The 965,298-nt window shown below is 38.8% G+C and overlaps 2 protein-coding genes and 5 long non-coding RNA genes across 13 annotated transcripts; 3 read left to right on the forward strand and 4 right to left on the reverse strand.

Annotated features, from left to right (window-relative positions):
• Positions 1–30,681: 30,681 nt before the first annotated feature.
• FGF12 (fibroblast growth factor 12) lies at positions 30,682–573,723 on the reverse strand. 3 transcript variants are annotated; one of them, XM_025425369.3, is made up of 6 exons: positions 573,643–573,723; positions 573,315–573,456; positions 240,130–240,240; positions 213,177–213,280; positions 55,256–55,454; positions 30,682–36,132 (listed from the first exon to the last, which is right to left on the reverse strand). In XM_025425369.3, exons 2-6 carry the CDS (start codon positions 573,325–573,327, stop codon positions 36,014–36,016), a joined length of 546 nt encoding a protein of 181 aa, XP_025281154.1. In that variant the 5' UTR covers positions 573,328–573,456; positions 573,643–573,723; the 3' UTR covers positions 30,682–36,013. The 3 variants fall into 3 exon arrangements, with proteins under 3 accessions (XP_025281154.1, XP_025281153.1, XP_025281152.1); XM_025425368.3 differs by lacking the exons at positions 573,315–573,456; positions 573,643–573,723 and adding an exon at positions 388,218–388,366; XM_025425367.3 differs by lacking the exons at positions 573,315–573,456; positions 573,643–573,723 and adding an exon at positions 281,136–282,127.
• Positions 125,576–138,480, forward strand: LOC112645839 (uncharacterized). The gene is made up of 3 exons (XR_003127284.3): positions 125,576–125,663; positions 127,058–127,188; positions 138,274–138,480. It is a non-coding gene; the product is annotated as an uncharacterized LOC112645839 (long non-coding RNA).
• Positions 280,823–297,560, forward strand: LOC112645838 (uncharacterized). Of its 2 annotated transcripts, none has more exons than XR_004812114.2 (5): positions 280,823–281,497; positions 281,900–282,108; positions 285,514–285,895; positions 288,292–288,405; positions 296,995–297,560. It is a non-coding gene; the product is annotated as an uncharacterized LOC112645838 (long non-coding RNA). The 2 variants fall into 2 exon arrangements; XR_003127283.3 differs by lacking the exon at positions 296,995–297,560 and adding an exon at positions 293,163–293,906 and having other exon boundaries at positions 280,824–281,497.
• A 19,762-nt stretch (positions 573,724–593,485) lies between the features above and the next one.
• On the reverse strand, positions 593,486–606,582 carry LOC118353244 (uncharacterized). Its single transcript, XR_004811808.2, has 4 exons — positions 606,444–606,582; positions 605,760–605,889; positions 594,382–594,515; positions 593,486–593,631 (listed from the first exon to the last, which is right to left on the reverse strand). It is a non-coding gene; the product is annotated as an uncharacterized LOC118353244 (long non-coding RNA).
• A 21,586-nt stretch (positions 606,583–628,168) lies between these two features.
• Positions 628,169–736,781, reverse strand: MB21D2 (Mab-21 domain containing 2). Of its 4 annotated transcripts, XM_025425372.3 has the most exons (4): positions 736,511–736,605; positions 711,064–711,133; positions 710,687–710,769; positions 628,169–631,014 (listed from the first exon to the last, which is right to left on the reverse strand). In XM_025425372.3, exons 3-4 carry the CDS (start codon positions 710,700–710,702, stop codon positions 629,750–629,752), a joined length of 1,281 nt encoding a protein of 426 aa, XP_025281157.3. In that variant the 5' UTR covers positions 710,703–710,769; positions 711,064–711,133; positions 736,511–736,605; the 3' UTR covers positions 628,169–629,749. The 4 variants fall into 4 exon arrangements, with proteins under 4 accessions (XP_025281157.3, XP_025281156.3, XP_048961701.1 ...); XM_025425371.3 differs by lacking the exons at positions 710,687–710,769; positions 711,064–711,133 and having other exon boundaries at positions 736,511–736,781; XM_049105744.1 differs by lacking the exons at positions 710,687–710,769; positions 711,064–711,133; positions 736,511–736,605 and adding an exon at positions 724,850–724,873.
• LOC112645841 (uncharacterized) lies at positions 662,014–667,846 on the forward strand. Its single transcript, XR_003127285.3, has 3 exons — positions 662,014–662,154; positions 665,590–665,732; positions 667,533–667,846. It is a non-coding gene; the product is annotated as an uncharacterized LOC112645841 (long non-coding RNA).
• Positions 736,782–857,668: 120,887 nt separating the features above from the next.
• Positions 857,669–887,070, reverse strand: LOC118353297 (uncharacterized). The gene is made up of 2 exons (XR_004812013.1): positions 887,004–887,070; positions 857,669–859,622 (listed from the first exon to the last, which is right to left on the reverse strand). It is a non-coding gene; the product is annotated as an uncharacterized LOC118353297 (long non-coding RNA).
• Positions 887,071–965,298: the final 78,228 nt, after the last annotated feature.

Raw genomic sequence — 965,298 nt, forward strand, 5'->3', positions numbered from 1 at the left:
TGGGAAAACATGAGGAAGATAAGCAGCTTAAGTATAGCAAAAAAAAAAAAAAAAGTAGCTAAATTAATCTTTTCTTTTTAATCATCAGAGCTTTTTTCCTCCCCAGATGATTCCAGGACCATCAAATTTATTAAATCCATAACTTTAACTTTTAAAAAGTTGTTAATGTCTTTTGCATTTGTTTAAAAGAAAACCACAGGGTCAAAATGGTGTCATTTAAGCCAAATCACTAAATTTGGACTTAATACTTAACCCGCTGATGGCGTCAGCCTCCCCCAGAAATGTAGTCTTAACCAATCAGTTAGGAATGTTCTGATCAGCATCAAGGAGGTCATCTGTCACAAGGTCTCTCCCCACCCCGCAAAAGGAAGATGAGGTATCCTACATAATAAGACCTCTAGCCCTTTCCCATAGGGGAACACCACTGAGCCTAAAACAGTCCTTTTTATTTCTCATAATTTCTTGCCCCAACTTCTTTCCTATAGAAACCTTCCATTTTGTACAGCTCCTTGCAACTCCACTCTACTTGCTGGGTGGGATGTTGCCTGATTCATGGATTCAAGAATCGCTTAATAGAGCCAATTAGATGTTCACATTTACTCAGTCAAGATTTGTTTTTTAACTGATTCCATTCTTTTCTAATCCATCAATTCATTTATTTCTTATTTTGAGACAGGTGAAAGCGGTGCTAGTTAGGAGGCTTTTTAAATAGTCCAAAAAAAACAAAAAACAAAACCTGATGAGATGAAAGTTTGAGGAAATAGGAAAGATGGAGAAGGGAAAGCATTAAAAAGAAATTGAAGTAGAATTAGAACTTGATGGTATGTCATGGAGGGAGATGGAAAAGAGGAGAGTTACTTCTCAATTTCTAGTTAGGTGCTTAGATAGACAAGGTTTTGTAACGGTTGATAAATTTATCTTTCTAATGAACTTTTAATCTTAAAATAATTCTAGACTAAGAGAAGATAGTACAAAGTGCCCATGCACATATACTCACTTTCCTCCATTAGTAATATCTTATATTAATAGAGCATATTGGTTAGAATTATGGACCAAATATTGATAATTCAAATTTCCTTAGTTTTTACCCTCCTGCCCTTTTCTTCTAGGATTCCATGTGGGATACAAAGTTACAAGGTGTTGTCAGGTCTCCTTGGACTCTTTTTGGGTGTGGCAATTTCTCAGTCTTTCCTTGTTTTTGAGGTCTGACAGTGTAAGGTATAGTGTGATCAATTTTGCAGAATGTCTTTCAGTTGAGATTTATCAGACTTTTTTTTCTCATGATTAGACCAGTGTTATGGGCTTTTGAAAGGAACACAAAGATCTGAATACTTAATATTGTTAAGATGATGATTCTCCCCAGATTTATCTGTAGTTTCAATGTAAACCCAATTAAGATCTCAGAAGGAATTTTTTTTTTTTTTTTTTTTTTTTAGAAAGTAACATGATCATTTCTACATTCTGGAAAAGACAAAGCTGTAAGTTTGCTTGCTCCTGAAGGTGAGGTTGGAGATTTCCCATAAAGGAACACAGAGGAACTTAAGGATGTGGTATTAATGTTCCGACTGAATCTTTGTTGTGGTGGAAATGGCACCACTATGGAAATCTACCAAAACTCGTTGTAACATGCAGTTAAAATGGGTAAATGTTACTGTATGCAAAGTGTAACTAGGAAAGTTGATTTCAAAATTGTAAGATGATAATTTCAAATTTATTTCCCTTAAACTTTTTAGCAAAAAAGGCACAGTGCCATAGAATGAATAATGGGTTGATAATCAGATGGAGAAAGAAGAGAGGATAGTAAAGTAGAAAGGCAATATATCTGAAGACCTACTATATGTAAGATATTTATGAAATTTTTCATGTTTTCTCCTTAATTTCTCACAAAATTTCTTTTAGAAATGTAGAGACAATTGATAGCTATTGAATTAATTTACATTAAGTCATCTCATAAGTCAGAATTTGAACTCAAGGTCTAGTGTGTTTCCAGTGAGCTTATATTCTGGACAATTCTCTGTTACATCTCTTATCTTGCAGAACAGACTTCCAGACCTGGCTGTTAACCCTTACCCTGTGTGAAAGTGTTCATATCACATAATCTCTCTGAGCATATTTTATTGTCTGTAAAGTGAAATCAAAATTTATTAAACTTACAAGGCTGCTGTAAGGAACAAATACATACATGCAGATGGTAGGGCTTTATGACTAACTGTAAAGTATTAAACACAATTGTTTTGATTGCTCTTTTTCATTTTCTCACTATTATGAATTATTAGGATTTAAATTCTGAATCTCATTATTTAATCAATGAGCACTCAGGTCACTGGCTATATCAGAAAATACTGTCAAGATTCAACATTTTTACATATCCAGAGGACAACCCCGCCATATTAAACAAGTGCTATTTGGCAAATCTAAGTTCAGCCATGTAATCAAAATTCGAGGCCACTGAGAAAAGGATGGGGAAGGTCAAATGCTTCCCTGCCCCCAACCACAGAACAAGGACCCAGGAAAAATAAAGCTCTTGAGAGGCATGCGACTCTGCATGGATATTAGCCCATTCCTGGCAGCAATGTCTGGAGGTTTTTGTGAACACTGTGTACTTCTTTACTTTATTTACCTGAATCAAACGATAAAGCCTGCCTACATTTATCACCACAGAAGTTCATTCAGATGCAAACATCAATAAATCTCACGGAGGAGGGACCTCAGTGCAAAAGTTCTTGTCATTTGTTTTTGTTTTTCATTTTTTTATTATTTGCCTGCCATTGATTATGCATTTACAACCCCAACAGTAAAAAATAAATTTCAGAATACAGTAGTGCTGATGGCTGAATGATGGTCAGCAGTGAACAGAAACAAGGAACAAAAGGTTGGTCTGTGACTGCTGACTTAGCTGTTTGTTTTTGCCTTTGGAATTGTGTGATCTGGACACACATTGGCCAAGGCATCCTGAAAGGTCCTCTCTGCTTGACTGCACTCTAGATAGGCTTCTTCCTGACCAGAGATTCTTTTTTTTGTTTCAAAGATTTAATTAATTAATTAATTAATTAATTAATGTATTTGAGAGAGAGAGACAATACAAGCTGGGGGTGGGGGGGTGGTGGGGATCACAGGGCAGAGCACACAGGGGGCTTAACCCTGAAATCATGACCTGAGCCATAATCAAAAGTCAGGCTCAACCACCTGAGCCACATGGGCAACCCCGACCCTAGATTCTTAACTTCCACTTTCTTAGACCATTTCCATTAGGAAACTTGCCATTGTAGATTCTTTCTCTGCCTCTCTGAGAAGTAAGTCTTCTCTCAGCCTCTTCCCTTTTAGATATAATCTTCAAGAAAAGTAGGGCCTCTGCCTCTCAGTCTTGGGGGGTAGGGGCAGGGGGAGTGGGGACAGGGGGTACATAGGAGCCTTACTTCAGGAAGTGTCAATTAGTAAACACAGATAGCCTAATCACATTGACCGATCTCCCCCCTAAAGTCTTTTCCATTAGTGCACCCCAGCATTTTAAAATCCTCCAGCTTTTTGTTTCAGTGGAATTAAATTCAGTCTCTCTCCTCTATTGCAATAACCCTATTGCAATAGTTTCAAATAAAGTCTTCCTTCCCATTTTAACAAGTGTTGGTGCAATTTTTCTTTATCAACATACACATGCAAACTATTTATGTCCTATAATAATGTGCAACCATGCAAAGCATTTCCGTTTGCAAAGTGATTTTGATCTAGTGTATTATTGTAGTACTATAAGACAAAATTAATATCCCTGTGTTCAAGAAAATAAGCCTAATATTCATAGAAATTAATTCTTGGCTAATGTTCCAATTATTAACTGAGGGATCTAAAGCTTGAACCTGGAGCATTTATTACCAGGTCTAGGGCTTTTCCATTTCCACTCACTAACAGTTTTGCTCTAAGAAACATCTCAGCAATGTTACATTCTCCAAAAATATGCAGATACTTAAAAACATCTACGGAGTTATCAAGACTTCCTGAGGGGACGGGGGATTGATTTTTAAATCTCCCAAGCGCAAACTCATCTGGTGGTGCAATATCATGGCTGAACAGACAAATAGGGGACATTTTGTTCTTACCATAACAATGTTAAAGATGAGTTTAACATTCATGATTATTAATGGAATCATACTTATTTTGTTATATTAATATTAATAAATGTGTACCTTTATATGACATTATACACACCATTTTGTAGAACTAAAACCTAATTATGTACATTTTCACTAAAAATGTTTAAACAATATACAATATATGCTTTCCTTATGCAATATCTCACTGTTACTTGAATAATGAAAAACATAAGAGTTTTAAAAAATGTAATTTGTCTTGTTCACTTACTCTCGTCTCTACTGAATCCTCACTGTAGAGTTAGTGAATGCATGATTTTTTTTGGCATCTGTAATCCTGATAACAAATGAGTGTGAAGCTGCTGGAACATGGTGAGTCTTGATCGTGCTATATGTACAGGACCAGAACTGTTTGGATGATTATGAAATTATCTGTCAGTTTATGAAAAGGACTAGAAGACAGACACAGGAAAAGTAGGCTATCTATCAGCATTTCTAATTTGATGAACTGACTGTTTCATCTCTTCTCTCTGGCTTGTAGGCTGAAATTTTAGACACTAGAATAATGGAAAGCATAAATAAAGTCTCCATTGTGATAATTTGGGTAGAATTCATGCTGGGGAAAGTACCCCAAATGGACCATGTTGACAAAATGCAAGCATATGTATATATAGATACATAGAAATATTAGGCTGCCTTCAGGCATATCCTAGGAAGTGAGTATCAAGTCTAATAAGTATTCTGATAACATGAGAATAACTATATATGTCAGATCTAGGTTGCCTATTTTTCAAATAGAAATATTTTCCCTTATGATTTTGAACTTACTTTCATAGTATTTGCCATTAGAAGTTACTACAAGATTTCTCAGTGCCACAGGGTCAACATCCAAAGCACTGGTCACCTATAAATGTGCAAAATTAATATGAAGCAATATATTTATATGTAAAAGTATTTACAGCACATTTAAGCCATGCTTTTTGGTATAACAATTGGTAATTCCAATTATTTCAAAGGTCACTGTGAAAGTTGGTTAAAAAATTAAGACGAATTAAGGGCACCTGGCTGGCTCAGTTGGTAGAGCTTGTGACTCTTGATCTTGGGGTGGGAAGTCTGAGCCCCATGTTGAGTACAGAGATTAATTAAAAAAAAAAACAAAAACAAAACTAAGACAAATTACATTTAAACCTGGAAAACTGGGAAGCCTGGGTAGCTCAGCGCTTGAGTGTCTGCCCTTGGCTCAGGGTGTGATCTGAGTCCAGGGATCGAGTCCCGCATCAGGCTCTCTGTGAGGAGCCTGCTTCTCCCTATGCCTGTGCCTCTGCCTCTCTCTGTGTCTTTCATGAATAAATAAATAAAATATTTAAAAAATAAATAAATAAAGCTGGGAAATCGTAGCCTGGAGTGTTTTTAGAAGTCCTAGGAGACAGGGTGCTTTGGCAAGAAGGCTGCTATTTCAAACAGATAATAGCTTCTTAAGAGCCGGACTCTTGTCTTATTTATCTCTTTATTCCTCCAAATTGCTTAGCATGAAGCCTCATACAAAGTAAATGGCTAGTAAGTGTTAAGTTGGCAGTGTTAGACTTTTAAAGATGGGAATTTTTCATCTAAATATGAGTTGTTGAAATGTTAAGTCGAGTATTAGCAGGCATTTGGTTGTTAAAGAATAAAAACCCAGGGCACCTGGGTGGCTCAGCTCAGGTCATGATCCCTGGGTCCTGGGATCAAATCCCACATCAGGGTCCCCACAGGGAGCCTGTTTCTCCCTCTGCCTATGTCTCTACTTCTCTCTCTGTGTCTCTCATGAATAAATAAACAAAATCTTAAAAAAAAGAATAAAAACTCATTTTGACTTCATATAAAAATTACCATCCACTTTACTGAATTCCTTCAAACACTTCCACCAGACTCCTTCTCATATACTGAAATCCCTACAGTAGCAGGACCTCTGTTGTATGTCAAACATTGAGTAGATTTAGGACTTCACGTAGAATACCTACAAAAGCTATTTAGTACTGCACTTCAATCCCTCAAACGACAAGGGCAAAGCTGAACTCCTGAGTGACATTACCAGATACTAACATTACCAGATTCTAACTAATTAGAAAACTAATTACAATCTGTTATCTTCCAAGTTAGTATTTCTGACCAAAGTAGGTGCCCCTTCTGTACACCTTTCGTGAGAACTTTTCATTTACAACATCTCAGTCAAAATATTTGGGAGCCAAGAAACAGTATCTTCAGGTTCTTTTCTAATATGGAGATTTCTAGGGGCTCAAGAGGACAGAAATTCTACACTTAATTCCTGCATAGCAAGGAGGAATGTGATATTATTTCTCCAGCTGAATACAATATGTACAAAGAACTAGATGAGAGAAAGCCTGACCATTATTCACAAGATTATTAAGGCAAATCTTATTTTCTCAGATACTTCATAAAAACACCAAATGTTTTTGGAGTCCATGATTCCATTGGAATCATCCTTTGTGGACCTCTTGGCATTTTTCTTCTGACTAGAACTTTCAAGCACAAAAGCTTCTGAAAAGCAAAGGATGGGAAAGGAATCAACTTCCAGGCTGAGAATGGACAGTTAGGAAAAGTAGAGTGATTGTGTCATTTTTACTTATAAATTTCTCTCCTTCATGAGCCTAATATAAAAATTTTTGAGAAATAAATTTATTTTTAACCAGGTAGAGTTATCCTCATTATTATTATTATTATTATTATTATTATTATTATTATTATTTAGAGAGATAGAGAGCACACCTGGGCAGGAAGGGGTGGAGGGAGAGAGAGAATCTTAAGCAAGCTCTATGCCCAGTGCAGAGCCAGATGTGAGGCTCAATCTCACGATCTTGAGATCATGACCTGAGCCAAAAGCATGAGTAGGATGCTTAACTGACTGAGCCACCCAGGCACCCTGAGTTATCCTTATTTTAATTAGTGAATGAATTGACAGATGCCAATGTGCTCTGTCCCCAGGTTAAAGGTACTATTTTGAAGATCAGTGGGAGAAGCCTTAGCTCAATGATGTCCTCGAATACTGACACTCAAGCACAATAGCTGTGCTAAACAACCTTTTCTTTTGCTGAGACAATTTATGCCATCATCTCCTACAGAAAAGGATGTATATTTTATTTCAAAGGATAAAACAGAGGAGAACAGAGAAAAAAGATCTACAGATATACATAAACTTTCAAATGATCACTTCTTTGGGACAATAAAAAAAATCTGTTACCTAGAAAATGTCAAGTTTATTAATGTATTCACATTTGAATAGTAGGAAAGTTAACAAAATAGGGGAAATGTTACTATGTTAAATCTGTTTTCACATTTGGCTTAGAAGAAAGAAGAAAGTTCAAAATACAATAAAATATGAACCAGCACAAGTAAATAGCAGAACATTATGGTAAAACATTGGTAATAACATCTCATATTTATTGACATATCAATTTAGAGTGTTAGCTACATATATCTGCATATCATTGTCAAGGCAGATAATAAAATGTCCTCTTCTTACTGATGATGGAATTCACAAGGCATGAAGATAGAGAGATTCCTTCCAATCACAAATATTCTACATGTGGTGATCCAAGCAACTCTTCATGCATTAATGATTGGTTCTTAATTTCTGTTCTTTAGCTTCCATGACATAATTTAAGATTATATACTCTAAAAGCAAAGCACTCTATCTGGCACTCTGGGAGGCTGGCAGTGAACCTCACATGATCCCTCCAGACATGATTTGAAGGAGTTGACACTGCAGTAAGTCATTTCAAGATGGTAAGAGCTACACATGTGTGGATTTTATGAATCAAATATGAAGACTCACAGGATAGGTGGGGAGATGTCTCCTACAGTTTATGGAGAGAAAGGTAGTAATTAAGAGGAAAGGTCTCTTTTATCATAAAACAGAAGTTGTGTTCTTAAATACCACCAAAAGGAGAGTTGGGATTGGTGGATTTGAGACAAAGGGGCTGGAGAATGGCTGTAGAGGGAGCTGGTCACCAGGCTGTGGCCAGGAGAGAACCTGTGCTTCTTGAAGATGACACTGTATATATGTAAAGATGACTATTTGGCTTAGAAAAAAATAGATGTAAGAGAAAGTAACTATATGGGATTTTGGTATTCAGCCTATAAAACATCCAGCTTTCAGAGGCAGAAGAGAATAATGGTTCAGTACACAAGCCTTGGAGCAAGATTAGAGAAACTTGGTTCTGCCTCTCCTAAGGTGTGTGAGTCTGGGCAAATTCTTTTGCCATCCTAAATTTGCTTTATCATCTGCAAATGCCTTAGAGGGTGATTGTTAAAATTTAATTAATTTAAAGCACTTAGTTCCCAGCACATGTGGGTTGTTATTATTTTAAAAGGATCAAGACTATAATGTTAAAATATCTCACAGAAAACAATTATAAAGGTGGAAATTTATTATTAAAGTTTTGGTAGTACACAAACTTCTGGCTTTGTCATGACTCTGACAGATTTTCTCCTTGGTGAACTCAATTGATTAATTTCCAATTAATCTCAATTGAGATACCAAAAAGGAAGAGTAGGAGGGAAGCCTTAAGTACACAGAGCTTTATGACTTGCATTTGCTGCTGTCAGGAATTGCCCACAATCCTTTATAAACTTGGGGATTCATGTGATTATAGAGTCTTACATACCCAATGTAATTACTGGTTTCTGTGCTTCTTTCACCTATTCTGCAGAGTTCTTAAGATCCGAAGAGGTTGAGAAAACAAGACTTTTATTGCTGTAAGTGACCTAAATTGTATGATTTTTATCTCCCTCTTTAGCAATAGTGGTAATAAAATATGGGCACCTCCTACCTCTCTTCCTAGGACGAACAAAATAATTGGAAGCAAGCAGCCCATTTGTTTTCAGCTTTGGTGTTAATTTTTCTGAAAGAGCTGTAGTTATTTTTGACAGTGCCCTGCTCACTTCCACAGTTCCCACTGGGAGAAGTGCCAGGACCAACCAGATTGCAAGCTACATTCATGTGGGCCTTTCATCCCTGCCCCTGCGATCTTTCTCATGACAGTTCTTTTTTTTTTCTGGAATATCCTATCACAGTCTTTGGAAATCTAAACTCAAATTAGGGCAGGCCCTGAATGATTAAAAATCTGATAATTATGAAAAAGAGTGTACTCATTGACTCAGGCTGCCATAGTAAACTCCAAATCTGGATGGCTTAAAAGCACAAGAATTTATTTGCCCCCAATTTTGGGAGCTGGATGTCTATAATCAAGGTGTCAGCCCATCATCAATGGCCCTCAAAGGGCCATTCTCCCTTTGAGACTCTTAGTAGAATCCTTCCTTGCTTCTTCTTACCTTTTGGCAGTGGCTGTAGATTCTTGGTGTTTCTTGACTTGCAGTTGCATCACTCCAACCTCCCTGCCTGTTGTCAGGTGGCACTCTCCTGTGTATCCATACATTCACATGGCATTTTCCTTTTCTTATAAGAATGCCCAACATTGGGATCCCTGGGTGGCGCAGCGGTTTAACGCCTGCCTTTGGCCCAGGGCGTGATCTTGGAGACCCGGGATCGAATCCCACATCGGGCTCCCGGTGCATAGAGCCTGCTGCTTCTCCCTCTGCCTGTGTCTCTGCCTCTCTCTCTCTCTTTGTGTGACTATCACAAAAAAAAAAAAAAAAAAAAAAAAAAAAAAAGAATGCCCAACATTACTGGATGAGGGCCCAACCTAATAACCTCATCCTAACTTGATGACACTTGCAAAGACCTTATTTTCAAATGAGGGCACATTTACATGGACTAGGAGTTAGCACTTCCATACTTCTTTTGAGAGGACAGAATTCAATCCATACAAGGAATTTCATAAAGTACAATATTAATACAAGTATTAGATACCATTTTTCATATGTAAATTTCCCAAACTACTTAAAATAATGCTTTAGATATGGTAGAGTATTACAATATACATTGATTAGAATTTAATTGGCTTTTATGCCCATGGTGATATAAGCTACATTATATTTCCATTATATAATAGAATGAAGTTCTAACTTATAGAAGGTATCTGATCCTGGTGGTGATTATAATCATCTAGAGGGATGAAAGGGATTTTCCTGGAAATCACGGTTAATTTTCTGTTAAATTGAGTGTAAAGTGTTGGCATCAGGAAATTCTAGACTGTTTTTCTCTCTGTATTTTTTTCTTTAGTTTCCTAAATCATTGTTTCACCTTTAAAGGCTCTATTGATTTTCTTCACTGTGTCACAGCTTGGAAACAAGTGTTTGCTAGTTACTTATAAAAGTCACCTAAGTAGTCAGCTGGGAAGCCAATCACATTGGTTTGGATATCAGCCTGACTAACTATTTGTGTGTCTGAATCTGGAGAACTATCTTCATGGAAAATTTTTTTGCCCTTTCTGACCCTCTCTTCCCTCCACTTGTTAAAGGGGGGATTTAAAAATATAGGATGTAAAAATTTCTTTCCAATACAAAGTGATTTTTGCTGCTTATGATGCAGCACGTCATCACATAGCATTACATATGTAATCTTAACAAACACACAATAAGAACATACATAGTCACCACTAACTCCATATTTTCTTACATCTTAAATTAGATGAAAACAGATATAATTACGTAAGGATTAAACCTCAGACTTATTTTTGTATACCCGTAATATGTACAAACATGAAGGTTTATTTTTCAGGAGTGTGTAATGATAACGATATTTGTGATTATCATGCCAAACGAATATGAAACAATTATATTTTATAATTTTAGACCTAGAATCTGGGAATTCTGAGTCTCAGTCCAAGATTTCTTGACAAAATGCCATGGCTGAGGCTTAATTTTCAGCTTTAGTACAAGGGACATATTTATTGTTTCTCAGCTATTTAAAAAATGTACTTGTGTTTTCAGATGCTACTTCTCCGCTAGCTAGAGTAGTTATCTAACTTATACAACCACTCACCAAACCTGCTGCAGTAGCAAGTGTTCATCACGTTTATTGTATGCAAAAGTCCATACCTCAATGATGCCTAAAAGTTTTTCAAACTAAGGCTCTGAGTTTTTGTAAATTTTACTTAATAAACCAATTAAACTATATTCATTATGATCCCTGGAGGGTTATCTGCCAAGACAATGCTCTTACAACTAAATTGTCTAATTGAAATATGTTCAATCTGTTTGGAATTGCCACTGAAGCATTTTACTGTTGCAGACCAGCAAAACTTGGATGGGATTTGGATTCATCTAACTACTTGGGAGACAGATGGTGTTAGAAAGATACAGATGTAGCAGCTTCCATTGATTCTTAATATGCTCCTTTTTTTTGTTGTCTTAAGCATTTTCATCAGCAAATGAAATACTTGTTATCTAAAGTCAATGATTTGTATATTAAGTTGGGAGAAAAAACAAAATGCAATAACTAAAAACTTGGGCCATTATTGCCATAGGAAGGAAATTTTCCAGAAGAAATCCTTAATTTTAGAAAGCATGATTATATCATTCCTCATTGATTCATTTACACATTTATTTATCCAATAAATAATTTTGAGTACCTGTCATGGTAGGAACCATGGCAGCCATTTAGATATAGGTATAAACATAATTAAGCTATGACTCCTTCTCTTAAGGAAGATCTTAACTAGAAAATGGATAATGAATAAGAAAACTCCAAACAAGTTAAAAAGTGGGAAATGTCATAAAAGACAAAGTACTATCAAAATTCAGATTTGGGAGAGGCTATTTGAGGCCAAATTTATGGGAACCATAACATTTAAAATAGAATTTGAATACTAAGTTGGTTTCAATAAATAGAGATGAAAGGTAGAAAGATATGGCAGTACTTGGAAACTTACAATGACTAAATATAACTCAAAGCAAATGGAAGGAAAAGCAACTATGTAGAGCACAGAGTTTTGAATAATGATTAAGAGATTTGAACTATGCTCATAATATAAGAAACTTAATTTTTTTTTTTTTTTTTTAGTAGAAGAAGGTTATGTTTAATGAGGTTTATTAAGAAATGGCATCTAGGATAGTTTGAAGGAGCAAGGAGTCTAAGGCTGGGTGATTTCAGTTACTGAAATTATCTAGGACAGAAAGGTAAAGATAAAAGTAAGGTGGAATCGGACAGCCCGGGTGGCTCAGTGGTTTAGCGTCGCCTTCAGCTAGGGCCTGATCCTGGAGACCTGGGAGCGAGTCCCCCATCGGGCTCCCCATAGGGAGCCTGCTTCTCCCTCTGCCTGTGTGTCTGCCTCTCTCTCTCCCTGTGTCTCTCATGAATAAATAAATAAAATCTTAAAAAAAAAAAAAGAAAAGAAGATGGGATCAATATAAGTTTAAAGGAAAATATTATGAGGCTTAATAATTAATTAAAAGAGGACAATGTTGGAATGAGAGGATGTGGTGGAGAAGAGTTATGAGACAGAATGTCAAAGAAGACCCAGAATTAAAGCCAAAAAACAGGGAAAGAGCTGCTATTCCATCCAAAATCAAACTCAGGTGGAAGCTCTTGTTTGAGAGGGTATGTGGGGCATATTTTGGGTTATTCAAACAGCATTATTCAATCAAAATAGAATACAGAAACACATTTCTTGTAACCTAGTGTATACAAAATAAGTATTTCATCACATAACCAATACAAAAGCTATTCGATACTTTACATTACATTTTGTACTGTCTTTTATTTTTTTTTAAAGATCTATTTATTTGGGGGGAGAAGAGGGGCAGAGGGAGAGAAACTCAAGTAGACCCTGCACTGAGCATGGAGCCAAATCAGAGTTGGATTCCATGACCCTGAATCATGACCTGAGCCAAAATCAAGAATCCACACCTAACCAACCTCTGCTCACATAGCAGATCCCACTCTCCCATATCTATTTGCCCTAATTAGTACCTTCTAACATACTTTACAATGGACCAGCTTGTTATTTTTATTATTTACTATGTGTTTCCCCTCATGAGAAAATAATCTTCACATATTTCACATGTGCCTCCAAAACTACTTCTCATGGCACATGCTCCATATATGCATTCAGTAAAATAATATTTACTTTCAATAGAATACAAATTTTTCCATAAAAGTGTATAAAACTCCAGGCTTTTGGTCATGCCCTATTGTGTAGAATTATGCACTGCACTTGAGGCACCTGGACTGCTCAGTCAGTTAGGTGTCTGACTTGTGATTTCGGGTCAGGTCATCATCTCAGAGTCCTGAGATCAAGTCCTGCATTGGGCTCCCTGCTGGGTTTGGAGTCTGCTTGAGATTCTCTCTTTCTCTCTGCCCCTCCCCTGGTTCACGTGCATGCTCTCTCTCTCAAAATAAATAAATAAAATCTTAAAAAATAAAGAATTACACACTGCACTCTCCTTGAACATTGAATGGTAAGTTCTTGGACTAACATGCAATATGACTTTGAGGTTACTGAGACTCTTGGCAGGAGTTTATGATCTCATTTTAATGAAGAGGAAAATCTACCTATCTATAAATTACCATAATCAACTATGTTGAGGACAATTTAAGCATGTACAACATCAGAGCTAAGAATTTTATCAGAATTTGAAAAATGTGACTCCCTCAGAGAATTCGCTAAGCGTGTCTTCTGTGTCAGGAGCCAGGCTTGAAAAATAAGACGATGAAGTCACTGAGGGAAAAACATGCCTTTAATCTCAAAGGAACTTACATTCCAAAGGGTAGGGAGGAAAAGATCCAATGGGAACAGCAATAGAAATAGATGAAGCTAAAAACAGAAAAATCGACAAAAACAGCAAATTTGGAAACTACTTATCTAAACCAGGCATCTTAGGAAATTTGCCTACGAAGGTAGTCTACTTAGTGTTATTGTCCATGGTAGTAAGGCTAGGCAGGGAAATGTCCATCATCCTGCAAATTAATTCTCTGGGTTGTAGACAACTGGGAAGCCTAGAATAGGTACGTTATTAACTGCTTGGCCACTCAAATGCAATCTGGCAGAAGCAGCCTCTTTTTTTAAATTTCTGGGGGCCTTCAGCTTCTCCTCACTGAAGTCATTCTGCATCCATCCCTGTCATTGCTACCTAAATGCTAATTATAATAACATTAATAATATCACAAAGCACTCATAACAGCAACAGTCATAGAAATATAATTTAGAGACACCTATGGTTTATTTTATCTAGAAAGGGATTAAGTTACATTATCAGTATCAAACAAACGTGCCATCTTCATTCTATCCTGTATGTTCCCTTTAGGGAACGGCCATCCCTGCTGTCTCCACTATGACTTGATTCTTTTTTTTTTTTGACCATTCAAGTAAATATTGTTTTTTTTTTTTCACCAACATGTGTATCCATTTTAATATCTATTACTTTTCATATGTATAAAATAGTTTTTCATGTTTAATTACCAAAGATTTTATCTGTTTAATCTATTTGTCCATGTCGATTTAGACATTACAAACCAATATTGCTGGGCAAGCCTGGGTGGCTCAGAGGTTTAGTGCCGCCTTCAGTCCAGGGAGTGATCCTGGAGACCCTGGATCAAGTCTCACGTCAGACTCCTGAGTGGAGCCTGCTTCTCCGTCTGCCTGTGTCTCTGCCTCTCTCTCTCTCTGTGTCTCTTATGAATAAATAAAATCTTAAAAAAATATTGCTAAATATTTAATTCACCTCTATTTTAACCATTTATATGTAGTTTCAGAAACCTAATAAAGGTCATCTAGTCTAATTCTTTCAGTTTCTGAACAAGAGAACAAATATAAAGAATGTTAAGTGATTTACCTAAAATTGCTCAAATTGTTTATGAAAAAGTCACATTTAGAAAACAATAAAATAAGTTAATATATCACTTTCGTTATATTAGCGTTCTTTTTATAATAGAGTTTATCTCAAACAAAGCAAAGACAATTTTAAGTAAATTTAATAGCAAGGGAAATTTTTCATTCAAATAAACTACTGAGGATTTAGAGATTTTTCTATTTTGTTTTGTTTTTTGCAAGAATGATTTTCTCTTTCCTACAGTCCTTTTTCAGCATTTTGCAGGCTATCCCAAAGCTAAGCTACAATTTTGCAAAAACACCTGATTGTAGTATTTCCCAGAGATATCCATTATTCCTGTGGCAAGAATAGTACATTTCAAAACAACTTAATATGCAAAGTAGTCATCTGTTTACCATAGCTTCTTCACCAAACTTTTTGCACTTGAATAGGTTTCAAGATAAGTAATCTTGAAGAATGATAATCTTGATAAATGTTTTCCTCAATGACAAGAATTCTTCAAACACATCTTAAAAGAGCAATCGATATTCATTGCTCAAAATCAGAATTATTTAACCTTTACATGATGAATCCAATCTCCCTTCCACCTTGCTCTTTATCATTTGTAAAATGCTGGAATGGTATCACACTTTGTAAAAATAAACAGAGGTATCCTACAAAATGTATGAATAAAAAGCAGATAAATATACATTGCCATATTACAAAATGAAAATATGTGAACAGCTTTGGTATACACAAGTTGGTAAACACACAGAGTCAAATTGTTGTGATTGCAAGCTCTGGTACATGGTAAAATCTGTGTTGTAACTTGATACTCATCTTGAGGCCACACATTAGACCACTTAACTTTAGGCAAATCTCTAAAATTAATGCCTTTTCCGTAGGTCCCATGGTGGTCAAAAAAGAGTATTTCATAAATCAGAACAATTTTGGTACAATGGAAATAAAGTGCCTTGGAATCCTGAGGCCCATTTACCTTGAGCATATCTTGCATTTTCCTAATTTTGTGTCTTTGCTCAGACCATTTCTTCTGCCTGGAATGCTGGTTTCCTCCACTCAATTATCACCTCCATTTCTAGCATCTGATTTATATCTTTTTTATAGCATTTTATATAAACTCTGCTATGTATGAAAATAATTTGTTGTATAGTTGCCACCCTGCAATGCCGGAAACTGAGGAGGAGGCCTGTGAGGGATGTGTCTCTGATGGTTCTGTGCAGAGGGCATGCTCACACTTCCCAATTAGTGAATGAATGTGAAAGTACAATGTAGGTGTTTAGTTACTACCAGCTGAATTGAATTGATTAGGCCACTGAAAGATTCAGCTCTCTCTAGGTCTCCGTTGTGAAATGTCACTTCAGGCTTAGACAGCAGTGATGAATCATGGCTTCGGAAAGACCATATTTAAAATAAGCCTCTGTTGCCTGGGAACAAAGCAAGTCCCACTGGCAGTTTTATGGATTATCTTATCAAATTTGCTGATATCAGCAAGAAACATGTTTGAGTACCAGATAGAAAAAAAAAAAAAAAAAAACAGTGAAAAGAGAAGGAGAAAGCATCATAATCACAATGGTCATTTATACAGAGTTTAACTATTTCCATAAACTTTCTTCACCTCTGAGTTGTTTAGTCCATATGATGGATACTATTAGTGGTGATGGCAGTGTTATAATTATGTTTTTGTATTCTTCTGAAATAATACAGATGATATTGAAAGTACAGTACCAACGTGTTTTCTTGCCTTCCGGCCTTCTTTTCTTGTGTGTGGATTTTCACTTTTTAATCTATTCTTTTAGCCCACAAATCAGAACTCTGGTTTAGGTCAAATTTTATACCAAGATGAAGACTAGCTGTACACATGGGTGAGACACTCTATTCATAAAGACATTTGTTTAGCTCTTCCATGTGACTAAACATCCATGTAATTCACGAGGAGAAATTAACTTCTAAAATTATTTTAAAGTTAGTTTTAAAATCATCCTCTTTAGATAGGTATTTAAATCATACAAACATTACACGTGCATAACCCTTTAATAAACAGATTTGGGTATGAGCAGGAAAATTGTTTTGATGACTAAAGACTAATTCTAAGTGCTTAGTATATATTAACATTTTCTTTCTTTCTTTCTTTCTTTCTTTCTTTCTTTCTTTCTTTCTTTCTCTTTCTTTCTTTCTTCCTTTCTTTTTTCAAAGTTAGTGAAGAAAATTTGCTACTCTGCCTGGATGAAATGAGTTTTCATGGAATTGAGTAAGTTTTTTCTAAGCTAAAACTATAAAGGGAATCATGAGTCAAAAGAGACACCATCAGTTAAAAGACAAGTCCTCAGAAGTAAAACTGTTGTCACTTCTTCACTAAAAGCTAGAATGAAATTACCCTAAAGTACTCAGTCAGGATGCAGCCCAGGAAACACAAACACTAAGAGTATCATGGATTAAAGGCTTTATTACCCAACTGTGGGAGAGGCTAGAAAGTCGGGTTTAGCATGGAGATGCTAGAGACCAGAGTAAAGTTGCTAAGCCACCCTCCGGAAGCACTGGCAATGATGCACAAATTAGGGTTTGCATGGGAATCTCGGAAACCAGGCATGCCCATGGCCCTCTCAGTATGTGACCACGACAGGAAGCTGATGGTCAAGTCCGCGGCATGCTGTTGTCTCTGCGTCTCATGGTGAGCCTCTGTTCCAGGGCCAGCAGTCAGGAAGAACCGATGTAAAGCATGGGTAAATGAGGACACGCTGAAAGCCACTGGCACTTCGTGCTCTATCTCTCAATGCATCTAATCACTGTGACCTTCAGAGAGAAGTGACTCCTGCTTCACGTCTGCCTTCTGCATCTCATGCACATATTTATTTTGGTCAATCCTGCCTGGGAAGCATAAAGGAAAGGAATCCTAGGAAATGCAGTTCCAGCTAGCCAAGTTGACGTAGCAAAAACAAATCACAGATTTTTGAGTTCAAGTGTCTTTGAAGCATTAATGTATCAAAGTCATCAAATGAATAGAATATATGTTCTATAGAGATTTTGATTCTGAAATATTTTGGGTAGAATCCAATTTCTAAGGCTAAGAGAAATAGTAACTGAACATATTTACTAAACGTTGCATGTAATTGATATCAATAACAAGAGAGGAAGATTGGTACTAACATCTCACATTTATATCAATATAACAAAAATCCAAAGTAAGTAGGACATCATGGTTATCGAGAAACAATTGCTTGAATCCCATGATGTGTTGACTTTCTTAGTTTGCTACCTTTGAACTGATCCTATCTCACAGTTCAATTTACCCGTAATCAAGGATCAGCCTTCACCAGGGAGCAGTTTCGAATGAAATTTTTCCATGAGAACTGGGAACCAATGGCCCCTAAAGTAGCCAGAATGGCAAGATGAAACTTATCCAAGAGCAGTAATGGCAATGTCAAAGTATCTGGATTAATATCTTATACTGGGATGTTTTTAATCTCCAATATATTAACTTAGATAAATTAAAATGCTGTTCAAACCAGGCCTCAGGCCATCCAATATAAAAATGTTAAATATACAGCTTGATTCAGGAAAATGATCAAGAAATGTCAAAAACAGTGAACAAAGGTGCTACAGGGAACTTTAGGGAAAAGGAGCTTTAGGGAACCTGATTGACACATAAGATGGACATTAATCATTCTTCCTTCCCATGAAAAGGAAATCAAGAGTAGGACAAAACCCCTCAACTATGTGGTATATTACCTATAGGAGGCTTTGGTCAGGATTAAAATGCTGTATAATATAATGATTAAATGTGGTTTACACAGTCTGATTTTCAATGATCTTTTAAAAATATTTATTTATTCATTCATTCAGTCAGTCATCCATTCATTTATTTTTACCAATGCTATAATGAAGTGTGTCAATCTGGTAAATTTCTGCATCTCCGTTACTGTTATCAAACCTATCATCATCCATTTTAAATCTTTCGTGGATCCATGTTCCCCACTCTGTCATTAATATCCTTACAAAGTTTGTCTCTAGCTTATCTCTCCAGTATGTTCTTAATCTTTAGGAGATAGTTTTCTTAATTAAGCTTGGGAAATATTTTATTTATCCCTCTTATCTTGAAAACATGACATAAAAATGGCACCCTTTTTAAAATTCTGTAGTGTTGGTAGTCTGTCCTTGATGCTATTTGATTCCTGGCTATGAACTATGTACTCTCCACTAGAATGGACTCTTCCAGAATTCAGTAACTATATCATATCAATCTTTATATGTCTATCATCTAGGATGGCTACTATGTTGGCTTGTTCATTGAATGATTTTGCCTAGAGCATCTAACAAAGTAAGATTAAATGAACACCTGAAAAAAATAGATTGTTAATGCCCTACTGGGAGTTAAGAAGGAATAATAACTGGGGGAGGCATAAACACTATTTTTATTACGGGATAGTTAGGACAGTTATTTGCATAGACAGCATGGTTGCTGGGTCCACTTAAGCTGTTTTTATTAACTAAATGATTGGCAGGATGATATAGAGCCCTCTTGAACATCTCAAGCAGCTGTTTATTTCTAAAATGACCACTTCAAATTAGCTAAAGATGAGACAAGAAAGGAAACGGACAGAGTGTTGGGGGAGGGCAGGAGAAGGGATGGAGGAGAGAGGGCTGGAAAATGGAATGTGAGGAAAGGGAAGAAGCGGGAGGTAGAGGACAGGAGGGGAAGTGAGCAAAGAAAGGAAAAAAGAGAAGAAGTATTCTCAAAGATGTCCATTTCAAAAAGAGTATGAGTGAGTTAGACAAGCAAAACTATTTTAAGTATATTCATGTAACATTACATATATTTTGAAATTTTCCTTCTAATTTTTGGCTCTCAATTTCTGAGGGTTAAATCAGTTATACATCTCAACTCATAAGACACTATCAATGACCTGTATATCACATTTGTTTATTTTCTTTATTTCCGACTATCATTAGGCCTTCCCTCTATCAGTAACAGTTTTGATCTTCTGGTATGTTTAATGTGTATCTTTTTGTTCATATTTTCTTTTAAAATGTATATCTGTTTATACATACACAATGTGTATTATTAACCTATATGAACTTACATAAACATCTGATTCTGTCCCTTGCTTTTTCATTAATGCTGTTTGAGGACCCACTGATGTTGCTGTGCGTGCATCTAGTCAGTTGCTTCTAATTTCTGTGTAGTACATGTTGGAGTGTATCCACTACATTTTACCCACTCCCTACCCTCCTGTCCCCAACTAGTGTTACCTACACTATCTATAATTCTTTGTCAACACAAACAACACTGCAACAGAATTCTCATGTCTTTCCCCTTTTGAACCTAGTTCAGATACTGAGACACTACTTTCCAGAACACTCATACCAGTCTACACTACTACTGGCAATTCATGTTTTATGTTATTTTCAGAAATGGGAAATTTACCATAACCAAAAATTCCAGAATCCATGGATATTTGTAACTCTACTGTTCATACTATAATGATCAAATCTTCTTTAAGCTACTATAATCTCTTTAAATGCTTAAATTGTGTGAGCTTAGTTGGACTAGAGTCCAGGACTTAACCCTTAGTAACTATGAGAACTTTAATAAATCACTTTCTTTCTGATATTTTTATTCTTTCATTCATTTAATCACTCATGCCATTCATTCGAACAATACTAGTTAAGCACCAAAAATGTACTTAGTTTATGACTGTATGATTTCATGTATGTTTCTTCACTACAAGGAGAACCTCTATAGTAAGTGTTATGAAGATGGCAGTCAATTTGTTGTGCAATCCATGCTCTCAGAAAGCCCTTGGGGATTCAGGGAAGTCTTCCCTGAGAAAGACAAATTAATTGGAGACCTAAAGGAATTGATTCATCATAAAAGCAAAGAGGAAAGAAAATCATTAGGTTGAGGATGCAAGAATGAAGTATATTCTGCGTAGAGGAAAAATAAGTACAACAGCCTTTAGAAAAAAATTGCCCTCAAGCTAGAACTCAGTGACAGAAAGAAGTGCCATAGAGCAGAGAAAGACTGGCACTAGCAGAGGACCCAGAGAATTGGGAAAGTGATGTGGACTCAGGTAGGATATTGCAGGGCATGAAAACCATTTTAGATTAGAGAAAAATTTCTGTAGACAGTATGGGGATATTAAAATATTAGGAAAGGTGCAGAGAGAACTTCAATGATTTCTTCTAGCCTTTTCATTTTGTTTCTTTTAAATCTATCCTTCTAATTAGGCAACCATTAGCCCCATGTGGCAACAGAGCACTTGTGACATGGCTAGTCTGAATTGAGATTTGCTTTAAATATAAAATACATACCAGATTTTGAAGGCTTCACTTAAAAAATTTAAAATATCTTATTAGTAATTCCTATAGTGATCATATATTAAGATGGTAATATTTTAGATATATTTGGTTATATATTATATGAATTAATTTTGTCTGTTTCTTTTTACCTTTTTATTCTAGTTACTAGAAAATTTAAAATTACATATGTAGGTCTTATCTATTGGACAAAAGCTGCTCTAAATAATTTGCTTTCGGGGTACCACAGAATGCTGAAGATTCACCTAAGAGTGAGGATTTTTGCTGACAAAGGGGGGAATTTCTTCATATTGAATCTGAACCCTATAGAAGGCTACATTCAGCCTTGAGATAATTTCAACCAGAATCCCAGGAAGAAACCATCTAACTAGATTATATGCTGTGCAGACTTCAGCAGAGCAGTTCAGAAGATTCTGTGGGAGTTAAAATATATGCACATATCCCATTATATGGCAACAAGATATGTGCTCAGAGAAAACTCCCACACACCACTTAGAATACTGGCTTAAATTTTTCACCAGTAAAGTAATGTTGAATAAAGGAGGAAAAAAAAAAAAAACCCTAGCAGTAGTACAGTGAATACCACATAGTGCATAGTGTAGTTAAATGGCGAGGGTTGTTTTGCTGAAAATATATTTTTCATGAGTGTTTTCTTTTTAAGTGTTTTGCCAGGAATTTTTCCTTTGATAGGGCCAGCTAAAAAACCCATTACTTTTTATTGAAATTCTGTGATAAATTCTTTGCATATTTGAAATGATTTGAAGAACATTTATAAAATTCTGTTTTGTGTCAACTTAGCTGAACAAACTTTACTTTTACTTATAACCTTCAAAGGCCTCACAGTCCAATAGAAGAGATTGATGCACAAAGAAATAATATAGTGTAAAAAGTTGAAGAATCAAACTACATCTAAAATGCAAAATATAACATGATTTTTCTGACAAGAAGCATATAATTATGCTGTCTTTATTTTTTCTTAAAAATCAAGTGATTACTGAAAGCCTTCAGTTATTTTAAAAATCCACCTCATATGAGCTAAATATGGGAACTGACCCTTAATTTAAATAAATTAATATTTTATTTGAAGGACCTGTCGAGAATGATGTAGTGCATATGTGTTTCCATTGGCATTTTGTATTTTATAATTATTACGTGGGTATCAGAGAAGTGATATTTTTTCCAATCTTTTTGAGGCTTCTGTGAAAAGATTTTGCAGACTTTCCTAGGCAGGCTCTGACATGATTATGTATATAGAGTGTAATTGATTTGCAGAAGAAATGCACCATGAATGGCAGTCGCTGCAGAGTGACTTGCCTCTCAGTGCCCCACTTACTTAAGTCATGATACAGATTTTGCTGGGGAAAAGGAAGTCAGGTGTTTTGACTTTATACATTTCTACAGGTGGCCAGCTTTCATTTTTCTTTTGAAGCACTAAGCTGTAACTATGGCTTGTAGGATGACAATCTTTAAAAGTGTCCAATTTAGAGCCATTCTCTCCCAAATTTCTAAATCTGAATCAAACTAAACAGAAAGGTTGAAATTAGCTATGTTTCTTACTTTTTAAAATATTATTTCAAAATCCATATTTGGAAAGTAATATAATATCACATTTTATATTAGTTGGCAGATAGCCCAGATGAAGACATTTCACTTTTCTTCAGATCAAACATAATTGTTAGAGTATTAGAATATTTGATATTTGATTGCCATTCTCCTGGGTTTTATGTTTTTGCTTGGTATCTGACCTTTGAGGAGAGTAGGGAATACTCATATTCAGTAAACTGACTAGAGAGGACAACTAAAATATAAATAAGCATCATTAAATTTTTGGAGTTTTAAAGCATATTAGGAGTCCTCCCTGGGTACAATGGAGTAAGTATTAGCCACTCTCTGTTTTGCACTGAATAAGATATGGACAGAATACACAGAGCAGCTCTTTGAGGACTCCAAAAAGTAGTAAGTAAATTGGGGAAGATGTCCAGAATTCAATTACTGATGAACTGGTGTTGACTTTATCTATTATTTTGTTCAATATCACCTAGTCAACACTGCCCTGAGAATAGACAGAAAGAGCTCAGGAGAAGCCCTCTAAGACTGGCTCAAGTTGCAGAAAGGGAAAGCATCCTATTCAGAGAGAATGTGGAACCCCCTGTAGAGTTCTCTCTCTCTCTCTCTCTCTCTCTCTTTTTTTTTTTTTTGGTCATCCCAAAACTCTAAGCACAGGAACCTTCCTCCATTTTCAGCAGAGGAGATGTAATTCCAGGAAGATGGAACCAACCATCATTGTTTTCTCTCTTGTTTGTCCTTCCATTTTTGACTCATGATGTGGGCACTCTTCAGAAGTGGACTGGAGAGCAGGATAGCTAAAGACAAAATAGGGGAGCCCCCAGGAACCAGAAAGTATAAGAAGGTCATGGAGAGGAAAAAGTTTAGGAGATCAACCTCAAATAATTGTTTGTAAGTGTTGGACTCATTCCAAAGCTGTGTATGTGGGGAGCTGATACTACTTAGCACGCAAAAAAAAATGAGAAATGACTAATCTACTAACTGCCTATGTCTGAATCTGGCCACTAGGTGGCATATATACCAGACAGATCCAAATAGCACTGTGAACCCTTTGCAAAGTCTACTGGCATTGGAATCACAGACACAGGAGGCTAGTTGGAACTTAGAACCTAACCAGGTACTGACTACAAAAGCAAAAATGTCAACACTGTCCTAAGACTTAAAGAAGACCCAGAGCCTCATAATATAACGTTCAAAATGTCCAAGATACAATTAAAAAATTACTTGCCATATGAGCTACCATGAAAATCTCAGCTTGCACTGGAAAATACAATCAACAGACACAAATGGTGAAACGACAAAGATGATAGAATTATCTGACTCTAAAACCAAAGAACAAATAGAAAAAGTACTAAATGAACAGAGAGAAAGAAGAACCAAATAGGAATTTTAGATCTATACATACAATAATCAAGATTAAAACCAAAAACCTCTCTTGACCATCTCAGCAGCAGAATGGAGGTGACAGAGGAAAGAATCAATGAACTTGAAGATAAATCAATAAAAATTATTCAATCAGAACAATAGCAAAAAAAAAAAAAAAAAAGAAAGAAAGAAAGAAAGATGAAGAGCCTTAGAGATTTGTGGGAAAATAACAACAGCAAAAATCTAGCGTTCATGTCATTGGCATCTCAGAAGAAGAAACAGGCAGTGCAGAAGAAATATTTAAGAAAATAGTGTCTGGGATGCCTGGGTGGCTCAGTGGTTGAGAGTCTGTCTTTGGCTCAGGCTGTGATCCCAGGGTCCTGGAATCGAGTCCCACATCGGGCTCCCCACAGGGAGCCTGTTTCTCCTTCTGCCTATGCCTCTGCCTGTGTGTGTGTGTGTGTGTCAGAATAAATAAATGAAGTATTAAAAAAAGAAATAGTGTATGAAAATGTCCCAAATTTGGCAAAAGAACTAGACCATGGATTCAACAAGCTTAGTGAAGGCCAAACAGAATAAACACAAAGAAATTCACATCCAAACATATCATAATAAACTGCTCAGGGATCCCTGGGTGGCTCAGCAGCTTAGTGCCTGCCTTCAGCCCAAGGTGTGATCCTGGAGTCCTAGGATCGAGTCCCACATCAGGCTCCCTGCATGGAGCCTTCTGTCTGTGTCTGTGTCTCTGTGTCTGTCTGTCTGTCTCTCTCTGTCTCTCATGAATAAATAAATAAAATCTTAAAAAAATAAACTGCTAAAAATTAAAGGGAAAGAAAAAAAATCTTGAAAGCACCCAGAGAAAAATGACACATTACCAAGAGGAGACCAACCGTGGAGACCAGAGAGCAGTGGCAGCATAGTTTTAAAGAAAAGAACTGTCAACCCAGAATTCTCTATCCAGTGAGCATATACTTCAGGAATAAATATGAAATAGAAACACTTTCAGACAAAAGAAAACTAAGGGAACTCATTGCCAGCAGAACTGCTCTAAAGAAATTGCTAAAGGGAATTCTTTAAACTGAAGGGACATACTATGAAAAGCAAACTTGAAACATTAGAGACAAGGAAAGAGCAACAAAAATGCCAAATGTCTGGGTAAATATAATTGATTAATCTGTTCTTAGGCTCTTTATGTGCAAGTTGAAAGCAGAAAGTTTAACCTTGTCTAGTAGGGGTTTCAGTGTATGTAGATAACCATAGTGTAAAGGGAGAGGCTAAAGGGTACTATATGGAGGTAAGGTTTCTATATTTCATCTGAAGCAGTATAATATCAATTCTAAATAAACCATATAAAATTAAACATGGATATTGTGATCCCCAGAGAAACCACTAAATAATCCAAAAGAAGTCAGGAAAGGAGAAACAAAGAAATGCAAAATGGAGGATTAAAAAGGGAACAACAGAAAACAAATATAAAAATGTAAAACAAATCAAACATATCAATAATTATAGTAAATGTTGGGATGCCTGGGTGGCTCAGTCGGTTAAGTGTCTCCTTTGGCTCAGGTCATGGTCTCAGGATTCTGGAATCGAGCCCCATGACTGGCTCCCTCCTCAGTGGGGAGTATGCTTCTCCCCCTCCCTCTCTCTCTGTGCTCTCTCTCTCTCCCTCAAATAAATAAATAAAATCTTTAAAAATAATTACATTAAATGCAAATGGCCAAAACATATCAATTCAAAGATACAGACTTTCAAGATGGGTAAGAAATACTAGATAATCAAATTAATCCCTACTTTGCAAGTTCTCTCATTTTACAGTGAGGAAAATGAGATTTAGAGGAGAATTAACTTACTCAAGATCTTACATCAACTAGATTTAGATGAGAGTTTTTCTTACTTAATAAGTATCATCTCTATTACTGTACTGAATACTCTTAGTTCTCTATGGTATTGCTGAGATATGATTGATGATGATGATGATGATGATGATGATGATGATGATAAAATGAGGGCAATGAGGCGGCATCCTGTCAGGACTAGTTTCAGATTTCACTGCATGTGAGTCATGAACTTGTGCCAGGGAAATGTGTTACTAGGAGCTCAATTGGAAAAACCAATAACCATAAAAGGAGAGAGAGACAGAGTCAAAGATGGTTGAAATGGCATCAAGCCCTATAGTGAAATAATAGGTCTGACCCAATTTCCAGTCTCCTCCTGCTAGAAAATAAAGGAGGACCAAGTTTTCCCAGGCTTTTCTTGAGAATTGGTTGCCATTCTGATGAAGGCAGAAAATGAGAGCTAATTTCCAGGTGTGTCTTTTGTTGCACTCTCCTTGCATTCAGCAAGTTTTTTTTTTTTTTTAATTTTTTTTTTTTTTTTTTTTTTGCATTCAGCAAGTTCTAAGCATGGGAACTCAGGACAGCTGAAGGAAATTTATGGCTCTCCTTTCTCATCATTAGGACAAGTTAAGTGGGCAAATGAAGCTTGACAGGATGTATTTCTAATAAACAAAATAAGGGACAAGGACTGGAGAAATACAGGGTAGATGGGCTTACATGGTAAAATACAGAAACATATCACTGCATTGCTTGGCTTTCTGGAACAGACAAGGCATATTCTTTTCTTGCTTGTAACAGGGTTAGTCATTGTACATGTAATAGAGGAAGAGTCATGTGTTGCCTCTTATTTGGCTTCTAGAGGATAACACTGGGCAGAGAAGAAAATATCAAGGGTGACAATTTTGCTTGCAGAGGATAGTATGCTCTGAGTCAAAGTGTGGAAAAAACTACTGTAACTTAATTCTGTCCCAGGAATTGATGGTCTGATCCAAGACAGTAAATCAGACAGACTATGGTGCTAAGAGAATCTCAGCTCAAACTACACAGTAAGAGGAAAGTGAACCTCTTTCCAAGTAACAGAGAAGCATGTCTTAGCATATTTACCCTAAACAAAATGGCATTGTGAACCATGACAGGAGAGATGAGAAATAAAGTCAGTTTTCTACAAAGGTCCAGATAATTTATGGATGCCCTTGATGTCTTCGGGGGTTATTATTTCAAGACAGCAGCCACACTTATTGACCTCATCCAGATCCAAATATCTTGTGCAGAAAAGTAAGTACCAGTTTAATGGGGCTGTTTAGATAAACGTCTCTCTGGGCTCAGACAGAAGTTGTCCTTCAATCAATTCAAAATAAATAGACAATTTTAATATAAGGCCAAATTCTTTATCAAGGAATCTCTAAATATACCATTACATCATCTCTTGGAGATTAGGCAGGATGCCAGAATATGGCAAGGACGCAGCAGTGGCTTTGCATCTACTACCACCACCTGCTGTTCAAATTGTCTATGCCTCATTAGAAAGGGAGTCTTCCACTCATAACTCTCATGGATACTTATAACTTACAAGATGTCTGGAAATCCATATTCATCCACTCTTAAATAGGCACATAATACATATAAAATATGCTCTTTTAGGAGGTCATATAGTAAAGTGGTTCTCAACTCCTGTAGATAATAATCACCTGTCTTCACTTCAAACCACTTTTATCCATTTTTCTAGACTTGAGACTTGAGTCTAGGTGGTTCTAACATGCAATCAGGATAAGAACCACTGAATAGATCCAATAATAAGAACTGAATAGGTCCTTTTATTTCTGTAAATAAATGTAAAAGACCTGAAAATTAAATCACCATATGCATTTTGATTGATGAATTAATTATTGGAGTCCTTCATCTGGAAAAAAGATACATACACTTAACCAGGACTCAAGTCTAGTTGTAGAGGCAATGGATGGAGGAAGCAAGAGCAATTTCTGCTCTGAGGACCAAGTTCTAGATAACTATGTATGATCTCTGTCAGAGAATTGGATAGCCCCCTGCAAGTCCACAATTATGTTGGTTGTATTCTAACAGACCATAGTCATTAGTTTGAGGCAAGTCAAAAGTAGCTCTAGCATTTAAGATGGAGAGTAGGTTAGTCAAGTGAACCAATGTCACCCTTTCCCAAAATTCCATGCTTAGTGTATTGAGATGTGCCAGCACAGGCTATCTGATATAGTGTGGGTGGGGTTGTGCCACTGAAACCATGAAATAAGGGTATTGTAATGGATGTTCACTTATTTAACCAGATATACCGAGCCAATAGATTCTGTTCTATTATTAGAGTTACCTGGCCAAGGAAAAGAACTACTACTCAAAAAATTCAGGTAAAAGATGTAAACTAATTCAAAGCTAAGTTAGTCAACCAAGTGATGTGACAATCTGGAAATGCAGAGATGGAGCAAAAAGATGAAGCCAAGGATGAAAATGGGTTTGACGGAGCCAAGTCAAAGCATATATTGGTGGACATGTAACATATATTAAAGATCTCCTCTTATTTATTAAAGTTCTCTTGTGTATGTATTGGGAGGATTGCTAATTAGATTAATGGAAACCAAATTGAGGACAGAAAGTTTAAAATGGCGCAAAACCATGTGTCTTCTATAAGGTCACATACTTCCTAAGATAAAGAGCTTCCATCATTTCTGAAATCTCACTCCGGTTTAAGGGAGGTGAGATGAAGTGCATTGTAGTCAATCCCCCAAAACAGATTGATCTGATCATACAAAGTTAGGTATAATCCACAAAGTTAAATAGAAGATTCATGATAAGTCACTGGATGGGAATTTTGTAATGCATCTGGAAAATTCTGATTATATATCTACTAGAGTTTATGCTTCTCAAGGACTTAATACTATTAGAATTATTATCAGTCTATTAGCAAAACTCCATCTTAATTTGAATTATAGAGATGAAAAGGTGAAAAAATACCTAGATGTCTAAATAAAAATAAACCTGAATGTTAATTTTTTTAATGAGATTATTAAAAAGGCTAATGCAATCTTAACATTGTTACTGGAACGAGAATGAGGGAATGTCTCAGGACCAGTTATATCAAGAATATCATGTTGGGTTATGCACTCCAAGTTATTAGAGTTTGCTCTGAGTGAAGAAAACAGAATGGTAACCAAACAAAATAGTTAAAAAACCTGAAAATATTTCTTATGAGTAGAAAACACTTGAGGAGTGAGAAAGAGATGAGTATGCTCTTCAAATATCTGTATGACTTTCCCACAGGTAAAGGATTAAATTGACATTGACTAGCCCTAGGGAGTGATATTTGAAACAAAGGGTAGAAACTACAGAACAACACATTACTTCATACAAAGAAGAACTTTATAAAACTAGTATTGCTGCCAAGTGCAATGGCTGCTTTGGGAGATTAATATGTTTATCGTCATCCAGTGTTCAAGTGTATGCTAGAATCTAGAGAAAAGACTCAAAATAGTCTATATGGCTGTCCCAGGAGACTTTGAAGTCCCAAATAGCCCTGACTTTACAACTTGGAATGACTCCTGGATGATGTTTTGAGAAGCATTTTGTAAGAGCCTAATCCTTAAAGCATTTTTTTTCTTTTTTATGAGTGTGAGAAAGTAGATATGATATAACCTCTGATTTAAAATAGCTAAACTGTGAGATCCCTGGGTGGCGCAGCGGTTTGGCACCTGCCTTTGGCCCAGGGCGTGATCCTGGAGACCCGGGATTGAATCCCACGTCGGGCTCCTGGTGCATGGAGCCTGCTTCTCCCTCTGCCTATGTCTCTGCCTCTCTCTCTCTCTCTCTCTGTGACTATCATAAATAAATAAAAATTTAAAAATAAAATAAAATAGCTAAATTGCATTTTCTAGTCCTCTCTGTGATGCTCATCTAAAAGCACTGAAATATTGAGTTGTCAAATGCACCACTCTTCTTTAAAATTGCAGCAGTTTGCGTCTTCTTCAGTGACCCATAGAGTGCCTTTGTATAGCAGGCATTTGGGGAACTAAATCTATAATGCTTGTTTGTTCCCTCTGGGGTTCATGGCAGTAACTTTAATTCACTAATATTTGCAGAATTTTCTCTGCCAGTTTTTAGAAAATCCAACGAGTTGTAGTAGGAAATACATCCATTAACAAGAAATGGAAATGTGCCATATTTTGTTACTCGGCCTTCATTTCTAATTCCTCTTTATAAATGGACGCTGAATTTCATTTAAATATTCACCCCTCATCTACGCAGACCTGTATCCTTGGGGAAGTACATCCAGCAGACAAGCCCAAGAAAGGGCTCAGGTTCACTTTAAACTCATCAAATCATCTCAAATTCTGGCCACGGTGGTTCATCCAAGTATGGATGCATCACCCAATGTAAGCCAATGAGATTTTAGGATTTTGGGGGGGTTTGCTTGTTTTTTTGTTTTTGTTTTTGTTTTGTTTTGTTTTTGTTTTGTTTTGTTTTTTTTGTGTGTGTGTTTTGTTGTTGTTGTTGTTTTGTTCTGTTTTGTTTTGGTGGGACCGTAAGAGAGAACAGTTAAGAGGATATGAACCTGTGGCGTCTGCGACTCACAGAGGAATGAATACTGACTGGAGGACGGACGTTTTCACACGTGCAGGTGGGTGGAGCTGAAGAACTGCGGACAAATTAAGCCTCAGTGGTGATGCTATGAACCCAGTTTGGTTTGGGGATTCTGTTCCGAGAAACCAGAAGCATCCTAACAGATACAGAGGCACAAATAAATCCAAATATCGCACTGACCAAACTTTGAATAACTTTCTTTTATTGGCATCAACTCAGTTTTTCCTCCATCTCCTCCTCTGAACACTCTTCCCATGTTTCATTCATAAGTATTTCCCAAGTAAAATGTGGTTTTCATGTCTCCATAACTTTTCAAACTATTTCCTCTACTTGAGGGGCCCCTTGTCATCTCCTTGATCACTCAGTAAATCACTTTTTTTCAATCAATGCCTTCCCTGTAGGCTTCATTGTTGCATTGCCAGTTGTATGTAAAAGTTTATTGTAACATTTACTTTCAGGTATTACCTTATTTATTTATCTGTTTGCCTTTCTTAGATTTTTTTTTTGAGACTAAAGTTTAGTTTACAATCCATAAACTCAATGACACCTCTAGTTAGTATACTGTAAATCAATGAAGAAATGAATGTGAACTCTATTTCTTAATCCTCAAAAAGTAAGACATTAAGTTGACCACTAGCTGTTTCATATTTAGCAAGTAATTTTTACTTTTGGTTATGACGTTCAATGAAAATTCTGACTTATTCCCCTTTTGTGAATCTAATTTTAATCTTTTGAAATAAGACACAGCACTTTTTCGGTGACATGTTATAGGATAAGTACATTTTTAAAAAGGAGAGACTTCCCAGAGAAGTTTAATGCCAAAAAAAATTGCAAGTATTTTGTCTACATGCATGAACATCTCATGATTTTAATTTTAACTTCAGGAATATTGTGACGTATAAACATTTTATAAATCTTATCTCAAAAAATAATGATTTGAATAGTCTGTGCTTCAATGCAAAAATGAAACATTAATTTGTTCAGTTTCTCATACAACATGTTTATTAAACATTTCAGTGTCAATAATTTCTTAGAATTGTAACATTTAACCTTGTAATGGAGCTAATACCAATTCTATTCATGGGAGTATATTCTGGACTTTTGAACGACTTTAAGTAAAATGAATGCCACTGTCTTCAGGTTGTGCTTGGAGCAAAGACAAAGAAACATCAACTCATTCTTTCCAACTAATAAAACATCTAATGATGCAATGTTTATGATGACATTACTTTAAAGCTATTGTACTGTTAAATATATTTTTGCTTCTGTTACAGAAGCCTAATATATCATCTCTGAACATTAGCAATTTTCACATTATTTAGATTTTAAATATTGAATTTTTAACTTGGACTCCAAGGAAAAATCCCGAAAAATAAAGATCTGAATTTAGCATCTTTTTCCTTCCCTTAACCATAACTCTTCAATCTGATATGACTTTTCATGGAATCTATGTCGGAAGTATAGCTTTTTAAGATAACTTTAAAAAAAAAATCTCACTTCTATATGAAAGAGGGAATTCAGAATCACTGAAGTTCTGAAGGAGCATGTGCTTGGATGATTATTTCCACCAGTTCCTTATTTTTATTATAAAGTGGCAATTTATATCACCATTAGAAATATACATTTGTATATAAAGTTTTGCATTCAAATCTCTTTATTTTTTGGTTAGCTATGACTAAAGAACACAAGTCAAATAAAAACTCTACCCTTATTTCAGAAGCATATGTATATATACACATATATACTTGTAGAACAATCCACTGTTTTAAATGTGATTCTGATTTAAAAAATGCTATTTACAATTTTATGACAGAGAAATAATCTCAGCCTTTATGCTATTAAAATGAGCAAGGAATTTGGATGTTTGAGTGTGTTTCACCTTGTGCAGACGAAATTAGGCAACACCATGGAAAAACCTTCTCAGAGCAAGGCCTTGTAGACTAAGCCATGAGGATAGAAGAGATTTGCTATTTCTGGGTCCATGTTTAAAAAAATTAGTGTTGATGTAGTCATGCTTCTTCACCAAGAAATCAGTGGTCTCAATTTAGGACCTTCGAACTTTGTAATATACAAGCCATTCTTCATCCTTTTACTATTGCCTTAATATTCTCATCTCGTCCTAGTGGCACCATAGGACCATCTATCTAGTGGCACCATAGGACCACCATCCATAGATATAATAATATCTATCTACAGCAGTGTCATTTTCCTAAATTGAAGAATTCTTCTAAAAAGCTATCTGGGTTAAAATGAGGCCCATAAAGCATCACAATTTACATCAAATTGATGTCTCTTTATTGCGCCCATCCATAGTGGCTAAAAATGTGCTATGAAATTCATATGTAAAATTTGAAACCTAAACTATTACTGTGATCAAGAACAGGTTGGCTGGCTGTCCTCTGGTTTCCTGAAGCACAAAAGGCTCTGAATTAGCAAATGGAACTTCAGCACCATTTTGTTTCTATACCTCTAACTTCTAGCTTAAAAATCAATTGAAGTATGTTGACCAGAAAACTATTTAGAGATTCTCAAAAGTCTTGTTTTCATTCTTAAGCCCATTGATTTTGAAACATGTTATACAATAAAGACTCTTAGAATAAACACATCTTGACTTATATGTACATAGTCAATTACAAAGCTTTACTAAAAGTTATATTTTTCCTGAGAATATCCCAATGCATTGAAAAAAGAAAGAGCTTATTTTATTTATAGGAACATAAGAGATGGGTGAATTGAGACCCAGAAATGGGAATGACAAAAATCAAAGTAACAAATTCTTTCACTTGGAAGAAAGATGAAAACTATTAAAACTGGCTCATATTTTTAGAGGAAATAGGATACTTATATGTTTATATTTGGTAAAATTTTGAAAACCTAGACAGTGAATACTGACTTTTTCTTTTAAAAGATTTAGGTACTTTAAAAGTAAGCAGCGGTTAAGCAAATGTTCACCCTACAGTTTTTGTCAGGTTAATATGTAAAAGAAATACGATGTTTCCCATTTATTCTTTAAAATTAATTGTAAATAAGGCAAAGCTAATTTCTAAACGTTTTACTATGGTCAGCATTTGCTTAAATGATGTGGGAAAAACAATATAGAAATTGGGTGGTTAAGCTTCTGTTTCTTAATTGCTATCAGGAAGAAGACAAATATGAGTCTAGGTAATAAATGATGGACAGCCATTGAAAATTGAGGGGAAAATTGTGTTGGGAGTTCATATCTTTATTACATTTTTCATAATACTTAACCAGATTAAATATATTGTCATGAAATCATTACTGTAATTAATAACACTTTGTGAAATTGTCAATTGTGTTACTGATAAGTTTGCAGGGTCTGTAGGTGTGTGTGTGTGTGTGTGCGCGCGTGTGTGTCACCATAAAAATCTCAAGTCATTTCATGCTAAATGAGCCTGAGATCCATTTTGTAGAATCCTCTTTCTTTTTATTTTTTCAAAGAAAACAGGCTTTGTGCTAGGGATTTGTTTGGTCCTGGAAGTGACAAGTGTGTTTAAAATCAAGTTGAATCAAGAGTGACAAGCAGAAATACAAACAGTATTGTAATTTTTTTTTCTACAATGGTATTCTTTTCCTACAAGAGTAACATTCTTTTTATTTTCTTTTAATTTAAGTGTCTTTATTTGTTACTTTCAAAATATTTTTGGTTAAACAAATATCTTTTGCAAATGTGTGTTCAAAATCCTTGCCAAGATGCCTAATTTTTAGTCTTTACAACTGATAAGGCAAATTGCTCCATTTCATTTGCTGCTACCCTCCTGATAACCTAAATAGAATGCTTGGTGAAGGACACAAACCACTATTAAAGAATAATGATTGTGTAGAGTGAGGGGAACTACATTGACTTTGAAAGAATACAGCAACCAATGGCAAGGTCATTTAAGTGAAGGCCTAGAGCTTCTGCAGAGTGTATATATTTTAGGGAGTTGTATTTGGAACAATACATGCTGGACAGTAGAGCTATAGGAGAAGTAACATGCTAAGTCTTCTCATTGGTAATATCCATAATTCTGCATACACTTTTTAAAATTCTGTTTTATTTTAATTTGGGTGTCTCTATACCACTCCTGATTTGTAGGACTAAGTACGTCTATTTTTTCCAAGGCAATTGTATAACATTCATTTCTTCCCTGATATTTTTCTAATCCTTTATTATTACTAACTATGCATTTGCCTAGTCCTTACGCTGAGGGTTCTTTTTTTTTTTTTTTTTTTTCACACAACGGTATGTTGGAACCATAGCTGTTAATTCTGTATTGTTTCTCTATGCCCCTTGAAAATTCAGTATATTAAGTTCCCTTCTATGTTCTAGGAGTCAGACTTACTGTCAACTAAACTTATTAACAAAGTTATATAACAACAAGCAAGCCACTGGCTTCATGACATGGTAAGTTAGGAATTTCATAGCCATGCCTCCCAATTTCTTGGTGAAGTTTGGAAAATGCTACATACATAAAACTCTGGTAAGGTACAATGGCAAATACAATTTGCTTTAACAATTTCCTAGGACTTATTTCCTTACGTGAAACCCCTTTTTTTTCTTTCCTGCTGCAAGAGATGGTACAAAACTCTCTAACACAGCTGGACATGCACCTGTACTTTCAAAAGTGTGCACAATGTAAAAAAACAGACCACATGATAAGACCATATGACTTATTCATCACCGCCCAGGCATGACAATGATACAGAATTCCCAAAAGTTACCTCAGCCTTAGAACACATTTTTTTTTCCTAAAGGATGAATAAAAATGAGATCCTGGATTAATTCCTTTGATAAAAATATTATAATCTTCTAGGTTAATCTGAAACTCTTTTTATGAAGGAATGAAATCAGCTAATATCATTAAATTCAACAGAACTCTGTCTTTTGCATAAAATAATTATAAGTAACAACTTCAAGAAAAAAATTTTTAAACTTTTAAATGATTCCTGGCTTATATCATACAGGCATTAGAAGAATCTATGATTTGTACATGTTCAATATCATGATTAAAAAAAAAATCCTGGAGACAGGATGTAATTATGTGTCAATTCCAGATGCCCAAAGAAAATTCAAATTCAACACAAAGCACACATCACAGCATTACCCAAAGTTTAAATTATTCAGGGTATTACATTGATTTGTAAGTTCAATTCTCCAAAACCCTTGTCTTTAAGATAGTAACTTTATTTCAAATTTATTATAGTTATTGTCTTCATTATAATTAGCCTCTATTAATAACAGTACAATGTTGTGATGTCTTGATTTATTTTTTCCCTTGATTTTATGTGTGCTAATATTTGTGCATGTGCATTTTCTACCACATTGCAACAGGCAAGCTTTGGTTCAATTTCTTTGTCCTACACAAAGGAAGATTTTTGAGTGCAGAATCTTAGTCACTAGGTCCTGGATTGCCATTTTATTTTCCTCTCCTTGGGTGGATTTAATTGGAAGGAAATAGGTAAAGGGGAGGGAAAAAAGGGAAGGGATGAAAGAGGGATGAAGGGAAGAGTTCTCAGCTATGTTGAATCTTGATTCACGACTTTGCCTCCATTCATGGTTGGTGTTCCAGAACTTTTCCTTGAACGCCCTTGTTTTTCTCCAATTTCATGTAGTGATGGCTCTCTGTACATACACACTGAAAAGCAAAATTACATCAATTACTTATAATTGTAGACATCAATTTGGCCTCAATAAGCATCTCAAGTTTGATTTTACAATATTCTTCACTCTCATTCACTAGCTCTCCTCCCCAGTGTAAAATGACTTTTAACTTGATAACATATTTATTGGATATGTATGGTCCTCTTCCAGTTGTAGCAGTCATAACCTTTTAAGTCTTCTTGAACTGCGGACATAGAGTGATTTCTGTTCTCCTACAGATAAGGCTAGAATCTTACCTGTCTGCTAACCTATATAACAGGATTTTCATCTAGAGTTAGAGGAGACACTGCAAGTATAACATTAAAAGCGTAGGCATAGATACTTTTTAAAGTCCTGAATCTGCAGTCTAGTTTGCATAGGAAAAAAAAACCCTTATTTACATGTTCCTAATCTTTACCCTACTATAAGAAACACAACGCTGTTAGATCAAATTGAAATATTTATCAACAATTTTCAGGGTATCCTACATAAAAAATGACAATAGGAGGGAGGACAGAGGAAAATAAACAAACCAAATATCATTTTCCTGATTGCTCCAGGTTTGAATATGCAACTGTGAGATTTTAGTTCACATTTATATAAAACTGTTCCTCTTTCCTCCATTGTTTTGTCTGGCTCTAAAGCTCAGTCATCTGTGAATTATCATGGCTATTGCTAGATAATTGCACAGAAAGAATAATATTTTTCAACTCATAGTTATTCTTGTAAGATAGGATCTTCGTTCCTTACATTGTTGTGAAATAGACAAATGTGTACAAGCATATGAAATATTTCACTTAAACATCGGGAATTATTTTTATCCTTGATTTAGGAACAAACAGTTAAGTACCTCCATGTATTGAATCATCAATACAGGGCTTTAGTAATCTAAATGCTCTTTCTAATCAAATAGCTTCCTTGCCTGGGCTTTGCCCTGGTACAGGAGACCTGAGCATGGCTATGACCAAATAGATGTCATGTGGTGGTTAAGAGCACCAATCTGGGAGCCACACCACTTGTGTCCCCAACTTCAGTCAGCCACTCACTAGTTCTGTCAACTTAGATACACTGTTGTAGTTAAAAAACTAAATTTTTATGAGAATTAAGTGCCTGGCATATACTAAACATCCAAAGATGTTTAAGAAAATGAAGGAGCTGATCTCTTCATTAGAATTTTGAATAACAGATTTCAGAGAACAAAGTGATAGTTTTGAGGGGTGGCTAAAGATATTCTAAATTAAAAACTAGATTAAGAGAGTTAAGATACAAAAAAATTCTCTTTAGACTAGTTTAGTGATGAGGACACAGGTTTTTTTTTCCCCCTCAATATTTCAGTGGTAGAGCTTCTTCTTCTTCTTCTTTTTTTTTTTAAAGATTTTATTTATTATGAAAGACACACACACACACACACACACACACACACACACACAGAGGCAGAGACACAGGCAGAGGGAGAAGCAGGCTCCATGCAGGGAACCCGATGTGGGACTTGATCCCGGGACTCCGGGATCAGGCCCTGAGCCAAAGGCAGATGTTCAACTGCTGAGCCACCCAGGTGTCCTGCAGTGGAAGAGCTTCTTAAACGTTAATGTGCTTTCAAATCATCCAGGGATATTTTGTTAAAATCCAGAATCTGATACAGAAGGTTTCCGTGGAGTTAAGATTCTACATTTTTAATAAGTTCCCAGGTGATGCTGGTCTTGGCAAATGGAACTACACTTTGGGTAGTACAAAATATGCAAACAAACTATGTTTGGCTAAGTATAATGTGCAAAACTATTGCACACAAATATTTTATTTTTATTTTATTGCATTTTTACATATATATTTTTAAATGAGATTTTAAAGTATTTCAATTATTACACTAAATGGCTCCTCCAATATCCCAAAGACTTTTGGGATAAGTAGCAAAGTTGTACAGAGAAAATGAGTTGAGAAAGAATTGATGCTTAATTTTCAGATGATGCCAGCAGATAATTTAAGTTTTCACTTTCTCTTACAAAAGACAGAAGATCCTATGGAAGGTCTTATGGAAATCTTGTAATTCCTCAAGTCTAAATGTCTCTTACATATATTTCTGTTATGGGCAAAATGTCAAAATCTCAAAAATTAAAGCATGCATTTATATATGCAAAATAAAGCTATTTATTTATAACTGGTAAGTCTACAGGGAACTCAGAAGTAATGAAGTGATTCTATTAGAAAGCTATTTATGTGATACCATAAAAGAGTTTTCCCTACACTGCACCTAGTCAACTGTGAAAACCAATACATCTCCAGGCCTGACTACAAACTGCTAAATCAGAGTCTCAAAGAATGACAAAAATAATATATATATATATGCATAATAGAGGAGGAGGCCTGGGTGGTTCAGTTAGTTAAGCATCTGACTCTTGATTTTGGCTCAGGTCATGATCTCAGGGTGAGAGGACTGAGCCCCATATTGGGTTCCAGGCTGAGAGCCAGGAGTCTGCTTGAGATTCTCTCTCCCCTTCTGCTTCTCCTCCTCCCCCCAGGCTCATGTGTGTGCTAAGAAAGAAAGAAAGAAAGAAAGAAAGAAAGAAAGAAAGAAAGAAAGAAAGAAAGATTCATTAAAAAATATGTATATATAAAGTAGATTTTGACCTGCAAATTTCTTAAACTCCAACTTAGAGATACTTGAAGGATGTTATTTTCCAACTTAAATTCAAGAATATATTTTAAAATAACTTTTATAGTTGAATTTCTTATTTTACTACTTATTTTTTTTAGTTTCCTTATGTCATAGATTCTTCCCAAAGAATTTGATTTTAACTTCATCTCTTTATTATTTTTTGTTATTTCTCACATATGCATAAAATACTTGAGTCATGACAATGTGAAATATTACCATTATAACTACCACTGCAGATAACTTTTCCAATAACTTAATCCTGCTTGCCATCTTGGTATCAAGTCCCCAAAGAGGATTTTTAAATTGGCATCTGAACATTTTCAGTGTTTCAAAGGGAACAAAATTCATTAGTATCATAGCAGAGCATGCAATTTGCCCTCCTCAGGACTACTCCATTACTAATTTTCAGATATTTCCATTTAAATGGTGTAATAATTTCCATTTAAATGGTGTAATAATTTTCCAGGTTTTGAAAAAACTAGTTCTTAGTTGGAAAATGAAGAGTAATAAATAGGTTTCCTAGTTCACTGGAACCCCCCACCCCACAATAAATCAAGTAATTATTTGAATTTCTGTATTTCTGTTAATAGAAAGAACTTTCTTTAAAGAAAGCAAACTTATGACAATCTAGGAATTGCATACAAATATAAACAAAGAGAACAAAAACTTTGTCAAACAGATTGATTTCTTGGGCTTTAATTTTCATTATTTATAGGCTCTGGGATGTTAGTATTACTGTCTAACTCAAGAAGCTGATAAATCAAGAAGTACAAAGCTCAATCAAATTTTAGAATGAAAATGTAATTAAAAGAGTATGGTCCAATTAGAAAGCAAAGAAAGGACAAACCATTTCTCTTAAGTAATATAACTTCCTTTGATAGTTGTATTAGTACTCCATAACTGTGGTATTCTAAATGATAAACAATAAAAAGATGACACAAAATACAAGAAAACAGAAGGTATAAGTGTTCTACAAAATGCATTATATGTCCAAAATGTAAAACCCAATCACTTTGATGTACAAAATAACCACAATGGGACACCTGTGTGGCTCAGTGGTTGAACGTCTGCCTTTGGATCAGGGCATGATCCTGGGGTGCCTGGATTGAGGCCTACATCAGGCTCCCTGTGGGAAGCCTGCCCATGACTCTGCCTCTTTCTCTGTATCTCTCATGAATATATAAAATAAAAAAAAAAAAAAATAACCACAATGGTAATCTCATAAATAAATTTTAATCCCTTAAATAAATCTATTATTTCAGTGTTTTCAAAGCCACTTTTAAAAAGATTTTATTTGAGAGAGAGAGCACAAGTGAGGGAGGGGTGGCAGAGGAAGAAGAAGAAGCAGACTCCGCACTGAGCAGGCTCTATCCCAGGACCCCAATATTATAACTGAAACCAAAGGCAAATGCTTAACCCACTGAGCCACCCAGGCACCCCTCAAAGTCATTTTAAATTGACTAACTCAATTGATAATTATAATAATCTTGTGTATAAAGTGAGAAATTCTTATCCAAATTTTTAAAATATGAAATAAACTAATCAACTTTCCTAATGTCAAATAGTAAGGGCAGAACCAGGATGAGAATGAAAGGCTTCAAAATCCTAGTCAAGAGTTCTAATAAAAGCAAAAGATCAATTTATCAAAAAATGGAATAAACTCAGCCATTCAATAAAATGAAATCTTGCTATTTGCAACAATGTGGATGGAACTAGAGTGTATTATGCTAGGCAAAATAAGTCCATCAGAAAGACAATTATCATACGATCTCAGTCATATGTGGGATTTAAGCAACAAAACAGAGGATCATAGGGGAAGAGAGGGAAAAATAAAGATGAAATCAGAGAGGGAGACAAACCATAAGAGTATTAATCATAGGAAAGAAACAGAGTCACTGGAGGGGGGTGGGGGATCTGGCAAGTGGGTGATGGACAGTAAGAAGGGCAAGTGATGGAATAAGCACTGGGTGTTATATAAGACTGATGAATCACTGACCTCTACTTCTGAAACCAATAATACATTATACGTTAATTAACTGAATTTAAATAAAATAAGATTTACATTTAAGAAAATGGAAAAAAATGATTGTCTTATGTCAGACAATGCTTAAATTAGATCCGTTTATTTAAAAAAATTTTTTTTTAAAGATTTTATTTATTTATTCATGAGAGACAGAGAGAGAGAGAGAGAGAGAGAGAGAGAGAGAGGCAGAGACAGGCAGAGGGAGAAGCAGGCTCCATGCAGGGAGCCCGACGTGGGACTCGATCCCGGGTCTCCAGGATCATGCCCTGGGCTGAAGGTGGTGCTAAACCGCTGAGCCACCCTGGCTGCCCTAGATCCATTTATTAATTGAGATCCAAGTTGGCCTTTCCTCTACTAAATATTCCTAATGTCATTCAAAAATGGTAATAAAAACAAATGCAGGATGGCTATTTTCAAAAATGAAAACAAAAAGAAAGTAACAAGTGTTGGAGTAAGAAGTTCCTGGGGCTGGAGAAGGGAGAATGACTCAATGTATATAAGTACAATGTGAATGTACCTAATGGCATTGAAATGTACACTTACAATGGTTAAAATGTTAAATTTTATGTTGTGTATATTTTATACAGCATAATAATTACACATTTAAAAAAATATGCACATACAAATACTGAGTATAAGCTATAAAGAAAGAAATGACTATTAAAGCCAGAAATGTCTTATTTGCTTGGGAAGATCCAACAATTTCTTAATATTCAAAAATATTGGTCTTAGTACTATAGTAAGATGGAGAGAATTGAGCTATAACTGAGGGGGTATAGAATTGGTAAAAGGACAGGAAAATCGGATGAGAATATCCTAGGAACACGCTACCTAATATAAAAATCCATTTTGCCATATGTGATCACAGAGCACTTAAAATGTGATTAGTCCTGGGCTCCCTGCATAGAGCCTGCTTCTCCCTCTGCCTGTTCTCTGCCTCTCTGTGTGTCTCTCATGAATAAATAAATAAAATATTTGAAAAAAAAATGTGATTAGTCCTAATTCAGACGTGCTGTAAGTATAAAACAAACATTAAATTTAAAGACCATACAAAAAGAATTAACATATCATCAGTTATATATGAACTGGTTACATATTAAATAGATAATATTTTGGATATATTGGGTGGAGTATATTATTAAAATTTGTCACGTTTGTTTTTATTGTTTAAGTGTATATAAAAGTTTTAAATTACATATGTAGCTCATATGATGTTTCTTTTAGACAGTTCTATATTAGAAGAATTTGTTGTTTGGAAGAGAAGTGTCCTGACTGGACCTAAAGCTATAAATTACTGAATGATGGGAAGACAGGGGAGAAAGTGTTCTGACCTGGTGGTCCTGACACTCATATATAGACTTGGGAGATACTGAGTGTCTTGGATGACTTAGTAGGATGCAACTGGTTCACAAAACATTTATTGACCCTTTTTACTTGGCCAAGCTAATGCTGTATCACCTTCATCCTAAAATGGCCTTTTCATGTTCTTTCCTCTCCTCCAATTTCAATTTCTCTTTTATAACTAGTACCCAAAGATGAATTGGTTCAAGCGTTGATTTGTTCATTTATTCGATAAACAGGTGTACGTTTCATTTGCACCAGGCACCCTGCCAGATTGCATAGCAACTGTGAGAGGTGGCCGCTTGAATCCTGCCCTCATGGAGCTCAAGGCTAAGAACAGCACAGACATACACACATATCACAGACTGTTCAGAGCCAGAGTGGGGAGTGGAATGGAAAAGAGCACAGAACAATAGCTATACAATGTTGATTTAGCCTTGAAGAATGCAGAGGATTTACACAGATGAATAAGCTACCAAATAAGACTGAAGAGGTTATATAAGAAAAACAAAAACAAAAGAAAAAAAAAAGAAAAACAGTGACTGGTTGAAGAATGGGGTAAAATTGAGAAGTAGGGAGGAATAAGCTGGCAGGGCTGACTCATGTCAGACCTTCTGAGTTCCCAGCTGGAAGATTTAAAGCATGACCCTGATGTCTATCAGCCTCAATTTGATAAGTGAATGAAGAGTTAAAAAATATGTCCATCAAGGACATGAGTGTATAGTGAAAATCTATTTATTCAATCTCGTTATCTAGAAAAATGTCTAACTATGTTTACATGACATGAATACAGCCAGTCAGATTAGTCAGGAAGAATCAGTGAAACTGAATCTTACTGCGTGGATCCTAAAAAATGGTTGGCAGTATCTGAAACTTTCATGAATTCTGATAACTTGCAAACACAACTGTACTTTCTTAGAAACAGACCTAGCTGAGGCACCATTACGTGTGAGACCTGCTGCTTATCTAATATATACACTATCTGATATTCTCCATATACCATAATTTTGACAATTGAAAGAATGGTTCACTTGGTCAAGCTAACTAACATGTTGAGAAGAGTTCTCCTTTTGTTTTGTGGGGAGCTTAATGTAGCACTTAAGATGACTACACAATCAACAAATGATATAAATCAAGAATCACTGATCCCATATATGAGCATCACATATGCTTTCCAATAAGAATTAATCACAATTTTATACAGCTACTACCACTACAACTAGAATTTGGAGTTCTGGTGTTAATTTCCAATCATATACTAAGCAATTGTGGGAAACCTTTAAGAAGCATATCCAGGAAACTACTTAGGTTCTGAATTTCAAACAGTTATATAAATTCTACAGCTCCCAAATTGTGCTTCTCAAATCAGCCTCATACTATGCAAGATTAAGTTTTCTCTCTTCCTGATAATCAGGTCCTTATTAGTAATTGCAGTAACCTCTGATCTCTTAATTTGCATTATTTCAAAGTACAATGATTTTTGATGGGGGGGAGCTTTTTCATCACTTTCTATTATAATAAGCTATTATTTCATTAGGGATAGATTTATTTTGCTCTAGGAAGGCTCTCTCTCTCTCTCTATATATATATTTAATTTCTTTGTTCCTGAGTATTTTCTTACTGTGCTGTCTGTTGTATGCATTTGGCCTACTTCAGCTATGAGTGCAGTCTGATATTCCAGTTCTTTTGATGAGGAGTAATTTCCAGACTGAGAACAGAGTGAAACAAACAAACAAAAAAACTCAACTCGTTGAATTTTTATTCTCCTAGCTCTCCAATCACCCTTCTCAGAAATTCAGATTCAGTGCCATTGCCCATATATAACTACTGGAAACAAGTTCTCTGATTTGCAAGCTTGTGATGTACAATCTAACCATGTCTCATCTGAGACCCTGGGAACTACACTTGTGATACAGATTTTATCTTCAGGGGGTCATGATTTAATGGTTACCACTTGGCATGGAACTGATTTCCAATTGTGTTTCTTTCTGATTCCACTTTACACTATTTTCCCAACAAAATTTCAGCATCTAAATATCAAGAATGTTTAGTGTCCTAGTGATACAATGCCTGATTAACAACACTGCTGCTCTTTCACCTGGCACTCCTGGGTGGTTCTTGATCATACCCCGTGCCCTCTTTACCCTTTAAAGCATGAAAAACAAAACAAAGCAAAAAACACTTGCTCTTTTTTTTTTAATCCCACAGGATGTTTTTGAGATAAATACCATTATTCCTCTAACACATAATATCATAATGGCTTTGGATAAATGGTAAAAGGAGATAATGTTCTAAAAAGGGAAGCATTTCTTTTTGGTTCTTTAGTATTCTTTCTTCACATCAGTTTTCTATTTCCCCTCTATTTTGATATATGTTTCAATTTATTTCTCTTTCTCCTCTCCTCACCACACCCCCCCCTTCTCTTCTTCTGGCTGTTTCCTTTTATTCATGTTTTGATTTTTCTTGATCCATAGTACACTGAAGGAGGATTCATTGCAGCTTTCAGAGTAAAAATGAGGTAGAGAGATTTGATAAGAGGATATTTTTCCTCCTGCGCAGATGCAAGGACACATGAAAGTTTCTAATAACATAGCCCACATCGGATATTATTTTAAGACCTAGCATTCACTAAAAATCCCCAGTTCCACCCTTTAATGTGAGTGGAACACACCTGTATGACAGACACGAGTCACATTGTGACTTGGCATTGCGGAGGCTGTCATTTTCACAGCCGCCTGAGATGCACTGGCTATATTTCTGTAGAAAGCCTTGCAGTCCTGGTATCACAAACAAAATACTACACCTGGTCATAACAAGACCATAAGCTACCAACTATAGGATAACATACAGTATTTGCTCTATTTATTTTTTGCTTTATTTTTAAATACAAGATTGTGCCATTAGAAAAGAGAGAGACTTAAGAAATATCACTGAGCGTTGAAATCTTGTCAAAAATAAGACACATCTTCTCCTTGTAAGATTAGGTATAGGTCTTTCCAGGGCAGGCATTCCAGCTACTATTTTTCTATTATATATATATATATATTTTTTTTAACTCGTACCTTTGTTGCAAATGCAGTTATCAGAAGATGCAAGTGTTCTTTTTCATTATGCTGGCTCAGAATCCTTGTTTGCAACTTTCAGTATTCAATAATCGCATTTATTTTAGTTACACACTTCTCTTGGAAACCAAAAAAAGTGGAATCTCAAAAGTTGCTATTATTTATTTTTTATTTTTATTTTTCAAAAGATTTTATTTATTTATTCATGAGACACACAGAGAGCAAGAGAGAGAGAGAGAGGCAGAGACACAGACAGAGGAGAAACAGGCTCCATGCAGGAAGCCCGATGTGGGACTCGATCCCGGGACTCTAGGATGACGCCCTGGGCCAAAGGCAGGCGCCAAACCACTGAGCCACCCAGGGATCCCCTGCTATTATTTATAAATCAGACAACTGTAATAAACCAGGTGCAGGTACCATCTAGTGGGTACTCCCCACCTGAGTAGTCAGTGTGCTCATAATCATAACTAATATTAATTCAGCACTTACTATGTATCTGTACTTTATATGCACTATGGTTATTTTAAATGATTGAAAAGGTAGATACTTTTATCGGTCTTTTTTGCAAATAAGGAAACTGAAGAACAAAAAGGGTAATTTGTTAGAAGTGGTGTGGGACACCGCAGAGCAGAATCAGCATTAAAATTCATGTATGATTAAGTCTAGAGTTCCTGCTCTAAGCTCATAGTCAAGTAGTTTCATGTGTGCAGAAAACAAACAACATGAAACTTTGTTGACTGGACCCCGATGTTTCTAGCAGCAATGGCCACAATAGCCAAACTGTGGAAGGAGCCTCGGTGTCCATCAAAAGATGAATGGATAAAGAAGCTGTGGTCTATGTATACAATGGAATATTCCTCAGCCATTAGAAATGACAATACCCACCATTTGCTTCAACGTGGATGGAACTGGAGGGTATTATCGGAGTGAAGTCAATCAGAGAAGGACAAACATTATATGGTCTCATTCATTTGGGGAATATAAATAATAGTGAAAGGGAATATAAGGGAAGGAAGAAGAAGTGTGTGGGAAATATCAGAAAGGGAGACAGAACATGAAGACTCCTAACTCTGGGAAACAAACTAGGGGTGGTGGAAGGGGAGGAGGGCGGGGGGGTGGGAGTGAATGGGTGACGGGCACTGAGGGGGGCACTTGACCAGATGAGCACTGGGTGTTATTCTGTATGTTGGTAAATTGAACACCAATAAAAAATAAATTTATTAAAAAAAAAATCCTGATCCCAAACCTCATGGGGGTCCCCAGCACTTCCTGGAACCCTCTTACATTTCTCTTGCCAATTCCCCCTCCTATTCTTCCTAAGTGACCATTCCACACCTTCTCTTTCCTCCTCAAACCCTCCTCAGATTCACATGACAGGTCTGCCTTCTTTCTTTCTTGTCTTTCTCTCCTTCCCCTCCTTCTCTCTTTTTGGTATCTCCCTCCTTCCTTCCCTTCCTTCCTTTTTTATCAGCAAACCACCTTGCTTTGTATTCCACTTAGAAGCAGAGGAGAAAGGGATCCCTGGGTGGCGCAGCGGTTTGGCGCCTGCCTTTGGCCCAGGGCGGATGAGTCCCACATCAGGCTCCCGGTGCATGGAACCTGCTTCTCCCTCTGCCCGTGTCTCTGCCTCACTCTCTCTCTCTCTGTGACTATCACAAATAAATAAAAAATTAAAAAAAAAAAAAAGAAGCAGAGGAGAAAGTTTTTGTATTTCCACCATGAAAATGACCAACCTGCATATATGTGCTCACATGTGTTCTAGTGCTTGAACTCTTCCCATGGCCTGTGTACATCTCACCCTCCACTTCCCACTTCCATGCTCACGTGATCCCACCCCCTTTGGTCAGTGTTATTCAGTGGCCATCTCTCCTGGGATGCCAAATCTTAACTTCTCCTCAATTATTCCCATCAGTCTATACATGTGCTGTGATAGCTTTAAACAAACAAGCAAACAAATTACACTCTGTAACCACAATGTTTCTCTCTAGCTAGCTTCCTATTTCTCTCTCTCTCTCTCTCTTTTTATAGCAGAGCTCCTCTACAGTGTGATTTCATATTACTTTCTTCTTCTCTTTACTTCTTGTGATAACTTGAATCCACTCCAATTAGACTTACTCCCTGCTACACCAATGAAATCACTCTTGTTAGTCACTACTAACTGTATGTTATAGACATTGGTCAATCCTCCAGCAGCTAACTGGATCCTTTTGGCAGTCTGATAGAGATAACAGCTCTGGTCATAGTTTTAGCCCCTTTCTAACTATATGGACCTGGGTCAGTTATTTAACCTCTCTTAAACTCAGTTTCCTATCTTTAAAATTGGGATGATACTCTTAACCTGCATATGCGCAAAGTGTTAGTGCCCATCAAGTGATACTATGGCTAGGGAAGCATGTTAAAAATAATGAGCCACACAAGTGGCATATACAGCAGTACCATTGCTACTAATTATTACTTATATTACTTTTGGCTTCCTACAAATCACTTAAAAAGTGAGTGTTCTTGTAGTTATGGGAAGAAGTAGGTATAAATCGTTCAGTATCAGTGTTGCTCTATTAGGGAGATCGGAAAACCTGGGTGGAGGGCGATTGGAGCTGCTGCTGACAAATTGTTTTCCAAATGGAGGCAATGAAACTCCAGTTTCTGATAAAGCTCATATAAAGGGCACTCTAGAAAGAACCCCTATCCTATATCAGTTTCCATCAAAGAAGAATGAAATATGACTACTCTTTTTATTACTACCAATTTAATTGAATTTTCCTTGGCCCTCTGTAATTGCTAAGAAGTAGAAAGGTTAGATTGCTCTGTTAGTTAATGTACCATTAAAGATATTTAATTGTTTTAATCGCAGATCATGGAAGGGTGTGAGCAATTAACATGAAGCAATTTCACACCTTAATTAATGTCACATGGAATCCCTTTGGAACTGTAGAAGAATTTTAAGTGCTGGTTCAGAAGCTATGTATTGCCAAAGGAGTGCACCCAATATGCTGTAAATACTTATTAAAAAGAGTTAAGAGGCACTGTGAACACAAAGATCTATATCTTCATTTAGAAAGAGATCAGAAGCAATATTTGTGTTCAGGAGAGAGATAGATATGGAAGAAGAATGTGGCAGGGAGAGGTAGGAGGGTTTTATTAAAGACTAAACTCGAAGCCAGGAAGATGCTTCTTTGAATGAGTTACACTGGCTTGGGAGAAGTTGTCACAGGCTGGCAGAGATCCAAAACTCAAAAGCTGGAGAGAAAGTGAGAATGAGAGAGAAAAAGAGAATTGCAGCCATTTGCTACGATTAAAACAATCGAAAGCATCCATGGTAGGTATTTTTTTGCTCTGTGTTTGTCTTTTAGTATGGTTAGGTCCAAAAGAGGATCCTGGGGGAAAAAATCATTTAGTTTTCTTTCCAGTCAATTGAAAAAAAATATCAAAATCAATTTGCCATTAGTATCCTCCCAATTAGGACTCTAAAGCATTAGGGATCCTGATTTGTTCAGTTCTCTGGTATCTCATTATATAGTCTTTGAAGAGATGATTTTCCTTCCAAATTTCAATTTTCGTTCTCTAATCCCTTAGTGAATACCATACCTCACATGTATGAATACCATACTTCACAGTTTCTCCAGGACGTAACCCAATAACACAATGTCCAGTTTCCAAGGGCAAACGAAAAATGCACTTTGGATTGATCTGACAATTTTGGGATACACAACTTTCTTACAAGGTCTTATCTTCCTTTTATTCCTATGAAACAGATGGCATTTGTAATCAACTTCATCTTTGGAAATTACTGAGGTTGAAGAAGATAAATTATTTTCTCAAAATTACTTAGCAAATCATTTGCAAAATTTTTATCAGAAGAATTAGATATTTATTTATCCTTGATTAATTGATTTGTATTAGGTTACTTTTTCTCAGTGTCAACTCAGTGCAATAATTGGTGTTAGCTCTAACTTAGTATAATAATTTAATTCAGCATTAGAATACAGCCATCTTAATAGCAGTAGGAAATGGCAAAATTTAACATGTTTAATATATGTAACTCCATGGTGTCAGTGTCCATTTACTCTATGGTAGATTAGGCTTAGTCCAATACATTGATCACAATAATCTGAATATTTGATCAAAATGAGCCTAGAATCACCAAATTCAGTTTAGAACACTAAGTCTGGATCCAGGTTGCCATCATAATCACTTGGACAATAAAATGAGAACACTCTGGAGATCTGGCCTGAGAATCTGTACTTTTTAAACACTCCAGATGGTTCAGATATTGATGTTTGGGAAACACTGTTCTATGTTATACTGCTGGCACTTAAATCAGGTTCTATTAGCTTAAATCAACAGGAAAAGATGGATCATTTATGTGCGTGCGTGTGTGTGTGTGTGTGTGACAGAGAGAGAGAGAGAGAGAGAGTCAGTCTTATCTCCCCACTGGAAAATATATTGGTGGAAATTAGCAAATGTTCCTTCATTTAGAGTTTAATATTTCTGTAGCAATGTCTCTCAATTGATATTTACTAATTTTACTGTAGAAACATATTTCTCTCTCCATGATTAAGTTCTTGAAGCTTAAGTCTTTGGAAAGTGCACATATTCTTTCCAGGAGGGAGGAACTAGATTCTGAATACCCAACCACCTGCAGGAGCTGAGTAATGTGCTTCTTGGAGGAGGGAAGAGAAAAGGAGGAGACTGCATCTTGTTCTTTGTCAAAGAGTATTTGGCTGCTGAATCTGAAGCTACAGAGAGAGATTACCACCAAGACTATTTAAATCTGGGGGAGTTACTTATCTGTGGTGTGAACAATGCTCTGAAAAGGCAAAACTGGGAATCAAGAAGCCTGTGCCGTTGTCTTAAATTCCAGGGGAGGGGACCCATGTAAGTAAAGGCTGACATGCAAGTGTACATAGTAATGGGTTTAAATATCAAGTCCGTCCATCTGTCTGAATAGATGCCCTTGCAACCCTTCATTAACACCACCTGTGTTCTAAACCGAGGCTGGAGAGTGAGACCGTGATAGGAAAGGGGCTGGTGGGTCATTATCCAATAATCAGTGAAGGACTGAAAGATCCTGGGACTGGCAGCGTTTAATTTTGGGAATCCTGACATTCAAAATGATATCATCATCAGGATTTGAGAAAAAGAAGAGCTATTTGAAAAATGAAACAAACCTTCTCCGACTTTCCTTCTGTAAGTGGTTAATCCCCTTCCCAAAAGAGGGGGAACATTTATAGGCCACAGTCAATACTGGACTCTCTTGGTAACTGTACAATGGTAGGTTTACAGGTTTATAAAAATTCCTTTAAAAACTAAAGATAACTGACAACCTTTCTGGTTAGCCAGCCATATGGCCAACCTCTTATAAAGACGTCATTTTCTTTCTTTTCTGAAAATGCCTTCTGCTTTATAATTGTCCTATGGAAAAATATATTACCAAAAACTTTCTTTACAACGAGTTATGGCTAGAAAGTCTTTCATTCTACTCCTCCTAAAAAAATTCATGAATCATCCATTATGGGAATAGCTCATAAAACTGTACTTTATTCATTCACTAATTCAATAAAGGAAATGTGTTTAGAATCATTTTATTTATAAATCCTAAGCTAGATTCCATGAAGGGACATGGTTTTATAATAAAGTGCTTATAAAGCATGCACAGAATGCCATTATTAAGGAACTTGAGGAATCATCTGCTCCAAATTCTTTTGCAGAGTAGGAAATGAAGCCTGCTAAAATTCATTGAAAAAGAAATGATGTATTCTTAATCTTTTTTTGCCTAGTTTCAACATGGCATTCCTATAACTATCCTATCTGATTATCTACCACAATGAACTTATCTTGTCATATCATGTATGCTTTTGTCCATTTTGCATGGTTTAGAGCTTACTATTCAAGTTGTATCATAGTATAACACTTCTACTTTGCTATGGCTAATTTTTCTAATTATCAGCATATCCACAGGCTTATTTCAGATTGAAGAGCAATATAGTATACGGAGTAGGTGTATAGACTTTGGCAGTAGGCTTCCTAGACTGCAATCCCAGCACTGTATTAATCTAGCCCTTTGATTGGACAGCTTATTACTTAATTACTTTAAATATTGGTTTCTTCACCTATAAAATGCGGGTAATAAGAAAAGGTTGTTGTGAGGTTTAATGATGGTAACATATGCAACCTGCCTAGCCAACAGTAAACTATATAGATGCAGTAAGACTAGTAATAGTAGTAGTAATAGTGGTGGCACGAGTAGCTTGGGGATCCCAGCAAGGAGAAAGAAGTTCTCACTGCATAGTAGAATAATGCCTAACAAAACCTCAAGTGCACATATCTTTGATAATAATGGTAATGATATAATTATATCACTTGATAATATAAAGCATAGCTGCATGGAGAAGCACTGGGAATTTGTTCACATTTTTGCATTATAATAATGATATCAAAGTACAAAAAAGGTGTGGGAGAGCTGACCAATTTCTTAGGTCTGTTACAATATAAAAACATGAGAGAAGCAAATAGGAGACATTTATTCAAAAGCCCTTGCTAGGGTCATACTATGCTATATTGAGGTTACATTTCAGACTTCAGACTGTAAGCAGTTTCACTTGTCTTCACAAAGATTAAGCACTTGCTTGCTTGAGCCAGAATGCCTTGGCTTGGATACTGACTCTGCCACTTACAAGCTGCTTGATATGGCACAAATTACTTAATGTCTCCGTGCTTCATTTTCCACATTTGTAAAATTATATTAATATTAGAATCCATTTCATAGAAATGGAATGAATAATAAAAGAGGGGATAACTGAGACAGGTTTAGCACAATACCTGTTGGAAGCAAGCATTTATAGAACTGTTAGCTAATTTGTTCAAAAAAGTGAAACTTGCTAAGACAAAAGTCAAAGACATTTCTAGGGAATTAAAAAGTCTTTGTTCTGAAACAAATGCATTCTTGTTTTCATCTTTGCAAGCGATGCTTATCAAATTCTACATATTCCATACCTAAATTTTCATTCCCATCATCCAAAAAGAGATGAAGAGCCTTGGAAACATATCTAAATATTAGTGATTCTGATTTAGAATGAACTTTCTTTTCCCCCTCAGAACAAAAGGAAAATCATTCTAAGACATCAATAAATAAGAAAAATTAAGAATAAAACAATGAACCAAAAGCTCTTAATAAGAAAATTAGGAAATCAGGGCTCTTCTAAAGTTAAGATGATGGCAAGCTGAAGCAGAGGATCTTACTGTCCCGGTCTGTTATTCTCTAAAAATACCTGAGCATTTATTTGGCATGTAGTGATCCAGAAGAAATAGTACATTGCTAGGCTTCCCTGCACCTAATGCAACATCCTGCCTGGGCTGTACTCAGCATGATGTAAGTATCTTATGGCAACCGAAGGGGACCTTCTTGAAGAGAACACTGGCACGGGGTTTGCCTCTGCCCTTTTCATCCCTTCTTCTTCCCTCTGTCTAGGATGAAGATGCTGGTTGGACCATGGGCATAAAAGTCAATCGAGAGCCATTGTGTGGTGCAACTGTACAACACACTAGGGAGAGTGGCTCTCAGAGCTGGACATAGTTGAGGTCCCTAACAATTGGGAAGCCACAGAACTGGCCCTGCACAGCAGGTTTCTTGATTTGGTTTGTGAGAATAAAACTCTGTATGATTAAGCTGTTCTTAACATGGGTTTTCTATCGTACCTAGCCAAATCTAATTCTAAAGTAGACAATCAGGACTGTCTAGTAGCCTCTTTCTATGTTTGTACTGAAATGCAGCAATAAATTTAGAATTTAAGCAGCTGTAAGACTAGGAATATGGTCACTGAATGCATCACTCTTGGAAATGTGTACATGGTCATACAATCTCAAGAAACTTGACTAGCCAAAGTGCAGACAGCAGTCATGATTAGGTGGGTAAATTATAGGTGTGTTTTTTCTTTTGTGGGGGAGTCGGTATGAAAAGCATTATCTACAAAAAGAGCAAATAAAACAAGTGGATTTTTCCTTTCCTTTTACACTTTCCTGAATTTTCGAATATTGTTAACAAGCTTGTGCTACTTTTGTTTCAACAACAACAAAAAGTCTGTTTAAATGCACAAATAAAAATGATGTGACAGAGGGGATGTGGGCAGGGGAATGGGTGAAATAGATAAAGGATATTAAGAGTACATTTATCTTGATAAGTACTGAAAAATGTATAGAATTGTTCAATCATTATATTGCACAGCTGAGATGAATATAATGCGTATGTTACATACATGTATAACATGTATGTTAATTATGCTCCAATTTAAAAAAATGATGCAAATGTTTTAATAGTTTATTCACACTGCACCTGGAGTGTTTTTGTCTCTGGAGCTCTACCTCTCACCTCTAATGGTCTGACCTGGCCTAGCCTTGAAATTACATTTAAATAATCAGCTTTTCAATATCTTTTTTTTTTCTTGTTTGGTGGAAGTGATAGCTCTTTCCTTAAATCCCAATATCATTCTGGCAACATGTAGTACATAACTTTTTTACATTGTACTATTCCCATCAATACACATATTTCATATCTAAGAATATTATGAGGTTATCTGGAGCATATGTAATTCTTTTTTGTTTTCATACTTACCTATTCATTTGTTTATTCATGTGTGCACTTATCCAATTGACAACAGATTATTGAATATCTCTTTATGATATGCAAGATATTACAAGAAACAAGGATATATGACGAAAAATAAAACTTGTTCCACGCATCCAAAAAATGATCAAGCCATGGATAACGGGATAGTGTGGCAAACAGGTAAATTTAATACAATGTGATCAGTTCTAGGGGAAAGGATTATATATGACAATAAAGTGACAGAGAGGCCCCTCACCCTGCAGGGAGTCTGCTTCTCCCTCTACTTGTGTCTCTGCCTCTATCTCTGTGTCTCTCATGAATAAATAAATAAAATCTTTAAAAAAATACATTACATGAAGGAAAGTTCTGTTTTGTGTGGTTAAAAGCACAGGGTCTGAGAGGAGTTTTGAGAGGGACCAGGAGCTTCAAATGCCACAGGTCCCTCCAAATGCCACAGGTCCCTCCCTGTGCTTTGAACATAATGTTGACTGAACAAATGTTTGTTGACTGTTACACTCATAGGTACTGTGCAACAGCCATTGTGATCCTACACTGGCTGACCTGACATGCCTTATAGATATTTAGGGGACACAAAGGCTGGCTAAATTGCAGAATTGTAATACATTGCCTCAATTCCCTCATTTCCACAGACAAAGAGGCTGAACTAATGTTTTAAGTGATTATAATGTGACTTTCAGAAAGGAAGGTTATCGGTAAATGTCTAGGTCACCGCTACTTCAAACCCTATGTTAAAAACCTTGACTGAATATAGCAAAAGTGGTTACTCCAATGGTATATTCTCATCTCCTGTAAGGAACAAGTCACCCAAAATGGATTTCCTTGCCATAAAATTATTCGTTTCATCAATCAATTTGAAAATAAGTATTAAATGATCATGAGAAGGGAGGTTATAGGCTCGACTGAGAAGGGAAAAATTGAAAACTGCAAATATTTATTGGTCACAATAAGTAGCATACTATTTTCTTTCCTTAGAAAACACAAAAAAATTAATACACCATATTGTTAGATTTGTTCACAAAAATGTATAGATTAGGATATAAACATATTTCTAAAGGTTTTTTGCAAACTTTAAATAACCATAATAGCATGATTGTCTTTTCAATGTGTAGCTTGAGAAATTAAATTCTTGTGTTCAACAGAGAGGGAAATTACATTCCAAATGGTAACTAGCACTATTTTTCTACTTTCAAGAATTTTCTTGCTTCTATATTCAGGCAGTTTTTTTTTTTAAATAAGTGTCAAGTATTTATAAGAGAATTTTTTTTCTCTTTTAAGTAAGAAGTCCTATCATGTTTTCTGAAACTTTGTTTTGATCGGTTGCATCCTAAGTAAACTCCACCGAACAGGGGATAAGGAGCAAAATTGGCATCAACACACAGAAATCAAAGTCTAAAAGAAAAGAAGTTCATTTCATACCTTCAATAGGTTTTGGTACAAAATGTGATGAGGGCTTGGTTTTCTTCACTCTGTTTCCCTTCATAATTTGACCTTCTTTATTGAGTCCCAAAAACCATGCTCGGCCTGATTCTTGCTGACGGTACAGTGTAGAAGAATAAATCACATAGTAGTTTTCAAATACAGATTCCTTAAATTTGCATTCTGGAGTGAAAACATCCTGCAGAAGAAGGTACAAAAGAGACAAAAGATTTAAAAGTGAAATAGCAAATGCTTAAATCCAATGAACTTGAAATATAGGTCCTGTATTAAGAACAAATTGGAGGAAAAAAAAACAAGAACAAATCAGAGGCAATTACACATAATTTCTAGTGGCACTTGGTTTCAAAGATTCATCATACAAAATCAAGAAGCAAGATTTCTTTTCTAAACAACCTTTATTTCACAGAACACAACTGTCCAGCTTGAATCACTTGTTGGGCTAACATCATGCAAGGCTGTGCCCAGGTCTGGTCCCAGTAAAATGTTTTGTAAATTTAAAAGATTGACTATTGCACATTTTAGTGGTTCTTATCATGTAAAATGTATGCCTGGGAACCAAAATCAAATACAACCACAGCACACACAGGCTCACAGATGTTTTTGAAGGGACTACCCTTAAATGTACATAAATGTATTACACAGTCAAAGCTTGTAAAATTTTTCAACTTAATAATAAAAATTTCAGGCAATATACCCAGGGACAAGGAGTAAATAAATATTGCTACTATGTTGTATGATCTTCAGTGAAACATAGAATAAAAGTTTTAATTCAAGAAGGAACTTTAAAAATCCTCGACTTCAACTTTATCATTGGATAAGTGAGACAACCAAAAGGTTATCTGATTAAGTTATACATGCACACACACACACACACACACACACACACACACACACACACCACACATTACTGCATCAATGCCAGAACTCACATTTCATGCTTCACAATCACTGCCTCTCACAAGATGACCTTTTCTGTTTGAGTCTTGTTCAGTGACTTACAATGAGATTTTATAATCAATACAATGAAATCAAATCCTAATATTACAAATGGAAAAAATATTTGTCATGGAATGAAGAAATTCCTCCCCTTCTAAGATGAGAAGAAAAGCAAATGTGATAGCATCTTCTTCAACCACATGTAAATAAGAATCCTATATATAAAACACATTCACAATCATCACTGCTGTCCTCGTAACGTACTAGAAGAATCTCTTCCTCGTAATCCTTTAAGTGTAAGGTTCCAATGGTTTAATGTGTTACACCTGCAGTTAAGTTACTAGAAATATGCGGGACTAATGCTGGGTTGAAACCATGTCCATCTAGGTGATACTCACAGACTAGTCCCCAGGATTCATTTGCAGAAAGCTACAGTGATTCATCGATGGGTGTTAGTAAAGGCCTTCAGTGATAAAAAGACACTGCTTAAGAGACTCTCTTGATTTTAAATGGTTCTAAAATTATAGAGCAGGAAAATGAGAATGAAATGATGGGGAGGGGAATGGGAAGGCAATTGTGAATATTATATACATATGTATATATAATACAGATAGATTATATATTATTGATAAATATTGATAATAAATACTATCTATATTATATTGATAATAACAATATAATACCATAGGACACTCTCAATTTTAAATAAACCTAGTGGCTTAAGAATCAAAAACCTAAAAAGTCTCTACATTTTATAGTGACATTACTCACAACCACTTTTGCTCCTCCTAGCTTTACTTCCAGAGTGTATGCTTTCCAACTCAACTAGGAGTACATAACATACAATTCCGTATAGTTAATATAATTAAATGGTAGCATAATTACAATTTAACTCCATCCCATTCTTTGTACATCTCCATTTCCTCCTTCCTGTTCTAGATACAATACTCCACGACATGTACAATGGATGAATGAACACTTTATTGCACTGTAGCCACTGCTCTCTTTGCTGTTTCTCAAAAACAACAAGCATAACCCATTCCAAGTCCCTCACAATTGAGATCCTCAGTTCTTGAAAATGCCTTCATATTAATATGGTTTGATCTCTCATTTCATTCAGGTCACTGCTCAAATGTGACTATCTCAGAGAGCTTTCCTGACTGCTTTATATAATTTAGCACCTCCTCACTTTCTAATCCTTTACCTTGCTTTTTTTCCTCCATAGCTTAACACTAGCTGGCATATTACATATGAATTAAGCTCCATGAAAGTAAGCACCATGATTGTTAATTCCCCTCATATCCCATCTATCCATAGTAGTTGGAATTAAAAAATATATACTCTGAATCAAAATAATTTGATGGAAATCTTCATAAAACCTTTTATTCCCATATTTCTGTAACCTGTGTTCAAATTGGGAAGATCACTTTCTGTCTTAGGTTCCTTGTTCCTCTAAGTGTAAAAGAGAACCTTGTTGAACTTGGTAATCTCAAATATCCCTTTTGATTTAAATGTTCCATAGCTTATCATTCATATTCAATGGTTAAATAATTTCTTAAAATTAAGGAGTCCATATGAGATATTGTTATTTTTTTAAGATTTTATTTATTTATTCATGAGAGATGCACAGAGAGAGAGGCAGAAAGACAGGCAGAGGGAGAAGTAGGCTCCCTGCAAGAAGCCCGATGTGGGACTTGATCCAGGATCCCGGGATCACGCCCTGAGCCAAAGGCAGATGCTCAACTGCTGAGCCACCCAGGCATCCCAAGATATTGTAATTAAAAAAAAGAAAAACAGTGCTTACCTATAAAAAATTGTGATGATATATTGTTATTTAGAATATCAAATAGAAAATGTAATCAAAGAAAATAAACTTTGCTATTATACAAGTAGTTATGACTAATGACTCTATGATATGTAAAAATTACTGACTTTCCAAACATATGCTAGATAAAAAGGGCCCTCTATATTGATTTTTTTCCTTTCCATTTAAAAACCAAAATCTTTTTTTTATCTACAAAAATATCTCCCTGTTTGCTGTGCTACTTTTTTATTAGATTGTGTATAAAGAAGAAAGAAATTAAAGACTTGAGTCTTGCAACACAATTTATGTCCAACAACTCTAGAGATAGATAGTTCCTTTGGTTATAACTCTTGAATATGTGGATGTGAATCTTTTGATTTCTTAACTTCCTTAATGGCTTTTAGATGTACAGAATTTGAAAATCCTTGGCATATTAGCAGTTGCTCCATCAACTGTGTTGTCAGACATAATGATATTAAGTCAAGCAAGAGAACTTTTGTTTTCCATCCTGACAAGCGGCAAAGAAAATGCTAAAATACATTATCTCAAATGAAGTATTTTTTAAAAAACTAAATTGCTTTAATAGAACAAATCTAATTTTATAACTTAAAAAAATTTAGCATATATGGAATCGTTACCTATATACTTTTGAGATAATTTTTACTGGAAAACTACTGAACTGATTTTTCTAAAAACAAAGCTTCTTTGTTAACACAGTCTTTGCATTATCTTACAAGACAACAGTAAATTTATATCATCAGAAAATAATGAAAACTGTGGTACATTGGAAACAATTTTGGAGGCAGACATAAAGATTCAAATCTCCAATTTTTTTATTTGGACAAGTTATTGAATTTCTCTGAAGCTCAGTTTTATGATCTATAAGTTAATATTAATTATACTTTCACTATAAGATTGAATCATTAGACAATAAAGATGTGCCTAACTTAGTACCTGGCATGTCACTCACTTTATTTACATCTAGTTAACACTTTTTCGGTTATATATGATATTACAAATGAGAAAGGTTAGCCTGAGCAGTCGGTTGAGAAAAGTCACTCCAATTGTAGAATTCAATAATGTTTTTCCCTATATGACAATGCTGCTTAAGGATCAATTTGGCCATTGTTATAAAGTATACAGATAAATAGATGATTTCTTTTTCCGGTAGAGGATGTTTTTTATCAATCTGAGATAAGTGACATGAGTTTCAGATTCTTCACACCTCCTAAAGAGGCATAATGCCACATAACCAATTCACTTAGCCTCTAGCCCATAGCTTGCAAGTATGGAAGTGAGGTAGGAATGGGGAATTGAAAAGGCAGGTGGGTGGATGAGAAGATACATCATGTTGCAGTGACTGTTATCATGAAAATTATTTCCAGAATTCTGAATATTCTAGAGGCAGAGCAGATATTGAGGGAACAGAGTGATTTTCCATTAAAAACACCATTACTTCTTATGAAGTGAGCATGGACACAGGATGTAACTATGAGTTTACAAATCAAGGCAAGTACATTGACTACCTTCAGTACATTGATGAAACAGGAAGAGTATACATCCTCTGGTAGGCCTCTGGAGCCTCAGTCTCTGTTTTCCTCTCTGGGGGTAAGGATGGAAGTGGGGACATTTTCAAATTACCATATTTCAACATAACCTCTGTTATACCTTTTGGGAAATCATTTTGAATACTCCAAGGGGCTCCGGAAATTATCAAGTAAGGTTGGAAATATATTTTTACATGAAATTTTCCAATTTTTAAAATTCTATGTGTCAACTTCCATGAAGTCAGAATAACTGGTATCAAACTTCCTGATGTAACAATTATAAATACTGGACAAAACATATGAGGCAACAGTTTCCAGACACTTATCAACTGAAATTGCTGGGCTTTGATCTTTGAGAGAAGGAAAATATATGAGATAAGTATTAAATTAATCCTGGCTTTCTGCAAGAGGTACTTTTCAACCCTGGAATGGAGAAGTAAAGCTAAAGTATTGCACTGTGGTTATTTTGAACTGTGGAGGCAGAAACTGTTGTTTAGGAATGCTAAGGGGACTTGAATTTATAGATTAAAGTGTCAGAGAAAAAAATCTGATCTAATGGAGGTCAGGAGATTATATGGGAATTTCCCAAGGATCCTGGGATTATGGATACACTGAATATGCTCAGGATAAGACTCCTCAAGGCCGAGTTTAGAGCAACTACTACAGAACTGAGAACTCAATAGAGATACAAGAGGTTGTGCAGGGCTGAGGAATGCTGAACTTCTAGAAAAGCCAGAAAGGAAAGACCTTGATATTGGACATTTCACTGGAGACCTCAGAACAGCCAGTTTAGAGTTAATGACCACACCGTAATTAAGGTCCCCTTACCCCCTGGATTAAAGACAGAAGCAAAATAACTAAGACCTAAACACACACACACATATCCCAACAAGATCAAGATGATCTACTAGTAATTTATCTAAATGCCAGGAAATAAACACACCATCTTTATCAAAAGATGGTGCAATTCACTGTACAATATATCATACAAATATCTACCATACACTACAAAATCATAAAACATGGATATAAGCAAACAGTGATGTAACCCATAATCAGCCAATTAAGCACTCAATTAAAACAAACACAAAACAGAAGGTGACCCAGACATCCAAATTAATAGACAAGGACTTTAAAATAGCTCCTATAAATGTTGTAGGATTTAAATTAAAAAGGGCATATGAGTAAACAAATAAGAAATATCAGAAGAAAAATTGGAAATGATGGAAAAAAAGAACCAAATGAAAATTTGAGAAGTAAAAAGGTCAGTATTTGAGAGGGGAAAAAAATTATTGGATGTACCTATTAACAAACTGGAAAGTGGCAAATGAAAGCATCAGTGAATTTGAAGACAGATAAACTGAAATTATCCGGATAAGATACACAGATAAATGAAGATTTAAACACACACACACACACACACACACACAAAGAGCAATCTGTTGACACCATCTAACCTATGTGAAAGAAAAAGAAATAGAGGGGATCCCCCGGGGTGGCCCAGTGGTTTAGTGCCTGCCTTCAGCCCAGGGCGTGATCCTGGAGACCTGGGATCCAGTCCCACCTCGGGCTCCCTGCATGGAGCCTGCTTTTCCCTCTGCCTGTGTCTCTGCCCCCCCCACCCCGTGTCTCTCATGAATAAATAAATAAAATCTAAAAAAAAGAAAAAGAAAAAGAAAAAGAAATAGACAAAACAGAAGCAAAAAATAAAGATAAAGAAAAAAATTTTTAATAAAGCAGAGAAAGGAAAAGTACAAATCAAGTACCATCGTAAGCAAATGGAAAAGACAAGACAACGGAATCAAGTCATTAAAATGCTAAAATAAAAAACAAACTGAACCCCTAATTCTATATCCAGTGCATATAGCCTTCAAAATTGATAAGGTGAAGATTTTTCAGATAAACTAAATGAATTCACTTCCAGCAGACTTGCATTATAATAAACGCTGGAAGATGTTATTCAGGCTAAAGGGAAATTATGTCAAATGGTAAGTAGGTTATATAGGAAGGGATAAATAGCACTGAAAATCATAAATATGTTGACAAATATAAAAGAACATGCAGGGGATCCCTGGGTGGCTCAGTGGTTTAGCACTGCCTTGGGCCCAGGGCGTGATCCTAGAGACCCGCCGGGATGGAGTCCAACGTCTGGCTCCCTGCATGGAGCCTGCTTTTCCCTCTGCCTGTTTCTCTGCCTCTCTCTCTCTCTCTCTATCTCTCATGAATAAGTATATATAATCTTTAAAAAAAATAAAAATAAAAAATAAAGGAACATACATTTTCTTCTTTTAATTAAAAAAAACATTGCATTGAAAGAGTTCTAGTGTAAGTGTGTGTGTATATACATTCTACATTGCACTGTAGAAAGGACAAAGATTGAACTGAAACATATTGTTTTATGGCTCTCATATTTTACGTCAAGTGTCTTAATATTAATTCTAAGTAGCCTGTCATTAAGTAAGAATGCCTGTTGTATTCTATAGAGCAAAAACTATAAATATATTACACACACACAAAAGGTAAAACTAAGAAACCAATATAGGGATTTAAATGAAACATAAAACATATTAATTAAAAAGAAATTAGGAGGGAAATGGAAAAATAAAAATCAGATGAGATAAATAGAAAACAAATAGCAAATGGTAGATTTAAACCGAACCACATTGATTATCACTTTCAATGTAAACAAAGTAAACAGTGCAATTAAAAGGCAGAACCTGTAAGACTGAACAAAAATGCAAAATGCAACAGTATTCTGTCTATAGGTGATATCCTTATATCTCATGGAGGCTGAAAGTAGAAATATGGGGAAGACACACACAAGTCAAAAGTAAGCATAAAAAGTAGATATGGCTATATTAATGTCAGACAAAGGATACTTCAAGACAAGGAGCATTGTCAGAGGTAAAAGGGAGCATTTCATAGCAATCAGAGGTAAGCCATCAGGACTTAGACGTAATAATCTTACATATGTGCCTAGTAACAGTCCTTCAAAGTATATGAAGCAAAGTAACAGAATTGAAGGGAGCCAACAAATAAATCCACAATCACAACTAGAAATTTTAATAATCTCCTCTCAATAATTGTTAGAATATGTGGCAAAATTCAGTAGAGATCTAGAAAATCTAAGCACTATCAAACAACATGATTTAATTAATATTGTAGAACACTACACTGAGCAAAAGCAAAATGAATATTTATATGCTAGCTCATATAAGTCAAAAGACTGATATCTTACAGAGTATCTTCACTGACAACTAAATTAAATTAGAAATTAATAAAACTTAGGGTGCCCGGGTGGCTCAGTCAGTTAAGCATCTGCTTTTGGCTCAGGTCTTGATCTCAGCGTCCTGGGATCAAGTCCCATATAGGATTCCCTGTTCAGCAAGGAGTTTGCTCCTCCCTCTCCCTCTACCACTCATCCCTGCTCCTGTGCTCTGTCTCTCACGTGCTCTTTTCTCTCTCAAATAAATAAATACAATCTTTTAAAAATATATTTAAAAAAGAAATGAATAAAACAAGTATCTTAAGGAGCTGTGAATATTTGGAATTAAACGAAAGATTTGTATAGAATGGGTCAAGGAATAAATCACAAAGGATATTAGAAATAGTTCTAGCTGAATAATAATGAAACACAAAATGTCAAAATTTGTAGGATGCAGCCAAGGGAGTGCTATCAGGGAATGCAGATAAATTCCCATATTATAATACATGTACCCATTAACCCACTTTTGGGAATTTGACCTACAGATATAGAAGCAAGTGTGTAAAACGGACTATGTTCAAGATTATATTCACGGTAAAGTGGCATGTAGTATCAAAATACTGGAAATAATCTAAATGTAGCTCAACAGAGGATTAGATATATTTTGCCATGTCCACACAATGGAATATTACACAGCAGCTGATGACAATAAAGCAACTCATGTTTTGCTACTGAAAGATCTCTAAGGTGCATTGATCAATAAAAGCAGCAATCTGTAAGTGTGTGTATTTGCATAAATACTACCATTTGTATTAAATATACACAGATCCAAAATGCATGTCTTTATTTGTACATGGCACCATTTGTGTTAAATATGTACATAAATGGTATTTGCTTATATCATGTTTAGAAAGTTCTTGAAAGGGATCCCTGGGTGGCGCAGCAGCGGTTTGGCGCCTGCCTTTGGCCCAGGGCACGATCTTGGAGACCCGGGATCGAATCCCACGTCGGGCTCCCGGTGCATGGAGCCTGCTTCTCCCTCTGCCTGTGTCTCTGCCTCTCTCTCCCTCTCTCTGTGTGACTATCATAAATAAATAAAAATTTATATAAAAAAAGAAAAGAAAGTTCTTGAAGGATACACAAGAAGCTGGCGCGGGCGTTTTTCTCATGGGAAGAGATTTGGATAGTTGGAGAGTAAAACGGTAAGAAGTAGACTTACTCTCCTCTGTGCATGTATTACTGCTTCAAATAGTAAATTAAATTAAGGGGGAGGAGAAACTGTTGGTCAACTAAAATTAACCTACGAGCTAAATACAGCTTTCAGACCTCTAATGTAGAGTACAGCTTCTTTTAAAATAGTTCTATTTCAAATGTGATAAAACTTAGCCTCTGAAATAGAAATTTACTTAAAACAGGCTCACACAACAAACAAAAGCCTCATGATGACGAGGATATACCCTAGGATCACCTGAACCCGTATCAAGGAATAGTATGCTTCCTGTGAAAAGTTATTGAACGAAGAAGATCAGTGAAGCCCCCATTAAATAAATCACCCAAATGGACCAGCTGAGTGATGGAGAATAAACATGATCTTTTACCCCATCCTTCATGTGAAGTTGATTAGAGTGCCAGAATAACCTTGAGCCTAGTACAAGAATATACATTTAAAAAAAAGTCATAATCTTTCTTTGGACTCTACTTCTTTCAGTCTCCAGCCTTTCTGTAATTTGGATCCCCCAACATTCAGAGGACCCCAAATTTCTCCAGCAATACTACCTAAATCTCAACCAAAGTTGGCATGAACACTGTGGGCTTTCCAAACAATGGTGGAAATTCACCTGTGAATATGCAGTAAAGAGGTTTATTGGGGTAATGTGTCACTATAGGCATGCTACAGAAATATTCCCACCGTCAATGGGAGAAACAACCTCAGAATTTGCTTGTGTTGCTTACTCATTGGGTTTAAATTACACTTCTTCATTTAAATATCTTCCTGGCAGTGATTACAATGCTCAGTGACTGGAACATTTCTCAGTGAGGAACTTCTGTTATGGTCAATGAAAGAGAAATATGGGCTGGGATACACTGTGGCTGCAGAACACCTGTGAGGCAGGACTGCGGCGATGTGGCTGTAAGATATTGCACACAACACTAAACCTTTTATTAATCTAGAAGGAATGTAAGATTAAAAAAAAAAGCAAAGAGAATGAGTCCTGGTATCATGTAGGTACCCAGCAGGTGTGAATAAACTGCGACCCGATATTCTATGCCTGGCAATGCTACAAAACCACATCTCACAGGTGTGTTCCACTCAGCGTCAATCAAGCCCACACATACAGTCACACCAGTCACTTTATTTTGACAGGCTAAAGAATAATCTGCTAGACAAATAGTTCTGATAGAACTGAAAAGCTAGAGTTGTAGTTTTGTTTTGTTTTTTTTTAATAAACATCTTTGCTGCAGTGTACCTTGCTGTGATGATGAGCCTTCAGAAGGATAATTCAAAGTAGACATATTCGCCACTAAAGAGTAGTCAAGAGTGAGGGGGCCTGGTTCATTTAGTGCTTTTCTCTAAAGTCCAAGGTTATTGAATATAATTTACCTCTATCATATTTCAAGTATACTGTCACTTGGATAGAGAGATGATAAGTACACTTGTTTGATTTCATAAAAGGCACTAAAAATAAAGGAAATTCGTAGGTTCTGTCCTTATGATGAACATAGAATCCTTGAAATTTAAAGCTGCAAATATATAGTCTGATTCTCCATTTTGGAGATGAAGAAATCAAGGTCTTCAGAGGGAGGAAATGAAGCAATTAAGATCATGCTGCTAGATACCAGTAGAGTCAGGATTAGAATAACGGTATCTAGTCAGGGATCTTCTCTCTCTAGGCTACAGTGCTCTGGTTAGGATTTATGCCCTTTCATAGATAAGGATAACCAGGTAAAATAGGCTTTGTACTGACAATTGTGTGTATTTTCCATTAATCAAATGACTTCTACCAACGTGGCTCAATCGCTCTAACAGCGTTACCCCAGTTACCTGTTACAGCAAATACACTTTGTTTATAGTCATTTTGTAGGTATCATGCTCTTAAATCACAGAATAGGCATTGGTATCACACCAAGAGGCAAAAAGGCAAAAATGGGTGACCATTTTTTATATAAACAGGATAAAAACATAGTAAATTTGACTAATGGTTTTACCTGGAGATGGTAAATGGAGCAGAGATCGTGTTCTTCAAAGTAGAATTGGCATTTGTACGAAGAGAACACGGAGTCAAAGAACAGGGACAGGTCTATGCAATTCTGAAACTTAATGGCCATCCTACTACCTAATGGTCCTATTTGTGCACATTTTGAGTTTGATTCATTTGTGATTCAGGACTCACGACATAGTCCTAGAGTAATTTTCTTTTGCAAACTAAAAGGTGACAAGTCACTCAAAACATCTCCTCAGACCCAACAATAATGGTAGACCAATGAAATGGTTCTGCAAGCATGAATGTTTACCTACTTGTCTATTTGTATAGTATTTGATTACAAATCCACAAAAAGAAAAGATTCAGACAAATATGGGTAATTCATGTTATCTTCATCATCAGGTTCCTAAACCACCTCATACAAATGCATCCATCTTAATAGGTTATATATTATATGCCTTTTTCATCTCCCTCAGATTCTATCACAATTTATATACATATTTCACTTGTTGCTTCTACTATGCTTTCACATGTGGCAAATCCTCCCACCTATATCTGTACATCCAAATCTCAATTACTAGAAATAAAATGCACTCTCAATTATTCTTAAAACCTACTTCAAATTCAACTTTCTTCATAAAATCTCACTGTCAGGTGAAAAATCATCTTTTTTTCTTCTGATCACCACAACACAAGCAATTTATCCATGGCTCTCTGGATGTAGCGGTCACTTTTAATTCATATTACATGTATCTACAAATATGACTTTACTATGTACAGCTTATTTGAGATCAGTATTTCTCTCTTACTTTTTGAATCTGGCACAGTACCTGGCACCTGGTAGCTTTTCCATAAATGTTTGTAAATTCGTAAGGAATAGATGAATATAGCCCATTACAAATGTCTGGAATAGTTTGGTGAAATAGCCTTTGTAATGGTTCATCAAGCCTAGCATCGATGTATCTCCTGTAATTAAACCTCTTTTGAGCCAACATGCAAACAAAATTCATAAGCCAACTATACATTTTCTTATTTCTTTGTTTTATAATTGAAATTCAAAGGTTATAGCCAACAATCAACAAATTAATTGCCTTTATTCTTTCAGAAAATATCTAAAAGAGAAAATAAAAATAAACAGTACCATACATTCTCAAGGAGCCTACAATATAACGGAATAAACACATATAAATAACAACCTTTTCACATTCTATGTTAGCTTTCAAAAGATAAAAATTTTGTGCAGGATGCCTATAAGAGATATTATTTTCTTGAATTGAGAACCAATTATGTAGAAATTCAAATATATTTGAACTTGATAAAATCCATTAATATGTATTAAGCAAAGCAAACAAATGGTATTCTCGGTCTTAAAGAATATTAATAGAATGCTAATGCTTCTTTTTTGATATTAATAGTTTTAGAATTATATGTGAACCATTTAAGAGTAAATTCATTCTTTTGATATACTCCAAAATGTCACAGGTCTTGTTCAGTTCAGGTCTATATACTCATACTGCCCTGCATACATAAAATGCTGTTTAATATTTAAGTGTACATAAAATTTTCATATATATTTTTTCATATATATGTATATGGTTATGCACATATGAAGCTGACTAGTAAGAAGGCTATACTTCCATCTTTTAAATAAAATTCATTTTATTAAAGCCATTTTTAGGAAATACCAAATAGAATAAAAAAATATATTTTCAGATCATTGACTGTAAAAACCATCAATTGAATTTCGCTTAAATTGTATTTTATGGAGTTCTACTTTATCTGAAAAGGAAATAATTTGGACTCATTACCTATTTTGATTTTCATGCTCCTATGTAAAAAAATTAAAATAAATAAACAAATTAAACAATTTAAGAAAAACTGGAAAGAGCCACTGTCTAGAATGAGGCCTATATCCTTTTCTGCTGTTAATCTCAAATTCTTTTTATTACTTAACCTTTAAAGTTTGGGGTTCAGCTGCTGATAAGTAGTTATCATTTGACTTTGGTTTCCCCTGAAGTGTGCCCAACATGCACAGTCTTTGCTCTTTTCAGATATTTTGCAGTTTGACATTTTAAATGTCTTTTCTCCTTAGTAGAAGTCTGGATTATTAGAAATGAAGCCAAAAGGAAACTTGGAACTTTTCTAAACCATTTTACAAAAGGGAAAGACCCAGCACTGTAAGCCAACCTCAACACTGATGCTGTTCTCTTAACTTGAAGCCAAGTGGCAAAGTGTCCCAGTGTCTCACCAATTTAGCTTGCATTCAGTCTGAATAGAATCTGACCGTTTTCCCTAATAGAATCAGCATGCAAATTTCTAGCATTCAACTGCTGAAAAGCTGTATTTAAAACTACTGTGTGGGAGAGCAGAACAATATGTGAAGGAGATATTATGCTAGACTTGACAAGTTTTAGTTTCTGACACATGTCTTTATTTGAGCAAAGGCAAAAAATTAGATACTATGTATTTTTTTAAGCAATTTCTCATAAACAGGTCAATAAAACTATAAGCATGTATTTGCCTGTATTCTCAAGGTTAATACATATTTTATATGTGCATCAATTATAGTTGGGTCAGTCAAGGTAAGTGGAGGAAAAGAAGGTTTATGTGAGGTTGATAGAAAAGCATTTTTGATGTTTAAATTTTGAGTGGCCACTGAAATAATTATATAATACATGTATGCTTTCAGCTAACATTTAAATTCTGTGTTCTGATAATCAGTTAATGATCTGGAGATTAACAGTCATTTTAGTCAGACTTTACAATATTGTGAGGCATAAGACTGAATAATAAAATCTCCTTCTCGGATAAGGATCAGGGTTAAGAAGAGCTTCCTGGAAGAGGCTGTATTTGACACTTGAAGAATACAAAGGAGCTTAGTAGGTAGAGAATAAGAGAAGGGAAGGGAAGGAATTATTTTACTAATCCAAAATAATTTATAATATTCCAGTAATTGTGTGATTTTATGAGTGAATAGTGTCCAAAGAGTCACTAGCAACATAGCTTAACCTAAAAGATGGTCCAATGCCATAAATTCTAAGCATAGGATGTCCTTGTGCCATACAACCTAACACATTTAAGATAAGATTATTTTGGCATTTCCAAAAATTAGTGTGGGATTACAGAAACTATGCACACGTTTTTCTTTGAATTTTAGGGTGTTTTTCAGAGGTGGCTCTTAACCTCCAATTAGAGAATACTGCCACTAGGTGGAGTGGTAGTGACTTGGTTGGAATAGGCTTCAATTGGTATGACTGAGAGCATTATGGGTCCCATGATTCTTATTTCTTTTTGCTTTCAAAGACTGTATGGAACAGTTAAGAAATATGCCTCAGAAGTAAGCTTTGACGGACTCGTGGGTGGCTCAGCGGTTGAGCGTCTGCCTGGGCTTGGGTTGTGATCCTGGAGACGGGGGATCAAGTCCCACATTGGGCTTCCTGCATGGAGCCTGCTTCTCCCTCTGCCTCTGTCTCTGCCTCTGTCTCTGTGTCTCATGAATAAATAAATAAAATCTTTAAAAAAAAGAAGTAAGCTTTGAAAAATGATTGTGCACCATAATACCCTTTTCCAAGAGGTAAATTCGACATTTTCTGAGAGGTAGAATGAAGCAAAAGAAAACTCAAGCACAAGGTTTTTTAAAAACTCTTTTTTTTTTTAGGACTTTATTTATTCATGAGAGCTACAGAGAGAGAGAGAGAGGCATAGACATAGAGGGAGAAGCAGGCTCCATGCAAGGAACCTTATGTGGGACTCGATCCTGGGACCCCAGCATCACACCCTGTGCAGAAGGCAGGTGCTAAACTGCTAAGCCACCCATGGATCCCAGGCACAGTTTACTCATTTGTTTTTGAGTTGGATTTCAAAGTATAAAATCTGAGGAGCTTTTCTCCTCACTCTGCCTTCTATTCTAGGCTGCATTGTGTAACTCCAAAATTCACATATTGAAGCCCTAAGTACCTCAGAATGGGACTGTATTTGAAGATATGGTGTTTAAAGAGGTAACTAAATTAAAACAAGCCTCTTACAATGGGACCCCAATCAATTCTGATTCCATGTCCCTATAAGAAGAGCAGATTAGATTACAGAGGAGAGAGCAGGGGTGTTTGTGTACAGAAGGACAGCAGTTTAACAGGCAGCAGGAAGGTGGCCACCTGCAAGGCAAATAGAGGACTCTAGAGCAAACCACCCTGTTGGCTTCTTGATCTTGGACTTCCAGCATCCCAAACTGGTGAGAAAACAAATTCCTGTGGTTTAAACTATGTAATCTGTGGTATTTTGTTAGCTGGTATGTTCTGTAATATTTTGTTAGGGCTGTCCTAGCAAACTAAGACCCTCCTAGGAGGATTCTGATTTGGCTACCTATCTACCATTCCTATTTCTTTTGAGAGAGGTATGTCAAAGCCTTTTGTGTTTGGAAGTCAGAAACAAGGAGGGAAGAGGAGAAGATTATGTGAAGCCTAAAAGGTCAAGGAGAGTTTTCCATATTCTGTAGCTTGAAGGCAGGCTGGAGGAAAGCACTGGGGACACCTCCAGTGAGGTGTGTAGTTTATAGAGGTCATGGAAAGGGTCTTGGTTTTTGTTATTTTCCATTGTTTTTGCTTTTGAAGAAGTAGTTTTGAGAAAGGTAAAGAATTTAAGTTATTTTGAGATTATGTTGTATAGACTTTGCTTCTTTATCCATATCACTTCTCCAGAATCAAACAATGGTCAAAGCTTTACAATTATTAAACAAATAATACATTTCTCAATAACAAACAAACAGAAACACCTCATGCAAGTTCTAGCTCGCCTGAAGTTTTAGGTCTCAAAAATTCCCACATGCCTCAAAAACTATCTTACTTACTTATTTATTTATTTATTTATTTATTTATTTATTTATTTAAGGGAGAGCACATGCGAATGGGGGTAAGGGCAGACAGATAGAATCTCAAGCTGACTCCCGCTGAGTGAGGAGCCTGACATGGTGCTTGATTCCGTGACTGTGCGATCATGACCTGAGCCAAAATGAAGATGCTTAATGGACTGAGCAACCCAGGCACCCTGCATCAAAAAGTATTTTAAAGGGCAAGTGATTAGTGAGTTGAAAATATTTTTAAAGCAACCACATTTTAGAAAAATTTAACCAATTCTTTTTTTTTTAAAGATTTATTTATTTATTTTAGAGAGACAGAGAGCAAGAGTGAGTAGGCATAGGGACAGAGTAAGAGAGAGAGAAATCCTCAAGCAGATTCTCTGTTGAGTGAGGATCCCGACTTAGAGCTGGATTCCAGGACCCTGAGATCATGACCTGAGCTGAAATCAAGAGCCAGAGGCTTAACTAACTGCATGACTCAGGCACCCCAAATTTACCTAAATCTTTAACAGAGCTAAAGATATGTTTTTCACATAAGCCAACTTTATACTGATGCTTGGATTTTGACAAATCCCAAGACCAATTCTCTTTAAAATATTCTTCTTAAACCCCAGTAAAGCAATACCTAACCCATGAAAAGCATCAGAATACAAACATTATAATGTTAGTGAAAAGGTCTTGTAAATTGTAAAGTACCCTATATGTGCAAAGGATTATCATCTATGCTTATTATCCTGAAGTATAATGACCTGTTCAAAAAAATATTATTTCTGCTCATCTTTTTAGTACTTCATTAGAGTAAGCCTAAGAGAAAGCAACAATAGTTCTGTGAAATCAGACCAGATTGTTATAGTGACACCCCAGCAATTTTCTCTGGAGGTACCTCTTCTCCCTCTGCACTGCTAGCAATGGTGCCTATCCTGACACAATATGGGGAAGTATACTCGTATCTGCATAAGTAAAATAATGAGGCCCTAAACAAGTAAGAGAGAGACAGAGAAATATACAGAGTAGGAGAAAGCCTCCTTGGAAAATAAGAAAATTATGCTAAAATTTTTTTCTAGGCCCTTTAAATTCTGTGTTTGTCACATGGGCACCAGATAATATTGTATACTTTTAAGAGTACACAATAGTGGTGATCTCTGGTGTTCTAGCATTTATTACAGGAGGGACTCTGGTGAAATTAGGCTTCAATCTCATTGAATACAAAAACCTTTCATGCTAATGGGAGCTTGAAGTTTTGGTCTTCAAACTTTCACTTAGCGCAGAGAAAATTGGAGGATTCCTGGCTTTGTGATTTTCATACAAACTAACCAAAATGGAACTACTGATTATGGTCTTTTCACTAGAAATGGAAATTGTTTTTTCTCTCACTCTCTCATTCTCATGGTCTCTTACACTTACACATGCATATTCTTTTACCAAAACAAACTAATATATATACATTTAAAAATAAAGCAGACAACAGGAAAAATCTTCACTTCCAACAGGTTTTCAATGTTATTAGCAATGATTTTCCTGTCCTCTACATTTATATTATGCATTTTTTTTCATGAAATCATAGAATCACAGTGTTTTAAAACTTAAAGGGGAGACCATTTGAATTTACAAATAAATAAGGCCTGAGTGGAAAAATTATTTCCTCAAGTTTCATTTTCAAAATGAAAAAAGGCATTTTACATTTTATAACGCTGTCCTAAGAGTGGGTTTAACAAGTATTTATGAGCACCTGCAACTATTTTTTTAATCCACATAAGACATCCTTGTCTATATAATATATCATTGTACAAATATAGCATCGAGCTGTTAGTTACTTTAAACAGAAAGCATTTTGTATCATGGAACTGCCAATAAAATATGGAATTAATGACAACACTGTAATCTTTTAAATAACGACGTCAGTATACTTTCAGCCCCTATGCATTGAGTGAAGTTATATGAGCTTTGGTTGTTGTAACTGTCCCATTAGGAGGTAGGGAGTCCGAAAAACAGGACAGAGTTTGCTCCATGTAAATTAAAAATGTAGCCTTGATGACCTGGAGTCTTTATGACTCACGTTTTTCAGGCACAGGAAAGAAAGGTTTTGGAAGTGCCACATGCATTCTTAAGTATTCTCAGTATGTCAACCATTCCCCATGATATGGTTTTACTGAACTCATGGTTTTGCCTGCCTTGCACTAAGTATGTTCTAGATGGCCAATGAACCTGTTGAAATATGGCTCCAAGAAGTGAATGTGTAATTTAGATATAATCTAATCTGAGCTAAGAAAAGAATGGCTTCAACTCTAAGACTCAGGTCCTCTACTGATGCTTCTTTCTACTGCTTTCTTGGACACAGATGCTGGATAGCATGGCACACTCAGGAATGGCACTCATTTTCTTGATATGCAATAAAGGACCAGCTCCTCACCAGTGATTCTAATTTCTTACTCTTTTAAGTAGGTTCCCATAATCAGTTTTCTTTCACAACAGTATTATTAAACTTTTTAAAAATTTTGACCTTCTTACCAAACACACCACTTCTCTTAGGATGAGTATTAAGAAATACCCTGGTCAAGATTGAGAAACATTTCAATGTTACACCTCCTCATTTGTCATTTTCAACACAACTGGGAATACTATCATGACTCCATCTTAGGATAAGTTCCCCATCTGTACTGCAATACATTTAGATGATGGAAAATGGCCTTTGTCTTCACTCTTTTTAAAAAATATTTTGATTACAAATAACATAATTTGTTTATGTACCATCCTCACAACCCACACAGCACTGGATTTGTCTTTCTCCTGACATAACTGTTGAAAATAAATGAGAAATTTAAAAAATTTTATTATTTATTCGTGAGAGACACATACACAGAGAGAGAGAGAGAGGCAGAGACATAGGCAGAGGGAGAAGCAGGCTCCATGCAGGGAGCCCGATGTGGGACTTGATCCCGGGGGCAGACGCTCAACTGCTGAGCCACCCAGGCATCCCAAACTTGAGAATTTTTAAATGGAGGTATACTTTTAATAAAATGTGTATCTTCCTACTACTTCAAGAAGCTAATTTATATATAGCAGAAATCCATTCAAAGAGGTCAGAAATTCATGAAATGGATAACAAGAGGTTAGCTCATTATGTTTATCTTGTGGTCTGCCCAAATTGCCAAAGCATGTGTGCAAGAATGTTTTAGCATATTGGCCCAGAGATTAGTGCATCCTTGTCTGGTGCAAGGATCGTAAATTAACATGCCTACAGGGACCAGGTGGCAACCTAAATTAGTGAATCATGCTGGATGAGAGCTATGCAATCCTGGAGATACTAATTTTTCAACTTGTAAAATGAAAGCATGATCTAAAGTCTAGTTGATACTAATAATATCAGGGACTTACCCATTCATATCACTCTGGATAAAATTTTCCTTCACAGCTCTACGCATCAAGATATTTCCATATGGGCTTATTTTCATATAGTTAGATGTTTTGGCATCCTAAAAATAAAAAACTGAATAATTTGTCATATTTTTCTCTTTCTATGCATGAATAGCATATAGATGTATCTGGAGTAGTGCCATTTTTTTTTTCCTAAGAAGATAATCCTAGCAATGCACCTTTCTTACCTGTCTAAAAATCAATACTACACTTGAAGCCTCATCGAGTCTTCACATTATTATCTGAGGCATTCTAAAAAAAGAAAAGCCATTATCTATACTTTTTAGTAAAAATCTTAATCATTTTTACATAGCAAATATTTAAAGATTTCTCACCCATAGGAAATTAAAATATTCATGGTACAACCAATATCATTTTTAAGGTTAGTTAGTTAACTCATATACCAAGGATTTATGGGATTTCTGCTTTGGGTCAGATACCATGCCAAGGTTTGGGGTAAATGAGTAATAATGACTGACTCTGTCCTTGTATTTCTAAGGGTTTACTGGAGAGAAACATCTCTACTGTCTACCACTGTCTACCAACTGTGGTTGCCCTGAAGCAGTCCCATATGGAGCCAGTAGGCTCCACCTATTGCTTATGTATTTCAAAAAGGCATTTGGAACTCCCATTTTGAAGCAGGAACAAAATAAATTCTTCTTTTCCATTTGATTTATGACTGGCCTTAAGTTTAACTTTTCATAAGGGCTTTATTTCAACTAACATAGACTCAGTTTAAATGATCAAAGAGAAAAATCAGAGTCAATTAATTTCAAAAGATAGCAAAAGGCTATTTCTAAGGTTGTACCTAAAAAAATTGAGATCTTTTTTTAAAGACCTGGATGAATGCCATATTTTATAATGGCTCAGACACAGACTTTAAATATGAATGTTAGAAAAGTGCAAGAGTTAAAGCACTGAAAGTGAAATATCATAAACAGTAGAGAGGGGGATTCCCGGGTGGCTCAGAAGTTTAGCACCTGCCTTTGGCTCAGGGTGTGATCCTGGAGTCCTGGGATCGAGTCCCACATCAGGCTCCCTGCATGGAGCCTGCTTCTCCCTCTGCCTCTCTCTCTCTCTCATGAATAAATAAATAAAGTCTTAAAAAAAATGGTGGAGAGAAGAGATGCCACCTTTCTTTTTAGGCAATTTATAGTTTACTGGGCAAGAATACTCAAGTGCACAGTAGAAATTCTGAATTGGTCAGGAAATCAAAAAATCCCAAGTATCTATGTAGGTGGTCAGCAACATGCCTGGCCATTAAGAATGTCTAATATGAAATTAATAACTAAAATATTATGGTGGCCACACATTTTTTATTTTCCTTCAAGAATGGCACTCGAAATGTGAACCATCAAAGTGGACTTGACAGCATTTCATAGCATTCTTTTCTTCATTTTGAGTCTATTTAGTTTTCTGTTATAATCTGACAGTTCTAAGTACTCTTTCTTCAACACAAACTAGGATACAGAGTAAAATTATGGATTAATTTTACAGAGGCCATGTTTGCAAAGACAAGTATTTGTTTTGCAATAACATAAGTACCAGTTACAGAAAATAATACTTTTCTATAACAGTGGGCAAAGACTTAGGAAGGTAAATCAGTATCTATTGAGTAGACTCTGCCCTAACAGAGATTAGATATGGGATTCTTGGAATTTTCATATCTGGTTGATAAGAGGTACAATGCCTAGAAATATAAGTAAAGGTAAGTTTTGAAAAATATTTCCCTTGAGAGACAACTGGGTGGCTCAGTGGTTAAGCATCTGCCTTTGGTTCAGGTCATAATCCTGGAGTCCCAGGATTGAGTCCCACATTGGGCTCCCTGCACGGAGCCTCCCTCTGCCTGTGTCTCTGCCTCCCTCTCTCTCTGTGTCTCTCATGAATAAATAAAATCTTTAAAAAAATATTTCCCTTGAAACTAATTGTTTAAAAATAATAATAATGAATTACTCTTATTGGTTGCTGTGGATTGGCTAAGCACAATCTCTACTTTGAAAATACATGTGCAATTCTCTATAAATCTTTCTAGAAGGTGCTAGTATGAAAGAAAAATGTATTTTTAGTGACTTTTTTGTTTCTAATTCTATATTCTTCTCAGTAGCTGCATAAAGCACTGTGGACAGTCGCTATTAGCCTCAAGATCAGGCAATCAATTTTAAATATTTATCATGTGTCTTTCTTTGCTAATCTTTAAAATTGTTTAATATTCAGCTGAGGTTTTTTATATTGGAGATGAAAATAAGCTTTAATTATGTGGAATTTAATATTGAATGTTACATCCTTTAAAGAGCAGTGCTCCTTTGTTGTATTTTCTTTCTCACCAAGTTTTATAAAATATCCTCAGGTAAGCACCATAGAGATCATAAGGGACTTACTAGTCCTTGCATTTGGTAAAAAGTGGATGGAAAACTACAAGCTTTTTTACTGTGCTAGGGACCTTCACAGTGCCTAGACTGAACAATCAGGATAGCATGGTGAACGTATTCAAGGAGGGAAGATTGTGCCCTTATAAATTTCTTCAGGTGGTTCTGAATGCCAACCTAAAAAGCTACCTTAAAAAAATTAGGTCTCATTAATATTTACTTATGTGTTGTCAATTCTACAGCTTTGTTACAAATAGTGAATAGGAGGAAGAACCCAGAGATAATCCAGAGAAATGAATCAATTCTGAAGACAGGGAGCTGAGCATTTTGGATTATGGTAAAAAGATATGCTAAGCATACTAATCACATAGATAAGATTAGGAGAGAACACTCAACTTTTTTTAAGACCAAAATGTTTTCAAGTACCTAATTACAAGTGAAGTGTTCATTGATGGCCATTAGAGAATTAATGGCCTTTAAAACTGACAATATATTTTTTATCACTGCTTTATTTAATTAATATTTATTCTCTAACCTGTAATCTGAATAAAAATGAAACTGCACCTTAGGATAGGGTTGGAAACTGCTGAGTATATGGGGGGAAAAAAACCCTAACATCAGTACGAATGCTTACTAAATTTGTAAAAGCTGAGATGTTACCTCTCAGGACCTCATTTACATCATCTGTAAAGTGGGATGACAGGAGGTACAAGATCACCTCTATTAACTGTTGTGGGTCTTAGAGCCAATGAATCTAAACTGGGGTGCTAAGAATATTAGAAAGAAAAACTAGGTTGGCAATTCATAAATTGAGGATATATTAAAAGTTAAAAAAAATCAGCTTTTAAATCTGATGATCCCTAGATTACTGAGCATTATAATAATCAACATCTTTACTCAACTAGCCAGACATATGTAAACACCTGAGGAATGTTTCTGGGAAATCCTAATTCTTTATAGTGAAGAGGTAAATATGATCAACAGGCTAGTGCTTATTCTCAAAGAGAAATTTCATATTGTTTTACTCAGCTGCTCTTTGGGCACTTGCAGTGGCATTAATCTTACCTATTAAGGTAGTTTCTTCATTACTAGTAATAGTTAATTAACAGACTATTTCTAACTTATGTAAGCTTTCCATTGTGGAAAATTTTATGCATGTGCTTTTTAGATAAATTAGAATCAACTTAGTAGTAAGCTAATTAAGCTCATCTTAGCACAGTACCAAGGAAAACATGTGCAAAATATGTGAACAAATGGGAAACAGATGGAGTAAGTAACAATAATTTTTAAAATTTTAAAATTGTAAATTGTAAATGTTAAGATGTAACCTTTTTTGGCCTCACTTACTTCATCTATACAATGGGGTAGGGGAGAAGAAAAGGAATAAGAATTTAATCTATATGATCTGTTTTTGGTGTAGGAGGCTATGAACCTAAAATGGAATGCTAACAAGGTTGGAAAGGAAAACTGAGTAACGAATGCTCACAATCATGCTCCTGCCAAACTTTCTTCTACGTATCCACCTTATATTTCATCTAAAGCTAACATTTCTTATTAAACATAGATCAGGGGACGCCTGGGTGGCTCAGTGGTTGAGCGTCTGCCTTCGGCCCAGGGCATGATCCTGGAGTCCCAGGATCCAGTCCCACAGGGGGCTCCCTGCATGGAGCCTGCTTCTCTCTCTGCCTATGTCTCTGCCTCTCTCTGTGTCTCTTATGAATGAATAAATAAGTGAAATCTTAAAAAAAAAAACAGATCAGATAAGATATCTTCCATACTTGGGATTTCTTACTCTTTTTTGAAAGAAGAAGGTGGTTAAGATTTACAAAATTGCAGTTTTTAAAAATACCAAATATCTTTCTGTAGATAGAGGTCAGATGTTTATGTTGCCTTCCAGCAGAAGCATACCATGGTCACCTAAGCAGTGATTGCTTTGAGAGTCACTATATAAAGTTTAGGAATAAAGGAAAATCATTTGGCCATCTAAGAAAAGCTTAATCTTATAAATGGCTATTACAAACACAATAAACAATACTCCTTGTCGATCTGGAAAGGTAAAGAAAAAAAGATATTCTATTTGTTTGTGAGATGTAACTATGCCCTTTCCTCTCAGTGAAAACAGTGAAGATGAAAGTAATTGTATCATGTACTCTTATACCAGGAAAGCTCAAGAATAACACCATTCCAATCCAGATGGAATGAAGGGTATTTTCTTGGTTGGTAACCAGAATGATCCATAGGTCAAAGGCCAATCATACACATGTACTGGCTCAGGGACTATCAAGTCAATTTCCTAGAGATGAAAGGTTTGTTTCCAGTAGAAACAGTAGTGCTAAAGAGACCAATCAAGAAAACAACAGAAATTACTCATTTTAGAATGTAAAGATGTTAAAACTCTAATGAAAATGAGAATGCTTATCAAGTGGGGATATAAAATGCTTGCTATGTACTACTTTTTCTTTTTTAGTTTAACCCAGAAAAAATATCAGACCCAAGAGATTTACAGGTTAGACATTAATTAAAAAAGAAACTTCAACACAGAAGGTCAAATAGATTCCCCAATTATTTTCCCCTTATGTATACATTAATTGTTGTACTATGTTTACATGCTAGCAATTATTAAAACCTCACAAATGAAGATTACAGTGTCAATGAATGCTTGGTGAGGTAGATTTAACTCCACCAGTAATATGCCATATGATCCTGGACCAAACAAAGCCCCCCACTGTCATGGCCATTAAAGTGAGATAGGGAATGCAGGGCAACAAGATTATATCTAGACTTTTACAGCACCATGAATTTAATTGTTTCTTGATAAGCCTGTGCTCAAGTTTTTTTGATGTCGGAGAGATTTGATGTTTTCTATTATTATTCAGAGGCTCAGTAGCAGACTCCTATGAGAACCAGAAGAACCATGTTTTTGTGGAGATAAAATGAGTAGGTAGGCTACCTGAGAATGTTAATGGATGGTAAAATATTTTTGACAGCAATGGCAGAAAAGCTAATAAAACATACAAAAATTTCAAAGTAAGTGTCACAGTCCTAGAAAGCCTCATATACTCTCTTAATTGTGAATAAAGGTGATCAGTATATATCTGTTACCAAGTTAACTAGTTACCCTTGAATCCTTAGGGAATGAAATGAAGAGTCTACAGGACTCAGGGAGCTATGCAGAGCTTACTGCAGGGTTTGACATGCAACAGATGGCCAATGATATCTGCTGTAGGAATGGGTGAATGGAAATGGAAAGCAACAACTGCAACAGAGATAGGGTGAAAGGGTGTAAAAAAAAAAAAGGCTAAAAAAGAAAATGTGAGTCATCAAATTAAACCTACTCCACAGATTTATACATTTTATATCCCTGAATTTAAATAACACTTGTCTCAAAAATGCAATGTCAATGCCTGTTACTTCATTTGATCCTCACCACAACATCACAACATCACAATGGAAGCACAGAGCCTAAAGCTTTGAGAGCTGATACAGGTCAGCTATGGCCACAGATCTGGTAAACTGCAGAGCTGGGCCTGGAACTCAGTCTTTATTCATCCCTCTATGCATAACACCAATGTTGACATATCAGTAGGGAAACTCTATTAGCATAAAAACTCATTAAAATCATGTTTACACTAATATTAACTCAAAATCATATTTATTTAACTTGATGTCTCATTAACTTATCGGAGTCATTACTGCCTGTCAGAGAGAGCAAATGAATGAATATTCTTCACAACAGAAGAACAAGTGGAACTCTAATTAATGACTTTCTTTAATAATAGCCTCATGTTCATGTACATTGATTTTTGGATATGAAATATACACTTAGAACCTCTGGAAAACTATGTGCCAAGAATAAGTCTACTGTTAGTTATTAAAAATACATTCTTTTAAAAATTCTATTCCTAATAACCTCTTACATTCTTCTATGTGCCAAGAATAAGTCTACTGATAGTTATTAAAAATACATTCTTTTAAAAATTCTATTCCTAATAACCTCTTACATATGGGTATTCCTTAAATGCCAATAACCTCACTGGCTTTGAATTATTTGTGTTGTTAAATTTCATCATTTATTTCATTCAGGTGATAAAAGTAGATATATCAAAGGTGTCTTCTATGTGGAAGCATAAAGAGCTTTATTACTGAGGTTTCTTCATAGTTGACCCTTGGGTTTTTAATACATATTGGTAAAATTAGTGGTAAAGTCAACAACCACCTCACAAAACCTGCTCTCTTAAAGATTTTACAATCAACAAATTCAAATGAACTTTGAAAATCTTTAAAGTCTATGCCTTCATGTCATATAACATGATTCTCCTTAAATCTCTATATAACAATTGGTATAAAATTAGTTTGAGCATTCAATTCTTCTTTATTTTACAGACCAACAAAATAAATTCTAAAAGATAAATTCACAAAAAACAAAGCCTGCAAAAAAAACAAAAACAAAAACAAAACCCAGAGCTTAACATAATGTTAAGCATATATAATACATTTTTAGGCATACCAGAAGCCACAAAAACATGGGCCATGTGTTAATTAACTCTACATTCCCTAAAATGAATAAAATTAATGTCTTGCAAGCTGTAGACACTAATAAACTGATAAATATGTAGTTACTTAGGACAGACTAATTCATAGCTATTTCGAGGTATTTAAGAATGTCTCAAGTAAAAAAAAAAAAGAATGTCTCAAGTACAGTGGCATTTGAGCTGAGCTCTTGAAAGAAATGTACACAACAAAAAGATCAGATGTATAGAGGATGTAAGATAGAGAAAATCAGAAAAGAAGGCACATAGATATTGAAAAGATGGCCTTGTTCACAAGAACAGAGATTGGCTCTGTGGTTCTAATGAAAGAACGAGAGGAAAGATCTAAATAGAGTTTTGATGACAGGCTTTGGAAAGTCATAGGTGCTTTTTCTATATGATACCAAATATTCAAATAAATGTAGCCAACATAATTGTCCACAATTTTTAAAACTTTAAATTTTTGTTTAGGATAAAAAAAATCTGCAAAAACTCCACAGCTAACATCATATTTAACAATAAGAAACTCAAAGCTTTCACACTATAAAAGGGCAAGGATGTCTCTTCTCACTACTGCTTTTTGACATCCTACTGGAAGTACTAGCTAATACAATAAGACAAGAAAAGGAAACAAAATGTATGTAGAATGTAAAGGAAGAAGTAAAACTGTCTTTTTCTCAGATGACATGATTTTCTATGTAGAAAATCCAAAAGAGGGGTGCCTAGGGGGCTCAAGCCATTTGCATGTCTGCCTTTGGATCAGGTCATGATCCCTGGGTCCTGGGATTGATCCCCATGTTGGGCTCCCTGCTCAGTGAAGAGTTTCTTTCTCCTTCTCTCTCTCTCCCTCTTCCCCTTCCCCCACTCAAATAGATAAATAAAATCCTTAAAAAATATCCAAAACATTATTGCTTTCTTATCTACCAGTAATGAATAAGTATAATTTTAGGGATGCCTGGGTGGCTCACCAGTTTAGTGTTTGCCTTTGGCTCAGAGCATGATCCTGGGATCCTGGATAGTGTCTCACATTGGGCTCCCTATGGGAGCCCATAGCCAATGCCTATGCTTCTGCCTCTCTCTTTCTCTCTCTGTCTCTCATGAATAAATAAATAAATAAGTATAATTTTAAATTAAACATACATTTCCACTAAACTGGCCTTGCAAAAAATGTTAAAGGGCCTTCCCTAAGTTGAAAAAAAAGGAAATTAATTGCTAACAAAAAAAAATGTGAAAGAATAAACATCACTGGAGAGACAAATATATAGCAAAGGTAATGGATTAATCACTTATAAACCTAGTATGAGTTTTAAAAGATAAACACAGTAAAAATATCTATGATTACAATAATTAGTTAAGGAATACACAAGTAAAATGTGATATCAAAAACACAAAACATGGATAGGAGAGTAACAATGGAATCAAGCTATAGTTGTTATTAACTTAAAATAGACTGTTATAAGTTGATATATGTAAGCTTCTTAGTAATTTCACAACAAATATCTACAGTAAATACATTTTAAAAAAGAATGGAAAAGGAATATAAGCATACCACTAATGAAGGTAATCACATCACAAAGGAAGAGAGCAATAGAAAAAGAAAGAAAAATAGAACTACAGAAAGAGTAAACAATTACCAAAATGGCAATAAGTACACAACTATCAATAATTACTTTTAATATAAATAGGCTAAATTCTCTTATTAAAAGTCATAGAATGTTTAAATAGATAAATAAAAATAAGACTGCCCTATATGCTTCCTATAGGAGATTCACATTAGTTGTAAGTACCTACAAAAAGTAAGGTATAGAGAAGATATTCCATGCAAACGGAAAGCAAAAGAAGGCTAGAGTAGTTATACTTACATCAGATAAAGTAGGCCATAAAACAGAGACCATAATGAGACAAAGATGGGCATTAATAATGATAAAGGGGCCAAATAACAAAAGGATATGACATTTGTAAATATTAATGCAACCAACACAGAAGCACATATATAAAGCAATTATTAACAGGCTTAAAGGGAGAAGTAGACACCAATATAGTAATAGTAGGAGATTTTAATATCCTACCTACATCAATGAATAAATAATCTAGGCAAAAAATCAATTAAGGATATATTAGCCTTAAACAACATGTTATATCAGATGGACTTAACAGATATATATAGAACATTCCATCCAAAAGCAAGGGAATGTACATTCTTCCAAGTGCATGTGAACATTCTCCAGGATATATCATATATTAGGCCACGAAACAAGTTCTTAATATATTTAAGAGGACTGAAATCATATCAAACATCATTTTTGACGTGGTATGAAACTAGAAATTAATGAAAGGAAACTGGAAAATTTACAAATATATGGCAGTTAAACAACACACTATTAAACAACCACAGATCAAAGGAGATCAAAAGAGAAATTTTAAAAAATACCTTGAGACAACTGAAAATGGAAATATAATATGCCAAAATTTGTGGAGTGCAGCAAAAGCAGTTCTAAGAGGAAAGGTCATAGTAATAAATTTATACCTCAAGAAATAAGATGAGTTCCAAATAAACAACCTAACATTACACCTCGAGGAACTAGAAAAAGCAGAACAAATGAAGCTCAAAGTTAGTAGAAAAACATTAATAACAAAAATTAGAGCAGAAATAAATGAGGGACCCCTGGGTGGCTCAGTCAGTTAAGCATCTGCCTTTAGCTCAGGTCATGATCCCAGGGTCCTGGGATGGAGCTCCACATCAGTCTCCCTGCTCAGCAGGGACCCTGCTTCTCCTTCTCCATCTGTCACTCCCCCTGCTTGTGCTCTTTTGTGCTCCCGTGCTCTCTCTCTCAAATGAATAAATAAATTCTTAAAACAGAGAAGAAGTGAAATAAAGACAACAGAGAAGATCAATGGATCTAAGAGTTGGTTCTTTGAAAATATAAACAAATCTAGCAAGCTCTTAACTAGATCACTAAGAGAAAAAGAAAAATTCAAATACATAAAATCAGATATGAAAGAGATGTTACAACTGAAATACAAAGAACTGTAAGAGACTATTATGAATAATTACATGCCAATGAATTAAACAGCCAAGTAAAAGTGGATAAATTCCTAAGAGCATACAACCTACCACAACTGGATCATAATGAAATAGAAAACCTGGGGCAGCCCAGGTGGCTCAGTGGTTTAGGGCCACATTGAGCCCAGGGTGTGATCCTGGAGACCCAGGATCGAGTCCTGCATTGGGCTCCCTGCATGGGTCCTGCTTCTCCCTCTGCCTGTGTCTCTGCCTCTCTCTGTGTGTCTCTCATGAATAAATAAATATATATATATAAAAAAAGAAAACCTGAACAGACCAATCACTAATAAACGAACAATTCTCAACAAACAAAAATTCAGGGCCAGATGGCTTTATTAATGATAATGACTTCTACTAAACATTTAAAGAAAAATTAATACTAAGTCTTCTCAACTCTTCAAAAAAAAAATAGGAAGAAGTTCTTCCAAATTAATGTTATGAGGCTACCAATACTCTGATACCAATACCAGACAAGGATGCCACAAGAAAAAAAAATTACAATCCAATGGCATAGATGCACAAATCTTCAACTGTCTATTAGCAAACCGAATTTAAAATACATTAAAAGATCATATGCCATGATGGAGTGGATTTATTCCAGAGATACAAGGATGGTTTATAAATCTCTAAGTCAGTTTCTGTGATATACCAAGTTAATAAAAAGATTAAAAATCATATGATCAACTTAAGAGATGCCAAAAAAAGCATTTAACAAAATTTAACATCCATTTATGATGAAAATGAGAAGGAATATATCTCAACATAATAAAGGTTATATGTGACAAGCTCATGGCTAACATCATATTCAGTGATGAAAAGCTGAAAGCCTTTCCGTCAAGAATAGGAATAAGACAAGGATGACTATTCTTAACACTTCTATTCAACGTAGTATTGGAAGTCTTAGCTGGAGAAATTAGTCAAGAAAGAAAAAAAAAAAGCATCCAATTAGAAAGAAATGAAATTTTCACTATTTGTGCATTACATAATATTATATATAGAAAACCCTAAAGTCTCATCAAAACACTGAGCACTGATAAATTCAGTAAAGTTTCAGGATACAAAGTCAATACACAAAAATATGTTGTGTTTTTAGGCGCTAATTATGAACTATGACAAAGAGAAATAAATACAATCTACTATTGTATCAAAAAGAATAAAATACCTAGAAATAAATTTTTAAAAATATTTTATTTATTTATTCATGAGAGACACAGAGAGAGAGAGAGGCAGAGACACAGGCAGAGAGAGAAGCAGGCTCCACGCAGGGAGCCCCATGCGGGACTCGATCCCAGGTCTCCAGGATCACACCCCAGGCCAAAGGCAGGCACTCAACCGCTGAGCCACCCAGGTGTCCTCCTAGAAATAAATTTAACCAAGCAAGTGAAAAGACTCTTAGAAGACTTTAAAACATTACAAAAGAAACTGAAGAAGAAATAAATGGATGGAAAGATATTCTGTGCTCATGGATTAGAGAAAACAATATTGGTAAAATGTCCATAGTATCCAAAGTAATCTACAGATTCAGTGCAATCCCTATCAAAATTCCTATGGTATTTTTCAAAGAAATAGAACAAATAATTATAAAATCTGTATGGAATTACCAAAACAAACAAACAAACAAAACCCTGAAAAGAAAAAGCAATCTTGAGAAGGAAGAACAAAGCTGGAGGCATCACGCTCCCTGATTTCAAACTATATTACAGAACTATAGCAATTAAAGTATCATGGTACTGGCATAGAAACAAATGCATAGAGAGAGCAATGGAGCAGAACAGAGAGCTCAGAAGTAAACCCACGTATGTATATGGTCATTTAATTTGCAACAATGGAGCCAAGAACATACAATGGAAAAAAGACCGTGTCTTCAATCATTGTGAAGGGAAAACTTGGCCACCTGCAAAAGAATGAAACTTGACCACAATTTTATACCAAACACAAAAATTAACTCAAAATGGATTACAGATTTGAATGTAAGGCCTGAAACCATAAAACTCCTAGGAGAAAACATAGGTGGAACACTCCTTGACGTAGGTCTTGACAATGATCTTTTGAATCTGATATCAAAAGTAAAAGCAAGGAAAGCCAAATAAATCAGTGGAACTACATCATACCATAAAGCTTCTTCACAGCTAAGGAAACAACCAAGACTGACTATAAAGCTACAGTAATCAGGGCAGTGTGGTATTGGTGAAAGAATAGACAACTAGATCAATGAAATCAAACAGAGCCCAGAAATAGATCCCCATAAATACAGTCAACTGATCTTTGACAAAGGAACACAGGTAATAAATACAGTAGAGCAAAGATAGTCTCTTCAACAAATAGTGCTGGAACAACTGGTCATCCACATACAAAAAACTGAATCTAGACACAGATCTTATATTCTTCATAAAATCAATTCAAGATGTATCACAGATCTAAATGTAAAATGCAAAATTCTACAACTTTAGAAGATACCATAGGAGACAATCTAAATGACCTTGGTATGGCAATGATTTTTTAGATACAACAACAAACAACAAAGGCATGATCCATGAAGAAATAATGGATAAGCTGGACTTCATTAAAGTTAAAAACTTCTGGTCTCTACAAGACAATGTTAAGAGAATGAGAAGACAAGCCACAGATTGGGAAAATAATATTGTACAAAAGATATTATCTAATAAAGGACCATTATCTAAAATATACAAAGAGGGATCCCTGGGTGGCGCAGCGGTTTAGTGTCTGTCTTTGGCCCAGGGCGCGATCCTGGAGACCCGGGATCGAATCCCACATCGGGCTCCTGGTGCATGGAGCCTGCTCCTCCCTCTGCCTGTGTCTCTGCCTCTCTCTCTCTCTCTCTCTCTCTCTGTGTGTGACTATCATAAATAAATAAAAATTAAAAAAATTTAAAAAATAAAATAAAATAAAATATACAAAGAATTCTTAAAATTCAACAACTGATTTAAAAATGGGCCAAAGACCTTAACAGATAACTCACCAAACAAGATATATACATGACAAATAAGCATATGATAGATGCTCCACATCATATGTCATCAAGGAAATACAAATTAAAATACCACGAGATGCCACTACATACCTATTAGAATGACCAAAACCTAGAACACTGACAATACCACATGCTGGCAAGGATGTAGAGAAACAAGAATCTTCATATATTGCAGGGAGAACAGCCACTTTGGAGAACAGTTGGGTGGTTTCTAACTAAACTAAGCATACCCTTACCATACAATCCAGCAATCAAAATCCTTGGTATTTGTCCAAAGAAGTTGGAAAGTTATATCCACAGAAAAACTTGTACTTGCATGTTTGTACTTGCATGTTTATAGCAACTTTATTCATAATTGCTAAAACTGGGAACAATCAAGATGTCCTTCAGTAGGTGAATGGATAAATAAACTCTGGTACATCCAAAAAAATGGAATATAATTTAGGACCAAAAGTAAATCAGCCATCAAGCCATGAAAGACATAAAGTAGCCTGAAATGTACTTTACCAAGTGAAAGAAACCAGTTTGAAAAGGCTACTGTATGGTTCCAAGCATATGACATTCTGGAAAAGGAAAAACTATGGAGATAGTAGAAAGACCAATGGTTGCCAGGGATTGAGAGTGGGGAGAAATGAACAGGAAGATCACAGAGAATTTTTAGGGTAGTGCAAAAATTCTGTATGATAGTATAATGATACATACATACACCCTTTATAGCGCTTACTAAGAGACAGAAGAATTACCACCAATTACGATCATGAATTATCACCTCACCCCTTCCTCCCATTTAATAAAAGAAAAGGATGAGCAACAAGAGAAAGTTTTCTTGGAGCTAGGCCTTTCACTCATGAAGACAATCATTAATTCCCAACCCTCCTTATGGGTTAGGAGAAGAAGACTATCCCAAAACCCAATGAGGAAGGGTCCAAGAGTACCACTCCTAAAACTTGAGTTCCTGCCAAGGAGAGACCACCATCTTATTCTCTGACCGGATGCTTTTGCTAAATTGAGCAAATAAGCATCTCTGTCCTAATTGGGTAGCTAAAGCAAGGAGGGATTAAAGAGACCTTGGTAGAATGTGATTTGTGTCACCTGAAGTGAGAATTCAGAATTCTATGAGAATTTAGAAAATGATGCTCATTTCTAATTTAGAGACTTGGAAATCAGGTTGTCTGCTAAAATAGATTATTGAGGAGGCCTTGCAGTAGTTGGATGTGCAAGAGAGGAAGATGGGAGTGACACTACTGCATGTGAGTTGCAACATCCCTTGGGGACAGAGAAAAAGACCCTGGAATCCCCCTCGCTTCATATCCTGAAGGCCCAGTTGGCTGTAGGCAAAGAATGGAATGTTTTACCCAGAGAAGTTGTTACTGTACTATGTACCATTGATGAGGTCAACCAGAGACATAGTTATCTCTCTGAGAGGGTCCTCAGCAGTAAAGAATCCCCCAAAATTGAACATCACTCCAAGGAAACCATGATAGTGCTTATATGGAGGCCACAAACCAGCTGTAGTCCTTTCAGCACACAGAACCAGGTTAATTCAAAGCAAAGGCATGGACACCACTTCACTATCAACATGTGTCTAGTCATAAGGAAATCTTTGCCTTTCCCATCCTTTTCTTCTTCCCTGAAAAAAACCAGAGGCTCTAGGCTCAGATTAGGTAATGGAAATTACCAAAAGGAACCCTCTTTTCCACCCCTCCACAAAGTTAAGGATCTTAGTTTTAGTTTCCAAAGGAGAAGGGCTATAAGTTGAAATCAGACAGGTGAGAGGTTTATTCTAAAGTGAACCACATAGTTGGAAAACCATAGAATCTACTTTGTATGGTATTAAGAAGCAGGGGAGTAGGATTTAACAAAGTAAATTTAAAAGCAGTGACAGGAAAAACAAAGCAAAACAAAACATAAGTTATGTTTCATGATTATACCCATCAAGTTATTCAGTTATGTAAGAAGTGTACATGCATTTCCCTATTTATGTCCTTTTGCCCATTTTTAACAGCACTCAATCTTAATCTACATTAATAAACAAATGTTTTTTAAACCGTATCACAAATCATTATCACATATCACTAATATTTTACTGTACTTTACCAAAAAGAGAAAATAAACTTCTAATGAGACAGGGTAGATGATGGTGGGCCCATGGATAAGCATTATTTCTCATTTGGAAAAATCTGCTTTGTTTGCTGTTGAAACAAACACTTGTTTGTTTGTTTGTAGAGAAAGTGAAGTAAAAGTTCCATTTTTAGTTGAAAACGTAGCTGCATCTACCTCTAAAGCTCTGCCCTGTCTCTGAAGTCTCCTGGAAAGCCCCACCGGAAACTGCCCCTGGAGCATCCTTCGACTAACATCAGTGGTGGATAGCCTTATCTTCTGAGGGTGAGTAGGACTTTTAAAGACAGCCTAAACTCAATTTCATACATTTTTCATTATTAGAAAGAAATCATGGTGCTAAATTCTGAGGATGGAGCATGCTATATAAAGGAAGAAACATATCTAGGCCTTTGCATCAGACATGGATTTAAATCCATGGCTATAGACTTCATTGGCCATGAGAATGCTCCTTAATATCTTTGACCAACCCTTTATTTGTGAAGTAGAAATAATACTTTATAATTATATTAGAAGACTTAATGATAAATTATTTGTAAAGTGCATAGTATCTGGGATTTACTATACACCTAAATGTTACTCACCCTCAATACAGAAAAATTTATTATGTCATGGCCCCTAAACTTATAGTCTAATTGTGGAGACAGACATATAATAGTAATTACAATAAAAAGTAAGCAGGAGCAGATTGCTATGGAAATAAATGGACAGATGATTGACTTTCTTTGAGGAGCTAGAACAGAGAAAGTTGAGCTGAGGTACTCAGAAAGAGAAATTCTTCAGGTAGAAAAGGTGTTGAATGCAGAGCAATTCAGGCATAGCCAAAAGCAAATGCAGAGAAGTATGAAATGTTTGGTATATTTGGAGAGTGGGAAGAAGTGAAGTGTGGCTGGAGCATATGGTATGTTGAGGGGAATGGCAGGAGATGTTGCTGGAAAAGCAGTTGGGGCCAAAATGTCAAGGACCATCAATGCTCTGCTAAAGGGCTTGGCATTTATCCAGCAGGCAATGGGATCCAGCAGAGGTTTTTAGCAGGGCAGTGAAATGAGTACATTTGTTTTTTAGGAAATATTTCTCTGGCATCGAAGTGGCTGATGAATTGGAGTGGAGAGAAGCCGGTGTCAAGACTTACAGCAATAGCTTCCTAACTGGGCTCCCTGCCACCATTTTAGACACGCTGAAGTTGAGGTGCCTATGGGACATCGAATGAAAACTATACTCACTTGGCTGAACACAGGAAAATCCCACTTAAGGCCAGATCAATTACAGGGTAGTTATTTCCACTGCGAACAAATTCTCTGTTTTATGAAAGGATTCATTTCAGGATCTCAAAGTTCCTTTAAATAGCAAACGTCTTAGTACATTTAGACATCACTGTACAGATCATTAGCTACTACAAGGGTGGAGAAAATCAAGAAAACATTAAAGATACAGTCTCAAGATTCTTACTAAAAATGGCTCAGTGGTTGAGCGTCTGCCTTCGGCCCAGGGCTCATTGATCCCAGGATCCAGGATGGAGTCCCACAATGGGCTTCTTGCAGGGAGCCTGCTTCTCCTTCTGCCTATGTCTCTGCCTCTCTCTGTGTGTCTCTCGTGAATAAATACATTTTAAAAAATCTTTTAAAAATTTTTAAAAATCATCTTGGAATGAAAATGAAATAATTTGAAGTTATTGTGTAGCAGTGAAAAAAAAGGATTTGATTTAGAAAAGAGTTTAGATATAACTTACTGAAAGTTATTTCCTAAGATGAGGACAATGTGTGTCATGATATTCCATAGAATACATCCAACAAATTTCAGCCACAACAGCTCAAAACATCGTTAGGAAATCTCTTTAAGGAATGCTTTAGAACATTCTTTGAATTATCCTAATAGCTATTTGTCTGTGAGTTTACTTGAGTTTACTTCAAGTATCTGTAAACAGTATGCCTTGTAAAGTATACCTTCCATTGAATAGTTCAGAGAATTCCTTTTTGGTAAACAAAAGTTATTTGGCAGAAACTGAAAGTTGCTTATCAACATTTATTCTTAATTTCTTCTCTGATAACAAAATATATATTGTTAAACAGCTACTTTATAGAAAAAGTAAATAAAAATAAAATAAATTCATCTTTACCATAGCCATATGTGATCATCTGTCCAAATTCAAGCTAATAGAATGTACATAGAAGTATGTTATGGAATGCTCAAAAAAGCTGATTAAAATGAGCTGATCTGGCTTGTAGGATAACATTTTGTTAGCCTCTGCTTCTTCCTGCTGCCATTATGGAAATGTAGAGCAATGGCTAGAATTCCAGTAGCCGTCTTGAATCAAGAGGTGATGAATGCTATCACTGAAGGTGGAAAACAGTAAAATAGAAACCTGGGACTATAATGTCCTCTGAAAATTCTATGCCATGTTTAATTGTATACCTTCAGACCTCTTCTGTGCAATAGAAATAAACTTCTATCTTGAATAAACTACTAGTATTATGAATTTTTGTTGTTATACTAAGGTTAAAATTAATCCTGACCACATCTTATTATAATAGAATGTATTCTTGTCTACATAACTTATCAGGATAAGTATGCATAAAACGAATTAAGAGGAAATGTTCTATCTTCCTGAATTTCCTAGTTTAACAAATAATGGTAATGAGAATAAAAATAAGAACATCCCCTCTTTCAAGGACAGGATTTTAGAGACAGGAGTTTTTCTATACATGATCACATTTAATCCTTGATGTAACTTGTGACAAGTCAGCAGGACCTCTATTCCCCATGTAAACAGATGATGAAATTGAAATTAAAACTCAGAGTGATCTGCCCAAAGTCAAACCGTTGCAAATGATGGAGTTAGAAATCAAACCCTTTGACTTATATAAAATTTATTGCTTTTCTGCTGGTAATTTGCAGGCTTGATATATGTGAAAATTCGTCATTTTGTACTATTTCATTTATCTCCTGATTCAGTTTACATGCTTCCTTGAGTAAAGAAAATAACTTCAAGAAGTAGCTTCAGTAATTTTCCATTGGGCTTCTGTTTTGGCCATGCTGGAGTAACAGTGATTAGATTTACCTTTCCACCTTAAACACCAAAAACCAGACAATGGTTTTCAGACACAGAAAAACAGGTAACAAACAACTGCCATCCTTGAGAGAAGGGAAACAAATATGGTGAGCATTACCATTACTCCAGGAAGTTATTTTTATTTTTTTTATTTTTAAAGATTTTATTTATTCATTCATGAGAGAGAGAGAGAGAGAGAGGCAGAGACATAGGCAGAGGGAGAAGCAGGCTCCATGCAGGGAGTGCAATGTGGGACTCAATCCCAGGACTCCAGGATCATGCCCTGAGCTGAAGGCAGATGCTTAACCGCTGAGCCACCCAGGTGTCCCCAGGAAGTTTTTGGATAGCAGCACAAAAAGGAAGAACCCAAATACCCTACAAACTCACTGAGTTTAGGAAATAGGAGTTCAGGGAGCCAAGGTGACTATAAATGCAAGGCAGAGTACTAGAGACAAAGAGGAAAACTCTACATTTCTGCATAGCCCTCTATGTATTTGGATGAATACTGATATGTATGAGAGGAAGTTACCCAAGACTAGGAAAAGAACCACTAGAAAAAAGTCTTGGTGCTCACACAGAACTGGGAGTAGTTCATGCCCCCATATATCAGAATAGAAATACCTGGTGAGACAAGAGACTTTGGAGGGACCTCTAAGAAGGGAATCACCTTGAATATATTTAGGTCAATAAAATTCTGGAAAAGTCAACACTATAGTCACAGAAAACAGATGGAGTTTTGCATAGCCACCTAGGACTTTATTAAGTTGAACATAAATGACAATTGAAGCATATCTGTTTGACTTTGCTGTCTATTAGAGAATTAACCAAATAAATGCTAGTCAATGCTTCTGAGCCAAGCACTGTTCTACATATCAGAGTACAACAATGAAGAGAGATAAAAATACCTGTCCTCATGGAGTTTATATTCTGGCAGAGAGTTGAAGAGATCCAATAAATGTAATATATATTATTATATTAAAATAAGAGCTATTACAAATGTAATTTGGGTAAGTTTGGGATATGATGGGGGCAGGTGCTATAGCTTTAGCAGATTCATAGGTTCATCAAAATAGATGAGACCAAAGCCCAGAGATGAGGCCAGGGTGGCTGGAAAGAAAGAAGCAAAAAGGAATACAATAAAGAGATAAAGTAAAAAACATAGTAAGGGATCATATCCTCGTAAGGCCACTGCAAAGAGGTTTTCCTCTCAGTGAAGAGGAGAGACAATATAGGATTTATTTATTTATTTATTTATTTATTTATTTATTTATTTATTTTACAATATAGGATTTAAAGCAGAGGTATGTCATGATATCTCATATATTTTGAATGGATACTCTGGATCTGCTGTTTGGATTAGTCTCCACGGGGGCAATGGTAGAAGCTGGGAGATCAATTAGCAGGTTAGTCAACTCCGGAGGAGAAATGAAGGTTGGATCATAGAGGAAACTGTGGACAAAGTGAAAAGTCATCAGATTGTGCTTATGTTTGAACAAATAGAGCCATGAGAATCTCCCAACAGATATGTAAGCTATGGAAAAAGAGAGGTGCTAAGCATGATTTCAGAACTCTTATTCTGATTTGTCTTTTAACCAACTGGAAGGGCAGAGTTACCATTAACTGAAAGGAGAAGACAGTGAATCAAGTGCATTTTGGATGAAAGATCAATTCTGGACATAGAAAATCAATGCCAACTGAGTTAGGGAGGCCAGAAAATCTATTTCACAAAGAAAATCTAAAGAAAGTATGCGATCTGCTGCATGGTAATTTCTAAATGCTTAAAAAAAGGCACAACTCAAAATCTCTTTTCCTTCCAAAGAACATAATAAACCCTACATAGCTGCATATTTTAAAAGAAACAGGAAAACACAAAAGTTGAGACTCTTGCTACAAAGTGAAGTCTCCCACGTTATACACAGGAACATTAAACAGCCTACGATGTTCCCCCAAATAGGCCATTGTGCAACTTGAGCAACATGTATTTGCAATTGAACTTCTGTGTTGCCTGCCTGATTTTGTAAATGCATCTTCTTCATCTTGCAACACTGTCACTTATATGGGACTTGCCCAGCAGGGCCTGCGTTTAAATACTGAGATCTTAGACAAGTCGATGCTCCTTGCATCACTTATTTGGCTGCAAATTGTTGGGCTGTTGTCATGATTAGCAGTTATTCTTTCACAGGCAATAAAAACAGGAAGGTTATATGGTTATAAGATGAAGAGATAGAAATAAATATATTGGTCATGCAGACTGACACCGTCATTTTACAGATGTGGAAACTGAGGACTGCAGGAAGGGAAGGCATTTGCCATGAAATGATATGGCACGATTTAGTTCAGCCAGTGGCTTTTAGGAAAATTATATTTGAGTGTGTTACGTAAAAATGGGTTAGAGAGAATAATGGTTAAGTTCAAACAGCTTGTGATTTTGAAGACCGTAGGTGACAAAAAAAAAAATAGTTTGTGCTGCTGTCTGCCCGCCCCTTCTCCCTTGCTGCTTGAGAAAGGCAGGGAACTGGGTCAATAATTTACAGTACAATTTGCACAGTCAAAATGAAGGTTTCTGCTTGAGACCATTAAAATCAAAGGTCACATTTAATACCAACCTTTTATCCTGTCTGGACTCAAACCAGTTTCAGGATTTGTCACTTAAAAGTCATAAATAATGTGCTTCCTTTTGTGACATCGTGGAGACATAATCTCTCCTTTCATATTTTCCTCAACATAAAAATCCACATAGATGGGGACTTTAAGAAAAAAAAAAAGAAGGAAAGAAAAAGAAAAAAAAAGATAACTTGGCAATCTCTATTAGTGATTTCAAAAGCCAGTCCTTGTGCTTTGGGAGGGATAAGATGGTTAGCATCAATGAGGAATAATATAAAGAAATATGGAAATGAACAGCCCATCTGCTGTGACCACTGCTCTTGTCAGAGCTGTGTGCTCTGTGCCAAATCTGGAAGTGCCATGATGCCAATGGTCTTTGTTCAATATTCTTCCTCCAGCATAACTTGTCAGGATATGAAGACCAAACCCTTAATCCATGTCAAAAGTTCTGTAGAAGAGGGTTCCACACAGAATGTTCTTACCCTTTTAGCAAGAAAAGGAGGTCACTCACCCTTCTTCAAAGCACAACTTTCCCAGGGAGCTAGAGCCAGCACTGAAAGTGTGCCTCCCACTCTTTTTTTGGAAACTGCATTTGTAGTCAGTGGGGAGATCTGCATAAATCAGTGGAGGAATCACCCTTTGAAAAGGGAATACCTTCTAAATGGTTAGGACTCCACCTTCAATAAGAATATCCCCAGGAAGAATTGCTATGCTCTTGTATTTGACCGATGCTCATCTCATTTTATTTCTTCATGTACACATATTTATCTAATTTCGTTTGCAAACTAATTTTAAGGTAAGTATTATTATGCCATTTTCATGATGATGAAACAGTTTTCAATAAGTCAAGTGACTCACCTAATATCACCAAGTTTGGAAGGGGCAAGGCCAGGTCATAGGTCCAGCCAAGCTCTCGGTTTACTACATCTTAACTGCTTCATCTACAAAACTTATAGCATCTATTAGTATAGAATATTATGTTCCAAAGGACTGGTTTATCAAATACAACAAGAGCTGTCTCCATGGCCCAACAGATAGAAAGACTACCTAGAGATCTTATGATGCAACTAAACTGTCCCCTATTTAATGTGACTGTGGTATCTCTGGATAGATTGGATGTTCATGGTCCATCTATTCTATTTCAATGTCACTTCCAGTTACACTGATTATTGTGGTGGCTATGGCCATGTGACTGAGAAAGCTCAGTTTCACAGAACTGAGCCCAAGGTTGGGGAACTTCCTAAGGTATCAGGGTAAGACAAACCCAAGCCAAGGAAAGGGAGTAGCATATCCTTAAACAGTTACATTCCTCCCTCTGTGTCAATGTAATTTACAAACATTATAATGCATATTACTAAACTGTCAAACTCTTAATTAGGCCATTTCTCAATCCACAGGATGCACTTACTTCCCTCAATGGAGACGTGGGCTGTACCATTAATCAAGCATCTACTTGATTATGCATCATGCTTCATAGGTATTTACTAATTCACTTTTGTTTATTCTTCACAATAATCATGTGTGATCAATGTTATATTCAATTTACTGATGAGGAAATTAAGAGTCAGAAAAGGCAAAACATTTACCTAATATTTTATATTTAATAAGTGGGAAAGCCCAGAATCAAATCTAAAGATGATAATTAAAGCCAATAGTGAATCTCTGATTAAAAAAAAAAAAAACTTTTCTTCCACAAATCTTGGTGGGTTTTAACTTCATTTTCTGCAAATGTTCTTTTGGGGAGACATGCTGGTGCTGTCAAATATTTTTGCCAAAGGAAGGTCTGGAACGAGGGAAATGACTGCACAAACCCAACATTATCTATTATACATTACATATATTTGTAATAACATTAGAACTCTACCTACAGACTGGTTTTCAGTTTGGTCGCATTTTCCTGTATTCCAAGTAGTTTTAGGTGTTATTATTAAGCAACTTATACAAGAGTGAAAACCAACATAGAGAAAAGGAGTTGGTAATGGACTTACTAAAGCTTCTTAAAAATGTTATGTCACAAGCATCATTAGATTATTCATCTGATAGTGGGTCATGTGGCCAATAGTTGTCTTCAGTATGAACATCAGGACAAAGCTAAACAGAACTGACAGCTGTGACCACATGAACGGTTAGTAAAGACTGATTTTAGAATCATTCATTGAATAAAGTAGAATATTTGCCAATCTGAATTTAGTTATACAAAAACAGTTGTTTGGGGGCACTGTCATACAAGAACCAAACCCCTCTTTAGGATGGAGGACTCCCTCCTGAGCCAGGGAGCATTGCTGGCAGAAATGATTCATGTTCTCAGTTCCCCAAAGATCAGCTGAAATGACCCCCCCACCCCCGCCAAGGTCACAGCCTCTTCAGTGACCAATGACTGATCAACATAGACATATAGAAGCCCATCCTCCTCACCCCAACTCAGAAGGGCTCAAAGTTGTTATTTGAGCTTTAAAACTTGAGGCCTACTATCAAAATTTCATTGCAACCTAATAGCTTCCTCTGCTCAATCCAGCTTTCTTGGCTTCCCTTTGATAGGTGTTGATAACACTTTCACTCTCTAGTTAAACTGCGGCACACCAGTCTCTATTCCAGAGCCTGTCTTCCTGAGCTGGTGATGAAAGGGAGAGAGGAATGCTTAATATTCACCATCCAGTAATTTAAGAAGCTTTTCTCATCCTTGATCCAGACTACAAGGTGCTAAATCTTCATATTATAATTGATGGACTTCTCACAACAATATTTCATCAAAATTGTTATGTTTCTTCAATTAAGATTTCCCTTACTATTGAAGGGATTCAGGACAGCACCCTCTAAAATGTGCCACTTTGGCATGTAGATTACTTTGAGCTGAAGGCTCTTGAGACCTTGTGGACTCGAGAAACTATTGTCCCTCCCTTAACACACAGAAAAATCTAAATGGTCTTTCCTGGAATAAAAGTTATTAACAGAGATAAATTTTATCTAGTGACCCATCTGTATGGTAGGGCAAATATCTAATTACCAAACATCTGCTCTTCTCATGGCCCTTAGAAGAGCATTCTTTCTCTCTGAAGTCCCAGATCTTTAGTTCCTTCTCCTTACTTCAGAATTACAGATATGCCCCATTTTGCCTGTCTTTGGAATTTCCATGTCTGTGTGGATTCCCCATATGCATGCCTTTTAAATTTTATTTTTCTCCTATTAACCTGTCTCATATCAATTTGATTCTTAGTCCAGCTAGAACGACCTTTGAGGGGACAGGAATTCTTGTTCCCCAACACTATTCATTCCTCATAGCATTGGGCCAAAAACCTAAGTGCTTGACTCCTGGAATATGGGCTTTAAAGGCCCTCAAAAACCAAGAAATTCAAGACTATTTAATCACGAGACCTCTTCTATAGCAGCTTTTCCTGATTTCTATCTACTCTCTCAGCAGGTCTCCAACTATGAGGCTCTCCCAGCCTCCCCAAATAGCCCAGAGCTGTCCTTGGACAGCCTAGATTGCTTTTCTTCTTTCCTCCAAAATCTTTTTCCCCTATAGAAAAGATTCTGCCAATTTTTTTCTAGTTCTATCCCTTAAAGTCATATGAAACAAATCCAACTCTTTGATATATTATAATTTTTTGGCTGCACAAAAACAGCTTTCTAGTTTCCTTGAAAATTTCATCTAACACTCCCAGATTTTTAAACCTTTCCTCATAGGATTTAATTTTAAAATTCCTTCTCATCCTGCTGTCCTCCTCTGTATGCATCCCATTTTCTTATTATCAATATTAAAGTGTTAAATGTAGTCATAATTCATTCATTGCTCAAACATTTGACTTACTACTGTGTCCAGGGTACTATATTAGACCCTAGGAATAGAATCTGCAAGGAGCTCAGATTTCACAGTATTTTTAGGCATATTTACTCTCCTCCCTGAAACCAATTTCCAGACCATTGTTACATAGACAGTGCAGTGTATTGTCACATTCTGTGACAGAATAACCCTAATTTTTTCTTACAGAAAATCTGTAATTTATGTTTCCATTTATATTTCTCCAAGTGACTGCTTTTTTTTCTTTCCAGGCACAAAGAACTATTCCCAAATTACTGCTAACCTGAATATCTTATAAATTGGAGAGTGTCACATCAAGCCATTTGTTACCTATGCAACCAAGTAATGAAGGTTATTTCTTGTCAACCCTGACCCTCCCTGCTTAACTGTCCATTGTCTTTAACAATAATAGGGAAATTGTTGTTGCAGCTTTTAGTCTGAAATGCAAAACATGATCCTTCTTGCATGGAAAGTAAATGAATTTACTTCTTGCTCTACGAAATGCAATATGTGTTATGTAATTAACATAAATTTTTAAAAACTTGCTCTCCATTAAAATACAAATGTCTTCACACTATATAATAAACAATATCTTTAAAATGCCAGAAAATCAGAAACTTCTCCTGCTAAAACTTTTACATTAAAGAAAACTATCAACCATATTTTCTAAACAAAAGCAGTCAGGGTAGAAAATAATTCCCAGATAATACTCTTGCCCTTTTTTTCAATTTTATCTTAGAAATACAGTTTAATTCATAAGATTTTAGAGTCTAAAAGAATGTTCAAGACCATCATTTTGAGGTGAGGAAAGGGAGCTCCTGAGAAATCCAGTATTTGTTTAGTTTACTAGAAACAGTATATGTAGAGCAGACCTAAATATAAGCTCTGGCTTCCGATCCCTCACTTCATTTTACCATGTTTTCTTCCACTGCATTGTGTGATGATTTTTTAAATAATCAATGTTATGAGTGTGACAAGGTAAATTCACTGCAGAATATAACTTGGTGATTTTATTCTGCTTGTTGTATTTTATAATCTGTGTTACAGAAAACGTGTACTTTCTGTACGTTAAGATTATAATAGGGAACACCTGGATGGCTCAGTCAATTAAGCGTCAAACTCTTGATTTCGGCCCAGGTCATGATCTCAGGGATATGAGATCAAAATCCACGTCAGGCTCTTTGCTAAGTGTGGAGCCTGCTTAAGATACTCTCTCTCCCACTCCAAAAAAAAAAAAAAAAAAAAAATTGTAGGACAATGGTTAAGAACATTTGCTTTGAATCAGACAGACGAGTTCAAGTGTCTGTTGTGGAGAAAGAATTTCTCTACCTCTCAAGGTCCTTCTAGCTGGACTAAGAATCAAATTGTTGTAGGACAGATTAATAGGAGAAAATCAAATTTAATAGCTTATGTAGGGGGAATCCACACAGATGTGGAAATTCCAAAGATAGGCGGGCAAACATGATGCTTATATGAGCTAAGGAGAGGGGTAGGGGGTTGACAGAACAAAGGGGAGAAAACCATTAGCTGGGAGGTAAAAAGAGATGTCTGGAAAACAAAGTTTGTACTATTATGCAGATATATTTCTTCAGTAAGGAGGAATCTCTGTTAATACCTCTCTTCCTGGTAAAACAAGTCAGTTGAAGGGGAAATAAAGAGTGTTTTCTGAATCTGCTGGGTTTAGATTGTTTTTAATTGCAAATAATGTTCATGCCAAAGTGGCTCATCTTGGCATGGCCTGCCCCTGGCCCTTACATCCCCTCCCTACCTTAACAGTTTTGTGACATTGAGCAAGTCACCACTCCTGGCCTCAGTTTCCACATCACCCATAGACTTGATTTGAGAATAAAATGAGTTTATATGTAAATGCACATAAACCAGTACCTGGCACAATAAGTACTACATAAGTGTCTGCTATTGTTTTTGTTGTGATTGTTGTTTTTCTAGTCTCAGGGATTAACTTTTTCCACACTCTTCTCAAGTTTAATTAGTTTAATTGTCACTTTTCATACCAGTGGGTCATCAAAGTCAAGTCAAAGCAAAGGAGCCTAATCTATAGGGAGAAGTTGTAAGGGGGGCAAAATATACCACCCTAAAACATGTCTCTCTGGAGTACTGATTATTTTAAGTTGGCTATTAAAAACACCCAGCAGATACAGATGAAGCTCTGGAAACTGAGTAGAAATTATCCCTTTGTAAGAGACATTTACTAGCATAAGGGAAATTTCCCCTTTCTAAAGGTGTCTTCCTCCTAAGCCAAGAAAAGGGGGATGACTCTAAATTCTAAAAACTCTTAGCAATGGAGAAAACAATGATTTAAATCTGCATGTTTCCTTTGCTTACTCTGCTTTTCTTGGTAACCTCTCATAACTGTCTGCCCACCCTCAACATCTTTTGTCTTTAGCTGAGAATGGTAGTTAAGGTGATGGCTTCTGCCACTTTGGGAGGTCATTCTGTTTTCCTGGGTCTCTCCCATGTATACAGAAGGTAAACATGTTATTCAACTTTTGTTTTTCTCTTCTTAATCTAACATATCAATTTAATTATTAGACCAGCCAAAGAACCTAGAAGGGAACAAAGAAAACTTTTCCACCCCTATAGTGAGCATAGAAGTTTTACTCTGTTATTGTGGGTAAATGCTCTCCATTAGTGAAAAAAAACAAACATAAAAATCAAAGACAGCACGTGGTGTTGCCCAACATTCTGTGAACATGTCTTAAGGACTATCACATATTTTTACTGTCATTTTTAGTAATTTTATGAATTTTTTTATGAATAACACATAATTAAGTCTTAGTATTTTATTAAGAAAAAGATGTAAAGTCAAATTTGAAGCTATTTTTCTAAATGGCCTTACTATAAACCTTTTTGAAAACATATAACATATCTAGTTCTTTCTCTAATATTGTTTTAAAAGGATAAAATTCTGATTACTTCAACCAATGATTGCCAACTTAAGACATATTAATGAGTTCTTGCCAATATTCTTGGTCAGGAAACCAAATTGTGTTATGGACCTAAGAAGTGAAATGTATACAGATATATGGAAAACACTGACTTTGAGTTCATTTTATGGGAGGCCATTTGTCACATGTGAAAAGAAGATGGTAGCATCATTTGGGCCTGTTAATCCAGGTGATATAATTCATGGCTGCATACATAATAAAGTACTTAGACTTAAAAGGAGCAAAGGTAGAAAAAAGAAAGAGATTTTCAAAACAATTTGGACAATAAAAGCATTCTGGTTTTCATTTGATTTCTAGATGTATTTCACATTTATAAAGTGATAGATACAAGACCACATCTGTTGTCCAATGCAAGCTTAGTTCCATGTTCTGGCCCTACATTTCAGCTAGATGTCATATGTCTATCATCTGCCTAAACTAGATGTCACATCTAGTCATGTAGGTGGGTTGGCAAACTCAGAAGTGCCATGACCAGAATTGTTTTCTTTTGATGATGTAATGTGATCAAAATTAGAAAAATTTACATCTTATCCAAATTTTTGACTTCTTAAATATCAGAAGGTCTTAGTAGTGGTGTTTTAGTCTGGCTGCTCATTGGGATCACCTGATGAACTCAAGAAAAAAAAAGCCACCTAGCTATGTTGAATAGATGTAGTATGAACCCAGCTATTGGTATTTTTTAAGGCTCCTTGAATGATTCTCATATGCCTTATGGTACATTTTCTAGGGCAGAGTAGTAGAGGTTCTCAAAGTTGTTGGCTAGTAACATCAACTTTGTCTTGGAATATGTTAGAAGTATAAATTATCAGGCCACACTTAGACCTACACAATCAGAAACTCTGGCAAGGGGTTTAGGAATCTATATTAGAATGAGCCTTCCAAGTGATTCTGGTGCTCATTCATGTTTTAGGCCACTGCACTATAACACAGATCTCTAGACATAGACCCCTCGAGTCTCTAATGTATCCTGTTTTCACTCAATTAAGTAACCCACCTCATACTTCATTATGCATTTGCAGACCCCTAACTGAGCTCTTTTCATTTATCTATACCTAATCTTTCTGTTTCTGACAGATACATTTACATTTCTTGTTTCTGATGAAGACAAAAAAGGACACCAACCATGCTTCAGGCATCGTTTCCCTCTCTTGATGCCAAAGCCACCTTCTTAATATTACTCACACATATTCTTTCTTTATAGTCCTATGGCCACTGCTCCAGTTCAGGCTCTTATTACTTCTTACCTTGATGATTAAAATTGTTTCCTAACTAGCTTCCCTGCCTCTAGTACCCATTCACTCCAATCCATCATATATCCTGCTGACAGTTTAATCTCCCCAAAGTGCAAACCCGGTCATAAACTACCTCTGTTCAGATTTCTTTGGTGACTCACCACTGAATTTCAGTCCACTCCATCCAGCATCAGAAACCCTTCATGACCGGATTTCTACCTATCTTCCTATACTTTTCTCTCACCTTTCCACTTCCATCCCAAACTTAAAAATCTAAACAATTTACTATCTCCTAAACTTTCCTACTCCATGTTTATTTTTAACTTTATATTTTAACTTTATGCTTTCTTTCCACTTGAATTGTCCAAACTTTCTCTTCTTTTATCATCTACTTCGGATTCTTCTCATACATCAATTCCCCCCCCCTCTTTTTTTCTGATCCATCAAATCTAAAGTTGTTTTTACCTACACTAGTCTAACTTAAGTTTTCATCCCATCTCTCATACATCACTTGGCATACAGGGAAACACACACACAACATATTCATAGTCAATCAGGAACTGATTCAGTTAACAAAAAATAATAATTGCTTACTATGAGCCAAGAATATGGTAAGCTTTAGACAATTGGTAAATACTTCATTACATAAAAAATATCCTAAAAGTCAACACGCAAATATGTTTTCAAAAATTCCTTTAAAGGATTTAAAAACAATTAGAAGTATGATTTTCAATATTCCAATAGCTTACTGAAAAAGATAATTAGGAAAACCTCTTCTTTCCATTTTCATGGTGATTCTTCTATCATCATCTCTTTGTAAGTAAAATGAACTACAATGAAGTCCTCTGAATATGTGTCCACCATTTTCATGGTGATTCTTCTATCATCATTTCTTTGTAAGTAAGATACGATACAATGAAGTCCTCTGAATATGTGTCCACCACAATTCCCTTGAAGGATCTTGCCCCGAACATGTGAAAGACAAAGGAGCAAATTAATGTACTTATGTGATTCTATGAGAAGTTAGTTTAAAGAGAAGAGTACTGGTCTGGGTCTTAGCCAAACCAAGCAGTTTGTCTATCTTTGGTGCTAGTTAGATTCTGTCAAGAACATGAAATTCTCTGGGTTTTCTCTTTATTTGAGTAGGGTGACTTTTTCTCTTTGATGAAGACTCACTCCCAAAACTAACTCCCCTATTCATACATGATTAGTATTTCTTTTTCTTCTGAACATTGTTCATGTTCCAGAGATCAGCCAATGGGAAAATGGTAACTAGGGCTGTTTTGTTTCATTTTGTTTTTGAGTTTTCCAAAGTTTTATTAAGGTGAAAATGGTGACTAGGTTTAAATGTTTTTGTTACATGATAGTATTTAGAGTTTAACAGGGGTTGTTCCATTAGACATAGGCCTTATTCAAATGAGAGATACTATGGGCATCACGACAGCCCAGGTAGGTATTCAGTACCTTTAGACCATGACATATATACGAACACCAGTGGTGTTAAAGGGTGGAAGAGATATAACACCACAGGAACCAACGGCATTGGCCTTTAGAACATCATAAATAGTTCTTTAAATAACTAAACTTTACGGATGCCTGGGTGGCTCAGCAGTTGAGTGTCTGCCTTTGGCTCAGGGCATGATCCCAGTTCGGGGATGGAATCCCACATCAGGCTGCCTATGAGGAGCCTACTTCTCCCTCTGCCTGTGTCTCTGCCTCTCTCTTTTTGTGTCTCTCATGAATAAATAAATAAAATCTTTAAAAAAGCCCACAAATAACTAAACTTTAGATGCAGTGATTCAAGACAACTTAAAAATGGAGCAAATAGGGGGAACAATGGGTGTGCTAATATAAAGATATATAGTCCAAGTCTTAGAAATCTAAAAGTAAAATGCAATTCATGTCAACATTTACTGATCCATAAAATATGGAAAAAATATTACAAAGATATTTAAGATGCAATCCTTGTTTCCAGTGATGGCTATCAATATAAGGGGAAGATATAACAATTATAAAATAGTAATTGTTATTTAAATAACATAAAGGCTGAATGGTGTGAAGACTTAGAGAAGGGATGCCTGGGTGGCTCAGTGGTTGAGCGTCTGCCTTCGGCCCAGGGCATGATCCTGGAGTCCCAGTATCGAGTCCCACATCGGGCTCCCTGCATGGAGCCTGCTTCTTTCTCTGCCTGTGTCTCTGACTCTCTTTGTGTCTCTCACGAATAAATAAGTAAAAATAATTAAAAAAAAAACAACAAAAAAACCCCAAAATACATAACTTAAAAAAAAAAAAAAAGACTTAGAGAAGACAAATACACACACATACATATACACCCAAACTAGAAAACACCTTTTGGTGAAACGGAAAGACCAGTGCCTTTTAATTCAAACTCAATTTTGACCAGAAAAAGGGTCATAAGAAAAGGAAATGTCAGGAGTAAAGAGACAAAAAGAGAAATGCTAAGTGTGATGCATATTTAGGCAGTAGTTGTAAACCCGGAGAGAATATAATAAATTAAGAAAGGAAATGAGAGATAGGACTGGGAAACTCAGTGGGACATTAATTCAATGGGACATTAATGTGGGAATAACAACAGTACTGAGTAGGTGAAAGAAAACTGATGAAAGCAAGACTTCTTGTTCTCTGATGCTCAACAAAGACCCCTGAGACACAATATTCACGATAACCAACTCCACTGGAGAGATTTAGATAAGGTGCTTTGACTGAGAACGGCTTATGAGAATGTCCAGAGGAGAATCAACTTCCGTTTCAGGTACTTTTGTATCTATTTGGAGAATTTTGTAAATTCCTTGAGCATGATTATTCTTGGATTCCAGATTTGTGTTTTTCAATACTAAAATGTCAGCATCTGGGAACTCAACAAGAAAGAATAATAATTAGCATTTGCTCTTGTACATCATATTTTACCTTGCTCTAGTGTGGTGTTACCTGGGAGCTACAACTGGCAGATATTAATGAATTGTGAAAATGTATTTACTTTTCTCTAGACTCAAAGATAAAAAAGGCTATATCAATACATGACACTTGCCTGGCATACGACAGAGGCAAAAAGTCACATGTATATTTACGATTTTATGAACTTAGTATCTACATCATGAAACAGCGGGGGATCTTTCATTTCTTTTCTTTTCAGCTGAATAGATCCATCTTTACCTCCTCCCTATATAGTCTGTGTTGTACCTCTGATCATACTTTCTTCTAGATCACAGGTAGGTAGCTTAGTACAGTCAATCTGAGATCATTAACATTTTCAGATCAAATAAAATCACGTTAAAGAAATCTTGGAATCATCTAAAGTAAACCAGTTTCTTATATCTATGTACCTTCAACACATTTTACTTATCAAAGGCGCCTGAACACTGGATATTACAGGTTACCTAGGAAACTTACAGTGACTATACTTAAAAACAACACAAAGCTCTCTTACTGAAGCAGAATGCCATTTTTAAAACTCTATTTTGGGAATGGTAAAAGAAATGGTTAACCAGCAAATATTAGCATGGAGATATTGTTCCAGCTAGGCTTTTCTTTCTTATATTATTCTTCAGTTGCCTTTTATTTCTGCCACCGAGTCACTCTTAAAATAAAGAGCTAAATAATATAATATGGATCGAAAGCAATGGTTTTCTATTATCAGTTATGATGTAACCTTATGGTTTCTCAGATGATGTGATAAACAATTTGTATGCCTTTTTAGCATTTATTAATGTAGAGTGACTATACATACAATTTGCCCAGTACAATTCCAGCTTTTGCCTACAGTCCTAACTGCATTCCTAAAAATTGAAAATTACTGAGGTTTAGATGATAAATTATATAGTTGCCTTAATTTTCTATTATATGAAAAATATATTGAGGGATGTAAAATTAAAACAGGATAATCAGTGCCCCTGAGGAGCTAAAAACATATCATCTAATTGCAAAGATATAAAATGTAGCATACTCTATTAATTACTTACAATATTTACTGCTAAAATAATATAATGATGTTGTTACATTTATGTACTACTACCAAAGTGACAAAAATAACTTTTTCACAAGTCTTTCTGCCTCTGTAATAAATCGTGTCCAGAAGACACTTCCTCATAGCCCATAAAACAAAGAAAGATAAAGTGTATAGAGAGTAGGTTGTTATAATTCTGTAAGCCCATGGCAGATTGGTTTGCAACAAAATCAAGGTCACCTTGCCTCTGCCCAATCCTAAATCTACCACTGAGAGAGCGCCTCCGGGTTGGGATTTTGTAAGAAGATATCAACCGCGAGTTGTTGCAGTGTTTTTGGAAATCCAATTATCAAGTCCATTATTACTACCAAGCAAACCGATACAGCATTTCTGTATTTGCAAGGTGCAGTGCACACATAGCTCAGCAAAAAGGAGCTTGATAAATGCTTCTGGGTGATGATGTTGGTGATGATGATGGTAATGATGCAGCATTCCATTGCTTTCAAAGCTACATTTCTACTGTAATCAGTTTAAAACAAATGTGAAGGACCCCTACCCGCAGTTGGAACACATTTCTCTTTCATTTTCTCAGCAGCTTTTGTTATATACACTAAACACAAGTTATTCTAATATGGTTTGATAAACTGCAAAGACATTTCAGGATCTATCTCAATTCTGGCATTTCTTAGTTCTGTGGACTTATATCATCAAGGCGAGGTTTCCTCATTTTTATAATGAAGATTATAGTAGTCTCACCTCAAAAATGAAATGAAAGAAAAAGTGTGAATCATCTCTGGCATGATGCTGGTCAAACTTGAATGTGAATGTCAGGTCTCAACTTTAGGTCATCCCCAGAGTAGTCAGGGTTAGCAGACTTAGTGTGGTGCTTACTATTAATCTTTCTTATAGTAGTAAGTTAGTGCGGTAGGGTTTTTTTTTTTTAAGATTTTATTTATTTATTCATGAGAGATACACAGAGAGAGGCAGGCAGAGACATAGGCAGAGGGAGAAGCAGGTTTCATGCAGGGAGCCCGATGTGGGACCTGATCCCAGGACTATGGGATCATGTCCTGGGCTGAAGGCAGATGCTCAACCGCTGAGCCACCCAGGCATCCTAGTGTGGTAGTTTTTAAACTCTAGTATGTAAATGAATTGGCTGAAGTACTTGTACTTAAGTACCTAAAATACAAATTCCTAATCCCTTATGCAGAATTTTAATTTTCTATGTCTGGCGAAGTCCTCAGGGCTTTTTATTTCTTACTAGCGCTGGCCCACCCATAACCACACGCCAAACTTTTTGCACAGATACAAGTTAGAGGAAATGAAGCCACGCCACAATCTCATGACTAGAAATCATATTAAAAAATATAGCTAGCTAACCACTTAGCATCTCCCTCTGAATATCCTGCCAACAAGTCCCAAACTGAATTTCTCTTAAACCTTAAAACTTTTGTTGCTTCTGTAGATGACCCTTCTAACTCAACACTTCAATCTACACATCCTCCAATGGGGATGTGAAGAAAATCAAAACCGTTATATATTGCTGGTGGGAATGTAAACTGATATAGATGCTTTGGAAACCAGTTTAGCAATTTTTAAAGCTAAAAATGGAGTTACTGTATGACTAGTAACTATTTCTAGACCTATACCTAGGAGAATTGAAAACATGTTTACACAAAAATGTGCACAAATGTTCATAATAGCTGGAAAGGGGAAATGGATGAAATGTCTATCAACTGATTAACAGATACATTAAATGTGGTATATTCACACAATGAAATATTATTCAGCCATGATAAAAGAATGAGATACTGACATATGCCATAATGTGTATGAACCTTGAAAACACTATGGAGAAAGCCAGACATAAAAGGCCACATATTATATGATTCATTTATATGAAACTTCCAGAGTGGGCAAATCCATAGACATAGAAAGTGGATTAGTGGTTTATAGGGGTTGGGAAAGAATGGATTGGGGAATGAATGTTAGGGGTATGGGTTTTTTGGGGGGAGAGAGAAAAATGTTCTTGAATTAGATAGTGGTGATGTTACAAAACTTTGTGAATATACTAAAGTTTGTCACATTGTACACTTTCAAATGGTGAATTTTTTTGTTACATATTATATCTTAGTTAATTAAGAAAAAGAAAAAGAGAAAAAGAAAAAGAAAAGAAAAGAAAAGAAAAAGAAAAAGAAAAAGAAAAAGAAAGAAAAAGAAAAAAAGGCTTCTTGGCTCCTCACTGTCTGCAATGAAAACTCAGCATTCTGACTTGGCCCGTGAGACTCATTTTTCTACAATCCCTGTTCAAGCGTCCTATCCCTCAGACTCAGAGAACCATTGCTCTTTCCAAGTGCTAGCATGTGTTTTCCTCTGGTTTAAAGCATATTACACATGCACACATACACAAACTCATATATATGTATATATAATTTCACATTATTGCCACCATGTATGGCACAATGTAAGTACTCCACTTGACTTAGCCAAAAAACAGAGAAGCAATCCATGTCAGTACTTTAAATGTGAATGCTGAGTAAAATTACAAACTATTTTTGTTTCAAGAACACTGTGCCTTAATTTTTACACTCAACAATGTACATTTGAAACATGAGCATGCTTAAATCCTTAAAATGGGAATAACGTAGGATTCTATCCTTTACAAAAATAACATTGCTGGAGCCATAAATAAATAAATAAATAAATAAATAAATAATAAATAATCTGTGAATACTACACACACAAATCCATATATATATAATAAAGGAATGGAAAGAGAAGTTTTAAAAGTTTACAACTACCCTGTTTCCTCATGCCTCAATCAGTAAAATAATCATTTTTATAGCAATTACAGAAAGAGAAGTAAAACCCAGGAAACATAATTCTTATACTATGCAGATTTAGAACCTTAATCCCATATCCTAGGCCTTTGTTGTAGCTTATATGATATCCTTTCTTCTGTTCTTATGAAGATTCAGTTCAATCTTCTCTGTCTCCACAAGCCAACTATTAAGCAGAGCGAATATCTGAATTGTGTATCGATTGCTTCTTGTATTCTCCTTTATCTGATTGTTGGAATATTGGAAACTGAGTTTAACGATGGAGAAAATATTTCCATCTACCTGGTAGAGCTAAATTTCCATTAATTTTGATAAGAACTTATCACACCACAGTAACTGAACAGGGGTAACTGATAACCATAAGAAATTGAAGGAAGAATTAACTGAAAATCAAAGCAAATTTGGAATGGCCACTCATTCCCAACTACCCATCACTGATAAATATAGGTCATTTTTTTCTGATCGAAGTCCATAATACATGGTAATTATTTTGAATTTTTTGCTTAAATTGGATAGAACTCAGCAAAAAAAAATAGAATTGAGAAACACTGCAAGAGAATGGTAAATAATTGGGAGTCAGGGGAATTTTATTTTTTAATTAGCCAACTTCTAGTTTTTCTGTTTCCTACAAGAGAGTCTATTACTTTAAAATGTCTTTTTATTTATAGGAAATTAAAAAAAAAAGAGTGATTAGAGATCATATCAAGCATATATATTCACTACCGGGGTAAAAATCTACTCTCTCTGAGTCCTGACATTATCATTCTGCTAAGCAGAGAGCAGATAATCAGTCATGTCAACTGCATTACAGACATTAATGGTGTGTGGGAATCGGGATAGGTTAAACGTACCTAATTCCACCCCCACCACAACTGCATTCTTTCTGTTCAGCAAGGTTTCCAAGTCAACCTGGTGAGGTTCATTACCTTTGCACACATAAATGAGGATATCTTTAATGGGAAATTTTTCACAATCATGATGACCTGGGACATTTTTTCCCTCAGAACAGGAAATAATACATTATTATAGTATGAAAGATCAAAAGAGAATCATCATCATCACTATCTTAGGAAAAAAATATACTGAAAATGAATATCATATTCTAATATAATCAAAAATCTGTCTTTGCTTAGGGCACTATAGCCATCAAGATTGATATAAAAGAATACCACTTGCTCCATCAATTTATATTTTATCAGTAGTTACAGGATTTAAATAATTACTGAATGCAACAGTATAATCCTGAGTCTGAGACAAAGGAAAGGAGGGAAACCTGGCATTATCAGAGTCTATAAAAGTTTCCAGTCACAGAGCTCAGTTACATTTCTTAGGTTACTCTATTCAATTCTCACAATAATTTTTGTGAGTTACAGAGGTAGCATAAGCCTCATTCTATATAGACCAAATAATTTCAGGCTATTTGGAGCTCATAATATGAGATTCCCCACCCCACGACTGCGAGTTCTTTGAAAGTAAGGACATCCCTATGCCAAGCATAAGTAGTCTAGCATCTGGCACACAGTTGAAGTGCAGTAAGTGTTCTGGATCTAAATGAATGAAATTACAAAAAAAAAAAAAAAAACTGAGCCTTGGAGGGTTAAGCACACGGAATCTCATTTGAACTTGAAAATGTCCCTCTACCTTACCATGCCATATTGGTATAATGTTTACTTACTGTATAAAATAAGAGTTGGTGAGAAAAGGAAGGAAAAAATGATATTTTTTTCCAGTTCAGGGGGACGGAATTTTTTATACTTGTTTTTTAACTGGCAGCCCTCATTCACACAGGGCATGGAAGAGCTAAAATTTGCATGCAGATATTTTGGCTCTTGTGTTTTTCTATTATCACATTGCTGCATATCAGATAATCTTGTATGTTCTGATATTTATAGAATTCTTATTTCTCAGAAATTATAAAATTGTTTTTAGTGTGGCTTACCAGGTTACAAGTCAAATATCACTATTAAATAACACAATGCAACAATTTGGAAATTAACAGATTTTGCAGACTGAGAAAATAAGTTTTCAGCAGCCTAAAATGTGATAAACACCAACTCTCCTGAAAAATGCAAAAAAAGCTATTATAAACAATCTGTATGGTCAAGGAATATAAACCAACGTATACTGTTCTCATGAAACTTTGGAACATTGTATAAATGAAAGGGATCTGTTCATGGAGTCTGAAGAACGGAATTCTTGTGCTACATTTACTAACTAGTAGTTCACATACTTCAAAGGCCTGGAAAAAACATATTCACTTCAGTTTTCTTATCCGCAAAATAAATACATATCCCTATACTTGCTCTATATAATTGTAAAAGTTATATAATACATTATGTGAGAAAGAATGTTGTAAACTTTAAAACACTATGTGTATGGTGAAGCTTATTATCTATCTAATACCTTGCTTCATAAACTGTGATCACATCCCTGGGAACCGAAGTGAACTGAAGAATCTCAAACCCTGTTCCAGACCTAATGAATCAGAATATACATTCTAACCATCTCATTGTCCAATTTTAAGGATGTATGGATATCCCAGTTATATGATGTGACACTTTGGTGACTCCAAGGCCACTTAGTTACACAGATGCATATTTGTATTATGCTTCCATATTCTACATAGGCATTCCTCCACAAATCCAGGAGTATGTTTTTTTTTTATTTATGTTTTTTTGCTTCATTGTGACATATTTTACACCCATGTCATTGGAGGAGAGGGATTACCCTCAGATACTTAGCTTATGGGGCACCTGGGTGGCTCAGTGGTTGAGCGTCTGCCTTTGGCTCAGGTCATGATCCCAGGGTCCTGGGATCCAGTCGTGCATTGGGCTCTCCACAGGGAGCCTGCTTCTCCCTCTGCCTGTGTCTCTGCCTCTCTCTGTGTGTCTCTCGTGAATAAATAAATAAATAAATAAATAAATAAATAAATAAATAAATCTTTTTTAAAAAAAGATACTTAGCTCATTGCTTAATAAACAAATATGTTGAGAAATGGTGATGATAATATTCTAACCTGGCAAGAATTAGAGGAAAAAAAATGCTTTCAGTGCAAAGCTAATGGTAAGAAACTCTCAGCAACAGTAATTCCAACAGACCTGGAGATAAAGATTCTCAGAGTAGAAAAAAACAAAGGTTGTTCTTGAGCACCCACAGTTAATTTTGATGAGATCCTGTGTCAGAATGGCCTGGAATTTTAGGTGGGAAAAAAAGAAAAAAAGTACTCTTCCTTTTTATCTCTTTATCACAAGAGTAAAAGCCTCACAGTATAATTTTAAGAGGACAGGAGGAAGCCCTGAATTGCAAGGAATGACAAATCAGATTAATTTAGTATATCGGGAAAGATGACCTCTCAGGTTGTGAAAACAGAATTGAAAAATAAAGATTGCAGATACGGTCTCAGAATTTCCAAAACGGGAAATGAAAGCTTTAATAAAACTACACACTTTAAGCTAAGGATGACCTACTTAAGAAAATCATTTACCTTTCTAATCTTTAAGCACCGGAATTAAATAGCTGAGATTTATAGTCTCTAGGCATTGGGAAATTTGATTAAATGTAAAAAACTTAAAGTTCACCTGGAATAACATCCTTGATTATTTTTATCTATGAAGGAAAACTTTAAACCATTCTCTCTGGCCTCAGCAATTATCTCTGTCAGAATTCTGAATTCTTCTCTTTACTTTAAATGCTGTTGATACATTATTGATACAATGTTCAGTCATATTGAATAAACCTTGAAGTACACGGAAATCTGAAAATGCCTACGTGGATGAGTGAGAGGCCTCTTTTTCACTACGCTAATATTTAAAAATCATGAGCCACAGAGCATACATAGCAATGAAGAAAGTAAGAACTTGAGTTATGAGATGCTCTATGGAACAGAAAATAAGCACTTGAAGTGAGTATTTCCATGTATTTAAATTGGGGCTGTTTCAGTGAAAGGAGGTAGGTGCAAAACAGAAACCAGAAAACAACCAGGCAGCAACACTGGATTTATCAGCTCATACAATATGAATTACTGACTTAAGAAAATATAGACCAAACTCAGTATTTCCTACTATTTACAGTATGCAGAGCTAATTCCTCTGATGGGCGTCTAGTTTCATTTCATTGTTCAATGCCTCAGGCACAATTAATTCTCAACAGAGACTCATTTTATTTTATTTTTTTTATTTTTTTAAAGATTTTATTTATCTGACAGAGGGAGAGAGAGTAAGAGAGCACAAGTGGGCAGAGCGGCAGTCAGAAGGAAAGGGAGAGGCTCCATCCCAGGACCCTGAGATTATGACCTGAACTGATTGAGCCACCCAGATGCCCCCAAATACTCCTTTTAAATAAATTCTGACAAGGGCTCCACAATATCCTAGAATTCAGTAGTAAATCACATACTTTGGTGTTTTTTTGCCTTGTTACTTCCCACTCAAAATGGCGTATCTTTGAAATCCAGACTTTATATGCATGGCTGTTCTTTCTACCACAATGGAGGCAATGGATAAGGAATAAGTTTACCTATTAATCTTTCAGTCCAGGTTACTTCTCTAACAATCTGGTATCTCTGGGGTGAGTTGTTTCCCTTCTCGAGGTCTCAGTTTTGTTATCTATGGAATAAGAGGGCTGGACTAAAAAAAAAAAGTTTCATTAAACAGAAAGACTTCAATTATCTTATTTGATGTGCATAACAACTCTGCCACTAGTAAGCACTGTAAATGGAGACTGAATGAAGTGAGCTATCTCTAGAAGGCAGCACAGCTGGGAATGGATCCAAGGTCTTCGTAATGATTACATTACTTTCTATCAACCTACAGCAGTTTCAAAAGGTTCTGAAGTTTACTCTACCTCAGTGAATTCCTCAGGTCATCCCACATCTAATCCTTCTGAAAAACATTATCAATGCACTCTTTGGATAGTGCTAGGATGGCTGGTGCTCATTCCAAGTCAAGCTAATGGTGACCTAGTTCTCCCAAATCTGATGGGAAGGAAATTCCCTACAAACAGTACTCAGTTGGGAAGGTAGTCCAGTATTGTGGAAGGAGCAGAGGTTTTATAGAATCATAGAAATCAAAGTGTCAATCCCACAGAATGAGCTAACTCAGTGCAGAACTTTTCCCAATCTTTGTACTTTTAAAATGACATCATATCTACTCATAGCATCTAGAGATGTGCAGGACTCAAAATATCAATCAATCCCAATAAGTACCCATGAGATGAATAAAATGCTAGTTTTCCCATTCTCTCTTTGGCTTGTATACAAATGTAGCCCTCATGCATTATCACACTATTAAGATTAATGGTAAGAATAAAAAATTAAAAAAAATACAAATGGATTCACTTTATTTACACAGACTATCTCAGAACTACTGATCTCAATAGCTCTGTTCTTTCATCTAAGAAACTAAGGACACACTCCTGAACTCCTACACTGAATTTTAGTGAAGAGATTGATGATGGGAGAAATTACTGCAACTGAGCCTGCTCTTTTCATACTAATTTAGGACAAAAGCATTAATTATGTGATGCTTATTCCAGCAAGAGCTTTCCAAGTGTGTGACAGACTGTTAATCTCACTGACCATGTAACTCAAATCACAAGCAAGTTTTAGCAAGTGAATATCTAAGAGTTTAGTAGGAGTGAGCAAAATGAAAGGCGAGGGAGTTGTATTTGACAGTAAGTGTGTGGGGGTGGAGCTCTCAGAAATAATAAAGTCTTTTCATGGAAGTTCAAGATCTGGCCTTGCTGGGAGAAAGGAACTCAACAAGGAAACTTGTCTTATAAATTTTTCATAGACCTTGTGCAAATTAAGTCCCTACCCTTATGGAAATCCATTAGTGTGCTGAAGGCTCAGAGGAAAATAGGGAAAAACAGGTGCACTCATGCTTGATTTTTCCATATGTTTGTTATTCAAAAGAAGCACAATGAGTGATGAATCCTCTATCCAATTACCATATATGAAAGAACTTTCTGGATTTTTGTAGTCCAGAAGTGAAAATATTTGTCATTGAGAAAAGATAAATGAAATCAATGCTACAATGAGACTAAGATGACTTTTCTGATTTTCCCTGATATCCTACATCTATTTAGGCATACTGACTTTTCAGTGAATTAAGATTATTTTCTGATGGTAAAATCTTTTCTTACTCTGATAAATATCTTAAATATGTTTACCCTCTATAAATAAGAAAAATAGCATTCAACAATGCAATAAATATTGACATAGCTCCTATCATATGCAAAAGATTGTGCTAGGAGTTTCAAGGGATGAAAACACAGAGCAGAAGTATTTACTGACTTCGTGGTGCTCAGACTCTAGTAATGTAGATGACTTCATGCACAATGATGATACACAGTTTCCCATTTCCATCCACCTGAGTCCTGCTCCTTCCTGGTTTCCCATGTTCTAATTCTTCAAGGTTCAGCTTAAATCCCATGAAAAAAAACTTAACCTGCTATTTTTTCAGTTAAAAAAACTCTCTTCAATTTCCCAGAGCTCCTTATCTATCCTTTTTTATATTACTTATAATTTCTCATTTTATGATGTTATCATTATGTACTTGGTCATGAAAAAGCCAAGTCTTTTATTTTTTAAGATGTATCCTTTTTAAAGCAACTAACCTCAAGGATAAAGAAAGGATCCTTTGGAGCTGTCAAGAAATAAGAACAACTCAATTACCAGGAGGGAAAAAATAAAGCTGACCTTAGATATCTCCGCAGCAATGTTCAATACTAGAAGGCAGTGGAGTAGTGCCCACAAAATCTTTAGGGGAAAAAGGAATAACCTAAGTATTTAATATCCAGCCACAGTGTTCTTTGAGTACAAACACTAACAACAACAACAAAAAATTTTAACATGCAAGAATTCAGGGAATATTGTTCTCATGAGTGCTTCTTGAAGAATTTCACACAGCAGAGAGATATTTTTGGAAAGACTATGCAAAAAGATTAGTACTGAAAGTTGAATCTACTTATTTGTGGAAAAAAGATTTAAACATATGCAAAGATTGAGGTGACAGAAAAGAACGTAAATAATATATACCCTCATCATCTGTGGTAAACTGAATAAGTATGGTTATTTCCATATTTCTAATACCAGGGCTAAAGCATAGTTTTAATACCTCAAAATAAATAATGGAGTATAAGTCTATTTAATAGCTCAAAATAAAACACTAAGAAATATTATATAATTAACTAAAATCAGGAGAAGTAGAAGAGGAAAGAAATTAATTTCATCATTGGTTGTAGTGGAGAATCAACTACTATCTAAAGAAATAGAGGATTGAGACTATTTAGAGCATAAAAGTTATACTATGTCAAGAATACCAATCTCCCAATTATCAGAAGCAACACACAGACACACACACATATGCACACACACACATTTCAGCAAGTAAAAACAGAGTTCAAAGAGCTTTAAAGACAGAGAGGCATACATAAAAAATATGATAAAATTAAAATTAAATATAGTATATATTCCCTATTAATAGCTCCAAAAGGGCAGGATGATTTGTTTGTTTTGTCCACTGCTATGTTCCAAGACTCTGGGACAGTGTCTGGCTCCTGATTAGTATGAAAAAATATTCTTTAAAGAATGAAATGCATACAGGTTAAACCAACATACTACAGAAAAAAGGCTTTCAAGTTGGATTAAGTAGCAAAACCCACTATGTACTACTACATAGAGGAAACACACCTAAAATAAAGTGCTTAAGAAAATTTGAAATAAAATAATGGTAAAAAATATACCAGGCAAATATAAACAAAAGGAGAACAGAATTCATTGTCTTGGGGTGCCTGGGAGGCTCAATTGGTTGTGTTTCAGACTTTTGATTTGAGCTCAGGACATGATCCCAGGATCCTGAGTTGGAGCCCTGCTCAGATAGGAGTCTGCTTGAAATTCTCTCTCTCTGTCCCCCTACCCCCTGCTCACACTCACTCATGAGTGTGAATTCAAGGCAAAAATTAGTTTTTAAAAAGGCAAAAATCATCATTTAAAGTGATAAAATAAATATTTAATGAAACTATGTAAATTAAAAAGTTATAATCAGATAGGTACCAAATAATATAGCAGCAACCTTCAGAAATTTGAACACTAATAAATAAGATAGACTGCAATAAAAAGTGAAAATGGATCTTCTTTACTAGTGGCCATAGAACATTCATTAAAACTGACTTATTCATGGTTATACACAAAACATAAATAAAACTGGAAAAAGAGTAAAGACAACATTTTCTGACCATACAGTGACAGAACTAACAGTAAAACTAGAAAACAAAATCTAACATTTTAAAACATTTATAAGTGTATCTTTAGTCAAAAAAGCGATTAATACCAAAATTATATTACATCTAAATACCAGTAATGAAAATATACTGCATCAGAGTTTATGGGACATAACTGAGACATTGCTCAAGAGCATGTCATTGTATTAAATATATAAGGACACAAGCACAAAAATAAATGCTAAGCATCCATGTTTAGAAATTAGTTAAAAGATTAATGAAGCCCAAGGAGAGCAGAAGTCAGACTATTAAAAGGATTAAAACAAATTAATGAATTAGAAAGGAAATCGTAGAATTAGTCAATAAATACAAAAGCAGATTCTTTGAAAAATAAAATAGTATTAGCACAAGAAATCTTTATAGCTACCAAGATTTCTTGACCTTGGTACTCAGGGAAGATCTTTCTTTACTGTAAATGCTGCACTGCACATTATGTGGAGCAGCAACCCTGGCCTCTATCTACTTGGATGCCAGTGCCACTTCCCTTACTCTACTGTAACAACCAAAAATGTCTATGGACATTGTCGATTATTCCTTGGGGCAAGGTGTCAAAACTGCCCCAATTAAAACCACTGGACAACTCAATCAAAAGTAAACAAAAAAGGTACAAATATCCAATATGAGAAATAATAAGGAAAAAATAATGTCAGGGAAAATAAAAGAATCAAGAGAGATGATTTTAATAAATGCTGCAAATTAATATAAAACCTAGATAAAATCAACAATACTATAACAAAATAAAATTAACAAAAATAGATAATCTAACACATGGGAAAAAAAGAAAATCTAACACATGGATTATCAAAGAAGAGAGAAGTTATCAAAATCTAAGTATAAAAAAAATTGACCCCCAACTATTTAAATACTGCTTCATTCTCTAGGATATAGTTGGCCATATAATTAAGAGGAAAGAAAACTTAGAAAAAAAAGATTAAGGAGATAAAATTAATATTATTATACAGATACTATTTTGCAAATGATAAAACCATTCATCTTTAAAAAAAGTGAATTTTACTGAGCAGGTATTAAAAATAATGAGAAAATAGAGTAAGTTGGCTCAGTATAAAATTAATACCAAGATATTATTTTATATATATACATATAATCTCTTTAATAAGAGAATTTGTCAGAAAAACACAACATAGGAATAATTTTGACAGTAAATTTAAGAAACATCAAAAGATTCCGAGGGATACAAAAGAATACCATGTGCTAAAATAGGCAGATGCGACCACATAACAATATCAACAAACTCTCAAACTAAATAAAATACCAACAGGAAACTAGAACATTGGAAAAATAAATCATAAATAATAGCTCAAACAATCATGAAAATGAAGAGTAATTTGGGGAGGAGGAGAAAAGAGAGGTAGATTTATTGATATAAAAAAACAATAAAAGTGACAATAACTAAATCAGTTTGGTACTGGGATTTGTACAGTAAAGTGGATTAAAAGTATAGAATCCAAAAAAGTAAAACAATATATGTATACTTAAGGTGGCATTTCACATTAATGGGAAAAAAGATGAATTATTTAAGAATTTGTGTTGAAACACTTGGATAGCTCTATGGAAAAAAATTACCTCAGGATAAGTTCCAAAGAGATAAGATTCAATTATAACACTTAAATATCATAATTTACATATCTTTTAGATGACATTGGAGTAAGAAAGGTATTTTCAGTGTGATTTTTAAATATCTCAGAAGCTATGAAAGAAAGATTTTTAAAAATTGACATCTTTATGTTATTGAGTTTGTCAAATACTCAGTACTTGTGAAAATACAAGGGATCCCTGGGTGGCTCAGCAGTTTAGCACCTGCCTTCGGCCCAGGGTATCATTCTGGAGTCCCGGGATCAAGTCCCACATTGGGTTCCCTGCATGGAGCCTTCTTCTCCCTCTGCCTGTGACTCTGCCTCTCTCTCTCTGTGTCTCTCATGAATGAATAAATAAAATCTTAAAAAAAAAAAAAGAAAGAAAATACAAACATTTCTGTACTATAAAAAGCACCATTAACTAAGTCAAAACTAAGAAAAGTCAGAAGCATTTCCAAGGACCAATTTTCATAATATATAAAGAGCTCCTTTCAATAAATAAGTAAAAGGCAATGATCTTAATAAAAACAAAGGCAAAAACTAGTGACCAAAAAAAAAAAAAAAAATCAAAATAAAAGCGTTCTTAGCCATTTCTTTTGCAATATACTAAAAGTCATATATATCCTAAGAGAAGTAAAAGTCAATGCTACAATGAATAAAATTTTTCACCCATCAAATTCAGAAGTTACATAGCTCATATGTTAGTGAAGCTGCCAAAAACCCGGCAGTGTCATATATTGTTTTATGGAAGATAGTGCTGTACTAAATTGATGGAAATTTGCCAATAACTACTGAAAGTACAAATGTTCCACTTTCCATTTCACTTTTAGTAATTTACAGATATACTTTAAAATGTGCACAAATATGTATGTTCAATGAGACTATTCTTGTTTGTAACAGCAAAAGAAGAAGAAGAAGAAGAAGAAGAAGAAGAAGAAGAAGAAGAAGAAGAAGAAGAAGAAGAAGAAGAAAAGAAGAAGCAGCAGCAGCAGCAGCAGCAAAACTTCACCAATATGGGATTGAAAAGAAACATGCATGGCAAAATAACATGCATGGCATTATAATGCAATACCACGTGACTTAAAAAGTACAGAAACTTTGAACACCTGGGAGGCTCAGTCGTAAGCATTCGACTCTTCGTTTTAGCTCAGGTCATGATCTCAGGGTCATGAGATGGAGTCTCATACTGGGAAGGAGTCTGCTTGAGATTATTTCCCTTCTCTCCCTCTCTGTTCCCTGCCCTGTTCGCAACTTCTCTCTCTCTCTCTCTCAAATAAATAAATAAATAAACAGAATCTTTTATATATATAAAAGTACAGAAACTTCGCATGTATTGACATGGAATAATCTCCCAGAAATGTAGAAATGTATCTCCCAGAAATGTAAAAATGTAGAAAGACCAAGGTGGAATGATACTGTGATTTCCTTTTGTAATAAAGCGGGCTAAATAGACATATCTGCTTATATATGGAATCAAAAACTTTCACCTACACTTAAGAAAATGATTACATTGGTAGCCTATAGGAAAGGATGATCAAAGACAGGCAGAATGGAGATTTTTTTAGTGAATACTGTTTTGTATCTTATGGTTTTGAGTTAAGTGCATATATACCTCTTCAAAGGTAATTTATCATTTTCATATTTTACTTTATTTTTTAAATATTTTATTTATTTATTTACTTAATTACTTATTTAGAGAGTGAGAGTGAATTGGGAGGGGTGTGGAGCAGAGCAGGAGGAGAAGGAGGGGGAAAGAATCTCAAGCCGACTCCCCAATCAGCCAGGAGCCCAACATGGGGTTCCATCTCACGTCCCCGAGATCATAACCTGGGTGGAAACCGAGAGTGGGACACAACTGACTGAGCCACCCGGGCACCCCAAAAGGTAATGCATCATTTTTAAGAAGTTGGCCAAAGTTCAATTTGATAAACATGAAAGAAAGCAATCATGCCAAGATCAAATGAAGCCAAAACAAATGCTGATTTTGAGATCCAGAATCTAAGCTTACATGATTTTTTAAAAAAAATTTAAGGTTCATGTTGCCAGAGAAAGCCGACAGACAGAGCTACCAGTGTAGCTTTACCCTATGGATCACAGCACTACATGTCTGAATGTCCTCTGACCAAATATTTATTTTCTCCCCACAGACAGAATGCTATCTCTCAAACCAACCAACATCTCTCCTCTTTTGAAGACTGCAATTCCAAGACTCCTATTGTGACTGTGACTGATGCCCCTTTCTGTGAACCTCAGAAATATTTAAGCAGGCAGTGATTATGCATTTGCTTAAGCATAACTTACTATTTACTCAGCAGACATTTATCGGGTATCTATCAATCACATGCCAGATAGGATGGAGGGCACAGAGAACAGAGAAATGCAAAGTCATGGTCCCTGTTCTTAAGGAATTTGCATGGTAATCATATGCAGAGACCAAGAAGTAGAATTTAATGCAGTTTTCTCTGTGTTAGAATAATAGTCATAGTAATAAATGTAAGAGGAGTTTAGGAGAGGGAGAGCAGTAGCAATTCTGAAGATTCAGAGAGGACTTCACAAGCCAGAGAACATTCTACCTCTGCCAGACCTCCTACAGTTGAGTAAGAATCGAGTCATTGGTTCATGGTACTTGAATACTAAAAGACTGAATATAAATGATAGTAAAAAAATGTGATTTAGTGGGATGAATGAAGTTTTGACTTCACAGTTGGAGATTTCTGTTTCATACCCACTTTGCTCATCAACCTCCAAGAAGTTTGCTTGGGATGGTATTGGGATTGTGTCTATAGTCATCTAAGCCACTGGGTGCTTTGTGAGAATTTATAACCAAGTGTCTAGAATTCCCACTTCCTTGGAATCCCATCTCATTAGAAAATGCCATGTTACTTAATATCTTCAGAACGTAAACATAATTTCAAAACATCCACTGAAAATTATAGCTTTAGTTTGAAAATGGTTATTCAAAAGCATGCTCCAATCTAAGGCAAATAGTCATGAATTTAAAAATATGAATATCAGGGATCCCTGGGTGGCTCAGCGGTTTGGCGCCTGCCTTTGGCCCAGGGCGCGATCCTGGAGTCATGGGATCGAGTCCCGTCGGGCTCCTGGCATGGAGCCTGCTTCTCCCTCTGCCTGTGTTTCTGCCTCTCTCTCTCTCTCTCTCTTTCTATGTCTATCATGAATAAATAAATAAAATCTTTAAAAAATATATGAATATCATCATTTTTCTTCTTAGAATAATAATTACTTAGCATGAGTACAAACATATTAAAAGACAAAAGACTCACTGAACCTGCAGGCGGCTTAATGACCACAAAAGGCAGCACAGGGGAAAAAATGATCTTTAACAAAGGGAGCAAACATAAATATATAATATGGGGGAATATAGAAGTGAAACAAATCCTTTTGTCATGGGGATTTTCAGGGACTTGGCACCAAGCATAACCATCGTAAATCCAAATTGCACCGAATCCTCTACTGCCACCTAAGGAGTTCTGAAAAAAGTCTTAATATTTTGTAGATGGAGACATACTCTCCTCAACTAAAGATTTTAAGAACTCATTTTTCAGATATTATGACAGGCTTTCCCATGCAGTGCCTGGCTCTAGTTGATATAAATGTTAAAGTGATAAGGAAACCTAAAGCAACAGAACAAATGTGGAGCACAGAAGCTCAGTGATGTGGGAGGGCGCGGAGACAGGCTGACGGATGCTGCTTGCCCAATCCTGTAGGCACATTTCCAGACTAATCCCAAATACTCAACAAGCAGATTTACTAATGTGGCATCCCAAAAAGACTTCAGCACTGAAGAATTGTTTCTTCATTATAAAGTATATAGGTAATTTTGTCTTTCTACCTGGCTACAAAAACATTCAGTCTATTAGCTTAAAGGTCATTGTATTTTGCAGTAACCCATGCGTGCAATCAGATTTGGCTCCATAGACGCTGCTGTCCTCATGAGCATGCATACAATACTATTTAAAGGTCAGCCAACTTTCACTGTCAAAACAGTATAAGGAGAGAATACCAGTAATGTGGGTCTGCATGATGGCACACATTTTGCTGACATCTTTCTGAAAAACGCACCTAGAGATCTGAGGTAGGAACATGACAAGTTAGGGTCAAGAATTTGATGAATGTTTCTGTTATATGATTATGGATTCTATCACATATAATTCAGAATGTATGAAAAGCTGAAGACAATAAATGCGGAAAGCATTTAAAAGAAGAGCCAGTCAACAATTTCTGTGTGGCTTCATAGAGAGATCGAGACCAAATGAGTGGGGTAGATTATGGCTTTCAATGCACCTTACCAATAATGAAGGATGTTGAAAACGAAAAATGTATTTTAGCTTCTGAAAGTAGGGTCTCTGCCATGAATACTTGAAGACGTTCTTTATTAGGACCCATATACTGCTTAATAAATTAAACAATCTGACCCTTCAGGACTCTCTTTCTTTCTCCTTTCATATTATATGATCAGTTATAAGAATTCTTAGGGAGGGATAATTTTATTTTTCTGTTGTTCACTACTATTTGGTATCAGTGAAGCCAAATTATCAGCCTCTACTTCCCAGAGGACAAATTTCATCCATTAGTTACGATATATAGGTTCAAAGGAGATTGAAATAAAAATCACAAATGGGAAATTAATGAACAGCCATTAAAGAGTTTGGGCATGTTTAAAATAAACTTGAAACATTATCGTGGAGGACAATCTTTGACAGTTCTCAAAAATGTTTTTTGAACCTATTTCAAGATGTATAGATGTGGCCCAACATGACATTTTTCGTGTTCGCGATGCAACTGCTTTCATCTATTCTGACATCTTCAAGTTATCTGAATATAGGAAGTATCACTACTCATGTTGTACAAGGATTAACACTGAATATATTTATCACATTCTCTGGAATGTGGCTTTAAGCTATCCTGAGTTTCTCAGATAGTTAAGGTGTGGATTTTTTGTTTTTGTTTTTGTTTTTTTAAATAATACAAAAGTTTCCCTTTAATGGTCTTCTGGACTAATGTTAATTATATTACCATATATCATATATAAATATACATATATATATATTTATCAGAAGGCAATTCTTCAGACGGCGCTGTATTATTGCTTAATGTAATTAAATTGGTCTATCATCAAATCCTATTTAGTTGATGAACCATATTTACTATTGCCATTTTTTATTTACCATTATAATCAGTGATCGTTTATTGGTTAGCCAAGAACTTCCAATAGCTTAGTTTTTGCAGCTGTTTTCAACTTAAGACTTGGTTATTGAATGCATAGGTCATGATAAATGGTCAGGCCAACCCTGACTAAAATGGAACTGATCTATTTAGTCAATAATGAATGTGGACGTACCGCTGTATTGTAAAGTTTATATAAATCAATACACTGTACTACTGTAATTATAATCATAAGATCTTTGAGAGAGTGTATGTGGAATAACCCTCATGGCCTTTAGCAGAGCATCTTTCACAAAGCAGATGTTCATTAAATGCAAGCTGAATTTAAAAAATACTATTATAGAAAAATCAAGTGAAAATCAAGAATTGTTTTAAAAACTTGGCTGTAATTATATACAACGCTGTATGCAGCAGGTATTCAATACACATGTGAGTCAAAGATTGAGCTTGATCAAACAATACCTGCAAGTCAAATTTGTGGTACAACATCTTGATTCAGCTCTCCCAGAGTATTTAAAATATAGTAAAAGGAATTCTCTATAGTTTGTGAACAGTGGGTAGGGTCTGAAATACTATCTTTACATGCGCAATACCAAGACCTTTGGAATAGAAGTTTTTTTGTTTTTTTGTTTTTTTCAATACATAGAATCTGGTTCTCATGAATGACTATGGAAACTCCAGGTTTAGTTGCTAGGGAACATAGATTATTTTGTGTGATGCTTGAAAAGACATTATTTGTTCTGATTCTTTTCATGAGTTGAGACTGTTCACATAGTATCTTCAGAATGGAAAGAACAAACCCCTCGCTTCCTCTGATGGCACTGGGACTACAAAAAAGGAAGAGGTATGTGAGATGGCCTTCTCAATGCTGTGGGAACAATGAGGCAATCATTATAACTCGCATTCTATCCATTTTTACTTGACACTGACCAAAGGCAGTTTTGGGCTTTTAAGTATTTTGTATCAAAAAACATTGAATGGCTTCATCTTTTTTGGTATACTACCAAAAAAGATTCGACCAATGAGAGGGGCTGGAGTCTAACCAGAACTATGAAAATGTTCTAGACATGGATGTCATTGCTCTGACACTTTAAAAACCTTTTTAAAACCAATATTATTATTGATTCATATCCATTCTTCTCAGTACTCGATGAAGGCACTTGATTATCCACTCACATGGATAATCTGAAACACTGAGAGTTCAAATAACATTAATATGGAATCTGGGCTTATATTAAATCTGACAAATAACCTAATGTTTTAAGAGATGCCAAAGTAAGATTTTCCGTTTCTGTTATTCTGATAAGCTTTTAAATTTAGTTCTCTAGCCCTGAATATGCCACACTTGGTCAAGAAAAAAAAAACCAAAAACATGCTTTTAATCCTGGAATATATTCTGGCATTAAATATTAGCTTGTTAAGTAAGCACACAGAAAAAATTATAGTCATGATTTTGATGGGCTTAATATAAGTTATAGTCAAGACAAGAAAGTAGCACCTTCATAATTGGCACCAGACGGCATCCATCTAATTTTATACACCTCAAGAGAGAATAATGCCACAATTAAAAACATAAGTGATTTTTAATAAATATTTTTAAAGTATTATAAAAGTTAAACTATAAAGTCTATGCCTGCCTTAAATTCTGTTCATGTATTACATACTTAATGAGAAAAAGTTTTATTTCCTGCTAATAGTAATTCAATGATAATTATAAATATTTAGAAAATTGCTTTTTAGAAAGTACCAGATATGCTCATTATCAAAAGTAGTAGGAGACTGTATCTACCAATTTCTTTTTCTGCAGAATCTGAACACCATGCAAAATGAATGTTTTCTTCGTGCTTTAAAAATTGAATAGATTATGGGGCAAATAATGCTACTATGGAGGTTTTTGAATTTATGCTGAGCTACAAAGGAAAGATACAACTTGCATGTTTGTTATTTAAAATCAAACATAGAAAATTAAACACACAAGAGCCAAAGGCCTTTTTTTTCTTCTGAAGAGAAAGAATTCTAGTAGATGCAGAAATCAGGTGTATGATATTTAATTATTGGTGTCTAGATCTGATATCCAGAAAAAGCAAATGCAAGGGATGCTATTTCTTCTGGGAGAAAACATGTCATTGCTTAAGGTAGTGGACTTTCAATAAAGGAGATCAAAGATCTTAAGCTAAAAATGAGTCAATAATGGAAAATGAATGAGACAAAAATTAACATATTTTGTCCCTTTCTCAGGAATCTCTTTGGTCTCACCACAGCACACATTTGCTGCCGATCAAATATTCCAGACCATCCGACTCATACAACTGAACAAGATTCTCCTAGAGAGAGCTACTCACCCATTAAAAAAAATGTACATATTTAAGGTATACTACATGATGATCTGATGTAAATATATATAGTGATTACTACCATCAAACAAATTAACATATCCTCTCACATAGTTTTTTGTGTGATGATAGCACCTGAAATCTATTCTCTCACCCTTTTTCTTTCCTTTTCCTAGAGTAGTGAGTGCTCCATGCAAGAACTGCCATTGATGAGAACTTTACCCTCACTTTGCTAAAGTGGAAGTTGTGTTTTGGTGCCATAGTCATGCTGTGTATTGCTCTTAAATCTATTATACTGTTACATTTCTAAATTTGACTGTAACACAGGAGTATTAATTGATTCAACAACTTTGGAAATATATTTGACACAATCTACTAAAGCTAAATATATGCCAACCATATGACTCAGAAATTCTATTCCTATGCAAATTCCAAAGACAAATGACTATACATGGTCAAAAAAAAAAAAGACTAAAATGTGCCTATCAGCTTTGTTCATAATATCCCCAAGCTGGAAGTAACCCAATATCCATCATCAGAAGAATAGCTAGGCAAAGTGTGATGTATTCCTATAAGGGAGTACGGCTACATAACAATAAAAGTAAACTACAGGTACACAAAACAAATCAATTCTATGAAAAAGCTCTACACTGTCCCTTTGCTTTTGCTATAAACCTAAAACTGCTCTAAAAAAGTCTTAAAACATTCACTAAATAAAACTAAATAAAAAAAAGAAACGATGAATCTTAGAAACATTAAATTATTTTTTAAAAATATTTTATTTATTTTTTCATGACACAGAGCAAGAGGCAGAGACATAGGCAGAGGGAGAAGCAGGCCCCATGAGGAGCCTGATGTGGGACTGGATCCCATGACCCCAGGATTACAACCTGAGCCAAAGGCAGACACTCAACCACTGAGCCACCCAGGTGCCCCCATGAAATCAATATTAAAAAAAAAAAAAGACAGGAACAAATGAAAATATGTTGTATGATACCATTTCAGAATGGTAGTTCAAGAGTAGACAAAAGTGATTTATGTGGAAAAAATTAGAATGCTAATTTTTGGAAGGGGTTTTTCTATGAAGGAGCACTAGGAAAATTTCTGGGGGTGATGGAGTGGTTCCATATATCTGCTTACACAGAAGCTTTATGCTTAAGATTTAAGCACTTTGTCTATAAATTATATTTAAAAAATAAAGCATATATAATTACTGAGGACCTGGTCTGTGTTAGGTATTTATATAAGAACTGGTGATAGACTAATGAACAGATAACACACATTTAGTTATTTTTCTATGATTTTTTTTTAATATAGGTTGGAAGTTATGTGAAGTTAGAGTACACTGTGATTCATTTTTGTATTCTTGATATCTGGAGTAATAACAGGCACACATTAGGTAATCACTAAGTGTTTTGGATGAATGCTTTCATGAGTTAAAAAAAAAAAGAACTATTTACTGTTATAGTCAGTAAGTATGACTTAGAATTATCTCCCCTTGGTAGATTTTTCTGAAACACAACTACCTGGTTTTGTTCACTCCACAAATAATAACTTCTCACATTTATATTGCCTTCTAAATACAGAAAATAAAGACGTTTCAACAGCAACACATTGTTCCTATGAAGTGATGCTTAAAAGAAATAAAGTTGAATCTGTACAGGAAATAGTTAAAAAGATGTCTAATCTTCAAAATCATGAAATTATTTTATAATGGAAATTATGACCAGGTATTTTCTTTCTTCAAAAATAAGCACCTGAGATGTTTTAAATGGAACCCAAGAAGACAGAATGATAAAACACCCAGGCTCTTACAAAAGGATATAGTATTTCCAATCCTATAGTGACAAAGGGGATAAAAATGTGTGTACTTAGGTTGGTTGCTTCTAACTATAATCAATGGCTCTGTCAAGGTGCTTTTTACTGCCAACTACTTCAGAAATAATCACTTCAAGTAATACAAGGATCATCTTTATTTTAATCAATGTCAGCCTTGGTAAAAACTTGTGACCAGATAATCAAGAAAAATATTCTGAAAATCACTACTTAATTCACATGAGACACATACCTCCATGAAATTGAAAAAAAAAAGACCCCCAAAAAGATTAATCATAATAAAAAGCATTATATCAAGTATGATTTTCATGCTATTGCCTTTCTAACATTGCTCTCATTGTACCCTGAAGGAAATAGTTTGGTCTTAATACCAAGAAGATCAACAAAAAGGAACTAAATCCTACTGACATTGAAAATGTATTTACAAATTGATCAGTGAATTCAGAGATCATTTCTGACCAATGTCATTAACAATATATCAAAAAATCATCTCATCTCCTAGAGCTCCTGAAACCTGAAATCTCCCTTTCAATTGAATACTTTACAGAAGTGCTCAGTCCTCTACTCTTAACCTCCAAAATGTAGTATTTCTGAGAGCAGATAGACAATTTTATTGATCTTGAACTCTCCTCCCAGACATGGAATGAATCCTATTGAAAAAGTGGGAAAGGTAAAGAGAAAATAAGATAATATTGACAAATTAAGAATCCTGGCAAGAGCAATGTATATTCCATAAGCTTAACTTTAAAAAAGATGGCAAAAGGAAGTGAGAGAGGAAATGGGGAGGGGAAAAGAAGGAAGAACAGAAAGATGGACACAGGAAAAGAATTGGTGAATTTTGCTTTAGCCAACAGGAAAAAAGCCAACACTTTGAGGAAATTAGGACGTTCTATTGATTTTCTGTAAAATGTGTCCAGAAACACAAATTAAAGTCAATATAGGATTTAATAAAAAGGATTGAAAAAAGTGGTTGGGTTTGGCTGAAGCCTGAGGTTTGGAAGAGGAGATGGGTGTTGTTTAAATCATGTATTGAACCCAGACCTTTCATGTTAATTCAGGGAAAGTTTGAAGTTTTCCTGGGACCCCAGCATAAAAAAACGCAAAAACTTGTCCACAAAGAATGACTTCAGCTATGAAAATCATTCACTTTCAGGACACCTGGGTGGCTCAGCGGTTGAGCATCTGCCTTTGGCTCAGGGCGTAATCCTGGAGTCCCAGAATCGAGTCCCGCATCAGGCTTCCTGCATGGAGCCTGCTTCTCCCTCTGCCTGTGTCTCTGCCTCTCTGTGTGTCTCTCATGAATAAATACAATCTTAAAAAAAAAAAAAAAAGAAAGTTACTCATTTTAGAAAGGGAATTAATCATGTATTATCATTAGCATAACATTTATTTTTCATTTATGAGTTTTTGAAACAGTGATATGTAATGTCACCTTAGGAGTATTATGCATTTCTGTAAAAGTAATAATAGGTATTTGATTTCATGTGTCATAGATATTTTCAGCATAGCAACAGACAGTATAGGGTATTTGATAAATTTATCATTTAAGATAATCACAGAGGCAAAAAAAAATCACAGAAGCCATAAGGAAGCATGTACAGAGGACTATATAGCAGACCTGATACTGGACTAGTAATAGCCTATAATATACCTTTAAACTCAAAATACCTGATTATACAAAAGGGCAGGAGTCAAACTCTCAAACTAATATGTAAACCTTAGAAAATCAAGTTGAAAGATATTAAATGTTTACATTAGAATAATGAGTTAAACTTCTCTAACAGTTTCCATTCTTTTTTTTTTTTAATTTTTAATTTTATTTATGATAGTCATACAGAGAGAGAGAGAGAGAGAGAGGCAGAGACATAGGCAGAGGGAGAAGCAGGCTCCATGCACCGGGAGCCTGACGTGGGATTCGATCCTGGGTCTCCAGGATCGCGCCCTGGGCCAAAGGCAGGCGCCAAACCGCTGCGCCACCCAGGGATCCCCAGTTTCCATTCTAAAACGTTTTTAACAATTTAATCAAAAGATGTAATAAATAAATGAATACATACTTTCTCATAATTTGGTTTACACTGAACACATATAATACCTCTCCCTATGGCTTGGAATGTTAGGTAACATCACACAATTTTGGCTTAGGTTCTATTGCTGTAAAGTGTGTATCATCATGTGAGAGTCCAGTATAGATGAAAGGCATTGATGTGAAGTGGTTAAGAGGAGTTTCAACTCAGGAGGCACAGTGATCAGAGTGATTCCACTATTTATAATCTGTGAGACCTTGGAAAAAATACTTTATCTGCCAAAACTTCAATTTCCTCATCTGCAAGTGAAAGTTAAAAACACATCACTCTCATAACCATAAAAAGCTATAAGCATTAAAAGAAATGCTGTAGATAGAACATATGTCAAAGTTCTGACCACATTGTTTGTAAGACCTCCGTAAAAGGTTGCTATTGTTATTAAAGTAACAGAATAATTGAGATCTTTAATATTATGTACACTGTGAACTTTTCTCACATACAATAGCAAAGGCCCATAAATAGGTTTTGCGTTGAGGATACATATCAACTTAGAATCTGTGGAGAGAAAACATTTCTGAGGTTTACTATATTAGGTGCACCGTGAGTAGGTTGATTTAGGGGGAAAAATAGTTATGGTACCCAAAAAAGTTTGCATTATCAAAGCACTGTAAGCATAATATTGATGTGCGTATCATAGCATAAGTTTCTACAGTGAGTTTAATTCACATTCAATGTGATAAAATTTGGATTCAAGTCAGATTCTCTCTTACCTGTCAATTATAAGTGCTACTTGATCTCTTACTATTATTTCTATTTTTTAATTTGCAACCTCTGATGAGTCATCAAAGGTAAACTTAATTTCATTGTTTAAAAGTCATCATTAAAAACTCTATTTGCCAAGGATTAAATTTACATGTTTCTCACGTCTGATCCCAGATAGTTTTCAACATAGAAGAGAGAAATCTGTTATATTTAATCTAAACATAGCCAAGCACACACATTTTTCCTAGAGAGATGTCTATTAAGCCTATGGAAACCCTCCAGTGGCCATTAATGCCCTTCCTGGGGTTATACGGCATCTAATGAGTACATCTACCTGGAGAGACCCTGGTTGGTATTCTACAAGGAAGTAAAATGGCCCATTAAATGAGATTTATGGAGTTTTCTGACATGAGTTCTGGTAGGGAGGGAAATTGCACGTCATTTCTGTTATGGCTTGTCTGGTTGTGCTATTCCAAATGATGAATTCATTGTCATAAATACTTAGGCTCAGGCCTGAGAATACAGAACCCATTTTGTTGGTCCTTGTCATGGTCCTCTATCATAATTGTATCCAACTAGCTACAATGTGGGAGGGTCTTACTTCCCATGTAACTGAGTCATTCCTTTCATTTCCAGCTTTTGCTTTATAAATTTACATAATTTTATAATAGTTAAATCATTGAAATTCTTAATAATCTGGCCAAGTATACACCATTCTTTTTAAAAGGAGATTATATGTAAGGAGAAATCCCTTGATGTTTTGCGATGATTTATCTTCTTATTGATTTATACCCTCTATTCAAAGCCAGTGCTGTATTTATATACCCATAAACACACACATACTCCCCTATAGTTGACAGACTTGTTAATACATGAATATTTTTATGTTTTTTATTCACTTATAAATATAAATTCATTTACAAATATTTTACTCATCGATACATATTCTGTAAAGTAAGTAGGAAATACATACATATCCATGTCCCTTTACTTTAAAAATGATGCATACTAATTTGTATGCCATTTAATATAGCATATGTTATATATTTAATGCATTTAATGTAAGGACTTTTTTTAAAAAAAACTTTTTTCTCCTTTCAATATGCTCTATCTCTGAGCCATTTTAATTGGACCAAAATGAAATAGAGTCCTTGTGTAACAGCATAAAAATAGTCAAGTAGGTTCTAAAACTCTTATTTGAGAATAATTTCCTTTATGGTTTTATTTGATATATTTATTTATGGATAAATGCACAGATGGAAAGATGGTAGTATATGTGGATAATGAGCATTTCTGAACTCAGGCAATTTGAACTGAGATAACTTGAGCTTTTGGACTCTCTCTTTTTTTTTTTTTTTAGCTTCGATCTGGTTAGTGGCTACATGGAAGTTAATATTAGTTTTCATCAAATCTAATTATCAAGTGTAGATTTCAAGCATTATTGCCTCTTAGAAAATCTCATACTTGTATAGCTCTTAGACATAAACTCATAAGCTGCAATTATGCTTTGATGGATTAAAATTGAAGATCTTGTTAGTGCTTGGTTCTTGTTGAACCATAAGCCACTATGCAAAAGTAATATAATGTAACTCAGTTACACTTCCAAATATGAAATCAGCATCATTATTGCTATATGCCTTTTCTAGTTTTCCAGAATTTTATTAGATTCACTAAATACACTATCTCATCTCCTTATGAGGAAATCTTACTGGTATTTAAAGCTGTATCAGTCTCAGCCTTGGCATTTGGCTATGGAACCAGAATTTTCAATTTATGTCTTAGTTTTGCAGCTGTCTTAGACAGACTCAACTTCCTGTTCAACAGCAACCAAAATATAGCCTGTCCATCACCTAAATGATCTCACATCAGTATCAGAGGGATAGATAATGTCCTAATCCCTATATCAGTTGCACACATATTTCCTGCCATCATGGACATCAGGACTTTTGAGCAATTTCTCATAAATCCTTAATCCAACATTATCCTAGGGTTTTAACTTTTAAAATGTTCTTTCTCATGAATGGCTTTCCCCATACCCCCTGCAGCAGCACCATTTTGGTTTTTTAAGTCTGGTAAAATGATTATGTGTGTTCATCTATATCATGAAGGAATTTTTGGTGCTGATTTTGTCAGTTGGTTGGATTAGCCAAATGTTCTAGTCACTTGACCAGGGAATTGTTTCATGATTCAGCAAGAAAATACTACCTTACCAATAGCTTCCCTTAGAACAGTATCCCAGCAGTAAATGTAAATACTAGCTTTCTCCTCATTTTGTAACAAGAAATACAAAGCTACACATTACACCACAAGATAAGGTAAATTAATTCTAGACAGTAGTAAATTAACTATTTTTAAACTTTGGCCTAACTTCTGAGAGGGCTTGACACTGTAGCAAATGTTTAGGAACCAAACTCAGAATTCTAATACTTAACCTATTCTGTGATTTCAGGACCACTGAAGCTTTCATATTTTTAAGACAGTAGTAAAATACAGCAAAATGAACTACAAATTAATTGTGTGGAAAGGTATTTTTGGAACCAAGAAAACTTTATTTTAGGAAAAATACAATATATGATCATAAATATAATGAAAAAAGCAAATAGCAGTTAGCATCACTGATTTAATCAACACGATTTAAAAATAATGATAATGATGATGATGATGATGATGATGATGTTGTTGTTTTTGGGCAGCCCAGGTGGCTCAGCAGTTTAGCGCCATCCTCGGCCCAGGGCATGATCCTGGAGACCGGGGATTGAGTCCCACATTGGGCTCCCTGCATGGAACCTGCTTCTCCCTCTGCCTGTGTCTCTGCCTCTCTCTCTCTGTGTGTCTCTCATGAATAAATAAATAAGATCTTAAAAAAATTTTTTAAGCCATACTTTGGAGTTGATTCATTTTTTTTTAAAAAGGTCTGCAAACATAAATATTTACTTAGTCTTTGCTCTAATTAAGTTTTTGCTTTGATTCTTGTAATCCATATGAAGATTCAAATTAATTTGAAGTATTTTAGTTGTGTACCTTGAAAAGACACAAAAGTATTAGTGTGGTTCAAGAGCAGAATACCAAAAATTAACAGATTATTGGCTGGAAGTTACTCTAGCAATGATATATGGAAGAAATCCTTGTTTCACATAAAAAAAAAGAAAGTAGTGAACAAGAAAACTTAAAGCAAAGCAAAACAAAACTCTCTTGTGTCCCTAAATTAATTGAATACTGTATGTTGTCATTCATACTCAAGAAATGTATCACTAATGAATCAGATTTTATCATATGTATGTGTGACGGGTGTGTGTGGGTTTGCATGTATATTTATCCCCCTCATCAGCAACACTCTCACTATTACTTATGTAAGTGCAGTTATTCAGCTGAGTACATTCTAATAGAGGATACAAAAACCATTCTCTTGAGATTCCAAGCAAATTACTTTGTTGCATTTACGATCTAACCACAGTGGCTTTTCTTATGTCAATTTATTATACCCAAGGGCAATTCCTCTATTTAGTTCTTTTTCAAGGTCATAGAGTTGAGCTTGATTAATATGGCTGTAAAACAGAATCAAATGTGAAAACTATTGGTTGAGTATCAGAGAATGTTTTGTTAAGAAATTGAAAAGGGAAATCTTTAAAATGAAAATGGTGCATAATAAGATAACAATTCCATTGAGATTTTATTTTTTATTATTTTGGGGTATTGAATAAGAACTATAATAAAAATAGATGCTGAGGCTAAGGTTGAATGGTTTTAAACCAACTTTATATTTGTAAAACACTGCTGCCAAAATATGTATACAATACTGGGGCGGGGGAGAGTTGAGTAAGGTGGACACAATCAAGTTACTACAAAACCCCAAAAGCATTATATTAGAAAAAAATAAATTTTAAGTCATGGGTAAAATGCAGTAGGTCCCTCATAGGCTTTGTACAAATGACAGAAAAACAATTCAAGGGAAGGTTTGTAAGTGGAGTGGGGGATAGGTTCTACTTTCTTCTCTAAGAAAACCTGTAAATTGAGAGTGGTTTAAAAATATATATCCTCAAAAAAAAAAAAAATATATATATATATCCTCAAGAGAAAAACATAATCAAATATTCCTTTTATTTCATATAAGATATAAGAATTACATGAATCTTTGTCACAGTTAGAGGAAAGGTTTGCCTAAGCATAGGACAGGGCAATGAAAATAAATCAGGTATTGAATTTCATGATGAAGCCAGGGATTTAAACCTAGAATTTTAAGTCTTCATCCCAGAATTCTTGATCATTAGCCTATCTTGTATAAGCGATTTATGTGATATTCCAAGGCTTAATTGCTTTCACTGTGGATGCTTTCTGAAGACAGAAATTGCAGTAAAATGTGTGGCCTTAGCATAAATTTATTATATGATCAATAGCATACTTATGTAAATTAATTTACATAAGATTTTTTTTCCTTCGCCATCCCAATGTTCCATTTCTTCTTTTTTCGTTTGTTTGTTTTTTTTTTTTTTCGTTTGTTTTTAAGATTTATTTATCTATTTGAGAGAGAGAGCCAGGACCACAAGTGGGGGAAGGGGTAGAGGAAGAGAATATTTTAAGGATACTCCCGCTGAGCAAAGAGCCCATTGCAGCGCTTGATCTCAGGGGCCAGGAGATCCTCACCTGAGCCAAATCCAAGAGTCAGATGCTGAACTAACTGAGCCACCCAGGCTCTCCCCACGATGTTCCATGTCTTGAAGCATCTCTATGATAATGATGAGGAACTAATTCCCAAACAGGTTCATCATGTCAAACGTGCCCTTGCCTAGCAAACTATCTAGCTTTTCACTTTGTCAAGTAACAAACCATCTGCATTGCCAATCTCAAAATGCTACATTAGTGTAGTTTGAGCAATTATATATTAGGGATATTCATCTAAATAGAGCTATTTACAGTAGACTTGGTTTTCCCAATTAGCTTGTGTGTCTATGAAGACAACCATTTTACTTTAGACATCTTTGATCTCTAACAAAATTCTTATCATATCTAAGTAGTAGGGTCTAATCAATGGTTAAGAAACCACATTGAATAGAATGCTCTCTATCCTAAAGTTGTTTAAAGATGTAACATATTTAACTGGGATTCTTTCTGCCTCAGCTTTAACTGAAGAACGGATATAGTGGCTATCAGAATGCATCCTATTGTATCAAATACATCTGCAGAGCAGAACTGACATAGATAATGAAAAGGAACATATCCCATTACTCTTGGATCTCTTAGCTACATAAGATACAAAGAAAGGTGCAAGGGTCAGAAATAGGATTTTGGAGAATTCTGGTTATCAGGTTTCTCCAGAGAAAGCTGTTGCTGTGCTAGAATTATCCTTTCCCCACAATTATGGAGAAAGGATTGAGGGGTAATACCTCTCTTCAGTAGAAGGACACAGAACTGTGGCCTGACTTATATCTAAGAGAGTTAGTTTTATTAAGATATAAGATGTGTCGGAGAAAGAGAGAAAGGTGTGGGGGGAAGAGGGGTCACCTTGGGTAGGCTAAATTACAGTGCCAGGGCAGGAGCTCCTCACCACAAAGAGGTCGCCCATGCACCACATCAGATCCAAGAGCTGAGGAAGGGCCTACCAAGGAACCACACACATGGAGATACAAGTCACGAGAACTGCAGGTGACAGAAACCAACAAGAAATCAATCCTTAATCTCCATGAAAGCATTCATGAAATAAAAAGACAAGTTTTATTATATTGACCTCATCCACCCAAAAATCTCAGCTATAAAATACACCAAGCCCAGGGTTTATGAAGTCACCTAGATAAACAAGACCTGGGCTAGGTGGTTTACACCTTCCCTCCTTCCACAAAATACCTAACAGCTAGACAGTAAAGGCTAGTATATAACAGACTCTAAGAAGGAAAGACTTAACTGTGATAAATCAAAGTTCAGAAGTTTGAATAAATAAAATACCTTGAATTCTATTCTCATTACTGAACTGACACTATGTTTGTGACTTAAAGTGCCTGAGGGCCATAGAGATGCCACAAGTCTGTCAGAAGTTACATCTGGGGGCCCCTCGGTGGCTCAGTGGTTGAGCATCTGCTTTTGGCTCAGGTCGTGATCCTGGGGTCCTGGAATCGAGTCCCACATCGGGCTCCCTGTGAGGAGCCTGCTTCTTCCTCTGCCTATGCCTCTGCCTGTGTCTCTCATAAATAAATAAATAAATTAAAATCTTAAAAAACAAAGAAAAGATGAAGTTACATCTGGGCACAGAGGAACATGATTCTCCACTGAATAAGGTATTAGGGAGGTTGTGGGAGAAAAAAAAAACTGTTTGTTTACAATATAAAATGTTTTTAAAACACTGGTTAAAAATATATGAAGCAAATATTTATATATATATGAAGCTTTAAATTAGTAAAATGAAATCTCCCTACCTACAGTAATTTTATGTAGACTCAGGCTACAGAAAATTCACTAAGTCATTTCTCCAGTGGCCTGTGGGATAATCTGAACTGTTTGTCCTTTACAGGGGAAGGGGTGTGTAAAGAAGAAAACAGTAGCCATGACCCATAGAAATCCTGCCTTATGGCCTGTTTCCCTGAGAAGGTAACTCTCTGATTTCATTAGGGAGGGGGTGGATACCAAAGCCAACAAAAGCTACCTTAATACTTGAAGAATTAAGAAATATCTTCAAAAAATAGCTTGAAACCTGAGGCACGCCAAGAGAAATGGAAAGAGAAGGCATCCAAAGAGGCTCTTAAACAGTGTTGTTAAAATTCACACTCATTTGCTTAACATTAAAACCCAGCAATTAGCTAACAAACCTTGGTGACAGACTGCTATTAATTTTGTGCTGACTCCATACATGTAAATTAAACCATTACAAGTTCCCCCACGTGCTGCCTCTGACATTTGTTTTATACAAGTAAGCTGGCAGTGGGGAGGCATAAACTTTGCTCTTAACTCCCTTGGCAACTGAGGCTGCTGATCACTTTGTTAATTTCTTGAAAGATATTCAAAAACTATTTTTTGAGGACAAGGAGGTATTAACAAAATGCTTTCAACTGAACAAGTCTTAAGCACTAAAAATTATACTACTCACACAGTTTTTAGATTTGGCTGGAGACACTTAGATGATTATAATCCAATTTAATATGTAATTGTATATTATAAAATGACATAAATATATTATAGTTATTTTTCCCATGAAGTAATCAAAATCCAGTATATTATAATTCATTATCCTCACTGAATCCTAAAGGTACATTAGAGTATTTCGCTTTTTGCTTTTGATCATAAAAAAAAAAATAAAACAGAAATAGTTACCTTATTTAAAACTATGGTTATAAGGGAGCCTAGGTGGCTCGGTTGATGAAGTATCTGACTTTGGCTCAGGTTATGATCTCAAAGTCCTGGGATAGAGCCCAGAGACAGGCTCCCAGCTCATGGGGGAGTCTGCTTGTCCCTCTGTCCCTCCTCCTGCTTAGGTTCACACTCTTTTAAATAAATGAAATTTGAAAAAAAAAGTACCCTAGGGTCATAGATTGGAAGAAAAGATCTTGTATTGGGCGAATTTTCTCATCAACCACCAAGTGAATTTACTAAATTCTTCAAAAAAACCCCCATGATCCTTTTTTCACCTATAGGCTCAGAATTTCCAAGAGAAGACCAACTGTCACCGACACACAGCCTGAAACTGCTTAAAAAAATCAACCACCTAACCATCGCTGCTGGTGAATTTGGGGGACTTAATCACCTAACAGGATGGGCATAGTGATATATTCCTCTGCATGGTTTTTAAATATCTGATCTACAGCAGCTGCTCTGCAAATACCCTCTTCCATTCCTTCTCCATTTCCTCATAATGAAATTGTCCTAGGTGTGACATGATATGTTAGGTTTCTTTACCTTTACTATTGGCTTCCTGTCACACTACCTGTTTCAAAAGTCACTGTCCCTAAATATTAGATGGCAGATATCTGTTACCAATCATTCATTCTACCCATATTTTTCAAGGCTTTTAGATCAAGTGCTGTTCGGTATACTTTGGCCACACACATCAATAGAATAGATGGAAATCCCTGAGAACCATCCCACCCCCCACATCGTTCAGAGACAAGGAAACAAAACAAAACAAAACAACTTCAGACTTGAGGAATTTCCAAAACCTAAAAAGTATCTCTAACAAAAATGCATAGCATCTCAAAATTAAGCAAAAAACAAAAATAAAACAAAAAAAAATTTCTCCTATAATGCTTTTCACTTTGAATTATGGTCATTAGCCCTAGCCCGTACTCCTCTTTGCTCTACATAATCATAGGGTTTGTGGTTTTTTACTCTATGTTCCCTGCAAGCTTGGTGAAGTAGTGAGACTGTAATAGGTGCTCAATAAATGTCAGATTGAATTAAAGAATGTGGCAGTAAAAAATGACCACCTTTTTGTATGTACAGTATGAAATCATTTTGAGTAACTCATTAAGCGAAAGTTAATTACTTCATACGCAGTAATTTAGCCAGGACATCCATAGATAAAGTCTCCTAACAAAACTGGGTCTTCATTTAAATTTTTCGTACTGAAAACATGATCTGTAGATCAGCAACACTGGTCCCACCAATGTCTCCTTCCCAACCTAAAAAAGACCCAGTCTGCATTTCAACAAAATCCCCAAGTGGCCTATATGCATGTTAAAATTTAAGAAGTGCTAATATATATATATATTACTGGTTTTTAACCAAAACCACATGTAAAACTCAATTGATGTTGCTTCAAAAAAATAAAAAAAAAGAGGGAAAAAAGGAAAAACCTCTGTCTGGGCCACATTCCAATTAAACATGCCTATGAGTTTACGAATGAAGTTCCTTTTGTCCTTTGATTCCATGCAGTCTCAGGTACAGCCAAGTTGAAAAACATTGATTTAAACAAAACAATAAGATATAAGCTGGCTATGCCACAGAATTCTCTGAAAAACATTGATTTAAACAAAACAATAAGATATAAGCTGGCTATGCCACAGAATTCTCTGAAATGAATTAAAAGAAATTGCATTTTTAAATTCAGAAGAGGAAATAAACTTCTTATATATTAAAGACTCAAGTAAGACTTAGGAGTCTACTGATTTTAGGGTCAAGCAGAGAAACATGTTAGTCCAAAGTTATCTTCTGATGCTCTGACGCGGTCCAACAAAACATCCTATTCCTATTTTTCCTTGATGCAAAATCATCTTAAGCAATGAGCATCAGCCTGCACAGTGGAAATGAGCCTTAGAGCAACATTCTGTAGAATTATAGCAAGCATTCCTATGAAGGCTAAAGAGGAACTAGCATGTAATATTTCATCTTTAAAGACTGAAACACTGTTTGTCCTTGGGGAAAATCAAATAAATCAATCCTCCCATCGTGTAAACTAATACCTCATTTTGAGTTAGGCTCTTGCTGAGAATTTGACATAAGATATTCAGATTTGTTTTCATAAATCACTATAACTATATAACATACTCAGGAATCTGGAGAATGAATAAATGTTCTCTTAACACATAGTAACTAACTGTCTTAATATTTTGTGTTGGGGCAGCCCTGGTGGCTCAGTGGTTTGGCGCTGCCTGCAGCCTGGGGTGTGATCCTGGAGACCCAGATCGAGTCCCACATTGGGCTCCCTGCATGGAGCCTGCTTCTCCCTCTGCCTGTGTCTCTGCCTCTCTCTCTCTGTGTCTATGAATAAATAAATAAATAAATAAATAAATAAATAAATAAATAATCTTTTAAAAAATATATATTTTGTGTTAATTCACCCCATCAAAAAAAAATGATTTTCAAGAAAAAAGAATGTCTTTTCTAAAAAGCCAAAGAGTAAATTGGCTAGGTACATCTTACTTTTTTGACAAATGTTGGCACTACAAACATAGGAAATGATTTGTTCATGTTCAATGTGGAATCCAAAAGGGTCCAAGAAGAAAATCTTAGGTTCATAAAAGACATAGCAAGGAAATGAAAATCTTGGGTGGCTCAGTTGGTTAAGTGTCTAACTCTTAATTTTAGCTCAGGTCATGATCTCAGGGATCTGCGATTGAGCCACACGTGGGGCTCCATACTCTACAAAGTCTGCTTGAGATTCTCTCCCTCTACCCCTGCATACTTGCTCTCTCTCTGTCTCTCAAATAAATAAAACTTCATATATATAAAAAAGAAAAACAAAAGAAAAACAAAAATTCTAAAAAGAAAGTAATTGAAATAATTAAAAGGATCCATTATTTCATTTAATCCTTGCATTAACCCAAAGAAGTAGCTACTATTACTCCACTTTCTAGAGGAGCAAAATGAGACAGAGAGGGCAGATAAGTTGCCATGGTCCCTTTATGGTTTACCTGAAACCTAATAATTACTAGAGTTTAGAGTTTTTAAAGTCAGAAAGAACTATATAAAAAGCTCTAATCTGCTAGGGGTTATCAAAACTCTACTTTCAGACAAACAAGGATGGAATTCCAGGATTCTTAACTCAGGAATTTATAGCAATATGTCTAATGAACCTTAAAATGTCCCTGGGATCCACTTTTTTTCAAGTTTTTTTAAGACTTTATTTATGTATTTATGCAAGAAACAGAGAGAGAGGCAGGGACATAAGCAGAGAGAGAAGCAGGCTCCATGCAGGGAACCTGATGTGGGACTTGATCCCAGGACCCCAGAATCACGACTTGAACCAAAGACAGACGCTCAACAACTGAGCCACCCAGGTGCCCCCTTTCTGCAAGTTTTTATTCAAATTCCAGTATAGTGAACAAACAGTGTAATATTAGTTTCAGGTGTACAATATAGTGATTCAATACTTCCAGACATCAGCTGGTGCTCATCACAAGAAGGGCATTCCCAGGGATCCCTGGGTGGCGCAGCGGTTTGGCGCCTGCCTTTGGCCCAGGGCGCGATCCTGGAGACCCGGGATCGAATCCCACGTCAGGCTCCCGGTGCATGGAGCCTGCTTCTCCCTCTGCCTGTGTCTCTGCCTCTCTCTCTCTCTCTCTCTCTGTGACTATCATGCATAAATAAATAAAATCTTTAAAAAAAAAAAAAAAAAGAAGGGCATTCCCAGGATCCATTTCCTGATGTCACAGCTTTGCCTTAGTCTCTGTAACAGTACTGGTCTGCTTCAAGGATACTCAGTACTGGCTCTTGCTGGTGATAGTCGAGTTTGTTGGATTTCATCTGTGCTTTCATCAGATGTGCATCATTTGGGACACCTGGGTGGCTCAGAGGTTTAGTGCCTGCCTTCCACCCAGGGCGTGATCCTGGAGTACTGGGATCGAATCCCACATCGGGCTCCCTGCATGTAGCTGCTTCTCCCTCTGCCTATATCTCTGTGTTTCTCATTAATAAATAAATAAAATCTTTTTAAAAAAAGATGTGCATCATGGACACTTTATAAATAAGTCAACTTTCAGGGCCATTTTCATCTTTTTAATGAAAAGGAGACCACTGAAGACAGCTCAGCAATTCTTAAAGGAAATAATGAAAAAACTCTTGCTCTTTAAAGATGGACAAACAAGATGGCTTAAAAGTATGGCAGATCTTTGTTCATCTCAAGAAGAGGCCTGGAGATATTTCTTGGTTCAATAACAGAAACAAAACCTTATCTCATTTCCTGATGTATTATTTTTCAGCAGATGCATCTATATGAAATCTAGTAGTACCTAATATTCTATTCCTCAGTGTTGAATTACAGGACCACTGGCCATTCAAGCTACAGAATCCACATTCATAAATAAAGAGTCTAATGGAGGACCCAGGAGCTGTGTAATTCAGGGGTCTTGGGCAAAGAGTAGGGCATTTCATCTTCCACTAATTTTTTTCCATGATAAATATTTATTAAGCACCTGTTATATGTTATCTGGAGTCAGCAAACTATGTGCCATCCAGACAAATCCAACCAGCCACTTGGTTCTGTAAAGTCATGAGCAAAAAATCATTTTAACATTTTTAAATGGTTGAACAAAAGAAGAATACTTCATAAAATGTGGAAATTATGTAAAATTCAATTTTCAGTTGAAAAATGGTTTTACTGGAACACAGCCATGCCTATTCATTTACACATGGTCTATGGTTGCTTTTAGCTACAACAGCAGAGGTGAGTAATTGTGACAAGAGTTTAAGTGTGAAAAGCCTAGAATATTTATTATCTGCTCCTTGAAGAAAAGTTTACCAGTGTGCTAGACATAATGGTGAACAAAATATATATATATATATGGTCATTCAGCTCAGGAAATACTGCAATGGTTCAGTTGCTTGCACTCCCCTTTGGCTTGAAATCAAAGTGAACCTCTATAAGCTTCCATTTCTTTCTCTGTATTGTGGGGATAGAAAAGTAATTTGGCTCATAGGATAGGGTTACTTTCTCTGCACAATGTCTTGTACATAGAAAACACTCAATAAATCAATATTTTCCTCATGCTAAAAGTTTTAGCACCGTTTCCTTTCTCTACCTACCCAAATCCTACCTATATCCTTCAGAGTCTTGATGAAATGCTACCTTTGCATGCAACTTTATACAATCTCTCAATTTAAATTTTTTTTTTTTACGTTTTTATTTATTTATGATAGTCACAGAGAGAGAGAGAGAGAGAGGCAGAGACACAGGCAGAGGGAGAAGCAGGCTCCATGTACCGGGAGCCTGACGTGGGATTCGATCCCGGATCTCCAGGATCGCGCCCTGGGCCAAAGGCAGGCGCCAAACCGCTGCGCCACCCAGGGATCCCCAATCTCTCAATTTAAATTGTTCTGTGTTCCAATAGCATTTTGTTTACCAGTCTGTTATTATATGATTCTCATCTGCCCTGTACTTCAGTTATTTGTAAATCCCTCCTCAAAAGCAAGGATCATTTTTTATTAATCCTGTAACCCCATAGTATCAAACATAGATAGATCCTTATGTAGAGGAGACAGTTGATTAGTGTAAGCTGAACAAGTAAAAAACTGAATTAATGTACAAATGGAAAAACCTTCAGAGAGGTTTACTGCCCTCCCAAATAGACAACATACAAGCTGGGAGTTTTAGTCAAAGGAACCTCAGGGAACAGCTGTCGCCAACCAGCCTGAAATACTAGATCCATCAAGGATATAATCTTGCTGTACGTTCCTTAAAAGGCATACATTTTACTCTTGGCTTTATTGTCTAAATTAAAAAATGCCACAGCAATAGCAATTGTCAGTCAGTGGAGACATTAAGGGGAAGGAAAGGTAACTAATAAAATTAATATGTTAATTAGAAACTAAATACATTTCATTTTATTTTCTGCTGCATCCAATTAATCTAACTCCAGCCTATATTACAAACCCAAGTGGCTCTATGAACTAGGTTCTTCTCAAAAGTCAATTTGCTCTATCTTTATATACCGCATGCAGTCACACCACCACACACATGCACATACGTGGATACTTTGTTACCGTGAATAAAAAAGGAAAAGAAACTCAGGGAAAAAAGCAATGAATGTGAATTATATCTCAATAAAGTTGTCTCTAAAGTAAAAAGCAATAAAACTTGGGTTGTAAAAGAGGACCAACTCTCTTTTCATTAGTTATTTGCTTCAAGAGACTGATGCCTTGAGGAATCAGACGTTTCATGCTAATTTAAATTTTTTGTAACTGCAAGTTTTGACACATAAAATCTAAAAGATAGCTTTCTAAACAGTGACAACAGATTTCCAACAATGAAAAGCACTGATGTCACCACAAAGTATGCAAGACAGGTTGAATTGAGCCTTCGTTCTTGGAGAGATGACTTCATCTGAGAGGCCGCACAGTATCCCTAGGAAGAACCCTAGGGACACTCAAAGCCCTGAGCCATTCTTATGCCATACACAAGGTACAACGTGGAGGTGTGGCCACAGTGTCAAATTCCTAAGTATTATACTTTTTAATGTCCATGTATTTATGTTATATCTATTTTCATTTTAACAAAGAGTTCCCAGCCTTATATTGGGAAGATACACAACATTAGGAGGAATCAACAAGACTCTCCAACGATAATAGCCTATCTATCTATCTATCTATCTATCTATCTATCTATCTATCATCTATCTATCATCTATCATCTACTATAATTATCACTCAGCCTTCTGTTCCTATATCAGCAGAGTTGCTATAGTTGTAAATTTGGAATCACATATATTTAAGAATATTTCATAAAAAAACATAGATGTTTCCCTCTCTAAAAATGCTTACATGTAAATTTGCTGTAAAATTTCAGAGGGTAATTTATCAATCTGAACCCAATCATGAACTCCAAGTTAAAAAAAGTTTTACAAGACTATTTTTTTAATACTTTATTTATTAATGAGAGAGAATGAGAGAGCTTAAGGGGGAGGGGACAGGAAGGGCAGAGGGAGAGGGAGAAGCAGATTCTCCACTGATTAGAGAGCCTGCCTTGGGGCTCCATCCCAGGACCCTGGGATCACGACCTGAACCAAAGGCATAAGTCTAACTGTCTGAGCTACCCAGGTGTCCCAAGACTATTTTTAATTATAAAGTACAATTCTATGATAGTCAATCTCATTAAAAAACATTACAGATGATTTTGCACCCAAAATCACAAATTTCCCACAGTGTGTCTTCAGTAAGTTTAACAGAAAGTATGCTTCTCCCTCTCAATCACATACTCTTTTTTTAAAAAAGATTTATTTATTTATTTGTTGGTTTGTTTGTTTAGTTAGTTAGTTATTTAAGAGAGAGAGTATGAGAGTCTGAGCAAGGGGAGAGGCAGAGGGAGAGAGGGAGAGGGAGAGGGACAAACAGATTCCAGGGCTTAGCTTAGAGCCAGAGCCCAACTTGGGGCTCTATTCCAGGACCCTGAGATCATGACCTGAGCCAAAATCAGGAGTCTGATGCTCAACGACTAAGCCACCGAGGCACCCTTCAATCATATATTCTATACTCCACAAGGTATTTCACCTCCCACTTCAACCTGTAAATGTTCTTTCCTTTTTTATGTCAAGTATTTCCACTCCTCTGAGGGATTGGTAGTTGTAGGTTTTATAGTACAGTTTTTATCTTACATCATGAATACACAGTCCAATACAACACTGTTAAAGTAGTTCTTCCTAATTTTAAATTAAATTTTCCTATGTCAGTTATACCCATCATCCTTGTTATTTTTGCGCTATGAGCTAGAAGATTAGAACAGATTACCCAGGCTACAATTCCCTCACCTACATTCTAGCAAATCCTTCTGCTTTCAGTTTTCCACAAATACTTCCTTCTTCAAACATCTACTCTCCCACTATCTGGGGCTCTTTGGTGGCTGTTACCTAACGTTAGATCTAACACCAGGCCTCTAGGAGTGGGTGTTCAAATGGGAGAAGTAGCTATGTGGGACGAAGATTTCCTCTCTTTTGTAATATGTGAATGGCCTATTTTAATAAAGTCCGAACTTTGTCCTCAAGTGTTATACATTACTAAGTCATCTTTTTAAATAGTAAAAACAACTAATTAACAGTGTTCACTGATTTTATTTAGGGGATATAATAATACCTACCTTATAGGCTTATTTTGAGGTTGAATAAATGTAAAATGTTTAAATAGCACTTGACATATAAAAGGCCCTAATAAATGTTAGCTGTACTTATTATACTAGTGATTAGTTTCTCCCATCTCACATAAACTGGAGCCAATTTTCTACAGTTACATAGTCTACCTAACTTTTCTTGGCTATTGAATATTTCCTTACTTCTGTACATCTGAATTTATTTGATAATTTCTATACCACTGGATATTTATTTAATTTTAAAGATTTCATTTATTTATTCATGAGAGACACAGGCAGAGGGAGAAGCAGGCTCCATGCAGGGAGCTCATTGTGGGACTCAATCCCAGGACTCTGGGATCACACCCTGAGCCACTCAACTGCTGAGCCACCCAGGCATCCCTGTACCACTGGCTATTTAAATCGTTTTCATCTTTTACTATGAGAGCTAATACTGTGGAAAATATCTTCAGGTATATGGTTTTATTTTCTTGTTTGGAATTATTTTATTAAGATAAATTTCTATGAGTTCAGTAACTGGTTCAAAGAGTTTGAGCATTGTTATGGAGTCCCATGTGATAAAGAGAGCAGTATTCATTTAGGTTAGTGGCAGAGTGTTTCATTTACATTTACCGAGTTCCTGAGAATATAAAGTATTTGTAACACTGCAGTATTAGGAAAGGGAATAATTTTCACGGGGTTATAATTCTAATTCTGTGCTCCATACCCTCCTATCTCTCAAGGTCAATGGAATCAAGACCCAGTGGTTTCTTCAGTAGAAACCTATCACAATGTAAAATTCAAGTGCCTTCTGCTCTAATGACCACAGAGTTCTTTTTCACAGAAATAAAGCTTTTCCTGATGGTCTTGGAACAATTTCCCACACCTCATTGAAAAGTAAAAGCATTTTTCTTGTCTCCAAGGATCCTGAGGCTGAATATAATATGGCACTTAATTTCCTGCACCTTAGTTGGCAACTATTAAATCAATTCATGGGCAAAGAACTGGACTTTCTTGAAACTCTCTGCTCCTGCTATCCAATTATATGAACATTTCATAAATTTCCTTTTTTGGTCTTCTATCATTTGGCAGAATGAACTAAGAAAAAAAAGGAGGTCTGGGGTACCTCAATCTAAATTATCATGAACCACAAGAGGATTCATGAAAGGTACTGGAACACAAAAAAAGGAGGGGTATGTGTTACAGGACTGAGGAATGAGTTCTGGATGAGTCAAGTCCAAAGAAGCTCACAAGAATCAATATACCTTACATTTTATGTCTCCTTCATGCTTTCAGCAAAGATAAACAAAAATGACAAACTTTCTATGACCTTATACTCTTCCATATTATGGACAAGACTGTGCTAGCCTGAAAACCAGAAACCAAGAAAAGTACCCACTAGTTCAGAGGTAAGAATAGATAGATAGATAGATAGATAGATAGATAGATAGATAGATAGATGATAGATAGATCGATAGAATTGGTGTTGACTGGACAGTAGAATTCCACCAAACATACCTCAAATTCAATTCAAATTGAATTGATGAATAAACTCTTCTTACTATTCTGAGTTTCTCAACTGGATTATTGGCAAGCTACCTCATTACATGCTCTGAAGATGGTTCCTTAGAAAACTGGACCATGATCAATCAATTAGACATTGTCACAAATCTCCCTCCAAATGTCATCCAAAAGTTATTAACTTTGGGCACAAAACATGATGGCCATTTTCTAGGTAAGAGATCCATGCATCATTCTGGAATACCAAGGAAGAATAGGCCTCACGTTCAAAACTGCAAGGACTTCTTTGTGTCAATGTACTTGCTGACAAGTACATCCAAAATATCTGCTGGCTTTACATGAATTTAGAGATTCAAATTCTTCCATTCTTTTATTCTATTTCTGTATCATTCATTCATTAAACATCTCGAGACTACATTGATATCTGTTTTAGCAGCCAGATGTATTGTGACTGATTCTCAAATCATTTGGTGGAAGTTAAATAGCATAGTTGAAAAAGCCGGATTGGGTCCCAAGTTCCTGAGTTACAATTTCCATCAAGGCCTTCCAACAACACTCAAAATTCAACCTACAAAGCATAACCTCCATGTCCCATCTCCCTCCTTGGCCTTAGCTTTCCCCACCAACTTCTCCTCTCTTTCCTCTCTCTGATAATGGTACCTTCCAACCTTCACTTTGTTTACCCCTAACTTTTACAGAAGCTGGTATCCACTCAAAAGCTGTGACTGTGAAGGGAGTCTTTCCCAACCTCCACCCCAAATTAGACCAATTTACTCTCATGTATCAGGTTTTGAATATTTTAAAGAAAAAAACAGGAAAGCAATTTAATACAAGAGTCTGAAAGACTTTCAGTATGTCTCAAGGAAGAGATACAGGTGCCAGGGGTATCAGTGTTGAGGGACTATGAAAAGAACTACCTTAATAAATCTGTTTCCAAGGCTGTTAATAAACTACTTGGTCTACTCAGACTCTTTAAAATGGATTTAAAACATGCCCTTCTGAGAATAATTCTGGTCTGGAATCTGACCTACCCCTACTTGTTTCTCTTCTTTAAGTCTAGGGTTTCCAGGTGGGCAAGAGAGGGAAGAATATTGACTTTCCTTCCAGTGATTTTATTAGAAATGACTAATGAAAATGATGGCAAGTCCTGGAAAATTCAGAGTGCTGCATAAAAAAATTAATAGCCCAAGTTCCTTGGAGCCATCTGAAAATGAAATAATCACTCAGGACAAATCCAAAATAAAACAAAATGAAATGAAACAAAACATTTCATACAAGCACAATTTACTCCAGGAATTTTCAGTAACTGTTATTGCTTTTTGTTGCAGCTAAGCTTCACAGAGGGCTCCTTTTTCTTTCATGTCTGCCTTTGTGCCCTTGAAGACAGGGAAAGGGCAGGGAGGAGGTATGTGTATCCATAATCTGATTCTGTGACATTGCTATGTTAAAATGTAATCTATGAAATATTTCTGCATGATTATAAACATAGGAACTTGGGGTTAAGTATCAGAAAGCTACAAACCACTTCACTAAATGGATATAATTCCTCAACAATGGAGAAGCGGGCGGTATATATACATGATATGCTTTCTACTCATTTAAATAGTCTTTCCATATTTGAGTAAAATAAGAACTTATGTATAGACGAGGCTAGATACTTATGGCTTATTTGTTGCAAAGCTACAATCTCTTTAACTTTCTCCTGTGTGCCAAAGAATCAGCACAGTGAAAGAGAGAGAGCTCTCCATCACTTGGAGTGTGCAAGAACAGCCCCACTGAGCACAGCCACTGAAAACAAATCATGGGTGAAGCTAGAAGGTCCTTTCCTAGTCTGATGTCCTCTGACTTGTACTTTGACAAGCCACCATTTCCCTATCCTGTTTTAAAGACAAACTCCTGTCCAGTTCTATAAGAAAAATATCATCTATCTGAATCTCCATCACTTTTTCAGAACCCTCATTGATGAGCAGAAAGCAATGATGAATAAATTTTAAGAACTCTTTTTGCTAGATTGGCTTCCAGGCAGGTAAAGAGTGAATGAAGTATATAGAGCCATGCTTCTCATAGATTGAAGGGCAAGTTAATCACTTCGTGCAGAGTAAAGGAGGATTCTCTATAAAGGGATTTTCTCTCTTCATAAGGATATCAACCTTTCAACAAGCTACTTAACCACCCACACTATGACATAAATGAATTAATGGGGGAATCCATTCAAACATTTGCCCTAGGCATTCTGAAATTACAAACATAGGTAAGGTTCTTGATGCCCCACAGGACATTAAAGAGCTTCCTGGGTCAGAGAGCAAGTATGTGCAATATATTATGATGCAAGGCAAAAAAAAAAAAAAAAAAAAAAGAAGAAAGAAGAAGAAGGAGGAGGAGGAGGAGGAGGAGAAAACTTCACAAAATGCCAACTAGTTAAAAAAAGGAAAAGAAAACAGAAAGGAAAGGCTTGCCTTGGGCTGAAGGTGAGTTCTCAACACAGATTATGGAGACCCTCAGAAGAGTCCAGTATGCTCGGTTCCATGTAGTCATTTCTCACCAACAGCTCATGCTGTACTCAGATTTAAGCTCTGGGAGTTAAATAGTACCTCTTTATATTATTAGTTGTTTGTGCATCCATGTCTGTGGCTGGACAGCAAACCATCTCCAAAAGGTAATTATTTTTTCCCAGGTTTTTGCCCATGGAAGACCCACAGTAAATGCTAAATGAATGAATATATTTCTGACACTGAGGGCATCAAACCTGAAAAATTTACTTTTATTTCTATGAAACTTTTTCTTTACAAAACACTGGCAAAAAAAAAAAATAGATGAAGGAATTCAATCTGAGTACAACCTTGAGACAGCAAGATTGGCTTGTCTGCCTGCTGCCTGTGTCCTTCCTGCTCAGTGGATTGATTCAAGGATTTGAGTCTTCAGGATGTCAAGTTAGTGATTAAAAAATAGAACTAGAAACAGTGAAAAATGCCTGTCATTGGCATCATAATGATTGATCACCATTAGCCAGATAATTATATAGGCTGAGGAAAACTGTTACAAACATAAAACTTAAAATAGATGCCTCAAGGTTAACATATCCCAATTACCTTTCATGATGTCCTATAAACATTTCTATACTCTATTTTTGAAGATAAGTTTGGGAAAACAGGAGAAAGTGGGGTTAATATGGATTATTTTCTACATCCAGAGAGAGATGCTAAAAGTAATCTTCCCCATACATTCTTACCTAGCTAGAGAGAACAGGGTAAAAATTGCCCAATAACCTCTGCAAAATAACCCATTAATTCAGTAAGCATGGGGATCCCTGGGTGGCACAGCGGTTTGGCGCCTGCCTTTGGCCCAGGGCGCAATCCTGGAGACCCAGAGACCCAGGATCGAATCCCACGTCGGGCTCCTGGTGCATGGAGCCTGCTTCTCCCTCTGCCTATGTCTCTGCCTCTCTCTCTCTCTCTCTCTCTGTGACTATCATAAATAAATAAAAATTTAAAAAAATTTAAAAAAATTCAGTAAGCATGTATTGAAATATTATACTGAGGAATTTGGTGACAAGTATATATGTGCATAAAATGCATGCAGTAAACCATACCAGGAAATAAATAATATAGTAAAATGCATAAATACTTCATATTTGCCAACTGTTAATATGCTTCACGATTTTTCAAAGTGTTCCCATTAACTCACTTGAGAGAAGCTATTTAGTAATAAAAATTGGAAAGTGCTTATACTGCTGGCAAACCATAAGGAACATTTGGTGGTAGCAAAGATAGTCAGGGTTCAAGAACTTGGCTCTGATGAGAGAGAGAGAGAGACAGAGGTAGAGAGGGAGACAAAGAGAGAGAGAGAAGAAGGGAATGAGAATAGAAAAAACAAAAATAACAAAGAGCTGATTTTCACTTACAGCTGGTATCTAATTGGCTCTTCTGAAGTCAAGGCCAACAGTATGTGAATACCTTAAATACATATAAGTATTTACTCAAATTGGCATGATTGATCTCTGATTAGGGACATATCAGGACAAAGGACATTGCTCCTAAAGCAGTGAATTGCTTAAAACATGGTCATTTCCAAATAACCTCTGTTCCTTGATATTAGTCACCATAGAGGGTTTTCCATTCTTTTTTCCAATGATGCCATCAGTACAGTTGAGATGTTTGCTTAAAAGATGCCTCAATGGCCTAGAGAATATGCTTTCATTGTTCTTAATAGAAAAAGGCATCCTTAAAAATTGAAATCAGATCTGTTGTATCACATAGGTGATAAATCAGGGTATTAATGTTTCAGATGAAAGATCTATTTTTTCTATCTAGTGTTTCCTCTGTTCAGCAACTGGCACCAGAGCTTTCATGCAGGCTGATATATAGATTTTCATAAGAGAAAGTTGAAATATATCTGCTGGTGGGAACCAGAAAGGGTTTCTAAAGGTAGTGTTTTCTAAGTGGTACCTTGAAAGATTGACAAAAACAATACATGAAAATATAATAGGAAAAGAATGGAGCATTTGTTCTATGATCAGATATGGTAAGATATCTTTTCTAGTTAAATAAAGTTTAAATAAAGCTTAGGGTAGGAATAACTAAGAATGCACTCTGGGGAGAAATCTGAAGAGATATAAATATCAGGCTAAGGAATTCTAACTTCATTTCTTACTCTCTGGGAAAATCACTAAATGTCATAGATCACGAGATTGATCATATTTTCCAAATAATCATACTTCCCGCCCTCCTAGCTAAAGATGTCTCCACACTGTCATACGATTGGGCTGGACTGGAATCCCTGTGTCCCTATAATCTGAAACTAACAGAAATTATTTTACCAAGAGCACCTAGTATACAACAAGGACTCTATATAAACCTAGCACCTACTAACAAGAGATGCAACAACCATTACTTACTTTTGTAGATTATAAATGTTAAAACTCAGCAATTCATTAAGAATCATTAAACCTTAGAGCTGAATGAGGCTCATGTATAGTGTTCAGGAAAAGAACCAACCTCCCAGAAGCCCTCTGACAGAACAGATTTATCAGTTGTGCTATATTCATTCTAGAGCCTATAGTCTGTATGTAGCAGATAATGTCTCCTTCCCCTTACAGTAGCACATATCTCAGAAAAAATGTGTGGAAAATGAACAGACTCCCCCCTCAACTATACAAAGGCATAGATGAATTCTAGATACACTACACTGAGTAAAATGAACAAGCCTGTTTGAACTGTCATCCAAAGCAAGTCACAGTATTCTGAAAGTAGTCTGCCAAGCTTTTGGGGTATGGATCCACTAATTTTTTTTGTTCTGGTTTATTTTTAAATTTGTGTTTTCTCATAAGGTTACACAAAACCAAAGTGCCTTATGGGAAAATGATTCTTATTTAAATGTTCTAGGTCCATCAATAAAATAGTTCATGGCTGTTCCTATCAGAGAATAGACTGCTTCTAAAAGAAATTGCTGCCCCAAATTTATTTAGACCTAACAGATAAACCTGGGCCAAAGGCAAAAGCTATATGCTGGCAGGAAAAGCCAAATTTGAAGGGGTAGTCATAAACCACCTATTACTTTTCTTTGGCTCAACAAGAAAGTGCTGTATTGAGTATCTCCATCCATATGCACAACTGTGCCTGCAAGACCAACATAAGATAGAGTTTCTCAGAGTGAACAAAGAATGACAATGAGTCTACAGCGAGGAGCCTATTTGACCAGTCCACCTTGGGGTTTTCAGTTGAAGCTTTTTTAAAAAAGAAAACTTGTGTATATTAGGTTGTACAACATGATGATGTGATATACAAATACTAGTAAAATAATTACTAGTCAAGCTATTTTACCTGTCATCTCTTCACATAGTTACCATTTGTGTGTGTCTATGTGTCTGTGTGTGTCTGTGATGAGAGCACCTGAAACCCACATTCTTTTTTGTTCAGGAAAGGAAAACCTTTTACTGGTTGTAACTGGGTAACTAAGAATGTTGCTTGTAATGCTATGACCATGCTGCAGTACTCACTACTGTTTCTATGGATCTTTAAATATTCTTCCCTCCTTGCATGTGTTCAAAGCAGTAGAGCCTGCTTTCCAGCCTTTGTGTGGGGATCTGGCTGTCACAGCTCTCCCCCACCCTGCCTCCCATACACATATTTCCTTCTTAGTGTGATAAACATTCAGCTTTTCTGTGAACTATATTTCAGACACTTACTTTAACCAGTTCTTGGAAAACTGGAAATCATCAATTGGTTAACAAATAGTGACTGAATAGACATGCACATAACAGGATTTTTTTTTAACTGCAAATAGATACAAACTACAAAGTATGATGCCAAAACATATGAAAAATGGAAAAGTAAGTAACATGAAAATTGGTTATACTGCTCTAAATTTCACAAGGAAGATAAAGAAAGTTGAAGGATGGGATAGAGGGCTTCATCATTTTTTTTTCCTTTTTTTTTTTCATCATTTTTTTAAATCTCAAACTCAGAGAAAGGTTTCCAGTAGGACCATTCAGAAGCTTTGATCTTCTTCTCACCATACTGAAGAGCATTGTAGACGGATGACAAAATATATCCTCACATGGGAAAGTTAGAGAACAAGGGAGATGTGCTGATGAGGGGCTAAGTTTTGACTGTCCTGCATTCCTGAGATTGGTCAAGGCACAAGAACCTGAGTATTCTTTACAGAGCAGGTGTGGGCCACATGGTAGAAAGACCCAGCCTAAAGTCACTTTAATTCCAACCTTAGAGGGCAGGATGGGAGGGCAATGGGTCTCCACCATGGAAAGTCTTAAAGAGTGAAAAATGGAACACCAGGGGCCGACAACGGGGTGGTGGTTTGAAGATGAGAAATCATCATCGGCCTGAAAGTACTGCAGTTGGAGAGCCGGGTAGGGGAAATCTCTGAAGAACACACAAAAAAGCACAGGAGAGGACAAGTGGATGGCAAATAGCTTTTGATGGCATCACCAGTCAGTCAGAACTCTCTGCCTCCCTTCCTGCTCCTCCTTTCCCATTGTCTAGCTTGTCTTAAAGCTGTCAGTCATGGTGGTCGGAACGTGGACAGTGGCAGTAAGTGCTCCCTGAGGGAGTCTCCTTCAATCATGCCAAGCTAGGACTTGACTCAGAGGAGAAGTTGGAAATGCATAACCTTTGAATATAGAAGAACTTACATTTTACTGGACTAGGCAACTTCAATTTATTAAAGGAATAAGTGTTATACAAGTTTTTAAGAAATGTGAAGGGTTTGATCTGGGCACATGGGAAAGATGTTCCCCAGTGCATACGGTTTTAAAAGACATTGAAACAAAAATCCAGTTGTAGTTTGATTTTGTCTTATAAATCATGCTTGTTTAATGTATGAGTTCACATACATTGCTATATACGTTTTATGTGCATTCCCATAGAGAACTTTACTTAGTCTTGGCAGCAGCTCTGTGAGATAAATGTGCTTGCCATTTAATAGCTGAGAAAACTGAATTCGAGAGATCCTGTAGGGCACCTGGGTGGCTTAATCAGTTAAGTGTCTGCCCTTGGCTCAGGTCATGATCTCAGGGTCCTAGGATGGAGTCCCACATCTGGGTCCCTGCTCAGTGGGAAGGCTGCTTCTTCTTCTCCCTCCACCTTTCCCCCTGCCCGTGCTCTCTCTTTGCCAAATCAGTAAATAAAATATTTTTAAAGAGAGAGAGAGGGATGCCTGGGTGGCTCAGCGGTTGAGCATCTGCCTTCTGCTCGGGTTCTGATCCTGGGTCCCAGGATTGAGTCCCACATTGGGCTCCCTGTGTGGGGCCTGCTTTTGCCTCTGCCTGTGTCTCTGCCTCTGTGTGTGTGTGTGTGTGTGTGTGTGTCTCATGAATAAATAAATAAATAAAATCTTTAAATATAAATAAATAAAACAAATTTAAAAAGAGAGAGACAGATCTTATAAACTATTAATCGTTCACTTTATTTGAACGGTTGTATGTCGAACACTCTTCTAAGTTTTTTATATATTTACTTCATTTAATTCTCATAGCATATTATAAGATAGTCACTATTATATTCCCACTTTATAGATGAGATAACTAAGGTCTGAAAACATTCAAATCCACAGCCAGCAAGGGATATGCCCCAAATCAAACCCTTCTAGCCTGGCTTCAGAGCTCCCACAATCCTAAACACAAGGCGTATATGACACAGAGAAAAAGCAGTTGAGTTGTAATCTGAACCAGTGATCCTGAATGGGCTTTCTTCTATATCAATTGTAAAAAGTCAGCTATAATACAAAGATTAAAGCAAAAAAAAAAAAAAAAAAGGAAAGAAAGGAACATAACAGATCTGTCACTACCTTGCTGTGTGGTATGGAGTAAATAACCTCTCTTCTCTGGGCTTGAGTTTCCACATCTATTAAGTTAGAAAAATGGACTGGAGAATCTCCTAGAGTCTCTCCCAGTTTGAGATTTAATTTCCAGCTCAGAAAGAATACCTATGTGGTGGGCAGGTAATTATGCAAATTATTAAATTATGCAAATTATTTAGCTTAGCATTTGACTGATATGGCTGATGAGACACTTTGAACACTTACATTTACCTAGGAGATCCTCTTTGGAAAAATGTTATCCTAACATGTAATCAAAAAATATCTTTTATATGTCAACTGGATGAAAATAAACAATTTCAAAGATCAGAGAAGCATAAATGTAATTTTTTAAAGAGAGTGTGATGGGTTTATACTTAGATTCATTATTATTATTTTTAGAACCACACAGCTGGTTTAGCAGCTCATTTTGTGAATCCTACTTTGCAAATGTAATGAGGTTTGTTTTTTTTTTTCTGAACAAATTTTAGTTAATGGAGCAGATAACACATTTATTTCCTTGTCATAGCTTAGCATTAAATAAGAAATGCAGCAAGAATTCAGAGTTTAAAATTTGAAACATGGTATTTGGCCATTTTACTGACTAGTTATAAGATTAGAAAATAATTCAGTATTTTAATTTTTCTCCATATATGTTAATGATAGTATCCATGATTGGATAATATTGTTGTTCAGAAACTTATTTCTTGTCATTTATGTCTTTCCTTATTTTAAAGTCAATAGTTATGATGCTACTGCCTCTCCGAAACCAATCTTAAGTAGCTGAGTGGAAACTTTCAGTATCTAATGTGTTTTAGGAATTTCCTATATGCTAAATAACTGGGCTGAATGTTTTGCAGTTATTGATTTATTGAATCCTCACATTGATTGCATAATTAGGACTCTTATTAACCCATTTAACAGATGAGGAAACACAGGCAGAAAGACTAACTTGCTCAAAGTTAACTGGTTAGTGAGCAGGAGAGCTAGGATCTGATCCAGAGTATTGATAAGAGCTAAATAAAACTGACAAAAAGAATAAAAATAGTAATAACATATGTTGAAATATTCTAGTTTTGGTCAAAATGTTTATGCTTAGTAGTGATAACATCCAATGAATTTCAGTCAAGGCCTGTTTTAAATGTGCAGAATGTGTGCCTTTTGTGAGTTTCATTAATTTGAGGATTCTGTTTTATTGCAAATAGGATTTGGAGCGAAAGATCCTGTCTATACAAAAAGCTTTGTTTTTGCTTCTATATTTACCATGCTGAATGATGAGGCCTAGAATTTGGTTGCATGTTTTCCTTGTATTTTCTAGTTTCTCACATTCAGTACGTGTGGGTGTATTTGTTTCCCAGTGCTGCCGTAACAAATTACCACAAGCTGGGGGACTTAAAAAGATATTTATTCCCTCACAGTTCTGGAGGCCGGAAGTCTGAAACTGGTATATGAGAAGGACTGTGCTCCTTCCAAAGGCTCTAAGGAAGAATTCTGAATTCTTTCTTGCTTTTTCCTAGTTTAGTGGGAAGATACCTAACAACCCAGAGCTCGTAGCTGCACACAGTCCCTGCCTGTATCTTCATGTGGCCTAATTCCCTGTGTCTCTACACCCTTTCCTCTTCTCACAAAGACACACCATTGGATGTAGGGCTCACCCAAAATCACGTACAATGACATCTTGAGATTCTTAACTAATTAAGTCTGCAAAGACCCTATTTCCAAATAACGTCACATTCTAAGAATCCAGGTGGACATGAATTTGGGGGGACCCTATTCAATCCATTATAAGGGTTATGGGGATATTGTGGCCTGGCCATAGTTTTCATTCTGTAACACCTCTGCAATTCCCTAGACCCATCACAGCACCACCCAATGACTTCACAGAGGTCCCCGTGCCTGCTAACAGTTAGCTCACTGTGACCTCAACAGGGGCAATTAGCAACAGATGGGGAAAACAGGTGTCAAAGATCTCACGAGACTAGAGTGGAGGGATTGGGGTAGTCCTCTGGGTGAAATACACCCAGGACTCACCTAAACCATAACAAAGATACAACTTCAGCCCTTCTAAATCCATTCCCTACAGACCTTATGCAATCCTGGGGTGGAAGGGCTCCAGGGCACTTGTATTCTGTAAAGTCCTCCAGACCACACTGAGGATGCTGAAATGGGAATAGCTGTCTACTTGGAGAGATTTCATATAGAGCTGTTTCCAGAAATCTCTAATAATAATATACAAACAAAAGCAAACTAAACTCATCTGAATGACATGACACACAGGGAACTTCTACTTATTCATTTGCAAATGAAAGTCTCTTTTTCATGTGATTTAAGAATATCAAGTGAGGTTGTGCCTGGGTGGCTGAGTGGGTTAAGTGTCAGCCTTTGGCTCAGGTCATGATCTCAGGGTCCTGGGATCCAGCCTTGTATCAGGCTCCCTGCTCAGTGGGGAGTGTGCTTCTCCCTCTCCCTCTGCACCTGCTCTCATGCTCTCTCTCTCTCAAATAATAAATGAAAATCTTAAAAAAAGAACATCAAGGGATATACAGTGCTTTTAATAAAGGATAAATGAATAAAATGTATATTTTTAAATTACTATGTTATGTATTCAACACTTATACTTTTTAAAAAATAGTTTTATGTATTTTAATAGCAAATCTTATAAGACCAGAACAGAAAACAGACCACATTAGAAATATATACTGGCATGTAGGACAACTCAGAAAAGCATAGTGAATGAATGAAATCTGTTATATGATAAAAATCCTACAAACAACGTTTAGTTGACAAACACCGGCATTGTCCAGAGATATTTAACAGGTTTGTTTATTATTGTTATAAGGTTGAACCCCTGAAACATGTTATTTCATGTCTAAAATATTTTGACTCACACTAACACTATGTCCTTACATTCATTTGAAAAATTCACACACAAATAAAAATGGAAAAACAGTCAACAGCTGATTTCTATCCCCTATTTTCCACTTGTGATCATATACTTGGGTATCTTTTGATCCCATGAAGAAAAGTTTACTGCTAGATATTTCTGAATAATTGTCTGATTAATTCATCAGCATTTAAGTTCCATTTATCCTCAGCACATCTCTAATAACTAGATAAATGCCTGGGACATAGTGCTTGACACATATTTTGTGAATAAATGAATTAATGAACTGAATCTAGAGGGGAAAAAAGGTACAAAATTACTAGACACTTAAATACAAAACATGCCTCCACTCATTGTTATAAAGAATCAAATATAATTTCTACTAGTAGAGTTATCTTTTGGTTGTGGATTCTTTTCTCTTTTGTGCTATCCCTCAGTAGTTCCCCTATGAGACGCTATTTGAAAATTTTCTTTAAGGAGTAGCTACATTTGCCATGGCCTGAAATTAAACAATACGAACTGTGTAAAGGACTCTGTTTTTACTGTGGCTTCCAAATAGTGCTGGATCAATCTGTCGTGTTAAATACAAAAACTCCAAAGGCTTTATGCCTACGGGCTCTACATATGTGATTGGTTTTATTTTTTAAAAAGATTTTATTTATTTATTCATGAGAGACACACAAAGAGAGAGAGGCAGAGACACAGGCAGAGGGAGAAGCAGGCTCCATGCAGGGAGCCCGACGTGGGACTCGATCCCGGGTCTCCAGGATCACACCCTGGGCTGAAGACAGCGCTAAACCACTAAGCCAACCGGGCTGCTCTATATTTTTGTTTTTTTAAAGACTTTATTTATTTAATTGACAGAGACAGAGGGAGAACAAGCACAAGCAAGGGAAGCAGCAGGCAGAGGGAGAAGCAGACTCCCCACTGAATAAGGAGCCCGATGTGGGACTAGATCCCAGCACCCCTGGGATCACGACCTGAGCCACCCAGGAGCTCTGACTGGTTTTACATATACTTATTAACCTCCTCTATTTTAATCTCTTTTTATGGTTTGATTTTTTTCATTTATGATTGACATGCTACTTTTTTACTTTTTTACTGTTGATTTCTCAGAGCCATCTCAAATCTATTCTGGACCAAGGCAAAGCATTTTTTAAAAGACAAAATTTTCACAAAGCCTGTCACAAAGTGACCTCAAATCAACTTCTCACTCTTACCTCCCACACTAACTAGTCCAGTTCGCTCTTTAGAAAATTTTAGATTTACAGAATAATTTCACAGAAAGTACATGGGATTCCCATGTAACTGTCCCCACACAGTTTCCTCTGTCATTAATATCCTGCATTAGCATGATATACATGTTATAAATGATGAAGTCAAATCAATACATTAACATTAAATAAAGTCCATAGGTTTATTCTTTGTATTGTAGAGTTCTATGTTTTGAAAAAAAGCATAGTTTGATGTATCCACCACTACAATTTCATATATAATAGTTTCATTGCCCTACAAATCCTCTGCACAAATATTTCATTCCTCCCTTCTTCCTTTCCCCTAAAACCTTGGAAACCCATGACTGTTTCAATGTCTATAGGTTTGCCTTTTCTAGCAATTCATATAGCTGGAATCATACAGTATGTAGTCTTTTCGGACTGGTTTCTTTTGCTCAGCAATAGGCATTTAAAATTCCTCCATATTTTTCCTGGGACTCATTTCTTCTTACCATTTGATATTCTTCTATTGCATTGGCTAGTGTACCACAGATTGTTTATCCATTCATCCATGGCAGGATATCTTTATGGCTTCCAAATTTTGGCAAGTATGAATAAATCTGCTATAAATATTCATGTGCAGGTTTTGTGTGGACATAAGTTTCAACTCATTTGGATAAATAGCTATAAATGTGATTACTGGATTATAAAGCAAGCCTATGTTTAGCCTTGTAATAAACTGTCTTCCAAAGTGGCTGTACCATTTTGAATTCCCACTAGCACTGAAAAAGAGTTCCTGTTGCTCAATACACTCACCAACATTAGAGGTTGTCAGTGTTTTGAATTTTAACCATTCTAATAGGCATATAGTAGTGTCTCATCGCTTTAATTTGCAAGTCCCGTGTTGTCATATGATGTTGAGTATCACTACATAAGCTTATTTTCCACCAACATACAATCTTTGGTGAACTGCATGCTTAGAACTTTTGCCCATTTTTTAATTGGATTGTTTGTTTTCTTACTGTTGACTCTTAAGAGCTCTTTCTGTGTTTTGGACACAAATCCTTTATCAGATACGTGATTTGCAAATATTTTCTCTAAGTCTATAGCTTGTCTTTTTTCAGTCTCTTAATAGTGTCTTTCACAAAGCACAAGCTTTAATTTTTATAATGTCTAACTTTGCAGTTTCCTTTTTCATGATCTAGCTTTTGGTGTTGTATGTAAAAAGCCACAGCAAACTCAAAGTCATCTAGATCTTCTAAGAGTTTGATAGTTTTATATATCCTATTTAGGCTTATTATTTTAGTATATGTGCTGCCAAAGTGAGCACACTATTTAGGCTTATTATCCATTTTAAGTTCATTTTTGTAAATGGGATACAGTCTGTGTCTGGATTCCTTTTTTCTTTTTTTTTTTAATTTTTTTTGCATATGGATGCCTAGAACTTCCAGCACCCTTTGTTGGAAAGACTTTGTTCCATTGAATTGTCTTTGCTCCTTTGTCAAAGATCAGTTGACTCTGTTGGTATGGGTGTATTTCTGGGCTCTATTCTGTTCCATTGAATTATTTATCTATTCTTTTACCAATACCATACTGTCTTGATTATTGTAGCTTTTTAATAGGTTTTGAAGTTCCGGAGTATCAGATCTTTGTTGTTTTTTTCTTCTTCTTCTGTATTATATTGGATACTCTGGGTCTTTTGTTTTTCAGTTTATTGATAACCACAAAATGATCTGCTGAAATTTTGGTTTAGATTGCATTGCATCTATAGAGGAGTTGGGAAGAAGTAACATTTTAATAATACTGAATCCTTCTATCCATAAACATATTCTATCTTTCCATTTACTTAGAACTTCTTTGATTTCATCATAGCTTTGCAATTTTCCTTATATTGACATTATATTTTTAAGTTTATATCTAAGTATTTCATTTTGTTTTCATGGTAACTTAAATATTGTAATAGTTTTAATTTTAACTTCCTTCTATTCACTGTGGTATAAAGGAAAGCAATTGACTCTTGTACGTTAGCTTTTCATGTGCAAGCTTGCTATAATTGCTTATAAGCTCTAGTTTTTTTCTGGTCACTTTAGATTTTCTATATAATCATGTCATCTGCGAACAAAGACAGTTTTATTTCTGTCTTTCCAATCTGCATAACTTACTTCTTCTTCTTGTCGTATTGAATTAGTTAGGACTTAAGTATGGTGTTGAAGAAGAATGTTGAATAGGAATGGGATGTCCTTGCTTTGTCTCAATCTTAGGGGGAAAGCATCTGGTTTCCCACCATTGAGTATGATGTTAACTCGAGTATTTTTGTAGATATTCTTTATCAAGAAACTTCCCATCTATTTTTGGATTGCTATGCATTTTTATCATGAATGAGTGTTGGATTTTGTCGGATTCTTCTATTCATTAAAAACTAATGATTTTTTTTTTCATTAGCCTATTGACATGATGGATTACATTAATGGATTTTCAAATGTTAAACCTCATTTATATATCTGGAATAAATCTCATTTGGTCATGGTACATAATTCTTTTTATAAATTGTTGGATTCAATGTGCCAATATTTTGTTGAGGAGTTTTTGTATGTATATTCATGAGAGATACTGGTCTGGGATTTTCCTTTCTTATAACATCTTTGTCTGTTCCTGCTATTTTAAGGTAATGCTAGCCTCATTGAATGAGTTAGGGAATATTCCTCTGCTTTTATTTTCTGGAAGAGATTGTAGAGGTTTGGTAAAATTTCTTCCTTAAATGTTTGATAGAGTGTACCAGTGAAATGGGCCTGGTATTTTCTGTTTCAGAAGGCTATAAATTTCATTTCTTTAATAGGCACAGACCTACGCAAATTACCCGTACTTCCTTGTGTGAGTTTGGTAATTTGTGCTTTTAAGGAATGCATCTGTTTCATCTGAGTTATCAAATTTGTTGGCATAGAGTTGTTCATAACATTCCTTTCAGGGGCACCTGGGTGGCTCAGTCCATTAAGCATCTGCCTTTGGCTCAGGTCTTGATCCCTGGGTCCTGGGATTGAGCCTTACGTCATGCTCCCTGCTTGGCAGGGAGCCTGCTTCTCCCTCTCCCTCTGCCTGCTACTTCCCCAGCTTGTGCTCTCCCTCTCTCTGTCAAATAGATAAAAACTTTTTTATTTTTTTTTTTTTTTTTTATTTTATTTTTTTTTTTTTTTGATAAAAACTTTTTTAAAAAGCACAAAACATTCCTTTCATATCCTTTTAAATATCCATGCAATTAGTAGTGATGGCTGCACTTTCATTTTTGGTATAATTTGTGTCCTGTCTCTTTTTTTACTTGGCTAGCCTGGCTAGAGTTTCATCAATTTTACTGATTTTTTTTTCAAAGAACAAGGTTTTGATTTTGTTGATTTTCTGTACTGATTCCGTTTTCAATTTCATTGATTTCGGTTCTAATTTTTATTATTTCATTTCCTCTTCTTACTTTGGATTTAATTTGCTCTTATTTCCTTAATGTCCTAAAGTGGAAGTTTAGATTATTGATTTTGGATCATTATCCCTTTCTAATACATGTATTCAATGCTATAAATTTCCTTCTAAACAATGCTTTCAATGCATCTCATGAAGTTTTGTGTAAGTTGTATTTTTACCTTCATTTAAATCAAAATATCTTTCAATTTCTCTGGAGACTTTTTTGGCCAGTGTGTTGATTAATCTCCAAGAATGTTGGGATTTTTCCAGTTACCTTTCTGTTTTTTATTTCTAGCTTAATTCTATTGTATTCTGAGAGCATACGTTGTATGATTTCTATTCTTTTACATTTGTTAAGGTGTGTTTTATGGCCCCAAATGTGGTTTATCTTGGTAACTATTTCATGTAAATCTGACAAGAATGTATAGGTTGCTGTTGGATGAAGTAGTCCATAAATAACAATTAGATTTAGTTGATTCATGATGCTGTTTAGTTCAAATGCATTCTTACTGATTTTCTGCCTGCTGAATGTATCCATTACTGATAGAGTGTTAAAGTAGGCTTATAATAATGGAGTCACCTATATGTCCTTGAAGTTCTATAAGTTTTTGCCTCACATATTGCAATGTTCTGTTGTTTTAGGCACATACGTATTGAATATTGCTATGTCTTCTTCAAGAACTCTCTTTTATTACCATGTAATGATGTTCTTTATGCCTGATAATTTTCCTTGCTCTGAAGTCTATTTTGTCTAAAATGAAAATAGAGGGCAGCTCACGTGGCTCAGCTGTTTAGCTCTGCCTTCAGCAGGGCATGACTTGGGGATAGAGTCCCACATCGGACTCCCTGCATGGAGCCTGCTTCTCCCTCTGCCTGTGTCTCTGCCTCTCTCTCTCTATATATATATATCTCTATCTATCTCTCTCTCTCATGAATAGATAAATAAAATCTTTTTAAAAAATGAAAATAGATTATCCAACTTTCTTTTCCTTAGTGTTAGCATAGGATCCTTACCCATCCCTTTACTTTTAATATATACATATTTTTATATTTCAAGCGGGTTTCTTGTGGATGGCATTTGGTGGGGTCTTTTAAATTTTATCCACTAATAATCTCTTTATTTTAATTACTGCATTTAGACCATTCACATTGAAGGTGATTATTGGACACAGTTTGAAAACATATTTCTTAATGTTTTATTTTATTTTATTTTTTGGTTTCATCTCTCTGCTCTGGTTTAAACTGATTATTTTATATGATTGCATTTTCTCTCCTTTTTAGCATATCAATCATATTTCCTTAATTTTTAAAAGATATTGTCCTAATAGAGTTTGCAATATATATTTATGATAATTCAAGTCACTTTCTTTTTTTAAAAAAAAAGATTTATTATATTATATTATTTATTTATTTGAGAGAGAGAGAGAGAGAGAGAATGAACACATGCAAGCGGGGAGAAGAGAGAGAGAGAGAGAGAGAGGGAGAGAGAAAGAGAAAATCTCTGAGTGGGGAGCCTAGATACAGGGCTTAATCCCAGAACCCTGAGATCATGACCCAAGTCAAAATCAGCAGTCAGACACTCAATCGATTGAGCCACCCAGGTGCCTCCCAAGTCACTTTCTAACAGATTATACCACTTGGCAGTTAGTGGAAGTACTATAACAGAGTATGCCCAATTCTTCCCTTCTTTCCCTTATAAAATTGCTTTTATTACATTTATCAATAAGCTATAATCACCAAATACATTGTTGCTATTATTAATTTGAAGAAACTTGGATAAATTAAAGAAAAATATTTTCTTTTCCCTTCATCTAGTTCTTCTCTACTCCTTCTCCTTTATTTTTGTATATCCAAGTTTCTGAATGAGCTAGGCCAGACAGTCTCTCAGACAATATTTTTTTGAGCTTACAAAAAAACTCTGTGTTTCAGTCTTATCTCTTATGTAAAGGGCATAGAAAGTTAGTAAGATGGTTCTGGAGAATAATGCAAATTAGTACCATTATCTCATGAGACTCTGAAGATTGATTACTGCTGCCCAGTGTTCGTTAAATTCCCCAATAAGGTTAAGCAGGGTTTGCAGATGATCCCAAACTCTGCTGCCACATTAGCATAGGTTAACATCACTCATCTTGCCATTTTTAGTGGTTCCTCCCTTAGAAGGTTGGAATCATGTTCTATTTTAGCAAATCTGTAAGAAACCATACTGAGAGCTCTGAACAAAGCTTGTCTAGCTTGGATATGAAGCAGAAGTCCCCTACCTTGAGAATTGCTTCCTTGCCCATGGTAACAGAAGATACTTGCCCTTACAGTTACTAAGGTATACATGTGACTACACTGTTAATATCTCGGAAGAGAACAATGTTACCTGTTTTGCAATAATAATTTCTAGTCCTTAACTGCCACAATCAATTACATATCTGAATATGGTATTCTGATGGGTTAAGCATGGATCGATCCTGAGAGTTTCATATCCTATATCCTCTCATTTTATCAAGTGGGGAGTTTCTTTTCTACAGAGAAATATGCCAAAGCCCCAAAAGGAAAACTAGAATTTATGCCCCACAAAAGCATTAATATTTGTACATTTTGCCCATTACGATACCTCCAGACTCTAGAACAGAGACTGATACACAATGAACATTCCATAAGTATTGGCAGAATAAGAATAAAAGGACTTTCTAAGGTTCCAGTATGAATTAAAAACTGAAGTAGGAATAGAGTAAGGTTTCTGATTCCCAAATAAGTAACCTCTCAATCACTTGACGCTTTTTTCCCCAAAAATTCTATCTCTTTATAATTATTCTAAATATCTTGGAAGGAGATATTAGGGAACAAAACTTCCAAAATAGGAAGTGTTTCTCAACTTAGAATTAGGCCAGATAGAAATGTCTATTTACCATGAATTGTACAATATCCAGTATGAATGGTCTAAAATGTTAAAATATTGTCAGAAGTAAGTTATTTTGCTATGCATGAAGATGAAATACATTTACCTTTCATATAATTATGAATTACTGATGTATGTAAACAAAAATTCAAATTGAAAGGATCAAATCCTCTTAATTTCTAAACACAGAAGGTTTTAATTAAAAGTTAAAAGTTAATGATTATTAAAAATTTGTTGTAGTAAGGTACTAAGTGAGATAGGATTATTAGGGAAAAGTACAGAAACGTTCAGAGCTTGATTTCTCCCCATGAAGGTGAGGTGTAAGAAATGTACACATAAACAGATCAAATGAATGCCTTGTGCTATTGGATAAGTGCTATGTTTTGCAGGGAGTACTACAGTCTGTCCAGGAACTAAGAAGTAATGTAGATGAGAGAAAATTATGGAAGACTTTCTCAGAAGACATGGTTCCTAAACTGTCTCTTGAAAAATAAAGGTACAACACATGTATAAGAGAATTTTTCATGGGCAAATGGCAAAAAACATATCCTTGAGTATTACTTTTTAAATGTAGACAAATGTATTCACCATGAAAGATCTAGTATAAACTGGCACAGATGAGGCCTCAGTACATAACTGTCATTTATATTATTTGTAATATTAATAAAAGAATGAAAGCTCTTTTAATTGTGATTCTCCCTGAATAGAACCACGTGATTCACTTTGTTTTCTTCAAAAACAAGATACTATTTTTCATATTTCTTTAATCTTGGAGAGGCAACCAAGTTTTTCATTAAAAGATGAGTAGAAGTATTTATTTGGTTATTTACATATAGCTTGTTCAAAATAAGATATAATTTCCACAGACACATATAATTAATTATGTTTAAAATTTTAGGAGACTTTAGTTATAGTAACAATCTGTATATACATTTTATTATCATAACTCCTTGTTAAGAGGGAATCCCATTTTCTCTAAGAAGAGTAAATTTTTACCACCACTCTTTTTTACCACAACAGAGAAGTGGAACTTCAGTTGCTGTTTCTACTGCTTTATTCCACAGGAGGAGTGGACAATCTTATTGGTCAAAATTTCATGTTTCTTGGACCATATAAAAAGTGTATAGGGCTATTTAGGTTCAAAGGTGGAGAAAAAGCACAATTCCAACTATTTTACTGCCTGCTTCATGGAGACTAAAGATCCTCCTTCCTCTCCTATCCTCATGTGATCAGCATTTTTGAAACAGAGTCCAGGTTCTCTTATCTGAGGCATAAGTAGAGGTCTGCCATTCTTTCCTTCATTCCTGCTTCTTCAGAGAACTATTGCATAGCAAAGTGGATGGCAGTTCCTGGGATCACTTTCTTGACATAGCTCTACTCACAGGGAGGTTATAGTTCTAAGTCCTACATCCAAAGACCCACCAATAACCTCACACTTGATCTCAGGTTAACAATAAGTTCTGAATTGCAGCTTTTCCAACTACCAGGCACTTGCTAGTAATAATAAAACAGATAATCTGGTTCCTATTTGCACTCTTGACCCTATTTTTTTTACTAACCAGAATCTGGAAAAGAGCCATCAGTAACCAATACTCCAAATTTTAACATCCTTTCTAGACTGGAAAGTTGTAAATGGCAAGAAGGATAGAGTATTTACTTTGTACCCTTGACGATATGATGATCACAAGGTACTCTGCCCATCATGGATGACCAATTAATATTGCTCAGTGGATATCTGGTTAATCAAACACTTTGAGATCTTTGCAGAAATATTTTCTCATTACAGTTATTCCCTACCCTGTCCTTCAAAAATCTTTATACAAGGTAACAACATAATTATAAAAATATAATATTGGCTTTCCACTTACCTTCCCAATCAAAAGTCTCTAGCTATGGGCAGGGGATAGGAATAGAGGGCAGAAAGAGGTGGGGTGAAGGAAGAACAAAGTATATTGATCTATTTGGATTTTTAAGAATAAAGTAACACTGCAGAACTGCTTTTTATCTTCTATTCCACAGGGAAAGAGAGTAATGCTTACCGTGACTCTTTTGGCAGATCAATACAGTTAGGGAGTAAAAAGAACAAAACTCCAAATCTCAAGTTCCCAATAACTCAGAAAACATTCAACTCTGGACACTCTACTGTAATATATCAGCTTTCACAGAGTCATAGAATCATTGAGGTGGTAGCCTTAAAATGAGTTCCTGAAGCCACTTAGAAAACTACTGGGGAGGTTGGACTTTGACTCATAGACCCTGGTGTTACAGCAGAGAGTCCCAAACTGCCATGAAATTGGTGGTGACACTGAAATTATATACATTACTGGGAACTATGCTCAACAAGCTGAATGGACTACCTGGAAGCTGCCCCAGTTAGGATCTATCAATGTGTGAGTGGGGAAAATAACCTGTATTCAAAGATACAGTACAATCTAAATATGTAACAAGTTATTCCCGTACACTACTTACCAGGTGAGATTTAATATGACCCAGCAAATCAAGGAACTGTTCAGGCCCTGAATTACACACTGGTCCTCTATGGCATGAAGCTTGATTTATTACTCATAATCTCCACAGCCCTTAGTGGTAGGTAAGCAATTAATTCCCATGAGACTGGAATTATATCCATTTTACTGATCAAGTATGAGCCTCAATGGAATAGAGGGATTGGCCATAACCACATATTTCATAATAGATCAAGACAGTCCTAAAATTCAAGCTTCCTAATTCTAGATCTAGTGTTCTTTACACTATAATCCCAAACAAACTCTTTATATCAAGAATTTACCTTCTAAATCAATGAGCTATGAAGAATATCAATTTATGATGTGGAATAAGGAAGATGAGTAAATAAAATATTATTAGATGACATTTGCTCCTTAAAAAAAAAAACAGCCTATGTAAATAAACATCTCTCTAAGGATCCAGCATGTGAGTATAGTTTTGTTACTGTTTTTTCACATTATATTCCAAAATTCTTTTAAATTTTAAAGCTCTTGCTTCATTTCCTACCCTATTCTAATAAAACTTGAATGTACTAGAATCTAATTATGCTTTTATATTTGGTATTCATGCTGTGAACCACCTTTTGGGTCAGATCTGAATAATTATTTTCCTGGATACCCTTAGTAATTAAAACGTTTTTGCATGAAATAAATGAAATACTGCCTCTTTGCAAATACATCCTGTTGTGAGAGTATTAAAGTAAGATTCTAGACTATTTCAAGGTTATAGTGTTTTTAGTGGAAATAACCAGGAACAATTAAGCCAACTAAAAACTAAGTGTGCTCATTCACTATGATGACTTAAGTATCTGAGTATCTACTATCTACTATATCTACTATGTGCTACAGAGCACAACTTGGTGTGGGCTGGATATATGTTCAATTAAACAAAAGTGTACCATTTTGACCAACAGAAGCACAGAACATCTGACTTAAAGAGGAAAAGCTATTCATTTAGCTAATGTAAATGAAGATTTCAAAAAGGAGGTGATAATTTAACCAAATCTTGAAGTAAGAGATGCTTTTGTTACAAGATGAATTTAAACAAGCTAAGGAAGAAAAGGATTAATCCCTGTGCTCCAAATGGTATGCCATCAGATATCTGGCTATATCTTCCATCACATGCGTAATGTTGGCACCCATCAGAGAGAAGTGAATTTTATGATGGAATTTTTCTCTCCCTAATATGTTAGCCTCCTTAAAATTCTTGCCAAATCATAAAACCCTCCAAGTCACATATGCATCAAAGGCAGGCTCTGGTTGGAAAAGTTTCCATTCACAGTTACTAGTGCTGAGTACTGTGGTGTTACTGAGTTATGGAGAATTTAAAACACCCAGAAATCTGTTTTCCCCTACCCCACCCCGCCAAGGTACTCAGAGTGATCTATAGGCTGGCTGAATTCATTGATTTCTGGACTCATGACCAGAGTTTTGGTTGTTTTAGGCATGCATACTAATGGAGGATACAGAGGTTTCCATCACAGAATTTTTAAATATTTTTCAAACAGGCACATGTTGAGGGGATGGGATGAACGTATTTATAAAGCCAAATGAAGAAAGAATTCATTTTATTAATTGTAATCATTTATATTTGAAAAACACTTAGGAGTATTTTTTATTATTGTTTGAGCGTGCCCCTGACATTGATTTTTTAAATCAAATTATCTTCATTTTATCATCAAATGATCAAATAATACAATCATGTCATGAAAATAAAGGGGGGCTTGGGCTACTTATGGGGAACTTGAAGGCATTATACATGTGTTGCTGAGCCATGACATACACACTGGTAATGTATAGACATGTTACTGCTTTTGCAGAGACTTAAAATCTTATGATCTGTGAGTCATTTTTGTTGTGTAAAATTATCATCCATTCTGTACTTCCAAATATCTTTAGAATTTACATTCTATCCAGGGTGCCTGGGCAGCTCAGTTGATTAAGCGTCAGACTCTTGGTTTTGGCTCAGGTTGTGGTTTCAGGGTCCTGGGACTGAGCACAGAATTGGGATCCAAGCTCAAGTGGGGAATCAGGTAGAGATTCTCTCTCTCTCTGGTCTCCCTCTGGTCCTCTCTGGTCTCCCTCCTTTCTAAAATAAATATATAAAATATTTAAAAAAAATTTACATTCTATCCCATTCTAAATGATGAGGCAACCTACAAACAAAAATAATACTAACATAGAAAATTAATGGTCAAATATAAATGGAATTTTCTGAATAATCTAGAAGAAATTAGAGACTCATAGGTCTAAAATAAGAAAAAACAAATATTGGCTATTCTAGACTTTTTCCTCCAAATAACTCCAATTCTGTCAATCACCTCATCTGTTTCTCCTTGCTTAAACTTTCAAGGTTTAGATCTAATCATATAGTCTACCATGAAAATTTAAACCTTCCTTGATTTCCTAACTCCCTTAATTTCACTTCCTTTACTCTTATCTGTACAGCACAATTCAGTACTGAATATATATTATCTCATTCTCCAGTTGTATTCTCCTTTTACATATTGCCTCTCCAAATAAACTGGGGAAGAACTGTGTCTTATATATTCTTTGTACCACCATGATGTGTAACACAATGCTAAGCATACAGTTTTGTTCAGAAGTTATTCAGAAGTTAACAGTCTGTAAAATTTAGCTCATTGTTTTAATGTGCTCAGTTATCTGGTCTGTCACATCAAAGAAGATTAGAAGCAGCAACCACCAGAAAGGATCTGAAAGCTAACACAAGGGAGAATAGATTACATGAGAAAAGCTAGCCAAAGCAGTAAAATCACTAACCCCAAAATAGACTGGGGCTATTGAGTAGAGGAGCAAATAAATGAGAAACTTTAAGTGCTTCTGAGAATGTACCTGAAAAGAACAAACATTCACCCAGATTTCAAGTTCATCAGCTACTTATTTAATACTTAATATATGCCAAAAACTGTGATAGAACCTTAGTTTACAAAAGTTGACATGGCTCTGGATCACTTGCCTTTGAGAAACTCACTATCAGTAGAAAATAAATTATTTTCAAAACTAAATGGTAAGGGCACCTGGATAGCTCAGTTGGTTAAGCATCTGCTTTCAGCTGAGGTCATGATCCCAGGGTCTTGGGATAGAGCCCTGCATCAGGCCCCCTGCTCAGCAGAGAGCCTACTTATCCCTCTCCCTCTGCCTACCACTCTCCCTGCTTGTGCTCTCACTCTCTCTCTCTCTCTCTCTCTCTATCAAATAGATAAATAAAATTGTAAAGAAAAACCTAAATGGCAAATGTTAAGATAGATATAAATACCCTATCAGAGGACAGATCTTTACTCAGCTTGAACCAAAAGAACTTCCAAGTGAAGTAACTTTCTTTAATGACTCCAGTTATCAGGGAAAAGTAAAGCTGACAGTCACTGTTTAATAAGGCATCATCATCTCTAGAAATAAGTTAAAGAACAGGCCGTAGAATGAAAATTTTGCCAAAACTGCTTCAGGATTTGGGTGTTTATTATAGGAATAATTTTAGGCAGAAGTGACAAGTTTTCAAGAAAAATGTGGGTACTGAAAAATAACTTTATGAATTGCAATATTATTCTATGTAACAATGATCCATCATTTACAAAATACAAACAATTACCTAACAGAAGAAAAATATTTCACAGCAAGGAATCAGAGCAATTTATAGCAATTAATGCAGATTACACCTAGTTATCCAGAAATATTATTATCAAAGCTGTGGCACAATTACATAAACCATCTGTGTGTCATTTAAGAGGAATATAAAACAGAGACTCTCTAAGGGATTCATAAATCTCCCTTTAAAAACTGATTTATGTCCTTGATTAGTTTTTTTAAAAGTACCTTCATTAAATTATAATGTGATCTTTTGTGATATCCAGATTAAATTTATATTCAAAACCCAAATGATATTTATCTTACTTGATGATTCATCATTTTTAGCTGAAAGCCTGAAAGTCCATCCATAGCCATCCTATTCCTTGATTCATCAACTATCAAATTTTCATAATTAGGATTCTGGCTATTATAGATGACCTCAAGCATCTATTTAGTAAACAACATTTTTTATTAATGAGTTTTCAATAACAAAGTAGACAAAATCTCTAGTTAGGGAATCTATCCCAAAACTAGTTTATGTTTGGTACCCAGGCACCTGGACCAATTTTGTAACTCAATTTTTCTACTTGAAATTGTACTTTAAAGATTGCCTCCAAATTGTATACTCAAAATATAAGCATTCTCTTTGCATTTTAAAGGTTTTCAAAACTCCCTCATGAGTTTTCATGTGTACCATATCTTACATGCTTTCCTTTCTTTCATAGTTAATAATCATCAGTCAAGGTTCCAAAAAGATCCCATGTCAGAGTGCCCTTGCTGTATCAGCACCAGCTCAATTATTTGCCAAATACTCAAGCCTATTAGCACCAATAAATCTTTGCAGGAAATTAGGTCACATTCAGGGAAAACATGATTAAACATTCAAACAACTAAAGGTTACATTTTAAATGATTTGATGAGGGGACCTTGGGTGGCTCAGTGATTGAGAATCTGCCTCTGGCTCAGGTCATGATCCTGGACTCCGTGATCAACTCTCTCATTGGACTCCCCTTGGGCATCCTGCTTCCTGTGTCTCTGCCTCTCTCTCTCTGGATCTCTCATGAATAAATAAATAAAATCTTTAAAAAATAAATCACATGATTTCATGACCCTCAGACATAGAAAATAGATTTTTAAGAAACAACTGAACATCATTCATTCATTTCACAATTATTGATTGTATACCTAATGTGCCAAGACCATTCTGAGCGCTGCACAGGGGCAAATGAGATAGACAAGGTGCCTGTTCTCATGGAGCTTATAATCTACTAGACGAGTTAGCCAATACCTAGATAAATAGATAAAAGATTTCAGACAGTGACAAGTGCCATAAAGAAACAAAATACACAATATGACTGGTGATTGGGAGAGGCAGAACAGTATCTTTCAACTTTTGTGCCAAATGGAAGTTAAGAAGAATAATAAGAAGGAACAGCCATTGAAAGACAGGCAGGAAAATAAACAAATGAAAAGTAGGTAGAGAATTCAAACAGACAAATACAAAGACCATTCAAAGTCGATATGTGTGAGGAATAGACTGGGACCTGACTGGGTACTGCAGAGAACTTGCTGTAACCTACAGAAGAAAAGAGAAGTCTAGAATGAAATTGTTGTCTCTATGCCTTATTACCGGAATTATGTGAGAAGGATAGCCTCTGTTTTCTCATTACAAAACCAGGGTAATAACATCTAATTTCTAGGCTTGAAGTTAATATGAACTAGTGTAAATAAAGCACTTGGCACATATTAGATGTTCAGTAAATATCAGTTTCCTCTTCACTAGGGAATTAAGTAGAATTTACCCAGTAGAGATTTTTAAAAAGAGATCCTATGTCCAATTACAGTAACTTATTTTATAACACAGCTGACAGTGCCTCATTCAGGCTTCAATAATCCCATAGAATAGTTTTATCATCTTCTCATTGGGAATAAAAAATTGAAGCTCAAAGATGTCAGCTGACATTTGCAAGCTGACTTTTTGTGTGTGAGCTTGGGCTTGGACCGAGGTCTCTTCTAATGTCTTATTCCAAAGCCTTTGCCCACACTGCAATGCCCATCCATCATATCTCTATGTTCAATTAACATCAATATGGCTTTAGTGAAAGGGGCTAAGAGCTTTTCATAAAATAGTGAATGAAAAGAAAGTTGTGCTAGGCACATGTGTCTATAGAGGACAACTCTTAGGTTTAACGGGATTAGGAGCAAGTCTCTTGAAGCCGGATAAGCCCAGCTCTGGAGCCTAGCATTTATTAGCCACGCAACCCTACATAAATTTATTTTCTCTTCAAAAATCCAGCCTCTCATCTATTAAAAGTCATTTGGAGTTAATAACAGCATTTTCAGCACCTAAATGTGCTAGACCAAATAAGATAACACATATATAATATATGCAAACATCTAACACATGTACATGATGTATATCAAATGTTAAATAATTGGTAGCTATAGTTATTAGAATGTCACTTACATTTGCTAAAATATTTCACCAATTTATGACTGGTGATTTAAAAAACAATGTCTTTTCAGAATATCATAAAATTGTGATTTGTCATTTTTACACAATAATACTACCTTCATGAAGGAAGTATACAAGTTCAAACTAAGTTATGTACCCTGCTGTTTTTTTTTTTTTTAAAGATTTATTTATTTATTTATGATAGAGAGAGAGAGAGACAGAGACACAGGCAGAGGGAGAAGCAGGCTCCATGCACCGGGAGCCCGACGTGGGATTCGATCCCGGGTCTCCAGGATCGCGCCCTGGGCCAAAGGCAGGCGCCAAACCGCTGCGCCACCCAGGGATCCCCCTGCTGTTTTTTTTAAATGCTTTCAGATTTCTAGACTTATGATACATAGAAGGAGTCAGAAGCCATATAGGTTTGTAAATGATGGCTTGGATATAGGAAAGAAATCTATGACTTAGTATGTAGGAATAAATAACTGAAAAATTTATCACTGCATCTACTGATGATGCCCCGCATCCTGTATCACAAGGTAAATCATACTACATTGATCCTGGGATCCTTTAAAAGAATTACAAATCTTCTTATAACAGGGTGTTTCTTGATTATGTGCAAGACTTTGGGGCAGAATAGGCATTTTCTGGCTAAGAGTTCTGATCTAAATTCTGGAGAGCTTGCAAAAATTATAAGGACCCTTTGTTTTGTAATGAACCCTATAACTTATTGAGCACTAGAACATTCAATAAGTATATCATCCTTTACTGATAGGGAGCATTTTAGGACTTCCACAGTCATTACTTCATTTGAGTTTCATTACATTCCAATGAGGTGGCAAAGATCAGAATCCCTGTTTCATAGAATAGAAGTGGAGATTCACAGAGGAGAATTGATTTGCCCATGTTGCAAAGCTAGCAAGTATCAGGGTCAGAACTTGACCTCTTGAATCTCCACCTTATGATACATACATGTGATAAGCTAGAAGCTTCCACTTGCTAGTGGAACTATAGCTACATTTATTTAACATTTTAATCATTTTCCTAGTTCATGTACTACATTATTTATATATGAATAAGTGGCTTTCTACATGGTCATCTGGTGATTTAGTATCATTGACTAGGAGGGCTTTCAGATGTTAAAAAAATCAGAAAATATTTAAACATGTGAAACTATTAATTATTCTATGAACATAAGAATTTGAAAATCTTGTGGGTGTTACTCTTTTTTCCTAATAAGCACTATAGTCAGAGGAGTGTTTCAAAACATTTCCCTACAAATCTGACTTTTTCTCCAAATAAATACTCTGGGAAATACTGGCTTACTAACACACATCAAAAGATTTAAGTAATAGGTAATAGGTATAAATGTGAGAAACTTTTGGGAATAAGAAAAAATGAACATAAAGAAATAAATTAGTCACAGAAATGCATTTTTTCCAAGTTTGAAGACAAAATAGCAAAATTATGTAACCTTTGACAATAAACTCCTGGAGGAACAGATTGTGAATCTTAATTAAAAAGAAAAAAGAAAGTATTTTCCCAAAGTCCTTATAAAAGCAAAGTATGCTATAGTTGACAATATTTGTATCAAATTAGCATTGGAACCATGTGTCTAACCCAAATCAAAACTCTATTAAGGAAACAGGAAGGCAATGGATAAGGATTTCACAGTCAAATCCTGCTCTAAATATGTGCAGCTATATCTAACCAAACTATGAAATGGCTAAAATTCAAACTGAATTTTAGTTATATACATGATAATTTTAAAACTACTTGTTACCGGGATCCCTGAGAGGCTCAACGGTTGAGCGCCTGCTTTGGGCCCAGGGCGTGATCCTGGAGACCCAGGATTGAGTCCCACGTCGGGTTCCCTGCATGGAGCCTGCTTCTCCCTCTGCCTGTGTCTCTGCCTCTGTCTCTCTCTCTCTCTCTCTCTGTGTGTGTCTCACATGAAAAATAAATAAAACTACTTGTTATCATTGCTTAGCATCAGAGTGTAATCCAGCATGATATAACATGATATAAATGACTTTCTAAGGGCTGACTTTATTCATATTTGACCCAGCTAGCTATTGTCACCCATGTTTTTTTTCTCAAATGTGTGGTAGCTTTGTATTAGGCACAGTATCTAGAATACCAATCCATTTTTTTCAGTATTCATAGACCCTTTTGGCATCATACAGTCACGGACATGTAACAATATGTGCCACAACATCAGCATCCTTCTATTCCAATTTTTGTAAAGAATATTAATAATCAGACTATTAGGGAAAATCATTAACAAATATTTATACAATGGACTGAATGTCTATAGGATTGAGGTAAATATGTCAAAAAATATCTTAAAGGTCTACATAGTTTTCTGGTTTGTAAAGTCAATCTTTTTTTCCATCTCTTTAAAAACATATATATGTGTACTTATGTGTATATATGTGTATATATACATGTACACACACACACATACACACACACTTATGCTAGCTGAACAAGTGACCTCTTCAGCGGTAATTTTGATTAGGTATTCTCCCAGAATTTTATTTACATTTATACAAAAACAGATAAGAAGGAGAGATGAATATAAGAGAGGGAGATTTCATTTAAGTCAAAGTTTTCTCTGATTAACTTTGTACCCTTGTGATGTTTTCTGAAGAAAAAATAAAGGCGGATGTAGAAGAAGAAAACTCCTTTCTCTTGGGAAATAAAAGAAAATTATATGAAAAATTACTTGTTATAATTTTTCAACAGAAGAGAAAATGAAGTTTAAGTGCCTAGAGATTTCTAGTCCTCTCTCCACTGCTAAATTGTAACCTAATTTAGAAGGGTTTTCTAAAATAAAACAATATGTCTTCCCATCAATGCATCCCCACATTCTCCATGCCACTTTGCTTTAGGGGTTATTCTACTTTTTTGGTTTGCTACCAACTGGATATCTTCAGTATCAAAAACTAAAGTGCCAAATGTACAAGATTTTGAAAAGAATAATTTGGTTGAGTAAAACTTTAGTGAAGTCAGCTTTACTGAGGATAACATGTTATGTAACTTTGATCAATTAAAAATCTGGAGATTTTTATACTATTCAAACTTTCCTCCTTTTTCTGTGGAAGTTTTTCTAATAAACATTTAACATCCCATTGTCTTGTCTTTTCACTGAGTTGCTTTTTAGAGCTCTCACTCACTGTTGACTGTTGTCATTCTTTCCCCTTCCTCCTGTTCTATGTAGCTTCCTATATTTTTACACAAAGAAACAAAATAATCTAGGTCAGTAGAACTAGAGACATCAAATCATATGACAGCAGAATAATTTCTTCACTTATAAATAAGATATAAAATATTTCACACAAAGATATTGTAATTTCTCTTTTAAACATTGTTTTTTTGTTGTTGTTGTTCTTGTTGTTTTTCTGTCTTCCTTCCTATTTTTCCAACATATTTTAGTTTAGAGAGAGATAGCTGGATGGGTAAAAGTTTGCAACTACTAAACAAAAGATAAGCAATAGTGACCTTCCAAATAATAAGGGCAAAAACACTTTAATCAGATTGGGTAACTACTGCCATATCAAATACACTATCTCTCCATAAATACATCTGACACAAAATTATGGGACTTTGAGGCTCAGAATTATTCAGAGAAAGATGGCACAAACCCCATGTTGCTCCCTTGCTATCTTGCCAGCTCGTTCACTCTCTCCGGCTTACAAGGGCAGGCCTATCCAAAAGAATCCTGAGTGGAGCTTCCTGGCAATGCATGGCACTCTTTGACCTGGATCAGTGGGCAGCACTGGAACTAGAAATCAGATTTCCTTACTCCTTGTTCACTTATCTATCCACCATGAAACAACGAGAAAATGTTATCAACATTTACACAGTTAGATCATCATGATCTGTGAATAACCATTGGTGCCAACTGTATGCCAGGCATTCCCCCAGGCCTCACCCTATTATCATCACTACCTTAGTACTACTGAGACTTTAGATGTCATCTCTCCTATAGAACCTATGAACAGATATAAGAACTTAAAATGTAAGAAGAATTCAAAGACAGAATTTCCAAATCTGGATGGATTCGATTAAGATCCACATTTCTCCCCTGACTGTCTGTACAACTAAGAGGAGCTGAATATAATCACAATAGGAACACTATCGATTAGATGCTCTTCAAGTGTTTTAACAGGAAAGTACAGCAAAATATAACAACCTGGAATGGTTATTGCGATGGAATATTTTAAAAGGTAAACCTAGACTTGCTCTTCAAATAATAGCCCATCTCATATCAAATCAAATTATTTCTTCCCTGGAATGTTTGTCAAAATTAAGAGTTTATACAGAGACTATTTTTATCACAAACATTCTAAGTTGACAGCCATTCCAATACAAGTCTGGTCTATAAAAACACTGCATTACAGATATTTCTTTCTACTTTCAAACCCATTTTTTCAAAAATTTTCATGATTTCATAAGGATTTCAAAACATACAAGATTACTATTTATCTTTTTTAGACATAGATATACAGATACAGATATAAAGACCATTATTGCACCTTCATAATGAATGAAATAATTGCTCTTTATAAATCTAGTGCACACAAGTCATTTATAGTTTTGTGTGAAGCTTTTACAATCCCTTAAAAAATTATGCAAAATTGATACTTTCAAACTTGCAAATAAAAGATTTTTAAAGTCCTAACCTTACATTTCAAAAGAGATTATGATGGAGTATTGGAATGGTACAATCTAATCCTCTTATCTCACTTGCATGGATATCATTATTCCTAAACCTCCTTTCAGTCCAAACCCAGAGAACACAGGCTTACATATAAGTTAACAAATAGAAAAAAAAAAAAAAAAAAAAAAAAATCCAAGTAGTCAGCAGAATGCCTCAAAATGAGATCGCCTAACTTCTTTCAAATTGCTTTGTTCAAGTTTAATTATCTAGGCCTCTTTTTTGGAACAGCGAGAATATTGCTAAACTTTTTTTTTAAGAATATTGCTTATCTTTTACTATCTCCTTCTTCCAGTGCATGTTATCAAGCACAACTGCATTACTAAATTCAACATACAGGTAGGCCTGCTTTAAATAATGATAATTATAATAATAATGATGATAATAAGGAAACCTATGGGCTAGAATTCTCCTACAATCTGAGTCATAGTCCACAAATAGGCAAGTTTCATTCACTTTTCTGAAATTATGCTTTAAAGAAGAACTTTTAAAAGGAAAGAAAAAAAAAAAAAAAAAAAAAAAAGGCAGTGTTTTGGACTGCTAGTCTGCTCCAGACTCAATACCTTGTTTGAGGAGGGAAGAGAAAAGTATATTTTTTGGTAATTGAAACTCAAAGACCACATCCCATGTTGTTCAATAAAGATTTCTTAACTGGCATCACATGGAGTACTGCAATATAATTATTTGTAATTGTCGATTCACATATTTAAAGAAAAGAATGTATAAGCCTCCCCAGAGGTACTGTTCTACAGCAGGAGTTTAATACATCAACACAGGCTTTAGCAAACAGGGGCTTTTGTCAATATTTCACTGGCACATCACCTACAGTACAACACCACCACTTAGAATTTATACAGGCCTTTCATTTGCAAAGCGCTTTGCAATAATTAATCCTCAGAATTCTCATTTGTGGGGAAAAAGGAAAAATAGATTATAAAACAGAGAATTTCAAGCCAAAAATGGTTTGGATGAGACCATAAAGGAGTCAGTTTGAGACTGAAATAGAATCTCCAGCATCCTTCAAATCAGCAGTGCTGTTTTGATATGATTCATATGTGTCTAATATTTTTTAGGCACTGATAGCAGAATCACACTGTATTCTTTATGTTTACTGTATTTCTCAAAAGTTCTTCTCTTCTATACTTCAAGGAGTGCTAAATATTAAAGAGCCATGGATTTTCCCCATACATTCTCCAAAATGGTAGCAACCCTCCATTTATTCATATCTGTTCTTTAACACTAAATGTTCATTTATAAACATTACAATAACTTAGACTCTCAGTGCTGTGGCAGCAGATAAAAGTCCACCACTTATGTATACCCAAGACTAAACAGAATGCATGACAGCCTAGTACTTTTTTCAAAAATCTTTATCGAATAAAAAACTCATATTTTTTCAACTTTGTTCACTCCTTTATTCATACATCCATGACTTAATTATTAAATATTGAACATGGTTACTTGTAAGGTACTAAATTAGATGATTTAGCAAAAAGGAGAAAAAAAAATAAATCTGCCATTGGACCTCATGGAATTTAGAACTAATCAGAGACAGACAGGTAAATGAACAATGAAGATGATTAAGGACCACAACAGGGGGATGGGAGCACAAAAGAAGGAATAAATATTTATACTTGATGAGGATTCAAAACACTTCACAAAAGAGATAGTTTTTACTTGCACTGTGGATGAGCATGGTTTCAACAGGCAGAAGAAATTGGGGGAGATTAGCAGGCTGAGATCTAGCAGCAGCTTTCCTGCTCCCATAAATACGAGGAAATTTGTAGCTAAAATAATACCACTTTTGACTACATCCTGTAAAGTCAAACCAGAGTTGTGTTGCTGAGAAACTCCGGATAAGAATGGCTTCTGATTATCATACAGATTGGTTGTATGTAAATGTGTGCTCCTACAGTGCTTGAGGATACACCCTACTCTTTTCATATATTTTAAATATTCCTAAGATTGTTTCTGCTTCTAATGTATATTATATTAAAAAAATGGGAAAATTTAATCTTCCTTTGAATATAAGGCTGAAAGGATAGATGTAGGACACTGTCATTACTTATATGAAAACATGTAATAAGTCTACAAGAATTTCTCAAGTACACATTCTATGCTTAATTTTGCTCTAGGCATTATGCAGAATAAGGTGTAGCTTAAAACAAAGTCTTAACATTGTCAACACACTATAAATGTTCAACAAAGTCTTATTAAATTAAGCATTCCCTGATGAGTATATAATCTGAGGAAAGAAACTGGACAATGAGAATGACTGGAAAGGCCCATGAAGTTTTAAATAGAGCCCTTTGCTCAATGTGCAAGGCACAAAACATTGAGTCAGTATTTGAATTCAATTGTTATCAGCACCTGCAGACTGAATGTCCTGGGTTGGAAAATCTTGTGTACTCTATGGCATGGCACCTCTCCTCCCACCACTTGCTGCTAGTGGTACTTATGGGGTTATAATGATCCACTTTATTTATTTATAATTTTATAAATTATAAATTAATAATTTTATTTATTTTTTCATGAGAGAGGCAGAGACACTGGCAGAGAGAGAAGCAGGCTCCATGCAGGGAGCCTGACGTTGGACTCGATCCCCGGTCTCCAGGATCAGGCCCTGGGCTGAAGGCGGAGCTAAATTGCTGAGCCACAGGGGCTGCTCTAATGATCCACTTTATTTTATTTTTTTTTTTTTAAAGGCAGAAAAACACAATTTATTTTTTTTTTATTTATTTTTTTATATTTTTTTTAAATGTCAACAAATACCCATGTGAAACTGACTTCAAACCCAATTTGTATATTTGCTATGACATATTTCTCATTGAAACTAATTATTAAAGGTTTAAGTTTAACATTCGAGTTGTTTGAAAGGCGTCTTACAGTTTACCTTGATTTTCAGCATAAACAGATGCCCAAGCAGGTTTGTTTAATATCAAAATCTTGGGAAACTAACCTACCCACCTTCCAACTGTGCCTGGGTCCAGTCAATTTTGACCAAACTAGGTCTTTCCTAGGGTCAATCATGAGAAATGAGAGTTGTAGGTAACTATATTTCAACATAATTGGTTTTTAAAATCTTCTGTATTTTCTATTTTATGCATTACAAATCCAATCACCTGACTGCCAAGATAATCCACAGCATGAAAAGGTTAAGAATCTCTAAAGGTTATCTAGAAATCAGTTAATGTGAGAGCATTCCAAATGCATTAAACTAAAATGAGGAGAGAAACTGCCATCCATAAGGAAAATTAGGTGAAATATTAAAAGTCTAAAGAAACAGAGATCTAAAATTTAATTGGAAAAAAATAAAAACAGGGCAGCCCTGGTGGCGCAGTGGTTTAGTGCCGCCTGCAGCCCAGGGTGTGATCCTGAAGACCTGGGATGGAGTCCTGCATCCGGTTCCCTGCATGGGGCCTGCTTCTCCCTCTGCCTGTGTCTCTGCCTCTCTCTCTCTCTCTGAATAAATAAATTAATAAAAATCTAAAAAAGAAAAGAAAAGAAAAGAAAAAAACTGTAAGAGCGATAGAAAGGAATATATGACATCATGAAGGAAGGAAGCAGATTAGGACCAGACAACAATAAAGCAATCCTTGAGTATGCAGTGGGATTGCTCTAGAGCAAGTCTCAGGGAAGTGAGTGCTTTCCTTATCTTGCAGTTGAGTATTAAAGGTACAGTGTTCCTCTAAAAAATCACTAGCCAAACACAGACAAGAACTAAGAATGATGACTTAATTCATTCACTTATTAAGTAAAAATATTTTGAGCAACTCCCATGTATCAGGTACCATGTGTCAGGGACAGATATCCCACGGTGTAAACACTACAGATGGTCTCCAACTTTGTGGAATTTGCAGTCCCATTGAAGAGGCAGACATTAAACAAAATATGCACACACACACACACACACACACACACACAAAACTTAAAAATCGTAAGTACTATGGAGAGAAAAAACACTGTGGCAAACAAGGCCTCAGTGAAACTGAAGCTGTGACCTGGAAGATGAGCAAAATTTGGTACGGCAGAGGAGAGGGAGGAGTGTTCCAGAGAAGGGGAAGAGCACATGGAAGAAAAAGGCTCATGCTGCTTACTATTTTAAATTATTACACTTTTCAGCCTACTGGAAAATATGGGTAGATCCTGCATCTTGAGAAGAGGAAAAGGGAGTAAGAAATTACAACACACTAAGGAAGGAGACAGGGAGAGAAATGGATGGAGAGGTAGAAGTTGGCTTCCCAATCTTTTATTGGAAACTGGGCAAACTCTTCTATCATTTAGTCTCCAAAGCAGAGCTAAGTTTTCTCTCTCATATCCTTTGAATTGAAGGGAATATGAAAAGGTGGTGAAAAAAAAGTAAGAGAAACCTTAGTTCATTTAAATATTTACCGAGAATCCAAAATGGACAACTCCAAAACTATAATGGAAAATACAAAATTAAGTAAGCACAACAAACATTGTTTGTAGAACAATTGTGGGGGCGGGGGGAAGGGAGAAACAACTAATAGAATGTTCAGGAGGGGCTGAAGCCCAGCTCAGCCACTACAGCCCCTCTGGGTGGTGGCTTTGGGTGAGTCACAGCTCTTCCGTAGGCTTTCTTTTCCACATCTGTCCAAGAGAATGTGGGCCAACTGATGCTCTGTTGTTTCTTCTCATTTAAACAATCTGTGCTCCAGAGTCTGTAATTAGGCAATGCTCAAATTCCTCTAGTGTGGATGTGATTGGAGGCAGTTAATATATTTCAGGAGTCAAGGAACAGAAAAGTAGATGGCACATATATTCCTGGAAGCCTGGCTTTTGAGGATCCTGAACTCGAATTGAGCTGTCTGAATATTGAAGAGAATAATGGATTACAACGTACACTAGCGAATCACTAGATCCCAGATGGGGTAGCCAGAGGGTTGTCTGCTAGGATCAGCCACAGCACTGGGTGCTAAGAATTCAAAAAACAAAACAACAACAATAACAACAACAACAACAACAAAAACACAACAACAACAACAAAACTCATGCGGAAAATCTTTATTTTACTTTACTAAAGATAGTTTACTATCAGAAGTCCCAAGATAGGAATATACCTAAAGCACTCTGAGGACACAAAAAAGGGAGTGAACATATACAGGCGATAGAGGTACATGTAGAAAGTTCTGCCACAAGTTTTGCTTTGGGGCCTCATCTCAAGGTATGAAGAGGAGTTAATTAAGTAGGGTGAAGAACATTCCAGGCAGATAGATCATGATATATAAAGGCAAGTAGAGGAAAAATGAACACAATGCCCTTCCTTCCTCAGCATCTACTTCAGTCATGTTGCTGATAAACAGGATTTTAAACATGGGAAACCATCCAAATTGAGCGATTCTCATTCTTTCATCAAAATCCTAAAGGGAACATTCTAAACTCCCTTTTTTGTAATTGCCAGGAAAATTATGTGTACCCTTATTTAGAAGAAATAGCTCCTACTTCTTTTAATCAAACAATATATCACTCTCCCACAAGGGCTAGAGCCAAATTCTCCTGCATTTCAGATGTTAATTGGAATTTACTCATTCTTTTGTAAGGTGCATGAATATGGTCTGTCAGCAACTAAACAAATTTAGGCAGAGAAAAGAAGGAAAAAGGACAAAAATGGGCTTTGTGAAAAGCAATGAAATGCATCAAAATTGGAGATTCTCTCAGCCAAGTTGACAAAAAACATCGACTTGAAGGATGTCCTTGCCAGGCTAGGACACGTTCCTTTTTCAGCTACTGTCAACCTGGGCTCAGTTCCACTCAGAAAGGCCTGCCTCGCTGGCAGCTGCTGAAAGACAGCAACTCCTCCTAGCAACAGATAAAACCAATCGAGAGCCAGCAGCAGTGATCCTTGCTAAGTGCAGTGACATCTCATTTATCTGGCAACTCCAGTGAAGATTGTATAATGCAGAAGATAATTACTAAGAGATGGAAATGTACATTGCCAAGCACCAGAAACTATTAGATTTTAGTCAACTGGATTGGAAGTTTGCCTAAAATTAGACATGTCTGTAGGTTTAAATTATGAACAGTTATCAGAGGTCAATAGATTCCACTTAGCTATTAGAATAAATAGACCTGAAGCGGAATGTCAGTTTTATCACTTACTACCCACGTGTTCTTAGGCATGGTAGTTTCCCTGAACCTTAATGTTTTCATCTCTTAAAAAGGGATAAATAACCTGACTCAATATACCTCATGGGAGTGCTGTGTGAATTGTAAATAATGGTGGATGTCAAAGCCCTTTGATACTCCCAAGCACCATGTAAATAAATATTAACTGACATTTTCTTATTATTAGAGAATCAGTATTTAATACAGTTCAGAGCTTCATCTCCCATGTGAGTAATCTTGGGTCAATCATTTCATCTTTCTTTCCTCACCTGTCCAAGGGGAAAAAAAATGCTAGGACATAATTTAGGCAATTGCTGTGAAGACTGAGTGAATAAATCCATAAATTCCAAAACTGTAGTCAACATTCAAAAATGTTAACTAACACAGTCATTATCATGGTTTTCATTCATCATTGAATATCATGAGAACTTGAGGGGTTTTAAATTGGATAAAGCTATTATTGCTACTAAATGACTCCAAAGCCATGGGCCATAAAACCAGAACACACATATGGAAGGGATCCTGCACAGTAATCTCTTAACCTTCCACAGCTTTTCGACACATATGTGTATATGTGAGGTTTATCTTTAAGGTGCCTACATTCCCTGTTGGGCATTAAACACTGACTTTTCTTTCGCTTGTTTCCTCCCCATGTAACCTCCCCATTATTCCCCAAAATTACTACCCTTCCTCCCTTTCCATTCATAAACACACATATAGGATAGTCTTTGTATGTTTAATAAAGCAGCCCTGTTAAGCTCATAGCTCTTTCTAAACAGAGTATCTTTTTTTTAAATATCACTACCAATTTGTTCTCCTGCATAAGGAGAGAGGGTACAGAAGACTTTTATTAAGGGACCTGGAATAGTCTGTTTCTCATTTCACACTCAACTTCATTTGTACATGATAATTTTTAATACTGAAAGTATGATTTATATATATATTATATATGTATATAATCACATATGCCATATTTTATGTGATGTAATAGAATCTTTTACACCAATGAGAACAAATTACAATGGCCAGTTATTTTCCTGGATGCAAATGAGTAGGACTTAGTGATTGGAACTACACTTTCAGGACAAGAAGTAACCCTAGTATTCCAATTTGAATAATAGAGATACTGTTTTTCTATACTTGGGACTTTGGAAGAGCTCACCTTGAATGTTTTCATTTTTGTACTGTTCACCTACCCTGCTAGACTATAAGCTCCTGTGAAAAAGCAAGTTTTATATCCTTTGTATTACACATATCCAAAGCATCTATCTAGCTCACTTTGTATATAGCACATGTTCAATGAAATAGTATTGATTAATAGACCCAAAAAAGGAGGAAGAAAGGGTTGGGGATATTAAAAGAGAGAAAAAAAGAAAGGAAGAGAAGGATGGAGGGAGGAGGAAGGAGGAAAGAAGGATGGAAATGGAAGAAAACAAGAAGAGTATAGATGGATGGTCACACATCTCAAAGATGTCCAAATACTTTAAATAAAATCCTTGGATCACTTTTCACACAAAGTGCAACACACTGTTTCCTATTGCCACTCTGGTACACCATCTCTTTGTGCTTAAGATGATAGGCATCGTTGAAGAGTACCAAAGAAAAATGTAATGTTAACAGTCTTCTCAAACAGACTTAAAAAGCTTAATACAAAAAATAAATTTACGCAGCGATAGGACTCTTTTTTTGTTTGTTTTTCCTTTACTTCCCAGAAATACAGGTCTAATTGCCCTTTCTCTGTTACTTCCCACTCCACCTCCTAGCAACTATTCCCAGCTCTTACCTCTTCACAGCACAGTACTCATCACCCTTCCAGACATACATGACAACCAATATTCTACTCTCAAAAATAAACAAATACACAAAATTTTTAAATAGAAATCCTAAAGACTATAAGCAATGGATCATTCATTTTTCAAATGAGGGAGAGAAAGGAAACTTAGGTATGAAATGAAAATCTTAACTTGGGCAGTGATATTAGTGATCAATTTACCTTCGAGCAATTTACTATATTTCTAATTAGTGATAATTACAGTAGTCTGATCAACCTGTCATGTTTTTTTTTTTTTTAACCTCTCAGGTTTTTATGTAGATCCCATGATATCACAAATATGAAAATTCCTTGAACATAGAAGTGCACAAAAATGCACAGTCAAAAATATTTTCTGGATTGCTTTTTGTTTATATAACTTCTATCAGATGTTAAGAGAAAAAGAAGTTGGGAACTCCTGCACAAATCCATCCATTATAGAAGCCTTAATCTACAGACTGGCACCATCTCATCAGATACACATAATGTACCTCAATCTCTGACTGAAAAGAGTTGGAAATTCTGATTCTCCAATGATGGAAGAGGGCATCATTTTTTATCTGAGAGCCGTCACACTGACCATAAAATATATGGCTAAGGAAGCAAAGGATGAGACATTTTAGAAAATGGTCTTTGGTAGATATATGGAAAAATAATTAGATATAGATTGGGCTACCAGAAGATTTTATAAGTGGAGCAAGTGAGAATACAAAGTAGAGATTTGTGTGGAATGTAATGTCATGGGAAACAAAGCAATCTCAACTGAAAGAAGGTTTGGAGCCCAAAAGGTGGAAAAGAATTAGCCTAAATAGCCAATGTCAGTGAGGAAAAACCTTTCTTAATAGCATGAATTTCCTTTGGGACTTACAGATATGACTACCCAATAGAAGTAAAAGTTCTCTATATTACATATATTGAGAACTCTGTCAGAAACACCATCTTGGTTCCCCTACACTATGGCTCTGCCTAGCATGGATTCAGCTTATCACGAATCTAGTTTAGGCTACCCAGTGAAACATAACAAAGGCACAGGCTGTTACTGTGTAAGTATAAAAACAATGAAAAAGCATATTTCTGTAGGTTTATTTAGTATCAGAAAATCAGATAAGCTAGTGTTGAGGGAGAACACCAGAATAAACACAAAAACTTGGGGAATTAATCAATGTTTTAAACAAAAGTAATATCAGAGAATTTCTGACACATGCATTTCTAAGTGGCAAGTGCATGGATTCCAGTTCCCCAACCCTGCATTGTTGACAGTACATACTGACTATAAACAGTTTCTTGATAGCTTCAGGGAGTCAACTGGTATACAGTCAGCGCTATATAGCAAAGCAGAAATTAGTATAACATTACTTGCACAGATTACAATACCACATTTTAGGAGACATATGTATAAATGAAAGAGTGAGCTATGCATAATGAAGGGATGAAAACAGTCCAGGTCTAGAGTTCTATTTTCGAATCTGAAGGAGAAAAAAAAAAAAGAAAAAGAAAAGAAAGAGAGGGAGAGAGAGATTGAACCAAATGACTGTTAGGTTTCTTTCAATTTACAGATTTCAATGATTCCATTGCTTATTTGTTAATTTATTTATTAAGTAATATTTATTACCATGTGAAAGAACAGAAACTGGTGAATGTTCTCATAGAAACCATGATGACTTTCTATAATATTAATTTTTTTGCTTCCTATAGTAGTTATATGTGTTCAAAAATGGCTGAAAATGGGTCATGTTGGAGATAAATAATATATTTTTATACACTCTTAAGGCTTTTAGTATGTGCCAAATACCATTCTCTGTGATAGAAGTTAAGTATATACAGATGTGGATATAGCTAATGACTGAGATAGAGATGGAAGGCACACTGAGGCAGAAAAACTCAGTCGACCTTCATGGCAGTCACCAGTGCTGGAGCGTAAACTATGTGCCAAGCACTGCTAAGCAAATTAACATATATTCCCTGTGACTCCGGGTGGCAGAACCAGGACCAAAAAAGGCACAATAAAAAGAAGATGAACCTAACAATCATTACCAGTGTAATGATTACAATTCAGGTAAAAAATACCTCAATCTTAGAGATGTTTCAGCAAAGATTAGATTCTAATTTTGGTGAATATTTTTTTTAAAAGCCACTAATTTAGTCTAATTATCCTCTCTGATCACTTTTATTAATTAGGAGTCCACAAAAGTAAAGCCAGAGTGGGCACAGTGCTGGATAGCAGAGGGAAAACCCATAGAATTGGAAGATCTCTCAATATAAGGAGTATTAAAATGACAACAACAACAAATAGCTGGTTGTCAGGGGCTGCATTGGTGCTGGGCTTTAAGAGTTTTTGAGAATCTGATTTGCAGAGATAGGTACACTTGGATTCCAGTGAAGTAGTCCAATAAATAACAGTGTTCAAAAAGTTATATTTACTGCCACACAAGATGAATCATGCCTCTTTGGGGAATTTTTTTTTTTTTTTAACTTCATTTTCCATTTTGGACTACTGGATCAGTCTCTGAAAAGAGTTTGGAAAGTGGCCAATTACTTCCCTCGGTGTTTTTCATCTGAGACTGAAGGGCTGTACAACTCCATTTTCCATTCTTAGTCAATACATCTTAGATAGATAGTGGGGACTCGGTCTATTTCTTTATTTTGTAAAAAAATAAAAATAAAATAAAAAATAAAAATTAAGATATCAAAAACACAGCCTATTTATAAACATAGATTTGAGAATTAGGACCAAGAAGTACAGTTAAGAAATCTTAAGAAAGATATCCTTATTATAATAATCTTCTACTCTAAACTCCATACTTATATTTCAGATAAGAATGCTAAATTACTACTGGGATGATGAATTAGCAGATACCATTAAAAACTTTCAAGAGTACAATCCATACCCTAACAACACCCACATTAAAAAACAAGCACTAAAACGGCATACAGGTAAACTCGGAAAAAATAAAGAAACCAATTTGTGACTGCCCCAATATCATATTAAACACTCAAAACTAATATGATGGTAAACCGAGTTGGAGGGTAAGGAACCTTGGCAGATCTGATGGCAAAACGGACAATTGAAAATTTCAAAGAAAAGTTCAAACCAAACAAGGCCCTTTAAAATATTAAACCTACAGCAACCCATTTGCCTTGATAAAACAGTGGGAGAAAACTGCAGGTAAATCACTTTGAGAAACGAGATTATGTGAATTTTAAATATCCCAGCATGATACAATGGAAAATGTCTTAGAATGGGCATGGAAAAACTAGTTCAAGGTCTGGCACCAGCTTGTGACATTAGTTAAATCTCTTAAACCTCCACATCTCCACTTTCTCATCCATAAAATAAGTACAATTTTCCTTGCTTTTGCTTACTTCACAGGGTAAGAATCAAATAAAATAATGGATGCGAACATGCTTTGTAATCCATAAAATATAATGTAAATGTTATATTTAAGTCATAGAAATACTGCTTGTTTTTTGTAAATTGAAGAATCACCTTCAATTTATCATGCAGCAAGTAACTCTATTTCTGGGTATCACATCATATTAAAGCAAAAGTGCAAGCCATAAATATATAAAATAGATCATAAAAAATATACAAAGGGCAAAAGAAGAGAATAAAAGGAAGCTACTAATGGAAAGAAAGCCTGCCTCTGTGATTTAAGACACAAGGGGAAAAACAAACCACTTTTGTTAGGATTAAATCCCAAATATTCAGGCTGATAGGGTTTCCAGAATGGCTTCTATCAGGCCACAAAGCTTCTCCATGTGTATGAAGAACATTGGAAGCTAAAGCAACTGTGGTAATAGACAAATCCATCACCTCTATGGAAGTGTTGCCGGGTGGGTGGTGGGTAGGAGAGTTTGCAGGAAACTGGTAGTTGGAAATCCAAGGATAAATCAGACACAGGCTTTGCCTTCAAGATGCTGGTATTATAGTTCTGGAGATAAAACTATAAACGAAACCTAAGGCAGAATAAAGAGCTGTAAAAAGTGCAAACCACATGCTATGGAAGGATAAAGAAAGGTAGAATTGATTTCTTCGGTTTCAACATGGTGGAGGTATACTAGATCTTAAAGAAGACATGGGGGATCCCTGGGTGCCTCAGTGGTTAAGCACCTGCCTTCAGCTGGGTCGTGATCCTGGAGTCCAGGGATTGAGTCCCACATCAGGCACTCTGCATGGAGCCTGCTTCTCCCTCTGCCTATATCTCTGCCTCTCTCTCTGGTGCTCTCATGAATAAATAAACAAAATCTTTAAAAACATAAAAATAGGGATCCCTGGGTGGCTCAGCGGTTTAGCACCTGCCTTCAGCCCAGGGCGTGATCTTGGAGACCTGGGATCGAGTCCCTAGTCGGGATCCCGGCATGGAGCCTGCTTCTCCCTCTGCCTGTGTCTCTGCCTTTCTTTCTCTCTGTGTCTCTCATGAATAAATAAGTAAAATCTTTAAAAAATAAATAAAATAAATAAAATAAAATAAAATAACATAAAAATAAAAAATAAAGGCATGGGAGATTAATAAGCAAAAATAGCAGAAAAAGGCTTTAGGATTGAGTGCATGAAAAGGTGAGATATATGAAATGACTCCGGAAGAAAAGAAAAAAAAATGAAAGGAAGGAAGGAAAGGAAAATGTGTTATAGAGAGAAATGAAAATGTAGGTGAAACCAGAGAGTTATGATGGAGTCAAACTGTTAAGGGGCTTTGAAGACCAGGCAAATAATTCTCGATTTGATAGTGTGGGTTACTAGAATTCACTGAAGGTTTTAAAGGCAGCAAGTGGCAAGTTTACTTTTAAGGGGATGAAATAAAAAATAGTGGGGCAACATAAGGCCCCTTCCAGCCTTTGCAAGGGTGATCTGGAGGAAATGAGAGGACAGAGAAGACAAGTAATGAAGAGGGAAGATGAACCCAAGTAAAAGTATCACTTTATTTCCACAAAAATCAAAAGAGAGAAATAATACATTTTTCAGATGAAAAATATACATACTACTCTGAAATATCTCGTTATCTTGCCAAGTGTCTTGACATTTATAAGGGGTAGGAAGAAAAATATGACATTTATTGGGTGATCTGAATGTATTGCCTATTATTTTATCTTTCTAAGTTCTTCTAATGAACTTACATGGTGGATATAGTGTACTAGATTTTTTTTAAGAATAATAAAGAGAAACTCATTAAGTAAATCACCTCAAGTCAACCAGCGGCAAGAAAGAAATTACAGAAATTGGAACGTGTGACTGATTCCAAACACTGTTCACACTACACCAGAATGCTCTAGCACAGCATGAGAAGTCTTTAGGGGTGGTTCAAGCAGAGCCTGGATGGCTATACAGGGAATCAATTACCAAATGTTATTTTAGTCTAAATTATATTGAAAGTTTTCAACTCTCTTAAAACTCTAATGCATCTTGGTATTTGTTTTAGAGCATTTCTATTTTTTCTTTCTTTCTCTCTTTAGATGGCCTGAATTAAACTATACAAGGCTAACTAGATATAGCATATTTAAAATGGTAAATCTTTTGAGAATGAAACCTTATCCAATTCACTGAGTGAAAGTAATATTGATTGACCCAGCCACTGGCCTTGAAAACAGACATAACGAATGCTGTAATGAACACAAAAGAATGATAGTAACATAATTGTGACAATTCCATGAGATAATAGCTGGATTAACAGCCATGCTTCACAAAACCAGTCTTCTATTATGACTTGAGATGTGCTTATTATACCTAAAAATGAAGAGGGTAACATAAGCTACACTGAAAAGATACATGCTGCCCCTCAACTTTCTGCTATTTTAGTTCCTTAAAAATGATTTTTGAGTGATTCTATAATAATTTGCATAAAATAAAATAAATATTTAATTCTAAAAAGTATATCTTTATGTATATTTCTTTAAATATTCTAACGAGCTTCAAACTTCAGTTAAAGCCTATTTAAAATTTTCATATTTAAAACTGCACCATAATTTGAAATCTCCAAATGTGTACTAGGAAGTAATATGATCTGCTGCAAGGAATTAAAATGTGCATTGCTAAATAGATACATATATTCCTATACCTTTTCCCATTAAATAACCCCAAGACACAGGTTTAAGATACAGAATATTCAAGAATACCTCACAAAACATATTTAATTTTAGCCAAAGAAAGGAAAAAAATTATGTTCTGTGATATAAACATATATGTATCAAAAAGTACCACCTTATTAACAGATATACATAAATTTGAAAGCCCTGGCAATAATAATTTAAATGTCCAAGCTCAGTAAGTAAATTCAAGTACTACCAGTCCCAGCAATTATTAATATTATTCTAAAAACTCTTCTCTCATAGCTAGTATTTTGTGGTCAAAATCAGTGGTGTTTACAGTTGTAGGACACTGCTTGACAATGAAAACATAGATTCTCCTCTATTTTCCCTCCTTTTTTCATGTTGTGATCCAACACCAGAATGTTAGAATTGTGTCACACCTCTCCAATAGTGAGGAAATTCACACATTTGTGTTACTTTAAGTAAATAAAAAATTCAATTCAATTAAGGTATATTGAATCCATTAGGGGGAAATGATCTTATTTACTTTTTAATCTCTACTAAATCACCATTAAATTGATATTTTAAATAGAATTAGCTTTCTAAATAATAGCACTATTGAGATAAAACTCATATACCATTCACCCATTCCAAGTGTATAATTCAATGGATTTTAGTATATTCACAGAGTTGAACAACCGTCACCACCACAATGAACTCTAGATTACCCATTATTCATTTAGATACCCATTCTTCATTCAATAAACATTTGGATTCTTTCCACTTTGGGGCTATTAGGAAGAATGTTGCTATAAATATGAGTTAATAAGAGGTTTTGTGTAGACATATGTTTTCATTTCTCTTGGGTATATATACCTAGTAGTGGAATTTCTGGGTCATATAGTAATTCTATGTTTAACCATTTTAGGACTTGTTAGACTATTTCCCAAGATGCTGCATCTTATTACACTCCCTTTAGCAATAAATAAGGGTCCCAACTTTTCCATATCCTTATCTACACTTGTTATTATCTGTCTTTTTAATTTTTTAAAAGATCTATTTATTTATTTATGTGCTTGGAGCACAAATGTTTTTAATCACGATAAAAGCAAACATTTATTTTTCACTTGTTCTTATGTTTTGCTGTCGTTATTTATGAAACTACTATTTAACCTAAGGTCATGAAGATTTAGTTCTGTGCTGTTTTCTAAAGGCTTATGGCTTTAGCTCTTACACTTAAGTCTACGCTCTGTTTTGAGTTACTTTTTTATATGTGGTATGGAGTTTTTAAAATATACACATATTTGGCAACATGTTGTTAGTCGGACTTTAAGGTCTTAAGGTAATGTCAATGAAATCTTTTTTTTTTTCTTTTTTTCAATAACTAAGAAAGTTCCTAAAAATCCCCTGGGAATATTTATAAAGAAAGCATTCATTAAATACAATACAGATTTTTTAAAAATACAATGTATACTTCAATTTTATGTAAAAAGAATCAAAATACAAGGATAATACAAATAACAAAGAAATTCACAATGAGAATTAATCTGAAATATAAAAATCAGAAAATATGCTAAGAAGTAACATGTATTGTGTTTTTATAAACTAGCTTCCTTCTGTTATGATCTTTAACAATTTCATTCTTTTATTATGGTGTGAAAGCACAGAGTTTGTCTTTTTCCTCTTTCATAACTAGAGCACCCAAAATAGTACTCAGCACATAACAAGTAAAAATATTTTAAATCAAATAGATAAGCAAATGAAAATGAATACATATAAGAACCAGCACTTCTAATGCAAGAATTATGATAGAAGGGTAATATAGAAGCACTGAGGTTTACAAATATTTTGTTCCTATGAATAATTTGAGTTTATTTTTCCCTCTGCAAGCATCGGTCTTCCCCTGGTTTACTGATTATTCTCTTTCTTTTCCTCCTTTATATTTTAGCTTGAATATCATCTCCTTAAAAACATTTTTACGGAAATCCTGTCTAAATTAGTTTCCTCTTTTGTTCTGTATTGCAGAAATATATTTCTCTTTCATAGAACTAATTCTGAATGGAATATTTTCATATTTGTGTGTTTATATGCTATCTTGTTCCCCGACTACAGTGGAAGTGTTTTTACATTCTATCTCTAGTGCCTAGGACAATGCGTGCCACATTATCATTCCTAAATAAATAGGTAATAAACTATTGGATAAATGGGAGCATGGAAAAAACCGCTGATCTGTGGGTTTTTAGGAACAGCTACATTGAAACCATAGGCGAAGTGCCTGGGTAGCTTAATCAGTTGAGCGTCCAACTCCTGATTTCAGCTCAAGTCATGATCTCAAGGGTGTAAGATTAAGTCTGGCTTTGGGCTCCATGCTGGGCATGCAGCCTGTTTAAGATTCAATCTCTCTCTCTCTGCCCTAATCCCCACTCCCTCTCTAAAAAAGAAAGAAAAGAAACCGTAGACAAACATATCTTTGCAAAGTAATGCTATGTCCTCAGTGGTTGGTGGCTTTCAGTTCCCTTGTGCCTTTTCACAGTTCCATAGAGAGAGAACTTTTCCCATTCAATGAAATAGAAGAATGGAAGTTGAAATAGTAATGCTTATTCTTCATTGCCCTTGTTATAGAAAGAAATATCAGAGGAAATATCCAGCAATCTGCCATGAAAACTCAGTAAGCAGAAAGCTTCTGTCTCCAAATCCCAGGTGAGTTCTAATCTATTTGGACCTGAATAAAATTACAGGAAATCTCTTTTCCCTTTAGTCTCTAGAGTTTAATATTTATCTCACATTAGAAGTTCATAAAATGTTTAAATAATATTTATAGTGATGCAAAACATCTTAGGTAACCTAATGAAGAGATGACACATGCATATCTACTCTTTAATCTGTTTACTTGTTCTCTATCTTCTCTTGTTCTAAAGTCCTATTCTCTCTAATATATTTTACTACTCTCTGTCTCTAATATATATAAATTTGATTTTCAGTATGGACAGATGTAGCAGTTGTCAGGTGCCTACCTAACATCCATTTGCCCCTTCATATCATCAGAACCTTGCATTGATAGACATTACAATGTATGTAGCTCAAAATTTAAAAACAATCCAGACATTTTCCTACACTCATTGCACCTAGGGGTGCACATGTAACACAGTTCTATACTCATCACTGGACATCGTTTATGGACATTGCTGAAATTTCTGAGAAAGTATGCTTTCCCGATAAATGCGCAATCTTTCTCTGTTCCCCTTTTTCACTGCCAAGGATGTACATGTGTAAGCTGGGGATACAGAAAGCATCTTGTACCATGAGGAAAAGGCCAAATACACTTACAGACCCTGGCTATAATTTGCTTCTTGAACAAATCCATTAACCAACACCTGTAACTGTTAATCTCCAGATTTGTGGTTATGTGAGAAAACTTAAACTTCTGTTATGAGTATCTCTTTTACCCACAGCCAAACTTAAAACCTGAGTGATATAGGCAAGTGAACTTAAGAAATCTTTCATTAAGAGTTGGCTTTGGGAGTAAAATCAGAAGAGGGAATCTTCAAAATTTTCAGTGAGGTTTTGTGCATACACTGATAACTCAGATGACCCACTGTATCATGTGTAGGATCATGTGGAAGGTGATTGAATCATTATTGCCCAAATCCTAATTCAGGACACTTCTGAGGGTCAAGCAGTTACTCTCAATAACTACACTAAGACATCCTGCATAAACTAGAACTCTCCTAGATGAACCGGGGCATATGGTTACCTTGTAGGAGATTTATTTTCTCAATGACCTCAAAATAAAGTTCATTCCTTCCAGTTGGAAGTGACTGAAACATATCACTTTTGATATATACATTTCCATGTTGCTAAACCACTTCTCCATTTTAACGACTAGATTTTAAATTTTTGTGGTACAGAAACAAACTTTTGGTGTACAATAAATGCAGTAGGCTGTACGCTTGAAGTATCCTCAAAATGTAGCACTTTAGTTTGTCCCTGTCTGCCAAATGTGTTCCTCAGCGACAATGTAGTGTCACATTACAAAGGAAATGACCCAACCCTCCAGTTTGTACATCACGTCCTGCATGTCCCACACCACTTTTTCATGACCTTTTAATAATATATTGGTCTCTGTGCTGTAGTGGAAATCTTTGGTTTTGCATCAGAGTAAAATAAAATAAACCCATCACATTTGGAACATTAAAAAAAAGGAGGGGGGCAGCCCCGGTGGCACAGCGGTTTAGCGCCGCCTGAAGCCCGGGGTGTGATCCTGGAGACCCGGGATCGAGTCCCACGTCAGGCTTCCTGCATGGAGCCTGCTTCTCCCTCTGCCTGTGTCTCTGCCTCTCTCTCGCTCTCTCTGAATAAATAAATAAATAAATCTTTGAAAAAAAAAATGAAACACATTCTCATTTGGCCACATAGCACAGCATTTTGTGTTGTTGATTTTTCTTTCTTTTTGTGTGTGTGTGTTTTTCTCAGAGCAGTCTATTCAAGGAGCCAACTTCTCTGCAGACTGGGTCATAGGGATGATTTTTCTTGTTTCCTGCTTTACCCAATCTCTCTCCCATTCAAATCTCAATTTAAAACCAACTGATTATTTTTCCATTTGCATTTAGCACTCATCTTTTCTTTTTTTTTTTTTTTTTTTTTTTTGCTTTTCCCCTCCTTAAAGTATATGAAAGTCATGGCCTATCGACTGATTTTATGTATATATTTCCCTCCCAGGGAGTTAAATATGGACATATTTCAAAGAAGGAAAGCCCCAAATTGAAAAACTGGCTCAAGCTGGGGGCGAGAGGGTAGAGAATGGAAAAAGAAATGATCTATATCTTTTGATGATTTGTTTTCTGTTACAAACCAAGAAACATTCACTTATGAAATTAGTCATTCTCACGTTGGTTTTAGAGAGGGAAAAGCAAGGGAAGGCAGAACTAATAATGACAGAAAATCTCTTTTGGGAATCAGGCTGGCCCAGAAAACCATAGTAAACCATAAATCTTCAGAACGAGGCCACTGGGTAATTTCTCAGCAAGAACAACATGGAGAACATGGAACAAATGGAGCTTTAGCTTTTACAGGAAGTCTGACTACTCTGAAAATTGGTTCATGTCTCTATAAATTTATCCAGTTAAAAATTAAAAATATAACCCAAACTAGTTAACACAAGAAGGTCAATTATTAAGTTGTAAAATTGCAAATGTCACAGGTAGGGCTGGCTTCAGGTGTGTCTTCATGTGCAACTTCAAATGATATGAACAAGACCTGGTTTCTCCATCTTTTCACCTAGGTATCCAGTCTTTTGACTATTGGAATCATTCTAATCCAGGATTTCTCTTGTGCTTTAAAGATGGTTGCAGTCCTCTTATCCCCTCAGTTCTAAATTCAGTTGAGAAAAAAAAAAAAAAAAAGGCAACTCTCCTTCAACAACTCCTTCAAGTCTTGGGCCTAAAGCTAATTGGCTCTAATTACAGGACAAATACTCTACAACCACTCTTGCATGGCCAGAGTAGCTAAAGAAAGTAGAATAAGCACACCAGGAATCACCACTGAAACTAAGGGTAGAATTAATACTACATGAACATCATGGACTGATACTAAGGAACTGACTGAGGATACACTGAGCATATACTAACTACTACTACTACTACTACTACTACTACTACTACTACTGCTATAACTACCGGTTAACACTGTGCACAGTGTTAGACTTTTACATGGATCCTTTCCTTTCATTTCATCCTCACTATAATTCTATATAGCACGCATTTTTGTTATTATCCTCAATTTACATATAAGGAAACTGAGTCTATAAGGTTAAGAAATTTCTTCAATGATACAAAGAAAGTAAGTTACAGAACTATGATTCAAACCCAGTTTTATTTCTAAAGCTTGCATTCTTAAATACTACTTAAAACTGCCTGATTCACTAATGACTACAGAAATGCAATCTAGAAATTTTAGATATATGACTGCACATTGGCCTAATGGCAAGGCAGAAAGGAAAAATATAAAATTTAGTATCATTTCTAAATGATTTAACCAGAGGTCTTCATTAGTGCTGTTCTTAGAAGCCTAATCCTATTTTTATTTTTCAATGAAAAATGTTATCAGAAACACATATGCTAATTTTTACAATTAAGGCTAGCCCTGGAGCTAAAGTATTAATATCTTCCAGAAGTTATAAACTCTTAGAATAAAATCAACACCACTTAAAACTAAAAACATAATGTTAAAAATGAATGCTTACCATTATTTAATCCTTATTGAAAATAAACCTAATGACCTATTGATTCTTTCTAAAGAAAGACAACCTAATTCCAACAAAAACCAATAATATCACATGTTTGCAAGCAACACCTGACAATTTCTTGGTCTGGCAGGATTGCATATTTTCTTTTTCTTCCTCCTTCTCTTTCTTCTTTTCTTTTCTTTTCTTTTCTTTTCTTTTCTTTTCTTTTCTTTTCTTTCTTTTCTTTTCTTTTCTTTTCTTCTTCTTCTTCTTCTTTCTTCTTCTTCTTCTTCTTCTTCTTCTTCTTCTTCTTCTTCTTCTTCCTTCTTCCTCTTCTTCCTCTTCCATTGTTAAGAATACCTCAGTTCACTTAATTAATATATATGAGGGTAAAAAAAATAGACAAAATAAGTAAATTTTTTCTAGGTGCTATAGCCAAAAATTAACCTATGATATAAAAGAAATGATATGAAACTCAAGGAAATCACATATATATGGAAGAAAAAATGTAAATGATCTAAACTGAATATTTAACAAACTAACGCTAAACAAACCTTTGTGATTTGGCCTTTGACTTTTTTCTATCCAAATACCATTGACTTCAAAACTCTGTAATTCATTTGGCATTAATGGCTAAGGTATTCCTTCTTTCTCTCTTTCTTTTTCTCCTTAAATATTCAGGACTTTTCAGAGACACTACCTTACTACCTGCCCTAAGAAATAGTTCTGCATATGTGTCAGATTTCAGAACATGCCATGAGGAAGTCCGTTGAGGAAACTCCAATTCTAGAGTGGATAATCATTTTGTATCACTATCCTACATATGTTTATTTTTAAAAAAATCTGCCATTTCTTTTCAACATAAAATGGAAATCTTCCACTGAAAGATGAACCGCAATGATTAGGCTGCTTCCTAGGAAGATGCCCCGGCCAGTCTTAGCTCCCTCTCTCTTATAAGCAATGCTTGGTATGGAGAGGAAAACACGACATTAGCTCTTAAAACTACAACACAATATTGACCTCAATGCAGAGAAGCACGAACAATGACTCCTATAGCAAGCTTGCCATGTTTCAATAGTACAGTCATAGCCTATTCAAAGTTGAACCAAATAACTGAACTAGAAAATGTGTAGAAACACAATCAGCACAATTATTACAAAAACCATTAAGACCAAAGGCCCAATGAATTATTTTCAGAATTAAACTACATGAAACACATCCATCAACTCATTCAACAGGATATTTTTTTTCACTCAACAGGATTTTAACGGATACCTTTATATGGTAATTGCAGTCTTTAGTGCCATAGGATATATTAATCTATATTAGATCTGATCACTAACTTCAAGTTCCTTGTATCTGATTAGATAAATAGGACACAAAACCTCGTAATTCTAACAAAAGGAAGAAAGGGAATATACAGATAAATATCCTATCAAGGTGCAATATATGTAAGTTATTTTTGCAGAAATTGAGAACAGTTTTATTGGGTCATCAGCAATGAGAAATTTTGGACATCGATGATAGTGAGAAGCAAAAGAAATTAGAGAAGTAAAATTAAAAAGTACTTTCTCCTACTGTCACCTCATAGGCATAAATTTATCCCCCCCTTATAGCTTTCAGTGTTGGTCCTCTTTCTTCTTCCTCAAAGACTCCTCCCATGTTTCTCAATAACTCTTGACTTAATTTTTCAATATAAAGTCAGTGTCTTATCACAATCTTGACATTGTCTGCTCTCACTGCAGCACCAGATTTAGGCATGTAATTCTAAACAGTGCAAAAGGACATGAGTCAATTAAGAAATCTCTCTCTCATCCTTGCTCTTATTGCTGTTGATGCCTATAAATAAACAAGGTGATAGGCTGCCTTGACTTTAATATAATTATGCTTTTGACATTAAGTTGTAGCAGTATAGAGTGACACATCCTTAACTGCAACAGCAAATAGGATAAACAATGTTGGTTTTAAAAATGAACATTGAACTAGGATTTCCCTTTCTTAATCTACCGAACCTGTGCTGAGTGCCCTCATTTTAGTCACATAAGCTCTGCTTCCCAGGTCTATCTTTTGTCTTTCCATATTGATATCACAGTTATTGCAAGGCTCAGTTGAGACTGTTTATATGAAAGCTCAGTTAAAAATTGAGAATATGTTCTACAGTGGGAAGATCTATTACATATAAGGCAGGGGCAGTGTGGTATGATCAAAAATCTCATAATTTCTAGAGTTAAGACTTGTATAATAGTTTGGGTTCTATTACTCACTAGGATGGTCTTATGTCAATAAGCTTTCTAAGCCATAGTTTTTATCTATATTTAATGATTCATTCTTGTCCTTCCTCACAGAGTCACTGTGCAAATTACATATAAATCTAAGAGCACCTTACAAACAACAAAAACTAAATAAACTACATTATTTATACCAACACAGCCATTAATATTGCTGCTATGGCTATCACTGTTAGAGCTACTCTTGTGACAGCTTATATTACTTATGTATTAGAACAGAGACTGACTTAAAGGAGTTGCTTTATCATTGATTTAGTTTTAACATAATTTTAATATAATTGGCATGGATTAAGGTAGTGTTAAACAATAAGAATCTGTACTCCTAAAAAAAAAAAAAAAAAAAGAATCTGTACTCCTCCTATAATTTGACCTTGGTTAATCCCTCAGTTGAAATAAATTCTCAGTAGTTCATAAATTAAATAAGAGATAACTGATAAAAGCCACAACATTATCAATATAATTGTTTTGAGTTTATAAAGTAAATGCTGATTGTAGTCAGAAAATCAAACCTTTTTAAAACATCTTAATCATTATCACTGAAATGCCATGGATGTGTGTACTAAATGTACCAAACTAATCATTAAAAAAAAAACCAATACTGGAGTGCCTGGGTGGCACAGTCAGTAAAGCAATAAACTCTTGGTTTTGGCTCAGGTCATGATCTCAGAGTCCCGAGACTGAGCTTTGCCTCAGGCTCCACACTCAGTATGGAGTCCGCTTGAGATTCTCTCCCTTTTCCTCTGCCCCTGACCCCTGCTCACTCTCTCTCTCTCTCTCAAAATAAATAAATAATTTTTTTTTTAAAGGACCCAATACTTGAGGCCTAGTTCACAAGTCTTAGGCATGTTTCAAGCTATTCAAATTGCATTCTTTTTAAGTGTAATTTCCTAAATTCAAATGTCAAGGCTCCCAAGTTGTCCAAAGCACTGAGTTATGTTTTTACTTCCCAAATGATGATGTACCAGATGTTACCCTCATGACTTTCTTTTCTTTCACCATTTCCTTCTTCCAAGCTGGAGAAAGAAAATAGATGGTAGGCAGAAGGGAGGTATCTTGTCTGCTATAGCAAAATACCATAGACTGGGTGGCTTAAACCACAGACATTTATTTTGCATAATTTTAGAAGCTGGGAAGTTCAAGATCAAGGTGTTGTTAGACTTGGTTCATGGTGTGGACTCTCTTCCTGACTTACAGATAGCTACCATCTCACTGTATGTTTGCATGACATCTTTTTGTGTGCTTACAGACAGAAAAAGTTCTTTCTCTTCCTCTTTCCATAAGGATGCTAATCCCATTATGAGGGCTCCACCCTTATGATATCATGTAAACCTAATTACCTCCCAAAGGCCTCATCTCCTAATACCATCATATTGAGGATTAGAGCTTCGACATGCATTTTGAGAGAACATGTTTAGGTCATAACAGGGGGAGACTGGAGGCTGAGTCAGAGCAATATGTTCATAAAATATGGCACTCACTTCAATTAGACAGTATGTATACCTGTAAAGAACTAAATCTTGTCCCAAATGATATGTGACATTTGCTCTTGACTTCTGGAAATTGATATCTGTTTACCTAAGGATCTTAGACTAGCCAGAGAGAAACAATGCAGTTTAGGGTTAGCACTTTGGGTCAGGCAACATATCAGTCTGAGGTCAACCACATGGGCAATCATTCAATCAATTCTACATAATGGAGTCTCATTAAAAACTCTTAATACCAAGGCTCAGGTGAGTTTCCTGATTGGCAGTATTTCGTGTGCATTGTCATATATTGATACCAGAAGAATAACATATTCTGATTCTATAGGAAGAAGAGAAGAGAAATTGCATTTGGTACTTTTGGGGTCTCCTAAACTCTGCCCATATACTTCTTCCCTTGGCTTCCCTGTAACCTTTCCTTGTAATAAACAATAACCACAAGTATATACTTTATTAGCTTTCAGTGAGTTCTGTAAGTCCTTCTAATAAATTATCAAACCAAAAAGAGTGGTTTTGGGAACCACCTTGACCCAAACTTACAATTGGTGTTAGAAGGGAAGGTGGTCTAGGAGATTGTGCCCAAACTTCTTACAACAACTAATTATGATGATAAGTGAAAATTCTAGGAAGATAAGGATCTTGTCTATTTTACCTATTTTCATATGCTCACTATATAGAATAATGTCTAGTATGTGGGAGAGTTCCAATAAATATGTATTGAATGAATTTTAGGTTTACTAAAGTTGACTTTGAGGACAAAGGAACATTTGTGCTATGGATTGTAAGACCACCAGTGTAGTCATAGCTAATTGTTCACCTGTTGTATAAAATTTACTTCATCTACACTTGCAATAGGCAATTCTTTAAAATTCAACAAGTTCATTGAGAGCCTTCCTTTATCAGAGAATGTACTTAACGCTGTGATTGGAGGAAATGTATGGCCCAGGTAGCAAAGATGAGTGTGATATAATTCCTTTCCACCAGAAAAACAGAGACTGTTTTTTTACTGTACTGTAATATTAAAGCAGAAGTAGTATATAATTCTCATTGATATGGGTAATAGAAAGAATTCACGTAACAGTTAAATTTGAACTGAGCTACAAGGAAGGTTAATAATTACATACATACAGAACAACAAAAAAATGTTAACTCTAACAGCATCATCAATGTAACTATAGTAGTATTACTTTTATCCTTTATATATTTTATTACACATATAACTATAATAATTATCTAAAATATTTTGTCACCAATTTTTAATGACCAGTTTGAAAATAATCTGACTTAAATTTTTATGTCAAATAATTCTTATCTGTAATTGTTTTACGTATACAAGTTTCAGGTCAAACTAAGAAAAGTATAAAAGGATATCAATCTTACAGCAAACTTACAGAAGATAGTAGAAAGAGAAGATTCAGACTACATCTTCCCTATATTTGATGAAAAGATGCAACCCTCCCCATTCCCACACCAATATCTTTAAGCATTGTGATAATTTTACAAAATTTAGGTTGCTTTACAAGATTTTTCAAAATCTTGTAAACCTCAAAGGAAATGAAACATTAAACAGTGTTAAAATTCAAGTCAGTTAAAACTGGTTAAATAGCAAAAATTTTAAAATTAAGGGCACTGTCTGAATAAGGTAAAATTTATAGGAAAATCTGTCTCAACAGATTGTGACACAGCAGTGTTTCCTGAACTACTGAAGAAGGTGTTTCAGGAACAGAAGTTTCTAGCATTTGTGAGCTTCTTTTGTGTGGGAAAGTGATGCCTTCTAAAACTTTTATTTACTCTATTTTATTAAAAAAAAGTATCATTTAATGCCATTAAAAATTATTTTAGGCTTCCTTTCCAAAAGGCACAATAAATATAAACTTAATCAAGGAGGCAAAAGAATTATGCACTGAAAACTACAAAATATTGCTGAAAGAAATTAAGGAAAAAAAATAAATGGAAAGACATCTGTGTTTATGGATTGAAAGATTTAATATTGCCAAAGTATCCATACCACCCAAAACAACCTTCAGATTCAATGTAATCCCTGTAAATCTCAATGGTATTTTTTTTTTCAGAAGTGGGGAAACAAAATTCTAAAATCTACAAAATCTCACAGGATTCTGGATAGTCAAAACAATCTTGATTAAAAAAAAAAAAAAAAAGGTGGACTCACACTTCCTGATTTTAAAACATCTTACAAACCTACAGTAATCAAAAGTGTAGTTACCAGCATAAAGACAAACCTACAAATATGAATGAAGCAAAATAGAGAACTCAGAAATTATCTCTCAAAAATATGGCCCAGCGATCTTTGATGAGGGTGCCAAGACTACACAATAAGGAAAGGATGTCTCTTTAACATAAAGTGTTGGAAAAACTGGCTATCTGTATGCAAACATATATTAAATTGGACCCTTATTTTACACTATATACAAAAATTAACTCAAAATGTATTAAAAACCTAATGTGATACATAAAACTGTAAAATTCCTAGAAGAAAGCACAGGAGAAAATCTTCATGACATTGAATTTGGCAATGATTTATTGGATATGAAACCAAATTCACAGGCAATAAATGTAAAAATAGACAAGTGAGATTACATCAAATTTTCTGCAGAGCAAAGAAAAGTAAAAAAGTAACCTATGGAATAGGAGAAAATATTTGCCAATCATATATTTTTTTTTAAGATTTTATTTATTTAGTCATGATAGACACAGAGAGAGAGAGAGAGACAGAGACACAGGCAGAGGGAGAAGCAGGCTCCATGCAGGGAGCCCGACGTAGGACTCAATCCCGGGTCTCCAGGATCAGGCCCTGGGCTGAAGGTGGCACTAAACTGCTGAGCCACCTGGGCTGCCCGCCAATCATATTTCTGATAAGGAGTTCATATTCATATGTAAAGAACTCTCACAATTCAACAGCCAAAAAACACATTTAAAAGAGGCAAAGGACTTTTTTTTTCAATGTATTTTTTTTGTATATTTCACAAGTATAATTTTGGAAGGGCTATTTGACAAATTTCAGCATTAACTGCCAACTCTATAGACATGTTCAACAAAAAAGGCATTTACTCTTGGCCCTTTTAATACAGACAAAGTGTCCTATTGCATCACAGATGAGAGATGCAGTAACAGATCTGAGGACTTATTAAAAGAAATCAGGTGTTTTTTCCAAATGTTATTTGGTTGATAACATACTACAAACATTACATGAATGGTTTCATGACCACCAGCAATTTGCAGAATAAAACCCATAAGTCTACCTATTTCAAAGGTCAAAACTAGTGAAACAGTATTAAAATTGGTGTTTAAATCCTTAAATTAACAATCACAGAATGAGACTTATTTATCTCAATTTTGTAAGGTGTGGTGGGGGATCAGGGGGAGAAAGGATATGGGGGGGGCAGGGAGAAGACTGGCAGTGCAAGGAGTCATAGGACTTAAACAGACATTTCTCCAAAGACCTACAAATGGCCAACATGTATATGAAAAGTGCTTGACATTACTAATCCAAGGGAGATGCAAATCAAAACTATAATGAGATATCATCTTGTATGTTTTATGACCACTAACAGAAAAAGAGAAGAAAGAAGAAGAAGAAAGAAAGAAAGAAAGAAAGAAAGGAAGGAAGGAAGGAAGGAAGGAAGGAAGGAAGGAAGGAAGGAAGGAAGGAAGGAAGGAAGGAAAAAACAGACTGTGAAAGAGAGAAAATGGGAAAGGAAGGAAAATAAATGTTGGCAACAATATGGAAAAATTGAAACCCTTGAACATTGCTGTTGGGAATATAAAATGATGCAGCTGCTTTGGGAAACAGTATGGAGGTTTCTCAAAAAATTAAAAAGAAAGAAATTGTCCAGATGCCACAATATGGATGAACCTTGAAGACATTATACTAAGTGAAATGAGCCAATCACAAACAGATAAATACTACATGATTCCACACTTATGAGTTATCTAAAGTAGTCAAACTCAGAAACTGAAAGGAAAATGGTGTTTGCCAGAAGCTGAGAGGGAGGGGGGGAAGGAATTTTTGTTTATAGGTACAGAAGTTCAGTTTTGCAAGATGAAAAATTTCTAGAGAGCTGTTGCACAATAATGTGCATAAAGTTAACACTACTGTAATGTAACACTTAAAAATGGTTAGGATGGTAAATTTTATGTGTTTTTTACTATAATTTCATGTGTTTTTACTATAATTGAAAAAGGCATGAGTTCAGACCATGTTGCATCCACTGTGCTCCAAACAGGTAGCAATAATGAATAAAATATAAAAATCTAAGATCTAAATGACATAGCCAGATTCAAAGCAAGCTAAGCATCCGTATGGAATGGAAACAAAGGATTGAGCAGGCTGTAGCTTCAAGCTCCCTATCCTGACCTTGGTGGTGTGCCCTAGGGTTCCACCCTGGGCAAGTCAATGGGAATAAAAGTCCCCTATGCAGGATGGGGACTGGAGCCAGTCTACTTGCTCACACTATTGGTTGGTATAGTTTTCCTGCTCCAACTGTAAAAATGCTAAAATAAAAATGCTGATACAACTTTAGGCAAGATCTAGTGAGAGACACAGCCTCACAATGAGAGGAACTAGAATTAGCCCAGGGCCCCTTCCTTAACCCCACTGTTACCCTAGGATAGGAGCTTTGAATGACTCTAACATCTTATTCTAAACTACTGCCACTGGAGGCTGGATAGCAGCAACAACAACAACAAACTAGAAAGTGAGGATAGACCTCAGAGGAAGATCATGAGGCAGGGGAGGGGAGGGAAAACAAAATTTCCTGCAGACCAAAATCCCAAACACATAGAGAACTAATTCTAAATCCTAATATAATTTCAATCCAATTCTAAAAATGATAGCTGACAAAATCAACGATTAACACATGAATTCATTACCAAAGAAATTAAACTCATAGGAAATTCTGACAAAGTATTATAAGAATGCTCAGAGAGATAAATGAGTTAATAACTTCCTATAAAAAGAGCCAGATAGTAAAAACAGGAAGAAATCAGTCAAGATCAGATGGATAGTACTCAGAAACCATTCGACATCCAAAAACGAAAAACAGTGATTGAAATCACAAAATAGCTGACATTAATTCTAGAGTAGATGAATTTGAGTTTCTAACATAAGTCATTTTGAACATTATCAGCATCAAGATAGAGAAATAAAATGTACATGGGTTGAATTAAAATTTCCCAGAACTGAAGAAATATGAATCTGGGGATTAAAAGTGCATTCAGAATTTCTAACAAGATAAATTAAGATAGATTCACAACAAGATATTATAGTTGAATGTGTAAAGCATGCAACATAAAGAGGAAACTTTTTTTTTGTAGTTTTTGTAGTTACCTACAAAGGAAAGAATATTAAACTGACAGCAAATTTCTCAAAGTCAACAACAGATGACAGAAACCAATGGAATATAATTTTCAAACTGCTGGGAAAAATACAGGTCTACTGGAATCGTAATATTATCTGAACTACAATACAAGAATGAAAGTGAAAAGAAGGCTTTTCATGGGTACCAAGACGAAATGAATTCCTCACCTATGGACCCTCACATCCAACACAAAGATTTCTTTTAGAAGAAAAATAAACTTTGGAGCGTTCAAATTTGATATGCAAACAAAACTGAAAACTATATGCATGTAAATTATTTTAAAGATTGGTAAATTTAATTATTATCTAAAGAATAATAACTGAGTATGCAGATGATTTTCTTTTTAAGTTTTCTTCCTTCTGACCAAATTGGTGAGAAGCGTGATGGTATTTACAAGGCAAGGCAACAGCCTAAGGTCCACCAGCTTTTGGGAAGGAGGACAGAAACACACACAAAAAATATTTAGCAGACTATATACTTATATATGCATGTTTAAAAAATCGGGTAAATACTAAAGATGCAGAATTATAACCTACATTTATAAACTAGTGGAAGAATAAGAACAAAATAGAAAAAAAAAGTGTCAACACAAGGAAATAAAAAAAGAAGACGGAAGCAAAAAATATACAAACTACAATGGCAAAAACAAATCCAGATGCATCAGCAATCTTATTAAATGCATATGAATTAAACTCAGCTATTAAAACGGATTTTTCAGAATTAATCTTAAATTTTAGCTCTATGCTATCCAACAGGCATTCCATCTTTTGCACCCTTTCTTTCTCCTGGTGAGGGGGAGAAATCAGAAGTCACAAGGGATTTCATTCCTAGTTTAAAAATGAACACAATCCAGATGAATGACACCAGATAAATGATACCATTTGTACTCTAACTGGCTTCTTTAGGACCTGGGTTTGTCCCCAGCCACACGTCAACCACGAGTCCCTGCAATATACTAGCTTTGGCCTCCATTGGTGGGCTTATCCAAGCTTTTTAACATGAAGTAGGAAATTGCTCTTTAAAAGAAACTTCAAGCCTTAATACACACCAAAAACACCTCAAGAAAGCCTATGTTAACACCCTTTTAACTTACCACAAGGCCCTGGCTATGCTGATGCTATCTTGCTGAGGCATGCCACACGGACCAGTAATGCATGAGTGATGGAGTCTTGGTGCTCTATAATCTCTCAGGTTCGCCTACCCTAGTATTAGCCTTCCCTAGTCTTATAATAAAATCTTCAGGCCTGTGCCCACCATTTAAAATTAAACACCAGCACTTACTCCTATTAGTTCTGAGCAAGAATAAAAAGTATGCGTCTCTGAATGTGCTTCAAAGTATGAAGTTCAGTTATCTCATACTGAGTACCTAGACTCTTCTCAGGAACTTTGGAATTGCATTCAGCAAGAGTGAGCCCTCCCCACCATTGGCCCCTATACACATAAACACAGACACATTCTCCCCCTCCCTCTCTCTCTCTCCTAGACAACTGTCCTCTGTCTACGATACTGTTGTCAGACTTTGTTTTGTTTTGTTTTGTTTTCATTTTTCTTCTTCCCAAACCTTTGGAAATGAACTTTGGTCCAAAGAACTAAACTCATCTTTTTTTGTATAATTGCTAGTTTTAGCTCTTTACTTGATGACTGATTAAATCCTTAATCCTAAGATCATCTCCATATTTTACTTTGTAATACAGTCAAAACTTTTTTTAAAGCTTAACTAATTGGAATCATTCAAAACAACCACCTTTGATCTTCCTTTTGTTTTTTTTATTTCTTGCATTTAAAATATAGACTCACAATAGCTGGACATTAAAAACTGTTAGAATTATGACACATCAAGAATAAAAGCTCATTTTTGTTTTAACCAAAAATATATTGATCTGTATTATATTGAATGGAACTGTTGAAAAAAATGTGCATGTGTACATCTAGCATATGAATACAAATTCATATCTGAATATGCTCAGGAATAAGACAGTAACGAAAATCCTAATATGATTGACAAACATATTACTAAAAAGCAAGCATAGTATAGCAGAGGTTCATTTAACTGAATATGGAAGAAGTTTAATAAAAGCTATTTAATATTTAATTTAGAATCTAGTAGGCATAAGCGAACTTCCCTAATAACTATGCTGTTTACTGAGATCATAGAAAGTGTGGAAATCTTTACCCATGATTTTCAAGAATCTCTTTTCATGAACTACAAAAAGGCAATTCCCTTATGAGAGAACAGAAATTATCTATATACATGAGATTCAATGCAGCCACACTCTCCCAATACATAAATTATTATCTTGAGAATCAGAGAGACATCAGACAAGAGTTAAGTACTTTAAAATATGTCAGTGCTTATAATCTAGCCACTGATGCTACCTAAATGTATCAGTTTTAGATTTAAAAGAGATGCTAAATGATATGGCGTCCAACACTCTCATTTTAAAAGTCCAGAAATTAAGCCAAAGAGGGAAGGGAACTTGACCAAAAAGAAATAGTAACTGAAATGTATATAAAACTCAAATTTCCAGTCATAATCAAGAGCTCATTCCATAAATTCACATGGTTTTGAAGTGACCAGTTATGCAGGAATCTGATGAATTAGGTACTGAAAAAATTTATTAAATACAAGCAAAACACAACCTATTCCAAAAGTTTTTTTTCCCAACAAGAAGACAGAGAAGACTCCCAGACAAACTGAAGAATTTAACTTCTTAAACCATCCTCTGTGCTTCAAGAAGTAACAGGAAAAAGGAAAACTGCCTCACCCTTTTATTTAAACAGAAAGGTAAAATTTGAAAGACTGATTATCCTCTAGAAGTAGAAGCCAGATGAAGACAGTTTGCACTGTATTGAGAGTAACTAGCTCTTTCTCAACAGGGCACAATCTTTCACATTGTAAATTATAAAATCTTAATAAAAGCCTGACATTTTGGGTCAGAAAATAGAAAATGACTTCAACTTCTAGTTTTCTTCCCTAAAACAATGGTTATTTACCTACCTCTCAATGCCAGCTTATGTGTGCACACAGCACACACACACACACACACACGCACACATTTTACAAGGTACTTACGGAGCTGTACAGATAGCCTTCACCATTCATGGCCACATAGAGGCTGGCCTTTACTCCTTGGATAGCCACCACACGCAGGCCCACAGGAATTAGATTGAAGAGGGCTGGAGAGGAAAAAAGAGAGGAAAGAATCAGTGACCTTTGGAATAAATCATCCTGCTTCTCTAGATGACTCTTTTGAGAATTAAAAAGTATAAACTGAAATTAGTAGGGAGAGAGAGGAAGACTGAGGGGATAAGGAGAACTGGCTTCTTGTCTCTGAACTACCTTTATTTTGTTTGTTTGTTTTTGTTTTTAAGATTTTTATTTATTTATTCATGACAGACACACAGAGAGAGAGAGAGAGGCAGAGACACAGGCAGAGGGAGAAGCAGGCTCCACAGAGAACCAGACGGGGGACTCGATCCCAGGTCTCCAGGATCACGCCCTGGGCTGCAGGCGGCGCTAAACCACTGCACCACAGAGGCTGCCCTCTGAACTACCTTTAATTAACTCTGTGACCTCAGGTAAATCCCATAAACTCATCTCTAGTAAAGGGGTTACGTTACAAGGCCTCTATGGGCCCCATATTTTTGTTTCACAAAATGAACACATACTTAAATAGTGTAATATGATTTTTTCAAACAAAAATAATTTGAACCTAAATATTTTCAACAGCAGAAAATGCCATTGCAGTCATAAGTAATAATAAAATATGATCTTTATAACCTATGCCAGAGCTTTTTATTTTCAGATTTTTCCCTGTGGTCCTAAACATTGCCTTGAATACAGGAGATAAACATAAAAATCACTAAATCATTCTTAGCTATATTGGTGGAATGAAAGCATTTCTTTTTATGGCTCAATTATTTTACAGGTAAATGTAGATATATATAAAAGGATCAATAATTGATAGCTTAAGCTCTGATGGACATATTTTATATCTCAGAACATATATATATATATATGTATACACAGATATATACACATATGTATATATACATGTATAAAACCACTAAAACCATTAAAAATTGTTCAATTCAATTCAATTCAATATCCTAAGATGAAATGGGAACATGCTTGTAGTCTTTAAATATTTGGGTTGTCCATCAGTGAAAATATTCAACAGTCTACATGAAGAAGGTATTTAAATACCCGAAAGAAAAACAAGAAGATAATGTTTTTCTTCCAACAATGTATTTTTTATGAATTGTATCTCCTTAGCACTACTCTAGTTGTCATCGCGATTATAAAATGAACATAAGCATAAAACATTGCCCCTTCCCTGAAAAAATTCAGATTACATAAGGGAAGAAAGTAATCATATAGGCTCTACAGGTGGCAACATGGCTATGGACTAAATATCTCATGGTGGCATACATAAGGGCATATACCTATAGTTCACTTTTAACATCTTGGTTTAGTTGGAAGTTCTTATCCCTCTTTTCTACTGATAAAATATCCATCGGTTCTGGTCACCTTCTTAGTTTTGAATATAAGATGTATGAAAATCCACCCAAAGATTACCAGGAATGCCTAATTATCCTTGGCTTCTCTCAACTTGAGATGGTAAGTTAAACAACACACACACAGAGTATTTGGCTTCCAGACAAATGTTCAGTTGATATTTGTAGAGGATCAAGCCTAGGACCACAGCTTTATTACAGCAGGTTTTAATTCCTAGATGCTTGACACTGGATCAGTCTTTTTGCCTCTTTGAACCTGTTTCCTCATTTGAGATGAAAGTTAAGACTATATCTTATGAGATGCTCAAGAATTACTAGTTGGCTCAATTTGAATATGAACTGGTTTTGTTCTTCCTATGTTCTTACCACTGTCCTTGTGCTACTGAAATAACTTAAGAAGTATAAGACCTTAAAGTCTAGATGGGGAGAGAAACCTAAGACATATGGAATATTCTGATACAGTGTATAATTTATTTCTATAATTAAATGTAATATATGCATTCTATTTATATTCTCTATGTTACAGAAGTTCAGGAAAATGGAAGATCTGTGTGGCCTGAAATATTCAGGAAATGTCTCACACAGAAGATGGGACCCTGGTTGACACTCAAAGAAAGGGCGGAATTTGGGTAAGTCAAATATGGAAAAACATTTTAGTGGGACAAGATTTTAGGTGGTTCTGGAGAATAATGTATGTGCACAGAAAGGAACTGGTAAATTGGATTTGATTCATACTAGGGAGAAATGAGAATGAACACTATGTAGATAAAGTAGGGATAAATATCTGACTGTCTGTCACTCTAATCTTGGAGCTCTAAACTTTGCCAAACAGAAAACGAGAAACGTGACGCCTAAGGATTTGAACAGCAACAGATCACAAAGAAAGTGTGAGATTTGCAGACAACATAGTTTCTAAACTCACCACTCAGAAGCTACCTAGCCCAGAGCCGTTTATTTAACCTCTGCTTTAATTTTCCTCTCTGTAAAATGAACATAATAATCCTTATTGCATAGCATTCATAGAAGAATCAAATGCGTTATCATATGCTTGAAAGGTGTTTTCTTTTTTTTAAGAGTTCTTTGTCATTAATCTGTTAATCTTTTGCTTGTCAAATAAGGTTATCATAGGGTCTGATGTAAAAACTGACACCGTCTCATTAATATCTATAGAGTTTATATTCAGAAGATTGCTTAATACTTTAAAAATAATACTTTATTTTTATGCAACACTGAATTCTCAATTCATCACTGTATTTGACCCTCAACCGCCAACACTATGGGAACATTTAGGACAGAATGATTATCCTAATTTTAGGACAAACAGGTTCAGAGAGGTAACCCAAGTGAAACTGGCCCTGAACAAAGGTTTTCTGGGTCTCTCATGTGGTTATCTGACTAAAATATTATGTTCCCTCCTTCTTTTTTAAGTTTAATTTCTCCTAATATCCATTATTGTCTTTTCATAAAATAAGACTACTTATCTATACTTCCCTACATATCATGCAGCTGGCTGTGGTTATGGACTCAGTATTGGTCAGTGAGATGTTTGCAGAAAGGTCTCTGTTTACATGAAGACTCTGTCCTTAAAACAGCTTCTAGGTTTCCTTTACCCCTTCTCAGCCCTCTGCCTTATTGCTGCGTGGACTGGGATGGGGATATGTGTGTGGATCAGTTGAGACCATGAAAACAAGGGCTACTCCCAAGGGAGTGGTGGCAAGCAAGCTGAAAGGAGTTGGTTGGGTCTCTGAGGGTTTTGTGGGGCAATGGCACTAAGCCAGCATTCAATTACCAAGGTCTGGCTTTTATGTAAGAAAAATAAGGTCTTGTTATTTTAGTCTGTGTCATGCAGAGCCAACCCTATTCCTAACCGATAGAGATTGGTAAAGAAAGCAGAGTTAATAGCAAGGTACCAACAAAATGGAAGGTACTTCTACATGGTAAATAAATGCAATTACCGGAAAGTATCAAGTTCAATGACAATTCTTATGAGAAAGAACAATAAAATCCAAAATTGTGCAGAACATCTTTCTAACCTAAAGATTTCCCAGGACAAAAAAAAAAAAAAAAAAAAAGATTTCCCAGGACAAATGCTAAGAACATGGGTCCATTTAACTGACACAGTCATAACAAAGCAAATTCAAAGCTGTTCATACTTGAGAGTGTGAAAATTACTAAAGTCAGGCAGGGACAAAAGCAAGACTGTGAAAGTCATACATGAACCAGAAAGTGATAATGGCTTTTAGATGGTATGCTTTGGAAGATCTAGAAAGTCTGTAAAAAAAAAAAAAAAAAAAATCAGTAAACATTTTGGAATGAAACTTTTTAGTGGTAAGAGCTAAAAACTACTCTCTCTGGGAGGGTCTGCATCTACCCCCTAAAATCTTAAAAAGTGGCAAATGATGTACCTTTCTCTATTATCCATCTTCCTGTGGCACATAGACTCTAGCTCACAGGAGCCTTTGCTACTTACGAGAATTCCTCCCATGTCTCTAGTCTTCCTGTCCACCCTCTCAGCCACAGCGTAACTTGTAGTAAGTGGGCCACATCATTGTTGAAGTCCCTTGTATCTAATCATGCCATTACCCTGCTTACACCTCTAGGGACTACACAAAGTCTACCCTGACCCTCAGCACCCTTCAGAATCTGGCTTCAAATGGCATTTGGAAGTCTATCATCTGCTACTCATTCCATTCACCATAACCAGCTTTATAGAATTTCCATTTCTTACATTCCCCCCTAATCTTTAATGAGGCTAAATTTTGTTTTCTTCTGTTCTCTCTTTTTGAAAAAGCTGTCTTCACTATTCAACTGCATCATGAGTCTTACCCAAACCCTTCTGAGATAGCTGTTTCCTTTTCTGTGATTGTTTATTTCATAGGTATATCTCTATAATAGCATTTGGAATATGGTATCATAGTCATTTGTTTACACATCTGTTTCCACCCCTAAAATGAAAGACTTCTGAGGGTAGGACTCTGCAATTGCCAAGCTAGTTATATGTACATAACTTACATTCAATAAATATTATTGATTATAAAAGTCATGAAAAGTCATACATTTCCAGGGTTTGTGGTTTTCTTATTGAAATAAAAGTGTTTTTTTTTAAGGTTAAAAAAGAAATTAAAAACTTAAAACATCTCAGCCTTACGGTAAAAGTTATATATACTCACAGCCTACATTTTTGCTACATGGTACTATTCCTTTGAATATATTTATTTATTGCTTCTAGTAATTTGATCTCCCTCTTCCTACTTCTTAATTCCATAGTCTTACTTACCTCATTCTCTCTGCTTAGATTGCTGTTCTCCCCATATCTTCATACTGAAAACCCTACCATGCTTGAAATGACATACCAAATACCACATGGTTTTTCTCACTCCTAACCGCCCTTGTATTTAGACTATTCACCACTATTTATAATTTTTCCTTTAAAAAATATGTTTCTCTTCTAACCACAGCTAGATTGTAAGCTCTCCAAACAAATACCACACCGAAACCACACTTGTATAATATGGAGAAAAGGAGAGAGTGGAGAGAAAGAAAAAGAGAGAAACAGAGAGAAAGAGAGAGAATGAAAGAATGAACAGGGTAGTATTTATAATATATATATTCAGGACCCAGTAGACATTTGTTAAAGACTACCATTATAAGCCAAAGAGAGTTCAAGCATCGAATCTGACATTCAAGTATTTTCTCATTTTTTTTCCTTTCCAAAAGGAGTGTTTCATTCTAAACCTTTATGTAAATCTGACTCTTATATTTTGAAAACTGAAATAATGGAATTGGTATTCTTGGGATCCATATGAAACTCAATCACCAAACCACATGGATAAATGATCTAAAAAAGGTAATGAGGGGAAAGGATAGTTTCTACAACAAACGGTGCTAGAAAAACTGGACATTAACATTCAAAAGAATGAAATTAGACAAAAATAAGTCAGAATGGATTAAAAATCCAAACATAAAACCTGAAACTATAAAACTCCTAGAAGAAAATATAGGGGAAGAATTTGTTGACATTGGTCTTGGCAGTGATTTCCTACATATAACTCCAGAAGTGTGGGCAACAAAAACAAAAATAGACAAGTGGGACTACATTAAACTAAAAAGCTTCTGTAAAGCAAAGGAAATGATCAACTGAATTAAAAGGTAATCTACAAAATGGGAAAAAAATAATTTAAAAACTGTATAAGCAATAAAATATTAATATCTCACATATATAGCTTCTATAACTCAATAGCCAAAAGCCCAAATATCCAGTTAAAAAATGGTCAAAAGACTCACATAGACATATCTCCAAAGATGATATACAAATGCCCAATAGGTACAGGAACAATGTTTCACATCACTAATCACCAGGGAATGCAAATCAAGACTATGCTGAGATACCACCTCATACCTATTCAAATGGCCACTATTAATTAAATAACTACTGTTGACAAAGATGTAAAGAAATTGGGACCTTTCTGCACTACTGGGAATGTACGATGGTGCAGCCAATATAGAAAATAGTATGGAGATTCTAAAAAAATTAAATATGGAGCCATCATACGATAAAGCAGTCCACTCCTGGACTATATGGAAAAGTTGGTAGCAGGATCCCAAGAACATATATGCCCTTCCATGTTCATTGCAGCATTATTTATAATAGTCGAGATATACCAACAACTTAAATGTCCATGGATGGATAAGTGGGTAAAGAAAATGTGATATATAATAATGGAATTTTATTGAGCATTTTCAAAAAAGAAAATCTTGTCATATAGGATAACCTGGATGAATCTGAATGTCAGTCCTAGCATTATTCCACTGAGTTATTCCACTTACATGATGTATCTAAAATAATTAAACTCATGAGAGCAGAGAGTAAAACGGTGGTTGCTAGGAGCTAGAGGGAAGGGCAAAGGATAGCTGTTATTAAAGGATATGAAGTCTCAGTTATGCAAGATGAATAAGTTCTAGCAATCTCCTATAAAACATGGTGCCTATAGATCACATGTTAAGAGTAGACCTCAGGAGAGTAGATCTCATGTTAAGTGTTCTTACAAAAAAAAAAAAAAAAGAAAGAAAGAAAAGAAAAGGGGCACAAGAAAATTTTGGAATTGATTGGTATGTTTATTCTTCTTGATTGTAGTGATGGTTTCATGAGGGTGAGCCTATACAAATACTCAACAAATTGTGTACATTATATATGTTCACAAGATATGTATAGGGTTTTGTGTGTGTGTGTGTGTGTGTGTGTGTCAAACATACTTCAATAGAGCTATTTTTTTAAGTAATGAAGGAAAATGGTAAAAAAAATATATATACAGATGAATCACATTGATACACTCAGTTCTCCACTTTTTCTTGTATTTATATGCTTTGCCATATGAATTTGCAATGCTCTAGAAGGATATACTGTCCTATCCATTGACACTTTGCTCAGCCATGTGACTTGCTCTAGCCAATAGGATGTTAGCAAATGCAAGCAGAGTCTGAAAGAAAGAGCTCATTATTCCCATTTGTTCATTTCTCCTCTGCCACTGCATTAAAAAGAACATGCACAGACTAACCACCAGTCCCAGGAAAAAGATATAAGATACTTAAAGCATAATAAAAAGGCCTCAATAATCCAGCCAAAGCAATTCTAGGTTAACTGACAGATAACTGCTGACCCCTAGATATGTAACTGAGATAAGATCAACAGAGCTGCTTGGCCAGCCACCCCAGACACTTGAGATATAAACACTGATGTTGCATGCAATGGAGGCTATGTGATTGTTGGATACATAGTATTATTATAATAACATATAAATGACTAGCAAAAGTTATTTACTGAGGCAAGTAGTTTATGGATTTGAAATACCTTGATACCATACAACATGAAACATGAAACATGCATCATGAAAAGATGTTCAGAGTATACACACAAATAATGGAAAAGAAGTGCATATATTTGTATCCATCAAGTAATTAATTAAAATATTTGATTTCCCTAGACCATATCATCTTTGCGATAGCTTTCAGCTTTTTTTTCTTAGCTTTCAGCTTTTTAAAATTTAATCTTCTGTGACTTATTTTCTCACTCTACTCATTTTTGTATCTGATTTTCATTTCATCATGCTATATTTTTTTTTCTGAGGGAATGCCTGAAATTGTATATGTTTTAGGACCTAAAAAATTTCAGTCAGTCTCAGGTTGAAATTTAAGTGGCAGGAGAGAGTGAAAGAAAAGTAATTCACAAGATAGGAAAAGCTAAAGAGATTATATTCATGCAATGCCTACTTCTTTTCAGGCATCATGCTAGGCATTCTGACATGCAAAATGTCACTTTTAAAATAAGTATCTCACTACTTGGCTTTATTTCAGAGTATAAAAAGTCCTAACTTCTTTTTTGGATACCAAGTGAATAAAGAAGGGAATAAAAAATTGTCATCATAAACTTTAGGGTATGATTCCATAGCCTTATCCAGTTGAACACTCATATGGTATCTTTTAAGTATCTCTATAATGTTTCTGATTCAAAAAAATAAGTATTCTTTCCATAAATATTTATAGAGCACTTAGTATATGCCACATGTCGTGCTTAGGATGGGGAAATAGTGATGTATCCAACAGATGTGGTCCCTGGGGGATAAACCTTCACCGTAATCCTTCCTGAGGTCCCTATTATTTTGTGGGCAACTCAAAGGCCCTGGAAACTGTATTATTATCCTTTTTGCCTTGCATCCTGGTCTCACAATCCACTATTCAATACTTGCCAAATAAATAAATGAATCAGCAGTGGTTTCTCTTTAAGGTTGCTTATGAATAGCTTTTCTTGGTCATATTTCCAGCATGTAAGAAAATTAAACATGCAAGAAAAGCATGCAAGAAATTAAGCATGGAAGAAAAAACTTAAAATATTTACCACACATAGAATATATTTAAAATGGAATCTATAGGGAAAGCCAGAAAATTTACATGATGCAAAGTTTGAGAGGACAAAAGCATAGGATACATGGGGCTGGTGTGTGTGTTTGTGATTGGTGATGCAGGTTTTAGAAGGAATGCAAAAGAAAGGAAGAATTTGGGGAAATCTGTTATAATCAAGATATTAGACCTTTTGTAAGATTATACCAGACCTGAAAAAAGTGCCTTGTAAAAGTGCTGTGTTCTCTTCTAACCTAATTTCTATCTGTTATCTACACAAATAATTCTTGTGACAAAAAAAAAAAAAAAAATTCTTGTGACCAAAAAAAAAGGGTAGCAATCAATCCCAAACAACAGAAAGCATTTACTGTGACAACCAGCAAAGATGCAAAAGAGGAGAGGAAGAGAGGAAAAGAAAGAGAAAAGAAGGAGAGAAAAACTCATAATGAATTCTTCCTTCCAATATCTTCCCAAGCAACTCTAAAGATGGGTTCCTTATTGCTTATAATAGTGAAGTTATAAAAGAGTAGTCATGTTTTCAAGTTCTGGGTTAAACCTGAAGAATGGGAATGGAAAAAATGTATTTTGTGACCCAATAAAACTTAAGTTAAATTTATAGTGGAAGATACTGAGGGAGAATAGAGATATTTGAGTTTATAATCTGTATACTTCAATATCAAATTGTCTTGAGAATGATCATTTCCCACACATCAAAATGTTCTCAATAAAGATACTTATTAGAGTGTGAATAATATGGAGGATCCCTGGATGGCTCAGGGGTTTAGTGCCTGCCTTCGACCAAGGACGTGATCCTGGAGTCCCGGGAGTGGGTCCTGCATCAGGCTCCCCGCATGAAGCCTGTTTCTCGCTCTGCCTGTGTCTCTGCCTCTCTCTCTCTCTCCCTCTGTGTGTCTCTCATGAATAAATAAATAAAATCTTTAAAAAAAAAAAAAGAGTGCAAATAACATCATATCCTACAAAAATCTGAACCTAAAATTAAGTTGGTACCAGGTTATTTTTCCTTACAATCTTATAGTCTCCTGTAATATTTGTAATTATAGTATTCATGGTAACATTTATAAGTCACTCAATAGGCTTTTTCATTAGTCATGAAAATAATATTTTTTTCTGGCCTTTATTTATCTTTTACTAAGGTCAATTTTCCCCCCTCTTCATTTTCTATAGGAAAATGATCTTTTAGAATAGTCGACAAAGTAAGAGATAGATAGTCTGGGCTCTTAACTCCTCCAACATAAAAGTGGCCATATAAATTATGGTACAATGGAGTATTCATTCAGGCAAATTAATTGCTGCTTCATCCTAATTCCACAGCATTTCACAACACTTACCACGCTACTATTTCATATTTATATGTTTGCCTGAATCTCCCAGCAAATAAGGAATTTTTCAAGAGTACGAGAGTGTTAAATACACTTTTTTCCATCCAAGGTACATTGCACAGTAGAAGCCTAATTAACTGTGGTCACTGAATTTAACTCTCTAAAATAGCTTTCCTTCTGGAATTTAAGGGAACTATATGATAGTCCCTATTTGAGCTTTTAAGGAAACAAGACTAGGAGGAGAATTGAACTTGCTGGACAGAGTTCCCAGTCATGAGCCTTAGTCCTAACATCTGACAGCTGTGTGACCTTGGTGACTTGATGTAATGTAACCTCACTGAGCCTTAGTGTCCACACTGAATGCTTCACTGACCTGTTATGATGATAAAATAACACTTTTAAAAAATATTTGTCAAACTATAAAAGTACAAAGTTATCACTGATGTGGCTAGAGCTTTCATGATGGGGGTGGCAAGGGATGCTTGGGTCATCATCTCATATTAAGTTTCTTAAGGTGTCATGGCAGAAAAAAAGGCACCGTTTTTCATCTTATATTTTTAAGATTCAATGAGCAAAAACGACTGTATATTTAAAATAAGACAATGAAAACAACGTAAAAATCAACATACTTTAGGCTATAGTGATTCAATGCTTTCGGTCTGATGCCTTACTTTATAAACAATTGGTCAAATAATACAACTGTCTGATTTATTTTCTCCACTGAATTTACTAACGTATGGAACTGATGAGTGGGTTGGAGCTTAGAGACTTAAAATTTTTCTTCTAAGCATTGGCTGAGAGCAAACCTTGTGAATTTTCAAACACAGTGAAAATGAGCAACATGATGATCCCCTTCTTGGACAAAAGCTAGTAGAAATGTTGCCTTAAGCCTGGCAGAAATCCTGCCATTGGCTTTTAAACCTGATATTATCATATAACCTTTCCTGTGTTACTTCAGAGATGTTCAGAAACTTGCATAATTAACAAGTCAATTCAATGTGATTCTTTTTTTTGTCTTAAGATGAAAAATGAAGCATGTCACTATTGATAATGAAAGCAAATGCCCATCATCATTCATCCTCCGCAGCCAATTTGTCTTATACATCAGACCTGTTTTATCATCCACATGAAGAACTCTGAACAGCACAGGTGTCAGTCCAGATCAAAGGGTAGAAACATCCTCCAAGATATCTTTTATGTTTCAAAGGTTTTAAATTTGCATCTTCCACAAATCTTCCATCAAACAGTACATTGCCAAAACTGGTACTATGGCCTCTCAGTTTTATTCATTAATTCATCACACACATTCCAGGCACTGTGCTAGGCACTTATAATACATTGATGTAAAAGACAGACTTACTACCTGTAATCATAGTGGTGAAAGTCTATAAAACAGAAAAAAAAAAAAAACCCAACAACTTCCCATGTGAATTCTGCAACCATCATTTCAGAGGAGGGCACTGAATCTCATAGATGTGCTTTTCCTGGGGTGTTGAAGTCAGCCAAGAAAGGAGTAGGATGTGAACCTAGACTCTGGTGGTTGTAAAGCTACAAAATATTGTTGCTCTTAAGAAATAAAAGAGAATTTCTAGTAACCACAATAAGTATTTATAAAGAAAGTGAGAAAAAAAATGGAACTATAATAAATAAAATTGGAAGCTTTAAAAGAAATTTGTCAGCCAAGCAGAAATTCCCCATTTAGAAAGCACAAAACCTTCAGTTCCTCTTAGTTAAAATTACACAAAGACAACAAAACTTACTTGCTTGAGATGTTTCAGATATACACAACCAAAGCTTCGCACTTCATTATCATTAATTATCAAAACAAGAAAGCACTTTTGAAAATTCAGGCATACAATACTGATAAGCAATTATATTTAAATAGTGGAAAGTCAGTGAAAAACCCACAAGAAAACATTCACCATTCCACTCAAGTTATACTGACATTGACACTCAAATGTTCTACTTACTGCTCATGACTGAGGTTATGTGTGTGTGTATGCCTTATAATCTCTATATGGTATAATATGTAAATATAAATTATATTTCTGCTTCATTCCAAAAATATTAAGTGGATCTATAGAAATAAATGTGGTAAGTTTTTTATTTATTATTATTATTATTATTGGAGAGTGGGAAAAAGAACTTGAAAAATAAGAGGTTCAGTATTCTCTACCTTAAAATCTCCTTCAGCTCATTTCTCCTATTGTACCTATGTACAACATTTTTCCAAAGTACATTTATTTCACCTATCACTCATTTGCAACTGCTTAGTAACATTCATTGGTTTTCCAAATCCTAAAATACAAAGTGCAAACTTCCCTTGGCATCAGGTAAGCACCCTAATCTATGATCCTGTGATACCACAACATAATTTCTTTGCTAAACCTATTAGTCAGTTAATTTGTCCTCAACATGGAAGGAGCTTTCTCCACTTAGTAATTCTGTGCCTCTTTATCTGAAATGCAGTTCTCCTGATCTTAGCTTACACATTTTGTTCCTATTCTTCAAGGCTCAGTTTAAAGTCTACTTTGTCTGAGGACCATGGCTTTTGGGGATCTCTTCCATCTCTGAAATCTAGTGATTTTTTTTCAAATGACTTGGCAGTATCAGTGCTTTCTGGCATTATTAAGTTTTGCCTTACATAAAGGTTCAACCTTTGTCTACTATTCTAGGAGCAGCTAGAAAGCCGGAGTTGTATGGGAATCATCTTTGTGGCCTAGTAACTAGAACACACTTCTCCCTTAATATGTTGGTGTTCATAAAGATGAAGCATGCATATGACAGGCATATGTGAAACTCCCATCACTTTGTCATAGCTGCCCAAAAACTATGTCTTCAGAAGACATGTGACGCTAGGCCACAATGACTGTTGTAAAATTTTAGTGATATCCAAACAAAACAAACCAAAAACAAAAGAAAAACAATTTAGTGATGTCTGCCATGGACCCCGAAGGGGCCATTTACCTGTCATCTCCAGCTTTTTTTTTACAATATAATACTAAGGAATATTCCATAAAAGTATAGCAATGATATTATTATTTAAAATAATATCTGATTGTATAACTCTGCCTCAAAGTTTTTTGCTTCATACTACAACCTTCTGGGAGTTTTGTTTATTTGTTTTTAAATTCTGATATCCTGGCCACACCCATACCCACTAAATAAAAATCTTCAAGATTGAATCCAGGCATCAATATATTTTTTTTAACTCCTCATATGATTCCAATGTTCAGCTTGCTAAAAAGCAATTTCATATTCAATATGTCTGAGGTAGTTCTAACCAGCTCCCAGATGATGCTGTTCCTTATCAAACCTTACCAGTCAGTAGACCAAAGCTTGTTGTGGCTAGTATTGGCATCTCCCATGGTTTACAGAAAAGGCAAAATCTTTGGCCCCATCCAAGACCTACAGAATCAAAATTTGCATTTTCACAAGATTCCCAAATGATTACCATACACTTAAGATTCAAGAAGCACTGTTCTAAAACAGTGGTTCTGAAAGTGTGGTCCTGTGAACTTGTTAGAAATTCAAACATGGTGCACCTGGGTGGCTCAGCGGTTGAGCATCTGCCTTCAGCTCAGGTCATGATCTTGGGGTCCTGGGATCGAGTCCTACATCAGACTCCTCATAGGGAGCCTGCTTCTCCCTCTGCCTGTGTCTCTGCCTCTCTCTCTGTGTCTCTCATGAATAAATAAAATCTTAAAAAAAAAAAAAGAAATACAAACATTCAGCGCTTCTTCCAGATCCTTCTGAATCAGACACTCCGGGAGTAAGGGCCCAAACTCAGTAGTTTCACAAGCCCTCCAGGTGATTCTGATGCTCACTACAGTATAAGAAGCAATGTTCCAGAAGAAGTCACTGTTCTTATACTTGACTACACTTCAGAACCAACTGTGTTATTTTAAAATATTGATGCCTTGATTCCATTCTCAGAGATTCTGATTTTATTGACCTGGGCATAAGATTTTTTTTTTTTTAAGTCACCCTGGTGATTCTAATGTTCAAAAATTTCGGAGCCAGTGTTCCAGAGGACTTTGACATCAGGGGGAAGTAGACTGTCTTCCCTTGCATCTTGATAAGGCTTTCCCAGCTTAGATCACCAGCAGGCTCAAAGGACTAAGAGACCACGTGTAACTGTATTCATTCCTACCCACTCCGAGGGAAATTCCAAGTGCAGTGGGGTTGAATCCTATCCAGATTCAACTTCAGTCAAATTCCCTTAAAAACGAGAAGGCTGAGTCTAGGGCTCAGCAGAGTGTTGAAACTGTATATAGGCACCAAGAAAACCAATTATACAATTCTTCATGGCTCTGCTCAGCCTTACACTCTCCCAGAAATTACTCTTGTTCACACTTCAGGCAGCAGAGATTTCTCCTCTTCGGACTTTCCAACACACTCTCTTCCACGAGGGCAAGTTTGATATTATATACTTTAAGTCTTCACATATAATTCCCATTTTGTAGATAAGAAACTAAGGTTTCAAAGTGCTAAGCAAATTGACCAGGTGTATACAGCTGGTAAATGGAGAAATGCGTGTTAATTTCCATAAACACAGAGATGTCTTTGTCTCTGAAATTGTATGAGATACTCACACCACCACATTGTTTCCTCAAGGATCATAACTGATCCTACTACATACTGAAGTAAGAGTAAAATGATGTCTTTTGCCAATACCAAAGTAAGAGGAAGCAAAGAGAAGCTCTCTTTAGGGTATTTTTAAAAATTCAATTAGAATACGACAGAGTGGGCTTAGTAATGCTGAACAGACATATTTTGACATGGGAATGTGCTCCACACTCTGTCTCAGTGTCAGGAAAAGCAGATGTACTAAGTGCAACCTCACTAGATCTTGGCGGGATGCCTGTTCAGTACCACTCTATCTAGGCTACTGAATAATACATGGAAATATATACACACACACAAACACACACATCCTACACACCTCAAACTTCCCAAGTCAGATACATGAAACTGGCCACGGGATTAAGAATGTTAAAATTATTATATAATGGTTTACTATTTCTAAAAAAAATTATTACTAAAAAATACTTTAATTTACAATGTAAATACATCAAACATATTGAAGAAAAATCCTCTCAAGTTCAGTGTTTATACCATCCTAAAGTAAACCACCATAATATTTTATAAGTAAATTGTACTTCCTTTTTAATACTTTAAAAAAGTGTTGTGAGAAAATGTAGTGGTATGATTTAAGGGAACGTTTATTATTAACCAGGAAAGAGAAATATTAACCAGGAAAGAGAAATTCAGTGTAGAGTGGGTAAAACCATTAATTCTGGAACTAAACTCACTGTGTTCAAATTAGATGGGTCTAGCATCTAATATCTCATGTGACCATGAGCTAATTATTTAAACTTCCTCTGCCTCAGTTTACTCATCTTCAAAGTGGACATGACTAAAGTACCTGTTTTATATAATTGTTATAATACTTAAATGAATGAAATTTATAAAATTACTCAGTGAACATTCACTACTATTCTCTGATATACCCCAAACTCATATTAAAAAATAATACTTGGCACATAGGTGACCATTTTATTTTTCCAAATCCCTCAGGGAAAATATATAATTCTTCTTTTACAGTTCAGTGTAGTATGTCCTGGAAAATGTCCATCTGCATGAGAATGAAGTTATGATTTATTCCTTAATAAACTGGTAGGTATAACCTGATACCTAATCAAACCAGAAACATATGAGAAATCCCACTGCCATTAATTACTATCTCTATTAAGTTTAAGAATGTAAGCAAATCTGAAAAATCTCTGAAGCAATAATTTGTATTGAGGACGGAACACCAGATGTAGATATAATGGAACTGAATTTTCCTTACTCTACCTTGAACAAATCAATCTCACATCTCAGAACCTCAGGAGCAGGTAATTTCAGGGAGATTTTAATCATCTCTAGTTTATCACAACTATAATACCTTATTCTACTACTTCAAGGAAATTACCCCCCCCCCTTTCTTCTTACTTTTTAAGCACCTGAGTATATGGTTTCTGTTCCCTACAAAATAAGCTTAAGTTTAGCTTCTGGTCCTAGTTGAATAATAAAAACAATGGCTCCTTCTCTCATGGGTAAATGTATCATTTACATACTTTCAGAAAATGATGCCTCTGTAATTATCACCATGAATATATATTCACATAATGCTTTGAAGATATATTTAAAACTATGCAAGAGTGTTTACTTTTTCTTTTACTATTATTGCTCTAGAGTTCACTTTTCCAGACTAAGCATACTCAATTTTCTTCTTATTTTCATAATGGAAAATGACTTCCTTATCCATCCTTTGAAGTCTCTTAAATTGTCTGTCATTCTCAAAACAAAATGCCAACGTGATTCAATTTGCATTAATCCTTCAAGCTGGGTGTTGTTCAACGAAGTCATATTCATATTTGATGGGGTTGTTCTGAGAATTCACTTGCATTCATTTATTCAACGAATGCTGACAACCTAATATGTGCCACGCACGATTCTGGTTGCTGAAGATACAGCAGTCCAAAATGCAGACAAAGCTCCCTGTCTCTGTGGAGCTTTTATTCTAATTAAGCTTTTCAATTTAAATGGTAGTGTGATTATACTATTATTACTATAAATTAACCTATCCATATCCATTATTAAGCCATTACTCATTATTAAGGCCTTATTACATGCCAACACAGAGATAAATCAGATGCAGTCAATGACCTCAAGGCACTTATAACCTAAAGGAAGTAAGTTACATACATAATAAATACATACAGATGAAACTGTATAAATTTCTTAAGAGATGTAGAGCGTATGCGGAAGAAAAAGCAGGACTTCTAGTTAAAGAAATCAGAAAAAGTTTTCAGAGACAAGAAGCAGTTGATCTTATTTTTAGAGGATGTTATAATTAGTGAAAAAAATAACATAAGCAAGTATGAATGACGAAGTACTGTAGCATATATGGGGAATGGGAATTTTAGTGGAGAAGCAACATAAGATAAATAAGTATATAAGACAGTGGCAAGTGTTCTCAAGGAAGAAGAAAATCAAGTTGCCAAGGGAGAATGAAGTATTGAAGACAGGATTTGAAAAAGTATAGATTAACCAGAAAAGGCTTTCATGTGAAAAGGCTTGACTTTTGAGTAAAGGAATAAAGATGAGGAGCAAAGGGGCTATTTAGATATTTGGAGGAAGAAAATGCTATGAAAACATTGAATGCTGGTACCAAGGGCTTCTGGAAAGAGCATGGTTGCTGTGTTTGAGGAACAGCAAGAAGACTAGTCAAAAGAAAGGAAAGCAAGCAGTCAAGAGGTATGACCGAGATTGGTCATAAAGTAAATTTGGCTTTTACCCTTAATGATGTGTAGTGAAAGAGACTGAACAGAGAAGACCCATGGTCACTGGGTCACTCTAGCTGTTGTGTGGAAAACAGACTGAAGAGGGAAAGCAGTAAGTGACAGGATCAGTCAGAAGGCTATCATAAAAGTCGAAAGATGAGAGCAACTTGGTCTACATTGTGGTAAACAGGGGTATTGCAAAGTGGTCAGATTCTGTTATATTTTGAAGGCAGAGTGAATTTACTATAGTTTTCAAATTCATTGCACAAATTATTATACTATCCACTCTTAAAATTTTGCCTTTTTAATGATGTGTTTAAAGGGAAAATTTTAAGTTTTTTAAACATAAAACCAAAAATCATTTCCAATTTACAGGCTTTCAAAGTTTAGATCTTTTAGGGATATGGGAGTTACTCTTTTCCAAACACCTCATTTTACAGAGTACAGAAGCTTAAACAAGAACATGCAGCTAAATGAGGACAGGACCTGGACTGCAAACCAGGTTATCTGACTCACAGTCCCAGTCCAAGCCACTTTGACTTACAATTAGTGATATATAAGTGGTTTATACTCTTCCATTGAAGCTGTATTGAAGTCATTCTGATTTCACAGCATTGAGTAAGAGGTATCCTAAACTCAAAACTCTTCAAGGCTTAGGTAGGTAGGAGGAAAATGTAAGGGAAAGCAGGTACATCCATTGTTTGAATACATTCATTTTTTTTCCTTTTCCCTTGTGAGGTGTGCCAGCTAAATGAAACATATCTGCCATGAGATCTTGGAAAATGTCCATTGCTGTGCTCCAGAGAAGGGCAAATAAGGACATCACACTCAGAGGGGAAACACAAATGCAGATAAGGAACTGCAATTTAATGTGACTTGTGCTGCTATAAATGTACACACAAGGTTCAAACACAGTCAGGTGAAGTGAGTTAGTGGGGGGTGCTGTGTAAAGGTGGCAACTGTTTGTGGAAAGCTGGAGAAGGCTTCACATAAAGGAGATAAGAGTTCTAAAGGGTTCTAAAGGATAAGAGTGGTTTACCAGAGAAGCCACTGAATAAGATTGGTAATTCCAAGCAAATGTATTAGCATGTGTAAAATGTCCAAGACATAGGCTTACTTATATCATTCGTATAATTCCCTCAAGCCTATGTTTGATCATACATCTGTTTAGAATTGAGCTTTCTCTCCATGTATAAATCAAATATAACATTCCACTGTGTGTACACACACACACACAAGTGCACGTGTGCGCACGCACACACACACACACACACACACATGCTAAATCTTCTTTATCCATTCATCCATTGTACATTAAATATACTGGAATTAAAATAAAGATTTTTAAATGAGGCTGCTAGAAAGCTTAAAAAAATGTAACCAACTCCACACATGTTTGAGATACTACAAAGTCTGAATTTCATCATGCTTTCCCTATTACATTAGGAATCAGGTACCAGAAGAGCTAGGTGTAGCAGTTCCAAGACAGAGATTGCCTTAATCAGCAAATGTGAATCCAAATCCTGGGGGCAGAGGAGAGCTACCAGTCATTGCTACTGCAGTGCATCAGAATCACCTAGAGGGCTTGTCAAAACAGAGATTGCTGAGCCACAGCCCAGAGTTCTAATTCAGTATGTCTAGTGTGAGGCTCAAGAATGTATCTAGATGATGCTGATGCTGGTCTAGGGAGTACACACTGTCTAAACCACTGACTTAGAGTACTCTTCAGTACCTCCTAGCTCAGCACTTCCACACTTTCAGGTAACATTAGCTGCCACAATTAGGGATTATACTTATCGAAATGGCTGCTGTCTGTGAACTCCTTGCAAACAAGTACTCTCTCATCCATGCAGATGAAGATGATGATGATAATGATAATAGCAACAACTGACATTTATTGGGAACTACTGTGTTTTAGGCACGATTTTAAGTACTTTTCATGAATCAACCCATTTCATCTGCACAAAAATCCTATGATGTAAGTTCTATCATCATTCCCACTAAACAAATGAGGGAATTATGATGTGAAGAGGTTAGAAAACTAACCCAAAGGTACAGAATTTTAAGTCAGATAGCCCAGATGAAAATTCTGATTCTATCATTTACATGCATGACTCTCCAGATCTTTATACACACCTTGAAGATACCACATAGGGATTTGTAAATTGAAGAGGATTTCCTGCTGGTAACATACCTTTCAGAACAAATGGTATTTAGGGAAATGGAAGCTGCCAGTCAGTTTTTCTGAGCACACATTCCCTTCCATATGAGAATGGAAAGGCTTCTAAAATCTCTGTTTGTCTCATTTTGTATAATCAGAGATTGTGTAAATCTGAGAAATGTTATGATTTGCTCAAGGTCAACATACTGGTCACCTTTCAGAGCCACAAAGAGATTAAAGATAATCTCAGCCATCAGCTTTTTCTAGGAATACACTTGGTTAAGTAGCTCCCATAAGATTCTTAAACTATGCATACTGCCTATAAAAATGCCCATAAACAGTCACGAAGCAACAAGGAAGAAGGATAATTTCAAACAGTTCATGTTTTCCTTCACTGACTAGAGGGACACATGAGGACAGAAGACTTAGGATCAAAAAGAAATACAAGACTAATAAGAAGGAAAGAGGCCAAGGTTACAAAAAGTTTAGAAAGTCATTCCCTGATTATTTAATGCGAGTGGGTAAACTATTCAAGGAAATAATTTGTTCTTGTTCATGCTTTCCACAAATATTATCTGGAGGCATACTCTTTAAAACTAAAACATAGTCAACAAAAACAAATTTCTAACAAATGTTCATCACTCTTCTTCTAGCTATTAAAATCAAAAGGTATTTTCTTTATTAAAAAATCAAGTGAAGTAACTACATTCATAAGCTGAGGATAAATATTAATTTTGATATAGAAAAAATATGCCACTGTAAGAGTAACATTATATGTACTTTGCTTAAGATTATGTAAATAATCTTGTTTAAAGAAAATCAGCAGGATAACACATACATTTCTTTTTCTTTTCATCCAGCTTATAGGTGTGATTTCACACATACAAATTGATGACATATTCTTAAAGGATAGATGATAGTAGAAGAAAATAATATCCCTATCATTGGATATAATATAGCCCTTACATTCCCATGCGAACTAAAATGTATATGCTAGAGTAGATGTAAAAGATGAACTCCTTGTCCAGGAAGGTTCCTGGTCAGGGAGTAACCTCTTTATAATTCTTCCCAGCATCCCTATGTCCTTGATAATTTTTCCTAACTAACCATGTGGATCAGGTTTTTGTTGATAGTTTAGCAATACAGAGCTTCTGTTGGCTTTGGCTGTGTCTATATACTTGTGGCTGGTGGTATCAAAACATCATATGTTTGGTATTGTATAGAAAACATAATTGGATGACTACATTTTTAAGTTTCCAGTTGAATTTATGAAACTCAGAATACATTGTGTGTGTACTTGCAATCGGTAGTTAGGAATATAAAATATTAGAGGTCTAAATCAAAAGATCTCAAGAAACAGATTCCATATTAATTAAATATTAAGCACAAAAGTCAAACTAATTTATTATGACAAAGCATGGAAGATTGTCTAAAACATAATCTTGTAATGAATAAAACCTTTTTAAATGACAAAGAAAAGCTGAGGGCGTAAAAGTATATTCATAATAAAATAAAATAAATAAAGCATGGCCAAAAAAATTCAGAGACAAGAAACAAAATGAGTAAAAATCTACAACACATATAATAAAGAGCTAATTTTTAAAAATATAAATAGATTTCCTACAAATTAAAAGACATTTCATAGAAACAGATATAAATAGACATTTTATAGAAAAAGAAGTGAAGATGGTTCTTAAAATACATGAACAAGTGCTCAACCGATGTCATAATAAGACAAATAATACTTATGTCTCTAGGTAACAAAGAACCAGAAGTTTGATAACACACTGTGCTGACTAGAACATAAGGAAATAGACAACCTCAATGTAAATTTATATGACAGAGAGCAGAGAGATATCTTTCAAAATTAAAAAAGCATATACCCTTAACCAGAATTCTACTTCTAAGTATCTGTCCCATAAGTACACTTGTACACATGCAAATTACTTATGAACCAGGATATTCTTTATAGTGTTGTTCGCATTAGAAAATATAAGAAAGAACTGAAATAGCCTTCAACAGAGAATTAGGTTAAATAAATTATTCCGTGTAAATATGTACTAATATGGAAAAATCTCATAGATACAACAATATAAGTTTAAAAAGGTACTGAACAAGTGTTAGATAACGGAGAGAGAGATGATATAGATACACTGCATGGTATATGTTGATAAATGCACAGACTACATCCAGAAGAACACCAAGAAATGTGGCCAGGGGGCAGAGAGGAGAACAAAAAATTGCTTTTGACTATGTCAGTGTCTCCCAGGGAAAGAAACATACCTATGATTGAACAAAGTTGGGTTTAATGACTCATGGCAAGGTGGAAAAATACACTCGATGACAGAGCTGGGATCTCAGTAGAAGGGGTTAGAGCATTTGGTCTTGAGTTAGAGAATTTTAGGTAGGGCTCAAAGAAATGTAGATTTACCTTCAATTGGATGCTCTAAAGAAGTGACTGTCATTCTATGATTGCATATGTTAATAAATATTATCTATAAGACAAGAAGAACAAAGTTAAAGCAGTGTTTGGTGAATTAATAAGCACCACTCATATAAGCCAGGATAGAGAAATATTTGATCATTTTGTAATTTGGACAACATTCTTCTTTTTGTCTATGTTCAGACATGATTAAGTGGTCTTGTTTTTGTCATGATCCACCACAATCACAGTGGCCTTGTCTGATTTGGTGTTCTGTGAAATTGTGTATATTCAACAGAAGTACACCAAGGCCTGCTGGAGTGCCATGCCAGTTCCTGGCTGGCAGGGATTGTTTTGCTCTTTCTCAACTGTATACCTTTTGCACATTTGTGGTTTTGTATTATATACTTATCTTACCTATTCAAAATAATTGTTGAAGGAATCTCAGGACTGGGACTCCAAGGGAAGATGGCAGAGTAGGAGGACCGGGGCTCACCTCATCCCATGGATACAACTAGTTAACACTCCCTTTAGTGTAAGTAACCCAGAAAACAACCCAAAAACTGGCACAATTAAATGTGCACCAATAGATGAATGGATAAAGAAGATGTGGTACATACATACAATGGGATATTATTCAGTCACAAAAAAAAAAGAATGAAATCTTGCCATTTACAACAACATGGATGAAGCTAGAAAGTATAATGCTTCAAAATAAGTTAGTCAGAGAAAGGCAAATAGCATGTGATTTCATTCATATGTGGAATTTAAGAAATAAAATAACAAATGGAAAAAGAGAGAGAGATAGACAAACCAAGAAATTGACTCAACTATAGAGAACAAACTGATAGTTATGGGGTGGTGGGGTAGGTGATATAGGTGATGAGGATTAAAGAGCACACTTATCATGATGAGCACTGAATAATGTATAGAATTGTTGAATCACTATATTGTACACTGAAACTAATATAACCCTGGATATTAATTAAATGGGAATTAAAATTAAAAATCTTGATTAAAAATTAAAAAAAAAATAATCTCAGGACTGAAGGAGACTTTAAAAGTCACTGAGCTCTGAAACTACCCCAACCACCTTCTTCTCCCTTCCCACACCAACAGGGTTTTCTTGTAAAACTCCCTACAAAGGCCGGTACAGCATCTGCTTGAATATCTCCAATTTCACCATTGTACTAATTTATCAGGCAGTTCATTTCATGTTCAAATCATTGTTCATATATTTTATTCAGAGGGAAAGAGAACAATGCATTCGGTTATAAAATCTTAATTGTTTCCACCCCAGCATGTTTGACCTCTTCAAATGCATCTTCTCCTATGGCAACTAGTAGAGCAGAATAATTACCTTTCTAATTTTATGTAAAATATTCCTATTAATACTCTCCAAACTGCAATTGTCTTTTTTGTGCCAGTGTTCCAACACAGTTTTGTATCTTTTGTTATCATTACATTTGCAGAGATTCTTATCTGTTGCTGCTGACAAACCCATTTGTTTTTGTACTCAATTACATGTAATTAGTCTTTTCTTCATGAACAAAAGAACAGGTGTCTTTATCAGTTCAATGCAAGATACCATGGTAAGGTTGGTTGGACCTAATGATGTCTAGTGAACCGAACAGCACAATTCTGACAGATGCTCATAGTAACAAGATTTTTTTTTCAAACAATCAAATGCTTTTACTCCTGCCCACACAAAGTAGAGAAAGAAAAGTCATTTTCACATCTTAGAGGTTTATAATTTCCTATTAAAAAAAATGAGTAGAATTCAAATCCTTCTGATATTTTTACCCTTTATCCCCACTAAGAAAAAGTATAAATAAAAATTGCTTGCATTGGAAAATGTTCAATGAAAATATGTGGTGAGGGGGGAATCAGAAGAAAGTACATTAATTGAAAAACTGGTAAAATCTGAATTAAGTCTACAGCTCAGTCAATAGTACTATACCATTGTTAATTTCCTGGCAATGATAATTTTACTGTTGTACATAAAATGATATCATGAGAGAAACTAGATGGAAAGTATATAGAAATATCCTGTATTACTTTGTAAATTTTCTAAAATTATTTCAGAAGAAAAAGTTAAAATAATATTTGGGTGGGTAGAGTATTTAGCAATGACTCAGAGAAACTTTTTACAAATGCACAGGAGGATATTCATTTACTTATTCCATTCATTCCATTTATTCCATTGTTGAGTACTTACTATGTACTAGGGATCATTCTAAAGATACACTAAAGAGCAAAACAAAATTTCTCCCCTCATGGAACTTACATTCTCCTGGGAGGAAGGGGAGGATCAAAAACAAACAAGTAACAACTCTGTGTGTGTGTGTGTGTGTGTGTGTGTGTGTGTGTGTGTGTAGTGCTTAAAAGAGCTATGAATACAAGAAAAGTGGGGGATATCAGAAGAGAGAGTATCAACGTAAGATGTATCATTTTATAAAGGATGGTTAGGGAAGGTCTTTTCAACATCTATAAGAAATATAGTTGTGTTGCCTTAAAATAGAGATGATAATTATCCACCAAAAAGAGAATGGGTAAATATATTTGGGTATTTTCATGCAAAGAGATAGTTTACAGAAATGAAAATGAATGATAGAAAGCAATCATACGACCACATATGCACATCAAAACCATAATATTATGGAGGAAAAGTACACAGAAGTTATATACAGAAATGCTCTCATTTGTAAAAAGTTTAAAAACATGCAAAATGGTATTACAAATGGTTTAAGTATACATATATGAAAAATGTATTTTTAAAACTGCATGGAAATAAACAATGCTAAATTCAGGATAGCTGTTACGTGTGATAGTGGAACTCCATCTGGGAAAGCACACAGTGGGAAATATACTGATATTTTTTAACTAAATTTTAAGCCAGGGGTTGAGCATCCAGATAGATTTATCCTAGTTGTATGTTTGTATATCTAAACTACTTTTAAAACCAATATATCAAAAAGTGTGTGCAGTTATTTATCTTTTAAAAATAAGATATTTTAGGGTGGCTCAGCAGTTGAGTGTCACACCTTTGTCTCAGGTCATAATCCCAGGGTTCTGGGATCGAGTCCCACATAGGGCTCCCTGCAGGAAGCCTACTTCTTCCTCTGCCTATGTCTCTGCCTTTCTCTCTTTGTCTCTCATGAATAAATAAAATATTTTTAAAAAATAATAATTTAAAAAATAAAAATAAGATACTTTGAATGTATGAATTCAGTTTCTAAAAGTATTTGACAAAATGCACCACCCTCAATATGTGTGTTATGCATAATGCCATTATGCCTATATATGCATAGGCATATATATTCGTACATATACACGTGTATAAGTGTATGTGTATATACATGTAGCAGGTATGAATTTACGCCAGACATTGATCTAGCATCTGCAGAGAGAGTATTTTTCAGTTATCTTTCTATGTAATGGTGAATGATGGATTTTTGTCCATTGAACCCACTTTTGCCCCTGCCCTTTGAGCACAAACCCATGATAAATGTCATACATCTGGCAACATAGCTGTCTGGGTTATGGCTGCATCATGTGGAACTGAATATGACTATTCCACTTATTTGGGGATTGAATCTATCTTCCTCAATTTGTAATATTTCACCTTTTTAAAATGTTGGATGGATGGTGCTGACAGAAGACATTAATATTATTATCGCCACCCAAGTATGTCACCCAAGTACGCATACATTGTTGAATACTACATATGAGACTAATGATGTACTATATGTTGGCTAATTGAATTCTAAAAAAATATATATTGTTATCTCCAGCCACCTCATTTTATAGAAAAAGAAACTGAGATCAAAGGATACCTCCGGACAGTGCAGGTGACACAACTAAGCAATCTCCCTGATTCTTTCCATCAATACTTGCAGCCTCACTAAATCTACATGCAGGTACAGACGGCAATGGCAATACTTGAAAATCTTACATGGAAATTAAGACATGCTCATTCTTCTGTAATCTGTTGTAAATATGAATCATTTAAAGAATGCATTCAAAAGAAGAAAGAAGAAAGAAAGAAGAAAGAAGAAAGAAAGAAAGAAAGAAAGAAAGAAAGAAAGAAGGAAGGAAGGAAGGAAGGAAGGAAGAAAGAAAGAAAGAAAGAAAGAAAGAAAGAAAGAAGAAAGAAAGAAAGAAAGAAAGAAAGAAGAAAGAAAGAAAGAAAGAAAGAAAGAAGAAAGAAAGAAAGAAAGAAAGAAAGAAAGAAAGAAAGAATTTTTTTTAAGAGAATGCATTCTTATAAACACAAAACAACAATGCAAACCACAATAGGCTAATCAGCTATGTGGGAAATAGCTGCAAATTTTCATAATAAGATCTTTTCTGTATTGTAATTCATATTTTGTGAAGTGTAATATTAAGTGAACAAAGAATGACTTAAAAGGAGTAGACAAGCAAATTTTCACACTTTAAGAATTGCAGATCTTCCCTCGAATCTTTCATTTTAACCTAACTTCTATTTCACCTAAAATATAAGCCTTCTTAGATTATCTCATGCAGTTTAGTAGATTGTCATACCGACCTCAAAATCATATCCAGTCAGAAGACAACTCAGTGGGACATATATGTAGGCTCAGGAAGGTAGTGGCTCTGAAACTTGTATTCAAAATTCTGCTGAACTGCAAATATACTTTGTTACATCTTGATTTGAGTTTAGTTAGTTATTAAACTTGTTACCTCCATACTTAAATTAGTTAAAAACTAATTCCAGGGACATTATTAATAAACTTTGAATATTTGGCATTTTGTTTAAAAAACAAATAAAATTTCAGGTCTACTAGTCTTTATTATCCTGTTATTACCAAAATATCATCATACTATTTTTCTTTCTAAATCAATATAAAATAAAAAATATATATTTTTATTTTAAAATCAATAATTTTGTCCTCAATCAAAATGAAATCACATGTAATATACATATGTATGTATTCAATGTTTACCTTAAGAAGTAATTTTGATGTGCCAGAAACAATGTTCTGAAAATTATTATAACATGTTTCTCATTTGGTTCTAGGATTAAAACAACATCTTGCGCTGGAAAGTCCGCCTTGTTCCTGTGAATACATATTGACTACAAACCCTGGGATGGGAGGATTTTTTTATCCATTGACTATTTGTAACTCCTTCAAGCCTCCTACCTTCTCATTTAGTAGGTTACCTTCCCCAATTGCCTCTTTAACTATAGGGAATTATAGCAAAAAGGATAAAAGACAAGACATAAGCTTACTAGCAGTTAAATAGTTCAAAAGGCAGCCTGCCCATGTCTTAAGTCTAAGATACATTGGGCCATACATTTGATCATAATGGTATTGCAGGAAGCTAATGTTCCTTACTGTAGTCACTATTTTCGTCCTTGGTCCCGTCAATGGTACCATCTGGGTGCATCTGCAGGAAATATCCCTGCTGGCTGAATAACCTTGTCACAATTCCCTTCAGCTGGGGTTCTGCAAAACAAAATGAAATGATTATTCAAATTCTTATTTTGTTTATAAAAAAACACATGCAAATTGTCCAAAAATTCTCTAAATAAACTCACAAATGCCAATGGCTTAAATATTGAAATAAATGTTTGGAAAGGGGATATTTCAATAACATATCTTTATTCTTCTTTTTTCCTTCCAGAGGCAGAGTCATAATACTATGCAGCAATAAACCAAATATAACTAGATAAAACTAATTATCATCAGGAAAATACAGAGGCATTCTTAAAAAGTACATTATTTCCATCCCTCATGCGTCTAGTGTCTGACTGCAAGATGCCGCCAAGTTTATGGTCCCATTCCAGAATCACTATTTAGACCAAACTGCCACTATAATTCCTAAGCTTCCAGCAGTCAAAATCAGGTCCTGAAAGACTTGTATTTCTGCTCATTGCTAACTATTCATTATAAACTCCTGGGTTTCAAAATTCTGCTCCACTTCAGCTAGAAAGAAAGGAATGGCTTGTATGAGAACCACAGGAAAAAGCAAAACCCCCACGGCCATGAGATGTGACTAAAAAGTATATGAAAACAGATTTCACTTTCAATAAATACCTCACCAGAGAGGAGCCCCAGCACTACAAAAGTCATTTTTCCAGTACAAAAATAAAGAAAGAAAGAAATTCATGCATATTTCTCTAAGTATTTCAAACTAGGAGTGGTCCTTACCTTTTAAAAACTCTCTTCACACTAACACCACCAAACCGAACTTTGTATACCACATTTGGATTTTTATACATCAGCTAACATAAATATTTAAAGCTTTGTGGTGCTGGCTGCCAGCAACAATTCAGTTTCTATAACATCACTACCATTTTTATCTCTACCTCAGTACTGGGCAAAAATTACACTATTCTGGGACGCCTGGGTGGCTCAGCGGTTGAGCATCTGCCTTTGGCTCAGGGCGTGATCCCGAGTCCAGGCATTGAGTCCCACATCAGGCTCCCTGTGAGGAGCCTGCTTTTCCCTCTGCCTGTGTCTCTGCCTCTCTCTGTGTCTCTCATGAATAAATAAATAAAATCTTAAAAAAAATTACACTATTCTAATGCATCACTGAAATAACAACACACTACCCTCAAAAGGACAATCACCAAATTTTACCTGATAGTCAATTTCATTCCTTCACCCATTTATTCAACCAATATTTACTCTTAACCTTTTTTTTTTTTTTTTTGGTCAGGCAACATACTAGATACAGTGTGTTAAACCAAACACATTTATTGATGGCTATTAATTCTAAATAAGAATTCTAGTTAAGGATTCAGTGCATTTAACTATCTGGAAATGGACCTGCTCTCTACAACCTATGTCTGTGGTTAAACTTTTTCACATATGATTTGATTACATATATTCAGGAATATGAGGCAATCTCTATATAAACATGTCTTCTTCAAAGCAACTCAAAGAACCAGAAAAGATGCCAAGGAAACTGAGAATAAGAAAGCAGGGTTCTGAACAAAAAGAACTGAACTGTAAATTAAGCATTCTGACTGATAACTATATGTTATACATGCATGTTAAGTAAGTTCAATTTATTTACTTTGTGGGCCTTAATTTCTTTATCAATACTATCTAGAAGTTAAATGAAAATATCTTGAGGTCCCTTCCATAAGCATCTATTGACACATTAGAATCCTCTGCCCTGAGCAGTGGCAGAAATCAAAGAATGGATTCATGTTCAGTGTGCTGTCTCCATGGGCCCAATGGGCCCACCCCATATGATGTACTAGAGGACACACAGCTAGCTAAGATCACTGTAAAATAATATCCTGTACCGCTATCACCATCTATCAAACCCTCCCTACCAACTTTTCAAGGCTCAGCTCATGATCACCTTCTCCAAGGAAGCGTGGCCACCATAACTGTGGATCACTTTTATAATCAGGGGAAATAAGAAGAACATACGTGGCTCTGCCATGAGACTAACTAATTGGCAGGTAGGTGCTAATATGGCACACTTCATTAAATATAGGCAGTCAAAGGACCCAGCTTTGAACAACTGTCATGTGGTCCTGAGGAAGTCATTTTACTTTTGAAGCTCAGTGGTCATACCTGTATAAAGGGAAAAATAATTCACATTCTAACTATCACCACTGAGAGTTTCGATGAATAAATATAGGTGATAAGTATGAACTGAAATCTGTAAGAATATAAATCCTAATTAAGGTCTGTTTTCAATGATGAATACCAGATGCCTTCTGATTTCTGTTTTAGTGAAATATTAACTAAGTTTGTAAGTCATTAAAATAAACAGTGGGCTAGGATAGAGGATAGAAAAGAATAGAATGAAAGGGGCAACTATCTTATAATGATATTTTAATCTAATAAGCTTGATAAGATCACTTTAAGAAGTTATTTTTTTGGTTGGTAATGAGATGCATGGCAACTAAGTCACTAATGCCCACAAAAGATTGTTTTTTTTTCAGGCTCTTCTTTCTGTAGCTGTAATTAAACACTTCTTTTGCTATGGTGAAGCTATCCTCCTGTTGGGGCCCAGGGAATTCAGATTGGTAACTCCTGTTCAAGATAATGAGCATCAGCTTTTATACCATCCCTGGCTGCCCAAAAGCACTGCCAGACAAGCTGAGAGTCTGAGTTTTAATTATGTGATGATCTATGAAAGCAAATGCCTTGCACTCAAGATGTTTCAAAGGAGACTTGACCATCTATTGAACAAATGCCATGAACCTAGGATGTGTCATAGAAAGCCAGGCCTGCCTGTACCCTGATTGCCACCTATCAAACCCTACCAACCTTTCTGGGCTCAGATCAAGAGTATCTCCTTCATGGAGGTTTGGCTATCATAAGAGTGGATCACTTTTATAATGGGGATGGGGGAGGACATGTTTTGTTGTATTTTAAAGGAAATTCTTAAAAAAAATGAGAACCCTTTATGGTACATCTAAAATCCTGGAGGCACTCGGCAAATATGCTTTTTATTTGTCAGACAATGCTTGGGGATCTAAGAGATGAATAAATCCTGTGCTGTTCTCAGGGATCACTAAGTCTAATGCATGAAATATATTTATATATAAGACTAATGTGGGGTAGGTGTCAAATAAGGGATAGATGCAGAGTGGCATGATGGAACCAAGAAATAAGGGACTAATTCTGTATTAAGATTGGGTGAAAGCACCTCATCCATCACTTGAAGAGTAAGTGGCATTTTAATATACAAAAGGGGGGAGGGAAAAAAGAGAGAAAGGGCATTCCAGACAAACAATGGATATTTTCCAATTTATATGACTCTTCTTGATTCTAAGATAATGTTCTATTATTTTTCTTTTTCTATGAAGTGATGGCTATATTATTAGATGGTGAGGTGGCAGGGATTTGGTTAGTTATCTTTTGTACTCTAAAATGGTGTGGCAAATGCTGCTAGCTTTTCTCCCAAATCCATTTCCTCTTTTTCCTGGGCACCCAGCTAGACCATATGTCCTAGCCTCCCTTGCAGTTAGGTTTGGCAGATGAATGAGTGTCATATGGAATGTAAGTGGAAGTGATGTGTGCCATTTTCAGGCCGAGGCTTTTAAAAGCAAACATTCTCTTAATGCTGGCTAGATTTAGATGACAAAGCCCTAGGGGATGTCAACAAAAAAGAAGAATGTGGGCCTCTGAATAACTGACAGAAAAAAGACAATAGCCATGAGACATACTCACTTTGGACAGTTAGGTAAACAAAAAATAAAATTCCATTGATTGTGTATAGTGACTTTCTTCCAAAAAGTGCAATAGGAAAAGAGGGAAGGGATGGAGTAATTTTATAGCAGAGAAACCTGATAAACAGAACACTACCTCAGCAAGGTGATCAAGGTTACTATCAACAGTCATAAATCATGCTGATATAACAGATACCTTCGATATGATGCGATGAGAATGGCACCTTACCTCTGATCATTCCCAAAATTCATAACCCCAGTCTGATCATGAGAAAAACACCAGACAAATACCAACTAAAGGACATTCTCCAAAACAGCTGACTAGGAACACTTAAATTGTCAAGGTCATCAAAAACAAGCAAAATCTAAGAAAATGGCACAGCCAAGAGAGTCTAAAGAGATATGACAACTAAATGTAATGTGGTATTCTAAATGGGATCCTGGAACTAAAAAAGAACAGTAGGTAAAAACTAATGAAATCTGAATATTATAGTCTTTAGTTATTCATGATGTATCAATAGTGATTTGTAAATTTTCATAAATATACCAAACTAATGTAAGATGTTAACATGGGAAACTGGGTATAGTTTATATGGGAGCTCTGTAATAGCTTAACTTTTCTGTACATTTAAAACCATTCTACAATAAAAAACTTAATGATAAATACAGCCACAAAGCAAATTAGAAATTTAATTCTCAAAGAGGTTGGGCAAGAAAGTAGGTAAAGGATAAGAACTCATGCTCAATACGGCTTCCCTTCAGGATGACATGGCAATTTCAACAGAGGTCTGAATTCAAAGCCACTCAGGAGAGCTGTGATCTGTAAGAGCTATCTAGACTTTTCTGCCTGGGTAACATGTAGTGTAGTGGAATAGCTACCTTGGTATGTACTAGAGACCAGGGGAAAGGTGGAACTATGGGGACCTGATCATACATCTCAGGATGACCACTGGATGGCAGAAAATAAAATGAATTTTAGGATTGGAAAAAACCTTGGAATCTAACACTCCCCTTCATCAAAATATCCTTCTTCATCTATGTCAAAGATAAAAACAAAAACAAAAATACCTGAGGGAAGATATCCCTCAAAACAAAAATATCAGAGGGAAGATATCTTGTCTAAGGTCAATAATAAAAATGAAAAATACAACAGTGATCCAAAGGTTGTGATGGAAGCCATATCTAGAGAATTAATAGTACTTATTACAATAACGATGGCTATATTTGTATCATCTCCTTTGTACCAGGCACTCTCCCCTGATGATATTTTTATTTAATACGCACAATAACTGAATGTGTAAGGTACTTTTCTCTCATTTTTCCGATGGGATTATGGAAAGTCAGAGAAGCTACCTCACTATCCCAAAGTCAGAGAACTAGTAAAGTAAGAGGTACTTCTAGCTGAAGAGCCTGTGGTCTTAGCTATTCTCTGCACCATCTGGTCACTTTAAGAAAGACAATGGCAAAACTTGCACACATCCGGAAGAAAAGGGAGCCAAATAGAACGGCACAAAGGACTGCCATGTGAGGAACAGCTGAATGAACAGTCAAATATGCAGCCTGGAGAAGGGAGGACTCCAGGGATGTGAGAGTTGCCCTCACTTTCTTAACAGCAAACAGAAGTAAGAAGCCAATGTGTTCCGAGTGACTCCACGGGGATAGAACTAGGGCCAGTGGGTGGAAGTTACAGGGAGGCAGGTAAAAAAGAATCTTCTGTGAACTGGATTCAAAGAGAGAACAGGCTGCCTGAAGAAAGGTGCGAGTTTTCTATCGTGGACAGAAGCAAACAGGGAGAAGGAGAATAACTCCACATCAGAACAGCTGTGGAGCTTAGAAGCCTCTACCAAAGCTAAGGCAGCCTGCAGGACAATGCAAGGTCCTCTCCAGCCTTCATGTCCTGGAAAGCTCTGGGAGCAGCCAGATGGCCCTCTCAATTCAAGTTCACTCCGCTGTGTCTTAGTGTGTACTTAGGACAGGGAAATAAAAAGACCGTTTACCAGTCATCTTGAAAATGCAGCTCTTTGTACATGTGCAACATGAATTGTGAGAGTAATTTGATGGGGTTTTTAATCAGTCTCTGTGGGCCTAGAAAGGGGGCCTCAGTATGAAGGTTTAATGTTGCCACTTAAAGGAACGAAGATAGAAGAGGCTGTTAAATGTGATTCTTGTCAAGTGCTTCTGGGGCCTCATACTGCTGCCGATTTCAAAATGAGACTATTAGGGTTGAAGACTGTTCATAAACAGATATATCTCTGACCAGATCACAGCTAAAAGGTATAGACTAGGGCATATTTACATCACATCAAAGACCCAGACAAATCAGAAACGGGGTGCAGTAAGACATTTGAAAGAAGACTGAACTTATCTGGGATTTGGAACACATTGCAAAAATTACAACCACACTGAGTTAGAGGAATTCATTAAAAATGCATTTTGTTTAGTAAAAGAGACGTCAGACTGAGGCCTTGCCTTCACTCAGCAGACTGCAGTGGACCCAGGAAAAAGAGTACCTTGCAGAACAGAGGGCTTAAGACTGGAGATTGTCATCATGGCCCCCAGAATCTGCCCTGAGGGGTAAAAAGGAAGTGATGTCCTGGCCATTGGTCACATGCAGGTGACAGATGACATGAGCAGTTACTGACCTGACAGCCATGAGCTCCCTGTGTAGCAACAATAATTGCAAAAGACTTTGTATCTGTATGTGCATATCTATTTTCTCAATCAACAGATACTCAAAAAACAAGTATTCACTGAGCACTGGGCTTTGTGGAGGTTATTATTCTAGGTACAGGGGATAGCTAGTGATTTGCTAGTAAGCCAGCTTGCAACAACAACAACAAAAACAAAACAAAAACCACACAAAAACAAAAAACTACCCCAAACCTGATTTCCACGGGGCTGACTTCCACCATGTAAATATTTCCATCACAGCTGATTTGACACTACCATGTAACAACACTGAACACAGAGCTAGAGCTGGGAAGAGATGAGCACGATGCGCCCCAGCACACCACTGAATTTAACAGAGAATAAGACATGAAGCTTACATTCCAGTAGGAAGACAGAAAATAAACAGATTAACAATTAATATAAAAAAGAGTTTTAGTACAGGTGCTGTACTGAAAATGAAAGCAATGAAAAGTGATGGAACATACCAGAGGTGCGTGTGCTACTGTAGGCGAGTAGCTAAAAGATGGCGGTGACCCAGAGACCTGAATGAAGAGAAGCAGCAGGCCATCGGGGTTGTCTAGAAGAGCACTAAGAGGAGCCTTCTAGGCATAGGAGACAGCAAGTGCCAAGTAATCCTAATTCTTGAAAAGATGAGGAACCATCAGATTAAAGGTTCTCCAAAGATCCTTCCTCTAGACCAGGAGTTGGCAAACTACAGCCCCACTGCTGCCAATTTTGTAAATAAAGTTTTATTGGAACGGAGCCATGTCCATTCATTCACACATTTGCCTAGGGCTACTTTCCTGCTCTGACGACACAGATAAGCAGTTGAAACAGCGACTCCACAAGCCTGCAAAGCCTAAAATATTTCCTAGCAGGCCCCTTACAGAGAAAGTTCACCAACCCTTGATCTAGATAGACCCTTGCTGCTTCCGTTCCCTCTGCCTGAAAGGCACAACCCCTGCCTTCCTCCTCTGCCCAGAACTCCTCCTGAGTTTTCTGGGCTCAGCCTTTCTCTGAGGGCCTGACACCCTGAAGCAAATCTAATCACTCCCTCTGCAGAGCTACCCTGTGCACAGGTTAGGAGAGGGCTGCCCACACTGTTAGAGCTGCTGGCTTACTGTCTTCTATCTCTGCTGCTCAACCCTGAGGTCCTCGAGGGCAGGGACCTTTCATTATCCATCACTGTCACAGCGCCTAACACAGTGCCAGGCATAGAGTAGGTAAGGAGTGTTCACAGGTCGAAAGGAGGTAAGTTACAGCTGAGATTTTTTCATTGTCACCTGTGACTTTCAGAGGAGCTCCTGATTTATAAGGAAGCCGTTTACTGTCGTGTCCTGTAACGCCTGCAGCCTTCAGACCATTTCTTCCCTTTCTCATTCTCAGCCCCTCCACACTGAGCACAGTCTGGCAAGCACAGCGGCGTCCTCCATAAACTGCACGGTCTCTAAAGAGTTGCCTTGCACTTCCACGGGAATCAAGTGACCTTGAGACAGGCAATCCCTAACCTTCATGCCTCCTCAAAGCTAAATGGAAAGAAAGGGCATACTTGTCCAGAGGAAGCTTTTCACTGAAGCAATCTGAACTAGGGAAGGCCAAAGAAGCAGGGCAGGGAAACTGAAATAGGATTGAAATGCCAATGGGAATGGGAATTTGGTACCAAGACAATTTTATTCCTCATACTATCAGCCCCTCCCTCCCAGATTCTTCTCTATAAGATGTTCATGAAAATTTAAAATAACTCAAACACCGTTTATGGACTTCTGACATGCACTAGGTGCTGGAGACAAAGACGTGGAGGGTGCACTTCCTGCCTTGAAGGTTCCCACAGCCTCATCAGGGAGACACATACACAACTAATCATTGCAGCAAAGAACATGAAAAGTGCTGTCACAGAGGAACAGGGAAAATGCCACAGAATCATAGAGAGGGGATGCTAATTTTACCCAGGAGAGTGGGTTCCGGCAAGAGATAGGTAAGGAAGGCTTGGAAGATGAAGCAACATTTTAGACTTATACTTGAATACGCAGGGGGATTTGGCTTTAAGGAGTATCAGCAGGAACAATGGCCCAGCTGAGCATGCTCAAGGATTAGGCAAGCAGACACGTACAGAGTATAGAGAAATAAAGGAGTGCACACAGTGACAGCAGAAGAAAAATATGGGTCCAAGACACCTGAAGTTCCTTAAGCAAAGTCAGTAAGTTTTACTTTACCCTTTAAACCAATGATCTCCAAACTCTACGTCCCTATCTGTAAAAACATTCTAATCTACAACCTCTCTTTGTATAAATATATATATATATAATTTATAAATTACAGCTGTGTACTACTCTGCAAATAATGTGTACATTATACATAAAAGTTGAAATGTTTAAAGAGACCAATACTAAACAGAAGCGGAAATTAAAATAGCTTCTTTCCTCATGCCAGAAGCTTGTCTTGCTCCACCCACTTCAGACAGGAGAAGCCTTAGGCAACAGTGTATTAAGCAATGGGAAAACATTAAAAGATAGTTAGTCTGAGGAGACATATGAGGGCAGTCTTTCAAAAAGCCAAAGTGAGGAACAATAGAGAAGGGTGAATTAGAATGGGTGCACAGTGGTCATGGAAGCCACTCTGGGAGCCATCACATATAATAAGGGTGTTCGTCAGGCAGTAGCAGTAAGGGTAGAGAGAAGGCATCCACCTGAGGAATGACTGTACTTGGTGGTGCTTGATGGATGACAGCATCTAAGTTCTAGAAAAATGCATGACCTCTCCATCCCCAAATCTAAATCTATAACAGTCTTCTAAGAAAGCCCTGTTTGATTGTAGAATATCATGGAATGTGAGGGTGAGGAAAGCTTAATGTCATCATTCCCATGAAGCCAAATTATTTATATGCCATTCTAAGGACTTCCATTCATGAAAAGAAGTTTGATTCTGGTTAAGCTCAGAGTCATAACTCTATGGTCTTTCTTATAGACTATCACCCAGGGAAGATGACCTAGAATGAACCCTGCTTTCCAGGCAGCTCACCAATGAGCTCTGGACGATGCAGACCACAAGATATTTCAAACACGAAGACTTTCCTGGAATCTTAAGATTTTAGAACTAGAACAGACATTTCAGGATGATCTAAGTTAAAGTTCAATGAACAGATAAAGAGGTAGAACAACAGAAAGAGAGAAAAACATGGCAGCACAACTTCTAATCCCTGAAGTCAGGGTTCTTCAATGTGCCATGGTCCTCTGCACTGTGCCCCTTAAAAAGAAAACCATTTTTCACACCTCCCAGACGTACCTAGCCTTGTCCCCGACTAGTTGTATGGTATCGAGAAAGCTATTTAATTTCTTTGCACAGAGGCATATTTTGCTTCTTGAAATTATTTGAATGATGAGGAATTGCTTCTGAAGATTGTCTTAAGGAATTAAGAATATACATTACAGTGTGCTATAGGACCGGGAAGTAGCCATGCTTGTCTGGGAGGCTTAATTTTCAGATAGAATTAAAGTTGATAGGAAGACCCATGGTTAGGAGTAGTAGCAATAAGTAAAATTCTCCTGAGTTTTATTCACAGATAACAGTTGCTGAGCATTTACTACATATCAGGCACTGTGTGTGGATTATCTCTCTAAATTCTCATAGAAATAATTTGAGGCAGGCATTATAATTGGGCATTTTTTATAGGTCAGGAAATTGAGGCTTACAGAAGTTAAGTCACTGGCTCTAAATCCAATAGGAATAAATGCCAGAACCAGGTGTTGAAGCTAGGTTCCTGACCTCATTATACCTTCCATTACTAATCATCAGTTGTCTCTTTAAGAAGTCTAACACACTGGGTTAGCAGTTGAGTGTCTACCTTTGGGTCAGGTCATGATCCCAGAGTCCTGGGATGGAGTCCTTCATCGGGCTCCCCACAGGGAGCCTGCTTCTCCCTCTGCCTATGTCTCTGCCTCCCTCTGTGTGTCTCTTGTGAATAAGTAAATAAACTCTTAAAAAAAAAAAGAAAGTCTAACACATGGATACTTCTCTTTTCTTCCTTAACTGAAATAAGCCCATGAAAACAGTAGAAATCTATGGAGCAAGAGACCAGGAATAAACAGCACTCAACTGGAGTTGAAAACGCAACTTTTTGTCTCTTGGTATAAAAAGGGGGGGGGGGGCGGGGAGTGTAAACACTTCTACGCATACAAAAGTCTTGTGTAAAGAAAGCATTCTCACTTGGCATAGAAAAATATTCTCAGTTACAGTCTTAAGGCCTCTTTTTCACAGACACATCTCTTGGCACCAGAAATAAATGAACAGGACACATTATTTGGAAGAGCACAGGCATGACAGTTTCCTGACATCAGAGGAACTGCACAATGTTGGACTTGTCCTAAAACTGTCCTGCATCACAAGGGAGATATGTTCATCCAGGTTGGCAAGCCTGAGGAATTCCCTCATACACCTCAAATCTAAATTACCTGCAGGTAAAATGCTATTGTTTTAAAACATGATCTTTGTCTATCATCTTTTATTTTTTTTTATTTTTTATTTTTTTACAATATCCACCAAGAAAAATCTGCAGAGTCAACCAGAGTGAATTGAAGGGGTAATAATACTTTCTGCAAAAGAGCAGTATAGCACTCCAAGAGCACATTAATCAGCTTCAACCCAGTGGCAAGTTCAGGCCAGGCAAGGCAGTGCAGTGGGGAAGCATCGGCCAGGGAGATCCAGACATCAGGGGTCTGATCCCAACTGTTTGCTCCTCTCCAGCCCCAAAGCCACCACCTTGTCCAGGTCATCAGCAGCTCCTGGCTAGATTCCTCACTGACACTCTTACCCATTTTCCCTTCCAAACCACTCTACAGTGGAGGTTATATTTTACAATATAAATTGGATCTTGTCACTCTCCTACTTAAACCCTTTAATAGCTTCCCATTTCATTTACAATAAAACGCCAAACCCTCAGCATGGCCTGGAGAGCTTTGCACCATCTGGCTCCTGCCTACCATTCTATCATCATCTCAATTTACTCTCTCCCTGGCTCACTAAGCTCCAGGCGCACACATCTTGTTTTATTCAGACCTAAGGATCTTTGCACATGCAATTCCCTCTGCCTAGATTGATTTCTTCAAGTCTCAGCCTAAGTATCACTTCACAGAGGTCTTGCCTAGGACCCCAATCTAAATCTGCTCTCATATTCATATTCATGTTCATTTCCATATTCATATTCTTTGTCAGCACACACTGTTTTCCGCCTTCATAACACATATCTCAATGTGTAATCAGAATGTTTTCTTTATTTGCTTAATATCTATTTCCCCCTCTGGAAAACTGCAGAAGACTATGGCATCCATGAGGGTAAGACCATGTGGGTTTTATACATCACAATATACCTATACATAGCACAGGGCCTACTAACACAACATAGGAAGAAAACACGTATTTGTTCAATGAACTGGTTTCCTATCTCTGGATTTCAGGTTTAATCTCTAAAATGACTGACCTAGAATAGTTCAGTGGTTGCAAGTCCAGAATCTCAGAAACCTAAGGGACTCATAAATAGAAATAGACACTTACAAGCTATCTCCAATTATTTCAATTGAAAATGGGGAAAGTATTTTTTAATAGATTATACATATTACCACTGTATACTAATAAAGATTGTTAAAATTTCATTTAAAAATATAATCTACACAAACTATGATAATGCAATTAACTTATTACCTGATATTACAATACACAAAAGAGAAGTAGAAATACTGATTAAATGGGGACGGTACACTTGTGATGTAAATATGGATTGTATGCTATATCCCAAATTCATTTTGGGATGTTCTCAGGGACAAGAAAGAAACTGAAACAGAAGTGCAAGGAACTGCCACTGTGACCAATAATGGGAGACCATCACAGGCACATCGATGAAAAATTCCATGGACAAATACATGAACCAGTGTTTTCAGACAAGAGCGCTCAGGCGATCCTCTCAAGGGTGACTACTCCAATTCCAGACACTAGTGTACACACGTACACACACACACACACACACACACACTGCTTCTCTCATAGCCAATTCCAAGAAGTATATGTCAGGGTTCAATGCACAGGGATTGATTGATCTAACCATAGCTAATGACTCTCCCAAACGTTGCAGAAGAGGCCAGTTTTACTTTACCACCCATAACCTATTTTAAAAAATCAAGATTCCCATTTATATCTGACACGTCCAAGTAACAAGAGACATGATTTGTTAACAAATAAAATTTTAAGTTGCGATATGTAAGTTTGGGAAAACAACTAAGGATTAAAATATATTTTACATTATATCTATGTCTTACAGAACCAAAAATAGAAAAGATTCATTTTGTATTTATTTCAAGCCTTGCCCATTGTTTTATTAAAAAATAGTTTAATTGTAAAATCTCTGTGTTTTGGGGGCACCTGGGTGGCTCAGTCAATTAAGCATCCAACTCTTGATTTCGGTTCAGGTCATGATCTCAGGGTTGTGAGAGTGAGTCCCACATCGGGCTCTACACTGGACATGGAGCCTGGCCATTCACGACATTTTGTGCATTTTTGTTAACTTCTCAGATTGGAATTCCTGTTTAACAAGGAAATATTTTAATGTTTTAGCACTTGATACTAGACCTCACCTAGGAAATGGTCCAGGTTTAGGTTTCTCATTTCTTACCAGTAACACTTTCCCCCTATTATTATTTTCCTTAGATGGGCTCCTGTCAGTTATCCTTGCCAAGTGGAAGTATCTCTAACTCACCATTTCTCAGAAGGAACACAGTCTCTATTAAAGGTCCCTGTCCACCTAATGCAGGTGTAGGGCTCATCTCCTGCCTACAGGAGACTGAATCTCAACATCCAACTACGAAAGCCCATGCCTGGCTGTAATCAAAACACATGAAATCAGTTCCTGCTCCTCTCTAAGAATATAAACTTTGTCTTCATTTCTGGCACCTGAGGAGTTCTCATCTTTGGTTTTGAGGTCAACTATACATTTTAATTTTTTTTCTGTTGTTGTTTTATTCTCTCCAGCAGATCCACCAATTTTTAAGGAGGAGACAGAGTCCTCTCACAGCTCAGATTACAAGAGTCAAAGTCTTATTTCAACATCAGTGTTTTTTATGTCTCCTGTCTTTAACACATGGTACATTATAGGGGTGACATTAAAACTGTCTCATATGCAAAACCATCATCATGGTTAAAACCATGCAATCACATAGAACAGGGTGTTTTTTGATGGATGAAGCCACGACCACACTATCTGATCCCTTCTAAGTGTCAAGTAGCCATTCATTCAGTAACTGAGAGCTACCAGGACCAGACACTATGTAAGGAGACTGACATATAATAGGTAGCTCATTAGTTATATATCCCCAAACAAATCCTCAAAGAAAAGTATTTTTGGAATAATTCATTCAATTACTTCAAGGAAAATAATACATATAAACAGGTATCATTTTCCCTAGAAGACTGCAACCCCCCACCGGGGGAAGCTATTCTTCTTCCCCCCGTCTCCATTTTACAGGTGAAGGAATAGGGCCCCAGTGCAAGAAAAATGACTTTTCTGGTGCTGCACATTCATCAAAATTCAACAAAATTCTCTCTTCTTAAAATAGCTTTTCTAAAAATGGAAAGATATGGACATAACTACTTTTACAGTTAGAAAGTAGGTAAATCCCAGATTACTGATAAGCATAAGTTTAGTAGATTTAAATTCAAAATTTCCAGAAGCAATACAGCAGGGATTCTTTTTTTCTTTCATTTTAGCAAAATAGCCCTCTAAGAACATTCTCCGAATGGCAGAAGTCTACATTCTGATTTTTAAGAGGTAACATTTATTTGTTCTTTCTTGTCTTATTTGTAATATTTCCCCTAACTCTACTGAACCAGAAATACCTCTCACCAGCTCCAATAATTCATACCTACCTTTCTCATATAATTATGTAATAAACACATATGTGTATGGCTATTTATTAAATATATAGATAAATACAAAGTATAGCATATATTCTGGGAATAAGCTAGGCAAAATGTCAAAAATGTCCCTTGATACTCTGATATCCACAACAATAAAAGAAAGAACTATGAAGAAAACTAAAAATGTTTTAATTCTTTTGGAAATATTCAGCACAACAATGAAACTTATAAACTGTTTACTTCTCAGGATGTTACATTTCTCACAAACACACACACACAAATTATTATGAATTTTTCTTAAATTTCACATACCTAAGGATACTGCTTTATTTACCCAGTTTAGTAATATTAATTTCCAGCCACTACACTTTGGCACCAATATCCTCTCAACAGAAGTTAACAGGATGAACAGAGTACCAGGAGTCAGAAGGTTTAGATTCTAGTCTTAGCTCTGCTATTTGGGCAATTCATTTCATTCTTCAGTTTTCTCACGTAAGATTAAAGAAGTTGCCTAGATGCCTGAGTGGCTCAGTTGGTTAAGCACCCAACTCTTGATTTTGGCTCAGGTCATGATCTCAGGGTCTTAAGATCAAGCCCCACATTAGGTTCTCTTCTCGCTCCCTTTCCGTCCGCCCCTCCTTCTGCTTGCACTCTCTCTTTCTCTCTGTGTCTCTCAACATAAATAAAACATTTTTTAAAATATTAAAGGAATTGGATTGTCAAGATCCTTTTGAGATATTTTATTCTATGGTTTTAAAACAGTAATAGTGGTGATTATAAGGCTTTTGACTTATGATTCTATTATGTTTTTGTCATTGGGTACCATGAAATACCCAGTTTTGAACAGATTCAAACACGACAGTAGTGTATAGCAGACACCTTTTGTAGCTCAGCACATGGGGGAAAAATCACCAGATATTAATAACAAGATTTAAAATAAATGCTGTACCAGAAATATGTGAGAACACTAAATCAGTTCCAATGTTAAACAAAAATAATTAATATCCACTAATAATTAAGTGGGCGATGTGTAGTTTCCATTCCAGGTGCCCCAGCTTCCCTTTCTTGTCTCATTATTAAGAATTACAACTGCCGGTGCTGCAGATAAACCTTTAGGCAAAGCATATTTCATCTGTTTGCTTAATGGACTGGTATCTACTTGGAATTCAGAGTTCTAGAACTTAATATTGGTTGCAAGATAATTTATGGTTGACTTCAACATCCTCTTTCACATCGGGAAAACTCTCAGGCTAATTCAAAGTCTAAAACTTCATTAACTTTCATTGACTTACATGAAACATAACAAACTACATTCTAGAATCCACCAAGGAAATAGAGGTGATGTCTTTTGGAGTAGAAATCCACAGACAAAATAACCTAAACAATAAAACCTTATGAGAAGGTAACAATGCTATTTCTAAAATGGTGTTTATGTCCAGAAATTCTATTTATGATAGTTTGATAGTAAAAAATAACCTGGTAAAACCAGCCCCCTAATTGTATAGTAAGGAATACAGTAGAACTTCGTTATTTTTTTTAAGATTTTATTTATTTATTCATGAGAGACAGAGAGAGGGAGAGAGAGAGAGAGGCAGAGACACAGGCAGAGGGAGAAGCAGGCTCCATGCAGGGAGCCCGAAATGGGACTCGATCCCGGGTCTCCAGGATCAGGCCCTGGGTGGAAGGCAGGCGCTAAACCGCTGAGCCACCCAGGCTGCCCTACAGTAGAACGTCTTAGACTTCTTTGAGCAACACTGTTGAAGGCAGCTACCCCACTTCCCCAGAACAGCATCCCCTCTCCCTCCTGGGCTAATAGCAATGTTCTAGACCAGAGCCAATGCTATCCAAAGACAATATAATGCAAGCCACATACATAGGTAATTTTACATTTTCTAGTAGTCATAATTAAGAGGGAGATAAATGGCTAAAATTATTTTAATAACATTTTATTTACCCTAATATAGCTAAAATGTGTAATCAACATAAAAATCATTTATGAAATTTATATTCTTTTTCTTCATGCTAAGTCTTCAAAATCCATTGTGTATTTTACAATTACAGTCCATCTCAATTCAAATTGGCCACTTTCAAGTGTTCACAAGCCACATTAACTAGTGACTACCATACTGAAAAGCACAAGTCTAGATGCTTGCACATATTGATAGACATATTTCTCCAAATAGCGACTAAGTACCTACTACATAAAGAAATAATTATTTCAGTGATGTAAATTCTTAGAACAAGGTAGAGTTAGCCAAAGACATGTGTTCTGAAAAATACATATCAAAGCAGATGCAAGACAAAAATTATATCCTAAGCCTGTTGCCTGCCTGCCTGCCTTCCTTCCATCTATTTAGACTAGTCCTTCCTTCCACCAATGCTCTGACCTTGGTACTAAGATATAAATACAAGTGTGAACAAGACAATTAGGGCTGGTGCCTTCATGAAGTTGACCCTATAGTGGGAAAGAAAGAACTTAAATAATTCTACAATTAGTTTATTACAAATATAAGAAGTCCTCTGAAGGAGTTCTGGCTGCTATGTAAGATGGACTTTATTTAGTGATAAGGGAGTTTCTGTGACTGAATATTCATGTCCTCTAATTCATTTGCTGAAATCCTAATTTCCAAGGTGATGGCATTAGGGGGGGTGCAGCCTTTGGGAGGTGATTAGGTCATGAAGGGGGAGCCCTTGTGAATGGGACTAGTGCCCTTATTAAAGAGGTCCCAGAGGGTCACCTTACCTTTTCAACCATGTGAGAATACAGAGAGAAGACGGCTCTCATCAGACAGTAACTCCATGGGCCATGATCTTGGACTTCCTAGCCCCCAGAACTATGAGTAATAAATATTTGTTGCTTGTAAGCCAACCAGTTCATTTTTGTTGAACAATCAGAATGGACTGAAAGAGGATCAAAAGTCAGGACATAATGCTGAAGATGAGTTCCAGAGAAAAGGACAGAATTAACTTAATAGAGCAGGTAGGTGAGAGAAAATGTAGGAAGTGATAACATTCCACACAAGGGCAGCAGTATAAAAGAAAAACTTCAAGGACAGGAAAGATTGTGAGGAGTTTAAACAATTGAAAGTGTGGCTGGAATTTAAAGACTAACAGTAAGATGACTCCAGATCATTCAAACTGTAACAGATCATGTTGGAAGAATCAGTGTAAAAGCAGGAGTCATGTGAGAAACTCCAGATGGAAAGACCAGAAGACATTGGTCTAACTGATGGTCACTTGCCCATCAATTAACCACTGATGCAGTGGTTTATCTCTACTGAGACTGGCCAGCCCTTCCCCATTTATGCCAACACTATAGAATTTCAAATGTGCAATTTTAAAAGCCTAATCATCACTATACAAATCTAGCCTTTAATTTTATGTACCTTTGTCCAAGAATAATAGACTTTCTTTCCTTACCAATTATTAGTGTGGTCTTCTCTATTCCTGGAGCAATAACAAAATGCATTGCTATTAAAAACAAAGCACAAAGTTATTCAAAGCAAGCAATAGAATTATTTTTACTCCTTTGCTATTTCTAACCTAGAACAAGTAATCAACCCGAATAAATTATAATTATGTGACATTTATAATTCATAATTATATAATTTATATGGATTATTTCCCAACTATATTAATCCAATACATATAATTATAAAATTTGGATTATGAAAATCTCCCTGTAGAAGGAATGCCCGTATTTTGAACTTTTAACTTTTGTACAGAATAACAGAAGGACATGTAAAAGTTTTAAGTTCAAAGATGATATAATCTAGGCCATAATTTGCAAACTCAGTAGACACTGCATGAGAAATGACGGAGAGAAGCAGAGGCAGGGATAGAAGTGAGAAAACAACAACTGTAACAATAGTAGCCCAATCAAGAGATATCAGATGTACATGAGAGAGTTCTACAGACAGAAAATGGTTTAAGATGTAAAATTGTCTTGACTTTGTTATTAATTGCATGTGGGCAGAGAAGGAAATGTGTGGGAGGGCAGTAAAAATAGAAAGTGGAAGTATGGAACCATGGCACAGCCTGAATTTTCTTACCAGAAAATAAAGTACATACTTAACTGATGTTTGCCTCCCTGCAACATGACATATACTTCCCAACATGGCGTGAAAGCTGTAACTCAGAGTTCATACTTCTCTGACGTAATATAGACTCTTCTTAGGAGCTACATTGACCACTGAGCATAAGGTGTCTCTGTGAGATATTAGAGAGGAATGGGGAACTGCATATATTAACCTGTATCCTCACTCTTCTGTATACTCTTTGCACTGATCATATGCTGCTGTGAAAGTAAAGCATCAGGTAAAAAGACAATTTTTAAAAGTGATCATTCTTCCCAGTCTTGGAATGCAAATAAACATTTGTTGTCAGAGCTACCTTAACATGTCAAGGATGAGTCCAAGGTTTCCAATTTAAACCAGATGGATATTGGTGCCATTATCTGAGAAGAAGAATATAAAAGAAGAACAAATTTGGGAGTATGTCTTCAAATTTAGTTTGGGATATTTTCAGTTTGAGGCACCAAGTGGAAATTTGGTGTACAGGTTTACAGCTTAGAAGAGAGGCCTGTACAAAGTCCCGAGTGCTACCAAAAGGTTGTGTAAATGAGGATTGGAAAATATCCACTTCATTTAGTAAATTGCAAGTCATTAGTGGCCATGGAAAGAGCAGTTTTGTTGGTGATGACAGTAGAAGCTGGAATAGAATAATATGAAGTGTAAGCGAGGGGTGAAGAAGAGTTGACAATAAATATAGAGAATTCTAAGTTTGAACATGAAGAAAAGTAAGCACCTGACAAAGGACTGGGAATTGTGATGAGGTAGTCTGATTGTTTTAGAAAGATTAGGCCTGTTAAATCAAAAACAGCAAGAATCCAAGAGAGAGGAGCTAAAGTATGTTTCCTATGAAGGTGGAAGGGTATGAAATTTAGAACACAGGAGATTGGTTTTGGCTAGAAGAAAAAACAACTTCATTGTAACAGAAGGAAAGAAGGATAGAACAGATGTCATTTTACTTATTCAGATGCAAAAGTGTTGAGGAGTTCCCAAATATGGCGGCTCCTCTTCATAGCAGGTAATTCTCCCCCAAGATTTCCAGTACATATGTGAGAATTCTGGGGCGGGGGGATATATATATATATATATATATATATATATATATATATATATATATATGTATATATATTCTTTTAAACTATACTGAATATCTACTGAGTAATGGCTTTATCACTGAGTCACCACAGGTTTCCCATTGCCAAGCTCCAGGGGTGCCATTCAGAGCACCATCTGCACAGACTGGAAGGCCAGCTACTTGTGTATTTCTAAGGCAGACTAGAAGAACAAAAAGGGACTGCCTTAAGTGTCAGGAAAAAAAAATCGACTTGATTCCCAATTCTGTAACTTTTGGGTAAGTCACTTGCCTTCTCTGTTTTATAATGATTTGAGGAAGAGGAAAGAAGAAACAGCTTTTTAGGAAGCATGTACAAAGACACAAATATGAAAAGGCTTGTCATATTTAATGCATTTCATTGTGACTGTGACAATGTGTTCCTATAATGTTCTAAGCACTATGCACTGGAATTGTATGTGAAGTATCAAGTGTTGGGATCCTTCTTTTCCAATTTTTTTTTAATATTATTACATGGTAATAACATATCCTAAATCTGGGTAAATTTTATTCTGATATAAATCATTCATATATATATGTGTGTGTGTGTGTGTGTGTATATATATATATATATATATATATATATATATATCCATCCTATTTGTTCCATGAAATCCATTTCTAAGGTAGGTTTTATTCAAACTCACTTCTAATATTCGTAGGGCTCAGGGCAAGAGAATAAATAGAGACTCTTCTACCATATGTGTAATGTTTAAATTTATAAATCAAGGAAACTTCAATAAAACATTTAGTTTTGTTTTCTGAAAATTATACCTTCTTAATGAACCAAAGTCCCAGAATCAAACTTAAATTTCTTGGGCTTCTCAGAATCTTTTTTTCAAACAGGACAATACTGGGAGAACTTGCCTCCAAGCTTATATCTCAGTCCTCTGCTCTTCCCACCCCCCAGCTTCAGAGGTGTGCCATCCACATCTCTTGCAAACAGCTTTGATGACCCTTCAAACCTACAGGTATACCCCCTTCAGTGCAATTTGCCCTTGGCAGAGCACAGACTCTGGGGCAAGGCCGACAGAGACCCCAGTTAGGGGCTCAGTGTTATTAGGTAGGGAACTCTAGGATTCTCAATATCCAGAATGTGGTATAGAATGAAGAAGCAGCATGGGCTCCAGGTGGATATGAACTCTTTGTGCCTTGGACTCTTTGCTCCATGGAGAAAGAATAGCCTTGAGGAAAGCGAGAGTGGAGTCTAGGACAAAGACCCTGCTTCTAAGAATTAGAAGACTCATTTGTATTCTTATTTGATTATTTTAACATTAAGGTAACTGGGACTTACTGAAGTAACTCCCTGTTACTCAGTCCAATTTCTAGTATGTGGTAAGCTTGCAGTATTGGCTGAATCAACGATGAATAAATGACAATGACATCCATCTGCATAATGACATAGTCTGAATATGAACATGGTTTTCCTTGAACTAATTCTACAGTTCTCAGCTGCCTGAAATACATATTGCTATGTGAGTTTTACATGGCTCTAGATACTCTTTTTGATAGTTCATTTATTTACACATTTATGTCTGAATTATGTCTGTTAGTGTGTAAGTATACATGTACATATGTGCATACACACACACTATATGCTAGCTGCAGTGTATCTTGGGAACATGTCTTAAATATGATGTGTGGCAATGGCTGTTTCAGTTCTATTTCATCATTTAATTTTTCCCTGCACAAATCTCATCTGTTCTAACTTCTGACTGATTTATGACCCAGGGATGCAATGAGTATATATGTCACCCTCCAAAACAACATTCAAATCACATCAAATATTATTTCTCTCATTTACTTAAATTTAATGTAAATATAGAGTCCTATAACTCACTGAAATTCAGAATAAAAGAGAATGTGAAAGTTAAAGGAAGGCTCTGATGCAATCATTATTAAGAGTGATTTATGTAATTTTTATTTTTTTCTATTTTTCCTTTTACATACACAGCAATGCATGAATAGAAACAGCTGTATAAAGAACACAAATTGAAAATAACCGAGTAAGGGCAGAAATGAAACTATTTCCTATCTACTCAATAAAGAGGCTACTAAGAGAGACAATCCTATGTAAGGCAAAGAATACTGGATTAGAGTCAAAAGTGGTTGCGGGAGTGGTGTGGGGAGGGGAGAAGATATTGACTACTTATAAGGTTCTAGTGCCTTTATATATTTTATTGTTTTCCACAAGGTGGATACTAACCAGTCTGGTGCCCCCTAATCTCTAAACACTGCAGATGGTTATAGTAGCTCCTTACACGGCATCATAGAATTCTGTAACAATAATATGAATAACAATGATATGAATATGACAAAGGGCAATTGTTAGCAGGGATCTGCATTGTGTTTGAGAAAGAATACAGAGAAATATCCACAGTGCTCCTGTCTCAGACGTGGGATGACTGCACTGCAAATCCAAGGATCGTAATCAGATCCCATTATTATCTGTGAATCAGAACGTGCTCTGGCATGCCTGCCTGTGGGAAAGCCCCACAGAGAAGCTGGTTAATATTTTATGATGATACCTCAGAGGAAGAAGTCAAATGACATCTCAGAATTGGCCTTTTTGTGATTTCACAGAATAGATATAACAAGTGTAAGACCAGTGAAGAGTTACTCAGAAGCATAGAATTCTAGGGTTCAAATGAATTAAAAGTATATCTTACCATTTTGTTAGATGAGAAAACATCCAATAGTAACTTTTTTTTAATGTTAGGAGAAGGAAAATGATAAGAAAACTAATTCAAAACGCCAAGTTCTACTTAAATAATCTTTGATACATTTTTAATAGATTTTAGACCTTACTTCATCTTTTCAATAAATCAGAATAGCTATTTTCAATAATTAGAGTAACAAAATAAAAATGGCATGACTTTAAAGTTTGTTGCTACTCTCAATTATTTTATATAGTTGAAAGTACACAAAACATAAGTGCTTATGAAAATAAGCAAAGATAAAGACAATTTAAAACAGTGCAGTAGAATCTCAACTACAGAAAATAAATTGTTTTACTGGAAGACATCAGGATTTATACTGCATTTTATTTAAAATATGTAACAGTATAGAAACGGACATAAATGATGCTCTTTTGTCTAGTGAAATGTAATGATATGCCAAATATTGTACTAGATGTCATGGAGGCTACAACTAGAAACTATGCATTAAAAAGAACCCAATCTTCCAATCTATTAAAGGATGTATGTGACTTATAAAGATAAATTTTCCACATAGTGATAACTAGGATAAGCATTGGAAATACATGGAGTACAGAAGGAAAAATAAAAATTTAAAAATTAATGCCATTTGTCTTTAATTAAAACCATCATAAATTTATTCCTATTTTTAGATAGTTCATATTTTTATTGAATTTCGATTTGCCAATAGATAGTTCATATTTTTGAAAGCATCTTGCTATATGTTGTCAGAATGTGAAACACTCTATAACTAAGTACTCAAGTTTGCAAAATATATTTTGCAAATTCAGGTTTTCAAAAAATAAAACACATGAAATAGAAAAAAAAAACAAAATGAGTGAAAGCTTTTACTTATATCTCAGGAAATATAAAAGTAGTGTCAAAATTTTGTCATTTATTAGAGTCTGATGTCTGTGACACCCAATTATTGAAAAAAAAGTTAAAAATTAAGAAGGAGAGAAAGACACAGGAACAAAAAAAAAGAAAATCTTAAAAAGAAACAGAACTGAATGGCTGAGAAATGTGAAAAGACTTAATTTGACAATATCTATTCTACACTTTTCCCCTGAGGCCTGGGACCATCTGTACTGCACATTTCCTCAAGGGGATGTCTGGGAACTGCTTACATATATTTTAATGCTATTCCTTCAGCTTAAGCACTTCCTCTTTTTTTAATCCTAGATTTTAAAAAGGAAATGAAGCATTCCTAGTGCTTAATGTTTAATTGATTTCATAAAGTTAAAAGAAGCAAAAGACAAAACTTTAGATCAATTCCATCTTATTTTGGTTCTTTTTTTTTTTCTTATTTTGGTTCTATACTTAAAATCAATTTTAAGTCTTCACTTCATCTAACAGATTAATAAACAGGCATTCTCTTATACGTGTGTTAAGTTTAAGACTCACATTTCAAGATGTATTATTTCTGTGAGTGGTTATAAACCACAGGTGCCAAGTACAAGCTACAATTAGACTAGAAGAGAGCAGAATATTCAACCTAAGGAACAAATGATGAAATGAACATTATATGTCGATTAAAATCGTCACCCATATTATCTGGGCAACAAAAAGAACAAAGAATTACCTATATTTAAATATCATATTCTAAGGTTCTCATTTCAATTTCAAAAGAGTTAACCTAAACTAAGAAAGGTGCTATGATAAGTCAGGCATATAAAGAAGAGCTGTCTCCTAGGCCGAGTCAATCACTGACACAGTTTCCTTAGTTTATGCAAAACATTCCAATGTCTATGATTTTCCCTTCCATAGAACACATCCCAAATGGCTGCTTAAACTGCAAACTACATGAGAAATATAAAAATGGAGGGATGGGGAAAAGCCTTTTTGTACCATGTATTTTTGAGTATCAGCAACTGCTGGGACATGCAGTCCTATGGTTTCCTATCTCTATTCATTTCTTCATGTGCTTACTGCTCACAATGACTTTCATTGAAATCCTTCTCATCTTCCCTGCCCTGGCTCAAATGCCACACTCAGAGTGCGGAAGCTGTGGATAAACGCACTCAGAGAGGATAAAGAACAGATGGAACAAGACCTCAGGAAGCCATAGTCCTTTTCAGGCCACTTAAAGATGCTTTTGAAAGCAATTGGGAAACTACGAAGTTTTTATGGGGAAGCTGCATACTATTTAGCATGTTTTTTTTTTTTTAATTCTGTGTAAACTATGATCAAGGAGCCAAGAAAAGAGAAGTTGAGACATCAGGTAGGAGACTTTACAATATTCCAGGCTAGAAGAAAATCTCGGCAGTGACAGAAGGGATGGGATATACATAACATGGAACGAAGATTGTCAGTTCATCTGAGGGTTAGTGACTGTACCTGATTCATCTTACTATCCCTTACTTTCCCTTACTGTCTCCAGTTAGTGTCTCATGAATAAATGAGGGACTAAGACCTTGCAGAGATCAAACTCCTGAAATACATGATCAGATGTGACATTAAAGAGGATATGAGTTGAAGGTAAGTGGGGTCAGCCTGGCAAACAAGAAGGTTGGCATTAATGAACTACTAAATATTGTATTTGTTAAGTTCCTACTTGGTGTCACAAGTAGTACCATTCACCGAGATGGAAAACTCAAGATGCAAAGCAAACTGAGATCTGAAGGATGATAATAATAAATTCAAGATGAGGGAGGATGCGTTTCAGTTACCACTAGAACCACATGGAGGCATCTAGCACACTGTTAGATATTTGGATGAAGAGCTCAAATGTTAATTTGTGAGTAAGAACTATAGAAAAGACAGATGAAGTCAATAAATATGAGCCCATTCAAGGAGAAACCATAGAAGAGAAAGGAGAAACAAACAAACAATAACCAAAAAAACCCAGGAATACCTCTATAGAAGATCTCATTCAGCAAACACTACTATTCACAAAGATGACCATGCTTTCATGGATTTAGCTGTCAAGTTCAGAGTCTAGCAGAAGAACAAAAACTATTAGAAACAATTTCAATAAATGTAAGTTTTACGATAATGGTATCTACAGAGTAAGTGGGTACATAAAGGAGAAGGTGGAGAATTTAACTTGGGAAATAGATCTGAATGATGAACAGGGCTTGCGCAAACACAGGAGGGCAAAAGGAACTACTGTCTTGGGACCAGTAAAATGTATGTCTCTTCATTACATTAGTGCACAGACTGTAACAGCAAAATTGCAAACAAAGATATGCTCAGAACTCTCAAAATTAAACACAATAAGGCCTTGGAGCGTATAGCTTACGTGCTGTGAAACCTACCTGTGAAAGGGTCTGAATCAATCCCGATGAGGTCTAGACCAACTGGAGACTTAATTTAGAATGCAGACAAAAACCTCTTATGAAAATCCTAAGAGTTTGGTTAACATTAAAAAATAATAAATTCCCTACTGTGAAATTATAAAGTTCTTTTCTCAAAGCACATTAAAAAACAGCAGTTGCAAGAACACTTAACCAAATATTACTGTGCAGAAGGATAAAGTGACCTCCTAGAAGCCTCACAGAAATTCTAATCTAAACTGAGAGTATTTTACTCCAGGTTTATCAGACCAAACCTGGATTATTATGTGTGATTCTAAGCAACACCCTCTACAATGATATTAATAAATTGGAAGTTCGTCCAGAGGCAGAAACTCAGTTGCATGACATATAGTGCTGTAAATTCTTTTAAGAATGTTAAAACAAAACAAAACAAAACAAAAAAAAACAAAAAAAAAAACTAAAAGTGACTTTGCATTAGACTTCAAATTTAGGAAACAGGCCATGCTTATTTTTGGTGAAATAACATGGTCAATGGTTAAAAGAGAAAACTCAATTTCTCATGTAAATTGTAACCATACTACACCGATTTTTTAATGGAAAAAAAAAAAAAAAGAACTTGAGAACTCTTAAAGTGTTGAAGGAAAAAGCTGGTGTACATGTGAAATTCTTGATGTTTGTACCTTCCACTAACACACAACCTCAAGCTAAAGACCTGTTTCTTTTTTTCTGTTGCCCCACACCATAGTGCTAGATAAATTATAATTAGACAATGGGTATGTATCAAATAAATGTACAAAAATGTAAATAAACAAACCAGGGGATAGGTTCAGAATATTAAAGTATCACGTAAGTTACATGACCTTTAAAATCACCCATAATCCTCAGACTCTCTGATTACAAAATTAATGGGTAAAATTATGCTTTTAATTCTACCTATATCCTTTTTCATCTAAGACATGGTATAGAGCTGAATCAGGAAAATTTCCCCTGACAAACTCAGATCTCCCAAAGGATCAAAATTATATATTCTGTATACAATATTCATATATCTATGAAGATGACTTTACCTATGGATGTTCATCAAGCATCACTGAGTACTCCCTCCTCTCCTCCACCATGAGGAATAATTTGCATTTACCCTTGTCATTACCAGTAAATTAACTGCCTTCACTGGTTTTGTTAGGTCTCATGTCATTCGTAAGATTATTCATTCAACAAATATATTTTATGCAACATCTATGTGTCAAGCATTATGCTAGGTTTTGTCTTTTAGTGTAAAATAGGTTAATAACCATGTTCTATATAAGAATAAACTCAAGAAATGACTTTATTAGCCCTGTGTTATAATCAAATAATAAACCAGCCAGTAATTCAATAGAACTTACTTTCAATCTCAATTCATATTTATATAGAGAGAAATAGTCCCATAAGAGGCCTCCAAATTGTTTCTCTAAAGACTCTTCACATTTGGTAAACACTGTCAGGTAGACTGTACTGATTGTTACAACATTCTCTTTAGAAACAAAAAGATCACTTCTCACGGAAGGGTTAAAGTTGACTTTCTGTTAGACATTAAATGAAGGAACAGGCCAACTTATTTTTGGTTAAGTAACATGATCAATGGTTCAAAAGATAAAACTGAATTTCCTCTTATTGCAACCATACTGCACAGATAAAGAAATGGAAAAAAACTAAAGAAGAAAAAGGTCAAATACCAATAATACCTATGAGAACAGATGATGGGTGATATACCTAAATGAAACTCACAGAAACTCTAAACTCTCATTTTAGGCAATATTTTAATTATACCCTTTGTTTCTACATCTTACAGTTTTACCACTAATGAGCACAATTAAATTTCACCAACTGTCCATAATACAAATGTGATGATTGCTAAGAGTACGTCAAACCTGATAGTTACTAAATGTTGGTTTCTTCCTTCCTTAATTGATGAAGTCTCAGTATAAAATGTATCAAAAAGACGTACTCCAAGGTCTGGGAAATACAAAAACTTGATAATTAAGGCATAACTTCCTTCTCTACTGACATTCTAATTCTTATGGCATCCTACACTTTACCATATTTCCACTGCTTAATTTACAATTGTTGTGAAATACGATGTTTCACATTAGCTTATTCAGAAATAAGTCTTCAATTTTCACTCAATATCATAGTTCCTTTTCCTGACTATTTTGTATTGTTATCTTCTCTTTAAAACTACACTAGTAAATACGTAAATATATTTTCCATTGAAACAAATTATGTTTCCACCATCTTATTAGATTCCTTCAATGCTGAAGTCCAAGCTTATGTAATAGTCTATCTTGAATGTCTAATGAATTACTAAAAACTAAAATAATAAAGGAAAATTTAAAAATGCAGTCAATTTGTATTCAATTAAATTAATGGGTCTAAGAACAAATAAGTAGAAGAGAACAGTTAAACAAAATATGTTTGTTCATTTTTTTGCTATTCCATTTAATATAATACCAAATCTTCCACAATTTCATATCCAATGTATCATTAAGCTATTTTCTTATATCTGATACACAGATATCTTAGAATCTTAGAATCTAACCAACTGTCCCTATAAGTATTAACATCAGAAACATACATCGAGAACAATAAAACTGAAAGGGATCTCAGAAACCATCTAGGGTAAGTCTTATTTTTCCAAAAATGAGGAAATTAAGCTGAAGGGAAGAAAAAAGATTCCCCCAGGTCCAAAAGACCCTGACTCCAAGGCCAATGTTATTTCTATAATTCTATGTTACCTAAGACTGGATTGAAGACCTGTTTTTCTCTTATCTTCTTAAGTAAGAGCCTGTGTTTCAAACCAAGCAAAAGAATAAATAACAAGAATTGTAGCATACACAGAAGACTTACTTAATGTTGCTATCAATAGCTTTAAAAGAAAGAGGAGAGGAAAGAAAAGCCAATGAAGTAATAAAGAGTTGACAGAAAAAAGCTTTTCCATTAGACTCAGTCAATACTGTATTCCCCCATCACTTAGGGTTTCACCAAGGAAAGTGAAACCAGAGTGAATAGGTTTCCTCAAGGGTATTTAACACTAAAATGATTTGTTGTTCTCATCTGTAAATGTAAGGACCGGACATGACTGAATTTGAAATCAATGACAAAGGTTATTCTTCATTAACCTAACATTAAAAAACCAAAACCAGGCTACACATCCACCTCCCCTCAGTGTCTGGATCAGAGATATAAAGTAATATAAAGATGCTCCCTCTGTTAGCATTCCCATTGAAACTTCTCCCTTTATATGTGGTTACCCTGCTGGTGAAGAAAATGGAGAAAAGTATATACTTAGTGAAACAGGAGAGGCAACTGGGATTTGGGTTGTAGAGAAAGGGAAGACATGAGATTCTTCATATTTATCTAATGCTTTATATCAAATAAAAATGGATTGATGATATTTTTTCATTTTAATATCAAATCAAAGGAAAGTGATAGTACCCTAAAATACGAATTCATTTTCTTGCTCAGCATTTTCACATTTGTGCAGAAATTCTGCTGAAGCCTGATTACTATTGATGCCATGAGCACATTAGTCACCAATGGAATTCAGTCTGTTTTGATGAGTTATTTCTGACCACCTACTATGGAGAGAGCATTGCCTTTTTCCTACAGGAACTCCGATTCCAAAGGGAGAAACGGGTACTTATACAGTAATTACAAGACAAGACAGACTGAACTATAGACAACAATACAGGTACAAAGTGAAATGAAGCCTGGGGCAGGCAGTGATTCATTCCACCCAAGAGGATCTCAGAAGATCTAGCAGAAGAGATGAGAGTTGAGCTGGGTTTCAAATAGCAGACAGTGTAGCAGAGTAGATAAATGAGGGGCCAAGTGGGGGTAAGTCAAAGATACGTGTAGAAGTTAATGTCATCCCTTGTGGAAAAAAGAGAAAACGACAACTATAAACAAAAGGAACTTAAATGGATAGATGTGGCAACTATCCCATGAATGTCAACAACACTGTGGAGTTGACCAGAACACTGTGTGAGGGGAGATGAAGAAATAGCCCTGATTGTCCAGCTTATTCATGTTGGCATTATATAAGTAAAACAGCATGCCTTCAACCAGGCTTTGAACCCACACAGCATTTTTAAAAGACAGATTGTGGCTAATTTTTTTAAGTAAGGAATTATTGTCATTTTTCTTGAAATATAGACATTAAAGGAAAAACCGTCCAAAAGAACACAACAAAACCACTTGGAACGCAGTAATACAAATCTAGCCAGAGTTAACAAATCTTAATTATATATTGCCCTAAAGGAAAAGAACAGGGTCTTCCTCATATTGCTGAATCCCGGGCCCAAGGCCATGACAAACAGATAGCGGGAAGGTATCTGGCAATATAACTCAATTATAGATATTTAAAACCAACCACCCACATTTAAATTGCTCAAGACAAAACAAAAACAAAACAGGTGGACAGATCTTTCTACCAGTATTGACAATGTACCCCTGGAGACAGTAAGACATAGGCGTATGCTGAGTTTCAGTCCTCACTGCCCTTCGTAGTTGTATGACCTGACTTACCCCTTTGGAGTTTCAGTTCACTCCTCTGTAAGGTGGGTGATTATCATTAGCTCTGATGTTTTCCAAATCAAACCTATCAAGACTTTAAGTTGTATACTCCATTAGGTAGACGCTTCCCTCCCAAGGCAGACATCACAGATACTCATTCTCAAATGCAGTTGTTTAATGGCATGAGACAAAGTACCTAACAAAGTACAAATTCTAACAAGAATTTTTATCAGAATTTGTGGCATTTCTTTGATTCAAATAATGAACCAAGGTACATGCACTTTGCTGCTCTCCAGCCCTTGCAGGTATATCTGTCATCTCCATGGAAAGAAGCCGAATGTGTCTGCTCAGCCTAAGAAAGAGAGTGGGCAGTACTATGGTTTAGGTGAAAATAAGAAGTGGGCCAAGGAATCTCTATCTTCAGGTTCCCAACCAATATGGTAGTCCAATTAGCAGAACCATAATCAAATGAAACTCGAACTCAATATCCATGTTGTAAACCAGAAAATGCAGTTCAGGAATCTCAAAGAAGGACATTATGTGGGAAAACTGGGAAAAGCATGATTTTGAAGTAAGTTTCCTTCTTGGCGCTGCTTTCCTCATGGTCTACTGGTGGAGAGAGAGGAGGAGTCAGACCTCTCAAGATATCAGAGCTGCAAAACGTGAAGATACCCCAGCCAACATGCTGCTAACTACTTTCCTGAGCAAATGCTACAAAGGATAATGGCCCTGGGGCCTAATAGGGAGACAGGGTCGGCAAGAAGGCAAACAGGTACCATGTCCACTGTTCTGAAGAGAAAACAAATCTTCAGTCTCCCTAAGGGATACTCCATGAGGAAAGAACTACAGAGGAAGCCTGGGTTCCTATCAACTTGACTTCCTTTCCCAGAATTCTGGGCTATCATCATCTCATATGCCACTCACCCTTCACCTTGTATCTACTCTCTCATTGCAAAATCCCACTGCAGTCCTCCTTGAAACAGTAAAACATGACAACCTAGCTTTAACTCTCTCCATAGCAGGAAACTTGAAATTTGAGATCCTCTTTATTTTCCACCATTTTTTATTAATTACTCAGACACCAACTAACGTTTTCTGTTCCGACTTCTTTATGTGACTCTGGATGGCTGTCCTTTCTTAAAGTCTCCTCCTTAACAGGATATCACATACGGGATGGATATTATATAGACAGCTCGGCTAGAGTTATTTGTCTAAAAACAGAATCTAACACTTATTCTAACCAGGTAATTTGAATATGGATCTCTACTTTTGGTACTTACTTACATTTTGCCCCTGGTTCTTAATTATTTGAGGAGTATTATCTGATTCTAGGGCACTGTGAAGGTAATCTGGGTCATCTTTTGAATGCTCAAAATTAAAATAAAACATTTAAGTCACCAGTAGTAACAAAAGAATCTTCCAGAAATTTTTATTTTTTTCTTTTTATAATAACTTATACAAGCTCACAGTTTTTCTCTCTTGAATCTTTCATACATACTTCATTTCAATTTCTGTTTTGGCCTTAGGTTTAAAAAAATCTTCAACACTGCAGCACACTGGATTTAATTCCTAATCCCTGAAATAACAGAATGGGCCCAAACTGGGGTCAAAAGAAATCAAGACCAATACTTTAGAATCAGATACGTTTAATAGCACATTACAGGTTATTAAACCATGGGATGCAGTTAGGAACATCCTAAATAGCGACACTAGGAAAAGTTTGTATAATTCCTGTGTAAGTAAAAAGCAGAGAACAGAGGAGTGTCATGTCCCCAGTCATGACTGTTTCTCCTGCAGGGAGGGGAGCTATGCAATGACCTTGCAAGCTAAAAAGGCCCTTAGATGTCCTTTCATAGAGTTTCCTTGTTTTTTTTCAAAGAAAGAAACAGGTCCAGGGGTGCCTGGCTGGCTCAGTCGGTGGAACATGCAACTCTTGATCTCAGGGTTGGGAGTTTGAGCCCCACATTGGGTGTACAGATTACTTAAAAATAAAAATCTTTAAAAAAAAAAGAAAAGAAGGAAAGAAATGGGTCCATTTCCAGTGCTGGCAGAGTGGGGGGGGGGAAATAGACTAGGAAAAACAAACCTGAGTTGAAACCACCATCTACATACTTCCCAGACTTGTAAACCTGAGGAGTCTCATCCAGGCTGGCTAGACCTCAGCATCATTTTGTGACAACAGGAGATACTAAGGAGAACCCCTCTTCCTCTGGGGTTTGCTATAAAGGTAAGATTCGATGAGTCGGTATGTCAATTACTTCTTTACCAGCAACTAAGAAATTACAGTGACATGAGCAGGATGCTAGGCACTGAGAACCAGTGAGGACCAGGGCCCAGCTCCCATCTTTAGGAACTCATATGCTCATCACAAACAGACCACATTCTGTGGCTCAGACTTTGGATGCTATTTAATACTTGACAGCTTCAACGACAAGCAAAAAGAAAGGATCATCATTATGATTTAGAGTACACAGTTTCTAGAGATTATAAATATGTTCCTAAAGGCATTAATGAATAAAATATCTTATGGCCCTTTTCGTTTAAGGCCCATGAGATATGAAATGATAGGACTGGAACAGTTGGTGGTTCTCATCCCTGGCTGCACTTCAGAATCACCTAGGAGGTTAAAAACAAGCAAACAAAACTGATGACTGATGTCTGGGCCCCAGAGGAGACACAGTAAGTCAGATTTTCTGGGTGTACAGTATTAGTACATTTTAAAAATCTCACAGGTCATTTCATTTTGCAGTGATGTTGAGAAATGCTGGCCCATTTAAGCTCTGAGCTCTCACACCTTTTGAGTAGACTACAGACAGATCCTATTTGTCTCATATCATTCTTCTCTAGAAAACTGAGTTTGGTCTTAGGGCATAGGGCTCTCTCTACTGACCCCTGAGAAGTCATTTAAAAAGACTATAAACACTTAAACTCCAATTAAGAGACATTAACAACAGTATGATTAGAAGCAGGGAGCCAGGGAATGTATAAATACCACAAACTAATCAAATGACTAACATTGGGCAGATAAAATAAGGAAGACTACAAAGACTACTTTCAGGCTCACTTGATGATGCAAAGACTAAAGAACTTAGCTTAAATTCACATGTGAAATCCACCTAGGTGCCACACTTCTGAAAGCCACATTGAGGACATATTCAGGACTGAACCAGGTTAAAGGCCTTTGAAAGCCCATTACAAACATTTTGTTTTAATTGTTAAAGACTAGAAAGATTACCAAGGCTTTCTAATCTCTTAAATATTTTTCTCTGCCTAAAATGCATTTTGCTTATAGGATTACCCTTGCAAGGTAGTAGCTCTAGATCAATGGTGGTGGGTGAGTATTCTAAAACACTTCCTTGACAATTAAAGAATAAAATAGATAGGCTTTTACAGATGGGTAACCGTGATCTTCACCGTAGTGTAAAATTATTAAACAATAAATGATAACATGACTCAAATTTTCACCATAGCATTCTATAGTGCTTTGTAGTTTGGGAATGGCATTATTCAATGCATATCAATCCTGCTTCTCTCCTAGATCCCCTCCATCTCAGCAAAGCTACCACTCACTACTGAATTGTTTATCTAGGAATCATCCAGACACCTCATTTGCTCTTGATTCAGATCTACCTATTATCAGGCTCTGCTGGTTCTATCTCCCACTCCCCTTGTCATAACCAGCGCGACTGCTAGAAGGTTTCAGGTCAACATAATCTATAGCCTAGACTAGTGGTTCTCAATCTTATTGGTCTCAGGACCCTTTTACACTCCTAAAAATTACTGAGTACCCCCCGCAAAAGCTTCTTTTTATGTGGCTTATATCCCTTTATGTTCTTTCTTTATGTTTACAATGTTTAGAACCTACAAGAATGTTCAAATATTTATTTATTAAAAATAACAGTAAGCTCATTAAATATTAATAATATAGTATGTTTAAATTAAATGTAACTATAATTTCCAAAAGAAAAAAATTTTAAGAAGTAGTTTATATGCTTGCAAATGCCTGGATTAATAGAAATCACCTGGATTCCTAAATGTGTTTCTGCATTTAGTCTCTTGCAATATGTTGTTGTGGTTGAAATATATAAAGATAACCTGGCCTCACACAGACACGTGGTTGAAAAGGGAGGAAAATTTTAATAGCCATTCCAGATGATAATGGATATATTATGTAATCTCTGGAAAACTCCACTGGACACTTGTGACAGGATGAATGACAAAAGTAAATAATCAGTATTAGGAAATGTTATTATGAAAATAGTTTTGACCATGCGGACCCACTAAAAGGTTTTCAAGGAGCTCCCAGGGCCTTTGCACCACACATTGAGATCTGCTGGCCCCGACTTATGCCTTAGCCTCCTTATGATTCTTTAGCTTCCTCTCTGGCTCTCCTGCAATCCGTTCTCCTCTCCAAAGCCAGACTACCCATCTAACTATGCAGATCACATTATATCAGCCCCTATTTCTGACTCTTATGGATCCTAGATTAAAATATAAAATCCCTCACAACTCTGCCTTTGCTATGTTTTCCAATATTACCTGTACCCCTTGTTCTTATTATTCAATCTACACTTCAATTCCCTCTCACCTCGATCTTCACCAAAGTTGTTCTATTCTGCCTTGAACATCCTTCCATCCCTCTCTGTCTGCCCTATTCTTTAGAATTCAGCTCAAATGACTCAGAGAAATGTTTCCTAACCGAATGCTAGAGACAATACCTTCATTTTTCAAATCAGGAAACCAAGGTTAAAGATATTAAGAAAGCTGCCTAAAGTTCTTACAAATAACGTATCCAGAATACCCAGAATTTGAGTTCAGATCCCACACCAAAGTCCGTGTACTTAATCACTCTGTTACATCATCACTTAAACAGTGACTAAAAAGACAAGTAAGACAAAACAGGCAGACTAAATCCTACCGGGTTCTCCTGACCTTGGTATTAACCTCTTTACATTTATAAACATCTGAAGCAATTGTTTATGCTTTCAGTCAAGAAAGCCTGCCCCTCTGGACCCAAGTCTCCTGGCAGCGAGGACTTAGGTGCCCCAAGAGACACCTCTTGACATCTCTGAGGCTCCTGGCATGCAGGGAGGGACAGCCCAGCCAGGAGCCTGGGACCAGCACATAATAGCCCAGCCACCAGTCTTTCTACTTCAGGCCCCCCTTCACTAGAGATCCTCCCTGGGGGCACTAGATCACACACAGAGCCAAGAGCAAAGCAAATCTTGTCATCACACTCCACATTTCCTTGAACTCTTCATCTGATTCACCCAAGAGTTTCCCATCCTCAGATCAAATTGAGTTATTCACATTCAGCCTTCTTAGCTCAAGGTAGTAAAGATAAAGACAGATGACCAGCAGTGTGAGGAGCGGGGGGAGGGGGGGGGTCATGTAGCCACTTTCTGACTAGAGGAACCTTGACAAGTCTCTCTGCCACTTTGAAGCACAGTTTTCAGTTTTCTTATTACAAAGATGGGACTAACCATACAGTGGTTGGTTATAAAGTGGATTTCTATAAAGAACAAAAGGGATAAAAGCTCTGAAGAAACTCCGTAAATCCTAAAGTCATATATAGTCAAGTTAATTGTTATTATTAAAAGTTATAATTATATATATATGATTAATTTGTAGACATTTTGTATCTAAGACTCCTCCTTTTCACAGACTGCTTAGAAGGTAGCCTTGGAATGAGAGCCCTTTGGATATGGTGCATCTTTCTTTAGACAACTAAAACTCTATAATTTGATGGGTAGGCCATTAGATAGAATCCAAAATGTAGTAAATTAGCTGGGTCCCCTCTGTCTAATGAGGCTGCCTTTGAGAGTCTTCATAAAATCTATAATAATTCTAGGAGGAAAAGTCAATAGCAAACACATTTTGATGGAGCACTCAAAGAAGAGAAGAGAAAAAAGTAATCACTATTAACAAATTCCCCAAACCAAATCCACACTGTAGTGTCCATGCATAAATATGCTTTCACCAAGAACAGAAGCAATGTGGCAATATGCTAGTAAGGCCAGCACTTTTTTTCTACATATAACTTATGAGCCAAAGCTTTAGTTTTTAAAGATCTTCCAAAATATTCCTATTGCTTCCTCAAATACAGAGACTGCCTCATTTCCTACAAATTGTTTTTCTAATTCTGTTCAAGAATATCAACTTCATTAAAACTTTAAAGACTTAATCCTGAGTTATGGCTTGATGAGATCTCTGTGGGATGAAAGAAATCAAGAGATCACAGTACCTGCTATTTTATAATGTTCTTACAATGGAAACTTAATTTGTTGATGAGAATGCACTGCTGTAGAGAAAATAAGATTAAAACAAATACACACACACACACACACACACTCAAAATATCAGTTTAAACTGTAGGGTGGGTTTCTGAGGAGAAAAGCTTGTTTGTTTTTTTTATTTTTTTAACACACATCAAGCCAAATATCATTTAATTAGGCCGATTTTGTAGTTGAGACATGAGTCAGACTTTTAAAAAAGAAAATACAGTAAGAGTCCTTCCTATAAATGTAAAGTATCATCTGTCATATCTTGATCTATATATTGACCAGAAAGTATTTTAATCTATAAAAATCTAATTTATGTTCCATAAATCCCATGATTAAGCATTATTTCCCTTTTTCATCAATTTTCTTGTTGAAGTTTCTATATTCTGTAATGTTTTCTTCATCTATATAAAAGAATGTCTTTGACAGTAAAATGTTGAATGATTGTGCTGTTAAATTCTATACATCTACCAAAACAAGTTGGAAGGATACTGAAATATTTTTAACAACACAATTTTTATAACAGCAGAAATAAGGACTCAGAAAAATAAGACAAATGAAAAGCAATTTAAAGAAATTTAGTAACATTTATACTTACTTATTTGATTTATTTTACCCACTCAGCGTAAATGTACTGCAGCATTTTTAAAAGAGAAGGGCCTAGAAAACCTAATACTTAAGTCATGAAAAATATCTAATGTTTCTTTGACTAGGAATTTTTCCTGATTGCTGATTTTTTTAATGATCTGGTTTAAGGGAAGGAATTAAAATGATATAGAAAAGTAATAAAAATTTAAAAATCACTTAAACTACATAGATTTAGACTTATCTTGTTACTCTATGCCTTCCAGAGCACTCTCATTTGAAAAATGAATGAGTGAGTGATACTGGATGACCTCCAAGGTCCCTGGTCTCTCCAACATTCAGAGAGTTGACAAACAGTTTCCCCTTTCTTGATTATGAATGTTATCCATTACGTGCAGTAACGTTTGAGTCAAAACAGAAATGCTTTTGGAGTCAACTGTTTGTACAGGTGTTTCTATACAAAAGTGGAACCAATGTTGGAAATGAATGAGCTATGTAATTCGCGTGGACATGCTAAGAGCCTAGATGCAGCAAATTAAGTGGCAGTCAACATTTTAGCAAAATTTTTAGCAGACCTGGCCCATACAGGTATTCCACACATAAATAATAACCCAAATAATAATACAAGCATGCTCTCTTCTTTATCACAAGGTACGAATAGAAATGTTCTACAGACTTTTTTTTGGTTCGATGACTTCAGCCAACTTGCCAGTTCAAGGTCTCCAAAATCCTATTTCCAAAGAGCTGCAATCCATACAGTACCTAAGGGACTAACTATTGCTATGCTATCTGTCTGTCTTCACTATTCGAGTTATTGCCATAATGCATGCTAGCTATGGGATGGTCATCTTAGTACCCTAGCTGCCTGACTTAGCCTATACCACCTCCTACCAGTTACCTCCTGTACTGTGCACTATCCCTGTTCTAATTACAAAATAATAACCACAACAAGAGTGGCGATGGCAGCAGCAGCAATCCCTAATGGTAAAAATAAATGCAAAATCTACAAAATTATTTCTATCCGTTAATATAAGACGCCCAGCTTTTTTATACTACTTTTTTCAGTGTTGTGTTATGAAGAGCACCAGCAAGACAAGTCAAATGGATCTAGTTCTAGTCCTAATTTTGCCCCAATCTAGCTATGTAATCTTCAACTTGCTCTGATTCTAGGATTCCTCATCATAAGTAAGGAGTCTGCTGCACCATCCCAGGATAAGCCGTCACACTGTGCTCCTGGGACGGACATTATTAAAGCTTCTGGTGTGCACCACGGCACTGGAATTGCATGCTATGAGATCCTGCACTGTCACCTCTCATGTTTCAATCGAACAATATCATGATTTTAAAAGTCTGAACCCTTTACGGTGTAATTTCCATACTCCCACTGTGTTGACAAAGTTTCAACCTTATACGCATCAGAACTTAGTGAACTAAGATAAGAAGCTGAGCGACACTTAAGATGTTACCCGTGAAATCAGAAAAACAACTGTGTCCTCTCCCATCCAACATCTGACTTATTTTCACTGCCTCAGCTCCATTCCCTTAGAAAGTCTGGTCAATGGAACATGTGTCTCAATGACGGAATTTCAGAGTGGAAATTCTTTATTAGGACCACGTATTCCATTTCTCCACTTTATTACGACTTGTGACTCAGTTCATAAGGGAATGGCTTAGGAGGAGAAGTGATTTCAAGAATAACTCAAATGTTAAGTGAAGGTAACATCAAATGCTTACAAAACAAATTCCTTCAAATAGCTTTTCTTTTTGGTGTTTAGCAACTTCCTCCCAATCCAGCTAAAGAATTCTCTCTGGAATTGAGATGTGGAAGGTGCTACCTCTCTATAAATAGGTTCATCCCATGCTATGTGAATCATGGTTGCTGACAGCAAATCAACAGACTAATTATTTGGCTTTGTTAGTAGCGATAATAGCACGCTAACATCTTTCCAAATCTTTTTCCGCACCCCACACTCCGATTCTTCTAAGCTGAGCTTCAGTCCAAACTGAAGGCCATGGTGTACATGTTGGCCTTGTGCTGGGCATGTCTTAACAGGGCCTGTGATCGCTCAGCCAGATTATTATTGTGAGACGTTAGCTAAATAAAAGAAGTCACCAGCCAGGATCCTCTCTGCCAAGACGTACACTACGGAAATGAAAAAGGGGAGCGGATTAAATAAACACTTTAGAAAACAATAAACTCAGCAATTCCCTCAAATTCTATTTTCTACTGAGATGCTAAGGAAAGAGCCACAGGAAGCAATTTCCCCATGTAAAATTAAGCCATGCAAATTGTTCATCTCCAAATCATCTTCCACAAGGATCAGGTAAGTCACCCAATCATTTTTATTGCCTGGTTTAGAAGTAAGGACGCTGGGCAGGCTCTATTCAAAAACATCACTTAATCATCCCAACTAGAGTACAAGAACATACTTCAAAGACTGAAATATGAGAAAAGTTACACTGAATTCAGAGCCTTGAAGTTCCTTGTAGGCCACACGAGCCCTCAGAGAAGATGACTCCCAAATGATCCCTGCACAACAGTACAAGAGATTTTATTTGCCTCCACATGAATTATTATACTCTATAAATACAGAACTCCAGTTTTCATAGAAAGTTTCACCTTATGAAATTAATAGGCCATATTAATTGTATGTAAATCAACAGAGATTTTAGTAGCTCTCGCCTTGGGATCATCATCTCACTGTTTACTCCTGAAATGTTCTATTTTGATCGGCATCACAGAATAAGAGAAAGAGTCCACTGTGGAGGGAATCATGTCATGAAAACCCACGGGAAAAATGAAAATGAGATGTCTTCTTCTTAAGACTTAATCCTCAATTTCTAAACTAATTCTGAGCCTCACCCAGCCACACTTTCCTAATGCTTTCCTCACCCCAATGACCCTAGCCCATGTTTCATTTCTGGAACCCAGGAGAACATTACAGTCAGAGTTGCAAAGATGCTAACCGAAACCAGTCAACTGATCACAGAGCAAGCTTTTTATCTAGGCCATATTTCCTTTCGGTTGACCACACCAAGGGTAAGGTATCTGCAAATTGCCAGTGATCCGGCAGGCCACACCCTGAGGATCAATGAAGCCTGGTGGAAGCACAAATCTGGGCAAGTCTGCTTTCATCCTCTCAAGCTGGCCTGGTTTGAGCTGGGAATAAGTACTTGGAAAGGTATCCACTTTCCACTTTGTAAATAAAGATCACACTGAGGACCAACCATGTGAGTTGAGGGACAAAGAAGAGAACTTCAGAAAGGCCTGAACAAGAAAATCTCTAGGAAATCTAAAGTTGTTGTTTTTTTTTTTTTTCACACTCCCTTAGGCCCAACTGCAGATACCATGTCTTTTCCTTAATGTCCCAAAAGAAAGTGCGAGTGTGCAAAGGATGGGAGCAATAGGGCAGAAAAGTTCATGACCAGAACCCTGGGAAACCAAGAGAGTGCTGGAGGAAGAGAACAGGAAAAAGAGGTCTGTGGACAAGGAAGTAAAGGGGCATGTGGGAAAGTGGGGAGGTGAGAACCCCCTGGAACCTCTGAAAGATGCACTATCAGGTGTTGCTGGAGGAAGAGTTAGAAAACGAAAAAAAAAAAAAAATCAGGCTCATCTGGTGTCTACTCAGTGTCAGTGTCCAGAACTATGCTAAATGTCAGGGGAGATAACGTTTGTTTATATTTGGGTCTTCAGCAGGCAGTATGCGCCATGGATGGATGGATGGATGGATGGATGGATGGATGGATGGATGGATGGACGGATGGACGGGAAATAGAGAAAGGGGTTAGGAAGGAGCCGGCCGCCGCCCTCAAGGATCCTACAGGCTTTATGGGACCAGGAGCATCTAGCCAGGTAGCCCTCACCCTAGTCAAGCCGAGGGTTCATCAAGATAATGAAGTGTTTTCCTGAATGTGGGACTAGAAGCTACCAACTGCCCGAGGGTGATTGAAAGAGAGACGTCCGGAAATGAGGGGAGAAGGGGGGCTCCCCCGGAATGGCCCCAGGGGGACCCCGGTTCCCTCGCGCGGGAGAGGGGCGTGAGCTCCGGGGAGCCCACCGCCCGGGCTGCTACTGACCTGGTCTCCGCCTCACCGGCCTCTTGCGGCCGCTGCAGAAGCGCACTTTGCTGAACACCCCGAGGACGTGCCTCTCGCACAGGGAGCGCCCGTCTTTGCTGGGGCTGGAGCGGCGCTTGGAGGCCGACACCCGGTCGCTGTTGGACTCCCTCGCCTGCCGCTTCTGGCGGATCAAGGAGCTGGCTATCGCCGCAGCCATAGCTGCTCGGCGCGGCCCCAGGCCCCGGCTCCCCTGCGCGCTCGGGTCCGCGCTCCGCCGGGGCGAGGGCAGGACCTCGGCGGCCTGGAGGGCCGGGGCAGGCGCGGGGAGGCAGTGCTAATGTTTGAGGAGCCTGCGGTGCCGAAAACCCGACGCCCACAAGGTTAGTCAGAGTCTGGGCAGTGGCGACAAAATGTGTGAAAATCCAGATGTAAACTTCCCCGACCGCTGGCAGCGGGGGCGGGGCGGTCCCAGGCCTTCCAGTTAACTAGACTCTTGCACCCCAAACTTGCACCCTCCCCCGGCGATCCGCGTCCAAGGGGCTGGGGGTGGGGGGGGGGGACTTTGGTCACACTGCGTTCAGAGTCCCAAGTGGAAGGGTCGGAAGGATGTCCAGAAACAACGAGCCGTGCCCCCGCTGGGGAGGCGCAAGCGCGGCAAGGTGTCCGAAGTGCATCCACACATACATACATAGAAAACCCGTTTGCAAAGCAGAGTCCGGGCCGAGGCGGGTAGCGTGCCCCCCGGTAGAAAATACTAAAAAGTGAATAAAACGTTCCTTTAGAAAACAAGCCACCAACCGCCAGCCAGAGAGAAGGAGAGGAAGGCAGCAATTTAACTCCCTGCGGCCCGCAGTTCTGGAGATTAGGAGGTCCGTCCCGGCTGGGTGAGGTCTACGGAATGCATCGCGCCGGCTGCGGTTCTCCAGGGCCCGGCCGCCGGAGTTCTGCAATTCCGAGAGGCGCGAAGTGGGAGCGGCGAGCCGGAGTCCGGGTAGGGGCGCGGGGCGCGGGGCGCGGGCGCGGGCGCGGGCGCGGGGCGCGGGCAGCTGTTTCCAGCTGCGGTGCGCGCACCTCCCCGCCGGCCGCGCTGCGAAGAGAGCGGGAGGCGAGGGGAGGGGGAGGGAAGGAGGGCCGGGGAAGGAGGGAGGGAAGGAGGGAAGGAGGGAGGGAGGGAGGGAGGGAGGGAGGGGTGGAGGGAGCGAGGGACCGACGGACCGAGGGAGGGAGAGCCTCGAGGGCCGAAGCACCCCTCGGGGAGAAGCCCGCGGGAGGCGAGCGAGCGCCGGGGATGCGCGGGGTCCCAAGAGCGGGCGCTCTCGCTCTTTCGGCTCGCTTTCTGGCACAAGACGGGCACAGTTGGTGATTATTTAGGGAATCCTAAATCTGGAATGACTCAGTAGTTTAAATAAGCCCCCTCAAAAGGCAGCGATGCCGAAGGTGTCCTCTCCAGCTCGGCGCCCACACGCCTTAACTGGAGCTCCCCGCCGTGGTCCGCCCGGGGCCGCCGCACCGAGCCGGTCTCCGCACAGGCTCCGAGGGAAGCGAGGGAACAGGGAAGGAGGGGGCGCCCTGGCGGGCTCGGGATCAGGTCATCGCCGCGCGGCCCGGACCCCCAGGCGCGCGCGCGGCCCGCGGGTGCGCAGCTGCAGGCGGCAGGTCAGCTGCGGCTCACCCGCCGCCCGCGAGGCCGACCCCCGGCTCCCGCGCAGCCCATCCCGGCCGAGGACGCCAGGGAGCGGCGCGCGGCGAACCCCCGGCGCGGCGGCTCGGGAGGGGCGGGGGCTGGCTGCGGGCGACGGCGGCTCCAGGCGGCTCCAGGCGGCTGCGGCTCCGGCTCCGGCTCCGGGCCGGGGCTGCCCACCGCGGTCCGGCGCCGGGAGCGCAGGCGGGGGCCCCCGAGGCCGTCCCGGGCGACGGCGGGGGCTGTGCCGCGCGCCCCCCGGGGCCGCCGCCAACTCGCCCAACTTGGCGCGCGGGTGGCCGCTCAGCGCCGCCGCCTCCCCAGGCCCCGGAGGGGGCGCTCAGGGCCGAGTCCCGTTCACGGGCAGGGGCTGGGGCGCCCCGGGCGTCCCCGCCGCCGCGCAGCCGGCTCGCTCCGCTGCAAACTCCAGGCGGGGACGGTGGCGGCGGACACCGAGGGGGGGGGAACGACAGCCGGCGGCCGCCGGGGCAGCTCTGGCGCGGCTCCCCTCCGCCCGAGGGCTGGGCAGCGCCCGGGGGGCCGGGCCGGGCCGGGCCGGGGGTCGGGCTCCCCGCGCGCAGGGGGGCGCGGCGCTCGGGTCCTCCTCCCTCCCAGGCGCCCTCGGCTCCCAGACTCTCTTCTCCTCCCCCCCGTCACCCCTCTCCCCCTTCTCCGTCTTCTGTCTCTCCCCTTCTCTCCTCTCTACGCAATCCTACGTGATTGAGGTTTGGATGAGAAATTCTCAGAGGCAGAGTGAAGGAACTGCAGCTCGGGTCTGTGGCGTCCCGTCCCTCCCCCAAGAGAAAACACAAGCACCGGCCGGTTAAAGGACCCCGAGTGCACAAAGAGGGGGGCTAGGAGGGGGGAGAAGCTGAGGGACAGCAGTCCACCCTCTCTCCCTGAAGCTGGCGCACGCAGAATTCTCGGTTTCGGAAGGAAGGCAGTGGACACTGGAGAAAGTAACAATGGCCTTTCGGGCCCTAATGTCGAGCCCCACCTTCAGCTCATTTTGTAACAGGATAAAGTGCTTCCGCATCCTTGAAACCCAGTTTTCTTGGTTCTATCCAGAAAGCTGCAAAGCAGGTTCTCTCTCCTTAAAATGAGGGATCTGAGTGAGCACCCCGCACAGAGAGGAGAATGCAGGAGGGGTGACGGGGTGACTGTGGGCAAGGGCAGTCAACAACGGGCCTTGGAGTGCAGTCCAGGTCTCCAGGATGCTTGTGATGGCAGATGTTACAGAAAACTCAGCAGAGAAGATGCTGTCACCCAAATTGAAATGCAGCATGAAAGGTTTTGGAAAGGTAAAGGAATAATCACCTTCCATTCCTGCTAGGGTCTGGACCTGGCTCTTCGTTGTATTTAAAAATCTCTCTTCAACTTGTCTTCAGATATCCCTAATCCTGCGCCTGGTCTCTCCACTAAGCATAAAGGGTAGTGCTAGAAGATTAAGTGGATGATTTCCAACAGAAACAAGTATATGTTCGAGACATCCGAATAGAGGGCAAGGACCGTGCAGGCCCAGGAAGCTACTGGATAGGGGACCCGGAGGAGAGGTCCCAGAACTCTCTGGATGTGGGCACAAACCTAGCAGAAATCCACTTAGGCAATGAGAAGGATTGAGGCCTCTGAGGCTGATTCCAGGGAGCACTGTGTCAAACAAGCCTAGGGTGTCTGGGGTCCTGTATATTTGGTGCTGCTGCTGGACATAACAGAAGCAGATGGAGGGTTTATGGGGTGGACACCTAGGAGGAGGATGGAATAAGCAAGGCTCCGCAGAGGAGTGAATCCCAATTGTCCACACGACACAATCCCCTTCGGCAGTGCAATGTGACTCAGTAAGGACAGTGAACTTGGGATTCTAACGATATAGAACAAGACAGGTAAAAAAGACAAACACAGGCACATACACACTCCTCCCAAAGTAAAGCTGAATACATTTTCAAAAATGCATCCCAATAGGGCAAGGAACCAATTGATAACATTGTCAATTAGGGAAGTGTTCACATTTCACAGATAAAATCATTTTCCTTCCTTGGCTACCAGAAGAAACTTGTCTCATTGTCGAGGAAGGCAGGCACAGACAGTACTGGCTGGCTTTGGGGGCCCCTGGCCTCTTGCAGCTCAACACCCCAAAAGGAAAAGGTCAGCTAAGGTGAGGAATACAGGGAAATGGGCAAGCGAGGGGTGTGTGGTGAGGCCCTGAGGAAATCATTGCTAAACTTGGAGTATCTTATCCTCAAAATGGGCATAATCATTCCCATCTACCTCAGAGAACTGAATATGTATGTGCAAGCATTTTGAAAACTGGAAAATGCCAAATGAGTGCAAGAGATGATGACTGTTTGTTTTTATTTTTTTTTTAAGAAAATGCATGATACTCTTCTGAGATGCTTTTTTTAAATGCAGATTCCCGATGGTTTCTCAGAACATGAAGCATAAGTCTCTGAGTAGTGGAGGCCAGGAATTTGAGTTTTTAACAAGTTTTTCATGTGTCAAAGCTTGAGAGTTTTATTCACACTCATACACACACACACACACACACACAAACACACACAATGTAGATAATACTAGGAGGAAGAAATTAACTCAGCCTCTCCAAATCTAGCACTTCCACAGAATTGTAATCCTGTGATTCCCACTCCCCCAAAAAGAAAAGCCTGGGAAGAGAATGTGTGTTATCTAATCTTTGCATGTGTTGGGTCTTTTTTTCTGCAGGTTTATGCAAAGAACATAGTTTGATGCAGAAGGAAACCAATGTGGTGGCACAAGATAGAAGAGGGTGATGGGGCAGGAGATGAAAAAGCAGACAACACTTGTTTGAAGTTCTCCTCTTGGTCTTGACATGCCAGCATCAAGTCAGGCGTTTAAGGAACAAAATAAAAACAACAAGTGGGAGCTTTCTGAGAGTGACACTATTCCTGTCTTTAGATCTCTATTAAAAGAATGTGGTGTTTTCCATTCGATTAGACAACAAAAACTACTCTTCTTCTTGCACCTCTGAAGATGTTGTGAGAGTGCTCCTTTGGCTGCTGAGCCCTGGAAGTCCTCCTCAGCATCCTTTACTTTATTTACTACATTTCCTCAATGAGAAGAAGAGGTAAGTCTCAGGACCTCTGAGAAGTTATCTAGGATCTCTGCACACAGCTGTTTAGTTTAGAAGCAAAGTAGCTTCTAAACTTTAAGTCAGCTTTTTGTTATCCAGAAATTCATAACCTGGGCCACCAAATGTCAGGAATCTTCCTCCACAGTTACACGGGCATTTCAGCATCTTCGCGTTTGGGCATCAGGAATGAGACCAAATCAGCCTACTGATGATTTAGGTAAAACAATTTTTAAAGGGCAATATCTCAGAGATAACAATACCTTGATGTTTATGATGCCTTTCTTTGACCAACTTGAAACTCTTACCTTCACAATTCTGAAGGCATCATGGTTGGAAGCAGTTTTAATTACTTTGGAGAAAGTTGTCAGATACACACTGAAAGGATACTTACGGAGTTGTGTTTCTATTTCTGACCTCGACTCAAGCAAATAAAGCATGGACAGTCTTAATCATGTCCATATTTTAAAAGCGAAAAACACAGAACGTTAAATAGTCTTTCCCTTACACACATGTCAAGCCTTCTAACTCCCACCATCAAATTCTTAGGGTCACTGTCACTTGAAACCTTGAATTGAAACCACAATCCACTTGAAACCTTGAATTGAGCACAGGGTACATACAAGGCTCTACTTTGGTTATCAAGGAGAACTCTATACACCCTCTACAATCTTCCTGCCCTCAATGAACTTACAGTACATGTCATCAGGAACTTACTTAACTCTTAAACACCCACTAGCTCTATGCTACTGGACTAGTTATCCAGTCTGTCTAAACCACATTTGCAAAACAGGTCAGCGATCACGACACCAGCAGTACCTATCTAACTGAGCTGTTGCAAGCCTCAAAGAAGATGTGATAATAACATAAAGTATTAGAATGAGCATGCTGTCATTAAAATATCCATTTAAGGGGATCCCTGGGTGGCTCAGCGGTTTAGCGCCTGCCTTCGGCCCAGGGCGTGGTCCTAGGGTCCCCAGATCCAGTCCCTCTTCCGGCTCACTGTGTGGAGCCTGCTTCTCCCTCTGCCTGTGTCTCTGCCCCTCTCTCTCTCTCCCTGCGTATCTCATGAATAAATAAAGAAAATTAAAAATATATATATCCATTTTAATCAAGTCCTGCCATAAAACCCAGACTTCCCAAAACAGGAAAACATACCTTGTGATTCATACATCATCATTCACTCCTGGACATGATGTATTTAATGAAGGCTGGATCTACTTGAAATGAATGATTAACCTTGACATTGTAATGGCAAACAAAATTTTCATTAGTGGAATATTGTCAATGTCCTTGCCCGTTAGGAACACAAAGGAGTGTAGTTCTGCTCATATATCATCCTTCTCTGAGATTAGGCCCCTGACTCAAAGCTTGGCGAACATGAGCTCATTGGGCTCTGACACAGCAAGCTTGACAGGCAGAAGAAGACCTTTTCTCCATGAATTTTATCTCATGCAGGAGTGGCAGTTCCTTTTATTTTTGCTTTTCTCTGCCAGATTGTCAGTGAAAATAGGTTGGCAAAAGCAATATAAACAATTAACTTTCTAATAATCTGTGAATTCCTTTACACAACACATTTCTTTGTGGATCTTTATCCAATAGTTCAATAACTGCATTTTTACATGTCATGTGTTTGGTTTTGATCATTTCTCAAAATAGGAAAGACAATAGATTTAATTCTCTCTGAAATACATCAGGGGTGGTGTCCTTATTGCCCAAGTAGAGAAATTATCAATGTTTCAAAAAATTTCTGTTTTGATAAGAAATATAAGGTACAACTGATGTGAGCCAATGCTAAGCACCCTGCAGCTCTAACTGCACTGTAATTATGAACACATTGAATCCTTATAACAACCCTATGAGGTAGGTTCTGTCATTATCCTCATTTTATAAATGAAGAAAGTGGGTCACAAAGAGGTTCAGTTGCTTAATCAAGGTCACCCACTTAAGAATTAGTAGAGTTCAGGTGTAACCCACAGAATTCATTTCCAGAGCGTCCCTTTTATTCTCTGTGTTACACTGTATGTCAATAAAAACATGCTATCATACACAATTATAATCATGCAATAAAACTAATAAAATAAGAAAGCAAATGTCACTTGCATTTATATAGTTTTCTACTGCTTAGAAATCATCTCCCCATGTATTATCTCAGTGAGACTCCCAACAACCTTGAGAAGAAAGTTAAAGGAACAATAGTAACCCAATTTTACTGACAAACTAAGACTCCAATAAGTGATGACATCCCCCAAGGTCACACAACAGATGAGTGAGGATCTAGGAGTTTAATCCAGGCCTTTTGATCTCAAGGTCTCTCACAACCTAAGATCACAGAGAAAAAATGGGAATGTTGAATGTCTTTTCATTCACTAACCTCTAGTACTCACTAACAGGGCTTCACATTTGGTAAACTGACCTTGAAGAGATCACTCAATATTGGAAGGGAAAGGACCCGAGTGTCCCAAATCTTCTGCAGCTTGTACTTCTCTCTGGGCTACAGAGCTAAGGTAAGGGGGCAACATTCCCACCTTTGGCCATGAGAGGATACCCTCTGATTCTGAGACTGTGTCCTCCTCTTTTGATCAGTAATTCAAGTTGAGCTTCATAAGAATACTATAGGGAAACTAAGTCAAAATAGGAATTAAATGGGTGCCTGGGTGGCTCAGTAGGTTAAGCATCTGCCTTCTGCTCAGGTCATAATCCCAGAGTCCTGGTATAGAGCCCCACATTGGGCTCCCAGCTCAGTGGGGAGTCTGCTTCTCCCTCTCCCTCTGCCCACCTCTCCACCTGCATGTGCTCTCTCTCTCTCATTCTCTGTCAAATAAATAAAATCCTTAAAAAAAAAAAAGGAATTAGAGAAATTTATAAGAGGACAAATTTCCATTTCTTCCATTCTTGTTCCTAAAAAAGTAGACATTAGTTTGGCTTGAACCTCATGGTTGGCACTTGGTTATTTTCCTTCCCAGCTGGATTGAGGACGTTAGAAAGTCTTTCTTCACTGACTCACTATCATTTTAGCCCCTTTCTAATTTCCACTGTCACTGATCCAGAGATACCTCTTCCTTCTAGAAGGGAAATGTAGCTGGAAGATCCTCATGAGATTATAAACCCATAAGGACAGGGAGATTACTGATTTTGTTTATTTTCTAACTCCAGTACCTAAAATAGCATTAAGTATGTAGCATGTGCTCAATAAATTCTTGAGTAAATTAATCAATGAAATTAATTAATTAACCCACTTATCTATCCATCTTAAAGTAAAAAATGAAGCATTTATTCTTACATCAAAAAACAAACTCAGCTAACTCAGGGGTAGTCTTAGTATCTCCAAGTTGATCATTTTGCTTTATCAAAACCCTTTAAAGTTGTCTGCCTAAATTCAATCCATCTGTTAAAATCTGATTGCCTGAGAGGGAACACTACCTAGATTTCTGCCCTTAGCAACACCAATCCCCAATATTTAGGTCTATAGTCTTAGTCTGATCTCTTTCTCTCAATCTCTCTTTCAACCTATCTGTCTCTCTGTCTCTCTCACTGTGTCTCTGTCTCTGTCTCTCTCTCTCTCTCACTGTGTGTCTCTCACTCACATACACATACACAATCACTTTCACATAAGAGAAGGAATATAACAATAAGGAAAAGAAACACCACAGACATCAGATAAAATAAGTAGTCAATTTTTAAACTCTCAGAATATGATCAAAATGACCTTAAAAGGTCTTGACAGTCCTAACATCCATGCTGTCAGCCATCTTTACTGAGCTTCTTTCTCTATGGACCATTCCTAGTTGCTCTCATTTCTAAATTTAGATCCCAAACTTTCAGGGACTAGATCTTGTTGAAATAGCAGTCTCTTACAGCACCCAGCACATGACTGACACTCAAACTGTACTATTAAAATTGTAACAAATTCATATTTTTGTCCACTGGGTGCTGTTAAAATAACACTGAAAGATCACACTGGTCCTGTGCTCATAGGTATTTGGTATTGAGTATGGCTCTATTGGAAATGACTGAAATACACAAACTGGTTAGGGAAAACTATCAAGGGATCAAATGGGAGTTTGGACAAGGTGACCAGTGAGGTCATTTCTAGTCCTAAGTTTCAGGAATTCTCTAAAAATGAATGAAAGCAGAAAGAATATGTAATTTAGAGTTAAATAATTTGTCCTTGCATAAAGTTACCTAGCCTACCTGAGCCTAAGTTTGTTTGCCTGTAAAATGACTGCTATATAGGATGTAGATTAATTAAAATAATATATTGAAAAAAGCACAAATTTTTAAAACAAAGAAAAATATGAATGAGTCAATGAATAAATGAGTGAGTAAATGGATGAGTTGATGAGTGGATAGATGAATGAAATATAGTACCTTTCATCTAAAAATATCTAAATTCACATTTTACGAGAAGCAAAATTGCTCAAAACCAAAGTAAAAAATATTTAGCAAGCTTCCTTTCAGAATAGTAGGGAAGCAAACAAGAAAATGTTTGAAAATTCTGGAGTACTAAATGAAAGTATTTAGTAAAATTCTCATTCACTTAAAAATATTTTTCACAAGAACACAGCAAGGGAGAAGAGATTCCATTCCTTCCTCCACATTTTGACAGCTCTTCTTCTCATCTCTATAAGAGGATAAGACAAGGAAATAGCCAGAGTTGGCCTTTAAAAGATAAGTAACTAGAAGCATTTACTATTTGCTGAGGACAAAAAATCAGGGAAAGAATGTTGACTTCATGCTAAAATAACTGGACATCACTATTTAAAACAATATTCTAAGTAAAATCAATTTGTGAAATTAGAAATAGAATTTGGAAGAGAGAATCATGACTTAAATTTTCTATTCCTATAAGGATCTAGTACTTTGACTAGAGCAGATACTCTGTAACTGTGTATATAGATTTGGTTTTAACTTGAAAATAATAAATGTTCAGGATGAGCAAGAATAGTCTCAAATTTTACCTTAAAGAAAACCTTAGGCAAACTTTTATTAATAGTGGTATCACCTTGAGTCTCTGATAGCATCATTTAAGTAGTAGCTATAATAAAAAAAGAAACAAATGTCTGATAACTATAGTAGAAAACACCCGGTCTTAATCTGGGAATGTGTTCCCCTTATCCCCTTTGTACATCTAGCACAGACATTGAACTACTGTTCTCTGATAATGCAACCTTGATAAACTCCTAGGGTAAACCAACACCATTCTCCTGGGGGAAAGATTATTCTCTAAAGTGAGTAGAAAGTCATAGTTTCAGGCATCAGATAAAAGAGACCTAGACCTGAAAAGTTACATTTAAAGTTCCAAAAAGGAGGCATGCCTTTCTTTCTTGTCCCTGAATTTTGAGCAATCCATTCAGACCTACAGTTGTTCTGACTGTCAGGGGAAGAGATGCTCTAGCAAGTAAAATCAGGCCAGAAACTGTACAGAAAAACAATCTCAAAGGCACTCCTAAGACACTGGTCTGGAGCTATGGACTCTGGGGAGTGAATCGTATCAAGTTATCTAGATGTTAGTTGCAATTTCTCTCCATGTTGTGATTTCCTCTGTTACACACTGGCCTTCAATATAGTCTTATATTAACCCCATTTTCATTTTAATCAAGCAATCATTGGGTTTTCCTTACAGAGTCCATATTAATTAGTTAGAACCATGCAAAAACATCAACTGAAAACTATGTTCAAAGTACAGGTTAAAAGTATCTGAAGAAAAGGAAGAAGAGGGTAGGAAAGACAAAGGAAACTAAAATTTATCAGGCAACCGCAATCGACCAGGGACAGTGCTGGGCACTCTACAAATTATTTTACTTAATCGTCATGACAGTCCTACAGGGCCAACATCATTTTCCACCTGTACAATGAGAAAACTGAAGGTGAGAAAGGTTAGTCAATTGTCTGAAGCATCGGTCCAGTCAAGAATTCAAATCTAGTTTGGCAGACTCCAAATCCAAGGCTCTCTTCATGCCTGTCTTTAGATGATGAATTAATATGAATTAATAAGGAGACCGTTTATATTCTTGAAGTGTTAAAAAAAAGTTAGGATTGCCATGGACTAAGGCCATTCAGAATCTCAGTCAGAGGCATCCAGACTAGTTGTTTCCTGATGATCATGGCCTCATTTGAAGTACTAGTTTAATAACTAGAGCCAAGGAAAGAAAAATTGAAAGAAGTGATGTCTATCTCCAAGTGTCTAAAGATGTTTTTCTTGGAAAAAGAAAGAGGTATCCTGTGTACCCAGAGGCAAACCTGGGTTCAGTTAAGCAGTTTTATACAAGAAAGTGCAGCTCAACAGTGAAATAGACGGTTTCACAAAAAGGGGAAGTGAGCTCCCCATCATCAGAGACATTCAAGTAAGAGCAATACCAGAGGAAGTATTGGAGGAGGGTTCCACGAGCTGAGATGCATATTCTATAAAATGGTTACAGTTAGCACTGCTGGGGTGGAAAATAAAACAGAATCACTGTAGGCTGAATCCAAGGCAATACTTGAAAAAAAAAATTTTTTTTTTAAGAAATTTAAAAGACAAGGGTGAATGAATGATCAAACTGATTCCTAGTGAAAACATGATGGTAAAATGGTACAAGATGTGAGATTCAAGGAGACCGTCAAGGAAGACATATCAAGATAACCATGTGATGAAAGCACACGGCTAACAGTTACCTTATATGGTGTATTAAGATGGCTTAGCTGATTAAAGGCGTTGCTCCTCAATGAACAGTTGAGCAGTTAAAGGATCATGTTCCGATGAGGTACAGTATTCTAGAGCAAGGAAAAGGAGACCTGAACCTATTAAAATATAAGTGAGAAAAGCTCCCCAGGAAAGGCCAGAGTCAAAAGCCTCCAAGGTGTTAGTTAAAAGTATAGTGGATTCTGTGGAGGACAGTCACAGAATTCCTTCTGGATTCCTGTGTAGAAAAGATCACACTTGAGATAAGAGATTTTAAAGTAACCAAAAGCTAACAGCTTAAAGGTGAACAGAGAACCAAAGGGAAATGATTTGCAGGGCAAAAGATATTATTAGGAACTCTATGAAGGTTCCCTGCATAGAAGGTCTTGTGTAGGTAAACTGTTAGGGTCATAATGGAAATATGAAAAGCAAATAGTTATCGGCCTCCAGTTGCAATTGTCTACTACAAGACCTACCATTTCTACTATCAGTAATCATAGAGAAATCTGGAGATTCAATTTATGGTAGAAAGAAGGACATATTTAAATCTATGTACACATTCACAGCTTTTAATATAGTATCTTTGATTTCATTTTTTAGAAAGAAAAAGGAGAATCACAACTCCGGAAAACTCAAAACCAATTTGAGAAAACTTAGTATAAACTGAGAAAAATTCTTACAAAATGATTTCTCAACTCAATGTTCCAAAACACAGGAAGGAAGATGGAATGACAGTAGAAGGTGGATCGACAGTTGTCATATTTGTGATGTCAGAGATTTGAAAAGCCAATCATCTTGTTGCCTGATGTGCAATTTTTAACTTATTATACACACGGTAATTGGAAAGTATAAGCACGTGTCCCACAGAGTGACATTTTTGAGAAGAAAATTGCGTGACCATAGAAAGGTCATTTAACCTCTATCAGTTTACTCCTCTATAAAATGAGAAATTTTAAAAAGAGTAACAGATGATCTTTACATTTTGAAGCCTCCAATGGAAGGTTACTTTTGGAAGGGTCTTGGAACCAGGAGTGACATTCAATTTTAGGGATTCTAAACAACAACAAAAAATAATATATAATCTAAACTGCCCAAATATTTTCAACGTGACCACTTACTTGAAAAAGAAAGGACACTAGTAACTGTAGCAAAGACTGTCATGAGAATAAATGACCCCAATTTCAACGTTACTCTCTAAAGCAGCTAAATTCTCCCAATTTTCGTTTAGACTTGATCCTCTATCGCTGAGTGGGTGGAGGTGGAGGAGGAATGAGAAATGATGAAGTGCTCTGTTACTCGTGAGGATGGCACAAAACAAAATAAAGCTATTCCCATCTAGTTGAACTTTGGAGGTTGCGTTTTCTTCTTCCTTTGTGCCATATCTAAATAGATCAGGAAATTTTAGATGACTCTTAATAAGCAGTTTTGTAATAATTCATATCAAAGAAAGAGATAATTCTACAATGAGGAGAGTCAACAGAAGCAATATGTTTTAATACGCTTACTCTTAGCTGGACTTGAAATCTCATTCTCATGCTATTTGCTCAATATGGAATCTTGGACAGATTATTCCTCTTCTCTATCTATTTTCCCATTCTGAGAATGAGATAAACCAAATGATCACTAAGATCCCTTCTCTCTCTAAAATTCTCTGGTTCTAATTATAATGCTCACCACATCACAAAAAGTCACAAAAAGCAGACTAGGATTCTCCCTTTGATCCTCCAAAGTAACTTTGGGGTGGTTAACTAAAATAAAAAGAAGGGTTGGTTATCCTTCATCCCTCAGGCCCATGACTAAGATGTCCTTAGTCCCCAGAAGAACGAAACCTGACAGGTTATCTTTTACCACAAAGCACTTCTCCATAACTCTGGATAAAGGCAATAATAATTAAAGTAAATACTTCTAGAGTACTAATTATTTACCAGAAACTGGTCTAAGTACAAGTGTCAATTATTTAATTTTCATAACAACCCTACTAAGTAGGCACTGCTATTATCAACAAGGAAACAGAGGAACAAAGAACTTAAGCAAGTTAGCTAAGTTATACTTCTAGGAAAGAGAATGGCCAGGATTTGAACACAGGACTTTGGGATCCAGCCTTTTACTAATAGATCAGTCACCTCCCAGTTGTGTTGCTGATGGTAGCAAGGAGAAGGAAGGGGTAGTGTGCTGGTGATGGTGCTAGTCGTTGCAGCTTTTCTCTATTGCTCTATATGAAAAGAAAAGAGGTACTTGGCAGGGTGGGAAAGCCTGATATGAAAAATGCTCTCAACTAGGAAAGGTTGGAAGTAGGCCCATACTTTCTCCTAAATAGCTAAAGATATGTATGAACTGAGAGATTAGATTGAGAACAAGCCATATCACATTTTACGATTTAAGTGTTTTTCAAGCATTTAATCCTCACAGTTATCCTGTGGGATTAGCATGATAGATATTATTATTATTCTACTATTACAGAACAAGACACTGAAAGAGGAGAAAATTCAATTAGTCAAGTTGATAGCTAATTAGTGAAGAAATCAGAACTTCAATCTGTTACCTTCCAAAGGGATGTCCTCTCCACTCTATCATGTTGGTTCTATTAACCCTTTCCAGCTCTCCCACGGAACTCCGATCCATGGTGCAAAGCTTCCTCTCTCTATTTTCCCTTGATTGCTCAATCTAGAAATTCACCAGAGAGGATGCTGGCGGGTCTGAGCTCATTCAGAATGTCTTACCATGATTTGTCATATGGCTGCCTTTGTGGGCAGAATGCTAACCATCCAATATCACATTGCTGTCCTGCAATCAGAAAATAATCCTCAGTACTGACATCTCCCTCCGTTTATAATCCTAGCTGAGCCCTGTAATAGCACAGCATCTCACTTCTACTTCCTTAAAAATTGTGAGCAAGACTTACTCTGCTTTTGAAGCTGAATCAGGCCTAAATGTGTGCTCCCTAATTTTCTTCTTTGTTAGAGAGCCCCCTGTTGCATAATCTGTGTAATTAAAATGTGTATGGCTTTGCTAACCAATTCTCCTAGAGCCGGTCAAATTGTGTAAGACTTAAAAAGAATTATACTGGCAGTATCCATAAAATGCCGACCTCTGATTTTCTTTTCAGGGTATTCAGTCTTAGGGAGCCACTGTATAAGTATGTATCTAAAAAAGCAACTTAACGCAGCATTAAGTCACTAAATTCTGGAGGTTTGCATTTTAATGCATAACTGCTGTTAGCGTATTGAGAGAGCCTGGGCAAACAGCTTAACCTTTTTGTTCCTTAGGACCATTTGGAAAATGAAAATAGTAGACTTTCATTATAAAGATTTATATAGAATCACTGAACATAAGAACTGGGATGGAAGGAACCCTAAGAATCATCCAGGTCAATACTCTCATTTAAAAGCTTATGAAATTGAAGACTGAGAAAGATGTAGCCATACCCTAGGTTACATAGCTACTGGTAGCTTAAACCAAAATACAGTTCAGGCTCTCGGATTCTAAGCTCAGTCGTCTCTCTGGTATCAAATATGATTTTTTACCTGAAGATATTATTTCAGGCTTTCTTTTAAAAGAAGACAAACAAAATTGAACACCAATAAAAAATAAATTTATAATAACAAAAATAATTTAAAAAAATAAAAGAAGACTAACAAGGGCACCTGCGTGGCTCAGTCACTTGGGCATTTGACTCTTGGTTTCAGCTCAGGTGGTGGTCTGGGGAGGCTCATGTCATGAGACTGAGCCCCACACCAGGCTCCACACTCAGCATGGAGTCTGTTTGAGATTCTTTCTCTGTTCTTTTCCTTCCCCTCCCTCCCCTCTCTGCTCACCACCTCTCCCCTACCCACTCACACAGTCTCTCAAGTAAATAAATAAAATCTTAAAAAAAAAAGAAGACAAACAAATAAAAAGGGAGATGTATAGCATGCTTACCACTCAATCCTCACAATCACTTAGCAAGTTATTTATTATTAATGTTATCATACACCTGATTTAAATAGGCATAAACAAGCTCAGTCTGCCTAGGGTATTGGCCAAGGTTAAATTCATGATTAATGATGGCATTTGCACACCACCTCTGATCTTGATTTGAAATTCTTTATTGCCATCTTTGGACCTTTCCTCACCCTCCCCCATTTAAGCTTACCTGTTAGGCAATATCAAATGATTTCTACAATCCTCATTAAAGAATGCTAACAGTATCCCCCAAATGCCCCCAACTAGCATATAAGGTAGGCATTTTCTTCTCTCTGTCTCACTGCCCACATCCCCTCATCCTCTTCATTCAACATCTATTTTCAAACAAAACAGGATTCTTTAGTACCACAGGAATTTCTCTTACTGGTTTATTGCATAGGATAAAAGACTCATAATTCTCTTTGTAACCGTACAAGTATCATCAAAATACAGAATTCTTTGTGATGCTAATGAGAATTTTCCTCACCAGGTAGTATTGCTTGCAAAACATCTGGTGCAACATGCCAAGAATACACGCGAGCTGAAAGGCGGGACACTAACCTTGCCTCAGGATCTTCTCTGCCAGGAAATTTCACGGCAGACTCGGCCTTTAATACACGTATTGCATACTGTAGCATCTGATAGCCACATGAATAACTTCCTTAATTAGTTCACCCTCGTGCTCTTTGGATTCAAAGATTAAATTAAATGCAAAACTTGCAAATCATTATTGGAGTATTCATTAGCCTGCAAGTCATCTTTAAAAACAACCATAGCTTGGGGAAAATTTGGCGAAGACATGAATTTGCCTACATCTTAAACATATGTAATTTGACTCACATATCAGGATCATCCGCAAATGGATGTATTTGTTCTCTGCAACTAGTCACCCCCAGTGTATCTGTCTGTGTATGTGTGTGTGTGTATACAATCTGTGTATATATAATTATATATATGTACTTATGTGTAACTTTTAATGCTAAGGTAAGAAGATTGGTGAAGTAATGAAATATGATCTGTTGCCAAGTCTCCTACTAAAGTATTGATTTTCCTTTCTTTCTGCATCTCTCTATACTTCTATTTTTACCTAGCTACACATTTTATCTATCCCTCCATCCCTCAGCCACTGGGCACTTACTAAAAGCCAAACTGCATAGCACATGAGGGTTATAGAGAAAATCAAACACTGTTTATTCCCTTGGAGAACTTACTGTCTAGTGGATAAGCCTGTCATTCTACATGATGACAGAATGATACACGTGCCACTGAGAGGCGGGCTCTATGCTGAGATGAACCCCACTCCCAACAGGAAGCGACCCTGCAAGGTTTCATCAGGGAGAATGATGGGAGAATGTCCCACTCAAGAATAACTGGGATGTGGCCTCCCAGGAAATGGGCTAAGGAAAGCCTTCCAAGCAGAAAAAAAAAAGAGAAAAGCACAAAGGTATCCAACATCGTGGTGAGGTCAGGCTGTGAAATCCGCTAGCACAGGGAACTGGTGTGTCTTGTTATATCTCACGTATCAAGCTCAGGATTAATAAAACTAAACTGATCAAACAAAACAATAGCTGAATGAACAGTATTTGAAGAGCGTTGATAGTTCGTTGGATTCAGAGAATCAGATATATGGAGACATACCTTAGAATCAGTTTCCGAGAACACCACGTATTGCTATGGAATTTGTGCTTTATCTTGAAAGCAGCAGAAAGCTATTAAACGTCTTTAAAAGTGGCTACAATATAATTTAACCAATAAAGTCGTGTACTATTGCATCTTTTAATAAAAGCAATTGGGATAAGTATGGTACAACGGAGTTAGCAGCAATCAGATTCAATCATTACATTAAAATTAAATTACATTAAACTAAAATTCAGTATGCAGAAATTATATGCGGATGGAAATGCCTTACTACTTTCTTACATGGATATATATAAATTAGCATAAAGAACATATGAGACGAATCTCTAACAGAGCAAGTTCTAAGGTGTTACACATATTCTCACCAACTCTTATATAGTTCCTCAACAAATGTTACTGAGAAGTTCTGGGTGGCCACATAACTAGAAAAACAGATATAAATGTGCACAGGCTTTCCCAAAGTCACATATGAAAAAGAGCACAGGACAAGTAGTGTAAGATCTGGATTTGGTACGGCTTCTATCATGAGCCTGCCCTAAGACCCCAGGCCTTTCCTCCCCTTTGTGGGCCCCAGTCATCTCAGCTATAAAAGGAAGGAGTAGACTGGTAACCTCCATAGTCTGCTTGGAAAATATTTTCTTCTGAGGAAAAGGAAATACATCTCCTTCTCTGTTTTTCTAAAATTGAACAAATGGAAGTGTAAGTTAAAAGGTGAGTCAGGAAGTTGGAAAGAGGCTGTGGTCTAAATGTGTGTGTCCTCTCAGAATTCCTATTTTGAAATCTAATGCCCAATGTGATGGTGTTTGGGGTGGGGACTTTGGATGTTGATTCTAAAAAAATGAAATAAATAAAAGACATCCCGGAGGGCCTCTAGTCCCTCCCTTCTGCTCTGTGAGTCATAGCTAGAAGGTAGCACTATGAAAAGGAAACCAGGTTCTCCCCAGACATCCAACGTGCTGGCACTCTGAGCTTCAACTTCCCAACCTCCAGAACTGTGAGAAGTAAATCGTTCTTGTTTATAAGCTACCCAGTTATACTCTATGGTACTCAATTATAGCAACACAAGTGGACTAAAGCAACTGAAAATATATTAGGCTTCAAATTTAGAAATCTTTATAGCTACTCAAACAGATATTTCATTTTACCCCAGAAATGACCCCATTTCAGACGGTGGTATAGTAATAGGCCTTGTTAACTTCCTAAATGATTTCAGAATTGTAGGAGATAAAAATGTGTAATACAAAGGAAAGATGGTAACACCCCAGTAACTATATTAAGAACTGGAGAGACAGTGTACACACTTACTTTTATCTTTAGCTTTATTTGAAAGAGAGACACTTACATAAGAAGTATTAGGATTCAAAAGAACCAAATGTCTTGGGAGTAGGGGAGCGTGTGACTTGTAATCAGAATCCCAATTTTAAATTTAAATTTTTAAAATAGTTATAGAACCTAAGGTTAATTATTTTTTGTTTGATAGTCACCTTAGAAATAAGAATAAAAATACTAATATTATTTTGAATAATAAGTGAGAAAACACGTTAATTACTTGGCATGGTCCATGCCACATAGTATGTATCAAGTAAATGGTAGCTGTTTTTATTATAATGTGATCACCTTGAACTTCTCAATAACATTGTAGAGAGCTAGAAGGGTAGGTGAAAGTAAGTGTAATATTTTTGCACAACAAATGTGGCAGTGTCTAACAGTCTCAGTGTTCAATAAACATAAAAGCACAACTAATATTTTAAATCAGCATGGGAATTTCAATCTATAATTTGGGTTATCTGGATGGAAAAAGGAACACAATCCAAAGTTAATTCTAATCAATATGATGGGCATTTCCTTCATTTGGGAAAGAATATGAATAATAGTATAGTGGTTTTCACATCATTCCATTTAGTGCCCCAATAGTATGTGCTTGTAAAAGGAGGTATAAGTACCACATTGAGGGGGAAAAAATGGAAAAGGAGATACTGATACAGCTTTTAAACTGCACTTGCTGGTACAGTCTTGACAGAGCATCAATGTAACTAAGACTCAGCCAGAAGGGAGCAGAATCCTTCCATGTTATTTCCAAGAAGCAGAATGAAAGCTGCTTATTACAGCCACCTGCAGAGTAGAGGTATGGGGAACACAGCTTTCTCTCTTGCCTGATGCCATCTGAAAAATGTGCCCACTAATTTTATATTTGTTTAGTCCAGAGAACAGAGCCAAGATACTCAGGTAACTAGCCACAAAGAAAGTCTTAGAACTTTATCTGCATTTTTCCAACCAAAATGGATGCTGCTATTGTAGGAAGTTAGGTCAGGTGGAAAATGCTTTCCTTACTCTCAAGTCCCTTAAGATTCTTCCCAATTATGATTTCTCTTGTGAACTCCCAACAGGACTCCTCCCTACACCACACACACACACACACACACACACACACACACACAGATCATTGCACACAACACACACTCATTGCAGTATGTCGAGGATGCTTTCTGGCGTTCTCACAGCAAAGACAGCCTTCTGCCTTGCATTATGTTGATATGTGTCTTAGTCATGTCTTATCTCCTCTACTAGATTATGATTTCCTAGAAAGCAGGGAATCTAATTTCCTCATTTAGAAGTAGGCGTTCTAATTAAATGTGTGTTGGAAGGAAGCAGTGGGGGAATGAAATAAGGGAGAATAAGAGTTCATGTGTATGAAATAAGAGGAACAAATTATGATGGAAACAACCTCTCTGATAACGATGTTGATTTCTACACTTCTGAGTTTCCAAACAAATAATTCAGAGAGAGTTCCCTTTTAAAATTGCAAAATATTCAGAGTATCAAATTTAAAAGAAAAAGAAAAAAACACTACTTGGAATATTAGCACCATAGAAAGGACCTAAACTCTGTCAGTGAATCTTCTCTTTTATTCTCATAATTGAACAGTGTTTCAGGAAATGGTAGAAAGAACTCCAAATCTGGGCATCATCCCACACTTCCTCAACCTGGTGAAACTGTCAAAGTCTGAAACAGTAAAATGTGAGGGGAAAATTGGTAGCCAATACTTCTTATTCTTTACAGACTCACAGGAAGAATAAGAAAGGATTTCAGGGGCACCTGGGTGGCTCAGTCTGTTAAACACCTGTCCTTTGGTTTAGGTCATGATCCTAGAGTCCTGGGATCAAGCCCCACGTCGGGCACCCTGCCCAGCAGGGAGCTTGCTTCTCCCTCTCCCTCTATTTGTTCTCTCTTTTTTTCCCTCAAATAAAATCTTAAAAAAAAGAAAGGATTTTAGGAATAAATTATTCCAGCACCTTACTTTAGAGACAGAAACTGAGGTTGTTCCCTCGAACACTTCATATGCCTTAAAAACCTCCACGTCTCTGCATGTGGTAGTTAGAAATTACCTCTCCTGTGTCTGTCCTAATTCATATGTCACCTCCTTCTTGACACCTTTCTGGATTCCTACTGTTTATTAGCTCTCCTTCAAGCTGCCTGGATCATTTTTATACACTTTAATTTATATACTGATATAAAGTGGCTTTCCCAATTAGACCATGAATTCCTGTAGGGCAGGAAGCATGCTTATCTTACCTAATCCCAAACATCTAGCAAAATGCTTTTTAATTTTTTTTAGACTCCACAAATTGAGGGGTGCCTGGGTGTCGGAGTCTGCTGAGCATCTGACTCTTGATTTCCATGCAGGTCATGATATCAGGGTGCTAGGATGAAGCCCTGCGTGGGGCTCTGCTCTCAGCATAGAGCCTGCTTCTCTCCACCCTCCTCTCTTCCTCTCCTTCTGCCCCTCCCACTGCTTATGCTCTCTTTCTAAAATAAATAAATAAATCTTAAAGAAAAGACTTCATGAATTAAAATTGGTTTGAAATATCCAAGATCATCGAAAGAGATGGGAAAAGACGCTGGCAACAGGCTCACCTGTTGGTGAAACCTAAAACATCTCTTAGCTACAGCAGCCCCTACAGACTAATCATTTTAAATCATAAAAGACAGTAACACTTTCTTAAATGCAGACTTGTGAGGGCTACTTAAAAGAAGAACAGACTAGTCGTGATGTGTGGGAAGAGGAGCTAGTCCTCTGTAGTACACCAGCTTGGAAAGAAGGATAGATTTGGGATTTTTTTTTAAGATTTTATTTATTTATTAATTAGAGATAGAGATAGAGATAGAGAGAGAGAGAGAGAGAGAGAGGCGGAGACACAGGCAGAGGGAGAAGCAGGTTCCATGCAGGAGCCTGATGTGGGACTCAATCTCGGGACTCCAGGATCACACCCTGGGCCAAAGGCAGGTGCTAAACCGCTGAGCCACCCAGGGATCCCAGATTGTGGATCTTAATAAATGAGTTAATGTAGATAATATTTATAGATTTGAGAGGATATCTGTTAATACTTTCTGAAAAAATACTGTTTGTGTGTTGCACCAGAAAATACCATCAAAGAGAAAAAGTGAGATGAAAGGCATTTAAGATATTCTTTGCAGCAAGTAAGTAAACAAACACATATACCTAGGCACAGATATTCCAGATGCCCTCTTCAAAGCCACACAGAGATTTTCAATAATAATAAAATTATCTCAGCTGCCACTATGCCATTTTTATCAAATAGTCATAGCAATTTTAAGATGAGCCCATTGGGGAGGTATTATAATTACTTTGAGAATCAGCCCTCCTTTTGTACATCCACACTCATAAAAGCGTTATTTACAATGGCCAAAAGGTAGAAGCAACCTAAATGTCCCTCAAAGAATGAATGAATAGATAAAGTATGATATATGCATATACTGAAATATTATTCAGCCTTAAAATGGAAGGAAATTCTGTAACATGCTACAGCATGGATGAAGCTTAAGGATATTATGCCAAGTGAAATAAGCCAGGCACAAAATGGCAAAAACTGAATTATTCTTCTCATGTGAGGCACCGAGAGCAGTCAACTTCAGAGAAACAGAAAGTAGAATGGTGGTTTCCAGGGGCTGGGTGAAGGGGGGATGAACAGCTGTTCAGTGGGTATAGAGTTTTAGTTTTGCAAGTTGAAAAAGTTCCAGAGTCCCATTGCACAACGATGTGAAAGTACTTAACACTACTGAGTGGAACATTTAAAGATGGTAAAGATGATAAATTTAATGTTATGTGTTTTTTTACCACAATTAATCTTTTTTTAAAGGGACTGGAACATTCCTTGAAACAAGATGCCTGAACACTTTAAACTCTATCTTTCCACTTAATTTTTGATTCCCACTCTCTAAATGGTTACTGTACAATACATAACTATTTCTCAGAGCAATACACAAGTTGGCTAGAAGGTATTCGATTCATTCACTTAGATTGTTAGGTCTAAGGTAATGCATTTGGCTCTGAATGAAAGGGGGAAAGAAGGAAAGCATTTTGAAAACTGTTATCTTTTAATAGAAAACACTATCAGGAGGGCAGTGCTAGATGAGTCTTCGTGAGTACAGGTAAGGGAAGACAAGATGTATATCGATACAGAATCTAAAAACCTGCTTCTACACCATAACCAGTATTCCATGGCATATTTGTTACCTGAATTTCTGAGTTTTCTGAATGGTTAAGTCTGCACTCAGGATCAATAATTTCTAAATTCCACTAAACACTTCTTTATTTCAAGAGATAGTTGAGGTTGCCTGCCAGCACCAAGCTACAACGGAGTCAAACTGCTTTCCCCAAGCACCAGACATTAGTTTGAAGAAACCTTGAAAGCCAGAGGAGCACAGGAAAAGATGATGACGTGAGTTATCTTGAGAACTCCAACACAAAGGAGACCCAGATGGAGAAATGACTTGGATCACTTTAACAAAGGCAAACACTGCCTGTACCACCCACAATGAATATCAGACTTTCATAGGAGCTGGGGCCTGAATAGAGAAACCGGTGGTACTTGTAAACAGTAAGGTGAAAAGTTTCAATTTAAGCTTTGTATCAGGTTGATTTTCTTGCAAGTCACAAAAGAAAGGAGCTGATTAGATCTTAGCTAAAGGGGAGAAGCAAAATAACTTTATTCCCTGATGGTAAGACTATATTAAAAGAAAAGGTGGAAAGGGAATTTTAAAAGTATATACCACTTTATTCCTGTATTTCTAATGTAAATTATGCCTAGAAAACTGATAAAAATCAAGATGCTGCCTTTACCCCATTATCCTACTTTTTATGATAAAAAATGACAAGGGAAATGTGACAGTTCAAAATATAAAACCTGCTGAACAGAAAATAATTCTGATAGAATCACATAATTCTGATAATATCCTGGAGTTGGAAGTCCAAACTGCCCAACTCTTCATCAAATGACAAGTGTTTCTTGAAAATCTCCACTGATGGACCGTCACAACCTCCTGAGACCTCTCCTCTGCCACCAGAATGAGCTCTGGCTTTAATACCTCCTTCCCTTAATCTTAACATCTCTGTCACCTCTAAATACGTTAGCCTGAGTCCTAGCCAATTACAATTCAACTCATTTTAAAAGGACTATAAACTTTTTGGATTTCATAAAGGCCATAAATTATTTACATATGTGAATCTCAATATATTATTGTTGAAAAGTATAACTTTGATTAGTCTTTTTACCATCTAGAAATCTTGATGAAACATTAGACTCAATAGGTCAAACTGGCCTAACTTGTCCCACCAGCTATCAGGTAACAGCCTTAACCTCTACTGGGTTATCAAACAGGAGCATTGAGCATTCTCTTTGACTATAACCTCTCCTTCACATAACCTGGAGCACAGTGCCCACACGTCTGCACATGGGTACGCCTCACTCGATGTCATCCCCACGCTGTCTCTTTGTTGCCTCCTTTCTGTTCTCACTGCTCCCTCCTTACACAGGCTTCCCCCAACACCCACCTGGCAGCACAGTCTGCCTGCCTATGATCTCTCACCCTTCATTCCCATTCCTCAAAGGACTTATTTCAGCAACCAACTTTCAATGTTTATTGACACCAGTATGCTCCAGATCCCGCCCCAGGTGTGAAAAAAAGATATACAAATGAATTATGACGTTTGCCTGCAAGTAGTTGAGCATCAAATGGAGATAACAAAACTTAATTAAAGAATCATATCACAGAATAAACAATTACAATCACGTTCAAAGTGCTGTGGGAATCTTGATTCAGATGGAAGAAGGGGCAACAGTAAAGCCAGGCCTTAAAAAAATAAGACACCTTCTTTTTTTTTTTTTTTTTTCAATTTTTATTTATTTATGATAGTCACAGAGAGAGAGAGAGAGGCAGAGACATAGGCCAAGGGAGAAGCAGGCTCCATGCACCGGGAGCCCGATGTGGGATTCGATCCCGGGTCTCCAGGATCGCGCCCTGGGCCAAAGGCAGGCGCCAAACCGCTGCGCCACCCAGGGATCCCGGCACCTTCTTAATACAATTTAAAATGAGCTTTTCTCAGGTCATGCTTTCAAAAGGTAAGATTAGAACTGGCTAAGAATAGTGAGGCATGCATAGTAGGTAGGAGGTAAGATGGGTTCAATCACTTCACAAGACAACTTGGAACATGTAAGAAATGTTGTGGAAAGGTAACAACCTAAACATTAAAACAAAGAGAGTTTAAAAGTATGCTACATACACAAACATGAAACAATCTTTAAAAAATCATATCACCAAATCAAATAAAAAAGGAAATGGAATTACAGTATTCAGAGAAAATGTGAAATGCTGAACTTTACCATTCATAGGTCTCAATTTTATTTCAAACTGCATACTGCACATACATATCTACGTATGAGAATCTATATGTGAGTTTACATATAGGAAATATGTGCCTCCATTATCATATAGATGTACATATGAGAATTATAAGCTTATACAAATAGATGTGCAAACAGCAAATATCAATAGTCCTCATCTCTATTTGGTTACTCTATGAAAGATTTAAGTTTTCTTCATATTTTTCTATATTTTCCACACTTTCTATAATGAACAAGTTTTAAGTGTAACCAGAAACTCCTTTCCCCACTACATGTTATTTTTAAAGAAGACCTAGGATGTGGATGAACAGGTGATGGTGTGGACCTAGAGGAGAGGTTACTACAGAAAGAGAACCTTATGGACCAGCCAGCATGGGAGTACATGGTATATGAGGGGAGATGTTGTGGTCCACAGTACTGGAAGCGCTGAGTAAATTACTCAACATCAATTGTTTAAATTTCACTTAGAACACTGGTTCTCTTTCATGGATTTTTTTTTAATTTTTTAAGAATAGCCATTCTAATCAAAAGATGACAAACAACAGCATCAAGGAACAAAGAGTCAGGATTCCCATTTGTATGGGAGATCACAAAGAAAAAGCATGTTGTTAGGGGAAAAAAATTGCCAGGGGAAAAGTTTAGTCCTTAGCAGTCCACCATAGGATCCCACAAAAATCAATGTGACCATCCGAAAATGGATTTTCAGTACCACAATATTTTATCACTCATTCATTCCACAAAATTTTCTGACCACCTGGGGACAAGCACCCCACGAGGCACCAGGGGTAAAGCCATGAACAAGACAAATAGCCCTGCTCCCCTGGTGTTCACATTCTTCTTTTAGGCCTAAATAATATTCCTAAAATATAATATTCCTAAAATCTTGTTTTTGTCATTTTTGTACTCAAAGAACTATTATTTCCCCAGGATAATTTCCAGCCTTCCATAATCAGAGAAGTGGCAGAGGGAAAGAGCAAGGAACCAGAAAGTCTACAAAACATCTAAACACTTTTTCATGTGTCAAATTAAGCATTTCTTGAGCGTCCTTTGCCTTCCCTGGAAGAGGGGGATACGCACATGCTCCCTGCTTTCCTGCTCAGGTTGTTACAGAATGATGGATAAAGTGCTTTAACCTATAAGTCACTGAAGCATCTTTTGCCCACAAGATCCTATGCAGGTAAGACTCATTATCCCTTTCTCTTTGCCAGAGAGCATCCTCTCCCCAATGCACAACCTTGCTTATCTTCTTAGTCCCCTGACCTGGGCAGCCTCTCCTTCCTCTCTGCCCATTCGGATCCCAGTACCCACTTCTTCCAAACCACTCCCTCCAAGAAGCCCTTCCTAGTACTTCCAGGAAGAAAAATAGAGAGAGAAAACCTCTATTTGTCACGCTTAAACAAAACAAAACACAGAATTGGTTTTGTTTGTTTACTCATTTCTTTTATTTTGCTTCTACATTAATAAGTTGTCTAGGGGCGCCTGGGTGGCTCAGTGGTTGAGCATCTGCCTTTGGCTCAGGTCGTGATCCCAGGGTTCTGGGATTGAGTCCCTCATCAGGCTCCCTGCAGAGAGCCTTCTTCTCCCTCTGCCTGTGTCCCTGCCTCTCTCTCTCTCTGTGTCTCTCATGAATAAATAAATAAAATCTTTAAAAAATTGTCTAACTTGCATAGATACCACCCTAATTATTCAAAGGGAAAGAAGTTTTGTTTGTTTTACTAGGCAAGATATTAAGAAGGAAATAATTTTTAAACCCTCTTTGAAAACTAATTTGAGCTTGGAAATTATTTTTAAAATGTGCTTAGAAATGTTGTGGGGGAGGGGCTCTTCATGTTAAAAATCACTTAAGTCATCATCACTGCAGTTACAGCAAGACACTCCAGTGAATTTAAGTAATTAAATGGATCAGAGTTGCACATAAACTACACGTCTGCGATACAATGGAAATGACTCAATACCCAAAGTTATTTCCATAAATATGGTCAAATCAAATTGTAAGCACTCCCCCCATTCTACATAAGCCCAACTTTCTTCAAAGGGTCTTGAGACACAGAGCCCAGTCAAAAATTCAACCTCATCCAAGGAAACTCCCAAATCCACCCAGTTGAAGAGAATCATCACTTCCCTCGTGCTTCCCTTGAATAGCCTGTGGGTATTACTCTATAAAACCCAAATGGCAATACTTTGCAGTTAACAATATATTGTCCTATAAATGATTGCATTTGATCCTCATAAATGCCCTTATAAGATAATTAAACAGCAGGAAAAACTGAGGATTAAAAAGCTGAAGTAAGGAGTGCCTGGGTGGCTCAGTCAGTTAAGTGTCCAACTCTTGATTTCAGTTCAGATCATGATCTCAGGGTCCTGGGATTGAGCTCCACATTGCGCTCCACGTTCACCACAGTCTGCTTGAGATTCTCTCTCTCTCCATCTCTCCTTCCACTCCTCCCCAACTTGTGTGCTTGCCCGTGCTCTCTCACTCTAAAATAAATAAATAAAATCTTTTAAAAAAATTAAAAAGCTGAAGTGACTGGTAAATGAAGGCACTTGAGCCGGGTCTCCCAACTGCATTCAGTGTTCCATATGCTCTGCTGGGATATTCTTTGTAAAATCAGGTTTAGAATATGTTTCTGATTTATTTTTATGTACCCCACTGCTTTTCACATGGAAAGTTCAAGAAACATTTGCTAAATTAAATTGAAAATTGAAAGTTGGACAACTTAAAAATTTGGTAGGGGCAGTGCTGATCATTTCAGCTGTGTCTTATGCATTAATACATTATATATATATATATATATATATATATATATATATATATATATATATATATATATAAACCTGGTCCCTAGAAGAGACAGGACACATCCTGAGATGGTTGTATGTTCCCTGTGAGCTGCTAGTCTCAGAGAGGTCATGAAATGTTCTTCTGTGAGACAAGGAATCAATTCCTGAGGTCATGGGTATATTGCAAAGACCTCAGGCTTTCAAGAGAGATAGACCTGGATTCAAATTCAGAGTTTGCTTCTTACATTTGGGCAAACTACTTGATTTCTAAAGCCTTGGTATCTTGATCCTGAAAAATGGGATAATCATGCCTGCCTCACATACTTACTCTTTTTTTTCTTTTTTAAGATTTTATTTATTTATTTTGAGAGAGACAGAGAGATAAACCATGAGTAGACAGTGGGCGAAGCAGACTCCCTTGCTGGACAGAGAATTCAATGCGGGATGAATTGCTCAATCCCAGGATGCTGAGATCATGACCTGAGCCAAAGGTACATGCTAAACCAACTGAGCCACTCAGGCGCCTCTCACATAATTATTCTGAGCCAGAAAAGAACAAAAATAAAGGAGTACATGGTTGAAACTCAAAAAATATTGCCTTTTTCTTTCTGTGGTAGGCAGAATTCTAGGGTGGCTTTTTCTATCCCCTAATATATAATCCACTCCTCTTAAGCATGAGTGGGACTGTGAATAGGATGGACAGTCATTCCCTGGATTATGTTATATTACATAAGAGTCCTCCTTAGCAGGAAGGTTCTCTTGTTGGTCTTGAAGAAGCAGACTGCCATACTGTGCCTATGGAGATGGCCATGTGGTATTGTTCCGAGGGCAGCCTATTAGACCTGAGAGCGTCATGGCTGATAGCCATCCACAAAGATGGGGCCTCAGTCCTCCAATCTTAAGGAACTGAATTCTCCCAACAACCTGAATGACCTCTGGAAGAGAGCTTCAAGCTCCAAAGGGGAGCAGAGAGACAGTGACTGCAGTCTTGTAAGATCTTGAGCAGAAACCCCAATCAAGCTGGGTCAAATTTCCCAACCTACTGTAACATCATAAGCAGATGTTTGGTTTGTTTGTTTTTTTATGATTTTTTAAAATTTATTTATTCTTGAGGGACACACAGAGAGAGAAGCAGACACACAGGTAAAGGGAGAAGCAGGCTCCTTGCAGGGATCCCGACATGGGACTCGATCCTGGGTCTCCAGGATCACACCCTAGGCCGAAGGCAGCGCTAAACCACTGGGCCACCGCGGCTGCCCACAGATGTTGTTTTAAGCCAATAAATGTTTTGTAATTTGTTATATGGCAAGAGAGAATTAATATATCTTTCCTAAATGAAACAAACCACAGTGGTCTGTAGAATTTGTAAGCTTCCTGAGGATGCCAAGTCATTTTAGCAATACTCTGATCACCCACGCAATTCCCAGAAATGGTACCCTTCAGATCACCAAATACTGGAGAATCCAGCTGTCATCAAACCCCCCATATGTTCCACTCCAGGAATTCCTAGAAAGGACATTGATTCATCATTCTTATACTAGTTCTTTTCCAGGGCAATCTGGGGACCCTAGCACACCAGTCATCGTGACAAGAAGGCAGAATCACAAAACTTTAGAGCTAAAAGGATCCTTAGAGATACTAGGAGTAATCTCATCCTAATTCACTTTATAGATGGAAAGAGTGAAGCCCAGAAAGTATCTTCCTCAACCTCTCACAAGTAGTCAATTGTACGAACACAGTCAAGTTTTGTGAGGTGTAAAACTTATACAGTTTGAGGGACCCTTGATTCAAGAATATATAAAATTACTTCTCAAGCCAGTATTTAAAATAAATAAAAAACAATAAAATAAAATAAGAAATCAGGCCAAATTACACATTTGTAAAAAAGAATTACATATAACCTAGTCATCACAACATCCAGATATAGCTTTAATATGTATGCCTTATAAATTTTGTCTATATGTGCTCTCATTGTTTCTTCATGTAACAATTTTGCAATATTTTCTAAAGAGAAAATAAATGATTCAATCTTGCTTCTAACTTGGTTTGTTGTGCTTATTAATAGTTAAAAGGTGTTTAATTCAGCTTTACTAATCATTATTATTGTCACGTAAATATTTAGGTATATTGTCAAATTTGATTTAAAGACAAACTCGATTTCTATTCCATATGAGGTGTAAAACTTGAAGAATTCCCCCAAACTAATTTCTGTCCATTGATCCTTCACTGGAATAATTTCAAATCACAATATAATATCTGGCCCTGACCTCCATGTCATGTTCCCAGCAAGTCAGCACTGGGCAGCTGGAGTATTGCAAACAAGGGTTTACTTGGAAGTGACTGTAAGCATACATGATGATAATCCTACTAAATCCAATTTAAATGTATCCCCAACTCAACTTCCTTTTAACCAGATTCAAAAAATGGCAGAAACAGCTCTTCTGTCTTTCCACATGGAACAAGTGACAAAGGAGGGTACAGAGGAAAAAGTCTGCAACCTTACCCAACTGTGGTCAAAATATCTTACTTTTGTAAATTTACAAAACATCTATGAACATGTGAACACATTACTAGGGCCCTCCTAGAGTGTGGGAGGGTCTGTACAAGTGAGGAACCCATGAAGCTGAAGCTTCTTTAGCTTTTAATCAATGCAGGTAAAGGACATCAATTTTACCCTAAAACCTGTGAGATAGGGATGTCTGGGTGGTTCAGTCCATTGTGAGCCCAATTCTTGATTTCAGCTCAGGTCATGATCTTATGGGTCCTAAGATCAAGCCCCAAGTTGGGCTCCATGCTCATCACGGAGTGTGCTTGAAGATTCTCTCCCTTTGCCCATCCCCTTGCTTGCATGCACATGCTCTCTCTCTCTCTCTAAAATCAATCAATCTTTAAACACAGAAACACACACAAAACTGTGAGACCAACTAAGGTTTTTGTGGAATGAGGAAAACAAGGCTTAGAAAAATTAAATAATTTCCCAAAGTCTTATCACAAGTCAAGTGTGGAGGTGGAACTGAACCCAGGCAACCTGAATCCAGCTTTCACATTCTTTACCATTTGCTGCACATACCACATACTTCCATAGGGGCAGGCTTGTGATGGTGCTTGTGTGTGTTCGTGCATGCATGTGCATGAACACATGTGTGTGCATGTATGTGTGCATGCCTGTGTGTGTGTTTGGCAGACAGGAAAGGAAGCAAGTGTTCTGTGATTCAAAATTAATGTAGAGTGAACTTTTGTTGAGTTCTTATTTGCTCCACTTGATTTCAGTTATAACCTATAGGAATAGAAAATGGGTTGTGGAGTTGACTTGAGGAATCATAAGCAGCAGTCACTGATTGTCAAAAACTAATTTGACTCAGCAGTGATTGGAAAGCCCATCTCAAGGGTTTTCTCTCCAGATCACAATAGGCTAGTTAAAACCCCATGATCAGGATATCAAAAGTAAGAGGATGGGCACCTGGCTGGTTCAGTCAGAGGAGCATGAGACCCTTGATCTGTGGGTTGTAAGTTCAAGCACTATGCTGGGTGTCAAAGTTACTTAAAAAATAATTTCTTTAAAAAAAGTGAGAGGATAAACTCACTCATGGTGGAGTCTCTCTGCATATAGTGGGGCAGCAGTACTCTTTCATTCAGCTGTGTCTTACTCCATGAGCAAGCCTCCCAGTGGAGATGTCTTAGCTACTGAAGGGTTCAAAGGACACTGATGAAAGAATTAGGAGAAATGGCTCTATGTCTTATTCTCAATATTACTCCATCTATGAAACTTTGGATACATCCTATTCCTCTTGCTCTCACTTTCCTCAGTGGGATAAGTGGTTATATAGGTGCTCTCCTGTTCTATGATCTATGTTCTTATCTTTAAACCACAAATTGAAGGCTCAAGAAGAGAAAACATGGATGGCTGGAAGGTAGGGGGAATATCCTGTATTTAACTCAGATCTCTTTCTACAATACTAGCTAAAAACAGAAACCAAACCAAAAAACTGTAATTTGATTTCTTTGAATACTAAATAAGGAATAAATTTTTAATTATTTTTAAAAGAAAAGCAGAATTTCAATTCAAAGATTGAAAGCCACTTACAGGAGAAAGGAAATATTAGCAAAGATCTCTGAAAGAGCCCTGGCCTTCTGGTTCGCTACTCCTGGGCTTCTCTCATGTAATCATCCCCATGCTCATGGCCTCCTGCATCTCAAGTTTCAGGAAATCAATTTCTGTTCCCAGGACAGCATTGCTCAGCCAGGGCACCATGGAGGATTCTCCTGAGCCTTATTTTTCTTATCCATCACGGAAGGAACCTCACCTAGTTACTTCCTTAAATCTTTCCACATCAGAAATTCTGTTGTGTTTTTTTTTTTAAGGCAAGTTACTCTGAACAACAAAATAAGGTATTGCTGTTACTGCTGAAGCATACCACACCTTAGTCGATATAAGCATTCCTTCTCCTTGTTCTGTTTGATCTCTGCTGCTATGATCTGTTTCTGTGGCTTTTCCAGCACAGATCGATTTTCCATGGGTTGCCATGTGAAACCCCCAATCATGTTAAATGATAAATGATATTTGTTTAACTGAGTTTTATAATCCCCTGGTATTTTTTAAAAGAATGCTTAAGGAAACAATACACCACAACTGATATATCTAATTATTTCAGTTAACCTGAGTTATCCTCAGAGATTTCTTCTTGCCGCTACTGAACACCTACGTCATGCCGGGCACTGTGCTGAGTGCTGGGGTTCCAAGGGAAAGATATCATAACCCAGGATGATGTGGTCATAGCCCCATCAGGAGGATCACCCTCATTCTGGACGGTGATCCAATATAAACTGGTGAAGGATAGAAGCCCTCTGGGTTCGAATGATCTATTTTGTTGTAGTGTGGTGCCAGAGAGAAATGCTCACCTTCTTTTATGTCTCGCTGTGCCCCCTTTGATACGGTGGGAGAAAGTCAAAGTTAAGTACTGAAAATTAGTGGATCTTAAATATCCATACACATCAGAATCACCTGGAGAGGCTTGTTGGACCAGATTACAGTGCCTCACTCAGATTTCTGATTCAGAAGGTACTAGGTGGGGCCAAGAGCTTGTGTTTCTAACAAGTCCCCAGGTGATGCTGATGTTGCTGATGTGGAGCCCATAGTTGGAGAACCTCTATTGAAAGGAATGATAATGAACTGGTCTGGGATGAGGCTCTAACACTGGTAGGTGTGAAATACTCCTCATGGGTACCACTGTGCAGTTAGGCTAGGAGAGCCACTGGTTTAGATCAGATGATGTTACCTTCCCCAAATAATTGCACTCACAAGATAAGCTTTTAAAGCTATGTCTGTTTCTCTGTAGCTTTCCTGAATAACAATTTCTTTGCTTGTAGTTTCAAACTTCTAGGTAAAATTATGCTTATGATGACATTTTCCAGAAAGGACTAGAATGCAGCCCATGTTTTCTGATTGCTGACTACATACGCGGAGCTGTGTCTTCCAACGCTGTATTGGGTGATGAAGAACACAAAGGTGAGGACCCACCACAAACCAGATTGGTATGGAAGGACACAAAGATTAAGATATTCATTCAAAAAACATGGGGGCACTTGATGGAATGAGCACTGGGTGTTATGCTATATGTTGGCAAATTGAACTCCAATAAAAAATTAATTAATTAATTAAAAATAATATCTCTGAGTGAGTTCAGAGCACGGTGCCAAGGACCTCAGGCTTTTCTCTTTAAAATGGGAGGCAAAAAAAATAAATAAATAAAATAAAATGGGAGGCAATCGAGGTTTTTTTAAGGGTGAGAGTAATATAATCTGAATTGAATCTTTGCAGTGTGTATCTTAGGTTCATTAAAAAGACCTTGGAGCAAGAGATGCTGGAGAAAGGGTCATAGATAAGCAGAGGGAAGAGAATCAATGCGCTGGGAGAGGAGGAATGAGAAATTGTTAAGGAAGCCAGTGCCTAGAGAAAGAAGCCAACAGAGCTGCAAAAATGACAACGAAATCCTGACAATCCCATTCTAAAGATCATTAGGAGAGCAGAAAATATTGTTGGTATTAAAAGGCAACTGTGAAATATAAGGTGATTAAAGAGAAAATTGCTTCTTGTATAAAGAACAAGTTGGGTAGCAGCATTTGCCCTTTAGCCAGAAGCTTTAAGGAAAAGCCAGTGGAATTTATAAAGAGTAGGAGAATATTTGCTGGTAGCCTCCATTCCAAATTTGTTTATTTCTTCAGCCTCCCATTAATCTGGAGACAGTGCTGAATAAAACCCTTCTACTTTAAATTGCCAGCATCCTTGAACTTCAGGAACATCCTCCTGCTCTCTGCCACTCCCTCATTCAGTTCCATTGGCTGTCTCTTCTTTTCTTCATCCCTAAATAAATGTATTCTCTGAATCCTATTCTTTGGCAGCCATATCACTTCTATTAACCAAAACAATATTTTTTTTCCAAAATAATATTTTCTGTAGTGATGAATCCAACCTTTTTCTCAAACACCTATAACGATCCTGAGTTTGGGTCCCTCATTTAGAGTTGCCTCTGGACATATCTTCCAAGCTGTATCTTAGGCACGTCAAACAGCAGGATGCTATTTTATTCATTTTCACCTATTGATGAGATCCTACCATTCTTTTTTAAAAATCTCAAATGTACGATGAATGAACCTCTGGTTCTAACTGGATATTTATTCTCAACTTCGTATTTTCTTCATTTCTCTGACATTTTAATTGTGGCCCATAACCTTCTAATTGCAGGTCTCTTCCAGATGTTAAAATGATTGAGGACAGTGAGCATGCCTTGTTCATTTGCATGTCTGCCACTGAAGGCTTGCAACTTACCATTTGTTAAGTGATTTGGGAAGGTAAACAAAGGGCTTATTTTAAGCTTTCTTGAAAATTTATAGCCAATCTAGAAGAAGCCATTCCCAGGAAAATAGAATAGATTTGGCTCTATCAGTCAAGAGGTAGAACCAGAGATTCCCGGTCCTTTTTTTTTCCTGACACCAGGGCAATCAGATCACTCATTAACAAGTCTCCTGCTCTGAACTCAGAAGGGTACAAGCCAGAGCAGAGTACCCAGAGCTGCCATAATCAGGCAGATATTACTAAAGAGGAAAACATTCATGACAAAGATAGACAATTGATCAGAATTCCAGCAAAAGAAGCTCATGCTTGACCAGTACATTATCACACTGGCATTTGCTGTATTACTAAAGAAACCCATCTGCATGTGTTGCACCATTTCAGAGCTCTTGGGGCCCACAGACCTCTCTCTAGCTTTATAAAGCCCTCTGGTTTTGGAGAAATGGAGTTTGGTCTGAGAAAAGCACCTCCACATGGCTGAACTAAATTAAGAGAGTATGGGCAACCCTCATGGGTCACTTTGTCCTCAACTGTAACACAAAGTATGTGGACCTAGTCATATGTTCTTTGCAGTGGGTCCTCCAGAATCATCCAAAATACAGAAAAACCAACATAGAATTGTGGGCCTTTATCACATTCTTATGGATGTATCTGAATCTGATTGCCCTCATCCATAAGACTGTGATAAAGGTTTTTTATTGAAACAGTAATTGTTGAGTACAACAGCCCCTTCAGTCCATTGACCCAGTCTTTATTCTCTCCTGCTAACACACATTTTACTACTGTCAATATTCTTTATATAGATTTTAGAGCCTCCACTGGTAATTCTTCCCAATATTTCTTTATATTCTGTACAATGAAGAGCTTTTACCCATCCCCAGTGCTGCTGAAAGGGATGTTGAACTTTTGTCAGTATAAAGCAGTGTCCCATGAAAACACTTGTTAAGCCATTCTTTAATCTCTTATTTGTGGAATCAGAATATTCCCATTTTCTTGGATCATTCACTCAACAAATATATAGTGATTTCCTAGTATGTTTTGGACATTGTGTTATGCATGGGATACAATGGTGAGCAAAACCAGATCTGGTTCTTGCCATAACTGAGCTCAGAGTCTAGTGGTCGGAGAGCCAGATGGGAATCAAATAATCACACAAGTTAAATGTGAGATTGCATCTGCAAAGAAGGAAAAGTATATGGTTGCGTGTGAGTGTAATATAAGCAGAGAGCAGTCAGGGAATTCTTTGCTGAAGAAGTAAATGTTGAGCTGACGTCCAAGGGCTGAGAATGAAGGTAACTAAGTAAACACTTTTATGGGTAAGGGAGACAGTATGTAAGAAGACTTTGTGGTGTGAGAATGTAAAGAGTAAGAGGAAACTTTTTAAAACTGAAAAAAAAAGTCTTTGTCATAAGAGCAATAGGGAATCTATTGAAAGGTTTTGAAAGTTGATGAGATAAAGTGAAAAAAAATCACATTTTGAAAAGTCACTCTGACTGCAGTCTTGGAAAATATCAAGGAAGGGGGTATGCGGTCCCAGGGTGGACTGTTTGGGAGTATTTTCCAGTACTAGTCTAGGTGAAAGAAGTAAGATTAAAGTGGTGGCAGTGTAGTAATTACTAAGTAGGCAGAACAGTTTGGGGTGGGAGCTACAGAATGAGTCAATAACCTTTGGTTTCTGGAATAATGGGATAGTCTGAATACCATTCACTGAACAAGGCAATACTGCCAACAGACACTGTGAGGAATAAGATGACAAGTTTGAATTTTTATGTACTGAACATCAAGATTTTCCTTCATTAACCCTCTTCTTTTTCCTAGTCTTAAGCATCTTTCACAATTCTTCTGGAATCAACTATAAATTAAAAGGAAGGGGGCACAAAGATATAGAGCAGCATCTCTTTAAATCTTGTTTTGCAGATGGTAAGAGGACTTCAAACATCTGCTACATTTGAAAATCCAACTCTATTTACCCTTCTAATACATGTTAATCAGTCAACAAGTTGAAAATAAAACAAATGATGGCTTACTCACCAGCCATACCATCTAACTCATCAGTCCCTATATGCATCCATTGTGAGGCTGACAACATTTCTCCATTCCATAAAATAATATATACTAATTTGATAATGCATTTGACTTACAGTTTTACTTAAATTTTAATGTATATAGCATCTCTCTCCAAGTTAAGCACAAGTTCACTGATGGTAGAAACCACATCTTACATTTCTAACATATTGTAGAAACTGCTCCTCAATCCAGGTACAGTAAATACCACACACTTCCTAATCCCTGACACTCTGTTGGGCATTGGCAAGGGTATAAAGGTATAAAGCAAAATAAAAAGAAAATTGTGTTTGAGGAGTTGAATTCCAGTGCCAGTATTGCTACTTAACTAACTGAGCAAAACTAAGCAAATTAGCTCGCTGAGCCTCAGTTGCCTCAATTATTAACCTTTGAAGATTCAATTCGATTGGATCCTGTACCTTAATCCATAACATCTTGTCAGAGAAACCATAACAGCTTTCTTTATTTTTCTTCAGTAAATACTGAATAAATAAGGGCATAAATGAGTGGATATCTAAATACGTGACTCTGAGGGAGGATGTAGTAAGGAGAAAGGGTATATTAATCATGTAGTTGGGGAACTGGGATCCTAACCCCAGTTCAGCCACTAACTCACTGTCCGATCCTGCATGAGTCTCTTTTCTTCTGTGCCTTCCTTGGTTTTCTCCCCTATGAAACCTCTCCCAATGATGCCACACATTTTTTTGACACCCTATTGTCACAGCCCCAGGGCCAGGGAGCCACAGGGAGAAGCTCTTTACTCAACTATATCCCTTAGAGAATGAAGAGAGGGACATTAGTGCGAGAGCATTGTTCATTTACAGTGTGAAAAGACCTCTTCAAATGACAGCACTCAGATTCTTCCCTTTGATCCCCTGTGCTACTTTCTTCTTCTCTCTGTGCAAGGGATAGCAAGAGAAATTCTACTTTAGGAGATGCAGTCATTTAATGAGTGAGTCCTCAGTGATTCTAAAGCAGAACCAAGACCCGGAGGTACCAATTACTGCACAAAGATTGCCCTGGGATTCCAGAAACAACTCCAACCATTACACGATTTCCCTGTTCATAGTTCAAAGGTCCGCAACTGTACCAGAATTACATTCCCTGGATCCCATTAACTCAAGACAACTTCCCCCTCCCCCAGAAAGAATAAAACACAGCCTTTGCTGCTGATTCTCCTTAATGCACTGAGTGTATGTACTCTTTAGAAGCCTAATTTGAACCTACTGTAGATTACCTAGATCAAAATCAGAGTGTCATTGAATGGAGCCAAGATAATGCTGCCAGGTAATTGAGATAAGCCCTATGTAAAGAACCCAGAACTCATAGCAGAGAGATGGAAGCCACATGGTCTATCATTAAGCTGAAAGGGTGACTTTTATTTGGGAAGATTGGATTTTAGCTTAGACCTATTACAGAGAAATTCAGACATTTGAGTGGCTTCCATCCTCTTTGTAACATGTGTCAGCTTTATAGGTACTCACAACTAACCTTAACTGTGGCCTTCATTTGCTCTGTGCAGTCCTATCACAGTAGCTCCTAAATCCACAGTGACGATCGGGATGGAATATTCTTTGTTTCTCTTATATAAAAATTTTCCAAAAAATGTAGATGATGCTATGTAAGATACATGTTTTATAAAAAGATAAATAACTAGTCCTATTAGAGTAGTAAGGATTAGGGCTGGAAAGATTGATTATTTTGAATACTGAGCTTAGTGCTCAAATTTATCTTGCTGGCTACTGAAGATTTTCAAAAGCAGGCTGCGAGATAATGAGCATTCTGCTTTAGGAAGTGCAACTGTTAATTTCATTTTGGCTTTAATGCTTCAAATAACGCTTTGTTTAGGACCTGAGTTCAAAATTTATCCCCATATTCTTTGTAAGCTTAGAAAACAAAAATCGTTTTAAACATCATTTCAAAAAAATATAAAAATAAAAAATAAAAATAATAATAATTAACAAACATCATTTCTAGTTCAAATAATCTGCATTTTGGAGTGGATTTGCTCTACCCTTCATGTGCCTATGTAAGGCATTTGCTTCACACGAAATTAGTCTGGATGAAAACTGCCACCTCACAGTAAGTGTTGCTATATGATGTACCTGCAAGGCTCTGTAGCTTCTGGAAATTAGGAAAGCACCAAGTGGAGCAGAGGGTATTGAGAAGGTTCAAACATAATCACTGAGAAGCACCGGTATCCCTCAGGATCCAGTACTGGCACGATGCCAGGCATTGGGGTCATCCAGGGACTCACAAAGCTATCCCCAAATTCAGAGACCATAGATTCCAAGAGTTCCAAGAAGTCCAGCCCCTGTGGTGTCTTATAAAGCAATAAGATTTTACTGGATCACAGACATGTGCATGAATTTAAATGAGTTGATTGTGAGGGAAAAATAGAAAACTGACCATTAATCTGGCTGCTTTGAGTTCGTTAGCCAAACCCTAGAACTTGGACCAGCACACCACAGCCTACATTCCCTTTAAGTGCTGTTCAATCCGACCTTGAGAGCTGACCTTGGAAAAGGGCAAGAGATATTTGATTCAATGTCTTTGACTCTGAATTCACCACCTGCCACACTTCCTGCTCTCCTCTTCCTTCTCAATGTTTCTCATTTATGTGTTTATTAGGATTCTCTTTTTTTCACTCTCAGACGTCATTCCTTTTTTAATCTTTTTTTTTTCTTTTGTCTTTTTCCACTTGCCTTCATATACACCTGTTTTTGTGTTCAAAATTGATCCTAACATTGTGTCTGGGACAGGATAATGTGACCTTCAGCGTTTAGACAAGACTGGAACAAGTGGAAAAAAGGCAGAGTATACTGTCATTCCTCATGTTCTCAGAACAATTTTAAAAAGGCTGTTCCATAATGCTGACAGGATCTCCCCAGATTCGCTTTTGAAAGCGCACTTTCACCGGAGCTGGAGGCCAGGGATGGTAGGAGAATGCCACCTCGTGGGCTCAGTGGAAAATGCCTCACTCTGTGGATGGGCCCGAGTTACAGTTTAGCTCTCAAAACACGTTTAAGAGAACTGTATTTTAAAATGCTGTGAGCACCTTCCAGTCGCTGAAGCAAATCCTGAATTTATGAATTCTCTGTCCTAGGTATTCTCTGAGTAGCAGCAAAAATATCTGTACAATGAATCTATCCCCGGGTAAAATTTAAGGTGAAGGACAACCCTAGCTTCCCTTCTTTAAATAAAAGATTTGGAGCAGTTAGAAATTCAAAGACAAGGAAGCATTAATTATGCAGATCACATTCACACTAAAATTTACATAGTATCAGAGCAGTAAATTCCACCCATGCTTTAAAGTAGAAACTAATTACTGCTCTTCCATTAAATCTTCCCTCAGGAAATCACTCCTTTTCTTGGAACCACCATCTATTTTAGAAAAACCAGTTACCTTTTCCTATTTAACACCCAAGATTGTCAAAGGAATGGCTAATGGACGATTTACATCGAAATCACCTATAATGTTTTCTTAAAGTGCATGTTTCTTGGCCCTACCTTACATCAATTAAATCAGAATTTTTATTTTTTATTTATTTATTTATTTTTTATTTTTTTATTTTTTAATTTATGATAGTCACAGAGAGAGAGAGAGGCAGAGACACAGGCAGAGGGAGAAGCAGGCTCCATGCACCGGGAGCCCGATGTGGGATTCGATTCCAGGTCTCCAGGATAGCGCCCTGGGCCAAAGGCAGGCGCTAAACCGCTGCGCCAGAATTTTTAAGGCTGGAACCTAGGAATGGGCATTTAAACTCAGCGCTGCAGCTGATCCTCTTGCATACCTTGTACTCCAGTGAAAGACTCCAATAGTTTAATTTTGCTTTTGCTTCCCTTGACAGAGACACATCTAGAAAAATGTTGCTACAGCTGATGTCAAAGAAATTACTATCTTTTCTTCTATGAATTTTATGGTTTCAAGTGTCACATTTAGGTTTTTAATCCGCTTAATGTTTAGTTTTTTGTCTGATATTAGAAAGTAGGCCAGTTACATTCTTTTCCATGTGCCTGTCAGGTGTTCCTAGCACCATTTGTTGAAGAGATTGTTGTTTTCCCCATTGCGTATTTTTCCCTTTTATCGTAGATTAATTGACTATAAAAGCATGAATGTATTTCTGGACTCTCTATTCTGTTCCATTGATCTATGAAATATTACTCAGCCATAAAAAATGAGATCTTGCCATTTACAACATGAGTGGACCTAGAGAATGATGCTAAGTGAAATAAATTAGTCAGAGAAAGACAAATACCATATGATTTCACTCATATGTGAAATTTAAGAAACAAAACAAATGAACAAAGAGGAAAAAAAGAGACAAACAAAAACCAGACTCTTAAATATACAGAACACACTGGTGGGTGCCAGTGGGAAAGTGAGTGGGAAGACTGGGAAAGTAGATGAAGGGGATTAAGAGTACACTTATCTTGATGAGCACTGAATAGAACTGTTGAATCATTATGTTGCACACCTGAAACTAAGATAACACTGTATGTTAACTATATTTAGATAAAAAATAAAATAAAAAAAATAAAGATTTCCAATATTCCTTAATTTGATCCAGAATAATAATTTAGGTAGTGTTCCACCTTTTTCTTGCATGTTAGACTGCATATTAGTTTTTCATAACCCAGCTTCTTGGAACACTTTGTTCAGGAAGCTTTCCCAATTTATTCCAGAAAATTCAAACAGATGCCTTTGAGTCCCTCAGCCTAATTACATCCTTATACATGTTAGGAAGTAGTCATTTTATTCTACCTTTATAATTTAGCTCATCTGAGATCTGGGTTTTTGCTGAGACATCTTAGGAGGTGGGGAGGCTCTCACTCATCTCTTTAGGGACCCCAAAACACAACATGCATCAGCATATTGCAGATGACAGGTTTAAAGAGTTCATCCCAAGCTTGGAATGTTTACACTAAAAATAATCAGCCAAGCAAAAACACGCGTAGCACAGCCACTAGAAAATAGCCCCCCACCCCAACTTAGAAGCACCAGACTGACTGCCCTTAGTAGGATAGAGCTGGTCCCCTCATGCCCACTCAGGCACTGAGCCTGCAGGTACCCAGACACACCAATCATGTTGCAACTGCTTGGCTCTCTGCAGTGCCCCAGGAATTCTGAGCGACAAAGGAGCCAGTCATCTGTTCCACAGCCTAGCAATTGTGTCATTAAACAAATTGCTCCATAACGTCAGAAGAGGCATTCTTTGTGACAGCCAAGTGATATAATTTGTCTTGATTCCAGACATTGGAGGCATCTGTCTGGAACCCGTGCATCTCATTTGATGTTGCAGGTTTATCTACAGAAAAGTGAGACTATAGCCAGACAGTGAACACAAGGATAAACCATTAAGTGACTACTTAAAAAGCTGTAAGTTTGCCTTTTTTGGCACAAACGTGTGGAAAGTTTTTCTAAACTCTGTTGCTTTATACAAAATGAAAACCATGACTTATTATTGTCTAGACAAAACTGCTTTCAGAACAGGCATATCAACTGGCCCAAACTACTGACACATAACAATAGTTCCAGGTTAAACAGTTTCTAATAGTGATGTCTCACAGAAATATTAAATTTGGCAAATGTTTATTGACTCAACTCATGTAATGAGCCATTAGATGCTATGGAATCAAGGGAAGGTGGCACATATCATATTGGGTAATTCAGGGCTGGTCTGATAGAATAAGTCAAGTTTTAAGCAGGCCTGGAAGGACGCACAGTCTGGGGAGTTGAGGCAGTTACCGAGCACCAATAGCAGGTAACAGGTAGAGCCATTGGTCCCTCTCTGCCCACCCCCATTTCCTTCCTAGAGAGGTCAGCATCCACATGCATAACCCATCCAACACTGGCTCTCAAATGACCAGCATCCTGGCTTTGAATGATCTTTTCCTCCACCCCACCCCAGCAGCCCACTACCACCTCTGAAATCCTCACTTCAAGCACCCAACTCTGACTTCTTTCCTCTCATCCTTGAGTACATCCTTCTACCACTCCTCAACAATTCCTCAGTCTTCCTGAGATCCTCAATCCATTACTCTCCCCACTCTCTACCATCACGTCATACCTTTTCACAACTGGCAGACTTTCAGTTATCTTTGCCATGTTTGCTTAAGCAAAACTGTTTCTCGAGCAATAATTCTGTCCCTTTAGACCAGAGGTGATCTTCCTGCTACCTATGTTCTTGTAATACTCTGGGTTTCTGTTATCTTCAACGTAACCAACCTTCAGGGTGATGACTTATGTTTTGCCTTCTCCGGGAGAGGGATAGAAACCAAGAGAACAGAAACCGTTGCCATTCTTATCTGTTGCTATATATCTAGAGTGCCTGGCAAATAACTGATGCTTAAAAATCATTCACTGAATCAGTAAACAAAATGATGAAGTCTAATGTGGCCAAAGCACAGAGGTTTGTGGCAGCAGGGAAAATTCAGGCTAGAAAGTCAAGTTGGAGCCATTTTCCAGAGTTCCTGAGCATTCAGATAATTTGTCTTATTTATTATCTAGGTAATGAGAAAGCAAAGGGATCTTTAAAGATTAAGAGGCTCCCCAAACATTCATTTTTCCCAATAACTAGTACAATTGATTACTAAAAGCATTCATACTTTTATTGCAGGACATTTGAAAAATTTAGTGAGGTAGGAAGAAGAAAAATAACCCACCTCTACAGTACTGCTACTTGATGCTCTTTTTCCCTCTCGTAATTTTCTAGGCATTTGTTTTACATGGTGGGGATAACGTAATGCAGTCAAGCTTGGGCTCTATTTTCTTTCCTCTCAACATTTTAAACTAAACACATTTTTCTTATCCTTTAAACACCGTTAGTAAGCTTCATGAATGGCTATTTAATATTCAATCTTATTAATATTTTTTTACTTACAGTTCTATTTTTAAAAACATGTTTTTCACCATTTTTATATTTTGGTTGAAATCTTATATAGTCAGGTACATAAATCTTACCTGTTCTGCTCTATGAAATTTACAAATATCTATCCACACATAATTACCACTCAGATCAAGTACTTAATGTTAACAGCACCCAAAAGCCTCTAATAAGTCCTTTTCCAGGCAATATCCTCTAATGGTATTTTTCTGACTTAGAGCACCATAAATGAGTTTTGCCTGTTTTTCAACTTCATAGACTTTGTGCTTGACTTCTTTGGCTTAATATTATGTCTTCAAGCTTCATCCATGCTGTTGTGTAGAGCACTGCTTCATTTATTTTAACTTCTTTAAAGAATGTTTTTATGTAAGTATATCACATTATATCCATTCCACAGTAATGGACACATCATTTGTCTTCATGTTGAGATTATTACAAATGAGTTTCTATGATTATCTATACTTTAATCAGTCATATTTGTAGCCTAAAACCTATTTTGGTGAAACAGTTGCAGAAATTTATCAATGTTGTGTAAGGCAAACTGTTTTCTCCTGAATGTACCTCATCCAGTTTTCTTGATTTATGTAAATAAAGTGTTTTCTGATGTTAGGGCTGGACAAAGGACTCTACATCAATTTCCCCTTATCTGTTTTTTACTTCTGGTGCCAATTTCATGAGTTACTGGGGAACAACCGAATACAAAAGGAAATATGCACCTAAGAAAAACAGCAGTGGTGGTGGTGTTGGAGTAGGGACACCACACTAGAATGGCTGACCACATATAGACATTAAAAGTCGAAAGTAAATATGCATTTGATTCCACTTTGATAAGATCATAGTCTTGGGAGATACTATGCTTTGGTTCTAAGTTAGTTGCACATGTTCTGGAATGAGAAAAATCTTGATTTGAATCCTGGTTCAATTCCGACTTTCTGTGTGGTCTTGGTAAGTTATTTATCTCAGCTCCTCATTTTAAAACTGGGGCCAAGAATGTTAATATTAGCAAGATCAAGTGCATTTTAATATCTGCCATATAACTAGATTTTAATAGGGTTTTTTAAAAAATATATATCCCGACTAATGGCCACCAACATGCAGTGCATTTTAGCTTAGAGGCTCAAATAAGTTTAATTTCAGGTACAACAATTCTCAAATATAATCCTGAAATAAATCCATTGAAAATCAGGAGGACAGATTTGCTGCAATTCAATCTATCCACCCAACTCTGACACTAAATTTATGTCGATATCATGTTTAATCACAGCAAATTACAGCTGTAGACCACAGTGAATTTTTGTATTCTATTTGAGACTTCACAACGTGCTTTTAAATTCAAATCTAATTCAATAATCTTAACATCTTTGAGGATATATCCTCCTCTGTGAAAGTTATAAGTTTATTGTATCTCAGCTCAAATCCATTCTTCATTATCTGCTCTGTCACAATGGACTTGAACCCTTTCAGTTTCTTCCCTTTACAGCAAGCACAATATTAAGCTTTATCAGTAGAGGTCGCTGGATAAATAGTTTTTTCCTCCCATTTTCTAATGTGCTACTATTCTAGAATGATTTTTCTTCTTATTCTCACTGCATAGAAGCCAGCAGCTAGTACGTGAGGGGAATCCAGTGGTGCCCAGCCTGACTCATATGCCCAGAATGTGTAATCCTTAGTGAGCTTGTGGTATACCATCCCCATCCCAGTAACCACCTTGCCATGGATCTGCCAACGTGGATACCAGGCATCCCAGGCCTCACACCACCCTGCAGGTGAGCAAGATCTGAACAGCCCAACTCTCTGCACACCTGCCAGTGTTCAGCTCCTGACAAACCTATTATTCCCTAGCATTACACTTCTCGGAGTGCAGTCACTCCAATGCCCCATTCCCACAGAAAAAGTCTTCTCTAGCTCCTAGTTTCTTACAGCATCTGGGACTTAACAATGCCCAGGAGCAAGCAGCTTCCCAGAGCACTGACTCCAGCAATTCTGCAGCAATTCCCTGTGGACTGCTCTCTCAGTATGCCAGGAGGTGGGCTTCTAACAAGTACTGATGGTGAGGTACTTCAGTGACCTTTTCATCATCCAGTGAGCTATGGCCATGCCTCCTCCAAAAGGGTCTGGATCTCAGCCTGGGGTAGAGGTGGAGGGCTCTTCCTTAGCATTCTTCCTTGCTCCAGAGGTTAGTAGCTGTTCCTCACATATGCTATTTCTACGTACTACAGAACTCTCCTTACTTCTTAGTAACCAATTCCCTCTTACTTCAACCCATGTTATACTCTATAATTCTTATCTTAAACTTACCCTTTTCAAATTCCTTTGTGGTTTGTCACTTCACTGGACCCCAACTGATACACTATCTTAAAAGATAAAGAAATTCAAGTGCAGCCCAGAAAAAACCAACCTGAAAACCCAAATCTCTTAATCACAAAATCCAATGATTTTTCCATCACACTGAAATACTTATTCCATGAATAAACGCTTATCAGGTGAGAAATGAAGAAGTAACTTGATTCTAGAAAATGGTAAAGCTTTGTGTCACTTTATAGCAGTCCCTTTCATTCTCTTAGACACTCAAAAGAAAAAGCATCACACCAAAGTATATGCTACACTGGGACTATCCACTACACAGAGATAACCCTGCAGGAACCTAATAAGGGACAAAAGACTGATATTATATTTAATTTTAATCACAAAGCGAATTCTGGAAGCTATAGGCAATATTCAACACAGACAAAACTCAACACAGGACACCAAGCAAAACTCAACACAGATCAGAGGTAAAACTCAATACAAGATACCAGGTAGATTAACATCTTAACTTTTGATGAAATGAGTGTACAACTGTAATGAACACAAATGTAATCAGGTATTCATTTCATGGCTCACCCAAATAAATCAAACTGAATAGAAAAGATGCTTGACTCTTCGTAGTAGTCAAGGTTCATTTACTTGGCATATGAAGAAAAATTGGCTCCTAAAATTAGAATCTAAAAAAAACCTCCATAATACAGTTCAGTGAATTAAGCATTCAGTAATCAAGCTGGCCATGGTCCCATCTCAATTTCTGACAGTGAACAGATCATTTTGCTGCTATATCAATGGTCTTCATTTAAATTGATTCAGAGTAAAAATAACAAACTCTATGTTAATCCTGAATTTCCTTTAGTCTCCAGAACCCTTATCCAAAGCATTGCTTTTGGTTACAGCTTGTCATGTATGTTCAACACACCTTTGTACCCTGGTGCTTGATCTTTCCTCTACCTAGAATACATTTCCAACAATGTTCAACCTCTATCTCCTACTCCCGCCTCAAATGCCACTTCAATCATGAAGTATTTCCTGGCCTCCACTAACAATATGAACTGTGATTGATTGCTTCATCACTGGAAGCCCCATAGCATTATCTGTGCTTCTCTCATAAGGAATACTATGCTCTGCACTGTGTGGTCATCACATGAGTACCACCTTTCATCCCTTTGGGAGCTGTATATTATTCAGAGACAGGAAATCTTTTATTGTTATGTTTTATTGCCCAAATTGTAAACATGATTATTTCCACACTGACCGTGCTCAGTGATAAATATTTAGGTAATTTCCCTTGGTCACACAGTAGTTGTAAAGAATAACCAGGCATAGAATCCAGGTCTCTTGACTTATGTCATTGTGTCAAGAAATGAGAATTAAAGATAATAACATCAAGTTTAGGGGGAAGAGTTTAGAGAATGGAAGCATCATGATAATCACCAGTTTGACAACACAGTATGCATGGTGGTTGGCAATAAGAACATTTAAATACCTCATGGCCCAACCATGAGAACTGAAACCAGCCTACAGTATTTGGAATTTATCTGGTGTTATTATGACTATTGAGCAATGGGACTATCATATAAAAAGCTACATTCAGGATTATTTTTTTAATTTTTATTTATTTATGATAGTCTCACACACACACACACACACACACAGAGAGAGAGAGAGAGAGAGAGAGAGAGAGAGAGAGGCAGAGACATAGGCAGAGGGAGAAGCAGGCTCCATGCACCGGGATCCCGACATGGGATTCAATCCTGGGTCTCCAGAATCGCGCCCTGGGCCAAAGGCAGGCGCTAAACTACTGCGCCACCCAGGGATCCCCATTCAGGATTATTATTAGGCCCTTAGGTATCTATGTACTAGAGAGAAATAATGTTGGGATTTAGTAGATTACTGAAGTTAGGAGTTACTAAAAAGGTCCCCCCTTTTTAGAGAATGTGTCAAGATATGAGATAGTATTACTTATATTTAGCATATTACATTTAATTTTCTGCAGCTTGCTTTTTTACTCAAAAATCCATTTCTAAGATTTATCCATACAGCCTTAGCTTATTCATTCCATGATATAGTATTCTACTGTGCTAATTACTAAAATGTATTTATCTATTACATTGGATTGTTTATAGACCACTGTTCCTCTAAGCAATGTGTTCTAAACATTCTTTATGTAACTCTTGGTGATGTGCAAGAGTTTTATCTACAGCATTTGCCTCAAGGTAGAATAGATAATTATAGAGTCTGCATATTGTCAACATTGTAAATCATATATTTCATTCCCTTGCCTTTTTATTTTGGCAAAGATCTCCAGTACATGGGGATCCAAAAATTGGATATTTTTGCCTTATTTCCAGTTTTAGTAGGATAGTATTCAATATTTAACCACTCATTTTGAGGTAAACTAAAGAGGTATTTGGTAGATGTTCTTTATCACCTTGAGAAAGTTCTTTCTATTTCTAGTTTGAAGAGAAATTTTTTTGTTTTGTTTGTCATGAATGACTACTCAACTTTGTCAAATGTTTTCTCTGTACCTGTATCATGCTTTACTCTATTAATATGATGAACTGCTCTGATGAGTTTCAAATAATAAACCAACCCTGTATCCAAGATAAGCTCCACTAAGTCATGGTTTATTATCCTTTTTTATATATTTCTGGACTTGATTTGTCAATATTCGGCTAAGGAATTTTTGTGGCTATGTGTTATGTTCTCTACTAATTTTCTTGTAATATTTTTGTCAGGTTTTAGTAATGGGACCATGTTGACCTCATAGATCAAGTTTAAAACTGCTTCTTCCTCTACTTTCCGAAAGATTTGGGGTCATTCTTGAAAGTTGATTTCATTGGAGCCTAAATTCTATCTTCTGCACATTGGCTAACTCTAGCAGGCACTATACAAACTGAAGTCTGTATGGATGGCACCCACCTGGAGATGTTCAGGGCACAGCTTTTGTGACTGCACACTAAACTTGCTGTGATTTTCTCAAAACGTTGATGGTATAATTCTATTGTCTCCTTGCTTCCATTTTTGAGGGATCCCTTTACTAATTATTGGCCCTTTCCCTCTGATCAGTCTTTCTCTCCTGCTATTCCCGAGATCTTTTTCTTTTATGTTCTTTAATTTCACTATAAATTCTTAGGTGATATATTATTGTATATACAGAAGTGTGTATTTCTTTTTATTATCTACCTAGTTGCTATGCATAGAATGTCCTTCCAAAATTCATATGTTGAAAACTAATCCCTAATGTGTTGAGTGTTAGGAGACGGGATCTTTGAAAGGTGATTAGGTCATGAGGGTAGAGGCCTTAGAAGTGGGATTAGTGCCTTTATAAAAGTGACCCTAGAGAGTTCACTTGCCCCTCTCATCATGTGAAATACATCAAGAAGATGGCCATCTATAAATTAGGAAATGGGTCCCCATCAGATGCCAAATCTGCCTGTGCCTTGAGCTGGGATTTCCCAGCCACATAATCTGTGAGAAATGAATTTCTGTGTTTAATAAGCTATGCAATCTATGGTACTTTTTTATGACAGCTCAAATGGACACTGGGATACTATATCTACATATATACTAGTATATATCCTTTGTGTATCTACAAGTCTTTCATCACCTCCAGACAGTTTTCAGTCAATTTTTTTTCTCAATTACCTCTACTCTTTCCTCCTAGGATTCTGATGTAGATATTTATTGTGTTCTCCATTATCATTTAACCCTTCATATTTTCCATATTCTTGTCTCTGTATTATTATAATCAGAGTAATCACTTCATATATGAGCTTCCATTTCACAAATTCTTGTTAGCTCTGTCTGATGTGCTAATAAATCATCCACTGATTTTTAAATTTTAACTAAGTTTTTCATTTTTAAAAGTTGTATTTCATTTCTTTTCAAAACTAATTTGGTCACATTTGAAAACCTCTTGTTTCTTCTTTATGTAAAGTTTTAAAATCTTATTTCTTAAATATTTTATACAGAGCTCTTTAATAGTCTGAAATTGGTAATTTTAATAATGAAGTTCTTGGTTCTTAAGGATCTAAATTTATTGCCTGTTGTACCTGGTAATTCTAAGAATGGCTTTTTAAAAAGAGTTTGATATTTGTAAGCTCAAATTTCATTAAATCCATCTCTATAATTTGTGAGGACTCGTCTTTCTTTTAGGGCCTTGAATCCAATAATGGAAGTAAAAGCACTCTAATCCTTTCAAATATTATTCAAAAATGATTATTGTGAGGGCACATTGGGGGACTCAGTCAGTTAAGCTTCTGATCCTTGATTTGGGCTCAGGTCATGATCTCAGGGTTGTGACATTGAACCCTGTGTCAGGCTCCCCAGTGAATTTAACCACTCTGAATTTAAATTCCATTTCTTTATCATCTCAGAGTATTTTTCTAAAAGAACAATATAAATAATACATCTGTATTAATAATACATCTTTAAGTCCATGGAGATTTTATTCTCCTTATGCAATAGTTCTTGGTCTATCATTCCCTTTTGATCAAGTTTTGGCAAAAAGGTCAACATGCACATATCCACATTTTTCTTAACAAGAAAGATTTGAATGTTCTAATTCCACAGTTCTCATATGAAAAAAATAGTTATTTTTCTGTTTTATCAGCAGAATAAATTAAACATGTGGAGTGTTTGGTACAAATGTGATCTAGGAACGTTACACAGTCAAAAAGAGTGACATGCATAAAGGAAGTAAAAATAATTGAATGCTTGGTAGAAGGAAAAAAGCAAAAATACATGAATAAAAGATCTACTTCAGATGCTTAAAAAGAAATGAAGCTTACCAGTAAGGAGAAGATATGGAGGGATGTTGCATTCAGAAATGCAGCATGAAAAAGTGAAACAATTCCCTTGACAACAGTTAGGGACAGAAGCAGCAAAGCATGCAAAGCACATTCACCACACTACATGGTTCAACCCCTTTTCACATAAAGGAAGTTTCCAGAAAACAATGAATGGTATCAAGCCATTAGCCACGACTTCACCGTAAGAAATGGTGCTAGCTGTTGATACCTGCAGATCTGAGAAGGGGAAGATGTAATCATAAAGAAAGGGTAAGACAACACTGAGAAGATGTCTAGTACCTAATCAGATAATTGTGAATACAAAGACAAAAGCGGCACTGAAAATTCACATCTAAATTATAGCTATTATCTGTGGGCTTGGACACCTCAGTTCAGATAGTTTTTCTAGTATTGATTTCCCTATAACATATATTAATACTGGTTTTCATTTTCATTGTTATTAACTTGAGATAAGGAAATATTTTTGAAGTAATCCCATCATCAAATGTTTTTTTTTCTTTCCTCTTACCGGTAAGAAATGTATTTTGGGGGGATCCTTGGGTGGCTCAGTGGTTTAGCGCCTGCCTTTGGCCCTGGGTGTGAACCGGGGGGTCAGGCTCCCTGCATGGAGCCTGCTTCTCCTTCTGCCTGTGTCTCTGTCTCTTTCTCTCTCTGTCTCTCGTGAATAAAGAAATAAAATTTAAAAAAAAGAAATGTATTTTTTTATTAAACTTTAAAAAAAAGATTTTATTTATTTGACAGAGACAGAGAGAATACAAAATCAGAGGGATGAGCAGAGGGAGAGGGAGAGTGAGAAGCAGACTCCTTGCTGAGCAGGGAGCCTGACACAGGGCTTTATGACCTGAGCCAGCTGAAGGAAGATGCTTAACCTACTGCGCTACCCAGGCGGCCCTTTCACTGAACTTTTAATAATAAGGTTAAGCCCTGAGACTTACTTCTTGGGAAGGAGTGGGCAAGTACTTCCTAGATTAAAAGTCTATAGAGTAGAAAAAGAGGATTTGACATACAGAAGGTTTCTACAGAGGGAAAGCACAAATGGAAACCTTTTTTGAGGAAGAATTACTGAGTTTATTAGAGGAGAGAAGTTTTAAAAAGCTCTCTGGGACTCCTAGGTTTCCAGTGCTTCCATTACTCTGGTTCTCAGCTAAGAGTGGGGTAAAGGCAAGAAGATTGAAACTCTTGCTGAGGAGGAAGTTGAAAGTATACAGGGATTTCTGTTTATAGCTCTGGCAATACAGCTGCTTGCAGGGAACTTCTGCATCAATATGGTGTACCTCCAGCAAAACAGAAATAATAATACATGTATTTAGACAGAGAGAAGGTTAAGGTTAGCCCGCTTCCCTCGCATGGTTTCTATTTAAGAAGTATGCACAGTATATTGTATTTATAACATTGATAACATTTTACAGCTTTTTTCAACATCAAATAAGCTTATGTTATGCTGTTACAGAGTTTTTATAACATTACTGATAACTGAATACTATTCCAGAAAAACATTCCTAGTCTTTACCCTACTGTTGCATTTTAGATTTTCACTTTCCACTATCACAAATAACTCTGGAGTTTTCTCTTTTGAATGACTAAGGAGAATTGGGAATACATCTGAATAACCATGTGACTCCATAATACTAAATGTTAATAGTTGCATTGGCTCTCCAAATCCAAGTGAACACATAAGCGTTTAAAAACTACAAAGACGAAAATATACTTCACACAACTTAGGGGATACTCAAGAGAGAAGCCAAATGACTAACAAGGTGAGGTCTTGTAGAGTAGTCACCAAAAACCAAGAATTGCTTAGTCTTTTGGGTCAATAATATGTTATCAATTCACAATGACTCACTTTACCTAAATTCGGACAAAGATGTATTGATACATAAGATGGCAACGTCTTCTCACACACTGGGACAAAATATGGCATGTGTGGTCTGCCTAAATTTTCAGCTACTTCTCAGTATATGATAAAATCCAGAATATGCCAAAAACATGGCAATATATATGATATCTTCATTATTTATGGAGTATATAAGATAGGACAATTGAAATTTAATCGTGTTTTTTTTTTAATTTTTTATTTATTTACTTATGATAGTCACAGAGAGAGAGAGAGAGGCAGAGACACAGGCAGAGGGAGAAGCAGGCTCCATGCACCGGGAGCCTGATACGGGATTTGATCCCGGGTCTCCAGGATCGCGCCCTGGGCCAAAGGCAGGCGCCAAACCACTGCGCCACCCAGGGATCCCTTAATCGTGCTTTAAAGTTAGAGATCCATTATCATCATATAGATCAATCCAGTTATCAAAAATTCATTTCTGCTTTTCAGGGCTATGTATAAAACCATCTGGAAAACCATATTTGTTACACCACTGAACAAACTTAAAATTAGGATGCAGAAGGTTGGCTGAGACTTAGGGGTATCTTCACGAGAAGCCTGGTTCCAAGCAGAGCTAGCCGATAAACACTAGGTATTTTCATCATCACTAAGGATTTTCTTTTATTTTTTTTCTTAATTGACTAATTATACAAAGTAGAAGTGTTATCTCACTTTTGTTTTTCTATTTCTTGGATTAATAAAACATAATTATTAAATAATTCACAGAGCATGTAATTACGGAGCACTTACTCTGTAACAGGCACCAATTTCATCAGCCCCATCAGGATCCGTCCCTCCTTATCACCTCGTTGTGTGCTCTTCCTAAAACCACGTTCACTAACTGGAGTCTGGTTTGTAGTAGAAGTGAGTTTACGTTCCTCTCTCCCACACTAGTCTGTGAACTTTGCAAGGCAAGTACTGCATCCTGCAGTGCTTAGCTCTGAGTCTGGGCCACTATAAATGCTTGGTACATATCTTGGGGACTCAGTTAAATGATTCTCTGGGGAAACCGATTATCACTGTGGAAATACATGATCCCTACACATGCAAACTGTAGTCACTTTCTTCAAGATATATATCTTTTTACAAGATTTAAAATCCATGCATGCCGGGACTCCATCTATTTATTTTTATAGCATAATTCCTGGCATCCGATAGGCATCCAGAATTAAATTCTCAAATACCATGTCTGCTTGGTTTCACTTGCTCAGTTAAGTTAATGAACTTCCATCAGATATAAAAGTTAAGCCTCAATTCTCACTGCAAATGCTAAACGCAAGGCCAGAAAATCTGGCATTTTGTTTCTGATTCTCTTCCATTTCAAAGGAATTGCTGAGCACTTAGGAGGCAAAAGTTGGTTAAATAAAGTTGTTTCATGCCTGCTGACTGTGAATGCCACCTTCAAAATAAAAGGATTTGGAAAATGCTATGCAGTAGCAACAATCGCAAAACTACAAATCTTATTTCTTCCATTCTATGTCCATGGCTTGGTTCCCATGGGAACCAGACATATTTTAAACCTGTTTGTTTTTTAAAAGAAAAAAAAAAAGCACCATTCTGCATAAGGCTTGTACTTCGGCACACCATGTACATTCATGGAAATGTTAAATGGATTAATAAAAAACTCATTTTAGAATAGTTGTATGGTTTCCAAAAGGAAAGATGAATTAATTTTGAAAATAAAGCATGTGCTTTATCTAGTGAAAATATGGTGATGCTTACATGTGTACTGTATATATTCTTTAAAAAAGTCTTATGGATATTAAAGATAATCCTCTTTGTGTGTGTATGTTTCAACAGTTAGAAAACCTTCATTTAGCACTTCCCATGTAAGGAGGCCTGTGATAAACAATCAAGCTATGAAGATGAACTAGATCAAATCCCATCTTCTATTCCTGTAGGCTAAGGAGACACAGGTGGATTTACGATATGGTGATGATGGAAACATGAGCAGTCAGGTGCGTAAGAGAGAAGGTGAAATCCATCCGTATGTGTCAGAGAGTTAGGGAACACTTTGATGACTAGTAGGGACTTAATGAGAAAGGAACACATTAGATCTTTGTCTTTCTTAGGCAAACAAAATATAAAGCATGCTCTAATTTTTTCTTCCTTGCTTGTATTTCTTTCTTTACCCCAAAAAACTATCTGCACTAACCACTCACATCATACAGTTTTATTCCTATTCATCTTCACATTGGACAGGAAGAGAGAGTTCTTTCTAAATTCAGAAGCCTGCCTGGATTCTCTGGCTGAGCTTTGCTTGAAGCCTCAAAACTGAGCTGGACAAATGGCAACAAGGCTCAGAATGTCCATCGGAAAACAGGCAGGCCTGCTGAGCCACCAGCTGGCCACATAATCCGGTGCCTTCTTCAGAGCAGAGAAGGATTTTCACTTCCTGTCACAGAAGTATAAAAAAAAAAAAAATCTGTATGTGGAAAGGACGCCTCCAGAACACAGGAGTTGACTTGAGTTATACCCGAGGTCTTCTAGGAGACATTTACTTATATCATAAGCTAAAACTCCAGAATATCAAGCATGCTTGACCACAGAAGACTCTTCCAGGAGTGTAGTTTCTCCAAGTTCCTAGGAGAATTTAGTCTTTGTTCTCAACCACTTTCAATTACCAGTGAAGGGACAGTGGCACAAAGCTACCCAAGCCAGACTCGACCTTTACTTCAGGTTTACATCTACCTTAGCTTAGGCTAACAGTGAATGGAAATGCAATTTCCTGAGAAAGCACAACCCAGTGATGGGCAGTTCTAAAAACGCAGAGTGCTTGGAGGAAAGCTACTTCAGGAATAAGTATGTGCAGGCAGTCGGGCCTTGATTATAATAAACCTCACATTTCCTGTTAGCTAGCCAACCTCACCTGTCCCCAGGTTCATCAAGCCCCTACCTCCTGCTGTTTTTGCATCACAATCAGGATCCTCCCTTTCCCAAGAAGCAAGTTCGGCATGGCTACCAAGAAAACCTTGGCTGAATGGAACCACTCTCAGGAGAAAGAACATGTCCTTTTCCCTTGCAACCACTTTACTCTGTTTACAACATTTTCTATATCCCATCCTGGGACGCGAGGTTTTTAGCAAAGCTGACTGGGACAACAAGCTTCAGCAGAAAATTGAAGATTCCCCATGAATTCATGACAGATCCTTTGAGTATCCATTTTTCTACAGTTTTGTTTTGGCATAAGAAACAAAAGCAGGAAGAAAGAAATTTTTTTTAAGATTTTTATTTATTTATTCATGAGAGACACACACAGAGAGAGAGAGAGAGAGAGAGAGAGAAAGGCAGAGTCACAGGCAGAGGGAAAAGCAGGCTCCATGCAGGGAGGCTGACGTGGGACTGGATCCTGCCCTGGGCTGAAGGCAGCGCTAAACTGCTGAGCCACCCGGGCTGCCCAAGAATTTTAAACCTTTTAAAAAGAGCCAATGATGTAAGAGCCCTAAGTCATCAGAGCAGCATCTCTAAAAGTGCAATGGAGAGGAAGAGGTGTGTATAAGCCGATGATATGATAATAACTTGAACAAACAGAAGCCTTCCAGATGAAAACTGCTTCACCATTTTTGCTCAATAACACATGACACGCAATATACACCATGGCCTATTTGACCATTTAAAATACAATATGAAAAATAAATAAAATAAAATACAGTGAGAGAAGATTTATGTATTAAGTTCTCAGGGATCCATTCCTAAACAAATATCACATCAGTCAACTGTTCTTTGACCCCAGAGTAGAGAACACAGCAAGCAGCAGATCTCAGAAGCTTTGGAATCTGCTCCGTGAATCCCCAGGCCATCCCTGTACGCTGCTCCTTGAGCCCAGTGTTTTTAGGAAGAGCACTAATCCCATTCTCTGAAGTGAAATGAACCTCTCTCCCAGATTCCTGGCTCTTTGAATTCAGGGATTGCGCCTTCAGAGGTATATCCTACCTTTCTCCCACCATCAATTGCTAGCCCAATGCTCAGTAAATGTTTGTTGAATATATTAAAAGGCAGAGAGAACAGAGAAGGAATTTCTTTTTGTCTCTCCTGAACATTTGAACAGCACGTTTTTATTACCCTAAAAAATCTCCACCTTGCATTTAGATAGTGCCTTACAGTTGGCAACTTCTTTCCCATCTGTTATTTGACTGGCTTCTTATAAAAGCACCTTGAGGTAGTGAGGGCAAAGACCTATGAGGCTCAGAAAGATAAAATGAATCTCCCAGAGTCGTCTGAACTGGATTGGAAGAAGCCAAGTATTTTAATTTCCATGTCCTTTCCACCACACAGTGCCATTACTAACCTTCCCTTTTCAACCAAAGTACCTATACTTACTCAACACTTGGTATATTTCAGAATTTGTGCTAAATGACATGGTGGGGAAGGAAGTTTAAAAATGAAAAATCCATGATCTCTGCCTCAAGGAGCTAAATGTTTACTCAATATGATAAAACCTACACCATTGAAGACACATGTTTTTCACAGACAGAAGCTTACCTGTAAAATGCAATCATATAAAGAATAGAGTTTTTAAATGGACGTTGTAAAACATTTGTTATAGTTTTAAATAGCCAATGCAGCTCAGATTATATTGACACGGACATTTTTAAAAAATAGGAAACATGTCGGGACACCTGGGTGGCTCAGTGGTTGAGCATCTGCCTTTGGCTCAGAGCATGATCCTGGAGTCCCAGGATCGAGTCCCACATCGGGCTCCCTGCATGGAGCCTGCTTCTCCTCTCTCTGCCTGTGTCTCTGCCTTTCTCTCTGTGTCTCTCATGAATAAATAAATAAAATCTTTAAAAAAAAATAGGAAACATGTCAAAAGCATGATCTACATGCATCTTCCCAATTCACAAAACACAAACTGAAGATCAAAAGAATAAATAAACAAACAGAATATTCCTAGAACACATTTGCCAAATTTGCAATGACTATTGAAAATATCGGCACTGTGATATAAAAAATGATCAGCACTATACTACATACCTAAATTCCATTTCTTTCCCTGTGTTTTCTCATTTCTTAATTTAAAGATATGTATGTTTCATCCCTAGGAGATATACAACTGGGATCATAACTGAATTTGCTTTCCAGCTACCCGACCCTAAATGGAAGTGTGTATGGGGGAAATGTTTAAAAGAAATAAGTATTATTTAAAGGCTATCAGATGTCACAGGAATGAACTAAATAAATGTGGTTTTGATCCATTTTGAAATTGAAAAGGTATATTTTTAGAACTCAATAAATAATGAAATAATTGCACATTAAAGATATAATTAATAAATATTGAAATTAATAAGAATTCCTAATTTCAATAAAATTAAGGGAATATAAATGGCTCTTAACAGGGATCTGCAAGTCAAGAAGACATTACTAAGGCTCTGTAAGAATTCCCTGACAGCACCTTATTTATAAAGATCCCTGATCTTTACTGCAGAACTTCCTGTTAAGGTAAATGTAAATTAGCTGGTTAAGAAGGCAGTACAAAGGTTCTCCTAAATTTTTGATGGAGGAGTCTGGAAAAAAATAGCCTTAAGATTAAAAAGAAGAAGAAGAAGAAGGGCAGCCCAGGTGGCTCAGCAGTTTAGTGCCACCTTCAGTCCAGGGTGTGATCCTGGAGACCTGGGATTGAGTCCCATGTTGGGCTCCCTGCGTGGAGCCTGCTTCTTGCTTTGCCTGTGTCTCTGCCTCTCTCCCTCTCTCTGTGTTTCTCATGAATAAATAAAATCTTTTAAAAAAAATTTAAAAAAGAAGAACTTTATGTATAAAGTTGCACATGATGATGATGGTATGTATTAATTATACATATAATTGATTTTTTGAAAATGTAAACAATTTAAATGCCCAACCAAAGAACCCATACCATTATACTGGCTTATGAAAAGTCTGCAGAAGCTGACACACAAGGCCCATGGAGAGTTTGCAAAGACATGAACTCCTGCTCATGCTATTGTGTGAAATGAAAAGGTGCAAGCTACAAAACAGCAACCGTCATCAAGTCCCAGGTATATTGGGTGGAAGTAGCACCAAAAACACTTGGAAGGAATAAACCAAAGGGTTCCAAGCTGTTACCTCTGGAAGATGAGGATTTTCTTGTTGTTGTTGTCTTCCTTTTGGAATGATCGATATTCTCTATTCTGGAAAACCTTATTTCCATTTGCTGAAAAGACTAGCTACGGGACGCCTGGGTGGCTCAGCGGTTGAGTGCCTGCCTTCAGCCCAGGGTGTGATCCTAGAGTCCAGGGATCGAGTCCCACATTGTGCTCCCTGCATGGGGCCTGCTTCTCCCTCTGCCTGTGTCTCTGCCTGTCTCTTTCTCTGTGTCTCTCATGAATAAATAAATTAAATCTTAAAAAAAAAAAAAAGACTGGCTACTGTTTTATGTTTCAGGAATGAACCCTTCGAGTTTACCCAGTACTTCAGGAAGTTGAACATCCCAGATCCCAGGAGTTGCACTCACAGTTGTACATCTGACTTCTGAGGAACATTGGACATCCTCTTAGGCCACTGTCATGGGAAGCTCTGACCGGGACGGGTGCTTGTGCTAGCCTGCTTCTACAAGCCCTAGACATGATAAACTGGTACTTGAAAGGATGATGGAAGAGGGAGAAGAGTCTCTAGAGAGAGCTTTAACTCCTCACTTACTTCAATCAGAGCAACTACTATTGATCCTTTTATTCTTTGGTTTCCTATGGCAGCAAGGGTCCCTGCTTTAAATAGGGACCTCTGGGAAGAAGGGGGTGCAAGCCCATTTCAAAGTAAGGAAAGAGCGAGAAGTGCAGAAGCTGGTACTAGAAATGCTTCAGAGAGGTCTAGCTGTGAAGAAGAGAAAAGTCCTGGACTTGAAAGGGTAAAGCTTCAGCATAAAATGGGAAAAATATTGTTTTTCTCACTCATTTTTATAGTTCTGAAGTTAATGAGAAAAGGCCAAGTCTCCAGTGATTTTTAATCATGGGCTTCCTTGCTAGAGATCATATACCATATAATTAATGCAGCCTATGACTTCTTCTATTTGACATAATATAATGACATTTATGTGAGTGTATATTAATGTAAATTCCCTTATGATACCTAAATTCAAACAGATTAAGTCCTCATTAAATAGTACAAACTTCCAGTTATAGCATGTATAAGTTCTGGGGAACTAATGCATAGCATGGTGATTATCATTAATAACACTGTGTTATATACTTGAAAGTTGCTAAGAGAGAAGATCTTAAATGTTCTCACCACAAAAAAGAAATGGTAATTAGGTGACATGAGGTGTAGGTGTTAGCTAACTCTACCGTGCTAATCTGCAATATATAAGTGTATCAAATCAATACCTTAAATTTACACATTATGTCAATTGTATCTCAATAAAGCTAAGGAAAAAAGTCCCAATTATTCATTCGGGGCAATGAGAGAATTTTAACACTGCAGAACTTCCTGTTAAGGTAAATGTAAATTAGCTGGTTAAGAAGGCAGTACAAAGGTTCTCTGATGCATGAGCCCACTGAAAAAAGTGAACTTCTCAAAGAAGTACTCAGCATGGCAACTGCAAGAATACGCAAATTTAAAATATTGTGTATTATTGTATACTTATAAGTATATAAGTATACCATATAAGTATACCAATAATCCATTGTAAAAGCTGAGAATTAACACATATACATCATGCAAACTCATGAAGTTCTACGACAGTATTGATAAAATAAACCCAAGATTGACTCTGCACTCAGAATGTGTAGAAACAATCTTGAGGAGGCTCTTTCTGTTTTGTGGACTATACAGAAAAAAAAATTTATAAAGCAGGCTTCAGGCTGCTGTCTCTAGAAAGGCTGGCTTACATCTGAGAACTTGGCTTTGGAGTGTTGCCTCCTACCTCGAGCTGATACAGGTGCTTTGCTGTGCATAGACTGTGTCTACAGACCATATAATTTATGCTGAAAACTTACTTCCTTCTAGGAGTCCAGGATTTTGGTAGTTGCTAGGCAGAGAACACCCACATGACCAGTTCCACATTAAATCCTCAGGTGCTAAATTTCTAAAGGACTTGCTGGGCAGAACCATGGCAACATTTTTCTGCATTTTTCTCTGCTCGAGACAGGAGCACCTTTGGTATGTCCCCTCACAGAAGAAAGAGTGCATCAGAAGCCTGCCTGGATTTTGATAGACGGCGCCTATCTCTCCCCCTTTGATCCTATCAGCTAAATGCTGAGTCCTGCGAGTCTTCCTAGGGAATCACAGAGCGCATACAGGGCACCGAGCATCCTTGGGACGGGAACTTAAACACACATATGCACACTCAGGGACAAAATTAAGCATGCAATGCATTCACATATTCACGTATTAGCAGCTTGGCAGTGGGGCACAATATGCCGTCCACCTCCATATGACATGAGACCAAATGTACCTACATTTACCAAAGGTTCCTTTCTCGGCAGGAGAGGAACAGCAGACCCTGAGGGCTTTCATGTCATTGATGATTTTTTTTGTCTCATCTCAAGCCCATGATTGCAATAAAATAATAAGCATACATATTGTGCTTTACAGGTCACACCCAATTTTACCTAATCTTAATCTTCACAAAACTCCAAGAAAGGTAGTCACTACTATAGATGAGAAAGTGGCAGACCAGAGGAAGGAAATCAGTGCTTTGATTGATCAAAGTTACAAAGGGGTTGAAATCACACCCAGCTCTTCAAATCTCTGGGCCCTGACTTCTCCCTTTCACCAGTATATCCTCCTATGGGTGTTTACGCCACCAAAGAAGTCATAGTCAAATGAGAAAAAAAAATTAAGAGATAACATAAAAGAATTGCCATATATTCTTAGTTATGTTCTGTCTTTTTAGGGTTAAAATATCTACTCTGTTGGAAACAGTGGCTGTTTCTAGTTATCATTTTTAATTTTTTTGCATAATTATTTGTAACATCTTCATGGAGCAAAATAAAAGGAAACCAATTCTGCACAGATCAGCTCCGAAAATGCCTTGGAATTTTCTCATGATTCGAATTCCAAAGTCTTGGAATCGTTCTCCCCCACCCGTCACAGATGTCTGACAAATCAAATTCAGCCTCGCAGGTTTGGGTTGGGTTCCTAATTCTACCACTGGTCACCAGGTAGCACAGGGCTGGTCACTGCACTTCTCTGGGCATCAATTTTCTTATTAACAAAAGGGTTTACTTAGGTGAATTCTGAGAGATGGCCTATGATTCATCCCTGAATCTGTGTTCTGGCCCTACAGTACCTAGAATAAGCCACAGGGTGGCAGGACAGTCTCACTTTAGCCACACGGTGAGCGTAGTGAGTGAGTAGGACACACACAGCCCCAAGGGGAAAACCCTGCAAGAGTGTGTGGCAGTTACCTTCAGGAAGCCAGGAAGCGCTGGCACGCTAGCTGCCTCCCACACGCTGGGTCAGGAAACACACCTACATCACAGAGAAGAAGGTCTCTTTGCTTTTTCATTTAAAAGTGAACTGCATGACTGTACAGTCATAGAAGTAGAAAGATGATTGTAAATTCATAGAAATAGAAGCTGATTAATGACGATACACTTTTCTAGAAGAGAGACGTACTAGGCGTACAAAGAACTACTGCCTGCCTCACTGTTGGATAATGGCAAGCTCAAGTACGATAGAGCTCTTCTGACTCCCAGGCCAATATCCAAATATTGGATATTTGCCAATATCCAGGCAAAACTTTCTCAGACAATGCATTTGAACCGAAAATTTGGGGGTCGTAGAGAAGTTCTGTAGCCTTCGGCCCCCTGGATTTTTGGGTTAATTGATGACATCAAACACAACTGATGGTCTCACTCCCAAGAATGGGCAAACCCTGACACAGAGATTCAAAAGGCCCTTTGGTAGTACACAGGAGACATAAAGTCCTGTGGACAGAGAGGTCAAGGATTCCTGCCTAGTGAGTTCAAAGACAATCCTCTCTTCTTTTTCTATTTTTTTTTCTATTTTTTTTAAATTTTGAGCTCATTTTAGATTTATACAAAAATTGAAAAATTAGTCAAGACACTCCTATACACTTCATCTACCTTCTCCTAATGTTAACATACGTACCACAGTACAATCACCAAAACCAGCAAATTAACAGTGGTATCACATTATTCACTGAACCACAGACCTTTTTTCAATTTACAGACAAGATTTCCCACTAATGTCCTTTTTCTATTCCAGAATCCTATTTAGGATCCCATATTGCATTTAGTTTTATTTCTCCTTAATCTCCTCCAGCTTGCAAGAGTCCCTCAATCTTCCCTAGTCATTCAGGATCTTAACACCTTGGAGGATTATTGATCAGTAATTGTATACATTGTTCCACATGTGTTATTTTTACATGATTAAATTGAGGTTATGTTTTTGGACTTTGGACTCATGTGCTATTTTTACATGATTAAATTGAGGTTATGTTTTTTTTTTAAAGAAAGCCACAGAATAATGGTGTGTCCACCTCAGTGCATCATATCAAGGAGTTAATGATGGCAGTGTGTCTTATCACCAGTGATATTAATTTTGCTCACTTGGTTAAGGTAACAGCTTCCGGGTTTCTCTCCTGGAAAGAATAAATATCTTGGGGAAAACACTTTGAAACCAAGAAACAAGAAATTCTGTTTCTCCTTGAATATTCACCCACTGATTTTAGCATCCATAATGCACTGTAGCTGTGATCATTGTAACTGTGGGGTTTGCTTCTTTTCCTTCCATACTTATTGGTTGGAATTCTTCTGTAAGGAAAAGTCATCCTCTCCCCTACCCCCATTTATTTATTTGATCATTTATTTACATCAATATGGATCTATGAATATTTATTTTATCCTATGGACTAAAATATAATACCAGCATTATTTATTTTCTTGTTCAAATTGTCCCAGTGTTGGCCATTATGGGCCCTTTCAGGTCAACTCCTGTGTTCTTTTGACAAGCTCCCATCCCTTTCTGAGCACTTCCACAATTTTTGGCATCACAAGATTTCCAGGCTCATCTTGTATTTTGCCTGCCCAGCCCTGGAACCAAATACTTTTCCGAGGTGTCTGGGCTCCTTTCCCTGAAAAATGTTAAAAAACTAAGATCTGGGTGCTAAGTGTGCTCACTGCACCTAGAACGCCATTGTTTCTAGAACCTCTCAACCAATAGATCTAGGAAGTATGTGTACATTTGCTAATACATGTGCACTTGCACATCTCGATTTCTTTATCTTTGAATCTGTGTGTATATTAAATTGTGCAAGTCTCTACTGATGGAACACCATAGCGTGCACTTTAGCTTTCCTTCTCTAGATAGATCTTTCTTCTCCAGTGATGAGAGAGCTGGCTCTCAGAGGATGATCAACAGCAGAGCCTGGCCTCAACCCTCACCTGGTCAGCCAAGAAAAAGACATGTGTATTTAGCAAACTGTGTAGATGGTGTAAGATGGAAATGAGGCTTAGGAAAATTAAGTCGTTAAAGGTCTTTCAACTCCAAAGCAAATCCCCTGTGCTTGAATGGCCAGGTCTACAAAGGAATGCATGTAATGACAGTCATCACAATGTTCTTGGTCTTTGCCAGAACCGAAGGCAGTTCCATCACTGTGAGAATGGAAAAGGAAAATAATAAATACAAAAACCGGGCTACTGTACAATAAAGTAGGCATGCACACAACCACACAGATAGACCTTGAGCACAGTGCTGCATGAAAAATCAAAAGGAAATAAATAACAGTACCAATTTTGTAAATTAAAAATGGATACCTACATAAAACATACATCTTACAAAGATGCACTTATGTATTTGGCATTTATCTGATCCTGCATATCATCATGGTAAGAGACATGGGAGTGAGAATCGAATATAAAGGGGAAAAGTATTTGAGGATTAAAACAAAATGGGAGATGCATTTTCATTGAACCAAGATGATAATGTGTGTTGAAATGAAGAGTATAATTATTTCTAATTTCTGCACCTGAGGTAAAAATAAAAACAGGCCATGTGTAAGAAGTCAGGGGGTATAATCAAAGGGCCAGTAAAATAATCTATTTTGAAACTAAGTCATGTTAAATTTATTGTCATTCAGAGCCTCAAGAAGCTAAAGGTTAAGAAAGATTTTTTAAAAAAATTCAGCACTAAGGACATTTTTACCCAAAATGGCAAGAGAATATTCTAAATGCATTACAGTGCTTTGAAAAGCCAACATGATGTCTATTAAATACACCACTAGTATGTGCAGTTTGATAACTGTCATAAACATTCATCATCATCAGAGGATGATCCTCTGAATCCTATTATTCCTCTAGGCTCTCAAAGGCCAGTTTCCAGGCAGCCCAGGTGGCTCAGTGGTTTGGCGTCTGCCTTCAGCCCAGGGCGTGATTCTGGAGTCAACAGATCAAGTCCCACGTCAGGCTCCCTGCATGGAGCCTGCTTCTCCCTCTGCCTGTGTCTCTGCCTCTCTCTCTCTCTCTGTGTCTCTCATGAATAAATAAATAAAATCTTAAATATATATATATATATTTGAAAAAAAATAAAAATAGAAGGCCAGTTTCCTTCCGCAAGACAAAACAAGACTTTTCCCACTGTGCAGAGTACTCCAGCCACCGGGGCCTTCTCTCTCTTTTAGACAAACACAACCTATTTGCTGTGCACTTTTGTTGCAGCCAACCCTTCTGTCTGGACCGCCCTTCCTCCGTATGTTCACATAGCTGGCTTCTTACCAATGGCATCTCTCCTAACACCTCGCCTGACCCCCTATCTAAACTATGACTCTCCCTCATCACTTATTACCCTCATGCTGTTTTATTTGCTTGTGCTCTAATTTAAAGTATTTTGTTTACATGATTACTTTCACTCCCTCTCTCCCTAATAGAATGTATGGCTCTTCAGGCTTGTTCACAATCATAATGCTAATTGTAGGGAGAGTGCCCATTAAGGACTGGATGCTCCAAAAATGCTTTGTTCAGTTGCCAGAGATGGACTCCATGGGGAAGCTCTCACTCAGATGCATGGTCTCCCTCCCTGGGCCAGACCTTGCCTGAGTACCCCCTGCCTCTCTTCCTAGTTTCAGGAGCCAGGTAGTGATATAATTAGCACATATGACACCCAAAGCAGGTTATTTTTTTATAAATTTCCCTCCTGGGGATGCCTGGGCGGCTCAGCAGTTAAGCGTCTGCCTTGGGCTCAGGTCTTGATCCCAGGGTTCTGGGATCGAGTCCCACATTGGGATCCCTGCAGGGATCCTGCTTCTCCCTCTGCTGGTGTCTGCCTCTCTCTCTGTGTCTCTTGTGAATAAATAAATAAAATATTTTTTTAAAGTATAAATAAGTAAATAATAAATAAAAACTTCCCTTCTGTATGCCACAAAATTATGTTCAGTAGTAATAATAATAGAAAAAATTACAAATAGCAAAAAAAATCTATTTTATTGATGCTTATGTATAATCAAGCCAGTAACAATATAAAAATAATACAATGATAAAAAACAAAATAATTACATTAAGGTACTACTTTAAAAAGGGGAAAAATATAGACCATGGTTTGTATTTTATTTCACTGTTTGAAATTTTACTTGAATTATTTTACATTATTAAATTACATTTTAATTGTTATACTTAAACTATTTTATTATTAATTATTATTTAAAGTATGTCTAAGAGGTTTCCAGATTAATATCCATGTTGAATACCGTGTTTTTTAAAAGATAAGTAATTTTAAATGTGTTCATTTCAATCTTATATATATTCTTCAAATTTGACAGTAACTGCAGCAGAAGATCTTTTAGGGAGAAGTATGTTATCACTTACAGTTTGGAGTTACCTGCACATGCTGATAATAAAATGCACATAGATTTTATTTGGCTTTATTACAGTTTTAATCTTCTATAGGCATTGCACCCCCTTGTTGGCTATGGGAAGAACCTCCTGCACCCCTCTCTTGCTATACTCTTGTGTAGGCGCAAATATTTAAAATGAAAGTTCATGTCTCCTGTGATAACACTTTCCCTTTAGTGTGAAATTCAACGCCATCCTGTGTTGTTGCCTGGCTTCTTCTACCACCGATTCCTACTAGTTCCTACAGTCTACAGGTCCCCAAAAGCCCACAGTCCCAGGGCTTCCAAAATAAATCTTGACAATTTAACATCTCTCAGACACTCCAAGGACAATAACCTAAAACTTCTAAAGAACGTCCAGCTGTTCCTAAGGAAGGGAGGAGGAGAGGGAGAATAATTACTCTCTCTTCTCCAAGAAGGAAAATGATCTCATTTTCTCTAACTCTCTTGCTCTCATCTGTTTGACTCCTCAGTTTGATCTCCGCATGCCTCCCAAGGCTATTAAAAATGGACAAAGAAGTCTGTGTCTCTATGATTTCAAGTTCATGCTTGCTATTCCATTACTTGGTACTTCCTAAGCATAAATTCAATTTCTACCTAAATATTTTCCATTCATTACTCGCAATTCTGCTCAAGCCTCACCTGTTCCAAGAAGTGTCTGTGTCCATACCTGCCCTCCATGCCAGGTTCCAGAGAGAGGTAGTTATTTTTCCCTTTAATTTCCATACTTGAAAATTTTTCTACAATTTATATACTTTTCACTCCTGTGATTTCTTTGAATGCAAAACCTGTGAGTGTACTCATCTTTGTAATCCTAACTCTTACCACAGGTTTAATAAATGAATAAGTGTTTAACTGAACAAAGGAAATTAAAGACAAAGGATTTGATGTAGGGCCAACTGAAACATAGCATTAGAGAGCAAATTCTCAACCATATCATCTTCAAACCACAGAGGCTTGACCTAATCGTAGGAATGGCTAAGACTGATTTGTGTATGCTTTTACTGATTTATTCCCATGCCTACGGCCAACAAGTTTTCTAGACTAGCTAACATCATTTGAATCCTGATTCATGAATAGATTATAACAGAAAAAACCAGAGACATAGTAGTTATCATGGGTGACAAATCAAGGAAACTAAATACGAAAGTGACATAGGTAGGCCAACTACACGCATTTAATTTCCATCTACTATAAAGAAAAGTAATGGCAATTATTAATTACCAACCAATATTTCATTTTTTCAAATACAAATCAAATGAATAGGAGTGAAAACCCAATATTGCTTTGTAAAGTATAGTAGTTTGGGTTACTGTCCTCAATCATTTGTTTCTTCTCTGTAATAAGTTACTGCATCTCTACTTGTCATGTGGTTTGTCATATGTTCTGTGGGAAAAGGCCACATTCCTATCTCACGGACTTTGAGCTTGATCATGTGACATGCATTGGCCAAAAGAACTGCGAACAGATGTTTGCAATGATTAAGCAGAAACTGTCAACATAAATTGTGGTTTGGCTCAAGTTTTCTTGAGCCCTCCAAAATGAACATATCATATCTTAGGCAGAGGTTACTCTTTCAGCATGAGTTCCACAATGGAAAGATATATGGAACAGTGCTATACTCTAGTACCTTTAGTACCCATGGAACACAAGCATGAATTAAATATCTGTCATTATAAGCCATTGAGGTGTATGGTTATTTGTTACACAGCATATGGAAGAAAGCCTTGCTAATACATAGGGTAAATTATTAAAAACGTATTTTTTTAACTTTAAGGGTAGAGAACATCATATTTATCTTTTTATATTGGCATATAAAAAGTACTAAATATTTTTGAATGAATATAACTCTGCAATAAGTAAAACCGGTTTTGTTTAATTATGTAGAAATTAAAACTTAAATATTAATTCCCCTTTGCGCATTGGACATCTGTTGTTATTGTCAGTTCAGAATATCGTTCCCTATTTCCAGTAGCAACATTTACCCCTTTTTGGGGCAAGTAATTCTCATAAAGTTTCCAATCATAGGCACTAGGCTCCCAGGCTGCATATGACACAGATTTGGCCAATCAAAGCACCCCATTTTCTCTGTTACAGTGATTGGTACATAGACAAGAATGTGGGCCAAGATGATAGCCCTTTCTTGCATTTTCATATACTGAATTGGTTGGAGAAAACTCTCATCGTTTCTCCAACCAGTTCAGGTCGGAGAACCTGAATTGTGAGATGGAAAACTCTCATCATTTCTCCAACCAATTCTTGCTCTCTGTCTCTCTCTCTCTCTCAAATAAATAAATAAAACCTTTAATCTGTGTTCTAGGTTCACAGCTATAGGTACCTGCAGCCATGTCCAAACAGCATGAGAAAAGGAAGAGGACAAAGCCAGCAGAGAGAAGGAACAGAAGTGACAGAATGTTCTGAGGGCTCTCGAGTCCTTTTCCCAGTCCCTAAAACCTTGTGTCTACTCTCATTCATTCAACTTACTGTGAGCAATCCTAGTATTCTAACAAAAATTCCGTCTTTGAGTAAATCCAAATGGAGCTTCTGCCTCTGTAACTAAAGTAATGCTATTGAATACAACTCGAATTAAAGTAGCTTTCAATCATTGGTTTTATACACAAAAACTGGGCAAATTATTAAACTGATCCAGTCTAAGAACTGGAGTTGTAAAATATGATGCTCTCGTGAGCATGCTAGAGAACCTTAAATCAATGGTCTGTTCCAACCTGAAGTTAGTGAAGATTGAGGATGGATTGTTCCAGAGCATTTTCAGAGCTTCCACTGATACCCATAGAAGATGACTTTTTTTCCTGTTAACCTGTAAGTTGAATGATCAGGACACAGAAGGCTGGTTAAGTTAAATGATGCACTTATAAACATACAACTTGTGTAGATGTAAATAAAGTTGATGAAGGGAGTACAAGGAACATAATTGCAAACTTTAGAGGACCATCAATATTAGCTTATTCCCAGATTTTGTTTCCAGACTGAAGGAAATGCAGAAAACATGAAGAAAGCACAAATTCAAAGACTTTTTTACTCATTGATGGGAGATCGTAAAGCTAAAATAATAGAAAAAGCCAGAATTCCTAAAGTGATTATGGATTACAGTATCATTAGGACAGATCCAGTTTTTCTAAACCCAATATTCTCATTTTATGATTTTTTTAATGACCAAAAATGTTAAGGATTTCAAATCATTGCAGGAGCTGTTTTAGGACAAGGAAGATTAGAGGGACAGAGCACAACTCCTATGTATCTGAAACCCTGATTGAACAGCTATACATGCAAGCCTAAAATTATTAAACTAAATAGCTGGCTAGCTAAACAGATAGATATAGAGAAAATCATGCTGAAAAATGGTCTGGGCAATTCATCAGGTAATATTACAATTTATGAATTCCCCGAGCTTTCATCAAACAAGAAAAATCAAATTCTTTGATCCCTGTGAAAGTGTAAAGCTCAAGGTGAGGTGATACCTGATACTGAGCTTTGAGACTAACCCAAGGTCACTCAAGTGGACTAAAAACCTTCCAAACATGACCTAAACATTGGCTTTGAGGCTCATGTGGGAGGCTCTATATTTCAAAAGGCAGACAAATGTAAAAAAATAATAATGATAGCTACAATTTTAGAAGTGCTTGGGTGGCTCAGTCAGTTAAGCGTCTGCCTTCAGCTCAGGTCATGGTCCTGGGGTCCTGGGATGGAGTCTCTGCTTCTCCCTCTTCTCTGCCACCCCAATCCCCTGCCTGTGCTTGCTCTTTGTCTCTCTCTCCAATAAATAAATAAAATCTTTAAAAAAATGAAAGCTACAATTTTGATGCTTTCTTTTCTATATCCATTTATCTAAAAGGCTCAATACAGTGACTATTTCATCTATGCTTCATAGCAATTTGTGAGGAAAATATTCTCTTTGTTTACAGATGAGAAAATAGAGCTCAGAGGACCTCAGCTAATAAGTAGAAGAATCCAGATATCACCTCAGCCAGGTAAGCCTGACTCTCACCCCCACTCCTCATGACCTCTAATGAATTACTCATCATTTTATTACAACATACAGGAAGTACTTGATAAATATTTGATGAATGAATGAATGAATGAATGGCATTAAGTCTACAGTCCTCAAAGCCACCTGCAATATGCTCCCTATTTTTGTGCTATTAAATTCCAATGGCATCTTTTCATGGAACTACCACAAGTACGGCCATCATGTGGAAATGCCAGGAAGAAGCTTAAAGTTTAGGATCTGAGGACAGAGGAATAAAGTGACTCCCAAAGGTTCTTCTGAGGAGTGAAGTACTGGCTGTCCAGTTTTGTTAGAATAGAGGGTATCTGGAGGAAGTTAGTGAGAGTAAAGAAGAAAAGACTGATTATTGCCGAATTGTGAATGGGTTTGGATGCTTTTTATTCTGAAAGCAATAGACAGACATTGAATGGCTCCTGGCTCCTGAATGGAGTAACACATTGGAGCCATATTCAAGCACATGTTCAAGAAATGCTTTTGAATTATTGAGGCTGGAATCAGATTGGATCCCAAAAGAAAACTCATGGTTTTCTGAAATCAGGATAACTTGAGGAGTGTTCACTTACAAAAGGACTAATTAAAAAATATGAGAGCAAGATGGAGGGAAATCACAAGGAGAGTGTGGGAACCCCAGGGCTAGTGCTGGCAGAGCTCTGCTAGCTTAATAGGACAAGAAGGCAGGGTGACTGAAACCAAGAGGAAATTGTGCCACTCACGCTACTCAGAAACAAGTGGTGACACTCTTTCATGCCTAGCTAAAGGTGGCTTCACAGAAAAGGAACTAGAAGAATAAATGCTGTGATCTCACTCTCTTACACCTTCATTTCCTGCCAAAGCTTCCCATTGGACAAATCCAAAAAAGAGCCAGACTGTATAAGAACCCAGGGAAGAATTCATACACATCAATCTCCCAGGTAGAAAGCAGAGGTAGGAGAGTGGACAGGGTATCTGGAAGCACAAGGAGAAGATATCTGGTTCAAATTCCTCCAAATAATGAAGAAAATTCTAATGCAGTATGGCTTATAGACAATTTTTAGTTATGTGCATTAGCAGAGATGAAAAGGAAGAAGAAACAATGACAAGAACAGCTGAAATTTTTACCAGTACATAAGATGCTTTACTCTCAGTGGTTATATAACATCACTATATTTATTTTAAATACTAGACTCTTTAATATTGTATTTCAAATGTTTATAAGTGTACCAGCTATGCAGTTGGAAGGTACTGGTGAGAATGGGGATGAGTCAAGACTGGTTCAGAAGCATATACAATATAATTTGATCTAGTGTGTAAAATTAACTAAAAATTATTCACAGTAGACAACTGAGCATGAATAATTAAGAATTAACTTCACTTGAGGCTATATATTGATATAGTTTAATATGCTGTTTGATCAATTATATATCTTTCAAGTTCATGACAGTAAAGAAAACTTCCATAAACAGAAATTTTGGTGTTTCCTAATCAGAGGCTAACTGATTAGCCTTTAATTAAACACTTGATTCAATTCCCAAGACACTGCTTTTGGACACAGGCAACCATACCTCATGCCACGGCTAAACACACTGGCTTTGTAAAAAATGCAAACCAAAGTTCCATGTTCACCTCTGCCAAGAATTTATAAAATTAAAATATTCTTGGTAGGTAATAAATCGGAGACCTAGTCCCATTTCAGCTCTCTGATCTTGAGCAATTCTTTTGACTTTTTTCAGCTAATATCTTTGCCCTAACTGCTCAGAGAAAATACATATGAAGCACTTGCTAATTCCAAGTACCATGTTTATCTCCCTTACTTACCACAACCCAAGAAGTACATACTCCTGTTATTGCCATTTTTACCAATGAGAAAGCTAAGTCTTACTAACTTAGTTTAAGTAATGTACATGTAGTATTGTAGCTAGTAAGTGATAAAGTGAGGATGCGAACCCAGACCCTTGCCTAATTCCAAACTACACGTTATAACACTAGGTCCCCCTACCCTTTAAAAGTCTTTCTGGGTTCCAATGAAAGAGCATATGTTAAAGTACTTCATAAAATATTATATAAATGTGATCATTATACCAATAAGATTTTTGTTTTATAAATTCTGATGTTTATCACCACTACCTAAGTATAACTTTTCAAGAGATTATTCTATTCACTCTTCACATAAATATCTTTCATATATGAATGATTTTCAGCCTTCCCGTGATTGAGTTTTTCAAAGACTAGATTGTGTGACAGCATATTTGAAGTAATTAAAAGGCATACCTGGCTGAAAGTAAAAGGAAATTTAGAAAACAAACAAAAAATATTCCCTTTCCACTAATATCATAGGATTTATTTAGTTGCTCTTCCGAATTATGTCACTGTTTCAATATAATTGTTGACTTCCATAGATTCAAACATTGTCTCATTCAGGTAGCATGCAACATTGCAATGGCATTATCTCCACATTATGTTTTGTGTCTGAATTCTTATTACAAATTTTCTCTGCCCAGAACCTGCTCAGCCCACTTTTCTGTAGAACATTGTGAAACAGAATAGAACCCTAGTTATACACATGGATAGAATATGGATGCCTAAAGGAGCACACTGTTTGAAAAGCACTGTCAAATACCATGCAGATACGTGTTCTCACATAACGCTCAATTCTGCTTTCCTTCTAGTTCTGTTTTTGCTGGGTACAGGAAATGCATTTCCTTTTGAACAGGCAATGTTCCTGGGCCTCCCTTTTTCTCCTCTCATCAAAGGGAATTATTCTATTTCCAAGCCTCTTTCCGGCCCATCGGAGACTATACCAGTGCAGTCTGCGGAGAGTCCCACGCCCTCATCCTGGCAGACAGCAGCAGCTACGTCAGAAGATAGAGCGATGGCATAGGTCCCCAAACAGAGCAGATGCCACCCGCCTGAAGTCCATCACCATCTGTGTCGAATGTTATTGCAATATGTGACCCCATAAAGTCACATGTGGCCCCATAAAGACCCCACAGCTTTAGTCAACTTCTTTATTTCAGTTGTCCAACTCAAACAAACAAAAAAGTCTACAAATGTCCCTGTCTTCCACTGAAAAAGCAAAACAAATAAAGACATACTCCTTGTTCCTGAATGGGGGTGTGTGAGTAAGATGGGAGAAAAATAGAATAAATTATTAATCTAGTCTGGTTCAACAAAATCATACTTTATTTTCATAATAATACTGCCTGTTTCATTCAGTTCCTCTTAATTCAGTGCCTCCTATGTATCCATTCTGGGGACTGCAAAATTTAAATTACCCTTCCCATTCCCTAGAATATTACAGTGCTTAATGTTTATTTTTAAGAGAAAGATGGGTTAGGCTAAAGAATAAAAATTATGCATGATGAAGATGCTAAAGACTATAGCAAATACATTTAGAGATTTATCATAGCCCAGAGTACTGGGGAAGGGTTTATAGAGTAAGTGTGAGCCAGACTGGGTTTAAGAGACAGATAGGATCTGGATTGGGAACAAGAAGGGAGAAGGACTTTCTGGGCTGTCATGCAGATGGTGGAAAGATAATAGCATAGTGAACATCAGTACTTTGAGAATATTCAGCTGCCATGAGATGTAGTATTATTTTCTGTGCAGTGGGGATAAGGAAAAGAAGTCATGGAATCTAATGATGGCCCCAGTGAAACAATCTCAGTGCTAAATATTGATGGCAATAAAGAGAATGAAAAGGAGAGAAATAATCACAAGACTTCAAGGTTCAAAGGAAACTTGCCATTCTTCCCAGTCTTGCCCATAAAACACATTCTTTCCCTAACATTCCATTTGGGATCCTAACTTTCCATTTGGGATGATCACTTTAAATCTCAACATTAAATTCCTTTCTATTCTGCTCTAGATATAATTATAATATTGAATGTCAGTATGAGAGCCCATGACTAATTCCAGGGAGTTACTCAGTGCAGAAAAGCTTTATGATTGCTGTGCTCACCAGTGGGAAAAAGATTTGCTGATTAACAGAGATCATCCTCTCTTCCAAGAGGATTCTGAAGCAAATAGTGCTGCTATAGATAGAAATAATAAAAGTACAAGGTATTTTACAAATAAAGTTGCCGACTGAGTGGAGTAATTGCTAAATGCAGAAAGCAAATATCTCACAATGGGGAAACATTAAGAGATCTCTTTCAACTCTTTCTAAATTGAACCAAAATAAAAAGTTCTTGCCCAAAGTTCCAATCACTAGCAATATGGGGCACAGCAAAAGTCACCTGGAGTCTTGTGTCGTGTATGATGTACACTATGCTAAAAAACAAAACACAATAGGTCAGTACATTTTGAAACTTAAAAGGGAATCCAAATCAGCTTAACTGCATTATCTTTTGATATTTGCTGATTGCTATTGATCTACCAAAGTGTTTTCTTAGTCTCCATGTCGAGCTAACACAGATTAATTATTCCAATATTCACTTAAAGATTAAATCAAAGGAGACTGAATTATAAATGGTTAGATCTAATCACAGAAGCAAGGAAGAGAGTAGCACTGGTTAATGCTCCATATGCTTAATTTATTTTTTCTAAAAGAACATGCTGTATTTAACCTCCCCCCCAAAATGAAGTAACTATAATGCTGACAGATGAAATTTTTCATTCACTGCATGTCTTGCTCAGAATCCTATATATAACAGAAATTTCACTTCAAAGGCCTCAAGGGTTTGCTGAGTAATGGCTTCATCAGCAGTCCCCAAAATAAATTTCATACAAAGGTATATTGACACAAATTAAAAAGAAAACTCTTTGAAATTGGAAAAAGCATAAATGGCTTTAAAAATATCATTTATCCTGATGTATAGTAGATACTCTTTTCTTCTTTTCAGTCTCCACTGGACAGCAGCCACGTTGTTTTGGTAAGAATGACCAGTATACCAACTCTAGAGGTGGGTCCTAATTACTCTATATCAGTCAAAGTAATCTTACCAACAAACAGTTTAACTAAGGTTAACCTTTGTAAATTATGTCTTTAGCAATGTATGAATGATAGTTCTCTGGCACAAAGATTTTTAAAATTTGTATTCAGTGGTACCCTATCTATCCCACTGGGGGTAGTCCCAGTTTGCTTCAGACAGCATCCTATTTATGGCCACAAGTGGAACCAGTCTAAGAAGGAAACCAGCAACACAGTAGATGCTGAACAGAAGATGAAGAGAAATCAAATTCTTGATAAGAGAGTTGTACCACTTGACAATCAACCTTGAAGTCTGGAATACCTCTGGATTTCCCAGTAAAATGAGCCCCATAATCTTCTTAGCAATTATGCCATATTCGGTCATATTTTCTATAAACTCTAGTCAAAAGCATTCTTATCACCATACAATGTATGTTGCTTAATTCTTCTCAAAGCCGATACTTAGAGACCAAGAAAATGAATCCTAAAGCCTGCTGAGAATGTATTTATTTGTCCAAATATGAGGAATCAAAGAAGCCATCTGAAGAAGGTAGGAGGATTTTTAGAAGTTGCAACTAATGAGGTCCCCTGGGCCCAAGAGTTTAATATCACATCATTATTACATACCAACCTCATCACTGCTGAGAATGGTAAGGATGCTACATCTCATTATAAGGATCATTATATATTTCTAAATTTGGGTCTTAAACCTCAGTCATACAAGAGATTGTACCCTTAGTGTTTCAGTACCTGAAAAGAACTAAGCAAAAATGAGTGTGAGAAAAATGCCACATATAAATATTTTTATATATTGTTTAATTTTATATGATAAATGAGGATCAAAGCTTTTCTTGGAAAACTAAACATTCAACTGAGAAAAAGTTACATGGTAAAGAAGGAAAGCATGGAGGATGAATCTTAACACACGGTTAAATTCCTGACTCTGTGCCTTTTAGCTATGTGACCTTGTGCAGATTACTTAAACTTTCTGGGACTTACTCCCCTTAGCAGTAAAACAAAAGGCTAATGCTGTAATTTTCAATGATATTGAAAGGATGACGTTCAACAATGTGAAAGAACTTAACAATTCTTTATAATTTACATATTTTCTTCAAAATGAACAGCATCTAACCCAGTTGCAAAGACAAAATGTGCGTGGTCAAATACTGATTCATTCATTTCTGTGTTCAAAGCATTCAACTTTCCATTGTCTAAAGAATAAAGTCTAAAGACTTAAGGATAGAATTTATGGTCATGCGCAATCTACAACTTGGCTTCAATTTGTTTCTAGTCTCATCTCCAACTACTTATCTTTACAAGCTCCACTTGCCAAGGAACCTGCAGCCCTACCTTCCTAAACATCTCTGCATCCCTTCATTGTAGCCACTCGCAAGGTTTTCCTCTTATTATTCATCCTCTAAGAATGCTCCATTTCCACCTACCTAAAATCTACCCATGTCTCAAAGCCCCATTCAAATGTCATTTCCTTCTTGGAGATTCACATACTCCCACTCATCGCAACCTCTCCTTTTCTAGCGCTTTATATGTAAACTATAACCCTTTATATGTAACTTGCCCACCCTTAAAAGCAAACCAGAACTTTATATAATGGTTGCATGTGAAAATACCTTATTTTTCTTAAGGGATCATGAATACCTCTTGTGGGCAGAGTTATATCTGATATGGTTCTATCAGACATAAGTTTCATCCTTAAGATGCTAAAATGAGATAAGTCACAAGTAAGAGTTTAGTAAATATCAGTTCAACTGAAATTAACAAATAATGGAAGAAAATGACTCAATATACAGGGATGAATTAGTGTGATAAGCTATGCATATAAATGATGAGAAGTCACACCAAGGAATCATCATTCGAATGTCAACTGCCAACATATAGAAGTGTGGTTTAAGCAGAGCTTAAGTATTTGGATTGAGAAAAATTTAAAAAGGGATTACAGTAAGAAAAAAGATATATAAATAGTAGTCAAGAGGAAAAAAAATGAGTTTTGTATGTGCCAAAGACAGAGAAGTAATCCATGTAACAATCACCTGGGCTATGCTGCGTAGCAGTAGGTAATGAGAATTGTTGTAAGGCCATACTATGAATAAATGCCAAGCTTAAGGCATTGGCCTTTTTTACTGTAGATATAAGGGAGCCATTATATTCTTGTGAAGCACTTGCAGCATAATATGCACTGTAAGGGAAAAAATGGTCATCATATGTGATTTATCAATAGCAAAGAAAATAAAATGAAGTTTTAAAGTAAATCCAAGAGCTTGAGACTAGGAGATTAAACACTCGATTATATCCCAAATAAAAATGAAGGATACCTATATATGGCTCAGTTAAGTAGATAAGATGGCAAATTCTATTCTGGTCTTATTGAATAGGAAAGGAAGGGCATCTTGAGGAGAACTGACCCTGGGACAAGAGCAAGTGTGTCCCTGAGAGAGCACTGTCCATCATTACACTAAGGTACAAAGATTTTGATATCCATGCAAAGGAACACCCAACCATCCGATGTTCTTTTAATCCAAAGAATATTGTTCCATTCCCCTAAAAGAAGAGACGTTGTTTTATTGATCTAGAACTTTGCCCTAAAACCTAATGTAAATATAGAATCTGAAACACCACACAAACCCTTCAATCCAGGTTTGCATATGATAAAATATATATGATGCTGACCACCTCTCACATCTCCCCATGAAAAGCAAAACACAGCTTGTTGTTCTACTTTCATTATTCCATTATGCAAAATATTCATTATAAGCAAAAGTCAACTTTTAGAATGTGAGTACCTCTATGACAGGGAATTCTCATATAAACTAATACCAAAGTGATGGTTGGCTGTGGAAACTAGAATGAGGAAAATACAGGTTTCTCCAGGTGGAAGCAGAGGACAGTTGCTGCAGAGATGGATGGAAGGTTATGCACCCTCCCGTTGCTGAGTGGACAGGCCCACACTCACAACTCCAGGGGATACTATTCATATTGCATTTATGCGAATGGCATCTTCAGAAGAAATACAATTCCAGAAAACCCCATGAATTTGATACCCAGAATGGGTGACCCTTCTCCAAACCAGAGCTGAGTTCAAAGACAACAATACATTACTAGAGAAAGATTCATCTTCCTCTTTGTATTTTCATTTTAAGCCTACATATTTCAAGCCTGGTCTAGAGTCTCACTTTCCATAGTCAATGCCTAGGCTTTTGAGAGTCAAAACATAGTTGGATCTTTTAATATGGTTTCTCAAATTAGATAAAGGGCAGGGTAGAAAGTGTCTGTGGGAATTTAAATTTTAAATTTTATATGTATACACACACAAACATCTATACACCCACACATATAAATAAAAACATGTGTTTGTGTATGTGTATATGCTTACTTAGATATTTGCAGGTAGACATATTCTGGGGCATCTGGATGATGACTTTATTTCTGATTATTGACACAAAATTTTGAAACCAATATTTCTATTTTTGATTATATCTTTCAAAGTAGAGGTCAGGGCAGCCTCGGTGGCCCAACGGTTTAGCGCCACCTTCAGCCCAGGGTGTGATCCTGGAGACCTGGGATCCAGTCTCACGTTGGGCTGCTTGCATGGACCCTGCTTCTCCCTCTGCCTATGTCTCTGCCTCTCTCTGTCTGTCTGTCTGTCTCTCTCTCTCTCCGTGTGTGTGTGTGTGTGTGTGTCTCCTATGAATAAATAAATAAAATATTAAAAAAGAAAAACAAAGTAGAATCAGATGAAACCACCATTCATCAAACAAACAATTGTTTGTGGTAAGAAGCAGAGGAAGATGGAGTAATCATCTAACTTTTGAAAACTCAAAAGTGCTTGTATCTCAGTGCTAAGAAGACAAATTAATGCAGTGGATGTATTACAGAAAGCCCAGATCTGAGCACACCATTGCTGCAACAACTCATTCATGGTGAGAATGAATAGTAAATGTGCAGTTAGGAATATCTCTCTTCCCAATTCTAGCAACTAGTTCACATCACATTTTAATGTAGTTTTCAGTAATGTTGACTTATTAACTTTATCTTCAAGTGAAAGAAAATCATTTTAGAATGACATGTAATTAAATTTAACATTTTAGGATTTCTAGAAGGCAAAGATTTGGTTAAGTGTGAGGCAAAGATCTTCAAGTTAACAAACAAAGCCAAGAAACTATTCATTCTGTTCAATAATATTATGTGAACAGGTATTCTCTGAATAATTATTATTGATATTAAAGCACAGAAACATTAAATATGGAACTGCATTTGAGCTGAGGCAATTTTATGTCATTAAAACATCACCTATAACATTAAATGAATATTGTTAATTTGAATTAAACTGCTTTTGTAAGACTTGCTTACAAATTAATTTGTAAATTACCTAGCTTTATAATTTTATAACAGCTATAAATAAGAGAAGTTTGTGCCTGGATTTGTGTATACATATTATACATAATAAAAATAATTTAATTGCACTGGATGGCTATTAATATAGTTTTTATTAAAAGAGATAAGCACCTTACCTAAATTTGAGAAATAGTGCTAAAATATCTAGTTCCAAACAATTCAGCACCAAATCAACAGAAGAAAGAAACAAATCCTTCAAATCCTCTCATGCAGTGATCCATTCATTTATATGTATTGAACTCCTACTGTACGTTATACACTAAAGTCACATCAGCGATCAAGATGGACAGGTTCTCTATCCTCAGGAGCCTACAATCAAATGCATGAGAAAGATAATTAACATGTAAACAAATAATTCTGTTTAAAAAATTCAAGCTGTCAGTGTTTGGTATGAGGGAAATAATGAGTGTCCTATAACAAATGGAATAATGTGGAGGACCAGTGAAGACCAGATGATTAGTGATCTCACACATATCTTAAACATATTGTTGAAGATTCCCAGATAAAGAATGAGCCATCCAAACAAAAGTAGACATTGGCAGCAAAGGGAATTATTCCAGAAGAGAGAATAAAAAAAACAATAAACCTCTAAAGTAAGAAAAGTTTGCATGTTCTAGAAAGTAGAAAAATAATGTGTCTGTGAAATAGTGACCCTAGGGAAGAATGAGATGAGGCTGCAAAGGTACACAAGGGGCATTGTTCAGGGCCTTAAAAGATATATTAGATTTATTTTATTCTGGATGTAATAGGAAGCCATTGAGGAGTACAAGCGGTAGAAAACATGATCTAGCTTATATTTTTAAAAAATCAAGCTGAAGAGGGTAAAATAGCTAGATAGTCTATTAACAAAACACCAAAGGCTCATAGATGGGCAAGGATGTAGCCTCCCTTGCTCAGGACCAAAACTACCCCAAAAGGAACCTGAACTAAGGCAGGGTTTATAAATGTGTTTTATGCTTTAATTTGAGATGTTAACATTATTATAATTATGAGATTTCACCTCAAATATCTGGTTTTTCTTTATCCCTAGATTTTTTTTTTTTTTTTAATTTCCAGAAAATCCAGGAACAATAAGCCTGCATTCCTGCCTGGTACCAATTGGCTGGAGCTGAGTAGCAGCTGTTCCATTTCCGCATTTGGAAAGTGGTATAATTTTCTTTTTTGTCAGAGTTCTCTCTCTGCCTGCTTTACTTTTGTCACCTGTTGGATATATCTAGATGCATGTATTTTGTCACCTCCTCTTAGGAACTACAGAGACCATAGTCACAGCGCTTGGGAACTGTCCCTAGTGCTGACTCAAAACCTTGGTATAGATTATGCCTAATGATCTTTTTCCTTGACCTCACCTTTGTTCATTGATCGACCTCAGTTCTTTGTCCGTTTGTCTCTCCAAGACCATACCTACACAGGAAACACTGACTTATCCTGTGTTCATGCTCATCCATAGCCTAGTTCTTAGCTTCAGTTCTGTGAGCAATTACCCTCCGGCTGAAGCTCACCTATTTGACCATGATCTATTCCAGAGATCTTCACACTTGGATTCTGCACTACATGCATCTACTGTTCAAGTCACTGTTGAGCCTGTAGAGTGGTGTTGAACTGTATGTACAATCAAGTGTTGTAGGATAAAATTTATGCTGCTCCAAGTGCTTTATTTATAACTTCATTGTAAATTTAAAAAAAAAAAGGAATGTACAATTCATATTGTATATCCAATGCAACCTCTTGGGTTGAGATTCACTGAAGTCTGTTTCTAGTCTTCTCCTGTTCTTTCATCTGCTTAGAAAGTATGGCAATTTGGTTAAGTTGTGAAGATGCCATGAAAAATACATGTTTCCATAAAGATGTAGGAACAATTGGTCAGACATTTTAATCTGCCCATTGCTCTACCTTTAGGACTTAGAACTATGGCACATGGTCAGCTTCTCAGTTAATATTCTATTGCATTAGTGCATGAATGTCAGACTACTGTATGCTCAGCCCAATACTGTGCATCAGACATAATGCTACAAAATGAAAAAAACATGGTGTATTTTGGGATAAACTATCCAAAATAATAAAACTGTAGACTCTATCACTTACTTCCCCAAATACCCCCAATTATTTAACTATGATTATTTTTTTAAAAAGCTAAAGCTTTAGCTCACCTACAATTTTCCAAGTTTTTACACTCTGAGTCTTTAACATCCTTCAAATAATGAAATTTGCCCATCAATTACCTTCTGACAAAAACAACACTTGTACTGGTTCTATATATAGTTTTGAAACAAACCAATAGACACTATAATTATGAAATTCTTAAACAATCTGGTGAATATTTCCTAATATGGAAACTTTCTGCTCATCACTACTAATCAATCACATATGAATTTCATTTTTTAAAAAGATTTTCTTTATTTATTCATGAGAGGAACACAGAATGGCAGAGGCAGAAGCAGACTCCATGCAGGAGGCCCGATGTGGGACTCGATCCCAGGACTTTGGGATCAAGCCCTGAGTCAAAGGCAGACTCTCAACTGCTAAGCCACCCAGACGACCCTCAATCACATATGAAAACAGAACTACTCAAATGCTGCTGAGCTCAAGTCTGAACCATGTCTTCCAACCACACTCACATTCCTTCCCTCTTCTTCTCCCTGAATAAAACCTCCAGGACAGAACACTCATCACAGTGTGACATGTAAGTCTCTCAATTCATTAGCTCTGACTTTGTCAATATCACACTGGTGATGACACAGTTGTGAGCCTGTTCTTTTTCTTTAGTTCTACCCAATACAGAAGCCCTTAGCCCTTGCTAAGTTAGTAGTGCTGCCATAACATCAAACAAGATAATAAACAAACAATCGCTAGAGAGAGAAATAGGTTTTGTGAACTTTAATTGAATAAGCACCTTATTTTGCTGCTGATAGGGAATAAATTGTCAGGAAATGGAATTTATTGACTGACCTGATTTCCAAGACTTACTTAAAACAAAATGAAATTCCTATGATTATTTTTCTCCCTTTAAGGCAATACATATGAGTTTTTGAAAGATCTGAATCAATGCTCTGTCCTTCTATGCACTAACTCAACTGATTTCATGACAAATTAATTTGTCAGAAATCAACAACTGCAGGTTTGAGATAGAAATAGTCACATGAAGGACCAAATTGAGGCTATTTTGGATCTGTTAGCCTTATGATAGGATGTTTTAATTTATGCATCATGGAAATCTCTTTACACCACTCCACTTGTAATTGCAGCAGCTCACGATGCTTGTATGCTCGTTGGTTTCACTTTATTCTTAAAAATCTGGTAAAAAGTCACTTCATGTGACTGATAATTTGCTAGGGCAGGCTCACTTTAAGATATATTATCTGATTATTTTTTACCACGTTATCTTACTAACAACAATAAAAAATAATTATAATGACAAAAAGCCCTGGTGAATTGTAAATTATCTAATAAAATGATACATTAATTTTCTCTATAAAAATTCCTAATTTTCTTACGTGAATATAAATTTGCACATTATGTAAAATCCTTTCCCCTGACCTGTTCTTTACTCTGAGGCCATCGATGCTATGCCATCGAAGACCCATTTAATTGCCTACCTCATATCTATTTTCTTTCTACTTTGCAAAGAGGGTTCCAGTGTACCTGGGGAAAACAATATGCTTAGAGGCAGGCAATAGATGGTAATTGATATAAACCAGTCTAAAAAAATAATAAAAATAAATAAATAAATAAATAAATAAATAAACCAGTCTAAATAATATTATGCCCCAATTTACCAGTCTCACTTTCAGCTAAGCATCACCCACATTTGCTAATGAGATTTGGGAGGAAATCTTTGGAGGAGATTTTTGGGAAACTTTGACTCTTGATGAAAGACTGATGTGGCTGGCATCATTGTCACTCTGCTTTGAATTTAGACTTGATATCTAGAGCTACAGCAGCTATATTGAGACTGTAAAGCAGGAAGTAAGAATATGAATGGCAACATGCTAAGAATGCTACAGTAAAAAAGACTCTGGATCTTAAATTCTAGATCCTGGATGGCTTTGTTGAGCTTTGAGTGAAGGCCAGCAAAATACTTACTTCCAGACTTCTTAGTATTTGAGAAAAATCAATTTATCTGATTAAGACACTTTCTGAAGTCTTCTGTGACTTACAGCTGACTGCCTTTCTAATACAATTACCTTTCTGTGAAATAGCTCAGGCATTCTCAAAAATCTTCCCTTCTTCCTTGTCTCTCTCTCCAAATCTACATTCCACTATAGCTCTCAAACAGTATATTCCTGCCACCTAAATTGCTCATTAGTCTCTGAATTCTCTCCTCTGCCTATTATGGGTCTTTGTAAATGATTCCTTCTCTACCAGTGAAGTCCTCTGTCATCCTTATTTCTCCTCATCAAAAGCTATGTTAGTACAGGCATATCCCAAAACTCAGAAAATCTACTCCTAGGACTAGTCTCAAATGCATAGAACCTTCACAAAAAGACAGGTACAAGATTGCTCATAGCAGCACTATTCACAATGACTACACACTGGGAATAACCTGAATGACCATCAACAGTTGAATGGATAATAAATGTGTAGCATATTTATAGTAACAAAAATGAGCAAACTATAGCTACGCAACAATATGGATAGATCTTACAAGTTTTAACATAGTTTTAAAACGGGCAAACTATAGTGTCAGAGCAAGGTAATGCTGCCCTTCAGGAAGGTAGTGACTGGAAGGACAGTTACCAGGATGCTGGCAATGTTCTGTTTCTAATCTATGTGATGGTTACTTAGGTATGTTCACTTTGTGAAACTATACCAAGTTGTAAATGTATGATTTGTGTACTTCTGTATGTATAATATTTAAATCAAAGTTTACCTATGTCAAAGAGAATCATTAGCATAATCACATTTCTTCCATAATGCTTTCTCTGATTTCCTCTTCATTTCAATGTAATCTTTTTTCTTATTTCTCCATAGAATTTTGCCTATACCCACCTTATAACACATATCCCAGGCTGTTCTGTATTCAGGTGTTTACATATGTAACTTTCCCCACCCCCATAAAACTATGATCTTCCTGAAGGCAAGGTTCACAACATCTGACTCATTTCATACTGCAATGTACAAATTAAGGCAAAAAAAAACTCTTTGAAGAGAATTGTTTAAAATATTTACTTACTTGTGTATTTATTTATGTATGGGAGAGAGGGAGGGAGAAAGAGTGGGGAGGGGGAAAGGCAGAAGGAGAAGGAGAGTCTTTAGCAGACTCCACACTGAACATAGAGCTCAATGCAGGGCTTGATTCCCAGACCCTGAGATCATGTCCTGAGCTGAAATCTAAAGTTGGATGCTTAACCAACTATGCTACCCAGGTGCCCCTGAAGATAATTTTAATTCAAAACAGCTTCCTATGAAATATATGTACCAAAGATCAGTTGTTTGTGTTTTAGAGTTTTCATAATCTAATAATATAAATATTTAAAATCCTGAAGGCAACTGTAGTATAATAGAAGATTCATTGGATTGAAAATATAACAACTTTTAAGTCTTCACTTGCTACTCATTTAAAACATGGCAATTTACACGGATAACTACATCCTTCAGATCTTTACTTTCCTCCCCTGAAATACGGGAAAATAACATTTACTTTATGGAAATTCTATGTGTCTCAAGATAGTTGATACACATGAGTGTTTTCTAAACTCCAAAGCACCATACATATTACAGGTTTTGTTCTTCATTGTCTAGGATTTGCTGTTCTTTTTCACATCATAAACAATGCATGCCTAGAAAATTACCATTATTATACCATGTTAGAGTGAAATGAAAGTCTCCATAGGGCGAAAAGACACTAACCATAAACATTCTTTAAAAAGCTCTATTCCAGAAAACCATCAGTTCATTAGAATTAAAAATTCTGACTCAGATGGAATCAAGTCTTTCTGTCTTCTTCAATGCATGTCTCCATTGGTAAACTGAGCTCAGTCACAGAAAATAGATCTATGAGACAGATGGTTCCAAGCATCATCTGAAACCAATGGGAGTGTCATCCATCATAGAAAAGCATTCTTATGGGACACCTGGGTGGCTCAGAGGTTGAGCGTCTGCCTTTGGCTCAGGGTGTGATCCTGGAGTCCCAGGACCAAGTCTCAGATTGGGCTTTCTGCATGCATGGAGCTTACTTCTCCCTCTATGACTCTGCCTCCCTCTCTCTGTGTCTCTTGTGAATAAATAAATATTAAAATACATACATACATACATACATACATACATACTATCTTATCATAAACACAAATTCTCAAAACTGAATTTGCAATGTTGTGTTTATGATTATGTGGACCTTTTGGTTGAGAGAAAAACTCTGCAAGCAGCCTTTACCTAGACCTTCTACATCTAATGAGAATCTGTAAATGATGATCAAAATTTTAACAGGAAAGAAATATTTATTTTCTTAATCACTTTCTTAATCACTCTTTCTAGTCAGGAGGGAGATCTTCACCATTAGTTCATTGATGAATGTAACCGGATTCATTCATTGTCTAACAAATTATTTACTTCTTTCCTTCCTACTTCCTCCACTCTGATGGAGAGGGGGAAAAAAGTATGTGCAAGTGTATGTGTATGTGTATGTATGAACAAGGGTAGGATTTGGTGTTCCTTCTCTTAATTACTGAAATATCCATAGTCTGATGGGGGAGAGTAGAAAAGAAGATCGACCATCTTCTATTACATAAACAGAAAGTTTATTGAAATAGTCTCACTTTTTCAGTATCTCCCAAAGCTTGGTATGCAAAATGATTTTAAGTGACAAACAGATAAAACCTTTAAAAAAATTATGGTTGGGGTGCCTGAGTGGCTCAGTCAGTTGAGGGTCTGACTTCACTCATGTCATGATCTCAGGGTCCTAGGACTGAGCCCTGCATTGAGCTCCTCACTCAGTAGGGAGTCTGCTTGTCTCTCTGCTCCTCCCCACTGCTTATGCTCATTCTCTCAAATAAATAAATAAAATATTTTTTAAATCATGGTTATTTTAAAATAACTATTTTTATATTAGAAAAAACCAGCATATTAAAGTTGTGATTCTACAGATACAACTGCTACAATAAGACTAAAATGATTTTTAAAAAATTTTAATTGACTTTTTTTAAAGTATGTTGATTCAAAGAAAAATTAATAACAGGAGCACACAGATGTAGCAAAATTACACAGGAGGTACATGAATGTCCAGAGTTCAGGCTACCAGGTTAGTTGACATTTGCTCCTTACATATCATTATCTCCTTAAGGAGATTTTCCTCTGAATCAATTCCAAAAGATTACTCTAATTCACATACAAAATGGTAGAGACAAGAAGTGCTGCTCTAAGATGAAATTATTTCCAGTAAAATTTAAAAATAATCATCTCAACATGTGATGATGGGAATTATCACAGAATTGTGAACAGTATAAGCATGCCTTGGACTATGGGTCCAGAGCCATACTGTCCATTCTGAGATTATGTGCCTGTTAACACATGCCCTCCTTGAACCCTGGCTTGCTCTCTGTAGAAGGACTAAATGGTCTCTAAGGTTCCTACCAGCCACATCAACCTATGAGTCAAGTGGAAAACATTAATTCTGCATTAAGAGCACAGTGAGCTGTTAAATATGTCAAATAGACTTCTTATTACCTAAGTGACCCATAAATTAAATTGTTGCTGCTTCCACTCAGTATATCCATTTATTCAGATCTATGTGTTAAAAGGCCTTATTATTTTATAGTGAATTTTACCCCGGAAAAAGGATATGAAGAGACTTCAGAGGCTGACACTTTCTCTTGTTATTTAGAAGAGATCAAGCTGCACACCAATGACACTGCTCTGACCTCCTGTATTAGAACAGAATGACCGGACAACATGTACCCAGGGATTTACCTAAAGACTTGAGAATTGAAATGACAAGTTTTATATTCCTAGGTGCTTTCTGAACTCAACCCAAAATCTTTTTATTGCTTAGCATAACCTACCATTTTGCCTCTCTGCTTTCCTCTGTAACCTTCCCCAACCTCCATTAGAGCTCAGAAAATTCACTAGCTCTTCCTCACATAAAGTCTCAGATTTGACAGAGTGTCAGAGCTAGCAAACACTCCATAGGTCATCCCTTTCTGCTTCATACTGGATGTTTAAATCCCTCTGCAATGCTTTAGTAGTCACACGGCATCTGCTTGTACAGTAACAGCAACTGGAAAGTCATAAGCTACCAAAGCATTCATTGTATGTTCTCCACAGTTGAGGTAACTGTACTTCCTGTTCAGCCCAGAACAGTTTTTCAAACTCAATCCATCAAACCTGCTTCTTCTTCCCAAAATACTAAATTCTACTTCAACCTTCTGATCTTTTCTCTAGGCTGAACATCTTTATAGCCTTCATTTACTCCTTCTAAGTCATGATGTCAAATCCTATTAATATCTTCGTCATCATCTCCTAGATGTATTCTAACATAATAATATCCCTTGGGAAGCATGCTTTCCACAACCACATAGGATCTCACCCGTCCCACCTCCATGTGTTTTGTGACCAGCATGGGGTACCAATGGTACAACCTGCTGTATCATTCTATTCCCTCTCACATAATCATAATCCAAAAATTATCCTAATCTCTGAGGAAATCTAATAAGAACAATACTAAACAAAGCTAGACACATACGTACACATTTTAATCAGCCTCACTTTGTGTCACAAATGGTTGTGAGGTGTGAATTGTCACCTTTCCAAGGTATTTGTGTCCTACAGTATAAAACTATCCTTATAAAAGCTGTTTTTCACAATTCACATGAAAACTATATATATATATATATATATATATATATATATATATATATATGCGTATATATACACACACACACACACACCTGTAAGTTTTCAACAGTCATGAAATATTTTCCATGCATTTGATCTTCATGACTCCAGGACAAAGGCAGGGAAAGATTACCATGCTTTTTCTCATATTCATATGTAAAACTTAGCAAAATTCATATATTGTAAATTACAGAGCCTTTGGATTTCAGATCCAATCTCCCTTCACAGTATTATTCACTTTAAATCAAGTGTCTGAGCACCTAACTAGGTGCTAAGGCTCAATATATCAGGTGTAAATTTTAATGGTCCACTTTGACCCAATTTCTTGGACATGCTTGTGCTATATTCAGCAATTTCATGGCTATTGCTGTGTATTCCTACAAGAAAGGAAAGCAAATGGCCAACACTTTTTCAATAAGTAACTATTTGCTTAAAATCTTAACGAAAGTATTTCTAATCACAAACTATGAGAACCAGACACTTCCATTCATAGCCATGTAGAAAAACCATATAGACTCCAAAAACCATTAGCAGCCTCTAGTAACTAATACTAATAGCATTCTTAGGAAGAGAATCCCAAAACAAGAAAAGCCAAAGCTAAGAGATTAAAGATTTATAAAAGTCAAAACAGGCACTCCCGGATGGCTCAGTTGGTTAAGCGATGGCTCAGTCGGTTAAGCAGTTGACTCTTGATTTTGGCACAGGTCATGATCTCAATGTCCTGGGGTTGAGCCCTGCATCAGGCTCCATGCTCAGTGCAGGGTCTGCTTGAGAAGTCTTTCTCCCTCTCCCTCTGCCCCCCTCCCTGCTCATGCACTCTCTCTCTCTCTCCCTCAAATAAATATATCCTTTTTTAAAAAAATCAAAATTGGGGATCCCTGGCTCAGAGGTTTGGCGCCTGCCTTTGGCCCAGGACACGATCCTGGGGTCCCAGGATCCCACATCGGGCTCCCGGCGTGGGGCCTGCTTCTCTCTCTGCCTGTGTCTCTGCCTCTCTCTGTGTGTATCTATCATGAGTAAATGAATAAAATCTTTTAAAAAAATTCAAAATTTACAGCCCCATCGTCTGCTGATCCAAGTCACTGGACTCTTGACACCATTGTAAATAGGTGGTGGCGTCTAAAACAAAAGTTCCCAAATGTAGCTTTACATGACAATCACTGGGGGAGCTTTTTAAAAATATAAGCACATGGGACCTTTCAGACACCTAGGTAGTCTAGCATAGAAAAATCTGTTTGGGGGCACCTCAGTGGCTCAGTGGTTGCACATCTGCTTTTGGCTGAGGGCATGATTCTGGGGTCTTGGGATGGAGCCTCACATCAGGCTTCCCCTGTGAGAAGCCTGCTTCTCTCTCTGCCCATGTCTCTGCCTCTCTCTGTGTGTGTCTCATGAATAAATAAAATTTAAAAAAAAAAAAAAAAGAAAGGAAGAAAATCTGTTTTTGTTGTTGCTGCTGTTTTTGTTATTGTTATTAAACAAGGGTCTGGTATGGCTAGGATATAGTGGGCCCAAGCCTGGAATTTGTTAACAAGGGGAAACCACTTCCTCTTGCATTATCCCTATCTCTCTCCTACAGCAACAGCTTTCCTTTTTCTAGTCAATCCTTCTCATTAGCATATAAATGGACCATAATATTTCTCATAAAAAGAGTGTTCCCCTGATCTCACATTCCTTCATTTTCCTATACAACTTTCCTGCAAAACTCCTGCAAAGATTTTTTGATAATCATTGTCTCTATTATCTCTCCTTCTAGTCTCTTGAGCCCATTCCAATCAGACTTTCACATCCTTGTCTCCATTGAAAGTGCTGGCCCAGTGAGCGATGACCTCCCACATTTCCCAATCTGAAGATCATTCTCAGTCTGCTAGCTCGGGATGTCTCATCAGCAAGTGACCCAGCTGGTCCTTCCTTCCTGCACCTTCTTCACTGAATTCCTGTTGTCACACTCCCTGAATTGCCTCCACTCCTCAAGCTTCTCCTTTGGAGTCTCTTAGGTAACATTTACTCCTAATGGCTAAATACAGGAGAACCTCAGGCTTAGTTCTTAAATCTCTCTCTTTTTTTAATATAAACACTAACTCCTTATGTGACTGAATACAGTTCTGTGGCTCTAAATACCACCTACATGCTGATGAATCACACTCCATATCTCCGGCCATGGACTCCCCTAAATTCCCGACTCTCATCCTTTCTACTCAATGTCTCTACTCTAATTCTAGGTCATATTTAAGGTATTTGAAACAGAACACTTGAGTTTATCCTCCGAAGCAGTTCTGCCCTTGTTTCCCAGCTCAATCAAACATGTCTCTCTTTGCCTAGTTGCTCAGACATAATTATTGAGCCACCATGGACTTCTCTTTTTTTTTCTCTCAATCAATTAGCAAATCCTGTCAGCTCTACCTCAAAATATATCCCAAGTCAGACCAAGTCTTACCACCTAACACATTATGACTCTATTCCAAGCCTCTCACCAAAAATACTGTAATAGCCTCCTAAATAGTCTCCCCGATACAGTCTATTTTCATACTGCAGCCAGAGTGATCTATTTAAAATGTAAATGGCTTATCGCACCCCTGTGCAAAACTCTTTCACGACTTCCCATAATCCTCAAAATAAATTCCAAAATATTTGTCACAGCCCACAAGACCAGAAACAATCTCCTTTCCTACCATTTTTCCTCACTTTGCTCTGGCCACACTGGCCTTCGTGCTTCTTTTGAATATGTCAAGCCAATTCCTGCTCTAGGACCTTTGCACTTGCCATTCCTTCCAGCTAGAGCAAGTTTTCCCTCAGTAGTTGCAGGCTTGTTCCCTCGAAAAGCCATTCCCTCAGAGAAGGCTGCTGTATCTAAATAGATCTTCCTTTTGCTCTCTATCCCCTTAATACATTTATTTCTCTTTATAGCACTTACCACCGTCTCACATTATATTATATGCATGCTAGTTGTTTATTTATTTATTAGTTTACTTCCGCACTAGAAAGTAAGCTCTTAAAATAGACATTGTTTTGCTCACCACTGAATCCCCAGAAATTAGAACTATACCTGGTAAAGAGTAGACCATCAATAAATGCCTGAAAGAATGGAGGAAAGAATGAGCAAATTTAGCATGAAACACATGCTCTTTCTTGGCCTCATGCCTTAGTGCATATTTTCCCCTTTACCCAAAATGCCCTTCTTTGTCATTTCCTATGCAATGTGGATGCCTATTTATTCATTAAAATGCAACTTGGGTAACATATTCCCCTGAAGCCTTCCCAGATAAGCCTCCCTGACTATACACACACATACAGACACAGGCATACACACACACATGCACATGTGCAGATACATATATACATACATACATACACACATCACTGAGCAGAGGGAGCTGCTCTTATCTCTCTCTGCATCCAAGATAAATTGTTCCTAATTTTAATCTAGCATCTACCCTTAAAGATGTCTTTTTTATATCTTTTCTACCTTACATCTTTTTTCCTTTGCCATACTGTGAATTCCTTGGGGCAGGAGTTGCTATATCTCTATATGCCCTCACCAGTCACATACTAGGAACCCAACTGTGTCTAAAATATGTCTGGTTGCTAGTGCTCACATGAGTTTTTACTCTTTCCTTCTGCCTGTGCTAAGTTATTTTTACTAGAAGCTGCTGTTCATTAATGTGATTAATACACCTAAAAGTAGCTCATTTGTTCTCTGCCTGAGAGACAAAAGTGCCTGTAGATCCTAGGAATTAAACTCTAATATAGTTTAGATTTGCTCACCATTGACTGAGAACTAAGTGATGCAAGCCTTCAATAATAGAGCTTTGTCTGGATATCGGAGAACACTTCCACACCCTTTGCAAGATTCATCATCAGTGAAAAGAATTTAAAGTAAGCTTAAATCAACAAAATGCCCTAACCTCCATCATGTTGTCCCACTTCACAATGCAGAAGGAAAAGGTTCAATACTGCTGTTGGGAAGAGCATCCTCTTTGAGCAGCATTATAATAGGACACACCACAAAACTTTATGTGCAACAAGATGTGATAGTTATCAGAAGATATAATTCTTATTCCAAAGAAGCTATAAATTGCATGTTGATAAAACTGGCTTCTGCCAAGTTTCTTCTGTCTCTCCAAGACAATATAAAATGGAGCTTTATTTTATCTCCAATATAGCCTCATGTCACAAATGCATCAAACAGAATAACCATAGTAGGGGTACCTGGGTGGCTCAGCGGTTGGGCATCTGCCTTCAGTTCAGGGTGTGATCCCAGGGTCCCAGGATCAGGTCCAGCATCGGGCTCCCCACAGGGAGCCTGCTTCCCCCTCTGCCTATGTCTCTGCCTCTCTCTGTGTGTCTCTCATGAATAAATAAACAAAATCTTAAAAAAAAGAATAACCATAAATATAATAAATAAGTTATATCTGTTTTATGCCTTTTAGATTTTGCTGCTTTGCATGGATACTGTTTCATCTCACTTTCAACTGCTGCTTTGATGGAGGCAAGGTGATCATACCCACCCTACAGAGGAGGATTTTGAGGCTCACTTACGTTTTAAAAACTTGCCTAAGGTCAAGAAATGAGTGAATGAAAGAAACAGACTAAAATTTAGTGTCTCAATTCCAAGTTTACAAATAGTATAGCATCCAAAGATCCAGCCACTTTATACAGACATGGGGCTCAGAACAACTGTCTCAAGTTTGCTAGGCCTGTTTCCTCATTGGCCAAATAAAAGTGTGTATCCAGTTCCTATAGTTGTTGCTAGGACCCGAATTTCATGATTCTACATTTTGAATCACTTATGCTCCATGCACAATATAATAATTGGTCCCTCCTCGTTAGAAGATTACAACTCAGGAATTATATTTGTTTCCTAATATCTGTGTTGTGAGAATGGCAGCAAGGTTCATTAGAGTCACTGAAGTTGGGTTATGCCAAAAACCTCTGTGAGGTTGGGAAGGCGATCAAAACAAAGGTTTATTTCAGTTTTAATGTCTGCCTTGGAAATGTCCTTCCATGTTCTTAAGAAAGCTGCTTCGTTTCAGCTGTGACGACTGTGCCAAGGAAGCCCAGGTGGCTGAGAAAGTAGAGCTGCCACCAATCTGAGGTCACTGGACAGTCTCTCACTTATTTTTCCTCTGAAACCTCTAGAGGGATTTGCTTCAGTGTCAAACACTCATTCCACATTCAGCTCAACCAGGAGCCACACCCTTTCAATTCAAAAGCTGAGATGTCAAAGTGCCCCTATTTACATTCTGGAGAAAAGGCAGGGGAGGGTGTGGTTTACAACCAAAGGGAAGTGGAATTGGACTTCACACCATTCTCAGTTGTCCCTACAGCCCCACTGATACCATAAAACTAACCCCCAAGTAATAAGGCAATTTTTCAGCAAATGCTGCAAATTCCCTTGATGGCAGTCCACTGTGTAGCAGCCACAGTCAAATGACGCTTATCTCTTATTGACTCACTCACTTCTCCAGCATAGGAGCCTTCCCATTAAGCCCCAGTCAGTGCCCAATCGCCTTTGACAGGAAGCCAGCCCTGGACACAGCTTTCTTTCTAGTTAGCGTGGTGCTGGATGTAAAAAATCAGGGAATACTAGTCAAGCAAGGCTGTCCTCCTACTACGAGTCAATACACATTCCCAAATAAACATATAGATAATAAAACACGTATGCTGCACTCAATGTCTGATAGTATTCTGAAAGTTTCATATATATTAATTCATTTTACTCCTCACCACATCTCTATAAGGTAGATGCTACTATGTACCATTTTACAAATGAGGACACTGAGGCCCTGGGGTCAGGGCATTTAAGAAACTTGCCCAAGGTCACCTGACTGGCAAGTCTCAGAGTCCGGTCAAACCCAGGTTGCAGTCTGTGCTCTCAGCTACTCCAGTAGACTCCTCCACACCAGGCTACATGTTTCTGAATTTGATAAATTTGTATTAAGAGAGGTGAATTTCAGGGGCATCTGGGTGTCTCAGCGGTTGACTGTCTGCCTTCCACTAAGGGCACGATCCTGGGGTCCCACATGGGGCTCCCTGCGAGGAGCCCGCTTCTCCCTCTGCTTATGTCTCTGCCTCTCTCTCTGTTACTCTCATGAATAAATGAATAAAGTCTTAAAAAAAAAAAGACATGAATTTCAAAATCACAAAATTGAGTGAAAAATAAGACGCAGAGGGGTAAGTAGGTTCAAGACCATTTACATAAATTTTAGACACTCCCAAAATAATATCATACAGGATATATATTAAGAATATAAATATATAGGGACGCCTGGGTGGCTCAGCAGTTGAGCGTCTGCCTTTGGCTCAGGGCATGATCCTGGAGTCCTGGGATGAGTCCCACATCGGGCTCCCTGCATGGAGCCTGCTTCTCCTTCTGCCTGTGTCTCTGCCTCTCTCTCTCTCTGTCTCTCTCATGAATAAATAAATAAAATCTTTTAAAAAAAGAATTTAAATATATAGACCATAAGGACACATACCGAAGTCATTTTACTTTTACAACTGAGGGAGGAAGACTCTGGAATGGATCTAGGGACAATTCTAAGAAATTTTAATTTCACCAATAATTGACTATTTTTAAAAATTCTGAAATACATAAGGCATAATGTGAAAAATCTGTTCATTCTGATCTTAGGTACATTAGTGTGTGTTATGTTAATCTCTGGTCATTTCTGTATTCTAACTTTAAAAACAAATTACGTATATTTTCTCCCCTATTCCTTCTTGTGCCCTCCCAACTCCAAAGCCATGAACATCATTTCCAGTTGAGGTAATGGAATCCATAGTGTATTGCATTTTGGAAAACAAAATCATAATGTTGATTTATCCAGGGCTAGTTGCTTAATGTTGACTACAGAAATGTATTTCCAAGTTAGAGTGATAAAAACAAATTAACAACCACTTTATTCAACTAGAACTTGAACTGAGCACATGCAAAAAATGTCATTAGCAAATAGTAATTATCAGAGAAGATAACCTAAAAACAAAAACACTGGGGAGAATTTATCTCTGCTACAACCATAGCAGTTCCTTCTAGAATAATACAGTGGTAACTAAGGATGACACACTATAGACACTGTTAACAATTGGGATTATTTATGTTCATGTATTGTATACTTTATCAAAGTATGAGTTATCTTAGAAAAAGATTCATGCAGGCCCACTGCTTGACTCATAGTGTGGGTCTCTGTAAATGCTGGCTGAATTAATATACAAGTGAAGTGATGTTCCATAACATCTTTACTCTGACAAACCGAAAATATTCAACTCTTCAAGCAATAAGGTAGGCAATGAGGCTGAATATTAAAATTCTTATAACTAGACAGCTAACATTTTGGGGAAGTGTTAATAATATTTGCCCCATAGGATAAAAATTAAAACCTCCCTTTATCATAAAAACTCCTTTATTTTCAGGAGGACTACCTTTTGTGCCTTTTTCATATACTAATATAAGTCAATTTCCTAGTTTCTCTTGCCATTGAAGCAGATTTTTCCATCTAAATACTTAAGATGTTAAGTATTTTGTTTAGTAATTTAAATTTGATATATTTTGAGCAAAAGCAAGTTCATATAGAATTTTTCCCTACATTTAGGCTTCCCTATTGGAAAATCCTTGTTTAACCTTAGAAGGCGTATCTTATTTGTCCCAAAACTTTGTGGAAGATATCATGCCAAGAAGAGCTTGCCTGACTAAGCTCTTTTACAATCTACTTTGAAGGAAAGATGGAGGAAACGTGCAATGCTACCTGGGTCATACACTTTGCATTCCTCATCTGGAGTATTTAAAATGAATTAATTCAAACTTTTAGAAATGTACTAAAAACTAACCCTATTGCTTTTTCTAAACCAGAAATGACCAAACCGTATTCTTCTGCTGGGAGTGAGTGTTTCTCCTAAAGGACATGGATGCTCTACTTCCAGTCATCCTGCAATGGGAAAAGCAATGAACCTTGGAATGCGAATGGGAATAACCTCCCTGTCTCTCTGGAACTTGAAGTAGTACTTCTTAATTCTGGGGGGAACAACATCCCTCATGCAGGAATAGGCTGGAGTTAAAGAGAGATGACCAGAGGCTCTCTTAGAGAAGGATATGGCCTGTGAACTCTAGGAGCAGTAAGAGCTCATATCTGTCTTTACATTTCCATTTTCTGCACTGTTCCACACCTCTGCTTTCCTCAGGTATTCAGTAAATTATTCTGAAGACCCACAGTCTCGGCTTTCCTTCAGACTGAAAGAGAAGAGTGACAAAACTCCTGCATCCCAAGACAGACTTGTGGAATGTATAAATACTCTTTAGTATTTCCTAGAAATTACTTGACAAGAGAAACCAAGGAATGGAAAATCAGCAATTGATTGAATGACACTTGCTGTCAGGACTTGAAAATCAAAGTTAATTTATGTTTTAGTCCTGAGCAACTTCAGGCATTCTTTCGGTTACAGTGCTTCCACAGTGTAAAAATTTAATATAATTTTTGGTTACCTCCTGTCTTGATGGTCTAAATAATCTACTCACACAAGAGAGAATTGAAACTTGAGTATTATGAACTATTAAGTAAAAAGTTAGTGCTACTATGATTAATTCCAGAAATGTGGTTATTAACAGTCAATTAGAAGAGAATCATCCAAATTACCTGCTACAACCAAACTACTCCATTAATACCATTCTACATTTGTTTCTATCAATAAAATAAAATTCAGAGTTATTCTCCATGCCGTGGATATTATGGTGATCATTTTTTAAGCAAATAAATAAGGATCTTCACAAATTAAATTGGCTAGATAAAAAAATGATTTTTACCAGGAAAAAAAGGTCCATCTAAGACAACAAAGAGAAGCTAAACTTACAGATCAAAATTTTAAGTGTATTGTAAAATTTAGTATGCTGCACATATTTTTTTCTACCTTAAGAGAAAGAATGACATGGGATAAATCACACACTAACAGCATGCATTTGGTATTTTATCCCACCAGGACGGATGAAAGGCAAGAAAAAGAAGAGTGGAAAACCCTACATGCTGACTATGTGCTCAGGCTAAAGAACTTTACAGACATGAACCCATTTAATCTTCAGAAAACCCCATAAACTAAGTACTATCCTTAAGCCCCACTTTACTACTAGGCACAGGGAGACCAAGAAACTAGCCAGGAGAATATTATATTGTTAGGGGTGCCTGGGTGACTCAGTCAGTTAAGCATCTGATTTTGGCTCAGGTCATGATATCAGGGTTCTGGGATCAAGCCCTATGTTGGGCTCTGTTCAACAGAGAGTCTCCTTCTCTCTCTCTCTCTCTCTCTCTCACTCTCTCTCTCCTCTCCCTCTCTCTCTCTCTTGAATAAATAAATAGAATTTATTTTTTAAAAATATATTGTTAGAAGTGAAAGTTATGGAGAACGACATATCAATACTTTAAAGATGGTAGTGCCTTTGAAAGTTACACACTATAGGAGTAAAGTTTTGCTCTCATTTCTCATGTTCATGTCTTGGTCTGCAAAAGAGCCACTTCTGCCTTTTCCAACATATGGGAAGAGTCTCTGCTCTTCCATCTACCCTTCTTACTCCTTTCCAAGAAAGGAAAAACTTACCTGATTGGTGAGATTGGGAAAAAAAAAAAAAACTGGGGCAGGTGGAATTTAGCTTGTTGTGACTTTCTCCCTTTCTCTCTCTCTCTCTCTCTCTCTCTCTCTCTCTCTCTCTCTCTCTCTCTCCATGGATCTGCCTGCCCACAGCCTGGACACACTCGAATTGCTGGATAGGGATAAGTAAGTCAGGACCCAGATGTGTCTTTAGAGATAGATACAAAGTCCAAATCTCTTCAATTCCACTGTGAGGCTCAACAGAGGAAAGGTTAGATTTCTCAGGAGGTGGGCCTACTCTACAAACCCAAAGCTTCCCTCTCGTAAATTGCATATGTCAAGATTTAGTTTTAGGAGAAAGGTATGAAATCAAATTTTGACCATTCTCTAAGCCAGGAAGTATTTCATCAATCCAGTAAGAAAGCAGACATGTTTAATAGCTATCTATTGGATGACTTTGTCTATTTTCTCAATTGTTTTGAACTCAAGGTTAAGAAAGGAGATAACCAAAAGGAGGAGAAATGAAAGTTATAACAAAAACCATCTCCTAAGCCCACCACACACAAAGATCTCTAAGCAAGGGTATTTTCAAAATTTTTAAAATTTAAGGGCATAGAAAAATGCATGTAATCTAAATACCCAACATCAACATCTAGATAGATGATAACTGTAGCATAGACATGTGATGTCATTCGATGAAGCAATTTAAAATCATATTTAGGGGCAGCCCAAGTGGCTCAGTGGTTTAGCACCTGCCTTTGGCCCAGGGCATGATCCTGGAGACCCGGGATCGAGTCCCACGTCGGGCTCCCTGCATGGAGCCTGCTTCTCCCTCTGCCTGTGTCTCTGCCTCTCTCTCTCTCTCTGCGTCTCTCACGAATAAATAAATAAAATCTTTAAAAAATAATAAAAAATAAAAAAATAAAATCATATTTAGAAAGATCTTTTGTAAAATGACATACATATTAGTATTTTTAATACAGACAAGTAAAAAATAAAAATAAAAACCAAATGGCCCACAATTTGCCATGCAGCTATATCTGATATATATATATATGTATATATATATAGATTCAATATGTACAAATCATTAGAAACAACATAGAAACACACAAAGCTAAAGAGAGGAAGCCTCCTTTTTGACTGCCTCAAAAATCTCTCCCCAACTAACCACTATTAATAGCTTCTTATAATCTTTTCTGGAAAAAAAGTATTTTCCAAACATTTCAACATGAGTATCTATTTCTATATTTAGAGTATTTAAGATCACAGGAAAAGAAACAAAGCATATATCTCTTGTGTGGTAACTTTTGCTTTAAAAATTCGCACACAAAAAATGGAAGGGATTTTTTTTTTGGAAGGGATTATATTAGGGTTGTAGTCTCTATCCTCATAGAGATCCTACATTTTTAAAGTTTACTGCTATGAGCAGAAAACTGTATAATCTGAAATATGTATCACTAGCTTTTATTATAAGAGGAACACATTTTCAAAATTAAAATAATATAGAAATATGTAATACATAAAGCAAGTGTCTGTCATCAAACTCCCTAAAAGTAACTGACATCAACAATTTTAAACGCACTTAATCAAGGATACACATACATAGTCACATAAATGGACACATACATAGTCACATAAGAGAGAAAATAAATAAATGTACATAGACACGTGAATCTTCACCTAGATCAGCTTTAGTTTCCTAATTTGTACTATATAAAGAGGAATCCTGCCTAACACACAGGGATGTTTGGCAGCCAAAAGGCCAAAAGTTATTATTGATATCCTCCATTTTCTTACGATGGCAGTTTTAGAAAATGCAGTACAAACTTTTCTCTTTGTTTCTCACCATCTGCAGGTCATCCCCATCCTGTCTGTGAATATAGGACTGTCACCAGACTGTCACAGAACACTGCTGCCTGGAATTCATGATCTCAATCTTCTGACTTCAGCCTTTGGGTAACTGGAACCATTGACACATGAACTATCTCATCAATGAGTTACATACAGTTACCGTGGGTTGTGGGTAAGGAGTTCATCACTATCATTTTGAGAATGACTTCATAAAGATTTGAACTATGCTATCTACTCACAAGTTCCTTAGTGCCAAGGTCAGACACTGAACCAACATGGCGATTCACTGATTCTCAATTCCTCCAAGTCAAGCAAATAATTAGTGCTTTAGAGAACCAACCAGCTAGCAACAACACCCCTCCCCTCAAAAAAGAGATTCATTTTGTGCCACTAAGTTTTATTTAAAGACCATGCAATCGAATCCCAGCTGGCTTCATTGAAGCAGCAACGCAAGCAATCAGTGACACCAACTGCAATGCTATCGTTTCTATAAACAGTAATGAGTGGAGGGGGTAGGACAGTACTAGAAACTTATGTATCAACAAGAAAGATCATTTCAGCAAGAGAGATTGTCTTGGCAGATTCACAGTTTCTTTCTGATTGGCACCCTAGGAAATGCAAAGGCCCCACAACATTTAATGGTTTAGAAGAAATATTCGGACATGGCATTTCTAACATTGTGCAATGAGAATAACATGACCTAAAGACAGCAATTTCATACACTAAGTAGTACAAAGGAAAGCTTCAGCATTCTAAGATATTCCATGGAAATTGAAAAAATAGATCTATAAGTACTCCCTGGATGTCCTTTCTACCTCTGATACCAGAGAATAGAACTTGCCTTCTCATTGTACCAGGCTGTGAATAAATGGATTCATGGTGAAGTAAGAGCAGAGAAGACATATAATATAGGTAACTCGGCAGGATATCTGAATATGAGCGAGGCTACAGAGGTTTGAATTGAGTTGTAGGGTAATTACTTGGAAAAAAATGCTTTTATTATACCTGTATTTTATTTTTATGTAAACACATTTTTCTGGCAAAATATCCAGAGACACTATTCCTTTCCATTAGAGGCCCCACCTGCCCCATGCCAGTACCAACTTTTGCACTTCTAAATGCTCTGCAAGTTCAGAGAGATTAACATGAGCAGAATTAATTATTCCTTACTTACAGTGATTTTATCAGAGAACATTAACTCAAATATAAGGCTGTTAAACAGAAACAAACTGAGGCTCCCTGATACCCCACTTTGGGGACGTATGATATCCTGCCTACTAGCATACTTCTTGCTTGTGTGTATATTTATATATTTCTCCCTATAGGATCTTCAGTGCCTAACACAGAAACTTGCATGTAATCAGACCTCAAGGGATATTTACTAAGTTGAAAAAGGGTAAACCCTGAAGTCAGAGACATGTTTATCCTCAGGTGAAGGAAAGGAGAAGGAACAACTGTAACGAGCTCGTTGGCATAACTTAAGTATCCTGGACTTCGGAAAAAGTCTGGCTTCCTTCCCACCTCTCTTTTGCTGTACTTAACCTGGAGCCAGGCAAATGGATGGCTGGTCCCTGCCCCAGATAAGAGCATTCAGACCAATCCCTTAACCATATAGTACTGCCCTGGTTTTTTTCCACATGCACACAGCTCTCAGTTTTCTTCTGTGAGAAGAAAAACTATTTTATTTGCATTTCTCCTCTTCTGGCAAAACTGCAGTAGAAATGTGAGCTGCAACGCTGTTTCTATTTTCCAGGTATCGTAGCTAGGTCTCCCTTTTCAGGATATGCTTGAGGGCATCAGGGTATACAGAAAGGAACACTAGAATTCTTAGGAGTCTTGAAATTAAATTACAGCTTTGAAAGAATATTCTCAAACATCAGTGGAACTTCATTACTTCATTCTTATTTGGTGGTGAAGGGGGAGATAAGTATCATCTAAGAAACAAGGTACCTGCTAGGCTCCAGACACATGCTAATTTACAAGAATGGCAAAGCCACATATGTTTGGATGCTAACTTAATTGCTCAGAGATTTTGAAAGAAAATCAATACATCTATTGGCTACATCCTACAGATGAGATGTTAGAGAAACTGGAGGATTGGACTGGAAATAATCTTAAAACAGAGCCCAATAATCTACCATCAATTGTATTACTTTAAACTGTCCTGCCTAATCAGGATAGGCCAGATAACAGTCTTAAAATTTTAAACTACAAAAAGACAACCTCTCATTTGTGCTAAATGTTCACCATGAGTCACACAGTGGGCTCTATTTGTTACAGACATTCAGGGACAGAGCAACCACTACCTTGAACATCATCAAAAGGTCAGAGCCTGAGGTGAGTTGTGCTCTGGCTGTTAGAGCTTCCACCTGGAAGTGGGGTGTGTCATTTCCGCCCACATTTCATTTGCTCATGCAAGTCACACGGCCACATCGAACTTCAAGGGAATGAGGTGATGCCATCCTGCAATGTGCCCAAGAGGACAACACAACATATTGGGTGAAAAGCGGTAATGCCTACCACATTTGCACATAGTAGGTGCTTAGCAAATTGCTTTTTAAAAGTACCATAAGTAAAAAATGAACTAAAAACAAGCATTAAATTTCTTGAATTTTCTGACATTAATACTGAAAATCTCAGGTTAAAAAAACAAAAATCCCTTTGAAAATGAAAGCCATAAGAAAGTGATGGACAGGGCATCTGGGTGGTTCAGTCAGTTAAGCATCTGTCTTCAGCTCAGCTCATGATCTCAGGATCCTGGGGTCCAGTCCCGCATCAGACTCCCTGTGTAGCTCCTCCCCCTGCTTTTGCTCATTCTCTCTCCCTCTCTCTTTCTTTTGCAAAAATAAGTAAAATCTTAAAAAAAAAAGAAAGAAAGAAAAGAAAAAGAAAGGAATGGACATTTTGTGCATTGCATAATTCTTATTCATTGAAGCCAACGGAGCAACACTGAAATAATGAGGAATTTTAAGATTATGATGTAAAAACCAGCTCAAAGAATGATTCTACAACAAAGAAAATTGCCATGGATAAATGATCAATTAATCTTTAGTGATGTTTTTCAAAATTAGATAAATGAAGGCAGTTACACACTGAAATCACCCATGTTTCAAAATTAAAATGATGTGAACAACTGAGTATCTGGCCTCAAAAGGTAGATTTTGTCATTTGCTTTTGATGAGGTGGATTTCTGAAGATCGATTTTGAATTTAAAATATCTTCATACATTATTTTCATTTGTCCTAATTTTGGATGTTACTCACATCCTTAAAGAAAAAGAAAGGAAAATAAAGGACTCTACACTGAGAACTAAGGAAGACAAGAGTTGAAAAGAACTGTGTAATGCTATCTTTCTAAAGGATCCTTTCCTGGGAAATGGGCTCAAAGCAATAACCACTTTGCAACCAAATTCTTTCTTGGATCACTTAACTATCTTGTAAAGTAGTTAAAGCCTAAATCTCTTAGGTGCACACTAACTGATGCAAACTGACTGTAAGTTGGCAGTTTTAATTTAGATGGTAGTGTTGTACTTGAAATTAAGGGTATAACTGGGTTTTAATAATATGTGCTCATTGGGATCAATAAATTATTTTGACCTGGACTGTTTCAATCCTGTATCAAGGCTACTTGATGTAATTATACAGCTCAATCTCTAGACATTTGATAATCCTCCATGCTACCAGGCTGAGCAACCCCTAATTGACTGAATATCCAGGGAGTTATGACTATATACAGAATGGGGAGAGCCCAATGGTTGGTTTTCTGGAATAGCTTAGGGTGATAAGATAACCACAGTGCTTCCTCTCTCTCCTTGTACATGTATGCACATACACAGGCACAGACACTTACGTTACTACTATTATTGGGATCCACTGCCAAAAGTGCTACCATCCACTGTCAGGTTAATACCTAAGGCAGCTTTTTCTGGAGCCAGGTTGTTAGGACAGGAATCCTTCCTTTACAGGTCTTTCCCACCAAAGTGATGAGAAACCTGTAACCTTCACACCATTCTTTAAGAGAATGCTTCTGCTTTCCTCCCAACTAGATCTTGAGAAGAAAAGGAACAGATATTAAAGATATTGTTTTAATTTCTACTCTTCTGCAAGCTTATGTTTCTTTGTAAAAGTCCCAAATCTAGAAAAAATAAATGAATTCACTTCACTCTCCCTTTGAACTAATAACAGCACTTTCCAGGTTAATAGAAGGGCTATATACTCTGAGAATTGTTTAGAATTTTAAACTTCTTAACTTTCTTTCAATAGATAGGCTCCACATGCATAAAAAAAAAATCATTCATTTTGAGAAACGGAAAAAAAAAAGGATCATAAGATACTTGGAAGCAGCCATAAACAACCCACTTAACCTTGTCTAAGATTTTTTTTTAAGATTTATTTATTTGAGAGAGAGAGCACACGTGCAAACAGGGGGAGGGACAGAGAGAGAGGGCAAGAGAGACTCTCAAGCAAGCTCTGCACTGAGCAGGGAGCTGATGTGGAGCTTGATCCCAGTACTCTGAGATCATGAGCTGAGCTGAAATCAAGAGTCAGGGGGGCCGCTTTAACCAAGTGAGCCACCCAAGTGCCTCTAAGATTGTTTCGACAGCTCATGCTATCTCCAGCCGCCTGAAGTAAAAGGGATTTATAAACTAATATAATAGATAAATTAGTTAAGATATTAATATCTGATATTATGGAGGAACGATAGGAACAATAAAATGTTTTAATTACCCTAAGAAGCTCAAAAGTTAATAATGATTATTTTGAATTTATTTAACAAAACCTAAATAGAATATTGAAATGTTTACCAATTGCAAAAATTCATCAATCCATTAGAAGAATCTCTTAACTTCTCAAAACAAATTATGTCACTTCTCCCCTGTCCCTCAACTATAAAATAATGGGGAAGAAGTAGCTGGCTTAAAAGTCTTCATTGAGACACAGTTCAAAATATTATTATATTTCTCTTTAGGTTAAGTTGAAAAAAATTAAAATTGGCCATTCCAGCTTTATTCCTATAAATTTGCTCCATGACAATGTATCTGATGTCTTTACCTCAATTTGTATTCATACAGGGGAATAACAAGATTTCACGCAGAACTGCTGTGATGTCATGCTAATGGTACAAGTCACATGAATGAAATCATGTTAAATGCAACACAATAATATCTGAAACATACTAAGCACATTATATATGGTAGACTCAAAGTTCTTAGAATCATGTTGGCATATGGTTAGAGTTCAACATTTCTTTGGCTATCGTCAATTCATTTAATCTTCACCACAAACCTCTGAGGTAAGTATTATTACCATAGTAATTAACACGTATGAATAAATTGAGGAACAGCAAGGTCATATGTGTTATCCAAGATCATAAGCTAAGAAAGGCCACAGTCAAACAAAAGCAATATAGTTCCCAGAAATAATCTTTTAGCAACCCTGTATATTATCTCTGGCTGTGGAAAGGGTATGAAGGAAACTTCACCTTTACTCCTTGTGACCATACCATTTAACAAGAATTCCCCTAGAGTGATCATCTTCCAAAATAACCAACCACTCCTCTAAGTAAAACAGTATATATAAAGTACGACCCTTTTCAAGGTATTGCATGTTAAATATAGGATTAAATAAGATATAAGAACCAGGATAGAGCTATTATTTCCACTTTTTTCCAGATAAAAATACTGAATTTAAAAGATTCTTAGTAATTTTATTGAGACTGCTTTATAATTGGGTCTTCTGACTGTGAGTCCCATGATTTTGCAACAACCTATGCTGCCCTTTCACATATCTTATCACTTCTATTTGGATTTGTTACTATATAAGAGACTGACTCTGCATGTAAATTAATGTGTTATCTATTTTTATACAAGGTGGAGTCCTGTCATTCTTACACACCATACATACGTAAACTTTTTTTCACATCTAGGAAACATATATCCAAGTTGCAATCATTCACGTTTTATTTAACATAAGCAAGGAAAACTGAAATAATATCAACATATATATCTACTGGCTTCCTGAGATATGTATTCTCAAAATACAAAACTTCAAGCATATTAATTTAGAATACAGCAGTTGGATATCTTAGCACTTATAAATATGGTGGCAAAAGAAAAAAAGACTGTGTAAATAACCTTAAGAAGTGAATAAAAGTAAAAATATAAGATCTCACTGCTGATTTTATTTCAAAGGGTATTCTCGTATTTCACATATAGTTAAATTATCTAATTAGTTCTTTTAAATAATTTCACTTTTCATTTAAAGTGGTGAGTAATCAGAAAGTCAAAGTTTTATTTAAAAAAATGAATGAAATCTATATATATTCTAATCTTTCTAAATATAGTCTTCATAGCTCCAGAACAGGGTGAAAATAGGTATGTAACCAAATGAATCAGATCCCCCAGAATAGCATAGGAAGTTTTATATATGAAATCTATTACAATATTGTTAAAACGTTGACTATTAACGTTACGTGCAATTTATGCACACACACAAAAATTATTTCACAAAGACACACTTGCTCAGACATAATAGGGGCACCTTACCTCTCTCCTCACACCCCACCCCCAATTTGTGAAGAGAAAACCAAAAGACACAAAAACTGGATTAGCACTTGCAAGGTTAATAGACATAATCACTTTAAAGAACACTTACACCTTAAAAAAGAGAGAGAGAGAGAAACGCACAACACAAAGTGTGGTGAAACAGCACCGCATATGTACCGCTTCATCAGAAAAGAATTCCACTTACTTGATTTTAGTCTCGTATTTTTTTTTTCATTTAAAAATTTTAATTTCGCAGGTCATTAAAAGGGTCTGATTCTCTTTCTTTCCCGCGCTGGGCCTTTCCTGAGGGACGCGGATGGTGGAACCCAGGGCTACTGGGGCCTCTCCTGTTTCAGCACCAAGGACAGAAACCGCTTGCTCTCCAGGGCCAAGCTACTCTCGGACGCGGGGCCCGAAGTCCACTTCTCCGACAAAGCAAGAAAAGTAAAGGATACCTGGCCCGTCGGCCACCTGTTTAAAAGTCCCCTCTCCTGTCGAACGCACCAGCAACTTCTCAAGAGGAGACACTAAGCAAGTGCCAGCCGCACGCCGCCCTCCCAAGTCCCCAGGAGGGAGCCGCGAGGCAGTGCGCAGGCAGATCACTTTGCAAGCACCCCTCGCAGAGCCCCGCGCGGCCAGCTCAGGCGCCCGGCGAGAGCTGGGGCGTTCCACAAAGCGCACAGGACTTCAGGGATCAGGGGAAAGCACCCCCAAAGACAGAACCGGCGGCGGGGCCATTCCCCCGCCCCAGTAGGGAAACGCCTTCCTTCTACCACTGCCAGCGCGGAATAAAAGGCGGGGGGGGGGGGGGGGGGAGGCGCGGGGAGCCAGGGGGAGGAAGGGGTGGGGACGTGGGGGCATCTGCGGCGCTCTAGGGCTGGGAAAGAACATTTTCCTCACCACTTAGGCTGTTGCTGGACCTCAGGCTCCTTCCACAGAGACACTGCAGCATATGCACTCCTTTCTTCAAAGAAAGCTCAAGAATCTTCATGGAGAGGCGCGTGTGTGGGGTTCGTCAACTCCCCGCCCACCTCTGCTAATTGTCCAACCAAAAGGCGGCCTGGCTTCGGCTGCCGGGTCCCGAGTCCATGGTGCGCGCGTCCCAGGTGGACGGGGAGCCGGGGCGCGGGGCCGGGCCGGGCCGGGGGGAGGGAGGAGGGAGCAGGAGCAGGTGCTGGCGGCTGGGGGCAGCCCCGGGGGGAGCGGGCGGCGCGGCCACACCCCAGCAGGCTCGACCGTGACTCTTGGGGACTTCCCGAAGGAAGTGGCTGGGCTGCGGGCGGAGGGAGAGTGGACCGGCCACGCGGGGACGTCGCCGTGGGTCGGTGCCTCTTTCCGGAGGGGCGAGGACGGGGTCCCGAGCCGGCCCGGGCCCTCCCGCCTCAGTGCCCGCGCCCGGGGCGCAGGGGGCGCGGGGGGCGCGGGGGCTCCTCGGGGCGCGGCCGAGCTAGCCCGGAAGGCTGCGCTCCCGCGGGCTGCGCGCCTGCCGAGGGCGACTCCGGCGTGGGAATCCGGCGGAAGGGAAGCACCCGCAGGAAGGGCTGGACCCTGGAGGCTGCGGAGCGTCAGAAGCGACTCCGGGGAACCGAGGGGTGGGGGCTGGGGAGGCGCGGATGTGGAATAAAGAGCGCTCTTGGGTGAGCGCCAGGAGAGCGAAGGTGTGTCTGGGCGCAGCGCGGAGGTGGGAGCCTGGACACCTGGATTCCGTGAGCGGGGCTCTGTGACCTTGGGCAAGTCACATACCCCTCGGCGCGGAGCGGGGAAGAGATACAGAACTGGCAGCTGGTTCACCATTGTCTCCTTGGCTTCTAGTCTCCTCGAAAAGCTTGGCACAGGTGCACTGGGGAGGCGGGGGGGGGGGGGGCGAGGGGCTGAGGGGGGCGGTATAGAGAGGGAGGCCAAAGGGGCAGGAAGGCCACAGGTGGGGATGGAGAGGCAGATGAGGCGGGAAATCCGAAAACAAGAGCACTTCTCTTTGATGCGATATTCCAGTAGGTTGTTTCTGCCAACGGGCCCCAAAGATGACCCGTGAGTGAGCTTCCCTGTGGGTCTACCGGCCTCGATTTTTTTGTTGTTGTTTTTTTTCTTGTCAGCAACGTCTTTGGCTTTGTTTGTTTGTCTATTCGTTCTCAGAGGCCATCAATAGCCTTTTGGAAGCCTTAGATTTTGAAGCTTACAAAGAATGCTGACTATGGGAGCAGACTCCACCCTATCTGGAATCTCTGAGCAGGAAGAGACCTTAGAGGACAGCAATACAGCAAGTGGTTAAAAGCACAGATGCTGGAGACAAGCAGTCTATGCTCAAAATCCTACTCGCTGTGTGACCTTGAACAAATTACTTAACCTCTTTGTGCCTCAGTTTCCTCATCAGTAAGAGTTAATAGCATCTACCTTGTTGAAGATTTTTTTAAAACTTGGAATAAGGTAAGTGCTATAATAGTGTTAGCAATTATTATTACTTAGCCCCCCCACCTGTAGGGTTTTGATAACTTTCGCTTTTCAACAAACACGGGAGTGCATACCAATGTGGGCATTTCTCCTGGAATGGTTCAGGTAATAGAGAACAACCAGCTCCCCAGATAGTTCATTGCACAAATCCTGCTAGAAGTTTTACCCCGACATTGAGCCAAAAACTTACTTCATTGTCTCAAGGCCACTAGCTAGTTACCTCTTCCCTGCAAAGGAGTGAAAATGGTTTTCATCACCTCTTTCTTCTTTCCCTTCTCTAGGCTAAACCTTCACAGTTCCTGTGATGTTCCCTGAAGGCCAAAGCTTCAGGTTAAAGTTACCTGGAGACATCTCATTCAGAAGTGTCTTCCTTTTTCTTCTCAAAGATGGTAGAAGAAATCCAGATAATCTGGAGGGCCTTTTGAGCCCACAGTCACTGCTGGCTCCACATTCTCTAAACTCCTTTCAGAACTGAGTTCCAGGCAAGGTCATTCACGGTGGTTCCAAGACTCTAGAAGACACATCCAAGCCTTCCTTCTAGTGACCTCTTAGCCCCATCGTTCAGTGGGATCCCAGGTCCTTGATGATCTTGCTGAAGCCACCACACTGTTATCACTGGGGAGGTTCTGAGGCCCCAGGCAACCTGGGCTGTGGCCTTGGTCTTTCCGGTTTCTTCGGGAATTAGTGAGAAACTTGGCTCATCTGGGGATTCAGCCCATAGAAATTCCCCATGGAGGGAGAGGCAATTAGCAAAAGGAAAACATCTAAAAATAGCCCTTCATGCTGCAAGCAGAGGCAGAGAGTTTTCCGGTAGAGCTCTCCTGCTCTGGAACCCAACGTCTAGAGCTGTTTCTTTACTTTGACAGAAATGCTATTCCTTGAAATGTAGCAAAGGAATAGGATGGGGCCTTGGTTCCCACAAGGAAGATGAGCCGAATGAGCAGCTTCATGTGTGATTGTAAAATGCACATGACCTCCGGAGCATCAATTTTCATATTCATAATGAGCCTCTCTACGTTCCTAGCAAGGCTGTTGCAAGGATTTAGTGAGATAAAACATGTGAAAGTGCTTTGCATAATCGATTATCTTTGCAAGACCAGATTCTATCACCAAATGCCCCAGGTTCTAGGGGCTAGTTAATGGCCTAACAGAGTGGCTGTTGTATTTGATTACGGGGAGGGTTTACATGTGAATCTTCCCTCTTCTCAGTAGAATTACAAACTGTTAGTAGGCAAGACAGGAAAACCAACAATGTCACAATTAATATTCAAACGGCCTGCTGTGGTCTTGTTTAAATGGCTGTCACAGTAATTATGGTCAAGTTTATTCATCACAAAGAAAATGGGTCATCATAGTACTTGAAAAAAAAAAACTGGAGATCACATTTATAGATTTCTTGTCATTACTGAACTCTCAGATGAGTTCAGAAGAAACCAATGAGAGCATCTGACATTTTAATACAAAATATTTTCCTATTATATATTGTGGAAATATAATATATATTATACTTCCTATTATATATTATATATATAATCTTTATATATATAATAAAGATTTTATTTATTTATTCATGAGAGAGAGAGAAAGAGAGAGAGCAGGCAGAGGGAGAAGCAGGCTACATGCAGGGAGCCTGAGTGGGACTTGATCCCAAGTCTATAGGATCACACACACCCTGGGCTGAAGGTGGCGCTAAACCGCTGAGCGACCCAGGCTGCCCATATTGTGGGTATTTGATCAAAGCAGGTATAAAAGGGAATGGATCACTGGAGTTTTATTATTGAGACTTAGTTTTAAAAAATAATGTTTCTTCCCCTTATCAGGATTTGATGTATTCTTGTTAAAGCAACTCCTAAGGACATCAAAATCCAATTAGGAACATAGATATAGTTTTCTTAAAATATCTTGGGCAGTACTTAAGGAGAACTCATTTCTACAAGTACCATAACATCCCCAAAAGGACAAAACAAAACAAAGAATAATAGCCAGGAGCACAATGGATGGTAGGAAAGTAGTGCATTTTAGCTTAAGCAAAACTTCAAATTTTCTGCTATGTATTGTATTATTACACACCCAAGATCAAATTTTTACTTGCAATTATATTTTTTATTTTAAATTCAAAATATATTATTACATAATTACCAAATTTTAAATCATATTATCTGCTTCTAATTAAGATTTTTAAAGTTAAGCATTCTCTCTATTTTCTTATTGACTTTGGGCCAACTCTGGCAAGTGACTCACCAGTGTGGTTTCCAAAGGAAACAATTTATCACTTTCTGAGAAGGATTGGAAAATCTGATACATAATGATAGGTGAACTTCTTTAAATTCTTAGTATCTATTTTTTTTTCCTTTTTATAGTTTATAGTTAAGATTTTATTTACTTATTTATTTATTTATTTATTTATTTATTTATTTATGAGAGACACAGAGAGGGACGCCTAGGTGGCTCAGCAGTTGAGTGTCTTGCCTTCAGCTCAGGGCATGATCCCAGGGTCCTGGGATCCAGTCCCACATTGGGCTTCCTGCATGGAGCCTGCTCTCCCTCTGCCTATGTGTCTGCCTCTCTCTGTGTCTCTCATGAATAAATAAATAAAATCTTTTAAAAAAAAGAGAGAGAGAGAGAGAGAGGCAGAGACATAGGCAGAAGGAGAAACAGGCTCCCCATAGGGAGTCTGGCGTGGGACTCAATCCCAGGACCCGGGGATCACGCCCTGAGCGGAAGGCAGATACTCAACTACTGAGCCACCCAGGTGACTCTATAGTTATTTACTCACAGTTTGTAGAAGTTCATAATTATGTGAGGTAGTTCTGAGATTTTTAAGTGGTGATTTATCTGAGATATTTTCTGTTCATATTAAATAGGAATCTATGGACTCTTGGCCATCAGCTGTGAATTTATCTGTATATTTATCTGCTTGGAAGTCTACATTGAATAAGTAATAACACATTCATAATTTTGCCAGGCCCCCAAAATTTTAATGAGTATACTAACGGCAAAATATTGAATAGAAAGCAACTTTATTTTTATAGAGAAATCAACACAGAAAGTAAAAGACAAACACCAGAATAATTGGATACATAGTATCTTTGTTCTATGTTATGTACAGTCCTCTAACTGCCAGGGTAAAAACCAGGCCTGTATCTCCTGTCTTAGAAATATCTTCAAATCCAGTTTTTGTTTGTTTGCTTTTTTTTTTTTCAAATCCAGTTTTGATAGACAACTACCATAGACTAAATGTTTTCATCCCCACCCCTCAAATTCATATGTTGAAATCCTAACCCTCAAGGTATTTGGAAAATTGAGCCTGTGGGAGGCTTTACCCTCATGCATGGGATTAGTGCCCTTATAAAAAAAGAAGGCCTTGGACAGCTCCCTCTCCCCTTTCACCTTGTGAAGACACAGTGAGAAGACATTGAGAAGACAGCCGTTTGTGAGCTAGGATGTAGGTACTCACCAGACACCAGATATTCTGGTGACCTTGATCTTGGACTTCCTAGACTCCAGAACTGTGAGAAATAAATGTTTGTCACATAAGCCATCTAGTATGTGGTATTTCCTTGTTAGAGCCAACCTCATTAGATAATGTAGCAAAACCAGTAACCAGTCATTACCTAATTAATGACATATATCATCCAAATAACTTTTAACTATTTTTAAAAGATCACATACATGGGGTTTTTATTTGTATTATCTACTTCCTCTTGTTCTTTTTCTATTATTTATCTCCAAACTTTTATTTTAAAATAAATTTAGACTTCTAGGAAAGTTGCAAAATAGTAGAGTTCATGTATACTCTTCACTCAACTTCTTTTGATGTTAGTAACTCACATAGCCGGTGTATAGTTATCACAGCTAGTAAACTCACACTGATACTATGCTATTAAGTAAACTGCAAAATTTAGAATTTCACCAGGTTTGTTTGTTTTGGTTTGGTTTGGTTTTGCCTCATACCCTTTTTCTGTTCCAGGATCCAACTTGGATCCACTTTGCATTTAATGTGTCTTCTTAGTCTCTTTCCATTTATTACAGTCTCTCAGCTTCTTCTTGCCTTTCAGAACTTTGACACTGCCAATTAATATTAGTCAAATATTTTTTAATTTTTTAAGATTTTTTATTTATTTATTCATACACACACACACACACACACACACACACACACACACACACAGAGGCACAGACACAGGCAGAGGGAGAAGCAGGCTCCATGCAGAGAGCCTGACATGGGACTCCATCCAGGGTCTCCAGGATCACTCCCTAGGCTGCAGGCGGCGCTAAACCGCTGCGCCACCGGGGCTGCCCTAGTCAAATATTTTGTGGAATTTTGTTCAATTTGGTTTTGTCTGATGCTTCCTCATGATCCATATAAGGCTATTAATTTTGGCAAGAAAGTCACATTGTCCATGTTCTTTCCTCCTTAGTGTGTCATTACATGATGTCAACTAGTGATATAGTACCTATCACTTGGTTAAGGTAGTGTCTGCTAAGTTTCTATACTATAAAGTTATTTTTTATTTGTATTTGATTAATCTCTTTTTTGTGAGGGAGGGGCAAAAAGAGAGGGAGAGAGAGAATCATGAGCAGTTTCCGCACCCAGCACGAAGCCCGACGTGGAACTCAATCTCACAATCCTGAGATGATGACCTGAGCTGAAATCAAGAGTGGGACACTTAACTGACTGAGCCACACAACCGCCACTAGTTGATAAATCTCTTGAGAAAAACTTTGAGGCTACATTAGTATCTTTTTTCTCCTCAAACTTTTATCCACTGATTTTAGCATCATTTGGTAGATCTTGCTTCTAGCAATTATCATTATGCAGTTTTCCTAAAAGTGACTTTGTGTGTTCTTCATTCCTTCTAGAGTAATGGGAATTCTTCTGTAAGAGCTGTACCTTCTTCTCCATATATTTATTCCGTTGTGGAATTCCAGTATGGCCTCAAGGATATTTATTCTATGGGTCATAATCCAATACTATCATTTTGTGGCTCCAATTGTTCGAGCTTTAGCCTTTGGGAGGTCCACCTGTTTGGTTCCTATGTCCTTTTATTGAGCAATTCCTTAATTTTCTGGTATCACAAGACATTTCAGGTTTATCTTTTATTTTTCCTGCCCCAGCTCTAGAATCAACTAATTTTCTAATGAGTCCTAGTTCTTTTTATTGGAGAATAGTATTTAGGAACCAAATCCTGGGTGGTAAGTGTGCTCATCGTTACTGGCATATCATCCCTCCTAGGCTCTTTTGGTGGAGAGAGCTAGGAAATATATGTATATACAAACCTACACGTATTCATACATCATATCTGTTGAAATATCTATCTCTATATATAAATGAATAGAGATATCTATATGTATCTATATGTGGATATATTTATATGTAGATATATAATAGGTAGATATCTATAGATAGGTATAGAAATAGAGATAGGACAAAGACAAAGAGATAACAAACACTAATACCTATGATTCCAATCAAACACAAGTTTTGTTTTACTCTTTGCCATTTCCTTATTGTAATTTCTTTCTCTGACTATGAAAAACCTGAATTTTATTATTTATAATATATTCACTTGTTTATTCAATCCTAAAATATACTTAAAGTAGTTACAGAATTCCTAACCAATATTCCTGAGAAATGGATCATCATCAGAGTACAGTATTTATGAAGAGTTGTTTTTGTCTTTAACCTTACAGTATCCAATCAAATATTATTTCTGTACAAATCAAAACCACAATGACATATCTACCTTACACCTGTCAGAATGGCTAAAATTAACAACTAGGGAAACAACAGATGTTGGGAAGGATGCAGAGAAAGGGGAACTCTTCTTATACTGTTACTGGAAATGCAAACTGGTACAGCCACTCTGGAAAATAGTATGGAAGTTTTTCAAAAAGTTTTCAAAAAACTTTAACAAAAAGTTAAAAATAGAGCTACCCTACTACTCAGCAATTGCACCACTAGGTATTTATCTAAAGGATACAAACATGTATCCCCTTGAAGGGGCACATGCACTCTAGTGTTTATAGCAGCAATGTCCACAATAGCCAAACTATGGAAAGAGCCCAGATGTCCATTGACAGATGAATGGATAAAGAAAATATGGTGTATTAGTAATGGAATATTAGTAATGGAATATTACTAAGTCTTCAAAAAGAATGAAATTTTTTGTGATGATATGGATAGAACTAGACAGTATTATGCTAAGTGATATAAGTCAGACAGGGAAAGACAAATACCATACGATTTCACTCATATGTGAAATTTAAGAAACAAAACAGATGAACATAGGGGAAGGGAAGGAAAAATAAAATAAGATTGAAAACAGAGAGGAAAGCAAACCATAAAAGATTCTTAACTATAGGGAACAAACTGAGGGTTGCTGGAGGGGAGATGGGTGGGGGATGGGGTAACTGGGTGATGGGCATTAAGAAGGCCACTTGATGTAATGAGCACCAGGTGTTGTATGCAACTGATGAATCACTAAATTCTACCCCTGAAACTAATAATACAATATATGATAGTTAAATTTATTTTAAATAAATTTTTTTTAAATCCAACCCCATGACAAAGAATTGTGTTGTAATAACATCATTGGAGGGCAGATTGTGACTACACTTACCATGGTGTGTGTGTATATATATATATATATATATATACACACACACAATTATATATTTATTATATATATAATTGTATATATAAATGTGTGTATATAAATTGTATATATAAATGTATATAAATAGTTGTTTTATATATAATTGTTGAATCACTATGTTGTACACCACCTGAAAGTAATATAATATTGTGTGTCAACTATACTTCAACTTAAAAAAAAAAAAAACTTGATGAAAATGTGCCAGACTGCAAATAGGAGAGATCTCTGCACATTTGAAATAAATGTAATTTTTACTTTTGCTTTCTGATTGTATTTTTCCAGTTTTCTTCAAGGAGAATGTTTTTGTTTTCTGGAAGAAAAGTATTTTAGTTGGTTTACTTTAAAAAAATAAACAACTTTCATACATTAAAAAAATATATATTTCCTGAAGTGACATAGGTTAGTTGTTTTCTTCCCCATCCTTTTCAGTATGGGTTAGTCATTCATTTATAATCCAGTTAGATTCATTTGTTATTGCCTTAATTCCATGCTGGCTGATTTTAATTATTTAATCAAAAATAATTAGCTTTAATTCTTTCTTTCTTTTTTGAGTATATAAAACATTGGTATGGTTTTAAGAGTCAAAACTTAAAAATTAAAAATTATCCTCCAATAAGTGTCACTCCCTGATCCCCCATCCCATCCTGTTCTCATTTCCCCTCTTTCCACTCCTTTCCCACCCATCCCTTTAGGTAACTGGTCCCTTTATTTTCTGTTTTATATTCTCTATGTTTTTGTACAACTGAGCAGATACTTTCATATTTAGTGAACCTTAGGTTATTTCCAATATTTTGCTATTACAAATAATACTGCAATAAATAACATGTGCATATTTTTATATTGTTGGAGAGTAGATTCTTATAACAATATGATTTTATTTAGTTTTAATTTAAATTCCAGTTATTTAGCATACAGTGTAATATTAGTTTCAGATGTACAATTTAGTGATTCAGCACTTCCATTCAATACTCAGTGCTCATCACAAGTGTCCTCCTTAATCCCCATCATCTATTTAACCCATCCTCCCACCCACCTCCCCTCTGGTAATCATCAGTTTGTCCTCTATAGTTAAGAGTTTGTTTCTTGGTTTTCCTCTCTTTTCTCCCCCCATGATCATTTGTTTGCAACAATATGATTCTTAGGAATGGGAATGCTCAGTCAAAAAGTAAGTATATAGGTAGTTTTGTTAGGTATTGCCAAGTTTCCCTTCAAAAGGCTTTCATGGATTTGGATTCCTACCAGCAATATATGAGAGTGCCTGTTTCCCCACATACTCAACAACAGAATGCATTGGCCTCTTTTATTTTTTTTTATTTTTGTCAGTTTGCTCACAATGTTGTTTCTAATTATAAGGATGTTTGAACCTTTTTTGTTTTTTCATGTGAGAGCTTATATTTTTGTGAGGAATTACCTGTTCCTATTGTTTTCCCATTTTTCTATTGGGGGAAAAAACTTATAAAAGACTTATAAAAAAACACTTATAAAAGACCAATATTTACCACCAGGGAGAGTATTAAAACTAAACTAATTACATTGAATTAAATTTTTTAAAAATGTTGAGGTGGGAGTTCAAAACAAGGCCATCGTCATTAGGAAAACAGTGTAAAGTTTCCAGATTACCTTTAACCCATTCACCCATCCATCACCTCCCCACAAAGATTTAGAAACTAAATTTAACTCCTTGCCTTAAAAATCTAGTAAAGGAATGGAGATATATATATACCATAACTATAACATAGCTTTGCAGTAGTGGTAGGACTGAAATTTCAGTAAAGTTACAAAGAAGGGATAGTTCATTCTGTCTTTTGAGGGTAAATAGTATGCAGTTAGAAAAAGCTTCATTTAGGTTTAAAAACTTGAGCTTAATCAAGGGCTATAACTTTCATTGAAATATACAATATTCAATGCTTAAGAAATGCTGCTACTTTACTTTCTACCCACACTGAATAGGTACTGCCTTCATTACAGAACAGACTGCTTGGAAAGGAACAGCACCCAGAATTCAGATTCTATTTACCTCCACCCCTGGCCTGTGTTCCATCGCATCACTCTCAGTTACAGGGCACTCACCATATACCTCTTGTCTTACCAGACCTAACAGGCAAGGAATAACACTAGGTATGCAGTACTTTTCTGATAAAGCCATCTGAGGTCAGGTTAATGATTAAGACTTCCAACCTTTTCTTCCAACCTTCCCATCCCCAGACCCCATCTTCAAATAAATAGTACTTCAAGATTTGCTGCTGCTATCAGATATTTTCCATTTCCTTCTAATAGCTCTTTAACAAGTTGTTTTGAATAAATGCAGAGTTTGTCATCTATAAGCAAACTTTAAAAATGAGCCATCTGAGTCACAGAGAAGAAAAATGTTTCTACCTTATCATAGCCAAGTATGAGTTGTTTACTGTGAGAATCCTTCAGTACAAGATGGTTAATAATGGGAAAATTTCAAGGAAGTGCCATTTGCTTATTAATAAAAACTCAATATCAAAACAGGGGACACAGTTCTTAATGGGTATTCTCACTCCCATCACCTGAACATTTCTCTAATCCTAAAAATCCCACACATTCTTTCAGACCTACCACAAATGCCAGTGTTCTCTCAGGGAAATTTTTTCTGAAAACTATAGTTCTTCTACCATAAAATTTATTTATTCTGTCTCCACATATATATCTTCTCCAAGAGACTGAGCCCCTTTATCTATAAATTTAGGTATCTATAGCTTTCATTTTTAATATCTTCATTACTTAGAACATGTAATAAATTATTTACTACATATTGGTTGAATGAAATTAATAACAAATGTTAAATATTAAATATTAATTCCTACTAAATATTGATGAAGTGAAATTAAATGGAGATGGTTTTTGTGGATTTTCCATCTGGGAAAAATATACATTAAATTAAAAAACAATAACCCACAAAGAATTTAGAGTAAGGTTATGAACTACACAGGAGATGTAATTCAATTTTAAACATGTGAAAAGTCACATAATTCACTTATAATTAGACAACTACAAAATATATCAACAGTAAAGTATCATTTCTCAATTGTTCAAATTTCAAGGATGAAAATGTTTGCTAACCCAATGTTCTAGAGAGAATGTAAAGGACATGGAAATCTTACATTCTTGGTAAGAGTACACATAGATTGCCTTGATGGATGGCAATTTGTCTCTATCTTTTGAAATTTAAAAAAGCCACTTCTCCCAAATGCCCTTTCTAGATATTAACTTCCAAATATAATTGCCCATTGTACAACCAGTGACAATCACACAAGGTACCAGTACAATATTGTTGATAATGCTATTTGATATTAATGATACTGATCCATCAGTAGGGAGCTAGTTCAATTTTGGCACAACCCTAAAAAGCAATGTTTTGCAATTTAAAAAAATGTAGCGACTCCATATGTATTAAAATGGACAGATCTTTGAATGTTTTACTAAATTTAACAAGCATATAAAAGAGCATTAGCATAGTCTACAATTTGTATGGTAGAGAAAAAATGTGCATACATTTATGTTTATAAACTCATGGACCCTTTCTGAACAAGGACACAAGTGACTGGCATCAGGTATAGTCTTAGGGAGGAAGATTAAGACGCTGGAAACAGGGGAGAGAAGGAGATTGCAGTTTACTTCCTACTTCCAAACTTGGTCTTATGTGTATATATTACCTCTTCAAAATAAATATTTTTAAAAAGTTAAGTATACACATTTTGATTAAAAAATTATTTATTACTAACCCTGATTAAAATATAAAAATACAAACTGAGGGAGATACACTAAAACTAGAAATGTCATTTCCAAATTGCTAACAAGTCTAAATGCCCAGAGAGTCAGAAGACTTAAATCAGAATCATACCTTCTCAGTGCCTCTACCAATACGATGCTGGTACCAAAAAGAGCTTAGGTATCAATGAGCCTTATCCTCTAACAAAAACCATACAAGAGATTAAAAAAAAATAATAAGAAAAGCCAAAGTGCCATAAATCTGAGGTATTACTCTTATTCTTATTTTAAATTTATGTACCTATGTTTTAAAATGAGGTCTTAAAGTTAAGTGACATTGGGGAAAAAAGGTCATTGCAATATAACTAATATAAGCTGTATTTGATTTCTTCATGCCCTCATGAAATTTCAACAACCTTAAGTCTTCAGGATACCAGAACAATAATACAGATCCCCCATTAACTCCAGCAATATGCAACCAAACCCTTTTAATTTTCACATTAACTATCCTCTCCAATTAACAGTCTCATTACATTTTATGGTAGATATTAAGTTTACCTGCTACATGAGTTAAAAAATTCATTTCTGGGGCATCTGGGTGACTCAGTTAGTTAAGCATCTGCCTTCAGCTCAGGTCGTGATCCCCACGAGAGACAAGTATAGGAAGGAGCTCTGCTTTGGGCTCCTCCACTTAGCTGGGGGTCTGCTTCTTCTTCTCTTTCTGCCCCTGCCTGCTAATTTGTGAACACCCGCACTCTCTCTCTCTCTCAAATAAATAAATGAATCTTTGAAAACATTCATTTCTACTCAACATACATGTATTGAATGTATATTTCATATTGGAAAGATAACTAATGTCCTCTGTGACCACAGTAGTGGACATGGGGAAGAACAGATAGCTATACAGATAATGTTGATAACAATAGAGGCCTGTGGAAATGGCAAAGACGATGTAGTGACATTTCTCAAGAACAGAGTTCTTCTGAAACACAGCGAAGAAAAGGAAATTAATCTGTGGAGTGACTTCATTTAGGGTTTTAAGGAAATAAAATCTCAATGGAAGTGGTGATGGGTAATAGGTGATATCTAACCCCATCCAGGAACAGAAAAAGAGGACAAAAACAGGATAGTGGTTTTGCCTAAAGCCACATGACCCCCAGGGACAGAGCTGTGAGTCTAACTTAGGACTCTGCCTCCCAGTTCAATATTCTTTACAAAACACTATGCTATGGACTCTGGGTATGATAGTGTAAGAATCAAACGTTTTATAAAATACATAGAAATGATTTCAGGGCAATTTTCCCTTCTTTGAAAATCAAATTTTCTTTCTGCAGATTGTCTGCTTTTGAGAAGTCAAGGGCAGCCATTCATTTAAAGACCTGACAACAATAAAAATAAGGATTGCGTTGGTAGTAAATTGTGAGGTTTTTATTATTGTCAATCTCCACAATAGGGCATGAGAGAGAGTCTTAGCTCAAGGCTTAGGCTGACTCCCATAATAGCAAGTTTTCACTTGATACAAGTGGTCACAGGGATCCGTGGTCAAGTATAGGAAGGAGACAAAAGCTAACTGGAGCCATTGACTAGAGTCATAGTGAAGACTGGATTAACATGTGGTAACTCAGAGTGTATTTTAGCTCCTTTTAACGTCCTCCTTATACACACAAATATATTCACAAATATACATATATGTGTCTTTGTGCCTAAGCACAAAACAATTTAAGGCCAAGAATGGCACTCCCATGTTCCAGGTAAGAGACTCATACAGAATTTTCCAAATCCCACATGACTGCGCATTATTTTTCTGTCCTTTCATTCTTCCCTTCCTTAAACTGGCAAACATCTTAAAGCAGAGTCTACATGTACTATCTCCATTTTATCACCTTTTATCTCTCCATAAACCTGCTGAATGCTGCCTTTTGCCCATGTAACCCCACTTACGTTCTTCTAAAGTCACCATAAACTAGACTATCCCAGATTCAATGGACATATTTTGTCCTAACTATACCTAAAACTGTAATTATATGTGTGAAAATTATTGATCACTCTCTATTTCATGAAACTCTTCCTTCTCGTATTAAGAGACACCACTTTCCTCTTAGTTTTTCTTTTGTTTCTCTATTTAATTTCAGTTTTCTTCCTCTGCAACCTCCCAGTCTTACTGTTTCCTGGGCTACAGCTTCTAATCTTTCCCCTCCTTACGTTCTTTGGGCAAATCTTAGCAACTACATTTCTCGATGATTCCCGTGTGTATATGTGTGTTTTCTGACAAGATCCCTCCATAGTTTTCTTCCATATTTCCAAGCTTTCCTGGGAAGCTCCACTTAAATGTGTCACAAGTACTTCCAAAACAACAAATTCATGACTAGACATATTTCTTTATCCCCACCCTGCTCAGCTCCACATTTTTGTAAAAGACTACATCATTTATACAGCTTCCAAATTCAAACACCTGTGAGCCAGCCTACACTCCTCTTGCTAATCCCTCTCCAATCAGCCAGAGACTATTAGAGATATTGTTTCCTTAACAGCTTTCACATCTATCCCCTTTGTTCTTGCCTTCGTTTAGGCCCTCATCCCTTCCTGCCTGATTATTATAACACATTTATGAAAGACGGTCCAGCTATCTTCAATTCAGCCTCCACATTGCCAAAATAATCACACAAAACTCAAATCCCTGAAGGATTTTGCTCTCCAGAAACTCTTCATAACATTCAAGATAAAGTCAACAATTTAAGCTCAGTTCCAAGATGCCTGACAATTTGTCTCATCTTCCGTCTCTCTCTCTACATGAACTTAACTCCATTCACATCCACGAAGCATGCTGTTTCGCATGTGTACATCTTTGCACATGCCATTCCACTTCCCTGAATATCCAGACTTCTTTCTTCTCCCAGTGAATACAAATCTATCCTTTAAATATCAGGTCCAATGTCATCTCCACCAAGAACCTTTCCCTTACTAGGTTAGATACTCCTCTTTGAGGCTTATCTACGTATATTTCTTAGCATGGAACATTCCTATACTTACCTCTGATTTGAATTATGTAAAACCTTTATGTCTGACATAGTTACAAGGGAACCAAAGTACCATTGAAAATTCAACCAAATAGTCGCATAAATAGCTACACTGTGATAGGTGCAAAAAAGGAGATAATGCTAAGTAAGGAACAGGCAGGGATAGGTAGGGAGAGATAGGCAGGGGGCCACAGAATCAGGCTTACAGAAATCCCAAAAACGCTGAGGTAAGGAAACCAGAGATAAGGGAACAAACCAGACCACCCTGCCCTCTGTGTGGGTGGGAAGGGTGTTTTTGTTTGATTTTATGAGAGTCACCAGTGACCAACAAAGAATAACCAGACCAAAAAGAAGCCATTAAAGATGTTATCACCAGTCCTTACTCAAACCAAGACATCACAAGAATGATAAGGCCACAGGATGCCTGGTCAGTTCTAAATAAAAGACTGTCAGTGGAAGTCCACATTGGCAACCCTATTGGGACCTGTCTCACTTTTAAGAGTTTTGTCTCTATCCTCACTTAATAAAACTCTTTCGCCTTACTCACTTTCCTTCATCCATGAGATTCATTCTTTGACTCTGTAAGACAAGAACCTAGCTCTCCGCTTCAGAGCTATAGTGTCTAAAGGAGGGATGAGGGTTATCCTGGTTGGAAGAATCAGGAAAAGTTGAACTTACCACATCATGCCTTGTATCATCTTTAGTTGGCCATATACTTTATATTTATCTGATCTCTCTCTCTCTCTCTCTCTCTCTCTCACACACACACACACACACAGATACACACTTTATTACCTTTCACAGCAATTCTAAGGTTTATTCATCATGAAATACCACCACTATCTTCCTCCGTATACAGGTGTTACTCAAACATAGGAGATGGTCAACAAATAGGTACTGAATTAAATTAAAAGTTTCACCCCAAGTTGCAGAACAGTTCTAAGATTCTGCTTCTTTCATGATTCAGTTAATCACAGAATTCACCTGCATAGAAACCTTAATCAAATATATTAGAACCAAATGTGGCAATCATATACAAAAGCAACAGGTGTCACCTATTGTCTTTCCTGAAAATCAACACCTGCCAGATGGTTTCAGGTATGATAAAAAAAAAATAAATAAAGGTCTTGAAAGTAGCAGAAAGAAATTCAAGCCAGGAGAAAACTGTTTAGAACCCTTCCCCAGACCTGTCTAGCATAATGATCCTGGAAGATCAGCAGACAAAGACCTGGTAGAGGTTTCCATAGTACCAATATGAAAGGTTTTGCACTTCCTGACTTTGCAAATGTTTCCATTTGTGGTTTGATAGGTTAATTATCAAACAAAGAAAGGACCTTTATACAAGTGTACACAGTAAATATCCAATCCCGTGGGTATGTAAATCATTGGGATAAAGCTTCCAGGAGCTAGTACCAGACAACCTTCTTCAGCATCCTCACCTGATGTAAATTTTCCATTCAAATTCAAATGTTATTTTCATTTTGGGTCTATGTTGTCTTTTGACCATTTCCTCTCCTTTGGTGGAGAGCTCAGTGGTTAAGATTCGTACCTTCAAATCAAACTGGACCTGGGTTTACTCCCCAGCCGTAACACTTAATAGGTGATTTCACTTCTCCAAGCTTCAATTTGTCTTGTTTGTGCAATGGTGTGAGTATTAATAACTACTTAACAGGATTATTGTCAAAATTAAATAAAATGAAATATCTCAATATAGTGCTTGCCAGAGAGCTAGTACCAACTAAGTGGTAGTAGGGGTGCCTGGGTGGCTCAGCGATTGAGCATCTGCCTTAGGCTCAGGGCATGATCCCGAGGTCCTGGGATCGAAACCTGCATTGGGCTTTCCGCATAGAGCCTGCTTCTCCTTCTGCCTGTGTCTCTGCCTCTCTCTGTGTCTCTCATGAATAAAGAAATAAAATCTTTAAAAATAAATAAATAAGTAAATAAATAAATAAATAAGTGGTAGTAATGATGATAGTGGTGGGAAAGGGGCAGATTCATTGGTAACTTTCGGGAAAGTCTTCCATTAATAATTCTTTTCATACATAAAGATATATTTAACAACAGCAACATCAATCATCTGTTATGTTAGATTATTTTGTAACTTCTCTCTTACATCTATAAAAATAACTAGGAACCATTTTTGTTTGAGGGAAGAATTTAAGAAAATTGGGATTTTTAGATGAAAGATTTTGAAGACTTTTGTTTCACAAAACTGGGTAAGAAAGAAGTGACTGCTAATGGGTATGGAGTTTTTTGAGGGGGCTGAAAATGTTCTGGAATTGGTGATGATGGTTGCACAGCTTTATGAATATACAAATATAATTCAATTGTATACATTAAAAGGGTGAATTTTATGACACCTGAATTGGTATCTCAATTCAACTTTTAAAAATCCTATGAGAAAAATCATTGGGCCTCAGCAAAATGGTGTTTAACCACAAAATTAATGAAAGTAGTGATTTCTTTTCCTTTTTCTCTTTCCATTTTACTTGCCTTACCTATTTGGACAGAAGTCCTCTCTGGATCTTAGATATTATGATTGCCCAACTTTCAGATGACATCACAGGAAATATTTAGAACTTCAGAACTACATATTCCTGAGTTCAAATCCCAGTGTCACCAGTTACTAGCTGTATGTGTTTCATTGATGAATTTCTTAACTTTTTTGAGTTTGATTTTTTTTTCATTTACAAAATGATGCTACTGACCTACCTTGGAGAATTATTGTGGCAATAAAATATGGGGAAGATAAGGAAAAGAAATGCTTAGAGCCGAGTTTAGCACTCCCCACAAATAATAGTTCCTTTTTTTCCATATTGGAGTATAGTTGACATACAATATGATTTTAGTTTCAGGCAAACAACGTACTCATTGTCCAATTATATACACTATGAAATTCTCACAATAAGTGTAGTCCCCCTCTGACATCACACATTATTACAATATTATTGACTATATTCCCCATGCTGTATTATTTATCCCTGTGACTTATTTATTGTATAACTGGAAGTCTGTACCTCTTACTCCCCTTCAAGAATATATTGTCTCCTTTTCCCCAAGATCTGCAGTCTGCTTAATGGACTAGGACACTTTAAAAGAGAGCTATCTTTAAAAAAAAAAAAAAAAAAATTCAGGACATGGTATAAATCACCTACTGGCCATTCTTTTACTTAAAATTTATAATCTGTAAATGCAAATGGAAATACCATTCTTAAAGGTGGATTTTAAAACTTTAAGGCATTATTAAACATTGTTAGCAATATTTGGGATTCTTACATTTGGAAAAGAGGATATGGAGATAAAATTTGAAAAATCCGTCTCTTTTATTTTCTGCCACATGCTTGATGCCGTCACTGACACCTTGAGCTGAGGATTATAAGTAGCTTTTGCTTGGGAGGAGGTGTTAGCATGATGTCTGCTTGTTTGGAGAGTGTTTTTTATTTGTTTGTACTTTGTTTTTAATCCAAGTAAATTACCTAGATGCTCACCATTAGGGCTGCATTCTGGATTAGCAAGTACCAAGATCACGTCTCAGCCATTTTATTAGTTATGGGTTACACTGTCAAAAAGACTAACACTGGAGGAAAAAAGAAAACCAGCCTGCACTAGGATTTCAATTAAACTTACTTGAATTTAAAAATAAATTTAATTAATTGATTCTAAAAATAAATATGTGGAGGGAAAAGATTGAAACCATATACACAAAAACGCAACATGGTTGGTTGTTCCTTGGCCATTTTTGGTGGTTATTAGTGGTTATCAGGGGAGGCAGTGGTGTGCAGCTGTTCAGGGCATGAACACCAATGCAAAAGCTGGGCCTCCTGGGCTTCAGCTCTGTTCCCCCACTTGCTGGTGTGACCGCTTTGTGCACTTCTCTTAACTCTCCCGCTGTCAGCTTCTACTTACATGGAAGAGGAACAATAATGACCTCAGGGTTAAGTCTTACTGAGACAAAGTACATAAACCATGAGGTACAGTGCCAGGGGAACACGAAAACATGCCACAGATACTGTTGTCAATTTCTGTTACTGAATTTTTGTATTTTTACATTTTCTACAATTAATGTTGAATACTTTCAAAATCAGAAATAACTATTATTTGTTTTTTTAAATATCAGAATTTTTAAGTCATTTTTTTTAAAACATAGGAATGTCAAATTTCCAGGCTATGTATGATGCTTAAGGTTACAGTGTCAAAAAAAATTCTTGTTCCACGGTCCTAATGCTGGTGCTTCATCCTTGGACTCCAATGAGAGCCATAAAATGTTTGTGAACATGCTGTTACTATGCACACATTCAAACAAAGAGATTTTCAGGAAAAGCATAAGCTAGGAATTGGATGGAGTTCTCTCATTCCCTGTACAGACTCCTAGAAATTGAAATGCCATACCTAGGAAGTGGATTTAGTAATATCCCCAAAGTAGCTACCAAATACCCTTTTTGAAAAGTGTACCAATTCATAGTTTTATTTTTTTATTTTTATTTATTTATTTATTTTTTAAGTTTATTTATTCATAGAGACACAGCTAGAGAGAGAGGCAGAGACACAGGCAGAGGGAGAAGCAGGCTCCATGCAGAGAGCCTGATGTGGGACTCGATCCAGGGTCTCCAGGATCACGCCCTAGGCTGCAGGCGGCGCCAAACCGCTGTGCCACTGGGGCTGCCCCTCAACTGGTATTTTCTAAAATGAAAATAAAATGTATTTTTATTTCTAAGTTCCCATAATCAATTATTACAAGCCTGGGAAACGCGAAAGACTAATTAACCACCCAGGTATTCCAGGGAAGGAAAACTGAGATGGGTACATTCCAGAGACAGTTTTCTAATTCCCAAACTCTTGCTACCTGTTTCCAATGGCAGTGTTCGGAGTTAGTCATGGCCAGGGTCTCCAACAAGAGAATATGGAGTCAGGACAGCTAAAATAAAACAGCACTGACATTCTGTTTCGCTGCTTAGACAGGACCATACTGACACTCTGTTTTGCAGCCTTTGCAGAAATGACTTTTGCAAAACATCCTAAAATAAGACAATTAACTTTAAAAGCATTTGTCAATATCATGGGCAAGGGGCAGTTAAGACATAAGCCCCCAGAAGTCAGCAAAAAAAAAAAAAAAAAAAAGACCATTGGCATGTGGGCATTACCCTAATAGGTAGACAGATATGTGACCAAAGCCCTGACTGGCATGACTCAGTATACCCTGATTGCTTAAGAAAGTTCACAAAAGAGCTCATAAAAACCACCAACCTTAGAAACTCCAGGTGCAACCCACTCCAGCCTGCCCCTTCTCCAGAAGTTTAATATTCTTACTCAAGAAACTTTGTTTTGCTGCCACTACTCTTCCTCTGGTCTACCTCTTCATTCTTCCAAGTGGTGCTACCAAGAACCTGGGCACTAAAAGGACACAAATCCTGTAACAGCAGAGTTTAAGAACTTATCGTAAGTCTCTCTTTCTCTCAATATACACACACATACCACCACCACCATCTTTAATTTCAACTACTTTTCCTAATCTAATTAGAATAAAATTATTTTGAAGGGAATGAGAACAAAAATGAAATAAATGACTGTTTCTTGTGGGTTTTGCTTATTTCTTTTTCTAAGCAATTCATGAATTTTCAAAGCAAGGTCATCTGGGGACATCGAACCCTAACCATATTATCTGGTCTGACACTTAGCAAGCTGCCAGCAAAACCTAAGATTGCTTTCTCTATCCTTATTTCTCCCACACAGCTTCACAAGAAAACAAATGATGGATGTAAATATCTATTTTCAACAGGTATTTCATATGACATCATTATCTGTCACTCAAGGAAAACTATCCTAGGTTTTACCATTGTTTGGGGAAAGAAATTTAAATTTGTGTGTGCTGAGGAACACAAACTAATTTTCACAAAACATTGTTGAATATTTCACTCACTTCTTCAAGACCCCGTAATGGTTTCTTTACAGCCTTAAGTAGAATTTCCAATATCTTTAATGTGGAATTCAAGAATTGGCACTATTTTATCTAGCTTTCTGAGCATAATTTCCACAATATCTCATTATCTATAATTATCTCAGGTCAACAATCCTGTATCGGAACCCCTGGGGCTAGATGTGTACTGTAATTCCAGTTGAGGGGGCACACGGTGGTGTTTTTAAAAAGTAATAGAGTTAACGTATAAAGTACGAGCAAAATCTCTGTATATTGGGGAAGCACCTATAATAAAGAACACTGATATTTCTGCAACAAAATCTACAGATATTCTCATAAGTGGAATGAATAAAGATTACAGTCAGCCTCACGTCAATTCAGGTTAGCTTGTGCCACCAAATAGGTTTGCTGCAGACTAAAAACCAAAACAAAACCAATAGTTTTTAGAGCTTCTTGGATTCAGAAACTTAAAAAAAAAGGATTGTGAGCCTGCACTGCATTTTCTTTCCTCAGCCAAGAATGTCTTCTACACGTCTTCTAGTTTATTAAACTCTATTACGGGCAGTCCAAATGTCAACTCTTCATGCAGTCTGAAGTCCAAATCACCGGTCCTTCCTCTGTTATCTGCATTTATGCCTCCCTCTAGACTAGGAACTCCTTGAGGAACAACGTTGTGCCCCCTCGGCCTTTGAGTGGTATGACTCCTAGCAGTTTGTCTTCCTCAAAAGAATAAATAAATTGAATGAAGCAAACCTATGGAAAACAAAATACTGGTAAACGTCTTTAGTGTCATACCTCCACCCTCTATGAATGGGGATTTTTACAAGACAAGAGATTTTGTTTTCTTTTGTTTTTTAATTGCTCTAACCCAGGATCTACCTTTTCCTGTCAAATACTTTCTAGCCATGCTAAGAAAAATTATAAGCTACATAGTTACTAGCTTTCATTGCAGTTCAACACTCTGAGCAGATTTCCAAGAGACAATTGTAGATTATTGCAGTGCTTAGGAAATGTGAGTTAAAAAATTAACTGCCTCATATATTGTACTCTTTATTCTTTTCCAACTATTTAACCATATTTGTATTACTATCATTTATATTCTTTCCAGGCACAGGTTTTGAGTTCCTTGATGGATTAGAGATCCATCTTCTTATTTTATAATTCTTTGTAGTCCTCTGTGCAGAAAATGGAGTTGCTAAATGAATTAATACATGACTAATAAAATTATGGATAAGGCAAATCATTTTTATATTAAATATTTAGGTGAATGGAAGAACTATGATACTGGAGACTAGAGGACATATCTCCAAATAGAAACATCAGCCTATTATTTATCAGTTTGAGGAGATACAATACAGTTCCTTTGGGTCTAAGCTTAACTTTTACCTTATACTGTTTATAGTCTTGTATTTTATTTCTATAATTTAGTTGACTGTCATATGAAATATTTTGACTCCTTTTGTAAGAAAATCATTAGGATATTTAAAAAGCAAACACACTGGGCAGCCCCGGTGGCTCAGCGGTTTAGCGCCGCCTTCAGCCCAGGGCACCATTCTGGAGACCCGGGATGGAGTCCCACGTCGGGCTCCCTGCATGGAGCCTGCTTCTCCCTCTACCCGTGTCTCTGCCTCTTTCCCTCTCTCTGTCTCTTATGAATAAATAAATAAAATCTTAAAAAAATAAAAATAAAAAGCAAACACACCAAAAATGAATAAAATCCTTCCTATAGTGGGAATAATAGAAATAGTATATTGAGTATATTTTGGCTATAAGCCTAAAGAACAATCTTAAATAATTCCTAAGTCACAAAATCAAGTCTAATAAGCTAAATATAGGTTTTCCATTTTTGCTTTTATGCAATATTAGTCCAAACTTATAGGACTTAATAATACCTGTCTAGCCATCCATCCATCCATCCATCCATCCAATCATTCATCTAAAAATCCATTGGGAAAAAATTCCACACAAAATTTTAATTTCCTTCTTAGAAGGATGATTCAACTAAAGAAGAAGAGGTCCTTTTTTGTTCAGCAGAACACCTTGGTGGATTAGAAAATGAACAGTGGATTCAGAGGAGTTTGGGAGTAAGGGTGGAGAAAATGGAATTAATCTGCATAATAAAGTTAGACAAATTTGGAGATCCTGGGGCCATCCAGAAGGGACTGTGGAAAGCTGAGAAACATAGTAGGAGGCTGGAGTCTGAGATGTAAAAATGGCCAAGAAATTTTTTAGAACAGGGATATCCAAACAATCTCTACACTGACTTAATTTGGCAGAAGTAGAATTCAGAGCCAGAAGTGATCATAAAAAATATGACCCACCCTTAAATTTGCATAAACTTGGTGATGTTGGTGGAGCATACTGAACCTTCCGAATTTCATAGAATAGAGACCAAACCAATGTTATCTAGGTCTTAATTGGTACAGTGATTTCAGCCCTGTGCCTTAGATACATAAATATACACATGTACACATTCATATGGAGCAAGTATATCTGGAGTTCATTTGTTCAGTGCTTCAAATATCTGCAATGTAGACACAAACCTGGAAAAAGATGCAAAGAAGGGAAAAAGGGAAAGATAGACATCTAAGTACCCCAAAACACTGTCTTAGAATTATGGCAAAAAATTTTGTACATTTTGTTTGTAGGAGCACATTAAGTTCTTATACATTTGGCAGGCCGGCTGGCTCAGCGGTCTAGCGCTGCCTTCAGTCCGTGGCGTGATCCTGGAGACCCGGGATCGAGTCCCATGTGGGGCTCCCTGCGTGAAGCCTGCTTCTCCCTCTGCCTATGTCTCTGCCTCTCTCTCCCTGGGTCTCTCATGAATAAATAAATAAAATCTTTAAAAAAAGTTATTATACATTTACTTATAAAAATTCTATTTGCTTTTTTTATGTATTACTCTACATAGCTATTTTAGCATACTCAACAATAAGAACAGGGGTTGATAAACTATGGCCCATGGCAGTTAGAGCTCACTATCTATTTTTGAAAATAAAGTTTTATTGGAACACAGCCATGCCCACTCATCTGTGTGTTGTCTATGACTGTTGTACACTACAACAGCAGGGTTGAATGGTTGTGACAGAGACCATATGGTCCACAGAGGAGAAGTGTTTTCTTCAGGAAAGTTTGCTGACTTCTGGTCTAGAAGGGAAAAAAAGAACTTGAAAGAGATTTTTTTTAAGTGAGAAATGTCCATTTTAAGGAGAAAAAGTAGACAAAGAGCAAACTAATAAATATCACAATAATAAAAAATATTTATTGTGTGGATAAATAGTGTCAGACACCTTAACAAGTCTCTGCATAGAATGGGCCATTTTACACTAAAATATAATTGTTAATACTAATAATGCTGAGAAATCAAAGTTATAAAACATGTTCACAATCTTTTAAGAAATAGACTTGAAAAATACATTTTAAAAAATGATAAGAAATAAGCTTTTGCTTTTTATCCTTTTATTTTTTAGAAGAGGCTTTGTACTAAAAAAAAGTAAGTTTTGATATCTGGAAAATTCACTGATGTAAAGTATTTTATTTTCCTGAGAACTTCAGTATAAATGTAAACTAGCTCAGGATTAACTATCTCTAAAAAAGCCAATGAACATACCAAAATATTGGATTTTTCTCCTAATAATTTTCAAGGTTTTTTGTTTTCATGTTTCTTGTCACATAGTCTATACTCAACAAATGCTATTCAACAATGAATGACTAAATGAGTAGTGTTCTCTGCACTATCCCTAATAACAAAAGGATTGTTAGACACAATTGTTAGGGTGAGGTAAAGGCAGCACCCAGATTCTAGGTCAGCCTCCTCAAATATTTCTTGGGAATACTCAACTCTCTCTGTAATAATTATGCATATTCTAAAAAAAGTGCATGATTACTATTTTGGTTTTCCATGAACTATACATGAAACCCTTTGTAGAAAACAGACTGGTGATTTCCAGTGGCAGCAGAGCAAGAGAGGCCTTTCCCAGCCCAAAAGTAACCATTGACATCTGATTTACTAACTAAATGTTGTTTCTTGTGTTTGTCACCATGAATCCATCTTCCTGAGGCCAGTCACACTGGACAATTCCCTGATCAAACCCAACTGGGTTCTCAACTCATCCAAGTTCACTGTTCTCTTCACAATGCCTCTGCTCCCCAGAAAATCCCCAGGCTCTCCCTTTTCATTTCCTTGACTGTGCCAACCATTTAGGAGCAAGTCATGTCTAATTAATCATGATTGTACTTTATAATAAGCTGAAGTATACCCAAAAGTATATTGTAACTGACAGACCTTGGTCTTTATACAAATTATAGCCTATGCTGCAATAAAATTGGCCACATGGAAATGATATTTGATTCTAGACAGCTTGCTGAATACAAAACTAAGTTTGAAACCAACAGGAAACATTCTCCAACCTCTAGTTTTTCAATATAGTTGATCTAGGTACATAAAACCAGCACTTTTCCACTGAATTAGCATAGCATTCTGATTACAGCACTAGTCAGAGTTATGTCTTGGTCACTGCTTTTCCAATCACCCTTTTCTTCTCTGACACGTTTTTTCTTCAATATATGCCAAGTGCAAAAATTGTATTTCTTTGAAAATACTTTCCAAGTATTAGCTAGAGGATTTACTGGAGGCCTCTGGAGGTTCAGAAGGTAGAATACTAGAACCAGAAGTAAAGTCAAAAGAATGAACTGAAATAAATTTCAAATGATTGCAGGATTTGGGCATGACTTCTATAGCTATACTTCCAAGAGAATGATTTTTGAGTGATATCCAAAAACTCACACATTCTCTGTTTTGTAAGTGTTACGGTATGCTGAGGGAAAGAAGAGGAGGTTGATCTCTAATGCAGAGAGAGGCCCTAGAGCTCCTGTCATTTGGACCAATGACAATAATAACCTTAAGCAATTTAAAGGCCTTAATTCCCAAAGCACTGATATACACTTAAAATATAAAGTATGAAGTGGGAATATTTTCTAAATTCCAAATTCAAGTAAGAATATTAAAAATTATAGAGATTTCAGATATTGCACAGTCCAATGCCTTCTTTGTATAAATGGAAAAAACTAAAGCCCAGAGAAGGAAAATGAATCACTCAAGATAATTGACAACTAGCAATGGCGTGACCCAACTTGAAGCAGATTTCAGGCCTTTCATTTCTAAATCCCTTTCCAAATTATTTTGTTTCATTTCCTCCTGTTTTTCCAACTGTGTGACTATCACCTGTATTCTCCTTAGTACTGCCATGACTCATCCACCATACTTAGGATAAAGATCAATTAATTCATCAAAGTATGCATTAGCCAGATTCTGAGCATGAGCATTAATTCTGATGGTAGCTATTCTCCAATAATGTCAGCATTCTGTGCCAGAAACAGACAGATTGAAAGACAGGCGTGTATTTACGAGGCTGTCTTGTTAAATCCCTCCAAACACATGTACTGATATTCTTAATCATCAATAACAACAAACAGTATTTTTGAAAAACTGGCACTATTAACCTAAAACTCAGAAAGGAAAACTAATTCCCATAACTGATCTACAATACGTTCCTATGGCAATAACTCATTAAATTATAACTATCTTTCTTGAAACATGAAAAAAAGTTCACTTTGGTTTGTTTCTATCAAAAGAGCCTTTCATAAATCTTTGTTACTTCCTTACTACAAACTGCTAGTATTCTTCTTTATAGGCATTAAACTGGGCGTTTGAGGTTATGCTTCCCTAAATTGTACCATGCAAGCTATTTAAGAGTTGGACAGGCTAAGAAGCCTCAACTTCTTAATCATGTCAAAGCCTTTGAGAGATTTTAATACAGAACTTGTTGTAATTAAATATGTGTTTCATAAGGATTACTCTGTTACCAGTACAGAGATAGAGAAGACCAGGTTGTTCTGAGAAAAAAATTGTCAGGCCTGAATTATGGCAAATTCAGTGGAGATAAAGATAAGGCAGTAGATTCAGATGCTCAGTACTTCTGACTGAGAGAACTGGTTACTGATTATATATGAGAAGTACAAAAATGGAAGAAGCAGGGCAGCCCTGGTGGCTCAGCATTTTAGCGTTGCCTGCAGCCCAGGGTGCGATCCTGGAGACCCAGGATCGAGTCCCACATCAGGCTCCCTGCATGGAGCCTGCTTCTCCCTCTGCCTGTGTCTCTGCTTCTCTCTCTCTCCTCTCTGTGTATTCTCATGAATAAATAAATAAAATCTTAAAAAAAAAAAAAAAGAATGGAAGAAGCAATGTTTCCAAGTTCCTGGTTTTATGATAAGTAGAAAAGGAGCTCAAAGTCAAAAAAGAGACTTTTTAAGACATTTTTTATTTGTGATAAAATAATAACTATTCACAGTACAATGTGTGAAGTACCATAGATGGGATCAAATTAAAAGGAGGGTAAAATAACATTTGAAAACAGATAAGAAAATGAATCATAAAGAATGTAGTATGTCATGTTTCCTAGGGTTTGTGTTTGAAAGAACAAATAGTCCAACATAACTAGAGTGTCAGGTTAGACAGTGTAGGAGGTAAGAGCAGAAAGGTAGGTTGGAGCTACACAATGGAGGATGTATGATACATAGCTTAGAGGTTCAGAGTCAATTCAAGAAGAAATAGAAATTAATGAGGCTTTTGTGATGGATTTAATTAAATGAGGAAAAGTACATTAAAATAGTTCAAGCATTTTAAATAATATAAACATTTTTTTCTTTATAAAAGAGCTTTTTTCTTTTTTACTCTGACTTAGCTTCCTCTCCCTGAAATGTGTGTAACTGTGAGATTTAGAAAATCACCTAGGACAGAATCTCTAGCAGCCAAGAATGGATTGTGTACACCACATTAATTTTTTAAAAAATGGATAAAGTTCTAGACCTTCTGCTTGTAAGCATGGAAGAGTAAGTAGTATCAGAGTTACCTTCCCAACATAAACAATAAAACTGGACAAAACATATTAGGAAACTATTTCTAGGTATTGAATAACAGCATAGAACTGTGATTCCTGAGAGAAAGAGAAAATATGAAGTAAGTTCCACATCAATTCCAGCTTTCCACCTGGGGCCATTTTCCAGGGGCAGCATGAAAGCCAGTCCCCAAATGGAGAATGCCAATCTCACCGAGGTAAGGAAGCATAAATCAGAGTTCGGGGCTGCAGAGGTAGCTGGAGTTTATGGGCAGAGTACTGCAGTGGGGTAGCTACACACAGTAGGGGAAGTGATAAATCTTTACAGAGGTTCCCCTCAAGTCCTTGGCCAGAGTATGCACTACTCATAAAGACTCTGTAAGGCCACAGCTATGCTAAATCCTAAATTCATCTGAATGGAGGTACAAGACACTAGTCAATGCTCAGAGACATTTGAATTCTTATAGAGATGTAAATCCAGAGTGAAAAAGCCTTGCTGAGCTATTCAGACATTGAATTGAGATGTTAAAAAGATCATGCCTAGGAGTAAGGATCACATCCTATAGTAAGAGTAATGGCAAAGAGTAAAGATAAAATGGAAATAAAACGTAAGATCAATTCTGGCAAAATCTAGAGAAACTACTAGGAGTTAAACCATTTCCCAGATCAAAACTAAACACTATTCAAAGAAAAGTAATATACTCTAGGTTCCCTACAATATATCATCCATAATACCTAGTATACAATCAAGTATTACTAGACATGTGGGGATCCCTGGGTGGCTCAGCGGTTTAGTGCCTGCCCCTTTGGCCCAGGGCATGATCCTGGATTCCCAAGATCGAGTCCCACATCAGGCTCCCTGCATGGAGCCTGCTTCTCCCTCTGCCTGTGCCTCTGCCTCTCTCTCTCTCTCTCTTTGTGTCTCTCATGGATAAATAAATAAAATCTTAAAGTAGGAAAAATGCATTCAAAGGTAAAAGAAATCAATATAAATAGATCCCAAGATGATATGAATGTTGAAATTAGGAGACAAGGACTTTAAAACAGCTATTGCACAAACAATTGTGAATTTATGGAAAGATACAACGTATACACAATGCCGAGGTGGGAAATCTCAGGAGACAAGTGAAATCTGTAGGAAAGAACCAAATGAGAGTTCTAGAATGGAAAAATATTGTACCTGAATAAATTCACTGGATAACATGTACAGCAGATTGAACACTGCAAAACAAAGGGTCAGTATCCTTGAAAACATATGATGGAAATCAACTCATTCAAAGACAGAGGGGGAAAGAGAAACAGAAGTAGTTAGTACTTCAGGTAATCTAATTTAATGTCATTTAAGTCCCTGAAAGAAAAGAAGTGTGTGTGTTTGTGTGAGAGAAAGAGACAGAGAGAGAGAGAGAAACTGAAAAATTCCAAATTTGTTTTAAAAAGTCATCCCATATATTCATACCCACACAGGCAACCCTAGGCCATACAAATAGAAAGAAAGAAAAAATTTTGACTAGGTACGTTATAATCAAACTATAGAAGGCAATGATAAAAAAAAAAATCTGAAAGCAGTCATAAAATAAATAAATAAATATTATATACAGGAAGACAAGAAGAAATATGATTAATTTCTCACCAAAAATAAATACACAAATTTCAGAAAAATCACAGAACAATAGATTTAAAGTGTTGAAATCAAAGAAAAAATCATTCCAGGGACACCTGGGTGGCCCCGTTGGTTTTACATCGGACTCTTAGTTTCTGTTCAGGTTGTGGTCTCATGGTGGAGGGATCAGGCCCTGCATGGGTCTCCGTGCTTAGCATGGAGTCTGCTTCAGAATCTTTCTCCCTCTACCCCCCACCCCCAATTCCTCCCCACTCTTGTGCTTGTGTGCTCTCTCTCTCACTAAAATAAATAAATAAATAAATGTTTAAAAAATAAATTTAAAAAGGCGTTCCAGAATTTTATCTCATAGAAATATTTTTGAAATGAGTATGAAATAAAATTTTTTTTTATAAATGCAAGTAAGAGAATTTGTCACCAGTAGAAAGTGTACTACAAGAAATGGTAAACATCTATGTGCAGATTTTTGTATAGACATAAATTTTCAACTCATTTGGATAAATATCAAGGAGTATGATTGTGTAGTATGTTTAGCTCTGTTAGAAACTGACAAACTGCCTTCCCAAGTGGCTGTGCTATTTTACATTCCCACCAGCAATGAATGAGATGTTTATAGTAGGTTTTGTTTTTAAGATTCCATTTATTTATTTGAGAGAGAGAAAGCACAAGCAGGGGGAAGAGCAGAGGGAGAAACAGACCAGCACAGTAGTATGTATGGGGTTTGGACAAGTGGACAATGACATGTATCTACCATTATAGTATCAAACAGAGAATTTTCACTGATTAAAAATCCTCTGTGCTCTGCCTATTTATCTCTCCTTCCCACTAAGCCCTGGCAACCACTCATTTTTTCACTCTCTCCATAGTTTTGCCTTTTCTAGAACATCGTATAATTGAAACTATAAAGCATGTGCAGGCTTTTCAGATTTCACTTCATAGTGTGTAAGATTTTTCTCCATCCCTTTTTATAACTTGGTAGCTCATTTCTTTTTAACGGGGAATAATATTTTATTGTCTAGATGTACCACAGTTTATTTATCCACTCACCTACTAAAAAACAACTGGGTTGCTTCCACATTTTGGTGATTATAAATAAAGCTACTATAGAGGTGCCTGGGTGGCTCAGTTGGTTAAGCATCTGCCTTTGGCTCAGGAGTATGACCTCAGGGTCCAGGGAATTAGTCCCATCTCTGGCTCCCTGCTCAGTGGGGAGTCTGCTTCTCCTCTCTCTACCCCTTCCCCTCTCCCCCACTTGTACATGCTCTCTCTCTCAAATAAATAAATAAAATCTTTTTTAAAAATTTAAATCTTATACTGTATGTTCTCTTACTACAATGTTATTAAATTAGAATTCATTATCAGTAAGATGAAGCAAGTCTTCAATATTTTGAAATTTAATACCACACTTGTAAATAAAACAAAAGAAGAAATCACAAGGGAAAGTAGAAAATATTTGAGAATATGTGTTAATGAAAACAAAACACTATACATTTGTGTGATCCAGTTTAATTAGTTTTTTTAAATTTTTTTTAAAGATTTTATTTATTCATTCATGATAGACATAGAGAGAGAGAGAGAGAGGCAGAGACACAGGCTGAGGGAGAAGCAGGCTCCATGCCGGGAGCCTGATGTGGGACTCGATCCTGGGACTCCAGGATCGCACCCTGGGCCAAAGGCAGGCGCTAAACTGCTGAGCCACCCAGAGATCCCCCTAATTAGGTTTTCAGAATAAATAATATAAGCTTTAAATATGCATATTAGAAAAGTTAATTTTTAAATCAATAATCTAAATTTTAACCTTAAAAGGACATAAATGTAGAGCAAATTAAACCCAAATAAATCAAAAAAAAATAAATAAACCCAAATAAATCAAGGAAAGAAAAGATTAAGTAGCAGAAATCAATGAAATATAGAACAAATAATATAGAAAATTAACAGTTTTTTTATATAAAAGTAATAAAATTGTTAAACCCTACTACAGCTAACTAGATAAAAGGAGATGAAACTTAGTAATTACCAAATCTAGGAATAAAATACAGTATACTACTATAAATCCTATAGACATACAACATGAGTATAAAGAGAATATTATAAACAGTCTCATGCTAGTATATTCAAATTAGGTGAAATAGATTAATTTCTTTAATAGCATGAATTCAAAATTGACCAGTAAAGGAAAATGTGTATAAGCCTATGTCTGATAAAGAATTTTATTTATTTAATTTTATTTTTTATTTTTTTTAGTCTTAGTAATCACTTATTTAGCCAATTGGCAGAGTCCAGAACAATAAATTTTTGTCTCTTTCCATTTGCAAGGCAGATAATTTCAGTGATCTTTCAAGATCTGAGATACCAAAGTTAAGAGGCAGATGACAAGAATTTACCAGTAAGGTTATTTGACACTTCAGCTTTCTGAGCCTTGGGTTTATGGTCAGATAAGTGGGTATAATAATTATCACCATGCAAGCACATTGTGAACAGCAGTCCTGACAAATAATTCCAAGTCCCTGACTCGAGCTATTTTTAACACTTCCAGTGATGTCCAGTGTGCAAGTAGTAAAGTCCAACCACATCTCCAAAATTAATGAACTTATCTCAGTACCATTTGAAAATTATTAGACCTTGAAGTATTTTCAACAGCATTGTAATGTTTCTTCTATAATTTTTCTCATTGGGTGCTTTCTAGGAGGGAGAGGAGTAGAACATAGGGAGAGAAATGAAACAGTTTCCTAGGGCCAGTCACTGAGCTGGAATTCTTTGATAAAGAATTTTAATTTGTAAATAAAAATCTTCCAACAGAGAAACCTTCACACAAGCCAGGTGATTTCAGTGCTAAACTCTATCAAACACTTAGGAAAGAAGAATACTATTTAGGAAGGAAGACTACTAATCTTGAATAATATCTTTCATAAGTTTGAAGAGTGGAAAAAGAAAAACTTCTCCCAAACTGACAAAACTATTAATGAAAAGAAAATGCAAATCAATATCCTCATAAACATAGATGCAAAAAAATCATTAATAAAATTCTAGCAAATCAGATATAGCAAAATTTTTAAAAAATGGTTAAACAAAATGTAGTGTCTCATATGATGGAATATTCAGTCACAAAAAGGAATGAAGTATCGATCCATGCTACAACATGAGCAAACCTTGAGAATGTTATGCTAAATGAAAGAAACTTCATGAAAGAACAGATATTGATGGTTCCTTTAATATGACATGCCCAGAATAGACAAATCTATAGAGACTGAAAGATTCATGGTTACCAGTTCTACAAATGTGATCTACAAATCAAATCAATAATAGAAAGACAATCAAAATCTTAAAATATGCAAAATATTTGAAGTCACTTCAAAAACAAAAATATACATATGGCCAATAAGCACATGAAAAGGTTTTCAACATCATTTGTCATCAGAGAATGCAAATTAAAATAATGATAAGAGCTACTCCAATTTTAAAAGGCTGAAAACACTATATATTGGTGTTCGGTGAGGATGTGGACCGACTGGAACTCTCATACATTGCAAGTGTGTTTGCAAATGATTGGAAAATAATACTTTTAAAAATCACTCACAACAGTGTTTGATTATTTAGAAAGCTGTTTGGCAGCTTGTTATAAAGTTAAGCATACATTTACACTATGACCTGACACTTCCACTCCTAGGTTTTTACACAAGTGAAAACACAGCACAGAAATATTTGTACATGAGCATTTCTATCAGCTCTATTCCAAATAATCAAAAACTGGGAATAACTGAAATGTCTAACAAAATAAAAATGGATTAATAAATTGTGGGATATACATATATATAATAGAACAGTACCCCAAAGTTAAAAAAGAATAAACTACTGATACAATAACATGGATGAATCTCAAAAATACTATGGAGGGCACCTAGCTGGCTCAGTTGGTAGAGCATGTGACTTGTTGACATCAAGGTTGTGCACTCAAGCACCATATTGGGTGTAGAGATTGCTTGAAAATAAAGCCTTTTAAAAAATACTATGTTGAATGAAAGAAGTCAGATACAAAATTGTTTATCTGTATGATTCCATTTACATGAAATTCAAGATCTATCTAATCTATGATTTTAAAAAATTGGAAGATGGGTTGTATATGGAAAAGTGGGTAACTGACTGGAAGGGGGCATGAAAAAGTTGTCTTGAGTGTTAGAAATGTTATATGTCTTGATTAATATGCTAGTTACATAGGTTCCTTTTGTGAAATGTCAGTGATTTAAGACTAGTATTCATTATGGAGTGGCTCGGTGGTTCATTTGGTTAGAGGATCAACTCTTAATTTCAGCTTGGGTCTGTGATCTCAGGGTTGTGAGATCAAGCCCCATGTTGGGCTCCATGCTCAGCATGGAGCCTGTTTAGGATTCTCTCTTTCCCTCTCCCTCTGCCCCTCCCCCTAAAAAAAAAGATTATTCTTCATTATATTAATGGATGTATTTAAAATTCATGTGTTTTGTCCATTTAGAATTTTACTTTTATTAAACAATAATAAACAAAGAATGTATGCATTTTTATTTCATAAAAGTCCACCAAAACGATGAACTAGAATTGTACTGGACGTGGCTCTTATGGACTAGACAAACAAAATTTACATAGGTCATCTTGTCACAATGGGATAAATAAGTGGCTTTCAATATATATTACTTTCAATAGAACATATTGCCATCAGCAAATAGGTGTACCATTCATTATGTCAAATAGTATACAAATTTGGGGAAATGAAATACATTTTGGGTGATAGCAACACTACCCGTAAGAGGCTTACTATGTTCTATCCACTAACCTTTTCTTGCAAACAACTGTCTCTTTTGTTCACTAAATTCTTATTTTAAACACTCTCCATCAAACACTCACAGAGAGCTCCTGCACTGAAACCCATGCTGTTTAGCTGACATACTCGAGGACACGGTGTTCTCCACAGGAAGGAAGTTCACGGTAAAGAACCAGGGTAATAAGGACACTAAAAGTCCTGTCACAGAAACACTCCAAGGGAGACACCTGGGTGGCTCAGCGGTTTAGCGTCTGCCTTCAGCCCACGGCATGATCCTGGAGTCCCAGGATCGAGTCCCACGTCGGGCTCCCCGCATGGAGCCTGTTTCTCCCTCTGCCTGTGTCTCTGCCTCTCTTTCTCTGTGTCTCTCATGAATAAATAAATAAAAATTTTTAAAAAGAAAAAAGAAAGAAACCCTCCAAGGATCTTGAGAACTGAAGATCCATGCGGGACATATCAGTGGACTTTGCATGCCGTATGTATGTGGGTTGGACTTGTTTATGCGATCCCAGGAGTTTTAGAACTGGGACCTGTGATTGACATTGAAAGTAAAGAGATTTCAGTTCAAAATAACAAAGTTAGACCTATCCCGAATTCATGAAATATGTCAAGAGGTGGCATAAACTGAAAATGATAAAATAGACATTATTCAAGCATCTGATGAGTGATTAAACAGCCCATACTTTGAGGTCGCTCCCATCTCAAGATTATATGATTCTAGAATTTGAAGCTTTGCCATGTTCTTTACACACTGCCCCAAGCTCACAGCCTCACAGTACACATTCAGTACTTACTAGTACAATTATGACTTTGTACATGCAATCCCATCTTCCCCCTAGCTTGCTTCCGGTTGCAGTCAGTGGTTTGATATTAGAGACTATTGGGTTATTTTCCATTTTTATTACTTTCTAAAGAGGAAAAATGAAGACAAACCCAAAGAAGAATGATAATGTTCAAGAATGGCATCCTGAATAGGACGTGGCAAGTTCAAATGTGTGAATACAATAACATCCAGATAGAGGACATAGATGGTGTTTTATTAGCATGAATATGTCATTAGTATCTTGAAACAAAGAGAGAAACTACATAATTGTTCAATACTTAACTCTGCTATTAATAGATAAATATAATGATAAGTAAAATACCTTAACAAGAGGGAGGAAACTACATAATTGTTCAATACCTAACTCTGCTATTATCAATAGATAAATACAGCGATAGGTAGGATACCTTAAGAGCAGACTTTGGAATAGACCGCCTCGTTTGGAATTCTAACCTCTCCATCCCTCAGTTTTGTTATCTGAGAAAAGAAGGATGCTAAGGGTATGTATCTCATAGAGTTGTTACAAGGATTAAATGAATTAATTCATCTCAAGCCTAAAAATCGTGTATAACAAGATACATGTGTTTGGTTACCATTATTAACAATTAACAGATGGTTACCATTTAGTGTGCCTGCATTTTTCAAAGTTCAAATTTTCTGTATATGGCAGGGGGAAATGTCAGTTAGTTTAACCAGAAGAAAAGTTTTCTTAAGAAGACAACTTCCATTTTTATTAGGATTATACCTCCAAAGGCAACTGAGGATAGGGGTCCTAAAGGAGTGAAGAGGAGAAGACACAAAAAGAAAGAATAGTGACCGTCTTAGCCCAGGTTTCAATATAAACAAAATACCACAGATTGGAAAGCTTATAGAAAACAGGAAATTATTTCTCTGAGTTCTCTGGAGATTAGGAAGTGTAAGATCAGGGGCCACCAAGGCTGAGTTCTGGGGAAGACCCACTTCCTGGTTCACAGCTGGTGCCTTCTCCCTGTGTTCTCACATGACTGAAGGGAGGAGGGAGCTCTCTGGGGTCGCTTTTATAAGAGCACTGATCTGGGCAGCCCAGGTGGCTCAGCTGTTTAGCACCGCCTTCAGCCCAGGTGTGATCCTGGAGGCCCGGGGGTCCCATGTCGGCTCCCTGCATGGAGCCTGCTTCTCCCTCTGCTTGTGTCTCCGTCTCTCTCTCTCTCTCTCTCTCTCTCTCTCTCTCATAAATAAATAAATAAAATCTTAAAAAAAAAAATAAGAGCACTGATCTGATTCATGAGGGTGCCACACTCAGGACATAATCACTCCCCAAAGGCCCCATTTCCTTTTAGCATCACCTTGGACTCTAGGTTTCCAACATGAGTTTGGGTGGGTGGGTGGGTAGGGAGAGGAGGACAGATATTCAGACTACTGCAGAGTCCCAATATCACATGGTGTTTAATTAAATCTTGAAGACAAAAGAGGCCAATGAGAAATTCCATGTGGTGAGTTGTTGAAAGTAATCTGTGAATATAAACCTCTCCCATTCCCCCAAATTCTCAACAAAATTTGGCTGCATTCTTAGTCTCATGTCAGTGATACTTGGGTAAGGTGAAGGAATGAGGTAGTGACCAGTGAGTAGCAAGAATGGGTGTAAAAAAGGGGCACCTGGGTGGCTCAGTGGTTGGGCCTCTGTCTTTGGCTCAGGTCATGATCCCAGGGTCCCAGGATCAAGTCCTATATCAGGCTCCCCCTAGGGAGCCTGCTTCTCTCTCTGCTTATGTCTCTGCCTCTCTCTCTCTGTGTCTCTCATGAATAAATAAATAAAATATTTTAAAAATCAAAAAATAAACCTCTCCTGTTCCCCCAAAGCCTCAACAAAATTTGGCTGCATTCATAGTCTCATGTCAGTGAGACTTGGGTAAAGTGAAGGAATGAGGTAGTGATCAATGAGTAGCAAGAACGTGTAAAAAAAAAACACACACACACACAAAAGGGAGGGTGCCTCAGTGGCTCAGTTAGTTAAGTATCTAACTCTTGGTTTTGGCTCAGGACATGGTCTCAGTGTTGTAAGATGGAGCCTAATGCCCAGCATGAAGCCTGTTTAGGATTCTCCCTCTCTCTCTCCCTCTGCCCCTCTCCCCCATTTATGTGTGCTCTTTCTAAAGAAAAAAATAAAACAAAATGCATTTAACATATTTAATATTCCTGGTGACACCTGGCACCATCTTCTGTATAGCCTTTGATCATACACAGCTTAGAATAAACTAAATGCATGAATAAATGAGAGAACTATTATGTGCAGTAAGGCGTATCAGGCAGCTAGGATTTCCCTTAAGGAATGCTTGGGGAAGACACCAACTCTATAACAGCTTAATATTCCTTGAATTTAGAAAACGCTTAATAATTATTCATGGGATAGATATTTGGCTAGACTATCAAAATCGGTACCTATGGGTAAAAAAAAAAAATCAGGACAATGGGACCAAGTCTGAAACTCACCCTTGTTCAGTCTCATTGGAACATCGGTAAACACAGGCTGCTCCTCTTTCCTCAGGGAATGCATTTTTTTTCCAGCATGAATTTTGAGGAAACCTTTCTAACAGTAGTTGGAGCAGCAGGTGGTTTGTGGTACGTCAGACAAATGCGATTGGAATGGAATCGTTGCACCTACTGCAACAAACTTAGAATTCCTTGGTGCCTGTGGCCTCCAGATCATCTCCACACTTAGAACAATCTACATACAACAGAAGCCAGTGACCATAGTTCATTATGACGGACAGCACTGCTCACAGACAAGGCCACGGTAAGTCGAGGCCTGGTGCTGCATGAATCCAGTGCAGAGCTCAGGGCTCCATGTGGCGCTGGGTTTGGAATTTAATGTTTTCTGTGTTTTGATGTTCAGAAACAATACCCCAGAGTTGAGACCAGGCATTAAAGAAGAAGGATGTATTTATGGCACAGAATTGACATAAGAGTGTGAACTCTGGAGACAGACGCCATTGGTTCTAACCTAGTCTCTTCTTCTATGTTGTGGGATTCCCCACGCCTTCATTTCCCCTTATAAGACAGGAAGGCTGACAATAGTACCAACCTCAATGGTTTGTATTAGGTATGGCTTTCCATTTAAAGCATTTGGAACATAACTTATCACATAGTAGATGCTCAATAAATGTGAATAGCTGTTTATTAGCTGTAAATACAGCAAGTTTTAAATTTTCCTGTAGACTTTTTGAAAATTGCAGTGTAGCCTTAGGCACTTTTTTGGATAGTGTAACGTGAGTTCCAAGAAATGAACTGAATGTACCATCAAAAGCTTAGTGCTTCTTTGCCTATGTAACCAAAAATATCCTCAAATGACTACAAAGTAAGAGTGATACATGAATTTGAAGATGCAGACACAAGTGAAAGACAGTGTTGTATTTGAGGAATTCCCACTCCAGTAGGGAGGACTAATAATAGCAAATATTAATTGAACACTAACTAAATACGTGTTGATGTGGATTTGCTCATTTAACCTTTGTCACAAACATATGATGGAGGTCCCAGGAGCATTGTCACCACACAGATGAGGAAAATGAAATGCAGTGTGCTTAAGCCATCTGCCCCAGGGTATCCAGTTAGAACCACGCTGATGATAGAGCCAGCAGTCTGGCTCCAAATCTTACTCCTATTCACCATTCTGTATGCTTCTAGAGTGCTTCAGGAGAGTTCATCTAGAGCTGCACGCAAGAGGAAAGCAAGAGGGGAGATTATGGACATAGAGACACTGGGTATTGAAATGGACCAGACAAGAATTATCAAGGACCAGAAATGCACAAAAGCCATGAAGATAGAGATTACGAAAGAAATGGAGGAGATACCCGGCCAAATAGGCCAGCAGGAGGTGGTGTAACTGCCTGTCTGTGGGGAAGCCAGGAAGATAGGAACTCTTACTTTATATGCAAGAAATGTTGGTGTTCCAACAACAGTTCTTGGTGGACTCCCCCTGGGTGGGAAAAGTACTTCCCTCTGTCTAAAGTCCACAACACTATCCACTGTCTCTCTGACCAGCCTGAGTCTTTTCATCTCTAGAGTTATCTGCCATGATTTTTCAAATGATATTTCCAAGCCTAGTCTCCTATCATCTGTCAAATAAGAACATGAAAAGAAGGAAGGGAAAATCACTGTTAAGCAAATCTCTGAAACTTTAGAAAACTCCTATCTAAAACGATGGACCATAAAAACGAAGAACACTGACAATTACCTGAAAGACCACAAGATGGCAGCAAAGTCTAGTATAAAAGTGGCCTGAGCATCAGTCAGAGGTGGCCTTGTAGTAAATAAATACTTTCAGATTTCATATATTGTGTACTTTGTACATATTGATCAACAGCTATAACATTAATGACATCATCCCCACATAGCACCTCACAGTTTACAGAACTACTACAAATTCTTTCTCTCATCTGACCGTGACTGCCACTTGGTAAAATCCATAAGACAAGGATCATGACTTCTATGGAGAAAAAGGAGTTTTACCCAGTACCACAAGTATCTCAGAGGCTCAAAAGTGAGAGGACATGCAACATTTTGTCATGTTTCCCATTAACATGTGCTGCAGGGGGAAAGGCCTACGAATGGGGGTACTGTAGCTTCAACTTCAGTGGAGAAAAAAAAAATCAGATTTCTTATAGAATTGGCTTACGGGATTGAGGGCTGAAAAGAATTCCTCACTGTAATTGGAGGGAAAGGGGAAAAAAGAAGGAAAAAGAAAAAAACTTTGTTTTTTTTTTTTTTTTTTTTAAATAAGAAAGACTAAAGTTTTTCTCAAAGACTACCATAGAATTATAACTGGAAAGGAATAGGCTGGGGGGGTGGGGGGGCGGGTGCATATTTATTCTTCAAATGATACTTGTATTAGTTTCCTAGGGCTGCTGTAACTTGAAACAATAGTTCAAGTCCAGAGGCTAAGAGCCCCAAATCAAGGTATCTGCAGGGCTGTGCTCCCTCCAGAGCTCTAGGGGAGAAACTCCCTTGCCTCTTCTCCTCTCTGTGTCTCTTATAAGGACACTTGTCATTGGATTAAAGGCCCATCCAGATAATCTCATTAGATGGCATCTCAAGAATTACAGTTGCAGAGATTCTTTTTTCAAATAAAGTCACATTTGCTGGTGTGGGGGTTAAGACTTAGACATATATTTGGGGGGGGGCAATCACTTAACCCACTACAATAACCTCAGGACTTTATTTCCACTCACCTGTGAGTGAGCTCACAAATACACATATTGTGGATTCCCTGGCCCTTTCACAGGGTTAGTTGTTACAGGGCAATAATATCTTATTTCTGCCCCAGAGTCGGCCACTATCACGCTGTGCCACCTGTGCCCTCTCCTTGGATTTGTTCTCCTCGTCTGTAAAGTAAGAACGTTAGACCAGCCAATGGGTACGAAGTCAAAAGTGTGATGAGTGTGAAAAGAAATGGAGAACAGAGGGGCTTCAGGAAAACGAGAGCATTTTTACCCCATTCCAGTCACTTGTTATTTTATAGCAGAATTGTCTGTCTTATTTCCTCACTAGTTTTGGGAGTGCATTCGTTCATTTTTACATTTTATTAAATATTTTTACTAAATCCCTAGACACGGTTCTAGGTCCTGAGGACTGTAGAGGTGAACCAGACGGTCTTTTTCTCAGAAAGTCCACATCCAGCAGGAGGGACAGACGGAATGAGACCAGTGTAGTGTGGAAGTGCAGAGGAGAGGTCCTCTGCAGAGAAGCCCAACCGATCCCTCTGCCGTGTGGGTAGAGCAGGCTTGAGGAAAGCCTCCATAGGGTCAAAGTTAAGTCGGCTTTGGAGGGTTGAATCAATTTCATCAGAGGAGCAGGATCGTGGCAGCCAGTGCATGCAGAGTAATCAGGATGTCCAAAGATGCCCGGTGAAACACCAAGTGGGCAGGTGCCTTTGGGATAAAGTACACCAATTTTAACAAATGGGAAGAAGAGAAAGGACCTTGTCGGGAAAGCTGGAAAGATAGCCGTGATCACTGCTCCCATTACCTGAACACTTGCTTTGTGTCCAGCACCAGGGCAGACGCCGTCACACATTACACAATCCTCATCGCCATAGGTAAGCAGTCAGTTTAGGCTCAGCTGTGCTGAGGTAACAACTCTCAGATCTCAGTTGCTTCATCCCTGGGAATGTTTATTTCTCATTCACACCTAGTCTGTTGGGATCTGGGTCATTCCCCAGGCAGCCGTCCCTACCTGTGTTGGTTTGGCTTTCCGTACTTAGTCCTTAGAGCATCTTCGTATCAGCATGTGTTTGCACATTCATTGGAGGAAGAAGAGGGCGGGAGAGGCCAGTGCCAGCAACCGACTGCTCCACGTGGAAGTGAAACATATCACTTCCACTTCCATTTCTTTAGTGGAGCAGGTGGCTTGGGCACACCTCACTTCAAGGCAGCGAGAAGGGAAACACCCAGAGATAAAGGAGAAGCAGGTAGAGCTTACTGAGACCAAGAAAAGATACTCAATATCACGCAGTTGGTAAGTGGCAGAGCCAAGATTTGAACTCAGATCTGTCCGACTCCAGACCCCACGCTTTCCATTACTGAGATGCATATGGCATGCAAATGAGTTTGGACTTGATCCTACGGGTCATGTAGCAGGGACTTATTGGAAGGTTATGAAAGGGAAACTGTGAATCATATGTGTATTCTAGAAAGTTGTGTGTGGAAATAGTGACTGGGGAGGAACAAGACTGAAGGTGTGCGGCCAACAGAACTTCTATGACAGTTTTCAGAAGGGAAATGATAAGGCCCTGAACTGAGCAGCACCCAGCTGAGGGATGCAAAGGGATCTAAAGGCAACTAGGAAGCAGAGTACATCGGTTTTAAGAAAGAAATAGATATGAAGCGTGCAAAAAAAAAAAAAAAAAGGGACAGATATGAGGGTCCTGGCTTAGGCAACAAGAGGACAGGTGCCATTTACCACAGACAGTAAGACAAGCATCAAATTGATTGTGTTCACTTTTGTTTCCAATGGGGACAGGTACATGGGTGGTTCAAGGTGAACATGTTGCATTTGGATTGCCTGTGGGAATTCAAGTAGAGAGCTCCAGCAGATATTTAGACATAAATATCTTAAATTTATCAAAAAAAGGTTTTAGCGACAGAGAAATATTTGGGAAAAATTGCAAAAGTAATAGTCCAAATTATATGACTGATGAAATTTCCAGGGGTGGGAGAAGACTGAAGGGTCGAGCAACCTCTATGGAATACAGGGGTTTAAAATGTCTCTGAAGGTAGGGACTTCATTATGGTCACCTTCGATCTTTCCACTCGATTCAAGACTGAATCCAAAAGCTCTTCCCAAGTACGGTTGGCTCAACTCACGAAACGGAACATGCCACCGGAGTGTACATTCCCTGGAAGTACGATTAAGAACCACTGTATCCATAGCCCCATATTGTCTATATTTAGGAAGAAGCTGGTCCCCAAACTTTACAATCCTAGAAGTCAAGACACAGGTACGTAGCATTTTTATCTTCCTATGAAATATTTTATTGGCTGGGGCATATTGCCAAAAGAATATATGCTTATTGCAAGTAATAGTGATAATATGTGTAAGAAAAAGTCAAATTGGTTGTAATCCTAGCACATCCCCTCTTAATAACCATTCTCTGCTGGAAGCTCACATTTTGGCTTGGGAAGGAGGAGGCCAGGGAAGCAAATGACGTAGCCAGGGAAAGGGGAGGGGGAACAGACGGGGAGTCCTTTTCCTTTAGGGTTCCAAGATTCCATTGACCTTCTGATGCTGGAGAGCCTGTCTCCACACCTTCCAAATTAGTCTCCACCTCCATTTCTACCACTGAAAAGACCCCGGGATGTAGCTTATGAACCACACAGAAGCATCTTCCATTAAGCCGCTCTGAGCCAGTCCTGTCGTTAACGCAATTCACGCGCTGCCAATGTCAAATGTGAAACCTCTTTCTGCTGGGAGGCAACAATGACTTCGTGAAATTGTTCTCTGTGCTCCAGCAGCAACGGAGGCATTCTGGAAAGTCACTCATTCTGCAAACATCGCGGCCTGTGAAATCTGCCCAAAAAAGAGCTGATCATATGCCTGTTATCCCAAAATAGCACCTTCCTCCATTATGCCGACGTTCAGCGCAAAACTGACTCATGCAGCTCGGGGATCGCTGCCAGGGCAGCGCGGCGGGTGTGGGAGCGGGAGCCGGAGCCGGAGCGGGAGCGGGAGCGGGAGGGGGGGGGCGGGAGCCGGAGCGGGATGGGGAGCGGGCAGGGAGCAGGAGGGGGAGGGGGAGGGGGAGGGGGAGCGGGAGGGGAGGGGGAGCGGGAGCGGGAGGGGGAGCGGGAGGGGGAGCGGGAGCCGGAGCCGGAGTGGGAGCGGGAGTGGGGGCGGGAGCGGGATGGGGAGCTGGAGGGGGGGCGGGAGCGGGAGGGGGAGCGCAGCAACAGGCAGGTGGCCCAGGGGACCTGGGGAGGGGTGGGGGAGCAGCAAGGTCAGAGCAGGAGGGGGAGCGGGAGGAGGGGGAGGGGGAGCGGGAGCAGGAGCCAAGCAGGAGGGGGAGCGGGAGCGCAGCAACAGGCAGGCGGCCGGGTGGACCCCATGGGGGGGGCAGCAAGGCCAGGGCTTCCCGCACCCCCCCTGGTGAAGCAGGGAAAGAAATCCGGCGCATTCAGATTCTGCCTCCGGTTGGAGGGTGCTCGCCCCCCGACGGTAATCTAGCTCCCGCACGTGCCTGCACCGGCTCCTGGACCCGGAGGACCCGTTAAGCTTCTCGGTCTACACCTGGCGCCGGATCCACCGCTCTCCTCCACAGCGGACCCGGAGCACCCTGGATGCTCAATCTGCCCCCGTGTGCCAGCGCCCACGCTTGCCCGAGGTCTTGCCTGAGCGCCCTCAGACTCGACTCGTCTTCCCCCGCGGAACCCTCCGGGGACCCAGGGGTCCTCAGCACCCTTCTTTATATTTCCTTGTATAGGCTAGCCTTGGCAGTCATCCTCAGACGTCTCTGTTACCCACAGTGCCTGGTATGTGACCGCCAATTTACCAGAATAGTGAAAATAAGTAAAGGAAGGATTCATCAGGAACCCACCCCCCACCTCCCTCCAAGGCCCTATAGTAATCCAGATTGGGGGGGGGGGGGTTAATAAACACTACTTGATTTCGCTTCCTCCTAGATTTTCCTTTTTCCTTGAAAGTGTGTGTGGTTTTGTCTTGTTTTTGTTTTTGTTTTTTAATTGCAGATACTGAGCTCTTTTCCTTCTCCCATCCCTCCAGATCATAAAACGGACAACCTTCTCTAAATGATTCTTGGTTCTGGACACTTAATTAGATTCTCTTTTTCTGAGTGCCCAGTTGATTTTCTGCAGGCCCCTTCGAGAAACTCTTGCGACAGGGAGGAAATCCACCATGATCATACACAGATGCAGGCTCCATCTATCTTTTGTTGTTAATGATGCTGGTGAGTTTGCAGGGGATTTAGGAGAGAACAATGACCACTAAAACTCATTGGAGGGACATAATAAAGGAAAATGTGCCATATAAGAGCACTAACTTTTATAATGACTAACAGAACTCAAGGGAATGCAAGGCTGGTGTTTCTGGTATTTAACCCCTTCATTTAAACTTGAGGATTCTTTGCTGAAATTATGCACCAATAAACACAACTCATTGGGTCAAAATACAGTTACACAATGCTACAAACTGGCCTCTAAAATCATTTTAGAAATTCTCTATAAGACTACCTTAATGAGAGCTATGAAACACACTGTGATTTATCACAAGTACTCAAACCAACAATTCTGGTTTTTTAAATTTTTTTAAATTTATTTGTATTATTTTTTTAAGATTTTATTTATTTATTCATGAGAGACAGAGAGAAAGAGAAAGAGAGGCAGAGACACAGGCAGAGGGAGACACAGGCTCCATGCAGGGAGCCCGACATGGGACTCGATCCCAGGTCCCCAGGATCACGCCCTGGGCCAAAGGCAGCGCTAAACTGCTGAGCCACCCCGGCTGCCCTCTGTTTTTTTTTTGTTTTGTTTTTGTTTTTTTAAATGTAAAATTTAAAGCACAGGGGACTCGCCAACACTTCAAGGCCACTTTAGAGAAAATTTTTTTAAAAATTTTAAAGATTTTATCTTTATTTATGCATGAGAGACAGAGAGAGAGGCAGAGACATAGGCAGAGGGAGAACCAGGCTCCCTATAGGGAGCCGGATGAAGGACTCAACCCCAGAACCCTGGGATCACGACCTGAGCCAAAGGAAGATACTCAACCACTGAGCCACCCTGCTGCCCCTATAGAGAACATTTTAAAAGCCTGCAGAGAAAAAATACAAACCCTTTCATGTCATCCTTACAGTTTTATTAGTCAACATAGAGTATATAATAAATATTAGAAGAAGGCAGAGAGAGAGAGAGAATTACAGATGATAATACATTGCTCTAGGAACAAAGAAATTGCATTTAGAAAAGGTGTTTCTGGTACTTGGAGCAGCCAAGGTCTGAAATAATAAAGGTGTATACTAAAGAGTTCCATTCTACATTCAGTGGTCAGATGAAGGAAGGTAATTTTGGGAAGATGCTCCCTTCTTTTCAGATAGAGCTTCCTTCCCATTCTCAATGCTTTTGGAACATACCCTTGGATCAGCCTTAAAAAGAATTTAGGGAAATGAGGATTTCTTGCATAGTTTGAAAGGGAAAAAAGCATAGTCAATATACTTACCATAGGTAATTTTATGTGTCAACTTGACTGGGCCACAGGGTGCCTAGATATTTGGTGAAATTATCCTGGGTGTTTCTGTAAGGGTATTTTTGGATGAGGTTGACATTTAAATCAGTAGACTGAGTGAAGCCAATTGTGGGTGAGCCTCATCTAATCAGTTGAAGATCTGAATAGAACAAAAGGTTCACCTTCCCCTAAGTAAGAGATAATTCTGTCCGATGGCCCTCAAACTGAAACATCAGCTCTTTGTAGTGCTACAACAGCTTCCGGCCTTTGTACTTGAGACAGGACATTGGCTCTGCGGATTCTGGATTTCTTCAGTCTCTACAATTGTATGAGACAATTCCTTCTAATAAGTCTCTTTATGTATATATAAAGTTTCTGTATTTATAGATGTTTATTCTGGGCATATCATATATGAAATAATATATATGTTACAGATATTCTAGTGAGAACCCTGCTTAATACAACATCTATTATTTTTTATCATATCTACTAGATAACATAAAAGTCAGCAAAGTATACAAAATATATAAGATAAACAGGGCAAAAAAGACATTTTAAAGGATCTGAGTTTAAAAAGATGAGCACTATTGGTAGGTCAGCAGCATTTATTCAGTAAATGTCACTTAGTCCTCATTTGAGTTAGGAGCAAAAGTGCAATGACAGGTTTAACCCACTTCTCCTTTTTCCCAGCCTCTCCAGCCTCAGGTGCTCCGGAAACAGGGCCCCTGCCTTGCCACATCCTAGTGGAGAGTCATAGGGCAAGGAAAATGTCTGTCTGTCCAGATTAAACATTACCATCGAGTCACAAAGCCAGTGGTTCCATGACTGTGTTTTGGGAAGGGGTCACATACAGGGATCAGACATATGAGACTCATACTTTGGTGATTCCTCTACAATATGTAATTCTACCTCCTTCTTCTAATTCTAGAACTCAGGAGGAGTGCAGAAGTTAGCTAGATAATACTGTTTATTTTGGACATAGGGAAACCAAGCCTCAGAGAGAAGAATATGGCCTGCCTGTGCCACACAGCAAGCATTACCAGATCTGTAAAGACTGTTATATAAATGGAGCCTGCATTTTTAGCATGTCTTTAAGACTCAAGAATTTTAAAAGAGTGTGGTTGGATGCTAAGATTCTGACCCTTGCCAAAGAGATTATGCTTTAAGCATAAAACCAAGAAAATAAAATCCTGAACTTCTCTGGCACTTCCCATTAGGGGAATGGCTATTATACTAAAAAATGTGCCACCAGACTCCTATTACATAGGCCATCATAGTATTCCCTTCAAATACCTGCACTGATTCCCCACATCTTAATACAGAAGAAGAGTAGTAGAAAGGAGCGAATGTTCAATGAGCTTAGCCTGAGATTTAAGAATGTCCATAATCACAGCTCAACCTAAGCCAGAGACACGCATTAATGAATACACATTATTAAGTACAAGACACAGTACTTGACAGTAGATCCAAGACATCTGGAAGTGAATCCTCTAGCTCTAGTCAAGCTTTCAGATGACTTTAGACCTGGCCAACATTTTGATAGCAATCTTATGAGAGACCCCAAGTCAAAACCACCCAGGTAAGCTATTCCCAAATTTCTGGTTCACAGAAATGGAGATAAAGAATGTTTGTTTCAAGCCACTGCATTTTGGGATAATTGATTTTGCAACAATGGATAACTTAGATATCAACAGATGAATGGGTAAACAAACTGTGGTATATCCATACAATGAATACCACTGAACAAAAAAAAAAGGGGGAGGGTGAGCTACTGATACAACATGCTTCAAATCTCTGAACAATTGCATTGAAGGAAAGAAAGAACACACACACCAATGCTCACTATGTGATTTCATGCACTTGCAGTTCTAGGAAAGGCGAGCTAAACAATAATGACACAGATAGTGATTGCCCAGAGGTGGGGAAGAGGCAAAGAGGGGAACGAGAAGTTTAAAGAGGAAAAAGACTTCATTGTTGTACTCATTGACGTATTGTGGTGATTTGTGTCAAAATTTATCAAGTTCTACACTTTAATCATGCACCACTTACAATATATCAATCATACCTTGGTAGAGCTTAAAAAATGAACTTTCAGAAAAGTGATCAAGGCACTGGCCCCATCTAAGCACACTCAGGTTTGGAATGAAGGACAGTCCCTCAGCAGATACCACAGCACAGTGGCAGAGGGGTTAACAGGGCATTGAGGGTGGGGGTCCCCTCTCTCTGCTTCCCACTAGAGGGTGTCCTCACTGGTCGACTCTGTTTCTCCTCTTTCTTTTGTTAGTTCCACTTAGCCATTAGGTTTGCCCTCGGTATCTCCTAAATCTAGTTTCTTTCTAATGAAGTATGATATATTGAAGATCTACTCTAGATCTCTTTTCAAGCGATTTTGGCCTAATGATGGACTTGTCATTTTTCAAGTTATATGTTTCCAATGTATAACTTTTAGGATCACGAAGATTTAAGCTGACATAGGAACCACCTAGCTATCACTTTGTAGGTACCTAATACATCGTAATTATTATGCTAATATTGTTGTTACAAGTGTAAGGTTATAGTCTATGATAGATAAGAGAAGTAACTGGAAAGACGTAACTTAAGTTTTCTTTCATCAGTAGTTTTGCTCTTCCTAATAGACATTTAAGAATTGTCCTTTTGCCATCCAAGGAACCTTATTTTTAAATAGCCAGATAATCAGGTCACTGTGGGAAAGGAGTGAGTTGGGGTTAACTGTTAACAAACCCTTTGGGAGGTCAGGGAGTTGAATAATATTCTTTTTCGGCACCTTCATACAGCCTTTCTCCACTAAAAAAAAAAAAAAATGATGTTGCCTTTGGGTCAGAAAAGTCAAGCACAGGGAGAGAAGACTTCCTGCTTTTATAATTCGTAGAGCAAGTTCACGTTCACCACCTCATGTCCTCAGCACCAGTGCTGTGCCATAACAAGGGAAGGGACAGGTACCCCATCTTACAGATGAGAGAGCCCATAGGAGGTCAGAGCAGGTGACTTGCCGAATCCCACCCAAGCTAGTATTAAAATAGCTGACTCTATACCTTGTACATTTTCTGTAACACCCAAAGGTTTAAGATGAAAGGCTGATTAGGAAAGAATGTGAGGAAGGAAGTACTATGTGACTCCAAGTAAAGAGCAAAGTCCTATAAAGGTGCAGAGGGGAATCTAGAGGAAAGGTATTATTTGAATACTATGGCCTCTACCTATAAGAAGAGAGTGATTAAGTAAATCATAAATAAGTCATAATTAAATCTATCACTGGATCACTCCTTTAATGAAGGAGAACTTCATTAAACCGGGAAAATGTCCACATTTGACTATTAAGTTCAGAAAAGAAGAAAACACCATTGAGTCCTAGATCTGTTAGGTGACAGGGGTGGAGAGAGAGAGAACGATCAAAACTTGAATGGTAGTAGCTATGTTCTCCCCAGTATGGAGACTATAGCTGATTTTTTAAAATTTCTTTACTCAGTCTTATGCCTTTGGGCTTTTGAACTATGGACAATATAGTACTGTCCTTAGGACAAGAAAAAGGATTATTTTACAAATGAACAAATAGTACTGAGAGTCATAGTATATGTTTTCTTAAATATTTGGCCCAGGGTACTGTTGTATCAATTCCAGCAGCAAAATCCGCACAAAGGGTGTTGGTAACAAAGTGGAAACCCAATCCTGCCAGATTTACCTGGAAGACCATGTGCATTCTGGCAATGCTGGAGAGATGAAGCTGGAAGAGACTTAGGAAAAAGCTGGGACAGAGAACAAAGGAAGAGGAAATTTTGCCATATGGCAGAGAGGAACTCATTTAAAAATCAGGAAGCTTCAATGGAGATAAATCGAGACTAATGGGGGCTGGGTGAAGTAACTGAAGTTTATAAAATACTCTATCATGCATGTGAATGTCTGAATCCCACTAGATTTTAATCTCTCTAATAACAATTTGTTTTTTCATCTTTCCATTCATAGGGACATGGGTAATACTGGCAAACAGTAGGAGCCTGAATGGCATTATAGATAATAGGTTGAATACACATGAATTTGTCCAATAAATCAGCCCTAAAGGAATGCTTCTATTTTTTTAAAAGGTCTTTTTTCATGACAAATAGTGATTGTGAGTATATAATTGGTTCCAAAAAAGGGTGCAGGCAGATAGCAAGACAGGGCATGGGGAGGGGGCATATTTGAAAATAGCAGCATCGTACAGTCACCTCATGAAGGATGATTGGTTTCTCCATGACAACAAAAATACCTCTTTGCTTCATTTGTCTGAAAAGAGAAATTCAGGCCCTATTACCTGCATTATATCAGAATAATAACAAATAATAATAAAGGCAATCACTATGTTTATATAGCAATTATGCTGTCCATGCACCACTCTAAACGTGTTAATGTAATCCTCATTACTCATTTAATCCTCCCCAGTGGCCCTGTCAGTGGGTACCATTATTCTCCTTCCCATTCCCTTCATCGTACTAGTGAGGGAACTGAAGCATGGGAAGGTTAAATGATTTGCCCAAGGTCACACAGCTAGGAAGTAGCAGAGTTAGGATTTGAACTCAAGCCTTCTGGTTCTGGAGTCTACATTCTTTACTCTCTCTCAAGGGAAAACAACAACAACGACAATGTGTAAATCCATGCACGCATGAAAAACTCATTTGTTAATTGCTCTTATTTCCTAATGCCACAGTAAATATGTAAGCAGGAAGTATACCTTTGCTTTTTACTCCCCTTAACTGCCCTGACACGCCAGTATGGTTAAAGGCACAACCATAAATCTAGTTCTGCTATGAGATGCCTAATTTTTATATGCTTGACATTCAAATTTCTTTTGCAAATACTACCCTTTCCACTCAAATTATCAAATGTAAAGAAAGAACAACTCTCCAGACAATTAATAAGAAAATAAGAACTGGGTCACCATATGTGAAACAATTTTGGGATTTGATTTTAGCTCTCCTATCACTGCAAAGTGAGTAAGCTCATATTATTCCCACCTGCAAAGGAACAGCCTTCATGAACTACATTTTCATCACATAGACACACACATTCACTTTCTGTAAGAATGCTCAGCCCATCTGCTCACATTTAAAAATATAAATTGAAGACCTCCCACGCTTGCCTTGGTTTGTAAAATGTCTATCACCAAATCTTTATTCTAAGACTCCTTTAAGTCTATGATTTCTTTTCCTTTCTCTTCCCTTTTAATGGCTTTCACTAGTTTTCTTTCAAATACCTGATGTGCATCATTAAGGTTTTCTGTAATGGATGGTAATCTCTCAAGTCAGGGTTTCAACGTTACTTTCATCAATGTGTCTTCATTTTGAGGAAATTTTTTCATTCTTTGCAAGAGTGCTACTAAGTCTGTTTACAGGAAGGAAAGTTAGGATGCTCTCTCTCTTCAAGGTATAAGCTTTGGTTGTAATAATACTACGAAAAACAGCTCTTAAAAACACAAAACAAGAAAAGACAAAATGGTGCAGTTTTTATCTTTACTTAAAGCTCATTCCTTAAGATACATTTAAGAGATTGAAAACTAAAATGTGTGTATGTGTTTCTGCAAAAGGGGGTGGAGGTACTTTGCTAGAGTGTGTAACCCCCTCTGTTCCCATAGAAATATCACTTCAGGTTGGCAGCCTTGGGACATGCAATGTATCCACATTTCTGTCAACCACATTTATTCTTCTAAAAGCCTCAAGCTTAATGTCTATTCACCCATTCTTTCTTTCATCCATTCGCTTATTCATTCATTCGGTTGAATATACTGTAAATTCATTTGATTGTACTGTCATTTGCTGAGCATTTTCACCCGCAATAGAGGGACACAGAGATGATAGCCTGACCTCAAGGAATTTACAACCTAGGAAGACCAGCATGGGGTCTTCTGAATTCCAAATTAGTGCTCACTTTTTACTTTTTCTTTAAAAAAAAAAAAAAAATCTGAGACCTGAAATGTGGCTGAATCGTTATATGCTTTCCTTACTCCTTTTTGTGAAGGTACTTTATGCAAGATCTTATGCAATGAGCCATTTCAAATTCCAAACAGTGTGCCATGTCCCTGGCTGCAGAGGTGACCGCCAATGTATGGTATTAGGGCGAACTATTGGAATTTGTCACGGAGTCAAGATTTCTGCATTTTGCAAATGTTATCATAATCCTTATGTTTAAAAAAAAATGTGATCAGAAACTAAAAACTGCTTCAAGCTTGCCCTGGAGTCCAAATGAAGGATTTTTTAAAAAATATTTTATTTATTTGAGAGAAGAGAGACAGAGCACAAGCACAAGTGGGGGTGGGGAAGGCAGAAGGGGCAGAGGGAGAGGGAGAAGCATACTTCAGACTCCCCACTGAGCAGGGAGCCCTTCGGGGGCTGGATCCCAGGACCCTGAGATCATGACCTATGGTGAAGGCAGATGCTTGACTGACTAAGCCACCCCGGTGCCCCCAACCGAAGGATTCTTTTACAGGATATAGCTAGAGACCACTAAACCATGGAGCTGGCTTTGCTGAGGGAATGTGCCATAATATTCAAATAAGAGGACTTAGAATATGGCTCTAAGTCAGTTTATGCCTCCTGAGGGCAATTCCATATGTGAGGCTTTTGAATAAATGCTTCCCAGTAAAGAGCCTTAAAGGACGCTAATTTATATTGGTGACGATTTAATCGGGGACAGGGTTGTTTATTTAAAATGCACAGTACATTTGATGCTAAGCAAATAATCAGAGGTACGTATAAATTGTCTATTAAAATGTTCTCTTTCTATCATAGAGAAACATTGAACACAGTATATTCAAGGAGAGGGGACCGGTTAATTATGAGATTCTAATTACATAGATAATAACATACATGGATACTCCCATTTAACATTATATACAATTTCAATGATGTGAGCCAATAAACACAATTTATGACTGAATAAATTAGGTAGAGAACTATATGATCCAGAGTATGTTAAAATATATTTCAACACATCTTTTAAAAGAGACGGGAGTGATATATGCAAAAATGTCAAGAATGTTAGCTCTGATCAATGAGACATCCTAAAATTCCACAATTTTGTCATGCTCTCTCTAAAAAATCTTCAAGTGTTCAGTCCCCTATATTGAAACACTCAAGTTTTACAACTTTTTCACTTAAAGAATTTGTACTCATCCTTCAGGCATCCACCTAGATCTTATGATCACTACTGGCTCCATCTGATCAGGAGGAGCTCCTGTTAAATCTCACGGTGGCACCGTGCACTTTACCTCTATCACACCCTTTCTCCGAGAGAGAATTATCTCCATGAAGACTTCCACCATGTTGGTCGTGCTTAAATCCATGATACTGACACAAGTGGTCTAACACACATGACTCATATCCAAAACAAATTTATGAAAAGAGTAAATAGCTTTATTTTCTTCATATCACTTTTCTGGATTATAGATATTTTCTTCAATAAACATCTATTTCTTTTGTAAGTCAAAAAAGATAAATGTTTTTTTTTTTTTTTAAAAAAGATAAATGTTATAAATGTTATTATTGCCTTAGGAAATCCGTGTTACAGTTTAAATAAAAACATTCTAGAAGAATTCAAAATGTTATTTCTCTCTTTTTAAAAGATTTTATGTATTTATTTGAGAGTGAGAGCACAAGTGGGGGGAAGGGGCAGAGGAAGAGGGAGAAGAAGGCCCCCACTGAGTAGAGAGCCCTTTACAGGGCTGGGATCATGACCTGAGCTGAAGGCAAAAGGAAATGAGCCACCCGGGTGCCCCGAATTCAAAATTTTCTTTTCTTCAGAGCTCAAAGGGCCCAATGGTTTCTTAATTCATCTGAGAAACTATAATTCAATATTTCCCTGCATCTTTCAGAATCTAAATGGCACGGTGAACTTCTTTTTAAAGATTTATTTATTTGTGAATAAATAAATGCCCTTCCAGCGGACTCCCTGTTGACAGTCTACGAGAGGCTCAATCTCAGGACCCTGAGATCACCACCTGGGCTGAAACCAAGAGTCTGACACCCAACCAAATACACCATTCAGGCACTCTGGCACAGTGAATTTCTAATTCATCAATGCGATAAGCACAGTTACTTCTAAAATACCATCATTTTGAATTAGTGAAAAGATTATGAGCAGATATGAAGACTGCCTAAAACTGTGAACACCTTAGTCTCTTTGGGGTATTCAAACATTCTGATAGACTCAATGCTCACTCATTGACAATATTTCTACCACTTGTTCAGAATTTGTAGGAAAATAAAATAATGTCCAGTAAAATAGAGTTCTTCTGAACCTTTGACTACTTGGGAGTTATATATAACAGCTATGTGGATGCTAAACTGAGTTCAACATAATTTAGCTTTGCATTAGTCTTTGCCATTTTAGTTCAGAATTACTCAAAATATGACAGCTTTAAAAATAGCTTTAAGCTTTTAAAAATAATTATGGCTATGTATTTCGAACCTCTATAAAGTTATTTTTAGGCTCCTAAGAGATCTTAGGCTATTAATATAAAAACAATTTTATGATGTTTTTTTATATGCCTCTTTTCAAAGCACATTCCATAAATATGAATGGGAGTAACTAGCCTATAAAAGAGGAGAAAAAAAGACTTACATTCTCAAAGTTAAGGATTGTGTCAATAATATGGACACTTATTCTTATTTCTGGATTATTATTTCCCAGTTTAACTCACAGCTTAGCAAGCTAAGAGGAAGATGAGCTGGCCCCTGACAAGAATGAGGCCTCTTGGTTCCTAAGCACTATAAGACCTAGAACAAAGAGAAACATCATGTTAGAAGTGAAGGCAATCCTGAAGTCTGGAACCAGCATGGTTGAGCAGCTTTAAAGCAAGGTGGACTCTCAACCTGCTGTTGGTGATTAGAAGATGAGGCTTCCCCAGAAAATATAGGAAAGCCCCTGAGCATAGATTAGAGAGGTTTGGGAGTAGAGCAGAGTCAAGGTGAAGGTGCATGAAGTCAAGGCAAAGGCCTCTGCCTGCTTTTAAGCTTCATTTGACCGCCTGCTACCTGAGCTCCCAAAGGATCCCCCCCGCAGACTCACCCTCACTCTCCTTCCTTTCTTCCCATCCCAGCCTCAACAAAATCACAAATGTTCTACATGACGGCTGCAGTTCACGTTAATTTCTCCTATTTCTACATTTTTATTTTACACATTGTTAAATGAGACTCAGTTTGCCATCTGACTATATACTTCCTCAAATGACACTTTAATTTCTCTCCAAGTCACTGGTGAAGTCATTTTACTTCTGATATATTTTCCACAGGGCCTAGCATAGTGTGGAAATGCAGAAGCCACACAAGATATAAGATGACCCATAATGATTGTTTTATGATATTAGTGCCTAAAATAATTTATACTTCCCAAAGCATCTTCACAAAATAATCTTTTCCCTTTTCTAGAAAAACTATTACTGATCTAAAAAAAATCTTAGCTCATTATCTTTAGAAATACATGGAAACATCAAACTGATATACCACAGAACCATGGAGATGATTAAGGTATTTCTGAATTCAATAATTTTAGCAATGAGAGGGAGACTCCCATTGAAGTCAGTTTGGTTTGCTCTAGTGGTAGTTTTCAGACCTTCTGAAATGGTAAGAATATTTTTAAAGATTCGAGACTTGGCTATTAAGTCATAGGTAACAGCAGAAACAGATAAAAAACACTAGAATTTGCAAATGCCAAATTTGGCTTTTTCTATAGACTGCCTGAACCGTGTCCCTGGGTGTGCCCATACTTGGACAGGGATCTAGGGGAGGCATCACTACAAAGATCAGACATCCTAACTCTGAGTTTCAAATTTAGCTCATTGTATAGGCCTTAAAAATCTGTATCTGAAATCATCATTTTGTCTTTTCCTCTGGTAATTTAAATTCTGGGGAAAATTTGGTCTAACTAGCTTCAAAAAGCCTGCTGAGCTGCTCTGAAGAATAAGGTTCTGCTGACTTAAAACAAAACAAAACAAAACTTGAGCTCATAATCTTCTTTAGAAATACACATAAACATCAAACTGATATATGATGGGATCATGGAGCTGAATGATTAAGGTGTTTCTGAATTCAATACAAAACCATTTAAGGGCTCTGGAACAAGCTTTATCTCCTACCAAATCTCTTCTGACATTTCCTATGTTCTTTTTTAGAAGGAGTAGAAGAAATAAACAATTACCGGAAGATTAGCCGGAGTAATTGTCATTTCTCTGATACCTTTGTTAACCCTTCAAATCACTGGTCATTGATGGTGTAGCTCCAGATTCTCCCACTTGCATATAGGGAAGAGCAGTGAGATTTTTCCTTGTTGCATGGCAATTTTCTTCTACATCATGTGGAACTACACCAATCCCTACATGAAGAATATTATTTGCATTATTGTTTTCTATGCATGAAGACATAATGGTAAGAATTTATCTAGAAGTTACATTTTGAGATCCCTGCAGGAAAGCGGTCCAGAGAGAGCTAGAGCTCAGCCCAAGTCAGAAGTACCTCTGGGCTCAGAAAGTCTGTGGCTTCAAAAGCTTCAGGTTCTTTACATCTAATGCGTCATCTCACTATTGCTCTCAATGGGGAAGGCTTCTTTTAGTAACATACCAGAATTTCAGCCACAATTTCCTATATTTATTCATCCTTTACGCTTGACTTTATCACAAAAATTTGTAACCCAAAATCTGATAACCCAGGCCCTACCCATTTAATTTGTGCCAGCCAGTCCTGCACTGACTTCTCCCCAATTGTCTTCTTATCAGTGTCCAAAAGTCTTTCCTTTCTCTGTTCTTTCTGCTTGGCTAAGACACCTCTTCAGGTTCTGAGTCTCTCTTGGGCTGCTACTCAATGTTGTTCTTCCTCTGTTGATGAATTCTTATAAAGCTGCCGGCAAAATTCAGATCTTCCACAAAGAATGTCACTCACATTTCCAAACATCTCTAGAATATAGCATCTGCTTTTCAACTGTTTACATCAAACCCTAACTGGGTGCTTTGCTAAAGCCCATAGATCAGTTAAAGACAAAACATGCCTCAGTTATGTACAAGTAATTGCCATCCTGGAAACACGCTTATTCCGTTGAATTCAGCAAAGAGTAAGAAAAGGTCACTCTCTTTTCAATAAAGTAAAAGGGTCAATGGCAAAAAAAAATTCAGTATCTAAGGAACAAATTGCAGGCCAAGTAGTTCTTTCTAGATCAGAATCAAATAATACATACAGAGTGCCTAACAAATGCTGGTCACTGTGATTCCCATCTGTTTACATGAGCTTTACTATGTCATTTTAGACTTCACAATAACCTTGGGGGCAAGAGGATATAACCCAGGTCTGCCCAATTCCAAATCTCTGCATTTTCTATAATATATAATGAAAAGTTGTCTCTTTCCACCTGGGGCTTGGGGTAGGGGGTTGGGGAAGCTTCAGGTATATAATCAAATACAACTCTCAGTTGTGGTTTGGCACCATCTGGTGGCAACCGTCCTGCCCCACTTAAATGTTATGAGAAATTCTAGGCCCAATGACTGGTTGGGTCTAACAGATAGCAGCGGCGATTCTGGTACCTGTCTTACCAACTTGACCCAAGGAGACTGGACCTGCAGAATTCTGGGGACTCCAGAACCCACTCTTCAATTCCCCACTTCCTGAGGAGGGGTCACCTGCCATTTCCTACACTCCATGGATTCCCTACACACATACTACCCTTTCCCTGACCACCAGCCAGCAAATAATAACTGTAGGAAGAAGAACAGAGCAATTGTGTTGTAAGGAGGTTGGAAAGGGATTGATGGCCTTACACAAATGGAATACTATGTCTAAGAGTTCAACTTCACAGATGAAATTCCACAATGACTTACATTTAATTGAATATATTTGTATATATTTAGTTGAAAGCTAGCAACATTTCTAACTACTAGTTAAGAGAGTATACAGTAGCAGTTGTAATAATATATGAAGGTAAGATGTTGTACTGAGCCTAAGTTATTAAGAGACAAGAGCTTAGTACCAGAAAGTGGAAAATCACTCATACAAAACAGTTATCATCATGATTACTGTACATAAAAATAAGCCAAACATATGTGTGAAAAGCACCATACAAAAATTGCATGAAAAGGTAGACTGCCACTATTTACTATGCACTTATGACTGTTTTTTTTTATTATGTGGGGGGCACTGTGGATAATTCAGATGTAATAGGCATAGGTAACAAACATAAATAACACATAACATCCCTTAATCTTGATTCAGGGAATTATCCAAAATCAATTGGAATAAGAGAGACTTACCTACATTGGTTTCCTGGATCTATTTACTAGCTTTGTAAATTTATAGAGGTTAATTTTTCTAAAGCCCAATTTCCTCATCTATATATATGGGACACAATAATACCCATCTCACGGGTTGTTACAAGGATTAAATAAAATAATGTAAATAAAGGATTCAAGTATAGTGCCTGCACATGGTAAGTTCTCAATAAATAGTAGTTACACAATTAGCTGTTACTATTGACATTATTATTATTATTATTATTATTATTAATTATTTTACCTCAGAACTGCTGCTTGAAAAAATGACTTCAATGCCACTAGAAATGCTTGGCTGCCTCTAACACATTCTGTGTTGCAACGTAACTTCACCTGAACTGGATAGAGAACAGGAAGCCAGCAAGCAGGGCTCTATTTTCCTCCAGATGAAGGTATCAAAGAGTAAATTTTATTTCCTCACTTTAGTAGAGAAACTTCAGAGGATAAACTTACAAGTCGAGTAATCCATTTGTTTCTGTTGGAAATGTGCATACGCCCAGCTGTAGACTAGACCAAACTTGTTTTCACTTCTTTTTAAATCACTCAAGTCCTGTTAAAGGTCTTCCTATTAAATTGTTAACAGTCGTACTTCTTGTTAGTATGGTTTCCATTTGTACACATTTCCCCCTGTGTCTTTTCCCTATAAATCTAACAATTCGTTATTTCAGAAAGAGGCTAACACAATGATTCTTAACCTTTTGGGTCGCTAATCTCTGTGGGGGGGGTCTCTTCAGAATAATGTGTATAATACATATCATACATTGCATTATATATACACACATTATAAAAACACTGTACATACATGCATTAGTACACAAACTACGTATCGTACAGAGGACATATTATATATGTAGTAAATGTATATATAATGTATACATGTATTGTACACCTGCGTACACACATGTACATGGTATATGTTGTCTAAACTCTGGAGATTCAGGTGCTATTTAAGAATTTCAGGTCTTAAATCAACTTCAGAATCACACTAAATCTTTGAGATTAATGCCAGTAAGGCATTGAAAAAGAAAAGTGCTGCTTATAGTTCTCTCGATCAAGCACTTTTCTCAATGAAAAGATACTACCTTCTGGTAGAAATGGAGCCACTTAACCTTCAGTATAGAATTTAGGTAGGAGTTGTATTCAAAATGGTTACCAATCCGTCCTTGGTGACATCAATGAATCAGAATGGATGTCTTTAGTGCTCAAGTCAATTCCTGGAGGCCCTCATCTGTTCCAGGAGTTAACCCATTTAGTTCTTGGATGCTGGAGGGTTGGAGAAGAGCACCCTTGGCAGAGGATAAGGTGGTGGTGATACGAGAGTCTTGGGACAGCAGGATATCCTTGTATTTCAATATTATAATATTCAGGACAGCAATATTGGTGGGGGGCACCTAAATATCAGCTTGTTGTTTAGGTATAATGAGGAAGAAATAATTTCACTTGCAATGTCAATTCAAGATACCCCTGCAAATGTGAGGAAAGAGAAAGAATCTTGCAATTCTAAAACGTTCATAGTAGATGAAGCCACCTTCACAGTAGATGGCTGAAAAGGCAAGAAATAAACTTATTTTTGCCCTCCCTTTAGCTATTTCATTTAGTTATTTCACCAGTGATGATTACCAGCTTTCTTTGGGCATTTATGATTTCCTTGGATTTTATAGCACTTTTTTAAAAAGAACGATATATTAAGGAATTCTGAATATGGTATTATATAATAAAAATTAAAATAGTATGATAAAAATAATAGTGTTATTATGAACAGAAGAAAAATTATTTTATAATAATACCAATTTTTGTGCTTTAGACTTCACATGTTATTTTATATATATCAAGTCTTTTAATCCATGCAGCATCCTACAATGCAGGGATGATTATTTCCACGTGACAATTTTAAAGTTCAGAAAGTTAACTTACTCCAGTCTACACAGCTATAAAGTAAAAGACAATATTCATCATAGGTCTTCTGCTCAGACGTTCAGAGCAGACGTTCTACTACATTAAAACATGCTGGAATTCTTGGTTTTTTTTAATGTAGAAAGTGAATACATAAATCATAGTATTCTAGAGATTAAAATATGAGTGACTGAATGAACAATATTATCATGTTATCTTAGTAGCAGATGTGTGCATTTGTGATCACTTCTTGAGATGTGACTCCAGAGTCTTTCATACCCAACTTCTGAGATTAAACAAGACATGAGAGAGGCCCCTGGAAATCTGTGTCGACCTGGTACCAAGGTTAAGAATTTCCTATTTTATTCACTCATTTTCAAAGCCTTGCTATACAATGTTGTGTCTAAAACATACAAATCAGGTGTTAACTATTAGAAACTAATGGCTACAGGAGTCAGTAACAGACCATTTATATAAGCAGATTGTGCTAAATTCTCAAAAGATATAATGTTCCCAGAGATGTGCAAACCATAATGTTTTGAAATGAAGAAGAAAGTTAGCTAATAAGAATAAAACACTGCTCCATCTGTAGCTTGCAGCAAATTCTATTAGCCTATTTCTAAGCTCAAGACTTATCAGCGGCTGGTGTGTGTGATACTGAGCACCTATTATGTAAGTTACTCTGGGATGCAGAAGGCATCCTGGGCTGGAGGGAGGGAATGTCAGCTGAGGAAAAGCTGAGCCAGGAAGTAGGTGAGATCCCCAAACACACTGAAAGTCCCTAACAGAAGTAAGGTCCCATAGCCACCAACTGTAGTCCCTCATTTCAATGAAAGTGTGACTGATGCACAGAGGACAGAAATTCCTTCCTCAAGGTCACACAGTGGCTGATGGTTTTCAGTGAAAGGGGAAGTTTTTAGGGAAAAAGGACTGAGCAAACAAGCAGTACATCTCCTTATGGGGAAGGAGAGGGGATGTGGAAGGGAGAAGGAAGAGAAGGAGTCATGGTTCAACACCTACCCTATAGCAGCTACGCTGTGAGAGACACATTTCTCTTCTCTATGAGCTAGAGGCTGCCATTGTTTGTAACACTACACAGAAGAGAAAAAGGATCTTGGGAGAATCTTTTTGGTTTTTAAGATTTTACTTATTTGAGAGAGAGCACAAAGTAGGGGTTGGGGGGAGAGAGAGAGAAGTAGACTCCCAGCCGAGCAGGGAGCCTGTGGTGGGACTTGATCCCAGGACCCTGGGATCAAGATATGAGCTGAAGGCAGATACTTAAACAACTGAGCCACCTAGACACCCAGGAGGGTTTTTTTAATTGCCCAAGGCCACTTGCGATTAAGTTAGAGTGACCCTTAACAGAGTGGATTCTGACCCTGGTACTTCCATCTCTTTCCACCTTACCACTGCACTCGATCTGAAACTCAAGCTACAAATATCCACTTCACGCAAAAATCATAGAATGAATGTTAAGTCTCGATACTTTATTCTGAAACCAGCATATGTATAGAACCACAATCAGAATCAGAATATATAGTGAGAGGATGTAGAGGGAATATAAAGAGAAAAGTCTGAAACTAGGGAAAAAAATGTTTAAAGCCTAAACTGGCTTGTACATTGTTAGTCCCTTATAGAGGAGTTCATTCATTCAGACCATACATGCAGTTCTCAGGAAATTATATCTTTACAATTCGAATTTATTTGTCCTTAACCAAAATTTATGTTAATATGTCAATAGGAACTGCAGAGGATTCAGGAGGGTTTATTAAAACTTGAAGGTTTTTCTTTTCAGCAACAAAATAGTTTTTTTCCAGAAGTACAAAGAAGTTGGATAATACAGACAAGTATTCATTCCAAATCGAAAAGCCCACAGGAGTCAAGTGCTGCTTGAAATTTGTCAAAAATCATTTACATACCCATCTTTAAAACAAATCATTTCTTCTTGCTTGAAGGCTGAAGATGGAGGTTTGGGTCACAATTACTCATGTTCCATTACATTCTATACTATGCATTTAGCAGATGATCACGTGTCCCTTGCCATATTTTCTTGAATTATTGATTTTGTGAAATACAGACTTCTTGGCCTCAGATCTTACACTTCTCTAAAAATGGCACCATCAATTTATGAATCTTGATAAGGACCACAGATCCAGATAAATCAATGACTTGATTACTTGCTATTCCGTAGGCATGTCTGATCTTCCTCCTTCCTCCCCCACACACTTGCTCTGACAGTTCTCTGCATCTCAAATCCCCTCCCCTCCATATCATCTCCGAACTTGACACCAGCGCATCTTTCCATCTCCTTAGTCCAATGGGATCTCCTCTCTTCAGGGTCTCTTCATATTCTTTCCTGCCTAGTATTAGAAAACACTCCGTGTGAGCCTAGGTATTCCACTTCATCTGGGGAGGGGACATCAAATCAAAGAAGAAAGTGGCATCTGTAGAGACCCAGCAGCACGTGGGTCCTCTGCTGTCACAATCAGATCAACACAGCATTCTCTAAGTGGGTTACTATCTGCCCTCCACGTGAATGATCCTGAGCATGGAAAGCTCCTCACCCACTCTTTGGATGGCAGATTAGGGCCCTTTCATGTGCAGTAAAACAAAACAACAGCAACAAACAAAAACCTAGGGGCTAAATTTGCTATCTCCAGGAGATCTTTAGCTTCAGGACATGTTCAGCTCCCAGTTTTCATGACTTAGAACAGCTGAGAGCAAAGGAGAAGAGATAAGAAGATAAGAGATAATAAGGTAAACACATATTTACACACTGTGTTCCAGTCCTGGCCACAGATCCTTTTGGTCAGTTGGCTTCTTATCTCTTCTCAAATATCTCAAATATTCTCGTACTTTCTTAGGGTCTAAAGCAGAAAATAGAGAGGTGCTGGCACTGAGGGGAAGAGGTTATGAAGAAAGGCGACTGTGGCTCCCAGTTGAATGCCCCCTAATCCTGTCACCTGGTGGGGTTCACGTTAGACCCTTCACCCTGCACAATGGCCCACAGAGGGCTGGCGTGTGGATGCCCTTCTTCCTCATTCACTCACAAGGTAAAAGTGATTTCCAACCCAGTGTGAGCAAAGCACGGTGCCAGACGATGGGGCGAGTGGTAGAAAAGGTACAGCGTGGCTAAAAATGTTTGAGCTAGGGATCCCTGGGTGGCGCAGCGGTTTGGCGCCTGCCTTTGGCCCAGGGCTGATCCTGGAGACCCGGGATCAAATCCCACATCGGGCTCCTGGCATGGAGCCTGCTTCTCCCTCTGCCTGTGTCTCTGCCTCTCTCTCTCTCTGTGACTATTATAAATAATAAATAAAAATTTATAAAAAAAATAAAATAAAATAAAATAAAATAAAATAAAATAAAAATAAAAATGTTTGAGCTGTAATAGTCAGAAAGCCCGATAGCTTAAGAGAACCATGAAGATTTTCTGCACAAGCCCTCTATTTTACAGATGGAGATTTTAAGAACTTGGGTGGGGATGGGTGTATGGGTGTGGGCAGAAAGAAACTCAGACTAGATCAAACTCGGAAGCTATTAGCACTTTTTTGCCACAATACCAAATCACAATGGCTTAGCCAGAAAGCTTTGTAAGTCCAGCCAGGTGGCCACCTAGCTCTTCTTGCTGTATTTTGCTACAGGCTATGCAGACAATAAAAATGGATTAGACAGAGGGGGAAATTCTCTATTAGGGCAAGTGGCCCAGGTTACTTGAATACCCATCCCTGACTCAGGATTTTAGAATTATATCTGCTCCTCCTTCAACTCAACTGTGAGAAATGGGAATTTTGTCTAGAGTTGTTGTTTTACCCTTATTGTCTTAGTGTTGTTGGAGCCCGTACACTTTTTACAAAACTCTGTTAGGATAAGCTCTCTTCTCTGGAAGAGGAGACTCTGTCCTTGTGAACTCTCCCTGTCTTTGCTGGCCTCTTCTGAGGCATAGTTTGAACTACCTGGTCCTGGGTACTGAATCTAATCTAGTCTGCTGCTCCCAGCATCTCTGACCCTGCCATTGGAGCCTGGTAAACACGTATTTACACACTGTGTTCCAGTCCTGGTCACAGACCCTTTTGGTCAGTTGGCTTTCTTTCCGTACCACTATATCCTTCTCAAGGTTGTGGGAAATTTGGGGATTACTCATCGGGTGGAGAGCTTAAGAGTCTGAGAAGGGGCTCCTTATCCACAGTTATCAGGCTCCTCACCTGGCTGATGCTCTTCTGCCATCCACACATCATGTGGGATTCAGCACTTCTCCTTGGGAATTGTAGTTGCCATGCGGAACAAAATCCCTCTGCTCCAGAATCCTTTCAAAATTATCCAAGGGCCCCCATACGCCTTCCATCTCCAGACCTGGGTCTGAGGCAAAAGGGGAAGGGTATTTCTTGGAGATTCAGTGCATGTCAGTTTTAATCATGGCCCTTCCAATAGTTCCTTCCTACCTTTTGGTATTTTTTTTATTTTATTTTATTTTTTTTTACCTTTTGGTATTTTATGGTTCGGACTCACCACTCAAAATATATCCAAAAGCTGATATTCCCTCTCCACTCCACCATTACCATGATGAGCTGAGCCACCACCATCCCTCATTTGTATTATTGCAATTGTTCCTCTCTGGTCCCTCTTTCCTCCCCTGGCTTGCTAGAGTCTGTATTCAGAACGGCAGCCACAGTGAGTCCTTTAAAAATGCAAGTTACATAACATCAGTCCTCTGCTCTACAAAACCCTTCAGTGACTTCCCCATCACTCAGAATAAAATCCAAAGTTCTCATGTTACCCTGTGAAATCCTATACAATTTGCCCTTCTCTCCTCCTTTCTGACACTCTGTTCCAGTCACCTCCTGATTCGGGCTTTTGCACAGGCTGTTCCCTTTGCTCAGACCCAGATATCTGCCTGGGTTTTCCTCACTGCCCTCAAGACTCATCAACAATCACACAACAGAGAGACTTCTTTCTATCACAATCAGATGTTAAATAGCAACCATACCCACTCTGTGACACTCCTTGTCCCTTTCTCTGTGCTCATTTTCTCCCCAATGCACTTATTACCACCTGACATGTGTATGTTTATTTGTGATCTAATATATAAACTCATGGAGGTTACATCCACCCATTGGGATGCAAACTCCAAGAGAATGCTTTGTTTTGTTCACTCCTGTAGATCTAGAGCCTGATATGTTTTAGAGGCTCTATAAATAATTGTAGGATGAATGAATGAATAAATGAATGGATGAATTCTAAACGAGGGTTCCACCAAACTTTGGCTCTTTCTATGCAAAGTCAATGTTTTGGGACTGGAAAAAAAATCTCATAAAAAGGCTGCATCAGGGTTTCAAGACGGTTTCTTCTTATTGTGCACTTTAAAACTCTACTTTGAAATACTAGGCTGAGCATTGATTTCTTTGTTCCAGGTTGAATCTGCCCTCTCTCTGAGGCTTGAAAGATACTGACTCAGTGGGTAGAATGCTCTAGAACAACAAGAGAAAAAGCAGGAAGAAAAATCCTCTATGAAAATCCTCATATCGCATCTCTCTACCTAAGAATGTTGTAATAAGGATTTAAATGGTTTTGCTCTTACTTTGCCTAGAAACTTATTTCATCCTCAATCTTGCCTTGAATTCCTTAAATATTGATGGGGTAAGCAGCTTGTCTCTTAGGTTGAAGTCATGAAAGAAAGCAAACTGCAAGAAAGCAAAGCCCTTGCAATTTTCTGAAGAACTCAGGGGGAAATGATGCCTGAAATATCTGGTAAGGACATTTGAGCAAGAGACTGCCCTGTTAGCTCTGCCTTCAGAAGTTGGATAATAGGCTTTAATAATGAAACACTGAGTGCTTAACTGGACACAATGGAGAAAATGAATAGAATGAGTGGCATCAGACAATGAATAGAACATTTTTGGAGTTTGCAAATTCAATAATGGTTTGTACCTGAATTGCAAGTTGGCAATACACAGTTATCTGTCCTCAAGCATGTTTTACTGAGTCCATAATTGTTGACGGAAAAACTTCACATATATGTTCACTTCTCAGTCTCCTTTAAAAAAATGGAACATCTGCCATCCTTACTTGTTAAGAAACAATCCAAAATATTGGAAATAACTCTCCAAGATTCTTACATACTATTTCAGTCTTAATAGAGCATTGCTTAATAAATCTTCCTGATTTACACAACTGTCTCAACCCGGGACAATCTAGGCTCTAGATTGTAAGAATGCAATATTGCTTGATTTACTATTGTTTAGGGCTAAAATTCTTTAAAATTAGATCTTAACCTGTGGAGTGATTGGTTGCAAGTTATTTTTGTCCAGTAGAAAAAAAAACAACCTCACAGGTAATAGTTTTCTTGCTCTGCAGCACATTAAAAATTTTACAAATAACATAATCTTATTTTAGCATTCTTTCTGCTACTGACTATATAAATATGCTAGCCTCTCATTTTCTCCAACTTTATCCAGCCTCTCGTTAAAGCAGCTTTATCATCTTGCTAGTTTCTTATTAATGAATTAAGTTTGTTATATGTTTATCAGACAATCATGTTTTTATCTTTTAGAAAATTGTATCTGGACCTGCTTCACATTCCTAAATGGCCGTCAACAGCTAAAATCATCAGTAACTGCTACCATTATGAAGGGTACCTCTCCAATTCCACTGTCCCCTCTATCACTCCTTATGGTCTTATTCCCAGCCGCCTTCCCTTATTCATGTGTCCTTCTTGGCTTCTGTTAGCCTAGCAAGTCATAACTTCTGACTTGGACCTTGAGGTTTTAGTGGAGCGGTGAGTTTTACACTTGAACACACATCAGAATCTCCTGGATGACTTATTAAAGCAAAGTACTGAGCCTCACCCCCACAGTCTCTGACTCACTAGTCCTGGGATGGTGGAGCTCAAGAATATGCATTTCTCACAAGTTCACAGGTGATGCTAAAGCTACTGTATAAGGACTAACTACACTTGGAAAATCATTGCTGTAGCCAGTGGGGGGATTGAGCTTAGTCTTGATGGATGAGAAGATATAAAAACACTGTAATGATTTGGTAAATTGAATGCAAGACACAGTAAAGTAAATTCATTTTTAAAAACTTGTAAAATGTGAGTTATAAAATCTCAGGTAAATGACAGCTTTTCACTTGATGTTTATTCCACTTGAGAATCAACTGGTGATGGTACTGAAGAAACAAAAGAGTAATTACTATAAATTTATTATAAACTCAAGACCCAGCTCAAAAAGTAATTCCATTTTTTGTTTGTGTTAGTTTTAAGTTCTTTGAAGGCAAGAAAGTCCTAGCAGACTCCCTGGTATGGTATTTTATATTTACTTCTAGTAAGGGCCTGGCAAATATCTAGTGACCTACGATTGATATGTTTCTCTGTATTCTTATGGTTTCCAAAGACTTTCTTTCTTTCCTTCTTTCTTTCCTTCTTTCTTTTTTAGATTTGTATTTATTTATTCATGAGAGAGAAAGACAGAGAAAGAGGCAGAGACACAGGCAGAGACACAGGCAGAGGGAGAAGCAGGCTCCATGCAGGGAGCCCAATGTGGGACTTGATCCTGGGGCTCCAGGATCACACCCTGGGTCAAAGGCAGGCGCTAAACCGCTGAGCCACCCGGGGTTGCCCTCCAAAGACTTTCATACTCATTACCTCATTTGGTACTCACAATAACCCTGTAAGGTAAATGGGGCAGGTGGATGACCCTATAGTAAAGATAAATAAGTTGAGTTTCAGAGGGGTCATGTGGCTTTCTCTAGGACACACAGCAAGTATGTGGCAACACAGGGCTAGCCCTTAATCTTTAATCTTCCTCAGCAGGATTATTTACTGATACAAAATAATGACCAGACTGATAATACCATGAGGGCTGGAGTAAGCCAAAAAGATTCTTAAATATAATTGGATTTGCAATATATTTGCTCACAAATAGTAGAAAACATCTATTTTACTAATATATGTGTATGTATATATATCTATAGCATACACTATATATATAGGCATAGACATAGATATATAGCATATAGGAGTTTGGCAGTGACCACTTAGAATAAGATAAAAATAGATTCCAAGCAAGCAATCAGTTTCAGAGAGGAAAGGAATGTGCTGAACTTTCTGGAATTTAAAATTTTGCAAAGAGAAAAGATAGTGTGTGGAAAGGGGATGGACACTAGACTCACACAAATGTCCACTCTGTCTCTGACCACCTGTAAAATTGAAAAATCATCTCACTCGTATGAATTTTAGTTTTCTTGCCTATAAAATATATCATATATATATATATGTATTAAAACCTAAATTTCTTGTAAGGATTAAGCAAAAATCCAAGTAAAAATAGGAATGGGCATATAGCATACCCAGTCCAGGGGCTTGAACACTAAGAATGCCCATGGAGGGCTAGTTCCTACCTCCACTTTAATTCTTCAGAAGGGAAGGAGAACTCAGTAGGACTGCTAGGATCTAAACATTCACGAAGGTGTGGGATGAATATCTATTGCTAATTTCCACTGAATTCTCACAATTTTGTTGAATTTTTCAGGCATCAAACCACAGCACATCCCAGAGAAAGCAAACGCAGGCATGTTATTGCAGAGCTGATACAATTCACCATCGCCGCTACACTAACAAATCAGCAGCACCTATTAGCACCACAGCAGGTGACTTAAATGGTTGTCAGGTGCAACATATTGTATTTCCATTTGATTGTGTTGTGTGGAAATCAATGAAAAGGAACAAGGCAACCGCTTGAGTCACAAAGGAGAAAAAGGGAGAATGTCGGATGAATCGCATCCATCCTGGATGCAGAAGTGTTGTACAATTGGAGATGGCAGGAAAGGAAATAGACATAATTACGGTCTGCATACAACTGGGAACAAATGGAAAGGGGGAGAGTGGGGAGAGAGAAAGAGAAGTGAAATCTGAGGATCTGGCCCCTCTGCATTCCAGACACAAGGAGATTTCCTCTGCAAACAGCGCCCTGGCTAGACTTGCCAGTTATGTGTATGACAAAGCAGAAAACAAATGCACTGATTACAGTGCTGAACTCACCCTCGGACTCCAATACAACCACAGGGGGAGTCTCAGCTGGGCAGCAGCCTGGCGTTTTCAGGCAAACAATTCTGGGCTAGTGGCTCACCTGCAGTAGCTACATGCATTTCCCCGGCATATAGGCTCATAAACTATAAAGTGGGCAGTTAAGGTTGAGTTTGATTAGAACAGAGACGTTAGAAAACACAACACTCTGTTCCCCATTGTAAGAACATAGCAGCCTCCAGTAGTGCTGACACTGACCACCCACAACTTCCCTGGGGGAAACGCAGTGGCACTTCTGTGGACTTAGAGTGAAATGTCAGCTTTCCCTAACAACACTCATTACCGCATTATTGCAGATGTGCTACAGTCTAAACTGTGTTACAGAAATCTAAGGACTATACTTACAAAAGCCTAACCTCACACCGTCCCCCAGATACCAGCACCACCACGGAATAATGGCAAGAGAAAAACAAGCTGCATTTCTTGTGCATTATTGGAAAGGAATATTTTATATTGCTTGGGACCTTGAGGCCAGCTTGTTCACATTCAGCTACACGTAGTCCTATGCAACTGATGTTTCTTTGCGTAATTTATAATAATTTCAAATATTTATTAAATGCTTAAGTGCTAGGGAATGAGAGAAGCATTTTATATGGATGACTATTTCCCCCTCTAAAGTACAAGCTCCTCTGAAAGCTGAAGCCCTGGTTGATTCATAAACTGGGGACATGAGAGTTTTGGGTTTTGAAATCCTTACAGAATAGTGTTTCTCAAATACACATATCTCACCCGTACAAATCACCTGAGATCCTGTAAAAAAAAAAAATGCAGATTCTGTGTCAGCAAGTCAGGGGTAGATCCTGAGACTCTGCATTGCTAAGAATGTCTGGGTGATGCCCTAGAGCACACTGCACAGCAAATAGCAGATGCTTTATAAATGTTAAATGGACCAGAGCGAAGGTCAAGGCACTTTAGACTAACCAACCATGTTCCAAATTCAAGGGATGGAATGGGCTAGCCAGGTTTCCTCTAGCTCTCAATTATCACATAATGTTTAAGAACATGAACTTTGAAATCCTATGAACCTGAGTTTGGGTCTGAACTTTTCCATTTACCAACTCTGCGACCTTGGATAAGTTTACTTCTTTTAAACTTCTATTTTCTTGCCTATAAAATGGCTAGACTACCTATATACTACCTATGTTACCTGTTAAACTATGCCTACCTCAGAAGGTAATCATGAAGATTAAATTAAACGACGCATCTGAGAAATAATAAAACTGGGAGTGAGCATTAGTACTATTACCATTGTATAAGTACCTCCAGGGTCAATTTCTTTTTCTTTTCTTATAAATATTTTATTTTTAAGTGATCTCTACACCCACCATGGGGCTTGAACTCACGACCCTGAGATCAAGAGTCACTTGTCCTTCCCACTGAGCCAGTCAGGCACTCCTCTACTTTGATGGGGGAAAGATTTACTCATTTATTAAGCTAATACATATTTGTTGAGGGCTATTCTGAGCCAGGTACGGTCTAACAGTTGAGGATACCTCATTTTAAAAGTCAGAAAATGACCCTGCCTCCACACCACTGACAGGCTACTGGGAGGGGAAAACAATAAATAATTAAACATAGAAATAGTGATTAATGATTTTTTAAAATAAAGCATCCAACTATAGAACATTCTGGATAAAGCAAAACTATGAAGACAGTAGAAGATCAGTGATTTCCAGGAGTTAAAAAGAGAGAAGAACTTGAACAGGTGAGAGCATAGAGGATGTTGAGGGCAGTGAAGCTATACTGTATGACACTATAACGGTGGTCACATGTCATATATTTGTCAAAACCCGCAAAATGTACAACATCAACAGTGAACTCTTACGTAAATTACGGACTTTGGCAATTGTGATGTGTCACTGCAGGTTTGTCAATTGTACCATCGTAAAAAATGTGCCCCTGTAATATGGGGTGTTGGGGGGGGAGTAAGTTATGCATGGGGGAGGGCACAGGGCATATGGGAACCTCTCTGTACCTCCTGCTTAATTTTCCTGGGGACTTAAAACTACTCTAAAAAAGATGAAGCCTATTTTTTTAATAAATAAATAAAGCAGAGTGGAGAAGGAGAGAAAGTGGCTGGCCGGGGATGGGGGTGGGGGGTGAGGGGCATTTGAGATACTGTGGTCAGGAAGTTCCCTCTGAGAAGGCAGTACTTCCACAAGACTTGAATGATGAGGAGAAGCCAACTAGACATCCCACACTTCACCCCTGACATTTCCAGCTCGTGTTGTGTCTGTGGACATGTGGAAGGTGACACGTATTCTCAGAGGTGTCAAGTGCAGTTGAAGTAGGCTGATGGGAAGGCTGCCATAGTGTGTGCAACTCAGTTTGTAAAGGGCAACATTTCAATAGACACCTTCTGAGGAGAAGGTCTATGACACCACCATGCGTGTGACCGGGTAAAACACGGCTGCTTATACATAGCTGGCTTTTCCAATTAAATCATTGCACGTTAGTAGTCACCGCCACTCGCTTGGCACTGTCTAATCTATGTGCCATGTACCAGACTCTCATTACCTCACTGATCATCCGAGGGAACTTATAACAAAATAAGATTACTTTCCTCTGCACAGGAAGAAATGAAGCTTAAAAAGTCATGTAAACTCATGACTTTCCCAGGATGCAGCTGGATTTCACCCAGTCACATAGTTTTTGAAAACTGGAGCAAAGATTTGAACCCAGGTCTTTGCTACTCCCAGGTCCAGGCTGTCTGACAAGCTTCCAGCAAACTTCAGTCTTGTCTTCCCGCTGACTCCAGAGTCTAAGTCTTCCTCTCCCAAACTGTGTGATCTATCTTAGATCAATCACAGGAGCAAGCCTAGTCAACCATGTGAATATGAGAATGTTTATTACCAGAACGTAGTAGGAACGCAAGGACAACACGCACATACATGCACACACATGCAGAATTGGCCATACCTTCCAACTTCTGATTGCTTCTCCACCACACTTGAAACATTTTCATGATGGGACACAAAGGGAGTCATTAGTTAGCCATTGACTACTGGACATAAGAAGCCTGCTATCTGGCTAAGGTTGGGGAAAAAAACCCATACCAAGCCACCACTGTTTGGGTGAAATCCAGCTGCATCCTGGGAAAGCCAATTAGGGCCCTTCGAGACCGTGTCAGGGGAGCAGTGCTGCTGAGAGAGGAGCATCAAGAGAGTGTCGTGCAACATCACAGAAAGGAAATGGAGGCTTGGAACAAGAGGACAGGAAGCAGGAAGGATCAGGTGGTAATTGGAGTTAGTTGCAAGAGGAGAGTTTTAGAGATGTCAGCCTTGAGTTTTCATCTTGCTGCTTGCTCACTAGAGCTTCGGTTTCTTTATAAATTGCGGACAGTAATGCCAGGGGGAGGGGAGGCTAAATGTGACACACTTGCTGCGATGCACGCCTGACACATAGCATGTTCCCCACATATATTGGTCTCTTTGTTGGAGTAAGAGCTTTTCTTCATTTTCAATCCAGTGTTTTAAAGATATGTTGATTATTACTCTTGTTACTCCAGGCCATGCTTCATTAGTTTTATTTAAGCTCTTCATCTATTTCCATAGAACTTTGACAATTAAAAAAAAAAGACCTAAACGTTTTATTTGTGGAAGTTTTCTGGTCAGCCCTCCCCACTTTAACACCAGCAAATAGGAATAGTTAACATTCCCTGAGCACTTCTTTCCACCAGTCGCTATCCTCAAGAGACTAAATTCGGCCTCCCTGTGACCTTGTAAGGAGGTGACATTATCAGCCCCATTTCATAGATAAGGAAACTGTGGCACAGAGGAAGGAGTAATTGGCCCAAGTCTCACAGTGAGCCGGTGGTAGAAGCAGGATTCAGGACATGACGCCATAGCTCCATAGCTTTGTGGAAGAGTATTTCCAGAAGGAGAGGAATAATGTACCAAATTTGACGCTTTGTCCCCTCATGAGGAACCATCGGCCGGATGCAGAGCCTGCTTTTCAGATTGGTACAAAACCTACTCTCCTCTAACAGATTCTTCATACGCTTCCAGTCAGATAAACCGTGCATGTTAGCAGGGCCCAGACCACCTAGCAAACAGAAAAAGGCTGTGGATTCCTTTTCTGACCTTCTGGGAAGATGTTTTTACATCCAGGAGCAAATAATTCCATTATTTCTACTCCACTGTGAACCTCAAAATTGCTGATGATTAAATAATTCAGCCCTCTGGGAAAATCCAGGTCCCAGTCTTAAGTCTCTAACCCTTATGCCAATTTGATAAGTGGTACAGACATAACATGGCTCTTTAGGTTGTCTAAATTTACCAGCTCTGAAAGATTTAATGCAGAAGGAGTCCATTACGGCATGGTCAGTCCAACATATTCTGGCACGTAACCAGCTTAGCGAGGCAGGCTTAAATAGGAAGATACTAAAAAAAGGCATTTGGCAGAGCTATAATGGGCCTCCAGCTTCAGGGAGAGAATCTGGAGTTAGTTGACTTGGGAAACTCTCTGTTCCTTCTGGATAGAGCTTGTGTCCTCTCTTCTGCCCCTAGGCTCCTGTTAATGATTAGGGTATAAATAGGTCAAATAAACTAAAATTCTGTGAATTCTCTGCATTTGTTATATAGGCTTGGTGTGTTGATTGTGGAAATGAGTCATAACCTTGATCCAGATGTCTGCTTCAAGGGCTGAATGAATGAAGTTCATCCAGGCTTTCAAGCATACTTGATCAGATCTCACACAACAGAGTTTTTGTTTAACTTTTTAAAAAAATTCAACTTAGTTAACATATATTGTATTATTAGTTTCAGGGGTAGAATGTAATGAGTCATCAGTTGCATTTAACAGCCAGTGCTCATTCCACCAAGTGCCCTCCTTAATCCCCATCACCCAATTACTGCATCCCCCACTCACCTCCCCTCAGTTTGTTTCCTATAGTGAAGAGTCTCTTATGGTTTGTCTTCCTCTCTGATTTCATCTTATTTTATTTTTCCTTCCCTTTCCCCCGTGTTCAACTGTTTTGTTTCTTAAATTCCACATATGAGTGAAATCATATGGTATTTGTCTTTCTCTGACTGCCTTATTTTGCTTAACATAATACCTTCTAGTTCCATCCATGTTGTTGCAAATGGGACTATTTCATCTTTTTGATGGTTGAGTAATATTCCTTTGTATAGATGCATCACATCTACTTTATCCATTCATCTGTAGATGGACATCTGCACTCTTGCCATAGTTTGGCTGTTGCAGACATTGCTGCTATAAACATTAGGGTGCACGTGCCCCTTCGAATCACTGTTTGTATCCTAACAAAAAGTTTCTTAAAACTAATCATGAATTGGGATTGAAGCACGTGACAAGGCTGCACTCGTAGGACTGCTTCTTTCTGCTCTCGTTATTTCCTTATCCTTGTCTGCATACCCTTTGGCTTATGATTATTGGTTCTGACAGCACTCGGAAGCACCTAAATCAGGAGCAGATCATGGACATGTAGAAAGGATCTCACTCTGTACCAGATCTCACTCAGTTAGTACGATGAATGCTGGCTAGAGACACTGTGTGTCTGCACCATGATGCCTGCAAGCATCATGAGGTCAATGACATGTCCTAAAATCCTTCAAGACAGTTCACTTTCTTCTTTCATGACACTACTCCCAGCCATTCAGGTAGGGGCAAGGTGTTGGGAGGCCAAGGATCTATAAAATTGTTATTGCATCACAGGATGCATGATTCTCAATAGTTCTGAATGCCAAGTGAAGTCTTCTAAAATGGATGAAAAGCACTCAGAAGGTCATAACCACGTTTTATATATCTTTCATATGCTTCTCAAAGTGTCAGACACAAACCTAAGCACAAAATCCATGTCCATTCGACTTGCACAATTGAATTGGCTTAAACTGACAGGGACGTTTGTCAAACCATGTCTGCTAAAGTGTGTTTGATTCATATTCAAGTATAAGCAGAACTAATACCCAGTCAGGCACACGCTGTACCTGTTGTTTTCAGCTGGCATCTGTTCTGATTGGTCAGTGTCTCTGCTGGCTAATTGTACAATATTTTGAATATTACCCATGATTATTAGTTTTCTTTTCCAACTTATTGTTATAATCCGTGCCACTATCATATGTAAGTTTGTAGTCCTTACACATTCAGATAATTTTCAGAGTTACTAAGGATCCCAGAATCATAGAATCTCAGTATTGCAAGGCATATTGAAACATCTATTCCCACTCTCTGGATACAGAAATTCCATCTTCAGTCTTTCCACAAGAAAAGCATCCAAGAAATTGTAGCTGAGTACTTGTTAAAACCAAATCACATTTTTCTGCTTTTATTTTGCATTGTTTGCAATTGTATAAAGGGAGGCATAAGACATTCACAAGGGACTCCAAGAAAATTTGAATATTAAAGTCATTACAACATGTGTCCAGGGAGGAAATTTTGTGTTCTTGTCAGTCTTGCTGCATTGGTCCATAGATCACAGAAGAGATTCACCACCTAACCACTGTTGAACTCCTACTACTAATAGTCTGGTCCAAACCACCATCACCTCATCTGATTTATTGCAATTGCTTCTTAACTGGTTTCTTTGTTTCTACTCATTACCCCCTTCAGTCTAGCCAACACAGCAACCAGGAAGATCCTATTAAAATGTCAGGTCAGGTCACTCCTTGGTTCAAAACTCTCAATGATTTCCTATCCCTTTAAGAATTAAAGCCAATTGTCCATACTATCCCCTACCAGGTCCTACAAGATCTGGCTTCCCCAGTTCTTTTATCTCCTACTCCTAAGCTGGCTGTTTCTGGAATATACCAGTGTGTGCTCGTGTCTCACAGCCTCTGCTCTTGCTGTTCCATTGGCCTGGAAAACTTGTCCCCTAGATGTTCCTTCAGCTTCTTCCACTGTTTACACAGACAACACCTTCTCAGAAGGCCTAGACTAGCCCATCCATATAAAAATTGCAACTTCACTCCCTATGCCCTTCTTTTCCTCTTCAGCCCTTACCATCATCCTACATATATATTATTTCTCCCACTGGAATATTACTTCTGTGAAGACCAGGATTTTTGTCTATTTTGTTCACTAGCATATTCTCAAAGCCTAGAATAATGTCCACCATATAGTAAGCACTTGGTAATCAGTTTTGGAAGGAAGGAAGGAAGGAAGGAAGGAAGGAAGGAAGGAAGGAAGGAAGGAAGGAAGGAAGGAAGGAAGGAAGGAAAGAAGGAAAGAAGGAAAGAAGAAGGAAGGAAAAAGGAAGGGAGGGATCAGGAAGAGAAAAAAAAGAGGGAGAGGGGGGTAAAGATAAAAGGATGACTCCCCGGTAATGCTGTAGCTCAAATTTTAGAAGGATTCTGTTTTCTCCTTTGCTTATGGAAAAAATTTGAAATTCTTCAGGCCTCTAAAAGATCAGAGCAGGAAGCATTTATGGTTACTTAGTGGAATTATTTCTATCTTTTAAGTTATACGTATCTAGGAGTAAGAAAAGGAAGCAGCTATCAGGGATTATGTCCCAACCTCTGATTTTAGATATCACTTAAATGCTTTTTGCAGTATTAGGCTTTAAGATTGTATTCATTCATTCAACGACATGCTTATTGAGACCCTACTATCTGTAAGGTCCCTGAATTAGCCTCATGGGAATCTGAAGTTACATTAAATATATTCCCTAAAGTACATAAAGGAAAACTGTACCACCAGGTGGTGGTTTTCAACACAGGTGCATAAGAGATTCAAAACAAAACCAATGACTGGAGCTGGGTTCCAGAAAATTGGAACAGCAAGGGAAACATTTTAATCCCTCCCAGGTGATTCAAATGTGCATCTCGATTTTATCACTGCTATCGTATAAAAGGCACAGATACTCAGGTAGCAACATAGAAGCACTAAAGGGATTCTAGAGCATGATCACTTCTAGTCAGAGTGAAGTTCTCAAAAGTGTTCCAAAAACAGAAATCATTTGTGAAAGGCTAATAGCTGGGTTTAAGAAAAAACCAGCCTCATGTCTGAATAAAGTTAGAGAATTACTTGTTCCTTATGCCATTTTTTGGAGATGCAGTGTCCCAGAGAGTCTCTCTCCCCTCAAGTGGATTGAAGAAGATAAAGGAGAGAGTCTAGGAAGAGTCTTTCTAAGCTTAGCCCCTATTAATCAGCCATGCAGGGTCTCTAGGATTATAATTATGCTTGGGCTTCATGCCACCACACAGTTCTACATATGCCCATATATCTTACTAGGGGAAGTTGTAACCAAAGCCAGTTCTTTGCCATGAAAACAAACCAGCCAGAGAAGTAGACTAATAGCTACATTTTAAAAAACTGCTTAACATGATTAAATGAAGTACGCCCTAGTTGGCCTTCATGACTCTCCCTTTGGGTACTCCCACCTACCTGTTTCCCTTGTCTTACACTCACATTCCTGGACCAAAATTTTGCACTGGTTAATTTATGGAGTTCATACAAAGTTTCCTTTGTCTGCCTTGTTAAATGATTGGGAAGAGACAGAAATCAAATTTTGCTTTGTTCTGCTAAGTTAGGATCTATAACCATCATTATCTGAGCTTCATAGCTGTGTTTGGCTTGCCTGACTTCTTATTCAACTGACACTGGTCTTCTTAATTAAAATTAAATAAACAAAAGATTAATAAAGGACACTGACTAAATCATATGGATCTATTTGATGAAATACTTTGTAGGATTAGAAATATCATGGGAAAATGTTCACCATATAAGAAAAACGTTTGAGTGGATACAGACCTATTCATAATAGAATACAAAAGTTATAAAAGTTATATTTATGAAATAAGATTGAGTGCTATTCATTTTCTTTTACTTATTATATATTTCTTAAATCTTTTATGGTGAACGTCTATTAATTGCAAAACAGAAAACAAGAAGACAGTTTAAAGCCAATAACTTTTGTTTTTAACAAAAACCAAATAAACACAAATCAGTTTTCTTTACACCCCTCCTCCAACAAACATGCTACTTGTTGCCCAGATTTTACTTTGAGATTTAAATTGGCATAACTATTAATGGTTGAATGTTCCCAGATTTTTGAAGAAAAAAAGACTAATGCTGATAAAATACTTCGGAACCACAAACTGTGAGATAGATAAAGAATACAAAAAACACAAGATGGTGACCTTTTCCTGCTCATTTTTCTTGCTAGAAAGCTGTTTCTCCTTGTTTACTGTTCTTTTGCTGATCTTTTTTGTTTTTGTTTTTTTTACTTCAAAGCAAAAAAGTTTTTGTTTACCAGTAGAAAACTTGTTGAAGTCAATTATTCCTTGAAGACTTTCTATGCACAATTTCCTTGCTGAAAATTTTCTCAGAAAAGAGATTAGTGACTTTATTGTGCCTTATTGTGCCTTATTGATTGCTTATTGATTGCTCCCAAGCTCTTTCTCATTTTGTTTATGGGCGTTTTTATATTAATGGATTTTATAGTAGGAGAAATAATGTAGACAAGCTCCTCACAGGTCTACCACTGATACCTTGCTATTTTATGTTTCTAGAACAGAGTGATGAGAAGTGTTGGCTGACAAACATGACACTGAAAACTGAGAGCACAATAGTAGGGGATCCATTTCATTTCTCCTGATCTGAAGGGATGATCATGTTTGAGTTTCAAATACATGCAGCAGATAAATAGTCCAAGAAATGACCCTTCTGTGAAACAAATGCTCTTTGACACATTGACCTTTCATGTAACTTTTCAGTGGTTTACAAATATTTACCAAGAGTTATACATGGTCAAAGAAAAATCAGATATGGAGCACTCTTCCTAATCATCCTTCCAATTCAGGGAAGTGGAGAATGCATGATCCCAAGTGCACTGGATAAACAGACCTCAAAGAGACATTCCCACTTTTACTCATATTATTAGGAACGTCCAAAATGGAATCTTTGATGAGTAAAATTCCAACACTGTGTGGAATTAAATATGCAAACTTTTTTCAGTAATTATGCATAAGATCCCAAAACATCACTTACAAATTTCCAATTGTAATAAGGCTATTAAATAAAGGAATGTAAATTAATTCATTTATCAGTTGCAAGAATGATCAACCTTGGAATGATGGATGGGTTACTTGCTGGATCACAGTTAGAGTGGTATGCACTCCCCTGGCATCCTACCTTGCCCCTCTTTCCTATTGAGCCCCACTAAAGACAGTACCATACATCTCTTCCACACCTGCAAGCCCACTCCCAGGAGTATGGGGCTGAGAGTCTTAAGTGTGGCACTCTATGTATCCCTACTACAGACCCTTTTTTCCTAACTCATCATTCCCTTTTATTTTATTTCTGCTTTTATTTCTTAGATTGCATTTAAAATTTTCACCTTAAGGGTTAATGTTCACTGTGGTTAAAGCTAAAATTATGTCCTCAAAATCCTCCTTTTTGACTGGATCTACTGGAAAGACGTTTTGTTCACCTGGCCTCATATATCTAAATGTAAACTACACAGAAGATGTCAGAATGAGGGTCTTACTATTCAGGATATTTTTACCTGGTAACAAGAAGGAAGAAGCCAATAGCCCCTAAGCATTTTTTTAACCCTTAAAACACTTCAGTGGTGGCTGGAAAACAATTTGAGCCAGTTGAGGAAAGAGAGATACTACTTAGTTTAAATTGCTTGTCTTTCTCTGTACTATTCCTCATTACCTCAAATACACTGACAAGCAAAATACATTTTCCTCATGCTGCTATAGGTGTTAGTTTAATTTTTTAAACTAAAATTTACTTTTTCTCAGCGCTACTAGATCAAATTTTAAAAGAAAATACATTTAAAGTGTTCTAGAATATTCTCTATGCTGCAATAAGGCAAGGACAAACAGAAAGATTTTCCAGTAGGGTTTCAGGTAACTTGCCTTTGAAAAGTGAGAATTAAGGTCTCCCATGAGTTTCTGGATGATCCCGGGTTCCATTTACCCCAATCTCCAGATTGAGGACTACCTCTTGCCTTTGAGAGACCATAACTTAAGGGCACCTGGGTGACTCAGTCAGTTAAGCATCTGCCTTGGGCTTAGGTCATGATCCCAGGGTCCTGGGATGGAGCCCCCACATCAGGCTTCCTGCTCTGCGGGGAATCTACTTCTCCCTCTCTCACTGCCACTCCCCTTGCTTGTGCGCTCGCTCTCCCTCTCTCAAATAAATAAATAAATAAATAAATAAATAAAATCTTTTTAAAAAGGGAGAGAGAGTGAGAGACCATAACTTCATGTTGGTCTTTTGGATCCTTTGTTTTTGTTTGTTTGTTTGTTTGTTTGTTTGTTTACAGATAATATTTCTTCATTATATTTCTCTCCATTTGAATTTTTTATGAAAATAAAATTACATTGAACAGATCTATTCTTTCACTCAAGTAGTCACAAAAAGGAGACTCTCTAGTACTGTTCAAGTATCTACTGTGAACCCGCCATATGTCAAGGGATCTATTGGGGGCTGAGATACAGACTTGCTAAGACAGCTGCCATCTCTGCCTTTATGATATTTATAGTCTAGTTTTTCTATGTCTTTGCTTTTATGACATAAGAATATTATAAAACTTTAAGGAATTTAAAAGATATTATCCAATCTATAAATATTTATGGTGTTGTGCAAAAAAACCTGCTAATTACACACTTAAGTGTATGTTTTCTATTAGGAAACAAAAAGGTTAGAAATTCTCCTTTTTCTATAATATGAAAGTAAGATTTTTCATTATAAAAATCATTTTTTAAAAAGCTTCTCAGATTAGTTCACTGTTAGGGTCTTGACTCATTTATTAACAAATTTACTTTCTTTTTCTTTCCTTGAAAATATGTAACTCTAATTCTCTATCTCCTCCCTATACACACACACACACACACACACACCTTTTCTTTCCACACAACTGACATGTATTAAATGCCATTTTAACCAACTAATAACTTAAACACTATATAAATTTAAAAGATACAAATAATGTGTCCATAATTATTTTTTATTTATTTGAGAAAAAGAGAGAGAGAGAGAAATTGGGGTGGGGGGTTGAGAGCAGAGGAAGAGAGATAGGCAGACTGCACTGCGCACGAATCCTAAGTGAGGCTCCATCCCATGACCCTGAGATCACAACCTGAGGCAAAATCAAATAGGTGGCTTAACCAACTGAGCCAGCCAGGCTCCTCCATAATTTTTAACGTAGCAATCTCAATTCACAGAATTCATCATGAGGAAATAATCACAGAAATGGTCAAAATTTACATACAAAGATATTTAGCCCAGTAGGGGGAAAACAATCTAAATGTGCAACAATAGGGAATGGTAAAATAAGTGATGATGTACTAGACTATTATGCAATAATTAAAATAAAAGATTATTTAATAATATGATGATATATGACAGGTAATAAAAGCAGAATACAAAATGTATATAATCAACAATCATAACATGTATATGCTCATGTATCTCATTGGTTGAAGAAGAGGATTTAAAATTAGTACATTAGGGGCATCTGGGGGGTTCAGTTGGTTAAGTGTCTGCCTTCAATGCAGGTCATGATCCCAGACTCAGGATTAAGCCCCATGGTGGGCTCCCTGCTCAGCAGGACATCTGTTTCTCCCTCTCTGCTCCTCCTCCTTGTCCCCCTACCCCCACTGTGCTCCCTCTCTCTCACTCACTCTCTCTCTCTCAAATAACTAAATAAAGTCTCAAAAAAAAAGAAAATAGTACATCAAAATATTGAGCGTTTATTGGAGTTATGAATGATTTTATGATCTTTGTGATGATAGCAAATTTTTAAAGTTATTACATACGTAGTCAATTTTATATACAGAAAACCTCCATATTTTAAAATATAACACATAAAACCTCAGATTTACTCTACTGACGATTACTATAATGTATAATCATTCATATATAATCTCTTCCAACGGAGCAAATTTTACTAAAAGGATAAAAAACTTAGGTTATATTTGATTATTTAATCATCAGCAAAGAAAAGAAAGTGTGCGGGCAGCCCGGGTGGCTCAGCGGTTTAGCACCGCCTTCAGCCCAGGGTGTGATCCTGGAGACCCAGGATCGAGTCCCACGTCAGGCTCCCTGCATGGAGCCTGCTTTTCCCTCTGCCTATGTCTCTGCCTCTCTCTTTCTCTCTCTGTGTCTCTCATGAATAAATAAATAAAATCTTAAAAAAAAAAGAAAGAAAGAAAAAGAAAAGAAAGTGTGCTACATTGTATTAGCCTCAAATAAGTTACAAATCATTGAGGATTTATTTGGTCTATTTGTTTGTTTTTCTTATTCTAAAGCATTATGATCTGCAACTGAGAAGCAAAAGAACATCGTAAGTGATTCTTGCCAATGATTCTAAGATGTTTTGTGTCTACTTAGATACGTACCTCATCAACTCATAAAAGCTTCACCTATCACAACAGTCCTCACAGCAGATTTATTATGATCCCTAACTTTATTTTTTCTAATATTCAATAATTTGAAGAGCTCTGGATACACAGAACCTTTGAAGAATAGACTCCCATTATTGTATTGCTTGTAGAGTTCCCAGAATGAGCTCTGAGAAACTAAGATCTAGACTATAAATAAACTGGGAAAAAAAGTAAGCTGGACAATGATATTTTGAGAAGAGACTATCAGCAGCTCATCTGCTTGATACATGAGAGGCAGTAAAGCAACAGACTTATGTTCCAGCTTGGCTGCTCATAGACCTCTTCTGCTACATTATATGCAGCCTCATTTGTTAGGAGAATGTCCTCTGTCATTACTCTCTGCCTTCCACTATCTCTTGCTTATAGTCATCAATTTATTTTGTGATCAGTTTGTATCATCCATTCTTAGAATGTTAAGTGAAGTTCTGGGGAAATAAGTGAAAGTTAAAAATGAGAAAATATGGAGGAAAATGGGAATGCTCAGGCTACCAATGAGAAGGTTTAGGTCCGGATGGAGGCATAAAAATGCTCTTCACATGCTTAAAAGGCAGTCACATGGAATAAGGGTGTAAAGCACAGTTTTCATGGGCTACAAGGCAGCAATTAGGAGAGAAGGCTTTGGAAGATACATATTGGTTTAATGTTGGTGAATATGGGTTGGATCAGTTAAATCCAAGGGGAATTCAGACTTAAATTTGTGTGTGTGTATGATGTGTTGTTGGGATTTGGTGAGTCCATCGGGATCTATTGGCATGAACTGTTTTCTAGGTAGGCTTTTTTATTTCAGGCTGAAAGAGAGGAGGCAAGGGATATATTAAGAGCCTACGGAGAAGTTTGCAAATCATTGAAAAGAACATGATGGTGCCTGCCCAAAAGTGTAGGCTACTCTCCTGGTCTGCCACCAGAGAAGGGAACTGAGGACAAAAAGGAGCAGCAGTTTTTATGAAAAGCTCCATTGGGAAGGAGGGGCTCAGGACATGGTTGCATAGCCCCTGCTCAGTGACAAAGTGAGTAATAAAATTGAAGAGGCATCTTCCTCTTACTGTGTAGAACTTACTTCAACTTGGTCATTCTGATTTGAGAATCACCCAGCTAGAACCTGTTTTAGTTCTGACATCAGTGCTATCAAAATGGACGAGGCCATAGGAAATCATGAGACACTGCCTAGACAGAGCAATGCTTCTCAAACTTAAATGTACATACAACTCACCTGAGGGTCTTATGAAAACACTGTTCTAGTTGAATGAGTCTGAAGTGAGGCCCAAGATTCCACATTTCAAATAAGCTCTCAGGTGATGCTGATGAGGCTGTTCCAGCAACCACTAAGTAGGACTCTGGTAGTGATTTTATGATGAGAATAAACTGACAAAGAGAAGCCAGAATGGGAGAAAGAGAACTCATAGATGCTGAAAAACAGGATCCAAAGCTGACATGGTGCTTTCTGAATACTCTGGAGCTACCTTCCACTATAATCCAGAAATATTGGAACTAGGGCAGTCAGTCTAAGCATTTTAGGAACATCTGCATGGGAAAGGACAGGAAGTCTGTGTTGTTGGTGTAAATATGGTTCCATGTGGTGTATACCCAAGAGAGCAAAGAAGACCCAAAGTTGACCAACAAAGGCCTGTGCTAACTTGGATGATAGTAAGTTGTTTCAGTGGTGGTGTTAAAATTGCAACTAAGAAATTCTTATCACAGGGCTTGTAGAAGTCTCCTTGAGATGATTGCCAAGGTTTGTTCTTATTCTACTGTTTTCTGATTCTACAACGGAATCACCAAGGCTATAAAGACTACTGGCAGTTTTTTCTTTGTCTTGAAGAGTGATTATGTTGACTGAAAGAAAAATGCTAAAGCGAGCTATGTTTAGCAGAGAGTGCTGCCTGTAGAATTTGATTCCAAAGCCATAGGCACCTCTAAACTCAACGTGAATCCCATGACCTTAGATTAGACTCCATCTAATTTTGACAGATAAATGCCATTAGGTGTAGGGGAAGATAACAGATAGATGGGTTTCACATATCAATTACCATTGCTAAGGAAGAAAGAAAGAGAGGGAGGGAAAAAAGAGAGAGAAAGAGAAGGAAAAAGAAACTTTATTAAAGAGTATGATGTACTGTAAGATGAGAAGAGCTAGGTAAAGTGAAAGAAACATGTTAATAATAAATCTGAACATTCTCCTCCCCAGAAGTGGAGCCAAAAATATTCTCTCTAACCCTCTGAGCCAAATATTAAAGACTTTAAAATCTTAGTTTCAGTCTCATTCAAAGCTGCTAAGGCTTTTAGATCAGATTCACAGAGGGAAAGACAAAAGGAGTAACCTTGTTCGTTTACAAATGAGACTTTTGTCTTGATAGATGAAAGCTTGACTGTCTCACAAACACTGAAAAAGAAAAGTAAGATTATCTGCTCAAATGAGAATAGTTTAAAAATTGATTTCAAATGAACAAAAGTTCCTGCATCCCCACCAGGAAGCACTTACTAGAGGCTGGAGATACATAGGGTAGATTTGGTTTACAGTCTGATAAAAGTTATAGACAGCCAGTAAAAAAAAAAAAATATATATATATATATATATATATATACATATATAATATTAACTACTGAAAAGAGAGCTGTAAATATAATCTTGAAACACAGATGAGAGAAGAATTTAATGCTCTTCCCTCTCCCTGCAGTGGGGCCTGGAGGGGACTTAACAGAATGGAGGACATTTGAGCTTGGGCCTCAGAAAAGGAACAGACTTTTCTGGGCAAAGTATAAAAGGCAGGGAGGAGTGGAGGTGACAAGGCAGGAACTGGGAAAGGTGGACTTGACCAGTGGGGTGTGCCAGGACGGTAGGGTCGGGGCTGGAGATGTCCATTTGGGACTTCCTTGGCATCCCCGCCAGTCACTCTCCTTCCCAGTTTCCTGTGCGCGCTTCCTGCTGACATCTTTAAGGACTTGCAGTTAAAGCCACGGACTTTATCTACCTCAGAGGTGTTCCTGCAATTCCAAGAATGGTATAAGTTGAGGACAACTACCACCCCCTCACACTCAGGCATGAGATTTCAGAATGCAGATATCAAGCCCAATTCTGACATCTGCTTATGGCAAGTCCTTGAAGGGTTTTTGTTTGTTTAATTTTACTATCCTGTGAGAAATTTGACATAAGTTGCTCTATCCAAACTTGTTTTGGAGTGAACATGATTTTGAAGAAGAAATTGGGAATATCTCTCAGAGCTATACTTTCTTCTGTCATATCCTAAGTCACAAAACCAGCTCCAGGTGGGTGATGTTTTCAGCAGAAGCAGAGAAATGGAGTTTAGCAACCTGGCAAAATCAGTTCCCAGTCCAACTAGACAAGGGTTTCTCCGTAACTCTAGGGGGAGGTAGCTAAGATGGGCTGGAAGAAAAAAATGAAATCTATTGAAAAATTCATTGATTGTTTCACACCTAGATATTTCATGGTCATTTATAATCAACGGGTAAGAAGAGCTAAATGGAGATCTCCTGACCTCTGCAAATCACAGAGGAACTGTGGCATCTGTTTCCTGTTACCAATCCACTTTTGCCCATCCCGTCTCCACATCCCTAGTTGAGGAAGATGCGAAAATCTGTTCTGTCTTTGGATTTAGAAAAAAAAAAATCATGATTCAGTTCAACAAGATTAAATTGACTTTCACACACACACACACACACACACACACACACACACGAGCCAAAAAAAAAAAAAAAACATTTCAAGGCTTCAACAGACTCAAAAAGAATCCACATTCTTCTTCCTTTCTTCCTTGTAAGCACTCCTTGTGACAACTGGAGAGTTTGCCAAAAAAGGCTTCCAGAACCCATATTTCATCTACCCCAAATGGAAGTAATACCCGAGAAGTAGTCTGCATCCTTCCCTGCTGAGAATCATTTGCTTGGTGTGTGCTCTGCATAAAAACTATGGAAGGCAACGTGCCACCTGCCTGAGCTAGCCAGCACGCTTCCACTCTGCTGCCCACACTCCTTGCTTGACAAACTGCCGATGGGAGAGGCCACATTGTCACTCAGAACTTAATGGGCTGTTCTCCCTGATGTATCCTTCACTGGCAACTTCAGTCTATGAGGCCCACTGTTATATTTTATTTACGTGATCCATTTGGACTCAGAAATTTTCCCAGATGTATCCTTAGGCTCACAATGTCTATATTGCCATATACTCGGCTCTGAACTCCGCATCAGGGTGCTGGGGTCAGGGTTCACCTTTGACACAAGTCAGAAAAGCTGAGATGTCTGCTTCCCTACATTTTTTGTGAGTGACCAAAGCGTATCACAGCAGCCCACAAAAAAATATACTGGTCTCGAGATAAGGAGGCTCAGTTCTAGGTCTATGCGTCCCAATACGGGCTTAGGGAGCATCGCTCTCTCAGACCCTGTCTGTAAAGTTGGGGAATGAACTCCTAGCACCATCTGACTCTAACACACTAATTTTATACTTCCGGTCAGGTGAACTAAGGAAATGGGGTTACATGTGACCCAAGTATTTCAAACATCCCATCTCCAAAACCTCACACTCTTTTTAAGCAATCCATTGCTGACTTCAAGTCCAATCACTGCTTTTGTTTTCACACACTCCTAAAATGGTATGTATGCCTTTCCCTCATATTTCCTGTCTGTATTTAGCTAGTTATGTTTTCATGGAGAAATTTCTTTATTTAAAATGATGAGAGGGCAGCCCGGGTGGCTCAGCGGTTTAGCGCCGCCCTCAGCCCAGGGTGTGACCCAAGAGACCCGGGATCGAGTCCCACGTCGGGCTCCCTGCATGCGGCCTGCTTCTCCCTCTGCCTGTGTCTCTGCCTCTCTTCTCTCATGAATAAATAAATAAATAAAATCTTTAAAAAAAATAAAATGATGAGAGCATTCCCCAATGGATAGCAAGTTGAGTAAGAAATGCTATACAAAATTGTTACCTTCCTAAAAACTAAGTTTCTGTTTAGTTTATGCAATATCGCATACAATAAGTATGGGCTTTGAAACCTGACCAAGGCAGGGCTAGAATTCCAGTTCTGCTGCCATGCTCTTAGAAAATACAGGATAAAAACCCTCACTTTCCCCACTGGGTTTTGGGAATAATAGCCCCCACACAGTGGGTTAGTTTAAAAATGAGAGGTAATGTAGACAACACGTGGAACATAATGCCTGCCACAAAGTACATGTTCTTACTGATGGAAAAACTATTAGGTGCAATTTAGGGAAATTGCAAGGTCAGGTTAAACATAGAGAAGATCTTGAGCAAAAACTAAATACAAACAATGAAAAAGAAACACACACACACACACATACACACAACCTCCTTCCTCCAACGCTAACACATAGATCTCAGGATCAGCAGGGACCTCAAAAAATCTGGAAAGATTGGCACTGCCTGGCACTGTACTCCATTGCCAATGGTGGAACCGATATGTTTTCAAATTCTCTTTGGAACAATAGGGAAATGGGTCCATATCTTCCATCCCAAATATTTATTCTGTGCAGAGAAGTTAAATATTGCCAGACTTATATGAAGAAAGTCATCGTCACTGACCAGGATTGAGATATCGGGTGTTTATAGTAGTTGGTGAGCAGCCGACTGAGAAAAAGGCCTTCTTCCCAATTCCTTTACAAATGCAAACCAAATTCTAAATCTTACTGTTGTCAAGTGGCATGGGCACAAATAAATACGCACAGCGTGGCTTCCTTGTGCCAACTGGCATGGAGATGCAATCATTTCACACAGCACGCCCTCCATCAGCCCAAGGGCACTGAGCAAAACACAGCAACCAGGAGCTGGGAAGGCGCAGGGAAGCCATGGGACAGATCGGAACTGAGTTACCTAGTTGAGTGCTCCCTTCAGCCTCACCTAGATGAGACAACAGCAAAGGCATTTGGTGGAAAATGCTCCGAGCAGAAAGCCCTTGAACTAGGGGTCCAATCACTGTGTCAGAGGTTTTCAATCCTTACTCTACCCTAAACCACCCAAGGGATGCAACACTGTCTCATAGAAACAGTGACGAGAGAAAAGAAGGAGAGGGAATCACCACCAACGGAGGGTATGTGTGGGGTCCGAGGTCTCCAGGTAATTCTGAAATTCCATTCTTCCCCATTCTTTGGAACAACAGATCCAGGGGCCAGTCTTGGTCTGTCCCTCCCTGACTGGAAGAACCTGGGCAAGGCATTTAAATTGCTCTAAAACTCAGTTTACTTAATTGTAGTTAGAAAAAGTATTCTCATATTATTTTGGAAATCAAATATGATATTAGACAGGCATACTTGCATTTCGTAAACTGTGAAATGCCTCATGTCCACAAATGAACAGGGCTGTCCCTCTTCTCTACCCAGCTGGGGACACACACACACACACACACACACACACACACACACGGTGGGAGTTGTTTTCTTCAGGCAGCCTGCTAGCAAGTCAACATAAGACACTGGCAGGTGAATGGGCCCATAACATCTCCTCACAAACACAGAGGGGCAACCAAACATGCTTCTGGATGATGACACTTGCAGCTGGAGCTTAATATTAGAAATACAGCCAATTTATATTTCATACCTGGCTTTCCCCTTCCCACCTTTCTTCCCTAGCTGTTTACATTTGCATAAGCAAAGTGTCACTCATAACTCCGTTCAATTAAATGAACATTGCCTGTGTAGCAGCTCTGTGCCAGGTCCCCTGCTGAAAGCTATAGGGGACAGAGAGAGAAAGAACAGAATCCTGTTTCTCAGCTTGTGCACATTCTAGTGGGGAGGGCAGGCATGAGAACAACCGCTAATGACAAAGGCATAGGCCAAGCATATACTAAATGAACTAGGAGAGCACTGAGGGAAGTGTTGTCTTTTTGCTGACCAGACAAAAGGAAAGAAATAAATTTCTTAAAAAGTCAAATATATTTTGCTCAAGTTGGGAACAGAAGTGCAGGACTGCATAGGTTTTCTGAGCCAGACCAGTGGCTTGACAGCTTCATAATATTGAGAGGAAGTTAGATGGGACACTGATTGCTCCTTCCTTTCCACTAGGTTCTTTTTTTAAAAATTCATTTTATTTGAATTCAATTAATTAACATATAGTTTCAGAGGTAGGGTTTCATGATTCATCAGTTGCATGTAACGCCCAGTGCTCATTCCATCACTTGCCCTCCTCAATGCCCATCACCCAGTTATCCCATCCTCCCCCGACTTCCCTTCCAGCCGCCGTCAGTTTGTTCTCTATAGTTAAGAGTCTTCCACTGGGTTCTGATCCAAAATTAATAAGTAAATACTCTGATATGAGCAAACAAGTCATACAGGGTTAAAGTCAGCATTGTGAGAGACTCATTGCCTTTATAAAGTTGTGTGTCACTAAATGATGAATCCAGAAAAAAAAAAAACCCAGTCAGATATGTTTTTTAACAGCTCTGAATCAAACCTATTATTGTTGTCCTTTTGTTTTATGCAAAGGGGACTGGTGTTTACTTTGTTTTGTATTCTTTTTTTTTTTTCCAGATGTGTTGGTGTTCCATCAAGAGAGCCTAATTCATTATGAATGTGGTAAAGCCAGATCTCCGTTACGTTCTTTCCCATGTTTGCCCAGAACAGCGAGCGTGCTGGCCTCCTGAGGTACAAAGAATATAAATTGGTCACTCTTGATGCAGACTCAGCATGAGGATGAGAGGCTGCAAGAAAAGTAGAGAACATAAGTAAGGTCCGATAACTTCACCTCCCTCCCCACTATCATTATTCGCTCCTGAGGTTTCTTCATGGCACATCAGATTTCGGCCCATTTTGACAGCCACTTACAGAGGTTGAGAAGCAATCGTGACTAGTTGCCAAAACTGCATGTTTGAAAATGTAATTATTTTATGGAGTTCCAAAAGCATGTTCAAGAGTGCAGAGTCAGTTTTAGGATTGGATTATCAGGGTTTTAGACAGAAGATAAATTAAATATGAAAACACACTAGATCTTGAGCCAGATCAAGATGGCATGTTAAAGCTAAGTGGCTTAAGCTCCTTTTTTCCCCATATCTTCTCCAGAGTTGATAGCAAAGATTACCGGAATACATTGATAATCTTTACAGAAACATATACAGGTGCATATCTCCTTGGCATATGTTCTATATTCCCTACTTAAAAACAAACAAACAAACAAACAACAACACAACCTTCCCAAATGAAGCTAAATTAAAACCAATAAAAGTCCTTCACTAAAATGAGGCCGATAGGTTCAGAAAGGCAGTTTGGTCCTGTTTCTATTTCTATGAGCATGGAAACAATTTAAACAATTGTACAAATATGAACGCTCAAATATTAATTCTCATGGGCCATCCATGTCCCCGATATTTTGGGGAATATATTTAGAAAATCCTCCCAGCTTTAATCAATGTTACAGCAAAGCTCAACAAGAGGAGAATAAGAAGGAGAAGAAGGAGAAAGGAGAAGAGGAGGAAGGGGAAAAGAAGGGGTAGGAGGGAGGCCATCATTGCTTGAGGTTTTTATACTTTCTTCATATGAGTAGAAACAGTAAAATGACTTCAATACTGTACAGCTTAACTCTTTAAACTTTCAAAAATAATTTCTCATCACAGAATAATTATATGGCATCTTTCTTTTTTAAGGATGATTTTGGGAAAAATGAACTCTGTAACAAGGAAAAAGTTGGTTTTAAGCAGTTCCACTGATTAGAGGTCATATATATACATATACATATGTCTTATTATATAAAGTTAATTCATTTTCTGATTAGGATATATTTATCTAGTTTAATACTCAAAAGATACAAAAGACCTTTTAGAAAGTCTCTATCCCTGACCCTCCAGCCAATAGTCCCCCCCCTCCACAGAGAAACCAATGTGTTAATGTGTTCCTCCAGAGACATTTTATTAATCTATTAGTAAAAAGCAGGTAGGTTGCATAACACTGTGCCTTTGCTTTGTCTGTTTAACACAATAGCTTAGAGGTTATTCCATATGGCAAATAAAAAGCTCTCTTGTGTTTCAGATATATAGGATTCCATTTTATGGATTAACTTTCATTTATTTAACCAAACATCATTTTATCCAATCTTTCGCCCTTAGAGATGATGCTGTGATGAATTATTTTATATATTCGTCTTTCACACATCTGAGTATATCTGGGATAAATTCCTAGAAATAGAATTGCTGTTTTATGATACGTGTCTTTGTAATTTTGACAGATATTTCCAAGTTGCCCTCAATAAAGATTAAACCAGTTTATGCTCATACCAGCATTATACTAGAGCCTGTTTCATCTGTAGCCCTGTCAGTAGAGTATGTTATACAATTTTCTCATCTTTGCAAAATCTAAAAAGTTTAAAGATGATATGTCAGGATTTCATTTTTAACTTGCCTTTATCTTTCTATGAGTGAGATTGAGTGTATTTCCAAATTTTTAAGAACCATCTGAGGGGCACCTGGGTGGCTCAGTTTGTTAGCATCTGCCTTCGGCTCAGGCCATGATCCCAGGGTCCCTGGGAATGAGCCCTGCCACACAGGCTGGGGGGGGGGGTGCGGGGGGGACCTGCTAAGCAGACAGCCTGCTTCTCCCTCTCTAAGCCTGCTGCTCCCCTGCTTGTGCTCTCTCTCGCTCTCTCTTTCTGTCAAATAAATAAATAAAATCTTTAAAAAAGAACCATTTGAATTTTCTTTGAAATTATATATTTTCTGTATTAGGAATAAAAACAGAAACTAATAAATTCAAGCTTTTTTAATATCTTCTTAAAAGTTGGTAAAACACATTAGTAGCAAATACTATTGATTTTTATAGAGGAATATGGATTCTGGTTTTTCTTGGAGTCTGAATTGAAGAAAATAATCTCTTTTCTCCGCAAATATTTTCTTTTTAAAGCCTGTATTGTTGCAAGCACTCTGTTAACATGAATGGGTGTCTAGATTATGCCAAGAAGTATTCAAGGTACAAAATATTTTTAAAAACCTCAAAACACAATAAAAGAGAAAAGGAAAATTTAAAAATGAGGATAAGTAATGGGCAAAACAACTATAATTTATATTTCTAAGCTTTAGAAACCTAAAGTCATGAATTGCAATTTTTCACAGGATTTTAAGTTTGGGCAAAAGCTTAAAGGTAGATTGATAGATTGGCCTCTGGTTTGGTAGATAAGATTAGATAGACAAGATTAGACAGACGGGCTAATGCCCCCTTTAATGTGCATTCTGTAGTGTTTTGTTTCCCATGATCACCCTTTTCTCTGACACGGCTGTAATGCCAAGTTTACAGAATTTTCTACAGCTGCTATAATGGCTGCTATTTTTTTTTAATTTATTTTTTATTGGTGTTCAATTTACTAACATACAGAATAACCCCCAGTGCCCGTCACCCATTCACTCCCACCCCCCGCCCTCCTCCCCTTCCACCACCCCTAGTTCGTTTCCCAGAGTTAGCAGTCTTTACGTTCTGTCTCCCTTTCTGATATTTCCCACACATTTCTTCCCCCTTCCCTTATATTCCCTTTCACTATTATTTATATTCCCCAAATGAATGAGAACATATAATGTTTGTCCTTCTCCGACTGGCTTACTTCACTCAGCATAATACCCTCACACAGGCAACAGCCTTTTTGAACTCGGCCATAGTAACTTCTTGCAAGATACATCCACGAAGGCAAAAGAAACAAAAGCAAAAATGAACTATTGGGACTTCATCAAGATAAGAAGCTTTTGCACAGCAAAGGATACAGTCAACAAAACTCAAAGACAACCTACAGAATGGGAGAAGATATTTGCAAATGACATATCAGATAAAGGGCTAGTTTCCAAGATCTATAAAGAACTTATTAAACTCAACACCAAAGAAACAAACAATCCAATCATGAAATGGGCAAAAGACATGGCTGCTATTTTTTTAACTTTTTTTTTTTTTTAGATTTTATTTATTTATTCATGAGAGACACAGAGAGAGAGGCAGAGACACAGGCAGAGGGAAAAGCAGGCTTCATGCAGGGAGCCCAATGCGGGACTCGATCCCGGGTCTCCAGGATCACGCCCTGGGCTGAAGGCAGGTGCTAAACCACTGAGCCACCCAGGGATCCCAATGGCTGCTATTTTTAAAGCAAATTAAAACATTATTCACTAAGAATAAGTAAATTTTTAATGTCTTTAAAACATGACCCAGGACATGGTTGGAGTTCTCAACTGTCATCACCAATATCAATCTTTTTCAAATAACCAGTGTATGATTTATTTGCATCAGTGGTTAATTCCCCAAGAAATTGATTATCTAATGCCAAAATGAACAGTAAATATTTCTCAACACTTTCTGTTCTTCAAGATCGAATCACATTCCTTAACTATAATTTCTAAAATTGGTCATAGTTAAAATAAAAAAAATTTAAATGCTCTATTCCAATTTTCTCTCACTTTCCAAGAGCATCTCTAAGGAAAGTTTCAGGTGGATAGAACTTCGTAGTCCTCCTCTCTCAGAAATGGACTACCTGTAATCGTTCTAAATATGAATTAAGCACGAATAAAAATTAGTCATGATTAGAGTAAGTTTAGTATATATATGTATATGTATACATAAAAAACATTATTTTTAAAATGCAAAGTAAAAACATGACCATTGTTGAAAACGTTTTTAAAAAAAGAGTGTAAATATGGGTAGTATTGCTACTATCCAGATAAAAGTACTAGTGCTAGAATACCCTGAGAAGAACTTTAATCATTTACTTTTTTACTAAAAGAATAAGTTGGAAAAAAAAAAAAGAATAAGTTGGTGCTATCCTATCCCCACTGTACAGATAAGAAGTCCACAGAGAGGATTAGCAATTTACCCAAGGTCACACAGCTAGTAAGTATAGGAGTTACGTGTATATGTTGATACAGAGTTTGTGATATAAAAATAACATATCTTATACTTTGTACTTAACATTAGGTAATGAGTATTTGTTCTAATTGGTAAATATTTGAGGGAAATATAATTTTGACGAATAACTATCCTTTATTATATGGGTTACTTATAGTTTCTTTGTTATCATAATACTACACTATACCATATACTATAGTGAAAATGTTTATATATAAGTAAGTTTAATTCATATCCCTGAATATTTTTCTAGGACAATTTCATAGGTGTGAAATTATAAGGTCAAAATATTTTAGTATGTAAAATTATTTGCAAAGTGTAGCAATTTATAGTCTCAGAAGCGCAGTACACAAAAATGTCTACTTAACTGTATCCTCACCAACACTGGATCAACATAAAAACATCTTTGTCCATTTGGACAAAAGGAAAATACTAACAGGGTTTTTTCTTATTTTGAACTTCTAATAGGAATATCTTTTATTTCATTGAAATTTATGTGAGACAATTGCAAACTCACATGTAATTGTGAGAAGTAATACAGAGGTCCCATGTGCGCTTTACTCAATTTCCCCCAATGGTAACATTTTCAAAACTATTATATTATATTATATTATGATATATATTAGATATAACATGTATTAAATATTAGATATATTATATATGACACAATATCACAACCAGAACGTTCATACTTTTATAACACACCTCCCAAGTTCAACTTGTTTGTGTTTATATTTAGTTCTATTAATTTTATCACACATAGATGTTCACGTGTCCACCACCACAATCTGCATGTTCCGTTGTTATATCCCTACAAGAATCTCTTATGTTGCCTTTTTTTTAAAGATTTGATTTTTAAGTAATCTGTACACCCAACATGGGGCTCAAACTCACAACCCCAAGATCAAGAACCACATGCTCCACTGACTGAGCCAGCCAGGCAGTCTTATGCTGCCTTTTTACAACACTCACTTCCTTTCTGCCCACGCCACCACAACTTCTGTAATTCCTGGAAATTGCTAATTTGTTCTCCACCTCGAAAATGTTGTCATTAAAAAAAATAGTTCTATAAAAAGATTCCTATGGTATGTAACCTTTGGGGACTGGCTTTTTTCCCACTCACGATAATTCCTTGGAGATTCACCCAGAATGTTACAGGTAGCAATAGTTTTTTCCTTTTTATTGTTGAGTAGTGTTTCGTGGCATGAATGTGCCACAGTTTGTTAAATCATTCACCCTTTAAAGGACATCTGAGCCGTTTGGGGTCTTTGGACATTACTGGTTAAGCTGCTATAAAAAATCATGTACAGTTTTTTATATGAACATAGTTTTCATTTTTCTGGAATGGTTCTCAAGAGTACAATTGCGAGGTGTGTGGTAATTCAATGTTTAGTTTTATAAGAAACTGCCAAGTTGTTTTTACAGAGTAGCTGTATAAGTTTTTTTTTTTTGTTTTGTTTTTTTTTTTTTGTTTGTTTTTGTTTTTTTTTGCTGTATAAGTTTTTATCTCCACCAGCAATATATGAATGATGCAGTTTTTCCACATCTTTGCCAGCATTTGGCTTTGTCCTTACTTTTTCTTTTGGCCATCTTAGTGGCCTCTTTTTTTGGACATTGAATGCAGAGCTAAGAACCAGAGACTGAGGTTTTCATGCCACTAATTCGCTGTGTGATCTTGAGTAAGTCATTTCCTCCCTGAGACATGGTTTCCCTGTATATAAACCAGAAAATTCCCAGTAGCCCTTTCAATTATAATTTTATATGAGTCTAAGATAAGAACAGACTTCTGTGGCTAATTACAAAGGTTTAGAACCTAGGAAGAGTCTGTAAGTGACTTATCTCCCTTCCAAAAGAAAAAGAATTAAGTTACTTCCTGAGTAGGAAATTCCCTTCCTGGAGAACCAAGTAACATGTGAGGTCCAGGATATATTACTTGCCTCCAAAATAACCCACTGCACACGGCAAGTTGATTGACTTCATCTAATATGAACTCTAAGGGAATCTGTCTTACCTGGCAGGAGAAATCACCTAATCTCCACAATGACTTCATCCTATAGTTATTTATAAAGACTTTTTCTCTAAGGAATGTGAAATGCTACATAGATGTTTTTAATTAGGCTTCAGAAAAGCCTTATGGTATAAAAAAGGGGACACCAGAGACTTAAAGAAAGCCAAACTTCTGCCTCTGTAAAAATGGGCTTGGGAGTTCAATGAAAGCAGATTCCACATTACACCCGCAATGGTTTGTGCTACTGTTGGGGCTGAGACTCTCAGGCAGTAAAAATGAGTTTCCTGCATCACTTGGCTCCTCAACTTCAAATGTCAATTGGAAATTATGTGCCAATAAATTTTTGTATTGAATTGCTGATCATCATCCCAGGCCATGAACCAAAGAGGTACAAAAGCAAATGATAGGGAAAAAAATAACAAAAACAGAATGTTGAAGAAACTCCAGTGGCTAATCTTATGTAGTCTTAGATAGGTTCCTCCCTTAAGATCACATGGGGTATGGGTGACAGGCACAGATTCCCAGGATCCACTGCTAGCTATTTCAAGCATAATCTTACAGGGCTCATATTTTTAACAAGCTCCCCAGGTGGTTGATTCTATTTCTTATTTATTTTAAGAGAGAGAGACAGAGAGAGCGCATGATCTGGGAGGGGGCCAGCAAAGGGAAAGGGGCAGGCAAACTCCACCCTGAGTGCAGAGCCCACGCAGAACTCAATCCCATGACCAAGATCATGACCTGAGCCAAAATCAAGAGTCGATGCCCAACTGACTGAGCCACCCAGGTGCTGCCCTCCCCCCTGGTGGTTGATTCTTACAAGCAACCCAGCATCAGCCCATAGCCTGGCATTTAGGAACTACTGATACAGGACAATGCTTTCATTTATTGATAATCAGGGCTAGAAAGAATTTTCTCCAGTAACTCCAGGTCATACATCCAATAACTAAACAAAGGCTGAATTAGCACTCTTGCTATTCTTCTTGTGCACTTAACCTTTTGTGACTCATGGCCTCTAACAACAACCAACAAAAATCCACTTAAAAAAGATATATAAGGCCTAGGCTGGTTCCAAACTTCATCCCTCATCTACCCCACAGTTGAGGTTACAGCTATGTTTCATACCTATAGCCTCATTTCCAATCCTTATTTTCCCCCCAAATTTTGTCTCATGACACAATTTATTCCACTGGTTCCAGCCCCCATTCAGAGTTCAGAAATATCAAGTCCTAGAAGTCCATTCCTTCATCTCACTCCCCAGTTCCCAAGTCATGGCCACTCTTTCTACCATTGCCCCACAATAGGGATCTTTTTCTGCTAATCTGCCTCATACTCCAAAGGCCTCTGTTCATTTGCTGGCCCTAATTTGCTTTTTCAGTTTCCCTTTCATAGAAGAAAGCCTTATTCCTAAACCTCAAGCCAACGACTAGGCTCCATTTATTACTCTGATGACAACTCTCCAGATGTTTGGGACTGCACCGTTTCCAGGCATCCATCCCTATGTTTAGCCCAACTATTGGGATACAACTCTACTTCATCTCATGTATCACTCCTGACTTCCCATACAACTTCTTAACTAATTGAAAATCTCATTAGCATTGCTTGTTCACCAGGTTGAGCCCCTATTTGCATTCAAAGGTGGATAACTTTTCCAACCCCTTACACCACATCGGTTAACAAGTCTAGCACCAGGATGTTTCAGACTACTCACTCCTGCCACATCTTGCTGAAAGTAAGTACCTTGTCTAGCTAATCTTGGGCTCTGACAGATATCACGCTACCTCCCACACTGAGCTGTAATTGCCTCTATCCCCTACCAGACATAGCACAATGAAGGCAGGAGGCCGTGTCTATTATATTTACTATAATATCTCTAGAGATAAGGCAATGAAATCGAAACTGGGAGACTCAAGAGAGAGCAAAAATTTTTGCAATAAATGATGGATGTTAGCCTAGAAAAATTCTTTGAACATTTGCAGCAGGGTCAGTGGCAATATGGGCATGCCTGAGGGTTCTCTCATGTCAGTGGGAGTCGCAGGTCTGAGTTCATCAGTGAGTAGAAACCTCAAATGCCAGGAGTCCAGCCCCAGCGGCAGCACCCATTCCTTTTATTCTTTTGGTAAATCACTAAACTGTTCTATTTCAGCTTCTGTGCTACAAAAGAACACAACTCATAGATCTCTCAGGGGAGCAATGAGAACAAATTAGCTAATATTTACCAAATCATCTGAAAACGAACTGAACTAAGTAGCTTTACACATACCATCTCTCCTGGGATTCTAGATTACATTTACTACATGGTACACAGAGTTCCAATCCCAATCAGGAAGGAAGAGGACGGTGTGCCTTACTAGGAAAACCAGTAGCAGTTGAGAAGCCAAGCATGGAATACAAATTCTCACTTAGATTTTTATTTTAACCAGATGTACATATTTTACTTACTAAACCACAGCATAACAACTTTGCTTATCTGGAGGGGTGGGGGGAATGATTCTGATTAAATGAAAAACACTGCCAGAAAGTCCAAATGCATTAAACATTCCACCTTGGTCAAAGCACTTCCATTTTTCTTCTCTGGTAAGTAAATATCTGTAAAATGTTGTTGCCAGGAAGGCAACATGATATGAAATAAGACAACTAAACATTCCTAATTCTATTGTGAGGTAGCAGGCATACGGACACCCTCTTTTAAGCAGAGTGAATGCTGAGCAGCTGGGAGATATATTTCACAATCCTGGAAAATTGATATTTAAATGTGCAAATATTTCTAGAGCATTTTGCACTTGAAAAATCTCCTCTTAATTCAATTCTGGTTCATTAGTTCTCACTAAAACTCTCAGGTGGTAAGCATCATCATCGCCATTTTACAGTAAAGGAAATTAAGGTTTGGAGGTATATTCATTTCCTACAGTTGCCTTAATGAAGTACCACAAACTGGGTAGTTTAAAACAACAGAAATTTAGTCTCTTCTAATTCTACAAGCCAGAAGTCTGAAATTAAGGCACTGGCATAGCTGGTTCCTTCTGGATGCTCTGAAGGAGAATCTGCTCAGTGCTTTTCTCCTAGCTTCTGGTGGGTGCTGGCAATCCTAGCTGTTCCTTAGTTTGTAGGCACATCTGCCTTTGCCTTCACATAGTGTTTTCCTCTGTGTGTCCTCCCCTCTGCTGAAAAAGACACCAGACATTGGATTTAGAGCCCATTCAAATCTAATATGACTTCATTTTAATAAATCTACAAAGACAGTATTTCTAAGTAAAGCCACAGTCTCAGGTTCTGGATGGACGTGAATTTTGGAGAGACACTACTCAACCCACTATAAAAGGGTTAAATGATTTCAAAAAATCACATGCTAATAGTCTGGGGAGCTGAGACCCAAACAAAGATCTAAATCCGTATCTAATTCCCTAAAAGCCCAGGGCATACATGTATCTCATTTTTCCCTCAGTTTCCAAGCACCACTGCCTCTTTGTTTTAAGATGTTGCTAACCAAGATCTAATTTGAATAATAGTTTATTTTTCTCTCCTTTCTTCACTCTCTCACTCTCTATGCACATAAACGTGCACATATATGTATATATATATGCACACACACACCTGGCTCCAAAAGTAGAAGCCAAACTCTTAGAGAGGAAGGCTCACATTTTACTATCTCTCTCTTTTCTAAGATTTTATTTATTTATTCATAGAGACACACAGAGAGAGAGAGGCAGGCAGAGGGAGAAGCAGGCTCCATGCAGGGAGCCCAATGTGGGACTCGATCCCGGGTCTCTGGGATCAGGCCCAGGGCTGAAGGCGGTGCTAAACCACTGAGCCATCCGGGCTGCCCTCACATCTTACTATCTCTTTAGGGTATATGTAGCACTATACTTTCTACCATAAAGGTGTGCAATCATTGATAAATGAATAAATTAATTTACATATATTTAAGAATGAAATAATTATGAGTTTAAAAACTGATTTCAAACATAAGCTCATCATTAATAAGAAATGAGAATTGTTTTTTAAAATACCATGACCTAGTACTACAATCACAAAATAACTGGAAAACATTCTAACAATTTTAAAAATTCAAGCTATACCATGGGTTTGGGTGCTATCATAATCACTCAGCCTCTGTTTCAGTGATTACAATGTTTGAAATTTTTTTCAAGTACCTCCATACTCATCACTCTTCTTCCTGTAGGCCAAGCCTGATAGTGTTTAAGAATATCACTGCCAAATCATTAAAATCACCACAACTGTGATGCTAAAATTGATGATTTATACACACACAAACACACACACACACACACACACACACACACACACACATAGATCTCATAAAGCATTACTGCTTACTTAAGTGCAACCTAGTAAAGCCCTGTTGATCTTGCAATGTCACTTTATAATCTTTAGTAACGTGGGATTCAATCCCCTAGGTATACCAGGACCTAACAGTGCTTGACCTTAATCAATGTTTATAATGGCTGTGGCTTGGCCTGAGGCCAGCAACAAAAGAGAACAATCAGTCATTTGATATCTTTTAAGCCAATAAGTTGATTCTTTAAAATCTTTGATGTACCTATCTCTTTCTGTTGAATTTTTCTATAGGGAGAGGGGGATTTATTGAAGGCAGAGGGTTATAATCTTAGTGCTACAGAGATGGTTTTAGTGATGAACTTTATAAAGAAATGTGGGTAAGAGGTAGACCTGATTCTCTTTTTATTGATGGAATCATTCATTCTTATGATAAGACTTTAAAGATTATCTGGTCATCAACCGTTAATTGAAGATATCTGTATCAAAGTACACTGCACGTTTTATCCTTATCTCAGAGGTGGCAAACAGGTTTCTCTCTCTCTTGACAAATCTGACCAAATGATGCTAACTAGAGCAATGCATTGAAGATGATTCTGAGGCTGAGCCTGGGATCCGGTGGATAGATGGCAAACATATACTTCCAATAAATATTTATGGAATCTAAATTCATGATACACTCAAGATCTTTCTCCTCGAGTACAATTACATACAGGAAACTTTATAAAATACTGTACATGACTAGGAAAACATGATATCAATGTTTAGTAGACTAAACCCTCCTAGATTGTCAGTTCTGAATACTTGGATATTTTGATCCATAGCTGCCTTACCCTATATTGTAGCCACTAGTCACTGTGTCCACTTAAATTTAAAATAGTTGAATTTAAATAAAATCTGAAATTCACTTCCTCAGTCTCACTGCAAGTTTGACATTTCAGGTGGTCAACTGCCACACGTGGCCAGTGGCAAATGTGTTGAACAGCATAGACAGGGAACACTTACACCATTGCAGAAAGTTCTATTGGACAGCATTGCAAAATTTTCAACAACCAATATAAGACATCATCATTTCATGATGTTAACATCTGCACAAGTTCACTCTTCACAAATGAGTTCAGAAATCTCTTCAAGGGTGACATTTCTTCTTTCCTTCATGAATAAAGGATATGATAGTGGTTGGTCTCCTGCAAATGAGTGTGGGTGCCTGTGGGTGTGTCAGAGCTGGTATGAGGAAGGGTGAAGAGCAATAGCTATTGGCTGCTCCACCTCCTGGATCCCTCTCTGACATGAGGTGACTAAGCCATGCTGGCCAGCAGAGGTGACTCCAGGGGACTCTTCCCCAATGACTCCAGTGTCCAGGAGAAGAATAAAGATGTTATCAAAGGGGCCTGTTATAAAATTCTGTAGTTGTATAACTTTAAGCTGAAAGCACAAGTGAAAACTGGGATACATTCTAGATGGGCAGGTTGTTAGGAAAGGCAGACAAGGGCAATGGCAACAATGAGGAGGTGGGAGGAAACCAAAGACCCTCTGGGTTGCACAGAATTGCCTGGCAAACCACCTTTGACCTGATTATCAAAGTCTGTCAGCCCAACCCCATTGTGGATGACTGAGAACACAGCTGATAAATGGATGTTTCCTTTATTCTGCTTTTTATAACATCTCTCTCCTGCTCCTGTTCCTTTGGAAAAGGCAATGGAAATCTTGTTAAATGCTGACGATGCTTTTGGCTGGTTTTGTAATGACACTTCAGTGGTGCCAAGTTCCTATTGCCCTCTCCTTAAGACTCCCATAATAGCCGTGTGCTGCACCTCTCCTTTGGAAACCAATGCATAGGCTGCCTGGTCTTTCTCTTAACCCTTTCACTCATCTCTCCTCTCAGCTTAAATAAAACCAGAGGACAGGGACTGCGTCATAGTGGCCTTTGTGGCCCCTGACAGGTCTTAGCATAGTGCCTCTAACAATTAGAGGCAATATGGCACTGACATTGCATTGTGGTCTCCAGAGTCAGTTTGTTTAGGTTTAAGTTCTACTTCTGTTACTTGCTAATTGTGCCTTTCAGAGAGAGATTTCCCTGCTCTAAGCCTCATTTTACCCCTCTGTAAAAATAAAATAAAAAAAGGGTAATGTCCATGATAGCCAAAGTATGGAAAGAACCCAAATGTCCACCAACAGATGAATAGATAAAAAAAGATGTGATATATATACACAATGGAATATTACTCAGCCATCAAAAAGAATGAAATCTTGCCGTTTGCAATGATGTGGATGGAACTAGAGGGTATTATGCTAAGTGAAATAAATCAGTCAGGGAAAGACAAATACCATATGATTTCACTCCTACGTGGAATTTAAGAAACAAAACAGGTGAACATAGGGGAAGGGAAGGAAAATAAAAATAAAAACAAAGAGGGAGGCAAACCAGAAGAGACTCTTAATTCTAGGGAACAAATTGAGGGTTGCTGGAGGGGTGGGGGGGATGAGATAACTGGGTGATGGACATTAAGGAAGCCACGTGATATAATGAGCACTGGATGTTATATGCAACTGATGAGTCACTACAGTCTACCCTTGAAACTAATAATACAGTGAATGTTAACTAAATTGAAATTATTTTTTTTTTACAAAAGGTAACAGTGTCCTCAGGAAGTTAAAGTTTAAAACTTATAATAAAAGTAAAACTTAGCACAATGCCCAACACCTAGTAAATACTTATAATGATCATTGTCGGGCATTAAATAAATACCGTGTAAACGCAACTGCTGAAATTTGCTCTGTGCCTGATACTAGAGCTTTCAGGACTAAGACAGACCTTAAACATCTTCTTGCTCAACCTCCGCACTTCACAGACAAGGAAACTGAGATGTACACAGGGAACAGCGCTTGCCCACGTTCACAGACCGTCGGTAGCAGAACAGAAGCTCCTCACTGGCAGAGTTTCCGTTCCATCCACTGCCTCTCTGAGAGCCTTTGGATGTTCAGAGCACACCACAGGCATTGCATGGTGGAAAATGTCAGGCAAAGGATTCTCTTTATTGTACAAACAACTCAAAATGTAAGACCTACAAACAGCCATGGTCATGCCCTTGTCACAGTGTCAGTGAATTCATCTTTCTAAATGACAGACAATGACTACATCACCCAAGGAAGACTAGCATTAAGGGGGGACTTCAGGTGTCACACAAAATATTAAGGATGGAGTTAGTTTTCAAGCCAGAGGACCTAACATTGAGTGTTGTTACATCAACACAATTCAACATATGTTTCTGAGCACTTAACTTTTTGTTTGCTTATTTGTTTACTAGATGTGGCATATTTGCACTGGCAATTACAGTATTTATATTATGTGTGTGTATTTATATATACCTACACATACAAATATATAAAATTTAAAATTTATAAAATTCTCTGTCTATTCTCTCTCTCTCTCTCTCTCTCTCGCTCTCTCTCTCTCTCTCTCTCTCTATATATATATATATATTCTCTGTTGCAATGGAAAGATGCAAACTCAGCTTCTAACAGTTGCTTCTGAAAGTATTTCTGTGAGTCAGAACCATGAGGATTCCATGGGGGAAAGAAAAATAGGCATTGGGACTAGCATTTTAAAAGCTTCTACCTTGTGAAAAGCAGAGTGCTAATATAGCACAAATTATTGAGTTCCATTCTCCTCTCTGCTTTATCTCACTCCCCCATACAGTAGGCACTTAAGCAGGCATATTACAGCTCTTTCCCACTTGAACCACACCTTCATGACTTCCTAAGTCCAGAGAACCCTGGAAATGAATATTGGCTACAATGAATACTTAGGAGGGAATAAGATATTGAGAAAAAATAAGGCAGGTATTTGCCAAGCATTCTAGTAGCAGTTTCAGAGAGTGCCTTTCAAATGCTATTTATTTATTCATTGAATATTTTATTTATTTAACAGAGCTTCTATAGTGCATAAGCCTCAGGAATTAAACTTGTCTTTGGTATCAGAGTCTACAACTGAAATCTCCAAAGTGTTTTAAGTAGTTATGTGTGTGTGTGTGTGTGTGTGTTTCCGCTTTACTTGAGATGGAAGATCATAAGAAAACAGAGCTAGAGGGGATCTTTTGGATCACAAACTGTCTTTGAAAATTGTCCTAAGCAATGAAAATCTTGATGTAAATTTAAAAGGAATCCTAACATACATAAAAAGAAAAAGCAATAGATGGAGTCCTTGGGCATATATATCTCCAATGTTTGTTGGGAAATATTTAAATGTTGTTAGAAACCCTGACACATCTGTTCTGAATCTTAAATTTCAAGGGATACAGTTTGAAAACCAACAATATAGTTTAATTTGAAAAGGAGCCTGAGACCCAGAAAGAGAAGAAATTTGCAAAGAAGGAGAAGAACTGAGTCTCTAAAGGAGTGGCTTGATGCTGGCTCAGTATTTTTTCTATTATAACAAGCTGGCTGGCTTTTACATTTTTGCAAGTGGGCATTAAACGCCACAACATCTAAAAATCACAAGCCCTTCCCAGCTTGTGTACATATTATGGAAGAGTGACTTAGCGTCTGTATCCAATGGCTCTTATCCAAATACCATAGTGTCAACCAACATAAAAGGTCAATTTACAACTATTAGTAAATTTTTTTTTTATTTATTTATGATAGTCACAGAGAGAGAAAGGGAGAGAGGCAGAGACACAGGCAGAGGGAGAAGCAGGCTCCATGCACCGGGAGCCTGATGTGGGACTCGATCCCGGGTCTCCAGGATCGCGCCCTGGGCCAAAGGCAGGCGCCAAACCGCTGCGCCACCCAGGGATCCCAGTAAATTATTGGATATAACATTTCTGCCATCCCTTTTAGACATGGCTTTACCATTAAGCAAATTATTAACATAGATATATTACTAGGTCACTTGATCTAATTGGAAAAAGTTTTTCTATTGATTTTTTCTTACACTGATGGTGATGTTACTATTAAACACTAATAAATTGTATGAACATCTAAGAGAAGGAGGCTATAATTGAGCACCTAATGACTTTGGGGGGAAGGAGGAGAAGATTTCACTAGAATGTGACCTGTAGCTTCATGCATTCTACAAATGCATGCAAATGTCAACTTGTTTCAAAATTACTGCCATTATATCCTAATAGCAAAGCACCTGCTGGGAAATACCTAGAGGAAATAATAAACAATAATAGCTCTTAGCAACTGAATAATACATTTTATCCATGAATTTAAAAGTTCTTTAGAAGCATTAACTAATTAAGTTTCACCACATGCCCACAAGGTGCATATTAGTTGTGTTTTGTAGATGTGCTCATTTAATATGACTTACAGCTCATATTCGTGGGAGTACTGGATAAGAAAGAATCCCACCAAAATAAAATGTTTCCAGATCCTGGAATGCACTGGGCAATGCAATGATAACATGGCAGTGCCCCAACTTATACCCAGGAGGTATTTAAGAATTAATGCACATCCAAAACATCTCATTTAATACAGAGAAACTTCAGAACCAGAGAAAACTGAATCCATGAAATGCAGAAATCAACATCTAGCTGTAAATGCAATTGAAATATTAGAAGCCAAAAGCTTGCTGGGAGAAGGGCTTTCATAGGTGCATTTTATATATCACATTTAAGTAAAGATGGTCTCTAATAGAAAGAGATAATTCAGAACCATTAAACCACAAGATGTGAGAAAAGGAAAGCTCCTAAGACATTGTCCAATGTATGTCCTTAGTTTTTCAAGAAGCCTACCCACCTGATTCACACAGTCAGGTCAACCTTGCATAGAAGAAGTTAAAATGTGAATAAGTCCATAAAACTCCTAGAAGAAAACATAAGCAGTAATTTCTCTGACACGGGTCATAGAAGCATTTTTCTAGATATGTTTCCCCAGGCAAGGGACACAAAACCAAATCAGACTACTGGGACTACACCAAAAATAAAAAGCTTTTGTACATCGAAGGAAACTATCAACAAAACAAAAAGACAACCTACTAAATGGAAGACGACATTTGCAAATAATATATCTGATAACGGATTAACATCCAAAATACATAAAGAACTTATACAACTCAAAACCCCCAAAACCCCACAAACAATCCAATTTTAAAAAATGGGTAAAGGACCTAAATAGACATTTTCTTCCAAGAAGACATACAGATAGTCAACAGACACATGAAAAGATGCTTAATATCATTAATCATCCGAGAAATCCAAATCAAAACCACAATTAGATATCACCTTAAACCTGTCAGAATGACCAAAATCAAAAACACAGGAAACCACATATGTTGGTGAGGATGCAGAAAAAATGGCCCTTGTGCACTGTTGGTGGGAATGCAAATTGGTGCAGCCACTGTGGAAAACAGCTTAAAGTTCCTTAAAAAGTTAAAAATAGAATAAATAAGATGTGTGTGTGTGTGTGTGTGTCTGAATATTACCCAGCCATAAAAAAAATAAAAATAAAAACCTTGCCATTTGCTACAACATGAGTGGACCTACAGGGTATAAAGTTAAGTGACGTAAGTCAGTCAGAGAAAGACCAATACTATATGATTTCACTCATATGTGGAATTTAAGCAACTAAACAGAGAAAAAGGAGGCAAGAAAAAAAAAACAGACTTTTAAATACAAACTAGTGGCTGCCAGAGAAGAGGTGAGTAAGGGGATGGGTGAAATAGCCAAAAGGGATTAAGAGTATACCTATATGGAGACTCTTAACTCTGGGAAACGAACAAGGGGTGATAGAAAGGCAGGTGGGTGGGGGATGGGGGTGACTGGGTGACGGGCACTGAGGGGGGCACTTGATGGGATGAGCACTGGGTGTTATTCTATATGTTGGCAAATTGAACACCAATTTTAAAAAAAAAGAGTATACCTATCTTGATGAGCACGGAGTACAGAATTGTTGAATCACTATGATGCACACGTGAAACCAATATAACACTATATGTTAATAAAAATTAATCAACTCAGATTGAGATAAATAAAAGTAAGTAAATAAATAAATACAGTAGAAAATGCAAAGATATTCATGGTCTCATGTAAAGTAAAAACAACAAATATTCTCTCTAGAAGAAGTGAATAAGTAAATCAAAATTTTGGTTGGAAAAGTTCATTTCTCCACGAATATGTTCTAAATTAGTGGTTGGCAAACTATGGCCTACGTTATCTTACGGGCTGAGAGTTAAACATGGCTTTTACATTTTTAAATAGCTGAAAGATGATAAAGAGAATAATGTCTTTTGATAAGTTAAAATTGTATGAAAATCAAATTTCAGTGTCTATAAATACAGTTTTATTGGAATACAACTGTACTCATTTGTTTGGTCATCATCTATGCAGCTTTCATGCTATGATGGAATTCACCAAACCTCAAATATTCATTCTCCAGTCCTTTACAGAAAATTTGCTGATTTCTTTGCTAGGCATATTTTAGAGATATGTTTTATATTTATGTGTGTCTGCAAATATATTGATTTCCATTTATAAGTTAGAGATATTCCAAATTTGGTTTATGTCCTTCTGTATTTGCTTGCATATCCATGAGCTCATCAGACTGTTACATGGAAAATTCTTCCCTATGCATGACTATCTCTGGAAGGCTACCTAAAAAGAGTTTTACTTCTGGTTGACTAAAGAGGGAGTTAAGAGACATATATCAATTTTTTGTTTGAAGTTGGTACCCTGTACATATATTACTTATTCAAAAAACCAGTTTTTAAAATTATTTCCTTTTTTATTTTTAATTTTTTTAATTTTTAAATTTTTAATTTTTTAGAAAATATTTCCAAACTAATAATAAAATAATGTAACTGGCAGCCTCTCCTATCAGTAAGAACACCGCTTTCTATTTGAGGAAAGATCTCACATGGCTCCAACTGTTCCCAAGGAAAAGAGGATTTCTCTTTTGTTAATGTTAATCTAAGGTCAGTGCAGCACTTGCCATGAAGTCCATTTTAAAGGGCCATTTACTTGTAGCTTCAAGAAAATGATGGACGACATCACCACTGTCACCATGCCCGCACTGGCAGGCACCCGATGAGGGGCTAGAAGGAGTGTCTTGACAAATCCATCTGGAGTGCTACTCTGTTTTTATTTCCCTTTATTCCTTTTTACTACTGATTGCTATGATCAGCTGTCAATTACACTTTCTTACCAGCAGCAAATTGCCTTGCAATATATTCAAAATCAATACGTGTTTCTTGAAAGAGTGGTGTTGCACAAAAGAGTTTTCTGCACATAGGTGGCAATTTTGATTTTTAACAAATAATTCAGAATTAGAGTTAAAAACTATTAGGGCAATTCTTTACTCTTCCAATTTTCTGGGAACAGTTGGGAAATCTCTAGAATAGATGGCAGATGAGGCAGAGAGACTCAAGAATTCCTTGTATGTCTATCTATTTATCTACATCTTTCTAATTTCTCATATATCTATCTAATACCTATTTATTATCTTTTTATCTATCATCTATTCTATCTAGCTGGAATATTTATGTAATTTCCAGATCCTGGCATGATGGAGAATTATAAAATTGAAGAACATTATGATTGGATGGAATATTGCAGATCATCTAGTCCAATTCTTAATCAGTGATGAAACTGCCACCACAGAGATTTTGTTCAATTTGAGTCTTTGAAAGTAAAGATTGTGTATACATTCAATTTGCCTGCAATCTGGCCTCAGCCTAGATTTTATTTATTTATTTATTTATTTATTTATTTATTTATTTATAGAAACAATGTAATTTTATTTTTAAAATTAGATGTCTAAATTCCAGTTACTTAGTTTTCTGGTTCTATATTGATAAGAACCAAGATGTATACAAAAAGTGGCTTAGGCCTCCCAATCAGGATAAAGTGTTCACCCTGATATAAAGGGGAGTCAATATAAAGTCCAACTATTTTTTTGGTGCAAATTTCTTTTTTAAAATTTTACTTAAATTCAATTAATTAACATATAATATATTATTGGTTTTGGACATAGAGGTCAGTGACTCATTAGTTATATATAATACACAGTGCTCATTGCATCACGTGCCCTCCTTAATCCTCATCAGCCAGTTACCCCATTCACCCATCCCCTTTCCCTCCAGCCACCCTCAGTTTGTGTCCTATGATTAAGAGTCTATTCTTAGAGTTTATCGCCCTCTCTGATTTTGTCTTGTTTTATTTTTTCCTCTCTTCTCCTATGATCCCATTTTGTTTCTTAAATTCCACATATGAGTGAAATCATATGGTATTTGTCTTTCTCTGATTGACTGATTTAGCTCAGCATAATATCCTTTAGCTCCATCCACATTGTTGCAAATGGCAAGACTTCAATTTTTGGTGGTTGAGTAATATTGTATACCGCATCTTCTTTATCCATTCATCTGTGGATGGACATCTAGGCTCTTTCCATAGTTTTCCTACTGTGGACATTGCTGCTATAAACATGGGGCATATGTGCTCCTTTGGATCACTACATTTGTATTTTTGGGGTAAATAGTAGTGCCATCACTGAGTTGTAGGGTAGCTCTATTTGCAACTTTTGAGGAACCTCCATAATGTTTTCCAGAGTGGCCTCACCAGCTTGCATTCCCACTAATAGTGTACTTTTTAATTTTCATGCAAATTAGGCTCACTACCTCTCAACCTACTCCCAAACTATCACATTATGCTTTTCCCTCTCTGTACTAAGTGACGTGAATGTCCTTTCCTCTTACTTTTTATACTCATGTCCTGCCATTCTTCAAAGCTCTCTACTTCTCTGAGATCCTCATGCATTTTGTTCATGGCCATGTCCAACAGCACTTATTTCATTCATCTGTTCTTCCAATTTTCACTGTTTTGTATGAGTTATAGGATTATGAATAATTTACACTTTTTATTGTTGCTAACCATTGATTTAAAACAATAGAAAAGATTATTATATGATTGTTTTTGATACCTGGATTTTGGTGAAACAATAGAAGATGAGAAATAGTCCTATTCCTATAGCGTAATAAACAGCATCAGTAAGATATCACTAAAATGGGTCTTGACTGCTTGGGCATTTTCTTGTTCAGGGATATCACTGACACCCTACTTGAAGAGTAGTCTAAAGTAACTTTTGAACTTTTCAGTTTAAAAGAACCAAAGGGAACCACCAGGCCAAACTTTTACACATAAAATATGGAGGTCTGAAGACGTAAAGGGACTTATCCGGAGCTAAAACCTGAGTTTTCTGGCATGTTATGCCCATATAATCCTCATCAATCATATTGCCTCCTCTAATAACCATTTTTAGTTGGTGACATCCATTGCCAAAATGTAAATATGTGTTTGGGTGCTTTGCTCCTATTATCATCATGTACATATGTTTTTAGAAGATTCCTCAAAAAACCCCACATAACTTCAATAAATAGCTTACTGGGCCACTCTTTACGTATCATGGATTTTTGTGTGAATTCTCTAAAATTTTCAGATCTGGCCTTCAACAGAGTTGGGGTGAAGCAGAGCCCAATTCACCCAGCCCTCTCTCCAACACTGCAGACTAAAACCCTTGTTGTTATATCACTTCCATTTGTGTTGTACAGTTGTCTTGAGGGACTCAGCTCATAGCTTTTTGTTATTTCTCCTCTACTTTACTGATGTTTAATCATGATCCACCAAAAATGAAGTGAGTTTTTATTTAATCATTGATTCAACAAATGTTGCCACCATATGTCAGTTACTGTCCTATGCCTAGGACAGTACAGTGACTTCCAGTACCATTAAAAATAATATGATCAATCATGACTGATACTAGTAAATGCTTTTTGTATCTCAGGTAGTAAACTAGGAACCATATACATCTTGTCACTTAAAATGTTAAATGGTTCACCTAAGCCCCAGGACTACAAGTCAGGATCAGGATTAGAACCTATGTCTGTCACCACCCAAAGTCTGAGCCCTCAGAAGAGTACAACTTTTGCCCTTAGCAGGCTCGTGTCCAGTATGTGGGAGAGACATCTGCCACAATCTGCAAAACAATGTGCTACAAGCTGTTATTCAAATACATACAGGATGTCATTGAGCAGAAAGGAAGAACCCTAACTCTTCTGAGGGCAGTTAATCTTGAGGAATAGATGGCACATGGCAGTCTGATAAGAAGACCGGAAAATTTGTCAAGCAGATAAGAAAAGGAGGGCTTTGTGGCTAGAAGAAGCCCTATGGGGAAGGGTGCAGTCTTTTTTTTTTTTTACTTGTAATTTATAGTTTAATAATTGAGAGATGGATAATCTAGAGAATACACTTACATAGCATTTTATTTTATTTTTTTCTATAAATTTATTTTTTATTGGTGTTCAATTTGCCAACATATAGAATTACACCCAGTGCTCATCCTATCAAGTGCCCACCTCAGTGCCTGTCACTCAGTCACCTCCACCCCCCGCCCACCTCCCTTTCCATCACCCCTAGTTCATTTCCCAGAGTTAGGAGTCTTTCGTGTTCTGTCTCCCTTTCTGATATTTCCACTCATTTTTTTCTCCTTTCCCCTTTATTCCCTTTCACTATTTTTTATATTCCCCAATGAATGAGACCATATAATGTTTGTCCTTCTCTGATTGACTTATTTCACTCAGCATAATACCCTCCAGTTCCATCCACGTCGAAGCAAATGGTGGGTATTTGTCGTTTCTAATGGCTGAGTAATATTCCATTGTATACATACACCACATCTTCTTTAGGGTGCAGTCTTTTAAAGAAAATAGCACATGTGGGAGACTGAAAGTAGTCTGGCATCCTTGGAATTCATGAGCAAATGGTTCCTGCCGAAGCTGAAGAGGCAGGTGGGGTCATGCAGGCCAAACAATGAGGCTGGCACCTTGCCTATAGGGAACAGGCAAGTACTAAAGACTTTGAAGCAGAGGGACAGAGTCAAATTTTAGAGTTAGAGAGATCACAGTGGTGTGCCATATGGATTAAATAAGACCGAGGATGGAGGGAGGGAGGAAGGGGGAATTGAGAGAGAGGAGTTAGAAAGATACCAAAAAAAAAAAAAGATATCACAACTGCACAACTAAGAGAAAATGAGAACTTGAAATAGAGTAGTGGCAGTGGAAATAACATATTAATGGAATAGCTAAAAGACCATCCATTGAAACTTATGACCAATTAGGTATGAAGAGCCTTCATAAAGAGAGAAAAGAATCTAAGGTAATGCTCGGGTTTCTGGTTTAGATAATTAAGAAATCATTAAAGAGGGCAGGTAGAAGCGAAGTTGGAGAGGAAAGACAATGAGCCTGGTTTTAGAAAGGCTGACTTTGTTGTACCCTGAGGAACATTCAGATAGAGATGTCAAGATGGCAGCCCACACTAGAATGGATCATCAGATAGGTCTGGGAGAGGGATGCCACGTAGGGAGTCATCAGGACACACGTGGTAATTAAAGCCAATTGTTTATTCAAGAAGTATTTACAGAACGCCCATTGTATGCCAGAAACTGTTTTAGACACCAGGGATATGGAAGTTAAAAAGACATGTTAAAAAAACGTCCAGCCGTCTTGGAGCCAACATCCTAGGAGAGGCTATATTTTGGAGCACACGAATAAATTTACAATTACGAGTTGTGTTAACTGCCAGAGAGGAAAAGAATTGAGTCTCTATAAAAAAAAATAATAGGGTCATATAATCTATACTGGATTGGGAGGTAGGGGATGGTGAGGGAAGGACTCTGAGATAAAGGGTGTTTAAGCTGAGAATTGCACCTGATAAAGGGTTAGCTAAGTGAAGAACACTCCAAGTGGGAAGAGCATATGTGAAGACCTGAGCCTAGAGTTTGTTGTATTCAAGATACTGAAAGGCGAATGTGATTGGAACATAATGGATGAGCCTAGAATAGAGTGGTAGGAAGAGGCAACTTTAAGCAGATCTATTCATCCAGGGAAGGTCTGTAGCTTGAGATTTAATATCAATCAATCAATCATTCAATCAGAGCAGAAAATCACATTTAATTAGTGGAGGAGAGGAAGAAAAGCCTACAAAAGAAAGATTTTTATCATTTCCAGCACAATATGGTATCTACAAAAGAGTCCTTTCCTCTCAATTGCTATAAATAAATAGTTGTAATTCATGGCCAACTTTTCCACCAGAAGTATTCTCTTCTGGGAGGTTAGAGGAGGAATCCATGAGGTACTTTGTGAATGCAAAGATCTCATGGAATGGATAAACAAAATTGGGTATATCCATACAATGGAATACTACACAGACATGAAAAGAATGAAATACCAATATGATTACCACATAGATGAGCTTGAAGACATCTTTAGTGTAATAAACAAGGCAGAAAAGGCCACAGAATATATGATTCCATCACTATAAAATGTAGATAATAAGAAAATACTTAGAGACAAAATGTAGATTAATGGTTGGCATGGGCTAGGGTAAAGGGGAAATAGGGAGTAACTGCTCAATGGATGTGCAGTGATGAAAATGTTCCAGGATTTGATAGTGGTGATGGGTGTACAACTCTATGAATATACTAACCACCACTGAGTTGTACACTTTAAAAGGGTGAACCTTATGGTATATGAATCATATATCAATAAAGCTGTTACTAAAAAATTGCATGGGACATCTTCCTGTGCTCTCAGTCTCCAGAAGTGATAGGTAGACATAAAACTAGATAGATCTAGACCACTTGCTTATATAGGATTTTACCTAATTTAATTATTTTTAAGCTCATGTTATCCTTGATGAGCTTTGGATGAATGAGTTATGTCTATATAAAATGATGACTTTGGAAGTTCAGTTCCATAAGATTAATTTTTTACCCGGAAATATGCTGAAAAAGCTTTCAGTAATCCATCACATGAATAATGTGAAGAAGACGGAGTAAATGTGTCTTATAAAACTTTGCCACTTACTACCTTGTAAAGGTACTATCAAGGAGTCTCATCCCTTGTGCTGAATATTAAGGATGATAGATAAAAAATGAAGCAGAGCTATAATACATCGGGACTTTAATGAAGCTTTGGATTCTATCCACATGACATATTTATCAATGAACCAAAAGATGTGTTTCACACACAATTTATCTTTCCAGTACTAACCTACCAGTTTATTACAATCTAGAAAGTAAAGAGGGAGTAAGGTGCACTGTATATTAAAGTTCGCCCAACAGCCAAGGTAAGATTGAAAATTTTAATATATTCCCAATTTAAGAAACTCAATGATTTATCAAGATGTTGAATCATTATAATGTTCAAATACTCAAAGAAGTTGAGAAACGAGTAGTCTTATCAGTTTTTTTTTCAGTTTTCCCTTGATAATTGTTAATCAAAGAATGGTTACCAGGAATTTATATTAACTTGAGGAGCATGGCTTGTCATTTATGTTATGGACATTTAGGGAATAATGGATATATGAGTATCTATGATGGCGATCTCATCAAAGTAAAAAATTCCTTAGAAAATACGATGCAAATAAATGAATAAATGCATGGATGAATAAATAAGTAAACAAATAAATAAGCAAGCAAACCAAGTAGAACTGCCCCAGAAGAAACAGACTGAAAATATTTATCAATAAAAGTTTAATATTTTATAGGTCTCAAAGTATTTTCATATCTATTAAAAATTTGATCTTCAAATCATTCTATGACATAAGTAGTACAGAAAGATAGCCCCATTTCAGAGAGGGGCAAACTAAGGCTTAACAGGATAAGGCCACTTTGTGCACACTCATAATTTTGCTAAGTAGCATATCCAATTTTATACCAACTTATATCATGTCTATTTCTTTCTTCGTTTCTTTCTTCGTTTCTTTTTCTCTTTCCTTCCTTCTTCATTTCTCTTTCTTTCTTTAAATTCATTCATTTTTAAATTAATTTTTATTTAAATTCAATTTGCCAACATATAGTATAACACCCAGTGCTTATCCCATCAAGTGCCCTCCTTAGTCTTTCTTTCTTCCTTCATTTCTTCTTTCTTTCTTTCTTTCTTTCTTTCTTTCTTTCTTTCTTTCTTTCTTCTTTTTCTTTCTTTCTTTCTTTCTTTCTTCTTTTTCTTTCTTTCTTTCTTTCTTTTTTTCCTTTCTTTCTTTCTTTCTTTCTTTCTTTCTTTCTTTCTTTCTTTTTCTTTCTTTCTCCTTTTGACAGAGTGTGCATGGGTGCACACAAGAGCAGGGCAGTGTGGGGAGGAGGGTGGGGTAGAGGGAGAGAAAGAGAATCCCAAAGAGACTCCACACCTAGCTTAGAGACCCCTGTGGGGCTCCATCTCATGACCCTGAGATCATGACCTGAGCCGAAATCAAGAATCAGATGCTTCACCGACTGTGCCACCCAGGTGCCACATGTCTAGTGTGATTCTGACATGATACAATATTTTATAATTATTTTTAGTGTTTATTAATGTTATTTTTATCACCACAGGATAAAAAAGATGTATATAAATATCAGAAAGTGAATAATGATTTATCATATCACAAAAATGGCCTATGCTATAAAAACTAGCTAGTGACTGAGAAAATAATGTATTTTTGAAAAATATTTGATTTTGTTGGTTGATTTTGTCTTTGCTTTTATTCATTTTATAAAGAAATTCAAGTCACTAAGCTACCTATCAAGGACTAAAATACCTATACCTATGTCCTATATGTACAGAAAATAAGTGTTTCCTCCCACTATGTGGTCAGGTTTCAACTATCCATGGCTTTAGAGGGACAAAGAATATTTAGAATTTTTTAAATCTCTCTGAAATTCAGATTCTCATGTAAATGAGTATTTCCCCTTTTGCCATAAACATATTATTTTGTAAAACCCACCAAATTGGAACACCTGGGTGACTCAGTGGTTGAGCACCTTCCTTTAGCCCAGGGCATGATCATGGAGTTCTGGGATCAAGTCCCACACTGGGCTCCCTATGTGGAGCCTGCTTCTCCCTCTGCCGTGTCTCTGCCTCTCTCTCTGCGTGTCTCTCATAAATAAATAAATAAAATCTTAAAAAAAAAAAAAACCTCACCAAATTGCCAGCTTTTGTTGGTTTTTTTCTCCTTCTCCAACTAGCTAAGCATCTCCTAAATAAACAATAATTACTTTAAGGTTATTTATTCATGATTCTCCTTTGTGCTCCAAAAGTAGGAGAAATATGAAAAATGAGAAATGGCATCAGGAGAGAGCAATAGAGAGGAAAAAATCTGGGGAAAATAATGCTTACGGAAAGTAGAATAATTTATCCTTATGATCAGGCTTTCAACTGAGTAACAATCTAATAAGAACTAAATTTGCAGTACAGGGTTAGGAGGCAGTTAGGGATTTCCTCGAATGTGGAGTTGATTAATCTACAAAATGGATTCTCAAGCAGATCAATGGACTCACTCTTGGAATTATTTCAAGTCATTATTCTCTTTGTGAGATAGAGTAGGTGTCGTTGAGAATGGAAGAAGGGGAGTTTCTACGAGGGAGATAACTGTGTCGTATTAAAAATCAGCACAATCACGGTATCAAAATTAAAGGCCTTTGAGTAGGCTACCCAATCAACAGCTATCTCAGCTCTTGGATCAATACACCTATAAGTGGCACCATCTGATTTAACTGGTAGTCCCTAGGCAGTAATAAATTTATTACAGTGACCCAAGCAAGTGATCCCATCTACTCCTCATCTGTCAATAGAGGATTAATCCCCAAAGCCCAAACCCCCAGCAAGCAACTCTAATAAATAGGGTGACTGAAACGATAATGTCTCCTCATTGGCCAGGGAGGGATTGGTCCTTCCAAAGTACAGATCTCATTGTTGATGAATTTCCTTTTAAGGGTTTTCTTCTTAATTAATAACAGTTTAGATTCTTAATTCATAGATTGCCTTGACAAGCTAGATTTTCCCCTTCTTATTTTAACTTCGAGTTGTAATAAACATCTTGAGTTTTTGTGTTATTAAAATTATACTGAAATCCCATTTTAATGTTTTCACTTATGAATTATTTTCATATAAAATAGAAGTATTTAAAAAATTCTGTTTAGGGTAATACTGTACGGTAGTCCACTCCTGATAATTTTTATTATTAGCACTTCTGGAGGGGGAAATTGTTGGTTTTGAAGGAAATGATTTTTCTTTGATAACTTGGCAACATGCAAATCTGCCCTCCCATCCTTGCATACCCGGCATAAGAAACCATCTCTTACTCTGCTATAGACTACAAGGAAGTGGAACCAAAGAGAGGTGTGGGGAGAGCAATAATGAGAGCAAAATTTCTTCTTTAAGTACAACTCTGACCACAGCACATGTCCCCCAAATTAAACATGCTCAAAACTCCTCTTGGCCTGCAGGATAAAATTCAAACCCTTTAATGGCCTTTACAAGGCCTTCCAGAAACTTGCCAGTACCTCTTTCATCATCCTCAGTTTCTACCACCAATGTATACATATTCTATATTCCAGAGATATCAACTGCTTTACAGCCACCTGAATATGCCACACTGTTCCACATCTTCATGTCTGGGTGCCTGCTAGTTTCAGTACTGAACTCACCATCTTTTCTCCTAGTTCCCCCTTCTGATGAACTCCTACTCATTCTGAAAGAGAGTTCCCATCTGTATTGCCTTCAAGAGCCACCCAAACAACTGCCCACTCCTTTTTGTGCGTGCCAACCCTCTACCTATTATTTACTACATTATTGCATTTATTATACTTCACTGTAATAAGTGCATTTATTATGCTTCACTTTTAAATACATTTTTCTCATCAGTAAGTTTCTTCCAAGCAAGATCTGTGTATTGTTCAACTTGGTATCATTAGCAATTTGCACAGTCCCTGGCACACAGAAAATGTTCCATAAAAGTTGCTGAATGAAGCTGAAGTATTCATGACCTAAAAAATGAAATGTTATAGTTTAAAGCATTAATGGCTTTTTAAAATCTAAGATAAAATTATATGTGACATATTGATACATGTCTCATACATAGGACAATCCTGACTTCAAACATTCCTATTCTCAGATCATATATCCTTATTTTTAATTGAGAAAATATGAAATATGAACAACATAAATACAAAATATAAATAACAGGCTTCATGGATCAATATTTAATCATAAAACAATGAATAAAATACTAAGTTCAACATATTTCTGTCCCAATATTCCAAATCTTTAGGAAGATGTTTGCAACCTGAACACCAAAAAAAATTGAATTCTCAGCTGAAATCTATACATCTGTCCTTTGTATTCATAGACGCAGACATCCACTAGGACCCAAAAGGGAGATTCAGTAAAATCCCATCACATACATACAAAAAATCCAAATCACTTGAGTCAGTGGATTGATAGAGACCATAGTCCCCAGCTAAGGAGGGTCTGAATATTAAGCTTTTTAGTCCAGCAGACATTTGTCACAGACTTTGGACAGGATTTTCAGGTGGTGTGAACTGGGCACCAAGCACCTGGGTAAACCTGGATAGATGCCGTCTCTCTGACCTGCAGTTCCTCCTCTGTCACACAAGCATCACCGAGGGCCTTCAGCCTACCAGTTCTGGGACTGTTTCACGTCATCAAGAATGAGTAGGGAGTGTCAGGGACAGTCACTGGTGACTGGTCAATAAGAGACCTGCTTCCCTATTTAATCCTCCCAACCTTTTCCCTCACTTTTGAAGACAAACAAAACACAAAAACCAGATACTTTTTCACGTAGGTAACACATTTAATATGGGCTGATAAAACCTTAAGTCTGGTGCATTATCATGATACAAAGTGTGTTGAATCCACAGTTACTGTGGGTCATTCGGGAAGATATACATCCTTTCATTAGACATTAAAAAACTATAAGCAGCTAGCATCACGTCTGCATTTATAGGATTTACAGTTTGCCAAAGCATTAGGATACAGTATCTCATTTGACTCTCAGACATCTCTGCGGGTGCAGGTTCTTCCCGTTAGACGGAGAATGGAACAGAAGTTCAGACAGGTTCAGTGTACTGCCTGAGGTCAGGCTACTAATAAATGCAGAGCTAAGATTCAATCATCAGTCTCTATATTTCAAATTCAATTTCATTCTATATTAATGCTCTCCCTCCTTCCAGTCCCGCTGTTCAGGCAGAGAATGCTGCTAAGTGAGAGGAAAAAGGATTAAAAGACTTATCTATTCATTCAAGAAATAGTCGCCAGGCACAAACTCTATGCCAGACACTGTGCTAGATGCCAGGGAAAACCGAATCCCACTCAAACCCTCTCCTCCTGGACTTCCAGCCCTTATGCTTACAGGAGAGACTAAAATGGGTAAGTGTAACTAGATGATGTAGGCAGATGTTATATGTAAAGATATAAGCGAGGAGCTATGAGAGCACATTGTTTGAACGATTCATTCTGTTTATAAGCATCAGAAAGAGCCTCTGGCACTTAGCTGGACCTTGAAGAGTATTTCATTCAATAAGTGGACACTAAAAAGAACAGTGTGAGAGACAGTTCAGATGGATGGAAAGGGCCAGGCTCATCCTGGGAGGCAGTTCTTTTGGTCAGTATGGTAAGATGAAGCCTGAGGAGGTACCAGCTTTGTTGAGAGAAAGCCAGACCGACTCTGGGGCTGCAAAGTGAAACATCCTCCCCCAGATTTTGTTCTCCACACTTTCCCAAAGAGGATACTTACTTGCGCTTGGCTTTGGAATATCCATAAAGGATGGTTCTCAATATGTGGTCTTGACAGCATCAGCATTGATATCACCTGGCAACTTTGAGAAATGCAAATCCTCAGAGCCTGGTCACCAACCTACCAAATTGAAAATCCCACGGGTGGGGCCTGGTACTCAAAGGTTTTACAAGAACCGTAGGTGATTCTGTAGCTGCTCAAGTCTGAGGACCACAGCCTTAAAATATTTATTTTGCCAATTCACATGTCTACCTTTTAATGTAAAACATCAGTTGCAGTCACAAAGTTAGCCCACCCACCTTTTAAATCTGCACAGTAATTTTTTGTGTGCATGTGACAGGAAGTAGGTCTGCTGATCACAGGTAAAATGGACTACTTGGGAATGAACCAGGAGTTTATGTTGAGGTGCAGAGCCAACTCCTCAAAACTGTTGGAAGGGAGATGTAAGTATCTGTGGTTCACTTGAGAAGATGCCATCCGTGGCCCTATTCTCCCTGGGATAAACTTCTTTTGTGGCACAAGACTTAATGTCAGCCAATCTATAACACCATCTTTTGAATGGCTCACAAATGGGAACTGTGAAATACTTTTTATGAAACACTCAAGTCACATTCAAGTACAGCAAGAGGAAAAGGTGGGCACACCCATCTTTCTGCAATCTTTTGGTTTGGCTTAGAACCGGCTATAATCCAATTTGATAACTAACTATCAAGCTCTCTGTTGTCAGCATGACTAGGTTGGATGTGGGGATGTGGGTAATAGTTACAGTCTTATTTTCAAGGAGTTTACATTCTGGTTCTTTGAAATACTCATAAAATCCCCTCACTTTTCCCTACTCACACCCCAGGAACTCCTTTACTCCCTACTTTAGGAGTTTCTTCCTGGAATGCTTGACTGTCAAAACACATCAAGACCTGTCAAAGCTGGGCTCAAATGCCACCATTTTTCCCTCAACCAGATACGATCTCCTCTTATACAATACAGACCAAAGAATGAATTATTTTTCTCTGACAGAGCTCTGTGGCCTTCCGGGAATGCAGTACAGATCTGTATTATTAACAATATTCTAATTAGTTCCTGTATGCCCTGTAAGAAAACCTTGATGCAAATCATTTCTAATTAAGAGAAAGACAGTGGATCAAATTTTCATTAAACCAGAATGAAAAAATAAATAAAACTCTTTTTCTTTTTAATATCCAATCCTCCCGTTGGACTTCCTAAGTGATGGTGTCACCCTGACTTTATAAATGCTGAATGTTGCATAACAAATACATGAAGGACTTCAGGATTTTGCCACTGCATAAAAAGACAAAGAATAAGTATGTTACCTGTAGATTTTAGATTTGGAAGTGGGCATGAGGAGATGTTTTGTTGAAGTCTGGGAGGCAAGTAAGAGGGTTGGGGTAAATCTAGGTTATCTGGTTGTGCTTCCTAGGTCCTCCTTAACTAGTATTACCGGGTAACACACTGTTGTAGTATCACACAGGAGAGAATTCTTTTTGAGATAATTGATTACTACTAGGATATTTTTGGAAAAATGCTTCATTGTTGCCAAGAATGACTAAAATCTGATCTGGATCTAAATAATAAATTCAACGCTACCAACACAATGGTATTTTTGAAGGTACATTTACTTTGAAATATGAGATTTCATTTAAAGCTCAAAACACTCCTGTCCTACCATAATGTCTTGCCATGGGGGGGGGGGGGAGGGCATTCAATACATCTCTGAGAAGAGACAAAACCAGTAATAGGAAGGTAAAAGGTTGTTAGTCCCATTTCACAGGTAGAAAATGGAACCTTAGAGTGATAGGGCTGGGAAATGGTTTAAGGTGGAGCAGAATAGAGGATTGCTGAACACAGTCCATTCTTTCTCCCACACCATACTGATGTCACAGCTCAACAGGCCTGAGTACTACATTTACCCTTGTATATCAAAACTGTTCGTGGTTCTCATATATCCTAGAGAAAGAGTGCCATTAAGTTGCTTCACTGATAAACTCTAGCTACATATAAAAAACCCACAGCGAGGGCAGCCCAGTGGCTCAGCGGTTTAGCACCGCCTTCAGCCCAGGGCCTGATCCTGGAGACCCGAGATCAAGTCCGGATTGGGCTCCCTGCATGGAGCCTGCTTCTCCCTCTGCCTGTGTTTCTGCCTCTCTCTCTCTCTCTCTCTCTCTCTCTGTCTCTCTCTCCCACTCTCTCTCTGTCTCTCATGAATAAATAAATAAAATCATTAAAAAAAACCACAGTTAATTTGCCATTCCTAACAAATCAGTGGAGGAAGAAAATAATCGTCAACCAAATTGACTGACCACATCTTTCACTTTTCAGAGCAATGTTGGCTTTTCACCTTATTCCCTGGAGCAATGATAAAGAATCCTTCCAGCTCTGTACTTCAGCATAAAGAAACTGTGTTGGGAATAACAGCTGGGTAGCAATATAGTAAGAAATCTTTGCTATGCAGAATATGAAACATCTTATTGAAGCCTTACTTCATGCATGGTGTATATAACACCTGATATGAAATTCCTCTCAAAATTCTCTGTGTGACAGAGATGTATGCGGCCTGAGTGTTAGCTATTTCATTCCCCCTGTATTAACTGTCTCTATCTTTGGCAGCAGCGATGTGCCCAGGTACATATCTCAGCTGCCCCTTTGTAGGTTTTAAAATTTAAACAAAACAATTCTAAGAGAGACTTTGAAGAAAAAGAAAGTATTCTATTGGAAAGCCCTCTGTTTTACCCTTCTCTTTCTCCATCTCTGCCTGAGATTGCAATGTGATGGTTGGAGCTGCAATAGGTGGACATCTTTTGACCATGAAGCAACCTTGAGAACAGAAGTGACGCAATAGCAAGGGCAAAACAGAAGGATGGAGGAAAATGGAGAGTCTAATGATATCCTAATACCATCATATCAGCTTTGGGATGCCTATCTCTTGATATCTATGTTAAAAGAAAATTAATTCTGTTTAGTTTAAGTCACTATAATTTCAGATCTCTTGTTACTGATATTGACCAATATAATCATAACTGATGAATTCACCCCAAAGTGGACAGAATAGAGAGCCAAAAAAATTTGATTATGACTGCATTTTAGAATTAAAGACCAACTGAGTAATAGATGGACCAGTGTTCCACACTAATGTGGGCTAAAAGAGGCAGATAATTTTCCCTAAATGAGGCAACCAGAAATGGAACTTGATCAGGAGTCTGAGTCATGCCAGAAAGAAGATGATGATGTTTGGAACCCTGTATAATTATGCAGTAGGGGTGGCGGTGGGGGAGGGTGGAGAGGTGAATTAAGGAATGAGGACATTGGAACAAAGGATTAATGGAGCTAGAGGGAAAGGCACACTGTTTGGAACTGGAGGGGCTACCATCACTGGCCTCCAGAGACATGGAACCAGAAAAGAAATGTTACACACCAGGTAAGAAATTCCCTTATCCAGGGGGTTCAGAGAAACGTTTTCTTTCCCTTGCAATATCTGGCACAGGACTTTAAAAAGGGGGTACACATTCCTTAAACATAGGTTGATTGATTTAAAGCCACCCAGAAAATCAGTGATTGAAGTTCACATGGGAGCCTCATTCTCAAAAGATTACATGAGACACACTGTTCCACCCCAATCCTTTCTCACTCTCATTTAACTGTCACTAAAGAGCATCTAAATTGTAAAGGAAATGATACATCTAGGTAACTGCAATAAAGCAGATACATGTCACCACAGTCTCACAGCACAAAGAGAGTGAGAATTTAAAAACACTCAGCATTTACCTGTGATTGCTGTTTAAAACTTTATACTTGATATTTGTACCCTTGTTTCCCTAGTACAGTAGTTCTCAATCAAGGTGATTTTGCCCTGCAGGGACATTTGGCAATGTCTCTTGAGCCCTTTTTGGTTGTCACAAGCAAGGGGGGGATGGTACTCCTGGCATCTAGTGGGCAGAGGCTAGGGATGCTGCTCACCAGCCATCCTACAAGACATTGAAAAACTCCCCCCCTTAAAAAATAATTATCTTGCCCCAAATTTAGTAATGGTGCCAGCTACTTCAAGGGTATAGCATAATCTCCCCAGTGTTGATGTTTTTAGTTCATGTAATATTTTTTAGAGTATTCAACAAAAAGACACCTAACCTAAGTGTAATCAAAATATGATGTATGGTCTGTAATTCTTGGTACTACTCAGCTCCAATGTATTTCCTTGTTCACAGAAAGCTGGAAATAAATAATAGCCACAATTTTCAAGTACACATTATTTGAAAGGCACAATGCAAAAACACTTTACCAAAAAAAAAAAATTTTATTGAATCTATAGAACACTCCTGAGGGCAAATGTTATTACAATCATTTTACAGAGGAGAACTCTAAAGCTATGAGAGATAAAATCCCATGCCCAAGGTCATAGAACTTATAAATAACAAAGGATCCAAGTGCATACCAACCACAAGGAAGCTAAATGTATTATCATGACTTGGTTGCTATTCTGGATACCAATGTTCTCAGTTGAGAGGGGTTTTTCTCCCCCTTTTAAGTTCATAAAAACATTGACTTTCTTGCACAGTGTGTTTCTTAAAATGCACTATACATTTCTGCTCTTTATTAGGCACACTATATTGAATCTAATATAATCCTTTCTTTACATATCCAGATGGTGATGATGAATACCCACATTGTCCTGTACTGCAACATCCTCTGGATCTAGTGAAATGTACAGGGTTCCTGCCTTCTCAATAGATGGAACCCAATGCTTTTAAGAGTTTTTCTGCCTGTTTTGTATTTTTTGTTTTGTTTTTTTTTTTACCATTTTTCTTTCTCTGCTTCTTCTAGGAGAATCATAATTGCCTCCTTCAACATTAGCCACTGTATCTGCTTTCAGAATCTTCTAGTCTTCCATGGATGAAAAGATAGATCACCAGCTCTACTAGAACTATGTCTAAAATTAGAATAACAAACCCTAAAAAGAATCTCCCATAGTGTGTACATGTGTCGGGGAGGGAAGGGAGGGAAAAGGGACTGAGAACATGTAAGTTTCAGGGTATCAACTTTATCTCTTCTAAATTCCTTTTGGCTTTATTTCCTGGGTTCCAGTTGGGCTCCAGCCAGCTGAGTTTGTTGGATCTGTATCTTCAGATTCATGAGGAATTAAATAATGGACATTTTAATCATCGTAATTTAGAAAATCCTACATTTGGCTATATTATATTGGGATGTTGTGCAATGCTTCTACCACACAAAGTAAATATGTCTGCTAACACTCAAGCCCCAATTCACCAGTAGAAACACATTCCCTACTCATATCCAAGCAATATTTTCAATTTTTATACATGTGGTTTCCATGTTTACTTTGAAAAAGGACCAAAATACTTGTAAAATTCTCAGAACAAATCAATGTGGAAGAGAATATGAAGTTTCAAAGGTTGTTTTACTCTGGGAAATTGTTTCTCAAGTGAGGCCCGGTAGACCATTGGTTTTGTTGTTGTTGTTGTTGTTGTTGTTTCTACCATTGCTCTTATGGATAATAGAAAGGACCCTTATCAGCACTTTGCAACCACAAAGCAAACTAGAGATGCTAGTGAGGTTTAACCAGGACAAAACACAATCAGACACATCAGTGATTCTTGAAGATTGCAGAAAACTGTGACAAATCTGCTAAATAATCAGCCCATTGTTGTTTTTTTTTTTTATTACCACATTTGAAAAGATTTCCTGTATAGTTTTATGTCAACAAAATAGCTGGTACACTGGGCCAATGCTTTGTCAGGCTGAAAGCTGGTACTGAAACTGCCAATGGTCACATACCTACAACTTGGCAGGTCAGAGTGCTGCATTGCTTCTGTGGTTCACCGCTTGCCTCTGTCAACTCAACATCAGCTGCTGGTTTGCAAGAACGTTCCCTTGGGGACCCAAATGCTGCTACCAGCAGTTTTATTACAGTGTGCCATAGCTTTGTGAGGCTGAGCAAGCTGCAGACTTTGCACTAGGATCATCATGGAAAACAGAGCAAAACAGAGTTTGGAGTGTGTCAAGTAGTGGAAATTTTAGAATGTGTTAGCTTTGCCCTAGGAAGCAGGGCATTTGGTTTATTTGGAAAATAAAGGGTTATTAGCTTAAAAAGAGGTAAAAATTCTGCTTTTCTCTTAAATCATGGTTTCATGTAACTTAGCTTTTCAATGAAAATAATTTATTTCTCCAATGGGAGATTTAGTATGAAATTACCACTGCAGTTAAGATGATCAAAAACTCATTGGCTACCTCTCAAAATAGTTACCCAATTAGGGGCTGAAGATACAGTGATTGAAAAGATGGCTGCATTTTCCCTTGAAATCTTTATAGGCCTCTATACTGGTTCTATAAGAACCCTAATTTGGTACATTCTAAAAGTCCAGGTGCTAGGCTTTTTGCAAAGTGCTTAGGATGCACAGATAAGTCATAGTTGGCCCTCATCTCCCAGCGACTAGTGGATGTCTAACAGCGACTTGGTGGTCTAACAGGACGCTGAGTTGCTTCCCCATGTGCATTGAGTGGACCACAGGAAGGACAAATTAGATTTGAAAATCCCCCAAAGGTTGCTAGATTCAGCTGCTGACACTATGTTTCCACTGATAGAAAAAAACATGAGCTAAAGAATAGATATCTTCTATTCTAAAAGGACTCCAGGAAATTATAGCTACTGAAAGGAAATCTGTGATGATACAGTAATAAGACTTTGCAAGGACGGAAATGCTGATTCTTATGGCACTTCATGTTCTCTATGTCTGTGTAATACACACAAAAAAAAACACAAAAATATGACCTGACATCACAATAGCAGTAGAAACTAATAAAATCAACAATTTTCAGCATCTGGGAACAAATGATACTCATCTGTATGACACAGGCATGTGGCCTCATCCCCAGTTGGTGGGCCTCCACAGAGCTAGAGAAGCAGCAGAAGCTCTGACTGCCTCCCAGCGTGTACCCTCATCTCAGAGATGCAGAAATCAGAAATCTGACAGCTACCTCCCTGCACATACAGCAGGAAAATGGTTTACTATCCCATCCAAGATGATCCATTCTCTCCTCTGATGTCTATTCCTTTCCTAATGGAGTAGGACTCCACAGCATGAGTGGGGACCCTGACATGAAAATGGGGTTCAGATAGGCCACATAGGGAAGGAGTGCAAAACTGGTGGCGGGCACCAGTGAAGATAGGGAGAATCTTGATAGCTGTACACTCTGTTTCTGGAAAAACAAGAACTAGAAATTGTTTCAGATCACTCAGGAGAATAAGTCTACTTTTCACAGCCAAAGGATAGGCTGTGGTGATTAATTTTGTGTGTGTCTGCTTGCCTGGGCTAAGGGAGGCCCTGGTAGCCAGCGAGACTTACTGCTAGGTGTGTCTGTGAAAGTGTTTCTGGAAGAGACTGGCATTTGAATCATTAGATTGAGCAATGTAGATGTGTATCATCCAATCTTTAGAGGACCTGAATGTAACAAAAAGGCAGAAGGGTGAATTTGCTCTTTGCTTGAGCTGAGACATCCATCTTCTCTTGGCCTTGGACAGTCAGTATTCCAGATTCTCAGGCTTCCAGACTCAGACTGAATTATACCCAGCTTTAATCACAGGACTTTTTGGCCTCCATAATCATGATCATGGCAGCCAATATATATCCTATTGGTCCTGTGTCTCTGGAAAACTGTGACTAATACTCAGGCATTGGAAGCTGAAGATCCTTTCTTATTTAGGCAGAGCCTTACTAATTGATCTCCTAAAAATTAGTGAACAACTTTGCACATCAAACAAGCCTCTAACATAGTTCCTGAGAGATAGAATCTATCATATTCACATGGAAATTCCTAGGGAATAAGGGAGAACACAGGAGCTTAATTTTTGGTAAATTCTAGTCCTGGACCCATGCTCAAGGGGAATGAACACAAGACCAAAAACAGCACAGGTGGGACCCATACTGCAAAACTTGATGCTCTAAAGGTGAAGAAAAACATAGGAAGAAAAAGAAAGAAAGAAAGAAAGAAAGAAAGAAAGAAAGAAAGAAAGAAAGAAAGAAAGAAAGAAAGAAAGAAAGAAAGAAGGAAAGAAAGAATATTTACTCTGTGTTTTCAAGTAAATAAGTGAAGTAGTGGGCTTGTTAGAATAAGGGATGATTGATGAGATTAAAAGATATTTTAGCGACAGTCAGTCTGAAATTATTAAGGAATGTGGCTGAGAATAGCAAAGAAGCAAAAGCCAAATTAATTCCACACTGGAAATGGAAAAGAACAAAACTGGCACTATAAAAAATTAAATCATTGATATAAAGAAATTCTGCCCTAAATCAGAAAATATGAAAAGTTATGAAAGAAGAGACAGCAGACAGAGGCTATAGATTTCTCTCTACAAGTAATTTTTATCCCTAAAGGATAAGTCTTACCTAATGGAATAGAAGCAACAATCAATTAAATAAAGGAAATAGGTCCTGAGTTGAGCACCAACAAGAGTCTGTGTTCCAGACAAAATGTAATCAATCTGGCAAATAAAATAGCGACTGACATTTGAAGGAGCCTTCTGCTATCCAAAAGTAATAAGACTAGACCCAGGAATTCCTTGGGTCCTCTTCATTCAAGCCAGACAGACCCAGTTCACATCATGGCCTTACAACTTGACAAGCTGTATAAATCATTTAACAAGTCATTTAACATCAAGTTTGCCGGCATGATATTTACGACTTAACACCGACTAGTAAAAACGCTACTTCAAAAAGTTTGTCACCCCAACACATCACCATCCCTACTGAAAAATCCCTTTTACTAATTTCCTAATACATCTGACTCAGCCTGAGTAGGCTTCCTCGTTCCTCCCTCCAAATTCCACAACCTTCATTCCACCAGACCAGGACGCATCTGGAAGGAACCATCTGGAAGGAACCGTTGAAGGGAAGGAAAGGAAAGATCAGAGAAAGAAGGAAGTAGCCCCAAGATCATCCTCCCTGGAGAAGCAGCAACTGATCCCAAAAGAAAATCCACAATGAACTTTGTAACAAAATATCCCCCAAGGTATGTTATTTTTATCCCCTAGAAGTGATATACTTGTCTTATTATAAAGGAAGCCTTGCCTGGATAGGCTGAGCATTCCCCTTGTTAGCTGATTTCTGCCATTCATTTTCATTACAAATTCATTTTCATAAATCTGAATTGCTGTAAAATCCAGATTAACAGCCTCCAATAACTTCAATAACTACATGAGCCATCACATTAATTATAATACTGAACAATGATCTTTCCTATAGACTTCCCTGAAAGCTACCCAGCTTAAAGTATTGCTCATTTCTTTTCTATGAGACTGGCTGACTTTCTATAGGCTTCACTTTCTAGAGTGGATAACCTGGGTCCCTGACAGAGAGGAGCCCTTGGTACGCTCAGACTCTCTTAAAGACAGTCCAAACTCTGTCCATGTCTGTTTGATGCCTAAAGCTGAGACTTCCACAAACAACACTCCTTCTCCTTTGTCCCTAAATATCGTTTTCATTAGAGATTAGGATCAAAGCTTTACAGTAAACTTTTCTACTAATGTTTTCCCTTATCCCATCTTACAGTCACACTTTTATCTACTATCTGAAGTAGTAAGTCATAATTATAGCTTTTAATTAAATAATGGCTTCCACAAACGCACAAATACTTGTCTGTTTAGGACATTTTATCTACAAAGATCCTTATGAGACCTGGTTCTCAAGAAACCTATTCCAGATTTTTCCACCAAATAACTAGACTAGAGGCAACCTCCTCTTTCTGGGCTTGAGGTAACAAAGTTAACTGGTGAAGGGGGCAGGGCCAGAGTGCTGGTTCTCCTGCAGTGCACCTTTCAAGGCATGCCCTACGCGACACAAGAGCATGTCTTGGAGAGGTCGAGGACAGAGAAAGTGGCAATCAAGTAAGGTAATCTGTGTGGAATTACTTTGTAAATGCGGTTACTAGTACAATTACACTTGGCAGGGAGTGGGAGTGGGGCCTCAAAAATGAAAAGAGCCTTGATTTAGAATTGGAAGCCCTGATGATAATTGTAGTTTCGGGAATGTCACGTACCAGTCCGAGTATCAGCTTTTCTAAATGTATTAACATTATAATAGGACTCGTTTAAAGAGCTATTCTGAAGGTCAAGAGTAATACATTGGTCAGAGCGCCTACTACTGAGTGTAGCACATAGCAGGCTCTCAATAAATAAAGTCCAAGGACGACAGGCAGCTGGTTCCCTGGCCCTTCAGAGGCCACATTGCTGGCTTCCTTGGAAGCGTATAAAGCCTTAGACAGCAGAGCACTCTCAGCCAAACACACTGGTCCAACCCCTTTGTCCCTTCCTGGTCATTTCCCTAAGGGTAGCCTTTCAGGAATTTATAGCCTTCCTGATTTACTGGGCTCTCCTGTCAAAGAACTTACTTAGAAACTAAGTTATTATTATAAAACATAAAGAAACATGTTCAAGCTGTCAGAATATTAAGCAGGCTCTGACTCCTAGTCAGTGTCCTTTTCCCTCTTGCCATGGTTTCCATCCAGCTGCAATCAATATACATTTTGGCAGAAGAGATGCTAAAGAAAAAAATCTTCCAGCTTGTTTCCAAGGATTTCACTTTTGCCCATACATATAGATCCTACGGTAATGGTAACAACATCCATTTGTTCGGTACTCTGCAATTAACTTTGCACTTCACTGGCATTTTATAACCCAATTAAATAGACCAGCATATAATCCTATCCCACCCATTAGATAGGAAGCTCCTGAGGGTCAAAGGAGCCACATGAGCAGCTCCAGGTCCTGTCACTAATGAGCAATGGAACAGATCCTGGGCGTACGAACATGGAGACTAACATGCTGTCCATCACCCTGTCTGCCTCCACTTTTGTCAAGATACGTGGAAAAGGAAGTAGCTGGAATTTCAAAGTTAACCCAATGTCCTCCTCATTGTAACACACCTTAACAATTCATTTTGTGCCAACCAAATAAATCTATCATGAGACATAAGAAAGGTCTCTTTGTAATAAGATGAAGAGATTGTATAACCCAATAAAATTAGTGTTTTTTAAATTAGACAAAGAGTACCAATGAAGTAGCACTGAATGTGAGCATTTACTGTTTTAAATGAGCAACACACTTGCCAAGTGGGTACTTGGCACTAGGCTAGTTGTAGTTAACAGAAAAGACATGATCCCTCTTCACAAGGACCTCACAGCCTAGTTGGGAGCTAAATAAATCAAATACATACACTATTTAAATATAGGATTATAAATTTTGATTTGTTTTATAAAAGAAGTGCGGGGGTAACATAATTTAGTTTAAGGATAAGGGAAGACAGAGAGACAGACAGATGGACGGATGATACATCTCACTCTGGTGGAGTGTGAAAAATTGATTGAATGGGCATGAAAACAAGACAGAAGGCAAACACATCGAACATACAAACTACCAGAAGTGAAGAGAATTCCCGAAAGTGCCACAAGTGCTGAAGAGATGTGGATGCATTTAAAGATGGGTAAGGTGAATTAAGAAGGCAAAGGCAGTAACTTGGATCCTGTATGAGGAAAGAGAAAGTTATCTCCCAACTGAATGCACAAGGCTTATGCAGGTGTTGAATTTAGAATAAAACATCTATCAGAAATGCAGGAATCCACAGCATGGGTTTCAATATCAAGTAGTAATTGTATCTTCACTTGTTATCAATTTTCTGTTATACTTTGGAAAATGGAAGGGAGATAGATTTGTACAGAGTTCTTGAATACCAATAGCTTTTAAACACACAATAGCTTAGAAGGAATCCTGAAAAGAATTAAATATTTAATTTTTTTATCCTGGCATTTTCCTCCCCTCCTCTTTTACTCAGGCATGCTATTTTTAAAAAAATCGGTAATTTTTAAAACCTTAAAAATAAATTTGTAATTTTTTTAATAAACTGAAATTGCAAGCAAATGTTCATTTTTTAAATAAGATAATAACAGATGATTTAAAATAGTCTAATTTGGGCACAAACATGGCCCATATCTATCGATTTCCCCCCTCTATATGTCTGTAATAGGAAGGTTTATGTACAGTATAAATGGCTGTACCCTGGTTCACCCATCCATTAGCTGCCAACTTTGTACGGTTCTCTCAAAGTTAACCCCAGCCAATGGTGGCAGTCAAGAGTCTCAGCACACTTTACTGAAATGGCAAATGACTTAATATATGATCTACCACTAAGGGTAATACATTGGGATATATTTACAGCCAGATCAACCTCTCTAAAAATAATATAAGCATAGTAAATGGACTAGTGTTCCCAGGCAGTGGTTTATTGATTGTGCAGTACTTTGACTCACAAAACTGTTAATGCCCTAAATAAATGTTTATTGAGTTTCCTACCTTCAAGGCATCTGCAGTCTGGTACACCAATGAATACGGTTAGAGTGTTATTAGTGCTATCATGGAGATATATACAAAGTATAATGGGGGTCAAAAGTAAGTTGTGTTCAATTCTTTTTGAGACTCAGGGAAAGGCTTCATAGAGGTGATAGAGACTGAGTTCTGAAGACGAGCAGATGTTTTCCAGGTGGAAGAAGGATAGATGAAATGGGAAGGCAAACTGGGCTGAGCAGTGTCAAATGACATTTGGCTCAGCTGGACTATAAATGGCTATCTCAGAAGGACATCACTGAGATCTGTTTCACGTACCAGCTGTCATCTTCATCCTAGCATGAAAACTGGAATATCATGAGTGTGAAAGTTGGTTTTGAACAAATAAAGGGAGGGCATGGAAATGATGGGGGAAAGGGTGGCTATTGAGGAAAGCAAAAGCCATATTATGAATGGTTTAACATTCCAGGTGCAAGACTTTAAGCTACCCTACAGAGCTTCTAAGAAGATAGTAGAAAAACATTAAAGGGGAGTAATGTGATTATTTTTGTGCTTCAACAACAAATTCTCTCTGCTTGTGGAGTAGAAGATGTAGTGGAGTAGAAGATGTAGTGGAGGTTTGGAGAGGGGGGAAGGGTTAACAGATTTCTTAGACATTATATGCTCCATTTGTCATTTCTTCTGGGTTAGGAAAACAGAACTCATAGAAGTCAATTATTAAACACAAAAAAACTGTGGGACTTTCTAGGGAAACATCATGGATTTCTTATATTCTCTAGTTGTCAAAAGTTGACCCAATACACAGTAGAAGCTCTGTATGAGTAGGTGGAAATATCCCTCATTGCTTACTAGTTGTGTGACTTGGATCCTTTTGGGTGATGTAACTTTTTCCATTACTCTAAGATAGATGTGAAATACCTACCCCCCAGTACCTTACACACCATCTATAAAGGTCGTAGGAGAGATGAATGGGATAATCCTTTATAGACCAGAAATACTCTAGTTACAGGAGAGGTTGAGGGCTGTTGTGAAGTAGAGGCATTCAGTAAAGCATCTTGTGCCTCTTGGCCAACAAAAAGAAGTAAAGTTCCAAGACAATGCAAGAAATCTGAAGCTATATAAGCCCATGCCCAGTGCTAAGATCATGTGATTTAAATTAAAGGAAAATAACTTTTCATTATAAACTGGACTAAAATAAGACTATCAACCCTTAGGTTGCTCTAGCAAGCAGCTCAAAGAGACAAATTCTTTCATTTCCCCAATGAAGAAACCAAGATCAAGGAAAAGAACTTGGCTTACTCAATGTTACAGCAAGTTAATGGCCAAGCCAGGCCTAGAACTGATCTTTCTTGACTTCCAGTCCAATAGTCTTCTATAATAAGCTACATGAGTGATAACGATGATAAATATGGAGGTTGCTTGTGTTCCACAGGACCCTATGGTTGTGAGAAGGGGTTGGGACAGGGTTGGAAGAGATGATCAGGAAAGACAACCTCCCAAAACACCTTCCAGCTCAAGTGCTTTGAGGACAATTCTGGATTTTTTAATAAAAGTATTGAAAAATAAGGTTTTCCTGCTGTCAAAAAGAAAAAAGAAAACCACTATAGTGTCAGAATGTTCTTTAAAAAAAAAAAAAAGCTTGATATGAACAAACCTGAAAATTCCAAGTCAATGAATACATACTAAAATTGTTCTGCAAAGCCAATATGCTTGCAGTCATGTCTATTTACCTCAAACTCCTGCATACATATCGCCAAGCAGCTTGGAAGATATGTACAGCTTTTCCCCATGACTAATCATCACATATTACCACTCAAGCACATGAGGATAGATCAGTGAGAAGCCACAGTTATTTACCAAACTGTTGAAGTGATAATGCAAACAGACTTTGTTAAAAGAAATAGAGCATGGAAGAAGAGGACTGTGTAGGCTTCTTTTTGTCCCCTTTATTAGCCAGTTTGCTTGAATTTCCATAAATGTTTCCGTTGCCGTGCTTCTGTACTGCCAAAGAATCCATCGAGGCCATAGAGATGTGCGGCTCAGGTTCAAAGATGAAGTTTGGAATCCTTGACACTAACAAGCAGAGCTGGATATATTCTCCAAGATAAAGGGCTGGCCCTGATTCACTGAGTCCCCTCCTTTCATCTCCCCTGCTCAATCCATTTCAGCACACAGTTCATGAGCTCCTACTATATGTCAGATTCTGGGCTAAGCACACTGGGGGGACACAGGAGAAAGTAAGGCATAGATGAGAGCACAATATGAAAGGTAAATGAGAAGCTTGTGTGCATACTAGAGGGGCAGCTGTCATGCTTCAGGGGAATGAGCGATCACTTCAAGCTGAAGGCTCTGGCTAGGCAAAGGTAACATTTGAACCAGGCAGGAAATTGAGGATCCGGAGGGTACGTTTTTATCCATGAAATGAGTACAAATCCAGATGATTCACTTCCCTGGGTCTCCTGAGCATGAAGAAGGGTTCTCATCCCTGATTTACTCTCTGCGGGTTACATGTTCATGCCAGCATGTTGCCTTGCAGAGTCCCAGAGAGGGGCAACCATAATGAGGTCTCTGGTGTTAGCAAGAAAAAAAAATGCAAAGAACACTATGACATAGAATTATTACATAGATAGATCTCCTACATTCATGACGACTATACACAGAGATCTTTCCAAATCCATTCCTTGAATCCAACTCACTCCAAAAATCAATGCTGGGTGTTTTATAACTAGATTTTCTCACTACATCATCACTCTGACATGCAGCTTTGCAACCCTAGGGATTCCTATTCATGCTCAGGATTTTCGGTACCCTATCTCATTTAATCCCTAGAACAACCCAAGAGGTAGTTATTGTCCTCATGACAAATTATTGCATGCCATAGATAGCAGCCAGTTGCTTTATAAATAAACAAAACACCATGAATGCTAAAAGTGCTGATGCCCAAACCTGGCCAGTGTAATCTACAGAAGGAAGAGGCTCGGCATTTGCAATACACACTTAGAAACTATACGATCCATCTAGAAGTTCATCATTCACTGGTGAACACTTATTATATTCAATACATTATGTAAAAACAAAATGATAAATCAATGACCATGAATAGTGTGTTAGAAAGAAATTTTGAGTCTGGAGACCTAGCATGAGGGCCACTTTGTGATTAAAAGACAGTTACTCATCTCTGAGTATCCATTTTCCTCAACTGTGCAAAGGGGGATCGAGCACAGTAGATTTTGTAATCCCTAAATTGCTTTCCACTGCTAAAAATTTCAAGGCTAATAGTAATTTAAAAAAAAAAATGCAGTTTGATGATTAAAAGTCCTTGTTAAATGAGTATTCTTCAGTCTGTAAATCCTCAGAGATGCAAATGCTCATTCAAAGAAAGGCCATAACCTCTTATTCAGCATTAGGTGAAGGACAAGACTTTAATGGAGGTGTGTTTTTTCCCAAAGGAGAAAATGGAGCCTAAAGAAAGGGAGAGAGTGGTATGTCCAGGCCTTAGGCCTAAATGCAAAGACAGAAGCGTACTGAGGTTTGCAATCGCTGTCACACCAAGGATGTAGGGAAATATACAACAAAGACTTGGGAAGAACACCGTATCCTTTCACAAGCTTTGCAGCCTTCCTGGGTTTTTCTTCTTTCTACCACCATCTGTCTACCAGTGTGATCAGTGGTTTTAGCCTCAATATGGACAGGGATCACTGAGTACTTGTCTTTAGGAGAAGACAGGAAAGGCTGAGCCAGAGAAACCAGTATTACCCAGTAGCCAGTCCTAAGGATAGAGTAAGGGGCAGGGACAAGTCAGGTGAGTGACTGCCTAAGCACTGACAGGGGTGGAATAGTTTCCAAGGTAGAGCATCCATTGGATGCACATGGGCTGCACAATGGCCCACGACACCGATTCTGTGGACAGGCATGGGTGTATAGAGCCCATATTCAGATGGTTATTCTGTCCTTCAAAATGAGCAAAGGAAAAAAATCTCTAACTTTTTTAAGTGAAGACTAAGAACCCAAGAGTTAAGATCATCTTTGTAGTGACATGGGTGATAAAACCAATATTTCTTATATTCACTACTTTCTAAGGTGATCATATAAACTATTATGCAAACTCAGACATTTCTGGGACTACAAAGAAGTGCTATTATCACCCCAAGACAAAGGGTATGGACAGGGATATATGTGGTCTCTCTCTCCATAAAGTCCTTTGCTTATTATCCACCATTTTTCACCTGATTAATTTTCACAGTCTCTAGGAAGGGGTTTCTATGCCTATTTTATAGACGAGGAATCTGATGTTCAGAGAGGCAAAGCACCTTGCCCAAGACACACAGATGATAAGCTTATGATATTTGAAAAGTAATGTTCTGGTAAAGTATACAGACACATATATAACACTAAAAAATAAATGAAGAGTCAAAAGTTCATACATGCATATGAAAACAGGTTACTAAAATGTGCGAAATTTAACCTTCGCCAGATGTACTACTTCACAAGGCACTCAGGATTGGCCAAGCAGAGCAATGAAAACAACCTAAGTTGTGCAATGTGGTTCACCATTTGCATCAGTCGTAAAGACTTGGTAAGATCCAGCAGTGTCCATACTCCCATAGGGTCCTAAACCCATGACATCACCTCCAGTGGTCAGGCCCCTTAGGTTGACATATTCTAGGTAATATCAGACTGGAGAGATTACACTCTTGACAAGGCCTGTTCATATGGAGAATGTAGAGGATAATGAAGGCATCCATCATACATCCACAAAACCAGAAGTTCACAAGTATTCTTGACAGTTCAAAGGAAAGCATAAATCAGCTCTTCCTCCCCTATTGTCATAAGTGTTTGGAGTTCTCTCTTGGGCCAATCCCTGGCACAGCTTGCATCGCTACAAGCCTGATGAGTAAGTATGATGCTATTAACCCATGTAAGACTTCCTAGCCAGGACGGGAGAACTTTCGAGAAAGACGTGTGGAGTCCTAGAAGACTAGAAATGAAAGAAATCTAAGAGAACAGCAAGTCCTCCCTTCATAGAATGGGGAGAGGCCTCAGAATCCATGCGTCTAAGTCAAATCACAAATTAGAGGTAGAGATGGCATTACCTTTCAGGCTTCCTGTGTCATGGTCCGCAGCTCTCTCATGTAATTGTGTTTGGGATGGAATTAGAGAGCATTCATTATATGCAACTGTGGGTTGCACTGTATTTCTCAAAAATTTGTATATTCAAGTCTTACCATGTAACCATATTTGGAGGCAGGGTCTTTACAAAGGTAAATTAAGTTAAAATGAAGTCATGAGGATGGACCCTAATCTTATATGATGGGTGTCCTTATAAAAAGGGGAAATTTGAAGACAGACATGTATGCAAGGAAATCATCACGTGAAGATGAAGGGAGAGACAGAGTGAAGCCTCCACCCACCAAGGGATGGCAAGGAGTGTCACCAAGCCACCAGAAGATGGTGGAAAGGCATGGAAAAGGTTTTCACTCAGAAGGAACCACCAGGCTGATACCTTCATCTTGAACTTCTAGCCTCTAGAACTATGAAAATGATCAAATTCTGTTAATTAAGTCATTGAGTTTGTTGTACTTTGTTAGAATACCCCTAGCAAATGAATGCAATGGGTTTGGGATACATACACTATCTTTTCAGTGTCTACTCAGCCCCAGGCCTGCAATCTGGATTTGCTCATTCTGTAGTGATAGGGTGCCTTCTTTGACCCCAACCCAAATAGGTACCACTGAAATGGCTTGACTTTGTGCAGTATGAAAAGACCATTGCTCCAACGCACACAATAAGATGGCATGCCTGAGAGAGGCCTACTCCTTCCTCACCTTTCAAACTGTGACCCTCCAGACAATCAGCACGGAACCCCCTTGGTGCCTACACAGAGTTGACTGGAGCCAGTTTTATAGGGGTCCAGCTTTTATCAAAGCTTGTGAACTTCAGGGTGAAGATGACTTCACCCCTCTATTCCATTCCTATGTCACCACTGCAGAATTCCAGGCCAGAGAGAAACCCTGGAGGTCGCATCAGGCAAATTCTAGGACATGCAGTGATGCTCAGAGCACCTGCCCAGTGCATTTCATACATACACGTAGAGAGTACCCCCTTCTCTTGGAGCTGTATATCCAACTGCTTCAATATGAATAATATTTTCTAATCATTTTACTGGTTAGTCCAGCATATTATCTTTTCCTTTTTCTTCTAACGTGAATATCCAAATGGCTCCAAAGAATAGGAAACTCTAACTTTGGAAATTGAAGAAAGGCCATTTGATCTGTGCTGGAGCAGAATGCCTTGGCACCAGTGGTGATGCAATGTGACCTCACTCTCTCTTTATGTTTTTCAAGGCAAGCTGCCCCACCCAGAGGCCTGAGGATGATGCCAGAGACAGTTTCTGGCAGGTTTTCCAACTTACACTGAGGTTTTACCTTAAGTGGACTGCCTGGCATTGGAAATTCTGAATTAGGCTGTACTGGCCCATAAGTGTGGAACAGACTGACTGAGACCTCATTCACCAAGAGAAGAGACACCAGAATCATTCCCAGATTAAATCCTAACACTATATTTGGTGACCAATATGAAATAATTCCACCAAATCAGTTGGGCTTACTGTCAAAATGCTTTCTGGATCTACCCTACTACAAGTAAAACATCATCAGAATAGTTACACTATACTGGGTATCTTGTATACAAGTTGCTGTCTCAATACTTAATGACGAAAATAGTAACTCTGCTGGGCCCTCACTATGTGCCAGGCTAAATGTCTTAAATATCTTTCCTCTATTGCATGCTAATCTTCACACAGTCCTTTTATTATTCCTACTTTACAGATGAGTGAACTGAGGCAGAGACAGACTGGTAAAGCAAATTACTCAAATTCACATAGCTGGTAAGGGGCAGGTGCAGAAGGTAGAGCCAAGCTGGCTGCAGAGCTCACACTTTGGACCACCACTCCCAGACTGCTCGTTGCACTGATAGGCCCAATTGTGGGACTGTTGGTACGTCTTCCCTTCTGTGAGCTTTCTGAGGCCAGGGACTACTCCTCTCTCGGCCCTGTCCTCTCATCACCTGCATTTAATGATCATTGTTGGGTGACTCAGACTCATTCGTGTCCCTGCGCCCTAACCAAGAAACATCCTCTCCTTGTACCTATCTTTCTCAGTTCCTCTTAGATCATTTGACAATGTTCTGCCTTAGAGTTGTTTGCAAATCTTAAACCTCTCTTGTTTCCTTCCAGTTCTCATATGTGTAAAATTCATGGCTGAGCCATGCCTGAAATTTCCCCAAAGTCTACCATGTGCCCTTGTGTTTAGGAGGATTTTCTCCACAAACACATGAAGCAAATGAAAATGAATCATGGCATTATACACAATCCAGGGCCTTCCTGAAAGCCAGTGCAGACCCAGCTTCCTACATCCATCATAAGACCTTTTGACAGTGTTCACAGGCGGATGAGGAGGACCTGGCATTCACTGTAGAGTTATGGTTCTGAAACCAGAGTATGCTTGAGAATCCCCTGAAGGGCTTCCTGAAACACAGGCTACAGGGCCTCACCCAAGAGTTTCTGATCCAGGAGGTCTGGGCTGGGGTCTGAGATTTACACTCTTAATAAGTTCTGGGGTGAGTTAATGTTGCAGGATTGGGGCCTATGCTTTTGAGAAGCACTGTCATAGGTCCCAGCTTTGGGGGAATAGAGAGTATTTTAAGTAAAAAAGGAATAAGTAGATAAGTAAGCAGCATCCCCGTGGAGTAAGATCGCGTATGGCAGAAATACAGGAAGCATGGCAGGTCAGGCTTGTGTGGGCATTGTGAGCAGCTGCTGAGGCTGGAGCGTGAGATGTGCAAAGTGGGGTGTGGGAAGATAAGCAGAAGACTTGGACTTGACCCAAAAGATAAGCAGTTCAGCTCAATCTTTAAATCATAAAGAGATTTAGATTCACCTTCTCATCCAGGAAGGCCCCAACCCCCATCAACTCCATGTTCCTTGGACCACCACACCCAGGGATCAAACTAAAGGCCAAACATCTTGTTTTCTAAAGCTTCTAAACCATGACAGCCACTTTGTGTGGCTTCTCCATACAGCTGTGCAATACTGTGGGGGCCCAGATAAATAGGCAGGAGGGCTTCAGAAGAGGGGGGGGTGTGGGCCAAGAGATGGTACTTCTTCCTGCACTGGAGCAGCATAAATCTCTCTCTCTCCTTCCCTTTGCCATCAGGTGCACATGTGCTAGTAAAGCATCATATTTTAAACGATAGAAATAACAAAAACAAACCTTTTCTTTGGCTCCCGTGTTAGCAAAAGATTTCCGTACTGTGGGCTTCTGCCAATAGAAAAAAATAGCTCGTCCCATGTGTTTTACCCCATCAATGCAAAGGGAGCAGTTTTTAAATGGCAAAAATGGAGACATGGCAGGGAAGGGATTTTTGTGGGGTCTGCAGCAACATCTGGAAATAGGCATCACTGCTCCAAATCTTTTTTTTATTATTTTTTAAAAAGATTTAAAATATTTTAAACAAATAATCAGCCAGGGGTGGGGGGCAGAAATGATTGGGAGAGTCTTGCTGTATCCAGGGGAGACCAAACCCAAAAGAGTGATGCCAGCTACAGAAGGACATGGTGCAAAACGGACAGGAGACTCCACTCAGGCCCGGGTTGAAAGAGGTAAGGAAGCCGGAGGAGCTAGAAACCTAAATGGACTCAGGGGAGGATGCAGGTTGGGAGGTGGGGAGGGCTATTGCAGGGGTGATTCAGGTCATCACGTGGTGAGAGTCAAAGAGGTTGTTAGACTGCGAGGTGAGCTCTGGTGCAGACAGAAAAAAAGCCAGCAACTGAAAAGACCAGTGATTGCACAGCGGGAAACCCAACAGGGGACGTGAGAGGCATCTGAACAGCCCAGCCAGAGGAGCTCAGGTTCACATTGTGACTTGCTTCCCTCTCTTTAACCCTAGCTTCTGTATTTATAAATGAATGGAATCTTTTCACTTTTCTCTGAGGGTCTCCTGGCTCTCAAGCACACAGGGAAGTAAGTGTATTCTTGCATCCATTCGGTGCACAAAATACAGAAGCACCTACCATTTTCCAGGTAGTTCCATGCCAGCCCCATAGTAATAATGAAAAAAGAAGGGACCCTACTTTTAAGAACCAGGATCATGAGCCACCAAGATCACAGAATGGGAAAAGTTAGAGTCTGCTCTAAATTAGGCTTAATAATTTATTGACCCAAAGGCATTTAATGAGGGCCCGGTGCTGAGCTCAGGTGACTATTGACCCAAAGGCATTTAATGAGGGCCCGGTGCTGAGCTCAGGTGACCAAGGCCTCAGGTAAATCTGCTCTGCAGTAATACAGCAGCTCAGGAATGCACTAGCAAGCACTTCATTCATTCACCCATGCCATTCCTTAATGCATGTCATTGGGCTCAATGTAATGCAGAGCATAGAATCTGTGTTTTTGTTGTAAACTGTAGAAGGGGGAAGAGCACTGTCAGAAGAAGACAGGGCAGTGAGGTGTCCACTGCAGGGGACAGGTAAGGGTGATGAGTGTCTGCACTGTAACAGCAGAACCAGAGAGATACCATAATTTAAACTAGAGGTAAGAAATGTGTGTTTGGGGTTAGTGAGTATGGGGGTTCCTGAGGATGACCCTAAGTTTCTCATGGATTGTGATGCCATTTGGCAAGCTGAGAAAACAGACGGGGGAATGATCAGGGGAGAAAATAAGGAACTTCATCTGATCCAGTACAATCTGAGGTGCTTGGGCCTGAAGTTGGGGAGAAAGTTCTGGACTGGAGACATACAAGTCACAGGAATAGAGGAGGCACTGAAGACCAGGAGCAGATGACATCTTTAGGAGAGGAGGGCTAAATGGATGCCTCCTTCCTCCCCGTCCCTTCCTCCCAAAATACAAGGTCTAGCAGCAGAGGGCATCTACTTTTAAAAGTTGCTCCTTGGGATCCCTGGGTGGCGCAGTGGTTTGGCGCCTGCCTTTGGCCCAGGGTGCGATCCTGGAGACCCTGGATGGAATCCCACATCAGGCTCCCGGTGCATGGAGCCTGCTTCTCCCTCTGCCTATGTCTCTGCCTCTCTCTCTCTCTCTCTCTCTCTCTCTCTCTGTGACTATCATAAATAAATAAAAAAAAATAAAAAAAAATAAAAAATAAAAGTTGCTCCTTGAGGGGCACCTGGGTGACTTAATGGTTGAGCATCTGCCTTCAGCTCAGGGCATGGTCCTGGGGTCCTGGGGTCATGTCCTGCATCGAGCTCTCTGCAAGGAGCCTGCTTCTCCCTCTGCCTATGTCTCTGCCTCTTTCTGTGTGTCTCTCATGAATAAACAAATAAAATCTTAAAAAAAAAAAAAAAAAAGGTGCTCCTTGACCAAAAAGATTTAGAAAGGAAAAAAAATGCCTGAAGAAGAAAAAAATGTCAGCTAGCTGGAAGACATCTATTCGTTTTTTGTTTTGTTTTGTTTTCTTTTCTTTTCTTTTCTTTTCTTTTCAAACTGTTATACGAATCCTTCTTTTAGCTTAGGCAAGTAGCTATACAGGGATACAGGAGCAATAGTGACTACCCACATATGCTCACCATACAATCTAGTTGGGCTCGTAAATATCATCTAGTCAGCCACATCCCTAAATCTAGAAAAGGAGCATGCCTAGAGTCATAAGATGGCAATCTCATGTTTTCTTTACATTTCTTTTTATTTGTTCTTGGGGGAAAAAAATCTCAGAATATTTCACAGACATCCTAAGAGCCAGAATGTGATGCTATTCCTCTCCCGACCCTTTTCATCAAAATGGAGGAAAGTTATGACAGTGGGAGATAGGATTGTTTCCCCATGATTTCATCTTGAGTCGATCAGGAGTCAGGAAAAGCCAGAAGCCAGGGTGTTGATTTCTTTTTTATAATAAGGTTTCCATAGGTCAAGAGAAATGATGACACAGACCCCAAGTCTTATCTTTCAGTAATTCTCTCAGCAGTGGTCTAAAAAGCCCTCATTAACCAGATGGCAACCCTGGAACAAGGAAAGTAAACAGCAGATGCCCAACATTCTCTACTGCAAGCTCCTTAAGACACATGCTTGAGTGCACACAAACGTGTGTTTTCTCTCCCCCACATCCCTCCAATCCCCACTTTTTCTCATAAATGTAGATCTTATAAGGCATGGTCCATCTGGGTCTCAAATCTCTGGCCCTGAGGTAAGAAAACCCAAAGTTGGTCAGATTCCATTTCTACCTCTACTGTTTACTAGTTACAGACTTGGACGATGCCTTTTATGTCTGGACTTGTTTCTTCATCTTTCAAGGAAGATGTTAGAACTAAACAATTTCTAAGATTCATTCTTCCCTCAACAATGGATAAGGTTTCAATGGCTAAGATTTAACTCATCTAAAATATGGTTTTCTGGAAATTAAGACATTGTATGATAAAGAGCATGTCTCGTCTTTGTCCTGGGTTCCTGACATGGAAGTTCTAAACCCCTGGAACTTTCTTTCTTTTTTTAAATATTTTATTTTATTTTTTTGAGTTAGAGTGAGACAGAGAGAAAGCATGAGCAGGGGGGTACACGCAGAGAGCAGAAGGCAGAGGGAAAGGGAGAACTCCCCTCTGAGCAGGGAGCCCAACCTGGGGCCAATCCCAGGACCCTGAGATCATGACCTGAGCTGAAGGCAGAAACTTAACCAACTGAGCCACCAGGAGCCCCCCACCCACTAGAATTTTCCAAATGATAAAAATGTCTTTATTATTCATGGTGGGCCCTTGAACCACACCTGAATTTAAGTTAAGGCAATAACTCATGATTGGGGCTGGCTGTGCCAGAAAGACCAACTATGTGATTAGAGGGTTAAGACTGTGAGCCACAGTTCAAGAGGGGAGGTCAACTGGAGAATCAGTCATTCATGTGACTAATGATTCAATCAATTATACTTACAAAATGAACCCCTAATTAAAAGCTCTGAGCACTTAGGCTCAGGTGAGCTTCATCATTGGAGAACACATCAATAAGCCAGGAGGGTGACATTTCTGATTCCACAGAGATACTGCCAGGAAGCTCCATGTTTGGGTTCCTCTCAGACCTAGTTTTATATGTCTCTTCAGTTGGTCCTGGTTTGTATCCTTTATAATACAACTGTAATCCGAAGTGCAGTGCTTTCCTAAATTCTGTGAGTTGTTATAGCAAATTATCTAATTTGAAGGAGATCATGGGAAACCCCCTCCAAATTTTTAGCCAATTGGCCAGAAGTGAAAGTGGACTGGGGAGCCCCATACTTGTGTCTAGCATCCAAACTGAGGGCAGTCTTGTTGGAGACCATGCCTTTAATCTGTGAAATCAGTGTGAACGGCAGGTGGCTATGTCAGAATTGCAGTGTTGCGTATGACATACCTATTATAATTTGCATATGTCCTTAGACAAATGAATGGACCCCCAAACACCTACAGTGCTCTCTGGCATATAGTTGGTGCTGTGTCTAGCAGCAGAAGATCAAGAGTGTTACATGATCACAAGATGCTAACAGCTGCTGCCATCCTGTTAACATCATGGTTATGCTGGTGTGATGAACAACATGAAAACTGTTTTGAGATGTCAAAGAGGACACACTTATCTGCACCAGCACCTCCTAACAGGGCTTTAAAATGAAATCTTTCCCTGCCATATTAAGCAGCTGTCACAAAGTCTGAATAAAAAATTCTAAGGGGCAGCAGCCATCATTCAGGTGTTGGCTAAAGCCCTACCTAATACATCATCTCTTTAACCACTACTCTGGGGGTTTATTTTTATCATTCTCAAGCAATTCAAATGTTGGTCACCCAGGAAATTCATTTCTTTTCTTCCTTCCTACAGGCACAGGGAATGGAATTGAATTCACTGACACAACTGAACTGAATAGATTTAAGAGTATCTTCTTGTTCTAAGGCAAACTCAACTTCCAAGCTCCTGTGCAGTTACAAACATCAATTAATTGATCACCACTAGAAGAAAAAAGAATCTGGCATTCTTTCAGGAAATGTCAAAATAGGTTCTAAAGCCATTCGATCTTCCATGACTGTCAAAGACCACGATCCCACCTTAGTGGTTGTATTCCTCCCAAAATTCAAGGGTTAAAACGCTAATCCCCAGTGGCATGGTATTTGAAGATGAGGCTTTGGGCAGGTACCTGAGTTTAGATGCAGACATGAAGGTATGGTCCTCATGATGGGATCAACGCCCTTTAAGAAGACAGAAGGATTTCCCCCCACCGCCCCCACCGCATCACATACCTATCTCTACATCTCTTCATGCTGTTGTACCAAAGGAAGGCCACGTAACTGTGTGGCAAGAAGGTGGGAGTCCACAAGCCAGGAAGCAGGCCCTCATGGGACCCAACCTTACTATCCCCTTGTTTCTGGACTTCCTAGCTTCTGGAACTATGAGGAATAAATGTCTGTTGTTTAAGCCACCCAATCTGTGGTACAGTGTTAAGGCAGCCCAAGCCAAATAGGGCAGCAATATTCAAATTGTGTGTTCTACAAGTCGCCTGGGGGTGTTTGCTTTCCACGGGACATCTTGGAATCCACACGCCGAGATTCTGAATTAGGAAATCCCAGCTGAGTCCCATAAACCTGCATGATTTAACCTTTCCAGATAATCCTAGCACAGGTGATCTGCAGAAACACTGAGAAATCCTCTGAATTACTTCTCCCCATAGGTCACCCCTGGCACAGCACGGCACATCCTGTCCACAGCTGACTGTGTTGTAGCTAAAATGGAAACACACATCAGACCCACCAGATCTGTGGTGTGATGTTAGTGAGCAGAGAGTAATCATCACGAGTGATTTGTTATAAAAACTGATCAAAGACTCCTCAACTCTGCCCATGCCAATCAAGACCAACTGATCAGCGTTTGTTTTTTCATTTGAAAAAAGGTCAAGCAGCTGCCTGTTTGCTTTTTTCTCTCCAGGGCCATTTTAGGAAGTTCATCTGCTCTAAACAGCTGCTCACAAGTTGAACTGATCCTTGCAGAGAAATGGCTGTGGGACCACATTCCAGAGGTGACATATGTTAAACTATTTTTGATTTTTTTGCTTTCCTTTGATGGAGAAGAAAATATGAATGGTAATTTCTTCTTTCAGTGATTTAAAATCAAGGTAAAAAAAAGTCTTTTGACAATAATCACATTTCCATAACATGTTATGTTTATAATGCTCTCTTTTTGGTCATTGTCACAACATACATTTATATAATATTTTTAACAAGAATCAAAGAACTCACCTCCCCTATGCATTCAACTTTCTCTAATTGACAAAGTTTACTTATATGTTTCATAGTCTTCATGATAATCCTTCCAACAGACAAGGTTTATAATATCACCCCAGGGTAGATAGTATTAAACCTAGACATGAATGAGGGAAATGGCCTGGGTTCAAATCTCAGCTCTTCTGCTTACTTGCCACATGACATTGAGTAACTTAACCTACTGTGCCTCAGTTTCCTCATCTAGAGAATGAAGATAATAGGGCCCATCTCATGGTACCATTATGAGGATTAACAAACTAATATTTCTAAAGTGTCTGGCACAAGTAAGCACTATTAAAAAGTGTGTGAAATAAAATTGAATTCAACAAGCATTTGAGTATTCACATGTCAGGTCCTGAATGAGGATGTGAAGACAGGAGATGTAAGCCATAGTTTCTGGCCTCAAGGAGCTCCTAGAGCAGTGTTAAGAGGGAAACAGAAGATTCTACAAACACAAGACAACTTCTTAGGGACTATAAGAGAATAGCTGGAACATAATGGACTAGAGGAAGGAAAGGGGAGGAGATGGGCGCAGGCACCAGAGCAGGGCACAGTACTAAAGGATGAGCAGAAATCTGGCAAGGAAACTGGAAGAATGTGACAGGGAAGGGTAGGTGTTCAGGTCCTTCATGTGTTCAGGTGTAGGTGTTCAGGTCAAGGGTGCAATATATGTGAGCACTAACAACACTGCCATATCTTCAGTGTTTGTTACGTATACAAAACTGTGCTAGAGATGCCTGGGTGGCTCAGTGGTTGAGCATCTTCCAGCTCAGGTCATGATCCTGGGGTCCTGGGATCGAGTCCCACATCCAGCTGCCCTCAGAGAGCCTGCTTCTCCCTCTGCCTGTGTCTCTGCCTCTCTCTATGTCTCTGCCTCTCTCTGTGTCTCTCATGAATAAATACATAAAATCTAAAAAAAACAAAAAAACAAAACAAAAAAAAACCCCACAACTTTACCTACATTTTATTGATATAATAATAGTACTTCAAGGTTGGGCTCATTATTATCACTTTAAAAATGAAGAAATTTGGGTGCCTGGGTGGCTTAGTCAGTTGAGCGTCTGACTCTTGGCTTCAGCTCAGGTTGTGATCTCAGGGTTGTGGTACTGAGCCCTGCATCAGGCTCTGCGCTCAGTACTGAGTCTGCTTGAGATTCTCTCTCTCTCCCTCTGCCCGTCCCCATACTTGCTCTATTTCTAAAATAAACAAATAAAATCTTAAAAAAGAAGAAGAAGAAATGAAGAACTTGAAGTTAGAAAGGCTTACAAGTCTATTTTACTAGAATATACCATAAGTGGAAGAACCCATCTGTCTCCAAGACTGGAGCTACAGAGGCTGTTTCTCAGGCACTCCTGAGTCTTGGAAGCAAGTCTGTGGCACAATCAGATTTTGTGAGGAAAAGCAGAGTGTTAAGGAAGGAGCTAGAAAGAGATGGAAGGTAAACAGAAGAACTTTTGATGAGCTAGTTTTGTTTTTAAATAGGATAGACTTGAGCATGTTGCTGAGACAGGAGATGAAAAATCAGACCAGAGTACACACAGACGCAGTGTCCCACAAGACACAGAACGTGACACGACCAGGGTAAAGGTTGATCAGTTTCGAATGAAGGAAAAACTGACTTGTTCTGAGCAAGGAAGAGGGAAGAAAGGCACAGACAGAGGCAAGTTCATGTATGATGAAAAAGGTGGGAAAGTTGGAATCAGACCAAAATGTAGACCCTTGTGACCTTAGTCAGCAGTCACCAGAGTTAGTAGTGCAAGGCTGACCCCACCATCTCCTTCACCACCTCATGCCCTAGGTACTCTAAATGTGATGCAGCTGTTTATTAAAATATTAACTTATATTTGTTCTTCTCCTTGTCCTTTGCTCTTTGAAGTAGGTCACTTAAAGTAGTATTTCTTTGACTCGGGGATTTTTCTGGTGAGGAGAACAGAAGCTATCTGAAGATCCTAGCTCTTGGAAAAGAATGAAGTCATTAAGGAAATTATATGAAAGGAGTCTCCTAAGAATATCTAGATAGGGGGATTTTCCTTAGAACTGAAGACATTTGGAGGTAAGTGCTGAGGAGAAGCCAGGTGGGGGCAAGCAGTAGTACTCTGGGATCCCAGAGAAGAATAGTTCTTGGTAGCAGTAAAGGTGCTCATGCCGCAAGCATGGCACATACTCCATGACAGTGATCAATGACCATAAATGTGCTGAGCCTCATAAGACCCAGGTAGGACTTTGATTCCACCTGGAAAAGGAGGTAAGACCCAATAATGAATTTACCATGAGGCACAGAGAATCAAAGTCAGATTTAGGTTGACTTACTTGAAAGAAAATAAAGGCATATTTCTTTTGCCTCTGAGTTAGTAGGTTACAATCCACATTCAATAGATGGTTTATTTGCTGTTCCAAATACTAATGTAGCATTTTCATTTGTGTCTCTGCTTACACTATGGCTTTCCCTACTCAAGATTCTGAATGCCCAGTGTCTACTTTCTTTCTTTTCTTTTTTAAGATTTTATTTATTTTTTACATTTTTAAAATTTAAATTCAATTTGCCAACATAGAACACCCAGAGTTCATCCCATAGAGCCTACATTCTGTCCAGAAAGAACACAAAACCCACTTCCTGGGTTGGGCCTTTATTCTTTGAGTGGGAAGAGGAATGTCCCTTTGTCTCCCATTATGTGTATCCTATACATGTATGTGTGTCCCCTTAACCTGCAGGCCCTGAAAAGATCTCATTCATTACTGAATCCTTCCTACCACCTACTACAATGAACTCAAGCACACACAGTAGGTTCACCAGAAGTAAATAATTTAACATGGAACAAGTCAACTACTAAAATATGAAGATTTAAGTTGAAATTTTAGTGAGCTTTAATTACTCAAAAAATTATAGCTCAGAATCTGAGTCACATCTTTAAAACTCTGTTAGAATTTGTCTTCACCCAAGCCACAATTCTTATAGATAAATCACTGCTTATCCATTAGACTCAGTTTTACCTGACAGATCAATAAGTCAGCAAAGGATAAAACACCTACTTTTTGAGGGTCATCTAAGAGACATCTAGGCAGATTTTTATATCCTTAAAATGGGAATGATAGTATTTTCAGGACTGTAGTAAACCATGAAGAATAGTGGCTGGGTACTCTCTGCAGACATAAAAGAATGCTATACATGTATTTTCCTGTGGTATTAAACTAAGTATCATCTGTTCTCTTATAACCAACAGCAAGAGCGGAAAAAACTCATTTGCACTCATCAGAATGTCCCTGCTGTGTTCCCTTCATTGTGTTGTTCCAAATTTTTACCCCTTTCTTTTATTGAAGCTGGGAAGTTTTTGCAGAGAAGCCCAGTGCAAACTCTTGATGCCAGCAATTCTTATCAGATTCACTCATTGTTGGCTCCACATGGGCAATGCTGCAGAGCTTCCCAAGGTGTCTGCATTTCTAGAACCAACAGGCAGACAAGGAAGGGGCACAAGGCACCCGGTGAAGAAAATAAGAGAAGTTGATAACCCAGGCTCAGAGAAGAGGGGTTGGTTTTCTTTCAAAGGTTTTCTTTCTTTCTTTTACCTAGTACATCATAGATAAATCACAAAGGGATCATGGTGTAGGAAGAAATGACTGCAGTTGGGAGACTGCTGAATCAAAAGGCACAAAGCTTGACCATTAGCCTGACTTCACTATCACTCAAGTGTGTGACCTTGCCTCAGTCACCGAACCATGCCAGGTCCCCATCTCCTTATTGTAATCAGGAGATTATCCTAGAAAACTTACAACAATACTTCTTCAACTCTAAGGGGTTAAGAGTCTTAGTAAATGCTAATTCTAGCTCCGTAGTTCTGGATGGAGTATTTCCTTTTTTAAAAGATTTATTATTTATTTATTTGAGAGAGAGTGAGCAGGGGGAGAGCAGAAGGAGAGAGGAATCTGAAACAGACTCCATTGAGCATAGAGCTGAAAGAGGGGCTCAGTCTAACAACCCTAAGATCATGACCTGTGCAGAAATCATAAGTCAAACAACCAACTGAGCCACCCATGCAGCCCTGGGTAAGGCATTTCTAACAAGCTCCTGGGTGATGCAGATCTTCTGGTTTATAGAGTTCATTTTGATAACAAAGCCATATAGATTATGGAGGAGACTGAATGAAGGGAAAGGGAAATACTGTATAAAGTATAATGTATTAAAGAAAGCTATTATGATTAGCAATAATAGGAATAGGTGCTTTCTCTGGATCTGCTTCAGTAGAGCATTTCCTAGAGCTGTTGCTCCTACCCCCGTGAAGATTTGAACCTATTTTTAAGGGCTTCCTTCCCCTCCCCTGCCTCTCAGTATATTCTCAGTGCAGTTGGTTCCAGCCTGAGGGCAGACTTCTCCCACTGACAGAAGCAGTGGTATTAGCTTCTTTTCCAGAACACAGCAGGATAGTGCCATAATTTAGCAATGCAATGAATCCCCAAAGGTTATTTATGTGTGTGTGTTTGGGGGGGGGGGGTATCCTGAAGAACTTTGTGGAAAAACAAGCTCCCTTAAAAATGAAACCGGGTTTAAATCTCCAACAGTTCTTCAGAGGTATCCATTGGATTTGCATTTATTTTGGAAATAGGTACAAACAGAATTTCACCTCTTGCAAACTCATTTGCATCTCTGTCTCTCCCACTGGTAATGTGAGGCTCTTGTAACATCAGAAGAAATGTTTACATTTCCTAAGGGGAAATTATTGGCACTGTGCCAGATTTCTGGTATCAAGGGCATCCACAGGTCAATGCCTAGCCTCACCTCAAAATTCCAGAGCATTCACTATAAACCCTACAGATTCAAATCTTAATTGTTTGAAGGAACTGGTATGGCAGAAAGCACTTTACATAAAGGAGAGGGTGGACCGGACTATCCAGGAGGTGTCCTCTTGCACATGTGAGATTTAGACTGTGGTGGAATCCATTGGTCAAGAGAAATGGGGCATGAGGATGGAGATGTACTATGACCTCACCAAAACACTCTCTTTCACTGACCCCACAGACCTCTCTGCTGATCAGCAAAACTGTTAGGCACATTCCCACTTCAGAGGAGTTATATTTGCTGTTCCTTTGCTTGCTCATGGTTTTATTCTTTACCTAATTCAGGTCCTTGACCAAATGCCACCTCTTTATGGAGGTCTTCCATGATCTACTTGATTAAAATTCAAAATAAGCCCCTCAATGTCTCCTACCATTCCTCTACCCACCTCTCTGCTCATTTTTCACAGTACTTTTTAATATCTGACATAAAACGTTTTACTCATTTGGTAGTCTTTCCCTTATTACCAAAGACAAACTTCATGAAATCAGGAAATTCTGTTGGTTTTCTTTATTTTTCTCTGTGGACAAGTACTTAGCATATAATAGGTCTCAAGAAATATTGGCAAATGAAAAAATAAATCTTTTAATCAATTATCTTATTAATTAATAATGAGGTTTCTAAAGTCTTGAATTTCAGATAATGTAGCTGCTCATCACAATAATAGGAGGAGAGTGGTTCAAGATGGCAGTGTAGGAAGATCCTAAACTCACCTCTTCCCATGGACATACTAAATCTACAACTACATACAGAAAAAAATCCTTCTCAAAAAAACCTGAAAACTAGCTGAACAGCTCGTTCACAACAAAGGATAAAAGGGCCACCTCATGAAGGGTAGGAAAGGCAGGGACATAGTCTTGCCACAAAACCGTCCTTGGCATGGCAACCCACAATTGATATGGTTCTCACAAATACAGAGTTTCTCCCTGAGGAGGGAGAGGTTAATGACCCATATTAGGCACCCAACCATTGGGACTTGCACCAGGGAGACAAGCCCTCAAACATCTGACTTTGAAAAGCAACAGGGCTTATGTCCAGAAGACTCAAAAGACTGTAGGAAACTGAGATTCTGCTCCTAAAGTGCTTGCACAGACTCACATACCCCAGGACTCAGAACAGAGGCAGCAGTTTGAAAAGTGCCTAGATCAAATGTGAAGGAGACTCATTTGTTTTTTTTTTTTTTGTTTTTTTTTTTAAAGATTTTTTTTATTAATGATGGTCACAGAGAGAGAGAGAGAGAGAGAGAGAGAGAGAGAGGCAGAGACACAGGCAGAGGGAGAAGCAGGCTCCATGCACCGGGAGCCTGACGTGGGATTCGATCCCGGGTCTCCAGGATCGCGCCCCGGGCCAAAGGCAGGCTCCAAACCGCTGCGCCACCCAGGGATCCCGAGACTCATTTGTTAATCATACAGCATCTTTCAGAGGGGGCAGGGACTTCTTGGGATTCTTCTCAGGGACAGAAATACTTCTGGGCACCATTTTTGCACTCTCTTACTCCCTTGCTCATGCCAGTGGGGGCATGAAGTCACAGCACTGTCATGCTGCATCGCTAAAGCTGGTGGGCATGCTGCATCCCCATGATTTCCCGTTACCCTGCTAGTAGGTGGGCCCCAGCTCTCCTGTTGCCTCACTGAAGTCTCTGGTATGCACAGTCAACACAGGGGACAGCCCCTGAGCACTTGGCTCTGATGGTCAGGGGATCTTGAGTTTCTGCACCCCCTGGAACTAAAAAGGTCAGAGAGACAGTTCTTGGCAGGACCCAACACCAGGACACCACCAAGACAGCAGACTGAAACACACTCCCAGTCATCCTAAGCAAAAAGCCTGTTTACTTGTCAGGGATTGTCAGCCTAAGGGGCAAACTTCAGGTTTGCCACACATCTAGAGGCTTCGTAGGTGCTCTCAGGAATGTAGGCTGAGAGAATGTCATCTTTTCACTCTCCCTTACTCCTATAGCTTGCCAGTGCCTATCAGAAAAATGCTAATATACTTGTTTGAAGCCCTGATTTTTACAACTGTCACCAAGAGGATACCTCCATATTGCCTAGTCTGGAAGCCAGCAAGGTTTACAATTGTGGTCCCATACAACTGTACATATTTATAAGCTTTAAAAGCTGCTGAGGGTCTAGCTTCCAAAAGCCTAAAACTAGGTGTTGGCTGAAATCTCTCCCTTTGAAGAACAGACAGGTGTTGGCACACCCTCAACAACTAGGACCTATTAAAAATAAACCAGCCTATTTAGGCATTCACAAAGATTTGAGGACAACCAACTGCTAGGGCAAGTTTGAACAATAAACTTTGCTTCCTATATAGAGTGACTCCTTCAAGACTGGAAGTAGCTCTTTTGCCTAATACACAGGAACCGACACAGAGAGTCAAGAAAAATGAGGAAAGAGAAATGCGTTCTAAATAAAAGAACAAGCTGAAAACGGCAGGGGGAAAAAACCTTAAAGAAACAGAGATAAGTAATTTACCTGATAAAGAGTTCAAAGTTATGGTTATAAAGATGCTCACCAAATTCAGGAGAAGAATGAATGAGCACAGTGAGAATGTCAACAAAGAGACAGAAAATATAAGAAAGTACCAAACAGAAGTCACGGAGCTGAAGAACACAATAGCTTAAAGAAAAAATAAACTGGAGGGGTGCAACAGCAGACTAGATGAAGCAGAAAAAAGGATCAGTGATCTGGAAGACAGAGGCAGTAGAACTCACTCAAACAAAGCAACAAAAACAAAAAGGATTTTAAAAAGTGAAGATAACTTAAGGGACCTATGTGACAACATCAAATAGAATAACATTCATAGTATAGTGGTCTAGAAGAAGAGAGAAAGGGGCAGAAAAACCATTTGAAGAAATAATAGCTGAAAACTTTCCTAACTTGAGGAAGGAAAAAGACATCCAGATCCAGGACACTCAGAGAGTTCCAAATAAGATAACCCCAAAATATCCACACCAAAACACTAAAACAATTAAAATGGAAAAAGTTAAAGAGAGAATCTTAAAAGCAGAAAGAAAAAAAAAAAAAAACAACTTGTTACATACAAGAGAACCCTCATAGGGTTATCATTTGATTTTTCAGCAGAAACTTTGTAGACTCAAAATAAGTGGGGATGCTACATTCAAAGTGCTAAAAAGGAAAAACTTCCAATCAAGAATATTCTACTCAACAAGGTTATCATTCAGAATTGAAAAACTGGTAGGATGCCTGAGTGGCTCAGTGGTTGAGCATCTTCCTTTGGCTCAGGGCATGATCCTGGGGTCCTGGGATCGAGTTCTGCATAGGGCTCCTTGCAGGGAGGTTGCCTCTCCTTCTGCCTATGTCTCTGCCTCTCTCTGTGTCTCTTGTGAATAAATAAATAAAATATTAAAAGAAAGAAAAACTGATAGTTTCCTAACCAGACAACAGTTTAAGGAGTTAATCATCAAGAAATGGGCCTTACAAAAAATATTAAAGGGACTTCTGTAAGCTGAAAAGAAAAAAGAAAACATATGAAAGTAAAAATCCTGCTGGTAAAGGTAAATAGTAAAGTTAGTGGATTAATCACTTATAAAACTAGCATAAAGGTTAAAAGATAAAAATAGTAAAAAAAAATAACTCTAATAACTGGTTAAGGAATAAACAAAATTAAAAGGCAATAAATAAAATAAAATGTGACATTTTTAAATGTGCTCAAACTTAACTTGCTATTAACACATATATAAGTTGTTATATGTGAGCCTCATGGTAACCACAAAGCCAAAACTTAGATACACAATAGATAATGAAAAAGGAATCTAAGCATTACACTAAAAAAAGAACAGAGAGGAACTGTCTAGAGGAAACAATGAATGAAATGGCAATAAGTGCATATCTATCAAGAATTATTTAAATGTAAATAGGCTAATGTTTCCCATCAAAAGACACAGGATGGCCAAATGGATAAAAGACAAAAACAAGACCCATCTATATATTGCCTGCAAGAGACTCACTTCAGATGTAAGAACACAGAGACTAAAAGTGAAGGGATAGAAAAAGATATTTCATACAAATGGGAATCAAAAGAAAACTGGAATAGGTATATTTACATCAGACAAAATAGACTTGAAAACAAAGACCGTAAAATTGAAAATAAAAGACAAACAGGGGCATTACATAGTGATAACATTTGTAAGAAGATATAACATCTGTAAATATTTATACACCCAACACTGGAGCACCTACATATATATAAATTGATTAACAGATCAAAATGGAGAAATTGACAGCAATATCAGTAAGGAATTTTAATACCCCACTTACATCACTGGGTAGGCCACCATACATAAATCAATAAGGAAACACTGGCCTTGAACAACACATTAGACCAGATGAACCTAATAGACATATACAAAATATTCTATCTAAAAGCAGCAGAATACACATTTTTCTCAAGTGCACATGGAACATTCTCCAGGATAGAACATCTGTCAGGCCACAAAACAAGTCTCAATAAATTTTAAAAGATTAAAATCACATCAAGCATCTTTTCTACCCACAGTGATATGAAACTGGAAATCAATTAGAAGATCACAAATATATGGGGATTAAACAACATCGTTCTAAACAACCAATGAGACAACCAAGAAATCAAAGGAGAATTTTTAGAAATACCTAACTTGAGACAAATGAAAATTGTCATATGAAAATTGTCAAATGAAATATGACATACCAAAAGCTATGAGATACAACAAAAGCAATTCTAAAAGGGAATTTCATAGTGATACAGGGCAGTCTCAAGAAACAAGAAAATCTCAAATAAACCATCCAACATTATACCTAAAAGTACTGAAAAAAGAACAAATGAAGCCTATAGTTAGTAGAAGGAAGGAAATAATAAATATCAGACCATAAATACATGAAATAAAGACAAAAAAATAGGAAAGATCAATGAAACTAAGAGCTGGTTCTTTAAAAGCTAAAATTGACAGTTTGGGAATCCCTGGGTGGCTCAGTGGTATGGCATCTGCCTTCAGCCCAGGGTGTGATCCTGGAGACCCGGGATCGAGTCCCATGTCAGGGTCCCAGCATGGAGCCTGCTTCTCCCTCTGCCTGTGTCTCTTCCTCTGTGTGTGTGTGTGTCTTTCATGAATAAATAAATAAAATATTTTTAAAAATAAAATAAAATTGACAAAGTTTTAGCTAGACTAAGAAAAAAAGAGGAGGCTCGAATAAATAAAATCAGAAACGAAAAAGGAGAGGTACGATTCAAATCAAAAAAAACCCATAAAGGATCAAAAGACACTACTATGAGCAATTATATGCCAACATATTGGACAACCTAAAAGAAATGGATAAATTCCTAGAAACATATAATCTTCGAAGACTGAATTATGAATAGAAAAGCTGAATAAACTTATTATTAGGGAGGAGATTGAGTCAGTATTCAAAAATCTCCCAACAAACAAACATCCAGAACCAGATGACTTCATTGGTGAATTCTATCAAGATTAAAAGATTTAATTCTTATCCTTCTCAATCTCTTCTAAAAATTGAAGAGGAAGAACTCCCAACTCACTTTGTGAGTCCAACATTACTCTGATATGAAAACAAGACAAGGATACTACAAAGTAGGAAAATTACAGACAGACCAATATCCCTGATGAATATAGATGCAAAAATTTTCACCAAATATTATCAAACTGAATTTGACAATACATTAAGGATCAGATAACATGATCAAGTGGGATTTATTCTAGAGATGCAAATCATTCAATATCTACAAATAAATGTGATATATAACAAAACAAAGACTAAAAATCATATGATTATCTCAATAAATAGAGAAGAAATTTTTGACAAGATTCTACATCTATTTATGATAAAAAAAAACTCTCAGTAAAGTGGATATAGAGAGAACATAGCACAGTAAAGTCCCCATATTATAAACCTACAACTAGCATCATACTCAACAGTGGAAAGGCTCTCCTCTAACATCAGAAATGAGACAAGGATGCCCACTCTCACCACTTCTATTCAACCTGATATCAGAGGCCCTAGCCAGAGTAATCAGGCAAGAAAGAGAAACTAGAAATGAAGAAGTAAGACAGTCACTATTTGTGGATGACATGATTTTATACATAGGAAATCCTAAAGACTCCACAAAAAAACTGTTAGAACCAAAAATAAAAAATAAAATCAGTGAAGTCGGAAAATATACAACCAACATAAAAAATCTGTTGTGTTTCTATACATTAACAATAAAATATCAGAAAGAGAATTTAAAAAATAACCTCATTTACAATCATATAAAAAAGAACAATATACCCAGGATTAAGTTTAACCAAGGAGGAGAAAGACCTGTACACTGAAAACTACGACACTGATGAAAGAAATCGAAGATGACACAAATAAATGAAAAGATATCCCATGCTTGTGGACTGGAATATTTAATATTGTGAAGATGTCCATATTATCCAAGGCAATCTATAGATTCAATGCAATCCCTATCAAAATTCCAATGGCATTTTCCAGAGAAATAGAACAAACAATTCCAAAATTGCTATGGAACCAGAGAATAGCATGAATAGCCAAAGCAATCTTGAGAAAAAGAACAAAGCATTATGCTCCCTGATTTCAAACAATATTACAAAGGTAGAGCAATCAAAATAGTATGATATTGGCATAAAAACAGACACACAAATCAATGGAACAGGACACAGAGCCCAGAAATAAACCCAGGCTATATATGGTCAATTGACTGATGACAAAGGAGGCAGGAATATACAATATGGAAAGGGTAGTCTCTTCAATAAATGGTGTTGGAAAACATAGGCAGCCACATGAAAAAAAGAAAAGAAAGAAAGAAAAATTAAATTAATATCTTACATCATACACAAAAATTAACTCAAAATGGATTAAAGACTTTAATATAAGACCTGAAATCATAAAACTGCTAGAAGAAAACACAGGTAGTCAATTCCCTGACGTTAATCTCGGCAATGATTTTTTTTTTTTTTTTTTTTGGATCTGACTCCAAAAGGAAAGGCAACAAACGCAAAAATAAACAAGGGGTACTACATCAAACTAAAAAAGACTTCTGCACAGCAAAGGAAACCATCAACAAAATAAAACGGCAGTCTACGGAATGGGAGAAATATTTGCAAATAATGTATGCAATAAGGGGTTAATATTCAAAATATACAAAGAACTCATATAACTCGATAACAAAAACACAGTCTGCTTAAAAAATGAGTAGAAGATCTGGATAGACATTTTCCAAAGATGTACAGATGGCCAACAGACACATGAATAGATGCTCAAAGTCATTAATCACAAATTAAACCCACAATAGGTTATATCACCTCACCCCTCTTCGAATGGCTATTATCAAAAAGACAAGCTATAACAAGTATTGGTAACAATGTGGAGAAAGGAGAACCATTGTGCACTGTTGATGGGAGTGTAAGTTTGTACAACCACTGTAGAAAACAATGTGGAGGTTCTTCAAAAGCTAAAAAAAAAAAAAAACTACCATATGACCTAGCAATTCCACTTCAGGTATTTATCCAAAGAAATTGAAAACACTAATTCCAAAGGATGTATGTACCCCTGTGATCATCACAGCATCATTTACAATAGCCAAGGTATAGAAACAATCTAAATGTGATAGATGAGCGGATAAAGAAGATGTGGTGCACATATATACAATGGAATACTATTCAGCCACTAAAAAAAGAATGGAATCTTGCCATTTGTGGCAACAGGGATGGACCTTGAGGGTGTTATGCCAGGTGAAATAATCAGACCAAAAGACAAATACTGTATGGTCTCACTTATATGTGAAGTCTAAATAACACAACAAAATTCAAAAATACATAGAAAAGATGAATAGCAGGAAGAAAAGTTGAAGGGTGGCTGAAATGGACAAAGAGGGTTAAAGGTACAAACCTCCAGTTATAAAATACATGAGTCATGGGGGTGTAATATATGGTGACCTTAGTCAATAATACTTTCTGTATATTTGAAAGTTGCTAAGAAAGTACATCTTGAAAGTTTTGTATCATAAGAAAAAAAATTGTAACTTTGTGTGGAAACAGATGGTAACTAGACTTCTTGTGGGATCATTTCATAGTGTCTACACATATCCAGTCATGTTGTGCACTTAAAATTAATATAAAGGCATATGTCAATTATATCTTAATAAAACAAATTATAAGTGGATTTTTCTAACATGACTGTTTACTTTAAAATGTAGTGTTCTGGACTGGGAGAGAAACAAAGCTTGCTCATCTAAGTTCCATCTAGATGCTGCAGCTATGTAGCTATATAAATTTATATAGTCCTCTTTCCTAGACTCAGTCTCCACTGCAAAATATTGGAATTATACCAGATTCTTAAGTGTCTTCCAAACACCAACCTTACATAATAATAAAAGTAAAAATAGCGGTGCTTTCATACACACCAATAAGAACAAAAACATTTACTAAGGATTAGCTGTTGTTATCCTCAAAGGCCATAGAGGTGACTATCCATAGATTTTGGATCCAATAGAGCTTACTTACTACGAAGAGCAAGGATGGGAGAGACAAAAATTTAATGAGAAGTTTAATATTAACCCAAAAGATGGATTACATTTCTACATTGAGCATGAATGATGAATTCTAATATCCCTGCCAGCTCTATAATTTACCTTTGGTTCTCTGAAGATTTGAAAGGATTAGAAACTTGCCAAAGATAATCAAATAGCAAGAGACCTTACCACATTTTTTTTCATCTTTTCTCAAAAAAGGTAATGGTCACCCTCATTTTACAAAGAGAAACCACACGCGGTACTGAGAAGACCTGAGTTTTTGTCTCCTCAGCTTCTCAGAGTGCTTTCCATACTGTGCTCATTCTTTTAAAATATTAATCCCATTCAAAAAAAAACAAAAAAAATTAATCCCATTCAGAAAAAAGTCTTTTATGTTAACGCCATAAAGAGAATTATGCATCAAGAGAGAGATGTCTTCCCTCATCCTGTAAAGAAATATATGATAACTTTGTCTTCATCCTTAAAAAACTGCCATCACCCTCTCAACAATGAAATCCCATAATACATGTGTAACTTTCACATGTTGGGTTTTTTTTTTTTCTTTCTTTCTCTTTTCTGGTCTCTAATCCTTACCTACCACCAAATACTAGCCACATCTTTTTTTTTTTTTTTTTCTGATTTCAGGTTTTACTTCAGTCAGATGAACGGGTGGACAAAATTACAACCATGCCCTTTGCAAATTTATCGTTTTGTTATATGTTGGTATTTTCCACCACAAGGAAATTGGTTTGAACCTCTCCGTCCTTTCCTTTCCCACATAATTTGAAGTCACAGAAAAGAACTGAGTCTGTGGTGATCCTGGCTCTGAGAAAGCTCTACCTGGTGGGACTTTAATACCACCACTGGGTGCACAGAATTCCCAGGAGTAAGTGCTCAGTTGTGCTGAGGTGCAAGATACCCACTCCCACACATTTATTTCTAGCTTGTAAGAGAAGAGCACAATGACCTAGGACACACATCAAAATTCCATAATTTCCAACTGCTAATCATCTACAATCCACAAATCTATTCTTCCTTAACCACTCTGGCAGAAAGCCACCAAGCTGACAGACCAAGCCATCACTCGCAATAATTGGAAAGAGTTGCATTTCCCAATTTATCCTGAGCTTGACTTTTCATCCCAATTTTTACTTGAATGTTAAGTAATGACCAAACAAATCCATTACATGTTAGATAATGAAGTCAAGTATTCAGAAGGAGAGCAGAGATGGAAAAGCTCAGACATGCGTCACACCTTGCTGTAAGTTCTCTCTCCACCACTCACTCTCTCCAGGCTTTCGGCTCTTCCACTATGTGGCGTGAGGAGTTGGTGAGACAATTCCCACATCCTTTGATTTAGATTATGTTGATGTACTTAATCACTTATTACACGAGGAACCGATTTGAATCTTTCTGTCCCAAAGAGAACAACTGAACTTAAAGATAACTTGAGAGATCATTTCACTCAGACACAGGAAAAGATAACTTAAAACTCAATGATCATCAATTCTTGTCTTGAGAAATAATTAAGATGCAGCAAGAATACCCTTCATTGTATCCTTGTTATGCCCTGTCACCACTAGCACAAAACCAAAATCCTCCTTTCTGGGTGGAAGGGGGAACAACAGTGCTTCTCATAAAATCACTCAGAAGCTACGAGTGGAGGCTCCCTCCAGTGCATCCTGGGCTACACTGAGGACCAGGTTGTCTCCTGCGACTTCAACAGTGACACCCACTTTTCCACCTTCGACGCTGGGGCTGGCATTGCCCTCAATGACCACTTCATCAAGCTCATTTCCTGGTATGACAATGAATTCGGCTACAGCAACCGGCTGGTGGACCTCATGGTCCATATGGCCTCCAAGGAGTAAGAGCCTCCTGGACCACCAGCCCCAGCAAGAACAAGAGAAAGAGAGAGGCCCTTAGCTGCTGGGGAGTCTCTGCCCCAACTTAGTTCCCCAACACACTGAGAATCTCCTGACCTCCAATTTACATCCCAGACCCCGAGGAAGGGGAGGGGCTTGGGGACCCTACCTCATCCTGTACCATCAATAAAGTATACTGTACCCAGCCAAAAAAAAAAAAAGCTACAAGTGGTAATTAGCACATTTCCTGAGCTCCCTCATCTTCAGGCTAAGCAACTTCGATTTCTTATCCTGTCATTAAAGTGCTCTTTTCATATGCACACTTTCCTCTATTTGTACTGGTCTTCTACACTGCAGAGTCTGAAAAGGGACACAATGCTTTAACAACATCCAAATAATATAGAATATCATCAAAGATCATATCCACACACCCAGGAAATTACACTTCTTTAAACAAACTAAATTATAGCCATAGTTACTGAAATTTAAGATTTGCTCTATTTGATGTGCTGAGATAAAATAAGATTAGAAATTTACTTTGCCACAAAACAAACTTAAGCAAATTCCTATAACATAATAATAAAAAGATGTATCTCATTTTTTAAAGATTTGTCACAGAATATGAAGCAGAGATGAAGCAGTGCCTTCTCAACACCATGTCTCCTCATTTTATGAGTGGAAGTCACTTAGCATATTTGAGTAGATACATTATTAAAAGCATACGGTGCCACAAAGGAGTCATAGTCTTCCTCAAAATATTAGCATCACTCAGTGCTAGTAACTTCGAACACGACATTAATTATTTTAAAAGGTATTCAGGGAAAAATACTGAGTGAACAGCAAAACAGTGACTGAGACCACTTTAGGAATCTTTCACATCAAATGTGATTCTCCCTGCTGCAATCTTTAAGCAGACTCTGGGCTGTAGGCTGGTGGCAAAGACACTGGTCCAGGAGACCATGATTATGATCCTAATTTTGTACTTGGGTAAGACACTTCTTTTATAAAAATACTTTTTTTTAGAAAAGGACATATTATGTTCATTATCTGTAAAGTTAGATAATTGATCTAAGGTTTCTTCTAGCTTTATGATCACAAACCAATGTGCTGCAAATATTAGATAAGCTCACCTTATAAATGTGCATGCAATTAAATACATACACTATGTAAGTTGGAGAGTTTCTTACAGCCTTCTCATTTTAAAAAGAAATGATATTCATGCTCAAATATGAAAAACCATCCACATCACTTTGGGCAAAACTTTAAGAAATTCCCAAGACTTGATTATAGCTCTCTACCTTAATTTTTTTTTTTTTACCAACCATATATTATAGGTATTTCTATACATTGCTTAGGCTTCAGAGTCTCTGGAAATCTCAAACTGATTTCCAAAAGATGTTGTCTTGTTCTATACCTGCAAAAGTCTATACAATATTTAAACAAGATAGTACACTGGGAAACATGTATAATCTCTAAAATGTTTTAAAGATGCTATATTTGTTACCTTCCCTCCATCTCCTCAGCAAAATGAATCTCTCCTTATCCTGTACTCCTGGAACCTTGTTTCATCCCTCAGAATTTTTAACACATGCTCTTCCCTGCATTAGATCAACCAAACTGACTCACTTGCGCATCTACAGTGCTTAGCACAATGCAGATTTTTAACAAATACTCAATAATTTTTTGGTTGGATGAAGGGGAAAGAAAAACACTTAACAATATTAGAGCAGATTCCACAACAATATATGCTTTAGGTGTTGTGGCTATAATTAATTTCTCATACAGAATTTAATTTGTTGTCAATACTCAGCCTTCTCCTTAAATATACACAATCCTCCCCAGACACGATGGAGATACTCAGTGGATAGGAGATTCCATCAGTACCTTTTTGGTGCTGAAGAGATTAGACTTTGACATTTTCTTTAAAATAATTCCTTAAAATCATATATTCAAAGTGCATTAGCTGGATTCATAACTGGTAAGGCTTCTGATTTAATAACATAAACATAACGACACTCTTAGAGAGATAAAAATCTTTTATCAGCAAGACTCAAAAACACTCTTGACTTTTTTAAGCCAGAAGAGTCTCTAGATCATCATTCCTTTAGCCCACCTCGTATTACCAATGACGCAACAGAAGCGCATGAGGTAAAGTGACTTTGCCAAGGTCACATCAAGTCAGTGGCTGAGTGCTGAACACCAGAAGGGACTCCAGATCATCCGACTTTTAGCTCAGTGTTGTTTCCTTCCTTCCTGTCCTCTCCTATTTATTCATCCAGAACTAACTGACCAAGCAGAAACAATTGGGAGTAGTCAGACCTCTATTAATAACAACCTGCTTTTACACAGTACTATATACTTTACAAAGCACTTTCCATATACCGTCTCTCCTTGAATCCTTCCAAAACCCCTGAGACAGGACATTTACTTCCACTTACAACAAACTAAGGCCCAGAAAGTTAAAGTGATATGCCCAAGGTCACAGAGCTAAATTTGAATGCACACTTCCGTACTACAAATTTAATTCTCCATACATAAATCCATGGCAATCTCTGTTCCACAGATACAATCAGTCAAAGAAAAGGAATTATTCCAATATGATCCTCACTTGTACCCTATTAGGCCACAGTTGTAAAGGGCCTGGCACAGTAACTTTGTGAAACCTTTATAATAAAAAGGTTGATTTTGGGATCCCTGGGTGGCGCCACAGTTTGGCGCCTGCCTTTGGCCCAGGGCGCGATCCTGGAGACCCGGGATCGAATCCCACGTTGGGCTCCCGGTGCATGGAGCCTGCTTCTCCCTCTGCCTGTGTCTCTGCGCCTCTCTCTCTCTCTCTGTGACTATCATAAATAAATAAAAATTTTAAAAAAATATTAAAAAAAAAGGTTGATTTTGAAAGAACTTTAACACTAACCGGATGAATAACCCATGCAAAAGTAATAGATAAATTGAGAAAAAGGACAGGACAGACTCCAAAATCCATGTCCAGCAAAGCGATTTAGCCAATAAGATAAGGAAGACTTTCATTGTCCCCACTTTCAATCTGAGGGAACTAAAACACCTCCAACCCCACCCTCCCAAAAGTAGAAATCCTGGGGTATTCTGAAGAACATGTCATGATAGTCATGGCCACCTTTTCAAAACAATACAGAAGTTTCTTTGGCAGCACTCACAAAGGTCCTGAGAAGTACGATCTATACTCTTAGAGTCGCTGAAGTCAGGGCTGTAACTAAGGACAATAATGAGAATGCAAGGAGGTGTTCAGAGCCGTCTTCATGGGAGCTGACAGGGAGCAACACATCCCGGCTCTAACAGGAGGAAGGTGACCCCAAGGACTGGTGAGAAGGCACATGCACAGATAGGAAACAATCAAGACCCTCCCCAGTGTACAGGATGAGGACAACAGAGAAGACACTCTTTTGTTTCTTGTTTTAAAATCAGCAGAGAAAATGCTTCTAACAAGGGGGAGGAGGAAATCTTTATTTTGAAAGGGTAAAGATGAATAGTTCTCCTCCATGGGAAATAGGAAGTTAAGTCACAGTGACTATGGTCCATTACTTAAAGGCTAGATCTGAGCACAGGATGAAATCTAAGGGATGTTCAAAAATGAAAGAAGGGCAAGTGGAGGCTGTGTACTACATGTGTGTCAGCCTTTAGCAGTCTTTAGCTGCTTTACACCCAGGATATAATGGAAAATGTTAGGAAAATCAAGTGATTAAATATTACATATCAAGGGCTTTATGTTTTTATTGATCCAGTTAACTTCCTACTATGTACTTAATATGTGCCAGGTCACTGGGATTAAAAAGAAGAAAGACATAGTCTTTGCCTTCGTGATGCTTATAGCCTAGAAGCCTAACTCTGACATGTGCCCAAAGAATCTACAGTCTGGAAAGAAATCAACTCTGCAGGAACATTCAGAGGGGACAGAAGAAGGAAAGATCTTTCTCAGCAGAGAAGGACTGAGGAAAACTTCATTGATAAAATTACAGCCTAATTATTTGTGGATATAAAAAGTTAGTGTCCTTTGGGAAGATATTATAAGATCTCTTTCATGTTGTGTTTTGTTTTTAATGAAAAATGTAATTATTGGTAGTATTATATTACTGATAAAGAATGAGTATTGAACAATATATTTTATCAGTCCTAGCTTCCCTACATATACCATGCGCTAATAATTAACTAAATCACCAAACCGTAAATGTAACAGAATATATTACATTCTTAAGTGTTCACTGAAGACAACATTCTCCGCCTCTCCAAAATGTTTAAATTCTATGTTTATACATCTGTTGTGGGCTTTCAAGACAATACAAACACAGAAAAATCTCAAAAATATATTGTAAAATAGCATAACCAGAGCTTCATTTGGGAAGTCATCCCCTGAATTTGCTGGGTGATTTTAAATTCAATCAATATTAGCCGGTGCAAATAAATAGAGCCCTGTTCTTCCAGTTTAAGAACCATGGCCCTGCTTTGCTTTCAAAAGAAATAGTGACAACTCCAAGCCTTCTGTCTTTCTAATGTTACTTTTTTTTTTCAAAGATTTTTATTTACTTATTTGAGAGAGAGAGAACATTGTGCTTGAGTAGGGAGAGGGGCAAAAGGAGAGGAACATGCAGACTCCCCACGGGGCTTGGAGCACTAGATGGGAAAGTGCAGGGCTGACAGGGGGTCGACTCTGGGTGGGATCATCACCTGAGCCAAAGTTAGATGCTTAACTGAATGAGCCACCCAGGTGCCCCAGTCTTTCTAATATTATATGAAAGAGTTTGGAGTCCTGCACCTATGTACAAAGCAGAGCTCCTTTACTTGCAAGAGTGTGTTTAAAAAATCCTCAGAGGTTTTCAAAACTGGTACTTCCAGATCTCTGAGATTCAGAACCACCAATTAAAAATTTTATTAAGGGGGGTCTGGGTGACTAAGTTGGTTAGGCGTCCACCTCAGGCTCAGGTCATGATCCCAGGGTCCTGGGATCGAGGCCCACGTGGGGCTCCCTGCTCAGTGAAGAGTCTGCTTCTCCCTCTCCCATTCCCCCTCCTTGTGTTCTCTCTCTGTGTTTCACATACATAAAATCTTTAAAAAATAAAATAAAAAATAAAAATTTATTGATAACTAGGCTTTAGGGTGGGGAATCAATACAAAGTACTGAATAGACAATTAGTATGGGAATCAAGAAACCAGAGTCTCAGTCCTGATTGACTGAGCCACCTTTTCTCTGAGCCTCAGTTTTTACATGTAAAATGAAGAAGCTAAAAATGAATTTCAAAGTCCTTTCTGACCCTAAAGAGTCTTTTACAGTTCTGGAAAGTTAGTAACTTTGCCAGTTATAAGTTAGTGACAGGATTTTTCTGGGAAATTATTCCCTGAACTATGAGAGCTGAGACACATTTCCAATCATGAATTTGAAGGCAGACTTACTCATCCTCACCCCTTAGAGCCTCTAGCACTTGTTAATAACTCCATTATGGCATTTACCATATTGCATCTTGAGCAGTGGTGACTGTCTCCTATTCTAGTGTGGAAGGTTCACAAGGTCACAAACTGTCTCTTATTCAAGTTTTGCTAATGCCCAGCAATGCTTGACAGGGCAAGCATCTAATAGATGCCTAGGTAGTGGAAGAATAAATGAATTAGTATGTCACTTAAAAATTTTTTTCTAGGCATGATCTTGGTAGCTCTCTTAACCTTGTAACTCTTTTAAGGTATTTATGTGTTGTTCACTCACAAGACTACTTTCATGACCCTGATGTCTGACAATCTAAGTATCTTGGATAAAAAGGAGAAGCCAGCCAGGACACTGCTAAAATGCTATCTCTAGGACCTCTGAGCTGAGATCATCATTCTGCAACAGATTCTTTTAAAAGAGACTTCTAGCTAAACATGGGGAAAGTGAACACAAGCATTTATTTGCATTCCTACCTGAAACATCATCAAAAGTACAATAAAGGTGTGTGTGTGTGTGAGAGAGAGAGAGAGAAAGAGAGAGAGAGAGAGAAATCTACAAAGATGGAGCAAAGGTGAAACAAGATAACGACCACCAAATTTTAGAAATAGGAAACCAGCTAATGAAAATTAGGATTTAGCAGGCCTGAGAAAGCTGAATTCTAAGTCAGCAGTGGGGAAAGACAGTAAGCAACCTAACTCAGACTGCAGAATCTTCAAAATTGTAGATGGTGGTAGGACCAGGTTTGTCAAGAAGTACGGTGAAGGGGGATGGGATAAAGTATGCAGAATTGGTGGAAAGTTTGTTTTTAAGAAGGAAGTATAACCTCACACCCTCTGCTAAACATTGAGCATCCAGACATTTGACCTCCCCAATCACAGTAGAAGACTGGAGATTTATTCTTTTTTTTTTAAGATTTTATTTATTTATGCACGAGAGACATAGAGAGAGGCAGGGACACAGGCAGAGGGAGAAGCAGGCTCCATGCAGGGAGCCCGACATGGGACTCGATCCCGGGTCTCCAGGATCAGGCCCTGGGCTGAAGGCGGCACTAAACCGCTGAGCCACTGGGGCTGCCCTGGAGATTTATTCTTTGTAGAAAATAAGACAGAAGTTCCCCCATGCAATGGATAGAATAAGAACCACATTAAAAACTTGGAGATTAAGTGAATGTGTATGCACTGATTACTGAGACCCACATAATCCTGGTAGCCATGTCTTTACTCTCCAAGCAGGAGAAAAAATCTTCCTTGAGGAATTTGTAGATATTAAGAGGCAAGACCTAAAGATACTGATATCAGGAATTCCACAGTAAAAAGCCCACTGTGATTACCCTACAACTGAGATTATTTCAATAAGCGCATCCATGTGCACAGAGCTTCTAGTCACTTTTTTGGCTGACTCTTAAATATAAAGGGGCAACCAACTATAAAAAAAATTGTAAAAAATCTCTAACACAAAAGAGAAAAATTAAAGCAAGCAGTTTCAATCAGTTTTTTTTTTAAACTAACTGGAAACAAAGGCTACAGAAGGAGATGAAAACTTCTAAAAAATACATCATTACTATCTTCAACAAGGTATTAGAAAATATTGCCTCAGTGAAATGAGACAGCATAATATAAAATCAGAATTCAAATAAAACCAATAAGTAAGGATCTTGGAACTAAAAGTCTGATATCAGAAATTTAAAACAAAACTTAATAGAAAGATTAAAAGATAAAGTTGAGTCTATCACCTAGAAAGAAAATAGGGAAAATGCAGAAGAGATGAAAAATAAAAGATAAAACATATGACAAATAAAAACAAAAGTAAATTCAGGATATCAATATCTAAGTAACAAGAATTCCAGAAAACTGGAACCAAACAATAATAAAAAAGAAGGAGGAGAAGGAGCAGAAAGAGGAGGAAGAGAAACAGAATAGGAAATCAGTAAGGAAATAAATTCAGGAAAACTTTCTAGATGTAAAGAATATGAGCTTCCATAGGGTAGAAGCCTATTAAGTTCCCAGCATAGTGGATAAATATTAAACCACAACAAAGCAAATCTTTATGCATTTTGAGAACTTCAGCAAAAACAATAGATCCTACAAGTCTTCAAAGAGAAAAAATCAACCATGTTCAAAATATAATCAAGATAGCATCGGAGCAGAACAACAAAACTGAATGAGGGAAAAGACATTATACTGGTGCCATTTAAATTCTGAAGGAAAAAAAAATTCTGAAGGAAAATTATTTTCAACCTACAGTTCTACACCTAGCCAAATTATTATTCAAATAAGAGGAAAGAATGAAAGTATTTTCAGATATTGTAAAGGCCCAGGAAGTTTAACTGCTATGTATCCTCTTTTTCAGGAAGCTCCTGAAAATTTATTCCATCAAAATAAGAGAGTAAAGAATACAGAGGATACAGAAGAACAAAAGAGCTAGGCAAAGAGATCTGAAGAAATTTTCCAAGGTGATGGAAAGGAAGGTTCCAGAATCAAATTCATACACAGGGAATCAAAGGAAAAGAGCACATGTAGAACCAAGTTGGAAAGTTCAGAGAGAGATTATTTCAAGAGGATGACCTTGATAGACTATCTGTATGACTGAACGTTTTGAGATGAGATTTGGAACACTGGCAGAGACTTGTAGTTAAATAGTGAAAACTATGTAGAGAGCTGAGCAAACCAAAAAACCCAAGGCAGCTATCAATCACAAAACACACACACACACACACACACAATCTGAAGAGGAAAAGAAAAGTAATCATAAGTTAACTTGGCTTAGTCATAAAGGTATTTACAAGGTCATAATAATGTAACTACTAAATACTGATCTAACCAAAGGAATGATATAACAGCCCTGGGAAGATGGCAGGATAAAGGATGCTGGTGGTGGTGAGAATGTGCTTATGAGAAGAGATAGAAAGTTCGTTGCCAAGGTGGGACATCAACAACAGAACTGAGAAATTCAGAAGCAGCAAGAATAGAATAGTATTTAAAGTATGAAGATAAATATCAAAAAGACTTGAAAGAGATTGTTTCTGGAGAGGAAGGAGACGAGGAACTATCTTGGATAATATGCTCTCTATAATTATGACAAAAATAACAAAAAAGGGAAGGAATCACCTCAAATTTTATTCTGAGGGATTGTCTTTATAACTCTTGATCTAGAAATGTTTTTGAAGGAATGAGTAGCATAGGAAGCTGCAGTGTGCTCCCGAGGCTTCACATCCTACCAAGACATGATTCAATGGCCAGTCAAGATCAAAAGAGGTTGCTCAGGGATCCCTGGGTGGCGCAGCGGTTTAGCGCCTGCCTTTGGCCCAGGGCGCGATCCTGGAGACCCAGGATCGAATCCCACGTCAGGCTCCCGGTGCATGGAGCCTGCTTCTCCCTCTGCCTATGTCTCTGCCTCTCTCTCTCTCACTGTGTGCCTATCATAAATAAATAAATAAATAAATAAATAAATAAATAAATAAATAAATAAATAAATAAAAAGAGGTTGCTTAGAGAAAAAACAAGGCTGTCCTTGCCTTCTGTCTAACTGCTTCTTATGGCTATTAGATGAAAATCATCTGGTTAACTTCATTTTCAAAATCTTGTTCATTAATCTTTCACCAGCCAGGATGAGACTTCTCTATACAAGGTGGTATTCTAGATTTCAACCATTGATTATCGCTGTCCAGTTTGACAGGAAGTGTCTTCCTGGAAGTTTTAAGGCTTTGATCCTAAAGCAATATATTTTGAGGGGTTACAGCTCTATGTTGAGTTAAAACTAGAGGTTCAGACTGGAATATTATGTTTGCAATTCATTTAAATAATTAAGCAAACCTGAATCCATCAGATTCAGCAAAAGCCATGGCTCTGATTTTGTACCAGAGGCTATAATGAGGCAGTCTTGAGATATTTAATGATAGCTACATCTGGTTGAGTGTTTACTATATGCCAGGCAGTGTAGCAAATACTTTAATATATTATCTCATTTAATCCTCAAAATGACTCCTTCAATAGATACTATTACTATCTCCATTATATAGATGATAAAATCTACAGTAAGGAGATTAGAGACCCTTCCCAATATCTTCAGCTAGAAAGTATACAACAAAAATCAAAACTAGAATTGGGTTCCGAAATTGGTCTTTTTAATTTCCCTGTATTCTCTAAAGAAAAATAGTCAGATGGGCAGCCCGGGTGGCTTAGCAGTTTAGCGCAGCCTTTGGTCCAGGGCATGATCCTGGAGACCCAGGATGGAGTCCCACGTTAGGCTCCCTGCTTGGGGCCTGCTTCTCCCTCTGCCTGTGTCTCTGTCTCTCTCTCTCTACTCTCTGTGTCTCTCATGAATGAATAAATAAAATCTTAAAAAAAAAAAGATAGCCAGAAAATAAAAATACACGATTGAAACTGTGGAAGGAGCCACGATTTCCTTCAACAGATGCATGGATAAAGAAGCTGTAGTCTATGTATACAATGGAATATTACGCAGCCATCAGAAAAGACGAATACCCACCATTTGCTTCAACATGGATGGAACTGGAGGGTATTATACTGAGTGAAATAAGTCAATTGGAGAAGGACAGTCATCAGATGGTTTCACTCATGCATGAAATATAAGGAATAGTGAAAAGGACTATAAGGGAAAGGAGGGTAACTGAGTGGGAAAAATTAGAGAGGGAGACAAATTTTGAGAGACTCCTAACTCTGGGAAACAAACAAAGGGTTGCGGAAGGGGAGGTGGGTGGGGGGTTGGGGTAACTGGCTGATGGGCACTGAGGAGGGCACTTGATGAGATGAGCATTGGGTGTTACACTATATGTTGGCAAATTGAATTTAAATTTTTAAAATGTAAAAAAAAAAAAGAAAGAATGATGGTAAGGTTGAAGTCAAACATATTTCTCACTGGGCACCTGGGTGACTCAGTCGGTTAAGTGTCTGCCTGGCTCAGGTCATAATCTCAGAGTCCTGGGATCAAGCCCCACATCGGGCTCTCCACTCAGCAAGGAGTCTGTTTCTCCCTCTCCCTCTGTGCACTCTCTCTCTCAAGTAGCTAAATAAGATATTTTAAAAAATATTTTCCACACCGCTCTTCATATGCTTAAGGGTAGGACAGCTTGAACAGTTTCATATAACATAGTTGCAAAATACATATATATTAGTACTTGCATAGTTTTTGTCCTGTCATTACAATTCTGAGACTCGATAATAATTTATAGACCTTCAGGGAGCAATTTTTGAACCTGACAGATTTCAAAAAGATTCTCTGGACCTTTCTCCTAAATGTCAATCTGTAATTTTCAATAAAAAATTTCAGGGGATTGTGAACCAAAAGTGAACAGAAGTGAAACTCTCTGTTCCATTAAGCAAGGGAAGTGTCTCAGCATCAGAGATTGGCAAAAGTAAGAGTGAAATACTAGATGACAGTGGTTCCTCTGGCCATGGCATTAGGCTTATAGGTATGCCTTGCTTTGCAAAGTGAATGTTTTCTTGAAAAGCTAGGGAATAATTCATTGAAGTTTTGCAAGTAGAATTATACACTAAAAGCCCTGGGAATCTAATTTTTAAAGATAATTATATTAATTAATGTCTCTGAAATGTAAGTTATCATCATCACCTACATTATGTAATTTGTAACAGGCCTCCACAATTTTCCCCCCAATCTTTCATGATTCATCATTCACCGTTTCCTATCCCCAAACCTACCTGCTTCATGAAAGCGGGACTTTGTCTTGTCACTACTATATTCAGCACCTGGAACAGTATCCAGCATAACAAATATTTGCTAGATGAATGGATTAGCCAACCACTTCATGTTTTCCTCATTACAACATGTCTACCAAGGAATCTATACCTCTGCTTATACTAATCCATCAGCCTGGAATACTTTTCCAATGTTTCAGTTCCATCTCTTTGCAAGAGCCAGCTCCAATGCCAAGTCCCTTCTCTGTTGGGAGAGATTATATTTCTATATCTGGTGTCAGAGCAAAAGGAATAAACCCTGTCATAGTCATTGGTTCCTAGCCTATTAACACATAGCTAGAACAATCCACACAGAAGATATGACATTGAAAGTAAATTTAAAATTTAATCTAAATGTTCACATGCACTGCCCGCTGTCAACTCTTCCCATTTGTGACTACCATCAAAACTTTCTCTATGAGGTCTCCATGAGGTCAGAAACTGTCTTTTTTTCATTTTTAATCCCAATGGCAAGCAATGTACATGGCACAGACAGATGGATAAATGAATACATCCAAATGCCTGTTATTTGTATACATGTATTATTTATTTACATTATTAACAACAACTTTGTATGAACTAACTAACCAGCACGGTTGTACTGGGGTGATTTTCTAAGACTAATCTTGCTTACTCTTTTAAGCTATAGGTTTTCCTCATAAGAATGTTACCCATAATCCCTTATTCTGACATTCCTCAATAATTAGCAAAATCCACATTTATTTCTATATTCAATAACAAGGTACAAGAGAACCTTAGACTAGATTGTTGTCTATGCAGCCTGAAGAAACTGGACTTCATTTTAAGCCAGACAATGGAAACAAATTTGTAAAATTCTGATTAAAAAAAAAAACAAAAAACAGTGGGTTAACCAGTCACTGTCACTACTCTTTAATTTTTATAGTGTGATATAAACAGTATGTCTAAAAAAACACCATTTTGAACCATACACTACCATTCTGGTGGCTCCAATTGAAAAAAAATTAGTGAGCCGGAATTAGGCAAAAGGATAAAACTACTGAGGGCAGCAAAGTCAGCAATCTAAAGAAGAGTGGGGAGGAGTGGAACCAATTCTAGACCCATCACAGCTCAAGACAAAGGAGGAGGAGAATGATCCGGAAAGGAAAGAATATGGCACTGTGAGTAAGAAATGTGGCAGCTTGCAGCATCAAGTAGGAATCCTGTCATGTATCAGGAATGTTCATGGGGTGTGAAGGACACCAGAGCTGCATCCAGTTCCCTGAACAAGGCTAACATAATTATGGGGAGTTTGAGACAAGAATTCAGCCCCATCCGGGAACCGAGGAAGTAGTAAGCCTAAAGTTCAAATAATAACCACAACAGCAACAGCTGTTATGATTGAGTACTGATTTTATGCTTGATTCTTTATATATATTTTCTTTCTTTGTCCCATTCATTTAAAAGAGCCATGGTTCAAATGAAGAGGCAAAGACACAGAGATAGATTTTGACCAAGTCAGAAGGATTAACAAGTTGCTAACTATATGACTTATAATCTTTCTACCATTGCACTAAGCTTCCCAGATAAGCAGGACAACTATTTGAGGTGAGGTGGGGAACAAAAAAAAAGGGAGGGAAGTTGTAACCCCATGCTTCCTTAAGCCCTTGGGTTTGGAAGTCAAAAGAGCAGAGCTCTTTCTCATCTCATACCCACTTGACAGCAGGCAAGAACTCCTAGTGATTCCACAAATTGGCTCTCATTGGCATGGGGCTTGGGTGAGACTGAGTCTTACAGAGGTCAGGCATCCTAAAGGTTAATGAAATGTACACATGTAGCATGTGTGGGCACAGTTGGGCTTATTTTTCAGTAACAAAAGGAGGTTAACTGACTTACCAGACTAGAGCAAAATAAGCCTTAGATGTAAGAGTCAAACTCACAGACTAAGAAGCCAGTCTGCCACTTCCTAGCTAGGTGATCTGGACAAGTTAATTAAAGTCTCTATGGCTGGTTTTTCACTCCCTAAAATAGGAATAACAATAGTGTCTGATTCACTGGATTGTTATTAGGATTAAATGAGTCAATATATGTAAAACACAGTGCTTGGTACAAAGCAAAAGCTACATAAGCATTATTTCAAAGACAGTAATCTCTTCACTTGTTCTTTTTCTTTTTTGGGGCGGGGGGAGAGAGAGAAAGAAAGAAAGAGTGTGTGCATGCGTGCGCACAGGTGAGGAAGACGCAGAGAGAGAATCCCAAGCAGGCTCCACAGCGTGGCGACCAACCTGGTGCTCAATCTCAGGACCCTGAGATCATGACCCTAGCTGAAACCAAGAGTTGGATCCTTAACTGACTGAGCTACCCAGGCACATCTCTTCAAACGTCCTTTCAATGTTTCACATGAATAAAGCATAAAACTATGAAGCAAAGAGAGATCTGCTTGAGTTCAGTTTCAGTAGACCTGTTTAAAAGTTTATCACTAAGCCCAATACCTAGTGTACCTATGCCTTATTTAAAAAAAAAAAAAAAAAAACACCTAAATATTGGTGAAACATTTGAAAATGAGGGAATAAATCCATTCAAAATCCAATTATCATTACCCAAATATTGCTGTTTTTGGCATATTACTATCTATTCTTTGTCCACGGACACAGAAACGTTAATGTAATCAGTACATATAACCACATCTCTGTATTTCTAATTATAGCTCATGTTCATAAACATGTTAATGCCTGTCAAATATTCCACCCCATTACTGTAGTTCATTCTTTGTGCAATCAGAAATTCAGCTTACTAACCATGAAACTCTTAGACTTTGGATAGCTTTCATCTGAAAGGAAATGTATCTTCTATCTAAAATGATCAGTAGCCAATCAAATATCAGAAGAGATGGTTATCGGTTTTTAAATTGTTTGAAGGCTGAAGGACTGAGTGCAATTATTTTTGAATAATATATCACTGCTGATTGAGAGCTAAAAGAAAATCAGATCTATTATGTCACTAAAACACTCAGCATTTGGATTTCTTGCATTATTCTGTTTGTCTTTCCTTTTTTTAGGGGTGAGTTGCCAGTTAGGTTGGGAGAAAGGAGAAAACCATATCTACCAAATCAACTTCACATATGACTGATATGTAAATAAATTAATCTTACTTGTAAAGAAGAGACATGTAAGGTAAAAAAAAAAAGTTATAAAACCATAACGTACAATCTGCTGAGCAAAAATGTCACTCAGCCAAAGAAATAGGACAGACCAAGGCATCAACCATAAATCCTTCAACAGAATTTATCCACTGTCGTCCCTACATAAATACCTCTCAAAATGCTGGTTCTGACAATCCCAGAGATGAAATGAATCTTGCTTCTAATCCACCCTTGTTTCACAGATGTAGAAACAAGAACAGAGAAAAAAAAAAAAAAAAAAGAAAAGAAACAAGAACAGAGAAAGGAAGTAACCAGCTCAGTTTCATTATGAGTTGGGGTGGGAATCAGGACTCAAATCCGAATCTTCAGACTCCCCAGCCAGGGTCTTTGCCACAAGGCCCCGGAAGCTCCCTGCTCAGATCAGACATACCTGACCTATATGTGGTCACAATCATGCAACCTACAATTGCCAGCCAAGGAGCAAGTCTCCTCCTCATCTTAGTTCTTTCTCACTTGGAACCAAGTTACTTGCTCAACTCGCTTATAGGTCTGGCAATGTCAGTCACACAACTCACAGGATTAAAAAGCTAGCTCAAACCAACAGTGGGTCTTTAAAAATTAATGTGGTAGTTATGACCACCATATTTTGTTTTCCATAGACGTCAAGTCTACAAAGGATGAAGTAAGGGAAGAATACGTACTAGCTGAAAAAGCAGTTTCTTTGTAATAAGAAAGTAGAAATCAGTAGGCAAATAGAGTTGGGTTTTTGTTTTTTGTTTTTTGTTTTTAAAAAACGGCTTAAGACACTGAGCTCCGGAGAGAAGAAGGAAGAGACTGTTCCCCAGGTTCCTCCCCTGAATACAGGGACTTGAACCTGAATCCAGATTTGCAAGCATGTAGTCCAATATTAGTGTTGCTGTTGTTGTTTTAATCAAAGTACTTTATTTTTTTTCCATTTCAAATTTGTATTTAAATTCCATTTCGTTAACATACAATGTTAGTTTCAGGAGCAGAATTTAGTGATTCATCATTTACATGCAATACTCAGTGTGCATCACAAGTGCACGCCTTAATCCCCATCACCCATTTAGACCATCCCTCCATCCACCTCCCCTTCTGCACCCCTCATTTGTTCTCCATAGTTAAGAGTCTGTTTTCTGGTTTTAGTTTTATTTCATGAGAACACGCAGGATGTTTGCTGTGCCTCAGTGAATCACACCAGTTTGCCATCTTGTACCCACCAGCGTGCATACCACCATTTGAAAAATTCAGCCTTAGAGAATCCAAACACTGACTCAGTAATCAATAGATACTGCTTATTAAATAAATCAAACAATCATCTTGTTTTAAAATTGCTTTGGCTGCTTCCTTTGCCTCATTTTTATTGAGGGGTTTGCTCTATTTGCATTATCACTTGGCTTTTTACACTGATGTTGATGCCAAGTCCACAGGTAAAAAGGACCCATGACATCTCATTTTAAATCATTTGTAGACTTGCAAACAAAGTGTGATTTACATGGCAACCTCTCTTGACACATAGCAAATATTTCTCCGTTAAATCCCAAAAGAGAAAAAGAAGTAAATCAAATTCAATTTTAAAGAGTACTAGAAATGTTAAAAAATATTTTGAAATGAAAGAAGTGCCTTAGGAGAAAACTGTATAAATAATCTAATTTTAAACATAGCAGATTTTAACAATCAGAATAATTATGTCATTTTTTTTTTGGAAGTCAGAAACATATCTAGGTTTTTGGTTTCCAAAAAGTTGAAAAGGAATGTCCCAATTAATGTGTAAGATTTGCTCGACCAATTTGAACATTATCAGTATTTGAGGATTGAAGAAAAACCCAATTGTTTCACATGGGTGATAACTGTAGGAATGAATGGGGTAAGGAGAGATGGACACATTATTGGCAGATTGGCATTGCTGCATCCTCCTGACTTCTGGTTAAGGGAATTTTTGCTGGGTTTAGTTATCTTCTGAATGGCCTCTGAAAGCTTCTGGGTGTTTTGTTGTTGTTGTTGTTGTTGTTTTTCTACAGAGTAATCGCTTTGCCACTGCTTCTCAGGCTAATAGCAGTCTGGAAGCAGAAGAGAAACAAAAAAACCTAACCACAGAACAGCAGCTTCATTTCCTTTTTTCGCAGAGTTTAAATACTATATGTTGGCAAATTGAATTTAAACAAACCAAAAACAAAAAAAAGTAAAAAAATAAAAAATAAAGAGTAAAAAAGCTTAAAAAAATAAAGCCCACTTTCACTTATCTGCATCCTCTGATTCACTGGTGATGGGGTTTGTTTCAGCTAAAAAGCCAGCATATGCTTTTTCTAAAATGAAAAAAGAAAAAGATAAAGAAAGGGTCTGTGGAGGAGCAACAGGTGTCTTTTGGGACTTCTTCCAAGGTGCCATCGGTTTCATCACAGCAACAAAATACCACCGGAGGGTGGGAGTCCCCAGATTCCCAAATACAAGAAGACAGAGATTGTCTCAAAAAGTAACTGGAGAGAAAAGCAAACTAAAATTAGAACTATAGGCATAGATCTTGGGAAAAAAAATCTACCATGTTGTCAATACAAAGATGCTAATACGGAGATGATGAAGATGTTGGGGGAAAACGATGTGTCTTCTTAGCCTGAGACATTCACCATCTTTTGACCTATTTGCTATCCCAAGCCTGTAGTATAAGAATTAGGTCTCTTGTCTACATGTCACTCTCTTAACACTAAAGATAATAATAGTCAAGATCCGGGAGGTAGGAGTCCTGTAGTGTTCCTGACAAAAGACTAGGGTACATGTTATAGTTCGATATTAGTCCCTTGTGGTTTATCTATTGACTCATAATTGAGAGCGCATACCCTAATTATGTGAGGTGCTTCTTAAATATCTTAGTCCCGTGTCCCATGCACACCCGGGGATTCTGATGTGTACTTCTGATGGAGAATGCTATTAGTCATCAGATTTCATGTAGTCAATGTTTTATACCCATTCAAGGTGTAATACTTGACCTAATGCATCTCCATTCCCAAGCCCACAAGATATTATATAATTGCCTCACAAATAATTCCTAGCAAAACAGACACAAATTCAGGTGTTTGAGAAGTTACTACATAAATACAGAATATACACAAAATAAATCCCTTTTAGTAAATTAAAGCCTTTGAGAAGTCAAAGCAGATGACGTATTGAGTATCTATGGGGTATACTTGCCTCTAAAGCTACAAAGGTGGCAAAGGACCAGTTTCTCCTCTCCAGGACTTCACATTCTCGTGAAAAGACAAACACAGCTAGTAATACCAAAAGACTATGATTCTAAAGAACTCTACATGCTTTATTGGTATGAGTTTAATTTCATAATCATAATAGTATTATTTGGGGTTTGGGGTGAGTACAATAATTCTTACTTAACCGAAGAACAAAGATGAGATGAGTTGCCTAAGTCACTTAGTCTTTCTGAGTCTTTGGTTTATTATCTCTAAAATGAAGTGAAAATGCCTAATAGGTTTGAAGGGAGATGATATATATTAAAAGCCCTTTCAAATGAATGTTATTTATGGCTGTTAATATGTGAAAAGTCAGAAAATCCAATATACCATGATTGGTCACTTAGTGGGTACAAAACACCATACCTAATAGGGTCAGTACTTCAGAAGCTTAAAGGCATAACAAGACAGAGATAAGGGGATGATACTCCAGGCCATCCCCAGATGCATTCCTAATGCTAACAAGCCTCATGATAAGCACCTAAATCAGACAATAGGTTACTAGCAGGGTATCTGGTCAGTCGGAACTGCTTTTAGAATAGATACCTAGCTTGAGTTCAAATGTTTTCCCCACACAATTTTGTTTCAATAAACCAAAGGGGGAACCAAAGGTAGGCACTGTTGCTGTGGAATGTTTAGTGCCCCTATGGAGGCCATTAATCATCGAAAGACTTTATATTCTAGCTTCCTAGGTAACCACTATAGCTCTGAAAAATGAATGAGGAAAAGACATACAGTGTTGGAAATCAATAGCTCTTGAGCCTGTTCATATGTTCCTAGACTGGAAGCTCCCAGAGAGCAAGCCAATGCACTATTTCTATCCCCATCCCCTGCATTTAACAATGGGCTTGGAAGAATGCAGCAACTAAGAAAATATTTTGAATTACATGAAATGAACTTCCTTTAATATTTAAGAATCAGGAGACTCAGAGAGGGAAAATGATTTGTCCAAGGTTACATATTAGAGTGGGGTTAGGAACAATGCCCAATGCCTATTCTATTATGTTTTTTACTGCCTTATATTTTACTTATCCTGCCACAATGGCCTCAGAGTTTTGGAATTCTTTTTTTAACCACAAAATAGCTTTTCTTAAAATCACTTCCCAGCTCTGCTAAACTAGTTACTACATATACCTTTCTTTTCTTTCCTGCAGAGTGGACCACCCTGGTTTCAGAGAAATGACTGATCTATGCCTTATATATTGGTTCATGCCCCTGGTTCGACTCTAATGGTTGGTGTGAAACCCAGAACCGAGTTGAATCTTCACTGGGAATACATGTACAGTTCTCTACAGAGAAAGCAGGTCAGGTTACTGCCTTCTATGTTCTGGAATCAAATGTTCTGGAATCAAACTGATGTTTCTGGTAGCCAAGCATCTTTCACCTTTTCCAACTTACCATCTCCTGCATGTGTGAACATGGCATGGTAAACTAAGTAAGGCCATTCAATTCAACATATGTAACCTGAGCCCCTGCTGTGATAAACAAGAATGTTTTATTTGAAGCAGGCAGCTGGGTAGCTGCAGAAGGTTAGAGGTTCAGATAATGCCAAGAGGAAGGTTAATCTATTAGTGGAGACATGAGAGGGAGATCTTTAAGATCGGAGATTGCATCTTATCTGTTCTTTCACAGTCTCAGAAGTAAGTAGATTGAGAACATACCAGGTGCTCAATAAATATTCATTTAAATAAGGAACACAAAAATTGCAATGCTGATTATAGGAAATGCTTTATGTGGGGGACAAAAAAGTACTGAGGTCATATACGGTATGCCAACAAAATACTAATTAGATGTAAGTGAGGTCAGAGAAGATTTTATGAAGCAAGGGGCACATAAAACGACTCTCAAAAGAATAGAACAGGGACATATGACCATGGGAAGAGGCTAAGACTATATTCACTCTAAGATGCATCTTGACTTAAGCAGTCTAACATCACGCTAGGTTAATACCAGGACATTGTCAGAAGCTCAGATTGAATCTACAGAATAGGTATTAAAGATAATCAGGGGTTGAAGATAAATAGCTCGAGAAATAGCAGAGGGGGCATTTAAAAGTGAGTCCATTTTTCTGATCTAACGATGAATCAAGCAATTTCTTTTGCATCTCATCTCCGTTCTTTCCAAAAGCAACCAAAGACCTCTAACCTGATTACATATCCAGGAGCTTCTGTATTGATTAGAGGATATCACATCCGCTATACTGAGGTGGCAGTCTTAGATGTTAGTTCTCTAAGACGTAACTTAAACTTTAGTGTGCATGCAAATGACCAGCAGATTTTCCTGAAATGCATATTTGATTCAGTAAGTCTACGGTAGGCCTGCAGTCCTGCATTCCTAACAAATTCCCAGAAATGTTAATGCTATTTGTCTATGGACCACAACTTGAGTAGCAAGGGCCTAGACCAGGGGTTAAGTCGGGCTTTCTATTACTGTCACCTGGGGAGCTTTGTAAAAACACCTACACCCAGGTCCCACTCCAGAACCAATTAAATCAGAATGTCCAGAGGGGTGCCCTAAGCATCTTTATGCTTTGAATGTTCCACAGGTGTTTCTAATATGCCAGCCTGGGGTTGAGAACCTAGGTAGACAAAGAGAAGATGCGGTGCAGGTAGAAAAGGAGAAAAAGTAGAAGAGAGGGAAGGACAAAGAACCTCTTTCCTAACTCTAAATCAATGCTTCTCAAACTGTAATGTGCAGGTACATTACCTGGGAATGTTGTTAAAACTCAGATTCAATAAGCCTGGAGTAAAGATCCAGATTTTGCAGTTCTAAAAAAACTAGTCTTCAAATCACATTTTGGTTATCAAGAATCTAAGTGAATGATTCCCAAATATTGCTGCACCTGGTATCTTTTAAAAAAAAAAAAAATACCTGTGCCTCTCTCACACCTCAACATTCTGATGTCACTGCCATGGGTTTTAGCCAGGCATGAGGATGTTTAAAAAGTCTGCCAGATGAATCTAATGTACAGCAAAGTTTGTGAACCAATGTTAGGCACAAATTCTGTCAAAGCTAGTCAGACTGCGCAGCAATCCTATCTCAGAGGTGATATTAATTATCATGGTGCATCGAAATCACTGAAATTAGATCATGATTGATTGCTAGGTCAATTGATTTATTTTCCTCTCCTCCTTACCCTAGATGATAGGAAGTGATAGAAAGCAATAAGTAAAGGAGCAAAAAAAAAAAAAAAAAAAAAAAACCTTATTTGTAAATAACTAACATTCTGCTAGAGACTCTTGTCAAGTGTTCTAAGAAAGGTTTTCAAATGCTGGAGGTAATGTGAAGGTTGTCAAATGCTGGCCACAAGATTCCAGATTAACTGGGCCACCAGATTCTTTTCTAAAATAGAGAACTCTTGAACCTTCAACTGAATCATGCAATAACACTCTTTGAATCTATGTTAAAGGAGTTTCCGGTAGAAAAAAAAATTGTATGTACTTACATTTGAGAATGTCTTCCTAGAATTAGATTTAAATCTGCTCGGGGAAGAAGTTTGCACATGACAGCATAAAGTATGAAAGATGCTCCGATTAGAATAAGATACGGATACGCTCCTCTTAATATACTTTTTTTTTCTACTATAATAAAAATTTCAAGTTAGCTACCATTTTAAGCTGTGCCATTGCATCAACTTAGAAAGTGAGGCCAATATATAAGTAATTAGCCATTCTTAACATGATCACTACCTGGGTAATTCAGTTTTATAAAGGAAGCCTAAGAACTAAATGCATAAGGACTTTCAGTGTGTCTTTTACCTGAGGTGATTATGCTGTGCTATTGCTGCAAAATGACCACAATATTGGCTTGGGACAAAATTCTTCAGTGCCTTTGGGTCGGTGCTGTGAATCACGCCCGAATCACTGCGCTCTGGATTGGCATAGAACTTCTGGCCTGATTCTTCTCAGATACAGTCCTGAGATTCTTTCTTGACTCCAAATTCCCAAGACTGGCAGTACTTAATAGCTACAATGCTACTGTTACCAATCTGAGATATAAACCACCTGGAACTTTGAGGGACATGTAGCATATTTTGCCGGCAAAGAAGGGAAACAAAAAATTATCGCTAAGAGACACATCCTCTTTATATCATGGACCAAGAATTAGTGTATAAATTGGAGGCAAAAGTGTTACTAAGAACCCTTGCCAAATAACCAAGTTTAATAGCCAAATAGCAGGTGTCATCTAAGTACAAAAAACACTGCTTTAGAGTAAAATGATACTCTCTGTTGTTAACTTACATGCCAGAAATACTTAATCAACTAGAATATTACAGACCTCTATGAGTTAAAACTGGCTTCTCATTCAAAAACGGATTACACAATAGAGTTAATTTATGCCTCGTGTACATAGGGACGTGGATTCTCTCATGTATGTACATCATTGTCGATCATAGAAATGCCCATCAGCAAATCGTAAGGATAATTTGTCTACTTTGAAAATTGCCAACCAGTCCAAATCCATGTTAATTCAGTTCTTTTCATACTGTAAATGCTCATCTAGGTTCAAATACTTATGTCTTCCAATTAAATACTTAAAATACTTTACTGACCACATACCTGCTATCATCTGACACTCCATTTTTACTGATCAGCTCAGAAATAGGTAACCCACCACCACTCCCTGATCCTGAGCACATTACCACGATGACTGACATTCCCGGTTTAAAAATAAAACCTGGTTTCAAATATAGCTTCTCGAGTTCTGGGTAATGAATATAGTTTCATAAAAGTTGACATCATTTATTCTGATTTCACCAGAATTAAATACATCCAGTATTCCTACTGGATATCTGACCACATCACTCAAGGTTCTGGAAACCTGGTGGGTGTTTGAAGGGGGAGGAGGAGGAAGAGGGGGAGGAGGAGGAGGAGGAGGAGGAGGAGGAGGAGGAGGAGAAGGAAGAAACCTGCATAGATGGAGTTAAACCCAAAGGATATCCAACCTAACAGTTGTAATAATCATTTTGTTTATGTGTGTTAAATATGTCATCACAAGTTGATTTCTACAGCTCATTTACCAGTTCGTATGTGTATAGTATGCAGATTTGCTTATGAGGAGAATATTAATATATACATGTTCAGAACTAGTAAATGCATCATGCTTGGGAGCCTAGCAGTACTCCGATACACTGTTCTCCTTAGAGGTCAGTTCTAACGCACACTGTTTCAAATAGACCCAATTTCTCTGCTGATATATATTCAAAATGCAGTAGGATGTGGTCATACACGCCCAGAAATACCATCTTTATGGGGTGGGGGTGGAGAAATCCAAACATTTTTTTTATAGCAATGCATTATTGGATATCGGATACAAACATGCCTGTCAGCAAGCCTAAAGCAAATGAAATATCTGTATTTGAGCCCATCCATTCTCCAGAAAAGAAACTGCTTTACCAACACATCTCTCCTCCCCCACCATCTAAAGACTCTCCCCCCACCCACCCACCAAAAAGAAGAAGAAAAAAAAAAAACTCATCACACTTCACTACGCAACTGATGGAGTATTAAACACTGCCTTCCAAGCTGTGGGAGTTAAAAAGAAGTCGCCTTCCTGCCACACTCCCCTGGTGCTGCAACGGACATAGCATCTCCTCCTATCGACCTAGTATGATGCTCGCTCCCCGAGCACTGCAGTCCCCTCGCTGAGGACTGCCCTGGCCACACGCACATGCAGCGGGAAGTCCCCCGATGGGGACAACCACATACCTTTGCTCTCCATTTCGGTCCCTTTCGAGTGCTGGAAGTTCAATGGAAGTTGGCCGGAAGACGTGGGCCCGCTTCAGATCCCCAAATCTGGGAAGCCAATCTGATGATTTCGCCCGTACTTCCTTCCTTCCCCTCAGGCTTCCTGAAAGATGGGATTTCTTAAACCTTGAAGCTGCAACCAGCCACCAAAGGACACTTAGCAGCAGCAGCAGCAGCAGCAGATTGCCTCTACAGGGGCTAGGTTGCGACGCGCATCTGGTATTGAAATGCATGCACGGCGCCCGCTCACAAATTTTTTTTTTTTTTTTTTTTTTTTTTTTTTTTTTACCTGAGTCTGGAAGCTGCGAGCAGGAGCTGTCCTCCGAGCGTGGTGCTGCAGGTGTAGTGACAGATCATCCCACTTCGCTCCCTGGATGTACAGCAGATTTGCATGGGCGCTGGCACGCATGCGCAGGGCCTCCCCCCGCCCCTCTTCGCCGCCTCCCGCTCCCCCGCCCCCCTCGCCTCTTCTCCCCAATACGGTCCTCAGTTACCCCAGCTGAGGAGCTGTAGCATTCGGTCACAGGGAAGCGCTGCTAAAAATAAACGCCGGACCGGATTTTCCTTTGCAAACTAGCAAATGGATTGGATTGGGATTGTGCATCAGTCCCCTAGGACCTTCCAGGATGGGGTTACTAAGGAAGCCTCGGGGGAGGCGAGGAGGGTCTCCGAGCTGGGTAGGGCTTTATTCAGAAGCAGGAGGGAGAGAAGAGGAGGAGGTTTACGAATCCTATTCAGTGATCACGATTTGGGGTTCTCTTCCGAGTCGCTGCAGTAACTTTCCAGGTGTATCCTTCCCCTTCCTCTCCCCGCTGCCCCTGACTTTTTATGTCTCTTTGCATTCCCTGTTTTATTTTGTTTTGTTTGGGGGATGAGGTGGGAGTCGTCCTGGAGCTACTAAAGGTTAATATTCTCCTCCGGCTTCTTTGCCACTCAGACTCACAGTTTGCTCTCTCCCCTGAGATCTCTTTGGCCTCCACCTCAAAACCGTTCCATGAACAGGCTCCAGCGCTTCTAAAGTTCTCCCAACAAAGCCACCGAGCACATTGGGAGGTGTTCTTTGCAGCTTCTTTTCAAGAACCTGCCAAGAAGCAAAGTCCCCAAAGGTGGGGAGTCACCTTATTGACAACATGGACTTAAAAACTGTGTACTTAATCATTTTTATATAAGTGTAGAGGAGGAGGAGTGTTTCTCTTGTATGAGGTTCTAGGGAAGGTTGTAAGGCCAAGAATGCCTTGAAGTAGTACTTTCCTATCAGAATATTTTTTGAAGCCCACCCTGTATTTCGTTTATCTGCAGAATGTTTAGTAGGAAAAAGAAAAGTGTGTGCTTATCATCTTTTATTTTCCGGTAATCCAAATTCTCTGGAGAGAAAACTCTCTCCTTGAGAATACGTCTTATTCTCGGGCTGAAAAACAGATCTAGAACACTCTATTATCTGGAACGGTTAAGGAGAGAGATGTGCAGATTAAACAGATACTCCAGATTAACACAAAGATCCCTCCACAGTAGATTTCTAATCCCCACTTTCAAAACATTGAAATATACAATAAAATATATACTCCCAACAGGAAACCTGAGGCAGACTATAATTCAGCCTTCTGGTGATTCAGAAAGCATCCTGGGATTTTCCAATGCCTTAAGGCCATGATTACAAATATTAATCATGAGGGTGCAGCCAGACATAGACATTTATTAGTGGAGGGCTCCTGGGGAACTGCGGTGGCTCAGCAAAGCCTGCCTCCATTCAGCACTGGGGAGTTAAAACACTCAATTATGGGATTGCAGAGGCCACAACCTAAGGTGTGCTAGCGTTTAGGCTCTCCTATGGCACATCCAATAAGTGCAAAAAAAAATCACAAAACTCGGGGTTTCTTTAAAAGCTGGTAGGTTTAGGAAACAGAATAAGGGTGAGAGTAGAGTTAGTTGTTCCTTAAGAACAATCCCCTATTTCACTGGGATAAAATTTTCCGTTCCTAACGCTGCTCCCATTGTATGATCTTTCCCTCTCTAAGGTTTCAGGAAAGAAGATACCTTTAGAACCATCTCTGCACACCCTTACTATCTGCCATTTTACAAATAGGGAGGCAGGTTGACTTGCTAAGAGTCACACAGTGGAGCAGACCCAGGCTCAAAATGCAAGAGTCCTGCCTAGCTAGCCATCCACCCCAGGATGACTTCTTAGATAGCCACTTCCCCCATTACCTACAGTGAATGGAAACTGGTAGAACCTTCTAGTTCATGAATTTTCATTGTTTTTAGTCATAGTCTTTAAAACCCAGATGCTTTATTAAAAGGCAAATAAATAAAATGTAATGCAAAATCTGTGGTCTGACATTCAAGACCTTTTTACTGTCTGAATCCAAACTACCTTTCAAGTCTTCTCCAACCCGAACTCCTAGACAATACTTGCTGTTACCCTAAACAAACCTCAAGATTTCCCTTTTCTGCACCATTACTTACATAGTCATCCTTATAATAACTTCACCTCCTTACACCAATAACACAAATGCCCACATATGCAAATCCTATATTTTCCTCAAAATTCAACTAAACCTCCAACTCACTCCTACAGTCTTCTCTGAACCTTTCAATCTGAAAGTGTTCTCTATTAGAAACGACGGTGTTGTTCTATCTTAGATCACTTGTTATTTTTTATTTTGTATGATAAGTGTTTACATGCATATCTCATTCCTCTTCCCTATCCGTACTAAAAAATAGGCTCCTGATTCATTTTGGTAGTATATAGTGTCTTAAATGTAGAAAATACTAATAAATGTTTGATAAACTAGTAATACGTAGTGTACATGTTTTTGTGTATCTGACATTGACTATGGGCACCATGATAACAAATCACGATGATAATAATATTGAGCTAACATTACTAAAAGCTGCTTACGTGCCAGACACTATTATAAGGATTCCAAGTGTTTTAATTAATTTTATCTTTGTAAAATTCTATGAGGTTAGTACTATTATTATCTGTATTTTAAAGATGAGCAGCCAGAGGCACAGAGTGGTTAAGGTATGAATAAAACATGATCTCTGCCCTACAGAAGCATAGAGCTTATTAAAGGTGATAGGAACATAAATGATTTTAAAAGATATGGTAAGGTATGAGGCAGAGATTATCACAGGTATAGTGGGAGCACAGAAGATGTTGGGCAACTAGCCAGCCCATAAGTTTTAAGAATAAAAGGTTATAAGGCTTCAAATACTTCACCCTTTAAAAAAAATAAAGAAAGGAAAGGGTCTAGCCCCTCTCCCCAATATACACACAAAGTGGGAAGGGATTTAAGGGCAGAAGTGCTTCCTGAAAGTGTTAATAAGAAATTGTTTGACCTAGTTACAATGAAATTGCTTCATGATGAACTTGGAAGAGGGGAAATACACGAGTAGCTTGGTAATTTGCTATTTAATAATGTCAAGAATTGGGTGAGACTAGATCCCTAATATTGGGGTACCCCATTTCACCATCAAAAACTGTCCCAGTTTGGACAATAATACAGCCATATTACTTATACTACACAATTGAATGAGAGTAGCACCACCAATATTGACATTCCAGCCTAATTCTGGTTAACCCATGTAATTGATTGGCTATGTATGCATATTCAGATTCTCTAGCTTTGGTTCTAATTAGAATATACAGAAACAATATAAATGGTTGGGTTAATTTACAATAATGTATTACATTACAATTAACAACTTAAAGAGCATCGCAAATATATCAGATCAATTATCAGTTCACCTAGATTTTCCCCCATATTTCACTAGGTTCTTCCAGAGTGCTGAATAAATTTAGAGAAATTTGAGACATTTTTTGTGCTCCATTGTTTCCTATTGTTCATCTTTTCTAATTCATTATATTTTATAAAAAAATAACAGCTCACCATTTAGATCTCTTTTTGGTTGACAATACTAAAGTCAACTCACCATTACAAATGAGTAATCACTGTAAAATGGTCAGTCTCTACTGAGGTATCAGTTCCAGACTGCCAGCAGAATGTAAGCTCCACAAGGTCAAAGGCTATGTCCATTTGTTTTGGGTTTTTTTTTTTAAGATTTTATTTATTTATTCATGAGAGATACAGAGAGAGAGAGACAGAGACATAGGCAGAGGGATAAGCAGGCTCCATGCAGGAAGCCTGATGTGGGACTCAATCCCAGGACTCTGGGATCATGCCCTGAGTCAAAAGCAGATGCTTAACCACCCAGGCGTCCCGGCTATGTCCATGGTATCTCCAGCATCTGGAACAGCATGTGGAACTTAGAGTTGATTTAATACCTGATGAGTAAATGAATGAGTTGGATGAAATAATGCTTTACCCATGGCCACAAAGCCAGTTCACTTGGCAAATAAAAAGCATCAATCAGCAGTCCTGATGTTATAAACAGGATCAAAAGTGACTAGATGAGGCAGCAAGATTAGCACAAGACAGTTAACAAATGTGCTCCGTGTTTACTCTTGGGCAAAGACCATAAATAATTGGGTCTAGGTTCAAATACCTCTTCAGCAGGCTAATAGGAGGGCCATGCCTTCACAAGGAGCCCTGGAAGCTAGAAGAAATTAGTTATAAAAGAGGGAGGAATAAAATAGATGATAGAAATTGCAAAGGACAAAATAGTGATGAGTCAACATGGCAAAGCCACTTGAGAATAATGATGCTATGAAGATTAGATAGCATCCCTCAGAGGGTAGACCTATCTTGATAACCTACTATGTGTCAGTTTTTCATTCTCTTTCTTGGGTGAAGGTGAAATAACAGACTTCCCAAGAAGAAAATGGCAGTGACAAAGTTTCAATAATTCTGATTGCAGGTATGTAATGGAAGGAAGGAACAGTCTACAAAAGATGAGAAATGACAGAAGAGAATGCAGGTCATCTGGGTGTATTTTGCCTAGGAATCACCCATCCCCATGCTTTAACAGTAATTTCTCTGGAGACTATTAAGAGTCTAAAGAGACCTGCAGAGTGGTGAGGCAGAGTAATGATGCATGGGTAAGGCATCTGGAAGCCAACTGACAAACATTTTTGACATTTCTTGTTAAGGACTTTGTCCATTTGACAATATTAGAGATTTATACACAAGCTATCAACTGACAATTTCAAAGCCCATCTGTTACACTGGCATAATGCCCACTTAAAATGGGGTGTGCCAATCTCATTAATGTTTAGGTCCCAAGTACACACAGGTTGAAATGATTAGTCCAAACAGAATATTGGGAAACATTTTTCAACTGACTGCCTTTTTTCATTCTGGGGATAAGAAATCATACAGCAAATGACATGCAAAAGTAATTTCTTAAATCTTGTTGGAAGCATTATGAAGACTAACCCAATCCTTGAGTTCTGGTGATAAAGAGTAGACAAAATGCACACCAACCTTTGATCTAAAGATGCACCATAAAGGGCACCTAGAACGATGAAGTCAGATAAGCCTCTGACTCTCGGTTTCAGCTCAGGTCATGACTTCAGAGTCATGGTCTCAGAGTCATGAGATCAAGCCTCACATTGGGCTCCGTATTCAGCACAGAGTCTACTTAAGATTCTCTCTTCTTCTGCCCTTCCCTGCCATGCTCTTTCTCCCTCTCTCTCTCTCAAATAAATAAATAAATCTTTTTTAAAAAGACGCAGTATAAAAATGCTGCCTCAGAGCAATGTAATCATTTGCAACAAAGTCATTTCTTCACCCTATATCTTCCCCCAAATTCCAAATACATGAATGCTCAATATTTTTTTCTGATAAAAACAGTACATGCATAAGTAGTCCCAAAAAACTCAACCAATATAACCAAAGTCTACCATTAATTCATTAAACAAATATTTATTAAGAACCCACTCTATGCCGGGTACTAACCTAGGTATTAGGGTATATCAATAGTCTGTTTGTATCATAGTATTTACATTGTAGTTTTACAACTGGAAGATATTTCATAAATCATATAGTCCAAACATTTGTTGTACAAAAAATGAAAAGTAAGTTAAGGTCCACAGTGCAAGAAAACTTTTTCCAGGTAAAGTGCCAAGCTACAAAGAAAATTAGAAGTTAAATCTGCTGGTGCACCATTTCATTATAGCTTTCTCCATAATGGTATGCACATGTGTGTGCATTTTTTGGTCGGAGAACTTGTCCTATCTGTATTAATCTGCAAACTATTATTTCAGAATTCTATTCATTTCACTTGGTAAACACAACCAAAAGATCTTGGTGAACAGCTAGAAAATGCTAACTATACTAAATGTGTTCCCAGCAATAAACAACCTCCATACTGTGTTCTACATGACGCCAGATAGATGTGGCACAGTGTATCATTTGTGTGATGACTAACAACAAATATTTCTTTCATTACTAGTGTTCTTACTTGGTGAAAATCTTTCTGGTTTATGTTTATATTCAAATCCCAATTCACTTAGCAGCTGTGGCTACCCAAGCAAAGTAAAATGCAGAAGTAAAGCAATTAGCCATGATACTAGTGCCAAAAAACTTGCTGTTAAAAAGGGAGGAAAAGATTAATGAGTAATTTCAGCCAACTGAAATTAAATAACAGCAAAAGAATACAATAGCACAATGGATCACACAGGTGTATTAGCCCGAGGGCATTATTAACAGGAACTTAGAGGTTCATGACCAATGGCTGATAATACTGACACTCTACAAGTTACCAAAGAAATTAATAAGAAAGGAGAATGACAAATGGATTTTTATATTTCCCATCTTCAAAAACATTTTCCAGAATTTTACATTTGTTTTACCTTTTTAAATCACTTTATCCCACTGAGATGATTCTACTGAATTAGACGTTAAGGAAGCAAAGACAAGAGTTATAGCTAGAAGTAGACCCAACCTAGTACTACTCTGCACAGCGGGTCTCTTGTCTACTGATTTCCAGGCCCTGAAAAGACATTGATACTGCTGTTCCCAGGCCCTCTCTTAGATACTTAAAGTCTTTCTTAATTTAAAATATCCATTGCTTTTCATTTGATTTTAAAAGTACACCTATATGTTATGACTGGCAAACCTTTCAATCAGTCTACCCAATCCCTTCCAGATTCATTGAATAAACACTTTTCCCTTCTCTCTAAAGAACTGCAAGGTATACATAATTAATAATTAATAGCCATTATAAGAAAGATATTGGGAAGGGTTGAGACTTAATCCTGGTTTCTTCCTCTATAAAAGAAAAGGCTGGAACGACACAATCTGTAAGGCTCCTTCCAACCCTTACACTGGGAGTCTCTGTATGCTGTATACCACAGCATCCCTTCCCATTAGAAAGCATGCTAACCCTTGACTATCTCACAGGATATCACATTCCTTTTAGCATCAGTGTCAGAGCTCAAAGGATCACTGGGGTTCCTCTAGCCCAATTCTTTCAGTTTATAAATGAGAAACTGATCCCCAGAGAGATGAAGACTCAGAATTGAACTTGGAATTGCTCGAATACAAAGTCAGTCCTTTGAATCATTTATCTCACTGCCATCTGATATTCCCTGTTATGAAGTATGAAGTACTTGAGTACAAAACAGAATAAATGGGAGTGAAGAAAGAGTAATACCTAGGCCTCATTGATACCATTCAACCACCAAATGAGGAGTTACAAATCCCATCTAGTCTCCTTCCCCACTCAGCAGGGAGCCTGCTTCTCCCTCTCTCTGTCAAATAAATAAAATTCTTTTAAAAAGTCTCCCTCTACCTACCTCACTGCCCCTTTCTCCCCTCTATCTTTTCACTTGTTTCTCTCTTTTTCACCCTCTACATCATACCAGCAACTGAAGTTAGCAGATGATGCAAGGCTGTAATAAATAAAAAAGGACAAACTCTATTTCAAAGAGCTATGCATTTGAATGGAACCCTTGGGCTCACTCTTTTTCAACCCAGGAAACTTACTTATTCTCCAAATTCCAGATAAAACTCATCCTGAGGAACTATCTCTGAATCTTCATGGTATTTTCAATATTGTTCATTCATGCCTATCATTTATTTATATGTCTGTCTATAGAGTATTCCTATCACATAGCATAACACCCAGGGCATAGTAGACCTAGAATGATTACATTCTGAATTCACTCATGAATCAGTGAGTGAGTGACTAAATGAATGAAGGGCCAGATTGTTCCTGGAACTTTCTATTCAGATGCATCACTAGTTCATTATACCACAGGAGTAAATAAAAGTGAACTTTGAATAGCAGTGCTTGTTCTACACTGGACTATTGCTGGATTTCTCAGTGTTGCCCATCAACCTGCTTTATTCTTTTCTCTCTAAATCTTCAGGTTATAGAAACAAAGGTCTCTACTTCTGTCTTCTTAAACATAGGCTCTCTTAGACTCTTGATTTCTTCTCCCCCTTGTCTTAGGATTTCCCATCTCCCCAGCTGTCCACTCCCCCCCCACCACTATCACACACACACACACACACACACACACACACACACACACACAGTGCCTACTGACAATCTCCCTGTTTGACTCCATAGACCGACATGAGCTAAACCAGTATCCTGACTCAGTCAAGGGAAGAAGGAATGATTTGGGCAAAAGAATTAGTGAATGACAAATATTCCACAGATTTAGATTTTCCAGTTTCAAGTCCTGAATATAACTGATTGTTACTGTTTGATCCTCTTACCCACTTTCTTTAATTTTCCACCAATTATTTTTCTCTTTTCAGGCAAGGAACTTAAAATATCTCAATTATTGGTGTTCTCCCTGAATACAGGGGTTTTTTTTTCCTCCTTTAGTGAGATGTTAGCTGCCATAGCTAAATATAGCAATTATCTATCAATAATCCTTCCAGTAAACAAAGAGCCAGTCTATCTTTCTAATAATGGATGTGGTGTTTCCTTGACTGAAAGTAAGTATGTTCAAGATGCACATTTTAAAAGATGATGTATTCTTGCAGGTACATTACTGTGCATTTGTAAACCTATTTCCACATTGATGTACATGCCAAATCATTTGCTATTATTACATTCAGCATTATTTGCTCCAGATAATAGTGCCAAAACACTAATGTCTTGTGAGTACAGAAAGCAGACATTTTTGGGCAGCACAGATGGGGATGGGAGAATTGCCAACAGAATCGTGTCTTCTTACACTTGGGTTCTGTTTTTTAATTATTTTCAAGGGTGAAGATCACGCAAGAAGTATCACTTAGGCCCCAAACGGAGGACCATGCAAGTCTGAATGTAATCAAGCTGAAAATAAATGGAAAGAGAACCAAAAAATGGAATTGTTCGTCCATCTTAACAATAAACTGAAAATCAGAATTCTGAAATCAAAACTGAAAAAAACTTTATAAAGTTAACTTAAGCATCTTTCTTTGTGGATTATAAATCCAATAAAACATAAATGTCACCATTTTATCACTCCAATAAAATTACAAGAGGAGAATGACTTCTTCTTGTGTGACATGAGAGAATTTACCAGGATACAGTGTGATAATGTAGGAAATCAAACTTCTTTCTGGAGCTGTTACCCCTAAAACTCAGTATAAGGTACTTGACTAGTTTGTATTTATATTATGAATTCCATATATTGAATTTAACAAACATTTTAATTTTTGTCTAACATCATGTTGGGTTATATCTTATTACCCACTATCCACACTCTTATTAAATCTCCATAATAATAATGATAAAGAACTGAGACCCCAAGAAGGTATTTTATTTGCCCAAAATAAATCAAGTGAGTTATAGAATTAGAAGTTCAACCAGTCACTTTCAGAATTTAATGTTTGGCCTTTGCACATGCCTTTGAGACATGTAGTTGGTGGATAAGACTTACCTGGTAGGTGGTCTTACCTAGTAGATGAGACTACCATGACCAGTATTTGGACTAGTGCTACTGAAGCCCAAAAAAGGGAGTTCATTTTTTTACCAGGCAGAGAAGGGACAGGGAATGCTGAAGTCCGGCCAAGAAGAAAAAGCCATTTCCGGCAGAAGTTTTAGCATTAAACTCTAAGTGGAGAGAATGCACAGAGTGGACTTGAGGTGAAGCAAATAGTCTGGTGCTGCTGGAGTGGAGAGAGGATAAGAAAAGCAGTGCTGAATTGAGGGAAGTGCTTTAGCCATTCTAGGATTTTCATTAGAACAGGGCCATTACTGTAGCTGAAGGGCCAATTTTAACTTGAGCCTCAATCGCTTGGCCATTTTGGGTAGTTACTATAGTGTCAGAGCAGAATTGTCTATATGGAAGGACCTTCCCCTGTAATATATTTACCTCTGTTAAAGCTCTAGGCATTCTCGCCCTTAAAATTGGCATTGACTGTTTTTCAGGTTTACTTATCCTGTCCTTCTCAGCTCATTCACTGCAAAGACCAAATCTTGCACATATATTTGCCATCAAACCTATGCTTTGCAGTGCAGCTCCTTTGAGGGTCCAACCTTGACTTTCCGGTTGTTGAGATTGCACAAAAGAAATCTGGGCCACATGCAAATTTGGATCTTCATCTTTTGACCTCACCCATTCAGCAGTTTGATCCTGGATTCTTTCTCTCCATTGTGCCACCCCTGCTTTGCATCTGACTTTCATTTACATCCTCACCTCCCTAATCAGCATGATGCAAGATCCAACTTCTGACCTCCCAGCTGGGCTTTTATCTCTTTTCCTTAACTGCATGCGTTCTAGAACAACCTTCAGGATAGCAGCCTTTACAGCTCTACCTCTCCCATGACTTCTGCTCCCACAGAAGTCCAACTGGTTCACCTTCCCCATCTGCCCCATCATCCTGCTGTTGAGGCAGGGTCAGGAGAGCACTTGGCACAGAGCCTGAAAGGTGATAGTACTTTTATTTTAAGTGATAGCACTTTAGTTTTTTAACCACTTACTCTATATGCTATGCACTGCATATACATTATTTCTAATCCTTACGACTCTTCCAGTTTGTGAATGATTATTCCTAAGTTTCACAAGGTTATCAAACAAATAAAGCTAACAAAAGTGGTTGAACTTCACATGTAGTTGGAATCACTAATCACTGGTAAACTGAATTTCAACACTTCCCTCCCATTGCAATTTCTAGGTTAAACTTTTCCTCCATTATTTTTCTGTTCAGCTTTTAATATGTTACTACTACAGTAAACATGAAAAATTGTCTTAATTTGAATACTTATAAAATTGTGCTGAGAAATGAAAAATATCCTGAATGTCTATGCTCAGGAGAACTACAGTAGGATAAATACTACTAAGTAGTTCAGCACTTATTACTCTCAAGAAAATGCTAATATTTGGATTGTTTATGAGAGCACTTTGGTGAACATTCAAATGAACAGTTGTAAAATTTTATATCATGGAAGGAAATCATCATTTCCATACTTCCTCATTTCTTGACATTGTTAATAGATCTCAGTTAAGCCAGCAGATCTTTTTAAATACTTGTTTACATTTGAGAAATGGTACATGTATTTGAAATGACTATTTGGTTAAAAATTTAGGCTCCCGGCAATACTACTTTTACCAGTCTTTAAAACATATGAATCTGCTTAACTTGAATTTTTAATTCAGTCAACAAAAGGCAGTTACTATTAGCAATAGTGATATTCACAGCCTGGTCTAAAGGACTTTTATCATTTCCAGCTCCATGTCCCACCTCTCCCTATGCTTTATCCCTCTCTTCAAGTACCTGATACGTGTCATGCCTCTACGCATTCATCTGTGCTGTTCCCTCTGCCTGGGAGGACTTCATGCTCCTTTTCTCTTGAATTCACTCAAAATGGCAGCCCCTCCAGGAAGTATCCTTGTATCCTCCAGTGTAATTTGATACTTCCTCACTCTGGGCTCTTATAGAACCCTGGATATTACCTTTTCATGACCCAAACTGCTGGGTGACCTTAGAGCTCCCTCTTTAGACTTTAAGGTTTGGGAAAAGCACATTGGAATTATATATACAATATCTAGCACAGTGCAGCACACTTAATACACATTAATAAATACTAACAGAAGGCAAGAAAACCAGGAGATTTTCCTCAAGGAAAGTTGAGGCCCACAGGAGGTATGTGAGGTACCCAACGTCACAAAGCAGAGGCTTTATAGCATCCATCCCTCTTGCATTTCAGATTCAGGACCAATCCACCATTCTTTACTGCTCTGTCACTAGTTTGGGACTCTGGGTACTTTAGAAAGAGTAAAGCTATATACACATACATATACATACTCATTTGATGAACAATAAAGAATCTGAAACAGAAATACTTAAAAGTGAATGTATTCTGAAGTAGCAGAAATAGAAATTAAGAAAACAGTTGCATTTACAATTAGACCAAAAAATTAAAATACTTAGAAATAATCAGGAAGGTGAAAGACTTGTTCTCTGAAAACAATAAAACATTGATGAAAGAAATTGAAGATGACACAAATGGAAAGATATCCCATGCTCATGGATTGGGAGAACAAATATTATTAAAATGGCCATACCACCTATATCAATCTAAAATTTTTTTTAAAAAGTTTTTTTCATTTATTTATGATAGTCACACAGAGAGAGAGAGAGAGGCAGAGACACAGGCAGAGGGAGAAGCAGGCTCCATGCACCGGGAGCCCGACACGGGATTCGATCCCGGGTCTCCAGGATCGCGCCCCGGGCCAAAGGCAGGCGCCAAACCACTGTGCCACCCAGGGATCCCTCAATCTAAAATTTAATGCAATCTCTATCAAAATACCAACAGCATTTTTCACAGAACAAGAAAAAAAATAATCTCAAAATTTTTATGGAACCACAAAAGACTCCAAGTATCCAAAGCGATCTTGAAAGAGAAGAACAAAACTGGAAGTGTCACAATTCCAGGTTTCAAGATACACTACAAAGTAATCAAAACAATATGGCACTGGTGCAAAAATAGATATATAGATCAATAGAACAGAATGGAAAGCCCAGAAATAACCTCATGCTCATATGGTCAGTTAATATTCAACAAAGGAGGCAAGAATATCCAATGAGAAGAAGACAGTTTCTTCAGCAAATGGTATTGGGAAAACTGGACAGCTACATGCAAAAGAATGAAACTGGACCACTCTCTTTCACTGTACACAGAAAAACAAACTCAATATGGATTAAAGACCTAAGTGTAAGATCTGAAAACATAAAAATCCTAGATGAGAGCACAAGCAGTACTTTCTCTCACATCAGCCATAGCGACACTTTTCTAGGTATGTCTCCTAAGCCAAGGGAAACAAAAATAAAAATAAACTACTGGGACTAAATCAAAATACACTTCTGCACAGCATAAGAAATAATCAACAAATCTAAAAGAACCTACTAAATGGGAGAAGATATTTTCAAATGATATTTCTGATAAAGGGTTAGTATCCAAAGTATGTAAAATATATATATACAATTCAACACCAAAAAAAACACATAATGCAAATAAAAATGGGAAGAAGATATTAATAGACATTTCCTTAAAGAAGACATACAGATGGCCAACAGATGCATGAAGAGATGCTCAACATCACTCATCATCAGGGAAATGCAAATCAAAACCACGAGATGTCATCTCCCACTTGTAAGATTGGCAAAAAATCAAAAACACAAGAAACAACAAGTGTTGGAAAGGATGTGGATAGAAAGGAAATCTCATTCACTGCTGGTAGGAATGCTAACTGGTCCAGCCACTGTGGAAAAGAGTGGAATGGAGACTCCTCAAAAAATTAAGAATAGTACTATCATATGGCCCAGTAATTTCACTACTGGTTATTTATCCAAAGAATACAAAAATACTAATTCAAAAAGACATATGTCCCTATGTTTAATACATTATTCATAATAGCCAAATTATGGGAGCAACTTAAGCATCCATCAATAGATGAATGGGTAAAGAAGATGAAGAATAGACACACGCACACATGCACACACACACATGTGCACACACATGCACACACACACACTAGAATATTACTCAGCCATAAAGAAGAATTAAATCTTGCCATTTGCAACATTATGGATGCATCTAGAGGGTATAATGCTAAGTGAAATTAAGTCAATTGGAAAAAGACAAATAGCATATGATTTCACTCATATAAAATTTTAGAAACAAAATAAATGAATAAAGAGAAAATGAGACAAAAAAGACTCTTGATTATGGAGAACAAACTGATGGTACCAGAGCAGGGGTGTGGGGGAATAGGTGAAATAGGTGAAGGGGTTTAAGAGTACATTAATTTAGCACTGAGTAATGTATAGAATTGTTGAATCACTCTACTGTACACCAGAAACCAATATAATACTGTATATTAACTATACTGGAATTTAAATTTTTTTAAAGTGAATGTATTACTTTGATGAAAACTAGACAACTAGATATATACACCAATTCCTAAATCACTGAGAATATTATAATAATCAAGTGAAGAATAAGAGAAAACTAATTCCAAAAAGATACCTATATATTTTCTTATATTTCAGGTGATTCAGTGATTCAATGAAATATAATCAATAGGAAGACATGGGAGTTTCCTTTTTCTGTTGTTTCACTCAAGCCAAAATACTATTTGTCAAACTCAAGCTAATGACCCATTATCGTTATTGGATTTCTAGGGCCATTTTGCCAAAAGCAAGAAAATAATTCGTGGTAATCACACCAAATCTCAGCTAAAGTAGTAATTGTTGTGGTAGATCTTTCAGAGCTTTCATTCATCAGGAATTATAATGTCACTTATTATTTGAGAAGAAGCCAGATTTCCAGTTGCTCAGAGCGACCTGTGGCATATAAGACACTGGGTTAAGTGTGAAATAGTAATTATAGACCAAAGATTTAGGTTGTACATGAGCAATCATTAAATGCTTCCAAATAGCATTTTCAAAGTTTTAGAGCATTGCCTATGCAGTTAAACAGAACTTAAGGTTGCTGTCAAGGTGACCCACAAGCATCTTTTCTTTTTTTTTTCTTTTTCTTTTTTTTTTTTACAATCATCTTTTCTTGTAGCACTTGCCTGTTGTCCCCTCCAGTCCATCCTACCAGGACCACTTGCCTGTTGTCCCCTCCAATCCATTCATCAGGACCACTCTAGGTGTTCAGGAACAGCTTCTGCCTCCCTGTCTTGTTCATCTCTGGAATGTACCTTTCCTATCTGATCTTTGTTTTAGCAGTTTTATTGGAGTATGGCTGATATACAGAAAGCCTTACGTATTTAGTGTATACAACTTGACGAGTCTGGACATACACATACCTGGGAAACCATCACCACAATCAAGGTAATAAACATATCCATTATCACCAAAATGTCTCCTTGTGTCCATGTGTTGTTGTGTTGTTATTGTTATTTGTTCTTTTGTTTACATTAAGGACAACTAACATGAGATCTACCCCCTTAACAAATGTTTAAGTACACAATACAATATTGTTAACAATAGGAGCTGTATTGTACAACACATCTCTAGAACTTATTCATCTTGCATAACTGAAACTTTATATACTCGTTGAACAATCTTTTTTCTCCCAGTCTTCTCCATTACCTAGAAAGCCATCCCAAATACCATAGTCTAGAAATAAAACAAAACAAAAATCCTTTCCTGGATCCACTAAACTCTCTTTGCTCTTTGAAGCATATGATTTGCGTAAACAAAATTTTGTCAACAACTCTTTGTTCAATGAGTGGCCCCTTCTAATTATTTTTGTATGCTCTTAATTACTCCACAGCAAGCTCTTGGAGGGAGAATTTCCTGTCATCTCTGTATCTTTCTCTAGGTCCATACCCTTCAGCAAATGTGTCAAGTTAACTATCAATAATCATATCATTGAAAATGGTACAAATGATCTACGTTGTTTTCCTGTTCTAGCTAAAACCACTGGAATATTCCAAAACTGTGGAAGCTTACTAAACCCTTGGGTAGGAAATGTCTTTTAGAGTTACATGGCTGAAAATGGGAACTAGGCCTCATGCTCCCTTGTAGCACCTTGGACTGGCCTACCACATCCTTGCTGACCCCCCCCCCCCCGCCCCGCTCTCTGAGTCACCTGTACATGAAAGGGAAGCTTTTATCCTAGCATCTTAAAAATCCTGCACTTGGAAGAAAAAAGCCTGTTCTCTCTGGAGGATGAAAGGGAAACTGCTACTCTGTGAAATGTGTCTATAGCCAGGTGCAGGGCTCTGCAGGAGTCAGCTCTGGGACAGACTCAAATCTCTCTCAATCAATAGCTACATTTAACTTTCCTTTCCAAACTGTCTGAAACTGAGCCGACCAAAGCAGCTCAGAAACCTAACCCATGTAACTTGGGTCACACAATGTGCCTTTCAGCTGCTGACATTCTTATCATGGGCAAATAAGGCAAAGGCACAGTTTGCTAGAGATGGAGATGTGTGACTCAGACCAAAGGTGTCCAGCTTCAGTTCATGAAATGCAATTATGCTTTGGACGACGTAGGCCACTAACCACCCTAAGCTCTGAGCTGCATCCCTGGCCCCTACCCTGTCTATGTATGCAGCTATGGAAAAGACCCTTTTCTTCTATGAATCTCCATTCCCCACAAGGTAGCAGGACATTAGCAATAGCAATGGCTTACGCACTGCCTAAAATAGAGCCCAACCCATAGTAGGCATATAGTAGACATTTGTTGAACAAATGACTGAATGGAAACTGATTGAAGAATGATGAATCCAGCTTTGAACAGCTCTTGAGTTTAGAGGAAAGGCACTCTGTAAATAAGGACCCAGGTCTATTGGCATTGATTGGCTGTTGTTCAACCCCATATTCCTATTACATAAACTTCTAAATACAGTCTGTGCACTTAGAGGCTCAAAGGAACTCTAGAGACCACAGCTATGCTCCATGGCAATGACTTCTAAAATAATAATAATGATAATGATATAACCCCTCTTTCATGTAGAGCTCTTCTCAGCTTTCAAAGCATTTCCACATCCATTATCACATTAACTCCCCCTGACAATCCTGTGAAACAGATCTCATTGTCTTCAGGTTGAAGAAATTAGACTCTGAGAAATGGCCTGACCTGGCTAAAGTCACACAGCTAGTAAGAAAGAGAAAGGGTCTCAAAATTAACTCTCCCCAGGAAAAACTTCCAGGCAATGTTTTTTCTAGTACATGGCACCTACCTTGAATGGGTTGTGTGGTTTTTTTTAAAAGAAACAAGAATAATGTAGCCAAAACAATTTAGTTTTTGATTGGACAAGCCTCAATTATAATGTTGTAAACAGTATCTTACTTCTAAATGGATTCTTGTCAACCTTCCTTCAGAACAGTTGAGATGTCACTTTTAAATCACAGAGAGTTCATGTTAGGAGGGCCCTTGGATCTCATGAAGCCCTTTGTTCATTCAGATACTTATTAAGCTCTTACTTCACAGAGTGACAGCTCTGGGGAGGAGACAGGACACGGTGCTGTGTTTGTCTTTAAGAGTCCCAGCCAGATAACACTACAAACCATATAACAAACAGATGTAATTCAAGGTAATTCAAATTTTCTAGCATCATCTGCAAGTCAAACAAGTGACCAGTAGGTTAAGAAGGGGTCCCCACTTCCAGTTGAGGAGTTCAGGGAAAGCCATCATGGCATTTGTGCCGGCCTTAGGAACAAGGAAGTTAGAATATTAGGAGAACAAATCCTAGAGAGAGGGGCTGAAAGGAGCAAAAACAGAGCTGGCCTGCCTCATGGGCAAGAGAGAAAAGTTGGGTTTTCTGGAGTAGAGCATATGGAGGAGTGGTGCTATAGAAGATCAGAGGCACAACGGTTTAGCGCCGCCTGCAGCCCAGGGTGTGATCCCGGAGACCGGGGATAGAGTCCCACATCAGGCTCCTTGCATGGAACCTGCTTCTCCCTCTGCCTATGTCTCTGCCTCTGTGTGTGTGTGTGTGTGTGTGTGTGTGTGTCTCATGAATAAATAAATAAATAAATCTTTAAAAAAAAAAAGAAGAAGAAGAAGATCAGAGCCAGATAGCAGAAGGCCTTGAATGCCAGGTGCATTTACAGATGAGGAACCAAAGACACAGACAGGTTTGATTCTCCTCCTTTCATCCTTCTCCGTTCTACATTTCTGACACAGTATCTGCCAAAATCTTCACGGCAAACAACTAAAAACAACTAAAAACCTATGTCTTGGCTAACAAAAGCTGAAACATTTTCTGGTTATTTTCTTTCCAAATGCAATAGTGTCAAGTAGAGAAAATGTTATTTGACCCAAGCCCACACTAGGCTGTACAAAAATTTTGGACACAAGGCAGGTCGGAACCGTGCTTTCTCTGGGAATGCACCTACTGTCACACTCGCCCATGGCACCTCTTCCTAGCAGTTTCCTCACCTCCATCTGTTTCCCCCAGAGGGCTCAGGGTGAGCATTTCTTTGGCACCGCCCCATCTCCTGTAACCACCCAGCCCTTAAATGCCAACAACTGTTGAGGTTCAAAACAAAGTACAAGTAATTTTCCTGCCTACAGCTAAATCATATGTTCTTTTCCTTTGTGAACACACAGTGTGCATGCATTTTCCTGATACCCTTGAGCAAGGTACCTCTGAAACTAGTGAAGTTGTGAGGCAGAGGGGAAAGACCACAGGCCAGGCTGCCAGCACGTCAGAAGCCCTGGTATGGCCCTCTCTTTATTAAACACCAGTTAGCTCTATGACCTTGGTCAAGTAATCCCTCTCTCTGAACTTCCTCAGAAGAAAATAATGATACCAAGTTGCCCAGCACATCCTAACATGTTTTTTGTAAGCTTCCAATGACTTAATGGACCTGAAAGTTGTCTACAAACAATAATTGTCAAATAAACTGAGACTGCATTGTAATTATCATTATTCACCTTGTTATTTGCAGGTTCCAGGTTAGCCATAAAAGAGATCTCGGAGATCATCAGTTTCAAGCCTCTTGTTTTCTAAATGAGGAAATAAGTCTAGAGAGGAGAAGTGACATGCTCAAGGTCACACTGGAAATTAATATGAAAGATGAAACTAAAGTCATGACTCCCAACTCTCAGCCCCAAGAGCTGTGCTATCAAGTAACCATCCAAACAGGGCCTGTGTGGCACTTAAAGTCTCTTTTTAATGATGTTTTATATATTGACCCAGAACATGGTAAGGGAAGCTATTCACATCATCCACACTTAAATGAAAAAAAAAAAGGAAAAGAAAAAGAAAAAGGAGGCACATAGATCAAGTGATTGGGCCAAGTTCCAACAAAAAGAGATGAATAAGAAGGAAACAGCAGAAAGTCGGCCTTTCCCTGGAGGTCAACCTGCTAGATGAGACAGCATTGCCAAATTCCTGAAACGACTGCATTCTATTGCCGTTTCAAATCACCACGGCTCTCCTCCTCAGAAGCCTATGCAATACACATCCAGATATTTTGACCTAAAAACTCCATTTGAAGAATTCCATGACCCTACTTGCAGGAATTGGAGTCAGGCAGAGGTAGGAGTGGCAGTTCCGCACAACTGACTCTCTTTCTCAGCCACACCTGTTCTGAGGGCTTCAGCATTGGCTCATTTCCTGGCAACGTTGGGTGAAAAACCACTTCTGCTTAAGCTCGCTTACTTTCCCCTGCCATCCCATACCTAATTTCAGTCCTTGGGACAAAATATTCACTTTAGTCCAGACTTTAATTTTCTCGCCTAAAATCTTTGGAATAATATCTATGTTTCAAGAATTCACACTTATTAGATTTTAGAAAATGAGTGGTTCAGTACCTTTTGTAATATATTACAAATCCTCCAGCAGGATTTGGGGCAGGATCCCATAATAAAATGCTTTAGTAGTTTTTCAGCAAAACATATGAATATTCTCAGTAAGTGGGATAAGTAGAGGCTATAGACAGCCTCACATCGGGGCGAGTTGTTTTCTCACCGAGTGAGTTTGCTGCACATGTATAGAGGAACAATGAGATTTCAGAGCTTTTTTGATTTCAGACTTGCAAATACAGGTTTGTGGATCTGTACCACTTCTCAGTTTGTACAACTACTCAGCTCAACTAATATTGATGTTTTCCTTTATCTCTCTAAGAGATTCATCAATGTTAGTTGATTTTTCCTATAGATTTTCTCTGTCTTCACAAGGAAAAGCCACAGAAAATAAAAGAGAGATAAGGTGCCATGGCTGAGAGATATTTTTGCTTCCATTTTCCTTTCAAAAGCAGCATCTTCGTTACTGGCAGTGAAAAGAACAAGTACCTGCGTCCATCTGGTTCATCAGTGTGACCATGGGGACTTGCAGAAAGGCAAAGGATGAGGGCTCGTCTGAGGATGATTGTTGCTATGGACTGAATTGTGTCCCTCCAAAACTCATATGTTAAAGCCCTAGCCCCCAGTGAGACGGCACTTGGAGATAAAGTCTCTAAAAGAGGTAATTAAGGTTAGATGGGCTTAGAAGGGTGAGGTCCAAATCCAATGGGATTAGTGTCCTTATAAGAAGCGATATAAGAAGCTACACAGAGTGCTTTCCTCTCCCTCCCCAACTCCCTTCTGGCTTTCTCTCTCTCCACCATGTGAAGACACGGAAAGAAGGCAGCTGTCTGCCTGCAAGCCAGGAAGAAAACTCTCACCAGGAACTGGATTGACTACCACCTTGATCTTGGACTTCTAGCCTCCAGAACTATGAGGGATAAGTTTCTCAGCCACTCCATCTCGGGTACTCTGATGGCAGCCTGGGCTGACTAAGACAATTGTTGTTACACTTCCGCTGCTCCTACTGGCTGCCTTCTCATGCCTTATGCACAGTCATGAGTTTTACTTAAAGTAATTTTGTTTGGGGGTACCCAGTGTGATACCCTTCTAGTTGTAGAGCATTTATTGCCCACTAAGCTCAGTGTTGAGAGACCCAAATTCTAGACATGACTCTGCCACCAACTAGATGCATGAACCTAGATAGGTCCCTTCCTTTCTCGGGGCTCATAGAGTTAGGTACTAGGTAATCTCTACATTTTCTTCCAGCTATGACAGTCTAAGATAGGGAGATTTTAACCACACCCAGTTTCTATTTCCCAGCAATGCTTTTTGGCAAAGCCAGGAAACAACTCAAGAATCATTAAGCCATCCCTCAGCCCCACTCCGCCCCCAAGACCATTTTTATTGTTCTCACACTTACCTCTAGGGTGTTAGTAAGATCGATGGAACTGTTCGTGTTTCTCGGATGGAAAAGCTTCTCACAAGTGTCCTTACAGCTTGATTGTGGTTAGAACTTCTCTATGAATTGCTGATGACCTGCACTTCTGAAAGATGCTGAGGTAAAATGTAAATTATGGCAGGGTCAGTTTGGGGGTAGGAAGTGATCCTTCCCAAGATGCCCATCTGGCATTAGCCCATGAGATCCGGAGGCAAAGATCAGGGCAATATCCTCGACATCTGTGAGCTATGTTGCCAGCATAGGCCAGGTCAAGGAAAGAGAAACAGAGACGTGGAAATGAATTCTTTCATCAAAAGAGCTTTTGTTTCTGCTTTTGCTTTTCCCCATGCTTTTGGCTAGAGATGCCTGATGCTGTGATTGTCCTTGGGAATCAGACAGAGGAGTGACTCCACTTCCTCTGCCCACCCTCCACTTCTTATTCCATTCCTACATAACATCTGTGCTCTGGTCTTCAGTTCTTTCCCATTCTTCTACCAAACCCTTTAAAAACCCAAGTCTGACTGCACTACCTTCTCTTCGTCCTAGCGCATCAACGGGATAGTAACCCCATAAGGGGAAATGTTTAACTTTACCATCTAATCAGTACTCAAACTGCAATATGACTGACATTTCATAACTGACATCACCTACACCAGCTCTAAGTTATATTGCCATGTCTGCAAAACATGTATAAAAGTATTTCTCCCAGACATTTCCAATTCTGGCTGTGAACCAGAATCAATTGAACATCTCATTAAACAGATGGATTTTTAGGCCAAATTGCAGACATCCTGAACCAGATACCTGCAGGAATGGTGCCCTGGAATCTGCTTCTTGGGTACCTAGCCCAATCTTGGCCATTTGGGAAATACTAACGTTGATTTCTTACTCACAGAAGCAGAGGCCTCATGGCTTCAGTTCTGATGCTGGTATGAATTCTAAATCTTTGCTGCATGTAACAAAAATAAAATTCTCACTAGTTTAACTTAAAGTGGAGATTTATTGGAAGGATACTGGAATGGGTGACAAAACACCCAGGAAGAATGCAGTTGGGCTTGAGAATAACCAGAAAGTCACCTCTAGGACTCTCTCTGTCTCACATTTGACTGGCTTCTAAATAACTACATGGTTTTTCTGTCTCACCTCAGACAGGCTTTTTTCTCTCCCCATGGCAGAATGTGACTGCTATCATTTCCCAAGTGCTACACGTTTTAATACCTAGATAGCTTTCTCTTCTGTAAGTTCAAATTCTCAGGGAGAAGATTGAAATTGGCTTGGGAGGCATCAGGTGTTCACTCTTCCCAAAATAAACATACACACAAATATTCTCTCTCTCTCTCTCTCTCTCTTTCATGAATGATGGCACAGTCTATCAAAGTATTTCTGAATCTCCTGTTTTATTATCAGGTGATTCCTTTTGCTAGTTCCCGGGGCTGAAGTAAGGTGACATGGAAGCTCTCTCAGTCACTTGAGGGTTAGAGGTTGGTCGGTTGTGGCAGTTATCAGAAAACTCTGGGAGATTCCTATAAAGGAGAGCTGGAGGGACATGTGGGTGGCTCAATCAGTTAACCGTCTGACCCTTGATTTTGGCTCAGGGTCAAATCATCTCAGGCTCATGATCTCAGACTCATGAGATGGAACTCTGACTTAGGCTTCACACTCAGCAAGGAGTCTACTTGAGATTCTCTCTCCATCTCCCTCTGCCCCCACCTCAGCCCCCATGCTCATGTGTGCACGTTCTCTCTCTCTCTCTCTCTCTCTCTCTCTCTCATAAATAAATAAATAAATAAATAAATAAATAAATAAATAAATAAATCTTTAAAAGAAAATGAAGAATTGCTGGAGGAAGAAGTGCTAGGTGAGCAAAACAATGGGTGCTCACCATATATATCTCTCTTGGTGCCCATTATGGGGCTTTGTTCCTAACAAACACTCATTAAATAGAGCACTGAGCCATACGTAGTCAGATGGTCTGATTTCAAGTGCCAGTACCAACACCAACTAGCTTTGTAAACATCAAATCTCTAAATCAATGTCTTCCTCTAAAGAGTGGAAATAATAATACGGTTATTTAGCGGACAGGCAAAATTTAAAACTATACACACACATATACACTTTTATTTACATATAAAAATATTGCAAACCGCAAACAGGTCTATAAATATCAAGTGCTATTTTCAATGATCTAAGCTATATGTTTGGATTGAATGCTTCCCATTCATTGTTAAAGACTCATGTGCTTGATTTAATAAGGTTATTTATTTATGAGAATACAAGCAGAAACCTGGTATCCACTTTGCTGGAAGATTTTCCCTTTTATCAAGGTTATCTACCAGTTTAAATATCATATATCAATAGAGTCTACTCTATTGAACACTCCTGATGTGGGAAACAAAAGCAGAAGCAAATGTGGATAAAATGAAATGTCCGTATAACCTGCAGTCCATTGATAAATACTTGACGGAATATAATGTTCCTCCAGGAAGCTCCCCACTTGTCTTAATATTAATGCCTTGCTAGAAAGAAAAACTACATTGGTTTGACAATAGCAAGGTCTCTGGTATCCTGTGTCTTCTTTAGCATATGAAGATCCTTCTGGAACTTTCCTTATCTTTACTTCCTCCAATCCTAAAGTATATAATCATTTACTTCCAATAATCCCAGGGCAGCAGGGGCAGCAGGGTCAGCCTCTTTCTGCCCACGGATCCTCACCCTGTGCTTTCATAAAACCACCATTTTTGATGTCTCAAAAGTCTTTCTCGGCCATCAGCTCCAGACCCCAGCCAAACCTCAACTATATCCAAAATTGCATCATTACTACACACCAACCACCATGCTAAGTCCTGTACACACACTCTCTCATTGAATACAAGCAACAATCCTTTGAATAAAGTACAAATAGTATCTCCATGTTACAAAGAAGGAAGTTGAGTCTCAGAAAAATTGGGTAATTCACCCAAGGACACACAGATAAGTACTAGAACTTAGATTTGAACCCAAGTCCTCAATAAAATGAGTGTGGTTGAACTTATCTTTCTAAAAATGTCATGGAAATGTCTACATTACTCAGAAACACATTATTGTTAATTGTCTCCCTATAACTTGCTCTAAGATATGACTAATTCAATACTATCATTATAGCTAAGCCCTTTAAAATATAACACATTTCATCCTCAAGCTGAAGCTGTTAAGTGTTCTTCATTGAATTATTTCCTGAACCTGATCCTGATGTATTTTTAATTGAAAAACATTCTGCTTAGGCTAAATGCATAAGCTAAATAGCAAAACCTGTTTGTAAGCCAGATGTAAGCAGCGAGATAACTCCTAAGAAACCTATAAAGATGCAACTTGTAAATTACCACCAAATAAATCAGTTAAATTTTTATCTTAATTTGTGTCACTTCTGGGTTTTTTGTCCTTCTGGCCTAGCTCTTTTCCTCTTCTCACAATCTTTTCTTTCTCTTTTATATAAGTAGAATTTCAATCCAGATTTTCAAACAAAATCAAACTCTTCTGACATTATATAAACATTGCATAATGATTTCATGCAGAATAAAATCATTGAATCATAGACTTTTGGAGCCAAAGTGAATCTTAGTGATTATCTGATATAACCCCTTCAGCCTTTAGAGGAAAAACTGAGACCCAGAAAGATCACACATCAAATCAATATCCTTCTTTTCACAGAGAATTTCATTGGAAACTCTGACCTAGAAATCAAGAAACCATAGTCACATTGCTTATTACTACAAACCAATGCCCCATTCTTGCCTCAGTTTATCCATGTGAATGCAATGAAAAGAGTGGATTAGGCGATCTCTAAGAAAGCTCTCACCTCTAATGTAACTTTTCTTAATTTTTCTCACTCCTAAAAAGATAATGGAACTATGTCACGCAAAGATTCACATCCATATCTGTATTTCTTCTTACACTTCAGTATGATATGAATATTGGACAGTGGATAAGCCCTATTCCTACTTAACTCAATATTCAAAATTATGAAGTAGGGAGCTATTGGTAGACTAGTTTCCACAGTCTTCAAATTCAGTCTCAAGCCCATTCTGCAGCGACCACGGATATTACATGATATCACTTTCTAGTAACACAGCATTTCATCTAGTTCCATTAGACACTGTTGATAATCAGACACAAGGTAATAAAAGGAAGCTGCATTAGATTTTTTGTTTGTATAAGTGACAAAATCCCAGCAGACTTAATCAAAATGAGAATATATTGGAAGAATACCCAAGTATCTTAGAAAATAATTGAATAGCAAAGCCATGATTGGCTTCAGGAATAGCTGCACTGTTACCAGGGCCTTGAGGGTCTTTAGGATATCCTCCACCTCTCTTTACTGATTCCCTCTAGAAATGACCTCCTTCTCTTACAGTAGACTACCTTTCTCTATACTTTGGAAAACAGAGATGACACCAATGACATTCTACATGAAACTTTTCAGCCCACAGAGAGACCATGACCCTATTCTTAAACCAAAGATCAAAAATCTTAGAGAGAAGTGACTCTGATCTGGCTCATATTTTGTATGCTCACTTGTGAACCAAACAGTTGGGCTCAATGGTCAGCTATGAGGCATCAATATAATTATTCTCTTAATAGATGAGTTGATGTGAAAAAGGGCACTTACAGAAAAGACATCCTCAGCAGACTATCTCTAGGTTTCTACTCCACTAATAAAGTTCTGGATTCCCTGAGTAGAGGTTGGTTTTTGAAATCAAGGGGAAGATTATTTTCTAGGGTGTCTAGAATAGTTTAAAGATAACAATGAGCTTAGGATAATGCTGGAATGGGAAATTATTGGTCCTACTGGGAGCTCAACTGCAAACACCTTTCCACTCATATTTTATATGCCAATATGCTATGGAGATTGCAGCCAATTTAACCTGTTCTAAACAAAAAATATTAATTCAGGGTATTGGAAGCTCTGTTTTACATGGCAATATATTTTTAATTTGTAACAATTGACAATGGTGGAAAAATAAAATTTGTTTCACATAAATTCATCTTTGACACCTTCAGTTTCAAGTGAAGTGGCAAATATTTGTCTTTATTCTTTTAAATATGATGACTACATATGTGATAACTATATAATTCATACATTCCCTCACAGTTTACCTAAGCTTACTTTCTCCAACTTCTTTCCCCCCACTCAGTTGGGGGCAAGTAGCCCATAACAACAGGAGGGCATGTGCTCTTACTGGTACCATGCTGGTACCAGGGCATCCATACTTTCCAGTAAAACTTTTTTTTTTTTTAAGATTTTATTTATTCATGAGAGACAGAGAGAGAGAGGCAGAGGGAGAAGCAGGCTCCATGCAGGGAGCCCGACCTGGGACTCAATCTGGGGTCTCAGGATCACACCCTGGGCCGAAGGCTGCGCTAAATGGCTGGGTCACCGGGGCTGCCCACTTTCCAGTAAAACTTAAACTTATTCCTGAGTTTATAGGTTGGAGTATTTACCAACTAGCAGCTGGGGTAGTGTAAAGAGGAGATGAGAATACTAACACTATTTCCCTTGTGTCATGAGTCACAGCAGTATTGCTCTCTTGGGAGTTGAGTGATAGGGAAGAAAGTTCATATCATGAATATTTACCAGTTGTTTTGAATTATAATAAGCCAAACAAGAAATTAGTTTCACTTTTCTGGAAATGCAATAAATTAATTAAAGACATTCTGGATGTGAAACTATTTTTTTTTTTTTAATGATAGTCACAGAGAGAGAGAGAGAGAGGCAGAGACATAGGCAGAGGGAGAAGCAGGCTCCATGCAGGGAGCCTGAGTGGGACTTGATCCCAGGTCTCCAGGATCACCACCCAGGCTGCAGGCGGCGTTAAACCGCTGCACCACTGGGGCTGCCCACATATCTGTATTTTAAAGCAAAATCAAAAACCCCAGAAGATAGCATACAAAAAAATTAGATGGCCTTGGCTTCGGCACATTTTTATGTATGACAGCAATAGCACAATCCATATCAGAAAGAATTGAGAAGCTAGACTTCATTCAAATGAAAAATTTCTGCTCTGTGAAAGATACTGTCAAGAGAATGAGAAGACAAGTCACACACTGGGAACAAATATTTGCAAAGGACACATCTGATAAGACTGTTATTCAAAATATACAAAGAACTCTTAAAACTCAACAAAAAGAAAACAAAGAAACCAATTTAAAAATGGGCCAAAGACCTTAACAGACACTGCACCAGAGAAGATGTACAGGTGGCAAATAAGCACACAAAAAGATGATTGACATCATACGTCATCAAATGTGAGACTTTTCCTATATTAAAAAAAAAGAGGATTAAGTTGTTCAATTTTCAACAATAGATTGAGATTAGAATTCTTAGTAACAATGTAACAAATTAATATCCAACCTCACATTTTAAGTTAATCTGTTAGATTAATGTTTATCTTACTTTTAAAATGACTATTTACTAGGTAAAACACCTAAAATATACTTTCATTCTAAGAAAATATATACAGTTTTGGTACTGGCTGAGTTAACTAAGGAAAATTGGTCAAATTAATTTTTGAAATTACCAGGTTATCACAGTTTTTGAGGATGCATTATAAACAGCTTGATTTAAAATAGTTTTCTGCAACAATACTTTTCTCAAATGCATTTAATTATAATAAATAGATTCTCAACTGGCTTTGGAACCTTTAAAATGAAATATATTGGAGGATCCCTGGATGGCTCAGCGGTTTGGCGCCTGCCTTCGGCCCAGGGCGTGGTCCTGGAGACCCGGGATCCAGTCCCACATCGGGGTCCCTGCATGGAGCCTGATTCTCCCTCTGCCTGTGTCTCTGCCTCTCTCTCTCTGTCTCTCCTGAATAAATAAATAAAATATTATAAATTAATTAATTAATTAATTAATAAAAAATATATTAATATTGTAGGAGACTTTATCTCTCCCTCTTAGTAAATGAGATACAGACTCCATTTTTTTTAAATGACAGGACACAGGTAAATACAGATTTATTTAAATGGTGTGGTAAATGATATATAAACATTTACCAACCTTCTCCTCTATTTATTTACTTTATTTTTTAAAAGACTTTATTTATTCATGATAGACACAGAGAAAGAGGCAGAGACATAGGCAGAGGGAGAAGCAGGCTCCTCGTGGGGAGCCTGATGCAGGACTTGATCCCAGGACCCCAGGATCATGACCTGAGCTGAAGGCAGACGCTCAACCACTAACCCACCCAGGCATCCCCCTTCTCTATTTAAACATAACTGCTCCATCTTCTATTCTCATAAGCACTTGTGTCAACAATTTATCAGATCCTTAAGTTTCCTGCTTTAAAAAAAAAACTTGTAGACTCAGCCTTCAATTTTCTTTTTAATCAGGGATAATTCCAAGATATTTTAAGATTTAAAACAATTTATTCCTGCAGAAATATAGAATTTCACCAGAACTATAGAATTACAGAAAGTTTAGAGACCATCTAGCCCAAATCCCTCAATCTTACAAATAGGGAAAACACTACTGCAAAATGGAAGCAAGTCTTCCCAATATATCAGAAAATTAGCACCAACGTTAGACTTGAGAATCCAGGGCTCCCTTGATTTCCAGTCCTCTGACTCCTAACCTTCCAGACTTCTTTTAAAGTCCTGATGCATTAGACAAAATGGAGCTGAGTGGGATAAGCACCTATTGTTTTCATCAGAATATGCTAAAATCATTGGTTGCTAGATTTTTTGAAGATACAAGCACTGTCCTCAAAGGATAATCTGATGGAAAAACTCAGACACACGTGAAAGATAAGATATCATGCAGTTTATTCCTAGTTATTTAGAGTAACAGAAGGAAACAATGATGCATCCATCTAAAATAAGTATAATCCTAGGAAATAGACCTATATATGAGCCCCTGCCAATTTCTATTCCTCTTTTTAAAAAATTTTTTAAGTAGGCTCAATGCTCAGCATGGAGCCCAACATGGGGCTCAAACTCATAATGACCCTGAGATCAAGACCTGAGTTGAAATCAAGAGTTAGAGGCTTAAACTGACTAAGCCACCAGGTGCCCCTCTATCCCTCTTTTAACACATAACACATGTAGATAAAGGACAGATACATTAGACACAATTTAGAAGAAGGGAAAAGACAGGAGCCAGTGGTTCTGAGAATAACCTAAAAAAGACAAAGCTGTGTCACAGGCTATTTGGAAAACATTGTTACAGTCCTACCATGAGGGACACCAAGAAAGAAAAAGGGGGGAGGAGAAGGAGAGAAAGAGAGAGGGAGGGAGGACGGGAGAGAGAAAGAAAGACGGGGAGAAAGACAGAGGGGGAGGGAAGCACACATTAGCCTACTCGATTTCTTTTTTTGTATTTATTTAAATTCAATTTGCCAACATACAGTATAACACCAGTGCTCATCACATCACATGCCCTCCTTAATGCCCGTCACCCAGTTACCCCATTAGGTTACTCAATTTCAACAACAGGTTGAGATGGTGATAAGATTTGGGACATATGGAAAAAACAATGTGACAGCATGATACCCTTAGCGTGTCTCAGATATGCAGTTTGGCCCACATTTATAAAAATCATTTAAAAATTCTTTCCTAGGTGCAGCAAGAGACAAGAATTTTACTATCCTTACTTCTCAGGCCTTGATCTCATGTCCTTCCACAGAAAGTGACAATAAGTAAGATTCCATATTTCAGATCCTGTCAGCCCTCTGAGTTCATAAACAGTGGCTGGGTTTGTACAGATCTGAAGTTAGCTGACTTATATTCACGAAGGGCAAAGGAGTGGTCCTGTATTTCCATCAAGAATTGTATCAGGCAAGAATGATGTGTCGGTCTCAGCAAAGATATTATTTTAAATGTTGGGAAAGAAACAGAAAAGAAAAGGAAAACCCGTATGCAGATAAATCTGGGTGATTAAGCTTTTTATCTTCAGATAACATCAAGCTCTTTACAATGAAGGGGGATTATAACTCTTGTTTGTCTTCATCATTTAGCCTATTTTAACACTAACTTCAGTAGTCCTACTGTGTCTCAACAATAATTATTACTACAATTGAGGATAACTGGTATGGAAGCCAATGCAAAAAGGAAGTCCAACTGGTTGCTTAACTCTTATTGGATGATAAATTCATATCAAATCATACCAGGAAATCTGGATAATCTAATAAACAATATCTTAAATACTGACAATGAAGCAATTTCCTGATCTTCAACACAAGCCAAGTATAAAAACTTAAATCATAAGACCTAAAGGCAGTTCTCAAGGAGGCCATAAAAAAAAAAAAAAGAGTCAAAATGAGTGTCTCAAAGTCTCAGAAACTCAGAGCATGTTTTCTTCCTATTGTATGTGTGTTTGGGGGGGGGGGGGCAGGGGGTAGGGGGCTGTGTACATCTTGATGCTCATGGCAAGTGATAATATTTATATGGCACCTTACAGAACACTGGAAATTATTTGAGAGATTCTCTAGAAGGTTTGGTAAAAAAAAAAATTGTTAGATTTTCTTTTTAATATATAAGATAAATAAAATAATAATTAGGAAAACATTAAATATTATATTTGATAAATTTATATAATCTTTTCAGAAATTTGAGGAGAAGGTTGAAATTCTGTCAATGAACATCAAATTTTGAATTCAGGCTTTATGCTTGAAATGGCCATCAGCTGATTCCTGACAAGACTTCCTAATGATGAGCTCTTCAAATTCTTGGTAATCATCATTGATGAGAAACCATTCACAGAAGCAGAAGATAAAAAGCTGAAAGACACTGGTGTTTTAAATAACCACCTAAATATTTTAAACAGTTGAAATTACATTTAAAGAATCTGATGAATTTTCCTTAACTTGCATTAACAAATAGTGAATTTCCTTGTGATTTGTGAGGTTTAAATGCAATAACATTTTTTCCGTATCAAGTATTTCTTTTATTTTTTTAAAGAGTTTACTTGTTTGAGAGAGAGAGCACAAGCAGGGAAAACAGCAGTGGAAGAGGGAGAAGCAGTCTCCCCAATGAGGGGCTCGATCCCAGGACCCTGAGATCAGGACCTGAGCTGAAGACAGAAGCTAAATCAACTGAACCACCCCGACAGCCCCGTATCAAGTATTTCAAAACAAGGATAAGACTTTAACTCACAGTCAGTATCTGCATGGTTAGGACAGTCATGCTGGAGCTAGCTCAGACTCCAGAAAGTTGGTACCTGAGATAGAAATCTAGGTGGAGAAGCACCTCCTCGAGGTGGACACTCTAGACTTCTTGTCAGAGCTGAGAATGCTGGCTTTCACTCTTTGAGTTTACAGGCACCATGGGGCATATCTTCAAATTCCTCTCGAATCATGCTGACCTCCAAGGAGCCTCAGATGATACTGCTTATGTCCTGAGCAACTGGCTTAGGAGCCTCCCTTGCAGCAGAACCTGGTCAGTTGTAAGCTGAACCTGCATTAAATTGTGCACAGTACCCTGGTTGGGAAGCTCTGCTCCAGAGAACCATTAGCATGTCTCTATGCCTTTCTTTTACCACTATCAACGTTCTCAATTTTTTCAAGTCAAGAGCTAGAGAGCACAAATTCAGGGTTAGGAACTCTGACAAATGTCTTTGTTTTCATACAGTCCAACTTACTGATGGATGAGTTCATTCATCTATTTATTTGACAACTGTTGATCATTTGCTTGTTCTTTGCCAGACACTAATGTTAGTCTAACTACTGTTGCATAAGGAAATCGAGGAGAGGTTTAGCAATCTTTCACTTAAGCCCTGGGAGTCTAGAATCTTAACTCTAGAATAAAGCCATTTACTACCCCTATCTCACATCACATCAAATACCAAACAAGCTAACCAGTGATGATAGGCACTCACTTTTTCATAAAATGTGTGTCACCTCTCCACTAGCTGAATTGTAAGATCTATGTTTTTCTCAATATTTGCCTGATATAGGGGATCCCTGGGTGGCTCAGCGGTTTAGCGCCTGCCTTTGGCCCAGGGCGCGATCCCGGAGTCCCGGGATCAAGTCCCACATCAGGCTTCCTGCATGGAGCCTGCTTCTCCCTCTGCCTGTGTCTCTGCCTCTTTCTCCCTCTATGTCTATCATGAATAAATAAATAAAATCTTAAAAATAAATAAATAAATAATAAATAAATAAATAAATAAATAAAATCTTAAAAAAAATATTTGCCTGATATATTGACATTAAGTGAGGGGGAAGGACCCAAGCATCAAGAGATCTAAAAATCCCAGACACGTTAATAATTAAGTCCTAGAATTTCAAGATGCCTAGAGCTGCAAGGGCAACAGGGAACAAAGGTTGTACAGTTGATGTATTTTATCTCCCCTGGGGAAGCCCCTCCTGCCCCTCTCCCCATGCCCTTACCTTGTAATGTTGTAGCAAAGTGAGGGAGGGCTCTTATTGCTTGTTTCCCTTGGGGCTTTCTGGCTTCAACCAGTTAATAAAATCTCCCAATTTTCTCCAAACCAAGTTAGTCTTCATTCTCTTAAGAACCCTAAAGAGCTGTGAAAACCAGTAATATTGACAAAGGGGATTCATGGTTCCTCTCTCCAGAGTATAGTATGCTTTAGAGAAGAGGTGCACAGAGGGCAAAGTTAACTGCCTCATCTTCCCTACTTCCTCACGTGGACATCATATTACAGTCCAACCAAACAGCTCCCCATTGCCCACATGTGCATTATGCCCTTTCCGCTCTCCCCATTCTTTCTCTTACTACTCATTTTTTCTCCAAGGCCTGGTATCCATGTCCCTGCAAATGTAGCCCTCCTCACCACCACCTCCCTACCCCATAGTCACTGTCCTTGAATTCCTGCTGCACTTTGTGCATTTCTTCGAGGCGCCTAACACATCATACTTAATTACTTATTTATATGTTGCAATACCACATTTACTAGAAAAGTCCTTAATACATACCTCAAGGGCCTGTCTCAGATCAGGTACTCAGGCAACCCTAGATAAAAAATTAAACACTCCTTTCTCTATTTATTTCCTCGCCACAAACCCAGCTCTCATTTCTATCTCAATTACAGTTCTCCCTCCAGAGCATACCTGCATATGTTTCCTGGATTCTGACATCCTGATACTTTCCTACTCCTGTCTTCTGGTCTTTCTCTCAGGCTGGGCTTCCCAGCAATCCCAGGACTCCTTCAGAACTGCCAAGTAGATGGCAGGTGCTACTCTGCTGCCCCCTAGGGGACCCCGGCCAACACAGGCTCTGCTTCGGTGACGTAAGAACTTCTATCAAGGGAAGCAAGCATCCAAGCAATGGATGGAGCTATGAGAATAGAATACCTGTCGCTGTGAACACTGCAAGCCATAGACACAATAGGAAGTTAAGCCTCACGGTTGAAACTGTTTTCCATAATGGAGCCCATCTCTAAGTATCTCAGATTCCATAGACAAAGTAGTAATAATTTGGTGTCAGTTGGGCTTCCTCACACTCTGGACATTTAGTTTTAGTTAATCTTCAATGCTTTCAAACAATTTTTCCAAAATGCTGAAGCCCAGAAGTATAAATGATAAAATACTAGATGAGTCTTTCAGCCTTCCTAAGACTTTTAGTTTCTTCTTCCATTTCTGTTGGCCAAAAAATAAATAAATAAATAAAAAGCACGATGAACTTCTAGAGAAAGAATCTTATTGTTGGGGATCCTTTCTAATGACATTCTCCACCTGACAATGCCTATAAAGTACTCTGAAAGTCTCTAATGAAAGTAACCACTGTACAGAAATGCAAAATACTTTCTATATTACTGTGATGAGACCTGGGGGCTTTAAATAAATGCATTCCAGTAGCTGCCACACAAAGAACAGAAACTAAGGAAGTGAATATAAAGTGGAGACATTTATAAGTCACCAGAGACTCACAATAAAGCCTGCAGAGAAATAAATTGAATAGATTTTTTATAAAGTTTAAAGTTCCAGACCTCAAAGAAATTTTTTTCTCCTAAATTTGAAGCTTCCTAAGTTTTGAATTAGTGTAGGTGGCAGTCACTGAAGAAATCATATATACAGGAAAAATATATTCTGAAATCATTGGTCAAATCCAAGATCATGGTTTTTTTCTACCAAAATGATATTGTCTTGAATCTTTAGTTGTAATAACCCAATTCTTGTCCCCAAAGGACATGACCTGTTAATAAAACTATTAGTCACTGAAGTGACACAAGGCAATAACTGAAAGAAGCATACATAGGAACAAAGTAAGACCCTACATCCCTTACATACTTCCCTCATAGAAGCACTTGTCACTGCTGGGTGAAGAAAATCTAATATGTTTAAAAATGAACAGATCTTGGCAGGCCTCATCAATACAAAGATACCAAAAAAGTAAAACAGAAAGTGTGAATCAAAATATGTAAGTAATGAAAATTGCCCAACAAAACAATAATCACCAAGTAAACTGTACCAAAATGCTCCGATATGAATTCAAAATCATTACACGAGAATTTGCTGATATAAAAAGCATTTCAATTCAGAAATGTAAAAACCCAGAACAGAAGTAAACAAAGAAACAAGAAGGTTGTAAAACAAAAGTTCACTGAGACTGGGAAAGATTACAAAACACAGAATCTTCTCAGGTTAACACCACTTATTACAAGGTGCCCAGAGAAATAAATTTCACTGAAAACATAATAAGAAAATAATTACTGGGGGCAACTGGGTAGCTCAGTCAGTTAAGCATCTTCCTTCTGCTCAGGTCATGAACCCAGAATCCTGGGATTGAGCTCCGCATCAGGCTCTCTGCTCCGAGCCTGCTTCTCCCGCTGCCTCTGCCTGCTGCTCTGCCTACTTGTGCTCTCTCTCTCTGTCAAATAAATAAATAAATAAATAAGTAAAGTCTTAAAAAAAGAAAATACAGGACAATTAAATTTAAAAAACAATACCTTTTATTTAAAAAAAAACAATACCCTTTATAAATAGCATCAAAAATGTCTAACATCCAAGAATAAATATAATAAAATATGTGCAAGATCTCTAACTTAAAACTCTAGAATATGCCTGAGAGAAATTAAAGAAGACCTCTGAAGCACAGAGCTGTACCATATTTATAGATTGGAAGATGCAATATTTTTTTATTACATCTTCTTCCCAAATTATTAAGTGTTCTTTTCTTCAAATCCATCATCACTCAGTCAATCCCAGCAAGCTGTGTGTGTGTGAAAATTGATAAGAACTCATTCTAAAATTCATATGGAAATATGTAACACCTAGAATAGGTTTTCAAGAAGAACAGATTTAAAGGCCTTGCACCTCCAGATTTCAGGATTTATTTTAAATCCACAATAATTAAGACAGTGTGGCTTTGGGCATAAGGATAGAGAAATCAACCATACAACAGAATTAAGTACTAGAAGTGTGTGTGTGGGGGGGTGTGGGTGTGTAGTCACTTGCTTTTCAACAAAGGTACCTTGCAATTCAAAGGATACAGGATGATCTTTTAATAAATGACACTGGCCCCACTGAATAGTCACAAGGAAAAAGCATGAACTTTAATCTCCTACTTCACATGCAAATTTAATCTGAGATGGATTAAAAACCTAAAACTTAAAAGGTAAAACAATAAAGCATCTAGAAGAAACAAAAGAAACTATCTTCATGACATTTTGGGTAGGTGACGATTTTTTGACAGAACACAAGTAACAATAATTGTAAAAGAAAAGAACTTAAGAAATTGGATTTTGTTACAAATAAGCTTCTGTTCATCAAAGACATTATTAGAACAGTGAAAAGACAAGGTCTAGTCTGCGAAAGATGTTGACATTTATATGATAAAGGACTTGTTTGTGGGATATATAGTGAACACCTACACGTTAATAAGAAAAACCAAAGAACTCAATTTCAAAAATGGATAAATAACTTAAACAGGCAGTTTACCAAAGAAGATACACAAATATCCAATCAACATGAGAAAAATTAATCAATGTCATTAGCTATTAGAAAACATAGATTTAAAATGGCAATGAAACACAAGATACACCCACCAAAATGACAACAAATAAAAAGGCTAGCAATATTATGTGTTGGCATGGATAGGGAAAAAACCTGGAAATTTCATCCATTGTTGGACATATAAATTGGCACACTTTAGATAACCAGAATTATCCACTCTCATGGGGATCGGAAATTCTATTCGTAGTTATACACCCAGAAGGAAAAAATGCATGTGTCCAGTAAAAAGACAGGTACAAAATGCATATAGAAACTTTATTTCTAGGGATCCCTGAGTGGTGCAGCGGTTTGGCGCCTGCCTTTGGCCCAGGGCGTGATCCCGGAGACCCGGGATCGAATCCCACATCGGGCTCCCGGTGCATGGAGCCTGCTTCTCCCTCTCCTGCCTGTGTCTCTGCCTCTCTCTCTCTCTCTGTAACTATCATAAATAAATAAAAATTTTAAAAATAAAATAAAAAAATAGAAACTTTATTTCTATAAAATTTGGAAACAACCCTAATGTTTCCAGATGGATTGTATACATAAACTTGAAAAGAAAATCTATAAACCTTTTAGAAGATAAGATGGGAAAGTGGCTTCAACCATTGGGTCAGGAAGAAATTGCTGAACAGAATGAAAAGATTGATAAATTTTATATTTAGATAAAAATTAAGAACTGCTTATCAAACAATATTTTTATTTTATTTTTTTAATTATTTATTTATTCATGAAAGACACAGAGAAAGAGAGAGAGGCAGAGACACAGGCAGAGGGAGAAGCAGGCCCCTCACAGGAAGCCGGATGTGGGACTCGATCCCTGGACCCAGGAACACGCCCTGAGCCGAAGGGAGGCTCTCAACCGCTGAGCCACCCCGGCGTCCCTCAAACAATATTTTTAAAAGAATGAGAAGGCAAGTCACAGAAAGGAGAGGATATTGGAAACATTTATAACTAACAATTCTACTCCTGGATTTATGTCCAAAAATTTGTGCATGTAAGTACCAGAAGGCATGGATAGGAATGTTCATAACAGTGTTGTTCACAACAACTAAAAACCATAAACAAGTCAAATATCCATCAGCAGCAAATAGTTAAATAAATAGAGGAGTACTTGTGTAATGGGATAGCAGATAGTGTTGGCAATTAGCAAACTACAACTTCCAGAAGGAACACGGATGAATCTCACAAACAGAAAAATGAGTGGAAGAAATAAGACACAAAAGAATGATTCCATTTGTATAGAACTCAAAAACACGGTCAAACTAACTCATTTAAAAGTGCGACAACATGGGATCCCTGGGTGACGCAGCGGTTTAGCGCCTGCCTTTGGCCCAGGGCGCGATCCTGGAGACCCAGGATCGAATCCCACATCGGGCTCCCGGTGCATGGAGCCTGCTTCTCCCTCTGCCTCTGTCTCTCTCTCTCTCTCTCATGAATAAATAAAATCTTTAAAAAAAAAGTGCGACAACATATAGAATAGCTATAAAGAAAGCAAAGAAGAACTTATCATAAAATTAATAAAGTTACATTTGTTAGAGCAAAAGGAGATTATTATTGGAAAGAAGCACAAATAAATTTTGAGGGTGTTAGCAATGTTCTATTCCCTGATCTGGGTGGTAAACAGTGTTTCTTCTTATAGAAATTTGTTAAACTTAAGTTGTATATTTATATTTACATTTTATGCATTTTTCTGAATGATATTGCATTTCACAATAAAGACAGTATGAAAATGAAATCTAGGGATCCCTGGGTGGCGCAGCGGTTTAGCGCCTGCCTTTGGCCCAGGGCGCGATCCTGGAAACGCGGGATCGAATCCCACATCGGGCTCCCGGTGCATGGAGCCTGCTTCTCCCTCTGCCTATGTCTCTGCCTCTCTCTCTCTCTGTGACTATCATAAATAAATAAAAATTGAAAAAAAATTTTTTTTAAAAAGAAAATGAAATCTATTTTCGTCTGTCCATAATTACATGCTTACTCTTGAAAGAATTAACTCATTTCAAGACTATATTCCCCAAAGTATGAAATAATCTCAAAGTTCCCCTTTCCTTATGAAATACAAAATACAGCAGAAATTATATATCAATAATAGTTACAGTTTCAAGCATATAAAATTATATCTCTCTATTATTCTCATTTTACAGACTACTTTTATTTTCCTTGGGGGGAAAAATAAAATTAACAAATTGGGATACAACTGGACAAAGCTAGAAGGTTAGCAAGATCTCTCCATGAAGAAGTAATTCCTAAAATCTCCGTTAGGACCCGAATGCTGAGTTAGAAGGCTGGCACAATGCCTCTGTCCAGTTCATCTTTTAAAGATTCTGTTTATTTGAAAAGGGAAGGGGTAGAGGGGGAGGGCAAGAGAGAGAGAAAGAATCTGAAGCAGACGCAGCAACAATTGGGAGCCCAAGGTGGGGCTTGATTCCATGACCGGGAGATCATGACCTGAGCCAAAACCAAGAGTCTGAGGCTTAACCAACTGAGCGAGCCACCCAGGTGCCCCTTTCCAGTTCATCTTTTAAAAGGAAGGCTGAGAGCCACTGCCAGGCATAGATGAAGAACTTCTCAGTTACACAATAACTCCAAAGGAAATTTAGTCACCGTAGATTTCAACCATACAATCAGATCACCACTCTTTGTGGTGGAAACTGGGTAAATTAAAAACTACTTTCTTCACAGACATTTGCAGTGAGGAGCCTGGATCCAGGACTCGGAGGGCGATGAGAGGCAGGAGAAAGAGCAGACCTCTCCAGATCTGCAAGAAACAGATACGAAGTTTGCCTTGGGCCCAGCAAGACCAGCAGATCTCTACACTGCTGCCAGAATCACAGAGGTTTGCTAGAGGCCACGGATACCTTGATTTAGTCACGTAAGCTGTCCTGAAGGTCTCGGCAACACCTCCCTCTCAAGTCTGTGTCCTTCAAACAGCCCCACTGTGGGACTGGGGAGCAGAATGTGCATTCCAAGCACAGGGCAGGGGGCTCGCTTGCAGATCAATTGCCAGTCATGTCCCGTCGATGACCCCCTCCCACATGACTCACTAGCTTATGGCCTAGAAAAGGTCATTCTGTTGAAGTCTTAGTTTTGTCCAGTGTAAAATGAAAGAAGTAATATTTGCCTTAACCATCCAATAGGATATTCTAAGAACTGAACAAGCAAACACGATGTGAATTCATCTCGTACATAATGAAAGGATAAACATATATGAAGGGTTTGCATGAGTTCTATAAGCTCTAAAAAGGTGTTATAATATGTGTATATGGGTGGTGGGCAATCAACTCGGTGTTCTTAAAGCAATTCAAACACTAAGCCAATGGATTGCTGGCATTCCTAGCATTGTATAACACCCCTTGGGTAAGCTGGGATGGGACAGAGACGAGACTGACAAATGCTACCCTAGAAGTGACAGTGGAAACTCAAATAGTAAGCCAATCAATGACTCATTTTGAGATTATAGCAGTCAGCCTTCCAGACTTAGTTTAGGTAGTGATAACATCAAAAGAAGGACTTATCAGAAGACCTGAAACTCAGATGATTCTACTAGTTTAATTGTTATTTAATATTAGCATATTTGCCAGTTTATTCAGTTAAAATAAATTCTGGAGACATGAAGAAGCAAAGAACATGTCTGATGTCAGAATCCCCGACACTGTTCAGTGCCTGGCATATGATGTTTATAAAATGACTGAATTAAATGGATGGTTTTGTCTCTCTTATGCCCTATAAAATCTATTAAAAACTTTAAAAAATGCAAATGCAGCCCTCCCACAACATGGCATCAGTCCTAGTTAGGTTTTAATGGAATTTTCTTAAATATTCAAGGAATTGAAAATTCTTAATATTTAAACTCTTCAAATAAATTTTTAATGGCAATCATTTCCATTAATTTCACAAGGCCAGTCTTATCTTCATATTAAATTTTTTGCTATAGCTACAGTAACTCTTAAGAAACTATATAATGGAACAAGAGTGGAAGTTACATTTGGAGTAATAGGAACACTGGGGAAAAAACAGCATACTTTACTGATACATTGACATAACAGAAATGAATTCTATGTTTCTGAAAGGGTATTAGATATCAATTAATCAATTTTACAAAATGCCTCAAAAATATCTATAGTAGCTAAAACAAATTTTGGAAAAATAAAAGAAGTGAGATAAACTTATTCTTTCATATAATAAAACACATGTTCACGATAAAATCATTAAGACACTGTGGATCTGAAACAGAAACAGAATGACAGATGATTGGAATTAACTAGTACATTGAGCTCCAGAAAGTCCACATTAGAATTTAATACATTTTGTGGCATTACATAAAAGTGGGGAAAAGACAGATGTAAACAAATGGTAGGGGGAAAACAGACCAACCATTCATAACAGTACATAAATTAAACATAGAATTTAAACTTTACATAACAATAAATTCCAGTAGAATTGGGAAGTTAAATGGTTTTTAAATTTTTAAAAAATATTTTATTTATTTGTTTGAGAGAGAGAGCACAAGCAGGGAGGAGGGGCAATGGGAGTGGGAGAAACAGACTCCCTCCTGAACAGGTAACTGACACAGGCCTCAATTCCATGGTCCTGAGACCATGACCAGACCTGAAGGCAGACACTTAACTGACTGAGCCACCCAGGTGCCCCGGGAATTAAATGTTTTTAAAATCTACAAAACAAAACATGAGAAGGAAATCTATATGAACATTCTTATAATCAAAGACCTCTTCAAGAATCAGTTTAAAATCAGTAATTATATATGAAAAGGTTGGTAGGTTGTAGATGAAAAGCCTCAATACTTCCGTGCATGAAAAAATAAACAGAAGCTGCAAAGTTGTAAAATAGTGAAGTAAAGATATCTCTGTTTGCTTTTTTTTTAGCCATCAATCGAGAGCAACAATTGAAGGGAGAGAGAACAAAAATCCTTTCCGAGACAAAACTCCTGAAACAGCAATGCCACAAGTCAAATATATTTGAAGAAGAGCTGGCAAGAGCCCTCAAAACTGGGCCAGGGAGGGGAAGATGTGGAGGGAGCATGCTCACTACAGAGCTCAAGTGGAAGTAGCTGACCTGGTTGCCTCTAAAATATGAGGGGGCCTGAAGGGGGCGGAGTCCATGACCTTTAGTTTGGAAGTGAGGAAAAAGCACCTGGAAACATCATTGAATCCCTTTTAACACCATAAAGAGGTGAAGGAAATAGGACCAGTGAGAAAGAAGCAAAAGAAGCTTTCAACATGGCAGCTCTGCTACCTTGTGACGGACTAGGAGAGAATCTGTGGAGCAGGAGAAACTCTGCAAGTGCTACTCTTGCTCAGTGAAGTGAAGAACAGGGCTTAACCCCTTAGGAACACCAACTGTGTTTCACTGTGGGGCTTCATTCCAAACCAGAGAGAATTCCTGGCCCTTCCATTTTATTCTATGGCAAATAAAGGGGCCAAGGAAGAATTCACCTCATTCCAAAACCAGGACACCAGTAGTGGGTTGGCACTGCACCATGTAGCTTACTTACAGCTTCACCAAAACTTCCTAAAAAGGACGCACATCCACCAATACAGGGAAGGTAAAAGGACAACCTCTTCAACAAGAGTCTCCTAAAACTCATTTGTGACCGATGCATCAATAGCAGCAGGACCTGCATGAAATGAATACTGTGTGGTGGAAGTCCAGCGCTGTATCTTAAAAGCAATGAAAACTAGAAAATCACCAAATGCTCATTCACAAGAGAAAATACCATCCTGATGAGAAACCAATATGGATTGTTCTGAGAAATACCAACAGAGAAAGACTCTCACAAGGTCAGATGTTTTGGTAAATACAAAAAAAAAAAAAAAAAGTCATATGGTTCAAAAAAAATGCTAAGGACATCTGGAACCTTGAAAATCTCAGAAATAACTACCAAACATTCACTTCCAAATGGATAAACTTCACCTTTTTTTTTAAGATTTGTTTTATTATTTGAGAGAGAGAGAGAGAGAAGTAGAGAGGGAGGGAAAGAGAGAGAGGTGGGAGGAGCAGAGGGAGAGAGAGAGAACGATAGAGAACCTTCAGCAGATGCTACATTCAGCACAGAGCCCAACGTGGGCCTGGATCTCATGACCTTGAGATCATGACCCTGAGATCATGATCTGAGTTGAAACCAAGAGTTGCTTGCTTAGATACCTGGGCCACCGAGGTGCCCCAAGGATAAACTCCATCTTGAGGGAAAAGTACTGGAAACAAAAACCAAGCTGTACACAGCAGGACAGGGAAGATAGCAAGGGCTCTAAGGAAGCACATTGCAGGAAGTTCTGTCATGGCAAAGTACAGCCTATAGAGCAGAGAGCCTCAACACGGAAGCAAAGGAGGCTAGAGTCCACAGGACTAGAGGCAGAAAGGTGTTATTGACTCCAACTTGGCCCTTGAAACCAACATTACTGAATCCAACTGGGCTACACAGAGAGGCCATATTTTAAGTTTTTTGTGGCAGTCAGAGAAGAAAGTCATTGAGTTCTGAAGCTAGGAAAGATACAAACTCCAGCCCTCCCACCCATTAGGTAATTCCTTCTAATAGCCCAGAAGAAATCTCCCCTTATCTAAACATGAAAGGAAAAAAAGGAATATAATCAACCTGTGAACACAAATTATAAGAAAAAAATAAAATAAAACTATAATATTCTATGAGAAAACAGAAAAATGTGCCCACAAATCAGGTAAAAACTAAGAATCTAAAAAATGAACTAAACTACATTAAAAAAATTACTGCACCCGTGGAAAGAATAGTAAGAATCAGATATAGAAAATCTCAGAAGTTAAATACTCGGAAATCATATAGTGGACATGAAATAAGTAAGAGATCACTGGAAATAATTAAGAAAGAAAAAATAATTCTTTCCCCCAAACAACTGTCCAAATCTATTAGAAAGGGCCAAGCATGGTATGCATCCATAGTAGGTGTGTCAGTGTGTGCGGGGCATGTGTGTTAGCCTGGAGAAGGTGCACTACCAGGTGAGGAGAGTGTCTTATTGGGGAGGGCAGCAGCCCGGGGGTCTATGTCAGAGCTCAAGCAGGATGAGGAGAGCATCCACTTTAGGGGGTGGAGGTGGCTACGAAGTGGTAGAAGGAATAGAAGATCGGTTGTACACAGAAACATTGATCACATAAATATATTCAGATATATATTTTAGAGGCTATATATATATATATATATATATATATATATATTCAGCAAACTGAATATATATATTCTCAAAGAATAAAGATACAATATGAAAAGGTGAAAAGGGAGAAAACAGAAATGAACCCTGTGGTGAATTGCTATTGGAAATGTTGGAATGATCTCATGGTTTTCAAAATATAGAGAAATAAATATAGTGTGTGTGTGTGTGTGTGTGTGTGTGTGTGTGTGTGTATTTGTATACCCTACCTCTCTCCACTGAGGAGGCCTGAGAGAAGTAACAGTTAGCACCCCTAGCACTCAGGTCTTGGTTCCTAATTACCTTTTTCTACTAAAAGGAACCAGAGTTTCTTGGGGAAATGAATGATTGGAGGCCTGGGGCAAGGGAAGTACAAGAGTAGCCTGGAATATGATGTTGTACATGAAAAATAAAGAAGTGAGGTCCCTGAGGGGCTCAGTGGTTGAGCTTCTGTCTTTGGTTTGGGTTGTGATCCCCAGGGGTCCTGAGATCAAGTCCAGCATCAGGCTCCCCACAGGGAACCTGCTTCTCCCTCTGGCTATGTCTCTGCTTCTCTTTCTGTGTCTCTCATGAATAAATAAATAAAATCTTTAAAAAGAAAGAAAAATAAAGAAGTACTCAAAGAGTGACAGAATCAGGTCAGGAAGTTGCAGGAGCCATCATTAACTGACTCTCAATGACCAAATCTGGGACTGTTTAAACATTAAAATAAAGAGTGGTAATAATGGATTATAAGCCATTAAGTTAAAAAAAATCCACAAGTCCATCCTAATGTTAAATAAATGAATTAAGTAATAATATGAAGAATAGGGTATTTACACAGTTTAGAAGTACCTCTTTACAGAACACTTTTTTTTTTTTTTTTTTAGATTTTATTTATTTCTTCATGGGAGACAGAGAGAGAGAGAGAGAGAGAGAGGCAGAGACACAGGCAGAGGGAGAAGCAGGCTCCATGCAGGGAGCCTGATGTGGGACTCATCCAGGGACTGCAGGATCACGCCTTGAGCTGAAGGCGGAAGCCTAACTGCTGAGCCACCCAAGCGTCCCTTAAAGAAGACTTTAAAAAAAAGTTACCTTTATGATGGAGAAATTTGGAAGACAATACTGCAATCAGGTGGCTAAGTTAATTAACATTACCAGTTATAGGAAAATCTAAATAACATGCCACAGAATAGAATGCATTAAGATTTTATTTATATCATGTGCTTTTATTGCCAATAATGCAAAAATTAATTCTAAACATGCAGGGAAACCTGACAAGTCTAAACTGAGGGGCATTCTACAAATTTATTAGCTAGCATTCTTCAAAAGTGTCAAGGTCCTAAAGCTAAGGAACAATGGGGAAATGGTTCTGGATAGCAGGAAACTAAATAAATGGAATAATTAAATGCAGTATAAGAGTCTGGACAAGATCTTTTTGCTGTAAAGGACAGCATTCGGGATATTTACCAAACTTGAATGAAGTCTGAGGATTAGATGGTCATAACATATTAGTGTCAATCTCTAATAGGACAGTTGTGTTGTGGTCATACAGGAGAATATCCTTATTAGTAGGAAATCCACATAAGTATTTGGTGATGATGGGTCATCATATTTACAACTTACTTCCAAAGGGTTCAGGGAACAAAATATGTTTTATTGTACTCTCAAGTTTTCTGTAAGTTCGATACTGTTTCCCAAAAAAGAGAAAAGGTAAATTAGAAGGAAGATAAGAATAGACACTAAGAAAGCATGGCAAGGAAAATGAAAAATGTAAGAGATGAAAGTAAAAAATAAAACAACAACAAGAAAAAAGATTTTAAGACATTGACAGAAATGGAAGACTAGCAAAAGAAATCAAATATGGGTATTAATAAAGCCCCAGAAGAAAAAAAATGAAACAAAAATAAATATATAAAACTGTACCTTAAGAAAGCTTTCTAAAATTTAAAAGGAAAAAAAGCCTAGACTATATGCTGAAGTGAAACTCCAGGGAACTAGCAAATATTTTCCAGAATGGTCAATACCAGTGTTTCCTCATGTGGAATTTCCATGCTAGAGGAAGTAAAAAAAAAAAAAAAAAGGAGGGGATAATCTGAACAGAAGACAAATGACGTTGAAAGCAAAATCTTTAGCCAGTTTAAAAAACAGACAAATTAGTTTGAGTGGGTTTCCTTGGCTCTGGAGGAGTTCCTAAGTGCTATTCATATGGTTCAGTTGTTTATTTGAGAGCCAATCCAGAATCTGACATGAGGGAAGAATTAGCCTCTTTCAGTCTATATGAAAAAATTATAGGTGAAAACATTTACAAAGTTCAAAACAAAACAAAAGAAACTAATTCTGTACAATCTGAAGTGGAATCTGCCAAGATGTGTGACAGCGAATGGTGGTGAAAATACGTATGGGGTAGAACAGACATACGGAGTTACAGAGCACTGATGGACAAATGTGCAAAACTTGTGAAACTGTAATGTTTAAACCTATTATTATCCATTGTCCTCTTTATCAGCAGGTACTTTGAAGACAATATGTGAATTGATCATATGTAATAAACACGGTGGCATCAACAGTGAACTTCAGATACTCTTGTAGACGTAACCATTGGCAATTCTGAAAATTTTTGTTCAGAAACAGAAGCTGAATATCCTGAATTGCCCAACTACACAAAGTCAAAAACTTAGCACTGCTAAACACTTTTTATGACTTTTTTGGGCACACAGCTAAGATTGAAATTTTTCTGAATGAGAACTGATCTCAATGGCTATGGTTTAACCTTGTGTGGCTTTGGAAAACAGCTGTTGCTACAAACTGATAATGTTTCTTAACGAACTGAGCCAAAAATAACAAGGCAAAACAGTGCTTATATGTGAGACTTATTCAGCAGTAAAGTCATTTCAATGACAATGTTTGAATTTCAAATACTGTCGAACTGCTTTATATACTTCCCATGCTGCCAAAAAATAAAGCAAAAAGATTCCATTTCCACACAAATTTGCAACAGATACATTTTTCAAGTTCAAACCACAGGTCCAGCAGCACTTTTCAGGCCTCAGTGTGTGAGAGAACAACATTAACTGTATTTCTTACCCTTTATTCCTATTTGTGGCCCCTCCATGATTTCCTTTCTAAGAATCTCCTTCATTCTACAACGCTTTCCCAACCATCTGAATGGTTTCATAAATCCTCTAATCCTTCAAAGCCTACCCTAGTCATCCCAGCCCAAGATTTCTCCCTAAACCCAACTCCTGTGAATTGTTATCTGGTCTTTCATTTGACTCTTTCTGTATACTCCTTTTTCTGTTAATATATGTCCGCCTATGCAATTAGTATCTCCCTATATGCACTGCATGTGCCTTGGGGAGAGAAGCTACAATTGGAAGATAACCCATAGCCTCTGCTGGGAATAGGTGAAACTCTGAGAAATGTTTGATTACCTGCTTGAGCAAGTATTTTGATAGTTACAAATAAAAGTGATTAATGAAGGACTATGGAAAGGCTCATCAACATGCTGCTCTTACAAATTTAATCCAGCTAACAGTTCCTAGGTATTTTAATTGCTTTCTGGTTAGTCATAGACATGAAGCTGAAATTGACTCTACCCTCAGGAAATGAGTGGGAGGTAGAATTATTTACTCCAATGGTTCTCCACTAGACACAATTTTGCTCCGCAGGGGACATATGACAACATCTGAAAACATTTTTATTTGTTAAACCAAGAGGGGCAGGATGCTCCTGCCAGATACTGAGTAGAGCCCCAGGGTGCTGCTAAACCCCCTAATGCACAGAGGACAGTCATTGACATCACAGAATTTTCTGGTCCAAGATGTCAGCACCAAGGTTGGGAAGCCCTGATTACTGTGCCAATGTGGGCTGAGGTATGGGAAAATACTTTTCAATACTTGTTTTGTCTTCTAAATTATGAAATTTTCATAGGACTTTTTTTTTTACATATTTCACCATCATTTCACCAGGCTAAAACTTCATGAGACTGGAAACCAGTCCTCTTTCTTTGAAGTGTCCAGTAAACGTCTGATGACCCTCCATGCTCAATAAATATTTGTTGAATGCATAACTGAGTGTTGAAATGTTATCTGCTCTTCCTTTACTCCTTAGTGCATTGGTCTAACGTCTGTTTTCTAGAATTACTGATTCTTCAGAAATCTAGAAGTACTTTTAGAGAGATCTTCCCACATACTTTTTATTATTTGTCAGGATGGAGACATTTTTTCTACACTTTCTCATGGACAATTCTAACGTACGAGGCAGATAAAAACAGAAATGCTCTAAAGGCAAGAAATCTGGAACCCACCAGCTTGTTGTGGTGTCTCCTAAGGTGGGCATTGATAAACCAATGCAAATTACACTCAAATTACAATCAAAACAACTGAAGTAGAGAGGAAAGGTAACCAAGATAAAGTCACATTGCTAGGTAAGTGGTAGGTCACTAACTGAAGCTGCATTCATTCATTAAGTACCTGGAGAGGCGTGTTGAGCAAAGGTTCCTATTTTGTTAAACTAACCTAGTACCATGCTATGCAAATGTGTGTGTGTGTGTGTGTGTGGTTTGAACCTCTGTTATTTATATCTGATCATCTAGGGCTAATGTTCTCTCCCCAACTTCATTCCATTTAACCAGACTAAAACTCCACAAAGCTCCTTTCCACAATAGGAATTCAATACTTAAACAAAATATGTGGATTAACTATCTATAGAGATATTTCTTTGTGAATCATTTTTCCCCACTAAGACAAGTTCTTTGATGGAATCAATTTAAGCAGAAGAAATTTAGGAAAGTCCTTCAACATCCACTTATTCTTCCATGTAGATAAATGATTCTTAGTGGGGAGAAGGTTGTTGCATAATGGTATTTTGGAATTAGGAGAATATGTAGTTTGAAAAAGCATTGTCTCTAAATTTATTTTTAAAAACTCTATTACCTGTAATTTTCATAATACAAACCTTAGAGAAATCTTGTCAAAATATTTTTGGCTGGCTGGTGGGAATACTTAGAAGATGGTCTTCTCTAACAAATAATAGGAACGTGAAAAGGAGGTGCCTAAAGATCTTGCAAGGAAAGATTGAAGCATGAGGTTTTTGTGTTTATCAGAAGATTACAAGATATTTAAAGGTGGGAGGCAGAAAACAGGGAATTTTATGTAATGACCTGAGGCCATTCAGTGTCCTACATAGCTGTTGTTAAAAATAACATAAAGGGGGTTGAGTTTGAGCATAGAACATATGGGAAATAAGTAGACAGTCAATGCCAAAGTTCAGAGAAGTTCCAGGCCAGGACCTTCATGGTGAAGATGAGGAAACCATTCTTGGACAACATTGCTGTGCTGTATTCTCTGTTATGCTTTGTTATGATTCTTCTCCACACTATTAGCATTAAAAAATCCACAAAATGACCAGAAGGTCAATATGACAGCAAGGAAGGATCCCACTGACTGGAGTCATGCTGTGATCCTGTCAGAGTCACACGATTATTATGGGATACATTGTCCCAAAAGTTTTTATCATGAGGTGAACATGTGGTAGGTAGAGATCAAATTTACACAGATCACATACCCAATCTAGACTTACCTTCTTCTCGCACAAACCCTCAAATGCCTTCTTTTCCTCAGAACTTTTGTATCAAGAACCTGAGAACAGAACTGATGTGTGGAGTTACCTCAGGTGAATGCTTGAGCTATATTTAATGACCCGAGAGTCAAGAAAAGGTGTCACCTTTCCAGTTGTTTCTTTAAGCAACAGCTTTATAAAATGCCACAAGCACAGCTGTATGGAGGGTCCAGAGACATCTGTACCTATGAACATGAGACTGGCTTTGGGGAACTCTCAGAACAGTGATGCCATCCTGGAGAGCAGAAGAAAGGAGATAACCAAAAGCGATGTCCTATCATTAATCTTACCTATCTGAGCACTCGCTGCCCTTTCTGGCCACTTCAGTTCATCTGGAGCTCCTGCCTGGGCCCACCAATCCCATTTACCCCTCACAAGTTGTCACTGATTAATCTTCCCTTGCGTTCAGCTTCTGTCTTTTATGTTTTTTTCTTCTTCTATAGCTAACAGCTCTTCACAGGAGGGGCCTTTAGAGGTCACAAATCTCACTCCTTAGTTTACGAACAAGGAGAGCAAACTAGATGCAGAAGGGACAGCCTTTGCCCAGAGTCCCATAGCTAATGTCAGGACTCAGTGAATCTAGGTGGTTCCGCTCTTGGTCTAGTGTTCTCACTATTGATGCTGTTTGTCTCCACCTGATCTTTCCCACCCTCTCAAGACGGTTGCTCTTCCTTCACCAGAGTCCCCTTCAGAGGACAGTCATTTGGCGGTGAATTTCAAGAAGCATTAGAGAAAAGTACCTGCCAATCACCGCAAAAGATCAGATGTGTTTCATTTTATTATCATGTGAAATGGAAGACTTCTTTGTGTTTATGTATTCCCATGAGTAAGGAAAGAGTTTGGCTCACGATGACAGATATTTGCTTCAGTCTGTGAAGCACAGCCTGTGTCAAGGCTGGAAGAAACAAGAATCGGAAACAAACATTTATTTCAAGATTCTTATAACCAGGAAATGCCATCTTGTCCCTTGCATCTACCACTTAAGTCATCGTTAAAATCATTTCACAGTCTTTAATTTGGTGATCACCTATAAAAGCTAGTTTAAGAGTTTGATTACTATGAAAAGATTTATAAATGTAAATGTTAGGTGTATTGATTTATAAAATGTAAGTGGTAAGATTTTTTAATGATTTTCATCAAAGTTCTATAAAATCCCCAGAAATTTTTACAAACACCATCATATTACCAAAACCCTAAACTACAGAAATGATTTTATAAATACAGGATGATCTATTTACATAGATTTTTTACCTCAATGCCAGCTGACATGTCCTTTAAAGTTGTCGGGTACTCATAAGTTCCTGACTACACATTTTTCTTTTTGAAGACAATACCTCTCTCCCTATGTCTAGAAGAAGGAGAAAAAAAAAAAAAAAAAAAAGAGGAGTGTTTTGCTACTATAACAATTCTTCCACTGCCCGGGCTGTGAGTTCAGGAATCAAAATAACAGTGGAGACATTAGTTCATTCCCTACCCCAACCAGAAACTTTCCGAAAAGTGGTTTCTCTCTTTTCTACCAGCATCTGTCAGTGACAGAAAATTAACTGTCTCTAAATAATGTTTATTCTGCTGATAAAAAAGCTCTACAGGCAAGTTTGCTCCAGGTTCTGTTATTTAAGGTTTACCTTTTATCTAAATGCAGGTCCTCTAAAAATGCACATAATGGAACTTATCCTAAATAATATATTCTAATATCAGAGGCAGAGGGTTATTATAGAAGTTTTTTTTTTTTTTTAATTTTGGAAACAAATGGGTTCAAATCCTGGCATTGCCCTATGGAATTTGAACAAGATGTTGGATTTCTGAGTCTTGGTTTCCTTAGATGTTTAGAGTTATCATGAGACTTAAATAGGTTTATGAATACAAATCATCTAGAAAGAACATCTGTACTAGAAAGTGCTCGTTACACGTTTGCTGTGCCCCAATATACGTATGTGTACAACAAGATTTTAAAAATAATATTCTGCTAAAATGAATATGCTAGGTGTAAATAGATGGCTTGCAGATCCAAAATAGATTATTTTGGAAACAGAGGCAATCTTGGATTAAGAAATCCAGAAAGTAAGAGAACAGCTACCCCAATTCTGCATTTTACAGACATAGATACAAAGTCAAAGGACATACAAAAGTTTAACCTCCATCCACACTTACCACCCTTCAGCTTCTGCGATTAATTGGTGAAGATTGTACATGATAAATGTACCAATGTGTCCACTCATCCTGAAAAGAGGGAAAGTGGTCTGGAAATACAATCTTTCTCATCTCAGCTGCTATATTATGGGTAAGTATGTCTTTTTTTTTTTTTTTTTTTGAAAGAGAGAGAGTATGGGGGTTGGGAAGGAGAGGGAGAGACTATCCTAAGCAGACTCTACTCTGGGCTCAACATGGAGCTTGATCCCGCAATCCCATGATCATGACGACTCAAAATCAAGAGTCCAGATGCTTAACTGACTGAGCCATCCAGGCGCCCTGAGGGCAAATATGTCTTTAAAGATATTTGGACAACAGCACTTTTATGTGAGGGATTAATGGACTTTTCTCAAATTTTATTAAATGACACTGGCACAGGCATATGGTCTTCCTGATGTTTGATGAATGTTTGGGACCCAGCTATGGATTGAAAACTGTCAATTCAAACTCAGAAAATCAGGGTCACACTACATTAGTCTAAAGGTTTAGTACCATACAGCAAATGGTGCACTTTATGAACAATAATGCTTTTGGATGTACTGCTAATAGGGCACGAATGCTATGAAATGGGCATAGAGAAACACAATTATTGTAGTTAAATTATTACAAGCTTGGTTTCTACTGTATACAATATATGCTTTCTTAAAAAATAAAAAGTATACTTTTCTAGCTAATTAACAGAAGGTAGAATTTTTGTCACATTGCAAATAATTCTCCAGTAGCAAAATTCTCCAGTAGCAAATATCTAAACAATGTAGATCATATGTTGTTTACCTATTGAGGAAATCATAGCATAACTGGTACACTTTTAAAACAATTTTTCTCATAGAGGAGCATTAATTGCATTGATTCAATTAAAAAATACCTATTATTTAACTGATATTAATAAAGTAACAGTATTGATACAATGTCCATCTTTCCTTTAGTATATGTAATGGTTAGTACTCCATTTGATTGGCAAAAGCTTTTACCCTCTGGGTCAGAATATGGGATGGAAAGTATGAAATAAAAGACTTTTCCTGATCCCTAATAATGACCCGCTGGAAAGTGAGATAGCCATACAGACACTCCCTTGGGTGACTCAAGAGAAGAGGTTCTGGAGAGAGCCTATCAGGATGGACGTTGATGTACTTCCCCAAAGGCCGGTGCAGAGCTCTGAGGCAGCAGGAAGCCACCTAACTCCAGGATGCCACAGCTGCTGCTAAGCACCAGCTTCCTTTTCCTTCCCAGCAATCTCTTCCAAGGCTGAACTCCAAGTCAGGAAATTTTTCTCAGCCAGGTAATGATCTGATCCAAAATAATCACCACTTAGCTGTGACCAGCCAGTGGGCTGAATCCTCCCTGGAAGGGTTACAAAATAGTCTAAAGAAATCTCCAGCCAGTAAAGTGAAAGCCTGTATGTGTGTCCAAGTGTGTGGTACAGAAGTCAGTAGGAGCTCTTCAACTAGCCCCAGGAGCCTCCGCCCTGCTTCCTCACACTTCTACCTGAAAGTAAAAGTAGCCGCATGTGCCTGCCTCTCATTTTCTCCAAAATAATTCAGAGTAGTAATTTCAGAGATATTTTTATTTTTATAATCTCTGACCCTAATTGGATCCTTCTCTGAAACCAACCTTTACTTGCACCTGTGGATCTTCCATTTCAGATGAAAGGCAGAGAGTAGAAAACAATCTACTTTTGAAATATGTGAAACCAGGTCTCATCAGGGAATTGAAACCCTATTGGGTTGCAGCTTGTAAAGTTCCACAACCAAACAAATCAGTCATAAACGATGTTGAAATTATGACTCCAGCCTTAAGGCATTTTCTTTTTTTTTTTTAAGATTTTATTTATTTATTCATGAGAGACAGAGAGAGAGAGAGAGGCAGAGACAGAGGCAGAGGGGAAAGTAGGCTCCATGCAGGGAGCCCAATGTGGGACTCGATCCTGGGTCTCCAGGATCTGGGCTGCCCCTTACGGCATTTTTTATTGTACTTGAAACAAGTGATTTTAACCAATCTTCTGGGCTTCAGAAGGAGAGCAGGTTAGTAATTCAGGGATTTACGAAGTTTCAGATAAGAAAGGGTATCAGACTGGGACACCTGGGTGGCTCAGCGGTTGAGCGTCTGCCTTCAGCCCAGGGCGTGATCCTGGAGACCCAGGATCAAGTCCCACATCAGGCTCCCTGCATGGACACTGCTTCTCCCTCTGCCCGTGTCTCTGCCTCTTTCTCTCTCTCTCATGAATAAAAAATAAAATCTTAAAAAAAAAAGGGTATCAGACTACATTACATTTCTACTCACCTTCAACAATGTCTGACATGAGTTCCAGGTTTCTGGTGCTGATAGAAAATTTCAGGAATTAAAAGATATTTAAGTTTTTAAAATTATGAGATCTCAGGGGGTGCCTGGTAGCTCAGTTGGTTAAGCATCTGACTCTTATTTCGGCTCAGGTCATCATCTCTCTCTCTCTCTCTCTCTCTCTCTCTGTGTGCCCTTTCCCCCTCTTTCTAAATTAAAAAAAAAAATTACTAATCTCAGGAAACTCTGGACTTTTTATATGAAGTTTAGCCAAGAATTTGTAGAAAGTGTTCTTTACTAGGACTAGATATAGCAAAAGGAAAAACATGCCAAAAGGATCACTGAAACTAGGTTTTTACCACACCTGCAAGGACGTTTTGCCTGCAAACACAGCATTTAAAATACTGTAGATGTTGCTAATTGTATTTGAGAAGCCAATCGAAAGCACAGTTATGGCAGTTTATAGTTGACCTTAAAGTGAGGGAACCCTGGGTGGCGCAGCAGTTTAGCGCCTGCCTTTGGCCTAGGGTGCGATCCTGGAGACCCGGGATCGAATCCCATGTCGGGCTTCCGGTGCATGGAGCCTGCTTCTCCCTCTGCCTGTGTCTCTGCCTCTGTCTCTCTCTCTGTGTGACTATCATAAGTAAATAAAAATTAAAAAAAAAAAAATTAAAAAAAAAAAAAGTGAACCAGTGCCTTGGAATATGCTTGCCACTTGAGCGGTTTATAACAATTTCTTTTAATCTAGGAAGTATAACATAACGGTCAAAGTATAATGAATTTTAACAGACTCTACCAGATGTATATTTATTAGTTACAGAGGCTGTGATGGTCTTTGGAATTAATCAAGTCAGATAGCACATACCTAAGCTTTTAGATAAACTATATAGATATCCTTGATGCCTATCCATGGAAAGAAGAGACCCACACATGAACGGAAATAGTATAAATACACTGAAATAGTTTGGTATGTCAGTTTAAATATGTTGACGAATTGAACCAAATTCAAACTGGCTAAAAGAACAAAATGTTGACTTATTCAACAAGAAAATCCAGTGTGTATGTGTGCATATGTGTTGGGGGGAGAGGGTTGGCAGTGTCTGGTGGCTCATGTTTTTCTTTCTCTTCTCTCCACAGTATCACACAATGTCAGTTCATCCTAAGGCTGGCTCTGGTCGTGGCTATGTGGTAGCTCGCAGAGTGACAGAGGCCAAATGCGTCTTCATTCACATCCAGAGGCTTGCTTCTTCCCCAGCACTCCAAGCTAGAATCTTGAGCCTGTCCCTGATTGGAACAGCTTACATCAAATCGCTAATTAATAACTGTGGCCAAGGACATAGTTATATCCATCGGTTTATACCATGTCTGGAACTGGGGATAGGGCTGCTTTATGAGAAGGATATGGCTTATGTGGAGGATAGGTAGATATTAGTAGGAAAACTGGGGAAATGGACAAATGAATACTGAATGTTCACTACATGGACATATGGTCTGAAAGACAATAGCAAACCCAGGGCTATAGTTAATTACTGAAAATCCTTGTTGGTATGACTAGTAAGAAAATAGTTTCTGGATTTCAAACTAACAACAGCAACAACAAAATTCCAAGGCCAGTATGTTTCTTTTATTATTTTGTGTTTGACTTAAGATGGTTGAATGATTTCATTTTCAGTTATAAGCATTACATTAATTCCCATGCAAAAACCCAAGACCGCATATGCCTGATTTCAATTGGCCAAAATCCAACCTGTGAGTCTGGACATTCGAGATCAAATCCAAAATGTTGCTTGACCTTCCCAATAGTAGACATCATGATCATCCTTTGAGATATCAGCAGGGCCCCTGACCTTTCAAACACCACAGTCTGCCATGAGTCCATACCAAAACAAGGAGCCAATGCCTTGCAACACCTAAACCTGGCAAGTGATTTCATTCATGAAGATAAGACACCTCCACACAAAGCTACCACCCACAGATATGTCCTCGTTCCTGCTCTATAGAAAAACCTCCTTTTGAACAGGCATGGTATCTTCTATTTGGGGATTATGAATTCTTTCTGCCAGTTTTCCCCACAACTCCCAGTAGAAGCAGAGATTTTACAAAAAAAGCTCACCTTTATAACCCCCAAAAGCAGTAGATACAAAGACACCTACTCTATCTCTTTATTTTCTCCACCTTCAGATGGTCACTTAGCAGGTGTAAAGCTTCACAAACTTCTCTCAGTAAGACAGGAACCAGGAGTATCAAAGAGGGCAAAACAGGACACCACATTTAAAGGAGAATGAAACAAATGCAAAGAATCATTCTATTGATTGAGAGAAATGGGCTAAATAAAAAAATGATAGCATTTCAACAGTGGATGTCAATTTATATTGAAACACACACATTGGAACTCTGACAATGGCCAAGATTTCATTAGTGCAAATAACAATTATAATGGTATGTTCTTTAATAGGATTTAAATAAGGCTTCAAATAATTACACACGCTAAAACTACCATTTGGAAACCTTAATTCTGTTTGGAAGGTTGTCAAACACAGCCTCCAAACCATCCAAAGTTCTGATCTGAGGACAATTACATTCAATGAAGTTGCTCCAAAACACAACTGGTAGCAGTATCACTTTCAAAGTCTACATTGTTTGGTGGAAAGAGGGAAACTACTCCGGTTACTGGTCAAAAGAAAGAAATCCAGCTACCATACCAGGTAGTTCCCAGGTTCAGACAATTCTCAAATATTTGTAGTGATGAAAGCTCATTAAAAAAAAAAAAAAAAAGAAGAATCCTGAAGTGTCAGAAAGAGATCTGTTGCCCCATCCTCATGAACAAATTTGCACAAAGCATGAAATGGTAAAAAGCAAGAGAATTCATGAGCATTTTCATCTATGTATGGCTCGAGTTCTCCTTAAAAAAAAAAAAAACAAAAAAAAACCACAACCCAAAACAATGCGACAATAACTACAAAAAGTAAACAACAAAATCAGAGGCAGAATATGAAATAGTAATATACTGTTTCAGAGCCTGCACCGTCCTGCAGAACCAGGAAACTTAAAATGTGTTCTTAACAGATCCAATCTAGGCTGGATGTGTAAAAAACGGAAAGTCAGCATCACAAACCACACTACACATCAGGAGAGTTTTAGAACCAGGAAAAAGGAAACAAACAAAAAAAGGCAGCAAGATGCTCAGAAAAACTTGTCATCGATCCTGAAATGGGGCCGTGTGACATCGTCAGGGTTAATAAAGACCGAGATGGACTTCCCTGGGTTCTCAGTCACTAGCTGTTGCAGTTTTTTGGCCAAGCGGTCATCGGGCTGGTTGGGGTCCCCTCCGTTGGACTGCGGGGAGGGGATGCTGGTGGTGCTCCCTCGCCTCTGGAGCTCCAGCGTCAGCCGGTTGGCCGCCTTGACGTGCTCGATGGCGGTGCGCAAGTGCTCGGCGGGGTCCGAGCGCACGGAGGAGAGCTTCCGCGCATGAAGCATGACCGTCTCCTCTGACAGATGCTCCAGCATGTTGCACTGAGGGATGAAATAGTTGGGGCACATCTTGTTGACCAGACAGTGCTGTAGGTCATCAATGAGGCCCAGCAGAAAGTGGGCTGCATAGTCTTCTTGGGCCAAGTAGTTGGCAGGAAGTCTGTCGCAGGCCCAGAGCATCATGCTCCGCAGGTGATAGGGGCTGATAGCCTTGGGCCGGGACAGGAGTTTAATGATAATGGCTTTGCAGGCCTGATAAGCCTGCATGAGGCTACTAGAGATGCACTTCTTCAGCTGCACCTCGCTCCTGGCAAAGGACAGCCGCCATTCATTGTCCTTCTTACCCTTGTAGGAGCAAGCAGGCACCAAGTAAAACCCACTGATGACCTCTTCCTCGGTGATCTTCCCATCCCAAAAGTGGTTCTCCATGAGCCAGCTCTGGGCCACCGCAGGCCAGCCTTTGAAAGATACCACGGGCACAATATCATACAACATGCGACTGCTCCCCACACCCAGGATGATGGAGATGATGGTCCCGTTCTTTTCCACCTTTTCCACCTTTGGCATCCCTCGCTGGGGTTTCTTCTGGATCTCTGACAGGACAATGCTGATGGAGTCATAGAACCAGTCGGCCACTTTGGTTGGGGAGAAGAAGTAGTTGGTGGCACCATTGATGTGATCCACGATGGTGCAGCAGTCTTTCCACTTACTGATTGTCCCCTCATCGAAGAGCCGCAGGCTCAGCCAAGAGTGGCACAAGGCTGAGTGGCGCATATCGAGGGTCACGGGCTGATTACGGTCGTGCAGCTTAAGGGCTGGCACCAGCAGAGTGAAGTCCATATCATAGTCTGTGCCCCGGGCATAGACATTAAGCTCATCCAAGTCCAGGTCCACCACGCCTTCCCGGACTCCGCCAGAGAGCAACAGGTACTCATTGGCCACTGGAAGTTTTTGGTCCAGCTTTTGCACCATTCCTAGAAACAGAAAGAGAAAACACTGTTATAGGAGACACAGACACCAGAGTCTTTTGCATCAATAAAGAATGCGCTGAGTTTCCAAGACCCACTTCTCATTATAGGGTCCAAATCAGATCTCAGGCTGCTGCATGGACCCAGCCAGCAGTACTTTGTTCTTTCTCATACTTTAACCAAGTGGGAGAATCACGACAGATTTTCTCGTACGGCAAGGATGGCATCTTTTTCAATCATAAACTGGGGTTCTTCTTCCCCAGTCACCACGTTGGTTAGTGGCACTGCCATCCACTAGGTCATCTCGTAAGGTCAGACGTCTCAGTAAGGTTCAAGTCTTTATTGGTCTTCTACTGCTAAATTTTATCTATATAACTTCTGCAACATTTCTCATTGCTTCCCTGTTCTCCATCTCTGCTGCCCTCAAATAAAGCCAGACTGTTTTTTATCTCTTGCAAACCAGCTTCCTATCCTTAGGCTCTTCCTGCTTAAGCCTTTCTCTATACTAGCAACCCTCACTGTGGGCTGTGGACACTGAATTTGGGACACTTACAGGGGGTGGTGATAATAATAATAATTATTCTATAATAACACTAACACATCATTTGCCTTGTTCACCGTGTTGACACTTGAACTGACGCTTGATGGGACGGAAGCAAATGGCAGGTCAAACTGCTAGGCATTCATGAAGACAGTGGCACCAAACTATACTGGCAGTCATTGAACTCTGTTGCTAACTTGTACTAGCATTAAAAAAAAAAAAAATCAGGGGCGCATAGGTGGCTTAGTGGTTGAGCGTCTGCCATTGGCTCAGGTCGTGATTCCAGGATCCTGGGATCATGTCCCACATTGGGCTCCCCACAGGGGGCCTGCTTCCCCCTCTGTGTCTCTGCCTCTCTCTCTCTGTGTATGTATCTCTCATGAATAAATAAAATCTTTAAAAAAAATCAGTTGCACTGAAGAAAATCCCTAATGGAAAAGAAAAATGAGTTAATTTTATTAAATCCCAACTCTGCAGCCACCTCTCTAATGTTCTGTGTGACAAAACGGCAAGTAACCATAAAGCACTTCTGCCTCGTACTGAAGTACAAAAGCTGTCTTCAGAAAAGCACCTGTGTTGGAGCTGTGGGCTAAGTTAGCTGCTTTGCCCGTGGAAGACCATTTTTACTTTAAGGAACCACTGGGCATTCAGACTTGGGTATCTGGTAGACATTTTCATTAAAAAATGAACTAAGCCTGTCTTCGCAAAAACAAATAAAGTATCTATTGTCAATGAGAAAACGAGCCCCCCCCTCAAAAAAAGTGCTAAATTTTAGAAAACTCATCTCTTGCATCATGAGCTTAATATTTTCCCAAATGATATACTTTTCTGATAAAACTGGTAGTGACATATAAAAATGTGATTTTTGGATGCTAACATGAGCTCCTTAAGAGTGCAGACCATGTCTCAAATCTGTATTAGGCAGGCATTGGGCTCTGCACCCAGTGGACATACAACTGAAGCTATGACTGAATGGCAAAGGAACAAACAGATGGAATTAATGGGAATTCACCATGAAGGGCTTAAATAATTATAGACTAAATGCAAATGACTGCTCCGTCTACAAACAAATATACCCTCCCTGCCAGCATCATTCTCTGTGACTTATTTAACCTTTTCTCCAAAGATCTCAAGGAACTATCACAAACTACAATTCCCTTACTCGCTGCGATTACTTTTAATCAATATAGTTTATTATTCACAAGAAACAACGCTGATGCAAATAAATATGCCTTGTGAATGTGTTTAGGTTACCATTTTATTTCAGAATTTAATTCTCAAAAATGAAATAAAAATATGCTCTTTTCGTTCTTTCAAATCCTATTTTCCAAACCATATTAACCATGACAATCTCTTTTCAGTACCACTTCCTTATAGAGACAGGAATACAGCAAGCTATCACATTGAAGGCAATTAGAAAAGTTATCCAACTTTCAAGAATCCACAATTAGAAAGAGAATCCATCCAGTGTACCTGACTTCTGAGGCTGCTTCTCATACTCCTTGCGCTGTGCACCCAGACCTCTTATCTCAGTTCCTGGGACTGCCGTCAGTGCAATCCCATAAGGACTGCCTGCAAAGAGCCAGCTCAACCCAAGTTGTGTCCTGTGTTTGGGGTGAGGGTGGGGGGTACATATCAAAGTGAGAATGCCCTGGTTCAGGATACTCTGAAGAATTATTCAAATCCAGAGTTCTCAGGGGGGGGTCGGCTAAGGCTGACAGCGTGGCCTACAAAGAAACCAGACTTTTCCCTCAGCCTGATCCTGCCTTGGGTCCCTACCTTCCACGGGGGCTGATCACAGGGGGGCTTCTTAATAAGTATGCTAAGGTCACCTGGCTGGCTGGCTGGCTCAGGCAGTTGAGCGTCCAACTCCTGATCTCAGCTCAGGTCATGATCTCATGAGTTGTAGGATCAAGTCTGGGCTCTGCCCTCTGTGGGGAGTCTGTTTGAGATTCTCTCTCCCTCTTCCCCTCCCCTGGCTCACACACGTGTGCACTCTCTCAAATAAATAAATATCCTAACTCCATTTGAAGGGCTGGTTCATAAGGCATTACATTTTTTTTTTTACTTTATTTTTCTTACATTACTTTTTCTTTTTTTTTTTAAGATTTTATTTATTTATTCATGAAAGACAGAGAGAGAGAGGCAGAGACACAGGCAGAGGGAAAAGCAGGCTCCATGCAGGGAGCCCGACATGGGACTCAATCCCAGGTCTCCAGGATCACACCCCAAGCTGAAGGCGGCGCTAAACTGCTGGGCCACTGGGGCTGCCCAAGGCATTACATTCTAACAAAGCAAAAACGGACTTCACTAAAGTCAGCATGGAAAATCTATCTTCCTTTTAAAAGTGGTTTTCAAAAACCGAATTTAGTAATAACCAAGGATTGAACGTTATCAAACACCAAAAACAAAGATGCATTTCTCAATTGTCATGTTTCAGTTTTAACCTCATCTTTATAATATACCAAATATTACCACTCCAAGTCACTCCAAGTCTTAGCTATAAACAGGTAAGATTTGCTTCTCAGAATCCAGGGTGGGTTGGGAAAATCATTTTTGCTGCATTATAGGCTCACAGGTAGGTAATTACTTTCAAAGAGAAATATCTGATCATGAAATAATTTGTCATTAGTTCAAATGTTTTTAAATCCTAACATTTGGAGTGTCCCATATACACACAGAAAACATATTGAAATGTATTATGATTAATTAATAAGATCTGAATAGATTAGAAGTGGTGGTATAATTTGGATACCATATCACTGTTCCCTCTTAGGCATACATGACTCAAAACTCCAGACATTCTTTTCTGTCCTAGATAGGATCAAACTGGCTCTGAGCATACTAGCAAGGACCTGTCTAGACAACAAGAATAAGATGTGCATCAACAGGCTGGGTATACTGTGTTTACAAACATGCCACTGACTTTGCCTTGGACTGTCAATTTTTGTTTGCATAGTCACAGGTTAAGAAAAAGCTAAAACTCCCTTCTGCCCTCTACTGGATTAAAGAAGTTTTAACATGTTTTCACTTGTTAGCAGATACACTAGAACATTCCTGCCAGTAATAAAATACTTTAAAAAAAAAAAAAAAAAATATATATATATATATATATATAAAATATATATTCTTTTTCCTCCCAAATGAGGCTTGTGGACCCAGTTAAAATGTTGTCCCTCCTTTCAGAAGTCATAAAAATATTTGGCTAAATTCTGTTATCAGGAGTTAGGTTAATTTTGGACTCTTATTCCTTTCAAGGGCAGAGAGAACTTCAGCAGCAGAGAAAATCTTGCTGAAGCTCATTTGCTAAGCTCCTAAAAGTCAGAAAGTCCCCAAGGCCACGTATTTCTGGAAGCTAATCCCCTGTGACACCCACATTTACATTTAGCCTGCCTGAGCCCATTAGTCTGCAGTTTTACCAATGATTTGGTAACACAAACTGGAGCCTGCCCCGGCATTCTACTCAAATGCCCTCCTGGAAAACTTTCCTGGGCTAAGTTTAAATGAAAATGAGCTGACATCAGCTATCGTGGCAGATGGGTTGCCATGCAACTAAAACACATCCAGGGGCTGGAGGGAAGAAGGCTGAGGAGAGAAAAAAAATCAACCATCCACTTCGGCCAGGGGTACCAGTTCCAACAAGTGCCATCTCTGAACTGATCCAAGGATTTCTGTGTAATTACAGGGGGGTGAGATCAAGTGACTGGCTGTTTAGCTATTAGCAAATTATCCAAAACTAAGAGTGAGAACAAAAGGAAAAATCTCACATAACAATGAGCTGGTTAGGAGAAAAGGCTTATTCCCCTGGGCGGGTCTCTTCTTTTTCAAGGAAGCATGGGCATATGTTTGCTGTTAAAAACACAAAGTAAAACTGCCTCCCAGCCTCATGTCCTGGAATTAATCGATTCCTTGGTTTTGCTTTATTTTGTAGTTTCTACTTAAGAAGACCTTAATATTACTGATAAAGCCGGTAATGAAAGAGTTAACAGGGCAGCTACACCAGGCTGCAAATCTTTATCCCAAATCTGCTGGTTCTCAGGAATGCTGTCTGCCACCATGTTTCTGTAGCATAATATTCTTGCCTGACACCGTGATAACCAAGTATTGATTTCTTTGTTTTGCAGACTCAAGATTTCATCAGAAAAGCCAGGCAAACTAGTCAGGACCCCTGGCCTCCTCTTTGAGCACAAAGAAATGAAGTTAACACTCCCCTCCTGCTCAGTCACTACCTCCGTCAGATTCTGAGCCACTGAGCACCTTAGCTTTTCTCCCCATTATCCAGACCCTTTTCCACTTGCCTTTAGAAATCCTGGACTCTCCCCTGCTGGGGAGGCAGATTTAATTAAGGCTTGCCCTCCCACCTCTCCAAGAAGAAACCCTTTCCTTACTGCACACTCCATGTCCCAGCGATTGGTTTTGTTGTGCAAGGGACAGAGGGGCCTGGGTTCTGTTTACACTGGGACCCTGAGTTTAAGGAATGACTTCAATGTCATCCACTTAGTCCTTTGCTCATTACCTTTACAATATCAAGTGAAAAATGGAACTCTGTCCCTGACACTCTTATATTCTAGTGAATAAAACTTTATCACATTCCACTGAATTCAAGTTACAAGCTGCCATCACTCAAGCACATAATGCCAGGTTGTTAACAGCAGAGCACTTGAACCAGGTATGGTGTCTAGCCTCAGAGCTTCACTCCAGCAGATATGTGGGGACTCGGGAGGGTAATTTAACAAATACTAAGTAGATAAGGGAAATTGGTACTTGTGCAGATTCCATAAAACAAAACAAAACAAAGCTGTTACCTATGTTGAGGGGAGAAAGATATGTCAGAGAGGTAAAATGTCTATGTCTTATTATTCAAGCTACAGAATCAGATAAATTGTCTCTATGTCTTTGTGTATATAAAAGATTTCTATGCAGATTAAAAGAGACCTGAGTATCTTGGCAATACTCGTTTCATTACAAAATGTTATCTTTTCCACCCAAACTCATGTGGCACACTAAGAACAGTGCCTTATAGAGGTGATGCTCGATAGCAGGAAGGGTACAGAATGGAACGATGTTGACAAAGCGCTTCTGTGATTCTGATACATCTCCTTGGGGAACAGTCTTTTGGTTGTTAATAAATAATATAAAACCTTCCTATAAAAAGCTGATTTATACTTCAAAGAAATAAATATTTTTGTCAAGCTTATCCACATTCTGAAAAGTAGGCATGGCTACCTTCTCCTAAAAAAGGATCTATGGAATTTTTTAATGACTCCAATTTAGGGAAGATTTTAGTATTTTCCTCATTTGTGTCCAGAAATCATATATGTGGCATCCCTCACACCTTGCAGGAGAAAAAAACAGGTTCAGAAAGGAGAAATAACTCATTCAAGGTCACACGGCCCTACTGACAGATTAACAGCACTGTCTTATTCCTATAATTGTTGCACAGGTCAGAATGGCGTATACCTACTGCTTCCCTCATGACAACAGCTGAACTTGACATAAATGCAGAACAGGTTCCAAAGGGAAGCAGCAGGGGTCTCAAGGCAAAGTGTCAACTTTGTGCTTTCATTGGCAAAAGTTGTGCTGTGACCTTGGAGAAGCAGCAGAACATGTCTGAGCACCCACATTTATCATGGGAAAGAACAGATCTTATCTGTCTTGCAAGAAGCTATTAGTATTCCAAAATAAATTGACTATAAGACACAGGAAATAGAAAAGGAAGAGACCAATGGAACGTCTCAGTATTTTCAATAATCTGCTGAGTGATCATGAATATTAACAGTTACAGCAATATATTCTTAAGGCAAAGAGCCTGTTTTATTTGGCATAATTCTGAGACAACTGCATGTAATCTTACTTAAATCTTTTAGAAAACTGATTAATTCATGTATGGTAATGACTTTTTAAAATTATTTATTTATTTGAGAGAGGGAGAGCAGAGTGAGAGAGAGCGAGCGCACAAGCAGGGAGAAGGGCAAAAGGGGGAGGGCCAACCAGACTCCTTGCTGAGCAGGGAGCCTGATGCAGGGGCTCCATCCCAGGACCCCCGGGATCATGACCCAAACTGCAGGCAGGCACTTACCTGGCTGAGCCAGCCAGGTGCCCCTGGTAATGAATGACCCATTGACCAAATACATATAGTCATAGGACTGATTCAAAAGATGATGCTTCAAAGCATCCCTTGCTTGATCTTTCCTTGTTTTGATACAGATATGTATACAAGAGCATTGGAGGAAGGCAGGCTTGGGTTTAAATCCGGGTCTGTCATTAAGTAAACCAGATAAATTATTTAACCTTTTTGAGCTTCCAGTTCTTCATATGTTTAAAACCAACCAACCAACCATAAAACCACCCTTTTGGAGTTGATATGAACTATCTGAGCACATAGGTATTTCACCCTTTCCCCCTATGTTCTTCCCTTTCTCCACCACCTATAAAACTGGAATAGCAGACAACACCTATTCCACAGAGTTATTCTGAAGATTTAACTAAACCTGTCTGAAGTCTCTAGCACATGCAAGGTGTACAAAACATGTCAGAGGAAGGGAGATGAATGGAGCATTCTCTCCCGTCACTGCACTCAGACTGCTGCTAGCCTACAAATGCCTCCTCTGATGAATGTCCCTGTGTGGCATGGCACAGGGCTTGGCAAGAAGAGGGCAGGCTGGATTCCCACCCGTTCTTGTTCCTTCTGAACAAGTGCCCTGCAGAATAAATATCCTACACACCTCCACGGTGGGCCTTGATCTGATTTTTTACATTAGCACTTTCTATGCCTATTGAACAGTGGGCTCTACTCGTGGCTTATTTTCCTTCCTAAATAGGATAAGCAATATAAAGCATTGGATACAGTAATTGGCAAAGAAGCTCAGAAAATGGAAGCTATTGTCACAGTCAACAGTCCATAAGCTCCTGTCGTTGGGTTTTATTACTGCAGTGGCTAACACAGATATTGGGATCAGAAGGCAACTGATTGTTGAACGTACCGATTATTTCAGTCAACTCCAATACACCAATAACAATATCTAGGGGATCATGGAATTTGCTATATAATATACCATGAAATCCTGTCAGCACATATCTGTAAGATCATGTGGTAATAATTCAAAAGTTAGAGTGAAAAGAAGTGCCTAATTTTTCATTGTTTTCTTAAATTTTAAAAATTTAAGTTCTAAAAATTGGTGGGCTTTGGCAAAGTCTACTAAGCTATTTTGAACACAATGACCATGAGTTAGGCCTGGATTCAAGTCCAATTCACCCAAGACCAACATAATTACATAATTAATCAGTCTTGGCCTCAACTGGGGAGTGAAGTTGGAGAATGACAACTTCTCACCTTCCCCAAATTTTGGTGGGTGGTCACAGGAATAAAACAAAATGCACACCAGATTACTTGGCATGCCAATAAAGAGAGGGTTCTGAGCACATGCGCATAACACATGTTATCAATATTTTACCCATCTCATAAGTCTTGCCTCCCCCCTTTTTTTTCTTTTTAGCTCTTAGGATGGTTTAAAAACTCATGGTTTCTGCCAATCAGAACTTAATGGCAAAACTCAAAGGGGTATCTAATTAGTCCCACTATCAGCTTCCTACAGCAAAAACAGGGGCATGAAAGCTACATATTGTCAATTTACAAGAGTGTTCACTTTAGAAGGCTCATTCTTGGGATGCCTGGGTGGCTCAGCGGTTGAGCGTCTGCCTTTGGCTCAGGTCATGATCCCAGATCCAGGGATTGAGTCCCATATCAGGCTACCCGCAGGGAGCCTGCTTCTCCCCCTGCCTGTGTCTCTGCCTCTCTCTGTATGTCTCTCATTAATAAATAAATAAAATCTTAAAAAAAAAAAACCTCATTCTTCAAGGTAAAAACAACAGCAACCTGAAAGCAAGTGTAATGCCAATATGGATTAAATGGCTATCTAAGACACAAAAATGTATCAGTGATGACCAGATCACCTTCTCTTGCTCTGCAGAAGAAGCAATATGCTTGTGATAGAGATGTTCAGAATCAATTCAGCAACAGGGTGGCTCAGCAGTTGAGCATCTGCCTTCGGCCCAAGGTGTGATCCCAGAGTCCCGGGATCGAGTTCCACATCGGGCTCCCTGAGAGAAGCCTGCTTCTCCTTCTATGTCTCTGCCTCTCTCCGTGTGTCTTTCATGAATAAATAGATAAAATCTTAAAAAAAAAAAAGAATCAATTCAGCTGTACCCCCCTCACCTCTGCCTATGACCCCCAATGGGTGTGGTTTGCATTCCTTTCCCATTTGAGGATGTCTATGCTATGCAAACTACTTAATTTCTCTGAAACTGGAAAGCTGGGTTGGATTACGGGACGGGGGTGCATACATTTTAGAAGAGAAACAATGAAATAAGCCATGGTCAGGAATTGGCAGAAATGGAGATGGGGTTCAAAACTGAGGTTTAATTTATTCATGCAAGCAACACATGGCCTTAGTGTCTCCTCTGAGCCAGTACTATACTAGATGATACAAAGGTGAAGAGAAACACACAGCCTCCACTGCATCATGCTCATCATGTAGTGAGAAAGCCGGATATAATGGTATCAGTCAGGATAGATGCAGTTATGCTGAATAAGAAAGCTAAAGCCTCAGTGACATAAAATAACAAGTTTTTGATTTTTCATTCAGACTTTGTGACCATCAGTAGGGGTTGGCTAGGGGCTCTTCTTTTCTTAATCTAGGACACAGGTGGATAGAAAACCCTTATCTGGAACTTCATGATTACTCTATTGGAGGAAAAGAAAGCCCTAGAGAATCTCCTTTCAGCAGGTAAGTGCTCTGGCCTGGAAAGGACAGATATCATTTTCATTCATAAATCACTGGTCAAAACTAGTCACGTGGTCTTACCTAATCCCAGGGAAGAAAGTGCAATTCTACTTCTAGCTGGGAAGGCAGAGAGCCAGAAATATTTGATAAGCAGCATGAACAGTTCTCACACTGATCAGATAATCATACACTAATGAACAAATAATTATAGACTGAGGTAATAACATTCAAGGAAATGAATAAAGGTCCTCGTGAAAACATAGAAGAGGAAGAGGAGTGTGTATCATTCAGCCTGAAGGACAGAAAATTCAAGAAGGCCATGAGTTCCACCTTCAAATACTTGATGAGTCACCCTGGTAAAGAAATGGACTCTACCTATAGAGTGCCAGTAAGTAGAAGACATAAAGATGGAAGACACAGAAGACACATTCCATCTCGTGTGTCAGTGAAAGACCTGTCTCATCAAGTAGAATTTTCTGACCATCCTGCCAGTGGAGAGAGGGCATTTCCTGTCCCAAGAGATGATCAATCAGATCTTAGGGGGTGGAGGAGAGACTAATAATACAAACATGAGATAGAGTCTGAGTATAGATGTGTTCCAGAAAGCTACTACTGAAGACAGACAACTATAACACAGACCCCTAAAGCCACCGATGGCATCGCATGGGGCCCCCAGAAACAGTGGTAGTAAGAAATTCAAGGGTGCGTAAGGCTGGATGCCGCTCTTTTCTCTCACAGTTTACTCATCTGCATTTTTAATGGGCAGCCCAGCTGTGGTCACATCGTCTAACTCTGCCAGTGTTCAAAGGAGAGAGCACAGTACGAGCAGTAACACAGAATAGCAAAAGAAGGGCTGACTTTATAGAGCACATTTTCAACGTATTCACACCTCATGTCAAAGGCTCTCTGAGAAGGGCACAAACCCTTATCGGCTCTACTACATACATATTAAGACACAGGCAGGATGTTTGACCGGTTATCTTATCCAATGCTCTTGGGACTTTCAAGTACATAATATTGTCCCCATTTTACAGATGTGGAAATCGGGATAAATAAGAGTCAAATAAATTGTTCATGGTCACGCTTGCTGAGCTGAGATCCAAATTCAAGTCGATTTCATACTCTTCACTATCTCATGCTCCCTTCCAGCATGAAGAATGCTATTCTGGGAGAACAATTTAGTATCTTCAAGCCATTAAAATCACCACATACAACACTATAGGAAATAGTGGAAGCTTATTTCTCTATCTAAAAATAAAATAGATTCTATTTTGGAATGAAATGATTTCTAAAGCAGATGAATAGCTGATTTTAGCCATCCCTGAGGAATGAAGTATATGAGCAAAATGGGTCATGGATCATAGGAAAGGGATGAGTATAAAAGATTAAAAATTAAAAAAAAAAAAAAGATACCTGGTGCTGTGACACTTAGCTATATGTGCATGCACTTGTGTTCCACACTTAACTCTTAGACAATTTTCAGAGAGCATCCACAAGTGTTTTAATTGTGGGATTCTCAAAGTGTTGGAATTCTTTCAGGACCCCCAGACAAACCCTGAGAACATTCCCATCTATTTAGAGGCAGAGTCTAATTTACGCATTTTCATCTAACAGCGAAAAAGCCTTCATTTTAAAGTAAGATCCCCTAAATTTTTATGACTAGGATGGGGAGACAGATTGATGGTGGCTGAGAACGTCATTACCAAAGGAAATCATAACCACAAAGCCATAAACTCTGAGTTCTGAAGCAGGAAAATCCTCTTCCTCTGTGGACACAGTATCTACCATAATCACATCTCTTCTCTGTGTAAAACAAAGCTCAGATGCACTGAGAGCCATGGGGAAAGAAACATGAAGAATTTTGTGCCTTTTCTAAACCCCAACCCCCCAAAAAAACAAAAATGAAAACCCAACTGGTATTCATGAGCCTGTATGAAGATATGTCCTGCTTATGACCCAGCAGCCTAAGGAAATAGGACAGTGTTGATTAAAACTGGGCTTTACGGTTGTGGTCTACACGACACACTTAGAGTTGCTAAAAATTACCTCAAAAAGATCCCAATGTATATAAAGAATCCTCCTCTAGAGGATTTTAAAATTGTCACTGGCCAGCAATGACCAGGGTCTTAAAATTAGTTTACTTTAGAAAATTTCAAACATACACAATAGTAGAGATAATAAAATAATAAATCACCACCTAGCCATCTCCCAACTTTAACAATTACTGTTGCCATTCTTGTTTCATTTATGCATGCTTTTTTTTTCTGTAACCTTTTAAACTCAATCCCAGGCATCGTACAATTTCAGCTATAAATACTTCGAGGTCTTTAACTGCCAAAGACCTTTTGAAAACTGCAACCATTGTTCCCATATCTAAAGAAAATGAATAATAATTATTATTATTGCTTCACTTTATTTTACCTTTGTCTAGTATGTGTGACTATATGAGTATGTGGTGTGTGTGCCTGGCTCTTGCAGCCATGGTAGGTGGTTTCCTGCAAGTTGGCAGCTTCCCTCAAGGCCAGTGGTTCTGCTCCTTTACCTGAGGGCCATCTCTGCTTTGCACTGCCAGGAAGGATGTGGGACTCGTGCACAAGAATGAACACCACAGAGTTGGGGCGGGGCGGGGGGGACACCCTCAACCAGTAGAGGCCAGGAGTTGGTGAACAAAAATTCCCAGCCAGGAAAAGCCCAGCTTCCAGGTTTACTGCAGGGGCCAATCTTTGGGATGGAGCTTTATTCAAGCGCAGCTGCCTGATTCAGATGTAAAAGGTCAAACCAAATTCAAAAACCAAAATAGCATTTTTCCTTTAGCCTCCGCCTGGGATTATTCTGCCTCTGTTCCCCTAAATTGTATGGAAAAATTTGCAAACGACATATTTAATCTCTGTGTTCAATGACCTTTGTCCATACTTGAGTGTAGCACTTAGGCCAATTACCAATTATTTGTTGGCCTGTCGGTGTCCCTCTGTCTGATGACCTGTGTATCTTCTAACCTAACGCAACAGAAATTCAACAGATGCCAGCTGAATGAATAAATAGATGGTAGAGCCTACAGATAGAATTTATAAGACTCTTCCAGGATGAAAAGTGCCAGGATGGTGTGCTCAGAGTGACAGAGTCAATTCGACATGGCCATTTCCAGACACAGTGAAAGACTAGAGAGCCACTGTATCTACAAGCAGAGGAATCCCATTACATCCACCGAAGAGATGGCAGGGGGAAGCTAGAACTCTGTTAATGAGCTGACCATAAACTAACTCTATGGTATCTACACAAAAGCATCTCTTATTCTCTACGAATAATTTAAGGCTAGGCCATTCCAAAGCACTAGTTTTTAAGTCAACAATCATAGCCGGAAATTAGAAGAGGTACTATGTAATTACAGTGTGATCAAAGATGAAAGTCTAATACTTGTTTTTTAAAAATGATAATGGTGCATTTTTCCTTTGATGCAGAAGAGCTGACCCTATAAATAAACAGATGGTCTTACCAAGCAATTTCCAATAACTGCCAGGAGATGGCACCCATACCCTATTCATCCACCTAGCACTTCTGGCTAGGACCCATAGACTAAAAATTCTAAAATGAAAGCCTTAGGGAATCGGAGGCTTTTAGCAAGGGGGTAAGATCTGTACTAGCAACTCCCCCACCTCTAGGGAGGGGTGGAGTGTAATTCAAGGTACCACCCAGGGGGAACCATAACTTCTGGTGTTCAGGAAGAAATCTGTTGGTAATTCAAGAGCTCACAGGCTCCATCTAGGTTGAGCCAAGACTAAAAGATACTTTGGGCAGGCAATGTGATTGGCAATTGATTCTCAAAACATGCACTGGAGACCTTGCTGCAAGGCACAGCTTCATTGAATAAAGCTTCAGGTGGCAGGAATCAGGGGGTACAGAGAAAGCAGAGGAACTAGTCCCCAGTATTAATGAGGTTAAGGCACCACTCTTTCTGAAAATTGATTCTGACTACAAATTAGTAAGTACATTAAAATATTTTAGGAACCAAGGTGATTAATAAAAAGGGAATTGATTTTTTAATCTGGCTTCAATCGATAAAATCAAACCAAATACTGATTTACACTGTGTGCATTGTATGAATGTATGTTTTGCAGTTCCCGGAGACTGGCCGCGGTCTTTTTTCCTTTGTTCCCAGTTATCATTCTGAGAAGGGCACTAGAGTTCTCATTGCACAGACAAGGGAACTGAGGTTCTTGGCAGCTAAGTGGCCAATCTAATGGCACAAAGTATCTACATGGTTCTTCGGCCTAAATTAGATTAAAAACTAGTCTTACCACCCTCGATAATCTTAAAGAAAGGGGGGTCTTGTCATTTGGAAGGTTACTAATTGGTTTGTTGCAGGGTGGGCAGGAGGGTCAAGAAAAGGCTCAAAATGTAAAGCCTGCTCTGCGAGGGGCAATGTATACAGATGATAAACCCAGAGCTCTCAGGTATGCCTACGCTGGCTGGGTTATTTTTTAAAAGATTTTATTTATTTATTTAAGAGAGAGAGAGAGTGAGAGACAGAGCACGAGTGGGGAGCCTAACGCAGGGCTCGATCCCAGGACTCCGGGATCATGACCTGAGCAGAAGGCAGACACTTAACCGACTGAGCCACCCAGGGGCCCCCTGGCCGGATTATTGATGACACATGCCTGTTTTCTTTATCTACACCAGGAAAATAAACATATGTCATTCCTAGAAGATAACTTGTCTTTAAGTGTCAATAGTTATTAACAATTTTCCATATGGCTCATTGCTGTAATGCTTACTATGTTAATAACGATGGCCCCTCGCCTATACCGTCTTTATCTTCATTTAAACAAATCTTATTTCAAATACTAATACCCTCAAGTCAAGTTTCCAAACAAAGCAATAACGTCCTACTAAAGATCTGCTACTTAAAAAAAAAAAAATAACTCAGTTAATAAGTCTTAAAAGTTTTCTCATTATATAAAACCAGAATGTTCCGCACCAAAGTTCGGATTAGTACAACTACACCCATACCTATAATTTAAGAAAGGATTAGGGGATCAAATAAGTATTTCCAAGCAAAACAGACATAGAATAAAAGTACTGACAGCGTGACAGACTAATAAAGAGCAGAATCCACTTCAGAGGCACAACTGTCTACCTGATAATTACTTTCATTATCTGGGTAAAAACATACTTTATTGTTCGAGAGCTTGAAAATGTTCACATCAAAAGAAGCCAGACTTAAAAAACAACCAGTCAAAGCCCTGCGTGGAGGTTGAAATTTGCAGTTTAAAAGCCTGCGTAGATCATGAAAGAGGGTCAAATTGTTGCAGTGTTTTTAAATCCATGCCCACACAATAAAGAAGGGAAAGTCAAAGAGAAAGGCAGAAACTGAATCTCTTAATGATGAAGTGGGAAAGTGATATTTTGAGAGATGGCTTTTTTTCTTCTACTTGTCCTCCAACCATCAAAAAATGGAGCGACAGTCAGTGCGTGGGGTTGAAAAGGGCAATTCAATATTCTAGCCAGGACTTGTGAACTAACACGGTGGCTATTAAAGGAGAAATAAGAGCGGGTTTTTTTTTTTTAATTATTTCATAGTGTTGAAGATTATTGTCTGAATCAGTTGCCATTTCAGTAACTCTTGGACTCCTGGGGATGAAGTTTAAGTTGTATGTGTGTACCCTACACAAAGAATGAACTGATCACCGATGGCTGGAGCCAGAACTGACCTTCAAGGTCACATACTCCAGCTGTTACGGTACATATCAGGTTGCTGAAGCCCAAAAGGCAAAGATGACACAGCACACCACCTGGCACAGGTGCTAGGAATGAATTTAACATCCTGATCCTCAATCCAGGGTTCCCTCCATCCCTATGTGGGGCTCTAACCAGGAGTTTGTGGAAAATGCAGCTCCCAGGCCCCACTCAGGACTGAAACATAATCTCCAAGGATAGGTAGGTGTTTTAAACCAGCAATGTTGAAATACTTTTAAAAATTGAGGCTGTCTGCTCCCTCCCTCAATTTCTAAGCAGTTTAATTGCACGGACTCAAGAAAGGCAAAGCTGTCAAGGTTAAGAGGAAGGGGTTCACTGTACCAGTAATTCTCTGAAATCTTTAAGAGCTGAGGTTACCTATTCTTCAAATCAAGAAAGATACAACCTTGATGAAACTTTTGGAAACATGACAGTATTTGAGATTCAGGAAAGACAGGACATCTCTCATTCTTCATGTCTGGGGATCCATGAACATCTGCAACCTCTCACTTGTTCATTTTGCTTTGAATGAAAAAGATCTGGTTTTTGCTAGATTTCTTCCAGTTTCTTTTCTCACACCCTCTATCTGTCTCCAGCCATCAGACAGTGGCTGATTTCTGTCCTCTACTTCGATCTTAAACTTGGACAAAACAATTGTGTAATCAGCTGAGAATCCTTGAGGGCTCTTGGCGCACAGCACTCCTCACTTGGGAGCACATATGCGGGTCAGTGAGTATCAGCTATGAGGCTGACTTGGCAGCCGAGCAATAAACCTGTGGTGATGGGCACAATTACAGCTCAGTCCCTGAAACCAAAGATTACACAGTTTGAATAGAAGTGTACCATTTCCAAAGCTATCAACTATGTCAGAGGCAAATTTAGACACAATGGATTAAATACAGACACTATACTCACAGTGTCCCTTACAAATATCTAGTTGGATTAGGATTTATAGTTAAGTGGGGGAAAAGACTACATGACCAGAATTCTTTGAAGAGATGGCACTTGCTTGAGAATGGTCACTAAGACACTTGAACCCAAGTGCAATGTGAATTTGAGATCCAGAAACCCCATTTTTTAAAAGCAGAAACCCCATTTTTAAGGTAGCAGCAAAAATGATCTTTGTGCACAGACCCGAGTCTTATCATGAGCCGAAGCTTTCAGATCAGAAATTCCAGAATTCCATTTTAAACATGGGGAGGAGGTGGTTTGGAAAGAAGCCCTCCAGCAAAACCACAGAAAGTTTGCAGTGTTTCCACTAGAGGTCAGGCATTCCTAATTTTCTTTTCTTTTCTTCTTCTTTTTTTTTTTTTTTTGCAGTTGTTGGACTGACTCCAACCAAACAAGTAAGAAGAAAAAGGCCTGAAGATTGGATATAATTTTTAATTCATACTTGATTTCACTGAGATGCTTTCAAAGTGAGTCATAAATGGATTTGGGTTTCAGAACAGTACTACTCACTGATGAATCCGAAATGCCCACGTGCTGTTTGCAGCAAGCCTGTTCAAATGGTGGCATATCACACATCCACTGACAAAATGCTCTGGTTTGGGGAGGAAAAAGGCATATGAAGAGGAAAGTCGCCTAAGAGATAATGTGGATGACAGGACAGGGAGATTACAAATTTAGGATAAAGAAAAGCTTGAATGTGGACAACTGCTTCATGATTTATTAGCTATGTGACACTTGGCTAAGTCACTTGGCTTTCTGAAACTTTAGTTTCCTCATTAAAAAAAAAAAAAAATATGAGGATCCTAGCAGGTCTTTCACAAGGCTATTAGGAGGCTTGGTGGAGAAAAAATTTCATAAAGCTCCAGTACCATTTCTAGAAATTTGCAGATGTTGAGAAAATGTAATTTTCTCTTTAAAATATCATCTGTTCACACTTCTCTGGGTCAATGAAGAACAGTGGTCTTATCTTACTATTTGAGCATGTGCCTTTTTTTTTTAAAGAAATGTAGCAGTATCTGTCTATGTATTTAGTCATCTCCCTCCCTCATTTTTTTTTTTTTTTTTTTTTTTTAGTTTCCTATGCTTTGTTAAGCGTCAAGTAATGTGGGCTGAATGAATGAAAGCTCATAACAAACTCTGACAGCTTTGTAAGGAACAGAAAACACTTTAAATGAAAAGTTGCCACAATTGTACCTGATTGGTTGGATGACAGAGGAAGGGACCAGGGGTGGGTGGGTGGGAGGGAAATTGAAGAGAAAAAGACAGACGTGCTAATTTTATGGTCAGTTTTAGCTTCATACCATCTTTTCTGCTGACGACTTTGGGCAGAATATAGTGAAATCATGGATACAGAACTGATTCTGTCTTGTTACCACAGAGGTTTTCTAACTGGCATGGAGAATCATCTAGAGAAATTATTAAGACACAGATGGCTGGACGGTGGCCCCCCAGAGTTCCTACGTCATTGCATCTGATGCAGGGCTCAATAATTTGCTTTCCTAGGAAGCTCCCAAGTGATTCTGATGCTGCTGACCCAGGACCACACTTTGAGAACCAGTGGTTTAGCACAGCCACAGAATTTACAATCCAGCTGTGGGAAGAAGGGACTCATGGTAAGAAATCTAGGCTCTAGTTCTGATCTTCCATTAATTCACCACATGACGGGGAAGGTCATTACCTGTCACACCTTCATTTGCTTACCTGTGAAGAGGAACAATGTCTATTTAACCAATGAGGTCAAATGAGGGTCAAAAAAGAAACGGGTAAATTAAAACTGAAAAGTTAGGGACACCTGGGTGGCTCAGGGGTTGAGCCTCTACCTTCGGCTCAGGGCGTGATCCTGGGTCCTGGGATCGAGTCCCACATCAGATCAGGTCTGCTTCTCCCTCTGCCTGTGTCTCTCATGAATAAATACATAAACTCTTTTTTAAAATAAATAAATAAAACTTTGAAAAAAATGCTATGGAAGAACAAAGTATCAACATCAACCATTCCAAAGAGCATAGGATAGTTCATCTGTGCTGCCAACCTGCGAACATAGGGAAATGCCCAGATTTCTGGTCCAGGCTCTCTGTGCATGTCTGTGATGATGCTTCCCAAAGAGATTAGCATTTGAACTGGGCTCTGGTAAAGCAGACTGCCTTTTCCAGTGTGGGTGGACACAAACAAACTAACAAACGTGGAGGAAGGAGGAGTTTGCCCCTTTTTTCTGCCTCACTGTTCATGCTGAGGCATCTCATCTCATCTTTTCCCACCCTCGAACTGGGGAACTGGGATTTACATCACAGTCCCCTACTCTCATTCTCAGGCCTTCGAGCAAATTGCAAATCACACCACAAATCACAATCACTATGGCTTGTCGGCGACAGGCAGTGGGACTTCTCAGCCTCCATAAACGCATGAGCCAATTCCTCATAATAAATCTCCTGTTCTATTCTATTGGTTCTGTTTCCCTGGAAAATGCTAATACACAGCCACTTAAGAGGTTTTCTAAAAATTAGTGAGTAGCAAGTCCTAGGTTCTATTCTGGCCTCAGTCTCTGACCCACTCTGGATACACACTTGACCTTTCTGGGCCATAGTTCTCTATCCAGCAAAGGATTTAAAGAAGATCTCTGAGGTCTTTCAAATCTAAAACACATGGTTCTATGGTCAGAACATGACCAGGTCCCAATATAGGGAACATCATCTCCCCTCCCAGAACTGCGGGCATGCATGGATCACCCAGCAGGGACCTGAGAGGCACAAGCTTGGCCAACACTTCAGTGTTAACCAGTCACAGAACTCAGGTGTGCCCTAGCCCCTGTCAGCCCTCAGCATGGGCTCTCCAACATTCCAGAATCAGGCTCCCTGTTAGCTATCGTTACAACACAGTAAGCATCGCTATGGGACAGGTACCACCAGAGCCCTATACCATCCACTCAGGTTGATAAATGCTTGAGATTCTGCTCTAAAATGTCTCGTGTCACGCCCTCCCCATACATCCCACTGCCACGGTGTGTCATTGTCACTGTGGAGCTCGGGCCCTCACCTCTCTCACAGGGACCACTGCAATACCTCTAATTGGGTCCTACTCCCCAGTACCATCACCCAGCAGGACCAGGACCTGCCAAAAGGAGTTTCTTATGGGACAGCTCTAAGCACATCATTCACTCGCTCAAAATTCTCTGATGGTGCCATCCCTGTCAAGGCCTCCTATATTCAGAGGCCAACCTCTATTTCAACCTCGTCTTACTGTTCCTTTATGTTCCTCAGTGGCTCCAGCCTTCCCCAAACCATACCAGTCCCCCAAATATGTCCTGTGCTTTCTGGCTCCCAAGCCTTTGCTCATTCTCTTCTTTCTGCCTGGTGAAACCCTGCCAGTCCTACTCCTTCTACAGGCTTTTGCCTCCTCACTCCCCACGATCAGACATATTCTTTCTTTGTTCTCTCTCAGCCTTTTGACTCATCTGAGAGGAAATTTCATGTGATTTATGGTGTGCCTGGTATTACAGCTATTTGAGTTCATTTCCGTGTCCCACACAAGATCATTAGGTCTTGGAGGACAGGGAGGAGTCTTACTCATCATCTCTGTCTCTGAGTTCACTGCCTAGGGTTTAGACGACTGAGACCTAGAACAGTCGGTTTGTTTACAGAATGTGTCACTGTAACATGAACGAGCTTGTACAGGACTGGCATTATGTCAGCACAATGAAAGTAGCGTTCAGTTCATATGCAATTTCCCAAGAATGTTAATATTTTGTACAAAAGGAACAGCCACTAAACAAAACATGCTCCAACACAGCAGAATGTAGTATCCCGCGGAGAGAATGATGTTCACGTTCCTCTTCACTCAGACTGGAATGTGAGCTGTCATGGTAATCCTTGTCTTTTGATTATTATTTTCTCTGATTTTAGTGCATTTTACCTTTGTCTCCAAAATTCAACAACTCTCTCCTTTTTCTAAAAAGGAGAAAAAGTGGCTCTTCGTCGAGCCACCTTCAACCTTTTTTTTTTTTTTTCAAGATAAAGTCCTACCTTGGAGTGCTATTTATTTTTCAGTATTGCTAGTGCTTTTGTTAATACCCTGGTTACAAAGTCAAATAGGTTTTGAGTGATCTGCACACAAGCCCTGTCACTTTTAGAACGCAATTTTGCAGCATGCAAGGATTTTAAGGAATCTTCCTTATTCTGTAACTGCATTGTTACATAAGTGTCTAGACTAGTACTCAATCAGGAGTAGAAGGCAGACTGCTGTTTGTAAGAAAGGAAGGATTACCAAGTCCCTCTATACCATTCCCCTGCCTGTCAATTACTTGCCCAGCTCTCAACTAACTGAAAATCAGAGAGGCAGGGATGGAGCGGTCCTGCTAGAATATAGAAGTGCCAAAGGAAAAGCTCCTGGGGACAAGAGAGCTGCCCTGAGCTGCCACTAGAATATAAGTGACTCAGTTTTCCTGGAGAGCTGAGCGTGTCTGGCAAGTACAAGTGCCAGAGGCCTCTGGGTTTCAGAGGAGGGAGGGCACATCTAAGGGAAAGCAGCATAAACAAGGGGAAGGCAAAAAGAGGTAAAAAGAGAGATGGGAATCAACATTTACAGAGTCTCTGGTATGAACCAGGTAGATTGTTATCTCCATATTTACATGAAAAAAATCTTTCCTTCTGATGCATTACACTCAATTTACAAGAAAAGAAATATCGGGCTCAGTAGTTAAAGGATTTGCCAACAGTGACCAACAGTGGGGCTGCCTGAGTTGCAAACACTCACTGGCTGTTTGCTGCAATGGTGGCTTCCAAAGTGAGCATGGGGCCAGGCCTACTGGGGAGTCCAGAAGGACAGGAGGTTGGAGTGGGTGAGCGGGGTGGGGAAGCCCCATACACCCCAAATGCGCCCCAGGGGCCTCTCACCCCCACTTCGACCACCAGTTTACCTGTTTTACACACTGGGCTTCCTGTGCTGCCTCTATTTGAAGTTTCAGAGCACTGCAGCTTTAAAAGAGAGGGAAAGAAGGTTTGAAAATCCCTGCATCATATCCAGCTGGCTATTCCCCAATTCTGCCTGGGGCTGGCCTTCAGCAGGAAAATAAATCAGTGCTTACAAAAGATCTACTCTATACAGAATGCTGCTGGGGGGGAGGGGGGGCTCCCAATTCCCTGCTCTAATCATTCTAAAGCTGTCTAAAAAAGACTTCACTTTTTGCCAACTTTATTCGCTCATTTGACTATTTCTACGCCTTTGCAGACCCTGCTAGGCTGGTCAGGTGCTTGCTGACGTGCAGGCAGCAAGCAGAGCAGACCCTCCAGCCCTGCAGCCAGTGCTCCAGGGAGAAGAGAAGCCATGGATCCCAGAAGATCTCCAAGTGCAAAGCAGGACAGACACCTGATGCTCCAGAGATGCTGCACTCTACTTGGACATCACTTCTCCTCTCTGCACCATGTCCTCACGACCAAGTGAGGTGCTCAGACTAGACCATCTTTACTGCTCTTTCTGACTCTCAGGGGTCCAGACAGAAGCACAGTGCTGTGTTCCCAAGTGATGTATGAAAAGTGAATCTGTAGCAAGGCAGAGAGGGAGCAGGTGTAAAGCACACGCCCCGCCCCCCATACAAGTCGGGGGAAATACAGACCCTCCAGACCAGTGATTTCTTGAAAATTCAGGACTACTAAGGAACGCATGGAAACAAAAAGGCAACAAAGACACTCTAAGTGCTGATATAACTTAAGCAGAATGGAAGAGAATACATCTTTAATAAACCTGCAGTAACAACTCCCAACAACCCAAAAGGTAATTTCAGACCTTCCCAAAGTCCCTTCAAAGTCTAGAGGTGAGTCGCTGTGTTGCAGGGAAAAGATGGGTGAGGGAGTTTCTTCAGAGCACTCAGAGAGAAAACAGCAGGCCCAGGACTTTCAAGCCGTCTCTGGGCAACGAACGATCTGTCACTTTCTCCTTCCAGGACTGACTGTCGCTTCAGTAGACGAGGCAGGCCTGCCGATGAAAGTGTGTGGTCCCAGGGGAGCTGCTCGGGCTGGGGGTGAGCCCCCCTCTGGCACTCTGCCCTGGGCTGCTCTGCTCGGCCCCACAGGCCCCCCCTCCTAGGAGTGCCAGCCCTGGGCTACCTGCCTGGCATGCAGCTTCACCACCTGTTTTCCGTTCCCAGAAATCTATTTAAAACAATCAGAAGAGTCTCTGACAGCAGGCACCCTTCAAATAACAACATGCACATCACTTATGTGAAATTTCTCCAATGAGGCTTCCTTTCAGATATTGCTAATGCCACTGTGTAACCACCCCTGGCCTCCTAATAACATAACCCATTTCCTGAGCATCTACTTCGGGCCAAAGGTTGTTTCCGTATTAATCTTTGTGATGCCCCTGGGTAGTGAGAGGAAATGGATGCTCTGACTTTAAATAATTGCCCAGAGTTACACAGTCTGTAGATCTGATCTTTGAACACAGGTACATGGCTTAGAAGACAAAATTAACTCACAGACGTCATCACGGTAAGTGGTAATGACTATCCACATCTGCCTTCCCCATTCCTCTAGCTCCTCACAACACATCTCTGCTACTGCCCGGGGAGAGGGCTGAGTAACCAAAGCTTTCACACCAGGGGGTCCAGAAAGCCAGGAAAGCTAAGGGGAGACACGGAAAACTGAACCTGGAGACAGACTTTCAGGCCAAAATTCCTATTTTTTCCCTCTCCTCTTACCAGAAATTCTACCAATTAAGGTCATTGTCACAAGAAAATGGAAAATTGCTCCTTGGGAGTTAAGGCTTGAATCCCCATTTACTCCCTAGCACGCACGTGTTCAATCAGAGCACAACCTTCTCACTGAGGTTGAGAACACCTGCCTGCAGGACTGGGCGTTCTGGTTCAGAGGGGACCGAGTGATTTGTAGATTGACAAAGGGCCATGGTAAGACATGGAAGGTGCCCTGGACAGAAGTTAGAGACCCAGAGGCTGCAACAGGTGGTGCCGGGGAGATGACACCCACCTGTCGGGGAGATGACACCTGTCGATTTCAAAACTGCTCCCTTCTCTCCCTCTCTCTCTGTGGCTCCGATTCCCACTCCCCAAACACAAGCCAGTCACACTAGCATTACAGCTCAGCTGCAAATGGAGTTAACATGGCACTTGTGAACTGAGGCACGACTTGGGATGTGTTCACCTGAAATATGTAATTCGATTCTAAACAAATAAATACATACTTGTCATATTGCTAAATGTGAGGCTACCAAGAGACATCATTAGCAGCAAGCCAGGGGATGCTAATTACACATGCCCTAAACAAGCTCAACAGTATAAGGAGTGGGGAATCTGCTTAAATTCTTCATTCTTAATAGGAAGCTATTTTTAAATGTAGTTGAAAAGAGCCCGTGATATGCCGGAGAGTGGCTTCCACTGCTTCACTTTAATTATTGGTTTCTTCCCCAAATAAGACTAAATAGAAACGGTATACAGGACCCCAATTTTGATTGCATGGTGGACTATTAAAATGCGATTTTGCCAATGAACTTTATTACTCTCACACTTTTAAAGACCCATCTAGAGTTATCCTGACAAACGTTAAAAGCAAATGCAAACGACCAAGCTTTGTAAACAACAAAGTACAATCCCTGGTAGGTGAGTAGGTGTTACCAGGGTGGCTGTGAGGGCAGCACGAGGTCCAAAGAGATGAAGAGCACTGAGCCATCTGAAGGAGCCTGGCCAATCCCACTGAGCTGGTGACTCCTCGTTATCCTTCATGGCTTCTTTTCCTTCTGTGCGTGCAAAATGGAAAGAAACATTCCATCGCTTGTATTCACCCCACCTCAAAAGTGCATTGGTACCTAGATCTTCTAGTCTAACCACTTCATTTGACATTCATGAGAACCGAATGCCAAAGAGGCACGGCTGCAGAGGAAACTCACGAAGCTAGTGAAATCCAGAGACATGGGTAGATCAAGGTTTCCAAATTCTTCAACCAGTGCTCTGATACCCTGGTTTAAGGGTCAGGTACTACCACACAGAGGTGTTGAAATGTGCTACAAGCGTACAAATATAAATCCTGTACAGGACAGCCTAACTAACATACTAATGCCAATGATCAGCTGACATTCGACTTCTATAGTTTCTACTAAATAGAATATGATAATATGATAGATTTTTGACACATTTTATGAGCTAGTATAGTAGTTGTTCAAAGTGAAATCTGCATTTTTATGCATATTATTTTCACACTGAATATTCTGAGCTCTGGTTTATTTATAGGTGGCCTTAACCGAGCACACTGAAAATAAAATCAAGATTACCTGCAATGAAATTCTGCTTAGAACAGCTTTAATATTAATTAATGCCATACCAAAAAAAAAAAAAAGGATCCAGATTGATTTAAAAACATGGAGTAAATAAATGTCTGATAATCTCTAAAATGACTTGCAGCTGGAGATGCCTGAATGCATCTACTCACAGCTCAATGAAATGCTTTTCTCCAAGATAAATCTTCTCTTCTAAGAGCTCAAAAGAAGAAAGAAGATTATTCATGCCTGGCGTGGACTTCAAGATAATACAAATTTATATATGTCAAAGGCTAATTTCGAAAGTCCAGGACTCAGCCCAATCCATTTTATTCAAATTGATTTCTGGTTTTGAATAAATTAACAGAGTAAAGGGATGAGAAAATATAAAAATCATGGAAATAGTAACAGAAATATTTCTACTAGAAGGGTGTCCCACAGACAACCTATATTGATCTTGGGCGCCAAAAAGAAAAAAAATCACTGTATCTCCTCTCTATGCTGATATATGTTCTGTAGGAATTTGTTTCTGTGGGAACTCTGGGAGTACAAGTAGTAATGCCTTGTGTTGGCAGTACACCCAGCTTCATCAAGAGAACCCTGGACAGTAAGAATAGGGTCAGATCACTGAGGGACTTAAATCTCAAAGGAAGAACTTCAGATTTCATCCTACAAAATCACATCAACTTGCTCCACACAAGTACAATGTTCCCTAGTACCTAAGGCCCTTGCTGTAAAAGTTCAATGAACATTTGTTGGATTAAAGAAGAAAAAATAAATTCCTAAAGAATGTCAGGAGGTGTAATAAGCTTCAATTATAACTTGGCAAAAATTATGAGGGAAAGTTTACAATTGGAGTTTGTTAGCAAAGTGGGAAAGAGTGTGGGAGAAAGCTTCCTAGGAGAGGTAATATCTTGAGTTAACCTTTGAAAAAAAGAAGGTGGTTTGGCTATGTGGGGTGACTTCTAAAGCTACTTCTGCTAAAAGACCCATTAACTTAACTGGACATTAATTGCCTTGTGTATAAAATGAGAAGAGACAACTTCCAAAGGATTTTCAGCTCTAACAATCTGATTAAAATAGCTGATGTCTGTAAAGATGTGACCAAATTTAATTGTCATACATAGACTTCATGTAAGGAAGAAATTATAAAATATTTTTAAGACTGTCATTTAGAATTTTTGTTTTTCTTTTTTTAATTTTTAATCTCTTAAAAACATTACCACTTTGTTAACCGTTGCCATCCCTTCTCCAAAAATCATTCCTTTTTCTCCCTACTTTGTGTTCCCATATCAAGCCAAGCCGGTGTTTTATGACATTCTCATGATCCCCTTCTAGAAGCTAAATACAGAAAAGATGCTCAAAAAAAGTACTGGGAGGGACACAGGAGAAAGTCCATCTAAACAGTTCTTCCTCCCAAACTTCACCTCCTTGTTTCAAGGGGTAACTTAAGATACTACATGCTCCGAATAGCTTTCCGCCAAGATGTCTGGCTTAGGAACACTCCTGTGTGCTTAGATACTGCTGTGTGCACCCCCAGCAGGTCCCCGACCTGCTCTATTTACTTACTGTCTCCCTGTTACAATACAAGCTCATGAGAGAAGGGGCTTAGTGGTGCCCTGGCCTACCTCCCACTTTATTACTAGTTCCTAGCACAGTAACTGGCACACAGTAAGCATACCAAATGCTTCCTGAATGAAAAAGAAAATGAATGGGAAAACAGAGACCTGGATAAATGTGTGTGTAGGGGAATGCAATTCATTTCGGGCAAATTCTCTTGCCAAGGAAGTAAAAAAATGGAGCGTGGAAGGGACCTCAGAGATCATCTGGTCCAACCCCCTCATTTTCCAGAAGCCAAGGAATCTTGGCATAGTGCCCCCTGAAATATAAAAGAATATTTGAGGAAACATGCAAAAGAGTATTAGGAAAAGCAAACATCCTCTCCAATAAATGAGGATGCCAGCCCACACAATCTGCAAGTGGAACCTAAATAATTAAAAAAATGTTCACGGCGCTAATTTTATTTGGCCTTCATTAGTGCCTTCAGTGAGTCCACCTCGTACCTAGCAGTGTCAAGTCCACATCACGCAGGCTCAATTACTTAGTATGTAGATCAGGCAAGATTTTCCCTTGTCTCCCTCCTGTGTTTCTCCAGCCTTTCAGTGCTCATTAGCACCTCCAACAGAAGGCTGAGGAAATGAAACTCCAATTTATCAATGTCAACTGTTGAACCAGCAAATTGCATCAATCCCGCCCCCACATGGAAGTGTTTGGACAATTCTGAATCAACAAGATGTTGGCAGCTGTGTTCCTATGGTTCAGTAATTGCATTGTTTCCTACTGTGCTCTACGGGTTGTGAAATGAATTTATTAAATAACCAACACAAAGGGAATGTGGTGTGGGCTAGTGCAAACAGCTCTGGACTGGTGTTGGGATCCTGTCTTTATGGTCTCCCACTTTGACCACCAGCTTTGACGATAGTTCCTCTGGTCCTTGGGCTCCTAACCATTTAGGAAGACAATTCTGCCCTGGGTAGTAGAGAAATCTACGGTACCTAAAAATACCCTGTGTTTCTCACCCCACATACAGACTTAATATTGATCATATTGTCCATATACTGGAATCCAGTATGCTTACTTTCAGCTCAAATTCTGCCCTTTGTGTGTAATATCCCATGACATGAAAACAGTACACATTTCAACAGAACACCACTCTCGAGAGGATGCACTAGGGCTAACTGGCCACGTCACACTGGAAGGCAACGGTTAGAAAAAGAAAATTGAGTCCAGGCACAAGTAGCACTTAAAGGAGGAATTCAAACATCCAACTCACTGGTCTTTGTTAAGTTTGATAGTTGGTATTTTGCTAGTTGTCTTGGGTTTTTAAAACTAGTTGGTGTTCTGTAAATCTAGGCTGATACTGGCTGTGTGACAGACTAAGATTTTTATTTTTTTTAAGATTTTATTTATTTATTCATGAGAGACACACACACACAGAGGCAGAGACACCGGCAGAGGGAGAAGCAGGCTCCACGTAGGGAGCCTGATGCGGGACTCGATCCCGGGACTCCAGGATCGCGCCCTGGGCCAAAGGCAGGTGCCAAACCGCTGAGCCACCCAGGGATCCCCAGACTAAGATTTTTAAATGAATATAGAAAACGCACTTGGTATATTATTCCAGCTCTGAAAGGAGAAAAACAAGTTTGATAAAATCAACCCTGTTCAGTTACTCTTAAGTCATCAGCCTCTTACAGCCCAGAAGGCAGGCAGGGTTTGAGTGAGCGTCCGGAGAAGGTCTGCAGAGGGTCACCCTGCTGAGCGGTAGAGGGAAAGTCTCCCTGGCTCTCTGGGTTTAGTTGGGCCCTAAATAGCACAAGGTCTCCTGGGTTCCTGGACACTGAGAGGACGCGAAGTGAAGATGAGACCAGGGAAGACAACTTCTCTTCAACTGGGAGTTTGGCGCTCATTCATTTAGGCCTCAATTGTTTTCCTATTCTTTCTTAAAAGGCAAATAATAATAATGCTTTCTGTCAAACTAAAAGCAGAATTTCACTTCTTCCCAATTTCCCTGCCCAATTACTTCATAAACAGGGCTCAATTCAGATCCACCATCATTTACTGAGATCTACACACAGCCCGGTGGTTCTGGCCAGGAGGTATAATTGCTGGCAGATGATCTACGTCAGCTGATCACCTCCACAATGGGGATCGTGGCTGTTACGGGTTCAGATAATGTATGCAAAGCACATGGCCCAGTGATGAATGTACTAGAGAAATCTATCACACTCAGGCTAGGAATTCTATTTCCCAATCTCCGATTTACACGTCATAAAAGCACTGTGAGGTGGGAATTATGGTCACTGTCTTGCAGACAGAGAAGTTAAGTGGCTACCCAAGGACATGAAGTCAGGAAGGAAAAGATTTAGTAACTAAAACTGGGTTTGGCTTCACTCCAAATCGTACCTGCTTTCTGCAACAAGATGTGGGTGTGCATTTCTAGGATTTTGTTGTTCTTTTGGACTGACTGGTGGTGATGTCCTACAAGGCATGATTCCAAATCAGTATCATGTTTTGCCGGTTTCCCCCTTTACCCAAAAAAGGTGGAATGGAATATTTACATAGAGGTTTACTGCTGGGAGTTTTACATTCTTGGATTCTGGCTATATGTGAATTTACTCTTTTTTTTTTTTTTTTTTCTAATGAGGAGCCCTGTAGCCAACCTGCAGGTCAACGGCCCGATAAGCAACACAGTAGATGGTGACTTTTTAAAAATCACAGTGTGCCAGCAAGAGCTGGGGATGAGCCCTCCTGGCCTCCCTAGAACATGCTGAGGCCTAAGATAGGAGGCCAAGGTTTCAGCTCGCTGCTGCCTCAGGACTGGGGCCGAGAAACCTGTATTCCCAACTCTCATCTGCTGTAGCAAGTCATTTCTTCATCTGGATCATGTTTTCCCACCTGGAAAATTGTGGGTTGGGACTGGCTGATATATTTTCGTAAAATCGTGTTTACTGAAGTATAACGTATAGACAATAAAAGTCATCTACTTGATACAGCATGATGAGTTTGACAAAGGCTTACAGATTTATAACTATAGCCACAATTTAGACACAGAAGATTTCCATCGCCCCCCCAAAATTTCCTCAGACCCCTTTTGCAGTCAATCCTCTTCCTAGGCCCCAGGCATTTCTGACCTAATCTCTGTCCCTATGGTTTTGCCATTTCCTGATTGGCACAGAAATGACAGAGCATGTAGCCTTTCACGCTGGCTCCTCTCACTTAGTGTGAGACTTTTAAGATTCATCCATATGATTGAATTCAACAAATCAATAGCTTGTGCCTTCTTATTGCCATCCATTGTATCGATATGACACTTTGTTTATCCACTCAATAGCTGACCCCCACTTGGCTTGTTTCTAGTTTTTTGCTATTAAGAGTAAAACTGTCGCAAACATTTGTGTATGGGTCTTTATGTGCACACACTCCATTTCTCTCACACAGAAACTCAGGAGCAGGAGTGTGATGGCTGTGCCATTTGTTCAGTGGATGTGTCTGACTTTCTTACAAAGTATCACACTGTTCCCCAACATGGCTATACCATGTGGCATTCCCACCAGCCAAGAACGGGCTGGTTGGTATTTAATGGGCAGCCTCAGATAATGACTGCAATTTCCATCCATGTCTCATGAATGTGTGGACTCTTCTTCTCATGAACTGTATCTCAGCACCCCCCTCAGTACCAGAGTAAGAAGTACACGAACTCAATGTTGAGATCCCTTCCAGTGCTGTCTGTCATTCTGTTGCCTTCTTTGGACGTCTGATTCTGCGATGGTGGGCACCAAGTAGTGGTTTCAGGCTGAAACCACCATAATTTGGAGACAGCCTCCAACACTGCCACCTACCAGGGGTGTAAGGAAATCTCACAGGCTTGGTTTCCTCTTCTGCAAACTGAGGGTGATACGTACGTTCCTCTCAGGTCTTGGAAGATGGATGGTGTACATGCTTGGCACACAGTAGGCACTCAGTAAACAGAATTTTCAGCTTCTACAGTTAGAGACTGGCACGGCTGAGAAGGAAACGGTAGGTGATAAACTTGGTCCCCCGGGACCACTAGATACGTGAAGACGGAGGTCCCTGTGTTCATCACAAGTTTCAAGGTCCCTCCTATACGTGTGAGGCTGGTTTCTTCACTCTTCTATCCATTTATAATACATGCATGTGCATGTGGGATGACAGAGAGAGAGAGATGAACCCCTCCCTTGCCAAACAGTCTAACACGCTCCTCTTAACCGACGTGTAGAAAGACACGGGGCAGAAGGTTTGCCATGGGCAAGAAGAAAGGCAGAGTGCCAAGGCCCCACATTCTAGATCATAGCAAAGCAGCTTAAAGTGTGAGCATTTATAGGATTTCAGCTCTGATTTTCAGGTTATTCAGGGAAATAATACTGTGGATCTAGAGTTTACCCAAGTGCCAATGTGTGTGCATAAGAGGGAGAGGGGAGGCGAGAAAGGACGGGAGGAACCACCGATGGGCATCTGAGCTCTGAATAATGCATTGACACGTTCTGTTTTAAGTACTGTTTATGCTCCAGCACCCCCCCACCTCCCACAAGCTAATTACCTCGCCATTTTGAGCACCCAGCTGTTGCTGTCTGAAACCTGACCTTCACCGTGAAGAGGCTCACAGCTGCAGTGAGCTGCCTACCTAATAATGCAGGGGGCTCCCAGCAGCTTCATACCTCTCCTCCCCTCAACTAACTTAGTGAAACAGGCTGGTTCCCCTGGTTCCTCCTCCCCAGACCATCTGTACCTCAGACAAAAAGAAAGGAAGAAAGCCAGAAGCAGGGCATTATATGGGAGCTGGTCAGAACGCAGGATCTCAGGCTGCCTTTATAAAGACCTTCTGGATCGGAGTCTGTGTTTTAACGGGAGGCCCAGAGAATTTGTAGGCACATTAAAATTTCACGAGTGCCAGAATGGGACATAAATCCCCAAGAGTTTTCATTCATTCAATTCAAGAACCTGACCTAAGACTATGAGAGGGCCAAGCTGATCAGGAAAGCACAATATTGGAAAAGCAGTGTGGTGTGAAGGAAACAGCCAGCCCCCAGTGAGCCTCAACTTTCTGATATCCATGCCCTTGTGCAGTTTCCTTGAATAGAGTCAGGTCTGGGTGGCAAATTGATTATGTAAGCAGTGACAGTATGAAACGTTTGAAGTGAGGTCATAAAAGGCACTCAACATTTTCCCACCTCGGTCCCTTGGAGCACTTGCTCTGGGAGAAGCTGGTCCCTATGTTGTAGATACTAGGAAGAGCTAGTGGAGAGGCCCACCTGGAGATGAACTGAGGAATCCACACAATGTCAGCAGCAACTGGCCAACCACGTGAGTGAGCCAGCCTATATAGAACTTCCGGCCCCAGTTGAGCTCACAGATGAATAATCAACCAATGCTATACCTGCAACTTCATAAGAGGCCCCAGCTAGGCCCATCCTGAATGCCTGGTCCCAAGAAAACTTAGGAGAGAAGAAAATTTTCAAATGCTGTTTTAAGCCACTAAGTCTTGGGGTAACTGGTTACTTGGCTATTAACAACTACTGCAAGGACAGAGAGCTGGGTCTGAGGCTGGGCTCCCCCAACCGGTGGCAGAGCTCCATGGTCACATCGCCTTCTTAATGTCTCAGATGCCTCATCATCTGTAAAAGGAGCAACTATGGTTTATCAGATCTTTAAGACCTTTGACTATAAAGATGCACTATTATTTTATAGATCACTAAGACCAAAAAAAAAAGTGCCGCCAGAATTCTAAAATGCGTACTCATTTTAGAGATGTAAAACTGTGGGAAAATTGCATCTGAAAATGGATGAAATACGGTGTTATACTTGTTCTGCACCCACCACACGGGAGATGTTACAAGGATCAATGGCATTACAGATGAGAAGGCCCCTGGGGGGAACTGATGGGCAGCATCCTGAAGCACCAGGACTTGAGGAAGGGGAATGACATTATGGCTCCAGACCAGCTAATTAAACTGGCTCTGCTGGGCTTCGTCCCCTCTCTTGCCTCAGGCTCCTATCACAATTTATGCTCAAAATGACTGTTACAAAGCCCAGCTGAGAGGGAAAAACAGTCAAGGAAAACCATTTGTGGCAGTGCTCCCTAAACTTGCTGGAGCATAAGAAATCACCTGGTGCATTTGTTAAATATACACCGAGGCCCCTTCCTAGAGACTTCAATTCAGCAAATCTGGAGCAGGCATTGGATCTATGTTTTAACAAGGGCCCCAAGCCATTCTTGTGAACACACAGGCTTTAAAACACTGATTGAAACAGGGTAATATCCATCCACTTATTGGTATTTTTCCTTGTATCAGATCATAATAGAAAACTGCGAACCTGGACTGCCTTAGCTATGTCCCCATGTAAGAAATGCCTTCAACCCAGTATAAGAGTTTACGGAAGGTCAATGTAAAAAAAAAAACAAAAAACTGTCTCACCAAGGAGAGTTTACATTGACTGGAAAATTTATGGAAGTTATGGAAAATTCTATGTTTCAATGTTTACAGTATATAAATTGGCATAATCAATATATTAAAGAATAGATCCCTTGACAGACTGATCTGCTTTCTTTTTTATCAGTCAATGCAAGTTGCTAGGCAACCATTTTTCCTTTTTTTGCTTAGACTGCCAGGAATCTTTCACCTAAAATTCATGCCCCCAAACAATAACAATACTAACAATAGTTATATACCTTGATTTAAAAAAAAAAAAAAAAAAAGGGCAAACAAAAAACCAGCTGCTGCTATACAAAACTTCTCATGATGTTTCGGCTTTGTTCTGTATTTTAATGGTTATGCTACACTCAGACTTTTTTCCCTTCAAGACCTTCGAGTCCTTTCGGAAGGTAAGAAAGGGAACAAATTTTAAAATCAATCCTGTTAATTTCGTTTTGTTCTGTTCCTCATCACATTTAGACTAAGCGACCACAACCCAGTTTCCAGCAACACTTCACGTTGCGTGGGCTTTCTCCTCTCATGCCAATCCCTTGGCCAGCTTTTAAAACACCGCCGGAACGCTAACCGTATCTTGGCAAGGAGACTCTACTTCCTATTCAAGCCAAATACTTAAGAGAATAAACAGAAAATAATTTTAGAGCCTCTCTAAGAAAGCTCTCCTTGTCTTTCTCTGGTGGATAACAAAATATCCTGGCAATCTGACCCAACTATGAAGCACAGAAAAGCCATCAAGATCCTTCCCTACAAGAACAAAATGAAACCAAATCCCCAAAAACCCTAAAACAAAACCTTGCACTTCATTTTTAGTATTTTTATTTTTTAATTTTCTTAAAGATTATATTTTTTTATTCACGAGAGACACAAAGAGAGTGGCAGAGACACAGGCAGAGGGAGAAGCAGGCTCCTCGCAGGGAGCCCGATGTGGGACTCGATCCCAGGTCCCCAAGATCACGACCTGAGCCAAAGGCAGACGCTCAACCGCTGAGCCACCCAGACATCCCATCACTTCATTTTTAAACATCTTACCCGTGTGCCTTCAGTTTTGCAACAGAAATTCATCCTTGACCTGAACTTCTAAATATCCTACAAACAATAATTAAGTCGCTAGAACCCTGCTGTGTAAAGGGCACTTTCTAACAGATGGGAAACCAAGCCAGAGCACAGGAACCGTTTCCACGCTTCCCCACCCTCACACAGCAAGGAGATTAGGGGCAAGGATTTTCGTAATCACCTTGGAAACTGGGGTGCACGCAGAATCCCAAAAGGACATGCCTATGCTATCAATACTTCAGAGTACAGAGTAAGGACTAAGGACACTCATTATGGTCCCAGTGAATATTTCCAATCTCCATGGATTGTTTCATACCATGCTGGCTGCCCAGGCTGACTTCACCCTGCTTTCTGGTGAAAGGTCTCTTAGGCCGTGAAGTCCTTCAGGCTGCCATTCCCCTCCCATCAGGGCTAATCCACTGTCACCTGTCTTCCCCGGACACGCACACCACAACACCACAACTGGCTGCCTCATCAGTTTGTCTCTGCTGCTGGATCCAGCTGCTGGGGGTGAATGATCCCAGTTAAATTCAGTCAGGACCAGATTACCCGGTACACAGTAGCTGCTTGGGCAATTTGTGTAAATGAAAGAATCTAGTTCAGGGACTCTGAGGTCCCTCAGATTCTGTGATTCATGCAAATAAGGATGTGAGGCCCAAAGAGGTGAAGTTATTTTTTTTTCTCCCAAAGTCACACCAGAGAAAAAAAAGAAGACACACAAAAATCCTCTCCTTTGCAACCTGAGTTTTTCATCCTGTCTTCCCCCTTCCCTTTCATTTCTCACCCCAGAACAAGGTTCCCAGGGAAGCCTTCCAGCCTGGGGCCAGGCAGGCTCCTTGGTTACCTGCTCCTGTAGCTTCCTAGAATCACGTTCCTTTTTTTTTGGGAACTTTAGCCTGACTTGCAGTTTTACTTTCAAAAGCGAAATCATCTTACAAAGGCCTTTCTCAGTAAAATAAAAACTCCCTGAGAGCAGGAGCACGTCTTTGTTGCTGTGGTTCGCTGCTCTGTGGCTCGTGGCCAGCACAGGAAGCCTCGCTAAATATTTGCTGAATGAAAGAATCATTCTGGAACCCTCTGAAAACACGGAGTGGGTCTGTGGTGCAAATATTGTGTCTCATGAACAGCAGGCATACAATAAAAGTGGCAAATCATTCTTATACAGTATTAAAAGATACCTCTATTTTTGCATTCAGATGACTCACTTTATAAATAATAGGTGGCCAATGCTTCAACACAGATGTCCTTGTTTCAGACTCTGGGAAAAGCTGGCAGCCTCTCTCTCAGGAGGTGAACAAGGATATATTATTTATCACGGGAGTAAGACAAACGTGGAATACCAATGTGACGCTCACACAACTTCTTTCATGGGACAAATGGAAATATCTATTGATTTAGGTAAGCAATTGTTTCCTATCACAGGTACAGATAATTGATAGGATTATTCTTATTTGATTTACCCACCATCTTTTAAAAAAAATTCTTGAAAGTATGTAACAATATTTGCAAATTGTATTCCACTTAACCCAGGGAAAGTGCTAGGTCACATCTCTGATTTTCAAGCCACTTACAGACTCCAGAAAGAATTAATAACAATTTGATGTAATTACTTAAAATATTTCAACAGTCTGTGGGTTTCTAGAAGTATTAGACATCATCGCTCCCAGTCCTAACCCCAGAATTAAAGTAGAAAATTCAGTGGATCACTTCTATTATTGTTTCTCGCTGTTCTTCACCTGTTTAAATATAACAAAAATCTGCCAATTTACAGATTTACTACCCTTGATCCTCTGTCTCATGGTGAGAGATCTGCCCGGCTTGGGAGACCAAGAAGAAAGTGTTGAAAAAAGCCCTCTCCTGGACAAAAAGCTTTTGATTACAGAATGTCACTATTTTGGGAAATGTTCTTAGCACATCCCAGTGAAGTACTGTTATACCTCCCCTCCTCGGAGCTTGGGAAAATGTCACAGCACCTAAGTTGGGGTGTCTCAGAGGTACTGGAGGCAGCACCGAAGTCAGAAACTATGGTTATATGCTCTGATTTGTCTTTGAGCAGATGTAATGGGATCACAAATCAAGAGACCTGATTATAAACCTAGTGCCATCCCCCTCTGGCCTTCTACTTCTTCTAATGTTAAACAGAACCATTACTCGAAGGTCTCCTTTATTACCAGCATTCAGTGACCTTAACTTTGACTCTTCTGACACGCAGAGATAATGTCAGAACTTGTTTCTGGAAAGGCAGGGAAAAGACCAGATGTCTTCAGGGGGTTTATCAGTCTCTCCTACCTCTACCGTAGATACCCGAGGGTGCCCCGCATCTATGCCCGGCCAGTGCTTCACAGTGGGTCTCTAATAATTGTGAAGGTAATCCAGATGCTTGTTATGGGCTGTATTCCCCCCAATTCACTATTTTGAAGCTCTAATCCCCCCGGATCTCCGAATGTGACTGTATTTAAAGATGGGACTTTAAAGAAACTAAGTTAAAATCAGGCCACCAGTGTGGGCACTCATCAGATCCGACAAGTGTCCCCATAAGAGGAGGAAACTGGACACGCACAGAGACAAGGGGAACCCACGTACACAGACAAAAAAGGCCAGGTGAGGATACAGTGAGAAGAAAGCCATTTGCAAGACAGGGAGAGAGGTCTCAGGAGAAATTAAACCTGCTGACACCTTGATCTTGGATTTCCAGCCTCCAGTAATGCGAGAAAAGAAATCTGTTGTTTAGGCCACCCAGTCTGTGAGGTTTCGTCAGAGCCGCCCTCGACAAGGAACACGATGCTGAACTGATTCACCTGTTTAGATGAGACTGTGGATCATCTGTCCACATCTCTCCCTTCTCCAACGAAAAGACTTGAGCCCTACAGCAGGAAAGTAACTTTTCCAGGGCTACACACTTACTTACTTAGTGCCAGGAGAGATTCTAGATCAGAGCTCACAGGGGAAATGGGTATACTTGACCACCCAGACTTTCTCCCTTTAAAAAATTCCAAATCAGACAATAAACACTGCATTTGGCATAGACATCCACATGGTATACGTCACAGAAACTACACCCAGTGCACAGTAATAATGTTTGAAGAACTAATTTTGTTTCTTTTGTTTGTTTTTTTTGAGGATCGGAGTCATATTTAGGCTTTTACCAAAAATTTACATTTTCATTTATTAGATGTCGTCTGCATTATTTCTCCTCAGCCACTGTCCACAAGACTCCAAGAAGCCAGACGAATATGCAGGTGTGGACTCCAGGCCCAGTTTCAACTCCACCGTTGTGGCAAAGGCTTGTCCATCACAGAGCAGAGACCTGGACCCAGGAGTACCCACGTTGGATGAAGAACTGATTTTCTATTAGGACTATAACCTTTCATTGAAGAAATAAAAACACGCCTTTAGAATATGCCCTGTTTGTGCCACAACTCTGCCAGTATCTAGTGACCAGAGTATGGGACTGGGACTTCTTCCTTCATTTCAGAAGGCCCCAACGTTTCCCCCAGACAGCACTCACCATAGCTACCGATTCTCTTCTGTGCTCCTTCCTTTCCCAAAGGGGCCTTCTGCAATCTGTATACACGGGGAGACACTCTGACATAAACATGCCTGATTTTGAGACTAATACCAGGTATTAGACTCAACATTTACACTGGAACCTGTCTCTGTTCTCTGCTCTTGGTCCCATGCAGTGCCTAGGCAGTCTCCCAAACCTGGTCTGACACGGGCTCCAGGCCAAACACAAGATGGGGCTTGAGTGGGGGAATTTCCCTGCAGATCTGACAATGGTTGTTCTTCGTTCCAAGGCATGCTCCCCTACTACAGAAGACTTTAGGATGAGACCCAGCAAGAGAACTGAACGCAATTATCCATAGCAAACTCTCGATGATCAGAACTGAAAAAAGGGAAAAGCATTCCGGTCCAGTGGTTCCCAAACAATACTCCTTGGACAGGCGATGGCTGTCTGCATCTGAGTCATCTCCGTTTTTTAAAATATAAATTCCAAAATGCTATCCTCAGGATGCTCTATTTCATTGAACTGGATTGTGGGTTTTTAAATGATCCCCAGGTGATTATGTATTTTGGGAAAACCTCGGAACTGTTGCACACTTTTTCAGAGTTGAAAGAAAACAGAGAAATAGCCAGTGTCTACAGATCACAGTTCGAATCCCTGAGTCACTAACATTAATGACCAGAATCATCATGAGCCTAGAACTCTTTAGGTGAGTTTCATCCAATTCTATATTAGTTCCTGCACTATTATGTAATAGAACACCCAGAACTTAAAACAAGTGTTTCTTATCTTTCAGTAGGCCTCTACATAGGGATAGGACATCCTAAGTGTCCTCATAACATGCAGCTACCTTCCCTCAGAGTGAGCGATCCAGTAGAGGGAGCAAGGAGGAAGCCACAGTGCCTTTTATGATCTAATCTCTAAAGATACTCATTGCCATTTTCACTTTTTTCTACTTGTTAGAAATGGGTCACTAAGTCCAACCCACATTCCAGGAGAATAGGCTCCATCTTTTGAAGGGACTGTCAAAGATTTGTGGGCATATTTTAAACTACCATGATTTCCAATGTCTGTCATATTCTGAGAATGGAATAGAAACTAGAAATATAAAAGCATCTGTGGCCTTGACCTCATGAAATATGGGAGCAGGGGTGGTAGAAAGAAGTAGTAATAGAACCAAAAGTATATTATTCTTCTCTTATGAAGTCAAGCTAGTGAATGCACAGTTAGGTTAGGGACAGAGAGGCAGGTAAGTGTGCTAAATGAGAAGTCGAAAAGGCTTGGGTTTGAAATTCTACTTTCCCAGCTTGAGCTATGTACGTCATGTAGCCACTGAGCAGGACTTACTTCGTAGTGGTGAGGGAGCAGAGTCGCAGGCAGGGATTCTGTGAAGCCGAGGAAGGTAAAACCCAAGACAGTGCTAGACAAACAGCTAAGTGCTTTACACACTAATAATTATGACTGCTGGCGTGTTTGCTGTAAGTGAGGGTATTCACATCAGAACGTACTGAGGCCAATATACTGGGTCCTCTTAAGTCCTTTTGCATATACCGTCTGGGTTTGTGCTCTTGCCTTCTAGGGGCAAAGCAGCCCCTTCAGTGCTAAGGAAATCCTACCAAAAGGGATGCTCATCTTCCTGCTCCAAACTGTGTTTTCTTTCTGCTGGGCATGTCTTACCTGTGGCATGCCCAGGAACTGTGTCTGGCTGGGCCCCCTAAAATGTACCTGAACTGACCAAAGCTCCCTGACCAGGTAACTTCTCTCAAGGACTTATAACTGCTCCCCTGCATGTTTAAATGCCCACTGATAGTGGAGGTGAGAGTGAGAAGGAACTGCAAATGTATACAGACGTTTCTGGAAATATTTTGTGCTTGAGGCCATGTCTCCACATAAAGATTTAAGTATGATTTGCATATATAGAGAGAGACATGCAAACCTGAAAACAAAGTCCTAAGACAGAATTCTACTGTCGTCAGAATGGGAACTGCCTCACAGCTCCAGAGAAAAGAATTTGACTCAGAGTACTCAGCTCAAGAAGATGTCAATCTATGCGGAAAACAACTTATAAACACCCAGGAGTATGAAAGTATCTGAGAAAGCTCATTCCCAATTCTTTTACAAATCCCTTTCTTACTCCTCTCTTCCTCCCCAGTATTTTTGGACTCTTTAAAGAGATCCAAGAAATTCCACAATTTTGGGAAAATTCAGTGTGGTGAGACATGTAATATTTAAACCACTCAATGGCTGCGACAGGGAAAAAAAAAAATGAAAAGCATGCCTATGCAGAGATATAGAAAAGTGCTTGAAAAACAACACTGAAAACTTTTCCAGGCCTAAGGGGCGGGGGGGGGGGGGGGGGGGGGGTGGCAGACAGACCTAAATCAAGAACTTTAAAAGAAGAAAAAGTATCTTTTGCCCAGAAGTTAAAAATCCAAAGGAGAATTACTACTGGAATAAGTCTAAATGCCCCCCCACGGACATAAAAGATGATCATGAGAGGGAACACAAAAACTCGAGGCGGTCAAGTTTTAGAAGGCCACCTGCTGTGTTCCCCTTTCTGCAGAGAATAAAGGAAGAAGGACTAAAATTAGGAACACTTGTACTCATTCCCCACTTTGAAAGTCAACTCTGGGGGCCAGAGTTTTGTTCAAAATGAAAAAGAAAATCAAAGCTCCTTTAATTCAACCACCATAACTTTGTGTTCGAGGGTACAGTGAGGACTTTCCTTTTCCTTTTTCCCCTTTTTATTTCTCTTTTCTCCCCTCCCCCCAACCCCATCATCACACCAACCTCCCTGTGAACTGAGGCACAGTATCTAGGACAATTTATCAGGAGATATCCCAATTTAGATTATGGCTTCATCCCACCAAACCTAGGAACCCCAGAGTCTGTTCTCATTATGTTTGAAACAGATGAGCAAGGTTTTGTGGTAGCCAGTGTCTTGTCATGGACGGAGCCAGGCGAGACCTCCCCCGGAGGACCGAGAATGAAAAACCTGTTGAAACATGGTGCTCATATGGGCCTCTTAATCTGCCCTACTCAGTAGAACAGTCAGATAAATCAAGGGCTTTGATTAAACAGCTGCTGAATAAATGAAAGCCCAGAAGATGAGGTTTCAGTTGATTAGGACAACCTCTTAGAAATAACTTCCTATCCTGGAATTGCTTCATACAAACACTTCCCTGCATCGTCGGGTGCCACCACGCTGTTCCTCTTAATTATCACCAAAGCTGATAGATAAGAAGCAGGTTGTAGCCAATATTTTACAGAAGTCAAAATCAGCAAATCATTTGTAAAATGCAAAAAACCTAAGTTTTAGATCAGAAAGACCCAGGAGTGAATTCACAAACTATCATATAGTACCTGATTGACTTAGATTAAGCCAAGACACTCTGGGCCTTGGTTTCCTGCTTCCATTTTAATTAATTAGTTTTTTAAAAGCCCAACAGGTTACTGTGAAAACAAAATAAGCATCTCCATGAAAAAGCACGTTGAAGTATCTGAGCAATGGCAGTGAATGAGACCACTCTCTGGTCTCTAACAGTCCCCAGGCCAGCTGGAGAAACACTATCAACAGGCAAAAAGGCAAGGCAGGTGTGGTAGCCAACCTCCAAGGTGGCTCCCAATGACCTCACCTTCTGTCAGTCACATTTTCGAGTGGTCATCTTCCATGATGTACCAAGGTTGGCCAGTGTACCCAACAGATGTGCCGGTTTTTACTTCCAAGATTAGGTTACAAAAGGCATTACAGCTTCCATCTTAGTGTCTCTGACCGCGCACTTTGGATAAGCCAGCTGCCATGTCATTGAGCAGCCCTGTGGTGAGGACCAAGTGGAGAAGGACTGAGGCCTCTCGCCAAGAGCCTCTTCTTGAGTGAGCCTGGAAGTGGATCCTCCACCCCCAGCCAACACCTCAGATGGCTGCGGTTCTGAGCAACAGCCTGACGACAATCTCCTGAGAAATCCTGAGCCACAACCACCTACCGCCTCAGCCACTTCCGGCCTCTTGACCTTCAGAAATTATGAGAGACAATATACGTTTGTTGCTCTAAATCGTGGAGCAATCTGTTACACGGCACCACATAACGCGTACATGAGGCCACAGAGAGAGTTGCAAGGTTTGGAAGAGGAAGAGATCCCTAAAGGCTGGGGGTTCAAGGGAGGATGAGTATGCGAGAGGTGGGGGAGTGGCAACACGCTGCGGATGCAAGGGAACCAGACAGAGGGGCAGAGAAGTATCAGAGGAGTTCAGCAGGTACCGTCAAGAGGGGCTGGGACGCCAGGCCGAGGGTCATCTTCTTACTCAGGCAACGGGGAGCAATGAGGATCTCTGAGCATGGGGATGACTAGGCAGGAAGTGGGGCTGGTGGGCACGTACAGGATGGATTAGCTGTGTACAACCAGGAAACCAAACAGAGCCTTTTGTAATGACCCAGGGGAGCAACCAAAGAGCAGAACCAGAGTGTGGCCGAAGCAGGAACGGACAGAAGAGATGAACGAGAGGTACATCGCGAACACTGGTCTAGCCTGTCCATGCTGGCCTCCCCTGGCCGCCTGCTGGGGCCTGACGTTTCTGAATACTCACTCGGTCATTTAATCTGCGTGCATGGCTAGCTCCACGCCTGAGGACACAGCTACCACGGGACACATACTTCAGTCAAAGCACCACCATTCATGTATAGAACTTGCTGTTCTGGCACACAATACATTGCCTGCAAAATTAATGCCATAAATATCACAGACATCATAGACACAGAATTAGCGTAAATGGGTAAGATTTGTTTTCTCTTAAATCACCTCAACCTGAAGAACCGACTCCCAATTACACTGTTATCTTTAATAAAATAAAGTTAAATGCTAATAAAAGAGGACCCACTGTGGGAGTGATACACAGGAAATTCAAAAACAATCTTTCACGACAGTGGCAGGTCTGAGGAGGAAAGCACTGAGAAACGATATTGGTATCATCAATCTTGTCCGGTCATCCTATGTAATAGGAGAAAAATCATCAAGATGCCAGTGGAGATTCAAAGAACATTTAGATTGTGGGATCTCTGGGATCTCAGGGGAGTGGATGCTATCTGATTAATTGGAGGCTTTGAAGCTGCTGCTCATGTTGGGTGCAGTTAGGGCCATTCTCATGAAACGGACAAAAGGGCCCCACTCAACAGCAGACAGAACCGTATGGGACCAAAGACAAGGAGGCCACTGGGGTGGAAAGGGCACACCCTTTCCACAAGGGTGTGGATGCACAAGGCTAGTGCCCACCTGGCTTAGCATGCACGGAGGGTCGTTGAGCTCACACTCATCTCATAGCTAGAGAAACTGAGGCTGTTCTGGCCCAGGTCACAGAGGCTGGAGAGAAGATCAGAACTAGTATCCTGGTTTCTCTAACTCCCAGCCCCACACTCCTGTTTCACTCGATTTCATGGTGGAAAGGAGGAAGAAGACAGAGGAAGATCCTTCCAAAGAGTCTCCAGTGAATGCACTAGGCTCTGAGACTTACTGATCTCAGCAGAAACAAAACCTGAGCCCAAATTCGAGTCAACAAACGCTGAGCCCCTACTACACACCCAGCAGTCTGCGAGGTCCTGTCCAGTAGAGGCAGAAAATGTCACAGCAGACTAACCCCCGGCTGACCGTTGAGGGGGAAGGGGATGCAGATGTAGTGGAGCAGGTGACATTCAAAGGGCAGTTGGCGTCCTGACAACAAGGCAGTGGCAAAGGCCATCCACCAGGCCTGGAAGGCTGGTTCTGTGGTGGCTGAGATGGAGAGTCCTGGGAGACCAGGAGCAAAGGGAGGCTCCAGCCCCATCGCAGAGGCTTGGAACTCCAAAAGAAGTTTGAACCTTACCTCATAGACAAAGGGGGAAAACATGAATGCTTTTAATAAGGGGGTAACGTGATCAGCCCTGGCCAAAAGGTGGCTCAACCAGCCACATCTGCAGCTTGCCCAGAGGATTGTCTGCCATCAAGTTAGTCCTTTTGGTGGAACCATAAAAGACAAATCCTGAAAGCAAGCTCCTTCCTGTCTCCGGCATGTCAGGAGAAGAACGCTGATCAGTCTCCCCCTGAGGGAAAGGTGCTAAGAACCCTGCTTGAGTAACCCGTGCCTCTGTGACCTGGCTGGCTGTGATGAAACAGGACCATCATCACAGCTGATTGGGGGCCAGCTCCGCAAAGCCACCCGGTGTTGGCACCACAGAGATGCGTCCTTTTCGATTCAAAAGCAATTGAGGTAGGGACATTTGCTCATGAAAATTGGATTTTGTTAAATTCACAGAACTATAAACATCTCTCTGCTTGGGTAACGTTGAAATCTGTCAAAGAAAATGTGTGCAGCATGTACATATAAACTAGAGCTGGTGAGGAAAGAAAGTGCTCCGAACACTGGAACGGAACACCTGTATTCCCACCCCGGATCTGCCGCTTACCAGCTCCATAAACTGCAGGTTACTTTGCTTTCCTGAGCTTCGGTTTCCCCATCGGTACCACCTTCCTTGTCCACCTGTCAAGAAGACTACCAGAGAGGGAGGGGTGCCTACACGGTCCCCAGCCCAGGCTCGTAGGCAACCGTGGATGGCCTCCCTCCAAGTGTATCAGACAAGGAGCCTCCTGGCACTTGCTCCCCTCCCCATGCGCATACGGAGTCCAAACTGCCAGACTTGGGCCAGAGCTCCTGTGCTCCTGGCTCCTTTCATACCATGTTCACTTCATCTGCTGATTACGAAATATGTTCTTCTGGTCCAGAGTTTGGTGTCTGCTCAATCCACTTCCTTCTGGTTCAGCTCCCCTTGGGACAGAAACCCACATCAAACCATCTGAATGGGTCCCTGCCCATGCAGCCAGCCCGAGGAGACACACCATACAGCCAGGCCCCCTCATTTACCTTGTCCCTGCCTCTGCGGTGATGTGGCCTGGAGACCCAATGTCCATCAACGTTCAAATTTATTTTTATTTTACTTGCAACCTCTTAGGAGACAAGGAGTTTCATCAACTATTCTCCCTGCAGTCCTCCTCACCTTCCCCTTTCTTTTCCTTCCCTTTCACAGACTGACTCACGGGTAAATTAGCAGATGATACCACATAGCTACTGTGATGTCAAAGCTTCAAATGCAATCCAAAAACGCAGGTGAGAGAGATAAACAAAATGGCACCACCCACTTCTGTTTACAAGCAGATCTCCCCTGTTGTTTCTATCCTCTGGCAAATGGAGCCAACAAGACCTACTGAGAGAGATTAGGTGGAGGCCTAAGACACCCCTATGACAGTGCTCCGAAATTCCAACAGGTTGGGAACTCCAGAGGGAGAGGAGATGCTTTGACACCCTTCTCAATATAACCCCTTCCCAGCATCAACTCCCATGACCTGAGTCCAGCCTGTTCTTTCACAAGGACACCATTCACACACCACATTTTGCCTGAAAAAGAGAAACCTGAATAAGCAAAAAGCCTCCCTTTGATCTCTAGTCTACTTCTGAACCTCCCATCTCTCAACCAGGAGGCTGGCAGCCTCTCCCCTTATTTCCTCCAAAGGAATGGCAACAAGACTAAAAGCTCTGGCCCATCAGGTCCCACTTGGAACTTTTACAATTGGTGATTAACAGCCTCTTAAATAAGCGTGATCCTCTACTCACTACAGACTTGGCTGCTAAGTCAATCGGATTCAAAATTAAAAGAAACACATGTATTCATTGTTCCATTTCCTTGGGAAGCTCAAACGTTGCAGCAGAGTAAGCGATGGAGAAGCCTAAAGAATGTGAGAGGATTATAGGGTGACCGGCACACATTCTTCCAATGACATAATTTACTGAGTAAGGTTTTCTCCTTTTGTATTTCAGAGCCAGGGAAAAAGAAACTCCAACCACTTTCATCAGTTAGGAGTTGCAGGAAGAATAATGTGCCATCCCTAACTCGGGCGAGTTGTCCTGGCCTCCAAAAAGGCTCTCTCGTCACAAGACCAAGTCACTTATTGGTGATCTTCGTAGTGAAGACCATCTTGTGTCTAGGATCGCAACTGCCATTTAGAGCACATTTCCTCTCCACCCCTTGATTTGAGGGGTGTCCTCATCTACACTCCAGTCATAAATGGCCACCACAAGGCAGAAAGGTCGCAAAGGTGAGGAAAGTCTTGTCCTCGTTGGCCCATAATTCACATCCCAACTGTTTCTCTACCCTGCCAGCCTGATCATCTCTGCCATCCCCCCCAAGACCTCACGGGAAGGAGGTTCAAATTTCACACTGCCCACTCACTTTGTCCTCTCCACCAGACTTTGAACAAGTAGCACTAAAGAGTCCACATTCATTTTACTGTCTAAAATAATGCCTTTGGCCAAATCACGATGAAGATCTCAATGGATACCCAACCTTCAACTGTCTGGATTATACCGTAATCACAGCCATCACCTAATTCTATCAGTTATATTATAAATACAACATATCTTTGTAATTCAGAAGTCTTTCTCCCATGCACATTTGATAAACCTATACTAAGAGTAATAGAAGCAATAGTAGAAACATAAAGAATAGCATTTATTAAGTACTTAATAGATGCCAGGCTGAGAGTACTTGATACATATTATTTCAGTAAATTTTCATAATAATCCTATGACATAGGCTGTTTTGGCATTTCTTTTGTTTCATTTTGTTTTATATCTCATCCTGGTACACTGCTCCTTTCTTCCCCTCCCCCCGCCCCCGCTGCCATGCCACAAACCACTTGGTTGGGTCAATGTGCTCACGTGCACACATATAAGTCCATACCATGGATCCCCCTCCCGCCCGCCCACACTATTACCTCTGATGGAACTCAGAGATTTGGGACCCCACACAAATCTCTTTCTATAGGAAACACACCAGAAATACCCTGAACAAAAAGGCCATGCAGTTTCATTTAGAATGAGAGAAATAGCCATCATCTGGCCAAGCTGCATTCGGATACTGCTGGAAAGAGCTCCCTAAAATAACAAAGCCAGGGACCACCTATTATTCTTGCTCCACATATCGTAACTTTTTAGTCTGTGTCTTCTTAAGACTTAACCATTGTTACTTTTCTATCACACCTGTGTCAAGATGAAAGAGTGTGGCACAAGCACAGGCAAGTGTGTGCATGGGCACCCTGATTCCTGCAAACACTTTTATTAAATGCCAATTAATTTAAGAGCCCCCACGGGATCTGGTCTCAGGGTTCCCTGAACCTTTTTATTTGGATGTAACAATTACAGCCCGGATGGAGAAGACCACCACATGGAGGCAGATGCTCCAGAAATACCCTGGAAGGAGCCATTCCTGAATCTTCATAGTCTCAGGGTCACAGAGCTGGAAGAAACCGAAGTATTTATTGGTCCCCAAGATACTCACACAATTATTTGTCAGAACAAGATCCAGATGGTTGGGTCTCTGAGAACCAATATTACTTTGCTGATTAAGTGTTGAAAATCAAGTTATAATCAGGTAAAGTCACAGGTTCTCCATGTAACTAGAGATTAAGAAACATAAGGTCTGTCAGACAAAATCTTTTGGGATGTGCTTAACAAACAAGACCTTGCTCCTTCCCCGGAGATAACCAGAAACACTAAAAAGAACACGGGCTTTTGAGTAGATTAGAACCAGGTCCAAATCTTGGCTCTGTCACTAACTCTCACTTAAGGATAATAAGACTAGTGTCTCTCAAAGGCTAATTTTCTTCATTATAAGACAGGAATAAGATCAACTCACCTAAAGAGATGGATTAAACAAGACAGTATGTCACAGGACTGTTCCTGATCCACAGCAGCAACTTAATCTCCCTTCATTTTTAGGTTATAACAATGGTTATGGGTTAGAAAACCACTCCCCGTATTGCCCCCAAATCAAAGCTCTTGCAGGACGGGCAACTCTCAATTCAACACAGCAGACCAGTCGCCCATACTTTTTACAAACTCAGTAACCCTAGCAACTCAGCCAGCACTTTCCTTTAACTACAATATCCCAGAGTTGTTTGCAGAGCACTTTCCCCAGGAACCCAGAAGTAGAAATGATCATCGGGACGCTATATGAAAAATGTAAACACTTGTATTCATTTTACACTGGGATAAAATATTCTGGCCAATAAGGTCAGGTAAAACGGACACAAATGAAAGTTCCATCAACAAAGTTCGAACAGAAACTCCATTCGGGCTTTGCTTCAAAGTCCTGAACACTCTCAAAAATAAAATATGACCAACCAAAGTGTATTTATGTCTACAGCTGTAACATTAACATTAGTGGCAGCTTGTTTACATTTATCGGCCAAGAAATGCTCTTCCATCTGGTCACATACCCAGCATAACACACATATTTCAAATATATTCAAATATTTCCTGTGTGAAAACAGAGGTTATTTCATGTAGACAAATTTGGAAGAAGTCAAGTGCTAAATATGCTGCAAAGAGCCTGCTTAACCCACAGAAACTGACATTTTCCTTTCAGTCTGCCAGTTAAATGCCTACTCTGCTTTTTAATTCATTCGCCCACCTCTACAAACATTTGCATTGACATTTTGCCAAGGAGCTATCCCACAAATCTCTAATGGGTAGGGGAGAAGGGAGTACAACAAATGTAACATGAATTTCAAATACTGGAGGCATCTTTGAAAATTTCTGGCCCAGAGAAAGCCCCACATTAAGCCAGACAAAATAAGTGACATCAGTACTTTTATATGTTTATGCTACATGAGGGTGTCCATTCATAGAGTAGATAATGGGACTCCCAATGCAGTAAGTTGGGATTGTGTAAAAGATCCGGTATTTTGCAGCCTGGAAGTACACTTTTGAATACATATTACTAGCCTGAAGAAAACCTTGTGAAATGGAATAAATCAACCTATTGCGATTTAATACATCAGCATCCAGGTGCAATGTGCTACATACGTATATCTGTATTTCTTAAAGTGCATGCTTAATGTATGGAAATGATTCAGTAGTACTGATTGCTAAGTCTTACAATACAGCAAATAAAACCCAAAGCCTGGTCATACACAGCCAGCAGCAGGAAAACATATCCACCATGACCATGGTGTGGCAAGGCTTCTACTGGAGAAGGTAGTCACTTCCTGGATGCCTGGGTGGCTCAGTAGTTGAGCGTCTGCTTTCAGCTCAGGTTGTGATCCCGGAGTCCTGGGATCAAGTCCTGCATCAGGCTCCCAGCAAGGAAGCCTGCTTCTCCGTCTATTTCTCTGCCTCTATGTGTGTCTCTCATGAATAAATAAAATCTTAAAAAAAGAAAAAAAAAAAAAAAAAAAGAAGGTAGTACTTCCTCTTGGAGGCTCTGATTGACCACAGGCAAGAAAAGAAATGTATTTGGAGGGTCCATGAGAGTCTACCAGAGAACTCTAGAATTCCTCCCATTCTGTATCTACCATAGGCATGATTTTTAATTTTTTGAGTAATCTATCTACTCAAAGAAGCGTACTTAGATATTACAGATTCAATACCATTGTAAGATTCTAAATGCTGCAGCCAGGGGGATGATGTTAAAGCTCATGCACAAATGTGTCACTCCTCTGTTCAGTCCTGAAACGCTGCCTTTTCATTCAGAGGGAAAGCTGGAGTCCCCCCAGGGGCAGAGGGGTCATAAGCCCTGCTCCTAGTACTTCCCATCCGTGCTCACATTGCTATACTCGCCTCCCTGCTGTTCTGTGAACGTCTCCAAATTCCGCCCTGGGTGGAAGACTTCCTCTGGTGTTCCCAAAGCTCATCTTTAACCATCTACAAGTTTTTGCTTCAACCTCACCTTCTTATTCTACTTAACATTTCAACCTCCTCCCATCCCCTTTGCTCTGTTTCTTTTAACAATACTTAATGTGCTAATATATAAAAAACAAAATGACAATTTATTATCATGCCCATTGTTTACTGTCCGCTTCCCCAGACAGGATGCCTAAGTTCCCAAGGAGAGGGAGTTCTTATCCATTTTTTTTCAATGATGTGCATCTCAAGTGTCTCGAATACTTCTGGGCACATGGTAGGGCCTCAAATATTTGTTGGCTGAATAACTGGATTGCCAGGGACAAAAGTATTCTATCACAGAACAACACCTAAAGGGCTCCACTGAAGCAAGGACTAGCCTGGAGATTCCTGTTTCCCAGACATTCACTCTGTAAAGCCATCGGCAAGGACCTGGATAGTGATGTCCCAGCCAGCTGCTGGACAGAAGCTCGAGCAGAGTAACAGAAATACGGATGGTCTTGGGCAAGACATAAACTGCTCAAAAAGCCAGGATGGTATCACTGCAGGTTTCCACACCCCTCAAGGCATGGACTTGGACTGTATGGACTCTTCAATTTGACCTTCCAGGCTCCCAAATCTGGCACCCTCCCATGTATCCCTCATTCATGCCATCACTCATCACACCTGTGATAAGCTGGATAGGACCCTATGCCCTCCCTGTACATACTCCTCTACATTCCAGCAAAAAGGAGCTGCTTGCTATCGAGTTCCTGCCTGCCCAGCCCCACCCAGGTACACATACTGTCTGAAAACTCCTGGCCTCAGGCTCCGCCCCACCCACCACCTAAATCAGCCATGAGCAAACCTGGCAGTGAACTGAGCGCCCCACCCCATCTCCATATGGCCTAAGCACTTTTGCTGGCCTCAATCCACTGTGTACCATAATCCAAAGGGCGCGTAGGAATGGTTCAGAGCACAGCACATATTGTATCAGCCACCCTAAACCACGGGCCACCCCCAAATCTGAGCTACTAACCCCCATGATAAAGACCTGGGTAACTTTCTCCCATGTTGATAATCATCTTAAATATGTCTTATGTCCTCTAACTTGTAAGGGGGTCGGGGGGCTGTAGATTATGTTGTGGTTAAGAGCACGAAACTAGTTACACCAAGCCTTCTCTGCCAAATATTTATTAGCTGTGTGGCCTATCTGTGCCTGTTTCCTTTGGTATAAAATGGTGATTATAACTATACTTCTAAACCAAGTAGGGACGCCTGGGTGGCTCAGCGGTTGAACGTCTGCCTTAGGCTCAGGGCATGATCCCGGGGTCCTGGGATTGAGTCCCACATCGGGCTCCCTCCATGGAGCCTGCTTCGCCCTCTGCCTCTCCCTCTCTGTGTCTCTCATGAATAAATAAAATCTTTAAAAAAATAAAAAATAAATAAACCAAGTAGGTTTGATGTGACGACAAATGATTTTAAAAAGATAAAGCTCATGGAACAGTAAGTATAGAAAACATTCAAAGATATTACTCAAGATTTTACTCCAATAAAAAAAAAATGTGATTATTCACACGATGGAATATTATTTGGCTATGAAAAGGAGCAAAGTATTATACAGCCCACAACATGGTTGAACCTTGAAAGCATTACGCTAAGCGAAAGGCCAGGTATTACATAATTCCATTTATATGGAATGTCTCAAATAGACAAATATACGGATTCAGAAGGCAGATTAGTGAATGTCAGAGGGGGTCAGGGAAAAGGAACAGAAAGTGACTGCTAGTGGGATAGGCTCTGTTCCTGATGTGATGAAAATGTTCTGGAATCAGATCATGCTGATCACTGCACAACTTTGTAGATATACTAAAACCACAATATTGCACATACTTTAAAAAAAAAAAAAAAAAAAACGGTATCGTTCCTCTTTTTTTCTCTCCCAGAGCTACTTCTAGGACTGTATCCAAGTCTTATCACTGTATCCCCCAAAGTCCCCAACAGAAAGACGAGTTAAATGTCAAAGAGACTAAGTAGCCAATGACAAATGTGGAGCCAAAATTTTCTAGGAAATATCAACAAAGACTGGAACAACCGAGCAGCTGTGAGGAATGATTGGCCAACTTGGGCAAAGTTTCATCCCCCAGGCATTTGGAGTAGCGCCAGCACAGGCTCATTCCCTGTGGCTGAGGGTCAAATGCAGGTTCTGCCAACAGGGGAAATGATCAAACAACAGAACTTGGACAAACCAGCGCAGGAGGAGAAAAGAGGGAGGGGAGCATGTCCTGTCCCTTTCTGCTGAGTGCGTAACCAGAGATGGCAGTTGGAATGCACAGCAACAGTGTCCAACACGCGGCAGGATTTATAGTCTCCCTTTAATCTGTGTAATGGCTACAAAAATAAATGAACTAGAAAGGACACTTGTAAGGAGACAAAATACCACAGGAAACAAATAGGCCCATATTTCAAAGCAAGTGTTTCTTTGTCTGAGCTGGCAGGCAGTAAGGAATTCTTAAGGATATTCCAGCACTCAGCTGAACCATTCTTGCAGCCTGTTCCACATATATATATATATCTACGAAGGTCATTTTCTTAGAAAGTTCTAAAAAAGGGAAAAACAGAAGGGGAAGTGAAGGATTACTTCAAATAGGAAGAGGAAACAGTCTCCTCATTTTATGATGGAGAGAAAAAAAAAAAGTTCTTTCGTGGATTTCCTAGAATCCAAAGGCTGTAAACATAGGAAACTGAAAACAATCAGAACAAAAGAAAATGCCCCAGCGTGGCTGACATAATCAGAGATGGATAAAGAAGCAGGTGAAGCCCAGTTGTCCAGCAAATCCTCAAACCATGTCTTAGAATCTTCAGAACTAAGTCCCCACCACAGACCCTCTGCATCATCTTTGCAAGGTCACTTGAATCACAATTCCCCTGATTCTCTGCCTGCAGCACTTTTTAAAAAAAAATTATTTATTTATTCATGAGACACACAGAGAGAGAGGCAGAGACAAAGGCAGAGGGAGAAGCAGGCTCCATGCAGGGAGCCCGAAGTGGGACTCGATCCCAGGACCCCGGGATCACACCCTGAGCCAAAGGCAGGTGCTCAACCACTGAGCCTCCCAGGCGTCCTTGCCTGTAGCACTCCAAACTACATCTCCAAATTACCCTGGGTTGGCCTGTTTCTACTTTCATGATCACCTGGAAATCCAGATCCTTCAAAGTGCTTTTAAACCATCTTATCACCTTTGATTTCTCTCAGCTACTTTTCTTCCCCATCAACAATGCCCTGAGTCCCGTCCTCATCATCTCTCTCCCACTGAGACCGTTTCAATTGCTCTTGATGAAGTTTAGCAAAGACTCTGCTCCATCCTCCACACAGCCCAGCATTATACATGAACGAACAAATGAACGAACGAACGAATGAATGAGGCCTAAATTCCTTAGACTGGACTTGAAGATCAGTCATCCCGCCAGCCACGTCAGCCTTCCAGGCTCTTCTTCCCCTTCAGGCCACTTCACTCCACAGCCCCACACTGTCCCGCAGCCACTCTAGACCGCGATGACCCTCAAGGAACCCAATCTTCCTCTCTTTGCGGGGCACATTTGTGACAAGCAGTTTTTCACACCAAGGTAGGGTTTAATGCCACGTGGCTTTGATTATTTGACATTCAATACAATCTCAGTTCAGCACAAAGGTAACCACCACTTCTCAACAATGCCTCTCTGGATACCTACGGTGGGCCAAAGTAGAGACTGTAACAATAGTGTCAGGGTTACAGGCCAAGTGTCACTCAGTAAGTGCACACCAAACATAGAAATGAAATGACGCCAATAGAAAAAGAATGCCTGCAAATATTTATTCTGCACTATGCTAAATATTCCACATACATGTCTGTGGTGGTGTTTTTTTTTTTTTTTTAAGCTCTTTCATGATCTTTGAGGTAGGTAGTATCCTCTCCGTAGTACAAATAAGGAAACTGAGGTTCAAGTTTCTGAGACCACAGGGTAAAAATGTAGCAGCGCCAAGAATCTATAGTAGGTCTGTTAACTCCAGAACCCATTCCTTTCAATATTAGCCTCTTTTTCCTCCCTCCCTCCTCCTTTTCCAAGTCGTTCCATTTCATGGTTGGACAGTGGAGCTTCAGAGAAGTTGTAAAAAGAGATCTACCTGCCGTAGTGTTTCCAGTGCTCAGAAAAGAGGAAAGGAGGGGAGATTCCAGCTGCCCTGGGGAAGGGCTGCCCCCACCGCATCTTATCAGAGGTCAAGCTGGAACATCCCCCATTGGCACAGGCTCTTACACTAGCACTGGAGCCTCCACAGTTGGGACTAAAAGCCACCTCCAATCCTTTTTGACCGTGTGAACTCGGGCAGATACTGTTAGCACGGTGAGCCTCAGTTTCTTCACAGGTGAATGAGACTCACAATGTGCCTCAGTTTCCTCACAGCTGAATGAGACTAACAATGCGCCTCAGTTTCCTCACAGCTGAATGAGACTCAAAATGTCTCCCCTGCAGGAACAATGAGGCAACAGAGAGGAATCCGAACTCCAAGCACCATGAGGACAGAGACCCACATGATTTCTCCAATAGCTCTACCCCAGCCCCTGGAGTTGCACTTGGCATGTTTCGTGAAGTCTGGAACATGGTTTCCTGGGTGTTTCTCTTGTTCACTGATAACCTGCTGCCTACTTGTGATCTAAATGCAGGAAGAGACTTAAAAAGGAAACATCTTAATCATGATGATGATGTCATGGCTATCATCATCATTAACACCATCCTAAGGCACAAAGAAAAATACTAAGCCAAAAAAAATGTTAAGAACCATAAGCTACAGCGGCCAGACAAGAAACAGAAAATACTTGCATTTCCCATGGCTGCATTTTTTTTTTTTTTAACCATGGAAGAGATTTAAAGGTTGGGGGAGAGAAAGGCAAAAATAAATATGAATAAATAGATTAAGAAACCTAACTGATACCCTAAATGTGTAATCAGAAAGAACAGGCCTTGGAATATAAATTGAAAGATCTGCTCAGAGAGAGCCAATTTAAGGCCCAAATTGAACAGCCTCAGCAATTTGTGGGAGAAGAGATATTTTGAAATGGCATCATGCAGGAACAAAGAACAAAAGCATTTTTATCTGGCTCCCAAACAATTAAATGCACCTGCCAATTCCATGTGGAAGACGGGCTTTAAAGAACTGCCGTTGAGTCGGGGGAGCATTCAAAGTCAGTCGGAATTCATTAGCTGCCAGAGGAGAAGCAGCTCCAGATTTCCGAACAGGCGTCTCCAGCCCAGGCCAGAAGGAGCCCAAGGCAGTCTGGGGCTGCTGAAGACTCAAAGGGAAACCACTCTTTTATTATCCGTCCAACATGCACAGCTTGCCAGCTTCTGGACCAGCATCTCTTCTCGCAGGCATCCCTGGTCCACATTTATGTAACCCCCGCGGAATGACAAAAATGAGGCTGAAGAGGAAGAAGCCCTGGCTGCAGGTGGAGAAGGCATCTGATGAACTCTCATTCAGCCTCCCATGCAGACAGAGGAGGAAGATCCTCCCCTCTCCGACCATTTCCCCAGCTGTGACGTGGGAAAACGTGGGAATTCTTATACCAGGAACTCGGCTCCTGAGTCAATGGGTAAGGCAAAAATCACATATGCTAAGAGCAGCCCTGGAAGTCCCTAAAATCAACCAAAAGGAAGGGTCCACATGATTTAATGCATATAGCATAAAAGGCACATGGGACTTGAGACCAAGGAGATAACAGACCTATGTTTCCATCCCCACCTCCCGCCCCTGAGGACACCGTCTCAGTGTCCAGGCCTTAGTAAAAAGCTCCTTTGGTTAGGTGATGGTTGATATTGCTGCATGCAGGTCAGTCACTGAAGGATATGCTTCATTTATTTAAAAAATCTCTCCTACTGGCCCACGATAGCCAGAAGTGCGCTCTCTCTCCTGTCTCTATTTTTTGCCAAGTCCTATTACTGCATTCCTGTAATTTAAAGGGCATAAAATATAACTCCGTATTATACATTCTGCCTCGATCACAGGGATGTTTGAAGATCAATCGTCCAGCAAAAGTGAAAGCACCATGAAAACAACAAAGTGCTTTACAAATATTATTATTTATCTGACATGTTGTGAACTTCCAGAGGACTCCTGGGAGAAGTATCTCCAGTATCTATCACAGGGCTGATCAGACTCTCCAGGCACTCAATAAATAATGGACAGATGCATGGAGCTATTAATTAACTAACCCTGAACACAGAGTCTGCTTCTGCAGGGGATACACGGGACAAGGGATGTTCCCAGGCTCGCCATGCGGGTGCCCACGATCTGGTGGGAGGGAACACTCTCCAGGACCCACACTGCTGCAGAAAAAAACACATGCAGGTGCTACTGTAGGGTGCAGAGCACCCCATAAGCAGTAGAGCAGTCCGTGAGCTGGCTACATCAGCAAAGGGTCTTGCACACAATGCGACCTGAGCTAGGATTTCATATCAAGTGGAGGGACTCTGGAATGGGGAGAGTACTGAGGAGTCAGATACTCAACTCTCTTATTTTAAGGTTGAGGAAACCAAGCCTGGGGAAGGGGCCCTTGTATGCTGGGCTTACACAGCAACGGCAGCAACGTCATTAAAGCCCATGGACCTGGGGGGATCCCTGACCCCTCCTAGAACATGACACCCTACATAATACATCTTGCTTCAGTTTACGAGGAACAGCAGTGAAACAAGCCGAGTCAACAATAAAGTCTCGAGTGTCACTTAATAAGCACCAGGAGACAAAATGCTGGGCGGCCTGGCAAGTGCGTGCCCAGCTTCCTTTCTCCTGCATCCCCACTTGTTCCCATCCACATGAGAACTAGGAGAGTGCCAGAAGAAGGCGGAATGAGGGCAGTTGAGGAGGAACACAGCACTTCTATCTTCAGATCCTAATGCAAACATGACCTTGTCAGGAAGGCCTCCCTCCTGGATCATTCTGCTTCCAGACCCACCCCCACATCTCCACTTTACCATCGGACATCTTATATATACATTCTCTCTCTCTCCCTTTCTCCTCCCTAAAAAGAATGGAAAGGCCATCGACAGCAATCTTTTTCTGTTTCTTCAGTGCTTCATCCACAGCATCAAGCTCAGAGCATAGCACATATTAGATATTCAATAAAATGTTTATTGAAAGCAATGAAAAATCAATGAATAAAAACAAATTGGGAGAAGCCTTTATGAAGCAGACACCACTGATGTCATCTTTAAGTGATGGATGGCATTCAGAAAAAACAGACACTGATGTGAAGCGGGGACCAGAGGAGAGATCACAGGTGGAGGGAACAGTGCTAACACCAGAGAGGAGCTCCTTTGTCTGAAATGTAAGATGTTAAAGAAAACTAAAGCGGTGATCATGCAGACCGGAGCCCCAAGCCTCCGGTAAAATGTATACAGATAATTCTGTATAAATAAGGGTGGAAGGGTAGTACCCAATCTCAGGAGGCTACTGTGGTGTCCCCAAACTCACATGGACCCTGTAAGAAAGCAATCCAGCTGGGGGGAGAGGGGGCGATGACTCCTGAAAACCCACGAAGACAGCACAGGCCTTCGAGCTGCTCTGTATGCACAAGGCCAAGTGGTTCTCTCCCTCTTTACTCTGCCTTGGCTCAGGGCTGACTAGCCCAGAAAGGCCAGCCAGGGTCTCTACAGCACTGCAGACGGTGCATTGTGTTTTTTTCTTTTCTTAACCCCTATTTAGATTCGTGCCACAAAATTCCAGGCAGAGACTCATGGCGATCGAGAGAGGGCTTCTTTTCCCCCCTCTTCTTCTTCAGTTATTGTATTTGTTTATTTATTTATTTATTTATCTTTTAATAAATAAAATTGCAAAGACTGATCTGGGAAGCAAGTACATTTCAAAAGGAGAAAAGCCATTAGCATGCATAAAAAATCAAGGCAGTAGAATATTGATTGTGGCAATTTAGGAAAGCTGGCACAATGCACCTCTCCAATTCACAGGAAATTGAAAGAAAATAGAGTCCACGCTGCATATAGAAAATGGAGAGAACGTGGCCTCAGGACCGTGCACAGACCGCCTTGGCACAGTGCCCGCCCTGGGGCCAGCACTGCCAGGACGGACCAGCAGGAGCAGATGACATTCTCAAGGTCCGGGGCAACCTCTTCACCTCTGTCCCTGTTCCAGAGAGCAACTGCTCCCCACTGGTAATCCAGACACATCTGAAATAAATCCAGAGAGGCCAAAGAGGACCTCAATCCATGTTCCAGAAAGGGAGGTTTTTAAGTCTCAATTTTATTTCCCTTTCCTTTTTCTATGGACAAAAGCAGTTTGGCAAAAGGATGATTTCTCAAGTGCTGGAGTGGTTTAGATTGAAAGAGCCTCATCTTGGGGGGGGGGGCACGCACACACCAAGTGACCATGGATACATCATTTGATTTCTTTGGGCCTCAGTTTCCCTTCCTGACTGCACCTTGGTGAAAATTACATGGATCCTATTATCTCATTTAATTCTAACAACTCTGTGAGTCGACACTATTATTAATCCTATTTTACAAAGCATTATTTTCCAAAATCACAAATAAGAGGTAAAACCAGGAGTGCAAATCTGTCTGACCCAGGCTCACGTACTTAATCTAGACCCTGTACAGCCTTTAGGTTAACAGTGCCAAGTCCTTTCTGTTTCGAACATCTATGGTATTCATTTATTCAAATTCATCCAATGTAAATGTACATTCATTCCAAGAGAAAGGGTTGGGACCGCCGGAGTCTACTGGCCTCCAATGAGTAGCCAAGTGTCAGAGGAGGTCCCCACCCATCCACTGAACTATGTATGAAGAAGCAGTCCCCTGGAGTTACAGCTGGAGACCCTAACGCCTTTTCTATAGGTAGCACCAAATCATATCTAGGTTTTGTGCTGGTCAGCTGTCTGGGGATAGAGAAGCAGCACAGTGGTCTCTAATAAAGACTCATTTCTAGCGATGGTTGCTCCTTCTACCCTCCTGCAATGTGATCCCTGAAAACTCTGTGTGATACAGCTGTATCCACAGGCTGGGGCTACAGACCAGCACAGTAGGCCAAGTGCAATAGAGAAAAGTATAATCACATAAGGGCCAGGTCCTACTTTTGGGGTCAAAATGCTAATGGAGAGGAACAGGGCTTAGCAGCATCCTATGTGACCAAGGGTGGATCTTTCAAGGGCGTGCATTGGTAGCGAGTGTGAATTAACTGAAGCTACATGAACAGAAGTGGCTTCTCTGGGAGCAGATGTGTTGGCTCTGGCTCTGATCTGTGCTCACACTGCACGGGGAAGATTCTCATCTAGTTTCAGCCCCACACTGACAAAGAAGAAGTTCCATCAGAATGGTGGAAGCTTGGGAACAAAACTGTAACCTGGAGGAAGATTCGAAGAAATGGGAAATCTCAAGAGGAAAACCACTGGGGGGTAAGAGCATGATCTCTAGAAGCTGAAAGCTCTCCTTTCTACCCCTAGAAGGAATAAGCACATATTCCTAATTGCAGAGGGACGGGCATGGCGGGCAGGTAGCGCTGGGCCTGATGAGAGGAAAAATTCACCCCAACACCGCCACCCACGTACAGAAAACCTGCCTCTGAAGGAAGTGACTCCCCTGTGCCAGAGAAGCTGAAACAGAAGCTTGACAATGGTCACCGGGAGCAGAGGCCGAACAGTTCAAGAGTCAAGATTCCACAATAAGAGCTTGGACTGCTGTTGTGGTTGAACTGTATTCTACAAAAAAAAGAAATGCTCAGTCCTACCTCCCCCAGCTCCCTCCCCTGTGAACGTGACCTTATGCGGAAACAGGGTTTTTGCAGATGTAATCAAGTGAACATCTTACTGAATTAGGGTGGGCCCTAAATCCCATACCTGATGTCCTTTAAAGTAGAGGGAAGTGTAGATCCAGGCCCGCACAGAGGGGAGGCAGACACAGAAGTGATGCAGCTAGAGGACGGTGAACGCCAAGGACTGTAGGCGAGCACCAGCAGCTAGAAAGAGGCAAGGAAAAGATTCTTCTTCGGAGCCTTCCGAGGGAGCACAGCCCTGCCAGCTCCTTGCTGTAAGACTTCTAGCCTCCAGAACTGTGAGGGAGGAAATTTTGTTTTCACCCATCCAATGTGTGATAGTGTGTTACCACAGCCCCAGGAAACTATGCATGTTCCAAGGCCCGAACCTAACACCCCGTCCGTGTCTTAGGCATGGAGAGTTGCTTTCCAAGTGGGAATTTGGATGGGGCATAAACATTTATTCTTGAATCAAAGGAATATTAAAAAACTAGTTTAGATATTTTTCTTCTCAACACACTCGTGCACTTATTAAACATTCACTGAGGCCTTAATATGTGGCAAAAATTCTGCTACGCCCTGAGAACACAGTGACAAGTGACAGGATTCCTGCCTTCAGAAAGCTTGCTGTCTACCTTCCACCGTAACTTGGCAGAGGTCTTCACATTGGAGATGGGGGCTATAACAGAAGCATTTACAAACACAGAGGTAAGGAAAAGACAGGAATGGTCATCTGTGACAGTGGCAATCAGGGAAGACTTTTTGCAAAGGTTACATCTGCACTAGATCTTTAAAGTTTGTGTTCTGGTGAGTAAGATGGAAGCACTCTCTAGATGTGACCACCCATGTTTGAAGGCCTTGGACTAAGTCCCAGATATGGGTAGATAGATATAGGGTATAAGGAGGGATAAGAAATGAAACTCAAGGGGATCCCTGGGTGCCTCAGGGGTTCAGCGCCTGCCTTTGGCCCAGGGCGTGATCTTGGGGTCCCGGGATGGAGTCCCACATCGGGCTCCCTGGATGCAGCCTGCTTCTCCCTCTGCCTGTGTCTCTGCCTCTCTCTCTCTCTCTATGTCAATCATGGATAAACAAAATCTTTAAAAAGAAAAGAAAAGAAAAGAAAAGAAATGACACTCAAGATGTAGAAGCATCTCCAGTTGCACACAGACTAGTCCAGAAAACCTCACAGGTGCTTGGACAGCACCAGCGCCAGTTTCAGAGAGTCCTCTTCAGTTCCTATCCTGACACCCAGAGCACCATGTTATTTTCATGTTTCATTTTGGAGTGATTAGACCACTACATTCCTTCCCAATTCTGGTTCTATACTCCCCCGCGTACAGCCTTAATGGGAATATCAAAACTGAAAATACTCACTGATGAAAAGCTAGACAGAAGACGCATCAGATGGTTTCCCCCACCCCCAACAGAGTTTTAATCCATTCATTCCTCCTCGCTCCAGCATATGGAGAAGGGAGCGGCAGAAATGAAGCTAACAGCTGCTTCCCAACAGTGGAGGAGCAAGAGAGGATGTCAGTGTGTCATACTTGACAGCTGGGAGCGTTCTCAGAACATAATTATATAACCTCTTGCGTACAGCGCTTCCCCCCTTCCAGAGCACTCTCACATGTCACTGGGTTTTATTCCTACAGCAGCTGCGGGAGCTGGCAGCGTGGATGAGGCCAGGGGGTGGCCCAGGGTTACATGAACTGCAAGTTAGAGGCTGACCCAGATTAGATCTCAGTTCCCGACCTTAGGAAGCCATTGCCTTCACGGTTTTGTGTATTATTCCTTTGAAGCATGTAAACGGGCTTCTGGGATTCTATATGGAGACAAGGATTCAGAGGCATGAGTGGAAATTACTCAAACACGAACAAAGATTCCACTAGAAGGGTAAAGAGAGTAAATGTACTTTCCTTCATCTACAAGTAGGAGGCACTTCCTGCACGTGATCAAAATAATCACAGCTTGGAATTTGGGGGTCTTAAATGAGTTGGGGGTAGAGGAGGGAGCGAAGCCGTGGGATGCATGCAGCTGTGATGGCACCCGAGGAGCAGACATGGCCTAGGGCCATCCAGCATAGGACCTCTGTCCAATATAACACTAGATTTGCCCTCTTTACAAAGCAAGGGCCTACAAGTGGCTGACACGCAGGCTAACAATGGAATCAACTCATCAGAAACTGAGAACTGAGCCAGTGACCCTAGTGACCTGCGAACTTTCCCTAAACATCATTCTATTAACCTAACCATTAATCTCCAGGGCTCAGAACTTCTCCCAAATGCTCAGGTAGAGAATGCAATGGCAAACTTTAAATACAGATTAAAACCATCATGTGCAAGTATAAGCAGGAACTATATTCTTCCTGAAATAAGCGAAAATGCTGCCGGCTTGGTCGCTTCACTTTGTGAGGATTAAAACACAAAAAAGATCATCAAGTGGACTGCATCTCATGGTTATATCTCTCTGATTAAGGGAATTAATGCAAGGAAATAAATGAGGGTTGCTTGCATTCAAATAATTTCCTTACCTCCTGCCCCCAAGCCCAATATGTATGCTTTGGGGATGTGTGTCTTGTGGCCAATCTACAAAGTCAAGGACACAGCACACCTCTGCGTGCAAGTGCATATGTATAACACCTGCACATACATACACACCAGATTCTGAACTATAATCTCCTTTGCCAGGTGTCCCAGATTGTAAACACACTCTAAACTAACTTAATTATCTTATACTTCTATGAAGACACTGCCTGCTTTGGAGGCATTTGGAGTGATCACATGAAATATAAGGAAATGAAGAACACTATGTCCTCACACCAGGTATAAGATAACTCACAAATGGAAGAAAGCTCCCATCCTCAGAAGACGGGAGTTCACTGATTTCCTGAGAAGTTGCTGAAACACCTGCACTACCATGTTCAACTAGTTCTCTCCTGCCTCACACCCCAAACAGGAGCCAGCAGGCCCCGTGTAAGGAAAGGCTGCAAACCTTCCCTCCTTCCAAAAGAGAAGGAATGGAGACCATTCGCCTTCCCTCTCATCTCCCGGAGTGCACGCACACACACCACACCCAGTGTGAAGCCGCAGGCCAGAAGGAGACAAGAAAGTCAGACACTACTGATATAATTAGATTCAGAAATGAATGACCTTCACACAGAAATCTGTCAGTGGTCCACTAGGTAATAGGAGGAGGGCGAAGGGAGGAAGAGGCAGCTCAGACAAGTAGCACGTTGAGTGTCATCTTTGCGAAGGGGAAACTCACCCTGCCCTGGGGTACCAGCACTCGTGGAGATGGCACAGAAGGTAGCAGAAGATGGTAACTGTGGGTATCCCGAATGGAGAGGGTATGAACTTTCATCTCAGTTGTTGTTTGTTTTCATTTTATTTCTGAAAAGAGGGCTTGGGGAAATTAGATCACTCATTGCTTCTCTGGGGGGTCTCAGGTAATCTCACCTGTGAATGGAAGAGGTCTTCTTCCCTGGAATCTAGACAGGCTCTTTGTCAGGTCAATGGAACATCATGGAAGTCACGCTGCGTAGATTTTCAGACCCAGGCCTTAAGTGCCTAGCGGCTTCCACTTCCTGTCACTTGGACCATTCTCTCTTGGATCCTTGATTTTCCATGTAAAATGTGACTTACACTGAGGCCCTCCTCTATGAGAAAGGCCACACTTACACTAGGCACACAGAAAGACCGGAGGGGTGGGGGGAGACTGGAAGGAGCGAGGGCAGAGAGCTGTCTGGCCAGCTCCCAGCTGAGGTACAGAAACCAGAGAGCGATTATCAGCCATCTCCTCGGTGCCCTGCCTGAATTCCTGACTCACAGAATCATCAAATATAAGAAGTTGTTATTTTAAGCTACTAGGTTTGGGGGACAGTTGTTATACAGCAGTCAGTAACTGAGACAGGGACCTGAAAAGACCTCTAGCTCCAACAACTCTGTGACCATGGCCTTCATGCATCCAGTGGCCTCCATTTCTTACTCCGTACTCACCAGAAGAGCCAAATTCTGAGGACAGTAGGACTGGGGTGCACGCTTATGTGGGACCTCCATTGTCTGGGTCTTCTGCAGTCATCCTCCCCATGGCCCAGTAACAAGACCTTCAAGAACCCCGCTTGCCCACTCTGAGTACGTAAGAGAGATGTACCTACAACCCACTGCTTGGGGGTAATCTTACACCCCCATGTCCTTTGGCCTCAGATCTTTCTGATCACAGATACTGCTTCAGGGGTGGGTGATCGATTTACTCAGAGCCAATGAGGCTTCTGCCAAGAAGGCTGGAGAAGCAGCGCTTCCCCCTCCTGGACTTCAGAGAAAGGGCAGGTGGAACAAGAAGGCTGAAATTTCTCTGAAAACCGAGGCAACACAACAGCGAACGGCCATGAAAAGGAAAGAAACTAGGCCTGATTTGGACTGACAACATCATCTGACTCTTTTCATGTAGCCAGCCATCCTGGACTTTTCAAGGACACAAGTTACCAAATGTATATTCTGCTTAAGCAAGTTTGTGGCATTTTCTGGCACCGCACTGCTGCTGAAATTCCTAACCACTGGCTAATGGAGAAAAGGATATCACCAGCGCTTGCCTTCCGCCTTTCCTAGCCAATCAGGCGTCAGTGGCAAAGAGAGAAGTCAACTAAGGGGCACTAGTGGGGGACTTAGGAGCAAAATTTTTAAACACATCAGGGCTCCATTTTCGGGGCTTTAAAATGAAAAGATGGGACTGAGCCATTTCCAGGGAAGGAAAGATCCTGATGTCCCTAGGATTCGGTGGCTGCAGCTTTTCCCGGCTATTCCTCGCCACATAGAATGATGAAAAACTGGAGGTAATCAAGTGGACTGGTTATCAGTGGCTAGCTAAAAGCAAACCACCATGGAAAGCTCAGTGGGAAACGGTGCCAGTGAAATGTGAGTTTGGAGACAAGGCTACTAACGGAAAATGTGTCCATTAAATAAAACACTAAGTGATTCAGTAGGGTAGTTGCTAAAATAAACATACTATATTTAGTAATAAGAGGAGGAAAAATAACGTCTCGGGATTGGTTGGTGGAGGAGACAGATGTGGTGAATGAAACAAATCAGAATCTAAAAAGCTGGTTCCAGCTGAGGTCTGATGTTCTAGCCATCCTGCCTCCCTGATCCCTAGAATGAAGCCCAAAGCAACCATCTCAGATCACATGGTGGTGGCTGACCCTACCCACGCTCGAATCGCAGTTGGGTTTCCGGCCGGCTATGCCAAAGGAGAGTGACGACTGCCAATTACCCTGATGAGACCTTTGCTCTGCAAAGCCCGTATCCCCAGCAGTCCTTGACCTCAGCTTGCATTAGGGCTGTGGCCGGTTCCACAGGAAGTGGCTGCACCTGCTGCCATCCATGAGCCTATTCCAGTCTGCACAGGCCAAAGCCGACAACCCGCCACTAACATCATGAATAATGGAGAAGACCCCTGCTCTCTGGGCAGCCACCAGCATGCTCTACAATCGGCTGAGCTGAGCAGCAGGAAACAAGGCGGCTGCAGCCTTCACATTATATTAGAGGCATGTGGAGCAATTCCCAGAGGAAAATAAATTGTACAGCAATCGTACTTGGATGGATGATGCTTAACGGGAGCGAGGGCCTACAATTTATCAGAATGGCTCGCTGAAGAAGGCTAATAATAATCATCATGAAATAAATTACACAACCAAATACGGATGATCTTAGTTCAGGACTGCTCAGACACACGGAGATCCCGAAACCAGGCATTCAAGACTGCCCCTCACTCTTAGTGCATGGAGAGAACCTCCCTAACATGAGTCAGGAACTCTGGGTCTGAATCCCAACTCCATTCGCCAGCTGAGCCGTTGTGGTTAAGGACATCCTCTGACTCTCAGCTTCTCATCTGTAAAACGGGTAAATGAAATAGAACATTTAAAGCATCATGAACACAAGGAGTAAGTGCACAGGCAGGTCCTTGTTTAAGGCAAATATATATCCAAATCGAGAATGATCTCCTGTGGCTGTCCATCCAGTCAGCATGGCCTGATGCCACTTCCATCCTCAGAGTGAATGTTCAGTACAACTGCTTGGCCACACACAGCTTGGTTATCGTCAGGAATATCTTTTAGCTGTAAGGTGGGGATGAAGACGTTTGCTCTGCCAAGTTCAGAGGTTACTACGAGGCCATCCATGGATATGACGCAAGTCCAAGTTTCATATTGTAAAGCTTCATTTCACATGGATTGTGAGCATTTCACAAAGCCGGGGCTAAGCCAATCACTTCCACACAAAATCCACCTTCCACACCACCCCCCCTTGTGCCAACAATCACCTAGCATGAAAAGTTGCTAATATGTGCAGATTGAAGATACCTAAGCTTACTGGAAAAGGAAGGATACTAACTTGTTAAAAATGATAGTAATCTACAAGTTGGTAGTAGCTAGCAAATATGGATTACTAGTGTCAACAAAACTTGACTACTATAAAGGACGCATTCCATTTTTTTTTCAACACATCTTTCTTGAGCATACACTGTTTGCCAGGCACTGAGCAGAAAGCTGAAAATACCGTAGTCAGCAAGAACGATGTAGAGTTTGTCCTCATGGGGACTACTTTCTATGGAAAAGGACTGACATTTTATAAAAAGTAGTAAATAAAGGTACAGATGGGAGTATAATGAACAAACCTAGCCAGCCTCACCTACGGGCTGAAGAATAAGGAGGCGGAGAGAGAGGTCAGAGAAAGTATGTTCCAAGGTCTCAAGTCCAGAGTGAGTCAGGCTAATTTTGGGACCCCAAAGGAACCCAGAGTAGAGAGAACAAAAAGCATGGAAGACGATGACGAGGCTCAGGAGGTAGCGGGGAGCCAGGTGGTCCTTACAGACAGGTCAACAGGGATGATGTTTAATCTGATGATAATGGGAGCTACAGGATGGGGACAAGTGTTTGTGGGAGAGCAATGAAGTAGACTCTCTACATCAATAACCAGAAATATCGGGATCCCTGGGTGGCGCAGCGGTTTGGCGCCTGCCTTTGGCCCGGGGCGCGATCCTGGAGGCCCGGGATCGAGTCCCACGTCGGGCTCCCGGTGCGTGGAGCCTGCTTCTCCCTCTGCCTGTGTCTCTGCCCCTCTCTCTCTCTCTCTCTGTGTGACTATCATAAATAAAAATTAAAAAAAAAAAAAAAAAAAAAACCAGAAATATCTTTGAGTACTAAATAGGGATATTATAGGATGCCAATGTATAAAGATAAATACCACTATAATAGATTAAGGTAGAGCTAACTTAATCTTGTGGCATTTCTTAGACATTTCACTTTTTTTTTTTTTAAATAATCATGATCCAAATCTGTCTCTCATTAAACTGAGGTATGGAAATAATTCTTGCCTAGCTTCCTGTTTAGATTTAAAGGAAAAAAGTTTACTCATTTATTAGCTAATAAATGTGTAAAGTCCCACTTGTTTCTAAAAAGGATTTGAGAGGTTTACAATACAAGGTAAAAAGAGACAAACAAACCAAAAGGTATCGAGGAGGGTCAAGGGGAGGTCACTGTTGGCTTTCTGCATTATCCCTGGAGGGCCTCAGGATCAAGAGTGGCAAAGCTCAGACTTTATGGCTGAACATTTCAATACTGAGAAAGAATTATGGGTAAGGGGATGGCTGGAATTAAGGAGCAGAATCAGTTTCTAGGTTTTCTCTAGGCTCATCTCTGGACAAGACTCTCTGCCTCCATCAGTAGAGCAAAACAGAACAAAACAATGGAAAAATCAATAACTTGATAGCAATAAAGTCCCTATACCGTGTCTTTGAAAACAGAAGCCACAGCCAAGGGTTCATTCATTCAAAGACACAAAGAAACACACAGAGTTACAGCCATTAAGGATGCCACTGGATTCTGACCTCTACTCCCTTCTCCCTTATGAGGCTCAGCATAAGTGATTCATTAGCTCCTCAAAACCAACAGTTCCCCAAATTGTCAATGCCTAGCAAGGCACCCAAAGGGAAATTCACAAGTTTAGAAGACACACAAGCCTAGTAAGCACGCCCCTCACCCCTTGTCTTATACATCCATCAGGGAGGGAGGTGCTTATCTGCTTCAATCTGTACTGTCTCCAAAATGAAACCCTTCCCTCGGCCACATCGGGCTCCCTCAGTCTTGACAATGGAAAAGTCCACTGTACACACAATTACTCCTGATATGATTATATTAGAGTTGAGTAATGTTACCAGTACTCAAGTGGATACAGCTTTAGACAGTACAGGGAGAATTTCTAAAGTGTCTGTACTGGATAAATGGAAGAGAGTCCCTGGATATTTCCCAACTTTCATCGTGTCACACAGCACACAAAAGAGTGCTAATACTTGTATGACACCAGGGTGAGGGGGAAGAGGCTTCCAGGGCCATAAGTAACTAGTCTCAGGAGGCCTCCCTGGCTCATCCCCACCCCCCCCCCCCACCCCCCCCCCCCCCCCCCCCCGCCAACTACAGCCCATCCCCAGCTCCAAACTGAAAAGCTCTGCTCTAAAGAACTAAGCTCAACCCAGTCTTCTCAACCACTCCATTCAGCCAATTTCACAGCTGGAGAAACCACATGGCCTCCTTCATGCCTCTTCCCTGGGATCCCACCTTTGTCACTCTGACCTGCTGTCCTGGTCTTCACTCCCTGGAGGCAGAGGGCTCCCCACTGAGCACATTACCACTCTTCTCTTCAGCGCTGAGCACAGCACGTACCTAACATACTGAAGGTACTTTTAAAACATCTCCTCTGGTCCTTGAGGTGAACAGGTGTTTTATAGTTATGAGCACTGGGGCACTGCCCCAACCTGGTGTAAATGTCCCTTTATGAAACCCTCCTCCATTTACCCTAATTTGGATGTGTCACCCATTTCCTCCTGAGACCCTGACTGACTGATACAATGATAAAAAACAATAAAGCACTTATATTACAACCACAACATAAAGACAACATGCTGCACTATGATTAAATCAATTTTGATTTTTTTTTCCAATCCGATCTTATTTGCTATCTGTTAATATTGTTATCCGCCCAACCTTCCTGTTTTCCAAATGTTTAGCTTCATAAGGACAGACACTACTATAACCCCTAACATCACGCATCCAGAAGATACCTAGATGTTTGCCAAATGGATGGATGAATGAATGAACAAACGAGCAAACAATAAGGCAAAATATTTGGTGGGAGAAAAAAGTTTGAAAAATAAATGTAAATTAGAATTACCATATGGATGTGGAGAGATAGTAAAAGCACATAAAGTTTGAATTCCGTTGTTGTTATTGCAAAAAAGACCGTGGGTGGATTTTTAATTTTTAATTTTTCATTAAATTTTCTGTGTTTATATAGCAATAATACCTCAAAAAGAAAATATTTTTGTGCCACTGAAATCTGGAATGAAAATGGAAATGCAACAAACATGCGTTTATATATTTTATGAGTACACAAATGGAATATGAAAATAAACTTTTTCAAGAGACAACCAAATGATTAAACATTAAGGTTGACTCTTCCTCTCTACATAGCTATTATAGAGTAATTAAGACTTTCCACTGTGTTAAGCAACCACTTGCCTAACAAAGTCGCCATAATTGTGTTAAGACAGGGCAGATGGAATCAAATGAGATGCAAATGGGGCATAGTCCCCACGTGGATTTATGGCCCACATTTTTACTATCAGCAGTTCTTCCCAAGCAGAGGACAACAGAGTTACATAAATCTATCTCTACATGTTTTCCAGAGGCTACTGAGCCAACAACAGGAGTGGAAACACACCTAGACGCTGGAGACTTAGCTATTAGACCTGGATTAAACCAGTAAGTAGCTGTGTGACCCTAAGCCATGTTGCTCCACCTCTCCGGACTCTACTTTCCTCAGGAGTAAAATTACAGCTTTGACCTTCTGCACCCACTACTGCCAAGGCCAGGCCACCTGATAGCAAAGGTGGAATGTCAATGCCATTTCTTGAATGTTCCCCAGAGACTGCCACCTCCACAGGACCACTGTGTTTCACCCTGAAACCAGTTTCCTTTTGCTTTCTGTACTCTTCTGTTGAATGGGCTCCCTGATATGGTGCCCAAGACAATAACCTAGCCATCACCTCAGAGTTCTGACTCTCCTTTACCACTCACGTCAACAACACCCATCTGAACAAGTGTACCTTCTGATTACTTCTGGAACCTGCCCTGTTTTCTCCAAATTGCTGCTCCTCCTCCAGTTCAGGCTCCCACCACCTCTCTCCTGGACTACAGCAACTCCTATCTAGTCTGCCTTCATTTCATCTCTTGGGTCCCTTCCCAGCACTGTGGCCACTGGTCTTCCTGAGTGGTCTTCCCGAGTGCATCGCATTCCCCTGCTTAAAGCCCATCAACAGCGACTGCCTTATCTTGAGGATAATGCTCTACAAGAAGGCTGGTGCACAAGGCTCTTCATTACCTAGCCTCTGTTTACTCTTCAGCCTTGCTTCTGGCCACTTCCTCTGTTTGCTCCAAATGTCATTATGGTAAGCTATTTGTGGTTCCTGCGAGGGCCAGGTTTTCCTTGGGCTCGGTGGCCTCCGAAGAATTTTGCCCTCTCGTTAAAATGCTCTTCCTTTCTCCTCCTTTCCTCCTCTGTGATCTGGCTTCTTCCTACTGGCCCTTCGGGCTCCAGCTGTCTCTGATGTCACCAACCTTGGTTAGGTGCTCTTCCTGTGTGTGTTCTCATTGCACCTGATGCTTCCTATTCAGAATCATAAGTCTGTTTTCTGAGGGAAACCTGTGGACAGCTGCTTGCTTGGCATTTATTTCCAGCATCTAGAACAATATCTGCCCACATTAATTAATATACGTATGTGGATGTATGCAAGAAAGAGAAAGAGGGAGAGAAAAGGAAGGAAGGAGGGATGAAAAGCCACTAATCTTTAAGTAAGCCCAATATCATGTACTACACAAGATGTGTGTCGTGTAGTACACAAAGGCCTTAAGCCACACGCTTATATTTTCTAGTTTTCTAATTAAGGAAATGGAATTAATTCCAGAGATTATCATTTCTATATTATTTTGTATTTAAACTGTATTACTTTCAAATCATTCCAGATGATTCCGAGCTCATCTTTAAAGGAGCACCCATAACTACGTACGTCATAATTGAAAAAAATCGGACAATGATCCCAAGTATTCAGAACTATTCCAGACTGGTTACCTCCACTATACAGGTCATGCATGCACTTTCCCAGTATCTGAAACTTAATTCACACCATTACCACTTCCCTATTCTAGGCTCTGCCCATCTCAAATATAAACTCATCCAGGAAGCTTCCCTGGCCACCCAAATTAGTGTCCCTAAAGGTCAGGTTAATCTCACTGATCTCTCACCAGCTTTCTACAGACATTTTCCCATGGTGTACCCTATTCATCTGTAATTACTCAAATACAAATTGTCTGTAGTCCTATAATGTACATGTATATTTTATAACATTTATCCCTACTCAAATGTTCACTCAAGGAATCAAGTTCAAACTCTGAACCGATGCATCTTTATTAAAAAAAAAAAAAAAAAATGAGTAACTGAGTGATACCAGGTTACTCAGATGAGGGGGCTGAGGGTCTGGTAAGTTCACAGGCAAATATGCCAGACAGATGCACGCTTGCACATCTTTCTTTCCAGAAGTTCCCATGTCTAAATATGGGTATTTTATTGTCAAAACCTGGAAGGGCCAAAGATACCAGTGGTTGGGAATCTGGGGTTCCCAAGTAAATCATAATCTTCCTTTCACACAAACCTATTGTTGAAAAAGAAACACATACACACACACACACACACACACACACACGGAGAGAGCATGAGGATAGGCAGCAGGCATGGGATAGGCTGGCACTGTCCCTAACAAAAATCTCTCTTCAAACAGTCCCTCCCCTGCTTCCCACCTCCTAGCACCCAAAATGAAGAGTGAACTAAATGACTTCAAATGGCTTTTTGACTCCATAGTGTATTATCTACTTACGAGTTCTCTCCCCCCGGGCAAATTCAACAGCATGACTAAGTTATTAAAAAGGTGGACACAGATGAGTGGCTTTATAGACCTTTTCCCCCCACAGAGAAAATTGGACAAGAAATAAAAAGCTTAACTTCTTTGATATCAGGTCTTTACTTATTACCGGCTACAGAACAAAGATTTATTCTACAGCATCTTCTGGTCTAGTTTGCCCTTTCATGAAAAACTAACGTGTGTGGCTTTAAAAAGCATCCATTAAGTCAAGTGAGGCTTTTGAATTTCTGCATTTATATGAACTATGACTTGCAGACCTTACTATGAGAATCCCAATTCCGCTCCCCTAGTCCCAGCTAACATACGTGCTGATCACATGGGGGACACACGGTGCTGAAGAGCACGATCACGGTGGCAGCAAAATTCTCAAGGAGCACCTCCACTCCCACCCCAGAAAAAGACAGAAAGAGCCAATGGCCAAACCTTCTGCAGGCCTTCCTTATCCCAAGATACACACGGATTCTGCAATGCACACAGCAGGTGCTGGCTAAGGCTGGAGGTTAAAGGCAAAATACACTTAGCCTTGAGGATTAGGAAGGGAGATCAACAATGACTCTCTCAGAGAGGAAAGGGGGGGCTGCAGAGCACACATGGCTCTCCTTAAACCAGATTCCACCAGCACAAACAGCCTCAAAACAAAGGTCTCCATGGGGACCTTGAGAAGAGAGAGAGGCAGGGTCCACAGGTGCTCTCAGCACTAACCAAGGTGACACAGCATCTGAGCACAGGCAATGACTGAACAAACGTCCCTAGGCCCCGAAAAGGCACTCTGCCCCCTTCACCTTCTACCACCATATTTCTTTCCAGCTGATTAGTGAGGTTATCATTTCTGCTGGAAATACAAGAGCAGCTGGAGAAGTCGTGCAAATAAGGACCCTCCAGAGAGGACCCCATTTATTCTGCAGCAGGTTTGAAGTGGGGAGGACCAAAGAAGGGGTTATCTATTGGAGGCAAAAAACAAAACAAAACAAAAAACTCTTAGGCAGGAGCTTTCAATTGTTCCAGAGCAATTTCTCCCAAAGCAGACAAATCTTCAACAGATTAATATCAAATAACGAGAACAGATTTTCACTGTAGAGAATATCATTAGCAAGAAAGACTTTTAAACTTTCCTTAAAACCACAGAACAGTCGGCTTTAGCAACTGCCCAAGGCCAAATTCTTCAAACCCCAAACCTCTGTCTAGGGGTAGTGAAGGAGAGTATGAGCTCACTCTGAGAGGGGGGGATGGATCAAGACATTAGGATCCCACTGGCTCCCAGGATGACATCCAGGGCGTCACAACAGCAACAAAATTCACTGTTGCAGGCTGAGTTCTCCAGCAGCAGAAGCTAAGATGGAGTTTGGAGTTCAGAGTATTAAGGACCAACCTCTGCAAAGGGAAGAGGAGGGGGGAGGCAGAGGGGCAGAGGTAAACGTGGAACACCAAAGCAACCAGACAGCCCCAGCTTATCAGCGGGACGTTCTGGTATCCAGGAAGTCTTCCTATTAAGTATTGCCAGATGTCATCAGATGTCACCAGATGCAGATACCCTCGGGGGCTGGGGGGGGGGGGCGGGCAGGGCCTAGTGTGAGCAGCTCGTGCAGCTGCAGCCAAGGGGGACTCACATGGAGTGACAACCAGCACAAGACTGTCTGCACACTGCCCTCCCCCCAACTGTCAGCAAGCCCTCCCCTCAAAGGGAACCTGCATGGTGCATCTCAGCAGCTAGCATATCGACTGCTTTCAAAGACATAACCTGTCTTTACATTTATGATTAAGAATATTAAAACTTTAAGTTATATTCCTAGACATATATTAATATGAGTAAAATACATTCTAAGAGGAAAATACTTCCATTTGTACTTAAAATAATTTGAGTAACATTTTTCTGCAAGAAAATGATGCTCATCTGATTTGCTGAAAATCATAAGGAGATATATACATCTATATCTAAATGCACGTATAGCTATAGATGTAAATACTTACTGAGAGGACTTGTCTGGAAGGATGTTCCCAAAAATGTTCAGTAAAATTATTTCTGGAGGCCTTGATTCAGAAGATTTTTGCTTTCTTCTTAATATCTTTAAGTATTCATTGAATTTTCTTTAACAAGAATCTAGTACTGGGGATTCTGGGTGGCTCAAACATCTGACTCTTGGTTTCAGCTCAGGTTGTGATCTCAGGGTCATGAGATTGAGCCTCGCTTTGGGCTCCCAGCTCAGCAGAGTCTGCTGGAGATTCCCTCTCTGACTGCCATTCCAAATAAATAAAATATTTAAGAAAAAGACAAAAACAAGGACACCTGGTGGCTCAGTGGTTGGGCATCTGCCTTCCACCCAGGGTGTGATCCTCAGATCCGGGATCAAGTCCCACATCAGGCTCCCTGCATGGAGCCTGCCTCTCTGTCTGTGTCTCTGCCTCTCTCTGTCTCTCTCTTTCTCTTTCTCTCTCTGTCTCTCATGAATAAATAAAATCTTTAGAAAAAAAAAAAGACAAAGACAAAAACAAAAACAAGCATCTAGCATCTATCTTTGTAAAAAGATACAAAGATGCAAACTCAAAAGAAAAGCATCCTCTCTGGAGGACTTCTAAATGTTACCAATAATCCAGGTGAGAACCATGATTATAGAAGAAGGAATCCAAAACTAAACAGAAGCTTCAGATCTAGTAATGACTCATCTTGATAAAAAAAAAAAAAAAAAGGTTAATTAATACTGGCTTCTCTGTATTTATTTCCCAGTGTTAGCTGGGAAAGGGGCAAGCCAGAAAGATCGCTAAGGCTCCTTGCAGCTTCATGATTTATGGTTCTAAGATAAATGTCAGCCATGCCCCCCATACACTATTTTTTGAAAGAAATAACTAAATTAAACTGACAAACATCCCCAAATACCCTAAATAAATGTAAATACATTTGCTATAAGAAAACAGTACTAACAGCCATGAAATTTGAGCTATCGGTTACCAAAATCCTTCTGGGGAAAAGCAACCTCTCTGGCAGGTCCCTGCTGCTTAAGTTTGTGTCACAAACTGGTCTAACCAGTTAAAAGCACATCTATACCTGTGGAGGCAAACAGAGGGAGGCCTTTGGAGAAACCTGGCAGTCCAGGCCAGTGGGAGCCCTTCATGTCAAAAGGCAAAAATCTTGATTCTGTGAAATTTTATCACTAGAAAGGTATAAGTGCCACATGAACAAAAAGAAATGGCATGGATATTTGTCTGCTCTTATCCCAAAAAGTATGGGCTCCGGTTGTCATTCTTGGTGATATTTGCATTTTGGCCTAGCCTCATAAGCACTGAGGCCCAAAAGAGATGATGAGCCAAAAAAAGATGATTCTCATTGCTTTTCCCACAATGAAACTGATTCCTGAAAAGAACCCCCTGCCTCCCTTTTAGGAGGTCAATAGAATAGCCTCTGAGCTCCAGGAGAGCAAGGACCAGCTGACTCATTCAGTTATATATCGTAAAGTGTCTACATACTATTTGGCACAAAACAGACATTCAGTAATTATTAAACAAAAGAAGAAATGAATGAATGCATACATTTCTTGGCCAAGTGCAACGACAGTAAGGACATTAGAACACATTATGCAAATCTTGGAAATAAGGCAAAAGGTGGTATGGACTTTCGATGCCAGTATTATCTGGCAGGTATATACTCAAGGATCATTTCATTCTCTAGGAGCTGCACCTGTGTTTGATTTGCTTATTACCATTGATATAGGTTCAGACTTTGTGAAGTTACATATGAACGTATAGATTTTCCCCCCATTATAGAGCCACAGGACTTCTGATTGGTAGAAACGAGAGCCCCAAATGTTACTGTTTTATTGCCCTACAGGGGCTTAACCCGTTTCACATCTAACCTAGGAACCTTACTTCAATGTTTGTTAGTGTCTCCGACTACACAGCTCCTCAAAGGCTCTTTGAACTTGCTTTCTCTTCCTGTCAGTTCCATCATTCCTGAGTTCAATACTCCTCAGACATGTACTCATCTTACATTTATATGAGAGTCCTGTTTATAACTTAAAAAAAGAAATCTACATTAACAAGAGATATACAAGAGAAAAGGTCTAATTTCTAGCTTAGCCTAGAAGTAAAAGATGTATATAAACATTTATATTTTAGATTAGAAAGAGTAGTAGAGGATATACATGTAAAAAGATGCCAAAATGTAGGGAATTCTAAATTGCTTCTAGCTTATTTCACAGTATTGTCAGTGATGTAAATCTTTTACCATTCCCTAAAAGAAAGGGGGAAAGGAAGCAATCCATTAGAAGTTACCTTAAAACGCTGCACAGTCGTCCTATCTCTGCTACAGTTCAGGGGGTAGAGTCGCAGAATGGAATCTCAGGCCCAAGGGTGGTGGTGTAACAATAAGAGTCATGTTCCTCCAAATGCCAGTTCCAGCTACAAGGTTGTATGATTAGTTCCCTGACTTGAAAAAAATTAAATTTGCCTCTTTTGCAGGTACCGCCATTCTCCATCAAAACATCTCATTAAAGAGACCCAGATAGGAGAGTTCTGTTTGTTTTTTTTTTTTTTTTTTTTCTTTTTAAGTCAGTTCTAGTAATTTCTCAGGCTTGGTCTGTTTACATGGTTGTGTCTGGATATCTGGGACATCCCGTCACAGCAAAGGAGCTAGCCATGACTCAAAACCACTGGGATTCAGAGGGACACAGTTTCACACACATGAAAAGCCATGCCCAAAGTCCTTGATATTGGAATGTATCAGATATATCAAAGGAGATGTCCCCTTACCTTTCAAAGTCAGTGTCCGGAGTCCATGCAACGATGTTGGCATGGAATTGCACTGCATTTCCAGAATTGCTGTTATGTTTTAAACCCATCATCACCCTCACTCCTCCATCATTCCAACACACTCAATCATGCTGCAATTTTGCACTAACCCTCTCTCCCTAATAACTGTTTACAGTGAAAATTAAAGTGAAGGACAACAGTGAAAGGAGGTTGCGGGAGGCAGAGGTACACAGGCATGTTTCAAAACCAGCAACTGTTCCATCCTGATCAAAGTCAAACAAAAATTCTGAGGTTGCTTCCCGCCTCTCTCTCAGCACGTGTTTCTATGTGTCTATTTCGCCTTTCCTCCGACTCCCTTGTAGCATCCACCACAGCTCCCCACACAGAAGATGCGCTCAATAAATATGTGAACACCTGAATGAGAGGACAAATCCATGAATCACTTAGAGAAAAGGACAGAGTATCATTCCTACTCTAAGAGGTAAGACCAAATACAAAATGATTTAGTGTTGTTCAAGAGCCAGGAAGCAATTCTTCTGCTACATCTGGCACAATTCAGACCCTTAAAAGATAATTATATATGTTTCTGGAAGATTAGAGATATTTGAGAGTTGAGATAAGAGCAATAAATATGATTAAAGGGACAAAAATCGGTCTGTGAGGGAAATAAAATCACAGTTGCAAGGGTTACATTAGACTAGAGGTAGACCTCCAGGCTGTCTTCAGGTACTGGATGGGACTACAGTTGTAGGTTCAATTTAATTACTAACAATAAAACATCCACAACTAAGGGATCTTGATGCTAGACAACCTGAAGAAAGAACACATGATTTAAGCTCTTGGCATGACATATTCTATCATTCTTGTCAATGGGGCTTAATTAACATGTCTACTCTCCACCCCCAGAACATATACTTTGGCTTAAAAAGCCCGTATCTTCCCCACTGCCAGAAAGAACATCCCTGGTGAACGGTTTCCGTCCCACACTCATGAATAAATATCAGATGCGTGCCCTTTATCATACCCTCTAGGCAGGATTATTATAATGAGACCCCTGATCAGTGGGATCCACCTGCACAGCAGGAAAACCCACATGTAAGGAAAAGGTGATTCAAAACCAACAGTCCTCCAAGAAGCCCCTTTCTCACTAATCTCTGGAACCACCACCTGTCTCTGAGGACTCAGAGTCCTGCTGTCTACGGATGGGACTGCAATAAAGCCAAGTGAGGGCAAAGTGCAGGCTCTGTGGCCATAAGATGCAGGCTACACAGCCCTCCCTCCTCGGGACTTCGCCACCTCAAGTCTTCCTCGGAAGTAGGGGAGCAATACATTCTGAGAAAATACACAACAGTTCTGGCCCACTGTTTAAACTTCTGTACTTCACCAGAATCCATATACATAAGATGGGCAGGGCAGAGAAGACTAGTGTGCAATTTTGAACAACTCTACACACTTCACACGTGGCTCTTCCTAATTTTTTTTTTTTGGCATCCTTACCACCACCAGTTAAATCATTTTCATAATTTCTGTACATGGTTATCAATTTCTTTTTCAGCTTTCAAACGTTTCTGATGAGCTGTGAGTAAAAATAAAACATGCCTAATAACATTTTTGAGTACCTGAGTCTATAAAAGTTTTGCACAGAAACTGGCTAGTTTTGAAAAAGTCTTCCTGGTGCTGTATTTCCAAACATACATAACAAAAATAATGCCATGAATACCCAGCAGGCAGCTTTTGCAATGCTTGACATTTCATTACACTTTCAGGTTTTTGGATAGTAAAAAGCTATAGATACAGTTATTCTGTGCTACTCTCCTGTCACTGAGGGAGGGGACTGCTATCCTGAAATGTGCAGGTGTCATTCTGAAGCATGTTTTCACGCCTTTACTACATGTGTGTAATCATAAACAATTTATAGTATTTTTTGTTTGACATTAAATAAACGGTGTCATGGTACGCAAATCATTCTGCAACTTGCTTTTCTAAACAGTTTTTGAGAATTATCCACATGGGAAACATGACTACTTCATTCATTCTAATTGCTATATGGTATTCCAATTTAATTCAGTTTTCATAGAAATCTTGTGCCTGAAATAATGAAAGAGTAAATATTTTGCCCAATTCTAAGAAGCAATGAGTGACTCAGACTTCGTTCTTAATCAAACATCCGTGCTTTTTAACTATAAGACTCTCGATTTCCAAAAATAGAAGAATATTAGAAATTACAAAGTCTTCATACAAAATTTTGCCAGGCTACCGGGTGGGAAAGAACAACCCCCACCACACCCCTGCCTCTAGATTCTTCACTGAGCAAACAAGGCCACCGACTTCACAGAGAGACGACACTGAACTGAATGCCTTGGTTTCTTTAAACTACAATATGGGGAATTTGAATACTGGTTGGGTATTTGATACTGTTAAGAAATTAGTGTAACTTTTTTTGAGATGTGATGGGACTGTGGTTATGTTAAGGAGGAAAAAGAAGTTTAATGTTTATAGAGTTTCAGATTTACAAGATGAAAAGAGTTCTCAAGCTTGGTTGCAAAAAAATGTGAGTGTACTTAACACCATTGAACTGTGCACTTCAAGATGTTAAGATGGTAAGTTTTATGTAATGTATATTTTTTAAAGATTTATTTGAGAGAGAGAGAACACAAACAGAGGGAGTAGCAGAGGAAGAGGATGAAGCAGGCTCCCCGCTGAGCAGGGAGTCCCAATGTGGGGCTGGATCCCCGGACCCCAAGATCAAGACCTGAGCTGAAGGCAGACGCTTAACTGACTGAGCCACCCAAGTGCCCCTATGTTATGTATATTTAACCACAAATTTTAAAAAGGGAAAAAGAAATATTCGGGATAATTTATATGACTGTAATTTATTTTAAAATAACCCAGGATGGGACGGGATGGGGGAGAAACAAAATTAATTGGGTTGATAGGTTTTAAAGGTAGGTGACAGGTAAATAGGAGTTCATTATACTGGTCGCCCTACTTCTATATATTTGAAATTCTCCAAAATAAAAAGTCTTAAATGAAGGTTTAGCCCAACCAAAACACATTTCAAAGCTGTTTTACTTTTAAGCAGAAATAAAAACCAGCATATTTTTTCAAGTGCTAACAGTTCTCAGACCTCTTTCCCCTGCTGTAGTTCTAGAACTTGAACATGCAACTAATTTGCCTCGAGATCTTGTTAAAACACCTGTTCTGTTCAGCAGGCCTGGGACAGGGCCTGAAACGCCACGTTTCTCACAAGCTTTCAGGTGATGCTGCAAGCCCACAGGTCACACAAGGAGTAGCAAGGCCAATAGTGGACTCAAAGGCAACAAGCAAGCATTTGCAAGGGGAGAAGCCAGCTTTCTTTAGATTGCTTCTCTGGGGCCCAGAATGGCTCCAACACTGCTGTGTTCCACAGAAAGGTCTCCCCAGCCTTCGCACCCCAGCACCAGTGTCACCATCCATTCAGTGCTAACCCCCAAAACAGCAGACAGTACAAAACCAGAAGAATCCCAGCATTCAGGTTGGTTTTTTTTCAGGGCCAGCCCCGTACATCTAAACTCATTAAACAACAAGGAAAAATTACTGCCCTGATAGATTTGTTCCTGGATCTATGAAGTAATGACTAAACTAAAAAAAAAAAAAAAAAAGGTCAAAGTTCAGAAGCCAAGGCAACACTTGGGAATCATTAACAAACTGTAAGAAGGTTAAGAGGAACAAGATATCTTGGAAACTCTAGTAAATTCCATCTGATAAAAAGAGAAAATCCATTTAAGCATGAACATTCCGAAACGACCATCAAATCTCTGAACAACAAAATTTCTACTCATACAAAAATCTTGTCCACAAAACACAATTAGTTCCTCTAATGTTTCACGGTCATCGGTGAACGTGACCAAAGTCTTCTATCCTCAGAGAGTGCTCTATTATCTGATAGATGAGGCGTGCCCAGAGGGCAGGGATTATAATTGAGGATTCCCTCCTTTAGCCAGTATGATACGTGATTAAGCCATTCCCATGTGATCATACAGTTCCCATTTGTTGAAAGCTTGCTAAGTGCCAGGAAGCACGACGCAGTTTATATGAATTACTCTTCACCTAAAATGCTTTGTCTTCACTCACTGTCTTTTGAAATCTAATTATAAAAGCTTCTAAATCCCTCCCCTCTTGGCAAAAAAAAAAAAAATGTTTCCCGAAGTATTAATTCCCGCCTCTCTCAGTGAGGAATGAGATAAAGGACAAGGCACTAAGGCCTCTGCCCTGTGATCTCCAGGTCCAAGTCCCCCAAAGTCGAGAGGCACAGCTCACACCACGTCCCTCCCTCATCGTTCACACAGTCCACACAGGGACCCGCTATGGGGTGGGGTACGGAAAAAACCCCACACAGTCCCACCTTCCACAAACAGGACTGTATAGTCTGGTGGAAAAATGAACAGAAAAATTAAAATGTAATTTATCTGCTCAACACACACATATACACACACACACACACACACATTAATTCCATTCAGAGTGAGCAGAATCCTGACAAAAGGATTAAGAGGTCTTTATTAAAATGGTTTTCAGGCTGGGCCTTAAAATACTGGTGTGTGTAACACATGAAGAAGGAAAAATACCAACCGAGTGACTGGAGCATGTGAGAACCGAAACCAGTGCTTGGCTTGGAATGAGTGGAATGCAGAGGCCCAGACTCCTGAAGCTCCCTGGAGAAGGAAACTCAATGAATTAGCTATTCCAAGAGGTTTCTTGGCCCTGATCTCTCATTTCACACTTCATACCTAATTTGCACTTAATATGGGTTATTCTTTTTATTTTGGGGGGCGGGGGGTGATGGTTATTCTTTTTAAAAGTCCGTGCCTAGTGCCATAAACATTTCCCTGAGACTCCAGCCTGCAGGGAAAATTCAAGACCTCCGCCCAGGCCAGGCCCCATCTGCCCTGGCCCTGCAGTGGATGGCAGGATGATAAACACACATACACACACACACATACACATACCTAAAAACAGTTTCTAGAGGCTTGTTCTAGGATGGCTCAAGCCCAAGCCAAAAGCTGTCACTCCTCCACCCTGCAAAATGAACAGAGAAATGAAAACTATGCACCCAGAGTACCAAAACTTGAAAAGTATTTTGTGCATTATTTGCCAAATGGGCAATGTAACAGTAACACATCATGGCAAAAGTTTTCATCCACACTAAGGAATAACTCTACCATTTTTAAGATTAAACCCGGTCTAAAAATCTTCTGTAAAAAGACATCAGGTCCTGAATACTCGCATCCAGAGACTTAGCACTCAGTTTAATAAAATAATGAAAATGCTGCTCAGTCAGTAAGAAACTCAATCTAATGTTTGGCTTCAGAAAAGTCTTTTCTGTGAAGGGTGGATTTTAAGAAATGAGAAATGTCTAATATGATTTCTGAAACTACAGCTAGTCAGAAAAACATTTCACTTTTCTTTATTCCCAGAATATACAAAAACAAGAGCAACCTTTTCTTGACATCCTTCTGGAAAAACAACTCCTTGGAATAAGTAACTGAAGAATGGTCCTGCCTCCGCCACAGGAGAGGTATGAGGATCAAATATACAAAAATAGCTTGGTTAATGGTGAAGTGATGTGCAAACAAGCACAAAGTCTCATCACTCTGTAGTTTATTTTCACAGATCACAGTTGTCAGGGGAAATTCCCATCAGAAATAAAAGAATGAAGAATTCTCCTAGTGTTTGCAACTCTACATGTTGGGAAATCAGGATTTCAGTGAACCTTGAAAATTCAAGACACCAGATAAACAAAGAGCTTGTATTTGTCCTTTAAAGAAAGGTGGAGCTTTAGAGGGTGGCAGGCTTAGCTTTTAATGCCTAATGGCCTAACACAACAAAAGGTAAACCTGAGCTTCCCGCATGATGGTTTTCCAGGTATTGAAAAAGTCTGATGCAGTCTGTTTTGTAAGCAATGATTAAAGACAAAAACCTTACCTATAAAGTTAACAGTTGGCATACCATGCCTCTTCCTGACTCCACAGGTACAAAATCATAAATTCTCAAAGATGTGAAACCAAGCAATTGTGCTATCTTGTAAAAAGCCTTTGAAACAAGTGAATTTCAGCAAAAATGATATATGGTGTAAGAACATGGCATAAAGTCATAAAGGCCACCCTGACGTCATCCGTGGCAGGTGCCTACTGACACAGGATACACATACCTCTCAGAAGTCCCTAAATATCACATCCAGGCAGAACAGTGGAGAGAGCAGAGAAAATGGGGATTTTTGAAATATTAATAAAAATTCAAAGATTGTCTTGAGTGGGGGAAAATGATGGTTGATGTGCTCAAAGTTCTGGTATTTTTAGAGATAATTTTCATCACTTATTAATGCTTTATCTCAAAGAACAAGATCACCACTCAGCAGAAGCTGAAACCACAGATTTATTTAGCATGTAAGACACACATCATCTTCTAACCTGTGTAAAAGTTCCTCTGGAAGCTTCCTGCTCAAATTAATTCAATGTACCATTTTATCTCCAACAGGTAGATAAGGTCCTGCCTTGGTATTCCTAAGCATGCTTGTCTTAGCTCACTCTCTAAAAAGGCAACTCAATTTTGGCCATAATAAACACACATCTCCTCCCCATCCACGTCACCCCCTCTTCCCCACTGCACCCTCACACAGGGAGGTACCAGCCCTAGCTCTACATGGACAGCCACTACATTTCACCAACCATTCCTGTCTCTCTACACTTTCCTTTCCTTTCCTTTCCATGACAACGAGGGTCACTATTTTTCTTTGGTACCAAATCCATATCAGGCATAGTGCTAAGTGCTTTACACTTAATTCAAACCTCACAAACATCCAGTGAAATGAGGGTCAAGGAAGTTAAGACTCATGCCAACAGTCACATAGGAAAAGGCAACCGAGAAATTTAGACCAGAACTTTCCAACTCTAGGGTCCTTGGCTCTTTGTTCTTTGCACATCTCTACATCACATTAGGAATGAGAGTGATGAGCCTGATTGACTGTGAAGGGCCCTTCTAGATCTGACAGTTATTTCCAATAGTTTAATCTCTGGGTCCAGAATTCCATGTGTCTGAACTCATGCTGCCCCTGCCTAATCCTTTGCCTGTGGCAAGCTCTGGGTGAGAAAGGTCAGGGATCAGCACAACAGAGCAGCTCTGGCACTTGTATGAGTTTGCTTCTGTCTGTCCAGTGTCTCACACACAGCCTGGGGCTCTGTGGCCTTCTGTCACCTGCCTGCCGGCACACCTGCCAGCCCTCCCCATTCCTTTCATCCAAAAACACAGATCATCCCCTAGCCCGTGTCTAGGAGAAAGGTTTAGAAAACAGTCGAGACTAAAAACTGCAAGCTAATATATGCTGACACTCTACTTGATGCTTTATGTGCTCAGCAAGGTCTCAAAAATCCCCTTATCTATGTATTTTTTTTCTTCACTTATTGGCACACATATCGAGTACCTTCTGTATATCAGGCACTGTACTGGGTTCTGGGAGACCACATCAGCCACATTTCTATATACCTATGAAAAAGGCTCGGACAGGGTAAGTGGCTTGTGGAGCAAGGTACAAAGTGGGGGAGGGCAAAGATTTCAACATCTGTCATAAGCTTGAAACGATGATAAGGTGATAACATTCCCAAGAACATCTCCAATGGCTCGATACTCAGTAATACACAAAGTACTTTCCCATACATTATCTCATTTAACTCAACAAGTCTATGATTTGTTTTAAAGAAAATAGTTTCCTCATATTCCCAAATGCTGACTAGTCCAATAAAAGTCATTTTATCAAGAGTAAGTCTAAGTACATCTTCTAGCTTTGGATGAGTCATAAACCTTCAAGCAGAGGGATGGAAACTTTCTTCCCTTAAATAATAGATAAGCCTAATACATCCATCTGCCCAAAAACTATCATGAGAACAAGTCAGCTCTCAAAGAGCAAATATTCTATTACCAAACTGAGACTATTTCTTAAGCCACCAACTGTAATTCAATTCAACATACACTCTTCTCTATGCCCAACTTTATTCACTTTTCTCTCTTACATAAAGTATACACTCCTGTATACTTTATACACAGTCTGGTAGTTAGGTAGGGGATGGAGAAAGGAGATAGGAAGAAAAAAAAAATGGAGGCCCTTTCCAGTCTAGAGGGAGTAGTCTGATGCTAGGTAGGTGGATAAGCAAATCCCATACTGCCACAGTGTTTCCTAAGAAATCCTAAATCTAGATTTTTTTTTTCATAGTCACCTGAATTTTTAGATGCTGTCACCTGACCCAATTTCGTGTTTGTTTTAAATACATTCAGGGCCCAGTGTGACAGGTCTACAAACCAAATTCAGGCTGCAGACAGATGACATGGAACAGCTAGATTAGGAGAGTAAAAAGCACCGTTAAGAGGTTAACATTTCCAGATCTGTAAGAGAAAAGCAAAAGGGAGATGCTGTAAATGGGACTGTGAAGTGAGGAAGGATGATAGGAGTTTCTCGCCTGCGGAACATTTCCCAGGGCCTCTTTCACAGGGGTGTGCCACCAGACAAGGTTCTAAATGACTGTTACTTACACAGAGCCTGGCACCTAGGACACAGCCAGTGCTTGTAAGCATGCTTTTACACCTAGTGGTACAGAAATAGCTCAGATGGGCCTGCCACACTAGCTGTGTAACCTCTGGCAAGCTATTTACATCTCTGTGCCTCGCTTTCTTCATCTGTAAAATGTGCTGGCATAGGCAAGCTGCAATAAACGTCAGCTGTTATTATTGTTACAGAGGTGGTGAGAGGCTTTCCAACGTAAAATGTGATAAATGAGAAAAGAAAAGCTCCAAAGGCTGTGAACACAAGCCAAAAAGTTTAGCAAAGTATTTTCGAACAGTTTAATCTGATTCTAGGCATATAACTTACCCCATCTGCACCCGAAATGCTTGGTAGGATATAAAAAAGCAAAACCACTTACCTCAGAGAATTTGGGGATAAATGTATTCTGTATGCAATGACGTGTACAATAAATATACCAATCATCGGCCCAAATATTAAGTATAAAATTTCAATTCACAAAACACACATATGAGACCGCCCAGAAGCACATGAGAAAGTGGCAGCCCCTTGTTGCTCACACCTCAGGAACTGTGCTAACAACTCCCACTGCTTGGCACTTGTCCATCCATCATCAGCTTCCAACGTGCTTTCACACCCAACGGGCTCTCTGGTCCTCACGTCCACCGGAGACAGCGAGTTCAGACAACTGTGTCCCCACTTGGAAACAGGGTCTCTCATCTCCTAACGCAAAGCACATCCCCATGTATCACCCTCCCCACCTGTAGTAAGTAGCACGTAAATGCAAGGGAGGAAGGCTTAGAAAAATCTTAAGTTAGGAGTCCACTGAATTCTTTTTAGTTTCCAGTCATTACCTATTAATGTGGCTAGAACAGGCAGATGGAGGGCTAGCATTATAGCAAATGAAAAGCAGAAAGTAGCCCTACAATTACCCTAATGTTTCTAATGGAGCTACACAATGGGCCTAGAATTATTACAGAAGGGAGAAAATGTATTAGACACCTCTGAAACTTTGAAATGGTGTTATACAGGATCTGGGTGAATGAGCAGAAAGTATTTAAAGAAGATTAAGATGAAGTCTGCATTTGGTGTCCTACTTAATTTGCACGAAAATATTGGGCTTGTCACCTTCAGCTGCCTTCTTGGTGCTTCCACGGGGTCGTCAAAGCGCGCAGAGCCCACAGCCTTATATCTCTGTACCACTAACAGCAGAAGGGGCCAGGTCACCCACCCCTAACAGGGGCCGCATCCCCTCCAGTCCACAGGCAGTCACCCTGCAGGGAGCCACGGGAGGGGAGCCGGGCTTCCCCATGGGTCGTGTGATGTGACGCCATGACTTCCTCAAATGAGAACAGAAACTGCTCTCCATACATTCCCTGGAAAAATAACTGCCCCCCAAGCCCAACTACCTCAGCAAACCTCCTTGTCTATTCCAGGAACTTCAAAAGTATAGCTATTTGATGTAAGTATTTGCTATCAATAAGAGAGAGGGTTCTAACTTAGGAATCCTAAAATCATCGACCCTGCCAACCCAATTTCCTCATTTATAGAAGGGAAAGTGAGTGCTGGAGAGGGGAAGTGGCTTTATTGAAGACAACCCAGTAAGCTAGTGGGCCGGTCTCAAATGCCTGTGGTATCACAGGACCACCCTCCATCTCCTGAAACACCTGGGAAGCATCCTCAGCAATTCTTAGCCTTGCAGAGGCCCCTTCCTCAACCCCCCCTCCCCAGGCTCTTCTGTTCCCAACGGTTTTTGAGTACCTGGTCTCCCCAGCTTTTTTCCCAGCCCTCCACCTGGCTCCTGCTGAAGACAAGTACGCCTCTCATCTCAGAGGTCTCTACCTCTCACAAGAGCAGCGAGACAACGGGTAATGGAAGCAACAAACCCAAGAGCATTTAAAAGCTTCCAGAACTTTACAAACTCGTTGCCTGTGGCCCACAATGTTGTCTCATTTCTTTTCTGAGGAAGTTACTAGAGCTTCTGCTTCTTTTTTTTTTAAAGGGTATTTATTTATTTATTTATTTTTATAAATTAATTTTTTATTGTTCAATTTGCCAACATATAGAATAACACCCAGTGCTCATCCCGTCAAGTGCCCCCCTCGGTGCCCTTCACCCAGTCACCCCCACCCCCCGCCCACCTCCCCTTCCACTACCCCTAGTTCGTTTCCCAGAGTTAGGAGTCTTTCATGTTCTGTCTCTCTTTCTGATATTTCCCACACATTTTTTTCTCCTTTCCCCTTTATTCCCTTTCACTATTTTTTTATGTTCCCCAAATGAATGAGACCATATAATGTTTGTCCTTCTCAGAGCTTCTGCTTCTATTCCTAAAACCAGAGATGAAGCTCCACCCCTCCATTCCCTAAGAAACCATCTTCCCAATCCACCCAGCACCCCACCCCTCCATCTCCCAGCCTGAGCAACAGGAGCGGGCATTTGGAGGAGGCGCACATCTACTTCATAGGGCAGCTCTCCCTCTAAGGAAAGGCTTCCTTCCAGCTTTTTCTCACCCAATCACCACAAAAACACGTAAGATTAATAGGAAAGAAAGGCACTAGTAAGAAATCTCCTCTTTGTCTGACATCTCAGAGAACATTCGGAAGCTCTTCTCAGTCTCTCCAGGATCCCATTTGGTATCCAACTCATCATCAACTCCAAGTTCACCAACACTGTCTCCAAAACAACCAGTCACCAATTCCTGGAGGGTGGGTGATGGATAAGTGAGTGGGGGACCTGCTAGGACCTCTCTCTTGGCCCCCACTTTTCAAGAAACCTGGAGGAGCAGAAGTCTCTTCTTAATACCCTTATTTCTGGTCCTGGGCCCACCTCCTTCATTTCACCGGCAGGTGCCCAGCCTCTAGCACCACCCTAAATTCTCAAAAGTATTTTTTTAAAAGATTTTATTTATTTATTCATGAGAGACACAGAGAGATAGAGAGGCAGAGACACAGGCAGAGGGAGAAAGGAGGGAGCCCAATGCAGGACTTGATCCCGGGATCATGACCTGAGCCGAAGGCAGACACTCAACCACTTAGCTACTCAGGTGCCACTAAATTCTCAAAAGTATTAATGCAATCTTAAATTCCTATGTAGACTTTTGAGCAAGAATGCCACATCCTCCCACACCTCAGCATATACCCCAGTCAGCTCCCAGGCCCATCTCCCCTATATTATCTCCCTCTCCCTCTCATAGGTTTCAAATTTAAAATCTCAACTTTATTTCAATTTTTTTAATCCAGGCAGCCCATCGCTGTGGCATGGGGGCTTCTTTTCCCCGCCACCCGATGGCCTCGTGAACTGGGTTTATGTGGTGGCTGGAATGAGCATCCTGTTTGGCCAATCCTACCCTTCTCTGAAATGTCTGGGAAACTAATAAAAGGCAGAAAAAGATTTCTTTTGGTTTCCTGGAACATCTACTTTGGTTTACTTGCAAAATGTAAAAAATCACTAGGGAGTTTCATTCTACCTATTCAGGAGAACGTGGAGCCCAAATGTTTGCAAAAAGAATCATACGAGACCTCTATTCAGACACCTTTATGCTACTTCTCTGTTCACAAGCTGACGGACTAATCCTACTTCAGTGAAAAAATGGATGGGAAGGACAGTTTCATGTACAGACACACATCATTTTATTGTGCTTCTCTTTACTACAGTTTGCACGTTACTTTTTTTTTTTTTTAAACAAATTGAAGTTTTGTGACAACCCTGCATCAAGCAAGTCTATGGGTACCATGTTTCCAACAGCACCAGCTCGCTGCATGTCTGTGTGTCACATTTCGGTAATTCTCGCAATATTTCAAGCTTTTTCCTTATTACTACCTTTGCTATGATGGCATGTAATCAGTTACTGTCACTCTCTGAAAGCCCAGATGACAGCATTTTTTTAGCAATGAGGTGTTTTTTAAGTAAGGTGTGCACATTGTCTTAGACATAATGCTTAACTGCACAACTTAGACGGTAGTATAGTATAAACATAATTTTATATGCACTGAGAAACCAAAAAATTCATTTAACTTGCTTGTGATATTTGCTTTATTACAATAGTCTAGAACCGAACCTGCAACAGCTCCATATAAAATTAAAAGATGAAATGTATTCGGTTATCCCTGTTTTATTAACAAAGAAACAGGCTCGGAGAGGATAGTTTGCCCAAGATCACACAGCTATCCTATAACAGACTCCGGTCTGCAGACTCCCAAGACAACATTCTTTCTTTCTCCCATACCACCCTGCTTCATGAAATCCCAGAGGCTGACACTCCTGTTTATTATTTCCTATTTTGTGGCACTGATGCCTACCGTCCCTTGAAGATCCACAAGGACAAAAGCACTGGTACTGTTTCTTTCACACAGTACGACTTAACACAGAACCACAGATTTTGCCCACAAGGACAATGCCACTGAAAATTAAATCAATCCTCCCTGCTAGCCTAGTATCCTGTTAGTGTTTCATAGACATTAGTAATGCCACTGTTGGCTAGTTACGGAGTATCTCAACAGGCAACAATGCAACTACACTTCTTTGACATTTAGAGTTCAACTTTGATGTGTCTTACATGTCACTGAAGGAGCTTGCTTATGGCTGTGGGACACCCCGCAAGCGCAGAGGACATGGAATGAAAGGAGCAGAGCTGCTAGACAGGATAGGGGTAAAAAAATGGTTGGGAAGAGAAAGGAGGGAAGAACCCCTAGCTCCCTTCTTGTATTCCTAAGATGAACATCGAGGTGCAACAATAATTTAACCTCCATGAAAGAGAGCCAAAGACAAGGAAAGAGAAGACGGGAGTTAATAACAAACATGTCCCATTGTGCTAATAGGCCAATCAACTCTGGGGGGTCCAGGAGGTATTTACTGCAAGTAGATGACAAATGACAGAACTGAAGCTTGGAGACACAGGCTATCTTATTCAGGATCAACAAGCTAGTCAGTAACAGCAAGGGGACAAGGACCCAGGTTCGCTGACTCTGGGGCACGGCTCTTCCTGGGCAGAGGAAGAGATGCAGAGGAGAGGCATTCCTCACCCAGGGGTGAGGTCACTAGGTTTCTAGGTCCCATCCTACTGGCCACTTGCTATCCAGGAATAGAGAAAAGAGAGCCCCAGGACAAAGAGAAGAAAAGTGTGGCACTTCTAAAGGAGGCGTTTACTGTTCAGTACCAGATGATTATGGCCATATAGGAAATAAGGCCCAGGCCTTTTAGTTTTTCAAGTTAGAAATCTGATTTTGTGAAAAATCTCCCAGCTTTTAAGTGTTTGTTCTACATTTTTAAAAACACTATGCTGGTCAAATTAAATACATACAGAGAAAACTGAGCTCACAGGTAGCCAGTTTCTAAATCTGATGCAAATGTAAAATAAAGAGCCCGACTAAATGGCTAGTTCCTAAGAGATCACAGATACATGGAGTCATTGGTGCTATAAATTCATATGCCCACCAAGCATTGCTCTAATGCATACACATTACTATTTTTCAAATACATGGAGATGCTATTACAAAAAAATTGAAAGCTATTTGCATGGTTAACTAGATCCATTGTAGCTTTCCGTAAGTACTCATTTTCCCCCCAACAAACTGATAGTAAAAATATAACCACTATCATTTAAATCTTTGTAATTGTTTTCACTGGAAAGAAAAAAAAAGTCATGTTCTAAAAAGACTGGAAATAATCTCTAAAGTCCACATTTTTAATTCCATGACTACATGCTGCAGAGAAGTTAAGAGACTGGAGAAGACAGACAACCCCCCTAACCACACCAAGGTATATACTCAAAACTCACTACTCACTACCCACATGGCCATCATGAACTCATCATGAACCGTATACCACCTAACTGCTAGAATGACAGCAAGATAGCCAACGATTCTGCCCATATTTATCAGACCCCCTCCCAAATATTTCTTGAACAACCCTACTGCAGGTAAGCAAAACAAGAGAAACAAAAACAGATACACCAAGGACTATCATCAAGCTTTTATGGCACTGGGAAAAATCAGATATTCGGCACAAATAATTGCAAATTCATAACTGACCAGTATGGCTAAGACATCTGTAAAGGTAAGAATGCCAGTTTAAGAGAATTTGGCTTGTTCCAGGCTAGCCTGAAAGACCTCCAAGAAGTGCTGATTTGATGGTGCTGAGGTCTTCCGGGCAATAGAGGTTAACGAGCTATGTGGGCATGTGGTGGGAGGGATGGGACATTCCAGCAAAGGGCCTCAGTGGGTGGCAACATGGTATTTCCCAAGAACTGAAAGGCCAACGTGACTGAAACCAAGTCAGTGAGGACATCTGAGGAGATGAGGCCAAAGAGGCCACAGGAGAGCAAGGAGTCCCACTCACAAGGTGTGGGATGTCACTGGAAGAGAGAAGGCAGCGTGGGCGCCTCCCCCAGGGCCTACCTCCTAGCATGTATACAGGAAATAACTGGTAAGGTTGGCAGGGGATGCCAGAGACGTGAGCAGCTGGGTCTCCAAAGGCCTCATGAAATATGCTGGAGAGTGGGAACTTCATGTGGGGAATGATGGGCTGCCCTTGAGCGATCTAGGCATACTTAACGATGACTCAGCACGGAGAATGGATGAAAAAAAATGCAAGGCTGGGAACGGAAAACCCAGCAAGAAGATTGCTGCAGTAATCCAGGAAACAGATGGCCGTGGCCCCCACTCGGGTGGCGGGAGGGGAATGCAAAGAAGGAAGTGGGGTCTTAAAGGAGGAGGCAGATTTGACAGGCCTAGGTTCCTCGTCAGCTCTGGGACAGGACGAGGAGCGGGGAGCTCAGGAGGACTGCCAAGTTCCAGTGTGGGCCCTTCGGTGCAGGGTGCTGTGGCTGATTGAAGAGGAGCTGGTCCACAGCCTCAATTCACGTTGCGCACTCAGTCTGTGGCACTGCTGGGTCACCCAAGGGGAGCTGTCAAAGAGGCCGTAAAGAGTTCTGGGCTGGGACAAGCAATAGCACTGTGAGGTAGGTCAGAGACAAACCAGTCAGCAAGGGTTGGCCAAAACAATTCAAGTCTGTCCTCTACACGGAAAACCGAGAAAAAGGAGAACCAGCAGGAAGAGTATGTTGCCACTGAAGCCACGGGAAGAGAGTTGAGAATGGCCAACCATGTCAAATTCGAGAAGGAATGACAAATCCCAGCAACGTGTTCTGCTGAAGGACTTTGATCATAAACTGTATGTTTTTTGTTTTGTTTTTTCACTGTCCATCTCCTCCTAATACTTGTATCAACAACATCAAAGGTTTGTCCCGCGTTGTATGTCCACTGGCCCGCAGAGGACTTGTTGCAGAGGTCCTGCAAGATCTCTGTTGAAAAAATTGAGGATGCACGCAGGAATGTGTCTCAGAAGGAGAAACTGCAGTCGCAGGGGGCAGGACCAATCCCCAGGGCAGAGGCAGTGCAATAAGGATGGGATCCAGGGAGACAGGAACAGGGGTCAGCTGGTCTTGAATGACACAAACACTGAGTAAAATCATTTCCTATCAGTCCTCTCTTCCCCGAGAATTAGAGATCATAAAATCCCCTCCCATGAGTTGCTGCATTGTGCAGATGGGTTCACCAAACCAGGATGCTCCCATTCCCACCCATACTGTACCACAGGATATCTATGAGTAAGTAGGCTGGGAATGAGGCTTCTCCGAGGATTCCAATTCCAATCCTCTGGAGCATAAGCACTGGGATCTCAAGAAGTTGTTTCATCCCGGTAACTGACTTTGTAGCACGGTGACAGTGGTGAAGACAAGTCAACATACAAACATTTGCCCTTACAAAACAGGGAAATTGGATGGGTTTATTTACTTTAATAATTCTTCATTTTCAAAAACAGCACGAGACTGAAGAGGCAGATGCCTTGGTTCATATAAAACCCAATTCAATTTACAAATCTTGATTTCAGGGCGCCTGGGTGGCTCAGCATGTTGTGTCTGCCTTCAGCTCAAATCATGATCCCAGGGTCCTGGGGTTGTGTCCTAATCGGACTCCCTGCTCAGTGGGGAGCCTGCTTCTCCCTCTCCCTCTTCTGCTCCCCCTGCTTGTGCTCTCTCACTTGCTCTCTTTCTTTCTCAAATAAATAAAATCTTTTAAAAAATTTTTTTTGATTTCAAAGTGCATTTGGCATCTACCTTTCACTGAAAAAAGATCTGCTCCCCATTTTCCCCACAACAACAGACTACATTAACTATGTCCTAATTAAATGTTCTAAATCTGGAATGAAACCCACTTGGGAGGGGGATGGGACTGGAAGAGAGAGAGAGAGAAGAGGAAAAAGCCTTCATAAAACTGCCCTAATTTACTTAGTATCAAGGGCCCAGTTGACCTTTATACAGCTTTAAATCAATCACTTAGCTGGGACACACCTTCTTTCTTTCAAAATGAGAAGACCTTGGATAAGATGAGACTTAACAGAAAGGACTTTCAATAAACAACCACCACAAGCATCAGAAGAATGTTTGTCCTGAGGGCTGCCAAGGAAGGTTAAATGATGGAATGACGACAAGGTTCTGGACCAGGAGCCTGAAGAAACGTATAAGCCACTGGCTTGCAGGGTAGCAGGATCACCATCTTCTCCATCCTGCTCACTATTCCCATCCCTTCCAGCCACCCCTCAGCGTTCAGCGCCACCTCATGTCTAGATGTCAGCAATCAATACAGACCTGAGAAAGTAATGCTACTCCTGTTTTGGAAAGGTGCAAAGAGGGGGAAGGAGCAAAACTCCTGGGTTGGAGTGGAGCTCTTATCACCAGCTGGAGCAAGTGACTTAACTGCTAGAGTTTCCTTATCAGGAAACTGGGGAAGGTAACAGTACCCTCATCACAAGATCCCTGTGAGGATTCAATGGGTTAATGATTTTTTTTTAAGATTTTATTTATTTACTCCTAAGAGGCACAGTGGGAGAGGCAGAGACACAGGCAGAGGGAGAAGCAGGCTCCCTGCAGGGAACCCGATGCAGGACTTGATCCCAGGACCCCAGGATCATGCCCTGAGCCAAAGGCAGATGCTCCACTGCTGAGCTACCCAGGAGTCTCTGGGTCAATTATTTTAAATCATTTGAAAGAACCCCTGGCCAACAGCTGGGACACATTTCCCAACCACCACTACTTTGACCTTGAGCTTGACCACCGTCTACCATGGGGTTAAATTTCCCTGTGGGCAAAATGCTGGGATACATGAGCTGATCTCCGGAAGATCCCCACTGGCTTCACTCCTCTATGATTCTTTGAATCCTATTACAACTCTCTACATCCTCCTAAGGCTCTGAGCCCTCAGCCCAGCAGAAGGGAGGGACAGTAGTGGTGGTTCTCCTTTGCGTCCCAAGAAGGCGTCCTTGCGCCTGAGCATCACTTCCTCCCAATCACAGGCTGGCCCAGCGTCCTGCGGTCCACCCAGCCAACACACAGACCGTTCAGAGGCAACCGTGTTCATCATGACGCTTGGAGCTGTGCAAACAGCACAGGTGTGAGAGAAGGACACACTTCACAGGAAAGAAACCAGACAGGAAGGGACAAGGGACAATTGGAAGACAAAGGCAAACACGAAAGGCCAGAAATACACTGGGCCTTAACGAGGTTATTTAGTGTCCTTCATCTATAGCAGTTAAGAACACTGCAAGTGACACAAGGTGGCTCTCTGGAGCAAGGGAATGTTCCCGACTTTGAAACACAGCTCTGCTTCAGGGACTTGGCCTCCCTTCAAGCCCAGGAGGACCCTTCCTTCCAATGGGGGGATCGGGGGGAGCAGAGGCTACTGAGTGACCAGGTCTCAAAGGTAAGCACCCTTCTCAGGAAGCAGTCGCTCTCTGGACACTTTTATAACCCCCACTCTGCCCAAAACTAAAATCAGTGTTCAGGATGCTTAAGTCCCCTTTCCTTTCTGAGCCTCAGTTTCCACTTTTGTAAAATGGAAAAGGGAGACACTCAAGCCAGCTAATTCACAAGTTTCCTAGCAGCATGAAATTAAAACTGTAATATTCCATCAGTGATTTCCATTTTGCAGGAGGAAAGGGGGTTTTTTTGTTTGTTTGTTTGATGATATACCCAAGAAAGCTGTTAATTATGTGCTGCTTTCTGCCTGAAGCTGGGTCTCAGCGTTGGAGTCCCCAGTCTACCAGTACCTCGGGGGCACAGGGTAACAGTTTAACCTCTCTGTGCTTTTGACTGCCGGCAGAGAGTAGGAATCGGAGGAGTAACCGTTCTCCGGGGGCTGTGGTCAGGACTAATTTGGTCAACTTACATCAAGTATAAAGTATTTACAACTGTGCCCGCGACGTGGTCAAAAGTTGTTTCAGTGCGACTATCCTCCAAGTTCTGTAGGAACAGGCAGGGGGCGGCGGCAACAGGCAAGCTGGCGGGGAGGGCAGCGGGGAAGGGCTGCGGGCGCCACGGGCGGGGGCTGTGACCGTGTCCCCGCAGCATCCCTGACCCGGGCACCAAGGGGAGCCGCCCGCTGCCCCCGCTGTCCACACCGCCCGCTCACCCGCCCACACCCGCCGTCCACACCGCCCGATCACCCAACCGCACCCGCCGTCCTCACCGCCCGCTCACCCGCCCACACCCGCTGTCCACACCGCCCGCTCACCGGCTCACACCCTCCGTCCACACCGCCCGTTCACCCGCCCACACCCGCCGTCCACACCGCCCGCTCACCCACCCGCACCCGCCGTCCTCACCGCCCGCTCACCCGCCCGCACCCGCCGTCCACACCGCCCGCTCACCCACCCGCACCCTCCGTCCACACCGCCCGCTCACCCGCCCACACGCGCCGTCCACACCGCCCGCTCACCCGCCCACACCCGCCGTCCACACCGCCCGTTCACCCGCCCACACGCGCCGTCCACACCGCCCGCTCACCCGCCCACACCCGCCGTCCACACCGCCCGTTCACCGGCTCACACCCTCCGTCCACACCGCCCGCTCACCCACCTGCACCCGCCGTCCACACCGCCCGTTCACCTGCGCACACCCTCCGTCCACACCGCCCGCTCACCCACCCGCACCCGCCGTCCACACCGCCCGTTCACCGGCTCACACCCTCCGTCCACACCGCCCGCTCACCCACCCGCACCCGCCGTCCACACCGCCGGTTCACCCACCCGCACCCGCCGTCCACACCGCCCGCTCACCCGCCCACACCCGCCGTCCACACCGCCCGCTCACCCGCCCACACCCGCCGTCCACACCGCCCGCTCACCGGCCCACACCCGCCGTCCACACCGCCCGTTCACCGGCTCACACCCTCCGTCCACACCGCCCGCTCACCGGCCCACACCCTCCGTCCACACCGCCCGTTCACCCGCCCACACCCGCCGTCCACACCGCCCGCTCACCCACCCGCACCCTCCGTCCACACCGCCCGCTCACCCACCCGCACCCTCCGTCCACACCGCCCGCTCACCGGCCCACACCCGCCGTCCACACCGCCCGTTCACCGGCTCACACCCTCCGTCCACACCGCCCGCTCACACGCCCACACGCGCCGTCCACACCGCCCGCTCACCCGCCCACACCCGCCGTCCACACCGCCCGTTCACCCGCCCACACGCGCCGTCCACACCGCCCGCTCACCCACCTGCACCCGCCGTCCACACCGCCCGTTCACCGGCTCACACCCTCCGTCCACACCGCCCGCTCACCCACCCGCACCCGCCGTCCACACCGCCCGTTCACCGGCTCACACCCTCCGTCCACACCGCCCGCTCACCCACCCGCACCCGCCGTCCACACCGCCCGTTCACCTGCGCACACCCTCCGTCCACACCGCCCGCTCACCCACCCGCACCCGCCGTCCACACCGCCGGTTCACCCACCCGCACCCGCCGTCCACACCGCCCGTTCACCGGCTCACACCCTCCGTCCACACCGCCCGCTCACCCGCCCACACCCTCCGTCCACACCGCCCGCTCACCCGCCCACACCCTCCGTCCACACCGCCCGCTCACCCGCCCACACCCGCCGTCCACACCGCCCGCTCACCCGCCCGCACCCGCCGTCCTCACCGCCCGCCGGCTGCACCCGCCGTCCTCACCACCACCGCCCCCCCGCACCCGCCGTCCCCCGCCCAGGCCCGTGGGCGTCCGCAGGGCAGCGCCGACCTGGAGGCCCGGCACCAGCGGCCCAGCCTGCGTCCGAACCCCACACAGAGCCCGCCCCGGAGCGCGCCGCGCACAGCGAGGGCACAGATGAAAGAACAAAGTGTTGAGTTTCCTTTATTAATCACAGCACAATCCGCACAAGCAGCTGCTATTAAGAACAGCTGCGGCTGCTAAAAGGGTGGTCTTGAAGCAGCCTGCAAAGTGCTTACAAGTTGAATATCGGTACCAGGCACGTGCAGACTCGCAGCCTGTTGGCTGGGTTCCTCCTGCTGACCCGCGAGCCCCTCTCTGGACCAGAAATCCTACTGCCTCCACACCCTGGGACTCGGCAGCGAGGGGCCCGGGGGAAGGCTTTTTAGAATGAGCATAACACAGAGAACCTGGAGAGAGCCTCAGGTTCCAGACTGGAGTTGGATCCCATGGAGTCAACCGTTTAGTGACTGTGCCTTACTTTACTGCCCTTGTCCTTGGGTTTCTTCCTCTGTGAGGGGCAAACACCACACCTACTTCAGAAGGTGGTTGTGAGCTGTCCATATAGAAGTATTTTGGGAACTGAGCGGGGCTAGACACAAGGAAAGCCTTGGTATCATCTCATGAAAGCTGCAGTTTGACCCCGTAAGTCATCTAATACAGGACTCACTGTTTCAAGGGTGAAACCAGAGATTCACAGACTGACTACAAAGGGCCTTCTGAGAACCTATAATCCAACCTTTCTACACTGTCCTCCTCCCTGCTAATCCCTGCATACTGTGAGCAAGGCCCTAAGCCAAAGGGCCTTAGCCAAAGGGTCCACCTGGGAAACCTCTACCTGCAGGAAGCCCATTCCTCCCCGCTCAGGCCGCATCTGCACAGAGACCATTCCTCCCTGGACAGGCCAAAGCAGACTGGCTATCATTTAAGCAGCCCGGAAAGCTGCTTTCAAATTTACCCCCGTCTAAGGGTCTCTGTACCTGCTGTGCTGTCTCCTGGAATACTCTGAACTGACTTAAGTCTTCCTTTCAGATGGTTGGCTCCGACTCATCTTTCCTTCAAAGGTCTCGGCTTCACCGAGGCCTCCTCTCCCACTCCCCTCCAGCCTACCCAGTTTCACCCTCCATCATAACTTTCCATGCTTCCGTTTTTAACAGCGTGTGTCCCTACGTACTTGCATACTTAATTCTTGTTGAATCCCCCAGAGCATGTTAGTCCCACGGAAGCACTGACCTTGCTTCTCTTACTCACCACCCGATGCACTTACACAGCGTAGTAATTAACACAAGTCTGCGGTAGGCGTTCCCACCTATGCTAACCGAATTTATGAATGAATGCTTACACGATTCGGCACACGCTGTAGATATTCAAACACTAGTCTCCGGAGAAGCAAAAACCTACACAAAAATTATACCACCTCCCATTACTGACTTAACTGGCCAAAAGTAACCATGTCTTCTTGAGTGCAGGAAAAAATATTAAAAATAAGCAAACTGAACAATAGCTCCCCATGCTAGCTTGGTTCATAGCAGCACTGTACCTAGTTATCTGTCCCTCTATCTTGTGCGGAGGACACTGATGAAAAGACACTTAACAAGAAACGGGCAGCTATTTCCTAGAGACAGGGTCTCACATAACAGGATAATTACAAATGTCTTTAAAGAGATCCCTCAGCTGGCAAGGAACACCGTCACGGACCCTAAGAACCAGCGAGGCAAGGCCTAACCTTCACATCTGGAAAATGCAGACCTATGGGGCATGTACTTACCCATTCCAACCTCCAAGGGGAGAGCAGAGAAGCCCAGAGAGGAATGAAAACAGCTACCCTCACCCTAGTCTGGGAAAACAGACTCACCCCAGCAACCTGTGAAAGAGGTCTAAAGGCAGAAAAGCACACAAGCTCTTTGCAGACCACGTGCTATAGCAGAAGACACTTGAGAGCCGGGTTGCGTCCTATTCTACAACTTACTCCATGACCTCCAACTCCTCCCAGGGTCTCAGGACCCCCATCGGTGAATGGAGGGGTCAATAAATCCTACACAACCCTTCTCAGAGGCCTGCCAGAGAATAATACCAAACACATCAAATGTGGACATGTATTATAACCAATAAAGCACTGCACAAAGATAACTTATTATTACTGATGGCAAACAATAGTAGTTTATAAAAAGAATTGCTTGAATTCAGATTCCAGAGTAGGCATCTGGAAACCTGGGGGTTGACTGACAGGCATATGAAACGCCTTCGTGGAAAAGATGACTCACGCCCTCTGCGTTTGGTAAAGCCCCAAAGGTGGAACTTCCATGCAGGAGTTCCATGTGGACCCCGAGTGGGGAAGAAAAGCCAGTGTCTACAGAAAAGGGGACATTCCCACAACGCACTGTTTGTTGCTCTGGGTCAAAAAGCTACGGCAAATAGATGGCACATTTCTTAAATTGCCCTACGATAAGTCTCACGGTTATTATTCTTGGAATCTAGAAAAAAAAACTCCCCTACCAAGTAAAAAGATCAGATCAAAGATTTTCTTGACTCCAGCAAGGACGATGTAACATGGCTTTCCAGAAGGGAAAATTCTGAGAGACAATGTCAGAAGGTGCTCACTCCTTAAACTGAGGCTGAAATAAGCTTCAGGCTGAGTGAATCAATCACTTAACACTCTGTGAGCACCTACTGTGTACCTGACCCCAGAGTGCTGCAAAGATAAATAAGCCTTGGATTCTTCAACCTAGCATGGGAAAGAATGTGCTAAGGGCTATAAAAGGGGGACCAGGTGTTAGGAGAACACAGGCAAGTTAAGTTTTTTTTTCTCCTTGGAGAGCCAGAGGAAAGCTTCATGAATCAAGTGGCATTGGAGCTGGAAGAGGCAAACGAAGCCAAGGTAAGATGTTATTGCTTAGAAGCTGAAACTCTTAACTGTCTCTGTGACACAGATTATCTTGACAGGCTGGTGAAACCCATGGAATAATGCAAATAAAAAAATAGTATATGAGGATGAAAATGATAAAAAAAATCACACAGGAATTTAAAGAAAATCAATATTAAAGCAAAAACATACATTTAAAAAGTAAATTTGTGATTGAATGCATGTGATTCTTCACTACTTCATGACATGAAATCTAGCCTAAGAGAGACACTATCATTTCAAAGCAGCAATAAACAATTTGAGATATCTGCAACAATTATAACGTGAAATGAAACTGATTTCTTTTGGCAAGAAAAGGAAAAAACATAGGTACTACTAATACTACTGTGATTTACTCTACCTACTTTTATAATGGAAGAAAAAGGCTATATTCCAGTTAGGGATTAATCAAAATAAAGCTGTAATTTTTCTCATTCAAGTTCACACACTCCATGTTATTATCTGCATGGACCCAGGTTAAGAAATCCTCACAGAGAAAAGAGTCCAAGCTAAGGAAGGAAGTGAGAAGTAGGGGTAGTACTCTGTGACCATCCAGAACTTGCAAAGACACAGCAAGGAGAAGGCCCTGGAAGGCGGATAAAACCCTCAGGAGCCAACAACATCAAGGTTCAGCACCCCCAATTATCAAATCACAGAATGTGCTCTAAGTTCTTGAACAGTATCTACTTCTGGAATAAAAGATGAAAGAAAGAAGCTGGAAGAACATTTGTCCAAGGGCTTTAGATTATAACTCCTTTTTCTAAAGTGTGGTAGATGACAACATATTGATAAATTTACCAAGAGAAACCATGTATCTATATGATGTAAAACTGTGTGCCTGTAAGTATGAGTGGGTATAAGTGTGTGTGTAAACACAGATGTCTAGGAAAAGCGCACGTCAAAATATTAATAGTGATCCGAATTGGGGAATGAATTTGCTTTATTCTTTGTAGTTTCTATATTTGGAAAGTGGGCAAAAAGAGGCTCCAAGGAGACTTATTCCCGGCAACGCATATCCCGCACAGCTCAAAACAGAGCTGGTACTAGAATTCAGACATGTCCTTCAACTGTACTGCACAAAAGTTTTCAGATTCAGAATTGAATGCATCTGAACACACGAGGTGGTTTTAACTATTAACCCCAGCTTACATATCCCAGAAACTGAGGCACACAATCAAAGTGACTTGCCCAAAGTCACACAGCAAATAACTGCAAGTAGGAACCAGAATCCAGGTCTCCTGACAGCAGGGTACACTTCCCCATTGGTACACTTGGGAAGTTCCTGAATTTTTCACTGTTTTTTTTTTTCCCCCAACAGTTACCATAACAATTAGATGATACAATGATGTAAAGCCCTATGACAACCTCTGGTGCAGGGTGATTACTTGCTTCATCTCAGTCGCCTCCCTGCCTCTGTTCCAGGTGGAAGGACTCCATTTCCAAGAACTAGCAGGCATATCTACCCATTCGGCTCAACGGCCTGGTCCTAGCCTCCATGCCAACTGGGATCATATTCATTGTGCATAGGAGCAGTGCTGTTATGGGAAATGCATGGCATTAGGCCCAACACAGGACAGGATTGCAGAGTGCTGAGCAGTTTGGGGAGCTCCAAGGATTCTGTTTCAATAGGTCTGAAAGGGCACCAGAGATTCCAAATTGTTTCCAAAAAAAAAGAAAAGAAAGAAAAAAGAAAAGAAAAGAAAAGAAAAGAAAAGAAAAGAAAAGAAAAGAAAAGAAAAGAAAAAAGCTGCAGGAGAGTCTAAAGAGCTAATTCAATGACAAGTTCTCAGTTTGACAAGAGAGAATCTAATATTTCCGTGTAAGCAAAAGAGGCCCAGTCTAATCACGAGCAATGCATTATCCCGTGGGCAGCAGAACGCCCAGAATCATCAACAGTTCTAGGGCTCTTCTGTCAAGGACAAAGGTCAGCGATGCCCAGTACCACGGAAGGAGAACCCAAACTAGCAGCAAAAATAAATATTCAGAGGGATCTCCCCGCCCTATATGTGTAATACTTTCAATGCTAGGGTAGACGTCAAATACAATCTTGCCTATTATTATCCAGATACAGTAGGTTAGTGACTAGAACTCTAAGGAACTTACCAAGACTTGGAGGCCCATGAGGCAATGACCGAATAAATGCCCTCAATAAATACTGCTGGATAAATACATTACAAGGACAATGTCATTCAAACACTGGAAAAAAAGACCAGGCTTCAAAATGGTCTGTTCTCAAGACACAGAAAGTGCCTAAAAATATAGTAGGTCTGGAAGCACACAGAAGCACCACACTGCAGGATTTTGAGGTGGCTACAACATATTTATGTTTCGAAAAGGACGCAAGAGCCAGCAAACTACCTTGGGTAGTGGTTGTGGGCAAAGGAGAAGAGGCAGGGCCTCCAAGAGCCTGTATGAATTTCTCAAAGTTCCTGCTCACTGTGCTATCCTCGGGACCCTGCATGTTATTTGGCAAACAGTCTAACATTCAGCAAGTATTTGCTGAATGCAAAGGTATAAGAATACTTATCTTCACAAAGTTTTCGGAAGAAAATTACATAAATTAATGGATTTATGCAAAGTGGCTAACACGAGCACCCACGTATAAAATGAGCGTAACAAATGGCAGTGCAAGTTAACAGTCAGTCGTGCCTTCTACATACAGCCAGAGCCTATATAACGTGTTCTCCTAGGCCACCTCGAATTGTACTCCCTAGTTCTTTCTGATACCAACCTGCAGAAATAATCCCAGGCTAAGCTCACTAGATTTTCTAATGTCCGTTTCTTTAAATAAATAATGAAATCATGTATACATTCCTTTTCAGTTTACAAAATTACCCATGTTTAACAGATGAAAAAACTAAGACCACTCAGCTAGCAAAGAGGCAGACTAGGACTGGAATTACAGATTTCCACATCGTATTACAATGACCAATTGCTCAACCAGAAATTCAAATAAGTGATTTTTTTTATGGAATAAAATACTGGAACTCAGACTGTTCCAGAAATCAGCTCCCATGCTGCTTGGATCACTCTAACGCTGACAGCTGAAATCAGGAACAAAATCCTGGAAGGAGAGGTAGCAATGTTTTAAGCTATGTTTTTATCCTCTGTACTTTTTTTTTTTTTTTTAAGATTTTATTTAGTTACTTATGAGAGACATAGAGAGAGAGGGGCAGAGACACAGGCAGAGGGAAAAGCAGGCTCCATGTAGGGAGCCGGACGTGGGACTCGATCCCGGGAATCCCGCATCACGCCCTGAGCTGAAGGCAGGTGCTCGACCACTGAACCACTCAGGCGGCCTGCTGTCCTCTGGACTTAATGCATTTATTCTTAATAGGTTCTCTAGGAGGAAAGGAGGAACATGTCTTAGAGGCAGGGTGTTGTGAGTTTGAGCAACATCTGTACCATTTTTTTAGCCTGAGGACCTGGATGGGTCTTAAGCCCAGTAAATTTCAGTATCTTCATCTGCGTAATGGGAAAGCAATACCTACTCCTAAGACCATGTGAAGTTCCTGGCACTGAGAAGGCAATCAGCAGATGAGAGCTGTCCTAATAACTATCGCCCTGCTATCTACCATTCTGACTGTAGGGTGAGTGACTGCTTGTCTCCTTCCTGGCTTCTAGAGCTTCTGCATAGCCCCTGTTCTGCATCTGTTGAATGGGGACACAGCTAGTCTCCATCCAACCTCGCCAGGGAATGAAGATAACAAAAGAGTTGGCAGAGACATTATGCAAATACCAAATATTATTAAAACATTAATGAACTCTGGCAATTTCCCTGAATTTTGATAAATGGTGTTTATTATGCACTGCCAGCCTCTCACACAATCTGGGCTCTCAAATATTAACTAGATAATAACAGCAATCAGTCTCCTAAAAGACCAAGGTGTAAAGAAATAAAGAGTGAGTCTAGAGGTTTCTAGCCAACATCTGCCTCAAAGGAATCAGAATCTCTGTACAAACACAGAATGTCAGGACAGATCACAAAGGCCACGGTGACCACCAACAGGTTCAGACCAACCCCACACAGCCTATTACGAGCCCTGCTTTGACAGGACAGTAGACTTTCTTGGTGCTGACAGGTCACTGATAATGACCACTGTCTACCACCACTTTATGCACTTCTGCATAAAGTTGCCTCCAGAGTAGACAATACAAAAAGGGCAGGGGGGGAAGGCGGCGCTTGGGTCCAGACTAACAATTTTATAGAGTGTTTGGTTCCCCCACCCCAGCTGCCTCAAAACTGAGGTAGTAGTATCCACAGCTCCATTAAAGGGGCTTGCACCAGATTCCTCTACGATTTCACTGTGTGAGGAGATAATGTTTTTAAGCCGCTGACAATCCTCAGGTACACACAAGCTCAGTTAGAGGCAGAACAAAGCCAAGACGAGTTGCGGCCCCCCTCCCACAAAAAAAAAACTCCCAGAAATGAGGGCCTGGTGCCACCCCAGTGACACCTTAACAAGCTGAGGGTCATTAAGACACCTCATTTACATATTCATGAAAGACTCAAGGCTGTGGCAAGTGAAACAAAGTGCACAAAAAGAGATTTTGTTTTTTAAGCCAAGCGAAAATCCGCTTTAGAAAAAAGTAAATCCACACGGGGACCCTGGCTGTCGCCAAACCTTCACTTGTCTAGAGCCGCCAGCATCTCATTAAAGGGAAGCAGGGAACTCACAAATGAATGCAGCACCACACACAGGCAAGCGCATTTTGCCATCTGCCTTCTAGTGTCCAGAGGGGCAAAAGGCTTAAATGACACTCTCCTGAATTTTCTCTCCTGCAGGTGGATGTATCAAATTCCCAGGGGAGCAAGAAAGACTTCTCTTGCAAGGTCAACGGGATAAAAGGGAATAGAAGGGAATTCAGCTTACCTGTCAACAAAATGCCTCTGGTGGCATTAAACACGCGTATAGATGAAGCACCCTGGGATAACTCACCCTTCCTATGTGGGTGAAGGTTTTGCTAAATCAGTGTCTCAGCCGTGGGGTTAGCATGGTAGTTCCTAATGAGGTGCAGTATTTAAACTTACCCCTACCTTTTTCTGTTCCCCCCTCCCTTTTTCTGTTCCATGATTATCCAGAGTGATGGTCACCCAGCACCTTTCTCTAGAAAACCAACAAAGCAGGAGACATCAGAACTGATGTGGGGGCTGTAACAACACAATGGCAGACTTCCATTATTTATGTCAGAGAAAGGCCATGATTAAGCTACTGAAATCACTGCCCTGAGCCTTCTCTGTGCATCCCCACCCTCCTGACAATCACTGTGCTCGCTTCCAGATTTGGAAGCTCACTCCCACCAGGTTAGCGAGTTGTTTTAAAAAAAAAAAAAAAGAAAGAAAAAAACATCGAATTCATCTGAACAGCTGAATAGCCGAGTATCTCAATAGAGAGCTTTTCAACCCCATACAAAATTCAGGACACACTTGGGCAGTGTGGAGCCAAAGGTAAAAAAAAAAAAAAAAAAAAAAAATGCAGCCCCAAGTTTTCACATACTTTCTCCAACTTCCCAAAGCATTACTATAAGCGGGCCCCACACGTTCAATCCGTATCACCCCCGACTTGGACCTTAGGCTTCGGGGAGGAAGAACAGCGAGGGCGAAGAAGGCACCTTATGATAGAACCAGCAACGACAAACAGCCGGCTGAAATCCGAGTAAAGGGGGTAGCAGGAAGGCAAAAAAAAAAAAAAAAAATCTGTCTCCCTCTGGGGTCAGAGCCCTTGTTCAATAAAATTTTCCAGGACTTGGAAAACCGGCTGAGGATGTAGAGGGCTCCGAGCCCCGTAGCAGGGCAGCCCTACCCCAGAACCCCAGGTCTGCGCGGCGCCAAGGGCCAGGCCACGACCGCAGCCCTAGGGTCGCCGGGGTGCGGCCGCAGGCTACGTGGGAGGGGGGCTCCCGGGGCGCACGCTCGGCCTGCACCCCGGCGCCAGCATCCAACGACAGGGCGCTGGAGGAGGCATGGTGTCCAGGTGGGCTACATTATTTACCTTTACGCACACCTGACAATCTCGTTGAAGGACCTGTGGGTGCCGGGCTTGGAGGTGGGGGGTGGGAGTGGCGGCGTCATTCTCTCCCCTCCCTCCCCCCGACGTGCCCGGGGGGCTCGAGACTCGGGGCGCTCGGCCGGGGCCGGGGCCGGGGCACGGACCGCACACAGAGGAGGGGCCCGGCGCTTCTGGGGTCCGCGCTCCGAGCCGGGTCCTCTTCCAGCTGGGGGGGAGGACTCGCGAGCTCCGCCGGCGCCCCGGGGCGGCGCAGGAAAGGCTCCCGAGCGCTTCACAGGGGAGGTCGATTTGCAAAATCAAAGTTGCAGGAACTCCGGGCGCCCGGCCTGGCCGCCGGAGCGGGTTGCTAAGGGAACACCCAACAAGTTTGGCCGCCGGGGGGCTCGGCGTGACGGCGCGGCCGGACCGCGGGCGCAACTTGCCGCCCGGGCGCCGAGCCAGAGCCGCGAGCGGACGGTCCGCGCGCCCCGGGCTCAGCACGGGACCCCGAGCCTCGGCGCGGGAAGGCGCAGGTCCCAGCCTCCGGGGCCGCATCCCGCGTCGCCAGGCGCCCCGGGGCCACCTGGACCTCGCCGCTCCCAGGGGCTGCCCTCCCACGGCGAGGTGCTCCGCCGCCCGCGCCGCACCTGCCCGCGAGCCCCGGGCCGCCGAGGCAGTAACAAAAGAGCCAGCGAACGGGGGCCGCGGCGGGGAGGGAGGGGGGCAGACCCGGGGGCCCGGCGCGAAGTCCATAAGGACGGGGGAGCTCGGCTTGCAGCGGAGACAGGGGAGGGAGGCGGAACGGGGATGGCTGTGCCCCAGGCGCCGGCTCCGGGAAGGGAATCACGGAGGGAGGAGAGCGCGGGGCGGGGGCCGGGTTCTGCACCCCGCTTCCCTTCACTCGCGCGCACACACGCACGCCTCCCCCTTTTCCTCCTTACCCAGCATGGAAAAGATGAAATCCTTGGCCGTGTGGATCTCCAGCGCTCTCTGGTCGTCGTATTCCCGCTGGTCGTGCTTGGCGAATTCTTGGATGAGTTTGTTCAATTCCTCCACCCGAGCTCCCGACCTGAAATCCAGCTCCGGGAACGCCGGCTTGTTGTTGCAGCCCAGGGAGGCTGCCTTGCTGGCGGTGGGAGCCGCCATCTTCATGCAAAACGCGCCGAGGAGCAGCTCGGCGGCGGCGGCGGCACCCACCCCGCCCCCCCGCGCGCCCCCCGGGCCTCCGCCCCGCGCCCGCTCGCCGCCCGCCCGCCGCGGCCCCCGCCCCGCCCCGCCCCGCCCCGCCCCGCCCCCGCCCGGCCCGGCCCGGCCCGGCCCGGCCCGGCCCGGCCCGCGGGCAGGCGGGCGTCTGCGCGGCCGGTGCCGGCTCGCTGCGCTCCGGGCGTCCCGGCTCGGCCAGCGGCTCTCCGCGGCGGGGTGCGCGGGTGACCCCGGCCGCCCTCCCCGCGGCCCCGCGCGGCGCCGAGGCTGCAGGTGCCCGCCCTCCGCGCGCCCTCCCCGCGCCCCCCGCGCCCCCCCCCGCGCCCCCGGCCTCGCCGCCGCCGCCGGCCCGAGCCTCCCGCGAGCGAGCGCGGAAAGTGAAGTGGAAACAATGTGAAATTCACCAGCTCCGAAATCAACAAGCGGCCGGCCCCGGGCTCACCGAGCCAGCACCGGCGTCCCCATTTAAAGGGACAGCGCACCCAGTGGAAGGAGAGAGAAATAAATGACAGAGGTCTGCGCGCCTGTGCCACTTGCCAATCCGCACCGGGGCCGACGTGCGAGTTGTGGACGTAGCCTCTCTCCACCCCCACCCCTTGAGGGCAGGGCTTGCCAAGCTCATTCAGGAGAGGGGGAGTCTTCCTCTGTCTGATTTTAAGGGCGGTGTTTGGAGCGAGGACATCGCCACGGGATGTGGCATCTCCATCGCAGTAACTCCAACGAGCCTGGAGATGGTGAAGGAACCTGCCCTAAGGAATATGAAACCAATCAATCCTCTGCCCTCTTCTGCATTGATTGCCAAACACGATAGAACTAAGCATATATAAAAAAAAAAAAAAAAAAAGAGTGCCCACCACGTGCCATATAGCCACTGCGGCACCCCTATCTTTTTGCCCTAGGAAAAATTAATTTTCCTAGACAACACCTTACTCGACTTCACACAAAATGAGCCAACGTGGCACAGCCTGCTCTAATCTAAAGACAGGACAACTAAAGGGAGGGGGCGCAGAATGCACTGCCCCAGGTTCCAATGAACGTTGAATGTCGGAGGTGAGACTTTTCATTCAACAAATACCATCTGAGCTCCCACCATTTCTTTGGCAGCATCTGGTGGGCAGTGATAAAGCGGAGGAGGAGTTCTTACACTGCGGTCATACTTACTCCACAGGGCAGGTTCCATCTCAGTCCTGGTCCTTTTGGACAGAGTAGGATCTCCCAGATGCTTTTAGTGTTTATGAGGTTTCTGGGGCAAACACTTGGAAGGCCTATTGGTTCTTAGAAACCAGGTATCTTCCTAATTCTCTAAAATCCATCTCTTCTCTATTCCATAGTCTCTGATTCTGATAGGAGCTTTTTCATTTTTCTGACAAGTTCCCACTGCCAAGAATACAAACTGTTTTTTCGTCCAGGTTCTTTTCCCCATAAAAATGGAGATGGCAATCCCTACCTCAGAGGCTGTTTTAATGATTACATGAGATAAAGTGGGTCACGCATTTAGTGCAATGCCTGACATTATAAGTAATTAATTGTTAGCTGCTGCTACTGTTGTTATAAACGTAATCCTTTCCCTTCTCCAACCTGTTCTCCATATTGTTGCTGCAGTGATGGTTGCAAAACGGATCTGGCCACTGATACTGCCTTGGAGTTTCTCTTCCCTCCTTGCTCTTCTCTCAACTTATTACCAAAGCCAATTCCATGCCTCGCTCCCCCCGCCCCCCCCCCACACACCCCAACAAAGTCTTCCCCAATCCCTCCCTAACCTGGTGGCAAAGTTCCTCCCTTAGACCCTCCACTGTTTCCTGCAGAAATAATCAGGTGGCACTGATGAATTTCGACCTTGCTTTATCATTGTTAATGCAAGTTTCAAACCATGAGATTCTTCAGGATAAGGACTACATCATATCCGAAGTCATATTTCCCATGGCATTTAGCCCTGTAGGAAGGTCCTCAGAGTTTATTGAATCAAGTAACAAGTGAAGAACTTTGGCAGAATTGGTTAATTTCTTTTGCTTTTGGTTTCCTTCTCCTCGAAACCAGCTTTCTTGCCCACTCCATATTAAAGAGGATGCATGCCCAAATAAATGCTGGCTTTTGCAGGTCTGCTATGCTACCCTGACTTCTCAGCTGAGAGGGTTATTACCATTACCTGGGTAGTGGTATAAGCTATGTGAGTGATTGGAACTCCAACATAAATCGATGCACTCCCATCTGTCAGTGCCTCTCTCATGATCAATGGTAGGCATCTGTGGGACAGCTGGCTGAGGCACAGCCACCCCATGGATCCATGGATCGGAAAGATCCTAGTGCACTCATGCAAGTAACAACCTCCAATCTTCATGATAACAGTTTGAAATAATTCAGGCCAAAAAGTCAAGACACTTTCTCTTTGTTAATTTCCCAAAGCATAAATAAGGCATTGCTCCCCTCTTGTTTCTCTTTTCTTGTGATACTTCGGTTCACTGAGAGAAAACAGGTAGTTAGCCCAAATTGCTCTGAATGTGCCTTAGCCTTGGGCCCTGGATGTTTTGAATGAGTGAGTCAATAAATGGTCTCTCTGTTCTACATTGTTCTACTTTACATGAGCCAGATCAGAATTCTATGAATCACTGACCTTTAATGAGCCTATATATTCAGAGAATGTCCTGAATAGAAAATGAAACACCTTTTATATGATCTTATAGAACTCTAATAAGATGGTACAAATATCCCTTGTCGAATTGACAAAATAAGAAAGAGGATCACGAACCATAATTTCCTGAATTGGGCTCTTGGGAGGCTTTTTAATCTCTGGGCCCTAGGAAACTCATGAGCTCCTCAAGGGCAAGCGCTGTGTCTCTCCAGCTTTGTAAACACTACATTTAATACAGTTCCTGGCCCATCTTATGACCTTAATTAGTATGTTTGAATGGATGAATAAATAAACAAAAGAATGACAAATTAATATCATCTCCCAAAGTCCAGGAAGTCAGCATTTAGGTGGGTTTTGCTACACTTAAATATCTCGGTGTAAGCTCTCTATGGTTTCCTAACAATCACTTAAGAGTTGCTATAAATATAGGTATTTCTGCTTGAATTTCACTAAATGCTTCTATTTTCATGCATTCCTCCCCGCCGCTTCCCTCCCCCCCCCCGCCCCCCCCCCCCCACCACCGTCACCATGTATGTTAAATGGCCTAAGAGAAGGAAGGGAAATAGAGAGGAAAGTGAAGCAAGAGAAGGAAATTATTAGAAGATATTAAAGAGTGTCACAGTCCTATAACAAAAGTGTACATCTCCAGAGTTTTGACAAATGACTCAGAAAAGGTCAATGGAATCTACCATCTAAACAAGCACTAAGGAGGGCCGTTCCTTTACTTGCTCCTCTGGCATCAAACAGAGCACAGAAACTCACTTCATCCCACTTAGAGGTAAAACTTACGCCTTTACTTTCCCAATCCCGAATTTTATTAGCTTGTGAAAGCAGCCTTCTTATTGCTTCTCTGGGGCTGTTTGTTTTTAAATTCAGCTCTAAAGTTCTGTGGCACTCTCAGCCATGAATAACTGGGCTGTTCAGAGCATGTATTAAAAATAGCAAGCTCCACATCCACATGATGGATTAACAAAATATAATTTTAAACAAAGTTGCTCTGGTCTGACAGAGATTTAAATAGCAGCCCAGGCTACCAGATCTGGCCTTCTAGGGCGGTTGGATTTTCAATAAAAGTCTAACAAATGGAAGTGGCCAAAGCTTCTTAGATTGGAAAATGTAGGCAGGGAGAAGAGAGGCAAGCAGCACAGACATACAGGATGTTGATGGTAGAGGGACTTGGGATAAATCCCGTCCACCATCTCCATTTTGCCCATAGAAGTGGGGCACAGAAAGGCAAAGTAGGCCTGCCTGAAGAGTAGAGGTGTTGCTGTTTCCAGTTCTCAAACTTCGAATTTAGTAAACATTTAATATGTTTCCAGGCCACCAGAGAGGGTATAGGAAATCCCACAAAATCTGACCAGAATTCATAAAACAAAAAGAGGAGACTGACCGTTGGGCAAAATGCACTCCTTGCTCTTGAAAGTTAAATCTCAGTAAACCGGGAAATGCTGACATTTGGAACTGCTTGGCTACTGCTTTTCCCCACCATCAGGATTAGCTGAGCTGAATCTCCTTGGCGTATCACAAAGTCGTTCAGGGACATGCAATCTTGCCGGGGTAATTTTACCTCTGGTGAGGTCAGGCCATGGAAATGTTAGTGAGGCACCCAGAACAGTGTGGATAACCATTTGACTCAGTCTGTTCTTTCTAACCAGGTGAACCCCCCCCCCAGTGAAGCGTACCCCCTCTGGCCCACACACCTGGTTCCACCTGTGCCTTCACCTGTATGCCCCGTAGCCCTGAGGGCCTGGGGGCTCTAGGTGGAAAGAAACTAGCAGTGTAAATCTCTGCACCCAAATCTGCCCTTTTATTCTCTGCTCCTGCTGTGCTCAGGGAGCCAGATCTGTGCACATGGAAAGAAAATAGAATCTAGGAATGGAGATAACACAATATCTGATAACAATTATTAACAATTGTCATTTCTTACAATGATAGAGCACTTTACAGTTCAACGGAGCACTTATCACAAAAATCTGTTTGTGGATCCTCACAACCTCCCACTAAAGCAGGTGAGTCAGGGCTGTTATTCTCATTCCAATTTTAGAGATAAGAAACTGAGGCTCAGAGAGATGGTGATTTCTGTGAGGCCACCAGCTAGTAATTGTCATCCTTCAGCTCTCCGGTTAGATGTCATTTCCTGCCAATGGCTTTTCCCCAACCTCTTCCACCTACACACCCCCAGGTCTAGGCGGTGCGCTCCTTACTGTTCCTTACTGCTGCTCATTGCCTTTGGTCCTGTCACCAGTCTTTTGCAAACACCATTGCCACTGCCTGACCACTTGTCTGTCTTCTCCCCCATCAAAAAATACACACTGCATGTGTGCAGTGGCTGTGTCCATCTGCACCAGATGCATGCCCAGTGCTTATCACTAGAACTGGCACACAGTAGGTGTTCAATAAATATTTGAAAAATAAAAGAGGAAATAAATAAGCAAGTGGCTGGTTGTGGCCCCAAACTCAGGTTCTTTCCGTCAGACCTCAAACTGCATTGTTACCAGTCCACTGAGGATCAACACCAGTAATCTCTTCTGTCTTGGAGAGCGTTACGCCTTACCCAGCATTCCACACATGCGGTCTGATCCCAAAGTTCAATTCAAGTTCCGTCATGGCAAACAGAACCTTTGATTCCTCTTCCAGGCCCTTGGTCAATAAATCTTCTGACAAAATAACTTTTAAAAATGAAGTAAAAAAAAAAATAAAAAAAATAAAAATGAAGTCAAAATTTTCAGTTCTCCCTTTTTTGGGGGAGACCCACTCTGCTTGATCTCATACATCAGGCAAGAAAAAGCCACTGATTAATTGCTCTAGAAATTGTCTTTCTACAAATGCCTTAACCTCCTCAAGTGTTCTGGGGCAAGGGTAGGGCCCTCTTACCAATCTCTTGACGGACACTGCTCCAACCCCTTCTAGCTCTTCAACTTGCCCAGAGGCCTAGCTCCACATCGCCCATGTCAGTCCTGCCTTGTATACACCTTGGTTGCTGGGTCACGGGCTAAGGGGGAGCACAGTACCTTGTCAGTGTAGACTGGAGATGTTTGGTTTGATTTGTCATGAATGATTGAATCAAGGGCTGTCACAGGGAAAATTAATTTATTTTTTTTCTGGGTGGTTGTAGAGAATGGGATAAGGAAAGATGGGTGACAGTTACAGAAATACAGGCTTCAGCTCAGGATACAGAAGCGTTTTCTAACGAGAGCCACTCCACACAGAATATGCTGCCTTATGAATTAGTAAACTCCCCATCACCCATCACAGGAGGAGCTCAGAGCCGTGATACCCACTTGTCAGGGTTACAACACAGGAGGGTCCTGACTTGGTAAGGAGCTTAGGCTCTGACCCAAGGTGAGTTTCAGCTCGGAGAAGCTATGACTTGATGATTTTTTTTTTTTTTTTTGTCAGTTAATATAACAACTAAGAACTCCTTTCCTCCAAGGATCTACCTCACAACAGAACTGTGAGTTCTGAACTTTTCACACAAAGTGTTTTATGTCTATTTTCACATAAAGACCCAAGATTGAGGATTGTGTCTTTCTTTTCCTAGGCTTAAAATACATTCATATTTCATTGTTTCTGGCTTTCCTACTGTCCAATTCTAGCAGGCTATTTTTTCCACCCCATGGTATAGACATGCCACAGACATCACACCCACATCCCACACCCAAATCCCCTTCCAGAAGCTCTAAGGAAAAAGAAAAAATAGGTATTTCCTTTAACACATTTATTTACACACTTATTTTATAATGATAGAAGCTGGCTCTCTGAGCAGACCTATAAAATTAAGCAGGGAATAGTGGTGGTACCTGTTTTGTTTTCCAAAGCTTGTTAAGAAAAAAAAGAAAAGAAAAAGATCCTCTAAACCCTGCAGTATATAACAAGCTTATTTGAAAAATTTTGCTTTTTTTCCACCATGCCCAGCGCAGGACATGAGTAGGAGGAGTTATTTCCCCTGATCCAAGACCTGGTGGGTTGAGTTGTGGTCCAAAGCTCATTTTAAATTCCAAGTTGCAAAATCTGGAGAGAAGGCATCTGAGGGGAACGCTGACACTCCTCCAGCTCTGACAACATTATCACACACAAGCCTAAGTATACTTCCTGGACTGTGCCTTCGAATTGTGCTTTCTCTATTAGTAGTTTCTCAGCATAAACATAAACATACACACACACACATACATGCACACACCAAAGAAACCCTCATATTCCCCAGTGCTTCTACTTAGTCTAGTGGGAAAACAGGAGAAAAAAGAAAGAAAAAAAAAAGGAAAATATATAGAAAAAAAAGGAAGAAAGGAAAGAAAACCCCACAGCCCCCTCTCTCTATTTAATTTCTAATGATTCATGTCTATTTAAACTACCCTGGAGATATGAGTATGTGCATTTTATTATGATTTGCCTCATAAAGTTTTTTGGGGGAAGAAGGGGTATTATAGATAGGCATTATGAATAAATACATTTAGATAAAATCAGTGGAATGGAAGCCAGGAGTGATGGTAGCCTGGCTTTCGCCCATTAGTTAGTTCCATGATGGGTGGAAAAGCCTCTCCTCATCTCTGAAACTCCTTTTCCTCAAGTGTAAATGAATAGACTATGGTATCATCCAGGTGTGACATTCTGAAACTGTGACTTTGACATGAAAAGACAAATAAAGCAGTCTTTTGTGCTGGGTACAAGTTCTTGGTACATTTTGTTTATTTGTTTATTTTTCCCCAGGCAACCCTTGCACAGTTTAACATTCCATTGTGGGACGTTCCAAGAATTTTTGTTTTTTGGATGTTGGCTCTGAAAGAATTAGCCTGAAATCAGGAGAGGAGACTCCGTGAGTGCCTTAAGACCTCCTCCTTGGCACATCTTGGCTAATAGCCTCTTATTCTCTGCTGGTGGGGGTTAAAGCAAGATCCACAGCTAAAATTTACTCAGCAGTCTGGCCCTGGGGCATAGACATATGACCTCTGTGTTCTTAGGGCCCAGCAAGGGCCCAGCAGGTATGTTCAAGTTCCAGAAATCCTTTTCCCCACAGGATGAGAGGAAACAAAAGGTACCCAAAGAAAGCCCTGCAGGAAGTATTTATAAGAGGCTGCAAAACAGTTATAAAATAATTTCCTGACCCTAAAATTAGAAGCCAAGGCTTGAAGTTCTGAAGGCTTGGTGCAGGATAAATGAGTATAAGGGCCTTTATAGCCGGCTTGTAAAGCACTTGTGGACAAGGAATTGTGGTTCTGGTAAAAAAAAAAAAAAAAAAAACCTAGGGAGTCTATTTTATTTCCTTACAACTAAGATATGGAAGGAGTCTGGTCCCAGAAATTGAGGCTGAAGTTTTCTTTAAGTACTTTGGAAAAGAACAACTTTATATAGCTCAGGTAGTAATTGATGATAGCATAATTTGTAATGAAAGAAATTACGACTACCATGCAATAAATAATATGCCAGTCTGCGTGACAACAACAACAAAAAATAGATGCAAAATTGAGGCTATGATAGGCATGCGTCAAAATAAAAAAATGTCAAAGAAGAGTGTGGGGGAGTTGAGAGTTCTAGGAGATTAAACTCTTAATCATACAGATGAAGAAGATAGAGTTCAGAGAATGGTAGTGACTTGCCTATGGGAACGCCCAGAGTGGCAGGACTGGGGTTTTTTTCTGCCATATGTATCAGCACGAGAGCCAAGGTATGTAAGGGGAAGTTCAAACCTAGTAAATAGCCAGCAGTGGTATTTTCCATAAAGCTATCTTTTTGATTCCTTCATATATTCAGCAAACATTTATTGAACTTCCATTATGTGTCAGGCACTGTTCTAGCCACTGGGATATGGCCGCGAACAAAGCAAAAATTCAAGGCTTCCTGGAGCCTATGATCAAGTCACTTAATTTAAATGATAAATAGGATATATTGTGTTATCTCTATTAGTCAATGTTCTCTGATGAGACACCACCAATAGCACATACATATATAAAGAGAATATTTCAAGGAAATGGCTCACGCAGTTGTGAGGACGGACAAGCCCCAACACCTGCACAGCAGGCAAATCCAAAATCTATTGGGCAGGTTGGTGGACTAGAAACTCAAGCAGGAGTTGATACTGAAGTCTTGAGGCAGAATTTCCTCCAGAAAATTCTGTTTTTGTTTGTAAGAACTTCCAGCTGACTGGATAAGGCCCACCTACATGAAAGCCAACTGTAGGTGTCAACCATATCTACAAAACACTATCTCAGCAATACCTAGATTAGTATTAAATAACTGGGTATTATAAGTAACTAAATTAAATAACTAGGTACTACATACAGCCCGATCAAACTGACACATAAAACTAATCATCACACAATCTATCTAATAAATATTAAGTGCTTATTGCACATTAAGTTCTGTGACAAATCATGCACAACGCCTGCCCTCTCAAAGAAGGGCATAAGCCACATAAATAAATAAATAAATAAATAAATAAATAAATAAATAAATAAAAATATGAGGCCCTACCAATCCATCAGGGAGGTAGAGAACAAGAGCTATCTTTGAGAGTTTGGAAGAAGAAACAGTACTTCCAGGTAATGAAATCAGGAAAAGCTGAAAACACAAAAGAGTTGACCTTGTCCTTAAAGAATGGGTAAAATTAGAACAAGGAACACAGGAGGGTGGATTCCTAGTGCAAGAAATGGCATAAGCAAAAGTGTAGAGTCAGGAAAATGTGTGACGTATATAGAAACACTGAGTGGTTCAGTTGGGCTAGAAATATAGAGCATTCATCAAAACCTCTTTTATTTAGCCAGTGATTACTCAGTGCTTGTTCAAGTACTCATTCCAAGATATTAAAATATTTGCTGATGAAACAGAGAGATCAAGAGACTCCCCCAAAGTCACACAGAAAATCTTCACATACAAGTCAATGCCGTTTTCTTTGGGACGCTAGAAACTATCGACTCCTCAAAAATGAGTTTTACCATGCCTGAGAAAGAAGGCTATGCTTTATCTTTGCTGTTTTAGTTTAACTGTCTTTTAAAAAGTCATTTTATTCCTTGATACATGGAAAGAATTTATTAGGCCCTAACTTTCAAGGCACATATAAGTCTCAATGCCCCAAACAAGATGCTTAGGGCTATATATATCATAAAATTAAAACCTTACTGCTTTTGCCACTCAGTTGAGGATATTTCTTGGGGATTTTTTGGTACTATAATTAAATTGCTATGGTCAAGGGGATAATATGCAGGGAGAAAATATACCTAGGAGCCATGGGGGGGGGGGGTCACAGGAAACTAAAAGTCATTCAGGACTTCTTTTATTTCACAATCATGTGCTTTGTATACTCCACTTATTACAATTTTTCTCTGCCATCTTGTTTTCATGCCCCACGCCCCTCCCTCATCTTAAGGAATAGCTGTTGGTCTAGAAAGTCCCACATGGCCTGGGCCTTATTCCACTACCTGCCTTTCCCATCCCTACTTTAAACTCAATCATCATTTCGCCTACATAGGAATTCATGTTTTCCACTACTGAACTAAGCATACATGGGTTCGTTCCCAAATTTGATGGTTTTACGACTCTCGAAACAATGTGCTCGGCTTTATGGCTAATGTAACATTAAAAAAAATTAAGATAATTATAGGAATTAGAGAATTTCAGACACTTTCCAAACAAGTCTTTATTTGGTTTCATACCACTGTGAATTGAGCAGAAGCAAATTGTACCTCTCCTTCCCCCTCTGTCCCTCCTACTTCCACTTTATGAAAGAGAAGCTTGAAGACCCAAACCAGGAAGTGACATCATCAAGTGCCTGGTTTCATATCTCCATAAAGTGCATTAATTTAATTAAACCTATCAAAGAGTCTAGTAAAAGGGAGGCTGGGGAGAAATGAAGTTATTGATCAGAGGTATTAAATAAATGGACATAACTGAGAAGTAGATGTTCAAAGATATATGGAATCCTCAAGGAGCATCAAAGTTCAATTTCCTCAGCGATAGCTGAATATTTGTCTTGTGGTAATGTTCTTCACCCTTAGTTACAAGGGTGGAGAGATCAAGAAAGTGTCTAAAGGCTTAGAATCATCACTTTACTTCTAAGTTATGTAATGTTTTAGGTTGATTCTATGCTATCTCTTTTTTTTTTTTTTTTTATTTATGATAGTCACACACAGAGAGAGAGAGAGAGAGAGAGAGGCAGAGACATAGGCAGAGGGAGAAGCAGGCTCCATGCACCGGGAGCCCGACGTGGGATTCGATCCCGGGTCTCCAGGATCGCGCCCTGGGCCAAAGGCAGGCGCTAAACCACTGCGCCACCCAGGGATCCCTGCTATCTCTTTTTAACACCAGTCCTCACACACAACCCTGTAGGGATAGGCTGACTATAGATTCATAGACCGTTGGAACACATTTTGGCAGGAGGACAGAGTTTGACCCTCCACAGCACATGAATAACACCTGGCATGTGTCTAGGAAGGTGCCTGCGTGTATTTCAGAGAGGCAGATGTGGAGAGAGAGACCTGGAGCATCTTGGCGAAGATAAACCGTAATCACATTGACTAATGACCTTTGTTAAATAAAATTTCTCTTCCAAGAGTGATTATTAACCTATTGTAATAGGTTTAGTTTACTGTGTTTCACTCTGCCTCAGGACAAGGTCACGTCCCTTTGGATAGAGAGCTGAGTTTCCCCTAAAAGAGTAGATGTCGGGATCCCTGAGTGGCGCAGCGGTTTGGCGCCTGCCTTTGGCCCAGGGCGCGATCCTGGAGACCCGGGATCGAATCCCACGTCGGGCTCCCGGTGCATGGAGCCTGCTTCTCCCTCTGCCTGTGTCTCTGCCTCTCTCTCTCTCTGTAACTATCATAAATAAATAAAAATTAAAAAAAAATCTATGGTGTCTTAAAAAAAAAAAGAATATTTATAAAAAAAAAAAAAAGAGTAGATGTCTTTAGAGACCATCATCAGGGCAGAGTCAGAGCCTCAAAGAAGTAGGAAGGCGAAGGCGGGTCTAGGCAGGTAGAAAAGAAGAACCTTCACTCAGTTAGGATCGGAACTTGAAGAGTATCAAAACCCCAAATTCACTTCCAGATGGGTCAGGCTCCATATGGCAGACTGTGAGGTGGGTAGGTATGTGTTGGCCGGGTGAGGCATCTACTCCTTCTAGGATTTGACCTAAATCCTTTGACGCAAAGTGGGGTGGGAAAAGCTGCAGGTGGGGCTGATCATTAAAGGAGAAAGTGCTGTGGGGATGTGCAACCAGTGCTCCAGTAATAAATGTCTGTGGAATAGGAAATCCCAGGTGGCATGGGATCACCAGAGATGTAGCTCCTCAACCCAGGGGATCCTAATCCTGCCACTGCCCTCCTTGAGAGATCCTAGTCTGAGTCTACTTGGGTAGGTTCCCTCACATATTCACCCAGGAATAATATTTCGATAATAGTATTGTGGAGCTGGGGCCGAATGCCAGCAATGACTTCTTGATGTTCTCCAAAGAAGGAGCATTTCCCATAGTCCTGGTCCTTCACAGTACATTAAATAGACATCATCGTCTATTTAATCAAAATAGAGATGAAGTCCAGCTTTCAGATGTGCAGCTGGCTAGCTCCCCATTTCCCTGACAACTTAATCCTTAATAGCTAGTATTTTCAGAGCACCTATCAAGTCTCAGCCACTGGGTCATTCAATCCTTACCATCTCTATAGGAGGTTGTAGGAGTATTCCTGTTTTCAGAGTAGAAAACTGAGATTTGAATTCAAACTGAGGTCTGAATCGTGTAACTCATCCAAGGTCACATGGTACCAAGTGGTGCCCTTGGACTTGCACCTATGGCAGCTTCAGTACCTGTCTATGGTCTTGACCCCCACCCTGGGCTGCCTGCCTGATAGGCCTCAGAGCACATGATGATATAGTAGGTAGGGTACAGTGTGGGGGAGGTGCTGACACCTTGGGTCTGTTGTTTGTCAGCTGTATGACCTTTAGGTTCCCTGGACTCTCTGAGCCTCAATTTCTTCCTCTGAAAAATGGATATTCTTCTTCTTTCTTAGCTACGAAGTTTTCATGGAGGGCATGTGAAAACATGGATTGTGAATAAAAACTATAAAAATATTTAAAGATATAAGGAATTACGCCTTGATTTGTTTTGATTTTTAAAAGATGTTTTATTTATTTGACAGAGAGAGAGAGAGAGAGAGAGTGAGTGAAAGCACACAAGCAGGGGGTAGGAGCAGAGAGAGAAGGAGAAATGGACTCCCTGCTGTGCAGAGAGCCTGCTGTGGGGCCCAATCCCAGAATCCTGGGATCATGACCTGAGCTGAAGGCACTTAACCGACTGAACCACCCAGGTGCCCCTACACATTGATTTTATACCTTAATTTTGTATTTTCCTAATATTTATCAGGAATAAATGATGTCTGGGGTTGGGGGGAAAAACCCAAGGGAAGGAGGGGATCATTTATTCATTTAACAAATACTCTCCACCGTGGCATGCCAGGAGTGGTGAAGAACAGATATTTAACAGCTCCAGGATAGCTGATCTCTGAACAAGCTGATTTCTTCTTTCACACTGAAGAGAGTCTACCACTCGCATCAGTTCCTGGGAACCCCTGGCTGAACTGCCGCCTGAGCTATAACTGTGTTGAAAATGAGATAAAGAAAAAAGTGACCTTAATGCTGGCCTCCAAGAGGGCTTTGGTCAATTCAGCACCTTTCTCAAGCTGTAAATTCACTCCCTAAATTGTCTACTTAGATAGTTTTTCGCTTCTCAGAAAGAAAAAAAAAAATGTAGACTGTTCAAAATTAAAAGTCTGCTTCCCAAAGAAATATCACTGTGGAAATGTAATTCAACAAGTATTTGCTGAGTGGTTTATGGGTTGGGTACCATGCTAAGAATTGAACTGTTACACGGGGGGAGGAGTACGGCTGGTGATGTTGACTACCACTGGCTGTGAGACCCAGCTCCAACCTCAAAGCAGTAATAATCTCTGCGGGAACCGTGCTAACGTATGGAAAGTCTTAGAAGCTGAGACAGATTGAGACAGAAATGGACTGAAACCAGATGTCAATATAAGAAATAAATGCTTGGGCATTCTAAGGTTTACGTCCCTGGATGAGGAAGGTGAGCCCTTTTTGTGAAAGGTTCTGAACGTGAAGCAGAGGAGCTTTAATTCAGCTTTGCAGGCAATTAATGAGACCATTAAAGGTTTTAGAACAGAACAGTAAACATGATGAAAAGATATGAAAAATTCAAACCAAGTGTCATCGTTGGGACCCTTTTGATTTTGAAGGGTTTGTTACCAGAAATAAATCAAATTAAGCAAAGAGAGGAAAAAGAAAAGGCATAAGTGGAGAAATTTATTGGCTCATATAACCAGAAAGTTCAAGTAGTGGACTTTGGCCATTATTGTCCAGGCATTCAAATAATGTCATCAGCTTTCTGATTGGCTTCATTGTTAGGCTCTCCGTGTAGTAGTAAAATGGCTGTCAATGCCTCAGGCTTATGGGTTTTTGACACGATGGCCCCTGAGAAAGAGTCTCTGGATAAAAGGCACCATATTGGGCTCTGATTAGGTCGGCTTAGGTGGAGTGCTCATCCCTGAAAACTCACTACTCTTAGAGGGATAAAATTGTTTGATTGGCAGGGAGTCCTATGCAACCCCAAGGAAGGGAGGTGACCCTGGTCAGGTTTTTCTCCACCTCCCTTAGCTGCAGTTAGTATGATATTTACAGAATGAGGGTGGAGTGATTTTTCAAAGGAGGAGACACTGGGCACACACACACACACACACACACAGCCACACACTACCCAAGCTTGACTTTAGAACATTTACAACCTAAAATAGAACACCTCTGTTTTCTTTAAACTGTCGTTGGTTCCTTAAAAATTTGCTTTTATTCATTCATTGTATAAAATGAAGGCACTCAGTGCTGTGAGTCATGGTTCCTATTTTAGAGTACATACCACAGAAGTTTCTCTATTTCTCTATATGCAAATAGGTTAGGTTCTGAAAAGTTCCTTGCAAATCCTTTTGTTGGTCCCTGGGATTAGAAGGTGTGGCAGACCAAACACTCCTTCCTAGTATAGGGTTGTTGTTAGAGTGTGATGCCCAGCCTGGGGTTGCTGGGGTGTCTTTCCTGCTCCTGCTCCCCGCCTCTCAAGTAGGAGCCATCTGGTTAATTCTTGCCAATGCGAGGAGGTGATTATGTGTCCCTTCTGAGTGGGATGGTAAGAGGTGGATGTGCCTGCCCCAAGGGCCCTTTTTCTATCTTTTTGGACAATGGAGAGACTCCTGGACCTGAAGGAGGACCGGGTCATGAGACAGAGAGCTCCTGTCACCTCACAAGCATCACCCACATTGAATTCTTTCCTAAGTGAGAAATACACCTTTATCATGTTAAGCTGATGAGAATTAGTCTTCCCTTAACAAATACAGAATGGTTTGATCTTCTTGTCCACACCCTCATTTCCACCACATAGAATCCTTGAGTGTGACCTTCAAAGTTTTAAAACCAAGTACTCCTTTCTTCTTACAGATAGAAGAAATCTTCTTTCTCCATCTTTCCCAAAGATAACCAATTTATTTCATATGCTGGAAATCTGTTGAGTCAGGTCACCTCCCTCCTTGACAATTCCTCTAAGCATCATGGGGGAATCTGGTACTATTACAGTGCCTACACTCACTCCCTCTTCACCGAGATCCTTTTTTTTTTTTTTTTTTTAAGATTTTACTTATTTATTCATGACAGACACACACAGAGAGAGGAAGAGACAGAGGCAGAGGGAGAAGCAGGCTCCCCGCAAGGAGCCTGATTCAGGACTCAATCCCGGATCCTGGGATCATGCCCTGAGCCAAAGATAGATGCTCAACCGCTGAGCCACCCAGGCATCCCATATATTTCCAAATGTCTTATCAGATAAAGAGTTAGTATCACTGAAATCCTTAAACCCACAAACTCTTCGTGGTTTGTGACAGGTCTCATCAGCAAGGTTACCATGTTTCACTTTAAATTCTTTAACAAACTCATGGCCTTCTGAATGAACATACTTTTACGAATGCTATTGTCACATTCAAATGATATTCTGGTTCATCCATCACTTTCTTTTGCTCTTAAAAATTATTGCTGATTAAAAAAAAATATTGCTGATTGCAGAGGTATAGACAGATTCTTGCACCTGCTTCATGAATAGCTCTTTGTCTTTAGAAATTTCCCTGTAATCTAGTGAATCATACCACTTAAAAATTTAAAATATATCCTACCTTGCTTAGATAATTACCATGTACCTTTTCTTATTAGCACTTCTAATACTTTCCTTGCTTTTGCACTTATTGGATATTATGGATCAATAATCTTTGCAGAACTACTCAAACCCCAGCCACGTGGGGCAGATATGCAGTAGAATGTGAAAAAAAAAAAAAAGAAAAAGTGTTGGCTCCATGACCAAAGACTGATGTCCCCTGTTGATGGTCAGCTCATCTGATGTATTTTTACATTGTTCTGAACTTTATGAACATGAATTCAGACCCTTAAGTATGTATACATGTTAGAGCACCAGACCTAGAGGGGTTTATTTCATTCAGTTAAACACCTACATTTTACACATGAAATAGTGAGGGAGTTGCAAGGTTGAGAGAGGAGAGTAACCGATTCTTGGTCACATGACTAACAATTTAATGCAAATATGAGTGAAACAGAATTTAGAAATATGTGAGGGTTTTCTAGATTTCTTCTAGTTGACTGTACCCACTTTTAATAAAGACATTTCTTTTTCACAGAACAGCTTCTCACCTAAGTCTTCTATGAAAATCTTACCTTTGCTTCATTTCCAGAAGGGAGCACAGAGAGTGAGCCACCTGGAGACACATTGCACACGATCTGGATTCTTGTGCGTTTCATCAATTTTTAGGCTCTGAGTAGGAGTGGGGGAAAGCAGAGAAGCTGAATAGGTTTATATGATCTGTGAAAGAAAAGAAAAGAGAAAGATTTTGGTTTGGGAGAGAGATTGAAGAACTCTGAAGGAGCTGACACTTTGGAGAGAATTCAAAATGTGAAACCTATCATTTTCCCCTTTGCTCTCAGAATCCAGCGCTAATTAGTTTGAAAGATAGCCATTTCTGAGTGAGAGCCAATTATTCCCAGTATCACTGAATATTCCAAATATCATTGAATAAATTAAACCCTGCAAAGAGCTGCTTTTCAAACTTTTATTTTAAATATTCCTCATATCAATGGAAAGAGAAGTTTATTTCTGGGTCTGGGATGAAACCCAAAAAAACCATTTCTGTTACTTTCAAAATATATTAAGTTAAACCACAGGTAACTGCCAAATTTTAGGCCAAAAATGGCTGAATATTGTCAATTGCATGTCGTTCAATCAAATATAAGAACTCCTTTTCTGTTCACAATATGCATGTGCTTCTTTTAATATAAAGACAGGATTTTTTTAAAGATTTATTTATTTATGATAGACAGAGAGAGAGAGAGAGAGAGAGAGAGGCAGAGACACAGGAGGAGGGAGAAGCAGGCCCATGCCAGGAGCCCGACGTGGGACTCGATCCCGGGACTCCAGGATCGCGCCCTGGGCCAAAGGCGGAGCTAAACCGCTCAGCCACCCAGGGATCCCCAAGACAAGATTTTAAATTCCTTATCTTTGAAATTTTATGGACAGAAAGATACATCATATTCAACCTGTGGCTTTGAGGATCCTCTGGCAGATTATGGGCAGGAGAAAAGCAGCAAGCCTCCTACAGACACCAAGCCAGGCAGTGTAAGAACTGCCAGGAAAGGGACAGCTTGATTCAAAATCAAATGATGATGGGCTTTGTGGGATATCAAGAGATTGGGGTATAGGAGTCAGCAGAGTGAAGTCCTTCCAAACGATCTGACCCCTGATTTTTTAGGGATACTGAGTATGCCCTGTGTCATTCATTCTTATGAAAAGTGCGGAGATGCTCAGTGTGGAGTTCTCAGAGACAAAAGTTGTACTGTTAAGAGCCAGGAACATCTATTTCGTCTTGATTTCTTCTTCCAGTGTGTGTGTGTGTGTGTGAGCGTGAGTGTGTGTGTATGTAAATGAGTGTGTGTGAGTATAAACTTAGTAGGCAATTTCCCTGTGTGGAAATAGGATAATGCTTTACTGGAATAATGAAGATAAAGGGTAGAAAGCAAAAAGGTAGAAACTTCACACGAGCTCTGGATACTGGCCCTACTTGGTAAGACACTGGAAACTTTTCATCTTCCCCATGTAATTTCTGTTAGTTACCCTCTGTTCCCTATTCTATTTGGTAGTAAAATGCTTAAAATAGAGCCCTGGTGTCTCAGCTAAGGTATAGAGTGGGAAGAGATGGTAACATCTAGAAGGGGAGAGACAGTAGGCTGAGTTCTTTGAGATCTAAGGCAAAGCAGATAAAAAGATCCTAGGTCTGAGATATAGGCCCAGTCCCTGCTGTCAGAGACATGCACATGGGGGAGCAGGACCCCTGAAAAGCCCTGTAAGGGCCTGAATACTTTTCCCTGACACTGGTCATGAAAGTGCCAGTGGTGTGGGTGAGAGCCTGAGGGCTCACGGGTCAAACCTAGAAGGAGCCCTTTACCGAAGACTCAGAGCATCCTTATATAGCACTCTTGGCTCCTATAACCTTGAATACTGATGCTCATTAAAAAAAAAAAAAAATACAATAGAGAATGGCAGCCTCAGGAAAGGAGAAAAAGGGGATTTGCTGGAGGGGAGGAGATGGGGGGATGGGGTAACTGGGTGATGGACATTAAGGAAGACGCGTGATGGAATGAGCCCTGGGTGTTATATATAAGATTGATGAATCACTGACCTCTACCTCTGAAACTAATAATACATTGTGTGTTAATTAATTGAATTTAAATAAAAAAAATAAAAAGAAACCCAACTAGTAAGAGAAGTCAGCACTGGTTTCCTTTTAAAAATCCAAATTGGGGGCACCTGGGTGGCTCAGTGGTTGAGCGTCTGCCTTTGGTTCAGGTCGTGACCCCAAGGTCCTGGGATCAGTCCCGCATCAGGCTCCCTGCAGGGAACCTGTTTCTCCCTCTGCCTGTGTCTCTGTCTCTCATGAATGAATAAATAAGATCTTTAAAAAAATAAAATAAAATAAATAAAGATCCAAATTAATTCAGGAAGTGGTGTTTCTATTTTTCAGAGTCATGTCTGGATGTTAGTTTTCACCCAAATCTTACAGGAAGAGGACCAGGTTCAAGAAAATATTTTGTCCTTCTCCAGAGTCATACTGAACACTCTGTGCTTAAGTACTTACTTACTTTATTTCCAAATGAATTTTTGACTCTTTGATAAAATGTGATGCTTCTTTATTTTCTTGGTCACTACTAGGACTTTAGAAAGAGCTCTCATTTGACTTTTAAAAGATAATTAGCAAACTGGATATCTATACAAAAGTAATTTTGTACCTCAGCAAAAGAGTGTAGTCAGCAGATAATTCACTCCCGTGGCTTTTCATTAGCTAGCTCTCCCTCGGGGCAATTTAAGGTTAAGGCCCTACTCATTGGAGTTCTCAGCTGCGGTCAGAATTACCTCTGCAATTCACCAGTCAAGTCAAAAAAAACCCCCACCTCTCACCAGAGCTAAGCCTTGTGATGAGGTAGAAGGCCATTTGTTCTCTTATATGATATTCATTTAATTTTAGGCGTATTATTTAATCCCCTCAACAATCCCATGAGTTAGACCTGACCTCTATTTTAATGAGAAAGAAACAGGTTTTGAGAAATTAGGTAATATCCCCCAAATCACACAGTTAATAAAGGGCAGAATTGTCACAGTCTTTGTGGCTCCAAAGTCTGCTTCTTGGCTTTACAGCATCCCCCTCTTTTAATCTCACACATGGGATAAAAAAAATCTCAGCCACCATTATGGCTGCTGGGATTAAGAGAGTCTAAGAGGAAATGCAAACACTTCATCCGCCAAGGGCAATACGTGACTCCATTTCTATAGTAGTTTTCACATATTTTAATTCACTAAATCTTACCCAAAGCCTGCTTATAAGACAGAAAAATATTGTATTGGTGTACATTTATTTGGTAAGTCCAAATGAATAACATTTGCTTAGTATAAAGAAGTGAGCTATTTTTAACATATGAAAATTGGAAATTGGGAACAAAGGTGGCGTTTTTACTTTTTTATCAATTTGACTGTTAATGAAATACAAAATATTTGTATACTCCCCCAAAACACCTGAAAATCGTTACTTTAGAATCCTTTCTTCCTTCTTCTCTTCAAGATATACCAAGCATCTTTCTGTAAAACCAGAAATTGGGGCAATGAGAAAGACATCCTGCTCTTAAGAGCTCATGTTTTAATCAAAGGAGAAGTAGCAACGTCAGGTAATGATAGGATGAAAAGTGTCAAGTGAAATACAAAATATCCTGGGAGTTTGGAGCAGGAGTGACTCTTCTGCTGGGCATGGGCTGGGATTCTTGGGAAACGATGTAACTTTTCGAGAGTGGTGGAAACAATACATGCTGTGATGGAGAATGGCTTTAGAATGGAGGGAGAGACATGATGATGGAGGAGGAAAAGGCAGATGATAGAGGGAAAAGATAATTCGGGTAGTGCAGAGAAGAGAGTCGTGAGCATAGGACTATAAAGGTGAGCTAGAGTCAGTGGTCAAGTCTGTGAATGTCTTCCTAAGGAAATGTGGCCCTAAGTGGCCCTGGTAATAAGGGTCATCAGAAAAGTTTTTGAGCAGGGAAGTGAAGATAACCAAGCTTTCCTTCTTATAAGATTAACTTGCCAACAGGCTCCTTTGGAAAATGGATGGAAAGAGGGAGAGCCTGTTGTCAAGGAGAACAATGAAAATGATTATCATGACTCCAGGGTGGGGGAGTCATTAAGGAGGAAGGATTGTTCATGATGAGGGCAGGAGACAAGGTCCAAAGCTATGGGATGGGAGGAGTAGGGCTAGAGATATCCTGGTGTGCTGGGTTGAATGGTGTTCCTTCAAAACTAACATGCACTTAGAGCATCCACTGTAAATGTAACCTTATTTGGAATTAAGGTCTTTTCAGAAGTAATCAAGTTAAGATGACATCATACTGGATTAGATTGAGCCTTAAATCCAATAACTGGTGCTCTTCTAAGGAGAAGAGAGATTTGAAGACATGGAAAGACACACACGGAGGGATGAAATCCATGTGATGATGGAGGCAGAGATAGAACTGATGCAGTTACATTGTCAGCAATGATCAGAAGCTAGGAAGAGGCAAGGATCGATCCTTCCCTAGAGCTTTCAGAGAGTATGGCTCTGCAGACACCTCGATTCTGGGCTTCTAGCCCCCAGAACCATGAGAGACTACATTTCCATTATATTAAGCCACCACATTTGTGGTAATTTGTTACAGCAACTCTAGGAAACTCATCCACTCGGGCAACCTCAGGAAGAGAGGATGATAGTGGCCACCTTCAGGGACAAGGAGAGATCCACAAAAATTCAGTGTACTAATGAGGAGAAAGCACCTTCCTATGACAAATTCATAACGAGCCTTTGGGGGCTCATAGAGATAAACAAGGCACTGCTGCTAACTCCAACATCTTGCATACCAGTTAGTGGAGCCTATGAAGAAACAGTAAAAAGGGCTGTAATGCTGGGAATGGGTGAAGAAACTTGAACTCAATGAAGAGAAGTGACTTACTAAAAACCACAGAGGTGTCAAGTGCAGAACTAGGCTTGAACCCATCCCTCCTGCCTCCTAGTCCAATTCTGAAGACAGATTTTTATAGGAGTAAAAGTGAAGAGGAGGAGCACCCCTTCTTTCTGGAATGGAAAAAGAGGCTTAGGAAAAGGAGGCTGAAGCTCCTCAAAGATGAGTCCCTGCTTCCCCCACATCCCCGTCCCGAGATGGAAACATGGAAATCTGCTCCCTCATTAGTGTCTGAGACTGCTGTTGTATTTCTTTTACATCTCCAGAAGTGACAATGATGACTTCATTGCTTTGGTTGTTATTTTAATCTCAGCCGCTAAAAGATTGAAACTTAGAATCAGTAGGTCACCCTGAATTCAGAACAAATATGTCAAATATTTCAGAAGCTCTAGCTTTATGAGACAATGAGAAGGGTTTGCCAATTGAGATAACCACTGTCTTGGGAGAGGCATTTGACGTGTGTTCTCATGATACAAAATATTACAAACTGTTCAGATTGGGGAAAAAAACCTATTGGGTCATTTAAGTTTATCTCTCCTCCTTTTAGGGAGGACAAAAGCTTGTGCCATCCAGAAAGAAGATAATCTGGTTGACCAAGACATTTCTTGGAGTCTCTGGTCAAGAACATATTTGTTTTTAGATTCATAGAAACTCTAAAGATGCAAAACTCTCACTGACTTATTTAGAGAATTGAGGTAGTACTCCAATAGGTATTGTCTCAATGCTCGAAACTGCCTTGGAGATCTCAGCCTACCTGTTCATATGAGACATGAAAAAGTTGATCCCCCAGAGAGGGAAATAGCTTGCTAAAAATAAAAGTAGGAAAAGAGGAGATCACATGGAAAACACTCAGAAAGATGTTTGACTTATTTAGTCAGTAAAGAATTAGGAAAAGAAATATTTTGTGACACTACTTCCTATCAAATCACCAAAAGTTAAATACTTATATATACTTTATTTTATCCCAGTGGTGATCAGGGAAGGAAATAAGTGCACTCATACATTGAAGATGTAGTAAATTTCCTGAAATTGGTAATATTCTTTTCAAAAGCAATTGCCAATTCAAACCACAAATCATGCAAATGATCCTACCCTATGACCCAGGAGGTCTAAATTTCTGGGTTTATATTCTAAGGATTTATAAGTTTAAAAAAAATCTGTATCTATATCTATATAGATATCTATATCTATATCTATGTTTTGTTCATAATTTTATATATGTATACATATACATATATATATACAATTTGTTCAAAAATTTTTAAGTTAATGTTATTCAGAATATGGGAGCTCTAAGACCATATAGTCTGAGCTCTTACGAAAACACATAAGCAAGTTGAAACCCATATAGAAAAGATTTTCCAAGTTTCTGAGCCATGTCAGAAGCCAAGATTCCTGTCCAGGGGCTCCTGGATGGCTCAGTGGGTTAAGTGTCTGACTCTTGATTTCCTTTCAGGTCATTATCTCAGGGTCATGGGATCGAGTCCCACGTTGGGCTTCATGCTGGGTGTGGAGCCTGCTTGAGATTCTCTCTTCCCCTCTCTCTGCCTGCTCCCCCCCCCCAGCTCTCTCTGTAAAAAGGAAGAAGAAGGAGAAGGAGAAGGAGAAGGAGAAGAAGAAGAAGACACTGAGGTGGGCACTTGACAGGATGAGCACTGGGTGTTATTCTGTATGTTGACAAATTGAACACCAATAAAAAATAAATTTATTAAAAAAAGATAAATGATTTGACAGAAGTGTTGTTATAATCAAATCACACTATAACCAAGACATTCTTCATCATTTATTAATATTTTAATAAAAAGCTGAAAGAAAAGAGGAAGAAGGAGGAGGAGGAAGAGGAGGAAAGGGGAAAAAAGAAAAGAAGATTCCTGTTCAAAAGTCTTTGTTATACTCTAAAGCTTTTCAGTGAAAACCTGAAAACAACTCTGATGTCCCCAAATCAAAGGACTGGTTTAGCATAATTGTTAAGAGACTGGCTTTCTGGGTTCAAATGCAGCTCCATCAGCTACTAGCTCCATGGGTTAGGGCAGGTACGCAATCTCTGTGTCTCGTCTGTAAAACCAGTGTAATCATAGAATGTCTTGTCTGTCCCAGCCACTGCTGCCACACGAGGTTCACGGGGGCTCTGATTGACTCGGGGACCCTGTACAGATCAACTCCAGAGTGCCTCCCCTCAAGCCCTTATTCCCGAGGCTTCCCTGCTGATACTGAGACATGCCAGGTGCCAGCCCAGAAATGTGTGTGAATAAAGTGTCATGGGGCAGATGAGAAGTAGACAAGTGGTTCTTCCCTTCTCCTGTATGACTTTCCACAATACAGTTGATGTGGCTTTTTGCAGGACGATCTCATGAGAAGATGATCTTGTGAGGGGGGGAATTGATCACACTTGGTGGTAACCAGCTTGACAAACTGACTTCTCCTTTCCTTACCTCTTTTCACTCTTCCCTCATCCCTGCTTCCTTGGGGTTGCACCCCGAATAAAGTAGTGTGTGGAACCCTCCGCTTCAGGCTCTGCTTCTTTTTGAAGCCAGACTAAGACAGATGGTACCCACCTCAGAGGGTTGTAGGGAGGAAACATTAAATGAGTAAAAATAGGTAAAGCACTTGCCTGACATACAGTAATTACTATGTAAGTGTGAGCTATTCTTATTCTACTGTATCACTGTGTAGCTCTGAAAAGTGGTAAATATTTAGACTATGCTGCTCCATGGAAAAATGTATGTGAAATAATGTTAAGCAAAAAACAGAATACTAGGAAGCAAGTATCACACGGATTATAACTCCAGAAAAATTATATATACACACGGATGATAAAGGGATGACATAGAGGTGGAAATTGTTACTCTGTAATGGGGAAGAGGTGCTATGTTTATGTGTCCCCAGAGGTGGTTATTTACCCCAAGTGGAGTCTAAATAAACAGAATGAACAGTGTCTTGGAGACTCTATGCACACCTCTGATCAGAAATACAACGCAGTGCTTATAATTCCTCATAGTTGGAAAATCCTTTCATGGAGGACTTTCATTTTTTTATATTGCAGTTTTAAGCCATTTCCTTTAATTCACTGTTCATGAAGATTGGAAACTATGGGCAGGAGCTGTGATGAAGCAACTTGCTCTACCTGCAAACAGATATGTATTTCTACTTTTCATGGGGCTGTAACATAGCAGGTTCCTGCCCCCCACACAGAGCCTCCCACCAGTGGAGTGAGAGACTGAGAGTGACCTCCTCCCTCCTCTCAGTTCCTTGAGTGCAGGCCAGGAGGGGTGGTATGCAAATTATGATGGCTGAAGCCCTGAACTTGGCTTCTTTAGGATTGCATGCACATTGCTTTTGTGTAAGAAAAGATTAATGTGGGCAAGGGGACATTTTTCCATGTGAATGAAGATTGGAGAGACTCGTTCTACTTCCCTGTCCCATTTGTTTGTCTGAGAGCTCAGTGGATCTTTGGTATCATGCTCCATCTTGGTTTAAACTCTCTACACATTATAGAGATAATGAAAGACAAGCAGCTGATGTGTGTAAATATTTATGAATCATATTTCTGACAAAGGACCTGTATTTAGAATATATAAAGAACTCTTAAAACTCAATTGTAAGAAAGCAACTCTATTTTAAAAATGGGCAAAAAACTAGAACAGACACCCTGCTTGAAAGTAAATACAGATGGCAAATGAACACATAAATCAATACACTGGGAAAATGCGAATTAAAGCCACATGAGATATCACTAAAAATTTATTAAGATGGCTGAAATTTTTAAATGTTTTCAAAATAATAACTAAAAGAATGCCTGAATGGCTCATAAGTTAAGTGTTCCACTCTTGATTTTGGCTTTCGTAGGACTCCATACACTGGGTGTGGAGTCTCTTCAAGATTCCTCTCTCCCTTGGGGCACCTGGGTGGCTCAGTTGGTTAAGCATTTGCCTTCACTCTGGGATTGAGCTCTGCATCAAGCTCCCTGCTCATCAGGGAGTCTCCTTTTCCTTCTCCCTCCCCCTCAACCCCCCTACTTGGGCTCACTAGTTCTCTCAAATAAACAAATCAAATCTTTAAAAAAAAGGGGCACCGGGGTGGCTCAGTGGTTGAGCATCTGCCTTCAGCTCGGGTCCTGATCCAGGGGCCTGGGATCAAGTCCTGCATTGGGCTCCCTACTGGAAGCCTGCTTCTCCCTCTGCCTGTGTCTCTGCCTCTCTCTGTGTTTCTCATGAATAAATAAGTGAAATCTTAAAAAAAAAAAAAAAAGGAGCATATTAAAAAAAACTTATAAAAAATTCTTTCCCTCACCCTCTGCCCACCCCCGGACCCCCCACGCTCATACTGTCTCTCTCTCTCAAAAACAACTAACAATACCAAATGCTGATGAGGTTGTGGAGCAACTGGAATACTCTTTTATTTTGTTTTATAAGATCAAAAAAAATTATTCACGAGAGACACAGAATGAGAGAGAGACAGAGGCAGAGGGAGAAGCAGGCTCCCTGTGGGGAGCCTGATGTGGGGCTCTGTCCCAGGACCCCGGGATCATGACCTGAACCAGAGACAGATGCTCAACCACTGAGCCGCCCAGGTGCCCTAGAATACTTTTGTGTTGCTGGAAAGGAGTCAAAATGATAAAACCATTCTGGAAAATAGTTGGGCGTTTCTTGTAAAATTAAACATTTACCTTATGAGTCGACAACCCAGTCCTCGCATTTACTCTAAAGAAATGAAAACTTGTTCACACAAAAAACCTGTAGATAAGCATTTATAGCAACCATATACATAGTTACCTATTCAACATCTATTCATCAAGCTGGAAATAATCAAACTTCTTTCAACAGTTGAGTGGATAAGCAAATGTGCTACATGTGTACAATGGAAAACTACCCAACAGTAACAAGCAACATCATGGAAGTGACGACATGGATGAAGCTGATAGACGTTATACTGATTGAAAGAAGCCAGTTTGAAAAACATATATACTGCACATATCACATTCTCAAGAAGATAAAACCACAGTCACAGAGACCAGATCGGTGAGTGCAAGGTTGGCATGGGAGGAGGGTATGACTACAAAACAGGACCATGAGGGAACTCTTTTTTCAGAGTGATGGAACTGCTCTATATACTGACTGTGGTGGTGGTTACGTGAATCTATACACGTGCTAAAATCCATGGAGCTGTATACCCAAAGCTCCATTTTATTATAGGTACATATTTAAAAATAAAAATAAGAAAAATATGAACTGATAACAGAATCTTGAATCTAGATTCCATTACTTTCTAGCTGTGCTCTATTGGACCAATGACTACTTTCTCCAAACTGCAATTTTCCCGTCACCTAAAATACATACACTAGGAACATCCACACCTCATCAGGGATGTTTGGCGAATTAAATGAAGCAATGCATATAAATTTGCATGTGCAGTGGCAAACAGTGAACACACAAGAAATATTAGCTATTAACATGGAGTCACTATTATCGGAAGAAAAAGTCCCTAGAGGAGGCTGTGTGACAGGGTAAAAAGATGAGCTCTGTGGACAGTCATTATTAGTGTTGAATTGCTTATCATCTTGGACAAGTTAACAGCCCTCTTTGAGTGGCAGTTTCCTCATCCAGAAAACAGGTATAATAATAGTCACTTTATAATATTGTGGTAAGCATGACAATTACGGTATGTATAACACCTGATCGTCGGTGCTCCATAAGTGATAGCTGTAATTATGACTTAGAGTGTTTCCATAAGTAACACATAATTTCTTCTGACATTGAAAAATTATGCTTACAAATGGATAATCCCAAATGATTAATTATGCAACCACAGAAAGAGCTGATGTTATGCAAATGTTTTAGTTTGTACTGGACTGGCCAGTCACACATATTTTCCTATTCATAGCCAAAGTATTAATTGATTGAAATGAGCTGTTGAATTTTAATGAACTCTTAAAAGGGCAAACCGATTCCCGTAGACAATGCAGAATAGATTTTCTATGATAGCGTGTATTTTCCCATTTTGTTATTTTAGTTTTCAAATGGAGTGCACAGTTCTATAAAGTGGCTTTCCTCATTTTATAGTGCTTTCCGTCTCTCATCTCTAGGGTATGTTTCAAAGTAAATTAAAGTAGGATTGAAAGGAACCTGGGGCCAGCTAGAAGGGCCTAGTGGCCTCTGTGAGCTAGATATCCAGAAACAAGCTCAACTCTTCCATATTTATGTTTTTCTAGTTTGCTGTCATCATCATCATCATCATCATCATCATCATCATCATCATCTTTTCATCCTCCTCATCACCATGTGGTTAATCTAAGAAGGGCTCTTTGAAAAAAAAAAAAAAAAAGGAAGGGCTCTTTGGTCCTCCAGCTCCTCCAGTCCTCCTGAATGTTATTTAAACCTTTTTTTTTTCTTTTTTTTACTACTGTCTTCCTTTGTTCATTGATCCATGAAAAAGGAAACTGTTGCTTTAAGATGATAAAAACTGCACATTTAAAGAAATGATGTCACTCTGTCATCCAGGTATATAAAAATACACCTTCAGCAAAAGACATTTTTCATAACTTAGATTATTTCTCAATGTGAGTAGAAGTGTTCTGAAATAGGTGATATGGTTTTATTGTTGCTGCTGACATTATGGAGGTTATTGATGGGAAAGGAAGGACAGAGTACACGAAGCACAAAGCTGGAAACGATCTTCAAAATCCCAGCCTAATATCTTACATTATCAAAGGGAAAAAGGGAAACCTAGAGAAGAATGTCCTGGGTTCATGTGACCAATAGATGACAGACCAACTCAGGGTGGGACCCAGGTCTCCTGCCCCCTACCCTGCCCTCAGCTGTGTCACCTACCTCTATAACACATACGGCCTCTCCAACAGCAGTCTTCCTTGTTTCCTTTTCTGTTCTTCCAGAACTTATTAAATTACACTCATTGGTTCCTGGAGTACTATCACTATCAGTTCATGCAAAGACTGTCCTTGTTCTATTGCTATGTAGTCTCTCCTCCTTTCACAATTGTCATTCCCAGCCCTTTCTCTCCCTTAGATGTTCACTCCGCCGTATTTGGCGTGTTCTTAACTATGCAAATACTGCTTTGTGTATAAATCTTCATTCAACATTAAGCTTTTTGGTCTATTCATGCAGTTTTATGTTTAATTAGTTAACTCTGACCATGGCCCAGTATTCCAGAGTATTAGCATATGATACTTTACTTAGCTGTTCCTTCCTGGCAGATACTAGTTAACTTCTATATTTGATACCACAAACAGTTTCACAATTAACATCTTTGTATGTGTGCCTTAGTGAATTCCTGGAAGAAATACTCTGGGCATACCCATTATCGGGATTCTTGGGTTGTAGAACATAATCATTCTTAATTTGACTAAGTGTTGCCAGATTTGTTTCCACAAAGCTTGAGTATGTTTTACATTCAAAGCTGCAGTACCAGATTGTTCCCATCTCTTCATTGTTTGGTCAATGTTTGGTACTGTCTTCCTTTCTTGTTTTGCCATAATGATGCTGTAAAGTGGTATTGTGTTGCTATTATTTTCTTTCTTCTGAATATTAGCATCTTTTCATACATGTCTTAAATGCTCTACTTAAGGTCCTTCCTTTGACAAATTAACTTTTTATTTGTCTTGAGTACTTTTCTCTTTATTTTCTTGTCTCTTTTTTGTTGATTTGGAGGAGTTTCTTACATATTCCGAGTATTCACCTCATGACTGTTATATTTGTTGTAAATATATTCTTCCAACCTGTCCTCTATCTTTGACTGTGTCTATTATGTCTTTCACTGGACAAAAATTCTTAATTTTGGTAGTCAAATCCATCAAATTTTAACCTTATGGTTTGTGTTTTGGGATATACTCTGAGAAAATTTTACCCATGTTTCACAGAGATATCCTATATTTTCTTCTGACAGCTTTATTGTTTTTTTCTTTAATATTTAGGTCCAGAGTCTACCTGGAGCCCATGTTTGAATACAGTATGTGGTAGGGCTACATCTCTATATTTTCTTCACATAATATTAATATTCCACTTTTCCCTGTACCATCTAAGTAATCAACTCTTTCACCTCTGTTCCATTCCAGTCCCATTTGAAATGTTTCAGAGTCTAAACATTTTCCACTAAATCTAGGAAGATACCCTGAATCATAGATATATTCTCCAAATCTTGAGAGACAGAATGCTCATTCTAATTAGGCATTTCGTTGGCAACTGAGGCCATGGACCATGAGTCAGGACACAGAATTTAAAGTCTATAAATTCTAAATTTGGCTGCTTCAATTAGGAAATGACTTTTATTTGATGTAGTGGGCTCCCAATTAAAATTTTATGTGAAGAATTTTGGAAGCTAAAGAACATTTTCAAAAACCACTGGTATAGATGGTCTCATGAGTTCTTCTAAATTTTCCTGTTAGGGTACTGCCTCTTCATTGGCTATTAGTTGAAATTCATTATTAATAAAAATTCATTTTTAGCACTATTTCTAAGTTGGCTATTCAGAACAATGGCTAAGAACCATTGCAGTGTACCGTGCTCTGCATATTGAGGGTCAATAAATATTTAATGAGCAAAGGAGGGTTGATAATACCAGGTGAAAGAAAAGAGTGATTTTCATTTTTTATCGTCAGTAAACTATGAAGGAAAAGGGCAAATTTACTTATTTTTATTTTTTTAAAGATTTTATTTATTTATTAGAGACACAGAGAGAGAGAGAGAGAGGCAGACACACAGGCAGAGGGAGAAGCAGGCTCCATGCAGGGAACCCCATGTGGGACTCAATCTCGGGTCTCCAGGATCACAACCTGGGCTGAAGGTGGCGCTAAACCACTGAGCCACCGGGGCTGCCCAAGAAGGGCAAATTTAAAAAAATAATAAATTGGTCATGTTTCTTTTTCTCGACAAATTAAATAACACTGACATGATTTCTGAGAATGTTGCATTAAACTAACTCAATTCTATGAAAGTTGATGATAGAAATGTTTCATATAGTTACCCAAAAGTGCGTATTGTGCTGGGCTTCATCATTTTACTTACAATTTTGTGAAAATCACTTGAGCAATCTTCAGATGCAGCTGTTTTTGAAACAGATGATAGAGTGAGTGAGTGAGTAAATGTGTATGTGTGTGTGCATGTTGTTTGGAGGAAGCGAACTCTATTTAGCAGTCATGTGGTGGTAGGTAGTTGAGAAGAAATGAAACCTCAACCTGATCAGAGACATTAAGAGTTCCCAGAAGGTAATGAGGAGAGTGTCAAGACCATGTAGTTTCAGTCTGCAAAAAAAGCTGCTATATACCCTGTCAGATTCCTGGCTATAAAACTAGCTTTATTCTTTTGTTTTGTTTTGTTTTGTTTTGTTTTGTTTTAGAGAGAAAGAGAAAGAATCTTAAGCAGCTCCATCTCCAGCAAGGAGTCCGGTGTGGGGCTCGATCCCAGGACCCTTGAGATCATGACTACAGCCAAAATCAAGAGTCGGATGTTTAACTGACTGAGCCACTCAGGAGCCCCAAAATGGGCTTTAATCTTCAGCAAAATACCCTGGGAGCTTTAATTCTCATTAAATTCTTACTAAAATCTTTAGCTAACAATCTTCTTTCATTAGAAGAGCCTGGTCCTGCCTTCAATGTGTGAAGAGAACCAACCAAAGACAGGAAAAGCATCTTAATCCTTGAGATAAAAATGTTGCAAGAGCTTCTTCTTTTTTTTTTTAAATAAATTTATTTTTTATTAGTGTTCAATTTGCCAACATATAACATAACACCCAGTGCTCATCCCATCAAGTGCCCCCTTCAGTGCCCGTCACCCAGTCACCCCCACCCCCCGCCCTCCTCCCCTTCCACCACCCCTAGTTCATTTCCCAGAGTTAAGAGTCTCTCATGTTCTGTCTCCCTCCCTGATATTTCCCACTCATTTTTTCTCATTTCCCCTTTATTCCCTTTCACGATTTTTTATATTCCCCAAATGAATGAGACCATATAATGTTTGTCCTTCTCTGATTGACTTACTTCACTCAGCATAATACCCTCCAGTTCCATCCACGTCAAAGCAAATGGTGGGTATTTGTCATTTCTAATGGCTGAGAAATATTCCATTGTATACATAGACCACAGCTTCTTTACCCATTCATCTTTCGATGGACACCGAGGCTCCTTCCACAGTTCGGCTATTGTGGCCATTGCTGCTAGAAACATCGGGGTGTAGGTGTCCCAGCGTTTCATTGCATCTGAATCTTTGGGGTAAATCCCCAGCAGTGCAATTGCTGGGTTGTAGGGCAGGTCTATTTTTAACTCTTTGAGGAACCTCCACACTGTTTTCCAGAGTGGCTGCACCAGTTCACATTCCCAGCAACAGTGCAAGAGGGTTCCCCTTTCTCCACATCCTCTCCAACATTTGTGGTTTCCTGCCTTGTTAATTTTCCCCATTCTCACTGGTGTGAGGTGGTATCTCATTGTGGTTTTGATCTATATTTCCCTGATGGTCAGTGATGCGGAGCATTTTCTCATGTGCTTGTTGGCCATGTCTATGTCTTCCTCTGTGAGATTTCTGTTCATGTCTTTTGGCAAGGGCTTCTTTTGAAACTGTGTCACAAACCCAATTCTTGAGCACACTGTATCTGAGGACTATTTTCCTTGGGAAGGTTTTGCAGATGTTGGGAGTCTTAGTTCCCAAGGTCAATGCAGAAATCAGCCATATCACAAGGCAGTGAATGGGCCGAGGGACTGTGTTCGGAGCCTGAAGTGGAAGCTCCTTATGGAAGTCCCAAACCGGTGTGGGCAAAGATGGGCTAGTTTCTATCTGATGATTTGTTTGAAATGTCTTGCTGAGGGGTATGGAGAGGAGGAGGGCGCTAATTGCACCATTTCAGTGCCATTGGCCCTCGAAGAGATCTTGACTGATTTCTTTTCTTTTTTTTTAAGATTTTATTTATTTATTCATGAGAGGCACAGAGAGAGGCAGAGACACAGGCAGAGAGAGAAGCAGGCTCCATGCAGGGAGCCCGATGTGGGACTTGATCCCGGGTCTCCTGGACCAGGCCCTGGGCCGAAGGCAGGTGCTCAACCGCTGAGGCACCCAGGCGTCCCTTGACCAATTTCATTGGATTGGGAAGAGATCTTGACCAGTTTCAGGAGCCTAAGGCAGATGCGCTTCCTCTTCACTCATATCCAACAAAACATCTTCTCCCCGACACGCTGCCTCAATGTGCTTAATCGTTCATTCTGCGTGTCTTGAACACCTATGATGTGCCAAGTACTGTGACAGGAAGCAATCAGTGAGGGCCTGGCTCGTGGCCTCAGGAGGCACAGAAGGATTTCTCCACCACAGGCTAATGAGTGACACAGGGAGGCAGTTTCGGGTACCGCTGTGCCAGGTGGCCTCCGGTCACATCCCAGCCCTGCCACCTGTGGTAGCCCAGTGATTTGGGGGAAGTTACTTCAAGTCACTGTGTTGCAGTCTCTTCACCTATAAAATGAGGGTCATAACACCAACCTCGTAGATCTGTTGTGTGCATTAAATGAGTTAATACACGTGAAGCAATTAGCACAGCACCTAACTTGCATCTCATACTCACAGCTAGTAATTGTGATTTAGGTATAATGAGAGCACAAAAGAGGAGCATTAACTCCTGGGAGCAGGTGATAACCCACATTTACCCATGAAATTGGGCCTTAGGGTAATAACATCTCTTGTGGGAGACACCCTTTGTTCAGATTCCGAAACTCTTTCCCAGGCCACAGTATGTTTTTCCATGAGGATGATCAGAAGTAGCCCTCAGGGAGCCTAATGGCCAGGGTTTTGTTTTGTTTTGTTTTGTTTTGTTCAGCTGTACCTTGGACCACTGCTCCCTATCTGCAGTTCTTAGCTGAGTCCAGCAGTTTCTGGGCAAGATGAGGAAGAAACAGTCACCGTCATTTCCCCACCAAGCTGAGGGGAAATGAGTGAGTCACTGTAGCATCATGGGATGTCTGAAAGGGGATTTCTCTTTTTATCTGTAGGAAATTTGGGCAGGAAAAGTAGGCTACAAGTATCCCCCAAACTACAGCTCTGGTAAAGCAATTTATTCATTTGCATGTCTATGAGCTTTATTAAATGCTTACTGCATGTTAGAAATTGTGGGCTACAGGATGACAGCCTCTATTTACTGGTCACCCCTGTGTGCCAAGCGCTGGAGAGAGCACCTAACACATCTAATCTCATGCTCACAGTGCATCCTTATGAAATAAGTTCATTATTACACACAGGAAGAAACTGAAACCTAGGGAGTAGGTCAACAAATAACCACCAAGATTATGCAGCAAGATAGGAAATGGTAGGGCAGGGATTTGAACTTGAGGAGGAGCTGGCCCAAATGCCTACACACTAGGTTTCCCTGTCCCAGCAGGATATAATCACATTTCCATGAGGAGCTCTCACTCAAGTGAAGGAGCCAGAAAAGTGAACATACAATTAATATACAGCGTAATCTGAGCTCCATAAAGGTGTGAACGGAGCCCTGTGGAAACACAGAGGAAGGAAGGAATTAGTTGCCTGGGAGAATCAGTTTTAGCTGTAATCAGCAAAGTACTTAATATTGTACAAAATTTCCTAAGTATGTACAAACCTGGAATGATGAAAATTTGTCGTAGTGAAAGCAAGCTTAAACAGATGGGGCAATTAACATCTAAATGAGCAAGAGTCAAACTTAAATTTTTAAGAGTCTATTGTGCCGGGTATTATGTGCTCATCCCTGCTTTGTGTGATGGAACCCAGGTTCGCATTGCCACTGTCAAAGTCATGAACTTTAAGTCATTGCTCGAGTTTTACCTCATGGAGTGGCCATGATTCTTTTATCTTTCTTCATTTTCATCTCCCCTGTACCACCCACTCCAGGTGCCTAGCACACTGCCTGGTTCAAGACAGCTGGTAAAAAATGTTCATTCCGAGTCTTTTAGAAGATGATTATTCTATTTGTGGTTAGTCCAAGACCTTATTTTATTCCTCTCACCTTTCTCTGTTTTCATTTCACATCTCATTTATATTTCTCACAGATCTTGCAGGAAGGCAGACTCTAAAAGTCATCGCTTTCTTTCAACATTTGAGAACGAATACATCAAAACAAGAACCTGAGATAAATTCTGATGGTAACTTTCGGATTTTCTTTGTTAGTTATCAGAGATTATCTTTAGCAATTATCATAGCTGAAAGTTAGCTTAGACTTTGGAAGGGAAAAAAAAATTAAAAAAACAACCCTCAAGTGGTTCCATATTGTTTAAGACCTATCCTGACTTCCTACTCGGGTCTGATTGTGTGAACAGTGTATATGGACTGGTGCACATTCCCCTCCAACCCTTAGCATCACAACTGTCTGTTGAACAAAAGGAAGGAGAAGGAAAAAGGAGAGAAAGAAAGTGGAAATGGATAAACATGGTGAAAAAGATTCCATCAGCCTAAGCTCAAAAATTAAAGGAGGAGGTGAGAATGTCCTGTGGAAAGCTCTCGATCATGATGTATCATCACTTCTCATGAAGCCAGCTGAATTGTGTCCCCACAGAGAGTAGATAGGATTTGAGGAAAAATATCAAGCTTCAGTTCACTTCATCCTTTTAAGTTCAAATCAGTGGGTATCATTATGTCTGATTGATTACTGATCATTATATCTGCTCATTATGCCCGAGACCTGGCTTGGTTTACAGTGCGGTAGGCATCTGATTTCCCAGTGTCTCTGCTCAGGTGCCCAGTCATTGCAGAACTGCTCCAGGAGCACAGACTTTGATTGTGATATCCTTCAGGCACATTTCCCAGATCTCCAAGAGGCCTTCATTAATTCAGATCTCTCTTTGTGCTTATAATCGACCTCTGCTGCCCAAACGTAGCCCTGAACCAGCTGTTGTCATAGATTTTTCTTAGCTTTTCATAACTTTCTAGTAACTTAATTGATGTCAAACTGGCAAGAGAGGGCCACAGTTTAGCTCAGCATCTCATTATAAGTTATGTGTTTATTTTTTTAAACATTGTTATGGCATTTACTTCAAAGAAAAATAGTTTTAGCTTGCGATTTTGTTAAAATCCAGATTTGTTAATGTGCTTTTATTTGTTTGTGTTTGGAAATATTTCTTATAGCTCTTTAGTGCCAGAACCTTTATTTGCAACAGCCAAGATCATAGCATCAGCAAACAGGCAATTGTGTTAAAAGATGTATTTTTTTTGTTTGTTTTGAGTGTTATTTCTTTAAATCAATGATTAATTAGGGACTCTTAAAAATGTAGTTGGGATTTTAGAAAGAGGGCCCAGTTTTTTTTTTTATTATAAATTGAGATGAAATTCATGTAGCATAAAACCAACCATATTAAAGGGAACAGTTCATTGGTATTTAGTACATTCATATTGTTGTGAGACTACCCCCCTTCCTACTTCCAAACATTTTCATCAACCCAAAAGGAAACTCTGCACACACTAAACACTTACTCTCCATTCTATCCTTTCCTCAGCTTCTGGCAACTACCATTATACTTACTGTCTGCATGGGTTTACCTATTCTGGGTTATTTCATATAAGTAGAATCATACAATATTAAACCTTTTATATCTTGCTTCTTTCACTTAGAAAGTTTGGAAGTTCATTCACATCATAGCATGCATCAGTGTGCTTCACTCTTTTTTTATCGCTGAATAATATCTCATTGTATATACCATAATTTGTTTATCTATTTGTCTGTTGATGGACATTTGGGTTGTTTCCAGCATTTGACTATTGTAAGTAGTGCTGCTATGAGTACGCATGCACGTATGTGTGTCTGAGCATCTCTTCTCAGTTCTTTTGGATACATACCCAGGAAAGGAATTGATGGCTCATAAGGTAATTCTATTTCCTTTTTGAGGAACCATCAAACTGTTTTCTATAGCGGCTGCGCCATTTTACATTTCTACTAGCAGAGTATGAGGATTCTGATTTCTTCACATCCTCACCAACACATGCTTTTCTTCTTTTCTTCTTCTTCTCTTCTTCTCCTCTTCTTCTCCTTCTTCTTCTCCTCCTTCTCCTCCTCCTCCTCCTCCTCCTCCTCCTCCTCCTCCTTCTTCTTCTTCTTCTTCTTCTTCTTCTTCTTGTCACCCTAGTGGGTATGAAATGGTATCTCATTGTGGTTTTGATTTGGAATTCCCTAATAATTAATGATGATGGACATCTTTTTATGTGCTTGTTGGCTATTTGTTTATTTCTTTAGAGAAATGTCTACTGAGGTCCCCTGCCCATTTTTTGTTTAGTTGTTCTTTTGTTGTTGAGTTGTAAGAGTTCTTTATATATTCTGAATACTAGATCCTAACCAGGTATATGATTTGTAAATATTTTCTCATATCCTCTAAGTGTCTTTTCATTGTCTTGAAATGTCCTTTGATGCAAAAAGTTTTTAATTTGGAAGAAGTATGGGGCAACTGGATGGCTCAGTTGGTCAAGTGTCTGCCATCCACTCAGATTGTGATCTCAGGGTCCTGGGATCCAGCCCCACTTCAGGCTCCCTGCTCAGTGGAGAGTCTGTTTCTCCCTCTCATTCTCCCTCTTTGCTTTCTCTCTCTCTGTCAAATAAATAATAAGATAAAATCTTTAAAAAATGTTCGAAGAAGTATGATTCATTTATTTATTTTTGCTCTTGGTGTTGTATGTAAGAATACTTGCCTAATCTAAAGTCATGAAAATGTACCCCGTGTTTTCTTCTTAGACTTTTATGGTATTAGCTCTTATGTTTAGGTTGATGTTCCTTTTTGAGTTAACTTTTGTAGATGGTATAAGGTAGATGTCCAACTTTATTCTTTTGCATATGAATGTCCTAGCACAGGGCTTCAGTTTTCTGTACACATAATGCTTTTGGAGAATGATGATTAATGAAAATGATTAATAAAATTGATACATTAATAAAAGTAAAAGATTAATAAGGAGTGCCTGGATGGTGCAGTTGGTTAAATGTCTGACTCATGATATTGGCTCAGGCTATGATCTCAGGGTTGTGAGATCCAGCCCTGTGTCAGGCTCTGCACTCAGCAGGGAAACTGCTTGAGATTTTCTCTCTTCCTCTGCCCCTCCCCCACTCCCTCGTCCTCTAAAAAAAAAAAAAAGATTAATGAAATTCATTGCAGGTAGACAGAGACTGAGCAGGCCAGAGCTAATGTTTGGTCCTTACCTATAAGTAACATGCCTCCCCTTGGACTCCTCTCCACCCCTGCCAGCTGCCAGCAGGATACCTGAGAGGAGAGAATACAGCTACACGAGACAAGCTATCAAAAAGTTATCTCAACCTAGTGCTTGGGGCATGTATGTCAGAACTAAACAAAACAATAAACAAATAAATAGAAATTAAAAAAATAAACCTAAACACCTAATGCACTTCTGTGCAGTGGCCTATGCTCAGAGTGTTGGATGAGAAGGGAGAAGAAGATGGAGACCTGTGTCCTGCCTGTTACCCCACCTTGACCCGCACAAACCATTTTCTTCTTAACCTTTCAGGAACAGAAGCTGTCACCAGGAGTGTGTGCCAGATGAACAAACACCACCAAATGGATGAAACAACTGACCTGGGCTTGTTTTAGCACCTGTGAACACACCGCAAAAACCAGAATGAGAGACTCAGAATCTGCCTCCCAAGGATTTTGCCTCCCAAGGATTTTGCTGATTTTGGGTGACTGTTCTCCTTAAAGAAAATAAATTTCAAAGGTGACATTTTCATGCTACAACTGTGACAGAGATGGCCAGCTGCCCATCAAAAGTTTGTATTCTCCTCCATGGGCCAGCATTATTGCCCAGAACCAGCTGCCCAGTAGAGGGCCGTTCTTCCCAGCCTCCTTACTTCAAAATGGGGCCACATGATTGGTTGTGCACCATGGAATGTGAGTGGAACATGTTCCCTCCAGGCCATGGTGCTTTAGGAGCTGGTCTATGGTCTCCAGGCTCCTTTTTCCTGCTTCCATTGGATACTAAAGTTGAGGGCAACCCTGGAAGCTACATGTTGAAGCTGGCATAGCCTTTGTCCGCCTAGGTCCCTGAATGACTTTGTGAACCACCCACATTGGACTGTTATGTGAGTGAGAAATAGACTTCAAGCAGGATTAAGCCACTTGGTATTTGGGTGTGTGTGTTACTGATGCTGATGTTGTCCTAGAGCAGTGGTTCTCAAACTTTGGTACACACCAGAATCACCTGGAGGCTTATTCAAATACAGATTGTTGGCCCCATCTCCAGAGTTTCTGAGTCAGTAGGTCTAGATTGGAGCCCAAGAATGTGTATTTCTAACAAGGTTCCAGGTAATGCTGCTGCTGCTGTTGACTCACCATACTTGAACAATCACTCCCCGAGATAATGCAATAATACATAAAGGAGTCATCTGAGGAATATTTACCAAAATGGTCCAAGAAGTAAGAAAATTAAAATAAGCATTAATTTAGCAAGTACTTGGTTCAAGTACCTTTTGTGCCAGGCAATATGCTAAGTCTTGGAGAGGAACAGGTCAGCTCCCTGGGGGACTTCCCATCTAGTGGAGGAGACATAAATTAATCAGCACAGATAGAGATCGATAGACTGTGTGGTACAAAAAAGGATAAAAGTAGGGAAATATGAGACCAAATAAGAGAGAACTTCATTTAGTTTGGGGTGCGGGTTGCAGGGCTCATAAAAGGCTTCTCTAAGAAAATGTCATTTAAGGTAAGATTTGAGTGTCTGTAAAGTTAAGGATTTTATTTTATTTTTACTTTTTAGGAAGGAGGGAGTGTTCCAAGGGGAGAGAATGCATGAAGAAATCAAGAAATACTGGAAGAAGGCCAATATATCTGGAACGGGGAAGCGAGGGGGAGAATGATAAAAAATGAAATTGGAGGGGTGGAGGGGAGCCAGATCATGCATAGGATGGTAAGCCACAAGGATTTTGACTTTTATTCCAAGAATCGTGTAAAATTATTTGAGTGTTAAAGGAAGAGAAATAGAGTTTGCATTTAGAAATATTTTTATTCCTTTCTCCCCATTTCCTATTTAATCTTTTGTTAATTTTATAGGAGGTTTATCAATTAATAAAATTGGTCTTTTGTATCTTGTTTTGCTAATATTTTTTTCTTGCTGTTTGCTTTCAATCTTACTTCTGTTATTTTTCCACACCCAGAGATTTTAATTTTTGTGTACTCAAATTTGCCACTCTTTTATGATTCTGGTTTTTGTATCATGCTTAAAAGGCCTCCTCCATCTCAAAATTATCTTTCATATGAAGCTCACCATGTTTCTTTTCAGTGCTTATATAAAGGGTATACAATTTGAAAACACAATGAAATATGTCTTTACCTATGAAAAAGACAAAGATCATAAAGTCTGATGATACACTGTATAAATGGAGGGTGGGGAGAGGTAGACATTACCATATTTTTGGTGGGTATATAAATTGAAATGTTAGAACTTGGTAAATAGACTTCGAGGTGTGAAGACAGTTCACCAAGACCACTTTATTGTGTCCTGATCAGCCTCCCATTGGCCTGCATCTGATCTTCAGCTACACTCAGGGACAATTCCCAAGGGTGATTTTGCTCCAGGGGGCTGACTCTTGTTGCTCAAACACACAAGAAACTATATTCAGATCCTTTCTGTGTTAAGGATTCCAGATGATATTTTAATTTGTTAATGAAGTCATAGGTTCTACTAATTTATTAGTGAAACCATAGGTTCTATATATTATTTCAGATACTCACAGGCAATGGCAAGGAGCTGAAAAGAAGAAAGGCTCTCCTTCCTGATCTCATTTCTTCCTAACTGGGGCACGAGGCCCACTCCACCCAACCAGGGCAAATCACCACCACCCTTCTAGCCAACCTATACCGCCCATCTTGGTCCCACACCATATCTCTTCTGAAAGTCATAAGCCTTGGTAGCCCTTCCGGCATACGTTGAAGCCCTGTGATGGCAGGTACATAAACCCCTGTAGGTGTTTCCCTGAACTTCGCCAGGACTGACACGCCACCCTCTCAGTTTGCTTCCACCAAATGAGAAGGGTTTTATGACTTGACATCCTTCTTCAGTATTTTTTGATTTGGGGGAATGGGGCAGGAAAGGACCTGTACCATCCTGAGCTTTGCTTTGCCAGAAACTTGCTTCTCTCCTTGGCCATCATTTCTTGACTTAATAGCAAGCATAGAGTCAATTTCCCTCCCTTGTTTCACTCATGATCACAGATATTTTTTTGAGTAAAAAAATACCTATTAAGAAATGACTGGGGGGATCCCTGGGTGGCGCAGCGGTTTGGCGCCTGCCTTTGGCCCAGGGTGCGATCCCACGTCGGGCTCCCTGCATGGAGCCTGCTTCTCTCTCTGCCTGTGTCCTCTCTGCCTGTGTCGCTGCCTCCCTCTCTCTCTCTCTCTCTCTGTGATTATCATGAATAAATAAATAAATAAAATCTTTAAAAAAAAAAAGAAATGACTGGGTAAGAGTATCTGTTAACTGGCTTCATTCAACCTCCTTTATAGACCAGTCAGTTCCTCATTTGTAAAATAAAGCCTTATCACATACATCAGAGACTAATTAAATATTGTTTCCCCCCCTCCTTTCTTTTCTTTCTGCCTTCTCATATTTTATATGCTGGATATATTTTGAGATATATTTAACTACTTTATGCATTACAGATATACCATATCTCTGTATTTATCTCTGTTCCATATATTTTATATATTAATCTATTTTATATATGAAGGATGATTTTTTAATCCAATTAATAAATTGACTTACTTGTTAGATTGGGAGACATAATTTCTCAAATTATATAACGAAACTTCAGTGGAATGTTTGAAAAATATACATTGGCTACATCTGAGCTTTATAAATCAAGAGAATAGAGAATCCAGGAAAAATAAAAAGAAATGCCATGTGATGATAATTAAAGCTTGAAATGAAATACAGTTGAAAGAAATAGAAAAGACAGAGATATCCCCATAAAACATTAAACGGATCCTGCTTTCCACCCTGATGCAAAGGCAGGGCAGTCTCTGCCAGGACTAGTTAGAAATCTCTTTGGGGAATCTGGTTCTCCAGACTCTTGGCTCCATCTGAAGCAGTTAGCCCTGCTTTTTATTTTACCTCACAGATGCACTCTTAAAGACCTTCATATGTATATGGGAGTGAAAGCCCTACAAGCACATAAAAGTTTTGGCATTGCTTTTACTAATTCCACAACTTTCTCTGGTCTATCCTGCTTCTTCCAGGGACTCAAAATTCCTGTCACTCCCCCTCATTGCCATCCCTTCTCTGCTTCAGTCTACACTAATCCTGGCTCTGGTAGCTTTTGACCACTGAGCGATGGAACAAGATAGTGAGTGGCTTTCCTAGAGCAAGGTGACAATCACTTTGCCCATACCAGTATTCAAATGGTATCTATTTGTACTTTCTTTTTTACATGGATGATGTGATAGGGGCAAAAGAATTAAATTCTACTATTAAAATTGCAAGTCTCTTCCAGTCCTAAGATTCAATTATGCCAAGCATTTGAGAAAAAAATTTTTTTTGGAACTAAGTGTTGTGTGAGAATTTGAATTAGTTTGCAATCTAAAGAAAGTGTATGTTTTCTCAACTTCAATTAACATTTTTTGAGGACCCAGGCATGCAAGTGACAGAAGTAGGAATTGAAGGGCATACAGACATGGTGGGGAGCTTATAATTTCAATGAGAGAGGCAAGAGACTATCTCAACACATTTATCAATGGCAGAAAGGGGGATCATGATAGGGTGATCAAAAGAGAACTTTGGAAACACTGGAGAGAATATAGCAGTTCTGTTTCCTTGGTTGCTTACAACAAAAACTTTAATCAATAAAGTGGACCCGTTAATGAGGGAAACTGGATAGTTCTCCAAATTGAAGTAGAAAAGGTCTTGGAAAGACAGGAACAGGAAGGCAACTTGTGAGTGCTTAGTGGCCTGAGGTCATGAAGAGTGTCTTTTGGATCATGCCACTGAAATAATTCAAGGCACAGAAGTTCACAACAGAATGGCCTTCTGCCCTGAGGCTCCATCCCACAATCTCAGCACAGAGCCATTTTGCTTGACTTGGCTCACGTGTCCAACTTCAGAGTTTGAGTTGTTGGTGGTGTAGAGCTTGGTAGGGCAGAGGGGGGAAAACCTGCACCGTGCATTTGATAGTCCCACCGGGATCATTTGGAAAAGGTTTGTTGATATCATATGAAGAAAGAAAAAGATATTAGAGAGGCAAAAACTATAGATTCCCCTACAGACATCCGCTAAAAGGGCCTGGGGACGGCTTTTGGAAGGGAAGTGACTCAAGGTAGGCCTTGATTAACGGATTGAACTTTAAGGTCGATTTGAGGGACCAGAAGGAAGAAGGCATTCCAACCAAAGGGGACAACCTGAGCATATGTATGTATGGAGAAGTGAAGAGTGCAAGTCCAAAGTAGGATCTGGGAGCAAGGAGAAGGCTGATGTCCAGAATGTAGGGACATACAAAGGGTAAAATGGGAACGGTGATCGAGAAGGTGGAGAATGAGTTCTCACTCATCGTGCCGGGTGACAAACAGGATTGAATGAGATGATGTAAACTGTGAAGTGCTTCAAAGAAAAACTGTAAGCATTTTTCATATCTATGAATTATTTTAATTTAAAAATATACTCCTTTGTGGGCTCTGAGGTGGCTCAGTCCCTTAAGTGTTGGACTCAGGTCATGACCTCGGGGTCCCGGGATCGAACCACATATCGGTCTGTGTGCTCAGCATAAAGTCGGCTTGGGGATTTCTCTTCTTCTTTCTTTGCCCTTCCCCTTACTCATGTACTCACTCTCTTTCAAATAAATAAATCTTAAAAAAAAAAATACTGCTAGTAAATTGAGTGGTTTGTTTTTTTGTTTGTTTTTTTTTTACAGAAGCATTCTCTGCAATGTGTCATCATTTGCAAAATGAGAAATGTAAGTAGCAAACTTGGTTGTAAAATTTTGTAATTCCTAAATATGCAAGCCTTATTGTGATATACAAAACACAGTCACAGAGGGATTCAGTTAGGCCCATTCGGAACTCATCTGTCTGAAAGACAACTTTTCAATCAATCTAGTTCCCAGGGGGAAAAAAAAAAGTCTAGTTCCCAGGATAATGGGTGCTTTAGTATTGGGAAAGATACTTTCTCAGATTACTTCATTTGATACTTATAACATCCTTGTTAGGTGGGAAGTTTTCTGCCCATTTTACCCATAAGATGCCATGACTTAAAAGCATGCTCATTGTCCAAAGTAACCGATAGGTCCAGTTGTTATTCAGCCACTCATTTAAAATATTTATTGAGGGGCAGCCTGGGTGGCTCAGCGGTTTAGCGCCGCCTTCATCCCAGGGTGTGATCCTGGAGACCTGGGATTGAGTCCCGTGTCGGGCTCCCTGTGTGGGGCCTGCTTCTCCCTCTGCTTCTTTCTCTCTCTCTCTCTGTCTCTCATGAATAAATAAATAAAATCTTTAAAAATAAATATTTATTGAATACTCTAGGTCTTTGGAATACATGTGTAAACCAAGTAAAGATCCTTAGTGGAGCTGACGTTTTGGGAGTCAGCAACAAGCTTAGTAAAAAATCATGTGGTAAGTTAGAAAGTCCTAAGTGTTATGGGGCGAAAACAGAGCAGAGAAAAAGGAGGATAGGGAACAAGAAGGGATAGCTTGAACACTGCTTTGAAAGCTTTAATTAGGATGCTTTTAGCACAATATCCAGGCATCTAAAAGTTGATTTGTCAAGGAGTAATCTAATCTTTGCTTACAGGAGCACCAGAGTCGAAGTCTGTCTCTCTTTGTAGTGACAGCTAGTAAATTGGCAAATTGGAGGGTTTTTCACATGCAGTACCCTACACATGTGGGAATTTCAAGGAACTAGAGACCCCACTCCCCATGTCATCCCTGTTCTACTACACTGATCTTGAAGATTGCCTGGAATGCCTTCTTTAAGTCAACAAGCAATCATGTGAAAGAAAGGCCCTTTGATGAACTGGTGAAAACTATTGCCTGGGAGCTGCAAAACCTAGGGTCTAAACCCAGATCTGCCATTAATTAAAATTTGACCTTAAAAAGCTTTCTTCTCCACTCTGGGCTGACTTCCCCCGTCTGACAAATGAAAGTGTTGGCATCTAAGGGCAATTCCAGGTCTAACACTCTGGGGCTACAGGTCTTTGCTGAAAATTTTCTAGGATGTTCCACTGAAAATTGTTTTAGCAGGAAGATTGGGGATCAATGAGAGAAATTTATCTTTTCAGATTTCCTAATAAGATTTCAGCATCAAATTTCTCTTTTTATATCACCCGGAGATGTCAACTGGCCTAGATCACGGCCCTGTCTTCTGGGTGAACGTCAGGAGCAGGTGCCCTGCCACAGACTGAGCAGCAGCCTAACAGGAATGCCTGTTCGTTTCCAAGGGTAGCTCAAGGTGTTCGAATGACTGTGCAAAACCCCATATGGCTTGGGACCTGGTTACCTTAGCAATCACTTCCCTCCCTATGCATTGTCAATTAATGGGTAATTAAAACTCTCGGCTGTTCCAGCTAATAGTCCCCAGACCAGAGTACCAGAAAATGAGAGGAAGGAGATTTTCATTCTTTTTCTTTCTTTCTTTTATTGCACTTTTAAACTTCTAACATGCCCTTGACTCTGGGACCTGCAACATGAAGACACCTAGGATAGATACACATTTGACCTTTATCATTTATTTGGTTTATGAATTTACCATATTATGTATCTGCTCAAAAAGCCTTCAATGGCCTCCAACCATTCATGGAAACAAATCTGAAATTCTCCAATAAGCTTTCTCTAAATTGTCCTAAACATAGTCACTTTCTTACTATCCAATAACATTCTTCACATATCATTTCAAAGACTCCTTATTTGCGTTCCTTCTGTCTCAAAGTCTTTTCTCTGTTTTCACTAATCAAAATTTGCCCATTCTTAGCTTAAAGCCAATATCATGAGCACTCCTGTTATCAGTCATAGTTCTGAGGATCAGAGACAACTAGAGTTAGAAAAATTTCCTTTCCCAGGTATTTGGGCTAGTCACCCTTATCAGTGTTTCTCCCTGCAAATTGATTAAGACTCCTGGAGGGCAGGCACCATATTTTCTATTTTTCTTTACGTCCTCACACCCTCCCTAGTACAGTGGTGCTCATTACTGGGGACCACTTACCAGGGAGTTTAGAAATTGCTGCTGTAATATGCAATTTGATAAAATTGGACATGTGTATATTTTGGATGATAAGCTTAGAATCATACAATCTCAGAACTTTAAAGCATTAGCGACCTTTGGGATAATTATACCAAATCCATTTTTTTTTATTTATTTTTTATTTTTTATTTTTTTTATAAGTTTTTTTTTTATTTATGACAGTCACAGAGAGAGAGGCAGAGACACAGGCAGAGGGAGAAGCAGGCTCCATGCACTGGGAGCCCGATGTGGGATTCGATCCCGGGTCTCCAGGATCGCGCCCTGGGCCAAAGGCAGGCGCCAAACCGCTGCGCCACCCAGGGATCCCTTTTTTTTTAAATTTGAAGATGTTATTGGCTTGATTAAGTGATTTTTGTACTGGGCAGTGTCCCATTTGCCAAGAAGAGGGGAACTCCCCCAGATTCTTCATTGTACAGATGAGTAAACAGGACTCCTGACAAGTTAAACTGTAAGTAAATGAAAAGCTTGGATATCATCCTAAATCTTCTGACTTAGCAGTACGTCCATGCTCTTTGCCCTTGCCCAGTAGCTGGGAACCTTTTCTCCCCGCTGTGACATGTTTGACAGCTGACGTTCACCTGAACGAGGCTCTCCCGTGAACATAGCCAGGCTCGTACGGGACATTGGAGAGTAGGGCAGCCTCTCCGTCCCCACCACACAAAAATGCCATCGTAATGCAAGTAAGAGTCACATTAAAATAGGTGTCACCTTTGCTTCTTCTATGATTTTTTTTGAAAGTTGCAAGTTTCAGCACTTTAAATATTAGTATCAAGTGACTTGTAAAAAAACAAAACAAAACAAAATCTGTTGCTTTGCTTTTGCACACGGTGCTCTGTCTAAAACGGGTGTTTTCTGACCACCACTTAATGTTATTTTGAGGAACTTCTGTTCAAATTCCACTTCGTGTTGTCAAATAGGTGGGTGTTGAGAAGGCTTAGATCTGGTCCAGCCTGGTGCCTGCAGGGCACTTTGATGTAGAAATCTTAGTGGGTGGGGCAACACTGAAAGATGGAATTGAAGGGTCATGGGTGGGGAGGGAGGTTGGAAGAGGGAGCTTGTGTGTAGCAGGAAAGGGGGGCCCTGGGGATCAGCCTACAGGGCTGTGCTGGGGACCCAGTTGCAGGCAATCACTGCAGTAGTAAGCAAATGGTGTCTGAGAGCAGATGGGAAGGGAGGCAGAGGGGTTTAGAATCACAGGGTAGAGATACACAGCCAGCTTGGGGATGGAAGTTAGCCATCACTTTTGGATAGCAAATGGTTAGGAAGGCAGAAAAGAACATAAATATAAAAGTGGTGGTATTGACAGGAAGGGAAGATGGAGGGAGGAAACCAAGGATAAAAGATATTTTTTTTTTTAAAAAGAGTGTAAAACAAAATGGGTTTCTATGTTAGGCACTTAAACATACTTTTTATTAAAGAAAAAGCAGGAGATAGTGTAAGTGGTGGGAGACAGAAAGGACACCAAGGGACTCCCACTGGTTGCTCAGGTATGCATGTTTGTCACCGTGACACAGAATCCTCATGGCTCCACTGTCTCGGGTAGTGACTGCAGTTGTTCTACCCAAGCAGAAAACAAATCCTGCAAGATTCTATCATAACTATGCCTGCAATGAACTTTCAAAGGCTGCTTATAAATCACTCAGCAAAGCAAAAGTCAGCAAATCATAAGTATCTCAGGGGTAAAATATATCTTAACTATTCCAAATGACCCTGGACCTGTTTTATCATCTGTAGCTAGAGGATAGCAATAGTTTTATTATAGGGTTAATGCAATGATATTCTCAGAGATAATAATATTACCGACATAATAGAATTGTTATGAGGAATGAGTAGGTTAATATTTGTAAAGTGCCTGGCACACGGTGCTAAGTACGTGTGTGTTGACTAAATAAAAAATAAAATTGCAATAGATTCACAGATTGTCAGGATTGGAAGACAATGTAGGGAACATGGGTCAAGCCACTCCTTTTAAGAGACACACTTGGGTTCCAAAGAAAGGAAAGGATTCACCTGGAGTCTTTACCATTGATTAAACTGGAGGCAGAGGGAGTGGAAATAAAGGACTTTTTAATATCCCTGCATTTACAGTGATAATCTGGAGGGCCCATTTATAGGAGCATTCTATAAATGTTCACTTCATCGCTGGGTAATCTGATGAATTAATTCGCATTTGGTGTACAAAAGCTAATTCAAGCTTAGAATTGATAAAGCAGGAGTGTACCTTTTAGGGTATGGCAATTCTTCCAGTCCCTTTCATATTTGGCATGCAAAACTCCTGGCCCAACAAACGCTCGATATTCTTTTAGGCACTTCCTTCCTGGGCCAAGATACGATGGTATAACTTGACCACTAGTACAGAGGCACTGCCAGGTCTGATCCTCTTTCCTGTTTTGGGTGTTGGCAGATAGCAGTTTTGGGGAAACGTCTAACATGGCAGAAAGGGGTTGCAGCTAGGTGATAAGCTGTTGCCCCATGTCAGTCACGGTTCCCATTTAACAGTAACTGGATTTCTTCACCCTCAAGGAAAAGTAATCAGTCCTGCAGGATTTCTCAACCCATATCGTCTGCCCTCCTTTAAAGGGTTATGATGTTTGCTTCCTGTCAGCCCTATTTTTATTTAATTGGATCCTGTTGGGGATTTTCCTGTTTATTTTTCTTCCTGTTTCTCAAAACAGGAATTAAAAGATAAAGATGAACAATCATAAGGCACTTTGTGATGACCTTTACAAAACTATTGTTAAATCTTTCAAGGTTTCCACCCGGGGCAACCTGTCATCACGCAGCACTTGGGGGCGAATGAGAGGAAACTGGAAGGGGTCCCAAGCTTTCGGGGCTGCCACTGACACACACTCTTGTCTGGTCTGGATCCTCCAGCACTGCTGTGACCTCCATGGGAAGTGTTCGCCTCTGGATTCTGGTATTCCACTCTTTGCCATGTGTCTCATCCTACCTCTTGGGGAGCAAAGGTTCCCACTTTCCAGCTGTGTGGTCTGAGGCAACGTTTCTTTCCCTGACCTCAGCTTCCTGTTGTGCTTGAAGGAAGGGCTTCAGGGTGAGGAACGGAGCAGAAGGGGCGTGGAAGGAACGGTGGCCATCAGGCAGGGAAGAGATCAGCCCTGGTGGCTACACCACTGCAGCCGGACAGACTGGAAGGGCAACTGGCTCCTCCCCTCCACAGGTCTCAGCAAAACTGCAGAATTAAGGCCCGCTCCCTTTTTTTGTGTTGTTTTGTTTTTCTTTAAATTCCAGTTAGTCCACACATCACCTACTATTAGTTTCAGGTGTAGAATTTGGTGATTTAGTACTTGACGACACCCAGCACGCATCACAACAATTTAGGCGTATTCCTTATTGTGACTCTTAATTTCCATATCTCCTAGGCATTTCCTTCTCTGATTCAAGCCGGTAGACGTGACCCCACTCCTTCTTATACCCCAACTCTAATGCTAAATTTTCTACTGCACAGATCTGCAGTCATCTGGCTCTTCTACCTTTTTGCACGCCTTCCTCTCCACTTTTCCCACTTTACTCATTTTAGTTTCCATAGTCCATTATTATAAGTGTCCGTTTACCAATACCTTTCACTCCCTCCTCCCATCTCCCTTGATCAAATTTGCCTGGCAAGACCTCCAAGCTGGCTAAATTCAATACTCCGCCTACACAGTGATTGCACACATGCGGCTAACTGCAGCTGGAAAATAACAATTAGCCATGCTGTCTTGTCACCCTTTAAATTCATCCTTACACATTTCAAAAGGGCCTCTGTTGAAGTCTGAAAATACTATTGAATTTCCCTGGTTCATCGAATCTCCTATTTATTTGTATTTTTCCTTCTCTCCTGACTCCTCAAACTTCCAACACCTCTTTCGCCATCCTCTTTCTCAGTTGGTGACCTTACTTCTTACTTCACTTGGAAAAAGAAAGAAACATCCATATGTTCCTACTACTATGTCTACCACTTCATCTGTACCTATATGGTTCACTCACCTCCAGTTCCTGAGGCTGAACCTTCTCCCTTCCCATCTAAGGTCAACTGTCAGACTCGTGCCCTAGATCCCATCATTTCTCACCCCCATGGGGACATCCCTCTGGTATCTCTCCCTTCTGTCTCTCACGCTATCAGTCGTCCCCTTTCTCCTGGACCATTTGCAAAAGTCCGCAAGGATGCTTCAATGCTCTCATCTTAAAAGCAAGCAAGCAAGGAAGCAAGCAAACAAAACAAACTTCTCTTGACCTCCATCTACTACCCCATTTCTCTGTTTACTTTTATAGCAGAATTTTCCAGAGTTTTTCATACAAGCTTGGGTTTATCTCTCCTTTTTTTCTGTCTTGTACTCACTATGCTTGGATTTTGTTCCCACAATATCACTGAAAAGAAAGAGAGAAAGAAAGAAGGAGAAAGGAAGGATGGAAGGAAGAAGGAAAAGTATCTTTGACCTCCATGTTGTTAAATCCAGTGGTCTTACCTGGATTGAAATATCAGGAACTATTAACCCACTTAATCATTCCCTCCTTCTTCAAACAACTCTTTCACTTGGCTTCTGGAATACCATTCTCTCTTTGTTCTCTTCCTACCTCACTGGACATTCCTATTTAACATGATCCTTTTAGTCTCCCTAACCTCTATATATTAGACTCCTCTAGGGATTCCTCCTCTGCCCTCACCGCTCTCTTTGATATTCACTTCCATGGTGATACCATTCAGTTTCAAGGCTTTAAGTACCATCTCTATACTGACAATCCCAAAATATATATCTTTAGCAGAGCTTCCCACCTGTACTCGATGTTCATGCAGTCAACTGCCTGCTGAGTGTCCACTCAGATGTTTAAAAATCCCCTTAGGGGATCCCTGGGTGGCTCAGGGGTTAAGCATCTGCCTTTGGCTCAGGGCCTGATCCTGGAGTCCCAGGATCAAGTCCCACATCGGGCTCCCTGCATTGAGCTTGCTCCTCCCTCTGCCTGTGTCTCTGCCTCTCTCTCTCTCTCTCTCTGTGCCTCTCATGAATAAATAAATAAAATCTTAAAAAAAAAATCCCCTTAGGTTAACATATCCCAAACTGAACCCAGATCCTGTCACCCCACTGGCCTGCTTTTCCTCCAGTTTCCCCCTTCATCGTATAGAGTATTGCTATCTTTCTGGTTGCTGAGGTGAAAACTCATCATGAAGTCTCCTCTCTCTCATTTCTCACATTTAATCAACTAGTATATCTTGTCAGTTTCACCTTCAAAAGAAATCCCAAATTTGACAGCCTTCTCACTGCTGTTTTCCTCTCAACAAAATAGGCATGTCACTTCTAGTCTTAAAACCTTTGAATGTCTTTCCCTCTCACTCAGAGTAGGAACCCAAGTCCTCACATTGGTTTACAATGTCCCAGGCCCCACCAGGTCTGATTGCCTCCCCTCCTATTCATCCTCTTCCTCATCATCTCCTGTAGAGCTGTGCTACCCACTTAGCTATTTCCTGAGCACACAGGGTGCACTCCAGCCTCAGAGTCTTTGTACTTTGCTATTTTTCTACCCAAAACGCCACCCTACCACATAGCTTCATGGGCTTGTTCTCTCACTTACTTCAGAATTCAACACAAATCTCTGCTTTTGCATGAGGCCTTCTCTGTTCATGCTACATAGAATAGTCATGTGTGCATCATCATCCACTCCCCATACCTTGCTCTTAACCCTGATTTATTTTTTCTGTGGCACTTACCACTGTCTGATGCACAATACATTCCCCTGTTCATTTACCACTTTTTGTCTTCCTTGCTTATTTGGTTCATGTATCTTCATGATCTAAAACAGGGCCGTGGGACGCCTGGGTGGCTCAGCGGTTGAGTATCTGCCTTTGGCTCAGGGCGTGATCCTGGACTCCTGGGATCGAGTTCTACATCGGGCTCCCTGTATGGAGCCTGCTTCTCCCTCTGCCTGTGTCTTTGCCTCTTTCTCTCTGTGTCTCTCATGAATAGATAAATAAAATCTTAAAAAAAAATAAAAGAAAGAAAACCAGGGCTGAGAAAACAGCAACATTCAGTAAACATTCAATGAACAAATGAATGAATGAAGCTAAAGTGAGTGTTAGGTTAATTCATCTATGTATACAGGAATCAACGTTTGGTCTGAGCATTTCCTAGCTTTTTCTGGGACTTCCCTCCACATCCTGTAGGTACGCTGGGAGCAGTCATGTTGTGCAGTGCAGTTCTGACCTGGTGGCTACTGCTAATGGGATGGACACCCTGGGCCAGCTGTCTCCTCCTGGGGAATTTGGTGCTGGGAATAAGGGAGCTGGGCCCTTTACTGACACTGTTAGATATCTTTCCACAGCTGCTGCAGATCTTGTTTCTAGCCAAGAAGACAAGATGCAGAGGTATCTATCACACACACACACACACACACACACACACACACACACACACACACAAAAGAATACAATGATGATCAGAGAGCAGCAGAGGTGCCAGCCAGTAAGAGAATCCGCAGTGTCCTTGGTCCCATCACTAGTTGTTCCTCAGATCCAAATACATCCCTGCCCTTCCTGCTATGTTAAGGAGAACTGCAGCCTAATGTCTGCCATTATCATAGGTGGGTGATAAATAGTCATTGAGTATGAATCTTAAGAGGGGAGGGGATTGTGTCTGCTTCTGCTTAATCTCAAAATCTTAACAATAAATCAAACCAAGTGAACTTGCAAAAATAAATGTTTTACGAACTTTCAGCATCTCACACAGTTTGACAAAGAAGAGATTCCATTCTTTGTCTTGGAAGGTGGCATGATAATGCAAAGACGGTTGATGCTCCAACAGGAAATGGAGTTCTGGTCCATTGCGTGGCTGGATTGGTTTTCATCCCTCTCTCACCTCTGTTTTCTCATCTGTAAGACAAAGGGCTGGTTTAGGTGGCCCGTAGTCTACTTCCTAGGTCTCAATGTTAAAAATTTGAGTCCTTAATGATAGGTGGCACCATATGGAGGCATGTTCTTTTCCTATCGATAAATACTTCAGGTGTTTTAAACATCTGTCTTTTTTTTTTTTTTTTTTTTGACTGCAACATATCTGAACCCTTTGTTTGTGGGAGAATTTTCCACCTCATAAATCTCAGTGGGAGTTAGAACTTGCCAATAGTGGAAGGTATTGACATTGAAAAACTCAACTATTCACCGTCCTATTTCTGTTGTACCTAGCACTAGGTTACATGATGGGAGTTAGGGCCATGAAACCCAGCCACCAAGACTGAAGTCAGAGCTTCTGACTAACTGGGTTCGGGTGCAGCCAAGATCCATTCCCAGAGGTAGGGGGTGGGGTGGCAGCAGCTGGCACACTTCCAGTGTTGACCATTGTGATGTCCTCTGTCAAGGGTATAGAGGTGCCAGCTTGGCATCCAGTATTCATGGAGGGAATGTGGAGTCCTCAGGGCACCAGACTGGTAACATGATGGCTGTGGTCCTGGCTGGCCCTCCGGTCCCACTTCCCCTCTAGCTTCCTTAGGCTTCTTGTGATTCCAAAAGGTGCTCACTATCTTTTCAATGAGCTCTTCTTAACGGAAGTCAGGTCACAGGTGGTATTCTCCTTTCACCCAGAACTTCTGCAAATAAGAAGCCAAATTAAACAAAGACAGGAGAGCCCTAGACCTACTTCCCCAATACAGTTAAGATGAGTAAACAAATGTGGTCAAAGGCTCTCTGTGACTCCTGACTCTGTCACTTTCACAGGAAGGATATATGAGTTTTGCAGGAATAACAGAACCAGGGAGGACCTGAAAAATCATTGAGTCCAATGTCTCATTTTTCCTGAAGGGGCCAATAACTTGCATAGAATCACACAGTGAGGTGCAGAGGTGAGACTCAGGTCTCTCTGACATCACGAAATCAGGATTTTCCTTACTGTCTGTATTGCCTCTGGTTGGGTTGCACATTATTTTCTTTACATTTGTTCCCCACTTGAATCTCTTTTGGCACCTACAAATCCAGGGTTCTTAATGACGTCCATCCCTATCCCCAGTATTCCTATCTCTGTAAGTGGCATTTTCCAAGGCAAGGTGTCTAGCCTTCTGTTTTTAGGAGAAAACCAGTTTCCTTCGGCAAGCCTCACAAAAGCAAGGAGGTGAGAGAGGGGTCTCGTAGTCGCTCCTGCGTGGAGGGCTCCTCCTTCCTCAGCGTTCATTGCTAGCTTGGCCTCAGCACTATCATTTCGTAAATGCAGAGGAGAAGATCTGCAAAATGCGAGCCCTTTGAGGAAAAACACAGAGTCATCAGAATTCTTTAAATGTGACTGGAGGTATGCTCCTTGACTGCTTATTTCCCTCAGAAATGCCAACTCGGCCTGTTTTTCTAAGGGAAAGGGGAAAAAAAAAAACATCCCTAATGAAAGACAGCCAGTAAAATTATTACCTGGGGAGCCCAGAGGAGACAGACCTCGGTGTTAGAATTCAGCCTGTCCGGGCAGCTGGATACGATTCCTTTCAGCTATGTAGACTCTGCTCCTCCTCTAGAAAGCCGTCTCTGAGCAGTCCAGCCCAGTTTATACCGTGTTCATGAACTAATCTGCATAGAAGTATCCAATTAGCATTGAACTCTGAGCTGCATCACATTAAAAATAATAAAAACATCGATACCTTTATACCTTGGAATGGGTACTGCTTCCGAGTGTTTTTTTTTCTCTTCTAGAGTTCTGGGAGGCGGGTTGGATGGGAATTACCCTCCTTTTAATATTCCAGTCATTAACTCAAAAATAGATTTTCAGAGTTGGGGACCTGGCACATGCTCTTCTTGGCACCAGGGTACAGAAGAAAACTAAGTGTCCTGCCCTTAAAAGCTTACGCGTGGTCGACATGGTAACTTTTATGTTATGCTTATCTCACCACAACTGAAAAATGTTTGATCTCATATGCATATACCCAGTGAAAAGTTGATGTGCTGTAGGAAGACAGTAAGCAAATAAATTGTCAGTGATAACTACAGACTGTGGTGGGCTGCTGGGAAAGAGACAAGGCCTCTGATGGACACTAACTAGGAGCCACACGGGATGGAGTGGGGAATGGACTTCCCTAGGAAGGCTCCTCTGAGGAGGTGACTTGAAAGAGAAGAAGGGGTCACTTATGTGAAGGAGAAACTGTTCCAGACAGAGGAAACCATGTTCCAGGCCACCAAGGCAAGGAAGAGCTTGGTGCATTGAGGGAATGTGGATGGCATGCCTGGAGCGTAATGAGTGTGGTGCACCAAGGAAAAGGGGACATGGAGGCAGGAAGATGGCAGAGGACTAGCCCAGGGTCGCAAGCCTTGAGACACGGTCTTTCTATTTAATCCATGGTTTGCAGGGTGTTTCTGGCCTGAGCTAGTTAGATGGGAAATGCCATGGCTTACATTTCCTCTCACTCCCTACAGTGGTGACTCGAGTAGACTCTGACATGGCCCTGGATTTGGCTGTGGAATTGGGGATATGAATTTAGTTCTCGATGCATGTAAAGCGACGTCAGGAAAGTCCAAGGACTTCTATGGATTTCTTTATTCCAGTCTTCCAAACCAGCGAATACAGCCACCACCCCCTGGACTTGCCGGGATTGCCAATTGACCAGGGTACTTCTTCATCTGGGGCAGCCTTTTCAGCGGCCGAGGCAGGACTGGTTTGGCAATTTCCCATCTCATTCTCAGGCAAGGGTGGATGTCAATACATGCACACGGGCAATTGGAAAACATCAGAATTTATTTCACGCCCGGTTGAGAAAATTTCTCAGAAATATTTTTCCTATTATTATTGTCTGTCATTACTATAAAGAGGGAGTATCATTCAAGAAATAAATTTTCTTAGTAATGAGTAACACTTACATTTCCAGATACAAACAGGTGACCTGAAAACAACGGAAACTAGTGGCTTAGTTGGGAAAGTAAAATTGAAAGTCTTGTGAGTTTTATTCCGTGTTAGTACTTACCTATGACATCCCTGATATTTGATTGATCTATTCCATAAATTTCCAACTTGCTCTGATATTTACATAAGTATGTATGTATGTATTTATAGGAGTAAAAATAATATTTGGTAAACTGCACAAATCTGAAGTGGATGACTTTTTTAAAAAGGATTTTATTTATTTATTCATGAGACACGCACACACACAGAGGCAGAGACAGAGAGAGGGAGAAGCAGGCTCCCTGCAGGACTCCATCCCAGGACCCTAGGATCATGACCTGAGCCAAAGGCAGATGCTCAACCACTGAGCCTCCCAGGTGCTCCTGAAGTGGATAATTTGACAGTTTAGACATGTGTATACACCCATGAAATGATCACCAAATCAAGCAAGCGAACATTCCTTCCTCCTAAATTATCTTCATGTTCCTTTGTGATTTCATCCCTCTTGCCCCACCCTGGCCCCCATACTCATCCATAGGAAACTACTGATCTGCTTTCTCTCTACAAATTAGGTAACTTTTCCTAGAATTGCATTTTATGTAAATGGAATCATGTAGTGTGTACTCTTTCTACACTGGCTTATGTCTCGGAGCATATTTTGAGATTCATCCATGTTTTTGCATTATCAATAATTCATTCTTTTTTTTGTAGAATGGATTATACAATATAATCCATTGTATGGATAATTCAACTTTGGTCTAATACAAATAAAGTTGTCGGGAAAAGTTGCATACAAACCTTTGTGTTTTCATTTATTTGGGGTAAATATCTTGAAGTGAAATGTCGAGGTGAGAACGTAAGAGTATGTTTACTGTACCTTTGTTTCCAAATTTGTTACATCATTTTACATTCTGACAGCAGTATGTGAAAGTTCATTACCCTACATCTTTGCCAATATTTGGTAGGTTCAATTTTTAAAATTTAGCCATTTTAATAGATTTATAGTAATATTACTGTGGGTTTAATTTGCAATTCTCTAATAACTAATGATGTTGAACTTTTTTGTGTGCTTATTTTACATTCTTATGTCTTCTTTCATAAAATGTCTATTTAAATAATTTGCCCTTTAAAAAAATTAGGTGGTGGGGCAGCCCAGGTGGCTCAGCGGTTTAGCGCTGCCTTTGACCCAGGGTGTGATCCTGGGGAGCCGGGATCGAGTCCCATGTCAGGCTCCCTGCATGGAGCCTGCTTCTCCTTCTGCCTCTGTCTGTGCCTCTTTCTCTCTGTGTGTTTCTCATGAATAAATAAATAAAAATCTTAAAAAAAAATTAAAAAATTAAAAATTAGGTGTTTTTTTTTTTTTTTTTAAGTTTTGAGATTTCTTTAATCCGGATACAAATCAGCAATCAGATATGTGATTTGCAAGTATTTTTATCCTTCTCCATAGTTTGTTTCTTTATTTCAGAGTATCTTTTAAAGAGTGCAATTTTTAAATTTTGATTAGGTGACTTTATAAAAAAAGTTACAGATCCTCCATATCATGCTCTATCTAAGAAATCTTTGCCTCATTCAAGGCCACAAAGATTTTCTTCTATCATTTTCTCTGGAAGTTTTATAGTTTTAAGTAACTTCATTTTGAAGTCTATTTTTGTATATATTTTGAGGTATGGATCAAAGTTCACTTTTTTTTTTAAACTATGGGTATTCCATTTTCCTGTACTACTTATCAGAGACTATCCTTTCTCCCCTGAGTTACTTTTTCTTCTATGTAAAAAATCAATTGCCATATATGTGTGGGATATATAGATAATTTTTTAGAAGATTTTGTTTTCTTATAATATTATAATATTGTCTACCTATATCATAGCTCTGTCTATCTATCTATCTATCTATCTATCTATCTATCTATCTATCTATCTATGTATCTATCTAAACTCCTTATTGTGCCATGCTGTTCTATTTATCTTTGTGCTGCTACTATGTTGTCTTGATTCCTGAAACTATGATACACTCTGAAGTCAGGTAGTATGAGTTCTCCAACTTTATTTTTTCCTAAAGTTTCTCAGAATTCCTTTGTATTTTCATGTGAGTCTGCTAGTCAATTTCTTTATAAAAATCGCACTGGGGGGGATCTCTGGGTGGCTCAGTGGTTTAGCACCTGCCTTTGGCCCAGGGCGCCAACCTGGAGTCCCGGGATCGAGTCCCACGTCGGGCTCCCGGCATGGAGCCTGCTTCTCCCTCCTCCTGTGTCTCTGCCTTTCTCTCTCTCTCTATGTCTATCATAAATAAATAAATAAATCTTTAAAAAAAATCTCACTGGGTTATTAATTGAAATTGCTTGTAATTTATGGATCAATTTGGGAAGAATTAACATCTTAACAGTATTGAGACTTCTAGTCCATGAACATAGGAGAGAACTCCATTTATTTGTGCCTCTTTTTATGTCTCTTACCTATACTTTGCAGGGTATATCTCTTGGACACCTTTTGTTACATATATCCTTAAGTATTTCATAAATATTAATGCTTTGCTTGTGTCATTGTTTCTTTAAATTTCAATTTCCTGTTGTTTATATCTAGCATGTTGAAGTATACTTTATTTTTATATTATGATCTTGTAGCTTGAAACTTTTCAAAGCTATGTATTTTCCATAGATACCGGTTATCAGGTTAGGAAGATTCCTTCTACCTTTGTTCAGAATTTTTATCAGGAGTGGATGTTGGCTCTAATCAAATGTGTTTTCGTGTATCTATTAAGATAATGACATTTAAAAAAATCTATTAATATGAATTTGATTTTTAAATGTTACACTTCCCTCCATTTCTGGGGTAAATCTCAGTTGATCATAATGTATTATCCTTTTGATATGTACTTACATTCAACCTGTTAAAGTTATATTTAGAATTTTTAAGTATTATGTTAAGGAGGAATAGAAGTCTATGTTTTTCTTTAGTTAAAATGGCTTCACCTGGTTTTGGTATCAGACTACTAAATGCTGTCCTTATATAATGGATTGGGAAGTTTTCTGAAAGAGTTTATATAAAACTGGCATTATTTTTTTAAATACCTTATAGAACTTTTCAGTGAAGACTGCTGTGCCTGAAGTTTTCTGCGGCCACGGGTTTTCACTACAAATTCTATTTCTTTAATGGATATAGAGCTATTCAGGTTTTTTTGTTGTTGTTCTTTTTTTTTATTTTTTATTTTTTTTGTTGTTGTTCTTATTTGTATCATCTGAGTTGTTGAATTTATTGACATAAAGTTGTTCATAATATTCCCTTGTCATCATTTAATACAGTTGAAAATAACCTATAGTTATTGTTATGTTTCTCATCCCTGGTATTAGTATCTATACTTCCCTCTGATTGGACTTGATAGAGGTTTGTCAATTTTATTGGCCATTTTAAAGACCCACCTTTGATTTCCTTGAATTTATTGTTTCTGTTTTCTTATTTTAAATTGATTTCTATTCTGATCCTTATTTTCTTCATTCTGTTTACTTTGGGTTTTATATGCTCTTCTTTTTCCAATTTTTAAGATAGGAATTGAGGTAATTGATTTGAGAGTTTTTTTTTTTTTTTTGCTATTACAGTTTTTCAGCACTATAGATTTCCCTTTAAGTACTGCTTTACTTATGTCTTATCCATTTTGAAATACTGTGTTTTCATTTTCTTAGTTCAGAACAACTTATAACCTCCAGTTTTATTTCTTCTTTGGTCCATGGGCTATTTGGAAATGTATTTCTAAATATTTGGAGGTGTTTCTGGAGTTTTATGTAATTGATTCCTAATTCCATTACAGTGCAGTTAGAGAACATACATCCTATTACTTAACCCCCTTTACATTTATTGGAACTTTGGTCATAACCAAAATATGGTGGTTTATTTGGCAAATGCTTCATTTGCATGTAAGGAGAATGCGTATTCTACTGTTTTTGGTGGAGTATTCTATAAATATCAAGTAAAATTGATCAATTGTGTTTTCCAAGCCTTGTATACTTTGCTGATTTTTTTTGTTTTCTTGTTCTAGAAATTATTGAGAGAGGAAGGTTCGGTCATAAGCTATAATTGTGGGTTTATTTATTCTTGCAGTTCTATGGGTTTTTGGCTCTGTTAAACACGTGTAAACATTTAGGATGTTTATTTCGACTTATAAATTGATCCATTTATCATTACAAAATGATCCTTTTTGTCCTTGATAATATTCTTTCCCCTACAATGTTCCTGGTCTGCTATTAATCAAGCCACTCCAGCATTTTTTCCACTTCATTTAATGTTAGCATCGTACACTGTATGTTCACTATACCAGGATTAAAATAAAAAAACTTAACAAAATATTGTTAGCATTGTACATATTTTTCCATGCTCTCACTTTTAACCTGTTTTATATTTATATTTAAGCTGGTTTCTTGTAGGCAGCATATAGTTATCTCTTGGTTTTATAATCCAGACAATTTCTGCTTTCAACTGGGATGTTTCAATCATTTACATTTAATATGATTATCAACATTGTCCTTTCTGTTGTTTGTTCCTCTTCTCTTATTTTTCCTCATTCTTTTGGACTACATGATAATTTTTTAGAAGATTTTGTTTTCTTATTTTTTTATTGGCAAATTAGCTATAATTGTTTTATTTTAATGGCTGCTTTCATGTTTATTGTATTCATTTGAACTTCTTCCAGTCTATCTTCAAATTATACCACCGCACACAAAATATTCTAATGTTATAAGAATATAACATTATAACTTTTCTCATGGACTATGTGCTCTCATTGCCATACATTTAACTTCCACATATACTATAAACCTTACAGCTTATTGTTATTCTTTTTGCTTTAAAACATCAATTAAAAAAAAACATCAATTATCTTTACAGAGGTTTAAATATTAATAAAAGTGTTTTATATTTGCCCCCGTTGTTACCATTTCCCCTGTTCAGAATCCTGTCTGCTCAGCATCTCCTTCAAGGCAGTCTTAGAAGGAGTACAATTTAAAAACCATAGCTAGCACCTTCTCTTTTTGCTGTTGCCAAAGTTGGTTTATCTCACCTTGTCAATGAAACTGGGAAGCAGCTGGCTACTAAAAGTGTATTGAAGGTCGTTGATAAATCAGTATTGTGGAAGCAATAAAAAGGACAACATCCTTCCTGAAAGTTATTGAGCTCTTCATAATTTACCGTATCCTTTTGTATCTCTCCTGTTTGCTGAAATACTTGATGTTTGTAAAATACAAGAATACAATTCACCTGGAAAACTTGTCCGCTTTCCTTCAGCACTAGGGTGTTGGAACCTCAAAGAGGAGGTGACAAGATAATTTGGACACTCATCAACTCCTCAGCTCTTGGCATTGGCATTATACTCTAGGAGTGCCAAGATCTTGCAACCTCTGGATTTGGCTGTTTGAGCTGCAGGTGCTGTCCACAGACAGCCCAACAGATGACTATTATGAAACTGGCACCGACTGATCAGCTTTTGGAGAGGAGAGAATATATAGTCACTCTATATTTTCAAGGTAGGCCTTGATGCAAAATGTGAAGCTGGCACAGAAAGCTGATCTAAGTGGGCCAGGTGCCTGGTACCATCTTTTCCACATTTGCCAGCTGTTTTTTCTTGGCTGATGTCCCCAGAAAAGCTAGCCTTGTTCCCATAAGACACATGGAAGTGTGCAGACATGGTAAAGCTCTGACACAAGTAACATACCGAGGCTGACATAGCAGCTGGGGTGTAGGTCAGGGTGCCCTTCCCTGGTCCTTTCTGCACAGTGAAAGCCACCAGACTTCTGGCTGTCAATTCTGATACCATGGTTTCCAAAAAGGACAACTACAGCCATGTAGACACTGAAGAATATGGCTCAGGCTGAAGCTGGGGAAGAAGTTATACTATACTGAACCTCTTGATACTTACTGATTGGCATAAAACATTGTGCCAGGGGCTAAGAGGAATTTAAAAAATTACGATCCATGTCCTCATGCTAAAGGTATTCAATGTGATTGGTGAGACAGGACATAAGTAGCAAAAGATGATCAAGAGATAAATGATAATAATAAAAGTAATGACTTAATGAGGCAACACATTCAGTGCCAAATGAGAATTATAAATGGTGAATTTATGGAGATCAGAGCAATACAGACTAGCTATACTTTGGTGGTTTTTAGAAGGTAGAGATGAGCTGATTTTTACCTAGGAGAGAGTCTTCAAAAGTGATCAGTTAGTGCAGAAATAGTGAACCAATTTGAAGGATCAACTCATGTACTCAGGACCAGAAACCAAGTGTTTAGGGCAGAAGGAGGCCAATAAGGAAGCTTAGCATCACCACATTGGTTCTGGTCCCTGAGACTTTATTGGGGGATCACAGCTGTGAAAAATATGGGTTCCAAAGCTCTGGCTGATGTAACCTTGAGCCGGTTATTTAACTCATTAAATCTCACCTCCTTCATCTGTAAGCTAGGAAAATAATATTGCTAAATTTCTTCAAATGGTTGTTATAAGGATTAAGTGAATGTAAACATAGCCATTAGGCACATAATAGTGTGCGATACAGAGAAAATAATTTCTAAATATTAACAAATGGTGATTGTATCAGGAGTAATAAAGTTTGTTGGGATCATAACTTAAAATAAATCTGTGAACTGCAAGGTATTAGCACAATCTTCTCTTCATATGAAGTACCTGAGGCTGAAAGATTATACAACTAGCTCGTGGCAGGGCCCGTGGGCAAACTCAGTTGTTTTGACTTCCTGTCTTGTGCCTTCCTAACTACCACACTGCATCATAGCCTATAATTAAAAAGCCAGGAATGGTGGATGTGACCAATTAAGGGCTGAATTGGGCAGATTTGAACTCAATTTCACCTTAATTTGTTATCACTCTTTTGATTCTGAGTAAACTGTGATATTTTGTTCAGGGTTCTTCCTGCAGTCGCCTGCCAGCATCTGATAACCAGCTGGAGGGGCAGCAGTGAAAGTCTGGCATTTGACAGTGAAAACTGCCTTGTACATCCCACAAGGTTCTGGCAGTCAGCCCACACCTCGGCCTGGGCCAAGCACTCCCTGGCCAGGCTTCAGGTCAGCAGAAAGTGATTCATTTTTGTTATGCATTTTGAAGAAAGCAGGAGAATCACAGGGCTTTAATGAGCATATTTAATTGGGGCTTTTTCTCAGGAGAAGAGAACATGTCCTCTTGATATCTGTCATATGAAGAGGCAAGATGAGAACCCTAATGACCTGAGCACAGCAGGGCTCCATTTCAACCACAGAAGAAAGAGCTGTGGGGAAGCGCCAGGCTGTCAAGAAGAGACATTTCCAGTAGGAAGGTTGCCTAAGAAAGAAGGGCTCTATCCTTACAAGAAGCTGGAGAGGGAAACATGGTCAGAATAGCTTTCCTTGGAGCCGGGATATATGACTTGTGTTTGAGATTTTTCCATGTGACCAAAAACATGGTGGAGGCCTCCTATTTGTCATTGGATACCGCAACACTCTCAGCTTGGCCTGGTAAGCCTGAATCAAGAGAAACTGCAGATCTAATGCATTCAAATCCACTGATATTCATTGGAAGTTTAGTACACACAGGGCGAGGAAAGTGAAAATACTTTATAAAGGTGAAATCGCCACAGTCCACATCTTCCACACATTCACAATCTACTTGGGGGAGCACAAGTGAAATATAATATACACCTCTTAGGGTAGCTTCTTTGCTCACATTGATGCCCTATTTTCCAGATAGAGCCCTTCATGCCCAGGGGAGGGAGGTCTCTAGCAGAGCTGCACAATGGGTAACCTTCCAATTCTTATAATGGCATTGGTCCAAGGGTAGATACTGGACCTAAGCTGTACCCGTCTATTCCCTCTCTGTCTGTCTCTCTGTCCAACTCTGTGTCTCTCATTTAAAACTAAGAACAAAAGAGAGAGAGACTGGCTGCTATTGAAGTCACGCTGCATTAACAGCCAGACTCTAGGCAGAAGGTTTGTGAACCCCGAAAGTTTCTTTCTTTTCCAAAGTCAAAACTTCCTTCAGTTCTAGGAGACACTTAGCAGTCTTTCAAATAATTACCCTTTGCCTTAATTTGTTCAAATTGATTTCCTGTCACCTGCATTCAAAGAGGTCCGATTCAAACAAGTGATATGATTTAAAAGGGTGACCAGTAGAAAGTCTGGAAATAACTAGGGGGAGAAAGGATAGCAAGTATCTCTCTCAATGCTTCTAGAAAATATGAGGAAAGGCTACACATGTACTTACCCTTATAGAATAGAGCTCAGAAACGCCAAAGACATCACACACTGATGAATTCCTTGGTATCTACTAACAGTATCGCAGAGGAGGAGGAGTTCTGTCTTGGGAATCAGAAGTCATTTTCCGGTTCTAGTTCTTTTACTAAAATCCTGGATGACCTTGGTCATATTGCTCCCTCTCCCTAGGCCTTACTTTCTATATATATATATAAGATACAGATGAGGGGCACCTGAGTGGCTCAGTCAGTTGAGCGTCTGCCTTTGGCTTGGGTCATGATCTCAGGGTTCTGGGATCGAGCCCCTGTTGGGCTTCCTGCTCATTGGAGGGTCTTCTTCTCCTTCACCCTCTTCCTCTGTCTCCTACCCCCTGCTCATGCTCATGCTCTCTCTCAGGTAAATAAATAAAATCTTAAAAAAAAAAAAGATATAAAGGATGTTCTTAATCTCCAGGACTCTTTTCAACTCTATGACCATTGACTGCTAGACATGATAGATTCTGCTAGCCATCCCATAGGCAATAATACAAATAGGTCCAATATCCCCAAGGATGTACAAAGGTACCAAGTACTATGGTATGCACAGCCAATTATGAGCTGACCAGGACAGAGTTCCTGCTATCAATTGGAGGTTTTCTGTTGTTCTCTCTCAGCAGGTTATTTTGTATCTTTCCTTTCAATGTACGGGTCTGACAGTTTTTCAATCGAAGACAGCATTGCCAGAAATAATTGTTGATGGTACTATTAATATAACTAAATATTTTGAGTGCTTCCTGTCAGCCGCTATACTAAGTGCTTGCCTCACATGATCTCATTTAATCCTTTCTACACTGTAAGGTTGAAGCTATTATTTTCCACATTTTATGGATGAGGAAATTGAAGCTTAGAGAAAGATTTGCCCAAGGTGACACCTCACCTTAGGCCTGCCTGCCTTCAACATCCATGATTCTAATATCATAAAATGAACTACTGGAGTCTAATACTCATGTGTTACTTATTATTTATCAAGTCTTTACTGTCTGTGAGAAGGTGGGTGAAGAGTTTGTGAGTTAGTAACATTTTGGAACCCGAACGAGAAGAAGTATTTTAGATTCATGATTCTTTCTTTCTTTCTTTCTTTCTTTCTTTCTTTCTTTCTTTCTTTCTTTCTTTTTTTCTTTCTTTCTTTCTTCTTTCCTTTCTCTTTCCTTCTTCTGAAAAAACTTATTTATTTATTTGACACAGAAAGAGAGAAAGAGTGCACGTGAGAGTGCGAACATGAGCAGGGGGAGAGGCAGAGGAAGAGGGAGAAGCAGACTCCCTCCTGAGCAGGGAGCCTGACGTGGGGCTAGATCCTAGGACCCCGAGGTCATGACCTGAGCCAAAGGCAGACACTTAACCAACTGAGCCACCCAGGTGTGCCTAGACTCATGATTCTTAAGAACTTCCTAACCATTGGAGCTATCTAAAAATGAAAGGGATGTACTTGAGGTCATGAATGCCTGCTACTTAGATGTGTTCTCCTAAGTTAGATGATATTTAGAGAAGTTTTAAGAAAGTGTGAACCACTGTGCTGTGCAAAGAGAGTTAACATGTGCAACCTATGAGATGTCTTGCATTCCTGGGCTCTTATGGAAATAGTGAGGTTGGCTATTTAAGATATGGCCTAGGGGAAAAAATAACTCTTAGACCTATCACAAAACCTGTCAAGGAACATGGAGTATTACCAGGGCTAGCCACGCGATCACATGACTTTTATCTCGCACAGACTATAAATCAATAAAATTAATGTAATGAATTCGAGCGCAGCTCACTGAGAGAAGAAAGGGTGCCATTTATCATATGTGTGACTTGTGCAATGGATTGGCCTCCTGCAGCTTAAGTCAAGGGTTGATTTTGGCTCCTTTGTGATGCAAACCCCAGTTCTATTATTCCTTTTGCAACAGGATTTTCATCAGCATATTTTATTTTTATTTTTTTATTTTATTTTTTTTCATCAGTATATTTTTTTAGCCAAGGAAAAGATCATGGCTTAAAACAGAACTAGTTGCTTGGTTTACTGAATTTCTACCACAGGTTTGAATCTTCCACCAGGAAGAATAAATGTTGCTCTTACTTAGTTTTTTCTCAGCCCCTGGCTCTGTCTCAGGTGCTAGGTAAATAGGTGGTAGGCTATTTTCTTAAAAGAATATGAGTGGGACTTTTGACATTAGTATTCTTGGGTTTGTAGAATTTTATTTTTTATTTTCTAAAGATTTTATTTATTTGAGAGAGAGAGAGAGAGAGCACATGAGATGGTAGAGGGTCAGAGAGAAGCAGACTCCCGTGAGCAGGGAGCCTGATGAGGGGCTTCATCCTGGGACTCTGGAATCATGACCTGGGCTGAAGGCAGACACTTAACTGACTGAGCACTCAGGTGCCCGCCTTTGTTTATTTTTAAATAGGCTCAAGCTTTGCATGAGTGAGCATGGGTCCTGTTTGAATGATCAAATGAGACTAAACTAGGACCAAAAAATTAATATTTAGTATTAATATTAGATATGTTGTCATGTATTCTTAGTATGTCAACATAATCTCCAGGTCCAACTACTTTATCTACAGAAGGACAAAGAAGAAAGAGGGGAACGAGGGGAGAAAGTTACTCACATCTCCAAGATCTTATGAATGCAGCAGCAAGTCTGAGACTAGAGTGATGGACCATGGAGTTTATACTTACCCTGCGCTCTTTTCTATGCTCTCATCCTTCTTCATCAACTCCCACCTCACTGTGCTGATGAACTGTGGCGCCAACAATGACTCGCCTATGTGAGCACCAAGATGGAGCTTGGAGAGCCAGGTTTCTCAGCCCCACGGTTCGGGGTCGGATGAAGCATATGGTTAATTTGAGATGACTTCTCAGGGGCTTTGAGGCTCCATGCTGCTTCTTTGGCCAATCAGTCCTCCATAGGCATGGCCTGAAGCGAAGAATTCCTGGTGTAGGTAAAGTTCTTGTTTAAAAGCTTTGGGGCCCCACTGAAGTGAAAGCAGGTTCTCAGAGCATGAATTTTCATGAGGGACTTTTCTTTTTTCTGAAAGAGAACAAGGAAGTTGTTTTCATGGGACTCCAGACAGAGGCTGGAAGAACTGTTTCCCTAATGTTCTCCAAGAGACAATGAACATAAGCATCTCTCCTCTGAACCCATGTGATGTGATGTGAGGAAATGACAGTTTCCTTAGCATGTAGGAGGATCCTATTATCCCCTTACACATCTGACAGCTTTGGGGGAGCCCTGACAGAAAGGGCTTAGGAGCTGTGGTCAAAGACGAAGGCAATTTGGGACACCTGGGTGGCTCAGTGGTTGAGCATCTGCCTTTAGCTCAGGGCATGGTCCCAGGGTCCTGGGATCGAGTCCCACATTGGGCTCCCCATAGGGAGCCTACTTCTCCCTCTGCCTATGTCTCTGCCTCTCTCTCTCTCTCTCATGAATAAATAAGTAAAATCCTAAAAACAAAACAAAAAAAAAAAAAAAAAGGAAGCAGCTGCTACAGAGTAAAAGTATCATGTGACCCTCAGGCTTTGTGGGCAGAGACTACATTTTTTAAAATTTAAATTCAATTAGCCAATGTACAGTACATCATTAGTTTCAGATGTAGAGTTCAATAATTCATCAGTTGCATAGAACACCCAGTGCTCAAAGAGACTACCTTGATGCGCATGCTTAGGAATCACCTAAGAATCCCATTTGGGAATGGTGATGGGGAGGGGAGAACTTTGTGTGTGTGTGGGGGTGAGTTCCTGCATCATGTTGATGGGGTTACAAGAGCCTGAGAAATATGGGTTATTAAGGTTGAGAGACAGTGAAAATCACGAAATCAGTAGGACAAGAGGCACTGCCCCTCTCTCTTTGTGCCTTTCTCAACTGCCCCAGGCTGCTCTTCAGGAAATTCTTCTTTTCTAGACTCTTCTTGATGGCCATTGATTTTTAAATATGTAATTAAATGGCTATAAAGAAGAAAAGGACCTGATATGATTTGCCATCAACTCTAACCCTTTTGGTTTATGATCTGCTTGCTTTGAAACATTTTAAAATTGCATTTCCTTGCTATCTACCAACTGCAAGTCTCTCTAATAGATGCTGCAAAGAGCACAGCCATGAATAAGATAAGGTCCCTGGGCTGCAGAGCTAACAACACTAGAGGTGGAAGAGAAGACATATTCGCAGCTGCTGCTGTAGAAAGCTGCTACTGGGAACTGGCTTTAATGATACAAAGAAGGATTTTAGGAGTTGAGGCAGGAGGAAGCATATCTTACAGGTGATAGCAAGGCAGACTCCATGGATGAGCTGACATTTTTCTAAGGCTTAAAGTCATCCCGGCAGTAAGATTTATTTTCATTGCAATAAAAATATTTTAACTACATTAAGTGCACACAAATCTCCAATAATAACTGAATATTTATTTCTATAGTGACATGTATTCAATAACTGCTTAAAAAATATGCTGATTTCATTCTGATCTGAATACTTCTCAATAGACTGGTGTCCCGGAGTGTGCCCCTACAAAGTCCCAAGTAAGTCATCAGCACCAAATGCATTTTGATCAGAGGACTGTTCCCTGCCATTCTATGTGTAGTTGTTCAGGTTTGAGCAGGCCCAATAAACAGGCCCTCTTGTCCATTTGGGTTCTCTTTTTTTAAGGTTTTATTTATTTATTCATGAGAGACAGAGAGACAGAGAGAGGCAGAGACATAGGCAGAAGGAAAAGCAGGCTCCCCACAGGGAGCCTGATGTCTCGGGATCACGATCTGAGCCAAAGGCAGATGCTCAACCACTGAGCCAGCCAGGCGTCCCATCCATTTGGGTTCTGAACCAAGGGGCATGTATGACTTTAGAATAAGGCAGGTTGGTCATTATAAATGAAACTGATGTTAGAGAATGAAGTTTCTATTTATGGGCCTGTGGGTTAGCTAATACTGAATCCCAGAAGTAGAAAGACTTACTAACGGACCCTGACCTGTTGGGAGCATCTGCCTTTTTAAAACTCAGGACATGGAGAAGCAGAGCAGAATGCATGTTCCCTGCAGAAAAGGTCTCAACGTAGAAAAGGAAAGATAAGGGGCAAAGATTATGCAGGTTCATTTTCTAATTCTAACCAATCAGACCCATCACCTCTCCTCCACACGCAGGGGTAAGAGAGGAGAGGAGATAGGCTGCCAGGGTGGTGGAGATCCCTCCGCATGGAAGGCATAGTATGGAAGAAGCATGTCCACTCCTCAGTCCCCGTGGTAAGTGCCCCTGAGAAATACGCCAGAATCAGTATAGTAGGAATAATAGCTTCTCCCTCTTGAAAGAACCAGCCATTGCAGACCAGATGAAATGCAATGAGGGGAAAAAAAGAGTCAAAACCAAAGAGATGCACTCTTGTTCCCAGCTTCCTGTCTGTTCCTCTCTCTTAGACCACTCTTTGCCATCCTCAGGTCCATTCAATCTTGACTACAAAGAAGTCTGCCTCAGTTTACGATCTACTTCATTATGCCTGGAAATTGTCATTTGATGAGTAGTATCAAGCTGAGGCATCATCATCCCTCAGGACATGGTGGGGAGGAAAGTGTCTTTGCAGGCAGTTATTGCTTAGGACGTGTGGCTAGTCCATCACTTTACCACATAGTATGAGATCTTCTTTCTACTTTGTGTATGTGTGTGTGTGTGTGTGTGTGCGCGCCTGCACACATGTGTTCCCAGGTTCTAATCAGTCCCTCATATTAATCATGGGGTTCTTTCTGGCTTACTCTGAATTCCTTGGATCCATCCTTTCTTATGCTCAGCTGGAGAGAAATAAACATCCGTTCTACATATAGAGAATAACTGCAGACATTTAATCCTCAATATCCGTACATTATAGCCGGGAATATAGAAATTAACATGCACAAATGCTAACAAAAGATACTAGCATGTTGTTATGGATGAATGTTTGTGTTCTCCTAAAATTCATATGTTGAAATCCTAAACTCCAACGTGATGGTATCAGGAGGCGATGAGGTCATGAGGGTGGAGCCCTCATAATGAGATTCATGTCCTTATAAAAGAGATGAGGTCTCTCACTCTTTCTGCCATGTGAGGATACAACAAGAAATTGAAAGTCTGCAATCTAGAAGAGAGTTCTCAACAGAAATCGACCATGCTAGCACCTGGATCTTGGACTTCTAGAATTGTGAGAAATAAATTTCCTTTGTTTATAAGCTACGTAGTCCTGTGGAACTCTGTTATAGCAACTCAAACCAAGACACGCGTCAACATCTCTGAGAGCCATGTAGCTTCTCCTCCCAGGAAACCTGTATTCAGTCTCAATTAGCTCTGAAATTTTGATGAGTCACCAAAACTTCTCTGGTCCTTGTTTCTCTCTTCTGTAAAATAAAGGAGTAGGATTCCATTGTTTGAGGTCAATGGGTAGGACTTAGTGGTTTAAGCATTATTTAAGATATTAAAGTATACATTTTTCTTATAAAAATTCTAACATTACTTGAGTAGAATAAAGAATCCAAGTCCCACTTCCCATCCAATTTCACTAGAAATTAAACACAAACTCCCTTCCAGGGCTTTGTAGATCCTACATGACGCTAAGTAATCTCACTTCCCTGACTTCACTTGAAATCACTTATTTGCTGGCCATTCTTCAATTCAATTGCCTGAATTTACCAATTCCACTCCCACTGCAGAGCCTTTGCATTTTCTCTCTCTGAGTCTGGGAAGCTCTTTACCTGTTCTTGCACGGTAGGCTTCCCTTCAGTCTTCAGTTCTCATTGGAATGTCACCATCTCAGAGATGCCTGATGTCCTGTGTAAGTGGACCCTGCCTCTTGGCCCCAGCTCCTCTCTATTACGTTGCTCTATTGCTTTCCTTCATAGCTCTTAGTAGTCTCCAAAATGATCTTACTATTTGTTTGCTTATATGTTGTGTGTGTGACCCCCACTAACAGTTAAACTCTTTCAAAGCAGGAGCCCTGTCTATCTTTTTCTCTGCCCTGGGTAGACAGCCAATGCTCAACAAAGAGATCTGACCGTGGAAGCCTTTCCAGCACAGGTAAGACCTGCCATGGCAAAGGTGCAGAGAATGGAGAGCACTGGGGGAGGCAGATTGGAGAATGGAAGGTAATTGAGGGAGGAGAGTCAGACAAGAAATAGCAAGAGAGAGGCCGGAAGGAGAGTGTCTGCAAGGTTGCAGAGGATCTGCAGGGACAGAGTTGGTCCCCTGTGTCCTCTGAGCCTTCTAGCTTGGCTCCCCATCACATCACATCACCTGCCTGCAAGAGATGCATGCATGAGGGGCAGCTCCATCCATCCTGGCATCTGAAACACGGTGCAGGGTTTCATTGTTTGAAAGTAGCTCTTGGGGATCCCTGGGTGGCTCAGTGGTTTGGCGCCTGCCTTCGGTCCAGGGCGTGATCCTGGAGTCCCGGGATCGGGTCCCAATCAAGCTTCCTGCATGGAGCCTGCTTCTCCCTCTGCCTATGTCTCTGCCTGTCTCCCTCTCTCTCTCTCTCTTTGTCTGTCTCTCATGAATAAATAAATTAAATCTTAAAAAAAAAAAGAGAAAGAAAGTAGCTCTTGGCATAGCTGCTTGATATTTCACTTTCAAGAAGACTCGGTATCTCTGTATATTCACAACTTGTTTTTCTAGATTTATTGTGATTTGGCTTTATTTGAGCACCTTAAGTTGGAAGAACTTAATAAAGCAGTTTTCTAATAACCTAGTGGAAAACTATCCTTTTTCTCTAAGTCATCAAAAGGTACAGATTACCCTAACAATTAAAAAAAAAAAAAAAGTCCACAGTGACTCCAGAACCATTAAGGTATGTGATAATCTCATTAAATTTCTTAGTATAATTAGCTATTTCTTTTTCCTTAGGGGATATTCATATTCTCTTCATTTAGAAGATATTTTTAGGTTTTTCTAAAGTATGTAATTTCCTTTGTAAAAGAAAAGGTTCTATTTCCTTTTTGTTTTTTTGAACAAAACCCATTTATCCCTTTGAATAATTTTAGATGCGTATGTCTTGTTTACTTGGAAATATAAATTATGCCATTTGAAGATCAAAGGATGATTTATTTACAGCACTGGTAGCTCACGGAGAAGGTGCTAAGGCCTCTGAGTTTCAGCATCTGCCAATTTTCTAGAGCTTCAGTCATTGAAGGGAAGAGCAGGGAATACTTACCTCGGGCCCTGGTTCGGAATGAGGCCTGAACCTGCTGCCAGTCCTTGGGGGAGCTTCTAACCATCCCGCTTCTCACCGGCAGGAATCGTTAGAACAAACATTTTTGTTGCTAACATGGAAAAGAAAGATGTGACTTGCTTTATAGATAATTTCTCAAGAGCACTTAGCTACAACAGAGGTGCCTATCTTTATTAGATACATTAGGGAGGTTAGTATAGGAATTCTCTCCATAGATGACTGTTTTATTTTTGTTATATGAACAAATTTTAAACAAAACATAAAATGTCAGTCTGTAGTCCACTTTATAAATATATAAATATTCTAAACTCTAAAATTTAAGCTGCGTTTTCATTCTCATCCCCAAAGTTTGTTCTTTGTTGTTAATACATCACCATTAGATTAAAGGAACTAAAGTGGTTGTAATTGAGTTGTTATTTGCTTCTTATTTTAGCCCGAAGTTAGCATATTAATAAAATAGCACACGAGCATCCTGCTGTGTAAATTATAAACTAAATTTTCAGCATGGGCTTGTAGCCAGTAACTACTGAGACTTATTGGAACATCATTAACTTTTTTCTATCATTTAGGCCCTTTATTATTTTTTCCCTCCTTTTTATTGTTTGGAATAATTTTTTTTTTTGTTTGGAATAATCTTAAGATGCATTCCTCAAGAGGTAATTTTGGAAAAGAGATTGGGAAGGAAGGAAAACAGAAGAAAAAGAGAAAGAAAGGAAGGAGGAAAGGAGGGCAGGAAGGTAAGAAAAAGAGAAACAAGGGAAGAGTAAAAGAATTAAAGGAAATCCAAGAAATATTTTGTCCCTCTTTTTCACAGGGCCCTAAATTGCCTTTTGAATCATAGTAATATTAGAATTGTGGGGTTTCTTTGCAACAATCTACTATTTTATTTTATTAGTCCATTAAAAGAAATATTTTGAGGTAATGGTAGACTTGTTGGAAGTTCTGGTGCCTCCTTCCCTTGGTTTTCCCCACGATTACGTCTATGTAACTGTAGCATGATATCAAAAAACAGAAATTGACACTGGTGTGACAGAGAAGCACCACTGTCTGCCTTTTTACCACCTATGGAGGTTGATCTCACCTCTGCAATCAAGAGGCAGGACCTCTATCACCACGATGACCTGCCTCTTTCTCATACCCCTCCCTCCTCTCCACCTTCCCATTTTTTTTTTTAATTAAGATTTTTGTTTTAATTCCAGTATAGTTCATACACAGTGTTACGTTAGTTTCAGGTGTACAATATGGTGATTAAACAATTCAATCCATTACTCAAGGCTCATCACAATAAGTGCACTCTTAATCCTCTTCACCTGTTTCACCCATCCCCTTACCCACCTCCCCTCTCTGAACATCATCAGCCTTTTCAACACTTACGTGGCCCTTAGAAAAAATTGAATCTTTATCTATTTTTCTTTTTCTTTTCTTTCTTTTTTTTATACACAAAGAAAAGCATGGGTTTATTATGGGAACAACAAGTAGCCAACGATAACTTCAGGGTAGGATAGTCAACATTTAGGATGTTAATCATTTATCACACTTTCATTGGCACATTTTCTGGTTAGTCCTGTGCTAGGCTGGTGGTGAATAGACAAATAAAACATGGTCCCGGGGAAATTTTATTTTGAAGAGAGGAGATAGGCAAATTTGGAGTTTGGAAATTTTTTTTTTGTATATTTTTTTATTGGAGTTCGATTTGCCAGTATAGTGCATAACACCCAGTGCTCATCCACCTTCCCATTCTTAACCATCCTTAACCCCTGGGTGTCTCAAATCTTCTCTGGCACTATAATCCTGTCATTTCAGGAATGTTATATAAATGGTATCATATAGTATATAGTGGCTTAAGATTGGCTATGTCTACTGAGCACAATTCCCTTGGGATAACTCTTTTTTTTTTAAGATTTTATTTATTTATTCATGAGAGATGTACACAGAGAGAGGCAGAGACAGGCAGAGAGAGAAGCAGGCTCCATGCAGGGAGCCTGATGTGGGGACTTGATCCCGGGACTCCAAGATCACGCCCTGGGCCGAAGGTAAGTGCTCAACCGCTGAGTCACCCACGCATCCCAGGGGGTGCATCTTTCTTGTATGTTCATCAGTAGTTGGGTCCTTTTATTTTTTATTTTTATTTATTTATTTGTGTTCTTTTAATTTCAAGTAGTAGTTCAAGAATTGTGTTTAAATAGTTTGGTAAGTGCTATTATGTTCTGTACTCAATATGACACTGTTCAGACGATTCTGTGATAATTCTGAGAAAGTAATGCTATATATTATATGGCCAATTCCTTTTATTTGGGCCTCTGGTCTGCATGCACATGATACATCCTCTAGAAGTATCCTTCTCACCACAGCCCCAGGGCAGATCTTACCTTCACAAAATCTCCTGCTGCACTTTGGAGTGGTCTGGTTTTTTCCCTCTTTCCCATACCCTGTCAGAAGAGAAAGGCATATTTGTCTTTCTCTGTGTGCTCACGGCGTCTTGTTCTTGCCTTTATTATCTTTATGTTGCCATGTTTTTCTTCTTTACAAGACTGCATGCCTCTTGAGGGGAGGGAGCCACCCCTCTATAGTTCCTGACAATACTTGGCCTGTTCTCAATAAATGCTGGTCACATCAATTTTGAGTTTATGTGCATTAGGTTAGGGGTTCTTACTTTGTTGGCACATGAAAGTCACTTGGGGAAATTTTTTAAAAACCTGATGCCTGGGTCTCACCCTCAGAGACTCTAATTTAACTGATCTGAGGTGCTGTTAGGGCATTTTCAAAAGTCCTCAATTCTGATGTGCAAATGTCTAGAACCATTGCCAGGGCCAAGATTAGATAGGGCTTAATCTATGAAGGAGACATTGTATTAGGCTGTTCTTCTTTTACCAATCCATAATACATTTTTTTTGGTTAAAATAAGCATTTACTTTCATCTTGATGTTTAGATACTTCCTGTATGTTAACAGAATGGTTTTGCATATTAATCAGAATAAGGTTTTGTGAGTTTTGCCTGTCATGTTGATTCTATGGCATACCTTCTGCAAATAGGAAAAGCTGTGTTCTTTACTCTCCATAAAATTTAAATCAATTTGAAACACATTTCTGAGTCTTCTAAAGTAGGCATTAACCAGCGGTTTTCAACCTTGGCTGCACATTAGAGTCAGCTGGGGAGTTTTAAAAATCCCAGTGTCTGGGCTGCACCCTACACCAATTAAATGAGACTCTCTGGGGATGAGACCCTGGCATCAGCACTTTGTATAGCCCCCTGGGTGATTACAGTAGGCAGCCAAGGTTGAAGAACCATCACCATAAACCAGTACAGTTCCTTTTAGGTATTCCAGATTTGTCTTTGTAAACATATACCTTAACATATTTTGTTTACATGAACTAACTTTTGTATTAATTGAGTGAAAAGTAGGAAGTATTTATTCTGCTCTCATGCTTTAAAAAATATGTTTGCTGTCATAAATGTGTGCATAGGGCTTTACTGGGGACAAAGTAATGTCATGTAATTTTTTATGAGATAAAGCAAAACAAAAAAGGCAAGATAAAGAAAAGCCATGATTATTAACTTTATATTCCAATTTTATAGATGAGAAAACAAAGGGGCATAGAAAGATAAAGAGATGTAGGGCCTATGACGAGGCAAGCAAGGCACTCAGGGCTTGAAATTTCTGTAAGCCCTTACCCTTAGGGCATGTGAGTACAATCTGGCCCCCATGCATGAGTCCACCTTACCTTGTGCTTCCTGGGGGTCTCACTCCACCCTCATCCCAGCTCTGAAGATAAGTCACCCCATCACACAGCCAGGCAGTGGAGGGAAGAAGCTGAGATCCAAATCTGAGATGCCTGTGTTTTCCTCACTACCATCTTTATAGGTCAGGAAATTATGTAGAAATTATAGAAAGTCAGAATTGCCTCTGCTTCAACTTAGGGTAGTAGGCTGAATAATGCCTCCCTCCACCCCAAGTTTACATCCTAATCCTTGAAACCTGTGAATATGTTATCTTATTTAGAACAAGGGACTTTGCAGATGTGGTTAGGAATCTTAAGATGAGGAGGTTGGCCTGGATTATATCCCAGTGAGCCTCATGTAATCACAAGAGTCCTTATAAGAGGGAGTTAGAGAAGACAGAGTCAGAGAAGGAGGTCAGGAGTTTGCAGGTGGCCTCTAGATGTCCCTTAGGAACGCTTTTCCCTTAGGGCCTCCAGAAAGAACACAGCCCTGCCTATGGAACTGTAGGGCCGCTAAGGTCAATTTTAGCCTCAGGACTCCCATTCAGACTTCTGACTATCCAGAACTGTAAGATAATGAGCTTGTGTTGCTTTAAATCACTGCATTTGTGGTCATTGTTACAGCAGCAATAGAAAACGAATACACTTCGCTTAAAATGAGTATCTGAAATATCAGTAGTTTCCCAAATGAAGTAGCTGGCTCATGTTTAGGTGCTATGTTATAACAACAAAAAAAGTCACCTTCAGTATTTAAAACATGCTCAGGGGGGTAACTTGCCTATATGAGAGGGATACCTGGGAACTGAGCCAGCAGAGGAAATAGATACTCTTTTCCTGGGGTGTACAGTCACTGGGGCCTAAGGTGGACAGAATCACCATCTTTATTTAGCCTGTTATTGCCCTTTTTCTTCCTTGCTGTTCTGGTTCTCTCTCTCTCTCTCTCTCTCTCTCTCTCTCTCTCTTTTTCTCTCCCTCTCTCATAAGAACATGCAGTTGAATTAGGAAAGAATGGAAAATTTAGTGTTGAGTAGGATGCTATGCCTTCAGAATACTGAGTTTCCCATAGGGACCAAACCGATGTAGCACTAGAGATGTGAAGTATTAGAGCTATGGTTGCTGGGAGGTAGAATGTAGAGGTGGAAAAGCTGGGGAGATGATGACACACGCCATGAACCACTAAGACTTAGAACCAGGGCCAGAGGGTGGCCATTGTAGACGTACACTCATTCTGTGTAAGAACTTTCCAACCGTCCAAGAATTTCAAAAATAGAAGGAAATTTTTTTTGCAGATAATGATCTCCCAATACCCTGAGTATTCAAGCAGAGATTGGGCGACTACAATGTGGGGAAGAGATTAGGGCGCTGGATAGAAGATGTGAGGGGTTTTAGACCCTTTAATACTGGAAATTCTCCACTATGAGATTTACACTGATTCGTTTCTCAAGATTTGGTTCTCTCTTTCCAGAGATAAAGTGGCCACAAGTGAAAGAATGCTTGTAATTCTCTCCCATCTCACTCTCCTGGTAAGATCTGACCGCCACAGAAATTCCAAAACGCTATTGCACAATGCTTCTTCTCATGGAAGATACAATGTCTTGTTCAATATGTTTTTCCATAGTAGGAGCTTAATACTAGATGTTTCTTTGCCAACCCATTCAATGGAGTCCTGTATGAATTCCACCAAAATCCCCTTGTGAGGTCTAAATTTGTACATGGATGCTAAGGAAAGTGTGACAGCGAGATTTTTGAGGTAGTCCCTATTTATTTCTTTCCTTTAGAATAGGTGCCATATTTTCCAACCACTGGTTTTGTGTTTAAGAGACCGTGAAGGAGAAGCCTTCTCTGAAGCCCTTCTGGGGCTGGCTGCGGTCCACGTCTGCCAGGGTCCTGCCATGTGTAAATCACACACCCAAATACATCCAGATTGAGCCTATCCATCACATGCTGGCGGTGACATGGGCTGCGCTGTCTGTAAATCTGGTGAAAATAATGTATTTGTGCTGTGAGATGACATCCCATAATGAGATTGTGATATCCTATAGCATGTGATTTGCTATTTGTGACAAAGATGAATTTAGCAGTGAGCGCAGCTGCTGAGAGTCTACAGGGCCTGGTGGACATGTGGAAGGGAGAGGTCCGTCTCAGGCTATTCGGTCACAGCTCTTCTCTACTGGAAATAATTTCTTGGGACTGGCAAGAACAAGTTTCCAAATTGAATTTTCTCTAAAAGGTAGCTGAGTATTTAGGTGAAGTGAAATCTCTAAAGGGCAAAAAAAAAAAAAAAAAAAAAAGCATAGAAGACACTCATCAGCGTTCTTTGATGGGTTTATGGTACCAGTCCACAACTGACTTTGTGTGGCAGACTCCTGTGCCCATGCAATCAGTGCAAAGTAAAAACAGCCTTTATATTCAAAATAGAATAAACATTCTAAGATATTCTGATTCTTACTCCCAGAGTCACATATGCAAGCACTGTAGACATTCATCACTTTTAAGGAGCCTAAGCGGTCCTGAATGCCTGCTATGTAAAGTACGGTCCCTAGACTAGCACTACTGGCATCACCTGGGATCTTATTTTAAAAAACCCACTCTTGGGTCTCTTCCCAGACCTACTGAATTATAATCTGCATTTTAACAAGTTTTCCAGGTGGTTCTTGTGCACGTTAAGAATGCTCAATTCTCATCAGCACCAACCGTAATAATGACGATAATAATATAATGCAAATAATTCCAAATATGTGTATATAATTCTTTTGCATTTTCTGAAGCACTTTCACAATCATTACCAAACGGGCTTTCCAATAATCTTGTGAAGAAGGCAGTTATCATTATCCTCATTTTACGTTTGAAGCAATTTGAGTTCATTGTGATCAACCGTTTTGTCCAAGATACATGCAGGTAAATAGAGAACCTACATTCAAACTCATGTCTTTTCTCCCACACCCAGGACCCCTTTCTTTCTTTTTTTTTTTTTAAGAAATATTTTATTTATTTATTCATAAGAGACACAGAGGGAGAGGCAGAGACATAGGCAGAGGGAGAAACAAGCTCACTGTAGGGAGCCTGTTGTAGGACTCCATCCCAGGATCCCAGGATCACGACCTGGACCGAAGGCAGACACTCAACCACTGAGCCACCCAGGTGTTCCATGAGCCATCCACGTGTCCCCCCAGGATCTCTTCCTCACCATTGGTAGAGCACATGCTCTGAGTTCCTTATGTCCCCAAGGGTGAGGAGAAACTCTATGAAGCCACTCAGACACTCGTACAGACTTCCCCTTCATGAACGAGAATAGGCATCTGCAAATGACCAGCTGAACCTCGGGTTACTGTGAGTGGCTGAGTCTGTTACAGAACTTGGCTCATGCCAGCAGAGTCAAACCTGACCTCTAGCATAGCAATTCTGAATTCTGATAGGGTCAGCCTCAGCCGCTCCGTGTTATGACTTGATTTAGGATTGATCACATAAGTCAGCTTGGTGATACCCAGTCTTGTGATAACCTATTAACTCTACAATTCCTTTCAGGACCCTTCGGCTCCAGAAAAAATTTCCCAGGCCAGCCACAGAAACACAGACCAATACTGCAAGCATTCTGGTGATATACTGCCTCTGGCAAGAGATGCTCAGAGATGCTTTTGATGGTGATGGGGTGACTCATTAGCCGCTAAGTATGATGGACAATGTAAGAGTGCTCTGAAGACTTTCATACATTGGCCCTAGCATTCACGGGGACCTTGTGATGATGGGATGAAGCCAGCAGTCAGGACTGCTGAGAAACAGGCTGAAAGAGTTGTCCAGCGTCTCCTGGAACCAGGTGCTCCGAGGGGTCTGAGGCTATTCAGAACCTCCTGGGCCTGAGCACGCACGGTCAGTGGAACGAGGAGGAAATGAGGAGGACAGGCTAAGTGTAGCAGACATGGGTGCTTTTGTTCTAGGGCATTAAGAGCTTGATACAAAATTTTTAATCGAGGTTTTATGGCAAAGAGAAGAAAGTGATGTACACATTCGGGGGATTTTGAGCGGAAAAGTTAAGTCATTGAGCTTCTCTTCTCATCTACTATTCTCAGTTTAGCATTTTGAAAATTAATCAACTTATCTGTGTAATGGGCTAGATGGGCTGTTAGGGAGATTTTCAAGTTCAAAAAGGAGCTGTGGACAAGGGTGAATTTTTTCCTGAACTGAGTTAGCAGCGGATGTTGCAGAACACCTGAGAACAGTCATGGAGAAAACAAACTGATGCTAGCTCAGAACTTAACCTGTGTACCTGTGTTCTTATAGATCAGTGATTTAGATTTTGGAAGATTCAGTTCCAACATGCATAATTCATCTAAGGTACTTTTGTAATTGTGTACAATCCACCTGGGTTTTTCTACCCCTAAAGAATTCCCTTGGGATATTGAACACGAATTCTTATGCTCTACTGGCTCACCATTTCTTTCCTGTAATTCTGAGATGATAAAAAATCAGATTCGGACTGCATTTCTATCACCTTCCTTTTTCCTTCTCCCAAAGCCTAATCATGCATAAACTCACAGGCACAACCTCACCGGTTTGTGGAATCACATTTGGTAATGCTGTTATTTATGCCTGCATCCTTGTTAAAATATTAAACATGGTTACTGACTTGGGTCTCACCTGCAGCCACACTGAGGGAAAGCTCTGCCTTCTTATCTGGAAATGATTTTTTCTTTGGAGGCTGACTTGCCTTACAGATTCTCATTTATCTTTTTTTCCCATGCCTTTCACCGAGAGGAGAAGGGCCCAATTTATAGCAAATCAGAAAGGAAAGTAATGCTGCGGAAGCTTCTTCCTAGTGAATCTTTTTTGACCAGTTCCCTGTGCATTAGAGGAATCTCCCGGTGCAATGAAATGTGTGTTTTTCTGGTGCAGATTCTAAAACACACTTGGTCCATTAACATTTCATCATATGGCGTCTCAGAGAAAAGAGGCCCCTAAAGATATTATTCGTATAAAAATAGTAACAGTTTTCATGACAGAAAATTGGAAAACATGGTGTTTTTCTATGGAAGAAAAAATTATTCAGATTTCAGAGTAGACCAGAAGAGGTAAGAAGGCCTTTATAAGGGCCTTTTTGTTTCCTAGGTCAGATATTTTTATTATATTTTATTTTTATTAGCCCACCTTCAGAGGCGAGGAAACTGAAGCTCAGCGAGGCTGGGTAACTTGCCCAATGTCACACAGCTAGCTAGTGACAGAGCTGGGATTGAAACCCAGAACTGATGCTTTTAAACCACTACATTATAATGCCACTTACATGAGATTCTGGGTGAAATGTGCTTGGTAAACTTCAATTTGTGCAGCGTAAATGGGGAATTGGCAAACTTCTGTCCTTTTCATGTTTATGCTCTTGTGCCCTTCCTCATGGTTTTTTCCTCCATTCTGGAATGCCTTTGTCACCTGTCTCCACCTGTTGGCAAGCACCTCCCCATTTCTCAAAGGGCTGCTCTAAGAAATTCTTCTCCATCCTTTTTCCTTCAATTTCCTCATTGGTATTAATACCCCTTGAATATATATGGCTAGGAGAAATTCTGAGAATATAGGAAAAACTGCATCCTTTCCTGGGATCAGTCCCAGATGTTTTCCCTGAGGAAACCGTATTAATTTTTGCTAGGCATTTACTTGCATTCATATACATAAAAATACATAGTTTTGGTTTTTAAAACACATGGATGTTTTCCTTTCATGTTATTCTGTGACTCTTTTTTTTAAATGTCTTGAAGGTATTCACATGCTGACATGCATGGAACTACCTTGTTCTTTTAATTGTCACCAAGAACTTCTTATTAAGAAGTCTTCCCTTCCAGAACTACTATTTATCTCTCCATTTATCTAGGTCTTTGTTTATGCAGTTTCATAAATCATATAGTCTTCACATTTAGAGTAATTTTATAGTTTTGGTTGCTATTGTGATTGCAATTTTTATTTTATACTTTCTAATTGGTTTTGCTAACATTTAGGAAAACTATTGATATTAAGTGTAGCAGTAATAAATATTAATGAAATACTAAATATATCCTAATCTTTATAATTTTAAAAATTGATTCTCATGGATTTTTCTAGATAGATGATCATATTATCTTCAAATAATGAAACTTTTCTTATTACTTCTTTTTCCATAGTTAATAGATTTCTTTGTTCCTTTATTTTGTTTTATGTCATTGAGTAAGACCTCTGAGAGCAGTAACTATGGTGCGCATCTCTAACTTTTTGTATTTAACTGGGAATGTTTCTAATGTTATGAATGATTCTTATTTTAGGTTCCTGGCATGTGGTATCTTTCTAATTTTGCAAGATTTTCAGGGGTATTTTTCTGATGGCTTTTACTCATGAATAGCTATTTTATTTCCATACTCATTTCTTACCCGTTGAGCTTTTCTTCTGGTTGAACTTATTTCCTCTATTAGTGCAGTGAATTACATGGGCATTGTTTCTGCTCATGCCATTTTGTACTCTTTTTATAAACTTAGCGGTTTTAGTCTTTTTTTTTTTATATTATTCTTTTTGAATGCTGGCCACATTCTTGTTTCTCTGAAGGTTCCTTAAAAACCACATCACTTTCCTGTTGTGGAGTCTCAATTAATGTTGCACCCTCATAAAAATTCACATCTATTAGGTCACCCGATGAACACGTAGCCAATGCAGTCAGCTGTTATTCTTTTTTGCTGACCCATAGATGATAATTGCCCTAGGTTGGTGACATCCATCATTAGAGGCAGCATTCATGTTTTCCACATTTGGTAGAGGACAGAGGAAGCTCTGAAGTGAAGTTTTCGCTACCTGAATGAGGCTTCCAAATCGGAAGGGGAAGAGATTGGTCTGGAGAAGGAGTTTTCATGTTAGGCCCCATTATTGATCAGGGGCCAACCAGCCAGATCAGGTACTCATACAGATACACACAGTGAAAACAATTGCATTAAAAAGACCCTCTCTACTTGTGGAAGAAGCCTGATACTGAATCCTGGTCACTACCACAACTTGACCGATATCAGAATCATGGAAGGTCAAGGACGACAGGCATCTCAGAGACAATCTATACCATCTCCTTTTTTTTTTTTTTTTTTTTTTTTACAGACAGGTAAAATAAGAGTCTGGAAAGAGAAATGACTTGCATAAATCAACCTGTGTGTTAGCAAATGTCTCCTGTGGTCTAGAATTACCTCTTTTGATATAGTTTAATTCGTTTAATCTCACAGACAAAAGAAATGCCTGGCTAGATAAATCTTTGCTTCTTATTCTTTGATAGCAGACCACTTCATTTGGATCTTGGGCAAAAATCTGATAGATTTTTTTTTAAAGATTTTATTTATTTATTCATGAGAGACACAGAGAGAGGCAGAGACATGGCAGAGGGAGAAGCAGACTCCCTGTGGGGAGCCTGATGCAGGACTCTATCCCAGAAACCCAGAATCATGCCCCGAGGCAAATGCAGATGCCCAACCACTGAGCCACCCAGGTGCCCTCCAGATAGATTTTTAAACAAACTTGAAACTGAAAATGATGGCAGTGATAATTATAAGTGTTATGGGCTGCAGGAGAAATTTTGTAAACCTGGATACTTTCCCAGTTTCCTATCGCTGAGGCATGGTGAACACAGAGATTGAATCGTGAGTGGGGTCCTGGGCTCTCTCCTAATGTAACCAAATCTGATGTGCTGTCAATTTTGGGTTCATAGGCGTATGCTCTGCCCCTCATGCCACTTTGTAAAAAGTTCCTAAAATTTAAAAAAAAAAAAAAAAAAAGAAAACTTCTTTCATCATTTCCACATTTGACAAAATCAAACAGTAAATGTCAGTTGGATGTCAACTTGGGTTTCATACAGCACTCATATGTTGTGCTATCATCATTCTCAAGATGGGAAGCAAAACCAAATCAAGGGAACACTGGGTATACCAGTAGAGAGCTGAAAGCAATTTTTAAAAAATGTTAAAAATGGTTAAAGCTGTTCCTGGGTTTGACATATATTCCATGTCTATATTATTAGCAAAACTACTTGCCGCAAGCTATTTAGTTTTACTAGATGCATTACAGAGATATTTAGATAGATGTAGTGGTCCCTCTTCTCCAAAGCCCTGGTTTTACAGTATGCTCAGATAACTGTCTTATATCATTATAAGAAATAATGAGAAATAATATATTTTAACAAAGTCCAAAGAGAACATTATCCTAAGAAGATATGTCCACATCAACAGGGCACTTAGGGCAACAGTGGTGTGTGGGGTACACTGGGTCTGCTTTGGGGGTGTGTGCAATAGAATAGATTGGTGAAACACCACAGAAAATGTCTTGATTTGAAATAACAGGTTGAATACATTTTCCCCCCAAAATGTACTACCACCTGTCTTACTCTATTTCTGTATTTGTAGGGCCTCCATATTTCAGCCAATAGCACCTTTATTTGTTCATGTTGACATATAATTTTGTGACTTATTTCAAACCCTTTCATGCCTCATCTTTCCAATAAGCCTGGCTGTAAAATTCCTGAAGGATATGACTATTTTTGAAATTTTCTTCAGATCATCTCTGCAGCCAGAAGTCTTCAGTTAATGCATGCGAATATGCTGATGCGGATTAACTTGTAGAAGACAAGACAATCAGATAAAAGCATTAATCGGATCCATAAAACCAAAGCGTGTAAGTCCCTGCTTCAAACACCAGACAACAATGAGGGCATTTTAAGAAGCCACAAACAAATGTGGGGCTTTGAATGTCACAGACCCTGCAGGGGTGGGGCCAGAAAACAAATGTGTGCTCCTTAATTGTGCAAAGAAGACTTTGCTTCCTGCAACTTTTCTCTATATTAATAAACCCTACAGTCTGAGACAAAACAAAATAAGACGGAAGGATCAAGGTCTTCGAACTCACCTATCTTCCCATGAGATTTTCATGGTAGCTTGAAGAAGTCTCCAGAAAATACCTCTTAGATTTGAAAGAGAGATGTTCCTAGCAAACAACATGCTGCCACCTGCTGGTAAAATAGTACAGAATATTTTCTCTGTCTTTCCCACCCAACAGAAAATACAGTTATTATAATAACAATGATGGATGTACTACGCTTTCTAGCTAACAAACACCCTCACGTGCATTATCTCATTCAATGCTTGCAAGATCCTTACGAGGTCTACAATTATGACCCACATTAGACAAAGGAGAAAACCGAAGTTCAGAGAGGGTATGTAACTTTCTGAAAGTCACATCAAGATTGGCAGATAGAGGCGGAAGCCTTAGAAATGAAGGTGCATTAACACAAGTGCAGAGTGAACTATTTTTCCATGCCTTGACAAATATTAAACCTACCTGCCAAGCACTTGGAAGAAATGTGTGGATTCTTTTGTCTGAGCATTTCAGATCCTCGCCCTGTAGCATGTGACTGACACCTAACTCCCACTTCCTGGCTCTGCAAAGTACAACAGCATCCTCCTGAACTGAATTTTGGGAGGTAGGGTGGAGAGGGGTAGAGAGCAAATTTTTCTCCTCTGTCACTCTTGAACCAGGCACGATGTATTTTCTTCTACTCTTTTTATCCCTTACAGTTTCCTCAGTAATCTTTAAATGCAAAATGAACTTAAAAAAAAAAAAAAAAAAAAAAAAAAAGCTCTTAGTGGCTCCTTAGGCATCCCAAATCCATACTACAGAATTTGTGGCTCCTGTACCGGGTGCATTGCCCATCACACACCCTATGCACCGTACCTCCCTCCCTAGCCCTCAGACATTCCTTTCAGATGTGAGGTATTTTTAGCAGCTTTCCATCTGACTCTGCCTAGCAAAATCCTATGTGTCCCTTAATGCCACCTCCTCTATTATTGATGCTTAGTCTCTTAAATGCTTCGTCAGTACTATTCCAGCTCTCAACTGGGCTTATTTCCTTCCATTTTCATGAGAGCTTGTAGTTTTCCTATTAGTCTGCCTCACTAGCTTGTCCACCTAGAGGGTAGGAACGCATCCTTAATAATTTCTGGAACCTCTAACAAAACCTTGTGTACAATAGGTGCTTATTGATGGTTGGCATTAATGAACTATCTCACTCCCAGAGGAACCAGGGTAAATCTTTCCATAATATGGGGGACATAAGGGAGACAAGTACCTATGGCCATCTCTGATAAAATTAAGGAAAAGAGGGGATCCCTGGGTGGCTCAGCGGTTTAGCGCCTGCCTTTGGCCCAGGGCGTGATCCTGGAGACTCGGGATCGAGTCCCATGTCGGACTCCCTGCGTGGAGCCTGCTTCTCCCTCTGCCTGTGTGTGTGTGTGTGTGTGTGTCTCTCTCTGCATCTCTCATGAATAGATAAATAAAATCTTCAAAAAAAATTAAGGAAAAGCCCACCAAAGGCAGTGATCCCATCTCTACTCTTATGTTTTCTTTCCTCAGTGTAGGAGCAATGATTTTTAGAAGGACACTTGCTATGGAGCATCCTTCCCTTCCATCCCTTTTGTGCACCAAATTGTCAAATTCTTACTAACAGAAAGCATTTATGTTAGAGTCTCTGTTTGATTGATGGTATGTGTAATCAGAATATTGATCTCCAGGAAGGCTTGTCTTGTCTTGTACCTAAATAATAATGGCTGCAGATAATACTTGTATAAATATTCTAGACATATTCTGTCCTTGTTATGGGCTTTCTCTCTCTCTCTCTCTCTCTCTCTCCCTCCCTCCATCTCTCTCTCTTTTATTCAAAATATTTTTTAACCTAGAAAAGATGCCAAAATAGTACAAAGAATTCCCATAGTTTTAGTGCCATTAATTTATACTACAGTCCTTTTGGAGAGCATTTTGCACAAAAAAATATTTACCAATATATAAGAATATTAGAAGCATTATATATTATGACAAAAATTGAGAGTGACCTAAATAATCAGAATAGAGGATTCATTACATAATTATATCAAAAGGATGAATCTGTGGACATTAAAAATAAAATTCTTTAAGAATATTTAAAGTGAAATACTCAAAGTATTAGTTTGGTAGAGTTGCCCTAACAAAACACCACAAACAGGTGACTTAAGTGACAGAAATTTATTTCTCATGGTTCTGGCCTTGACTTGCAGATGGCCGCCTTCCCCCTGTGTCTTCCAAAGCCTTCTTTCTGTGTGCACACATCCTGGGTGTCTCTTTCTCTTCTTGTAAAAGACATAATTCATTTTAGACTAAGCCCTCACCCTTATGACGTCATTGGACCTTATTTACCTCTTACCGGGCTTGTCTCCAAATATAGTCACATTGTGGATTAAGACCTTAACATACAAATTTTGGGAAAACACACCTCAGTCCATCACACGCAAGACACCTTAAGTGAAAGAAATATATCATAAAACCATGCTTATAGACTTCAATTTTGTAAACACATTCACATGGACATATGGAGAGCAAAAAAAGTATGGAAATTCACATGCCAAAATTTTAACAGGAGATCATGAGTTATATGAATTTACTTCATACTTCATTACATCTTGCAGGTTTCCATAATAAACTACCATTACTTTTATAACTATAAAAAATATATTACAAGTAATACTGCGGAACTTTCATAGCTTGCAGGTTCTTTCATGTACATCCCTGTATTTGATCTCTCTAACTGTGCTATGAGGCAGGAATTATTTTTTCAATCTATAAATGACAAAATTGAAGCTCAGAAGGCTTAAATCACATGGCCAAATACTCAGTCTGATAATAAGAATGGGTCATTTTACTATTAATCCAATGTTCTCTCTACTATACTATAGTCCTTCAAAATACCTTTCTTTGATAAAGAAAAGTCTAACAATATCCCATGATTATCTCTAATTTACTAACGATACTTATGAAAGTAGTAGAAATAATAAAACAGCAGCAGCAGGAAGCAGCAGCAGTATCAGAGCAAGTGTGGCATGGGGATCATCGGAGCTGACTTAGTCTCCCACAGAAAGATTTGGGATACAAATACATAGAAATAAATAGTCACTTGGGTTGAAAATTGTCACTGGCCTACTTTCTTTCTACACCCCATTTTTACAACTGTTGTACATTAATGAAAACAAAGCATGATTGTAGGTATTTTAGCAGATAGTGTTGCCTATAAGAAGGCACACATGCCTAGATCTGCTGATCAGAGGCTCCTGACTTGTGAGAAACTTGGAGAAGGTGGAGGGAAAATTTGGGAGAATTTAGGACAAGAATTCCAGAGATCTGTGAATATATAAGTGTTTTGCCATTCCATGAATACCAAAAGAATGATCAGTTATGATTGGAGAGGTTCCTGAGTATGAGGTGTCCTTTAAATGGAAAAGTTGTGAATTATTGCTTTAGGTCAATAATATTTAAAAATCCCTTTTATAATATACACTGTCCCAAGTACATCTTTATTCCTATCATAGAATCAATGATCACAAAAATCATCCCGTAAATTGATATGTTCTAAGATGAATTCTATGCTGTATCTCTGAGTGGGTTGAACTCAACGAAGACATTGAACAATTTCCAACCTGCAAGATGTAGTGCAACAGCACTGGCCATCACTCTGGGAAGTGGACATGATGGAGAATAAAAAACTCTCTTGAAATGTGACGGGGTACCTCTTCTTCAAGAAGTGATGCTTTTCTAGCCTCTACTATGGAATCAGGATCATATGTGGTGAAATCCTTCGACAGGTGGCCTGTGGACAGAGCTTCGGGGTCAGGCACCAAGTGGTCATGCCTCCTTGTTCTGTGCCAACGAAACATCCAGAAGTCGGGGATCTCTGTTGGTTTGTGGAATGACAGACAACTGGAGGAAAAGGGCTGACAAAATGTATTTCCAGACATTCGAAAAGGTTCTACCTCTTGGTGCTGATTGCCTTGAGACAAGTGGTTGGGCATTCCCTTCCAAGGAGTCTCCTGAACAGCTGTCAGGCCTAATCTGGGTGAGAGATGAAAGAGTGACCCAGGGGTTAAAGGCTCTATAGTCTGCTGCAAATCCCCTGAGTTATCTAATCTGTCCGGCAGTGCAGGCTTTCAGCAAAGGAAGCATTATTTTATAGCTGACCCTTTAACAAAGGGGAAATAGCAACTATTAGAAAATGCAGTAAGTAATGTCCTGAGATCATGCTGCTTGGATCAGTCCTGTAGAGAATTTCTTTTTAACTTTGAAAGGACAGATAAACATCTGGAAAGCCCACGCAGACTATGCACAAGAGGCCTTGCATCACAATGTGGAGTATTGCCTGGGTTGTTAAAGGGACACACACACACACACACACACACACAAGTCCTACATATTGGCCAGCTGCCTCCAACCAAAATTTTGCCTGGGAGAACTTGTGTTTCTGCAGTACCTGTGGAAATTTGGGGAAATCTTTCTGGGCTTCAGCATTCTCATCCGTAAAATAAAATAGAGCCAAAAATAAAAGAGGGGATTTGGACTAGATGGTACATCCTTGGCATACCATCATTTTTCAACCTTGTACTCATAACAGACATAATTAATTGGTTATGGAATTTCCCCCAAACCTTGTTGCAGGCTTGGAATTTTCAATTGGTCTGAGTCAGCACATGAGATGAAACCCATTTGATCTACTTGCAGCTTAGTGGGCTTAGTGGCTGTGACTCATGGTGACATTGCTGGCAAGCATAGAATAATTGCAATCACCAAGACATAGTGAGCTGTAGCACCAAGATAGTTTTTGGGGGAATTCTTGTGTTTCAGAGATGATAGACATGCCACTCCAGGGAGGAGGGGTGCTCATCAGAAGCAGAACCCAAGCAGAAGGGCAGGATCCTCTTGTAATTGAAATGGGGTGCTTTTTAAAAAAGATTTTATTTATTTAATCATGAAAGACACACACACACACACACACACACACACACACACAGGCAGAGACACAGGCAGAGGGAGAAGCAGGCTCTATGCAGGGAGCCCGACGTGGGACTCGATCCCGAGTCTCCAGGATCACACCCTAGGCTGAAGGCGGTGCTAAACCGCTGAGCCACCGGGTCTGCCCTGAAATGGGGTATTTCTGATGCCCTGGTGAGCCCCCCAAAGTACTGGAATAGAGGGGAATTGGAGTCTCTGCAATAGCAGGAAGGAGTAGAGTCAGAGAAAAATTCTTTACATCGTTAGTGATATCTCTCCCACCCTGGCTTTTAAAACCTAGGCTGGTATATTATGACAAAAAGATTATAGTCACATGAATTTTTGTATTAGTACTACAATGGGAATCATGGAAGAAGTTCTTGAATTGAATTTTGAGAACCAGCGAAGACCGAGGGGCTCATGAAGTCCATGGGATCCCAGATGCCCCTACCTGCACCCAACCCAGGCTGGCTTCATAAGATCACTTGAGTTTGTTTGTAATATGATTCCTGAGCCCAGCTTGCAGAGATTCTGATTCAGGAGCTTTGGTCAGGTCCTAATAAGTTCCCTCAGTGGAACTTGTGCAATGATCACTCAGGTTTGAAAATCAACAACTTAGTCTAACGTCATCATTTTGAAAGTGAGAACACTGAAGCAAACCTAGAAGAAATGACTTGCCCAATTTCATCTAGCAGGTGACACCTCTGCAAATAGGATCTAAGTCTTCTGATTGCCGGTCCCAGACCAAGGGGCAGGATAATCCTTCTGGAGTCTCTTGAAACAAATGAGCCATCATGTCAATGATGCCAATCCTTAGAAGGCAGTGAGGGCTTTGCCCGTGGAGGTGCTTGAGCACAGGCTATAGGCAGCCGGGACGGAAACCCTGTAGGTCAAAGCATCAGATGTGTAGGTGATTTCACTTTTTAATTTCACATAAATCTGTTCTTTGCCAATTTCTTTGTTGGAAAAATGGTGAGGAATGGAGACTGGATGTCCTTTGACCCAAAGCTTAATCTCTAGTTGAATTATGAAAGGGAATCTGAGTCAGGATAGACACCCCTGGCGATGATTTGCACCTCTAGACAACGGTGGCCCTTGGAAGTCTGCTTGGCCCCCCATGCGTGGCCTATGTGCTCCATCCCACCCACGTAGCCCCATGGCACAGCCCACACCTGCTGCTGGAAGGCTCTTCTCCCTGCACTGATTCTGTTACCTTGTTCTGCTACAAAACCTGCAGGGACTCCTCATGGGTGAAGGTCAGTTAGTCTGGCCATCAAGACCATTTTAGGTGGCTTTCACCCTGTATCTCCACATTTTCTCCTGCTATGCTGAGCACAAGCCCTGCTTGACTCCAAGTAGTTTTGTCCATGGTTTCTACTTTCATTCACATTGAAACATATCTTTAAATCGCCGAATCAAATCCCATCTACCCTAAAATGTTCCCCTCAGATGACTTATTTGTTAAGATATATTTCTTGTGCCCCCACTACGTGCTAGGCACCAGAGGCTCTCGGGTAATTCAGATGTGATTTGTACTTTGCAATCTGGTGGAAAAGTTTTAGGAACTGTGGGGCTCCATCATTAGAACTAAAGAAGGAGAACAGGTGCCAGGGAAGCATTTACCAGAAAGAAATGACTTAAGCCAAGAGGCCTTCCCTCAGGGTTAAGTGTGACCTCATCATGTTCTGGAATCTTTTCTGCCCTCGATGTGTACACATTTTTGTATAAAGATACACGTTTACCTGTTATTTAGCTATTTCCTTTGTGTTTGTTTTGTTTCTCCAGTTAGACTAAAACCTCTCGTATGACAGTGTCATAGCTTAAGTGTTTCTCTACTTTGTTAAGACCAACGTAGTCTAAAGTATGAGACAAACATGCTTAGGAAAGACAGTGTTTCATATGCTTTCTGATTTTATGATGTTTTCATTTCCATTGTTTTCCTTGCTCCTTCCAATAAGCCTATGAATTAGGTATCATGATCACGGATTTACAATCAGAAAACTGAAGCTCAGGGAATTTGAGTGACTTATTTAAGGCCAAGCAGCTAATAATTTATGGATTCTGAACAAGAATCTACGTTCTCCCATTCTTACTTAAAGCCTTTTCCAGTATAACATGGTACCAAGTGAATAAATGAATGATTCTTGCCATTTCTTGCCATTCTTTTTTCTCTTTCCTTTTTCTCTGTCCTCTTTATATGCCCATCTATTTGTTCCTTTTTTTTCTTTTTTCTTTTTTTCCATCTATTTGTTTCATATTTGCTTTGCCTCTTGAGAATGCTTCCAGCTTATTCATGACAACCCATTTCACTGCTAGGCTGTGCTCTGTTGTTTTTTGAAGAGGTCCAGGGGAAAAGAGACTACTGACCTCATCTTGCTGCCATTCTATATACAGTTGTGTTAGGGCGGGTTCCCTGGGAAACCCTGAGACCAGGACTTCTGTGGGAGTTAAGAAAGTGCTCCCAGAAAAGCCCAGGGAGTGAGTGAGGGAAATATGGAAGGGGAAGAAGCCAAGCAATTTCTGGCAGAGCTCCAGCTCCATCCTGTTCCACAGGCACAGTGGAGTAGGAAACACACATCAGATTGTCCCTGCTGGAGACAACATAGCTGGCTTTCATACTTCACCAGTCTGTCATTGGCCAAGGGCCACCCCAAGGGGATGTAAATTCCAGGTATTCAGCTTTCTATATGAGTAAGCAACGAGCTTCTGAAAAGTCACAGGTGTGAGCCTTTACAAGCAAAAGCAGTATGGGATTGAAGGAAGAGTGTGCTTAAACTAGCAAAAGGAATCCGAGGGAATCTGGCCAGAGCAACAACAGGGTGTGCTGTGGCAGGTCAAGATCTGATGGAAGGGGTTTTTACATTTTAGGGTGCCACACATCTTTTTGAGGACCTCGTGCATGCATTAGACTCTCACCTCAGAAAAACGTAAATAAATGCGAAGAGTGGCTAGCATTCATAGGTCCCTGAACCTATGGGGCCTGTGTTAAAAATAGCCGGTCTGGTATATCTGAGAGGCTTTCAGTGAGGCTGTTCTAACTGAAGACTAATTTCTTAGGCTCCCATTCCTACCATTCTGCTCTCCAAGGAAATGCCATATGCTGAGCTGCATAACCTTACATTATTTCATTACTCAAGTAGTTACAGAGCAGAAGGAGAAGGCATTTTTCCAGACTGTCTGGTTCAAAGATGGAGCAGCACTGCCATGTGACCTCAGGAAAACCTCAGTCCTATTAGCTAGAATGACATGAGGATAATGAATAAGAGCCTCCGTTAGCTGAGAAGCATCCCTTGGGAGAGAAGGCACACGGGCTCGAGACCTGCAGAATACGGATAGCAGGTCTCCTTGGATAGTAGGGTGTAAACACAGAAAATCAAAACCAAGCCTGTGGGGCCGGCTCCCACATATGGAACAGCTTTTCAGCAGTTGCCTCTTTGCAGCTCACTTATGGACTCCCTGGGCTCACATCTATTTAATTAACACAAGAGGCAACTTCTTCCTTCCTCACTGTGGAGAACTCCACGGAGCCCTGTCTTGATGGGTCAGGCGCAAGATGACAGATGGAGCTAAAGGGCCCTCCCCCCACACCATCAGAATTCCTCTCCTGCCCTTCCTCCTGACCTTGGAGGACACAGCCTTATTACCAGGCTGCTGCATTTAGGAACTGTGGGGCTCCACCTGATTGGAATCTTGATGGCAATCAAGAAAAAGACTATTCCTTGTCATTTGTATTTCAACCTCTAGAATTATTTGCATTTAAATGGATTGTTTGTCTTTTATTGTTTGAAGGTTTGATAAACTTACATTGTTTGCCCTATCAAAAACACTATTGATATTAAAAATAAAAAAGTTAGAAAACGGACTGCAGAACATGGTTCCATTTATGGAGAAATATGTGTAGGTGTGCTTATATGCGCATTGAAATCTGGAGTTTTCCAGCCGTCTGCTAAAAGTCTATGAAATCTTACTCCTTGAGGGGTGAGATAATATAGGGATTTTTACATTTTCTGCGTGGTTTGGGTTTTCAGCAACAATAAGAAAAAATACTAAGATATAGTCATTAGAAAAAGAATTTATTATTAAACCAGTTTCACGAGGAATGATATCTTTATACCTTTTGCTTAAGCAACTATTTTCATCATTCCTTGGCCCATTTTAGATCTTCCCATATGTAACCATTATAGTAATTACAGAGTCTATGTAATAATTTTTATTTGACTTTTCCACTTAATGTTATTTCATTTGCACTTTCCTAAGAACAGAGTCGGCATATTTTTATTAATGGATGCTTAATTGTCCGTTGATTTGATGCCTATTTTTATGGCATTGTTCCCTTTGGAAATTGTACAGTAACTTTTTGCCAATAAAATGTGAAAAGGGTGGTTGATGGGAGAGAGAGTCTCGAATCCCTAGCAAGGCCTCTGAGTTGTTATCACCAGAAAAAGCTGTGCAAGATCATTTGGAGAACTGCCCTTGGCTTTGAAACAGGTGACCAAATTGTTAACAGGACTGAGAGTAGCCGCTGCAGCTCTTTACCCAGTCCTTTTTTTCTTTTTCTTTAAATTTCTCTGACTCTCTCTCCTGTTCAGGTAGGCGGATTTGAGGGCTCGCCCTCCGGTCTCCTTGTTTGGCCACGTCTCAAACAAACTCTTTCCATGCCTCACACTGGATGTCTCAGTGATGGTCTTCGGTGTGCATGGGACAGATGAATTTGGGTCCATTACCGTCTGTTTCAAGCACTTCTTTCCTGACTTCCAGAAGATATTTACTGGATCCCTACAATGCACCCATGTTGTGCTTGGTACTTCATCTACATTTCTTGAATTGTAGCATCATGGAAATTTCACAGAGAAATATAGTGGGTGGAAATCATCTGAGTCCAGGTAGGCTACTAACGAGCGCTCCCCACCCCCAAATAGCCTCAATCTGAAGACCAGACTCTGACCCTTGTACCAAGCAAGTCAAAGGAAAGGCAAAACAATACAGATCCCCAGAGATGGGGACAAGATGGATATCAAGCATTATCTTCTCATGGCTATGGGCAGGTTCTTCCCAGAACCAGGGATTTCTTCGGGCTTGTAGAAGAGATTCCATCATCTCTTAGCTCAATAAAGTCCCCCTTACCCTTTCTCTGTAACAGTCCCTAAGAGTCTATAGCAGTTCTCTCTTTCTTCCTCTGGATTGTTTCTCCCTTTGGCAATAAATCCAATCAGAATCTGAATACAGGGCCATGAAATGTGGCTTGTGTTTGTCCTACAGGCCTTTCCCTTCAATTTATAGATAAAGGAGATAGGGCCAAAGAGTGAATATAATTTGCTCAAGGACACACAGCATCTGCTAGCCCTATATATGATGAGGTTGGAAGAAATATCTAAAATGCATGGCTGGGGTAAGGTATCCATTTATGCCTATTGGTATGTATCCCCGCTTGTACATTTTGATGTCCGGCTGTATCTGGCCTGTATTATAAAGATTCTCTGATCTTCCCAGCTGCAAGTTAATTCTCTACCAAACAAACCTCATCTGTACTACTTTTGTGATACCTACCACTTTTTTTTTCTGTGTTACGATTACTTTTTCATCTCCGTAATCTCTATCACTAGATAGATTCCAAGTTCTTTGAGGAAAGGATCCATGTCTTACATGTACATTCCCTAGAGAGCCTAATAAAACAATCAATTATGTTGATTATAGGAAAGTGTATATAGCTTTTCTTCTTGAAAGCCTCACAACATTTTTTTTTTTTGTAGGACAAAATAATATAAAGGTTTAGGAATTTTTTTTTTTTTATCATATTACATTGGTTAAGGCTTTGAAGTCTTTGACTTCTGTATTGGGATGACAGTTCCACAGGTAGTTGCCATATTATGTCAGGCAAACTATTTAACTCTATACCTCAGTGACCTAATCTGAACATTGGAAGAAGTAACCCCTGCCTGATAGCTCTTTAACTGTCTTAGATGAAATAATATATGTAGAATAATCAGCACAGTTGTTTGCATATGGTATTTATTTATTAAATTATACTTCTTATTATCAGGGAGTGGTAGTATGAGTAACCTGGTTTACTGGTAAAGAGCATTAGGCTCAAATGATTAAAACACAGAATAAAGAAAAGAAAGCAAATGGCTCCTATTTTAATTTGCCTACTCCTCCCTATACTGGCCAATCCCCTCCATTCCCATCCCACTCTAGAAATTAACACCTTAATGCTGACCTAACAATGGATACTAAACTAGTGCCAGAACCAAGAGCTAGATTGGCCACTTGATAGGAGGGACAACTGCCTCTCTCCTTTCCTCCCCTCCCCTCGCCTCCCCTCCCCTCTCCTCTCCTCCCTTCTCCTCTCCTCTTTGTTCTAGCACCTAAAAGGAGTACAATCTGGTAAATGCTACCATGGACAGAAGTCCAAACTACTCCAAGAAGTCAAGTTGGGCAGCAGGGTTTTTTCCTTTCTCTCTCTTTTTTCAGCTGTTAGAAAATAGACTGCCTGCTTAATGATAAATGAGCAGGCCCCTCCTCATTCCAGTGTGAGAAAAGCATACATTTAATCCTAAAAATACAGGCAAAATTACCAAAGTGAAAATGTATTCCCTGGAGGAATAGAGATAAGAATGCTGATGCTTCCTGAAGTGCTGTTGCTTGTGGGTTTGTGAGGCTGATGGAATACTGACGTTTACATTGAGAACAGCTTGCAATTGTATAGGAAACAAGTGCTTACCCTTGCATTACTGAGATGAAGACACATGCTGTAAAAAGGTTCTGCATAGGAACATACACACATAACAATTATTATCACTGTGAGAGTTTAACTGCATGGTTACGAAATTCGAAGTTTTAATAGACAATGAGAGCAGGAAGCACTGTCATTATTTAAATTGCAATAAGCAATAATAATAGATACTAAGACATGAGAGTAAAGAGATTCTAATTTAGCTAGCATAAATGCTACAAAATCTTCTATTATAAAACATTTTTTTCCAAAACAATACTGATACTTATATACAAAATTTAAAGACATCCTAACAACTTACGATGCAAGAAGGGAAATGGCCAAAAACCCAGGATCCTCAAATCCTGACCTCCTATAGCTCTCTCCCTCATCTTTTCTATTCTCTCTGAAGAGGACAGGGATCTGTATGCAGAAAACAAAGTCACATGGCTTATTACCAGGAATGTTTTATTACAAACCCAGGGTAATTCCTTGTGATTTCATTTATGCAGAGTTGAAGTAGAATGTCTTTTTCATTTTAGCATCAGAAAGCTATTTGTGCGGGTCGGGGCATACATAGTATTCTATAAACATCTTTTAAATAAGGTAAATATGATATAAAATATTATAAGTTAATTATTATTGTCTTGTGTCAGTATAATGGATAATACAGTTTTCTATCTTTCACCAAAGTACTAGTAAATGGATACCTGGCCCTATGATGAATATGCCTTGAGCTGCCAGTCATATTTCATATCTACTGGGTTTCTGTTTTCAATTCTTTTACAAAATAAAAATAGAAAATCTTAATTTACAATTATAGGTCAGCAGGAATGGGAGCAAGTGTTTGGTAACTCTGTCAGATAATTATGGATATTAGGATCTGTGAAGAGCCTGGCAGGATGGAGAGAGAGTTCACTGAAGGTTATTTTAAAATTTCTGTCACATACTAGTTTGGAATATCATGTCCCAAACGGGAAAGCTAAATGTTTTAAGTTGAGAAACAGCAGGAAGTAGATTAATAATCCACTCTCTAGTTGCTTTAATTATTTTTTAAGTTTTATTTATTTATTTATTTTATTTATTTATTTATGATAGACATAGAGAGAGAGAGGCAGAGACACAGGAGGAGGGAGAAGCAGGCTCCATGTTGGGATCCTGATGTGGGACTTGATCCTGGGACTCCAGGATCACACCCTGGGCCAAAGGCAGGTGCTAAACCGCTGAGCTACCCAGGGATCCCAAGTTGCTTTAATTCTTAATGTATTTATAGTCTTCTGCTCTGGCATTTGGATGTGCTTTTAAACAAAAATATTCAATTTTATATTATTGATTTGTTTTTCTGCTGGGAGAAAAAGAATAATCACATTTTGGGAAAGATCCAAATTCCTGATGACAAATCTGGCTTCTCATAATTCAGTCTTCTTAATAAAAGTGGTATATTTTCTTAAGCATTAAAAATTATATTTTATCTCCAGGATGATAGAATCAAGGTATTCAGCTATTGACTAGAATGTTGAAACATTCCATTTGAGCAAGTCTCTTAAAGTTGTAGTGGTGGTCTTTGCTGATTTGAACTGAGCCATGAGAAAAACGTTGTACTTCATACTTTATTCAACCACTCAGGTGTAAGCACCTTTCCTCTCAAGAGTCAGCAAACTTTTGTGAAGAGGGTCGCATACTTTGAAAAGCAGGCCAAAGAGACATATCCCCAAGGTTTACAATCAAACCACAGCACTGAATCGAGATCTGGAGGTATATTGTTGATTGCCATCTGTTCTTTATGAATAAGCCAGCGTATGGACTGGTATCCAGAAGCAGTCTCCTCCATCCTATGGTAAAGCCTAGCCTTGTGGCCCACGTAGCTGGGCATCTTCATTTCTGACACCACTGTGCCATTTCCAGTCTACCTCCTGACTCACAAAAACAGGTGTTGTCTATGAGAAATCTCTCCTCTGTAGTGTGTGTTTTTAGAGAAAAGCATCATAAGAAATTATTGGGTACTTTTCCTCATTTAAATTACCTTTGCCAAAAGCAGGTCTATATTCTGCTCAAAATAATGTTTCCATTTCCTTGTAAAGTGCAGCATATCTTAACGTGCCCATGGGATGTGACTACTCAATCACATCCCATGCTGTTGACAATATGTAACATCTAAAAGATGCTATTTAATGAGTTTGCCAAGAACTCATTCTGTTTCTTCTTCAAATATAATATTGCTAATGACTTTGTCTCTGCTTTACATTCTTGGAAATAGAGGGACATAACTATTTTTGCGCTCTGGTACTGAAAATTACTCATTTTGATGCCTGAGTAATTTAGATGCGTGAGTGATATTACCTCATGTCTAACTTTAATGACAAAATTAATCAGTTTGTTATTCCAAAACATTATTTTGTGCTCATTCCAAGAAAATGTGATTGGTTTACCAATGAGGCTGCTTTTCTGTTTTAGTACAATGTGAAAATCTTATAGCTTCATGCCACTAAATGACAGTTTCATAGACCACAAAACTTTGGGCAGGGAGCAAATGGGTCACTTGTCCAGTAATAACTGATTGTCAGATATCCATTATTTGCTTCCTATGTAGATTTTTCTTTTTCCAGATGCTTGTATAAAATTAGCACACCTTCAGATTCATTAAAGTTGTAATTGTAATGCTTTTTAAATGACTGTCTTAATGCTTTAGTGACCCATTCTGAGCCACTTTCAGAAGATGTAATGCAACATGGCAAAAATAATCAAAGTGGTTACTTTTATTAAAATAAATAACATGCTAACAATGGGGAATATCCTTTAAACAAACTGTACTCTGCTGTTTGAGATGAACAACCAACTTTGCCATTTTAGAGTACGTTGTGCAGAGGCTGGGAATAAAATTGGAAGGATGTTAACATGATTTCTGAGAAAAATAGTCAACATACGAAAAGGATATTGTTTCATCTGTTTTCCTTTGAAACTGCCAACTTGATAGATCTAAATAACTAGAGGCCCCAGTGGTCCGAGGGTCGTATTTTGTGCTGCTTTAAGTCCACCCTGCTTACTATTCCTCCATGGAGAGGAAAGTGAGAAACACCAGTCAAAGGAAGGAATTTCTAAGTTCTGCAGCAAGGCTGTCCTGTCCAGAGGTGTACCAAGGACTGGGCCAGACAACAGCCTACTTTGCTCCTTCCAGGTCAGGAGCAGTATTTGGTACAGACATTGCTTAGAGTTGCTGGTGTGTGGTGGTAATAAGAAGATTTTAAGTTGTTCTTATTATTGCTTTTAAATTCTCTACAGATGATTCACACTTTTACTATCTGCATCTGCATGAGAGCACTCTCACCTCCAGCACCTGGTAAAGCCACTTAGGCTGGCCTAATAGAAGCACATCAGATAAAGTAGGAGGGAAGAATGCTAAGACAGGAGTAATCCTAGGCCAGTCCTACTTTGGTAGACTAGTAAATGGAGAGAAAGAGAGTGAGACTACCAAGAGGGAAAACGTACACACTCATGTACGTGCGCACATATGTATATACATATGCACACATACATACAGAGAGAGGGAGGAAGGGACGGAGAGAGAAGATGTTCTGGGCAGCACAGAACGTAGTAGATGACCTTGATTTTAACCCCTTCATTTTATTACCAGGTTCTTGGGCTGACAGTGATAGGAATCTACACCAGAAAAGCAAAGGCACAGGCAAAGCTCTATAGGGCCTACAGCTCAAGCTGAAGTAAGGACACTACCAACAAATAATACTTAATCAGATTTCCAAGATGAGAGGGGAGGCCTTGTTGTTTTATTTACTTTTTTTTATGATTTTGCTTGTTTGACAGAGAGAGAGTGAGCACAAACAAGTGGAGCAGCAAGTAGACAGAGGGAAAGGAAGAAGCTGACTCCCCCTGAACTCAAAGCAGATGCTTAACCGACTGAGCCACCTGGCCACCCAGCCCTGCTTATATAAAGAAAGCGCCCTCATCCTGATTGATTGGTTGGAAGGACCTCATCCTGATTGGTTACAAAGCAACTCGGGAACCCACTGGTCTATTTGGAGCTGGGGTCATCTATATTAGTGGGACTTGCACACTGGGCATGGCCTGGCGGAGAAGTGTTTTAGTGACAGTAGCCAGCAGAATGCTCACCAGGTCCACGTGCATTTTGCTTGGGGCCTATAGCAATGGTCCCTCACTCTCTCTCTTTTTTTTTTAAGATTTTTATTTTTTAAATTTTTATTTATTTATCATAGTCACACACACACACAGAGAGAGAGAGAGAGAGAGGCAGAGACACAGGCAGAGGGAGAAGCAGGCTCCATGCACCGGGAGCCCGACGTGGGATTCGATCCTGGGTCTTCAGGATCACGCCCTGGGCCAAAGGCAGGCGCCAAACCTCTGCGCCACCCAGGCAGGGATCCCGGTCCCTCACTCTCTTAACTTCTGCACTATTTCTCCTTTTTTTTTGAGGAGTGGAGTTTGGCATCAGGGCCTGAGGGGTCCAGGAGAAGAGAGGAAGCAGAAAGGATCCTGAAGATTTTGGGCAAGACAGCTGGAGGAAATCCTGTGTAGTCTGAATTCAACGTGATTCCCAAACAAAGTGTAAGCACTGATTCATTTTTCACATGATTTTAGAGATGCAATGCCAACTTTGCTGAAGTTTATGGTGGTGAGGATGTGCTTAGTCAACAGAGCGTATCAAAACCCTGAGCTTAGATGCAATGGGAAGTCAGAATGTCGATGTTGAAATGTGGGGGCGAGGCTCTGTGTCTAGGAAATTAGCCATTTTTATTTTTTTATAAAATTATTTTTTATTGGTGTTCGATTTGCCAACATATAGAATAACACCCAGTGCTCATCCCATGGAAATTAGCCATTTTAAACAGGGGTTCACAGAGTCACAGATTCACCCCCTCTGTCTTATCGCATTACCCTTTATGCCCAACACGAGTGGCTCTGGCCAGTGCAATTAGTGGACTGCTCAGGATGCATTGTAAATCCAACTGTAAAATTCTCATTTTAAAAAAGTTTTATATATCCAGCCATTTCCGCATTAGGTTTTCCTAAAATGAGGCCCGTTCATACACTCAGAGCACTCACCAGTAGGCGAAGCTAAAGTAACCTGCACTTTTTGTATTTTCTTGGGGGAAAACTGATGACCAGGGAAATTGCTCAGTGATTAATGGGCAGGTGTTCTGCTTCCTCTGTGGAAGTGCTCCAACCCTGTGGTGAGCAGACGTTAAATCAGAGCTTTTGAATACCAAGTGGCATCTCCCCACAAGTACTCTGAGTTAAGGAATTGCAACTAATTCAATAAATATTCACTGAGTGCCGATTATGAGTCAGACCCTCCGCCAGGGACTGGTGTTACAGAAATCTGTTTCACAGTCTCTGTGACTGCTGTATACAGTGCGCTATGTTAGAAGGTAAAAATCCACCAGTGTCAGGAGAAAGAAGCAAACAAAAACTACTAGTGGGAGGGGTAGTGTCACTTTTTTTAAAAAAAAATTATTTATTTATTCATGAGGGACACATTGAGAGAGGCAGAGACACAGGCAGAGGGAGAAGCAGGTTCCCTGCAGGGAGCCTCATGTGGGAGTCGATCCCAGGACTCTGGGATCATGCCCTGAGCTGAAGGCAGACGCTCAACTACTGAGCCACCCAGGTGCCCTGGTTGCCTCACTTTCTAGCTTGGGTCGTTTTCGTCAGCCACCTGTAACCACCTTTTTGTGAGGCTTTTTAAATAAGATGACAGTGCTTGGAAGTTATGGGATCTTAATGAGGTGAATTAAGATGTGGGTGCATTAAGTCCTCTCCTTCCTCCCTCTTTCCTTCCGTACTATACACGTATTGTAGGCAGGGACTGAGTTTTGCTGTCACTGTGTTCTGTGCACCTACTCTAGTGCTTTGCCTCTATTATGTTCAATAACTATAAACGTGGATGGACTAGTTCACTGACTGTGCTTAGGGAAGGGCCAAAAATGATCAAAAAAAAAAAAAAAAAGCTGATCTAAGCACTGCTGGCAAAAGGCAAGCAATCAGGTACACGGTCCCACTGGAGGCACTTAGGCAGATGGAAAAAGATGGATTCAACAAAAGTACAAGACAGCTCTAAGTTATCAACATGAGTTAACATTATCCACTCTCTGTCTGTGTTTGGCCAGCTGGTACTACTGAGAGCACACTAATAATGTGTAATCAGAAATGACATTTTACAGCAGCTCTGCAATTTGAAGCATGCCTTCTGCCATATTAATGGGCGATACTCCCTACCTCTCTTAATCCTGGTCTTCTTCCCTTGAGGTTCGAAATGAGTCCCGGTCATTTAAAGTGAGATTTCCTAATGTCACCAGATTAGCCGCAAAGAAGAATTTGCAAAAGTAGAAATGGGAAAGTTTTAGCTCAGCAGTTAGTTATTGGTGTTTTTTTTGTTTTTGTTTTTGTTTTTTTTTACACCTATGATACCAAATACTAAATCTGGCTGATTTTACCTCTAGAAAAAACTTCTTATAGGACAAGCATTTGCAGACCAGATTTTTTTCAATGTTGTCTAAGAGACAAGAGTCTTCACGGACTAGTCTAAGAAGGTATTGTCTTTCCTCTTAGCAAATCTTACAACCACCCTAAACCCACACCTCCTGGATCACCCACAGCAATCCTTATGAAAAAACAGTCAAAACAACTCCAAACAAAGGCAGATTATGGTTAACCTCTCTTTTCTTAGACTAGTATCCTAATTTTTTTTGAGGCCAACATTTAATTCCTTCAAGTTGCATTTTTACAAAGCTATATAAACTGATAAAAAATTCTTACTGACAAGACCAGGGCCTGGAATTTACCCCTTTTTGGGGCAGCATGGAGCATGTATTTGCTGTAGTCCTGTCCCAAACCTGGGTAGACTTGCTAACACTCACCAGATCACTGGGTTAGAACCTTGGAGTAATGTCCTTGCTTCCTCACACATACACATCCCTTTCCCTACTTCTGACCTTGACAGTGCTCTGTTCCACTGACCAAGGACCATTCAACACTCCCCTTGCCCAGCTGCCTTGAATTATTTATGTATTTGTATTCCTGACCAGAATTTAAGTTCTTTGGAGGGCAGAGACCATGTCTCATTCACCTTTATATTTCCTAATTGCCCTTTACACAGAGATTTTGAAATATGATAAGCATTTGCTAAAGAAATATTCCATAAAGTAGGCCAAATCATTTACCATGAGGAACATCGGATTCCCAATTATATAGCCAAGTAGTGTTCCTTGTCAACTATTTTGCCACTCAAAAATTAGTCCTAATTCAAGTCGGTATTATAGTTTGAAAAACATTCAGAATAAAAACTAACCTGATTTTATATACATATATATATGTATATGTATATATGTATTATATATATTATATATACACATATATTCAAAGAGACTTCAAAGGAAAAAATATTTGAAAAGATTTTGATATTTGCAATCTGTACTAACAAGATAATATTAAACTGCTATAAGCAAATTTTACTAGAAGTAAATCTCTAATTTAAAACTGTAACATGTTAAATTATAATATTTCTATTGTCAGATAATACCACACCGAAGAAAAATTACCCATATTAGCTAGATAAAGGTATATTATTCAATTTCAGATATTCAAGATATGAGAGCTGAAATACTCCTTCGCATTAGACTAGCACAGGATCAGAAATTCACGTGCCTGTGGAAGCGAGGCTGGAGACTTAATGCTTCTCAGTGGGTCAGTAGGTTATGAGGGGAGAAGCAGGGACCCCTTTGCCAAAGGGAAGAGCCAGTGGTAGCTCCGGGGTATGGTTGGAGATATGGGCCCATTATTATACTAAAAAAAGAGAGGCTGCAAGTCTACACATTTGTGGGAAACATCTCAAGTTTTCAGTTGCTTCAGATTTGTGGGGGGCAGGAGTTAAAGATGTGCAGGTTAAAGCAAACTTATGTATAGGCCAGACGTAATTCTATAGGATGTTGATTCCTAGATAAGCCACAAGATCTTTAAGGTACCTTCTGACTCTGACATTTTGATCCTGTGGCCTGGCACATAATTAAATAGCAAGAAATCTTCCTTGTTTTCTGCCAGATGTTGCCTATCTTACTCTTTACTGAAATTGTCAAGACAGTATGTAAACAATACATTGGAAGCTTTTATTAAAAAACAAAACAAAACTAACAGCAACAACAACGATATTCCCCGAGAACAACTGATGGGCTTAAGTGTGTAAAAACTGCCAAATCTCAAGCACCTTCACAGAGTCACTCGCAGATTTTCATCTCAACTTTTGGTGACTTTTCTGGGCTAGGTCAAGTCACTGTGAATGTTCAATGACATTTGAAAAGGAGAAAAAAACCCAAACCCTGAAATGCTATGCCTTATATTACTTAGCACTCACATGATCTTTGGATCTTTGTCAGAGATGTCACACTGACAGACATGCACCTGAAGAAGTCTTGTGGCTTTGACCCAAGAATCACGAATTTGTTGGGACTCATTTTCTTTTCCCCACTTGATGACACTATGTCTAAAAGCAAGTGTCAAAGAGCAATTGATGTCTTTTAAATGCAGTTATGTTCTAAAGCCACCCTAACATCTTACCACTTGGATAATTGTTACTGTTTAGACATACGTGTAAAGTAAGAGCAAATGTTTTGTCTGACCTCCTGGGAAGTTCACAGGCCAGAATCCAGAAAGAAAGCCTGAGGCTAGAGCTGATAGCATGAATTACATTGAGCATTCTGAATGATTTGACTAGTCAAGTTAGCTTGGAAAATAGCTGGATGTCAAAAATGTCTTCAGTCTTCCTTCAAATTATTCAAATCATGCTTCCTGACATCTCTCTTACAATACAGCAGCCTCTCTTAGCATCCCTACGCTTTCCATACCTTCCATTGGATCAGTGTAATTCAGGAACTATGTAATTCAGCATTTGCAGTCAACAGTCACTGGGGACCTACTGGCAGAAGGCTCTCCCCGAGGCACCGAGAGTGAACTAGATATGACACTTGTCCTCCAGCAACTCAGAGAGTGATGGGAGATTTCTGGAAAGGAACACGAGGCCCTTGACAGCTTTACCCTTCCTCCTGCAAGATGCCTACCGTGTGCTTGACTGTGGTGATGAAGTCATGCCCTTGCCTTTATAGGACATAAAATGTCTCATAAAATTAAGCAAATAACAAATTCCAGTATACATGGTACTACACAGATCACAGAGTCCTTTTCAGGTCTATAAAGGGCTACAAGGAAAGGCCTCATCTCTTATCATTACCCCCTTAAACTTTATGTTCTGTCAAACTAGAACTGCAGATGGGTCTCTGAACACAACCCATTGCTTGGTGCCTTGGTTTCTTTCCATATGTTGGCCTCTCTGCTAGGAGTCCTCTGACCTGCCACTTGTTTTTTGGCAACTCTTATGCATCTTTTCTTTTTCCTTTTTCCTTTTTTTAAATGCATCTTTTCAAAGCCACTTGTGTCAGCATCTCTGAGGCACCCCCTTCACAATCTCTCAGTGCCCCCTGTCTCTCATGTCAGCTGCTGCAGGGGCACCCTGGGGTCTCTGACAGCTTCCAGCAGGTGTGGCCTGCCAGGACCTTGCTTCTGGTCCCCACTTGTGCCTCTCACTTCCAAGATCAGTGTACACAGATGCAGAATCCAGAAGTGCCACCTATGCGGAACCAATCTTGGGTGATCCTGAAAGTTTGCACAGCTCGGGGGCGGGGGGACTCTTCTTTTTTTTTTTTTTTTTTGGGACTCTTCTAAGGGAAAAGGAAAGGAGATGGGAAAGGGAGGGAAGAAGGGAGGCAAGGGAGAGAAAGAAGGAGGAAAGATATATGCACACAAATCATAATCAGGCAAGGTGCAGGATGTATGCTGAGCATTGAGAAAAGAAACCAGAGTGATGATGCAAATCCAGTGTGATAACAGATGTTGACCAAACACCACAGTAAAATACAAGCGACAATTAGTAATTAGTAAATGTTATTGATTGGCTATAAATTCTCATTCTAAGAGAAAAGCTATTACCCTATTGTGAGTGCGTCCAGTACGGTGGAGGGGTCAGAGAACAGGGGTGGATGAAGATGATCAGTTTTGAGATTTGCACAAAGTGGAGAAATTCCTATTTCTACCTTCTTGGGAACTGTTGCAGCGATGGCATCGGGGTAGAAGGTAGGAGCCAGTGATGAGGTGTGGAGATTAGCAGAGTTTACTTAAGACTTTATCTCAAGTGAGATCACAGTGCTATAAACTGGGGCACACACTTCATAATGGCCAGCAAATTCAATATGAATTCAGATGTTTTTACTGTCTTGGTAAAAAAAAAATGCTTTTCATATTTTTCAAATTTTGATTTTTTTTTACATTTGAAAAAAATGACTGTTTTAACTTTGAGCATCTACAATGAATTTTGAAAAAGCTGTGAATTTTTTAAGTAATAAATGTCCAACATATGGAGGTGCCTCTGGCAGTGATTCTCAAACATTATTGACACAATAAACTCCAACAAGCTTGTGAACATTCTGATTTCTGAGCCCTAGACTATTCCTTCTGCATCAGAATTTCTGGGAGTACGACCCAGGGATCTGTATTAATGTGTCCTGCATGTTGTGACGGTGCAATCTGAATCCTTGAGATTTTGAAAAACATTGGCTTAAATAAACAAGCAAAATTAGTGTTAATCAAAAGTATACCTGTGTGTCTGCGTGTGCATGTATTAGTCTGCTGAAAGTAAACATGTGTAAAGACCAACAGCTGATAACTTTTACTATTCATTATAATTAGCCAAGGAAAAGAAATTCCTCTTATTCCAAAGAAGAGAAATAATATGCTTTGACTAACATTGAGGGGCACCTGGGTGGCTCAGCGGTTGAGCATCTGCCTTTGGCTCAGGTCATGATCCCAGGGTCCTGGGATGGAGTCCCACATTGGGCTCCCCAAAGGGAGCCTAATTCTCCCTCTGCCTCCCTCTGCCTGTGTCTCTGCCTCTCTGTGTCTCTCGTGAATAAATAAAATCTAAAAAAAATAAAATAAAAAAAAATTGATCATTGTGTTGTAAAAGGAAACAGCTGAAGCAAAAAAAAAAAAAAAAAAACAACTTCCAAAAGGATCACACACAAAAAAAATGATTAAGCACAGAGTGCGTTTTGCTTATTTTTACTCTGTAGTTTGCTGTTTTAACTGTGAAAGCTTTTGTGTTGTATTCTTTAAACATCCCAGAATTCTCCAGTCTGTGAGGTCCTAAATCGGGTTATCAAGAGTCTCTGTTATACTCATCTGGAAGGCCAGACTTCAGCAAACCTGCCCTTGCCGAGGTGTTCTGAACCCCCCAGCGAGTGCTCAGGTGCTCCTGCTTCGACCAGGTTGTTTCCAGGCACTCCAGGCACCTGTCAGATTCTTTCACGGGAGCACTGCTTCTCATAGTCCCGAGAACACTTTGCTTGGTTGTTCAGGCCATTGCTGCTGTCCTAGCACCACTTCAGCCAGACCCATGAGAGTGGAGGCCACACTTGAGCAATTAAAGGGCTTTACTAAAGTCTTGTCAATAATCGGGGAGACTTATATCACCGATAATTCATGCATGGACATATGCTGCTCTTAGAAAGAGACGACGGTGCTCAGACCTCATTATTGATCCCCTACTATGCAACTTCTTGTTTGCTCTCTGTGGTCTTGCTATTTTAAAGGTCAGCCAGGCTATTTAATCTCTGGGTTGCAGTTGTGAGAAGAGGCAGCCTGCTTTCCCCAATGGGAAGCCCCATAATCTTACTCCCTTCTCCAAAATCCTAGCCCTTTCTCCTTGAATCCCAGGAAGAAAATTGTTTTCCTCCTCCTTCAATCTAAATCCCATCTCCCAGTTGTTTTTCCTTCATCCAGGATGACTACCACTGGGGATGTGATTTCCCTCGAGAGAGAATCCCAACTGTAAACACATTTCCCATGCTCTTAGCCCTTTTTGTCTCAAAATAAATCATAAGGTATCTTGTAATTCCTGTAATTTTTACCAATATGTCTCATATATGCTTATTCAGCATCAGTATAATTATCAAAGCCTAGTTTATTTAATCTTCAACAACACTGTCTGTCAGACTTTAATTCTGCAATTAGGCTCAGCCATAGAACACTTTCATTTCAAGACTGCTCTCCAGTATGATGCTATGACCAGGCCTACACAATCTTCTAAGTCTTTTGAGATTTTTAATGTGATGTCCTGTGAGCAACAATTTAAATAATGGCATTCACATCTATCAAGGCCAGCAATAATATGTGAGCTTAAAACAAATTTACATAATTTGGAATGACAAAGGTCTGTTAAAAAAAAAAAGTCATTTATATTACTAACCAGAACCTTAATTTCTTGATCTGAAGAATCAGTGTTTGGGTTGGTAAACTGCACTTGAAAAGTCTTACCCAAAATAAGGCATGGATTCCTGTCCTGTCTGGTAGTGGATTCTCAACATACCTCCTCCCCACAACTAAGGAGATACTCTCCAGGGCAGTTCAAGCTTCCACCCCTTAAAAAGTAGAAAAACTCTGCATCTTAAAAATAACATTTTTCCTGTTCCTTTTTGTCAAGTGGTAAAAAAAAGTCTGTAGATCTTTTCAAAAGATGAGTATTTTGTTTGTTTATTTATGTCATTAGTTGGTTTGGTTTGCTAATTCGGTTTAGCTTTGGCCCAAGAAGTGCATCCAAGAGGTGGGATGATTATCCCAGGCAAATTTCTTCTTTAAGCTACTGTGCTAATTCTGCTCTACAGAGTTAATCTTTCTTTGTCTCCATTTTCCCAATTGTTAAATGAGAACAAGATAATACTTGCCAAGTGCGGATTAATCCATGTAAAGCATTAGTCAAGTGCTAAGTAGTTTTGCTCTTGCTACTTATCTTCAATAAGAAATTATCTTAATGCTGTGTAGGTGACAGTGATTTGTTGAAATCTGGTGAGAAATAGCATAGTAACCCATGAAACTGACATGTAACAGTAATAAAACATCATGGTCCATTTCTTATAGATTGCCTATTTGGACTGGATATACATTCTGGAACTCTCTGATATTATGCTGAGAGTAGTTTGACATTTATTTTATTTTATTTATTTATTTTTTTAAACTTTTTTTCAGTTTTGTTTTTTGGTGGTTCTTTTTTTTTTTTTTAATATTTTATTTATTTATGAGAGAGAGAGAGAGAGAGGCAGAGACACAGGCAGAGGGAAAAGCAGGCCCCATGCAGGGAACCCGATGTGTGGGACTCGATCCCGGGTCTCCAGGATCAGGCCCTGGGCCAAAGGCGGTGCTAAACCGTTGAGCCACCCCAGCTGCCCTAGTTTGACATTTAAATTAATGAGATTACTAATTAGCTAAAAAATACATTACCTTGAAAATTTTGTAAATTTCCATTCTTGGTGGGTTAACGAGTTGAAATTTGAAATATTCTTTTTATGGTTCAGTTCGTATTTCTCTTTACATTTTATCTAACTATTTCTCTCCTCTCTCTCTCTCTCTCTTTCTCTCTCTCTCTCTCTCTGTCTCTCTTTGTCCTGGTGTTGCAGAAACAGGAAAATACCAATGTGCAAAAAGACTCTAAACTCCAATATCTGTGGTCATTGTACTCACAACTGATATATTTCTAATTTTTCCTTGCTTCATAATGACTATATGAAGTGAGTATATCTTTTGCCATATTAGTCTAAATTTATTTTTCAACCCCCCCCCATTTCTATCTATATGACATTCAGTAAAATGGAATTAAGAACAAATGTATAGTTTGGTTAAGTAGAGTTTTACTGATTAAATAGTTTCCAAATGAAATTAAATTAAAGATTGGAAGTGAGGGGATCCCTGGGTGGCACAGCGGTTTGGCGCCTGCCTTTGGCCCAGGGCGCGATCCTGGAGACCCGGGATCGAATCCCACATCGGGCTCCCGTTGCATGGAGCCTGCTTCTCCCTCTGCCTGTGTCTCTGCGCCTCTCTCTCTCTCTGTGACTATCATAAAAAAAAAAAAAAATTAAAAGATTGGAAGTGAGTTTAAAAAGTAAATGAGAAAGGAATCAACACTGTCTACATTCTGAATTCCTAGAGAATGCAGAAAAAATCTGCTAATTATGTAATTTTATTCCCAGAATGTCTTTCTTGAATTTATATGTTCTTTCTCACACAGGCAATTCAGAAAACAGTGTACTACTACTTATAGATAAAAAGGAGTAGCTTTTATCAGACTAAAATATATAGTTGTTTCCTGCTGAAAACAACTATAAAAACTGAATAAAATATACAACCACAGATGTTGCAAAGCACCAGGGAGCAACAAAAGCGGCTATGATGTGAGGGGTCATGATGATGGAGAAAAAGAAACTTTGGAGAAGTCCAACACATAATTTCCACTGAGGAATTTGATGACTGCCAAGTTGTACATGTATGAGAATCATGGGTCACAAAGTGACGGCTCAAGGCTTAAATGCTAACCAGTGTCTGGGCAGCCTTTTTGGATTGGGGAGCATTATGGATTTGATGTTTGTAACCCCTCAAAATTCATTTCAAAGCCCTAGGACCTGATGTATTGATATTGGAAGAAGGGTCCTTTAAGAAGTAATTAGAGTTAGAACAGGTCATGAGGGTAGGCCTTCATGAGGTTACTGATCTCATATAAAGAGAGAGAAAAATCTTTGTCTCTTTTCTCATGATGCACAGAGGAAAGACTATAAAGACACTGCAGGAAAAGGGCACGTGGGTGGCTCAGTGGTTGAGTGTCTGCCTTTGGCTCAGGTTGTGATCCTGGAGTCCTGGGATCGAGTTCCGCATCATGCTCCCTGCAGGGAGCATGCTTTTCCCTCTGCCTATGTCTCTGCCTTTCTCTGTGTCTCTCATGAATAAATAAATAAAATCTTTTTTTAAAAAAGACACAGCAGGAAAGCAGGTGTCTGCAAGCTAAGAGGAAAGTCCTCACTTCAACCCAGCCATGCTGGCATCCTAATCTCAGACTTCTAGTCTTCCGAATAATAAGAAAATAAATTTCTATTGCTTAGGTCACCCAGTCCATGGTATTTTATGGCAGCCTGGGTTGACTAAGACAGAAAAAAAAAAAAAAAAAAAAAAAAAAGATAGTTTAGTGTCTGTCAAGGAGGAGGATGCCTGGAATATAGCCAAAGTTTTTGGTTGGGATAACTGAAGAGTAATATCCTAGATATAAAGACAAACTCAGAATAGACAAAGTATCAAAAAAGCCTGAAACACAACCTCAAAATATCTCAAACCCCAGTTGGACTACAATGATCTATTTACTTATGCTATATCTGCCAGCTAGAAGAAAATTAACCCTTCCTCAGAGAAAGATAACATCATGCAGAGATGCAGAGATTTTGTATTTTCCTTATATATAACATACAGCATTCACTTAGGGTAACAAATATAAAGCAGATATATCAAGATATAAGACCATAAAACCAAAAATTCAAAGTCAAATATGGAGGTTAGGGGTAGGGAGAGAAACAACAGACACTTAGGTTATCCAGATGTTTAAGAGAAAAAGACCTCATTATTTATTGTTATGTGGAATAAAATAAAGGGGTAAAGTAGATGAATTAAATGAAAAGATGAATAATTTCTTTGAAACACAGAGAAAAAAAATAAGAATGGAAGACAAAGAAAAGACTAAAAGAGAGATATGGGACACAGTAAAAAATTATAACCTACATGTAGTTCCTGTCCCAGGAAAACTGGAGAGAATGAGGCAAATAATATTTGAATAGATAATAGATAACATCAATCATTTTTATTTTCAAGTTAATGAAAGATATTGATCCACATATTGAAGATGGTCTAGAGATTCCAAACAGGATTAAAAAAAATGTCTACAACCCTCTGACCCCCAGTCTATCTACACACATCATACTAAAATGGCAGAGAGCGATTACAAATTTTTTTTTTTAATTTATGATAGTCACACAGGGAGAGAGAGAGAGAGGCAGAGACATAGGCAGAGGGAGAAGCAGGCTCCATGCACCGGGAGCCCGATGTGGGATTCGATCCTGGGTCTCCAGGATCACGTCCTGGGCCAAAGGCAGGCGCCAAACCACTGCACCACCCAGGGATCCCACAAAATTTTTTTTGAAGAGAGGCATAGAAAAGAGAAATATCACTTAAAGCAACACCAAAAAGATTGGCAATTGACCTCTCAACAGAAATCTAGGAAAGAATGATGTAACAGCTTTAATATACCTAAAGAAAATACTTAGCAATCTATAATTCTATGCTCAGCAAAATTTTTCTTCAAAAGTGAAAGATAAATATATTTTAAGAGAAAAGGAGGGACAGAATTTATCACCAGCAGTCTCCACTAACAGAAATAATGTGGAAATACAGAAATACAGAAGGCAATAAGAATAGTGGAAAGAGAAAATGGGTAGATTCAAATGAATATTTTTTTAAGAGATTTTGTTACTTATTTACTTATTTGAGAGAGAAAGAGCTTGCAGACCTGTGAGTGGGGGCAGGAGCTGCGAGGGAGGGAGATGGAAAGAATTTCAAGCAGACTCCCTGCTGAGCATGGAGCTTGATTCAGGGCTTGATCTCAAGACCCTGAGATCATAACCTGACCCCAAATCAGGAGTCTGATGCTTAACCAGTTGAGCCATTCAGGTGTCTCAGATTCAAATGAATATTAACTTCACAAAAATATTAATGTTTTGTGGGGCTTAAAAATACAGATATAGGATTAAAATTCATGAAAAAAGTATTATAAAAGGCAAAAGGAGGAGAAATGAGTTTGGGATTCTAAGGTTCTAACTATACTGGAGAAGTAGTAAAAAGCAATAAGTTGTATTAGATTATTATAAGGAAGTATGCAGTGATCTTTAAAAGAATAAGAAAGACATATACAACTAACCACTTATGGGAAAAAGTAATGTTATAGCAAAAATTTTTGATTAATTAAAAAATGGCAAGAAAATGAAAAAGGAAACTGCAAGAAGTCAAATAGAAAGCAGAATAATTGTGGAATTAAGCCTAAATACATTAATATATTTAATTTTATTAATTACATTAAATATAAATAGATTAAATGCTCTGATTAAAGGACATTATTGTTAGAGTAGATTTTAAAAACCATGACAGTATTCTACTTATGAGATAAATACTTAGAATACAAATACACAGATAGGTTCAAAGTGAAAGAATAGGAAAACATGTAAACATCAACCAAAAAAGCTGGTGTGAAAATAACAGTGCCAGATAAAGGAGATTTTTATGGGCAAAAGCATTACTAGAGACAATGACGTTTCACAATGATGAAGAGGTCAGTTCACCAATAAACAACAATTTGGAGTTTCATGTATCTATATTATAGCATAAATATATAAAGGAAAGTGGACGAAATTAGAAATAAGGACTAGCCAAATTTATAATCATAAAAGGAAACTTTAACACATTTCTCTCATCTGATAGGACAAGCAAGGAAAGATAAACTTAGGGTATCAGAGATTTAAAAATAATTACAAACTTGACATAATAAACACATAGAGAACACTGCACACCACAAATACAGAATACACATTCATCCATACTTTGGCACTTTACCAAGAGTGATCATATTCTAGGTCATAAGGTAAACCTTGAGAATTTCAAAGGTTCGAAATTATTCAAAATAGTTTCTTTGGCCACAGTTACACTAAGTTGTAATTCAGTCCCAGAAAGAGACGTAGAAATCATCAGCTACTTGGAAATTACAAAGTACGCTTTAAAATAATATATGGGATAAGAAGAAATAAAAATGAAATAAGAACATATTTTTAACTAAAATATAATGAAGTCATGTCATATAAAAACTTAAGAGACACATCTAAAGCAGTGCTAATGGGAATGCTTATAGGGGTAAATATACATATTAAAGAAAGGCTAAAAATCAATGTTCCAAGCTTCTATCCTAAGAAACTTGAAAAAAAAAAAAAAAAAAAAGAAAAAAGAAAAAGAAAACAGCAAACTTAACCCAAAGGAAGTAGAAGGAAAAAAAAATAATAAATATAAGAACAGAAATCAGTAAAATAGAAAGCATATGTATAATACAGAAAATCATTATATCCATAATGTGATTTGTTGTAGATTAATACCATTAATAATTCACTAATGAAAGTGATCAAGAAAAAGTGAGATAACATACAAATTATTAATAAGTACAAAAAAGGACATATTTTTAGATGCTATGGATATTTAAAATGATGGTAAAAGGATATCATAAACAACCTTATGTCAGTATTTGACAATTTAGATGAAGTAGACAAATTTCTTGATAGATACAGCTTGTCAAATCTGATCAAGAAAAAATAATGTACCTAGATACCCTTGTATCTAATAAGGAAATTGAATCTACTTTTAAATCCCTACCCTGAAAGAAAATTTCTAGGTCCAGATGGCTTTATTGGTGAATTTTTCCAAGTGTTTAGAGAAGAAAATACAATCTTACAAAACTCTCCCAGACTTAAAAATTGGCGCATTCTTTTCTACTCTTTATGGGCCAGCATAATGTTGATTCAAGAACCTGACAAGCATATTGCCAAAACGGAAAAATGCAGACCATAGACAAAAATCTTGAAAATAAAAATACAGACTATAGACAGATCCTAAAGAAAATATTAGCAAATGAAACTAGGCATTATATAAAAAGGTATATATCATACTCAAGTAGAGTTTATTCTAGATATTAAAAGTAATGTGACATTAAATTCAGTGAATATAATTTAGCACACTAATAAAAAGACCAAAAAGTATATGATCTTATAAGACACAGAAAATTATTTGATAGAAATTATCTTCCATTCATGATTTTAAAAAACCCCAACTATTAGCAAACGAGAAAAAGAAGGGAACTTCTTTAACTGACAATATTTTATAAAATGCCTATAGGAAACATCAAATTTAATAGAGAGATATTAAAACCTTTTCCCTTGAGATATAAAACAATACAAGGATGCTGCAATCATTTCTGCTTTACATGGTACCCAAAGTTTTATCCAGGGAAAGACAAGAAAAAGTAAAAATCTCTCTATATATGTAATAATGTAACTTTAAAACATAAAAAGGAAACCTGATACTATTAGAGGGGAAAATTAGATACTATCTGCAATTATAGTTGGTGTTTTTAACATTTTTTAATTAGCAGCTAATAGGAAAAACAGATTAAAAAATAATAGTAAGATTAAAAAAGATTTGAACAGCATGCTTTGAATTTGACAACATTTGACAAATTTGACATTTGTAGAAATTATACCCATCAACTGAAGAATACATATTATTGTTCCAGAAGCATGTGACACTCTTACTAAAAAAGGACCCTAGGTTATACCATAAAGCAAGTCTCAATAATTACAAAAGTTTAAAATTAAGTAGAATGTATTTTTATATAACAGTAGAATTAAGTTATATGTCAATAACAGAAAAGATGTCCCAATTACTTGTGGTCATGTAATTTGAAGTAATTCATATTTTATAGATATCACAATGGAAACTCAAAACATTTTTAAATGAGTAATAATGAAATTATGATATATCAAAACTTGCATGACAAAGTTAAAACAATGTTTAAAGAGAAATTTATGGATTTTGATGCATATATTAGATAAAGATTAAAAATAATTTTTTACCTTGATCAGCTAGAAAGAGTAGCAAATCATATCCAAACAAAATAGAAGGAAGGAAATAATAAAGATAACAGCAGTAATTAATGAAATAGAAAGTAGATGCACAATAGGAAAAACAAAAACTGAAAGTTATTTAAAACATTATTAATACAATTGATAAACTTCTAATAAGACTGATCGAGAGAAAGAGAGAAAATGCAGGTTACTGATATTAGGAATAAAAAAAATGAGGAGATGGCTATGAATCCTACAGATATTAAAAAATAGTAAACATATTGTGAAGAATTTTTTTTTTAATTTTTATTTATTTATGATAGAGAGAGAGAGAGAGAGAGGCAGAGACACAGGCAGAGGGAGAAGCAGGCTCCATGCACCGGGAGCCCGACGTGGGATTCGATCCTGGGTCTCCAGGATCGCGCCCTGGGCCAAAGGCAGGCGCCAAACCGCTGCGCCACCCAGGGATCCCCATATTGTGAAGAATTTTATGCTACTTTGACTATTTCATTGAAACAGACAAATTCCTTGAAAAATAGACCTTATCAAAACTGACCTGAGAAAAAAAAGAGAACATCTGAATTCTTACACGTATCAAGAAAACTAAATCCATTTTCAAAAGGCTTCCCACAGAGAAAACTACTAACTCTGATGATTTCTCTGATAAATCTTCCAAACATTAATGACAGAAATAACAACAATCCAAGATTCAGTTATCTTCCAGATAACTGAAAAACAGAAGACATTTCCTAACTCATTTTATTGCAAGGATATTGAAATGAAGGAAATGCGCAGGCTAATCTCTTTTATAAATATAGAAACAAAAATCTTGAGTAAATCATTAGCAAATTGCATATAAAAGATAATTATAACTTAGTAGGATTTATCTCAGGAATGCAAGGGTAGTTTAACAATAGAGATTCAACCAGTGCAATTTACTACATTAATACAATCACAGAAGGAGATTTTAATACAACATTTTCAGAAATTGATAGCTCATGAGGAAAAAAAATAGTAGCACTGTAGTAATATGAATAATGCATTTAATTAGCTTGCTCCAGTACCTATATAGAACTTAGCATCAAATAGAGGACTTAAATTATTTTCAAGCATACACAAAAAACATTTTCCCAAATGAACCTTCAATAATTCCACAATGGGACTCCAGACAGATTACCAAGAACTGATACCATACAGAGTACATTCAGTTATCAAAAACAATTAAATAAGAAATTAATTGAAAAGATTTCAGAAATAAATTTATTTGAAAGCAAGGGAACATTTAACTTATAAGTTAAAGAGGTCATCATAACTGAAAACACAAAATATTTTGTTTTGAACAAAACAAAGGAATTGTATATAAAATTGTGTGATGCCGCATTTATTTAAACAGAATAATGAAAACGGGATAAGGTTTCTTTTTTTTCTTTTAAAGATTTTATTTATTTATTTATGAAAGGCACAGAGAGAGAGGCAGAGACATAGGAAGAGGGATAAGTAGGCTTCCTGCAGGAGGCCAAATACGACACTTGATCCCAGGTCCTCAGGATCAGGACCTGAGCCAAAGGCAGATGCTCAACCACTGAGCCACCCAGGTGCCTCTTGGGATAAAGTTTCAAGTCAAGAGTAAGAATAGAAAAAGAGAAAACAAAGAATATAGGAAAAGGATGCATCAGAAATTAGTGAAATAAAGAATAAAAGAGAAATGATCAAAAGTAAAAATCTCGTTATTTGAATAATAAAGCAACTATGGTGAAATTAATTGAGAAGAGGAAGAAAATCACAAATAAATAGTGAAAGGAATAAGAAAGGGAAAATATTACAAATACAGTTGAATTTTTAAGATAATGCCAAAAGAATACCGTGAGCAATTTTTGCCAATAAATTAAAAAATCTGAATGAGGTGGAGAGTATAAGTAACCCCCATCAAAAAACCAGAAACTGAAGATGTTTATTTTTTTTCTGAAGATGTTTATTTTTTTATTTTTTTTAAAGATTTTATTTATTTATTCATGAGAGACACATGGCAGAGGGAGAAGCAGGCTCCATGCAGGGAGCCCAATGTGGGACTTGATCCCAGGACTCCAGGATCGTGCCCTGGGCTGAAGGCAGGAGCTTAACTGCTAAGCCACCCAGGGATCCCCTCCTGAAGATGTTTAAAAGCTAACAGAATGAAAACTTAAAAAAATGGATTAAGAGTAAAAAATGATAACAACAGAAGACAGTTTTATAAGTGAATTTCTCCAAAACTAAATGGAAATAAATCATCTCTTTCATATGCAAACTGTTTCAGAGAACAGAAAAGAGGTAAGTTACCTAACTCATTTTAAGACTATAATGATAGTCTAATATTACTAATGAACATAAATGCACAAGTTATAGATGATACCATACAAACAATATAACCTAGTACTGCACACACGTACCTATTTGAACAAATAAGATTTTTTTTCTAAAAAACAATAATTCAGCATTAAGATTTTATTAGTGTAATTTATAAGGTAACAAGTTTAGTGGGGCTGTGGGGAGATGTGGGTAACAAGAGAAATTCAGCTTTAGAACTATTATTTAACTTATTTTGTTTTTAAAAGGTCTGAAGCAACGATGACAAAATGTTACTCTATCGAGGTGATGCCTTTTTTATGTTATCCTCTGCACTTTACTGATTTTGGAATTTTTCACTTAATTCTAGATGCTAGTCAAATTTTTCTGTTTTAGCAGTAGATAAAACTATTCCGTACTGAAAAAAGCCCCTAAAAACCAACCTCCTGCTCCTTTGATTTATTCAATTACAGTGGAGCTTTTGCCTTTGCTTATAAAAAAAAAATAAAAGCTGTCTGTGTTGCTGTGAATAAGAAAATCAGATAAACCTCAAAGGTCATGATCGATGTTCTCTAAGGTTTCTTTGTTCTTAACTCCGTTCAGGGATCTGAACTGATGCCTTTCTGGGGAAGAGTCTCTTTTCCTCTGGGACAGTGCTGCTTTATGTGGTGTGGGGAAGTGGCCCCAGAGTCCCCCAGGCATGTTGGGGGGTGAGGTGTCCCAGCTTCAGGGCCTGGCAATTCCCCGACAGTCTCTTTTAATGCAAGTATTTGATTCTGTTGGAGGCCACCAGCTTCTTATAAAGCTGCCCGTGAGCCAGTGTCAGAGATTCATCTCCCCATGATCTTCTTTCATCTGACACACCATCTGTCTCTCTCCTTAGAGAAATACAGAGGAGAAACAGAGGTGGAATTTAATCACTGAGGTCTCTAGGCTCCTGAACTCCCAATTTGTGAGCTTCAGCTGAGCTCCCGAATCCCTTTGCTGCAGGGAGGAAGAAAAGAGTCATTTTTGCACTTAACTGAAACTGTGCTTTTAAGAAATGATCGATTCTCCTTTCCATTCTTGTCATCGTCGTCGACTTAAACTAAAATGATGCTGTGGATGATAATACTAATGTCAGCAAGCACAAGGTACTGGATTCCTTCATGTGTCCTGACTCCCTGGGTTTGTCAGCATGGCTTGGGTTTCTACCCTTGACAGGAGTTGGCCTGAGACAGTAGAATAGGGCAACGTGTGTAGAAGCCTCAGCACCGTGCAGAGTAAGTGTTCAGTGTATGGTCTCTACTCTGGCCCCATTCAAATCCTCTGATCAGGAGGAAACAGCACAAGGTAGGATAGAGGGCTTCTTTCAGGGTCATGGAGGGATTTTGGAGGAGGCAAGTAGACTTTGAATTGTCTCCATGGTAGTTTTAGAAGGATCTGGATAATACCACCCTTCCATCAGAGTGAAAAGAAAGCCTCTCTTGGGCCTTAGAGTAGGGGCAGGCAAAGCTTTTTTGTAAAGGGCAAACTAGTGAACATTTTGGGCTTTGTGGGCCACTTAGAGTCTCAGTCACATACTCTTTGTATGTATTCTTTTTGAAACCCTTTAAAAATATGAAAACCATCCTTAGCTCAAAAGCCATACAAAAACAGGTTGTGAACTGGATTTGACCACATAGTTCACTCATCCTTGCCACCAACCTGTGTGAGATTCTCTAGGGCCAAAGAGTGGCCAGAGGATGCTGTGTGAGGGGAGGGGTGAGGGCAGAGCTGGGAAGGATGGCTGATGTCCACATAAATGTTCATGAAGCCACTGTGGTAGAGAGTGGACGAGGGATGGGAAGAGATGGGGTGTGTCGTGCAGCAGGCTCTCCACATGCGATCTTGTTCTGGTTTAGAACTCCAAAGTATCTGAGAATTTTAAATTTAGAAATAGACTTCGTGTAATGTGGGTACATTTGTCAGTGGGACCTAGATTCCTATTTTGTTGACTAGTCTGTTAGCTGAAGTTCGCAACTTCTAAAAATTTAGGCATAGGGTGCATGGGCCTTTATTTGCATTCTTACCCAAGGCTGCACAAATGTGGAGAACAAATTGTCCTAAAATACAGAAAAAAGCAAAACAGAAAAACCCTGATTCCTGACTATGTCCCTAATAAACCTGTTGTTGATATGTAGTCCCAGCAGATTTTGTTTGCAGAAATCACAGCCAACCAGAGAGTCTAAGAACTGAGCCAACCTCCAGGCTTTACACAGCTCTGTCACAAGTCCCACCTTGATATATATACAACTTATGGAGTCAGTATTCCCTGACTCAATACTCAAATGCCTGCAAGGGTCTGGGTAATTAAAGTGAAAGAGATAGATCAGATGCCAGAAAAAACTGCACACTAACAGAAGGAAAGGCCCTTCTAAACCCAACTGTCACCATTCATGTCCCGCGACTGCTGTCACAGAAGAATGCTGGCCTGGTGTTGCCAAGTTCCAATTTTTTTTTAAAGGCGGGAAATCTGAATTTATATATAAAATTTCAAAATCTTAAAAGTTGGACAATTAATTTAAAATCTTAAAAAAAATAAAATAAAATCTTAAAAAAAAAAGTCTGTGTTGGTCAAGAAGACTGGTCTGTGGGGCTGCATTTAGTCCATGGAAGGACAATTTGCCACTTCTACTCCAATTATTTCTAACTGAATATGAGATGTCCTCAGAGTCGAAGCCCCTCTGTTATTCATATTTATCCAAAATGTAACCTCCATGTGCATGCTGTGGGCACTATAGGAATAACGGAAAGAGCACGTGATCATGAGCTCGGAGACCTGGCCTCTGCGTCCTGAATTGCCTTCTCTATTCTGTGCGATTTGGAGCAAACTGATTATCATAGTCCTTTGTTCCCTCAGCTGGGAGAATTAGCTAGATGGTATTTTAGTTCCCTTCCAACTTGCATATTTTAGTTTTCTTTTTTTTCATTGTCATCAGAGATGTGACCTAAGTAAAGTTTAAACATACTAAGCTTGGTTTCATAGCATTGCACCACTACAAAAGTTATTATCAACTTGTAATCTGTTTATCATATTTTCTCAGATCTATGTATGGTAACAGAAATTTATTAAAACTGAGTTTTCAAGTCATTTGCAACACAATATTATTCAAACCGAGTGTCAATAGGAAATATCACCTTTATGTTCTCATTTCACACATATGAAATATTCTTTAATATAAACAATCTTTAATGCCCAGAAGATATTGTCCTTTTTTTTTTTCTGGTGGGGAAAATGCCCCAAGGATACACAATGGGTAAATTATGACAGCATGGTTTACATTTTGTTTCTTGTATTTTGTCCTTGAAAGTAACCCATGCGCAGTGTTGTTCTCTGCTTCTAGAATAGATTGTTTAGTTTCAAGCAATCCTGCAAGTGTAATGGGGTTGATTATATTTACAAAAATGTGGTAATGTGTCACAGGGGATGGTGCCACACTTCTATCAACAAAGGAGGAGACACAAGGTGCATTTTTAAAATTCTGAGTTAAGTGTCAGGAGATGCCAGAGAAGAGCTTTGGAGGTAAGGGATTTTGGCAGACATATGCCAGGCCAGTCTCTATCACTTATGAGTAATGTCATGAGCCAGTTTTTCTTCCAAGTAATCTTTTTTTAAAAGCATGTTATTGAGATATAACTTATACAGCATGAAATTATCTCATTTTTAAATGTACACTTTAATAAATTTTCATGTATTTGCAGAGTTCTATAACCATCACCAAAATCTAATTTTAAAACATTTCCAGCAGCCTAAAGAGAGACCTCGTGCTCTTTTAGAGTTATTCCCATTCCCACCCCTAGTCCCGGGGCAACCCCCAGCCCCGGGGCAACCCCCAGCCCCAGGGCAACCACTAATCTACTTTCTGTCTCTATGTATTCGCTTTTTTTGTGACATGCTATATAAATGAAATCATATATGTTCTTTTGTGTCTGGCTTCTTTCACTTAGCATAACGTTTTTGAGGTTCAGTCATTCATACTACTTTGTTCCTTTTTATTGCTGCGTAGTATCCATGGATAGAGTATCACGTGCCGTTCATCCATTCATCAGTCAGTGGACATTTGGGCTATTTCCACCTGTTGGTTCTTGAGAATAACGACACTCTTGAGAATAACGACACGTGTCCAAATCTTGGTGTGAGAGAAGTCATCGTGAAGTTTTGCAGCCAAGTTGCCTTTTTTGGCATCTACTAAATTTGAGGGAAATCCATGCAACATCCCTCCCACTCACTGGCATCCTGATTTGCAAAACTGAATTTCCAAAAATTTCCAAAAATCACACCGACAACTGAGAGTAGCCTTGTATGTAGTCACAGGAATTTGCGGGCCATGAGGACATCACTTGTCAAGTGTGCTCTAGAAGGAAAAGGCTGAGTGGAGCGCTAGTCTATCACGAACTCGGCTGCACCCATTTCTGCTGGGTTTGTTACTGAATGGATGAGAGGGTTTTTTTGGTGGACCTACAAGGGAAAGGCTGTGGGCTAAGTTTCTTGGGCCATTTCTTTGTTTCATTTAAGTCCAGATCTTTCTAAGAGCTACATTTTCTCTTTCTACATGCTCAAGGGAGCTAGCATTCAGTTCTCTTCTTTCCACAGATAATATCCAGAGATTTTTCTCTCAATCCTGTGCCCACCCTCCCCCAGAGACTGTAGTGGAGCAGTATGTGGAGCTTTCCTCTCTCTACCCATAACTTCAGGGCTTTATTACTAACCCCAAGGAGGGAACAGAATGAAAAGCAAAGCAACAAGTGGCAGTTGCGAAGTTTCCTTGGGCCTTATAGTATCATCATAGTTATTCCTTATCTATAGTGAAAGATAGGGATTCCACTTTTGTGCTCTTCTGAAGTATCCTTGGGGGCTCAGGCAGTTTCACTTCCTTAGGTGATGTAGGGCCAGGACTCTCATTCTTAATCTCTTTCGCCAGAAGTTGAACATTCCCCTTTCCTCCTGTTGTTCCTCCGGCTTTTCACTTCTTCATAATTCCTCTCTTTTAGCACCTAAGACTGAAGAAGAGAGATAGGGCAGATGTGTGAATTAGTTTGAGATTTCTCAATTCAAATGGATTATTATGATCTCAGGTGAACTCACTCCTCTGGCTTTGTTGGTCCCCTTGCCAGTCTCTGTTACTGGTCTGGTGAAATATAGGAAAAATCAAATAGGGTCATTCTCTGACTGCAGCACAAACATCTTTGCCCATCCAATTGGCTGCCTATATTTTGAATGTTGCTTGAGATTATGGTGATTTTTTTTTCAGTGATTTTAAAAGCTCAGACTTTCCTCTCCCACATCCTTTATTAAGAAGGGTTTGGGCAAATACTGATTATAGCCCTGATGATACTCCAAGTCTGCAATCATTGCCTGTTGTTTGGACCCTATGCTCCAAGTCATTCTAAGCATAACATACAAATCAAAGATTTGCCTCAAAGAGCAGCAGCCTGCAAACTTTCCAAAATATTCATGGTCATAATGACATATTTAATAGGAGCAGAGAAGCCAATTAACTAAGAGATATGACATGGGAGATGAAATTTCTTTTAAATCCAGACTGTAGGAAGAGATTTTGTAGTACTATTATCTTATGATGACAATGACATCAGGAGAGGGGTCTTATGGTTACTCCTCTCTTTTTCTTATTCATTTAATTATAGTTCTTTGGTTCTTTTTTCAATCAGATCTGAGTTTGAATCTTAGCTCTACTTTGCTACGTAATGTCTCTAAGATTTATTAATAACTAGGGTGGCCAACTTTCTCAATTTGCTCAGGACTGAGGGTTTTATAGAGACATGGGACTTTTTATGCTAAAAGTGGTAGTGCCAAGCAAGCCAGGATGTTTTGGTCACGATATTAATGACATGAGACTTAAATAATACCTACCTGAAGGTTGTTGTGAGGATTCTGAGCTAGCAGAAAGCCTAAGCGAAAGAAATTCTAAATAAATGGAAAATGTTTTTATGCAACTCTTTTCAGTAGTCTTCTTCTCTGGCTTTATCACCACTTGACCATTGCTTTTGAATCAGACATTCCAGGAAAACCAGAATCACATTGATATAGATTTGTGCTCCTTTTTTTTTTTAAGTGAAGTTTTTTAAAAATATGTTGAAATATAAATAATGTGAAATTCATCACCTTAACCTTTTTAAGTGTATAGTTCAGTAAGCTAAGTACATTCACATTGTTGTGTAACCAATATACAGAACTCTTTTCATTTTAAAACTGAAATTCTTTGAACCCCAGCTCTTTACTTCCTCTTCTCTGGAAGAGGAAACCACCATCATTTTTTGTCTCTATGAATTTGACTCTAGGTACTTCATGTAAGTCATATGGTATTTGTGTTTTTGTGATGACTTCTTTATCCATAATGTCCTCAAGTTTCATCCCTAATATAGAATGTGTCAGAGTTTCCCTCCTTTTTTAAGACTTAATAGTATTGCATTTTATGTGAATACCACATTTTATCCATTAATGGATACTTGAGTTGTTTCCAGTTTCTGGCTACTGTGAATAAAGCTGCTATCAACTTGGGTGTACAAATACCTCTTTGAGACCCTGCTTTTAATTCTTTTGGGCATACACCCAGAAGTAGAATTATTGGTTAAATTAGTACTTATTAAATTTTAATGCACTCAGATAACTTTGGAATCTTGTTGAGATACAGATTCTTATACAGTAGGTCTGAGATTCTGTAGCTACCAGGTCATGTCAGTGCTGCTGGTGGGCAGACCACTTTGAAGTGCAAGGGCAGAGAAAAAGTGAACTAGCTTAGATGTGAAATGTAATCGTAGTTAAATTACTTAGCTCTCTGGGCCTGTTTGGCCATTCATAAAATGAAGGGGCTAGGCTAGATGACTTCTAAGGTCATTTCTTTCTTGATATTCTGTATTATTATGCTTATTTAGGATAAGTTTTATTTTCATTTACACTGTTTGCAATAAAACATACGGAAAACAATAACTCCTGTATTGTAGAAACTGGAAGGATTGCTGATAGGTTTGGAGAGCTATGAAAATTAGACCAATAAATCTAAGAGATCAATAGAACTAGATATTATCAGACCAATGAGCAAATGAGAGCAAATAGACTTGTATAGAAAGTAGATCCTTCTTCAACTTTCTTGGTTCCTATTTATGAAAGTATTCATCAACTATTATGGCAGCAAAACTACTAGTCTTTTAAAATTTCTATTTTAAAGAAGAGGAAGCAGAGAAATTTCATAGTGACAATAGGAAAAAACTTTGACCTGAGATGATATTAAAAGAAGAGTGCTTTTAGTTACATATAATTTTATTCAAGGACAAGCAAGGTGGAAGGGAGATGAACTAAAGGCTAGAGCAATCATGTGCTGATAATGGTTCACCATCAGCTGGGGAGGGACACCCTGATTTGTAGTATTCACCAGTGTGTAAATGCTCCTATGAGACTACTTACCATCTACCAATACAACACCAATTGGCTAGCAAAATTTCTGAAATTTCAATAATCAGTTTTCATGAGCTGGTACAAGCCAGCTCTGGCAACACCATACAGAAGAGTAAGTTTCCTATCATTGAGTTCTTGGGATTAGATAAATGAAACTGTTCTAATAATCTCATTCTTTCCCTCTATTGCAGTGGGTTTTTAGCTCAAGCTGAATACTAAAATCATCACAGCAACATTTCCAAAAACACCAAGGGTCAGGTCTCCCAACTCAATTAAATCAGAAATTCTTGGGCACTTCAGAGGTTTAAATGGGGAGCCAGAGATGAAAGTAGCAAAGTCCTATCAATGCTGTGCCATCAAATGATCTCATTAAATTCAGCCTCTCAAGTTCTTCCTCCTGCCAAGAATATTAACAGAACCAAAGAGTAAAATCTGTAGAAGTGAATGATGCTTTCCTAATCTATCAGCTAAACTTTGTGTGGGCGGTGGGAATTTCAAACCCCTTGAAGGATATAATATCTCGATTAAGCCATGGCTGATCAAGTTGTGCTTGGCTGGACTGTAGGTCTTATTCTAAGACTGCACAACCAGCAGGAACCCAAAGGTCAAAAAAGATAAAAACCTGGGTGGCAGGCACTGGGGGGGGGGGCACTTGATGGGATGAGCACTGGGTGTTGTGCTATATTTTGGCAAATTGAACTCCAGTAAAAAATATATGTATAAAAAAAATAAAATGCTAAAAAAAAATGATAAAAACCAATGAGACTCATGGCAGTCATGTCCATTGAATTCCCATTGAATGTCTGTTGAAATCCTACTCTTTATAACTAGGCCAGGCAGAACTTGATGGGAGCAGAGAGATTGGGGTTGGCAAGTGGGAGGTTAGGAAGAAATAAAGTTGTGATTAAAGAGGCAAATTTCAGAATTAAAAGTTGTAGAAAATAATTGCATTCAAGAAATGATTTGGAGCCAGTTGGAACTGAGTATGGGCTGCTAGAGAATAGAGTGAAGGAGTGATAGGATCATCCAAGGCCAGAGAAGTTGATGGAACAGATGATGTATGAGTAATGGGAACTCACCCCAGAATAATGGCAGGCAATGGGTGGAGGAAGGAAGAGGGTGAGAAAGAGAATAACAACATGACTCGCAATATTGATGGAGCATCTACCATGTGCCAGGTACAGCAGGAGCTACTTTGTATTTTCTCATTTAATTCTCAAATCTATCTAATGAGGTTGTGACTATTATGATCATTTCTATTTTATAATCGAGAGATCAGAGCTCAGAAGGTTAATCTTACCCAAACACAGAATATAACTGTAAATTCTTTACAAAATCAAGTCTTCCAATTCCAGAATCCACTCTTTGAACCTCTACACTACTGCCATTTGTTGAATATCTACCATTTACTTGCCATTGTGCTAGGTGAATTATCTCATTGAGTTCCTACAAAAACTCCAACATTTTGTTGTCCTCATATACCAAAAAGAGAACTAAGGCAGCAGTTAAGTGACTTCCCATAGCTAAAGCAAGTAGAAATCGGGCTGATATCCAAAATTAATCATGGCTTCAAAGATGATGTTGAACCCCAAAGTCCTGGTGACAAATTTCTGGAGGATTTGAGAGAATGCCATGAAGGTCAGTAGACGTATTACAATACGTACGATTGTATTGTATTACGTATACAATACAATCATATTAAAAAATGGGAAAATATCAGGTAACTAAATAGTATGCTTTTCAAACAGGGGGAGCTATTATATAGATACGACATCATTTGCCTGTTTACCCCATACTTTCACTGTTCAGTATGCAACTGGACTCTTGAGACCTTTTCTGAAAATCTCTAAGTTCTCTTTCTCTGTAGTTCTCTCTTCTCTAGTACTCTGCATTATAGATTCTAACCGCCTGAGCCTCCCTAGAATCCCAGTCCAGAAAATTCATGGAACTCTGCCTGGGTTCACACACCTGTACTACAACCTGGAAACTCTCTCTGGATTGTAATATGGGGCCATCACAGGACTCATCTAATTTTTTCCCCATTCTCAAAAACCCCTGCTCTTGGTTGTCTGCTGTCCAATTACTTAAAAACCATTGCTTCACTTCATGTACATGTTTTGTGCTTTTGTTTTCCCCTAACTTTTCTAGGAGAGATAGTAGGTTTCTATTATTTCATCTTGGATGTTAGTAAAGGTGCTCTCAACATGTACTGGATCAGAATTGGAACTTCTCTAATTTTCCAACTAAATCTCCTTTAAACAACCCCAAGTGTTTTTTATCCCTGGTGCTTCTCAAAATCTTACCATTTGGTTTAAAGGCATTTTGTCATATAAGCCCTCTGTTCTGATTTAAGTATGTATTGTTTGGGAAACCTCTTCGTTCTGATTGCTCACATTTGCTTTAAGTGGTTATGCTTTCTGCCTTTTGTCCAGTACACTCCCACATGGCAACATGGTCTACTCAGCATCAGGCTGGGAGTACACAGTCACCGGCTCCAGTTCCAGTCCTGCCGTTAATACACAGTCTGACTTTGGACACTTTGCCTCTCTCAGCTTCAAACTTCCCATTTATAAAATGTTTTAGAGGTGGGTGGAATAAATGGACTTGAATTTCTTTCCAAGGTTAAGATCCCTTGTTTTTTTTTTTTCTAAAGATTTTATTTATTCATTTGAGAGAGAGAGAGACAGAGAGACAGAGGGACACAGGCGAGGGAGAAGCAGGCTGCATGCAGGTAGCCCGATGTGGGACCCGATCCCGGGACCCCAGGATCAGGCCCTGGGCTAAAGGCGGCGCTAAACCGCTGAGCCACCCAGCCTGCCCAGATCCCTTGTTTTTTTTTTTTTTTTAAATTTTTATTTATTTATGATAGTCACACAGAGAGAGCGAGAGAGGCAGAGACACAGGCAGAGGGAGAAACAGGCTCCATGCACCGGGAGCCCGATGTGGGATTCGATCCCGGGTCTCCAGGATCGCGCCCTGGGCCAAAGGCAGGCGCTAAACCGCTGCGCCACCCAGGGATCCCAGATCCCTTGTTTTTAATGTGTGTCATGCCTCAACCATTTTGATGTAGTTCCTGAAAAATGAGGACCCCAGTCATCTCAATATTCGTATCTGCTGTGAGCCCAGGTTGAGAATTTTTGAAGGACGCTGGGTGATTCATCCATTCTTGTTTCCTATACTCTCTTCTGCTGTCTGTAAGGAATTGTGGTTTATGGCAGCTTTTACCTCCATGGTCCTCCAGGGACAGAAACAGGAGAGGCCATAGTTAGCAGGAAGGATCTCTTTTGTGGCCTGCTTCATTGAGAGTGACTGGCTCTCCATTTGTCTTTGTTGAAAGAGCCAATCAGCAGGCTTAGGACCTGGGGTTCTTTCACATTCATTCCTGGCTGATTGGTGATTCACAGAGTCCATTAAAATGCCTGGATGACCAAGAGCTCAATTTTCCCAGATGAAGCCTGTTTGGCAGCAAAGAGGCTATTTCTCCCCCTTAGCAACCACTGAAGAGTCAGCATTTGTAGCCTTGGGGGAAGTACATCTCAGCACACTATATTAACCTCTCTGGCACTGCCTGGTGGCCCTGGTCCAGCAGCTAGCGAGCCAGCGTTAGGGTTTACGATTGCTCAGGCATTGATAAGTGGCCATGCTGACGGTGCAGCAGTGCTCAGGAAGGGAGCTTATTACTTCTAGGCTCTCCAGGAGAACATGCGAGAGCTATTTATTGTGAGCCCTTTTCCCACAGGTTGGAAATCTGTGCACTTATATGCTTTCCTTTTCTAATATACAGTTAGAAATATAGCGAGGTGATTTCTAAAACATGAAAGTTACAAATTTATGTGTCAGTGGGGTTTTCAGGTTTTTCCACTTTCTAAACAGTGAGGCTGTAGGCGTTATATGAGCTTGGTGATAGGTCTACCTCACCCTGAATTCATAGCCATGACTGTGCTATGAACTGTAAATTCCTCATGTGAGAGGTTAGTGTTATTGCTGGCTTCCCTGCTTTGCTATATTCCCTAGTTTCTGGTTCTGCTAAGGAAGAATTTTCTTTTTACCATCTTTCTTAGTCACCCAGAGCCATCTCACCTCCATTCTTGATGTTGATTTGATTTTCCTCCCTACTCTGACATTCCCACCCCTGTCATCTCAGGGATGAGGTGCTCTGGCCTTTCCCCTCTTCCTCTTCTCTGCCGCCACTTGGACAACTCCATCCGCTTGTAGAGACAGAGGTGGCTCCTGAGAGCGCTCCGCTACAGTGTTCTCTCTTATGCTTAGCTGTCACCCGAAAAGAACACCCGTTTCAGGTCTGTCACTGCTGACTTGTCCTAGCTCAGTTCTAGCCGTGTATTAACAACAGCAGCAGCAGCCGCTGCAACTATCACCCGAGCACTTACCATGGACTAAATCTATGTGTACAGTCCCATTAAACCTTACAGCAACACAATGGGTAGGTGCTCTGATTATAGTCATTACAGAACCTGGGAAACCAAAGTACAGAGAACTTAAAGTAACTTTCCTCAGGACACAGAGTTAGTAAACAGCAGAGCCCAAATTCAAATCAGAATCTGATTAGCCAGGCAGCCCCAGTGGCTCAGAGGTTTAGTGCCGCCTGCAGCCCAGAGTATGATCCTGGAGACCCGGGATCAAGTCCCACGTCAGGCTCCCTGCAAGGGGCCTGCTTCTCCCTCTGCCTGTGTCTCTGCCCCCCTCTCTCTCTCCCTCTCTGTGTCTCTCATGAATAAATAAATAAAATCTTTAAAAAAAAATCTGAATAGCTTCCAGAGCTTATTGGATTTCCAAAGTATTTCTCTTGAAGGTTATCTCACAGACTGCTGCTAACCAAATATCTACACCACAGTACTTAAGAGTAGGCCAGGGAGAAGGAATTGTAACTGAGAAATACTTTCATAATGAAGGCAGACCTATTTTCTGAGCAAAGATAGGCGGGTGCAAGGAGAATTTTCCTGTACGGTGAAGATAAATTGGAATTTACTTCACTTATTTTCAATATAGTTCTCAGTTATTTAAACATAAAGTTAACCTTAACGGAATGTTACTAGCTTCTGTAATAGAAACGCTCACATAGGAGACGGTATAATGAAGATGCATGTACACGATCAGAGGAAAAGACTTGTATATGGGACATACAATATCACTCAACAAGGGATATTAAATCAATCATATTAATAAAAGTAAATCAATCATATTTCAGCAGAAGGCACAGAACATTTTGGATTAAAATTCACAAATACAGGTAAGTTTTCATCATTTTAATAGCAGTCACTGAGTGACTTGGTCGAGGCACTTAAACACTCTGTCTAAATTTTGTGTACATGAAGTGTCTCAGAGATATGCTATTAATAGAGCAAGGGCAATGATAATGAAATCTACATAACTATATATTTATGGCACCTTTCACAAAGGCATTTTTGTTTTCTTAGAGGGGTGATTATTCAGACTATTTTGGGATAGGTCAAACTCTCTTGGCAAAAGTGCTTTCAGAGGTGAACTCGTAGTGGAAAAGTTCTGATAAAACCGTGAGTTTGTTTTTGACATAAATTTGACATTATTTTATAACCTTGATTCTTAACTCCACAGGACAAAATTTGCTGGGGAGGTAAAATGTTCAGTGGCCAACATAAAGATGTTTACTTATTTGAAGGGTGCATAATATCTAATCATGTAAAGTATTTGCTTTTTCTGTTACTGTCATCCAATGGACATTTCCAGAAAGTCAACAATAGCATTTAAAGAGCCCCCTTTCTACTATTCTTTGTGGAATAAATGTTTTGGGTTTTGCTGTAAATGTTTTAGGTTCAGCCTTAGACATAGAGCCTAAACAAACACATTTTTCTTTAACAGTAATATACCAACTTCTTAATTAAGTACAATGGTAATATCCAAATCAGATTTTCAGAGAACTTTAATGACTCCATAATCTCTGCTGTCTTTCTCAAAGCCATTCCCAAAATGAATTTTAAATTCTAGTAAAAATAGTTTGTCTGCTATGCAAATTCAATATCAAGACCAAGACTGAAATGCCATTTTGTTCTGGAACTGCTACCAATCATCTCAGATGTACTTATGCTTTTGAAAAGATTATTAACATTAATTTAGTAATGATGTAGTCTTCATTTATGACGAATATGTCTAGAGATAGAAGCAACAACAACAGTCTATAATTCAAAACCAAAATAGCCAATGTAATAAGGCAGAAGTTTTAAATCCTCATCATATACACCTTACTCTGGCATTCAGAGCTCTCCACAGCTGACCCCAATCTGGTTTCCCAGCAACATCACCCACGTTATTGTACCTTCCACACTCCGGTCATAATAGATTGACTCATCACTTCGCAAATAGAACCTGTGCCTCTTGACCTCTCAGCTTTCACCATTTCTGTTCCTTCCATCCTTAATACCATTTCATGCACCTGTTGAACTCTTATCAATTTTCAGGCTCAGTTCCAAATCTACGTAAAATAGCACCCAACCCTCTCCCCCGCTGTGGCACATCCCCCAACTTCAGTCTGTTGAAATTAAATGCCTTTCTCGGGTTTCAGTTTTATTCCTTGTTTGTAACTTATTAATTTTCTTGGGAAAGACATTAATATGATTTAGTTCAGAGTATTTCTACCTTTACCACCAGGTTACAAGTTCATTGAGGACAAGGAGACTGTATTGAGAAATCTCTTTATCCCCACCCCAGGCTTGAAATCAGCTGGTTAAACTGAGCTGAATCGGTGATACAACTTTTAGTGGGAACAAACTCCATAAGAAACACTCACAGATAATAGCACAGAAGTAGAAGAGTTTGGCAGGTTACCCTGGGTAAGTTAATCACTTTTCCTTATGTAAACCACAAAACTTGTAAAGTCTTGTTTCCTTCATTTGAAAATTCCATAGTAGATATGATAATTAGATAACCCAAATTGATCTGTCATGGAAAAGGTCACTTCCAGAAAGGAAGCCTGTATCATAATTGGCCCTAATGAGGCTTTATTGCCTCCTTTTGATTTGCTCTTTCTTTAATTTGTAATATTATTTAACTATTAAAAATACTTGTTTTTAGCTCAGCTGGTCTTTTATAGTTGAAAGCCTTCTTTTGGCAGTACCACTCCTTAACCTAGTTAGGGCTAAAAGGGACTTTATTTCTTATTCTTCTAGGTGGGGCTGTCATTTGTTGAAGGCTAAGTACCACATTGTCAGTTTATTTTCCACTCTCCTTTTGATATTCCTTTTGAGATTTAATCATTATTCTTGGATTCTTCCTTGATTCTCTTGGATCTTTCCTCTAGTACAGTAGTTTCCCATTGGGAGTCATTTTGCCTGGGATTTGTTCCAGCCTCTCCTTTCTTCCTATTTCATGCCTCCATTTTGACAACTCCATGCACCTACCCACTAGGTGGGTGGCTTCCATGAGCTCTTCACTCTGAGTATTCTCAGGCAATATTTGGAGACCATTTTGATGGTCATCACTATTGGCATCTCATGCATAAAGTCCACAGCTAAGCATCCTACAGTGTACAAGATAGCCTTCCACAACAAAGAATTATCCAGTCCCAAAACTCAATAACCTTGCTCTAATTGTATCTTCTATGCTGACAGGAACTATTCAGTCATTTTCTGTAAACTTCCTTTATAGTAACTATTTTATGGTGACTATTAGTGTATTTCTTTTTGTCCACCTGTTTAATATTCTTATGAAAATGTCTAATAAAGATGGAAGCTTCCTCTTATAATTCCTACATGAAAGTTATGGCTTTGGTCCTATTCTTAATATTTATAACTTTTTCCTTTTACAAGTGTTGAATTCTCCTTGATGGGTTCCATAAGGTAGCAATCCCACCACATGTCACGTACATAAATATACTTCCTACCTAAAGGGAGTTTGTTAGAATTTTTGTTAGAAGCAAGAATACCATGGGCCTAGGCTTATAGGTTCTTGTTATTGTCCTTCAGACCCACTGGACTTCCAAAGAATTCCCTCTTTTGCTGCATTTGGGAGACTATGGCCTCTCCTGCTGTAACCCCAGTGATGCAATAGGAAATATGTAGTAGGACGAGAATTTCCTTATGTGTTAGTCAGTATAACTCAATGCTGGTACTGCCCTTCCTCAGTCTAAGCAGAAGAAAAATGTCCTCATGCATTGTTGGACAGGCTTTGATGTCAAGGTGATTCTCCCTCAGCCCAAAGTGGGAGAGCCAAGACTTCGAACAAATCTTGTTCAGCAGATTTCATGTTCTGCGTTGGCTGCATTGATCACTGAATTTCCATGAAAACTAGAGAAACAATTGGAAGCCACATCCACTCACTTGAATTCACATTTGATCTTCATTCATCACTTGGTCTGTTGTTGGTTCATAGCAAACTAGAACAAATACAATCTCAAACCAGGTCTAGGTTATCATCTGTTAGATTTTAGGTCCCAGGCCATGTTTTGTGTTCTGTCCTAGACCACCTGCCCTGTGTAGACAACTTGGATTCTGCATCGAGTCTCTAGAGCACAGCCAAAAAGGACGTTCAGATCTCTAGCACTTTTATGTAGTGATCCCAACTCCTTTATTTGTGTGAACCAATTCTATAAACTTTGCAGAACTCTTAGTTGACACTCCACAGGGTCCTAGGATGCTTTCCTAACGCTACCTGTTTAGTACCAGAAACAAGAATCATTTTTATCATTTTTAAGACTCAGCTAATAGCATGAAGGCCATGGTGAAGATGCTTGCTGGGATTCATGAGGCACAATGCTACCCTTGCATATGTTATGTGTGCCGTATGAATGCTTTTGGAGGAGGATTTGAGATAATGTGACTTCTTTTCTCAGGCTTACAATAAAAAACTTTAATTTTCTCCCAGTCCTCTTAATTAGAGCTTCTTACCCACCTGTACCTTGCTCATAATAATCAGCTATTAGAGAACTACAACAGAATACCCACAATGTTTTCCTTGAATCCAATTATCTTTTATTTTTCCTGATGAGTGAGTAGAGTAGACTTGTATGAAGAAGTTTTAACCTCTGAATCCAAGGGTAAATCCTGGATGATTGAAACCTGACTTTCCCCAAAACTAGTTACTTCTTCCATAATCTTATTTGCTAATTTTATTTTCATCTTAAAGTATGCCTATGATTGAGGCAAAGAATTCTGCTTTCATTTGAGAAAGAAGCAATGACTCATTGGCATAGAAGAGAAAGAGGAATAATCAAGAATTCTATAAATTTAACCCAGTTTGGTTTCTGCATCATACCACTTCCCTGCCCAAGTTCACAGAACCCTTAGAGATATTATTTATGCTTTAGTTCTATAGACTAGACTAATCTTGTTTTAACTATCTATACACAGAATTATGTAGTATGTATTTATTTGTACCTGACTTCTCTGACTCAGAAGTCAATGGGAGAGTTATTATGTTCTTGCTGCATAGAGCTGTAGTTCATTTATTTTCATTGGGTATAATATTCCATGAAATAATTTAACACAGGGTATTTAGTCACACTATTGTAGATGGACCTTTGCTTTGTTTCCAACTATTATGAATAAAGCTGCTATGGTAACAAAGTAGAAGACAGTGAAATACGTCAGTCAGTCATAGAAGAACAAATACTGTATGGTTCCTCATCTATAAGGCATCCAAAATATTCAAAGTTATAGAGATAAACAATAGAATGGTGGCCTCCAGGGGATGGGAGGAGGGGGATATAGGGAGTTGTTGTTCAATGGATATAATATTACAAAAGGAAAAGTGAAGTATTGATATGATCTGAAGAGAAAACAAATAGTCATGTTAGTTGATGGATATGTTAATTAGCTTGATCATGGTGATCATTTCACAATGTGTACATATATCAAAGTATCAAGTTGCGTACTTTAAATATATCCAATTCCCATTTGTCAGTTATACCTCAATAAAGCTGAAGAAAACAACCAAAAAATTATTTTCACAAATAAAAAATAAAAACATTTTTAAAGGGTTTTTTCTTTTAAAATTGCCACGAACATTATTATACATGTTTTTTGAGGAAAATTCATACTTTCTGTTGAATATAAACCCAGGGGTAGAATTTCTGGGTCAAATGGTATGCGTACTTTCAACTTAATACTTATTATCAACTTTAAAGAATATTGCCAAATGGTTTTCTAAAGTAGTTGTACTAATTTAAACTAACAATATTTGAGGACTTCTATTGCTCCTCATCCTCATCGATACTTGGGAGTGTTAGTCTTTTTAGTTTCAGTCATTAGCATTTGTATGTAGTGGTATTCCATTGTTTTTCTTTTTATTGTGGAAACTCTTAGATTTATAGAAAAGTTTCAAAGATTGAATAGAGTTCCTATATGCCTATTACTCATTCTCCCCTTCCCCCAATATTTTTTTCCCTTCTCCCAATATTAAAAAAGCACAATTTTCAAAACTGAGAAATTAATGTTCGTGTATTACTATGAAAAAACTCCAAGGATTCCTGGGTGGCTCAGTGGTTAAGCATCTGCCTTTGGCTCAGGGCGTGATCCCAGGATCCAGGATTGAGTCCCACATCAGGCTCCTTGTAGGAAGCCTGCTTCTTTCTGCCTGTGTCTCTGCCTCTCTCTCTCTCTCTCTTTTTCTGTCTCTCTCTCTCTCTCTCTCTCTCTGTGTCTCTCATGAATAAAGAAATAAAATCTTTAAAAAAAAAAAAAAAAGCAAAGTCCAAACAAAACTCCAGACTTCATTTGGATTTCATGTTTTTTCACTACTGTAAAATCTGTTCTAGGATTTGATCTAGGAGATGACATTGCATTTGATCCTATTTCCTTAGTCTCCTGATCTGTGATGTTTTCTCAGTCTATCCTTGTTATCATGACCTTGGCAGTTTTGAAGAGTACTGGATAGATATTTAGTAAAATACTCCTTAAATTTAAAAAAAATATTTTTCTCATGATTACTGGCTGGTGTTACGAGTTTTTAGGAAGGATACCACAGAGGTGAAGTGCCTCTCCTCACATCATAATACTGGAGTACAATATATCAAGACCCACTATTGGTGATGTTAGCCTGGATCACTTGATTAAGGCAGAGTCTGTCTGGTGTCCACAAAGTTCCATATCTTTCTGGCTTCCATTATTTCTATTGAGAAGTCAAATACTAGTCTTACTGTATATATTGGTTATATTTTTCCTAAACTTACAGAAGTTTACTGGTCAAATAAGATAACATAACTTTTACTTAGTGCTTAAGATTATGTAAAATGTATATTTGTGTTTAACCAAATAGAAGCATTATTCTAACAAATTTTATTTCAGTAGTAATTATGAATTTGTAGCATGTAGCTTGAAGATAAGTTCCAAAATATTTAGATAATTTAAAATCTTGAACTGAAATGAAATTGAATTAATCTATAGATATTCATTAGATATAGAATTTCTATATCTATATAGATATATTTCTTATTTCTAAATAAGATGGAATACTTATATATATATTAATCCTTAAGCATAATTTTAAGCTTATACTCTCTGTTTCTTGTTTTATATGATGCAGAGAGGCCATATATACTTGAGTCTATTAATGAAAGTGTTCGTTTTTGCCATCCTGAGAAGTTGTTCTGTAAGGGATGTGTGTGGATATAGAAATCAGTAGAACTTTCATAGAAAGAGAACTTTGCCATAGCCAAAGCTAAAGTTTGATGAGTTTATTTGTAATTTTTTCCAAAAAGCTATAATAGCAAATATTATATTGATGCATTACTAGAGTTTGGTTTTCTCTCTCTTGGAGTGATCTTTTTCCCGGAGTTTTGATCTACTCTTACTGAGAGGTTGTAAATCATTATTTTCTTATTTTCTGTAAAATCTGCCTAGATAGTGAAGATTCTTTGTTTGACTAGAATCACATCTATGGTCTGTATTGACTTTGTTCTTGATTATTTAAGAAAGCAAAAATTTCCCACATGTGAAAAAGCTAAAAGTCTTTACAATCACATTATCTCTTGGGTTTACTTTTGCAATATTTTATTGTCACTTAGTTCAATAGGTAGCTAAGTATTGTTTCTCAATCATGCATGGTTCTTTTTTTTTTTTTTTAACTTTAAAATTTTATCGTGGTAAGACCCATGATCCTATCTTCATCAAGTTCAAATATGCTGACAATCTTGATATTTTGCTTTTCCAAAATTCAATTCTATCTAATATCTTTTGGGCCTAAAACTGTCTTTGATAGTTCCCAGAAGGTCCTTGGAAAATCACAAAGGACTTTTTTCTTCCATCTTATAAAAAGAGTGGTGCTAGAAATAATTAGGCTTATTTGATATGTTACTATTGATAAGTTGCATGAGAAACATTGTCAAATCAGGAGAGATATTTAGCCCTCCTTAGGTTAAGTTTGTATGGAAAAAAATGTTGTTAAGAAGAATATTTCAGAAATTGTATGCTGCATGAAAATTTCCTAGAGATTTGCCCTCACTGTCCATGATATGTTTCCTTTCAGACCTGTAGTGTTGCTTTCTCAGTCAACAAACAACAATGTATTGAGTTATCATTTTAGTTATTTTTAAAGATGTTAACTTGGTATCAATTTTACTTCATTAATTTTAATCTAGTATCTTCCAGGCTAGTGGTTTTCAGTAGGAGTTCATGAACTTACCTCATGAACTTCATGGATACTTAGAATCACTCCAGACTTATAGAATTTCTTTACTTGAAATTCTTGGTATATTCTAATTACAGTTTTGGTATGTCCACTTGGTATATTTATTGTATATTATTTCTCAGAATTATTCTATGTTACATCTGAACCTGTTTTTTGCTGTAAAAGATTATATTTATCCATTTTAATGAATTAGATGCAATATTCACTCCTCTGTAGAAATAAGGTTAATCATTATGTGTAGAGATATTTTGTCCAATTTTAAAAATTTTGTTGTCTTATTTTGCATGCTATAGAAACAACCAATTTTCCTGGCCAGATGCATTATTCATGAAATGAATACTCATCAGATCTTCCACTTTTGAAAATTATCAGTAATAAACAAAACTATTTTACATCTTTTGTCATCTGCAGACAGTTTTTTGTTCTATTCTGATGCTTCCCTGAAAGCACTTGCAATCAGCTACAGGCTAGGGGGCTTTGTCTTCAGCAAAAATGGACTTTGTCAGAGCTCTGTGGACAAAGACTGTGCCAGATACTTCTAAGTCCAGGCTTCTTATGGTATCGTCTCATTTAAACAACTTTGGAACCCTACCAGTGGATTGAGTCGAGATTTCTAGAAATTCAGTCAAGAAGCAAGTGGATTCATGAGAATGCTAACACAAGATCAAGCAGAACAAGGAACTAATTTATGTCAATGACATGATGAAGGATGACTATGGGTATTGTTTGGAATATTATTCATGTGTTAATGTTTTATTTTCTGGATATATTAGAAGTCCTTTTGATCTTTTCTCTTAAGCTATCTATAATTTATGACAATTCAGTAGATTATGCTTTTGTAAAGTGATGAAATATTTATAAATGTCATCTTTTCCTCCCTGATTGATAGCTCCACAATTTGGAGACTCTTATCCAGGATACTTTTTCATGGCCAATATAGTTATTTGCATAAGTTCCACAGAAATCTGCTTTCCTTGGTGGCAAGCATTGGAAATAGTGGTTTTGCCACCAAGGCCTTGCATGAAATAGCTGAGAATCATGCTCCTTTAATCAGATATTACCAGTTATTTAGGAACTAAAGTGGACGTGGTCACTGAGTGCATGGATCTCGTAGCTGGAGAGAGTTAAGAAACTCAGTGAGTGGTGTTGCATAACTGAAAGATTTTTCTTCACTGACTTCTTGGAATCCACTGTACCAGTGACCCTCAGGGTTGAACTCCTAGCTTTCACTTTGAAACAACCCTTTATGATAATATTTCCCCTTTCCATTTTGCACATCCCCCTTTTAAGATGCCTGATCAGCAGGACTCTAAAACAACTGACCTTTGCCATCACCTCTAAACAGCTTTTCAATTGATTTGCAGGAAAAATGCCAACAACCAGAGACTATTTGTTAGACCCTACTTCACGCAATCAGAAGGTTTCTGATTGCCTGTGAGTTGTTTGGAAAGGGAGTGCCGACAAGGTTGAACTTTATCTTAGCCCTGCGCTGCCAGAAAATAATTACAGTTAAGAAACCTTCCCAACTCTTTTATGTTCTGAAAGAAAGGTTAACTCTAACCAGCCAGCTACAAAAGACTAGTAGCAGGTCCTGGCACATTTCAAGATAAAACCCACCTCCACCTTTCCTCAATGATTCAGATTAGAGCAGACTCCACCCTTCCCATGATCCCCATAAGGTTTAGGAATAAGTCTTTGTTTATGTGTCTTGATAAATCTTTAGATGTCTTTCCTTTTTTTTTTTTTTTTTTTTTGAGATGTTTCTCATTAACGAACCTTATCTCTATCACAATAGCCTGAATAAAATTCTCTTTTTAATTGTCTGGTACATTTTGCTTTTGATACCTGTCTTATTTTAAATTCCATCTTGGTTTCTGAATGTTGAAAAGTGCACTTTCTTTTTATCAGGATCAGCTAGATATTAAATTTAAAAAAATATATATATATAATATTTTTATATGCTTTTAGCAGGAGAGAGAGCCTCAATAACCCAGTCCTTCTTGTGATAGGAAACTGATGCCACCTCTATTCTTTTTCCAGTCTTTTGTTGGTGGATATATTTTGTGCTCAGTTCCATTAGGGCTTTGCCTTTTGATTTACAAAAATTTCTCTTTCCCTTTAAAATAGAAAGCATCCAGCTTTGGCTTTCATAATTATTACCTGTGAAGTAGGCATCAAGAATCTGTCTTGGAACTCAAAATCTGAGCACCAACTCTCTTTGTATTTCTATTAAAATTATATCAATCTTCCCCCAAAGTAATGGATGTCTCTGATGAATAAAGGGAAGGTTTTGTATGAGGAAATGCAAAAGAAAAAGTACCTTGATTCATTTCAAGAAGTTATCTCAATATAGTCTCAATCATTCATACCTACTATCCAGCAGAATATGTTTCCTGATGCTGTTGTGCCAGCCTTCCCATTCTGTGCATGTAGCCACAGGACAGAGGCTCTCTCTCAGACAGAATCTTCCACAAGTCCTGAACTTCTTGAACTAACCTGTTTTTCACGCTGTTTCTTCTGAGAGTTAGTTGACTTTGCTACTTCCATTAAGCCTTTGCCTTGTTGGACTTACTCTGTTCCCCCTGTTACAATTTTTATTTCTCTGTTACGTTATCCATCTTTAGACAACACAATAAGATCATTCTTTGTTGCCCCACCTCTAGGACAAATAATCAAATATTCCCACCAATTCACCTATTAAAATCTGGACACCTGAACCAAAAAAAAAAAATTAATAGTTCCTTTCCAGGGAACAGATTTTGATTGGCAGACAGAAGGGCAGTGGAAGTGAGATCTAGGATTAAGAAAGTTGTGTAAGTGTACATGTGTCCACAGTCTCTCCAGCTCTGGAAATTTAATATGTGTATGTATATGTTTATATGTACACATATATACACATACAAAATTTGCCAGGTCAAATGGCAAAAATTGACCTTTACCTTTTCCTTTAAAAGACAAATTTTAAGTACACTAACATTTTCTTACAGAAAATAGACACTGATGAGTCATTTAGCATTTCACATAATTTTTTTGAATCTTACAGCAATCACATACAGTAAACAAACAAAAAAAGTATAATCAGGGCTAGTTTAATATCTTTATAATCACTACTCTCTCAAAGATTTAAGGTACTCATCCAGGCCCTACCTTCATGTAGCCTTCAATGTGAAAGCATTTTTTTTTTTTTTTGTGAAAGCATTTCTAAACAACATAATAGGTATAAGAGAGTCTAACAAGTTCTGAATCCTCTTGAAATTACAACTTTGATGTTTCTTAATATAATCAAATATTTAGATTTTCATCTCTTTCTCTTTGGTGTTTTTTGTTAGATGTGGAAGCATTTTTCCATTGCTATTATCTCAAGTACATAGGGTACTTGAGTCTGTATGAGGCACAAAGCCAACATTAGGCACAATTACAGTAATTGTCATTTTATAGATCATCAGAGACTGTGAAATACTCATGCCTAAGTGGATTTGTTCACCTGGGAAGAGGTAGAGCTGGAAACAGGTGAATCTTCCACTTTGCTCCACAAATGACAGTAGGCAAAGTATTTGTTCTTGGTCCAGGGTATATAAGTATAGAAATTGAGAGTAAATGCTTAGACATGTTTATAGCAATTTGACTTTGCTCTGACACCTAAGCATATGACCAGTGGATGCATCTCAATAAAGAGGAAATAGATCAGTTGTTCTACTCAGTGGAGAGTCACACAGGTGCAAGCTATTTCTGTCCATGTATAGTCATTTCATTTCTTTGGGTATTGTTCCATGATGGACTAGAGGCGGAAATGGGGTTATCACATAAAATTCAGGATGCCCAGTTAAATTTGCATTGCAGATTATAATGAATAGTATTTTAACAGAACTATGTCCCAAGAATCTTTAGAGACATATTTCTACTAAAAATTGTCTCAGGTTTCTGTATCTAAAGTGCAAGTTTAATTGAGTGTCTTGTGTTTAAAGACTTATTTATTTGAGAGTGAGAGAGCATGAGCAGGGAGAGGGGCAGAGAGAGAGAATCTCAAGTGTACTCCATGCTCAGTGTGGAGCTGGTGTGGGGCTCCCTCTCATGACCCTGAGATCATGACCTGAGTCAAAATCAAGAGTCCAATGCTTAATTGACTAAGCCACCCAGATGACCCAGGTGTCCTGTATTTTTATTTGCTAAATCTGAAAACCTTATTTGGAGGTGCTTGACAACTGTCCTCCATCACAGCTAATGTGAGAAGCTCTGCTCTGGTATCCTCAGGAGTTCTGGGCCCAGAATGACTTCCCCTCATGGTGAGTGTGGGCTGAGACTAGATCCTTAATGTCTTTCTCTGCTTCACTCATTTGTTCTAACACCATATGGGTTAAACCCCACCTATGATGTCTTTTGCAAACCTCTTTAGCTATTTTTCAAATCTAGATATTCACAGTGATACTATTTCTTTTTCTTGGCATTCAGTGGCTTTAGGAAAGTAGGTGTTTCTGAATAAGATTTTTGTGCTACTTTGAGGATTAATAAGTTAATGCCTGACAGCACTTTTAAGAGATGCAAAAGTGCTTTCTCCACAGTTCACTAAACAATAAAATTGTTTCTAGTGTACCTTATTGTTATTGTCACCTAAGCTGTTTTGCTGTATTTTCTATCATTATTCAAATCCATCTTGGAAATTCTCTACTTAAAGATTTATGACAAAATACTCACTGTACCTTGTCCAGCAATTTGTGTACAGGTAAAATGAGCATGCTCTGCTTAAAAAGGACATTTTAAGCTCAAAAGGGCAAGTGACCTCAATTTCCTCATTTATAAAATTGGACTGTTGGGCTAGGTGGTCTCCAGGGTTCTTTGGCAGCCTGAATGTTCTGATTTAAAAAGTACCAGAGAAAGCCAAAACTGTGTAAAAAGGAAGAGTGGCAGCCTGCCTACTTCCTTACTGAAAGGAGAAGATTCACAGGCTGATAAATGTCCATGATCACCAGCTGGCAGAGATGCTTCCTTCTCTACTCCTCTCTAAATCTGCCTCCCAAAATAAAGCTCTCCCAGGTTATGGACTGCATCAAGGTTCATTAATGGGTACATAAGGGGGTATTGGGCTGGGAATCAGGAGGACTGAATTTGAGCCTTGGCTTTGCCACTAATTAGCCATATGATTTAGGAGGAATTTCTAAACCAAATGACCACAGATACTTCTGCCCTGTACAGGAATGACACAATTTATATCAAGGTGGATAAATTGTATTGAGGAAAACATCTTGAAGATCTCACTAGGCCTTTTTGGTTGTGAAAGGATGGGGTGACTGGTGCCAGTTTAGGTGATCAGGGTGGCCTCAAAGAGAATTAAATGCTCTGCAAGACCGAAGACAAGAATGCTAGAGTTGTTTGCCAGAGGAAAAAAAAAAATTGGACCTTGGAAAAAGAGAGAAGGAAAGTGGAAAGAGAAATTTAGAAACTGTTCCCCACCAGGGCCCATGCTGGTACAGAGCTAGGTAAGATGATAGATTAGGGGTGATGGTTCTGCTGGGGGCAAGTCCTGGGCCTGGCACTCAGCTCCAGCCAGTTATCATCATGCTGAGGTGGGGGCTCCAGTACCCTCTCATCTCCCAGTCTTCCAAGGAAAGGCAAAAATCTGAAAAAGCTCCTCCTTTTAAAATGTTGGAAACTAATTAAAACTTAATGTTATTTCTGTGCTATCCAAACAAAATATGTCCATGGACTGTATTTGGGCCACAAACTGCCATTTTAGAATATCTTGCCTAGAAAGGGTCCCAATAAAAGAGTAAAAATAATTTTAGTACAGCCAAGCCTTTCCTAAGTGTTTGTCATAAAGATCTTAGGTTGCTTCCAACTTTTGGTAGAATTTGATGTACACATAGAATCCGTGATGATTTTAGAGGATGAAGGAAGAAAGGTGTTGCTTTCATGGGACAAAGTGGTATAAAAAGGGGACAGCATTTGCAGGAGTGACATGAGATTAAGAATCAAGAATTCAGCAGAAGAAATCCAAAGACACAAAGAAGAGAAAGCCTCCCAAGAATACTGAGAGAAGCATAAACCCCTTCTGACAAGAAGGATATTGGTGTGATGTCCTGGGCTTTCAGAGTTAATGGAATGGGGTTTGGGGCATTTCTAGTTTAATATAAAAAGAAAGAGTGACACCAGAAAGCTGGAGAACTTGTAGATATCCAGCAGCAGACACTTAATTTACAAAAGGGATAAGATGATATAAAATCTCTCAAAGAGTAATGTCTTACACATACAAAAAAATCTGCTGCTGGAATGTTCCGAGGCTGTGGGAGACTAGGAAAAAAAAAGGACATAAGGTATGCTTCTGAGAGGGGCTGGTAGGTGGGAGGAACTTTGGTGACACTCCTGCTCCAAAGATGGCTGCCTGAGTAGGGAGGAGAGGGAGAAATGGGACAACTTGCCCCACTGTGACTAAGAAGGCTGCTATTCCAGAAAGGCATGTCCAGAAAGGCATGTCCACAGATGCTCAGAACAGTTGGGGAAAACCTATAGTGATCAAGGGGAAGCTTGAAGAACCTGGGTGGGAGCAATGAGGAGGAATTACAGAAACAGAGGAAAAGTCAGGATCTCCAGGATTTCAAGGCTAATCACTGTCTTTTTGACTGAGAGGTATGCATGCGGAGTTAGTATATGTATTTGTGACGTTCTGGAAAGGTGAGGTTGTGCACTGCATGACTATAATATAGAGATTTCCTTTCCCTTTCCTTGGCGGATGTTTCAGGTATTCTGCAACTCAGAAGGCAGCTGGTTCCTCTTTTTTTGTTCTCTTTCCTTTTGTGCAGAACATGGGGCATAACATCGTTGGCACTCCCAAAGACAACACAGGTTTCTCTTTCTCATGTGGCATGCATTTCAGCCTCGTCAAGCCAGAGTATTTTCATGATTAACAAATGCAGAGAAACCAGCATTTCTGTTTCCCATGCAAGTGTCAGGGGTCAGGATGGTTTCTGGGAATGCTATGTTGCTCAGCACCACATTTATGCAGAGGGAGGTAGATTTTTCCATGAGAGTGCCTCAGTGCCAGAGAAGAGACTATTGGCCACATCATCTTGCTGGTCATCACATAATTAGCATGTACTGAATAGAGGCAGTGTGCTCTGTACCATTCTAGGAGGCTGGAAGAGTGCCCTGCCTGGTCAGGGCATTTAACTGGACAGGCAACAGAAGAACAAGGGATTGGAATCACAGGAAAGCTAGTACTTATTGCTAAGATTTATGAAGCACTGCACTGAGCACTTGACATGAATTATCTTATTTTTTCTCCCCCCAAATCTCAGTGAGATAGATATGGTTGCCATCATCATTTGATGGTTGAGGAAACTAGAGATTAGGCAAAATGCCAAAGACCACACAGCTAGTTAGTGATGGAGCCAGGACTTGAATGTAGGCATGTCTGATCCAAAGCCCAAGTACTTAAGTCCCTAATAATTGCCATGGGGTGACCACTGGCCTCTATGCGGCTAAGGTTATCGGATTCAAGTCTCTGTGGAAGCAGAGAGAGATACTAAATCCACAAAGGCACCACTTTGAGAACAAAGGCTGCTCTCTTACATTATCAATAGGCCATTAAAATCAACCTCATGATGCTAGAGCTGGTCTATGGCCAAATGCCCCGAACACCCATGGGGCATTTCTTTGTAACTCTTCCCAGCCACACGCAGGGTGTTAGGGTCGGGTCGGCCTTCCACACTCCCTGGGCAGCCAGACTTGGACTTCAGCATGAGCACTGAGGTGAACTAGAGCGAGATTATGTCCTACTCCTGATTTCTGTGCTCCCCCACACAATTTGTGTTACCTCCTCTCCCCCTCAACCTCTCTAGCTCACATGCTTAAGAAAAAGGAGAGAGGACCTAGAAGCATGGGCATTTGGGGACAAATTCATTTGATGTAGCTGTCTGTCAGAATTTCCTCTGCAAGACTCATTTCTTCTGTTTCTTGTATCTTTAAATTACTATTATTAAGTTTTGTTTTTAACCAAAGAAATCCATGCATCCAGTTAAAACAAAAATGAAATAATACTGACATAGTCTTGATAAAGAATAGCTGTCCTCTACCCCACAGCTGCATGCTCCCAAAAGGAACAATTTTATTCTTTTTAGTGTTTTTTTTTTTTTCTGGTAGTGACCTTTATTTTTGTAAATATGCTGATATTGTGTATTTAATTTCTCCGTCTTAAACGATAACTCCTGAGTTTCTGTTATTTTAGATGAGTTTAGTGTCCTTATACACCCTCTACCTCCTCTCAACCCCATCTTTGTAATGTAGTTCTATCATAGATTATGGTTAAAAAATGACCATTATGACTACTTAAATTTTGACTCCATACATCAAAAAAACTTTGCAAACATTGACACCCAATCTGAGGGTATTGCATTCTACTGAGCCCTTTACCCCACTTCTTTTTTTCCTGTAGACCACCTTTCTGAGCTCTTCATCCTTCCTCAGCATGGACTACTGGTGCACTAGGCCTGCTACACAACTGTCATCCTGGGATTTTCTTCTGTTCATCTCCCAATTCTTTCTTTTCCTTCGTTCTTAGTGCTCAACCTTGTTTGGTGGTAGGATATCCTGCAGTTGCTGAATGGTATCTTGAAAGGAGAGCATGTAGTTACACATTCAGATTGAAGACAAACATCTCCAGTGACAGGGAACTAATTCACTCTGTCACAGAGACTTTCTGGTTATTCCATCTAAACACTAAAATGTTTTTCATTCATTCATGATACCAAAGCATTTTAAATATCTATTTCCCCATGTGCCCTCAAGTTTTCTAGCCTTCATTGTCAGCTCCTCACATAATATCCAAATAAAAAGGCTGTCGTTCCCATCTGGCCCACTGTGGCAAGCTCGACATGGTCCTTGGCCACTGGTATCTTTGAAGTTATGCTCTGCCTCCGCTCAACAATGTCTCAGCTCTGGATAATGAACCTCAGATTCTCTGCTGGCTATTCTCACTCCTCTCCTGGAGCTAACTAGGGGTCGCAGATCAGTGTGCTAATAACCTTCCCTTGTGGATTGGTGGAGTTGGCATTAGTCTCAGCATGTTAAGTTCAGTAGTTCTCCAAAGCTGAAATCTCCCCACTGCTGAAAAATGTCTCTGCCTCCTTCTATTCTAATCTCTCGGGAATTTGTTTTTTTTTTCCCCCCACTCCCTCCAAAGCACTGGGGCCTGAAATGAAGGTCTATCTTCTACCCAGACCAGTCACTGTGCACCTCCACTGTCACCTTGCTCCTGAACCCCAACTCCCATCATCCCCTGTCATCCTCAGAGAGTCTTTGAGTGAACTGATTTTACCCCATATTCCCAAATGTCTATCTTATACCCAACCTCTTCCCATAGGCTAAACTCCTCTTAGTTCTTGCCTTATGCCTTTGAACCAAATAGGATTCATGAACCAATTCTCTTGGAGGTGATGCCTGGCCCCTCCTTTGAGATTTCTTTTGCTGGTTCTGTTTGTTCCAAACACCTGCCAATTCTTCCTTGCCTTTGGCTGGGGCCAACCGGTGGAATACTTTAAGCTCCCTCTTAAAAATCAACTGTGAATTTAATTCTTCTTTCAGAAACTCCTAAAGAAGAAATTGGAAGCCTTTCATGTTAAATCTCATAGTCCTTCAGCAAAATTCATTTAGAATATACCAGTATGTAGTACTGGTTTGTGTAGTATAGTTTTGGGGGTTCCAGAAGATCCTGCCCAAAGAAATGTTACTCACTCAATATTCACAGTGCTTCAAACCCCAAACAGCTTGTAACCAGACAGTGTTTCTTAGCGTTGGCTGAAATTCTGAATCTCCTCAAGAGGTTTTAAGCGATGCTAGTACCTGACTCCATACCCTGAGATTTAGATTTAATGAAGCACGATGGGGCCTGTGCATCAGTAGAAAGATGTCCAGGTGATCCTAATCCACATTGAGGCCTGTGAACCACCTAACTAAAGGATACGGCTTACAGTGTCAATCTCTCTTGAAGAAAACACACCCTGCCAGTGATGCTAAAGTACAAGGAACTGAGGTGCCTTCTGATTGAAGGCTATGAAGTGGGCGAAGGAAAACAATGGGAAATATCACAAAGAATAAACTTGGCAAAGGCTAAGTACGAGTCTCCACCTAGAACTTGCACATATTTTCTTAACCACTGTAACTTATATGGCCTCTGCCTGCTAGCTTGGGTGGTCTTCAGTTATGAGGCCAAGGGAGAGGAGAAGGAGTTGGAACTGAGTGAAGTATAAACATAGCCTTAAGGCTGTCCTTGGGGAGGAGATGGCCTGGCCAGGAGTTTAAATATAATCTCTAGAGTGTGACAATATGTGTACAATGTAGACTTGCTTTGTTAACCAATCTGTAGGTGATAAACTGTGCTCATCAAATAAGGGAGGAGGGTGTTGATTTATGATTCTAAGCAATAGGACATTTTTGAAGCAGGATCCTGACATTGATTATAGATTCTGATCAGGGCTCCAGCAAGTGGGCTGGGGTTGAGGGATGGTGTCATTTCCAGCATTGAAGTGGAGTGCATTGGGGAGAGCATCCCACTGTCATATTGATGGGGCAAACGTAGCAAGAGGAAGAAAGAGTTATCACTCTGGGTATAGGATGGTTTGGGGAAGATGAATAAGTAGGATTTAGGATGGCAAGACAGATGAGAGTAATCCTCTTATAAGTACCTCTTATTTTAAATTTTCCATATATATGGAATGATTTTCTCCACAGTTTTTTTTTTTTTTAATTTTCTCCACAGTTTAAAGTTATAGTAGTTTTAGTGGTTATTTCTACACCATGTCTCAGTTTCCTTCAGCATAAAATGATGACACGTTTAGATAATCTCTAAGGCTCTTTCAAATATAGCAGTCTTTGAGTCTGAGTATTAGCATAACCTAATGGCAAATGTATGGAAAAGGTTGCAATCATGATGGGTCCTGGCTGTTCACAGGTGTCTCCCATTCAGCTGTAATTCCTTAATAACCATTCTTACAGCTTCTTGCCAGTCCCTTTTTAAACCACATAATGCAATAAAAATACCCATAGTATATATAAATTTTGTTGGAGCGGTATCAAGCACTTTGGATTTCTAATTCATGAGAGAAAGCTACGTGATCAAAAGACCAATGAATCATAATTGATTGCAAAAAAAGAGAGAAATTCTAAGTCGGAAAGGTGAGCTCGACCTCATCTGGACAAGAGCCACGGGAGTGCTGGGAAGCAGGGTAGGCAAGAAAGAGGAGGGAAAACAATTTAAGAGGAAAGATTTTTGAAAGTGAAGGTGTGATAGTAGTTAGCTGAAAATAGTAGAAGATAATAAGGACAGGCCATTCTCTAACATACACAAATTAAGGGACAATTAGGGAACCATATCTATATTCTCTTCCTGATGCCCCTGAGGATCATCAAGTCTGAATGGCAATGAATAATATTCTTAAGGGGGATGAGGCAAAGACACAAATGATACTATTCTGCTTTTCTGCAACACTTTTTTTTTTTTTTTTTTTTAGTGGGAGAGAATGCGTGCACATGCAAATGCCAGCAGGGGCCGAGGAAGGGGGGATGGACAAAGGAAGAGAGACTCTGAAGCAGGCTCCACATCCAACACAGAGCCTGATGCAGGGCTTGATTCTTACAACCCTGAGACCATGACCTGAGCTGAAATCAGGAGTCAGACCCTTAACCGACTGAGCCACTCAGGTGCCCCACCTGCAAAACTTTTGTACAGTTGGAACCAAGTGAAAGGGAGCAATAGAGACAAAAGGAGGCACGGGGTGGCAGATCTAAGAGATCTGTGACCTCTGGTCTGCGAGAGCCTGAAAATCCCCGGCTATGTGATACTGTCATGCCCACACCTCATTCAGGGCCCAGCGCATATAGCACAGTAAAATGCTCCATGAATCAATGAATGGAAAATGAGTCCCATGAAATTTGCCTTAGGGAGGGTGAGGAAAAGGGAAAGTTTGACTGTAATTATATTATGAATAATTTAGATTTTAGAGTATGTTGGAGGCACTTTTTCCTTCTTAGTGACAACGGTGGGTTACCATCCATAGATCTGTGTGAGGTGGGAGGCTATGGTGGAAAGACTAAGTGGAGCACAGTTCATGGCTTGATGATTGTGACACTTCCTCATCCCCTAGTCTTTGGTGTTCACCTGATTACTTTCCCAAAGCAATCTGTCAGGAGAAATCCATCAATGCTAAATATTCAATAGTAACTTCAATAGAATATTTGTCTTAAATCTAAGCTAAAGGCCCTGACTGATTTGGAATCTCATTCCAGTGGACCCAAATAGTTGTAGGACTTCCCCTAATGAAGGGACCTTCTGGGTGTGCCCCAGGGAACTCATCTATTATACTTACGCACATATAATAGTCACCTACTGCTGTACTGTTTTCCTCCTTTGTGTGTTTATTTCCAGCTCCATCTATAGTAGATAGAGAAATAAATCTAGATTAGGACGCTGAAGACTGGAATCTTGCTGCTCATCCGCTGTGTATCCTTAGGTAAATCTCCAAATATCTCCAAGTTTGCCGATTTATAAAACAAAGATAACATCCACCTCACAGGTTACTGTGAGAAATAAAATTTCTTAAAATCCTTCAAAGTCATCCCATAGCAATTAGAATATAATCCTAACACAGTAGCGTAAAAGACTCCTTTTGATCTAGCCCCTGCCTATCTCTTTAATATCATCTATATCTCTCCCCTCACTCATTCAGTTCTTGTTCAAAGGACTTTCTATCTACTGCTCAAATATCAATCAGGAACTCTTCTATATCAGGGCTGAATAATCTTGACATTCCTTGCTTGTTTCTTACTATCCATGTTTCAGCTCTTATGACATGCTTAAAAAGAATCCCACAAAAATAAAAATCTCTCAATCCACCTTATCAAATACTTCACACCTATATACTCTATTCCTACCACCAGTTTGTCACGGCCTATCATGTTATTCTATTTAATTTTCTTGATGGGTAATAATCATTATTTGAATTTATTTTATTGATTTGCTTGCTTACTTATTCATTAGTTGTCTCCCTCCAACCAATAATATCAACACTAACAGAGCAGAGCCCTTGTATCACTTGCACTGAGAATAATATATGGCAAGCACATAGTAGATGGCAATAAATATTTGAATTGAAGTAGTGAACTCAATAAATGTTTGAGTTCAAATATTTTAATGAAAGGAATTTATAAACCATGAAGTGCTGTGCACATATAAGGGGTATTTACTTCTATTGAGAGGGTACTAAAGTGGAATGAGGTAAGGAGTCAAAGAATAGTAGATATTCATTTAGCCTTTACTGCTTTTCAGTTGTTTTGGGTAGGACCAAACACTGTTCTGCCCTTCTGTCCATTGGTTTCCTCAACTGTAGAAGGAGGAAAGTGGCATTTAACTTCCTAGTTTGTTCTGAGACCCAGATCTAATGTTGACAAAAAGCACTGTGCACACTGAAATTTTTCATGTACGTTTCTATCATGCTCCAATGTGGGATCCTAAACTAGGAAAATGAGTTCTTACCTTTCTTTCTTTCTTTCTTTCTTTCTTTCTTTCTTTCTTTCTTTCTTTCTTTCTTTCTTTCTTTATTTCTTTCTTCATTTTTATTTCAAAAAAGCGAGATATTTGGGAGGCATTGGTGAGAAATTGAGGAGGGAGTTTATTTTACCCAAACTCTTCCCCAAAGCATCAAAAATCTGGGATCCGTGGCTTCATTTGCATAAGTATATTTGCATGTCCTAATTAGAACCTTTGGCAAAAATCTGAGAAAAGGAATTTAGGCTTTTGCCCTCAAGGAAGAAAATAATTCTTTCCAAAACAGCCACCGCATTTTTCTGCTGCAGAAGATAGGTGGCAAAGGCATCAATGTTGCTCACAGAAATTAGACTGAGCAGTCGGATTAACATCAATTTACAAATGAAGCAGGATAAGCCCCTTCAAACAAAGCACATTATATTTTATTTAGCAACAATTCCTTGCCTCTCCAAGCTCTGTGTAATGGCTGTTCTAATGCTTTCACAAAGAAGACTGTCTGAAAAGAAGGAAAGATAGAATGAGTGTGCCCATACTGGATCTGAGTATGCACACTGCACTTCTCTGCTGAGGTCTGAAGCCTCCTTAGATATAGCAAGCCCAACTCAAACCTTCAGGTCCACTCTTTGACTCTGGGGTAAATTGAGGGCTTGATTTATAACCATCTGATGCAGGTCTTGGAATCTAAGCTTCTGGGCTTGGGTGGTGAGTCTGCCATTTATGATCTATATGGGATCTTGGGCTAATCATTGTACATTCTCTTAGCCTTTAATCCTTCTGCTGTGAAAGGGAGATAAAATTAACATCTACCTCACAGAGTTGTTGGAGGGATTAAATAAGATCCTATGTGGAGCAAACCCTTTGTAAAAGGCAAAGTGTTACATAAATGTCCCACATTTTAAAACCTGTCCTTCTTCATCCCTGAACCTTCTGTCATGAGGAGTTATTATGTTGCCTCTCTTGGTTGATAGGGTTGAAACACTTAAAGGGCCTGAATGGTCACCAGAAAAGTATACAAATGTCACAAGTGCAGCTTTTCTCTTTCCTGTACCTGCAGCTGGCATTGCTAATGAACCACAACACTTTTTCCTACTGAGTCTGGCCAACCTCAAAATCCCCACCATGACCTTCCAATAGTTACCATCAACTGTTGGGGTGGGCATGGGAGATAGAGCTGATTGGACATCCCTCTGAAGCCCCTAAGGCCTCTGGCCAAAGTGACCCACATTCTTCTCTGTCGTCCAGATTGAGAACACAAGAATGCAGCACAAGTGCATAGAGATGACATTCTTCAGTGACAGACCCCCGCTCTTAGCACACATATGCAGAGCAGCACAGGCTCAAACATTCATTCATTATGTCTGAGTTAATTTCATAGTGGAAAAGAAAAGCAAATGTTCGGGGAAATGTTGGCAACAGTACAATTTATGATAAATCAAATTGCCTGAAGAGATGAGTAAAAGGGTTTTGGAGAGAACAAAGGCTCTGGGACTGAGCAGCAAATGTCAAGTTAGCTACGTAACTGGTGCAAGTGTGTACACGGTGTAACTGGATCAATCCCTTAATTGTTCTATGTTTTTCTATCAAATAGGATAATTAGAAGACATTTGATTCTCAGTTGAATCAATTCTTTCCTTAGGCTTTGAGGAGAAGTGTGTCTCACAGAAAACTTTAGATGTTATTATTAGCACCTCTTCCTTCTTAGACCCTGAAGGAAGGGTGTAGTTTCATTTTGTAGATGTCCTCACAGGTCTGTCCTTGGCAATCCAGATGTCCGATGGCAGTCCTAAGTCAACAGAAGTTGACTCCAACATCTCAAGTTCCCCACTTGCAAACAGAAAGCTATTTCTTCTATTCTATCTGGGTGTGAGTTTGTGGGGTGTGAAGTGACCTGCTCTATTATTTTACCAAGGTCAAGCAGTCTCATGTTTCATGGGAAGCAGCATTTACCCATTACCAAAGCTCTCTGCTTTGTGTCATTAGGGGTATGACCAGAGAAAGACTCCACATAAACATGTTTTCTTATTAAGATAAGAAAATGAGTTTTGTATGCAGAAATATAACCCATCTTATATCTTCAGCAACCTAACTTTCAAAAAGGCAATTGACTAAGTATGTACTTTATATTGGCTAATTGAATTTAGATAAAAAATATTTAAGATGCAAAAAAAAAAAGGTGGTTTCAATATAGTGCTGATTCTTAAAACAAGAAAAAAAGGACAAAAAGGCAATTGACAATTTCCATGTTAACAAATATTTCCTTAAGTCCTAGAAGCAAGAAAGTTTGTAATGCCAAGAACAAAAGTGGCACAAATTCTAATTTTTCTGAGCCTAAAGACTGTTGCTTCCATTTGCTTTAAAGGTCTGGCACTGGGGCCCAATTCAAGAAATATATCTTACTGGATCTTAGTTTTGGACAAGAGAGATGATAACTCCTCTTAGTACTTGCTCACTTTATTAGCCATCTTTCCAGTTTTGAATGGCTAACAATACTCCTATAGTTTATAAAGTACTCTATTTTTTTCATTTATTTGTTTCATTTGATCCTCATATGATAGTTTTAGCCACATCAACACCAATTTTCTGAGGAAATATGGAGATTCAACTGGGTTAAACCACTTGGCCAAGGTCACATAGCTAAAAAAGTGTAAAAATCAGGATTTGAACCCAGATAAGCTGATTTGAGAATGATGTTCTTTACTTCCACATGCACACCTTGGGAGTGACTTAGGACAGAGATTATGTTTTCTGTGAAGATAGCACAAGGAATTTCACTTATTTCATTTATTTTTATTTTATTTTATTATTATTTTTTCCCCTAATAGAAATGCCTGAGGCCAAGCAAGTGAGCCAAGATGGGGCCAACCTGAGAAGTCTGAGAACCAAACTTTAGAGAGAACAAATCCAAATGAGCTAAAGATGCCAAGTTTGGGGTTCGATGAAGGTGACATCAAAACAAAAGCGCTGAGAATAAACAAGATGCCAATCTGCATAACAGTTGATATTTGCAGTGTACCTTGGAAACTAGAAGTTTTATGATGCCAGTGTTAGTTGTTGATTTCACAGACCAGAAGCAAAAAGGGAAATTTATAGTCTGCCCATGCTGGTGGAGAAGTACCTGAAACCCTTCTAGCTGGACTGGTTCTATGGCTTTGCTGTGATAGGCTGGGTGACATTTGTAAGAAACTAAACAGGTCAAGGGGTGCCACTGAAGCAGAATGACAGGGATGACACACATTAATTTGTTGTTTCCAATGCTGCAGAATATCACCACACTTAAATTCTAGTTGACATAGGGATGGGAACTGGCCATGACGATGGGGCATGTTTAAGAATGAAGGGAAAATGTGTACCAGTGGCAGAGGACAGAGCCAAATAGTAAAGGGAAGTCACTGCCAGAGCACGAAACAAAGGGAATAACCTAGCCTTGCAGCTGATTCATGAAGAGAGCCAGCCAGAGACCGGCCCAGTAGAAGGTGCTATGGAACAGACAGGGCCTGGGCTTGAGCCTATCCATCATAACAGTGATTGCTATAACTCAGTGTATACTTACTCTATGTCATGTATGTATATAGTGACTTATAAGTATTTTTTTATAAATTTTCAAAATACCACAAACTGGTTATCTTTAAGGACATTTTTGTAAGTGAGGAAATAGTGGTTCAGAGAGATTCAGTGACTTATTCAAGGTCAGACAGTGAGTAGGAGATAAGCCAGGATTGAGCCAGAAGCTGGGCTCCAAAGCCCCATTACCCTGGCCATTATGCTGAATGTTCCTATGCCTGGTGGTTGGATAGTAAGTTGATTATGGTGAACTACATTTAATAATTTTGCTCCAAGTCTTTTTCAGTGATGTCAACCATATATAGTGGACTTTGCCAAGTATTTTATGTTTATATATTGCTCTACTGGGTTTTAACACCATTGGCAACAATTGCTAAGCTCTTCTCCTTCTATCCTGAGCTCTAAGGACCTTCACTAAGAAGCTGACAACTCCCTGGGCATCAGTATATCGCTAGCTTATATAAGCTTAGGAAATTTTATTGACCTCATAGTGCTCATTGAGTATCCTGGGAGTAGGCGGTTCAATGTCTCAAGCAGAGCTCTAGGAGAGATATTTCACAAAGATTTACATAAGCTGTTGTCCAGATTGAAACATCATTTATATTCCTTTCCAACCCATTCCACTCCCCCCCACCACAACATTCTACATCTCCTGAGGGCACAAGACAAAACAGAAAAAGCAAGTCTGCAGATGCAACTGTACTGGATGGCCAGTTTGAAGATGGCTATCTTTGGGGGTCTCATCTTAATTTGTGTGTCCTTCTATGGGTGTTTGGCAGCACATCCAGAAAAAATTTATATGAATCTGCCTGCTTTCCTTACACTGGGGCCAAAGATACATCGCTTCATGAATGTCCAGCAAACTCCAGGATTGCAAAAATGCTAAGGCACTTCTAACTATCCCTGCTAAAAGGGGGCTGTAATATATTCTAAGACAAAGGGAATTTGGACAGCATCATCATTTGGAGAGTTTTATATTGAAGGGTACAGGAAAGGGCACCATCGGCTGATATGTCCAATGCCCCCTAAGCCCATTTTCTAATATAGCTCACTGCCTTTCTCTTTGATAAACACCAGTCTTCCCTAATAGTAATTTATTGGTGGTCAAAAGGGTTGTTGTTAAGAGTGTGTTTGGTGTTAGTCAGTGTTTTCAGTGTTAACTGAAGTCTGATTTCAGCAGAAAAATAATTCACAAAAGAAGAAAAATGGGGGGAGTTAACAGGAAGGCTGGAGAAGCAGACCAGAACAAAAGGAAGAAGTAGTCTGGTAAAGATCTCCTGCCATGATGGCAGCACACGACACTAGAACTCATCTTCACTATGGTCACTGAATGCTGGATGCAGCCTCTGGCCGGCCTGCCACTGGTGCCTGTGACATGGTTCCTCTCCAGGCCCTCCTCTTTGCATCACTGCCTGTTGATTTGAATTCCCATGTGGGTGGAATGATTGGCCAGCTCACATTACACGTTCATAGTCTAGCTGCAAAGGAGGCTGGGAAAATTACTGTATGGTCTTACTGGCTTATATAGTGGAAGGTTGGCTCTGCTTTCCTTCAAAATTCATTAAGAAATTCCCCTAGCCTTGGACTGGGAGGTGTTAAGATGCTGGCTGGCCAAAAATGTGACATATTTTGTCTATGCCACCTGCATATTTTCCAAATGACACCATCTTCTTTGAACTCTGACATAGCCTTGTGTTTTAAATATCATTACCTGTTTGTTTAATTTTTTCAGGACTTTAAAACAATCTCTAAGATTCAAAATGATTCTTATACCATTCTTAAAATCCATTTAAAGACGTTTTCTGGGTGATCAGCATACTCCTAAAATTAGAGAAGTCAAAATCCCAACCCAATAAACTTTATTTTTGTTTTGGGGTCATTTCTATTTAGCTCAATCAGTCAGAGAAATCCGTGCTTGCTAAAAATAAATAAATAAAAAATAAAAATGCAAGCAAGCAGATAAAATCGACAAGATACCAAGTACTTAAATATCTACTACACAGATAACCCTTTGTTTTGAATTGCAGCTGTCTTGCAATAAATAGTACAAATATAAACAAATTCAATAGAAATTCCAGAAATAAATTGCTTAGAATAGCAGACACTATGCTCTTAAACATCTCCAAAAGAATCATTCAGAGTATGTCACTCTTTGTCCAATCCCATGAAGTCTGTTTAGAATCAAGCTGATTGAACTCCTGATAGAGACCCGATTCCTTCACCTCACTGTCTACAACATCATGTAGATGTCTGTTTCTCCTGAGAAGTTAAAATTAATATAAACCTGTGTGCACATGTGTGTCTACATATAAATTTTTCACCTGAAAATACAGAAAGGGAAAGTAGTAGAGAGTGGTGAGACAGAGAGCGATGGGCAAGGAGGGCTGTCTTATATAGCATATCATGAAAGGGTGGAGCCCCCAGCATGTAATTGGTATTTAAAGCTGTGGTGTAAATAAGACCACAGAAGGTGAGAAGGTGGCTAGAGAAGAGAAGAACTATGAGGGACGGGGTCCTGTTTTAAATAGTTGAAAAATTTAGACAAATCAAATAGACAAAAACATTTAAACAAATGGTTACATGTTTTTAATGACTAAAATATTTGGAGGTTGAAAGGCGAAGCAAGAGATAGAGGAGAGATTGCATCCAGAAAAAGAAAAGGGAACTTTAAAAGAAAGAGTATACAGAGTGTAAAAGTTCCATCAAAAAGGGCTTTTAAAAATTAAAAATTGATAGCAGAAATAAAAGATTTAGTAGAGAAGTGAAAGATGAAGTCGAAGTCTGTCAGAGAGAAAAACAAAAAGAAAGACATAGGGAAAGGGGAGAGAAAAGATCAGGAATGTAGAAAATCAGATCAGTGATACCATTGTCCAAAAGATAGAAGTTTCAGGAAAACAGAACATATACCAGAGAGGAGGAAAATAAAGAGACAACACAATGAAATGTCCCAGAAGGGAAGGATACAAGTGTTCAGACTAAAGGGACCTGATGGGTTCCCAACACAATGAATATCTGTTTGAGGGAGGATCTCATCAAAGTATCAGGGATCAAATGGCAGGAATTATCTCAACAACAATTGGGGAGAAAACAAAATGGAGCAGTGCCTTCAAAATTCCCAGGAAACCTGTAGTATATATACAGCTAAACCCCCCATCAAGTGTGGGGAGAAGAATAAAGATCTGTGTTTCTGTGAAGAAAGTGTAGGGCAGCAAAAATCTTCCTTCCTTCCCTTCTAGGTTCCTTGGCTGCTCTAATAATTAAATTGACATAAGACAGATCAATAAGAGAAAAAAAAACACAATTTGATTTTGTATATACAAGAGCTCGTGAAAATATAAGGCTCAAAGAAGTGACCAAAGCAGTCAGCTTCAATATGCTTTAGACAAAGAAACAATACATTTCTGAAGAATTGACAAGATGAGGAAGTTTGGGCTTGGGTTAACAAATGAATGAAAAAATAATAAGGTTTGTTTTTATCACCTTCTTGGCCCTACAGTCCCTCCGTCTGGTGATGAGGACACCTTTTACCCTCCAGGTGCAGGGAGGGTACTGTTCACATGGGGAATTTATTTCTTACTTTCAGGGAAACAAAGGACAATCAGAGTGTCCTTCTTATATCAGCTATTTCCTATGTAACCTTAATTCAAAATAATATGGCAAAGGGGCACATTTTGGGGAGGCCTTCCCTGAACCCCATCATTATCATCAGACATGCAAGACCTCAAAAATATTACCTTTTTCACAATGCTACTGGATAATTTGTTCCAACAAAATTAGAACATAAACTATGAAAGTGGAAGACACCGGACTCAGGAAACAGGAGCCCGTGTATAAGAGAATCAAAAGACCATTTCAAAATGATGGCAAAAGGACACTCTGAATACAAGATCTGAGCAGGTCTAGAGAGCAGCACGCTGGAGATTAGAGAAGGAGGTCAAAAGGCTCCAAAATAATGTATCTAAGGGGAAAATAGAACACCTGATATGCTTAAAGAGATATTTACAATTCTGTCAGAGTTTGGGAACGAGTTTATAATAAGTAAATAAAAACAAGCAGATAGAAATAGGTAAATCTCAAAAGAAGAGAAAATTTAAATTCTACAAGAAAATGTAATCTAGGATAATACAGGACTCCACTGTGAATGTTATTTAGTCTCAAAAATAAAAACACTGGATCTTGATTATGTGCGACCCAGTTTATATGACTCCAGGTTTGTTCCTCATCTCCTCTCACCTCCATACCTTGGCTGTTTGCTCAGTGGACAGTACTGGCCACGACCACCAGGTTGTCACCTCATCTCAGCCTGCCCCGGGGGAGCAGGGGGGCTGGGCATCAGCGCCACTCCATCACTTCCCTCACGGGCGGTCTGGGTACCACAACCTGGCAATGTGAGGTAGTGAAGGCCCCACTGCAGAAGCTTTGATGACTCATGAGAAACAGCAGATGTGAAGGAGCTAACAAATTCTTTACCCCTCCTCCTCTAGAACAGACAGCTGTGAGACTAAGTGGCTCTAGTCTCCCATTCCGGAGGCTTTGTATACAGCCAAACCATTGGCTAGTGTTTTTTTTTGTGAGATGCAGGTGTTCCATCACACAGCACCCCTTATGTTTGCTGCCCTCGCTTTTGATCCTGTCTCCTCTCTCTTGCATCTTGGGATTGTATCTTCAATAAAATATTAGCCTGTGAACTTCACCTTAGGTACTGTTTTCTGGGAAACACAGACTGAGACATAGTTTGAACCAAAAGACAGGTCCTATAACCAACCTTATCATGGGAGACAGGGAGAGAGAGAGAGAGAGAGCACGCGCGAAAGAAAGAGAGGAGAACATAAAGAATGAAATTGTCATCTTCTAGGAAATCAACACATGTTAAAACAGAAATATCACTCTAATCTTGTGATTTAGAAAGATGGAGACATTTATAAAAGAAAGATCTAGAAAATTAAAAAATGGTTCTCTTTGGAGAGTGAGAATCAGTGTATGTGGAGATATTCAGGAAACTAATGATTATATATATGTATGTGTGTGTATATATGTATGAAGGAGGTACATATATATTATTAATTAATTATACATTAAGTTTATGCATATACTATATATTATACCAATAATATGCAATAGATATTATGTAAACTGAGAAAATAAATGGGCAAAGCTTATGTTAAAAGTTAGACATAAGCATGTCAAGCTGAAGAACTATCAATGAAACAAGATGGGTGAATAGAGTAATGGAATCCTTCATCTCTGTGATTGGTTAATTTTAAGACTTGACTAAGCCACAGGGTGCCCAGACATCTGGCCAAACATCATTCTAGAGATGTCAGTGAGAGTTTTTCTGGATGAGATTAACATCTGAAGTGGTAGACTGAGTAAAGCCGGTTGCCCTCCTTTGGGTGGGTGGGCCTCGACGAATCAGTTGAAGGCCTACATGGACTAAGAAGACTTATCTCCCATCGATAAAGGAAAACTTCTCCCACCTGACTGTTGAGCTGGGACATTGATCCTTTCTTGCCTTTGGACTTGAGTGGAAACATCAGCTTGTCTTGGGTCAATTCTTGGGTCTCCAGCTTGCGGAATACAGACAGATCGAGTGGCTTCTCAGCCTCCATAATCATGTAAGACCCTTGTAATAAATCCCTTCCTTCCTCTTTCTCTCTCTCTCTCTACATCCTTTTGGTTCTGTTTCTCTGGAGATCCCTGACAAATTTAATGTCTATTGAGTCAATATTTATCATTTTCCTTGTGACCCCTGGCCCCTCATGTTTCCTGGGCTGCAGGCTACTTGTCATTCTCATTCTGTCTTTGTAGATTGTCCTAAACATGACAACAAACTCCAACTCCCTGTATTTTCAAGGGTAACATTATAAAAGCAGCCGTGTGAATAAATGTCTTCGACGAGCAGGTGTTATCTTTACCCAAGTCTGTCTGGAGAGCAGTATGGACATGGGCAGGATAAATAGCTTTAGTTTACAGATTCAATGCATAATCGGACATTTATCAAGCACCTGCTGGGTGCAAATCATTATGCTAAGTTTTGCAGGGAGTACTGAGATGAATCATCTCTCGTGTGTGTCCGCGGGCCACCAAAGCTGAGAATATGGAATCCACTATTATGATGAACTATGCTGATTTTTTTTTGACATGCCATCTTTATAACCTCTTTTCCAATGGATATGACTGAGGCATGACTCGTGGGTGTCTCTCTTCTCTAGAAGAGAAAAAAGTCTTTTTGTGAAAGGACAAAGAACAGTGAGCACCAGTTTCAAAGTTAAAATATAGGTATCATGGGCTTATGACTGCAGTCGATTTTTATGCACTTGAAAATGTCCTAGTTTCTCCACCAGGCTTATTATAATGATGAGTAATCAAGGAAAAAATATTTTCCCATCTAAAATAATTTCTGACACACACAAAAAATGAGAACCTTGATTTTACAATTTAGGGAGTTAGTATCCATCACATGAAATATTGGAAAGTTCATAATTGTATGTACAGCCAACCAACCCACCCCACACATATGGGTCATGGGCTCATTTTCCCATGCTGTAAAATATTTTGGAATTTCTTAGGTTCCTTGTCAGAGTAAACAAAGCATGCTGGCTAGTGTTGACACCACTTAATATTTTTCTCAGTAACTATTTGGTTCAAGTGTATAAACACTAAAGAAATTTGAGTAAGCCTAATTGAAATAATAAGCAAAAAACCCCAAGAAGCATATATAAAGAAAATATAACAAAAAATAGCTGAATTCAGTTCTTTATTCCTTTTTATTTGGCTTCCGGTAACTTCCGCTTGGAGTCAAAGTCTCTCTTTAACCCAAGAGTGTATTTAAAACTGGTGCAGCAGATCTCCAAATTCAGACACTAATGACCAGCCACTCCAGCTTGGTAGTGGAATACAAAGGGAAAACTGAATTATGGTGGGAATTCCCATTTCTATAAGTGACGCTGTGTCCACATCCATCTTCCTTTCTCAACCACGCTGTAGGCCTTTATCTCCCAAATGTAGACATGACAACAAATATTTGTTTTGTGAATTTTCCATTTTAGTGTGCATTTTATGTGCAGGAAAGCAGTCAACACAATGAGACATCCCTGGTAATAGTTATCTAGGCATAATGAAAAATGGATAGAGCTTTTTTCCCACATTTTCAGCAAAAGGAATTTTTTTCTTTAATAGGTAACATGGGCATAGTTCTTGGACAGTGCAGGCTCTCACTGAATCAATCCCACTAGCATTAACATTCCTGTAAAGCATACTCCATGCAGAAGGCATCTCAATTATCAACAGATTTGAACCTGGGCATCATTCATTTGTATGATATCCTGCATGCATTGTTCGGCCTACCTTAAAATAATGGGTATATAATAGATGAATATATATGTAATTTATATAAAATATATGTATATCTGTATATATACACACACATATATATGAGAGAGAGAATAAAAACATACTCGACTTGATATAGATTTCCAAAATCTTAAGGTTATTATTGATGTCCTTACCAGGAATAAAGAGTGTTAGCAGGAGGAATTAATGACAGGATTCTTTCAATCTCATCTTGTCTTTTTGAAATAGCTTTAAGCTACAGTATTGGTTATTTCTTTTGGTGCCCTCTAATATCACAAATACAGAGGAGTCTCTTTTTTTTATTGTTTATGTCTAATTATTAGTCTATGTATAATGCAAAGTACGCTTGCTGTGCAATCAAAATACTGTGTGATTCTGGAAGAGATCCTTAGTATTTCTATTTCTCTCTTCCTTTATTTATGAGCTGGGGATAATAATCCTAGCTATCAGGGTTGTTATGGGACTTGACTGAATCCATGACAGTGCTTTGCACATCTCAAGCATGTTCTAATACAGTCAGAGATATTACTATTAATTTTCGTGGTGGTAGGTCATCTTGATCTATTTATGACCAATAATAGCATTGTGTAGGTTAGCATCTTATGGGCTAGATATTGCCCAACGAACATGGAAAATTACCCTTTGGATATTTGCATCTCCTCGCTGTTTTGGAAAGGAGAATGGAGATGAGCAGTGAAGCAGTCTGATTCAGAATCAGAAAAAATTCTAGGGACCTGAAAGACCATTGTGCCTTTTGTATTGTGCTAAGTATCTTTGGGTATAGAATTACAGGCAGATGATTTTGAGTTTGCCTACTTACAAGGCTGATCTGTGGTTTCAATTCAAATGGAAAGTTTCTAGTCATTGTTATAGTGTGGGTGAATAGTCATTTTAAAATGCAATTACGATTTTTTTCTTTTTTTTTAGATGAAACAATGTTCTAAGCAGAAAACCTCAGGAGTCTTTGGTTTCTACTTCCATACCACCCTGCTCACTTTCCTATCCTATTTCATTCCTTTGATAGGATGGGTTATATGCTTCTTTACCACCAAAAGAACACTGACATTGATTCAAATCATAAACAGCTAATTGCTGAATACAACTTTTCAGTATTATTCCATAATAATGTGTAATTTTTATTTGAAATGATTTGAGTGAGTAAAATTAGTTTCTAATTAATGAAAAAATGAAGTTGAAATGAAAATTACAACTGCAAAAATAATCTTTTATACTATAGCTGTAAAATTGTACTACCAAAATATTAAAGACAATATTCTATCCATCATGAAAAATAGAAGAGTAACAAATACCTGGCTTTGAATCATGCCTTACCAATTGTTAGCTTTGTTACTGTGGTCTCAAGTCCCTTAATCAGTACCAGTGCTAGTTAGTTAGTCTTAGAGTGTAACAAGAACAGGACCTAATAGAGTGCCTGGGTGGCTCAGTGATTGAGCATCTGCCTTCGGCTCAGGTCATGATCCCGGGGTCCTGGGATTAAGTCCTACATTGGGTTCCCCAGGGGGAACCTGCTTCTCCTTCTGCCTATGTCTCTGTGTCTCTCATGAATAAATAAATAAAATTTTTTTCTTTTTTTTTAGAGAACAGGACTAACTGACAAAGCCACTATGAGGACTGAATGGATTAATACAAGCATAAGAACGTTATCATAGTAATTGTTGGCTATTTATCATCATCCCTTCCACCTCCTCCTTTTTTTGAAAGAGAATTCCTTTTAAATCTCCAAAATATAGACTAATCATCTTATTGAACATTTGACCAACTTTTTTCCTCCACAAATTGAATGTTGCGTTTCAACCAAATAACTTTTTATATCAATAAGAAGCTGTTTCAGGCACAGGAACAGACCTACTGATCTGCATTATATTCCAGCACATTGGGAAAGCTAGGTAATGGTCCTGGCTCATTAATCTAGGCAATGTTTAAGAACTCCAAAGCAACACACTGACTTGTCTTCAACTAACAAAAACATTTATGTAGGGGTGCCTGGGTGGCTCAGTCAGTTAAGCATCTGCCTTTAGCTCAGGTCATGATCTCAGGGTCCTGGGATTAACTCCCAAATTGGGCTCCCTGCTCAGTGGGGAGTCTGCTTCTCCCCCTCCCTCCACTCCTCCCCTCTGCTGCTCATGCTCTGTCTCTCTCTCAAATAAATTAATAAAAACCTTTAAAAACAAAACAAAACCATTTGTGTATAAGACTCAGACCAGGAATAAGGCCTAGCAAATGAGAACTGGAGTACCAGGTAGGTTGAGAAGTAAAAACATAAGCAGATTCCTTGTCCTATAAGGAAGTCCAATAGGAACCATAAGGAGAGTAAAGAGTACTGAACTAGAGAAGTACATGGATGCCAGGGCTCATTCCTGGGGCCTAGGACTTTGAGTCAGTCCATGAGGTGCTGGGAGTTTGAGTATACTACATCAACTCTATTGGGTCACTAAACAGCCTCCACTTTCCCTCCAGACCTGGTCATTCTGAGCTCCAACATTCTCTTATGCTGGAGAAGTGGTCAGCATTGCACTAGATGTTACTCTACCAAACATTGCAAGATTTTAGTGGCACAAGTACATCAAATACAGATTTTTGGCTAAACGTTAAAGTCAAAATGAAATCAAATCCAAGGCTGAGGCTGCATCACCATGATTAGGGTGGCCAACTCATTCCAGTGAGCCCCAGTTTTTTCTGATTTGTGCACAAATCCCACACCCAGGAACACCTTCATTTGCAGGAAAACTGGCATAAGCCAGTCATCCTAATCTTCATGGAATGAATAACAGAATAATATGTCTTAGGAAAATATTACAAAATTTGTAATGGTTCAAATTTTCAGGAGTCAGAATTTAAGAGTGTGGGGCCTAGTGTGGGAAGAATAATTTCTCAGCACTGCCAGCTTCTAGATTACAATATATTGTCACTAAACCACACATTTGGGTTGTGGACAGATGTTTACTCTCAACCAAAATGATTGGAGGAGCACAGATCTTTGTGGCTAGCTCTGCCAGTAGAGGCAACAATTTCAGGCAGTATGGCAATCAAGATGTCAAACTTGATCTATTTTCTAATTTTTAAGATGTATTTATTTATTTGAGAGAGAGAAGGAGAGAAAGTATGAGCAGGGAGAGGGGCAGAGGAAGAGGGAGAGAGAGAATCTCAAGTAGACTCCCCACTGAGCGTGGAGGTTGACGCAGAGCTCCATCTCAAGATCCTGAGATCATGAGCTGAGCTGAAATTAAGAATTGGACACTTCAACTGAGCCATCCAGATACCCCAAACTTGATTTATTTTCTTATAGTGATGACGGAAGTGATGCCTTCATTCCTCTCCAGCTCCTGTGTTTGACGATTTAGTCAATGATGATGCAATTTCACCAAAGCAATCCCATGAACTAAATAAATATTTCTGTACTTAACTATTTGAAAAATACTTATTTTTATGCGTAAAATGAACATGTTGTTCACAATCACCATTATTATTCCAGCAGCTTACTCTGCACTCATAAATACGTATTTATACTTCAACTGAATCTCAATCTCAGAAACTAAAACACGCAAGGAAATTTTGATCATACTTCTATCTAAAATCTACCTATATTTGAAAGTGAATATTCTGACAATAATAAGATATCTAAATTGCGTGCCCTATTTGTTGCTGAAGTTGATTCTTTGATTAGACCCTAGGGTAACTTGTGCAATCTCATGAACACTGATCACACATCACCACAGAAGAAATCAACAGTGATACTGCAATTAGGCATTTGGCTATTTGGCTTTTGAAGGCTGCAGCTGAAGTCAAAGGGAAGAGCAAATATTAGCTAAATTTGGAGGCCAAAGTCTTATGTTGCTGCTTGCCTATTTGGAGACCCCCCGAACATGAGCTTATGGAGGCACTGAAGCTGAATCCTATGAGCTTCCACCGGTGCTGGCCACTCTTGATTGCTTCCAGTGAGGCTTCTCCCATTGACTTGCCCACTCACTTACGTCACACCTGAGGCATTCCATAGGGCATCCTCAAGGACAAGGCAAAACGAGCTAAGGGCAAATTCCCAGAGCTTAACAGGACTAGGATTGCACAAGCATGCAGGAGCAACACACATATAGTCTTTGTGTGTGTGTGGTAAGCATGGTAGCAGATTCTTGAACAAATCAGACAGGGTGCTCTAATTAATATAACAGTTTTAGATTATTTGTGGAACCCTTTCACCTATGGCTGGCTCTTTGAGCCAATATTTATAAGGAAATAAACCCTGATAACTTTCCTCTGTCTTCTTTTGTTTGCCACAACTAGATTCAACAATAGCCTCTATCTACACTCTTGCTATGATCCTTTCCCTTTTGGGATCAGGTGGATGTTAATACCTCTGACAGTCATACTTCCTACATCCCACCAGGCCCAACTCACTTTTTTTTCTCTTTCTTCTCTTCTCTCTCTCTTTCTTTTTTAAATATTGTGTTACAATTTGCATAACATAAAATTTACCATTTTAACCACTTTTAAGTGCATGGCTCAGTGGCTTTCAGTTTAATCACAATGCTGTGCAACCATCGCCACTATGCATCTCCAAGCCTTCTTGATCTTTTCCCACTGAAACTCTGTACCCATTAAACAATAATTCTCTCTTTTTAAAAAATATTTTATTTATTTACTTATTTGAGAGAATGAGAGAGAGAACAGGTTGGGGGAGGGGAGGAGAGAGAAGCAGACTCCTCACTGAGCAGGGAGCCTGACCTGCGACTCTATCCCAGGACCCCGGGATCATGACCTGAGCCAAAGGCATATGCTTAACTGACTGAGACATCCAGGCGCCTCAAACAATAACTTTCTATCCCCCTCCTCACATCCCCTGGCAGTCACCTTTCTACTTTCTGTCCCTCTGAATTTCACTACACTAGGTACCTTATGTAAGTGGAATCATGCAGTATTTGTACTTTTGTAACTGATTTTATATATATATTATATATATATATAATATATATATATACCACTTTGTGACTGATTTTATATATATATATGTGTGTGTGTGTGTGTGTGTGTGTGTATATATATATATATATATATATATATATACCACCTTCTGTTTACCCATTCATTTGTTGATGGATACTAGGGTGCTTCCACCATTTGGCACTTGAAAATAATACTGCCATGAACATGGGTATAGAAATATCTATTTGAGTCACTGCTTTTAATTTGGGGGTGGGTGTATACCCAGAAGTGTAATTGCTGGATTCTATGGTCCAACTTGCTGGGGTTTTTTTAAGATTTTATTTATTCATGAGAGACAGAGGAGAGAGAGAGAGAAGCAGACACAGGCGGAGGGAGAAGCAGGCTCCATGCAGGGAGCCCGACGTGGGACTCGAAGGCGGTGCTAAACCGCTGAGCCACCCAGGATGCCGGTCCAACTTGCTGTTGATGAAACTTAGAATTGTCAGGTTCCTCTATGCCAGGATGTAGGCTCCCAGACGGGATTAGTGGGCTCTCACTCTTCATTGTCTCCTTTATAGCAGAATCTGCCATTCCCAGGAAGGATTCAGGGGCATCGTTGTGTACTCCAATTTTAACTTTTTTTTTCTTCTCTGTGATCTTTCTGCTTGGTTCCCATCCACAGGACCAGGCTTCTTACAAGATCAAGTTTTCACTCTGCAGATCTGCCTTTTTCTCAGAGTCCAGAATGGTCCAGTGGTGGAACTCTATCATTCCCAACTTGGATTTATTCCTTCCCTGATTCTGCAGGTGAGTTAGCAGAAATAAACAGACCTAAGGGCCTGAACCTATGTGTAGGGTCTTGGGACTGTGTTAGACTGATTGAAGTGTTTACCTAAATTGGCTAATGCAAAATGCAATCAAGAAAATAATTCAGAACTCAGAATGAGAGAAGCAGAAACAAGCATCAGATTGGAGACATGAGGCAAAACCAGGTATAAAGAATCATTCAAGAAAAAAACCAGAAATTTTATTCCGTTTCAGAAACCAATATCATCAGAAGTGGGCAAGTCAGATGAGTGAGTGAGGAATTGAAGCAAGTAGTTGAAAAGTATAACAAAGTATAGTTTTCAGGGGTCTGGTTTTTGGGGGAGCTGCTTGCCCCCGAGTCTCATCTGAGTGCAAGGTCTTGCTGACATGCCCCATTTCTGTTCTGGAAGGTGAGGGAATTTGACTACCGTGAATTTGGGGAACTCCATAATGACCTCTGCTCCCTGTTTGGTTCCACAGCTTCAACCACTGGCCGCCACTACTGTTTCTGTAGTCAGAAGAGCAGACTGGAGCCATCTGCCCATTAACATAACCCAATGACTAGAAACATCTGTCTTAGGCCCGGCTCTGAGTGGAAGTAAGTCTGCGCTCAGCTTTAGTCATCAGTGGCCTGGACCTTACCTGGTTCAAATTTGTGTAGCCTCTGTAGTCTGGACACTTTCAAATAAAAAAGTCAGATTAAAAATTAGTCTGGGCCTATAATGCCCTGTGGACCTTGCAGGAATAAATGCAAAATCTCAATTGGGGTGCTCATGGTCTCCATTGCTGGGAGGTGATATTCAGTGAGACAGCAGCCTGACAGGTTTTAGGAATTGATGAAAGTGTTTCAGATTCACAAAAAACAATAATATTTTCCATTATGTTGCTAACTGTGCCACATAAGATTCCCACAAACAAATATAATCACAAGGGGAAAGTCACCCTAGACGAGTTTATAGCTCTTTTGTGGTTTCCCAACTCCCCCACCCCCATAACAATGGTTATGGTGTCCATTTCATATCAGCTGTCAATGAATTAAGCCAAACTCTTTGCTCAATTACAGTTATTAGCTCCTACCAGGTTATAGTAATGTTTACTAACTCTGCTCTCTTCTCTCATGTATGGTACTGCATCGTTTTCCAGGCTATAAACTGTTTTTGGAAAGAGGCAGGAAAGGGACCATGAAAGAAGGGGAATGTCTGCATGGGATTGGATCTCTTGATAATCCTGTCCCTTCTCATGCTTGAGGCCCTGGGACTCAGGGACTCCAGGGAGTCCAACTCTCAGAGATCTGAGACTCCAGTCTGAGCCTCAGGGACCTCTCAAGGTCCAATCCCTACCACGTGTCCAATGAGTCTTGCTCTGGTGACCCTTATTACCTCTTATCTCAATGCTGCTCCTTCACTAAGAGTCTTCAATTCAGTTGTTCAGTGGGACTTTGTATGACTTTTTGTATTGCGAAGATGCTCTTTGTCATATAATTTTAGGATCTATGATTCAATATCTCCTACTTCAGCTCAAAACACTAATATCTAGGTGTTTATCAAAGAGGAGAGTTAAAGTCATAAAAAAAAAGAAATGACAAAATGAGTAGAAGATTGATTACCTCCTTGTTACGTCCTTAAAATAATTTAACACATTTGCAGAGTCACACTTGTGATTATCATGATCAGTGGCAGCTAAAATGGCATAATGAACCCACAACTTTATGACTGGAGCTCCAGATGAACAAGGTAGATCATCCTACTGTATAAGAAACAGCACCCAATTCAGCTGTGGTTTCCACTTACAGAAATCCTCCTCAGAAAAGAAGCAGTCACTGCAGGGAAATGCCATTAATGCTCACCCAAGTGAGAAGAATCTATATCACAGGGAGGGGAATAGCCATAGAATACCAGATGTTTGCTAATTATTTTCAAATGAAATCGACCAGACTGAGTTTTAAACAAAGATAATCTGAGAGGGTAAAATAATGTTGATTCTTCCCTTGACTTCTGTAAGTAGGGGTAATTAATCCATCTGAAGCACTGCTCGTTGCCTGCGTCCAGTCCTTTCTCCAGTTATGAAGTCCTTCCTTTTGCCACAGGAATTATATTCAGTGTCTCTATAGCTGGATACTGGTTGGCTCAGGAATTCTGCAGGCTTCACCTTCCTATCTCCCCTCTGCTGCCCCTATTCATAAGCGGGTCTCCATCCCACCTCCTTCTTCTTGGCCTGCTATGTTTGAATTCAATGTAAAATGGCTTAAGACTTCCCACCTCAAGACTGTTGTTCACATCAGACGATGCCTCTAGGACTCTCAGAATTATCTGAGTCTGCGGGTCTTTAAAGGTCTGGGCAAGAACCCAGCAATTTTGATAGAATGTACCTTCTATTCTTCCTGGATATAAGCTAATTCTGGAAACGCAGAGACCTTCATTTATGAGGAACAATAAGTGAAAGCATTGAAGCAGGGCAAAATTAAAGCTGCAATTCAAAGGAAATGGAGCACACAGCAGAATGAGGGTTGCTCTTACCCAAAACAGACGAACTGCAAGAAACACACATTTAGAACCTATTTCGTTCATGTTCTCAACACAACTCGGAAGGTTGCTCTACGTCTCAAACTACAATACAAAGCACTAGAAAGGGAACCACCTGATAGGTAGAATTGTACAGAAGTATAAAATATGATTTTTAAATTAAAAGCTGTGATGGAAATAGCAATATGAAATGGATACTGCTAAACATTACATTTCAAAAGTAAGAAGGTAAAAACAAGAATATTTTCTCTTGACCTCAACTATAGCTTGGTGCAGCATAGAGTTCAAGGGATATAATATCTTCCCTTACCGACTCTGTTGACAGTGTCCCAAAAGGTTAATATCCTTGATATAGAAAACATTCACTGAAAACAATGAAAAAAAAATGATATAACCAAAGAGGTGCAACCAAAGAACAGTTTATACTTGCCTTAGCCTCTGAAAGCAGAGGCTAGAAAAGGACTTTTGTGATTTATTTGGGGAGGAGGGGGTGGACCCAGAAAACAGAAGCAAAGAGCTGAGCAGATTGAATAGGGGAGGGAGAGAAAAGCCAATACAGTGGTGTGTAGTTGAGTTGGCCACCACCGTGGGCAACTGAGGCTCAATACCATTGGGTTATGCTTAAGGGTACAGAGTGTGTGCAGAATCATCCGCCCAAGGATGGTTGGGGAAAAGCACCTATTCACTGTCTTCCACAGCCCATTGGTTGAAAGTCATCCCAGGGTTGCTAAACCCCCCATACTTCTAAGCTGAGCCAGCCTGTTTGCAGAGAGGAGTTCCACCAACACCCTATTCCACAGTGAGAAGAGTCCTGGGGGCAGGACCATGGTGGGCACTGAATGCCATGTGAGCCAGTTACCTGCCTGCAACTGCCACATCTGAAATCAGAGTGAGGCTGAGAGGCACCTGGCACAATAAAAGATGAAGTTACATGAGAAAAATACACCGGAAAAGTGTTTGCCTTCACTGTTAATCAAAGGAAAGCACCACAATCTTGAATCTCTTTTCCTCTGATAAATTTAAAGTCATTTTTTAAAATGGCAATTCTTAATGTTTTAAAGATGTAGTGAGAAAGGAAGATTTTCTCTGCACTGCTAATAGAAATACATTCTGTAAACTTTCTAGGACCAAATTAATATTATAGATTGTTACAGATTGAATTGTGTCCCCCCAAATTCATATGTCCCTAACCCCTCATACCTCAAAATGTGGCTATATTTGGACACAAGCCTTTACAGAGATGGTTAATTTAAGAGGCAGTTAGGGTGGCCCTAATGCAGCCTGACCGGTGACTTTATGAGAAGAGGAAATTTGGAGATACAGAGAGATACGAGGGATATGCGCACACAGAGGAAAGACCATGTGAGGACACAGCGAGAAGGCGGCTGTCTGCAAAGCAAGCAGACCTCAGAAGAAACCAAACATGCTGACACCTTAATCTCCAATCTCCAGTCTCCACAACTGTGAGAGAATAAATGCCTGTTGTTTAAGCCACCCCAGTCTGCGGTACTTCTTACGGCAGCTCTAGAGAACTGATACATAGATCATACATTTAAAAAATATCTTCATACACTGTTTGTTTTTTGTTTGTTGGAGAGGATAGCAACTACCCAGCACTTGGACCATCATCGGTCTTCGCCAATTCTGAAAATCCTGCTTTTTGTTTTCCCAGCGGCCCTTGCAAGTAGAGTTGACTACATGACCGGGTTCTGGCTGGTGAGACCAAAAGAAAACTCTGCTGTGGGACTTCTAAGAAAACTTTGCTTTCATGATAAAAAAAAAAGACAAGTGGAGATGGTACATGTACATCCTCACTTCTCCTGTGCCTCAGATACAAATGTGATGCTGTACCTCTGTTTACAAAGCTCCAGTCTTACATTCTGCTAGCTTGGCAATTTTGATGCATCAGCGGGGCCTCTCAGCAAATGGTTTTGGGCATGTGCCCTTGGAGTCAGTCTCACTGGCTTTGCTTAGGTCACACACAAATGACAACCAATCATGAGGTCCAGAAGGGTAAACTGCTCTGATGGATGGGATCTGAACTATGCTCTGACCCCTGGAGTGTGGAGTTGATGTCAACCTTGTCCGAACCACATGGATCAAAAGTGGAAATCAGGGTGCTGTACTCAAAGATGGAGGAATGAATGCTGATGAGACAACATGACAACCAATGTCCCCTCCACCCAACTCCTGCTTGTCCTTCAAATGTCAGCGAGGCTAATACTTTTCTTGTGAGGATTTCTTGGGCATGTCCATGCCATCAATTCTAGACTAGTTGCCCCTGTTCTTCTTTTTCCCCCTACTATCTGTACTTTATCACAGAACTTTTATGTTGCATTATAATCACCTGTTTGCTTCTCATTATTCCTCAATGGACAACAAATGCCATTAAGCCAGGGAACTTGATTCTTATTCACTATTGCATCTCCAGTGTCCACCAGAGTGCCTAGTACATAAACACATTTGATAAATATTTCCTGGATGAATGAATGATTGAATTAATGAATGAAAATGCACATCACGGAAGACAAGTATAATCGAAAATGCTTTCAAGTACATGAATGTGATGGATACTGTGGAGATAATAAGCACCTCAGTCTCCTACCACACTCATAGCCCTGTTAACTTCCCTCCTTTGAGTTGATACATTGGTCTGAGTCTAGAACATTCATTAGTCTACATTTATCAATATTCTTTAAAGATTAGCAACTCTGCTGCACTCCATTTTCCTTTGTCAGATATAAAAGGGCTCTGTACCTTTGATACAGACCTAACCAGGTCTCTCTCCTCTTTTTCATCCCCTGGAAATCTGTACCTGAATAATAAGTATGTCAGAGCTTACCTTGTATAACTCTACCCCTAAAAGTATAAATTGATCTCAGAATTTAGAGTGAAGGTAAAGAATTAGAAGCCCCATTCTTATCTCAAAATAGAGACCATATCCTCTAGTACATCTTAGGAGAGGGTCCTGAACTGCAAGTCAGAACTCTCACATACCTGTTAGGAAAGCAGTATTTTGTTTTTGATCTAATAATGTTCTTTGTGCGTACTCTTTCTTTGGGGAACCCTGTCGGTAGATGGACACTGAATCCTATCTGGTGATCACGGAAGAATAGAATTTGGATAGTTCTTTATTTGGGGCTATAATGAGTATCACATTACCACCCTAACCTCACATGATTCCTAAGAGGTCCCAGCTCACACAGCATTTTTCATTGCTTCAGACAGCCCCTCAATCAGCATGAATGAGACCCTTCCCTGAGCAGTAGAGTCTAGATGAGATGAGTCTGGCCTAAGAAAGAGGTTGTCCAATTTATAGGGCACTGGTTTTCCTTGGTTTTATATGTTTGGAGTCCAGTACACGGTTTTTCCCAAGAACTGTGACTCTATTCCCATTAAATACTGAGAACAATGGGGGAATCACTTAGCCTTCACAGAGATAACAGATATGATTTCTATTTGAATTTTTAATATTTGAACATGGCTCTGAGTACAGCCTTAATGACACTTCATTAAGTAACTCCTGTGTAGAGACTTATGGCATTAAAATTTTGTAGAAGCCTAGTAGCTATCAACTGATTAATTCAACAAATATTTACTGCGAACTTACAATGTACCGGTCTTTGCTAAAAAACTAATAAAATACATTGCTATAATGTTGTAGAACGGGTAAGCCATGATCCCAATGCTAGAGGTCCTAATATGCAGGTGGAGGAGAAAGACACTTAGAGAAATAGTTAATCATATGATGTGACACTGGGAAACACTTTCACATTTGCCTCAGCTGGACTGCCTTACCTTAAAAAATCCTGCAAATCCTTTAAGTCCAACTGAAATCCTGCTTCCTTCAAGAATCCTTAAGTGCTCTGTTCAGCCAAAATAAATTTCTCTTTCATCTCTCTTCTCCTCCAGTTGATGTATTAACTAATATTTATGTGTATGTCTCTTTCCTCCATTTGCTTTTATATTCTTGAAGGACAGAAGCTGTATCTTAGCCATCTGTGTATTCTCCAGTTTGGCTAGAACATCATTTTCATGTAGTAAGCACTGAACGTTTATTGAATTGAAATAAACTTTATTACATTAATCAGATTAGTTCTCATGGAGTTTCTAGATACATGGTTCTTCTGTTACAGAACAAAAAGCATAACAGGTGCAACATACTTATAGTTAACAGTCTTTATTTTGTTGAGAAATTATTTGCCTGGACTCTAAGAAAAGAGTCTTTTTTTTGGGGGGGGGTTAATTATAATATTATAGTAAGGATACCTTGTTTCCATTGAAAACAAAGAAAATTCAAAGATTTTTAGACATGATTTGTTGTCACTTGAAATTTAGAAAGAGCATAGATTATTTTGCCCTGCATAGAAGTTGAGTTCAAGTAACCCTATAATGTTAATAAACAGAATATTTCTGCCAATTAGTTATTACTGGCTGGGTCTGGGGAAATTTGGATGGGAGTTACAGTTTAGAAAAACAAGAATGCCAGGGATAGGAGTTGAGATCCCAGGAATTGAGATTGGAGATAAGGGAGTGTGGGTGAGATCATGCAGAGAGACTTAAATGAGGGGAAGAATTTAGCTCTAGATGTAACATAGAACAGGGGCCATTGCCATTGCAACTTCTTAGCAAATAGACTGGTGTCTATGCTTACAGCCCTTTAATTTCACTGTCATGGGCCTTAGTTTATGGGGAGGTTTGGCTTGAGATAGTGGTATGAAGTCTCTAAATGAATAATTTTTTAAACATAAAATGGTAAAAATATGTTTTGGGAAAACAAATAAGCTATACAGTGGATTAGAAAGAAGAGAGCTTGGGAGCAGGAAGCCCAAGTCGGGAGCAGCTGTTTTTGTTCCAGCAAGAGGGGGTGAAAGTAGAGATGAGGACAGAAGGAAGGAGAAGTGTTGAGCCCCTGACAACTGAAGCAGTTCCATTTGCCAAGAGGTCAGGTACCCTCTTGCAAGCCTTGTCGCCTTGTCATTTACCAACGACTCGTTTCATTTTGAGTCCTCTTTGAACTTTATCTTCCATTTGTTATTACTGGTTGTGATTATAAAGCACTGATTTAGCGTCCTCACCATATGTTGAAGTCTTGAAAACAAACATAAATGATAAAGATGTTTCTCTGAAAAATTCTAGCTGACTCATAAAATACATCTGAAAGGATTGTAGTGATGGTGATTAAGATAATTTAGTATTTTGTTTTTCGCCAAGCCCTTTGGGTGCTGAGCCCTTTCGGTGCTCTTCAGAGTACTAAGGTGTGAAAGATTTCTTCAGCACTCTGAAGTAGTTTACACACAAGGGCTGGACAACATGTTCACGTGTGCCCAAGCCAAAGGCTTTTCATCTTGTGCCCAGAAAAGCAGGGCATATAAAATAGTACTCGAGGAACTGGCTCTTACCTTCTAATGAGAGCAATGGGGACTGAAATTTTCTTCCCGTGTTTTGTAAATTTCATGTTTTAGTACCAGATGGCATTAACTTGCTAGAAATGTCTGAACTGAGATTCATTTGAGGTAACGATTTTGGATATATTTCATTTTAGTCCATTCCTTTGTTTTCAGAAAACAAAAAATATTGAAATACGTGAGAAAAAAAAAACAGAGGATATTCAAGACAACAATAAAAAACAAGCAGCTGCATTCAATTTTGGAATTAGGAACTTAAAAAAGACAAGCTGTTAAATTCTAGTTGCTTTTCTAATATAACATGTTGAGAAATAGAGTCTGGTTGTTAAATCCTGAGCTAAACTTATGTTCAACTAATTATTCTTCCACTATTCAGAGTTCACTAAAAAGATTCTGGAAGCCTAGTATATTCCCCTGGTAGCCAAAGGTGAAATGATAATATTCAGTAAAATGTGATCCTGGGAAGTATCTAAAAGAAGGTACTGGCTTTGCCATTGAGGATTTTCTCTCTCACACCAATATAATTTTCCCCCAGCAAATACCCTTTGTCTGAGTTGATGGAACATTTTCCATGTGTTGCTAGGGAGTCAGCTGAAGCACAAACTGTATTGTGACAGAATTGTGTTACTTATACAAAGTATAAATTAGGCAAATTGTAGACTTGGGCATTTTAAGATTCCACACTCCATTACTAATTCATCCTTATTTCTTCTCTATTCCGAAGCCAGTACTTTTCCTTCCACTAAGATCCAGGCTTAATTTGTATCAAAACTGTTCTGAAATTCATGGGAATTTTCTTTTTTGGAATCAGCTCTTAAAAATCTTCCAGGATATAACTTTTTCAATGACAAATCGTCCCAGGCCCTGTTCCCTTTGGCTTTCATGCAGATTTTCCCTCTTCAGAATCCACCAATTCTCTAAAAATGACAAACATTTTAATAAAACTCTCTTGCTAACTCTTCTAATCCCCCACATTGAATACATTGTCCCTAAAAGGACCAACTATTTGACCTTATCCTGGTATCCTATTATGTTCTTTAGAAGCCAAAGAAACACACGTTTTAACATCTTAAATCTCAGTTATCACAATCCAGAGGACTCTGGTTAACTTTCTTCCAACAACTTAATTTGATCTCACTTTACCTTGCACATCCTGTCTCAAAACCAGCAAACTCTCCAGTCCCCTTGACTAACTCCAGGTTCACAATAGGTTAAAATATTGTCAGTGCAAGCTTCTACTCTGCTCTCCTCTTCCTTCAGGGATGGCATTGGGACTCCAGGAGAAGTCCATTGCAGGGAGCAGTGAAGGTGAGCTTGTGGTCCCTGTCAACATCCCCATGGTGTCTGCTACTAACGTAACACATAAGTGTCCTTCCCCTGGGCCCTTTATGGTGACTGCTCTGGCAAGGGGGAGAATGTGGTTTCCTTCCTTGACTCTGTGCTGCACTGATACTTAGAAGATTTCAGCTCCTCATTTCCCAGCCAGTGGCTGAAATACCACATCCTTCCCAGTTTAAGTTTCTTCACTTTTTTAAAGGAACTTTTTGGCAGGTAATGGCTCTCACCTTCAATAAATTTCCATATTTTATGTGTGGGTATGGAGTTTTGGATCCCTTTCTCACCATTTGTGAGATACTGGGAAAATTTAGGAAGGGGCTGTCCTTGGGCATCTGCTGACTGTGGTTATTTCTGTCACCTAACTTCTCCCTCCCATGGCCACGTGGTGGGGAGGACTGTTGCCAGGAAGGAAATTGTTCTAGAAAACCTTTGACTGGAAGCTGGTTCTGGGATTCCCCAAATTTCAAAAAAGAGTTTGTTTCTGCGTTATTTACCCACGATTTTGAATTCTGTTATTTAAGCACCTAACCTTCTCCTTCTAGAGATATTTTTTTTTAATAAAGAAGGTGAGGAAAAGTATGAGAAAAAAATTAAATCAGCTGGAGGATAACTATTTTCAAATTCTCCATCTCACATCTAGATACCAGACGGTTTACCAAAAACTCCTCCGTCCCAAATTTGATGTCTTTGTTCATTATTTTTGGCAACTTCTCTCTCACGGATCATAGGGACGCAAATGCTTCTGGCTTCAAATGAGAGGGGTCATAGAGGAGAAATGCATGCTAATTAGTGATCAGAATGTATACTACTCTGGCTCCTGCTGAGGTTTATGATAGAACCAAGTAAGATTTTTGGTTGAGGTGCTGGTGATAACAATGGAGTACCACAGGATTCAGCTAAATATCTAAGAAGGTAAATGCTTCCCTAGGTAGATGATGAGTTTTGGCTGCACTTAGGCATAATTAGGAGCAAATAAGTGTTGTTTTTTGGAGCCAAATTGTGTCTCTGACTTTAAAATGTCAATCCACTGGAAGCTGCTAATCAGAGTAGTAGGATATCATTTTGCATAGAACACCAGAGCAGACTCTACCTACACAATGTTAGAAAGACTGTTTGCATGAGAGGACATCATAAATCCACTAGGTACTAATAGCATGCGAAAACTCCTTTCAGAAGAGAGATTTTGCACAAAAAGAGCCCCGAGGGAAGAGATGGAAATGGAAGCATCCATCAAGTAAAGAAAGGGTGTTTAGAAAATCGCTCTTCTGACTTCATCTATCATACTATCAGAGACTGCTGTGTTAATCCATTTACCACCACTGAGTATGAGCTCAAAGACAAAATGCAGAAATACTCCTTGGGGAGAGCTTTCAACAAAACTTCTGCAGAGGCTAATGTGGACAATGGGAATTTTACCCCAGCCACTGTGAATCCTGTTGGTTTGTTGCTGTGGTTTTTGAAGAGAGTCCATGGAGGTAGGAGCAGATGAACCTGGGAATAAACCCACTGTGAGCTGTGCCTCATCAGTGAATTTGTGAGAACAGAAACGGCCTGATGTGCCAGATGCTCTGCAAGAAAGTAAACATGCATTTTCTGGAAGGCTTTGATTTTTCTGTGTTTAGTAACTCTACTGATTATATATATAATGCACTTCTGGGATGTTTATTTGTGTTCACTTTATTTTATTTTTTTAAGGATTTGTTATTTATTTATTTATTTATTCATGAGAGAGAGAGAGAGAGAGAGAGAGAGAGAGATAGGCAGAGGGAGAAGCAGGCTCCATGATGCCAGAAGCCTGATGCGGGACTTGATCCCGGGACTCCAGGATCATGCCCTGGGCTGAAGGCAGGCGCTCAACCACTGAGCCACCCAGGGGTCCCTGTGTTCACTTTAAATCTGAAAACAAATCTTATTTTCTACTAAAAAATGAGGACAATGGGAATTGTTCCATATCATATCCAAGGAATATCTACTTCAACCTACACACCAACATGTGGTGGCAGGTGATTTTTCAAATGAGTCATTTCTTAATTCTTTGGCCCAGGGAGCGTTTTTTTTTTTTTTTTTTTTTTTTTTTTCCTACCTTCACAGCATAAATTCTGAGTCATGAGTATATGCCATAGTTCCATTCCTGCCTCTTCATGGTGTACAAGCTTGCTATTACCCAAGTGTTAAAAACCAAATAAAGCCTTACTTCTCTGAATGCTACTGCAATATATTAGTTCTCCATCTATAAAGAAAGGGTGTTAATTAGAAATGCTGCAACGATTATGGAAAAATCTTCACAATATTACTTTCTTAGCTTTTATAATTGCCCAAAGGAAGAAAAGCAAATGCCAAGTGCCCATTGTGCTATTAAATGTTACCAATTTCAATATTAATACCTTGATAATGAAAATAATTCCTTTTGTTTTTACAGTGCTTTTCTCTTTATCGTGCTTTTGTACCTTTTATCACATTTGACACATTTTTATGAACATTCTGAAAGTGAAACACTCCCTAACTTGATTGACTAATAGTTCATTCAAATGAGTGAATAAATCTCCGCTTTTGTGAATATACAAAATTACAAGATGGAAACAGTTTTTAGGCCCATTATGGATGGTTTCAGTGGAGACTTACTGGTGTGTGACACTGAATGGGAGAGAAAGAAGCCATGCCTGTGAAATGACCATGAGTTGCAAAGGCAGCTTAAGAGAGCAATCTGCCGGGCCAGTGTTGTGCTATTAAGAGGGGTCAGTCCCTAAAGAGAATGGTATAGGTGAGTCATTCATTTAATTGTGAGTGTAGATGACCAGAAAGGAGATCTAGCTTTAAGTCATTTCAATAAATGCGTACACTACTAAAATTCACTTATAATAATGATCACAGCATGCCATGTTAATGTTAGTGTTTTCAGTTTTTTGATAGAACCTGTTTTTAATATAAAACATTACACAGATGCAATAATACTTGCATTTCTATTATTTGAAGACTGGGAGAAGGACCACAAATTTTTATTAATTCAGCAATACATGCCTTCATAAAAATTTATTTTAGGTAAAAGCAACCTGTGTCTCTGGCTATGTTTGGTTAACATGTGGATTCTTATTATAATTCCAGAACCTCAGAAATCCTCAACTCGTCAGATCAGAGCCCCTATCATTCAACATTAAGTTTATGTCCACTAATTGATTCATGAATTATTAACATATTCTTTTCCCAATTTTAAAGTATTTCTATAGGCATTGCAAAATACTAGATGCTATGGAGGATAGAAATTGCAGATTTAACATAAATGGAAAAAGAATCAGTAAGCAGGAAGATAGAAAAAATACAAAGTACTTCTCAGAGAGAAAAAGTACTAGATATTCTGAGTGAGAATAAGTGAAATGGAAGAAAGTGAACAATTTGACCTATGAAGAAGAGCATAGAAGCAGCAGGAGAGAATCAGTATGTGAGGAGTTAGTGTTCAAAATATTTCAAATGTATCACAAAACCAGTCCTTTTTTTCAGAAAACTGAAAAACTACTGAAGAGTATAAAGGAAAAAAAAGAAAGCCACAGTAGATGTAGTATTGCAGAAGACAAAGACAGAAAGAGAGAAGACAGATTACCCATAAGGAAAGAAAAGAAAGATTTTCTGAGGGGAATTAATATTAAAGTGAAAGTATCTGGCTTCTCTCTTCTCTCTCTCTCTCTCTCTCTCTCTCTCTCTCTATATATATATATATATATATGAGGTGCAATTATTTCTCTTCCTGTAAGAGTATATATATAAAAGAGTGAAATAGTATCTTCAAGGTATTGAGAGAAAATAACTACCAATCCAAAATTGTATACCTCATAAAAGTATCTTCTAATAATAAGAGTAAAATGCAATACTATTAGAAAAAAACCTGTGAGAATGTGCTAATGACCAACTCTTACTAAAGACTTTCACAAAGATAGAAAGTTTGAGGTGCAAGAGAAATAAGAAGCAAAGATATAGATAAATATATGAGTAAATCTAGGCAAAAGTCAACAGTATAAAATAATATAATAATATATATATATTTATATAATATATATAATATATAATATATGATAATAACAGTATAAAATAATGTCTAATTTGTAGAATTAAATAAGTAAAGTGGAGCCAAAATTCTGTACAATGATTGCATGTAAACTGAGGCAGTTGATCAGAGTTAAAGTCTCAGGTCTTGCATTGTTTATGAAGAAGGAAAAAAAAATAATGATTTACTTTACGCACATTAAAGTTTTTAGAGCGGGCACTAACAGAATAAAATAGTATAAATTACCGTTGCTAGAGGAAGAAATGAAATGAAAGAAAAAAAAGGCAAACCCCCAAGCCCTTTATATTAGCTTTGTAACAAATTATCCTAAAATAGCACCTTAAAACAACAATCATTTATTGTTACTCATGATCCCATGTATTGCTCATCAGGCAGTTCTGCTAATCTGGGCTAGTTTAACTTCCTTGAGTGGAATCATCTATGCAATATCATCAGGTGCCTGGTCCTGGGAGCTGGTTAGTGCTAACTGGTCTTATCCAGGACAACTTATCTCTACTCCACACGGACTCTCATCCTCCAGTGAACTAGCCTGTTCTTGTTCACATGGCAACTGGGGAAGTTCTGATAGAATGAATGAAAGGCCTAGACCACAGGTTGGCAAACTTTTTCTGAAAAGATCCACCCAGTAAAAATTTTAGGCTTTGTGGGCTATGCTACCTTGAGGTGCAACTATTCAACTCTGCTATTTTGCCAAGAAGATTCCATAGCCAATTTGTAAATGTATGAGTGTGGCTATGTTACGATAAATCTTTGCCTACAAAAATTGACAGCATGCCAGATTTGGCCAGTAGGCTGTAGTTTGCTGACTCCCGGGTTAGACTTAGAGCTGGCATTAGCTTCTCTTTCACCTCTTGATAGAAGGAAATACAGTCTTATTGCTAAAGGGATTTGCTTATAGGAAGAGAAATAATTGCATCCCATTTTTAACAACAGAAACAACAAAATCCATCATAATGTCAATATATCAGAAAGAAATCTAAAAAAGGGGGGGGGGAAGTCCACAGAAAAAGTAAAATAAGACAATATAAGGCATATAAATAAATTCAAACATATCATTATTCACAAATTCACAATAAATATGAAGGGAATCATCTCTCATTTTAAAGCTATAAAGCCAAAATTGCTAGGACTGCAAAGAGGAATTTTAAATTCATCATCACTGCAGGAGATTTTAGCTCATTTCTCTCAGTAATTGATTACAAAAATGACATTATGGAGTGCAGCTGAAAACATGCACCCTGCATAGCTCTGTAGTTCTAGTCCCAGATATATATCCTGAGGTTATTCTTATATGTATTCACCAAGATTCATGTCCAAGGTGGCTCACAGAAGCAGCGTATGTAAAGCAAAACATTGACAACGACCAAAATATCAGTCAAAAGGAGAATGAAGAAAATAGGCATGAGGCCTGAGCTAGAATCCTACACAACAGGGAAGATACATGAACTCCACCGCACAGATGAGTCTCAAGCATGGAGAGTGGAGGGCAGCCCCAACGGCTCAGCGGTTTAGCGCTGTCTTCAGCCCAGGGCATGATCCGGGGTACCTGGGATCGAGTCCCACGTCGGGCTCCCTGCGTGGAGCCTGCTTCTCCCTCTGCCTGTGTCTGTGCCTCTCTCTCTCTCTCTGTGTGTGTCTCTCATGAATGAATAAAATCTAAAAAAAAAAAAAAAAAAAAGGAATGGAGAGTGGAATGTCCAAAGCACTCACAGAATAACTCACATAATCTGCTGTCATTTACCTAGTGTTCAGAACATGCCAAACTAAACAATATATTTTTTAAAATGAATACATATATGATGACACTATTAAGATGATGCCTACTTCTGTATATTAGGGATGGGATAGGGCATACAGAAGGCTTCAAATACCTCTTAAGGAGAGTGTTCATATTACATTATCTTTTTCCAATATAATCCAAAGAGGCTTCTCTGAGTTTCTTCTCCTCTCATCCATTACTTCATTTGCATAATATAGACTCTGTGAGGCTGAACTCATCTTAGTGAAGGAGAGAGAGAAGGAGGTTATGCGGCCTGTGACATATGAGACTATGGGTTCTCATATATAAAAAGTTCCCTTTCGCCTTGTAATTACATTATCCAGAAAGTGGAAATTGTATCTCATTCTGCTAAGCAGAAAAACTTTAAATACCATTTTTCAAATCTCATTATAAATTATATTTATGCTCAGTAAAATATAATTCGATTTTTATCCTTTATTGCTTTTGGTCTTTATACTTGATTTTAATAAATGTTCATTTATGAATTTTTGTATGACTTAATTTAGATTCTGCAAGCTAAAGTCTACCAACCATGTATGATTGTTTAATCTACCAGGTAAAGTGTGTTATTGTAAAATTTATCCTGGTGTGGGTATTTTCCCTAACCTGATGCCATTTAACTAGGTGGTCTACCTATGAACTTTGAATCCTAAATAAAATTGAATCATGGGCACTCCAGCCTTTCTTCTATTATTTGTCTGGAATCCTCTTGCTCACTCATTCACTTTGTTTGGGTGATGTAGAAGGTGAAAAGGAAAAATTTCCAATCTCAACCAAGCCCTCCCCTGCATAGGTTATGTCTGGGGAAGAGTCACAGAGACAGGGAGCCACATGCTGAGAGATGATTGAGTTCTATGTCTCCTATGTCTCTAGGACACACACAACTTTGATCATTGTGGCCTTGACTCTTGTCATTCACACGTGCCTGTAGTACTTGATGACAGAGGTTGACTTTCCTTGGCTTGCTGCTCAGCACTTCCTAGCCCAAGGCTTTCACCTGCCTCCAGGTCCTCCTGTATGTGATATTTCGGGCACCACCCTGCCTGACATGGATCTCCCAGCCAGTTGGAGGTACTGTGATCCTCTGCAAGTGAGGTTTACAAAGCGTGAAGGATAAATCTTCACTTATTTGTTCAGGCACATTAAATTACCACTTAATGGTTAAAAATGGTGTCTGTAGAGCAAGATTGCTTGAATCCCAATCCCAGCTTTACCACTTGTTGTCACATGACCCTCAACAGGTTTTCATGTCTTTGTTCTTTGACTTCTTCTTTATAAAATGGATATAATAAAAGTACCCATTTTATAGGTTTATTTGAGAAGATTAAATTAGTTAGAATATTGTAAAGTATTTAGGGCATGCCTAAAATGTAGAAAACACTCAATTAATGTTTATAATTCTTACTGTTGAGTTTTAAGGAAAATTCTTGGTACAAAGGGGATTTTATATCTAGAGAGCAAGTATGAATTGGAGCATTTTTTTAAAAAATTTTATTTATTTATTTGAGAGAGAGAGTGATTGAGATTATGAGCAGGGGGAAAGGGCAGAGGGAGAAGTGGATTCCTTGCTGAGCAAGGAGCTTGATGTGGCACTTGATCTCCAGATCTTGGGATCATGGCCTGAGCAGAAGGCAGATGACCAACCAAGTGAGCCACCCAGGTGCCTCCAATTGGAGAGTTTTAATATTAATGCTAGAACAGCAGTCCTCAAACTTCTGGCCTCAGGGTCCTTCAAACTCTTAAAAATCATGGAGGATCCAAATAACTTGTTTTTGTGAGTCATAGCTATTGATATTAACCATTAGAAATCAATACCAAGCAATTTTTAAAATATATGAATTTGTTTAAAGTAATATTAATAATACCCTTTTGTATAAACATAAAAACACGTTATGAAAGAGGATGGTTTTACAAAACAAAAATAATTTAATGGTAAAAGTGGCATTGCTTTCCATTTTTTTAAATCTCTTTAACATCTGACTCAATAGAAGACAGCTGGATTCTCATATCAGCTTTGGATTCAATCTGTTGCCATGTCACATGCACTGTGGAAAACACTATACTCGTGAAAAAATTAGTATAAAAAAGAAAAATATGATGGCTTAGCATTAATATGAAAGGAATTTTGAACTTGCTGACCTCCTGAAAGGGTCTCAGGGAACTCTGGGGTCCAAAGATCATACCTTGGGAACGATGGTGCTAAAATGTGAAAGAATAGGAAGAAAACAAAAAAACAAAACAGGCTTAAGAGTTGGGCAAACTGCTTTAAATCCTGGCTTTCCAGCTTTGCAGCTGTGAGAACTCAGGACTATTGTGCTTAGAGGAGCCTCCATCTGCCACATTCTAACCCCGCATCTTTGTATGGAAGGCCCCTTCTCATTCTGCCTTTGGCTTAAATCCTACCTCCTCAGAAAGATGGTCCCTGACTACCCTACTGAAAACAGAGATCCCTGCTTATGTTATAGCTGAGCACTCTGTTGTTTCCTTTTTTGTACTTATCACAAACTGTAATCACATGTATTTGTTTGCCAGTTTATTGGCTGCCTATCCCACCAGTAGATAAACTCCCCTGAGGTCAGGCCCCTGTCTGTTCTGTTCATCTTCGTAAGAGACATCTGACCCCCCCTCTCTCCCATATCTCGTACTCATTCCATCAGCGAATCTTGTTGACTTCACCATCAAACTGTCCCCCGAAAGGTCATTTCTCACCTTCCACATCCCACCACTGTGGTCCAAGTCCATGCCCTTCACAGTCATGATCTGTTAAACAGCCTTCTGAATGAACTCCTCCACCCCTTTCCTTGCTCCTTACTATCTTATCAGCATAGCCAGAATGATCCTTTCAAAACATAAGTGAAAAAAGAAATCACTGCTCTACTTAAAGCTTCTAGTTATACTTAGAGTCAGATCTAAAATCTGAACCATGTTCTTTAAGGCCCAGTCTGATCTATTTCTTACTTATTTCCTTACGTTAGTCATAACAATTACGTTGCCGTTCTTCAAATGCATTGAGCATACCTGGAGTCTTTGTATTTGTTGATCCCTCTGACGAAAATGCTATTCCTCTAGATGACTAATTGCCTCCCTTCCTTCAGGTCTCAGTTCTATCTCAGTCAACTTCTTAGACAGGCCTTCCTGTGGCTGCCTGGGTGGCTCAGGTAAGTGTCTGCCTTTAGCTCAGGTCATGATCCCAGGGTTCTGGGATTGAGCCCTGGATTAGGCTCCCCCTCAGTGGGGAGCCTGCTTCTCCCTTTCCTTTTGCCCCTCCCCACCATTCCTGCTCTCTCACACATAAATAAAATCTTAAAAAAAAAAAAAAAAAGTGCGAGAGAGAGCCCTTTTAAGATTAGTCTCCATAGGATAGCAACCCCTACTCTTTGCCCATGACCAACCTTATTCTATATACATCTTCACCTGATTTATTTAGCTTTCTCGTTAGCACTTACTAACATCTTATGTTATATATGTGTTTGTGTGTATACTTGTAAACATATATATATGTTTATATATATATAAAGATAATCTTTTCTCTATCTTTAAAATGCTACATCTCTGAGCACAAGAATTTTATCTTTTTTCTTTAGTACTCTATTTCCTGTGCCAAGAACAGTGATATTGGGCAGGCCATCAAATTTTTTTTGTTGTGCGAACGAATGAACAAGAGGTCCCTTTGAATTCTATGAAACTTAGTTTCTTGTTCTACACAATGGAGATAGGTCAAAAGTGTCTTGGAGCTTTGTTGCAGAATCAGGACAGAGAAGTTATCCCCCTCACTTCCAGGTCTGGGTCAGAGGGTCTCCCTAAGTTCTCCCCCAGCACTCTGAGATGATGTTTACGGTGACATTTGTCACAAGAGTTTGCTTACTTTTCTCTGAGGACTGTCATAACCCCAGTAGTGAACTCAGTGCCTTACCACATAGTGGATGCTCAATCAGAGTTTGGGAAGTGAATTCATGAATGAGCAAATAAACAACATTGTAAGAAGGGTTTGAGAAGCAACACATGCATGGTTCTACGCTTATGAAAGCTGTTGCATGAGGAAGGAGGGCTAGTCTCCTCTTTCAAATCAGACCCAAACTGGGAAAAGTAGAAGATAAGCAGAGAGCATAGATAATAGTAGCAGTTACATTTCAGCTGGTGGAGACTGGAGTAGAAAACAAAGCAGAACACAAAATACACATTAACTCCAAACTATTTCTGATCCAAGTTATGCAGGTGACCTCTATAGCAATCACCATTACATTATGGGTAGCAATTGTTCCTTTTAGGAGCAAGCCATATTACAGTTCTTTTTGCTTTTACTTGTTATAAATAAATTTTTAGCATATTATTCTTTCCTAATAAACTGAGTAAGACTAAGAAAGACTCACCCACTCCAACCTGTGCAAGCCGGCTCTGTGAACCCACTTCAGTGAGAAAAATCTGGGTGGATTGAGTGTAATCTAGTGTAATCTACACTGCTTTATTGAGAAGAAGAGATAATATAATTTTCTTAGTCAACAAATCCCAGTTTATCAAACTATAGATCTATTTTGGGAAAACAGATGTCAGATTTGCTTTATTCCTATAAAAAGGGCACACAACACTTTAAAAATTTATAATGGAAAATCTACTAATCCCTTAGAGGATGTCTCTGTAATTTACTAACCATGTGACCTTGGTTAAATCACATAACCCCTCTAATTTCTTCATCCAAAAAAGAGAGGAATTTTGGGGCATGCTCAGTGATTGAGCATCTGCCTTTGGCTCAGGTCCTGATCCTGGAGTCCTGGGATTGAGTCCTGCATTGGGCTCCCTACAGGGAGCCTACTTCTCCCTCTGCCTCTCTGTCCCTCTTTCTGTGTGTTTGACATGAATGAATAAATAAAATTTTTAAAAAAGAGAGAGAGAGAGGAATTTTAAGAGATAACCACTGCAGGTCTCTGGCTGACTAGTCCCTTTCCCCAGCACCTAGAAAAGTGCCTTGAACCTAGAGCATGCTTGATGACCATTCTGAGAATTATGACTTGCGATGCTAAGAAACTGTAATCTTCTGTCTTTTGAATCTTCATAGAGTATCAACTCCTAGTACATCAGTGGAACTTAGAACATGTTTATTAAAAAGGAAATGATTTCTTTTTAGTAGTAATAAATAAATTAAGAAAATGCAATTCAAATTGTGGGTAATCCAGACCAAGTAATTTAAAAATATGCTATTTAAGACAAATAAGTAGATGTAGGCAAGTCAGTAATTGTGACCTGCTCTTTCTCAATCTTCCCTTGAGAGCCCACAGTCATGCAGTTTTCAGTATGTTGCCTTCATAAAGGGATTTTCTTCACTCAGGGGAGCACCCCACATGAGCTCAAACCCAAAGATCTCAGGATGGTACTCCACATGGAAATCAGTGAGAAAGTGAGGTTTTGGGTCACTTGTTTTCAGAGTCTATAATACACGTGTCACATCAATCGGAAAGCTCTCACACCAGCAGTACAAGGAAAAAACTTCACTCGGGAGGTACTGTTTTCCTCCAGGAGAAAAGGGATTCCTGTGGCATTAGTGGAACACATAGACCCAACCAGAAAACTTGAGAGCCATTCAGGTGTCCACAGAATAGCCTAGAATGTTGTGGGCAGAATCAGTAACTGGCAGTGCCTTTGTGAACGCATGAGTTTCTTTATGTATCTTGACTTCTTGATATGATATACGAAAGGTCTGTTCTTATCAATCCATTACACGGACGTAGCTTTCCCAAAGATGACCTGTTCACTTGCAGATATAACTTAGGTGGACTCTATGAGGACCTCAGCACAAAACCATTCATCGTGCTGGGAAAAGAATACTCCGTCTACAGAGCATGCCATTCTCATGTACGAATAGCACATTTTTGGAATAAAGTCGTTTTCTGTGTATCCAACAATCACTCATCATTCAAGGCCCACTTCTCTAGTCAATCCCTTCCCAGCTGAAAATGAGTCTTCCCTCCTCTTAGAACTCTGTTTCTCTGTTGTGGCTTTGAGAATTCCTTCTTTCCACTACAGACACTTGCACGTGCATTTCCATTTTCCCTTCCAGTTCTGTTGAGATATAATGGACACATGCATTGTATTAATTTAAGGTGTGCAATATAATGATCTGACATTTGTATATATTATGAAATGATTGCCACAGTAAGTGTAGTTAACATCTATCACCTCAAAAAGTTTGTTTTTTTTCTTCTGCTGAGAACTTTTAAGATGTGTTCTTTTAGCAATTTTCAAAAATATGCAATACAGTATTCTTAGCTATAGCCACTACGCTGTACGTGATATCCTCAAGATTTATCTTATAACCCAAAATTTGTACATTTTGACCACCTTCACCCATATTTTCCCACACTCCACGTCTACCTCTGGCAGCCATTGAACTATTCTTTGTATTTATAGGTTTGTTTTTTTTTAGATTCCACATATGATGAGATTGGACCTATGTTTTTATTCTTCACTAGACCAAGGGGCTGGCACTGCTGTGACTATTATTATCTGTCAAAGTCATGTTTGGCATGTAGCAAAGACTAAAAAGGGAAAGAATGAAGCATTAATCTAATATTTTAGAATTAACTATCGCCTTCTGATGTGGATAAACTCTATTTGCTATAGCTTTAGGAACTAATTACACAGAAGCCCTGTGGCTTAGTTTCTGGAGTTAGGCTTGGAAGTTGGGAGATAATTCTTACTGCTCATTTACTAAGGACCCTTGAGGAAAATACCTTACTTACCGTATCTCTCCTGAAATAGAATTGAAAGCATCCATAAAGGTCATTAAGTGTATTTCCTAAGACACGCAGAGGAAGAGAGACTTGTACAGTCGGGCACTGTGTATTAACTATCAAGTCAGAGTAGGAGCCTGCTTTCTGACCCTACTCTATGTGATACAAATCAAAGTGAGTTTACCTTGGTGGAGAATTGGCTGGGGAGAGGGACAAGGAAACTATCTTAGGAGACAAATATTTTCCATCTTGAACTGAATGGGGTGGTTGCTGGAATGGATAGACATTCCCCCATTCTACACTTAAGATTTGTACATTGTACTCAGTGTGACATTATACTTCAGAAAATAAAGATGCAGTATTTTAATGAAAGTGCGTAGTTACTCATCTAGTATTTTACTGTTGCTATCTCTTACACGTCTGCAATTTTTCTGATTACAAAATAATACTTATTTGGTAAAAATTCCAACATATCAGAAATGTAAAAACCTAGAAAATGATTATATTTCCAAGTACCACTCCCCAGTGGGGGGGGCGGAGGGGGAACCCCACCCAAACATTGTTATAAATTTATTAAACCCAAGTTGTATTTTCATATAAAAAAAAATCAGCTCCTGGGATTCCCCGGGTGGCTCAGTGGTTCAGCGCCGCCATCAGCCCAGGGCCTGATCCTGGAGACCTGAGATCGAGCCCCACATCGAGCTCCCTACATGAGGCCTGCTTCTCCCTCTGCCTGTGTCTCTGCCCCTCTCTCTCTCTATGTGTCTCCCATGAATAAATGAATAAATAAAATCTTAAAAAAGAGAGAGAGAGAGAAAAGCAGCTCCTTTGAGAGCATGAGAGTGCTACGTGTTGTTACCTTTCCATAATCTCTAGGACAGTGAGAAGTTGTGATGTGCATTATCTGTGGCCATGCTGTCCCCTGCTTCTTAAACTTCTTAAACCCAGGGCTCCTTTTCATCCTGGACAAGCTTTGGTTTCCTCATCACTAGTTTTGCCCCATTTCCAAAATTGGGGTATGTTTACCTTTGGGTGACTTCTCTAGACTACCTTTTTGTGTGTGCTCACATCTCCCCAGCTCACATTAGGAAAGTGTTAAAATGTCACCAGTTCTCTCATTATAGAAGCTCTTAACACAGATCCACGTTATTGCTCTGTTTCACAAATCTGTTGCCAGGCACTATAGAGGAACGAACAAAAGGCGTAATGTTAAGTAATCAATCCAGGAACTGACAAAGTCTCAGATAGGTATAAACACAACTCTCCCTGATAGTACAGAGAAGTTTTAATTCCCTCACACTGCCACTCATATCAGCAGAGGCGATGCAATTAATTCTGTCTCCTTTTAAGTCTCACACACTGGATGAAAAGGTAAAGAAGACAGAAGTTAACTTGTGTGCCTCAAATAGAAACTTAGCTCTTCTTCTTCCCCTTGAACATTTAAGTCCTGAGCAAGGCAGGTAGCAGAGCCTAGAGCATCTGGTTGTGCTAGAAAGCTAAGTGCTCAAGGCACAATCATATCAAAAGGAGTTAATAGGGACACAGAGCATCAAAATAGGCAACATTAGTAAAAGATGATAACCTACTGAAAAATAGGAATTTATGAGTCCATAAATAAATAGATTGAAAGTGTGGGAAAGGACAAGATATTTATATAGTTTCAAAGTACCTCCCCACAAAACACCTGTTAAAAAGGTGTGTGTGTGCGGGGGGAGTAACTTTACAGACTTTAATTGAGTGATCAAAGTGAACATCATCAGTAATGCAAATTGAAAATCATATGCCATCTGATCAGATGCAATGAAAAGAACACAGCATGACTTCTGTGATCTTCCTGGCAGAGACGAATAACTGAGATCTAACTGTGAGGAAACGTCGGAAAATCTCAATTGAGGGATATTTCTACCAAATAACCAAGTGCCCTCTTCAGAGTCTTCAAAGCCATGGTCGCATTTCAAATGGAAATAATTAAGGATACCAGCCCTGTGTGATTCTGAACTGTATCTTTTCGCTATAAAGGACATTATTGTGACAATTGGTGAAATCTGAATGGAGCTGGAGGATGAAATAGAAGCCCTGTATTGATGTAAATTCTCCTGATTTTAATGTTGGTGCTGTGATCATGGGGGAGAATTTTCTTTTTTTCTTGGAAATATGACATGTTATTTGATGGTTAAAAGGTATCATGTCAATGATTCCTTCTCAAATAGCTCAAAGGGGGAGCTTTGGTGCTATATGTGAAATGCTTCTGTTAAGTTTGAGATTTTTTCAAAATTAAACAACAACAAAAATCCTAATCTGTTGCAACGATTTAGATAGTCCCTTCAGATGACATTCTGCTTTAAGTCCAAATACTCTCCTGCCTTTCCCTTCTGCTTCTCCAATATTGTCTGGGAGTTTGAAGGGTTTATGTGAATGGAGGGAACCAGATTATGCAACCTCCTGATACTGAGGAAGGCAGAGGGATCAGATCCACAAGTCTCCCTTGGACCCTCTGCTGGTCTCTGAGACACTGTTTCTGGTCACTGGTTGCAGTTAACGTCTATTGTCATCTGGTCTCTTCCTGGGCTTGGTTTAGCCTTATGATGCTCCCTGGCTGCCTCTACCTTATTTTAGCTCTTATTAGCATTTCAGACTCTTCTGGATCTCTTCTGTGTCTTCTCTCTGGCTTCTGGCACAAGCAGTCCAGCCCCTAATGTGGAGTTTTACCTCCCTTTGCTATATGTCATCTGCCTTGAACATCAACCATTTCTGAGATTTCTCTCTAAGAGGTAATGCAGGTCTATATCTGTATGGGCTTCTGGCCTCACAGGCTTCTTTAGATCATCTAAAAGTACTTAGCATTTAGGTAGAATTAATGTGGTGTGTTCTAGAGCTACTTAGGAAATTTAGGGCTATTTAGGGAAAACAAATATCAAGGCCTCTTCCTATCGAATCATGTTGCCAAATTTATTTTGATATGATTGATATGGAGAATTCAGCCCACCAGAGATCTCTTTCCAGAGTCTTAAATGGGAGTGGGACAATGCTTGCCCTGCTTATCTTAATGCACTTCCTATCTACAGCCTGAAGCCTAGAGTTAAGAAGTCAGGATGCTTGGGCCTGCCCATTACTTCCAACTGTCTCTCTGCCCTGATACCTTCCTAACCTACCATGCCTCTGGTCTGGGAAGAGCAGACTTTCTTCCAGGTCACATTCTCCTGCTTTCCCACTCTTGCCACAAGTCTAGCCATTCTTGGAGGGCCAGAATCTTTCATCCGCACAGGAAACACTGCTTGGGCTTGGTTGGTAAACCTTTGTTTTGGTGTAGAGCTTAACTTTTTGCCTTTGGACACTTTGCCTCAGTTTGATCTAAAATATTTAAAGAAGCAAAGGAAAAACCAGAAGATTGAATTATTTTATATAATGTTTATCATATGACTGTTATTCCTGGGTGTAAAATCCTGTCTCACTAAGACTTCTGGAAATCAATGATCCTACTAGAGCCTAGAGCCCAGAGCCCAGATTGGCCATGGTGCAGTGAACAAAGTGTAGATCCCATGTCCTAGTTCCTGTGTTGTTTTTGAACCAACTATCTCCTCAAATTGGTTGACATTCTTGATCTTTGGCTTTCTTACTGGCCAAATGGGGAATATTAAAGATAAAAATCTAGATTTACAAAATACTTTTATTGATAGTCTGTTATTAAAAAGTAGTTAACTTGATTAGACATTAAATGATGTAGCATGATTCAATAAACAAACAAAACAACAGGGTTGTGCAATAGGCGAGCAGAGTAGAAGCACAGTCACCAACAAACTTTGTGACTCTAGACAATCACCTTCTGGACCTTAATTTCATCATATGTCAAGTGACAAAATATCCATCTGTGTCTATAAGGATACAACAGGACTAAGAGATTTAATTGAAATGAATTTAAAATGATTTAGTTAAAAAAAATAAAATGATTTAGTTGCCATAATAATATAACACTATTAAAATTACCAATTTTTTCTACAAAATCATCCTTGGAGCCTATGCATGAGAACACCTTATCTGTTGAGAACCATTTTAAATAGGACTATATAATATAGATTAAAGCCCCTGGGGTAAAGTCAGACCCTTAATGAAGTCTGCTCTAGAGCTAAGAGTGTAAGAGCACTATTGCAAATTGACTATTTGATGCCTGATTAAACTGAGGATGGCCTCTGAAAGTAAAAAGCAAAATATTCAGGGAGTGGCATATGATATGTATGTATTTGGGATATGTAGCACGGTTGGGCAGAGAAAAATTTTAAAACAATATTCAAAGCAAACTGAAGTCAATCTATGTTTACTATTACCATGTGCTAATGATTGTAAACCATGTTAGTGGTAAGATATTACCCCTTTCACAATGGACCACAGCTCTCCCCCACTCCTCTCTTGTTATTTCTGTCTCTGTTCGAGAATAAAGATAGAACTTCTTCCTTAAGGAGAATCCACAGGCTTAGTATACAACTGCACTAAACACACACACACACACACACACACACACACACTCATTCACTCACCCCATTTAGCAATACCTGTTTGCCCTTCCTGACCCAAGATCTAGTGGATCTTACAAGATTTCTGATGGAAGCTAGTCCACAAATGGCTGGAGGTTTGCCATGTTGACTTACAGTATAATATGGAAAGATTAAATCTAGGGAGGCAAATGTCTCCTGGAAATGTGAAGAACTGATTTTGATTGAAGACAAAATTGCATAAAACTCCTTTTATGTGGGTGACCATCTTTATGACTTGTTCTTGCTTCATATTTTAGTTTTGAAATATTTTCTCCCATTGCTTCCCACTAAGGAAACTATTCTTTTTGACTTTCCATGGTTGAACCAGCTAATGAATCATTTATAACTTGCCGTTAACAGCCAAGTTCTAATTTTTAAATCTCTATATAATTTCTATGTCTTTTCCAGTCACACTTATAGGATTTTTTTCACTGCTCTAGGGGTTCTTTCAAATCCTCAGAATCCGTAAAAGGCAAGTATAAAACCTAAACATAAAACTATAAAGTTTCTTAAAGAAAGTAATTAATAATTAGATACTTTTAAAGTAGTCTTGGAAAGGAATAATATATATTTGCATGCTTACTGGAAGTTTCTTGGTTTTATGTAAGGTATTGTATTTTTCAGTTTATTTCCATTTGTTCATTTATTATGTCCATGTTCCTTTAAATCTGTAAACATATTATGTTTTATAGCTGTTTTAAGGACTTGTTTACTAATTCCAGCACCTTGGTCATCTCTGAATCTGTTCCTATTGTTGCCAACCACCACCCACCACCTCCTGTTATGGGTCACACCCTTTGGCCTTTTAAAGAAAAAGCCATATATATTTTTTATTATTGTATCCTGGACATCGGAAATGCTTCATTTTTGGGAGTCTGGACATTTTTTTTTCCTAGAAGGAATGTCGAATTTTGTTATGTAAGTGATTGAGTGCAGATCAGAGGGATCCTTTGGAGGCTTGTTTTTAAGCTTTGTTAGGTGGGATCTAGTGCAGCCCCAAGTTGAGAGTGAGAGTCTCACTGGTGCTCAATGAAGAGCCTACAGCATGCAACAAGGTGTCTCACCCAGGATGGTTGAGCCCTATGCACTGTGGGAAGCCCCAACCTCCCAGGAGCTCACAGCCACCCCAGCCACCCATCGCTGTTTTCTGCTGGGTGACACTGAGCTCCCCTGTGTGTGAGTGTTGTATTTGGCCAACAACATAATAGGACTGACCACTGACCACCGGGTAGATTTCTGGATCTCCTGAATTATGCTCACTTTTGTATCTGTTCAAACTAGGAGGCTATCGGTATCGGTAGTGAAGACTAGTTTTCTTGCCTTTACTCCACTCTTTTAAATGTATTCATATTTTTTTCAATAGTTGTTATTGATCTTTTAAACTGTATTATCTATGGCACTGTTTTCTAAGATGTGTTCCATGAAAAATTAAAAAGACTCTATATTAAAATAGCTTGGGAATGCATTTGTCTTGACAGCAGGACATCTCAGAGCCATAAAAAGCTAATATGGACTGTAAATTTTCAAGGGACTATATTATTTGCATTTTTCAAATTCATTTGACCACAGAATCCATTTTTAACAGATTGTCTTATGGGAGCACTAGACAATGGACCACTTTTGGGTAATGCTGCTCTGCAGTTGCTATTTATTAATTTTATTAAAAATTTATATGCCTAATTAAAAAGCAATCATGGTTACAACTATCTTTTAAATTAATTTTTAGATGGAAAATAAGCTTAGCTTCTCCTTCCTCTTCTGATATGCTTCTATCCAAAATTGTTTCAGGAAGTCCTCAAGAAATGTACAGAGATCTATGTGTTCATGTACATACGTTCCCAACAGCTAGCTTGCAGTTGGACCCTTCCATATTTTATGTAATACGAAAAGAAGAGAATTTTAAAGGGAGGAATGAAACTTTATGAAAACGTGTATTTCATTTTGACTTTTTTTCCCCAAAAGAAAAAGGCCTTTTTTTTTTCAGACACTGTAAAATAAAGTCAGCACTTTTCAGTCTGTGAAGTTATCATCCTATCATGCTGTTTGATAAATGAGATGTCACTAAGGATGCGAGAATGATGAGCCGTCAGTAGCAGCTGCAGCTGTTGGATCTTGTCTTTACCACTAATAATTCAATTATTTTAAGTGTTTCTTATGAGCAGTCCTTCTCCTTCAACACACTCACACAAAGCTCTGGGTGCAGCTGGTTGGGGGCAACTGCCCACTGCCACATGTCTGAGAATTATATGGAACCAGCAGAAAGGCAACAGAAGGGAAGACAATGGACTGAGTCAGTCTCCGGGCACAGGGTGCCATGTGGCTCTTTCGTTAATCTTTGCCCAGCAGCAACCCTCTCTGAACCTTGGTTTCTCCAATGGGACAATGAGTTCTTTGCACGGAGTGATTTCAGTTTCCTTCTGGCTCAGTTCTTGTCAAACAGTACCCTATTAACGAAAAAGTGGTAAGAATACCATTTCTGTAAAACATTGCCTCTCTGGGCTGGGAGAACAAGAGATGTGTTCTGAAAAGCAATGGAAAATTTATTTTAGCTTTAAGCCTGTAAACTGAAAAATTTTTACCCTTGAAATTTGGCCTTCATGGCTTAAATAATTCCCCTAATCACAATCCATTTGTCATCTGTCAAAGCTTCACATTTTAGTTTGTCGAGTGACAAAGGTGATGACTTTTATCCTGAAACTTTATTCTGTAAGGCAGGAGAGAGACTTTCTCCCCAAAGATACAATGCAATTTTGCAGAGACCAAAACAAAAAGTTTTCAAATCTCTACATGAAACCAGGAGAAAAAAAAAAAAAAAAAAAGTCATTCTGAGTTTAGTTGCTAACAAAGGCAGAAAAAGAAAAGAAAGACAAAAAAAAAAAAAAAACAAAAACAGTTGCTATGTTATTTCTTCATAAGCCAAGCTCAACATAAAATGAAAAAGGATTTCCTGGTACTGCTCTACATTATCTTCAATTGCATTATTGATTTAGATTATAGCAGAAAGGAAGAATCAAAGATCAAAGTCTTTGTTTTCCCTGGAGCTTCAAATGCATCCAATAGTGCATCCATCTAGGGGCCATTAGATATGGACACCCATGGGAGGCTTTGTGTTCTCGTTCTACCCAAGGGCCAGGTGAACCGAGAGAGTTGCAGTGTATATAGTTCCTGGGGTTATACTACCTTAGGCAATTCATTCACCTAGAGCTGTGGAGAGCAGTACCAGCTGGAGGTCTAGATGGGAGACTTGGATGCTCAGGTGGAGATACAGCAATAGGGTTAGGCTTAAGGGCAAGGCAAATCCATAAAGGGGAAAGGAGGCCTGAGATCTAAAGCAAGGAAGCTGAGGAACAGAGTGGAAAGGGGAACATGAGGCAGGTGAGGGAAGTGCACTGTGAGGGAGATGCAGGGGCATGATGCCCAGTTTTATATACTGCCCTGGCTGACTAGTCATGGGGCTGAAATGGGACCACCCACCACTCCTTCCACTCCTTACTCGCCTCCCACTTACCTGGCCTTAGAAGGGGAGGCAGAGATGTGCTTTGCCTTTGCTGGGTGATGGGGTGCAGCTTTCTTATGGCAGAACTTTTATAGAGCACAGGGGCCCAACGCACAGACATGTCAAAGACTGCCATTTACTAACTCTATGATCTGGGGCAAGTTGCTTAATGCCTTTGAACCCTGGTTTCCTCCGCTATAAGATGAGTATAATGGGTTTAATAAAAATCAAAGAGCTGAGGATAATAACTTTAAGCATAAGGTGGTGATGAGTATTAAATGAATGAATAGAAGGAAGGCATTTGGCCCCCAACACACAGAACTTAAACGTTAGAGCTGCTATGATTACCTCCTGCTCCTTGTACCTTTGCCTGCTTCCAGCTCTCCTTAGTAGCTACCGGGATATAAGCTGCAAGAGGGTATGGATCATGCCCTTCAGGTTCACACCTGCATCGCCAGCCCAGCAGTGTGCTGGCATATAGGAGGCCCTTCATGAATATCTGTTGAATGAGTAAATGAATAAACAAAAGAATTTCTGATGAGTAGTCCCTGACAGGCTACCTCAGACTCTGTGAGGGAAGGTCATACAGCCACCAAGCACAAGGCCCTCCAAAGTGAAAGGCTCTGACCCTGCCTGGTTGGGCCAGGAACTCTGACACATGCCTGAACATTCGTATTCTATGGCTCCGGTTATGTAGGCAAATGTCTTTCCTTTTTGTTATCGTCACCAACACTTAGGTTCAAATCTTCCTTATATGTGGGTGGGAGTGTAGTATGTATCCCTGTTTGGTATTTCTCCATAAACATTTTTAAATTCATGGTGCTGGGTCAATAGAGTAGTAATATCACTTTGTCCTGTCTCTCATATCATTCCCCAAAGAGAGCAATTACAGTAGGCATTTCACTTCATCCGCTTTCCTGTAATGGATAGTGTATATACACAGACAACTCATTATCCTGACACACATTTTCCACCCTGAGATTCAGCCTCTCGAAATCTGGTTTTAAGCCCTTCCCATGGAATGACTAACACATTTTAATAGGTCTCTTGTGGGGTCTCACTTCATATGCAAAGAAAGGAGAGAAAAGGTGGGTGAATAAAAGAAGGTATGTCGGTGGTGCTGCAAACCGCAGGCTCAGGAGCCAAAGATTGTGTTGGGGGAGAATGATGTACAGGCTCTGAGGAGTCACAGAAATGAAGGAGGTGAGAGGAAAGGCAGCTATAGCTTCCTCAACATACTGTTCTGACTTCTTATAATAGCACACGCCACATCTTATGTGATTGTCTTTTTTTAGAAGTTGTTCTCCACCACTATATTGTAGACTTGATGACGTAGACACTGTCTTATTCAGAGAGGCTAACAGTCTTTGGCACATAGTATTTCTTAAAAATTTTGAATGGGGGATTAGATAAGTGGATGGATGGATGACCAGATTATAAGGCAAAGGAAGAAGTGAAGAGGTTGTTAAGTAAGAGCTCTCAAAGAATCTACTATGCCTAGCATGTTCTAGGGTTGGCACCAGGTACGAGGAATGCCTAGGTTGGGACTGAGGGAACCTCACCCCCAGGGATAGAGAGAGGCAGCATTTTCAGTCAGAAGACTGAGTTCAGTAGAATAGAAAGAATGGGCCAAATAGGTCACCACCTGGGAACCAGAAGCAACATCTAAACTTGGAATTGGAAGCTCTAACTTAAAAAAAAAAAAAAAAAAGGTAGACTTACTGGAAACAGCTATTGTTGTCTTTTTAGATTTGATGTGTCTATCTCAGGGCTTTTGAGAGGATTGGATCTTTTTTTTACAGAGTCAGGTATGAGGGAGACACTTTCATTCTCAGAACATCTTTCAGATTCATCCCAGGTGTGAGGGGTGGGGGGGTACCAAATGTCAGAGCACAAGCCTCACCCCATACGTTCTCACTTCTGAGTTCTAAGGCTGAACATGACTTTGGCAAAGTCCAGAGGATCTTTGACAATGTATTCAGGTCACCCGTGTTAGATTCTGGGATCTGAAAGAGGTACAGAACAGGTTCTAACTGGAAAGAGGAAGCAGGAAGTGGTAAGAATGGATGGACAAAAATAATATAGGATGGTGGTTAGAGCTGACTGTAAAACCATAAGGTTTATTATGTGTGTTAAGTTGAAAGACTTGAGGTCACAGTCGTCCAATATTTAGCAGGTGTAAGGATTTCTTGTGTATCATCTGCCATCTGAGATTCTTTGCTGGCACACTCCCTGTTCTATGATGCAAGGGAGGGTATCATGTACATCCCCTTAAAAACTCTCAGGCTACTCCAGGAAACTTTAAAATTTTTATTTATTTATTTATTTATTTATTTATTTATTTATTTATTTATTTATTTAAGAGGGAATGAGAGAGAACTGGAAGGAAGGAAAGTGGGAGAAAGACTCTGAAGCAGACTCTGCACTGAACCTGATTTGGGGCTCAGTCCCAGGACCACAAGATCATGACCTGAGCCGAAACCAAGAGTTGGCCACTCAATTGACTGAGCCACCCGATGTGCCCCACCGGGAACCTTTTTGCTCCTGAAGAGGTGGTGGGTCTGGGCATAGGGAGTTTGGGGGCAGAATAGTACTTATTTGAAAAAGTATAGTCTGTGTAGAAGAGGCAAAGCTTTCAGGGTCTGGTTTGATTATCTGCAATATTCCAGGGCCCCAGTGAGCACTCCAGGTTGTTCTTAGGCTGGGAGAGGTATGTGATGAGCAGGTTAGTATGAATGTGTAACCCTGACCCTAACCCTGAAGGATACTTTCCAAACCAAGAAGCGTAGTCAGAGATCAGATAGCAGGGCAGTCTGTGAAAATAGAAGGGCTTTTTGGTATATCTTTTTAATATAGATGGGTAGGGATGGGGTGCAGTACTTACAAAATGTGCCACTTTGGCAAGAACATTGAACATTATCAGGAAAGTTTCTTGGCCACCAGGAGGCAGAGTATCTGAAATGTATCTTTCTGATGGTGTCATAGGATGTTTGAGATGAGAAATGCAGGTCTTCAGGCCCCTCCAGACCATCTCTAAAACAAAAGAAACTATTCCAAATACTTGTGTGTTTCTGAAGCGTGCCCATAACAAGTTACCAAAAGAACTCCAGATCATGTTTTTGGCCTTTAATGGGCTCTGGTAGCCACACTGGTTGGTACAGTGTCATAGCTTCTAGGTGGGGATATCTCTTATTGCCAGTCTCTCCTGTACCCCATTCCCTGGAGTTGCCTCTAGCAGCTATGCATTTACTTCAAGTATTGTACGTATATAATAGTGGTTGTCTGGTTTGGATTATCTTGCTTTTTAGAACTGGGGTGGGATAGATGACAACAGTTTTCCAGAAAACATTCTTTTTCTAGGTGTGGCTATCTCAGCCACTTTCTAGTTTGAGAGCTTTTGTAATAGTTTTTGCCCCCAGTTTTGCTTGGAGCAAAGATGATGGAGAATTTGAATCAAAGGACTTGGACTTCCTAGTATAGGTCATTTCCATTGTCAATGCCCTGTCATCAAAGACCACCAGAAGCACACCTGTAGTTGAACAAATTGGGTTTATTACTTGACATGAAGGAGAAGCCACCATGGGGAACTGTGAGATATCTCAGTAAGAGGGTATCAGAAAGGATTTACAGGATTTGGGCTTCAGTTAGGCAATCTTAGAGAATGTCCAAGGAAATGTGGTTTTGCTCTGGATTGTGTCCTATCAGAGGTGGGCACAGTTCTATGACTGAGTCTCTAAATAAGGCAAAGCTATAGTTGTAGTTGATAAAGAAACAACATTCACTTGTATTAGCCAGGAGAGAGGGGAGTTTGATGTTCTGTGGTGTGCACGGTGACTTTGCTTTTGTCTGTGTCCAGGAAAAAAATTATGAAGTGGCCTTGTTTAGTCTCACTTGATCATGGTCACAGAGTGACCTTGTCTGTTGGCGTTCTGTGAGATTGTGTCTAACTGGAGAACACATGGCCTAGCCGTGAGCAGTTAGCCAACTTCTAATAATACTGAGGCTGTACTTTGTCAGGCCAAGTCCCCATTCAGGGGCTGTTTTTCTCTTCTTCACTGAGCTTGTCACAATGTTGCTTTGTTTGGCCTTGTTTGAGTCAGGGAGCATAATTCACTCCAGAATTTCCAATGAAGAGACTTTAATGAAAGTACTGCCAGAGGTGTGACTAGGTTAAGGAAAAAATTAAGTAAAGATTAGGCACCTAGAAGGATACTTGGGTATCCTGACTCCATCAGTCAAGTGTCTGACTCTTGGTTTGGGTCAGGTCCTGATTTCATGGGTGGTGAGATCGAGCCCTAAGTCAGGCCCAGTGCTCAGTGTGGAGTCTGCTTGATATTCTCTGTCTCTCTGCTTCTCCTCTGCTCATGCACGCGCTCTCTCTCTCTCTCTCCCTCGCAGATAAATAAAACATTTAAAAAAAACCAACAACAACAATTAGGCACCTAGAGATCAGTAATAATGGTAATCTATTTCCTCCACTACCCCCCTCCCCTTTCCAGAGCTGACAGATAAGAGGAATAATTACTTTTACCAAAACCCAGTGAAGGCTGCAATCTCAGAGGAGGGGCTGCCCTCTAGAATGTAGAGTTTTAGAGACATGAGGCAACTGTCATAAATGCTTTGGTGAAGCAGGAGGGTTGAGGGAAGAAATATCCAAACATTTCTCTCCTGTTAGTGCCTAACACTGCTCAAACAAGAGCTGGTCTGCAGAGGAGCTTAGATTATGAAGTCAGAGCTTTCTAAGGCATGTGGTGGGGCAGAAAAGAGCAAACAATCACTATGGGGGTGGGGATAGAAAGGAGAAAATAACTGGAAATTCTGTATCAAGAGAAAGCAAGGTGGATTGGAGAGGGCCAAGAATGACCAAGACATAGATCAATTTATAAACCATGGATGTAGATACTGTGGGAGGACAACAGCATGTATCCCAAGTTGTCATACAAGGATGAAGAGATACAGAGAGTTGATGGCTGAGTTGGTAAGGGTCATTTTTTAGGTTCAAATGTATGACCAACATTGTACTGCCAACCCAATGGAATTTAAAACATAAGCTTTGGAGTGAAGATGAAGTCTAAATACTACCTCCAAGAGGTTTTTTCTTTTTGAAAAACTAGGTCACTGGAAGAATTAGTTGATTATATTTGAAAGGTGCAGGGGATGGGAGCCTCAATATGGATTCAAGATTGGATAGGAATATGGTTAGGACTCATAGGGTAATTCTTTTTAGACAAAGAGAAGCATGTTTTGGTTGGTTTTGCCCCCATATTTGGGAATCAGGTACTACTATGTTGCTAATTAAAGATATGAGGCCCAAGGGCAAGAACTAACCCATTACGGCAAGGCGGAAAAGCTGTTGATCTATGATAGAAATGATGAGGATTTTAAATTCCAGATCTGAGATGGTTTTTAAGGAACAAAACTTTTACTGTGGTAAGAATACCAGAGTATCTTATTTAGTGATGTTTTAGAAATAGCTGGGATTTGTTTTAATCAGATATGGTAAGATACACAGGCATGGAAATGACTATCATGAAGGAGGAAATTTGTTATATTCATAGATCCCTAGAACAGAACACTCAGCATGTCATGCAGGGGAACCACATGGAGAAACACCAGGACCAATCAGCAGACAGGGGGAGTAAGGGGAAAATCCAGGCAAGAGATTTTAATGTAATTTCTGTGGGAAGAAAGAGGTGAGTGAGGGTAAGCAGGCTTAGTTTGGCTAGTTTGAGTAATTTCAGTGGGCTCTGGGGTTTAGGGACAGTTTTTGGTCATCTGGTTCTTTATCATGATAGTTAATTTTATGTGTCAACTTGGCTGAGTCATGGTACTCAGATATTTGGTAAAACCATATTTTGGATGTTTCTTTGGATGTGTTTTGTTCACTTGTTTTTTGTTTTCTTTTGTTTTGGTTTTGGTTTTTGAATTTTTTTTTTTTTTTTGGTGAGATTGACTTTTACATCACTGAATGTTGAGTATAGCAGATTATCCTCCATAACATAGGTGGGCCTCATCTAACTAGTCGAAATCTTGAACAGCACAAAGATTGAGCTCCTCTGAATAAGAAGGAATTTTACCAGAAGACTGTTTTTGGACTAAAACTGCAACTCCTCCCTAAGTTTTCAGCTTGCCAGCCTGCCCTGCAGGTTTGGATTATCAAGCCTGTATAATCACATGAGCTAATAATTTAAAACAAAATCTCTCTCTCTCTCTCTAACACACACACATATCCTTTCGCTTCTGTTTCTGAAGGCTGATTCCCTGGACCTTGGTGATTGGGGCAGATGGAGAGTGGCCTGGAGTGTGAGAGCTCAATAAAGGAGGTGGGCTGGGATGTGGGCTCTGGGATGGTTGGTTTGCATTTGAAGGTATGGGTGTGAGTGGTTGACTGTCTCTAAGAATTTGCTAACCCTGGGAACAGCAGTCTCTCCAGTATCAGCAAGGTCCCAGATATCACAAAACACCAAAATACAAGAAAAAAAGACATATGGTAAATACAAGTGAGAAAAGGGGAAGCTATGGGAACCTGATGGAATAGATTGGGGGCCATTCATATCTCTAAACAAAAATCCTCAGTAGCTGGGACTGGGAAACCTCTATGATATGGCAAGACAGGCAAGGCTCTTGCTCTCAGTGCTCTTACATTAGAATGGAATGAATGCCTGGAGATAAGCAGTGGGCAATTTCAAATGTATGAAGCCTACTAAAGAGATGTCAAAGAAATAAAGTGCCTGATCATGAGATGAGGCTTGTAATTGAAGTAGAGGGAGGCTTGACCAGAGAAATCTAAGCTCTCAGGAACTATGAGCGTAGACCATTTATTTAGAACAGACTCATTTAGAACAGGTGGGTACAGAGCATCTTGAGGGACTCCTTTAGCGCCATGCTCAACCAGACTTCCTCTAAATGAGCAGAGGAGCTCAGCTCAAAAGAGTCAGTTGAAGTAGCAGTACCAGAACCATTGTCAGGTTGTAACCCTAGGAGGAGTGAGCCAGGTGGATTAGGAGGTTGCCCCAGCGACTGGAAAAGTGACCCCTTTAAAAAGGCACTGCCTTTTAACAAATTTATCTACAGGTCCTATAATTTCATATTGCTTTGCCTAATCTCTGTGGTATAGGTGGCTAACTGTTCACCAAATAAATTTTCTCTAGCAATTAATATTCCTGGGCAGAGTTCCTGGGCATATTTTTAAGACTCTTGCAGGCACAGGTGGCCATGAGACTGAATCAATGGAATGTGAGAATAAGTAATGGGTATTGTTTCTAAACTAAGGCTTTTAAGAAACAGGAGTGTTTCCTCCCTGCTCATTTCCCTTTATGGCTAATTGGGATGGCAACCCCTGGGTAATCTTGTATATCATAGCTTGCAGATGGCAAATGCATTGGCAGCATGGCTCCTTGGATGACTGTGGAAGACAGCTGACCAGCAGAGCAGGAACACCTACTTTGGACTATGATGTGAATCAGAAACAAACTTCCACTGTTTTGGAACCATTGTTTATATTAGGTCTATTTATCATGACCCTAAGTGATGTAAGGGTAAATGAACATTATTTTCTCCATTTATAAAGGGCAAAGAGACCATTTTCCACTTTGTCTCTTAGTATTTCCTCGGAGACATAATAAATCAGAGGTTTTGCTCTAACCTTTGGAATAAAGATAAATCTCACTAGAGATTAAGCCCAATCTCCAGATTTTATAACATAGAGAAACGGACTTTTGCCATAGAGATATTTCTAAGGTCAGGAGCCAAATAACCTCTATTTATGGTAAAAGGGTACCTTTGAAATGAGCTCAGAGGCCTTACACGAGATGAACAGAGATTGTCACAAGCTTCAGGCCCTTTGTCTCTCAAAGAGATAAAATAAGTCTTAATTCCTCTTTCTACCACTTTTCTGTATACATTTGAGTAAGATGCTCCCCAGTGGTAGTCACTCTTCTCTACCTTATGCATGCTTAAGTCTATTAGTGGTTACACAATAATAAACTATGTTTTCCTCTTTCTTCTATATTGGTATAGAAAGGTCTGTTTGCGGGATCCCTGGGTGGCGCAGCGGTTTAGCACCTGCCTTTGGCCCAGGGCGCGATCCTGGAGACCCAGGATCGAATCCCACGTCAGGCTCCCTGCATGGAGCCTGCTTCTCCCTCTGCCTATGTCTCTGCCTCTCTCTCTCTCTGTGACGACTATCATAAATAAATAAAATTAAAAAAAAAAAAGAAGAAAGGTCTGTTTGTTGTCAGGCTTGGATTATTTCTCCATCACTAACCAGAAATTGATTCTAGAAGTGGGACATACATATAATAAAGCCCTAAAATATTTAGATTTAACTTCATGGTCAAACATCAGCTGGGGAGGAAACAGATTGCAGAGGCCAGAAAGACAATAGCCCATGTTTCACGACAACAAAACTGGTAATATTGTCACCTTCAGTAACTCGGAAGCCAGAACAAGAGTCTTCTGAATCTGCAGTTTCAGGAGGAATGAATTAGAAAAAGCCAGAAAGTGTGCATGTGCATTGCGCATGTTGGTGGTGTTAATAAGATATTTATAAAGAAGAAATAAACATGAGAGGACTGGCTGATTTGAAAGTAGAAATAACAGTGATAGGAATCTAGAAATAAAATCTTAAATGAAGGAAAAAAAAAAAAAAAAAACAACGGTTCTTTATAAGACCCATCCATCAGTGTCTTATTCTTGCCTTGGACCACTGCCTCTGGAGTTGGCCATACTCCCTTATCCCAAAGGGGAGGTTTTGTTTGGATGTTCTGTCCAGGCTTATCCCTGAATGGTGGTAGGACATTGTCTTTCCCATATTCCCAATCACAAGGTGCCATATCCAGAATGGAAGAAAAGGACCATTTATCACCAAGGGATCTTGGCCTTGGAAATGGTAAGTTGGAACTTTGGATTGTCTCCCTTTGGGAAGAAGACAAGTGGAACTTTGGGGAACAGATAGGTAAAGATTTTAGAGAGTTTTGCTCTATATGTCCCATTCATTTCTACTTTTTCTCTTCTTTAGTTCTTCAACAAACACTTAGAATATTTTTCAAAACTTTCAGAGATGGATTTGGTTTTATTTTTATTTTCTTCCCCAAACACAGGTGGATCTTAAGGCAGGAGCAAAAGTTTGAGATTAGCTGTGCTAAACATATCATATTTATTTGGTTAACTAAGAACACCCTGGAAAAGACACCATTACTCAATCAGTCTTCTTAAATGGGTATTATGGTTTAATATCTTACAATTAGGATGTGACTCTGAGCCCTAATGCAAACTGATTTATTTTCCCCATTTTGTGCTTCTGTGAAAGAATCCAGTTTAATCAGTATATACATAGATTGTTATTTATTTTTAACTCTGGGGTATTTATACCATAAGCTATAAAACCGAAGAAAGCTATAGTGTCTTCACAGAAAATGCATGCTGTTCTTCCACTATGGGGATGGGATCCACAATTGCGCTGGCTTGATCATACCTGCACCTGGCAATCAACACTCTTCTGGAGACTGCATCCCATTCGGCATCAGCACAAAAAGGACTCTTGCCAGGTAGAAACAGGGGCAGAAAATACAATTCCAGTCTCTGATAGTGACTGAACATAGATATGCCAAAGCTGTGCCTCGTATCCCTGGACATGAACAGGCACCGGAAAGCTGCCAAATGCATGGCTCATGTTTTCTTCAGAACAAGACTATCCTCCTTTTTAAAATTATTATTTATTATACAACTTATCCACAACAAGTACGTGGAACTTTACAAAGCTAGAGCTGTATGTTCTCTGGAGGAGGTGTGTTATGATTTGAGAGGTATACTCCAAGTAGATAGTTCAGTGACAAAGAACTGGGTTCTGAATGTTCCACTCATGTTCAGGCTTTTCAAAGAGGAGAAGAATTTTACAAATTTAACTCTCTCTTCTTGCACATCATCTCTCAACTGCCTGCCTCATTTAGTCCCCTCCCCCAGAGAAATCATTTAAACCCTGGCCCGATCTAAATTTCCCTGGAATCACAAAATCACAGAACATAGGCATAGGAAAGCATCATAAGCAATTTCACTTCCTCCCTTGTTGTAAATACTGGAAAACCAAGTCCAAGGATGGTGAAGCAATTTATTCACGTCCAAATAGCTAATAAGTATGGGATTTGGGATTAGGTCCCCAGGCTCCATCTCCTGGGCCAGAGCTTTTCTCTTGTTTACAAACACTTTTCCATTCACATTCAGATTTCTGAATTTTGGTAGACATTTTATCAGCTGAATTCAGTAGGTACTAACTACAATTCTAAATTTTAACACTGCTGAAAAGACACAGAAGAGAGATCCTCTGTGCTGTGTTTGACGTGAAGCAAACAGTGCTCCTGAATTCTGTTATGAATTGTATCCTTTATGCTCACAGATCTTTCTCTAACAAAGATTTGTTGCCTGACAGTCTGGGGTGAGAAGTATTGGCTTATCAAAAGAAGGAACTTATCCTGGAGAGAGGGATTTAAATAATCACAGAGTTACACAAAAATGACAGTGAAGACTGTTAAAGTTGATAATTATTCAGTTAGTTATTTCATTCTTCATTCATTATTTATATATATACGTTTAGTGCCTGCGATATTTGCAAGATATTGTGCTAAGGTTCATCGGGACACAAAGACAAATAAGGCCATGTCTACTCCCAATAAGCTAGCTTCTGGTCTGCTAAGAACTAAGTAATGGGTTTTAGACATGGTATTTTGATTCTGTGGGAGGAGAGAAAAACTGATGTTACTGGAGGAAAAGTTTAGCTGGCATGTTTTCCCTATGTATCCATTTAAAACATTGAGGTGTGATTATCAGACAATAAACCATGTATATTTTTATAGGAAACAATTTGATATACTTTGACATATGTATACTCACTGGATGCTGAAGCCTGAGACATTCGGTAACACATACAACTAGCCATAGAGTCAGGTAGAATTAAAAAGAGCTGCAAGAGATGGATAATGATAGCAGACATTTACTGAGAACTTAATGACGTGTCAGGTCATCAGATAATATTCAGGTAATATTTAAATGGACGAACTCATTTGGTCTCATAACACAGGGCTTTTATATCACAGGTTGCAAAAGCCAAGAAAAATAATCACTAAAGTGTCCTCATAGAAAGTGTATGTTTCTCTTAAAACTTTGAGGATATAGTACACACAGATGTATTCACTTTATCATGACTGTAACTATGAGTTGCTGTCAAAATTATCTCCATTTTACTGGGGCAGAATCTGAGGCCCAACAGGCTTAAGTGAATTGCCTAAGGTTATATAGCTAAAATGCGGCAGAGCCAAGATTAGAATCAGGGCAGTCTGGTTCCAGAGCCCATGCTCTTAATCACTCTGCTATATTGACTCTAGAAAGAAATACAAAATCCTCTTGAGTTCAAAGAAATGTAGCACTATTCTTTTTACTGAAGTAATAGGAATGGCTTCATTCAATATATAGTATTCTAAATTATCTCTTTGAAGAATTATGAAAGCAGAGATTTGGAAGTTTGTAAGAATTAGGACAGGATGAAGAGCATTTCTGTCCAATATTCAATTATGCCAGTCATTTTGTATACATCTTATTTACTCTGAATTTAACCATAATTACAGTGGAAGCAGCCTATATCATATAAAGTTGGATTGACTTATTGAGGATACATATGTATTTTATAACACATATTTGAGTTGTATCCTTCTGTCTTCTGGCCTCACTTGAAGCCAGCATTTTTTTTGCTATAGCATGGTGGAGGGAGAGCATGTGTTAGGGAGTAGAACTTCCTGGGCTGGTCCTCTTTCTGGCTTCCCTACTTATTAGCTGAGAGGCCTTGAACACCTTGTTAATCTCTTATTAGAATTGTGAGGAGTATGCATATTTACCTACTTGCAAGCTAACAAGTTAGTCTACCACAGTTTCTTGGACTCTAGCAGAAGACGTGAGACTTGTGGATTAGAGACAAAGGACATCATTATCATGGGGAACAGAGGACTAGCTAAGGACAAAGTATAAGCTGCCACCCCACAAAGGACCCCCACCCCCAGGGTGGGATATGTGTGATATTCCTCAGGAAGTTCCCAATGTCTTAATGTTAATACCTTGCTCAAGGTAAAAACAACCTTTAACTTGACAATGGCCTCCAGTGTCTTGTAGATCCTCTTTAACATATGAAAATCCTTTGGAAATCTCCCTTTTCCTTATCTCTCCCAACTCTGCAGGAATATACCAGCCACCCCTCACAAGCCCAGGACAGCAGCTCTTCCTGCCCAGGGGTCTTGTCCCCAAGCTTTAATAAAACCACCATTTTGCACCAAGGACGATCATTTCTTGGTTGTCAGCTCTAGACCTCACCCCACCAAATCTCACCTATATTCCAAAACAACATCAATTACCCTCAGCAGCAGCAGTAGCCAGAGCTTCAGCTTTTGTGTCAGGTACCTGAACCCCAGTCCTTATGGGGTAATGATGCAAAGAGAGCAAGAGATGCTTGCATGTGCTGTGGGTTGTTACAGGAGAGGAACCTCCAGCGTAGGGAACCCAAATCTTTTATAAGGGGCAATAAGCCTCCCAGTCTTTGCCCCAAAAGGAGATGTTATTTTTGTTATTCTGGACAATAAACAAACCCACCTTTGCACTTGGGGGAGACACTATCTCTATTTTCCAAGCCTATTTGCTATAGAAACATCCTTGAAAAGAAAGTCTGGAAATATGGCAGCTAGTCCATCTGTTTACAACATGTATAGAAACACGAGTGACCCGGGAGAGAGTTGTCTCCCAATACCTCTATGTGCGCTGCACGGTTTATTCATCTCTGAAAGGGAATAAGTAGTCTTCATATGGTTGCTGTGAGGATTCTATTTGAAAAGAGATTCTATTTGAAAAGAACTTAAAAGAGTATCTGCCATATTTTAAGCACTCAGTCATCATAGTTCTTATTGCTATTATTTATTAGTGTTATTTGCCTCTCTCCCTTTCACAACAAAGAAAACTTGGCCATGATCTCATGTAATTGCAGGAATTCCTGCAAAGGATTTCTGGGGCTTGTCTGTTATCTACTACTCTAAACCGTTCCTCATTTAATTCTTTATTACTTAAATATCTCCTTCCATATTTGCCAGCCATCTTTAACTTTCTTTGTTTCCAAAATGTGACCAAAGTCCCATCTCTTTTTCTCCCCAAAGAACAACAAATGGAATATTCTTCTCTGTAACCAATTTCCCTTGAGCATTTGGCTAGAATGAGTCCTGCTGAGACTTGACTACTGGTCATTGCCATTCTAAAGTTCTTCAGCTGTGCCTTTCATCAGGGGATTACTTCCTCCCAGTACCATCCCCACCCTACCCTACCACCACAACTGAGAAAACCTTGTGGGTCTTTTACTCCTCCATGCACAGTAATTTACAGTCTTTTTGTCCCAAGACTAGCCTGGGGCCTTCTTTTGTAACTAAAGTTCCTTTAATGTGTTTTTTTCATAAATGAAAAAGCTATTTACTCCCCTAAGATAAATTTTACGATTTCCCTAGGATGTAGAAGTGGTTGAAGTCAAGTTAAAAAAAAAAAACAAAACACATTTCTTTTCCTTCTAGCTCAAAAAGAAGCCATTTAGAATGATAACTTTTAAAATGATCTGGAAAAAATAAAAAATAAAAATAAAATAAAATGATCTGGAGAGTTTGGTCAACATGTTTAGTCAGTCTTTCAAATAAAAATCTTGATTCATTCAAGAAAAGCAGCAAATTCATGGTGAAATCATAATGAAACAACCCCTGGATGATTCATAGCATAGCACCTTTAAAGTTAACTTTTAAAGTTAAGTAAAGGTACATAACTTCTAGTTTCATATTTCAATATGAAGTTTAAATAACGTAGAACAATGCCTTCTCTATTTCTTCTTACAAAGTCATACTTGAAAGCAAACTAATAATGTTTGGGAATTAAAGAAGTAAAAGGTACTACTTATATGTAAGGTACTTCTTTGCTATTATTCTTCATTTACAACTAACAGAATAATAGTATCAATTATTAATACACTATTTAAATTTAGTAAAATGCAACATCCATTACTTTTCAGAATGGAAAGCTTTCCTCTTTCCCTCTCTATAAAAGATTCTGATATTTATTAAGTAGAGATATTCATTTTGGCACATTAAGGTTGGGTGAATCTCTTCATGTAAATTTTCAGACTACCTTCTTTTTTTAAATACTTAATGAATTAATTTAATTTTTCCTACTGTTCAAAAGCAATCAAAACAAAGCATTTTATGTCAGCATTTTAATGAGCTTTGTTTTAATGATTAATTCCATGTGAAGTTAGTCACACTTAATTGAGTCACAAATATAGAAAATATTCAGATGCCTGAGTTAAGGGTACAATGATATTCAGGTACAACAAAATCCTGTTTAACTACACTTATCTAATAGTAACGTTCAATTAAGTTTTCATTGTATTTGTTTGTTTGTTTGTTTTGGAAAATCAGAGGAGGGAAGGAGGGACTATTATCAGGTGAGAAAAATAAAACAAATTGTTTCAAACTTCATCCTTTTTCCTGAGAAATTCCAGGTCTTCCTCAACTAGTGACTTTTATATAATAGTTGAGGAAAGCCCAGAATATACATATACATACATACTTTGAAATTTTAGGTAGACCATAAAATAGTCTCATTGGTGCCATATTCCAAAATGGACAATCTTAACTTACCTAAATTTTATATAAGTAAAAAGAAAAACAAATTCTCTATTCTTTATTTTTCTCCTTTAAAAAAATTCCAATTAGTTAATATACAGTGTTATATTAGTTTCAGGTGTAGAATTTAATAGTGCATCATCTGGTGCTCATCACAAGCACACCCCTTCATTCCCATCACTTATTTCACCCATTTCTCCCTGCCCCCTCCCCTCTGGTAACCATCATATTGTTCTGTATAGTTAAGAATGTGTTTCTTCATTTTTCTCTCCCCCCGCCCCCTTGTTCTGTTTCTTAAATTCCACATATGAGTGAAATCAGAGTATTTGTCTTTCTCTGACTGACTTATTTTGCTTAGCATTATACTTTCTAGCTCCAACCATTTCTTTGCAAATGGCAAGACTTCATTCTTTTATGACTGAGTAATATTCCACTGTATATACACACCGCATCTAATTTATCCATTTATCAGTAGATGGACACTTGTGCTGCTTCCATATTTTGGCTATTGTAAATAATGCTGCTATAAACATAGTGTGCATATATCCCTTTGAATTAGTGTTTTTGTATTCTTTGGGTAAATATATGGTAATGTGATTGCTGGATCCTAGGGTAGTTTTATTTTTAACTTTTTAGCTTTTTTTTTTAACCTCCGTACTGTGTTCCACAGTGGCTTCACCAGTTTGCATTCCCAATCTACAATGCATGAGATTTCGTTTTTCTCCACATCTTCACCAACACCTGTTGTTTCTTGTGTTGTTGATTTTAGCCATTCTGATAGAGATGAGGTGATATATCACTGTGGTTTTGATTTGCACTTCCCTGATGGTAAGTAATAACGAACAGCTTTTCATGTGTCTGTTAGCCATCTGTATATCTTCCTTGGAGAAATGTTTATTCATGTCTTCTGTCCATTTTTAAGTTGGATTATTTATTTTATAAGTTCTTTATATATTTTGAATACTGATCCTTTATCAGATAGGTCATTTGCAAATATCTTCTCCCATTCCACAGGTTACTTTTAGTTTCATTGATTGTTTCCTGCACTGTGCAGAAGCTTTTTGTTTTTATGTAGTCCCAGTAGTTTATGATTGCTTTTGATTTCCTTGCCTCAAGAGACATATCTAGAAAGAAGTTGTTATGGCCAATGTCAAAGAAGTTACTGCTTGTGTTCTCTTCTATGATTTTTACAGAAGAGAAGACATTTAGGTTCTTAATCCATTTTTAATTAATTCTTTTTGTTTGGTGTAAGAAAGTGGTCCAGTTTCTTTCTTTTCCAAATAGCTGTCAAATTTTCCCAACACCATTTGTTAAAGAGACTGTCTTTTTCCCATTGGATATTCTTTCCAGCTTTGTTAAAGGTTAATTGATCAGTTGGTTGTGGGTTTATTTCCGAGTTTTCTATTCTGTTCCATTGATCTATGTGCCTTTTTTGGTGCCAGTACCATACTGTTTTGATTACTCCATCTTCGTTATATAACTTAAAGTCCAGAATTGTGATGTCTCTAGCTTTGTTTTTCTTTTTCAAGATTGCTTTTGCTATTTGAGATCTTTTGTAATTCCATACAAATTTTAGAATTGTTTTTTTCTAGTTCTGTGAAAAATGCTTTTGGCATTTTGATAGAGATTACATTAAATGTGTAGCTTGCTTTGCTTAGTATAGACATTCTAACAATATTTTTTCTTCCAATCCATGAACATGGAATGTCTTTCCATTTCCTTGTGTCATTTTCAATTTCATTCATCAACATTTTATAGTTTTCAGGGTAGAGATCTTTTATCTTTTTGGTTATGTTTATTCCTAGATATTATTTTGGGTGTAGTTATAAATGGATTGCTTTCTTAATTTCTCTTTCTGCTACTGCATTATTGGTGTATAAAATGCAATAAAAATGCAGATTTCTGTACATTGATTTTGTATTTCACTGCTTTACTGATTTTGTTTCTAGGCTCTAGCAGTTTTTTGATGGAGTCTTTTGAGTTTTCTATAGAGCATATCATGTCATCTGCTAATAGTGGAAGTTTTACTTCTTCCTTACCAATTTGGATGCCTTTTATTTCTTTTTGTCATCTGATTGCTATGGCTACAGCTTCCAGTACTATGTTGAATAAAAGTGGTGAAAGTGGACATCTTTGTCTCGTTTCTGACCTTAGGGGAAAGCTCTCAGTTTTTGAATCATCACTGAATATGATGTTAGCTGTGGGTTTTGCATATATGGCCTTTATCATGTTGGGGTATGTTTCCTGTAAACCTACTTTGTTGAGGGTTTTTTTTTTTTAAGATTTTATTTATTTATGCATGAGAGATACACAGAGAGAGAGAGAGAGGCAGAGACATAGGCAGAGGGAGAAGCAGGCTCCATTCAGGGAGCCCAATGCAGGACTCAATCCCAGAATGCGGGGATCATGACCCTGAGCCGCTCAACTGCCGAGCCACCCGGGCATCCCATTGTTGAGGGTTTTTTTTTATCATGAATAGATATTGTATTTTGTCAAATGCTTTTCCTTCTTCTATTAAAATGATCGTATGGTTCTTAACCTTTCTCTTATTAATGTGATATATCGCATTGATTGATTTGCAAATATTGAATCACTCTTCCAACCCAGGAATAAATCCCACATGAATGATTTTTTAATGTATTGTTGGATTTGGTTTGCTAGTATTCTGTTGAGGATTTTTGCATCTATGTTCATCAGGGATATTGGCCTGGAGCTCTCTTTTTTAGTGGTGTCTTTATCTGGCTTGGTATCAGGGTAATAATGCTGGCCTCGTAGAATGAATTTAGAAGTTTTTCCTTCCTTTTCTATTTAATTTTTATTTATTTATTTATTTATGATAGTCAGAGAGAGAGAGAGAGAGAGAGAGAGAGAGAGAGAGGCAGAGACATAGGGAGAGGGAGAAGCAGGCTCCATGCACCCGGAGCCTGACATGGGATTCGATCCCGGGTCTCCAGGATCGCGCCCTGGGCCAAAGGCAGGTGCTAAATCGCTGCGCCACCCAGGGATCCCCTTCGTTTTCTATTTAATGGCATAGTTTGAGAAGAATAGATATTAACTCTTCTCTAAATGTCTGGTAGAATTCTCCCGTGAAACCATCTGGCCCTGGACTTTTGTTTGCTGGGAGTTTTTTGATTACTGATTTTTTTTTTTTTTCCTGGATATCAGGCTGTTCAAATTTTCTGTTCCTTCCTGTTTCAGTTTGGTTAGGACATATGTTTTTAGGAATTTAGCTGTTTTTTCTAGATTGTCCAATTTGTTGACATATAGTTTTTCATAATATTCTCATATAATTGTTTGTATTTTTGTGCTATTGGTTGTTATATGTCCTTTCTCATTTGTGATTTTATTTATGAGTCCTTTTCCTTTTTTTCTTGATAAGGTATGCTAAAGGTTTATCAATTTTATTGATTTTTTTCAAAGAACTAGTTCCAGTTTCATTGATCTGCTATTATTTTACTTTCTATATCATTTATTTCTGCTCTAACCTTTAGTATTTCCTTCCTTTTTCTGGCTTTAGACTTTGTTGTTCTTTTTCTAGCTCCTTAGGTGTAAGGTTAGGTTTTTTTTTGAGATTTTTCTTGCTTTTGGAGGGAGGCCTATATTGCTATAAACTTTCCTCTTATCTACCTTTCTCCTCTTAACAGGGAGTTGAAAATCACTCTAAGGCCTACCAGACATAGCTAACACAATTGCCTGGGAATAAAAGAACAGAAAGGTGGACATTTGCAGCCATTACACTTGACAGCTATAAGGGGTAAGAACACATTTGAGCTCCTTAGCGAAGTTACTATAACTTTTGGTAGTTAATCACAGGCCTCTGTAGTATTCTTCAATAAGGTTATTCAACTATATTTAACTACTTCTTTAAGTAGGATTTAGGATGTTTTCAGTTTACACACAAACGCACACAGAAAGACAAACACAAGCACTCACATATATGAACATGCATACACAAATAACATGGAGAAGCTAAAAATAAATTTAGATGAAAATACCAGAAAGTACCAGGTAGAAGAGGGCAAAGATGAGATGCCAAGAATCTGAGTCGTCATGGAGGTGATAATGGTGGTATACTCATGGAGATGGTGGCTATTACTTTTTAGTGTCTTATTGTGGCTAGTCATGATGCCAGGAATTTTACCTCAAAGAGGCCTACATTTGAACATTATATTTATTAAACTCTAAGATTCTTGTGTCCAGGTCAAAGGATGGATATGATCTAGGCCAAAGGTGAATATAACTTAGAAATCTAAAAACAGAATTGGAATTTGTGGCAAGAAACAATCTGCCTAAATGTGACTCAAATACCACAGACTCTCTCTCCTTTGTTACTGAATTTTCATAGATACTTTTGAATAGATATTTCTTCACTTCCTGTTTGCCTTTACAGTCATTTCCAGGAAAAAAAAAACACAATAATTTCCAGGAGCTTTAATTTTTTTGTTTTTTAAAAATTTGTGTAAGTAGCACTGGGAAGTGTATCACTGAAATTCCTCATGCTGTTGTGCCAGAAATCAATGTCATTAGTGTACTTTTTAATGGATATACAGTTGACCCTAAGACAATCCAGGGGCGGGGTCACTGATCCCCCCATGCATATAACTTTTGACTCCCTCAGAATTTAGCTACTAATAGCCTACTGTTGACCAATAGGTTACTGTAACATGAAGTCATTTAACACATATTTTGCATGTTATATGTATTATATACTATATTACAATACAGTAAACCAGAGAAAAGAAAATGTACAAAAATCATAAGGAAGAGAAAATACATTTACAGTACCATATTTGTAAAAAAATTTGCATATATGTGAACCCAAGCTGTTCAAACCCATGTTGTTCAAAGATCAACTATATTTCACAATGTTCTGAGACATACAGAAGTTGAAGATGTTTAAGAAATAAACTAGGAAAAAAAAAAAGAAATAAACTAGGGTTTTATAAATTTCATGATTTATTTCAAACATGGACAAATTCCAGCTGGAGTTTTTGGTCTTCAGTAATCAATCTATACAATCAGGCTCCGTGTAGGTGATTCAGGTAATTTATTATTATTATACAAATCTCCCATTGTATGTCTATCTTGGAGAGCACTGAAGAAGAAAAAGGATTGTTTCTCTTTCTTTTCATTGGATTCAAATCCAATTGTTTTTGGCTAGTTAATTTTAATCAGAGCTAGAAAAAAACCTCTAGATTTTATTTTAATCAAGAAGTTCAACTTGTTTTTTTAAATTAAAAATTACTTTTTCTGAGTTTTATTGAAAATCAAGCAAAGTGAGGGGCACCTGGGTGGCTCAGTCAGTTGAGCATCTTACTCTTGATTTCAGTTCAGATTATGATCTCAGGGTCATAAGACTGAGCCCTGTGTTGGGCTCCATGCTGGTCATGGAGTCTGCTTATGATTCTCTCTCTCTCTCTCTGCTCCTCCCTCCCACCCTCATCCCTGCTCTCATATACATTCTCTCTCTCAAAATAAATATTTTAAGAGATCAAGCAAAATGAATGTTAATTATGATACAATTTTTTTTTTTTTAGAATTGGGGCACTAATCTAGAATCAAATTTCTATGAAACTAAAAAATTTCCAAGCAATCTTTATTTTTTTTAAAGATTTATTTATTTATTTATTCATAGACATACACAGAGAGAGAGGGGGGCAGAGACACAGGCAGAGGGAGAAGCAGGCTCCATGCAGGGAGCCCGATGTGGGACTCGATTCCGGGTCTCCAGGATCACACCCCAGGCTGCAGGTGGCACCAAACCGCTGCGCCACCAGGGCTGCCCCCCAAGCAATCTTTATATCAGTTAGAATTGGTTTTGGCTACATGTAAGAGGAAAATGAAAATAACATCTACTTAAACACTTGGGATTCATTTTTTTCTAATATAAAAGAAAGAAAGAAGGTAGAGGAAGTGGTCCAATGTTGACATGATGCTCCAAAAAAAAAAAAAAAAAATTCGAAACTCAGGTTCCTTCTCTCTCTCTCTCTGCATATGGTTTTCATCCTCAAGGCCATTCATGGTCCAATACACTTACTGGAGCTCCAACCATGTCTATAACTCACATAAGGAAAAGAAAACTGCATAATGAATGAAAAGTGCACCTGCCAGTTGCATCAATTCCCTTTTCTGGAAATACCACAAAATTTATGAGAGGGCACTGCTTCCACTAGCAACATATTTCACAAAACATAGTTACATAGCTACACGTGGCATTGGTGAGGCTGGGAAATACTTTTCAGATGGACGTATTGACAGTTCAAATAAAAGTTGGATTCGTTTATTGAGAAAGAAGTAAAGGGTTTTGGATAGGCAATTAACCATTGTACAACAATCTCAAAAAACAGACAATCATCCATACTTCTGCTTCTTCCCGCCTGAATTTATTGAAGTTGCCTGTACAGCCAAACCATACAAAATATTTACACCTCAGACTTTTTCCCCAAATAACTCTCTCAATAACCTCAAGGAAATTTTAGCTGCTGGTGGACCTCACATAAGCTAGGGCTCAATGGAAAGTTAAGCACCTAAACTGTCAAGTCAGGCGGAGTTGAGTTGAGTCCTCTGTCTACACTCTATAGGTATGTGAGTTAATTTTCCTCAGTGTAAAATAGGCCTATTGAGGGAACCTACCTCAAAGAACTGTTGTGGGTGAAAAGAATGCAAGATAATCCCCAAGGACTGTGCTCAATATGGGGTGAGCATGTTGGAAGTTTTAGCTACTCTTATTCTCCTCTACAGTTTTCTTTGTCATTTATCCCACCTGGCTTTTAATGACTTTAATCAAAATAGATGTAGAGTCCTAATTTAAGCAGAACAAGAATGTGTGTCCTATTCTGTGTCTGATGACATAAAGCCACTGCATTGCTCAAGGGATATAACCAGAAATACCCATGCAGATTATTTACTAGCCTCTCAGGGAGGTACATGCACACATTTCTAGGACACAGCTTTTATTTGGCCTATAGTCAGTTCTCAGTAATCCTCATGCAGCTAAATGGAGTCCAGACATGTGGTCTCACTTATAAATGGTACCAATGGTGACAACTGGTCAATGTACTTTGGGGGCTAGCTTGGAAATGTCCCAGGTTATTGGCATAGAGGTTGGTCTTTCACTTAGATAACAGTATATGTCTTAGGCATTTTATTTAGCTTGATCTTCCTGAAGAAATTCTTCCATTTTAGACTTTGTGTTTAATTTGATCTTCCTGAAGAAAAAACAGTTGTAGAAAATCTCAGGGGTGCCTGAGTGGCTCAGTTCGTTAAGCATCTGCCTTCAGCTCAATCATGATCCTAAGGTCTTGGGATGGAGTCCCATGTCGGGTTCCCTGCTGGGTGGGGAGCCTGCTTCTGCTTCACCCTCTGCTGTTTCCCTGTTTGTGCTTGCTCTCCTCTCTCTCTCTGTCAAACAAATAAGTAAAATCTTAAAAAAAAAAAAATGGAAGAAAACCTCAGACACCCAGGATTAAGGAATAAATAATAATATATCACTACCCTTTGCCCCTCTGGTGAATTTTCTGTTTTGTAAAATGATTTCAAATTCTTTACAGCCTCTGAACTTCACAAGAATCCAGCAAGGTCAGCAAAGCTGTAGAAAGGATCATTTTCCTTGTTTTGCACACGAGGAAACAGACTCAGCTCTAAGTGGCCTACATTAAGTCATATGGATTTCAAGCTGCAGAGCCAAGACCAGAATTCAGGCCTTCTGACTACAAGCCAGTGCCTTTCTAGCTCTGCCAGAAAGCAAATCAGCGGGGAGGCTGCTGAACAGCTTCTGAGTTGTCAGAAAGCAGAATTTGCAAGTGGCTTCTGAAGCAGTACTGGTGACAGCAGGTGACACAGGGCAGCTGTTGTTATCAGATTACAATTTTGTGTGAGAAGTGTCCATAGAATATCCTTCATTTACCCTCAAGGAGTGAGTGAGATACACCTTCCTTTCATTCGTGTCTGAGGTCTTGCAAGGACAAGGTACCAGAGCAGTGAGAATTGGCACTTGTGATTAGCAAAATGACTCCCTGGTGAGAAGTGCCAAATGATGGTAGGGAGACAGAAAATAAAGCAAAGGCAAACTCACTCACTTTTTCACTCCTCTAAGATTATTTAACCACCCACCACACACCCTACACCTGCAATCCTGACTTAGCTATTAGGGACACACCTGTGAATAATAGGTCACGAAACCATCAATTATTTTGATGCTGAGGAGGTCACAGAAGAGTGGAAAGCAGCTATGACAAGCATTGTTCTAGACAGTTATGAATAAAGTGCAATGAAAGAAGGGGAAATGCTGTTCCTTTTTAGAGTGGTAACATTTGAACTGAGCCTTGAAATATGAGGAGCTTTTTCCATTGACACAGGAGGCAAAAGGGCATAATGGACATGGAGATAAGATGACATTTGTCATGGTCAGGGAATTTTAAGTAGTTCAAATGCAGTGAGAACATATGGTGTAGTCCTGGAGGTGGCCTGGTGGGAGAGAGAGGTAGAAATGGGAGGTGCATTTGCAAAGGTGTAATGGGATCTAATATCAAGGCGAAAATGAAGGGCTGAGGAATTTACACTTATCTCACAGGTGGTAGAAAAGGGTTGAATCAAGGGAGGGATGTGATCACATTTGCATCAGAAATAATTTTGTGGGGGTTAAACTGAGGTGGGTGGGTGGGTGGTCTGGAATGGACAGGATAAGTAACTCAGCAAAAATATGGATGCTTCCTTGGTAGTAGAGCTCTTTTTGTATTTTCTTTCCCTTAAATTTGATTTTGTTTACTTTTTTTTTCAGTAGTTTCTAGGCATTCTAGAGATATTAGTGCTCTTTCTAACCAGTCCAGGAGTTATGTCCAATAGTTAACCTGGATATTCATGAAATACTATGTCCATTAAACATCACTGCAAAGAGGACTAGGCTATGCACTACAGAGTTGCTTACATGCACATGGGGGGACTGCTTTGCAGCTGTGATGCCACGGAGCTACAGCACTCTCAAGTCTGTCTGTGCCCTGGAGCCCAGTGCTAGCCAATTTACCACAGATAATCTCACTGTACTTTATATGCAAAATCCTAGGCTCTGGCCTCTAAGCTGACAGTATTAGCTCTGTTAAGACAGATATGGAGAATGGGTAGCCCAAGGATTCTTGACATTTCTTATAGTAATAAGCCACAGAGAATCACTATTTAAAGTTTAACATTAAGAAGCTGTGCTTCAGGTTGCCCTGGGAAGAGTAATGATTAGCTACCTGCTAAAAAAAAAAAAAAAAGGCTGTTCCAAGCAGCCTAGAAGATAGAAGATACCTGTTTCTATGGCCCAATGGAATCAGTTTGGGCAGAGAAAGAAACAAGGTCAGTTGAGCTAAAAACTTGGTTTCAATGATTTAGTGTCCTGGATGGAATGATTAATTTCTGACTCCATTTTCCAGCCAGTTCAGTGATGAGTCAAGTTTTATGTACAGTACAAACCAGAGAGAAATGGGCATCTGTGATCCATTTTATGCAAGGCAATGTCTTTTACAACTTTTGAAATAAATCACAATCTACAATGTCTTATTAATGGGTTTTGCCATTCTTTTTTACTTAGAAAATATTTATGTTTCTTCTGTGTCCTTAAATCTACTCTGTCAAAGTTTCATTTCCACCATATTCGTTCAAGTGTCCACTCTCTGACCACGTATCTACTTTGAGTAGCAATAATAATAAGAATAGCTAACATCTACATAGCATTTCCAAGCATTATTCCAAGTATTTATTGCTTATTAATTTGTTTAATCCTCACATTATCCAAAAAAAATATTCTATTTTCTGTTTTCATAAAAATGTAGGAAAACTGGGGAACAGACAGGTAAAGAGATCTGGTACAGTCACAGTGCTCCCATGGCCAAGCTGCAGTAGAAAACCAGGGAATGTGTCTTGACTTCTCACATCACAGCCTTGTCAAAGGTTCATATAGGACAAGCACTAGAGATTGGTGGAGAATCGATGATCTCAAAGGCAATGTGTTCACCTTTATTGTCCAATCTCTTCTGATTTTCTTTTTGATAATTCAACCGAAAGCCAGTTTTTAATAGACTGGAGAAAGCACCTATTTGATATTAATATGCACTATGTATGAATAAAGGGCAACAAGCCTGTGTCCTTATCCCAGATACCACATTTGACAAAAGACTTCACAGCCAGTGGTGATTTTCATTAATTCTATTTTACCTGTTTCTCATCCATGCTTTGTTGCAAAAGATACCTAAGTGATTGGCATTCAAATGTCATTTATTTCAAAATGTCTGCCTCACATGTCATCCTAAATGTCATGACAAAACGTGAAAAGCTCTTCTTCCTCCTTGAATGGCTCTAGGAGGAAAGAGCAGGATCCCATAATGTCTGTGTGATCATATCAGGTGGGCTGATGTGAAAGTCTAGTAGTGCTGGCATCTGTACTGTAAGGTGTTTCGGACCTTCTGATTTTAGGGTTCTGGGACTCTGAGCCATTATTTTCTTCTGTGCCCGAATGCTTGGGATTAGAAGGTAAGGAGGCTCTCTGGCCTCTTCTCTCCTGATCTACAGTCCTGTACAGGTCGCTTTTTCATCTATCTTCCCATGCATCAAACCTGAACTATGTTTCCTCACCCTGCAGCTGAGATATTAAGCCATTGGTAGTTCATGAAAGACATGAAGAGAGTTTATTTGGGTACAGCCTTTCTAGTGTCTCTTCCAGATACCCTTAGAATTAGGAAGATATTTTCACAGCCTACAGCATCAACCTGCCTAGAACTGAGCTTTGGTAACTTAAAAGGAAAAATGAATTCCTATCCAATATTCTGAGTGTGTGATTTACAATGCTACTTAAAAAGCTGGTCTTGCTTCTTTTGCAAAGCATGAATAAGGAAGTGAAATCAAGTAGGAAAGTATCGCCTCTGGCTCCTGGCCTCACCCCCCAATCTCACCCTCCAGCTCCATTACCAATATAGCTGTGTCAATCTTTCAGCAAAATGAAATTTCCTCAGCTTTTTTCCTTTTGTCCTGTTGAGGTATGCATGCCTTTGATCATTTTCCTTCATCTGTCTACCCACCTCCTGCCTTGATATACTCTTCTATCAACCTTCTCTAGTAGAATTACATAAGTATTTTTCCCCATGTAATCATTTGAAAATGTTTTTCTTTAATGAAACAGTAATTAAATTGGAAGGATAAGTCTTATAAATGGCTACACTTTCAAGATGTGAAAGGTGGAAAAAGTAGGAGCATTACAGAGTGAAAGCACTCTATTTATTGCCTCTGGATCATCTGGTTTATCAATCAACCTTGTGATATAACTGGGGTAATACTAAACATGGTGTTTTATTGGCCTGGTGATTTTATTAATCATTGTTTTCTCCCTTGGCGCGCTCTCTCTCTCTCTCTCTCTCGATGCTGAAAGAGTTGAATATTTTCTTACCTTTCTTTCAGACTAGGTAGCCCCTTGACCCAGTTCTAGTCAGTATAAGTTAAAGGGAAGTCTCCTGGGAGATTCTAGGGGAGATACTTGTCTCCCTGTTAAGAGAGATATGCAGAAAGAAAAAGGTTGTCTCCACTGCTTTCTATCTCTGAGGACAATGATTGGAGCAGCTGCAGCCATCTTGCAGCAAGGAGGAGAACACCAAGGGGATTGCAAAGACATTGACAGAGGGGCTTAATGTCATTCAGTTGCTCAAGTATTCCTTCAATCACCATTTACTGAGTGCTTATTTTGTATCAGGCACTGTACTGGTGCTGGGAATTCGTATGTTCATATGTACAAAATAAACCAAATCCCTGTTTACAGGGAATTTATATTTTAGTAGGAGGAAAGACAGCCAATAATAAATACATACCAGCTAGAATTAGAGCTATGTAAAATATTAAGATGAATAAGGGATCTGGAGAATGATGGGGTGAAATTTTATATAGGTTGATAAAGGAAAGTCTGATAAAGTGACAATTGAGGAAGTGAGGGAGCTAGTCATGCAGATATTTGGGGCATAGGAAGGATTACTTCAGAAAAGGGGGAAAAGCATATGCAAAGGCCCTGAGCAGCAGGAAGGCCAGAGAGGCCAGAACTGAGTGAGCAACAGGGAAAATGGAGGAATGAGATAAGACAGATAGCAGGCATCCAGATCATTTAGAGGCTGGAGAAGCATGGTAAAGCTTTTAGATTTAATTCTGAAGGACATAGGAAATCTTTGGAAGATTTTGTGCAGGAAAGCAACATAGTACTTACATCTTACCTTTCTGGTGCTTAAAAAAAAAAAAAAAAAAAAAAAAGGTTTTGGCCAGTGGATATAGAAATGTTTTTTTAAAAAAAAGAGCAAGGGAGGAAATAGGGAGACAGAAAAATATTATGTGAGAGATGATGGTGGCTGGCCATAGGTGGAAGTGGTGAAGTGGACAGAAAGGTTCGATTTTAGATGTATTTTGAAGGGCAAACCACTAGGATTTGCTGATGGGGTACCATGCAGAGTATTGGTCCAACAACGGCCTATCTTCGGACTTAATACATGAGAAATAATAAATGCCTCCTGTTTAAGTTGCTACTAATGTGGTGTCCTCTTACTTAACAGCTGAAAGTATTCCTAATATAGCTGGAAGCAAAACTACTATTACTTCAGATGTTCTTTTCTTCCCAGTTTTACAAGTTCAAAGAGAGTCATTAGAGTCTTGAGCTATTATGGATTCTTAGGCAAGGGTTTACCTATAAAATTTAGTTCATTATTAAAGTCCATTACAAATAGAATAATAATAAAAAAAAAACAGGCCTGGAGAGCTTATGTAATTTGACAAAAGTCTCACAGCCAGTTAATGAGCATTGATATTGCAATTCAGGTTGTAATCTGCATTCGGGTTACAATAAGAAAAGATTATAATACAAAATAGTTTCACCTATTTTTCCAGTATAGTTGGAAGTGGCTGAGCCAATTTCAACACAGAGCAGCAGCCTCTTGCTAGGCGCATCCAATGCGAGACAGGGCAGACTGTATGCCCTGCAAGGGCAGAGTTTCCTGGGTCTCCCAGGGCAAGTGCTCTGCCTCAATGCCTTTCTGGAAGCAGAGAAAAAGAATGGGGCCAATTTGCTTACGAGAATTTTGCCATGGAGACTTGGATGGGAGAAAAGGAGAAAAACTCGGCCCAGAAAAAGGATAACATAAAGACCCCCACACACACTTTTTTTTTTTTTTTTTTTTTAGGTGAAAGCAATCAATGTTGCTTTTTATCCTGGTGAAATGTATGGCAGGCCAGCTGCGGGAACGAGCCAATCTGGTATATAGGAAATGAGAAAGACTCCTTCTGGAGGCTTTGGACAGCTTCATAAGAGCAGAGCTGTCCAATAGAAATATAATGTAATGCTAGCCACATATGTAATTTAAAATATTTTAGTAAGCAAATTTAAAAAGTAAAAAGAAACAGATGAATTAAAGTCATATACTTAGCTTACCTCAATATATTCAAATATTAACATTTCAAAATGAGATGAGTCACATTTCAAATGCTCAGTAGTCACATGGGGCTAATGGCTACCACATTGGATGGCACATTTTCAGAGAACTAAACATAAAAAATATAGTTAAGGAGAAAATTTTCATGAGGATAAAACAGTCTTTTTTTCTTAAGGTTTTAGATTTTATGTATTTATGTATTTATTTATGTATTTATGTATGTATGTATGTATGTATGTATGTATAGTGCATGCATTGGGGGAGGCGCAGAGGGAAAGGGAGAGAGAGAATCTCAAGCAGACTCCATGCTGAGCATATGGAGCCCAACCTGGGGCTTCATCTCATGACCCAGAGATCACCATCCCATTGGAAGTCAAGAGTCAGATGCCTAACCTACTAAGGTGCCCCAAAACACAATGTCTTATTAAGAACTCAACAATGTTACCTGTTTCAGTGTATTTCAACCAAACCACAGACCATTTCTAAGTTATTAAAATCTAGAATAATATTTGAGAAAGAATCTAGGACTTGGCAATGATGGGGAAATGAGTATAATAATACACATCAACACTGATATTGGTCCTAAATGAGATGATATGTACGTTCTTAAAAATAGGACAGTGTGTGAATATGCCTCTATGAATAGTATTTCTTTTATTTTATCAGAATATTGGTCCTTGGCTATGTAAACACTTCAAATATCTGTAGATGATTCTTTCCTTCTGATATTTTTATGCTCTTTGCTTTTAAAGTAATTATACATTTGGAAGCACTGACCATAAACACATTCAAATTCCCAGAAATAATCAGTCTGATAAAAACTTGTGGCATTTTCTCTCACTAATCAAGAAATATCTGAATCTGCACACGTGGAAAATCTAAAGACTTTCTGAATGTAGCTAAAAATGGGGGTTGGGGGGAAGAAAAATGCTGATGGTTTCTCAAGCGTTTTCTGGTCAAATATCTGATTTAAGGATACTGTATTCTGAGAGATAGACGTACTTATAAATATATAAACATATATTTTTTTCTGCATAATGTCTGAGATTTCTGAATTTCTCTGTAATTACATTTAGCAGGAGAAAAACATCCATGCCTGTGCTGAGCAGCTCCCAGCAATCTGTCAGCTTTTCACAGCGTAGTAACCTACTGATCGCTGCCTCAGCCCTTCAATAAATACGTAGGCTGCGTGCGTGTGTGCTTAGAGAACTTCACAGGTTTCCATGGATACAGGAATTTTAGTGCTAAGGCACATTTACTATCGCTTTTCTTGTCACCGAGAGTCCTGTAAACACTTGTGTTGTAAGATTTTGTGCAGAAATTTAGCATTTTGTAGAGGACCAAGTCAGAATTACCTTTTCCCAGATGCATTGTATGATTTTTCCCTTAGGGCAAAGTCCCTGAAATCATTTATATTTGTGGCCTCTTTTTAGTGATGTGCTTTCATTTATTAGACTAATAAAAGACAATAAAGGCTTAACTACATCATCAGTATTACTTCTAAGTGGCAGGTATTTATACTATGTAAATGCTACAATTAAAAAATAAGACAACTTGCTCTGAATTTAAAATGGGAAGAGGCAAGTAGGGAAAGCAGACATAGGAATATTATATATATATTTAATATTAAATATATATACATATAATATTAAATATATATATATATATTTAGCCATTTCTCTTCCTGAATACAGTGAAATTTAAATGTCATTTCCAAGATATCCTGATGTTATATCTATTGACCAAGCATAATTTGAACTTATTCTCTTACTCATATTAAGCTTTTTGTATATTTTAAAGACCTTCCCACAGATCTATGAGGATGGCAAGCTATGTGTTATTTTTCCTATTTCATGCAGGTATTACTGAGGCTTAGAAGGTTTAAGGAATGTGTGCTGTGTCATGCAGCTAGCAAGTAGCAGAACTGGAATTGGAACCCAAGACTCTTGACGCACTAGTGGTCTAAGTCTTTTTTCTTGGGTGGAATACAGGCAACTTCTTCTCTAGAAAGCGCACCCATTTCCTTCCTTCCGCGTTTCTGAGTACCTCTGACCTGGGCCCCATTCAATAGCTCTTTTCTTTATCTCTATCCTCTTGGTGGCCCCAGACACTTGGTTCAGCCTAATTCACCAAGTTCAGTAATTTCAAAAGCACATGACCATTCAGAAGCAGTAATCCTAGAGAGATCACATAGCCTGAATGTGCACTGCATGAAGACTCTTTAGGCAAACAAATTTCTAGATCTGATCCTACTGACCAAGAATGTACAAAGCAGACAGAATGAGAGGCTCGAGCAATTTGTGTAAAAATCTAGTCTGAGCAGACATGAAACTGGAAATTGCAGTCAGGAAAAAGGCTTTTACTTTAATAGCATGGATTTTGGGGCACAGGGGTGGAACTATTTGAGTGACTGTCTCAACTCTCACTTGCTATTCTCATGTAGCCAGCAGACTCTGTGTCACCTCAGCAAATATCTCAGCTGA

This window comes from Canis lupus, chromosome 34, assembly GCF_003254725.2.
Source record: "Canis lupus dingo isolate Sandy chromosome 34, ASM325472v2, whole genome shotgun sequence".
Taxonomy (NCBI): Eukaryota; Metazoa; Chordata; class Mammalia; order Carnivora; family Canidae; genus Canis; species Canis lupus.

Coding starts and splice junctions, on each gene's coding strand:
- FGF12 (XM_025425367.3), bottom strand. CDS start 281,334: ATGGCTGCGGCGATAGCCAGCTCCTTGATCCGCCAGAAGCGGCAGGCG. Junction 240,241..281,135: donor GCCGGTGAGGCGGAGACCAG/GTCAGTAGCAGC, acceptor TTTGTTTTGCAG/AACCCCAGCTGAAGGGAATT. Junction 213,281..240,129: donor GGACGAAAATAGTGACTACA/GTAAGGAACATT, acceptor TTTCCTCTCCAG/CCCTCTTCAATCTAATTCCT.
- MB21D2 (XM_025425371.3), bottom strand. CDS start 736,721: ATGAAGATGGCGGCTCCCACCGCCAGCAAGGCAGCCTCCCTGGGCTGC. Junction 631,015..736,510: donor TTTCATCTTTTCCATGCTGG/GTAAGGAGGAAA, acceptor TTCTGTTTCTAG/GAATGGTGCAAAAGCTGGAC.